Below are 1,137,087 nucleotides of genomic sequence, written 5' to 3'. Positions count from 1 at the left end.
CCCCTGACCTCAGATGATCCGCCCACCTCAACTCCCAAAGTGCTGGGATTACAGGCGTGAGCCACTGCTCCCAGCCTGGACTGTCACATTTTTTAAACTATGGATTACTAAAGAGAGACTTCTTATTTGAAAAGATTATTGCGGCCGGGCGCGGTGACTCAAGCCTGTAATCCCAGCACTTTGGGAGGCCGAGACGGGCGGATCACGAGGTCAGGAGATCGAGACCAGCCTGGCTAACACGGTGAAACCCCGTCTCTACCAAAAAAAATACAAAAAACTAGCCGGGCGAGGTGGCGGGTGCCTGTAGTCCCAGCTACTCGGGAGGCTGAGCCAGGAGAATGGCGTAGACCCAGGAGGCGGAGCTTGCAGTGAGCTGAGATCGCGCCACTGCACTCCAGCCTGGGTGACAGAGCGAGACTCCGACTCAAAAAAAAAAAAAAAAAGGAAAAAAGAAAAGATTATTGCAGGTGGAGGGAAAGGGGCTATCATAACAGGAGGGGAAGCTATTGGAAAAAGAAAAGCACTGTGGCTATGAACTCTGCAGATGTCTCGAGAGTTAGGCAGGAAGAAAGCCAGCATGGTGGCTCACCCGTGGAATCCCAGTACTTTGGAAGACTGAGATAGGGAGATCACTTGAGGTCAGGAGTTCAAGACCAGCCTGGTCAACATAGCGAGATCCCCATCATTACAGAAGATTTTTAAAAATTAGCCGGGCATGGTGGCACGTGTCTATAGTCCCAGCTACTCAGGAGGCTGAGACAGGATTACTTGAGCCCAGGAATTGGAAGCTGCAGTCAGCTATGATCACCCCCACTGCACTTCAGCCTGGGCAATAGAATGAGATGCTATCTCAAAAAAAGATAAATAAATGAGAATTAGGCCAAAAGATATTTTGTTTTATAGAAAGGGATAAGTGAGGCTGGAAAGAACGAGGTGTGGGAAGTGAGATGAGAGGGGGTGTGATCAGACAACAGGTCAGGGTATGTTTTACCCTGAAACCAGCCTGTTCCCAGGAGGGGCTGTCTGCCATCAGGCTGATAGCTGGCCAAAGTTCAGGGGCCTGGGGGAAGGAGGGAAGCCAGACCAATATTCAGTTAATAAGCATTTTATTTCCACTGATCAGTGGAGACAAGCATCTCAGCTAATTACTTCTAATTATTCATTTTCTTTCTTTCTTTCTTTTTTTTTTTGAGACGGATTCTTTCTCTATAGCCCAGGCTGGAATACAATGGCACAATCTCAGCTCGCTGCAACCTCTGCCTCCTAGGTGTGTGCCACCATGCCCAGCTAATTTTTATATTTTTAGTAGAGATGGGGTTTCACCATGTTGGCCAGACTGGTCTCAAACTCCTGGCCTCAAGTGATCTGCCTGCCTCTGCCTCCCAAAGTGCTGGAATTACAGGTATGAGCCACCGTGCCCAGCCTCAGCTAATCACTTGTGAAGCAAAGAATGGGAATTTAGAGGGTCCTTATCTAGCCTTGTCATTGATAAGAATGAAGGCATCTGAGAGTCTTATCTCAGGTATATGGGGAAGGGGGGAATAATATGGTTTGGATGTGTGTCTCCTCCCAATCTCATGTTGAAATGTGACCTCTAATGTTGGAGGTGGAGCTTGGTGGGGCGTGGTGGGGCTTGGTGGGGAGTTTTTAGGTAGATGCTTCATGAATGGCTTGGTACTCTCTCCATGGTAATGAGTTCATGCAAGAGCTGCTTGTTTAAAGAGCCTGGAATGTCAGCTGGGCTTGATGGTTCATGCCTGTAATCCCAACACTTTATGAGGCCAAGGAGGGCAGATCACTTGAGCCCAGGAGTTCAAGGCCAGCCTGGACAACATGACAAAACCCCATCTCTACAAAAAATACATGAATTAGCTGGGCGTGGTGGTGGGTGCCTGTGGTCCCAGGTACTTGGGAGGCTGAGGCAGGAGGATGGCTTGAGCCCGAGAGTCAAAGGTTACAGTAAGTCGAGATTACATCACTGCACTCCAGCCTGGGTGACAGAGTGAGACCCTGTCTCAAAAAAAAGAAAAAGAAAAAAAGGTGGCACACTTTTCTCGTTATGTGACACCTGCTTCCCACTCACCTTCTGCCTTGATTAGAAGCTTCCTGAAGCCTCACCAGAACCAGATGCTGGCACCAAGCTTCTTGCACAGCCTGCAAGACCATAAGCCAAATAAACCTCCTTTTTTAATACATTTCCCAATCTCAAGTATTCTATCATGGCAATGCAAAACAGACTAATACAGGGGGTTTTTGTAGAAAGCCATTATCCAGAACACAAAAGGATGAGGGAGTTTCTTAATGAGGGTTAAACTTCAAGAATGCCAGAATGCACTTGAGCTTTGAGTCTGTCCGTGCTCTTTTCCTGAAGGAGGACAGTTGTGGAACCAGCTGGGCGATGCTGGTGAGGGCCTCAGAAGGGTACCCTATGCCATTAAGGGTCCAGGAAGCACATCAGAGCCTGGTGGCCTAGCAGAGGATGGCATGCTCAGCACACACCCCCAATCCAGCAAGGGATGTTCCACACGTACTTAACAAGGACAGATGAACCCCATGCTGGGGAAGCATCCTTGCACTTTGTTCAGTGCACAAACCACACAACCATCTGTGGCAGATCTTCCCATTTCTTTCTCCAACCAGCACTTCCAGAGTCTGACCTGCCTCCACAGGGCAAATCCAGCCCACGAATAACCCTCCTGTTTGACCTTTCTCAAGTTTCCTCTGCCCCTAAATTGGGCTGTGCTCTATTTAACTGGGCTACCCTCTATATGCTGCGGGGAGCTCTCGGCTCAGCCTTCAGCTTCCACATCCCCATCTCAGTCTGGTCTGCAACCTCCTGCATAGGCCCAGAGGAAGCAGGTCAAACTCCTGAGGTGCTGGTTGGAGGAAGAAATGGGCAGGCCTGTCACGGATGGTTGCGTGGTTTGTGCACTGAACAAAGGCAACAAGTGGAAGTGGGAGGTGGGGCAGAATTCCAGTATGTACTTTGCTGGCCAAGCCACGTGGAATGACACAGATTTCCTTCCCCCTTTTAGGGCTCCTTACAGAACTCTTCACAGCTCCCTCCAAGGCGTGGAAGAGCCACTGGGCCACTTGGTTTGAACATCTTTCATGGAGAGAGACATACTCTTACCATCGAAGCTTTGCCAACACATAGTCACAAGGTGATAAATTCTTGTAACTTGCATACGGCCATGCCTGGCAAGACTTGCAGACCGCACTTGGTGAATCTGTTTGCACAAATTAAATAGCTCAGTCAGTAATCTTCATCTCAAAATATAAATGATTTAAATTTCCATCTATTTGAAGACCATGAAATATTTGTATTTTGCTAACAAAATGACCAGGGTTTCAGTCCTGAAGAAGGGCGTGGTATACCAGAAAGCCAGGGCCCAGGCCAGGTGCAGTGGCTCACGCCTGTAATCCCAGCACTTTGGGAGGCCAAGACAGGCGGATCACGAGGTCAGGAGATCGAGACCATCCTGGCTAACACGGGGAAACCCCGTCTCTACTAAAAAATACAAAAAACTAGCCGGGCGAGGTGGCGGGCGCCTGTAGTCCCAGCTACTCGGGAGGCTGAGGCAGGAGAATGGCATAAACCCGGGAGGCAGAGCTTGCAGTGAGCTGAGATCCGGCCACTGCACTCCAGCCTGGGCGACAGAGCGAGACTTCGTCTCAAAAAAAAAAAAAAAGAAAGAAAGCCAGGGCCCTGAAAATCAGTTAGCCAGTCATGCTTCAAGGTGGTCTTGATGCTGACTCAGAGGAGGACAGTCACTGCCACTCCAGGAGAATAATGCATTGTGCAGACCTCGGGATGTGGACCATCTCCACCCTCAGCTCCCAGAGCTCAAGTGCTTTGGCCCACAAGCCCTGAATCCTGCAAACCTATACAGTAACCTCATGCAAACTAGCAGATACAGCATTATGCATGCATAGTCTGGTGAGAGAAGGCATCTTTGTACAAAGAAAAAGGCATCCTTTCCTCTGGGTAAAAAGAAGAAAGCCTGTGTCATGCCACATGGCTTGGCCAGCAAAACACATACTGGAATTCAGCTCCACCTACACCTTCCATCTGTTGCCTTTGTTCAGTGCACAAACCACACAACCATCCATGGCAGGCCTGCCCATTTCTTCCTCCAACCAGCAGCTCCAGAGTCTGACCTGCTTCCGCAGGGCGTATCCAGCCAACAAATAATCCTCCTATTGGAAATTTCTCAAGTTTCTGCTGCCCCTAAGCTGGCATTTTCTACTGTTAAATCCATTGGTTCAAATTATCTGACCCCCACTAGGAGGTCTATACACCCATTCCCACCATTGCCACCACCGCCATCCAAAATTCTTCCATAGTTTGTAGTGTATGAAACAAACAACTGACAGATCGACATTCAAACCTAATTACAGAGGTTCAAGTACCTTCCACTTTCCTATCCAGACTTCCTTTGTCTTCAGGGCTTTTCCTCCCTGGGGAACCCCTGGGAAGGACACAGCAATCTTGAAGCAGCCTCATTGTCTGGGGTGATACCTGATATTCATTGTCTCACCCCAAGGAAATCAAGGATGCAGGCACACAAGGAGTGAGGTTAACCGTGGAGGTTTTTTTTTTTTGTTTTTTTTTTTGTTTTTTTTTTGTTTTTTTTGAGACGGAGTCTCGCTCTGCCGCCCAGGCTGGAGTGCAGTGGCCAGATCTCGGCTCACTGCAAGCTCTGCCTCCCGGGTTCACGCCATTCTCCTGCCTCAGCCTCCTGAGTAGCTGGGACTACAGGCGCCCGCCACCTCGCCCGGCTAGTTTTTTTTTTTTGTATTTTTTAGTAGAGATGGGGTTTCACCGTGTCAGCCAGGATGGTCTTGATCTCCTGACCTCGTGATCCGCCCGTCTCGGCCTCCCAAAGTGCTGGGATTACAGGCTTGAGCCACCGCGCCCGGCCTAACCGTGGAGGTTTAATAGGCAAAAGAAAGAAAAGCGCTCTCTCCTGCAGAGAGAGGGATCCTGACGGGTTTCCCACTTCTTTGGTGCAACGCATGCAGAAGGTTTTATAGATGAGTTTTAGGAGGCGGTGTCTGATTTACAATAGGGCACAAAAGATTGGTTGGACCACATATGCCATTTGCATAGGGCACAAAAAGCCGGTTAGGGCTACGTGTGTCATTTGCATAGGGAGCTGGCCGCCCCATCGTAATCTTTCATTATGCAGATGGGTTCTCTACCCGGCTGGAGCCATGTTGCCTGGTTCTTTTTTTTTTTTTAGACGGAGTCTTGCTCTGTTGCCCAGGCTGGAGTGCAGTGGCGCAATCTCGGCTCACTGCAAGCTCCGCCTCCCGTGTTCATGCCATTCTCCTGCCTCAGCCCCCTGAGTAACTGGGACTACAGGCACCCACCACCACGCCCAGCTAATTTTTTTTGTATTTTTTTAGTAGAGACGGGGTTTCACCATGTTAGCCAGGATGGTCTCGAGTGTGAGACCAGCCTGGGCAACATAGCAAAACTCTGTCTCTACAAAAAAAAAAAATTAAAATTAGCCAGGTGTGGTGGTGCACACCTGTAATCCCAGCTACTCAGGAGGCTGAGGCAGGAGAATCACTCGAGGCCAGGAGTTGGAGGCTGCAGCGAGCTGTGATGATGCCAATGCACTCCAACCTGAGCAACAGAGCAAGACCCTATCTCAAAAAAAAAAAAAAATGTTTTTTAAGAAATCCTTTCCCATCTGTTTTGAAGAAAGGACATAGAGAAAGAAAATAAATCATATTGCTAACCTGTTAATGACTTCATGGCTTCCAAAAAAAAATAAAAGCTTCTTACAGAATTCTGCTTTTCCTTCCTGGCTTTTCAAGACTGAGCTGAAATTCGCCTGCTATGAGATGCTGCAGCCCTGTCATTGCCCCTGAAAGAGAAGACATCATCATGATCCCAGGCTCCTGTCCCCCTTCTCGCCGGTAGAGGGATCAATGTCACCGCCAAAGTTTACATGTCATCGAGTTGGCAGTTACCACTGAGCGCATGGCGGAGAGGCGGCCGTCCCACTGACAGCATCAGCTGTTGTTTCGCTTGTTCCCAGTTGGGATGTCACGTACGACAGAAGGAGGCGGCAGGGAAGAGTTTCAAACAAGCAAGAAGTGTCACGCAGAGAGTTAACTCAAGCCCATCCCTCTGCCTCTCACCTCCTGTTGACAGCAGAGATGTCCAGACCCCCTTCGCCCGCTCCTTCAACACACACAAATGGAAATCTAATTCTGCCTTTGAGCCACCTCATTTACTATTCACTCACTACTTACAGAGTTCTGTTGTTACGGGGTGATTGGATCCCCTCAAAATCTATATGCTGAAGCCCTAACCCCCAGTACCTCCGAATGAGACTGTCTTTGGAGACAGGGTCTTTTAAGAGGTGGCTAGGGGCTGGGCATGGTTGCAGGTTACAGAAAACTCAGCAAATGTTCCTTTAAGCAAAAGGATACATTGCCACATATGTAGCAAGAAGTCTGGACTTCCAGCTGGGCACAGTGGCTCACTCACGCCTGCAAACCCAGCACTTTGGGAGGCAGAGGCAGGCGGATCACCTGATGTCAGGAGTTTGAGACCAGCCTGGCCAACATGGCAAAACCCCGTTTCTACAAAAAAAATAATGCACTCCAGCCTGGGCGACAGAATGGGACTCTGTCTCAAAAAAAAAAAAAAAAAAAAAAAAAAAAAAAAAAATCTGGACTTCTGTGGCCCCGTGGTTGTTTTGGCAACTTAAAAATGTCTTCAAGGGCCAGCCACCTCCATCCTTCTGCTCTGCCACTCTCAGAATGTTGTCTTTCATCCACCCTCTTGTTGCCTCATGGCTACAACATGGCTGCCAAACCTCACACATCCCCCTGCCAACAATGTGGAGGTGGAGGAGATCAGGAGGAGGCGGTTTGTCACTCAGCTTCTAAGCAAGAGGGTTTATTTGCCCATTTGTCCTCTGTGTGGTCACTTGCCTGGCCTCTAGGATACTGAGAGCAGGTCCCAGGCTACCTGATATAACCATATCAGGCTTTCTGTCCCCACCCAAATCTCATATTGAACTGTAATCCTCAGGTGTTGAGGGAGGGATGTGGTAGGAGGTGATTGGATCGTGGGGGCAGCTTTCCCCATGCTGTTCTCATGATAGTGAGTGACTTCTCATGAGAGCTGATGGTTTTATAAGGGGCTATTCCACCTTCACCCTTTTTCTCTTTCCTGCCGCCTTGTGAAGAAGGTGTCTCCTTTCCCTTTGCCTTCGCCATGATTGTAAGTTTCCTGAGGCCTCCCCAGCCATGCAGAACTGTGAGTCTATTAAACCTCTTTCATTTCTTAATTGCCCAGGCTCACGCCTGTAATCCCAGCACTTTAGGAGGCCGAGGCGGGTGGATCACTTGAGGTCAGGAGCTTGAGACCAGTCTGGCCAACATGGTGAAACCCCGTCTCTCCTAAAAATACAAAAAATTAGGCAGGCATGGTGGTGGATGCCTGTAATCCCAGCTACTTGGGAGGCTGAGGCAGGAGAATTGGTTGAACCCAGGAGGCAGAGGTTGCAGTGAGCTGAGATCGTGCCATTGTACTCCAGCCTGGGCAACAAGAGCGAAACTCGGTCTCAAAAAAATAATAATAAATAATAAAATAAAAATAAAATTACCTAGTCTCAGGGAAGTTATTTACAACAGTGTGAGAACAGACTAATGCACTGCCCGAGACTCCCCATCTATGTGCTAGAGAGGCAAGGATGCCAAGAGAGAGCCATGGATGGTGCTTCTGGCACCCAGGGAGGGGCCGATGTGCTCTCTGTCACACACAGACACTCTCTTTCTCTCTCTTTTTGAAAAGGTCAGGAAGTGGCCAAGTGTGGTGGCTCACGCCTGTACTCCCAGCACTTTGGGAGGTCAACACAGCTGGATCACTTGAGGTCAGGAGTTTGAGACCAGGCTGGCTAACATGGCGAAACCCCATCTCTACTAAAAAAAACATACAAAAATTAGCCACGCGTGGTGGCATGCATGCACCTGTAGTCCCGGCTACACAGGCTGAAGCACAAGAGTCGCCTGAACTCGGGAGGTGGAGGTTGCAGTGAGCCGAGCTCAGGCCACTACATTCCAGCCTGGGTGACTGAGAGAGACTCTGTCTCAAAAAACTAAAAAATAAATAAAATAAAATAAAAAGCCAGGAAGCCTCCCCTTATGAAGACATGTTCCGCGACAGTCTAGATTAACGGTTCGCAGACTGTGGAGCCCAGACCCCAGCACCTGCACACCTGGGCCTGGTTAGAGATGCAGTTCTGGAGCTCCAGTCCCTAGCCCTGATCAGAATCTCCCAGGTGGAGCCCAGCCATCTGTGCTTTAACAAGCCCTCCAGGTGGATGCATTGTTTCATTTCATAGGGTAACACGTGAAAACCTTCCAGCCCTGGAGGTGAGGAGGACAGAAGCTCGCAGGCACAGGAAACAGGAAAACAGAGGTGAGGAAGCCGAGAAGAGCAGGTGGATGCGGGCACAGGACTGTGTGTCTGCTGAGACTGCACCCTGGAGTCAGAGAGAGACATGGAATCAGAAGTGTAGGACCGGCTCTGTCTCCAGAGTCCTGGACTCCAGGCTGAATTTCACAATTCTCAAAGGGGCAGGGTGGGGAGGGAGCAAATGCTATGATTTGCATTCTAGAACACTGGCTCTCAGGAGACTAAGTGGGCTGACAAAGGTGGGAGGAAAAGGGCCCAGAGGAAACACATCAAAGAGGTGGAGATCTGGAGGCCAATTAGCCAGTCCCAGGGGCACAGTTTTCATGCTCAGAGAGTGCAGTTTGGCCAGTGGCATCCATGCCTGGGAATCCTGGTGTCCATTTTTTTTTTTTTTTTTTTTTTTTTTTTTGAGACAGAGTTTCGCTCTTGTTGTCCAGGCTGCAGTACAATGGTGCAATCTGAGCTCACTGCAACCTCTACCTCCCGAGTTCAAGTGATTCTCCTGCCTCAGTCTCCCAAGTAGCTGGGACTACAGGCATGCACCATTATGCCGGCTAATTTTTGTATTTTTAATAGAGATGGGGTTTCACCATGTTGGTCAGGCTGGTCTCAAACTCCTGACCTCAGGTGATCCGCCCGCCTCAGCCTCCCAAAGTGCTGGGATTACAGGCCTCCAGCATCCTTTAAACACACTAGACTCCCAGAAATCCCCCCAGGGCTGAGCTGGCCCCAAGCCAGAGATGGTGGTTGCAGAATCCACCTGCCACATGGACAGGATAATTTCAAAGGCTTCCATGTGGGTCTGGTCATTGGAAGCCCTGGAAGCCAGCAGGCCCCTCTCCCCACAACTGTCCCAAGTTACAGCCCGGTGTCACACCCTCCGATGCCACCAGCACTAGGACTGGAGCGGGAAAGGGAGAAGATGGTGTCTGCAGAGCCAGGAGCTGTGCTGCGGGAAGAGGAGGGTGGTTACTCGGCTTGCCAGATTACCAGAAAAGGACCACCAGGTCTATGCTGGGATCATGGAAAGAAAAGGAGCACCAGCGGAAACTAGGGATAGAAAGGAAATGAGGGGAGGGGCAGAGAGTGATGGACAGTTGAGAAACCGCAATAGACAGGGTGCTCCCGGCATAAAGAGGAAGGTCACTGAGGACCAAGCTGGCATTATGGATGGAACATGACCGCTTCTTTTTTTTTTCTTTTTTTTTTTTTTTGAGATAGAGTCTCCCTCTGTTGCCCAGGCTGGGGTGCAGTGGCGCAATCTCGGTTCACTGCAACCACCGCCTCCCGGGCTCAGTTGATTCTCCTGCCTCAGCTTCTCAAGTAGCTGGGACTACAGGCACGTGCCACCACGCCCAGCTAATTTTTTGTATTTTTAGTAGAGACGCTTGAACCTGGGAGGCAGAGGTTGCAGAGAGCCGAGATCGCGCCACTGCACTCCAGCCTGGGAGACAGAAAAAGAAAAAAAAAAAAAAAAAAAGGCAACTGTGGGGTCAAGGGGAATTTGTTTGCCTGAGGGTTGCCAAGGAAGGATTCGATTTCTGCTTCCTTTGGGCTGCCCCGTGGGAGCCAGCTAGAGCCTTGGCCATGAGGCCGACCCCTAGTCCACATTTTCCATCCCCTCCCCAGCCTCTCCTTTTCTGTATCTCCCTCTCCAGTTCCTCTTTCTCTACCACATCCTTGCTCTGTCTCCCTCCCCTCTCTTGATATATATATATATCTCTCTCTCTGTCCTACTGCTGTTTATTTCGTCTTTCTCCTTTTGCCACGTCTAAGCCATCACACCTCCTTTTATTTATTTATTTATTTTTGAGACAGGGACTTGCTATGTTCCCCAGGCTGAAGTGCAGTGGTGTGATCATAGCTCACTGCAGCCTCCAACTCCTGGGTTCAAACAATCCTCCTGCCTCAGCCTCTCAAGTAGCTGAGACTACAGGTGCACACCACCACATCCAGCTAATTTCTATTATTTGTAGAAACAGGATCTTGCTGTGTTGTCCAGGCTGGTCTTGAACTCCTGTGCTCAAGCAATCCTCCTGCCTCAGCCTCCCAAGTAGCTTGGACTACAGGTGCACACCACCATGCCCAGCTAATTTTTATTATTTGTAGAGACAAGGTCTTGCTGTGCTGCCCAGACTGGTCTTGAGCTCCTGGGCTCAAGCAGTTCTCCCATCTCAGCCTCCCAAGTAGCTGGAACTACAGACATGCACCACCACATCCAGTTGATTTTTAAATTTTTGTAGAGATGGGATCTCACTATGTTGCCAGGCTGGTCTCAAACTCCTGCATCAAGCAATCCTCCCACCTCAGCCTCCCAAAGCACTGATTACAGACGAGCTGCTACACCTGACCTCACCTCCTTTTTCTTTTTCTGTGATTGAATTCTAGCTCTGGCACTTTCTCTGGGACCAAGGGTCTCAGCTATTTAATCTCTCCACTCTCTCTTCTGTAAATGAGGTATGTCACTGTGCCCCAGATGCTGTGGCCTATTCACTTACTCTTCCTCAAGTAGACCAAGCACATTCCCACCCCAGGGCTTTTGCACCTGCTCCTCTCTCATTTCATGCTGCAAGCACCCTGTCTATTGCAGCTCTGTCCATCACTCTCTGGCCCTCCCCTTGTTTCCTTTCTATCCTGAGTACTAACCCCTGCCTGAGGGTATATTTCATATTTATTGTTCAACCTTCTGTTGCCTGTCTCCCAACTAGAAGGTAGACTCCAAAGGGCAGGGACTTTGTTTTGTCCATTGCTGTATTCTAAACATCTCAAACAGTCCCAGACTCATAGTAGGCACTCAACAGGTATGGCTGGGCGCAGGGGTTCACATCTGTAATCCCAGCACTTTGTGAGGCCAAGTCAGGCAGATCACTTGAGGTCAGGAGTTTGAGACCAGCCTGACCAACATGGTGAAACCCTGTCTCTACCAAAAATATAAAAAATTAGCTGGGTGTGGTGGCGTGCACCTGTAATCCCAGCTACTCGGGAGGTTGAGGCAGGAGAGTCGCTTGAACCTGGGAGGTGGAGGTTGCAGTGAGCTGAGATCATGCCACTGCTCTCCAGCCTGGGCAACGGAGAAAACGCCATCTCAAAAAAAAAAAAAAAAAAGAATGACCATTGAGTGATTGAATTATGTCTGCAAACTGCCTAGCACAGTGCTGAGAACAAAGTGTTTAGTAAAGTTAGAGGTGATGATGATAATGATCCACATTCAACAAAAACTAGGCCAAGCACGGTGGCTTATGCCTGTAATTCCAGTGCTGTGGGAGGGGCTGAGGCACGAGGATAGCCTGAGGCCAGGAATTCGAGATCAGCCTGAGAAACATAGTGAGACTACACCTCTACAAAAAACTTAAACAATTAACCAGGCATGGTGTTGCATGACTGTAGTCCCAGCTACTCAGGAAGCTGAAGTGGGAGAGGATCTGCTGAGCCCAAGAGTTCAAGGCTGTAGTGAGCTATGATCACACCACTGTACTCCAGCCTGGGCAACAGAGTGAGACCCTGTCTCTTAAAAAAAGTTAGTCTGGGCACCATGACTCATGCCTGTAATCCCAGCATTTTGGTAGGCCAAGGCGGGAAGATCGCCTGAGGTGAGGAGTTCAAGACCAGCCTGGCCAACATGGTGAAACCCCGTCTCTACTAAAAAATACAAAATTTGCTGGGTGTGGTAGTGGGCGCCTGTAATTCCAGCTACTCAGGAGACTGAGGCAGGAGAATCGCTTGAACCCGGGAGGCAGAGGTTGCAGTGAACCAAGATTGTGCCACAGCACTCCAGCCTGGGAGACAGAGTGAGACTTCGTCTCAAAAAAATAAATAAATAAATAAATAAATAAATAATTAAATTAAAATTTAAATTAAAAAATTCAACAAAAACTAAAGGGCCTGGGAGCCTTTAGTCCCAAATGACAGTGTCCTCCCTGCACATGAGTAAGGAGGAGATCTTAAAATTCCTAGCCTAGAACCTGCCAAACCGAGACCTTGAAAGAACCATTCCGAAGTGTCCGGGTTCAATACTAAAGAGTGACATTAGGGTATACACTGCATCTTGAGAGGCAGAACCAGCAACGAACAAAAGCCGAGTTTGGCTAAAATCTCAGGATGAAAGATCACCATGCTGGAAACATTTGGGGACTCCCCGCCCCAGCCAGCCTCCTTTCTGCCCCTGGGCTTGTCCTCCACTGGCCACCACCTCTGGTCCAATACCTTTTGCCCTGAGAAAATTTCAGCTTGGCCTCAGCTGTTGAAGGCAAGTGGCTGACCAGCTGGGAGTCACTTGGGATCTGTTCGTCATAGGGAATAGTAGGAAGTTCTTAAAACCAAGAGTCTAGCCAGGCTCAGTGGCTCACACTTGTAATCCCAACACTTTGGGAGGCCAACGTGGGCAGATCACTTGAGGTCAGGAGTTCAAGACCAGCCTGGCCAACATGGTGAAACCCCATTTTTACTAAAAATACAAAAATTAGCTGGATGTGGTGGCGCACACCTGTAGTCCCAGCTACTCGGGAGGCTGAGGCAGGACAGTCGCTTGAACCTGGGAGGCGGAGGTTGCAGTGAGCTGAGATCACTACACTCCAGCCTGGGTGACAGAGCCAAACTCCATCTCAATAAACAAAACAAACAAATAAACAAAAAACTAGAGTCTTTCTTTCTCGGGCATTCTTAAAAACCAAGAGACTTGCTTCTGTCCCCTTATGGGACACCTAAATCCTCTCAACTGCCAGCCACACACACCTAACAGTGTTTCCTTCTTGCTTTGATCACAAAGCACCTGGTACACACACACCTCCCATCTTGCTTTGGGATATTAACAGTCAAATTGGCGGCATCTCCACCTTGTAGTAATACTATCAGAATTTCTAGCTTATATCCCTATATATTACCATTTTCATTCTGCCTTCATCTTCCTTTTTTTTTTTTTTTTGGTTGGGGGTTCGGAGTCTCGTGCTCTGTCACCCAGGCTGGAGTGCAGTGGCATAATCTCGGCTCACTGCAACTTCTGCCTCCTGGCTTCAAATGATTCTCCTGCCTCAGCCTCCTGAGTAGCTGGGATTACAGGTACATGTCACCATATCTGGCTAATTTTTTGTATTTTTAGTAGACATGGGTTTCACCATATTGACCAGGCTGGTCTTGAACCCCTGACCTCAATAGATCCACCTGCCTCGGCCTCCCACAGTGCTGGGATTACAGGTGTGAACGACTGGCCTCTGCCTTCATCTTTCTCTTCCACTTTTAACTTTCCTTTATCCTGATCAATTTTTCTCTTTATTCTTTTCTGTTTGTTTGTTTGTTTGTGACAGAATCTCGCTGTGTCGCCCAGGCTGGAGTGCAGTGGAGTGATCTTGGCTCACTGCAAGCTCCACCTCCCGGGTTCATGCCGTTCTCCTGCCTCAGCCTCCCCAGCAGCTGGGACTACAGGCGCCCGCCACCATGCGCAGCTAATTTTTTGTATTTTTATTAGAGATGGGGTTTCACCGTGTTAGCCAGGATGCAGTTGATCTCCTGACCTCATGATCCACCCGCCTCGGCCTCCCAAAGTGCTGGGATTACAGGCGTGAGCCACCGTGCCCAGCCTATTCTTTTTCTTATTTTTATGTGTTGTTTGTTTGTTTGTTGAGACAAAGTCTCACTCTGTTACCCAGGCTGGAGTGCAGTAATGCAATCATAGCTCGCTGCAGCCTCCAACTCTTGGGCTCAAGCAATCCTCCCACCTCGGTCTCCCAAATAGCTGGCATTAGAGGTGTGAGCCACCACACCCAGCCTGTGTTGTTTTATAAGCTGCCTCAGATATTTTTGGAATGAGATAGGGAATTTTAAAAACCTGAAAACAGGCTAGGTGCGGTGGCTCACACTTGTAATCCCAGCACTTTGGGAGACCGAGGCGAGTGGATCATTTGAGGTCAGGAGTTCAAGACCAGCCTGGCCAACATGGTGAAATCCTGTCTCTACTAAAAAAAAAAAAAAAAAAATACTAGCCAGGCGTTGTAATCCCAGCTACTGGAGAAGCTGAGGCAGGAGAATCGCTTGAACCCAGGAGGCAGAGGTTGCAGTAAGCTGAGATCGCACCACTGCACTCCAGCCTGGGCGACAGAGCAAGACTTCACCTAAATAAATAAATAAATAAATAAGCAAATAAATAAATAATAGCGAATAATAATAGCACTCACTGAGTCTTTTACTATGGGGAGACACTAAGCTAAGCCCATCTCATGCAGCACCTCATTTAATATTCCAAAGACTCATACAACAGACATGATATGGAAACTATGATTGAAACAATTTTTTTTTTTTTTTTTGAGATGGAGTCTTAACTGTGTCACCCAGGCTGGAGTGCAGTGGCACAATCTCAGCTCACTGCAAGCTCCGCCTCCCGGATTCAAGTGATTCTCCTGCCTCAGCCTCCCGAGTAGCTGGGATTACAGGCACATGCCACCACGCCCAGCTAATTTTTTGTATTTTTAGTAGAGACGGGGTTTCACCGTGTTAGCCAGGATGGTCTCAATCTCCTGACCTTGTGATCCGCCCGCCTCGGCCTCCCAAAGTGCTGGGATTACAGATGTGAGCCACCGAGCCCAGCCGAAACAATTTTATAGATCAAGAAACTATAGTATAGCGAGGCTATGGAATTTAAGTAACATACATGACAGGTCCTAGCTTCCTTATAGACAGGCAACTCCAAGTAGGGCCCCCAGCACCAAGCTGACTGCCAGTCCCCAACCCTCCAGAAACACGGAAACGTAAACAGCGGTTCTTCAGCTCCTGTCTTTTTCCTCCGCTGCTTATTGAGCTAACGTCGAAGAAACTGTTTCCCAAGTATTCAGAGCAGGTAGTTGGGAGGAGAAGTAGTAACTAATGAAAGTTTGTGCTAGCCAATGTCACAGTAGCCTTAGATGGAATTACATTTGTGAGATTCAGATGCTGCAAAATAAATCACCGCAAGTGAGAATATGAACATTTACCATCACAAGCATATTGCGAATCATGTCTGCAGAAAACTAATTTAGCCGTGTCCTGATTTCCATACAATCATGTTTGCATTATCTGAGAGGCACACTATGGTCCTGCCTCTGACAAGCAAAGCTCTTCTGTCTGGCTTGATGTGAAATGACTCTAGCTGCCTCCAGGAGTCCTTGTCTCAGTAACTTTTGCACTTCTAGCCCCCTACCTTCCATGTGCCATGCCAGCCAGGGCCTCAGAGGTGACAGAGCAGGCACTAGAAAGGGGCAGGAACTACTGGGCTGGCACCCAGGACTTCTGCACTTCTTAACTCCCCGATACCAGGAACAAGATAATCACATGCCACTTGTCCCAGAAACACAAATGCTTCTAAACCCCTAAGAAAATGCAAAGTGTTGGCCGGGCGCGGTGGCTCAAGCCTGTAATCCCAGCACTTTGGGAGGCCGAGACGGGCGGATCACGAGTTCAGGAGATCGAGACCATCCTGGCGAACACGGTGAAACCCTGTCTCTACTAAAAAAAAATTACAAAAAAAACTAGCCGGGCGAGGTGGCGGGCGCCTGTAGTCCCAGCTACTCGGGAGACTGAGGCAGGAGAATGGCGTAAACCCGGGAGGCAGAGCTTGCAGTGAGCCGAGATCGCGCCACTGCACTCCAGCCCGGGTGACAGAGTGAGACTCCGTCTCAAAAAAAAAAAAAAGCCTGAAGTTCTCATATTATCTCAGTTTCTCTGGACAGGGAGAAAAGCTCATAAGGAAAAATTATTCAAGATGAAGTATTTTAGCTCAAAATAGATCAGAAATATACAACGCTGGTTGCAAGAAAGTTGCAGATACGCTCAAATCCCTTTCGGCTGGTGTGCAGATGGGAACAGCTGCCAGACCTACAGAAAAGTGGGGTCCAGAAGAGGCCAACACTGAACCCAACGGTGATAGGAACAGGCTGAGCGCGACCCTGAAACTGGTCATCTGACACCCAGGGCACCTCCTTGACTCTGGATGTACCAGAAAGACCTGTGTCTTGCAAAGGTCATGTTCCCAGCTGAGGCTGGGATACGCCTCTCCAGGCCTCTGCAGCTTTGAGGTCCTGGGACGATCATTGTTCTACCCACGATTCTGTGAATGCAGCCTTGACACTGTGCCGGGACCATGGTCGCCTTTCATCCTCCCTCGAATCCTGGCAGTGGGAACCAAAGCAGAGGGCACGAGGCCAGCTGCTCAGGCGGAAACAGAGACAAGCTGGAGCAAAAGAGACTGACACTCCTCCCCCGCTCGGTGTCTCCGAGTTGAGCCACCTAAGGCGTGTGGCGGCTCCCAGTTAGACCAGGCGCTGGGTCTCCCAGGCCTTTAGCCCCCTGGGGACTGCCAAGCTACAGGCTCAAAAGACCCAGCACGTGAGGCCTGCAAGCGTCTTTCATGAATCAAGAGCGACCCCTGGTGGCTGTCATGAGTACTCCTCCACTGCTCCACCTACAGAATCACAAGTAAGCCTGTGGCCACCCCAGCCCAGCTGCTCCTGTGCGCCCAGCCTCATGCCTGACGGTGCTCCCTTCTCCTCCCTGAGGCCAGCTGCCTTCAAAAAGGAACTGTTCAAGAGTCCTGCAGGCTAGGATCTCAGCCCTGGCACCCTACCCGTGTGCAACCCTGGCATCCCCAGGCTGAAAGGTGGCCCTGCACCAGGAGGGACTCTGGGGCCTCTCAGTAGCCCTGCCTTGCGCCCAGAAGGCCCTCCAAGTCCTCTACCCAAGCCCCCACTACCTTGGGTTCAACCTACAACTCAAGGACCACCTCCCTGGAACCCTTCCCCAGAACTGTTCCCTAGAAATGTGTCACTCTTTGGGATGACACTGTCCCAACCAAACTGTGGGATCCGAGGTCTGATAAGTTACGTGGGGTTTTTTGGTTTCATTTTGTTTTGTTTTTTGAGACGGAGTCCCGCTGTGTCACCCAGGCTGGAGTGCAGTGGTGCCATCTCTGCTCACTGCAGCCTCTGCCTCCTGGGTTCAAGTAATTCTCCTGCCTCAGCCTCCCAAGTAGCTGGGATTACAGGCGTGCACCACCAAGCCCAGTTAATTTTTATATTTTTAGTAGAGACGGGCCACTATGTTGGCCAGGCTGGTCTCAAACTCCTGACCTCAGGTGATCCATCTGCCTTGGCCACCCGAAGTGCTGGGATTACAGATGTGAGCCACTGTGCCTGACCTCTTTTTTTTACTTTTTTTTTTTTTTTTTTTTTTTTTGCCACAGGGTCTTGCCCTGTTGCCCAAGTCAGACAGTACATTGGCACAATTATAGCTCACTGCAGCCTCCAGTTACTGGGTTCAACCAATCCTCCCACCTCAGCCTCCTGAGCTGGGACTGCAGGTGCATACCACCATGCCTAGCTAATTAGTTTTCACTTTTTGTAGAGACAGGAGTCTCCCAGTGCTGCCCAGGCTGGTCTCAAACTCCTGGCCTCCTCCCAAGTTGGCCTCCCAAAGTGCTGGGATTATAGGCATGAACCTCTATGCCTTGTCACATACTTGGTTATTTATTTGTTTGTTTTTGTTTTCTGGGACAGAGTCTTACTCTGTCACCCAGACTAGAGTGCAGTGGTGTGATCTCGGCTCACCGCAATCTCTGCCTCCCAGGTTCAAGTGATTCTCTTGCCTCAGCCTCCCAAGTAGCTGAAATTGCAGGCATGTGCCACTACATCTGGCTAATTTTTGTGTTTTTAGTAGAGACAGGGTTTTGCCATGTTGCCCAGGCTGGTCTTGATCTCCTGACCTCAGGTGATCTGCCCGCCTGAGCCTCTCAAAGTGCTGGGATTACAGGCATGAACCACCGCGCCCGGCTACATACTTAGTTCTTAATCGTTGGCTGGACTGAAACATTTTTAACTTCTCCCAGCATCGTCTGAAACTGAATTAAATTTTTTTTTCAGTGAATGAAGGTCTTTAATGCATTCATGTGAATGGTGAGTTGTTAGAGGCATATTTTTAGATGCAAGAGATTTTTTTCAGTTGTGGCTGAATATATATATAACATAAAGTATGTCATTTTCACCATTTCTAAGGACAGAATTTAGTGGTCTTAAATACGTATTCCCATTGTCAGGCAACCTTCACCACCATCCATTTCCAGAACTTTCTCATCTTCCCAAACTGAAACTCTGTCCCCATGAAACACTCACTCCTGGCCGGGCGTGGTGGCTCAAGCCTGTAATCCCAGCACTTTGGGAGGCCAAGACGGGCGGATCACGAGGTCAGGAGATCAAGACCATCCTGGCTAATACAGTGAAACCCCGTCTCTATTAAAAAATACAAAAAAACTAGCCGGGCAAGGTGGCGGGCGCCTGTAGTCCCAGCTACTCGGGAGGCTGAGGCAGAAGAATGGCGTAAACCCGGGAGGCGGAGCTTGCAGTGAGCTGAGATCTGGCCACTGCACTCCAGCCCAGGCAACAGAGCAAGACTCCGTCTCAAAAAAAAAAAAAAAAGAAAGAAACACTCACTCCCCATTTCTCCCTCCCACCAGCACCTGGTAACCACCATTCTTCTCTCTGTCTCTGTGAATCTGACGACTGCAACAGTGAGTTAATGATGTTAACACCATCTAAATCTTCACCTGTCTGTGTTCATCTTCTCCCCCACAATGTGTGGGAATGAGGATGTGTTTGGGTCTTTCCAGGCCCCTCATAACACACACACCATTCCCAGGACAAGGCTATGCCTGGCTCATAATGAGAATGAACTCAATTAGAAGCTCATTCATTCATGCATTTTATAAACCTTCCTATTTTACAAACATTCACGCAATTTACAAACATTCCACATGCTCATTGTACACACATTCCCTGAGCCTCTGTGGGGTCCAGGCTCATGTTTTGTGCCTGAGACACACCTGTGAAGAAGACAGCCATGTATTGGGAGGCTGGTATTGGGGCCGAGTGTGGTGGTATTGGGGCCAGGCGTGGTGACTCACGCCTGTCATCCTAGCACTTTGGGAGGCCAAGGAGGGACGGTCACTTGAGACCAGGAGTTCAAGACCAGCCTGAACAACATGGCAAAACCCTGTCTCTACCAAAAATACAAAAATTAGCCAGGTGTGGTGGTGCATGCTTGTAATCCCAGCTACTAGGGTGGCTGAGGCAGGGGCAGTCTCCTGAACCCGGGAGGCAGAGGTTGCAGTGAGTCGAGATTGCACCACTGCACTTCAGCCTGGGTGGCAGAGCAAGACTCTATCTTAAAAAAAAAAAAAAAAAAAAAAAAAAAAAAAAACTGGTATTGGAACCAGGGAAATAAGCACCAACCAGGCATGACACAAATGTTGAAATAATTCTACAATTGTGCTGTTGCTCTTTGAAACCATTCTGGGAGTTAAAAGGGCATCATCTCTAGTCAGGCAACAGAAGGGAGGCTTCCCTGAGGAAGCTGCATTTCACCTGAGATCACCAGAAAGGGAGACCATGAGATGAGGGAATGGGGGAAAATGAGGAAATGAGAAGTATTAGGAGGTATTAGCTTCTTATGGCTGCTGTAACAAATAGCCACCAACTCAGTGGCTTAAAACAGCACAAATCTATTCTCTAACTGTTCTAGGGGTCAGAAGTTTTGAAATCAAGATGTTGAGCACTTGGAACATAGAACTCCTGGGCTCAAGCGATCCTCCCACCTCACCCTCCCAAGAAACTGGGATGACAGGTACGCACCACCATGCCCGGTTAATTTTTTTACATTTTTTTGAAGAGACAGAGGTCTCACTAGGTTGCCCAGGCAGGTTTTGAACTCTTGGTCTCAAACAGCTGTGTTCCTTCTGGAGGCTTTGCAGGGAAATGTGTTTCTTTGTCTGTGACATCTGTTAGAGGCTTCCTGCATTCCTTGGCTGGTGGACCCTTCCTCTAAATTCAAAGCCTACAGCATAACATCTTCACAACCTCTCTCTCTCTCTCTCTGTTTCTCTCTGTGTCTCTGTCTCTCTCTCTCTCTCTTTTTATTTCCCTCTCCTCTCTCTATTTCTTTCTGTCTGTCTCTGTCTTTCTCTCTCTCTCTGTCTCTCTTCCTCTACTCTCTCTGTCTCTCTTTTCTTTCCCTCTCCTCTATTTCTCTCTGTCTCTGTCCTTCTCTCTCTCTTTGTCTCTCTTCCTCTACTCTCTCTGTCTCCTTTTTCTTTCCCTCTCCTCTCTCTATTTCTGTCTCTCTCTTTCTTTCTCTCTCTCTCTGTCTCTCTTCCTCTATTCTGTCTCTTTTCTTCTTTCCCTCTCCTCTATTTCTCTCTGTCTGTCTCTGTCTGTCTTTCTCTCTCTCTGTCTCTCTTCCTCTATTCTGTCTCTTTTTTCTTTCCCTCTCCCTCTCTATTTCTGTCTGTCTCTCTCTTTCTCTCTTCCTCTAATCTGTCTGTCTCTCTCTTTTTCTCTCCTTCTCTTCTCTCTGTTTCTCTGTGTGTCTCTCCCTGTCTCTCTCCTTCTCTTTTCTCTCTTTCTTTGTGTCCCCATATGCTTTCATCCATCCTCACATCTCTCTCTCTCTCTCTCTCTCTCTCTCTCTCATTCTCCTGCCTCCTTCTTTCATTTATAAGAACCTTCATGACTACATTGGACTCACATGGATACTCCAAGACAATATCTCCAACCCCAGATCCTTAACATAATCACAACTGCAAAATGCTTTCTGCCATATAAGCTACCCTGTCCACAAGTTCTAGGGATGAGAATGAAGACATCTTTGGAAGCACGTTATTCCACCTACTACACAACAAATATAGTGATTTCCTTTTTCAAGAACAAGAACATTTTTCTGGGAATGTGGATACATTGTTGGTGGGAGTGTAAACTAGCTCAGCCCTTGTGGAAAGCAGTGTGGCGATTCCTCAAAGGTCTAAAAGCAGAACTACCATTCAGCCCAGCAATCCCATTACTGGGGATCTACTGAGAGGACTATAGATCATTCTACCATAAAGATACATGCATGGCCAGGTGCAGTGGCTCACGCCTGTAACCCCAGCACTTTGGGAGGCCGAGGCGGGTGGATCACCTGAGGTCAGGAGTTTGAGACCAGCCTGATCAACAGGGAGAAACCCTGTCACTACTAAAAATACAAAATTAGCCGGCCGTGGTGGTGCATGCCCATAATCCCAGCTACTCAGGAGGCTGAGGCAGGAGAATCACTTGAACCCAGGAGACGGAGGTTGTGGTGAGCCCAGATCTTGCCATTGGACAACAAGAGCAAAACTCCATCTCAAAAGAAAAAAAAAAAAAGAAAGACACATGCATGTGAATGTTAATTGCAGTACTATTCAAAATAGTAAAGACAAATGTGGCACATACACACCATGGACTACTATGCAGCCATAAAAAAAGGATGAGTTCATGTCCTTTGCAGGGACATGGATGAAGCTGGAAACCATCATTCTCAGCAAACTATCACAAGGACAGAAAACCAAACACTGCATGTTCTCACTTATAGGTGGGAACTGAACAATGAGAGCACTTGGGCACAGGGCAGGGAACATCACACACCGGGGCCTATTTGGGGGGTGGGAGCTGGGGGAGGGATAGTGTTAGGAGAAATACCTAATGTAAATGACGAGTCGATGGGTGCAGCAAACCAACATGGCACATGTATACCTATGTAACAAACCTGCATGTTGGGTACGTGTACCCTAGAACTTAAAGTAGAATTAAAAAAAAAAAAAAAAAGATAGTAAAGACATGGAATAAACCCAAATGCCCATCAATGACAGATTGAATAAAGAAAATGTGGTAGATACACCATGGAATACTATGCAGCCATCAAAAAAACGAGATCGTGTCTTTTGCAGGGACATGGATGGAGTTGGAGGCCATCATCCTTAGCACAAGAACCAGCACAAGAACAGGAATACTGAAATACAAAATATTAAAAATACTAAAAATTAGCCAGACATGGTGGCACACACCTGTAATCTCAGCTACGCAGAAGAATTGCTTGAACCACGTGTTCTTACTTATAAGTGGGAGCTAAACGATGACAACTTGTGAACACAAAGAAGGAAACAACAGACATTGGGATCTACTTGAGGTTGGAGGGTTGGGGAGGGAGAGGAGCAGAAAAGATAAGTATTGGGTACTGGGCTTTAATAGCTGGGTGATGAAATAACCTGTACGACAAACCCCCACGATATGAGTTTACCTATGTCACAAACTTTCACGTGTATCCAAAACCTAAAATAAAAGTTAGGGCCTGGTGCAGTGGCTCACAGCTGTAATCCCAGCACTTTGGGAGGCTGAGGCAGGTGGATCAAGAGGTCAGGAGTGCAAGACAAGCCTGGCCAATATGGTGAAATCCCATCTCTACCAAAAATACAAAAATTAGCCAGGTGTGGTGGCACGCACCTGTAGTCCTAGCTACTCGGGAGGCTGAGGTAGGAGAATCATTCGAACCTAGGAGGCAGAGGTTGCAGTGAGCCGAGATTGCACCATTGCACTCCAGCCTGGGCAACAGAGCGAGACTCTGTCTCAAAAAAAAAAAAAAAAAAATGAGATTCTCCTGCCTCAGCCTACCAAGTAGCTGGGATTACAGGTGTGTGCCACCACGTTGGCTAATTTTTGTATTTTTAATAGAGACAGAGTTTCACCATGTTGGTCAGGCTGACCTCAAACTCCTGACCTCAAGTATCCTCCCACCTCAGCCTCCCAAAAGTGCTGGGATTACAGGTGTGAGCCACTGAGCCCAGCCTGCAACCTAATCGCTTTTTTCCCTCAGACAAAGCTAGGAAAAATCCTCCTCGCTCCTGCCTTCCATGTAAAATCTCATCAGAAAGAAAACATCCTGGAATTAGATAGTGGTGATGGGCCGGGTGCGGAGGCTCACGTCTGTAATCCCAGCATTTGGGAGGCCGAGATGGGCAGATCACCTGAGGTCAGGAGTTCGAGACCAACCTGGCCAACATGGCAAAACCCCGTCTCTACTAAAAATACAAAAATTAGCCGGTCTGGTGGTGTACCCCTGTAGTCCCAGCTACTCAGGAGGTTGAGGCAGGAGAATCACTTGAACCCGGGAGGCGGAGGTTGCAGTGAGCCGAGGTCGCTGCCGCTGCACTCCAGCCTGGGTGGCAGAGCTGGACTCCAACTCAAAAAAAAAAAAAAAAAAAAGTGGTGATGGCTTCAGTCTTGTGAATAACCTACAAATCACTGTATGCGTTTAAAGGGTGGATTTTATAGTATGTGGCCTCTACCTCAATTTTTTTAAGTCGGGGGCAAAGGATCTTATCAGAAGAAAGGATTCCAAGGCTAAAAAGAGCATAAACGTGCTGAGCTGGCTGATGTCAAGGCTCCTCTGCACTTAGTGGCCTCTGGGGCTGCCGGGCTGCTCTGGGTTATTTATAGGGAACCAGTGCCATCTAGTGTTCAGAATATGAACAGCACGAACATAAGGAGGTCAGGAAGGAAAGGCAGCCGGGGACTGCTCAGGACAGGGGCGGACACAGCGCCAGAAAACGTTCCCACGTTCCCATCTCCCTGAATTACACACCAGCAGGGTGCAGTGGCTCAAACACAGCCAATGCCCCATTTCTTGTCAAGTGTTAATAAAACATGGTAAGATGTGAACCTAACCGCTTGTAACTGCTCTGACAAAATGAGGACGAGTCTGGCCTCTGAGGGTGACCGCAGCTCACTCCTGGCCCTCTCTAGGTCTTCTAGATCGTTGCCTCAACTGAAAAACGAAGGAAGGCCAGGAGCGGTGGCTCATACTTGTAATCCCAACCTTTGGGAGGCTGAAACGGGAGGACGGTTTGAGGTCCAGAGTTCAAAACCAGCTTGGACAGCATAGTGAGACCCCATCTCTATAAAAAAATATATATTTTTTTAATGAGCCAGGCATGATGGTGCATGCCTGTAGTCCCAGTTACTTAGGAAGCTGAGGCAAAGGATCGTTTGCACCCAGAAGTTTAGAGCTGCAGTGAGCTGTGTTTGCACCACTGCACTCCAGACTGGGCAACAGAGCGAGACCCTACCTCTGAAAAATTAAAAAATAATAACAAATAAATAAATCAATAAATGGGAGATCCAGCAAGAGTTGTACACTCAGGGCCTGCCCGGCCAGGTGGGCTCCCCTAGATGACCGAAGGGTAAGTAAAGGGAGCGGATGACACCCTGTACGACAGGAGTGTCACTCGAACCTAGGAGGCAGAGGTTGTACTCCCACCGCAATCGCAGGCACCCACTGTCCAGCTCCAACTGGCCATTCCCTGCGGGAGCCTAGCCCAGGGGGCCAGACTGTAGCTATCTGTTCATGAGAGGATCCAGAAACCAACACGATATGTAAAATCTCTCAGGTTTTAATATTGGCAACTGGTTCCACTTTTTTTCAAAGACTCAGAGCAGAAGACACAACATCACTTAGGAATTACTCCTGCCAAAAATGCATAGTCCATTTGGAAAACATCAGACACATCCAAATTGAAGGATATTCTGCAAAACAACTGGCTTGTGCTTCTTAAAAATATCAAGGTGAAGAAAGACAAAAGGAAGACTGAGTGACAATTTCAGAAGAAAGGAAAGGAGACAGTCAAGATAGCTAAATGCAGCTCATGATCTTACAGGGGAGTCTAGATCAAGTAGGTGGAAAGGACTATTCAGAAAGGGCAGTACTGGGGACAATTGTCAAAATGTGCATATGTTCTCTTTATTAGATACTAGAATTATATAAACTGAATTTCCTGAATTGGGTAAGTGCACTTTGGTCTTATAAAATAATGTCCTTATTCTTTTTCTTGGGGGGAGGTTTGGGAGATGGAGTCTCACTCTGTCACCAGGCTGGAATGCAGTGGCATGATCTCAGCTCACCGCAACCTCCGCCTCCCACGTTCACGCCATTCTCCTGCCTCAGCCTCCTGAGTAGCTGGGACTACAGGCACGTGCCACCATGCCCAGCTAATTTTTGTATTTTTAGAAGGGATGGGTTTTTACCATGTTGGCCAGGATGGTCTCGATCTCTTGACCTTGTGATCTGCTCACCTCGGCCTCCCAAAGTGCTGGGATTACAGGCATGAGCCATTACACCCAGCCAGTCCTTATTCTTATGATATACACACTCAAGCATGTAGGAGTGATAAGCATGACATCTATAACTCTCAAATGGTTAAGGGGGAAAATATGTACATATAGAAAGCAAAATGGGCCAGGCGCAGTGGCTCACACCTATAATCCCAACACTTTGGAAGGCCAAGGCAGGTGGATCACTTGAGGTGAAGAGTTTGAGACCAGCCTGGTCAACATGATGAAATCCCATCTCTACTAAAAATACAAACATTAACTGGTCATGATGGCAGTCACCTGTAATCCCAGCTACTTGGGAGGCTGAGGCAGGAGAATTGCTTGCACCCAGGAGATGGAGGTTGCAGTGAGCCGAGATTGCAGCACTGCACTCCAGCCTGGGTAACAGAGGGAGACTCTGTCTTGAAAGAAAGAAAGAGAGAGAGAGAGAGAGAGAGAGAGAAAGAAAGAAGAGAAGAAGGAAAGAAAGAAAGAGGGAGAGAAAGAAAGAAAGAAAGAAAGAAAGAAAGAAAGAAAGAAAGAAAGAAAGAAAGAAAGAAAGAAAGAAAGAAAGAAAGAAAAGAAAAGAAAGAAAAAGAAAGGAAGGAAGGAAGGAGAAGGGAAGGGAGGAAGGAAGGAGAAAGGAAGGGAGGAAGGAAGGAAGGAAGGAAGGAAGGAAGGAAGGAAGGAAGGAAGGAAGGAAGGAAGGAAGGGAAGGGAAGGGAAAGAAGGGAAGGGAAGGAAGCGAAGGGAAAGAAAGGAAGGGAGATAAAGAAAGATGTGGCAAAATGTCAATAATGGAGTTTTATACTATTCTTGTAATTCTTGGTCTTTATACTCTTGATGTTGTATTGTTATATACTTTATGCTATTGTTGCACGCAGTGGTTTACACTATTGTTGTAGCAATATGTTTGAAATTATTTCTAATTTTTTTAATAAAGAGACTGAACAGGGTTTGGCCTGGGACCATAGTTCCCACCCTCAGGCTTGGACACCCTCCAAGGGACTTGCAGATCTGACACTGAGTGGCATTGCCCAGGCTGGCAGAGCCAAATGGTGGAGAAGCCTCAGCTGTTTTCACGCTTCCTCTGCTCCTTCCAGCCCTTCCCCTCTCTCAGTGGGAGTGTGGCCTCCTCTTGTCCATGGTCAGCTTTAGTTCTAGGTGCATTCCCAGCCCAGTTGTACCTCCAGCTTCTTGGGTGACCCTATGTGAGTTGCTCAACCTCTCTGATTCCCAGTTTCCTTCCTGGTAAGATGAGACAGTGCTTCTAACGCGGTGTCATCCAGGAATGACAGGCAAGGACAAGGAGTGGAAAGGGGAGGGCATCTGGACAGAGAGGCCCTTGGAGGAACCCAGAGACCCAGACAGAACACCTGGGAGGGCAGGGTAGAAAATGTGAGGGAGGAAGAGAAGGACAGGAGGATACAGGCCAGGAAGATAATGGGACCCTTCCCGAGGCTCCCACCCACCCAGGAAAAGAGAAGAAACCTCAGGGCCCCAGGTTCTGCAGCCAGAGCGCACCCAGGAATTACCAGGTGTTGGTGTTTTCCACGGAGGTTAATTATCATCCCCAGTCCATAGGATGCCCAGAGGGCTTGCCTTGCCACACAGCAAGAACAGTTCTTGAGGCTAATGCCCTGGGGGTTGGAGGGGCTTCACAAAAACTTATCTGGGAAGGGCTACGCAATAGCAGCCACCTCTGCTGGGAGTCTTAAAAAACAGCAGGTTTAATGCCCCTTGTGTCATTTCTGTGTCTCCCATAGTTGGTGCCATAGGGCCCGGCACGTAGAAAAAGCTGTTTTAGTGGTCGATGACTGAGTGATTAATAAACATGTTAATTGCCTCTAAAAATGGGATAGCCAGCACACCCTAGCACTGATGAGCCCTGACCCTGGAGCCCACATGCCCCAATTTAAATCCAGGCTCTGCTACTCTAGCTGGGTGGCCTCACTGGTGAGCCTGATTGCCCCCATGTCTTAATCAGCTCTGGCTGCTACAACACATACCATAGACTGGGTGATTTACCAAGAAACATTTATTTCTCATGGTTCTGGAGGCTGGGAAGTCCAAGATCAAGGTGCCAGCAAATCTTGTGTCTGGTGAGGGCTTACTTCCTGGTTTACAGCTGCAACCTTCCCATTGTGCCTTCTCATGGGAGAGAGTGAAGAGGAATTATCTCCTTCCATCTCCCTTGTGTCTCTGCTTTTTCAGTTTTGTTTTGTTTTGTTTTATTTAAGATTCAGGGTCTGTCTCTGCCCAAGCTGGAGTACAGTGATGCAATCATAGCTCACTGCAGCCTTGAACTCCTGGGTTCAAGTGATCCTCCTGCCTCAGCCTCCTTAGGAGCTGGGGCTATAGGTGCATGCCACCACATCTAGCTAATTTTTTAAATTTTTTATAGAGATGTGGTCTCACTAGTATGCCCAGTCTGGTCCAGAAATCTTGGCCTCAAGTAATCCTCCCACTTTGCCCAACCAAAGCGCTGAGACTACAGGCATGAGCCACCATGCCCAGCTAAAATATCTATTTCTTACAGTTCTGGAGGCTGGGAAGTCCAAGAGCAAGGTGCTGGCAAGCCCTGTGTCTGGTGAGAGCCCATTCCCTGAGTTGTAGATGGCAGCCTTCTCATTGAGAAAGTAGAGAGCAATCCTCTCCTTCCATCTCTCTTGTGTCTTTTCTTATAAGGGCACTAATGGCACTAATCCTATTTGTAGGACTTCATCCTTGTGACCTAATGACCTCCCCAGTGCCCCACCTCCAAATATCATCACTTCAGGGAGTTAGGCTTCAACATATGAATTCTGCAGGGGGACACATTCAGTCCATGGTAACCCTTCTCTCAAAGTTGCAGGGAAGAGTGAATGATTCTTTGTTATGTGTTTGGAATAAATGAAATGCTGAGGGTAGTCCCTGCCTGTCTCCTCTGTCGATGAGAAGAATCTCCAACCTTGAACAAGTGGATAAGTCTCCCATGGCTGTATTAGACCCCAGAGTCCTCAGAAGGTTGACCCCCACATGCCATCACACCTTACCAAGCCTGGCTCATCCCAGCCACATCTAAACAGTCTCAAAGTTAGAGAACACACGCCAGTCACTTTCCCAGGGTGTGACAGCAAACAGAAACATAAAGATGGAGATCCCAATCTGCCCAGAAGGCATTCCTCCTACGTTCTCCCTCTTTGAATACTGCTGTCTCAAACAGTTTTTTCTTTTTTTAATTTATTTCAATATTGGGGGGATACAAGTGTTTGTTTTTTTTTTTGTAACATGGATGAATTCTGAGCTTTTAGTGCACCCCTCACCCAAGAAATACACCTTATACTTAAGAGGCAGTTTTTATCCCTAAGTCCCCTCCCACCCCTCCCCCTTCCAAGTCTCTAAAGTGCATTATACTACTCTGTCTGCCTTTGCGTACCTGTAGCTTTTTTTTTTTTTTTTTTTTTTTTTTTTGAGATGGAGTCTCACTCTGTTCAGGCTGCAGTGCAGTGGCGCAATCTCAGCTCACTGCAACCTCTGCCTCCCAGGTTCAAGTGATTCTCCTGCCTCACCCTCCCAAGTAGCTGGGACTACAGGCATGAGCCACCACACCCAGCTAATTTTTGTATTTTTTTGGTGAAGACAGGGTGTCACCATGTTGGCCAGGGTAGTCTCAAACTCCTAACCTCAAGTGATCCATCTGTCTCAGCCTCCCAAAGTGCTGGGATTACAGGCATGAGTCACCGTGCCTGGCCTTAGCTCCCACTTATAAGGGAGAACATACGGTTTTGGGTTTTTCCCCCCTGAGTTACTTCACTTCAATTGATCCATCATTCACTTTGCCTCATGCCTCCTGACCCCCATTTAACTCCCAGAGGGGCCGGGCGCGGTGGCTCAAGCCTGTAATCCCAGCACTTTGGGAGGCCGAGACGGGCGGATCACAAGGTCAGGAGATCGAGACCATCCTGGCGAACCCGGTGAAACCCCGTCTCTACTAAAAAATACAAAAAAACTAGCCAGGCGAGGTGGCGGGTGCCTGTAGTCCCAGCTACTCGGGAGGCTGAGGCAGGAGAATGGCGTGAACCCGGGAGGTGGAGCTTGCAGTGAGCTGAGATCCGGCCACTGCACTCCAGCCTGGGTGACAGAGCGAGACCCCGTCTCAAAAAAAAAAAAAAAAAAAAAAAACTCCCAGAGGTGATATCTGTGGCCAAAGATCTGTGGCCAGATGTTCCCTTCCTTTGCACCTTCTCATCCTCTGTTACTGCAATAACTATTTGTAAAACTCAAATCAGGACAGTTACTTTAAAATATTTATTTATGTATTTATTTATTTTTAGAGACAGGATCTCGCTCAGTCGCTCAGGCTAGAGTGCTGTGATGCAATCATAGCTCACTGCAGCCTTGAACTACCGGTCTCAAGTGATCCTCCCACCTCAGCCTCCCAAAGAGCTGGGACCACAGGCACGTGTCACCGTACCCGGCAAATTTTTATTTTATTTTTTGTAGAGTCAGGGTCTCACTATGTTGTCTGGGCTAGTCTCAAACTCCTGACCTCAAGAGATCCTCCCGCTTCAGCCTCCCAAAGTGCTGGGATTACGGGCATGAGCCATCATTCCTGGCCGGTCTCATTTTTAACTGCGTATATTTATTTCTATGGAGAAAAACCTCTGAAAAAGTTATAATAATAAAACCCACTGGGCTATGTATTATCATCTATTATTCTTTGTTGAAAGAATAAAGTTATACAAAAAGACAAAGACTGCATAATTCCATTAAGATGAGGTAGTTAGAGGAGTCAAATTCATACAGACAGAAAGCAGAAGGGTGGTTGCCAGGGATTGAGGGAAGGGAGGAATGAGGAGTTAAGTGTATAATGCGGACAGAGTTTCAATTTTACAAGATGGAAAGCATTCTGGAGACAGATGGTGGGGATGTTTGCACAACATTATGAATGCATTTAATACCACTGAAGTGTACATTTAAAATGGTTAAGATAGTAAATTTTATGTTATGTGTATTTTATCACAATAAAAAAATTGGGGGAAAAGAGAATAAAGTTATGTAAAATTAAGTCCCCCTGGCAACTGTCGGCTTTGTCCACCAGTGTCAGTTTTTAGAATAACACAAGTTTCATGAACCCGTCAGCTCCATCTGCTCCTAAAAAACATCAGAAATTAAAACCACCTGCCAGAGCTTTGGCCTGGTTAGGCACAGTTGTGAATGCATTGGGGGTACTTTTTTTTCTTTTTTTTTTTTTTTTTTTTTTTGAGCCAGAGTCTTACTCTGTCGCCCAGGCTGGAGTGCAGTGGCGCGATCTCGGCTCACTGCAGCCTCCACCTCCCAGGTTCAAGCAATTCTTCTGCCTCAGTCTCCTGAGTAGCTGGAATTACAGGCGCCTGCCACCACCCCAGGCTAATTTTTGTATTTTTAGTAGAGACAGGGTTTTGCCATGTTGGCCAGGCTGGTCTCAAACTCCTGACCTCAAGTGATCCACTCACCTTGACCTCCCAAAGTGCTGGAATTACAGGCGTGAGCCACTACACCCAGCCAGAAATATTACAATTCTTCATCTGCATTTTCCCAACCAAAAACATGGCATTTCCCTCCATTCATTCACAGTTTCTAAGGGGTGTGTGTGTGTGTGTGTGTGTGTGTGTGTGTGTGTGTGTGTGTGTTTAGAGACATGGACCCACTCTGTTACCTGGGCTGGAGTGCAGTGGCGCAATCGTAACTCACTGCAGCCTTGAACTCCTAAACTCAAGCAATCCTCCTGCTGCAGCATCCTGAGTAGCTGGGACTACAGGCACATACCACCATGTCCAGCTAATTTTTGTATTTTTTATGGAGATGAGGCCTCACTATGTTGCCCAAGCTGGTCTCCAACTCCTGGCTTTCAGCAATCCTCCTTCCTCGGCCTCCCAAAGTGCTAGGATCACAGGTATGAGCCATCGTGCCCAATCTAATGTGTGGTCTTTTCACAAACACCCTCCCCTCTCACATTCCATGTGTGTGTGACCACCATAAATACTGTCTTTTTTTTTTCCATGTTGATGAAAGAGCTCAATACAAATATATCATATAATAGAAGGAAAAAATAAAATTGGGTAATTATCACGTCTTTGATGGTATTATTACTTTCCAAGCTTTGAAGCAATCACAAATGAGAAGATCTTCATTTGAAAACACATAAAAGTCCTGAAAATAGTACAATTAAAATGAAAAGGAAATTACTGGAGTAAATAATTGCTTTAAATATTTGACCCACAAAGTGTTAATTTCCAAGTCTTCAGAAAGTCTAATATATGTCTGGGGTGGGGAGGGGAGCCAAAGAATGCAGGAGGAGTGTTCCTCAAAAGAAGTAACACAATTCACACAAAAGGGAATGCTTGGTTCAACCTCACAATAATCAAAGAAATGCAAATTTTAAAGTACAATAAGAAATCATTTATCCATTGTAAATGAGCTTGGAAACCTTCTCCTTGTAATGTTCCTTGTTAGTGAGTTGCAGTAGGAAAGAAATAAAGAATCTCACTGAAACAGTGTACATGGGGACTGCTGGAAACAAGCCCTTTGCAAAGCATTTTGCCAATGCGCATCAAGAGACTCAACAATGCTCCGACTCTTTGACCCCACAGTCCCACACCTAGGAACTTGATGGAAGGAAATGATTCTAAAGAGGAAAGAAAGGTATTTTAAAATCTTAGCTCAGGCCGGGCGCATGCCTGTAATCCCAGCCCCTGGGGAGGCTGAGGCAGATGGATCACAAGGTCAGGAGTTCGAGACCAGCCTGGTCAACATGGTGAAATCCCATTTCTACTGAAAATTTAAAAAAAAAAAAAAAAAAGGAGCCAGGCGTGGTAGCACACACCTGTAATCCCAGCTACTCGGGAAACTGAGGCAGAAGAATCACTTGAACCCAGGAGGCAGAGGTTGCAGTGAGCTGAGATCATGCCATTGCACTCCAGCTTGGGTAACAAGAGCGAAACTCCGTCTCAAAAAAAAAAAAAATTAGCTTCAGCTTTTTTGGTTTCCTTTTTTTGTTGAGACAGTCTCACTCTGTCACCCAGACTGGAGTGCAATGACGCGATCTCAGCTCACTGCAACCTCTGCCTCCCAGGTTCAACAGATTCTCCTGCTTCAGCCTCCTGAGTAGCTAGGACTACAGGCATGAGTCAATTTTTGTATTTTTAGTAGAGAAGAGGTTTCACCATGTTGGCCAGGCTGGTCTGGAACTTCTGACCTCAAGCGATCTGCCCGCCTCAGCCTCCCAAAGTGCTGGGATTACAAGTGTAAGCCACCACACCTGGCTTAATTTTTGTGTTTTTAGTAGAGGCAGTGGTTTCACCATGTTGGCCAGACTGGTCTCAAACTCCTGACCTCAGGTGGTCCACCCACCTTGGCCTCCCAAAGTGCTGGGATTACAGGCGTGAGCCACCGTGCCCAGCCCACTGTAGTTTTATTTGTAAAATCTGGAAAGGAATATAGTATAGTGGAAAGAGTGTTACCAGAAAGGGGTCCCCATCCAGAGCCCAGGAGAGGGTTCTCAGACCTCACACAAGAAAGAATTCAGGGTGAATCCATACAGTAATGTGAAAGCAAGTTTATTAAGAAAGTAAAAGAATAAATAATGGCGACTCCATAGGCAGAACAGCAGCTTGGGATGCCTGACTGATAATACTTAGTTACTTCTTGATTGTATGCTAAACAAGAAGTGGACTGTTCATGAGTTTTCCAGGAAAGAGGTGAGCAACTATGGGAACTGAGAGTCCCCTCCCCCTTTCTAGACCATATAGGATGACTTCTGTGAACCGTCATGGCACTGGCGGGAGTAGTATGCTAATGCATTATAATGAAGCAGCGTCATTTGTCTGGGGTAATACCAGAGGTTTGTTGCCCCACATCTGGGGAAATTGAGGACACAGACACACACAAGGAGTGAGGTTAAGAGTGGAGGTTTAGGCCGGGCGCGGTGGCTCACGCCTGTAATCCCAGCACTTTGGGAGGCCGAGGCGGGCAGATCACAAGGTCAGGAGATCGAGGCCATCCTGGTTAACACGGTGAAACCCCGTCTCTACTAAAAATACAAAAAATTAGCCGGGCGTGGTGGCGGGCACCTGTAGTCCCAGCTACTCGGGAGGCTGAGGCAGGAGAATGGTGTGAACCCAGGCAGAGCTTGCAGTGAGCCAAGATCGTGCCACTGCACTCCAGCCTGGGTGACAGAGCGAGACTCTGCCTCAAAATAAAAAAAAAATTAAAAAAATAAAAAAGGAGTGGAGGTTAAATAGGCAACAGAAAGAGTGAAGCTCTTTCTCCTGCAGAGAGGGGCTTTTAAGTGGGTCTTCTGGTATCGTGGTGAAATGCACAGGGTTTTTATAGACAAACTTGAGGAGGTGGTGTCTGATTTACATAGGGTCCAAGAGGTTGATTGGACCAGGTGTGCCATTTGCATAGCGTACAAAGAAGCTGGCTATCCCACCCTAATCTTTTCTTTTCTTCTTTTCTTTTCTTCTTTTCTTTTCTTTTCTTTTTTTTCTCTTCTGTTCTCTTCTCTTCTCTTTTCTTTTCTTTTCGACAGGGTCTCACTCTGTCGCCCAGACTGGAGTACAGTGGCACAATCTCAGTTAACCACAACCTCTGCCTCCCAAGCTCAAGTGATTCTCTTGCCTCAGCCTCCCTAGTAGCTGGAATTGCAGGCGTGGGCCACTACCTCCTCGCTAATTTTTGTATTTTTAGTAGAAACAGGGTTTCACCATGTTGGCCAGGCTGGTCTCGAACTCCTGACCTCAGGTGATCCGCCTGCCTCAGCCTCCCAAAGTGCTGGGATTACAGGCGTGAGCCATGGTGCCCGGCCCCACCCTAATCTTTTATTATGCAAATGGAGTCGCCACCTGGCCGTCACCATGCTGCCTGCTTTTCTACTGCACACGTGGTGACAAAGAAAAGGGAAGAGGGAACTTCCATGTTGAATACACCTGGCTTCCAGGTATCGCTTGTCTATTGGCACAGCTGTCGCATTTATCTGTGCAAGCTTTTAGCTTGCTTTTCTATGTCTGCAGCTTGATTTTTCAGGCTGCTTTCTGTTAGAAAAGAAATGATTTGGGGGCTGGTTTTTATTAAAAGGTAACCTTACTGAAGACTCTCTTACCCTCACTATCTGCCTAAACAATTTCTTTCTAGCTCCTGTATCAGTAATTAGCATATAATGAGCCAACCAGAGGTCACTCTCATCGCCATGGTTTTGGTGGCTTTAGGCTGCCTTCTTTACCGCATCCTGTTTTATCAACAAGGTCTTTGTGACCTGTATCTTGTGCTGACCTCTTATCTCATCCTGCGACTAAGAATGCCTCACCTCCTGGGAATGCAGCCCAGCAGGTCTCAGCCTTATTTCACCCAGCCCCTATTCAAGATGGAGTCACTCTGGTTCGAATGCCTCTGACAAGAGAAAAGAGTTTCATTTCAAAAAAAGAATGGACTCCAATTCTGGTTGTCTCCCGATCCTTCCCTTGTCACCTTATGGCGTCTTCATTTCCACGCTGTAATCCCCTGTAATAGTGAAGTACATTCACCTTGCAAGCTTTAGGAAAGCTTGAACAAAAGGTATGTACACAACTGTGTTGTAACTGACTATAAAAGGCAATTTTATTATTTTGATCATCAAAAGGAAGACACGGGAACAACCCATACTACCAACAATAAGAAAAATTTACGTCCGTTATAATACAACCACCACATGGAGAATCATAGCCATTAGGGGCTATAATTATGAAGATAATGGATCGATCTGGAAAAAAAAAAAGAAACTCCTGATTCTTTCAGGCAGAAAGCAAAATGATATAATAATGTAAAAACTATGCCGTGAATGAGAAGAGGAAAGAAAGATAGAATGAAATGAGGACAGCTTCTGCATTTGGGAGGCAGAATTGCAGGCGGTCTTTATTTCTCTTATTATCCCTATGATTTGTTTGTACAATAAATAAGAGTTAGACTTGGGGACAATCACTACCGAATTTTATCAAATGCCTTGTCCCCGTCTACTGAGATAACAGCATGTTTCATTACTTTTCCCATAGATTGTGGTAATAGCTTTCCTTCCAGGACCCCGGCCTTTGTCTCCTAGGTGAACATCTACCAGATCCTAGTGCATTCCATTTAATTCAAGTCCGAGAACTTTTACTGAGCAACTTCTTTGTACCAAGTCCTGCAGCTAAGAGAGGAAGAGGTCGATGGGGGATAGGGTCCAATCCAGGACCGCAGGACCAGAGAAAGACCCACAGAGGAAAGAGAGGGGCTGGGGCCTTCACAGAAGGCAAGTCGAATGGGCAGAGCGAGGCCATGAGGGGAAGCACTTTGCCATGAGTGTCAGAGCTTAGCATGGGGCTTGGCGCATAGTGGGTGCCCAAAAACCATTTGACGAATTGAACCGAACTGTATTGCATGGGGGAGTCTGGTTCCCATCCCCAACTTCTCCTACTCCAGCCCAGCATCAGGGACAAGCCCTTGCCCTCCCAGCAACTGAAACCACCTTTGCAAAGTTATGATTGAGACAGTGAAAGAGATCCAACTTCACTGGCTCCATCTTGCTTCTAACCTCCAAGCTGTCCTTGTTCATTCCCCGCCGTAGGCTGAACTAACTTAGTTTATAGTTTAAACAAAAGTGACCAGATTGCCTTTGGAGGACTGATATTAGCCACAAGATTAGAAATTATGGTTTAGGAGTCATGCAGCTGGAGGCTACAAGATTCTGACCCTCCCTAAACTGCTCCTAAGACCAGTGCTTGAGATATTTTGCAGACCCTGCATTTGATGGAGCAGCTGGCACCACCCAGACTGATAAACTGGCTCATCTCATCTTGTGGCCGCCCTCCCCGCCCCGCCACCCCCCACCGCCCAGCCCCCACCCAGGAACTGACTCAGCACAAGAAGATAGCTTCTAACCAATGAGCACTCCTGGGTCACTGGCTCCACCCACCCACCAAGTAGTCCTTAAAAACTCTGCTTTCCTTGGTTGGGCGCGGTGACTCACCCCTGTAATCCCATAATCCCGGCACTTTGGGAGGCAGAGGCAGGCGCGGATCACGAGGTCAAGAGATCCAGACCATCCTGGCCAACATGGTGAAACCCCGTCTCTACTAAAAATGCAAAAATTAGCCGGGCGTGGTGTCGTGCACCTGTAATCCCAGCTATTGGGGAGCCTGAGGCAGGAGAATCACTTGAACCTGGGAGGCAGAGGTTCCGGCAAGCAGAGATAGCACCACTGCACTCCAGTCTGGGAGACAGAGCGAGACCCTGTCTCAAAAAAAAAAAAAAAAGGAAGGCCACAGAGGAGACTTGCCCAGACATGCCTGCAATGGAAAATTCCATTCCCTGACGCATGCGCAGTATGGGGAACAAAGCAACATGGAGTAACTCAAGCTGAGGGCCCGCATGCACACTAGGAGGACGAAGACCAGAAATTCACACCTAATGCAAACAAGACACCTACCCCTCATCGGTTTCTTAAAAAAAACCCTCCGTATTCAACTGTGAAACAGCGACCCTTTTTAGGACCCCTGTCTGTGGCCGAGAGCTCTCTCTCTCTTTCACTTATTAAACTCCTGCTCTAACCTCACTCAGAGAGTTCATACCCTTGATTTCCTCAGCTGTGAGACAAAGAACTTCAAGTGGCACCCCAGGCAATGGGGCTATTTCACCAAAGCTCTAGTCCTAGGGGTTTATTTTTGTTTTTTGAGACAGGGTCTTGCTGTGTCACCCAGGCTGGAGTGCAGTGGTGTGATCATGGCTTACTGCAGCCTCAACCTCCTAGACTCAAGCAGTCCTCCCACCTCAGCCTCCCAAGCAGCTGGGACTACAGGTGCGCCCCATTATGCCTAATTTTTTTTTTTTTTTTCTTTAAGACAGAATCTCACTCTTTCGCCCAGGCTGGAGTGCAGTGCAGTGGTGCAATCTCAACTCACTGCAACCTCTGCCTCCTGGATTCAAGCAATTCTCCTGCCTCAGGCTCCCAAGTAGCTGGGATTACAGGCATGCACCACCATGCCCAGCTAATGTTTTGTATTTTTAGTAGAGATGGGGTTTTGCCATGTTGGTCAGGCTGGTCTCGAACTCCTGACCTCAGGTGATCCACCTGCTTCTGCCTCCCCAAGTACTGGGATTACAGGCGTGAGCCACTGCATCTGGCCCTGACAAATTATTTTTAATTTCTTTGTAGAGATGAGGTCTTCCTATGTTGTCCAGGCTGGTCTCAAACTCCCGGCTTCAAGTGGTCTTCCCGCCGAAGTGTTGGGATTACAAGCGTGAGCCACCGCGCCCAGCCCTAGCCTTGGTTCTTTGCTCCTACAAAATGCTAGAAAAAAAAGGCCTGCCTGGTCCCTAAACAGACCTCCAGGGACCATATTTAATCAATGAAAACTCTATACCTGGGTGTGCTGACAAAGAACATTTTCCGATTTGTAAAGTTACTTGTTTTTTGGGTTTGTTTGTTTGTTTGTTTGTTTGTTTGGAAGAAAATGACTTTAATTAACTCACAAAGAATAAAATCATAACAGCTAGTTTAAGGAAACCACACAAACATTTGCCCAGCCCCAAATTCTACAGAGTAGGAACCCCCCGCCCCGCTTCCATTTCAATTCTGAAGCAAGGAAGCTAGGCATGACAGGAGAGGTTTAACTGATGGTTACACTTTTACCTTCACTATCAATTCTATTTTTATACTGAATTAATTTAGTTATGAGAGCTGATTTTCCATCTCTCCAGGTTGAACTTCTCGATTAGGCCAATCCGTGTGCAAGTCGGCACTGTTTCAGCACCTCACTGAAACCCTCACAGAGCTTGATGTCACCCTGGTTCTGGGCACACTCCGGAAACTGTTTGATCTCATAGAAGCAAGGCTGCTGCTCCTGTACCGGCTGGGTTCCCTGAGGCTCCGGGTAAGGGATGTCAGGTCTCCCAGGCTCAGCATTACTTCCTCCACTGAAGCCCCCAGTAATGGCGTGACCCAGTGTGTGCCCCACAGCAGAGCCCACAGCCACGCCAGCTGCAGTGGTTGCCATCTGGGCCATCAGACCTGGCTGCCCGGGCGCAGCAGCAGAATAGCCAACAGCAGATGGGGGTGCCGCTGCTGGTGGCTGAGCGACTGGTGCTGGCCTGGGTGCAGCTCTCATCTGAGGGGTCCGGCTGGCCTTAGGGGCCATGCGGGAGGTGCGGCTTCGGCTTCCACGCGGCATCCTAGGTACGCGACGGCTCGGTCTCAGGACGTGTCAAGTTACTTGTTTAACAAGCAAAACAAAATACATTCTGCAAAGAAACAAGAAACCATCACAGCTAGGTTTAGATTTAATGAATTACTTTTATTGAAAAGAAGAAAACTGCACGAGAAGTGTACAAAACTCCGGAGTGGGGGGAAAAAAAAAAAACAGCAAGCATATCTATCTTTTCTTTTTCTTCTTTCTTTTTTTTTTTTTTTTTTTTTTTTTTTGGGACAGAGTCTTGCTCTGTTGCCAGGCTGGAGTGCAGTTGCATGATCTTGGCTCACGGCAACCTCCGCCTCCCGGGTTCAAGTGATTCCCCTGCTTCAGCCTCTCAAGTAGCTGGGATTACAGGCGTGCACCACCACATCTCTACAAAAATAAAATAATTTTTGTATTTTAGTAAAGACAGGGTTTCACCACGTTGGCCAAGATGGTCTGGATCTCCTGACCTCGTGATCCGCCCCCCTCGGCCTCCCAAAGTGCTGGGATTAGGGGCGTGAGCCACCGCGCCCGGTCTAAGCACATCTATCTTTTCTTCTGTCATTCATCTTCTGTGGAAGCTGAAGATGCATCGTTCTTCTCCTGTTTATCTGAAGGGCCCATCGTGATCCCTAATTCCTTATTTCTCTTAATATTTTCTTTTTTTTTTTTTTTTTTTTTTTTTTTTGAGACGGAGTCTCACGCTGTTGCCCAGGCTGGAGTGCAGTGGTGCGATCTCGGCTCACTGCAAGCTCCGCCTCCCGGGTTCCCGCCATTCTCCTGGCTCAGCCTCCTGAGTAGCTGGGACTACAGGCGCCCGCCACCGCGCCCGGCTAATTTTTTGTATTTTTAGTAGAGACGGGGTTTCACTGTGGTCTCGATCTCCTGACCTTGTGATCCGCCCGCCTCGGCCTCCCAAAGTGCTGGGATTACAGGCTTGAGCCACCGCGCCCGGCCTTCTCTTAGTATTTTCAAATATCTTTTGGGCAAGCTATCAAGCAATCCGCTTGGCCCATAAGTGATTTTCCAGTCCTTTATTTTATTTTATTTTATTTTTATTTTATTTTTGAGACAGGGTGTCACTCTGTCTTCCAGGCTGAAGTGCAGTAGTGCGATCTCAGCTCACTGCAACCTCCACCTTCCAGGTTCAAGCAATTCTCCTGCCTCAGGCTCCCGAGTAGCTGGGATTACAGGTGCCCACCACCACACCTGGCTAATTTTTGTATTTTTAGTAGAGATGACTTTTCACCATGTTGGCCAGGCTGGTCTGGAACTCCTGACCTCAGGTGATCTGCCTGCCTCGGCCTCCCAAAGTGCTGGGATTACAGGCGTGAGCCACTGTGCCCAGCCGATTTTCCAGCAGCATTGTGAGCCGAAGCTGTCCCTGTGCTTGACTGTGTGAAAATGTTTACCTGGGAATTGTCACCTGTAAAAAAAAAAAAAAAAAAAAAATTCCTCTCGCACAGGGAGGTTTGCCATCGGTTTTCTTTTCCAGACCTGGCTATTTTTTTTAATGCTGAAATAAAATGTTATAGCTAAGGGATTTCAAGCACACCTCAAGGAACTTCACATTACAGGGCAGAAGGAGCAAGCTGCCCAGCGGAAAGGGGCCCCCAGGGTCCCCTCAAACCTGGTGGCAGCCGCATGATTGCTGGGGTTTATGTGCTAGAGCCGTGTTCTCACATTTACTACTCAAAAATGCACCCCTGGCTGAGCGCAGTGGTTCACACCTGTAATCCCAGCACTTTGGGAGGCCAAGGCGGGCAGATCACTTGAGGTCAGGTGTTCAAGACCAGCCAGGTCAACATGGTAAAACCCCATCTCTACTAAAAATACAAAAATTAGCCGGGCATGGTGGTGGGCACCTGTAGTCCCAGCTACTCTGGAGGCTGAGGTGGCAGAATCGCTTGAACCCGGGAGGCAGAGGCTGTAGTGAGCTGAGATCGTGCCACTGCACTCCAGCCTGGGTGACAGAGTGAAACTCTGTCTCCAAAAAAAAAAATAAATAAACAAAATGCACCCCTTTGGCCAGGCGCAGTGGCTCACACCTGTAATCCCATCACTTTGGGAGGCCAAAGCAGAAGGATTCGCTGAGCCCAGGAATTGGAGACCAGTCTGGGCAACAAAGCGAGACCCCCGCCCCTACAAAAAAATTAAATTAGCTGGACGTGGTGGTGCATGCCTGTAGGCCTAGCTACTCAGGTTACTGTGGGAAGATCACTTGAGCCCAGGAGTTGGAGGCCACAGTGAGCTATGATCATGCCACTGCACTCCAGTCTGCATGACAGCACGAGACCCTGTCTCAAAACAAGCAAACAAACAGGAGACCCTGGAGATGGCCTGAACTAATATTTGACCTGATTACACCATTTGCCAAATGCTGGTAGCCAGGTTTTTGTTGTTGTTATTGTTGTTTTATTTTGGGTTTTTTTGTTTGTTTTGTTTTGTTTCTTTGAGACAGAGTCTCATTCTATTACTCAGGCTGGAGTGCAGTGGCTACATCTCAGCTCACTGCAACTTCCGCCTCCCAGGTTCAAGCGATTCTCCTGCCTCACCCTCCCGAGTAGCTGGGATTACAGGCACACGCCACCACACCCTGCTAATTTTTGTATTTTTAGTAGAGATGGGGTGTCACCATGTTGGCCAGGCTGGTCTCGAACTCCTGACCTCAGATGATTCCCCCGCCTCGGCCTCCCAAAGTGCTGGGATTACAGGCGTGAGCCACCGCACCTGGCCTGGAAGCCGGTATTATTGGAGGAGGTGCAGGATGGAATTCGAGTTCCTTTAGGGACCTCAGGCAAGTCACTATATCTTCATGGTACTCAGTCTCTCATCTCCTCCAGGGCTGCCCGACAGCCTCTTCCAGCCCTGGCATTTGTGATTCCGGTGTCTGTTGTGAGAGTGTGTGCTGGTAACAGCCCTGTGCCTCAGGAAAGATTCCATTTAGATTCCTTGTTAGAAAACATGTTGGGTTTCTCGTGGAAAGCGATGATTTATGCTGAAAGTCGCCTCTGCAGCAGGAAGCTGAGATTTCCCTCCCTGCCCCATTTTTTTCCCAACTCCTCCAGACTCATTTGGCCTGAGTGCAACAGAATGAAAGAGGAAAGTTGAATATCGGCTTCGCCGGGTTCATTTTGCAAACCTCACTTAGATTTAGCATTAGGTTTAGGGCTAGGGTGGGGTTTGTGTTAGAGTTAGGATTGAGGCTAGGGCTGTTTTTAGGATGGGGATTTGGTTCAGGAATAGGGTTAGGGATAGTACTAGAGTTAGGTGAGGGTTAAGTGATGGCTAAGGCTAGGATTCAGGCCAGGTTTAAGATTTGAGCAGGGTTAGTCTTAGGATTAGGCATAGGGATAGGGCTAAAACCAGGGCTAGGATTAGAGATACTCGTAGGCTTAATTTTGTTTATTTATATATATATTTGTTGAGACAGAGTCTCTCTCTGTTGCCCAGGCTGGAGTGCAGTGGCTCAATCTCAGCTCACTGCAACCTCCACTTCCCAGGTTTAAACAATTCTTGTGCCTCAACCACCTGAGTAGCTGGGACTACAGGCATGCTCCATCATGCCTGGCTAATTTTTGTATTTTTAGTAGAGATGGGGTTTCACCATGTTGGCCAAGCTGGTCTCAAGCTCCTGGCCTCAAGTGATCTGCCTGCCTTGGTCTCCCAATGTGCTGGGATTACAGGCATGAGTCACTGCACCTGGCCAGTAGGCTTAATTTTAGTATTAAAATTGATGGATTTGCTTGGTCAGGGATCCATCATCTCCTTGTGCTGTTTCTTCCTTCTGACTCTTTGGCAGTCTTCTGTACCCTGCAAAGCCACAGGGGCACAGCTGCCCAAGGCCATGGGAACCCACCTCTTGCACCAGCATGACCAGGATGTGAGACATGGAGTCAAAGGAGATCATTTCAGAACTTTAAGATTTGACTGTCAGCCAGGCGCAGCGGCTCATGCCTGTAATCCCAGCACTTTGGGAGGCTGAGGCGGGTAGATCATGAGGTCAGGAGATCGAGACCATCCTGGCCAACATGGTGAAGCCCCATCTCTACTAAAAATAGAAAAAAAAATTTAAAAAACTAAAAAAAATAAAAATTAGCTAGGCATGGTGGCATGCACCTGTAGTCCCAGCTACTCAGGAGGCTGAGGCAGAGGAATTGCTTGAACCCAGGAGGCAGAGGTTGCAGTGAGCTGAGATCATGCCACTGCACTCCAGCCTGGTGACAGAGTGAGACTCCGTCTCAAAAAAAGATGAAAAAAAAAAAAGATTTGACTGCCCTGCTGGATTTCAGACTTGCAAGGGATCTGTAGCCCCTTTGTTTTGACCAATTCCTCCCTTTTGGAATGGGTGTATTTACCCAATGCTTGTCCCCTCCTTGTATCTAGGAAGTAACTAACTTGCTTTTGATTTTACAGGCTCATAGGCAGAAGGAACTTGCTTTGTCTCAGATGAGATTTTGGACTTGGACTTTTGGGTTAATGCTGGAATGAATTAAGACTTTGGGGTACTGTTGGGAAGACACGATTGTTTTTGAAATGTGAAAGAAACATGAGATTTGCAAGGGGCCAAAGGTGGAATGATATGATTAGGCTTTGTGTCCCCACCCGAATCTCATCTTGAATTATAATCCCCCAAATCCCCATAATCCCCACGTGTCAAGGCAGAGACCAGGTGGAGGTAAGTGAATCATGGGGGCAGTTTCCCCCATGCTGTTCTCATGATAGTGAGTGAGTGCTCACGAGACCTGATGGCTTTACAAGGCCTCTTCTCCCTTCGCTCAGCACTTCTTCCTGCTGCCTTGCGAGGCAGGTTCCTTGCTTTGCCCTTCGCCTTCCGCCGTGATTGTAAGTTTCCTGAGACCTCCCCAGGCATGCTGAACTGTGAGTCAATTAAACCTCTTTTCTTTATAAAGAAAAGTGACTCTCTTGGCTGGGCGCGGTGGCTCAAGCCTGTAATCCCAGCACTTTGGGAGGCCGAGACGGGCGGATCACGAGGTCAGGAGATCGAGACCATCCTGGCTAACACGGTGAAACCCCGTCTCTACTAAAAATACAAAAAACTAGCCGGGCGAGGTGGCGGGCGCCTGTAGTCCCAGCTACTCGGGAGACTGAGGCAGGAGAATGGTGTAAACCTGGAAGGCGGAGCTTGCAGTGAGCTGAGATCCGGCCACTGTAGTCCAACCTGGGCGGCAGAGCGAGACTCCGCCTCAAAAAAAAAAAAACAACAAAAAAAAGAAAAGTGACTCTCATTCAAGTGACTTCATTGCCTTTCATCTTCCAGCATATCCTGTTAGTTACTGACTTTTACTTTTCAGAGATAATTTACTCATAGCCAAATGCACAGATCTTACCTGTATTATTCAATCAGTTTTGACAAATCAAATTCCCACGTAACGGGCACCTCTGACAAGATACAGAACATTTTATCACCCCGGAATGTTGTCTGTATAGCTCTTCCCTAGAAGCTACCACTGATCTGATTTCTTTTTTTTTTTTTTTTTTTTTTTTTTTTGGTACGGAGTCTTACTTTGTCACCCAGGCTGGAGTGCAGTGGTGTGATCTCAGCTCACTGCAGCAACCTCCGCCTCCCAGGGTCAAGCAATTCTCCCATCTCAGCCTCCCGAGTAGCTGGGTCTATAGGCGCCTGCCACCACGCCCAGCTAATTTTTTGTATATTTAGTAGAGACTGGGTTTCACCATGTTGGCCAGGATGGTCTCCATCTCCTGACCTCGTGATCCGCCCACCTCGGTCTCCCAAAGTGCTGGGATTACAGGCGTGAGCTACCACGCCCGGCCCTCTGATCTGATTTCTATGGCTATAGGTTGGTTTTACCAGTTCCAGAACTTAAATGAAATCATACATCGTAGACTGTTTGATCTAAGATTTTTTTGTCGTTGTTTTTATAGAGACAAGGTCTGGCTCTCTCGCCCAGGATGGAGTGCAGTGAAGTGATCATAGCTCACTGCAGCCTCAAATTCCTGGGTTTAAGTGATCCCCCTGCCTCAGCCTCATGAGTAGCTGGGACTACAGACGCATGCCACTATATATGGCTGATTTTTTTTAATTTTTGTAAAGATGGGGTGTCATTATGTTGCCTAGGCTGATCCGAAGCTCCTGGGCTCAAGCAATCTGCCTGCCTTGGCTTCCCAGACTGCTAGGATTACAGGCATGAGCCACCATGCCTAGCCTAATATTTTTTTTAAGCAGCACAATATTTTTCAGGTTTATTTATGTTGCTTGTATTCTACTGACTTTTTTAGTACAAGACTTATATTCTGATATTTTTAGTACCAGGTCCTTTTTCACTATCTGCCCAAAGCCTGTCACAATTAATGTATAAACCTACCCTGTCTACAGTGTTAGCTGTGACCTTGGTTCTCATACAAAGTGCTCTGCTGAAACACCTGTTTCAGACAATTTCTACACTTAAATTTGCTTTGATTAAATAAAAGAGGGATCCATAATTTATTCCAAGTGAGATGTCATACCTCACATGTCAGCGCCTTCTTCATTAACCCATCCAATTTGCACCGAGAAGACTTGGAATAGAATGTGTGTGGCAGGTAATGGAGGTTTGACGGGGGGTAGAGGGTGGAGAAAGCACTTCCCCAATAAGTGTGGGGAATGTTATCTTTCTGGAAGCAGAGCATCTGGTCAGAGGTGGCTTGGCATAATGAAGAGACTGCCAAATACAGAGCTGGGAGAAGGCTGGGTGTAGTGGCTCACACTTGTAATCCCCACGTTTTGGGAGGCCAAGGCAGGAGGATTCTTGAGGCCAAGTTTCAGACCAGCCTGGGAAACATAGTGAGACCCTATCTCTTAAAAAAAAATTTTTTTTCGATGGATTCTTGGTCTGTTGCCCAGCCTGGAGTGCAGTGGCACAATCTCAGCTCACTGCAACCTCCACCTCCCGGATTCAAGCAATTCTCCTGCTTCAGCCTCCGGAGTTGCCTGGATTACAGGATTGCCCACTACCACACCTAGCTAATTTTTGTATTTTAGTAGAAACGGGGTTTCACCATGTTGGCCAGGCTAATCTAGAACTCCTGACCTCGGGTGATCTGCCCGCCTCGGCCTTCCAAAGTGCCGGGATTAAAGGCATGAGACACTGCGCCCGGCCATCTTAAAAAACTTTTTTTTGGCCAGGCACAGTGGCTCATGCCTGTAATCCCAGCATTTTGGGAGGCTAAAGCGGGAGGATCACGAGGTCAGGAGATCAAGACCATCCTGACTAACATGGTGAAACCCCATCTCTACTAAAAATACAAAAAAATTAGCTGGGCATGGTGGCGGGCACCTGTAGTACCAGCTGCTGGGGAGGCTGAGGCAGGAGAATGATGCGAATCCGGGAGGCGGAGCTTGCAGTGAGCCGAGATTACACCACTGCACTCCAGCCTGGGGGACAGAGGGAGACTCCCTCTCAAAAAAAAAAAAAAAAAAAAATTTAATTAGCTGAGCATGGTGATGCATGCCTGTAGTCCCAGCTACTTGGAAGGCTAAGGTAGTAGAATGACTTGAGCCCACAATTTCAAGGCAGCAGTGAGCTGTGATCACGCCACTGCACTCCAGCCTAGGCGACAGAGCAAGACCCTGTTTCTAAAAACAGATAAATAAAAAGTTGGATTAAAAATGAGTTTTAGGGGGCCTGACGTGATGGCTCACGGCTGTAATCCCAGCACTTTAGGAGGCCAAGGCGGGCAGATCACAAGGTCAGGAGATGGAGACCATCCTGGCTAACACGGGAAACCCCGTCTCTATTAAAAATACAAAAAAAAAAAAAATAGCCGAAAAATAGCCGGGCATGGTGGCAGGCACCTGTAGTCCCAGCTACTCGGGAGACTGAGGCAGGAGAATGGCATGAATCCATGAGGTGGAGCTTGCAGTGAGCCGAGATTGCGCCACTGCACTCCAGCCTGGACAACAGAGCAAGACTCCATCTAAAAAAACTAAAAAATGAGTTTTAGATCCAGCTTGCTCACCTGGCTTCACAACTTTTGGCCAATCACCTAAGGTCACCTCCTCCATAAAATGGGGATGACATAATTGCCATTGCAATAATAACTAGCATTCGGATATTGCCTTAGAGAGCAAATGAGACCCTGAAAAATAGCAGACGCTCACTAAAAGTTAAATGAATGTAATCAGAAGTGCCTTGTAGTCTGGGTGAGGTGTCTCACACCTATAACCCCAGCACTTTGGAAGGTCGAGGCAGGCAGATCGCTTGAGGTCAGGAGTTCGAGACCAGCCTGGCCAACATGGTGAAACCCCATCTCTCTGAAAAAAAAAAAAATTAAAAAATTAGCTGGGTGTTATGGCTCACACCTGTAGTCCCATCTACTCGAGAGGCTGAGGCAGGAGAATTGCTTAAGCCTGGGAGGTGGAGGTTGCAAAGAGCCCAGATTGCACCACTGCACTCCAGACTGGGTGACAGAGTGAGTCCCTGTCTCGACAAAATTAAAAAATAAAGTGCGTTGTAAACTGTAAAGTGTGCGTTGAAGCCGCTGCCCATGGGCTGCAGGGACAGGGACAGGTCGCACGGTCACTCCTCAGGAATCTTGCAAAGTTGGCTTCGTGGAATAATTCATCCACAGACCTTCCCTTGACTGCGTCATGAACACAGGAGTTTTTCCAAAACCCAGCCTCGACGCAGAGCCGTCCATTCAGAATCTCTAGGCAGGGCCCTGAAGCTGACTGCTTTTAGCTTTCCTGAGAGATTTGGATGTCCCATCGGGGGACAGCACTGAGGGGCGGCTGCTCCTTTTTGAGGAATGGACCTTATACAGGTAGTATGAGAAGAGTAATTCCCCAGAGAGTAGACACCCTTGGGCCTGCTTTTTTTATTAATAGAGAAAGAGTCTCACTCTGTCTCCCGGGCTGGAGTGCAGTGGTGCAATCATAGCTCACTGCAGCCTCGAACTCCTGGCCTCGAGTGATCCTCCCAGCTCAGCCTCCCGAGTAACTGGAACTACAGGCACACACCACCACACCCGGCTTTTTTTTTTTTTTTTTTTTTTTAGACATAGGGTCTCACTATATTGCTCAGGCTGGTCTCAAACTCCTAGCCTCAAGCAATCCTTCCACTTCAGCCTCCAAAAGTGCTAAGATTACAGGCATGAGCCACCCACTGTGTCCAATCTAAGCTTTCTTTTTTTAAGCAGCGTAATGTTTCAGGTTTACTTATGTTGTTTGTGTTCTACTGACTTTTTTTTTTTTTTTTTTTGAGACGGAGTCTCGCTCTGTCGCCCAGGCTGGAGTGCAGTGGCGCGATCTCGGCTCACTGCAAGCTCCGCCTCCCGGGTTCACGCCATTCTCCTGCCTCAGCCTCCCGAGTAGCTGGGACTACAGGCGCCCACAACCGCGCCCGGCTAATTTTTTGTATTTTTAGTAGAGACGGGGTTTCACCGTGGTCTCGATCTCCTGACCTTGTGATCCGCCCGCCTCGGCCTCCCAAAGTGCTGGGATTACAGGCGTGAGCCACCGCGCCCGGCTCTACTGACTTTTTTAGTGTAGGACTTATAGTCTGACTTTTTTACTGCCAGGTACTTTTAGACCGGGTTTCACTCTGTCTCCCAGGCTGGAGTGTGCTGGTGCAATCATGGCTCGCTGCAGCCTCCAATTCCTGGTCCCAAGCCATGCTCCTGAGTAGCTGGGACTGCAGGTATACATCACTACCCCTGGGTAAGTTTTTTAATTTTTTTTCTTTTATTTACTTATTTATCTATCTATTTATTTATTTTTTGAGACAGAGTCTCACTCTGTCGCCCAGGCTGGAGGGCAGTGGCGCAATCTCAGCTCACTGCAACCTCCACCTCCTGGGTTCAAGCAATTCTCCTGCCTCAGCCTCTCAAGTAGCTGGGACTATAGGCATGTGCCACCACGCCCAGCTAATTTTTTGTATTTTTAGTAGACATGGGCTTTCACCGTGTTAGCCAGGATGGTCTCGATCTCCTGACCTCGTGATCCTCCTGCCTCGGCCTCCCAAAGTGCTGGGATTACAGGTGTAAGCCACTGCACCCGGCCTTATTTTTTTATTTTTTTAGTGCAGGATCTTGCTATGCTGCCCAGGCTGATCTTGAACTCCTGGCCTCAAGTAATCCTTCTTCCAGAGCCTCCCAGAGTACTGGCATTAGAGGTGTGAGATACCATGCCTGGCTTGCTTTTCTATCAATGCGTGTCACTACCTTCCACAGGTGGGCTGACTCCTGGAGGCCAGATGGTGGACACCAGCCCACAGCAAGGTACTGATGAAGACGGTGTCCACTGTGGCCACGTGCTGCCACCTCCCAGAACTCCAGGGAAGCCCGGGGGGAACAGCTGTGCAGACAAGTTCATGCTCACCAAGTGTGCTCTCTGTACCCCGATCATCCCTGCCTTCCTTAGAAATTACTTGAAACCGTGTAACCAGTTTAGACCGATGGACTGTGTGAACTTGTGAAATATATATTTAGTCTTCGTCCCCTTTCCTGGCACAGAACTCCTAACATCCTTAGAATCCTTAAAGGGATCATCTTTTGTATGTTAATGAGTTGATTAATGGTGGGCCTCCCTAGGGTGGCTTCAGGATAGGGGCTAGTCACCCAAAGACCAAGAAAGGATTAGAAGGCTGGGACTTTCAGCCCCACCCCTAACCTCCACGGAGGAGAGAGGGGCTCAACGGTGACCTGAATCACCAATAGCCAGTGACTTAATCAGTCATGCCCTATGTAATGATTCTATAAAAACCCTAAAGGACTGGGTTCAGGAGGCTTCCAGAAGGCTGAACATGTGGAATTTCCTGGGGGTGGGGGTTGCACCCAGGGATGGCATGGAATCTCTCCATCCCTTCCTCCGTACCTCGCCCTGTGCACCTGTGAAAGGAAAATATCTTGAGCTCCTTGAAGCTGGGATCTGCTCAGGGCAAATCTGCCTCCCATCCTATCCAAAGTCATCCCTCAGCTCACTGAGATAGATGCATATCTGACTGCCTCCTTTGGAAAGGCTTCTCAGAAACTCAGAAGAATGCAACCATTCCTCTCTCACCTATCTATGACCTGGAACCCCCTTCCTGCTTGCAGTCTTCCAGCCTTTGCTTCAAGTTGTCCTGTCTTTCCAGACCAAACCAATGTACTTCTTACATATATTGATTGATGTCTCATGTCTCCCTAAAATGCATAAAACCAAGCTGTGCCCCGACCACCTCGGGCACATGATGTCAAGACCTCCTGAGGCTGTGTCATGAGTGTGTCCTCAACCTTGGTAAAATAAGCTTTCTAAATTAACTGAGACCTGTCTCAAATGTTCAGGGTTCACACACCTCTTCATCTGTAGCCTTTGGAACATCTTTTATAATAAACCAGTAAATGTAAGTGTTTCCCTGAGTTCTGTGAGCCACTCTAGCAAATTAAGCAAACCCAAAGAGGGAGTTATGGGAACCCTGATTTATAGTCACCAGTCAGAAGCACAGATACAACAACATGGGGCCCTTGATTGGCATCAAAGTAGGGAGTAGTCTTGGGGGCTGATTTCTCAACCTGTGGGATCCAATGCTGTCTCCAGGGAAAGGATGCCCAGCTAGTACCTGCTGCAGAATGAATTATGTGTTTGCTAATTCATTGCTAATACATCCCTAAACATTTGGTCACAGAAGTCTTCTGGGTTGGTTGTTGTCAGGTGAGAGCAGAGAAAAACCAGCTTGTGGCTGAGTGTGGTGGCTCATGCTTGTAATCCCAGTGCTTTGGGAGGCCGAGTTGGGCAGATCACCTGAGGTCAGGAGTTCGAAACCAGCCTGGCCAACATGGTGAAACCCCATCTCTACTAAAAATACAAAAATTAGCTGGGTGTGGTGACACACAGTTGTAATCCCAGCTACTTGGGAGGCTGAGGTAAGAGGATTGCTTGAACCTAGTGAGCCAAGATTGTGCCACTGCACTCCAGCCTGGGCAAGAGAGCAAGCCTCAAAAAAAAAGTGTTTTTGCCACACAGAGATGTTGCAGTCTCCCCAGTGCACCACAATGTAGCTTATCAGCCAGAGTTCTTTGTCTCGTGACCAAGAGAATTAAGGAGCATAGACACAAAGGGTGAGGTTGAAGTAAAAGTTTAATAAGTGGAAGAAAGCTCTATGCAGCAGAGATGGAGCCCAAATGGTTTGCTGTTTTTACAGTTGAATGCAAAGCCTTTTATAAGAAACTGATGAGGGTTGGGCATCTCATTTGCATAAAGGCACAAACTTCTGATAGCTCCCTATCCCTCTCTCCTAATGCACATGCAGCCCCTTAGCTTGAGTTCTCTATATTGCTTTGTTCCCCGTACTGCGCATTTGTTGAGGGATGGAATTTTCCATTGTGGGCATGTCTAGGCAAGTCACTGTGTAGGCTTTTTTATCTGTGGAGCTGTGGGCGTGTCTCAGGCAAGCCCCCCTGTGCAAGTTCCCTTATCTGTGCCTGCAGCCTGATTTTTCAGGCTGTTCTTTGGTTTGAAAGAATTCAACTGAAGCCAGGTGTGGTGGCTCATGCCTGTAATCCCAGCACTTTGGGAGGCCAAGGCAGGTGGATCACAAGGTCAGGACATCTAGACCATAATGGCTAACATAGTGAAACCCTGTCTCTACTAAAAAAAATACAAAAAATTAGCCAGGCGTGGTGGTGGGCACCTGTAGTCCTAGCTACTCAGGAGGCTGAGGCAGGAGAATGGCGTGAACCCGGGAGGCGGAAATTGCAGTGAACCGAGATCGCGCCACTGCACTCCAGCCTTGGTGACAGAGCGAGACTCCATCTCAAAAAAAGAAAAACAAAAAATAGAATTCAACTGAAGACCCACCCTAACTGACTGCCTGACTGATTTCTTTCTCCTGTCTCAGAGACTGTGACAAAAATGACATGTGTTATCTCCAGGTCAAGGCAATTAAGGCCAGAATGCCTTATCCATTCCTCTCCTTCCACAGAGATCTCATAGATAACATGTCCTCTATAATGTCTCCTCTAGCCTGGGGTCCTGAGTGACTGTATGGAGCAGAGAGAGGCTCCTGTTGGCTCTCACTTGAGATATAGCATGAGCAAGGAATAAGCCTGTGTTGTGTAAACCAGTGGTGATTTAAGGCTACTTTGTTGCACCAATTAGTAACAGTCCTGACTAATGCAACTACATATCAGATGGTTTCTACTTTCTCTCTCAGAAACTGAAATGCTCCGAATGTTAGGAGAAGAAACTAAGGACATTAGCAGATTTAATAACCACAAGCAAGAATTCCCAAATGATGGCCGGGTGTGATGGTGGCTCACATCTATAATCCCAGTGCTTTAGGAGGCCGAGATGGAAAGATCACTTGAGCCCGGAAGTTGAAGACCAGCCTGAGCAATATAGTGGAACCCTGTCTCTACAAAAAAAAAGAAAAATTTTAATCAGCCACTGCCGCAGTCCCAGCTAATCTGAAGGCTGAGGTGGGAAGATCATGTCAGACTAGGAGTTTGAGGCTGCAGTGAACTATCATTGCACCACTGCAGTCCAATCTGAGTGACAGAGCAAGATTCTGTCTCCAAAAAAAAACCAAAAAACAAAGAAAGACTTCCCAAGTGAACAAGCCTACCTCCTAAACACTTTGGAACAGTTCTAAAAGAAGTTGATCTGAACGCACAACATCAGAAATTCTTAAGACATCACCCTGGCTAGGGACGCCCCAGGTGTTACCTGTGGCCCAAAGCCAAGCACTGGCCACCCATTCAGCCCCCTTGGTTGCGCCTCATAAACATTTTATGGGCCCTGTTCAATTGCAAAGCGATTCACACTATTAACTCCCATCATGGTTTTATTGTGGAAAGATGTTGCAAGCTCGGTCCACGCAAGCGGAGCCATGCGTCAGTTCAGGAATCACGGCTGCCAAAGCCCAGCTGGAGCAGGTGCAGACGCAGATTGGCCACTCGTGGCTAATGGACTGCTCCCAATCTTACCCCCAGCCGGCTGGCACTGAGCCCTGAGGCTTCATCCTCCCAGCAAAGGTCCTGGAAATGGCTGGACTGAATTAGTCCCCCATATAACATGGGATGATCTTGCATTCACCCCAGTGGGATGTATGGTCATAAAAATCTGTTCTGTCAGCCTTCCTGCCTTCATCCTACACCCAGGACAGACCCACGTCCTATTACTGCCAATGCAATTTCACATCAGACATCTGTAGGGTGATATCCATTCAGGAATGACAAAGAGAGTGAGAGAGAAGGAAAACTTGGGCCCTTGACATGCTGAGCATAAGATGAGTGAGGGGTAAGCAGGCTGGTTGGTTCCTCTCCCCAGCCAGGGATAATTTGCATAAAGCCGCATTTCCCCCAGCAACAGTCTCTGATTGGTCCCTGTCTGTCCACCAGCTGACTCCAGTCCTGACCAGCCTGTTCTCAGTCCGCCTGCCAGGACACATTCTAAAGACTAAAGACAGAGAGAGATCCAGCTCAGCCCCACTCCTCCCCTTTAACCCCCAGATCTAGATTACAACCTTTTGAGGCTCCAAGCATTGACGATGGCGATGCCCCCAGCCACTGTCCCAGCCCCTCACTGTGCAACTCACAACAAAACAGTATTTTGCAGAATGACACAAAACTGACATTGATGCTGGAATTCAAATAGCCTTATTCTGGATTTTCAGATTGCAAAATCCTGAATAAGCTTGTCAAGAATGAGCACCTCTCTGTCTCTTAGGGTGTGTGTTCTTGTGTGAGTGTGTGCCTGGATGTGAGCATGGGTGACTCTGGTGTGAGTCTGGGTGCAGGGGTGTGAGTATGTGTGTTTCCTGGCTTTTTATTTCTGGGGGGACAGAGTCTTGCTCTGTCACCCACGCTGGAGTGCAGGGGCGCGATCTCAGCTCACTGCAAATTCCTCCTCCCAGGTTCAAGCAATTCTTATGCCTCAGCCTCCCGAGTAGCTGGGACTACAGTCGTGCACCACCATGCCCAGCTAATTTTTGTATTTCTAGTAGAGATGGGGTTTCACCATGTTGGCCAGGTTTGTCTCGAACTTCTGACATTAAGCCTTCCACCCACCTTGGCTTCCCAAAGTGCTAGGATTACAGGCGTTAGCCACCACACCCAGCCCTTTTATTTTTGGTTTTTTTTTTTTTTTTTTTTTTTTTGAGATGGAGTCTCACTCTGTCACCCAGGCTGGAGTGCAGTGACGTGATCTCGGCTCACTGCAACCTGCGCCTCCTGGGTTCAAGTGATTCTCCTGTCTCAGCCTCCTGAGTAGCTGGGGTTACAGGCACACACCACCACGCTCAGTTAATTTTTGTATTTTTAGCACAGATGTGATTTTCCCATGTCGGCCAGGCTGGTCTCGAACTCCTGAACTCAGGTCATCTGCGGCTCAGCCTCCCAAAGTGCTGGGATTACAGGCGTGAGCCACCATGCCAGCCTGTTTCCTGACTTTGATTGACCCCTGAGCCTGTCTCCTCACCTTTCTTCAGGGTTTATCTCCTTCACAGCTTCTCTGTCTATGGAGGGCCCCAGACAGGCTTTACTTCCCAAAGGAAACCAGGCAAAGTGGTTCTTCGATGTAACTGGAGGGCCAGGATCATGCCAGGGAGAGAAGGCAGAGGGGCAGGACGTGGAGGCAGGTGCTCAAAGGATCTGGACGCAAGGAGGGAGGGCTTGAGGTCTATCAGGTGAGGGTACTTCCCTTAATGTCCACCCATCCAGATTGTAGGGACAGAGGGACAGGCTGAGCCCAAGGCCCTGCGGCCAGCGCCACCCCCATCACCATAACAAGCTCCTACTATGTGCCTTGTGCCAGGTGGTTTGCATACAGTCCCGCTGAATCCTCACAACAATCCCTATGCACTTTTTTTTTTTTTTTTTTGAGACAGAGTCTTGCTCTGTCGCTCAGGCTGGAGTGCCATGCTGTGATCTCGGCTCACTGCAACCTCTGCCTCCCACATTCAGGCAATTCTCCTGCCTCAGCCCCCCAAGTAGCTGGGATTATAGGCGCCTGCCACCACACCCAGTTAATTTTTGTATTTTTAGTAAAGACGAGGTTTCGTCATGTTGGCCAGGCTGGTCTGAAACTCCTGACCTCAGGTGATCTGCCCACCTCAACCTCCCAAAGTGCTAGGATTACAGGCGTGAGCCACCGCGCCCAGCCCCTATGTACTCTTGTTCCCAATTTTACAGATGAGCACTGGAAGCTCAGAGAGGTTAAGTGACTTTCCCAGGGTCACACAGCTGGTAAACGGGGAGCTAGGTTTCAAACCTAGTGGGCCTCGCTCTACAGGCTGTGCTCTTTCTGCTAAGTCACGATACCTCCAGGGAGGAACACATCAGGTATTAGAAGTGGCAGGACTAAGCAGAGGCCAGAGCCAAGGAGATCCCTGTGGATAGGCAACAAGGATACAAGAAAATGGGGAAGTCGGCCAGGCGCGGTGGCTCACGCCTGTAATCCCAGCACTTTGGGAGGCCGAGGTGGGCGGATCACGAGGTCAGGAGATCGAGACTATCCTGGCCAACATGGTGAAACCCCATCTCTACTAAAAATACAAAAATTAGCTGGGCGTGGTGGCACGTGCCTGTAATCCCAGCTACTCGGGAGGCTGAGGCAGGAGAATTGCTTGAACCAGGGAGGCAGAAGTTGAAGTGAACGGAGATTGCACCACTGCACTCTAGCCTGGCGACAAAGTGAGACTCTGTCTCAAAAAAAAAAAGAAAGAAAGAAAGTGGGGAAGTCTAGGATAAAGACACCCCAGGCCAGGCACGGTGGCTTACGCCTGTGATTCCAGCATTTTGGGAGGCCAAAGCGGGAGGATCACCCGTGATCAGGAGTTCGAGACCAGCCTGGCCAACATAGTGAAATACAAAAATTAGTCAGGTGCATGCCTATAGTCCCTGCTACTCAGGAGGCTGAGGTGTGAGGATCGCTTGAACCCAGGAGGCAGAGGTTGCAGTGAGCCAAGATCCCACTGCACTCCATCCTGGGCGACAGAGTGAGACTCCTCTAAAAAAAAAAAAAGGAAAAAACACATACCCTACATACTCTGGTCAGGCCAAAGGGGTACCTTGAAGAGAACGTGGGGGCCAAGCAAATAAACTCCTGTGATATGAGGTGGGGTGGGCAACTGTACCACCAGTTCTTTTTTTTTTTTTTTTTTAAGATAGTCATTCTCTGTCACCCAGACTGTGGTGCAGGGAAGCAATCATAAGTCACTGCATCTTCCAACTCCTAGGGTCAAGCATCCCTCCCACCTCAGCCCCCCAAAGTGCTGCAATTATAGCCATGCACCACCATGCCTGGCTAATATTTTTATATTTTGTAGAGATGAGAGTCTCGCTATGTTACCCAGGCTGGTCTCGAACTCCTGGCATCAACTGATCCTTCCTACTCAGCCTCCCATACTTGTAACTTGGGATTACAAGTGAGAGCCACTGCGCCCCAGCCTCACAGTCTCTTACGTAATCCCAGCACTTTGGGAGGCTGAGGCGAGTGGATAATGAGGTCAGGAAATCGAAGCCATCCTGGCTAACACGGTGAAACCCCAACTCTACTAAAAATAGGAAAAAATTAGCCGGGAGTGGTGGCGAGTGCCTGTGGTCCCAGGTACTTGGGAGGCTAAAGTAGTAGAATGGTGTGAACCCGGGAGGCGGAGCTTGAAGTGAGCTTAGATGTCGCCACTGCGTTCCAGTCTGGGCGGGGGGGGGTGGGGGGAGAGAGAGAGAGAGAGAGAGGAGAGAGGAGAGAGAGAGAGAGAGAAGAGAGAGAGAGAGAGAGGAAGAAGAAGAAGAAGAAGAGGAGGAGGAGGAGGACAGAAAAGAGAAGAGAAAAGAAAGGAAAGGAAAGGAGAGATGGAGGGAAAGAAAGAAAGAAAGAGAGAAAGAGGAGAAAGAAAGGAGGGAGGGAGGGAGGGAAGGAGGGAAGGAAGGAAGGAAAAGACTATAAATTCCAACAAAATAGAATCCTCCCTCTCACTGCATGTCCAAGGGCAACCAGCTGACCCTTCATAATCTTCCAAATTCCCAGTCCCATAAAATAGTGGCAGTGGTCACCCCAGCCCTGCGACAAGGATCTGCCGCAATACAGTGACCTATTTCCTCAAGTCAGCAAAGACCTTCAAGCCCCCTGGGTGCTCTAAAAATACAGCTGCTTACACGGCCAGAGCAGCAGCAAAGATGCCGCCTGGGCTCCATGTGCTCGTCAAGATGCACACTTTGGAGAAACAACAAAGAGCCGTAGTTTTTCCATGGAGAGGACAGCCGAACAGCAGGGTGGGTGCTCAGTGAGCTCCGCGGGACGGACCCTTCTGCAGTTCATCCTAACCGCACCTTACCTTCTCCTTCATTAGCAGTTTGCAATCATTCTGTTCAATTGCTTGTTGTGCTGACGTTTGGCATTGCCTTTATTTACTTTGCATATGACCCATTCCCAGGCTGAGGCAGACACTTCACTTCTCTCTCCGAAGAGTAAGCGTGAGGGCCCAGCGTGGTGGCTCATACCTGTAATAATCCCAGTGCTCTGGGAGGCCGAGGCAGGAGGATGGCTTGAGGTCAGGAATTCAAGACCAGCTTGGACAACAGAACAAGACCCTGTCTCTACAAAAAATTAAAAGTGCTTCACTGCACCACAGTCTGGGTGACAGAGAATGACTATCTTAAAAAAAAAAAAAAAAAAAAAAAAAACAAGAGCTGGTGGTACAGTTGCCCACCCCGCCTCATATCACAGGAGTTTATTGCTTGGCCTCCGCATTCTCTCCAAGGTACCCCTCAGCCTGACCAGCGAAGAGTCTTTGGGATTTTTTTTTTTTTTTTTTTTTGAGGAGTCTCACTCTGTCACCCAGGATGACCTCGTGATCCGCCCGCGTCGGCCTCCCAAAGTGCTGGGATTATGTAAGAGACCGTGAGGCTGGGGCGCAGTGGCTCACACGTGTAATCCCAAGTTACAAGTATGGGAGGCTGAGTAGGAAGGATCAGTTGATGCCAGGAGTTCGAGACCAGCCTGGGTAACATAGTGAGACCCTCATCTCTACAAAATATAAAAATATTAGCCAGGCATGGTGGTGCATGCCTATAATTTCAGAATGTAGTGGCTCACGCCTGTAGTCCCAGCCACTCAGGAGGCTGAGGCAGGAGGATTGCTTCAGCCCAGAACTTCAAGGCCACAGTGAGCTATGACAGTGACACTGCTCTCCGACTTAGATGACAGAGTGAGACCCCATCTCTTTTTAAAAAAAAATTTTTTTAATTCTCTGGGCATTGTGATGCACACCTGTAGTCCCAGCTACTCAGGAGGCTGAGGCAGGAGGATTGCTTGAGCACAGACGTTCAAGTTTACAGTGAGTGCTCCAGCCTGGGCAACAGAGCACGATCTTGTCTCTAAAAATAAAGATAAAAATTAAAATCCAAGTAAAATAAATCTTTAAAAGAAACAAAGTGCTTCTCAAACATTCATGTACAGGGACATCGGGTAGACTGAAAAAATGAGCCACTAGTGCGTTCCCTGGAAACAACTCATCCCCCACCACCAGAAAAAGGCAGCTTGACCCAGAAAAGTAAGCCTTTTAAATTGTGGAGTCTGGGCTGGGCGCCATGGCTCACGCCTGTCATCCCAGCACTTTGGGAGGCCGAGGCGGGCAGGTGACTTGAGGTCAGGAGTTCGAGATCAAGCTGGCCAACATGGTAAGACCTCGTCGGTACTAAAAATACAAATATTAGCCAGGCGCGGTGGCTCACGCCTATAGTCCCAGCTGCTTGGGAGGCTGAGACAGGAGAATCACTTGAACCCAAGAGGCAGAGGTTGCAGCGAGCCGAGATGGTGCCACTGTACTCAAGCCTGCACGACAGGGTGGGACTCCTTAAAAATAAATAAATAAATAAAAGGTGGAGTCTGGGTTATAGGGCCCAAGGTTCTGAACTTTTAACAAGCTCCCAAGAAGGCCCAAGCTCCTGGTCCATGGACCACACTTGCAGTAGCAGGGTTCCAATAGTATTTCCTGGCGGAAGCCAGTGGCTCACGCCCGTAATCCCAGCACTTTGGAAGGCAGCAGGCAGATCACCTGAGGTCAGGAGATTGAGACCAACCTGGCTAACATGGTGAAACCCCATCTCTACTAAAAATACAAAATGGCATACAGTTTGTGTAAAAAAAAAAAATTCTATACACACAGATGTGAATGCATGTGGATAACTATTTCAGAAAATGCTCACAAGAAATTGGAAACAGCCGTTAGAAGTTCAGCTGGGCGTGGTGTTAGAAGTTCAGCTGGGCGTGGTGGTACACACCTGTAATCCCAGCTACTCGGGAGTCTAAGGCAGGAGAATTGTTTGAACCTGGGAGGGGGAGGTTGGAGTGAGCTATGATGACACCACTGCACTTCAGCCTGGGCGACAGAGCAAGACCCTATCTCAAAAAAAATAAAATACTGGCTGGGCACAGTGACTCACTCCCGTAATCCCAGCACTTTGGGAGGCCGAGGCGGGCGGATCACCTGAGGTCAGGAGTTCAAGACCAGCCCGGTCAACATGGGGAATCCCTGTCTCTACTAAAAATACAAAAATTAGCTGGGCATGGTGGTGGGTACCTATAATCCTAGGTACTCAGGAGATCGAGGCAGAAGAATCGCTTGAACCCAGGAGGCAGAGGTTGCAGTGAGCCAAGGTCACACCACTGCACTCCAGCCTGGGCAACAAAAGCAAAACTCTGTCTCAAAAAAAAAAAAAAAAAAAAGATGATTATTTATTCAAATGAGGAATGCACATATACAAAATTCCCAAGGTACAAAAGAGTAAGCTGTTAGAATTTCATGTTTCTCTCCTGTCTCGAAGCCACGTTGGTTTGTTCTCCCGAGGGAACGGCGGTTTCCAATTTCTTGTGAGCATTTTCTGAAATGGTTATCCATATACATTCACATTTATGTGTATAGAATTTTTTTTTTACACAAACTGTATGCCATTTACATTGTTCAGCGTCTCACTTTTCTCACTAATGATATATCTTGGAGATTGGCCTCTGTGGGTACAAGAAGTCTTCCTCAGTTTTCATGGCTGCAGAGTCTATGGTGCGGAGGTCCACAGTTTATTTTTATTTTTATTTTTGTTATTTTACTTTTTTTTTTTTTTTTTTTTTGAGACAAGGTCTCACTCTGTCACCCAGGCTGGAGTGCAAGGGCACCATCTCAACTCACTGCAACCTCCCAGGTTCAAGCTATCCCCCTGCTTCCGCCTCCCTAGTAGCTGGGATTACAGGCACCCACCACCGTGCCTGGCTAATTTTTGTATTTTTAGTTGAGACAGGGTTTCACCATGTTGGCCAGGCTGGTCTCGAACTCCTGACCTCAGGTGATGTGCCCACTTTGGTCTCCCAAAGTGCTGGGATTACAGGCGTGAGCCACCGCGTCTGGCCACCATAGTTTATTATAGATCTCTTCTTTAGGTAGAGATTTGTGTTTTACTTTCTTTCTTTCTTCTTCTTCTTTCTTTCTTTTTTTTTTTTTTTAACTATTATAAGCAATCCTAGAATAAATACTGTTCTGCATTCTGTGATTTATTACATGACTCTGGACCTCAGTGTTATAAAGCCTTAGACACTGAGATGCTGGGTCAAATAACATGTGCATTTTCAATTTGAAGGGATGCTACCAAATCGCCCGCCCTAGTCACTGTGGCAGTGTATGCTGGCATGAGGAAGCCTGACTCCCACATCCTTAGGGCCAACCCAGTGTGTCATCAAGTTCGCTGGCTTTTGTCTAAAACACCAGATTTTCAGAACATCTCCGGCCTGGCGCGGTGGCTCAAGCCTGTAATCCCAGCACTTTGGGAGGCCGAGATGGGCGGATCACGAGGTCAGGAGATCGAGACCATCCTGGCTAACATGGTGAAACCCCGTCTCTACTGAAAAATACAAAAAAACTAGCCAGGCGAGGTGGCGGGCGCCTGTAGTCCCAGCTACTCGGGAGGCTGAGGCAGGAGAATGGCGTAAACGCGGGAAGCGGAGCTTGCAGTGAGCTGAGATCCAGCCACTGCACTCCAGCCTGGGCGACAGAGCGAAACTCTGTCTCAAAAAAAAAAAAGAAAAAAGAACATCTCCAACACTGAGGAACTACACACCACAGAAGCACCTGGACCCCCATGTTGAACATCCCCAGGGCTCACCAGCTAGAGGCTGACCCCAATGCTAGCCTCCACCACCTACCCTTTCCTAGTAACCCAGTTGGCCCAGACAGACCAGTTCTTGAAGCTTCACAGTCTACCCTGCCCCCACTGTACCAGGCTACAGAAGCTGGGGCCCAGCCAAAGCCTCAAGACAGAACAAGAAGTGACATCAGCAAGATGATGGAATAAGAGGTTCTCTATTCATGTGCTCCCATAGCAACAATAATTTGGCAGCCATCCACAGACAAAGGTGCCTTTAAGATTCAGGTAGGCCAGGGGCGGTGGCTCACGCCTGGAATCCCAGCACTTTGGGAGGCCAAGGCGGGCAGATCATGAAGTCAGGAGATCGAGACCATCCTGGCTAACACAGTGAAACCCTGTCTCTACTAAAAATACAAAAAAAAAATTGGCCAGGCATGGTGGCAGGCGCCTGTAGTCCCAGCTACTCAAGAGGCTGAGGCAGGAGAATGGCATGAACCCAGGAGGTGGTACGATTGCACCACTACACTCCAGCCTGGGCAACAAAGTGAGACCCTATTTCAAAATTACAATAATAATAATAGCAATCATAAAATACTTTGGGAGTTGAGAGGTAGAACAAACGGGAGAACAACTTTCAACCATCTTGTCCATAAGGATTGGTCCACTTGGGAGTTCTCTAGTCACTGGGCACATGGGGAAGGGGTGAGAGTGTGGGGAAACCAAGTATGCTTCTAAAACCCATTCTGACAAAGCCTTGACATTCTTGGGAATCCATTTGATTATTTATGAGGCGTTTACTTTTCATAAATGCTGCCTTCATCAAGGCGTGGAGCAGTCCCCAGGGGGCCAGGAAATATTGTTTGGGAGCTTGATAAAGGCTTTCTGACTGCTTAGAAAGCAGTCATACCGCCGCAAAAGTCTAGAATGATGTACAGATACTCAAATGCCTGCAGACAGCATCTGCACAGGGGATGTGTTCATTTCAGGCTCCTGTTGAATGGCAGGACCTACTTTCCAAGTCAAATCTTAGCTGCCACATGCAAAACAGTGAATGGGGGACACACCAGCAAGAACTGTGGTTCCCAGAGGACCCCAAGGGAACACAGAGCTTTGTCCACTCAGCCTTGCCTCGTCTCCTGAAGCAGCCCTGACGTGCTCCACTGGGGGTCCCAGTTAGAAATGCACTAAACCAGGCTGGGTGTGGTGGCTCACGCCTATAATCCCAGCACTTTGGGAGGCTGAGGTGGGAGGATTGCTTGAGGTCAGGAGTTCGAGACCAGTCTGGCCACCATGGTGAAATCCCGTCTTTACAAAAATTAGCCGTGTGTGGTGGCGTGCGTCTGTAGTCCCAGCTACTCAAGAGGCTGAGGCAGGAGAATCACTTGAACCCTGGAGGCAGAGGTTGTAGTGAGCCGAGATCACACCACTGCACTCCTGCCTGGGAGACAGAGCGAGACTCTGGCTCAAAATAAATAAATAAATAAATGCACTGAATCGATGTCATCGTCTGTGGTAGGCACAATTCTTAGATGGCCTCTGCTACAGGTTGAATTGTGTCTTCCCAAAAAATATGTGGAAGTCCTAAGTCCTAGTGTCCATGAATGTGACTGGTTTGGAAGTAGGGTCTTTGCAGATGTAATCAAGTTAAGAAGAGGTCACACTGCACTAGGGTGGGCCCTAAATCCAATACAACTGGTGTCCTTCTTAGAAAAAGAGGAGAGCTGGGCTTGGGGGCTCACACCTGTAATCCCAGCACTTTGGGAGGCGAAGGCGGGTGGATCACCTGAGGTCAGGAGTTCAAACCAGCCTGGTCAACATGCTGAAACCCTGTCTCTACTAAAAATACAAAAATTAGCCAGGCATGGTGGTGGGCACCTATAATCCCAACTACATGGGAGGCTGAGGCAGGAGAATCGCTTGAACCTGGGAGGTGGAGGTTGCAGTGAACTGAGACTGCGTGACTGCACTCCAGACTGGGTGACACAGTGAGACTCCATCTCAAAAAAAAAGAAAAGGATAAGAGACACAAATTACAGATACACACAAGGTAATATGGCTGATGATGGAGGCGGAGACTGGAATGATGCATCTACAAGCCAAGGAATGCCCAACAGTGCTGGCAGCTGCCAGAAGCTAGAAAGAGGCAAAGAATTCTTCCTTAGAGTCTTCAGAAAGAGCTTGGCCTTGCCAAATTACCAGATTTGGATCTCTAGCCGTCAGAACTTGAGAACACAAATTTCTGTTCATTAAAGCCACCAAGCCTGTGGCAATGTGCTATGGCAGCCCCCAAGAAACTAACACAGCCCCCAAGATATACCTGCCTGAGATATTCTCCCTCTCCTTGAGGTCAAGCTCCATATAATCTCCCTCTCCTTGAGTGTGAAGACACTGGGATAGTCACTTCCGTGATGTTATATGGCACAGCTGACTCAGAAACAGAGAGTATCCTTGGTGGGCCTGCCCTAATCAGGGGTGATATTTAATTTTGTGTGTCAGCTTGACTGGGCTGCAGGATGACCAGACAGCTGGTTAAACATTATTTCTGGGTATGTCTTTGAAAGTGTTTCCAGCAGAGATTAGCAATTGAATCGGTGGACTGAGTAGATGGTCCTCCCCAATGTAGGTGGCGATCATTCAACCTACAGAGGGCACAGAGAACAAAATCATGGAGGAAAGTTGAACTCTTTCTCTCTTCTGGCCTGGTTGAGCTCAGGCACCAATCTTCTCCTGCCTTTGGGCTAGGACTTAACAGCATCATACTCCTGGTTCCCAGGCCTCTTTGCATTCACACTGAAATTTATACCACCAGTTTTCCTGGGTCTCCAGCTTGCAGATGGTGGACTGTAGGACTTCTCAGCCTCTAAAATTGTGTGAGCCAATTCCTTATAATAAATTTCATTTATTATATGAAATTTATGTAATACATTTCATAAATATATATTTATGAAATATACATATTTTTATATAAATAAATATTTATCTATTATCTTTTTCCATTCATGCTGTTCTAGCAAAAATACCATAGACTGGGTAACTTATAAATGACAGAAATTTCTTGCTTATGGTTCTGGAAGCTGGGAAATCCAAGATCAAGGCGCTGGCGGATTTGGAATCTGGTAAGGGCTCACTCTGTGCTTCACAGATGGCACCTTCTTGCTGCAGCCTTACGTGGTGGTGAGAAGAGAGTCCATTTCTCTTACTGTCTCCTGTCTCTGAAGAGAAGGAGGAAGTAAAAGCTGAAAAACAACAGGAATGAAGTCAGTGACAAGACCAAACAGTGCCACTGATGACCAGGCCCAAGGTTATAAGATTAACCCCCCACTCTAACCACATGTGCTCTCAATCTATCACAACCCTTTCACATGGAACCCCTTAGAGTTGTAAGCCCTTAAAAGGGCCAGGAACTCTTTCTTCCGGGAGCTCAGTTCTTGAGACGCGAGTCTGCCGAAGCTCCTGGCTGAATAAACCCACTTCCTTCTTTAACCCGGTGTCCAAGGGGTTTTGTCCACAGCTTGTCCTGCCACAGTGGAAGGGGAGAAGAAACTCCCCCAGGCCTCTTTTATAAGGGCACTAATCCCATTCATGGGGACTCCACCCTTGTGACCTAATTACCTTCTAAACACCTCATCTCTTAATATTATTGCATTGGGGATAGTCCAACCTATGAATTTTAGGAGGATGCAAACATTTGGACACAAACATTGGATCATACTATCTATATCTATCCTACTGGTTCTGTTTCTCTGGAGAACCATGGTTAAGACAGAAGTCATAGCCAGGCGTGGTGACTCATGCCTGTAATCCCAGTAGTTTGAGACACCAAGGTGGGAGGATCACTTGAGGTCAGGGGTTTGAGGCCAGCCTGGCCAATGTGGCGAAACCCTGTCTCTACAAAAACTACAAAAATTATGCTGGGTGTGGTGGCACGCACCTGTAATCCCAGCTACTTGGGAGGTGGAGGCAGGAGAATCATGTGAACCTGGAAGGTGGAGGTTGCAGTGAGCTGAGATCATGCCACTGCACTCCAGCCTGAGCGACAGAGCAAGGCTGTCTCAAAAAAAAAAAAAAAGAAAGACTTCTGAAAGGGATCTAGACCTGGGACTGGGGCTCAGAGAAGAGAACTGGAAACCCTGAGACAACTTCTCCAGCCCAGTGCCTGGGATTGCAAATAATCCAACTTGTAAATCACAACCCACCCCCACCCCACCACCATACCCCTTCCCTTATCTCTGAAATAGCAACCAGCACCACCACTCCCCAGGCACGTCCCAGGAATCACAGGACTGTCAGGAGGTCATGGGGTGCTCGCACCTCAGGCCTCAGCAAATGTGAGCTGTGTGTTTCCATGACAGTTTTCTGGGGGCTTCTCTCCTGTGTTGAGCCATTTTTGTTTGTTTTTTATTATCTTTATTCCTTTTAAAATTGGAGCTCAGAGCAGCTTTTCCAGTATTGTTAGCAAAAGGTCAGATATTCTGTTGCCACAGAAAGATGTGTAAGGAAGTTTACTAAGAGAGTAGATTTTAGGTACTCTTACTAAATAGAAAGAAAAAGAGAAAGAAAGAGGAAGGAAGGAAGGGAGGGAGGGAGGGAAAGAATAGAAAGAGAGAGGAAGAAGAGAGAGGGAGGGAGGGGGAGGGAGGAGGAAGAAAAGATGAAAGGGAAGGAAACTATGTTAGATGACAGATGTGTTGATTTGCCTGACTGTAGGAATCACTTCACTAGGCAAATGTATATCAAAACATCATGTGGTACATCTTAAATATATATTATAAATAATAAATTTTTAGGCTGGGCACAGTGGCTCACGCATGTAATCCCAACTCTTTGGGAGGCCAAGGCGGGTGGATTGCTTGAGGTCGGGAGTTCAATACCAGCCCAACCAACATGGTGAAACCCTGTCGCTACTAAAAATACAAAAATTAACCAGGCATGGTGGTGGGCAGCTGTGATCCCAGCTACTCAGGAGGCTGAGGCAGGAGAATCACTTGAACCCGGGAGTCGGAGGTTGCAGTGAGCTGAGATCACACCATTGCACTCCAGCCTGGGCAACGGAGACAGAGATTTCATCTCAAAAATAAATAAATACATTTTTAAGGCCAGGCGCAGTGACTCATGCTTGTAATCTCAACACTTTGGGAGGCTGAGGCAGGCAGATAACCTGAGGTCAGGAGTTCAAGACCAGCCTGGCCAACATGGTGAAACCCTGTCTCTACTAAAAATCCAAAAATTAGCCAGGTGTGGTGATACACATGTGTAATCCCAGTTACTCAGGAGGCTGAGGCAGAAGAATCACTTGAACCCAGGAGGCAGAGGTTGCAGTGAGCTGAGATCATACCACTGCACATTAGCCTGGGCGACAGAGCAAGACTCCATCTCAAAAAAAAAAAAAAAATTAAATTTAAATTTAAATTTAAAAATTTTTTTTAACAACGAAAGACAGTATTCTCTGTCTTTCTGGTAGTAAAAGGGCTTAGAAAGTCAATCTCTCCTAAACAAAATTACTGGAGGACATACTCTGGCCATTGAAGTATAAAGTAAAACACAGAACTGAAGAAACCCAGCGAAAAGCCCTAAAGCCTGGAATTAAGACTAAACGGTATTGTTGATGGGTTATAAAACCATGCAAGTTTCAAAATCTCTGAATAAGAAAATACATAATGTGAATAATTCAATGATATTTTTAAAGTTTCAAACCTTGTTTGGCCGGGCGTGGTGGCTCATGCCGGTAATCTCAACTCTTTAGGAGGCCGGGGCGGGCAGATCACTTGAGGTCAGGACTTTGAGACCAGTCTACGCAACACAACAAGACACCCATCACTACAAAAAAAAATTGAAAGGCCAGGCACGGTGGCTTACGCCCGTAATCCCAGCACTTTGGGAGCCCGAGGCGGGCAGATCATGAGATCAGGAGATAAGAGACCATCCTAGATAACACGGTAAAACCCTGTCTCTACTAAAAATACAAAACAAAATTAGCCAGGCATGGTGGCGGGCGCCTGTAGTCCCAGCTGCTCAGGAGGCTGAGGCAGGAGAATGTCATGAACCCGGGAGGCCGAGCTTGCAGTGAGCCAAGATCACACCACTGTACTCCAGCCTGGGAGACAGAGCAAGACTCCATGTCAGGGAAAAAAAAAAAAAAAAAAAATTGAAAACTGAAAATTAGCCGTTCGTGGTGGTGCATGCCTGTATCATAGCTACTCGGGAGGCTGAGGTGGGAGGATCACTTGAGCCCAGGAGCTCAAGGCTGCAGTGAGCTTTTATTCCATCACTGTACTCCAGCTGGGCAACAGAGTGAGACTCTGTCTCTAAAATATATATATACACACACACACACACACACACACACACAAGCAAATAAATAAAACCCTGTTTAAATCCACAAAAGCTGGATGATGATGGAGGAGAAAGAAAATAAAAACTTGGCCCAGCGCGGTGGCTCATGCCTGTAATCCCAGCACTTTGGGAGGCCAAGACGGGCGGATCACGAGGTCAGGAGATCGAGACCATCCCAGCTAACATGGTGAAACCCCATCTCTACTAAAAATACAAAAAAATTAGCCGGGCGTGGTGGCAGGCACCTGTAGTCCCAGCTACTCGGGAGGCTGAGGCAGGAGAATGGCGTGAACCCGGGAGGCCGAGCTTGCAGTGAGCCGAGATCGCGCCACTGCACTCCAGCCTGGGTGACACAGCGAGACTCTATCTCAAAAAAAAAAAGAAAGAAAATAAAAACTTGGCCGGGCGCGGTGGCTCACGCCTGTAATCCCAGCACTTTGGGAGGCCGAGGCGGGCGGATCACAAGGTCAGGAGATCGAGATCACGGTGAAACCCCGTCTCTACTAAAAATACAAAAAAAAAAAAAATTAGCCGGGCGCAGTGGCGGGCGCCTGTAGTCCCAGCTACTCAGGAGGCTGAGGCAGGAGAATGGCGTAAACCCAGGAGGCGGAGCTTGCAGTGAGCCGAGATCGCGCCACTGCACTCCAGCCTGGGCGACAGAGCGAGACTCCGTCTCAAAAAAACAAACAAAAAAAAAAAAAAAAAAAGAAAATAAAAACTTGTTACATCTTTCATTGCTACAGAGAGGCATCCATATACCATGTTTTGCTTAGGACTTTGAAGAGTAAAGAAACATAGATTCATACTTGGGTTTTTTGAAGTTAAAGTCAACTACTAGTAAAATTCCAACGAGATGCACATCTTATGATACAAATATAAAAGCAAAGGTAGGCTGGACATGGTGGCTCATGCCTGTAATCCCAACACTTTGGGATGCCGAGGCGGGTGGATCACGAGGTCAGGAGTTCGAGACCAGTCCGGCCAACACAGCAAACCCCGTCTCTACTAAAAATACAAAAATTAGCCAGGCATGGTGGTGCATGCCTGTAATCCCAGCTACTCGGGAGGCTGAGGTAGGAGAATCACTTGAACCCAAGAGACAGAGGTTGCAGTGAGCCGAGATTGCACCACTGTACTCCAACTTCGGATGACGAATAAATAAGAAGGATATGCGAGAGACTGAGGTAGGAGAATCATTGAACCCAAGAGGCAGAGGTTGCAGTGAGCCGAGATCGCGCCACTGCACTCCAGTCTGATCGACACAGCAAGACCCCATCTCAAAAATAAAATAAAATAAATTAACAAATCAGAAGAATATAAAAATCTGCTCTTTACTTATAGTTACATGAGAAAAACAGGTTATAACATGTATGGAGGAATTTGACTCTATTTTTTAACAATGGAGAGAGATTGTGGTGGGGGAAGAGAGAGAAATCTAGAAGTACACACCTCAAATGTGAATGTAAACATCACATTTGGCATATTGTAGGATTACAGGCAATTTTTGTTTGTTTGTTTGTTTAAATATCTGGAGATAAGCATGAAAATTATTTGATCAGGGTTAAAAATATTGTTCTAAAAATTAATGACCACTGGCCAGACACAATCAGCCCATTCCTGTAATCCCAGCACTTTGTGAAGCCAAGGCGGGTGGATCACTTGATGTCAGGAGTTCGAGACCAGCCTGGCCAATGTGGTAAAACCTCATCTCTACTAAAAATACAAACACTTAGCCAGGCGTTGTGGCATGCTCCTGTAGTCCCACCTAACTGGGAGGCTAAGGGAGGAGAATCACCTGAACCCAGGAGGCAGAGGTTGCAGTGAGCCAAGATTACGCCACTGCAGTTCAGCCTGGGCAACAGAGCGAGACTCCATCTCCAAAAAAAAAAAAAATTAATGGCCAAGATGGTGGCTCATGACTGTAATCCCAGCACTTCGGGATGCCGAGGTAGGCGGATCACCTGAGGTCAGGAGTTTGAGATTAGTCTGGCCAACATGATGAAACCCTGTCTCTACTAAAAATACAAAAATTAGCTGAGCATGGTGGTATGCACCTGTAATCCTAGCTACTCAAGAGTCTGAGACATGAGAATCACTTGAACCCAGGAGGTGGAGGTTTCAGTGGGCTGAGATCACACAGCTGCACTCCACCCTGGGTAATAAAGCAAGATTCTGTCTCAAAAAAAAAAAAAAAGGATAAAAATTAATATATGCAGGCCAGGTGCAGTGGCTCACACCTATAATCCCAGCCTTTTAGGAGGCCAAGGTAGAAGGATGGCTTGAGCCCAGCAGTTTGAGATCAACCTGGACAATATAGTGAGACCTCAATCTCCACAAACAATTTAAACATCAGCCAGGCATGGTGGCGCATGCCTGCAGTCCCAGCTACTCAGGTTGCTGAGGCGGGAGGATCGCTTGAGCCCAGGAGCTAGAGGCTGCAGTTGGATCACGCCACTGCACTCCAGCCTGGGTAACCGAGCAAGACCCCGTCTCTAAACAAACACACAAAAAAAAGTAATATTTGCTACTTGGAAAAAAAATTGTCAAACCACCATTATGTGCAGGGGGATAAATGAGACGGGACACACATAATGCCATCCATGAACACTCACTCTCACCGCCATGTGCTGGGCTCTGTCCAGGGATGGAGCTGCGAGGATGGAGGAGACAGAGCCTCTCCTGGGCGACCCTAGGGAGATGAGAAGCAGCCGCGTGAATGTGGCTCCAGAGCAGCTGGAGCACTGAGGGTCCAGGCAGGACATGGAGGGCTTCTTGGAGGAGGAGACATGCGAGATAAACCCTGAGATCTCCCTCCAAGGCCAAGGAGAGGAGGCCATGTTTTCCAGGCACAGGAACTGTGTGTGGGGAGGCCCCTGGACATAAGGGAGCCGGGGGTCATCCGGGGCTGGGCACAGGGCAGAGTCTCTCACCACTGGGATGTGGGACCTGAGAAGGGAGAAGCAGGAGAGGAAGATGAAAACTCAATACAGAGCCAGAGGCTGGACCCAGCGGCTCATGCCGGTGGGCCCAGTGTCTCATGCCGGTAATCCTAGCTCTTTGGGAGGCTGAGGCAGGAGAATCACTTGAGGCCGGAAGTTCAAGGCCAGCCTAGGGAACATAGCAAGATCCCCATTTCTACAAAATAAAAATTAAAAATTAGCCTGTGTGGTAGTGTGCACCTGTAGTCCCAGCTACTTAGGAGACTGAGGCAGGAGGATCACTTGAGCCCAGGAGTTCAAGACTACAGTAAGCCATGATCACACCACTGCACTCCAGCCTACGCAACCCAGCAAGACTCTGTCTCAAAAAAAAAAAGGAGCCAGATGCTGACGGATGGCAAATATCAGCCCAAGGAGTTTGCAGTTTCTTCTTGGGTCCTGGGGAAGCCACTGAAGATTTTTAGCAAAGAGTGTCATGATTGAGATTTTAGAAAGCTCATGTTGCCTGCAGTGTGGATGGTGGATATGAGAGGGGCAACCAGGACCGTGTGGACTGGGAGGGGAAGGAACATAAAGACACAGGCGGCCAGGCGCGGTGGCTCACACCTATAATCCCAGCACTTTGGGGTGCCACGGCAGGTGGATCACGAGGTCAGGAGTTTGAGACCAGCCAGACCAACATAGTGAAACCCCCGTCTCTACTAAAAACACAAAAATTAGCCGGGTATGGCGGCAGGCACCTGTAATCCCAGCTACTCAGGAGGCTGAGGCAGGAGAATTGCTTGAACTTGGAGGCGGAGGTTGCAGTGGGCAGAGATTGCGCCATTGCACTCCAGCCTGGGCGACAGAGCAAGACTCCATCTCGGGAAAAAAAAAAAAGACACTGGCAAGGGCTAGACAGGAAAGACACTGAGGCCCTAGAGTCTAGAAAAACCTTGTCCAACCTGCAGCCCACGGGCCACATGCAGCCCAGGATGGCTTCGGTTTGTTTGTTTGTTTGTTTGTTTGTTTGTTTGTTTGTTTTTGAGACGGAGTCTCATTCTGTCGCGTAGGCTGGAGTCCAGTGGCACAACCTCAGCACACTAAACATCCGCCTCCTGGGTTCAAGTGATTCTCCTGCCTCAGCCTCCTGAGTAGCTGGGACTACAGGTGCACCCCACCACGCCTGGCTAATTTTTACATTTTTAGTAGAGGTGGGGTTTCACTATGTTGGCCAAACTGGTCTTGAAATCCTGACCTCAGGTGATCTGCCCACCTCAGCCTCCCAAAAAAAATATATATATACATATATTTTTAATTAGCCAGGTGTGATGGTGCATGTCCATGTCCCAGCTACTTGGCAGGCTGAAGCAGGATGATTGCTTGAGTCTGGGAGGTATAGGCTGCAGTGAGCTGTGATTGCACCCCTGCGCTCCAGCCTGGGCAACAGAGAGAGACTCTGTCTGAAAATAAAAAAGGTGGTGGGGGCCTGTGACCGCCCCCCTTTAATTTTGGCCCAACCTTAGTAACAGAATAGTCATTGAGTAAGGCAAAAGTGATGTTATGATGTTTTTCAGCCTCCAATTTACAGTCTAAAACATGTATGCGGTGGCCCTGAGCTGTTGTGTAAATGGATTCACAGCCCTGAGGCCGCCATGCTGCAAGGAAGCCCAAGCTAACCCTAGGATGTGCCCTGAAACTATATGAAGATGCATCCCCAGCCAGCCTTCCACTACCCCATCCTTCACTGCCCCATTCTCACCCCCGCCTGCCTCCTTACTCCCTCCACCCCTCCACCTGCCTCCAGCCAGAATTGCACAGCCAAGTACTTCCAGAATTGCTGGTCCAAATAAATCATGACAGGCACTAAGTTTGGGGCAATCCATTTAATGCTACTAAGTTGTGGGGTGGTTTGTTTGTGCTGCCCCAGGTAACGGAACATTCCTTAAGATCACACACTAACCAAGCTGTGATTTGAACACTGCCTCTCAAATTCACAAGCCAAAGAGGGGGGAATTCCTGTTTAAAATGCCAAAAAGAACTCTTTCTTGCTTTTATTATTTTTAATTTATATATAATAATTGTACATTTATGTAATAATTGTGAGAATTTACAGGGTACAGCATGATATATCAATATATGTATACAACATGTAATGATCACATCAGGGTGATTAGCAGATTCATTTCCTCAAAAGGTTATTATTTCTTTGTGTTGGGAACATTCAAAATCTGCTCTTCTACCTATTTGAATACAGAAAATAAATTGTTTTGTTTTGTTGTTGAGAAAATCTCCCTCTATCATCCAGGCTGGAGTGCAGTGGCCCAATCTCAGCTCACTGCAACCTCCACCTCCTGGGTTCAAGCAATTCTCCTGCCTCAGCCTCCCAAGTAGCTGGGATTACAGGCACGTGCCTCCACTCCCAGCTAATTTTTGTATTTTTAGTAGAGACGGGGTTTCACCCTGTTGGCCAGACTGGTCTAGAACTCCTGACCTCAGGTGATCCACCTGCCTTGTCCTCCCAAAGTGCTGAGATTACAGGTGCGAGCCACGGTGCCTGGCCTCATCTGTAATTCTATGAGATTAACTTTTTCAGCTGCCACACATTAACACAAACATGCGGCATTTGTCTTTTTTTCTTTTTCTTTTTTTATTAAGACAGAGTCTCACTCTATCACCCAGGCTGGAGTGCAGTGATGCAATCATAGCTCACTGCAGCCTCGACCTCCTGGGCTCAAGCGATCCTCCTGCCTCAGCCTTCCTGGTAACTAGGACTATAGGTGCACACCATCACGCCTAGCTAATTTCTTATTTTTATTTTGTGTAGGCATGGGGTTTCGCTCTGTTACCGAGGGTGGTGTCAAACTCCTGGGCTCAAGCAATCCCCCCACCTCCACAAAGTGCTGGGATTACAGGCACGAGCCACCACACCCAGTCCATTTGTCTTTCTATGGCTGGTTTATTTCACTTAACATAATGGTCTCCAAGCTTACCCGTGTTCCTGCAAATGACATAATTTCACTCTTCCAAACAGAATTTTTTTTCTTTTCTTTTCTTTTTTTTTTTTTTTTTTTGAGATGGAGTCTTGCTCTGTCGCCCAGGCTGGAGTGCAGTGGCACAATCTCAGCTCACTGCACCCTCCACCTCCCAGGTTCAAGCGATTCTCCTGCTTCAGCCTCCCTCCCAAGTAGCTGGGATTACTGACTTGGGCCACTACCCCCACTAATTTTTGTATTTTGTAGAGACAGGGTTTCAACATGTGGCCAGGCTGGTCTGAACTCCTGATCTCAAGCAATCTGCCCGCCTCGGCCTCCCGAAGTGCCAGGATTACAGATGTGAGCCACCATGTCCAGCCCCAGAGAGAATTTTTAAGTCACATGGGTTGTGGGACCGTGTACCTTGGAGAGACCAAAACTCTGTTAGGAAAAAAGAGTAGGAAGCCAAACAAACAAACAAACAAACAAAAATAGCAGGAAGACAGAGGGCGTGCAGTGTGCTTTGGGTGAGGATTTACACAGGGCAGAAATGGTGGGAATGGCTGTGTGGCTTTGGAATGAAAAGTAGGTTAATAGAGCTGATCAATGCATGGCGAGTCTGGATGCATGATGCCATGAAGGATGGCTCTTTTAATGAGGAGAGAGGCTGGGAGAAGGGCCGATAGGGAAATCCAGCTTTCAGGCCCAGACACTGGAGCAGCCTGCATGCTGCCATGGTCTGGAGAAAGCTATGGTGGGGTCAAGGTCTTTGACCCGTGTGCTCATCATTGGTGCCTCTGTTGGGAAGGCGGCTGCATGCTGCCAGGATAGTAGCAGATGAGGGACAGGCTCTGGGGTCTGCAGACCTAATTAGAAGGAGGACAGGGCAGGCCTGCTGGCTGTGCCACAACAGAAGGCAAATTTATGACTCTCTGACCACAAAGGAGAATCCCACGGGGCTGAAGCCTGCCGAGGGCTGAGGAGTTCATGAGATTCCCATTCAGCCAGCCCCATGGAGGGGAAGGAAGGGACGAGGGAGGCAGGGAGGGTCCTTGGCTTTCTTTCTCTTTTTCTTTGGGTCTGAGACTCAGTCTTCCTGGGAGGGTCTGGGAGCTGGCCAGCTGGAATAACGTTCTCTCCAGGCCCAAATGAGCTTAGTCAACTCAGAATGGGCGAATGTGCTTGGAGTTCAGCCACGCATTCAAGACTGAGTACTGGGCTGGGGGGGTCTCTGGTTGGTTTAGTATCTGTATGAGTTCCCCATGGCTGCTATAAAAAATTACCACAAATTAAGCTGGATGCGGTGGCTCACACCTATAACTCCAGCACTTTGGGAGGCCAAGGTGGGAGGATCACCTGAGGTCAGGAGTTCAAGAAAAGCCTGGCCAACATGGTGAAACCCCATCTCTACTAAAAATACAAAAATTAGCCAGGTGTGGTGGCACATGCCTGTAATCCCAGCTACTCGGGAAGCTGAGGCAGGAGGATTGCTTGAACCCAGGAGGTGGAGGTTGCAGTGAGCTGAGAATGGGCCACTGTACTCCAGCCTGGGTGACAGAGTGAAACTCTGTCTCAAAAAAAAAAAAAAAAAATTACCACAAATATAGTGGCTCATAACAACACAAGTTCGAATTGAAAACTGGCCACACACAGTGGTACATGCCTGTAATCTCAGTGCTTTGTGAGGCCAAGGTGGGAGGATCACTGGAAGCCAGGAGTTTGAGACCAGCCTGGGCAACATAGCAAGACCCTGTCTTTACAAAAAATGAAAAAGTTAGCTAGGCATGGTGGCTCACACCTGTAGTCCCAGCTACTCTGAAGGCTGAAGCGGGAGGATCGCTTAAGCCCAAGAGTTTGAGGCTGCAGTGAGCTGAGATCACACCAGTACACTTGAGCCTGGACAACAGAACAAGACTCCATCTCAAAAAAAAAAAAAAATTAATTAATTAATGAAATAAAATAAAATTACAATTTTAAAATGAGTCAGACATGGTAATGTACACCTGTCAGACATGGTAATGTGCACCTGTAGTCCCAGCTACTCAGGAGCTGAGATGGGAGGACTGGTTGAGCCCAGGAGCTAAAGGCTGCAGTGAGCTATGGTCACACCACGGCATTCCAGCCTGGGCAACAGAGAGAGACCCTGCCTCTAAAAAAAAGAAATGTTGAGCCAAAGGCCCCCAAGCAAGCAATGGAGTTTGAACATAAGGTCAGACCAGCCTCAGGCAATAGAGTAGGCCATGCACAAAGAATGTCTCATCAAAGGGGACCAATGGCATTTACATTCACAGGTCTGGCCTATTTAAAAGGACAGACTTACTGTACTGACCTCAAAATTATAACCCTTGAACTTGCAGGTTCTCCATAGTTTCTTTCTTAGGGTGGGAATGGAGTTGGGTTAGAGGCATCTTTGAGATGCTGTATTAGTTTGCTCAGGCTGCTATAACAAAATACCACAGACCAGGTGGCTGAAACAACAGAAATTTATTTTCTCATAGCTCTGGAGGCTGGAAGTCCAAGATCAAGATGTTGGCAGGGGTGGTTTCTCACGAAGCCTTTCTCCCTGGCTTGCAGATGGCCACCTCCTTGCTGGGTTCTCACATGGTCTTTCCTCTGTGCACACACATCCCTGGTGTCTCTATCTGAATGTCTTAATCTCCCCTTCTTTTTTCTTTTTTTTTTTTTCTGAGACGGAGTCTCACTCTGCCACCCAGGCTGGAGTGCAGGCTGCAATGGCACAATCTCAGCTCACTGCAACCTCTGCCTCCAAAGTTCAAGTGATTCTCCTGCCTCAGCGTCCCGAGTATCTGGGATTACAGACTTGTGCCACCACCCCCTGCTAATTTTTGTATATTTAGTAGAGACGGGGTTTCACCATGTTGGCCAGGCTACTCTGGAACTCCTGAGCTCAAGTGATCCGCCCACCTCAGCCTCCCAAAGTGCTGGGATTACAGGCATGAGCACCGTGCCCACCGATGCCTCCTCTTTTTTTTTTTTTTTTTTTTTTTTTTTTTTTTGAGACGGAGTCTCGCTCTGTCGCCCAGGCTGGAGTGCAGTGGCCGGATCTCAGCTCACTGCAAGCTCCGCCTCCTGGGTTCACGCCATTCTCCTGCCTCAGCCTCCCGAGTAGCTGGGACCACAGGCGCCCGCCAGCTCGCCCGGCTAGTTTTTTGTATTTTTTAGTAGAGACGGGGTTTCACTGTGTTAGCCAGGATGGTCTCGATCTCCTGACCTTGTGATCCACCCGTCTCGGCCTCCCAAAGTGCTGGGATTACAGGCTTGAGCCACCGCGCCCGGCCGCCTCCTCTTTTTTTAAGAGACAGAGTCTCACTCTGTCACCCAGGCTGGAGTGCAGTGGTGCAATCATAGCTCACTGCATCCTTGAACTCCTGGGCTCAAACAATCCTCCTGCCTCAGCCTCCTGAATAGCTGATACTACATGTGAATGCCACCATGCCCAACTAATTTTTTAATTGTTTGTAGAGATGTAGAGATAAGGATCTTGCTATGTTGCCCAGGCTGGTCTTGAACACCTGACTTCCAGCCCTCCTCCTGCCTCAGCCTCCCAAATTACTGGGATTACCAGAGTGAGCCACCTCGCCTAGCCTCCAGACTTTTTTGAATTCCAGAATTGAAAAGCAATCTTAGATCTATAATATGGTTTTTGGAGGACTGCTGAGGGACTTGGTAAGAAACAACAGTGGGGACAGGAGAGCTTGAACTAACACTTCTGGAAGAAGACAAAGAAAGCCTAGGCCAGGCGCAGTGGCTCATGCCTGTAATCCCTACACTTTGGGAGGCTGAGGCAGGCAGATCACTTGAGGTCAAGAGTTCAAGACCAGCCTGGCCAGCATGGTGAAACTCCGTCTCTCTTTAAAATACAAAAATTATCCAGGTACAGCAGCGCGTACCTGTAGTCCTACCTACTTGGGAGGCTGAGGCAGGAGAATTGCTTGAACCCAAGAGGCGGAGGTTGCAGTGAGTCTAGATTGTGCCACTGCACTCCACCCTAGGCAAAAGAGTGGTATTTTGGTATTTTAGATACCAAAAATAAAAACATTAAAAAATTAAATTAAAAATAAAAACATAAAAATCTGCCTACAGGACACATGTGGTGGGTCACTCCGGTAATCCCAGCACTATGGGAGGCTAAGGCAGGAGGATCACTTGAGCCCAGGAGTTGGAGACCAGCCTAGGAAACATGACGAAACCTCATCTCTACAAAAAATACAAAATTTAGCCAGGCATGGTGGCAGGCATCTGTAGTCCCAGCTACTCAGGAGGCTGAAGTGGGAGGTTGGTTTGAGCCCAGGAAGCAGAGGTTGCAGTGAGCCAAGATCTCGCCACTGCACTCCAACCTGGGCAAGAGAGCCAGACTCCATCTCAAAAATAAATGAATACATAACAAAATAAATAAAATATATTTTTAAATGCCTAGAACATTCTGTTGTTGTTTTTGTTTTGTTTTGTTTTTGTTTGTTTGTTTTTTCTTTTTTTGAGACGGAGTCTTGCTCTGTCGCCCAGGCTGGAGTGCAGTGGCACTATCTCTGCTCACTGCAAGCTCCACCTCCCAGGTTCACGCCATTCTCCTGCCTCAGCCTCCCGAGTAGCTGGGACTACAGGCACCCGCCGCCACGGCTGGCTAATTTTTTCTATTTTTAGTAGAGACGGGGTTTCACCGTGTTAGCCAGGATGGTCTCAATCTCCTGACCTCATAATCCGCCTGCCTCGGCCTCCCAAAGTGCTGGGATTACAGGCGTGAGCCACCGCACCCGGCCCATTCTGTTCCTCTTGGCAAGGCCTGCCCTCTATTGAAACTATTTTACCAGAGCCTAATTGGCCTGCAGAAAAAGAAACCTGACGCCCCTCCTTCCACAATTGGATAAGAGAAATACCTATTCCAGCTCCCCCAGCGTTCCTATGTAACCTAAAGGGCAGTGGGGATGGAACTGAGAGAAATCTGTGAAAGTCACAACCCTGGGCCATAGGCTCACTGAAGACTGAGACCTGGTCTGGCTTGGTGGCTTGTGAATTACCGGTACTAGTTTGGACAGTAGATCTCAAGAATTTACTCACCTTATATAACAGAAACTTTGCGGCCGGGCGCGGTGGCTCAAGCCTGTAATCCCAGCACTTTGGGAGGCCGAGACGGGCGGATCACGAGGTCAGGAGTTCGAGACCATCCTGGCTAACACGGTGAAACCCCGTCTCTACTAAAAAATACAAAAAACTAGCCGGGCGAGGTGGTGGGCGCCTGTAGTCCCGGCTACTCGGGAGGCTGAGGCAGGAGAATGGCGTAAAAACCCGGGAGGCGGAGCTTGCAGTGAGCTGAGATCCGGCCACTGCACTCCACCCTGGGCGACATAGCGAGACTCCGTCTCAAAAAAAAAAAAAAAAAAACAAAAACAAAAAAAAAAACAGAAACTTTGCACCCATTGAAGAACAATTCTCCATTTCCCATCCTCCCAGCCCCTGGCAACCACTACGCTATTCTCTGCTTCTGTGAGTTTGACTCTTTTTTTTTTTTTTTTGAAACAGAGTCTCACTCTATCTCCCAGGCTGGAGTGCAATGGCACAATCTCGGCTCACTGCAACCTCCGTCTCCCAGGTTCAAGCAGTTCTCCTGCCTCAGCCTCCCAAGTAGCTGGGACTACAGGTGTACCCCACCACAACTGGCTAATTTTTGTATTTTTAGCAGAGACAGGATTTCACTGTGTTAGCCAGGCTGGTCTCAAACTCCAGGCCTCATGTGATCCGCCCGCTTTGGCCTTTCCAAGTACTGGGATTACAGGCGTGAGCCACCACACCCAGCCAGAGTTTGATTATTTTAAACACCTTATATAGGTGGGATTTTATAGAATTAGCTTCTTTCACTTAGCATAACATCCCCAAGTTCAGTCATGGTGTTGCAAATGACAGGATCTCCTTATTTTTAAGGCTGAATTAAATACTCCATTGTATGTATATATCACATTGTCTTTATTCATTCATGTGCTGATGGACATTCTTTTCTTGCTCTTTTAAAATAATTTCACTATCTATTAGCCTGGGCAACATGGCAAGACCCCATCTCCACAAACAATAAAAAAGATTAGCTGGGTGTGGTAGTGCATGCCTCATAGTCCCAGTTACTCAGGAGGCTGAGGCAGGAGGAGCACTTAAGCCTGGAAAGTGGAGGATGCAGTGAGCCATGATTGCACCACTGTACTCCAGCCTGGGTGGCAGTGGTATCTTCAAAAAATAAATAATAAAATAAAATAATTTCATCATTTATCCCATCTATATATGTATTCTTAAATAATATTGTTTTGCCTGGCTTTTTTTTTTTTTTGAGACAGAGTCTCGCTCTGTTGCCCAGACTGGAGTGCAGTGGCATGACCTCAGCTCACTGCAAGCTCCATTGCCTGAGTTCACACTATACTCCTGCCTCAGCCTCCCGAGTAGCTGGGACTACAGGCACCGGCCACCACGTCCGACTAATTTTTTGTATTTTTAGTAGAAACGGGGTTTCACAGTGTTAGCCAGGATGGTCTCCATCTCCCATCTCCCGACCTCATGATCTGCCCACCTCGGCCTTCCAAAGTGCTGGGATTACAGGCGTGAGCCACCGCGCCCGGCCCTTTTTTTTTTTTTTTTTTTTTTGACACAGGGTCTCACTCTGTCACCTAGGCTGGAGTGCGGTGGCACAGTCATAGCTCACTATAACCTCAACCTCCTGGGTTCAAGTGATTCTCCTTCCTCAGCCTCCCAAGTAGCTGGGATTACAGGTGCACACCACCATGCCCAGCTAATTTTTTGTATTTTTTAATAGAGACAGGGTTTCACCATGTTGCCCAGGCTGGTGTCAAACTCCTGGGCTCAAGGGATCCACCCATCTTGGCCTCCCAAAGTGCTGAGACTACAGGCATGAGTCGCTGCACCTGACCTGTTTTGCCTGTTCTTAAATTTGACATGCATGGGTGCGGGGAGGGGTGCTAGGGATAAAAAACAACACATCAGGTACAATGTACACTACTCGGGTGGCAGGCACACTAAAATCTCAGAAATAAAAATGTTGAACGCTATTGAAATAAGAATTTAAAAATACTAAAAAGTCAGCCTGGCCAACATGGTGAAACCCCATCTCTACTAAAAATACAAAAATTACCTGGTCATGGTGGCACACGCTTTGTTGTCCCAGCTACTCAGGAGGCTGAGGCAGGAGAATGGCGTGAATCCGGGAGGCGGAGCTTGCAGTGAGCCGAGATCGCGCCACTGCACTCCAGCCTGGGCAACAGGCCGAGACTCCGTCTCAAAAAAAAAAAAAAAATATATATATATATATATATATATATAAAGACTTTGCATTGCATGGAATCATATTTTGTACATGCTTTTGTGTGTTACTCCTTGGACTCATCATTATGTTCATACATGGTGAACATGAGATGCATATATGTTGTTGAGTGAAGCAGCAGCTTCTTCTTTCTTGTTCCATTGTAAGAATATGCTACAATGGCCGGGCACAGTGGCTCACACTTGTCATTCCAGCACTTTGGGAGGCCCAGGTGGGCAGATCCACCTGAGGTCAGGAGTTTGAGACCAGCCTGGCCAACATGGCGAAACACCATCTCTACTAAAAATACAAAAAATTAGCCGGGGCTGAGCGCAGTGGCTCACGCCTGTAATCCCAGCACTTTGGGAGGCCGAGGTGGGCGGATCATGAGGTCAGGAGATCGAGACCATCCTGGCTAACACAGTGAAACCCCATCTCTACTAAAATTACAAAAAATTAGCCAGGCGTGGTGGCAGGCACCTCTAATCCCAGCTACTCGGGAGGCTGAGGCAGGAGAATCGCTTGAATTCGGAAGGTGGAGGTTGCAGTGAGCTGAGATCGCGCCACTGCACTCCAGCCTGGGTGACAGAGTGAGACTCTGTCTCAAAAAAAAGAGAAAAAAGAGTATGCCACAATGCATTTGCTCATTTCTCCTGCTGGTGGACACTTGGGTCCTTCCAGCGCCACTGTGAACAGTGTTGTGATGAACATTCCTGCACACACGCATCTCTCTAGAACATTCACCCAGGAGTGGAGCTGCTGGGTTATGGGGTGTGAGTAAGTCCATTGCTGGTGCTGGGGTTTCCTTGGTGTTTCTACAACTTCCATTCCCACCAGCACATATGAGCGAATTCTTTGTTTCAAATCTCTGCCAACACTAAGTATTCATGAGACTCATCTTTTTACAAGTGTAAATCAGATCATGTCACTCTCCCACTGTCCCGATTCAAGCCCTACTTTTTTTTTTTTTTTTTTTTGAGACGGAGTCTCGCTCTGTCACCCAGGCTGGAGTGCAGTGGCCGGATCTCAGCTCACTGCAAGCTCCGCCTCCCGGGTTCCCGCCATTCTCCTGCCTCAGCCTCCCGAGTAGCTGGGACCACAGGCGCCGCCACCTCGCCCGGCTAATTTTTTGTGTTTTTAGTAGAGACGGGGTTTCGCCGTGTTAGCCAGGATGGTCTCGATCTCCTGACCTCGTGATCCGCCCGTCTCGGCCTCCCAAAGTGCTGGGATTACAGGCTTGAGCCACCGCGCCCGGCCTTTTTTTTTTTTTTTTAAACAGAGTCTCACTCTGTCAACCAGGCTAGAGTGCAGTGGCATAATCTCGGCTCACTGCAACCTCCGCCTCCCGGGTTCAAACGGTTCTCCAATCTCAGCCTCCCAAGTATCTGGGACTACAGGCACACGCCACCACGCCTGGCTAAATTTTTGTATTTTTGGTAGAGATGGGGTTTCACCATGTTGTCCAGGATGGTCTTGAACTCCTGAGTTCAAGCAATTTGCCCACCTCAGCCTCCCAAAGTGCTGGGGTTACAGGCTTGAGCCACCCGGCCCAGCCTAGATATTTACCTTGATGAAAGTCCTGATTTGGGAATAGTCAGCTCCAGGGGTCATCATATTTTCTTTCTCTCCCTTCCTTCCTTCCTTCCTTCCTTCCTTCCTTCCTTCCTTCCTTCCTTCCTTCCCTCCCTCCCTCTCTCACTTCCCTCCCTCCCTCTCTTTCTTTCTTTCTATGGAGTGTCGCTCTGTCACCCAGTCTGGAGTGCAGGGGCATGATCTCAGCTCACTGCAACCTCTGCCTCCCAGGTTCAAGCGATTCTCCTGCCTCCTGAGTAGCTCCTGAGTAGCTAGGGCTACAGGCACCCGCCATCATGCCCGGCTAATTTTTGTATTTTTGTAGAGACGGGGTTTCACTATGTTGGCCAGGCTGGTCTCGAACTACTGACCTCATGATCAACCCGCCTTGGCCTCCTAAAGTGCTGGGATTACAGGCGTGAGCCACTGCACCCGGCTGTGTCATCTAATTATTAATAAAAATGGGGAGCCAATCTCAGATTCAACTGAAATAAATGGAAATCTGGGAAGAACGTGGCCAAGCATCCGGTAGGGGCTGAACAAAGCCAGCGTGAAGAAGCAGACAGCCCCTTCTCCCGGTGCCCTGACTCTACTGAAGCAGGTTCAGACAAGTCAGGACAGGCCACCGGAGACAGCAACAGGCCAAACTCACTGCAGAAGCAATTGGGAAGGTGTGACAAATTGTTTTTTGTTTGTTTGTTTGTTTGTTTTTTGAGATGTGGTCTTGCTCTGTCGCCCAGGCTGGAGTGCAGTGGCACAATCTCGGCTCACTGCAACCTCCGCCTCCTGGGCTCAAGTGATTCTCCTGCCTCAGCCTCCCAAGGAGCTGACTCTACAGGCGCCCACGACCACACCCGGATAATTTTTGTATTTTTATTAGAGCCGGGGTTTCACCATCTTGGCCAGGCTGGTCTTGAACTCTTGACCTCAAGTGATCCACCTGCCTCAGCCTCCGAAAGTGCTAGTATTACAGATGTAAGCTGCCACACCCAGCCGACGAATTGTATTTTCTAGAGATAGCCACAGGGATCTCTCCCATTCCCTATGCCCTTTCTCCATATGACCTCTTGCCCATCAAGAGGTGGGGTCTGGCCGGATGTGGTGGCTCATGCCTGTGATCTCAGCACTTTGGGAGGCTGAAGCAGAAGGATCATTTGAGCCCAGGAGTTCAAGACCATTCTGAGGAATATAGTGAGGCCCTGTCTCCACAAAAAAAAAAAATTTTAAATTAGCCAGGCATAGTGATGTATGCCTACGGTCCCAGCTACTTGGGCGACTGTGGCAAGTGGATCCCTTGAGCCCAGATGTTTACAGCTGCAGTGAGCTATGATGGCACCACTGCACTCCAGCCTGGGCAACATAGCTAGACCCTGTCTCAAAAAAAACAAAAAAAAAATTCCTGGGTGCAGTGGTTCATGCCTGTAATCCCAGCACTTTGGAAAGCGGAGGCAGGAGGATGGATTGAGCCCAGAAGTTCAAGACCAGCCTGGGCAACATGGAAAAACCCTGTCTCTACAAAAAATATAAAAGTTAGCCAGGTGTGGTAGCACACACCTGTGGTCCCAGCCTCTCAGGAGGCTAAGGTGAGAGGATTGCTTGAGTCCAGGAGTTCAAGGCTGCAGTGAGCCATGAGTGTGCCACTGCACTCCAGCCTGGGCAACACAGCGAGACCCCATTTCTAAACAAAGAAACAAACAAAAAGATGAGGAGGAGGAGAGAGATGAAGAGATGAAGAGGAATAAAACATTGATGGAGACCAACCTTCCTTTTCCAATTAGCCTTTGTAATTTTGTCTGGACCCTGGGAGCAAGAGCAAGAAGTGGTTTTTTGTTTTGTTTTGCTTTGTTTTGTTTTGAGATGGAGTCTCGCTCTGTTGCCCAGGCTGGAGTGCAGTGGCACAATCTCAGCTCACTGCAAGCTCCACCTCCTGGGTTCACGCCATTCTCCTGCCTCAGCCTCCCAAGTAGCTGGGACTACAGGCGCCCGCCACCTCGCCAGGCTAATTTTTTGTATTTTTAGTAGAGACAGAGTTTCACTGTGTTAGCCAGGATGGTCTCGATCTCCTGACCTTGTGATCCGCCTGCCTCGGCCTCCCAAAGTGCTGGGATTACAGGCGTGAGCCACCGCACCCGGCTGTTTTGTTTTGTTTTTGAGATGCGTCTCACTCTGTTGCCTAGGCTGGAGTGCAGTGATGCAATCTCAACTCACTGCAACCTCCTCCTCCTGGGTTCAAACAGTTCTCCCGCCTCAGCCTCCTGAGTAGCTGGGATTACACCTGGCTAATTTTTTGTATTTTTGGTAGAGATAGGGTTTCACTATGTTGGCCAGGCTGCTCTCGAACTCCTGACCTCAAGTAATGTGACCGTCTCGGCCTCCCAAAGTGCTGGGATTACAGGCGTGAGTCACCGCACCCAGACGGTTCTTTTCTCTTAGGTTTGGTCACCTGGTGCCTCTGAACTCCCTCTTGCATTCTCTCTAAATCCTGATGCACAATTTATTTGAAAAAGAGGAAATACTGGCCGGGCGCGGTGGCTCAAGCCTGTAATCCCAGCACTTTGGGAGGCCGAGACGGGTGGATCACGAGGTCAGGAGATCGAGACCATCCTGGCTAACACGGTGAAACCCCGTCTCTACTAAAAAATAGAAAAAACTAGCCGGGTGAGGTGGCGGGCGCCTGTAGTCCCAGCTACTTGGGAGGCTGAGGCAGGAGAATGGCGTGAACCCAGGAGGCGGAGCTTGCAGTGAGCTGAGATCCAGCCACTGCACTCCAGCCTGGGCCACTGAGGGAGACTCCGTCTCAAAAAAAAAAAAAAAAAAAGGAAATATTTTCGGCCCCAAAAGTCCTTTTTACTCCTTTCTTTCTCAACAAAATCTGTACAAAATTCACACACTACTGTGTTCTATAGAGGAGTGGGGAGGGGGACCAGTTCTCCACTCCCCTGGTCCTGCTGACACCTGGACGGTGCCAGGAATGTTCATGGAAACAGCAGCATTGCAGCCTTCCTTCCTTCCCCGCAGCTGTATCCGTGTGAGTCTGGACAACAAGGACTTGTCAACACGAATCTCTCTCTTCTCCCGGTATAAAACAGAAAACAAACACAAAAGACGTTGGAGTAGAGAAGATCAGGAAAGGGTGGGTTTGAGATGTTTGGGAGGGTTGAGTGGGCATTTTGACAACTTAGCTTCTCCTTGGGTGGTATTTAGTAGACGCTCTTGTGGTTTAAACTGTAGCTTTAAAAATAAAATCCATTCCTGGCCGGGCACGGTGGCTCACGCCTGTAATCCCAGCACTTTGGGAGGCCGAGGCAAGTGGATCATGAGGTCAGGAGATCGAGACCATCCTGGCTAACACAGTGAAACCCCGCCTCTACTAAAAATACAAAAAATTAGATGGGTATGGTGGCGGGCACCTGTAATCCCAGCCACTCGGAAGGCTGAGGCAGGAGAATGGTGTGAACCTGGGAGGCGGAGCTTGCAGTGAGCCGAGATCGCGCCACTGCACTACAGCCTGGGCGACAGAGCGAGACTCCATTTAAAAAAAGAAAAGAAATAAAATCCACTCCTAATGCTACCCAGGGCCCTGCTGCTTGATGGAGAAACTGAAGAACATAAAGGATCTTATTTGAGGGCTTTTTGTTGTTGTTGCTGTATATTTGTTTGTTTTGAGGCAGGGTTTCGCTCTTTCACCCATTCTGCAGTGTGGTGGCACAATCACGGCTCACTGCAGCCTCAACCTCCTGGGCTCAGATGATCCTCCTGCCTCAGCCTCCCAGCTGGGACCGTAGGGACCATGCCTGGCTAAATTTTATATATTTTTTTAGAGACGGGGTTTTGCCATGTTGCCCAGGCTAGTCTCAAACTCCTGGGCTCAATCTAGCCTCCCACCTCCGCCTTCCAAAGTGATGGAATTATAGGTGTGACGCACTACACACTACACCTAGTTCTCTTGTTTGTTTGCTTGTTTTTTAGAGACAGAGTCTCACTCTGTTGTTCAGCCAGGCTGGAGTTCAGTGGTGCCGTGATAGCTCACTGCAGTCTTAAACTCCTGGGCTCAAGTGATCCTCCAGTCTCAGCCTCCCGAGTAACTGGGACCATAGGTGCACATTACCATGCCTGGCTAATTTTTAAAATTTTTTGTAGAGACGGGGTCTCTGATACTGCCCAGGCTGGTTTCAAGCTCCTGGGCTCATATGATCCTCCTGCTTCAGCCTTCCAAGTAGCTGGGACCACAGGCATGTACCACCACGTCTGGCTTTTATATTTTTGTAGAGATGGGGGTTCTTGCTACGTTGCCCAGGCCAGGCTGGTCTCAAGCTCCTGGGCTCAAGCAATCATCCCACTTCAGCCTCCCAAAGTTGTACAGACAATTACAGGCATAAGCCACTGCACCCAGCCTAACAGATCGTTTTTTTTTTGAAACAGAGTCTCGCTGTGTTGCCCAGGTTGGAGTGCAGTGGTGCGATCTTGGCTCACTATAACCTCCACCTCCCAGGTTCAAGTGATTCTTGTGCCTCGGCCTCCCAAGTAGCTGAGAGTACAGGGGCATGCGACCATGCCTGGCTAATTTTTGTATTTTTGTGGAGACGGGGTTTCACCATGTTGGCCAGGCTGGTCTTGAACTCCTGACCTCATGTGATCTGCCCCCATTCAGCCTCCCGAAGTGCTGAGATTACAGGCATGAGCCACCATGCCCGGCCAGATCTTATTTGGAAATAGTATTCTTCATTGTAATTTTTGTTCTGTTTTATTTTTACATTTCCTTTTTACAACATATCTAGGATTTGCTTTAAAACATGCCAGCCAAGAAAAAGAGGGGAAGGGGAGAATAGTTTGAAGCACATTGGCAAAATCCTGATTGCTATTTAAGCTGGGCAGTGGGTCCATGGGGGTTCACTGTACTCTTCCTTCTACTGTTATAAATGTTTAAAAATGTTTGTTGTAAAAAGTTCCTTGGTTTTCCTTATATTTCTCCAGAGAGGAAAAAAGATGTTCAGTTTTATATCTTAAAATATACAAGCTACTTTGTTAGAATAAAACTAAATGTGTATGCAACTGGGCACCGGGGCTCACACCTGTAATCCCAGCACTTTGGGAGGCCGAGGCGGGCGGATCACCTGAGGTCAGAAGTTCAAGACCAGCCTGGCCAACATGGTGAAACCTGGTCTCTACTAAAAATACAAAAATTAGCTGGGAGTGGTGGTGGGTGCCTGTAATCCCAACTACTCAGAAGGCTAAGGCAGGAGAATCACTTGAACCCTGGAGGTGGAGGTTGCAGTGAGCCAAAATAGCACCACTGCACTCCCTCCTGGGTGACAAAGTGAGACTCCATTTCAAAAAAAAAAAAAGAGAGAGCTGTGCATTGGCACCAGTTGGTTTAAGACTGCTATGGGCTACATTTTGTCATCCCAAAATTCACATCTTGAAGTCCTAAGTCCCAGAACCTCAGAATGTGGCTGTGTTTGGAGACAGGGTCTTTAAAGAGGTGACTGAATTAAAATGAGTTGTCAGAGTGGGTTCTAATCCAATATGGCTGGTCCTTATGTCAATAAGAAGAGGAAATGTGTACAGAGAGGAGACCATGTGAACACACCAGGAGAAGACAGCCACCGATAAGGCAAGTGTCAGAAATAACCTCATCTGCCAACCCCTTAATCTGACTTCTAGCCTCCAGAATTGTGAGGGAATAAAATTATATTGTTTAAACCGAGGTGTGATGGCTCATGCCTGTAATCCCAGCACTTTGGGAGGCTGAGGCGGGCAGATCACATGAGGTCAGGAGTTCAAGACCATCCTGGACAACATGGTGAAACCCCGCCTCTACTAACAATACAAAAATTAGCCAGGCATGGTGATGGGCACCTGTCATCCCAGCTACTCAGTAGGCCAAGGCGCAAGAATCTCTTGAACCTGGGAGGCAGAGGCTGCGATGAGCCAAGATTGCATCACTGTACTCCAGCCTGGATGACAGAGCAAGACTCTGCCTAAAAAAAAAAAAAAAAAAACAGGACTAGTTCATCAAGAGGCAAAATAATATGACAAACCCTACTTTAATGATTTCATCTGGTTTCAACCACTGTCCACTGATTTGATCCAGTTTCTGCTGGTTTCAAATGACTTCATCCAGTTTCAGCCCGGTTAATCCAGCTTCAGCTGGTTGTGAACAGCTTGTGGCTCCTTTCAACCAGTTTCAGATGGTTTCAGCCAAGGTCATTCAATGTCGGCTGGCGTCAACTTGTTTAACTCCTGTTTCAACTGGATTCAGCTGGTTTCCACTCTCCTTAAGGCTGTGCTGTCCAACTCAGTAGCTCCTAGCTACATACAGCTCTTTACATTTAAACTGATTAAAATTAAAGAAAGACCAAGTGTGGTGGCTCTTGCCTGTAATCCCAGCACTTTGGGAGGCCTGAGTGGGAGGATCACTTGAGGTCAGGAGTTCGAGATCAGCCTGGCCAACATGGTGAAACCCCATCTCTACTAAAAATACAAAAACCATTAGCCAGGCATGGAGGTGGGTGCCTGTAGTCCCAGCTACTGGGGAGGCTGAGGTAGGAGAATCGTTTGAACCTGGGAGGTGGAAATTGCAGTGAGCCCAGATCACACCACTGCACTCCAGTCTGGGCAACAGAGCAAGACTCTGTCTCACTAAAAAAAAAAAAAAAAAGTCTGTTATTAACACCAGGAATGATCATTGTCACTTTTTTTATTTTTTAATTTTTTTTTTTGAGACAGAGTTTCACTCTTGTTGCCCAGGCTGGAGTGCAATGGCTCACTGCAAACTCCACCTCCTGGGTTCAAGTTGTTCTCCTGCCTCGGTTTCCTGAGTAGCTACAGGTGCCCACAACCACACCCAGCTAATTTTTGTATTTTTAGTAGAGACGGGGTTTCACCATGTTGGCCAGGCTGGTCTCATGTGAGCCTCAGGTGATCCGCCCGCCTCAGCCTCCCAAAGTGCTGGGATTACAGGAGTGAGCCACCATGCCCAGCCCATTGTCACTTTTTACTAAGTACCTGCTATCTACCAGCAAGTGTCAAATGTGTTAAAAAGTCTATCACTATGCCTTGCAACAACTCTATAGAGTAGGCATTATCACCCATATTAACAGAGAAGGAAAATGAGGGTTTTTCCTTTTTTGTTTGTTAGGTTGGTTTTGGTTTTTGTTACTGAGACAAGGTCTTACTCTGTCTCCCAGGCTGGAGTGCAGTGGCACCCCTCATAGCTCACTGCAGCCTCAACCTTCCAGGCTCAAGTAATCCCCCCAAATACAGGCGTGCACCACCATGCCTGGCTTTTTTTTTTTTTTTTTAGAGCTGGGGTCTCACTATGTTGCCCAGGTTGGTCTCAAACTCCTGTTCTCAAGCAATCCTCCTGCCTCAGCCTCCCAAAGTGCTGAGGTTACAGGTTACAGGCATGAGCCACTGCACCTGGCTAGGAAACTGAGTTTTTTCAGTGGTAGAGGCTCCTAGCAAGTGGCCAAGGGAAAGAGAGAGTTCTGGGTTCAGGGACTGGCAGGAAGTTAGCAGGACACCAGGGACTCAGCTACACTGGCTGGATCTCAGGGAAGAGCAGCCGCCACAGTGGGGACCTGGAGCATGAGGGGACTCTGAGGCAGAAGCTGCACCACAGGGTTGGCAGTCCCTGAAAAGGAAGAAGATCCATAAGTAGGCCCACAGGTGCCCATGGCTCCCCATACCCACTGAGTACCAGGTTTAAAACCATGAGACCAGTACCAGCACCAATCTCTCAAGGAGCTGAGACAGCCGACCCACTCTCTGCCGTGGCTAGGACTGGCCCCAGCACCCCCAGTGGGGAGGCCTCAATGATCCCAGCTGCCAAGGGCCCAGGAACACTAGCAACAGAAGAATGGCCAAAGTGACAGGGAACCCTTGAGACCCTAGAGTAGCGATGCCTGGGCCAGACCGGATCCTCCCCACCAGCCCCCAGCCATTCCTGGCCTTCTGCCATGCTTCCTGGTTGGTCTGCAAAGCGCCTGGGGCAAAGACCTCCTGGGAGAAGAGTAGAGAGGGTACCCAGGCTCCAAGACCCTCAGGATTGGGTCCTCCAGTGACAGGCTCCTCTCTGATGAAGGGGCCACCCTGCTCTGGACAGGAAGCCCCTAGCCTCAGGGACATGTTGAATCTTGTCACCCAGAGGAACCAAGTGGCTGTGTGGTGGCCCGGTGCAGTGGCTCATGCCTGTAATCCCAGCACTTTGGGAAGCCAAGGCGGGTGGATCACCTGAGGTCAGGAGTAGAAGACCAGGCTGGCCAACATGGTGAAACCCCGTCTGTACTAAAAATACAAAAAATAGCTGGGTATAGTGGTAGACACCTGTAATCCCAGGTACTCGGGAGGCTGAGGCAGGAGAATCACTTGAACCTGGGAGGCGGAGGTTGCAGTGAGCTGAAATGGCACCACTGCACTCCAGCCTGGGCGACAGAGTGAGACTAAATCTCAAAAAAAAAAAAAAAAAAAAAAAAAAGGGCCGGGCGCGGTGGCTCACACCTGTAATCCCAGCACTTTGGGAGGCCGAGGCAGGTGGATCACGAGGTCAGGAGATAGAGACAATCCTGGCTAACATGGTGAAACCCCCATCTCTACTAAAAAAAATACAAAAAAATTAGCTGGGCGTGGTGGCCAGTGCCTGTAGTCCCAGCTACTTGGGAAACTGAGGCAGGAGAATGGCGTAAACCCAGGAAGCAGAGCTTGCAGTGAGCCGAGATCGCACCACTGCACTCCAGCCTGGGTGACAGAGTGAGACTCCGTCTCAAAAAAAAAAAAAAAAAAAAAAGAGAGAAAATAGAGGCTGGGCAGCAAAGCATGAAATGGTTCCCCAGTTCAGCCTTCGGAGGTACCAACCGTCTGTTAGCAGAGCTCTAAGACCGACTGGGCTCTCACTCCAGGAAAATCCCCCTTCCCACAGGGGCTGGGGAGATGGGGCCCGGGTCTGTGCTGCCCTCTGGAGCAGCCCACTTGGACTGGCCCTCACTGTTCTCCCGCGCCCTGGGAAGCCATGCAGAGAGGCAGAGGTCCTTTATGTGCCAGACGAGGCTGCTGTCAAGGGACTGCAAATCTGCTTGAGGTGTGACATATCTGTTTTTAGAACAGGAACATCATATCAGCAGGAGCCGGTAGCCAGAGCTGGGGGGAAGGGGGGATCCAGGTCCAATTCCCATGTATCTAGGACACATGTACACAGCACCGAGGGCCACTCCAGCCCCTCCCCAGCTTTCAGAGGACCCTGCTCCCACCTGCCCTTTGCTCTGCTATCGGGTAGATGGCATTGTCTCTGCTTTGCAACTGATGAAATAGGAACTCTGACTTCTGGGCTGGGCTGAGAGGGTGCTTGACGCTGCCATTCTGGGACCAGGTGACACATTCAATTGTGAGCATCTGCAGCTCTTTCCTGAGTCTTGAACCTGCCGGAGCAGAGCAAGAACAAATGCATGAAGGCTCCCTCTCCCAGGGGCTGCTCTTAGCCAGTGACTGATGACAATGGGTATATAAACAGCTCAGCCACGTCACCCCACACAGGTGGGACAACCATAGGTTTCCACATTCTGTACTGCCTTCCAGAGGCCCCACCAGGTTTAAGCTCAGTTGCCCACACTGGTAACTGGTAACTTCCTTGATAACACCCATTTCTCTTTTCATTCTTTTGGGGTTTTTTTTTAGAAGGAGTTTCGCTCTTGTCGCCCAGGCTGGAGTGCAGTGGTACGATCTCAGCTCACTGCAACCTCCGCCTCAGAGGTTCAAGCGATTCTCCTGCCTCAGCCTCCTGAGTAGCTGGGATTACAGCCATGCGCCACCATGCCCGGCTAGTTTTATATTTTTAGTAGAGAAGGGGTTTCCCTTGGGCCGGGCGCGGTGGCTCAAGCCTGTAATCCCAGCACTTTGGGAGGCCGAGACGGGCGGATCACAAGGTCAGGAGATCGAGACCATCCTGGCTAACACGGTGAAACCCCGTCTCTACTAAAAAATACAAAAAACTAGCTGGGCGAGGTGGCGGGCACCTATAGTCCCAGCTACTCGGGAGGCTGAGGCAGGAGAATGGTGTAAAACCGGGACACGGAGCTTGCAGTGAGCCGAGATCCGGCCACTGCACTCCAGCCTGGGCGACAGAGCGAGACTCCGTCTCAAAAAAAAAAAAAAGAGAAGGGGTTTCCCCATGTTGGCCAGGCTGGTCTTGAACTCCTGACCTCAGGTGATCCACCCACCTCGGCTTCCCAAAGTGCTGGGATTACAGGCGTGAGCCACCGCGCCTGGCCATTTCCTTTGTTCCTTCCTCCCTCTCTCTCTCTCTCTCTCTCTCTTTCTTTCTCACTTTCTCTCTTTCTTTCTTCTTGCTCTGTCACCCAGGCTGAAGTGCAATGGTGTGATCTGGGCTCACTGCAACCTCTGCCTCAAGTAGCTGGGACTACAGGTGCACACCACCATGTCCAGCTAATTCGTGTGTGTGTGTGGGTGTGTGTGTGGGGGGGGGGGTGTGTAGAGATAGGGTTTCGCCATGTTGCCCAGGCTGGTCTCAAGCAATCCTCCTAGGCTCAAGCAATCTTCTAGCCTCAGCCTCCCAAAGTTCTGGGCTTACAGACCTGAGCCATTGTGCCCGGCTAACACCCCTTTCTTGGCAGCCTTCCTGTCCATATCTGGCCTCTCTACTTCCCTACATGGGTTTCTGGGATGACTTGCACTTAAATCCTTGGAAGGAACTTAAAGCAGAAGGAAAGAGGAGAAAACTTAGAAATGGTGTGGGACCGGCCGGGCGCGGTGGCTCAAGCCTGTAATCCTAGCACTTTGGGAGGCCGAGACGGGCGGATCACGAGGTCAGGAGATCAAGACCATCCTGGCTAACACGGTGAAACCCCGTCTCTACTAAAAATACAAAAAATTAGCCGGGCGAGGTGGCGGGCGCCTGTAGTCCCAGCTACACGGGAGGCTGAGGCAGGAGAATGGCGTAAACCCGGGAGGCGGAGCTTGCAGTGAGCTGAGATCCGGCCACTGCACTCCAGCCCGGGCGACAGAGCGAGACTCCGTCTCAACAACAAAAAAAAAAGAAATGGTGTGGGACCAGCAGCTTCCCGATTTTCGGGTCTAGAGTGGAGGTGGTCCAGGGATCCGGGGATCCTGGCTCAAGCAGGATAGAGGTGACATCCAGGATGGCCATCAGGGCTGCAGTTCAGCAGCAGAGTCTCCAGGCCTGCTCACACTTGGGCTGGTGTAGGATTCTCTTCTGGACAGCCTGTTTACATTACAGTAGGACCTGAAGACATGAAATTGGTGTCCAGCCCTTGGAGAGGGGTCTGGCCTGGCTTGCACAGAGGTAGAAGCATAGTGTTCATCACAGCTGGAGCAAAAGCCCAGAAGAACGAACTTAACACTCCCAGCGGGTCGGAGGAGAGGCTAGCACGGGGTAGAGATAAGATTCTGCAGACAGAGGCCAGAAGATTTTTGTAGGCTACAAGATTCTGTAGACAGAGGCTCGCACCTATAATCCCAGCACTTTGGGAGGCCGAGGCAGGCGGGTCATTTGAGGCCAGGAGTTCAAGACCAGCCTGGCCAACATGGTGAAACCCTGTCTCTACTAAAAATACAAAAAATTAACCAGATGCGGTGGTGCATGCCTGTAAACCCAGCTACTCAGGGGGCTGAATCAGGAGGATGGCTTGAACCCAGGAGGCGGAGGTTGTAGTGAGCCAAGATCGCACCACTGCACTCTGGCCTGGGTAACAGAGCAAGACTCTGTCTAAATCAATCAATCAATCAATCAATAAGATTATGCAGACCTCATCCCCAGGAGGCAGTCTGAAATGGCTCAGGCAAAAAAAAAAAAAAAAAAAAAAAAAAAGCAGATTAAATTTGTGCAGGGGATCTTACCTGGACAAGGCTCACAAAGACAAGGGGTTGTGCACAAACCTCCCCGCCCTCCTAGTGGCAGCTGGACCCTGGACTCCCTCACCACCAGCAGCCTGCCCCATGCCATCCATCACCAGCCAGCTCATCTCCTAAACGTCTCTGCATCCATCCTCTCTTTCCATCCCTACTGCTACCTCACTGGTCCTGGCCACCACGGCTCTCTCAGCTAGGCTGCAATCACTTCCAGGCTGGATACCCCACCTCTGCCCTTGACCTTCTCCTGTCCTCTACTCCACAAGGCAGCCAGAAGAATCTGCCAATGTATCACGTCTTTTCTTGGCCTAGCGCCTTCCAGTGGCTTCCAATCTGCACGCATCCCAGCCCTTTGTGTCAGGCACCATCTCATCTTCATAAATCCTGTTTCTATTGCCCAGAGGACTCCCCCAGCCCTACCTTCCCCTGTTCCTAAATGACATTTTGCCACCCTTCAGATCTCAATGTCACTTTTGAGAGAAACCTTAGCCAGGCATGATAGCACGCACCTGTAGTCCCAGCTACTCTGAAGACTGGGGAGAAAGGATCTCTTGAAGTCAGGAGTTGGCTGCAGTGGCCTAGGACTGCACCACTGCTCTCCAGCCTGGACAACAGAGAGAGACCCTGTCTCTAGGCCAGGTGCAGTGGCTCACACCTGTAATCCCAGCACTTCGGGAGGCTAAAGCAGGTGGATCACCTGAGGTCAGAAATTCGAGGCCAGCCTGGCCAACATGGTGAAACCCCGTCTCTACTGAAAATACAAAAATTAGCCAGGCATGGCGGCATGCACCTGTAATCGCAGCTACTTGGGAGGCTGAGGCAGGAGAATTGCTTGAACCTGGGGGGCAGAGGTTGCAGTGAGCTCAGATCATACCACTGCACTCCAGCATAGATAATGAAGCAAGAAAAAAAAAAAAAAAAAAAAAAGCACCTTGTCTCTAAAAAGAGAGAGAGAGAAAACCTGCATGGACCTCCATTCAGATCAGATGGCCGTTCTGTTACTAGAAGGGTCCAGACCAACACAAGAGCACCAGGAGCCAAAGATGAAATTCACAAAAGAGTAACTATGAGAAATGGGAGAAAGATGGAGGGACTGTAGCATAGGTCTAATGGAAGTTTTAGAAAAACAGAAAGCAGAAAATCACAGAGAAGCAATATATGATGAACAATCAATGAGAATTTTCAAAAATTAGTCTGGGCGTGGTGGCTTATGCCTATAAACCCAGCACTTTGGGAAGCTGAGGCAAGTGGATCACCTGAGGTCAGGAGTTCCAGACCAGCCTGGCCAACATGGTGAAACCCCGTCTCTACCAAAAATACAAAAATTAGCTGGGCGTGGTGGTGCGTGCCTGTAGTCCCACCTACTCGGGAGGCTGAGGCAGAATCCCTGGAACTCGGGAGGCAGAGGTTGCAGTGAGCCAATATCGTGCCACTGCACTCCAGCCTGGGTGACAGAGCCAGACTCTGTCTCAAAAAAAAAAAAAAAAAAAGAGAGAGACAGAAAGAGAGAGAGAAGGAAGGAAGGAAGGAAGGAAGGAAGGAAGGAAGGAAGGAAGGAAGGAAGGAAGGAAGGAAGGAAAGGAAGGAAGGAAGGAAGGAAGGAAGGAAGGAAGGGGAAAGAAAGAAAGAGAGAAAGAAAGAGAGAAGGAAAGAGAAAGAAAGAAAGAAAGAAAGAAAGAAAGAAAGAAAGAAAGAAAGAAAGAACAAGGAAGGAAGGAAGAAAGGAAGAAAGAAAGAAAGAAAACTAAAGAGACATACAAGTCCTCAAATCAAAAACATACTCCAAGAAAAAGCAGCATAAATTAATATGTCTGTATAGGGTTCTACCATTATTAAACCACTTAAAATCAAGGATAAAGAGGAATTTTTTTTCTTTTTCCTTTTTTTAAATTATATTTTGAGTTCTAGGGTACATGTGCACAACGTGCAAGTTTGTTACATATGTATGCATGTGCCACATTGGTGTGCTGCACCCATTAACTCATCATTACAGTAGGTATGTCTCCTACCTCCCCACACCCCGCACCACGACAGGCCCTGGTGTGTGATGTTCCGCTTCCTTTGTCCAAATGTTCTCATTGTTCAATTCCCACCTACGAGTGAGAACATGCGGTGTTTGGTTTTCTGTCCTTGCGATAGTTTGCTGAGAAAGATGGTTTCCAGCTTCAACCATGTCCTTGAAAAGGACATGAACTCATCCTTTTTTATGGCTGCATAGTATTCCATGGTGTATATATGTCACATTTTCTTAATCCAGTCTATCATTGATGGGCATTTGGGTTGATTCCAAGTCTTTGCTATTGTGAATAGTGCCTCAATAAACATACATGTGCATGTGTCTTTATAGCAGCATGATTTATAATCCTTTTGGTATATACCCAGTAATGGGATGGCTGGGTCAAATGGTATTTCTAGTTCTAGATCCTTGAGGAATCACCACACTGTCTTCCACAATGGTTAAACTAGTTTACAGTCCCACCAACAGTGTAAAAGTGTTCCTATTTCTCCACATCCTCTCCAGTACCCGTTGTTTCCTGACTTTTTAATAATCACCATTATAACTGGTGTGAGATGGTATCTCATTGTGGTTTTCATTTGCATTTCTCTGATGGCCAGTGATGGTGAGCATTTTTTCATGTGTCTGTTGGCTGCGTAAATGTCTTCTTTTGAAAAGTGTCTGTTCATATCCTTTGCCCACTTTTTGATGGGATTGTTTGATTTTTTTCTTGTAAATTTGTTTAAGTTCTTTGTAGATTCTGGATATTAGCCCTTTGTCAGATGGGTAGATTGGAAAAATTTTCTCCCATCCTGTAGGTTGCCTGTTCACTCTGATGGTAGTTTCTTTTGCTGTGCAGAAGCTCTGTAGTTTAATTAGATCCCATTTGTCAATTTTGGCTTTTGTTGCCATTGCTTTTGGTGTTTTAGACATGAAGTCCTTGCCCATGTCTATGTCCTGAATGGTATTGCCTAGGTTTTCTTCGAGGGTTTTTATGATTTTAGGTCTAACATTTAAGTCTTTAATCCATCTTGAATTAATTTTTGTATAAGGTGTAAGGAAGGGATCCAGTTTCAGCTTTCTACTTATGGCTAGCCCGTTTTCCCAGTACCATTTATTAAATAGGAAATCCTTTCCCCATTCCATGTTTTTGTCAGGTTTGTCAAAGGTCAGATGGTTGTACATGTGTGGTATTATTTCTGAGGGCTCTGTTCTGTTCCATGGGTCTATATCTCTGTTTTGGTACCAGTACCATGCTGTTTTGGTTACTGTAGCCTCATAGCATAGTTTGAAGTCAGGCAGCATGATGCCTCCAGATTTGTTCTTTTTGCTTAGGATTGTCTTGGCCATGCAGGCTCTTTTTTGGTTCCATATGAACTTTAAAGTAGCTTTTTCCAATTCTGTGAAGAAAGTCATTAGTAGCTTTTTGGGGATGGCATTGAATCTATAAATTACCTTGGGTAGTATGGCCATTTTCATGATATTGATTCTTCCTATCCATGAGCATGGTATGTTTTTCCATTTGTTTGTGTCCTCTTTTATTTCGTCGAGCAGTGGTTTGTAGTTCTCCTTGAATAGGTCCTTCACATCCCTTGTAAGTTGGATTCCTAGGTATTTTATTCTCTTTGAATCAATTGTGAATGGGAGATCACTCATGATTTGGCTCTCTGTTTGTTATTGATGTATAGGAATGCTTGTGATTTTTGCACATTGATTTTGTATCCTGAGACTTTGCTGAAGTTGCTTATCAGCTTAGGGAGATTTTGGGCTGAGACAATTGGGTTTTCTAAACATATAATCATGTCATCCGCAAACAGGGACAATTTGACTTCTTCTTTTCCTAATTGAATACCCTTTATTTCTTTCTCCTGCCTGATTGCCCTGGCCAGAACTTCCAACACTGTTGAATAGGAGTGGTGAGAGAGGGCATCCCTGTCTTGTGCCAGTTTTCAAAGGGAATGCTTCCAGTTTTTGCCCAGTCAGTATGATATTAGCTGTGGGTTTGTCAGAAATAGCTCTTATTATTTTGAGATACATCCCATCAATACTTAATTTATTGAGAGTTTTTAGCATGAAGGGCTGTTGAATTTTGTCAAAGGCCTTTTCTGCATTTATTGAGATAATCATGTGGTTTTTGTCTTTGGTTCCATTTATATGATGGATTACATGTATTGATTTGCATATGTTGAACCAGCCTTGCATCCCAGGGGTGAAGCCTACTTGATCATGGTGGATAAGCTTTTGGATGTGCTGCTGGATTTGGTTTGCCAGTATTTTATAGAAGATTTTTGCATTGATGTTCATCTGGGATATTGGTCTAAAATTCTCTTTTTTTGTTGTTTTCTCTCTGCCAGGCTTTGGTATCAGGATGATGCTGGCCTCATAAAATGAGTTAGGGAGGATTTCCTCTTTTTCTATTGATTGGACTAGTTTCAGAAGGAATGGTCCCAGCTCCTCCTTGTACCTCTGGTAGAATTCAGCTGTGAATCCATATGGTCTTGGACTTTTTTTCGTTGGTAGGCTATTAATTATTGCCTCAATTTCAGAGCCTGCTATTGGTCTATTCAGGGATTCAACTTCTTCCTGGTTTAGTCTTAGGAGGTGTATGTGTCCAGGAATTTATCCATTTCTTCTAGATTTTCTAGTTTATTTGCATAGAGGTGTTTATCGTATTCTCTGATGCTAGTTTGTATTTCTGTGGGATCAGTGGTGATAACCCCTTTATCATTTTTTATTGCATCTATTTGATTCTTCTCTCTTTTCTTCTTTATTAGTTTTGCTAGCGGTCTATCAATTTTGTTGATCTTTTCAAAAAACCAGCTCCTGGATTCATTGATTTTTTGAAGGGTTTTTTGTGTCTCTATCTCCTTTAGTTCTGCTCTGATCTTAGTTATTTCTTGCCTTCTGCTAGCTTTTGAATGTGTTTGCTCTTGCTTCTCTAGTTCTTTTAATTTGATGTTAGGGTGTCAATTTTAGATCTTTCCTGCTTTCTCTTGTGGGCATTTAGTGCTATAAATTTCCCTCTACACATTGCTTTAAATGTGTCCCAGAGATTCTGGTATGTTGTGTCTTTGTTCTCATCGGTTTCAAAGAACATCTTTATTTCTGCCTTCATTTCGTTATGTACCCAGTAATCAGTCAGGAGCAGGTTGTTCAGTTTCCATGTAGTTGAGAAGTTTTGAGTGAGTCTCTTAATCCTGAGTTCTAGTTTGATTGCACTGTGGTCTGAGAGACAGTTTGTTATAATTTCTGTTCTTCTTTTTTTTTTTTTTTTTTTCTTTTGAGATAGCATCTCACTCTGTCACCCAGGCTGAAGTGCAGTGGTGCAATCATAGCTCACTGTAGCCTCAAACTGCTGGGCTCAAGCAATTCTCCCACCTCAGACTCCCAAGTAACTGGGACTACAAGCCTGCAAGCAGGCACCACCATGCCTAGCTAATACTTTTATTTTTTGTAGAGATGGGGTCTTGCTATATTGCCCAGGATGGAAATATTTTTTTGTTGGTGGTGGTTTTTTTTTTTTTTTTTTTTGGAGACGGAGTTTTGCTCTTGTTGCCCAGGCTGGAGTGCAATGATGCGATCTCGGCTCACTACAACCTCCACCTCCCGGGTTCAAGCGATTCTCCTGCCTCAGTCTCCTGAGTAGTTGGGATTACAGGCATGTGCCACCACGCCCAGCTAATTTTTTTTTTTTTTTTTTTTTTGTAATTTTTTAGTAGAGACAGGATTTCTTCACATTGGTCAGGCTGGCCTCGAACTCCCGACCTCAGGTGATCCGCCTGCCTTGGCCTTGGAAAGTGCTGGGACTACAGGCGTGAGCCACTGCACCCGGCCTCAGGATGGAAATCTTAAAAGTTATCAGGCCGGTGTGGTGGCTCATGCCTATAATCCCAGCACTTTGGGAGGCCAATGCGGGCAAATCAGCAGAGGTCAGGAGTTTGAGACCATGCTGGCCAACATGGTGAAACTCTGTCTCTACTAAAAATGGAAAAAAAAAAAAAAATAGCCAGGCATGGTGGCGGGCGCCTGTAATCCCAGCTACTTGGGAGGCTGAGGCAGGAGAATCACTCAAATCTGGGAGGCCAAGGTTGCAGTGAGCCAAGATCATGCCACTGCACTCCAGCCTGGGCAACAATCTGTGAAGAAAAATAAAAGAAAAAGAGATGAGAGAGAAAGAGAAAGAGAGAGGAAGGAAGGAAGGAAGGAAGGAAGGAAGGAAGGAAGGAAGGAAGGAAGGAAGGAAGGAAGGAAGGAAGGAAGGAGTAACACACACACACACACAAAAAAAAAAAAAAAACAGGCAAAGAATACGAACAGGCAATTCACAGAAGGAAAACCCAAATGTCCCCCAAACATATGAAAAGATGTTCAACCACAATGAATGACAATCAGAGAAATTGTAAAAATAAAACAGCAACATGATATCATTTTACATTCATCAGCTAAGCAAAAGCTAAAGTCTGATAATCCCAATTATTGATGGACATGTAGAAAAAGGAAATTCTGACATATGCTGGTAGAGTGTCCGTTGGTATAAGCCCTTGGAGAGCAAAGCAGAGATATTCACCACCCTCTTGTCCCAACTATTCCACTTACTATTCTAGGTAAGTATCTTGCAGAGCGATCCCAGCACTGGTGCTATAGAATACATTTACAGGAATGTTTATTGCAACATTGTTTAAAACAAGAGAAAAAACAACAAACATAAACAAAGTAAATGTTCACCAAGAGGAGACTGGATAAACAAAGTATAATGTATAATGGAATATGTTGCAGCAGTTAAAATAAATAAAGAAAAGCTACATGTATCATTATAGTCTATGCAGTATCAACTTGGATCAACCTCAAAAGTCATTAGTAGTGAGCAAAAAAAGCAGGTTGCAGAAGGATACATACAATATGATACCAGTTATATACAATGTTTATGGTTTAACTTTTTCAGTCTGGTTTATTGAGCTACAATTTGCAGACAGTGAAATTGACTAGCCTTTGTGTACAGTTCTGTGAGTCTGGGTGAATGCATACCCTTAGGTAGACATCATCACAATCAGGATATAAAAGGGTTCCATCCTTCCCCAATATTGCACACTGCCCTATTGTAGTCGAGTCTTTCCCTCACCTCACATCTCCTGTAAACAGGGAGTCTGTGGCATTTTGAGTCTGTCTTCTTCCACTTAGCATAATACCTTTGAGATTCATTCATGTTGTTGAGTATCTCAATCGCCTTTTTTTAACTGCTGAATAGTAGTCTACTGTGTGGATGTACCAATTCGTTTATCCGTTCTCTAGTTGAAGTGCAATTGACTTGTTTGTAGTTTTGGGACAATTATAAATAAACCTACTGTAAATATTTGTGAACCAACTTTTGTTTGAATACAAATTTTCATTCCTCCTGGTTAAACACCTAAAAATGGGATTGTTGGGTCATGTGGTAAGTGTATGTTACATTTATTTATTTATTTATTTATTTATTTATTTATTTATTGAGACCGAGTCTTACTCTGTTGCCCAGGCTGGCGTGCAGTAGCACCGTCTCAGCTCACTATAGCCTCTGCCTCCCAGGTTCAAGTGATTCTCCTGCCTCAGCCTCCCAAGTAGGTGGGATTACAGACACCAGCCACCTTGCCGGGCTAATTTTTGTATTTTTAGTAGAGACGGGATTTCACCATGGTGGCCAGGCTGGTCTCAAACTCCTGACCTCAGGTGATCCACCTGCCTGAGCCACCCAAAGTGCTGGGATTACAGGCATGGGCCACCATACCTGGCTTTATGTTCACCTTAAATTTTCTTCTTTTTCTTTTTAATTTAAAATTATTTTTATTTATTTATTTTTTGCTGAGGCTGGAATGCAGTGGCACAATCCCAGTTTACTGCAGCCTCAACCTCACAGGCTCAACTGATCCTCCTACTTCAGCCTCCTAAGTAGCTGGGACCACAGGAACACACCACCATACCCAGCTGCACATATTTTGTAGAGACAAGGTCTTACTGTGTTGCCCAGGCTGGTCTTGAACTTCTGGGCTCACGTGATCCTTCTGCTTTGGCCTCCTAAAGTGCTGGGATTACAGGCACTGTGTTGGCCTATTTGGCCATTTTTATTTTAGTTATTAAATTTATTACTACTGACTTTTGAGGATTCTTTACATTCTCAATAAAAGTCCTTTATCATATATGTGCTGTGCAAACATTTTTTCCCGGTTTGTGGTTTGTTTTTCCATTTTCATAAGAGTGTCTTTTGAAAATCAGATGTTTTTAATTTTTATGAAATCTAGTTTAGCATATGTTTTTGTTTATGCTTCATGGATATAGAAGCTATATCTAAGAAACATTTTTCCTAATCTCAGCTCGCAAAGTTTTTCTCCTGTGTTTCCTTTGGGAAGTATTTTAATTTTGAGGTTTGGATTTAGGTCTACGATCCATTTTGAAATAATTTTTGTTAAGTTGTGAGGTAGAGGTGGTCAAGGTTCTTTCTTTTTTAAAAAAATATATGCATAACTAGTTGTTCCAATATCATTTGTTGTTTGTTTGTTTGTTGAGACAGAGTCTTCCAACCAGGCTGAATAGAGTGCAGTGGTACAATCACAGGTCACTGCAGTCTCAAACTCAAGCGATCCTCCCACCTCAGGCTCCCAAGTGACTGGGACTACAGGCACATATCACCACACACAGCTGCTTTTTTTTTTTTTTTTTTTTTTAAAAGACAGGGTCTTGCTATGTTGCCCAGCCTGGTCATGAACTGCTGGCCTCCAGCCATCCTCCTGCCTCAGCCTCCCAAAGCATTGGGATTACAGGCGTGAGCAACCACACCTGGCTGCAACACCATTTGTTGACATGACTACTATTTATCCATTTGATTGTCTTTGCCATTTTGTAAAAACCAACTGACCCTGAGGAGGGCAGATCGCTTAAGCCCAAGAGTTCAAGACCAGCCTGGGCAACATGGTGAAACCCTCTCTATTATTTAAAAAAAAAAAAAAAAAATCAACTGACTATGTATGTGTTGGTTTATGGAGTTTCAAAACATGGTTAACAGGATAGAGCTTTTCCTGTTAGGGAGAAGGAAAGGGGAATTTAGAATTTAGATAGATAAAATTATTTAATTTTTTTCAAGATTTTTTATTTAGTTAGTTAGTTTAGTTTAGTTTTTGAGATGGAGTCTCACTCTCGCCCAGGGTGGAATGCAGTGGCACGATCATGGCTCATTGCAACCTCCATCTCCTGAGTTCAGGCAATTCTCCTGCCTCAGCCTCCTGTGTAGCTGGGATTACAGGCATGTGCCACCACACCTGGGTAATTTTTGTATTTTTAGTAGAGACGAGGTTTCACTATGTTGGCCAGACTGGTCTCGAACTCCTGACCTCAAGTGATCTCTCCACCTCAGCCTTCCAAAGTGCTGGGATTACAGGCATAAGCCACCACACCCAGACTGTTTTGTTTCAATTGCAAATAAGAATGCATATATTTATGGGGTACCTAGGGATGTTTTGATACATAGGCACAGGTGTATGTGCAACCTCACAGATGACATTCCCCAGGAAACACTGTGAGATCGATTGAGCAAGCAGGATACTTATTAAGCAGTGCCCTTGAAGGCCAGGCACAGTGGCTCATGCCTGTAATCCCAGCACTTTGGGAAGCTGAGGATCACTTGAGCCCAGGAATTGGAATTCAAGACCAGCCTGGGCAACATAGCAAGACCCCCACCTCTACAAAAAATAAAAAATTATCTGGGCATGATGGTGCATACCTGTAGTCCTAGCTACTCAGGAGGATGAGGCAGGAGGATCACTCAAACCCAGGAGTTAAGAGGCTGCAGTGAGCCATGATTGCACCACCGCACCTACAACCTGGGTGACAGAGCAAGACACTGTCTCTTAAAAAAAAAAAAAAAAAAAAAAAAGGCCGGGCGCGGTGGCTCATGCCTGTAGTCCCAGCACTTTGGGAGTCCAAGGCAGGCGGATCACGAGGTCAGGAGTTTGAGGCCAACCTGGCCAATATGGTGAAACCCCGTCTCTACTAAAAATACAAAAAATTAGCCGGGCGTGGTGACGGGCGCCTGTAGTTCCAGTTGCTGGGGAGGCTGAGGCAGGAGAATGGCATGAACCCGGGAGGCGGAGCTTGCAGTGAGCCGAGATCCCGCCACTGCACTCCAACCTGGGCAACAGAGCGAGACTCCATCTCAAAAAAAAAAAAGAAAAAAGTGTTCTTGAGAGCAAGAGGCCAGAAGGAAGCAGGAGCAAGCAATGGAGAATTGGCGAGAAGGTAAGCTTCCACTGAGCCCAGAAGGAGAACAGGAGCTGAAACAGCCATTCACACTTGTCCAGGCTTGGCCAAGATGGCTGGACCTCCACCCTTCCACAGACATGGGATATTGGGAGAAGGAGCTCTCTGCAGTTTAGACGGTTCCCTATGGACAGCATTCACAGAAGAGTCACAAACCCTTCATGGAAGGTGGTGTGAACCATGTGCCTCTGCAATCTGCCATAGTAGGGTTATACTTTGTGTTTTATTTTTCTTTTTTGAGATGGAATCTCACTCTTGCTGCCCAGGCTGAAGCGCAATGGCACAATCTCGGCTCACTGCAACCTCCCCCTCCCAGGTTCATGCAATTCTCCTGCCTCAGCCTCCCCAGTAGCTGGGACTACAGGTGTGCACCACCACGTCTGGCTAATTTTTGTATTTTTAGTAGAGACAAGGTTTCACCATGTTGGTCAGGCTGGTCTTGAACTCCTAACCTCAAGTGATCCTCCCACCTCAGCCTCCCAAAGTGCTGGGATTACAGGCATGAGCCACCACACCTAGCCTCATGCTTTGTGTTTTCATCCGCATCTGCCACAAATGAGAAAGAAGGCCTTTTCATATTCTTGGAGGGAAGTTCTGGAGAGGGTGACCAAGTAGCTTCGGGCCTTCCTGGGACACAAGGGAACCCTGCTGGAGCAGCCTCTAGAGCAGTGGAAGGCCAGGCAGACCTGGATCTAATTTTAGTCTTTTGTGACCTAACTCTGTGCTCTGAAGGGAGTGACCCAACTTCTCTGAGTCTCAGTTTCCCTCTCAGAAAAATGACTGGGATTATGATTGGGGTGAGGGCTAAAAAGGAAGGGAAGGAGATGTCCTTGCTTTAATCTAAACTCTGATCCTATCCAAAGGATTTAAGGACATTTAGGCAAATTCAGAAGCCCGGCAAAGTTGTTCCCATGGGTCAGTTTGCAAGAGGGAACCAAGAACTAGGAAGAGGCTGGGCACAGTGGCTCACACCTGCAATCCCAGTACTTTGAGAGGCCGAGGTGGGTGGATTGTTTAAGGTTAGCAATTCAAGATTAGCCTGGGCAACATAGCAAGATTCCATCTCTGAAGAAAATGGACCGGGCGTGCGGTGGCTCACGCCTGTAATCCCAGCACTTTGGGAGGCTGAGGCAGGCGGATCACGAGGTCAGGAGATCGAGACCATCCTGGCTAACACGGTGAAACCCCGTCTCTACTAAAAATGCAAAAAATTAGCCGGGCGTGGTGGCGGGCGCCTGTAGTCCCAGCTACTCGGGAGGCTGAGGCAGGAGAATGGCGTGAACCCAGAAGGCGGAGCTTGCAGTGAGCCGAGATCACGCCACTGCACTCCAGCCTGGGAGACTGAGCGAGACTCCGTCTCAAAAAAAAAAAAAGAAAATGAAAAAAAACTAGCCAGGCATGGTGGTATGTGCCTGTAGTCCCAGCTACTCGGGAAGCTGAGGCAGCAGGATCCCTTGAACCCAGGATTTTGAAGCTGCAGTGAACTGTGATCACACCACTGCACTCCAGCCTGGGTGACAGCGCAAGACCCTGTCTCAAAAATAGATAGATAGATAGATAGATAGATAGATAGATAGATAGATAGACAGACAGATAGATAGATAGATAGATCGATCTGAGAAGGACCATTGACAACATGCCGGGTTCAGTGTGGCCTTCTGAGCCTGGTTCCAGCCTTCTATCTCCTTAGGCCTGGGGTGTAGATGACGCCTGACCCACTTACTCTGTTTGGGAGTTGAACAGTAAATTAAAGGGCTTCGTTATCTCATTTGAGAGTGGAGTAAAACACTTTGGAAAGGCTGGGGCACTCATAGCAATCAAGCTCTGAAAGGTTCTCAGTCGCTGGAAGGAATATCCTCTGATAGATTGCTCTTTTCTCTGAAATGTAGTTTACATCTCATGAGCAATTCCAGCAGCATCCACTGCAGATGTTTTTGGCATCTTCACAAAGGAGTTAAAGAGATCAGACTCCTTCCCAAGAGAGAAAATCATCTTTGCAATGTCCAAAAACATTCCCTGGGCACAGCTCCCTCTGCCGTGACCTGCCAAGAAATTCTGGGGCTGCTTAGGACCTGGGGTCATTCTCTAGCTCCAGGATACTCACCTGTGGTCAGCCACCACCTATGCATCGTGAGTCGCTCCACAAACCTTAAGTGAACCTCACGTTGGGGCAGGCCATGCTTCATCTCAGCCCTGCTCTTCCTGGGTTTACCATCCAAACTTGGCCCTGTGTAAATTCTACAGGAGTTACCCCTGATTTTCCTGTCCACTGACTCAAATGGCCAACATCTCAACACCTTCCTGGGGGTCAGACATGCAGAGACCTGCATTTTAGTGATCATAAAATTGAGGCACAATGTATCCAAAATAAACCTTCAGAATCTCAGACTCCAATCCTCTCCAGAATTAGTTTCCAGATTTTTAAAAATTTAATTTTATTTTTAGAGAAGGGTTCTTATTATGTTGCCCAGGCTGCTCCTGAAGGGCTGGGCTCAAGCAGTCCTCCCATCTCAGCCTTCCAAAGTGCTGAGATTACAAGCATAAGCCACCATGCCTGGCCACTTAAAAATAATAATAATAATAATAATAATAATAATAATAATTTCTTGCTCTGTTACCCAGGCTGAAGTGCAGCGGTGCCATCATAGCTCATAGCAGCCTCAAAATTCTAGGCTCAGGTGATCCTCCCACTTCAGCCTCCCAAGCCACTGGGGGACCACAGGTGCTCACCACTGTGCCTGGCTACTTTTAAATTTTTTTGTAGGGAGAAGGTTATGCTATGTTGCCCGGGCTGGTCTCAAACTCCTGGGCTCAAGTGATCCTCCCACCTTGGTCTCCCAAAATGCTGGGGTTACAGGCATCAGTCACTGTGTTGTTCCAGTTTCCAGAATATTAAAGAACTTAAGTTGGGTTAGCCTTAGGAACAGGCAAAATAATAACAGCAACAATTTTCCTCTGTTAGGCACTTCCCATTGGCCAGAACTGTACTCAGAACCAACACACATCACCCAGAATCCTTATAACAATCCCAATTTATAGATGGAAAAATTGAGGCATGGAGGTATGAATAGCAGGGGTGTGGAGGGCCTGCAACCTCTGTCTTTCACCAGGTCAACCTTTTGGTTCTTAGAAACTGTGCAGGCAGGATAAGCATGCTGGCTCATACCTGTAATCCCAGCACTTTGGGAGGCCGAGGTGGGCAGCTCACCTGAGGTCAGGAGTTCGAGACCAGCCTGGCCGACATGGCGAAACCCCGTCTCTACTAAAAATACAGAAATTAGCCAGGCGTAGTGGCATGCACCTGTAGTCCCAGCTAGTTGGGAGGCTGAGGCAAGAGAATTGCTTGAACCCAGGTGGCGGAGGTTGCAGGGAGCCAGGATCATGCCACTGCAGTCCAGCCTGGGCAACAGAAACCACACGCAAGTCCTCAGTCATGGATTAAGACCAAAAAGAAAGAAAAAAAAATGTTGAAAGGGCACAAGCTGAGGAGTGGGGAGGAGAGGAGAAGAGACAGATGGAGGTAAGCCCAGGTGCAGACAGAAATAGGAGGGAAAGACTGAGTGGCCTCTTGTCCTGCTGCAGCCTTGCCTACGGACAACCCGGAGCTGTCACCCTCACCACGGTACCTAGTGTTCCCTCACTGCTCCGACCCATAGCTGTTCTTCATCACCTCTGCCTGCTCAGCCCTGGGGCAGCCCTGGGGAGACCCAAGGAAAGCTAGGTCCACGTGCTCCTTTCCTCCTAACCTCCTCTAGCCTCAGTCTCCCCATCTGTAGAAAGAGCACATGAATCCCCGTCTCTCCAGAGGATCAGATGCAACAATGTACCCACGGGCACCAAGGAGAAGCCCTGGACACACCCGTTTCTTCCTCTCCTCCTTCATAAGTCAGGAAAGAGTACAGAATACAAGCCACTGAGGGAACCTGCCCTTAAGCAGACTGCCAAAGAATTGCTTTGTCCGTGCATGCATTCATTCATTCATTCAACAGATACTTCCTGAGCATCTAGTGTGTGCCAGGAAGATCACTGAGGCTTTTCTTTCCTAAAAGCATTTTCCTTCCTTCCTTCCAGGCTGGAGTGCAGTGGTGCGATCTTGGCTCACTGGGTTCACGCCAGTCTCGTGCCTCAGCCTCCCGAGTAGCTGGGACTGCAGGCGCCCGCCACCACGCCCGGCTAGTGTTTTGTATTTTTAGCAGAGACGGGGTTTCACCGTGTTAGCCAGGATGGTCTCAATCTCCTGACCTCATGATTCGCCCACCTCAGACTCCCAAAGTGCTGAGATTACAGACGTGAGCCACCACGCAGTGGTGTGATCTCGACTCACTGCAACCTCTGCTGCCTGGGTTCAAGAGATTCTTGTGCCCCACGACCCGAGTAGCTAGGGTTCCAGGCATGCATCGCCATGCCTGGCTAATTTTTGTATTTTTAGTAGAGACGGGGTTTTGCCATGTTGGCCAAGCTGCTCTCGAACTCCTGGCCTCAAGTGATCCACCCGCCTCAGCCTCCCAAAGTGCTGGAATTACAGGTATCAGCCATTGCGCCCAGCTCTAAAGTCATTGTTTCATGTAATTCCCATGCACACACACACAGGCACGCACACGGCGAGACAGGCACCATTATGCCCATTTTACAGATAAGTCAACGGAAGCAGAGAAAGCGGAAGTAACCGCAAAGCACAGAAAGCGATGGAGACCAGATTCAGATGGGGCCTGGCTCTCTGGGATGCAAATGTCTGCTCGTTTTCCAAATGCCACACTCTCCACCATGGTAGGGCTGAATGATGCCTGGTATCTGTGTCTAAGTGTGTGAGTTTGCACAGAGAGGCTGGCATCTGGTCCTTGGGGGTTCCTGCAAGGCTGGGCAGGCCTGGGAGCACTGGAGAAGGAAAGCCTTGTTCCCAAGATCAGGATAACGGCTGATGTGGATTAAGCCATGCGTGTTTACAATAACACATCTCCTGCACTTTGAGAACCAGTAATCCTTTCCCGTGGGGGTGCAGGAGAGAGCCAGGAGGGAGGTGGCATCTCTAGCAAAGAATCAGAGAAATCTCCTCTTCCTGAAGCGCTGTGTAAAGTGTGAGAAAGGGAGGTGGCGGAGGCCTGGGCTTTCACAGATCAGGTCAATGGGACATCCATTCCATCTGACTCCTCCCGTGCTCAAGAACCCTCAATGACTCCCCATGGCCCTCAGTGTTGTTTGTGAAACTCAGAGGAGGCGATGCAAAGTCAGCTCACCTAGAGACTAGCAGAAGAGCCAGAAAGAACCTGAACCCCAGAAAAAGATGCCTGACAAAATAGAGCTAGTTCTCTGTTCCTTTTTTCCCCCTTAAACACGAGGAGCCCATAGCCCTCACATCTAGCACTCATCCCTCCCCAGGATTCTGGGTAGGCTGAGGATCTTTGGGCTCTAGGCAGAGTCTGACCCAAGGCTTTAAGCATTCCCCACAACTTGGCTCCAACCCTCAGCTTCTCAAATCAAACCTCCCAGTGGAGGTCCCTGAACAATTCCTGGCCACCACTCACCCTCTGTGGTATCCTCCCAGATACTGGACAGGAAACTCACTACCTCAGAAGATAGCGCAGCACTTACCTGTAGGCCCTCATACCCTCACCATTCCTTCCACTTGCAACTCTTTATTATTATTATTATTTGAGATGGAGTTTTGTTCTTGTTTCCCAGGCTGGAGTGCAATGGCGTGATCTCAGCTCGCTGCAACCTCCGCCTCCTGGGTTCAAGCGATTCTCCTGCCTCAGCCTCCCGAGTAGCTGGGATTACAGGCATGCGCCACCACATCCAGCTCATTTTGTATTTTGAGCAGAGACAGGGTTTCACCATGTTGGTCAGGCTGGTATCCAACTCCTGACTTCAAGTTATCCACCTGCCTTGGCCTCCCAAAGTGCTGGGATTACAGGCGTGAGCCACTACATCCAGCCTGCAACTCTTCTTCCAGATCTTTGCAGGATGGGCTCCTTGCAAATGTCCCCACCTCAGAACATCAATCTGGTGTATTGCCTTTGGAGCATGTATATGTCTTTTTTTTTTTTTTTTTTTTTTTTTTTCAGACAGTTACCCTGTTACCCAGGTCTGGAGTGCAGTGGTACAATCACAGCTCACTGCAGCCTCAACCTCCCAGACTCAAGCAATCCTCCCAGCTCAGCCTCCTGAGTAGTTGGGACCACAGGCATGAGCCACCACACCGACTAATGTAATTAAATTTTTCATATAGACAGGGTTTCACTATATTGCCCAGGCTGGTCTCAAACTCCTAGGCTCAAGCAATCCACGATTTCAGATTCCCAAAGTGTTGGGATTACAGGCATGAGCCACCATGCCTGGCCTCAGAGCATGTATATATCTTTACTTGCTTCTGGACTAGAACCTTTCCCCCAATTAGAATGTCACTCTTTCTCACCTCTGAACACCCAGTAGGACCCCTTTCCCCATCCACTCAGAATTTGCCTTTGATTGCCACCTTCTGACCCAGTGTAACAGATACACATGAAAAGAGCATCATCTCCCACGCATGCCATGTGTGTTTAAATAGGTGGCCACACAGCTTTACACTTACTTGGTGTCACACGGATTACCCGGGGCTCCTACCAGTGCCATTTCCACGAATCCCACAATAGCTCTATGGAGTGGCATTATTATCCTCATTTTATAGATGTGGAAGCTGAGGCCAGGTGCGGAGGCTCCCGTCTGTAATCCCAGCACTTTGAAAGTCCAAGGAGGGTGGATCACGTGAGGTCAGAGGTTTGAGACCAGCCTGGGCAATGTGGCGAAGCTCTGTCTCTACTGAAAATACAAAAATTAGCTGGGAGGCTGGGTGCGGTGGCTCACGCCTGTAATCCCAATACTTTGGGAGGCCGAGGCGGGCGGATCATGAGGTCAGGAGATCGAGACAATCCTGTCGAACACAGTGAAACCCCGTCTCTACTAAAAGTACAAAAAACTAGCTGGGAGTGGTGGCATGCACCTGTAGTCCCAGCCACTTGGGAGGCTGAGGCAGGAGAACTGCTTGAACCCAGGAGGTGGAAGTTGCAGTGAGCCAAGATCGTGCCACTGCACTCCAGCTTGGGCAACAAGAGCAAAACTCCGTCTCAAAAATAAAAAAATTTAAAAAATAAGCTGGGCATGGTGGCAGGCACCTATAGTCCCAGCTACTCACAAGGCTGAGGGACAAGAAGCACTTGAACCTGGAAGGTGGAGATTGCAGTGAGCCAAGATCATGCCACTGCACTCCAGCCTGGGCAGCACAGCAAGACCCTGTCTCGAAAAAAAAAAAAAAAAACACCTCTGAAAGGTCATGTGATTTGCCCAAAGACACTGAAATCCAGACACACCAACAACTCAGTCTAAGGTTCTTTCTCTTTTCTTTTTCTGTTCTTTTTTTTTTAAGACGGAGTCTGGCTCTGTTGTGCCAGCTGGAGTACAGTGGCACAATCTCAGCTCACTGCAACTTCCACCTCCCGAGTTCAAGGAATTCTCCTGCCTCAGCCTCCCGAGTAGCTAGGATTACAGGCTCCCGCCACCATGCTCTGCTAATTTTGTATTTTTAGTACAGATAGGGTTTTACCATGTTGGACAGGCTGGTCTTGAACTCCTGACCTCAGGTGATCCGACCATCTTGGCCTCCCGAAGTGCTGGGATTACAGGAGTGAGCCATCACACCTGGCCTGTTTCTTTTTTGTTGTTTTTAATTTATATTAGTTTGTTTGTTTGACCTGCTCCTTTGACATCTGTTTGTTTTTGTTGTATTGGTTTTTTTTAGAGACAGGGTCTCATTCTGTCACCCAGGGTGGAGTGCAGTGGTGTGATCACAGCTCACTGCAACCTCCAACTCCTGGCCTCAAGTGATCCTCCTGAGTAGCTGGGATGCAGGTACGTGCTGTCACACCCAACTAATTTTTTTAATTTTAATATTTTCTTTTAGAGATAGGGTCTGGCTCTTTCACTCACGCTCCAGTGCAGTGGCAGTAGCATAGCTCACTGCAACCTCAAATTTCTATGCTCAAGCAATCCTCCTGCCTCAGCCTCTTGAGTTGTTGGGGTTACAGGCACTTGTCATCACATTTGGCTGATTTCTTTTTTTATGATTACATTTTGTAGAGATGGGGTCTTGCTTTGTTGCCAGACTGGTCTTGAACTACTGGCTTCAAGTGATCCTCCTACCTCTGCCTCCCAAAGTGCTGAGATTACAGGCTTGAGCCACCACACCCGGCCTTGTCCGTTTTTTATAACCAAGCCATGAGTAACAAAAAGCCAGAAGAAAGTGTTGCCACCTCTGATGGCAAATCCCAATAGGGGAGCTCAGATTTATTCTGAGTGATGGTGGCATGGAACTAGAGACCTAGAAGAAGATTCACGATCACAGGCCACCCCTTCTAGTTTACAGAGAAAGAAACTGAGTCCCAGCCGGGCGCGGTGGCTCACACCTGTAATCCCAGCACTTTGGGAGGCTGAGGTGGGGGGTGGGGGGGCATCACCTGAGGTCAGGAGTTCAAGACCAGCCTGGCCAACATGGTGAAACCCCATCTCTACTAAATATACAAAAATTAGCCGAGCATGGTGGCACACACCTATAATCCCAGCTATTCGGGAGGCTGAGGTAGGAGAATCGCTTGAATCTGGGAGGCAGAGGTTGCAGTGAGCCGAGATTGCACTATTACACTCCAGCCTGGACAACAAGAGTGAGACTCCATTTCAAAAAAAAAAAAGAGAGAGGCAGAAAGAAGAAACTGAGCCCCAGAGAGGAGACTCTGAGATGAGAACCCTGTGCCATCCCCAATCCCACCAGCTGCCACTTCTCCCAGCCTCCATTTAGTTATTTGTTTGTTTGTGTATCCAATAAACTTTTTTTTTTTGAGATGGAGTCTTGCTCTGTCACCCACTCTCTGGAGTGGGATTACAGGCACCTGCCACCATGCCCAGCTAATTTTTGTGTTTTTAGTAGAGACGGAGTTTTGCCACGTTGGCCAGGCTGGTCTCAAACTCCTGACCTCACGTGATTCGCCCATCTCAGCCTCCCAAAGTGCTGGGATTACAGGTGTGAGCCACGGCACCTGGCCTATTCAGTAAACATGTATTCAGTCTGTACCTACTGTTCTAGGGACTGTGGACAGAGCACTGAGCAAGATAGAAAAAAAAAACAGCACCCATTCTCAGTGAGTGTCAGGAGAGCCGGCCTCAGGAATATGGCCCATGCAATTACACACTCGGTTTCATGCTCTACTGTAGCCATTTGGAAATCCTTAATAATTTTTCAACAAAAGCCCTCGAGTTTCATTTTGCGATGGGCCCTGCAAATGATGTAGCCAGTCCTGTGTGCCAGGCCAAACTAGCAGATAAGGAAATGAGGCACAGAGAGGGAAATAACTCCAGTTCACACAGGATGCAAGCCACATAGCTGGTATTGAAACCCAGGTTAGGCTGAGTGCAGTGGCACACGCCTGTATTCCCAGTACTTTGGGAGGCCAAGGCGGACAGATCATCCAAACTCAGGAGTTCAAGACCAGCCTGACCAATATGCTATAACCCCATCTCTACTAAAAATACAAAAATTAGTCGGGTGTGGTGGCGGGCACCTGTAGTCCCAGCTACTCGGCAGGCTGAGGCAGGAGAATCGCTTAAACCTTGGAGGTGGAGGTTGCAGTGAGCTGAGATCACGCCACTGCACTCCAGCCTGGGGGACAGAGTGAGACTCCGTCTCGAAAGAAAGAAAAGAAAGAAAGAAAGAGAGAAAGAGAGAAAGAGAGGAAGGAAGGAAGGAAGGAAGGAAGGAAGGAAGGAAGGAAGGAAGGAAGGAAGGAAGGAAGGAAGGAAGGAAGGAAAAGAAAGAAACCCAGGCTAACAGACTCCAGATAACAGCAGCCGCCATTGAACCATGTTGCCTAACTGTCCCCAAGGAGAAACTTCCCAGGTCTTCAGAAGCAGCAAAAGCTTTCCTGGCACAGAGCTAGAAAAGAAGACTCTCATGGTGTCCCATGTAGCAGGAACTACAGGAGCTGGGGTGGGTAATCCATTTAGGCCACTTGACAAACACCTATTTTTAGGTCAACTCTGAGAATAGAAAGATGAAAAAGGAGTGGTCTCTGCCATCCCAGAGCTAAGTGTAAGGGAAGTGACAGCTCCCATGGAATCGGACCATTTCAACTTCATGCGATGAATGACAGGTCAGGGCTTCTGGGCGTGACTGTAGGAATGACCACAGCTAACACTGACCGTTGGCCTACTTTGTGTGCTGTTTGCTTTTTTGTTTTGTTTGTTTGTTTTTGAGACGGAGTCTCACTCAAGTCACCAGGGCTGGAGTGCAGTGGTGCGATCTCAGCTCACTGCAACCTCCGCCTCCCAGGTTCAAGCAATTCTCCTGCCTCCGCCTCCTGAGTAGCTGGGACTACAGGCGTGCACCACCACGCCCAGCTAATTTTTGTATTTTTAGTAGAGACCGGGTTTCACTATGTTGGCCAGGATGGTCTCGATCTCTTGACCTCATGATCCGCCCACCTCGCCCTACCAAAGTGCTGGGATTTCCCGCGTGAGCCACGGCGCCCAGCCCTGCTGTGTGCTTTTTAGCATTTTCTTCAGTTTTCATTGCAACCTGTGAGTCAGGAACTCTTATTATGCTATTTTACCTAAGAGGAAAAGAGCAATTACAAAGATTAAACAGTGTGTTCAGGCCAGGTGCAGTGGTTCATGGCTGTAATCCCAGCACTTTGGCAGGCCAAAGCAGGAGGATCGCTTGAGTCCAGGAGTTCAAGACCAGCCTGGGCAAATTAGTGAGACCCCCATCTCTTTAGAAAAAAAAAAATACTTTGGAAAGGCCAAGGCAGGCAGATCACTTGAGGTCAGGAGTTCAAGACCAGCCTGGCCAACATGGTGAAACCCCATCTCTACTATAAATACAAAAATTAGCCAGGTGTGGTGGCGGGCGCCTATAGTCCCAGCTACTTAGGAGGCTGAGGCAGGAGAATTGTTTGAACCGGGGAGGCGGAGGTTGCAGTGAGCTGAGATCACACCACTGCACTCCAGCCTGGGCGACAGAGCGAGACTCTATCTCAAAAATAATAAAAATAAAAATAATGATAAAATAAGATAAAAATATAAATAAAAAATAAACAACATGCCTAAAATCACACAGCTGGAAGGAGGCAGAGTCAGAATTCAGCTATGTCTGACATCAGAGACCAAGATTTTTTTTTTGAGACAGAGTCTTGCTCTTGTCGCCCAGGCTAGAGTGCAATGGGATGATCTCAGCTCACTGCAACCTCCGCCTCCCAGGTTCAAGCGATTCTCCTGCCTCAGCCTCCCAAGTACCTGGGATTACAGGTGCCCGGCACCTTGCCTGGCTAATTTTTGTATTTTTAGTAGAGACGGGGTTTTGCCACATTGGCCAGGCTGGTCTCGAACTCCTGACCTCATGATCCGTCCACCTCGGCCTCCCAAAGTGCTGGGATTACTGGCATGAGCCACCGCGCCCCCTGACTTTTTTTTTTTTTTTTTTTTTTTGACAGTCTCTGTCGCCAGGCTGGAGTGCAGTGGTACAATCTCCACTCACTGCAACCTCCGCAACCTGGGTTCAAGTGATCCGGTGATTTTCCTGCCTCAGCCTCCCAAGTAGCTGGGATTACAGGCATGCACCACCACACCCAGATAATTTTTGTATTTTTAGTAGAGGAGTTTTGCCATATTGGCCAGTCTGATCTTGAACTCCTGACCTCAAAGTGATCCGCCCACCTTGGCCGCCCAAAGTGCTGAGATTACAGGCATAAGCCACCATACCTGGCCAGAGACCATGATCTTAACAAGCATATGGACCTGCCCCAAAGAACTGTGGACATACAGATGAGAGGCAGGCACCCCAGACTGCTGGGGAAAATCACAGAAAGCTTCCCAGAGGAGGTGATGACAGAGGTGAAATAAATATGGATCTGTCAGCCTATACAAGGGCCAGAGGCCGTGAGAGAGTATGGAAGAGGGAAACAGACCTCTCTCTGGAGGGTAAAGTAGTAGGCTGGGAATGGTGGCAGATGGGGCCAGAGATATAAGCAAAGACCACACCACAGTGAGCCTTGAATGCCAAGTACATCAGTTATGGGTCTTAGTTGCAAGTAACAGAATCCATTCTGGTCAGTCTACATAGCAAAGGAATTGATTGATTGATTGATTGAGACAAATTCTCACTCTAACGCCCCAGGCTAGAGTGCAGTGGCACCATCTCAGCTCACTGGAACCTCTGCCTCCGGGGTACAAGCCATTCTCCTGCCTCAGCCTCCATGCCACCACATCTGGCTAATTTTTGTATTTTTAGTAGAGATGGGATTTCACCATGTTGGCCAGGCTGGTCTTGAACTCCTGACCTCAAGTGATCCACTCGCGTTGGCCTCCCAAAGTGCTGGGATTACAGGTGTGAGCCACCTCTCCTGGCCAGAAATTTATTTTCAATATGTCAAGTAAACTGACCAGGTGTGGTAGCTCACAGCCATCATCCCACCTCTTTGGGAGGCCAAGGCAGGAGGATCACTTGAGGCCAGGAGTTTGAGACCAGCCCAGGCAACACAGCAAGACTCCATTTCTACCACACACACACACACACACACACAGAGACACAAATTAGCCAGCGTGAGGCTTGAATGCTAACTGCATCAGTTATGGGTCTTAGTTGCAATCAATGGAATCCATTCTGGTCAGTTTACATAGCAAAGGAATTTATTTTTAAAATATCAACTAAACTGGCCAAGTGTGGTGGCTCCTACCAGTAATCCCAGCACTTTGGGAGTCCAAGGCGGGCAGATCACCTGAGGTCAGGAGTTCAAGACCAGCCTAGCCAACATGGTGAAACCTTGTCTCTACTAAAAATATGGGAGGCTGAGGAGGGAGATCACTTGAGCCCAGGAGATAGAGGCTGTAGTGAGCTATGATCACACCGCTACTCTCCAGCCTGAGTGACAGAGTGACACTATCTCAAAGAAAATTTTTTTTAGTAAACTATCACAGCCAAGAGGAACCTAAGAAGACATGACTACTAAATGTCACATGGTGTCACAGATGGGATCTTCGGACAGGAAAAGGAAATTGGGCTGGACGTAGTGGCTCACGCCTGTAATCCCATCAATTTGGGAGGCCAAGGCAGGTGGATCACCTGAGGTGGGGAGTTTGAGACCAGCCTGACCAATATGGAGAAACCCCGTCTCTACTAAAAATACAAAATTAGCCAGGGTGGTGGTGCATGCCTGTAATTCCAGCTACTTGGGAGGCTGAGGCAGGAGAATCGCTTGAACCCATGAGACAGGTTGTGGTGAGCCAAGATCGCACCACTGCACTCCAGCCTGGGCAACAAGAGCAAAACTCTGTCTCAAAAAAAAGAAAAGAAAAGAAAAAGGAAATTGGTAAAAATTAAGGAGGTCTAACTAAAGTATGGACTTCAATGAATTACAATGTATTAATTTCAGTTCATTAACGGTAACAAATATACTATACCACTGCAAGATGTTAATAATAGGGGGAAACGGTACAGGATATGTGAGAATCCTACTGTCTTAACAATTTTTCTGTAAATTTAAAAACATTGTAAGATGAAGAGTCTATTTTTAGAGTACTGAGTACATTGCATGGAACTAAACACACACACACACAATTACATGTAAAACTGATAGAACCGGCCGGGTGCGGTGGCTCACGCCTGTAATCCCAGCACTTTGGGAGGCCGAGGCAGGTGGATCACAAGGTCAGGAAATTGAGCACATCCTGGCTAACACGGTGAAACCCCGCCTCTACTGAAAAATACAAAAAACTAGCCAGGCGTGGTGGCGGGCGCCTGTAGTACCAGCTACTCGGGAGGCTGAGGCAGGAGAATGGCATGAACCTGGGAAGCAGAGCTTGCAGTGAGCGGAGATCGCGCCACTGCAGTCCAGCCTGGGCGACAGAGCAAGACTCCGTCTCAAAAAAAAAAAAAACTGATAGAACCTGAAGAAGTTCGGTGGATGGCATTGAAATCAATTTCCTGGTTGTGAGATTGCACTCTAGTTTTGCAAGCTGTTACCATTCGGGGAAATTGCATGAAGGGCACGAGGGCTGTCTGGGTATTAATTTCTTACATTGCACGTGAATCTACAATTATTTTAAGATAACAAGCCTAATTTTATTTATTTATTTTATAGAGACAGGGTTTCACTCTATTGGCCAAACTTGTCTCAAACTCCTGGCCTCAAGCAATCCTCCCACCTTGGCCTCCCAAAGTGCTGAGATTACAGACATGAGCTATAGTACCTGGCCAAAACGCTTAATATTAAAACATTGAATGGAGAACAGGATCTTTCGGAAAGCTGAAGAAAAAAGATCTAGGCTTGAACTTCTAGGACCCTTAGCCAGCACCATGGGGCAGAACTGGCCTGATAAGAAAATGAAGCTGTGGGCCACGCACAGCAGCTCACGCCTGTGATCTCAGCACTTTGGGAGGCTGAGGTGGGTGGATCACTTAAGGTCAGGAGTTCGAGACCAGCCTAGCCAACATGGTGAACCCCCATCTCTACAATACAAAAATTAGCTGGTGTGGTGGCGGGCACCTGTAGTCCTAGCTACTTGGGAGGCTAAGGCATGAGAATCACTTGAACCCGGGAGGTGGAGATTGCAGTGAACCAAGATCACACCACTGAACTCCAGGCTGGGGAACAGAGCAAGAATCTGTTTCAAAAAAAAATAAAAGAAAGAGAGGGAGGGAGGGAGGGAGGGAGGGAGGGAGGGAGGGAGGAAGGAAGGGAGGGAGGGAGGGAGGGAGGGAGAGAAGGAAATGAAGCTGTGGCAGCTTCCACAGCCACACCTTCTCCAGGACTTCATGTTTCTAAATGGGAACTGTATTTTCCCAAAATGGCTACAATAGTAACTTCATCCAACATGCTCTTCTACAAAGTAACTTTGTCACTCCTCCATCAAGAAGCAGGGTCTATCACCCCATCTTAGTCTGTTTTTGTTGCTATAAAGGAATACCTGAGGCTGGGTGATTTATAAAGGAAAGAGGTGTATTTGGCCCTGCAGGCTGTACAAGAAGCACGGTGCCAACATCTGCTGCTAGTGAGGACCGCAGGAAGCCTCCTATCATAGTGGAAGATGAAGGGGGGGCCGACAAGATCACATGGTGAGCAAGAGACATGCCAGGTTCTTTCAAAGATCCAGCTCTCCTGTGAATAGAGCAAGAATTCACTCATTACCACAGGGAGGGCACCAAGCCATTCATGAGGGATCTGCCCCCATGACCCAAACACCTCCCACTTGACCTCATCTCCAACACTGGGGATCACACTTCAACACGAGATTTAGAGGGGACAAATATTCAGACTGTATCAGCCCCCTCCCCTAACTCAAGCTGGGGTTGCACCTGTTTCAACCAAGAGAATACCATGCAGGTGACGTCCCTATGATTTCTTTTTTTGTGTTTTGTTTTGAGATGGAGTCTTGCTCCATTGCCCAGGCTGGAGTGCAGTGGTGCAATCTCAGCTCACTGCAACCCCTGCCTCCCGGGTTCAAGCAATTCTCATGGTTCAGCTCCCGAGTAGCTGAGACTGTAGACATGCACCACCACGCCTGGCTAATTTTTGTATTTTTAATAGAGACAGAGTTTCACCATGTTGACCAGGCTGGTGTCAAACTCCTGGCCTCAAGTGATCTGCCCGCCTCAGCCTTTCAAAGTGCTGGGATTATAGGCGCGCACCCCCACACCCAGCTAATTTTTGTATTTTTAGTAGAGACAGGGTTTCACCATGTTGGCCAGGCTGGTGTCAAACCCCTGGTCTCAAATGATCTGCCCACCTCAGTCTCTCAAAGTGCTGGGATTACAGGCTCGAGCCACGGCGTCCAGCATGATTTCTGAGGTTAGGTCATAAAAGGCCATGTGGCTTCCAGCTGACTTTCTTGGAACATTTGTTCTCCAGACTCTCCCTGCGATGTCCTCTCTGGAAATCCAGCTGCCAAGCTGTGAGAAGCCCTAGCCCCATGGAGAGAGGCACCCGTCAACAGTCCCAGCTCAGCCCAACCAGGCTCCAGACATAAAGGAGCTTCCAGGCGATCCCAGCCCCCAGGCATCCAAGTCACTGCCAGCATTCAAGTCTTTCCAAGTAAAGGCCAGATACCACAGAGCAAAGACAAACTGTTCTCACACGCCCTGTCTGAATTCACAACCTATAGAATTCGTGAGTTCAGGCCAGGCATGGTGGCCCACACCTTTAATTCTAACACTTTGGGAGGCAGAGGTGGGAGACTCACTCGAGATCAGGAGTTTGAGACCAGTCTGGGCAACATGATGAAACCCCATCTCTACCAAACAATACAAATATTAGCCAGGTGTGGTGGTGTCTGTAGTCCCAGCTACTTGGGAGGCTGAGGTGGAAGGATCACTTGAGTCCAGGAGATCGAGGCTGCAGGGAACTGTGATCACGCCACTGCACTCCAGCCTGGGTAAGAGTGAGACCGTCTCAAAATAAAAAGAAGAAGAAGAATTATCCCAGCACGTGGGGATGCCAAGGCAGGCGGATCACCTGAGATCAGGATTTCGAGACCAGCCTGTCCAACACGGTGAAACCCCGTTTCTACTAAAAATACAAAAAAATTAGCTGGGCATGGTGGTATGCACCTATAATCCCAGTTACTCGGGAGGCTGAGGCATGAGAATCACTTGAGGTGGAGGTTGCAGTGACGGAGATTGTGCCGCGGCACTCCAGCCTGGGCGACGGAGTGAGGCTTCAACTCAATAAAAAAAAAAAAAGAAAAATTCATGAGTTAATATAACGTAATTTCCCATTTTCCTTCCTTCCTGCTTTGCTTGCTTTCTTTCTTTCTTTCTTTCTTTCTTTCTTTCTTTCTTTCTTTCTTTCTTTCTTTCTTTCTTTCTTTCTTTTTCCTTCCTTCTTTCTTTCTTTCCCTTTCTCTCTTTTCTTTCTTTGACCTTTTTTTTTGTGTGTGTGTCTTTCTTTTCTTTCATTCTTTCTTTTTGACAGGGTCTTGCGCGGCTGCCCAGGCAACAGTGCAGAGGCGCAATCATAGCTCACTGCAGCCTTGAACTCCTCAGTTCCAGTGATTCTCCTGCCTCAGCCTCCCAAGTAGTTGGGACAACAGGCGTTAGAGACAGGATCTTGCTAGTCTCAAACTCCTGGTCTCACAATCCTCCAATCTTAGCCTCCTAAGTTGTTGGGATGACAGGCATGAGCCACTGTGTTTACAGGTATAAGCCACCGCACTGGGCTATCTTGTCATTTTTCTCCACTAAGTGTGAGCTCTGTAGTATATAGTAATCGTTACCAGAACAAATCCCTGCTGCCTTCTCTGAAAGCCCATCCACGCACCTTTTGCTCACTTCTGAACCTGAGTCATACACAGGTCTGATTTGCCTGCATCTTAGCCGCAGGGAGGCTGCAGAAGCTCACCTTGTGAAGACAGGGCTCATAACATGGGAAATCATCAAAATCTATGCTGGGTGGCCGCCATGCACAGATGGCCACTAGGTCAGACCAAGTGTGGACTAACAGTAGCCTGTAACAGAAGTGACCTCTCCTCATCGCACCCTGCTCCATCATGATTTGAACCTCTCTAGAACCTGCCATGTTGAATTGGGTGCTGACTTCACTCTGCTTGCTTTTTTTTTTTTTTTTTTTTTTTTTTTTTTTTTTTGAGACAGAGTCTCGCTCTGTCGCCCAGGCTGGAGTGCAGTGGCATGACCTCAGCTCACTGCAACCTCTGCCTACCAGGTTCAAGCAATTCTCCTACCTCAGTCACCTGAGTAGCTGGGATTATAGGCGCCCACCACAACGCCAGGCTAATTTTTTTGTATTTTTAGTAGAGATGGGGTTTGGTTTCACCATGTTGGCCAGGCTGGTCTCAAACTCCTGAACTCAAGTAATCCACCTGCCTCAACCTCCCAAAGTGCTGCCAAAATATTAGCATTTTGGCCAGGGACAGAGGTTCACATCTGTAATCCCAGCACTATGTGAGGCTGAGGTGGGCAGATCACCTGAAGTCAGGAGTTCCAGCCAAGGCTGGTCAACATGGTGAAACCCCGTCTCTACTAAAAATACAAAAATTAGCCGGGCATGGTGACGTGTGCCTGTAGCTCCAGCTACTCAGGAGGCTGAGGTAGGAGAATCGCTTGAACCCAGGAGGCAGAGGTTGCAATGAGCCAAGATCGCACCACTGCACTCCAGCCTGGGCAACAGAGCGAGACTCTGTCTCAAAAAAAAAAAAAAAAAAAAAAAGCCGGTGCAGTGGCCCACGCCTGTAATCCCAGTACTTTGGAGGTCAAGGCGGGCAAATCACCTGAGGTCAGGAGTTCCAGACCAGCCTGACCAACACAGTGAAACCCTGTCCCTGCTATTAAAAAAAAAAAAAAAAAAAATTAGCTGGGCGTGGTGGTGAGTGCCTGTAATCTCAGCTACTCAGGAGGCTAAGACAGGAGAATCACTTGAACACAGGAGGCAGAGGTTGCAGTGAGCCAAGATTGCACCACTGCTCTCCAGCCTGGGTGACAGAGTGGGACTACCATTTCAGAAGAAAAAAAAGTGTTTCAACATATAATCAATATTTTTAAATTATTAATAAAATATTTTAATTTTTTTCATAATAATCTTCGCAATCCAGGGTTCATTTTACACATGATAGCACATCTTAATTTGGATGCTTAATTTTCATTCACAATACTCGATCTGTATTTAGAGTTCGTAGATTTACCTAACTAAATTGTTTCAAAGTCATGTGACCAACTTGTCTTCCTGCAGAGTGCCCTGGTTTCAAAAATGAAAGTCTTACATCTTGAAATTCTCCTTGGTTCCAGGAAAATCAGGGCAGTTGGTCACCCTCTTCCAAACATATTTGGACATTTTTCTTTTTTTTTTGAGACATAGTCTCACTCACTCTGTTGCCCAGGCTGGAATGCAGTGGTGCCATATTGGCTCACTGCAACCGCCATCTCCCAGGTTCAGGTGATTCTCCTGCCTCAGTCTCCCGAGTAGCTGGGATCACAGGCACATGCCACTGTGCCCAGCTAATTTTTTTGTAATTTTAGTAAAGACGGGATCTCACCATGTTGACCAGGTTAGTCTCGAACTCTTGACCTCAAGTGATCTGTCCAATTCAAGCCTCTCAATGTGCTGGGATGACAGGTGTGAGCCACCGCACCCAGCCGGGCTTTGTTTTTTGGTTTCTGTTGTTTTGTTTGGTTTATTTGAGATGGAGTCTCACTTTATCTCCCAGGCTGGAGTGCAGTGGTGCAATCTCAGCTCACTGCAACCTCTGCCTCCCAGGTTCAAGCGATTCTCCTGCCTCAGTCTCCTGAATAACTGGGATTACAGGTGCCTGTCACCATGCCCAGCTAATTTTTGTATTTTTAGTAGAGACGGGGGTTTCACCATGTTGATCAGGCTGGTCTCAAACTCCTGACCTCATGATCCACCCGCCTCGGCCTTCCAAAGTGCTGGGATTAAAGGCATGAACCACCACACCTGGCCGGGTTTTGTTTTTTGGTTTCTGTTGTGTTTGTTTTGTTTTGTTTTTTCGAGATGGAGTCTCACTCTACTGCCCAGGCTGGAGTGCAGTGGTGCAATCTCAGCTCGCTGCAACTTCCGCCTCCCAGGTACAAGCAATTCTCCTGCCTCAGCCTCCCGAGTAGCTGAGATTACAGTCACTCACCACCATGCCCTGCTAATTTTTATTTTTATTTTATTTTATTTTTATTTTTTATTTTTTTTATTTATTTATTTTTTGAGACGGAGTCTCGCTCTGTCGCCCAGGCTGGAGTGCAGTGGCCGGATCTCAGCTCACTGCAAGCTCCGCCTCCCGGGTTCACGCCATTCTCCTGCCTCAGCCTCCCGAGTAGCTGGGACTACAGGCGCCCGGCTAGTTTTTTGTATTTTTTAGTAGAGACGGGGTTTCACCGTGTTAGCCAGGATGGTCTCGATCTCCTGACCTCGTGATCCGCCCGTCTCGGCCTCCCAAAGTGCTGGGATTACAGGCGTGAGCCACCGCGCCCGGCCGACCTGCTAATTTTTGTATTTTTAGTAGAGACAGGGTTTCACCACGTTGACCACGCTGGTCTCAAATTTCTAACGTCAGGCAATCCACCTGCCTCGGCCTCCCGAAGTGCTGGGATTACAGATATGAGCCACCGTACCTGACTTGTTTGTTTTTGTTCTTGTTGTTTGTTTGTTTTTTGAGACAGAGTCTAGTTGCCCAGGCTGGAGTGCAATGGCCTGATCTCGGCTCACCGCAACCTCCGCTTCCCTGGTTCAAGCGATTCTCCTGCCTCAGCCCCTCAAGTAGCTAGGATTACAGGTGCATGCCACCATACCCAGCTAATTTTTTTTTGTAGTTTTAGTAGAGATGGGGTATTCACCGTGTTGGCCAAGCTGGTCTCAAAATCCTGACCTCAAGTGATCTGCCGGGTGTGGTGGCAACCACCTGTAGTCCCAGCTATTTGGGAGGCTGAGGCAGCAGAATTGCTTAAACCCAGGAGGCAGAAGTTGCAGTGAGCTGAGATCGTGCCATTGCACTCCACCCTGGGTGACAGAGCAAGACCCTGTCTCAAAAAAAAAATTTTTTTTTACCAAGACCCACAGTAAAACATACCTTTATATCAAGTTCTAGTGCACATAGGCAGACACACACACGCTTGCACCCCTTACACATGAACAAAAAAAATTTTTTTTTTTTTTGAGACAGAGTCTTGCTCTGTTGCCCAGGCTGGAGGGTAGTGGCGCAATCTCGGCTCACTGCAAGCTCCACCTCCTGGGTTCATGCCATTCTCCTGCCTCAGCCTCCCGAGTAGCTGGGACTACAGGCGCCCACCACCACACCCGGCTAATTTTTTTTTTGTATTTTTAGTAGAGATAGGGTTTCACCGTGTTAGCCAGGATGGTCTCGATCTCCTGACCGCCTCGGCCTCCCAAAGTGCTGGGATTACAGGCTTGAGCCACTGCGCCCGGCCACATGGACAAAATTAAAGTGTCCTGCGGTATAGAAAAGATAATAGTAACCTACCCATTTTATATGCAACACTGTGCCATTTTCTAGTCTATTTAAAAAATGTTTTTGGTTTTTTTGAGGGGGGGGATTTTTCCATTGTGTTGAAGAGATGGTCTCACTCTGTTACCCAGGTTAGGGTCCAGTGGTACAGTAACAGTTTACTGCAGCTCTGAACTCCTGGGCCCAAGGGATCCTCCCACCTCAGCCTTCTGAGTAACTAGGACTACAGGCGCATGCCACTACATCTAGTTAATTTCCTATATTTTTATTTTTGTAGAGATGAGGGGTCTTGCTATGTTGCCCAGGCTGGTCTCAAACTCCAGGCCTCAAGAGATCCTCTTGCCTTGGCTTCCCAAAATGCTGAGATTACAGGCATCAGTCACTGTACCCAGCCTGTTTAATTTGTTTTTTAATACTTGCCATGCCCTGCTAAATTGATTTCACCATCCACTAGATGGGTCATACATAGCCTGCAGATTGAAAAATGCTACCTTAGGCCATCCAGAGCAGAAGTCAGAAAACTAGCCAAATCTTGCCTTTAGCCTTGTTTTGCTTCACCTGCTTTTTGTTTTGTTTTGTTTTGTTTTGTGTGTGTGTGTGTGTGTGTTTTGTTTTTTTTTTGAGACAGAGTTTTATTCTGTCGCCCAGGCTGGAGCGCAGTAGCGTGATCTCAGCTCACTGCAACCTCTGCCTCCCAGGTTCAAGCAACTCTCCTACCTCAGCCTCCCAAGTAGCTGGGATTACAGATGCATGCTGCCATGCCCAGCTAATTTTTGTATTTTCAGTAGAGATGGGGTTTCACCATGCTGGCCAGGCTGATCTCGAACCCCTGACCTTGTGATTTGCCCGCATTGGCTTCCCAAAGTGCTGGAATTATAGGCGTGAGCCACCGTGCCCTGCCAGTTGTTTTTTTTTTTTTTTTTAGAAATTGAATTTTATGCCTTCAGGCAGGCTTCGCTTCATCTGTACCATATCCAACCTTTTTTTTTTTTTTGAGATGGAGGCTCACTCTATCACCCAGGCTGGAGTGCAGTGGCGCGATCTCAGCTTACTGCAACCTCCACCTCCTGGGTTCAAGCGATTCTCCTGCCTCAGGAGAATGCACCACCACGCCTGGCTAATTTTTTTGTGTTTTTAGTAAAGATGAGGTTTCACCATATTGGTCAGGCTGGTCTCGAACTCCTGACCTCAAATGATCTACCCTCCTTGGCCTCCCAAAGTGCTGGGATTACAGGCGTGAACCATCGCACCCAGTCACATTTCCAACTATCTGATAGCCAACTGCTTCACACATCTGTGTAATCTGTCTGGCCCCTGAATACATTTCTGTTTGAGCTTTCTAGATCTGTAGATTCTAAAGCCATAGATAGGTGCATTGATGCATTCCACAAATATTGAATGAGTGTCTCTCATAGGCCGGTCACTACTGCTGACAGTGGGAACACAGCGGAGAGCAGGCAAAAATCACTGCCTTCTTGGAGTTGAGATTGTATAGGGAAGAGACAGATAAGCTTAAAAAAAAAATGCTGAGGCTGAAGGATCACTTGAGGCTGGGAGTTCGAGACTAGCCTGAACAACATAGTGACACACCCCTCTCTACAAAAAGTAAAAAAAAAAAAACCAGGCACAGTGGCTCACGTCTGTAATCCCAGCAGTTTGGGAGGCCAAGGTGGGTGGATCACCTGAGGGCAGGAGTTCAAGACCAGCCTAGGCAACATGGTGAAACCTGGTCTCTAACTAAAAATACAAATATTAGCCGGCTGTGGTGGCCCATGCCTGTAATCCCAGCTAGTTGGGAGGCTGAGGCACAAGAATCGCTGAACCCAGGAGGTGGAGGCTGCAATAAGCCGAGGTCGCGCCATTGCACTCCAGCCTGGGCAACAGAGCAAGACTCCGTCCGGGGGTGGTTGCGGGGGATGGAAGTAAAAAAAAAAAATTAGCCAGGCATGGTGCTGTGCAACTGTAGTCCCAACTACTCGGGAAGCTGGGGCGGGAGGATCGCTTAAGCCCAGGGGTTTGAGACTGTAGTGAGCTATAATTGCACCCCTGCATTCCATCCTGGGCAACAGAGCAAGACTCTGTCTCTAAAAAGTAAATAAAATAAAGTAACAGAAAATAAAGTGGGAGGGGGATATGCATGCTCTAAGATCTATCTACCACAGATTCCAGGTTTTTCACCCTTTTGTGGAAATGACAAAACCTAGTATGTTCCTACCTAACAGAGGAGGGCTGAGGGAAGGTGAGGGAGCACAGCTGCAATTTTCCCCTAAAAGAGAGTTCTCAGCCTGCCCTGGCAGATAGATCTCACCCATCACATCCCCAAATTACTCTGCCAAATGTCGAAGCACCAGTCACTTTAACCCAGAACATTTCAAAACCAGCCAGCCATGAAGGAGGAACCTCTGTGGTCCGGGCGCATGGGCCCTGGGGTTGGAAGTGCCTCAGACGCATTTTACATTTTCTCCGAATTCAGCCTTCGCAGTCCCCATCGCCCCCTCTCCCGCGGGATAAATGGCCACCTCATTAGCTCTGCACACATGACCTTCCCGACCTGACTCCTAGTGACTGTGCCTGCCTTATCTCTTTTCTCTCCTCCCTCACGTTTTCCGCTGCAACAAAACCAAACACAGCACCGTGGGGGCTTTCACGCTTCTGTGCCCTTGGACACGCTGTATTGCAGCCTGGAAGGCCTCTGTCCTCCATCCGCGCGTCCTCACTCCCTCGCTACGAACTCCCATTCATCCTTCAAAACCCAGCCTGAATGTCCCCTCCTCCGGGTCACCCCCTTTGACCTGTCAATCCCCTCCCACCGTGTCCCCAGCAAGCTTTTCGGTTTGGCTTCTCTGCACTCTCATGACCGATTGCCCTACATCTTGGCGCTCCCAGACTCGGGCCTTCTCCAGCACCGGAGTCGTCTGGGTTGCTCGCTTTACACTCCAAGCGCCTAGTACCGAGCCTGAGTGGGTGCCAGAGGGCGCACTTAGGCTCGGGCTGGCTCCACCCGCCCAGTGCCTCCCCTCGACCTTCCCCGTGGCCCTGAGGGTGCCCGCGCTCCTGCATTTCCCGTGCACCGGGCTGCCGGTAGTTCGACCGCCCAGCCCCCGCGGCAGCAACAGCAGCAGCAGCAGCAGCAGCACCAGGGGAGCCCCCCAAGCGGACTACAAGTCCCGGCAGGCCGCGCGCGGGCCGCGCATGCGCAGCGGGGGCCGGCGTTTGAGTGGCAAGTTGTTTGTTACAGCGAACACCAGCTGCTCCCCGCGCCGGGCGCCGCGCGCCGCTGCTCCGCCGCTCGGCCCCTCGGTTGCTGCTCCGCCGGCGCTGCCTCCCTCGCCCCGCGGCTCCCCCTCGCAACTTGGCTGGCTTCCTCCCTTTTGTCCGGCCCGGCCTGGCCGCCGCCGCCCCCCGCGCCCGGCGCCGAGCTCCCGGGTCCCCGGGCCGGCTGTCGGTGCCGGCAGGGCGCGGAGGGGGCGGGGGCCGCGGCTCGTCCCCCCGCGGATGAGCCGCCGCGGACGGGGCGCGGGCGGACGATGGAACTCCACATCCTGGAGCACCGGCTGCAAGTTGCCAGCGTCGCCAAGGAGAGTATCCCGCTGTTCACCTACGGCCTGATCAAACTTGCCTTCCTGTCCTCCAAGACCAGGTGAGCGCGCGGGGACGCGGCGCCGGCCGGGGACAGACAAAGGGGGCGCACCCCGGGCCGCTGTCCTCGCCGCCGCGCCTCGGAAAACAACTTCGGGCCCCGGGAGCGCCCCCGCCCCGCCCCCGCCGCCGCTTCGCCCGCGTCTGACAAAGCCCGAGCCACAGGGTCCTGTCTCCCGGACCCCCCGCAACCCTCCACCCCCCGGTGCGCCACCCCCCACCTCCGTCGTAACCCCCCCCATCTCCCACCCCCTCCCCCATCGCAGCCCCCTCTCCGAAATCCGGGGGGCTGGGGCGGTTGCAGTGACGGATCCGTGAATGTATGAAGGAACGAACGAATGAATGAATGAAAGACAGGTGTGAGGACGCGGCCGTGGAAAAAACAAACTAACGCCCCCATCCCCCTCATCCCTCGGTTGGGCCGGCCCCCGTCGCCACGGCGGGGGGAGGGATTCCGCTGAGCGCGGTTACCCAGAGCAGAAAATCATAAAATCATTAGTGGGTGTTTATCTCAAGGTGCCTACGAGGCTTGTTCGCGGACGGCCTGGAATTGGGGGGGAAGGGGGGCTGGGCGAAGGCCAGGGAGGGGCTGCAGAGGACGTGATTCTTTCTCCTTGGGGTCCTGGAAAAGGGGTGGGGGATGTTTTGCCCAACCGTGGAAGGGGAGGAGCAGGCGTGTTTATGCATCTGCCTTGAGGCTGGGCTTGGATGCTGCAGGGGGAAAAATAGTTGAAGGCCTTGGAAGGTAAAAGAGGGAGACACACACACTCACAGACACACACACACTCTCACTGTCTCCCTCTCACTCGGATTTTCCCTGTGCCAGGTAAAGGTTTGACTTTGTGAGCTCCGGTGGGTGCTTGCATTAGGGTTTTGTTGTTGTTGTTGAAGGAGCCTGAGCCCAGGGGAGTGTGAGTACCAGCTAGCTGCTGGAACTTAAGTCTCGTTTGCCCACCATTGTGACTGTTAAAAGGGAATGATAAAGTTGTTACTGACTGGTTTTTCGCGGTTTGGGGCGGTGGTGGCTCTCCCTCACTGCAAAATGAATGAATACATTACAGGTCAAGGTTAGCGTGAAAATGACAGCCCCCTTAGGCTGCCCCCTTTGGCACTGAGCTCAGGGGACACAGGGAAATAATTCCATCCGAGCCTGTTATCTGCCTGTGAAAGTTCTTGCTTGGAAATCTCACTTTGATGTGTGTGTCTGAGCCGGGTGCTCAGTCCGGCTATTGTTTGCGAGATGGAGCCAGATCTGCCGGTGGTATCTTGTTTACTTTCTTCTCCGGCTGCTCAGTAGGGTATGGAGATTTGAAATCCTCGCCTAGACTCTGCCATGGAGCCTGTGCTCCCCGTTGATTGCAAAGGGTAATGATTAAACAGGTCATTTGAAAACAAAAGCCAACAGCTCGGATTCTGAACCGCGCCCCCACCCCTCACACAAAAGACCCCTCTGGCTGTTGACACTTTCAGATCCTGCTTCTGCCTGCCCTCTGCCCCCCACTCCCTAGCCGGGCTTGACGTTCCAAGGCTTGGAGGTAACAGAACAGCCTTGTTTTTCCAAGCCTTGGCCCTCAGCCCTGGGCAGCCCCCTGGCTGATTTCTCGGCCACCATTCAAATGAGGATGATGACTCAGGCTGCGGCTGTTCACTGGGCCTGGGTGCTGGAAGGAGGGGGCATTTGGGGGCTTCTTAGAAAGGTAGCAAAGGGCAGGATCCCTCAGCCCCTTCCCCTTGGTGGAGGGACTGGACTTCTTCCAACCCCCAACTCAGGGCTCCCTTTGGGGACTCATGGATAGGCATGCCTCTGGGGACAAGCCCCTCTGCTGGCCTCTGTGAACACAAGAAAACCTACCTCTCAGTGGATCCTCCTTCCTCCCTCCCTCAGAAGCAGCCTGTCCTGTCCCAGGCCCAGGTGACCCAGCTGACTAGTCCAGTTTCAAGATGACTCAGAGGCCAAAGGCCATCTCTGCGTTTCCTTGGTCTGGCCTCAAAAGGTGTCGGAACATTTGTCAAATGCCTGAGGACCAGCCACCCCAAGCACTTTGAGCTCAGATAGTGGCTCCGGATCATGACCAGAGCTCCCTGCCTGCATGGCTGAGGTGAAGTGTCTCTCCTCTGGCTCACACTTTGTCCGTCTGTAAAATAGAGATAGCACTACTTGGCCCACTCGTGGACACAGAACTGTGTGGATGGCGTGGGATGATTGTGGGAAATGGCTTTTGAGCAAGTGTTAATGGGTCGTAGAGTGGGGATATAGCATTTAAGCTGTTTTCAGTAATCAGCCATCCAGGTAGAACCCCCTAGAATCTTCCTGCAATACCTGCCCCCGGGTGTTGACCCATAGCTCTGTCACCTCCCTCTCCAAAACCTAAGTTTAGCCCAGACTAGCATAGCATGCCCTGAGGGTCCCTGTGCCACCTGTTTACTTTTTTTTTTTTTTTTTTTTTTTTGAGACAGTTTTGCTCTTCTCCGGGCTGGAGTGTGATGGCGTGATCTTGGCTCACTGCAGCTTCCACCTCCCAAATTCAAGCTATTCTTCTGCCTCAGCCTCCCGAGTAGCTGGGATTACAGGCATGTGCCACCACGCCTGTCCAATTTTGTGTAGAGACGGGGCTTCTCCATGTTGGTCAGGCTGGTGTCGAACTCCCGACCTCAGGTGATCCACTCGCCTCGACCTCCCAAAGTGCTGGGGTTACAGGCGTGAGCCACCGCGCCCAGCCCGTTTACAATTTTGTCAGTCACATTCTATAGCATCACATCATTGACATGGCATTCGAGGCCCTTTGGGATCTAGATCCTGAAACCTCATCTTTATTTTTTTATTTTTTATTTTTCTCTTTTAGAGACAGTCTTGCTCTGTTGTACAGGCTGGAGTACAGTGGCGCCATCATAGCTCAATGCAGCCTCCAACTCCCGGGCTCAAGCGATCCTCCCACCTCAACCTCCCAAAGTCCTGGGATTACTGTGCCTGGCCTTGAATCCTCATCTTTAGCCCTCCCCCAGCAAATACACAATTTGCCTTATTGTTCCCTACACACCTCTGTGCCTTTGTATCTACCTCTCTTCCATCTGCCTGGAATATTCTCCCCACCCACCATTCTGTTCAATCCTCAAGAGCTAATGACAGCACCCTGAAACCTTCCTGAACCTTTCCCTCCGCCCCTTAGCAGACTTAAGTCACTTCTTCCCTCTCGTGGAGTGGAGTTGTGGAAAGGGAATGGCATTAGGAAACATTTACTCTGTGTGGGGGTGTGGCTGGGTCCAAGCCATACAGAGATGCCTTGCCCCTTCCTCTGCCAAGCCCTAGAGCCTGGTGGAAGAGAAAGAAAGAGGCCATCACTCTACAGCAGGGGGGAGTCAGGGAAGGGCTGGTCTAGCAGGGTACCTAGAAGGCTGGGTGCCTACCTGCAGGAGACGGCACTAGATCTTAGAGCTGTTTGTTTGTTTCTAAGAGATGGGGTCTCACTCTGTTGCCCAGGCTGAAGTACAGTGGCACCATCATAGCTCACTGCAGCCTTGAACTCCTAGGCTCAAGCAATTCTCTAACCTCAGCCTCCCAAGCAACTGGGACTGCGGGTACGCACCACCACACTCAGCTAATTTTTAAATTTCTTGTAGTGATGGGGGTCTCACTGTGTTGCCCAGGCTGGCCTCGAACTCCTGGCCTCACATGATCCTCCCACCTCAGCCTCTCAGAGGTTACAGGCATGAACTTGCAGGCATGAGCCACTGGTCCTTAGGGCTTTTGAAGGAGAAAAGCCGTAAGGGCCAGTGGCTCACACTCGGAATTAACTAGTCGGAAGAGGGGATCTAGACCCCAGGACCCGCAGGTGCGTTCTGTGTATTAGGTATTAAACCTGCTTTGCAAACCAGGAACCTGGGGCTCAAAGATTAAGTGACTTGCTCAAGGTCACGTAAGAAGTGATAGACCCGGGATTTAAATGTGCAAACCTGCACCTCTCTGCGTAAGCTCCGCGTTTTTGCTATTGCAGGTTGCAAGAGATGCCCCCATTGAATGGTTATGTCCAGCCCTTCTGTCTGCAGCACACTGTTCTGAAAGGTTTGGGAGCACAGAACTGAAATGCTGGCCTTTCTATATTCCCGCCTACTTGGCCTTGGTGGGCCTTTTCTTTATTTTTTTCTTTTCTTTTCTTTTTTTTTGAGATGGAGTCTCACTCTGTCGCCCAGGCTGGAGTGCAGTGGTGCAATCTCTGGTCACTGCAAGCTCCGCCTTCCGGGTTCATGCCATTCTCCTGCCTCAGCCTCCCTGGTAGCTGGGACTACAGGTGCCCGGCTAATTTTTTGTATTTTTAGTAGAGACAGGTTTCACCGTGTTAGCCAGGATGGTCTCGATCTCCTGACCTCGTGATCTGCCCACCTCAGCCTCCCAAAGTGCTGGGATTACAGGCGAGAGCCACCACGACCTGCTTAGACATTCTACTTCGTTAGAACCTTAGAACCTATCTCAGACACTTCCTTCCAGGCACCTTACGTATTTCTCAACTTTTGCCCATAACAACGTGTTATTGGCTTGTCTTTTTCTCTTACCTAGGTTATAAACCTGCAGGTTTTTTGTGCATGATTTGATCCACCCCTCCCCACCACCACCATCACCACAGTACCTACCAGTGATGATGAGAGCTACCGTTGACTTTGCCACATTTTGCAGAGTGGTGAAGACACTAGCTTTGGAGAAGTACAACAGCAAGGCCGCACGGCTGGAAAGAAACAGAATTGGGATTTGAACCAGGTCCCGTCCCCGCTGCGCTTAGCACCCTGCTTTGTAGGCACTTGGTAAATGTCTGTTTGATGGATTTCTGACCATCAGAGTGACCCAGATTTCAGCCCAAGTATTTGCCAGAGTCTCATAGGAGTGCCCTGGGGGCTGGAAGAGACGTCGTTGTAGAAGGCAGAATCACACCTGGTAGAAGCAGAGCCCAGCGACCCTGGCCCAGGTCTGCTGAACCAAGCTTCCACCCACGACCTTTGGAGAAGCATCTGGGTGTGGCTGGACTAGGCGAGGAATGTGCTTATTTATTCTCAGCATAAAGCCAGAAGGCAAGACCCGGGTAGATGAAGTCAAGTCTGTCCGCGGAGTGTCCCTTGTCCTCTGTGGTAACCCTGAGGCTCTCTGACCTAGCTGAGGGCCCTCTGTGGCCCACCTTACCTGTCTCTCCAGCCTCACCTGGAAGCTTCCAGCCACACCCTAGGGTGCCTCCAGCCTTCAGGCCTTTGTTCTTTCTGCCTAGAGTATTACTTCTTGCCTTACCCTTTTCTTCCCCTTGCATCCTTCTAGATTCCATTTCAGCTTCCCTGAGGGCACATTGGGCTCACTGTTCCTCTAGTAGGATGGGCTTAACTCAAAATGATGAGGCCAGGCCCAGTGGCGCATGCCTATAATCCCAGCACTTTGGGAGGCTGAGGTGGGAGGATCCCTTGAAGTTAGGAGATTGAGACCAGCCTGGGCAACAAAGCAAGACCCCATCTCCATAAAAAAAAATTTTTTTTTAATAAATTTTTAAAAAATAGCCAGGCATGGTGGTGCACACCTGTCGCAGGAGGTTTGGGTGGGAGGATCACTTGAGCCCGGGAATTTGAGGCTGCAGTGAGCTATGATGGCGCCACTGCACTCCAGCCTGAGCGACAGAGACCCTGTCTCTGAAAAACAATAAAAAAAGAAGATTAAATGTAACCAGGGGCTATCAACAAGGATGCTTTGTGGTTTTTGTTTGTTTGTTTGAGATGGAGTCCCACTTTGTTGCCCAGGCTGGAGTATAGTGGTGCAATCTCGACTCACTGCAACCTCCACCTCCCTGGTTCAAGCAATTCTCCTGCCTCAGCCTCTGGAGGAGCTAGGATTACGGGCACCTGCCACCACGCCCCGCTAATTTTGAATTTTTAGTAGAGACAGGGTTTCGCCATGTTGCTCAGGCCGGTCTCGAACTCCTAACCTCAGGTGATCCTCCCGCCTTGGCCTCCCAGAGTGCTGAGATTACAGGCATGAACCACTGCGCCCGGCCAGCAAGGATGCTTTGAGCTACAAACAACAAAAAGCCAGGACATAACCAATAAGAAGTTTGAACTTTGTGTGATCAGAGTTTATGGGTTGGGCAGCTCCAGGCTTGAGTAACTTAAAGGCTTGATGAGGTCATCAATTTCTGCTTGGCTACTAACCATGGCACAGAAGCATAGCCCCACTCTAATGGCTGGAGTGGCTCCGGGCGTCCTGGGCAGTCAGGAGGAAACTCGGTGAAGGAAGGCGCTGTTGCCTCTAGGGTGTCCCTGAGAAAACCTTTCCGGGGTAACCCCCATCCCTGCACAGACTTCCTCATCTCATTGGTCAGAAGTGGGTCACATGAACATGCCTCAGCCTATCACAGGCACAGGGAGGGAGACCATCATGGACCAATCAGGATTCACCACTCAAGGTGGGGCCTGCCACCTGGATGGATGGTCTCCGCCACAGGGAGGTGGAGGACCCAGCAGGGGTGATGGCCTTGTCCACAGTGGGACTGAGGCACTCGGTCCCGTAGCTGATCTACCTAGGACAGGCCTGGAGGCTGACTCAGGTGTGAGGGGCAGAGAGATTACTGTGCACAGACCACTGTGTGACCCTGGATCTAGGTGGAATCCCAGTGTGCCCCATCTGTCTGGCTCACCCTGACCCCTGGAACGGGGTGAACCTACTCCCAGAGTCCCCTCTATTTTTGTATTAATATTATTATGGAGCCACCTCTTTATTATTTGTTTATTTTGGAGACAGGGGCTCTATTACCCAGGCTGGAGCTCACTGCAGCCTCAAACTCCTGAGCTCAAGGGATCCTCCTGCCTCAGCCTCCCGAATAGCTGGGACTACAGGCGTGCACCACCACACCTGGCTAATTTATTTTACTCTATGTTTAGTAGAGACTGTGTTGCCCAGGCTGGTCTTGAACTCCTGGCCTCAAGCAGTCCTCCCACCTCGGCCTCCCAAAGTGCTAGGATCACAGGTATAAGCCACCATGCCTGGCTAATTTTTGTATTTTTAGTAGAGACGGGGTTTCACCATGTTGGCCAGGCTGGTCTCGAACTCCTGATCTGAGGTGATCCACCTGCCTCGGCCTCCCCAAAGTGCTGGGATTACAGGTGTGAGCCACCATGCCCGGCCGAGCAGCACCCTCCTTTTTGCCCGTGAAATGCTGTTATCTTTACATTCCAGTCTAGAAAGCCCATTGGATTGGCAAAAACTACACAGACAAGTATGCAATAAGCATGTGCCCATCAAAACCTTCTGCTGAATGCCCGGATCTGCTGAATGCACGTCTCTGGTTTGTTTTGACCTTCTCTGGATCGTTCGTGTTCCTACCTGCAGAAAATCTTGCAAATGAGCCACGGTGAACACTAAAGTCTTTTATTTATTTTATTTATTATTATTATTTTTTGAGACGGAGTCGCGCTCTGTCGTCCAACCTGGAGTGCAGTGGCGCAATCTCGGCTCACTGCAACCTCCGCCTCCCGGGTTCAAGCAATTTTCCTGCCTCAGCCTCTTGAGGAGCTGGGATTACAGGCGCACGCCACCACACCCGGCTAATCTTTGTATTTTTAGTACAGACGGCGTTTCACCATGTTGGTCAGGCTGGTCTCGAACTCTTGACCTTGTGATCCCCCTGCCTCGGCCTCCCAAAGTGCTGGGAGGTATGAGCCACCGTGCCCGGCTAGTGAACACTAAAGTCTTAAGAGACATTTATGGGAGAAAAGCTTAAAATTGCACAAAGTCCATGCAGAGCCCTCATCATTCCTCAGAGCACATTGGGCTGAGGCCACTGTCTCACTGCAGTTTAGGGAAACGACAGGTAGCCCAAGGGAGTTAGAGCCCTGGGACACCTCGGCTGGAATCCCAGCACTGCTCATCCTGGCTGTGTGACCTTGGACAAGTTGCTTGACCTCTCTGTGCTATGTTTCTTACCTGTAAAACAGGGATGGTGATCATGCCTGCAACCTAAGTGGTTGTGAGGACTTGATGAGATAAACGACGTCAAATACTCTCAAGAGTACCTGGTCCACTAGAAGCTCCAATAAGCATTCTTTTTTGAGATGGAGTATTGCTCTGTTGCACAGGCTGGAGTGCAGTGGCATGATCTCAGCTCACTGCAACCTCTGTCTCCCAGGTTCAAGCAATTCTTCTGCCCCAGTCTCCCAAGTAGCTGGGATTACAGGTCTCCACCACCATGCCTGGCTAATTTTCGTATTTTTAGTAGACAGAGGGTTTCACCATTTTGCCCAGACTGGTTTCGAACTCCCAGCCTCAAGTGATCTGGCTGCCTCGACTTCCCAGAGTGCTGGATTACAAGCGTGAGCCACCATACCCAGCCATTAAGCATGAACTGGGAAGGCCCTGGGGCCACTGGCCAGCACCAGTTTGTGAGGGCAGAGCCAGAAAAGCCCAGGATTAGAAAACTTTTTACACACAAACATAATCGCATCCTGATTCTGGAAAGTGGAGATGCTGTCACTGCTCTCGCAGAACTAAGCCTAGGACCTCACCTGTCACTTAGGTGTCGGCCTCTGGGGAGGGGCATCCAAAATGCTCTAGGACCACAGAGCTGTAAGCCAGTAAGGCTTCCTAGAGGAGGCGGCACCATCTGAGCCAAGAATGGGGTGATGGGTGACATGAGAAAATGTCAGGAGGTGCTGGGGATAAAGCAAGATGAGCAAGCAGGGAACAGGAGTGGGTGGGCACAGATGGATCAGGGGAGGGGTATGGGTGGAGAGGGCACGGGGTGAGCCCCAGAGCCTCGCCCATGCCCACTCGGGACAGCCATAGTCTGCTGCTGCCCAGAGAAAGGGGCTGGCTCAACCCCAGCTCCCAAATCTTTTTCCTATGCCTTTTTCCTTTTTCCTCATCTCTTTCCTGAACTATCCAGATAGCTTCCTGCCTCCTGCCTCTAGGGCAGCCCAAATGCTCATTGCAGCCCCATCCCTCTGGGCTGTAGGAGCAAATGCCTGGAGGCTGGAAAGAGAAAGGTGTCTGCAGGGAATAAGCCGCTGTCCTGTGGCAGGTGCAAATTGGTACGCTGTGTTCACGCAGAAACCCCACAGCGTGTACCTGCTGTAGGCAAGGCCCGATAGAAGGCGCGAAAGAAGTTTCTGTCCCGTGGGAGGAAAAGATGTGAGTCCTGTGTGTTCTCCAGCAAAAGCAGAGGGTGAGAGGACCAGAGGCCCACACAGGGGTCCTGGTTGGGAGTGCAGGGGCAGGGGGGAGTCCACGAGGAAGGAGGGACACAACTGGAGTGGGTGCTGGGTGGACTTCATGCATTCCTTCCGAATCCCCGACCACATCTCTACCTTGCGTGGTTTTGTTTGTTTTTTGAGACAGGGTCTCACTCTGTGACCCACGCGGGAATGCAATGGCGTGATCTCAGCTCACTACAACCCCTGCTTACTGGGTTCAAGCGACTCTTACGCCTCAGCCTCCTGAGTAGTTGGGATTACAGGCACGCACCACCATGCCTGGCTAATTTTTTTGTATTTTAATAGAGACGGAGTTTTGCCATGTTGGCCAGGGTAGTCTCGAACTCCTGACCTCAAGTGATCCACCCACCTTGGCCTCCCAAAGTGCTGGGATTACAGGCATGAGCCACCACGCCCGGCCTGAATCTTCCTTGATCAGATGTCTTCTGTCTATCCAGTCTGGCTCTGTCTACTCCCTTCCCAACACATGCCCTGTTTGAGGTAACCATGGTAGTTTTGTTTTGTTTGTTTTTGTTTGTGGAGATGGAGTTACACTCTGTCTCCCAGGCCGGAGTGCAGTGGCATAATCTTGGCTCACTGCGACCTCTGCCTCCTGGTTTCAAGTGATGCTCCTGCCTCAGCCTCCTGAGGAGCTGGGGTTACAGGTACCGCCACCATGCCCAGCTAATTTTTTGTATTTTTAATTCAGATGGGTTTTACCAGGTTGGCCAGGCTGGTCTTGAACTCCTGACTTCAAGTGATCTGCCCACCTCAGCCTCCTAGAGTGCTGGGATTACAGGCGTGAGCCACCGCACCTGGCCAACCGTGGTAGTTTGTTTTGTTTTGTTTTAGATTTTTTTTTTACAGAGGGGGTCTCACTCTGTTGTCCAGGCCGGTCTCAAACTCCTGACCTTAAGTGATCCTTCCGCCTTGGTTTCCCAAAGTGCTGGGATTACAGGCATGAGCCACTGCTCCCAGCTGCTGGCGGTTTTAAAAGCTAGGATCCCTCCACCCGCCTCTCCTTTAAATGTCTGTCTTAGCTACTTTCTTCCAAGTCACTGGGAGATGGTAAAAGCAATACTGCGAGACTTCCAAGGCTAGGGCACAAAAGGATAGCTTCTGCGTGGCGCTCCCTCCCTCCCAGATCCCTTGCTCTGTGGGAAACCAACCACCAAAGCCTGAGGACACCCAAGCAGCCCCATGGAGAGGCCCATATGGAGAGGAACTGAGGCATCCCGCCCGCAGCCGGCAGAGTGGGACTTTGAAAACAGATCCTTCCGCCCCAGGCAAGCCTTCCAGTGGATTGCAGCCCCAGCCAATGCCTTGAACTGCCAAGTTCAGCCACACCTAAATTCCTAACCCGTAGGAACTGTGAGAGATAATAAAAGTTTGTTGTTGTTTCAAGCCACTGAGATTTGGGGTAATTTGTTATGTAGCAACAGATAAGGAATGAAATGACCCTGCCATTTATCATTGAGATGGGAACAAACAGTTTTTAGAATAGCAGGAAGTACTTAAAATAATTACTAGATTGGCCAAGCAGTGGCTCATGCCTGTAATCCCTGCACGCCTGTAATCCCAGCACTTCAGGCTGATCGCTTGAGCTCAGGAGTTGGAGACCATCCCAGGTAACATGGTAGGACCCCGACTGCAAAAAATGCAAAAATTAGCTAGGCATGATGGCGCGTGCCTGTGATCCCAACTACTCAGGAGGCAAAGATGGGAGGATTGCTTGAGCCTGGGGGGTAGAGGTTACAGTGAGCCAAGATTGCACCACTGTACTCCAGCCTGGACAACATAATGAGACCCTGTCTCTACTAATAACAACAACAACAACAGCCTGCAGACAACAGGGCAAACCTGGCTATGTGATCACCCTACCTTTAGTCTAGCCAGAGAACTCTCGTGGGTCCTTAAACCTAACACAGACACTTCTTGACGTCGGCTTCAGCATCCTCTCCTCCGGGAAGCCACCCTGATGCCTGGTGAGTGGCTTCCTGGGATCACCCATGCCTCGGGGTGCAGGATGAGAAGGTGAGAGGGCTGGTCCCGATCCCCTTCTGTCTTCACCCCCAGGTCCATGTCCAGGGCTCAGGACTCGTTGACCCTTGGTGTTGACTTTCATCTGCCAGGGATTAAAAAAGTCACTTGTAGCTGGGTGCAGTGGCTCACCCCTGTAATCCCAGCACTGTGGGAGGTCAAGGTGAGTGCATCGCCGGAGGTCAGGAGTTCAAGACCAGCCTGGCCAACAAGGTGAAGCCCCATCTCTACCAAAAATACAAAAATTAGCTGGTGTGGTGGCGGACGCCTGTAATCTCTGCTACTTGGGAGGCTGAGGCAGGAGAATCGCTTGAACCAGGGAGTTAGAGGTTCAGTGAGCTGAAATCATGCCACTACGCTCCAGCCTGGGCAACAAGAGTGAAACTCCATTTCAAAAAAAAAAAACGTTGTAAAAGGTTTAATTGGTCTCTTCTGAGCCTGCACACGGCTGGAAAGGTTTTCTCTTACAACAGATCTGCAATATGAGGAACCAGCCCAGTTGCATAAACGCTGGGCCAGTGGGATTCAGGGTGTCCACAGTCCCTTCGGGCCCTCCATGGTGCTAAATTAAAACTTTTTGAAAAAAATTCTTGAGACAGGGTCTCACCCTGTCACCCAAGCTGGAGTGCAGTGATGCAATCTCAGCTCACTCCAGCCTCGATTTCCCAGGCTCCAGCAATCCTCCTGCCTCAGCCCCACTGAGTAGCTGGGACTGCAAGCACCCACCACTACGCCCAGATAATTTTTGTATTTTTTATAGAGACGGGGTCTCGCTCTGTTGCTCAGGCTGGTCTCGAACTCCTGGGCCCAAGTGATCCTCCTGCTTTAGCCTTCCAAAGTGCTGGGATTACAGGCGTGAGCTATATAGCTCCTGGCCTACATGGAAAACTGGTGTCTAGGTGCCATATACTCAGCCTTGCCCTTACCATAACATGTTGAATATACTCCAACCTCTGAGCTAGATCTCTGCCTAAAAACCTGGGATTTTGCTTGTGCACCCACATTTTTTTTTTCTTTTTTTGAGACTGAGCCTTGTTCTATCACCCAGGCTGGTGTGCAGTGGCATGATCTTGGCTCATTGCAACCTCCATCTCCTGGGTTCAAGAGATTCTCATCCTGAGTTCAAGAGATTCTCATCCCCCAGCCCTCCCAGTAGTTGGGATTACAGGTGCACGCCACCACACCTGACTCATTTTTACATTTTTAGTAGAGATGGGGTTTCACCATGTTGCCTAGGCTGTTCTTGAACTCCTGACCTCAAGTGATCCACCAGCCTCGGCCTCCCAGAGTGCTAGGATAACAGGCGTGAGCCACTGCACCCGGCCATGCACCCACATTTACAGCAACCTTATTCACTAGGGCCTAAAGGTGGAAGTGACCCAGGTGTCTACTGATGGATGAACAGATCAACAAAATGGGATGTATTCACGCAAAGGCATATTATGCAGGGGGGAACAAGGAAGGAAATTCTGACACATGCTACAACATGGATGAACCTTGAGGACATCATGCTGTGTGAAATCAACTAGTCACAAAAGGACAAATATTGCATGATCCCACTTGTATGAAATACCTGGTGTAGTAGCCAGAGTCATAGAGACAGAAAGAGTGATGGTGGCTAAGAGTTGGGGAGTTGGTGTTTAGTGGGTGTGGAGTTCCCATTGTGTAAGATGAAGAGTTCTAGAGATGGATGGTGGCAGTTGTGCTCAGTATTGCAGATTTGCTTAATACGATTGACTTGCACACTTAAAGATGGTTAAGATGGTAGATTTTGTTATGTGTATTTTACCACAATTAAAAACAATAAAATTTGAGGCCGGGCATGGTGGCTCATGCCTGTAATCCCAGCACTTTGGGAAGCAGAGGCGAGTGGATTGGTTGAGCTCACAAGTTCGAGACCAGCCTGGGCAACACGGTGAAACCTCATCCCTACAAAATATACAACATGTAGCTGGGTGTAGTGGCGTGTGCCTGTGGTCCTGGCTACTCAGGAGGCTGAGGTGGAAGGATCGCTTGACCCCAGGAGGTGGAGGCTGCAGTGAGCCGAGATTGTGCCACCGTAGTCCAGCCTGGGCAATAGAGCCAGACCTTGTCTCAAAAAAAATAAAAATTAATGTTTAAAATTTTATTTTAGATTCAGGAGGTACACGTGCATGTTTGTTACGTGGATATATTGCATACCGGTGAGGACTGGGCTTCTAGCATGTCCATTATCCAAATGGTGAACATTGTGTCCGACGATAGGTAATTTCTTAACCTTCCTCCCCTTCCCAACCTCCCGTCTATTGGAGTCCCCAGTGTCTGATGTTCCCATCTTTTTTTTTTTTTTTTTTGAGATGAAGTCTTACTCTGTCGCCCAGGCTGGCGTGCAGTGGTGCAATCTCGGCTCAATACAGCCTCTGCCTCCTGGGTTCAAGCGATCCTCCTGCTTCAGCCTCCCAAGTATCTGGGACTACAGGCATGTGCCACCACACCCAGCTAATTTTTGTATTTTTTAGTAGAGATGGGGTTTCACCATGTAGGCCAGGCTGGTCTCGAACTCCTAACCTCAGGTGATTCACCTGCCTCGGCCTCCCAAAGGGCTGAGATCACAGGCATGAGCCACTGCTCCCGGCCACAGCAGATTCTTCTTGAGCACCCACTATCCATGAGGCTTCCACTGGAATTCCCCATCATTCACCCTTATAGCAGCTCTGCAGGAAGGAACTGTCTGTCCCCAAGTCACGCAGTGGGCAAGAGCAGTTTGGGGTTCAGCCTTGCCTGCCCCCCACTCCCAACTCCTCCCCGCCTATGCCCTCCTGCACTCCCTGCACTCCTTTCCACTGTTAACCCAAGATGGAAAAGCTGATGCCAAGGGTCATTTCTGAGGATGTGCACGTAACAGGAAAAGCGTCAGACAGTTCTCCTGCCTTGGCCTCCCAAAGTGGTGGAATTATAGGCATGAGCCATCACACCCTGGCCTGGTTTCATCTTTAAAATAGGGATAAGGTCAGGCATGGTGGCTCACACTGGTAATCCCAACACTTTGGGAGGTCGAAGCGGGAGGATTGCCTGAGCTCAGGAGTTTGAGATCAGCCTGGACAGCGTAGTAAGACCCCATCTCTACCAAAAAAATAACTGGAAATGATACTCTGAATATCCTGGGTTGTTGTGAGAATTAAATGGGGAATGTTATGTCAGGAACTTAGTGAGGTGTTGATTACATAGTTAACCTATTATTCATATAAATTCAATGGATATTTATTGAGGTGCCCTGTACTTGATGCAAGCCTCGGCGAGGTGGCAGTGGTGGCCTCTGCTCCTGTGGCACGGATGGTCTGTTCTGCTTTGGAAGCCCGGGAAGGGCACATCTGACAATTGCAGGATGGAATGTCTAATGCTGATTTTTATTGGAGGAAGGGAAGCTGTTTATTTGTTTCAGATTGGCTGAGCTGTGGGGATGGGGGAGGCTGGCAGGAAGGGAGAGGTCTGTAGTAAGGAGACTAGAGAAACTTGGGGGCCGGGCAGGCAGCCCCCTGGTAAGAGCTGCTTCTTGGAACACAAAGAGCCATTGCATCCTCCGGCCGGCCTTGAGGAAGGTGTGACCTCTCTGCTCTCAGTAACGTCTTGGGGACTCTTTTCTGCCCTGCACACCAGCTCTGCCTGCAGGGTGCCTGGACACTCTGGATGTGTACTGTGTCCCCATACGGTGCTAGCAAGTCTTCCTCCCAGACTGCCCCCCATTTCTATGTCCCTTCCCTGGTGCATAGCACCACATCCAGCCCCGCTCCCACCCAGCCCACCCAGGTCTTGCCCACTTGACCCCTAGTCTTTCTCCAGTCGCCCCTCCTCTGCACACTGATTGCCATATCTTGTCTTCTTTTGCTTTTACTTCTTTTTTTTTTTTTTTTTTTGAGACAGAGTCTTGCTCTGTCACCCAGGCTGCTAGAGTGCAATGGCGCAATCTCAGCTCACTGCAACCTCCGCCTTCTGTGTTCAAGTGATTCTTCTGCCTCAGCCTCCCAAGTAGCTGAGACTACAGGTGTGCACCACCATGCCTGGCTTATTTTTATATTTTCAGTAGAGACAGGGTTTCACCATGTTGGCCAGGCTGGTCTCGAACTCCTGACCTCAGGTGATCCACCCGCCTTGGCCTCCCAAAGTGCTGGGATTACAGGTGTAAGCCCGCATGCCCAGCCTGTCTGCTTCTGTTCTAGCCCTCTCACTCCTGACCCCGTGACCCTGAGGCATCAGGACGAGGGTCTCATCTCCAGGCAGGCCCTCCTTAGCAGGGCAGCTTCAATTCGTGTAGGGATCAAATCCATCCTGTTGGGGCTTTACCATGTTCCCCAGGCTGGTCTCGAACTCCTGGGCTCAGACAATTCTCCTACCTTGGCCTCCTAAAGTGCTGGGATTACAAGTGTGAGCTGCCACGCTAGGCCTATTTTTTTATTTTTTATTATATATTTTTTTAATGTGGGAGAGTTCAAATGTGAAATTAAGGCCTGGTGCGGTGGTTCACGCCTATAATCCCAGCACTTTGGGAGGTGGAGACAAGAGGATCGCTTGAGGCCAGGAATTCAAGACCATTTGGGGCAACATAGCCAGACCCCGTCTCTACAAGAAATTTTAAAAATTAGCCAGACGTGGTAGTGCGCACCTGTAGTCCCAGCTACTCTGGAAGCCGAGAGACAGGAGGATCACTTGAGCCCAGGAGTTGGAGGCTGCAGTGAGCTAATTGCACTCCAGCCTGGGGGACAAAGTGAGACCCAGTCTTAAGGAAAAAAAAAAAGGTGGGAGGAAGTACAACCCACCACCCTTCTTCTTTGGGGTTAGAATTTTGGGCCTGCACTAGAATCTGGAACGCTGATAGGGGATGGGGACAGGTGGAGGTGTCAGGGGTGCCCTCAGACTCAACCCTCCTTCATTGCCTTAGAGGTGAGGCTGGGGAAGGACCCTGGGGTAAGGGGATTGCCCGTGCCCACTCCCCTGCATGCAGGAGCTGGATCTCTGATTCACTCCTCCGATTTCCTGATGGGAACCTGCTCCTGCATTTGGCCCCTGGGCCTCCAGGTAACCTTCCCCAGCCACCCAGGGCTTGACCCCAGGCAAGTGCAGCTCTAAGGGCAGACCCCACGGTGAGCTTTCTGGATGACTCCTTTGCACACACCCAGGCTGGACTCCCTCCACCCCCTCCCAGCTGAGCAATGATTTTGGGCTGTGTGGTCCACTACAGTAGCACAGTCAGGAATGAGGGAGTGTATGGGCTGGGCACGGTGGCTCACGCCTGTAATCCCAGCATTTTCGGAGGCTGAGGCAGGCGGATCACAAGGTCAGGAGTTCAAGACCAGCCTGGCCAATATGGTGAAACCCCATCTCTACTAAAAAATACAAAAATTAGCCAGGTGTGGTGGTACACACTTGTAGTCCCATCTACTCGGGAAGCTGAAGCAGGAGAATCACTTGAACCCAGGAAGCGGAGGTTGCAGTGAGCTGAGATTGTGCCACTGCATTCCAGCCTGGGCAACAGAGTGAGACTCTGTCTCAAAAAAAAAAAAAAAAAAAAAGAATGAGGGGGTGACGCCTTGGAGAACAACCTGCAGGCCTGGTGTCACCTGCAGATGACAAGGCTACCATATCCATTCCTCAAACCAGGCCTCTGAGGGGCCCTGGTGGGTAGGGTGCTGGAGGAAGAACTCAAGCTTGCAGGCAGTAAAACACATTTCTTTCTTTCTTTCTTTTTTTTTTTTTTTTGGTGTGGGGGACAAGAGTCTCACCCTGTTGCCCAGGCTGGAGTACAGTGGCGCAATCTCAGCTCACTGCAAACTCTGACTCCTGGATTCAAGCGATTCTCCTGCCTCAGCCTCCCAAGTAGCTGGGATTACAGGCGGGCGCCACCACACTTGGCTAATTTTTATATTGTTAGTAGAAACAGGGTTTCACCATGTTGGCCAGGCTGGTCTCGAACTCCTGACCTCGGGTGATCCACCCACCTCAGTCTCCCAAAGTGCTAGGATTACAGGTGTGAGCCACTACACCTGGCCACATTTCTTCCTTTCTTTCTTTTTTTTAATCTATGCTTTTCTTCACACTCTTCAGACTTTGTTCTAGTCCACGATTTCCTTCCTGGAGCTTCTCTCTGACCACACACACCCCAGCCCCTCAGTCCAAATTAGCCTGGTGTAACTGGCTTTATTTGTCAGTTTCTGCAGAACAGTGAAGAAGGTGATAGCATCCACATTATAGGGCTGTTCACGGGAGGCTTAAGTGAGATCTTACAGAGAAAGTGCTTAGCAGGTGCCCCAGGTCCAGAGTCTGGGGTTGGCAGTGAGTTGTGTGTGTCTCCTGCCCTGACCCCCTCTGCAAACTTGGTGTCTGAGTGCTTGAGCACAGCCTCAAGTGCTTGAGTGAGGCACACTTGACCAGCTTATGTGATTCCCCATGGCACCGTGGTGTGGGGAATATCCTCCAACAAGGCACCTAATCAAGTACTCTCTCTCCACTCCACTGTTCCTACCACATATCCCTGGGCAGGTCACCCTGCCTTTCTTTTTTTCTTTTGAAGACAGGGTCTCGCTTGCTTACCCAGGCCGGAGTACAGTGGCAAAATCATAGCTCACTGCAGCCTCGACCTCCTGGGCTCAAGGGATCCTCCTGCCTCAGCCTCCTAAATAACGGACTACAGGTATGTGCCACCATGCCTGGCTAATTTTTAAAATTTTGTAGCTGGGCGTGGTGACTCATGCCTGTAATCCCAGCAGTTTGGGAGGCCGAGGCGGGCGGATCACAAGGTCAGGAGTTGGAGACCAGCCTGGCCAACATGGTGAAACTCCATCTGTACTAAAAATACAAAAATTAGCTGGGCATGGTGGCTCACGCCTATAGTCCCAGCTACTCGGGAGGCTGAAGCAGGAGAATTGCTTGAACCCGGGAGACGGAGGTTGCAGTGAGCCGAGATCGTGCCACTGCAGTCCAGTCTGGGCAACAAGAGCAAGACTCTGTCTCAAAAGAAAAAATAATAAAATATTTTGTAAAGACAGGGTTTGGCTTTGTTGCCCAGGCTGGTCTCAAACTCCTGGCCTCAAACGATCCTCCTGCCTTGGCCTCCATAAGTGCTGCATTATGCGATTACAGACGTGAGCCACCTTACCCAGCCTTTGTGAGCCATTAGCTCTTATCTGTGTCTGGGGGCATTCTCAAGATCAAGGAATATAACACCAGGGTCAGACTCAGACTTTGCATACAGTAGGCTGTTAATACTTGGGTTTTCTGCTCGGTTTCTAGGGCATTGAGACTGATAGAAGCAGCTGACCCTGCTAAGGGAGGCAGGCACGTATTGTCACCAAGATACCCTGGAGATCAGGGGAGGTTATTTGGGGCTGGGGATCTCCGAGGAGGGGCAGAGAAGTTAGCACCATCATTGGGCTGGAAATGGGAAGCATTTGGCTTGATGGAAGTGGTGAGGCTGGGGTGTGGGACCCTGGCCATATGACCTCCATGGGGTGATCTCAGTAGAAATTGGGACCTGCCAACCATGGTGGCCTGGGAGAGTTGAAATGCTGGGTGATACAGAACAACAGGCGAGCTGCTGTCTCCCCACCTTTGGGAGAGCACTCTCTGATGGTGGATCCCTGGAGGAAGGGCCCCAGGAGCCCACACCCCCCTTCCTGCTCCTCTCACTGCTGTTGATGAAGATGACAGTGAGGCTCCCCCTGACTCAGGTTCCTATGGGCCAGGCCTACCGCCATACCCTTTGGATGCATTATCAACTCAGGTGGGTATATGACCTCCCTTATGTCACAGATAAGGAAACTGAGGCCCCAGAGGGTGAGGAACCTGCCCAAAGCCATCTGTATAACTTAGTCGAAGAAGCTAGCTTTGGACTCAGAAGTCTGATTTAAGAGCCACTCGGGCACAGTGACTCACACCTGTAATCCCAGCACTTTGGGAGGCCGAGGCAGGTGGATCACCTGAGGTCAGGGGTTCAAGACAAGCCTGGCCAATGGGGTTAGTAGAAAACCCATCTCTACTAAAAGTACAAAAATTAGCTGGGTGTGATGGTGCACAACACACCTGTAATCCCAGCTACTCAGGAGGCTGAGGCATAAGAATCGTTTGAACACAAGTGGAGATTGCAGTGAGCCCAGATTGAACCACAGCACTCCATCTTGGGCGACAGAGTATGGTCTGAAAAAAAAAAGAACCACTCTAGACTGCGCCACTCCTCTCTATGCAGGGTGGGCCGGTGAGGCTCTGAAAGATGGGAGGTCTAGCCCCTTCTCAGGGCAGGTCTGGTTCTGGTCCTTGGGGCTCCCACAGAAGCAAAAGCTGAGCACCTTTCAAGAATTACTGTCAGGGGGTTGGGTGCAGTGGCTCACACCTGTAATCTCAGCACTTTGGGAGGCTGAGGTGATGGAATTGCTTGAGCTTAGAAGCTCCAGACAAGCCTGGGCAACCTGGCGAGACCCCCATCTCTACAAAAAAAAAAAAAATACAAGAAGTAGCTGGGCATGGTGGTTCCTGCCTGTAGTCCCAACTATTCTGGAGGATCGCTTGAGCCTGGGAGGTTGAGGCTGCAGTAAGCCAGGATCATGCCACTGCACTCCAGCGTCGGGGACAGAGATTGAGAAAGAGCTTGTCTCAAAAAAATAAAATAAAATAAAATAAAATAAAAGAATCATTGTCAGGAAATCTCAGTTCCACCCTGATCCTCTCATCCCAGCTCTGCCCTTGCTAACTGTGATGGTAAGCATGTTCAATTACCCCCCAGGCCTCAGTGTCCCGTCTGCAGAGGGGCATGGCAGAGCCTTCCTTAGGGTGGCCTGAGGGTTAGATGGCATCAGGGACAGACCAAGCCCAGCACCACATCTACCACAGGTGGTTGCTCCAGATGGATACCTGGATAGCTCTTTTTTCCTTAAATCATTTTAGCCAAGTTCAGCTTTTCATTGACTCCTTCAGCATATGCTTACCGAGACACCGATGCCACCTTTATTTATTTATGTATTTATTTGTTTATTTATTTATTTATTTGGATTTTTTTTTTGAGACAGAGTCTCCGTCGCCCAGGCTGGAGGGCAGTGGCGCGATCTTGGCTCACTGCAACCTTCATTTCCCCAGTTCGAACAATTCTCCTGCCTCAGCCTCCTGAGTAGCTGCGACTACAGGCATGCACCAGCACACCTGGCTGATCTTTTTGTATTTTTAGTAGAGATGGGGTTTCGCCATGTTGGCCAGGCTGGTCTTGAACTCCTGACCTCAGGTGATCTGCCCGCCTTGGCCTCCCAAAGTGCTGGGATTACAGGCGTGAGCCACTGCATCTGGCCAGCTCTTTTCTTAAATCATTTTAGCCAATTTCAGCTTTCCATTGACTCCTTCAGCGATGCTCACTGAGACACGGATGCCACCTTTATTTATTTGCATTTTTTTGAGACAGAGTCTTACTCTGTCGCCCAGCCTGGAGGGCAGTGACGTGCAACCTCCACCTTCCTGGTTCAAGTGACTATACTGCCTTAGCCTCCCAAGTAACTGCGACTACAGGCGTGCACCACCACACCCAGCTAATTTTTTTGTATTTTTAGTAGAGATGGGTTTTCGCTATGTTGGCCAGGCTGGTCTTGAACTCCTGACCTCAAGTGATCAGCCCTTCTTGGCCTTCCAAAGTGCTGGGATGACAGGCGTAAGCCACCACACCCAGCTGGATACCGTCTTTAAAACACGCTTGCAGAAGGCCAGGCGCGGTGGCTCACGCCTGTAATCCCAGCACTTTGGGAGGCCGAGGCGGGCGGATCACAAGGTCAGGAGATTGAGACCACAGTGAAACCCCGTCTCTACTAAAAATACAAAAAAATTAGCCGGACGCGGTGGCGGGCGCCTGTAGTCCCAGCTACTTAGGAGGCTGAGGCAGGAGAATGGCGTGAACCCGGGAGGCGGAGCTTGCAGTGAGCCGAGATCGCGCCACTGCACTCCAGCCTGGGCGACAGAGCGAGACTCCGACTCAGAAAAAAAAAAAAAAAAAATGCTTGCAGGGGTGGATCACGAGGTCGGGAGTTCAAGACCAGCCTGGCCAAGAAGGTGAAACTCTATCTCTACTAAAAATACAAAAGACGAATTAACCAGGTGTGGTGGCGGGTGCCTGTAATCCCAGCTACTCAGGAAGCTGAGGTGGAGAATTATTTGAACCTGGGAGGTGGAGATTACAGTGAGCCGAGATCGCGCCACTGCACTTCAGCCTGGGCGACAGGGTTAGACTCCGTCTCAAAAAAAACAAAAAACAAAAAAACACAGCTGCAGGTCTCAGTGTTACAGAAGGTTCCCATATCCAGAGCGCCAGGGGCCATGCGCTGAGTTCAGATACTGCCTGTGGTGCTTCTGATCACCTTCCCCTTATGCCCCCTTCCAAAAATGTGGGTCTGGGAGAAGGTGGTGATTTTCGGACAGCACAGCTCCTACCTGTACTGCAGGCCCTGCCTTGCACACCACATGTGTTCCTAGAATAGCCCATGAAAAACAAATGGTTTGGCCGGGTGCAGTGGCTCACGCCTGTCATCCCAGCACTTTGGGAGGCGAAGGAGGGAGGATCACTTGAGGTCGGGAGTTGGAGACCAGCCTAGACAATGTAACAACATCCCCATCTCGATAAAAATTTTTAAATTTTTAAAAATTAGCCAGGTATGGTGGCACACGCCTGTAGTCCCAGCTACTCTGGAGGGCAAGGTGGGAGAATCTCTTGAGCCCAAGAGTTTGAGGCCGGCAGTGCACTCCAGCGTGGGCAACAGAGTGAGACCTTGACTTTAAATCCAAAAAAGTTCAACCATTAGGATCTTCCCCTGTGTTTATGCCACCAAGGAGTGTGTGTTCTGTAAAGCTAGCACTGGCCGGGTGCTGTTACTCACGCCTGTAATCCCAGCACTCTGGGAAGCCGAGGCAAGCAGATCACGTCAGGTCAGGAGTTCAAGACCAACCTGGTCAATGTGGTGAAACCCCCATCTCCACTAAAAATACAGAAATTAGCTGGCCGTGGTGGTGGGCACCTGTAATCCCAGCTACTCGGGAAGCTGAGGCAGGAGAATCACTTGAACCTGGAAGGTGGAGGTTACAGTGAGCCAAGATCACGCCACTGCACTCCAGCCTGGGCAATAGAGTGAGACTGTCTCAAAAAGAAAAAAAAAAAAAAATCCAAGACCCCTAAATCCTCCCATAGAAGAAGGAAGGTTCTCAAGTCCTCAGACACACATATCTGTTGGGAGGGCAGATTCCCCTGCAGTCTGGGCCTTTCTCCCGCAGAGGGCAGGGACAGGTGGCCAGAAGAAGAGCAATTCAGGTAATTTGTGTGATCCAGGAAGGCCATGCCTCTGGTTCTTCACCCCCACGGGGAGTCAGGCCCCTCTCACAGTGGCTGGGGAAGACGGAGATGGAGCAGTGAGAAGATTCTTTCTCTCTGGTTTTCTTTTTTTCTTTTAATTTATTTTTTCGAGACAGAGTCTTGCTCTGTCACCTGGGCTGGAGTGCAGTGGCGTGAGGTCGGCTCCCTGCAACTTCCACCTCCCAGGTTCAAGCACTTTTCCCGCCTCAGCCTCCTGAGTAGCTGGGATTACAGGCACACACCACCACAGCTGGCCAATTTTTGAATTTTTAGTAGAGATGGGGTTTTGCCATGTTGGCCAGGCTGGTCTTGATCTCTTGACCTCAAGTGATCCACCTACTTTGGCCTCCCAAAGTGCTGGGGTTACAGGCGTGAGTCACTGCGCCTGGACTTTTTTTTTTTTTTAAATAATATTTTACAAAAATTGATGTTAAGCTGTTCTCACTGTTGGCCTCTGGCCTTCATTGCTCATTGTTCATCTGCTGTCCAGAGATAGCTGATGGTCACTGGCCAGTTCTTTTTTTTTCTTTTTTGAGATGGAGTTTCATTCTGTCACCCAGGCTGGAGTTCAGTGGTGCCATCTCAGATCACTGCGACCTCTGCCTCCCGGGTTCAAGAGATTGTCCTGCCTCAGCCTCCCAAGTAGCTGGGATTACAGGTGCCCACCACCACTCCCGGCTTATTTTTGTATTTTTAGTAGAGACGGAGTTTTACCATATTGGTCAGGCTGGTCTCGAACTCCTGACCCCACCTTGAAGGCAGCCCTGGAGCCCTAAGTCATCCTACAGGAACTTATCTCCCCACCTCGTTGGTGCTCTGGGCACTGACCTCACCATTGGTCACACACTGCCACTCATTACCATCCAGGAAGTCAGATGCCCTTAAAACCCAAGGCACTGAGCACCTTTGGGGGTCCAGGAAAGGAAAACAGCCTATCTCTAGGCCAGGCTTGTTTTCTTTGGCCCACCCAGTGTGTTTTGAAAAAATTCCACCAGCATTTAAACATTGAGAAAGAGCATACAAATCTGGCCTTCCATCTTTTCTTGAAAAACTGGGAGACCCTTCAACCCAGGGCCCGTATGGCAACAGTTTATCGGAGTGAAGTGGCAGCTGTCCCCCCCGCCCCCACCTTTCAGCAGGGAGGGGGCCCCGGGTGACCTCAGTTCCTTCCACTCCCGGGTGTCCCCTGACACGGAAGCCAGGTCGTGGGTGCGTTTGTCGTGGTCCTCATACCGCCCTGTTCCTTGGGTACAGAAAAGAAGCCTCTACTGTTCCTTCCCAAAAGTGCAAGGAAGAGAAAGAGACTCAGAGGGGCCCCCAGTTTCTTCATGAACGTGGAGAATGTTCCCAGGTGTTTACTAGGCAAATTGTGTCTCAGCCCTGCATCTCTTCACCTGAGTATCTCAGCTGCCTGCCCTTTGCAGGCCTGTGAGCTGCAACCCCTGCTCTAGACGCTTCTTTTGGTTTGTTTGTTTTGAGACGGAGTCTCAGAGCAGAGTCTTGCTCTGTCACCCAGGCTGCAGTGCAGTTGTGCCTCGGCTCACAGCAACCTTCGCCTCCCAGGTTCAAGCAATTATCCTGCCTCCGCCTCCCCAGTGGCTGAGATCATAGGCGCCCCCCACCACTCCCGGCTACTTTTTGGTATTTTCAGTAGAGAGACGGGGTTTTGCCATGTTGGCCAGGCTTGTCTCAAATTCCTGACCTCAAGCGATCCTCCCGCCTCAGCCTCCCAATGTGATGGGATTACAGGCATGAGCCACCGCTCCCAGCCCCTGCTCTAGACGTTTCCAAGTTCTTCCTTGATCGAGGTCCTCTCCCTCCTCCTCCTCCACCACCAGAACCCGCTGCAAAAACACAAGCATATCTATGTCCTGACCCCGATCCCTCGCAGAGCTCTAGCAGGCATTGCTGACTTCAGTGGCAGTGATGGCTGGGACGGCTCCTCTTGACACTCCTGGCCATCCTTCCAGGCTCTTAGCTGGAAGGGCACAGAGGCTGTGGTCTGCTTCGGTGTCAGCCCAGACTCGGCCAGGCCCAGGGGCTTTGGTTTCTGGGTCCTGCATCCCCTGGGGTCTCTTCTCTGGGCCACAGTGGATGGAACCTGCAGTGGTTCATTTTGGGCGGCCGCTTGCCTGGATGGAGGGATGTGCAGATAACGGGTAAGGCGTTATTTCTGGGTATATCCAAGGGGGTTTCCAGAAAGATTGCCATTGGAATCAGCGTGGACAGGTACCATCCAGTCAGCTGAGGGCCTCGGTAGAACAAAAAGACAGAGAAAGCTGAATTTTCTCTCTCTCTCCTGGAGCTGGGACACCCTCCTCCTTCTGCCCTTGGAAATCAGGACTCGGGGCTCCAGGCTTTGAACTCTGCACCAGCAGCACCCCGGGTTCTCAGGCCTCTGGCATGGGATTGAGAGTTACACCATTGACTTCCCTGGTTCTGAGACCTTCAGACTTGGACTGAGCCACAATACCAGCTTCCCTGGGTCTCCAGCTGCAGATGCCCTCCCGGGGGACGTCTCAGCCTCAATAATTGCATGAGCCAATTCCCCTAATAAATTCATTCTTATGGATCTCTATCTATTTCCTAGTGGTTCTGTCTTTCTGGAGAACTCTGACCAGAACAGATCCTGAGCCTGGCTCCCCTGCTTGAGAGAAGACGGAGCCCAGACAGGAAGCACGGGAGGGGTGTTTAGAGATTGAACAGGGCGGTCTTCCCTGAGCTGTAGAAACGATTCTTTTCCAAGCAGCCAAAGTGAGCTGCTTAAAACAGATCACATCTAGGCCAGGAGCAGTGGCTCACACCTGTAATCCTAGCGCTTTGGGAGGCCGCGATGGGTGGATCACTTGAGGCCAGGAGTTCGAGACCAGCCTGGTCAACATGGTGAAACCCTGTTTCTACTAAAAAGACAAAAAATAAGCCAGGCATGGTGGCGCGTGCCTGTAATCCCAGCTACCCGGGAGGCTGAGGCAGGAGAATCACTTGAACCCGGGAAGGGGAGGCTTCAGTGAGCCGAGATCGCGCCACTGCACTCCAGCCTGGGCGACAGAACGAGACCCTGTCTCAAAAAAAAAACCAGGGCCGGGCGCGGTGGCTCAAGCCTGTAATCTCAGCACTTTGGGAGGCCGAGACGGGCGGATCACAAGGTCAGGAGATCGAGACCAGCCTGGCTAATACGGTGAAACCCCGTCTCTACTAAAAAATACAAAAAACTAGCCGGGCGAGGTGGCGGGCGCCTGTAGTCCCAGCTACTCGGGAGGCTGAGGCAGGAGAATGGCGTAGACCCGGGAGGCGGAGCTTGCAGTGAGCTGAGATGGGGCCACTGCACTCCAGCCTGGGCGACAAGCGAGACTCCGTCTCAAAAAACAAAACAAAACAAAACAAAAAAAAAAACCAGGTCACATCTACTGTCACCTACCCTCAAACATTTCAGACCCTTTTATCTTGTTTTTGTTTTTGCTTTTTGTCTTTTTGAGATAGGGTCTTGCTCTACCCAGGCTGGAGTGCAGTGGCACAATCATGGCCCACTGCAGCCCCCAACTCCAGGGTTCACAGCCTCCCAAGTAGATGGAGCCACAGGTGCACACCACCACACCCAGCTATTTTTTTTTTTTTTTTTGTAGAGATGGGGGTCTCACTATGTTTCCCAGGCTGGTGTAGAACTCCTGGACTCAAGCGATCCTCCCGCCTCAGCCTTGCACTGTTGGGATTACAGGCGGGAGCCACCTCACCAGGCTCCTTTTTTTTAATGGACCTCAGGCGTGCAGAATTTGATGACTCATAGTTTTTGGTTCGTGACATACTTATGGATCCTGCTTTTGCTTTATGTTTGTTTATCGTTTGAATAACAATGCCCCCCACAGCAACCATGACATTGATGGTAACTGCTGTCTACCTGCATTTATCTTTCCCTTGATTTTTGCAAAGGCTTTTGTCCCATTTATATGTATGGAAAGGATACCTGGCAGCCTGTGATATTCTGAGGCGTGCTTTTTTTTTTTCTTTCCACATTGCATTTCAAAATGCAGAAGACAGCCTGTGTTTCTATTGCTGTAGGGTATTAGGTCATTCAGCCCTACCGACGGAGGGAATTTCTTTCTTTCTTTCTTTCTTTTTTTTTTTTTTTTTGAGACCGGGTCTTGCTTTGCCCAGGCTGGAGTGCAGTAGTGCAGTCATAGCTCACTGCAGCCTGGACCTCCTGGGCTCAAGCAATCCTCCTGCCTCAGCCTCCCAAATAGCTGGGACTACAGGAGCATGCCATGATGCCTGGCTAATTTTTGTTTTGTTCTTGAGATGGAGTCTCGCTCTGTCACCCAGGCTGGAGTGCAGTGGCACGATCATAGCTCACCACAGCCTCTGCCACCCAGGCTCAAGCAGTCGTCCCAATTCAGCCACCTGAGTAGCTGAGACTAATCACCATGCCCACCTATTTTTTTTTTTTTTTTTTTTTCCTGTAGAGATGGGATCTCACTATGTTGCTCAGGCTGGCCTTGAACTCCCAGCTTCAAGCAGTCGTCCCACCCCAGCCTCCCAAAATGTTGGATATGGGCATGAACCACTGCACCCAGCCTGGATTAATCTCAAAAATAATATACTGAGCAAAATAAACCAGGCAGAAAATAGTACACAATGTGTATGTTTCCATGGCTTTGAAGCACAACACAGACACAATGAATCCATGGCACTAGAGACTAGAGCAGTGGCTGCCTCCAGTCATTGGGAAAGGAGCACGCAACACTTTCTGCAATGATGGGAATGTCCAATATACGTATTGGGGTGCTGGTTAAGTGGGGGATATACACTTGCCAAAAGGCATCTAATTGTCCACCTGAAAATTACCTGAAAATTGTACATTTTATTATAGCAAGTTATGCCACAATTGTAAAAACCGACTTTGGGGTTAAAAAAAATACATATCTATAAGAAATCATGGCCCAGGCTCAGATTTTATCTGATTAAAAACACGTTTTGACTGGGTGCAGTGGCTTCTACCTGTAATCCCAGCAATTTGGAAGGCCAAGGCAGGAAGATCTCTTGAGCCAGGAGTTCAAGACCAGTTTGTGCAACATAGCAAGATCCTGTTTCTATAAAAAATAAAAAATTAGGCTGGGTGTGGTGGCTCCCGCCCGTAATCCTAGCACTTTGGGAGGCCAAGGCGGTGGATCGCTTGAGGTCAGGAGTTTGAGACCAGCCTGGCCAACGTGGCGAAATCCCATCTCTACTGAAAATAAAAACATTAGCCAGGCTTGGTGGCAGGTGCCTGTAATCCCAGCTACTCGGGAGGCTGAGGCAAGAGAATCGCTTGAATGTGGGAGGCAGGAGTTACGGTGGGCTGAGATCTTGCCACTGTACTCCAACCTGGGTGACAGAGTGAAACCCAGTCTCAGAAATAAAAAATAATAAAATAAGAAATTAGTTGGGTGTGGTGGCACGCGCCTGTAGTCCCAGCTACTCAGGCAGGAGGATCACGGAACCCCAGGAGTTAGAGGCTACACTGAGTTATGATTGGTGCCATTGCACTCCAGCCTGGGTGACAGAGCAAGACCCTGTCTAAAAAAGAAGAAAAAGAAAATCCCCACGCACCTAACCACCAACCACACAATAGTTGGGCGAGCTGGAAGGTGTGAGCGTCTGTAGGTCCTCAGCCCATGAAGGTGCCCTGCCTGCCTGGTGATGGGAGACTCAGTGGCCTTTATCACATTCTCCGTAATTGGATATGTGGGAAGCATGGGACCGTGACCCACCCTCGGGGATTGCCCACACCAGTCATCTCACTGTACAACTGGAGAAACTGAAGCCAGGACAAGGAGTGGGCTGAGGTTCCATAGTGAGCAGGGGATGCTCTGTCTGCCTGGTGCACCACCCTCCTGTCCAGCTCCCAGTGCCCCCACCCACATCACCACAGGCCAGGAGCACCCCCTGGCACCCAAGGCAGGTGCAGAGTCAATCAGCAAATACTGCAAGGCTCGCCCAGAACTGGGAGCTGGGGTAGCAGTGACGAAGCCGCCTTGGTCTCTGCCCACTCAGCAGCTGAGACCAGGGTGGAGTTGGTAAACTTCAGCCGTGACCTAATGGCCAAACACCTCCCTACATAGGTACTGATGGTTGGAGGGGAGATGTGGGCAGTGTTGAGGAGGGGACGTAGTGGAGCGTGGTTCGTGAAGGTGTCCGCCCTGAGACCTGAAGGCTGGGGAGTGGAGTGAGGGTCCCACGGGGAGGATATGGCACACTAAGGAACGAGGAGGGGCCCAGCAGTGGCCACACGGGGGCTGGACAGAAACAGCCCAAATCACAGAGCTGGGAGCCATGCCGGGGCCCTTGGTGTTCTCATGGAGGCAGTGGGAGCCACGGGAGGTGCTTGACCCAAGGAGCGAGGTCATCACATTTGTGCTTTGAGAAGTGCCTTTGCCTGTACTGTACAGCGTGGATGGACGGGGTCTCAGGAGACCCAGGAAGAGGCTTGGGAGATGACAGCAGGGATGAAAAAGGCTGGATTTGAGGTCCCCAAGGGGTCGACCGAAGAGGGTTTGGTGAAGGGCAGTCTGGGGGCATGGTGAATCGAGTGGCACACAGCAGGTGGACCCAGGAAGAGTCTGGGTGGGTGTCAGGGGGATGGGCCACTGCTGGAGGTGAAAGATCTTCCCAGTTCTGGTCCTGGCTTGTGCAGGGTGTGACCTCTGGGTATGAGGTGTGACCTCTGGCAGATCCCATCGCGTCTCTGATCCTGGGTTTTTGTCTAAAGATGATCTATTCCATGCTAAAATTCTTGCCCCTTAAAATGCTAATCAAGGGACTCTGAGTCCCTGCATGGTGGCTCAATCCTATAATCCTAACTCTTCCAGAGGTGAAGGTGGGAGGATGGCTTGAGGCCAGGAATTCAAGACCAGCCTGAGCAACATAGTGAGACCCTGTCTCTACATAAAAAGATTTTTTTAAATTGGCCTGGTATGGTGGTGCATGCTTGTAGTCCCAGCTACTTGGGAGGCTGAGGCAGAAGGATTCCTTGAGCCCAGGAGTGCAAGGCTGCAGTGAGCTATGATTGCACCACTGCACTCCAGCGTGGGCGACAGAGTGGGACACTGTTTCTTAAAAACCAAAAGGGGGCCGGGCGCGGTGGCCCACGCCTGTAATCCCAGCACTTTGGGAGGCCGAGGTGGGTGGATCATGAGGTCAAGAGATTCAGACCATCCTGGCCAACATGGTGAAACCCCATCTCTACTAAAAAATACAAAAATTAGCCGGGCGTGGTGGCACGAACCTGTAGTCCCAGCTACTCGGGAGGCTGAGGCAGGAGAATCACTTGAGCCCGGGGAGGTGGATGTTGCAGTGAGCCGAGATCGCACCACTGCACTCCAGCCTGGCGACAGAGCCAGCCTCCGTCTCAAAAAAAGAAAAAGGAAAAAAAACGGAAGCCACATAGAGATTCTAGAAATCATCTACTCCAAGATGGAATTAATTGCTCCAGAAAGAAGTGAGTTCCCCATCCCTAGGTGTATGTAAATGTAGGCTGGGCCACTGTCTGTTCAGGATTGCATTGCTGGAGGAGGCAACACAGAATAACTTTCCAAACTTGATTCCGGGCTTCCTCGTGCCCCACCCCTACATCTGGGTGGCTCCCTGAAGGTCCTCCTTTGTGTGTTTTTTTTTGAGACGGAGTCTCACTGTGTCACCCAGGCTAGAGTGCAGTGGCGTGATCGCTGCTCACTGCAACATCCATCTCCTCGGTTCAAGCGATTCTCCTGCCTCAGCCTCTGGAGTAGCTGAGATTACAGGCATCTGCCTCCACGCCCAGCTAATTTTTGTATTTTTAGTAGAGACAGGGTTTCACCATGTTGCCCAGGCTGGTCTCAAACTCCTGGTCTCAAGTGATCCACCCGCCTCAGCCTCCCAAAGTGCTGGGATTGCAGATGTGAGCCATCGTGCCTGGCACCCCCCTTTCTTATTTGATGGCGAACTGTGCCACAGATTAAACAAAAAATGCTTGTAATTCTCTTCTCTCTGCTACTTTAGCTGGTTAAATCTGATGTCTCAGACAAGGTTTTGCCAGGCAAGTTTACCTGGAAGTGTCTCTCCCCTCCTGCACCCTCCCTCCCCGTCTGCCTTGGGGTTTCAGGTCTGTTGCTGGAACAGGGCTCTAGCTGGGCCAGGGCTCCTCGCCCAGGATGCCCGGGGAGAGGCCCCGTGTGAGGGCCTCACTCTGCGGGCTTAGGAATCCCAGAGTAAACAGATCAAGTTACCCGTGTCAGCCGGGCGTCCACAACAGGCAGCCGCAGCGATTGAAGATGGGAATGTTCTTCTCAGAGATGACTCAGCTACTCAGCTTCTCGGCCCAGATCAGGGGCCGCCCTGGGCCTCAGCTCTGCCCTGGTGCTTGGCTGCAGGCCAAGTCCGGGGTTGGGTGGTGGGGGGAACAATGGATTTTGAGAGTCAGCGACTGGTGTGCAATTCTCTTTCACCCTGTCAGGGTGAGGGTACATGTCAACAACTCTGGTAGGGTTGAGGGGACCCGCTGTGACCTGGGTCATCTGTAGGGTGGTGGCTCAGTCTCTCTAAGCCTCAGTTTCCTCATCTGTCAAATGGGCAGCAACAACTATGTCAGAGAGTTGATGGGAAAAATGAATCAACCGCCCGGGTGTGGTGGTTCATGCCTGTAATCCCAGCACTTTGGGAGGCCGAGGAGGGTAGATCACTTGAGATAAGGGGTTGGAGACCCCATTCCTACTAAAAAATACAGAAATTAGCTGGGCATGGTGACAGGCGCCTATAATCCCAGCTACTCGGGAGGCTGAGGCAGGAGAATTGCTTGAACCCGGTAGGCAGAGGTTGCAGTGAGCCGAGATTGCGCCACTGCACTCCAGCCTGGGCAACAAAGCAAGACTCCGTCTCAAAAAAAAAAAAAAAAAAAAAGAAAGAATCAACCAAGGTTGTTGAAGCCAGGGTGCAGGCAGAGAAGTGCAAGTCTGCGGGGAGAGCCTGGGCCACAGTGGTTGGAAGCCCAGGAGTGAGAATCTGGGGAGAGGGTGTAATAGGAGATGAGAGAGGACCCCTGAGAGCTGCCTACACTGGGGAGGAGAAGAGCAGCCACCACAGGAAGCAAAAGAGGATTGTCAGTGTCCAAGACGTCAGAGGAGACTGTGCGGGAGATTGCAGATTCCAGGGAGGCCTTGACCATCCATGTGGGTCCAGGCAACAGGTCAAGGGCAGGAAGGCGCGAGGGAAGACGTCATCGGGCTGGGCTCAGGGAGGTCACTGATGAACGGAGCGGGATGCCCTGGAGGGCCTGAGGAGCTGGCCCAATGGCAGGGGTTCGGGGTAAGGGGATGAAGGAAGACTTTTTTTAGGAAGGAAGAAACTTGATCCTGTTTGTTGTTAAGACTAAGAAGCCAAGTATGAAACAGACAGTTCAGGGAGGTGCTTGGGAGAGTCACAAAAAGGGGAAGGAGTTTGCCAGGGTGCTGATTCCTGAGGCCAAAGGGAAGGGATAAGATGATGGATGGACAGGTCGGGCACAGTGGCTCACACATGTAACCCCAGCACTTTGGGAGGCTGAGGCAGGAGGATCACTCGAGGCCGGGAGTTCGAGACCAGCCTGAGCAACATAGTGAGACCCTGTCTCTACAAAAAAAAAATGAAAAAAAAAAAAAAAAAAAGCCAGGCATGGTGATGTGTCCCTATAGTTGCAGCAACTTGGGAGGCTGAGTTGGGAGGATCACTTGAGCCCAGGAGTCTGAGGCGGCAGTGAGCTGTGATTGCACCACTGCACTCCAGCCTGGGCAACAGAGCAAGACCTTATCTCAAAAAAAAAAAAAAAAATGGGCGAATGATCAGAGACTTTCTGAGAGGGTGCGCTCCCCAGTTGGTCTGTGTCTTAGGAAATCTGGGGTGCATGTTGGGGTTGCTGAGTGTGGCAGAGGGGCAGGGGTGGAAGAGGTCTGGGGGAAGGAGGGTTAAGCTGACCCAGCAAGGGGTGGATGGGCCCCGGTGGCAGGGAGGGGGATTTCTGAGCTGGAGGTCTTTGCTGAGGCTGGGTTTGGGCAGGGGCCATCTAAGGATGGGGCCAGCTGAGGCGGCTCCCAGGAACACCCAGCCCCACAGGCCAGCAGTACACGGTAGGGTTGGAGTGGTGGTGGCCGCAGGAGATGAGTGTGACCGGGAACCAGGGCCACTCCCGGTGTTACCAGGTGACAGGACAACAACTCCAGCCCATGCCCCAGCATGTCCCCTAAGTCCTTTAATAGCAAGGCCTCCAGAGAATGTTGTGTCCCAATTCATAGTGTCAGGGCAGGACTGCAGGTTGCTTTAGGGTCACATATTTCCATTGTGGTCTTCAGCATGTTGACACAAACTGTCTGCATGCTTGGAAAGGTCAGAGGTTGTGTGTCTCGGTGTGTGTTCTCAGCTGTGGTGTAAGGAACACAGAAGGTTGAATGAGCTTCCGGTTATGTCGGGAGAAGACCAGGGAAGTGTGCCATTATCCAAAAACAGAAATGGTGCTGTTTATGAAAGCAACCACAGCATGCCTGGTGCTTTTATTTTTTATTTATTATTTTTTGGAGACAGAGTCTCGCTCTGTCACCCAGGCCGGAGTGTAGTGGTGCGATCTTGGCGCACTGCAACCTCCGCCTCCCAGATTCAAGCAATTCTTTCCTGCCTCTGCCTCCTGAGTAGCTGGGATTACAGGTGCCCACCACCACACCCGGCTAATTTTTTTTTTTGTATTTTTAGTAGAGACAGGGTTTCACTGGCCAGGCTGGTCTCAAACTCCTGACCTCAGGTGATCCACTCTCCCTCGGCCTCCCAAAGTGCTGGGATTACAGGCATGAGCCACTGTGCCCGGCTGCCTGGTGCTTTTTTTATTTTATTTTTTATTTTTTGGGACAAGGTCTTACACTGTCACCTAGGCTGGAGTGCAGTGGTGCAGTCACAGCTCATCACTGCAGTCTTGACCTCCTGGGCTTGAGCAATCCTCCTTCCTCAGCCTCCTGAGTAGCTGGGACTACAGGTGCATGCTACCAGGCCCTGTTAATTTTTTCTTTTTTAGATTACTTTTTGTAGAAACAGGGTCTCACTATGTTGCCCACGCTGGTCACCTGGTGCTTTTATCTACAAAGTGACACCGATTCCCCACCCTGGTTCCTGAAGGCAGACAGTATATAGCCCTCTTGGAAGTTTGGGGAACAGGCTCAGTAGCTGTGTAAATATGCCCAAGACCACAGGATCAGATCGCCAACTCCAAAGCATTGCTTTTTTTGTTTTTTGTTTTTTGAGACAGAGTCTCGCTGGGCCAGAGTGCAGCAGCACAATCTCGGCTCACTGCGGCCTCGAACTCCCAGGTTCAAGCGATTCTTGTGCCCCCAGTAGCTAGGATTACAGGCATGTGCCACTACACCCGGCTAATTTTTGTGTTTTTAGTAGAAATGGGATTTCACCATGTTGGCCAGGCTGGCCTCGAACTCCTGACCTCACACGATCCACCTGCCTTGGCCTCCCAAAGTGCTGGGATTACAGGCATGAACCACTGTGCCTGGCCAAGTGTTTTGTTTTTTTTGTTTTTTGTTTTTTGTTGTTTTTAAATCATAGGTACTTGTAACTGTGTAAAAAGTGTACCCTGCCTTGAGAATGGCGTGAACCCAGGAGGCGGAGCTTGCAGTGAGCCAGGATCGCGCCACTGCACTCCAGCTTGGGCGACAGAGCAAGACTCCGTCTCAAAAAAAAAAAAAAAAAAAAAAAAAAAGTGTACCCTGCCTTACACAATGTTTGGGGACTTGTTTTTCCACCCTCAGTGCTGTGATATTGCTGACACTTGTTTATCTGTTTGCTTAAAACTGTGGATGGTTCATGTTGCCTGCTGGGTAATATTCTGCCATTCTTCATGTCCTCTCCTGCCGATGGGCGTCTGGGCTGTGGCCAGGTTTTTGTTACCGAGAACAGGCTGTCACGGATCCTCTCGTCCGTGTCTCCCGTTACACATCTGTAAAGAGTGGATGTCTCAGACTGGAAATGCTGAGTCATGGTGCATATGCTGCAAGTCCCACCTGCCTTCAGGAAGCCCCCAACCCGTAGAGGCAGCTCAGCCCCGGCTCGGCAGACCCCAGGCAGCTAACTGCTTTAACCCAACTAAGCTTCGGTTTTCCCGTCTGTGAAATGGGAATCATTCCACAGCACATTCATTCAGGTCACACTGATTACAGACCTCGTACCAAGCCCTGTGCTGGGCATGGGGTCCTGGAGGAGGGAGATGCAGCCTTGTCTCTTGCTCGTCAAAACAGAAATGGGGCCAGGCGCGGTGGCTCACGCCTGTAATCCCAGCACTTTGGGAGGCTGAGGTGGGAGGATCACCTGAGGTCAGGAGTTGGAGACCAGCCTGGCCAACATGGCGAAACCCTGTCTCTACTAAAAATACAAAAATTAGCCGGACGTGGTGGCACACGCCTGTAATCCCAGCTACTTGGGAGGCTGAGGCAGGAGAATTGCTTGAACCTGGGAGGCAGAAGTTGCAGTGAGCCGAGATCGCACCACTGCACTCCAGCCTGGCCGACAGAGTGACTCCATCTCGGAAAAAAAGCAAACAAAAAAAAGGCAGACAGACCTGGAAGTGATTAATCTCAGTACTATGATGGATATTGCCATGGCTGGGGAGGTGATAGGCTGGTGGGGGTGAAAGGAAGTCAGGCTGGGGGCTGTGAGAATTGGGGAGACCTGAAATCAGTGATCATTTTGCACCAAGAGCCGACAAGCAGAAGGTATACTCTCCTGGGAGGAAGCCTGGGTCCCCGGGGCTTTCCCCAGATATTTGTGATTTCTTCTGCCCTATTTGTCCCCTTTGGTAGTCCTGCTGCTCCATAATCACCCTGGAATTTGCCAAGCGCCATCACCCACGCTGTCTGATTGGATTCTCCTGGTCACCTGTGACACAAGCACATTTTATTTTCTTTTTTTTTTTTTTTTGAGACAGTCTTGCTCTGTCGCCCAGGCTGGAGTGCAGTGGCGCGATCTCCGCTCACTGCAAGCTCCGCTTCCTGGGTTCACACCATTCTCCTGCCTCAGCCTCCCGAGCAGCTGGGACTACAGACGCCCACCACCAAGCCCAGCTAATTTTTTGTATTTCTTTTTTTAGTAGAGACGGGGTTTCACCATGTTAGCCAGGATGGCCTCGATCTCCTGACCTCGTGATCCGCCTGCCTCGGCCTTCCCCAGTGCTGGGATTACAAGCGTGAGCCACCACACCCCACCTTATTTTCTGTCTTTGTTTTTTTTTGTTTTTTTTTTTGAGACGGAGTCTCGCTTTGTCGCCCAGGCTGGAGTGCAGTGGCCGGATCTCTGCTCACTGCAAGCTCCGCCTCCCGGGTTTACGCCATTCTCCTGCCTCAGCCTCCCGAGTAGCTGGGACTACAGGCGCCCGCCACCTCGCCCGGCTAGTTTTTTTTTGTATTTTTTAGTAGAGACGGGGTTTCACCTTGTTAGCCAGGATGGTCTCGATCTCCTGACCTCGTGATCCGCCCACCTCGGCCTCCCAAAGTGCTGGGATTACAGGCTTGAGCCACCGCGCCCGGCCTATTTTCTGTCTTAAAGCAAAATAACTCCTGTTCAGGATCGCCCTTCTAATTGCAGATCCAATTAAGGGCTTTTTTCTAAGTAAAACTTGAAAGGGCAGCTTCTAGTTGCTACGAAGACAGGAGAAATGAAACGTAAATAACACGAGAGACCCATTGAAAACCCGGGAGAAACAGATTAAAAAACTGCAGCTGGTTAGAACAAAGCCTGGCACTCACCCTCCCCCTGATTTTCCTCTGGGAAGAAAAACCCCAGGAACAACGGTGGCCCCGAAACACTTCTATCACTCACTGCTTTTTTTTTTTTTTTTTTTTTTTTTTTTTTTTTTTGGAGACGGAATCTCGCTCTGTCGCCAGGCTGGAGTGCAGTGGTGTGATCTTGGCTCACTTCAACCTCTGCCTCCCATGTTCAAGTGATTCTCCTGCCTCAACCTCCCAAGTAGCTGGGACCACAGGCGCACACCACCATACCCAGCTAATTTTTATATATTTAGTAGAGGCGGGGTTTCACCATGTTGGCCAGGATGGTCTCGATCTCTTGACCTCGTGATCCGCCCGCCTTTTCCTCCCAAAGTGCTGGGATTGCAGGCGTAAGCCACCACTCCCGGCTGCTCACTGCATGTTTTAAAATGCCCCTGTCAGCCGGGCGCACTGGTTCACACCTGTAGTCCCAGTACTTTGGGAGGCCGAGGCTTGGGAGGATCACTTGAGGCCAGGAATTTGAGACCAGCCTGGACAATAGAGCAAGACCCTGTCTCCACAAAACTTTAAAAATTAGCCAGCCATGGTGATGTACATCTGTAGTCCCAGCTACTCAGGAGGCTGAGGTGGGAGGATCACTTGAGCCCAGGAGTTGGAGGCTACAGTGAACTATGATCATGCCATTGCACTCCAGCCTGGGTGACAGAGCAAGACCCTGTCTCTAAAGGAATGAATGAATGAATGAATGAATGCTACTATTAGCCATATCAGAAAAACATCAGCAGGGAGACAGCCAGAAGTTGGCTGGCAGGGGCAAGGGTGGGCGGTCTCCGGAAGCAGGTGAGGCCCTCATCCCTTCATTCCCTCACTCGGACAGGCTGCAGGAGATGTGGCCAGACCTCCCTCATTCCAGACAGAACAGGCCACACTTTGCAAGAAACACCCCTGTCCTTCCACGCTTGTGCTGTAATCCCAAGTGGGCTGAGAAAGGACCTGCTTTAAGTAAGTCCCGAGAAGGTTTTGTAAACAGGTGCCCGTAACATCCAAGATGCCTGTCTTGAGGCCTGTTTGCAGAGCCTCTCTGGTTTGAGTGGGTGGGTGACTTGAGCAGTGAAGGCCCTGGCCTTGTTTCAAAACCCCGCTGGCCAGGCTCTTTTTTGTTTGTTTGTTTGTTTTTGAGACGGAGTCTTGCTCTGTCACCCAATCTGGAGTGCAGTGGCACGATCTCGGCTCACTGCAACCTCCACCTCTGGAGTTCAAGCAATTCTCCTGCCTCAGCCTCCCGAGTAGCTGGGACTACAGGTGCCCGCCACCATGCCTGGCTAATTTTTTGTATTTTTAGTAGAGGTAGAGATGGGGTTTCACCATGTTGGCCAGGCTGATCCTGAACTCCCGACCTCAGGTGAGCCACCTCCCTCAGCCTCCTAAAATGCCGGGATTACAGGCATGAGCCACCGCACCCGGCAGGCCAGGCTGTTAATTCCAAAGGTCCTGGCTTGTTCCCAGACAAGCTAGTAGGTGACCTTGGCAGAGTCTGGCTGACACAGGGCATGGAGACCCTGCAGGAATCAAGCTTGCGTCTTTTTTTTTTTTTTTTTTTTTTGAGACGGAGTCTCGCTCTGTCGCCCAGGCTGGAGTGCAGTGGCTGGATCTCAGCTCACTGCAAGCTCCACCTCCCGGGTTTACGCCATTCTCCCGCCTCAGCCTCCCGAGTAGCTGGGACTACAGGCGCCTGCCACCATGCCCAGCTAGTTTTTTGTATTTTTTTAGTAGAGATGGGGTTTCACCGTGTTAGCCAGGATGGTCTCGATCTCCTGACCTAGTGATCCGCCCGTCTCGGTCTCCCAAAGTGCTGGGATTACAGGCTTGAGCCACCGTGCCCAGCCGCGTCTTTTATTTTTTAAGACAGGATCTCACTATGTCACCCAGGCTGGAGTGCAGTGGTGCTATCATGGCTCACTGCAACCTCTGCCTCCCAGGCCCAAGTGATCCTCCCACCTTCACCTCCTGAGTAGCTGAGACTACAGGGGCTCACCACCATGCTCAGGTAATTTTTAAATTTTTTGTAGAGATGGGGTCTTGCCATGTTGCCCACGCTGGTCTCAAACTCCTGGACTCGAGTGATCCCCCTGGCCTGGCCTCCTGCTTGGAGTTTCTTAACAGCACTTAGCACCACACTGGGTACTTTCTGGCATTTGCTCCTCTTTCCAGCTCTTTGTAGACAGAGTACAGAGAGGCCACAAACCCCAGGGGCCCGGAATCTGGGATGTGGACCCGGCCATGACTCATTAGAAAAGGCAGAGAGAGAATTAGAACTGGAGACCTTAGCCTGTCCCAGAGGAGGATTAAGTCAAGGTGATACCACATGAGGGCGGGCAGGGTTTGTTCTCATTGACGCGTCTCTGAATTTGAAGGCAAGTGTGTGGCCACAGTCCATCCCTTTGCTCAGCAATCCTTGAGTGTTGATTCCATGCCCAGCCAGTGTCAGATATGAGGTGTGTGTACGGAGGACCGTCTGTCCTTGCTTCTGAGAGCTGTGTCTACTGAGGGAAGTAGACCCTTAAAGTATAATTTGTAATAGATCGTGCGAAGCACTTGGCACCGTCATGTGCAGTTGCACAGGTTGTGCACTGCACAACTCTAAGGGCATACTTCACATAGACTGTGAGATGAACTGTCTCCTAGGGCTGTGATGCACCAACAGCCCAGCTGTCCATAGTGGCAGGAAAGTCATCTCATAGACATAGCGTGGGACTGTAGGCTATCAAAGGAGGACAACCTCTATGATGGGAGATGAGGGAAAGGAAGTGGCTGGTGTTGATCAGGCAAGGTTTTTTTATGTTGTTTTTTGTATTTTTAGTAGAGACAGGGCTTCACCATGTTGGCCAGACTGGTCTCGAACTCCCAACCTCAAGTGATCCATCCACCTCCGCCTCCCAAAGTTCTGGCATTACAGGTATGAGCCACCATGCCTGGCCAGGAGAGGTTTTACCCCAGAGGAGATGTTTGAACTGGATCTTAAAGGATGAGCATGAAGTCTTCAGCCAACAAAGTTGGGAGGCCATGCTGGGTAGTTGAAAGAACATTCAGGCCGGGCGCAGTGGGTCATGCCTGTAATCCCAGCACTTTGGGAGGTTGAGGCAGGTGGATTTTCTGAGGTCAGGAGTTTGAGAACAGCCTGGCCAACAGGATGAAACCTTCTCTACTAAAAATTCCAAAAAATTGGCCAGGCATGGTGGCGGGCACCTGTAATCCCAGCTACTTGGGAGGCTGAGGCAGGAGAATTGCTTGAACCCCAGAGGCGGAGGTTGCCGTGAGCCAAGATTGCACCACTGCGCTCCAGCCTGGGCAACAAGAGCAAGGGGCGTTGAGGCCAGGAATGGAAGAGGGAGACAAGACAGGAGGGTAGTTCAGCCTTGAGTTTGCTTTGTGGGGAGTGGTGGAGAGGCAAAAACAGATCTCAGAGTGACCTTCAAGTAAAGAAGACATGAGGCTGTGTGGAGTGGCTCACGCCCATAATCCCAGCACTTTGAGAGGTGGAGGTGGGAGGATCGCTTGAGGCCAGGAGTTCAAGACCCACCTGGGCAACATAGCAAGATCCCATCTCTATAAAAATTTTAGAAATTAGCCAGGTTTGGTGGCATGCACCTGTAATCCCGGGTACTTGGGAGGCTAAGGATGGTCTGTAAGGGGGTGCTGTGCTTGGACTGGGGAATGGCCAACTGCCTGGCAGTATGGGGACGACTTCGAGAAGCACGGACAGGAGGGGTAAGCTTGGTAAGACAAGAAACGCAGCAGATGTAATCCAAAGGCAAAGGGGCACCCGTAGCTTGAATTAAGAAGTGGTGTGGGCCAGGTGCAGTGACTCACGCCTGTAATCCCAGCACTTTGGGAGGCCGAGCCAGATGGATTACAAGGTCAGGAGATCGAGACCATCCTGTCTAACACAGTGAAACCCTGTCTCTACTAAAAATACAAAGAATTAGCTGGGCACGGTGGTGGGTGCCTGTAGTCCCAGCTACTCGGGAGGCTGAGGCAGGAGAATGGCGTGAACCCAGGGGGCGGAGCTTGCAGTGAGCCGAGATCGCACCACTGCACTCCAGCCTGGGTCACTGAGTGAGACTCCATCTCAAAAAAAAAACAAAAAACCAAAAACGACATGGAGGTCAAGGAGAGGGAGGAGTCTGGGGGCTGACTCCTGAGGGTAGTGACCAGAGTGACGGCAGCAGGTGCCTCCAGCTTATCTGCCCTCCCCGAAGCCTGCCCGTGCCAAGGTGCACATTCTGAGATGTCCCATAGCTGGCAGAGCCGCAGAATCGCTCAGCCCCTGGGGACAGGTCACTTCAACAACATATTTATACTCCATTTACACACAGGCCGCTGTTGCCTTCTGCTGGTGTGTATGCCCTCCAGAATAATTTGTGTGGTCTATTTCTGGAGCGTCCCTCACAGCCGAGGGCACCGAGAGCAAGGGCCGCGTCCGTTTGCCTCCCCGGGGCTCTCGGGCAGCTGGGCAGCCCCGCCCCACCCAGGGAGTACCAGCTCATGGCAATCTGGTGACTTGGGGCGGGGGGGTCCAGGGCTCTTTCTGAGTGCATGGGGGTCCCTAGGAAGGGTGCAGGCCTGACCAGTGATTGCCACTCCCTGTGGTGATAATTTGCTGTTGTCCTCGAAGCAATTATAGATTTCATGTATCCAGGCAATACTTGCAAATTGGATATGGGACAGGCAGGGACAGAGACGTAATTTGAAAACCAAAGAGCCGGAGGGAAATTGATGAGCGTGGGCTGTTGTTCCAGCAGAACGCCTTACACCCCTCCCAGGGCGGGAGAGGCCACCTCATGGATGACCCTAGGACAGGCAATTTTTTTTTTTTTTTTTTTTTGGGGAGATGGAGTGGCTCTGTTGCCCAGGCTGGAGTGCGGTGGCACGATCCAAGCTCACTGCAACCTCCCAGGTTCAAGCAATTCTCCTGCCTCAGCCTCCCAAGCGGCTGGGATTACAGATGCCCATGACCATGCCAGGCTAACTTTTATATTTTTAGTAGAGATGCGGTTTCGCCATATTGGCCAGGCTGTTCTCAAACTCCGGACCTCAAGTGATCTGCCCACCTCAGCATCCCAAAGTGTTGGGATTACAGACCTGAGCCACCCGGCAGGCCAAGGATTTTCTTTACATTCAAGTTTATCAAAGGATGACTGACATACAGCAAAATTCACCCCTTTTTAGCAGACAGTTCTTCGGGTTTTGACAAATTCATATGATCTTGTGAGGTTTTTTTTTTGTTTTTTTGAGATGGAGTCTAAATCTAATCACCCAGGCTGGAGTGTGGTGGTGTGATCTTGGCTCATTGCAGCCTCCACCTTCCGGGTTCAAGCGAGTCCCCTGCCTCAACCTCCCAAGTAACTGGGATTACAGGCGCCCACAGACATGCCCGGCTAATTTTTGAATTTTTTGTAGTGACAGGGTTTCACCATGTTGGCCAGGCTGGTCTCGAACTCCTGACCTCAGGTGATCCACCCACCTCTGCCTCCCAAAGTGCTGGGATTACAGGCGTGAGCCACCGCACCTGGCCTAAATTTATATGATCTTGTAACCACCGCCACAATCAAGAGGCCCATCCCCCCCAAAATTTCCCGGTGTCCCTCTCTAGTCAGCACCTACCCGTCCCCTGGCAATCGCTAATCATTTGTCCCTATAGTCTGGCCTCTTCCAGAATGTCATATAAATAGAATCATACAGTATGGAATCTTTTGAGCTTGGCTGCTTTAACTTAGCAAAATGCACTTGAGATCCGCCCGTGTTAATGCATGAATCAGTAGTTTATTGCTTTTAATTGCCGACCCGTATTTCCTCATGTGGATATGCCGTAGTTTATCCTCTCTCCAGTTGAAGGAAGGACATTTGGGTCGTTTCCAATTTAGGGTAAATACAAACAAAGGCAATATGTATTTGCATCTAGGTCTTTGTGTGGGCACCTGTTTTCACTTCTCTTGGATGAATACCCAGGAGCAGGATAGCTGAGGCTGTGGATGGTCAGTGTGTGCTGAACTTTATAAGAAACTGCTGGCTGGATGCAGTGGCTCACGCCTGTAATCCCAGCACTTTGGAAAGCCAAAGTGGGAGGATCGCTTGAGGACAAGAGTTCAAGACCAGCCTAGAGAACGTAGCAAAGATCTCATCTCTACAAACAACTTTTAAAACTAGCTGGACAGTCTGGGCACAGTGGCTCACGCCTATAATCCCAGCACTTTGGGAGGCCGAGGCAGGTGGATCACCTGAGGTCAGGAGTTCGAGACCAGCCTGGCCAACATGGAGAAACCTTGTCTCTACTAAAAATACAAAAATTAGCCAGATGTGGTGGTGAGCGCCTGTAAGCCCAGCTACGGGGGAGGCTGAGGCAGGAGAATCACTTGAACCTCGGAGGCAGAGGTTGCATTGAGCCGAGATCGTGCCACTGCACTCTAGCCTGGGTGACAGGGCGAGACTGTCTCAAAAAAAAAAAAAAAAAATTAGCCGGACGTGGTATTGTGTGCCTGTAGTTCCAGCTACTCAGGAGACTGAGGCAGGGGGAATGCTTGAGCCCAGGTGTTCAAGGCTTCCATGAGCTGTGATTGCATCACTGCACTCCAGACTGGGTGACAGAGCAAGCCCCTGTCTCTAAAAAGAAGAAAGAAACTGCCAAATGAATGTTTGAAGCGCCGGGCCATTTTATACTCCCACCAGCAGTATAAGAGAGTTCCAGTGGCTCCATATCCTTGTGAAAATTTTCAGGAGTAAATTTTAAAACGGAGCTGGAGAGGTTCCTATAGATGAGGGGGCTGCAGGGAAGCTGGCAGGAGAGGAGGCCAGGGAGGAGGGTGACCCATGGATACACCAGCCACCCCCATCCCCTGCAATACTGTCCACTCGGAGATCCCGTTTCTGTTTGCATCTTTGAGAGAGTGATCCTTGCCCTTTGCCTGGTGATACTGTTTGGCTGTGTCCCCACCCAAATCTCACCCTGAATTGTAATAATTGCCATGTGTCAAGGGTGGAGCCAGGTGGAGATAATTGAATCATGGGGGTGGTTTTCCTCATACTGTTCTCATGGTAATGAATAAGTCTCATGAGATCTGATGGTTTTATAAAGGGCAGTTCCCCTGCACATGCTCTCTTGCTTATTGCCATGTAAGACATGCCTTGGCTCCTCCTTGGCTTTCCATCATGATTGTGAGGCCTCCCCAGCCATGTGGAACTGTGAGTCCGTTCAACCTCTGTCCTTTATAAATTACCCGGTCTCGGGTATGTGTTTATTAGCAGCATGAGAACAGACGAATACACCTGGGTTACTCATGGACCTCTTTCTGTCCCGGCTCCCCTCAACGGGTGGGGGTTCAGAGCCCATGCCTGGCTTTGTGCTGGAGAGCTGGAACACCAGATGATAAGTGACCAGGGGTCAGTTTCCTGCCAGCCTCTGCCTTTGCACGCTTGGACTTGCCATCTCTGCCTGCAGTACTCTCTAGGGTGCAGTGGGGGTGGTTCTGGCTAAATGGGGAACGGGGACACGGGCGTTGAGGGGGTGATGACCCCCCTCAATTACCCAAGGACCAAAAGCCTCAAAACCCAGCCCAAGGGCCACCTGGACACAGACCTGGGCACCAAAAGCATGCCCAGGACCAAGGCCAGCAGGGTCAGGGTTCCGTCCCCTGTTTTTGGGGAATTGATGGTCTCGTTTTGGGGGTAGATGAGCAACATACCTCCCAGGCTGAGCGGTGATATCAGAGGTGATGTGAGGTGGGGCGGAGATCCATGTCCCAGAAATGTCACGGATGGCCGCACTCCTCCCTCTTCAGGGATGGAAAGTAAACCAAGGGCTGGGCTGTCAGTCAGCTGGTGGGAATTAAGCATTTTTGTGACTGGGAGCTCCAGAGTTGCTGAACTGGAGGCCATGACAGTGGGAGGGGAGATGGGGACAGACACCTAGAGGTTACAATTGCAGGGCCTTGGAAAAGACGGCTGCTCTGCCTGACCCCCACTGGAGCCACCCTTCGGCCACTTCTTCCCTCCGAGGAAATGTGGGATCTCAGGCCTGGACGGAATCACAGGGGCTGACTGGCTCAGAGGTCCCCAAAGATTGGGGGGTGGCAGAGTGGGGACAATCGGCATCTCTGTGCCTGCCCAGAATCAGCACTGAGTAAGGGGACATGAAGGGAGAGACAGACAACTTACCCGAAGTCACCCAGCAGCCTGGGGCCGGAGCGCTGGGTAAACTGAGTCATCATCTGCGGGGCACGGGCGGGCAGCTGCCCCAGGGGACCTGCCTGGACTAATGAGATCTTCTGTGTCTGTCTGTCCGTCCATCCAGGTGCAAGTTCTTCAGTCTGACAGAGACGCCAGAGGATTACACTATCATTGTCGATGAGGAGGGATTCCTAGGTAAGTGCTTCTCTCCCCAGGGACTCGGCTGGACCACGCCCTGAAGTCAGGGCTGGCTGCCCACCTCCTTATTTCTGCTCCCACCTACCTCCTTATTTCTTCCCTCATCTACCGGTCAGCTAGAAAAGCAGCAGAGTATATTTCCTTCTCTGCCTGGGTTCTGGAGGGTCCCTTCCCCTCCTGCTCTTGAGATTGCCCTAAGAAAGACTTCTGAGCTAAAAGAGTTAGTTGGTATGGTGCTACCCAGCTGAGAATTAGATTAACCAAGAAGGAAAAGGAACATGTTTCACTGAAGCCTGCAAAGTGCTTTAAAATATCCTCAGTCGGGCGCAGTGACTTACGCCTTTAATCCCAACTCTTTGGGAGGCTAAGGTGGGAGGATCACTTGAGCCGAGGAGTTCGAGACCAGCCTGGGCATAGTGAGACCCCCATCTCTACTAAAAAATGACTAAATTAACTGGACATGATGGCATGTTCCTGTGGTCCCAGCTACTTGAGAGACTGAGACAGAAGGATTGTTTGAGCCCAGGAGTTGGAGGCTGCAATGAGCTGTTATTAAATCACTGCTTTCCAGTCTGGAAGACAGAGCGAGACTCCATCTCTTAAAAACAAAAAAAGAGAGAGAGAGAGAAGTGTCTAGATGGCAAGGGCACAGTTTAAGAGGACTTCCCAGAGAAGGCAACACTTGCAGGGAACACAGCTACGAGTAAAGAGCCAGGCATGGTGGTGCACGCCTCTACTCCCAGCTACTTGGGAGACTGAGGCAGGAGGATTGCTTAAACCCAGGAGTATGAGACTGTAGTGTGTTATGATCACACCTGTGAATAACCACTGCACTCCAGCCTGGGCAATGTAATGAGAACCTGGTGTTTGTTTGTTTTGTTTTGTTTTTGAGATAGAGTCTCACTCTGTCATCCATACTGGAGTGCAATGGCACGATCTCGGCTCACTGCAACCACCACCTCCCAGGTTCAAGCCATTCTCCTGCCTCAGTCTCCCAAGTAGCTGGGATTACAGGCGCCCGCCACCACACCCGGCTAATTTTTAGTATGTTTTTAGTAGAGATAGGGATTCACCCTGTTGGCCAAGCTGGTCTCGAGCTCTTGACCTCAGGTGATCCACTCCCCCTTGGCCTCCCAAACTGCTGGGATTACAGGCATGAGCCACTGCATCCGGCCTGAGAACCTGTTTCTAAAAAAATAAAAAATAAGTGCCCCCCCACCAGGTAGAAAACATTAATAAAACAGGCAGAGAGAACCCCATGTGTGTACAGCCACAGCTTCCAGTACTGGAGACGCACTTGGCATCCCCAGGGAACCAGAGTGTGAGAAGAGAGATGGGAGGACAGGGCTTACCTGGAGGAGGGGGGATCAGGAAGGATTCCTCCATGGGGCTGTACACATGGGCTTCTCTGCCGGGAAAGCACCCCTCCCTTTGTGGTTTCTACCTGGCATGCGGGCCCTTAATTTTTTTTTTTTCAGAAACAGGTTCTTGCTATGTTGCCCAGACTGGAGTTCAGTGGCTCATCACAGGTGTGATCATAGTGCATGGCAGCCTCAAACTCCTGGGCTCAAGCAGTCCTCCCACCTCAGCCTCCCGAGTAGCTGAGAGCAGAGGCGTGTATCGCCGTGCCTGGCTCTAGACTTTTTCCTGAACTCCCCTCCTGTACTTTATTTGGGTTAGAAGAAGCATGGGGAGACTTCTGCAGCATGGCTGTTTCTGGGGGCTCAAAAGAGGAAGTTCCTGGTGAGCTCACATGGTCATGGAGGACTTCCTGGAGGACGTGATATTTTTGCTGGCCTTGTGGGGAAGGAAGAAAACATGTCAGAGGAGAGCTGAATGAGAAAGTACAGGAGCAGAAGCAAGGGCCAGGTTCAGTCTCTAAAAAAGGAGAAGACGAGGTAGGCAGGGAAAGTTTGGATCTTATTCTTTAGGCACTGGGGAGCCATTGAAGGTTGTTGGGCTGGGTTAGGGCTAAATTGGGGTAGAGTCTGCTGAGGTGTGTGTGCAGGAGGGGGAACAGGGAGTGAAGTAGGAAATTCCCGGGGGTGAGTAAGCTCTGTTCAAATAGAGGTCCTTGGGCCCAGGCTGAGACCCTCGGCTGGCCCAGGGAGGGAATTGCCCTCTATCCCTCAACCCTGCCATTCCCCAGAGGCATCCATAATGGCCTTGTGACTTTTAAAACTGCCTTGCCCTGCCCCTCCCTGAGCCTTTCCCAGCCGCAGGCACAGGCGCAGGCTCAGCACTGAGGAACACGGAGCACTGGGAAAGCAGGTTTCAATTAGCCCAGCAAGGCCTGAGGCTTACCCTGTGACTTCAGGGTAAGGGCTTCCCTTCCAGGGTGCTTTTCTGGTCAGTAAACCAGGCTGCTTGGAAATCCATTATTGCCCAAGAAAAAAAAAAAATTGAGTGCATTTGTTTTTTCTTTCTTTTCTTTTTTTTTTTTCTTTTTCTTTTTTTTGAGACAGAGTCTCACTCTGTCACCCAAGATGGAGCGCAGTGGCGATCTCGACTCACTGCAACCTCCACCTCCCAGGTTCAAGCGATTCTCCTGCCTCAGCCTCCTGAGTAGCTGAGATTATAAGCACCCGCCACAACGCCAGGCTAATTTTTCTTGTATTTTTAGTAGAGATGGGGTTTGGTTTCACCATGTTGGCCAGGCTGGTCTCAAACTCTTGAACTCAAGTGATCCACCTGCCTTGACTTCCCAAAGTGCTGCCAAAATATTAGCATTTTGGCCAGGCATAGTGGTTCACATCTATAATCCCAGCACTTTGTGAGGCCGAGGCGGGCAGATCACCTGAGGTCAGGAGTTCAAGACAAGCCTGGTCAACATGGTGAAACCCTTTCTCTACTAAAAACACAAAAATTAGCCGGGCATGGTGATGCATGCCTGTAGCTCCAGCTACTCAGGAGGCTGAGCAGGAGAATCACTTGAACCCACGAGGCCGAGGCTGCAATGAGCCAAGATCATGCCGCTGCACTCCAGCTTGGGCGAGGGAGCAAGACTCCATCTCAAAAAAAGAAAAAAAAGGAGTTCGAGGCCGGGCACAGTAGCTCATGCCTATAATCCCAGCACTTTGGGAGGCCGAGGCGGGCGGATCACAAGGTTAGGAGATCGAGACCATCCTGGCTAACACGGTGAAATCAAGTCTCTACTAAAAATACAAAAAAAACTAGCCAGGTGTGGTGACAGGCACCAATAGTCCCTGCTACTCGGCAGGCTGAGGCAGGAGAATGGCGTGAACCTGGGAGGCAGAACTTGCAGTGAGCCGAGATCACACCACTGCACTCCAGCCTAGGCGACAGAGCAAGACTCTATCTCAAAAAAAAAAAAAAAAAAAAAAAGGAGTTCAAGACCAGCCTGACCAACATGGAGGAACCCCGTCTCTAAAAATACAAAATTAGCTGGGTGTGGTGGCGCATGCCTGTAATTCCAGCTACTCAGGAAGCTGAGACAGGAGAATCGCTTGAACCCAGGAGGTGGAGGTTGCAGTGAGCCGAGATCGTGCCATTGCACTCCAGCCTGGGTGACAGAGCGAGACTCTGTCTCCAAAAAAAAAAGAAGAGTAAGGACCCATTTTACAAGCGAGAAAGCAGACATTAACTTGCCCAGAGTTAGTGACAACCAAGCCAGGACGGAAGTAGGAAATGTTCTCAGGGCGTCTCTAGCCTAAATAAGGAGAAAGGGCTGCCGGAAAGTAATGTGAGAAGGCAGGGTATACCACCGTGTGTGGCCCAGGACTCGCAGGGGGCTGCGGCAGGATTTGGGCTGGGCCTAGGCACTGCAGCGTGAGGCTAGGAGGACAAGCTCTACCCCTCATCTCCTTGGAGGCTCTGTTTCAGAAGGAGAGTTTAGTGTTTGTTTGCTTGCTTTTCTCAAGACAGTCTTGCTGTGTCCCCCAGGTTGGCAAGGCTGATCTTGAACTCCTGACCTCAGGTGATCCTCTCGCTTTGACCTCCCAAAGTGCTGGGATTACAGGTGTGAACTACTGCACCTGGCCCACTGGGTAGTTTTGGGGTTTTTTTTTCTTGTTTTGTTTTGTTTTGTTTTGAGATGGAGTCTAACTCTGTTGTCCAGGCTGGAGTGTAGTGGTGTGATCGCAGCTCACTGCAACCTCCGCCTCCTGGGTTCAAACAATTCTCCTGCCTCAGCCTCCTGAGTAGCGGGGACTACAGGCATGCAACACTATGCCCAACTAATTTTTGTATTTTTATTAGAGACAGGGTTTCACTGTGTTGGCCAGGCTGGTCTCAAACTCGCGACCTCAAGTGATCCACCCACCTCAACCTTCCAAAGTTCCAAAGTACTGGGATTACAGGCATGAGCATGAACCACTGTGCACAGCCCACTGGCTAGTTTTTGTGTTTTTTTGGTAGAGGAGTCTCACTGTGTTGCCTACGCTGGTCTGGACCTACTGGCCTCAAGCAGTCCTCCCACCTTGGCTTCCCAGAGTGTTGAGATTACAGGCGTGACCCCAGGAAGAAGGATGCTGGCTCTAGCATGGGGAATGAAGGCCGGTGCCCTGTCACCCTGTTCTGCAAACCTCCAGCGCTGCAAACATTGCTTTCCCACCAAAGGGCCACTTCTGCCACTCTTTTTTTTTTTTTTTTGAGTCTAGCTCTGTCGCCCAGGCTGGAGTGCAGTGGCGCGATCTCGGCTCACTGCAAGCTCCGCCTCCCGGGTTCACGCCATTCTCCTGCCTCAGCCTCCCAAGTAGCTGGGACTACAGGCGCCCACAACCGCGCCCGGCTAATTTTTTGTATTTTTAGTAGAGACGGGGTTTCACCGTGGTCTCGATCTCCTGACCTTGTGATCCGCCCGCCTGGGCCTCCCAAAGTGCTGGGATTACAGGCGTGAGCCACCGCGCCCGGCTTCTGCCACTCTTAACATGAGCCAGGGTGCGTGTTCACTGGCAGCTTTGACAGTTAGAAGCTAGCAGCTGGCCATGGTTCAGTGGACCCTGGGTCTTTCCTGGGAGGGCAGAGGATGGCTTGTAAATGACACTAACCGGCAGAGTTCCTTGTTCAGTGTGAACGTTGTTAAGGGATTCTTGGTCTGAGCACAGTGGCTCATGCCTGAAATCCCAGCCCTTTGGGAGGCTGAGGCAGGCAGATCACTTGAGCCCAGGAGTTCAAGATCAGCCTGGGCAACATGGCAAAGCCCCGTCTCTACAAACGATACAAAAATTAATCTGGTGTGGTGGTGCATGGCTGTGGCCCCAGCTACTCAGTGGACTGCGGTGGGAGGATCACTTGAGCCTGGGAGGTTGAGGCTGCCGTGAGCCATGATTGTGCCACTGCACTCCAGCCTGAGTGACAGAGCAAGACCCTGTCTCAAAAAAAGAAGATCTTGGCTCAGATGGATGCAGTATGTCTGTGTGGCAGGCAGAGGGGTTGTACATGTGTATATTCTGATTTTTTACGTGTGTGTGTATCTGTGTGTGTGACTGAGTCTCGCTCTGTCACCCCAGCTGGAGTGCAGTGACACAATCTCTGCTCACTGCAACCTCTGCCTCCTGGTTCAAGCGATTCTCATGCCTCAGCCTCCTAAGTAGCTGAGATTACGGGCGCCCACTACCACGCCCAGCTAATATTTATATTTTTAGGACAGACAAGGTTTCACCTATGTTGGCCAGGCTGGTCTTGAACTCCTGACCTCAGCTGATTCCGCCTGCCTTGACCTCCCAAATTACTGGGATTACAGGCCTGAGTCACCGTACCCGGCCTCTTAAGTATTTAATGAGCACCATTTGCAGCGCTAGGTGTCCTGACAGATTCAGAAAAATGTTAGAAGCCTCTGGGTAGTGGGTAGAAGCTTCGACTTGGAGTTAGAGGGACCCAGTGCTCATCTGGGCTCCACATCACCAGCCCTCACCCTTCACAGTCCCCTTGCCTGTGAACTGGGGACAGCGGTACATGATTGTGGTCCATGCCACGCGTAGCAAGGCATGGTCAGCAGGCAGTGACCAATCAAAAGGTGGAGAGGTGGTCAGGCAAGGTGGCTCACACCTATAATCCCTGGAATTTGGGAGGCCAAGGCAGAAGGATCGCTTGAGGCCAGAAATTTGAGACCAGCCTGGGCAACATCTCAAGACTCCCATCTCCACAAAAAAATTAAAAATCAGCCAGGTGTGGCGGCGTGCACCTGAAGTCCCAGCTACTCGGGAGGCTGAGGTGGGAGGATCGCTCGAGTCTGGGAGTTTGAGCTGCAGTGAGCTGTGATTGCACCACTGCACTCCAGCCTGGGCAACAGAGCAAGACCCTGACGCTAACAAAGAATGAAAAAGGAAAGAAAAAGAAGTAGAAAGAAGTAGAGGGAGGAAGCTCGAAAAAGAACTCCTGGCCTCGCCTCGTGCTAAGACGGGAAGAGCTAGGTTCAGATCGAAACTCTGCAGCCTTCCCTGCGTGTGAATCCGGGCGAGTTGCTCCACAACCTGGAGCCTCCGTGTGTTTGTCTGTGACACGGGGGTCACTGCACCTCCCTCTCAGTTCTGCAACTCCGCAGATGCTCAGTAAGCGCCCGGGAATTGTCAAGTTCATTCTGTGCATCCAATAGCAGTGCACATCAGAGCTCCCGCGTCTTCCTCCGAGCTCTAGCCCAGAATCTGCCGTGTCAGTAAGCCAAGGTGCAAAGTAGCATCCCCGGCGGGGGTCACCTCTACGTGAGGGTCAAGCCAGTAAAGGAGCTTGCATCTTGGTCAGAGTGGATGCCAAGCCTCAGGGCCGGTGGTTCTTACCGTACCCTGAATCCAGTCCTGGCCGTGAGCACAAACCAGGGCTCACTGCACACCTGCATTTGGAAGGTCAGCCCCGTTGTTTAAAATAACAGCTGGGGCTGGGCGCAGTGGCTCACACCTGTGATCCCAGCACTTTGGTAGGCCAAGGCGGGCAGATCACTTGAGGTCAGGAGTTCAAGACCAGCCTGCCCAACATGGTGAAACCCCATTTCTACTGAAAATGCAAAAAAAAAAAAAAAAATGAACCAGACATGGTGGTATGCACCTGTAGTCCCAGCTACTCAGGGGGCTGAGGCACAGGAATCGCTTGAACCCAGGAGGCAGAGCTTGCAGTGAGCCAAGATCGTGCCACTGCACTCCAGCCTGGACGACAGAGCAAGACACTGTCTCAAAAAAAAAAAAAGGCAGCAGTTCTGGGTTCCACGCAGGGCTGAGGCCGTGAGCGGGGCGGGTAGACCAATCCGTCAGACAGGCTGCCTGCTTCTGGCCAGCTGCTGATGGACCTACAATCCTCCAGCCAGCAGCAGCTGCTCTTCCCCCGACACCCACGTTTCCCGCTGGTCTCAGGCCTGGGCTTCTCCCCAAGACCACTCTGGGAATCGTCCAAACCTGCTGAGAGACTCCTAGGGGCAGAATCCTGGTTATGTAAGCACCCCCTCAGGGTGCACATATGCACCCCAGCACTTCACCGCCTCGGAGGCTGTATCAGCAGCCGCTTCAGCTGGGGAGGACAGAGCCAGGATTGGCCCCTTGGAGCCCGAAACCTGTGCCTTTGATAAGCGATAAGCCTCCCACTGCTCAAGACTGGGGCTACCTTTTCCCATTTCTGTGCAGCCGTCTGCCTCTCTAGCCACCCACTGGCTGACCACTGGTCCTTCTCAGCCAGCGGGACCAATGGGCTCCCTGGGCTGCGGTCACCATGGTGACCGGAGCTGGGCAGGTAGGAACAGCCATGGGCCTCACTCAATTTCCCTCCTCTCAGGCCATCTTGCCTGCCAGCAGAGCCCAGCTCGCCTTTCCCCAGGAATCTTCATCATCACAGCTACCTTAGCTTGCCCAACTCTGAGCCCATCTCTCCCTTTTTATTTATTTATTTTTTGAGACAGGATCTGGCTCTGTCACCTAGGCTGGAGTGCAGTGGTGCAGTCATAGCTCACTGCAGCCTTGACATCCTAGATTCAAGCGGTCCTCCCACCTCAGCCTCCCAAGTAGCTGGGACCACAGGCATGTGCCACCATGCCTGGCTCATTTATTTTCTATTTATTTTTTTATGGACTATGTTGCCCAGGCTGGCCTCAAGCAATCCTCCCACCTTGACCTCCCAAAGCAGTGGGATTACAAGCGTGAGCCACTGCCTCCAGCCTCAGCCCCTCTCTTTTTAGCCCCCTGTTTTCTTAGGGACTTGGTACTTTTCATTTGATGCCCAGGACAGGGCCTAGGTTTTTGAGTCAGACCTGCACTGGAATCCTGGCTCTGTTATTTCCTAAGTGAACTTAGGCAAATCCCTGAGCCTTCCAGGGTTTCTGGACTGTTGAGTGTACAGTGAGCAAAATAACCCTGCTTTGGCCAGGCGTGGTGACTCACACCTATCATCCCAGCACTTTGGGAGGCCGAGGCGGGCGGATCACTTGAGACCAGGCATTCGAGACCAGCCGGGCCAACATGGCGAAACCCCCTCTCTACTAAAAATACAAAAATTAGCCGGGCATGGTAGTGGGCGCCTGTAATCCCAGCTATTCGGGAGGCTGAGGCAGGATAATTGCTTGAACCAGGAGGTGGAGGTTGCAGTGAGCCGAGATAATGCCACTGCACTCCAGCCTGGGTGACAGAGCAAGACTCTGTCTCAGAAAACAGTCCCATCCGGCCGGGCGCGGTGGCTCACACCTATAATCCCAGCACTCTGGGAGGCCGAGGTGGGCGAGTCACAAGATTGAGACCATCCTGGCCAATATGGTGAAACCCCGTCTCTACTAAAAATGCAAAAATTAGCTGGGCGTGGTGGCACGTGCCTGTAATCCCAGCTACTCGGGAGGCTGAGGCATGAGACTCGCTTGAACCAGGAAGTCGGAGGTTGCAGTGAGCTGAGATCGCGCCACTTCAGGCACTCCAGCCTGGCGACAGAACAAGACTCTGTCTCAAAAAAAAAAAAAAATCCCATCCTGTTGGAAAGTGAGGCAAGGCACAAGGTGGAGCTGGCGCCAGAGCCTCACTCCTCACCTCTCTGGCCTGCCTTGCCCTGCCCTTGGGACAGCTGGAACCCCAGTAGTCACAGGGCTGCCTTCTGTGTCTCCCTCCAGAGCTGCCCTCCTCAGAGCACCTGAGTGTGGCGGATGCCACCTGGCTGGCCCTGAACGTGGTGTCCGGCGGTGGCAGCTTCTCCAGCTCCCAGCCCATTGGCGTGACCAAGATCGCCAAGTCAGTCATCGCCCCACTGGCCGACCAGAACATCTCCGTGTTCATGCTGTCCACGTATCAGACAGACTTCATCCTGGTGAGCCGACCGTCACAGGCACACCTTACACACACACACCAGCCTCTCACACACGCTCGTTCCCATCTCCCACCCCTTGCAGCTTCGCCCTTCCATGCTACTTCAGGGTGGGGGCAGAGTCTCAGGGTGAAAGGCCGGTGCCCCGGGCCCACATCCCCCAGGGCCACCAGGCACACACAGCCTCAACTTCTTGCCCCTAGGTGCGTGAGCGGGACCTGCCCTTTGTCACCCACACGTTGTCATCAGAGTTCACCATCCTGCGGGTCGTCAACGGCGAGACCGTGGCAGCCGAGAACCTCGGCATCACCAACGGCTTCGTGAAGCCCAAGTTGGGTGAGCTGGGGGCGGGGGTTTGTGCAGGAGAAACCTCACGAAGTTACCAGACTCAGCCACAGACCAGCCTTGCTCTCGGCACGGGCTCCTGCCCACTGAGCATGAATGGAGTGCCAGGCAGAACGGGATGCAAAGGGCCTGGCGCGGTGGCTCATGCCTGTAATCCCAGCACTTTGGGAAGCCGAGGCAGGCAGATCACCTGAGGTCGGGAGTTCGAGACCAGCCTGACCAACATGGAGAGACCCTGTCTCTACTAAAAATACAAAATTAGCCGGGTATGGTGGTACATGCCTGTAATCCCAGCTACTGAGGAGGCCGAGGCAGGAGAATCGCTTGAACCCAGGAGGCCGGAGGTTGCGGTGAGCCGAGATCGTGCCATTGCACTCCAGTCTGGGCAACAAGAGCAAGACTCCATCTCAAAAAGAAAAAAAAAGAATGTGATGCAAAGGTCCTAGGCAGGCCCTGCTGCCGTGTCTAGCAAGGGTGGTGGATGTGCACGCAGACAGCAATGGCCAGAGGCCACTCCTGCGGTGGGTTTCCCTGGGCAGGGACTGTGGTGCTGAAGCCTGGAACACAGGTAGGAACGGAGCCAGGTGGTGCCGGTTGGGAAGAGCATCCCAGACAGCCAGCATAGCATGTGCAAAGGCCCGTGGGCCCGAGGGCAAGATGGAGAATCAGGACAGTGGTAATTGGTGGTAGAGGCTGGAGAAGCAGCAGTGACTAAGTCTCTCGGGGCCTGAGGCTGAGCCCTCCCCAGCCCTCTTCCCAGACCTTGCACCCATCCAAGCTGCTGCTTTCAGTCCCAGCCTCAGTGCCTGATATCTTTGTGCTCTTATAGTCCAGAGGCCGGTCATCCACCCACTGTCCAGCCCAAGCAACAGGTTCTGTGTCACCAGCCTGGACCCCGACACGCTGCCTGCTGTTGCCACACTCCTCATGGATGTCATGTTCTACTCCAATGGGTAGGGCCGCCTTGGGCATGAGGGGCCGCAGGGTGGGCCGGGGGAGACACGGCTCCGCCTAGGAGTCGTAGTCTGAGAGGGGAGGCTTTGCCAGGAGCTCATCTGAGGGAAGAGATACAGACCTGCCCCAGAGCTGGTCTGAGCGGGAAACACGGACGACTCACCCTGGAGCTAGTCTGAGTAGGAAGGCAAGGACCCACCCCAGAGCTAGTCTGATGGGGGGACAAAGACCCGCCCCACAGCTAGTCTGATGGGGGGACAAAGACCCACCCCAGAGCTAGTCTGATGGGGGGACAGAGATCCGCCCCACAGCTAGTCCGCAGCTAGTCTGAGGCGGGGGACAAAGACCCGCCCCAGAGCTAGTCTAACGGGGCAGACAAAGACCCGCCTTGGAACTAGTCTGAGGGAGGAGACATGGACCCACCCTGGAGCTAGTCTGAGGTGGGAGACACGGACCCGCCCCAGAGCTAGTCTGAGGTGGGAGACATGGACCCGCCGTGAAACTAGTCCAGGGGGGAGCCATGGACCTGTCCCAGAGCTAGTCTGAAGGGGGAGACACGGACCTACCCTGGAGCTAGTCTGAGGGGGGAGACAGGGACCTACCCTGGAGCTAGTCTGAGGGGAGAGACACGGACCTGCCTGAGGCTGAGGAGGAGATACAGCTCTACCTAAAAGCCCCAGTCTCAGAGGGGAGACATCCTACCCTGGGAACCCCAAAATTTGGTGAAGCCCCAAAGACACACTGGGAGCTGTAACAAACTCCCCACTCCCCACGGAGCTCCAAGGACAGGCCCAGTCTGTTGAGGAGCCGAGAACTCAGATTGTTTCATTTGGTGAACAACAGACATTGTGTCACTTCCCCAGCGGATGTTGTAAAGTTTAGGCCAACACGAGGTGGGGCGGGCCGGGGTCCAGCATGCTGACAGCCACCACAGCCTGTGCTCTGAGATGCGGGCAGACCCGGGAAGGGGCCCGTGTAGCCTGCGTGGGGGGCCGGCCGGGCCTCCAGCACTGCAAGGTGGAGCACCCGCCTCTGTGAATGCCATGAAATCATCCCCACTGCATAGCAAGCAGGATGAGAAGGACGCTGAACCAGGGTCACCCGGGTGGCATCAAAGCCTGGGCAGGGCCCAACTTCCCTGGGCTGGTGTGAATGTGCAGGGGCCACAGGGGCCCCATCCTTACCAGCTGTCCCCGGTCCCCAGAGTGAAGGACCCCATGGCCACCGGGGATGACTGTGGCCACATCCGCTTCTTCTCCTTCTCCCTCATCGAGGGCTACATCTCCCTGGTGATGGACGTGCAGACACAGCAGAGGTGAGCCAGGCCCTGGGGTGAACATTCAACCCAGGGTGGGCCCCAGGATCTGGGGGGACTCTGTGAGGGCACATCACCCACTTTGTCTTTTTTTCTTTTTGAGACGGGGTCTCGCTCTTACCCAGGCTGGGGTGCAATGGTGCAATCTCGGCTCACCACAACCTCTACCTCTCAGGTTTAAGCAATTCTGCTGCCTCAGCTGGGATTACAGGCACATACCACCATGCCCAGCTAATTTTTGTATTTTTAGTAGAGACAGGGTTTTGCCACGTTGGCCAGGTTGGTCTCGAACTCCGGACCTCAGGCGATCCGCCCGCCTCAGCCTCCCAAAGTGCTGGGATTACAGGCGTGATATTTTTTATTTTTATTTTTGTTGAGACAGAATCTTGCTCTGTCACCCATGCTGGAGTGCAGTGGCGCAATCGTAGCTCACTGCAACCTCTGTCTCCCGGGTTCAAGCAATCTGCATGCTTCAGCCTTCTGAATAGCTGGGGCTACAGGTGCCTGCCACCACACCTGGCTAATTTTTGTATTTTTATTTATTGTTTGAGACGGGGTCTCACTCTGTCGCCCAGGCTGGAGTGCAGTGGCGCAATCTGGGCCCACTACAACCTCTGCCTCCCAGGTTCAAGTGATTCTCCTGCCTCAGCCTCCAAGTAGCTGGGATTACAGGCGCACACCACCATACCCTATTTATTTTTTTTTATTTTTTTCTAGAGATAGGGTTTTACCATGTTGGCCAGGCTGGCCGTGAACTCCTGACCTCAAGTGATTCACCTACTTCAGCCTCCTAAAGTGCTGAGATTACTGGTGTGAGCCACCGCGCCTGGCCAGTTTTTGTATTTTTGGTAGAGATGAGGCTTCACCATGTTGACCAGGCTGGTCTCGAACTTCTGACCGCAAGTGATCTGCCAGCCTCGGCCTCCCAAAGTGCTGAGATTACAGGCGTGAGCCACCGCACCCGGCCACTTTGTCTCTAATAAACCCTCACCATAGCCCTTCATCATAAGTAAACTGGCCCCCCAGCTCAGAGAGGTGCAGTGGTTGTCCGAGGTCCACTGTGGGGTGGTGGCAAAGTGGGGATTTGAACCGCAGCCCCGGTGCTATTTCTCCCTCAGCTTCTGCTCTGGACCTGGGAAGAGGTGTCTAAACCAGCCTTAGCAAGGGTTTGGTCTTGTTCCAAAGCCCAGCCTGACATCACCCTCCCTATCTGTCTCCCCGCAAGACGAGGAGGCTGCGGGCTGAATGGGTCCCGGGTGTCTGGCAGGGATTGTGTTTGGGGGGTCCTGAGCTCTGCCCAACCCGTCCACCTGCCTGGCCAGCCCCATGCCTCGCGCTGGCTGGTGCACCAGCACACCAAGGAGGGAGCGCAATTTACATCAGCCTCGGGGATTCTTCTCTCGATCCTTTCGAAGGTTTCCTAGTAACTTGCTGTTCACAAGCGCATCCGGAGAGCTCTGGAAGATGGTCCGGATTGGAGGACAGCCGCTGGGGTTTGGTGAGTCCGGGGGGGATTGCATGGGGGATTGAGCGGGGCTGGCATTGCTGAGCTCACATGCATTGTCCGCAGTGACTCAGCCCCTGCTGGGGGGTACAGATGGGGAGACTGAGGCTTGGGGAGCCTGAAGTTTCTGTTGCTCCCCAGTGTGTGGCAGGTGTACACAGGCCTCTTGGGGACGGGGGGCAGCAGGCTTCAATCAGAGCGCTTTTATTTTGCCCCCTCTCGAAAATTAATACGTTGCTTATTATTAGAAAATTAAACAGCTGGGCGCGGTGGCTCATGCTTGTAATCCCAGCACTTTGGGAGGCGGAGGTGGAAGGATCCATTGAGCCCAGGAGTTCTATACCAGCCCGGGAAACATAGCGAGGCCCTGTCTCTACGAAAAGTGTTAAAATTAGCTGGACATGGTGGCCGGCGCCTGTAATCCCAGCTACTCAGGAGGCTGAGGCAGGAGAATTACTTGAGCCCAAGAGTTCAAGGCTGCAGTGAGCCATGATCATGCCATTGTACTCCAACCTGGGCGACAGAGCAAATCTTTGTCTCCGAAAATTTAAAAAAGAGGCCGGGCGAGGTGGCTCGTGCCTGTAATCCCAGCTCTTTGGGAGGCCAAGGCAGGTGGATCACCTGAGGTCAGGAGTATGAGACCAGCCTGGCCAACATGATGAAACCCCGTGTCTACTGATAATACAAAAAATTAGCCAGGCATGCTGGCGTGTGCCTATAATCCTAGCTACTCAGGAGGCTGAGACAGGAGTATTGCCTGAACCCAGGAGGTGGAGGTTGCAGTGAGCCAAGATCATGCCGTTGCACTTCAGCCTGATAACAGAGCAAGACTCTGTCTCAAAAAAAAAATAATAAATTAAACTTAAAAAAGAATAAATTGGGGCTGTGATAAAAATTAAAGAGAAAAAAAATCACTACTTAGTTCCACAGCTCAAAGATAATAGCTGCTGGCAACTTTTTAACGTGTTTTCTTCACATAAATACACGTAATTGTCAGACATCTCCCAGAGAGTCTGACACCCACCACTTTACCCCTAAATGCCTCACCTTTTCCATCCTGGGAAGAAGCACTTTCTCCTGTATAACCACAATGACAGGATTCCACAGGAGAAAACTGTCAGTCATTCCCTAAGACTCAGTCTTTCCTCTGTTTCCACAATTGTCCAGACAGTGTCTTTAGTGGATAGCATTTTTTTTTTTTTTTGCTTTTTTTTTCTTTTTGAGACGGGATCTTGCTCTGTCACCCAGGCTGAAGTGCAATAGCACAATCTTGGCTCACTCACTGCAGTCTTCGCCTCCCGGGTTCAAGTGGTCCTCCTGTCTCAGCTTCCCAAGTTGCTGGGACTATAAGCGTGTGCCACCACACCCGGCTAATTTTTTTATTTTTAGTAGAGATGGTATTTCACTATGTTGGCCAGGCTGGTCTCGAACTCCTGACTTCAGGTGATCCGCCCGCTTCAGCCTCCCAGAGTGCTGGGATTACAGGCATGAGCCACTGCGCCCAGCCAAGGTGCTACACTTTTAAACAGCCAGATCTCATGAGAACTTACTGTCACAAGAACAGTACTAAGAGGATGATGCTAAACCATTCATGAGCAATCCACCCCCATAATCCAGTCAGCTTGCACCAGGCCCCACCTCCAGCACTTCAGATTACTATTGGAGGATTTGGGCAGAAACACAAAGCCAAACTATGTCACTGGCCAGCAACCAGAGAAGGCTCTTGGATGGGGTACATCTGGGTTAAGCCTTCAAGAGGGATGGGGATGGCGAGTGGGAGGCCAGGTGTGGTGGCTCATGCTTGTAATTCCAGCACTTTGGGAAGTTGAGGTGGATGGATCACTTAAGGTTGGGAGTTCGAGACCAGCCCGGCCAACATGGTGAAACCCCCATCTCTACTAAAAATACAAAAAAATTAGCTGGGCGTGGTGGTGCACGCCTATAATCCCAGCTATTTGGGAGGCTGAGGCACGAGGACTGCTTGAACTCAGGAAGCGGAGGTTGTAGTGAGGTGAGCTCACACTAGTGCACTCCAGCCTGGGTGATGGAGCAAGACTCTGTCTCAAAAAAAAATAAAAGGGACGGCAGATGGGAATCTCTAGGAGGATGGTGGGTGCAGGGTAGGCATTGCCCACTGAGGGTAGAGGCTGAAGAGCCACATAGGCCAGGGTAGCCAGGTTACACAGAGGCTAAGGACGGTCTCCCCTGTCCCTAGATGAGTGTGGCATCGTGGCCCAGATCTCGGAGCCCTTGGCCGCTGCGGACATCCCAGCCTACTACATCAGTACTTTCAAGTTCGATCATGCACTTGTGAGTGTCCAGACCCAGACCCCTCCAGGGCAGGGCCAGGGCGGGGAAGCGGGTTCCTGGGCTCACGGGCAGGCATCTGCCTCCTCTCCCCCCGCACAGGTCCCAGAAGAGAACATCAATGGTGTCATCAGTGCCCTGAAGGTCAGCCAAGCAGAGAAGCACTAGAAGGACCTCTTCTGCTCCTCCCTGCCGCCGCCCGGGCCCAGCCCTAACCCCGAAGATTGATCTTGCAGTATTTCTCTACAGACTGGAAAATCGGCCTGGGGACCCCGAGAAAGGGGCCTCTCTGGGAGACTCCGTCGATTGCCAATCCCTCCAGGCCAGGGGCCCACGCCAAGGCCTCCCCATGCCCTCCTGCCTTCCCGGAGCCCCCCAGGCCCTCCAGAGGACGACCTTTCTCTTCCCCGCCTCCCCACCCCAGAAAATGCTTTCGGAGGCCCAGGGAGCCTGTGAGGAGCTGATGCGCCTTTTCATCTGGCCTCACCCATGGCCGGGGGAGATGCTGAGGGAAGCCGGTCCCTCCTACGAGACACCGGCGTGCCAGCTGTCATGTCACCTTGCAGGGCTGGAGTTGGCAGGGTGGGGCCGAGTTTGGGGTGCCTGGGAGGGTTTGGGGGTGAGTACTGGCGTCACTGGTCTCTGCTTCCATCAGCTCAGGGCTGGTTCCCTCAGAATGGAGGCCAGCGCGGCCCCCTCAGATCATCGGGGCTGGTGAGGCTCAGACAGGAGCCCAGGTGGGATCCTCGAGCTGGGAAGGACCCAGACTCCCCCTGTACCCTGCCTGCCAACCACAGGGCCTGGGCCCGACTCCCAGCAAGACTGCCAAGAGGGCCCTGTCCAGATCCTCCCCCACAAGCACCCAGTCCTTGGGGGAGGAGGGAGGGTCCCAGGAGACCCACCAGCCTGGAGCACCAGCTCCTGTCCCCTCGGCTCTCCCTGGACCAGACTTGGGCAGGTAGAGCCTCAGCTTCCCCCAGCAGGGACATCCCTGACTTTCCGGGCCTGGGGTCTCTTAGGTGGTGTCCCACCTCCCCAACAGACGACTAGACCAGCATAGGACTCCCCGCCGTCCTCCTCCCTCCCGTGCCCCCAACTCACCTGCCTGCCCGCCCGCCCCTTGGTCGGGGGCTGTGGCATTCATGAGTACTTGACCCAGGAGGCAGCTTAACTGAGCCTTAATAGAGAAAACCATACTTTGTTTTAGTTTTTTATTTAATGTATTTGCACCCAGGCTGCTGTTGGCGGTAGTTCCTGTTTGGCGAGGATAGGACCTATTTGAGTTCTGTCAAGGGGGCCTGGAGGCTCCGTGTCACTAGGCTGGTGCTCTGTGGCTCCAGGGACAGGCCTAGGAGTGGGGAGATGTCACAGGAGCCTTGGCCCTGTCTTCTGAAGGGAAGCTGGGAGCAGAGATTTGTTGCAAGACGCTGGAGCCGCTGGCAGCCCACGTAGGACGCCCCCCAACCAGCTGTGGTTCTGTCTGAGCAGCGGAGGGGGTGAGGGAACCCGAGGGCCATGGGGAGGTGGACAGCGGGTGGCGGGCCAGCTCAGTGTTCCTGTCCAGGAGGCATGGGGTTAGCCAGGGTGTCCCTTCCAGTGGGGTGGTTTTCTGGATGAGCAGGACCGAGGGCCCCTGTGGCTTTAGCTCTGGTGGTTGAATTGTGCTGGTTTTTTTTTTTTTTCTTCTTTTTTTTTGAGATGGGAGTCTTGCTGTGTCGCCCAGGCTGGAGTGCAGTGGCACGATCTTGGCTCACTGCAACCTCCTTCTCCCAGGTTCAAGTGATTCTCCTGCCTCAGCCTCCCGAGTAGCTGGGATTACAGGCACGTGCCACCACACCTGGCTAGTTATTGTGTTTTTAATACAGACAGGATTTCGTCATGTTGCTCAGGCTGGTCTTGAACTCCTGAGCTCAAGTGATCCGCCCGCCTCGGCCTCCCAAAATGCTGGGATTACAGACGTGAGCCACCGCACCCAGCCAAGTTGTGCTGTTTCTGAGGTCAGAGGAGAAGGGATATTTTCTAGTCCTGACAAAGTGCTCCCCGCTGCTCTGAGCTGAGTGGGAAGCCCTGGAAGCCCACCAGATAGAGAAGCTGTTCTTTAAGATCCTTGTGGGTGTTTGGGACCCACCACATGAATTAGAAACCAACTTTTTTTTTTTTTTTTTTTTTAGTTAATTCGTTTTGCACAAAACTCCAAAACAAAACTCGTACATTACTGGTCCCAAAAGGGAGGCGGCCGAGTGGGGCAGGGCTGTGGTGAAAGCCCTGAGTCCCCTTTCTGACCTTGGAAGGCCTTGATTTTCCTTTCTGTCATTTCCCCCTGACGGTGTCATTTCTCTGCCTTTCCTTCCCGCCGTGCAAGTGTGTCGGCCCCGTGACCCCAGAGTCGTGTGTCCCCTAGACTTCCTAGGACGTATCTATTGTACACACCTATAAATACTGTGTTTTATGTTGATAGAGATATATACTGTAAATAGCATATATACTTGAGCAATATATATGTTAATATATACTGTGTGCGCAGTCCGTGGACACAGCTCCCTGCTGTGTGTGCACACGTGTGTGGGCGTGATGGCCTCCGCCCCCGCGCCGTCTGCCATGCACGCGGGCACGTGAGCCACCATATATTTTTAATTCAAGTATATAGGCAATACGATTATTACAGAAGCCGATGGGTTCCCTCAGACCTGACTGGAGAGAACAAAGCCAGCAGCTCAAAGAGCCTGCGACACGGGACGTGGGATGGGTGCTGAGAGCCCGCTGTGGCATGGGTCATGCCTCCCGCAGCCTGCTTTCCCCAGCCAAGGTCCCTGGGTACCCTTGTTTTATTTGGGGGGACGTTGATCCCGAGGGAGGAGTACTTGGAATTTCTTGCTTTTAATCAGAATACCCCCTCTCCCCTGCCCCCCACCAGCGGCCTCACCCTGAAGACCTGGGCCTGCTGAATGGGCCACACGCTGCCTGCATCCTGCCTCCGTGGGTGGCAGTTTTTACACGGGTGGCTTATCTGTTTTTTTGTTGTTGTTGTTTTTTGTAACCTGCAAGCTTAGAAATCTCAGGTTCTGCTCCCGGGGCGCCTCCTCGGGACTGGCCTCGTGTAATAGAGAAAAGCACGCATGTCGGGGCGCGCCGTGGCCAGAGTGTGGCTCTCCGCCCTGGCTGGCTCTGCAGGGGTGGTCCCTGTTCCAGCCCGATCCATGGGAGCTGCCCCCCGGGGACCCCGCTCCTCGGTCACAGGGGGCCCCTTTAGTTTTCCCGTCCCCATCCTGCTCGTGTAAAGCTTGGTTTATCTTCTCGGCGTCCTGTGTGTAGTGTCGTTTTGGTTTGATCTCCACAGCTCTTTGGGGGTGGGGCGTGAATGTGATTTTCCCTAGGCAGGGGCCGTCTGCCCTCGTCCCCCAGCCATCTCCTGGTCTGCTGGGTGGGAGCGTCTCTCCAGGCCCCAGACCCCACTTGGAGGTGCGTGTGTTTCTCGGAGGGGCTCCATCCGCAGTTGCATGGAACTCTGTACCTATCTGCTGTCCATCCCTCGGAGGTAATCAGAGGAGTGGGCCCGTTATCTTGGCGCTGGCGGATGGGGCAGGTGCCTGGCGGGGAGAAAGAGGGCTCTCCATCCATGATGTGGATTTTTTTGTTTTGTTTTTGAGATGGAGTCTTGCTCTGTTGCCCAGGCTGGAGTGCAGGAGCACGATCTCGGCTCACTGCAGCAACCTCCACCTCCTGGGTTCAAGCGAGTCTCCTGCCTCAGCCTCCCGCGTAGCTGGGATTACAGGTGCCCGCCACCACGCCCGGCTCATTTTTGTATTTTTAGTAGAGACGGGGTTTCACCATGTTGGCCAGGCTGGTCTTGAACTCCTGACCTCAAGTGATCCGCGTGCCTCAGCCTCCCATAGTGCTGGGATTACAGGCATGAGACACCGTGCCTGGCCTCATGGAATTTCTAGGGGTGAGCAGGTGACCCTGGGGCTGCCACTTGGGCTCCTGGAGTGTGTGTCTTGGCCCCTGTGTGGTTCTCCAGTAGGAAAAGCTCAGACAGTCTCAACCCCACCCTCTTCCCTTGCTGCACACTGAGTACCAGTGGGAACTGAAGGATGGGGAGGAACAGAGCAGTGACCACCCGCTCCCTGCCACTGATAAGTTCTGCCTCGTCGTGGGGCTCCTCTGGTTTCCAGGACACCCCTTTTTCCCTCATTCCCTCATCCTGACCCAGCGAAGATCTGGGCATTGCTGACTCTGCACCTCTGTCCTCCATGGGCATCTCTAGGACCGCCCCCCTTCAAGGGGCACTGCCCATGCCACCGTCCTCAGCCCAGGGCATGCATCCGAGCTGGAGAGGTTTGCAGGCCTGACCCCGGTAGCCTCCCGTCCCCAAGATTCAGAGGCGGGGGCCCAGAGCCTCACTTCAAACCACCGGCATTCTCACCTCCAGGCTGTTGGTAGGAAAGGAAGGAGCTGGGGGATCAGAGGCTCCCAGTGTGGTCTCCAGAAGCAGCAGCATAGCCACAGTGACATTTGTTTAGCAGGAGGAGGCTTGGTCTGGAGGGGCTTGCCCCTCTGAGGTGACAGAGGATGCCCTGGAGGTCAGGAGAGAAGACTGGGAAGACAGGAAGGGCCAGGCCCCTGTCATAGCCCCTGCAGCCCACTATTTGCCTGGTGATCTTCAAAGGTGAACCCCGGCCCCCTCCCACCAGCCCCCTCCTCCTGGCCACATTTTCCAGGGATACCCTGGGGAGTCCTAAGGCCACCCTGGGCCCCTTTCTGAGCCTTGAGATCTGGATGTGGGGACAACCAGGGCTTTTCCCAGCCCCGGCTAAGAGAGGGGGCTTTAAGGCAAGAGCACCCCAGCCGTACAATGGCGGGGGGGAGGGGTTTGTTTTTTTGTTTTTTTTTTTTTTTGAGACGGAGTCTCACCCTGTCACCCAGGCTGGAATGCAGTGGTGTGATCTCAGCTCGCTGCAACCTCTGCTTTCCAGGTTCAAGCGATTCTCCTGCCTCAGCCTCCCAAGTAGCTGGGATTACAGGCACCTGCCACCACGCTCGGCTAATTTTTGTAGTAGAGACGGGATTTCGCCGTTGGCCAGGCTGGTCTCGAACTCCTGACCTCAGGTGATCCGTCCACCTTGGCCTCCCAAAGTGCTGGGATTACAGGTGTGAGCCACCGCGCCCAGCCAGTGGAATTTTTGACACCACTTCCTGAGTGAAGCACTTTGCATGGGGATGGGAAGAAGCTCCCCCAACCTTCTAACCCGCTCCGAGCAGGCCTGGAGCAATGGAGACAGTGAATGGTGTAATAGGCAGAGCTTGAGTGAGGCCGGTGGGCTTCTCCAACAGAGAAAATACACTGGCTTTGGGTACCATGCTGAGGGAGGGGGTTAGGCCTGGCAGGGGCCCATTCAAAGGAGGCCAGACCTGGTGGCTTTGGACTGTCATCCCAGCACTTTGGGAAGCCAAGGCAGGAGGAGAGCTTGAGGCCAGGAGTTCAAGACCAACCTGGTTAACATAGCAAGACCCTGCCTGTACAAAAAATAACAAGAGGCCCCAGGGAAGGAAGCCAGCTAGGCGCAGCCTGGAGCAGAGGCAGGAGCCTGAGGCCTGAGCCCTGGCATCCGGGGGCAGCCTGGTGGCTGAGAGCTTATGGCTGTCGCTACAAGGGAAGAGGAGCTATGGAAATTGGAAGTGCAGGGCGGCCTGTGTGCTAGGAGTGGGGACACAGGCCTGGGTGGTTTGTGCACACGCGTGTGCATGTACGTGTGAGCGCGGATGTGTTCCTATGCATTAGAGTGTGTGCGCGTGCACGCGTGCCGAGCCCACACCTCAGATAATGGGACTGGCTCTTGGAGCATTTTGAGTTCTCAGTAGCAGTCTTGCTTTCGGGTCTCGAGTGCAGAAATTAGGTGAGTGAGGTTAGGACTCGAATGCAGGCCCTGGCTCCAGGGGAGAGAGGGTGGGGCATCTCTGGTAGGATGGCCTCACCCCACTTGTCAGAGCTACTCTGGAGCGGGGCAAAGGTGTGAGGAACAGTTTGAGCAGTTCTGGCTCAGGGTCATTCATGAGGTTGCTATTGTCCGAAATCTTAGCTAAGGATTGGAGGATGCACTTCTGAGTTAGGCCTGGCTGTAGGCAGGAGGCCTCAGTCCTTCCCCAGGTCGGCCAACCCATGAGGCTGCTTGAGTGTCCCCACAGTATGGCACTCGGCTTCCCCCCAGAGCAAGAGATTCAAAGGCACAGGGTAGAAGCCGAAGTGTTATTTTTATCCCTAGCCTCAGAATTCACACGCTGTTGCCTCCACCATGCTCTGGTGTGATGCAGCCCAGCTCTGACTTGAAGGGACTGGGGCTGCCCCTGCCGACTCTCCAAAGGTCCATCCTAAAGATGGCGTTCACAGGGAGAGTTTTTGGGGGCTGGCGCTCCCTCATCTACTGGGGCTCATTCTGGAAGAAAGTCCAGAAGAATTGGAGACCGCCGCCCCTCACCCAACTTTGGAGGTGGCAGGGTGAACAGCAGACCAAGTTCAGGTCCCAAGACAGGCCAAGGCCAATGTGGTTTCCCTTCCACTGCCTCAGTTTACCTGTATTCAGAAGACGGTCCAGGAGGAGTTGAGCAGAGTTCCCTCTAAAAGAGTAGGGAGCTGATAACAGTCCCAAGCCCTCCTCTTTCTCTATGCCAAAATCATTTCCGTTATCCTGAGATGGGGGTGATTGGATGAATGGTGTACTGAGGGACCTCTGCCCTGCCCAGAGCCCCCCATCATAGTGGGGACAGGGGACTTCCTGCCCACGGCCCCCTCCAGCCCTCACCTGGCTTGCCCGAGTCACCAGCAGCAGCGGCGTTTTGTCGGTCCCAAGATCTGGGTGAAGGGGAGAACCCTCCATCTTATCCCTACCCCCCGGGGCCCTCAAGCTTATTTTCTTGTTGAAGAAACACAAAACCCTCGAGATTCATGTACTGTATGTTGGAGAGAAAAAAAATTACCTAATGTTCCCCCAAAAAAGACAGTATATTTTGTACTTTGTAAAGTGTTAATTAAAATGAAAAGAAAAAAAAAACGATGCTGGCTGGTGGCTGTCTGGTTTTTTGCTGATCTAGCCAGAACCTGGTCTCATCTCTTTCTCCTCCATACTGTGGTCGGGGGAACACAGACCAGGGGCTAGAGGCAGGTAGAAAAACACGCGGAATCTGAGGAAGGGCCCCCAGAGCCAGAGGGGTTGTATTAGTTACCTGAGCTGCATAACAAATTGCTCCCAAACTTAGCAGCTTAATAGGATCATTATTTATGGATCACATATTCTGTGGGTCAGGAATTTAGGAAGTTTGGCTGAGCAATTCTGGCTCAGAGTCACTCGTGAGGTTGCCGTTGTCTGAAATCTTAGCTAAGGACTGAAGGATGCACTTCTAAGTTAGGCCTGGCTGTAGGCAGGAGGCCTCAGTCCTTCCCCACGTGGGCCAACCCACAGGGCTGCTTGAGTGTCCTCACAATATGGCGCCCGGCTTCCCCCAGAGCAAGAGATGCAAGGGTCCAGGTTAGAAACCAAAGTGTTATTTTTATTCCTAGCCACAGAATTAACACACCATTGCCTCCATCATGCTCTGGTGTGATACAACCCAGCTTGATTTGACATGGGAGGGAACTACATAAGTGGGTGAAAACCAGGAGGTAAAGATGACTGGGGGCCATCTTGGAGACCAGCTACTATGCCCAGCATCTCCACCCAGACCTTGGGCAGAGGCAGGCCTGGGAGTTGGGGGCAGTGCGGGGAAGAAGTTGGACAGGGCCTTTCTGATGGTAGGGGAAGGTCAGGGGCTGGTTGCCCAGCCGAAGGGTCTCTGACCCAAACCTAGAGCCCTGCCATGGACATCACAACAACAGGTAAGTTCCAGAAGCCCAGGAGCTGATACCTCCAGATTAGATACCCTGCGGGCAGGAGAGGGGGCACCATGCTTCTGGCTCCTGCCCTCTTGGTAGGCGGGGCACTGGGGCTGTGCCAGCAAGAAAAGATGGGCTTGAGACCAGCAGGTTCTAGACCTGACACCCTTCCCCTTCTCCTCTCTCAGATTTTCCATGGTGGGTATCTGTGAGCAGGGCAGGGCTGAAGACCCACACCTGCCCTAGGCCCCATCAACCCCCGCCCCAACCCTGCCTCACCGCTGGCCCACAGGAACAGAACCTGGAGACCATAAGTGAAAATGGAACCTGAATATTCTTCCCTCACCCCGAGCCCAGGAGAGTTCTAGCTGCTGGGAAAGTTTTATGCCTGGGGTCTGAAGACAAGTCCTGTCGCTCTGGCCTTCAGATAATACCACAGGAGGGCCGGGTGCAGTGGCTCACACCTGTAATCCCAGCACTTCGGGAGGTGGAGGTGGGAGGATCACCTGAGGTCGGGCAAGACCACCCTGGTCAACATAGTGAAACCCCATCTCTACTAAAAATACAAAAATTAGCCGGGTGTGGTGGTGGGTGCCTGTATAATCCCAGCTACTTGGGAGCCTGAGGCAGGAGAATGGCTTGAATCTGGGAGGTGGAGGTTGCAGTGAGCCGAGATTGTGCCCCTGCACTCCAGCCTGGGCATCAGACTTGTCTCAGAAAAAAAAAAAAAAAGATAATTCCACTGGAGCCGGAACATCCATGGGGGATCTTGACTGTCCCAGAACTCTCAAAACCATCCCCTTGTGCTGTTGCTGGGGGCCCACCATATCCCCTGCACCAGGCGTCCCTCCCAGAGCATTACAGGGGGTGCAGTGCTAGGATGGACCACAAGGGGGTGTTGTGCTTGGACCAGGAAATGAAGAGCCACCAGCCAATAGTAGAGGGAAGACTTTGAGAAGCAGTGAGGGACAGAGGAGCTAGGCTTAGTGAGACAAGAAACACAGCAGGTAGAATGCAAGGAAGGACCCGTAGTGGGAATTCAGAAGTGGGGTGGGCCAGGCGCAGTGCTTCATGCCTGTCATCCCAGCACTTTGGGAGGCTAAGGCAGGCAGATCACAAGGTCAGGAGTTCAAGGCCGGCCTGGCCAAAATGGTGAAACCTCGTCTCTACTAAAAATACAAAAATTAGCCAGGCGTGGTAACAGCCACCTGTAATCCCAGCTACTTGGGAGGTTAAGGCAGAAGAATCACTTGAACCCGGGAGGCAGAGGTTGCAGTGAGCAGAGATTACACCACCGCACTCCAGCCTGGCGACAGAGTGAGACACTATCTCAAAAAAAAAAGAAGTGGGGTGGACCAGGTGCAGTGACTCATGCCTGTCACCCCAGTACTTTGGGAGGCCGAGGTGAGCAGATCCCTTGAGCCCAGGAGTTCAAGACCATCCTGGGCAACATAGGGAGACCTTGTCTCTACAAAAAATAAAAAATTAGGCCAGGCACGGTGGCTTACGCCTGTAATCCCAGTACTTTGGGAGGCCGAGGTGGGCGGATCACCTGAGGTCAGGAGTTCGAGACCAGCCTGGCCAACATGACGAAACCCCATCTCTACCAAAAATACAAAAATTAGCCAGGCATGGTGGCATATGCCTGTAATCCCAGCTACTCAGGAGATTGAGGCAGGAGAATCACTTGAACCCGGGAGGCGGAGGTTGCAGTGAGCCAAGACCATGCCATTGCACTCCAGCCTGGGCAACAGAGCGAGAGTCTGTCTCAAAAAAAAAAAAAAAAACCCAAAAAAATTAGCCAGGTGTGGTGGTGCACACCTGTAGTCCCAATCACTCAGAGGCTGAGGCCAGAGGATCACTTGAGCCCAGGAGTTGGAGGCTCCAGTGAGCTATGATGGCACCACTGCATTCCAGCCTGAGCAACAGAACAAGACCCTGTCTCTAAAAAGCAACAAATGCAAAAAAAAAAAAAAAATATATATATATATATATATTAAATTAAATTAAAAAATAAAGCAAAGGCCACAAAAGGAAAGGGCATCATCTTTGGTCACTTTGCCGACCCTGGTTTTGTCATGTGAATTTCAGCTGACTGGGGCAGGGGAGGGAGTGTCGGGTCAGCTCCCATGGTAAAGAAAGCGGAAAAAAAATATGCACCAAAAGGGAATGTGTGCAATGAAATCATGGTGACAGCTGCACAACACAGTTTGCGAAAAAACCACTGAGCTGTGTGCTGTAAATGGTTTTATGTTATGTGAGTTACATCTTGATGTTTTAAAGAAGGAATGTGGTAGAAAAAGCAACAGGTCTGGATGCATGTGTGGAGGACAGCTGAGAAAGAAAGGTGATTGTGACCAGGCGCAGTGACTCACACCTGTGGTCCTAGCACTTTGGGAGTCCGAGGCGGGCAGACCATCTGAGCTCAGTTGTTCAAGACCAGCCTGGGCAACACAGTGAAACCCCGTCTCTACTAAAACACAAAAAATTAGCCGAGCATGGTGATGTGTGCCTGTAATTTCAGCTATTTGGGAGGCTGAGGCAGGAGAATCGCTTGAGCTAGGGAGGTAGAGGTTGCAGCGAGCCAAGATCACACCACTGCACTCCAGCCTGGGCAACAGAGCGAGACTCCATCTCCAAAAACAAAACAAAACAAAAAAGGTGATTGCTCTGACAGTTCTTGGCAGCTGAATGTGGTCTTCGCCTTGTAAAGGTTGGTAGCAGAACATCACACTTGAGATGTTTTTCTACCTGAGCTGAGCAGGAAACTCGAGCAGCAGCAGCCAGACCCAGGGCCTGGTTTATTTGTTTCTTTAAATGTATTTGCTCACTGCAGCCTCGAACTCCTGGTCTCAAGCAATCCTCCCATCTCAGCCTCCAGAGTGGCTGTAACTATAGGCGTGCACCACCACATTTGGCTAATTTTTTTTTTTTTTTTTTGTAGAAATAAGAGTCTTGCTATATTGCCCAGGCTGCCCTTGAACTCCTGAACTCAAGTGATCCTCTCACCCCAGCCTCCCAAAGTGTTGGGATCACAGGCATCAGCTACCATGCCCAGAGCCCATTTCCATGTACATGGTCATTATAAGCTCTGATGACTACTGGGCACCAAGAGGGGTCCCTAATTTATTTATTGACATTTATTTAGAGATGGAGTCTCGCTCTGTCACCCAGGCTGGAGTACAGTGGCATAATCTAAGCTCACTGCAGCCCCCACCTCCCAGTTTAAAGTGATTCTCGTGCCTCAGCCTCCTCAGTAGCTGGGACTATAGGCACACACCACCACACCCGACTAATTTTTGTATTTTTAGTAGAGATGGGGTTTTACCATGTTGGCCAGGCTGGTCTTGAACTCATGACCTCAAGTGATCCACCCGCCTCGGTCTCCCTAAGTGCTAGGATTACAGGCATGAGCCACCGTGCCCCGCCTGGGTCCCTGGATTAGAGGCAGAAACACAAGAAAAGCAGGTAGAAAGCCTGCCAAGAGCCTGCAAGGAACAGCCCAAGTTGTATGCAGGGAAATAAATATTCAGTATCTTGGAACTTACAGAGCGTGTTGTAGATTAAATGATGCAAATGTCAAAACTCAAAAAAATTTAAATGAATGAGCCGGCAACTCCACTCCTAGCTATACATCCATGAAAATTGAAAACTTATGTTCACACAAAAACATTCCAGAAACAAAACACTGGGCCAATGTGAAACTGAATGTTTTGACATTATTTATAATGGTCAAAAAGTGAAACTAACCCAAATGTCCAGCAACCGATGAATAAATATGCAAAACGTCATATATTTAAAACAAAACAAAAAAAGGCTGGGCGAGGTGGCTCACACCTGCAATCCCAACACTTTGGAAGGCTGAGGCAAGAGAATCATTTGAGCCCAGGAGTTCAATACCACCCTAGGCAACATAGTGAGGTCCCCCCATCTCTACAAAAAATTTTAAAAATTAGCCGGGCATGGCCTAGTGTGCCTGTAATCCCAGCCACTTAGGAGGCTGAGACAGGAGGATCGCTTGAGCTCAGGAGTTCAAGGCTGCAGTGAGCTATGATCGTGCCACTGTACTCCAGCCTGGGCAACAGAAGCAAGACCATCTCAAAAAATAAAAGCTTCCAGATGATTCTATGCTATAGTATTATACAAGCAGGGTTGAGAATGAGAACCCCAGGTCTGAGGGGTAGAATCTGCTCCAAGGAATCCCAAAGTTGCTTTTTTTTTTTTTTTTTTTTTTTTTTTTTTTTTTTTTTTTGAGATGGAGTTTTGCTCTTGTTACCTAGGCTGGAGTGCAATGGCGTAATCTCGGCTCACTGCAACCTCCGCCTCCCGGGTTCAAGCGATTCTCCTGCCTCAGCCTCCTGAGTAGCTGGGATTACAGGCATGCACTACCACACCCAGCTAATTTTGTATTTTTAGTAGAGACGGGGTTTCTCCATGTCCATGTTGGTCAGGCTGGTCTCGAACTCCCGACCCCAGGTGACCCGCCCGCCTTGGCCTCCCAAAGTGCTGGGATTTACAGGCGTGAGCCACCGTACCCTGCCCAAAGTCCCTCTTATGAACACCATTGCCTTGGCTGCTCTGCAGGGCAGGTGGCGGACCAGCCCCAAGACACACACCCTTGAATGCAGGCATCCTTCTCACCACCCCATCTGCAGCTCCTGGCATACGGGACGTGCTGGGGAGCACGTGGTTTATCAATCATCTTCTTCATCTTCAGTATTTTCCCCTGGGGCCAGGCGTGGTAGCTCACGCCTGTAATCCCAGCACTTTGGGAGGCCGAGGTGGGCAGATCACATGAGGCCAGGAGTTCGAGACCAGCCTGGCCAACATGGTGAAACCCCCTCTCTACTAAAAATATTAAGCAAAAATGAACTGGGCCTGGTGGTGCACGTCTGTAGTCCCACCTGTTCGGGAGGCTGAGGCAGGAGAATCACTTGAACCACCCGAGAGGCAGAGCTTTCAGTGAGCTGAGATTGCATCACTGCGATCTCACTGATCCAGCATCACTGCGATCTCACTGATCCAGCATCACTGCGATCTCACTGATCCAGCATCACTGCGATCTCACTGATCCAGCATCACTGCGATCTCACTGATCCAGCCTGGGTGACAGAGTGAGGCTCTGTCTCAAAAATATATATATGTAATTTTCCTCCTGGAATGCACACCAACTGCTAGAGTTGTGGAACCAGCTACCACCGTTAGCTTGAGCCTAATCAGACTGAGGCCCCAAGGAGGGAACTCAAACGGAGCATCTTTCCGACTGGCATGATTTCATATGCTCCACTCTGGCTTCCTGGCATTCAGCTGCCACCTGCTACCAGCGCAAGAGCGAGATGTTTCCCCAGCGAAACAGCTGCCTCCTGGTTGGAGGTGATAACAGTGTCTAGGTTTACCCATTTATTTATTTGTTTGTTTATTTATTGAGACAGAGTCTCGCTCTGTCACCCCGGCTGGAGTGCCGTGGTGTCATCTCGACTCACTGCAACCTCTACCTCCCTGGTTCAAGCAAGTCTCCTACCTCAGCCTCCCAAGTAGCTGGGATTACAGGTGCACGCCACCATGCCTGGCTAAGTTTTATATTTTTAAAAAGTAGAGATGGTGTTTCACCATGTTGGCTAAGCTGGTCTCAAACTCCTGACCTCAGGTGATCCATCCACCTCGGTCTCCCAAAGTGCTGGGATTACAGGCGTGAGCCACCAAGCCCAGCCATGGTTTATCCTTTTTTTTTGGAGACGGAGTCTCGGTCTGTCTCCCAAGCTGGAGTGCAGTGACTCAATCTTGGCTCATTGCAACCTCCGCTTCCCAGATTCGAGCGATTCTCCTGCCTCAGCCTCCCAAATAGCTGGGACTACAGGCACTCACCATCGCACCCAGTTAATTTTTGTAGTTTTAGTAGAGACGGGCTTTCACCATGTTGGTCAGACTGGTCTTGAACTCCTGACCTCGTGATCAGCCCGCCTCAGCCTCCCAAAGTGCTGGGATTACAGGTGTGAGCCACCACGCCTAGCCATGGTTTAACTGCTTAAACATGACCACAGAGGATGCACCTCACTGTGGCCCCAGATCCTAGAAAAGCACAGCTATCAGGACTCCCAACACTGTCTCCAGCTCAGGCTTAACCCGGGCTGCTGCTGTCTCCATGTTAAATATCGGGGTTGGTGTTTAATGAATTCGGACCCCTTGGTTGGTGCTGCAGGAGTGTCTCGGGTAGCCGCATAGTGCCCCCTGGGAGAGAGAAAGCAAGTGTGGGGTCCTGGAAGCAGGGACAGGTACCTGGTGCACGATCACAGGCAGGACAGGGCCTGGAGCAGATGCTGCCTGGGGCGGGGCCGGGCCAGTGCCGGGTGCTGGCCTCATGGCCATCTCTGAAAGGGTCTGTCCCATCAGGCAGTTAAGATGGGCCACTAGGTCAGTCCTGGTGCCATGGATTGCACAGAGAAGACCCCAGAACAGTTTATTTGTTTGTTTGCTTGTTTGAGACGGAGTCTCGCTCTGACGCCCAGGCTGGAGTGCAGTGGTGCAATCTCGGCTCACTGCAAGCTCCGCCTCCTGGGTTCACACCATTTTCCTGCCTCAGACACCCGAGTAGCTGGGACCACAGATGGCCACCACCACGCCTGGCTGATTTTTGTATTTTTAGTAGACAGGGTTTCACCACGTTAGCCAGGATGGTCTTAATCTCCTGACCTCGTGATCCACCCGCCTCAGCCTCCCAAAGTGCTGGGATTACAGGAGTGAGCCACCCCGCCCGGACTGTTTGTTTTTGAGACAGAGTCTCGCTCTGTCACCCAGGCTGGAGTGCAGTGGTGCAATCTTGGCTCACTGCAACCTCCGCCTCCCCGGTTGAAGCAATTCTCCCGCCTCTGCCTCCCGAGTAGCTGGGATTACACGCACATGCCACTATGCCTGGCCAATTTTTGTTTGTTTGTTTGTTTGTTTATTTTGAGCCAGCGTCTTGCTCTGTCACCCAGGCTGGAGTGCAGTGATGTGATCTTGGCTCACTGCAACTTCCGCCTCCCGCCCTTTTTTTTTTTTTTTTCCTGTGCACAGACCAGTGTTTATTCCTACTCTATGGGCAGGGACAGGAGTGCCTAGATGGGAAGTCAGACCAGGCAGGGGTGGATGGACGGATGGACGACAGCCCATGAGCTGGGACTAACTGGATCAGGGCCTGAGGGTAGTCTGGTGACTGCATCCTCGGATGCTGCAGTGGTTAGACTGGCACCCACCAGGCGGCCCTTGAAGAGCTCAGAACATGGCTCCATGGCAAGGGAGGGTCCCTGGGAGGCAGCTCACTGAGCCCTGTGAAGTTGCCTGTGCCAGTGGCAGATGACACCCTGCCTCAGAGGGGAAACCCAGTCTCAGGAGAGCAATGCCTCTTCCCAAGGTCAAAGAGCGGAGTAGAGCAGGGAAACGATTCTCCCGCTTAAGCCTCCCAGGTAGCTGGGACAACAGGTGTGTGCCACCACGTCCAGCTAATTTTTGTATTTTTAGTGGAGGCGGGGTTTTGCCATGTTGGCCAGGCTGGTCTCAAACTCCTGACCTCAAGTGCTCTGCCCATCTCGGACCCCCAAAGTGCTGGGATTACAGGCGTGAGCCACTGCACCCGGCCTCCCGCAACAGTTTAAGCAGCTCCTGCTGCCGTCCAGGCAAAGGCCAGGCCTCCTTTAGATGTTGGCACCAGGTGGGAGGCAAGAGAAATGTGGGATTTCATAAGCGCATCCTGAGTTTTGATCCTGGCCCAAGCACGGTACTGAGCACTTGGCCTCGGACTGCAACCTGCTGGACCGTGCCTGAGCATTCTCCTTAGGGCGTATTTGTCAGGATTTGACTTCGTCATGCAGAGCAGAGTCAGCGCCTATTTCCTGAATTAATGAAAATGTGAGCTGACCATATATTCAAGAAACAAGTGACGACAACGTTCTATTGAGGTTGACAACCTGAGCTTTGATGAGCTGTGAAGGGTTTTCATGCCAGTGAGGCCCATCTCTTCCCCGCAGAAATCAGTGTGGAGTGGTGGTCTACATACCTGCAGGGGCGAAGAGGATGGAAAACTGGACCTACGACCCCTGCAAACTGTCCGAGGGAGATGGGGGTGGCCTCCTCAAGCCTGACAACCAGGACACGCTATGTCTTCCACCCGGGTGCCTCTCTGACCTTGGTTACCGACCCCATCAGAGAGAAAGGGACAGAGTCCGCGTATATGGAGAATGGCCTGGGGACACATGGGGTTGGTACAATGCTCACTTCATCGCGGGTGCTGTTCACATGCTCACTAAAGCGAGAGGAGACGGGAGCTTGCAAACACTGATTTTTCACGGGAACACGATGATCGAGCCTAGCAACGGAGCTAATGGCATAGTAGGGTTTCTATGGATGCGTGTGTCAAATGCTGGGGTTTGGGGTCGGGGGGGGCACGAGGGAAAGAGAGGACAGACGCTGAGATGCAGGCACTGGTGACAACTGGGGAGAGGGCTTGGTTCACGGCAGAAAAGCTCCAACCAGGGGCCCTCGTGACCCACAGAGGGCACAGCCAAGCAGCCCTCCTGGGCAGACAGAGCCCAGCTGGAAGAAAGAAAAGACAAACTCAAGGACATCCCTGCTTCTACACTGGTTGCTATGTCCAAAGTCAAGATCATTACTGGGGCCAGACCTGGTGGCTCACGCCTGTCATCCCAACGCTTTGGGAGGCCAAGGAGGGCGGATTCCTAGAGGTCAGGAGTTCGAGACCAGCCTGGTCAACATAACAAAACTCCATCTCTACTAAAAATACAAAAATTAGCCAGGCGTGGTAGTGCATGCCTGTAGTCCCAGCTACTCGGGAGGCTAAGGCAAGAGAATCGCTTGAACCCAGGAGGCGGAGGTTGTAGTGAGCTGAGATCACGCCACTACCCTCCAGCCTGGGCAACAGAGAGAGACTCTGTCTCAAACAAACAAAAAAGATCATTACTAGATCTGTATCTTGGTTGCCATTAGGGTGGGAGGATTAAAAAACCCACCTTCTCCAGAGACCCTCCATCCGCCATCCTCACCTGCCATCCTGAACCCCGCCCAGTGTGACCTGCGTCTGACCTCCAGGGGCACTTACCATCTCTAGATGAATACGTGCTTTGCTTTGCGGCTTGAATTTCACCGAGGTCGGATTACCCTGCTTCAAGGCAGGGGCGACTTTAGACCTGGCCCCAGTAGGAGTTTCAGGAAGGAAAAATGACACACGGTTTTCAATTTCTATTTCAAGTATATGAGAAAACTTGACTGTAATAAACCTAAGAATGGAGTTCACAGTCCCGGTGAAGGGCCCCTGGCCTGGATATCTAAGTAGCTAGTTCTCATGGCCGCGAGAAGGACACCGCTGGCTGGGTGAGCATTCCACTTAATGTACAGCTCTAGGCTGTACACGGGCACAGTGGCTCACGCCTGTAATCCCAGCACTTTTCGAGGCCGAGGTGAGCGGATCTCCTGAGGTCAGGAATTCAAGACCAGCCTGGTCAACACGGAGAAACCCTGTCTCTACTAAAAATACAAAAATTAGCCAGGTGTGGTGGTGGGTGCTGTAAGCCCAGCTACTGGTAGGAGAATTGCTTGAACCGGGAGGCAGAGGTTGCAGTGAGCTGAGATCGTGCCACTGCACTCCAGCCTGGGGGACAGACAGAGACTCCATCTCGTAAATAAATAAATAAATAAATAAATAAAGTGCAGCCCTCCCAAGATCCCATCCCTTCCTCCTGCTTTCTCTCCACAGACCACAGAATCATTTCACACGCTGCTTCTCATTTTTCCTGTTTCCCTCCCTAGAATGTAAGCTTCACGGTGCGCGGATTTTTGTCACCACATTCCCCAGCATGAGGACAGTACCGGGCACCGAAGGGGCACACGACAAGTATCTGTTGTGAACGCATAAAAGGAACGGGATAAAGGCAGACAGGGCATGGGAGTCCAGCCTGTGACAGGAGCACCAAATATTTTCTTCCAACTGAATTATGGGAGTAGAATCTGCTCAGAAAATATTTGTCAAGTATGGCTGCGTGCAGTGGCTCACACCTGTAATCCTAGCACTTTGGGGGACCAAGGCAGGCAGATTGTCTGAGGTCAGGAGTTCGAGACCAGCCTGGCCAACATGGCAAAACCCCATCTCTACTAAAAAAAAAAAAAAAAATTAGCTGGGTGTGGTGGCGCATACTTGTAGTCCTAGCTACTCAGGAGGCTGAGGTAGGAGAATAATTTGAACCCAGGAGACGGAGCTTGCAGTGAGCCGAGATTGAGTCACTGCACTCCAGCCTGGGCAACAGAGCAAGGCTCTGTCTCAAAAAAGAAAAAAAAAAAAAAAAAGAAAAGAAAAAAAAAAGAAAATATTTGTCAAGTAGGACTGTCTTCTAAACTATTTTTCAGTTGAGCATGGTAGCTTGCACCTATAATCCTAGCACTCTGGGAAGCCTAGACAGGAGGATGGCTTGAGGCCAGGGGTTTGCGCCTAAGCAACATAGCAAGACCTTGTCTCTATAAAAAAAAATAAAATCAAAAGACCTCATCTCTATAAAAGTATTTTTCACTGGCTTCTGCCTCTGTATCAAAAGGCTTGTTTATAAAAGCAAAACTCTAAATGATCAAGTAAAATTTTAAGAAGACCTCCTCAGATCTTAAAAACCAAACGACAGAAAATAGACTTTATTCCAAGACAGATTTGTAAAAGATGTTTTTAAAGGGAAAGGCAAGTCACGCTACTAAATCAAACGTTGTTCACAATTTCTGGATCTCCCTCCTCCGCCTGGCACTGCAGCTGAGCCTTGGCGGATGTGCTCGGGGCCCTTGGCCCACAGGAACTTGGCCTCGATTCTCTTCCTGAGGGGCTTCTTAACTTTGCCAAGCCAGGCAGTGAGCGTGGTGGGAGGCTGGGGCTGGCGCCCGCGGATAGCTCCAGATGGAATCCCAGGCCATGGTGCTTCTGGTGTCCCCCCAGTGAGCTTGCGGTGTGGCAGGCGGCCAGGAGGGGCCATAAGCAGACTGGCTTGAATGAAAACCGAGGGCCGAAGTCAGCCTGGCTCCCTCGCCTAAGCTGGGGCTCGGTCCGAAGCACACACATGGCCTTAGCCAGACACAAACCAAGAGACTGCCATGACAGAGGGAGGAGAAACCTCCCGAGCACAGCCTTCAAGCTAAGCTTTCCTAAGACGGGCTTCTCAGGCCAGACGTGACACCAGACACCGTCGCATGTTACTTGGAGAGAGCAGAGACGCGCGGGCCACAGCGGCCCACCAAAGGCTGCTGTCCTGTGCTGAGTTCCGCAGGCCTCACCTGCGATCCTCCTGGGAGGTACCCGCTAAGGGATTCAGGAGACAGCATCACACTGCACACAGGGTCCTCTGCCACCACCATCCAAGAACCCCGGGGGGCTGGCCACGTGCTAGCCTCTGCCACGCAGTGCCAGTGTTTCCCAGGCCAGGGCCGCCCAAGCAGGTGAGGGAAGTTTAGATGAATGACTTGGCCAGGGTCACCATGTGGTCCACGCCACACGCCACATCCATGGGCTCCCCAGGCATCGTCACCTGAAAAATAAGACCCAGCATACCATGAGTGGGGGTGGCGCACCCGGAGGAGGCAGGCACTGGTGTTGGCCAACTGGCCCTACCTCTCAGTAGGAGACGGTTTCTCTGAGCCGTGGCTCCCTCCCCTCTGGGAATGGGGGCGCTTACGCCTCCCCAGCAGGTCCATCAGGACAACTGCATTTGGTCATGTAGACAAGGCCATCCCAACTCCCTCCAGTCAATGGCAGCCATCGCCATTCACATCAGCCTGAGAGGCCACGCTGGGCAGGAACACAGGCCTGTGTGCATCCCTGGAACCTGCGCGCCCCACAGGGGCTGCTCCCCTCTGACCCTAACCCCAGCAGGCTCCCTGCCCCCAGACCAGGTGTTCAGAGATCTCTCCTGGAAGCCACTGCTATGGCTCACTAAGAAGCTCCAGGGGCCGGGCGCTGGAGCTCACACCCGTAATCCCAGCACTTTGGGAGGCTGAGGCAGGCGGATCATGTGAGGTCAGAAGTTGTGAGACCAGCCAGGCGTAGTGGCGTGCGCCTGTAATCCCAGCTACTCGGTAGGCTGGGGTGGGAGAATCGCTTGAACCCAGGAGGTGGAGGCTGCAGTGAGCCAAGATTGCACCACTGCACTCCAGCCTGGGTTACAGAGTGAGACTCCGTGTCAAAAAAAAGCTCCAGAAACCCTTTCTCTTGCTTTGCAGGTCCAGTCTGGGAACCAGACCTCACTGGCTCAGCATCTCCACTCATCTCTTTTCTTCCTTTTTTTTTTTCTTGAGATGGAGTCTCGCTCTGTTGCACAGGCTGGGGTGCAGTGGTGCGATCTTGGCTCACTGCAAGCTCCGCCTCCCGGGTTTACACCATTCTCCTGCCTCAGCCTCTGGAGTAGCTGGGACTACAGGCGCCCGCCACCTTGCCCGGCTAGTTTTTTTTTTTTTGTATTTTTTTTAGTAGAGACGGGGTTTCACCGTGTTAGCCAGGGTGGTCTCGATCTCCTGACCTTGTGATCCACCCGTCTCGGCCTCCCAAAGTGCTGGGATTACAGGCTTGAGCTACCGCGCCCGGCCTTGAAAACTACTTTTAACTGATTTCTTATTAACTTTCCAGAGGTTTGTTTTCGTTTTGAGACAGGGTCTAGGCTGGGCACAGTGGCTCGTACCTGTAATCCCAGCACTTTGGGAGGCCGTGGCGGGCAGGAGTTTGAGACCAGCCTGGCCAACATGGTGAAACCCCGTCTCTACTAAAAATGCAAAAATTAGCTGGGTGTGGTGGTGCACACCTGTAATCCCAGCTACTCGGGAGGCTGAAGTAGGAGAATTGCTTGAACTCAGAAGACAGAGTTTGCAGTGAGCCAAGATCACACCATTGCACTCCAGCCTGGGCAACAGAGCAAGACTCTGGCTCAAAAACAAAAAAGAGGCACGGCTTCACTTTATTGCCCAGGCTGGAGTCTAGTGGTGCAGTCACTGCAGGCTTAACCTCCTGGGCTCAAGCGATTCTCCCGCCTTAGCCTCCCAAGTAGCTGGGACCACAGGCACGTGCCACCATGTCTGGCTAATTTTGTTCGTTTGTTTGTAGAGAAAGGGGTCTCACTATGTTGCCGAGGCTGGAGTACAGAGACACAACCGTAGCTCACACCACAATGTCGAACTCCTGGGCTCAAGATATCCTCCCATCTCACCCTCCCAAGTAGCTAGGACTACTGGCGTGCACCACTACGCTCAGCTTATTTTTGTATTTTTTTTAGAGACAGGGTATTGCCATGTTGCCCAGGCTGGTCTCGAACTCCTGGGCTCAAGTGATTCTCCTGCCTCAGCCTCCCGAAGTCCTGGGATTCCAGGCGTGACCCCCAGGCCTGGCCTTCCAGAGGTTCTTTATGCACAAAAGCAGATATGCGTCTCTTTTTTTTTTTTTGAGATGGAGTCGGAGTTTCACTCTGTTGCCAGGCTGGAGTGCAGAGGCACGATCTCGGTTCACTGCAACCTCCGACTCCCTGGTTCAAGCGATTCTCCTGCTTCAGCCTCCCAAGTAGCTGGGATTACAGGCGCGCAGTACCATGCCCAGCTAATTTTTGTATTTTTCGTAGAGATGGGGTTTCACCATGTTGGCTAGGATGGTCTCGATCTCCTGACCTCGTGGGCCACCTGCCTCGGTCTCCTGAAGCACTGGGATTACAAGCGTGAGCCACCGTGCCCGGCCTTCTCTTCCTTTCTTAAGTGCCCACTGCAAAGGAAGTGCCCCTGCCTGGCTTGGCCCGAAGACCCCTGCCAGGATGCTGGCACCTGATCTACTGACCAGGTCCAAATTCGACCACCCTCCCCTGGTGGCAGCACGCAGCCAGGTGGTGTGACAGCTGGAAAGGGGATCTGCCACAGTCTGTGGAGTTTACCGAGCTTAAGAGGGAAACCGCCTAATCCAGATGGCCTGGCCCTAAAAGCCGAGAGGCAGCAGGCGCCGACCCTGGAGCTTTGCGCCTACGCTGGGAGACAAGACCATTAGGGACTCCTGGCCACAGGCAGATGGATGCTGGAAACCAAGTCATGCTGTCCTCCCCCGGCCTTGTCCCTAAACAAATGAATGTCTCTAGCAGAACCTATTACAGGAATCACTAAACAAACAAGAACGGGGCCCAGTGAATCACAAAGGCACGTAGATGCAGAAAGCCTGTGAGGCTGGCGGGAGAAGACAACAGGCTGCCTCTGCGGTGACTGGGCCCCGACCGCCTCTTAGCAACCTCCGCAGCCATTAGGGAGCGCTCTATTTACCTTTCCCGGGAAAGTGCGCTTCCTCACTCATCAGCTGCACTTAAGCCCCCAGGTCCTTGCTCTGGCCATTCAAGCCCAAAGCAGAGGAAGCCAGGATGGTCTCTGCTGTGGTTGGTGTGGGCAGCGAGGGCTTGGCTCCTGGGAGCCCTCCCTGGGGACCAGTGTGAGGCTCCCCAAGGTTCCAGCTCCCCCTGGCGGACAATCTCACATGGTCTCTGAACTGAGTCCAAGAGGAGACTGCCCTCAGCCATGTTTTATTTTTGTCCTAGGCAAGGTTAAATGGCGTTTTTCTTTTAAGCCAATTTACACTCACAGCTCCACTGCTGAGGGAAACAGCTCCAAAACCCAGAACCATATTTAGCCTCGGTGACTCTCTTAAAAGTCTCAGCAGAATCCATTTAGGAACATTCCTATCCACAATTACAAGTTGCTAAAACAAACGCCCACCAGGTGAAAGACGGGGGTGCGGGAAGAAGGAACCCTGAGCAGTGAGTCCCTCGTGGGGACAAGAGAACCCGGGAAAGGGAGACTGCTCTGGCGCCCAGCTCTGCAGTTCAACGGCACCAGCTTTTGCATATATATATATATATATATATATATATATATATATATATATATATAAAATTTTTTTTTTTTTTCAATGAAAAGGAGTCTCGATGTCACCCAGGCTGGAGTGCAGAGGCGCGATCTCGGCTCACTGCAGCCTCTACCTCCCGAGTTCAAGCAATTTTCCTGCCTCAGCCCCCCAGGTAGCTGGGATTACAGGTGTGCGCCACCATACCTGGCTAATTTTTGTTTTTTGTTGTTTTGTTTTTTCTTTTTTTTTTGAGACGTCGTCTCGCTCTGTCGCCCAGACTGGAGTGCAGTGGCCGGATTTCAGCTCACTGCAAGCTCTGCCTCCCGGGTTCATGCCATTCTCCTGCCTCAGCCTCCCAAGTAGCTGGGACTACAGGCACCCACCACCTCGCCCAGCTAGTTTTTTGTATTTTTAAGTAGAGACGGGGTTTCACCGTTTTAGCCAGGATAGTCTCAATCTCCTGACCTCGTGATCTGCCCATCTCGGCCTCCCAAAGTGCTGGGATTACAGGCTTGAGCCACCGCGCCCGGCCTAATTTTTGTATTTTTAGTAGAGACAGGGTTTTACCACGTTGGCCAGGCTGGTCTCAAACTCCTGACCTCGTGATCCGCCCACCTCAGCCCCGCAAAGTGCTGGGATTACAGGCGTGAGCCCGGCCACTTTTGTATTTTTAAATTTTTGTTTAGAGACCAGGTCGTGCTCTGTTGCCCTGGCTGGAGTGCAGTGGTGTGATCATAGCTCACTGCAGCTTCCAACTCCTGGGCTCAAGTGATCCTCCTGCCTCAGCCTCCCAGGGAGCTGGGATTACAGGCACACGCCACTGCACCTGGGTCATTTGTGTTTTGTAGAGATGGAGTCTCACTATGTTGCCCAGGCTGGTCTTGAACTCCTGGCCTCAAGCAATCCTCTTGCATCTGCCTCTCAAAGCGCTGGGATTATAGGCGTGAGCTACCACGCCTGGCCTGTGCCCAGCTTTTAACCTCACTCCTCTCCTGCTTAGTTAGAACCACCTGGGTGGGTACATACATAGACGAATAAATAAAATAATTTTTTTTTTTGAGACAGTCTCACTCTGTCGCCCAGGCTGGAGTGCAGTGGCACAATCTCGGCTCACTGTAACCTCTGCCTCCAGGTTCAAGGGGAATCAAGTGATTCTCCTGCTCAGACTTCTGAGTAGCTGGGATTATAGGTGTGCACCCCCATGCCTGGCTAATTTTTGTATTTTTAGTAGAGATGAGGTTTCACCATGTTGGTCAGGCTGATCTCAAACTCCTGACCTCGTGATCTGCCCGCCTCGGTCTCCCAAAGTGCTGGGATTACAGGGACGAGCCACCGCACCTGGCCAATAATTTAAAAAAAAAAAAAAAAACCACTGGCCAGGAGCAGAGGCTCACGCCTATAATCCCAGCACTTTGGGAGGCCGAGGCAGGTGAGGAGTTCGAGACAGCCAGGGCAACATGGTGAAACCCTGTCTCTACTAAAAATACAAAAAGTAGCCAGGCATGGTGGCACATGCCTGTAATCCCAGCTACTAGGGGGGTTGAGGCAGGAGAATCGCCTGAACCCAGGAGGCAGAGGCTGCAGTGAGCCAAGATCGTGCCACTGCACTCCAACCTGGGTGACAGAGTAGGACTCCGTCTCAAAAAACAAACAAACAAACAAAAAGAACCACCACCTAAGACCCAGGGCCATGGATGCAGTCATATAAGCGAGGCTGGAAGTCAGCGAGCTCCCCAGCTGTGTCTCCAGACCCCATCGGTCCTGACCTGCCGGGCCCACGGGGAGGGGAAGCACTGTCTATAGGCAGAGTCGCAGGTTCAAATTGTACCCAACCCGCTCAGGGGCCGTGAGACCTGGGGCAAGCCCCTTTGCTCCTGACATCGGTGTCCCCGTGTGCGCGCTGTGGAGGGAGCAACCCCACCCTCAAGGTGTCTGGAGGATGAGAAAGAATGGACGTCAGGTGCCCAGCACACTGTCCATGCCCTGTCCTCCCCAAAGCCAGGCTGGAATGCTTGTCTGTGGAAAGCCAGGGCGCTCCCTGGGGGATGAGGGGTGAAGGCCATTCCACACCCCCTCGTCGCCTGCTGTGGGTCCACAGCATCCCCTCTTAGGTCGGAGGGTCCTGAAAGGCCAGACAACACCTGGTCGAATGTTCCCTGCCACTGCGTGCTGCCTTATCTCCACACCAGCTTCAGGTTTGCCCAGGGAGGTGGGTGACTGTAGAAAGACCATTTCTTTTTTGTTTTTTGAGACGGAGTCTCGCTCTGTCGCCCAGGCTAGAGAGCAGTGGCGCGATCTCGGCTCACTGTAAGCTCCAACTCCCGGGTTCCCGCCATTCTCCTGCCTCAGCCTCCCGAGTAGCTGGGACTACAGGCGCCCGCCACCACGCCCAGCTAATTTTTTTATATTTTTAGTAGAGACGGGGTTTCACCGTGTTAGCCAGGATGGTCTTGATCTCCTGAACTTGTGATCCACCCGCCTCAGCCTCCCAAAGTGCTGGGATTACAGGGTGAGACACCGCGCCCGGCCGGAAAGATCATTATCTTAAAACTCAGAGGTAACTGAGTCCAAATCCTGGCTCTGACTCCGACTTAGATGTGTGATCCTGGGGGAACCACTGAACCTCTCTGAGTGATGAGTCTCAACATGTAGCAAAAAAACAGGTCCTGGAAAGGTTCTGGAAGCAGAGGTTTGAATCAGGTGGCTCAGATGTCGCCTCTTGGGCCTACATACTCAGAAAAGGCCAAATTCTGTGAGTCTAGGAATAACTAGTTGGTACCAGTGCACGAGCTACAAGTGAAGTTTTAATCTTTTTTTTCTCTTCTTTTCTGGACTACTTCTTAAATGATGTAATATATCCCCTACGGACCATTAATTTGAACATAGTTGTTTTAAAGAATAAAGATCACCCAGGCACAGTGACTCATCCCTGTAATTCCAACATTTTGTGAGGCCAAGTTGGGAAGATCGCTTGAGGCCAGAAGTTTGAGACCAGCCTGGGCAACATAGTGAGACCCCATCTCTTAAATAAATAAATAAAATAAAACAAATAAATATAAATAATAAAATAAGCCGGGTGTGGTGGCACATGCCTGTAATCTCAGCTATTCTGGAGGCTGAATGAAGCAAGAGGATCACTTGAGCCCAGGGGGTTGAGATCAACACATAAGACCCCATCTCTTAAAAAAAAAAAAAAATTATTTGGGTGTGGTGGCACGTGCCTGTCATCCCATCCCACATCTCAGTTACTTGGGGGGCTGGGGCAGGAGGATCGCTTGAGCCTCGGAGTTTGAGGCTGCAGTGAGTTGTGATCTCACCGTACTCCAGCCTAGGCAACAAAGCAAGACCCTGTTTCAAAAAAAAAAAAAAAAATCCCGGGCAACACAGCAAGACCCCATCTCTACAAAAAATACAAAAATTAGCCAGGTGTGGTGGTGCAAGCCTGTAATCCCAGCTACTCGGGAGGCTGAGATGGGAGGATCACTTGAACCTGGGAGACAGAGGCTGCAGTGAGCCGAGATCCTGTCACCACACTCCAGCTTGGGTGACAGAGCAAGACCCTGTCTAAAAGAACAAACAAACAAAACAAAGAAAAGAAAAATCACTTGTAATTTTTTTTTTTTTAAGTGAGACATCAGAAGGAACTGGACCATCCCACCCCCAATCCAAAGAGGACAGGGGTCGAGGCCACTCCCTGCACAAACACTTAGGGGCTCCCTGAATGTGCAAGAGGCAGGACAATGGTTTGGCGCCAACTGCCGCCATCATGGGGACAGGCTGGGGTGCTCTTTTCCCGATGGTACAAATGTGTTTAAAAAGCAAATGACAGCCAGGCATGCACCTGTAATCCCAGCTACTAGGGAGGCTGAGGCAGGAGAATCACTTGAACCTGGGAGGTGGAGGTTGCAGTGAGCTGAGATCGTGCCCCTGCATTCAAGCCTGCGCAACAAAGCAAGACTCCATCTCAAAAAAATAATAATAAAATAAAAATAAAAAGCAAATGACCAGAAGGACACTTGGTTCGTGGAGAGTCAGGGCAAGTGACCCAGATGGAATGTCAAGGGGATCGGGCTCCGGCCACTCCCTGCCCGCACAGGGACCAGCGCTTTGCACAAGCCCCTTGTGGCAGGGGCAACATGACCTGAGTCAAATCTCAGGCTGATCACTCTGCTTTGAAGGAAATGAGGGCAGGGGGCAGACCCTCGTCAGCATTCTTTCACCCAAAACCCGACTGCTTTAACTGTTTCCCAAGCCCGCCCTCACAAGGAAGTCCTTTTCGAAAGGAAGGGCTAAGTGAGAGAAGAGAGGAGTCAGTGAGAAAGCAGTGGGCATGTAGATGACTGATGTTCACATTATCTGAGCTGCATCTACTGCCTGACTCTCCGTTCCTCACAGCAGCGGTTTCCAGGCCCAGGAGAAAGCCGGCAAGGCCCAACACCTTGGGAACAACTCTATTATACAAACACTTTTCCAACAAGGCTAAAGTCGGCCGGGTGTGATGGCTCATGCCCGTAATCCCAGCACTTTGGGAAGCTGAGGGAGGCAGACTGCTTGAGGCCAGAAGTTTGAGACCAGCCTGGGCAATATAGCGAGACCCCCATCTCTACTAAAAATACAAAAATTTGCCAGGTGTGGTGGTGTACGCCTGTGGTCCCAGTTATTCAGGAGGCTGAGGTGGGAGGATCACCTGAGCCCAGGAAGGTCAAGGCTGCAGTGAGCTGTGATCACATCACTGTAATCCAGCCTGAGTGATAGAGTGAAACTCTGTCTCATAAAAAGCAAAAATAAAAAACAAAGTTAAAGTCTCCATTTCAACTTGCTTTCTCAGAGCCTCCACCAATGGTCTTGAAAAAAAAAAAAAATATATATATATATATACACACACACACACACAGATACATACATATATATATACACACACACATTTCTTTTGCAAGTCCTTTTTTTTTTGAGACAGAGTCTCCCTCTGTCGCCCAGGCTGGAGTGCAGTGGCGCGATCTCGGCTCACTGCAACCTCCACCTCCCGGGTTCAAGTGATTCTCCTGCCTCAGCCTCCCCAGTAGCTGGGATTACAGGCGCCTGCCACCACCCCTGGCTAATTTGTTTGTACTTTAGTAGAGACGGGGTTTCACCATGTTCGTTAGGCTGGTCTTGAACTCCTGACCTTGTGATCTGCCTGCCTCAGCCTGCCGTTGGGATTACAGGCGTTAGCCACCGCACCCGGTGCAAGTCCTTTTTAAAAATGCTTTTCACGGGGGAGGGGGGAGGGATTGCATTGGGAGTTATACCTGATGTAAATGACGAGTTGATGGGTGTTGACAAGTTGATGGGTGCAGCACAGCAACATGGCACAAGTATACATATGTAACAAACCTGCATGTTATGCACATGTACCCTAGAACTTAAAGTATAATAATAATAAAAAATAAATTAAAAAAATAAAAAAAAATGCTTTTCACAATTTCAAAACAAATTAAAATGCAACCTTCTGATAAAGTGCACCCATATGCATCCTGCACACACATGCATGCACTCACACACACACACACGCACACACGCATACGAGTTTCTATGCAGAGACTATCTCTGGAAAAGAACATAAAGAAACCAGGACCAAAACTGGAACGAAAACTCTGGAACAAAACTGGGTGGTGGGAGACTTATTTTCCATAGTATATTTTTTTGTACCATGAACATATGTTTCATGTTCAAAAAACCCCCAAAACCTCCTTTTTTAGAATGCCTTAAAGAACTGACTTAGTAAACAAAGCAAAGGTAAACTACAATTTTAGAATGAGTCTCTCTTCCCCTGTAATTCTGGAAGGAGCCTTTTTGTCTAATTGCATACTACCGCCCCTAAGGAAGCGACTTCATTTTTTCACTTCATGGCTGCGGTTGGACCATCTAAATATTAAACATCCTGCTTTCTTTTAAATTCATTGTGAAGCATTCCCCTATGTGGGCTTCTGTAAACAGCTCCTAGTGTGCCGACTTCATCGAGTATCTCCCCCTCTCTGGAGCCTCACGGCACCCTGCCAGAGCCTTGCACCATCGTGCCTCTGTTTCCCCGCTCCACCCCAAGGACGGCCTCCAACAGGCCTTCTTACAGGACTGGATGCTTGGGTGAGCCACTGCCTCCAACCTCCCACTCAGCGGGCCGGGATGGGTTGACCCAGCTCCTGCACCCCGAGAGCCTGGTGTCACTCCCCCGCCCATCACACCATGCAGATGTCCCACGGGTATCTCATGGGAGTCACCACAGAGCGTGCTATGGCGTGGCATGCTGCACTGGAGGAGCGAAGCCAGGACCCGGAAGGGGGAGCAGGTCCCGTGGCCCTCGTCCTGGCCCAGCTGCACGCAAGGTGTCTGCGGTGACGTCAGGTGACTCTACTCTCAGCATCCATTCTCGAGACTGCCCCAGTCAGCCTTACCCTCCATGGGAAATACTGGTCCTCCAGGCGACCGATTCCCAGGCAGCCTCGGATGTTCTTGCCCCATACAAACAGCTCTCCTTTGTCTGCAAAGGGAGAAAAACAGGGCTTGGTTGGCACTGTGTGAAGAACAAGTCTCCAAGGAGAGGATGGGTCATGAGAACAGGCTTTCTAGAACCAGATACCTACAGAGCCCACTGTTCAGCTTTCACCAGGTGTTCATGCTTTCTTTGAAGGCAAAAGTAAGGGTCAGAGATGCTGCCTCCATATCGAAAACAGGTCCACGCCCAGGACTTCTGCTGTATCCACCCATGTGGGAGATGAGCACGTAAATGAAGATGGGGGCTGGGGTGGTGCATGGAGCTGGGGTCTGGGGGTGGTGCACAGGGCTGGGGGTGGTGCATGGAGCTGGGGTCTGTGGGTAGTGGACAGGGCTGGAGGTCACTGGTGCACACAGCCCACTCTGCTCACCCCTTGTGCCCCGCCTACAATCATGTGCCACCAAACTCCGCCCTCCACACCCTGGGCTTCCTGATTTGGCAGTGAAAAGTAGGACAATTTGTCATTCCTGGATTGACTGTCCAAATTTTGGGAGCATTTGGCCATAGGGCATCTAATGACCGAGTGCCTGCTTGTGCTGGGTCTAGGTCTGTGTTTCAGGAGCTGGGGACAGGCTGGAGATGGAACAGACAGATGATTTTAATATATGTTTACAAACTGTAAAAACTGTGAGGAAGAAAAAGTACAGGATGCTGTAAGAAGTCAACCCAGGAGATGGCCTCTCTCAGCCCGGCCTTCAGGTGGGACTCTGTCTCTACCAGCTGGGGCACTCCTGGGCCCATGTCACCACCGGCTGTCAGGCAAAAGGCTTGGGTCATGGGGGGCAGAGGAAGTGACAAGGAAAAGCCAAGACTACAATACCCGGGGTTGATGAAGTACGGAATAATTACAAGCTATCTTAGCCCCCCTGATCTGAGCGTGCCCCTTGTCCTCCACACTCAGACCTCAGATAGTTTTTTGTGTGTGTGTTTTTCTTTGCTTTTGAGACAGGGTCTCACTCTGTTGCCCAGGCTGTGATGCAGTGGCACAAACACGGCTCACTGCAGCCTTGAAGTCTCAAACTCAAGCAGCAATCCTTCCATCTCAGCCTCCAGAGTACTGGGACTATAGGCTGGTGTGCACCACCACACCCAGCTAATTTCTGTATTTTTTGTAGAAACGGAATCTTACTATGTTGCCCAGGCTAGTCTCGAACTCCTGGGCTCGAGGGATCCTCCCATCTTGGCCTCCCAAAGTGCTGGGATTACAAGCATGATCCACTGCACCCAGCTAGACCTCGGGTGTTTAACAGAACAATTTGGTCTGGCTCCCCAAAATGCTAGCAGACCACAGGATAAACCAACCAACTCCAATTCCCAGATGGCTATCTGCAAATGCCAGGCACACAGGCAGGAAGACAGCCACGCTCTGTCTACCAACAGGCAGTAACTCACCCTTACAAGGAGGCCTGTTGGGTCTTGGGGAGAAATCCAGAAAGGAATTTCATTTCGCTGTGACCTGAAATGGCTACATGGCATGAGGGCAAATAGAAAAGCCTCTGCTCTAATCAAACACTTCACACAGATTTCTAAACACATGACTCTGCCCATAGTTTAGGCCTTAAGAACTTTCTGGACAGTAGATATTTGTTTCTCCAAAAATTAGTCCATATGACTCTTACTTGCCGAATCAAAATAGCTTTAAGAATTCATGATACCAAATTAGCCAGGCATGTTGGAGGGTGCCTATAATCCCAGCTACTCGGGAGGCTGAGGCAGGAGAATCGCTTGAACCCGGGAGGTGGAGATTGTGGTGAGCCAAGATCATGCCATTGCATTCCAGCCTGGGCAACAAGAGTGAGACTCTGTCTCAAAAAAAAAAAAAACCGGAATTCATGAGACCTACACTCAGCTGCAAATGCAAGTGGCCACTCTGGCTGGGCAGTGGCAAGGAATTCTCTGGCTTAGTCATGACCACTGCGACTTCAGTGCTTCAACCTAGATCCAGATAAAACTCCAGCCGACAGCCGTAACAACCCAGGCCTGCCTGTCTGACGGCCTCTGAAGCCTGGAATTCAGACAATAAGGGAATAGCAGTTAGGACCCCTGTACAGAGGGCGGGCAACTGGGACAGGCCCCACGTGGGAATGAGGCCAGAGAACTCAACTGAAGATGACACAAACTGACTGTTCCGGCCCAGATGTTTGAAAAGAAAACAATTACTTGCCATGAGATGAAAAGATTCTTTTAATTGCAAGGAAATAACTAATTTACTTGAGAATCACAGAATGAAATTAATTCAGGACAGTCTGACTATTCGAGTCAACTAGAGAGCAGCAAATTGAATCCACAGTAACCGTAGTTGAGGAGATTTAACCAAGAAAAGGACACATTCCTTACCCTTACCCTGCAGGGTAAGCGGATATTCTGTGGCTTTGTAATCTGGCAGGCTTTTGGGAAAAACCTCCATTTCGGTCTCCCCTTTCATCACTCTCTGCCCCAGCACTCTGGAGAAACCAGTAGATTTACCTCCGTGAAACCACGGGACAGCCTGACAAATCGGCCTTTTGCCATCCCATATCCTGGGTCAGCTCAGGGTCTGGGCTCGGCCGGGGAATGGGATTAAGCCCCACACAATCACTTCCTAATCACCCACCCGTGGATCCGCCAAGCCTCTGCCGGTTTCCTCCAGCACCCGACGTACTGGCGGTGCCCCTTCCTACCACCGATGGGTGCTCTCTTGAGAAAACGCATGTTCACGTTAGCCTACCCACAAACCAAACGAACCAAACCCAAACCTCCAGGGGGGAAAACAGGAAACATTATACAACCTTGAGGCAAACAACTTCTCGTTTAGCCCTCACTTGAGTTATCAGTACAAAGGCGCCGTTCTGTTGGATGGGTGGAAGTTTGGGGTTGAACTTGAGAGAGAGAGAACCTCTGCCGGGCTTACACCCGGGCCGTCGGGCTTGGTCACTTACTGGTCAGTGCAGCAAAGTGGCTGAGTCCACATCGGATGCGGGAAACCTGGACTTCTGGGTTGAACTCCGTCAAGCCAAAGAGAGTGGGTGGAATCATTTCAGGGACAGCACTTTCCACTAGGTTTGGGCCTTTCCCAAGAATTCCATAGCCCCAGACAAAAACATGTCCTTCTCCTACATTACAGTAAAAACAAGGGTCAGTAAGTCCATCCAAGTAAGAACCCTCCCTCACCAGAAACTCCAACTACACCACCAAGGTTTATGACATCCACACGATTTTTTTTGTTGTTGTTCTTTTTTTTTTTTTCCCCCCTCCTTGCTTGGCAAGAAAGTGCAGACAGAGATTTAGAATAATTCACTCGCCCCTGCTTAAATTCTTGCTGGGGGAGTCTGTCTCGCCAGCTCTCCTGGCTCAGAACACAAACTTCCCACATCTTGAGGGTTAGTAACCTGGAGGGGATCAGTGCATAAATCAGCCAGAAAACCCATACGAATACCAGAGAATGGAGGATGTCTTCTCCGCCTAATGACAGCGCTGTGTTTCGCACTGATAGGAAGAGCAAAGCCAAACACATCAACAATGTCTGGCCAGATTCTTAAAACTCTTAGAAATGATGTTTTGGATACAGAAAGTTTAATATTCATCAGTGGTGCCAGACATTTCATCGCTATCCAAAGCTAAAGGCTGTTCTCCCATCTGCCTTTGATTTTTTGGCTGGAGAAGACAGAGCTGGAGTCTCTCTGGCCCTGGTTAAGGGAGGGGAATGAAGTAGTTCGCTCTCCACTCCAGAGGTTTGCTCTAGGATGACTCAGCTCTGTGGTCATGTGTCTACAGATAAATAGCGGGCTATTTGCTTTTTGTTAAGAACTTTATTCACACCCTGTAATGACTGAGCTCAATCCAACGACATCTTCCCATGGCCACAGTTCCTTCCTTTTTTGAAACAGGGTCTCGCTCTGTTGCCCAGTGCAGTGGCATGATCATAGCTCACTGCAGCTCGAACTCCTGGGTTCAAGAGACCTTTCTGCATCAGCCTCCTGAGTAGCTGGGATTACAGGCGTGCACCACCATGCCGAGCTAATTTTTCATTTTTTCTTTTTCTTTTTTTATTGAGACAGAGTCTCGCTCTATCACCCGGGATGGAGTGCAGTGGCGCGATCTCGGCTCACTGCAACCTCTGCCTCCTGGGTTCAAGCGGTTCTCCCACCTTAGCCTTCCGAGTAGCTAGGATTACAAGCATGCACCACCATGTCTGGCTAATTTTTCTATTTTTAGTAGAAACAGGGTTTCACCATGTTGGCCACAATGGTCTTGAACTCCTGACCTCAGGTGATCCGCCTGCCTTGGCTTCCCAAAGTGCTGAGATAACAGGTGTGAGCCACCACACCCAGCCTTCCAGCTAATTTCTCCACTTTTTGGCAGAGACGGGGTCTCGTTATATTGCCCAGGCTGGTCTGGAACTCCTGGCCTCAAGCAATCCTCCTGCCTCAGTTGTCCAAAGTACTGGGATTACAGATGTGAGCCACCACGCCCAGCCATGTTACCCTCCTGAGGCTGAGGTCTACAGCCTGCAAATCCAATGGACACTGACCACTCCCTATGCAATCCACCTACAGCTTCCCAATGAACCACCGGAAAGAAGGCCTCACCGTTTAACACTGCACAGCCCGTGCCACCGCACGCAGCCTGTCGCACCTTCCCCACTCCTGAGAAGTGTAAGCACCGGGGCACATTCACCTGAACCAAAGAAAGAAGCCACACTGTTAGGAAAGCAAACCAGTAAGGACTGGGAAGTGTTCTGGTCTTAGGTACAGAGTAGCTGAGTCCCAGTTCATTCATTCACTCCAGAGATACTTCCTGAACATCACATGCCAAGCATTAAACTAGGGGCTGGGGTATAATGGTAAGCAAAAGAGACCCAGTTTCCACGCTCAGAGAGTTGTAGTCTAGTGGAGGAGGCAGATGTCAACTAAAGTTAACATGAAATGACATTTGGCCGGGCGCGGTGGCTCAAGCCTGTAATCCCAGCACTTTGGGAGGCCGAGACGGGCGGATCACGAGGTCAGGAGATCGAGACCATCCTGGCTGACACAGTGAAACCCCATCTCTACTAAAAAATACAAAAAAACTAGCCGGGCGAGGTGGCGGGCACCTGTAGTCCCAGCTACTCGGGAGGCTGAGGCAGGAGAATGGCGTGAACCCGGGAGGCGGAGCTTGCAGTGAGCCAAGATCACGCCACTGCACTCCAGCCTGGGCGGCAGAGCGAGACTCTGTCTCAAAAAAAAAAAAAAAAAAAGAAATGACATTTGTGGCCAGGTGTGGTGGCTCATGCCTGTAATCCCAGCACTTTGGGAGGCTGAGGCAGGCAGATCACTTGAGATCAGGAGTTCGAGACCAGCCTGGCCAACATGGTGAAACCCTGTCTCTATTAAAAATACAAAAATTAGCTGGGCGTGGTGGCAAGTGCCTGTAGTCCCAGCTACTCAGAGGGCTGAGCCAGGAGAATCGCTTGAACCCAGGAAGTGGAGGTTACAGTGAGCCGTGATCACACCACTGTACTCCATCCTGGGTGACAGAGCAAGATCCTATCTCTAAATAAATAAATAAAGTGTATTGTTTTAATCCACTAAGTATTGGGGCCTTTTGTTATGTGGCAATATATAACAATGGCATGCCACTGGATCTGTCCCCCACAGGAAGGCCATGGGTGACATTTCTCTCAGGCCTTGGTAGCTGGGAGAGCCATATTTCTCCCCAACACCTTATTTGCTGTTTATCTTACGGAAACAATGAATCATTTAAATGGCCATGTTTCTTCTTTGCTTTCCCTACTAGGAAGCTCATAGCCAAATTTGCAACCACTTCTAGCTACTGTACCTGATCACAGGGGAGGCTTTTAAAAATCTTATTAGCTGACCTTTACTTTCCCTTTGTGCAGATTTCTCTATCTATTAACACAAATTTAAAACCCTGCTGTATGTTGTCAGAAATTTGATCATATCAAGGAATGTAATATGTTTATTTATTAGAGATGGGATCTCACTATGTTGCCCAGGCTGGAGTCCAGCAGCTATTCACAAGCAGCATGATCACAACACACTGCAACCTCAAACCGCAGCACTGCACCAGCCAGGTACAGCAGTGGTCATGCCTGTAATCCCGGCAGTTTGGGAGGTTGAAGTGGGAGAATCGCTTGAGGACAGGAGTTTGAGAGTAGGCTGGGCAAAAAAGCGAGACCCTGTCTCTACAACAAAATTTTTTGTAAATTAGCTGAATGTGACAGTGTGCACCTATAGTCCCAGTTACTAGGGCGGCTGAGCTGGGAAGATTGCTGGAGCCAGGAGTTCGAGGCTGCAGCGAGCTATGATAGCACTCCAGCCTGGACAACAAAGTGAGACCGTATGTCTAAAAAAAAACAAAACCAAAACCAACAAACAAATAAACAAAAAACTAGCCATTAGCAATATGGGGTTGTTTGGAGGAGTCATTAAAATGTTCTGAAATTAGATAGTGGTAACAGTTGCACAGCCTTGTGAATATGTTAATACTAAAATTCACTAAATTGTAAATTTTAAAATGGTGAATTACGGTGTGTGAATCATATCTCTATTTTTTGAATTGGCCATTAGTTGGTAATTGTGGAACATGAGTGATGGGACGAAAGAGATTAGTTACACAATTGATATGGTTTGGATCTGTGTCCCCACCCAAATCTCACATTGAAATGTAAACCCTGGCTGGGCGCGGTGGCTCATGCCTGTAATCCCAGCACTTCGGGAGGCCGAGGCGGGCGGATCACGAGGTCAGGAGATAGAGATCATCCTGGCTAACACAGTGAAACCCTGTCTCTACTAAAAAAAATACAGGCCAGGCGCGATGGCTCAAGCCTGTAATCCCAGCACTTTGGGAGGCTGAGATGGGCGGATCACGAAGTCAAGAGATCGAGACCATCCTGGCCAACATGGTGAAACCCTGTCTCTACTAAAAATACAAAAATTAGCCGGGCATGGTGGTGGGCACCTGTAGTCCCAGCTAGCTGGGGGCCTGAGTCAGGAGAATTGCTTGAATCCGGGAGGTGGAGGTTGCAGTGAGCCAAGATTGCGCCACTGCACTCCAGCCTGCCAAGAGAGTGACACACCATCTCAAAAAAAAAGAAAAAAGTGTGGGGCGGCTGCCCTGCTATGGAGTAGTCATTCTTTATTCCTTTACTTGTCCTTTTTTTTTCTTTTTTTGAGACGAAGTCTCGCTCTTGTCCACCAGGCTGCAGTGCAATGGTGTAATCTCGGCTCACTGCAACCTCCACCACCTGTGTTCAAGCTATTCTCCTGCCTCAGTCTCCCGAGTAGCTGGGATTACAGGTACCTGTCACCACACCCGGCTAATTTTTGTATTTTTTTTTTAGTAGAGACAGGGTTTCACCATGTTTGCCAGGCTGGTCTTGAACTCCTGACCTCAGGTGATCCGCCCGACTTGGCCACCCAAAGTACTGGGATTACAGGCGTGAGTCACCGTGCCCAGCCTATTTGCTTTGTTTTGAGACAGAGTCTTGCTCTGTCACCCAGGCTGGAAGGCGGTGGCGCGATCTCAGCTCACTGCACTCTCTGAGCGATTCAATTCTCATGCCTCAGCCTCCTGAGTACCTGGGATTATAGGCATGCACTACCACACCTGGCGAATTTTTGTATTTTTTTTTTAGAGATGGGGTTTTGCCATGTTGTGCAGGCTGGTCTTGAACTCTTGACCTCAAGCGATCTGCCTGTCTCGGCCTTTCTTTTTTTTTTTTTTTGAGACGGAGTCTCGCTCTGTCGCCCAGGCTGGAGTGCAGTGGCCGGATCTCAGCTCACTGCAAGCTCCGCCTCCCGGGTTCACGCCATTCTCCGGCCTCAGCCTCCCGAGTAGCTGGGACTACAGGCGCCCGCCACCTCGCCCGGCTAGTTTTTTGTATTTCTTAATAGAGACGGGGTTTCACCGTGTTAGCCAGGATGGTTTCGATCTCCTGACCTCGTGATCTGCCCGTCTCGGCCTCCCAAAGTGCTGGGATTACAGGCTTGAGCCACCGCGCCCGGCCTGTCTCGGCCTTTCAAAGTGCTGGGATTACAGGTGTGAGCCACCACACCCGGCCCCTTAACACTTTAATGTTTCCAAACCTCCCAGCACCACGCTGTCGGTGACCGCATACCTGTGTGGAGTCAGTGACAGAGGCCAGCTGCAGGTACTCCGAGTTTCCCCAACCAAAAAGTCCTCCGTCAGCGGACACGGCCAGGCAGCAATCACCGTAGGTGGTAACTTGGACAATGTTCACTCCCGCCAGGTCTCCACCTAGCTTGGTGGGCGCGCTGGTGATATTGTAGTGACCCAGACCTAACACAGTGGAAAAGACAGATTTTTAATTATTTGCTCTTTTAACAAACACATACACAGACTTACTATACGCCAAGTGCAGTTTTAAGCACTTAACAAATATCAGCTCAGAAATCCTAATCTGGGGCTGGGCGCAGTGGCTCAAGTCTGCAATCCCAACACTTTGAGAGGCTGAGGTGGGCAGATCACTTGAGGTCAGGAATTCGAGATCAGCCTGGTCAACATGGCGAAACCCTGTCTCTATTAAAAAAAAAAATTACAAAAATTATCAGGGCATAATGGTACATGCCTGTAATCCCAGCTACTCAGGAGGCTGAGGCACAAGAATTGCTTGAACCTGGGAGGCAGAGGTTCCAGTTAAGCCAAGACTGTGCTGCTGCACTCTAGCCTTGGCAAGAGTGAGACTATCTCAAAAAATAAAAAAAGAAAGAAAAAGAAAGAAAAGAAGAGGGAGGGAGGGAGGGAGGGAGGGAGGGAGGGAGGGAGGAAGGAAGGAAGGAAGGAAGGAAATCCTAATCTGCTTATTTGCATGCTCATACAACTTATTTATTTATTTATTTTTAAGATGGAGTCTCACTGTGTTGCCCTGGCTGCAGTGCAGTGGCGCGATCTCAGCTCACTGCAATCTCCACCTCCTGGGTTCAAGGAATTTTTTAATTCTTGTGCCTTAGCCACCTCCCAAGAAGCTGAGATCACAGGCATGCACCACCACACCCAGCTAACTTTTGTATTTTTCATAGAGATGGGGTTTTGTCATGTTGGCGAGGCTGGTCTCAAACTCCTGACCTCAAGTGATCCACCCATCTCAGCTTCCCAAAATGCTGGGATTATAGGCGTGAGCCACAGAGCCTGGTCTAAAATTTTTGTTTTAATTGAAATAGAGACGGCGTCCCACTATGTTGCCCAGGCTGGTATCTAACTCCTAGGCTCAAGCAATCCTCCTGCCTCAGCCTCCCAAAGTGCTTGATTACAGGTGTGCGTCACCTGCCCGATCACAACAAGCAATTTCTAATGCACTGGTGGTCTTGCTAGAAATAAAGAAAATCTCTAAGAGCCCATGCCATCCCCAACACCACTCCCAAAAAACAGGGAACTTTAAATGGCATGGTTAACAGTCAGCAGAGAGGCCGGGCACGGTGGCTCACGCCTGTAATCCCAGCACTTTGGGAGGCCAAGGTGGGTGGATCATGAGGTCAGGAGTTCAAGACCAGCCTGACCAAGATGGTGAAACTCCGTCTCTACAAAAATTAGCCGGGTGCAGTGGCAGGCACCTGTAATCCCAGCTACTCAGGAGTCTGAGGCCGGAGAATCACTCAAACCCAGGCGGCAACGGTTGAAGTGAGCCAAGATCATGCCACTGCACGATCATGCCTGGGCGACAGAGCGAGCCTCTGTCTCAAAAACAAACAAACAAAAACAGCAGAGAAAAGGACAGGCAGGACCTGCCCAAAAGCAAATGTCATTATCGGCACTTGCTATGGGGGTAACCCCTGGGCAGCAGCCCAAGGCAGAACACTGAACTGTAGACTCCTGCCTTCAACCAGGGTCCTCAAAGGGATGAGCCTGTTCCTCAGCAGGTGAATGGATCAACCATGGTGCATCCAGACAATGTAATGTTTGTTATTTAGCACTAAAAAGCAGTAAGCCGCCAAGCCATGGAAAGGCGTGGAGGAAACTTAAATGCATGATACTGATTAAAAGAAGCTTATCTGAAAAGGTTACATACTATAGCATTCTAGCTATACGGCATTCTGAAAAAGACAGACTATGGAGACAGTAAAAAGACTGGGGCCGGGCATGGTGGCTCATGCCTGTAATCCCAGCGCTTTGAGAGGCCTAGGCGGGTGGATCACGAGGTAAGATCGAGACCATCCTGGCTGACACGATGAAACCCCGTCTCTACTAAAAAATACGAAAAATTAGCCGGGCGAGGTGGCGGGCGCCTGTAGTCCCAGCTACTCGGGAGGCTGAGGCAGGAGAATGGCATGAACCCGGGAGGTGGAGCTTGCAGAGAGCCGAGATCACGCCACTGCACTCCAGCCTGGGCGACAGAGTGAGACACTGTCTTGAAAAAAAAAAATAATAATAATAAATAAAATTTTAAAAACTTTTTTAAAGCCTCAAACAGCTTGTTCTTGTTGCTAAAAGACTCAGAACTCCTCTGTTGAGTGGACAAAGATACCCTAATGCTCTCTCAGTTCATTTTTTTTTGAGATGGAGTCTCGCTCTGTTGCCAGGCTGGAGTGCAGTGGTGTGATCTTGGCTCACTGCAACCTCCGCCTCCCAGGTTCAAGCAATTCTCCTGCCTCAGCCTCCCTAGTAGCTGGTATTACAGCCATGCGCCACCACACCCGGCTAATTTTTATAATTTTAGTAGAGATGGGGTTTCACCATGGTAGCCAAGCTGGTCTCAAACTCCTGACCTCAAGTGATCCACCCACCTCGGCCTCCCAAAGTGCTGGGATTACAGGTGTGAGCCACCACACCCAGCCTTCTCTCAGTTTATTTCTGTGGCAGCCAGTGCTGAGGGGAATGGCAGAGATGCAAAAAAATAGTATTACAGGAGGGCACAGTGGTTCCCACCTGGAATCCCAGCACACCAAGAGGCCACAGCAGGCAGACTGCTTAAGGTCAGGAGTTCAAGACCAGCCTGGGCAACACGGCGAAACCCTGTTGCTACAAAAAATAAGCTGGGCTTGTTGGCTCACACCTGTTGTCCCAGTTATTCTGGAGGCTGTGGTGGGAGGATCACCTGAGCCTGGAAGTTTGAGACTACAGTGAGATGTAATCGCACCACTGCACTCCAGCTTGGGCGATGGAGCCAAGACAGTGTTCCTCAGAAAGTGATAAGAGGTAAGAGCTGAATTAAGGAAGAAGGGTTCTAGCCCATAAATGCCCTGCAGCTCACAGCTCCACATGACATGGACCGAGAACTTTCACGACCCCAGTGCATGAAAAGAACTCTACCTGTTTGCCCATCAGCGCCCCATCCGCAAGAATAGACTTCTCCTTTATCCGTCAGGAACAGACTATGATCCTGACCACAGGCGACCTAGCAGACAAACAGAGGTCAGGGGGATGAGAAGAAATGCTTAGAACCCTGGTGTCCTCATCCAAAGAAGGACCAGCACCATCGCCTGCCACTCCTGGGCACCTGGAGCATGGTCCGGGCAGGCTGCTCTATGCTCATCTTACTCCTTGTCAATCCACCAGTCTCCCACTGCATTGAAACTGCTCTTATTAAAGTAAAATGCAGATCTCCAAAGGGGCAAATCCAAGAGCTCTGCCGTCCATCCCACACCATCTCCAAAGAACCACCCCTCCTCCATAACCCTTCTCCTCCCAGCCCTCTCTTCTACTCTCTCACAGCTTCCAGCCTTGCTCGCGCACTCAGCCTCTACTTCAGACCCTTTGCTGTTGGGATCTCTCTCCAGGGTCTGTCTCCTGCCCTCCTCTCTCCTCACTCCTCATGCTACCCTGGGAGACGGCAGCCACTCCCAATGCTTAACTGTGGCCTCTGCACTGTGATCTCTGGTCTCAACCACTCTCCCCAGTTCCAGACTCATTTTTCTAACTGCCTAATGAAAAGTGTCATCTATTGAATGATTTTTATGCCAGACACTGTGCTAAGTCAATATCCAAAACCACCGAGTAAGAAACTGAATCTCAGCTGGGCACAGCGACTCACTCCTGTAATCCCAGCACTTTGGGAGGCTGAGGCGTGTGGATCACCTGAAGCCAGGAGTTCAAGACCAGCCTGGCCAACATGGTAAAACCCCATCTCTACTAAAAATATAAAAATTAGCCAGGTCTGGTGGCGCATGCCTGTAATCCCAGCTACTAGGAGGTCTGAGGCACTAGAATCACTTGAATCCAGGAAGTGGAGGTTGCTGTGGGCTGAGATCTCTGGTAACTTGCACAAAGTCACTCAGTCTAATAGGTGAAGGAGGCCCGGCATGGTGGCTTACACCCGTAATCCCAACATTTTGGACGGCCAAGGCGGAAGGATGGCTTGAGGCCAAGGGTTTGAGACCAGCCTGGCCAACACAGTGAGAATCTCTCTCTCTTTAAAATAAAATAATTAGCCAAGGATGATGATGCACGCCTGTAGACCCAGTTACTCAGGGGGCTGAGGCAAGAAGATCACTTGGGCCCAAGAGTTCAAGGCTGCAGTGAGCTATGATCGCGCCACTGCATTCCAGCCTAGGCAACAGAGTGAGACCCTGCCTCTAAAAAATTTTCAAATATGGCCAGGCGCGGTGGCTCACACCTGTAATCCCAGCGCTTTGGGAGGCCGAGACGGGCAGATCATGAGGTCAGGAGATCGAGACCACCCTGGCTAACACGATGAAACCCTGTCTCTACTAAAAATACAAAAATTAGCCGGGCGTGGTGGTACGCGCCTGTAGTCCCAGCTACTCGGGAGGCTGAGGCAAGAGAATGGTGTGAACCCGGGAGGCAGAGCTTGCAGTGAGCCGAGATGGCGCCATTGCACTCCAGCCTGGGCAACAGAGCAAGACTCCATCTCAAAAAAAAAAAATTTTTTTTCAAATAAAACCAAAAAGCCGTATCACAGTATAATTAGTGATGTGGTGTTCTAGGCCAGCTGTATTTTGCTTTCCATTTTATTCTCATCCCCAGAATAGTGCCTGGCTCATGGTAGGTACCTACAATAAATATTTAAATGCATATATGCATGAATACAGCAAGTGCTGTGATACCTTTGCTTCGGCCTCCCCAAATGCTGAGGTTACAGGGGTGAGCCACATCTGGCCTCAGTGAGCTTTTTAACTTGTTCACCCACTAGAGTATCATCCCCAAAAATCTTTTTTTTTAAGACAGAGACTTGCTCTGTCGTCCAGGCTGGAGTGCAGTGGTGCAATCTCTTGGCTCATTGCAGCCTCCACCTCCCAGGTTCAAGCAATTCCTGTGCCTCAGCCTGCTGAGTAGCTGGGATTACAGGCATGCGCCACCACACCCAGCTAATTTTTATATTTTTAGTAGAGATGGGGTTTCACCACGTTGGCCAGGCTGGTCTGGAACTCCTGACCTCAGGTGATCCACCTGCCTCGGCCTCCCAAAGTGCTGGGATTACAGGTATGAGCCACCATGCCTGGCCCCAAAATCTTATTAAACTTGGTATCCCTAGAATCTAGTATAAATCCTGGCCTATAGTAGGTAGGCTATAATTTTTACTAAAATAATTTAATTCGGAAAATTCCCCTAACAAACTTGCCATCACCTGACCCAAATCTCAACTTTTCAAAAGCACCCCGGGAACAGAACAAGCAGCTCTCGGCCCATCTCTCTTACCTGGACCACCTGGCCATCGAAGTCCTGCATTCTGTGGACTCTGTGACTTTCACTACAGCCAGGAACAAATTGGGAAGAAGCAAGGGATGCGGTCACGACAAGCCCTGTGAAGCCTTTCCCCTGTCACCCCAACTGATGGTCTGTCCCTTCCGCACACACAGTAACTGTTAGGGTAACTCTCAAGGTCAAATTTGAGGCTGAAACAGGCCTGGGCATAAAAGTAAAACAAAACAAAATCCTAGGTGATTTTGACACATGGCCAAAGTCGAGAGTGGTGTTAAGGCCCTCCAACATCACACAAGGAACTAGAGGGAAATGTTTTTAAACACTAAAATGAAAAGAATTGACTAGGCACGATGGCTCATGCCTGTAATACCAAGGCACTTTTGGAGGCCGAGACGGGCGGATTACTTGAGGTCAGGAGTTTGAAACCAGCCTGGCCAACATGACGAAATCCCATCTCTACTAAAAATACAAAAAATTAGCCAGGTGTGGTGGCGGGCGCCTGTAATACCAGCTACTCGGGAGGCTGAGACATGAGAATCGCTTGAACCTGGGAGGTGGAAGTTGCAGCGAGCCGAGATCTCACCTGCACTCCAGTCTGCGTGACACAGTGAGACTCTGTCTCAAACAAACAAAAAATAAAATGAAAAAACCTGAAATAAAGGGGAATGTTTAAAAATCAATTTGATAAAATAAAAACTCAATTTGTAAAAATTCATCCTAAGAGGGCCAGGAGCGGTGGCTCACGCCTGTAATCCTAGCACTTTGGGAGGCCAAGGTGGGGAGATCATGAGGTCAAGAGATGGAGACCATCCTGGCCAACATGGTGAAACCCCGTCTCTACTAAAACTACAAAAATTAGCTGGGTGTGCTGGTGTGTGCCTGTAGTCCCAACTACTTGGGAGGCTGAGGCAGGAAAATTGCTTGAACCTGGGAGGTGGACGTTGCAGCGAGCCCAGATCGCGCCATTGAACTCTGGCCTGGCGAGAGAGTAAGACTCCATCTCAAAAAAAAAAAGATTTATCCAAAGAAGTTTTACACATCAAAACCAATGCTCACACCCCCTCTTCTCCCACCAAGCTAATGCATGGTGCTCAACCTGAAACAGACAGGACTCCCCCAGCTTTCTGCTGAGTTCTCACGGCCCCCTCTCAGGCATGCCTCTGACCGCCCCATGGGTTTACCACAGTCATCTCCCTAGAAATGTTTGACATTTAACCCAACATGGGGAAGGGGTAGGCCTTCTAGGAACTCACCTGTAAATTTCATTTTCGATCACCTTTCTTCCACATTGTCCATAAGAATTGTTTCCCATGCTGAAGACTAAAAATAACACCACTGATTAAATCAGTTCTGCAGGTTTGTGGGATCCAAGAATGTGAGGACTGGAAGGGGTCTCACTGGTGGTCCCGTCCTGGTTAGCTCACCCCCCTCCTCCAACATTCCCTGGGTTTCCTTCTCCAACTTTCTCAGGCTCTGCAGAAACTCCCAAGAGGCGTGTGGGGGTCTAGATCCACCTTCCCCTCCTGGCCCTGGATCCACCTCTTGGGAATTCCACCTTCTGAGGCTAGAATTGCACTCCCTGTACCTGTCACCAGCCTGCCTTTAACACCAATCCCCTCTAAAAAGAGCTCCTAAACGCCACCTCCGCCTTCTCCTACAGAGCACACTCAGCCGGAAAATGAAATTTGAAGCTAGGCACAGTGGCTCATGACTAATCCCAGCACTTTGGGAGGCCAAGGCAGGCGGATCACCTGAGGTCAGGTGTTCAAGACCAGCCTGGCCAACGTGGTGAAATCCTGTCTCTACAAAAAATACAAAAATTAGTTGGGCGTGGTGGCGGCCACCTGTAATCCCAGCTACTCGGGAGGCTGAGGCTGGAGAATCACTTGAACCCGGGAGGCAGAGGTTGCAGTGAGCCAAGATCATGCCACTGCTCTCCAGCCTGGGCAGCAGAGCGAGACTGTTTCAAAAAAAAAAAAAGAAAAAATAGAAAAAGCCACCTCTACACACCACCCAGTTCAGTGACTTCACAGCAAATGGATCAGGCTGCCTTGTGTGCAGTTATATTTATAAATACATACGATTTTCCAAGAACCAGAGAGCGGACCACATAAGAATCAACAAGCTGTGCCCAGCTGTCTTGAGCAATCCCACCGATCTGCTCAGGAAACGCCACAGTTCACTCATTAGATGTGGTTCAATCGAACAAGCCACTCAGGCTGATCTGAGGCTCCAGTTCATAGTGAAATGGTCCCCACACTCCTCCACCACCCTTCAGCAGGGTAACTCACCTCCTTCCCTGTCAGTCAACACAAGAGAGTGAGCTCGGCCGCAGGAGACCTGCAGCACCCGTGTCTCCTGAGGTCTGTCCAGAGGCAGGGAGACGGGTGAGGGCTCCAACACATACTCATAGCCCCTCGCTGGAAAAGACACAGGACACCGATTGAGAGGCATGCATTTCTAACACTGGGAATCACACTGTCCAACTCCACACTACTACACTGGAAAAAAGAGAGTCGGAGGTAGGAAAGACTCATCAAGGCAGGTAAGTTACGGGCAGAGCGAGGACCAGAAGCCCAACTCCCAGCTCATGCCATGGGAGTTACACAAAGCAGGTTCCAGAAAAGCATACTTGGTCTTCTGGCCAGGCGCAGTGGCTCATGCCTGTAATCTCAGCACTTTGGGAGGCCGAGGGAGGCGGATCACCTGAGGTCAGGAGCTCGAGACCAGCCTGGCCAAAATGGTGAAACCCTGTCTCTACTTAAAATACAAAAATTAGCCGGGCGTGGTGGCGGGTGCCTGTAGTCCCAGCTACTTGGGAGGCTGAGGCAGGAGAATTGCTTGAACCCAGGAGGTGGACGTTGCAGTGAGCCGAGATGGCGCCACTGCACTCCAGCCTGGGGAAAAAGAGCCAAGACTTCATGCCGGTGGTGGGGGGAGTGGGGGGTGGGGAAGCATACTTGGTCTTCTTATTAAAGAAATCTTGGCCGGGTACAGTGGCTCATGCCTGTAATTCCAGCACGGGAGGGAGGTCAAGGCGGGCGGATCACCAGAGGTCAGGAGTTCGAGACCAACCTGGCCAACATGGTGGAACCCCCATCTCTACTAAAAATACAAAATTAGCCAGACATTATGGTGGGCACCTGTAGTCCCAGCTACTCAGGAGGCTCAGGCAGGAGAATCGCTCAAACCCAGGAGGCAGAGGTTGCCAGTGAGCCAAGATTGCACCACTGCACTCCAGCCTGGGAGACAGAGCAAGACACAGTTTAAAACTATACATATATATATATATATACACACAGACACACACACATACACACACACACACACACAAGTACAGAAATCAGCCGAGCATTATGGTGCATGCCTACGGTCCCAGCTACTTGGGAGGCTGAGTTGGGAGGATCACTTTCAGCTACTTGGGAGGCTGAGGTGTGAGGATCACTTGGGCCAGGGAGGTTAAGGCTGCAGTGAGCAGTGATCATGACACTGCACTCTAGCATGGGTGACAGGGCAAAACCCTGGCCCCCACCCCCCAAAAAAAATTAAACTGTTGGAATTTGCTTCAAATTTACTGAGGGGGAAGGTGGGAAAAATGAAGAAAACAAGACTGGCATGAGTTGACGACGCCTGAAGCTGGTGATGCTACATCATACTACTCTGTACACTTTTTTTTTTTCTGAGACTGAGTCTCGCTCTGTCACCCAGGCTGGAGTGCAGTGTCGTGATCTGGGCTCACTGCAACCTCCGCCCCTCCAGGTTTAAGCAGTTCTCTGCCTCAGCCTCCAGAGTAGCTGGGATTACAGGTGCCTGCCACCACGCCTGGCTAATTTTTTTGTATTTTTAGTAGAGACAGGGGTTTCACCATCTTGGCCAGGCTGGTCTTGAACTCCTGACCTCGTGATCCACCCGCCTCGGTCTCCCAAAGTGCTGGGATTACACATGTGAGCCACCGCGCCCGGCCTCTGTACATTTCTGTACGTCTAAAATTGCTCTGGATAAAAGGTATAAAAAATGTAACACAGGCCGGGCACAGTGGCTCACACCTGTAATCCCAGCACTTTGGGAGGCCAAGGTAGGCAGATCACCTGAGGTCGGGAGCTTGAGACCAGCCTGACCAACATGGAGAAACCCTGTCTCTACTAAAAATACAAAATTAGCCGGGTGTGGTAGCACATGCCTGTAATCCCAGCTACTCGGAAGCTGAGGCAAGAGAATTGCTTAAACACAGGAGGAGGAGGCTGCAGTGAGCTGAGATCACGCCACTGCACTCCAGCCTGGGCAACAAGAGTGAAACTCTGACTCAAAAAAAAATGTAATGTAACATCTTACAGCTAATAAAGACTTCAATACTGACTTATAAAAGACATCTGATACATAGATCAGGCATGGTGGCTCACACCTATAATCCCAGCACTTTGGGAGGCCAAGGCAGGCGTATCACTTGAGGTCAGGAGTTCGAGACCAACCTGGCCAAAATGGTGAAACCCCCGTCTCTACTAAAATCCAAAAATTAGCCAGGTGTGATGGCGGGTGCCTGTAGTATCAGCTACTTAGGAGGCTGAGGCAGGAGAATCACCTGAACCAGGGAGGTGGAGGTTACAGTGAGCCAAGATCATGCCACTGCACTCCAGCCTGGGCGAGAGCAAGACTCCATCTCAAACAAAAAAAGAAGACATCTGATATAAAATAAATGAAAAAAGACAGAAAACAAAATATATGCTACGATTAAAATTATGTAAAAATGTATTTGTCTGTGAACAAGGGAACAGTAAAAAATAAAAATGAGAGGTTTGTCCAGTATGTATTTCTGGGTAATTTCCTCCCTATTTTAGGAACTCTTTCTTTTTTCCTTTTTTTTTTTTTTTTTTTTTGAGATGGAGTCTGGCTCTGTGCCCCAGGCTGGAGTGCAGTGGCCGGATCTCAGCTCACTGCAAGCACCACCTCTCTCCTGCCTCAGCCTCCCAAGTAGCTGGGACTACAGGCGCCCGCCACCTCGCCCGGCTAATTTTTTTTGTATTTTTTAGTAGAGATGGGGTTTCACCGTGTTAGCCAGGATGGTCTCGATCTCCTGGCCTCGTGATCCACCCGCCTCGGCCTCCCAAAGTGCTGGGATTATAAGCAGCACTTTGGCCTCTTTTTTCCTTTTTTTTAAGAGACATGCTCTTGCTCTGTTGCGCAGGCTGGAGTGCAGTGGTGCAGTCACCACTCACTGCAGCCTCAAACTCCTGGGCTCAAGCAATCCTCCCACCTCAGCCTCTGGAGTACCAGGATTATAGGTGCATGCCACCATGCTCAGCTAATTCTTCTTCATTTTTTTTTTTTAGAGACAGGGTCTCGCTATGTTACCCAGAGTGGTCTGGAACTCCAGGTCTCAAGCAATCCCTTCCACCTCGGCTTCCCAAAGTGCTGGGATTACAGGCGTGAGCCCCTGTGCCTGGCCTAGGAAATATTTCTTACTGCTCTCATAGTAATTTTTAGTTAATTTCTACTTTTCTGTTTGTCTGTTTGTTTGTTTGTTTCAGACAGTCTCACTCTGTTACCCAGGCTGGAGTGTAGTGGCATGATCTCGACTCACTGCAACCTCCACCTCCCGGGTTCAAGAGATTCTCGTGCCTCAGTCTCCAAAGTAACTGGGACTATATAGGCGCATGCCACCATGCCTGGCTAATTTTTTATATTTTTAGTAGAGATGGGGTTTCACTATGTTGGCCAGGCTGGTCTCAAACTCCTGGCCTCAAGTGATCCACTCTCCTCAGCTTCCCAAAGTGCTGGGATTACAGGCGTGAGCCACCACGCCTAGCCGGGCTAATGTCTACTTTTTAAAATGCCATTATAAGTTATTTCTAACATTTTTACAGTCCAAGGCTCAAACATTTGGACTAAAGCCTCCATGTTAACGATTTCACTGCCTTTTCCCCCCAAAAACACATTCTAGGCACTGCAGAGTACTTCAGCCTGCCTGTCTCCAAGCTAGGAAAAAAAAGGTCATCTCTTTTAGGCCACAAAAGAACATCTTTACTTATCTGCAAAGGCCAGGTGCTTGCCCTTTGCCTGATGGTTCAACATTGATACCAAAGAGGCTAAAAAATAATCTAGCCCAGATGGTTTCAAACAACATCCCTTTAAGTCTTTGTCTATTTTTTTTGCTATGGTTTGGTTTATGAAACCATGTTCTTGAACACCAAAGGAAGGGCTGGGTGCTGTGGCTCACGCCTGTAATCACAGCACTTTAGGAGGCCGAGGAGGGTGGATCACCTGAGGTCAGGAGTTCGAGACCAGCCTGGTCAACATAGTAAAACCCCATCTCTACTAAAAATATAAAAATTAGCCAGCCGTAATGGTGTGAGCCTGTAATCCCAGCTACTCGGGAGGCTGAGGCAGGAGAATCACTTCAACCTGGGAGATGGAGGTTGCACTGAGCCAGGATCTTGCCACTGCACTCTAGCCTGGCAACAGAGCGATACTCTGTCTCAAAAAAAAAAAAAAAAAAAAAAAAGAGCTTTCTCAGACCAATCCCGGCAGAGAGGAGACAAGGTAGGGATGCTCACTTTTATCTTTCCGGCTCCTGTGAAATCCAAGCTGAGAATCTTTGTTGAGTCCCATCCCCCAGACTTTCGTAATATCTGTGGTCTTAGAGGACAGCAGTGTGAATCCATAGCCACAAGCAGCAGACGAAATCTGAAAAGCAGTTCCCACAAAGCATGAACTGATTTGTAATGTCAAGTTTGCTCAGTAATAAGTGACAGGTTATTTATCAAATCCAAGAACACAGACTATTTTGGGGTTTTTTGGGTTTTTTTTTGAGACAGTTTCACTCTGTTGCCCAGGCTGAGTGCAGCGGCGGGATCTTGGCTCACTGGAATCTACATTTCCCAAGTTCAGGCCTCCCATGTAGCTGGGACTGCAGGTGTGTGCACCACATCTAGCTAACTTCTGTATTTTTAGTAGAGACAGAGTTTCACCATGTTGGCCCAGCTGGTCTCGAACTCCTGGCCTCAAGTGATCTGTCCACCTTGGTCTCCCAAGGTGATAGGACTACAGGAAACAGCCACTGTGCCTGGCCTAAGAACACATATTATTAAGACAGCAACTAGCATTTATTGAGCATTTACTATATGTTTGATAAGTATTATCTCATTTAATCTTTATAATCACTCTATGAAGGGTGATTTACATGTAGACAATAAATATAGTGGTAAATATCAGCTCACCACTAGGTATTACCATCCCCATTCACCAAAACCAAGACACTCTCTAGCAGCCGAGTACAGTGGCTCACAACTGTAATCCCAGCACTTTGGGAGGCCAAGGCAGGCAGATCACTTGAGGTCAGGAGTTCGAGACTCGCTTTGGCCAACATAGTGAAACCCCCTCTCTACTAAAAATACAAAAATTGGCCAGGCACGGTGGCTCACGCCTGTAATCCCAGCACTCTGGGAGGCCGAGGCGGGAGGATCACAAGGTCAGGAGATCGAGACTATAGTGAAACCCTGTCTCTACTAAAAATACAGAAAAAAATTAGCTGGGCGCAGTGGCGGGTACCTGTAGTCCCAGCTACTCAGGAGGCTAAGGTCGGAGAATGGCATGAACCTGGGAGACGGAGCTTGCAGTGAGCCGAGATCACGCCACTGCACTCCAGCCTGGGCGACAGAGACAGACTCTGTCTCGGGAAAAAAAAAAAAATACAAAAATTAGCTGGGCATGGCGGTGTGTGCCTGTAATCTCAGGTATTCGGGAGGCTGAGGCCGGAGAATTGCTTGAAGCCAGGAGGCAGAGGTTGCAGTGAGTCAAGATGGTGCCACTGCACTCCAGCCTGGGTGACAGAGTAAGACTCTGTCTCATAAAAAAACAAAAAAACAAAACCACCACCGTCTCTTACCATGGTAGGTAAGTTGAAAGATCTCCTTAGACTGAATCCTGGCTCCATCCTTACCAACTGTGTGACCTGAGGTAGATTACTTTCTCTCTCTGTATCTGTTCTCCTTCTCTAAAAAGTGAAGATAGTACCATCTCTCTCATTGAACTATTGTGAAGACTAAACGAGTTAACACAGCTAAAGCCCTTATAGGGAACAGTACCCAACTCAATGTAAGAGCTATATTTTGAGCCTGGGCAACAAAGTGACAACCTGTCTCTATGCAAAAATCAAAATTTAGGCTGAGCGTGGCGGCATATGCCTATGGTCCCAGCTACACGGGAGGCTGAAGCAGGAGGATCACTTGAACCCAGGAGATCGAGGCTGTGGTGACCCGTGATCATGCTACTGCACTCCAGCCTGGGCAACAGAGCCAGATAAAAAAAAAAAAAAAAAAAAAAAAAAAAGCTATATATACACATACATACATATAGGTGTATATATACACACATACATACATAGGTATATATATACATATATACACATATAGGTGTATATACACATGTATATATGTGCGTATATACACGTGTATATATGTATATCTGCATATACACACATATATATACACATATATACATATATATATAGAGAGAGAGAGAGATAGGGTTCTATGTTACCCAGGCTGGTCTCAAACTCTTGGGCTCAAATGATCCTCCCACCTTGGCCTCCCAAAGTGCTGGAATTACAGGCATGAGCCACCACACCTGGCCTATATTTTAGCCTATATTTTACGTTTCATTTTTGTTGTCGTTTAGGGTTTTTTTTGTAATTGCTTTTTTTGTTTTTCTATGTTCTATTTCTTACTGCTGTTAGCAGCAGTAGTATAAGGCAGATGAGAAAGTGTAGTTCCTAGAGGTTGAGTAACTTGACTACATGCTTTTCACCCTGACACTACACCGTTACATTCTCGGGCTACTACCATGAAAAGGAAAACTCAGTACTACAGCTACTGTGAATTTAACACAGTGACAACCCCAAGGTCTTTGGTGGGTGTTTTAACTACACTCTCATAAATCCTCGCCTTCACTGACCCGATGAGAAAACCGGGGCTTCCAGTGGGGTTGGATACAGACCAAAGATGGTTTGATTTTAAAATCAACCCTCTTTTGGCCGGGCACAGTAGCTCACGCCTGTAATCCCAGCACTTTGGGAAGCCGAGGCGGGCGGATCGCTTGAGTTCAGTTCAAGACTAGCCTAGCTAACAAGGCGAAACCCCATCTCTACTAAGAATACAAAAATTTGCTGGGCGAGGTGGCAGGCACCTGGAATCCCAGCTACACAGGAGGCTGAGGCAGGAGGATCTCTTGAACCCAGGAGGTGGAGGTTGCAGTGAGCAGAGATCATGTCACTGCACTCCAGCCTGGGCGAGAGAGTGAGACTCCATCTTAAATAAAAAAAAATAATAATAAATAAATAAAATAAACCCTCTTTCCATACCACCCAGAGTGACCATATTCCCAGTTGGCCTGGGGCAGTCCTGGTTTACAGCCAATGTCCCAATGTTCACTCTCAAATTGGATGACAAATTATATGGTCACACTAACCATCCCCTACTACCTCTTGGCTGTTTACAGTTGATCAGACGCCTCTGTAGTGTCTCTCAGGGACCATATGTAAATCTAACCTAATCCTAACACGATCAGTGGTAAACCCATACCAAAATGCCTGCTGGAAAACGCCACTTCAGCACTAATCATGAACAAACGCTGGGAACTCTTTTTTTTCATTCCAGCATTTCTTGAAGAAAGCTAGCTAAATATTTCTTTAAATTTGACGTGTTGACACCTTGTTTAATCAAGTCATCCAAGAGTGATATTTTCCTTTGTAATATGCATTTGGAATACAATATATAGGCCTGCATAATTGTGCTAGTCAAAAAAACCTCCAGTTCTCTGGCCTCCTAGAGCCCCCCTACACCACTGGAATGGCTCCAGTACCACCAAAACAATCTATGTGGGAGGCAGGAGACAGCCCCTGGCCATGCATTCAGAAACACAGAAAAGAGCAAAGTCAGCCAGGCAGTGTGGCTCATGCCTGTAATCCCAGCACTTTGGGAGGCTAAAGCACAAGAATCACTTGAGGCCAGGAGTTCAAGACCAGCCTGGGCAACATAATGAGACGCGCCCCCCCTCCCCGCCCCACATCTCTAAAAAAAATTTAAAATTAGCCAGGTGTGGTGGCATGCGCCTGCAATCCCAGTTACTCAGGAAGCTGAGGTGGGAGGATCACTTGAGCCCAGGAGGCAGAGGTTGCAATGAACAGAGATCAAGCCACCGTACTCCAGCCCCAGTGACAGAGTGAGACCCTGTTTCAAAAAAAACTCAAAATTACTAAATGAGCTTTACGGCAGATGTGAGCAGGCAAAAGAAAGAATCACAATCAGTGAACTTGAAAATAGGCCAACTGAGATTGGCCAGTCTAAGAAACAAAGAAAAAAAGGCCAGGTGCAGTGGCTCATACCTATAATCCCAGCACTTTGGGAGGTTGAGGTGGGAGAATCACTTGAGCTCAGGAGTTCAAGACCAGCCTGGGCAAAATAGCAAGACCCATCTCTACCAAAAAAATTAAAAATTAGCCCGGCATGTTGGCGCACACCTGTATTCCCAGCTACATGGGAGGCTGAGGCAGGAGGATCTCTTGAGCCCGGGAGGTCGAGGCTGCAATGAGCTATGACACCACTGCACTCCAGACTGAGTGACAAAGGGAGCCCCTGTCTCTAAAAATTAAATTAAAAAAAAAATCCCCTTTCTGAGTTGTTCATTGAAACACCTCAGCTGGTATACATTTTCAATGGACTTTCGAATTTTGCTTTCCTAACATCAGAACTCCTGCAGTCACGCTGGCCTGAGTGAGAATCCCACCGCATATAAACAGCTAGCAGCGGTGGGGCCTCGGGCCTCAACCTCTCTGGGCCTCTCCTTCCTCCCCTGTAATTGGGGATAACAATTGTCGACTCAGTGCGTCCTAAGCGAATGACACGACCCGGCACAACATTTGGCACTGCCACCCAATAAATGTTGATGGCCACTCCTAACGCCTTCCCCTCCCGGGCTTGCAGCCAGCTCGAGAGTCGTCCTCCCTGAAGTCTGGCCACCCAGAAGAGCCAGCTTCTTGAAGAGAGGCGAATAGGTCGACGGAGGCCGGGAGAGCGCAAGAGAGGAAGGGAGGGAGGAAGCCGCGGCCCGCACCTTTTGGTCCAACTCCAGGCGATAGGGCACGGGCTGGATCCTGCGGCGCTGCCGGGCGCCGGCGCGGGGCCCGGGGCCGGAGCTGGGCACCACAAAGGTGGGCACGCCCAGCGCCCCGGAGAAGCTGAAGCCCCACACGAAGACGCGATCGGCGCGGACAGCGCGCTCGCCCACGTATTGGAACACGGGCACCTCGGCCTCGGCTTCTGCCGCTTCGCGCCGGCTCCGCGAGCGCCTGGCCGCCGTCCAGTGCCCTCGCCCCAGCCCCGGCCCGCTCAGCCGCCGCCCCAGCCGGGCCCCAGCCACCAACGCCACCAGCGCCATCCTCCGCTCCACGCCTCAGCAGCCTCTGGGCACCGCCATCTTGCGTGACCCTTGACACCACGCCTCGGCGGAAGAGGTTGCGGCCACCTTTACTCCTGGTTGAAGGCAAAGGCGCTGACGGCAGCCCAAGGCTCAGGGGTGCGGGGCTGGGCTTGGAGGGGCAGGGCGATAATGAGGGGCGGGGTTAGGGGCGGGATTAGGATTCTTGTGCCTTAGGAAAACTCCGTGTCTTGTTTTGCTCCCTTGCAATTGCCCCTCGACATTTCTCACCTGGCCTTGCTGCAGCCTTCCGCGCTCCGGTCTGCTCCCACGCCGCCCCAGGCCGTCCTCCAGCCACAGCGAGCTGGAGTGGGCGATTCCCTGCTGCCTTCGCTTCCCCTGCCCAGGTCCCCTCAAACCTATTACTCACCTTTAGACAGACAGCTCACTGCAACCTCCCCCTCCCGGGTTCAAGTGAATCTCGTGTCCCAGCCTCCCGAGTAGCTGGGACCACAGGCGTACGCCACCACGCCCGGCTAATTTTTGTATTTTTAGTAGAGACGGGGTTTCACGATGTTGGCCAGGCTGGTCTTGAACTCCTGACCTCCAGTGATCCACCCACCTCGGCCTCCCAAAGTGCTGGGATTACAGGCATGAGCCACCGCCCCCGGCCTGTGCAGGCCTGTTTTATGGAAGGTGACTGGGGAACACCCACTGATAAAATGTGGTGACTGCAAGACTGCTCATGGAAAGCCTCTTACTACAGGGAGTAAAATTCATGAAGGCACTGAAACCACCAGTCTGCCTGGCTATGAAATCTCTTCTCTGCGGCGGACCAAGTCTTCCAGCAATTTGGAAGACAAAGGTGGGAGAATCACTTGAGAGTTCGAGACCAGCCTGAGCAACATAGTGGACCCTTTCTCTACAAAAAAATTTAAAAATTAGCTCGGCGTGATGGTGTGCACCTGTGGTGCCAGCTCCTTGGGAGACTGAGGCAGGAGGATGGCTTAAGCCCAGGAGTTTGAGGCTGCAGTGAGTCATGATTGCACCACTGCACTCCAGCCAGCACAACAGAGTGAGACCCTGTCTCTGAAAAAATAAATAAATAAATAAATTAATTAAATTAAATTAAATGTAAATATAAAAGTAAAAATAAATGTGTCCATGGACCCACCTGGTAGTAAGTTCCCTGGCACCCAAGGACACATTTGGGATAGATACACTTAGCCGCTCACATTGGTCCCCTTACCCTGTCTCGACCCAACCAGTATTCAATCAGAACCCACACTGTTTGCCACATGGAATTGTAGACGCTAGTGCCACCTTCAAAGATATAAAGGATTCAGAGGGGTGGTGATTCCTATCCAATGGGTGGCTCTCCATTGAGTTCACCTGTTTGGCTCCTAAAAAAATGATGGATTGGCCAGGCACAGTGGCTCACGCCTGTAATCCCAGCACTTTGGGAGGCCGAGGTAGGTAGATCACGAGGTCAAGAGATGGAGACCATCCTGTCCAACATGGTGAAACCCTGTCTCTACTAAAAATGCAAAAATTAGCTGGGCATGGTGGCATGCACCTATAGTCCCAGCTATGTGGGAGGCTGAGGCAAGAGAATCGCTTGAACCCGGGAGGCGGAGCTTGCAGTGAGCCGAGATCGTGCCACTGCACTCCAGCCTGGCGACAGAGCCAGGCTCCATCTCAAAAAAAAAAAAAAAAAAAAGATGGATTGTGGTAGGGAACAGGACCACCATACATTTAGGTGAGTGCATTAAGTGCATGGTCCAACTCATAGCTGCTGTGTCAAGTGTGCCATCTGTTTTTTTGTTTGTTTTTGAGACAGAGTCTCTATCACCCAGGCTTGAGTGCAGTGGCGCATTCTCAGCTCACTTCAACCTCTGCTTCGTGGGTTCTAAGTGATTCTCCTACCTCAGCCTCCTGAATAGCTAGGATTACAGGCACCCACCACCCTGCCTGGCTACTTTTTGTATTTTTAGTAGAGACAGGGTTTCACCATATTGGCCAGGCTGGTCTCGAACTCCTGACCTCAGGTGATCCATCTTCTGACCTCAGGTGATCCACCTACCTTGGCCTCCATAAGTGCTGGAATTACAGGTGTGAGCCACTGCGCCTGGCCCAACGTCTGGCCTTTTACAAACGCATAATGATGATAGGATAGTAGGTTTTAATTTTTTTTAATTTGTCAATATTTTAATAACCCTATGTGAGTCTCTCAAATTTCTAAAACATTTTACTATTAAGGGATATCCAAAGGACATAAGCCTTGGTTTAGTATTTTGAAGACAAAGGACAAACTGCAATGTGAACGACAGCCACGGGGTGGCAATACTTACCCACCAATTCTGTCTCTTAAGACCGGATAAAACATCCTAAATGTCTATTTGGCCAATAAAGAGCTGGATTTGTAGCCACAACTGGGCTTTTCTATTTTGCTATCAAAACTTGGTTGGTTTTGAAGACTGGTTGTATGCTAGAAAATACTTGCTTTTCTGGCTGAGCACAGTGGCTCACGCCTCTAATCCCAGCACTTTGGGAAACCGAGGCAGGTAGCTCACCTGAGGTCAGGAATTCAAGACCAGCCTGGCCAGCATGATGAAATGCTATCTCTACTAAAAATACTATCTCTACTAAAAAAAATTAGCTGGGCGTGGTGGCAGGTGCCTTTAATCCTAGGTACACAGAAGGCTGAGGCACGAGAAATGCTTGAACCCAGGAGCAGAGGTTGCGATGAGCCGAGATTGCGCCACTGCTCTCCAGCCTGGGTGACAGAGAGAGACTCCGGCTCAAAAACAAACAAACAAAAATGAAAAAAACTTGACTAGTTTTATAGACTAGTTCTATGCTAGAAAATACTTGCATTTCTGTCCAAATTTTTGCTTGGAAAAGATGGTACTACTGTCAAACTATCAGCTATCTCAGAGTATCCAAATGTCTGCAAATGTTAGCCAAGCTAATTTCTTCACCACTTATGATGATATTTTCCTGTACGCATTCTAATTATTTTGACGTTTGATGTAGCTGAAATTCTCTAGTCTGGGAAAGAGTGAACGTAGCTAACCTTACATTTGTTTGTTTGTCTGTTTTTGAGACAGAGTCTTACTCTGTTGCCCAGGCTGGAGTGCGGTGGCAGGATCTTGGCCCACTGCAACTTCCTCCTCCAGGATTCAAGCGATTCTCCTGCCTCAGCCTCCCAAGTAGCTGCAATTACAGGGGCCTGCCACCACGCCCAGCTAATTTTTGTATTTTCAGCAGAGTCGTGGTTTCACCGTGTTGGCCAGGGTAGTCTTGAACTCTTGACCTCAAGTGATCTACCAGCCTTGCCCTCCCAAAGTGCTGGGATAACAGGCATCAGCCATGGTGCCCAGCCTAACCTTACAGGTTTTAATTTGTATTATTATTAACTTTATACAATTAATGCATCATGCAGTTCCTTGTAAAAAAATAATAATAAATTGGTCGGAAGCAGTGGCTCATGTCTGTAATCCCAATATTTTGGGAGGCTGAGGCGGGCAGATCAGCCTGCGTCAGGAGTTCAAGACCAGCCCGGCCAACATGGTGAAACCCCGTCTCTACTAAAAATGCAATAATTAGCTGGGCGTGGTGGTGGGCGCCTGTAATCTCAGCTACTTGGGAGGCTGAGGCAGGAGAATCACTTGAACCTGGGAGGTGGAGGTTGCAGTGAGCCAAGATTGTGCCACTGCACTCCATCCTGGGCGACAGAGCAAGACTCCATCTCAAATAATAATAATAATAAATTTAAAAACATTATATATGGGTATGGCTAAAGGCTCCTTTAACCACAGTCTCACATATACATCTTGCCATATAAAAAACATTATTTTGGCCAGGTGTCATGGCTCACATCTGTAATCCCAACACTTTGGAAGGCCAAGGCTGGAGGATTGCTTGAGGCCAGGAGTTTGAAACCAGCCTGGGCAATAGTGAAACTCCGTCCCTAAAAAAAAATTTTTTAATCGGCCTGGTGTGATGGTGTGTGCCTGTAGCTACTTGGGAAGCCCAGGCAGGAGGATTGCTTGAGCCCAGGAGTTGAAGACCAACCTGGGCAACATAGCAAAACTCCCATCTCAAAAAATAAAGTAAAATAGGCCAGGTGCGATGTCTCACGCCTGTAATCCCAGCAATTTGGGAGGCTGAGGCGGGCAGATCACAAGGTCAGGAGATCAAGACTATCCTGGCTAACATGGTGAAACCCTGTCTCTACTAAAAAAAATACAGAAAAATTAGCCGGGTGTGGTGGCGGGCGCCTGTAGTCCAAGCTACTTGGGAGGCTGAGGCAGGAGAATGGTGTGAACCTGGGAGGCGGAGCTTGCAGTGAGCCAAGATCGCACCACTGCACTCCAGCCTGGGTGACAGACCAGACTCTGTCTCCAAAAAAAAAAAAAAAAAAGAAAGAAATTAAATAAATAAAGTAAAATAAAAATTTTAAAAATAATGATAAATAAGTACATATTTATTTATACATATTCTAAGAGATGACCAAAAAATAAAAATAATTTTTAAAATGTTAATAGATGTTTTCCATTTGTTTTTCATAAGTTGTGCTTCAATATTATGAGTGGGATTTGTTTTTACATATCCCCCAAAAAACCTGATACACGACTTTTTTTTCTTTTTCCCAGACAGGGTCTCACTCTGTTAACTAGGCTGGAGTACAGTGGTGCCATCGTAGCTCACTGCAGCCTCTGCAGACTCAATCTCGCCAGCTCTCGTGATCCTCCTACCTCAGCCTCCCAAGTAGCTACAAGACTACAGGCACGCCCCACCACACCTGGACATTTAAAAAAGTTTTTGCAGAGACGGGGGTCTCTCTATGTTGCTCAGGCTGGACTCCAACTCCTGGACTCAAGCAAGTCTCCTGACTCAGCTTCCCAAAGTGCTGGAATTATAGGCATAAGCCACTGTGCCCGGCCCACACTTTTTTTTTATTTTTGAGACAGAGTCTTGCTCTTATCGCCCAGGCTGGAGTGCAGTGGCGCCATCTCAGCTCACTGCAAGCTCCACCTCCCGGGTTCATGCCATTCTCCTGCCTCAGCCTCCCGAGTAGCTGGGACTACAGGCGCCCGCCACCATGCCCAGCTAATTTTTTGTATTTTTAGTAGAGATGGGGTTTCACCGTGTTAGCCAGGATGGTCTCGATCTCCTGATCTCATGATCCGCACGCCTCGGCCTCCCAAAGTGCTGAGATTACAGGCGTGAGCCACCACGCCCAGCCCACACTTTTTAAATGTTTGCCAGTCTGCTACCTGAAACATATCTCATTTTTTATTTACTTTATATTTCTGTAATCTCTGGAAAAGTTGAACATCTTATAGTTTCATGTCTCCTCTACTGAGAACTGCAAATCTACTCATATCCTTGGTGACATTTCTATTGGGGTGTCTCTTTTTTTTTTTTTTTTTTTGAGATGGAGTCTCGCTCTGTCGCCCAGAGCCCAGGCTGAAGTGCCGATCTCGGCTCACCACAACCTCCGCCTTATGGGTTCAAGCGATTCTCATGTCTCAGCCTCCCAAGTACCTGGGACTGCAGGTGTGCACCACCACGCCCGGTTAATTTTTGTATTTTTTAGCAGAGACGGGGTTTCACCATGTCAGCCAGGCTGGTCTCCAACTCCTGACCTCAGGTGATCTGCCTGCCTCAGCCTCCCGAAGTGCTGGGATTACAGGCATGAGCTAACATGCCCAGACTGGGTCGTTTGTCCCTTATTACTTTGTAGGAGTACTTGATATATTTGCATAAAACCCTTTGTTACCCATCTAAATATTTTCTTTTTACTTTTTTTTTTTTTTTTTTTTTTTGAGATGGAGTCTCACTCTGTTGCCCAGACTAGAGTGCAGTGGCTCGACCTCGGTTCACTGCAACCTCCACCTTCCAGGTTCAAGCAATTCTCTTGCTTCAGCCTCCCAAGTAGCTGGGTTCACAGGCGCCCGCCACCACGCCCAGCTAATTTTTTTTGTATTTTTAGTAGAGACGGGGTTTCACCATGTTGGCCGGGCTGGTCTCAAACTCCTGACCTCAAGTGATCTGCCCACCTTGGCCTCCCAAAGTGCTGGGATTACAGGTGTGAGCCACTGCACCCAGCACTTTTTACTTAATTCATGTTGTCTCTTGTAGAAAATTTTATCTTGATGATGTAGTCAGCGTTATTAATCCTATTCATTAGCATTTTGGTTTTCTGTATCATGTTAATGAAGAATGTCTATTACCCAATGATTATAAAGATAATTTTTGTATTTTTTTAGAGACAGGGTTTCGTCATGTTGTTCAGGCTGGTCTCAAACTCCTGGGCTCAAGCAATCCTCCCACCTTGGCCACCCGAAGTGTTGGGATTATAGGCCTGAGCCACTGTGGCTGACCTACTTTCACTTTTTACATTCAGGGTTTCGTTTGTTTGTTTTGAGACAGAGTCTTGCTCTGTCACCCAGGCTGGAGTACAATGGCATGATCTTGGCTCACTGCAACCTCTGACGCCCGGCTTCAAGCAATTTTCATGCCTCAGCCTCCTGAGTAGCTGGGACTACAGGCGCCCGCCACCACACCTGGCTAATATTTTGTATTTTTAGTAGAGATGGGGTTTCACCATGTTGGCCAGGCTGGTCTTGAACTCCTGACCTTGTGATTCGCCCACCTTGGCCTCCCAAAGTGCTGGGATTACAGGTATGAGCCACCGCGGCTGGCTACATTCAGGTTTAGAGTTGACTTTTATGAATGGCATGATGCCAGGCAGCACACTTATTAATAGTTTTACCAAAGGCATATCAGATTGTCCAAAATAATTTATTGGCTAGCAAGGACTTTATCTGAAGATTCAAGATGCCATTTATAACATATGGTTAATTTCCAAAAATACATAGATCAATTTTATGGAAACTATCTATTTCTACTGCTTTATTCTTATACTAATGTGATGAGGTTTCAACGGCTGCAACTTTATAATATGTTCTGATTTTTATTCATTCAAATGTCTTCTTTGTTCTTGTCTATTCTTTTACAAAAATGCGTTTGCTATTCATAACATTTACTTTCATATAAATTTTAAAATCATCTTGACAAACTGCATTAAAAATTCCACTGGGATTTTGATTGAAATTACATTAAATTCATAGGCTCACTGCGAGAAATTAACTAGGAGAAATCACATTTTACAATCTTCAGTCTTCCCATTCAGAAATGTGGTACCTACTGGCCCGCCGTGGTGGCTTTGCCTGCAATCCCCGCACTTTGGGAGGCCGAGGTGGGTGGACAACTTGAGATCAGGAGTTCAAGACCAGCCTGTCCAACATGGTGAAACCCCGTCTTTTCTAAAAATACAAATAAAATTAGCCAGGCATGGTGGGGCACACCTGTAATCACAGCTACTTGGCAGGCTGAGGCAGGAGAATCACTTGAACCCGGGAGGAGGAGGTTGCAGTGAGCCAAGATTGTGCTACTGCGCTACAGCCTGGGTGACAGAGAGAGACTCTGACTCAAAAAAAAAAGAAAAAAGAAACGTGGTACTACTCATGTTAAGATTGGCTTTGGTCATCTACTTCAGTGGATTCAACTCTCTGCTTGTAGATAAATTATTTCCATTTTCTGAGAACACAATCTGCCTATTTTTTAGGACAGTGGTCTCCAAATTATTTTGATTACACATTCCTGGCCAGGCATGGTGGCTCACACCCGTAATCCCAGCACTTTGGGAGGCCAAGGCAGGTGGATACCTTGAACTCTGGAGTTTGAGGCCAGCCTGGGCAGCATAGCAAAATCCTGTCTCTACAGAAAAATACAAAAATTAGCCTATAGTCCCAGCTACTCAGGAGGCTGAGGTGGGAGGATTGCTTGAGCCCAGGATGTGGAGGTTGCAGTGAGCCAAGATTGTGCCACTGCATTCCAGCCTGAGCAACAGAATGAGACCCTGTCTCAAAAAAAAAAAAAAAGGGAGCTTAAATTGATTCTTTTTTTTTTTTTTTTTTTTTTTTTTTTTTGAGATCGAGTTTTGCACTGTCGCCCAGGCTGGAGTGCAGTGGTACATTCTCCATTCACTGCAACCTCCACCTCCTGCGTTCAAGCAATTCTCCTGCCTCAACCTCCCAAGTAGCTGGGATTACAGGCACCTGCCACCACACCCCACTAATTTTTTGTATTTGTAGTGGAGACAGGGTTTTACTATGTTGGCTAGGCTGGTCTTGAACTCCTGACCTCGTGATCCAAGTGTTGGGATTACAGATGTGAGCCACTGTGTGTGGCCAAATTGATCCTTCTGAGTAAAATTTGCGAGCATGAAAAAATACATATAAATTATTTACATACACTATTATACTAATACATATTTTATAAAAGATACAAAGGAATATTTAAAATACAGTAAAGTTTAAATAATAGTGTTTTTTTTCCTTTTAAAAGTATTTTTATTTTAAATGTTTGTAGGAAACGATAGTCTTTTTTTTTTTTTTTTTTTTGAGACAGAGTCTCGCTCTGTCACCCAGGCTGGAGTGCAGTGGCCGGATCTCAGCTCACTGCAAGCTCCGCCTCCCGGGTTTATGCCATTCTCCAGCCTCAGCCTCCCGAGTAGCTGGGACTACAGGCGCCCGCCACCTCGCCTGGCTAGTTTTTTGTATTTCTTAATAGAGACGGGGTTTCACCGTGTTAGCCAGGATGGTTTCGATCTCCTGACCTCGTGATCCGCCCGTCTCGGCCTCCCAAAGTGCTGGGATTACAGGCTTGAGCCACCGCGCCCGGCCGGAAACGATAGTCTTAAAGCAAATATTTTATTTTCATTTTTAATCCATTCGCTCTCATTAAGAACAGTAGTGGTGGCTGGGCGCGGTGACTCACGCCTGTAATCCCAGCACCTTGGGAGACCAAGGCAGGTAGATCACCTGAGGTCAGGAGTTTGAGACCAGCCTGGCCAACAGGGTGAAACCCTGTCTCTACTGAAAATACAAAACTATCTGAGTGTGGTGGCACATGCCTGTAGTCCCAGCTACATAGGAGGCTGAGACAAGAGAATGGCTTGAACCCAGGAGGCGAAGGCTGCAGTGAGCCGAGATCACGCCACTGCCCTCCAGCCTGAGCCAGACAGAGCGAGACTCCATCTCAAACAAAAAAAAAAAAGAAAGAAAGAAAAGAAAAAAATAATTTTAAAGCAAATATTTTCTTGTGGTTTTTAATCCATTTGCTCTCATTGAAAACAGTAGTGGTGGCCGGGTGCAGTGGCTCACACCTGTAATCTCAGCACTTTGGGAGGCTGAGGTGGGTGGATCTCCTGAGACCAGGAGTTCGAGACCAGTCAGGGAAAAAAACCAAACTTTTTACTCCTAATAGAAACTCTGTAATCACTGAGCAACAATTTCCTTTCTCCTCTTCTACCCAGTTCCTGGTAACCTCTAATCTACTTTTTGTGTCTATTAATTTGCCTATTCTAAGTACTTCACATAAGTAAAATAACACTTTTTTCTTTCTTTCTTTCTTTTTTTTAAAGAGACAGGGTCTTGCTCTGTTGCTCAGGTAGTACAGTGGCACGATCACAGCTCACTGCAGCCTCAAATTCCTGGGCTCAAGGGATCCGCCCACCTCAGCCTCTCAAGTAGCTAGGACTATGGGCACACACCACTACACTCAGTTAACTTTAAAAATAAATTTTTTTGGTTGGGCACGGTGGCTCACACCTGTAATCCCAGCACTTTGGGAGGCGGAGGCAAGCAGATCACCTGAGGTCAGGAGTTTGAGACCAGCCTGGCCAACATGGTGAAACCCCGTGTCCACTAAAAATACAAGCAATTAGCCAGGCATGGTGGCAGGTGCCTGTAATCCCAGCTACTTGGGAGGCTGAGGCAGGAGAATTGCTTGAACCTGGGAAGCGGAGGCCTCAGTGAGCCGAGATTGTGTTATTGCACTCCAGCCTGGGCAACAAAAGCAAAACTCCATCTCAAAAATATAAATAAATAAATAAATAAATAAATAAATAAATAAATAAATAAATAAAAATGTTTTTGCGGGGGTAAAGATGTTATCTCAATATGTTGCCCACGCTGATCTCAAACTCCTGGCCTCAAGCAATCCTCCCATCTCAGCCTCCCAAAACAACATTTGTCCTTTTGTGTCTGTATTACTTCATGTGGCATAATGCTGTCAGGTGCTGTCAAGGTGTTGTAAGATGTAGCACAATTTCATTCCTTTTTTTGTTTAATCTCAGCTCACTAAAACTTCTGCCTCCCGGTCTCCTGCCACCACTCCTGGCCATCCTCCCACCTCAGCCTCCCGAGTCATTTGGACTACAGGCAAGCACCACCACGCTAGGCTAATTTTGTATTTTTAAACAGAAACAGGGTTTTGCCATGTTGCCCAGGCTGGTCTCGAACTCCTGAGCTCAGGTGATCCACCTGCCTTGAACTCCCAGGCTCAAGTGGTCTGCCCACCTCAGCCTCCCAAAGTGTTGGGATTACAGGCGTGAACCACCACACCTGGCCCTTTGCCTATTTTATTTTATTGGAGACGGAGTCTCACTCTGTCAACCAGGCTGGAATGCAGCGGCGCAATTTCAGTTCGCTGCAACTTCTGCCTCCTGGGTTCAAGCAATTCTCCAGCCTTAGCCTCCTGAGTAGCTGGGATTACAGGTGTGAGTCACCACACCAGGCTAATTTTTTGTATTTTCAGTAGAGATGGGTTTTCACGATGTTGGCCAGGCTGGCCTTGAGCTCCTGACCTCAGGTGACCCTCCTGCCTTGTCCTCCCAAAGTGTTAGGATTACAGGCGCGAGCCACTGTTCCCAGCCCCTTTTCCCATTTTAGAATTGGGTTGTGTGGGGTATTGTTGTTTCTGCTGTTGTTGTGTTATAGTTCTTTATATATACTGGATATTAATCCCTTATCAGATATATAATTGGCAGATATTTTCTCACATCCTGTGGGACTCTGTTGATGGTGTCCTTTGATGCACAAAATTTTTCCATTTTGATGAAGTTCAATATACCTATACCAAATCTAATGTCACAAAAATTTCCCCCATTTGCTTTTAAGAGTTTTATAGTCTGGGCATGGTGGCTCAAGTTTGTAATTCCAGCACTTTGGGAGGCCAAGGTGGGCAGATCACTTGAGCCCAGGAGTTCAAGACCAATGTTGGGAACATGGTGAGACCCCATCTCTACAGAAAACAAAAACAAAAATTAGCTGGGCATGGTGGCACACACCTGTAGTCCCAGCTACTCAGGAGGCTGAGGTGGGAGGATCATTTGAGCCTGGGAAATTGAGGCTGCAGTGAGCCATGATGTATTCCAGCCTGGGTGACAGAACAATACCTTGTCTCAAAAAAAGAAAAAAAAGAAAAAAGAAAGGAAGGAAGGAAGGAAGGAAGGAAGAAAAAGAAAGAGAGAAAGGAAGGAAGAAAGGAAGGAAAAAAAGAGTTTTGTAATTTTGGCTAATACATTTAGCTCTTTCACCCAGTTTGAATTAATTTTTGTATATCATTCAAGGTAAGGTAAAGATGCCACTTCATTTTTTGGCATATGGCTATCCAGTTTTCCCAGCACCATTTATTGAAAAGACTGTCCTTTCTCTATTGAATGGTCTTGGTAACCTTGTCAAAAATCATCTGACCATATGTGTGAGGGTTTATATCCTGGATTTCTATTCTATTCCATATGTCTGCCTTTATAACAGTACCAAAATGTTTTGATTACAGTAGCTTTGTAATAAGTTTTGAAATCAGGAACTGTGAATCATCCAATTTTGTTTTTTCTTTTAGAAATTATTTTGGCTGGCCGGGCGCGGTGGCTCAAGCCTGTAATCCCAGCACTTTGGGAGGCCGAGACGGGTGGATCACGAGGTCAGGAGATCGAGACCATCCTGGCTAACCCGGTGAAACCCCGTCTCTACTAAAAAATACAAAAAACTAGCCGGGCGAGGTGGCGGGCGCCTGTAGTCCCAGCTACTCGGGAGGCTGAGGCAGGAGAATGGCGTGAACCCGGGAGGCGGAGCTTGCAGTGAGCTGAGATCTGGCCACTGCAGTCCAGCCTGGGTGACAGAGTGAGACCCCATCTCAAAAAAAAAAAAAAAAAAAAAAAATTATTTTGGCTATTCATCATCCCTTGGGATTCCACACACATTTTTTTTATGAGACAGAGTCTCACTCTGTTGCCCAGGCTGAAGTGCAGTGGCATGATCTCAGCTAACTGCAACCTCCACCTTTTTTAGGTTCAAGCAATTCTTGTGCCTCAGCCTCCTGAGTAGCTGGGATTACAGGCACCCACCACGATGCCTGGCTAATTTTTGTTTTTGTTTTTTGTAGAGATGGGGTCTCACCATTGGCCAGTTTGGTCTCAAACTCCTGGCCTTAAGTGATCTGCCCAACTCGGCCTCCCGAAAGTGCTGGGATTACAGGCGTGAACCACCGCACCTGACCTGTAGAAAGGTTTTTAACTATAATTTCTTTTTTTTTTTTTTTTTTGAGACAGAGTTTCACTCTTGTTTTCCAGGCTGGAGTGCAATGGCACGATCTCAGCTCACCACAACCTCCGCCTCCCAGGTTCAAGCAATTCTCCTGCCTCAGCCTCCCGAGTAGCTGGGATTACAGGCACCCATCACCATGCCTTGCTAATTGTTTGTATATTTAGTGGACACGGGGTTTCACCATGTCGGCCAGGTTAGTCTTGAACTCCCGACCTCAGGTGATCTGCCCGCCTCCCAAAGTGCTGGGATTACAGGTGTGAGCCACCGCACCCGGCCTAACTATAATTTCAATGTCTTTAATAGTTATAGAGCTATTCAGGTTATCCTTTTCTTCTTGAGTGAGCTTTGGTAATTGGTGTCTTTCAAGAAATATGTCCATTTCATCTAATTGTTGAACTTAATACCATAATCTTGCTTATAGTTTTCCCTTATTATCTTTTTAATATCTGTAGAATCTGTAGTGATTTCATCTCTTTAATTCCTAAAATTGGTAGGTTGTGTCTTCATTTTCTTTTCTGTCCAGTCTAGCTAGAAGTTTGTCAGTTTCATAAACCATCCCACAAAAGCAGCTTTGGGATCACTGATTTTCTCTATTGTTTTTTCTGTGCTCTATTTCATTGAGTTCAGATTTTACCTTTATTAGTCCCTCTCCTCTCTCCTGCTTAATTTGTATTTAATTTTCTCTTAGTTTTCTTGTTTCTTAAGTAGCTGAATTTATTAATTCAAGACATTTCCTTTTTCCTAATATAGGTGTTCTGTGCGGCATCTCACCAATTCTGATGTGTGTGTGTTTTTTTATTTTCATTTAGTTCAAAAGACTTTCTAATATCCCTTTTCATTTCTTCTTTATTCCATAGTTTATTTAGAAGTGTGTTATTTGGTCTCCAAATATTTGGGGATTTGTCAAGCACCTTCTGTTATTAATTTCTTTCCTTTTCTTTATCTTTCTTTCTTTCTTTTTTTTTTTTTTTTTTTTTTCTGAGACAGGGTCTCACTCTGTTCCCCAGGCTGGAATACAGTGGCGTGATCTTGGCTCATTATAACCTCCACCTCCTGGGTTTCAAAGTGATTCTCCCACCTCAGCCTCCCAAGTAGCTGGGACTTACAGGCGCATGCCACCGTGCCTGGCTTATTTTTTGTATTTTTAGTAGAGACGGGGTTTCACCATGTTGGCCAGGCTGGTCTCCAACTCCTGACCTCAAGTGATCTGCCCGCCTCAGCCCCCCAAAGTGCTGGGATTACAGGCGTGAGGCACTGCACCTGGCCTGGTTTATAGTTTTTATTATGTTCAGACAATTGTCTCTCCTCTCTGCTACAGATTTCATTTGTGTATTAGATTACTTGAAGTTGTCCCAAAGCTCATTAATGCTTTTTTTTTTTAATTCTTTTTTCTCTGTGTGTTTTTCTCTTTGTGATAGTTACTATTGCTGTGCCTTCAAGTTCACTAACCTTTTCGTCTGCAATGTCTAATTTGTCATTAATCCCATCCAGTGTACTTTTTAGAAAAAAATCTCGTTGTAGGCTGGGTGCAGTGGCTCACGGCTATAATCCCAACACTTTGGGAGCCTGAGGTGGGAGGATCACTTGAGGTCAGGAGTTTGAAATCAGTCTGGCCAACATGGTGAAATCCCATCTCTACTAAAAACACAAAAATTAGTCGGGCGTGGTGGCATGACCTGTAGTCCCAGCTACTTGGGAGGCTGAGGCAGGAGAATCACGTGAGTCTGAGAGACAGAGGAGGCAGTGAGCTGAGATTGCACCACTGCACACCAGCCTGGGCAACAGAGCTAGACTCTGTTTCAGAAAAAAAAAACCTTGACCAGGCGCGGTGGCTCACGCCTGTAATCCCAGCACTTTGGGAGGCTGAGGCAGGCGGATCACAAGGTCAGGAGTTCAAGACCAGCCTGGCCAATATGGTGAAACCCGTCTCTACTAAAAATACAAAAATTAGCCGGGCGTGGTGGCGGGCGCCTGTAGTCCCAGCTACTTGGGAGGCTGAGGCAGGAGAATGGCGTGAACCCGGGAGGCAGAGGGTTGCAGTGAGCCAAGACCGTACCACTACACTCCAGTCTGGGCGACAGAGCGAGACTGTGTCTCAAAAAACAGAAACAAAAACAAAAAAAAATCTCATGTAGATTTTATCTATAGAAGTTCGATTTGGGTCTTCTTAATATTTCCCACGCCTCTACTTAACTTTTGAGCATTTGAAATAGTTATAATGATTGTTTTAATGTCCTTTTCTGCTAATACTAATATCTGGGTGAGTTCTGGGTTGATTTACATTGTTTATTCTCCTCATTACGGGTCACATGTTCCTGTTTCTTTGTATGTCAGTAATCTGCTTGGACACCAGACGCTGTGAATTTTACCTTTCTTGAAACTGGATATATTTGTATTACCATAACTCTTCTTGGGCTTTGTTCTGGAATACAGTTAAGTTACTTGGAAACGGGCACAGTGGCTCATGCCTGTAATCCCAGCATTTTGGGAGGCAGAGGCAGAAGGATTATTTGAGGTCAGGAGTTTGAGACCAGCCTGGCCAACATGGTGAAACCCCGTCTCTACTAAAAATACAAAAAAATTAGCTGGCTTTGGGAGGCCAAGGCGGGCAGATCACGATATCAGGAGTTCGAGACCAGTCTGGCCAACATAGTGAAACCCTGTCTCTACTGAAAATACAAAAAATTAGCCGGGTGTGGTGGTGTGCGCCTGTAATCCCAGCTACTTGGGAGGCTGAGGCAGGAGAATTGTGTGAACTTGGGAGGCGGAGGTTGCAGTGAGCTGAGATTGAGCCACTGCACTCCAGCCTGGGCAATAGTGCAAGACTCTGTCTCAAAAAAAAAAAAAAAAAAATAGCTGGGTATGGTGGTACACACCTGTAATCCCAGCTACTAGGGAGGCTGAGGCAGAAGAATCGTTTGAACCTGGGAGACAATGGCTGCAGTGAGCTGAGATCACGCCACTGCACTCCCGCCTGGGAGACAGAGATTCCGTCTCAAAAGAAAAAAAAAAAAAATTACTTGGGAACCATTTGATGCATTCAAGTTTTGCTGTTATGCCCTGTTAGGTGGGTATTAGGCAGTGTGCAATCTAAGGCTAATTTTCCCCTCTAATGAGGCAAGACCTTGCTTAGTCCTCTACCCAATGACCTGTGAATTCTGAACAAGCACCATTCTTGGCCCGGAGTGTCAAGCACTATTCCAATGCATTCAGATGGTTCTTTCCCAAGAAGCAAGTAATTATGTCACACGTGTGTGCTGATGTACTCTGCTACATATCCAGGGGTTTATCTGCAGATCTCTAGGGTTCTCTCTCTGTGCAGAACTCTGTGGCACCCTTCCTTACAAGCTGCAGTTACCTTGTTCTTTCTGGACTCAGCTCTGTTACAACCAAGGAAGTCAGCTGGCCTCTTAGTTCTCCAGCTAAGCAATTGCAGGGCTCACCTCACATTTACCATCTCTCCAACACTATCTTTTGTCACCTGATGTCTAATGTCTTGAAAAACACATTGTTTCATGCATTTTTTTGTTTATTGTTGCAGCTGGGAGGGTAAATCTGGTCTTTGTTACTTCGTCTTGGACAGAAGGCGTAAATTAGGACCTTTACTCTGAAATGGACATTTTTGAGAAGAGTGAAATGAGTTACATTTTACAAGATTCTTCTTGTTACTGTGTTGAGAATGAAAGAGGGTTAAGGGCAGAATTAAGGAGAGAAATTAGGAGTCTATAGCAAGAGACAGTGTTGGCTTGGACTCGTGAGGTGGTAGTGGGGGCCATCAGAAAGTGGTAGAGGCCAGGCTCAGTGGCTCATGCCTGTATCCCAACAGTTTGGGAGGCTGAGGAAGGAGACAGGAGGATCCCCTGAGAGCAGCAATTTGAGATCAGCCTGGGCAACACAGGGAGACCCTGTCTCTACAAATATATATATATATTTTTTTTCGTAGAGACAGAGTCTTGCTCTGTCACCCAGGCTGGAGTGCAGTGGTGTGATATCGGCTCACTGTAACCTCCACCTCCTGGGTTCAAGCAATTCTCCTGCCTCAGCCTCCTGAGTAGCTAGGACTACAGGCGCATGCCGCCACTGATTTCTTTTGTATTTTAGTAGAGACGGGGTTTCACCATGTTGCCCAGGCTGGTCTCAAACTCCCGAGCTCAGGCAATCCAACCGCCTTGGGCTCTCAAAGTGCTAGGATTATAGGTGTCAGCCACCACACCCAGCCTCTACAAATAATTTTTTTTTTTTTTTTTTTTTTTGAGATGGAGTATTGCTCTATTGCCCGGGCTGGAGTGCAGTGGCGTAACCTTGGCTCACTGCAACCTTTGCCTCCCAGGTTCCAGAAATTCTCCTGCCTCAGCCTCCCGAGTAGCTGGGATTACAGGCACCCGCCACCACGCCCAGCTAATTTTTGTATTTTTAGTAGAGACAAGGTTTTACCATGTTGGCCAGGCTGGTCTTGAACTCCTGACCTTGTGATCCGCCCACCTCGGCCTCTCAAAGTGCTGGGATTACAAGCGTGAGCCACTGCGCCTGGCCAAATAATTTTAAAAATTTGCCGGGTGAGGTGATGTGCGCCTGGGGTCCCACCTACTCGGGAGGCTGACGTGGGAGGACTGCTTGAGTGCAGGAGGCTGAGGCTGCGGTGAGCTATGATTGTACCACTGCTCTCCAACCTGGGTGATGCAGCAAGTCCCTCTCCCCTCAACACACATAGTAGAAAAAAAAAAAAGAGAGAGACAGAGAAAGTTGTAGAATCTGGGCAAAGTTAGAGCTGCCAGAGGTGTCTGAAGGAATGGTGTGGGGTATGGGAGGAATAAGATGCTTCCAAGCCTTCTGGCTTGAGTAAGTGGAGGAATGGAGTTTCATTCATTGAGCTGGAGAAGACTGCAGGAGGAAGTGTGGGGAGCATGAGACATGTTCTTCTTGGGCTGCCTATTCTCCAAGAGAAAAAAAGTTTTTCTTAAGTCACTGTACAAGTGAAGATTTCAAAGCAGGCAGTGGAGTAGATGTGGAGTTTAGGGGAATGGTCTGGGCTGGAGATAAATATTTGGGAGTCATAACGATATGAAAATGTAACCTTAAAATGTATTTAAGGCTCTAAGACTGGAGGAGATTCATCTAAGGAGTGAGAGCAGACAGCAGAGAGATCCAACACTGAACTCTTACACCTGCACCATGTAAAGGCTGGGAAAAAGAGAAGGACCAGCAGCAGCCACAAAAGTAGGCAGAACACCCAGCAATGTTTCAACAAGGACTAAGTGGGCCGGGCACGGGGCTGCATGCCTGTAATCCCAGCGCTTTGGGAGCAGAGACAGGAGGATCGCTTGAGCCCAAGAGTTTGAGACCAGCCTGGGCAGCACAGTGAGATCCCTCTCTAGAAAAACAATTTTAACTAGCTGGGCATGGTGGCACCTGCCTGCAGTCCCAGCTACTCATGGAGACTGAGGTGGGAGGATTTCTTGAGCTGGGGAGGTTGAGGCTGCAGTGAGCTATGATCTCATCACTGCACTCCAGCTTGGACAACTGATCAAGACTCTGTCTCAAAAGGAAAAAAAAAAAAGAAAATATGAAGCAGGCTGGGTGCAGTGGCTCATGCATGCCTGCAACACCAACACTTTCGGAGGCAAAGCAGGAGGATCCCTTGAGCCCAAGAGCTTGAAGCCAGCTTGGGCAACAAAGCAAGACCCCAGTCTCTACAATTTTTTAAAAAAATTAGTCAGGCCTGGGGGTGAATGCCGGGAGTCCCAGCTACTCAGGAATTCGAGGTGGGAGGATCACTTGAGCCTAGAGTTTAAGACCAGCCTAGGGAACACAGACTCTGTCCCTACAAAACATTTAAAAATTAGCCACTGTAATCCCAGCACTTTGGAAGGCCAAGGCAGGAGGACTGCTTGAGCCCAGGAGTCTGAAGCTGCACTGAGCTAGGATGACACCACTGCATTCCAGCCCGGGCAACAGAGACCTTGTCCCAAAAGAAAGCAAAAAGAAAAAACAGCAAAAAAACGTTAATTCTGAGCCACGGGTAAACAATTTCTCTTATTCTCTTTTTGAGATATTTAAAAATAAATATGTGACCAGGCACGGTGGCTCACACCTGTAATCCCAGCACTTTGGGAGGCAGAGGTGGGAGCATCACCTGAGGTCAGGAGTTGGAGACCAGCCTGGCCAAGAGGGTAAAACCCCGTTTCTACTAAAAATACAAAATTAGCAGAGCGTGGTGGTGCAGACCTGTAATACCAGCTACTTGGGAGGCTGAGGCAGGCGAATCCCTTGAACCCAGGAGGTGGAGGTTGTAATGAGCCAAGATGGTGACACTGCACTCCAGCCTGGGCAACAAGAATGAAACTCCATCTAAGAAAAAAATATATATATAATTCAGTCAGACTACTATAATGTCCGACTATGCCCATGATTGGCTGGTGATGCCACCAACCCTATCAGAAAAGGTCAGGACAGGATGTTGCAGTTTATCAGAAAAAACTCGAGGACTTTAAGGCCCAGATTCACCGGTTACTGGTGGTGATCTGCTCTGCAGGTACAAACTGCAATCACGTTAAAAAAAAAAAAAAAAAAAAAAAAAAGAAGAAGAAGAAGAAGAAGAAAAGGCCAGGCGCGGTGGCTCCTGCCTGTAATCCCAGCTCTCTGGGAGGCTGAGGTGGGCGGAACACCTGAAGTCGAAGTTTGAGACCAGCCTGACCAACATGGAGAAACCCTGTCTTTACTAAAAATAGAAAATCAGCCGGGCTTGGTGGCACATGCCTGTAATCCCAGCTACTTGGGAGGCTGAGGCAGGAGAATCGCTTGAAACCGGGAGGCCGAGGTTGCAGTGAGCCAAGATCGCGTCATTGCACTCCAACCAGGGCAACAAGAGTGAAACTCCGTCTCAAAAAAAAAAAAAGAGAGAAAATTAAATAACAGCAAGCAACTGCATGCACGTTTGAGGGCGGTGTCCGGGGTGAGAAAGGCCCCGCCAGCAATCCATGCCACAATCAGCGATGGCTGAGCGGGTCTGGACCTCGGGGGACCAGGCTGCACGCCTCCAAGCAAATGCACAGCGCGGCTAAATTGGATTCGACAGCACCGGAAACGGCGACTCCCACTTGGGGCGCTGCGGACACACGAGTCGAGGCTGCCTTCCAGGAAGCAAACAAAAAACGGGGGGAAAAGGGGGGGAAAGAAAGAAAGAAAGAGAAAAAGGAGGGCGAGTGGCAAGCAGGGGCCTCGGCCGCCGCCCACACGCCCCGCAGCGTGCTCGTCCCCCGCGCAGGGCTCCCGGCCGCAGCCCTCGGCCATCGGCCGCTCCCAGGTGGCCCAGGCCTCTGACTCCGCGGCCGGCCCGGCGCGGCCCGGCGCCCTCAGGTGCGTACCCCGCCCCCGCCGCCGCCGCCGCCATTAAGGGCGGGTTGCCTTTCGGAGGCACTAACGTCCTACTCCCGAGGGCCTGGGGAAGGGAGGTCACCCGGCCGCAGCGGGAGGTAGCACCCCGGCACACCCCGGCGCCCCGAGGCGACGCCCCCCCCGAACCCCGGTCCCCACGGGCAGGACCAGAGGTGTGAGGGTGGGGGCGGGGAAGCCTTGCCGCGGGGGCAATGGTCCTACGCACGGAGCGCGCATCCCTCTCCTTCCTGATTGGCCGAGCGGGGGGTGTGCGTGACGTCACGCTCCGCCCGGCGTACGTGGGGCGCTCGCGCTGCGTGCGGGCGCGCTTGATTGGTTAGGTGAGGGGGCGGGGCCGCCGCTGTTACCCCGCAACTGCGCCTCGGATCCGCCCCCTGACGTCACGCGCGCCCAGAGGCCCAGGTTGTGGGTTTTGTCCGTCGATAAGGTCCTCGCGACGGTCTCCGGGGATCTGTTTGTTGGCGAAAAACCAATCCAGACTCCCAAGGAAAAAGGCCGAGGCCCGGGAATTTCCCGTTGCAATTCTGGTTTCCAGTTCAAGGGGGAAAAAGTTTCGCAGGGCTGTATTCTCCACCCCTCAAGCCCACGCTTTCTTGTTTCTTAATAACAGCGTCGTTGAGATCCATTGTAAAATTCACCTTTTAAGAGTGAATAATTCAGTGCACAGAGTTGTGCAGCCTTTGCCACTAATTGCAGAACGTTTTCAGCACCCGAGGAGAAGAAATTCCAATCCCATTAGGCCGTCATTCCCCGGTCCCCACCCTGTTCCTACCCCCAGCCCCTGGCAATCACTTTTGTCTCCATGGATTTGCCTATTCTGGACATTTCGTGTGGATAGAATCATCCCAAGTTTTTCGTGTGTCTGGCTTCTTTCCTTCTTTATGGCTGAATAAAAATCCATGATATGAATACACAGCATTTTGATTTTCCATCCATTGATGGCTATTTGGGTCATTTCCACCTTTTGGCTGTTATGAATAATACTGGTATGAACATTGGTGTACACGTTTTTGTGCGGACATTTGTTTTCAATTCTCATAGGTGTATACCAAGGACTGGAATTGCTGGGCCAAGCTTTGTGTTTTAAGGAAAATAAAAAATCGTGTTTTAGTTTCGTGCTGGTAATTTGAAGTAAGCAGATGTCTAGATATAAGCTTGGAAACTGGCCAGTTGGAGATTGCTCACGGCTGCAATTGAAGACTCCAGCAGCCTTTTCTCCTCTTTGCTTCCATTTGGAGAGGAAGGCATCATAGGCTGTGTGACTTCCGTGGACGCGGGGCTTGGCACCAGCCTGCAGTGGGATCAATCTTCAGTGGCGATTTGGAGTGGGTCACGGTTCTTCCTGCCTGTCTGCCTATTTGGTCCCTGACGTCTGCTCCCCAGGGCCCTGGCTCTTCCCCCACGCCTTCAGCCTGCACAGTCCCTTCTCTCATTCTCAGGCTGCGGAACCTGGAAGTACAGTTTTCCCCCCTTACCCGCTGTTTCAGTTACCGGAGGTCAACCGTGGTCTGAAAATATTACATGGAAAATTCCAGAAATAAACAATTTATAAGTTTTAAATTGCACGCTGTGATGAAATCTCGCGCTGTGCAGCCTGGCAGTGAATCGTCCCCTTTGTTCAGCGTCCCCACGCTGTGGGCGCTCCGCACCCATAGTCACTTAGTAGCTGGCTCGGTTATCAGATCGACCGTCACAGTGTCCCAGTGTATGTGTTCAAGTCACCCTTATTTTCCGTCATAATGGCCCCAAAGCACAAGAGTAGTGATGCTGGGAATTTGGACAGGCCAAAGAGAAGCCGTAAAGTGCTTCCTCTAAGTGAAAAGGTGAAAGTTCTCGACTTAATCAGGAAAGAAAAAAAATCCTATGCTGAGGTTGCTAAGATCTACGGGAAGAATGAATCTTCCATCCGTGAAATTGTGAAGAAGGAAAAAGAAATTCGTGCTAGTTTTGCTGTCTCACCTCCAACTGCTAAAGTGACGGCCACGGTGCGTGATAAGTGCTTAGTTAAGATGGAACAGGCACTGCATTTGTGGGTAGAAGAGATGAACAGAAAACGTGTTCCCATTGACAGCAACGTGTTGCGCCAGAAAGCCTTGAGCCTATACCAAGACTTCAGCAAGGGATGCTCTGAAACTGACACCAAGCCATTTACTGCGAGTAAGGGATGGTTACACAGATTCAGGCATAGATTCTCACATCACTACAAGAAGAAGAAGAAGGGTAAGTACGTTACAACAAGTTATATTGAGAGAGAGAGATCGAGAGAGAGATCACATTCACATAACATTACAGTACTTGATATACTTATTCTATTTTATTATTGTTAATTTCTTACTGTGCCTAATTTATAAATTAAAATTCATCATAGGTGTGTATGTACAGGTTGAACATCTCTAATCCAAAAATCCAAAATTTGATCTGTTCCAAAATCCAGAACTTATTGAATGCTGACCTGATGCAAGTTGAAAATTCTATACCTGTCACCTTTGCCTTTTTTTTTTTTTTTTTTTTTTTTTTTTGAGACAGAGTCTTGCCCTGTCACCCAGGCTGGAGTGAAGTATTGCGATATCGGCTAACTGCAAGCTTCACCTCCCGGATTCAAGCTATTCTCCTGCCTCAGCCTCCAGAGTAGCTGGGATGACAGACGTGCACCACCACGCCCAGCTCATTTTTATGCTTTTAGTAGAGATGGGGTTTCACCATGTTGGCTAGACTGATCTCAAAATCTTGACCTCAGGTGATTCACCCACCTCAGCCTCCCAAAGTGCTGGGATTACAGGCATGAGTCACTGTGCCTGGCGGGCCTTCTTTTTTTTCTCTTGAGACAGAGTCTTGCCCTGTTGCCCAGGGTCTCGCCCTGTTGAAATGGTGGGATAACAGCTCACTGCAGCCTCGACCTCCTGGGCTCAAGCAATTCTCCCATCTCAGCCTCCTGAATAGCTGGGACCACAGGCCTGCACCCCCACACCTGACTAATTTTTAATTTTTTTGTAGAGGCAGTCCCATTATGTTGCCGGGCTGGTCCCACTATATTGCCTGGACTCACCAACATGGTGAAACCTTGTCTCTACTAAAAATACAAAAATTAGCCGGACGTGGTGGTGCACACCTGTAATCCCAGCTACTCGGGAGGCTGAGGCAGGAAAATCACTTGAACCTGGGAGGCAGAGGTTGCAGTGAGCCCAGATCACGACACTGCACTCCAGCCTGGGCGACAGAGTGAGACTCCATCTCAAAAAAAAAAAGAACTTGGCCGGGCGCGGTGGCTCAAGCCTGTAATCCCAGCACTTTGGGAGGCCGAGACGGGCGGATCACGAGGTCAGAAGATCGAGACCATCCTGGCTAACACGGTGAAACTCCGTCTCTACTAAAAAATACAAAAAACTAGCCGGGCGAGGTGGCGGGCGCCTGTAGTCCCAGCTACTCGGGAGGCTGAGGCAGGAGAATGGCGTGAACCCGGGAGGCGGAGCTTGCAGTGAGCTGAGGTCCGGCCACTGCACTCCAGCCTGGGCGACAGAGCAAGACTCCGTCTCAAAAAAAAAAAAAAAAGGAACATAATAGATTTAGGGTTTGGCACTATTCGCAGTTCCAAGCATCCACTGAGGGTCTTGGAACGAGTCCCCCAAAGATAAGGGGGAGACTCCTGGCCCTTCATTTCTCTTGTCCTCCCAGTTGATTCATCTGCATTCCTACATGCCCTGGGGCCATTTCACGGGTGTCTGGCTTCTTTTACTGTATTGCTTGTGATTCCCCTACACTCCTTGCCATCAGTATACATTTTTTTGGGGGGTGGGGACGGAGTCTTGCTCTGTCGCCCAGGCTGAAGTAACAGTGGCACGATCACGTCCCACTGCAACCTCTGCCTCCTGAGTTCAAAAGATTTTCCTGCCTCAGCCTCCTGAGTAGCTGGGATTACAGGAGCGTGCCACCATGCCCAGCTAATTTTTTTTTTTGAGATAGAGTTTTGTTCTTGTTGCCCAGGCTGGAGTGCAATGGCATGATCTTGGCTCACTGCAACCTCCGCCTCCTGGGTTCAAGCAATTCTCCCTGCTTCAGACTCCCAAGTAGCTAGGATTACAGGCGCCCACCACCACACCTGTCCTTTTTTTTTTTTTTTTTTGTATTTTTAGTAGAGACAGTGTTTCACCATGTTGGCCAGGCTGGTATGGAGCTCCTGACCTCAGGTGATCTGCCCGCCTCTGGCTCCCAGATTAAAGATGTGAGCCACCTCGCCTGGCCACTAGTATACGTTTTTACATTGCAGATGCTTAATACATTTTTGTTGTATGGTGAATCGTGTACTCTTGAGTTTGTACTTGTAGGCTGAGCTGTGAAGCTGGTAGAATTTATTAATTAAAACTAAGCCCTGTGGCTGGGTGTGATGGCTCATGCCTGTAATCCCAGCATTTTAGGAGGCTGAGGCAGGAGGATTGCTTGAGTCCAGGAGTTCAAGACCAGCCTGGGCAACATGGCAAAACTCCATCTTTACCAAAAAAAGTAATAATAATACAAAAGTTAGGTGGGTACAGTGGTGTGCGCCTGTGGTCCCAGCTACTTGGTAGGTTGAGGTGGGAAGATCACTAGAGCTTGGGAATCCCAGGCTGTAGGGAGCTATGATCATGCCACTACACTCCAGTCTGGGTGATAGAGCAAGACCCTGTCTCAAAAGAAAAAAGCAAAACAAAACAGAAAACAAGCCCTGAGTCTGGGCGCAGTGTCTCATTCCTGTAATTCCAGTATTTTGGGAGGCTGAGGCAGGAGAATGGTTTGAGCCTAGGAGTTTAAGACCAGCCTGGGCAACATAGTGAAACCTTGTCTCTACAAAAAAATAAAAATCAAAAATCAAAAAATTAGCCGTTCATGGTAAGCTGTGATCTTACCACTGCACTTCGATCTGGAGGACAGAGCGAAACTGTCTGAAAACCAGAACAAAACCAGAAATCTAAGCCCTTTAAAACCTGAAAAATTAACCTTTGGAAAGGAAAATCTAGGAACAGTTTTTAAAAATAAATCAGGCCACTATTTCAAGATTTCAGAGTTTTCATAAAGGGAGTGGATGACATTCCAAACGATGAAAGGTTGTAAGGGATAGATACAGATTCTAGATCAGTGATGGGCAAACCTTGTTTGTAAGGATAGTAAATATTTTTGGCTTTGGGGACATGGGGTCTTTGTCACATGCATGCAAACCTTCCTTTGCAGGAAAGCAGCTGTAGACAAGATGTAAACAAGTGAATGTGACTGTGTTCTGACAAAGCTTAATTTACAAAAATAGGCTGCAGTCTGGATTTGACCTGTAGGCTGGAGATTTTTCTAGGTATTTGCTTTTCATTAGTAAAATATTACATTAGAAGGACAGAAGGTCCTCCAGGATTGCTGGGAAAACTAAATGAGATTTGGAAGTTTTTGGAGTTTACATCTACAGTTTTAAAGGAGCAAAAAGGGCTGGGCACGGTGGCTCACGCCTGTAATCCCAGCACTTTGGGAGGCTGAGCCAGGCAGATCACCTTAGGTCAGGAGTTCGAGACCAGCCTGGCTAACATGGTGAAACCCTGTCTCTACTAAAAATACAAAAATTAGCTGGGTGTGGTGGCATGCACCTGTAATTTCAGCTACTCGGTAGGCAGAGGTTGCAGTGAGCTGAGATTGCACCACTGCACTCCAGCCTGAGCCACAGAGCAAGACTCCATCTCAAAATAAAAGAGCAAAAAGTTAAGTACTGTGTAAAAATCTGTCATCTCAATAAATGGTACTGGCACTTCAGATGTGAGTAGGAAAATGGTTAATAACTATATCAGCTTTGGGAGATTTTATTCTGTGGTACAAGTTCTTACGGTCAAGGATTTTGAGCTTTATTAGAGTGCAGTGAAATTTTCTCAGGAAAATGTACTTGGGACGGGAAACACTGTGTTGGCTTATAGTCATATTTCATTATTTTCAGTTTTCTATTAATGCATGCTGTGTTCCAAATCATAAAATATAAAAGACAACATTCCTGCCTCCATTTGTTGTTATGTACAAAATGCAAAGAAAGTACAATAATTATGAAACACTCAGCCCAGCACAGTGGCTCACACCTGTAATCCCAGCACTTTGGGAGGATGAGGCAGGAGATCACTTAAGCCCAGGAGTTCGAGACCAGCCTGGGCAACATGGCGAAACCCCCTCTCTACAAAAAATACAAAAATTAGCTGAACATGGTGGCGCATGCCTGGGATTCCAGCTACTCAGGAGGCTGAGGTGGGAGGATCTCCTAAGCCCAAGGAGGCAGAGGCTGCAGTGAGCTGTGATTGCACCACTGCATTCCAGCCTGGGTGACAGAGTAAGACCCTGCCTCAAAAAATGATAATAATTATTATGAAACACTTGTTTTTTCAATGATTACTGGTAGCATAGTTGACGCCAACTGATAGTATCTTTTTTTGAATTCCACCTGGTATCATCCTGCCTATTATTTTATTCTTTTTTTCAATTTTTTAATTTCTATTTTTGTTTGTGTTTTTATTTTTATTTTCTTTTTTGTTAAATAGCAGACTTTTGACATCAGAGCCTGTTTAGGGATTACTGTGGTATAATATTCTAGGGGTGGGCCGGGTGCAATGGCTCACGCCTGCAATCCCAGCACTTCGGGAGGCTGAGGCAGGCGGATCATGAGGTCAGGAGATCGAGACCACGGTGAAACCCCGTCTACTAAAAATAAAAAAAACTTAGCCAGGCGTGGTGGCGGGGGCCTGTAGTCCCAGCTACTCGGGAGGCTGAGGCAGGAGAATGGCGTGAACCTGGGAGGCAGAGCTTGCAGTGAGCCGAGATTGCACCACTGCACTCCAGCCTGGGCAACAGAGTGAGACTCCGTCTCAAAAAAAAAAAAAAAAAAATTCTGGGAGTGACAGAACTGTTTTATACCTTGATTTTAATAGTAGCTATATGACTTTATATATGTCAAAATTCATAAGGGCCAGGCGGGTGACTGACACTTGTAATCCCAACACTTTGGGAGGCCAAGGCAGCAGATCACCTAAGGTCAGGAGTTTGAGACCAGCCTAGGCAACATGGTGAAACCTCCTCTCTATTAAAAAAAAATGTAAAAAATGACCTGGGCATGACGGCATACACCTGTAGTCCCAGCTACTCAGGAGGCTGAGGCACGAGGATTGCTTGAGCCTGGGATGGGGAGGTTGCAGTGAGCTGAGAGTGCTCCACTGCACTCCAGCCTGGGTGACAGAGTGAGACCCTGTCTCAAAAAAGAAAAAAAAAAAAAATCATAGAACTGTACACTGAAAAGGGTGAACTTTGCTATAAAAAAATTATAGTTAAATATTAAATCATTTTTAGCTGACTCTGAGCACACTACCTGTGTGTCAGCCCTGCTCTACAGGGTACAGAAAAAAAACATTAAGTGACATAAACGAGTATTTCACCTTTATAATTAAAGAAATGAAACATATCTTATCTAGTCTGGTTTACATCAGATAAAAGAATTTTTATTTAAAAACTGTTTCCTTTATGTTAGGCTGGGCGAGGTGGCTCACGCCTGTAATCCCAGCACTTTGGGAGATCAAGGCGGGTGGATAATTTGAGGTCAGGAGTTCAAGACCAGCCTGGCCAACATGGTGAAACCCCATCTCTACTAAAAATACAAAAACTAGGCTGGGTGCAGTGGCTCACGCTTGTAATCCCAGCACTTTGGGAGGCCGAGGCGGGCAGATCACGAGGTCAGGAGATCGAGACCATCCTGGCTAACACGGTGAAACCTCGTCTCTACTAAAATTACAAAAAATTAGCTGGGCACGGTGACACGTGCCTGTAGTCCCAGTTACTCAGGAGGCTGAAGCAAGAGAATCGCTTGAACCCGGGAGGCGGAGGTTGCGATGAGCTGAGATCAAGCCACTGCACTCCAGCCTGGGCAGCAAAAGCAAAACTCCATCTCAAAAAAAAAAAAAAAAAAAGAATTTTTATCTTTTTAAAAATCTCACAGGAAATGGATTGCATGATTGTTTTGACCATTTTTCTTCATGCTAAATAAAGTACGCAGACTTAAGCATTGAGTTAAGAGATCGGTGTTTTGATTGCCTTTTGGTCGGCATCAGGGAGAAACCTCTCTGAGCTTGGAGGTTGTTTTAAGGACGCGGGGTGCCATGATTCTAGTAATTGTGTGTGTGTGTGTGTGTGTGTGTGTGTGTGTGTGTGTGTGTGTGTGTGTCTGCGCGCATGTCACACAACAACCCATAAATAAATATCTTATAATTCATCTTCCAGGCACTTGAGAATGAAGAGACCACTGTTACAATTTCACTGGCAGGGCGGGCATGGGCTGGGACTGCCCCACCTAGGACATGTGGTCACCCGCCTTATTTTCCCCTCCTGGGGCCTTTCTTCTGTTTGCCCTTCTGCTCCTCCACTGCGGTTGCAGCCTCTGCCATTCCTTAAACCATCTGTACACCCCCCAGCAGGATCCCATGCTCTCTCTGTCCTTTCACGGAAAATAATATTTCCCTTGGAGGGTATGTGAGTTTTAAATTGGGTGATTATAAAAGCATCGGCGTGTAGAATGTAGTTCGGTACATGTTCATTTTCTTTTTTTCCATCCAACCTCTCTTTTATTTGATTTTTTAAAATCTCTTTGGCCGGGCGCAGTGGCTCACGCCTGTCATCCCAGCACTTTGGGAGGCCAAGGAGGGAAGATCACTTGAGGTCAGGAGTTTGAGACTGGCCTGGCCAATGTGATGAAACCCTGTGTCTACTAAAAATACAAAAATTAGCCAGGCATGGTGACCCAAGCCTGTAGTCTCAGCTACTTGGGAGGCCAAGGCAGGAGAATTGCTGGAACCCTGGAGGCGGAGGTTGCAGTGAGCTGAGATTGCACCACTGCATTCCAGCCTGGGCACAGAGTGAGATTCCATCTCAAAAACAAATAAATAAATACAATTAAAACTGTTTTATTGAGATAAAATTCACATACTTATACAATTCACCCATTTGAAGTATACAGTTCAGGCTGTACATGGTAAGTCATGCCTGTGATCCCAACACTCTGGGAGGCTGAGGTGGAAGGATCGTTTGAGACCAGGAGTTTGAGACCAGCATGGGCAACATAATGAGACTGCTTTAAAAAATAAAAAATTAGCTGAGTGTGGTGGCACAGGCTTGTCGTCTTAGCTACTCTGGAGGCTGAGACAAGAGCATTGCTTGAGCCCAGGAGGTGAAGGCTACAGTGATTGCACCACTGTGCTCCAACTATGGTCATGGCACTGCACTTCAGCCTGGGTGACAATGAGACCCTGTCAGAAAAATAAATAAAAATTTAAAAAATAGTGGTGGGCACGGTGCCTCACACCTGTAATCCCAGCACTTTGGGAGGCCGAGGAGGGTGGATCACCTGAGCTCAGGAGTTCAAGACCAGCCTGGCCAACATGGCAAAACTCCATCTCTACTAAAAATACACAAAATTATCCGGGCATGGTAGTGCACGCCTGTAATCCCAGCTACTCAGGAGGCTGAGGCACCCAGAAGGCAGAGGTTGCAGTGAACCATGATTGTGCCACTGCACTCCAGCCTGGGAGACAGAGCAAGACCCCGTCTCAAAAAAAAAAAAAAGACAATTAAAAAAAAAGTGTACCGTTCAGTGGTTTCTTAAAATATATTCACAGAGTTGTACAACAATCATCAGTCAATTTTTTTTTTCTTTTTTTTTTTTTTGTGAGATGGAGTCTGGCTCTGTCACCAGGCTGGAGTGCAGTGGCGGGATCTCAGCTAACTGCAAACTCCGCCTCCTGAGTAGGTGGGACTACAGGCGTGCACCATGACGCTCGGCTAATTTTTGTATTTTCAGTAGAGACAAGGTTTCACCATGTTGGCCAGGATGGTCTCGATCTCTTGTCCTTGTGATCTGCCCGCCTCGGCCTCCCAAAGTTCTGGGATTACAAGCGTGAGCCACCGCACCCTGCCATCACAGTCAATTTTGAACATTTTCATCACTCTGAAACCTTCTACCCTTTAGCTATCAACCCCAAATAACCACTAATCTAGTCTCAGTTCCTATAGATTTCCCTATTCTAGAAATTTAATATGAATGGAATTACATAATATGTGATCCCTTTGGATTTTTAAGTTGAGGGGATTCATAAAAGGTCAGAAGTGAAAGAAACAATCATAGGAAGTAGTTGTTTGAGCCAGGTGCAGTGGCTCACAGTTGTAATCCCAGTGACTCAGGAGGCTGAGGGGCAAGGATGGCTTGAGTCTAGGAGTTGGAGGCTGCAGCAACCCATGATTGAGCCACTGCACTCCAGCCTGGGTGACAGTGTGAGACCCTGACTCTTAAAAATAAAAAAGCCAATCAGGAGCATTGGCTCATGCCTGTAATCCCAGGGCTTTGGGAGACCAAGGCAGGTAGATCACTTGAGGTCGGGAGTTCAAGACCACCCTGGCCAACATGATGAAACCCCATCTCTACTAAAAACACAAAAAATTAGCCGGGCATGGTGGCAGGTGTCTGTAATCCCAGCTACTTGGGAAGCTGAGGCAGGAGAATGGCTTGAACTCGGGAGGCGGAGGTTGCAGTGAGCTGAGATCACACCACTGCACTCCAGCCTGGGCAACAGAGCAAGGCTCCATGTCGAAATAAAATAAAATAACGCTGGGCGCGGTGGCTCATGCCTGTAATCCCAGCACTTTGGGATACTGAGGCGTGTGGATCACCTGAGGTTAGGAGTTCAAGACCAACCTGGCCAACATGGTGAAACCCCATCTCTACTAAAACATACAAAACTTAGCTGGGCCCCATGGCAGGTTCCTATAATCCCAGCTACTCGGAAGGCTGAGGCAGGAGAATTGCTTGAACCTGGGAGGCAGAGGTTGCAGTGGGCCGAGATTGTGCCACTGCACTCCAGCCTGGGTGACAGAGTAAGACCTTGTCTCAATAAATAAATAAATAAATAGGCAGTTGATTTAGTATCTTCTTCAATAAACAAGATGCCTGAGTACAGCCCATGGCTCTCCTGGCATGTGGTCCCATGGGGACCAGTGTATCAGGTGTTTCCTAAACTGGCATCACCTGCCTGGCCCGATGCCTCCTCAGGTGTTCATTGTTCATGCCACCTCCTGATGGCAGTTTCTTTCTGGAAAGAGGAGAAAAGAGGGAACCGTCCCCAAGTGAAGGGTGCAGGGAAGGCTCCACGAATAGTCTCAACTAAGGACCGTCCCAGGAAGGAATCTTGGGACGAGCAAAGAACAGTGAACTTCCGGTGTGACCTGGATGCACCCATTTCCAGAGAGCAGGAAGCCCGGAGAAGGCCAGTGGGTCATCGTCCCCATGGTGCTTTCCATCCTGCAGGGCTCGCGGCCTGCCCTGAAATTTCTGATAATGACATAGGACCTTCATCACCAAGGGTGCCCTGTGGGCTGTTGCTGTAGGGTCTCCCTTTTTTTTTTTGAGACGGAATCTCGCGCTGTCGCCCAGGCTGGAGTGCAGTGGTATGATCTCGGCTCACTGCAAGCTCCGCCCCCCAGGTTCATGCCATTCTCCTGCCTCAGCCTCCCAAGTAGCTGGGACTACAGGCGCCCGCCACCACGCCCAGCTAATTTTTTGTATTTTTAGTAGAGACGGGGTTTCATCGTGTTAGCCAGGATGGTCTCGATCTCCTGACCTCGTGATCCGCCTGCCTCGGCCTCCCAAAGTGCTGGGATTTTTTTTTTTTTGGACGGAGTCTTGCCCTGTTGCCTCACCTGGAGGGCAGTGGTATAATCTTGGCTCACTGCAACTTCCGCCTCCTGGGTTCAAGCAATTCTGCTGCCTCAGCCTCCGGAGCTGGGATTACAGGCGCCCACCACCATGCCTGACTAATTTTTAGTAGAGAAGGAAGTCTCACCATGTTGTCCAGGCTGGTCTCGAACTCCGACCTCAAGCGATCCGCTCGCCTCAGCCTCCCAAAGTGTTGGGATTATAGGCGTAAGCCACCATGCTGGCTGCATTTCTTTCTTTTTTTCTTTTTCTTTTTTTTTTTTTTTGAGACGGAGTCTCGCTCTGTCACCCAGGCTGGAGTGCAGTGGCGCCATCTCGGCTCACTGCAAGCTCCGCCTCCCGGGTTCATGCCATTCTCCTGCCTCAGCCTCCCAAGTAGCTGGGACTACAGGCACCCGCCACCACGCCCGGCTAATTTTTTTTATTTGGTAGAGACGGGGTTTCACTGTGTTAGCCAGGATGGTCTTGATCTCCTGACCTTGTGATCCGCCTGCCTCAGCCTCCCAAAGTGCTGGGATTACAGTCCTGAGCCACCGCGCCCAGCCCCGGCCCCATTTCTTAATACACATTGAGTGTGATGACGTCATAGATCAATGGCAACTGAAGGTGTGAAGAAGTGGAAATAGCACTAGGCAAAAATTGTCCTGCTGTAAGTTCTAGCTTTGCTTGGACAACTTGTTAAGTTGTAAAATAAGAATACTTCTACGCCCTTTTCTCTCCCGGGGATGCTAAAGACAAAACAAAGATTATGAATGGAAATTCTCTGAGCTTCCAAAAGAATAAGGATGGAGCTGATCTAAGGGAGTGTTCTAGTGAATGGAAACATAATACACCTTTGCCGTTACATATTCTTTGATGTACATTTGCTTGGTGAGTGGAATCTAGAATGCTCAAGAAAAGACTTTCTAGGACCTACACATCTCCTGGCTGGATGCTGCTTTTTCTACTCTTCAACTTAGCCAAAAAGCAGAGAGGCAATTGAGCTGCTTTTTCTGACTCCAGCTCTGTGGCCAGAACAGTCTTTGCTATGAAAAACAATATTGGCTGGGCGTGGCGGCTCACACCTGTAATCCCAGCACTGTGGGAGGCGGAAGCGAGCAGATCACTTGAGCCCAGGAGTTGGAGACCAGCCTGGGCAACATAGTGAAACCCCATCTCTACTAAAAATGCAAAAATTAGCCAAGTGTGGTGGCATGCACCTGCAGTCCCAGTCACCTGGGGGCTGAAATGGGAGGATCAACTGAGCCCAGAAGGTCGAGGCTATAGTGAACCGTGATCACACTCTAGCCTGGGTGACAGAGCAAGACGCTGTCTTGAAAACAAACAAACAAACAAAAACAGGCCAGGAGTGGTGGCTCAAACCTGTAATCCCAGCACTTTGAGAGGCCGAGGTGGACGGATAACTTGAGGTCAAGAGTTTGAGACCAGCCTGGCCAACATGGTGTAACCCCGTCTCCACCAAAAATACAAAAATTAGCCAGGTGTGGTGGCTCATGCCTGCAATCCCAGCTACTCAGGAGGTTGAGGCAGGAGAATCACTTGAACCCAGGAGGCAGAGGTTGCAATGAGCTGAGATCACGCCACTGCACTCCAGCCTGGGTGCCAGAGTGATACTCCATCTCATAAAAACAACCAAATCTCTCCCTATCCTTCCCTCCCCCTACCATTCTGTTTAATAATAATAGAGATACATAGATTTATAAAAATTTTTAACAATAACAATTTGCATCCTACTGGTTCAGCATAGCTAATGTGCTCAGAAAGATTCTAACTCTAAGGGATCCTCGAGTGTCTTCAAAGAATTTTGATAGAATTTCTTTTCAACCTTCCGTAACTGTCCAGACTGGCTAGGGTGTGCTGTGGTTGCAAACGACACCAGACTTTGGAGGATTAAAGGAGCAAAGACTAACTTCTTGGTCGCACTAAAAGTCTGTTGTGCATTGGCTATGAGTCTGTTTCACATTGTCCGCAATTTGGAACCCAGGCTGCTGTGGCGGTCCCATGTGAAATGTTCCCAGTGGCCACTGAGGAGGAAGAGAGAGTGTGGCAAAGTAAATTTACTTCCCTGACATCCTCAGTCCACGAAAGTTATGTGGCCACACCACATTCAAGTGGGTAAGAAATCAAACCACATGATCTGAAAGAGACGTTTGTGAATATTTCCAAATAACCCCATGTAACCTCCACACTTCGCTCCCTTAAATCTTTAGTTTTGACTGGGCCCAGTGACTCACGCCTATGATCCCAGCACTTTGGGAGGCCAAGGCGGGCAGACCACCTGAGGTCAGGAGTTCGAGACCAGCCTGACCAATATGATGAAACCCCGTCTCTACTAAAAATACAACAATTAGCTGGGTGTGGTAGTGGCTGCCTGTAATCCCAGCTATTCAGGAGGCTGAGTCAGGAGAATCGCTTGAACCTGGGAGGCAGAGGTTGCAGTGAGCTGAGATCGCGCCACTTCACTCCAGCCTGGTTGACAAGAGCAAAACTCAAAGAAAAAAAAAAATCTTCTGTCTTCTACATGTACCCTCATGTGATCTATTTGTGTTTTGCTTACAAATAGAATTCAGTCAAATACTGGAGGGATATGATGGTAGCTGACGGGTACTTTTTTTTTGCATGTTCCATTTCAAAAAGTTGTTTTTAAGATTTCAGATAATTTTTTTCAAAGAAATTTCTTAAAGCTAACTTCATTTAGAGCTTGGCAAAATGTATCAGCCAGGCACAGTGGCTCACGCCTGTCATCCCAGCACTTAAGGAGGCCAACACAGGAGGATGGCTTAAGCCCAGGAATTTGAGATCAGCCTCGGCGATAGAGCAACACGCCATCTTTACAAAAAAAAATGTTTAAAAATATAGCTGGGTCTGGTGATACAAGCCTGCAGTCCCAGCTACTCCAGAGGGTAAGGCAGGAGGATCACTTGAGCCTGGGAGTTGGAGGATGCAGCAAGCCATGATTGTGCCACTGCACTCCAGACTGGGTGACAGAGTGAGATCCTGTCTCTAAAAACAAAACAAACAAACAAAAAGCTAAAAAAAAAAAAAAAAAAAAAAAGCTTGGCAAAATTTAGAGTAAGCTTTTAGGAGACAGAAGTCCAAAGGGAAGAGGGAAAGAAGGAATTTTCTCTTCCTATCTTTAGTACACAAACCCATTATATCCTTTCTATGTGCAAATGAAACAGGATGGTAGCTGTCACAACCATGCTGAAATCTGACTAAACATCATTGGATCTGTAAGATACGAATCCTCCTCTCCTCATCTGAGAAAGAGCATGCTCCTGTCACATAATATCTGAGTTTGTTTTATGGGGAGGCCATGTGTAGGTTTAGTGGAAAATATATGCTGTAAAGTTAGCATAAAAATAAATTTAAAAGGCTGAGTGTGGTGGCTTTACGCCTGTAATCGCAGCACTTTGGGAGCCATAGGCAAGTAGATCACTTGAGGTTAGCAATTCGAGACTGGCCTGGTCCAACATGGTGAAACCCCGTCTCTACTAAAAATACAAAAATTAACCAGGCGTGGTGGTGGGAGCCTGTAACCCCAGCTACTTGGGAGGCTGAGGCAGGAGAATCGCTTGAACCTGGGAGGCAGAGGTTGCAGTGAGCCGAGATTGTGCCACTGCACTCCAGCCTGGGCGGCAGAGTAAGACTCTGTACCGCCCCCCGACCCCCGCCAAAAAAGAAAAAAAAGGCTAATCATGGTGGCTCATGCCTGTAATCCCAGCACTTTGGGAAGCCGAGGCAGGCGGATCGCGGATCACTTGAGACCAGGAATTTAAGACCAGTGTGGGCAACATGGGAAAACCTTGTCTCTACAAAAAAAAAAAAAAAAAAAAAAGAATTCCAGGTGTGATGGTGTGTGCCTGTAGTCCCAGCTGCTTGGGACCCTACAGTGAGCTGAGATTGCGCCACTGCACTCCAGCCTGAGCGACAGAGCAAGACCCTCTGTCTAAATAAATAAATAGTTTTTAAAAAAGAAAGTTGACTGGGCACGGTGGCTCACACCTGTAATCCCAGCACTTTGGGAGGCCAAGGCAGGCGAATCGCCTCAGGTCAGGAGTTCGAGACCAGCCTGGCCAACATGGCAAACCCTGTCTCTACTAAAAATGCAAAAATTAGCTGGGTGTGGTGGCAGGCATCTGTAATCCCAGCTATTCAGGAGGCTGAGGCAGAAAAGAATCACTTGAACTCAGGCGTTGGAGGTTGCAGTGAACTGAGATTGCGCCGTTGCACCAGCCTGGGCAACAGGAGTGAAATTCAGTGTCCAAAAAACAAAATAGAAAGCAGGGTTGGGCACGGTGGCTCACACCTGTAATCCCAGCACTTTGGGAGGCCAAGGAAGCCAGATTGCTTGAGCTCAGGGGTTTGAGACCAGCCTAGGTAATATGGCAAAAACCCATCTTTACAAAAACTACAAAAATTAGCCAGGTGTGGTGGTGCTCACCTGTAGTCCCAGCTACTGGGGAGGCTGAGGTGGGAGGATCGACTGAATCCAGGGGGCAGAGGTTATAGTAAGCTGTGATTGTGCCACTGCACTCTAGCCTGTGTGACAGAGCAAGACCCTGTCTCAAAATAAAATAAGTTAGCATTACTATTCAGGAGCTCATGGGCAAGTCACTAAATGCCTTTACATTTCAGTTTCTTCACCTCGAGAGGAAAGTTTGAACTAGATCTTTTGTGAGCACCCTCACAGCTCTAAATGTGGGTTTCAGACTCTGAATTTTTGCCACTTTCTTACTGCTTCTCTTGCACAGGGATCATGGCCCAGGTAGCAGTGTCCACCCTGCCCGTTGAAGAAGAGTCCTCCTCAGAGAGCAGGATGGTGGTGACATTCCTCGTGTCTGCCCTCGAGTCCATGGTGAGACAGCCTGACACTTGTCTGACATTCCATAGATGGATCATTGTCGAAACGACAGAATCATGAAACACTTTAGTATCCCTTTTTTTTTTTTTTCAGGACAGAGTCTCACTCTGTCGCCCAGGCTGGAGTGCAGTGGCTCGATCTCGGCTCACTGCAACCTCTGCCTCCCAGGTTCAAGCAATTCTTCTGCCTTAGCCTCCTAAGTAGCTGGGATTATAGGCACCCATCACCGCGTCCAGCTAATTTTTGTTTTTTTGGTTTTTTTTGAGACGGAGTCTTGCTCTGCTGCTCAGGCTGGAGTGCAGTGGTGTGATCTCGGCTCACTGCAACCTCTGCCTCCCAGGTTCAAGCAGTTCTCCTGCCTCAGACTCTCAAGTAGCTGGGATTACAGGTGCCCGCCACTACGCCCAGCTAATTTTTTGTATTTTTAAGAGAGACGGTTTCACCATGTTGGCCAGGCTGGCCTCAAACTCCTTACCTCTCAGGTGATCTGCCCACCTCGGCCTCCCAAAGTGCTGGGATTACAGGTGTGAGCCACTGTGCCCGGCTTCTTCAGTATCACTTTTGATGTTTGCCTTCTGCCTGACATCTATATAAGGGTATTCTTTGTAGAGGATAATGGGCTTGTCAGATTATTTATGTGTTTGTATATTACATTATGGATGCAATTATATAAACTTAAGCTTCCCAGAACTGAAATGTAATGAATGGTAACCTTTTTTTACCATGTTTGAGAATATTTTAAAAATCTAAATTCAAAAGTAAATAGGCCAGGTGCAGTGGCTCATGCCTGTAATCCCAGCACTTTGGGAGGCCAAGGCGTGTGGATTACTTGAGGTCAGGAGTTGGAGACGAGCCTGGCCAACATGGTGAAACCCTGTTTCTATTAAAAATACAAACATTAGCTGGGTGTGGTGGCACACGTCTGTATTCCCAGCTACTCAGGAGGCTGAGGCACGAGAGTCACTTGAACCCAGGAGGCAGAGGTTGTATTGAGCTGAGATTGTGCCATTGCACTCCAGCCTGGGCAACAGAGTGAGACTCTGTCTCAAGAAAAAAAAAGTAAATAACCTATTTCTATATATCTATTTACACCCAAAAGGTAAACTTTACCTGGTGGGTGAAAATTTGATGAGAAATTTACATAACTCCAAAGTATCTGATCAGAAGATATTTATTGATTAAAAATGGAAAATCAGTAAATTTACAGTGCAGAAATCTGACAGACACCACATCATTCGAGTGATCAAAATTAGTGTAGTCAGCCTGTAATCCCAGAGGTTTGGGAGGCAAGGTGGGAGGATGACTTGAGGCCAGGAGTTGGAGACCAGCCTGGGCAGCATAGTAAGACCTTGTCTCTACAAGACTATTTTTTAAAAGTTAGCTAGAGGGGATGGTGCCATAGTTCCAGCTAGTTGGGGTGCTGAGGTGGAAAGATTGCTCGGGCCCAGGAGTTCAAGTCTGCAGTGAGCTAGCATGACACACTGCACTCCAGCCGACACAACACAAGACCCTGACTCTAAAAAACAACAACAACAACAACAACAACAACAAACCATGCAAGTTGGAATTAATTTTAAAAGAAAGCATTAGGGGTAGGCAGGGTGACTCACACCTGTAATCTCATGTAATCTCACCACTTTGTGAGGCTGAGGCCAGAGGATCGCTTGAGCTCAGGAGTTTTGAGACCAGCCTGGGTAACATAGCAAGACCTTGTCTCTACTAAAAAAATTTTTAGGCTGGGTGTGGTGGCTCATGCCTGTAATCCCAGCACTTTGGGAGGCCGAGGCAGGCAGATCACGAGCTCGGGAGTTTGAGACCAGCCTGGTCAACATGGTGAAACCCCATCTCTACTAAACATACAAAAATTAGCTGGGCATGGGGGCGCATGCCTGTATTGTTAGCTGCTTGGGAGGCTGAGGTGGGAGGATCATCTGAGCCAAGGAGGTCGAGGCTGCAGTGACCTGTGATCACACCACTGCAATCCAGGTTGGGTAACAGAGTGCAACCTTGTTTTAAAAAAAAAAAAACAATAAATTCTATGTGTGTGTTTCTTATCAGTAAATAAAATATTATAAAGAAAAGGAGGCAGGGTGTGGTGGCTATAATCCCAGCACTTTGGGAGGCCGAGGAGGATGGCTTGATCACCTGAGGTCAGGAATTGAGACCAGCTTGGTCAACTTGGTGAAACCCCGTCTTTACTAAAAATACAAAAATACTAGCTGGGTGTGGTGGCAGGCACCTTTAATCCCAGCTAACGTGGGAGGCTGAGGCAGAGGTTTCAATGAGCTGAAATAGCGCCACTGCACTCCAACCTGGGTGACAGAGCAAGAATCCGTCTCAAAAAAAATAAAAATAAAAATAAATAAATAAATAAATAAATAAATAAATACAAGGCCTGTGTATATGAAGAGGTAACCAGAAAGTCTGCAGCCAAAAATGTAGGGAAAAATCGTATTGGAGACCCACGTCAGGCAGTCAATAAAAATATGTTCTTTGGGTTTTATGATGTTTATGATGTTTGCTTGATTTGTTTTGGTTTCCTTTCTCGGTGATTTTTCTCATTCTAAATAAATATTCTGGTTGGGTGCGGTGGCTCACGCCTGTAATCCCAGCACTTTGGGAGGCAAGGTGGGAGGATCATGAGGTCAGGAGATCGAGACCGTCCTGACTAACACGGTGAAACCCCATTTCTACTAAAAATTAAAAAAAATAGGCCGGGCGCGGTGGCTCAAGCCTGTAATCCCAGCACTTTGGGAGGCCGAGACGGGCGGATCACGAGGTCAGGAGATCGAAACCATCCTGGCTAACACGGTGAAACCCCGTCTCTATTAAGAAATACAAAAAACTAGCCGGGCGAGGTGGCGGGCGCTTGTAGTCCCAGCTACTCGGGAGGCTGAGGCCGGAGAATGGCGTGAACCCGGGAGGCGGAGCTTGCAGTGAGCTGAGATCCGGCCACTGCACTCCAGCCTGGGCGACAGAGCGAGACTCCGTCTCAAAAAAAAAAAAAAAAAAAAAAAATTAGTCAGGCCTGGTGGTGGGTACCTGTTGTCCCAGCTATTTGGGAGGCTGAGGCGGGAGAATAGTGTGACCCCGGGAGATGGAGCTTACAGTGAGCCAAGATCGCCCCACTGTACTCCAGCCTGGGCGACAGAGCAAGACTCCGTCTCTGTCTCAAAAGACAAATAAAAATAAAAATAAAATAAATAAATATTCCTTTTGCTACTTAAATTTTTTTTTTTTTTTTTTGAGATAGAGTCTCGCTCTGTCCCCCAGACTGGGGTGCAGTGGCGCCATCTCGGTTCACTGCAAGCTCCGCCTCCGGGGTTCACGCCATTCTCCCGCCTCAGCCTCCCAAATAGCTGGGACTACAGGCACCCACCACCACGCCCGGCTAATTTTTTTTTGTATTTTTAGTAGAGACGGGGTTTCACCTTGTTAGCCAGGATGGTCTCAATCTCCTGACCCCGTGATCCTCCTGCCTCTGCCTCCCAAAGTGCTGAGATTACAGGCGTGAGCCACCGCGCCCAACCTAATTTTGTGTCCTTTTTTTTTTTTTTTTTTTGAGACGGAGTCTCACTCTGTCCCCCAGACTGGGGTGCAGTGGCACGATCTTGGCTCACTGCAAGCTCTGCCTCCCGGGTTCATGACATTCTCCTGCCTCAGCCTCCTGAGTAGCTGGGACTACAGGCACCCACCAGCACGCCCGGCTAATTTTTGTATTTTTAGTAGAGACAGGGTTTCACCGTCTTAGCCAGGATGGTCTCAATCTCCTGACCTCGTGATCCGCCCGCCTCAGCCTCCCAGAGTGCTGGGATTACAGGCGTGAGCCACCGCGCCCGGCCCTAATTTTGTATTCTTAAAGCAGGCCTCCCAGGCACCGCGAACTTGGATCTGCCCTTGTAGATAATACATCCCCTTTTGTTTCTGTTTCAGTGTAAAGAACTGGCCAAGTCCAAGGCAGAAGTGGCCTGCATCGCAGTGTACGAAACAGACGTGTTTGTCGTCGGAACCGAGAGAGGATGCGCTTTTGTTAATGCCAGGACGGATTTTCAGAAAGATTTTGCAAAATACTGTAGGTGTTGTAATTTTATCCTTTGTATTCCCAATCTCAAAGGATTGCAGGCAAGACTTCCGTAGTCTTCTAAGATATCGTAAGCATTCTCCTAGAAAGGATCCTAACACATCTTCTTGGATTCAGCTTACCAAATAAACACTGCTTAACACTGCAGAGCCCAAGACAAATTGTCATTTTATTTTGTGCTAGGTCCTCAGCAGTACTCTGGTTTCTTTTCTTTTTTTTTTTTTTTTTTGAGACGGAGTCTGGCTCTGTGGTCCAGGCTGGAGTGCAGTGGCCGGATCTCAGCTCACTGCAAGCTCCGCCTCCCGGGTTCACGCCATTCTCCTGCCTCAGCCTCCCGAGTAGCTGGGACTACAGGCGCCCGCCACCTCGCCTGGCTAGTTTTTTGTATTTTTTTAGTAGAGACGGGGTTTCACCGTGTTAGCCAGGATGGTCTCGATCTCCTGACCTCGTGATCCACCCGTCTCGGCCTCCCAAAGTGCTGGGATTACAGGCTTGAGCCACCGTGCCCGGCCAGTACTCTGGTTTCTTAGAATAAATTTCAAGGACATAGAACAAATTATCTTTAATTCCTAAAATAAGCACACATTTTACAAAATACTGTTACTTTAGTCCTTTCCAAAGGAAGGGGAAAAGCTTTTCCAGAGCTTGTTGTGTGTTAATGCCTGTTAATAACCATTATACAATTACTCCTTTTTTCCTTTTTTTATTTTTATTTTTTTATTTTTTTATTTTTTTTTGAGACGGAGTCTCGCTCTGTCGCCCAGGCTGGAGTGCAGTGGCGCGATCTCAGCTCACTGCAAGCTCCCCCTCCTGGGTTCAAGCCATTCTCCTGCCTCAGGAGGAGGTAGATAGATAGATAGATAGATAGATAGATAGATAGATAGATGATAGAATAGATAGATAAAGAGGATAAAGAGAGGGGGGAATTGAGTGATAGACTGATTCAAATTTATTTCCAAGTTCCCAAATTAAGGTCTCCACTATCAAGAAGATAGATTTAAAAATGAAGCCATCTTTAAAGAATACAGTCAGTGTGTAGTTGCTACACAAGAAGGGTATTCCCAATTCATTAACGTCAGATGCCAGTTGAATTTCTAATCATTGAAATTTACTTGTAGATTTTTGTAAGATTTGTAGTTGCATGTTAATTTCGTTGTCGCAAATATTCTCTTTAGTATTCATCTTGTAATGAACCTGTTCTGAAATTGGTGTGATAATCTTTTTATATTTTCTTTTCTTTCAATAACGTCAACTTTTAGTTTAGATTCGGGGGGTACGTGTACAGATTTGTTACATGGGTATATTCCGTGATGCTGTGGTTTGGGGTGCGGTAGTGAGCATGGCACCCCATAGTTCATTTTGCAACCCTTGCCCCCACTTCCCTCTTTCCTCTAGGAGTCTCCAGTGTCTATTGTTCCAATCTTTATGTCCATGTGTACCCAAGGTTAGGCTCCCACTTATAAGTGAGAACATGTGGCATTCAGTTTTCTATTCCTGCGTTAATTTACGTAGGATAATGGCCTCCAGCTGCATCCACATTACTTCAAAGGATATGATTTCTTTCTTTTTTATGGCCGCAGGTTTTTCGTTTTTGTTTTTGTTTTTTTGAGACAGAGTTTTGCCCTTTCGGCCAGGCTGGAGTGCAGTGGCGTGATCCCCGGCTCACTGCACCTTCCACCTCCTGGGTTCAAGCCATTCTCCTGCCTCAGCCTCCCAAATAGCTGAGACTACAGGTGCCTGCCAACACACCCAGCTAATTTTTGTATTTTTTAGTAGAGACAGGGTTTCGTCATGCTGTCCAGGCTGGTCTTAGACTCCTGACCTCAGGTGATCCGCCCACCTCTGGCTCCCAAAGTGCTGGGATTACAGGCGTGAGCCACTGCGCCCGGCTTTTTTTTTTTTTTTTTTTTTTTTTTGAGACAGGGTTTTGCTATATTGCCCAGGCCGGTCATAAATTCCTGGGCTCAAGTGACTCTCCCATCTTGGCCTCCCAAGTAGCTGAGATCTGCACCTGGCATGCATGCTAAGTATTTTAATCAAGGGTTTATTTCTGGGCTCTCTATTCCATAGTTCTATTTGTCTTTGTACCAGTATCACCCTGTTTTGATTACTTTATGTTTTGAAATCAGGAAGTATGAGACCTCCAAATTTGCTCTATTTCAAGATTGTTTCCATTATTCAGAGGCCCTTGGTGTGCCATATGATTTTTTTTTTTTTTTTTTTTTTTGAGATGGAGTCTCACTGTGTCACCCAGGCTGGAGTGCAGTGGCACCATCCCGGCTCACTGCAAGCTCCGCCTCCCAGGTTCACGCCATTCTCCTGTCTCAGCCTCCCAAGTAGCTGGGACTACAGGCCTGCCACCACGACCAGCTAATTTTTTTGTATTTTTAGTAGAGATGGGGTGTCACCATGTTAACCAGGATGGTCTCAATCTCCTGCCCTCGTGATCCTCCTGCCTCAGCCTCCCAAAGTGCTGGGATTACAGGCGTAAGCCACCGCGCCCGGCCCCATATAAATTTTAGAGTGGATTTCTTAATTTGTACAAGAAATGCCCCTGAGATTTTGATGGGGATTGCAATAATTCTGTAGATAGCTTTTGGTAGTACAGATATCTTAGCAATATTAAGCCTGCCAATCCATGAACATGAGATGTCTTTCCATTTGTTTCAGTCTTCTTTAATTTCTTCTCTCTCTCTTTTTTTTTTTTTTTTTTTTTTTTTTTGAGAGACGGAGTCTTGCTCTGTTGCCCAGGCTGCAGTGGCTTGATCTCGGCTCACTGCAATCTCTGCTACCCAGGTTCAAGCGATTCTACTGCCTCAGCTTCCCAAGTAGCTGGGACTACAGACATGCACCACCACACCCAGCTAATTTTTGTATTTTTAGTAGAAACGGGGTTTTGCTATGTTGCCTAGCCTGGGCTTGAACTCCTAAACTCAAGTGATCTGCTTGCCTTAGCCTCCCAAAATGCTGGGATTATAGGACTACAGGCATGAGCCACCGTGCCCTTCTTTTAATTTTTTTCAGCAGTGTTTTTGTCTCACGTGTCCGTGTGAAGAAACCACCAAACAGGCTTTGTGTGAGCAACATGGCTGTTTATTTCACTTGGGTGCAGGTGGGCTGAGTCCAAAAAGAGAGTCAGCAAAGGATGGTGGATTATCATTAGTTCTTACAGGGTTGGGGACAGGCGGTGGAGTTAGGAGCAGTGTTTTGCGGGCAGGGGGTAGATCTCACAAAGTACATTGTCAAGGGTGGGGAGAATTACAAAGAACCTTCTTAAGGGTTGGGGAGATTACAAAGTACATTGATCAGTTAGGGTGGGGCAGAAACAAATCACAATGGTGGAATGTCATCAGTGAAGGCTATTTTCACTTCTTTTGTGGATCTTCAGTTGCTTCAGGTGATCTGGATGTATACGTGCAGGTCACAGGGGATATGATGGCTTAGCTTGGGCTCAGAGGCCTGGCAGTTTTATTGTTTTAGCATACAGATTTTCAGTTCCTTGATTAGGTCTATCCTTAAGGATTTTATTCTTTCTGATGCTCTTGTAAATGGAATTGTTTTCTTTATTTCCTTTGCAGATTGTTCATTGTTACTGTATAGAAATGCAATTGATTTGGTGTGTTGATATAGTATCCTGCAACTCTGCTGAATCTGTTCGAGTTCAAATAGATTTTTGTGTGGAATGTTTAGGGTTTTCTACATACAAAATCATGTATCATCTATGAACAGAGATAATTTTACTTCTTTCTTTCCAATTTGGAGGCCTTTTTTTTTTTTTTTTTTCTTACCTAATTTAATTGCTCTGGCTAGGACTTCTAATACTGTGTTGAACAGAAGTGGGGAGACAGGGAATCTTTGCCATTTCTTTTTTTTTTTTTTTTTCTTTGAGATAGAGTCTCACTCTGTTGCCTAGGCCAGAGTGCAGGGGCGCAATCTCTGCTCACTGCAACCTCTGGATCCCAGGTTCAAGTGATTCTTGTGCCTCAGCCTCCTGAGTAACTGGGATTACAGGTGTGCGCCACCACACCTGGCTAATTTTTGTATTTTTTAAGTAGAGGTGGGGTTTGACCACATTGGCCAGCAAGGTCTGGAACTCCTGACCTCAAGTGATCTGTCTGCCTCAGCCTTCCAAAGTGCTGGGATGACAGGGGTGAGCCACCACACCTGGCCCATCTTTGTCATTTCTCATCTTGGCTATCAGTCTTTCATTGTTGAGTGATATTAGCCATGGACTTTTTATAAATGGCCTTTATTACATTGGTCATTTCCTTCCACGTCTAGTCAGTAGAGTGCTTTTATCATGAAAGAATATTCAGTCTTGTCAAATGCTTTTTCTGCAGCAATTGAAATGATCATGTGGCTTTTGTCCTTTATTCTGTCAATGTGGTACATTACACTGATTGATTTAAATATGTTGAACCATCCTTGTGTCTGAGGAATAAATTCCACTTGAGGCCGGGCTCACGCCTGTAGTCCCAGCATTTTGGGAGGCCAAGGCGGGAAGATCACTTGAAGTAGGGAGTTCGAAACCAGCCTGGCCAACATGGAAAAACCCCGTCTCTACTAAAAATACAAAAATTAGCCGGGTGTGGTGGCGGGAGCCTGTAATCCCAGCTACTTGGGAGGGAGAGGCAGGAGAATCTCTTGAACCCGGGAGGCGGAGGTTGCACTGAGTTCTTACCTGCCTGTGCTGACCAATAGCATTTGGGATACCCAGTGTGGCACTCATTCCAGTGAGTTTTAGTGACACCCCTACCACACACAGCTTCCCAGTCACTTCCACTGATACTCCAGCTGGCTTCCCAGCAAGTCTCATCAAAGTCCCAGAAAATTCCAGAAGGGGCCAGGCGCAGTGGCTCACGTATGTAATCCCAGCATTTTCGGAGGCCGAAGTGGGAGGATCACTGGAGCCCAGGAGTTTGAGACCTGCCTGGCCAACATGGCAAGACCCTGTCTCTATAAAATACATATATATATACATTTTTACATTGGCCTTTTTTCTTTTTTACTATTATTTTTAAATATATATATATCAGCCAGGTATGGTGGCTCACGCCTGTAATTCCAGCACTCTGGTAAGCTGAGGCTGGCAGATCACCTGAGGCCAGGAGTTTGAGACCAGCCTGGCCAACATGGCAAAACTCCATCTGTACTAAAAATACAAAAATTAGCTGGGCGTGGTGGCGGGCACCTGTAATCCCAGCTACTTGGGAGGCTGAGGCAGGAGAATCACTTGAACCCAGAAGGTGGAGGTTGCAGTGAGCCAAGATCGTGGCACCGCACTCTAGCCTGGGTGACAGAGCAAGACAAAAAAAAAAAAAAAGAAAAAGAAAGAAAGGAAAGGAAAAAGGAAGAAAGAAAATTCCAGGAGGTTTTGCAGTGAATTTCAGTGACACCATACCCACAGGCAGTTTCCCAGGGAGTTCCACCAGTTCCCCAGAGCATGATTTCCCAGCAAATTATCTTGGCATCACCATCCAGGTAGCTTCCAGAGAGTTCCACTGGCACACTAGAGGGCATCTTCCTTATAATGCCCAGAAAGTGTTGCAGATACCCACAGGGCAACTCTCTAGTGATTTCCGCCAGCACCCCCAGAAAGCAGGCGCCTGCTTGCCAGCCACCACATGGGTACCCCCATAAGCTTTCCCACTATGCAGTGGACCATGGCCAAATTCTGTTTAATAAGGTCTGAATCTCGGCCCTGGGGGGCCACCCCATTCCTGGATTTGCTCCCTCCTGGGTCCCCTGCCTCAGTCCAGCAGTTACAGATGCTCCTGCAACCTGCTGCTTATAGTTCTCTTTAGAGTCCTCGCTCCCTCTAGCAGCTAATCCCATGTTACCAGTTGACGATTACTAGGAAGCTTCACCTGTTGGTGTAAATTAGTACAACCTCTATGGAAAACAGTATGGAGGTTTCTTAGAGAACTAAACATAAACCCCCATTCAATCCAGCAAGCCCACTACTTGGCATCTACCCAAAGGAAAAGAAATCATTCTATCAAAGAGACACCTGCCTTGAATGTTCATCACAGCACTATTCACAGTAGCAAAGATATCTAATCAAGCTAAGCATCCATCATCACCAGATGATTGGATAAAGAAAATGTGGTACATACGCAATGGGATACTACTGAGCCATAAAAAAGAATGAAATGGCCAGGCGCGGTAGCTCACGCCTATAGTCCAAGCACTTTGGGAGGCCGAGGCCATGGATCACTTGAGATCAGGAGTTCTAGACCAGCCTGGCCAACACGGTGAAACCTCATCTCTACTAAAAATACAAAAATTAGCCGGGCATGGTGGCACATGCCTGTAATCACAGCTACTCGGGTGGCTGAGGCAAGAGAATCACTTGAACCCGGGAGGGAGAGGTTGCAGTGAGCCGAGATCACGCCACTGCACTCCAGCTTAGGTGACAGTAAGAGACTCTCTCTCAAAAAAAAAGAATGATGTCTTTTGCAGCAACATGGATTGGGGGCTATTGTCTTTATCAATTAACTTAAAAAGGCAAATGCTACGTGTCCTTACTTATAAGAGGGGCTAAATAATAGGTACACATCGACATACAGTGTGGGGCTGGGCGTGGTGGCTCACGCCTGTAATCCCAGCACTTTGGGAAACCGAGGTGGGGAGATCACTTGAGGCCGGGAGTTCAAGGACCAGCCTGGCCAACATGATGTAACTCTGTCTCTACTAAAAATGCAAAAATGAGCCTGGTGTAGTGGCGGGCGCCTGTAATCCCAGTTACTAGGGAGGCTGAGGCACGAGAATCTCCCGAACCCAGGAGGCAGAGGTTACTGTGAGCTGAGATTGTGCCACTGCACTCCAGCCTGGGCGACAGAGTGAGACTCTGTCTCAAAACAAACAAACAAACAAAAACATGGTCATAGAGTGTAAAATAAGAGACATTGGAGACTCAGAGGGGTGGGAGGCAGGAGGCGGGTAAGGGATGATAAATTACTTCATGGGTACAATGTACATTATTTGGGTGATGAGTACACTAAAACTCCAGACTTCACCAATGACACAGTATATCCATGTAAGAAAACTATACTTGGCTGGGCGCGGTGGCTCACACCTGTTAATCCCAACAATTTGGGAGGCTGAAGCGGGTGGATCACGACGCCAGGAGATTGAGACCATCCTGGCTGACACAGTGAAACCCCGTCTCTAGTAAAAAATACGAAAAAAATAGCCAGGTGTGGTGGCAGGTGCCTATAGTCCCAGCTACTCGGGAGGCTGAGGCAGGAGAATCGCGTGAACCCGGGAGGCGGAGCTTGCAATGAGCTGAGATTGTGCCACTGCACTCCAGCCTGGGTGACAGAGCGAGACTCTTGTCTCAAAAAAAAAAAAAAGAAAAGAAAAAAAAGAAAAGAAAACTATACTTGTGCCACTTACATTGATACAAAAAACAAAACAAAACAAAAAAACTTTTCTGTCTTCAAATTACTGTGTGGTTTCTCTCTCCTGACTAGACTGATTAAAACAATCAGTTTTAAAACTTTTGGAGGCGCAATTGATTCCAGGGCTGGTCTTGAATGGGTTCAGGGGTATAGTCTTCCTATACAATTATTGTCACTTTTCAACAGTACAGCAAATCAAATTTCTGTTATAAAGATAATTTCTGGCAGAGTGTAGTGCCTGACACCTGTAATCCCAACACTTTGGGAGGCTGAGATGGGAGGATCGCTTGAGGCCAGGAGTTAGAGCCTAGCCTGGGCAACATAGTGAGATCCCATCTTGAAAAAAATTTTAAAAGTTAACCAGGTGTGGGCCGGGCGTGGTGGCTCAAGTCTGTAATCCCAGCACTTTGGGAGGCTGAGACGGGTGGATCACAAGGTCAGGAGATCGAGACCATCCTGGCTAACCCAATGAAACCCCGTCTCTACTAAAAAATACAAAAAACTAGCCGGGCGAGGTGGCAGGTGCCTGTAGTACCAGCTACTCGGGCGGCTGAGGCAGGAGAATGGCGTAAACCCGGGAGGTGGAGCTTACAGTGAGCCGAGATCCGGCCACTGCACTCCAGCCTGGGCGACAGAGCGAGACTCCATCTCAAAAAAAAAAAAAAAAGAAAAAAGTTAACCAGGTGTGATGGTGCACTCCTGTAAGCCTAGCTACTTGGGAGGCAGAGGTGGGAGGATTGCTTGAGCCCAGAAATTTGAGGCTGCAGGGAGCTTTGATCATTCCACTGCACTCCAGCCTGGGCAGCAGAGTGAGACCCTGTCTCTAAAAATAATAATTTCCTTAAACTAGTACTATTTCTTTATATGTTGATTTTTTATAGTTCTTTAACCTGTTTATCATAAATACAATTTTTTATTGTCTTTCTTTAAAAGATCTTGTTTTATATTTATTCACTTTTTTCCCCTTTTTTCTTTCAATACCAGAAACAAAGTACGGAAGTGTATAGCACAAATGCTTAGATACTGACCTAATGCCAATCATCCATTTACAGGCGTTGCAGAGGGGCTACGTGAGGTGAAACCTCCCTGCCCTGTGAACGGGATGCAGGTCCACTCCGGAGAAACGGAAATACTCAGGAAGGCAGTGGAGGACTATTTCTGCTTTTGTTATGGTAACGTTCACTTTAAGCATGAATTCTTTTTTTTTTTTTTTTTAGACGGAGTCTTGCTCTGCCACCCAGGCTGGAGTGTAATGGTGCAATCTTGGCTCACTGCAACTTCTGCCTCCTGGGTTCAAGCAATTCTCCTGCCTCAGCTTCTCAAGTAGCTGGGATTACAGGCGCCCACCACCACACCCAGCTAATTTTTGTATTTTTAGTAGAGATGGGGTTTCACCATGTTGGCCAGGCTGGTCTCGAACTCCTGACCGTGTGATCCGCCCGCCTTGGCCTCCCAAAGTGCTAGGATTGTAGGCATGAGCCACCGCGCCCAGCCAAGCATGAATTCTCTAAGTGGTTCACCCAGGAGTAGAACAGTGTCACAGACAATCTTATTGCCATGACTATTTACAATGTTTTGAACATTTCAAAACCCATATGCTTATCAACCAAGGATAAGCATATGGGTTTTTTTTTTTTTTTTTTTTTCTGAGAAGGAGTTTTGCTATGTCACCCAGGCTAAAGTGCGATGGTGCAATCTCAGCTCACTGCAAACTCTGCCTCCTGGGTTCAAGCAATTCTCCCATCCCAGCCTCCTGAGTAGCTGGGATTACAGGTGCCCACCACCACGCCCAGCTAATTTTTGTATTTTTAGTAGAGACGGGGTTTTGCCCTGTTGGCCAGGTTGGTTTCGAACTCCTGACCCCAGGTGATCCTCCTGCCTTGGCCTCCCAAATTGCTGGGATTACAGGTGTGAGCCACCGCGCCTGGCCACCAGTTCTTGATTACCAGATTAAGTGTTCTTATAGAAGATGATGTGGATCTTGGATCTTCTGCTCTGTGGAAACTTCTGTATTGATCAGTCTTTCTTCCTTGATTCCATTTTAGTGTATTGTTAAACATAGTCAGTGTTGGCTCAGTCACCTCCCTCACCCCTCAGTTGTTGCTCCACCTACCCATGTCTTTCCATAGGCATGAAGATGGGAATTTAAAAAAAAAAACACACACACACATACTGGGCATGGTGGCTTGAGCCTATAATTCCAGCTACTTGGGAGGCTAAGGTGGGAGGATCATTTGAGCCCAGGAGTTTGAGACCAGACTGAGCAGCATAGTAAGACCCTGTCTCTACAAAATAAAATAAAAATAATTTTCAAAAATCCTTTGCAGTGTTTTAAAAAGCTAGATAACAGGCTGGGTGTGGTGACTCACACCAACTACTTGGGAGGCTGAGGTGGGTGGATCACCTGAGATCAAGAGTTCGAGACCAGCCTGGCCAACATAGTGAAACTCCGTCTCTACTAAAAATATAAAAATTAGTCGGGCACGGTGGCAGGCAGCTGTAATCCCCGCTACTCAGGAGTCAGAGGCAGGAGAATTGCTTGAACCCAGGAGTCAGAGGTTGCAGTGAGCCCAGTCGAAACCCTGTCTCTTAATTAAAAAAACAACAACAAGAACAACAAACTAGGCTGGGCTCAGTGGCTTACGCCTGTAATCCTAGCACTTTGGGAGGCTAAGGTGGGTGGACTGCCTGAGCTCAGCAGTTTGAGACCAGTCTGGGGCAACATGGTGAAATCCCCATCTCTACTAAAATACCAAAGAAATTAGCTGGGTGTGGCAGTGTGTGCCTATAGTCCCAGCTACTGGGGAGGCTGAGGCAGGAGAATTGTTTGAATCCGGGAGGTGGAGGTTGTGATGAGCCGAGATCTCACCATTGCACTCCAGCCTGGGTGGCAGAGTGAGACGCCGTCTCTACAAAAAAAAAAAAAACAAACCTAAAAAAACCACTGGTGGAACATTAGGTTCACCCCATCTAAAGACGTTTGCATCTTCTTGTAGGTAAAGCCTTAGGGATGACGGTGATGGTGCCTGTTCCCTATGAGAAGATGCTGCGAGACCAGTCAGCTGTGGCAGTGCAGGGGCTTCCGGAAGGCGTTGCCTTTCAACACCCTGAGAACTACAACCTTGAAACCCTGAAATGGATTTTGGAGAACAAAGCAGGGATTTCATTCATCATAAATAGGTGACACGCTCTGCACCCCCACCCCCTCAGTTCATTTAAAGATGAAACTGATCGCGTAATTTTAATTCACTCGTGCATTCCGCCTGTTGCGATTCAGAGCTGACTGTTCAGATGTGTCATCCTTTTTTCATATGTCCATACTGGGTAACAGCGTTGCTTTTCTTGCAGACCCTTCCTCGGACCAGAGAGTCAGCTGGGTAAGTGACAGCTTCTCAGGTTTGGTGGCTCTTCTGAGCTGCTGAACCACTTCTTCTTCATTAAAACTTGAATTCGGATGAGGGGAGGGAACTTAGAGGACGGGCCAATAGGTGCAGCAAGCCACTGTGGCACACATGAGCTTAGGTAACAAACCTGCACGTTCTGTATGTGTATCTCCCTCCTCCCCCTGCCCTTTTTTTTTTAGAAGAAATAAATTTAAAAAAAAAAAAAAAAGAAAGAAAAATACATTTGTAGCTATTTAAAAAAAAAAAAAAACTGGCTGGGTGCAGTGACTCACACCTGTAATCCCAGCACTTTGGGAGGCAGAGGTGGGCAGATCACTTGAGGTCAGGAGTTCAAGACCAGACTGGTCAACATGGTAAAACCCCGTCTCTACTAAAATTACCAAAGTTAGCCAGGCGTGGTGGCGGGTACCTGTTATCCCAGTTACTCAGGAGGCTGAGGCAGGAGAATCGCTTGAACCCGAGATGTGGAGTTTGCAGTGAGCTGAGATTGTGCCAGTGCACTCTAGCTTGGGTGAGAAAATGAGACTGTGTCTCAAAAATAAATAAATAAATAAGAATAAAAGAGAATGTCTTGCTGAGACTGCCTAGGTGGAGTAAGGAGATGGCAGGGGTCGGGGGTGGCACAGTTCACAAGGCACCTGCTGGGTGTATGACATGCTCCAGTTCTTCTTAGCCGGGGACTAAACACAGTGTGAAGTCTGTTTCGGGAGTGATGGTGAGTTCCTGTCATCCTCTAACTCACATTAAAGGAGAAGTGAGGGGGCAGGGTGGCAGGTGGCCATGGACTGTTGTCCCAACTGACTTGTATCACCATCACAGAAAAACAATAATACAGTGGTCCCCCCTTATCCTTGGGGAATATGCTTCAAGACCCCCAGTGGATGCCCAGACCCATGGGTAGTACAGAACCCTACCTATACTGTTTTTCCCTATCCATACATACCTATGAGAAAGTTTAATTTATAAATCAAACACAGGCTGGGCGTGGTGGCTCATGCCTGTAATCCCAGCACTTTGGGAGGCCAAGGTGGGTGGATTACCTGAGGTCAGGAGTTTGAGACCAGCCTGGCCAACATGGTGAAACCCTGTCTCTACTAAAAATAAAAAAATTAGGTGGTGTGCGCCTGTAGTCCCAGCTACTCGGGAGGCTGAAGCGGGAGAATTGCTTAAACCTGGGAGGTGGAGGTTGCAGTGAGCCGACATCGTGCCACTGCACTCCAGCCCAGGCAACAGAGCAAGATCCATCTCAGTAAATCAATAAATCAAGCACAGTAGGAGATTAACAGCAATAACTAAAGATAAAATAGAACAATTATAACAATATGCCTTCATTACTAATCTTGCACTTTGGGGCCATTATGAAGTCAAATAAAGGTGACTTGAGCACAAGCACCCCAGCCTTCCCAGGACCATCAGTCTGATAACAGAGCCAGCTACTCAGTGACTAATGGGCAAGTAGTGTAGACAGCGTGGATCGCAGGACAAAGGGATGAGTCACGTCCAGGCAGGACGGCACCACACTTCATCACGCTGCTCAGAACAACGTGTAATTTCAAACTTCTGAATTGTTTATTTCTGGAATTTTCCGTTTACTCTTTGGAGACCTTGGTTGACCTTGGGGAACAAACTGAGGAAAGCGAAACCACAGATCAAGGGGAAGCTCGTGTCATAGCAGCTGTAACTTAGTGCTTACAATGTACAGGCACTGTTGTAGTCATTTTGCATATATTCATGAATCCTCCCACAACCACCGTGTTCACAAGGAAGTGGAGGCCGAGGGAGGTTTAGTGAGTTGCTGGAGGCAGCCCAGCTGGTGAGCTGAGGCTCGGCCCCATGCCCATGCTCTGGCCCCAAAACACTCCGGTAATCCCCATCTCGCCCACACAAATGGCCCCGGAACACAGCGGCTGCTTTGAGTCGGTTTCTCTCTCAATGACTTTTCCACGATGGCTTCGATCTGGGAGTTCCGTTTTCTGTGTGTTTGCTGCCAATTTCTGTGCCTTTGGATGTTAGTCATTTTCCAAGGTGCTAAAAGGGGCTGGTGTATGTCTTTTTATTCCTCCACAGGTGGCCCTGGGATGGTAACAGATGCTGAGAGATCCATCGTATCACCAAATGAAAGGTAAAAGATAAATCATAGCAACTAAAATCCACAACTATGCACAGTGTTCGTTTTTGGATGACAGGCCTCCTTACAGCATTTAGGTGCAGTGTATAGGGTTAATGTGCTTCTTCTCTTCCTTATTTTCTATCCTATTCTTTGTCCAGAAAGACCTTTGGAATTAGAAGACTATTTTCAGTAGACACGTTTAATTTTGGAACAACTTATTAAGAACGTTAATATTAGAGTGGAGGCAGTGTTGCATTTGGTTGATGGGAGGAGGGGGATTTGGTGCCACGGAGGTCCAGGGCATTTGAGCTTAGCATGTCCAGGCGGCTCTGCCTGGTCCTCACCCTGCCCATCCTGACCAGGGTTCCCTTCTCCTTGCAGCTGCGGCCCCATCAGTGTGAAAACTGAACCCATGGAAGATTCTGGTGGGTACCATGATGCTTTTAGAATCAAGAATTGGCCAAGCGTGGTAGCTCACACCTGTAATCCCAGCACTTTGGGAGGCCGAGGCAGGCGGATCACTTGAGGTCAGGAGTTCAAGACCAGCCTGGCCAACATGGTGAAACCCTGTCTCTACTAAAAATACAAAAATTAGCTGGGCGTGGCTGTGCGTGCCTGTAATCCCAGCTACCCGGGAGGCTGAGGCAAGAGAATTGCTTGGACCCGGGAGGCTGAGGCTGCAGGGAGCTGAGTTGGCACCACTGCACTCCAGCCTGGGTGACAGAGCAAGACCCTGTCTCAAAAAAACAAACAAGGCTGGGCATGGTGGATCACGCCTGTAATCCCAGCACTTTGGGAGGCTGAGGCGGGCAGATCGCCTGAGCTCAGGAGTTCAAGACCATCCTGGCCAACATGGTAAAACCCTGTCTCTACTAAAATACAAAAAATTAGCTGGGCATGGTCGTGTGCACCTGTAGTCCCAGCTACACGGGTGGCTGAGGCATGAGAATCTTGAGCCTGGGAGGTGGAGGTTGCGGTGAGCTGAGATGGTGCCACAGCACTCCAGCTTGGGCTACAGAGTGAGATTCTGTCTCAAAAACAAAAACAAGTATCTAGCAGGTTATCATTTGACACCTTTCTTTTGTTTTATCAAATAAATAAATAAATAAGGACCAGGGCACAAATTAACCTCAATGGAGCCTCATTTGCAGAAGAACCATTATTTTACTCAAATATCTAGAAAACGGAGTCTTGGCAGGGTGCAGGGGTTCATGACTGTAACTCCAACACTTTGGGAGGCCGAGGCAGGTGAACTGGTTGAATACCAGAGTTCAAGACCAGCCTGAGCAACATGGTGAGACTTCATCTTTGCAAAAAATACAAAAAATGGTGGTGCATGCGTGTGATCCCAGCTACTCAGGAGGCTGAGGTGGGAGGATCGCATAAGCCCAGGAGGTCGAGGCTGCAGTGAGCTGTAATGGTGCCACTGCACTCCAGCCTGGGTGACAGAGAGAGACGTTGTCTCAAAAAAGAAAAAAAGGAAAAAAAAGAAAAGAGAGAGAGAACCTTCTAATTCAGTAAATACTGGGGACTAAGACGTTATTAAATACACATATTTGTGGACAAAATATTATTTTAATTATAGTTGAATTAGAACCTGAATTTGAAATGAGTAAAACATTTTGAATATAAAACTGAAATTATTACTTGACTCACAAATTGAGCAGTGTTTTCATTTTTGGACATACTTTACTGCTTTTTTGGACTTTTCTGTCATTTCTACATGTTTTACAATGTAGGTACATTACTATGACAGTGTATGCTAGAAAAAAAATCCCTCTTCAGTGGATGAGAGTAGTTGACCCCATTCTTGCTTCTCCTCCCTCCTCAATGAAAGAAAACCAGCATTAATTAGAGGAAAAATGTTAACAGGTTAAGATTTAAAAAAAAAAAAAAATTTAGGCTAGGTGCAGTGGCTCACACCTGTAATCCCAGCACTCTGGGAGGCCAAGGTAGGCGGATCACTTGAGGTCAGGAATTCGAGACTAGCCTGGCCAACATGGTGAAACCCTGTCTCTACTAAAAATACAAAAAATTAGCTGGGCATGGTGGCAGGTGACTGTAATCCCAGCTACTCGGGAGGCTGAGGCATGAGAATCGCTTGAACCCAGGAGGTGGAGGTTGCAGTGAGCCGAGATCATGCCACTGCACTCTAGCCTGGGCAACAGAGCAAGACTCTGTCTCAAAAAGAAACAACAACAACAAAAATAATTTAAACCCAAATGTTTAATCAAGGGATGGGAAAATACTGAAAGCATTAAAAGTGGAAAGGTTCACACTTGTAATCTCAGCACTTTGGGAGGCTGAAGCAGGAGGATTGCTTGAGCCCAGGAATTTGAGACCAGCCTGGGCAACAGAGCGAGACCCTATCTCTACAAAAAATACTTATAAATAAAAAATTAGCCAGACATGGTGGCATGCACTTATAATCCCAGCTACTTGGGAGGCTGAGGTTGGAGGATCACCTGGGCCCAGGAGATAAAGGCTGGAGTGAGCCATGACTGCACCACTGCACTCCAGCCTGAGTGACAGAGCGAGACCCTGGCTCCAAGAAATAATAATCATAATCCAAAAGAAAAACAATATTCTGTGTTAAGAAACAAAGATCTGGGCCGGGCGCGGTGGCTCAAGCCTGTAATCCCAGCACTTTGGGAGGCCGAGATGGGCGGATCACGAGGTCAGGAGATCGAGACCATCCTGGCTAACACGGTGAAACCCCGTCTCTACTAAGAAATACAAAAAATAGCCGGGCGAGGTGGCAGCGCCTGTAGTCCCAGCTACTCGGGAGGCTGAGGCCGGAGAATGGCGTGAACCCGGGAGGCGGAGCTTGCAGTGAGCTGAGATCCAGCCACTGCACTCCAGCCTGGGCTACAGAGCGAGACTCCGTTTCAAAAAAAAAAAAAAAAGAAACAAAGATCTGGCTGCGTCCAGTGGCTCAGGCCTGTAATCCCAGTACTTTGGGAAGCAGGCAGATCAGCTGAGGTCAGGAGTTTGAGACCAGCCTAGCCAACATGGTGACACCCCATCTCTACTAAAAATACAAAAATTAGCCAGATGTGGTGGCTCACACCTGTAATCCCAGCTACTTGGGAGGCTGAGACAGGAAAATTGCTTGAACCCAGGAGGCAGAGTTTGCTGTGAGCTGATACTGTGCCATTGCACTCCAGCCTGGGCGACAGTGAAAATCCGTCTGAGAAAGAAAGAACAGGAGAGAGAGAGAGAGAGAAAGATCTAGAAAAAGGAAAAACAGAGCCTTTAGCATGAGTAAAATGAAGTAAGGACAGCAGCGTTTCTAAGACAGTGAAGATGTGGTTTATGCTTCGAGGCTCCTGGGATTCCTTGGGAGGTCCAGGGACACAGTGGGTGGGTCTCCTTGGCCCAGCTCCTCCTTTGTCACACCCAGGGATCTTTTCGCCACAACTGTGGATGCTCATGTCCCTTCCATTCCCATGCAAACAGATGCTTAGCAGAAGCTCCAGCTTCAGATGAGAGTCTGAACAAAAAAATGTCTCAAAAAGAAACAACAACAACAAAAATAATTTAAACCCAAATGTTTAATCAAGGGATGGGAAAATACTGAAAGCATGAAAAGTGGAAAGGTACACGCTTGTAATCTCAGCACTTCAGGAGGCTGAAGCAGGAGAATGCTTCTCCTCTGCAGTGGTTCTAAGTCAATCCAAGACAAGTTGAATGGAGAGAAGCGGGCACAGTATTTCAGGTCAGCACAATTCAGCTGTGAGCACAGGTCTGCTGTGGAATCTTAGTCTCGTTTCTGACCTGACAGGCCTCAAACTCCTGCCCACTCAATTTTAGCCTGGGATGTTTTCAGAGCTCAGATATGTTCTGCCTGTGTCTTACCTGGTCACAGAGAATTTTTAAAAATACCCCAAGCCACAGGCTCCACATACAAACTGGGAAGATGAGGCCAGGCACGGTGGCTCACACCTGTAATCCCAGCAATTTGGGAGGCCAAGGGGGGCAGATCACCTGAAGTCAGGAGTTTGAGACCAGCCTGGCCAACATGGTGAAACCCCGTCTCTACTAAAAATACAAAAATTAGCCGGGCGTAGTGGTGGGCGCCTGTAATCCCAGCTACTCAGGAGGCTGAGGCAGGACAGTTGCTTGAACCTAGGAGGCAGAGGTTGCAGTGAGCCAAGATGGCACCACTGCACTCCAGCCTGGGTGACAGAGCAAGACTCTGTCTCTAAAAGAAAATAAAAAGAAGAAGAAGAAGAAGAAGAACCTGGGAAGATGAAAGGGGTGAGAGTGAGACGTGATCAGTGTCCCCAGGGGCCGAGTTTCCTTCCTCACCAGCTGTTGGGCTAGATGTGTGGTTCCCACGTGCCTTTGTTGGAGATGTGGTTTCATTTGAACAAAAATATGCTTCCTTATTCACAAAACTTCCTACTGTAGACTTCATGAAGCGATATGGATTGGTACCAGCTGCCGGCAGGCTCCTGAGAGCCGGTGCTCAATTGCTCCTTATTTCTTGTGATAGCATTTGCTACATAGAAGAAACATCTCCCTGGTTTTAATTTTTTCTTTCTTTCTTTCTTTCTTTCTTTCTTTCTTTCTTTCTTTCTTTCTTTCTTTCTTTCTTTCTTTCTTTCTTTCTTTCTTTCTTTCTTTTTCTTTCTTTCTTTCTTTCTTTTTCTTTTTCTTTCTTTTTCTCTTTCTTTCTTTCCTTCCTTCCTTCCTTCCATCCCTTTCTTTCACTTTCTTCCTTCCTTCCTTCCATCCCTCTTTCTTTTTCTCTTTCTTTCTGTCTTATCTTTTTTTTTTTTTTTTTTTGAGTCTTGCCAGGCTGGAGTGCAGTGGTACGATCTCAGCTCACTGCAACCTTCGCCTCCTGGGTTCAAGTGATTCTCCTGTATCAGCCTCCTGAGTGGCTGGAATCAGGCGCACACCGTCACGCCCAGCTAATTTTTTGTATTTTAGTAGAGACGGGGTTTCACCCTGTTGCCCAGGCTGGTCTCAAACTCCTGAGCTCAGGCAATCTGCCCGCCTTGGCCTCCCAAAGTGCTAGGATTATAGACATGAGCCACCGCACCAGGCCAATTTTTTTCTTTTCTTGAGACAGAGTCTCGCTGTCGCCCAGACTGGCGTGCAGTGGTACGATCTCAGTTCACTGCAACTTCCACCTCCCGGGTTCAAGCAATTCTCCTGCCTCAGCCTTCTGAGTAGCTGGGATTACAGGCGCCCGCCACCACGCCTGGCTGGTTTTTGTATTTTTAATAGAGACGGGGTTTCACCCTGTTGTTCAGGCTGGTCTTGAACTCCTGAGCTTAAGTGATCTGACCACCTTAGCCTCCCAAAATGCTGGGATTAGAGGTCTGAGCCACTGTCCTCGGCTGACAATCAGATTTTTAAATGTTTAGCTTCACTATCCTTATAACAACAGAGCTGTTAAAGATTTTCAGACGACCCCTCAGAACTTATAAATTATGCTAAACAATGAACCCCAAGCTGTGCCACAGTTTTTTTGTGTTGCTATTATAACACAAAATGGTTGGCCGGGTGCGGTGGCTCATGCCTATAATCCCAGCACTTTGGGAGGCAGAGGCTGGTGGATCACAATGTCAGGAGATGGAGACCATCCTGGCTAACATGGTGAAGCCCAGTCTCCACTAAAAATACAAAAAAAATTAGGCGGGCGTGGTGGCGGGTGCCGGTAGTCCCAGCTACTCGGAAGGCTGAGACAGGAGACTGGTGTGAACCCAGGAGGCGGGGCTTGCAGTGAGCCAAGATCACACCACTGCACTCCAGCCTGGGCAACAGAGCCAGACCCCGTCTCAAAAAAAAAAAAAAAAAAAAAAGGTCGAATAAACATTCATGGTTAAGTCACATGTATATTTTAGTATCAGTCATCTATTGCTGTATTTAAACGTACCCTGAAATGAGGCCGGGTGTGGTAGCTCATGCCTGCAATCCCAGCACTTTGGGAGGCCGAGGTGGGTGGATCACCTGAGGTCAGGGGTTTGAGACCAGCCTGGCCAACATGGTGAAACCCTGTCTGCACTAAACATACAAAAATTATCCAGGCATAGTGGTGCACATCTGTAGTCCCAGCTACTCGGGAGGCTGAGGTAGGAGAATCACTTGAACCTGGGAGGTGGAGGCTGCAGTGACCCGATATCATGCCATTGCACTCCAGCCTGGGCTGGAAGGGGAAGGGGAAGGGGAAGGACTCCAGTGGAATGGAATGGAATGGCTGGGATGGAATGGAATGGAATGGCTGGAATGGAATGGAATATTTAATCTCTCTTACATTTCTGTGTGTTGGCTGGACTGGCTCAGCAAGGGCCGGATGGCTGTGTGTCTGAGGCCTTGTCTGGGACATCAGGGTCTCTCTCCTCGTGGCCTCATACCCTATAGGAAGCACCCCAGGCCGGCTCCCATGGTGATGAGGTTCTAGAAGCAGGAGGCACAGATGATCAAACTCTTCTCAAGCCTCTGTTTGCATCCCATCTGCTGATGTCCCATTGACCAAAGCAAGTCACACAGCCAGGGCCAGATTAAGGGGCAGAGAATGGCCTGGCGCCGTGGTTTACAGCTGTAATCCCAACACTTTGGGAGGCCAAGGCAGGCAAATTGCTTGAGTCCAGGAGTTTGAGATGAGCCTGGACAACATGGTGAAACTCCAACTCTACAAAAAATAAAAAATTAGGCAGGCATGGTGATGCATGCCTGTAGTCCCAGCTACTCGGGAGACTGAGACAGGAGGATCGTTTGAGCCCAGGAGACAGAGGTTGTAGTGAGCCATGATCGCATCACTGCACTCCACTGGGTGACAGAGCGAGACTCTGTCTCAAAAAATAATAACAAAATGGCAGAGAAACAGACTTCTAGAAAAGAAGCATGGGAGAGTCAAATTGCAAAGGGATGTACATCCTGGGATGGGAGAGGTCTTGAGCCTGTTTTTGCAGCCAACCACACCTTTCTCTGATAAAGGCCTTTGGTTTTACTGGTGTAGCTTCTCCAGGTTTTGAAATCCGTTCCATTGTAGTGGGTAGCTTAAGATTATAAGTGCCTGGCCGGGCATGGTGGCTCACGCCTGTAATCCCCACACTTTGGGAGACCAAGGTGGGCGGATCACCTGAGGTCAGGAGTTCGAGACCAGCCTGGCCAACATGGTGAAACCCCGTCTTTACTGAAAATGCAAAAATTAGCCAGGTGTGGTGGTGCACGCCTGTAGTCTCAGCCACTTGGGAGGCCGAGGCAGGAGGGTCCCTTGAACCCGGGAGGTGGATGTTGCAGTGAGTTGAGATCATGCCACTGCACTCCAGCCTGGGCAACAGAGTGAGATTTTGTCTCAAAAAAAAAAAAAAAGAAAAAAAAGATTATACATGTCAGTTCAGGCTCCATGACAGAATAATCTTCACAGCATTTCATGTAAATGCATGTGGATATTCAGCCACCATGAAGGGGAAAATCTCCCAAAACTAGGACTAGAACCAGAACTAAGGTCTCACGCCTTCTTGATGCCTTCCTTCATCCTCCTCGCCTTCCTTCCTTTTTTTTTTTGAGACAGAGTCTCGCTTTGTTAACTAGGCTGGAGTGCAGTGGCTCTATCTCAGCTCACTGCAACCTCCACCTCCTGGGTTTAAGCAGTTCTCCTGCCTCAGCCTCCCATGTAGCTGCGGCTACAGGTGTCTGCCACCACTCCCAGCTAATTTTTGTATTTTTAGTAGAGACAGGGTTTCACCATGGTGGCCAGGCTGGTCTCGAACTCCTGACCTCAAGTGATCTGCCCGCCTCGGCCTCCCAAAGTACTGGTATTGCAGGCATGAGCCACCGTGCCCGGTCCCCTCCTTCCTTCTTTCCTTTTCTATTGATTTTACAATTGATATTTTTTTATATAAATATACATAAATACATAATGTATGTTTTCTATATGTACATTATTTTATATTTATAGTATTTCTGTTTTTGTATCAAGAGGTCAAATTTGTTCATAGTGAGTGAGCTACAAGTTCTTTTGCTGATTGTAACATTGCTGTATTAATCAACTTATATTAGCTAGTCATAGTCTCTGTTGGCAAGCTTAACCTAACATACAATTTTATAATTTCCATTGCATTCTAAGGCATTTCACTGAAAGCAGAAGCTGTCGCAGTCAAGAAAGAATCAGAAGATCCTAATTACTATCACTATAATATGCAAGGTAATACTGTTTGATGATAATTTTCTTCCCCAAAAGTTATTTGGGATGGAAGATTTTAATTACTACCTGTCTGAAAAACAGGCGAACACCCATGTATGTTTACCTAGGATTTAGCATATTGCCATTTAGAGTAAATCCTACAGTTATGAAATAGATTGTATTTAACCTAAATCCATGTACTCTTGTTTCTTTTTTATAGAGATGAGGTCTCACCTTGTTGCCTAGGCTGGTCTCTAACTCCTGGGCTCAAGTAGTCCTCCAGCCTTGGCCTCCAGAAGTGCTGAGATTATAGGCGTGAGCCACCATGCCTGGCCTAAATCCACATTTTTTTTTTTTTTTTTTTTTTTTGAGACAGAATCTTACTCTGTTGCCCAAGCTGGAGTTCAGTGGTGCTGTTTCCACTCACTGAAACCTCTGCCTCCTGGGCTCAGATGATTCTTGTGCCTCAGCCTCCTGAGGAGCTGAGATTACAGGCGTATGCCACTATGCCTGGCTAATTTTTTGTATTATTAGTAGAGACAGGGTTTTGCCGTGTTGGCCAGGTTGGTCTCGAACTCCTGACCTCAGGTGATCCACTTACCTTGGCCTCCCAAAGTGCTGGATTACAGGCATGAGCTGCCACACCCGGCCCATAAGGCTTTTAAAAAGAAGTCATAAATTGTCACGACTGTCATGATTTTGTACCACGTAATGAAGCAATGCATCTTGGCAATAATTGTCAGTCGCCATTACAACCATTTTATAAAAGTCTGATGGAGACTTTATCATGGACAGACTTGACTGACAGTTCCTGAACTGACTGGTCACTGGTCTCCTGATGGGATCCAGCAGAAAGTACACCACACCATTTTGGTCAAGGATTCTTCAAAAACAAACAAAATCAAACCAATACAGGTGTAGTGTCTCATACCTGTGATCACTTTGGGAGGCCAAGGCAGGTGTATCACTTGAGCCCAGGAGTTCAAACCAGCCTGGGCAACACGGTGAGACCCCATCTCTACAAAAAATACAAAAAGTAGCCAGGCGTGGTGGCGCATGCCTGTAGCCCCAGCTACTTGGGAGGCTGAGGTGGGAAGATCGCTTGAGTCTGGGAGGTCAAGGCTGCAGCGAACTATAATGACACCACTGCACTCCAGCCTAGGTGCTGAAGTGAGACTGTGTCTCAAAAAACAAAAACAACAACAACAAAAAAACAATCAGACCTAAGTCTGATCCAGCCTTTAGAGCTAACCAGCAATTTTTAGGAGATACATGGAATACAGGCACATATGAAAACATCACCACAAGGACATAGTCAATAAAATCCAGAATGTGAGAAACTCAGATAAATTCATTGCTTTACTTTTTTTTTTTTTTTTTTTTTTTTGAGACAGAGTCTCGCTCTGTCGCCCAGACCAGAATGCAGTGGCATGACTGTGGCTCACTACAACCTCCACCTCCCAGGTTCAAGTGATTCTCCTGGCTCAGCCTCAAGAATAGCTGAGATTACAGGCGTGTACCACCACGCCCGGTTGATTTTTGTATTTTTGGTAGAGAAGGGGTTTCCCCATGTTGGCCAGGCTGGTCTCAAACTCCTGACCTCAGGTGGTGGCAACCTGCCTGCCTTGGCCTCCCAGAGTGCTGGGATTACAGGCATGAGCCACTGCGCCCAGCCGAGGAGGGGATTTCTATTCGTAAAAAATGTCAATGTTAGGCCGGGCGCGGTGGCTCAAGCCTGTAATCCCAGCACTCTGGGAGGCCAAGACGGGCGGATCACAAGGTCAGGAGATCGAGACCATCCTGGCTAACATGGTGAAACCCTGTCTCTACTAAAAAATACAAAAAACTAGCCGGGCGAGGTGGCGGGCGCCTGTGGTCCCAGCTACTCGGGAGGCTGAGGCAGGAGAATGGCGTGAACCCGGGAGGCGGAGCTTGCACTGAGCTGAGATCCGGCCACTGCACTCCAGTCTGGGCGACAGAGCGAGACTCTGTCTCAAAAAAAAAAAAAAAAGTCAATGTTATAAAACACAAAGACAGACTATGGAACCGTTCCTGATTAAAGGAGATTTAAAAGACATGACAACTGGAAACACTACCTTGCCCTAAACTGGCTCCTGTACTGAAAGGAGAAAAGCTCTAAAGGACATTCGAGTCAGCTGAGAAATGTCCTGGTTTTAAAAGCTTTATTGTGATTGTGTAAAGGAATGTCCCTATTCTTAGGAAACAGTCACTGAATTATTTAGAGATCAAGGCCTATGATGTTTGTAACTTTCCTCAAATGGTTCAGGAAAAATATTAAAAAGTATGTGTATATACACCTGTATAGATGACAGATGGAGGGGAGAGGAGAGGGAGGGAGGGAGGGAGGGAGGGAGGGAGGGAGGGAGGGAGGGAAAGGCATCCTGATGATCAAGGAAACGGGGTAAAATGTTAACATTGTGTGATCCGGGCAAAAGGTACATGGATCTTTGTACTCTTTTATTTTTGCAACTTTTCTGTAAATTTGAAGTTTCCGGTCCAGGCACTGGGAAAAGCGCCTTGGGATCACTTGGGACGCTGAGGCAGGTGGATTGCTTCAGCCCAGGAGTTCAAGACCAGCCTAAGCAACACAGTGGGACCCCATCTCTACAAAAAAAGTATTAAATTAGCCAGGCACAGTGGCTCACGCCTGTAATCCCAGCACTTTGGGAGGCCGAGGCGAGTGGATCACTTGAGGTCAGGAGTTGGAGATCAGCCTGGCCAACATGGTGAAACCCTGTCTCTACTAAAAATACAAAAATTAGCCAGGCGTGGTGACGCACACCTGTAGTCCCAGCTACTCAGGAGGTTGAAGCAGGAGAATTGCTTGAACCTGGAAGGCAGAGGTTACAGTGAGCCAAGACTGCACCACTGCACTCCAGCCTGGGTGACAGAGTGAGACTCTGTCTCAAATAAATAAATAAAAATTAGCCAGGTTCAGTGCTGCATGCCTATAGTCCCAGCTACTCAGGAGGCTGAGGTGGGAGGATTGTTTGAGCACAGGAGGTCCAGGCTGCAGGAAATCCTAATCATATCACCACACTCCGACCCGGGCAACAGAGTAAGACTGTCTACAAATAAAATAAATACAAAAAATAATAAAATAAAACATAAAACACATTTTCCAAATAAAAACTTAAAAAAAAAAAGGACATTTATGTGCTGGGCATGGTGGTTCACACCTCTAATCCCAGTGCTTTGGGAGGCCGAGGTGAGCACATTTTCTGAGCTCAGGAGTTCAAGATCAGCCTTGGCAACACAGGAGACCCTGTCTGTACAAACAAATTTTAAAAATTAGCCGAGTAGGCCAGGCGCGGTGGCTCAAGCCTGTAATCCCAGCAGTTTGGGAGGCCGAGACGGGCGGATCACGAGGTCAGGAGATCGAGACCATCCTGGCTAATACGGTGAAATCCCATCTCTACTAAAAAATACAAAAACTAGCCGGGCGAGGTGGCGGGCTCCTGTAGTCCCGGATACTCGGGAGGCTGAGGCAGGAGAATGGCGTAAACCCGGGAGGCGGAGTTTGCAGTGAGCTGAGATCCGGCCACTGCACTCCAGTCTGGGAGACACAGCGAGACTCCATCTCAAAAAAAAAAAAAAAAAAAAAAAAAAATTAGCCGGATATGGTGGCATGTGCCTGTAGTCCCAGCTACCTGGGAGGCTGAGGTGGGAGACTCTCTTGAGCCCAGGAGGTGGAGGTTGCAGTGAGCCAAGATCACGCCACTGCATCCTAGCCCGGGTGACACAGTGAGACCCTGTCTCTAAATAAATAAATAGACAACTAGGGAAATTTAAACAATGACTAGATATCAGACGGGGATGAAGAACGATTGTTAATTTTGAGGGTAATCGTGATATTGTGGTAATGCAAAAGGAAGACAGGCCCTTATGTCTTACTTATTCGTTCTACGGTATTACCACATGGAATTCTATGACCGCTGGGACTTCCCTTTACCCACCCAGTGGGCACAGGGGTGGGGTGGGTACAGATGAAACAAGGTTACATGGGCTGGTGGTCGTGGATGCTTCACTGTGTGATCTCTGTGCTTTGGTATGTTTCAAATTTTCCAAAATAAAATAATAAAAAAGTAAACAAAGGATCATTTGGTTGAGGTTTATTTATTTATTTATATTTTTTTGGGGGGGTGGAGTCTTGCTCTTGTCGTCCAGGCTGGAGTGCAGTGGTGTGACCTTGGTTCACTACAACCTCTGCCTCCTGGGTTCAAGTGATTCTCCTGCCTCAGCCTCCTGAGTAGCTGGGACTAGAGGTGCCTGCCACCATACCCAGCTAATTTTTGCATTTTTAGTAGAGACAGGGTTTCACCATGGTGGCCAGGCTGGTCTCCAACTCCTGACCTCAGGTGATCCACCTGCCTCCGTCTCCCAAAGTGCTGGGATTACAGGCGTGAGCCCCCGCATGCAGCCAGTTTTATTTCAAGGGGCAGAAGTATTTCAAGTGTATTCCTGTGTGGATATTGAATTGTTTGCATTGTATTCAATGATTTCTTTTTTCATTTTTATATTTCTCCCTTTGTTCTATATTATTTTTCTTTCAGGAAGCCACCCTTCTTCCACAAGCAATGAAGTAATAGAAATGGAATTACCAATGGAAGGTTAGAAAAATGCAGCATCCTCTCTCTCTCTTTTAAAAAAGTTTATAGTATTTTTTTTTTTTTTTTTTTTTTTTGAGACGGAGTCTCACGCTGTCGCCCAGGCTGGAGTGCAGTGGCGCGATCTCGGCTCACTGCAAGCTCCGCCTCCCGGGTTCCCGCCATTCTCCTGCCTCAGCCTCCTGAGTAGCTGGGACTACAGGCGCCCGCCACCGCGCCCGGCTAATTTTTTGTATTTTTAGTAGAGACGGGGTTTCACTGTGGTCTCGATCTCCTGACCTTGTGATCCGCCCGCCTCGGCCTCCCAAAGTGCTGGGATTACAGGCTTGAGCCACCGCGCCCGGCCAAAAAAGTTTATAGTATTTTACAAAGAACATACTCTTTCTTTTTCTTTTTTTGTTTTTTTTTTTGAGACGGAGCCTCACTCTGTCACCCAGGCTGGAGTGCAGTGGCACGATCTCGGCTCACTACAACCTCTGCCTCCTGGGTTCAAGCGATTCATGTGCCTCAGCCTCCTGAGTAGCTGCAATTACAGGCACCCGCTACCACGCCCGGCTAATTTTTGTATTTTTAGTAGAGACGGGGTTTCACCATGTTGGCCAGGCTGGTCTCGAACTCCTGACCTCAAGTGATCCGTCCGCCTCTATCTCCCGAAGTGCTGGGATTACAGGCGTGAGCCACTATGCCCAGCTGAAAGTTTATAGCATTTTACAGAGAACATACTCTTTTATACATGCAAGTTATATATAATAAAGAAGGTGATTTCCTGGCATGCCTGTCTTCTCAGAAAACTATTAATGGTTGAGTTCTTGTCCTAAGATATAGTAATAAGGGCTCTATCTCTTCTTGTACTTCTGATCTGTGATGTTATAAAACACAGAGTAATTCTATTTAAAGCACCTGAGTATGGAAGTTAACTTGCTGTTTGTTGCTTTTTCTTTTGCATGGCATGACAGAATACTTTTGGACACAGTTAGTAATATTTTAGGAAATTCTTGCATTAGAAGTAAAATTTGATAATACTTCCCTCCATTCATATATAAATCTTGAGCATCATATGAATAAAGCCTAAATTCCTAAGGTGGTTTATGTATGTCCAAGATAAAATTAATAATTGAAAAAAGGGCTGGGCATGGTGGCTTACGCCTGTAATCCCAGCACTTTGAGAGGCTGAGGTGGGCAGATCACCTGAAATCAGGAGTTCAAGACCAGCCTGGCCAACATGGTGAGACCTCCGTCTCTACTAAAAATACAAAAATTAGCCAGGTTTGGTGGCGGGCACCTGTAATCCCAGCTACCCTGGAGGCTGAGGCACGAGAATTGATTGAAACTAGGAGACGGAGCCTGCAGTGAGCTGAAATCACACCATTCCACTCCAGCCTAGGTGACAGAGTGAGACTGTCTCAAATAATAATAATAATAATAATAATAATAATAAAGATTTTCTTCCCAAACCTAGAGGCATGGGACATCTTTGTCCATTTACAGGCATTGTGGCCTTACTTTTAGTTGTGTATCTGCCTTAGAGAGATAGTAACACACGGATTACCAAAATGATCCTGTTTTTGTTTTTGTTTTTGTTTTTTTTGGAGACAGTCTTACCCCGTCACCCAGGCTGGAGTGCAGTGTTGCGACCTCAGCTCACTGCAGCCTCCACCTCCCAGGTTGAAGCAATTCTCTTGCCTCAGCCTCCTGAGTAGCTGGGATTACAGGCGTGTGCCACCACACTCGGCTAATTTTTGTATTTTTAGTAGAGATGAGGTTTCACCATGTTGCCCAGGCTGGTCTTCAACTCCTGGCCTCAAGTGATCCGCCCACCTTGGCCTCCCAAAAGTGCTGGGATTACAGGTGTGAGCCACCGTGCCCGGCTCAATTACTGTTTATTATCCTATTATTATTGCTTATAAAATTAAAATTATGTTTATTATATATGAAGTGTATTTAAAATGCCAAGATAAGCTACTTTTTTGGTATAGGAGCAGTAATGTGTTGGAATATGAGGAGAATACTTAATAATGAATGTCATTTTAGAAATTTTTTTTTCAAGATTCCACTCCTCTGGTGCCTTCAGAAGAACCAAATGAGGACCCTGAAGCCGAGGTGAAAATCGAAGGTTAGTTGCCAAACGCGCCATTGCCAAGTATGATTTTCATTCTAACAGGATTAATTGCGAATAGGATGGCTGAGCTCAGTGACTCAAGCCTGTAATCCCAGCACTTTGGGAGGCCAAGGTAGGTGTGTTGCTTGAGCCCAGGAGTTTGAGACCAGCCTGGACAACATGGTGAAACCCTGTCTCTACTAAAAACACAGAATTAGCCAGGCATGGTGGCACACATCTGTAGTCCCATCTACTCGGGAGGCTGAGGCAAGAGGATCACTTGAACCTGGGAGGCGGAGGTTGCAGTGAGTCGAGATCTCACCACTGCACTCCAGCCTGGGTGACAGAGCGAGATTCCATCTAAAAAAAAAAAAAAAAAAAACGAATTGTGAGGAAGAGATTGAAATCTCTAATGTGTGTATATATAATAGAGCAGCCCATATTCCCATTAGGGCCCAGTACTTTGGGGTGTTGTAGACAACATAATTAGCTGTGCAAAAAAATTAGAAAGAAAAGAAAAATAATAACCAGGCATGATGGTGCATGCTTGTAATCCCAGCACTTTGTGACTTTGAGAGGCCAAGGCAAGAGGATCATTTGAACCCTGGAGTTCTAGATAAGCTTGGGCAACATAGTGAGACTCCATCTCTGCAAAAAATAAACAGTAAAAAAAATTAGGCAAGGCATGGTGGCTCATGCCTGTAATCCCAGCATTTTGGGAGGCTGAGGTGGGCAGATCACTTCATCCCAGGAGTTTGAGACCAGCCTGGGCATAGTGAAACCCTGTCTCTACTAAAAATACAAAAAATTAGCAGGGCATGGTGGCACACACCTGTAGTCCCAGCTATTAGGGAGGCTGAGGTGGGCCAATCACCTGAGCCCAGGGAAGTCGAGGCTGCAGTGAGCTGTAATTGTGCTACAATACCCCAGCCCGCATGATGGGAGTGAGATCCTGCCTCAAAACAAACTAACAAAAATATTAGCCAGGCATGGTGGCACACACCTGTAGTCTCAACTACTTAGGAGGCTGAGGTGGGAGGATCGCTTGAGCTCAGGATTTCGAGGCTGAAGTGAGCTGTGTTTATGCCTCTGCACTCCAGTGTGGTCAACAGAGCAAGACTCCATCTCTAAAAATAAAAATTAAAACAAAATTTTTTTAAGTCTTTCACATTAGCACTGACCCACAACTGGGCCTCTTCTGTGCTGTGTTCAAGTAAGGAAAGAATGAAGGGTGGAGGGTACATAAGCGGGGAGAATAGAAAGGAAAGGACGATTCACTCACACATAGCCCCTTTCCTACTGGAGTGGACAGACAGATATCAAAAGTAACCGCTCAGGCCTGCAGCTGGTGAACTCAGTTTAAGTGCAAGTATCTAAAAGAAGTGAAATTGAAAGTGTGATTTAGGGCTGGCGTGGTGGCTCACACCTGTAATTCCAGCACTTTGGGAGACCCAGGTGGGTGGATTCCTTGAGGCCAGGAGTTCAAGACCAGCCTGGCCAACATGGCAAAACGCTGTCTCTACTGAAAATACAAAAATTAGAGCTGGGTGTGGTGGCTCACACCTGGGTAATCCCAGCACTTTGGGAGACCCAGGTAGGTGGATCCCTTGAGGCCAGGAGTTCAAGACCAGCCTGGCCAACACAGCGAAACCCCATCTCTACTAAAAATACAAGAATTAGAGCCAGGTGTGGTGGCTCACACCTGTAATCCCAGCACTTTGGGAGGCCCAGGCAGGTGAATCAGTTGAGGTCAGGAGTTCTCGACCAGCATGACCAACATGGTGAAACTCCATCGCTACTAAAAAAATACAAATAGTAGCTGGGGGTGGTGGTGGGCTCCTGTAATCCCAGCTACTCAGGAGGCTGAGGCATGAGAATCGCTTGAACCTGGGAGGCAGAGATTGCAGTGAGCTGAGATTGCACCACTGCACTCCAGCCTGGGCGATAGACTCAATCTCAAAAAAAAAAAAAAAAAAAAAAATTAGCCAGGCATGGTGGTACATGTCTGTGGTCCCAGCTACTCAGAAGGCTGAGGTGGGAGGATCACTTGACCATGGGAGGTAGAGGCTGCAGTGAGCTAGGATCATACCACTGCACTCCAGCCTGGATGACAGAGTAAGAACCTGTCTCAAAAAAAAAAAAAATAATAATAATAATCAGTCTGGGCTTCTGATCAAAGCAGTACTTAGACATATTTAAAGGTGAATTGGCTTTATTCTTGGTAAATTCTAAATTTCAACCTCTGTTTTAAGGAAACACAAATTCATCCAGTGTTACAAACTCTGCAGCAGGTGTTGAAGATCTTAACATCGTTCAAGTGACTGTTCCAGGTATGGACTAATGTTACATTTTTCCTTTTGTCTGAATTCTTTTTTGACATAGGGTGGTCTCTTGGACCTGTCATTTTTCACTTAGTTCACCCTGACAACTAAGAAATGACAGTTCGGGAATATAAAATATGCGGCAAGTTGCTACACACCAAGCATCTTGCTCGTATCAGACATTGTTAACCAGATATTTTGCTTCTCCTGGCCAAGCCTGGGCATTACCTGGAAAATGCATCTCAGAGCAGGCAGCACCGAGCACCAGCTATGGCTGAACTGGAATTGGCCACAGAGGTGAAATGTTTTGTTGCCCATCATTAATAATCTTCCTGCTGGGCGCAGTGGCTTACGCCTGTAATCCCAGAACTCTGGGAGGCTGAGATGGGTGAATCACGAGGTCAGGAGATCGAGACCATCCTGGCTAACACGGTGAAACCCCGTCTCTACTAAAAAAATACAAAAAATTAGCCAGGCATGGTGGTGGGCGCCTGTATTCCCAACTACTCAGGAGACTGAGGCAGGAGAATGGCATGAACCCGGGAGGCGGAGCTTGCAGTGAGCCGAGATCGCGCCACTGCACTCCAGCCTGGGGGACAGAGCGAGACTCCGTCTCAAAAAAATAAATAATAATAATAATAGTCTTCTTTTCTGAATATGTGTATGTAAAATATATCTGGAAATATACAAGAGAATCTAATAACATAGTTCCTCCAGGGAAGGAAACTGACAGCTGAGATAGGGATGGGAGAGAGACATTTGAGATGTTTCTGTGTATTACTCTTCTTCAGTGTTGAGCCATGTGATTGCTTTAGTTATTCAAAAGTAAATAAAGTTTTAAAGTGTTGAAAAATATCTAAAAAATAAAAACATGGCCGGGCGCGGTGGCTCAAGCCTGTAATCCCAGCACTTTGGGAGGCCGAGACGGGCGGATCACGAGGTCAGGAGATCGAGACCATCCTGGCTGACATGGTGAAACCCCGTCTCTACTTTAAAAATACAAAAAACTAGCCGGGCGGGGTGGCGGGCGCCTATAGTCCCAGCTACTCGGGAGGCTGAGGCAGGAGAATGGCGTGAACCCGGGAGGCGGAGCTTGCAGTGAGCTGAGATCCGGCCACTGCACTCCAGCCTGGGCGGCAGAGCGAGACTCTGTCTCAACAACAACAACAAAAATAATAAAAATAAAAATAAAAATAAAAAAAATAAAAACAAAAAAAGGGCCAGGCATGGTGGCATGTGCCTGTAAACTCAACACTTTGGGAGGCTGAGGCAGGTGGATTACCTGAGGTCAGGAGTTCGAGACCAGCCTGCCCAACATGGTGAAACCCTGTCTCTACTAAAATTACAAAAATTAGCCAGGTGTGGTGGTGGGCGCCTATAATCCCAGCTACTTAGGAGGCTGAGGCAGAAGAATAGCTTGAATCTGGGAGGGGTGCAATTAATTGCTTGAACCCAGAAGTTTGCAGTGAACCAAGATTGCACCATTGTACACCAGCCTGGGCGACAAGAGCAAAACTCAGCCTCAAAAAAAAAAAAAAAAAAAAAAAAAAGAAAAGAAAAGAAAAAAGAAAAATAAAAAAAGAAAGAAAACAAAAATATACCTTTCCTTCTAATCCTAGTACCTCTTATTCCTTTTACTTGTCATATTTCATTGGCTAAGATTTCTATTTTAAGGCTGAAAAGTGGTGGTGAAAGTAAACATCCTTGTCTTGTATGATATTGAAAATATTCCTTAAAAGTAATATGTAGTATGTTTATATAGGGTTATGATTTGGAAAATTCTGTATTATCTATAATGGCTTCCATTTCCAAATTTCCAAAATGCTTAATTATTGCTAAAAGTAAACTGAATAACAATCCAGGTAAAGCACTTTCTCGGGGGCTAACAGGCATTTCTCCCAACAGCTCTCTTGGGAGAAAATACATGAATAACCTTGATTTGTTTATTTGTTTAATTATTTTTAGATAATGAGAAGGAAAGATTATCAAGCATTGAAAAGATTAAACAGCTAAGAGAACAAGTTAATGACCTCTTTAGCCGAAAATTTGGTAAGTTTTTATATCTTTTTATATCCAGAATTCATATACTTAAAATACTTCTTTTTAAAAGAATACTTGGCCGGGCGCGGTGGCTCAAGCCTGTAATCCCAGCACTTTGGGAGGCCGAGGCGGGCGGATCACGAGGTCAGGAGATCGACACCATCCTGGCTAACACGGTGAAACCCCGTCTCTACTAAAAATACAAAAAGAAATTAGCCGGGCGTGGTGGCGGGCGCCTGCAGTCCCAGGTACTCCGGAGGCTGAGGCAGGAGAATGGCGTGAACCCGGGAGGCGGAGCTTGCAGTGAGCCGAGATCGCGCCACTGCACTCCAGTCTGGGCAACAGAGCGAGACTCCGTCTCAAAAAAAAAAAAAAAGAATACTTGGCCAGGTGCATTGGCTCACACCTGTAATCCCAGCACTTCAGGAGGCCAAGGCTAGAGAATCACCTGAGCCCAGGAGTTTGAGACCAGCCTGGGCAACAAAGTGACCCCCAGGTCTGTAAAAAAAAAAAAAAAAAAAAAAAAATACTTTATCTTACAAGAAATTGGTCTTGGCTGGGCGCAGTGGTTCATGCTTTTAATCCCAGCACTTTGAGAGGCCAAGGTGGGTGGATCACTTGAGGCCAGGAGTTCGAGTCCAGCCTGGCCAACATGGTGAAACCCTATCTCTACTAAAAATACAAAAAATTAGCCAGGTGTGGTGGTGCATGCCTGTAATCCCAGCAACTCAGGAGGCTGAGGCACGAGAATCGCTTGAAACTGGGAGGTGGAGGTTGCAGTGAGCTGAGATCGCACTGTTGCACTCCAGCCTGGGCGACAGAGCAAGACCCTGTCTCAGGAAAAAAAGAAAAAAAAAGAAGAAGAAATTGATCTTTTTGTGAAAGAGCTGTGATAAAAATTAGTCAATGTGTCTTTTACAGAAGAGCTTTTGCGTGGTAGCATTGACTAATTACAATAATAATAATAGCTATCTTTATTTTACTGAGTGCTCACCTTGCGTATTATTTTTTGTGCTCAACATGTGTTTGATCATTTAATCCTCACATAAAACCTTTCAGGTAGGCGTCAGGATAACCCTGTGTAATGGATGGAGAAACTGAGTTTGCCTACTACCCATGCCAATTTGAAAATGTTAAAATTATATTCACACATCGTAGTACCACTGGAAAATAATAATGACTGATTATAAGTATTGTCATTTGATGCTTCTAAGTTCTGGTTTAGGAAATGTAAGGAACAAACTCAGCTAGTTTTATTTGTGTTTTTGTTGTTGTTGTTTTGTTTTGTTTTGTTTTGAGGCAGGGTCTCGTTCTGTCTCCCAGGCTGGAGTGCAGTGGGGCGATCTCAGCTAATTGTAGTTTCTGCCTCCTGGGTCCCTCCCGTGTAACTGGGATTACAGGCATGCGCCACCATGCCCAGCTAATTTTTGTATTTTTAGTAGAGACAGGGTTTCGCCATGTTAGCCATAGCTGGTCTCAAACTCCTGGCCTCAAGTGATTCACCCGCCTCAGTCTCCCAAAGGGCTGGTATTACAGGTGTGAGCCACCGCGCCCAGCCAAACTCAGCTGGTTTTATGCTGCTCATCCTGTCACAGGTGAAGCAATTGGCGTGGATTTCCCTGTGAAAGTTCCCTACAGGAAGATCACATTCAACCCTGGCTGTGTGGTGATTGACGGCATGCCCCCGGGGGTGGTATTCAAGGCCCCCGGCTACCTGGAAATCAGTTCCATGAGGAGGATCTTGGAGGCAGCTGAGTTTATCAAATTCACAGTCATCAGGTAAGTGAGTCAAGAGAATGAATCTGGAAACTCTGACTTGCCCAAGGTGGGCACGTGGCAGCCCAGGAATGTCTGCCCCGTGACTTGGGCTGGGGGTTTGTTCCCCCAGTGACTTCATCATCTTCTGCTTCCTTGAGATGTATCCATGTCCTTGTTCCTCGGTGATCACGGGCAGCCCGTCCCAGTTGTAGCTCACACAGCACCTAGCATAGAGTTAACACTCCGCAAAAGTTTGTCCAATCAAACTAAGTGGGGCCGGTCACGGTGGCTCACGCCCGTAATCCCAGCACTTTGGGAGGCTGAGATGGGCAGGTCGTCTGAGGTCAGGAATTTGAGGCAAGACTGGCCAACATGGTGAAACCCCGTCGCTACTAAAAATACAAAAATTAGCCGGGTGTGGTGGCGGGTGCCTCTAATCCCAGCTACTCAGGAGGCTGAGGCATGAGAATCGCTTGACCTGGGAGGTGGAGGTTGCAGTGAGCTGACATGGCGCCAATGCACTCCAGCCTGAGCAGCAGAGTGAGACTCCATCTCCAAAAATAAATAAATAGGCCGGGCATGGTAGCTCAGGCCTGTAATCTCAGCATTCTGGTAGGCCGAGGCAAGTGGATCATTTGAGGTCAGGAGTTCGAGACCAGCCTGGCCAACATGGTGAAACTCCATCTCTACTAAAAATAAACATTAGCCGGGTGTAGTGGTACGTGCCTATAATCCCAGCTACTTCAGGAGAATCACTTGAATCTGGAATGTGGAGGTTGCAGTGAGCCCAGATGACACCACCGCACTCCAGCCTGGGTGATGGAGTGAGACTCCGTCTCAAAACAAAAACAAAAACAAAAAGTTCGGTGCAGTGGCTCACGCCTTTACAGGTAGATATCTTGAGGTCAGGAGTTCAAGACTAGCCTGGCCAACATGGTGAAACTAAAAATACAAAAAATTAGTCGAGTGTGGTGACGGGTGCCTGTAGTCCCAGCTACTCAGGAGGCTGAGGCAGGAGAATGGTTTGAACCCAGGAGGCGGAGCTTGCAGTGAGCTGAGGTCACACCACTGCACTCCAGCCTGGGTGACAGAGGGAGACTCTGTCTCAAAAAAACAAAAACAAAATAAATAAATAAATAAATAAATATTCTTCTGTAAAAAAATAAATAAGTAAAAATTTAAAAAATAATAAAACTAAGTGGCCAAAAGAGGAAACATGAGCTTGTCGCATTTATCAATGTGTCTCTCTCTTCAGGCCGCTTCCAGGGCTTGAGCTCAGTAATGGTGAGTATTCTGCCGGTGAGAAGAACGTTCTGGCAATGTTGGGCCGCGGGAAGTGTCTGGGTGGGTGCTCAGGGTCTTTGCTTCCTTGAGACTGGGACCCAAGTACACGACCTTTGATGCATGCTTTATTTTTCCTGCATGTGATAAAGTTAGATAACTCTGTTACTTGAGTTTGATTAACCAGGCATTTTTTCTCATACAACAGTCTGAAGAAGCATAATGTATATCACACCATGAGTGTGATGTGTGATGTGGCACACTCTTTTTTTTTTTTTTTTTTTTTTTTTCTGGAGACGAGTCTCGCTCTGTCACCCAGGCTGGAGTGCAATGGCACAATCTCAGCTCACCGCAGCCTCCCCCTCCCAGGTTCAAGCGATCTCCTGCCTCAGCCTCCTGAGTAGCTAGGACTATAGGCGCGTGCCACCACGCCTGGCTAATTTTTGTATTTTTAGTAGAGATGTTTTTGCCATGTTGACCAGGCTGGTCTCGAACTTCTGACCTCAAGTGATCTGCCCACCTCTACCTCCCAAAGTGCTGGGATTACAGGCATGAGCCACTGCGCATGGCCGATGTGGCATACTATTCAAATGTGCTATGTGGCGGGGGCTCCCCTGAGGCCACCCGCACAGCTGCGCTCAGGATCACAGTACCGATCTCCTCTGTGTTAGCTGATAAATAGTGCCTGTTTGGCCCCCAGCCCCGCTGTAGTACCTCCCCACCTCTAGACCTTGGCTTGACCTCCCTACAGTGCTGAAGCAAAAGGGATTCCACCTGGTACAGCAGGGGCCCCCCAGAACCCTTCCAGTGCTGAGATTAGCATCTGTTCTTTTTTTTTTTTTTTTTTTTTTTTTGAGACAGAGTCTCGCTCTGTCACCCAGGCTGGAGTGCAGTGGCGCGATCTTGGCTCACTGCAACCTCCGCCTCCCAGGTTCAATCGATTCTCCTGCCTCAGCCTTCCGATTAGCTGGGATGACAGGTGTGTGCCACCACATCCGGCTAATTTTTGTATTTTTTAGTAGAGACAGAGTTTAGCCATGTTGGCCAGGCTGGTCTCAAACTCCGGACCTCAAGTAATCCACCCACCTTGGCCTCCCAAAGTACTGGGATTACAGATGTGAGCCACCGCACCAGGCTCAGCATCTGTTCTGATTGAGCAATGCCCAGGCATTCTGCTACTTAAATGTTCTCTCTTTTTTTTTCCCCCTTCAACACTTATTTTAAGTTCTAGGGTACATGTGTAGGATGTGCAGGTTTGTTAAACATAGGTAAATGTGTGCCATGGTGGTTTGCTGCACAGATCAACCTATCACCTAGATATTAAGCCCAGTATCCATTAGCTATTCTTCCTGATGCTCTCCCTCTCCCTACCCACCCCCACCCTGTTAAATATTCTTAATATCTTCCCTGGAGCCCTTGCAAGTGAATCAGTATCCTGTCAAGTAGAATATGGAGAGGTGTTCTCACGAGCGTGAGTCAACCAGGGAACCTCCTAATGTAACATTTGAAAACCAAAGTAGGCTGGGCATGGTGACTCACGCCTGTAATCCCAGCACTTTGGGAGGCCGAGGTGGACGGATCATGAGGTCAGGAGATGGAGACCCTTCTGTACAACATGATGAAACTCTGTCTCTACTAGATATACAAAAATTAGCCAGGCATGGTGGCGCGTGCCACCACTGGGATTACTACTACTACTAATGAGTAGTAATCCCAGCTACTCAGGAGGCTGAGGCAGGAGAATCACTTGAACCAGGGAGTGGGAGGTTGCAGTGAGCCGAGATCGTGCCACTGCACTCCGGTTTGGCGACAGAGCAAGACTCCATCTCAAAAAAAAAAAAAAGAGAGAAAGAAAAAAAAGAAAACCAAAGTATTCTATTAAAATGCTCCATTCTTCTTCCCAAATGCATCTGATTGCTAAATGACTTTTTGATCTTTTATAATAGCTTTATGTATTTATGTTATTATTATTATTATTGGGGTTTTTTTAGAGACAAGGTCTCTGTCGCCCAGGCTGGAGTGCAGTGGTGTGAACATAGCTTACTGCAGCCTGGAAGTCCTGCCCTCAGGCAATTCTCCCACCTCTGCCTCCGGAGTAGCTGGGACAGCACCACCATGCCCAGCTAATTTTTTTTTTTTTTTTTTTTTGGAGAGACGGGGTCTCGCTATATTTCCCAGGCTGGCCTTGAACTTCTGGCTTCAAGCAATCCTCCTGCCTCAGCCTCCCAAAGTGCTGAAATTATAGGCATGACACTGTACAGGGCCTGAGTTTCTTAAGGTGCACTTTTATGTGTGTGTACTCTGGAGATACCTTGATTACCTGAAGGGTGGCCAGGTTCTTTACATCTAAAACACTAGCCCCTGTACACTTGAACACACTTATATGTATGAGTTTTGTGTGGTTCTGTGGCTATCACCCTTGTCGTCTGAGACTCACAGTAGGTAAAAATCATATGACTTTTCTGTGCTCATTTCCATCTCTGTTATTTCAAAGTTTTCTTGGGAATCAAATGAGAAAATATGTTAAAATGCTCACGCCTATAATCCCAGGACTTTTGGAGGCCAAGGCAAGAGGATTGCTTGAAGCCAGGAGTTCGAGACCAGCCTGGGCAACACAGCAAGAACCCCATCTCTACAAAAAATTTAAAAATTAGCTGGACATAGTGGCTCATACCTGTATCCCCAGCTACTTGGCAGGCTGAAGCAGGAGGATCACTTAAACTCAGGAGTTTGAGACAGCAGAGAGCCATAATTGCAACACTACACTCCAGCCTGGGTGACAGAACAGGACCCTGTCTCTAAAAAGAAAATGCAAACATATTATCAAATAATTCCTGTTTAAACTGGTTGTAACAAGCACAGCTATGTGCTGAACCTCATCAAAGGTGTCTTTTGTTTGGCTCATGTATTTTTAAAAATAAGGACGAGGCCAGGCATGGTGGCTCCTGTAATCTCAGCACTTTGGGAGGCCAAAGCGGGTGGATCGCTTGAGCCCAGGAGTTTCAGACCAGCCTGGGCAACATGGCAAGACTCCAGCTTTACAAAAAAAAAAAAAAAAAAGAAGAAAGAAAAAATAGCTGGGTGTGGTGGTGCATGCCTGTAGCCCCAGCAACTGGGGAGCTGAGGTGGGAGGATCGCCTGAGCCCAGGGAGTTCCAGGTTGCAGTGAGCCATTATCACACCACTGCACTCCAGCCTGGATGACAGAGTGAGACTTTGTCTCGGAAAAAAAAAAAAAAAAAAAAAAGGAATAGTGGCCAACATTGAAAAACCAGGCACTCTTTCATAAAAGTCAATCTTCAGTTTTTCTTTAGAAAACCTGAAGATCTGGCTGGGTGCAGTGGCTCACGCCTGTAATCCCAGCACTTTGGGAGGCTGAGGCAGGTGGATTTCCTGAGGTCAGGAGTTCGAGACCAGCCTGGACAACATGGTGAAACCTCATCTCTACTAAAAATACAAAACTTAGGTGGGTGTGGTGGCGGTCGCCTGTCATCCCAGCTACTCAGGAGGCTGAGGCAGAAGAATCGCTTGAACCCGGGAGGCGGAAGTTGCATTGAGCCGAGATTGCGCCACTGCACTCCAGCCTGGGCGACAGAGCAAAACTCCGTCTCAAAAAAAAAAAAAAAAGTCAGATGCATTTGGGAAGAAGAATGGAGCATTTTAATAGAATACTTTGAGGCCGGGCGCGGTGGCTCAAGCCTGTAATCCCAGCACTTTGGGAGGCCGAGACGGGCGGATCACGAGGTCAGGAGATCGAGACCATCCTGGCTAACACGGTGAAACCCCGTCTCTACTAAAGAATACAAAATACTAGCCGGGCGCGGTGGCGGGCGCCTGTAGTCCCAACTACTCGGGAGGCTGAGGCAGAAAAATGGCGTGAACCCGGGAGGCGGAGCTTGCAGTGAGCTGAGATCCGGCCACTGCACTCCAGCCTGGGCGGCAGAGCGAGACTCCGTCTCAAAAAAAAAAAAAAAAAAGAATACTTTGGTTTCCTTTTTATTCTTTTCCTTTTTCTTTTTTTCTTTTTTTCTTTTTTTTTTTTGAGACGACGTCTGGCCACAGCTGGCGTGGCAGCAGTTTGCTGGAGTTGAGGGTCAGCGGTCCCTCTCTGCAGGGTGGGTCACCCTCCTGTGAACCACACCCCGCCCCACCCGCTTCCTCCCTCACGTGCCTCATCAAGCATTTGCTGTTGTTTTCCTCATAGTCACGTTAAGAGAAAAGTGAAATATTTTTGTCTCCCTGTCTCTGTCAAAAGTGGGAAAACGAAAGATAGACCAAGAGGGCCGTGTGTTTCAAGAAAAGTGGGAGAGAGCGTATTTCTTCGTGGAAGTACAGAATATTCCAACATGTCTCATATGCAAACAAAGCATGTCTGTGTCCAAAGAATATAACCTAAGACGCCACTATCAAACCAACCACAGCAAGCACTACGACCAGTATACGGAAAGAATGCGTGATGAGAAGCTTCACGAGCTGAAAAAAGGGCTCAGAAAGTATCTCTTAGGCTCGTCAGACACCGAGTGTCCCGAGCAAAAACAAGTGTTGGCAAACGCAAGTCCAACCCAGAAATCCCCTGTGCAGCCTGTGGAGGACCTGGCTGGGAACTTATGGGAGAAGTTACGTGAAAAAATCAGGTCTTTTGTGGCATATTCTATCGCAATCGATGAGATCACGGATATAAATAATACCACCCAGTTGGCCATTTTCATCCGCGGCGTCGATGAGAACTTCGATGTGTCCGAAGAACTTCTGGACACAGTGCCCATGACGGGTACAAAATCTGGAAACGAGATCTTTTCGCGTGTTGAGAAGAGTCTGAAAAAGTTCTGTATCGACTGGTCGAAATTAGTAAGCGTGGCCTCCACTGGCACCCCGGCGATGGTGGATGCCAATAACGGGCTTGTCACAAAACTGAAGAGCAGGGTGGCCACGTTCTGCAAGGGTGCGGAACTGAAGTCCCTCTGTTGTATAATTCATCCGGAATCACTCTGTGCTCAGAAGCTGAAGATGGACCACGTCATGGACGTGGTAGTGAACTCCGTGAACTGGATATGCTCCCGGGGACTGAACCACAGCGAGTTCACAACCTTGCTCTATGAGCTGGACAGCCAATATGGTAGCCTCCTGTACTACACGGAGATTAAGTGGCTCAGTCGCGGGCTGGTGCTAAAGAGATTTTTTGAATCGTTGGAAGAAATCGACTCCTTCATGTCGTCCAGAGGCAAACCCCTGCCTCAACTGAGCTCCATAGATTGGATCCGAGACCTGGCCTTCTTGGTTGACATGACGATGCACCTGAACACTTTGAACATCTCTCTCCAAGGGCACTCCCAAATTGTCACGCAGATGTATGACTTGATCCGGGCGTTCCTAGCAAAACTGTGCCTCTGGGAGACTCATTTGGCGAGGAATAATTTGGCCCACTTTCCCACCCTGAAATCAGTTTCCAGAAATGAAAGCGATGGCCTGAACTACATTCCTAAAATCGCGGAACTCAAGGCCGAATTCCAGAAAAGGCTGTCCGATTTCAAACTCTACGAAAGCGAACTGGCTGTGTTCAGCTCCCCGTTCTCCATGAAGATAGACAGTGTGCACGAGGAGCTCCAGATGGAGGTGATCGACCTGCAATGCAACACGGTCCTGAAGACGAAATACGACAAGGTGGGAATACCAGAATTCTACAAGTACCTCTGGGGTAGTTACCCGAAATACAAGCACCACTGCGCAAAGGTTCTCTCCATGTTCGGGAGCACCTACATCTGCGAGCAGCTCTTCTCCATTATGAAACTGAGCAAAACAAAATACTGCTCCCAGTTAAAGGATTCCCAGTGGGACTCTGTACTGCACATCGCAACGTGATAGAGAGAAAACTCCTGGCAGGACCCTATGGTGGGAAGGGCTGGAGTCTTCTAGGCCCAAAGGAGATGACAAAATGAATTATTTTTTTCTTTTTTGAGACGGCGTCTTGCTCTGTCGCCCAGGCTGGAGTGCAGTGGCGCAATCTCGGCTCACTGCAACCTCTAGCTCCTGGGTTCGAACGATTTTCCTGCCTCAGCCTCCCGAGTAACTGGGACTACAGGCGTTCGCCATCAGGCCCGGCTAATTTTTGTATTAGTAGAGACGGGGTTTCACCATGTTGGCCAGGCTGGTCTCGAACTCCTGACCTCAGGTGATCCACCCGCCTCGATCTCACAAAGTGCTGGGATTACAGGCATGAACCACTGTGCCCAGCCGACAAAATGAATTCTTAAACTTTTTTTTTTCAGTTTTTTTTCCACTTTGAATCAGAAATATAATCTGCAGTATCATACTTGTTTATATGACATTGTATGCCTCACTACTCAGTAAAAATCAAGAAAGTTTTATTGTAGTATTGGTACTTGACTTTTCTTATGACTGGCCTGTTTCATTCATTCACATTACCTGCCTGCCACCCTGATAGGCACTGTAGTTGGCATCTCAAAGTTTAAATCAATCAACAGAGAGAGAGGGAGAGAGATGTGTATGTTTGCTTTTTGGTTTTTGGGGTTTCTTTTGAGACGGAGTCTCACTCTGTCACCTAGGTTTCAGTGCAATGGCGCGATCTGGGCTCACTGCAGCCTCCGTCTCCCAGGTTCAAATGATTCCTCTGCCTCAGCCTCCCGAGTAGCAGGGATTACAGGTGCCTACCACCATGCCCTGCTCATTTTTGTATTTTTAGTAGAGATAGGGTTTCACGATGTTGGCCAGTCTGGTCACAAACTCCTGACCTCAAATGATCTGCCTGCCTTGGCCTCCCAAAGTGCTGGAACTACAGGCGTGAGCCACCACGCCCAGCCCGAGACATATATATTTGTGGAGGAGTATATATGAACACACATTTATCTCCTGTTCCCATCTGCGTGGTGTCCCACATGGTCTAATATGTTTCCAAGTTTCAGGAGAAATAGTTGAAAACATACAGACATACTATAATCCTATGTCATCTGTCTTTGCCTTCACCCGGAACCAGAAAGGTCAGTTTTTTTTGTTTGTTTGTTTTTTTTTTTTTTTTTTTTTTTTTTTTTTTTTTTTTGAGACGGAGTCTCGCTCTATCACCCAGGCTGGAGTGCAGTGGCGCGATCTCGGCTCACTGCAAGCTCCGCCTCCCGGGTTCACGCCATTCTCCTGCCTCAGCCTCCCGAGTAGCTGGGACTACAGGCACCCACAACCGCGCCCGGCTAATTTTTTGTATTTTTAGTAGAGACGGGGTTTCACCGTGGTCTCGATCTCCTGACCTTGTGATCCGCCCGCCTCGGCCTCCCAAAGTGCTGGGATTACAGGCGTGAGCCACCGCGCCCAGCGAAAGGTCAGTTTTAAAATGGAAAACCCGGCCGGGTGCGGTGGCTCAAGCCTGTAATCCCAGCACTTTGGGAGGCCGAGATGGGCGGATCACGAGGTCAGGAGATTGAGACCATCCTGGCTAACACGATGAAACCCCGTCTCTACTAAGAAATACAAAAAACTAGCCGGGCGAGGTGGCGGGCGCCTGTAGTCCCAGCTACTCAGGAGGCTGAGGCCGGAGAATGGCGTGAACCCGGGAGGCGGAGCTTGCAGTGAGCTGAGATCCAGCCACTGCACTCCAGCCTGGGCTACAGAGCGAGACTCCGTCTCAAAAAAATAAAAATAAAAAATAAAATAAAATGGAAAACCCCAGAGCCAGAAAGGTCAGGTTTAAAATGGAAAACCCCAGAGCAAATAACATAGGCTCTGTCTATAAAAGTTAGACAAAGTAAGTTGAGGTTTAGAGGTTCTCTTTTTTTTTTTTTTTTTTTTTTTTTTTTTTTACTTCGAATAATTACAGAAAAGTTGTGGCCAAGCACGTGGCTCACACCTGTAATCCCAGCACTTTGGGAGGCCAAGGTGGGTGTATGACTTGAGGTCAGGAGTTCGAGACCAGCCTGGGTAACATGGTGAAACCCCCATCTCTACTGAAAACACAAAAATTAGCTGGGCATGGTGGCGCGCACCTGTAATCCCAGCTACTCAGGAGGCTGAGGCAGGAGAATCACTTGAACCCAGGAGACGGGGTTGCAGTGAGATTGTGCCATTGCACCCCAGCCTGAGCAACAAAGTGAGACTTTGTCTCAAAAATAAAAGTTACAAAATTAAAATTGTATGAAAAATACTCACATGCCCTTTAGCCAGACTCTCAATCGATAACATTTTACCCTTGTTTCATTATTCGATCACTTTGTCTCCCTCCCCCGTTCCCTCCCTCTCCCTCTCACTCATATGTGTGTATGTGTGTCTATAATCAGTGCCTGTGGTAAGTGCATATAAGCAAATGTCTATGAGTATCTATGATATGTGTATAAATGGATGTGCATTATTTTCCTGGATCGTTCAAGAGAAAGTTACATATATCATTTACCACCAAATACTTAAGTGAGTCTTTTCTGAGAACAGGGATATTCTCTTACACAATCACGTTTCCTTTACCAACTTCAGTAAATTGAACATTATTGCAATTATTTTATCCAGTTTACTGTTCACACTCTAGTTTTCTCTGTTGACCCAATAATATCTTTCCCTTTTTCATTTTTGGAAACAAGGAAATGGTCTGTCTGTTGCCCAGGCTGGAGTGCAGTGGTGTGACCTTGGCTCACTGCAACCTCTGCTTCCTGGGTTCAAGTGATCCTCCCACCTCAGCCTTCCAAGTAGCTGGGACTACAGGTGCGTGCTACCACGCCCAGCTAATTTTTGTGGTTTGTTTGGTTTTTTTGTAGAGACGGGGTCTCCCTTTGTTGCCCAGGCTGATCTCAAACTTCCGGGCTCAAGCAATCCACCTGCCTTGGCTTCCCAAAGTGATATCTTTCCCTTAACAGAATTTTTCGGCCAGGCGCAGTGGCTCACGCCTGTAATCCCAGCACTCTGGGAGGCCGAGGCGGGTGGATCATGAGGTCAGGAGATCGGGACCATCCTGGCTAACATGGTGAAACCCCGTCTCTACTAAAAATGCAAAAAATTAGCTGGGCGTGGCGGCGGGCGCCTGTAGTCCCAGCTACTTGGGAGGCTGAGGCAGGAGAATGGTGTGAACCCTGGAGGCGGAGCTTGCAGTGAGCCGAGATCGCGCCACTGCACTCCAGCCTGGGCGACAGAGCGAGATTCCGTCTCAAAAAAAAAAAAAAAATAGCATTTTTCTCCTGGCAGGTTATCATTTGAAGGCCTGTGTATGTGTGTGTGTAATCTCTATTAGTCTCTGGAATTAGTGACACAAAATTGTGAATACTTTCCAGATTGGGGGAATTCATGTGATCAGGATGGAGGAAGGCTGTGGATCTCCACCTAATGACCCACTCAGGAAGCAATGGAGAAAAGGACTTTGATACAAATGACAGGGAGTGCAGGAGGGAGAGAGCAACCCCCAGGCCAGCAGCCCAGTTGGAGCCGAGGTGCCTATCCTCGGACACAGGAAAATGACCCCCCTCCAGGCAGTGCCTGTCGTTGACTTCAGGTACAGCTGGGTCTGGCAAGCTCAGTGCTCTTTTGGAGAAGGAATCCCAGATGGGCTGGTTTCTAATGGGAGTTGGAGGGAAGCCCAGGTCTTGGCAGAACTGAGCACTTGTTGACACCACATATCAGAGGTGTGGCCGGGCAGCAGGACCAGAGCAGCCCCCACTGTTATAGACAGGAAGCTGAAGCTCAGAGTGGCTGAGTGGCTTGCTCAAGGTCACACAGCCATTATAGGAGTTGTGAGGATTCAAACCAGGGTCCATGTGACTCCAAAGTCCATGTGCCTCACTCTTTTTTTTTCTTTTTTTTTTTTTTGGGATGGAGTGTCGCTCTGTCGCCCAGGCTGGAGTGCAGTGGTGCGATCTCGGCCCAATGCAACCTCTGCCTCTCAGGTTCTAGTGATTCTCATGCCCCAGCCTCCCGAGTAGCTGGGATGACAGGCATGTGCCACCACGCCCGATTAATTTTTGTATTTTTTAGTAGAGACGGGGATTCACCATGTTGGCCAGGCTGGTCTCGAACCCCTGACCTCAAGTGATCCACCCGCCTCGGCCCCCCAAAGTGCTGGGATTACAGGCATGAGCCACCACAGCCGGCCCATGTGCTTCATTCCTAAGCAGCCACTGTACCTGACACGGAGACCTAGCAGGTATCTGTCTTGCAGCCTCTGCCCTCATCATCTGTCATGTGTGTGGCTCCCTGGTGGTCTACTCATCAGATGACAGGGAGGGGACAGTAGGGCTCAGCCTAGGCTGCCTTCCGTTGGCCGGGCCATTCATGAAGCTGTTCTGCTTTGAATCAATTCCCAAGGCCCCAGGATTCCTTCTTTTCCCTGGAATGTATGTTGGGACCAGGATGGCTTGAGATATGATGGCCACTGACATGCACTGTCACTCATGGGACTGAGCTAAGACTTGGGGACTGACTGAATGGGTGAGAAAGGTTTTTCATTTGTTTTTTTGAGACAGTCTTGCTCGGTTGCCCAGGTTGGAGCGCAGTGGCAGGATCTCAGCTCACTGCAACCTCTGCCTCCCAAGTTCAAGCAATTCTCCTGCCTCGGCCTCCTGAGTAGCTGGGATGACAGGCGCCCCCCACTACACCCAGCTAATTTTTGTATTTTTAGTAGAGACAGTGTTTCACCATGTTGGCCAGGCTGGTCTGGAACTCCTGACCTCAGGTGATCTACCCAACTCCACCTCCCAAAGTGCTGGGATTACAGGCATGAGCCACCAAGCTTGGCCGGGAGAGGTTTTTAGAAGGGCAATGGGGTGTCTGCAAATGAGAGCCCTTCAGAGTGGTGTGGTCAGGGAGATGGGCAGGGGCCCAGCCTAGGAATAGGGGCTGGATTCGGTGGGTCTCTGTCAGTTTCCAGGAGCAGGGGTTGTACTGCAACTGTCCCAAGGCCCCGACTTCCCATCCCAGGATGGGCAGAGGAAAGAGTCAATCTCTCCTCCAATACAGGCCCTGGGACTAGGGGCCTACGGCGGGCCCCGGAAGCCAGACCCCCCTCACACTTGCCCGGAATGTACCTGTGTGCCATATTCATATGAATATGAATTCCATATTCAGCCCCAGGCCTGAACCACAGATCCTGAGCTCTGCAGGGTCAGGATAAAGTACTGGATCTGGAGGGCCTTTAGAATCAAAAAGAAAAGCCTGGGTCAGCCGGGGTGACTCACGTCTGTAATTCCACCACTTTGGGAGGCCGAGGCAGGTGGATCACCTGAGGTCAGGAGTTGGAGACCAGCCTGGCCAACATGGTGAAACCCCATCTCTACTAAAAATACAAAACATTAGCCGGGCCGGGTGGCGGGCACCTGTAATCCCAGCTGTCCTGGAGGCGGAGGCAGGAGAATCGCTTGAAACCGGGAGTCAGAGGTCGCAGTGAGCTGAGGTTGCTCCATTACACTCCAGCCTGGGTGACAAGAGTGAAACTCCTTCAAAAAAAAAAAAAAAAAGAAAAAAACTGGTTCCACCTCCCAGTACTGTCACTTTCTTGCATTACTGTATAAACAAACCACTTAATTTTATGAGCTTTGGTTTCCTCATCCATAAAATACCTGCCAGACAGTGTTGATCTCAGAACTGGAGATGATGGAATGAGCCTAGCACTATGACTGGCCTCAAGAAAATTGTTGGCTAAACAGAGGTGCAGCCCTTAGAGCAGGCAACTTTAGTTTTTTTCTTCCTTCCTTGTGGGCGTGGCTTCCCAATCACCCACCCATTGAGAGGCCTCCTCCCCAGCACGCTGCAAGCCCACTTTGAGGGAACCAGAAATATACAAAAACCATGGGAAAACATTTGGTCAGGACCTCAGCTTGGAAAAAAATGAAACAATCATGAAAATAAGTATTTTGTTTTTTATATGTACATATATTTTTTATATTTATTTATTTATTTATTTATTTTTGAAACAGAGTCATGCTCTGTCGCCCAGGCTGGAGTGTGGTGGCGCGATCTTGGCTCACTGCAACCTCTGCCTCCCGGGTTCAAGCGATTCTCCTGCCTCAGCCTCTTGAGTACCTGGGATTACAGATGTGTACCACCGCACCCGGCTAATTTTTTTGTTGTCGTTGTATTTTTAGTAGAGACAGGGTTTTGCCATGTTGGCCAAGCTGGTCTCGAACTCTTGGTCTCAAGTCATCCGCCCGCCTTGGCCTCCCAAAGTGCTGGGATTACAGATGTGAACCATTGTGCCCAGACTTTAATTTGTTTTTTTAGAGACAGGGTCTTGCTCTGTCACCCAGGCTGAAGTACAGTGGCACGATCACAGCTTACTGCAGCCTCGAACTCCTGGGCTCAAGCAATCCTTCCACCCAGCCTGGGACTACAGGTGCACGCCACCACCCCTGGCTAATTTTTAAAAATGTTTGTCGGCCGGGCGCGGTGGCTCACGCCTGTAATCCCAGCACTTTGGGAGGCCGAGACGGGTGGATCACGAGGTCAGGAGATCGAGACCATCCTGGCTAACCCGGTGAAACCCCGTCTCTACTAAAAAATACAAAAAACTAGCCAGGCGAGGTGGCGAGTGCCTGTAGTTCCACCTACTTGGGAGGCTGAGGCAGGAGAATGATAGGAACCCAGGAAGCGGAGCTTGCAGTGAGCTGAGATCCGGCCACTGTACTCCAGCCTGGGCGACAGAGCGAGACTCCGTCTCAAAAAAAAAAAAAAAAAAAAAAATGTTTGTCGCGACGGGTCTTACTGAGTGGCCCAGGCTGATCTTGAACTCCTGGCCCCAAGCAACCCTCCCACCTTGGCCTCCCAAAGCACTGGGATTAGAGGCATGGTATTTTATACTGTATTTAATAAAAAGGTTATAACTGCAACTGAACAAGCAGAAGGGGTGAGGGTTGGTGATTCAATTTCCCACAGCTTTGTGTGATAGCTTTTGGTGCTAGGCTTTTCCAGCAAACCAGGGTCTGCAAAAATGCAGAACTAGTTTAGAGCTGCAGTGGTTTTCTTTTTTTTCTTCTTCTTTTTCTTTCTTTTTTTTTTTTTTTTGAGACAGAGTCTCGCTTTGCTGCTCAGGCTGGAGTGCAGTGGCGCGATCTCGGCTCACTGCAAGCTCCGCCTCCCGGGTTCACGCCATTGTCCTGCCTCAGCCTCCCGAAGAGCTGGGACTAAAGGCGCCCACCACCGCGCCCAGCTAATTTTTTGTATTTTTAGTAGAGACGGGGTTTCACCGTGTCAGCTAGGATGGTCTCGACCTCCTGACCTCGTGATCTGCCCACCTCGGCCTCCCAGCGTTTTTTTTCTTTTTTTGAGGAGTCTTGCACTGTCACCCAGGCTGCAGTGCAGTGGAGCAATCTCGACTCACTGCAGCCTCTGACTCCTGGGTTCAAGTGATTCTCCTGCCTCAGCCTCCCGAGTAGCTGGGATTCTAGGCTTGCGCCACCACGCCTGGCTAATTTTTATGTTTTCTGTAGAGATGGGGTTTCACCATGTTGGCCAGGCTGGTCTGGAACTCCTGACCTCAAGTGATTCACCCACATTGGCCTCCCAAAGTGCTGGGATTACAGGCCTGAGCCACTATTCCCAGCCATCCAGTGGTTTTCTGAAAGCTTCTGTCAGTCCTTTGATGGTCAGCCTATTCTCTTGACAAATATCTGTTCCCCTTATGATTTTCTCTTATCTCTAAGGGACCTGCCTCCCCCATCCTCACATAGCCACTTCCGCATATGTGGGACAGCTCTCCCTGCCACTCGTGGCCTTCGTGACAAGTTACATCTTTTGCAAGACTGGCAGCTTCACTTTGCACCTTCGTGTCTGCATTTTGCGGAAAGAACTGCCCTCAGAGCAAAGGCTTTCAGGCTACGAGCTGGCAGCAATGCTAGGGTGAGCGGTGAGGATGTGTTCATAGTGAATATTTGCTTTCTGGTACAACCTCACTACCAGGGCACGGTCTCAGTGAATAACAGAGGACACCCTGTACCTGTTACTTTTTTTTTTTTTTTTTTTTGAGATAGAATCTCGCTCTGTAGTCCAGGCTGGAGTGCAGTGGCGCCATCTCAGTTCACTGCAACCTCTGCCTCCTGGGTTCAAGCGATGCTCATGCCTCAGCCTTCCCAGTAGCTGGGCTTATGGGCGCGTGCCACCACGCCCAGCTAATTTTTGTATTTTTGGTAGAGATGGGGTTTCACCATATTGGCCAGGCTGGTCTCCAACTCCTGAGCTCAAGCGATCCTCCCACCTCGGCCTCCCAAAGTGCTGGGATTACAGGCGTGAGCCACCGCGCCCGGATCTAAGTTATAACTTTTTTTTTTTAAATCTCAGCTATAGGGTCACCCATGTACCCTGGATGGCAGCCTGTCTCCTGTCATGAGACAGGGCTGTCCCGCTGCACTGTGCCCACCCATCTGCAGGACTTTTCCGCCAGAGTCCAAGCCGGTGGTTTCTGACCAAACGGTCAGCAGGAAACCGGGAGTTCCTCTTGCACTTGGCCTTGTGCAAACCTGTTCTTGACCAAGGCCAGGGCAGTATGCAACCAGACCTCGACTCTTTGCAACTTCCCCCCAGCAGAACTCACAACCTCCTGTCCTTAACTTAGAAATAGCCCTGGGGCGGAGCCCGGCCCTCCCGGCATCCCTGCAGAGCCTCGGTCCACTCCAAGCAACATTTATTGAGGGTGGCGGGAGCCGCGCTGGACAGGGGCCGGGGCTGGCCTCGGCGTCCAGACAACAGGTTCTATAGAACACGTATATACAGGGACGGGGCGGGAGGGGCCGAGACGCTAGCTGGGGACTGCGCTGTACCCTCAGACGGCAGACGCCAGCTTCCGCTTGGTGCTCTCGCTGCAGCGGTTCAGGATGAGGTCAGCGCTGGGCCGCGGGGGCACCGCCGGCTGCGGTTTAGAGCGCTGGGTCTGCGGCTCCTCCTCTGCGGGCAGAGCAGGGCCGAGTCAGAAGCCCCGCCCCGAAAGATGGCCCCGCCCACAGTGATCTCTGGCCCCGCCCCGCCGCGTTCTCTAACTCCTGCTCCGCGCTCTGGCCTCGCCTCGCGGTCGTGCCTCTCCCTCTGACTCCGCCTCCGCTCCCTAGCTCCCGCTCCTCCTCTGGCCCCGCCTCCAGTGTCCGCCTCTCCCTCTGATTCCGCCCTCTGGCTCCGCCCCCCCGCTGACTCCGCCCCTAGGGCTTACCCGGCCTGCCCCCTTCTGCTGCACTCACCGAGAGGGCTCCCGGGGCTCTGCGGTCCCGGCCGCGCCTGGCGGCGTCGCTGCTGCAGAAAACGGACGCTGTTGCGGCGATAGGCGTCCTGGCTGAGGCGCTTCCGCGACCGCTGGTGGATGCTGTGCGCGTTGCGGATGGACGACCTGGCCCAGCGGGACAGGGCGTCGTCAAAGCCTGAGCGCTCCCCTGCCCCCAGGGACTCGATGAGCCCTATATCGCGGCCAGGCGCGTCCAGCCCCTTTCCCCGGTGAGGGTTCTGCCTCTCCTGCCGCTGAGAGCCCCCGCCCCGGCACTGCCAAGCTGCCTAGACAGAGCGAAACCGTGATGCGCCCCCCTCGACCCCGCCCAGCCCCGGGGAACCCCGCTCACCTGCGGGGCGGCGCCCCGCGCTTGATCTGGCGTTGGGCCTGGGACACGTCTTGCCCCGACTTTTGCAGGTACATGGACGGGAAGTAGCCTGTGACGTCATCTTTCCTGCAACAGAGGCAGCCCTTGAGGCTGGGGCAGTCACCTGGGGGTCGCTCAGAGGAGGGGTTTCAGGGCTCTCTCTGAACAATTGGGGTTAGGTCAGGCTGAGAGGTTGCAAACAACCGGACACCTGCCTCTGTGGGCCTCAGTTTCCTGGTCTGTGCAACTGAGACCCTTCCAGCAATCCTTCCACAGTCTATGCAGGGGTGGAGGTTAGCAGATCCAGGTCACCGCAGGGAACAGGTATTTGCTATAAGACATTGGCAATAATGGGCAGGGCACGGTCGCTCACGCCTGTAATCCCAGTACTTTGAGGGATCTAGGTGGGAGGATCGCTTGAGGCCAGGAGTTCGAGACCAGCCTGGGCAACATAGCAATAGATACCTATAGATACCTCCCAAAAAAATTAAAGAAAAAAGAAACATTGGCAGATTATATTTGCCAGTTTTTCTTTTATGTTAACTGCCTTCTGTCTCCTATGAACCTTTACCTACCTCCAAGCTACCAAATTCTGTGCTTTCTTCCAAATACTTTCCCCCCGCCCAACCCCAAGACAGAGTTTTGCTCTTGTTGCCTAGGCTGGAGTGCAATGGTGCGATGTTGGCTCATTGCAACCTCTGCTTCCCAAGTTCAAGCAATTCTCCTGCCTCAGCTTCCCAAGTAGCTAGGATTACAGGCATGTGCCACCACGCTTGGTTAATTTTATATTTTTTTAGTAGAGACAGGATTTCACCATGTTGGTCATGACTGGTCTTGAACTCCTGACCTCAAGTGATCCACCCACCTCAGTCTCCCAAAGTGCTGGGATTACAGGTGTGAGCTCCCCATCTGGCCCCAAATGCTTTTTAGTTTCAGGTTTTACTCTGGGATAAACCTGTGATCCATCTGAAGTAAACATCTGTGCACAGTGTGAGGTAGGGGTCTGGGTTTGTTTTTTGCTTTTTTTTTTTTTCAGTATGGAAATCCACCTGTTCCAGCACCATTTGTTGAAAAGACTTTCCTTCTATTTTCAATATTATATTTAGGAGTTAAAAAAACTCCAAAACTTTGCATAATACAAGGTTCACATAAAACCCTAATTCTTGGCTGATGGGAGGATCACAAGAAGATTATCAGGGACACAGGATGGGGGTTAACGGAGTATGTGTCTAAAAGGCTGAGAAATGCTGCCTCAAAGCCCTCTGGCCCAGAGCCCGGCTGCAGGTATGCATGTTGTGGTCCTAGCTTTAAGATAAACTTGCAGCAGGGCGCCAGGCTGGTCCTGTGACCTAGGGCTCTGAAGACGCCAGCAAAGGCCCAGCATGGAGGCTCATTCCTGTAATCTCAGTGCTTTGGGAGGCCAAGGCAGGAGGATCTCTTGAGGCCAGGAGTTTAAGACTAGTCTTGGCAGCATAGTGAGACCACATCCCTACAAAAAAATTTTAAAAACATTAGCCGGATGTGGTGGTGCTCACCTGTAGTCCCAGCTACTTGGGAGGCTGAGGCAGGAGGATCACTTGAATGAGTTATGACTGTGCTCCAGCCTGGAAGTCAGAGCAAGACCCTGTCTCAAAAAATAAATAAATTTGTAAAAAATGAAGACACAGGAAAGGACCTGGGAGGCCCTGTGGCTCCAGGGAAATGGCTCCACCAGCCACTAGAATTCTGTGATCCCCAGAACCAGAAAGAAAAAAAAAAAATTAGTATTTCTGCATTCATTTGGAGGATACACAGATGGGAAGGCAATGGAAGCTTTTTTTTTTTTTTTTTTAAAGAGACAGTCTTACTCCATCACCCAGGCTGGAGTGTAGTGGTACAGTCATAGCTCACTGCAGCTTCCAACTCCTGGGGTCAAGCGATCCTGTCACCTCAGCGTCTTGAGTAGCTGGGGCTACAGGCATGTGCTACTACATCCAGCTAATTTTTAATTTTTTTTGTGGAGACAGGGGTCTCCCTACATTGCCCAGGTTAGTCTTGAACTTGTAGCCTTGAGTGATCCTCCCACTTCAGCTTCCCAAAGTGTTGGGATTACAGGCATGAGACACCACACCGAACCACAAGAAAGCTTTAAAAGAAAAAGGAATGATAAAAGAATGTAATCTTTTTTTTTTTTTTTTTTTTTTTTTTTGAGATGGAGTTTCGCTCTTTGTCGCCCAGGCTGGAGTGCAATGGCGCGATCTCGGCTCACTGCAACCTCCGCCTCCTGGGTTCAAGCAATTCTCCTGCCTCAGCCTCCTGAGTAGCTGGGATAACAGGCTCCCACCACCACACCCAGCTAATTTTTCTATTTTTAGTAGAGACAGGGTTTTGCCATGTTGGCCTGGGTGGTCTCAAACTCCTGACCTCACGTGATCATCCTGCCTCGGGCTCCCAGAGTGCTGGGATTACAGGCCTGAGTCACTGCACCCAGCCAGGAATGTAATTATTCATACAACAGTTCACCGTGTTGCCAGAGAAGGAATAATAATAGATGGTTAGGGAAAGATCCTAAATCACAAAGCAAAGATGCATGCACTTGGACAAGGACATTGGATCCCCACAAGACAGGCCAGGGTGGGCTCACCCCTCCCTGCTACTGAGATGGAAACTGAGCCCAGAGAGAGGCAGTGGCTTACCCAGAGTCCCAGGGACAAGTTACCCCAGATCCCCAAACAGTCCCACCCTGGGTGGGGCTGACTCGGGTGGGTGCCCTGGATGGAGCGGAGCCCTCCTACCTGATGACCCACCAGCCGTCCAGGAGCTTGTGAATGACCTCAACAGCTTCGCCCTCGAGCAGGGACACCTCGTCCTCCTCCACAGCAGTGTAGGCCTTGATGGCAACGTACGGCTCGCCTGGTCCACGGCGGGGGCACAGAGCACGGTGTGAGATCTGGCCAGCCCGGGGCTCGCCACCCATCCCGTCTTCTTCTCTCTGCACCTGGGCTTCCTCCAGGCACTCCAGACCCACCCAGGGCCCACAGTGCCCCTCTTCTGGGTCTCCTCCCCCCATCCTCCTACTCCATCCCGGTTTCCCTCGGCAAGCTCCTGCTGGCACCCTCTCTGGGGGCACACTCTGGACTTCTGCCCTCTGCCCCCTACACCCAGGTGAGCTTGTCCACTCCCATTCATTGCCACCCACTCCGGGGACCAGATTCCACAACAATGAAGGTCTGTCCAGACACCTAAATATGACAAGAAACCAGCCATGAGTAGGTGGGTGGAGCGCCTGTCCACGTGGCACTGGGAACTGCTTGGCTGTGGCTGTCGGCCTGGGGGCTGCAGGCCTTCCCAGTGTTTAAACAATAGCCACAGGCTGGATGAGGTGGTTCCCGCCTGTAATCCCCGCACTTTGGGTGGCCGAGGTGGGTGGATCACCTGAGGTCAGGAGTTCAATACCAGCCTGTCCAACATGGTGAAACCCCATCTCTACTAAAAATACAAAAATTAGCCTGGCATGGTGGTGCACGCCTGTAATCCCAGCTACTCAGGAGGCTGAGGCGGGAGAATTGCTTGAACCCAGGAGGTGAAGGTTGCAGTGAGCCAAGATTGCATTACTACACACCAGCCTGGGTTGACAGAGCCAGACTTTGTAAAAAAAAAAAAAAAAAAAGGCTGTAAATCACATAAAAGGGTGAAATCACGCCATTTTAAAATGTGGGTAACCAGGCCAGGGGCAGTGGCTCATACCTGTAATCCCAGCCCTTTGGGAGACTGAGGCAGGCGGATTACCTGAGGTCAGAAGTTCGAGACCAGCCTGGCCAACATGGTGAAACCCGTCTCTACTAAAAATACAAAAATTAGCTGGGTGTGGTGGCGCATGCCTGTAATCCCAGCTACTCGGGAGGCTGAGGCTGGAGAATCACTTGAACCTGGGACAGCAGAGATTGCAGTGAACCGAGATCACACCACTGCACTCCAGCCTGAGCAAGGGAGTGAGACGCTGTCTCAACAACAACAACAAAGATAAATAAATAAATAAATAAAATAAAATGGTAACCAATTCTATTATAGTTTTTTTCCGAGCTCAATGCAGGCCCCATCCAGCCCCAGCACTGCCAGTTTTCCCTTTCTGGTCAGTGATGACGCCCCCACCTCCAGGCAGCCCTCCTTCCTGAGCCTAAGGTCTGCTCGTCCTTCAGTTTCCCACTGGACCTGACCACATACCCACAGACATAACTGACCTCCCACCCTCCCCCATCGTTTGCTCCTCCTCCTGGTTCCCTGTCCAGACCAAGGATATCGCAACCTGCCAGGGCCCCCCAAGCCAGAGAAGATGAGGTCTCAGCCCTGACTTTTCTGCCAAGCCAGCAACCAGCCCAGACTCCAGAGCAGTCACTCAACATCCCCGGGTCCCGCCTGCCCCTTTCTCCCACACCCCTATGGCCTGGGAGGGCAGGGGGCACCTGCATAGTTGGGCTCAGGGTCTTCCGTCTCGTCGGGACTGTCCAGGGGCTCGAGGAAGGATGCTGGGATCCAGCCTCGCTTTGCTTTCATCTGACAGAACCACCAACCTGTGCCAGAGATGCGGGAATGTGACTGAGGGGCAGGACCCGGAGGCTCCCTGCAGCCATCAGGGACGGTGAGGACACAGGGACACAGACACACCGATGTCCAATGCTCAGATTTGGAAATGTCACCTTCACCTCACTGGACAACGAGGTCACATGCATGCATGCACATATGCTCACAGAATCATAGCTCTGAGCCCACTTCATAATGAGCAGACGGTCCCATACCCACCCAGACAGAACACTCAGACATGCACCGCCCCGGCCTGCCATGCACAGATGCCCACAGCCACTGCAGGGTGCACACTCAGAGACAGGGCGACTCGCAGTGTGGGGAGGACATTCAGGGCCCCTAAAGGAACCAGAGTCCTCCCAGGGGCCAGGCTGTCTGAGCCTTGGCAGGGGGCTTGTGGCTGTGGGTTCCTGAGCACCAGGGGAAGGACCCCCGTAGGGCGGGAGGTCTGACCGCTCTCGCTCTTCTCCACGACCTCCACCACGTCCCCCACGGCCAGAGCCATCTCGGAGCCTGAGGTCTTCTCATAGTCGGCAATGGCGCGGTACGTCTGCAGGATGATGGGACCGGTGATGTCTGGGGCAGAGGGAGGGCAGGGTGAGTGGGCACTGCGGGACCCATCTGGGCCTCCAGAACAGGTGCTGGCGTCCTGAGTCTCTGCTGCCTGCATTTCCTGAGCGCATAGCGTTCTCCAGGCTTTGGCCTCCCAATTCAAGCATGTCCTTGTTCTCATCTGAAGAAGTTAGTGAGCCTTTCTCAACTTTAGTTTCTTTTATGGAGACAGAGTCTTGCTCTGTTGCCCAGGCTAGAGTACAGTGACATGATCACAGCTCACTGCAGCCCTGGACTCCTAGGCTCAAGCAATCTCCCTGTCTCAGCCTCCCGAATAGCTGGGACTGCAGGCATATGCCACTATACCTGGCTAATTTTTTGTAAAGACAAGGTCTTGGGACAATGCCCAGGCTGGTCTTAAACTCCTGGGCTCAAAGGATTCTCCCACCTCAGCCTCTTAAAGTGTTGGGATTACAGGCCACTGCACCTGGCCTTTTCCCAACTTTTTTTTTTTTTTTTTTTTTTTTTTTGAGACGGAGTCTCGCTCTGTCGCTCAGGCTGGAGTGCAGTGGTGCAATCTTGGCTTACTGCAACCTCCACCTGCCAGGTTCAAGCAATTCACCTACCTCAGCCTCCCAAGTAGCTGGGACTACAAGCACCTGCTACCACGCCCGGCTAATTTTTGTATTTTTAGTAGAGATGGAGTTTCACAATATTGGTCAGGCTGGTCTTGAACTCCTGACCTCAGGTGATCCACCCACCTTGGCCTCCCAAAGTGCCAAGATTACAGGCATAAGCCACAGCACCTGGCCTTTTCGTAACTTTAAGGTGCACTCGAATGCCTGGGATTTTGCTAAAATGCCTATCCTGTTCAGTAGGCCCACCGTGGGACCTGAGTGCATTTCTGACCAGCCCCTTCATCCAACCGAGGAGGTGCTGATGCTGTTTGTTATTGGCTGAGGTCAGTCTTCTCAAACTTCATATGTTGAAGTCCTAACCCCCCAGTTAGGGCCACTATGCCTTAGAGTGTGGGTGTATTTGGAGATAGGGTCTTGCAAGAGTTAATTAAGTTAAAATGAGGTCATTAGAGTGGGCCCTAACCCAACAGGCCTGGTGTCCTTATAAGAAGAAGAAAAAGCCGGGCACAGTGGCTCATATCTGTAATCCCAGCACTTTGGGAGGCCTAGGCAGGAGGGCTGCTTGAGGCCAAGAGCTTAAGACCAGCCTGGGCAATGTAGTGAGACCCCATCTCTACCAAAAAATTAAAAATTAGCTGGGCATGGTGGCACACACCTGTAATCCCAGCTACTTGGGAGGCTGAGGTGGGAGGATCGCTTCAGCCCAGGAGGTCGAGGCTGTAGTGAGCTATGATCACACCACTTCACTCCAGCCTGGGCAATAGAGAGAGACCCTGCCACTGAAAACAACAAAAACAAAATAGTGGCTGGCACAGAGTAAGCGCTCCACTAATGTTAGCTATTATTATTATTGTTGTTATTAGCAGTGACTGTGCAATAATATTAGAAACTGCCACAGCCCTGCATCACCTCTGAAGGCCATGTTGGCCTCCAAAACCTGTTCATTCATTCAGCCACAAACACTGCCCTGGCTGCCGGGAGCCAGGGTCTGTGCTGGTCTCTGCACTGCCACCTGCAAAGGGCTCCTTTCAGTCTCCAAGGACCTTCCAAACATCCAATTCTTCTTCGTCTTCTTTTTTTTTTTTTTTTTTTTTTCTGAGATGGAGTCTGGCTCTGTCACCCAGGCTGGAGTGCAATGGCACGATCTGGGCTCACTGCAAACTCCGTCTCCCAGGTTCAAGCGATTCTCCTGCCTCAGCCTTCCCAGTGGCTGGGACTACAGGCGCCTGCCACCACACCTGGCTAATTTGGATTTTTAGTAGAGACGGGGTTTCTCCATGTTGGCCAGGCTGGTCTCGAACCCCTGACCTCAAGTGATCCTCCCACCTCGGCCTCCCAAAGTGCTGAGATTACAGGCATGACCAACCGCACCGGACCCAAAGACCCAATTCTTCAGCAGGGTAGCTGTGAGCCCTCCCGATCTACTCCCAGCCCCCGCTCTTTTCCCTGAACACCCCCCAACTCTGGATCTCCTCGGGGTGACCCTGCCCCTGGCTGCCCCACTGTCCTCTCACCCGCCGCGGTACTCTTGCCGTCTTTGGGCAGCAAGTATGTCTCTGGCTTTTTTGTCCTGAGGAGAGAACAGTCTGGGTGAGACCCTCGGCTTCCCACGGAGGAAGGAGAGGTGCTGGGTAGACTTACAGAGGAGCTCCCCAAGAGAAAAGGGACCTGGGGAAGGGAAGGGGCACTGCGGAGAGAAGAGAGCAACTGGACTGGCTGAGGAAGGGCTTTGGGAAGTGACAGGGGCGGGAGGATCTGCTCGGGCAGCCCAAGGGAGGGACATGAAGGGGACACTGCATAGCCTCTTGCAGACTCTAAGGATGCCCTAAGCCTGGGAAATGCTCTTGGGAGCTCCCAGGCCATCTTCTTTCTTCTTCTTCTTCTTCTTTTTTTTTTTTTTTTTTTTTTTTGAGACAGAGTCTTGCTGTGTCACCCAGGCTGGAGTGCAGTGGCACGATCTCAGCCCACTGCAACCTCTGCCTCCAGGGTTCAAGCGATTCTCCTGCCTCAGCCTCCCAAGTAGCTGGGTTTACAGGAGCACACCACTATGCCTGACTAAATTTTTATATTTTTGGTAGAGATGGGGTTTCACCATGTTGGCCAGGATGGTCTGGAACTCCTGACCTCAGGTGATCCGCCCACCTCGACCTTCCAAAGTGCTGGGATTATAGGCGTGAGCCACTGTGCCCAGCCTCTTCCTCCTTCTGGAGCCCTGAGAGAGCAGGCAATGAGGAGCGGACCCCACTGTGGAGTCCATCCTTCCCCCACCTCCCAGGCTGATGAGAACTGCCCTTCCTTGGACCAGGGGACACCTTCAAGGGTCAATAAGTGCCGGCCGGAGCAATGCTGCCTGTCTGTGTCTTGGCAGCCTGGGTGCCTTGGCGAGGGGGTAACGGCCTGTCCTCACGCCCCCCCACTTTGAGCTTCGGTGACCAGAGAAGGGTGGAGAAGGGGACTTCCGCAGCCTGCCTGGAGCTCCCTCAGCCTCTCAGGTGCCTTCCACACAGGGTCCTGGGTACAGGAGACCCCAGACCTGCTCAGTACTTAGCAGAGGTATCAACCCCACATCCTTCTGGGGAGCTCCGCAAGACACCCATTGCTTCTTCTGATCCTCACTGCCCGTTATAGAAATGGAGAACCTGCGTTCAGAGGGCAGTGGTGGCCGGCTCTGGGTCCCATGGCCAGGTGGCCGCAGGGTCGGGATGAGGACCCAGGACTTTGGACCTCCGGCCCTGAGTGCTTCCCCCAGTGCCCTGAGGTGTGAAGGATGAAGGTGGAGGCTTGGCGGGGTCACAGGGGCTGGAGGCGGAATCTGCCTCCTCTTTCTGGCTGTGTGGCTCTGAGAAGGCGGCTTTCCCTCTCTGAGCCTCGGTTTCCTCATCTGCAAAACACGGAAAGTCCCACCCCGCTTCCCTCTCCCGCCTGGCAGCGTGAAAAGGCCACTCACTGGTTGTCTGTGGGGAGCTTGAGGTCGTTGGGGCGCACCTTGAAGAAGTCGAGGAGGTGGGGACAGCGGGAGATCTTGGTGGGCAGGCTCATAAGCGTGCTGCAGTACTCAGTAAGCGTGCCCTGGCGGTTCTCGGCGGCCCGCTGCCCGTCGAACCACCTGGGAGCTGGCACCAGAGAACATGAGGTCAAGCCCGAGAGGGGCTGGGAGGGCAGGTGAGCCCCCGCCACCGACCCCCCGACAGGCGGCTCAGCCCCGCGCTCACCTGGAAGGTGGGGGATGGTCCTGTTCTCTGGATTGATCGCCCCTGCCTCAATAGGGAACATTTCTTTTAAGGTTTTCTAAACATTAAAAAGACAAGAAGACGTGAAGGAATATTTGTAGTTTACAATACTTGGAAAAGCACGAGATTGGAAGTGACCTAAATACTTCTCAAAACTACCTAAAAGGCTGAGTGTGGTGGCTCATGCCTGTAATCCCAGCACTTTGGGAGGCTGTCGTGGGTGGATCACTTGAGGTCAGGAGTTCAAGACCAGCCTGGCCAACATGGCGAAACTCCATCTCTACTAAAAATACAAAAATTAGCTGGGAGTGTTAGCACACGCCTGTAATCCTAGCTACTCAGGAGGCTGAGGTGGGAGAATCGCTTAAACCTGGAAGGCGGAGGTTATAGTGAGCCGAGATGGCACCACTGCACTCCAACCTGGGTGACAGAGTGAGACACTGCCTTAATATCTCGGGCCTAGAAATTTCAGTGGCAATCTGGATTCCTTGATTAGCAGAGGCACTGACCTCTCTGCCTCCCACGTGCAAGTCACCAGCAAATCCTTTTGCTTCCAATCCCCAAATCTCTTTGGGATCTGACCGCTTCCCACCAACACCACCCTCCTGGCCCTAGCCACTACCAGGCCCCCGTCCACCCTTGTCTGTCCTCAATCCAGTCACCAGAGGGATCCTCTTAAAACTCAGGTTGGCCAGGTTCAGGGGCTCAAACCTGTAATCCTAGCAATTTGGGAGGCTGAGGCAGGAGGATCACTTGAGTCCAGGAGTTAGAGACCAGCCTGGGCAACATAGTGAAACCCCATCTCTGCAAAAAACAAATCAGGAAAAGGAGCCAGGTGTGGTGGTGCACGCCTGTGATCTCAACATGGGAGGCTGAGATGGGAGAATTGCTTCAGCCCTGGAAGTTGAGGCTGCAGTGAGCTGAGATCGCACCACTGCACCCCAGCCTGGGCGACAGAGCAAGACCTCATCTCAAAAGAAAAACAAATATTTTTAAAAAACTGATAACTCATTCTTAAAAAGATACAAATGTAAAATTTAGGAAAATAACTACCATTGGGACAACAACCACAAGGAGAATGTTTACCAGCAGGTGCATTTGTTATTTGGGATCTAGAACTTGGCTTTGTTTTTCTTTTTCTTTCTTTTTTTTTTTTTTTTTTTTTTTTTTTTTTGAGACAGAGTCTCGCTCTGTCGCCCAAACTGGAGTGCAGTGGCCGGATCCCAGCTCACTGCAAGCTCCGCCTCCCGGGTTCCCGCCATTCTCCTGCCTCAGCCTCCCGAGTAGCTGGGACCACAGGCTCCCGCCACCTCGCCCGGCTAATTTTTTGTATTTTTCAGTAGAGACGGGGTTTCACCGGGTTAGCCAGGATGGTCTCGATCTTCTGACCTCGTGATCCGCCCGTCTCAGCCTCCCAAAGTGCTGGGATTACAGGCTTGAGCCACCGCGCCCGGCGGTCTTTGTTTTTCAAAAGTGGTAAGAATGGTTCCATTCTAGGAACGTTCTGGGAGATCCTGTCTGTTTTACTTTAAAATGAGAATTTGGTGTTTTTCATTTTATTCATTGTTTTCAGCAAGACTTCTTAAATGCTTCAGGGGGAAAAATGTTTTTTAAAATGCCCCCTTAGCTTTGGGAGGCCAAGGCAGGAGGATCACTTGAGGTCTGGAGTTCAAGACCAGCTTAGGCAACATAGTGAGATCCCCGTCTTTACAAAAAAACACAAAAAATTAGCCACACACGGTGATGCGCACCTACAGTCCCAGCTATTCAGGAGGCTAAGGCAGCAGGATCACTTGAGCCCCAGTGGTTGAGGCAGCAGTGAGCTATGATTGCACTGCAGCCTGGGTGACAGAGCAAGACGCTGTCACAAAAATATATATAAATAAATAAATCCCCTTTAACTGTGGTCTGGGAGGGGATTCTGGGTTCTGTAGTTTCCGCACCACCTGGGCTAAGGTCCTCCCCAAAGGGTAGAGCTGGAACGGTGGGTCCCTCTCCCTCCTCTGTCCCCACACTCACATGGAACTCATAGATCTCCGTGAAGCGCCGGTACACCACCTTCTCGGACAGGTCCTGCCATTTCACCAGAAACATGTACACCTGGGGGAAGGCCAGAGTCGGGGGGACCCCATTCAGCTTCCAAAGAGGCTTTGCTGTGTGCACCCAGGATCCCACTACCCCCTGGAGGAAGTCCAGAGGATTGGGTGAGGGACATCTTTGGGGTGGCCCAGGATTGCAGAAAGGGCACAAACGTGGACCCCAGTGCTGCCACACCCCAGCCTTGAGACCCAGGGCAAGATGGTCAGCTTCTCTCAAATGGACTCATCCGTAAATTGGAGATAAAAGTAGGACCTAGGCTGGGCACGGTGGCTCACACCTGGAATCCCAGCACTTTTTAGGACTGAGGTGGGAAGATCGCTTGAGTTCAGGAGTTCGAGACCAGCCTGGGCAATATAGCAAGATCCCCATATCTACTAAAAATACAAAAATTGGCCGGGTGTGGTGCCGCACATCTGTGGTCCCAGCTGAGGCAGGAGAATTGCTTGAGCCTTGTAGGTCAAGGCTTTAGTGAGCTATGATTTCACCACTGCACTCCAGCTTGGGTCGGGAGGGGAGGGGAGAGTCAGGCAGGTTGGGCATAGTGGCTCATGTCTGTAATCCCAGAACTTTGGGATGCCAAGGCAGGTGGATCACCTGAGGTCAGGAGTTCGAGACCAGCCTGACCAATATGGTGAAACTCTGTCTCTACTAAAAATACAAAACTTAGCTGGGAGTGGTGGTGGGTGGTTGTAATTCCAGCTACTTGGGAGGCTGAGACAGGAGAATTGCTTGAACCCAGGAGGTGCAGGCTGCAGTGAGCCGAGGTTGTGCCACTGCACCCCAGCCTGGGTGACAGAGTGAGACTCCCTCTCAAAAAAATTAAAAAGAAGACAACATCGCGGCCGGGCGCGGTGGCTCACGCCTGTAATCCCAGCACTTTGGGAGGCCGAGACGGGCGGATCACGAGGTCAGGAGATCGAGACCATCCTGGCTAACACGGTGAAACCCCGTCTCTACTAAAAAAAAAAAATACAAAAAACTAGCTGGGCGAGGTGGCGGGCGCCTGTAGTCCCAGCTACTCGGGAGGCTGAGGCAGGAGAATGGCGTGAACCCGGGAGGCGGAGCTTGCAGTGAGCTGAGATCCGGCCACTGCACTCCACCCTGGGCGACAGAGCGAGACTCCGTCTCAAAAAAAATAAATAAATAAATAAAGAAGACAACATCGCATCTAAGATCCACTGCCCTGGATGCGCAAACTGAATCTAATGAAGAGAAACTCAAACCAAGGGACATTGTACAAAGTAACTGTCCTGCTCTCTGCAAAACATCAAAGTTGCAAAAGACAAAGACTGATTAAGACTGATCCAGAATCAGCTGGACGCGGTGGCTCACGCCTGTAATCCCAGCACTTTGGGATGTTGAGGTGGGCAGATCACCTGAAGTCAGGAGTTCGAGACCAGCCTGGCCAACATGGTGAAACCCTGTCTCTACTAAAAATACAAAAATTAGCTGGGCGTGGTGGCGCATGCCTGTAATCCCAGCTACTCAGGAGGCTGAGGCACAAGAATTGCTTGAACTCGGGAGAAGGAGGTTGCAGTGAGTGGAGATCGTGCCGCTGCACTCCAGCCTGGGTGACAGAGCAAGACTCCATCTCATAAAAACAAAAAACAAACAAACAAAAAAAACTGATCCAGAATCCACATGGCGAAACCCTGTCTCTACCAGAAAATACGAGCTGGGCGTTGTGGCGGGCACCTGTACTCCTACCTACTCAGGAGGCTGAGGCAGGAGAATCTCTTGAACCTGGGAGGCAGAGGATGCAGTGAACCGAGATTGCACCACTGCACTCCACTCTGGCAACAGAGTGAGACACTGTGCCAAAAAAAAAAAAGAAAAAGAAAAAAGATAAAAAGACTGATCCAGATTAAATCCAGATTAAAGAAGGTTAAAGACCATGACATTGATCCTTGACTGGATCCTAGACCTGAAAAAAGTTTTTACTGCAGAGGACAAGTAGGATAATTGGGGGAATCTCAGTAAAGTCTGTGGGTGGATAATGGTGTTTTGTCCATGTTAATTTGCTGATTTTGACACGTGCATTGTGATTATGTAAGAGAATGCCCTTGATTTTAAGAAATGCCTAACAACTAGTATTTAGAGGTAAAGAAACACGTCTTCAACTCACTCTCAAATAATTCAGAAAATATACCCAGAAAGAGGCATGTGGATGAAGGTGAGGGAAAGATTATTGGAGTGATTGGTACTGTTTTGAAGCCCAGTAGCCTTTCTGTAAATTTGAAATTTCAAAACTGAAAGTTACAAAGAAAAGGAGAAAAGTGACTAGGCACGGTAGCTCACGCCTAGCACTGTGGGAGGCTGAGTCCAGAGAGTTGCTTAAGCCGAGGAGTTCAAGATTAGCCTGTACAGGTCCGGCGCAGTGGCTCAAGCCTGTAATCCCAGCACTTTGGGAGGCTGAGACGGGCAGATCACGAGGTCAGGAGATCGAGACCATCCTGGCTAACACAGTTAAACCCCGTCTCTACTAAAAAAATACAAAAAACTAGCCGGGCGAGGTGGCGGGCACCTGTAGTCCCAGCTACTCGGGAGACTGAGGCAGGAGAATGGCGTGAACCTGGGAGGCGGAGCTTGCAGTGAGCTGAGATCCGGCCACTGCACTCCAGCCTGGGCCACAGAGCGAGACTCTGTCTCAAAAAAAAAAAAAAAAAAAAAAGATTGGCCTGTACAACATAGTGAAACCTCATCTCTACAAAAATTTTAAAAATTAGCCAGGAGTGGTGGTGTGTGCCTGTAGTCCCAGCTACTCAAGGGGCTGAGGCAGGAGGATCGCTTGGGCCTGGCAGATCGAGGCTGCAGTGAGCTATGATCGCACCACTGCACTCCAGACCTCATTTCAAAAAAACAGGCCCAGGAACGGTGGCTCCCAGCACTTTGGGAGGCCGAAGCGGGTGGATCACTTTGAGGTCAGGAGTTTGAGATCAGCCTGGCCAACATGGTGAAGCCCCATCTCTACTAAAAATGCAAAAATTAGCCAGCTGTGGTGGCGGGCAGCTGTAATTCCAACTACTCTGGAGGCTGAGGCAGGAGAACAGGTTGAACCCAGAAGACGGAGGTTGCAGTGAGCTGAGATCACACCACTGCACTCTGGCCTGGGCAACAGAGCAAGACTCTGTCTCAAAAAACAAAACGCAACAAAAAAGAGAAAGGTCTTGGCACATAGGACTAAATGTTCCATACAAGCTTCATTCAATTTCCTAAATGTAGCTTCTCCCTGGCCTTCCTATGGGATTAGGGGACCCAGTGGACTGGCCTGTCTGAGCAGGCATTTGTCCAGCCTCCCGGGGGACAGATGGGAGGACTCTTGGCCCCTGTGATGGTGTCACCCTACTGGAGAGGATAAGACTCTAACTGACACTACAGGCAGCTGGAGAGAGAGAGAGAGCTTTAGTTTCCAGGCCTCCCTCCTGGGAGGGCCACTCTCTGATAGCGGGGCTAGTCAGGGAAGGCTTCCTGGAGGAGTGGGCCTTGGACCTGAGAGAGTGCTAGGCTGCCTGGCCATGGCAGGGGAGCAGAGAGAGGACTCCTAGCTAAGGCTGAGGGCCTGGCTGGGAACACAGGCGGGGACAGTAAAGGGCTGGGGCCCAGGGCGGGTCCAAGGGAACTGTCTTCCCCGGGTGGAGTCCAGGATCAGAGGGGTAGATCCAGGCCCAAAGACCAGGGACTGGGTGCTAAGACCCTGCCCCCTTAGTCCTCACTGGAGCTGGTTGGCCTTGGGACTGTAAGGGTGGCCGCGGTGTCCCTCCCATATCCCCACCATGGGATCCCTTCCACCAGCTACTCACATAGTGCTGGTTGGGTACGAAGCGCTTCTCAAAGCCCAGCAGGGCGATGTGACGGATGAAGGTGTCCCCCATGACTGGGTGGCCTCTAGTGCTCCCTGGCACTTCCAGGCTGTGCCTTAAATGCACTGGAAAGAGGAAGTCGCTTTTGTCGCGGTCGGGACAGGGGGCAGGGAGGGTACAGAAAAGGCTTTGCTTCTTCTTTCAGTTTCTGGGGACTCTTCAGGCTTGCAGGTTGCAGGGTGTAAATATGGGCAGAGTCACATTCACACACACCTGCAGGGACAAGGAAAAGGGTTTACACTTGTCCTTCCTGTCGCCTACATGGGCCCCATGGCTTTTGGGGGTGAACCAAGCTGCTCCTGCCTCAGGGCCTTTGCATTTGCTGTGTCCTCTTGACCATCTTTCCCCCCTTGACCATATTCCCGCCTTGACCATGTTCCCCCCATTCATCGTCTTCCCTCCATAACTCTCTCCTCCATTTCTCTGCCCAAATGTCACCTCTTCCGAGAAGCCTTCCTTGATAACTTCACATTGCATAGCAAACTTCATCTCTTCCTCAGCCTCTTCCTGCCCCCTTTTTCTGCAGAGCACTTATTATCATTGATGCATCACCAATTGCATGTTATTTTTCTTTATTATTATTGCTATTATTATTTGAGACAGGATCTTGCTTTGTTATCTAGGCTCAAGCACAGTGGTGCGATCAGTTCACTGCAGCCTCCAACTCTTGGGCTCCAGTGATCCTCTTGCCTCAGCCTGTGGAGTTGCTGGGACTTCAGGTGCGTTCCACCATGCCCGGCTAATTTTTTACATTTTTTTTGTACCGACAGGGTCCTGCTATGTTGCCCAGGATGGTCTCAAACTACTGGCCTCCAAATGATCCTCCTGCCTCTGCCTCCCACTGTTTTTGTTTTGTTTTGTTTTGTTTTGTTTTGAGATGGAGTCTCGCTCTTGTTGCCCAGGCTTGAGTGCAATGGTGTGATCTCGGCTCACTGCAACCTCCACCTCCCAGGTTCAAGCAATTTTCTTGCCTTAGCCTCTTGAGTAGCTGGGATTACAGGCATGTGCCACCACACCTGGCTAATTTTTTTTTTTTTTTTTTTTTTTAGTAGAGACTGGATTTCCCCATGTTGGCCAGGCTGATCTTGAACTCTTGACCTCAGGTGATCCTCCCACCTCAGTCTCCCAATGTGCTGGGATTGCAGGTGTAAGCCACCACACCTGGCCTTGCCTCTGCCTCTCAAAGAGCTGGGATTACAGGCATGAGCCACCGTGCCTGGCCTGACTTTTTTTAGTCTCTCCTTACCACCATGTGTGTCCCAGGAAAGCTAGGGCATGACCGGGTTATCAGGGGCTGTAGCCCCAGCCCTTCCATCTAGTGCCTGGCACACAGAGACCATAAATATTTGGATCGTGACTGCAACATTCACTGAGTGAATGAATGAATGAGCGAGTGAATGAATGAATGAGTGAATGAATGAATGAGTAAATGAAAGAGTGAATGAACGAGTGAGTGAGTGAGTGAATGAATGAGTGAACGAATGAATGAGTGAATGAACAAGTGAGTGAATGAGTGAATGAGTGAATGAAGGAGTGAGTGAGTGAATGAATGAGTGAATGAATGATGAGTGAATGAATGAGTGAATGAATGAATGAGTGAATGAACGTGGGCATGGGAGTGCGCATTGCAAGTGCTAGGTGCTCGTCCTTGGCTATGTGTGGATGAGTGCCAGTGACAGCTGGGATGAAAATGGCACAGACTTTGAGTGAGACTTGAGTTCCGATCCTCAAGTAAGCAAATCTTTCATTGAATTGTTCCTTAGAGCTGACTCAGTTTCTTCCAGAGTGAAATAAGATTGTCAGCTTTGCCAGAAAGGGAATTTGGGACAAAGAGGTGAGGAGGGAGCAGCGTGCCCAGGGACAGGCTGAGGCCTCTCTCTCCCACTCCCCCTAGAGCCTGGGAGGCCCAGAACTTTTGGAACTCATTCAAGGTCATGAGTTCATGAGTGGCCAGCCTCAGCCCCAGGCAGCCTACTGCAGCCTGTGCCTCCCAGCAGGCCAGGGGCTGCACCAACTCATCTTTGCCCGAGCCCAGGGTCAGCTCGTGGTCCGGACCTGATCTCCTCGGGGTGAGGGTTGAAGCCTGGCAGATGAAAGCCGAGACATACTGGGCTTTTATTTATTTGTTTGAGTTGAAGTTTCGCTCTTGTTGCCCAGGCTGGAGTGCAGTGGTGCGATCTCTGCTCACTGCAAAATCTGCCTCCCGGGTTCAAGCGATTCTCCTGCCTCAGCTTCCCGAGTAGCTGGGATTACAGGTGTGCACCACCATGCCCGGCTAATTTTGTATTTTTAGTAGAGAAGGGGTATCACCCTGTTGGCCAGGCTGGTCTCGAACACCTGAGCTCAGGGGATCCGCCCGCCTCAGCCTCCCAAAGTGTTGGGATTAACAGGTGTGAGTCACTGCGCCTGGTCTTTTTTTTTTTTTAAAGACAGGGTCTCTGTCACCCAGGCTGGAGTGCAGCTGCACAATCATAACTCACTGCAGCCTCCAACTCCTGGGCTCAAGTAGTCCTCCTGCCTTGGCCTCCCCGGTAGGTTGGGACTACAGGCACGTGCCACTGCACCTGGCCTGTTCCTGCTTTTATTATCCAAGAAGTGTAAGGTCCATTCCATCAGCTCTGAAAGATTTGCTTGGCAAATGCTTCACTTCTTCTTCTTTTGTTTTTTTTCTTTTCGAGATAGAGTCTCTTTCTGTGCCCCAGGCTGGCATGCAGTGGCACGATCTCGGCTCACTGCAACCTTCGCCTTCTGGGTACAAGCAATTCTCCTGCATCAGCCTCCCGAGTAGCTGGGATTACAGGCATGCACCACCATGTCCAGCTAATTTTCTGTATTTTTATAGTGACGGGGTTTCACCAAATTGCCTAGCTGGTCTCAAACTCCTGACCTCAAGTGATCTGCCCACCTCGGCCTCCCAAAGCGCTGGGATTACAGGAGTGAGCCACCGCACCCGGCCTTTGCTTCTTTATAGAGAAGAAAAGTCACATCACCTGCCGGCACCTGCTCCCTCTGGTCCTTACTGTCCCCCACCTCCACCCCGAGGTCCCCAGCCCTGGGTGTGAGCAGCCCTGCAAGCCCTTCCTATGGTGATTTCCATCTATGTATCTCGGAGCCTTCCATGCAGATAGATAGGCATTTGCAACAGGACCTACTCAGCAATGACAAGGAACTGTCCCACAGGGCGACACCGTGGAATCTTCCAGACACATCACTGACGGAAGGAAGGCAGGCACAGAGCACATGTTCTGAAGGATGTCATAAGAGGCTTGAAAACCGCCCCAGCCAGGCTGTGGTGTTGGAAGCCAGGGTGACCTCTGGGATGATGGCGGGGACAGTAGTGAGAGGAGGGAGCGGGAGGTGGTGGGTGATGTTTGCTTCCTCTCCAGATAGATGCTAGTTCCACAAGTGGGACCAGGTGCGGCGGCTCATGCCTGTAATCCCAGCACTTTGGGAGGCCGAGGTGGGTGGATCACCTGAGGTCAGGAGTTCGAGACCAGCCTGCCCAACATGGTGTAACCCGGTCTCTACTAAAAATACAAAAATTAGATGGGTGTGGTGGCGCATGCCTGTAATCCCAGCTACTCGGGAGGGTGAGACAGGAGAATCACTTGAACCAGGGAGGTGGAGGTTGCAGTGAGCAGAGATTGTGCCACTGCACTCCAGCCTGGGAAACAGAGTGAGACTCTGTCTCAGAAAAAAAAAAAAAAAAAAAAGCTCAGCACAGACGCCAGACCCGCAGTGGTGCTCACCTGGGCATGTCAAGGCGGGGCAGAGGAAGGTTCTAGTGGGGATCGTTGTAAGTAGAGACTTTTGTGGGCTCTCAGCACTTCCTTCCCTTCCTCTAGCAGTCCTTCCACTCTTGCATAACTGCCTGGCCAGCGTGTTTGTCCTGTAGACACCCCGAACCCCTGCCTGTGATCTTTCCACTCTCCTCCTATGGCCTCCTGAGACCCTGTCATGTTCCCACAAAGTGCTCTGCAGACGGGGTATCCAGCAAGTTTGTTGGGTGAGCAGAGGCAGGAAGCGCTCCGAACTTGAGTTTGACCTTGTAATGACCTCTGTAAGCAGGCTCACAGCCTTTATTCAGGAAGACATAGGATTTTTTTTCCCCACTTTTTATATTTATTTATTTATTTATTTTTGGTAGAGACGGGGTCTTGAGATGCTGCTTGGCCTGGTCTCGAACTCCAGTCTCAAATGATCCTCCTGCCTCAGCCTCCCAAAATGCTGGGATTACAGGCATGAGCCACTGTGTCTGGCCAGGATTTAATTTAATGTGTGGATGAAACAAGATCCAAATAATTTTTTTAATTAAAAAAAAGAAAAGGTTGGCACGGTGGCTCATGCCTGTAATTCCAGCACTTTGGGAGGCCAAGATGGGTGGACCACCTGAGGTCAGGAGTTCGAGATCAGCTTGGCCAACATGGTGAAACTCGGTCTCTACTAAAAATTAAAAAATTAGCCAGGCATGGTGGCGCAAGCCTGTAATCCCAGCTACTTGGGAGGCTGAGGTAGGAGAATCGCTTGAACCCGGGAGGCAGAGGTTGCAGTGAGCCGAGATCACGCCACTGCACTCCAGGCTAGGTGACAGAGTGAGACTCCGTTTCAAAAAAATAAATAAAATAAAATAAAATAAAATAAAATAAAGGAAGGAAGTAATAAAGAGATAAGAGAGTTTTTTCAGGGGGAGGAAATAGAATTTCTAAAAATGTTTGTATTGTGAAATATGTCGAAAACCGCATCTCTTACCTAATTATTATAAAGGAGACAGCTGGTGAACCATCACTGGGTGTTAGAACAATACCACGGCCCCAAGAATTCCCCCATGTCCCGAGTGCTAACAGGAAGGGCCCCCCGCACCCCGCCACCCCGCCCTACGTCAAGCACTATTCTAGGTGCTTTCTATTTATGATCACATCTTCTCCTCACAAGGAGGCTGTCGGGGAGTGGGTCCAATTTTTCCCACTTCACAGACGGGAAAACGGAGAGGAAAACAGATTGCCACAGCTGGTAAATGCAGAACTGGGATTTGTTTTGTTTTTGTTTTGAGACGGAGTCTTGCTCTGTCACCCAGGCTGGAGTGCAGTGGCGCAATCCTGCCTCATTGCAACCTCCGCCTCCCCAGTTCAAGAAATTCTGTGTCAGCCTCCCCAGTAGCTTGGATTACAGGCTCACGCCACCATGCTCAGCTAATTTTTGTATTTTTTGTAGAGATGGGGTTTCACCATGTTGCCCAGGCTGGTCTCGAACTCCTGACCTCAAGTGATTTGCCTGCCTTGGCCTCCCAAAGTGTTGAGGTTACAGGCATGAGCCATCGCGCCAGGCTACAACCATGATTGGACTCAGGCAGTCTGGACCCAGGATCATGATTTAACTGTTGCCCTCTCATGCCTTGCCCTTGAACAATGTGAATGAATGAATGAATGAATGAATGGGTGGGGGAAGGGGGCTCATGAGGGAAGCTGTCACCTCAAGCCAGGCTGGCGGGCAGTGGGGGCTTCCAGGTCTGAGCTGCCGGTCCTGGCCTTTTTCCAAATGTCACCTTCTCCACCCTCAGGCCACTTGGCCTTCCCCAGATGGGCTGAGCTCGCCATTTCCTTAACCAGGAAATCCCCAAGGCCAGGCCAGTGGGGACCATATGGGGAGAAAGGGGGCTTGGCTTCAGGGCATGGGACCCACACAGTGCCCTCTGGCACAATTTATCAGGAGAGGAAATCTAGCAGTTACTAGGACTGGAGCAAATCAGCCTTTGTGTGGGACAGTTCTTTCCCAGGTCTAACCTAAGGCTCTCCTGCTGCCTCTTCTTGACAGTGACAGCCAGGATCCATCCCCTTGAACAGCCCTGGGTGGCAGCCTCCCGGGCCGGCCCACAGGACCAGCTCTCCCTGCTGCCTAGGGCAGCAGGATGGGCCCCAAGGTGCCTATGGCGCTGGCTCTATGTGACCGACCCTGTATTGGCAGGCAGGTGTCAATAGGCAGAAACGCTGGCCACTCCAGCCTGGCTGACATGGTGACACCCCGTCTCTACTACAAATACAAAAATTAGCCGGACGTGGTGGCAGGTGCCTATAATCCCAGCTATTCAGGAGGCCGAGGAAGGAGACCCGGGAGGTGGAGGTTGCAGTGAGCCAAGATCGCACCACTGTATTCCAGCCTGGGAGACAGAGCAAGTGGGACTCCATCTCAAAAAAAAAAAAAGGCAAAAAAGAAACGTGGGCCACTCACTGCCTCCCCAGAGACCCGTCCTCCTTTATCCACCAAATCACCTGTGCTGGGCTCTGCTTGGCAGGGGTGGACCCCGAGGCCTCGGCAGAGGGGAATCAGGGACCTGCCCGTGGGAGACTGGCCCAGGACACAGCTGAACCACAGCCCTGGGAACTCCCTTCTCTCCTAGACCTGATCTCCAGCCCTTGGCCTAGGGACATGAGAGAACGGACTTCAGGCCCTAGACATTCAACTCAGGGGAGTCAGATGGAGGCCCAGGCCGCGTGGGGAGATGTGCAGGCCACGGCTGAGCTGTGCACGTGGCTGAAGCTTCCTGAGCCTCCGTCTTTTCATCTGTGAAATGGCACTAACCAATCTACCCACTTCATGGGCTGCCGTGAGGATTAAATAGGGTCAAGTACTAGGGTGGCGAACATTGGCCATCACCAGATACAAACTGCGCAGGGGCTGCCTCCAAGCTGCGGGGCAGGGAAATTGCCAGATAGGAGGCAGGGCAGCTTCTTGCTGTTTAAATTGAGCTTGGAATGAAGAAAATGTCACACGAAGGAGAGCAGGCACCCCAAGTTGCTGGGACCACCGGCCCGGGGCTGTGACAGTGGGGGCAGTCTCATGATGTCCCTTGGAGAGCTGGTCTGGGTGTGGTGCAGCTGTGTGGGTGGCCTGGAAGCTTTCCCTGATATGGCCAGGCTGACAGTAACCAAGCCCATGGACAGGCTGGGCCATGCACTGTGGCTTCTGGCCCAGCTCCAGGCATGACATGGGCCCTCATCAAATATGCACCACAGGAATGGGGACTCTTCAAGCCCCGCCCCCGCGGGAGCCCCACTTCCGTGCTCAGGGGCCCAGATGCCCTCTGCCACCCAGGAAGGCTAAACCCTGCAGTGCACCACCCCGCCTGGGGGCTTCGGTGAATTTTGTTTTTTTTTTTTTGAGACAAAGTCTCGCTCCGTTGCCCAGGCTGGAGTGCAATGGCGCAATCTTGGTTCACTGCAACCCCCGCCTCCCGGGTTCAAGCAATTCTCCCGCCACAGCCTCCTGAGCAGCTGAGATTACATGCTCCTGCCACCACACCTGGCTAATTTTTGTATTTTTAGTAGAGACGGGGTTTCTCCATGTTGGCCAGGCTGGTCTCAAACTCCTGACCTCAGGTGATCCACCCACCTCGGCCTCCCAAAATGCTGGGATTACAGGCATGAGCCACTGCACCTGGCCGATGTTGATTTCTGTACACTTGAAACAAATTTCTGTAATGAGGAAACCATGTCCTAAGAGCCAACCAGTCACCGGGTCTGGAGTGGCCATTTCCACATCTCCCCAGCCCCAAGAAGCGCAGTGAAGTCAGCGGTGGTGCGCTCCCTCTGGGACTTGCCGAGGGCCAGGCCCCTGCCCCACTTCCCTGGGGAGATCTGGGACAGTCGCTAAGTCACACAGGCCTGGAGATGGGGGCGGGCCGCCCGCAGACAGGCGGGACCTGTAGACGCGGCTTTACTCACTGAAGGCACCGCAGATCCCCATCACGCATGAGGACAACCTTGTCACCTCCGTGGGACCGAAGCTCATCTCCCGCAGGCCAGAAAAAGAAACTTGGGGCTGTGGTGTCCACACTTGCCACAGCTTCATGAACACGCACCCCGGGTTCCCTGTTCCGGCCTTGTCTTTCTGGAGACCTGCAGGGACTGCTGTCTATCCAGGGGTTTCCCCTGGAGGGTGTGGGCACCGTACAGGAGGGGACAGTTTGAGAGTCAATCGGGGCAGGAGTTCAACAGGTCCTTTGGATGTAGCTAGACCTTCTCAGCCTGTGGCATTTGGGGCTCTGGGAGGTGGGCCCTCTGCTCTCTTGCTGGCCCTGCCTGTGTCCACCAAATCGCCCTCACACCTCTGGAGGGGTCCTCCTGCGTGGGTCCTTCCTGCTTTATGTAGCCTGAGGCGTGAGCAGCCTTGAGTCCCCGCAGGAAGTGGATGCCACAGCAGGCCCCGCTATTGCTTCTGGGGAGGAAGTCAGGCAGGAAACACCTTCCCTAGCTGGGCTTGCCTCACAAGCTATGTCAGAGCCGGCTTTCCCAACACTTCCTCAAAAGTAAGGCGTGGTGCTGGGCGCAGTGGTTCATGCATGCCTGTAATCCCAGCACTTTGGGAGGTCAAGGCTGTAATCCCAGCACTTTGGGAGGTCAAGGCAGGCAGATGACTTGAGGTCAGGAGTTCAAGACCAGCCTGGCCAACATGGGAAAACCCATCTCTACTAAAAATACAAAAATTAGCTGGGTGTGGTGGTGGACACCTGTAATCCCAGCTACTCGGGACGCTGAGGCAGAATAGCTTGAACCCGGTAGGCGGAGGTTGCAGGGGGCCAGGATTGCACCACTGCACCCCAGCCTGGGCAACAGAGCAAGACTCCGTCTTGGGGGAAAAAAAAAAAGAATTAAGGTGGGGTGGGGGTGTGGGAGGCAGGCAGGGAGGGACCTCGAGGCGGCTGGGGGAACAAAAGCATGGGCCACAGTCTGGGCTTGGTTTTTAGCCCAGTTCCCAGGGTGAGAAAGCCCCTCTGGTGCAGCCATACCAGGTCCACCTGCCCTTTGTCACTGATGGGCCACCAGGCCCCTAGGAACCTGTGATTTCTATAACCGGCTGCAAGCTGCATCTTGTCTGCCCCGTGAGCCAGGAGAGCGGGCAGCCAGCCGTGGGTGAAGTAGAGAGCCAGAGCTCACTTCCCACCATGAATCCAGGGAGGATCTGAACTCCAGGCAGGGGAAGTGATGCTTTTCAGAGTAAAGGACCCACAGCCCTGTCTGTGGTCATCTCCCTAGACTCACAGGTCTAAGGACAGGGACAGCGGCCTCCAGGATTCTTAAAATCCGTCCCCTTCCTCTTCCCCATCATAGGGAAACTGAGGCACTTTGGGAGAACATCAAATCCTCAAAACACACCCAAGTCCAGAAACTGGGGCTTCCATTTAGGAAGACGAGCGGTGACCTTCCAGAAGATGGGTAGTCGCTGTGCAGTGACTTTCCAAAAGATGCCCCTTTGGTGTGTGACAATTCTGCCCCCGAATGGTTAAATCCACCAGGTGCCTTGAATTTACTAAGACCAGCGCTTGGAGTATAATGTGGAAACTAGAAAGGCCTGGTCCCTTGATCTTCCTCGCCAGTGGAACTTTTGATCTTTGGAGAGAAAAAAAAGCAGAAATGGGGGACTGGAGGGGGCTCAGAAAAACCAGCCTGCGGCCGGGCACAGTTGCTCACACCTGTTATCCTAGCACTTTGGGAGGCCAGGGTGGGCGGATCACCTGAGGTCGGGAGTTCAAGACCAGCCTGACCAACATGGAGAAACTCTGTCTCTACTAAAAATACAAAATTAGCCAGGTATGGTCGCACATGCCTATAATCCCAGCTACTCAGGAGGCTAAGGCAGGAGAATCACTTGAACTGGGAGGTGGAGGTTGCAGTGAGCCGAGACTGTGCCATTGCACTCCAGCATGGGCAACAAGGGCGAAACTCTGTCTCGAAAATAAAAGAAATATAGAGACCAACCTACTTCAAAATGCAACTGAAGACACCTACTTGCATTGTATTGCTTTTTCAATCCAGACTACTCGGCTAATGAAGATTTTACTGGGCAAGTTTAACTTCCCCTTCACCCTCTGAAGAATCACACTATCCACCTTTTAGAAATGCACTGCCTGAGGTCGGGTGCTGTGGCTCACGCCTGTTATCCCAGCACTTTGGGAGGCCGAGGCAGGCCGATCACTTGAGGTTAGGACTTTTGAGACCAGCCTGGCCAACATAGCGAAACCCCATCTCTACTAAAAATACAAAAATTAGCCGGGCGTGGTGGTAGGTGGCTGTAATCCCAGTTACTCGGGAGGCTGAGACAGGAGAATCTCGAACTCAGGAGGCGGAGGTTACAGTGAGCCAAGATTGTGCCACTGCACTCCAGCCTGGGCAACAGAGTGAGACTCCGTCTTAAAAAAACAAAACAAAACCACACAGAAATGCACTGCCTGTTCATTAATTAATGCAGGTAGCTAAGGGCTCTTCTTTTTAAGAGACAGGGTCTCACTGTCACCCAGACTGGAGTGCACTGGTGTAATCACTGCAGTGGCTCAAGTGATCCTCCCACCTCAGCCTCCCTAGTAGCTAGGACTAGAGCTGTACACCACAGCACCTGGCTTAAATCAAATCCTTTGTGTATGTGTGTGTGTGTGTGTGTGTGTGTGTGTATATATATATATATAATAAAAATATGTGTATATACCTGAGACCAGGAGTTTGAGACCAGCCTGGCTAACATGGTGAAACCCCATCTCTACTAAAAATACAAAATTTAGCCAGGTGTGTTGGTGGATGCCTGCAACCTCAGCTATTCGGGAGGCCGAGGCAGGAGAATTGCTTGACCCTGTGAGGTGGAGGTTGCAGTGAGCTGAGATTGCACCACTGCGCTCCAGCGTGGGGACAACAGAGTAAGACTGTCTTAAAAAAAAAAAAAAAAGAAAAAGAAAAAAAAAATGTGTTATGTACACACAGAATTGTTTTAACGGATTGAATCATGAATCTCCTTGGCAAGTCTGTGACCTCACAAATGAGTGTGAAACCAGTAACTGAATGGAGATTCACGGAAGAGCTGGGCTTTCGCCAACAGCAGCCTTGCCATGGCCCTGATTCTCCAGGATCGGCGCCGGGAGGTGTGGCTGAGGGTGGCACGGCAGGGCACGTTTTAAGGACACGTTCAAAGAACTGTGAGATGCTATCAGAGAAGCGGTCTCCTCCCAGGTTAGCAGGCAGGCGAATCGTGAGATTAGTTTCCCTTTCTGGCCCACGCGGATGGGGCACGGCAGAGGCAGGGACCACGCTGAGAACAGAGGAGCCTCAGAGCCAGTGTGTGGGCTCAGGCAGGAGGATCTGCCGCATGAGCTCTCGATGGCAGGGGCTTTTGGCTCCCAAAATCGTATGTGAGCTGCTCTTCATCCATGGCTGCCTGGCCCAGATAGAAGGGTGGGTGGGGGCCCTGGCCCAGCTCAGAGGAGATGGACAGCAGTGGTCTGAGAAACACCGCAAGTGGCACTGTCCCCGGGAGGCCCGGTGGGCTCTGCCCAGCGCCAGCCTCTGCCTCGGTCTGTGTCCCACCTACGCCGAGCCACCCCCGAACTTCCCCAGACAGAACCATGAAAACAGCCGAGAGAGCAATGACTTAGTGTGTGAAAGGCATGGATGGATTTTATTGATTACCCTATATCTACAATTTGAGGTAAAATAGAAGCAACACATAAAAGGGCCTATTTCTGCTACCATGTCATATAATTCTCCATTGTGAATATTGTGATAAAGCTACTGAGAACTATGCTGTCACAGAGCCTAGCTTCTTGTAGAGCTGGTATTTTACAACTCGCATTGCTTGTGAAATCTCAACACATGTAAGACTCTCCTAGGAAGGCGCAGAACGTCAGAGGTTGCATCCTCAGCCCCCTGATCCCTCCTCCCTCCCCGTGCTGGCACCTCAGGGTTACAAGAAGAACTAGGAAGTAACGCCGGCCACGGCGAGCCCTGGAGAGGGGGCCGGCTAGAACCGCGTTCCTAAGAATCCACGCCACAGCAGGTCCCGTCCCGCGATGTCGGGGCCTTAGTGTCATCGAGCTAGCCCCAATCCTCAACCCGATCTTCAACTTCTGGTACACCATGCATTTTATTTGGACGAAAAGTAAAAGTGGAAGAGGTTCTCTCTGTATTTACTCTGTAATTCACACGCTGAGATACTGACCTCTGACTGTTAGGTGATCCAGATGGTTTTGCTTTTAATTATGATAAAAAAACATAGGAACCATGAGAGATAGCTTAGGAAAAGGTTTAGTCAAATATACAGATAGGAACTGTTCACTCAGTCATTAAGGAGAGCCGTGAACAAAAGATCATTTAAATGATTTTTTTTTTTTTTCCAAATAGAAAAACTAAGGAACTGAACTATCACAGGAATTTTTCTTCACTGCAGGAGCTGAGATGTTCCAGTAGGAGATATCTTCACTTGATTGGAAAATAAACACCGTAACTCAAGGCTCTGCTGAGTACATAAAAAATCTGGTGAGATTCATTCCTGTCATTTTCCCTGTCGTTTCCCAGCATTGCTGTAAAATCCTGATAATACATTCCCAAGTACACCAGCCATTCCAGACCCACAGTCACTCTGCTCTTTAATTCACAGAACTGCTGAAAAAGTAGACATTTCTATCTAAAAGTAGAAAAAAAGGTTTGTATAGAAGGTATTTCTGTTATACAAGTATATTACACAGCTTGGGGAAGTAACACGTCCGAAAAGCTCTTCTCAACCACTGATACTTTAAGCTAAAATAGGAGAGAAAACAAACAAGCAAGCAAACAGGTTAATCTAATTACAGGAATTTAACAGTCACGAATATCACAACTTAATTTGCAAATTCGGGTGACAGTGACTTGGATTCAGATGCGCTCATAAAGCGGGATGAAACCTTAAGTCCATGAGCTGACAGGGTAAGGCAAACTCCAGTACAACAAGTCTCTGGATTTAAAAAAAAAAAAAAAAATCCATTGTCAAAGTTTCCTGACTTCGGGTCTCAAGCTACTGCTCCTGTTATAACTTGGCCAAATTTAAGAAATCTGGAATAACAGGATCAGACTTGTGAACTCAACTCTGCAAGATGAACAATAGATCTGCAGCTCTGTGAGACTCTGCAAAATACTATTACTACGGAAAAAAAAAAAAAAGTCAGTCTAATGATTCTGACTCATAGTGAATTCCAATGAGAAGGACAACGTTTACTCTATAGATTAGAAACAACATTCTTTTTAAGGCAAAAGTGCTTTTACATCTTTGACTGAGAGACATATATTGATCCAAGGAGAATCTCCCTGTTGAATCTTCTAGCTTAAACATCCAGGAAGGCTCCCACCTGGCTCCCACATTCCCTGAAGGCAGGGCCACCATCTTATGTGAAAATGGGGAGATCACATTAGCTACGCGTATGCAGGGGGTTCAGATGGACACCACACGGCATCCCTGACACAGAAGCTGATTTACCCTAGGAGGGAAGAGGTCTACCACGTGGGGTCTGGTTCTTGCTTGATCTGAGAGCTTCCATCAGTCTCTTTTATTTCTATCAATGGAAACAAAATGGTACCGATTAATTATTTTGCAGACCTGCTCAATGATAAATCCATTCGTACCAAACTGTTTACTAAGATATGGTTTAATAATAAGAAGGACAAGACACCAAACATCAAAAGAGCTTCAGAGAGAGAAGTCTCTCTAGCAACACATTCTAAATTTTGTTACTTAAGTTTTCAAAGTAACAAACATCTCCTGGCTTTTATGCATTTAAAGGACACACATTATGTTATCTAGGTTATGTAGCAGAGTCATTCACGGAGAATTTACCAAGTCATCTGGGGGAAATGGAGCAAAAGCAGCTATGCGTCATCTCTCAACAGCATAACCTGCAAATCCAATTCATCCAGAAGAAAGAGAGCAAAACCACCACTCAGTTCTAGTGAAATAGTTTAAACACACAATCCTTTGTCCTGGTAAAAAGTCTTGGCTGGGCGAGGTGGCTCGTGCCTGTAATCCGAGCACTTTGGGAAGCCAAGGCCGACAGGTCACTTGAGGTCAGGAGTTCCAGACTAGCCTGGCCAACATGGTGAAACCCTGTTTCTACTAAAAATACAGAAATTAGCCAAGCATAGTGGTGCAGGCCTGTAATCCCAGCTACTTGGGAGGCTGAGGCAGGAGAATTGCTTGAGCCTGGCAGGCGGAGGTTGCAGAGATCACACCACCTCACTCCAGCCTGGGTGACAGAGTGAGACCCTGTCTTAAAAAAAAAAAAAAAAAAAGAAAAGAAAAGAAAAGAAAGAAAAAGAAGAAAGAAGAAGTCTTAAGGACTTGCAGGACCACCCCACCCTTTTACCTTCTGTGGCTGGAACTTCCAACTGGCTTGGTTCAGCTGATTCTAAAGAGAAACACAGAGATTGATTTCCACATTGTTCAACAGCTGCTTTATACTATGAAAGAACCCAGGAGGAGGAAGAGGAGAAAAGCCCTCCAGACTCTGTACAAACACAGGCGCATGATGAAACAATGCCCACGGTCTTGAGGTGGAGCACACAATTATCCAAGTGTACTTTCAAATTTCTGTTTCTCAAATGTGGTCCTAAGTTCACATATACAGCTGAAGTCTGAAAGAGCAGTCTTAACATAGCTCTACTGTGAAAACAACAAGTGCCTTAGTTATGCTTTCTTCCTCATTCTTCTGTTTACTCCCTTTAATAAAAGCTTTTCATTACTTTTTTGTTTTTGTTCATATGTTTGTTTTTTTGAGACACGATCTCCCTTTGTTGCCCAGGCTGGAGTGCAGTGATGTGATCTTGGCTCAATGCAACCTCCACCTCCCAGGTTCAAGCGGTTCTCCTGCCTCAGCCTCCCAAGTAGCTGGGATGACAGGCACATGCCACCACGTCCGGCTAATTTTTGTATTTTTAGGAGATATAGGGTTTTACCATGTTGGGCAGGCTGGTCTCGAACTCCTGATCTCAAGTGATCCACCCGCCCCAGCCTCCCAAAGTGCTGGGATGGCAGGCGTGAGCCATCGCACCCAGCCTCATTACTTTCAATGACTCACATAGCACCGGGCCATTCCACTTGTTTTTTAAGGAATTTTTTAAAAGCATAATCTGTACATTTCTACTCAAGAACATTTTGCTCAATCACTTATGGCAGACATTAGAAACGGACAGCACAGAGTCAGGTTAAAATGACGACCCTCTTTCTCTGCCATTTCATCCTATCCATTAATCCTGGGGTTCCTGATGTTAGGCCTGAGCTGGGATAGGGGGTGCAAATGGTTTGCAGCCCCCTGTTCTCAATCAGGACCCACAGCTTGAATTTATGTTTTGATCAGCTGTCAAACCCAGGAGTGAAAACCACAGAGAAGCATGTGTGCGCTGTGTAACTGAGTCCCCTCAGGGCAGGCGACTGAGTGGCAGGAGTAGCTCCGGGCCCTCCCCTGCCTCACTCACCTTGTATCACGGGGCCTTCTGACTCACTCTGATCAACCAGCTCTGAAAATGAAGCAGATTGGTTTAATAATGTAAGGACGTGTTGTTCCCTTTGACAAGCATTTTAACATACATTTGCTCAAGATGAGAAGGATACAAACCTCAGAGTTCTGATACGGTCCTCAGAATCACTAATTCATAGTAATTACCATAAAACTCTATTCCACACTACCGCACAAGAACAGGAACAAAAGAGAACATTTTATTTATGTATGTATTATTTATGTAAATAAATAATTTATTGAGACAGAGTTTTGCTCTTGTTGTCCAGGCTGGAGTGCAATGGCACGATCTCAGCTCACTGCAATCTCCGCCTCCAGGATTCAAGCGACTCTCCTGCCTCACCCTCCCAAGTAGCTGGGATTACAGGTGTCCGCCACCACGCCCAGCTGATTTTTGTATTTTTAGTAGAGACAGGTTTTCACCATGTTGGACGGGCTGGTCTCAAACTCCCAACCTCAAGTGATCCGCCTGCCTCAGCCTCCAAACTGCTGGGATTACAGGCATGAGCCACCGCTCCTGGCCTCACTTTTATACATTTTTAATAATAAAGTTAAGAGAACAAAAACACACTTGGAAAACTAAGTTTGGCTTAAAATACTACTGAAAATGACATCAATGTTAAGGCATTGAAAGGACAGTTGTTCACCCGCTCGACAATATTTGAAAGCCCAATGTGTGCCAGACACTGTGCTGAAATAGTAATAGAAGCAGGCACATTAAGTGACTGACTTTGGCACGAAATCCAAGCACAATCATTATAACAGTCATAAAAGCAGTAATAAATATAGATTGTATTCGCTGAGCACATACCGTAGGCTAAGCACATACTATAGGCTAGATGCTGTTCTAGGTTAGGGGGCTGCAAACTCTTTTCTTACAGAGCCAATCAGTAAGCATTTTAGGTTTTGCAAGCACACACTTGCTGTTGCCACCTCTCAGTTCTGCCATAAACAAATGAACACGATGGTGGTTTCAATAAAACTTTATGCACACACCTCGGCAGGAGCTTGCTGACACTTGTTCTAGATGCTTTCCATCTACTGGAACGACTCCCCCAGAATCAGTGCTATTATTACCATTTTATGATTAAGCGCATCGAGGATAGGAAAAGTTAAGAAGCTTGAAGAATTTTACAACTTGGAAGTGCCTGGTGTTTTTACTGAGGGCTAAAATAAGTATCTGGCATGGCTGCTGACATAGGTGAAGGAACGTGATATACTTTAAACACATATACACACTCACACGCACACATGTCAGACCCCGGGGAAAAAACAGAAACGCTTCACAAAATACTCACGGTTATTAATCACAAGTCCTGGAAATGGTCTAAAGAGAGAAACAAATTGTAAAGTATAATAATTTATTTTCACTCTATAAGGATTTACAGGTATAACTGTCTATTCAACTCATATCTAGCCCATGTCATTTACATACTACAGTGAGAAGTATTATCCACGATCTTATAAACTTATGGAAGAGATAGATACGTATCCATAATAAGAACACTGTTAGAAAATGTTACTCAGTAAATGGAGGAAAAACAAAAAACAGAAACGCCAGAGCAGGAAACAGAGTGATTCTAAGTTCAATGCACGGAAGAACGCAAGGGGCTTTTGGCCTAACTCCTGGGAATGATATGGAGAATGACCATGGGGAAGCGGAACAAAAATATGAGATTTTGAGGGAAAGAAGGTTGGAAGAAGACGAGTGAATGAGAAGAAGCCTCAAGAGGACTTATTATGAGATTTCTGAGCGCCAGTCCTAAGAGATGTGAACTAGAGACAGTGGCAGTTTGATGATGAACTGATTGGGTAGGTTGAGTTGTAGCTAAGTTTCTGGGGCGCTGGAAGAAAAAGAGGAAGATAACCTGGGGTTGGTGCTCAGGTGGGCGTCTCTTTTTTTTTTTTTTTTTTTTTGAGACGGAGTCTCACTTTGTCGCCCAGGCTGGAGTACAGTGGCGCCATCTTGGCTCACTGCAAGTTCCGCCTCCCGGGTTCAAGCCATTCTCCTGCCTTAGCCTCCTGAGTAGCTGGAACTACAGGCACGCACCACCACGCCCGGCTAATTTTTTGTATTTTTAGTAGAGACGGGGTTTCACTGTGTTAGCCAGGATGGTCTCGATCTCCTGACCTCATGATTCGTGCGCCTCGGCCTCCCAAAGTGCTGGGATTACAGGTGTGAGCCTCCGCGCCCGGCCTAGGTGGGCGTCTCTTATGGTAACAAGGACACAGGAAGGAATGTGGCGCTCAAATGGTGTTAGAGGATGAGTACAATCATCATGCCTGCTCTACGGGAGGGAACTGACACTCTCCGTGGTAACAATGGTCACTCTCATTTACAGACAAGGAACAGAGTGACCAGGCTAACAAATGGCTGATGCGAGGTTGAATCCGTCTGAGCCAAAGCCTGTGACACGGCGCCCTAAGACAGAGGTTGGCAAAGTTTTTCTTTCTTTCTTGAGATGGAGTCTCACTCTGTCGCCCAGGCTGGAGTGCAATGGCATAATCTCGGCTCACTACAACCTCCACCTCCTGGGTTCAAGCGATTCTCCTGCCTCAGCCTCCCGAGTAGCTGGGACTACAGGCACGCACCATCATGCCCAGCTAACTGCTGTATTTGTGTACAGACAGGATTTCACCATGTTGGCCAGGCTGGTCTGGAACTCCTGACCTCAGGTGATCTGCCTGCCTTGGCCTCCCTAAAATGCTGGGATTACAGGCGTGAGCCACTGTGCCTGGCCAAGGTTTTTCTATAAAGTGCTAGAGAGTAAATATTTTAGACTTTGGAGGCCATGCCGTCTCAGTCCCAGCTATTTACTCACTGTGACAGGAAAGCAGCCATGGATAATACGGGCGTAGCTGTGTTTCAGGAAGTCTCTAAAAATAGGAGGCAGGCTGAATTTGGTGAACAGACCTAGTTTGCCAACCCTTTGCCAAAGAATTAAAAGAGTCGGCTTAGGCAGAGGCACATCTAACATTCTAACGATGAAACAAGTTATCTTTATTTGTTCATTGCATCGCACAGGAAGCCTGATTCGATGACTACCTGTGGCTGCGTTTTAGATGAGTCAGCCTCATGAGCTCCAGACTCATTCCTGTGACTGAGCAGAAAACTCTCACTTACCTAATGACCGTGAATTTGATAAACTCGGCAGAATCTAAGATCCTTCTCATGGAGCTGATTTCCAGGTAGCTGGGGGCTTTGAAGGACACCCCCGGGGGCATGCCGTCAACCACCACACAGCCAGGGTTAATTGTGATTTTCCTGTAGGGAACTTTCACAGGAAAACCCATACCAATGGCTTCACCTACAGTGACAGTGAGACAAACAGCACAACAGCACAGATGAACCCACTGCCTTAAAAAGTCTGTCAAAAGCACCAGATCAACATTTATTTTAAAGATTGTCTCTGCTGTTAACTAAGGTCTTTGTACACGTCAAACAAATTTAAATATGAACCTTAAAAAAAATTTGTTTTTGAGACAGAGTCTCACTCTGTCACCTAGGTTGGAGTGCGATGGCTTGATCTCAGCTCACTGCAATCTCTGCCTCCCAGGTTCAAGCAGTTCTCACGCCACAGCCTCCCGAGTAGCTGGGATTATAGCCATGCGCCACCATACCTGGCTAACTTTTTGTATTTTTTAGAAGAGACAGCGTTTCACCATATTGGCCAGGTTGGTCTCAAACTCCTGACCTCAACGAATCCACCCGCCTCGGCCTCCCAAAATGCTGGGATTACAGGCGTGAGCCACACTGCCAGACGGTGAACCTTAAATTCATGAACTTTTGTACTGACAATCGATCATATAACACTAATGGTATCTTATTAAATAAATTTAGCATAAACAAAACACTTACTTTTAAATTTTAATTCCTTATCTATAGGAGGATTACAACCACCTAACCATCATCTGCTGAAAAGATCTTATTAAAACAAATCTCTTTGCTTATAGCAACTATACTTTGCAAATGCAAAACTTACCAAATTTCCGACTAAAGAGGTCATTCACTTGTTCTCTTAGCTGTCTAGCTTTTTCAACTTTCGAGAGTCTTTCATTATCATCATCTAAAACAGTTCAGAGAAAATCCAAAACTTAAATACGAATTTTTTCTTTCTTTTTTTTTGGGGGGGGGCGTAAAGAGATGGTATCTCACGATGTTGCCCAGACTGGCCTCGAACTCTTGGGCTCAAGTGATCCTCCTGGCTTAGTCTTCCAAGTAGCTGGGACTATAGGTACAAGCTGCTGCTCAATGATGCACTTTTAATCCCAATTTACAGGAGCTCTGTGTAATGTTTTCAAGCATTTGCCATTTTTAAATGATTTAAGTATTTGAGCACTTTGAACTCAATTAAATTTGAAATTGTTTAAAATAATGCCTAACTTAAAATATTACAAACTTATTCTTGTTATAAAGACCTTTACCTGCTGTTTTATATAGATTTTTTACTTCCCAGACGGAGTATCGCTCTGTCACCCAGGCTGGAGTACAGTGGCGCCATCTTGGCTCACTGCGACCTCTGCCTCCCGAGTTCAAGCATTTCTCCTGCCTCAGCCTCCCAAGTAGCTGGGATGACAGCTACGCACCACCACGCCTGGCTAATTTTTTTTGTATTTTTAGTAGAGACAGGGTTTCACCATGTTGGCCAGGCTGGTTTTGAACCCCTGACCTCAAGTGATCCTCCCGCCTCAGCCTCCCAAAGTGCTGGGATTACAGGCATGAGCCACCGTGCCCGGCCTTATATAGACTCTTTTTAAGGAACAGACTAGACACATTTGGGTGGTTAACAGGATTTAGCTCATGCCAAGTGCCAAAACTTGCGGGAGCTGTTTAGAGAGCAAGTGTGTTTGGAAGGCAACTGCTGCAGGGGTCTGGGAGGAGCGCCAGGCAATGTGTAATGTATCTGAGTACCTGGAGGGGCTGAGCAAACCTCTCTAGCTGGGAGAGTCCAAGAGGCCCTGAAGAGACCCCCACAAACGATGATGGAAGCAGAGAAATCATACCTGGAATTGTCACCTGAATGATGTTAAGGTCTTCTACACCTGAGGCAGTAGTATTAACATTGGGTGATGAATTTATTTTTCCTGAAAATATAAATTTAAAATCAGAATTCGTAGAAAACATGGTCAACATCGCTAATAATCATGCTGTCTGAGACTGTTTGATCTCAGTCCTGTTCAAGGTTCTTTCTTTCCATGGTACATCATTTCAGGAAGACATGACGCCCCCTGAAGGGCTGCTTTTCACTGGTTTTCTCTTCCTGGCGGTGCTTAGGAGAACACCACACACAAACAGAGCCACCCAATTATTAAAGAACTGAAAACTGTGAAATAGCCCAAACTACAACTTTGAATGGGTTTTCCCTTTTTTTCTTTTTTTTCCTGAGATGGAGTCTTGCTCTGTTGCCCAGGCTGGGGTGCAGTGGTGCGATCTCGGCTCACTGCAACTTCCGCCTCCCAAGTTCAAGCGATTCTGCTGTCTCCTCAACCTTCTGAGTAGAGGGGATTACAGGCGCCCGCCACCACGCCTGGCTAATTTTTTATATTTTTAGTAGAGACAGGGTTTTGCCATGTTGGCCAAGCTGGTCTCGAACTCCTGACCTCAGGTGATCCACCCGCCTTGGCCTCCCAAAGTGCTGGGATTACGAGTGTGATCCATCGTGCCCAGCCTCAATGGCTATTCTTTAAACAATGTTTGTAAACCACAGCTGCACGGTGCACGCCTAAGAGCGTGTGTTCTATAGCAATGAAAATACAGAAAATACACTCACTGGGAGGGCTCTTAGAGGAGGTGCTCTCCTTAATCGCCGTCTCAAACATTTCAGGCCTATAGACAAAACAGAAAAAAAAAATGTGCTGATCAAACAGTAAAACTCTGACGTTAAAATGTAAACAACTCAAAGATTTACAAACCAGTAACTCTGTAAAGTCTAAATTCAATTCTTAGTCATGAAGAACAGAAATCATATGGTTATCTAAAGAACCACAGCCAAAAACACAAACCACAATTGTAAATGTAACATCCATCGCTGCCTCTCATTGGCCGCCCTTCCCCTACGCTGGTTTTACTGGCATTTTCTTTCTAAGGCTAGAACATATATGCTGAAAAGAATCAGCGCCAGACTTGAGGGTGGAAAGAGAAAACGCCCCACGTGCGCAGCATGGAAACACAAGATGGGCTGTGAAAACATGAGCACTTGAGGCTCTCGCTCCGGAAGTGGAAGCAGAGGGCTTAGGGGCTGCCAAACCTCTGCAGACCTGGCCAAAAGTATAAAAGGTGGGCCACTGGCCAGGCGTGGTGGCTCATGCCCATAATCCCAGCACTCTGGGAGGCTGAGGTGGGCAGATCACGAAGTCAGGCATTTGAGACCAGCCTGACCAACATGGTGAAATCCCATCTCTACTAAAAATACAAAAATGAACCGGGCATGGTGGCACATGCTTATAATCCCAGCTACTCGGGAGGCTGAGGCAGGAGAATCGTTTGAACCCAGGAGGCGGGATTTGCAGTGAGCCCAGATCATGCACTACTGCACTCTAGTCTGGGGTACACAGCGAGACTCTGTCTCAAAAAAAAAAAGAGGTGGCCATTATGTTTGGCAAGGCCAGCTTTGCTTGAGAGCATCCCTGGGTGACTCAAAATTAAGCCTAACACCAAGTAAATGAAACCTAAAATTCGTTTCAATTGATTTCAAGTAATTCATGTGCATTAGCATGTACTATAAAACTCCAATTATTCTTATTTCTTTTTTGAGACAGAGTCTCACTCTGTCACCCAGGCTGGAGTGCAGTGGCACAATCTCGGCTCACTGCAAGCTCCACCTCCTGGGTTCAAGCGATTCTCCTGCCTCAGTCTCTCGAGTAGCTGGGATTACAGGCGCCTACTACCACACCTGGCTAATTTTTTTTTCTTTTTGTATTTTAAGTAGAGACGGGTTTTCATCACGTTGGCCAGGCTGGTGTCGAACTCCTGACCTCAAGTGATTTGCCCGCCTTGGCCTCCCACAGTGCTAGGATTTATGGCCGCACCTGGCCCATTCCTATCTATTTCAATTATGTTAGCCTAATCCACAGATGTTCGAGCAAACAAGAGAAATTTAAAATATTCTATTAATTTGGAGAAATAAAAGGACTTTAGAAAACTGAACAGCTGCTGAGATTCCTCAGCATCAAGCAGTAACAACATTCAGCAACCAAAAGTCGTTCTCTCTCTAGTATGGAGGAGTCCCCTCCTTCCCTTCTAGTAGCAGCATAAGGAAAATTTCTTTTTTTTTTTTTTTGATCTCTCTGGTACGCTGGAGTCCTCCTTCCCTTCTACTAGCAGCATAGGGAAAATTTTTCTTTTCTTTTTTTTTTGTTTTTGAGATGGAGTTTTGCTCTTGCTGCCGAGGCTGGAATGCAATGGCACGATCTTGGCTCATTGCAACCTCTCTGCCTGCCGGGTTCAAGTGATTCTTCTGCCTTAGTCTCCCAAATAGCTGGGATTACAGGCACGTGCCACCACGCCCAGCTGATTTTTGTATTTTTAGTAGAGACGGGTTTCATCACATTGGCCAGGTTGGTCTTGAACTTCTGACCTCAGGTAATCTACCCGCTTTGGCCTCCCAAAATGCTGGGATTACAGGCATGAGCCATCGCACCTGGCCGGAAAGTTTTAAACATAAACAAGAGTGCAGCATAAAAAGGAGTTTTTCTGACTCCAGAGCTCATTGAGCCCTGCCACAAACATGAACCCACATACCCATCTCCCAGTGTGAAACACGATCAACTCATGCTAATCCCACTTCATCCAATTTCCTTACTTTTTAATGATGAATTTAATTTTGGCTTTGTTTCTGAGTATCTTCTCCAGCCTTGGAATGCCAAAAGTCGATGGTCTTCGGAATGGCACACCCTCAGGTAAGCCTTCCACGTAAAAGTCTTCCGGGAAAGACTCAAATAATGCGAACGGCACCTTCACGGCTTGTTTAAGGCCAAGAGCTTCCCCTGCAAAACAGCCGCGTACACAGAACAGAACATGGGCGAAATGACGCCACTCAAGCCTGAAAAACCCATGCATTGCCAATGACTGGGACACTCCAACGCTCAGTATCCCCTTCTGCTCCCTTCTACTCCCATGAAGGCACCCTGCGCTGCAGTAGGAATGTTTCAAAATAGACTTACCGCACTTCTCATTGAAGAGATTTTCAACTTTCTGTTTTAGGTCCGTGATCTTGGCATTCCAGGCCTCTGTATATAAAACATAAGATAGTTAAATTGCAATGCTTATCACGGTACTCATCAATACACGCTCTGAGACGGGAATGTTTCATCTTATTTGTGCATCTTTTTGTTTGTTTGTTTTGGTTTTTTTTTTTTTGAGACGGAGTTTCGCTCTTGTTACCCAGGCTGGAGTGCAATGGCGCGATCTCTGCTCACCGCAACCTCCATCTCCCAGGTTCAAGCAGTTCTCCTGCCTCAGCCTCCCGAGTAGCTGGGATTACAGGCATGCGCCACCATGCCCGGCTAATTTTGTATTTTTAGTAGACACGGGGTTTCTCCATGTTGGTCAGGCTGGTGTCGAACTCCCAACCTCAGGTGATCCGCCCGCTTCAGCCTCCCAAAGTGCTGGGATTACAGGCGTGAGCCACAGCGCCCAGCCTTATTTGTGCATCTTTAAGAAGAAATGAAAAACGCATAATCTTTTACTACGATATGACCTGACAACTACTCCAGTCCTGATACATAAGCAAACTGTTTTAGTACATTGCTTTTATGTTGACTACAAGTAAGTGAACAAATGCTGAAATAAAGAAAAAACAAATAAAAACCCCCAAAATGCCCTCATAACTTATAGTGTCTACTACATGCGAGGTATGGTTCTAAGTACTTTAAATGACGGTATTTATAATCCTCATAATAACCTCATGAGAAAGAAAGTAATGTTATTACCATTTTGCACAAAGGGAAAATGAGGCAGGGTGCATTTGCCTGCCTAAGTGGCTTCGGATTTGAACTCAGATCTGAACTCAGGCAGCCTGGCTCTATGGGCTATTCCTTTAACCTCGGATATATACTGACTCACCAATAAGAACAATTCACCTGGCAAAAGGAAACATGATTAACTTATTCTATTTAAAACGATGAAAGAAAGAAAAATAAAACGCATATTTACCAAAGGAAAACTCTCTCCCTCGTGGCTTGAAGGGAACGTTAGAACCATTAGTCTGGGTAGGGGTTCGAACAGCTGAGGTTTGAGGATTGTTGTTATTAGGGCCTAAAGGAGAGTAAAAATAACGATAATCAACACACATTCAATGACGTAAGTGTCTCTAGGTTATGATCTTCAAGTCCAGCCTGTGCCAGAAAACAAACCTAGGTTAAAATTGAAATGTGTATTCTTGTCATCCTGCAAGTTCCACAGAAACCATTTCTCTATTTCCATAGAAACCCATTTTTCTTTTCCTTTCTTTTTTTTTTTGAGACAAAGTTTCACTCTTGTTGCCCAGGCTGGAGTGCAATGGCGCAATCTCGGCTCACCACAATCTCTGCCTCCTGTTTTCAAGCAATTCTCTTGCCTCAGACTCCTGAGTAGCTGGGATTACAGGCACGCGCCACCACACCCAGATAATTTTGTATTTTTAGTAGAGATGGGGTTTCTCCGTGTTGGTCAGGCTGGTCTTGATCTCCCAACCTCAGGTGATCCGTCTGCCTCGGCCTCCCAAAGTGCTGGGATTACAGGCGTGAGAGCCACTGCGCTCAGTCCTAATTTTATATTCTTAAAGCCTCCCAGGCCCCATGAACCTGGATCTGCCCTTCAGGAAAGGCTGATCTTGTATGTAAGACAGATCTTCCTCTGATCTTTTCCAGAAGGAGGAAAGTAAAGGGTTCAATATATTTTTAATTCTTGGCATTTTTTAACAGAAATAATTAATCAGGTGTAAGTTGCCCAAGGATGCGTGTTGGCTGTCATAGGAGAAAGCAGGCTCTCTGAAAGGATACCAGATGACTAAATGGGGATTTCTGCGCTACTCAACACCAGCACTGCAAACCCTTATTTAAAAACTTGACACCTGGGATATAGAGAATGATCCTAATGCAGTGATTTCCTTCTGCATTTATGAAGAGATGGAAGAAATATCCACACTTGACTGTTGGTTGGAGATTGTCTTTAGTATTGTATGCAGTATTTTAACACTGTGAGCCTGAAAAGATGAGAACCAGTTGGGCGTGGTGGCTCATTTGAGGTCAGGGGTTCGAGACTAGCCTGGCCAACATGGTGAAATCACATCTCTACTAAAGATATAAAAATTAGCCGGGCGCGGTGGCTCAAGCCTGTAATCCCAGCACTTTGGGAGGCCGAGACGGGCGGATCATGAGGTCAGGAGATCGAGACCATCCTGGATAACCCAGTGAAACCCCGTCTCTACTAAAAAATACAAAAAATTAGCCGGGCGAGGTGGCGGGCGCCTGTAGTCCCAGCTACGCGGGAGGCTGAGGCAGGAGAATGGCGTGAACCCAGGAGGCGGAGCTTGCAGTGAGCTGAGATCCGGCCACTGTACTCCAGCCTGGGCGACAGAGCCAGACTCCGTCTCAAAAAAAAAAAAAAAAAAAAAAAAAAAGATATAAAAATTATCCGGAGTTGGTGGTGAACACCTGTAATCCCAGCTACTTGGGAGGCTGGGGCAGGAGAATCACTTGAACCCGGGAGGCGGAGGCTGCGGTGACCCAAGTTTGTGCCACTGCACTCCACCCTGGGCAAGAAGGCGAGACTCTGTCTCCAAGAAAAATAAAAGAGAAAGAAAAGACTTTCATTCAAAGCACTGCTGTTTAAACCACCCCGAAACTTTCTTTCCTTAAAAGAATAGAAAAAAAATGAAGAGGAAAAAACAAGATAAAACATTCCACGTGACTCTGCACCCTTATTTGTTATGATAAAGGAAAAGCATTTTAGGGCTTTTCTTGGGAGCAGTTTATGATGTGATCCATGTTATCTTTTTTCTATTAATGGTTTAAAATTTTTCAATGAGAAACATTCAGAAATGTAGCTTTATCACAGGCAGCTGTTCACAGGTAAAGCTAGTTTGGCTAACATCATCCGTATAAACACATAGCTAGTGAACTGACACAATCAGTAAACTAGAGAATGAACAGAAACATACCGAGGACTGGCCCTTACCTTCCACAGTGACCTCAATTTCGGGAACCTTTGAATTACTCCCAGGACTTCGTGGTCTTTTGGGGGACTGCAAAGCTGTAAAATAAGCAGATTTCCTTTTGTATATTGTAGGGAAAAAAATACAGAAGGAGATGCTTTATAAGAGCAGAGTATTAAAATTCATACAGTTTGGCTCTTTTCAAAGAAATGTAGAATTAAACTTGTAGTGTAATCCTCCACAGGGGCTCAACAAAGCTGTGAAAACATGAATGAACTAGGATTGCAAATGTGACATTTCCAATGAAATGTTTTTGTTTTTTAAAAAAGAAAAATAAGTCCATTAAATAAAATACCTTAGGCTGGGAGCGGTGGCTCATGCCTGTAATCCCAGCACTTTGGGAGGCCGAGGCGGGTGGATCACGAGGTCAGGAGTTTGAGACCAGTCTGACCAACATGGTGAAACCCCGTCTCTACTAAAAATACAAAAATTAGCAGGGCCTGGTGGCACGTGCCTGTAATCTCAACTACTCAGGAGGCTGAGGCAGGAGAATGGCTTGAATCCGGGAGGCGGAGGTTGCAGTGAGCCGAGATTGCGCCACTGCACTCCAGCCTGAGCAACAGAGTGAGATTCTGTCTCAAAAATAAATAAATAAATAAATAAAAATAAATAAAAATAAAATAAAACAAAATACCTTAAAAAGCAAAGTAAACAACTACAAGCCCCACAAAGATATCGGCCGATTCCATATGATTAAGGAATGCGGATTAAGGGTGTCTTAATGCGCACAAATAGGATACGGAGTACACGTCACCTCTTACCTTTAGTGTTTATTTTACTAGCCATCCCAGGAGGCAAGTAGGAAATAACTAGTTCAGGTCTAGAAAGAAAACCAAGAAATGTTACAGAAGCCAGTACAGTGGTGGTCTCACAGCCAGTAAAACGGTCGTGATGTGACCAGGGTTGTTTTTTTCTAAAGGCGTTCACAGAATCATCCTGTAACACAACAGTAATTCCTAGTGTTGCGGACAAAAAACCCTGACTTTTCCTTCCCGTGCCTAGTAAGCCATTTTATGAAGAGCAAATAAATGACTCTTTTCATGAAAAAAAGAAAAAAGAAAAAAGAAAAAAAAACTAGTGTACTTTCTTCAGCCATTAAAATTCTGCAGAAATGTAGATAAGAAAATCAATCATTAGGCCGGGCATGGTGGCTCATGCCTGTAATGCCAGCATTTTGGGAGGCTGAGGCGGGTGGATTACCTGAGGTCAGGAATTCCAGACCAGTCTAGCCAACACGGTGAAGTTCTGTCTATTCTAAAAACACAAAAATTAGCCAGGCGTGGCAGCCCAAGTCTGTAACCCCAGGTCCTTGGGAGGCTGAGGCACGGAACTGCTTGAACCCAGGAGGTGGAGCTTGAGTGAGCCGAGATTGCCCCACGGCACTCCAGCCTGGGCGATAGAGCAAGACTCCGTCTCAAAAGAAAAAAAAAAAAGAAAGAAAAAAACTCAATCATTGATATTTAGTTGCTCTCAAGACTGACCAGGAATAACAGAGCAGATAAAAGCCAGCAAATTAAACTTCCATTCAGGCAAACTGCGAGTCCCCACGGGGCCACGCAGTGACGCCGCGGAGGCCGTCGTCACCGTTTTCCTTGCACTGATGAAGATGATTGAGTATGGGCTGGGGGACTGCAGAGGCCATGGACAGTACCAGGACTGCAGCTCACAGCCAGGCTTTGCCATCAAGGACTTAACAGCCACGTCTGTCACCTCCAGCTTGAAAAACATTGTAATGGAAGTGTCATTTTACTGTTTTAATTCCAGAAACGACTACAGTGGCAAAAGAACTTACTTTTTAACAACGAATTTGATTTTATTACTCCCGCGGACGATCCTTTCAAGTCGTGGAATTCCAAACCAGGTAGGGCTTCGGAAGGGAATTCCCTCTGGCAAGCCTTCCACATACAAGAACTCGGGGTTTGATTCAAACACGGGATACGGTACTTTCACCGCCTCGGTGAGTCCCAGAGCTTGAGCTGAAAGCGCAAGAGAACATAAGTTGCGGAGGATAACATTTGACACAGACATTCTTTTCTTTGCATCTACATTCTCGAGTACAGTATGGACAAGCTCCCTACGATCAAGCAATATCCACTTCATATTGAAGGCATTTTGCTTAGGATATGGGGCAAATCTGAAGAACGAGCCTAAAAAATAAGTGCTTTTAGGAGGAACATTTTAACACTTTCAATCAAAAGGAGAGTTACGTTATTAGTGAAAATGACCTCTGTGCTCTGGGCAGAAATGACCGAAGGCCATTCCACACAGCAGTGGCCCCTGCTGGTGTTTGCGTTATCATCGAGAAGCAGGGTGTCTGTTCACAAACGGGTGGCGTCTACCATACAGCTAAGCCTCAGTTCGAGTGGTCAGAGGCAAGGTAGTCAGGACTCCTGATCTGGGACAGGAAACGTCAACCCCAGGTATTGAGATAATGGATAGGAGTGCCCCGGGAATATTGCTAGCACTGCCCACTCCTTACTTCCTTCTCCATGACAGACACACCCAATCAACTGAAACACTTTCTTGCTGAGCCTCCTCAGAATCGTTCTCAAGACAGCACTCCAGGAAACCGCTGTCAACAAATCTAAGCTGAAACAAATGATGAGACCTATTTGCCACATGGGTGTTAGCCAGATGAGAAGCACAAACAGTGGAACTGAGACTTATCCCAACGCCTCCCTTCCTCTCCCACTCTGACACGTGAGAAAGCGGAATCCGAGAGAAATGAAGTCATCTGCTTGGTTTCAGTAGCAAGTGCAGTGGTAGAAAGAAACAGAAACCCAGTTTCTGGGACCTTCCTTCTTTAGGTCCGAACTTTTTTTTTTTTTTGAGACAGAGTCTCGCTCTGTCACCCAGGCTGGAGTGCAGTGGCGCGATCTCGGCTCACTGCTCAAGTTCAGCCTCCCCTGTTCACGCCATTCTCCTGCCTCAGCCTCCCGAGTAGCTGGGACTACAGGCGCCTGCCACCACGCCCGGCTAATGTTCTTGTATTTTTAGTAGAGATGGGGTTTCATCGTGTTAGCCAGGATGGTCTCGATCTCCTGACCTCCTGATCTGCCCACCTTGGCCTTCCAAGTGCTGGGATTACAGGCGTGAGCCACCGCACCCGGTTGGTCCTGAACTTCCATACCTCTATTCAGACATGGCCCTTCATTGATATGTTATTAAAGACATAAATATTGGCTTTTACTTACCAAATTTCAAATTAAAAATCTCTTCCACTTGCTTCCGTAGCTTGGTAATTCTGACATTCCAATCTTCTTTGACTGGAAAACAAAAAGAAACCCAATTAACTGTGTTATTTATCAGTGCTGTGGCAAATCAGAATGGATTTTGCTAGAACGTACCCTTGTTTGCAGTGATTCTCTTAATTCGGTTTTGTTAAAAGCCAAAATTTGGGGTCTTAAGGAAAAGAATAATTTCCAGTACTTGCCAAATATCAGAAAAACTGCAGAAAGACAGAATTTATTTATTTATTTAGAGACAGAGTCTCACTATGACACTCAGGCTGGAGTATGGTGGTGTGATCTCGGCTCACCGCAACCTCCGCCTCCTGGGTTCAAGCGATTCTCCTGCCTCAGCCTCCCCAGTAGCTGGGATTACAGGTGCCTGCCACCACACCAGGCTAATTTTTGTATTTTTAGTAGAGATGGGGTTTCATCATGTTGGCTAAGCTGGTCTTGAACGCCTGACCTCAAGTGATCCGCCCACCTCGGCCTCCCAAAGTGCTGGGATTACAGGCATGAGCCACCGTGCCCGGCCTAGAAAGACAGAATTTAAATTTAAGTTGACATTGCAAATAAAGTGAAATTTGTCCACATGAAAGAGTGCTCAAAATCAGTGCTTCTAACACATTCCTCCTTGGAGAAGTCCCTCAGCGAACTTGGTCAGGGCAGGGAGGCCAGCTGCGTAAGGTTCAAGGGCTCCCACACCAGTTTCAACACGAGGGACTTCGCTTTTATTTGCTTTCTCTACAGGCAATCCTTGTTTTATCTAACAGATGTGTGCCTAAAAATCCACATAAAGCAACACTTCACTAATCAAAGTGACTTTTCTCATCAGAAATCAATGATAAAGGGATGGAATTCACGTGGGGCCGGAGTGGACGGAGGCCTGAGTGGGTCCAGCAGACGGAAACACAGTTGCCAAGTCTGGCCTGGCCTTAGCTGCTGCTGCAGGAGGCGTGAGGAACTCTGCCTTCTACGATGTGATGCTGGACAGAGAGCTGTCTGTCATCTTCGACCAATTCCATGGCATTCAGGACACTGTGATGGGGAAGGAACTCACTTTCTCATCCCATGGGAAAAGAAGCCAATTATCTCTGACTGCTGCTCTTGACCACATAAGGTGTCAGTCATCACCGTGAGCAAAGATTGTCATCATCACACTGGGCGTCCTCTTCCCGCCTGTTGCCGGCCAGGTTCTCCCATCTTCCAATTACCGGAGAAGCCAATGAAGAGTGTGCTGCCGTCCATCACCGCAGAGCTCCTCAAGCCGGGGGTGGCTTGGGCTGACGCTGGAGAACTGATCACGCAGGGAGAGCTGGGCTCCAGACAGGTGAGCAATTAACTTTGGAGCAAGCAGCAACCTTCGGGCTCCTCCTGGATGCTATGACCTTGGATCTGACCTTCAGACTTCAGAGCAAGCAGCAACTTTCGGGGTCCTCCTGGATGCTATGACCTTGGATCTGACCTTCAGGAAGGAGTTGGTAGAAGCAGTGGAACCAAAGAGGTGGCTCAGCAGGAAGGAAAGGGCCAGATCCGTTGTGGCAAAGGCTGAGCAGCAGAGGGCAGTGGCCATGATCTCTGCCAAGGGCAACTCCAGGGCAGTGGAGTTCATCACCAGCTCAGTGGCCACCGCAGGTGACGGCCTGATCAAGGCCACAAGCTGGAACCACGAAGGATGCTGCATACCAGCCCTCCAGCTCTCAGAACTCACCCACCTGCCCGCAGGGCCGTCCGTGCTCCTCCAGGTGCCCCAGTGAAGGCCGCCCTGCCCCAAACCTCCTCCAGCTAACTGGGCCACAGCACCACTGACTTTTACCACTGCCTTCTCTCTGTCCCCACCCCAGAAATCACTGTAATTTCACAAATGGCTTAAAGCAACGGACATAAAAGGAAACATCACTTCAAAAAAAAAAAAAAAAAAGAAAGCAATGGTAAAAGACCTAGGAGATGTCACTCAGCATCACCCACAGTGACAGTGGGGCATGTTTTCCCACCCAGAAGACAACCCTTACCTTTTAAACATGAAAAAAATTTTTAAAAAAGTTATTATAAAGACATGTAGAATATCACTGATGTGGACAGAATGTTCAGGTGTGGATGAGGATGGAGGTCAACTTGGAGACACTGCAGTTTGACTGGAGTGTTCCTGGATGAGGAAAGGAGGGAAAGAGAAAGAGGAAAGGGGTCGGGCGGGGTGGAGGGTTCGCCTCAGTGTGGAGGTCATCTCTGATTGCTGACAAACTGCTGGAAAATGTTGGAGAATGTCTGACGTTATCGCTAAAGGTTGGTGGTTTCAGAAAATCTTGTAGCATTTCCTTTACTTTAAAAGAAAACTTAGCATCTCAAGGGTTGAATGTGAGTTTTTTCCCTGTGGATTTCAGAGTAGTCCATTTAGCCACAGAAAATACCTCTGGTATGAACCACATTTGAATACCACCAATAAAGACCACGGACTCTTCCTCTGCAAAGGTTGAGCGCCTCTATTACCTGCTCAGCCTCCTCTTCTGCCCTGCTCCCCACTCCCCACCTTGCTCCTCCCATGCAGGACTTCACGGCCTCCTCACAGAGCCAGGTGCCACCTCCCACTCCGTCACGTGCCTGGCTCCACTGCCTTCTCGTGTGTGACATCTCCCTTTCACCAAGCTGAGGACAATGTGCACCTATGGTGGGTTTAAGCAGACAATTCCGATGGCCACAAAATTCTTTTGTCATGTGGTCTGTGACTTGAATTGTCCTGTCCAAAGACTCATAATGCATGTTCCACACAGGCAGGCCAAGTAAGGTGTTGGAATGAGAAACCACCAAGCACCTCTAATTCCTTCCAAGATTTTTATGAATGGGACAAAGTCAAGTGCTGTTAGTGATGGCGAGAGTGGAGATTCTCCTTCTGGTGACGGCTGCTGCACTCTGGTGACGATGGCGGTCCGGCACTGCTCCAGTACCCAATCCTTGCAGTGACTTCTATGGTGCTTGCACATTCTTTATATAATACAGGCTTCGCATTCTCAGTTTTTGCAGTCACTGTCAAAACCGCCCCTAACAAAAGCAGTGACTGCACTCCTCACAACCTTGAATTTGAGCTTTGTCTTGAGAAATGAGGGTTTCTACAGGTTTCATCACGTTCCGATTAATCCAAACTGAAGATCTACCTCCAGGAAGATTTTTCTTTCTCCATTACTTCCCTGAGCAAAAAATGTGTCACTTCCAATCTTCAATTCTTCACCAATACTTTGATTCCTTGACCAAATCAAAAGCATGCTGAGGTGAACCTATGAGTTAAGCATTGACTTTTATCTTCTCCACTGCAGGACTCCTGGACCAAGATAATTTTGTGACCCTACTACAGAATTTCTCAGCCACTTTCCATGCCATAATCCACACAACATCTATTTGGCACACTGACTGACCTTCACTAATGGCCACGAGGTACTGTAAGAGCTCAAGAAGCTGTATTTTAGGGCACAGCCATGAACCCAACTTGAAACATTTGTTCGCCTTAGTATTCATGAGCATGTTTAACTGCACAAATCTGTAAACACCTGATACACACAAAAATTTCATACTTGATTCCAAACACTTATTTCCTGACAACAGAAACCTTCACACTCCAGGGTATGGCCATTTATGGGTTCTTGACAACAGAAGTTCCTAAGGTGGTTGATGATCTACAAATTGTGGTCACTTACTCTGACATTACACAATAGCAAACAAAAAGACAGAGGTCAGGTGCAGTGGCTCACGCCTGTAATTCCAACACTTTGGGAGGCCAGGGAAGGTGGATCACCTGACGTCAGGAGTTCGAGACCAGCCGGGCCAACACGGTGAAACCCCATCTCTACTAAAGATACAAAAATTAGCCAGGTGTGGTGGCTTGTGACTATAGTCCCAGCTACTTGGGAGGATGAAGCAGAATTGCTTGAACCCAGGAGGTGGAGGCCCCAGTAAGTTGAGATCACACCACTGCACTCCAGCCTGGGCAACAGAGTGAGACTCCATCTCAAAAAAAAAAAAAAAAAAAAAAGATAGGAAAGAAATAAAGGCACACTTAGAGCTCTAATAAAGAAAATAACATCATTCATTGAACAGAGACTTCTTAGATCTTTGCTATTAGGCTGTGATATTTGTGTGCAGGTCAGAGTTACAGTCTTTGCCATTTTAGGAACAGGATACATACGAATAAACATTAAGGTCTAAATGTATATAGCAGGTACTATCCCCGGGCAGTTGAAGTGTCTGAAATGTGGCTACTTGGAACTGAAATATGCTGTGAGTATGAAAGACGTGCCAACTGTTAAATAAAGAACATGATATAAAGACCGTGAAATACTTCCTCGTGTATTTCTTTATAATGATTACAGGCTGAACTAGAACATGGACGATTACACGCGTGGCTTGCATTTGTGGGGCACACTGTCTTTCTCGTGGACAGCAGTGGTCTACCGTCAAAGCTTGAGTTATCCACGCACTGCAGGTGTTCACATTGATAAATCAAGGAGTGCCCAGACTGAGCTACTGCAGACCATTTTTTGGGGAGGCGGGGAAAGGAAGACTTCCATAATTTTAAAAGACGAACTTTTTTTTTTTTTTGAGACGGAGTCTCGCTCTGGGGCCCAGGCTGGAGTGCAGTGGCCGGATCTCAGCTCACTGCAAGCTCCGCCTCCCGGGTTTACGCCATTCTCCTGTCTCAGCCTCCCGAGTAGCTGGAACTACAGGCGCCCGCCACCGCGCCCGGCTATTTTTTTGTATTTTTTTAGTAGAGACGGGGTTTCACCATGTTAGCCAGGATGGTCTCGATCTTCTGACCTCGTGATCCGCCCGTCTCGGCCTCCCAAAATGCTGGGATTACAGGCTTGAGCCACTGCGCCCGGCCAAAAGACGAACTTTTAAAAGCTTAAAAAGTATTGATCTGTGCTTGTTTTTTTTTCTGAAAGAGTCTCGCTCTGTTGCCCAGGCTGCAGTACAGTGGCACGATCTCGGCTCACTGCAAGCTCTGCCTCCCAGGTTCACGCCATTCTCCTGCCTCAGCCTCCTGAGTAGCTGGGACTACAGGCGACCACCACCATGTCCGGCTAATTTTTTTTGTATGTTAAGTAGACACGGGGTTTCACCGTGTTAGCCAGGATGGTCTCGATCTCCTGACCTCGTGATCCGCCCACCTCAGCCTCCTGAAGTGCAGGGATTACAGGCGTGAGCCACCGCGCCCGGCTGATCTGTGTTTTTAAAAAAGGATTTCACAACTAGTTTACCTGGTGTATTCGTTCTCGGCTGAGTAACTTCAGTGGTACTGTGAGTCAGAAGTTCTGGTCTGTAAAAACAGAGTTAATATTAGTAATAAAGCATTTGGAAGAAACTCACGGGCCTTTCTCACACAGCTGTGCATTGCCAGTTCGTTTTAAGTATGGTGCATTCTGCCTTCATTTTATAGTGAGAAAAAATCACTTCTGTGACTTGAGTTTATTTTGAAAATGGCAATTTTCGGATATTCGGGTGAGACCTTCAAAGTCATCTTATATTTAAGATAAACAGGTGACAGTCACTTTTCCCCCAAACCAGCTCAGTTCTGTTTCTGAATCTTAGATGAACTGTCTAGCACAGCCAGAAGCAGCTTGCTATAGCATCTTAAACATTTCCTATCCCTTTTTTTTTTTTTTTTTGAGACGGAGTCTCGCTCTGTCGCCCAGGCTGGGGTGCAGTGGCCAGATCTCAGCTCACTGCAAGCTCCGCCTCCCGGGTTCCCGCCATTCGCCTGCCTCAGCCTCCTGAGTAGCTGGGACTATAGGCGCCCGCCACCTCGCCCGGCTAGTTTTTTGTACTTTTTAGTAGAGACGGGGTTTCACCGTGTTAGCCAGGATGGTCTTGATCTCCTGACCTCGTGATCCGCCCGTCTCGGCCTCCCAAAGTGCTGGGATTACAGGCTTGAGCCACCGCGCCCGGCCTTCCTATCCCTTATAACTCAGTCCCAACAAGCACACAGAGGCACGACCCCAAGCAGTAAGCAAGGTTTAGCCTTCCACATCCTTTCAATGAGTGGAGAGAGGCCTTCTGTTCCTACTCCCGCCCCCAAACTACCCACTGTGTTGCCCTTCAAAATCAAGCCAGAATTACCTTTCTAACGGGCAGATCCAAATTATTTTCAGAGGGATCTGCTTCCAGACCATTTCGTGACTGCCTCTGCTTTCGTAGGATCTGAGGCCTTCCTCTACTTGCCCACCCAAGCTGATCCACGCAATCCCATCACGCCCACGTGGCACTCCTCACTCCACACAATGGGGGAGTTATGTGGCTATGTGGGCATACTGGCCACCTCCTGCCGCTACTCATATGATTTCCTTCACTTGAAACACCTTCCATCCTTCCGGATGCACAAGTGACCGAGCTGGGTGTGCCATCCTCGCCTTCTCCCCTAAAGATGCTCAGTTTAACACTTCATTCCATTTTTCTTTTTTTGAGATGGAGTCTCGCTCTGCTGCCCAGGCTGGAGTACAGTGGCACAATCTCAGCTCGCTGCAACCTCTGCCTCCGAGGTTCAAGCAATTCTCCAACCTCAGCCTCCCGAGTAGCTGGGATTACAGGCTCACACCACTGCGTCCAGCTAATTTCTGTATTTTTTTTTTTTTTTTTTTGAGACGGAGTCTTGCTCTGTCACCCAGGCTGGAGTGCAGTGGCCGGATCTCAGCTCACTGCAAGCTCCGCCTCCCGGGTTTACGCCATTCTCCTGCCTCAGCCTCCCGAGTAGCTGGGACTACAGGCGCCCGCCACCTCGCCCGGCTAGTTTTTTTGTATTTTTTAGTAGAGACGGGGTTTCACCGTGTTAGCCGGGATGGTCTCTCGATCTCCTGACCTCGTGATCCGCCCGTCTCGGCCTCCCAAAGTGCTGGGATTACAGGCTTGAGCCACCGCGCCCGGCCTAATTTCTGTATTTTTACTAGAAATGGGGCTTCATCATGTTGGCCAGGCTAGGCCTTTTTTTTTGTTTGTTTTTGAGATGGAGTCTTGCTCTGTCCCTCAGGCTGGAGTAGTGGCATGATCTCGGCTCACTGCAACCTCCGCCTCCCGGGTTCACGCCATTCTCCTGCCTCAGCTTCCCGAGTAGCTGGGGCTACAGGCACCTGCCACCATGCCTGGCTAATTTTTTTTGTATTTTTAGTAGAGAAGGGGTTTCACTGTGTTACCAGGATGGTCTCGATCTCCTAACCTCAAGTGATCCACCCGCCTCGGCCTCCCAAAGTGCTGGGATCACAGGCGTGAGCCGCTGTGCCCAGCCTTCAGTGCATTTTTCTGTGTATGAAGGCCCCAGTGACAGTGTTCTTGTTAGACCCAGTTTTGCACATCTGATGCTTATATTAATAAATACTGGTTCACTAAGTGAATCTAAATATTAATGCCTTCATTGTCGATATAAAGAAGTCATGATAAGGTAAACAAAAGGCCCTTCTTCATCAAATTAACCTCTTCTCAGTGAAGACACCACAACTATTTCTGCAGATTATCATCTTACCTTTTAATAACAAATTTAATTCGATTGCCCACTTGAATGATTTTTTCCAGCCTCGGGATTCCATACCATGAGGGACTTCTGAAAGGAATGTTTTCTGGCAGTCCTTCCACATACAGATCATTCGGGTGTGCCTCAAATTTTTGGTACGGTACAGCCTTGGCTTCAGTGCTCCCCAAGGCTTCCGCTGGACAAAAATCAAAGCAATTCAGGAGACTACACTTGTATGGAAATCAGATTTTAGTACAATCCAAAGCAAGGCACAGGTCAGTTTTGTTTTAATTGAAAAAAACTCTTTCTAGAAACATGTTTATTAACTATTGAATACACTTAATACAGCAAAGACAAGTAGAGATGACAGATCATCAACAGCCAGATGTTGGCAGAGTTAAGTGTCCTGGTCCTAAGACAATCTTAATAGCTCTGAGATCTTTAAAAGATGAAACTTTGTTTTTCAATATCCTTAGGAAGAAAAGAGAGAAAGAAAATCATCATGGACAATAGAGGACACAACCTAAATACTACCTGGAAGCGGCCTTTGCTACTAACTGTTCAGGACCGTAATTACCCTCCTCCATCGGCTGCGGCAAACTGGCACATTTCAGACTACAGTTTCATCTGCATGGCAGCCAGATCAATGTTCTTTACCCCTTCAACCTCATGAGCATGCCATTTTAAAGGAAATAACTTCCCACAAATAATTCATGGAATGGGGGCCAGGTGCGGTGGCTCACGCCTGTGATCTCAGCACTTTGGGAGGCTGAGGCGGGTGGATCACCTGAGATCAGGAGTTCGAGACCAGCCTGGCCAACATGGTGAAACCCCATCTCTACTAAAAATACAAAAGTTAGCCAGGCGTGGTGGCGGGCACCTGTAATCCTAGCTACTTGGGAAGCTGAGGCAGGAGAATTACTTGAACCCGGGAGGAGGCTGCAGTGAGCTGAGATAGCACCATTACACTCCAGCCTGGGCAACAGAGCGAGACTCCCTCTCAAAAAAAGCAAAAAAAAACCAAAAAAACCAAAAAAAAAAACCAAAACAGAGAATACTAGAGCTGAGTCCTATTCACTGTATTTACTTTCCTAAAATAAAACAACATTTTAAAAAACATTACTCAGTAATACATTTTAGTTGAAGTGGTAATTTAAAAAAACAGACTTACCAAATTTTTTGCAGAAAAGTTGATCCACCATCTTTCTTAATTTAGTGATTCTGGCATACCATTCTTCCTTTACTGTCAAAATAACAGTAATACAAGTTTTCTCAATTTAATGGGTTTACTAACTTTGAATATTAAATATTATTACTATAAAATAAGAGGTATAACTTTTCCTTTTCCTGTGACTAAAATTATTTCTAAGATTTGTGGCCAGGCGCGATGGCTCATGCATGTAATCCCAACACTTTGGGAAGCTGAGGCAGGCAGGTCACTTGAGGTCAGGAGTTCGAGACCAGCCTGGCCAACATGGTGAAACCCCGTCTCTACTAAAAATACAAAAATTAGCCAGGCGTGACGGCAGGCACCTGTAATCCCAGCTACTTGGGAGGCTGAGGCAGGAGAATCACTTGAACCCAGAAGGCAGAGGTTGCAGTGAGCTGAGATCGCACCATTGTACTCCAGCCTGGGCAACAGAGTGAGACTCTATCTTTAAAACAAACAAACAAAAAAGACAGCACAAAAATAAAATTATTCTTAATTATTCTTGAGATTCTAGAATGTATTTATTCCTAAAACAATGCTGACACTGTACAAAAGAGGAAGAACGGAACATCCATTAAAGCTAGGAAAAAGCAAAACTCAGTGTATTCAGGAACAGCTAGCAGGTAACACTTGCTACAGGAAGATTAGAGATATGATCTTGCTGCAATCCTTCTATCTTACTAAATATCAACAGTGATTCCCTTCTGTTTTGTCCCCACTCCACTCAACTCTAGAGCAAAAGCATGCAAGAAAATCAATTCTATTTCTATTTCTTTTAAAACACATCTAACAGGCTGGGCACGGTGGTTCATGCCTGTAATCCTGGGAGGCCGAGGCGAGCAGATCACCTGAGGTCAGGAGTTCGAGATCAGCCTGGCCAACATGGTGAAACCCTGTCTCTACTAAAAATACAAAAATTAGCTGGGCGTGGTGGCGGGCACCTATAATCCCAGCTACTCAGGAAGCTGAGGCAGGAGAATCGCTTGAACCCAGGAGGCGGGAGGTTGCAGTGAGCTGAGATTGCACCACTGCACCCCAGCCTGGGCGACAGAGCAAGACTCTGTCTCAAAAAACAAAACAAAATCAAATACATCTAACAATCAAGAGATGATATAAATGGCTCCATGCTCTAAAAGGAAACCTTCTTATGTTCTGTACATCATGGACATTCAATGAATGCTTGTTCCATTGACTCGTGTAGACTTCAATAATAAACTGTTCAATGCATTATGCCAGATAAATCTTGCATCAAAAGTAGAACATATATTCTTCTTTTACTTCTGTCTACCCATAAATGCAATATTTACATGTATTTACAATGGGTTAATAAAAAGATGCACTACTCTTCTAGAAATTATTAGACAGAATTTTGACAACATGAATTCTCCTGTAATGGCACATAATTAATAGTTAGAGACATATTATTTCATATGGAAGGTAACATAAAGAAGAAATCAATGTCAAGCGTGAAATAATTATTGCACATAATCTTCTGATCTGCCTCGAGATTGAAGACCGACCTCCTGAAGCTGGTTTATCAAGCTGTAAATCTTCACGTGTTGAATTCAGAAGCTCATGTCTGAAAGGTGAGAATAAGTACTCAATATTCACTAGGCAATATTCAGCAAACTAATAACCACTAGTACATATTTAACATTTAGTCAGCAAGGCTGGTTTTGAAAAGAAAAGATAATCTGGATGCTTGAGCACAACTAAATCTTTTTTTGTTTTGTTTTGTTTTGCCTGAGACGGTGTTTTGCTCTTGTTCCCAGGCTGGAGTGCAATGGTGCGGTCTCGACTCACTGCAACCTCCACCTCCCGGGTTCAAACAATCCTCCTGCCTCAGCCTCCCAAGTAGCTGGGACTCCAGGCGCCCGCCACCATGCCTGGCTGATTTTTGTATTTTTAGTGGAGACGAGGTTTTGCCATTGTTGACCTGGCTGGTCTCGAACTCCTGACCTCAGGTGATCCACCCGCCCTGGCCTCCCAAAGTGCTGGGATTACAGTTGTGAGCCACCACACCCAGCCCACAACTGAAGCTTAATTTGCGGTTTCTACAGAGTAAAAAGCAAAATAATAATTGCAAATTGTCTAATAAGATGCTTCATGGAGCAGGTATCCTCACAAGACGTAACTTTGCAACCCACAGCTCTTTGAAGCATATTACAAAAATCTTAAATGGGATCCTTTAATGTCACATTGCATTCAAGACCATCTTCCTCCACACATCTATATAAACAATCATATATTCCCACACATGCTTTAAAAATCTCAGGCCTATGAGGGCAAGGTGGGCAGATTATCTGAGGTCAGGAGTTCAAGACCAGCCTCGCCAACATGGTGAAACACCATCTCTACTAAAAATACAAAAATTAGCCAGGCGTGGTGGCGCACACCTGTAATCTCAGCTACTAGGGAGTCTGAGGCACGAGAATCGCTTGAACCTGGGAGGCAGAGGTTACAGTGAGCCGAGATCACGACACTGCACTCAAGCCTGGGTTCCAGTGTGAGACTCCATCTCAGGAAAAAAAAAAAAAAAAAAAATCTCAGGCCTAAAAAAAAGGCGTGGAGTCTATGTTCTTTAGCAAAAGTAGCAGAAAATTGTGAAAGAAAATGTCAGTTGCATGCCAGTCCAGTGCGGGCACTGTTCATGCTTCAAATGCCAACCCTGGATGACTGATGCAATGTTGGACCCACATCAGCTAAAAAGGAGAAGATAAAAATACACAAAATAACTCAAACTTCATCACATAGAACCCTAGTGGTAAATGAATATTTGTCAACAATAAAAAAGACGTATTACTCAGAAAAGAGACAAGAGTCTTACTTCTTAATCACAAAACGAATCCTTTCCTTTGCAAGTAATATCCTCTCAAGGCGAGGAATTCCATAAGTAGATGGCCTTCTAAAAGGAATTCCTTCAGGAAGTCCTTCTACATAAAGGTCTTCAACATGAGACTGGAAAAGAGGGTATGGGATCGTCACCGGACCTTTGGCTTTTATGGCTTGAGCTATAAGGACAAAAAGAGAAGGAGACACCATTTAAACACGATTTGTAGAAAAGAATAATAAATCATTGAATCTGTATTGCTCTTTAACTTTTATAATTTGATCTTTACTTGTTATTGTGATTGAATCAGAAGAAAAATACTATGAGGGTAATAGAAAGAACACCAAAAATTCTAATATTCTGTTTATCAAAGCCTGCAGTGAAGTAGCCCATTACTTTAAGGCAATGTGAATACAGCCAGACTTTCTACAGAAATCTGAACCACATTACAAAGCCAGAAAAACACAACAGGTAATATCATTTAATACATATAGTACTAAATGGAAGAAGCAGTATTTTAAAAACATAAACATCAGTGTAACCTTATTGGACTTATAAAAATAATTTCTGTTAAATAATAGAGGCAGGCTGGTCACAGTGGCTCATGAGTGCCATCCCAGCACTTTGGGAGGCCGAGGTAGGTCAATCACCTGAGGTCAGGAGTTCAAGACCAGCCTGACCAACATGGTGAAACCCTGTCTGTACAAAAAATACGAAAATTAGTCGGGCATGATGGTGGGCGCCTGTAATCCCAGCTACTCGGGAGGCTGAGGCAGGAGAATCGCTTGAACCTGGGAAGCAGGTGTTGCAGTGAGCTGAGATCGTGCCATTGCACTCCAGCCTGGGTGACAGAGCAAGACTCCGTCTCAAATAATAAATATAAATAAATAAATAAATAAATAACAGAAGCAGAAGATTCTCCTGAACTACAATATCTCTGCTAACATTTATTTACCCAACAGTAAAATAATACAACAGCTATAAACAGTCAAGAGTATGGGGAGTATTAAAATCAAACACAACATGTGCACTCCCAAAAGAAAAGCTCCATTTTTTTTGCCATAATTGTGTGTAAAAGTCTATTTGCTAAACATTAATCTTTGTACTGAAACTTCAAGTGTACCATATTACACATTAGCATTGAGTTAGAGTCAATATCCTCTGTTGTACACTAAACTTGAATATCGTATTTATATGTCACAATGAAAATATCACTCCCTAAGGCAATTACCATTAATATGGCTTTGAAATTATAAAATGTGAAGATGTTTCTATAATTTCACAACAGTTGGTGAACATTATTTATTGTCTTGTATACAAAATAATCTAATAAATCACCATCACAACAAAAGCCCCACAACATAACCTGTTTGATTTCATGAAAAGCACTGACATTTATGAAACTGATATAGTACATTTGCAGTGGTGCGATCTCGGCTTACTGCAAGCTCCGCCTCCCAGGTTCACGCCATTCTCCCGCCTCAGCCTCCCAAGTAGCTGGGACTACAGGCGCCCGCCACCACGCCCGGCTAATTTTTTCTATTTTTAATAGAGAGGAGGTTTCACCGTGTTAGCCAGGATGGTCTCAAGCTCCTGACCTCGTGATCCGCCCACCTCAGCCTCCCAAAGTACTGGGATTACAGGCGTGAACCACTGCGCCCGACCCCCCCTAGAGCCTATGATCTTACCAGTAGGTTACATTGCTTCCAGGTAGCGCATGCTATGAGGTTTTTGCTTCAGAATGAACCAATAAAGAACACGGGGCTGGGCGCAGTGGTTCATGCCTGTAATCCCAGCACTCTGGGAGGCCGAGGTGGGTAGATCACCTGAGGTCAGGAGTTTGAGACCAGCCCGGCCAACATGGTGAAACCCCGTCACTACTAAAAATACAAAAATCAGCTAGGCATGGTGGCGGGCACCTGTAATCTCAACTACTCAGGAGGCTCAGACAGGAGAATTGCTTGAACCTGGGAGGCAGAGGTTGCAGTGAGCCGAGATCCCGCCACTCCAGACTAGGCGACAAGAGGGAAACTCCATCTCAAAAAAAAAAAACAAAAAAAAGGGCAAAAAAGGTGTAAGCTATTAAAAACTGGGAGAAACACTAAGAGAACCTGAAGTAAATCGCTAAAAATACGGAAAATTTGTTGAATTCATTAGCAAATTTACTCTAATTCTAGATTTTCATTGAGGGGTAGGTCATATTACTCATGATGAAGAAAAAATGCTCATTTTAAATTTATTAACACAAATACCATCAATATGGCTTACTGCGTTTAAATTTTCACTTATAGCAATTCAGTTAAAACTGCATATCATACAATTTTACAGCTTGCTAGTTAATGGCAAAGTTGTCATCCAAATAAAAATGATAATAACAGATGATAATAAAATAGATAACAAATATGATAAAAATAAAATGACTTATTTTTAAATCATTTTAAATATTTTATAAAAAAATAAAAATGATAAATTGCGAATTTCTTTCATCATTATATAAAGGTGGCTGTAGGATAGAATAGTAAAAGGACAAAGAAGGAATTGAAATCTAGCATCAACTCAGTTATACATCAAGATAAAAGCAGTGGCCAGGATGGTGGCTCATGCCTGTAATGCCAGCACTTTGGCAGGCCGAGGCGGGAGGATCACTTGAGGTCAGGAGTTTGAGAGTAGCCTGACCAACACGGTGAAACCTTGTCCCTACTAAAAATATAAAAATTAGCAGGGCATGATGGCAGGCACCTGTAGTCCCAGCTACTTGCGTGACTGAGGCAGGAGAATTGCTTGAAACCGGGAGGTGGAGGTTGCAGTGAGCCGAGATCGCACCACTGCACTGCAGAGACTCTGTCTCAAAAAAAAAATAAAATAAAATGATAAAAGTAGAGACAATAGGGGGATCTCAGCGAATACTGGATTTAACAAAGTAGACTAAGAGAAACTATCAATTAAAAAAATAATTTTTAATGAAATCCCCAAGATCCGGAGCTTTGTAATACGTAAATCCATTCCCAAATATCCATGCTGAAAGTTTAAAAGAAATGTTAGCTGATAACTACAGAAATACAACTTTTCCTTATCTTTACTGTAATCTAGAAACAAAGACTGTTTCTAATATTTAGACAGACACCACTAAGGACCTTACAATGAGAGACGTGTAAGTCAGTGTGGCACGGTTCACTGGCAGCCCTGGGCTGGGCTTGTCCATATCACCCCCATGGTGAACAGTAACGCCATTGTGTAAATGCTCATGAACAAAGCATTACAGGAATTTTCCTGTTTAGACATACCATATTTCCTTTCAAACAATTCTTCAACTTGTTTACGTAGATCAGTGATGCGAGCATTCCATTTCTCTGAAAATTGAGCAAAAGTTAATTCCCATTAAGAAGTCCCTACCATCGGGGCGGCACTAGGGTCTTGGGCTGACCGAACATACAATGACATATTTTCTACATTTTTACATCCCAACTGTCCATATCATTTTACTGCTTTCCAAAGACCTTTCCCTTTTCTTCTGGTGGTTCTTAGAATTATGAGGTTGGTGCAAAAGTAACTGCGGCTTTTGCCATTACTTTTAATAGTGTCATGGGAGACTAGAAGAGAAGTTTTAACATTTTTAGCGCCTCTTTTTAGCCTTTCAATTTCTGAAAAGCAGGAGGACAGAAAAGATCAAGCGAATTAAACATGGCAAAAGGGAGCCCACGATAAAGAGGTCTCCAGGGGTCTTTTAACAAACTTCCTAAAACATGTCTTAATTGTGTGGAAATAAGACTTTATGGATATATAGTTGCAACTTAGAATGCTAAAGAACAGGCCAAGCGCAGTGGCTCATGCCTGTAATCCCAGCACTTTGGGAGGTTGAGGCAGGCGGATCACCGGAGGTCAGGAGTTTGATTCCAGCGTGGCCAACACAGTGAAACCCCATCTCTACTAAAAATACAATTAGCTGGGCGTGCTGGTGGGCGCCTGTAGTCCCAGCTACTCGGGAGGCTGAGGCAGAAGAATCACTTAACCCGGGAGGTGGAGGTTGCTGGGAGCCAAGATCGTGCCACTGCACTTCAGTCTAGGTGACAGAGCGAGACTCTGTCTCAAAAAATTAATAATAAAAATTAAAAATAAAGAAGAAAAACATATTTTAAAAGTACAAAAATTCAATTCATATGCAATCATTGTGACTATGACACAGTGGAATATTAAAGTACTATTTTCAAAATGTATACAAGCTCAATGTTCCATTTATTCAAAATATGAATCATCAACATCATTTGCCACTAATATCTCATTCAGTCGCTTGCTAGGATACATCATCCATTGGGAGCTCACAGATTAGCAGCCGCAGGGACACGGTGCAAAAACAGAAAACCAAGAGGTGAAATAGTTCTGAAATAAAGGTTTTAAAGCTAAGAGAAATAAATTACTAAGTCTTTAGCACTAATCTTGAGCCGACTAATTATCATCAGACAAGACAATGTCCTATGCTTTGGTAAATCCAAACTATGTTTAAACAATGTCTGTAATGTAACTTTCAAAATGCTCCTGGCTTTCCAAAGATGAGATTATAATGCAGTAATACAGGCTAAAGCATTTCCCCCCGCAGAGCATGTTGCAACATTTATCAGTCACACTGATAGACAGTGTGATAGAGAGTGAGAGTCCAGAAGATGAAGGAAAAGGTCACGTATTTCGCTGAGAACTTACCAAAGTTGAACTCCCTCACTTTCCGCTTCCCAGCATTGGCGGGTTCCGGGACTGGTGGCTGTGGTAGCTCATTGGTCTTTGGTCTCTTAGAAGGTGGAGAATAATCATCATCTTGAAAAAGAAAATGGTCATCACTGGAAGAACCGTCTTAGAGTTACAGTCACCTCCTGGTCAATTCCCAACATTGAAAAGGTGAGCGGGACTTGAAAGCTATTTTGAGTATCAATAATTATTTCTGTATTGTGAGCTTTAGCAGGCTTTTTCCTATTTGTTTGGAATGTGTTCAAGTGAATACTGCTTTTTCCTCTGTCTTTCTTCATTATTTTTTAGTTTGCTTCATTTGAATTGTCATTATAAATTTCCCCTTCTCAAATAACTTTCAAATTGCCAAGAACTATATTGTTTTAAGACTTTCAAGAAAAAACTTTTAATGAAGACAGCCTCCTAAAGTTATACAAGTAAGTAAAAGGGGATAAAATAAAGCTTAGATGGAAAAGATATTTAAGCTTATACAAAATTTAAGCATGCATAAGCAAGGGAAACTGGGTAACTATGTTCAAATACTTTTTTTTTTTTTTTTTTTTTTTTTTGAGACAGAGAACTGTTCTGTTGCCCAGGCTGGAGTTCAGAGGTGCGATCATGACTCACTGCAACCTCCACCTCCTGGGCTCAAGCGATTCTCATGCCTCGGCCTCCAGAGCAGCTGGGATTACAGGCACCCGCCACCGCGCCCGGCTGGTCTCAAACTCCTGGCCTCAAGTGATCCACCCACCTCGGCCTCCCAGAGTTCTGGGATTACAGGTGTGAGCCACTGCGCCCGGCCTGTTCAAATACTTGTAACAAGTGCAAAATGTATGGGCTTAAAGAAATAGGGCTGCATTATTATGAAATGGATACTGTTGATTCAATCCGCACAGAGGCTGCGTATAAAGGAGCAGTCAGCTATTCAAGCACAGCACACAGCACACACGCTGTCGTGAGAGTTCCGTGTTCATTTCCTTGTGGATACACACCAGGAACTCACTCTGCTGTGACCCTTCAATACACCTCATGTTAGGATTAGAGACATCTGGGTCAAATCAGCTGCCACTGTCATCTCTAGTCCCTCAAAGTGTCAGGTAACATGCTATTAATAATGCTGCTCAAACATCATTTATAAAATACTGAAAACATCATTTTAAGAAATTCTTATTTAAAAACAAATGTGGTATGGTAAAGAAAATAATTATTGTGTTAAAGACAGTATCATAGGAAAAAAAGATCACGTGAGTAAAATAAGCTATCTTTTTAGATGGGTGTAATTGTTACTCTTGTTTTACAGCTAAAGAAATGGGCTCAGAGAATGTTATTTGATTGGACCGTGTTGTATCTCTGGAGAGCACAGCTGAGACCAGACTGTGTGTGTAACTCCACTAGCCTATGAGGGTGCGTCTCATAAAGGTAAGAAATGCAAATTCGGCCTAATATACAACATTGCCCGGGCTCGCACTGGGTCACTACTGTAGACACTTCTGTATTAATCAAGGGAAGGTGAAAATGCTTCTAGAAGGCGACTGGACACCAGCACCCTTGCGTGCTGCCTTTGGGCTCTTCCTCTAAGGCCAACAGTGACCTGAAATTATTGACTGGGCTGACCATGCCAATCAACTGGAGAAAATGGCACCGAGGCCACCAATATCAGACAAATTCATTTTAGGACCTATTTATGTGCTTAGAAAGACAAAAGTGCTTTTGTAAACGATACTATTTCAGAAAAACATAATCATAGTAATAATTAATGATGCTATAAAATGCTGATGTGTTGAACGCTACTTTAGAAAAACATGTTCAAATCTAGGAAAAAATTTCTGATAGAAAACTATCGGCAGGGTCTCATTCTATCTCTCTCTCTCTCTCTCTCTATTGGCAGGGTCTCATTCTGTCTATCTATCTATCTATCGGCAGGGTATCTATCTATCTATCTATCTATCTATCTATCTATCTATCTATCTTTCAGCAGGGTCTCATTCTATCGCCCAGGCTGGAAGGCAGTGGCATGACTGTAGCTCACTGTAGCCTCGAGCTCCTGGCCTCAAATGATTCTCCTGCTTCGGCCTCCCAAACAGCTGGAACTACCACACCTGGCTATTTTTCTTTTAATTTTTTGTAGGGACAGGATCTCATTTTGTTGCCCAGGCTGGTCTGCAACTCCTGGCCTCAAGTGATCCTTCTGCCTCAGCCTCCCAAAGTGCTGAGATTATAGGCATGAGCCATGGGGCTAGGACAGAAAACAATTTTAAAATGACAAACTACCTGTGAAAGAAGATTTGGCTGTCACCTGGGTTTGTATTACTCTAAGGATGAAAAATGGTCGAGACACCCTATAAATAGATTAAGGTTCCAACCTAAGTAAAAACAATCTGGAAAACAGAAGTGTATAAGTTTGGACCTCAATTCTGAAAATATACTTTTTTAAAAACCCTATTTTCCAACTCCCATACATATTTTAGAAACCTTAAGAGTATTTTTATGCTGGCTTCCAAAGGTTAAAACAAAATACACTCATTTCACCTATGAATACTGTCAAAGCATTAGACATGCTTAATATTGTTATTATTATTTTTTTTTACAAACTAAGTAGTAACTTCTAAAATGAAAGTATTTCCCCTATAGGTTAAAGTCTCCTAAGTATCCTCATAGATCATCATTTAAACTGACCATTCATTGAATGACAAACTGAAAGCTGCTAGAGTAGAATGACATGCGAAGGGAAACACAGCTGTAGATGGAATGGAGTGGACACCTGGAGAGCTCCATCCCATGAATCTCAGTCCAAATCCAAACTTCACAGCTGAGGCCCGGGGGAGGGGAAGACGGGTTTTCCTTACTGAATAGACTTCACTTTTTCAGCCACGCAACCATTTTAGAACACAAAAGATTTAATAGCATAAATATATTTTATGAAGGTAATCCAATCAATCATAAACAAAAAAAAAAAGAGAGAAAAAGGCAAATCTACTAGAGTGCTTTTTTAATACAACAAAGACTGTAAAATATTGAAAAGATCAGGGATATCACATTTTCTTCTTCACTGACAAATAATAAAGTTCAATCTGTTAAATGTTAACAAATCCAGAGATGAATGTAGTTACTTTATTTTTTGAGACAGGGTCTCACTCTTTCACCCAGGCTGGAGTGCAGCGGCAATACTCACTACAGCCTCGACTTCCCAGGCTCAGGTGATCCTCCCACCTCAGCCTCCCAAATAGCTGGGACTACAGGCCTGCACCATCATGCCCAGCCAATTTTTTTTTTTTTTTAAATAGAGATGGGGGTCTCCCTATGTTGCCCAGGCTGGTCTTGAACTCCTGGCCTCAAGCAATCCTCCTGCCTTGGCCTCCCAAAGTGCTAGGATTATAGGTGTGAGCCACAGCATCCAGCTGAACGTAGTTATTGATAAAACATCACACCATATATTCTATTTTAAACACCCTGTTTCATAAACTTTTTAACTAATTTTGGGTGTTTTAAGTCATATGGAACATGGCATTCAGGCATCAGAACAGCTATAAACTTCACCACATCCTCAATTTTTTCTGCAATGAACTCTTTGTTGCAATTAATTGGTTTTGAGAAAGTAAGAAAAAATGTGTTTCTCGACCTAAAATCTTTCCACAAAGGATCAAAATTACTTTTTACTCTGAAGCATAAAACATCACCTAAAGCTCTAGGGCCTGCCCTCACATACTGGGCATTACTCTTCCAATTATTCTGCTGTTTCCAAAGTATAAACAACCATTTTTGTGTAACAAGACACACGTTTCAGCATGCTTCAAATTCAAGCCCCAACTCTTAAGTGTTTCCATAATCAAAATGTAAAGATTTTAAGATTCATTTTAAGATAGTTCATTTTATTTTTTGAGATGGAGTCTCGCTCTGTCACCCAGGCTGGGAGTGCAGTGGCACAATCTTGGCTCACTGCAACCTCCACCTCCCACGTTCAAGCAATTCTCCTGCCTCAGCCTCCGGAGTAGCTGGGATTACAGGCGCCCACCACCATGCCTGGCTAATTGTTATATTTTTAGTAGAGATGGAACTTCACCATGTTGGTCAGGCTGGTCTCGAACTCCTGACCTCAGATGATCCACCCACTTCAGTCTCCCAAAGTGCTGGGATTACACCACCACATCTGGCCCATTTTAAGATATTTTAATATGCAAAAGGTGCTATTCATGAATTTACAATAGTTATGCTACCTACAGTAACAAAAGAGCTCCGCCAATACCTTCAAGTTGGCAACACCATCCCTAACTCAAAATTTGCATTTGGAAAACACCAACTTCCTTTTTGCAACATATTAACGAATATGCCTACAGATAATACAGGCTTCAGAGCTAAAGCTGTTTCTCACTGCATTCTGGCCAGTGACTCAATTAGACTATGTTACAATATCTTCTGATACTCTAATCTTCAACATAATCAGACTGGTAATGTGTTATCATACAATCTGACATCTATTCAAAGTTAAAAAAAAACAATCAAAACCAGGTACTGTATCTATTTCAAAACCCCCGGAGCCATTAATTACCCTACACATTTCAAATAAATGGATTCATTCTTTCACCCATGGATACAACTTACAGCTCCTCTAAAACTCTTTACATAAACAATTGGGTATTCATTAAATGACTATTTGGCAGCAATAAAAATTTTTAAACAAAGTGTTCAAGTGCTAAACTAGGCAATTATGTCAATTTTAAAAGTGCTGCAGGGACATTTAAGAAAACACAAGAATTTGGCCGGGCGCGGTGGCTCACGCCTGTAATCCCTGCACTTTGGGAGGCTGAGGCGGGCGGATCACGAGGTCAGGAGATCGAGACCATCCTGGCTAACACGGTGAAACCCCGTCTCTACTAAAATACAAAAAATTAGCCGGGCGCGGTGGCGGGCGCCTGTAGTCCCAGCTACTCGGGAGGCTGAGGCAGGAGAATGGCGCGAACCCGGGAGGCGGAGCTTGCAGTGAGCCGAGATGGTGCCACTGCACTCCAGCCTGGGCGACAAAGTGAAGACTCCGCCTCAAAAAAAAAAAAAAAAAAAAAAAAAAAAGAAAACACAAGAATTAAACAATAAACAGCAAAGCCTGATGGCTTTGTCTTCAAAATCTCCCCAGAATCAACCACTTCTTATCTCCCCTGCCACCAACCTGCTCTAAAGCACCCTTCTCTGTGCCCTAGGTAATTCCAAGAGGTCCCCAAGCTAGTTTTCTGTCAACACTATTGACTGCTATAGGTATTTTCTTTTTTTTCCCCCCTTTTCTCAACATAGTCGCTACGGTTCCTAGAAGTGAAGGACAGAAAGTGTCACTCGTATTTTCAAAACACTCCTGGGGATTTGCTACTAAATTATTCACTACTAAATTCATAGCACCGTGGCCGGGCATGGTGGCTCACGCCTGTAATCCTAGCACTTTGGGAGGCCAAGGCAGGCAGATCACCTGATGTAAGGAGTTCAAGACCAGCCTGGCCAACATGGTGAAACCCCTGTCTATACTAAAAATACAAATATTAGCCGGGCATGGTGGCATGTGCCTGTAGTTCCAGCTACTCGGGAGGCTGAGACAGGGGAATCCCTTGAACCCAGGAGACGGAGGCTGCAGTGAGCTGAGATCATGTCACTGTACTCCAATCTGGGCAAAAGAGCAAGACTCCATCTTTTAAAAAAAAAAAAAAAGAAAAGAGGCCGGGCGTGGTGGCTCATGCCTGTAATCCCAGTTCTTTGGGAGGCCAAGGCAGGTGGATCACGAGGTTAGGAGTTCAAGATCAGCCTGGCCAAGATGGTGAAACCCTGTTTCTACTAAAAATACAAAAAAAAAAAAAAAAAAAAAAAAAAAAATTAGCCAGGCATGGTGGCGGGCGCCTGTAATCCCAGCTACTCGGGAGGCTGAGGCAGAGAATTGCTTAAACCTGGGAGGTAGAGGATGCAGTGAGCCGAGACTGAGCCACTGCACTCCAGCCTGGGCGACACAGCGAAACTCCGTCTCAAAAAAAACAACAACAAAAAATTCTTAGCACCTGGCACATACAATGTGCTCAGTATTTGTGGAGGGATTAAATGAATATATGAATAGTATAGTCCTTAATTAAATGCAGCAGCCAAGTATCTGCCACTATCTTAAACATAAATTCCACAAAAAAGAGATGGTAGGTAATCCAACTGCCCATCAAAAACCCTACTGAAATATTGAAACTCTAAAAAAGTGTTATTCAAATCTTAGTACAGAATTCCTCTGAGACTCCTATTTTCACATATATAATTATGTATTCATTAAGTGTCTGATTCACAGCTATAAAAATAAAAAAACACAAAGTTTTCCAACGCTAACCTCCTCAGTTACAGAGATCCTAAAAAACCTACAGTACCAGCTGCAGTAAGTGTGCCATGTGTGGTCACATGAGTCAATTATATTTGAAATTATTTACATAGACCTTTCAAAATATGAGAAATTTAAAAAGTCAAAGAGTTTGACTTATTAGGAAGATGTAAAATTCATCACAAAATGAATTTACTTAAAATCAATTTAAGGGAAAAAAATCAGGTTAAGTAATGAACAGAGAGTTAGGCCACAGCAGAAGGCACACAGGTAACAGGTAAGTGACTCAGGTTTGGGAAGCTAGGCCCTAAGAAAGAAACCTCTTTTACACCATTCTTAGCGCTCCCTTGACAGCCAGACCTGAAACAAGTCTGATAAGGTTTTCTCTGCACACATCAGAGATAACATACCTGACAGCAATTCACCTTAACCCAGAAATGCAGTCACGGTGTTTACGAAAACTGAGGCATGCGGTTCTATTAGTCCAAGGCTGATTTCCCAAACCTAAGTCACGTATGTTTTCAATGTTTACCACCGACTCCAAGTACAAATAAAACGCCACAAATGGAAGCGCACAGCTCAGAGCGCACCAGCAGGGGGTTAAGTAATGACCCTGTATCCACGAACACGTCCACGTCAGTGTCAAATTAGCCACTCCAGAACTCCACATAATTGCAAATGAAGATATCCAGGTTAAAAACACTGTGAAAAATCGGACAGACTTTTTTTTTTGTTTTTTGAGACGGAGTCTCGCTGTCTCCCAGGCTGGAGTGCAGTGGCGCGATCTCGGCTCACTGCAAGCTCCGCCTCCCGGGTTCACACCATTCTCCTGCCTCAGCCTCCCGAGTAGCTGGGACTACAGGCGCCCGCCACCTCGCCCAGCTAATTTTTTGTATTTTTTAGTAGAGACGGGGTTTCACTGTGTTAGCCAGGATGGTCTCGATCTCCTGACCTCGTGATCCACCCGCCTCGGCCTCCCAGAGTGCTGGGATTACAGGCGTGAGCCACCGCGCCGGGCCTGGACAGACTTATTTGATGACAAAGTTCTGTTTGTTTGTTTTTTTTTCTTTTCTATCAATGATTTGGGAAATGTGAAAAGATTTATATCTAAAATTAAGTCGTCTCCAGGCAAGCAGGAATATCTCAGTTTATTTCTGTCCATCTTCCTATCAAGCACGAGGATTTTCCAAAACAAAACTAAGATTATTCTCTAGATACACTTTTGCTTTTCAAGTTGCCTTGTTCTTAAGGCAGGATTTTTTTTTCCCACTGAACATTTTATATTAGCGATCTTTTTGCAGATTATTGGAAAACACTATCAGCATTTCAATGGCTATAAATTTTTCTGTTATGAAGATATACCAAAATTTTATTTCCCAACTATGGCTATCTAAATAGCTCCCACCATCTGGAAGTAACCTTTTCAGAAAGAATATACGATACACATTATTAACCAGAGGTGTGCATGTAAGTTCTCACTTGACCTTGTATCAAGACAATTTTTTATCTTCCTAAAAAAATTAGGAATACAATGGTTGATATTTCTATATAATATACATGTCTTTTATATGTACATATATAAAATGTGTATGTGTGTAAGCACATATGACATGGAAAATGCTACCTTTTAAAAGAATTACTTTACTCAGACCTGGTATTTCACTGGTCTTCTGAAAAGAAAGAAGTCTACATAGCAAAATTCTGCTACTTAATCACAAATGTGAACGTTAAGTCAGGCGTACAGCACAACGTCTGAGTTTAAAAGAAATGAATGGCCTGGTGCAGTGGCTCACGCCTGTAATCCCAGTACTTTGGGAGGCCGAGGTAGGGGGGGATCACCTGAGGTCGGGAGTTCGAGACCAGCCTGACCAACATGGAGAAATCCCGTCTCTACTAAAAATACAACATTAGCCGGGCGTGGTGGCGCATGCCTGTAATCCCAGCTACTAGGCAGGCTGAGGCAGGAGAATTGCTTGAACCTGCGAGGCGGAGGTTGCGGTGAACCAAGATCACGCCAATGCACTCCAGCCTAGGCAACAAGAGTGAAACTCCGTCTCAAAAATAAATTAATTAAATTAAATTAAATAAATGAGATTTATTACTCCATCCAAAACAGTTAAAGTTCAAAAAGACTGATGTACACTTCAGGTTCATGAGCCATTTATTTCTGGATTTTCTTAAAATACTTGCTATAAAAGCAAGTATTTACATTCTAAACCATTTTAATACAGCCTCTATCTGCTTTAAGATTTGACAAATCAAAATGGTTATTAGTCCCACCTAAAAGCTTTATTTTTATAATTTTAATAACCTCCTATATTAACATCTCCATAGAAAGGGCACAGCTGAGTATTTATAATATTTATATGTTCTTAAATTTTTTTCCTGTTAATAAGGTTTCTAACTAAAAAGGAATTAAATTTCAACTATTTATTGCTAGACTATAAACAATTCAAAATGTTTTAGATTAGAAAAATTATATTAATGAAAAAAGAAATCTGTATATTAACACATGAAATATGAAAAGATTTCTTATATTAGGTGGAAGCTACTAATGGACTTATATTTTAGAAGCAATGAAGACAGACACGTTGAGTAGTTTGGAGTAGTCAAACACTAGAAATAACCAAGTGACATCAGTAGGCGACAGGCTGTTAAGAGAGTAAGAGAGACAGACAGCAAACCAAGAAAGGTTACGCAGCAGCTGGAAAAAAACTAATAAAGTACCAAGATGTACAGTTACGGGAGGGGGAGGCCTATGGAATATGTGATATTTTAAAATTTGCTTTGTAATGTGTGCTGAAAACATCAGTGTATTTTTGCAAAAATCAAGATATATACTGCAATTATTTCTCGAAGTAGACACAATAAGCTGACATACATCCCTCAGTATTGGGACTTGGGAGCAGAGTGAGGGTGAAGAAGACGTTCCACTGTGCAATTTACTGTACCATTTTCACATTTTACCACAAGAAACAAGTACTTTGAGGGGAAGAAACTTACCAAAGTACTGTGAGACATTAATTTTATTATTATTATTATTATTATTTTTTTTTTTTTTTGAGACTGAGTCTGGCTCTGTCGCCCAGGCTGGAGTGCAGTGGCCGGATCTCAGCTCACTGCAAGCTCCGCCTCCCGGGTTCCCGCCATTCTCCTGCCTCAGCCTCCCGAGTAGCTGGGACTACAGGCGCCCGCCACCTCGCCCGGCTAGTTTTTTGTATTTTTTTAGTAGAGACGGGGTTTCACCGTGTTAGCCAGGATGGTCTCGATCTCCTGACCTTGTGATCCGCCCGTCTCAGCCTCCCAAAGTGCTGGGATTACAGGCTTGAGCCACCGTGCCCGGCTTATTATTTTTTTTTAAGATGGAGTTTCACTCTGTCGCCCAGGCTGTAGTGCAATGGTGTGATCTCAGCACACTACAACCTCTGCCTCCAGGGTTCAAGTGATTCTCCTGCCTCTGCCTCCCAAGTAGCTGGGATTACAGGCACACACCACCACACTCAGTTAATTCTGTATTTTTAATAGAGATGGAGTTTCACCATGTTGGTCAGGCCGGTCTTGAACTCCTAACTTCAAGTGATCAGCCTACCTTGGCTTCCCAAAGTGCTGGGATTACAGGTGCAAGCCACCGTGCCCAGCCGTGAGACATTAATTTAAAAGGAAAAACGCAATGCTCATTTAATAATTATTAATATGAAGTGATAGTTAATAATTCTATTAGCTGAATTTTCAAATAATTCAGGATAAACTGTCTCAGCTGATCAGGTTCATGCTTATCTTTGGAGAAAAAAAAAAAACTAGGTTTGAAGCAATCTTGGCTATAGAAGAGTATTGTAGAATAACAGTTCTGAAAGATAAATTGTATGTCAGCCTCTAAGTAGTATTTGCGGGTCAGGGGCGGGGGGAACTTGCTTTAAAAATTACTCACTAAACTATCAACACTTTCTCCTCCACTTTACTTAATTAGAAATTAGGGATTCCAGCTCCAAATAAGTCTTCTTCTATCACAACCCCATAGATTATAGAATCTGTTTCTGTGTGTATCAAGTCTGGTCATAATTTTCTTTTTCTCTTTTCAATTCCCACTGATAGCAAGGATAGCTTGGGCCACCTGTAGGCCAATGCTAATTCTCACGGCTTCATTCTGTCATCTAAAACTCCCAAAGCACTGGGGTGCACTGCTGGGGAGTGGGCTGCTTTGGTCACACAAACACATGTATTCGTCCCACAAGTCTCCTTTCAAAATGAATGAAATGCATATTTAGCAATGTGAATGTGACAGATATTTTTATGACCAGAAGTAAACTTTGGAATCAAGGCTTTTAGATAACTAACCTTCAATAGTCACCTCAACTTCAGGGTCCTCACTTGTTTCTGAAGGGACATGTTGAGTAGAATCTTGAAAAAAATAAAATTCTAAAATGACATTCATTATTAAGCATTTTTCCATATGTTCCAACATTTTACTGATTTGATAACTCCAGAAGCAGCCTACTATAAAAATTCACTGGCATTTTAATTCATTTCATATTAATGAAATTAAAATTTGACCCTTTTCATTATAAATAGGGATAAAAGAAAACAAAAATTAGAAAAACTCTGGAAAAATTTAGATAATAACATGTTACCTGCAGAAATTGACTCAAAAAAATCCCATAGTCTTGGAGGAATGAGGATCTGACAAAGTCACAATGAATTTCCTGCCACAGCTAGAAGATGCTCGGATAGAAACAAATGCTTTCTACTTGGGTTAGAATTTCTCCTCTCCTTTCAGAAATGTGAGGAGTGGTTTCTACTGTTCAATAAAACCACAACCCAGGCTTTGCAATGGAGACTTTCCTATCATGAGACTGAGTGTCACAAGTGCACACAGGACTATATCCTCTGGCTTTGTATGCAACGTATTTCAAAAATTAAAAAGTTCATTCATATTTGTTCCTACACAAGACAAATGTACATCAGAATGTTAGTGCTAGAAGCTTAGAGAGTATTTTCATTAGTTCTCTTTCATTGTGCAAAGGTTGAGAGATTAATTGATTTGCCAAAGATTATGTTTACTTGTTAGTAGAGGAATAAAGGCCAGAACCCAGATTCGATTCCACTTTGTTAACACTGGAAGATGACAGTAAAAATGTCCTAAAAACGCAGTCTTCAAGATGCAGTACCTGCCGACGGGGCTGCAAGGCGGTGAGCCCTGGTACTGCAAAGTTGTGATCTATTACCCAGGTCTTGTTGTTCTAAATCCTGCCTATTCAAAACTGAAAACTCTGTCACAGAGAAAATACCCACCTCTACACGGTAAAGCATACAACATTCACCCACACAATCTTCTATAAAAAGAGCTGACAGGGAAATGTAACCAACGGTTTAAAATGAGCATATCAGTATTTCTGAGAGAAATGTATTCCAGGGAGAAACCCTAATTCTGTAACTGAATTTGGAGAAACCAGCCCCTACTGGGGGACTTTTAAGATTGTCTTTTCCCTCAAAGAAGGTAAAAGATCAAACAAATGATTTATTTTAATTAAAATACAAATGTAAATACAATGGAATATAAGCAGTTACACAGTAGACCCCTCTTTTCATCCTAGAAAAATAAGGTATAACGTGACCGATTTATGAGAGAAATAATCCTAAAACAAGATTCGGTTACCTTACCAGTCATTTTCCTTGGGGGAAATCTACAAAAATTTGTGTGGAACCGTTTAAACCCCTTGGAAGTAAGAAGTCACCCTGCATGATAAGTTTAACTCAGGATTCTAAAGAAAAAGAACTGTACCTCAGTCAGGTGTTCCATCCTAAAGCCAAAGCTGTAGAGCTGGTAAACTGACAGAGTCGTTTATGGAGTAGTTGTGGGTATAAAATAAAGGGAGAAACTCTCTCCTTTATAAATTTTATGTAGACTATATTCTTACCCTACTGAAAGACTAGAAGTATTAAAAAGCACATTTGAAAATAAAATACGAATGGAGCTAGTCATTTTAATTCTGAAACACTGAAGCTATTCTTCCTTAAAAGATCTTTAATATGGCACAAGAAAACCAGGACAAAAAAAAAAGTAGCATTTTGCATCATGTAAGAGCTTTACTTACCACTTAGTTTTCAATCCCATAGGCTTTATTAATCAGTATGGTCAAAGAAGCATATTACATCTTAGAACTTAAAAAAAAAAAAATAACCTGTTGGCTAGGAAGGCATACCAAAGGAATCACCTTTTATTTCCAAATGAGGTGTTTTAAGGATAATAGAATCTATAAAATAGAATAAACATACAACAAATAGTGTAAAATATGCAATCTCTTTTTCTCCTAACCTTCTGCTGGGACTTCCATTTCTGTGCCTTCATTGCCCTCTGAAGAATGATGGCTTCCTAAAAAGAAAATAAACAACATATAATAAACCAATAAAAACTGACACTGAAAGATGAAAGAGAATCTAGGTAACAATGCAAACAATGTAAGACGTAATAAACATATGCAAAATGATTGTCTAACTCTTTAGCCATTAAGTCAAACAATGTTTTCTAATTCAGAAAAGAATACAACGCTTCTATTTGGAAGCTAAAAGAACTGTTTTAAAACACAAATACAGAGCAGACCTAAGTAGGTTTGGGGATTTAATATTAGTTACTATAACTACATGATAAAACTACTAGATATTGGAATCTGAGGAAGTAGAATTATGCTTCAAGTACCATGCTCATCTGTCAGTGACACACATACACACACGGATCAGAGTAAATGCTTGCTGTGCTCAGACACTTAATTAACTCTCTGTAAGGAAGCTCAGGGTTTGCTGTGGAAAACGTTTCATGCTTTCCATTTTCACTAGGGCGAAAGCCATGGAAACTCAATCCCCGTCATTTCATCAAAGTTGTACTTAAAGGAAACTTGTAAGTTAAAATTTAAGATACTACCTTTAGTCTCAAAAGCATTTTAAGTCAGGTAATATAATCTGCCTGCTTCTAAAAACTGGAACATAAAGCATGATCAGTTAGGCAGTCACAAGGTAAACAGGCTCATCCTACTAGAGCAGAAGTTTTACTCACGAAAAGGAAAAAAAGAATCTAAGACATCAGAGAGCCACTTAGGATTAAGAACGCAAGCTGCCCCCTAATTGGTATCCTCTGTCCTTAAAGATCTGAGCTACTAACATGGAAAAGATGGAAAAACATTGCCTTTAAGTACCAATACAAACATATTACCTATCAGTAAGAATACATCGCTTGAGGGGAAAGGAAGCAGATGCTCATCTATTTTGTCTTATCTATTGAGAACTAAGTTCAGAAGCTATACTAAAAGTAAGATCTAAGTTATAAACGTATTTTATCTTGATTTTTAAAGAGCAATGCTTACAGTCTGAAAAACTGTCATTTGGTGGCTAATATCCTTGAATTCAAAGTACCATACTGAGGTCACATCTTTTTGGTTCTCAGTATCTAGCTTTAGCATGTCACAATTATCTGGGGATTCTTTTCCACTTCCTTTACATTGTGAAAAGTCACCTGAACTCAAAACTGTAAGTAAATCTAAAAACCTATACCTACGAGTCAATCTTTAATTCATTTTTAAAATATGCTTTCTCTACACACTTCCCTTCTCTTTCTTTAATCTTTTTTTTTTGAGACAGAGTCTCACTCTGTCGCCCAGGCTGGAGTGCAGTGGCCGGATCTCAGCTCACTGCAAGCTCCGCCTCCCGGGTTTACGCCATTCTCCTGCCTCAGCCTCCCGAGTAGCTGGGACTACAGGCGCCCGCCACCTCGCCTGGCTAGGTTTTTTTTTGTATTTTTTCAGTAGAGACGGGGTTTCACCGTGTTAGCCAGGATGTTCTCGATCTCCTGACCTCGTGATCCGCCCGTCTCGGCCTCCCAAAGTGCTGGGATTACAGGCTTGAGCCACCGCGCCCGGCCTCTTTTTTTAATCTTAATATTTGAATTTATGGAGCATTAAGTTCTTTGACTGTAAAAGTCAAAGAAAAAAGAGATGTGAGGTCAAAGGAATGAGAGCGAAACGACGAGGTCAGTAGGTAAAAAGGAAAATTTCAGCAAAGAATAACAGTTAAGATGATTGTTCGTGTAAGCAATAATTCTATATGTCTTTTAAAATCCGAAATAAACAATTACATTTACATTATATGCTAAGCCTAAACCTAATACATCTTATGCACTCAAAGCCAGAATAGATAGAAGTAAACGCCATTACTAACAGCCTATGAGTATCAAGTTTGGGAACACTAAAAAAGTTGCCAAAAAGGCAATCAACTTGAAACTTACAGATTAACAAGTGCTATTTCAGAATTCTTCTAAATACTAAGTATCAACATGACCTTATCAATATTCGCATCGCTAACCAATACAACAGTAACCTGGCTTCTGACTGTTCTGAGATAAGGTATAAATGTGTACTTTACCTTCAATAGGAAAGTGTGTCATGTACCCATTTCGAGATTCATTACTAGATTCACAAAAGGGAAAATTGATTTTGAAAAATTGTTGCTTGTGAAGTTCATTTATATGTTTAAAAAAAAAAAAGGCCAATACATTTTTTTTCCTTTTCCATTTAGAAAAGTAACACGATACTTATAAATATTAAAACACAGTCTGTGCAATATAAGGAAACATTAAATATGAGCAGTATGTGGGAGAACGGGAGTGAAAAGATTATACCTTGCAAAGGCTTCGATAAGGGCTGTTTTTCATCAACATCATCGGTTTCAGAAGGGCCTGCTTTGGGATACAAAGATAATACTTCAAAAGTAATCCCCCGCCCCCTCAAAAAAATGTGGGATGACTTTAGTCAACAAATTTGGATGAGATACATGGAATGGCCTTTTTATAAATAAAAAAGAAAAAAAAATTTTTTAAAAGACTGACAAAATGAGCAATGTCAATTCATGATCTTGGTGAATGGAAAAATGTAATCAGGTAAATTCATATGTAAACAGTCAAAAGAAATTTTGAAGATGACTGGACATATGGATTGAATGGGAATGGTATGTCTAAAATGGAAGATATGGGTTTTTTAAAACAGTACAATGTTTATAACAGTAAACTGTAACTTTTACTTCATACAGATTACAAATGCAGGTTTATCTCACAGGTGTATATGTTTCTTCTTTGGCAAAAATTTGCTTACGCTTTTGTCATACTGAAGAAAAATGCAGAACCAAATGTTATATACCTTCCTTAGAATCTCTAAAATAACGTAAACCATCTCCTTGCATCTCTACTCAAATAGAAATGTGACAAACTAACAGCTATTAATTCATTCTCCCTTTCTTCCAGCACCACGGGCATTTTTTCTAATAAGGTTCTTTCCAAAACACAGAACGTACTCTGAGTTAAATTTAACTTCACAAACTGCTATATTTTGACAACACATTTACATGTTATCATCAAACTTTTTAATGATTAAAGTAGTAATAGTTTTAAAGTAGAAAACAAAACATTGTGTTTTCAATGGCTATTTAACATAAAACACATTTTGGCATTAATAAGACCACAAATCAGTTAACTGTCTCTGAAGAGAACTGAGAAAACATCCTAAGTCGTTTGAAACGCTTCATTCATTAAGGCCTAAGAAATTTCACAAAGATGCACCACACTACACATTACAGGCAAAGGACACATCAGAGAAAAAAATCAATTGCATGAGAAATAAAGAAATCGTTTCTATTTAGAATCTCAAAGGAGAGAAAGTCTTTGAATGTAGACTCCTAAATTCAAATGCTAAATCCACTGCTTCCTAGTCTTCTGACTCTGAGTAAAACATACAGAACTCGTGAAAAGGAAGATGTGCTATTTACAAGATTTAAAAATGCAATGTTAGTGAAGGCTACTAATTGACCTCTAAGTACTGCTTTAGCTGCTCTTCACAAGTTTATGTGGCATTCTCGATATTCTGGTCTAAATATTTTTAATGAGGCCCTCATTAAGTCAATTATAAGCATGTTTCCTAGGATTCCCACTGTATTATGTTTTCTATTAATAATTTAATTTCAGTATGTTCAGAGAATTTATTAAGACTACCTGTGAACAAGTATACAGTCAATTTTTATAAATGATTCATGCTTTGTAAATAAACTTATTTCCTGGGTACACAGTTTTCTTTAGTTAGCTTAAATATATTAACTATAGTTAAAATATTCTATGTAACATATAAATGTTATAAAAGTATTCATCAGTTAGACATATATCATTGGTTAAAATCTCCCACGACTGTACATATCTATAGAGACTTATAACTTGTAAATCATTTTTACTTTTACTTTGAGGATACATTGTTAGGCACATACAAACTAATGGTTGTTGTATCAACTTAGTGACTGATTCCTTTAAATATTACATAGTCTTATTCTACCCCTGCTACTACTGTTTTTGGCCTCCAATATTGCTAAACTATATATTTTTTAGTTGATATTTACACAGCCTACCTTCATGTATCACTATACTTCCAAATTATTTTAATGTCACGTATTTGAATTTTATTCACCCTAAAAATGGTACTTGATTTTATTCACCCTAAAACATACTTAACCTCCACCTCTCAAATGCTTGAGGTACCTACCACTCATTGAGAAAACCAACACATTCCCAACACTCACATTTGAATGCCACTATTTTACAGGAGCACTGAGGTGCACAGAGAAATATATCCAAGCCTATTTTGGAATACAAAAGGTTTTAGAAGAAAACATCAATGTCCTTATGTAAAAGAACGAAGAAATGAACTGTATTATAATCACACAGTGTAACTACCATGATGACATGATTAAATCTAGTTGTGACAAAATAGATAAATCCCAGCTGAGGCAGAGAATTGCTTGAACCTGGCAAGCAGAGGTTGCAGTGAGCTAAGATTGCGCCACTGCACTCCAGCCTGGGCGACAGAGCAAAAATCCATCCCCCACCCCCAAGAAAAAAAAAGATAAATCTTGAAAACTTAAATTGAGTGACAGACTATACTCAACAACATATACAGTGTACCACTGTGTAAGCTTAACTCAGGAAGTGGCATATATAAAACAACAAGCATGGACATGCCACACACACACACACACACACACACACACACAGTCCTGCAAGAATATTTACATAGTAAACCACAACATCACCATCAGGAAGGACAATTCTCAGTTTTCAAGATCATGGTCAACTTAAGAAGAGTAGAGAGAGAAGTGGGAATTTGGGAGATCCCCAAGAAGGGCTTCAATGAAATAGTTACACGTTACTTCTTGGAGGGAGGAGAGAAGAGACGAATACTATGGTTCCCTAAACCTGGGCAGATTGATACTATACTTTTAGGTTCTAAATATTTCATTTTAAAAAAGCATGTTAGCGCCTGTAATCCCAGTACTTTTGGAGGCCCAGGCGGGTGGATCACCTGAGGTCAGGAGCTCGAGACCAGCCTGGCCAAGATGGTGAAACCCCATCTCTACTAAAAAACACAAAAATTAGCCAGGTGTGTCGGCACACATCTTAATCCCAACTATTTGGGAGGCTGAGGCAACAGAATCACCTCAACCCGGGAGGCAGAGGTTGCAGTGAGCCAAGATCGCGCCACTGCACTCTAGCTTGGGCAACAGAGTGCGACTCTGTCTCAAAAAACAAAAAACAAACAAAAAAAAGAGAAATGAAGGCCTATGTCCACACAAAAGCTTGTACACAAATGTTCACAGTACCTCTATTTGTAATGGCCCCAAACTGGAAGAACCCAAATGGCTATCAACAGACAAAGAGATGAACAAATTTTGACCCAGGCATACAAAAGAACACAAATTAACAATCAAATGGAATCTACTACCGATACATGCAATGCTGTGGATGAATTTGAATTTCAAAACAATCATGTGAAATCAAAGAAGCCACACTGCTCCCCGCCCCATGAAAATAGTCCACATTTTATTATTTCATTCATAAGACTTTACAGAAAATGCAAACTAACCTAAAACAGAAAACAGATCCGTGTTGCCTGAATACTGGGCAGGGCAATGAATGACAAGGGGACAGAGGAAACTTTTGGGGTTATAGATATTTCATTATCTTGGATGCAGTGAAGATGATGTACTAGGTATGTACATGGCAAAGCTAACCAGGTTTTTTTAAGTGTTTAATATACTATAATTACGCAGTGAGAAAAAATTAAGCTGACGATATATCTGCATTTGCCTAATAGGTTTATTTTATTTTGTAACACTACAACCTGGGATTGAATTCTAAATTGTGCCACAACTTTTGCTCATCCTTTTTAAGAACATGAATGGCTATTTTACATATCCCCTATGGATTGTCTGAGTCGATCTTATAGCCCCATTTTTAAAATGTTTTATCCCAGTGACTGAATTATAAATATATATGTTAATCAAGAACTGATCAATAAAATTATATTTAAGAAATTAAAGCAATTGATGAGCAAATTTTAATTTTAACCACGAATAATTTTTAGAATGAAAAACTGCATTAACTCGAGTTACCTTGAATGTTATATTGATAATAATCAGGATCTTCTGATTCTTCCTTTACCGTCACAGCTGCCATTTCCAGGGAAATGCCTAGAAAAGCAAATGCAATGATATGATTGCATGTCAGAACTTTCAGCTAGATTGTGTAGGGATATCCTTGCTGCCCTCCCTATAAATACAGCAATGCGTATTTACTTTAAATAAAGACTTTAGGTCTTTGAAAAGACAAAAGTAGGTAGCAGAAGGTAAAAATCACCTATAATCCCAGTCAGTGCAAAATTTTAACCATTCATTAATATTCTGCAATTATTGGCCGGGCGCGGTGGCTCACGCCTGTAATCCCAGCACTTCGGGAGGCCGAGGCGGGCGGATCACAAGGTCAGGAGATCGAGACCACAGTGAAACCCCGTCTCTACTAAAAATACAAAAAATTAGCCGGGCGCGGTGGCGGGCGCCTGTAGTCCCAGCTACTCAGGAGGCTGAGGCAGGAGAATGGCGTGAACCCGGGAGGCGGAGCTTGCAGTGAGCCGAGATCGCGCCACTGCACTCCAGCCTGGGCGACAGCGTGAGACTCCGTTTCAAAAAAAAAAAAAAAAAAAAAAAAATTATTTGCTGCTCTTTTCTCCAGCAAATTCTTATCTTTAGAATCAAAGAAAATTTTGCCACACTCCCTTTTCACTTAATGTTAAAAATACTTTTATAAACCATTGAAATACACTTATAAACATCAGCTTTAATAACTCAGTATTCCAAAGGAGAGACAGCATCATGGTTAACAATTTCAATAACGAGATACATTGATTTTTTTTCACCTAATAAATCCCTTTTATTACAAGGATTTGTGCCAGGGTACAAAGCACACCTTTCTGCACAAGGCTTTGTCCACAATTAGGACAGATGATTCGAAGCAGACCTTTGTGGTCAGATACAAAAGAGTATGTGTTGTGTAAATTCCACTCGTAGGAAGGTCAAAACAGGCAAAAGCAATCGATGTTATTAAAAAGCTGACTTTGGGAAGGGCCGAGGCCTGGGTGACACGGCGAGACTCTGTCTCAAAAAAAAAAAAAAAAAAAAAGGAAAGAAAAAGAAATGAACAATGCATAGGTGCACATACACGTTTCGGGCTGAAATATTCAACCACAGTCATACCAACCCTAACACGAACGAAATCGTGAGCTCTGACTTGGGCAACTTTGTAAAGAATATTTTCAACTCTAGAGAAAGAGCTCAAAGAGAGTTAAATTGATACACAAAGGGTATGCATCCCTGAAGCAACAAGCAAACAAAGGAGTTACTCCACTGCCTTCCATCACCAAGGGGAAAGTGTTTTGCTGCTACACAGTGGTGGCAGAGAACACTGCATCTGAGACCTCTGCGATTCTCTGGGCTAACTTAGCACTTTCATGTCCATCAGTAAAAGCGAATAGAAAATTACAGCTAACAACCGGGCACGGTGGCTCATGCCTGTAATCACAGCACTTTGGGAGGTCCAGGTGGGCGAATCACCTGAGGTCAGGAGTTCGAGACCACCCTGGACAACATGGTGAAACCTCATCCCTACTAAAAATAAGAAAACTAGCCGGGAGTGGTGGCACGCAACTGTAGTCCCAGCTACTTGAGAGGCTGAGGCATAAAAATCGCCTGAACCCAAGAGGCGGAGGTTGCAGTGAGCAGAGATGGCGCCACTACACTCCAGCCTGGGTGGTACAGCAAGACGAGGGAGGGAGGGAAGGAGGGAGGGAGGGAGGGAGGAAGGGAGGAAGGAAGGAAGAAAGGAAGGAAGGCAGGCAGGCAGGCAGGCAGGCAGGAAGGAAGGCAATAAATTACAGCATTACAGCTAACAAACAAGGCAGATCCACTGGGGATTCAGACCCTTCAGGGATAAAAATTTGGGTCACTCCAATCGGCTACAGAACCCCACACATACTGGCTGGGTGCAGTGGCTCACGCCTGTAATCCCAGCACTTTGGGAGGCTGAGGCGGATGGATTACCTGAGGTCAGGAGTTCAAGACCAGTCTGGCCAACACGGTTAAACCCCGTCTCTACTAAAATAAATAAATAAATAATACAAAAATTGGCTGGATGGCACACGCCTGTAATCCCAGCTACTCGGGAGGCTGAGGTGGGAGGATCACTTGAACCTGAGCCGCGGAGGTTGCGGTGAGCCGAGATCGCTTGACTGCGCTCCAGGCTAGACGACAGAGTGAGACTTTGTCTCAAAAAATATAAATAAATAAAGTAAAAAGGTAAATCCAAAAAAAAGTCTGGTAAGCTGCAGAAGCGTAGACTGTGGCCACTATGCCTACTCTCTTCCTTGTCTGTTACAAATGTGTTTGTGTAAAGATTATGCGTTTACATATACTAACTATACTCTTCTGTGCAGTAGTATTTCACAATAGTTTGGTTGGAGGTTTCCTTTCCATTTGTCCATTAGACTAGAGATTACTCAATTAGGTTTGGGCTGCATTTAAAGAGCAGGTAATATAGCTCGCGACTTTTAAGTCAGTCTCTCAGCGATGGGTGTGACTGCTGGAACACTGTGTCTCCCCATTTTGAGGAGAGGGTAAAAATGGATTTCTTTGTAGGAAGTCAAGTTACATCTCTTTAGATGTAAGAGTTGTCTCGTTGTTGTATAGAAGGTCAAATGTGCAGGGAAGGGTGTGTATATATGCTGAGTAGCCAAAGAGAACAGCCTGGGCCAGCCGCAAAACTGATGTCTCTCAGTTGCAAACCCATCCTCTGGGTTTCTGCTGAAGCTTGAGTTCTGCACAGCAGCTGCCTCTGTGTGAGTCTCTGCCACAAGGATACACTACAGAGAGACAAGCTAGAGGAGGGGAAGGGATCTGGGCCTTCCTTTTGGCTTCTTGTCTTCATTCTCATCCCAAAAAGGTGACTCCTCGGTATCCTCAATCGGCCTGGCCAAAGCAGGCCCTCCCATCACAACAGCTGGGCCTGGTTGGCAATGTCTCTGACACTACCAGAAGCAGCCTCGCCATGCCTGTCAGCCACCAGCACCAGCCAAACACTACCCCACCTCAGAAGTCAGATGGAAAGCTGACGGGGTGGCAGTCACTGCCTAGAATTGTTCCTTAAAGAAAACCTTAGTATTCTCCTTTAGGTTACAAAGTTAAACAACTTTATAACTAGTTAACAATCTTTTTTTTTTTTTTGAGACGGAGTTTCACTCTTGTTGCCCAGGCTGGAGTGCAATGGTACGATCTTGACTTAATGCAACCTCCACCTCCTGGGTTCAAGCAATTCTCCTCCCTCAGCCTCTTGAGTAGCTGGGATTACAGGCGCCCACCACCATGCCTAGCTAATTTTTTTGCATTTTTAGCAGAGACTGGGTTTCCCCATGTTGGCCAGGCCAGTCTCGAACTCCTGACCTCAGGTGATCCACTCACCTCAGCCTCCCAAAGTGCTGGGATTACAGGCGTGAGCCACCGCACCCGGCCAACAATCTTTATGTTAAATTTTCTCTGTTCCAATAACTGATATGGTTTCTGTCTCCTGACTGCACCCTGGCTATAAATGTAAATAAAATCTTATTTGCAGGATAAATTAAGAATATAAAGATGCGGCCGGGCGCGGTGGCTCAAGCCTGTAATCCCAGCACTTTGGGAGGCCGAGGCGGGCGGATCACAAGGTCAGGAGATCGAGACCACAGTGAAACCCCGTCTCTACTAAAAATACAAAAAATTAGCCGGGCGCGGTGGCGGGCGCCTGTAGTCCTAGCTACTCAGGAGGCTGAGGCAGGAGAATGGCGTGAACCCAGGAGGCGGAGCCTGCAGTGAGCCGAGATCGCGCCACTGCACTCCAGCCTGGGCAACAGCGTGAGACTCCGTCTCAAAAAAAAAAAAAAAAAAAAAAAAAAAAAAAAAAAGAATATAAAGATGCAAAGTGTAAAAGAGAAAACAGAAACCTATAATGATGCTGATGCGTACATAAAGACAGTTGAAATAATTCGATTAAATACATGGGGTTTCCCAATTCAGCATGTTTCTTTTTGGAAGCAAACTAAATATTCAGGAGATGAATACATGAATTAAGGGGAAAAATTTGCAAAATGATGATTTTTTTTTGGCACAATCTACTAAAAACTACATAAAAATGTGAGATTTCCTATGGAGTGAAAATAAAGAAAAAAGAAAAACCTTCTGTAAAACCGGCAAACAGTGTAAAAGACTCAAATACCTTTTCCAAAAAAGGATAATTCAACACTTTTCTTGCAGCTCTCCCAAAATACACTTACACACATAAAAGCTCTCATTCACATGCACGCACACATGTTAACACCCCCTTGCCGCCTCCCCAACAACTCATTCGAGATGCCCTTAGACGGGGTCAAGCGGGGTAGGTGGCTGCCCAGAAAGCATGGCAGAATGAGAAGGCTGACGAAGGGCCGGGAAAGGGGCTGGGGAAGCTGCTGAGGGCCTGGGCAGACAGAGGGAGATGAGGGGGCCAGCAGGGTGGTGACAGCCCACTAAGAAGCATCTCGTGTGAATAAGGGGCACAGGGCCGAGCAGCGGGAGGCTTGACAGTGGCACTGGGATACAGAGTAACACTGGGGAAATGATGAAATAAATAAATATGCTGAGAACATCTGGGTGCCATGGTTCTAGGACAGAACCGAATTATAAACAGGGGATCGGGCGCACTGGCTCACGCCTGTAATCCGAGGACTTTGGGAGGCTGAGGCGGGTGGATCACTTGAGGTCAGGAGTTCAAGACCAGTCTGGCCAACCTGGCAAAACCCCGTCGTACTAAAAATATAAAAATTAGCCGGGCGTGATGGTGCATGCCTGTAATCCCAGCTACTCGGGAGGCTGAGGTGGGAGAATTGCTTGAACCCACAGGCAGAGGTTGCAGTGAGCTGAAGTTGCAAGACTGCACTCCAGCATGGGTGACAAAGCAAGACCCCGTCTCAAAAAATAAATAAACAAATAAATAAGGAATTAAATAGCACTTTTATTTGAGAATTGAAAATGGTCTCCTTGGAGAGTGGAAAACGGGAGTGCAGAGGGAAGGAGGAGACGAAGGTGGCATTCTATTGATTTTTGTAAAAAGCACTACAGAACAGCCAACCTCTTACATTATATGTCTGTATAACTGGAAAAGAAGACAACACATTTTATCTACAAACATGTGTAACTGGCAAAGAACTCTGCCTACCACTTACTGAGCAAATTACCTTTCTGGGTCTTAATGTGATAACATTAACAAATAGTGTCACAGTTGGAATACATTAGTAGTGACTGCCTCTTTCTTATCAAAACAAAGCAATAACTGAGTCAAACTATAACCTTCTACACTAATGGAAAGTCTTCCTTAATTTCACCATTGACTCTAAAAGCACTAGTACGTACCAGAATCTTCTGTGGGTTCAGTTTTCACTTTGATGGGACCACAACTGCAAGGAGAAGAAAGCCCTGATCAAGCCATGTGCTGGTGACAGTCACTCCCACAACATTCAAAGTCTCTGGGTCTCAAAGTGTAAGATCCCTCCCTTGACCAAGGCAGGTGCCAACCTGACTCAGCTTAAAACTGGCATATTTATTTCTTGCATAAATAAGAGTTATTGGGCTGGACGCAGTGGCTTACGCCTGCAATCCCAACACATTGGGAGGCCGAGGCAGGTGGATCACAAGGTCAGGAGTTCAAGACCAGCCTGGCCTATATGGTGAAACCCCGTCTCTACTAAAAATACAAAAATTAGCCGGGTATGGTGGCGCTTGCCTATAGTCCCAGCTACTCAGGAGGCTGAGGCAGAAGAATCGCTTGAACCCAGGAGGCGGAGCTTGCAGTGAGCTGAGATCATGCCACTGCACTCCAGCCTGAGTGACAGAGGGAGACTCTGTTTCCAAAAAAAAAGTTATCAACTGAACTTAGGACTTCAATTTCTATCTATCTTTTGGGGAAAAAAGTACTATAAAATACTACAGAGTAGCATATAAAGAGTTATAGGGCCAGGCGCGGTGGCTCACGCCTGTAATCCCAGCACTTTGGGAGGTGGAAGCGGGTGGATCACCTGAGGTTAGGAGTTCAAGACCAGCCTGGCCAACATGGTGAAACCTCGTCTCTACTAAAAATAGAAAAAAATTAGCCGGGTGTGGTGGCACATGCCTGTAGTCCCTGCTATTTGGGAGGCTGAGGCAGGAGAATCACTTGAACCCAGGGGAGGGGGGAGCGGGGGTGGCAGTGAGCTGAGATCACGCCACTTCACTCTAGCCTGGGCAAAAAGAACAAAACTCCATCTCAAAAAAAAAAAAAAAAAAAAAAAAAGCTATCAACTGAACTTAGTACTTTAATTTCTATCTATCTTTTGGGGAAAACAGTACAATACAATACTACAGAATAGCATATTAACTTCCAAATATGACTCTAAGGCCAATTCACAGTGTGACCAATGCCGCTGGCTTTTCCCAGGAACTCTACTATTCAGAAATACCAAGTCAAAGAGGGCATGTTCACAGGATCTCCAAATGATATCCTTACCTATTAAACTTTAAGATGTGTGACATAAGGCCTTTTTAATATTCTAATATTTCAATTATCTAACAACTAAAACTTTTTGAGATGTGGGAGTTAAACAGCAGTAATGAAATTAGGTTTTACCTTCCACCTGGAGATAGTATCGACCTGTCAGCATCTGTTACCATCACACGACCACCTACGTACAAAAAAAAATTCGCGTTAGTTTTGCAACATTTCAAATATAATACTTCTAAAGCCTTTAAATATAGAATGAATGGGGTAGAACTAGGCTTTGCAGCTCTGGATCACACCAGAACAAACATTGCTTTTCATCCCTTCACCCAACCACACCCTCCTTGAATGAAAAAGCTCTATTTTCATCAGTGAGAGAAATGCAGACACATACCATTTGTCTAGTAAGATGGAATATGGAGAACATGACTCTGCTGACGTATAAATGACGATACACATTTTTCTCTTTTTTTTTTTTTCTTTTTTTAGAAACAGGGTTTTACCCTGTTGTCCAGGCTGGTGTGCAGTGGCATGATCATAGCTCACTGCGGCCTCCAACTCCCGAGGATCAAGCAATCCTCCTACCTCAGCCTCCTGAACAGCTGGGACTACAGGAGCATGCATTACCACTCCCAGCTAATTGTTTTCTATTTTTTGTAGAAATTAGATCTTGCTATGTTGCCCAGGCTGGTCTCGAACTCCTGGACGCAAGGGAGACTCCCACTATGGTCTCCCAAAGTGCTGAGATTAGGCTGGGCGCGGTGGCTCACACCTGTAATCCCAGCACTTTGGGAGGCTGAGATGGGTAAATTGCTTCAGGTCAGGAGTTCGAAAGCAGCCTGGCCAACATGGTAAAACCCCATCTCTACTAAAAAATATAAAAATTAGCTGGGTGTAGTGGCAGGTGCCTGTAATCCCAGTTACTCGGAAGGCAGAGGCAGGAGATTTGCCTGAACCCGGGAGGCAGAGGTTGTAGTGAGCCAAGAATGCGCCACTGAACTCCAGCCTGGGCGACAGAGCAAGACTCCATCTCAAAATAAATAAATACATAAATAAAAATAATAAAAAAAACTTTTAAGTCTAAAATTTAACATAAACATGACAAATATTTCTCCTTCTTAAAAGAGATTTACACAAAAATCCTACCACTAACATCATAGCTCATGGGCAAAATCCTTTCCTACTAATATCACAAGATGATGTCTGCTATTACCAATGCTGTTTGACATTTATATTCTAGCCAGAGCAACAAGAATAAGAAATAAGAGGCACTTAGATTGCAAAGGAAGTGGTAAATTGTCTTGATTCTCACACAACTTGATCTCCTACATAGAAAGTCCAGAAATAAACACAGGGTCAAATGACTTTCAACAAAGATGACAAGGATATCCCGAGGGAAAGGACGGTCTTTTCAGCAAATTGTCCTGGAATCAAAGGATATCCACGTGCAAAAAGATGAATTTACACCCTTACCTTGTACAATATACAAAAATGACGTCAAAATGAACCATAGATCTAAATATAAGAGCCAAAGCTATAAGACTTGTGGAAGAAAACATAGAAGTCAAATCTTCATGCCTTTGGGTTATGCAACGGTTTCTTAAACATGAAGTCAAAAGCATAAGTGAGGGCCGGGCGCAGTGGCTCATGCCTGCAATCCCAGCACTTTGGGAGACCGAGGTGGGCAGATCACCTGAGGTCTGGAGTTTGAGAACAGCCTGACCAATATGGTGACACCCCATCTCCACTACAAATACAAAAGCTATCCGGGCATGGTGGTGGGCACCTGTAGTCCCAGCTACTCAGGAGGCTGAGACAGGAGAATTGCTTGAACCCAGGAGATGGAGGGTGCAGTGAGCTGAGATCACGCCACTGCACTCCAGCCTAGGTGACACAGTGAGACTCTGTCTCAAAAACAACAACAACAACAACAACAACAACAAAAAAGCATAAGTGACAAAAGAATAAACTGGTTTTTATCAAAATTTAAAACGTTTCTGCCTCAAAAGATACTACCAAGCAGGTGAAAAAGACAAGTTATACAGTAAGAATAATGTAGATTTATTAGAATTGGAGAAAATATTCCCAAATCCTGTACTCTAGCCTAGATAACAGAGTGACACCATCGCAAAAAGAAAAAAAAAAAAATTTAACAAATCATCAATTAGGGACTTATATCAAGACTATATAAAAAACTCTTAAGACTCAATAATAAAAAGACAAATAAACCCAATTTTTAAATGGTAAAAGGACCTAAAAGGACCTAAATAGATATTTATCCAAAAAATATGTATGGATGACCAATAAGCACAATGAAAGATAACACAAGCCTGTAATCCCAGCACTTTGGGAGGCCGACGCAGGTGGATCACTTGGGCTCAGGAGTTCCAGACCAGCCTGGCCAACACGCAAAAGCTTTTCTCTACCAAAAAAGGTTCAGAAATGAGCTGGGTATGGTGGTGCACGCCTGTAGTCCTAGCTACTGAGAAGCTGAGGCAGCAGGATTGCTTGAGCCTGGGAGGTTGAGGCTGCACTGAGCTGAGATGGCACCACTACACTCTAGCCTGGGCAACAGAGTGAGACTCTGTCTCAAAAAAGAAGGTAAAAGATAACACAACATCAACAATCACTAGAGAAATTTTAAAAAGTCAAACAACAATGAGATACCACATCATACCTATTACAATGGCTAAAATCAAGAAGTAAGTTGGCAGAAATGTGGGGGTAACCCTCCTATCCTGCTGCTAGAGTATAACATGGTATAGCCACCTTGGAAAACAGCTTGTCAGTTTCTTCAAAGTTCAGTGTAGCAGGGTGCGATGGCTCACGCCTGTAATCTCAGCACTCTGGGAGGCCTCCCTTGATCATGAAGTCAAGAGATTGAGACTATCCTGGCCAACATAGTGAAACCCTATCTCTACTAAAAATACAAAAATTAGCCGGGCATGGTGGCGCGTGTCTGTAATCCCAGCTACTTGGGAGGCTGAGGCAGGTGAATCTCTTGAACCCAGGAGGCGGAGGTTGCAGTGAGCCGCCAAGATCGTGCCACTGCACTCCAACCTGGTGACAGAGCGAGACTCCATCTCATTAAAAAAAAAAAAAAAAAAAGTTCAGCGTAAATTTACCCTATTCCTAGTAATTGCACTCCTATGTAAATCCAAGAGATATCAAGGAATATGTCCAGACAAAAACTTGCTCAAGTATGTTCACTGTAACATTATTCCCAATACCCAAAGGTAGAAACAACCAAAATATCTATAAACTGATGATTGGATCAACAGGCGGTATATGTTCCTGTCACAGAATAATTAGTGCTCAGCAATAAAAAGAAACTACGGATACACCCATCAAGCTCAATGAGCCTCGAGTGAATGATGCTCAGTGTAAAAAGCTCATTTCAATAGGATGCATACTACATATTCCATTTCTACAACATTCATGAAATAACAGAGGGATGATGAAAACATCCCCAAATTAGACTGTGATGAAGGATGAAAAACCCTTAAAAACATTTTAAGACTGTAAATCTACTATTAGTGAATTATATACTTAAGACAAGTGAATTTGGCTGGGCGCAGTGGCACATGCCTGTAATCCCAGCACTATGGGAGGCCGGGGCAGGTGGATCATTTGAGGTCAGGAGTTTGAGATTATCCTGGCTAACATGGTGAAACCCCAATCTCTACTAAAAATACAAAAAAAATCAGTCAGGCGTGGTGGCGCACACCTGTAATCCCAGCTACTCTGGAGACTGAGGCAGGAAAATCACTTGAACCTGGGAGGCGGAGGCTGCAGCGAGCTGAGATCACACCACTGCACTCCAGCCTTGGCGACAGAGCAAGACTCCGTCTCAAAAAGATAATAATAAAATAAGACAAGTGAATTTTATGGTGTATCAATTATACCTCAATCAATCTGCTAAAAAATTAATCTTTTCACCACAATGAGAATAAAACAAAGGTTAATAGAAAATACAATGTGTATGTTTATGTATATATAATTTTTTCCTTTCATCCTTACATGGTTAAGAGTATTCCAGTGATACTGGTTACTTACTTCCGAAAGTCTCAAATAAACCTGGCTCTAAAGGATACCACTCTTTATCCTGTTTTCCCTTCAAATGAAATGGCTAGACTTCCCTAAAGGAAGCTGAAATCCTCATCATTCTTCAAGGGCCCATAGAAATGCTCTCTTCCTCATGAACTCTTCCCTGAACTATAAAGGTATCCAACCTCCACTAATATCCACAGCCCTTTCTCAGAACCATTCTTGCAGTAGGGATGTGATGCTCCTGCCATGTTCACTTTACAGACTTTTCTCTCTTCGTGAGACTCTCAGCTCTAAAAAGTTGTAATGCTGATACACAGATGCATATCCCCTCCCCACCCAATGCTGTGCCCAACAATGCCTTGCCTAGTCAATGACATTAGGTCAATTAAATCCTACTCATAATTCTGCTAAGTGAGGGCAGACATATGATCTTCTACAGAAAACAAGCAGCGGAGCTGAAAACAAAAAACAGCCGGGCGCGGTGGCTCACGCCTGTAATCCCAGAAATTTGGAAGGCTGAGGTAGGTGGATCATGAGGTCAGGAGTTCAAAACCAGCCTGGCCAAGATGGTGAAACCCTGTCTCTACTAAAAATACAAAAATTAGCCGGGTGTGGTGGCGAGCACCTATAATCCCAGCTACTCGGGAGGCTGAGGCAGAGAATTGCTTGAACCTGGGAGGCGGAGGTTGCAATGAGCCGAGATCGTGCCACTGCACTCCAGCCTGGGCGATAGAGCGAGACTCCATCTCAAAAAAAAGAAAACAAAAAACAAGTCTCCACTTTTTTAGCTCAATGAACCTTTCGTGGATTATATAAACATCTAAACAGCCCATTCAAAAATGTCTGACATCATATTCTCAAAGAAAATAAAACAGAAACCATTGAAGTGTATTAAAATCTAGCAAAACGGAGGCTAGCCAGCTATCAAGGAAGTGAATCTCTTACTTACCTAGATGCTTCTTTGGCTCTAAGAAAGGTCTGCATTAAAACAAAACAAAACTCCATATGAATACACAAAATTATTGTAGCACATACATTTAAATGACTTCTGTGTTAAATATGAATTTTAAAACTCTATTAACATAAGCTGAATATTCAAATTTATATGAATCAACTGTTGATGGCTACAAAGGGAGAAAGCACTTCACCTCTTAATGATGAATGAAATCCCTGCTTTGTTCTCCAAAATCCATTTCAGAGTTGCAAGATCATAGTTCTCGGGGTGTTTAAAGGCAACGCCTTCCGGAAGCCCCTGTACTACCACAGCCGACTGGTCTCGCAGCATCTTCTCATATGGTACAGGTACCACTGTGGATTTGCCTAAAGCTTTCCCTGGGGGAGGTGAAAAGCAGATGAACATCATTCAATGGTAAGATTAAAAAACGAAATCATCACTAGCTTATTGTGGCTTAATAAGGACATCCATGATTTCTTATAATATGTGATTTCAAAATTAATACTATAGCATTCTAGCTCCCCATATCAGCAGAAGGTCTAAACCTGAAACTGATCCAAAGGGCCAAAATGAAAAGTAGATACAATATTTTACTTTAAAAACTACACAGAAAGAGCAATGGCTGGTTTCTTGCACTATTGCCTTTCTTGAAGATGGTCCCATCCTGGCATATTCTCAGGTACAATTTGGCCTCAGAATATAGAAGCCCAGCACATCCAACCATTACCATAAAATATCAGGAATATTTCAGCTAATATTCTCATTGAAAACTTATCAGGTAGGCCGGGCGCGGTGGCTCAAGCCTGTAATCCCAGCACTTTGGGAGGCCGAGATGGGCGGATCACGAGGTCAGGAGATCGAGACCATCCTGGCTAACCCAGTGAAACCCCATCTCTACTAAAAAATGCAAAAAAAAAAATTAGCCGGGCGAGGTGGCGGGCGCCTGTAGTCCCAGCTACTCGGGAGGCTGAGGCAGGAGAATGGCGTGAACCCGGGAGATGGAGCTTGCAATGAGCTGAGATCAGCCACTGCACTCCAGCCTGGGCGACAGAGCGAGACTCCGTCTCAAAAAAAAAAAAAAAGAAAACTTATCAGGTAAACACAAGCTTCCCATTCACAAATGAGTATATACTGTCAACCTATTGGGCAGCGAGCCTCACACATACTGAAAATCCCATTCCAGAGAATTGATTTACACCTATGACCCCACAGTAAAACCTCAATCTCCTCCTTTGACTGTTTTCGTGTTAAGAGCTTCGTTTTATGATGGGACAAGAGTAACAAAAGGTGGCTTTGCAGGGAATTGGAGAGATGAGCATGCATATTAGAAAGAAACAGCTAGGCTGGGCATGGTGGCTCACGCCTGTAATCCCAGCACTTTGGGAGGCCAAGGTGGGCAGATCACCTGAGGTCAGGAGTTTGAGACCAGACTGGCCAATATGGTGAAACCACATCTCTACTAAAATCTAATACAAAAATTAGCTGGGCATGGTGCCGGACACCTGTAATCCCAGTTACTTGCGGGGGCTAAGGCAGGAGAATCACTTGAACCTGGGAGGCGGAGGTTGCAGTGAGCCGAGATCGTGCCATTGCACTCCAGCCTGGGTGACAGAGCGAGACTCCATCTCAAAAAAAGAAAGAAAGAAAGAAACAGCTCTACTGGTGACATTTCTTCCTGGGTTCCTTCAAAATGGAAGTGGAAGAAAGTAAGGTTATTGCAGGGCTGGGCACGGTGGCTATGGCCGGGCGTGGTGGCTAGGGCCAGGCACAGTGGCTCACACCTGTAATCCCAGCACTTTGGGAGGCCAAGGCAGGCGGATCATGAGGTCAGGAGAAACCCCGTCTCTATTAAACAGTGAAACCCCGTCTCTATTAAAAAAAACAAAACAAAACAAAACAAAAAATTAGCCGGGTGTGGTGGTGGGCATCTATAGTCCCAGCTACTCGGGAGGTTGAGGCAGGAGAATGGTGTGAATCCGGGAGGTGAAGCTTGCAGTGAGCCGAGATCGCGCCACTGCAGTCCAGCCTGGGTGACAGAGTGAGACTCCGTCTCAAAACAAAAACAAAAACAAAAAGAAAGTAAGGTTATTTATTGCTAATCCATTCAATCAGTGAAAATGTGTGTCATATAATTTTCAAATCAATTAATCTCCCCTTTAGAAAACTCAATTATATAATGTATCTTTTAGAAAAATTAAGTATTGTTTTTACCATAGCAAAAGCAGAAATAGTCCTCAACTGTTTTTCTGAGTGTTTCAATTTCTACAGCATCTACACTCATTCGATTTGCCTGGGTTGTAGATTTCATTTTATGCATCTCTGCAGCTTTTTCTTCTTCTTCAACACCTGTAAAAAACAATAATAATAATAATAAAAAGATCCATATCCATTACCTTAATATTTGTTTTTTAGTAAAAATCGTTTTCCTGTATTCTAACAGGGAAAACTATTTTTAACATGTATTCTAACAGGAAAAAATATTTCTTAAGTATTCTTTAACATTTATTAGTCATTTGTGATTTGTTATAAAAGCAAAAAAGAGGCTAAGCCCAAGGGCTCAAGCCTGTAATCCCACCACCTTGGGAGGCTGAAGCAGGAGGATTGCTTGAGCCCAGGAGTTCAAGACCAGCTTTGGCAACATAACAAGGACCCATCTCTGCAAAAAAATGAAACTAGCCAGGTATAGTGGTGCGTGTCTGCAGTCCTAGCTGTTTGAGGGCTGAAGTGATTACTTGAGCCTAGAAGTTTAAGGCTGCAGTGAGCTATGATCAGGCCAAGAACATACCTCTGCACTCCAGCCAAGGTGACAGAGGGAGACTGTCTCGTAAATTTTAAAAAAAGGAAAACAAAAAAAAAGGCCAGGTGCGGCTCACGCCTGTAATCCCAGCACTTTGGGAGGCCGAGGCGGACAGATCACAAGGTCAAGAGATCGAGAGCATCCTGGCCAACATGGTGAAACCCCGTCTCTACTAAAAATACAAAAATTAGCTGGGCGTGGTGGTGCACACCTGTAGTCTCAGCTACTTGGGAGGCTGAGGCAGGAGAATCGCTTGAATCCGGGAGGTGGAGGGTGCAGTGAGCCAAGATTGCGCCACTGCACTCCAGCCTGGTGACAGAGCGAGACTCCGTCTCAAAAAATAAAAAATAAAAGGCAGGGAGACAGAGATTTAAAAGGGAACTCTTCAAATAAAAATCTAAAATACGTAAATGAGATGAATGAAAGTAATATGAAATAGTGACCATCTCTGAAATAAGTGTAGCTATAGCTAAAAATACTACATACTAGTACCCGTGTACTAGTTTTAAAAAGAAAATTTGTATTGGCTACAAATTTAAATGAGAAGATTATCAACACAAAAAAAATTCTAGGCTTACAAAGTCTAGCAGGATAACAAATAGATACAAGTAGCACTTGAAACATGGCTGGTCCAAATTCAGATGTTTCATGAGTGTACAATACACAATGGATTTTGAAGACTTAGTACAAAAAAAGTATGACAAATTAAACCATTAATTTTTTTTTTTTTTTTTTTGGGAAACAGAGTCTTGCTCTGTCATCAGGCTAGAGTGCAGTGGCATGATCTCAGCTCACTGCAATCTCCGCCTCCCAGGTTCAAGCGATTCTCCTGCCTCAGCCTCCCGAGTAGCTGGGATTACAGGTGTGCACCACCACTCCTAGCTAATTTTTGTTATTTTTAGTAGAGACGGGGTTTCACCATGTTGGCCAGATAGTCTCGATCTCCTGACCTCATGATTTGCCCACCTCTGCCTCCCAAAGTGCTGGGATTACAGGCATAAACCACTGCACCCAGCCCATTAATAATTTTTAAATTGATTACATTTGAAATATTTTAGATAAGTTAAAGTATTACCAGTAAAATGAATTTCACTTGTTTTTCTTTATTCTTCTTTAATGTTCTAACTAGAAAGTTTTAAATTATGTGAGTAACTCACATGACACTTCTTTCTGCTGAACAACACTTTTCTAAATCTCAGAAAAGGGCTCAGAATTCTCCTGAAGAATTTCTGTGATTGCCTCCTAAACCTATTGATTATGTTCAGAAGGCCAGTAATTGCTCTTTATCTGCAAAGTACTTTATACAAACAAGTAAGAGGTACTTGAGAATTAGGCTGGATGCAGTGGTTCATGCCTGTAATCCCAGCACTTTGGGAGACCAAGGAGGGCGGATCACCTGAGGTCAGGAGTTTGAGATCAGCCTGGCCAACATGGTGAAATCCCGTCTCTACTTAAAAAAAAAAAAAAAAAAAAAAACACACAAAAATTAGCTAGGTGTAGTGGCACATATCTATAATCCCAGCTACTTGGGAGGCTGAGGCAGGAGACTTGCTTGAACCTGGGAGGCACAAGTTGCAATAAGCCAAGATCGCCCCACTGCACCCCAGCCTGGGCGATAGTGAGACTCTGTCTCAAAAAAAAGAGAAAAAGGAGAATTTAAAAAATAAAAGAGAAAAAGGAGAATTACAGAAACCATTCTCCATGGATCAAATTATTAACTATGAGGCCAGTCATGGTGGCTCATGCCAGTAATCCCAGCACTATGGGAGGACAAGGCGGGTGGATCACTTGAGGTCAGGAGTTCGAGACCAGCCTGACCAACATGGTAAAACCCTACTACTATAAATACAAAAATTAGCTCTGCGTGCCTATAATCCCAGCTACTCGGGAGGCTAAGACGAGAATCGCTTGAACCTGGGAGGCAGAGGTTGCAGTGAGCCAAGATCACGCCACTGCACTCCACCCTGGGTGACAGAGCAAGATTCCTTCTCAAAAAAAAAAAAAATAATAATAATAAAAATTAAAAAATAAATTATTAGCAATGAAAACAAAGTATGAATACTGATGGACAGTGACCACAGCTTGCAACTGAGGACAGCGCCCTTAATGCTTACTTCTAACCAGTGGAGAACCATGTAAGCCAGGCAGGACAGGGAAGGGGAGAATAAGCACAGCTGCGGGCAGGCTTATGGTATCGATGGGGCAGATGGCAGCTGATACACACACAATCAAAACCGCATTATTAGTATAAAGAAACACAGAAACATAATCAATGCCTGAACATTTCTCAACATTATAATATTGACAACATTTTAAAAATAGGTTACTAACATAAAGCTCAGAAGATTATAGCATGGGGGTGGGGGACGAGGGAGGAATACAGTGGCAGGGGATAGTTTTTAAAAGAAATTAAAAATACAATTGGGAATTAAAATTCGTGAATTAACAAAACTTTTTATTCACTAATAATTTGCTGAATGTATCCCAATTTAATCTAAACTGACATCAGAAGTTTAACTTTAGACCTAAGTGGCATACAGGCATCTGCGGGAGATATTGTAGGTTCAATTCCAGACCACCACAATAACGCAAGTATAAAGTAAGGCCACACAAATATTTTGGTTTCCCAATGCATATAAAAGTTACATTGACTCTTGCTTTCATGAAAGATCTCTCTGTAGTATGACACTATTTGATAGCATTTTACCCACAGTAGAACTTGTTTCAAAATTGGAGTCAATCCTCCAAAACCCTGCCATTGCTTTATGAACTAAGTTTATGTCATACTCTAAATCCTTTGTTATCATTTCAACAATGTTCGCGGAGGTTGCAGTGAGCTGAGATCGCGCCACTGCACTCCAGCCTGGGCAACAAGAGCGAAACTCTGTCTCAAAAAATACATAAATAAATAAATAAATAAATAAATAAAAATAAATGGCATGCATCTCCTTATACACCTCCATCAGGACTCTGTGAGTGATTATGAGCAGTCATATTTTGAAAGCAATCTTTTTTTCTGAGCAGTAGGTCTCAAAAGTGGGCTTAAAACATTCGGTGAACAATGCTATCAAGAGATATGCTGTCATCCAGGCTTTATTGTTCTATCAAGAGAGCACACACAGGCAGAGCAGATTTAGTGTAATTCTTCGGGACTCCAGGATTTTCAGCATGGTAAATGAGCATGGCTTCAAAGTAACCAGCAGCATTAGCCCCTCACAAGGGATTCAGTCTGTCCTTTGAAGCTTTGAAGCCAGAAATGGACTTCTCTCTAGCTAGCAAAGTCCTAGACAGTATCTTCTAATATAAGGCTGTTGTGTCTACATTGAAAATCTGTTTTGTCAGTGTAGCCTTCTTCATGAATTATCTCAGCTAGATCTTCTAAAGAACTTGCTGCAGTTTCTACATCAAGCTACTTGCTGCTTCACCTTGCACTTTTATACTTTTATGTTATAGAGACTGTGTCTTTCCTTTTTTATTTCTGAGACACAGTCTCAAGAGTCCAAGCTGGAGTGTGATGGCGCGATCTCAGCTCACCGCAACCTCCGCCTCCTGAGCTCAAGCAATTCTTGTACCTCAGCCTCCAGAGTAGCTGGGACTACAGGTGCACACCACCAGGCCTGGCTAATGTTTTGTATTTTAGAAGAGACGGGGTTTCACCAGGGTGCCTAGCGTGGTCTTGAACCCCTGAGCTCAGGCGATCCACCCGCCTTGGCATCCCAAAGTGCTGGGATTACAGGCACGAGCTACCACTCCCAGCCGACTGTGTCCTTCCTTAAACCTCATAAGTCAACCTCTGCTAGCTTCCAACTTTTCTACTGCAGCTTCCTCACCCATCTCAGCCTTCACAGAATTGAAGAGAGTTAGGGCCTCGCTCTGGATTACGCTGTGGCTTAAGGGAATGTTGTGGATGGTTTGATCTTCTATCCAGACCATTCAAACTTTCTTCCTGTCAGTAATAAGCTGTTTTGCTTTATTATTTGAGCGTTCACTGGAGCAGCACTTTTCATTTCCTTCAAGAACTTTTCCTATACATTCTCCACCTGGCTAACTGTTCAGCCTAGCTTTCAGCCTACCTCACCTGCTGACATGCCTTCCTCACTAAGCTTCATCATTTCTGCTTTTGATATAAAGTGAGCAGCCTGCAACTCTTCCTTTCATTTGAACACTAAGAGGCCACTATAGGGCTATTAATTGGCCTAATTTCTTTTTCTTTTCTTTCTTTTTTTTTGTTGAGACGGAGTCTCGCTCTGTTGCCCAGGCTGGAGTGCAGTGGCACAATCTTGGCTTACTGCAACTTCCGCCTCCCAGGTTTAAGTGATTCTCCTGCCTCCTGAATAGCTGGGACTACATGTGTGCGCCACCACACCCAGCTAATTTTTGTATTTTTAGTAGAGACGAGGTTTCACCATGTTGGCCAGGATGGTCTCGATCTCTTGACCTCGTGGTCCACCCATCTCGGCCTCCCAAAGTGCTGGGATTACAGGTGTGAGCCACTGCGCCTGGCCAGCCTCATTTCAATATTGTGTCTCAGAGACCAGGGAGGCTTGAGGAGAGGGAATGATGGGGGACCAGGCGATTAGTGAAGCAGTCAGAACACATATTTACCAATTAGGTTTGCCATCTTATATGCGTGCATTTGAGGACTCCCAATACAACAGTAACATCGAAGATCACTGATCTCAATACCTTGAACCAAGGAGGCAGACATTGCAGTGAGCCGAGATCACACCACTGCAGCCCGGCCAAGCCTCCGTCTCAAAAAAAAAAAAAAAAAAAAAAGGCTGGGTGCAGTGGCTCACGCCTGTAATCCCAGCACTTTGGGAGGCTGAGGCGGGTGGATCACGAGGTCAGGAGATCGAGACTATCCTGGCTAACACGGTGAAACCTCATCTCTACTAAAAAATACAAAAAATTAGCCGGGCGAGATGGTGGGTGCCTGTAGTCCCAGCTACTCGCTACTCCGGAGGCTGAGGCAGGAGGATGGCGTGAACCCAAGAGGTGGAGGTTGCAGTGAGCTGAGATCAGGCCACTGCACTCCAGCCTGGGTGACAGAGAGAGACTCCGTCTCAAAAAAAAAAAAAAAAATCCACCACAGTGGAAGCAATAGTCATGAAAAAGTCTGAACTAGTGCTATGCCAAGAGTTAACAAAATGTGACATAGAGAACGAAGTGGGTACATGCTGCCAGAAAAACAGCACCAACAGACTTGACAAAAGGTTGCCACAAATATTCAATTTATGCAAACCGCAGTATCTGCCAGGCACAAAAAAAAATGATGTATGCCCAGTCGGGTACCGTGGCTCACCCCTATAATCCCAGCACTTTGGGAGACCAAGGCGGGCAGATCACCTGAGGTCAGGAGTTCGAGACCAGCCTGACCAACATGGAGAAACTCCGTCTCTACCAAAAATACAAAATTAGCCGGGCGTGCTGGAGCATGCCTGTAATCCCAGCTACTCAGAAGGCTGAGGCAGGAAATCACTTGAACCCAAGAGACCGAGGTTGTGGTGAGCCGAGATCGCACCATTGCACTCCAGCATGGGCAACAAGAGCAAAACTCCATCTCAAAACAAAAACAACAGCAAAAAAAATGAGGTATGCTTATATATATTATGTGCCTATAGATACCCTAGCTTTTTTGTTCCCTTTCCATGTTTTTAAGAAAATGCTGTATCAGGCTGGGCGCAGTGGCTCACGCCTGTAATCTCAGCACTTTGGGAGGCCAAGGCAGGCGGATCACAAAGTCAGGAGATCAAGACCATGTGGGCTAACACGGTGGAAACCCCATCTCTAATAAAAATATAAAAAATTAGCCAGGTATGGTGGCAGATGTCTGTAGTCCCAGCTACTTGGGAGGCTGAGGCAGGAAAATGGCTTGAACCTGGGAGGTGGAGCATGCAGTGAGCCGAGATCACACCACTGCACTCCAGCCTGGGCGACAGAGCAAGACTCCATCTCAAAAAAAAAAAAAAAAAAAGAAAATGCTGTATCAATCAGTTAACATAAAACCTACAAACAGTGTTAGGTTAAACCCAGATATGAAAATTGTCATACTGTGAAAGGCTGTGAGTATTAACACCCTATAGTAAATTTCAACACTGTGTTCTAATGTCAGGTAACCTCACCACTGCTCTAAATGAGAATTACAAAACTCACTGAAGGCTGTGATAAGGTGATTCCACTGAGGGAATGGAGGAGAACTGTTTAATTTTGCATATGCTTAAACTCATTTGCACAGTAAATAACTGATTTTCAACACACCAAATTTTTATCTAGAAAAGAACTCCTGGCTGGGCGTGGTGGCTCATGCCTGTAATCCCAGCACTTTGGGAGGCCAAGGTGGGTAGATCACCTGAAGTCAGGAGTTCAAGACCAGCCTGATCAACGTGACAAAACCCTGTCTCTACTAAAAAATACAAAAAATTAGCCAGGTATGGTGGTGCGCACCTGTAATCCCAGCTACTCCAGAGGCTGAGGTAGAAGAATTGCTTGAACATGGGAGGTGGAGGTTGCAGTGAGCTGAGATCACACCACTGCACTCTAGCCTGGTGACAGACCGAGACCCCATCTCTAAAAAAAAAAAAAAAAAAAAGGCCAAGAGTGGTGGCTCATGCCTGAAATCCTAGCACTTTGGGAGGCCAAGGCAAGCAGATCACCTGAGGTCAGGAGTTTGAGACCAACTTGGCCAACATGGCAAAACCCTGTCTCTACTAAAATTACAAAAATTAGCCAGGCATGGTGGTGGGCACCTGTAATCCCGGCTACTCAGGAGGCTGAGATAGAAGAATTGCTTGAACACGGGAGGTAGAGGTTGCAGTAAGCCGAGATCACGCCATTGCACTCCAGCCTGGGTGATAAGAGTGAAACTCCGTCTCACAAAAAAAAAAGAAAGAAAAAAGAAAGTAACTCCTTACCTAAGTAAAACTTGTAATCTATTCAAAATTTCTCTACCTTCATTACCTTCTCTCTAATGTATCTCATTAATCCAGAGTAAAGCCAGGCAAGGAACACTGGACAATAAACATTACAATTTTTCTTAACTCTTCAGTATCTATCTTGACATATTTCAGTGATTCCTTTGGAGCATTTTGAAATGTCTCCATAAACATTTCAGAAAATCTTTTCTGGTTTAAACCTCATCCTGCTTTAGAAGAAAATATAACTTGGCCAGGCACAGTGGCTCATGCCTGTAATCCCTGTACTTTGGGAGGCCGAGGTGGGCGGATCACCTGAGGTTGGGAGTTCGAGACCAGCCTGACCAACGTGGAGAAACCCCGTTTCTACTAAAAATACAAAATTAGCTGGGCATGCTGGTGCATGCCTGTAATCCCAGCTACTAGGCAGGCTGAGGCAGGAGAATCGCTTGAACTCACGAGGCAGGGGTTGTGGTGAGCCGAGATTGCACCACTGCACTCCAGCCTAGGCAACAAGAACGAAACTCCATCTCAAAAAAAAAAAAAAGAAAGAAAAAGAAAGAAAATATAATTGTCTTACCTATAAATATTTAGGCTTAAAATTAATGAAATGCAAAAGATAAAAATACAATGCTTACAATATTTTACAAAATCTTTTTGAAAATCCTTTCTGGTATTGACAAAAGCACGTCCTCTTTCAGTTCCGACGACAAACACGTCTGTTTCATACACTGCAATGCAGGCCACTTCGGCTTTGGACTTGGCCAATTCTTTACACTATAATACAAACAGCAAATATTATGTTACATGCAGACATTTAAGGGCACCGTTTCTGCTCGATGAATTAAAAAAATCTAACAACATTTTTTAAAGGTACTTCGCTTTCAAAATAGTTTTTGGCCTGATTTTAAACAAAAGACAACACAGAATTTATGAGGAAAAAAAGCAGAATTCCCTTGTAATCTCTTATAGATCAGATTCCCCCGAGAAGCAGACTCAGAGTTTACACAGGCTTGCTGGGGGTCACTGTCTTACAGCTCTTGGGAGGTGGGATGCAGGCGGGGTTGGACAGCGGAAGCACTGAACACTGATGTAGCTGCACCCAGAGCTAGGAGCTGGCGTGGCCCTCCCCAAGGAAAGAGTAGAAACTTGTGAAAGGTGGCTCAAACAGTCATGGCACCTGCGGCAATAAGTGCCATCAGTACAAAAGGAGGAGGGATCTGAAACCCACACTACAGCATTCATTACATAATCCCTACCTCCAGAAGTATTCCCCTGTGTACACACAGCCAGAATCACTTTTAGGTGGGCAGAGTATTTACTGACTTTAACTAAGTATATATTTCTATAAGATTAAATATTCTTTGAAAACGTTATAGAGTATATAGTATTCCATTTAATGAATAGACCTTGGATCATTTACTGATAACATTATTTAAAAGGTTGGTGATTCCAGTCTTCCCCCCAAAAAATAACACCACCATAATAACCTGGGAACAAAATATTTATGGGCACTTTTTTTTTTTTTTGAGACGGAGTTCCACTCTGATGCCCAGGCTAGTGTGCAGTGGCACGATCTTGGCTCACTGCAACCTCCACCTCACGGGTTCAAGCAATTCTCCTGTCTCAGCCTCCAAGTTACTGGGACTACAGGTACATGTTGCTACCCCAGCTAATTTTTTTGTATTTTTAGTAGAGACAGGGATTCGCCATGTTGGCCAGGCTGGTCTCGAACTCCTGACCTCAGGTAATCCACCTCCTCGGGCTCCCAAAGCGCTGGGATTAGGCATGAGCCACCGTACCTGGCCTTATGTGCATCTTGAATGGCTTTCTCAAAATAGATACAGAGACATGAGAGTCAAAAAAATAACAAAAACAAAACACATTGACAGTAAATACTCTGAATTCTCAAAATCTACTGAAATTTGCTTCCTAATAAGATTCATGGGTGGGGCGCAGTGGCTCACGCCTGTAATCCCAGCACTTTGGGAGGCCGAGGTGGGCGCATCACCGGAGGTCAGGAGTTCGAGACCAGCATGATCAACACGGTGAAACCCCATCTCTACTAAACATACAAAAAATTACCCGGCAGTGGTGGCAGTCAGCCGCCTGTAATCCAAGCTACTTGGGAGGCTGAGGCAGGAGAATCGCTTGAACCCAGGAAATGGAGGTTGCAGTGAGCTGAGATCACGCCACTGCATTCCAGCCTGGCAACAGAGTGAGGCTCCGTATCAAAAAAAAAAAAAAAACCATTAATAACAACAACAACAAAAAACCTCAAGCACCATATTCTAGTATACAATCTCACTCTGAGTAATTGCTAATATTATACATAAATTCAAAGTTAACACTTGCAAAACAAATGACTGCCTAAGGTGATGGCAGAAAAAAATTTGAGATTAAATAGGAAAATTAAACATTTAGGTAAGTTAAGAAGATTCTGAAGCATGGTAATAAAAATGTGATTTCGGCCGGGTGCGGTGGCTTACGCCTGTAATCCCAGCCCTTTGGGAGGCCAAGGCAGGTAGATCACCTGAGGTCGGGAGTTCGAGACCTGCATGACCAACATAGTGAAACCTCGTCCCTACTAAAAATACAAAAAATTAGCTGGGCATGGTGGCACATGCCTGTAATCCTAGCTACTCGGAAGGCTGAGGCATAAGAATTGCTTGAAGTCAGGGGGCAGAGGTTGCAGGGAGCCGATATCACGCCATTGCACCCCAGCCTGGGCAACAAGAGCAAAATTCTGCCTCAAATAAATAAATAAATAATAAAATGTGACGTGAAAGGCTTAAATCCGTAACTATTATTCAAGAAGAAAAACTATTCATTGGTCGGGGTGGTGGCTCACGCCTATAATCCCAGCACTTTGGGAAGCTGAGGCAGGTGGATCAAGAGGTCAGGAGTTCGAGACTGGCCTGGCCAAGATGGTGAAACTCCATCTTTACTAAAAATACAAAACTTAGCTGGGTGTGGTGGCAGGTGCCTGTAATCCCAGCTACTCGGTAGGCTGAGGCAGGAGAATCGTGTGAACCCAGGAGGCAAAGGTTGCAGGGAGCTGAGATCTTGCAACTGCTCTCTAGCCTGAGCGACAGAGCAAGACTCTGTCTCAAAATAAAAAGAAAAGAAAAACTACTCATTAAAACTAAAAACCATAAAATTCTATCTTCCACAAAAACAAATCAACCTTATCTAGAGCGCAGGCCTACCCAACTATGGAATGATGGAACACAAGACCTCACCATGGACTCGAGAGCTGACATGAGGAATGTCACCACCATCCTGCTCTCCGAGGACTCCTCATCTTCAACGGGCAGGGTGGACATTGCAACTTGGGCCATGATCCCTGTGCAAGAGAAGTAAGAAGAAAGTGAGTGGTAGAAAACCGGTATCCTAAACCCATAGCCAAAGCTGTGAGGGCCCCTCATGGGTGGCCTAATTTGCAGTTTTCTTGCACTAGAGAAAAAAATAAGGTTCAGAAACTAAGTGTTTGACTTGTCCCACACCCTCATAAGATAAAGATCCATCCCCTAACTTTCTATGTATTGTTATTTCCAGAAAATTGGGTCAATATCACACCCCAAACCAATCCAGGTAACACCCAGAATCAGTGAAATTTCTCCCAAGTAACAGGAAGAGGAGGCAAGGCACTTTAAAACCCAATGACAGGCAACCACAACTCAACACAGGAAAGAGGTGCCAAGCTCTCTTCTCCCCTGAACATCCTGATACAGAAAAGAGTGGGTGCAGTGAACTGAGGCTGAGTGGAGAGTTCCTCTTCTTACTAAGAAAACAGATCACAGGCATCAAGTAACATGTAAGATTCTTTATAATACAGCATATTCTGGCCAGGCACATTGGCTCACACCTGTCATCCCAGCACTTTGGGAGGCTGAGGCAGTCAGATCACCTTGAGGTCAGGAGTTTGAGACCAGTCTGACCAACATGGCGAAACCCCGTCTCTACTAAAAATACAAAAATTAGCTGGGTGTGGTGGCGGGCGCCTGTAATCCGAGCTACTCAGAGGCTGAGGCAGGAGAATTGCTTGAACCCAGGAGGCGGAGGCTGCAGTTAGCAGAGATCGCACCATTGCACTCCAGCCTGGGTGACAAGAGCAAAACTCCGTCTCAAAAACAAAAACCAGGCCGGGCGCGGTGGCTCAAGCCTGTAATCCCAGCACTTTGGGAGGCCGAGACGGGCGGATCACAAGGTCAGGAGATCGAGACCATCCTGGCTAACGCGGTGAAACCCCGTCTCTACTAAAAAAATACAAAAAACTAGCCGGGCGAGGTGGCGGACGCCTGTAGTCCCAGCTACTCGGGAGGCTGAGGCAGGAGAATGGCATGAACCCGGGAGGTGGAGCTTGCAGTGAGCTGAGATCCGGCCACTGCACTCCAGCTTGGGTGACAGAGCGAGACTCCGTCTCAAAAAAAAAAAACAAAAAACAAAAAAAAAAACCAAAACACACAAAAAAAATGGTTAGTAGTGTAAACGCTATCTTATGTATATTTTACCAAAATAAAACCAAGACAATACACCATAAAAAAACATACTGGCCAGTTGTGGTGGATCATGTCTGCAATCCCAGCTCTTTGGGAGGCCAAGGCAGGTGGATCACCTGAGGTCGGGAATTCGGGATTAGCCTGGGCGACATGGCAAAACCCCGTCTCTACTAAAAATACAAAAATTAGCCAGGCAGGGTGGTGGGCACCTGTAATCCCAGCTACTCAGGAGTCTGAGACAGGGGAATCACTTGAACCTAGGAGGCGGAGGTTGCAGTGAGCCGAGATCATCCCACCTCATTTGAGCCTCGGTGACAGAGTGAGACCTTGTCACAAAAATAAAAAACAAAAAACAAAAAAAAATTATGTATATTTTACCAAAATAAAACCAAAACAATACACCATATAAAGACATACTAAGATGGCAAAATTTAAAGCAAATTTCTAAAACTGAAATACTAAAAAGGTCTTCTATAAATAGCATGCAAATTAGATGCCTATTAAAAACTGTCCCTTTTAATTTAGTTGAATTAATTCTACTTTTAGGGAGGTATTGAATAATTAAATAAACTTAATATGGAAGGATAACTGAAAAATTTAAAAATTAAACACTGGAAACAAGAATAGTAACTGTAAAAACATTAATTTACTGACAACACCCGAGTATTCCTTAAGGAAAGCCCCAGGATTCTGGAGAACATGGACAAGCTATTGAGGAGCTGTCAACAGAAAACTGTTATGCCTAAAAATGTCAGTAAATCTTTTCCCTATTATTAAAGAGGATGCTCTATTTCCCTATTATTAAAGACTGTGATCTAGCTTTACCATCTGTTACCATGTGAATTAACTGCTAGCCCAGATTACCCATCAACAAGTAATGAAGCATACACACTTAGGAAGTTATGCTTTATAATAAAAACAATAATCAGCTGGGTGTGGTGGCTCACACCTGTAATCCCAGCACTTTGGGATGCCGAGACAGGTGGATCTCTTGAGGTCAGGAGTTTGAGACCAGCATGGCCAACATGGTGAAACCCTGTCTCTACTAAAAATTCAAAATAGCCGGGCATGGTGGCACGCACCTGTAATCCCAGCTACTTGGGAGGCTGAGGCAGGAGCATCGCTTGAGCCCAGGAGGCAGAGGTTGCAGTGGGCCAAGATTGCACCGCTGCACTCCAGCCTAGACGACAGAGTGAGACTCCATCTCAAAAATAAATAAATAAATAAATAAATACAAACAACAGTCAAAAAGTAATTGACACTTGGCCAGGCACAGTGGCTCATGCCTGTAATCCCAGCATTTTGGGAGGTCGTAGCAGGTGGATTACATGAAGCCAGGAGTTCCAGACCATCCTGGGCAATGCGGCGAAACCCTGTCTCTACTAAAAATACAAAAATTAGCCAGGTATGGTGGTATACCGTCTGTAATCCCAGCCACTCAGGAGGCTGAGGCACGAGAATCACCTGAGTCCTGTAGGTGGAGGTCGCAGTGAGCCAAAATCGCACCACAGCACTCCAACCTGAACAACAAAGCAAGACTCTAAAAAAGAAACAAAACAAAAAAACAAAACAATTATCCCCATATATTTGAACAAACGGAAGCAAATCTGATTCCCAAAACAAGATTCCCTGACTAGAGACGGAAGTAACAGCAGTTATCAAGCAAGTGAATAGGTAAATTACAGAAATTATTTGGTCTAACAGCCTAGGTAGGTCCCATTCTTTTTTCTCTTGGATAAGACTAAGTGAATTTGTTTGGTTTTCTTTCCCTCTCCTTCTCCCCCAAGTCTAAGTAAATTTGCATTAAAATGTGGCTCAGGGCAAAATGGACAACAAAGGCATTATATGTTTCTATAATTAGACATTCACTTAGCATACACTTTCATTATTTCTGAAAGTTCATGGTATTTCTTCATCATCTCACTTTTCCTTTAATTCCCTAGTGAAAGGAAACAGAGATGTGTTCTTATTTCACAAATGCAGTGATTTGTCAAGGTCATGTAGCCACTATCACAGTCAGAACATGAAACTAGGGCAATTTTCTGCCTACTGCTGTTACCACTTCTTTTCATCTTTAATCGCCATAAATCTGCTATCAAGTCATCATGAGGCCGGAGAATAAGGTCTGGAGATAGGGAACCTAAGGCCAATTTTCATGCTGACTTTCAGAACTAAATCAACAGGAAAACCCTAACTTTCCACACTTAAGTAACAAACAAAAGGATGGGAGGCTACTCAGTTTGCAAACCACCACTCCCACTTTTGCTGCGTCCCAGACGGAAAATTGAAAGTATCTCTGATTGGTTGCTTCCTGCAACCAATCAGACGTTTGCACAGGAGCGTAACTTTGTAACTTCACTTCAGCCCCTGATGGTTGCTTCCTGCAACCAATCAGACTGACTGCGACCACGTCTTTTCGTTTTCCTTTTCTGAGACGGAGTCTCGCTCTGTCGCCCAGGCTGGAGTGCAGTGGCGCGATCTCCGCTCACTGCAAGCTCCGCCTCCCGGGTTCATGCCGTTCTCCTGCCTCGGCCTCCGGAGTAGCTGGGACTACAGGCGCCCCCCACCACGCCCAGCAAATTTTTTGTATTTTTTAGTAGAGACGGAGTTTCACCGTGTTAGCCAGGATGTTCTTGATCTCCTGACCTCGTGATCTGCTCGCCTCTGCCTACCAAAGTGCTGGGATTACAGGCGTGAGCCACCGTACCCGGCCTTTTTTTCTTTTTTTAAGATGGAGTCTCGCTCTATCGCCCAGGTTGCAGTGCAGCAACATGTTCTGGGCTCACTGCAACCTCGGCCTCCCGGGTTCAAGCGATTCTCCTGCTGTTCAGCCTCATGAGTACGTGGGATTACAGGTGCCCGCCACCACGCCCAACTAATTTTTGTATTTTTAGTAGAGATGGGGTTTCGCCGTGTTGGCCAGGCTGGTTTGGAACTCCTGACCTCAGGTTATCCACCCACCTCGGCCTCCCAAAGTGCTGGGATTACAAACGTGAACCACTACGCCCGGCCTTTTCTTTCTTTTTTTTTTTTTTTGGGACAGTCTGGCTCTGTTGCCCAGGCTGGAGTGCAATGGTGCTATCTCAGATCACTGCAACCTCCGCCTCCCAGATTCAAGCGATTCTCCTGCCTCAGCCTTCCGAGTAGCTGAGATTACAGGCAACTGCCACCACACCGGCTAACTTTTTGTATTTTTAGTAGAGATGGGGTTTCACCATATTGGTCAGGCTTGTCTGGAACTTGTGACCTCAGGTGATCCACGCCTCTCGGCCTCCCAAAGTGCTGGGATTATAGGAGGCTGGCAGGGCAAGTCGTCATTTGCATCAACTGTAACTTTGTAACTTCACTTTAGTCTCCGGTTGGTTGCTTTCCACGACCAGATGCTTGCATAGGGTAAAACCTTTGTAACTTCAAGTCAGCCTCTAATTGGTTGCTTTTCACAACCAATCAGACTGCTTGCAGGCCACTACTGTATTTACATAGGGTGTACAACAGGTAACCAATGGGAAACCTCTAGAGGGTAGTTAAACCCCAGGAAATTCTGTGAAGGGGATCTTCCCTAGGCTCAGCCCCACCCCTTTGTGGAGTATACTTTCTACTTTCAGTAAATCTCGGCTTTAGGTGCTTCTTCCATTCCTTGCTTTGTGCCTTTTGTCCAATTCTTTGTTCAAAATGCCAAGAACCTGGACACGCTCCATTAGTAACAATCACACTCCATGTGTGTAAGAAATGGGGGACAGACGCCACAGCAACAGCCCACGGGGTGCCCCTGGTGATGAAGGTCCTATGTCTTTATCAGAACTTACAGGGCAGGCAGCAAGCCCTGCAGGATGGAAAGCACCCTGGGGGCGACCCACGGGCCTTCTCTGTGCTTCCTGCTCTCTGGAAATGGGTGCATCCGGGTCACACCGGAAGTTCACTGTTCTTTGCTCGTCCCGAAGTTCCTTCGTGGGACAGTCCTTAGTTGAAACTATTCGTGGAGCCTTCGCTGCACACTTCACCTGGACGGCTTCCTCTCTTTTCTCCTCTTCCCAGAAAAAAACTGCCATCAGGAGGTGGCATTAATTAACAATGAACACCTGAGGAGGCATCGGGCCAGGCAGGTGACGCCAGCTTAGGAAGCACCTGATGCACTGGTCCTCACGGGACCACACGCCTAGAGAGCTGAGGTATGGGTTCAGCAGACAACCACCTCGCTGCGTGCCCTCGGGGGCTGTACTCAGTCGCCTCGTCTATAAATGGAAATGCTCAATACCTTTTATGAATGCCCTCAACTTAAGAAGGGTTGGACAAAGAGAAGGAAATGAACATTTATTGAATATGTCATGCTTTATTGGCCATCTTGTATAATAAGCACAGCAACCCTGAGTGGGAGAGCAGGCAACATGGAGTCCACATGGACCCCAGGAAGAGCTCCTTGATGGAGGTGGTGCTTCAGAAGCCACCTGAGCCGGGCCCATGGAGTCTTTTCCTGGTTGACTTTACTTTCTGATGTCACCAGCAATGAACCACAAATCACCAGGATATGACCTATCCTATCTGTCATGACACATCAAAACCCAGAGGTCTCCCAATAAAAGAGGCTGTTAAACAAAAAACAAACAGAATTAAACCAGGTAAAATGAGGACATTTTGTTCTGTGCTCACAAGGAATGCAACTAGGTATGATTTTTACTTTTTTTTTTTTGATGGGGGAAAGGAGTCTCACTCTATTGCCCCGGCTGGAGTGCAGTGGTGCGATCTTGGCTCACTGCAATCTCCAGCTCCCGGGTTCGAGCAATTCTCCTGCCTCAGCCTCCTGAGTAGCTGGGATGACAGGCGCCCGCCACCACACCCAGGTAATTTTTGTATTTTTAGTAGAGATGGGGCTTCACCATGTTGGCCAGGCTGGTCTTGAGCTCCTGACCTCAGGAGATCCGCCCGCCTCAGCCTCCCAAAGTGCTGAGATTATAGGCATGAGCCACCGCACCCGGCCTCCCATTTTTTCAATCTCCTCAGTTCTTCTATTCTGAAGGTTTTTTGACTTCACCTTTCGTTTCCCTGATTTGATTTTAATTCTCCTTCATGAGTTTCAAAGATGAACTCAACTGGCCTGTTGCTGTTTCACTGGTTATCTCTGATTCTGGTCGGCTACTGTATACGTGATGCCTTCTTTATCTCTGAAACCAGACTCTAGCCATTCTTTAAAATCCTCTTGAGTTTCCTGTTGGAGATCCATTTCAGGTATTAGGTTTATCCGTGTCCTTGCTATTCTGATCCATTCTTCCTCAAAATAAGCCAATAACTAATTCCATAAAATTTTCTTTTTGACTCTACTTCTGCTTTAATTAACTGATTCCTTGCTGTTAATACCAAACAGCACACAAAAACATTTGGTTTTGGGTTTTATGAGACAAAGTCTCACTCTGTTGCCTGGACGAGTACAGTGGCGCCACCACCGCTAACTGCAGCCTCCACCTCCTGCGTTCAAGCGATCTTCCCACTTCAGCATCCCTACCAGCTGGGGCTACAGACTCGCAGCACCATGCCCAGCTAATTTTTTGTATTTTTAGTAGCGATCGGGTCTCAATATGTTGTGCAGGCTGGTCTCGAACTCCTGAGATCAAATGATCCTCCCACCTCAGTCTACCAAAGTGCTAGGATTAAAGGCATAAGCCACTGCACCCAGACAAAAAAATACATTTTATAGTGAGTGAAAGGAAGAGCGTGTTGAAGATTTTTACAAACCGTATCATTACTCTAACAAAAACTGAGATTCTTAATATTTTTTAGGATATTCTCTGAAATACTTCTGAACATTTCTGCTTCAAAACAAGGTTCCAGTCAGACTGGTAAGTGGGGAAGTGCTAGAACACTCTTTTATTTAAATTACATTCATGTCCTTTTTTTTTCATGTTTGTTATAAATATATAAAAATTATGCGTGTGTGTGTGTGTGTGTGTATATATATATATATATATTTTTTTTTTTTTTTTTTTTTTTTTTTTTTTTGAGATGGACTCTGGCTCTTGTCACCCAGGCTGGACATTGCAACCTCCGGATCCTGGGTTCAAGCGATTCTCCTGCCTCAGCCTCCCAAGTAGCTGGGATTATAGGTGCCCGCCACCGTCCAGCTAATTTTTCCATTTTTAGTAAAAACGGGGTTACACCATGTTGGCCAGGCTGGTCTCAAACTCCTGACCTCAGGTGATCTGCCTGCCTCGGCCTCCCAAAGGGCTGGGATTACAGGCGAGAGCCACTGTGCACAGCCTGTAGTTAGTTCTTTAACAAAGGACTAGAATCTCTCTCTAAATTCCAAATTGCCTCTTTACAGCCAGGCGTGGTGGCTCACACCTGTAATCTCAGCACTTTGGGAGGCCAAGGTAGGAGGATCACTTGAGGTCTAGAGTTCAAGACCAAACTGCCTTTTTAATGCATAATAACAATCAAAGAATGGCAGGTTTTAAAAACAGAATCAACACAAGGTAAATAATTAGACAGTGATTGCAACTATAATACTATGCAGTCTTTTCAACAGAGAATTAACTGCCACTCACCATAAACGAACTGACTGAAGCAAAAGTATAAACATCCTTTTCATTAGAAAGCAAAGGTGATAGTGGACACTAAACTTTCTGTATCACATTCTAAGAAAATAAGGCATTTGGTTATATATATATATATATGGCAGTGGCTCACGCCTGTAATCCCAGAACTTTGGGAGGTCAAGTCAGATGGATCACTTGAGGTCAGGCGTTTGAGACCAGCCTGGTCAACATGGTGAAACCCCATCTCTACTAAAAATACAAAAATTAGCTGGGCATGGTGGTGGGCACCTGTAACCCCAGGTACTTAGGAGGCTGAGGCAGGAGAATCCCTTGAACCCGGGAGGCAGAGGTTGCAGTGATCCAAGATCATGCTGGGCAAGAGTGAGACTCCAGCTCAAAAAACTAAAAAATTTTTAAAAATATAGCTGGGCACGTTGGCTCATGCCTGTAATCCCAACACTTTGGGAGGCCGAGGCGAGCAGATCACAAGGTCAGGTGTTCGAGACCAGCCTGGCCAACATGATAAAACCCCATCTCTATTAAAAATACAAAAATTAGCCATGTGTGGTGGTGCACGCCTGTAATCCCAGCTACTCATGAGGCTGATGCAGGAGAATTGCTTGAACCCGGGAGGCGGAGGTTGCAGTGAGCTGAGATCGCGCCACTGTACTCCAGCCTGGGTGACAGAGCGAGACTCCATCTCAAAAAAACAAAAACAAAAAACAAAAAATAAAACAAAAAAAAAGAGTAGGTTACAGACCGATTATCTAGGTGAACACATTACTTATGTCACAAAAACTGCTTCCAGGTATTGTCAGACAAACTATCTTTTAACAATGAAAGACAGCCCTCAATTGAGACAATAGTTTAAATTAGTAAAACCTTGACTCACTACCTAAAAGACTGAAGACTCAGTCTCAACGAAGGTGAAATGGATTTAAAACTGATGAGAAACACCAGGCCCATTATTTTATTTTCTTCTGCACAAATTTCTGCAGGCTACTATTTTTACTTGTAATAAGCAATGAAGATCTACACTGTACCTTTACTTAAGGAAGGCGAGATAAACTTCAAGACTGCAGAAATCAGTATCTTTTCTAACTCAATGTTTTGCATTCAAACAATAATCACTAAACCCCCAGATGCTTAGATAATAAAAACTGAGAAAAGCCTTCAAAATTAGCTAAAATAACTACGACAAGGATATTGTCCCTGGAAGACAGTATTTAAGACAGGTAATAATATTCAATTCTGTAATTATTCAACAGCCTTAAGAGTTAGAAGAAAAAAAAAAGCCGGGCTCAGTAGCTCACACCTGTAATCCCAGCGCTTTGGGAGGCCGAGACAGGAGGATGGCTTGAGCCCAGGAGGTGAAGGCTGCAGTGAGCCATGATGGCACCACTGCATTCCAGCCTGAGTGACAGAGCAAGCCCCTGTGTCCATTAAAGAGAGAGACAGACAGACAGACAGACAGAAAGAAAGAATACTTTTACCAGAGAAATTTTCCATCCAAACTTAAGTTTTTGACCCCCTATTCCAAAAAAATAGACTACAGCGGTGAGTCTGTAGTACTGACGGATGCGCTTCTGCGTGGGCCAGTATTTCAGGGAAGTTCTCTTTCTTGGTTTTCTGGTGTCTTCTAGCTTTCCAGCTGTCTTCATTCTTTGAGATCTAGTCTCCGGTTATTTTTTGTGTAAGAGGAAAAACTGTAAAACCCAAATTTACTTTTTTTTTTTTGAGACGGAGTCTCACTCTGTCACCCAGGCTGGAGTGCAGTGGCACAATCTTGGCTCACTGCAATCTCTGCCTCCTGGGTTCAAGCAATTCTCCTGCCTCAGCCTCCCGAGTAGCTGGGATTACAGGTGCCTGCTGCCACGCCCAGCTAATTTTCTTTTTTTCAGTAGAGACAGGGTTTCACCATGTTGGCCAGACTAGTCTTGAACTCCTGACCTCAGGTGATCTGCCCACCTCAGCCTCCCGAAGTGCTGGCATTACAGGCATGAGCCACCACACCTGGCCGACCAATTCACTTTATTAACAGCCACCAAAGCCAAGTTTCAACAAAATTAAATGACTAATGGCATATCATATTCTTGAATGTATACACTAACAGAAACATCTTCAGTCAGAAGAATAAAATGAAATCATGTATCTCCTAATGCTAGGGGAAAAATTAGTGACATCACAAACTTTTAAAAAGCAATTTCTTCAAAACAATGAGTGGTAAGAAAAAGTTAAAATTCATCAAGTAAAATGTTAGATATTTTGTCCTAAAATGGTGCTTAAAATAAATGCAAAAGATCTAATACTAATAGTTGAATCAGCTGACTTTATTCTAAACCAGGATTCAGTTGCATTAAAACTAGTTTAGATTATCATGTAATACTATATTTTGGCAATCTTTTAGGCCACCTAAATTTTTTTATCTCTGAAATTGTTGGGGTTTTTTTGGTTTTTTGTTTTATTTTGGTTTTGTTTTGGAGATGGAGTTTCACTCTGTCACCCAGGCTGGAGTGCAGGGGCATAATCTTGGCTCACTACAACCTCCACCTCTTGGGTTCAAGCAATTCTCCTGGCTGGACCTCCAGAGTAGCTGGGATTACAGGCACCTGCCACCACACCTAGCTAATTTTTTTTGTATTTTTAGTAGAGACAGGGTTTCCCCATGTTGGCCAGGCTGGTCTTGAACTCCTGACCTCAAGTGATTCGCCTGCCTCAGCCTCCTAAAGTGGTGTGATTACAGGCATGAGCCATCACGCCCAGCCAAGTTGTTGGTATTTAATATTTCCATGTTCTCCCTATAATTATTAAGTACTAAAAGCCAAAACTAAAATCTGTTTTTCAGAAGGAAATTTATTCATCCCTAAAATGTCAGTATACATTTAATATAATCAGTTTGGACTGTAAACACAGACTTTGTAAATGTCTTAATGTTTTCTATTTAATTTTTTTCTGGACATGTGGTTCACACTAAGTGTCTTAATTTTTTCAACATATTACCATTTGTTCTAATTATGTCCACTGAGTAGCTTCTATAGAAAATGTGCTTTGTTGGGTTTTTTTTGTTTGTTTTTTTTTATTTTTAGATAAGGGTCTCACTATGTTGCCCAAGATGGCTGCAAACTCCTGGGCTCAAAGGATCCTCCTACCTCAGTCTCCCAATCAGCTGGGACTACAGGCATCTGCCACCACCTCTGGCTATAGGAGACGTGTTTTTAATTTTTTTTTTTTAATGAGAACATGTTTAAGGTAGTTTGCTGACCTTATTAGTTTGTCTTTCGAATGACAGCAAAGAAATTAACTTCATATCTTGATATGTTTATTACAAATGGTCGACATCTGCTTGACACAATTTACAAAACGGATCTTTTTATAACCTAAGAAAAGCTGGTAACTTAAAAGACAATGTAAATTGCCCAAGATCACAGAATTGCTAAGAATAGAATCCAGATCTATCCAACTGACTGGATGACCTCAATTCCCCATTCTCTTTCTTTTTTTTTTGTTTGTTTGTTTGTTTGAGACAGAGCCTTGCTCTGTCACCCAGGCTGCAGTGCAGTGACACGATCTTGGTTCACTGCAACCTCTGCCTCCTGGGTTCAAGCAATTCTCCTGCCTCAGCCTCCTGAGTAGCTGGGATTACAGGCACCTGCCACCACGTCCAGCTAATTTTTGTATTTTTAGTAGAGACAGGGTTTTGCCATGTTGGCCAGGCTGATCTCCAACTCCTGACCTCTAGTGATCTACCTGCCTCGGCCTCCCAAAGTGCTGGGATTACAGACATGAGCCACCGCGCCCAGCCCCCAATTCTCTTTCAAATCACACCATACACTGTAAAATTTAATCAGATTTTAAGTATTTTTCAAATTCCATTATCTACAAATTTAAACTTTAGAAAAACATTTAAGTTTTCAAGGGCTTAGACAACAACTATAATGGTATTTAAGTCCATGAACTCACCTTGTGCCCCGCAAAAAAAACAGCATCTCAAAGAAATAGGATTCCCTCAATACTAAAAAGAGTTATTTTCATTGTCCCAAAGTATTGTACCACAAAATACTAGTTCATAGCTATTTTTCTTCTTTTAAAAAATATTTCTTCTTGGGCCGGGCGCAGTGGCTCACACTCGTAATCCCAGCACTTTGGGAGGCCGAGGCGGGTGGATCATGAGGTCAGGAGTTCGAGACCAGCCTGGCTAACATGGTGAAACTCCGTCTCTACTAAAAATACAACAATTAGCTGGGCGTGGAGGCGCACGCCTGTAATCCCAGATACTCAGGCTGAGGCAGGAGAATCACTTTAACCCAGGAGGCAGAGGTTGCAGTGAGCTGAGATCGTGCCATTGCACTCCAGCCTGGGCGACAGGACAAGACTCCGTCTCAAAAAGAAAAAAAAAAAAATTTATTCTTTTAAAAAAAGGAGAACATGGTACACTTCATCGTAACCAAGTCATCAAAGTTAACGCTAGTCTCCAGACAGACAGACACCAGGTCCCACCCAACAAAATGCAAGGAAAACATGGATATTCCTGCTCAAAATGCTTAACCTCAATATAAGCACGAGGAAGCACTGGACAAACCCGAGTTGAGAGACATTCTATAAAAATGCCTCCAGTCTTCAAAAAGGTTAAGGGTTTGAATGAAACTCAAAACACTGAAGAACTGTTCTAAAATGAAGTATATTAGGCTGGGATTGGTGGCTCACACCTGTAATCCCAGCACTTTGGGAGGCTGAGGCGAGTGGATCACCTGCGGTCAGGAGCTCGAGACCAGCCTGGCCAATGTGGCAAAACCCCGTCTCTACTAAAAATACAAAAATTGGCTGGGCATGGTGGCAGGCGCCTGTAATCCCAGCTACTTGGGAGACTGAGGCAGGAGAATCGCTTGAACCGGGGGGAAGAGGTTGCAGTGAGCCGAGATGGTACCACTGCACTCCAGCAGGTGCGAAAGAGCAAAACTGTCTCAAAAAAAAAAAAAAAAATTTTATATATATATACACACACACATTCGAGGGCTGGGCAAAGTGGCTCACGCCCGTCATCCCAGCACTTTGCGAGGCTGAGGTGGGCGGATACTTGAGGTAGGGAGTTCAGGACCAGCCTGACCAACATGGAGAAACCCCGTCTCCACTAAAAAAAAAAATGCAAAATTAGCTGGGCATGGTGGCACATGACTATAATCCCAGCTACCCGGGAGGCTGAGGCAGGAAAATCGCTTGAACCCAGGAGGCGGAGGTTACAGTGAGCCGAGACTGCATGACTGCACTCCAGCCTGGGCAACAAGAGCGAAACTCCGTCTCAAAAAAAAAAAAAAAAAAAAAAGCATATTAGAGAGGCAAGGAAACTGGGTGGAAAGGTGATCCTGGATTACACTCTTGCAATAAAGGACATCTGTCACCAAAACGATGGGCAGAACTTGAATGCAAGTCTCTGCATGAAAGATACGTAAGCAATTTTTGTTTACTTGCTGTTCTTGCAACTATTTTCTAAGTTTAAAAGTGACAGGCTGGGCACCGTGGCTCACACCTGAAATCCCAACACTTTGGGAGGCTGACGTGGGAGGGCTGCTTAAGACCAAGAGTTCGACACCAGCTTGGGCAACAGAGTGAGATCCCTTCTCTACCAAAAATTTTAAAAGTACCCAGGTGTGGTGGTGCACCCCTGTTATCCGAGCTACTCAGGAGCCTAAGGCAGGAGGATCACTTGAGCCTAGGAGTTCGACGCTGCGGTGAGCTATGACCACACCACCGCACTCCAGCCTGGGAGACAGAGCAAGACCCTGTCAAAAAAACAAAAAAGCCATAGATCACTAGCTGGTTTATATTAGTTGTACATTTTACCTGCTCTTTAAATTTCGTAGCTATTTTTCTTTTTTAAAAAATAGTTTTTAGGCCAGGCGCAGTGGCTCACACCTGTAATCCCAGCACTTTGGGAGGCCAAGGTGGGCAGATCACAAGGTCAAGAGATGGAGACCATCCTGGCCAACATGGTGAAACCCCGTCTCTACTAAAAATACAAAAATTAGCTGAGTGTGGTGGTGGGAGCCTGTAATCCCAGCTACTCAGGAGGCTGAGGCAGGAGAATCACTTGAACCTGGGAGGCAGAGGTTGCAGTGAGCTGAGATCGCACCACTGCACTTTGGACTGGCGACAGAGCAAGACTTTTTTCAAAAAAAAAAAAAAAAAAAAAAAAAAAGGCCAGGCGTGGTGGCTCACGCCTGTAATCCCAACACTTTGGGAGGCCAAGGCGGGTGGATCACCTGAGGTCGGGAGTTCGAGACCAGCCTGACTAACATAGAGAAACCTCGTCTCTACTAAAAATACAAAATTAGCCAGGTGTAGCTGCACATGCCTGTAATCCCAGCTACTCAGGAGGCTGAGGCAGGAGAACTGCTTGAACCTGAGGGGCGGAGGTTGCGGTGAGTCGAGGTCAGATCACGCCACTGCACTCCAGCCTGGGCAACAAGAGCAAAACTCCATCTCAAACAAAACAAAAACAAGCAAACAAACAAACAAATCCAAAAACCACATGGCAGTTAAGAGTAGGAGTTGTCTGGCTGCCTAGTTTTATATTAACACTGTCCCTTACTATATTTTTCAGATTTGTTATCCTCATTCTTCTCAACTTTAAAATGGGATCATAATAGTGCCTACCTCACATCTCAGGATGGCTATGAGGATTAAATATGTTAATGCAGGTAGCACTTAAAACAGTAAACTCGGCCGGGGGCGGTGGCTCAGGCCTGTAATCCCAGCATTTTGGGAGGCCAAGGCCGGAAGATCACGAGGTCAGGAGATCAAGACCATCCTGGCTAACACGGTGATACCCCATCTTTACTAAAATTACAAAAAAATTAGCTGGACGTGCTGGCACACGCCTGTAGTCCCAGCTACTAGGGAGGCTGGGGCAGGAGAATCACTTGATCCCAGGAGGCAGAGGTTGCAGTGAGCTGAGATTGTGCCAGTGCACTCCAGCCTGAGCAAGAGTAAGATTCCATCTCAAAAGAAAAAAAAAACCCAGTAAACTCATAAACTCTCAAAAAATGTCAGTTATTGTTGTTGATATTGTCTTCGGTATTCTAGTCCAATCTCCAGCTCTGACATATTCTCTAACAGAGAGCTTCCTGTTTACTGTACATAATATCTTAGAAAAGGTAAGTTCACCGGAGACTACACTAGACCTGGAATAGGCAGGACTTCTGTATGCCTTGCTTATACTGAACAATACTTTAATTCTAAGAGTTTATCTCCACAGGCTTACTAGGTATTTTCCCAAGGAAAATAAATTACGTCAGCAATTCAGAGGTTCTGTTTTTTGTTTTTTTTTTTGGTTTGTTTTTTGAGATAGAGTGAGACTCTGTCGCCCAGGCCGGAGTACAGTGGTACGATCTTGGCTCACTGGAACCTCTGCCTTCTGGGTCCAAGCGATTCTCCTGCCTCAGCTCCCGAGTAGCTGGGATTACAGGGGTGCACCACCACGCCTGGCTAATTTTTGTAATGTTAGTAGAGACAGGGTTTCACCATGTTGCCCAGGTTGGTCTCAAACTCCTGAGCCCAGGCAATATCTGCCCATCTCGGCCTCCCAAAGTGCTGGTATTACAGGCGTGAGCCACCATTCCTGGCCAGAGGTTCTGTTTTACAAATATTTAATAGCAGGATATAAACTATCACAATTTATATTAATGTATGTTAACATATACACTTCAGCAGACAAGAAATAGAGCCAAAGAACCCATTTTAGTTCATTTGACTTTAATTTTTAACTCATATCTATATCTATATCTATATCTATATAAATATATATATGGCAAGTACTTACAAATAAAATAAGAAATCCCTAAGCCAAATCTTTGATCAGGATTGATTTTTTTTTTTTTTTTGAGACGGTGTCTTGCGCTGACACCAGGCTGAAGGGCAGTGGCGCCATCTCAGCTCACTGCAAGCTCCGCCTCCCAGGTTCACGCCATTCTCCTGCCTCAGCCTCCCGAGTAGCTGGGACTACAGGCGTCCGCCACCACGCCCGGCTAATTTTTTTGGTATTTTTAGTAGAGACAGGGTTTCACTGTGTCAGCCAGGATAGTCTCGATCTCCTGACCTTGTGTTCCACCTGCCTCGGCCTCCCAAAGTGCTGGGATTACAGGCGTGAGCCACCGCGCCTGGCCAGGATTGATTTTTAATTCAAGGGTTTGAATTTTTTTTTTTTTTTTTGAGACAGGGTCTTGCTCTGTCACCCAGGCTGGAATGCAGTGGCAGGGACATGGCTCATTATAGCTCAACCTCCTGGGCTCGAGCAATCCTCCCACCTCAACCTTCATAGTAGCTGAGACTACAGGAATGCACCACCACACCCGGCTAATTCTTTTGATTTTTTGGTAGAGACAGGGTCTCACTATGTTGCCCAGGCTGGTGTCAAACTCCTGTGCTCAAGCAGTCCTCCCACCATGGCCTTTCAAAGTACTGAGATTACAGGTGTGAGACACCCTGGCCAGCCGGCTGTGAAATTTTTCTAGCAGTGTATGCAGACATTTTAAGATACTAAATTGTTCATCTCTATCTGCTGAAATGAAGCTGGCACTTACCTCAGTAAATAACAAATATCTCTCAAGAAAAAATAAATTTGAAGGGTTAAGATTTGAAATGATTTACAACTGTGTTGTATTCATACTTAAAGCTTTATAGTATGGTGACCCCATTAAAAAAAAAAAAAAAAAAAAAAAAACTTCAGACAGCTAATACCTAAATTTAACTCTTTAAAAAAGCCAGGTGAAGGAAAGAAAGACGAAATAATAAAGAAAGGATCTAGCTGGGCACAGCGGCTCATGCCTGTAATCCCAGCACTTTGGGAGGCCAGGGTGGGCTTATCACCTGAGGACAGGAGTTCAAGACCAGCCTGGACATCATGGTGAAACTCCATCTCTACCAAAAATACAAAAATTAGGCAGGTGTGGTGGCACATGCCTGTAATCCCAGCTACTTGGGAGACTGAGGCAGGAGAATCACTTGAACCCAGGAGGCGGAGGTTGCAGTGAGCCGAGATCATGCCACTGCACTCCACCCTGGGCAACAGAACAAGACTCTGTCTCAAATAAAAAAAAAAAAAAAAAAAGGATCTGCCCAATCAGTGGATCACAAGCTCAGCTCTGAGTTCTGAGTTTCACAGTAGCCAAAACAACATCCTTAAAAAACAAACAAGGAAAAATCTTTATCAGCTATTCAGAAAGACATTTTCCTTGTAGCACAGTTTAAGACACCATTTTTGCATGTGTATTAATTATAGTTTTAAATTGATAGCCCAGATTTTTAAACAGCAGCAGCTTGCTCTGCCAGCACACAAGGAATATGTCCCTTTGACATGACTCCAAATTTAAAACTCAGTTGGATTTGGAAAAACCATTTGGAAGAGAAAATGAAAATCAAGTAGCTATTATCTAAAGGTCCATCTTTACTTTGTCCTTGAGGTGTTTTTCTTTTCTTTTTTCTTTTTTTTTTTTTTTTTGAGAAAGACTCTGTCGTCCAGGCTGGAGTGCAGTGGCATGGTCTTGGCTCACTGCAACCTCTACCTCCCAGGTTCAAGCAATTCTCCTGCCTCAGCCTCCCGAGTAGCTGGGACTACAGGTAGCTGTCACCACACTCGGCTAATTTTTTGTATTTTCAGTAGAGACGAGGTTTTACCACGTTGGCCAGGATGGTCTCAAACTCCTGACCTCAGATGATCCACCCACCTTGGTCTCCCAAAGTGCTGGGATTACAGGTGTGAGCCACCCGCGCCCGGCTATCTTTACTTTTTTAAAAGCACTGTTCACAGAAGGCAGGCAACAGAGCAAAGCTATTAGGAAGGGTGAGCTTTGCAATTAGGCAAAAGTTCTGAATTCAAGTTCTGTCTCCAATCTTACAGGTGACCCTGGAATTCTTTAATCCCAAATTTACTAGTCTGGAAAATGACAATAGTCTGCATACTTACCTTACAAAGTTGTTATCAGAATGCATGTCAATACTTAATAAAGTGCATCACAAAAGCATTCACTGAATTGAGCAAGCATTTATAATTTAAACTTCACTAAAATAGTTATTTTTAAAATATATGTGTATATATCTATTAATTTACATAAAAACTCACCAAATCCAAGCCTGGTAAATTGAAAATAGCTTATTTCCCAACAAACTGCTTTAATTATCACTGCTAAATAAAATAACCTATTTTCTGAGAGAGCAGGAAAATTAATGAGACAAGTGTCAAAATAAGTAACTGCTGTGAAATGAAGTATGTGTACCTTTTAAGGCATTTGTGCATGAACACCTGCTTATGTCAAATTTACTCCTCAAAGACCGTTTTAAAATTTAACTTTAGAAAGTCACTTTGGCCGGGCATGGTGACTCACGCTTATAATCCCAGCACTTTGGGAGGCTGAGGTGGGTGGATCACAAAGTCAGGAGTTCAAGACCAGCCTGGCCAATACGGTGAAATCCCGTCTCTACTACTACAAAAATTAGCTGGGCGTGGTAGCATGCGCCTGTAGTCCCAGCTACTTGGGAAGCTGAGGCAGAAGAAGAGCTTGAACCCAGGAGGTGGAGGTTTCAGTGAGCCGAGATCGCGCCACTGCACTCCAGCCCGGGCAACAGAGGGAGACTCTGTCTCAAAAAAAAAAAAAAAAAAAAAAAAAAAAGTCACCTTCCCGGGGAGCGCGTTGGTTCACGCCTGTAAAGTAATCCCAACACTTTGGGAGGCCGAGGCTGGCGGATCACTTGAGGTCAGGGGTTCAAGATCAGACTGGCCAATGTGATGAAACCCCGTTCTCTACCAAAAAACACAAAGATTAGCCAGGCATTGTGGTGCATGCCTGTAATCCCAGCTACTCAGGAGGCTGAGGCACCAGAATGGCTTGAACCCGGGAAGTGGAGGTTGCGTTAAGCTGAGATCGTGACACCACACTCCAGCCTGGGAGACAGAGCGAGACTGTCTCCAAAAAAAAAAGTAAACTAGTCTTGATATGCAAAGTAAACTAAAAGATTCTTTATCCTGAAGCTCTCAACAATGTCATTTGCCCATGCCAGTATTTTCCAAGAAACATGCTGTGTTCTGAGGCCTCATATGATGAGCCCATCAGTATGTTGAATAAATGAATAAATAGTTACTGTTCCCGACGTGATAAAAGATCTCTTCTTTTGGGCTGGGCATGGTGGCTCACATCTGTAATCCCAGCATTTTGGGAGACTGAGGTGGGAGGATCGCTTGAGCCCAGGAGTTTGAGACTAGCCTGGGCAACACAGCGAGATCCCATCTCTATAAAAATAAATTAATGTATTTTTAAAAATTTAAAAGATCCCTTCTTAGCCGGGCACGGTGGCTCACACATGTAATCTCAGCACTTTGGGAGGCCAAGGCAGGTGGATCACGAGGTCCGGAGTTCAAGACCAGCCTGGCCAACACAGTAAAACCCTATCTTCACTAAAAATACAAAAATTATCCAAGCATGGTGGTCGGCGCCTGTAATCCCAGCTATTCAGGGGGCTGAGACAGGAGAATCACTTGAACCCAGGAAGTGGAGGTTGCAGTGAGCCAAGATCATGCCACTGCACTCCAGCCTGGGTGACAGAGTGAGACTCTATCTCAAAAAATAAATAAATCAGCTGGGTTCGGTGGCTCACGCCTGTAATCCCAGCACTTTGGGAAGCCGAGGCAGGCGGATCACAAGGTCAGGAGATCGAGACCACGGTGAAACCCCATCTCTACTAAAAATACAAAAAATTACCCGGGCGCGGTTGTGGGTGCCTGTAGTCCCGGCTATTCGGGAGGCTGAGCCAGGAGAATGGCGGGAACCTGGGAGGCGGAGCTGGCAGTGAGCTGAGATCGCGCCACTGCACTCCAGCCTGGGCGACAGAGCGAGACTCCGTCTCAAAAAAATAAATAAATGAAATAAATAAATAAATAAATAAATAAATAAATAAATAACTATGATCTCTAAGGACTATGTATGGAAATGAGATCAAAATACAAGCAGCAATTCTCAAAAGCATAGAACCTATATAATGAGAAAACTTCCTAGGCTCTGTCTGCTAAACAAGGTTCAGCATAACCAGTTATATGATGGATCACACTCTTCCAAGTACACCATAATATAATTATGTATACTTCTTACACACACACACACACACACACACAATGTGCTGTGCCATGCCACAAAACAAAAACCCCAAAAACCACCAAAAGGATTAAATAAGAAGGAAATTCTAACACACAGATGAACCTGATAATATTCTGCATTCCAGCCTGGGCAACAGAGCAAGATTCTGCCTCAAAAAAAAAAAGAAAGAAAGAAAAAGAAAAAGTTTGGGACCACTGAACTATATACATACACTTAAAAATGGTTAAGGCTGGGTGCGGTGGCTCACGCCTGTCATCCTAGCACTTTGGGAGGTCAAGGCAGGTGGATCACGAGGTCAGGAGATTGAGTCTATCCTGGCCTACACGGTGAAACCCCGTCTCTACTAAAAATACAAATATTAGCTGGGCGTGGTGGTGTGTGCCTGTAGTCCCAGCTACTCGGGAGGCTGAGGCAGAAGAATCGCTTGAACCCAGGAGGCGGAGGTTGCAATGAGCCGAGATTGTGCCACTGCACTCCAGCCTGGTGACAAAGCGAGAATCCATCTCAAAAAAAAAAAAAATTGGTAAAATCAGGCTGGGTAAGGTGGCTCATGTCTCTAATCCCAGCACTTTGGGAAGCAGATGGTATGAGCTCAGGAGTTCGAGACCAGCCTGGGCAACACAGTGAGACCCCCATCTCTACAAAAAATAAAAAATCTAGCCAGACATGGTGGTGTTCACCTGTAGTCGCAGCTACTTGGGAGGCTGAGGTGGGAGGATGTCTTGACCCTAGGACACGGAGGTTACAGTGAGTCAAAACCATACCACTGCACTCCAGCCTGGGCAACAAAGTGACATCCCATCCCTCCTCCCAAAAAAAAAAAAAGGTTAAAATGGTGATTTTTGTGTTAAGTATATATTACCACAATTTAACAAAACACAAAAACACTGTAAGGAACCACTCTAAAGAAAGGCATTCACGGTGTAAATGGCAGCCACAAATTTATTCTTCATAAAGGAACAAATTCATCTTACAAGATTTTCTTTCTTTCTTTCTTTCTTTCTTTTTTTAAGATGGAGTTGTGCTCTGTCACCCAGGCTGGAGAGCAGTGGCAAGATCTCAGTACACTGCAACTTCCGCCTTGCGGGTTCAAGTGATTCTCATGCCTCAGCCTCCCAAGCAGCTAGGATTACACGCACCTGTCACCACTCCCAGCTAATGTTTGTATTTTTTTTTTTTTTTTTTGAGACGGAGTCTCGCTTTGTCGCCCAGGCTGGCGTGCAGTGGCCGGATCTCAGCTCACTGCAAGCTCCGCCTCCCGGGTTTACGCCATTCTCCTGCCTCAGCCTCCCGAGTAGCTGGGACTACAGGCGCCCACCACCTCGCCCGGCTAGTTTTTTTTTTTGTATTTTTAGTAGAGACGGGGTTTCACCATATTAGCCAGGATGGTCTCGATCTCCTGACCTCGTGATCCGCCCGTCTCGGCCTCCCAAAGTGCTGGGATTACAGGCTTGAGCCACCGCGCCCGGCCTAATGTTTGTATTTTTAGTAGAGACATGTTTTTTTGTTTGTTTGTTTTCCTCAAGACATAGTCTTTTTCTATCTATCGCCCAGGCTGGAGTGGAATGGCGTGATCTTGGCTCACTGCAACCTCAACCTCCTCGGTTCAAGTGATTCTCCTGCCTCAGCCTCCCAAGTAGCTGGGATTATAGGCGTGTGCCACCACACCTGGCTAATTCTTTTGTTGTTGTATTTTTAGTAGAGACAGGGTTTCACCATGTTGGCCAGGCTGGTCTCCAACTCCTGATCTCGTGATCCACCTGCCTCAGCCTCCCAAAGTGCTGGAATTACAGGTGCACGCCACCACGCCCGGCTAATTTTTTGTATTTTTAGTAGAGACGGGTTTCACCATGTTGGCTAGGCTGGTCTGGAACTCCCGACCTCAAGTGATTCATGGCCTCCCAAAGTGCTGGGAGTTCAGGAGTGAGCCACCACACCCGGCCAAACAAACATTTTTTTTAATGCTTACCATGGAGAAAAAAGAAGAAAGAAAATGAACAGGAGGAAGGAGTGAAACTATTGAATCTTGCAGGGTCTATTTGTCTGCCCTTTCCTCATATGGATATAATACATGCCATCATCCTCCGTCAAATTATTTCACAGATGAGATCATGTAATTTAAGTGCAATAAAGTCTAATGCCAAAGCCAGTTACTAATTTTAGTTCACTTCCAATACCTTATTTATTTTCTTGAAACCAATTACTGTCTGAAAACTCAATCTCGATAAAATTCTGCTCACGTCATGTATGTGTTATAGTCAACAGTAAGAGCTAAATATCTAGATATAACAAATTATAATGAACCATACATAGAAAGCATACATTCTCAGGTTTCATTAATCAAACTGTCAAGCTCTGGCCAGGCGTGGTGGCTAACGCCTGTAATCCCAGCATTTTGGGAGGCTGAGGCAGGTAGATCACCCGAGGTCAGGAGTTCCAGACCAGCCTGGCCAACATATAGTAAAAACCCCTTCTCTACTAAAAAATACAAAAATTTGCTGGGCATGGTGGTGCACGCCTGTAGTCCCAGCTACTTAGGAACCTAAAACAGGAGAATCGCTTGAACCAGCGAGGTAGAGGTGGAGACTGCAATGAGCACTCTAGCCTGGGTGAGAGAGCGAGACTATCTCAACAAAACAAAACAAAAACAATGTAACAGTCACAGGGGAAAAATCCCACAGAGGAACAAGTCCTTGCCCTTGCAATTCATATTCTCCAGAGTTCTTGGAGATTAACATTGTAATCAATATCACTAGTAAAATTTTCACTTCCTCAATTTCCCAAAAGTCTTTACAATAGTATCTTTATGACTACTATTTCTTGAGTGTCTACTACATGCCAGACAGCAACCTAAGCACTTAAACTCTATCCTCACAACAGCTCTTAGAAGTGAAACATATTCTATTATCATCAACTCCATTTTTAAAAATAGGGGCCAGGCGCGGTAGCTTAGGCCTGTAATCCCAGCATTTGAGAGGCTGAGGTGGGCAGATCACTTCAGGTCAGGAGTTGGGAGACCAGCCTGGCCAACATGGTGAAACCCTGTCTCTACTAAAAACGCAAAATAAGCCGGGCGTGTGGTGGCAGGCGCTTGTAATCCCAGTTACTTAGGAGGCTGAGGCAGGAAAATCGCTTGAACCCGGGAAGCGGAGGTTGCGGTGAGCCAAGATCACGCCACTACACTCTAGCCTGAGCAACAAGAGCAAAACTCTGTCTAAAAACAAAAAAACAGGGAAACACACAAAGATGAAGTGAAATGCCCAAGGTCGCACAGCCAGGAAATGGCAAGGGCCAGGATTGGAATCCAGGCAGTCAGACTTCAAACTTGTGTCGCTAGTCATAGCTATAAACCCTCTCCTCAATTTATAAATTTGTCTTCCCTCTCATGATATACATTTTAAGTATATTAGTTCTTTAAAAATCCTACACAGAGTTTTGGCCAGGCGCAGTGGCTCACGCCTGTAATCCCAGCACTTTGGGAGGCTGAGGTAGGTGGATCACTTGAGGTCAGCAGTTTGAGACCAGCCTGGCCAACGTGGTGAAACCCCATCTACTAAAAACACAAAAATTAGCCGGGTGTGGTGGCACATGTCTGTAATCCCAGCTACTCAGGAGACTGAGGCAGGAGAATCACTTGAACCTGGGAAGTGGGGACTGCAGTGAGCCGAGATCGCGCCACTGCACTTTAGCCTGTGCAACAGAGGGAGACTCCTTCTCAAAAAAAAAAAAAAATCCTATGGAGTTTTTACTCAAGTTACGACCAAAGAAGAATGAGTCAATCCTCCAACAACTCTGACAGTTCCTGGCAATATTGAACTTTCTCTTACATTCTCAGTAGGCCAAAGTGGTAAAAAGCAAATGAGTACTGCCAGAAACAGGCATGGAATACCAAAACAAGAATTTTACAAGGAAAAAAAAAGGAAGAGGAGAAAACAAACAGGAAGACGGCAGGGAAAGTTCCAGAACAAAAGGACAACAGTAAAGGGCGACAGGGGAAGAATGGAGAATGAAGAATTATCAAGACAATAAATACCTTCACCTCTTCCAATGACGTAGCCACACAATTTTTACAGGATACACACATCCTCGGTTGGGCGCCATGGCTCATGCCTGTAATCTCAGCACTTTGGGAGGCGAAGGCGGGCAGATCACCTGAGGTCAGGAGTTTGAGATCAACCTGGCCAACATGGTGAAACCCCGTCTCTACTAAAAATACAAAAATTAGCCGGGTGTGGTGATGGGTGCCTGTAGACCCAGCTACTTAGGAGACTGAGGCAGGAGAATCGCTTGAACCCAGGAGGCGGAGGTTGCAGTGAGCCCAGATCGCACCACTGCACTCCAGCCTGGGTGACAAGAGCAAGACTCTGTCTAAATAATCATAATAATAATAAAATACAATGCAATTAAAAAAAAACACATCCTCTAAGACACTAAGGCGTTTCGCTTCCCCAGGTAGGTAGCCCTGATACACTTTAGTTAAATGAGTATGAGCCTTCATAGAGCTATGCTGCCAGTTTAAGCCTACTGTTTCCCAGGTATCTCAACTTTACAATTAGAATAAGCAACTGATTAGGTGTATTTTCTATTTTCCTTCAATTATAACAATGAATAAGCTTCACTAAGTAAATGAACTGGGTGCAGTGGCTCATGCCTGTAATCTCAGCACTTTGGGAGGCCAAGGCGGGTGGATCACTTGAGGTCAGGAGTTGGAGACCAGCCTGGCCAACATGGTGAAACCCCATCTCTACAAAAAAATACAAAAAAATTAGCTGGGCATGGTGGCACATGCCTGTAATCCCAGCTATGCGCGAGGCTGAGGCACAAGAATCACTTGAGCCCAGGACTCCGAGGTTGCAGAGAGCTGAGATGGCGCCACTGCACTCCAGCCTGGGCCACAGAGTGAGACTCCGTCTCAAATAAATAAATACATACATACATACATACTTTCCCTTAGACTGACATAAAAATGATTTGACATCCATCTATTTAAGCCAGTGGTAAGACAATTTCATGTTAATTATACCACCCCAGTTATGAAGCATACTGCAAAAACTCATGTTTATATAAAACATTCATGTCCTCAATAAAGAATGAAACAATGGTAGAAATGAATTAGGTGAAATGCAATGCAAATAGCTGGTAACCAGTAATAACAGAAAAGGTTAAGTGTTTAGTAATTGTTCAGTGTTCAGCTCCTTTAGATAATAACCTGTCCACCTATGGGTCATCGAACATGCTAGAATATAGCAGGACAGTCAGTGGCCATGGAAGTTGGGGTCCCCTAAGGAGTGTGTAAAACTCGCCTAAGGGTGTAGGCTGGGGAAAGGAGGGGGGTCATTAACTGTAAACTAAAACCATTCCTCCCACCTAATTTGCGGTTATTTTCCCCAGAAAGAAATACGTTATAATTTTAAGAATCTAAAAATCGCCAGGCGCGGTGGCTCAAGCCAGTAACCCCACAGCACTTTGGGAGGCTGAGGCAGGTGGATCACGAGGTCAGGAGTTCGAGACCAGCCTGGCCAGCGTTATGAAACCCTATGTCTACTAAAAATACAAGATTAGCCAGGCGTGGTGGTGCATGCCGGTAATCCCAGCTACTCAGGAGGCTGAGTCAGGAGAATCACTTGAACTCAGGAGGTAGAGGTTGCAGTGAGCCAAGATTGCACCCCTACACTCCATCCTAGGCGATAGAGTGAGATTGTGTCTCAAAAAAAAAAAAAAAAAAAAAAGGCCGGGCGCGGTGGCTCAAGCCTGTAATCCCAGCACTTTGGGAGGCCGAGACGGGTGGATCACGAGGTCAGGAGATCGAGACCATCCTGGCTAACACGGTGAAACCCCGTCTCTACTAAAAAATACAAAAAACTAGCCGGGCGAGGTGGCGGGCGCCTGTAGTCCCAGCTACTCGGGAGGCTGAGGCAGGAGAATGGCGTAAACCCGGGAGGCGGAGCTTGCAGTGAGCTGAGATCCCGCCACTGCACTCCAGCCTGGACCACAAAGCGAGACTCCGTCTCAAAAAAAAAAAAAAAAAAAAAACCCACCAGCCAGGAGCGGTGGCTCACGCCTGTAATCCCAGCACTTTGGGAGGCCAAGGCAGGCGGATCACCTGAGGTCAGGAGTTCGAGACCAGCCTGACCAACACAGAGAAATCCCGTCTCTACTAAAAATACAAAATTAGCCGGGCGTGGTGGCGCATGCCTGTAATCCCAGCTACTCGGGAGCCTGAGGCAGGAGAATCACTCGAACCCGGGCGGGGGTGGGTTAGGTTGCAGCAAGCCGAGATTGTGCCATTGCACTCCAGCCTGGGCGACAGAGGTAAACTCCATCAAAAAAAAAAAAAGAAAGAAAGAAAGAAAAAACCTAAAAATCTTTCTCAGTAAGAATTGCTCTCAACCCCATCCGGTAAAAAGAACCCCCAAAGCCTACATTTAAATGCCAGTCTCTGTAGTCATATTTGAGTAAGCTGAATTGTTGGAGGGGCATGTGGCAGAGGAGCGTCAGCACACAATGCTCCCCAACCCCCATACCTCCAAGGACCAAAACTACAAGCTGTGGTCCTATCACTCAAACCTTCTGTGTGGTGGGTGTGGCAGACTTTGGGCATCTGAAGAAGATAATGTAACAAACGCCCGTGCTGCGACTAAATTAATAAATCAGAGTGGGGAAAAAGTCAAACTTCCATAGATTTCCCATTTTATTCCACACTTAAACCATGACCCCTTTTTAAACCGGAGATTTACGAAACTTTTAACTTCTAATCATGGCTAACAGGAATTCTCAACTCTCAGCCAGTTTTCTGAGCAATCTACGGTCAGTCGTCTGAATTATTTTTGATTCTTTAAGATCTAATTTTATTTTATTTTTATTTTCTATTTTTATTTTTATTTTTTTGAGACAGTCTCGCTCTGTCACCCAGGCTGGAGTGTAGTGGTGAGATCTTATCTCACTGCAACCTCCGCCTCCCGAGTTCAAGAGATTCCCCTGCCTCAGCCTCCCCAAGTAGCTGAAACTACAGACGCACGCCACCACACCCGGCTACTTTTTCTATTTTTAGTAGAGATGGGGTTTCGCCACGTTGGCCAGGCTGGTCTCGAACTCCTAACTTCAGGTGTTCCACCCACCTCGGCCTCCCAAAGTGCTCGGATTACAGGTGTGAGCCACCGCACCCGGCCAAGATCTAATTTTAAAGTAAGGAAAAGCGGCCGGGCGCGGTGGCTCAAGCCTGTAATCCCAGCACTTTGGGAGGCCGAGACAGGGCGGATCACGAGGTCAGGAGATCGAGACCATCCTGGCTAACACCGTGAAACCCCGTCTCTACTAAAAATACAAAAACTTAGCTGGGCGAGGTGGCGGGCGCCTGTAGTCCCAGCTACTCGGGAGGCTGAGGCAGGAGAATGGCGTGAACCCGGGAGGCGGAGCTTGCAGTGAGCTGAGATCCGGCCACTGCACTCCAGCCTGGGTGACAGAGCGAGACTCCGTCTCAAAAAAAAAAAAAAAAAAAGTAAGGAAAAGCAAACATCTCCGATAAATTTCCCTCCCTTCATTTTGCACCATTGTGAATGGTTCTCAAAGGGCTGTCCGGGGAGCAGCCACCATCACCACCACCCGGGGAGCTAATCAAAATGCAAATTCTCGGGCAACTCCCCAGACGTGCAGAATCAGCCTGGGAAGTAGGACCCAGCAAGCAGAGTCTGCACATGCCAGCGCTCCTGGGAACGCCCAGGCGCGGCGGTTTCAGAACCTCGGCTTAAGGGTTGAGTCACACCGGCCAGGTTCGTGTGCTAGGTAAGCAAGAGTACAGAACTCTCCAACTTCTCTAGACTTGTTCCGCTCCATAGAATAGAATTACAGACTTGTCACAAGGATTAAATAAGAAAAATACTGTACATCGAAAGTGCTCAAGAGCCATGGGAGGCAAGGAAGACATTCAAATGTAAGCAGCATTGTTACCACAGGCAAGGCACTAGGACGATGCCAAACTGGAAGGGGAAGTGGAGGGAGAAACACAAAGGAGGAAAAGGCTTGTCCCTGCCCCTATGAGCTCAACACCCAGTGACTAGGCCAGATGCAGAGGAAAATAAAACTGCCCTTAGCCGGGTGTAGTGGAGCGCGCCTGTACCCAGCTACTCAGGAGTCTGAGGCAGGAGAATCGCTTGAACCCAGGAGGCGGAGGTTGCAGTGAGCCGAGATCGCGCCATTGCACTCCAGCCGGGGCAACGAGAGTGAAACTCCGTTTCAAAACAAAAGAAAAGAGAAAATAAAGGTGCCCTGCGAGGAAGGACACACAGGTTGACTGGGAGATTAATAAGAAACAAACTCTGACCATACAATATAAGACCTCAGGACGGGAGCAGTGGCTCACGCCTGTAATCCCAGCACTTTCCGAGGCCAAGGCAGGCGGATCACCTGAGGTCAGGAGTTCAAGACCAGCCTGGCAAACATGGCAAAACCCCGTCTCTATTAAAAATACAAAAATCAGCCAGGTGTGGTGGCAGGCCCCTGTAATCCCAGCTACTCGGGAGGCTGAGGCAGGAAAATCGCTTGAACCCGGGAGGCGGAGGTTGCAGTGAGCCAAGATCGCGCCACTGCACTCCAGACTGGGGGACAGAGCGAAACTCTAACAACAACAAAAAAACAAAAGAGAGAGAGAGAGAAAAGACCTTAAGGAAGCGGCTGCATATGAGCAAGATTGATTTCCATAGCCTGAAAAACGTCATTCCAGCCAAAAGGCCAAGATCCCAAGAAGCAGGAGAAACGAAAGCCAAGGCAGCAGCCCCCGAAAAATCCTGTAGCAGGAAATAAAATCGGTCATCCCACACCATAGGCCTCAGCCTGGGGAGAAGACCCCGCCTCCGCAGGGCACTCTACCTGCACATTCTCATTTGCAAACTAACTTCCCCTTTTGTTCCCTGAAGGACTGGAGACTTCTCCTCTGCACTGTTGGCTGATCAAGCCATTGTCTGCGGCAAAGTTGAATTTAAAAGAGATGAGGCCCAGCGTGGTGGCTCAAGCCTGTACTCCCACCACTTTGGGAGGCTAAGTGGGAGGATCACCAGAAGCCAGGAGTTCCCAACCAGCCTAGGCAACACAAGAAGATCCCATCTCTAAAGAAATATTAAAAATTAGCCAGGCGTGACCCAGGGCGGTGGCTCATGCCTGTAATCCCAGTTCTTTGGTGGCAGGCCGAGGGGGGCCGACTGCTTTGAGCTCAGGAGTTTGAGCCCAGCCTGGCCAACATGGTGAAACTCCATCTCTACTAAAAATACAAAAATTATCCCGGCGTGGCGGCGCACGCCTGTAATCCCAGCTACTTAGGAGGCTGAGGCAGGAGAATGGCTTGAACCGGGGAGGCAGAGGTTGCAATGAGCCAAGATCATGCCACTGCACTTCAGTCTGGGCCACAGAGCAAGACTCCATCTCAAAAAATAAAAATAAAAAAATAGAAAATAAAAATCAGCCGGACATGATGGCATGTGCCTGTAGTCCCAGCCACTGGGGAGGCTGAGGCAGGAGGATCGCTGGAGCTCAGGTGTTGAAGGCTGCAATGAGCTATGATTGTGCCACTGCGCGCTTCAGCCGCGGCAACACAGAGAGACCCTGTTTCTAAAAAAAAAAAAGAAAACTAAGCTGAACGCGATGGCTCACACCTGTAATCCTAGCACTTTGGGAGGCCAAGGTGGGAGGATCGCTTGAGCCTAGGAGTTCAGAAGGACCAGCCTGGGCAACATAGTGAGAACGCGTCTCCACAAATAATTTAATTTTTTTTTTTTTTTAAAAGGAGGAGGTCAGTAGTCGGCAAGAGCTGCGCATCCGCAAGAGTGGACACTACTCCAACAGCACCCCACCTCTGAACATCCCCAGCCGCAAATCAGTGCAAATCCATAACCTAGGGAGGACAAAATTCGCTACACGAAAAGGCAAAAGTTGGATTAAGAAAAAGTGGAGGAGCCAGGGAGCGGCAAGAAGACAGCTTTTTCCATTTCATTTTCCTTCTTCCTCTGCACTCCCGTCGTCTGGGTGCTGGCCGAACCCAGACGGCTTAATTTTCATGGCCTAAGGCTGAGGTTTTCCTTCCGGTCATTGTGTTTATTTCCCCCAAAGAACAGGCCCCGCGGGGCAGGCGCGCCGAGCCGGCCCGGGACAAAGCCCACTGCGGGCTCCACCTGGGAGCGGGGCGGGGCGGGGAACTGCGCTCCCGCTCCCCCGCCCGCCGCAGTTACCAGGCAACGCGCGGCCCCGCCCCCGCGCCGGTCGGCCAATCCCGCGCGTCTGCTGCCCCGGCGCAGGAGCCCCAGATACACCAGGCGAGCGCGACCCCACGGCGGCTCGGGCCTGGCACCGCGCGCGCCCCCGCACCGCCTAGCCGGCCAATCAGCGCGGCGGGGCATGCGCAGCCAGCGGGGCCGCTCGCTGGCTCGTGCGCGGGACCGCACGCGCGAGGCGCCCCCCCACCCCACGCCGGTTGGCGCGCGCGCCCCTCCCCCACGCGCACCGAGGCGCGCGCGTGCCACTGTCGTCCCCCGCGACCGCGTCCGTGCCGCCCCACCCCCATCGCCTGGTTTCGGCCACTGCCAAGGCCGGCGGGGCTGGAGACCCGGCGAGGCGGTGGGGGTGGGGGTAGGGGGAGGCGGCACGGGTGCCCCCCAAGGCCCCACACCGCGCGCGGCGTGCCGCGGCTCCCAGGCCCCTGTCCCTGCAGCCCCTGGCGGGGCAAAGTCTCCAATAAAGGCCCCCGCTCGCAATGGCCCCCCGAGGCGGGGGCAGGGGGCACGGGGATGAGGCGAGAGGGACTCACCCGAGTGCGGCCGCCTCCAGGCAGCGCCGGGGCCGGGGGTGCCGAGGGGAGGCGAGTGTGGGCCGCGCGCGCGCTGCGGCCGCAGCGGAGCAGCCTCGGCTGAGGGGAGCTGGCGAGCGGGAGGGAGGCGAGAGGGGGCGAGGGGCCCGTGCGTGTCGGCCGCGCTCCTGTCACCGCCGCATGGCCGCCCCGCAGGCAGGGCCTCGCTCGGCGCCTTGATCCGATCACTGGGGGACAGAGGCAGAGGCCGGGGTGACCGCGGCAGGCGGGCGGCCGCGGCTGGAGAGCGCGTGCGGGGAAGCGGGGGGGCGACCGGTGGCCCCTTTTCTCTGCTCTCCCAGCTTCTCTCTCACCCTCCTCCTCCTCCTCCTTTTTTTTTTCTTTTTTTCTTTTCTTTTTTTTTGTTCCTCGAAGGCGCGTTGCGCGTGCGCACCCGCAGCGCCGCCCAGCGGGAGTTGTAGTTTGGGATGCGTTCCCCATCAACGCGGCAGCAGGGACAGGGGACTACAACTCCCAGGAAGCACCGCTCCGGCGAGCCCCGAACCCGAGGACGAGGCAAGCGCGGCGCCCGGCCCTCTCCAGCAAGGGCTGTCAATGGAGGCGAGGGTGGTGGGAGCGAGAACATGGCTGCACCTGGGGCCTGCGCGGCCGCCCGGGTGGGGGAGGGGAGCCGGGGTGCAGAAACGGAAATCTGGACGGGTGGTGGCTCCGGCCTCGTCCCCACCGCGCGCCAGCCGCCGTCCAAGTCCCCCACTTGCTCTTGCACCCCACATTCCTTGCAAATTGCCAGACCGGGACGCTGCAAAAGCCGGGGAGCCCCGGGCCGGCCCGTCGCCCTCCGTGCTCTGCCAAGGGGAGTCCTCCCGCCCTGCACCACCCTCCGGGACACAAAGAACTCCTCTCTAGTGTTTTCCAAGCTGTCCTCCAAAGAAACCGTTGCCCCCAAGTTTGGACAGGCGAGAGGGGAGGAGACCTTGTGTTTTAATTCCTCCCCCAGACCCTCCGCCTCTGTTCTCCCTTAGGATTTGGAAGGAAACTTGCAAGGGAGTGGGAGCAGAAATCCAGACTCGTAGCTCCTGTTTTGTTCTGTCAACCGCGATGCGATTTAACTCAAACTCCTCCCCCTACCATTATTTTTTGCTTCTCAACTTGAGTTAGCTGGTGGGTTTTGAAAATGGTGAGACACTACGGTTCACCTAAGTTAAACTCCAAAACTTTACAACCCCGAGGCCGACGATTTTTAGATGTTTATGTAAAGCACGAGATTCAGTGGTTTTTCTGATCCCCCCACCCAGTACCACCCACTGGGGATTCGGGCCACGACAGTCATCCTCCCCCGACCCGCCGCTTCTCGGTAGGTGGCGACCACGACGCTTTTTCCAGCCTCCAAGTCTTTGTCGCTAGCGAGAAAACTTTCCGAGCAGCCAGTCTTTTGATGTGGGTCCAAAAAACCTTTCCTTTGAATCTGGGTTCTCCGATTGGCATTCCCCATCGTCTCTCTTGCACAGACCGCACCCAATAAAGCCTCCTCTAGAATTTTCGTGTTGGAGTTTTTAAAAAAATACATGGAGAGCGTAAAGCTCACCGGAGAAGCAGACAGCCTGAATTTTTGCGATTTCCCCGACAATGTCTAGGATCCCTTCGGTCCTTGCCTAAAAAGATTGTGACTCTCCTTTGTCGATTGTCTCGAAAGCCATTCATTAAGTTTGCCCAAGAGCAACTTTCTTTTTGCACTTGTATTTCATTGACATTTAGGAATATTTAATTAAATTCTCTATTCCCAATACCACGTGCCACTGACACATATATTTAGGAACAAATTTAACTCTTGAGAAGCCTGTAACTCTAGTAAGAACAGCCAGCCTATGAGACGCAGATTTCAGCTGCTGTGGACTTCGGTGAGTATGTTTTGTTGAGAGAGTGGTTTCTCCACCTGGAGGGGTCAGGGAAAGGATTTCCTGGGTATAGTGGAGTCATGGAGTAGAATTCGGGAGGGTGTTACAAAGTGAGGTAGTAAGGCAGAAGTGTATTTAGCCAAGATGATCCTTATCATGTGAAAACGTTTGGAAGATAGTCCCTTTCTTCTGTGAATTTGTTTAGTGGTTCACAGTGGAATTCTTTTTTTGAGACCGAGCCTCGCTCCGTCGCCCACGCTGGAGTGCAGTGGTGCGATCTTCACAGCAACCTCTACCTCACGGGTTCAAGCCATTCTCCTGCCTCAGCCTCCCGAGTAGCTGGGATTACAGGCGTGCACTACCACGCCCAGCTAATTTTTGTATTTTTAGTGGAGACGGGTTTCACCATATTGCCCAGACTGTTCTCGAACTCCTGACCTCAAGTGATCTGCCTGCCTCAGCCTCCCAAAGTGCTGAGATTACAGGCATGAGCACCGCGCGGGGCCCACAGTGGAATTTTGCTGCCTCTTCATAAACAACTCCAACTTCTTTGAGACTGAAGCAATTCCTAAAACGGTTAGGTCAACATTAGCTGGTTTTGAATTACCTCTAGTCAGAAAGCTGTCTCTGTTGAGGCAATGTGTATGCAGACAAAGCGTTTTTCTGAGCATTTTGCCATCAAGGCTTGTAACCCTCAAATTCATGTGTTACAGTCATAAAATATCTTGCATGTTCTCTCTTCATTAAGGTCTGGCTCACCACTTTCGCAGCTCGTTGGAACACTTGTCACTATTCATTGACCAATTTCTCCTTCATCTTAGTGGTATAGATGCTACATTAATTGTGACCATTGTTATAAATCACTTTAGATGCCATCTCTCTGCAAAGGTAGGGTTTTGTTTTACTTTTTTTTTTTTTTCCTAGTTTTGAGACAGGGTCTCACTGTGTCACCCAGGCTGGAGTGCAATGGCCCGATCACAGCTCACTGCAGCTTCCAACTCCAGACTCAAGCCATTCTCCTGCCTTAGCTTCCTGAATGCCTGGGACAACATGTATGTGCCACCACACTCAGCTAATTTCGTTTTTTGTAGACACGGGTCTCACTATGTTGCCTAGGCTGGTCTTGACTTCCTGGGCTCAAATGAGCCTCCTGCCATGGCCTCCAAAGTGCTGAGATTACAGGCGTGAGGCACTGCACCAGGCCCAGGTTGTTTTTCAAATGTAGGATCACATTACTGTTTTGGGGATTGAGCGACAGATGAAAAATAATAGTTGATTTGTGTCTAAAACTGATGTCGTAGGAAATCCTCTTTTATTTCATTTATTGATTTTTTTTGCGAGGGGACGAGATCTCACCCAGGCTGGAGTGCAGTGGTGCGATCTTGGCTCACTGCACCTCCTGGGTTCAAGCAATTCTCCTGCCTCAGCCTCCCAAGTAGCTGGGATTACAGGTGTACACCACCACGCCCGGCTAATTTTTGGATTTTTAGTAGAGACAGGGTTTCACCATGTTGGTCTGGCTGGTCTCAAATTCCTGACCTCAAGTGATTCGCCTCCCTCAGCCCCCAAGGTGCTGAGATTACAGGCGTAAACCATGCACGCGGCCAGAAAATCCTCCTTTAAAGATTAGAATCAGGATGGGCACGGTGGCTCATACCTGTAATTCCAGCACTTTGGGAGGCCAAGGCAGGCAGATCACCTGAGGTTGGGAGTTCGAGACCAGCCTGAGCAACATGGAGAAACCCCATCTCTACTAAAAATATAAAATTAGCCAGGTATGGTGTCACATGCCTGTAATCCCAGCTACTCAGGAGACTGAGGCAGGAGAATCGCTTGAACCCAGGAGGTAAAGGTTGCGGTGAGCCAAGATCATGCCATTGCACTCCAGCCTGGGCAACAAGAGCGAAACCCCGTCTCAAAAAAAAAAAGATTAGAATCACAGGATGCATATACCAAGAGATGCACACTGGACTGGGGCTTCAGCAAGAGCAGATTTGCAGCTTTCAGCTCATGGTCAGTCAAGACATAAGTGCAGAGTCCGACAGCTGGCAGAACCATCCATGTTATTTCCATCATTTCCCCCTCTCTTTTTGTTAATGTTTAGCTTAGCCTTCAGATGAGCGTCCATACGATGTGACTTTTCCATTCTTCTGTATGGTGGGAGACAAAGCCAAGTCAAATGGGCCTTGGCCAAGCTAGAGATGGATCTGGACCATACGTGAGCACTTCTACCAACTCAAATGAATCTTTGCTTAGACTCTGGGCTTAGAGCTTCGTTGACTGCTTTGAAATAGCACGTGATTGGCGCGGTGGCTCATGCCTGTAATCCCAGCACTTTGGGAGGCTGAAGTGGGTGGATCCCGAGGTCAGGAGTTTGAGACCAGCCTGGCCAACATGGTGAAACCCCATCACTACTAAAAATACAAAAAAAATCAGCCAGGCATGGTGGCATGTGCCTGTAATCCCAACTACTCGGGAGGCTGAGGCAGTAGAATCGCTTGAACTCAGGAGGCAGAGGCTGCAGTGAGCTAAGATCACGCCATTGCACTCCAGTCTGGGCAAAAGAGCGAGGCTCCATCTCAAAATGGTAAAACCTGTCTCTACTAAAAATACAAAAAATTAGCTGGGCATGGTGGTGCACGCCTGTAATCCCAGCTACTCAGGAGGCTGAGGTTGCAGTGAGCCGAGATGGCCCCACTGCACTCCGGCCTAGGAGACAGAGTGAGACTCCGTCTCAAAAAAAAAAAAGGGGCCGGGCGCGGTGGCTCAAGCCTGTAATCCCAGCACTTTGGGAGGCCGAGGCGGGCGGATCACGAGGTCAGGAGATCGAGACCATCCTGGCTAACACAGTGAAACCCCGTCTCTACTAAAAATACAAAAAAAAAATTAGCCGGGCGTGGTGGCGGGCACCTGTAGTCCCAGCTACTCGGGAGGCTGAGGCAGGAGAATGGCGGGAACCCGGGGGGCGGAGCTTGCAGTGAGCTGAGATCGCGCCACTGCACTCCAGCCTGGGCGACAGAGCGAGACTCCGTCTCAAAAACAAAAAAAAAAAAAAAAAAGGAAAGAAAAGAAAAAAGAAATAGCATGTTGCCAGGCGTGGTGGCTCACACCTGTAATCCCAGCACTTTGGGAGGCTGAGGCGGGCGGATCACGAGGTCAGGAGATCGAGACCATCCTGGCTAACATGGTGAAACCCCATCTCTACTAAAAATATAAAAAATTAGCCAGGCGTGGTGGCGGGCGCCTGCAGTCCCAGCTACTCAGGAGGCTGAGGCAGGAGAATGGCATGAACCCAGGAGGCGGAGCTTGCAGTGGGCCAAGATCACGCCACTGTACTCCAGCCTGGGTGACAGAGCGAGACTCTGTCTCAAAAACAAAAAAAAAGAAAAAAGAAAAAGAAATAGCATGTGATCATGGGACCCTGGAAAGGAACCCCTGAAAGCCCATGGTGACTGAATGATGGTTATGCCACTTTGTTGAGATCTCTGTTATTGGGATCATACACTCTTTTTAAAGATGCTCTTTTGAATCCAAACTGAATAATCTTTTGGTGACTCTGTTATATCATTGTTTTTTGGTAGAGATGGAGTCTTGCTGTGTTGACCGGGCTGGTTCCAAACTCCTGGCTTCAAGCAATCCTCCTGCCTCAGCCTTCCAAAGTGCTATGATTACAGGCATGAGCACTTGTACCCACCCTCTCTCATACATTCTATTTTATTTATTTATTTATTTATTTATTATTATTATTTTTGACAGAGTCTTACTCTGCCGCACAGGCTGGAGTGAGGTGGCACAAGCTCCGCTCACCACAACCTCCACCTCCCAGGTTCAAGCGGTTCTCCTGCCTCAGGCCCTCGAGTAGCTGGGATTATAGGTGCATACCACCACACCTGGTTAATTTTTGGATTTTTAGTAGAAACGGGGTTTCACCATGTTGGTCATATTGGCCAGGCTGGTCTCAAACTCCTAACCCCAGGTGATCCATCCACCTCGGACTCCCAAAGTGCTGCCACTGCATTTCAGCCACTGTGCCCAGCCCTCAGTCATATATTTCAGATTGCCCAAAACCATAATTCTGGTGAAAGTTCAGATACTCTGTTTTTCTGTTTTCTGCTTTTTGTTTTGAGACAGGATCTCTCACTCCAGTTGTCCAGGCTGGCGTAGAGTGGCGAGATCTCGGTTCACTGCAGCCTCAAACTCCCAGGCTCAAACAGTCCTCCCACTTCAGCCTCCCAAATGGCTGGGACTACAGGTGCACACCACCACACTCAGCTAATTTTTTGTATTTTTAGTAGAGACAGGGTTTCACCGTGTTGCCCAGGCTGGTCTTGGACTCCTGGGCTCAAGAGATCCGCCTACCTCAGCCTCCCAAAGTGCTGGGATTACAGGTGTGAGCCACCAGGCCTGGCCCAGATACTCTTGACAGATCTGTATTCCACAGCAGAGCATGACTTTTGATGAATACCAGAGGTCTTTTTCGTTGAACTCTGATTGATACAGGCCCAATATCTTCTAAGTCCAATTTCTTGGTTTTTCTTTACAATGTACATAGTACACTATACATTCTTTATATTGAGAACAGAATGTAAAATATCATTTGTAAGATAATACTTTGATCCTGTAGACATTGTTCCAATTTATGATTTGCACAATCCTGCCCGGATCACTTCAGTAGGGTCACAAGACCTCTTTGGCTGTCACATGTGTATCTACACTCTAGCAGATAACTCCTTTGTTCTTACAATGATACTTTTTTTTTTGAGACTGAGTCTCACTCTGTTGCCCAGGCTGGAGTGCAATGGCGCAATCTTGGCTCCCGGGTTCAAGTGATTCTCCTGTCTCAGTCTTCCGAGTAGCTAGGATTATAGGCGTGTGCCACCAGACTCAGCTAATTTTTGTATTTTTAGTAGAGACAGGGTTTCACCATGTTGGTCAAGCTGGTCTTGAACTCCTGACCTCATAATCTGCCCGCCTCGGCCTCCCAAAGTGCTGGGATTACAGGCATGAGCCAGCATATCCAACCACAATGATATTTTTTAATACTGATTATAAAACACTGTTTTTGAACGGTTTTTTGTTTGAATAATTTGAATCCTGAATGAATGACTATCTTTTCCAGTATGTATGGTTCTTAGAATTCATCCAAAGGTGGAAAAAAAAAAACCTAAATCCAAGTTATAATTTATTCATAACAATTAATAATGTAGATGTGATCTAAATAGACCTTCCAGCTCTAGCTCTGCCTTTTGTGTGAGCATCTGGCCGACACAGTAAAACGAATATTCATGTTGCACCAGTTGAAATAAACAGTTTTCTTTGTTGGGGTAGCAGGATTTAGATGAATTTTATCTGCTATTTAGGATTATGTTAACATTGTCGTTTTTTAAAGTTTTTAAATTTAAGTTTTTAAATATAAAGCTCTAAATTTAAGTTGTTAAAAATAAAACCTCTATAGTATTTTCTCTGCCTCCTTCAGGGATTTGGGGAAATCAGATGATACGTAGATGAAAATACTTTATGAACTTGGGTACGTGTTATATAAATATTAGATGGTATTATTTAGCATTCAAAACTTTTTAAAAATATGAAAAAAGTCCATGTTCCATGTTTCTTTTCTTTTCTTTTCTTTTCTTTTTTTTTTTGAGACAGAGTTTCGCTCTTGTTGCCCAGGCTGGAGTGCAATGGCGCGATCTCGGCTTACTGCAACCTTTGCCTCCTGGGTTCAAGCAATTCTCCTGCCTCAGCCTCCCGAGTAGCTGGGATTACAGCCATGCGCCACCATGCCTGGCTAATTTTGTATTTTTAGTAGAGACGGGGTTTCTCCATGTTGGTCAGGCTGATCTCGAACTCCCAACCTCAGGTGATCCGCCCGCCTCAGTGGGAGAAGGATGAGGAGCAGAAAAAAAATAACTATTGGATAGGCTTAGTACGCGGGTGGCAAAATAATCTGTACAACAAACCCCGGTGACACGAGTTTACCTGTATAATAAACCTGCATATGTACCCATGAACCTACAATAAAAATTTAAAAAGAGAGAGAGAGAGTGAATACAGTAGTCCCCTGTTTCTGTGGGGGACACATTCCGAGACTGCCAGTGGATGCCTGAAACCTTGGATAATACCAAATCCAACTAGGCACAGGAAGAAGTTAACAGCAATGATAACAAAATGGAACAAGTATAGCAAGTACTGAGGTGAATGTGATCTCTCTCTCTCTCTCTCAAAATAACTTGTACTGTACTCACCCTTCTTCTTCTTCTTGTAATGATGTGAGAATCTATGCCTGAATCTGTGTAACCATCCCTTACTCGCAGTAAATGGCTTGGTGTCAGTTTCAGAGCATCCCTTGCTGAAGTCTTGGTATAGGCTCAAGGCTTTCTGGCACAACACGTTGCTGTCAATGGGAACACGTTTTCTGTTCATCTCTTCCACCCACAAATGCAGTGCCTGTTCCATCTTAACTAAGCACTTATCACGCACCGTGGCCGTCACTTTAGCAGTTGGAGGTGAGACAGCAAAACTAGCACGAATTTCTTTTTCCTTCTTCACAATTTCACGGATGGAAGATTCATTCTTCCCGTAGATCTTAGCAACCTCAGCATAGGATTTTTTTTCTTTCCTGATTAAGTCGAGAACTTTCACCTTTTCACTTAGAGGGAGCACTTTACGGCTTCTCTTTGGCCTGTCCAAATTCCCAGCATCACTACTCTTGTGCTTTGGGGCCATTATGATAGAAAATAAGGGTGACTTGGCCGGGCGTGGTGGCTCACGCCTGTAATCCCAGCACTTTGGGAGGCCGAGACGGGCGGATCACGAGGTCAGGAGATCGAGACCATCCTGGCTAACACGGTGAAACCCCGTCTCTACTGAAAAATACAAAAAACTAGCCGGGCGAGGTGGCGGGCGCCTATAGTCCCAGCTACTCGGGAGGCTGAGGCAGGAGAATGGCGTGAACCCGGGAGGCGGAGCTTGCAGTGAGCTGAGATCCGGCCACCGCACTCCAGCCTGGGTGACAGAGCGAGACTCCGTCTCAAAAAAAAAAAAAAGAAAAGGGTGACTTGAACACAAACACTGCAATACTTGCAGACAGTCGATCTGATAACCCAGACGGCTCCCAAGTGACTAACGGGTGGGAGGCGTCTACCGTAGTTCCCCCTCTTATCTGCAGTTTCGCTTTCTGCAGTTTCAGTTACCCACGGTCAACCGCGGTCCAAAAATAGCTATGTTCAGTACAAGAAGATATTTTTGAGAGAGAGACGGAGACAGACCATAGTCACATAACTTTTATTACAGTATATTGTTATAGATGTTAGAACAATTCCATATGACTATATCTATAGATATATATAATAGAGACAACCTATAGCCTTGCAACATAATCATAAAATCAAGAGATGAAAAATCTAGGTTAAATGCTGACAACAAATACCTGCATCCTTCCTTTTCTCTTTTTGTTTCCACCGTGGACTTAACCACCAGTTTCTTGATTCTTTAGCATTGCGTTTACCAAGCCTTTCCTCTTTTTCTGGTGAATCATAGCAGCCTTTTTTAACCCCTTCAAGACCTGGTGTTTAGTATACTTAAGGTAGATGACCCACTTGGGGAAGTTTTCATCAAAGAATAAAGGGAATTTTTGAACAATGGGTTGGAAGGGGGAGGGAAAGCCAATCAGAACGATGCTGTTCAAAGTGAAATTAACCCACCATCTGGCTGGGCGCGGTGGTTCGCACCTGTAATCCCAGCGCTTTGGGAGGCCAAGGCGGCTGGATCATCTGAGGTCAGGAGTTCAAGACCAGCCTGGCCAACATGGTGAAACCCCGTCTTTACTAGAAATACAATAATTAGCCGGGCATGGTGGCAGGTGCCTGTAATCCCAGTTACTTGGGAGGCTGAGGCAGGAGAATCGCCTAAACCCGGGAGGTGGAGGTTGCAGTGAGCTGAGATCATGCCACTGCACTCCAGCCTGGGCAACAGAGTGAAACTGTCTGAAAAAAAGAAAAGAGAAAAAGAAATTAACCCATTATCAGTGTAACAAGTACTTTTCATTGTTTTCCCAGCAGTGAGAAGGTGTTAATTATCCATTCCCTTCCCCCTAAACCTAGGGAGGGGGCTGACCAAGCTCTGGCTTGTACCTGGGGCTGTAGGCTGACTTCATTCATACCAGCCTGCTGTGTTTTCCAATCCCAGATGAACTCAGTCTGACCCGGATAATGGAAGGAAGTGAGGGGCACCAATGAGTATCAGGAAAGAATCTGAACACCTACTATATTCTGGAAAGCCTGCAAGACCATCTGTGCCCTCCAGAAATGTGTGATCATGGCTCACATGTATTGAGCAGTCCTTCAGAGCCACGCACCAGGCTCGACACTTAATAGATTATCTCATTGCTTGCTGCCTCTGTGGCAAGTGCACCGAATGCCCCTCCACTCCCATGCTAAAGAGGCTCAGAAAGGCTCAGTACTCAGCCTGGGATACACAGATGGCACAATCAGATTTTGGTCTAAACCTGCTCGGATCCAAAGCCTGAATTCTTAACTACTGTTGTCCATTCACCAGTAATAACCATCTGATTCAAGCAGATATGACAAATGAATCAAATACAATATGCACTCAGGTAAATGTGTCAAGATGGCACAAGAAAGCTACACACAAAGCAGACAATTTTTCATGGAGAAAGTAGCATTTGCAGCTGGGCACAGTGGCTCACGCCTGTAATCCCAGCGCTTTGGGAGGACGAGATGGGCGGATCATAAGGTCAGCAGATCAAGACCATCCTGGCTAACATGGTGAAACCCTGTCTCTACTAAAAATACAAAAAATCAGCCAGGTATGGTGGCGGGCACCTGTATTCCCAGCTACTCAGGAGGCTGAGGCAGGAGAACGGCGTGTAACCGTGAGGCGGAGCTTGCAGTGAGCCGAGATAGTGCCACTGCACTCCAACCTGGGCAATAGAGCAAGAGTCCATCTCAAAAAAAAAAGAAAAGAAAAGAAAGAAAGAAAGAAAAAGAAGAAAGAAAGAAGGTAGCATTTACAATGAAAAGTAAAGGATGGGTGAATTGTTTATTTATTTATGTACATGTGTATTTATTTATTTATTTATTTTGAGACGAAGTCTCACTCTGTTGCCCAAGCTGGAGTGCAATGGCATGATCTCGGCTCACTGCAACATCCACCTCCCAGGATGAAGCAATTCTCCTGCCTCAGCCCCCTATCGAGTAGCGGGGACTACAGGTGTGCACCACCACACCTGGCTAATTTTTTTTTTTTTTTTTTTTTTTTTTTTTTTTTTTTTTTGAGACGGAGTCTCGCTCTGTCGCCCAGGCTGGAGTGCAGTGGCCAGATCTCAGCTCACTGCAAGCTCCGCCTCCCGGGTTCCCGCCATTCTCCTGCCTCAGCCTCCCGAGTAGCTGGGACCACAGGCGCCGCCACCTCGCCCGGCTAATTTTTTGTGTTTTTAGTAGAGACGGGGTTTCGCCGTGTTAGCCAGGATGGTCTCGATCTCCTGACCTTGTGATCCGCCCGTCTCGGCCTCCCAAAGTGCTGGGATTACAGGCTTGAGCCACCGCGCCCGGCCTAATTTTTTTTTTTTTAAAGACGGAGTCTCGCTCTTATTGCCCAGGCTGGAGTATAGTGGCGCAGTCTCAGCTCACCACAACCTCCACCTCTTAGGTTCAAGTGGTTCTCCTGCCTCAGCCTCCCGAGTAGCTGGGATTACAGGCATGTGCCAACACGCCTGGCTAATTTTGTATTATTAGTACAGACAGGGTTTCTCCATGTTGGTCAGGCTGGTCTCGAACTCCTGACCTCAGGTGATCCTCCTGCCTCAGCCTCTCAAAGTGCTGGGATTACAGGCATGAGCCACCGTGCCCATCCTAGGATGAATGAATTTTTAAAAAACAAAATAAGATGAATATTATTTTAATTTTTCTATTTTTTGTTTTGTTTTGTTTTGTTTTTTTGGAGACAGTGTCTGGCTCTGTCACCCAGGCTAGAGTGCAGGGGTATAGTCACTGCTCACTGTAGCCTCTACCTCTTGGTCTCAAGTGATCCTCCCACCTCAGCCTCCTAAGTAGCTGGGACTACAGGTGCACACCACCATGCCCAGCTAATTTTTGTATTTTTTTGTAGAGACAGGGTCTTGCCATGTTGCCCAGGCTGGTCTGGAACTCCTAGGCTCAAGTGATCTGCCCACCTCAGCCTCCCAAAGTGCTGGGATTACAGGGATGAGCCACTGTGCTCAGCTATGAATGTGATTTTTTTTTTTTTGAGATTGAGTTTTGCTCTTCTTGCCCAGGCTGGAGTGCAATGGCACGATCTCAGCTCACTGCAACCTCTGCTACCTGGGTTCAAGTGATTCTCTTCCCTCAGCCTCCCGAGTTAGCTGGGATTGTGGGCACGCACCACCCAGCTCAGCTAATTTTTGTATTATTTTTCTTTTTATTTGAGACGGAGTCTCGCTCTGTCGCCCAGGCTGGAGTGCAGTGGCACAGTCTCAGCTCACTGCAAGCTCCGCCTCCCAGGTTCACACCATTCTCCTGCCTCAGCCTCCTGAGTAGCTGGGACTACAGGTGCCTGCCACCATGCCCAGCTAATTTTGTTTTTGTATTTTTAGTAGAGATGGGGTTTCAGGCTGGTCTGGATCTCCTGACCTTGTGATCCACCCACCTCAGCCTCCCAAAGTGCTGGGATTACAGGCATGTGCCACCACACCTGGCTGATTTTGGATTTTTACTAGAGACTGGGTTTCCCCATGTTAGTCAGGCTGCTCTTGAACTCTCGACCTCAGGTGATCCACCTGCCTCGGCCTCCCAAAGTGCTGGGATTACAGGTGTGAACCACTGCGCCCGGCCCAGTCTTTTGCTTTTTTCCCTTATTCTCTTGTATAAGCGTTTTGTAAATGAAAAAAGAAAGGCCCGATGCAGTGGTTCACACCTGTAATCCTAGAACTTTGGGAGGCCGAGGTGGGCGGATCACCTGAGGTCACGAGCTTTAGACCAGCCTGGTGAAACCTCTAAATTCCTACTAAAAATAGGAATATTAGCTGGGTGTGATGGTGCATGTCTGTAATCCCAGCTACTTGGGAGGCTGAGGCAGGAGAATCGCTTGAGCCTGGGAGGCAGAGGCTGCAGTAAGCTGAGGTTGCATCACTGCAGTCAGCCTGGGTGATAGAACAAGACCCTGTCTTTAAAAAAGCATTTTGTTTGTTATGTGTAGCTGTTTGTCTTTTGACTTTTTATGGCTTTTTTTTTTTTTTTTTTGAGACAGAATCTCGTTCTGTTGGCCGGGCGCGGTGGCTCAAGCCTGTAATCCCAGCACTTTGGGAGGCCGAGGCGGGTGGATCACGAGGTCAGGAGATCGAGACCATCCTGGCTAACATGGTGAAAACCCGTCTCTACTAAAAATACAAAAAACTAGCCGGGCGTGGTGGCGGGCGCCTGTAGTCCCAGCTACTCGGAGGCTGAGGCGGGAGAATGGCGTGAACCCGGGAGGTGGAGCTTGCAGTGAGCCGAGATCGTGCCACTGCACTCCAGCCTGGGCGACAGAGCGAGACTCCGTCTCAAAAAAAAAAAAAAAAAAAAAAAGAATCTCGTTCTGTTGTCCAGGCTAGAATGCAGTGGCGTGATCTCGGCTCACTGCAAACTCTGCCTCTCGGGTTCAAGTGATTCTCCTGCCTCAGCCTCCCAAGTAGCTGGGGTTACAGGTGCCTGCCACCACACCCAACTAATTTTTGTATTTTTAAATTAGAAATGGGGTTTCACCATGTTGTCCAGGTTGGTCTCGAACTCCTGACCTCAGGTGATCCTCCCACCTCCGCCTCCCAAAGTGCTGGGATTACAGGCGTGAGCTACCGTGCCCGGCCTTTTTTTGTATTGTTATACTGAAGTTTCATTTTTATATAGTGAAACTTAACCGATTTCTTTTCTTTTTCTGTTTTTTGAGACAGAGTCTCACTCTGTTGCTCAAGCTGGAGTACGATTTTTTTTTTTTTCTTAATGTCTTTGGTGTTAAAAATCAATAGTGAGAAATGCCCTCCCCACCCCAATAATTAGTCTCTCTCTCTCTCCCTCCCTCTCTCTCTCTGCCAACACTGAGATCTTTTTCTCTCTCCCTGCGTCAGCCTGGCTGTCTGGGGCTGTCCTTTTCACGGTGGCTTTAGGGCTGTCCTTCCTGGCCCCAAGCCCTTGTGCCTGCTGTGGCTTTCCGTGGCCTGTGGGCACCTTCCCCCGCCACTGCTCTCCTCCGAACGGCGACCTCCCAGGGCTCCCTGGCAGCACAGACACTGGTCACTTCCCCTGCAGCCCCAGGCCCTAGGTTTCCAGGTGGCGGAAGTCCTCCTCCGCCCTGCACTCAGAGCCCTGCCCTTCCCCACTGGTTCTGAAATCCTACAAGTATGTGGAGCGAGGGAGTGTTCAGGAGGGTACCCCAGTACTGGCTGAGGAGGTAGGGGACAGGACCGATGACATTGCTAAATCCTAATGCAATCCCTTCCCTGGGCAGCTGCCACCCTATGGGGATTTCCATGCATGCAGTTTGCAGACGAACAGAACGTAAACAGCTTAGAACCAAAGCTCTGTTAAGTCCAACTGGCAATTCTGCTTCCCCTTATAAACTGTGCATAGGGAGAGAGGGGCCCTAGTTTTATAGTTCAGTCTGTAGGAGCTTGGTAAGCATGAGTTAACTCCCTAATCCCGATCTCAGTCCTGTTGAGCCAGCCAGAGTAAATGGTGAAAAGGTTTCCCTCTAACTTAATCTCACTCTAACTAGTGAAGAAAAAGTCTCAGTTTGGTGTGGATTTGTTTTCCTTTTTGCAAAATATACATGACATGAAATTTGCCATTTTAACCTTTTTTTTTAGATTGGGTCTCTCACTCTGTCGCCCACACTGGAGTACAATGGTGCGATCTTGGCTCACTGCAACCTGCGCCTCCAGGGTTTAAGCGATTCTCCAGCCTCAGCCTCCTGAGTAGCTGGGATTATAGGTGCACGCCACCATGCCCAGCTAATTTTTGTATTTTTAGTAGCAACGAGATTTCACCGTGTTGGCCAAGCTGGTCTCGAACTCCTGACCTCGGGTAATCCACCCACCTTGGCCTCCCAAAGTGCTGGGATTACAGGCGTGAGCCACTGCGCCTGGCTGTATATAACGCATTTTGTTTATCAATTCGTCTGTTGATGGACACTTCAGTCAAATTTCCACATTTTGGCTATTATGAACAATGCTGCTATGAACATGAGTGTACAAGTAATATCTTTTTGAGTACCCCCTTTCCTTTCTTCTGGATATATACCTAGGCATAGAATTGTCATGTTAATTCTTTTATTTATTTATTTATTTATTTATTTATTTATTTATTTTTTGAGACGGCGTCCCGCTCTGTTGCTCAGGCAGGATCTCAGCTCACTGCAAGCTCCGCCTCCCAGGTTCACGCCATTCTCCTGCCTCAGCCTCCCAAGTAGCTGGGACTACAGGCACCCACCACCGTGCCCAGCTCCTTTTTTTTGTATTTTTAGTAGAGACAGTGTTTCACCATGTTAGCCAGGCTGGTCTTGATCTCCTGACCTCGTGATCTGCCCGCCTTGGCTTCCCAAAGTGCTGGGATTACAGGCGTGACTCACCGCGCCCGGTCCCTAATTCTTTTTTTTTTTAATTAAAAAAATATTTTTCTAGTCTGGCCAACATGGTAAAACCCCATCTCTACTAAAATTACAGAAATTAGCCGGGCATGGTGGTATACACCTGTAATCCCAGCTATTTCGAAGTCTGAGACAGGAGAACTGCTTGAACCCAGAGGGGGAAGTTGCAGTGAACCCAGATCACGCCACTGTACTCCAGAGTGAGACTCTGTCTCAAAAAAAAAAAAAAAGAAAATTGAGATGGAGTCTTACTAGGTTGCCCAGACTGGTCTCGATATCCTGGCCTCAAGCAATCCTCTGACTTCAGCCTCCCAAAGTGCTGGGATTACAGGTGTGAGCCACCGCGCCCAGCCTCACATGACATTTTCTTTTTTTTCTTTTCTTTCTTTTTTTTTTTTGAGACAAAGTCTCTCTCGCTCCGTCACCCAGGCTGCAGTGCAGTGGCTCAGCCTCCCAAGTAGCTGGGACTACAGATATGTGCCACCACGCCTGGCTAATTTTTGTATTTTTAGTAGAGACGGGATTTCACCATGTTGGCCAGGCTGGTCTCAAACTCCTAACCTCAAGCAGTCTTCCCATCTCGGCCTTTCAAAGTGCTGGGATTACAGGCGTGAGTCACTGTGCCCAGCCTCACATGGCAATTTTATATTTAACTTTTTGAGGAACCATTAAAATGCCACGGTGGCTGCACGATTTTTCCACCCCCACCAGCAATGCACTGAGGTTCCAGTGTCTCCACATCCTTGTCAATACTTATTTTCTACTTTTACTTTTTCCTGTCTGATTGCTGATGGGTGAGCCGAGATCGCCCCTGCACTCCAGCCTCAGTGACAGAGCGAGACTCTGTCTCAAAACAAAAACAAAAAAACAAAAAAAACCTATATTATGTTACTGATGTAAGGTAGGAGGGACTGCCTAAGGTCAGGAGTTAGAGGCTGCAGTGAGCTATGATTGCACCAGTATACTCCAGCCTGGCGCTAGAAACCCTGTCTCAAAAAAAAAAAAAAAAAAAAAATCTACTTATGCATAAAAAAATTAAAGAGAGGAAAAAAAGAAACGAAACTAAGTAAAGTAAAATAGTAAAATATAGGCTGGGCATGGTGGCTCATGCTGTAATCCTAGCACTTTGGGAGGCAGAAGTGGGAGGATCGCTTGAGCCCAGGAGTTTGAGACCAGCCTGGGCAACATAGGGAGATCCTGTCTGCACACACACAAAATGTTCAAAATAATTAAAACGTGTATTCATTTCCAAATTGCATTGTTCTGGGTGGTACCATGAAGTGAAACATAAGGCACAATTTTTTCTCTTCTATTAATGAATTGAAATCGAGTAAACAAGCAACATTCCTCCCCAGCTGAAAGCTTATACTTTGTTTCAGGTAAAGTGAAATGAGCAGTGAGCCAGCTCCTGACATCCTGCAGGCAGACACAGGAAATTAAAGATTTTTAAAGAAACCTCACTAGGAAAGTTCATTCCCTGAAAATCAAGTTCTTTTTTTTTTTATTTTTCTTTTCTTTTTTTTTTTTTTTTTTTTTTTTTTTTTTGAGACACAGTCTCACTCTGTCACCCAGGCTGGAGCACAGTGGCGAAATCTAGGCTCACTGCAGCCTCCAACTCCTGGGTTCAAGCAATTCTCGTGCCTCAGCCTCTGGAGTAGCTGGGACTACAGGCGCCTGCCACCACACCAGGCTAATTTTTGTATCTTTAGTAGAGATGGGGTTTCACCATGTTGGCCAGGCTGGTCTGAAACTCCTGACCTCATGATCCGCCCGCCTCAGCATCCCAAAGTGCTGGGATTAGCGGCATGAGCCACCGCCCCCAGTTAGCCATGCTGGTCTTAAACTTCTGGCCTCAAGCGATCCTCTTGCCTCGGCCTCCCAAAGGGATGGAAGTACAGGCATAAGCCACTGCACCTGGCCTGAAAATCAAGTTTTGGCAAACAAAATGAACAAAGCTTATTCACAACAGATATCTGAATACATGAGAAATTGCAGCACTGTTCTAGGCACCAAGGAATCAGGAAAGCCGTTACATTTAGAAGCTGACAGGGGGCCGGGCACAGTGGCTCATACCTGTAATCCGGGCACTTTGGGAGGCCAAGGCAGGTGGATCATCTGAGGTCAGGAGTTTGAGACCAGCCTGGCCAACATGATGAAACCCTTTCTCTACTAAAAATACAAAAATTAGCATGGGTGTGGTGGCAGGTGCCTGTAATCCCAGCCACCTGGGAGGCTGAGGCAGGAGAACTGCTTGAATCCAGGAGGCAGAGGTTACAGTGAGCCGACATCTCATCATTACACTCCAGCCTGGGTAATAAAAGTGAAACTCAATCTCAAAAGAAAAAATCAATAAATAAAAATAGAAGAAGAAGCTGACAGGGAAACTTATGTTTGGTTCTTTACCCACATGTACGGGGGTTATATACTCCCAATGCAAATTTAAATGAAAATCCAGGTTTGGTGTGGTGCGCCTGTAATACCAGCACTTTGGGAAGCCAAGGCAGGAGAATCGCTTCAGGCCAGGAGTTCGAGGCCAGCCTGGGCAAGATAGTGAGACCCCCAACCTCTACAAAAAATTTTACAAATTATCCAGGTGTCGTGGGGCGCACCTGTATTCCCACCTACTCAGGAGGTTATGGTGGGAGGATTATTTGAGCCCAGGAGTTTAGACTGTGGCGAGCTACGATCACAGCACTGGAATCCAGCCTGGGTGACAGAGCGAGACCTTGTATCAAAAAAAAAAAAAAAATGCCAGCGGTGCCAACATAACCCTAGTTTTTTGTTTTTTGTTTTTTTAGAGACGCAGTTTCACTCTGTCGCCCCAGCTGCAGTGCAGTGGCGCATTATCGGCTTGCTGCAACCTCTGTCTCCCAGGTTCAAGTGATTCTGCTGCCTCAGCCTCCCAAATAGCTGAGATTACAGCCGTGTACCAGCATGCTAGGCTAATTTTTGTATTTTTAGTAGAGACGAGGTTTCGCCATGTCGGCCAGGCTGGTCTTGAACTCCTGGCCTCAGGTGATCCGCCTGTCTCAGGCTCCCAAGTGCTGGGATTACAGGCATGAGCCACTGCACCCAGACCTCAACATAAGCCTAGTTAATAAAATCCACTAGATTTTGATAATGAAATACAGAAACAGGCCAGGTGCGGTGGCTCACCCCTGTAATCTTGCCACTTTGGGAGGCCGAGGCAGGTGAATCACTTGATGTCTGGAATTCAAGACCAGCCTGGCCAGCATGGTGAAACCCCGTCTCTACTGAAAATACAAAAATTAGTCAGGTGTCCCGGCTACTCGGGAGGTTGAGGCACGAGAATTGCTTGAACCCAGGAGGCAGAGGTTGCAGTGGGCTGAGATCACACCACTGCTCTCCAGCCTGGGTGACAGAGTGAGACACTGTCTCAAAAAAAATTCAAAATGAAAGATCATAACATAATAAAATAAAATACAGAAATACAGCTGTGACTATAAGCCCACCAAAAAAATATAAATCCATTGGCCCAATGAATCTTAGCTCCATAGCTGGCCATCCATGAGATACGCTAAGGTGTCCTGGATTAGGACCCTCCAGAGTGGATGTGGGATGGGATAGGATAGGCACCTGCTGCACATACTGCATGATCACCCAGACAGCAGGGGGGAGGAGAGGCAGCTTGTATTCACTCATTCATTCATTCATTCGTTCATTCATGTTTCCATCCAAATAACTCACTGTGAGTCTTCCTCTTAGTGAGTCTAAGCTCACTAAGGTCAGGGACCAAGCCTCATTCACTGGCCCGGGGCATGCCTAGTGTGGAGCAAATATTTGGTGTTCGCTGACTGAATGACTGAAGGTAAAGGGGACTTGAGTTGCCCAGGTACAGTGGCTCACACTTGTAATCCCAGCCCTTTAGGAATCCAAGGCAGGAGGATCACTTGAGGCCAGGAATTTGACACCAACCCAGGCAGCACAGGGAGACCCCATCGCTACAAAAAAGAAAAATGTAAAAAATTAGCTGGTCCCAGTGGCTCATGCCTATAATCCCCACATTTTGGGAGGCTGAGATTGGAGGATTGCCTGAGCCCAGGAATTTGAGACCAGCTTGGGCCACATAGGGAGACCCTCTGTCTGCAAAAAAATAAATTTTTAAGTTAGCTGGGTTTGGAGACACACACCCGTGGCCCCAGCTACTCAGGAGGCTGAAGTGAGAGGATTGCTTGAGCACAGGAGCTCGAGGCTGCTGTGAGCTGTGATCACACCACTGTACTCCAGCCTGGGCGACAGGCTGTCTCTAAATAAATTCTGTCAATAAATAAGCAAATAAATAAAGCGTGTAAAGGGCTGACACCATTGCTTGACAAGGATGCAAGGAATGTTTTATTGCTGTGTTTCAGGGAACGTGTTAGGTGCTTTGGGGATGCAGAGACAAAAATGGTACTGTCTGTGACCTCAAGCAGTTTACAGACTTGTGGGAGGACAGCGTTGTGAACAGGTTATAATACAGTCTGACTATGGCATCTGTCATAAGAGCCAGAGGCCGGGCGTGGTGGCTCATGCCTGTAATACCAGCACTTTGAGAAGCTGAAGTGTGCAGATAACCTGAGGTCAGGAGTTTGACACCAGCCTGGCCAACATGGTGAAACTACGTCTCTACTGAAAATACAAAAATTAGCCAGGCGTGGTGGTAGGCACCTGTAGTCTCAGCTACTCCAGAGGCTGAGACAGGAGAATCACTTGAACCTGGGAGACAGAGGTTGCACTGAGCCGAGATCACACCACTGTATGCCAGCCTTGGAGACAGGGTGAGACTCCGTCTCCAAAAAAAAAAAAAAAAAAGAAAAAAAGAAAGTAGGCCAGACGTGGTGGCTCACGCCTGTAATCCCAGCACTTTGGGAGGCCAAGGCAGGTGGATCAGGAAATCAAGACCATCCTAGCTAACACGGTGAAACCCCGTCTCTACTAAAAATACAAAAATAAAAATAATTAGCTGGGTGAGGCAGTGGGCGCCTGTAGTCCCAGCTACTCGGGAGGCTGAGGCAGGAGAATGGCGTGAACCCAGGAGGCAGAGCTTGCAGTGAGCCGAGATCGTGCCACTGCACTCCAGCCTGTATGACAGAGCGAGACTCCGTGCCCCCTGCCCAAAAAAAAAAAAAAAAGTTTACAGACTTGTTGGGGACAGAGTTGTAAACAGGTCATAATACAGTCTGATTAGGGCACCTGTCATAAGAGCCCAAAGGCCGGGCGTGGTGACTCATGCCTGTAATACCAACACTTTAGGAGGCTGAGGCAGGCGGATCCCTTGAGGTCAGGAGTTTGAGACCAGCCTGGCCAACATGGTGAAACCCTGTCTCTACTAAAATTACAAAAATTAGCCGGGCGTGTTGGCACATGCCTATAGTCCCAGCTACTCAAGAGTCTAAGGCAGGAGAATCACTTGAACCCAGGAGGCGGAGGTTGCAGTGAGCCGAGATTGCGCCACTGCACTCCAGCCTGGGCTATGGAGCGAGAGCGAGACTCTGTCTCAAAAAAAAAAAAAAAAAGAGCCCAGAGGAGGTGGGGAGGGGGGACATTTGAGTCAGGCTTTGAACAATGCATAGAATTTTCCCGGCGAAGAAGGTGGGGGCTAGGGGGTACTGGAAGCAAAGAGAAGGGCTTGTGCAGAGATCTGCCGAGTCAAGGTGCACAGGGTGCAGAGGGAATGGCAAACAGCCGGCGCTGGCCGGGGCGTAGGGGAAGGTGCAGCTCTGTCTGGATAGTCTGTGGTCTGATCACAATGGACCCTCTGTGCCAGTTGACTGCTTCGTGCTGAACACGTTGGCCAAGATGCCTGTCATTCCAGCCTCCGCTTCCAGGCGAAATTACACCACCCACTCAGGGAAGCTGGACTAAGCAGCCGCTTTTTTTTTTTTTTTTTTTAACAACTTTATTCAAGTATTTTATTTACACAGAATAAAATGCATTCGTTTTTATGTGTTTACTTAAAGGAGCCTTAGCAAATATTTTCACTCACCCGTGTCACCCCCACCATAATCAAGATACAGGGCTGGGTGCGGTGGCTCATGCCTGTAATCTCAGCACTTTGGGAGGCTGAAGCAGGAGGATCACCTGAGGTCAGGAGTTTGAGCCCAGCCTGGCCAACATGGTGAAACCCCATCTCTACTAAAAATACAAAAATTAGCCAGGCGTGGTGGCGCATGCCTGCAATCCCAGCTACTCAGGAGGCTGAGGCAGGAGAATCGCTTGAACTCAGGAGGTGGAGGTTGCAGTGAGCCAAGATTGCAACACGGCACTCCAGCCTGGGCGACACAGCAAGACTCCATCAAAAAAAAAAAAAAAAAATATATATATATATATATATATGACTTCCATTGTTCTAGAAAGTTTCCTGTGCCCCTCTTCATTAGTTAATTTTCCTCCCCACCCACCACCCCAGACCCTGGTAATCACTGACCTGCTTGCCTGCTTACTTTCTTCTTTTTGTTTCGTTTTTAGACAGGGTCTTGCTCTGCTGCCCAGGCTGGAGTGTAGTGGCAAGATGTCAGCTCACTGCAACCCTGACATCCCAGGCTCAAGTGATCCTCCCACCTCAGCCTACTGAGTAGATGGGACTTTTTTTTTTGAAATGGAGCCTCACTCTGTCGCCCAGGCTGGAGTGCAGTGGCCCGATCTCAGCTCACTGCAAGCTCCGCCTACCAGGTTCACGCCATTCTCCTGCCTCAGCCTCCCGAGTAGTTGGGACTACAGGCGCCCGTCACCACACCCAGCTAATTTTTTGTATTTTCAGTACAGACGGGGTTTCACCGTGTTAGCCAGGATAGTCTCGATCTCCTGACCCATGATCCACCCGCCTTGGCCTCCCAAAGTGCTGGGATTACAGGCATGAGCCACCGTGCCCGGCCAACTGGGACTTTTTTTTGTAGAGACAGGGTTTCATCATGTTGCCCAGCTTCTTTCTTTTTCTTTCTTTCTTTCTATTTTCTTTTTTATTTTTATTTTTTGAGATGGAGTTTCGCTCTTGTTGCTCAGGCTGGAGTGCAATGGCACGACCTTAGCTCACCACAACCTCCGCCTCCCAGGTTCAAGTGATTCTCCTGCCTCAGCCTCCCAAGTAGCTGGGATTACAGGCATGTGCCACCATGCCCAGCTAATTTTGTATTTTTAGTAGAGATGGGGTTTCTCCATGTGGGTCAGGCTGGTCTTGAACTCCCAATCTCAGGTGATCTGCCCGCCCCGGCCTCCCAAAGTGCTGGGATTACAGGCATGAGCCACTGTGCCCGGTGTCTTTTTTTTTTTTTTTTTTTTTTTTTAGTTACAGGGTCTGGCTGTGTCACCCAGGCTGGAGGACAGTGGTGCGATTATAGCTCACTGTAACCTCGACCTTCTGGGCTCAAGCAATCTTCCCACCTCAGCCTCCCAAGTAGCTGGACTGCAGATGCACACCACCATGCACAGCTAATTAAAAAATTTTTTTTGTAGAGGTGGGAGTCTCCCTATGGTGCCCAGGTTTGTCTCAAACTCTTGGGCTCCTCCCACTCCAGCCTCCTGAGTAGCTGGGACTAGAGGCACGAGCCACTGCGCCCTGTCTTGCTGGGATATTATCATCGAGGCTTCTCAGGTTCCACGTAATATTGCAACTGGCCCACGTGTTGGGGACAGAGGCGACCTCAGAATGCCAGTGGGGGCCATGGTGGTTTGGGCTTTGACATAGCTGTGGGGATGTGGATAAGTGATGTGGGGACGCCCCTCATGTGCCTCCTACCCAATTCCAGATAGTCCACTGCTTTCTCCCACCATCATTCCTCCCACTGATCAAGGGAAGCTGAATGTCTGTGACGAGGCTCTCCCCACCCCAAAAGAGTTTGGTAGTTCTCTATTTTGTTTTGTTTGAGATAAGGTCTCTCGGCCGGGGGCAGTGGCTCACGCCTGTAATCCCAACACTTTGGGAGGCCAAGGCCGGCGGATCACCTGAGGCCAGGAGTTCGAGACCAGCCTGGACAACACGGTGAAACCCCATCTCTACTAAAGACGTAAAACGGCCGGGCGCGGTGGCTCAAGCCTGTAATCCCAGCACTTTGGGAGGCCGAGGCGGGCGGATCACAAGGTCAGGAGATCGAGACCACAGTGAAACCCCGTCTCTACTAAAAATACAAAAAATTAGCCGGGCGCGGTGGCGGGCGCCTGTAGTCCTAGCTACTCAGGAGGCTGAGGCAGGAGAATGGCGTGAACCCAGGAGGCGGAGCTTGCAGTGAGCCGAGATCGCACCACTGCACTCCAGCCTGGGCAACAGCGTGAGACTCCGTCTCAAAAAAAAAAAAAAAAAAAAAAAAAAAAAAAAAAAAAAGACGTAAAACTTAGCCAGGAGGGCTGGGCATGGTGGCTTATGCCTGTAATCCCAGCATTTTGGGAGGCCAAGGTGGGTGGATCACCACAGGTCAGGAGTTTGCGACCAGCCTAGCCAATATGGTGAAACCCCATCTCTACTAAAAATACAAAAATTAGCTGGGCGTGGTGGCAGGTGCCTGTAATCCCAGCTACTCGGGAGGCTAAGGCAGGAGAATCACTTGAGCCTGGGAGATGGAGGCTGCAGTGAGCTGAGATCATGCCACTGCACTCCAGCCTGAGTGACTCTGCCAAACACACTAAAAGAAAATAAAAATTTTTAAAAATATAATAATACAACTTTCTTTTTTAAATTAAAAAAAGGACGCTTAGTCCAATGGCCAGTACTGGTCCCCACTCTGGCCCTGACACCAGCCAAGCCTTCCAGCCCAGAGCCACGCCTTCCAGCCCAGAGCAAAAGTTTTCAGAAGATAAGAACTCTTGTGGTTTTCAGCAAGGAGACAATAAGAAGTTGTTCCTAATTGGCTTCCTGTCGCAGTCCTCAGGGCACCTGCTGGTTCCAGCCTGGATCCAGGCTACCTTGACTTTTGCCAGTTGGCACCGATGTTCAGATAACCGGTGAAGCACAGGAACAAATCCTCAAAGCCAAACCTGCAGAACTGGACGAGTCTTGTATGAAATTCCCAGGCGAGAGCTCTGAGCCCCAAGGCCTCCTTTGCACACCTTGGCCCTGGGTTTGATCTGGTTTCACGTCCTGTTTCAGCTCCACGTTGTGCCGTGAGAACCCTCTCTGCAGGTCCATACTTGAAAGGCTTTGACCCTTCTCAGGGGCCACGAGCATATCTCACTCTGCTGTCCAGGCTGGAGTTCAGTGGCACGATCTCAGCTCACTGCAACCTCCGCCTCCCGGGTTTTAGCGATTCTCCCACCTCAGCCTCCCAAGTAGCTGGGATTACAGGTACCTGCCACCATGCCCAGCTAATTTTTTTGTATTTTTAGTTGAGATAGGGTTTCACCACGTTGGCCAGGCTAGTCTTGAACTCCTGTCCTCAGGTGATCCACCCACCTCGGCCGCCCAAAGTGCTGGGATTACAAGCGTGAGCCGCCGCGCCCGGCCTAATTTTTGTATTTTTTATTTAAAATTTTTTTTTTTTGAGGCAGAATCTCATTCTATTGCCCAGGCCAGAGTCCGCTGGCACAATCTCAGCTCACTGCAACCTCTGCCTCCCGGGTTCAAGCGATTCTCCTGCCTCAGCCTCCTGAGTAGCAGGGATTACACGTGCGCGCCACTATGCCTGGCTAATTTTTGTGTTTTTAATAGAGATGGGCTTTCACCATGTTGGTCAGGCTGATCTCAAACTCCTGACCTCATGATCTACCTGCCTAGGACCCCCAAAGTGCTGGGATTACAGGCATGAGCCACCATGCCTGGCCCACAAGCATGTCTTTCTCTTCTGCTCATCCAGATGAAAAAAAACTGGAGCAGACGTTTTGCAAAACAGGCCTTCAGTGGCCCCCACAGTTGGATTTTGTCCTGAGCTCAGTTCTATAGGAAGTGTGTGTGTATATGTGTGAATGTGTGTATGCATGTGTGAATGTGTGTGTGTGTGGTTTACGTACTTATTGCTAAGCTTCGAATTTTCAGATTTCTGCTTTCTCGCTGTGAATTTGATGCAACACAATTATGGTTAGAAATATTTGCTGGCCGAGCATGATGGTTCATTGCTTCAATCCCAGCCCTTTGACAGGTCGAGGTGAGAGGATTGCTTGAGGCCAGGCATTTGAGACCAGTCTGGGCAACATAGTGAGACCCCCATCTCTACACAAAATTTTTAAAAATTAGCTGGGGCTGGTGGCATGTATCTATAGTCCCAGCTACTCTGGAGCCTGAGGCGGGAGGATCACTTGAGACCCGGAGACTGAGGTTGCTGTGAGCTGTGATCGCACCACTGTACTCCAGCCTGGGCAACAGAATGAGACCCTCTTTCTCTCTCAAAACAAAAAAAAGGCCGAATCCCAGCACTTTGGGAGGCCGAGGCAGGTGGATCACGAGGTCAGGAGATCAAGACCATCCTGACTAACATGGTGAAACCCCATCTCTATTAAAAATACAAAAAATTAGCTGGGCAAGTTGGCAGGCACCTGTAGTCCCAGCTACTCGGGAGGCTGAGACAGGAGTATGCCGTGAACCCGGGAGGTGGAGCTTGCAGTGAGCTGAGATCGCACCACTGCACTCCAGCCTGGGCAACGGAGCAAGACTCTGTCTTTAAAAAACAAACAAACAAACAAACAAACAAAAAAACCCTTTGCTTGCACAAAAAGACAAATGATTTCACTAATATAAGAAGCACCTAGAATAGTCACATTCATAGAGACAGAAAGTCTCTGGTGGTTGCCAGGGGGTAATAGGAAGGAGGATGGGGAGTTGTTCAGTGGGTATAGAGTTTCAGTTTTGCAAGATGAAATGAGTTCTGAGGGTTGGTTGCATAACAGTGTGAATGCACTTAAAGCTACTGAACTGTACACTTAGAAATGATTAAGATGGGCTGGGCGCTGTGGCTCATGCCTGTAATCCCAGCACTTTGGGAGGCCAGGGTGGGTGGATCACGAGGTCAGGAGATAACCATCCTGGCTAACATGGTGAAACCCCATCTGTACTAAAAATACAAAAAATTAGCTGGGTGTGGTGGCATGCACCTGTAGTCCCAGCTACTCGGGAGGTTGAGGCAGGAGAATCGCTTGAACCCGGGAGGCAGAGCTTGCAGAGAGCCGAGACTGCGCCACTGCACTCCGGCCTGGGCAACAGAGCAAGACTCTGTCTCAAAAAAAAAAAAGAAATGATTAAGATGTAAATTTTACATGTATTTTACCATAATAAAAAAATTTTTTTAATTGTGTGGTCTACAAGAGTTCATGATTATTTTGTGGCTTTATAAGACCTAATTAATAGTGGATGGCTTTTATTGTTATTATTATTATTTAGATAGAATCTCGCTCTGTTGCCCAGGCTGAAGTGCAGTGGCACAATCTTGGCTCACTGCAACCTCCGTCTCCCAGATTCAAGAGATTCTCCTGCCTCATCCTCCTCAATAGCTGGGATTACAGACATGTGTCACCACGCCCAGCTAATTTTTATATTTTTAGTAGAGACAAGATTTCACCATGTTGGCCGGGCTGACCTCGAACTCCTGACCTCAAGTGATCTGCCTGCCTCAGATTCCCAAAGTGCTGGGTTTACAGGAGTGAGCCACAGCACCCGGCCAATAGTGAATGGCTTTGTAAATAAGAATGGTGGTCAAATACAAGGACTTCGCAGGCACAGAGTATGAATTATAAATTAGGATGGTCGTGGATGTGGTTATGATGATGTAATAATGGTGCTACAGATACACAGTGTGGCCTTGGGACTAGTGGACATGTGATCCCTAATAGGGAAATACCTGGCCCATAGCAGCCTGAGTTTTGCTACCAGTGACTTCCCCTTGGTTTCCAAGGCAGCACAAGAGAGGGCTCCTGTTTTTGGGGTGAAGTTCAGTGTACGTTTATTTTATTTTATTTATTTGTTTGTTTGTTTGTTTGTTTATTGAGACAGAGTCTCACTCTATTACCTAGGCTGGAGTGCAGTGGCATGATCTCGGCTCACTGCAGCCTCTGCCTCCTGGACTCACGAAATCCTTCCACCTTAGCCTCCCAAGCAGCTGGGACCACAGGCACGAGCCACTACACCTGGCTCATTTTTGTATTTCTTGTGAAGATAAGATTTTGCTATGTTGCCCAGGCTGGTCTCGAACTCCTGAGCTCAAGCAATCCTCCCTCCTTGGCCTCCCAAAGTGTTGGGATTACAGGCCACTGTGCCCGATCTACAGAATAGTTTGTTTTACGCTTGATCTTAGCCAAAAGGCCGAGAAGTGATGAGAATAGTTTGTTTTAATGTAAGGCTTATTTTGAAAAATTCTGAGTTCAGTTCAAATGTACACAGATATTTCGCAGAAAAAGGTAATATTAGAGATTTTTTTGTTTGTTTGAGACAGGGTCTTGTTCCGTTGCTCAGGCTACAGGGTAATGGTATAGTCATGGCTCAATGAAGCCTCGATCTCGTGGGCTCAAGCGATCCTCCCACCTTTGTGTCCTGACTAGCTACAAGTGCCTGCCTCCACACCTGGCTAATTTTTCATATTTTTTGTGGAGTGGGTTTTTACCATGTTGCAATCCTGCTGGTCTCAAATGCTTGGCCTCAACAATCCACCTACTTTGGCCTCCCAAAGTGCTGGGATTACAGGCATGAGTCACTGCACCTGGTATCTGGCCTAGAGAAAATTATTCTTTATTTTTTATTTTTTTTTTTTTGAGGCAGAGTCTCACTCTGTTGCCCAGGCTGGAGTGCAGGGGCACGATCTCAGCTCACTACAATCTCCACTGCCTGTGTTCAAGTGATTCTCCTGCCTCAGCCTCTCAAGTAGCTGGGATTACAGGCGCCCACCACCACACCCAACTAATTTTTGTGTTTTTAGTAGAAAGGGGGTTTTACCATGTTGACCAGGCTAGTCTTGAGCTCCTGACCTTAAGTGATCCACTCCCCCCCACCCCCAGCCTCCCAAAGTGTTAGGATTACAGGCATGAGCCCACCACGCCTGGCTAGAGAAAATTATTCTTGATAATTCAGATAGCATGGAGAACATTTCTGGAACATTCACGTTTGAAGATTCCTTATTAATGAATGCCTCTGACTTCAACCAAAAACCAGTAATATTTTCTTTTTTTTTTTTTTTTCTTTTTGAGACGGAGTCTTGCTCTGTCGCCCAGGTTGGAGCGAAGTGGCGTGATCTTGCTCACTACAAGCTCCACCTCCCAGGTTCACGCCATTCTCCTGCCTCAGCCTCCTGAATAGCTGGGATTACAGGCAGGCGCCACCATGCCCGACTAATTTTGTATTTTAAGTAGAGACCGGATTTCTCCGTGTTGGTCAGGCTGGTCTCGAACTCCTGACCTCAGGTGATCCACCCGCCTCAGCCTCCCAAAGTGCTGGGATTACAGGCATGAGCCACCATGCCTGGCCAAAAACCTGTAATATTTTCATTACAGAAGTTTAATAAGCTTAGTTGCAACCGATAAATTGCTTAATTAGTAAAACAAAAACAAAAACAAAAACAAAAAACAACAAAAAAAAGACCCCAAAAGCCCAGACCTCTGAATTTAAGCATCATTTTTGGGAAGAGACACGGAAGAGGAAAGGAGAAAGGTGCTGAAGTAATGTATTTGAGTAGTCATCTAATGCCTTTGGTTATTTGGACGTTTATTTCAGGAGTGTCCCTTTAATTATATTAAATTAAAGATCTCGAAAATTATGGGTCACAGATAACCACTTTCAATGTTGAAAAATTCCATAACGTTGCTAGTTAAAATGCTGCAATCATAACAGAATGAAAGTATGCCCATTTAACTCCATGAGGGCAGACAGTTTCATACCCCAGGGATCTGTTAGGTTGAATTTGAAGCAGCTGTTTAACAGATTCATTTCAGCAAAAGCTTTGGTTTCTTGGCTGGCGGTAGCCTTAGCAAGAAAACCACGTGACCTCCCAGGGTATGGCAGAGTCCTTTCAAGGACGTTCAGAGAGAGGGTTTATGAAGTGGTGGCTTCAAGCCCATGCCCCACCCTGGAGGGATTGTTGCAATGGCCCTGGGGTGGGGCAAAGGCCCCCTGGGGTCTCTGATCTGCAGCCAGGGATGAGAACCAGCCAATGAATGGACTGAGAAGAGGCTGAGGACTTTGGTTTTTACTTCCTTTGTCTCTCCCATATGGGGGAGACAGGCAAAAAGTAGGGGGAGAGAAAAGCTGGTGGGTAAAAATATTTAGGTGACTTGACAAATATCTGATCTAACTGTAGCCGACGTGTGTGGCACGGAAAATTTTTTCGAGTATTTTCATGGATATTTTTTCTCCTCTTTGCATTCCAAAATCCTCTAAGTAGGTATTGTTGTCATTATGTTTGTGCTTGAAAAAACCGGCTTAGAGAGATCAGGTGAGGAGCCCAGCTGCTAAGAGGCTGAGGCTGGACTCAGGCTGTCCTAATCCATCCACACTCCTTTGTTCTCAGCCTGAAAACAAGTCTCTTCTGTAAGGGCCCATCCATTCCACGTTTTGCTCTCTGCTGTAACTTACTTAGCTTGATTCTTTTCTTATTATTATTACGGTGTAAATTGAGATCAGTGTAATCCCTGAGAAAATGGAAATTAACAGGGCAGCCAGCCTCAGAGTGGAAAGTAAAGGACAACAAACTCAATCGGTCTGAGGCACAAAACACTTCCATGTGCCACCATCACTTACTGCTTGCTTCATTTTGTTTGGCAGGACTAAAATTAAATACTGCTTTCCAGTAGCTGGAGTGGAAATTGAATTTTGCATCTTTCCTTAGACTGTTTGGAAATGGACTTGAAAGATAGAAGAACCTCAGTAGGCATTAATTGGTAGAAAATACTGTGAAGAAAAAAGTGACACTTAAAAAGGCTTTAAATATTTTTAAATTGGTCAGGCCCAAGTGGCTCACGCTTGTAATCCCAGCACTTTGGGAGGCTGAGGCACCCACTTGAGGTCAGGAATTTGAGACCAGCCTGGGAAACATGGCAAAATCTCCCATCTCCACACACAAAATATACAAAAATTAACCAGTTATGGTGGTGTGCAGCTGTAGTACCAGCTACCTGGGAGGCTGAGGGGGGAGGGTGGCAGAGCCCCAGAGGTGGAGGTTGCACTGAGTTGAGATTGCACCACTGCACTCCAGCCTGGGTGACAGAGCAAGACTGTCTCAAAAACAAAAAAACAAAAACAAAACAAACAAACAAACAAAAAAACACAGAAAAAACAAAACAAAACTGTCTAAAAAAATTATATATATATATATATGTATGTATTTTTGAGATGGAGTCTCACTCTGTGGCCCAGGCTGGGGTGCAGTGGTGCAGTCTTGGCCCACTGCAACTTCCTCCTACCAGGTGCAAGTGATTCTCCTGCCTCACTCTCCTGAGTAGCTGGGAATAGAGGAGTGTACCACCACACCTGGCCAAATTTTTGCATTTTTAGTAGAGACAGGGTTTCATCATGTTGGCCAGGCTGGCCTTGAACTCCTAACCTCAAGGGATCCACCCCCCTCGGCCTCCCAAAGTGCTGGGATTACAGGCGTGAGCCATTGTGCCTGGCCTTTATATATATTTTTTAAATAATAGGTTTTATTTAAACAGACAAATCCAAGTGTATGAAAAAGACCTTTGTGGTGGAGAAAGAAAAAGAAAGCAAAGCAAAGCAAAGAAAGAGAAAGAGAAAGAAATAAGAAAGAAAAGGAAGGAAGGAAGGGACAGAAGGAGGGAGGGAGGGAAGGAGGGAGGAAGGAAGGAAGGAAGGGAGGAAGGAAGGAAGGGAGGGAGGGAGGGAGGAAGGAAGGAAGGAAGGAAGGAAGGAAGGAAGGAAGGAAGGAAGGAAGGAAGGAGGGAGGGGGGAGGGAGGGAGGAAGGGTAGATCACCTGAGCTCAGGAGTTTGAGACCAATCTGGCCAACATAGTGAAACCCCGTCTACTAAAAATACAAAAATTAGCCGGGTGTGGTGGCACACGCCTGTAATCCCAGCTACTCGGGAGGCTGAGGCAGGAGAATTGCTTGAATGCAGGAGACGGAGGTTGCAGTGAGCTGAGATTGTGCCATCGCACTCCAACCTGGGCAACAAGAGCAAAACTCAGTCTCAAAAAAAAAAAAAAAAGAAAAGGAAGAAGGAAAGAGGAGAAAGGAAGAAGGAAAGAAGGAAGGAAGGAAGGAAGGAAGGAAGGAAGGAAGGGAGGGAGGGAGGGAGGGAAGGAGGGAAAAAGAAATGAAAGAAAGAAAATCCAATTGAGAGGCCAAACTGGGAGGATCTCTTGAGGCCTAGAGTTTGAGGCCAACCTGGGCAACATAGCAAGACTCCATCTTTACAAAAAAATAAAAAGAAACTTAGCTGGACATAATGACTTGCACGTGTAATCCCAGCTACTCGGGGGGCTGAGGCAGGAGGATTGCTAGACCACAGGAGGTGAAGGTTGCAGTGAGCTATGATCGCAGGACTGCACTCCAGCTTGGGTGACAAAGTGAGACCTTGTCTCTAAAAAAAAAAAAAAAGAAAACATAAATTTCAAACAAGATCATTTTTCACAACTAGTTGAAGAACTGCTGCCACCTCATGGAAAATTTTTATAAACTTCCAGTTTAGGCAAGAATCCATATTCGCTGTCTTCCAGAGCGTTCCCCCAGTCAACACCATTGTGTAAAGTTCCCTTAGACCACCATTGTGTAAAGTTCTCTTACTCCCCCTGGGAATCATTGGCCTGAAACTGCAGTTTTTTCGTTGTGGGTTAGTTTGGAAGTGGTTAGAATATTCTAACAATGTGTTTAGAAATCAAAAAATAATATTTCTTTTTTTTTTTTAAATTGAGATAGTGTTGCTCAGGCTGGAGTGCAGTAGTGAGATCTCGGCTCATTGCAATCTTGGCCTCCCAGGTTCAACTGATTCTTGTGCCTCAGCCTCCCAAGTAGCTGGGATTACAGGCGTATACCACCACGCCCAGCTAATTTTTTTTTTTTTTTTTGGAGACAGAGTCTTGCTCTGTTGCCCAGGCTAGAATGCAGTGGCATGATCTTGGCTCACTGCAAACTCTGTCTCCTGGGTTCAAGTGATTCTTTTGCTTCAGCTTCCTGAGTAGCTGAGATTACAGGCTCCTGCCACTGTGTGTGCCTAATTTTTGTATTTTTAGTGGAGACAGGGTTTCACCATGTTGACCAGGCTGGTCTCAGATGATCCACCTGCCTCAGCCTCCCAAAGTGCTGGGATTACAGGCATGAGCCACTGCACCCGGCCCAAGATTGCTTTTTATTTTATTTTTTAAGTATAGAGACCAGGGTCTCACTATGTTGCCTAGGCTGGTCTTGAACTCTTGGCCTCAAGTGATCTTCCCACTTGATTTTCCCACCACACTTAGCCTCTTTTTTCTTTTTCTTTTAATTTAATTATTAGTATTATTTTTTGAGACAGGGTCTCACTCTGTTGCCCAGGCCAGAGTGCAGTGGGGCTGTCATAGTTTATTGCAGCCTCAACCTCCTGGGCTCAAGTGATCCTCCTACCTCAGCCTCCAGTGTAGCTTGGACTTCAGGCATGTGCCACTTCACTCGGATAATTTTTAAATTTTTTGTAGTGGCAAAGTCTCCCTATGTTGCCCAGGCTAATCTCGAATTCCTGGGCTGAAGCAATCCTCCTGCACTGGTCGCCCAAAGTGCTGGGATTAATAAAAAAAGAAATAGTATTTCTGTTGTAATTCAAATTATCAAAGAGGAGCTAAGGATTTCGAAAATTGTTCTCTACAGAAACTTCATCTCTGTTATTTATTTTATTTTATTTTTTGAGACAGAGTCTCACTCTGTCTCCCAGCTGGGGTGCAGTGGCGCAATTTCGGCTCACTGAAACCTCTGCCTCCCAGGTTCAAGCGATTCTCCTGCGTCAGCCTCCCAAGTAGCTGAGATTACAGGTACCCACCACCACACCCACCCAGCTAATTTTTTTTTTTTTTGTATTTTTTTTTGTATTTTTAGTAGAGATGGGGTTTTCCCATGTTGGCCAGGCTGGTCTCAAACTCCTGACCTCTAGTGATCCGCCTGCCTCAGCCTCCCAAAGTGCTGGGATTACAGGCGTGAGCCACTCTGCCTGGCTCATCTCTGTTATTTTAAGAACATTTCAGTAGCAAACATACTGCCACATGCCAGACAGGATATTTCATGCCTGTGTCCTTTCACGCACACCTGAAAAAAACCTTCCTACGGCTGAATTCCAGAAAATTCCTGTTTCATGGTTGTTTTTTTTTTTTTTTTTTTTTTTTGAGACAGATAAAAATAGTCTCTCTGTCACCCAGGCTGGAAGGTAGTGGCACGATCTCGGCTCACTGCAATCTCCGCCTCCTGGGTTCAAACAATTCTCCTGCCTCAGCCTCCCGAGTAGCTGGGACTACAGGTGCCCACCACCACGCCTAGCTAATTTTTGTGTTTTTAGTGGATGGGGTTTCGTCATATTGTGCAGGTTGGTTTCGAACTCCTGACCTCAGGTGATCCACCTGCGTTGGCCTCCCAAAGTCCTGGGATTACAGGTGTGAACCACCGTGCCCATAATACTTTTTTTCAAGGCTTGAAAAAACAAGGCTCAACTAAGTATTGGCTCCTCCTTGGAAATGTCCTTCAACTCATCCTGGCAGGGTGGGCTGTGTTCTCCTCTTTGTTTCTACGGGATTTAGTGCCTGCTGCTAGGGTTGTATTTATTATTACTGTATTCACTGATGTAGCACCATATCAGTTTTTTGGTAATAATTGTGTGTGTGTTTTATTATTATTATTATTATTATTTTTGAGACAGAATCTCATTCTGTCGTCCAGGCTGGAGCACAGTGGCACAATCTCGGCTCACTGCAACCTCTGCCTCCCAGGTTCAAGTGATCCTCCTGCTTCAGCCTCCTGAGTACCTGGGATTACAGGCATGTGCCACCACACCCAACCATCCTTTTTAAAGAAGTTTGTTGGCCGGGTGCAGTGGCTCACGTCTGTAATCCCAGCACTTTGGGAGGCCGAGGCGGGTGGATCATGAGGTCAGGAGATCAAGACCATCCTGGCTAACATGGTGAAACCCAGTCTCTTTGTCTCTAAAAATACAAAAAATTAGCCGGGCGTGGTGGCAGGCACCTGTAGTCCCAGCTACTCGGGAGGCCAAGGCAGGAGAACTGCGTGAACCCGGGAGGCGGGGCTTGCAGTGAGCCGAGATCGCGCCACTACACTCCAGCCTGGGCGACAGAGCGAGACTCCATCTCAAAAAAAAAAAAAAAAAAAAAAAAAAAATTTGCTATTAGCCGGGCGTGGTGGTGCGCGCCTCTGATCCCAGCTACCCGGGAGGCTGTGGCGCCAGAATAGCTTGAACCCGGGAAGCAGAGGTTGCAGTGAGCCGAGATTGCGCCACTGTGCTCCAGCCTGGGCAACAGAGTGACACTTTGTCTCAACAACAACCAAAAGTTTATTGTCTTGCAGGTCTGGAGGCCAGAGCCCGGAAGTGTTTTTTGTTTGTTTGTTTGTTTGTTTGTTTGTTTTTTTGAGACGGAGTCTTGCTCTGTAGCCCGGGCTGGAGTGCAGTGGCCGGATCTCAGCTCACTGCAAGCTCCGCCTCCCGGGTTTATGCCATTCTCCTGCCTCAGCCTCCGGAGTAGCTGGGACTACAGGCGCCCGCCACCTCGCCCGGCTAGTTTTTTTGTATTTTTAGTAGATACGGGGTTTCACGGTGTTAGCCAGGATGGTCTCGATCTCCTGACCTCGTGATCCACCCGTCTCGGCCTCCCAAAGTGCTGGGATTACAGGCTTGAGCCACCGCGCCCGGCCCAGAGCCCAGAAGTTGATTCCCTGTGCAGGCTGTGTTAAGTGGGTGATGATGACAAGGATGATTGTGAGAATCTGTCCCATGCCTCTGTCCTAGGGTCTGGTGGTTTCCTGGCAGCCTTTGGCATTCATCAGCTGGTAGATGCGTTGCCCCAAACATACACGTTCACATGGGGTTCTTGCTGGGTCTCCCTACCTAGTCTTCCTTTTGCCTCTGTGTCCAAATTTTCTCCTGTTTTGTTTTCTTTCTGAGAGAGGATCTTGCTCTGTTGCCCAGGCTGGAGTGCAGTGTCATGATCATAGCTCACTTCAGCCTCCAACTTATGGGCTCAAGAGATCCTCCTGTTTCAGCCTCCTGAGTAGCTGGAACCACAGGGATGTGTCACTGTGGCTGGCTAATTAAAAAAAAAATTATTTATTTATTTTAATAGAGATGGAGTCTTGCTGTGTTGCCCAGGCTAGACTTGAACTCTTGGCCTCAAACAGCCCTCCTTCCTCAGCCTAGAGGCACGTGGCCTGGCTAATTTTTGTATTTCTTTTTTTGTTTTTATTTTTAATTTTTGTATTTATTTGTAGAGATAGGGTTTCACCATGTTGCCCAGGCTGGTCTCGACATTCTTGAACTTGGGTGATCCACCTGCCTTGGCTTCCCAAAGTGCTGGGGTTACAAGTGTGAGCCAACATGTCTGGCTGATAATTTTCATATAAGGTCATTTGCACAGAATAAGCCATGAGGAATATTCGTTGTCGTCATCATCATTGTCATCAACATCCACATAACCATCTCCTACTGTGGAACATTTAGATATTTGCTCTATTTGATTATTATAAATAGCCCAGTGATGAACATCTGTGCTGATCAATGTGTCTTTTTAAAACCAAACAGGGGGCTGGGCGCGGTGGCTCACACCTGTAATCCCAGCTACTAGGGAGAGGCAGGAGAATAGCTTGAACCCAGGAGGCAGAGGTTGTCGTGAGCCAAGATTGCACCATTGCACTCCTGCCTGGGCAACAAGAGCGAAACTTCGTCTCAAAAAAAAAAAAAAAAAAAAAAAAAGCCGGGCGTGGTGGCTCACGCCTGTAATCCCAGCACTTTGGGAGGCCAAGGCAGGTGGATCACGGGGTCAGGGGATCGAGACCATCCTGACAAGCACGGTGAAACCTGGTCTCTACTAAAAATACAAAGAAATTAGCCGGGCGTGGTGGAGGGCACCTGTAGTCCCAGCTACTCGCAAGGCTGAGGCAGGAGAATGGCGTGAACCCGGTGGGCAGAGCTTGCAGTGAGCAGAGATCGTGCCACTGCACTCCAGCCTGGGCGATGGAGCGAGACTCTGTCTCAAAAAAAAAAAAAAAAAAATGCTTTAAAAGACACCATCAAGAAAGTGAGAAGAAAATCTCAGAGCGGGGAACCATTTTTACAAATCATATATCTGATCCAGGACTGTATCTAGAATATGTAAAGAACTATACCTCAATAATAAAAAGACAAGGATTGCTGGGCGCAGTGACTTACGCCTACCATCCCAGCACTTTGGGAGGCGAGGCAGGCAGATCACAAGGTCAGGAGTTTCAGACTAGCCTGACCAATTAGCCGGGTGTGGTGGCAGGAGCCTGTAATCCAGCTACTAGGGAGGGACAGAGAAGGATCCTAATGCTAAAAGAAAAAAAAGAAAGAAAGAAAGAATAAAGAATGAGGGGACGGTTTTTTTTTTTTTTTTTTTTGAGACAGAGTCACGCTCTGTTGCCCAGGCTGGAATGCTGTGGCACAATCTTGGCTCACTGCAACCTCTGCCTCCCTAGTTCAAACGATTCTTGTGCCTCAGCCTCCCAAGTAGCTGGGACTACAGGCAACTGCCACCATGCCTGGTTAATTTTTTTATTTTTACTTTTTTTGAGACTGAGTTTTGCTCTATCGCCCAGGCTATATAGTGCAGTGGCACGACCTTGGCTCACTGCAACCTCCGCCTCCTGGGTTCAAGCAATTCTCATTCCTCAGCCTCCCGAGTAGCTGGGATGGATTACAGGCGTGCACCACCTGACACCTGGCTAATTTTTTGTATTTTTAGTAGAGACGGGGTTTCACCGTAGCTCGATCTCCTGATCCCGTGATCCGCCTGCCTCGGCCTCCCAAAGTGCTGGGATTACAGGGGTGATTTGTTCTTTTGTTCTCTCTCCTCCTCCCTCTCTTTCCTTTCTGAGAACTCTGATTAGAACTTTGAAAGCTGAGCCGTTTTAGGATCAGGTTGCCACATTTAGCAAATAAAAATAGGGGATGCTGTGTTGAATTTGAATTTCAAATAAACAACAAATAATTCTTGAGTGCAATCATGTTCCATGCAATATGTGGACATAAGTTACACTAAAACAATTATTTGTTGTTCATCTGAAATTCACATTTGACTAGGCTTCTTGTATTTTATTTGGCAACCCTACTTGCGGAGCCATGATTCTGTTAACAATTGCTTTTTTTTTTTTTTCCGGAAATGGAGTCTCACTCTGTCACCCAGGCTGGAGTGCAGTGGCATGATCTTGGCTCACTGCAACCTCCACCTCCCGGGTTCAAGTTATTCTCCCGCCTCAGCCTCCCAAGTAGTTGGGACCACAGGTGTGCGCCATCATGCCCAGCTAATTTTTGTATTTTGAGATGAGATTTCACCATGTTAGACAGGCTGGTCTCGAACTCCTGACCTCAGATGATCTGCCCCCCCGCCTCAGCCTCCCAAAGTGCTGGGATTACAGGTGTGAGCCACTGCGCCCTGCCTATGTTAGCAATTTCACTGGGTCCCTGTGCAGAAGCTGCAAAGAGAGGACTTTTACTGGGTCAGAGAGGAGGAGGGGGCACAGGAGTCAGTCCTGGTTTCAGGAATATGGCCCCAAAAGGCAGGAGAATCTCTTGAGGACAGGAGTTTGAAATCAGCCTGGGAAACCTAGTGAGACCCCATTTCTACAAAAATAAAAATTAGCTGGGCATGGTAGCATGCACCTGTGGTCCCAGCTACTCAGGAGGCTGAGGCAGGAGAATCGCAGATCACTTGAGCCTGGGAGGTCAAGGCTGCAGTGAGCTGTGATTACGCCACTGCACCCCTGCCTGGGTGATAGAGCGAGACCCTGTCTCTAAAAACAGAAAAAAAAAAAAAAAAAAACAGAGAGAGAGAAGAAAGAAACCCTTCTCTCTGCTGGTTCCCCCAGAACCTAGCTGGGTCCTGCAAAACTAACCCCACTGCCATTTCCCTCTGCCATCTCTCCTTTGAACAATCCCCGCGCATCTCTGCTTGGTCCCAGCCTGAGTTTCCAAGAACAGAGGCAATGATGGCACCTGCTGCAAGATGTTGAGCGATAAATGAGGAAGCCGCTCAGACAGCCAGAAAGACAGGAAACCCTTGGCTGCCTCGAGAGAGGAAACAGGAGCAGGGAGGCAGGGGTGTGGGAGGGGGTTTGGGCCAGCAGCACTGTGATCCCCACCCCCATCCCCACCACGTGGCTTCACAGGGCAGGCGCCATGAAGGCTCTGAGCAGCAAAGAGCTGCTGACCATGGAGACACGGATCATACGCAAGTTCGGCCGCACGGTTTTGCTTGTTATTGGGCTACACATGCCCGGCTCCCGTGTGCCCCAGCCCAGCTCCTGTGTGCATGTAAGGTGGGATCCAACCACCATCCCAGAGCCCCCGAGCAGGGCAGATAGCTGGGTCTGCTCATGAGAGCTAGGGCACACCTCTGGGGAGCCTGGGGCCAGCGCCACATGCCACAGCTGTCACTCTGCTCCTCTGCCAGGCTGCACCTGCCCCTCTGGGTCTCATGTCCCCAGGCAGGGCCCTGCTGGTCTCCTGGATGCCTGCTGCATTAGGCTAATGGAACTGAAGCCTGACCCTTTGCACCAAGGAATTTGGAGCAACTCTGAAGCTGGTGGCTTGGGCTCAAACTAGAAAACTCCACCGAACCTTCCATGTCCTCAGTCTCCCCAGGCCTGCACCTGCCACACTCTGCCACCACGCCCGGCTAATTTTGTATTTTTAGTAGAGACGGAGATTTGCCGTTGGGAGGCTTGGGCAGGAGAATCACTTGAACCTGGGAGGCAAAGGTTGCAGTGAACGGAGATCACACCATTGCACTCCAGCCTGGGTGACAGAGTGAGACTCTACCTCAAAAAAATTAATTAAGTAATTAAAAAAACAAAACCTCATCATCTCTCCATTGTCTCTAATCTTATCCCTTGATATTGACAATCAATGTTAACGGCAAGATACGTATCCTTCAGCAACTTTATGCTTATGTAACTGATCACACATACACATGTAATTTTTCTACCTTTTCTCCTTTATTTATCTATTTTTATGAAACAGAGTCTTGCTCTGTGGGTCAGGCTGGAGTACAGTGGCGCAATCATAGCTCACAGCACCCTCTACCCGCTGTGCTCAAGCGATCCTCCATCCTTAGCCTCTGGAGTAGCTGAGACCACAAGCATGTACCAAAACGGCTGGCTAATTTTCTACTTTAATGAAAATGGAGCATATGGTGAGCAGCTAGGATTGCATTCAGCTCCTGCAAACCGTGGCTTAAATAAGAAATGAGTTTCACTTTTCTTGGGTGACAGCAGCTCAGGGTTAGATGGTGCAGGCTGCAGCAGCTGCTGAAACACACACTCTCTCTCCTTATGTGTGCTATTTCCAGAGTGTCACTTTGGTCCCCACGGTCATAGATGGCTTCTGCCTTTTAGGCGCTGAGTCCATGTTGGGGCGGGAAGAAGAGAGAAGACAAAGGGTAAGAGACATGTATCAGCCAACTCTGATTCAAAGCACAATACGTGCTATGGGAAAACAATAGTTGGCCAGGCATGGCGGCTCACGCCTGTAATCGCAGTGCTTTGGGAGGCTAAGGCAGGAGGATCGCCTGAGGAGTTCAAGGCTGCAGTGAGCTATGATCATGCCACCAAACTCCAGCCTGGGTGACAGAATAAGACCTTGTCTAAAAACAAACAAACCAAAAAACGCTCATTGATTTTTGCCTTATTAGAAGTGTAAAATGTGTTAATTTTAGAAAAATGTAAAAAAAAAAAAAAGAAAAGAAAAATAAAAAAGAAAAGTATACAAAGAGAAAAGTATAAGGAAAAAATAAAAACATTCATAACCCCATTATGGAAAGATAATTACTACTTATATTTCTACACTCCCTTCCGCTCTTTCTTCTATGCTTGCTTTTCTTTTCTTTTTTTTTTTTTTTCCCCCCTGAGATGAAGTCTTGCTCTCTCTCCCAAGCTGGAGTACAATCTCAGCTCACTGCAACCTCTGCCTTGCAGGGTCAAGCAATTCTCATGCCTCAGCCTCACCAACAGCTGCAATTACAGGCATGTGCCACCAGGCCTGGCTACTTTTTGTATTTTTAATGAATAAATTAATTATTTTTTGAGACAGAGTCTCAAATTTTTGCTTTTTTTTTTTTTTTTTTGTAGAGACGGAGTTTCACCATGTTGGCCAGGCTGGTCTTGAACTTCTCGCCTCAAGTGATCCACCTGCCTCAGCCTCCCAAAGTGTTGGGATTATAGATGTAAACCACCGTGCCTGGCCCCAAGTAGCAACTCTCTACCCATTAAACACTAACTCTCCATATCTCCTTCTCCTGATCCCTGATACCCTTTATTCTATCTTCTGTCTGTGTGAATTTACCTTTTCTAGATATATCACATAAGTGGGATTATACAATTGCTCTTTTTTTTTTTGAGTTTCACTCAGGCTGGAGTGCAGTGGCATGATCTTGGCTCACTGCAGCCTCTGCCTCCTGGGTTCAAGTGATTTTCCTGCCTCCCAGCTTCCCAAGTAACTGGTATTACAGTTGCCTGCCACCACACCCGGCTAATTTTTTTTTTTTTTGTATTTTTAGTACTGACGGTGTTTCACTGTGATGGCCAGGCTAACCTCGAACACCTGACCTCAGGTGATCCACCTGGCTCAGCGTCCCAAAGTGTTGGGATTACAGGTGTGAGCCACCTCGCCCGGCCATTCAGTTGTTCTTTATGGCTTATGTCCCTTAACAATGGGTTTATGGCCTCTTGGGAAGACAATGTGATCACTTTTACCTCCTGGCCCTGACAGCCGACCCAAGTACCTTAGTCCATATGAGTTGTTACAACAAAAATAGCATACACTAGGGGGCGGCTTATAAACAACAAACATTTTCTTCTTCTTCTTTTTTTTTTTTTTTTTTGAGACAGAGCCTCGCTCTGTGCCCAGGCTGGAGTGCAGTGGCCGGATCTCAGCTCACTGCAAGCTCCGCCTCTGGGGTTTATGCCATTCTTCTGCCTCAGCCTCCCGAGTAGCTGGGACTGCAGGCGCTCGCCTCCTCGCCCGGCTAGTTTTTTTTTTTTTTTTTTTTTTAGTAGAGACGGGGTTTCACCGTGTTAGCCAGGATGGTCTTGATCTCCTAATCTCGTGATCCGCCCGTCTCGGCCTCCCAAAGTGCTGGGATTACAGGCTTGAGCACCAAAATGCCTGGCCAAGCATTTTCTTCTTAAAGTTCTTTTTCTTTTCTTTTCTTTTCTTTTTTTTTTTTTTGAGACAGAGACTCGCCTTATTGCCCAGGCTGGAGTGCAGTGGCTCAGTCTCGGCTCACTGCAACCTCTGCCTCCCAGGTGCAAGCGATTCTCCTGCCCTCAGCCTCCCGAGTAGCTGGCACTACAGGCGTGCCTCACCACACCCAGCTAATTTTGTTGTATTTTAGTAGAGACCGGGTTTCACCCTGTTGGCCAGGCTGGTCTCGAACTCCTGACCTCAAGTAATCTGCCTGCCTCGGCCTCCCAAAGTGCTGGGATTACAGACATGAGCCACTGTGCCTGGCCAGTTTCTGACAGTTCCGGAAGCTGGGAAGTCCAAGATCAAAGTGCTGGCAGATTTGGTGTCTGGTAAGGGAACCGTTTCTCATAGATGGTCCCTTCTTACATGTCCTCATATGATGGAACGGGCAAACAAGCTTCCACAGGTCCCTTTTATAAGGGCACTAATCCCATTCATGAAGGCTCCACCCTCATGACCTTATCTCCTCCCAAAGGCCCCACTAGTTTAAAAAAATTTTTATGTTAGAGATGGGGTCAGCCGGATGAGGTGGCTCATGCCTGTAATCCTAGCACTTTGGGAGGCTGAGGTGGGTGGATCACGAAGTCAGCATTTCAAGACTAGCCTGGCCAACATGGTGAAACCCTGTCTCTACTAAAAATACAAAAATTAGACAGGCGAGGTGGCAGGCACTTGTAATCCCAGCTACTCGGGAGGCTGAGGCAGGAGAATCACTTGAACCCGGGAGGCGGAGGTTGCAGTAAGCCGAGATGGCGCCACTGTACTCTAGCTTGGGTGACAGAGCAAGACTCCATCTCCAAAAATAAATAAATAAGATAAAATAAAATAAAATAAAAATACAAACATTAGCCAGGCATGGTGGTATGTGCCTATAGTTCCAGCTACTTGGGCGGCTGAGGCAGGATAATTGCTTGAACCCGGGAGGCAGGGGTTGCAGTGAGCCAAGATCGCACCACTGCACTCCAGCCTGGGTGACAGAGTGAGACTCTGTTCTGAGCTTGAAGCCTGCAGGCTATGAAGAAGAAAAGAGCATTCTGGGCCAGGCATGGTCCTGGAATCCTAGCACTTTGGGAGGCCAAGGTGGGAGGATCCCTTGAGGCCAGGAGTTAGAGACCAGACTGGGCAACATAGTGAGACTCCTGTCTCTATAAAACATTAAAAAAATGCTAGCTGCAGCCAGGCGTGGTGGCTTATGCCTGTAATTCCAGCACTTTGGAAGGCTGAGGCAGGCAGATCACCTGAGGTCAGGAGTTTGAGACCAGCCTGGCCAACATGGTGAAATCCCGTCTCTACTAAAAATGCAAGAATTAGGTGGGCGTGGTGATAGGTGCCTGTAATCTCAGCTACTTGGGAGGCTGAGGCAGGAGAATTGCTTGAACCTGGGAGGTGGAGGTCACAGTAAGCTGAGATTGGGCCACTGCACTCCAGCCTGGGCGACAGAGTGAGAGTGAGACTCTGTCTCAAAAAAAAAAAAAAAAAAAAAAAAAAAGGTTGGGCGGGCTGGGCGCCATGGCTTGCGCCTGTAATCCCAGCACTTTGGGAGGCTGAAGTGGGAGGATCACCTGAGGTCGGGAGTTCAAGACCAACCTGACCAACATGGAGAACCCTGTCTCTACTAAAAATACAGAAAATTAGCCGGCTGTGGTGGTGCATGCCTGTAATCCCAGTTACTCGGGAGGCTGAGGCAGGAGAATCGCTTGAACCAGGGAGGCAGAGGTTTCGGTGAGCTGAGATTGCGCCACTGGACTCCAGAGCAGGCAACAAGAGCAAAACTCCATTAAAAAAAAAAATTATCTGGGCACAGTGGTGCGTGTCTGTAGTCCCAGCTACTCAGAAGGCTGAGGTAGGAGGATGGCTCGAGCCCAGGAGGTTGAGGCTGCAATGAACTATGACGGCCCCACTGCACTCCAGCCTGGGCAACTGAGTGAGATCCTGTCACACACTCACACAAAAAGGAAGAATAAAAACAGAAAAGAAAAGAACATTCTTTTTGCTTGGGAGGTATTTAGACGGTATCATGAGCTTGTGTTTCAAGCTGCGTGTTCAATAAACCATTTCTGCAGGGACAATGACACATTGTGTGATGTGCTCTGAGAGCGCCTGCTGGGCCTGGGCCGCTGGGGGAGGCTGCAGGGGACAGAAGACATTTCAGCTGGATGGTGGCCAAAGGAAAGGCAAGAACCAGCCAGGCAAAAGGCCTGAAGGTGTGAGAGGCTCTAGAATGATCTGAGACTGGTGAGTGGGGGAGGTGGCCTGGTTTGGCTGGAACCCAAGGCTCCCTGGGGGACAGGGAAGGAGTGAGCTATTGGGGCCTGGTCTCCGATGCCAGACTCACGCCTGTGGGTTTCCTCCTGGAGGCAGTGGAGGCTCGCACGGCTGCGCTTAAGCAGGAACGGGCAGGTCAGAGCTGGGGAGCAGAATGTCTTCTCACTGCTTCATTTTATTTTTCAAGTGCCAACTTCTTAATATCTCTGAGTGAAGCACTGTGCTATTATTGGGATTGTGGCAGCATCTCTAATTGACAGTCTTTTTTTTTTTTTTTGGTATGTGTTTTTGAGACAAAGTCTTGCTCTGTCACCCAGACTGGAGTGCAATGATGCAATCATGGCCCACGGTGGCCTCCGCGGCCTTGACCTCCCAGGCTGAAGTGATCCTCCTGCCTCAGCCTCCCGAGTAGCTGGGATTACAGGCACACATGCCTGGCCCATTTATTTTTTGTAGAGATGGGATTTGGCTACATTGCCGAGGCTGCTCTTGAACTGCTGGCCTCAAAGAATCCTCCTTCCCACCTTGGGCTCCTGAAGTGCTGGGATTACAGGTGGGAGCCACGGCACCCAGCCCTAATTAACAGTTCTTTTTTGCCAGGTGCAGTGGCTCCCGCCTGTAATCCCAACACTTTGGGAGGCCCAGGCAGGCAGATCACTTGAGGTCAGGAGTTCGAGACCAGCCTGGCTAACATGATGAAACCCTGTCTCTGCTAAAAATACAAAAATTAGCTGGGTGGGGTGGTGGGGGCCTGTAGTTTCAGCTACTCGGGAGGCTGAGACAGGAGAATCGCTTGAACCCAGGAGGCGGAGGTTACAGTGAGTGGAGTTTGTGCCACTGCACTCCAGCCTAGGCCACGAGGCGAGACCTCCATCTCAAAACAAAGAACAAATGAACAGGCCAGGCGCGGTGGCTCAAGCTTGTAATCCCAGCACTTTGGGAGGCCGAGACAGGCGGATCACGAGGTCAGGAGATCGAGACCATCCTGGCTAACACAGTGAAACCCCGTCTCTACTAAAAAAAAAAAAAATACAAAAAACTAGCCGGGCGAGGTGGCGGGCGTCTGTAGTCCCAGCTACTTGGGAGGCTAAGGCAGGAGAATGGCGTGAACCCGGGAGGCGGAGCTTGCTGTGAGCCGAGATCCGGCCACTACACTCCAGCCTGGGTGACAGAGCGAGACTCCGTCTCAAAAAAAAGAATTAAAAAAAAAAAAAAAGAACAAATGAACAAACCACCACAAAAACAGTTTGTTTTGTTTTTTTTTTGAAGCAGGCTGAGCACAGAGGTTCATGCCTGTAATCTCAGCATTTTGGGAGGCGGAGGTGGGAGATCACTTGAGTTGAGGAGTTTGAGACCAACTTGCAACATAGTGACACCCTCCATCTCTACTAAAAAAAAAAAAATTAAAAAGTGTGTGTGCCTGTGTGTATGTGTGTGTGCGCAATGTGTGTGTGTGAGTATGTGCCTGTGTGCTTATTTCTCTGGTCTTTCCAGCTGGGATCTTTCTTGATGTCCCTCCCTTTCCTGTGCAAAGGAGGTCTGATCTGAGCAAACCTGACTCGTTGGGACCCATTTCTGTTTTTCTTTTCAAATGTACCTCTATTACTCTCTTTCAAACACATTAGGGAAAACCGGAAGAGAAGCTCTGCCCAGCCCCAAGTTGTGGGATTCGCCTGGGGCAGTGCTCCGAGGCCTGAGTCTCTCAGTCTGGCGGTCTCCTCTGAAGCCAAACTTGGTGCTTCATCTTTTCTAGTTGTGTAACCCTGGACTCAGCTCTTCATCTTCCTGAACCTCAGATTCTTCATTTGTGAAATGAATAAATAATATTTACTTTGCAGGGCTATGAGGATTAACAGAGCACACAAAAGTTCTTGCCTAATGGGCCAGGCGTGGTGGTTCATGCCTGTGATCCCAGCACTTTGGGAGGCTGAGGAGGGCGGATCCCTTGAGGTCAGGAGTTTGAGACTAGCCTGCCCCATATGGTGAAACCCCGTCTCTAATAAAAATACAACAATTAGCCGGGCGTGGTGGCGGGTGCCTGTAATACCAGCTACTCGGGAGGCTAAGGCAGGAGAATCGTTTGAACCCGGGAGGCAGAGGTTGCAGTGAGCCGAGATCATGCCACTGCACTCCAGCCTGGGTGATAGAGCAAGACTCCATCTCAAAAAAAAAAAAAAAAAAGAGAAATATAGGACTTTTATGGAGTCCCAATATATGGAGTCCCAACATATGACCAGAAATAGAGAAAGCAAATTCTAATGGTAGAGGCATCAGTCATAGTTCCCCTACAGATGGATTCTGGGGGTGAGGTTGGGTGAAGGAGGTTACCGGAATCACTGGAGCAGGAGGATCTAAAGAGTTAAGGCAGGCGGGGCGTGGTGGCTCATGCCTGTAATCACAGCACAGCACTTTGGGAGGCTGAAGCAGCAGATCACCTGAGGTCAGGAGTTCGAGACCAGCCTGACCAACATGGAGAAACCCCGTCTCTACTGAAAAATACAAAATTAGCCGAGCGTGGTGGCGCATACCTGTAATCCCAGCTACTTGGGAGGCTGAGGCGGGAGAATCACTTGAACCCGGGAGGCGGAGGTTGCAGTGAGCCAAGATTGCACCATTGCACTCCAGCCTGGGCAATAAGAGTGAAACTCCGTCTCGGGGAAAAAAAAAAAAGGGTTAAGGCAGCTGGGCGCAGTGGCATGTGCCTGTAATTCTAGTGCTTTGGGAGGCTGAGGAAGGAGGATCACGGATCACTTGAGTCTGGGAGTTGGAGGCTGCAATGAGCTAGGAGTGCGCCATTACACTCCAGCTAGGTGACAGAGTGAGATCCTGTCTTTAAAAAAAAAAAAAAAAAAAGATTTAAGGGCTCTCTTATTTTCCAGGAGACCAGTGTAGTTTATATTCTTTCATCCAACTGACTCACATTTAGTGAGTACCTTGTATGTCCTGGATGTAGGCGCTAGGATAGAACGGTGGGTGAAATGGACACAGTCCCTGACATCATAAAGCATAAAGCAAGCAGACAAGCAGAAAATGACACAGAAAATAAGGTATTATAGGCTGGGTGCAGTGGCTCACGCCTGTAATCCCAGCACTTTGGATGGCTGAGACGGGCGGATCACTTGAGGTCAGGAGTTCAAGACCAGCCTGACCAACATGGTGAAACCTCGTCTCTACTAAAAATACAAAATTAGCCGGGCGTGGTGGCGCAAGCCCCTTATCCCAGCTGCTTAGGGGGCTGAGGCAGGAGAATCACTTGAACCTGGAAGGCGGAGGTTGCAGTGAGCCAAGATCCCGATACTGCACTCCAGCCTGGGTGACTGAATAGACTCCACCTCAAAAAAAGGAAAAAAGAAAAAGAAAAAAGAACTTGAGATGGTGTATTGCTCTGTCGCCCAGGCTGGAGTACAGTGGCACAATTATAGCTCACTGCAGCTTTGAATCCCTGGGCTTAGATGAGCCTTCCACCTTGACCTCCTTAGTAGCTGGGACTACGGGTGCCCACCATCATGCCCAGCCATGAGTTTTAGGAAGAAGATGAAATTTAAAAATTACAGGGCAGGGGCCAAGCGCAATGGCTCACACCTGTAATCCCAGCATTTTGGGAGTCCGAAGTGGGAGGATCCCTTGAGGCCAGGAGTTTGAGACCAGCCTGGGCAACATAGCGAGATTCTGTCTTTACAATAAATAAGAAAAATTAGCTGGGCATGGTGGCATGCGCCTGTAGTCCCAGCCAGTTGGGAGACTGAGGCGGGTGAATCACTTGAGCCCAGGAGTTCCAGGGTGCAGAGATCTGTGATCGAGCCACTGCTTTCCAGCCTGGGCCACACAAAGAAACCCTGTCTCCTTTTTTTTATTTTTATTTTTTGAGACAGAGTCTCACTCTGTCGCCCAGGCTGGAGTGCAGTGGCGCGATCCTGGCTCACTGCAAGCTTCGCCTCCCGGGTTCATGTCATTCTCCTGCCTCAGTCACCTGAGTAGCTGGGACTACAGGCGCCCGCCACCATGCCCGGCTAACTTTTTGTATTTTTTTTAGTAGAGACAGGGTTTCACCGTGTTAGCCAGGATGGCCTCGATCTCCTGACCTCGTGATCTGCCCGCCTCGGCCTCTCAAAGGGCTGGGATTACAGGTGTGAGCCACCTTCACCAGCTGAGACTCTGTCTCTTAAAAAAAAAAGGTAATAATTAATAATGAAGATAAATAACACTTTGGTTCCTTAAAAAGAGGTACCTCGCAGAGCCGTTGGAAGCCCCAGCCAGGAGAGCTCAGGACCAACCCTTCCCTGAGTGTACCAAGCCAGGCACCTGGGCGGTGCAGGAGGGTGGCCCAAGGGGAGCAGGTGCCCCCTCTCATTTTGTGGCCCGTCCCTGCACCAATTATTGCTTTATTACTGTTTTCAGTCAGATATAATTCCAGCATTTTCTATAATCTTGATCTTTTCATTGATACCAGATTTTTGTACAAAGATTTGTATATAAAATGATTGTGTACCCACCAGAATACATTCCCCGGCAATTAGAACGTTTAAGATGCAGCTCCTAACCGTCCTTCATTTATTACTTTTGAAAGTGTTTTGTGATTTTTTTGGGGATGTGTTTACAAATCCAATAACAATTCTCATTTAGAGTTGCAAAACACGAAGCCATTTCAAACCGAGACAGATGGCAGCTAAATGAAGTTTAATTAAAGAATGAGTGCTTTGAATCAAATCACTTTTTAAAAAGTACAGTACACTGAGATTCTGGAGAGGTTGCATAAACAGCATCTGGGCGCTCTGTGAGGAAGAGTCGGTAAGGCTTTCCCATCGGATAAAGGGCTGGGCGGGCACAGGGTGGGCGAAGGGGAAGCACAGCCCTTTGCACCAGACCTCTGTCCTCTGCCTGGACACACCTCCCAAAGCCCAGGCCTCCAGGGACTGGGGAAAACTCACAGGAGGCAACCTCTTGCTTCAAAAGCTTTGACTTGGAGCAAGGGAAGGGGGTGGGAGGGGGTCCCCACTTCTGCCCTCTCTTTAAGACACAGGGTCTCGCTGTGTTGCCCAGGCTGGAGTGCAGTGGCTCAATCCTCTGCTTTTAGGGAAGCAGGAGGACAAGAGGGTTTGCTGCACCGACCCACTTAATTGCACGCCATCTGCACAGTGAGCCTGAAAGAGAACAGATGGGGAGCTTCGCGGGCCTCTGCGCGGATGAAGGAGGATCGGGTTCCCCGGGCCCGCCCTACCCGCCCCCCACCCCGGACTCGCCCTACCCGCCCCCCACCCCGGGCTCTGTGCCTTTCCATGCATGGGATGGCAGTGCCCGCGGGCACAGTCTCAGTCCCGCCGCTCCCGGCCCAGGCAGGAGCCACTTCCGCCTCTGGCCGCGGATCTGAGCGGTGGAGCGGGGGCGGCGGGTCTAGACGACCAACAGGCGCCAGCGGGCGGTGGCGGGCGGGAGGGGGCGCCAGGTGGGCCGGGCCCGGGGGACGGAACGGTGGGACAGAAGGCTGGGGACCCTTACGCCCTGCGAGGCGCCTGGAACGCCGCGCCTAGATGCTTGCACTTGGTGCAAGGAAAGCAAAACAGATTTTAAATCAAGAGTCACAGAATCGGGGGTGGGGGATGGGTTACAGGACGTGAGGGTTGAAGGCTAGGTGACAGCCGCAAGGACTCTTCAGATCATCTTGACTTCATAGGCAGTTTCTGCTTGGAGGTGGTGGCCAGTTTAGGAGGTCACCCCTGCCCCCATCCTGGAGTGGAAAAAGTGGGCCTGGCCCAGGGCAGGGGCTGAGGGTGGAGTGGAGGCGCCTGGTGGCACTGGGAGCCACTAGGAGGTGGGAGGGAGGAGGGTGAGGCTGGCAGCTGACTGGGTGGGGGGTTTGGACCAGCGGAGAGAGGGGTGGCTGTGCCAGGCACGTGGTGTCTAGTGTCTTTCCAGGAGGAAGCATGGTCTGGAAGGCTGGGATGGGGCCTTCCTCCCAGCTCTGGGCATGGACGGGACTGACCCCGAGGGCTGACAGAAGCCTTGGACTAAAGTTTTGACCATTTCCTCAGCTGACTCAGAACTCAGCCCCTCCAAGCCACAGGCCTCATTCTGGGCCCTGGGTGGATGGTTAGAGCCAGATCCTGGGGTCACCCTGATCCCTGACTCTCCAGAACCCCTCATCCATCTGATTGGCTGACCCTCTAGTTATTTTATCAGCCTGGTCCAAACCACTGCCATCTCTCTCTTTTTTTTTTTGAGACAGAGTCTTGCTTTGTCACCCAGGCTGGAGTGCAGTGGTGCGATCTCAGCTCATTGCCAACCTCTGCCTCTTGGGTTCAAGAGATTCTCCTGCCTCAGCCTCCAGAGTAGTTGGGATTACAGCTGTCCATCACCATGCCTGACTAATTTTTGTATTTTTAGTAAAGACAGGGTTTCGCCATATTGGCCAGGCTGGTCTCGAACTCCTGACCTCAGGTGATCCACTCACCTCAGCCTCCCAAAGTGCTGGGATCACGGGCATGAGCCACTGCGCCTGGCCTCCACTGCTATCTTCTGTTGGAGCCTCCCAGGTGGTCTTCCAATGTATTCCTCCCTTCCTTCTCCAATGTCTCTCAGCGGGCAGGGGCACCCTTCCAAAATGCAGACCTAGGCCTGGCTCTCCCCCAGGTACTTCCTGTTGTGGGTCTCATGTGCCCTCTGGAAATTGCCTTGGCCGGGCTTATGAGGCCTTCCATGTGGGTCGGTGAGAAAAAGGATGCAGCTCTGTCCCAGAGCGCGTGGCTGGGCAGACGTAACCCGAGCTGGATGTCCGCCTCTGCCCACCACTTCAGCCTGGTACCATGTGTGGGAGACACCTGCTGAGCGTCCTCGGGAACCCTGACCGAGTCCGCGCCTGCCCCGACATGTCACCTCCAGCTACCCTGTGTCTACTCTGGCGACACCTTCTTATTCCTGGAATGCACCCAGTCCCTGTCCAGCCCCGTTTTTGCCCACATGGCTCTCCTCTTACACACCCACCTGCCTCAGCCCTCCTCTCTTTGTGCCCCCAAAGCCTCACTTGCTCTTCAAGCCTCAGCTTCAAGGACTCTTCCTACTTTCTGCACTAGGTGAGGTCCCCTGCTTTGTTTTCTCAGAGGCAGGGTCTTGCTCTGTGGCTCATGCTCAAGAGCAGTGGTGCAGTGGTGCAGCACGGATCACTGCAGTGTCAAACTCCTGGTCTCAAACAGTCCTCCTGCCTCAGCCTCCAGAGTAGCTGGGACCACAGGGACACACCACCATACCCAGCTAATTAAAAATTTTTAGAGAAAGGGTTCCACTATGTTGCCTAGGCTGGTCTCGAACTCCTGGCCTCAAGCGATCCTCCCACCTTGGCCTCCCAAAGCACTGGGATTACAAGCCTGAGCCACCACAAGAGCCTTACTCTGTTTTGTGCTACCTGGCAGCCACTTCCCCAATCAGGACACTCTGCTGCTTGGCCTTCCAGCCAGAAGGGCAGGGCTCAGTAAATATGTGTTGAGTCAATGAGCAGGGACTGGGTGCCAAGTCTTGAATGCCTGCCATGCTCTTGTGACTTGTCTTTCTGCCTTTAGTCTTGTCCCTTCCTTCAACTTCCCACCTGCCCCTCAAGTGGTCTTTCTGAGACATAGCTAGGACCCGTCACTTTACCTGTCAGTTTTCCAGAGCTCTATCCAAAATCATCCCAGGCTGGGCATGGTGGCTTATGCCTCTAATCCCAGCACTCTGGGAGGCTGGGGCAGGAGGATGGCTTGAGCCCAGGAGTTTGAAACCAGCATGGGCAACATAGCAAGACCCCATATCTACAAAAAAATAAAAAAATTGGCTGGGCGTGGTGGCTCACACCTGTAGCCCCAGCTACTCTGGAGGCTGAGGCAGGAGGATTGCTTGAGCCCAGGAGTTTGAGGCTGCAGGAAGATGTGATCGTGCCACTGCATTCCAGCCTGGGGACACAGAAAGACCTTGCGCCTGAAAAAAGAAAACTTGTCCTGACCCCACCGCCCCCCACCTTTTTTTTTGAGATGGAGTTTCATTCTTGTTGCTCAGGCTGGAGTGCAATGGTGCAATCTCGGCTCACTGCAACCTCTGCCTCCTGGGTCCAAGCAATTCTCCTGCCTCGGCCTTCCAAGTAGTGGGAATTACAGTCGCACGCCACCATGCCCGGCTAATTTTTTTTGTATTTTTTTTTTTTTTGAGACGGAGTCTCGCTCTGTCGCCCAGGCTGGAGTGCAGTGGCTGGATCTCAGCTCACTGCAAGCTCCGCCTCCCGGGTTTACACCATTCTCCTGCCTCAGCCTCCCGAGTAGCTGGGACCACAGGCGCCACCACCTCGCCCGGCTAATTTTTTGTGTTTTTAGTAGAGACGGGGTTTCGCCGTGTTAGCCAGGATGGTCTCGATCTCCTGACCTTGTGATCCGCCCGTCTCGGCCTCCCAAAGTGCTGGGATTACAGGCTTGAGCCACCGCGCCCGGCCTTTTTTTGTATTTTTAATAGAGATGGGGTTTCATCATGTTGGCTGGGCTGGTCTCGAACTCCTGACTTCAGGCGATCCGCACACCTTGGCCTCCCAATGTGCTGGGATTACAGGCGTGAGCAACTGCGCCCGGTCTCCAAACCCCTTTTTGAAGATGCTTCTCCCTCACTGTGGTGAAGCCACAGTGCTTCACTGGGATGGGCCTCTCCCTCTCTGACATTTACCATATTTAACACTCTTTTTTTTTTTTTTTTTTTTTTTTGAGACGGAGTCTCGCTCTGTCGCCCAGGCTGGAGTGCAGTGGCCAGATCTCAGCTCACTGCAAGCTCCGCCTCCCGGGTTCCCGCCATTCTCCTGCCTCAGCCTCCCGAGTAGCTGGGACTACAGGCACCCGCCACCTCGCCCGGCTAGTTTTTTGTATTTTTTAGTAGAGACGGGGTTTCACCGTGTTAGCCAGGATGGTCTCGATCTCCTGACCTCGTGATCCACCCGTCTCGGCCTCCCAAAGTGCTGGGATTACAGGCTTGAGCCACCGCGCCCGGCTTTTTTTTTTTTTTTTTTTTGAGACAGGGTCTTGCTCTGTCGCCCAGGCTGGAGTACAGTGGTGTAATCACAACTTACTACAACCTCAACCATCTGTACTCAAGCAATCCTTCTCCTGCCTCAGCCTCCTGAGTAGCTGGACTCCAGGTGTGCATACCACAATGCCTGGCTAATTTTTGTGTGTGTGTGTTTTTTGTTGTTGTTTTTTTTTTTTTGAGACGGAGTCTCGCTCTGTCGCTCAGGCTGGAGTGCAGTGGCCGGATCTCAGCTCGCTGCAAGCTCCGCCTCCCGGGTTTACTCCATTCTCCTGCCTCAGCCTCCCGAGTAGCTGGGACTACAGGCGCCCGCCACCGCGCCCGGCTAGTTTTTTGTATTTTTTAGTAGAGACGGGGTTTCATCGTGTTAGCCAGGATGGTCTCGATCTCCTGACCTCGTGATCCGCCCGTCTCGGCCTCCCAAAGTGCTGGGATTACAGGCTTGAGCCACCGCGCCCGGCCGTGTGTGTGTTTTTTTTTGTTTTTTTGGAGACGGAGTTTCGTTCTTGTTGCCCCAGCTGCAGTGCAATGGCGTGGTCTCAGCTCACTGCAACCTCCGCCTCCCGGGTTCAAGCGATTCTCCTGCCTCAGCCTCCTGAGTAGCTGGGATTATAGGCACCTGCCACCACGCCTGGCTAATTTTTGTATTTTTAGTAGAGACAGGGTTTTTTTTTTTGAGACGGAGTCTCGCTCTGTCGCCCAGCCCAGGCTGGAGTGCAGTGGCGCGATCTCGGCTCACTGCAAGCTCCGCCTCCCGGGTTCACGCCATTCTCCTGCCTCAGCCTCCCGAGTAGCTGGGACTACAGGCGCCCACAACCGGGCCCGGCTAATTTTTTGTAATTTTTAGTAGAGACGGGGTTTCACCGTGGTCTCGATCTCCTGACCTTGTGATCCGCCCGCCTCGGCCTCCCAAAGTGCTGGGATTACAGGCGTGAGCCACCGCGCCCGGCCGAGACAGGGTTTAACCATGTTGGCCAGGATGGTCTTGAACTCCCGACCCCAGGTGATCCACCCACCTCGGCCTCACAAAGTGCTGGGATTACAAGCGCGAGCCACTGTGCCCGGCCTCATTTTTGTATTTTTGTACAGACGGGGTCTCCCTATGTTGCACAGGCTAGTCTCAAACTCCTGACCTCAGGTGATCCACCTGCTTCAGCCTCCCAGAGTGCTGGGATTACAGGTGTGAGCCACATTTAAAATTTTGTAGAGAAATGGTTCCACTATGTTGCCTAGCCTGGTCTCAAACTCCTGGTCTCAAGCAATCCTCCCACCTTGGCCTCCCAAAACATCAGTATTACAGCCCAACGAGGTCGAATTCCTGACCTCAAGCAATCCACCCACCTCAGCCTCCCAAAGTGCTGGGATTCCAGGCGTGAGCCACCAACCTCCCAAAGTGCTGGGATTCCAGGAGTGAGCCACCACGCCCGGCTCCATGGCACATTTTCCTTCCGTGGCTTTTCTTCTTGATGTCACACGCTCCCAGGAGGACAAAGAGCTCTGAGGGCTTTCTGGACACTACCTCTGCTGTGATGAGGAAGGAGGGCCTTGGCAGGCCACCTGAGCTGCGTTTCCCGATCCCGTCCCCAGTGACAGCTGCGGCCGCGATCCAAACGAGAACATGAAACAGTGACCGTAAAAGTAAAGGCAACACTTTTTTTTTCTTTTTTTTTTACTTATTTAAAAAGGCCTTGGTGGCAGGAATATAGTGTAAAAATCATTGGAAAAACTAAAAGGCATCGATACATATCCGAATATACACTTTGTACATAAATTACATTTCCTTTAGTCTTTCTGAGTGAGGTCCTGATTCAGTACTGAGGTCTAGTAATTAAGAGGTCCCGGGAGCTGCACGTTCAGGCCGGCATAGTCCACCATGTACATTGGCCATTGCTAGAGAGAGTGACAAAGGCACTTGGTTAGGACTCCAGGTGATGCGGAATGAACCAAAAATGCTTAGCTCTGCTTTTGGAGGGGCTTTCTCAGAGGCTATTTATTTATATATTTTATATATATATATATATATTTTTTTTTTTTTTTTTTTTTTTTGAGACGGAGTCTCGCTCTGCCGCCCAGGCTGGAGTGCAGTGGCCGGATCTCAGCTCACTGCAAGCTCCGCCTCCCGGGTTCACGCCATTCTTCTGCCTCAGCCTCCCAAGTAGCTGGGACTACAGGCGCCGCCACCTCGCCCGGCTAGTTTTTTTTTTTTTTGTATTTTTAAAGTAGAGACAGGGTTTCACCGTGTCAGCCAGGATGGTCTCGATCTCCTGACCTCGTGATCCGCCCGTCTCGGCCTCCCAAAGTGCTGGGATTACAGGCTTGAGCCACCGCGCCCGGCCTATTTTATATTTTTTTTGAGATGGAGTTTCACTCTTCTGCCCAGGCTGGAGTGCAGTAACGCAATCTTGGCTCACTGCAACCTTGGCCCCCTGGGTTCAAGCGAGTCTCCTGCCTCAGCCTCCCAAGTAGCTGGGATTATAGGCGCCCACCACCATGCCTGGCTAATTTTTTTATTTTTTTATTTTTATTTTTTATTTATTTATTTTTTTGAGACAGAGTCTTGCTCTGTCACCCAGGCTGGGGTGCAGTGGCCGGATCTCAGCTCACTGCAAGCTCCGCCTCCCGGGTTCACGCCATTCTCCTGCCTCAGCCTCCCAAGTAGCTGGGATTATAGGCATGCACCACTACGCCTGGCTAATTTTGTATTTTTATTTTTATTTTATTTATTTTATTTTTTTTTTTGAGATGGAGTCTCGCTCTGTCGCCCAGGCTGGAGTGCAGTGGCGCGATCTCGGCTCACTGCAAGCTCCGCCTCCCGGGTTCACGCCATTCTCCTGCCTCAGCCTCCCGAGTAGCTGGGACTACAGGCACCCACAACCGCGCCCGGCTAATTTTTTGTATTTTTAGTAGAGACGGGGTTTCACCGTGGTCTCGATCTCCTGACCTTGTGATCCGCCCGCCTCGGCCTCCCAAAGTGCTGGGATTACAGGCGTGAGCCACCGCGCCCGGCTAATTTTGTATTTTTAGTAGAGAAGGGGTTTCTTGTTTTTTTTTTTTTTTTTTTGAGACAGAGTCTCGCTCTGTCGCCCAGGCTGGAGTGCAGTGGCACGATCTTGGCTCACTGCAAGCTCTGCCTCCCGGGTTCACGCCATTCTTCTGCCTCAGCCTCCCGGGTAGCTGGGACTACAGGCCCCTGCCACCATACCCGGCTAATTTTTTGTATTTTTATTAGAGATGGGGTTTCACTGTGTTATCCAGGATGGTCTCCATCTCCTGACCTCGTGATCTGCCCGCCTCGGCCTCCCAAAGTGCTGGGATTACAGGCGTGAGCCACTGCGCCCGGACAGAGAAGGGGTTTCTCCATGTTGGTTAGGCTGGTCTCATACTCCTGACCTCAGGTGATCCACCCTCAAAGTGCTGGGATTAGAGGTGTGAGCCACTGTGCCCAGCCTTTTTTCTTTTTTAAATTTTTATTTATTTATTTATTTTGAGACGGAGTTTTGCTCTTGTTGCCCAGGCTGGCGTGCCATGGCATGATCTCGGCTCACTGCAACCTCCACTTCCTTGGTTCAAGCGATTCTCCTGCCTCAGCCTCCCTCGTAGCTGGGATTACAGGCGTGCACCACCATGCTGGGATAATTTTTGTATTTTTAGTAGAGACGGGGTTTCACCATGTTGGCCAGGCTGGTCTCGAACTCCTGACCTCAGGCAATCCACCCACCTTGGCCTCCCAAAGTGCTGGGATTACAGGTGTGAGCCACCGCGCCTGGCCAGTGACATTTCTTTTCACATCTCCAGCTCTGGCGCGGCTGAAGGACATGGGCAGGTCCCTTCCTGGACCTGGGCTGGCCCATCTGCCCAGCGGGGATGTGAATTCCGACCTGAGTGCCTGTGAGTACCCCGTGAGAAAGATGGGCTACTTCTCGGGTGAGATGGGTGGATGCATCTATAACCCCCACGGCCGGAAGGTCCCCCCTCAAAGCCCAGTGCCTCCCCATCCCCTGGGCCCACATGCCAGAGTAGACGGCCCTGCCTGACCGAGGGGGGAGGGTCACAGAGACGAGGGCTGGAGTCCAAATCTGTGCAACTTTACCACGAGTGAGATCTGATTGGCCGATGCCACTGAATCCGGGTTAGAGGACGAGGAAGAGGAAGACGAGGAGGAAGAGGAGACGGAATTTCCTTCCGAGACCCGCTTTCTCTTGCGCTTGGGAATGCTGCTGTCTTTGGCTGGAAGGAGGGGAAAATGCTGTTGATGCTGGAAGCTGAGGCTTTTCTGTCTTAGCCTCCTGAGCTCCCTGAAAAAGTGTTCTGTCTTAAGGTTTCGAGTCCCCCTTTCAGGATTTCAAGCTCCTGATCCCCTGGGGGTCAGGGCCCACCGGTCCAGAGCCCACCTGTCCAGCCTCCTTCCCAAAGCAAGCCCGAGGGCCCACTCTCCCCGGCCTCCTGCTCTTGCTGGCCTGCCTGCCTTTGCTAACACTGTATCCTCATCCCCAGGTGTCCCTCCTCCTCCCCAGCAAGCTCATCCCTCAGGCCCTAGGTCCTCTCTCTTTCTGTTTTTTTTTTGTGAGACGGAGTCTCACTGTGTCACCCAGTCTGGAGTGCAGTGGCGCGATCTTGGCTCACTGCAACCTATGCCTCCTGGGTTCAAGCGATTCTAGTGCCTTAGCCTCCCAAGTAGCTGGGATTACAGGCGTCTGCCACCTCGCCTGGCTATTTTTTTTTGTATTTTAGTAGAGATGCGGTTTCACCATGTTGGGCAGGCAGGTCTTGAACTCCTGACCTCAAATGATCCATCCACCTCGGCCTCCCAAAGTGCTGGGATTATAGGCATGAGCCATGGAACCTGGCCTATCTTGTGTTGTAGGGTCTCACTGTTGTCCAGGCTGGAGCGCAGTGGTGCAATCGTAGCTCACTGCAGCCTGCAAGTCCTGGGCTCAAGCAATTCTCCCACCTCAGGCTCCTGAGTAGCTGGGACTATAGGTGTGCACCACCATGCCCGGCTAACTTTTTGTATTCTTATATCATTATGTTGCCCAGGCTGGTCTCAAATTCTCAACCTCAAGCAATCCTCCTGCCTCAGCCTCCCCAAATGCTGAGATCACAGGCATGAGCCACCGTGCCTGGATCATGGCAACAATATTAATCACATTCTCAGTTTCTGAGTATTTTCTGGGTGCTGGGCACGGTGCTAAATGCTTTGCACATTGTCTCTTGGGATCCTCCCAGCAACCCTCCAAGAACCTATTCACATTTCACTCATGAGCACCCAAAGGGGCAGGGCTGTTAAAGGATTTTCTCCAAGGCCAAGTCTGTGTGACTCCAGAGGCCACATTCTTTCCCGGGCTCTTTAAGGCTGGGAGGGGATGTGGGGCCCCGGGAGAGGTGGTCCAGGGAGGGTATAAAGAGGACCTGGGGCCAGGTGCAGTGGCTCACACTGGTAATCCCCTAGCACTTTGGGAGACCAAGGCGGGTGGATTGATTGAGGTCAGGAGTTCGAGACCAGCCTGGGCAACATGGTGAAACTCTGTCTCTACTAAAATATAAAAGAATTATATTGCTGTGGTTATCACTGATGTATGGTGGCCCCGAGCAGAGAGTTCACAGGTCCAAGTAGACAGGCAGTGCCCCAGGGAAAGAAACTCTGGTTTGGAATGAGAAGTCCTAAGTTCAAATTTCCCTGTGGCCACTTACTATTATCACTGTGTGAATTTGGGAAAACCGATGAACCTCTCTGAGTCAAATGGGGAAACCAGTGTGAGGTGAGACTCAGAAAGCACCGCATGCATACAAGAACCCAGCACCTAGCCCAGCGCGGAGCAGGGGTCGGCAGGTGTTCTGCGGTTGCCGAATTCACTTGAGGTGAAGATGTAAGACTTTGAGCAGCATGTCCTCATTGGATGGGTTACTGCATGGAAACCTCGCCCAGCCCAATGAAGAAGGGCTTTTATTGTCTTTTTGAGACAAGGTCTCACTCTGTCGCCCAGGCTGGAGTGCAGTGGTGTGGTCTTGGCTCACTGCAACCTCCACCTCCCAAGCTCAAGCGATCCTCCTGCCTCAGCCTCCTGAGTAGCTGGGACTACAGGTGCACACCACCCTGCCTGGCTAATTTTTTGTAGACACGCGTCTCTCTCTGTTTCCCAGTCTGGTCTTGAATTCCTGGGCTCAAAGAATTCTCCTGCTTCAGCCTCCCAAAGTGCTGGAATTACAGGTGTGAGCCACTGTACTCAGCCCACCAGAAGGATCTTAATGACACAGAGTAAGGGCAGGCTGGGTCCATGGGGCAAATGTCTCTTCAACTGGAGAAAAGTCAGAAACTGGGGGTCTGTGATGTGGCATAGAGACCCTGGGAAAGAGAAGACCTTGGAGGCAGGAGGAGCCCAGGCTCTGAGTCAGAGGGAATTTTGTGGGAGATTCCACATGAAAGAGAAGTCAGAGGCTGCCCCACCCTCTGTCTCAGACTGGTCCATGGGCTGTGGCCATCCTTGAGTCACCATGAGAGATAGCCACATTGGAGGGAGTGGTGGATGTGGGTGACAGTATCCACCCTCTGGGCATCTGTCCCAAATCCTCCTGAGACCTTCATGTGGCCTTCTGTGTCTCTGCCTTACTTTTTTTTTTTTTTTTTTTTTTTTGAGACAGAGCCTGGCTCTCTTCCCCAGGCTGGAGTACAGTAGCGCGATCTTGGCTCACTGCAACTGCCGCTTCCTGGGTTCAAGCAATTCTCCTGCCTCAGCCTCCTGAGTGGCTGGGATTACAGGTGCCCACCACCACCCCTGGCTAATTTTTTTTTTTTTTTTTTAGTAGAGACAGGGTTTCACCATGTTGGTCAGGCTGGTCTCGAACTCCTGACCTCAGGTGATTCACCTGCCTCCCTAAGTGTTGGGATGACAGGCGTGAGCCACCTTTGAGCTTCCCAAAGTGTTGGGATGACAGGCGTGAGCCACCGCGCCCGGCCTCGTCTCTGCCTTTGACCTGAGAGCAAACCAAATCGCCTCCAGATCCATGTGTTCAGCGCCATGCCTCACCCTTGTAACTGGCTCTTTTTTTTGGGGGGAAACAGGGTCTCACTCTGTTGCCCAGGCTGGAGCGCAGTGGCACAATCATAGCTCACTCCAGCTTCCACCTTCCGGCCTCAAGCACTCCTCCTGCCTCATCCTCTTGAGTAGTTGGGACAACAGGTATGCACCACCACTCCTGGCTAATTTTTAATTTTTTTGCAGAGATGGAGGGGGGTTCACTATATGGCCCAGGCTTGTGATCAGCTCTTGATAGGAGGAGGTGGCTTGTAGCTGGGCTGTGCCACCCAGGCTCTGGAGTTCCAGGTGAACCTGGTCCTGACAGGAATCAGGGCCTTGGGTCTCAGGCCAGGTTGTTGCATGGCCTCGCTGAATCCTACTACTGTCCCCGCTGAGCAGTCATACTGGGCCCTGTGGCCCACGGTGGTCTATGGTTCAGATGGGTGGTCCTGACAGCAGGGTCTACACAGCGTCTGACTCACTATGTGGCCTGGACAAGTCCCTGGGCATCGCTGTGCCTCAGCTTCCCAGCTGTACAATGAGGCGGGGTAAGATTAGATCAGGATTTTTTCTTTCTTCTTCTTTTTTATTTCTTAGGAGATGGGGTCTCGGCCAGGCACAGTGGCTCGCGCCTGTAATCTCAGCACTTTGAGATGCTGTGGTGGGAGGATCACTTGAGGTCAGGAGTTTGCGACCAGCCTGGCCAACATGTTGAAACCTCGCCTCTACTAAAAATACACAGGCCGGGCGCAGTGGCTCACACCTGTAATCCCAGCACTTTGGGAGGCCGAGGTGGGCGGATCACAAGGTCAGGAGATCGAGACCTTCCTGGCTAACACGGTGAAATCCCGACTCTACTAAAAATACAAAAAAAATTAGCCGGGCGTCATGGCGGGTGCCTGGAGTCCCAGCTACTCTCAGGAGGCTGAGGCAGGAGAATGGCCTGAACCCAGGAGGCAGAGCTTGCAGTGAGCCAAGATCTCGCCACTGCACTCCAGCCTGGGCAACAGAGCGAGATTCCGTCTCAAAAAAAAAATAAATAAAATAAAAATACACAAAATTAGCTGGGTGTGGTGTTGCATGCTTGAAGTCCCAGCTACTCGGGAGGCTAAGGCATGAGAATCGCTTGAACTCAGGAGGCGGAGGTTGCAGTGAGCCAAGATTGCAAGATTGACTCCAGCCTAAGCGACAGAGCAAGACTCTGTCTTGAAAAAACAAAAACAAAAAAAGGCTGGGCGTAGTGGCTCATGTCTGTAATCCCAGCACTTTGGGGGGCCGAGGCGGGCGGATCATGAGGTCAGGAGTTCGAGACCAGCCTGGCCAACATGGTGAAACCCTGTCTCTACTAAAAATATAAAAAATAGTTGGGCGTGGTGGTGGGCACCTGTAATCCCAGCTACTTGGGAAGCTGAGGCAGGAGAATCGCTTGAACCTGGGAGGCAGAGGTTGCAGTGAGCCAAGATCGTGCCACTGCACTCCAGCCTGAGCGACAGAGCAAGACTCTGTCTCGGAAAAAAAAAAAAAAGAGATGGGGTCTCATTCTGTCATCCAGGCAGAAGTACAGTGGCATAATCATAGCTCACTGCAGCCTTAAACTCTTGGGCTCAAGTGATCCTCTGGCCTCAGCCTCCTGTGTAGCTGGGACTACAAGTGCCTACTACCATGCCTGGCTAATTTTTAGAAAAAATTTTTGGTCTATGGCCATACCACCCTGAATGCACCCAATCTTGCCTGATCTCAGAAGTGAAGCAGGGCGGGCCTGGTTAGTACTTGGATGGGAGAGAAAAACTTTTTGTAGAGATAAGGTCTCATTATGTTGCCCAGGTTGGTCTCAAACTCCTGGACTCAAGCAATCCTCTCACTTAGGCCTCCCAAACTGCTGGGATTAGAGGCGTGAGCCATCACACCTGGCCAATCAGTGTTTCTTTTTCTTTTTGAGACAGAGTCTTGCTCTGTCACCCAGCCTGGAGTACAGTGGTGTGACCTCAACTCACTGCAACCTCTGCCTCCTGGGCTGACGCGATCCTCCCACCTCAGACTCCCAGGCAGCTGGAACTATAGGTGTGCACCACCATGCCAGGCTAATGTTTCTTTTTTTTTTTTTTTTTTTGAGACAGAGTCTTGCTCTGTTGCCCAGGCTGGAGCGTAGAGGCACAATCTTGGCTCACTGCAACCTCCGCCTCCCAGGTTCAAGCGATCCTCCTGCGTCAGCCCCGCTAGTAGCTGGGATTACAGGCACGTGCTACCACACCTGGCTAATTTTTGTATTTTTAGTAGAGACGGGGTTTTGCCATGTTGACCAGGCTGGTCTCGAACTCCTGACCTCAGGTGATCCACCCACCTCGGCCTCCAAAAGTACTGGGATTACACATGTGAGCCACCGTGCCCGGCCCTAATTTTTCTATTTTCAGTTGAGACGGGGTTTCACCATGTTGGCCAGTCTGGACTCGAACTCCTGATCTCAAGTGATCTGCCTGCCTCGGCCTCCCAAAGTGCTGGGATTACAGGCGTAAGCCTCTGCGCCCGGCCCAATCAGTGTTTGTTAATCGGGTGCACATCATAGTCACCTGGGAGTACTTTCTCCCAAGTCCCATCATCCACCTTAATCAGAACCATCATGCCAGGCGGCCCCAGGAGCCTGGTGAAAGGATCTGTATATCCTGCAGATGCCAGCAGAATGGAGGGGGTCCGGCCAGTCTCGGGCAGTGCCCGCCTGCCTCACCCCTGTTGGTCACATGCTACCCCTCTGCTACCCAGGAAGCCTCCATGATCCTCCCTGAGGCCCGGCCTGCCTCTTGTCCTTCTAGCTGACCTCCTGCACTCACTGGTGCTATGTCAGGGCCTCCCCTCTGCAGGGCACCTGCAGGTTTCCGGGCGCCTCTTGGGGATACCTGGCCCTGTTCATGGAGACCTCAGGCTCCCTGGGGAGGCACCGGGGTGGAGAGGGGTTATATTTTTCTCAAGGTGGTCAGCCATCTATTGCATGCCCACCTGGACCACATCTATCTCTGCCTTAAAAAAATTTTTTTATTAAAATTTTTTTTTTTTAGAGACAGGGTCTTGCTCCGTGCTCAGGCTGGAGTGCAGTGGTGCAATCATAGCTCACTGCAGCCTCCAACTCCTCGTGTCTCTGTCTGTTTCTATGTTTTTTTTTTTTTTGAGATGGAGTCTTGCTCTGTCGCCCAGGCTGGAATGCAGGGGCGCAATCTCAGTTCACTGCAACCTCTGCCTCCCGGGTTCACACAATTCTCCTGCCTCAGTCCCCCGAGTAGCTGGGATTACAGGTGCCCATGACCACGCCCAGCTAACTGTTATATTTTTAGTAGAGACAGGGTTTCACCATGTTGCTCAGGCTGGTCTTGAACTCCTGACCTCAAGTGATCTGCCCGCCTGGGCCTCCCAAAGTGCTGGGATGACAGGCGTGAGCCACTGCGCCCGGCTCTACCTTTTTTCAAAAGGAACAGTCTCTAGTCCCCGCGGGGCAGAAGGGCGGCTTCTTCACCTCCGACTCACCTGGCACCTTGGCATCATTGCAGATTTCTGCAAAGGGTCTGAAAAAGAAAGAAATCAGGTGGCAGTTAGAAAATGAGGTTTTCCCCTCCCTTTTTTTTTTTTTGAGATGGAGTCTCGCTCGGTCGCCCAGGCCAAAGTGCAGTGGTGCGATTTCGGCTCACGGCAGCCTCCACCTCCTGGGTTCACGCCATTCTCCTGCCTCAGCCTCTGGCGTAGCTGGGACTAAAGGCGCTCACCATCACGCCCAGCTAAGTTTTATATTTTTAGTAGAGACGGGGTTTCACCATGTTGGCCAGGCTGGTCTTGAACTTCTGATCTCAGGTGATCCACCTGCCTCCGCCTCCCAAAGTGCCGGGATTACAGGCGTGAGCCATTGAGTCTGGCCGTTTCCCCTCCTTCTCACCTGCTCCCTGAGATGTGTTGCTGCTGCTGAGGGAGCCTGGTATGACCCACATAAAAATGGGGAGCACACCGTCCCAACAGAGCATCCCCCATATAGGCCCTGGATGATGGGCCTGTGCTGGCAAATCATTCCTCTGGGTCTGCTGTCCTCATCTATAAAGCGAGGACGTTGTCTGACCAAGTGATCAAAAATGTGTGCCAGATTTATGCAAGTGGATAGTCATCACAGCATTATTATTAATTATTATTTTTGAGACAGTCTCACTCTTTTGCCCAGGCTGGAGTTCAGTGGTGCCATCTTAGCTCACTGCAGTCTCGAACTCCTGGGCTCAATCGATCTTCCTGCCTCAGCCTCCCAGTAGCTGGTAATGCAGGTGCACACCACTATGCCCGGCTAATTTTTTTAAAATTTATTATTGTTATTATTATTTTTTGAGATGGAGTCTTGCTCTGTTGCCCAGGCTGGTGTGCTGTGGCGTGGTCTCAGCTCACTGCAAACTCCACCTCGCGAGTTCAAGCAATTGTCCTGCCTTAGCCTCCCGAATAGCTGGGACTACAGGCATGAGCCACCACACCTGGCCGTTTTCCTGCATTTTCTAGTTGTTACTTCAGGGGGTAACATTACTGCATTTTCTAGTTGTTACTTTCTAGTTGTTACTTTGGGGGGTGAACTATATGTGGGAGAAAGGGAAACCTCCACTTTTTGATTTTGAATAATTTGGTTTTTTTTGACACATGCAAATATTATCTTAATTTAAAAAAACATGTAGGCCAGGCATAGTGGCTCATGTTTGTAATCCCAGCACTTTGGGAGGCCGAGGAAGGTGGATCACTTAAGGTCAGGAGTTCGAGACCACCCTGGCCAACATGGTGAAACCCTGTCTCTATAAAAATACAAAAATTAGCTGGGTGTGGTAGTGGGCACCTGTGTTCCCAGCTATTCGGGAGGCTGAGGCACGATAATCGCTTGAATCCGGGAGGCAGAGGTGCAGTGAGCCAGATGGCGCCACTGCACTCCAGCCTCGGCGATACAGCAAGACATCATCTCAAAAAAACAAAGAAACAAAACATGTAATATAACATTGAAGACGGGCCGGTCGCCATGGCTCAAGCTTGTAATCCCAGCACTTTGGGAAGCTGAGATGGGCAGATCACCTGAGGTCGGGATTTTGAGACTAGCCTGACCAACGTGGAGAAACCCCACCTCTATTAAAAATCCTAAATTGGCTGGGGTGGTGGCACATGCCTGTAATCCCAGCTACTTGGGAGGCTGAGGCAGAGAATTGCTTGAATCTGGGAGGTGGAGGTTGCAGTGAGGTGAGATCACGCCATTGCACTCCAGCCTGGGCAACAAGAGCAAAACTCCATCTCAAAAAAAAAAAAAAAAAAAAAAATACACCACAGGCTAGGTGTGGTGGCTGATCCCCATAACCCCAGTACTTTGAAAGACTGACATGGGAAGATGGCTTGAGCCCAGGAGTTTGAGACTAGCCTGTGCAACACACACACACACACACACACACACACACACAAAAGTGGACACGGTGACTCACGCCTGTAATCCCAGCGAGGTGGGTGGATCACCTGAGGTCAGGAGTTTGAGACCAGCCTGACCAATATGGTGAAACTCCATCTCTATTAAAAATACAAAAAAAAAAAAAAATTAGCCAGGTGTGGTGGTGTGTGCCTGTAGTCCCAGCTACTCGGGAGGCTGAGACAGGAGAATTGCTCGAACCTGGAAGGTGGAGGCTGCGATGAGCTGAGATCACACCATTGCACTCCAGCCTGTGCAGCAGAACGAGACTCCATCTCAAAAAGAAAGTAATGGCCGGGCATGGTGGCTCACGCCTGTAATCCCAGCACTTTGGGAGGCCGAGGCGGGCAGATCACGAGGTCAAGAGATCAAGACCATCCTGGCTAACACGATGAAACCCCGTCTCTACTAAAAAAACACAAAAACATTAGCCGGGTGAGGTGGCGGGCGCCTGTAGTCCCAGCTACTCGGGAGGCTGAGGCAGAAGAATGGCGTGAACCTGGGAGGCGGAGCTTGCAGTAAGCCGAGATCGCACCACTGCACTCCTGCCTGGGAGACAGAGTGAGAATCTGTCTCAAAATAAATAAATAAATAAATAAAGTAATAAAGTAATAATATATTAATAAAATCATAATTAAAAATATAAAGAAATGCATCAGTGTTGACTTTCAGTAGAAGAGTTACAGCTATCTTCTTTTCTTCTATCTTTTTGTATTTTCCAGGTTGCTTTGTGTACTGTTCTGAAAATAATAAAATCATCTATTGTACTAAAAAAAAAAGAAAAGACTGGGCTGCACAGTTTGGGTGTGGTGGCTCACGCCTGTAACCCCAGCACTTTGGGAGGCCGAGGTGGGAGGATCACTTGAGCTTAGGAGTTCAAGACCAGCCTGGGCAACACAGCAAGACCCTGTTGAGGCTGCAGTGGGCCATGATCATACCTCTCTGTACTCCTGCCTTGGCAACAGAGTGAGACCCTGTCTCAAAACAAAAACCAAAACCCATAAGACTGTAAGGATATATGGTATAATAGTAATACTGGAGGCTGGGTGCAGTGCCATACACCTGTAATCCCAGCACTTTGGAAGGCTGAGGTGGGCAGATCACTTCAGGTCAGGAGTTCAAGACCAGCCTGGCCAACATGGTGAAACTCCATCTCTACCAAAAAACAGAAAAATTAGCCGGTGTGGTGGTGCACACCTGTAATCCCAGCTACTTGGGAGGCTGAGGCATGAGAATCAGTTGAACCCAGGAGGTGAAGGTTGCAGTGAGCTGAGATTGTGCCACTGCACTCCAGCCTGGGTGACAGAGCAAGACCCTGTCTTAAAAAAAAAAAAAAAAAAAAAAAAAGTAATCACTGAGACTGTGGAATTATAATTATTTTTAAAAATATAATAAATATTCATATTTATATTTAAACCTTCATATTTAAATATCAACATATTTATAATTAAATATGTTAAAAATCAGAACTGTGTAGTCAGAAAAAGTCAAATTTAATGAAAACATGTTTTGTTTTTGTTTCTTCCCCAGAGAACAAATTTAATATCTTAAAAAAAAAAAAATCTTGGCCGGGCGCGGTGGCTCAAGCCTGTAATCCCAGCACTTTGGGAGGCCGAGACGGGCGGATCACAAGGTCAGGAGATCGAGACCATCCTGGCTAACACGGCGAAACCCCGTCTCTACTAAAAACACAAAAAATTAGCCGGGCGAGGTGGCGGCGCCTGTGGTCCCAGCTACTCGGGAGGCTGAGGCAGGAGAATGGCGGGAACCCGGGAGGCGGAGTTTGCAGTGAGCTGAGATCTGGCCACTGCACTCCAGCCTGGGCGACAGAGCGAGACTCCGTCTCAAAAAAAAAAAAAAAAAAAACTTTAAAAATAAGTAAATGTCCATGAGTGTTGAAGTTGTACGTTTCAGGAGAAAGAGGCAGGAACTATTATAGTACACCTGGGTCTGGATCCCGGCTGGCCCACCGTGACCTTGACTTTCACCCTCCCCATGGCCTCGCCCTCTCTGTTCGCCGTTCCAGAGGCCAGACACTCACTGGAGCTGGTTAATGATCACCATGCGGACGTGCTCTCGGGCCTTCAGGATCTTCTCCAGCCGGTGGATGTCATAGGTGTTGGGGTTCCGGAAGGGGATGTCATCAGGCAGGCCCGTGACCTCCACCGCGTCTGGGCTGTCCCGGATTAGTTTATAAGGGACCAGCACCGGCCGGTTCAGGCCCAGGGCCTCACCTAGAGGGCACATGAAATCACGGTGAGGAAAGATGTTTCCTGTCAACGGCAAAGCCCTCTAGGGAAAGGGCTGGAGTCTGGTCTGCCCCAGCCCAGCAGCCATCACACACAGAGAGTTTAAAAATCAAGACCCTGGCCGGGCGCAGTGGCGCACACCTGTAATCCTAGCACTTTGGGAGGCCGAGGAGGATCACGAGGTCAGGAGATTGAGACCATCCTGGCTAACACGGTAAAACCTCGTCTCCACTAAAAAAACACAAAAAAAATTAGCTGGGCCTGGTGGCAGGTGCCTGTAGTCCCAGCTACTCGGGAGGCTGAGGCAGGAGAATGGTGTACCTGGGAGGCAGAGCTTATAGTGAGCGGAGATCGTGCCACTGCACTCCAGCCTGGGCAACAGAGCGAGACTCAGTCTCAAAAAAAAAAAAAAAAAAATCAAGACCCACAGGCTGGGCATGGTGGCTCACACCTGTAATCCCAGCACTTTGAGAGGCCGAGGCAGGAGGATCACTTGAGCCCAGAAGATCAAGACCAGTGTGGGCAACATGGTGAAACCTGTCTCTACTAAAAATAGAAAAATTAGCCAGGAGTGTTGGCGCATGCTTGTAGTCCCAGCTACTTGAGAGGCTGAGGCAGGAGGATCACCTAAGCCCAGAAGTGGAGGCTGTAGTGAGCGGAGATCGCACCACTGTACTCCAGCCTGGGCAACTGAGTGAGACCCTGTTTAAAAAAAAAGAAAATCAACATACACAAAATGTGGGTCATGGGCAGAGCAGCCATGTCCCCAGGGAGCAGGCAGGCCAGCTGGGGGCTCCAGAAGGCGAGGCTGGCTGCAGAGGGAGGCCCCCCGCCCACCCCCAGGAGGAGGGCTTGGTGTGCTGACCCCGACCACAGCACTGACCGTATTTCTCGTTGAAGAGTTCCTTCACCTGCTCCCGCAGGATCACCTTTTCCCCGAGTCTGTTGGCATCATCTTCATCTACAAGAGGAAGACAAGGGGGCATGAGAGTTGGCACCGGCTTGGCCACTGGACCTGCTGCTTCTCCCACCAGGTGTCCCTGACCTGCCAAAACATTACATTCTCCGCAGGGCCCACCACTCCCACGCAGCTGTTTTTTTTTTTTTTCTTTTGAGACAGTCTCGCTGTGTTGCCCAGGCTGGAGTGCAGAGGCATGATCTCAGCTCACTGCAACCTCTGCCTTCCGGGTTCAAGCGAATTCTCCTGCCTCAGCATCCCAAGTAGCTCGGATCACAGGCACGTGCCACCATGCCCAGCTAATTTTTGTATTTTTAGTAGAGATGGGGTTTCGCCATGTTGCCCAGGCTGGTCTCAAACTCCTGGGCTCAGGTGATCCACCCGCCTTAGCCTCTCGAAGTGCTGGGATTACAGGTGTGAGCCACTGTGCCGGGCTGCAGCTGGTTTCTAGCCTCAGTTGTTGATCTGTCCATCCATTCATTTTTCTTTTTTTGAGACACAGTCTTGCTGTGTCACTCAGGCTGGAAGGCAGCAGTGCAATCATAGATAGCTCATGGCAGCCTCCAACTCCCAGGCTCAAGTGATCCTCCTGCCTCAGCCTCCTGAGTAGCTGGGAATACAGATGTGTGCCACCATGCCTAATTTTTTAAAGTTTTTGTAGAGATGGAGTCTCGCTATGTTGCCCAGGCTGATCTTGAACTCCTGACCTCAAGTGATCCTCTTGCTTTGCTCTCCCAAAGTTCAGGAATTACAGATGTGAGCCACGGTGGCCAGCCCATCCCACATTTTGTTATCAGTGTTCCCAGCACAGGCCCTGTGTTGGGCACAAAATAACCTAAAAAGAAGAGGCAGGGCTGCTCCCCTGAGGGGCTCCCAACCAGAGGGGGTGTCATCTGGTCACCAAAGTACAACAGGACACCCTTAGGAGACAAGGGGCATGAATCAGGGTGCCCACCCTGTCTGGGAAAGTCTGGGGAGACCTCCCCCAGGAGAGAAGGATGCTTGAATGGGCTCTCAAGGCCTGACATGGTGACTCATGCCTATAATCCCAGCACTTTGGGAGGCAGAGGCAGGCAGATCACCTGAAGCCCGGAGTTCGAGACCATTCCGGTCAACGTGGTGAAACCCCATCTGTACTAAAAATACAAAAAGATTAGCTGGGCGTGGTGGCGGGCACCTGTAGTCCCAGTTACTCAGGGGGGTGAGGCAGGAGAATCACTTGAGCCTGGGAGGTGGAGGTTGTAGTGAGCGGAGATCACGTCACTGCACTCCAGCCTGGGAGACAGAGACCTGTCTCAAATAAAAATGAAAACAAACAAACAAGACACCAGGGCAGAAGGACCAGCCATGCATAGGCACTCAAGGGTGAAAGATCCCGTGTTGGCTGGGTGCGGTGGCTCACGCCTGTAATCCCAGCACTGTGGGGGGCCGAGATGGGCAGATCACCAGAGGTCAGGAGTTCAAGACCCTTCTGGCCAACATGGCGAAACCCCATCTCTACTAAAAATACAAAAATTAGCCAAGTATGGTGGTGGGGACCTGTAATCCCAACGACTCAAGAGGTTGAGACAGGAGAACTGCTTGAACCTGGGAGGAGGAGGTTGCAGTGAGCCAAGATCGCGCCATTGCACTCCAGCCTGGGTGACAAGAGTGAAACTCTGTCTCAAAAAAAAAAAAAAAAGAAAAAGGAAAGAAGAAAAAAAGAAAGATCCCGTGTCCCGGAAGTGGCTGAACTTTGGGGTGGTACAGGGGAGATGACCGATGGGCCTAGCAGGGTCTGGGCCAGTGTGACTGTGCTGGGCTGTTGGAAATCCCCTGACTGCTCGCTGGCCAAGGTCTGTGAATGGGAAACAGACCGTGTCTGGGAGTGTGGGGGCTGTGCATTCTCCCTGCTCACTGCCCAGGCAACCGTCACGGCCTATCTGCTGCTTGAGCCCTGGCATGCTCCGCTGTCCCCTCCCTGTAGCCTAGAGGAGCTGCCAGGGTCAGTTAGCCCTGGAGACGGGGCCTGAGCTGGGCTGTAAGGCTGAGGGGTGGTTGGGCTGGAGATGGGGTCTCAGGCAGAGCTCTGCAGCAGCCTGTGGGCTTGTGCCAGGGTTGAGGACGGGGCTGGGATTGGAGGAAGGGTGGTTTGCATGTCCAACAGGAAATCTCCTCTCTGAGAAGCGTGGGGTCACATGGGCTGGGCCTCTGGGGCAGGCGGGTTGGGTAAGGGTGAGATATTGGGGGAGTGGAGCTAGAGGCAGGCAGGGAGCCAGGGCCGGATGATGCAGGGCAGAGCAGACTGATGGGTCTTTAGAGCAAAATGACTCTTGTTTTTTTTCTCTTTGTTTTTCCAAGACAGAGTCTCACTCTGTTGCCCAGGCTGGACTGCAGTGGCGTGGTCTCGGTTCACTGCAACCTCTGCCTCCCAGGTTCAAGCCATTCTCGTGCATCAGCCTCCTGAGAGCTGGGACTACAGGCGCCTGCCACCACGTCTGGTTAATTTTTGTAATTTTAGTAGAGATGGGGTTTTGCCATGTTGGCCAGGCTGGTCTCGAACTCCTGAGTTCAGGTGATCTGCCCGCCTCGGCCTCCCAAAGTGCTGGGATTACAGGCGTGAGCCACCGCGCCTGGCCTGACTCCTGTTTTTTGAGACACGGTCTCACCCTGTTTCCCAGGTTGGAGTACAGTGGTGCCATCATGACTCACTGCAGCCTTGAACTCTTGGGCTAAAGCAATCCTCCCCGCTCAGTCTCTTGAGCAGCTGGGGCTCCAGGCATGGATCACTGTGCCAGACTAATTTTTTAAAAATTTTTTGTAGAGAGAGTCTCTGTTGCACAGGCTGTTCTCCAACTCCTAGGCTCAAGCGATCCTCCTGCCCTCAGCCTCTGAAAGTGCTGGGATTACAGTTGTGAGCCACTGTGTCTGGCTCTTTTAATCTTGAAAACTCTGGGAAGAGCTCACTTGAGTTTAGGAGGTCACCTTAGGAACTGCATCTGCTGGGCTGGTGCTCTATGCTGCTTGGAGTCTGCTGACCTCATCTGGGTGGCCTGGCCTCCTGTGCACAAGCTGCCAGCATGGAGGCCCTGTTCCCAAAGTGGGGGTTGCCCCAAAGAGCAGGGAGCTTCCCACAGGACAGAGGCTGGGCACCTGCTTGGCCTGGTTCCTCCTTTTCCCAGGGCTCCAACACCCACCACCTCAGGTCCTCCCAAACCCTGCAGGTCCCTGACCTGGTCTGTCCACACCCACACTGAGGAATCTCCGCACATCTCTGAGTTGCTGCATCTGTCTTCAGGCACGGCTCGCCAGCTCCCCTGGGTGCCCAGAGACACCACAAACATCAGCCATTCCAGACAACATCCTCCCGCCGTGTCCCTATCTCGTGGAGTAATGCCTCTAATTCAGCCACAGCAAGACCCCACGCTCCACATCCCCTAGAATCCTCGTCTTCTCCTGTGGCCCAACACAGCCCTTCCTTTCAGGACTAGGATGTGGGAAGAATCAAGGCCACCCCTGTCCAAATCCCGTGCAGACCACTGTGATGGAGTCCTGGGCCCAAGGACCAGCTCCTAGAGCCTGCAGGGAAGCGACGGCACATTCCATCTGTCCCCATGCCACTGAGGAATCTTTGGTGGCAGGATTCTCAGCAGGCACGGCCGTGCGTGCACAGTACAGAGAAAGGATGGCCTGGATCACACACATCACTGTGTGCAGATACTTTCCTAGACACTGCAGCCAAGGACACAGAGGCTCAGAGAGGTAAAGAAACTTGCCCAAGGTCACACAGCCCCTAAGCACCAGGAGTACTCTGTGTCGACCCCAAAGCCCTGGTCTTTCCACTCGACCATGAGCCCTGGATTTCCTGATGTCTCAGATTCCCCTACAGTTTCTTTCTTTCTTTTCTTTTTTTTTAAAGAGTCATGCTCCGTCCTCCAGGCTGGAGTGCAGTGGTGCGATCTTGGCTCACTGAAACTTCTGCCTCCTGGGTTCAAGCGATTCTCATGCCTCGGCCTCCCGAGTATCTGGGAGTATCTGGGATGACAGGCGCCTGCCACCACAGCTGGCTGATTTTTGTATTTTTAGTAGAGATAGGGTTTCAACCATGTTACTCAGGCTGGTCTCCAACTCCTGGCCTTAGGTGATTCGCCTGCCTCGGCCTCCCAAATGGCTGGGATTACGGACGTGAACCACCATGCTCGGCCTTCCCTACAGTATCTGGAGAAAGAAGACTTAATCTTTAAGATGGTTTCCTCTAAATCTCTTGCTCTCGGCCCATAATGCCACGCCTCTGTCTTCTTCTGTGCCGGGACAGAGCGAGACTCAAAGAGCTCTACGAAGCCTGCAGGATAGAAAGAAGCTTAGCAGGTTCCTCAAACACAAGGCCCAGGCTGGGCATAGTGTCTGATGCCTGTAATCCCAGCACTTTGAGAGGCCAAGGCGGGTGGATCACTTGAGGTCAGGAGTTCCAGACCAGCCTGGGCAACATGGTGAAACCCCGTCTCTACTAAAAATGCAAAAAACTAGCTGGGCATGGTGGTGAACGCCTGTAATCCCAGTTATTCAGGAGGCTAAGGCAGGAGTATCCCTTGAACTGGGTGGTGGAGGTTGCAGTGATCTGAGATCGCGCCACTGCACTCCAGCCTGGGCGACAGAGCAAGACTCCATCTCAAGAAAACAGACAAACAAACAAACAAACACAAAAAACACAGGACCCCAAACTCACTATGTCAAAGGGAAATGTAAAGCTTGGGAACTGAGTCACGCGATAGCCTTTTGTCCCTAAGCAGATGGCTGCAAGATAGAAGGCCACCTATCTCCCCTGGTGGCCTCCCTCACCCTGGCCATGTAAATTCACAGCTTATCTTCACCGGCAGGGGACAAAGATAAGAAGATAAATCATTGCTCTGTCCACCCAAGACAAATGCCCATTTGACTTCCTCTCTTCTGTTTATCTTACGTAAAATGCAGATTTACTGAGCACAGGATGAATACATCATTAACTATTCCTCTCCTCCCTTTATTTTATTTTTTGAGACAGAGTCTCACTGTTTTCCAGGCTGGAGTGCAGTGGCATGATTCTGGCTCAATGCAACCTCCGCCTACTGGGTTCAAGTGATTCTCGTGCCTCAGCCTCCAGAGGAGCTGGGATTACAGGCACCCGCCACCACTACTGGCTAATTTTTTTTTTGTATTTTTAGTAGAGATGGGGTTTCATTATGCTGCTCAGGCCAGTCTCGAACTCCTGACCTCAGGTGATCCACCTGGCTTGGCCTTCCAAAGTGCTGGGATTACAGGCGTGAGCCACTGTGCCCAGCCCCTCTTTCCCCTTGAAATACCAAAGTCCTCAAAACCCTCTCTGCAAAAAAGCACAGGCCACAGACCCTATTGCAGCTTGAGTCTCTTTTTCCTGGCTGTGTCCTCCACCATGGCAAAATAAATCTCTAAATCGATGGAAACCTGTTTCAGGCACTTTTTGGTTTACATGGCCCATGGGTGCCTATAACAGGAATCCTGACCCAGCTGGGAGTCAGGGAGGGCTTCCTAGAGGAGGTGACCACCAGACGGGGCCCAAAGCTCCAAGGATGTGGGCTCATCTGCATGCCGGGCCTCATCACACCTCCAAGGCAGTTGGGAGCGGCGAGTAAGACACAAGGAAACTTGCAGTATCCTGTAATTTCGGGTGCTCAACACGCATTAGCCAATCAGGAAACTTCACCTGTTCCTTCCAAGTCTTGCCTGGTCTGGGGAGAAGTGCAACCCTAAACCAGTCTGCGGCTAACCGGGAGTGACACTACGGGGCAGTCAATAGGACACTATGGCAGTTCTATATGACGCACACAGGTGCCAGGCAGTGAACCAGAAGCGGTGGGAGTGTGCATGTGAGGAAAGTGGGGCTGGGCTGGCTGAGGGGGCTGGTGGTTTGGGGAGGCGTCCTGATCACCTCTGGAGTGTGGCAGGGGTGGAGTGGGGCTAAATGCCTTTGTCAATAACACCAAAACTGGCCGGATGTAGTGGCTCACGCCTGTAATCCCAGCACTTAGGGAGACTGAGGCCAGGAGTTTGAAACCAGCTCGGGCAACATGGCAAGACCCTGTCTCTACTAAATAAATAAATAAATAAATAAATAGAAAAATTAGCTGGGCATGGTGGTGTGTGCCTGTAATCCCAGCTACTCAGGAGGCTGAGGTGGGAGGATCGCTTGAGCCTGGAAGGTCAAGGTTGCAGTAAGCCATGATCGCACCGCTGCACTCCAGCCTGGGCGACTGAGCTTAGATCCTGTCTCAAACAACCAACGAAAATTAAAAAATAAAAAACAAGCTTGGCACATACTATGTGCAGACACTGTGCAAGGCCCACAATGTGCCTTGTCCGTGGGATTCTCTAGTTCAGTCAACATCAAGCTCAGGAAGAACACTGATTTTTCTCTGTAGCTGCTCTTGCATTTTCCTACCTCTTTCTTTTTATTTAATTTAGAGGAAAGAGAATTACTTTTTTTTTTTTTTTTTGGTAGAGACAGGGTCTTGCTGTCATTCAGGCTGGAGTACAGTGGCTGGGACTACAGGTGTAGGCCACCAATACCAGCTAATTTTTCCATTTTTTGTAGAGATGGGATCTTGCTATGTTGTCCAGGCTACATTTTAAAAAATCATGAGTTTTTGAGGGAAATGGAGTAGGGCAGGCTCTGGTGGGAGCTGGACTGGAGGAACCCCTGCTTGAATGGCTGCATACAGTAGGGAAAAGGGGGATCCCCAGGGCCAGGGATGGGGAAAGTCCCTGGCTCATTAGACAGGAAGGCAATCTTGATTCTACCCCCTAATGCTGTGTGGTGTACGGAAAGTCACTCAACCTCTCTGAGCCTGTTTCCACATTCCTCAACTGGGACTCTGGGCCTGCTGGATCTAATCTCACATATCAAAAAGCACTACAGGCTGGGCACAGTGGCTCATGCCTGTCATCCCAGCATTTTGGAAGGCTGAAGTTGGAGGACTGCTTGAGGCCAGGAGTTCAAGACCAGCCTGGGCAACATAGGGAAACCCTGTTTCTATAGAAAAAAAAAAAAAAATGCTGGGCATGGTGGTGCACACCTGGAGTCTCAGCTCTTCTGGGAACTGTGAATGCACCAGAGGCAGCTCCTTGGGCAAATAAGTGACTTACTGTCTGGGAGGGAACCTGAACCACAGGTGAAGACCGACTCCCCTGTCCCCTGCCGTGTCTGGGGACCTGACACTGGGTTTGTGTCTGTGCTCTGGCCGAGCCCTGCAGGGGGAAAGGGCAACATCTCGATCCGAACAGATATTCCCGTTGGGGCTCTGAGGTGTGCAGGCTGGCGCCAGTCTCGCCCAACAGGAATCATGGCCACCGCTGCAACCGAGACAGCTCACCCACGCACCTGGTTAGCCCCGAGGGAGAATGCTAAGATCCTTGCTAACCCAGATGGCCCAGCCAAGCATGTTTTTTTTTTTTTTTTTTTTAAATTGAGATGGTCTGGCTCTGTTGCCCAGGCTGGAGTGCAGTAGAGCAATCTCAGCTCACTGTAACCTCCACCTCCTGGGCTAAAGCCGTCCTCCGTCCTCAGTCTCCCGAGTAGCTGATGCTACAGGTGTGTGCCACTATGCCTGGCTAATTTTTGTATTATTTGTAGAGACAAGGTCTCACTATGTTGCCCAGGCTGGTCTTCAACTCCTAAGCTCAAGCAATCCATCCCCTTTGGCCTCCCAAAGTGCTGAGATACAGGCGTGAGCCACCATGTGCAGACCAGCTGAGCATCTCAGACAGTTGCAGGTGGGGTCATGAGTCCCCTTTCCCGACACAGCCAGACTCCTGCCACCACCACCTGGTCACCGCCAGGGAGTTCCCCAAGGACTGCTGTGGGCAGTGGTGGCCTCGGCCTTGGGTGGGGCAGGGCAGCTCCAGCACACTCAGTCACCTCTGAGTCTAATCTGCTCACAGGAAAAACACGGATCAGAGAACCGCCTCAGAGAGCTGCTGAGAACACTGTGGGGGCAGGCGCAATACTGGACCTTGCAAGGCCAGGGCCACAAGCCCAATGGTCTACCCAAGACTGATTGCCTGGGTTCAAATCCCAGCTCTGCTATCAGCTTGCGACCCTGGGCAAGTCCCTGAACCACTCGATGTCTTCATCTGTAAAGAAGCAATGGGCTGGGCACGTGGTGGCTCATGCCTTTCATCCCAGCACTTTGAGAGGCCGAAGTGGGCAGATCACCTGAGGTCACAAGTTTAAGACCAGCCTGGCCAACATGGTGAAACTTCATCTCTACTACTAATTAAAAAAAATTAGCCGGGCGTGGTGGCGGGTGCCTGTAATCCCAGCTACTCGGGAGGCTGAGGCAAGAGAATCACTGGAACCCGGGAGGCGGAGGTTGCAGTGAGCCGAGATTGCGCCATTGCGCTCCAGCCTGGGCGACAAGAGTAAAACTCTGTCTCCCCGCCCCCCGCCCCCACCAAAAAAAAGGGAGTTTAGTTTACTGTCCTGAACGCCAAGTCAGCAAACCTATTCTTGGGAGGACCTGCCTGAGCTTCCCTGAACCCAGGCTGGCTGTAAATGACACCCACAGTTGCAAACATTTCAGTGTTCCCTGTTTGGAAATGTCATAGTGGGACTCAGTGTGTGCGGGGTTTCACCTTCATGTTTCTGCCCCCAGTGCTGTGAGAAAGTCTTGCTGAAAGAACCCGTCCCCATAGCAGTGACCTCCTGCCCACCGCCCCAGACAGTGACACCTTTGGTGGACAGGCCGTCCCTTGACATTTTTCCTGCCCCCTCCTGCTCATTCTGTTCTTCGGTCTCTTCTCTCTTTTGAACGCTGCCTGGGCAACTCTCATCATATCTTTTCCAACCTGCTGTCTGTTAGCCCAAGGAGTAACTGAATTTTGCCAAGGGGAAAAACATAGATGACCAAGCTCACTGAATCACAGCCATGCTATGTACGCAATTTTAAACTAACTGGCTTGGGTGATGCCTGGGCTGGCTCTGCGGCTCTCTCCCGGGGCAAAGTGCAAGAGCCCTGGCCAGCCCTGACTCTCCCCACCTAGTTAGAGGTCTTCAGCTCAGACTGACGATCTCATGTCGGTAATTATGACCATTCACAGCAGGAAGACGCAGCCAGCGAAGGGCAAGGGCGGCTTAGAGGGGAGATACTGAGATCTGTAGCAGAAGCGTGGGATAATAGTCCTCCTCTCCCCTCCTGAACCACTTCACAGAGCCCCAGCTCTCTGCCAGGCCCGGGCAGAGTTCAAGGCTGCAGCGATTGCACCACTGCATTCCAGCCTGGGTGACAGAGCGAGACCCAGTCTCGAAAAGATAAATAAGGTACATTCAGGTTCAGCTTTTAACCCTTTCTAGGGTCTGTGCACAGGTTTAGCAGGAATTCCATCAGCTCCATTTCATGGATGAGATAACTGAGGCCTGGAGAGAGGAGGGCCAAGCTGCAGCAGGGCAGAGACCTGTGCCCAGGCCAGTGATCATGAGCCTGTGGTTCTCCTGCCATGCTAGACCTGGCTCGGCCCGGACACTGCGTGCAGTAGGGGCCCTTAAGGCTTGACCCATTTTGATTCCCCTTTTCCCCACTGTATGCAGGCATTCAAGCAGGGGCTCGTCCAATCCATCCCCTACCAGAGCGAGCCCTATCCCATTTCCTTCAAAAACTCATGATTTTTAAAAATGTAGCCTGGAGAACATAGCAAGATCCCATCTCTACAAAAAATGGAAAAATTAGCTGGGCATGGTGGCCCACACCTGTAGTCCCAGCTACTGCACTCCAGCCTGAATGACAGCAAGACCCTGTCTCTACCAAAAATCCACTTTACAAAGGGAACTGTCTTTTTTTTTTTCCCCCTTAAGATGGAATCTCGCTCTGTCATTCAGGGTGGAGTGCAGTGGCGTGATCTGGGTTCACTGCAACCTCCGCCTCCCAGGTTCTAGCAATTCTCCTGCCTTAGCCCCTCCAGTAGCTGAGACTACAGGCACGAGCCAACACGCTCAGCTGATTTTTGTATTTTTAGTAGGACGGGGTTTCACCATGTTGGCCAGGCTGGTCTCGAACTCCTGAACTTAGTTGATCCGCCCGCCTCGGCCTCCCAAAGTGCTGGGATTACAGGCATGAGCCACCGTGCCCGGCCCAAAGGGAACGGTCTTAAAGTGGGATTGAGTTGTTGAAGTACTCTCTGGGTCCCCAAGACCCCTCCTTCTGAACCCCTCTAGGGCCTAGACATGCCAGAGCCATCAAACCCCCAAATCCAGAACTCCAGTGGGGGTGAGAAGGAGGCTGTTGGAACGGGGGAATCTCTACTTCTCTTCCTCTGCTTTTTATTTATTTTTTTTCAGATGGAGTCTCGCTCTGTCACCCAGGTTGGAGTGCAATGGCGCGATCTGAGTTCACTGCAACCTCTGCCTCCTGGGTTCAAGCGATTCTCCTGCCTTAGCCTCCCGAGTAGCTGGGATTACAGGTGTGCACCACCGTGCCTGGCTAATTTTTGTCTTTTTAGTAGAGATGAGGTTTCACCATGTTGTCCAGGCTGGTCTTGAACTCCTGAGTTCAAGCGATCCACCCACCTCGGCCTCCCAAAGTGCTGGGATTACAGGCGTGAGCCACTGTGCCCGGCCTCCTTCCTCTGCTTTTCAAAAATTATTTTTTTAGAGATGTAGTCTCATTTTGTTACCCATGCAGTGGTACGATCCTAGCTCACTGCAGCCTTGACCTCACCCTCCTACCTCAGTCTCCTGAGTACGTGGGCCTACAGGTGCACATCACCATGTCTGGCTAATTTTAAAATTTTTGTAGAGACAGGATCTTGCTGCTTTGCCCAGGTTGATCTCAAACTCCTGGCCTCAAGCAATCCTTCCAACTCAGCCTCCCAAAGTGTTGGGATCACAGGCATGAGCCACCAGGCTGGGCCTTAAACTTTTTAATGGATCTATGCTTTTCTTCCTCTGCTTTTTTTTTTTTTTTTTTGAGACAGGATCTCGCTCTGTCGCCCATGCAGGAGGGCAGTGGCGTGATCTCAGCTCACTGCAACCTCTGCTTCCTGGGCTGAAGCGATCCTCCCATTTCAGCCTCCTGAGTAGCAAGCCTGCTACCATGCCTGGCTAATTTTTTTGTATTTTTAGTAGAGATGGGGTCTTGCCATGTTGCCCAGGCTGGTATCAAACTCCTGAGCTCAAGCGATCCTCCGGTGGCGGCCTCCCACAGTGCTGGGTTTACAGGCATGAGCCATTGCGCCAGGCTATAAGTGTTAATTGCATTCTTAGTAACAGCAAAACAATGGAAGCTGCCAATCCCCAAGGAGAGGAGAGGGAGGAATTGCATCATGGTAAGATTCCACTCAATGGAAGATTATAGAGCCATGAGAACTAACAGGCTACAGCTACACACTTCAACATTATGTCAACGAAAGCTAAGTGGAAAACAGCAAGTCCCAGACTCTGTTCAATAACACGCCTTTGTTATAAAAGTAAAATTACAGACTGGGGGCGGTGGCTCACGCCTGTAATCCCAGAATTTTGGGAGGGCGAGGCAGGTGGATCATGAGATCAGGAGATGGAGACCGTCCTGGCTAACATGGTGAAACCCTGTCTCTACTAAAAATACAAAAAAGTAGCTGGGCGTGGTGGTGGGTGCCTGTAGTCCTAGCTACTCGGGAGGCTGAGGCAGGAGAATCACTTGAACCCAGGAGGTGGAGGTTGCAGCGAGCCGATATCACACTGCTTCACTCCAACCTGGGCGACAGAGCGAGACGTCGTCTCAAAAAAAAAAAAGAACGTAAAATGATAAGCAAAATGAAATAATATTTGTTTAGGTAAACATTATATGCAATAAAATAATTAAAAAAAATTAACCTGTGAGCCTGGCGTGGTGGCTCATGCCTGTAATCTCAGCACTTTGGGAGGCCGAGGCAGAGGGATCACTTGAGAGCAGGAGTTGGAGACCAGCCTTGGGCAACACAGAGATACTCTGTCTACAAAAAATTTAAAAGTAGCTGGTGCAGTGGCACCCGGCTGTAGTCCCAGCTACTCGGGAGGCTGATGCGGGAGGATTGCCTGAGCCCAGGAGTTGGAGGCTACAGTGAGCTATGATAGTGTCACTGCACTCCAGCCTATCTCTACGAAAATAAAAAATAAAATATGAGCTGGGCATGGTCGCACGTGTGCTTGTAGCCCTAGCCACTCGAGGGACTGAGGTGGTAGGATGGCTTGAGCCTAGAAGGAGCAGTAAGCTATGACTGTGCCACTGCACTCCAGCCTGGGCAAGAGGGAACTTGTCTTTAAAAAAAAAAAAATTAAAAAGAAATCAACCAGTGAAAAATGACTACATCATGGAGGAGAACAGGCATAGAAGGCGTTTTTGGCAATTTGAATAAAGACCATATATTAGATGACAGGGAATTATTAAGTTTTATAAGTGCGATGATACTATTGTGAGTATGTAAAATAACAGTGTTTTTCTTAGGAGATGTGCATTGAAACATTTAGGCATGAAGAGTCAAGATGTTTGCAACTTACTTCAAATGGAGAAAAAGAAAAAAAATTATGTGTGTGTACGCGTGTGTGTGTGCATGTGTGTGTGTGTGACAGAGAGAGAGAAAGCAGGGAAAATGGTGATATGCTAAGAATTACTGAACCCAGTTGGGAGTGGTGGCTCACGCCTGTAATCCCAGCACTTTGAGAGGCCGAGGCGGATGGATTGCTTGAGGCCAGGAGTTCGAGACCAGCCTGGTCAACATGGCAAACCTTATCTCTACTAAAAATACAAAAAATTAGCGGGGCGAGGTGGTGCGCACCTGTAGTCACAGCTACTCAGGAGGCTGAGGCAGGAGAATCGCTTGAACTCGGGAGGCGGAGCTTGCAGTGAGCCGAGATCCCACCACTGTACTCCAGCCTGGGTGATAGAGCGAGACTCCATCTCAAAAAAAAAAAAAAAAGAAAAAAATGCCCGACCCATCACGGGCACTTGGTAACTCAGAGAAGCTGAGCTCTTCTGTTGCCAGGCACTGCTCTTTGATCTTTGCATGGATTCATTCATTTAATCCTTAAAACAGGGGGCCATGCTCAGTGGCTCACGCCTGTAATCCCAGCACTTTGGAAGGCCGAGGTGGGCAGATTAGCGGTCAGGAGTTCGGGACCAGGCTGGGCAACATGGTGAAACCCTGTCTCTATTACAAATACAAGAATTACCCAGGCATGGTGGCACGTGCTTGTAATCCCAGCTACTCAGGAAGCTGAGGCAGGAGAATTGCTTAAACCTGGGAGGCAGAGGTTGCAGTGAGCCGAGATCGCGCCACTGCACTCCAGCCTGAAGGACAGAGCAAGACTCTGTCTCAAAAAAAAAAAAGACAAGGAAACGGATTTTCTCCTAGAGCCTAGAGCCTCCAGAAGGACCCAGCCCTGCTGACATTTTTTTTTTTTTTTTTTGAGACAGAGTAACCTCCATCTCCTGGGTCCCAGTGATTCTCCTGCCTTAGCCTTCCGAGTAGCTGGGATTACAGGCATGTGCCCGATCGAACCCCTGATCTCAAGTGATTCGCCTGCCTCAGCCTCCCAAAGTGCTGGGATTACAGGCGTGAGCCACTGCACCTGGCCCCCAACACCTTGACATGAGCCTTGGAAGACTCATTTCAGACTTCTGACCTCCAGAACTGTAAGGCAATACATTTGTGTTGTTGTAAGCCACTACGTTTAGGTAATTTAGTTTTTTGAGACAGGGTCTCGCTCTGTTGCCCACGCTGGAGTTCAGTGGCACAATCATGGCTCACTGTAGCCTGACCTCCTGAGCCCAAGTCATCCTCCCGCCTTAGCCTTCCTAGTAGCTGGGACCACAGGTGTGTACTGCGTGCAGCTAATTTTTTTTTTTTGCTATGTTTCCCAGGCTTGTCTCGAACTCCTGGGCTCAAGTGACCCTCCTGTCTCAGCCTTCCAGAGTGCTGGGATTACAGCGTGAGCCACTGGACCCGGCTTGTTTTAAGGCTTGAAATACCAGTTACAAATTCATGATTCCCCAAATCATATCTCAAGCCTGGACTGCTCCCCTGAGCCCCAACTTGCTTCCAACTTCAACTGGATGAGACCCCAGATTGAACACGCCTGCCCCACCAGCTTCTCCTGTATCTTCCCTGTCTCCACCCACGGCACCTCCGTCCTTCCCCAAGTTCAGCCCGAATCTCTGAAGTCAAAGTCAGCCCCTCATTTTCTCACAGCTTACATCAGCACATTCTGTTGGCTTCAGCCAACTCACCTAAGAGTCGGTGACTCACCACCCCACTGCCGCCACAGGCGTCGCCTGGATTATTACATCCTCCTTATGTCTCTCCACCCTTGCCTGTCCTCAAGCCAGCAACCAGAGGCATCCTGTTAAAACAAGCTGGATCCTGTTCCCCTCTGCAAAAGTCAAAATCCTTATCTGGCCATCCACCATCTTCCCTGTCCATCTCCATCTCATCTCTCACCTACCCTGACCTTCCTCCAACACCCTGGCAGGTGACCTCAGGGGCTTGGCAGCAGCTGTTCTCTCTGCCTGCAATGCTATTCCCTGTTGCCCCTTCAGGCCTTTACCCTAAGGCCTCCTTCTGATCAACACCTAAATAATGTTGCAATCCCCGAAAAATAAACACAATTGCTCCCATGGTTTACGCTTTGCAGATTTTCTGTTTATCCCCCCACCCCTGCATGTAAGCTCCGTGAGGCTGGGTTTTTTGAGACGGAGTTTCGCTCTTGTTGCCCAGGTTGGAGTGCAGTGGCGCAATCTTGGCTCACTGCAACCTCTGCCTCCCGGGTTTAAGCGATTCTCCTGCCTCAGCCTCCCAAGTAGCTGGGATTATAGGTGTGTGTGTCATGAAGGCGGGGTAATTTTTTGTATTTTTAGTGGAAACGGGGTTTCACCATGTTGGCCAGGCTGGTCTCGAACTCCTGGCCTCAGAGATCCGCCCGCCTTAGCCTCCCAAAATGTTAGGATTATAGGCGTGAGCCACTGTGCCCAGCCAGGTTTGTTTTTTTTTTTTTTTTTTTGAGACGGAGTCTCGCTCTGTAGCCCAGGCTAGAGTGCAGTGGCCGGATCTCAGCTCACTGCAAGCTCCGCCTCCCGGGTTCACGCCATTCTCTGGCCTCAGCCTCCCGAGTAGCTGGGACTACAGGCGCCCGCCACCTCGCCCGGCTAGTTTTTTGTATTTCTTAGTAGAGACAGGGTTTCACCGTGTTAGCCAGGATGGTCTCGATCTGCTGACCTCGTGATCCACCCGTCTCGGCCTCCCAAAGTGCTGGGATTACAGGCTTGAGCCACCGCGCCCGGCCATGTTTTTTTTTTTAATCAGTGTTGATTAAAAGTCCAGCACAGGCCGGGCACGGTGGCTCATGTCCGTAATCCTAGTACTTTGGAAGTTCGAGGTGCGTGGATTACTTGAGCCCAGGAGTTCCAGACCAGCCTGGGAAACATGGCAAAACCCCGTCTCTACAAAAAAAAACACAAAAATTAGCCTGGCACGGTGGTGCACGCCTCCAGTCCCAGCTACTTGGGAGGCTGAGGCAGGAGGATCACTTGAGCTTAGGGAGGTCGAGAATGCAGTGAGCCATGATCGTGTCACTGCACTCCAGTCTGAGTGACAAGAGAGAGACCCTACCTTAAAAAAAAAAAAAAAAAGTCCAGTATCTAGGCCGGGTGTAGTGGTTCATGCCTGTAATCCCAGTACTTTGGGACACCAAGGTGGTGAGATCCCTTGAAGCCAGGAGTTCTAGATCAGTCTGGGCAATAAAGCAAGACATTGTCTCTACAAAAATATTAAATAAGAATAATGAGGCTGGGCTCAGTGGCTCATGCCTGTAATCCCTACACTTTGGGAGATCGAAGTGGGTGGATCACCTGAGATCAGGAGTTCGAGACCAGCCTGGCCAACATGGTGAAACCCCATCTCTACAAAAACTACAAAAAAATTTTAGCTGAGCGTGGTGGTGGGTGCCTGTAATTCCAGCTACTCAGGAGGCTGAGGCAGGAGAATCACTTGAACCCGGGAGGTGGAGGTTGCAGTGAGCTGAGATTGTACTGCTGAACTCCAGTCTGGGCAATAGGAGTGAAACTCTGTCTCAGAAGCAAAACAAAACAAAAACAAACAAAAAGAATAATGGAATAATAATAAAAGACCAGCATCTGGCACAGTGCTGGCCCCAGTGAGACACCTGTGCCCGTGCACGGGTGAGTGACTGCACCTGTGCCCCCAAGGCCTCTGTTGGGGCCCCACCAAGTCCTCTGTGGGAGGCGCTGAGCCCTCTCCATGACGGGAAGGTTCTTAGAGGGCTAGGCCTGCGTGTCCCCCCACCTCCACCTCCCTCCTCCTTTGTCACCACACCCCTCCCCACAAGGCTGGAAGGATCCGGTACACCCAGTAAACCACACGTGCTGAGCCATGGTTACCGCCCTGCCCTGCTCTACTTCTGTGGCTCAGACACACTCATCAGCTTCTGTTCCGCATAAGGTTCCTGGCGACCCCTTGGTGCCAATCTCATTCCAGCCTAAATAAAGGTGTGGGTTGCTCTTGTCAGCTCGGGAGGTCTCCGTTGGGGAAAGGGTTTCTGGGAGGCCTTCTGGGATGTTGCAAGAGACTCTAAAGGCACCCCCAACCCTGCTCCCTTTTGGGGCCACAAAGCCCCTATTTTTAATTTTATTTTCATTAATTTTTTTTTTTTTTTTTTTTTGAGAAGGTCTTGCTCTGTTGCCCAAGCTGGTGTGCAATGGCACGATCACGGCTCACCGCAGCCTCGACCTCCTGGGCTCAAGTGAGCCTCTTGCCTTAGCCTCCTGAGTAGCTGAGACTACAGGCGTGTGCCATCATGCCTGGCTAATTTTTTGTCAAGATAGGATTTTGCCATGTTGCCCAGGCTGGTCTCGAACTCCTGAGCTCAAGCAATCCGCCTGCCTCAACTTCCCATAGTGCTGGGATGACAAGTGTAAGCAACCACGCCCAGCCTGGAAGCCCCTGTCTAATAAAGGCTAAGAACCTCCCAAGGTTCCCTTCCCTGACGTGTGGAAGGTTGAGGGGCAGGATGGAGTTGCAATGACCCCAGCTGAGTCCCCACCAGCCTGAAAAGAGCAGGGTCTCCCCAACATGCCATCATTTCATGGCCCACTCTGCCACTTCAGAAGAAAGGAGGCATCAGGCCAACTCTGGGCCCGGCAGCAGGGCGTCTTGTCTGCCCACAAAGGCCTCCAAGCCCCGCCCTGCAGATGCCAGCTCTCCCTGGGAAGGCAGAAGGGAGATCATTACTGAACCCTAATTAACAAAGACAAGCAGAGATAATTCAGTGGAGAAACATGTGGCTGGTGCTGGAATTGTGATATCTTTAGAAACTCGAGAAAGGACGGCTTTATTTTGAGCTTTCAAGAGCAAAAGAGCTCTCAAGAGCTCAAGACAGAGTTGGAAGGGTGGAGAGGGGGTGGGGAAGGCTGAGAGAGGGAGGCAGGGGCCAGAGGGTGTGTGCCTGTGTGTGACTGGGGACAAGGAAATGACTCTCAGGTCTTGGGCAGCAGAAGGGAGGATCATGGAGGAAGTCCTTGTTCCATATCACCTCAAAGAAATGGAGGCCCAAAGACAGTTAACTCATCCAAGATCAGAGACAGCAAGTTAACTTATCTAAAATCAGAGATAAGCAAGTTAACTTATCCAAGATCAGAGATAGTAAGTTGACTTATCTAGATCAGAGATGGTACGTTAACTTATCCAAGATCACAGGTAGCAAGTTAACTTATCCAAGATCAGAGACAGCAAGTTAACTTATCCAAAATCAGAGATAGTAGGTTAACTTATCTAAGATCACACAGCTCAGAAGTGATGGTACTGCTTCCTGAGAAGGCAAAAAGGGACCTGTTCCTGTGCCTGCCACTGTTTGGTCCCTCCCCATGTCCCCCCAGTACCCTCTGCAGAGGTCAATCCTACATTAGCATCCAGACCTGGCTCAGGTCATCCTCTCCAGGAAGGCTGTCCCACCACAGCACCCACTGGGTGACAGGAGACCCCACAGAAGAGAGAGGTTTAGCAGGAGATCAAAGAGGACGATGACAAGTGGTGCTACTGTATTTGAGGCGTCTGGCCTTTCTCTATTTGTACCCCCTGAAAAGGGATCACAGCCCTCTGCCTGGCAGGCGTTTCCCTCACAGCTGAGCTTCTCGAAACGGGCCTCAAACAATTCTGGTGCGGGGAGAGGTGCGTGCAGGTGGAATGATCTTCCTCGGCGACATGTAATTTTTTTTTTTTTTTTTTTTTTTTTTTTTTTTTTGAGACAAGGTCTCACTCTGTTGCCCAGGCTGGAGTACAGTGGCAAAATCACAGCCCTCTACAGCCTCCAACTCCCAGGGCCAAGCGGTCCTCCCACCTCAGCCTCCTGAGTAGCTGGGATGATAGTCACACGCCACCATGCCGGGCTGAATTTTTAATTTTTTGTAGAGACAGGATCTCATTATATTTCCCAGGCTGGTTTTGAACTCCTAGATGCCAGCGACCCTCCTGCCTTGGCCTCCCAAAGTGCTGGGATTACAGGCCTGAGCCACTGCACCCAGCTAGCAGCATGCAATTTGACATAGTTCCTTAAATTGAGATGAAAGTGGAACGTTTACAGAGGAGACGATGTGGGGATGTCCTAGATAAAGCTGGAGGCCGCCAAGAGCTTGGCCCCAACCAGTGGGGCTGTACGGACTCCTCAGCCATGGGGACATCAGCAGAAGAGCTTGCCAGGGCCAGGTCTGAAGGGCCCAGTCCATGTTGCAAAGCCAGGCCTCCCAGGCTGTCCACACTCCAGCATGGCCAGCCCGTCTGCCTCACCACCTCCCACTCGTGACAGCCCATCCCTCCTCTTCACCTGGTCATGCACTCCAGGGTGGCCCCGGGGGAGGCAGACATGGCATGGGCAATTCTTCCCATTTTACAAGTAGGGAAACTGAGGCCCAGGAGTCACACAGGAAGTTGGCAACTCTGCTGCATCCCCGGGGTCTGGAGCCCCTGCTCTGGGGAAGGAGAGGTGGGGCGCTGCCTTCCCAGAGTCCCCTCAAGCTGGCAGGGATGGCTGTACCCCCAGGGTCAGAGGAGAACTAAAAGGAGCAGAAGCTGGCCTGGGTCCCGGGAGAGCCCTTGTGTCTACCCAAAAGGGAGCTGGAGAGGGCCGGCTGGGCCTGTATGCAGGGAGGAGCTGTGGGGAGCTGGTGGTGGAGCAGCAAAGAGAAGTGGATTTGGTGGGTAGAGGGGCCCCTCCTTGGTTCTAGTCCTCCCCGCAGCCCCTCCCAAATGGGCAGGGCTCTCCAGTCCCTTTCTCCTCGCCTGCAGCAAGCCCTATGGGAAGCGGCCTCTCTGGTGAGTGGCAGCTCAACCTCTGCTTAAATGCCTCCAGTGATAGGGAGCTCACTACCTTCCAAAGCTTTAAAAAAATTTTAACCACTACTATTCAAGAACAATTCTAGAATTTTTTCTTTTGAAAGACAAGGTCTCATTCTGTCTCGCAGGCTAGAGTGCAGTGGTGTGATCACAGCTCACTGCAGCTTTGACTTCCTGGGCTCAAGTGATCCTCCCTCCTCAGCCTCCCGTGTACCTGAGACTACAGATGTACAGATGTGCAGCACCACACTGGCTCATTGTTTTCATTTTCTGTAGAGACAGGGTCTCACTATGTTGCCCAGGCTGGTCTCCTGGCTTCAAGCAATCCTGCCTTGGCCTCCCAAAGTGCTGGGGTTACAGGCGTGAGCCACTGTGTCTGGCCCTTTTTTTTTTTTTTGAGACAGAGTCTTGCTCTGTCACCCAGGCTGGAGTGCAGTGGTGTGATCTCAGCTCATTGCAACCTCTGCATCCCAGGTTCAAGCGATTCTCCTGCCTCAAGCTCCCGAGTAGCTGGGATTACAGGTGTCCACCACCATGCCTGGCTAATTTTTGTAGTTTTTGGTGGAGACAGGGTCTCACCATGTTGGCCAGGCTGGTTTCAAACTCCTGACCTCAGGTGATCTACCCACCTCGGCCTCCCAAAGTCCTGGGATTACAGGCTGAGTCACCGTGTCCGGCCCTGCTGTTGCTTCTGAGGTTTGAAAACCACTGCCTCAATGCTCCTGACTCAGCTCTTCCTACCCAAAGTTTCCCCACCTCATCTACTCTGTTCCTGAACAGTTGCCCTTTCCTCCGACGCCCCGGGCAGGTCTCCCTCTGCTAGCTCTGCGCTTCTGAGAGGCCCCCAGCCTGCCTGCCACCCTGCCTGCACTAAATACCACTCAGGTTTCACCTACTGCACATGGGCCCCTGGATGTGTCTCACAAGCCCACAGACCCAGCCTTGGAGACGAGCACCATCATCACCCTTCCAGAACCTTCCGCCCTCTTCACATCCTGCTGCTGCCTCTACCCCATCCATTGTGGGGCCCAGCTGCCCACTGCCTGGGTTCAGACCTTCTCAGCACTCCGTGGCTTCTCTGCCCTAGTTTTGCCTTCTCTAATCCACCCTTGGTGGGTGGAAGTACGGTTACCATGGTAACCCGAAGACAACGCAAATCTGATTGTATCATTACAATGACTGGGAAAACCGCCGGTGCCACAAAATAAGCTCAAGTCAGTAGCTTTGAAGTTCAGGCCCTTTACCATTCCGGCAGCATTTTTGGGGGCTATCCTCCCTCCCTGCCACTGTACCACCCCGCCTGGCCACCCCAGGCTCAGGCTGCAGAACAGCAAAGACGAGGGAGTGCTTTTGGCCTCAAGCTAACTACCTGGTTTTTGTCTCTCAGGCTGTTTGCTCAGTCGCAAAATGGGAAGGACAACAGCACCCAGTGTAATAGCTGCTGGTAGCCAGGAGGGGACAGCAAAGAGCCACCCAGTGTGGATGAGACCAGAGGGGTGGTGGGGAAAGAGGGCGTGGCTGCAACTCACTTCGGGGACCCACACCACGCCCTAGGCTAGTGGTAGAGCCTGCCCTGGGTTCCGAAGTATAATAAAATGGTAAAGACTTAGGTTCAAATCTCTGCCACACTATGCTGTGTGACCTGGAGAAAGCTGCTTAATCTCTCTGAGCCTCAGTCCCCTCCAATAAGGCCGGCTACTCAGGGAGATGACATGGTAACGTGAGTGGGCTTGGTAACGAGCAAATCGTAAGTGTGATGTGGTCAGGCGCGGTGGCTCACGCCTGTAATCTCAGCACTTTGGGAGGCCGAGGCGGGTGGATCGCCTGAGGTCAGGAGTTCGAGACCAGCCTGGCCAATATGGCAACACCCCTTCTCTATTAAAATAGAAAAATTAGCCTGGTATGGTGGCACACACCTGTAATCCCAGCTATTTGGGAGGCTGAGGCAGGAGAATCGCTTGAACTCGGGAGGCGGAGGTTGCAGTGAGTTGAGATCATGCAATTGCACTCCAGCCTGGGCGACAGAGCGAGACTCCGTCTCAGAAAAAAAAAGTGTGATGTGAGTGTTAGGTGTCTGTGGTGTGAGAGGCTGCTCAAATGTCCATAACTGGGGGACAGGGTAGTTACATAACCATGATACAGCCTGAAGAGGGAACAGAGCTTTTTAAAGACATGGGAACATGTTTATGTTTTAAGGTTAAGTGTGTAAATTTATAGAAAGAAGAACAGTGAGATGTAAAATTAATAAGCTTGGGGGGAAATCTGGAAGAAAAAGTATCATCATAAAAATGAACAGCCATCTGGGTTGTTAGATTTCTGTATTTTCCAAATTTCAACCATGGACATATATTTGTATCTCTCTTTAGGTTTGTGTGTGTGTGTGTGTGTGTGTGTGTGTGTGTGTATTTTAGAGACAGGGTCTCACTCTGTCACTCGGGCTGAAGTGAGGTGATGTGATCATTGTGTTCACAGCTCACTGCAGCCTCAAACTCCTGGGCTCTAGTGACCCTCCTGCCTCAGCCTCCCAAGTAGCTGGGACTACAGGCACGCACCACCACCCACCACCATGCCCAGATAATTAAAAAATTGTTTTCTAGAGGTGGGGTCTCGCTATACTGCCCAGGCTGATCTCCAACTCCTGGCTTCAAGCATTCCTCCTGTGTTGGCCTCCCAAAGCGCTGAGATTATAGGCATGAGCTACCATGTCTGGCTCCCTTTAGGTTTTTATGACCTACTAGAATGTTCTTTGGATGGAATATTATAGCAGCTACTTGGGTAGAGGGTCTCTCCTGCCTTAGTCACCACACCACCACTTCTTCCCAGCATATCCTGAACAGCCCCCTTTAGCTGTCCTGGGTTTGGTTTTTTTTTTTCTCTTTTTTTTGAGACCGAGTTGCACTCTGTCACCCAGGCTGGAGTGCAGTGGTGTGTCTCTCAGCTCACTGCAACCTCCACCTCTCAGGTTCAAGCGATTCTCCTGCCTCAGCCTCCCAAGTAGCTGGGATTACAGGTACGCACCACCATGCCTGGCTAATTTTTGTATTTTTAGTAGAGTCAGGGTTTCACCATGTTACCCAGGCTGGTCTCAAACTCCTGACCTTACGTGATCCACCTGCCTCAGCCCCCCAAAATGCTGGGATTACAGGCATGAGCCACCGCGCCTGGCAGAGTCTCCCTAATTTAATTCAGTGCCACTGCAGGCAGGTGGGATGTGGCCTGGCTGGGCAGTATAGAACTACCCAGCTACCAGTGGTGTTTAGCCCCCAGGGTCGAGCGTGGGTTATCTCAACCCCTTCTAGGCAGGGCTGGAGTTCCTTCTGGTACAAGTTGGGGGACCCAGCCCCCCCATCCCTCTGCAACCCCAGGCCCCCCACCAGGTCCCCTCCAGTTCAGCCTGGTGCCTTCCAGCACCTCTGGCCCCCAGAAATCCCTGGCCCACAGCTCTCTTGACCTGAGGCCTGAAATTCACCCACTGCCCCCTGAGGCTTGGTCCAAGTTCAAGTATGCCTTCCTCTCCAGCCAGACGCCTGCTCGCCACTCAGCATGTCAGAGCAGGCAGGGAGTCTAAGATTTTAGTGGGGAAACTGAGGCACTGAGGGCGGATGTGGTGTCCCCAGTTGGGAAAACATTAAAGACATTCTGGGCTTATCTCTCTCTCTTTCTCTTTTTTTTAGAGACAAGATCTCACTCTGTCATGCACGCTGGAATCATGGCTCACAGCAGCCTCCAACTCTTAGCCTCGAGGGATCCTCCCACCTCAGCCTCCCAAGTAGCTGGGAATACAGTCGTTCATCCCTACCATGTCTGGCTAATTTTAAAAAATGTCTTTGCAGGGTGGGATCTTGCTGTGTTGCCCAGGCTGGTCTCAAACTCCTGGGCTCAAGTGATTCTCCCATCTTGGCCTCCCAAAATGCTGGGATTATAGGTGTGAGCCACCACGTCTGGCCTGAGTCATCTCTTTTGACCCAGAACAAAACCAGCCCAGGAGTGGCTGTACTCTCACCTTCAGTGAGGAGGCACACAGCTTCAGGGTGCAGTGGGGCTCTCGCAGTTAAATGACTGATTCATCTTCAAAAAAGCACAATCTCAGCCAGGTGCGGCGGTTCATGCCTGTAATCCCAGCACTCTGGGAGGCTGAGGCGGGCAGATTACCTGACATCAGAAGCTTGAGATCAGCCTGGCCAACATGGCGAAACCCCGTCTCTACTAAAAATACAAAACTCAGCCGAGTGTTGTGGTGCACACCTGTAATTCCAGCTACTCGGGAGACTGAGGCAGGAGAATCGCTTGAACTCGGGAGGCGGAGGCTGCAGTGAGCTGAGATCGTGCCACTGCACTCCAGCCTGGGTGACAAGAAGCGAAACTCCATCTTAAAACAAAAAAACAAAACAGAACAAAAACAAAAAAGCGTAATCTCTTTCAGAATTTTCACCTTCTCGGGGTGGTTCTATTAGGAAAGGCTTCCATAGGAACCTTCAATAAGTGACCTAAAAAAATCACAGAGCCATTTTTTTTTTTTCAGACAGTGTCATGCTGTCACCCAGGCTGGAGTGCAGTTGCACAATCTCAGCTCATTGCAACCTCCACCTCCCGGGCTCAAGGCATCCTCCCGCTTCGGCTTCCTGAGTAGCTGAGACTACAGGTGTGCGCCACTGTGCCTGGCTAATTTTTAAATTTTTTGTAGAGACAGGGTCTTGTTATGTTGCCCAGGCTGGCCTCAAACTCTTGGCCTCAAGTGATCCTCCTACCTTGGCCTCCCAAAGTGCTGGGACTACAGGGTGAACCACTGTTCCTGGTTTAGAGCCATTCTTCTTTGTTGTTGTTTTGAGATGGAGTTTCACTCTTGTTGCCCAGGCTGGAGTGCAATGGCGCGATCTCGGCTCACTGCAACCTCCGCTTTCCGGTTTCAAGCGATTCTCCTGCCTCAGCCTCCTGAGTAGCGGGGATTATAGGTGTGTGCCACAGCATCCAGCTAATTTTTGTATTTTTAGGCACCCTAACATGGTGAAAGGCCAGGCTGATTGGCCAGGCTGGTCTCGAACTCTTGTCCAGCCTCAAGCGATCCACCCATCTTGACCTCCCAAAGTGCTGGGATTACAGGCGTGAGCCACCGCATCCAGTTGCCTTTCTTTTTGTCCTCGTTAGCAAATACAGAATGGACCTTAGTCTGCACACTCAGAAGTGCGAGACATGTATTTTTATTTTTCTAAAATTGGACTGGACTCCAACCAAAAGCCCCCAATGTATAGTGGCAGAAACTTTATCTGAGTCCATTTTGGATCATCGCTTGCCTTGGGCTTGCGCCAGGGTCTGGAACCTTCTGTGAGGCCCACCCAGTAGACATTTCCACACCACAGAGAGACTGAGCATGAGAAGGTCCATGCTTGAAGAAGGCCTAACAGTGGGATGTCGGTGCAACGATAGGAGAGTGGAAACCAAGAGGTGAAGAGATGACTGTGGCACCCAGCAGGGAATTCCCAGGAGGGTGAGGCTTCTGGAAGTTTCCAGGGGGACAAACCCTGTTAAGAATGGCTCTAGGGCCAGGCACGGTGGCTCGCGCCTGTAATTCCAACACTTTGGGAGGCTGAGGCGGGTGGATCACGAGGTCAGGAGTTCGAGACCAGCCTGGTCAACATGGTGAACCCCTGTCTCTACTAAAAATACAAAAAAATTAGCTGGGCATGGTGGTGGGTGCCTGTAATCCCAGCTACTCGGGAGGCTGAGGCAGGAGAATCGTTTGAACTGGGGAGGCGGAGGTTGCAGTGAGCCGAGATCACGCCATTGCACTCTAGCCTGGGCAACAAGAGCTAAACTCCATCTCAAAAAAAAAAAAAAAGGGGCAACTGGGGGAAAACAGTCCTCCCACCTCACCTGGCACTGCCCATCTTTTTCCATCTTCAGATCACATGGCGAGGCAGGTGTGCTTGTCTGTCTTAGCGGTAAGGAAGTGAAGGCTCAGATTCCCACAGCTAGTCAGGCGGGTACAGGGACTTGAACGAACGGCGCTTTCCCACGGCCCATATGCTGCCTGGGACCCTGAAGGCTGACTCCTGGGCACTGCCCCAGCCGCCTGCCTCTCTGCAGACTACCTGCCACCCCTCCACCTGCCCTGGGACACCTGCCTCCAGATGAAGGGGCCTGCTATGGCCTCTGCCTCCCCCAGCAGACCCCAGCTTCCACTCCAATTCACCTTGGAACTGCCGGTGCTGGCCCAGGCCAGGCTTTGGGGACTATGCGAGGGAGCATTTGAGAAAATTCCATTCTGGTGCAGAAGTAGCACTCAGTGACCTCTGGTGAACTCTTGGAGACTCTGAGGAGCCTGTACATGTTCCCAGCCCAGTATGACTAGTGGCATGAGTAAGTGTGGAGCTGGTTCTCCAGGTGGATACCTGGCTTGGGTGCCAATGCCTGGAAAGGGGCTGGCAGGTCCATCCCCGAGGGCTGGGGCCACGGCCACCTGCTAGCCCTGGGACACAGAGTATTAATACATCACTCACACTGAGCCTCAGTTTCCCCCTCTGTAAAGTGGGCTCTAGCGTCTACCTCCTAGGTACGAAGACTAGATGAGATGCCTCCTCTGTCTGCACTCCACTGTAACCCTGGTTCCTAGAACACCGCCTTGCCCCAGCAGGACCTCCCGAAATATGTGTGAAAGGCACCCGCATAAACCATCCAGTGCAGGGCCAGAAACCCAGTGACCTCTCAGCCGGGTGTCTGCCGCACCCACGCTCAGTGCATTGTGCTGCTGCAGCTTCCACTGGCTCCACCTTTCCAACATCATCTGACCATTCTGCCCCTCTGAGAGTTCCGGAAACACACTTCTGGCCTCCAGTGACTCCCCAACCCCTGCCGTTCACCCCGCCAGACACATCCCACCCTCCTCTCTGCCTCTCAAAGTCCCATCTTCCCCTGAGGCCCAAGCAGGGCCTTTGTTACTCCAGGAAGCCCTCTCCAACTACCCCTCACCCTCCTGATCCCCCTTCTGGGGGTTCCCATGGCCTGTCGGCAGCCGCCACATCACCGTACCCTAAGTACTTTTTTTTGTTGTTTTTTTGAGACTGAGTCTCGCCCTGTCACCCAAGCTGGAGTACACTGGTGCGATCTCAGCTCACTGCAAGCTCTGCCTCCCGGGTTCAAGGGCTTCTCCTGCCTCAGCCTCCCGAGTAGCTGGGATTACAGGTGCACACCACCATGCCTGGCTAATTTTTGGATTTAAAGTAGACATGGGGTTTCACCATGTCGGTCAGGCTGGTCTTGAACTACTGACCTCAAGTGATCTTCCTGCCTTGGCTTCCCAAAGTGCTGGGATTACAGGTGTGAGCCACTGTGCCTGGCCCGCCCTGGAGGCTCTAGCCAGCCCTTAGTGCTCACCACGTTGCATGTCGCTCTGCAGGGACAGCCCCTGCAAATCTGGGTTTGGGAGGCCAGGACACAGCCCATGGTGGAGACGGAAGTGGATGGGTGCCTTAAAAAGGGTCAGGAGGCTGGGAGTGGTGGCTTATGCCTGTGATCCCAGCACTTTGGGAGGCTGAGGCAGGTGGATCACTTGAGGCCAGGAGTTTGAGGCCAGCCTGGCCAATATGGTGAACCCGGCTCTACTAAAAATACAAAAATTAGCCGGGCGTTGTGGTGCGTGCCTATAATCCCAGCTACTTGGGAGGCTGAGGCAGAATAGCTTGAACCTGGGAGGTGGAGGTTACAGTGAGCAGAGATAGTGCCATTGCACTCCAGCCTGGGCAACAAAGTGAGACTTGGTTTCAAAAAATATATATATAAAATACATTTTTAAAAAAGGGGTCAGAAGAGGCACTGCACTGTTTAGGGTGGGGTAGGCACTCCCCACATCTTACCAACAAGCTTGCGGTCCCCCATGCAGACACCCCTCTTTCTGTGGTTAGGAACCCACTTGCCTCCAACCTCATCTATTCACTGAGGTCAACCAGACCCCCTTTATCAGGAGGAGCAGGTGCACTGACCCGGCCTGGCCCCTCCTCCCTCCTGAATCCCCACTGGGTAAAACTTAGAAGTCACCGGCACCACCACCCCTTTCTCTGCTCCAGGATCTGGGGCCACATTCAAGCTTAGCCTTCCTCCATCTACCTGGGGCAGGTGGCCAGGTGAGGTGGCTAAACAGAAGGGCAGGGGCCTAGGCTGGGTGTGGTGGCTCATGCCTATAATCCCAACACTTTGGGAGGCCGAGATGGGCGGATCACTTGAGGTCAGGAGTTTGAGACCAGCCTGGCCAACATGGTGAAATCCCGTCTCTATTAAAAATACAAAAAATAGCCAGGCGTGGTGACAGCTGCCTGTCATCCCAGCTACTGAGGAGGCTGAGGCAGGAGGATTGCTTGAACCCAGGAGGTGGAGGTTGCAGTGAGCCATGTTCGCGCCACTGCACTCCAGCATGGGTGACAGAGAAGGACTCTGCCTCAGGAAAAAAAAGAAAAGAAAAAAAAAAGGCAGGGGCCTGGCTGGCTTCTGTTCCCAGCCCCCAGAACCTGTGCCCCAGAGCAGACTTAGCTCCAGCCCCCAGCACTATGACCAGGCCCTATTCCCAGTGCCCCCTCCACAGCCAGTGCCTCTTACCAGGCTTTGGGATGAGTCCTTGGAAAGGCCTAGAAGAGAAACAGAGGCAGGGGTGTCATGGGGAGGGCCTGGGGGATGAGGAAGACACCCCTGGGATGCAGTGGCCTCGGTCTCTCCTGGGAGCACCCCAGACCTACGGCAGCAGAATCTGCATTTTAACAAGCCGCCCTGGGGCTCTGTGTGGGCAGGACACTGAGACGATGTGGCAGAGTGCTGGCATTGGCAGTGTCACTCTGCAGGACGCAGACCTGGGCCTTGTGCCGGCTCTGCCCTGGCTGGCCCTGGGGCCTTGGGCAAATCCCCTGATGCGGGCTGAATGCCTTTCCCGGGGGCTGGGGGTGCAGTGAGCGGGTGTGGCTGAACAGGTTGAAGATGCCCTTGAAGGCTGCCCTTGCCATGGTGGGGTGACCAGTCCCACTTCTGAAGGGTTCCCTGCACTCGAGCTGGCCTGCAGTCCCTTCCCGGCCACCCCCAGGACCCAGGATGGTGCCAGGAGAGCCACCTTGTCCAGTGGGGAGGGCAGGACCTAGGGAAAGGCTAAGGATTCGCAGGTATAAGCCCCCATCTGAGCTAGTCCCGCCTCTTCACCCTCACCCTTCCCCCTGAGTACCTGGTGACTGTGAACTTGATCTTGTCAGCCACGGCAAGAATCCTCTCCAGGTTCTGGGAGCCGAAGGTGCAGGGCTTTCGGAACGGGATTCCCGGGGGCAGCCCCTCAATGATCACAGAGCCGGGGTTACTCTTGATTCGCTTGTAGGGGACCTGGACCGGGTACTTGATACCCAAGGCTTCCCCTGTGGGTGAGAGGCAGGGTCCTGCTCGTCAGGAGTGAGAGGCAGCGTAGGGTGTGTGTACGTGGAATTGCAGGGGTGTGATGGAAAGACGTGCGTGCAGGAGAGTGAATGGCACGAGAAAGCTCTCATGTAGCACCGTGGAAAGGTATAGGCATTACAATCTGAGCTATTTGATCAGATCATTAAAAAAAGGCCGCATGGTGGCTCATGCCCGTAATTCCAGCATTTTGGGAGGCCAAGGAGGAGGATCACTTAAGTCTAAGAGTTCGAGATCAGCCTGGGCAACACAGCAAGACCCTGTCTCTACTAAAAATTTCTAAAAAATAGCTAGGTATGGTAGTGCCTGCCTGTAGTTCCAGCCACTTGGGAGGCTGAGGCAGGAGGATTGCTTGAACCCAGGCGTTTGAGGCTGCAATAAACCATGATCACGCCACTGCACTCCAGCATGGGTGACAGAGTGAGACCCTGGCTCAAAAAAAGAAAAGAAAAGAAAGAAAAAGCCACACCAATATGCTCCCATGTTGTATGCTCCCCCGCTTTTATTTTTTTTTTGAGACAGAGTTTCGCTTTTGTTGCCCAGGCTGGAGTGCAATGTCACGATCTCAGCTCACTACAACCTCCGCCTCCCAGGCTCAAGCGATTCTCCTGCCTCAGCCTCCTGAGTAGCTGGGACCGCAGGTGTGCACCACTGCACCTGGCTAATTTCTTTTTTGTATTTTTGGTAGAGACGGGGTTTCGCCATGTTGCCCAGGCTGGCCTCGAACTCCTGAGCTCAAGTGATCCAACTGCCTCAGCCTCCAAAAGTGCTGAGATTACAGGCATGAGCCACCGAGCCAGGCCCCTGTCTATTAAATTCTGTGTGTAGTAGTTGAAAGTGTGTCTCACCTCACTGGTCTGCAAGGCTCATGAGTACAGGGACTGTGTCTGTTTTATTCACTGCAATATCCCCAGTGCCTGAGACAGTGCCTGGCATGTAGTAAATGCTCAAGAAATACATGTAAAGGGGTGAACTGTTTCCCCAGAAATGCCCTCAGCTGGAACTGGGAAGCCTCCCACTTCTCTGCCCACAGCAGCTGCGTGTCCCTCCCCGGGGGTTCTGCGCTGCTTACCGTATTTCTTATTGAAAAGGTCCTGGACCTGCTCCCTTAGCGTGTTGGCGATGTCGATCCGTGACAGCCTCGCGTCGTAATTTTCTGCAAAGCGCAAAACGATTATGGGTTTGGGCTGTTCAGTGAAAAGGCACTTGGTGACTTTTAAGGAAGATGATTTTCTAATTATGGGGAACTCCTTCTCCGGCAATTAACAGATCTTTGGAGTGGGCCCCTCAGGTCCTTCAGCACCAACGTCTTGATGGAGATGTGTGTTTTCCAGAAGGACATGCACTGTTGCCACAACAGTGATGAGTTGGAAATTAAGTTAATTGTTGACATTTGAAAACCACCAAACCAATAAATAAGCCCCGGAGGGGAGGGGCACCATGGAGTGCGGAGTCCTGTGCCCCGGGCTGGCGAGCAGGGGGCGGGGGCTTCATGAAGTCACTGGGGGGCTGGAGACAAGGGAGGGAACGGAAGCCCAGCTGATCTAGCAGATGGTGGAGGACGGGCAGTGCCCACAGACACAGGGGACGGGCCTGGCAATGCAACCTCCACCTCCCAGGCTCTAGCGATTCTCCTGTCTCAGCCTCCTGAGTAACTGGGACCACAGGCGTGTGTCTCTGCACCTGGCTAATTTCTTTTTTGTGTTTTTGGTAGAGATGGGGTTTCGCCATGTTGCCCAGGCTGGCCTCAAACCCCTGAGCTCAAGTGATCCGCCTGCCTCAGCCTCCAAAAGTGCTGGGATTACAGGCATGAACCACCAAGCCACCCTCACCCAGAGAGTGTTCATTAAAAACCCCCAAGTGTGGCCGGGCACGGCGGCTCATGCTTGTAATGCCAACACTTTGGGAGGCCGAGGCGGGAAGATCACCTGAGTACAGGAGTCGGAGACCAGCCTGGCCAACAAGGTGAAACCCCATCTCTACTAAAACTACAAAAATTAGCCGGGCATGGTTGTGCGTACCTGTAATCCCAGCTACTCAGGAGGCTGAGGCAAGAGAATCCCTTGAACCTGGGAGGTGGAGGTTGTAGTGAGCAGAGATCACACCACTGCACTCCAGCCGGGGTGACAGAGCAATACTCTGTCTCAAAAAAAAAAAAAAAAAAAAAAAAAGCTGAGTGCAGTGGCTCACACCTGTAATCCCAACACTTTGGGAGGCTGAGGTGGGTAGGTCATCTGAGGTCAGGAGTTTGAGACCAGCCTGGCCAACATGGTGAAATCCCGTCTCTACTAAAAAAAATACAAAAATCAGCCTGGTGTGGTGGTGTGCGCCTATAATCCCAGCTACTCAGGAGTCTGAGGCAGAAAAATCGCTTAAACCCAGGAGGCGAAGGTTGCAGTGGCTGAGATCGTACCATTGCACTCCAGCCTGTACAGCAAGAGTAAAACTCCATAACAACAAGTAAACAAACAAACAAGTGCCGGCATGTGCTGGAGGGATCCCAGACCACCATCTCTCTCTCTCTCTCTCTCTTTCTCTTTTTTGAGGCAGGGTCTTGCTCTGTCACCCCGGCTGGAGTGCAGTGGTGCGATCTCTGCTCACTACAACCTCCACCTCCCAGGTTCAAGAGATTCTCTGGCCTCAGCCTCCTGAGTAGCTGGGAATCACAGGTACATGCCGCCTCGCCTAATTCTTGTATTTTTTTGGTAGACACGGGGTTTCGCCATGTTGGCCAGTCTGGGCTCCTAGCCTCAAGTGATCCACCCGCCTCAGCCTCCCAAAGTGCTGGGAATACAGGCATGAGCCACTGCACTCGGTCTCTGATTTCTCTTCTTAGAAATAGACATAGAGATGGGTTCTGTGTTGCCCAGGCTGGTCTCAAACTCCTGGCCTCAAGTGATCCTCCCACCTTGACCTCCCCAAGTGCTGGGATTACAGGCGTGAGGTGCTGCACCTGGCTCCTATTGTGATTTCAAAGACCACAGCTGATTGCTGAATCAGGAGTGGGGGTGTCAGCTACCTCCCGGGGCGGGGCTGGGGGGGCACGCAGGCTCCTGGGCCCTGTACCCTCCCACCCCCCACCGTCCACCTGTAGGCACCCCCTCTCCCCTGGAGTCTCTAACACAGAGCTGGCACGGTACGGCCGGGCCTGGGCTGCCAACCTGGCTTGCCTGGTTCCTTAGGCCCTGAGATTGGGGGCCAGCTCTTCCCCACTTCCAGCCTGGCCCTCCAAACCCAAACCAGATCAAGGTCATGGTGCCGGGACAACAGACCTCCCCGAGCTCAACCTTACCTTGAAAGCCCTGTCTCTTCAGGTTCTCGTCCACCAGAGGGTCCCCGGAATCCCTCTCTGGGGGCAGGGCAGGGGGAGAGAAGCCAAGTGAGGAGGCAGTTCCTGGGACCCAAGATGGCATCGTTAGGGGAAACCCAGTGTGGGGGTGTGGGGAGAATGCCAGGGCCAGGATGGGAGCAGGACAGAGGCAGCAGGAGGAGGGGCTGGTGGCAGAGGCCCCTGGGGCCCTCCCTTGCCCACCCACACCACAGCCCACGACCCCACGCTGGGTACCTTGACTCTCCACGATGGGCTCTTTGACTCCCTCAGTGAGCAGCTCGGGCCTAGAAAACACAAGCGGGGCTATCACAGAGGTCCCTCCAAGCGTCTCTGGGACTGTCCAGCCCTCCCCTCTGGGCCTTGGTCTGCATATCCCTGTAATGGACCCTCCTGGCTCTGCACAGTTCAGGCCTGGAGTCCCTGTCACCCCACGTGTGGAATCTGGGGGGCTGCGCTGGGCTTGAAGGATCCAGCCGGGAGTGAGACCCACCCAGTCCTGAACAGGTCCATCTGATATCTCACTCCTGCTCCCCGGACACTGAACAATTGTCGCTGCCGGGGATTGGAGCAGGCGGCCTCAGGGGGCCTCCCATGGATCTGGTTTAAAGTGTAGAAACAAGGTCTGGTGCAGTAGCTCATGCCTGTAAGCCTAGCACTTTGGGAGGCTGAAGAGGGTAGATCACTTGAGGTCAGGAGTCTGAGACCAGCCTGGCCAACGTGGTGAAACCTGTCTTTACTGAAAATACAAAAATCAGCTGGGTGTGGTGGCAGGCGCCTATAATCCCAGCTACTCGGGAGGCTGAGGGAAGGGAATTGCTTGAACCCGGGAGGTGGAGGTTGCAGTGAGCTGAGACAGCGCCACTGCACTCCAACCTGGGTGACAGAGCAAGACTCTGTCTCTAAATAAACAAATAAAGTGTAGAAACAGTTGCGGCCCACTACATAGCAAGAACTCCGAGCTGGAAAGGTCTGAGATCTACGGCTCACGTCTGAGACCTGCTGTGTCACTGCAGTCGGGAGCGCCAGTGACCAAGCCCAGCTTTGTATTCTACTATTGTCTTTAGCTCCACAGACTCCAGAAAGCCCTGCCCGGACATGAGTCAACCTTCTTTATCATACAGCACCGCTTCTAAAGGCCCCATCTTCAGCACAACTTGTCCTGTTAGAGCAAGCCTGTTGGGGGGCTGGGGTTCGTGGTGGGTAGAGGACACTGAGAAAATCATGCTGGCCAGAGGGGGGTTGTTGGGGGATGGCAGGGTGGGCCACGGAGTGGAGAGGTAATGAGCTCTCTGGAGAGGTAATGGACTTGGAGAGGTAATGAGCTCTCTGTCACAGGGGTAATCAAGCAGCAACACCCAGGAGTCTCTTCCTGGGAGTAAGCCCAAAGGCCAAACTCTCAGGGAAGGCACTCCCTGGGTCCCCAGTAGATGAGGATTTGGTGCCCGCTCTGGCGGTGGGCATCTCTTAGGCTTCTGTACAGTGCCAGGCACAGAGCTCAGGTCACGGGGCCAGGGCTGGGAGCGGGAAGCATAGCCCTGCCTTGAACCACAGTCTCGGGAGCTAGAAAAGGCTTCGGACTGCATTTAGGCCCCTCCTGTTTATGGGAGAACTCAGGTTCCGAAAGGGGAAGCGACTTCCCAACAGTAACCTCAGAGAGGCCGAAGCTGGGCAGAGCCTGAGTCCAGGCCCGAGCAGCGACAGTGCTTCCGCTTAAATAGCACAGCCGGCTGCCAAGGCCACGGGGAGTAACAGGAGGAGCTGGCCTCAAACCCACCAGACGGCCTCTCCCGTCGGCCACTGTGCTAACCTGCCTCCCTTTCCAAATGACAGGTGGAGAAAGCCATCGTGACTTTAAAAACTGCTCATGGCTGGGTGCGGTGGCTCAACCTGTAATCCCAGCACTTTGGCAGGCTGAGGCAGGTGGATTGCTTTGAGCCCAGGAGTTTGAGACCAGCTTGGGCAACATAGCGAGACTCCTTCTCTACAAAAAATGCAAAAATTAGCCAGGTGTGGTGGCGTGCCCCTGACGTCCCAGTTACTCAGGAGGCTGAGGCAGGATTGCTTGAGCCCAGGAGTTTAAGGCTGCAGTGAGTTATGACTGTGCCAGTACACTCCAGCCTGGGCTACAGAAAGACCTATCTCTTAAAACAAATGCTCATGGCCAGGCATGGTGGCTCATGCCTGTAATTCCAGCTACTCAGGAGGCTGAGGCAGGAGAATCACTTAAACCTGGAAGGTGGAGGCTACAGTGAGCCGAGATAGCACCACTGTACTCCAGCCTGGATGACAGAGCAAGACTCTTTCTCAAAAAAACCCACAAAAGGCCAGCAGTGGTGGCTCACGCCTCTAATCCCAGCACTTTGGGAGGCCAAGGTGGACGGATCACTTGAGGTCAGGAGTTTGAGACCAGCCTGGCCAACATGGTGAAATCCCGTCTCGACTAAAAATACAAAATTTAGCCAGGTGTAGTGACATGCGCCTGTTATCCCAGCTACTCAGGAGGCTGAGGCAGGGGAATCGCTTGAAGCCAGGAGGGGGAGGTTGCAGTGAGCCGAGATCACGCCACTGCACTCCAGCCTGGGCAACAGAGTGAGTGAGACTCTGTCTCAAAAAATCGAAAAAAAAAAAAAAAACCCACAAAACCCAAAAAACCAATGATCATGAGTACAAGCTGTCTTCTGCACAAAACCATAAAAAATGTCATTCTTGAGGACTTGCTATTGAATTGGCAGCTAACCTCAAGCTGCTTGGGTGCCACTGGTTTATGGTTTGAGGGAGTGGGCGTAGAAAGCAAAAAGAAACCAGAATGAGACCCTGTCTCTAAGAATTTTTTAAAAATAAAATAAAATTTAAACTCTTTAAGCTGGCCCAAAACCTATGTGATCTGGCCCCTGCTACCTTTTTATTTTTATTCTTTGATATTTTTTTGTTTTGTTGTGTTTTTGTTTTTTTGAGACAGAGTTTTGCTCTTGTCGCCCAGGCTAGAGTGCAGTGGTGCGATCTCAGCTCACTGCAACCTCTGTCTCCCGGGTTCAAGCAATTCTCCTGCCTCAGTCTTCCGAGTAGCTGGGATTATAGGTGCCCACCACCATGCCTGGCTAATTTTTGTATTTTTAGAGACAGGGTTTCACCATGTTGGCCAGGCTGGTCTCGAACTTCTGACCTCAGGTGATCCACCCTCCTTGGCCTCCCAAAGTGCTGGGATTACAGGCATGAGCCACTGCTCCTGGCCTATTTTTCTTTTTTATAGAGATAGGGTCTCACTATGTTGCCTAGGCTGGTCTCAAACTCCTGAGCTCAAGCAATCCTCCCGCCTCAGCCTCCCAAAGAGCTAGGATTATAGGCGTGGGCCACCACGCCTGGTCCCCTGCAACCTCCTGGGCCTCAATCTCATCATCCTTCCCTCACTCACCCTGTACCAACTACAAGGGCACCTTGTGAGCCTTCAAACACACAAGCATGTTCTTGCCTCAGGGACTTTGCATGACTTTTTCTCTGTCCCCATAGTCTTTTTAATTTTTTTGAGACAGAGTCTCCCTCTGTCACTAAGGCTGTAGTGCAATGGCGTGATTTCGGCTCACTGCAACCTCTGCCTTCTGGGTTCAAGCGATTCTCCTGCCTCAGCCTCCTGAGTAGCTGGAACTACAGGTGCACGCCACCACGCCCAGCTAATTTTTGTATTTTTAGTAGAGGCTGGGTTTCACCATGTTGGCCAGGCTGGTCTTGAACTCCTGACCTCGTGATCTGCCTGCCTTGGCCTCCCAAAGTGCTGGGATTACAGCTGTGAGCCACTGCTCCTGGCCTGTCCCCACACTATGCACAGTGGCTGTCACTCTCACTTCATTGGGTCGCCGCTCCAATGTCACCTCCTTATCCAGGTTCCTCCTGTCCCTCTCTCCTCCTCACTCTGAGTTATATGCTGTCACAGCAGTTATCTCTACCTGACATGATATTTTGATTTTTGTCTGGATGACATTGGCAACTCCAGGGCAGGACTTGGTGGCATTTACCACTGGGCTGCAAGCCCAGGACCTGGCAGGTGCCCAGGATGGTTTTTTAGTTTGTTTGTCTCTTGCGTTTTATTTCTTTATATATTTATTTATTTGAGAAGGAGTCTCACTCCGTCACCCAGGCTGGAGTGCAGTGATGCAATCTGAGCTCACTGCAACTTCCACCTCCCAGGTTCAAGAGATTCTCGAGCCTCAGCCTCCTGAGGAGCTGGGACTACAGGTGTGCATCACCAAGCCCAGCTAATTTTTGGTACTTTTAGTAGAGATGGGGTTTCACCATGCTGGCCAGGCTGGTTTCGAACTCTCGACCTCAAGTGATCCATCTGCCTCAGCCTCCCAAAAGTGCTGGGTTTACAGGGGCGAGCCTCCATGCCCGGCCTCTCTTTGTATTTTTAAAGGGACGAGGTCTTGCTCTGTCACCTAGGCTGGAGTGAACTGATGCCATCAGAGCTCACTGCAGTCTGGACCTTCTGTGCTTAAGCGATTCTTCCGCCTTCTGCCTCAGTCTCCCAAGTATCTGGGACTATAGGCACATACCACTGCACCTGTCTAATTTTTTAATTTTAAAAATAAAATAGAGATGGGGTTGCTATGTTGACCAGACTGGTCTCGAACTCCTAGCCTCAAGTGACCCTCCTGTTTTGTTCTCCCAAAGTGCTGGGATTACAGGTGTGAGAATTTTTAAATTTTTTTGTAGAGATGGGGTCTTGATACATTGCCCAGGCTGCTCTCAAATTCCTGGGCTCAAGCGATCCTCCTGTCTGGGCCTCTTAAGGTGCTGGGATTACAGGCGTGAGCCATCACGCCTGGACAAAATGTAGCTTTTAAAACATTTAAAAACTTTTTTTTTGAGACAGGGTCTTACTCTGCCACCCAGACTGGAGTGCAGTGGTGCGATCAAGCCTCACTGCAGCCTCGACCTCCTGGCTCAAGCGATCCTCCCACCTCAGCCTCCCGAGTAGCTGGGACTACAGGTGTGCACCATCAAGCCTGGCTATGTTTTTTTTTTTTTCCTAGAGATGGGGTTTCACCATGTTGCCCAGGCTGGGAATTTGTTGAAGGAAGCTCTCCTTCAACCAGTACAGTACTATACATGTATATAGTAGAGCCAATTACTGTACTATAATTACACATATTCTCTTGTGAATCTTTATTTCCCTATGTTTTCACACATCTGATGGGCTATATGTCTATCACGAGTTTATCCTTAAACCACCTGAAATGCGATCTTCCCTTTTTATTTATTTTATTTTTGAGACAAGAGTGTTACTCTGTCCCCCCGGCTGAAATGCAGGGGTGTGATCTTGGCTTACTGCAACCTCCGCCTCTCAGGTTCGAGTGATTCTCCTTTCTTCGCCTCTCGAATAGCTGGGATTACAGGTGCATGCCACCATGCCTGGCTAATTTTTCTTTTCTTTTCTTTTCTTTTTTTTTTTTTTGAGACGGAGTCTCGCTGTGTCGCCCAGGCTGGGGTGCAGTGGCGTGATCTCGGCTCACTGCAAGCTCCACCTCCCGGGTTCACGCCATTCTCCTGCCTCAGCCTCCGAGTAGCTGGGACTACAGGCGCCCGCCACCACGACCGGCTAGTTCTTTGTATTTTTAGTAGAGACGGGGTTTCACCATGTTAGCCAGGATGGTCTCGATCTCCTGACCTCGTGATCCACCCGCCTCGGCCTCCCAAAGTGCTGGGATTACAGGCTTGAGCCACCGCGCCCGGCCTTCTTTTCTTTTTTTTTGAGACAGAGTTTGCTCTTGTTGCCCAGGCTGGAGTGCAATGGCGCGATCTTGGCTCACTGCAACTTCTACCTCCTGGGTTCAAGCAATTATCCTGCCTCAGCCTCCCAAGTAGCTGGGATTATAGGCACCCGCCACCATGCCCGGCTAATTTTGTATTTTTTAGTAGAGACGGGGTTTCTCCATATTGGTCAGGCTGGTCTCGATCTCCCAACCTTGGATGATCCACCCACCTCAATCTTTCAAAGTGCTGGGATTACAGGTATGAGCCACCGATCCCAGCCTTAATTTTTGTATTTTCAGTAGTCCTGATCTCAAGTGATCTGCCCACCTCAGTCTCCCAAAGTGCTGAGATAACAGGTGTGAGCCACTGGGCGTGGCCTCAATCTTCCTTTTAATATGCCCAGACACACCAGGCATGTGGCTGCATTTCACCCTGGCCTGCTGAAGCCTTTGATTCTACTGCATGAATCACGACTCTTGCTCTCCAGCCCTGTTGCGTAGCTTTTTGCTATCTGGTCTTTGTGTGTCGTGGAGCAGCAGCCTCCCTCCTGGCATAGAGCAGGCCCTGGAGAAGAGCTCCCTGTCCCAGCGGGTCTCCTCGCCACTGTATGCAAAAATGATGCTGTGAGTCTCCCAGTCTGAGAACCATCTATTTCCCAGGAGGAACAAACCCTTAAGAGTCTCTTCTTTCTTGCCGTTTTCAAGCAAACCAATCCTAATTTTTTTTTTTTTTTTTGAGACAGAGTCTCGATCTGTCGCCAAGGCTGGAATGTAGTGGCGTGATCTCAGCTCAGTGCAACCTCCGCCTCCTGGGTTCAAGTGATTCTCATGCCTCTGCTGATGACAGGGAGATTACAGCTGGGATTACAGGCGTGAGCCACCACACCTGGCTGATCTGTGTATTTTTAGCAGAGATGGGATCTCGCCATGTTGGCCAGACTGGTTTCGAACTCCTGACCTCAAGTGATCTGCCTACCTTAGCCTCCCAAAGTGCTGGGATTACAGGCACGAGCCATCATGCCTAGCTGTAAACCAAGCCTAAATGTATGCTATTACAGTAACACAGAAGTAACAAACACATAATAGAAATATGATCCTCCCATTCCCTGTTTTTTTTTTTTTTTTTGAGGAGACGTCTTACTCTGTTACCCAGGCTGGAGTACAGTGGTGCAATCATAGCTCACAGGAGCCTCCAAACCCCTCCTGGGCTTAAGTGATCCTCCTACCTCAGCCTCCTGAGTAGCTGAGATTACAGGTGTGCACCACCATGCCCAGCTAATTTAAATTTTTTTTTGTAGAGATGGGGTTTCGTTATGTTGCCCATGCTAGTCTGGAACTCCTGGCCTCAAGTGATCCTTCTGCTTCGGCCTCCTGAGTAGCTGAGACTACAGGCATGTGCTGCCACACCAGAGTTTAAAAACAAAAAATTTGTAGTGACACAGTCTTGCTATGTTGCCCAGGCTGGTCTTGAACTCCCGGGCTCAAGCAATCCTCACACCTCAGCTTCCCAAAGTGCTGGGATTATAGGCATGAGCCACTGTTCCTGAAATCCCCCGGCCTGAGGAGAGGCCCGTAGAGGGTGAGGCCCTGTCTATCCCCACATTTCACTCCCGCCCCCACCCCATCTCTCCTCCCCTGCCATCCACCTCCCCTTGGCCTCTCGGTCTCTTCCTTCTCTCCATCCCACACAGGGTGTATCCACGGGCACACAGGGTATATCCACGGGTGCTGCCCCAGGCCCTCACTGGCAAAAACACAACACGCTCAAAGAAACAGAAAGAGCCTGGAGAAGCCACTGCTGGACTTTCCCATCCTAGGACGATGGGGCATTGCCTCCAGCTCCTGGCCCAGGACACCAACACGCCAGCCTGGAGAACCCATGAGCTGATGGGACGTTCCCATTCTGCATCTGGACAAACTGAACACTGCTCTCCTGAGACTGCGAAAGGGGTCAGCTCGGTGGCTTTGGGTCTGGCAGGCCTGGGGAGCCTCATGTCTGCCAACTGCAGCCAAACCCTATCTAATACCCTGCTGCCAAAAAAAGAGAGAGAGAGAGAGAGAAAAGAAAGGCCTGGTGCGGTGGCTCATGCCTATAATCACAGCACTTTGGGAGGCTGAGGTGGCTGGGTCATTTGAGGTCAGTAGTTCAAGACCAGCCTGGTCAACATGATGAAACTCTATCTCTGCTAAAAATACAAAAATTAGCTGGGCATGGTGACACGCACCTGTAGTCTCAGTTACTCAGGGGGCTGAGGCAGGAGAATTACTTGAACCAGGAAACGGAGGTTGCAGTGAGCCAAGTTCGCACCACTACGCTCCAGCCTGGGAGACAGAGTGAGAATGAGACTCTGTCAAAAAAAAAAAAAAAAAGAAATAGCAGCGAGGTGCAGTGGCTCACGCCTACAATCACTTTGGGAGGCCGAGGCAGGAGATGGCTTGAGTCCAGAAGTTTGAGAACAGTCTGGGCAATGTGGCCAGACCCTATCTCTAAAAACAAACAAACAGAAAAAAATCAAAAAATTAGCCGTGCGTGGCACACACCTGTGGTCCCAGCTATTCGGGTGGCTGAGGCACGAGAATCGCTCGATGGCAGTTTGGTACTGCTCCTGCCCCCGGGTGCTGAGCAGGCCTGGTGCTGTCTCCCATGGACCTGGTCGGGCCTTACCTCTTGATGACAAACTGGATGCTGTTGCTGGCCTCCAGAATCTTCCGGAGCTTGGCGATCCCGAAGCAGTTGGGCCTGCGGAGGGAGATGCCTTCAGGGAGTCCCACCACGAAGAGCTCCTCCGGGTGCATCAGAAACTTCGAGTACGGCACCTTGACGGGCTCCGAGATGCCAATGGCCTTGGCTGCGGAGACATGGCTGCTGTAGGGCCACCCAGTGCCACGGGGCCAGGAACCTCCACCCGTGTCCCGTGCCTGTGTGGGGGCCAAAGCTGCAAGAGCCCTTTTAAGGGTCTGCCAGCCTTCCTGGCAGGTAGAAAGAATGGCCCCCCAGCCTGCAGGAAAGGAACCTGGAGCTCAGAGACGACGTGACTTGTCTGAGGTCACAGAGTCACCAAATAGCAGAGCCAGGGGACAAGACCTCAACCCAGGGATACCCCAAAGCCCAGACTGGGTCCGCGCCCTCATGCCCAGGCAGCACGGAAGCTAGCACTAATGGCTGCTGAGATTCGGCATCGCTTCCCCCAAGTCCACCGGGCCTCATCCTTCCAGTAAGGCCCTCCAAGTGTCCCTTCTGCCACCATAAGCAACCCCACATGCTGGCGTGGCCCAACACCCATGCCTTGGAACGAGCCCAATCTCTGCCACTGAGTAGTGTGGGGCCTTGGACGAGTCACACCCCTTTACCAGGCCTCAGTTCTCCTCATGTGTAAAGTGGGACTTAGGACATGGGGATTTTGTGAGATGGGATACAAGAACACGGGGGGCTGGGCACGGTGGCTCACGCCTGTAATCCCAGCATTTTGGGAGGCCAAGGCGGGTGGATCACCTGAGGTCAGGAGTTTGAGACCAGCCTGGCCAGCATGGTGACCTTGTCTCTATTAAAAATACAAAAATTGGCCGGGCGCAGTGGCTCAAGCCTGTAATCCCAGCACTTTGTGAGGCCGAGACGGATGGATCACGAGGTCAGGAGATCAAGACCATCCTGGCTAACATGGTGAAACCCCGTCTCTACTAAAAAATACAAAAAAACTAGCTGGGTGAGGTGGCGGGCGCCTGTAGTCCCAGCTACTCGGGAGGCTGAAGCAGGAGAATGGCATGAACCCGGGAGGCGGAGCTTGCAGTGAGCCGAGATCCGGCCACCGCACTCCAGCCTGGGCGACAGAGCGAGACTCCATCTCAAAAAAAAAAAAAAAAAACAACCAAAAAAACCCAAAAATTAGCCAGGCGTGGTGGCAGGCACCTGTAATTCCAGCTACTCGGGAGGGTAAGGCAGGAGAATCGCTTGAACCTGGGAGGTGGAGGTTGCAGTGAGCTGACATTGTGCCTGGGCGACAGAGTGAGACTCCATCTCAAAAAAAAAAAAAAAAAAACAGAACATGGGGAAGCACCTAGCCTCATTCCGGGCACACCACTGATGTTATCTTATCTTATTCTTTTTTTTTTTAAGGTGGGTCCCAGCTCCTCTCTTCCCTCCCTCCCTTGTCCCTGCCCAGAGAGCAGCTGGGATGGGAACGGCCAAGGGGATAGGTCCAAAGCCCTTCTGCAAACAGGGCAGCTGGAGGTGGGCTGGGATGTCCCCAACCCTGTCCCACTTCTTGCTCACCATATCGTGTGTTGAAGAGCAGCTCCACCTGCTTCCGCAGGGGCCGGATCACATCACCGTGGCTGTCTGGAAGGCAAAAGGCAGTCTGTTGAGGCTCTTTGGTGGCAGCTTCTCGGCTGATGTTTCTGCTCTGCTGGTACCAAGATTGGCCCTGTGGTGGGATCTTGGAATGGGGGAAGGCTGGGGCGGTGGCAGTGGGTAACTTATTTCCTCAGAAATGGCACACGCAGACAGGTTCACAATTCCTGGGCTCACATTCTTGTTTGTGAAATCAAATCTAGGGAACTGCCAGGTTGAACGAAGATTTGGAAGGTTCTGTGGACTAGGAGTGACGATGGGTCTTTCTAGGTATGTGACTGAGTATAGTATGTGACTGAGAACTAGTGGGTACACACTAAGCCTGCAAATTGAGCACGCTGCCACCAGGTGGCAGTGGAACTGTGTTAAGACTTCCTGGTTCCTCTTGCCAGGCTGGGTTTGGGGAAGTGACAAACCTCTCCTCTGACACTCACTCATTCCATTCCAGGATACTCCATAGGTGAAACAGACCCACCCTCACATTGGCCTCCCTTTCTCTCTGTCCTACTTCCATTCTCAGCAGGGAGAGAATTCTCACGTTCCTGAGAATGGGCGTGTCTGCTGGACACAAAGCCAATTTTGTGCTTTCAGGCCTCTATTCTACTTGTCCAGATAGAGGAGGCTCAGTTCCCAGCCTTAAAACTTTTGCGGAAAGCAGCAGGGTGTGTAATAAAAACAAAGGCTTGCAATTTCCCTTAGCAGTGGGAACTGCTTGCACCTTTGACCAGGTACCTCCTGGTTCTAGAAGACAGGTCCTTAATTAAATCTCCTCCCACCTCAGGCAGCCCACAGGACTCCCACTCCAAAACCAGGGTGCTGGAGAAAGATGGGGTGGAGAGAAGGAAGAGACCGAGAGGCCAAAGGGAGGTGGACGGCAGGGGAGGAGAGATGGGGTGGGGGCGGGAGTGAAATGTGGGGGTAGACAGGGCCTCACCCTCTACAGGCCTCTCCTCAGGCCGTGGGTCCTCGCTCAGGCCTTTGTCTAAAAGAGAACAGAGGATGCCGGGAAGCCACGTTCATCATCTCCTAAGCCACGCACTGCTGATGTCAGACCAGAAAGCTGGGAATGGCAGGCCAGGGGGCCCCAACTTTGAAGCATGGCACCCACTCCAATGAGATCAGAGACCCCGATTCCATACAGGTGCCCACCCTGGCCTTCACACGAAAGCAGGCTGAGATCATTTTGTGTGCATCTCCCAAGCTAGTCTGTTCTAGACACGGAGGACACGTAGGAACAAGACAAAGTCCTCGGCCGCGTGCAGTGGCTCACGCCTGTAATCCCAGCACTTTGGGAGGCCGAGGTGTGTGGATCACTTGAGGCCAGGAGTTTGAGACCAGCTTGGCCAACATGGGGAAACCCTATTTCTACTAAAAATACAAAAATTGGCTGGGCATGGTGGTGCATGCCTGTAATCCCAGCTACTCAGGAGGCTGAGGCAGGAGAATCATCTGAACCTGGGAGGCAGAGGTCATGACACTGCACTCCAGCCTGGGCAACAGAGTGAGACTCCGTCTCAAAAAAACAAAACAAAACAAAACAAAACAAACCATCCAAGTGAGAACATGGGACAATTTGTTTTAAAATAGTCATCACACGAGTTAGCACATAGATAAAAACATACAAAGGGTAGATACTAGGAATACTAGTGGTTGCCTGAGGAGGGTGCGATTAGAGCTTTTTCCTTTATGTGTTACATGGTTTTTTGTTTTAAGAGATGGGGTCTTGCTCTATTGCCCAGGCTGGAGTGCAGTGGTGCCATCACAGCTCACTACAGCCTCAACCTCTTGGGCTCAAGCAATCCTCCCACCTCAGCCTCCCGAGTAGCTGGGACTACAGGTAGGTACCACCACATCCAGCTAATTGTTTTATTTTTTGTAGAGATGGGGTCTTGCCACGCTGCCCAGGCTGGTTGTAAACTCCTGGGATCAAGCAATCCACCTGCCTCAGTCTCCTCAGTAGCTGCGAGTAGAGGTATGCACCACCACGGCTGGCTACTTTTTAAAATTTTTTGTAGAGACAGGGTTTCGCCATGTTGCCCAAGCTGGTCTCAAACTCCTGGGCTCAAACAATCCTCCCACCTCGGCCTCCCAAAGTGCTAGGATTATAGACATGAGCCACTGCACCTGCTCAATGTGTTACATAGTTCTATATCATTTAACTGTTTCATATCATACATGTGCAAACAGAAAAAGCACACACATGCAAAATCCTTTAATCCATGGTGGTCCTGGACATCTCAGAATGTTCTTTTTTGTTGTTGTTTTGTTCTTCTTGAGACAGAGTGTTGCTCTGTCACCCAGGCTGGAGTGTAGTGGTTCAGTCTCAGCTCACTGCAACCTCCACCTCCCAGATTCAAGCGATTCTCCTGCCTCAGCCTCCCAAGTAGCTGGGATTACAGGCACCCACTATCAGAATTTTCTTTTTCTAGACAGTTTCGCTCTTGTCACCCAGGCTGGAGTGCAAAGGTGCGATCTTGGCTCACTGCAACCTCTGCCTCCTGGGTTCAAGTGAATCTCCTGCCTCAGTCTCCCAAATAGCTGGGATAACAGGTGCACACGACCAAGCCCAATTAATTTTGTATTTTTAGTGGAGACAGAGTTTCGCCATGTTGGCCAGGCTGGTCTCGAACTCCTGATCTCAGGTGATCCACCCGCCTTGGCCTCCCAAAGTGCTGGGATTATAGGCATGAGCTACCATGCCCAGTCAGAATTTTCTTAATTCATCAGGTTTGACTGGGGTGCCTAGGAAGGAGCCCTGCATGGGAAACATGTTTTCCAGCTCAAGGCTGTGTGACCTTGGGAAGGTAGATGAGCCTTGCTGAGCCTGTGTTCTGCTCCGTGAAACAAACAGCAATGATGCTGTGCTCATCCAAGGCCCCCAGCCCCTGCAGTGCCACTCAGCCTCTGGCTGAGAGTGCTGCCTGGAGGCTTCCACGGGGTTTTCTAACGCCACTTCAAACCCAGCTGGGCGCCATGCCAATTCCTTAGCTGCCACGCCATGCTGTCATCTCAGCCTGAGCTTGGCGTCAACCAAACTCTGGCTAGCTACGCCACAGACTGCTGTCAAGTCTAGTCATGCCCAGTTTGTGCTGGACAAATCAGATGTTTTTTTCCTTCATTACCAAAGTATTAAAAGTGCATCGTAACTGACTTAGAAAATAAAAAACACAAATCATTTTGCCTAACACTGCTACTGTTTTGCTGTACCCTTGTTTTTCCCCAGTGATTACGATGGCAACACAGTTGTAAGCTAAGCACAACCAATTTTTCTTCTTTTGCTTAGCGTTACACCCTAAGCATCCTTCCTTGTGGCCCATTTTTGTTTGTTTGTTTTTGAGAGAGAGTTTCACTCTGTTGCCCAGGCTATACTGCAGTGGTGTGATCTCAGCTGCAAACTCCACCTACCAAGGTTCAAGAGGTTTTCCTGCCTCAGCGTCCCAAGTAGCTGGGACTGCAGGTGCCTGCCACCATGCCCAGCTAGTTTTTTTGGTCTTTTTAGCAGAGATGGGGTTTCACTAGGTTGGCCAGGCTGATCTTGAACTCCTGGCCTCAGGCGATCTGCCTGCCTTGGCCTCCCAAAGTGCTGGGATTATGCAGTCCTCAGTCTTCATGCCCGGCCTATTTTTGTTTTTTTGAGATGGTGTCTTGCTGTGGCACCCAGACTGGAGTGCAGTGGTACCATCATAGCCCACTGCAGGCTCTAACTCCTGGGCTCAATGGATCCTCTTGCCTCGGCCTCCTGAGTAGATGGGACTATACACAGGTCCTACTATGCCTGTCTAAATTTGTATCTATCTATGTATCTATCTATTTATTTATTTATTTTGAGGCAGAGTTTCACTCTGTCACCCCAGCTGGAGTGCAATGGCAAAATCTTGGCTCACTGCAACCTCTGCCTCCTGGGTTCAAGTAATTCTCCTGCCTCAGCCTCCTCAGTAGCTGGGACTACAGGCCCGTGCCACCACACCCAACTAATTTTTGTATTTTTAGTAGAGACAGGGTTTCACCATGCTGGCCCGGCTGGTTTTGAACTCCTAACCTCAAGTGATCTGCCCGCCTCAACCTCCCAAAGTCGTGAATTACAGGTGTGAGCCAATGCGCCTGACCTCTTTATTTATTTTAAGACAGGGTCTTGCTCAGTGGCACCATCATGGCTCACCACAGCCTCAACCTCCTGGGCTCAATCAGTCCTCCCACCCCAGCCTCCCAAGTAGCTAGGACTACAGACACGCACTACCAGGCCCAACTAATTTGTGTATTTTTTGTAGCGATAAGGTTTCACCATGTTGCCCAGGCTGGTCTCAAGCTCCTGGGCTGAGGCAATTCTCCTGACTTGGCCTCCCAAAGTATTGAGATTATAGGTGTGAGCCACTGTGTCAGTCAATTAAAAAAAAAACCTTATAGAGATGGGGTCTTGCTATGTTGCGCAGGCTGGTCTCGAACTCCTGGCCTCAAGCAGGCCCCTCACCTTGGCCTCCCAGTGTGCTGGAATTACAGGCGTGAGCCACCTCACCCTGCCTATTTTACTTATTTGCTTACTGTTTATCTCTCCACACGAGGATGTGTACCCCATCAGGTGGGGACACCTGTTTGGTCCACTGCTTTCTCCCCAGCCCCTTACGCAGGACCTACTACACAGCAGGTACTCAATAAATATTTGTTGAGGCAGGGCGTGGTGGCTCACGCCTGTAATCTCAGCACTTTGGGAGGCCGAGGCAGGAGGATCATTTGAGGTCAGGAGTTGGAGACCTGCCTGGCCATCGTGGTGAAACCCCCCTCTACTAAAAATACAAAAAAATTAGCCAGGCGTGGTGGCAGGTGCCTGCAATCCCAACTACTCAGGGTGAGGCAGGAGAACTGCTTGAACCCAGGAGGCGGAGGTTGCAGTGAGCCGAGACTGCACCACTGCACTCCAGCCTGGGTGACAGAGTGAGGCTCCATCTCAAAAAATATAAGAGATGGGTCTCTCTGTGTTGCCCAGGGTGATCGCGAACTCCCGCCTCAAGTAATCCCCTAGCCTTGGCTTCCCAAAGTGCTGGGATTACAGGCACGAGCCACCTTAGCCTGCCTATTTTACTTATTTGTTTACTATCCATCTATCTCTTCACATGACGATGTGCACCCCAGGAGGTGGGGATTTCTGCTTGCTTCACTGCTTTGTCTCTAGCCCCTTACACAGGACCTGGTACACAACAGATGCTCAATAAATAGTTGTTGGAATAAACGGACAAATTAATCCCAACAGGTGGCTCCTGGGAAGGATGCTGGGTCTTGTTACAAATGGAGCCTATGGCTGGGCACGGTGGCTCATGCCTGCAATCCCAGCACTTTGGGAGGCCGAGGCAGGTGGATCACCTGAGATCGGGAGTTCAAGACTAGCCTGACCAACATGGCGAAAGCCCGCCTCTACTAAAAATACAAAATTAGCCGGGCGTGGTGGCGCATGCCCATAATCCCAGCTACTCAGGAGGCTGAGGCAGGAGAATCACTTGAACCCGGGAGGCAGAGGTTGCGGTGAGCCGAGATCGCGCCACTGCACTCCAGCCTGGGCAACAAGAGTGAAACTCCATCTCTAAATAAATAAATACATAGAGCCTACTTGAGGTTTCCAAAAGGAACCCAACCTCGGACTGGGGTCAGGCATATATTGGGTTTCCTCTACTAGAGGCGCTCAACACCAAGAAAAGCCTGGGGACTGCCTGGCCCACCCCTGTCCCTTTGCTCCCTGGAGAGATAAGTCCCAAGCACCACCAGCCCAGGTCCATTTCTTACCTGTCAGCATCTCCATCCCATAACCAGAATCCTCTGATGGCAGGTGCCCAGGCATTGAGTCTGTCATTTCCTCAGAGGTTGGCGAGGGGTCTGAAGACGAAACTCCAAATGACACGGGTGTCTTCTGCCTGTCATACTCCTGTCACAGTCCCTCGGGGACCACCCAGCCCAGTCTCCCCACAGACAAGAGTCCTTTTCTTTCTCTCTCTCTCTTTTTTTTTTTTTTGTTCGAGATGGAGTCTCACTCTGTCGTGCAGGCTGCAGTGCAGTGGTGCCATCTCAGCTCACTGTAACCTCCCCCTACCGGGTTCAAGTGATTCTCCTGCCTCAGCCTCCCGAGTAGCTGGGACTACAGGTGTGAGCCACCACACTTGGCTAATTTTTGTATTTTTAGTAGAGATGGGATTTCACCGTGTTGGCCAGGCTGGTCTCTAACTCCTGACCTCAGGTGATCCGCCCACCTCGGCCTCCCAAAGTGCTGGGATTACAAGTGTGAGTCACCTTGCCTGGCCATTTCTTTTTTTTGAGATAGGGTCTCACTGTGTTGCCCAGGCTGGACTACAGTGGTGTGACCACAGCTCACTGCAGCCTCCAACTCTTGGCCTCAAGTGATCCTCCTGCCTCAGCCTCCTGAGTAGCTACACCTACAGGCACATACCACCACATCTGGCTAATTTTTTGTATTTTTCGTAGAGGTGGGGGTCTCGCCCAGGCTGGTCTTGAACTCCTGGCCTCAAGCAGTCCTCTTGTGTCAGCCACCCAAAATACCGGGATTACAAGCATGAGCCACTGTGCCCGGCACTGTCTTGGCTTCTAACAGTCACCCCATACTGAGGCTCCAGGGCCCAAAACTACCGTCTCCTCTGAAGATGTGGAAAATGAGGCTTGGCAGGGGGTAGGGTCAAACTCGGAGCCTCTCACGCCCACGCCTTTTTCTTCTCTCCAGCCTCACAAATCCCAGGGGAGCCAAGCCAGGGAGGTGAAGTTTGAGGGGACCTTCTGGAAGGTCAGAGCTGAGAACACTGATTCACAACATAGGGGGCAGATGTGGCCAGAAAAAGCATTCACAATACCCTAGTAGCTCTCAGAATCCAAGGAGAGAAACAGCAGCCTGGAGGCCTCTTCTTCACCAGGGCTGACCCTCGGGAGGCTAACGGTCCGGCCCTCATTTCTGCAGGGGGTGGTCAGACACCCGTCCCTTACCTGGGATGGTGACCTGAATGATGTCCAGATCCTCTGGCTCAATTTTGATAGGCCTCAGCCCGCCCAGCTCCCCGGAGGTTCCTGCAAGGAGGAAAGGAAAGATCTGGTGAAGTCTGGCATGAACTTGACTGGGCAGAGTGAGTCTTTCCAGAACATTCTGCTGTCTGTAACTTGTTAGTGAGGCCCTACCTAGGACAAGTCATGTCAGACCCCTGGCTCCTGCCCAGACTGGAACTGGAGGTTGGGGCGCCCTCAGGCCAGGCTTAGGGGCTCCAATTTACAGACCTGGTGATGGAGGCCCCCCCAGAGGGGAGGCTGCTGGTCCAAGAGCCTGGAGCCTGGGTCTGGGCATCAACAGGAGGCAGTGGTGATGCCAGCACCCAGGTCTCCATGCCCCCAACCCCAGTAAGCTCCCAGCATGCCTTGCACCTCGGCGCGGCGAGGCCTGGGGGATGCAGGTGGGCAGAGGAGGCTCGTTAGCACTCCAGGCTCATGGGCTGAGTTGAGCTCCTCCCCAAGGCTGCCGGGTAGGGCTGGTGGTTGCCCTCCCGGCCCATGATACACACAGTGGGCCCTGTTCCTTCTCACCTGGCCCGCAGTCTTCAGACATGCTGCCCTTGTCTGACCTGTGAAGGGAAGCAGGAAATGACACTTGTCAGCCAAGTCCAGGGCCACCCTGCCGTAGCCTTGCCCCTCCAGGCAGTCGGGGCCCACCGCAGTCACCACTGCAGAAGGCATCCCTGCCCCGTCACCCCCTGGACCTCCAGGATGGTGCTCCCCACCTCCACCAGGGAGAGAGGTTCCCCATGCCCTGTCTCCAGGGACCACAATCTCCAGGGGTGGCCGAGCCAGGCACCTGCTCACTCTCCTGGGGTGAACCATGTGGGGATCCCCCTTCCTCACCATCTAGGAGCTCTGGGGCTCCTGGCCTTGACACAGTGTCACTGCTTGTGGGGGACTGAGACCTGCAGGGCCTGGAAAGGGTTAAGAATCTGGGGAGGGGGCTGGGGAATGAAGGTGGCAGGGACCCTGGGATGGATGATTTGGTTAATTCGCTCCCTCCCAGAGAACTGCAGGGAGAGCCCTGATATGACGTGAGGATTCTGGGCTAAACGGCCCACCCCTGCCCCTAAGAGGTCAGAATGTGCTTGCGGGGTGTTGGTGGATGGTAGCCAAGCTGAGTGCTGGGGGCAGGGTCTGGTGGGCACTCAGGACAGGCATTGAACCTGGTGTTGGTATGTGTGTATGCATGTAGGTATGTATGTATATGTATATATGCATCCACGTATTTATTTATTTTTTTGAGATGAAGTCTTGCTCTGTTGCCCAGACTGCAGTGCAGTGGCACAATCTTGGCTCACTGCAACCTCTGTTTCCAGGGTTCAAGCAATTCTCCTGCCTCAACCTCCCGAGTGGCTGGGACTACAGGCATGTGCCACCATACCCGGCTAATTATTTTTGTATTTTTAGTAGAGATAGGGTTTCGCCATGTTGGCCAGCTTGGTTTCGAACTCCTGACCTCAGGTGATCTGCCTGGCTCAGCCTCCCAAAGTGCTGGGATTACAGGCGTGAGCCATCACGCCCAGCTGCATGTTTGTATTTTTGAAACAAGGTCTTACTCTGTTGCCCAGGCTGGAGTGGAGTGCAGTGGTGCGATCATAGTTCACTGAAGCCTTGACCTCCCAGACTCAAGCAGTCCTCCCACCTCAGCCTCCCAAGTAGCTGGGACCACAGGTACCAGCTACCACACCCAGCTTACTTTTTATTTTTTGTAGAGACAAGGGTCTCACTATGTTGCCCAGGCTGGTCTCAAACTCCTGGTATCAAGAGATCCACCCTCCTTGGCCTCCCAGAGCGCTGGCATTATAGGAGTGAGCCACCAAGCCCGGCCTGGCGTGGGTGTGTATTTATTTTGAGACAGAGTCTAGCTCTGTCACCCAGGCTGGAGTACAGTAATGCAATCTCACCCGGCTAATTTTGTGTTTTTAGTAGAGATGGGGTTTCACCATGTTGCCCAGGCTGGTCTTGAACTCCTGCCTCAAGAGATCCGCCTGCCTTGGCCTACCAAAGTGCTGGGATTACAGGTGTGAGCCACCGCGCCTGGCCTAGTGTGGGCATTTAGAGGCTTCTGAGAGAGGTGACATCTGGCCAGATGTTGGGGGCAGAAGAGTTCTCTAGGTGAGCGTTCTCTAGGCAGAGGGAAGTAGGTGGAGTCTGTTTTCCCTTGCCCTCCCTTTGCACCTTCGAGGGGTGGTGGTGTGGTGGGAGCTGCCCTGGGTCCCCCCTTGTAGGTAACACAGCCTCAGCCCAGAGCAGGGCTGGCTGTGGGCCTCCGGGGCTGGGGCGGGGCCTCACCGAGCATTTCCAGCAAGGTCAAGGACGGTGGCCCTAGAGACCTCTGCAGAGGTGTCCTCTGGTGGGCTGGCTGGTTCCAGCTTCGTGGTGTCTTTGGTAAACTTGTTCCCTGTGGGGAGAGACAGGGAGGTCAGGGTGAAGGTCCTCTGGCCTCCTCTTGCTGCAGGGCCCCTGGGCAAAGGTCTCCGTGTGAAGCTGGGGGAATCCCGGGGATAGGACCTGGCCTCTGCCCATCCTTGCGGGTGCCATGTCCAGCCAACAGCCAGGAACGGGTCCTGGGGAGAGACTCTGCCGCCAGAAGGAGGAACAGCAGCCCTAGTGCCAGAGGCGGCCAGAGATTTGGGAGAGCAAGGGGCAGGAGGAAGGGGAGGCAGCAACCAGAGATGGTTCTCCTGCCCTCCAACATACTATGGGGCTGAGCCCTTAGAAAAGGGCCAGGGCTTCCCCATGGCTGCATCACGGGACCAGGTTCTCATTTCATCGTGCCAGGAGCCCAGAGGAAGGCGCTATTATCAACCCCATGTCACAGATGTGGAAACCGAAGACCATAAGATCTTGCCCAAAGTCACAGAGCTGGTGGGAGGCGGGACCGGAACTGGGGTGCCAGGTACATGGCCCCCCAAGATCCATGATGCTTTTGCTGCCCCAGGAAGAGCCCGCATCTTCCTCTTGGGACAGGTGTGCTGGCCCCCGGGCCACTGCATGAGCTCTGGAGTCACACTGCTGGGCATGCAGCAGGGACCCGTGCTCACCAGCTGGGCTTCCGTTCCTCTGTCTGCACGTGAGGATAGGAGTGGAGCCACCTTCATAGGATTGTTGGAATCAGATTAAAATAAAACATGCTGGCAGCTTCAAAGAGAGCCTGGTATAGGTACAGGGTCACTAACCTGAAACAGGTTAGTGTTCAGCTTTAGTACTATCTGTCCAGGGCATTCGAAGCTGGTAGGGGTTTTCCTGACAGTCTGTCAGCACCTAGGAGCCTGGGACCCGTTTCTGTCCCAGGACACAGAAGCCAGAGCCCAGCCTCCCTCCCTGTCTGAGGGGAGGCGCTCAGGAGGACCAAGTCCAGGGCGGTGGCAGCTGGGGTTCTGTTGGGGAATCAACCTGGAAACTTCAGAATGGACTAGATGGTCCCCACATACCTGTGAAAATTCGCTCATCAAACATCCTGGGGAGAGAAGAAAGATAGGCATGAGAACAGTGCAGGCTGGAGGGCTCTCCCGGGGCTTGGGGAGATGCCCCAGGTCCCCTTCGGTGGTGGTCACTGAATGGCACATGCACAGTTACAGCTTCAGACCTGGGCACTGAGCACACATGCAGGCAGGAGAGGGCATGTCGGAGTCTCAAAACATCCCAAACCGTTTATTTATATTCTTATTTTTGGAGACAGAGTCTCACTTTGTCACCCAGGCTGGAGTGCAGTGGTGCGATCTCACGGCAACCTCCGCCTCCAGGGTTCAAGCGATTCTCCTGCCTCAGACTCCTGAGTAGCTGGGACTACAGACGTGCGCCACCGTGCCCTGCTAATTGTTGTACTTTAATTAAATAAATTAATTAATTTCTTTTTTTAGATGGAGTCTTGCTCTGTCGCCCAGGTTGGCGTGCAGTGGCGTGATCTCGGCAGGGGAGTGAGGCGTCTCAGTGTGAAAACAGAAGTCATCGTCAGCCTCGCACCCCTGGCTCTGCCTCCCATGACTGGCGTTTTTGCCTGTGTTCTAATTTCCTGCTAGGTCCCCCTTGAATCTCCACCTCCCGGGTTCAAGGGATTCTCCTCCCTCAGTCTCCTGAGTGGCTGGGATTACAGGCGTGTGCAACCACACCCGGCTAATTTTTGTATTTTTAGTAGAGACGGGGTTCCACCATGTTGGCCAGGCGGGTCTCGAACTCCTGACCTCAGGTGATTCGCCTGCCTCGGCCTCCCAAAGAACTGGGATTACAGTAACTGGGACTGCAGGCACCTGCCACCATGCCTGGTTAATTTTTAAAATATTTTTCAGACAGGGTCTTGCCATGTTGCCTTGGCTGGTATCAGGCCTGTTTTATGTAAATGAGGCACAGAGTGGTTAAGTAACTTGCCCAAGGATGCCCAGGTCGGAAATGTCTTCACGTGCACTGATGCACTTAATGATGTTTTAATTCATGAGGGAAATGAGGTCAATGAAAAAACACCTTATGCTTATTAAACATCTGCTACATGTCAGGTGTGTTTCATCTACTTTTTCATTTTATGTTAGGAAAACTTGGGTGGGGGGGGCCATCATTATCCCTTTTCCCTTTTCTTTTTTAGATTTAAATTTTAATTTTTTTTGAGATGGAATCTTACTCTGCCGCCCAGGCTGGAGTGCAGTGGCGCTATCTTGGCTCACTGCAAGCTCCGCCTTCTGGGTTCACGCCATTCTCCTGCCTCAGCCTCCCGAGTAGCTGGGACTACAGGTGCTCGCCACCACGCTCGGCTACATTTTTGTATTTTTAGTAGAGACGGGGTTTCACTGTGTTAGCCAGGATGGTCTCGATCTCCTGACCTCATGATCTGCCCGCCTCGGCCTTCCAAAGTGCTGGTATTACAGGCATGAGCCACTGCGCCCGGCCCCACCCACACCTCTTAATGATGAAGTGGATGCTATGACGCTCCTCCAGGATCCGCTTCAGCTTGGGGACTCCGTAAGTGCAGGGGCGCTTGAAGGGGATCTTGTCCGGGATGCCCACAATCTCCACAGCCTCCGGGTCGCAGGCAATCTTCCGGTAGGGCACGGGGACCATGTGGTCCAGGCCCAGGGCTTCCGCTGGAAAGACAATCAAATGGCAAGACTGAGTGTGAGACAGGCTGCTGCACGCACAGGACCCGGGGGCCGCGGTCACCATCACCTTCCACCGTCCCCACTCCACTCTGGCCATGTAGCGGCCACAGGGGTCCTGCAGAAATGTCAAAATCATGTCACTTTTCTGTTAGGAAATTGGCTGGGCTGGGTGCGGTGCCTCATGCCTGTAATTCTAGCACTCCGGGAGGCTGAGGTGGGCAGATGGCTTGAGCCCAGGAGTTCAAGACCAGCCTGGGGCCGGGCGCGGTGGCTCATGCCTGTAATCCCAGCACTTTGGGAGGCCGAGGCGGGTGGATCACGAGGTCAGGAGATCGAGACCATCCTGGCTAACACGGTGAAACCCCGTCTCTACTAAAAATACAAAAAAAAAAAAAAAAAAAATCAGCCGGGCGTGGTGGCAGGCGCCTGTAGTCCCAGCTACTCAGGAGGTTGAGGCAGGAGAATGGCGTGAACCTGGGAGGTGGAGCTTGCAGTGAGCCGAGATCACGCCACTGTACTCCAGCCTGGGTGTCAGAGCCAGACTCCGTCTCAAAAAAAAAAAAAAAAAGACCAGCCTAGACAACATAGCAAGACCCCATCTCTGCAGAAAAGTAAAATATAAAAAGCTAGGTGTGGTGGTGCACATCTGTAGTCCCAGCTACTCAGGAGGCTGAGGCAGGAGAATCACTTGAGCCGAGGAGTCTGAAGCTGCAGTGAGCCAAGATCGTGTCACTGCACTCCAGCCTGGGCAACAGAGTGAGACCCTGTCTCTAAAAAAATAAAATAAAAAATGTCCAGTGGCTCCCATCTGATTTGGTGACAGCCAAAGTCCTACCTATGTGACTTCATCACCTCTGACCTCATCTGCCCCCTTCATGCCTCTGTGTGCTCCCCCCACCCCTGCTGCCCCCTTGGTGCTTCCCCTACCTGCCAGGAGCATACACTCAGTTCAATGCCTTTGTACTTGCTCTTCAGTCTGCTCAGATTCCTTTCTCCCAGAAATCCACAAACATCCATCCATCCACCCACCCACCCACCCATCCGCCCATCTTTCCTTCTTTCCTCTCTCCCTCCCTCACTCCCTCCTTTCAGATATTTGCTCAAATAGCACCTTGGCAACCTAACACAGCCTCCTCCATCCCTCATTCCCTCCTCTGCTCTGTCAGTCATCCACTGGTCACCACCTGACACTACATCCACACTCATCTCTACGTGTGCTCACTGTCTAGAAAGGAAGCTGCAGAAGAACAGGGGTTTTGGCCAGGTGCGGTGGCTCATGCCTGTCATCCCAGCACTTTGGAAGGCCACAGCAGTTGGAGAATGCTTGAGCCCAGGAGTTCAAGACCAGCCCGGGCAACACACCAGTAAGAAGCCATCTCTATAAAAATACAAAAAATTAGTTGGGCGTGGTGGAGCACGCCTGTAGTCCCAGCTACTTGGCAGGCTGAGGTGGGAGGATCGCTTGAGCCCAGGAGTTCGAAGATGCAGTGAGCTGTGATTGCACCACTACACTCCAGCCTGGGCGACAGGGCGAGACTGTCTAAAAAAGAGTAGGGGTTTTGTTTTCTGTCTTGCCACTGCGACCTCAATGGAGCTGGGCACACACTAAGTGCTTTCTGCATAGTGAATATACAAATGGCTAAAGGAAGTGCCCAAGCTTGAGGCTGTCTCTTGGCGGGCAAGTGGTTGCACAGGTGAGCACAGGTGTGTCCCTTCTTCCAGGGAGGAGCTCAGCACGCCCTCCATTTACCAGCGCCATAAACAAGACACACCCCAGAAGCTCACGGCTCTGCCAACAGCCAAGCAACAGAATCCAGGCTCATGCCCAGGTTACTTGCTCTATTTTTCCAGACTTGTGCCATTTCAGTCATTCACTTCCACCCCAGCTCCACGTTTTCATTCATTCATTCACCGAATACTTTTTTCCCCCCCAACGGAGTCTTGCTCTGTTGCCCAAACTGGAGTGCAGTGGCACAATCCTGGCTCACTGCAACCTCTGCCGACCAGGTTCAAGCGATTCTCCCTGCCTCAGCCTCCCGAGTAGCTGGGATTACAGGTGTGCACTGCCAAGCCCAGCTCATTTTTTGTATTTTTAGTAGAGACACCATGTTGGCCAGGCTGGTCTCAAACTCCTGACCTCAGGTGATCCACCCGCCTCAGCCTCCCAAAGTGCTGGGATTACAGGCATGAGCTACCGCATCCGGCCCCACACCAAACACTTTTGAAGCACCTACTACGTTCCTAATACAAGCTGGTACTTTCTTTCTTTTTTAGAGACAGGGTCTTGCTAACAGCCCAGGCTGAAGTGCAGTGGTGCAATCATTGCTCACTGCAGCCTCAACTTCTGGCTAAAGTGATCCTCCTGCCTCAGCCTTTTGCGTAGCTAGGACTACAGGCGTGCGTTACTATGCCCAGCTATTTATTTTGTATTTTTTGGAGAGATGGGGTCTTGCTATGTTGCCCAGGCTGATCTCAAACTCCTGGGCTCAAGTGATCCTCCTGCCTCAGCCTCCCAAAGCACTGAGATTACAGGCATGAGCTACCGCTCCTGGCCTTGAGCAAGTCATTTCACGGGTCACCCTTCCCCTGGCCTGAGTATCCACTTCACTCTTGCCTCCTCGTGTGACCATGGATGGGGCCTGGACACACTGTCCTCCCTCCAGGCTCCCATATCTCCTGGTTGTTCCTCAGGCCCCTCCCTGCCCTAGCCCTGCTTCTCTGGCCACACCATGCTTTGTCTGTGTTCCTGTAAGTGCCAGCCCAGAGCTGGACCTCCCTCCAGCCCTGCCTGGGCCCTCCCGCGGGTGCCTCTGACATTGTTTTCCTGTTGACGCAGCGGCCCAGGTCTGCGTTGGTGGCTTTGGCATCCAGAACCCACTGAGAAGTCACACTTAGCTCATTGTCAAATTAAACCCTCGAAATCTCAACAGCTGGCAAGGCATCTCTCCCCACACCCCTCCACCTCCCACATCAGCAGCCACCCCCAGCCCCAGCCCTTGAGCGACTGGTCCTTTGAGTGCCTGTGAATTCGTCTCAGTCCGGTTCATCTGGTTTATCGGGGCCTGTCTTTTCAGCAGCAGGGAGATTCAGTGGACAGAGGGCCGAACCCAAACCCTGCTATTGCCCCTTGGGAAGGGGCTGCCTTCCTGCAGTGCCACCTTACACCGTCCTCGGCCCCTCACCTGGTCCCAGCATCTTCCCAGAGGACATGTCCTCGAGGCTTCCTAAAGCCTAACGTTTCTCCCAATTCTTATGTTTCTGTTTCTTCCCCCTCTGCACCACCCGCACTGGCCCAATTCACCCAGATTTGGTGGCTGGTAGAGCTGGGAGCAGGGGTTGCTCACCCACAGTCTGTGGGATACCTTGGGCTGCCAGACCCTGTTCCCACCATCCGGGGGGTCCCCAGTACTCCTGGGCAGCTGCCTTCTCCCCTGCGCAGCTCCCCAGAGGGAGCTCTGGCTTTATGGGGAACAAGGTCTTGACCACTCCACACCCAACACTCTTTGGATGCGACTCAGGAACTGACGTTTGGAAAAGGCTTGGCATTTTGGAAAGTCCAGGGCGTGGGACAGGCCAGAACACTGGCCTGGGCAGAACCCTCCCAAGGCAGGCAGAGCCGGCTCCTCCCTGGTTCCCCTCCCCCAACCTCCACCTGGCTCACACCTGCCTGGGGCGGGGAGAGACTCAGGGGCAGGTGCAGACAGCCCTTTGCAGCTCTGAGGAGTGAGGAGGCCTGGCTGGGGAGCGTGGCCACATCAAAGGCAGCCGGCTATCCCAGGCTCCTCATTAAGGCCTCCAGAGTCTTGCTCAGCCCCATCCCAATGTGGAAGGCCCAGCCCACATGCAGAGGCTGCCCCAGTCATGGTCACAGGGCACCTCGTCCATGAAGCCACCCTTGACTTCCCAGCCTATTGAGACTGTTTCTTCCTTGGAATTATCCTCCCTTCTTCTTCTTTTTTTTTTTTTTCTTTTTAAATTCTTTTCTTAATGTGTTTTTTTTTTTGTTTTTTTTGTTTTTTTTTTGAGAGAAAGCCTCACTGTCACCCAGGCTAGATGGAGTGCAGTGGCGTGATCTTGGCTCACTGCAACCTCCGCCTCCCGTGTTCAAGTGATTCTCCTGCCTCAGCCTCCCAAAGTAGCTAGGACTACAGGTGCATGCCACCATGCCACACCCGGTTAATTTTTGTGTTTTTGTAGACAGGGGGTTTCACCATGTTGTCCAGGCTGGTCTCGAACTCCTGAGCTCAAGTGATTCACCCGCCTCGGCCTCCCCAAGTGCTGGGATGACAGGCGTGAGCCACCGCGCCTACCACTTGCGTTTTCTTTCCAGAGTGCGGTGGGCTGACATCTGCTATGAGCCTGACTGTCCTGGGTGCTAGGGACAAAGAGAGGGGTTGGGTGCAGTCCTGGCCCTCAGGGAGACAGCGGCAGACAAGGGGTATCAAGTTCCCAAGGTGTCACAGAGAGGGAACCATCAGGGTACCCAGGCCTACCTGGCCCAGGCTGGGGACCCAAAGGCTTCCTGGAGGAGGTGACTCCCAAGACAAAGAACAATTAGGAATTTGTCCCTAAGATGTGAAAAGGCGGTGCCAGGCAGAGGACACAGCACAGGTAAAGGCTGGGAGGCAGAAAATGGTGTGTTACTGTGGGGAACTGGCACATGAGGCCAATACAGATTTTTCTGGGCCTTATGGATACTTCCCCTGATGGGCAATCTGTTATGTTTGTTTCTTTTGTAGAGATAGGGTCTCGCTCTGTCACCCAGGCTGGAGTGCAGGGGTACAATCATAGCTCACTATAGCCTCAACCTCCTGGGCTCAAGCAATCCTCCCACCTCAGCCTGCAAGTAGCTAAGACCCCAGGTGTGTGGTTAATCTTCTAATTTTTATTTTTTATTTATTTATATTTTTTGAGACAGAGTCTCACTCCGTCACCAGGCTGAAGTGCAGTGCCACGATCTTGGCTCACTGCACCAGGTTCCAGTGATTCTCATGCCTCAGGATCCGAGTAACTGGGATTACAAGTGTGTTTTACCACACCCAGTTCATTTCTGTATTTTTAGTAGAGACAGGGTTCCAGCATGTTGGCCAGGCTGGCCTCGAACTCCTGACCTCAGGTGATCCGCCCGCCTCCGCCTCCCAAAGTGCTGGGATTACAGGCATAAGCCACTGCGCCCAGCCTGGTTTAAAATATTTTTTTTGTAGAGACGGGAGGTCTCACTATGTTGGTCAGGCTGGTCTTGAACCCCCGGCCTCTGGTGATCCTCCCACCACGGCCTCCCAAAGCGCTGGGATAACAGGCATGAGCCACTGCGCCCGGCCCCCAGATGGGCAATCTCTGCCCCCAACCTGCCCCGCTCCCCACCGTTGAGCCCAGGTCTGGGGTTTTGCCATCAGTTCCGCCCCCTGAAGAATCTGGAAGGGAAATATTGACACAACCACCCCCTACCCAGACAGGAGGAGCCCGCGACGGATGACATTAGTGTTGCCGGCGCGCGGGAGCCAGCATATGGCTCCCGCTGCCGTGTTGGGGAACACGAGTGATTGCCACGTAATGAGATGCTCAACACGGCTGCTGGGGCCACACGGCGGGCCGCGCCGCCCACTCACCATATCTGCTGTTAAACAGGATCTGCACACACTCCCGGAGCGTGTTGATGTCCTCGGTTTCCTTTATGAAGGCGTCCCACTTCTCTATCAAAACACAGGAGGCACAAGTGAGCAGGGCCCCACGGGACAGTCACATGCCCCCCACCGGCCATGACCACCGGGTTTTCACCCCCAGAGACCCCGAGGCTGGCCCCAGCCCCCAGTCCTTCCACCCTCTCCCACCTCGGACCGTACACGAATTCAGGGTGCTCTGATGGTTCCCCATCTGCCTGTTCCTGCCCTAACATTTGTCTCTGGCCTCTCCCACAGGTGTGGTATCAGAATAGGCTCAGCCTGTCCATCCCGAGCCCATCCTGCCCCAGACATACAGGAGGCTGGAAAAGCAGTCCCTTCAGCAGAAAAAGAGGTCAAGTTTTCTTTTCTTTCTTCCTTTCTTTTTTTTTTTTTTTTTAAGATAGTGTCTTATTCTCTCACCCAGGCTAGAGTGCAGTGGCGTGATCTCGGCTCACTGCAACCTCCACTTCCCGGGTTCAAGTGATTCTCCTGCCTCAGCCTCCTGAGTAGCTGGGACTACAGATGTGTGCCACCACACCCAGCTAATTTTTGTATTTTTAGTAGAGACGGGGTTCCACCATGTTGGCCAGGCTGGTCTCAAACTCCTGACCTCAGGTGATCCGCCTGCTTCGGCCTCCCAAAGTGCTGGGATTACAGGTGTGAGCCACTGTGCCTGGCCTGAGATCGAGTATTTTATTTTTTAATTTAAATGTTTTTTTCAAAAAATAGAGACAGGGTCTCATTCTGTTGCCCAGTCTGGTGTGCAGTGGTGCAGTCATAGCTCACTGTAGCCTTGAACTCCTGGGTTCACATGATCCTCCTGCCTCTGCCTCCCAAGCAGCTGGGATGATGACAGGTATGAGTCACCACTCCTGGCTGTGTTTTTTCTTTTTTTCTTTTTTACAGATGGGGTCTCACTCTGTTGCCCAGGAGTGCAGTGGTGTGATCATAGCTCACAGCAGCCTCCAACTCTTGGACTCCAGCGATCCTCCAACTTCAGCCTCCTGAGTAGCTGAGACTACAGGTGCCCGCCACCATGTCTGGCTAAGGGCTGAGTCTTGATCTTGAGAATCTAACCCTTGTACCTCCTACATCTGAGGTCTCACTCAGCACTGGCCTCGTTGGCTTCCCCCAAACTCTCAGCTCTGCTGGCCTCTCTCTCAAAACCTCTGTCTTGATTGAATAATAACAAGTGATCATTGGTTCATTTGTAATCAGTAGAAGTAACAACTTTAATTTGTTAAGTACTTATCTGTGCTAAGTACTTTATATATATAATAATCTCCTATTTAATTCCTTATGACAAGTTTTAAACAGAGATATCATTCCCATTTTGCAGATAGGAAAACTGAGGCTTAAAGAAGCTGAGTATCTCGCTTGCGACAACCCAGTGAGGTTCTATCCCACCTTGTGCCCCAGCCCACGGGCCTGTCATGATGCTGTTCCATCTGAACATTCACGTCTCCTCCCTGCCAGGGCTGGACCTTGTTTGGGGCAGTGGCAGATTGGGTTGTGGATGGCTTGCGGGGCGGGGGAGCCTCCATTCTGATCCCAGGGGACTGGGTTTTCTTTCTTTCTTAAAATTTTGTAGACGTGGGGTCTCACTAGGTTGCCCGGCCTGGTCTAGAACTTCTGGCCTCAAGCCATCCTCCCCCTTAGCCTCCCAAAGCACTAGGATTACAGGTGTGAGCCACCGCACCCGGCCTAGGACTGGGTTTTCTTACAGAACCTCTTCCTGGAGGTGAGGCTGAGACCCACACAGAGCAAAACTGCTGGCAAGTCCTACTGCACTCCTTCTTGGTATAACTGAATCCCACACTTCGCTACACTCAGGACTTCTGTGTGATCTTTTTTTAAATTTTATTCAATATATTGCTTCCTTTAAAAGGTGGAGTTTAATTCCTCTCCCACGGAGGGTAGGCTGGATCATGTTTCTGGCTTCTAACAGATAGAACATGACAGCAATTTCTAAGGATGGGTCATAAAAGCCATGTGGCTTCCTCGTTCCTCAATTTTGGATTGAGAACTCTGGAGGAAACCGGCGGCCATGTTATGAGGATGCTCAAGCAGCCCCGTCAAGGCTAGCCCACATAGTGGGGAACTGAGGCCTCCTACCAACAGCTGTGTGAATGAGCTCAGAAGCATCTCTTCCTGCCCCGGTTGAGCTCTTGGATGACAGCAACCCCAGCTGTCAAGCAACCCCAGCCAACATCTTGACTGCACCCTCATGAGAGACTGTGACCCAGCACTGCCCAGCTCAGCCAGTCCTGAATTCCCAACCCCCAGAAACTGTGAGGTAATAAACACTTGATGTTTTAAGCTCCATTTTGGGGTTATTTATTTTATTTTTTGTTATAACTTTTTTTAGAGATAGGGTCTAACTGTTGCCCAGGCTGGAGTGCAGTGGTGCGATCATAGCTCACTGCAGCCTCCAACTCCTGGGCTCAAGTGATCCTCCCGCCACAGCCTCCCAAGTAGCTTCAGCCTCCCAAGGACTTCAGAGGATAGGCACCACCACATCCAGCTAATTTTTCTTATTTGTTGCAGAGACAGTGTTTCGCTCTATTGCCCAGCTGGTCTCAAACTCCTGGCCTCAAGCAACCCTCCTGCCTCAGCCTCCCAAAGTGCTGGGATTACAGGTATGAACCACCATGCCTAGTCTGGGGCAGTTTATCATACAGCAGTAGATAACTATTATATCCCAGTTTACTTGCAGTCCCTTGAGCAGAGCTGTTCCTCCTTTCTCTCACAAAGACCCAGGAAACACTTATCAATTTCAATGAGCACCACCTCCAACCCCAGATTCCCACTCAGGCCTGGGTGCTGCATGGGCGCCGTCCTACCTGACTTGTCATGGACGATGGAGAAGAGAATGCGCTTGGAGGCATGGACGTTCTGGATGAGAGGCCCACCAGGCCCGGTGGGCTTCTGTCCTGGACAAGGGAGAGAAGGAAATGGATTCCAGGTGGGCCCCAAGAGGGTTCCCCAGATCTGGCCCCAGTGTATAGGCCCTGGCTCTGGGGTAACAGCCTCATCTGCCAGGGAGACCCCAGAACTGATTCCTGTGATCACAAACTCAAGGCAAGGTCCCTGACCAGAGGCCTAAGACAGTCTGTACCAGAATCTGCTAGCCAAAAGCCAGATTAACAAGAAAGGGATGTCGGAGGTCACCTTTTCCAGGTAAGAACACTTGTTTTATGTGTATAAGCTCGAAGCCCTGGTCAGCCCACATATTTGGGCTTTTTTCCCCCCTAATAATAATAATAATAATAAGTATATATAACTTACAAGCACCTACTACAGGCCAAGCATTAGACCCAGACCCAAGTGCTTTTTTTTTTTTTTTTTTTTAGGTAGAGATAGGATCTTGCTATGTTACCCGGGCTGGTCTTGAACTCCTGGGCTCAAGCAATCCTTCTGCCTCAGCCTCCCAAAGAGCTTGAATTACAGGTACACCTGGCCAGACCCAGTGCTTTAATACAGCAACTCTCAAACTTGAGCACATTGGAACCACTTGGCAGAGTTGTCCAAAAAGACTACTGGGTCCCATCCCCAGAGCTTCAGATTCAGCAGGACTGCAGTGGGACCTGAGAATATGCATTTCTTTTTTTTTTTTTTTTTTTTTTTTTTGAGGCGGAGTCTTGCTCTGTCACCCAGGCTGGAGTGCAGTGGCCGGATCTCAGCTCACTGCAAGCTCCACCTCCCGGGTTTACGCCATTCTCCTGCCTCAGCCTCCCGAGTAGCTGGGACTACAGGCGCCCGCCACCTCGCCTGGCTATTTTTTTTGTATTTTTTAGTAGAGACGGGGTTTCACCGTGTTAGCCGGGATCGTCTCTCGATCTCCTGACCTCGTGATCCGCCCGTCTCGGCCTCCCAAAGTGCTGGGATTACAGGCTTGAGCCACCGCGCCCGGCCTGAGAATATGCATTTCTAACCCTCTCTCAGGAGATGCTACTGCCACCGATCTGTCCTTTAATCATGATAACACTTCTGGGAAGCAGGTAATGCTAGCATTCCCATTTTATAGAGGAAGAAACTGAGGTTCAGAGATAGAGATTTGCCCCAGGATGCATAGCCACTAAGTAGACGAGCAGGACATGAATCTCACCTGCAACTGTTCCTTTTGTCCTGTCCACCCCAGGGCCTACTTCCCCTAGTGCCCTTAATCAGGCTGGGTATGCAGTGGGTGCTCACTGAATTGGAGCGGGTCCTCACTGAATGCATGGGGATGACTAGTATGCTAACTTCCTTTATAGCATGTGATGTGGATCTCCCACTTTTGACACCTGAAATATCGCTGGTTCTTTTTTTTTTTTTTTTTTTTTTGAGAGAGAGTTGTGCTGTCACCCAGGCTGGAGTGCAGAGGTATGCAATCATAGCTCAACACAGCCTCAAATTCCTGGGCTCAGTTGATCCTCCTGCCTCAGACTCCTGACTAGCTGGGACCCAGGGAGTCCTTGCAGGTGTCTCTTAGTCCAAGGCCAAGGACATCATTCACAGATGGCTGAGCAGAGACCCAAGGTCCAAGGGGTCTCCACTAGGACAGCATCTGTCCAGTCCCACCCCCATGCCCAGACACAGCTCCTTCCAACCTGAGAGGGCCCAGGCATCCTGACCTGCCCTGGGAGGATGTCCCATGCATGAGTGACCTCTGTCCCACCCCCTAGACTTGGAGATCCCAGCAGCAATGTTACCACAACAGTCGGAGAAGTCTTGGGCACCAGTGGCCTTGGGCTCTGGCATGGGCCGGCTCAGGCCCAGGTCGCTGGGGGCAAGGGGGCAGGAAGGTGCTTCTTGCTTGAGCTCTCGGATGGCGTGGTTGGGGAGCGCCGTGCTGTACAGGAAGCTGGCCATGGAGGAGGAGGTGGCGGTGGGGGGCAGGTCCTGGGGTGGCACCTTGGGGGCCTGGCCATGCAGGCCACAGTCCCGTGACCCCTTGGGTATCAGGGAGACACCATTCAGCTCCACCAGGGCCTTCGAGTCCCGCCCGCCATCCTCAAGTGGCCTGAGTAAAGGAGAGGACACATGGACAGCTTTGTACATCTGTTTCACATGTTGCAGCTCTTCCCCCACAACCCTGCATCCCCACCCTCAGCAGAACATAACAGCCCCGTAAGAGGGCAGGACAGGAGCTGCCTTTCTACTTTACAAGTGGGGATGCAGGCTCAGAGGTGGGAATGGTGTGCCCAGGGCCACAGAGCTAGGCCACTGGAGGACCTGGGCCCTGCCCCTCTGCTCCAATCCACTGATCAGATCCTGCCAGGTGCAATCGATTGCCTCCCATCTCCTGCTGCTCCCCTCCCCTTCTCTGCCTCTGCATTGCCTGGGGTGCCTAGCAGAGATGGGCTCAACCTTAAGCCCTCAGGCTGCCTTCCTGGCTCTCCTGACAATTGGTACTGCCTCAGACCAGCCTCAACAATATCTCCCCTGGGTCCCTAATTAACCCCAGATTTACAACCTGAACAAGCACAGGACATGGTTCTCCCACTTCTAACACCTAAAATGCCATATTTAAAAAATTTTTTAAGAGACAAGGTCTTGCTTTGTTGCCCAGCTGGAGTGCAGTGATGCAATCACAGCTCACTGCATCCTCAAACTCCTGGGCTCAAGCAATCCTCCTGCCTCAGCCTCCTGACAGCTCAGATGACAGGTGTGTACCACCACGCCTGGGTAATTTTTTTTTTTTCTTGGCAGAGACAGGGTCTTGGTATGTTGCCCAGGCTGGTCTCGAACTCCTGGCCTCAAGTGATCCTCTCATCTCAGCCTCCCAAAGTGCTGAGATTACAGGTGTGAGCTACTGCACCCGATCACGTTGGTGCTATTTTGTCCCAAGTCATGTCTCTTCCAGTCTCTCTGCAATGCAACTTCCCTGGGAAGACTTCAAGGCTTAATGACCTAGCTCAGATCCTGTTCTATGACTTCGCTTTCACTTCACCTCCACCATCCGACTGGGAGCTTTCACCACCAGGGTCCTCCATGGGCATCTCAAGTCCCTTCCCCTCTGGCTAAGTGGCCTCCAGCCCCCGGCCCTGGCCCAGCCCTGGGTCAGCTGCCTCACTCACCTCTTGAGCTTGAAGCGGATGCGGTGGCTATGTTCCAGGATGGCCATGAGGGCCTTGGGGTCATACTCAGCTGGCCTCCGGAAGGCCAGGCCCTCCGGCAGCCCCTGCACAGCCAGCAGCCCTGGCTCCCTGAGCAGCCTCTCGTAGGGCAGCGGCACCACGCTGGCCCTTCCCAGGGCCTCGCCTGTAGGGGGAGTCCAGGAGAGGGGCCTGGTATGAGAGGGCAGCCAGGCTGGAGTCGGGGCCGCTGTGCCCCAGAGTGGGGGCAGTGTTGAGTGGCTCCCTTTGGTGCAGGGTTCCCATGGACCCCTCATAACTGCAGACGTTGTGCAGAATAACTGCCTGCAGGCTGGGGGTGGATGCTGTGGACAAGGCCCCCTTGTCTGCATCTGGGGGGCCGGGGCTCCCCCACCGAAGGGGGGATCCCTGCTGCCCTCCATGGCCAAGCCCCTCTCCACTTGGGCACCTGGCTAGAAGGGAAACCGGGGACTACAAGGGCCCAGAGGACAGAGCAGAGAGAAACAATCTGGTGGGAGAAAAGAGGGCAGAGGAGACGGAGAAGCGGGCACTTGCATGAGCCAGACTGCAAGGAAGAAGCTGTAAGGGCCGGGCACGGTGGCTCATGCCTGTCATCCCAGCATTTTGGGAGGCTGAGGTGGGAGGATCACTTGAGGCCAGGAGTTCGAGACCAGCCTGGCCAACATGAGGAAACCCCGTCTCTACTAAAACTACAAAAATTAGCTGGGCGTGGTGGCGGGTGCCTGTAATCCCAGCTACTCAGGAGGCTGAGGCAGGAGAATCACTTGAACCCAGGAGGCCGGTTGTAGGGAGCTGAGATCATGCCACTGCACTCCAGCCTGGGTGACAGAATGAGAATCCATCTCAAAAAAGAAGAAGAAGAAGAAAAATGTGCAGGGAGGAAGGGAGAGAGACCAAGAGAGGGGAGAGAAAGCAAGAAGAAGAGGAAGTGGAGAGGGAGCAAAAATAGGGGATTCAGAAGAAGACGAGAGAGGCTGGGCACGGTGGCTCATGCCTGTAATCCCATCACTTTGGGAGGCTGAGGCAGGTGGATCACTTGAGGTCAGGAGTTTGAGACCAGCCTGGCCAACATGGTGAAACCCTGTCTCTACTAAAAATACAAAAATTAGCTGGGTGTGGTGGCGGGTGCCTGTAATCCCAGCTACTCAGGAGGCTGAGGCAGGAGAATCGCTTGAACCCAGGAGGCGGAGGTTGCAGTGAGCCGAGATCGTGCCACTACACTCCAGCCCAGGCAACAGAGCGAAACTTCATCTCAAAACAACAACAAAAGAAAAAGATGGGAGAGGAAGAGACAGACTGAGAAGACGCGGGAACAAAGATGGGGGTTGGGGGGCACAGATGAGGGGAGGCAGGCTGAGGACTGAGGACTGAGCACTGGGATGTCTGTTGCCACCTCCAGGCTGCAGCCCTCACCTGGAGCCAGAAGGAGGCCCATCCTCTCATAGCCTCCTTGAATTCTGCCCAAAGTAGAAAGGGGGGCCAGGGCAAGGTGGGCAGGGGTGCGGGGGGCTCTGTGCATGGGCCCTGCAGCTGGCAAAAGTGTCGACAGGGGTAGAGTCAACCATGCGTGGCAAGTCCCCCATCCCAGGGTGGCCAGCGTGACCGCCCAGGGCCTCTGAGTACCCCTCCTCCTGACATAAGAACACCAGAAGTTTCCTCGCAGACCTTTGCTCCATAAAACCAAAGGCTACAGTAGGAGAAGGGATAAAGCCAAATCAGAAATGAATGAGGTGGGACCCTGAGGGCCAAAGGGACCTGCCCAAGGTTTCCCAGGGCGTGTGAAGGCCACCACTGGGGCCCTGAGGCCCTCTGCAACCTGACGCTTCCCAAGGGAGGCCAGTTCTCCTCTCCCTGCAGGAAAGACGTGGCTGAGCAATCAGCCTTCACTTAGTCATTCAACAAACGTTCTCCGAGTACCTGCTGTTGCTGGGCTCTGAACTGCAGGCTGGAGACAGCTAGAAAGGGCAGACATAGCCCCTGACCCTGGAGAGCTCCTGGGCTGGTGAGGGGACAGGGCACTGTGGGTGCCAAGAGAGGGGCCTAAACCCACTGTGAGGGGGCTTCCAGGAGCAGAGCCTCAGTGGCACGCGGGTGTCCGCCAGACAGAGGAGGGGAAAGGCAGTCTCAAAAGATGCAACAGCGCGAAGGCCAGGGCATGTGAAAGGAACCAGCGAGTGCTGGAGAACGGGAAGTGGTTCTGTAGGGAGGTCAGTAGGGCCCTGTCACCTAGCAGGAAAAGAAGGTATAGAGGGGATGAGGATGGGTGTGTGGGCCCCTGTGCCATGCTCAGGGTCGATGGGGAGCCCCCGAAGGCTGTGGAGGCAAGAGCTTCATTCATGGTCAGACTTGTGCTTTGAGAAGATGCCCTTGGTGGCAGGGCAGATGTGGGGAGGCAGGGAGACCGTGGCAAGCCTGGGGCTATTTCTAGGCAAGAGGTGGCATGACTTGAGCCAGGGCAGGGACAGTGGGGATGGAGGTTTGGGAAAACGGCTGGAGTAGAACGTCTGTGTCTGGGAATGCAGAGATGAGGAAGGGCTAGGGTAACCAGTACCTCCATGCCTTGGGGTCCGGCTTTGCCCAGGGCCTGTAGTAGGACAGGAGGGGGCCCCCTCTGCTGGGTGGGGACCCAGGCTCCCACCCTCCCTGGGGCCCCCAAATGGAATGAGGAAGGATCTTACTATAAAGAACATCAAACACCTCCTCTACCATCTTCCGCAGAAGATACACATCTGAGCCGTGTTCCAGGGAGGACCGAGGGAGGCTCCGGCCGCTGCCCTCACCCCGCTGCACCTTCTTGGGGTGCTCTGCCTCCGGATCCTTCCACGGGGGCCCTCCTGTGGGACACACAGCACGGGAGGCCACAGTGAACACCCATCTCACCAGCCGGCCTTCGAGCTGGGATGTTTCTGCCCTGTGCGGAGCCGTGGAGGCTGGCACACAACGTGATACACAGGTGAGTGAATGAATGAAGAATGAATGAGTGACCAAGCCCTATCCCAGCCACCCCACTGAGGGCCAGGGCTGGTCATCTCAGAGTTCCCATTGCCTGGCCCAGGGCTGGGCCTCACCTCTGGTCACCTCTAATTTGCTGTGTGACCTTGGGTAAGTCCCTTCTCTCTCTGAGCCTCCATCTGTGCATGCTCGTGGGAGGCCAGCTATTCCAGCTCAGAACCGAGGTTCGATGAACGTTCCATCTGTCTCTTTCTCTTTCTCTCTCTCTTTCTCTCTTTCCCTCCCTCCCTCCCTCCCTCTCTCTCTCTCTCTTTCTTTTTTTTTGACAGAGTCCACTCTGTCGCCCAGGCTGGAGCGCAGTGGCACAATCTCAGCTCACTACAACCTCCACCTCCAGGGTTTAAGTGATTCCCCTGCCTCAGTCTCCCGAGTAGCTGGGATTACAGGCGCCTGCCACCATGTCCAACTAATTTTTGTATTTTTAGTAGATATGGGATCTCATCATGTTGGCCAGGCTGGTCTTGAACTCCTGACCTCAGGTGATCCGCCTGCCTTGTCCCCCCAAAGTGCTGGGATTACAGGCGTGAGCCACCGTGCCTGGCCCCATCCATGCCTTTCTGTGCCCTGACACCAACACTGTCTCGACCAATCTATGCCCCCGTTTTCTGCTCTGCCGAAGGAAGAAACAACGGGCACCCCCCAACCCCTGCTCCGAGGAGGCCGTGGGTTGCAAACAGCAGGTTCATGCCAGGCTGGGCCAGAGTGGGGACCGGAGAGTGTTGGTAGATCCTTCGGGAATGTTCTAGAAGCTGCATTGGAAAGGAGATGAGAGGAGGGGCCCGCGGCCCCCTCCCAGCTTGGAGCCTGTTCTCCTCTGGGATCTGCAGAGCTTGAAATAAACCAGCCGAGTTCCTGGTGCTATAAATAGCGGCTCTGCCTGGCTCTAGAAGCCAGGTGCACCGCCTCAGGCTCTGGGAGGCTGGGGTGCCACAGGACCTGCTGCTGTCCACTCTACCTGGCCCAGTCCCCCATTCTGGCCCTGGGGAAGGTCTAGGCTCTGAAGGCTGAGTGGGGTGGGGGTCTGGCTGGGGACGCAGCTGTACCCCAGTAATGATAGGCCCAGCGCTGGGGGATGCCCTTCCCTGAAACAGCTGATCTTAGGGGTGTGATGCGAATACTAATAATAGCAACAACAGCTGGTGTCTATTGAGTGTGAACCCAGTGCCAGACACTGTCCTAAGTGCTTGCTGGGTACAAATTCGTTTAACCCTCAGACCCACCCGTTCTCCCCTTTCACGGATGAGTGGGTTGAGGCACAGCAGTTGTGGACCCAGGTGGCCCGTTCTCTTAACCTCATGCTATACCATGGTTCTTTTGAGATGGGGTCTCACTGTCACCCAGGCTGGAGTGCAGTGGTGCCATCGTAGCTCACTGCAGCCTTAAACTCCCAGGCTCAAGTGTTCCTCCTGCCTCAGCCTCCCAAAGTGCTGGGATTACAGGCGTAAGCCACCGTGCCTGGTCCCATCCATGCCTTTCTGTACTGGGACTACAGGTGTGCACCATCAAGCCTGGTTAATTTTTAAATTTTTTGTAGAGACAGGGGTCTTGCTATGTTGCCCAGGCTGGTCTCCAACTTCTGGGCTCAAGTGATCCTCCCATTTCAGCCTCCTGAAGTGCTAGGACTACAGACATGAGCCACTGCACCTGGCCTAAGATGTTAACTGTCACTATAGCAATGACAGTGCCTGCCTCCTCAGGTTGATGTCAGGGTAGGTGAGTTAGCATCAGAAAAGATGCCATGCACAGCAGGCGATCAATAAATCTTATTGTAACATGGCCAGGCGCAGCGGCTCACATCTGTAATCCCAGCACTTTGGGAGACTGAGGTGGGCGGGTCACTTGAGGTCAGGAGTTTGAGACCAGCCCGGCCAACATGGTGAAACCCCATCTCTACTAAAAATATAAAATTAGTCGGGCATGGTGGTGGGTGCCTGTAATCCCAGCTACTTTGGAAGCTGAGACAGGAGAATCACTTGAACCCGGGAAGCAGAGGTTGCAGTGAGCCAAAATTGTGCCACTGCACTCCAGCCTGGGTGACAGAGTGAGACTCTGTCTCATTAAAAAAAAAAAAAAAAAAAAAAAAATTGTGTTGGAATAAGTGCATTTGGTCCTTATGCTCAGAAATGCATACTTAAGAGGAAGAACTGAGCAGCAACCTTGGGCCTTGGTGTCCCCATCTGGAAAAGGCAGATGGAAGTGGCTGGCTCTGGCCTACCCTGGGGTTCACCCAGCCAGTCTCTGTCAACTCAGGGGCTGCAGAATGATTCCCACAAAAACCACGGCTGCCTCAATAACACCACATCGGGAATCTCAGACAACCTCGCTTGTTAGGTTCATCCCCCCGACACCGCCACCCTGGCTGGACAGGGCTGGGGACCCAGAGACGGGCCAGAGCTCCTGCCCTCGAGGCATGGCGGGCCCGGCCCTCTGGAGCCCTGAGGTACTCACGGCAGAACCTGAGGAAATCTGACTGTAGCTCCTTCCGGGCATTCAGGAACATTCTCCCCTTCTCCGTGCCCACCACAAAGGCGCTCTCATCGTGCACGGCGACACAGGCCACCTCGGCGTTCAGTTTGGACAGCGCTGAGCACTGTGGGAAGAGCAGGGTGTGTGAGTGGAAGGGCTCCCCACTCCAAACACCTCTAGTACCCACTTCGGGAGTGGGATATGAGCTCCCAGATGCCTGAGACCTCAGCAGCAGCTGCAGAGACAGACGGTCCCTCTACTGTTCTTGGTCTCAGATTCTGTAGTGCGACTGAATGAATGGCCCTCCAGGGATTGGCGATGGGCGGCTGGAGGAGGACAAGTGTCCTCTGCTCCTCCCTCCAAGGTCCTCCTCCTTGGGGTAAGCCCACCTTAGCCCCAGCCCCAGGGACAATGCCGTGCTGCGTTCTCTTGGCCCCTCTCAAGTCCTGGATGAGGAGGGGGTAGGAAGAACAGCAGGAAAGGTGGGGATTGGACAGACTGGGGCTGTATTCTCACCTCGGCCGTTCCTGCTGTGGGACTTGAGCCAGTCATGTCCCTCCTCTGGGCTCCAGTTTCTACATCTGTTTTGTTTTGTTGAGACACAGTCTCACTCTGTTGCCCAGGCTGGAGTGCAGTGGCACAGTCTTGGTTCACTGCAACCTCTGCCTCCCAGGTTCAAGCGATTCTCCTGCCTCAGCCTGCGGAGTAGCTGGGACTACAGGCGCCCGCCACCATGCCTCACTAATTTTTGTATCATAAGGAGAGATGGGGTTTCACCATGTTGGTCAGGCTGGTCTCAAACTCCTGACCTCAGGTGATGTGCCCATCTCAGCCTCCCAAAGTGCTGGGATTACAGGCGCGAGCCACTGTGCCTGGCCAGTTTCCACGTCTGTAGAATTGGGGAGAAACAGCCCAGTTCCACAGTGCCACTGGGCTTGGGTATGGGGATTCAATGGTTGGGGGAAAAGATCTCTAAACTGGGACATCCTATGTGGGTAAACACGGAGCTGGCTATCCTCATGGCCCCACAGTCGAGGTCTGCAGCCCCGTAGCACAGAGGCCTTAATATGGGGGGGGGTCCCTGCAACCGAGACCACCAGCATCTCAGCTCTCTGACCCACCCCACCAGGAAAACCCTGATTGTGCCGAAAAAATGCTGTTTTTCATCTGAGTCAGGTAGTGCTGGCAGCTATAGAGTCTGGCTTCCAATTGCAGTTCTGTGCTGTGTGACCTGGGACAGGTAACCTCTCTGGGCCATCATCTGGCCTATGGTGCCAGCCCCAGCCTGGAATCGCTCTGGTTAGGAAGGTGCGGGCGGCGTGGGGCCAGGAGGTCTGTCCTCCAGGGTCCCTACTGGAAAATTAAAACACAGGGCATTCATTTTCTTCTAAGATGAAAACAAAAGCTTGCTGTTCCCTTTCTGCGTGGAACACTGTAGAGTATTAACAAAAAATAAAACAAATAAATCCAGCTGTTTCTCATCCATCACAGCTGAAAGAGCTGCTTCATGCCACAGTCACCGCTCAGCTGAAGACGCCGAGACCATGGCAGAAAACTCACCCACCTAAAGGCACCCAGAGCTGGTGGGGAAGAAGATCTGAGATTGGGGGCGGGTGACGAAGGCACACCCCTTCAGCCCACCCTCCCTACAGGCCACCAAAAGACCCTGGCATTTGGAGGAGGCTGGACTTAAGTCACTGCTAAGCAAATGTCATTGTCCCATAAGGGTCCCTCAGGAAGCCCTTAAAAGGCCCCGGGACAGGGGGAGCCTGTCTTGTTCACACTGCTAGGATAACTAGAGGGTCACGTGCTCCTCCAGGGAGGTTCTGATACACTCACTAGACCACTGCTACCTAGTAGAACTTTTTTTTTTTTTTTTGAGACTGAGTTTCACTCTGTCACCCAGGCTGGAGTGCAGTGGCCAGATCTCAGCTCACTGCAAGCTCCGCCTCCCGGGTTCACGCCATTCTCCTGCCTCAGCCTCCCGAGTAGCTGGGACTACAGGCGCCCGCCACCTCACCCGGCTAGTTTTTTGTATTTTTTAGTAGAGACGTGGTTTCACCGTGTTAGCCAGGATGGTCTCGATCTCCTGACCTCGTGATCCGCCCATCTTGGCCTCCCAAAGTGCTGGGATTACAGGCTTGAGTCACCGCGCCCGGCCTTTTTTTTTTTGATAGAAAGTCTTGCTCTGTCACCCAGGCTGGAGTGTAGTGGCACGACCTTGGCTCACTGCAACCTCCGCCTCCCAGACTCAGGCAATTCTCCTGCCTCAGCCTCCCGAATAGCTAGGACCACAGGCGTGCACCACCATGCCCAGCTAATTTTTGTATTTTCAGTAGAGATGGAGTTTCACCATGTTGGCCAGGCTGATCTCAAAGTCCTGGTCTCAAGTGATCTGCCCCACTCAGCCTCTCAGGGTGCTGGGATTATACGCGTGAGCCATTGTGCCTGGCCCACCCAGTGTAACTTTCTATGAGAATGAACATATTCTACCTCTGCACTGTCCAATCCGTAGACACCAGCCACTTCTGACTACTGAGCACGTAAAATGAGGCTGGTGCAACTGAACAACTGAGTTGCTTATTTCATTTTAACTAATTAGAATTTAAATGAATTAGGTGCGGTGGCTCATGCCTGTAATCCCAGCACTTTGGGAGGCTGAGGAAGGTGGATCACCTGAGGTCAGGAGTTTGAGACCGGCCTGGCTAACATGGTGAAACCCTCTCTCTACTAAAAATACAAAAAATTAGCCAGGCGTGGTGGCGCACGCCTATAATCCCAGCTACTCAGGAGGCTGAGGCAAGAGAATCACTTGAGCCCAGGAGGTGGAGGTTGCAGTGAGCCAAGATTGCGCCACTGCACTCCAGTCTGGGCAACAGAGCAAAACTCTCCAAAAAAAAAAAAAAAAAAAATTGCAAATAGCCACAGGTAGCTAGTGGCCATGGGATCGCCCATCACTGCCCACGTCAGCCACACTTCCACCACTGCCAAGCTCACAGTGCTTCAGGACACAGGGCTGAGCTCCTCGGGCCCCATCCTCATGAAGGTCACTCTGCATAGGGGAGGGGTCGTTATGGAGAGAGTGTGGCACCCAGTCACTTTTCCAGGGGTGTCTCCCACCACTGCCCCAAACACCACCTAAGCAGCCCTTGAGCCATCTACAGCAGGAATAGCTTGAAGGAGGTCCTTTGTTTTTCGGGGAGACTGTGTATGCAGAAGCTCACTTTAAAACCTGGTCTTGCTGGGCCGGGTACAGTGGCTCACGCCTGTAATCCCAACACTTTGAGAGGCTGAGGTGGGCGGATCACGAGGTCAAGAGATTGTGACCATCCTGGCCAACATGGTGAAACCCCGTCTCTACTAAAAGTACAAAAATTAGCTGGCCACGTATGGTGGCGGATGCCTGTAGTCCCAGCTACTCGGGAGGCTGAAGCAGGAGAATTGCTTGAACCTGGGAGGCGGAGGGTGCGGTGAGCCGAGTTTGCGCGACTGCACTCCAGCCTGGGTGACAGAGCGAGAGTCCATCTCAAAAAAAAAAACAAACAACTGATCATGCTGTGTGACTTCGGGCAAGGTCCTACCCTCTCTGCGCTTCATCATCCTAAAATGCAGGGGTGCAGCTAACTGATGTCAGACAGGTTTTTAATTTTATTTTTATTAAAAAATTTTTTTTTAATTGAGAGAGTCTCGTTCTGTTGCCCAGGCTGGAGTGCAGTGGCGCGACCTCGGCTCGCTGCAACCTCCGCCTCCCAGGTTCAAGCAATTCTCCTGCCTCAGCCTCTTGAGTAGCTGGGATTACAGGCACCCACCACTACACCCAGTTAATTCTTTGTATCTTTTTTTTTTTTTTTTTTTTGAGACGGAGTCTCGCTCTGTAACCAGGCTGGAGTGCAGTGGCCGGATCTCAGCTCACTGCAAGCTCCGCCTCCCGGGTTTACGCCATTCTCCTGCCTCAGCCTCCCGAGTAGCTGGGACTACAGGCGCCGCCACCTCGCCCGGCTAATTTTTTGTACTTTTTAGTAGAGACGGGGTTTCACCGTGTTAGCCAGGATGGTCTCAATCTCCTGACCTCGTGATCCGCCCGTCTCGGCCTCCCAAAGTGCTGGGATTACAGGCTTGAGCCACCGCGCCCGGCCAATTCTTTGTATCTTTAGTAGAGATGAAGTTTCACCATATTGGCCAGGCTGGTCTCGAACCCCTGACCTCGTGATCCACCCGCCTCAGCCTCCCAAAGTGCTAGGATTACAGGCGTGAGCCACCGCGCCTGGCCCCAGGGCTAGATTTTTATGTACTGGATCTCACTAAAGTCTCCCACCCTTGACGCAGGCATTGTGGCCCTAGCTGCAGTCAGATAAACTGAGGCTCAGGTCAGTGAAAGCTCCTTCCAGTGGCTGAGGTAGGATATGAGCTACAAGGCAGGTGGGGACGCTCACCCTGTCCCCTCCTCCTGGGCGGGTGGGGACACTCACCATGGAGTCTAAGGCAGACACGAGGCTGGTGATGATCTCGTCTTTGCGGGTGAAGGCAGAGTTCCAGCGGTCGGGTCCACAGCCGTTGGCGGGGACGTCACAGCGCTTGCCCAGCAAGGCCATGGTCGCCTGTGGGGAGGGAGGAGGCAGTGGTGGTGGGCACAAGGCAGGGGGCTTGGCTCATGTGGCACCCACCCGCCCCAATCCACCTGACCCCCGGACTCCCACGGCTGCCTCTGTATCCAGGGCCGACCTTCTTTGGGCCCAAGGGCTTTATGTGTGATGGGATTAGAGCCTGCACAGGCCTGGGCACAGGTGGCAGGATAACTCGCACCCTGTGGCACGCCCTCCGAAGTCGGCACACACAAGCTGAGCCCAGCACCAGGACCAGTCTGTTGGGCAGGCCCCAACTGCCACCTCTCCCAACGTGGGCAGTTCTGGCCACAGCCCTCCCTCGCTCACACACCCTCCATGGCTCCCTACTGCCCACATTAGCTCTCAACTCCTCAGTCTGGTATTCTAGTTACCTGGTCTCCTGTCCCCCACTCCAGATCCCCCTCACACTCCATGCTCCAGGTCCTCTAAGCTGTGCCACTCCCAGATGGACCGACATTCATGATCCCCTAGTCTGTGAGGGTTCAGTTCCCCCTGCCTCAAGCACCCTTCCTGGCCCTGCCATCATCTGCTGGTTGTCCTCGAAGCTTTTTTTAATTTTAAATTTAATTTTATTTCGAGACAGCGTCTTGCTCTGTTGCCCAGGCTGGAGTGCAGTGGTACAATATTGGCTCACTGCAACCTCCCCTTCCTGGGTTTGAGTGATTCTCCTGCCTCAGCCTCCCTGGTAGCTGGGATTACAGGTGCCACCATACATCTGGCTAATTTTTGTATTTTTAGTAGAGATGGGGTTTCACCATGTTGGCCAGGCTGGTCTTGAACTCCTGGCCTCAGGTGACCTGCCCTCCTCAGCCTCCCAAAGTGTTGAAAGTACAGGCATGAGCCACCTCACCCAGTCTCATCAAAGCTTTTAATTGTCCAACCTGCTGGCCCACCTCCTGTACCCCCAACCTGAAGCCCAGCAGGGTCAGAAGCCGGTGATGTCCTCCCCTCTGTTCCGCACACCTCTGAGCTCTGCCGTCACATTTCTGCATCAAGCCACGTGCTTCTGAGGCCAATGCCACTCCCACCGAGGCCTTCCTGCCTCAGTTTCCCTCCTAGCCAGGAGCCTTGGCTTCAAGAGTATAGAAAGATACAGCAGGGCCGAGGCTGCTTTGTCTCAGGTCGGGGGCTCCCCAGGACAGGACTGTGTCCCGTTGCAGTGGGATTCCTGGGGGACAGAGCTGCATCCTCCCCCTCAAGTCCAGAACCCCCAATTGTGGGTCCCCGTGGCATGGCACAGGCTTGCTGGGTACGACAGTACCCAGCTGGGCACCCATGAGACACAAAGATGAGCCTCCCTCAGCCCCTGGTTCTACCCTGCCCCTCTCCTTCTTGACCCAGGGGGCACCCACAGCCTGCCCCAGGGCCAGGGCCTGCCCTCAAGGCAGCTGTCCCTGCACCAATCCAAGCAAAGAAGGCAGAGACCAGAGGCAGAGGCCTCTCGGTTCCCCTCTCTGGGCTCAGTCCCAGTGCTTTCTGTGTGGCCCCTGCTGGGTGTTGACGGCAGACAGCAGGGCTGCAGGACCCAAAGGAGCCTGTAAACCTGCTGCCTCCTACCTGCAGACAAGGAGTTTCTAAACCCAGTGGGGTAGGGAAGGCCCAGGCAGGAGGACCGCGGGGCTGGCGCCACAAAGGGCACCAGGCCTGGGGTGTCTTCTGCTGCCATGGGTGCCCCTGCCGACTGTAAGCTCTTTGAGGGCAGAAACCAGGTCTGCCTGCCACTGTCACACCCCAGGGCCTCAATCAGTGCCCGATGTACATGAGGCCCAAGGTGTGTGGTCCCAGCCACAGACAGGCCTTGCAGTAGGTCATGATGTATGATCATTGGCCAATGACAGAGAACAGGAGATGTCAGAGTGCATCACACTTCACTAGGCCAGAGGTGTCCAGCCTCAGGGACAGAAACGTCCCGAGAAATGAGAGACACATCAGAGCTCAGCTCTGGCCTCGGTTCTGGCTCTCCTCTGCTTTTTGAATGCGGATAAATATTGATTTAAACAACTGGCCGGTAGGCGTTTGGCCAAAATGTATGTTGAGTTTGCTGCTAAATGTTTAGAAAAGACATTCTTCTTCTGGGTTCCAATTTTATAGAACTTTGAAATCCGCTGTATTAAGGGATGCAGAGGCGGTGACAGGCCATGGATGAGACGCAGGCCATGGATGAGACCCACTGATGAACCAAGAGGTGGCCAGTGGCCACGACGGGGGATGTTCCATGGCAGGAAGCCTGCAGGAGGGTCTTGCATGTGACCGGACTTCGTAAAAGATCCAGCTGAGAGGTCTGCTGGCTGGGGGCTGGAAGGTGACCCCCTCCCCCCAGCCACCCCCTGCCAGCCGGTCCCTTGAACCATTCCCACAAAGGCCTTAGGGCTGCCAGCCTCCCAGCTGCTGAGGCCCAAATCGAATCAGGGCAAAGCAGGAGGCACCAGACAGCCATCCAGCCCTGGCCTCCCGGCTGCCCCAGACAGCGGCCGGCTCCTTCCAGTAAAGGGTCTAATCCATTTAGGAAGAAACCAGGGACTCCAGGAGGGAGGGACAGAGAGAGGGAAGAAGGGCTGGGCTGTGGGCCATCCCCGGTTCCTTGTCCCAGTCATCCAGGCTTGTAGGACCTTCTGTCCCGAGCCACAGCCTGGTGGGCGGACTTGGGGAGCATGGAGAGAGACGCCTACTCCCTGCAAATGCCCAGGGCCTCAGATGGAGGTAGAGGCAGGTTCCACGTGCCTGGAGCAAGAATGCAGCGGGGGAAGAGGAGACCCAGGCCCAGGTGTGCTAGGACCACCTCGGGTGAGTCCTGAAACCTTGAGATTTTTCATTTGTCAAGTGGGAATGGTTCTAAACAGAAAATGAAGGCAGAGGCCGGGTACAGTGGCTCACGCTTATAGTCCCGGCACTATGGGAGGCCGAGGCGGGAGGACTGCTTGAGACAAGGAGCTCGAGGCTGTACTGAGCTATGACGGCAACACTGCACTCCAGCCTGGGTGACAGAGCAAGACCCTGTCTTTTAAATCAAAAATAAAAATTCTGATAGCATGGCTGGGCACAGTGGCTCACGGCTGTAATCCTAGCACCTTGAGAGGGTGAAGTGGGCAGATCACTTGAGCTCAGGAGTTTGAGACCAGCCTGGACAACATGATGAAACCCCAACACTACTAAAAATACAAAAATTAGCTGGACGTGGTAGCATGCGTGCCTGTAATCCCAGTTACTTGGGAGGCTGAGGCAGGAGAATCGCTGGAACCCAGGAGGCAGAGGTTGCAGTGAGCCGAGATGGCGCCATTGCACTCCAGCCTGGGCAACACAGCAACACTCCATTGAAAAAAAAAAAGTAAAAATTCTGATGGCAGCATTGGCCCGCACGAGCTACTGTCCTTCCTCTAGCATCACTCTGTTTTAGAGACGAGAAAGGCACTTGCCCCAGGCCTCAGCCAGTGCACGGGGGGAAGAAGGTTGTCTGTCTCCAACTTTGCTGGTGTCCTTGCTGTCACCATGTGGCAGGAAGACCACGCTTCCCACATTCACAGGGACTCAGGGAACAGACCAGCTGCTCACATGCAGAGCTGACACACAGCCAACCGGGCCCAATTCGACATTCCTGGGTTTAGCACAGAAAGTTCCATCTCCTGGGAAACCCCTCAGTCCCGGGCCACCTAGGATGGTTGGTCACCCTGCAACGCAGGGAGCAATGGGAACAGGAGCCCAGATGCCTCTCTCAGCAGCCAAAAACACAGACACTCGCGAGGAAGAGAAATGTCCCACATGTCCATCCTTTGAGTTCAAAAAGTCAACTTCCCTTAATAAAGTGAGAGGCTTGTCTGTTCACTGCAGCACTATTCACAATAGCAAAGACATAGATTGAACCCAGGTGCCCATCAACGGTAGAATGGATAAAGAAAATGTGCTACATGCACACCATGGAATATTATGCAGCCATAAAAAAGAACCAAATCATGTCCTTTGCGGCAACATGGAAGTAGCTGGAGGTCATTATCCTATGCAAATTAACATAGAAACAGAAAACCAAATATCAAATGTTCTCACTTAAAAGGGGAGCTAAACATTGGGTACTTATGGACATAAAGATGGGAATGACAGACACCAAGGCCTCCAAAAGCAGGGAGAGAGGGGAAAAGGAGAGGTTGAAAAACTACTTATTGGGTGCTATGCTCACTACCTGGGTGATGAGATCAATTGTACCCCGAATCTCAGCATCATGCAATATCCCTTTGTAACAAACCTGCACATGTACCCCCAGAATCTAAAATAAAGTTAAAATTATTATTGTTTTTGAGACAGAGTCTCACTGTCACCCAGATTGGAGTGCAGTGGTGAGATCTCAGCTCACTGCAGCCTCCGCCTCCCATGTCCAAGCGATTCTCCTGCCTCAGCCTCCTAAGTAGCTGGGATTATAGGTGCCCGCCACCATGCCCAGCTAATGTTTCTATTTTTAGTAGAGATGGGGTTTCCCTATGTTGGCCAGGCTGGTCTCGAACTCCTGACATCAAGTGATCCACCCACCTCGGCCTCCCAAAGTGCTGGGAATACAGCCCGGCCTAAAAGTTGAAATTTTTAAAGTAATAATGATAATGTGACGGCTGGGTGCGGTGGCTCAAGCCTGTAATCCCAGCACTTTGGGAGGCTGAGATGGGTGGATCACAAAGTCAGAAGATCAAGACCATCCTTGCTAACACGGTGAAACCCCGTCTCTACTAAAAAATACAAAAAACTAGCAGGGCGAGGTGGCGGGCGCCTGTAGTCCCAGCTACTCGGGAGGCTGAGGCAGAAGAATGGCGTAAACCCGGGAGGCGGAGCTTGCAGTGAGCTGAGATCCAGCCACTGCACCCCAGCCTGGGTGACAGAGCGAGACTCCGTCTCAAAAAAAAAAAAAAAAAAATGTGAGAGACTTGAAGCCCCCAAAAGGCAGAGCTGGGATGGGTGGAGGGAAGTCCGCTGGGAAGACCCCAGGTTACATATGCATACCCACACTCACATGGATACACACTAGTGCACACAATACACACATGCACTCATACACACGCATGCACACACATGCACGCAAACTCACATGCATGTCCACACACACATACTTGCATGCACACTCACATACTCATGCACACACACATGCTAGTCCAAGTCCTCCTGGGGTCAGTTCTAGCACAGTCTGAATGCAGTGAAAACCTTCATGGAGAAGGTGGCTGGCCCTAGCCCCACTCGTGCTGGGACGCACAGATGGGCAGGGCATGACCTCACCCTCAAGAGGCTCACTGTCCCATCAGGAGTCACACCACTGAGGAAGCTGAGGCCATCTTCCCTCCAGAGCCCCACACTCCAGCCTGCAGGCCCCTGGGTGGGCCTTGCACTCTCACTCAGGCCTTTGCACCTGCTGTGCCCTTTTTAAGAAATGCCGTTCCCCGCTGCTGGCTCCCTCTTAGCTGTAGTGGGCTCGTCAACACCTTCCGCTGTGCCCCTCGGTTGTGCTCCCTCAGCCCCTCCTTCCCTCCCCCTCCAGGGTGTGGAGGCGTCAGAGCCCCCATGCATCAGCTCCTGGAGAACAGGGCTGACTGCTTTCATCTGTGTGTGCCCAGGACCTGCTACACTTAACAAGGCCTGGAAAGGCCTCCGAAGAGAGGAGCCACTGGTGCAGGTTTGGAAGAATCAGGAGACATGGAGAAGGTGGGTGGCGAGGGATGGGGCAGTCCAGACAGAGGGGACAGCTCGGGCAAAGGCACTAAGGCACGAGTGAGCCTAATGGGGTGCGGCGTCTGTGGTGGGGCTGGCAGGCAGTGGAGCAGAACGCCAAAGTACTGTTGGCACAGATTGCGGTCAGATTCTGGGGCTGTCCTGGGGGAAATGCTCTGAGACTGTCCTAGCCTCAGCCAGGAGCCTGGGCCTGGGCTCTGGAGGGCCCTTCCCACTCTTCCCGAAGAGGACATGCCCACCTGGAGCCTACACCCACTCTCCCACCCCAGGCACCTGGGTACTCAGACCCCTGGAATCCAGCTGGCAGATGCACCCTACTTCTGGGGCCCCAGGGCCCTCTTCTCTGGTCCCTCCTCCTGCAGTGGTTTTACATCTGACAATACATTCTTAGGCCAGGTGCGGTGGCTCATGCCTGTAATCCAGCACTTTGGGAGGCTGAGGCAGGTGGACTGCTTGAGGTCAGGAGTTCGAGACCAAACTGGGCAACATGGTGAGACTCCTATCTCTATATAAAAAAATTTTTAAAGTTAGATAGGCATGGTGGTGCATACCTGTAGTCCCAGCTACTGGGGAGGCTGAGGCAAGAGGACCACTTGAGCCCAGGAAGTGGAGGCTACAGTGAGATGTGATCACACCACTGCACTCCAGCCTGAGTGACAGAGCAAGACCCTGTCTCTAAAAAATAAACGTTATTTTTGTTTGTTTGTTTGTTTCTTTAATAGAAATGGGAGTTTCCCTATGTTGCCCAGGCTGGTCTCGAACTCCCGGGCTCAAGGGATCTTCCCACCTCAGCTTCCCAAAGTGAAAAAAAAAAAAAAATCAGTTCTTTAATACTTCTCCCAACAAGTGGTGTCATCTAATTCTCTTCTTTTGAACATGATTTGAATAAGGACCCACTTTGAACGAACAGAATGTGTGGGCAGCTCCAACACGTGACCTCTGCAGTCAGGTACCCAAAGGTGCTAGACTTCCCCCAGCCGCTCACTCACTCTCAGACCCTTGCCCCTGGACTCTGAGCCAACACGTGGGAAGCCTGGGTATCGTGATGCCACTGTGCTGGAGGGGCCAAGGGGCATCAGGGAAGTCCGAGGGGCCCCGGCTGTTCCTCGGCTCAGGCCCCGAGCCAGCAAGTGAAACATCTTCAAAATGACCTCAAGCCCTGCTAACTTTTTATTTAGAGATGGGATCTCACTCTGTTGCCCAGGCTGGAGTACAGTGGTGCGATCATAGCTCACTGCAGCCTCCAAATCTTGCCGGCAACCTTTTGATTGTAATTGTAGGAGAGATTGAGTGAGACCCATCTGGCTGAGCTCAGACAACTCTCAAACTGTGAAGAGTAAAAGAAGAAATGACTGTTGACACTGCTAATGTTGGGCTATTGGTTTATGCAGTCCAAGATCAATAACGGATACACCCTGAGGGCACACCAAGCTGACGCTGCTGTACCCCCCAAGGTGGGGCGGCTGTTTGGGAAAGTGGACACGGCTTGAGCTCAGGAGTTCAAGACCAGCCTGGGTAATATGGCAAGACCCCACCTCTACAAAAAATAAAAAAAAATTAGCTGGGTGTGGTGGCACATGCCTGTAGTCCCAGCTGCTCCAGAGGCTGAGATGGGAGGATCCCCTGAGCCCACGAGGTCAAGGCTGCAGTGAGCCAAGATCACGCCACTGCACTCCAGCCTAGATATATGGCTTAGGGAGTCCACATAAATGAGAATAAGGTCCCTTCATAGGGGACAGAGCCGAGGTGGGTCAGCTGGGATCTTCCATTTGTCTCCTTCACCTGGCCAGCATCTATCACAGGAGAACCTGTCTACTAGAATGGCTGTTGGAGTTTGCCCTTAGAGACCCGAGATAGGGTCAAAAAATGACCCCCAAAAGACAGCCATGTCCTAATCCCGGAACCTGTAAGTGTTACCTTATATGGCAAAATCACTTTGCGGATGTGATTAAGGATCTTGAGATAAGGGATTATTCTGGCTTAGCCGGGTAGGCTCTAAATACCATCACATGCATCCTTATAAGAAGAGGTCATGGCCAGGCGTGGTGGCTCATACTTGTAAGCCCGGCACTTTGGGAGGCCGAAGTGGGAGGATCGCTTGAGCCCAGGAGTTTGAGACTGGCCTGGGAAACATAGTGAGACTCCATCTCTACAAAAAATAAAAAAAAATTAGCTGGGTGTGGTGGCGCATGCCTGTAGTCCCAATTACTCGGGAGGCTGAGATGGGAGGATCACCTGAGCCCAGGAGGTCAAGGATGCTGTGAGCTGAGATCACATCACTGCCCTCCAGCCTGAGCAACAGTGAGATCCCTATCTCAAAAAAACAAAAGAGAAGAAGAGGTCATGCCAGGCACAGTGACTCATTCCTGTAATCCCAGTGCTTTGGGAGGCCAAGGCAGGAGGATCACTTCGGGTCAGGAGGATCACTTGAGGCTAAGAGTTTGAGACTAGCCTGGGCAACACAGCAAGACCCCAGCTCTACAAAAATTTTTTGAAAATAGGGTAGAGGAAGACTGGACATCCATATAGAAGAGAAGTCCAAGTGAAGACAAAGTAGAGAGAGATTGGAAGATGCTGGCCTTAAAGACTGGAGTGATGTGGCCATAAGCCCAGGAGTGCTGGCAGCCTCCAGGAGCGAGAAGAGGCCAGGAACAGATTCCCCCCGAGAGCCTCTGGAGGGAGCATGGCATTGTCGGCACCTTGATTTTGGCCCAGTGGTAATGATTTTGGACCTTTGGCCTCCAGAACTGTGAGAATAGAAATTTTTGTTGTTCTCATAAAAACATGGGCAAAGGACATGAACAGACACTTTTCAAAAGGAGATGTACATGTAGCCAACAATCTCATGAAAAAAGACTCAACATCACTGATCATGAGTGAAATGCAAATCACAACCACAATGAGATACCATCTCACGCCAGTCAGAATGGCTATTATTAAAGTCAAAAAATAATAGATGCTGGGCCAGGCGTGGTGGCTCACACCTATAATCCCAGCACTTTTGGGAGGCCAAGGCGGGCGGATCACAAGGTCAGGAGATCAAGACCATCCTGGCTAACATGGTGAAACCCAGACTCTACTAAAAATACAAAAAATTAGCCGGGCGTGGTGGCAGGCACCTGTAGTCCCAGCTACTCGGGAGGCTGAGGCAGGAGAATGGCGTGAACCCGGGAGGCGGAGCTTGCAGTGAGCCAAGATCGCGCCACTGCACTCCAGCCCGGGCGACAGAGTGAGACTCTGTCCCAAAAAAATAAAATAAAATAAAACAAAAATAAAAAAAATTAGCCGGGCATGGTGGTGCATGCCTGCAATCCCAGCTACTTGGGAGGCTGAGACAGGAGAATTACTTGAACCCAGGAAGTGGAGGTTGCAGTGAGCTGAGATCACACCACTGCACTACAGTCTGGACGACAGAGTAAGACTCCGTCTCAAAACAAAAACAAACAACAACAACAACAAAAACAGATGCTGGTGAGGTTGTGGAGAACAAAGAACACTTATACACTGTTGGGATTGTAAATTAGTTCAGCCATTGTGGAAGACAGTGTGGTGATTCCTCAAAAACCTAAAGATAGAAATACTGTAAGACCCGGCACCCTTACTGAGTATATACCCAAAGGAATAGAAATTATTCTACAATAAAGACACATGCACACGTATGTTTATTGCAGCACTATTCACAATAGCAAAACATGGAACCAATCTAAATGTCCATTGATGATACACTGGATAAAGAAAATGTGGTATATATACACCATGGTATACTACACAGCCACAAAAAAGAATGAGATCATGTTCTTTGCCGGGACACGGATGGAGCTGGAGGCCATTATACTTAGCAAACTAACACAAGAACAGAAAACCAAATACTACTGCATGTTCTCACTTATAAGTGGGAGCTGAACAATGAGAAGACATGGACACAGAGAGAGGGCAACACACACCCGGGCCTTTCAGAAGATGGAGGGTGGGAGGAGGGAGAGGATCAGAAGAAATAACTATTGGGTACTGGGCTTAATACCTGGGTGAAAAAAGAATCTGTCCAACAAACCCTCATGACACAAGTTTACCTATGTCACGAACCTGCCCTTGTACCCAAGAACCTAAAAGTAAAAAAAAAAAAAAAAAAGAAAGAAAGAATTTCTTTTTCCTCCCTGTGTCGCCCAGGCTGGAGTGCAGTGGTGGGATCTCAGCTCACTGCAACCTCCACCTCCAGAGTTCAAACGATTCTCCTGTCTCAGCCTCCTGAGTAGCTGGGATTACAGGTGCCCACCACCACGCCCGTCTAATTTTTGTATTTTTAGTAGAGATAGGGTTTCACCATGTTGGCCAGAATGGTCTTGAACTCCTGACCTCGTGATCTGCCCACCTTAGCCTTTCAAAGTGCTGGAATTACAGGCATGAGCCATTGCGCCTGGCCTGAAATTTCTGTTTTTTCAAGGCACCAAGTCTGTGGCTCGTGTTACAGCAGCTTCAGGAAATTAACACCGGCTCCTTCACTGGCTGTACCCCACCTCACAAAGACAGTCCACACCCTCAGCACCTTGGACACTCAGTCCTCAGCTCAGACCTCTGCAAAGCTCAGGCCTGGGTTTGCTGGAGAGCTCTCCAATCTCTTCCCCCTTGGAAGCGCCACTAGAAAGAGCCGGATTTTTCTGGACACCAGGGAAGCGCCTCTGTGATTCAAGTCTCACTGCCCTGTGGACCAGCTGGGGCGTTGGAACTGATGGAGAAAAAAAAAATACACCCAACCACGTAAAAGGCAAAGGCAGGCACACACCCCACCCAAACACGGCCCCCGCACCATCCGCTGCCATATGCTTGTTTCTTGAAAAAGAAGCTTAAGAGAACAAACAAAAAAGAAATTTCTCCCCTTCTGGAAAGGGGGGGGTATCCTTTCTCCCTAGCAGCCTCAGCCTCCCACTGAATACTCCCTCTCCAGTCCCAAAGGCTCCCCAGTGGGGATAGAGTGGCCTGGGGGTCCTGGATTCCTGCCCCTCCCCACTGTCACTGTAGCTGGGGAGAACATTGCCAGTCACAGCCCTGGCCTTCCATTCGTATCTGCTCAGGCCAGGCTCTGGGCTGGGCAGCGGGAGGGGGTCTTATACCCAGCCGCGGTGCAGTCGAAGGGCAGTCTGGGGTCATGGTTAAGACACCTGGGGTCTCACTGGGCGCGGTGGCTCATGCCTGTAATCCCAGTGCTTTGGGAGGCTGAGGCAGGAGGATCAAGCCCAGGAGTTCAAGATCAGCCTGGGCAACACAGTGAGACCCCCATCTCTACCAAAAACCAAAAAAGTAAGCCAGGTGTGGTGGTGCATGCCTGTTGTCTCAGCTACTCGGGATGCTGAGGCAGGAGGATCGCTTGAGCCCAGGAGGTCAAGGCTGCAATGAGCTATGACTGCAGTCCAACCTAGGGTACACAGCTAGACCCTGTCAAAAAAAAAAAAATCTGAGTTCCAGTCCTGGATCTGACCCCAAAGGCTGTCCTCCAAGTCCTCTGCCCCATTCCCTGCTAACAGAATCCCCCCGTTGTGTCCTGGTATCTAAAGACGGGACAATCTTTGTTGGGTTGCCCCAGCAACCGGTGCTTGGGGCAGCTGGGCCCTCCCAATCCCTGGAGATAATGTGGTGATTCTCCAAGGTTGAGAGCAAGGCGCTCCTTTTCCCCTAGCTGGGACAGGTGTAAGGAAAGGCCAGAACTCAATTCTGGCCACTGAGACATGAGGGACTTCTAGGAGAGCTGTCCTTGCCCTTAGAAAGGAACTGAAACCAGGCTGCGCATGGTTGCTCACACCTGTAATCCCAGCACTTTGGGAGGCCAAGGTGGGCAGATCACCTGAGGTCAGGAGTTTGAGACCAGCCTGGCCAACATGGCGAAACCCCGTCTCTATTAAAAATACAAAAATTAGCCAGGTGTGGTGGTGTGCACCTGTAATCCCAGCTAGTCGGGAGGCTGAGGCAGGAGAATTGCTTGAACACAGGAAGTGGAGGTTGCAGGGAGCCGAGATCACACCACTGCACTCCAGCCTGGGCAACAGAGCGAGACTTCATCTCAAAAAAAAAAGCGGCGGGGGGGGGGGACTGAAACCAGAGATGTCCTCCTTCTCCTGCATGTGATACCCCTGACCACGACAGCCAACTAGACACATGAAAAGAATCAGCCTGGGAGGTGAGGGTATCTGAGGACCACAGCGTGAACTCATGGAAGAACTTGGTCCTGTATGACCCCCAGATCTGCCATCTCTAAGCTTTGGGTGAGACAGTAAAAGTCCTTTTTTTTTTTTTTTGGAGATAGAGTCTTGCTCTGTTGCCCAGGCTGGAGTGCAATGGCACGGTCTTGGCTCACTGCCACCTCCACCTCCTGGGTTCAAGTGATTCTCCTGCCTCAGCCTCCTGAGTAGCTGGGATTACAGGCTCCCACCACCACACCCGGCTAATTTTTGTATTTTGAGTAGAGACGGGGTTTTGTTATGTTGGCCAGGCTGGTCTCGAACGCCTGACCTCAGGTGATCCGCCTCCTCGGCCTCCCAAAGTGCTGGGATTACAGGCATGAGCCACCGCACCCAGGCAAAAGTCCGTATTTCTTAAGGCACTCTTAGTAAAGGTTTCTTTCCTTCTTCTTCTTTCTCCCCGCCCCCCGCCCAAGGACTACAGCTTCTTTTCTTCTCTCTCTCTTTTTTTTTCTGTCACCCAGGCTGGAGTACAGTGATGCAATCATAGCTAACTGCAGCCTCGATCTTGATCGCTCCCGGACTCAAGCAATCCTCCAGCCTCAGCCTCCCAAGTAGCTGAGACTACAGGCGCCTGCCACCATACCTGGCTCACTTAAAAAATCTTGTTAGAGACAGGGTCTCACTATGTTGCCCAGGCTGGTTTTGAACTCCTGGTCTCAAGCAATCCTTTTGCCTTGGCCTCCCAAAGTGCTGGGATTATAGGTGTGAGCCACCGTGCCCAGCCAGAGGTTTCCTTTCATTTGCAGCTAAAAGCATCCTACTTAAGTCAGTCTTTACCAGTTGTAAAGTCACCCGTTTGTTTTTGACTCCAGGTCTATTTTATAATTCCCTTTTCAACTGCAGCTAAAGAGCCTACATCCAATTTTGATACCCAGAGCAAGATTCTAGGATTCTGAGCGTGCTACAATTCCTTATTCTGAGACAGGGTCTTGCTCTGTCTCTAGGCTGTAGTGCAGTGGTATGATCATAGCTCGCTGTGGCTTCCAACTCCTGGGCTCAAGCCATCCTCCTGCCTCAGCCTCCTGAGTAGCTGGGACCAGAGCATGCGTCACCACACCCAGTTAAGTTTTTATTTTTACTTTTTAGAGATAGGGTCTCACATGTTGCCCAGGCTGATCTCGAACTCCTGGCCTCAAGCGATCTTCTCACCTTGGGCTCCCAAAGTGCTGGATTACAGGTGTGAGCCATTGCACCTGGCTAAATTTTATTTTTTATGCTGAGGGCTCCATCTCTAGTCCCACCACTCTCTTACTGTGATGTTTGAGGAGGCACAATATTCCGAAAAAAATGGAAGTGATGGAAACAAAATGGAAAACTTGAAAAGATTAAAATATAAATAATTCTTTAAAAAAGTCCTCGATATTTCTGAAGCATCTTTGTTAGTTTAAAATATAAAAATGCATTATGTATAAGTTGTTTTGTTCAACACTGCCACAGATTTGCTATATCAAATTCAAAACTACAGTTTATTCAGAAGTCACCAATTTTAGATTTAATCACATTTTAAATGTTTAACATCTTTGCTACCAATGGAATTACAGTTTTTTGGGCTTTAAATAAGCTAGGCTTTCTTGTGTATTTTTAAAAATTGTTTAAGTAATGTGGATAATTTATCCTTCTCTGGCCTTAAAAAAAAATTCCTAGAGATTGCAAAAACAGTCTACGGCCTCCCCACCCTGAAAGCGCCTGATCTCATCTGATCTCAGAAGCTAAGCAGAGTCAGGTCTGGTTAATTCTTACATAGGAGACCGCAAAAAAAAAAAAAAAAAAAAAAAAAAAAGAGACTGCATACACTTTGGGTGACTTAGTATTTCTTACAATATCAAGAACTGGAAAGCTTTCATATTCAGAAAGGGAATACAGACAAAGAGAAAAGTCATCTCAGCCAGGTGCAGTGGCTGACACCTGTAATCCCAGCACTTTGGGAGGCCAAGGCGGGCAGATAACCTGAGGTCCGGAGTTCAAGACCAGCCTGGTCAACATGGCAAAACCTCATCTCTACTAAAAATACAAAAATTAGCCCAGCATGGCATTGGGTGCCTGTAATCCTAGCTACTCGGGAGGCTGAGGCAGGGAGAGTCTTGTAAACCCGGGAGGTGGAGGTTGCAGCGAGCCAAGATCGCGCCACTGCATTCCCGCCTGGGTGACAGAGCCAGACTCTATCTCAAAAAAAAAAAGAAAAAAAAGTTATCTTGTAACTCTCTCATCTACATCACTGAGTCTAACTTTCGATAACTTTTGTCTAATGCATCTCATTTCTTTGTTTTTAGAGACAGGGTCTTGCTATGTTGTCCAGGCTGGTTTCGAACTCCTGGGCTCAAGGGATCTTCCCCACACCACCCTCAGTCTCCTGAGTAGCTGGGACTACAGGTGCACACAACCACGCCTGGCTGATTTTTTTCTTTTTCTTTTTCTTTTTTTTTTTTTTTTGGAGAGACATGGTCTCGCTATGTTGCTCAGGCTGGTCCTGAACTCCGAGGCTCGAGTAATCCTCTTGCCTCACCTTCCTGAGTAGCTGGGACTACAGATGTGAGCCACCATGCCCAGCTGAACGTGCTGGGATTGTGAGGCAGACAGATGCTGTGTGGCTGGTACCTCAATCCCCATATAACCAACTTTTCCCCTGCTCTCCTCTTCTGTGGAGGCCACAACACAAAATCCTCCCGTTCCTATACTCTCCCACAGCCAGAGATGACCACAAGACACAATCTGACCAGTGAGGCATTCCCAAACAAAAGAGCAGAGTTTCCCCGGAAGCAGGTAATGGGGGCCCAATCCCTTACACCCTGTGCCCTGCCTGGTGGTTCACATTCCCTGTAGGCCAGGATGCCCAAAGCCCTCAGCCAGAGGAGAGAGATAAATGGTGTGGGCCCCTCTGATGTGCCCGAGCAGCTGCCTGCGGCTAGACCACCCACCCACGCCTCCTGTTACATGAGATACCCCTCCCTCCTCAGCCTCTGTTTCTCAGGTTACTTGCAACAAACACATTCCTAACAGAAATAGAATCCACGGCGGCACAGGCGGATCACTTGAGGTCAGGAGTTCGAGACCAGCCTGGCCAACATGGTGAAACCACATCTCTACTAAAAATACAAAAATTAGCTGGGCGTGGTGTTGGGCACCTATAATCCTAGCTACTCAGGAGGCTGAGGCAGGAGAACTGCTTGACCCTGGGAGGTGGAAGTTGCAGTGAGCCAAGATCATGCCACTGCACTCTAGCCTGGGCGACAGGGCAAGATTCCATCTCCAAAAAAGAAAGAAAGAAACTGATTCCATGGGATGTATTTTCTTTTCTTTCTTCTTCTTTTTCTTTTTTTTTTTTTTTTAAAGACAGGGTCTCACTCTGTCACCCAGGTTGGACTACATGAGTGCGCCACCACATCCGGCTGATTTTTAAAAAAAATTTTTAGTAGAGACGGAGTCTTGCTATGTCGCCCAGGCTGGTCTCAAACTCCTGCTCTCAAGTGATCCACCAGCCTCGGCCTCTCAAAGTGTTGGGATTATAGGTGTGAGCCACTGCTCTCAGCTGCATCTATTTTTAAAGGCCCCAGTCTCCAAGACTCCTCTGATGAATTCCACTGTCCATCAATCCTGGCCATTGTGGAAAGTGTGTCCAAGCTTCCAATCCAGGTTTCTCCCGCAGCAGCCCCACTGCTGCCTCCCTTGGGGGCATCTGTAGTTAGAGGATGCCTTGATGCACATCCCTCTGCCATGGTCCCACTCACAAGCGTCTTTCCTGCACCCTAAGCCACCCAGCTCTGGGCCCTTGGTCAGAGGTGTCCGGAGGCGGCATGCCTCCCACCCACGCATCTGAGGCCAGAAGAACTCTCCGTGGGATTCTGGAAGGACGGACTCAAGCACTGGATAAGGGGTTGAAAGAGGCGATTTATCAGATCCACTCCAGATGTAAGATCCCTCATTACAGCAATGTTGTTAATAAAACGGTAACAGTCTCAAAGACACATCTGTACAGCATGTTCAGAGGATCAGTATTCACTATAGCCAAAAGGCAGAAACTGCCCAAGCGTCCGATGATGAATAGATAAACAAAACACAATCTATCCATATAATGGAATATTACTGAGCCTCAAAAAGGAAAGACAGGCTGGGCGCGGTGGCTCACGACTGTAATCCTAACATTTGGGAGGCTGAGGCAGGCGGATCAACTGAGGTCAGGAGTTTGAGACCAGCCTGGCCAGCATGGTGAAATCTCGTCTCTACTAAAAATACAAAAATGAGCCGGGCGTGGCGGCAAGTGCCTGTAATCACAGCTACTCGGGAGGCTGAGGCAGGAGAGCTGCTTGAACCCGGAGGGGTGCAGGTTGTAGTGAGCCAAGATCGCACCACTCCGCTCCAGCCTGGGTGGGTGAAAGAGTGAAACTCCATCTCTAAATAAATAAATAAATAAATAAATTGAAGGATGGCTGGGTGTGGTGGCTCATGCCTGTAATCTCAGTACTTTGGGAGGCTGAGAGGCAGGAGGATCACTTGAGCCTGGGAGGTGGAGGTTGCAGTGAGCTGAGGTCACACTACTGTACTCCAGCCTGGGTGACAGAGTGAGACCCTGTCTCAACTTAAAAATAAAAAAAAGACCACCATGTGAGGCCTGGTGAGGCATATACCATCTCTCCAAATCCTTGACTCCACGGCTTTGGTTCCCGAAGACCCAAGCCCAGGTTCATTGCCATTACGCTGGTAGAGAGTTTAGGGACACAGGCTTTCAGCCAACACAAGGGAACATTCCTAATTGGAAGAACTGTCCCAGAATGGAAGAACGAGCTGTTGTGTGGGCACTGGGTCTCCATCCCTGGGGGCTGTTCAGTGGAAGGTGCCCACTTATCAAGGCCTCTCAGAGGGTCTTTGCACCCGGGAGACCCTGGCTCTATCTACACAGCTCCTTCTTGACACCAGAAAACCTGGCCTGGGGGTAATTCAGGCAGAGCAAAAGTGAGACAGTGCATTTTTGCTCCACTTAGAAATGAGCCAAGTTGGTAAATAAGTTTTTTTTTTTTTTTTTTTTTTAAGAGACAGAGTCTTGCTCTGCCACCCAGGCTGGAATGCAATGGCGTGATTATGGCTCACTGCACCCTCAGACTCCTGGACTCAAGCCATCTGCCGGCTTCAGCCTCCCGAGTAGCTCCCTGCTAATTTTTTAAAAAATGTTTTGTAGAGATGGAGTCTCGCTCTGTCACCCAGGCTGGAATGCAGTGGCGCGATCACGGCTCACTGCAGCCTCAAATTCCTGGACTCCAGCCATCCGCCTGCCTCAGCCTCCCAAGTAGCCAGGGCTACAGGTGCATGCCGCCACGCCTGGCTTTTAAAAATTTTTTTGTAGAGACAGTCTTGCTCTGCCACTCAGCCTGGAGTGCAGTGGTGCAATCAGCTCATTGCAGCCTCAAATTCCTGGGCTCAAGCGATCCTCTCCCTCAGCCTCGCAAGTAGCTGGGACTGCAGACACATGCCACCATGCCCAGCTAATTAAAAAATATTTATTTTTTTTTGTAGAGATGGGGCCTTGCTATGTTGGCCAGGCTGGGTCAAATTCTTAGGCTCAAGCAATCCTGCCTCAGTATCCCAAAGTGCTGGGATTACAGGAAGGAGCCACTGTGACCAGCCTAAATAAGATCTTAAGAGCAAACTTCAAACACTTTGGAAAACAACCACTTAGCAGTGCGAAGTATATGCTTAACATCACAGCACTGAGCTAGATGGTCCCCTCATCTAACCACCTGCATGTTCATCTAGGGAAACCAAGGCCCAGAGGGGTCACACTGAACCCCAGATCTCTGCACACCCAACTCAAGTTCACACCATAACACAACATGCTCTCCTGTGGGCTTAACAGCTATGCTGACTGCAAATTCTTTCCTATATACCACACAACATCCTTTAGGGAAATAAACTTTATTTCTTTGACTATGGGCAGTAATTCAGAAGTGTCCAAATTTCAGCACAAGACCTGATCTGTTTCCACGGCACATGTTTCCACTGACTCCTCCCGGGTGCCCCATCTATTGGAAAAGGCATCAGACGTACAAGCAAACCACACAGACACGCAACACCACGGCAGAATCTCGCAAGGATGATGAAAGAATCTGAGGTCACACTGCAGAATTCCATTTATGTAAGGTTCAAAAGGAGGCCAAATTCTGAAGCCAGGAGACGGAATGGCGGTTATTGTGGTGGGGTCAGGGAGAGTCGTACTAACTGGAAGGGGGTGAGAGGAGCTTGTCAATGCTGTTTCTTGATCTGGGTGCTGGTTACCTGGGTAGTTTAGTGTGTGAACAGTTCCCTTACAACAAATAACTGTTCTCAACGAAAAGTGTGCATAAGGCCAGAAACAGTGGCTCACATCCGTAATCCCAGCACTTTGGGCAACTGAGGGAGGAGAATCACTTGAGCCCAGGAGTTTGAGACCAACCCGGACAACATAGAGAGACTCTGACTCTACAAAAAATTTAAAATTTAGCCATGTGTGGTGGCGCATGCCTGTCGTCCCAGCTACTCGGGAGGCTAAGACAGGACGATCGCTTGATCTCAGGAGGCTGAGGCTGCAGCAGGCCGAGATTGCATCACTGCACTCCAGCCTGGGACACAGAAGACTCGTGTCAAAAATAAAACTAAAACTAAAAATAAAAAGTTTTAGAAGACATCAGGTATTGGGACACCCAGTTAGATGACAGAAAAACAAACAAACAAACAGCAAAACTGTCCCTTTTTTAATCCTGCCCTGCAAGTACGGACGGTACAGTTCCGCCTAGAGGCAGGGTTCCACCTCCAGCCTCCTCGGGCCCCCTCACCCCATCCTGTCACCAGGGCAGGGGCTGCAAGAGCCAGCTGGGAATGTCACTGGAGACAAGACCCCACACCTGTGGCCAAGCTCTTCCCAGCCCAGCAGCCCAGCAGCCGTGAGTTTCACACTAAATACCAGCCCACCCCACAGAAGGACCCTGGGTGCACACTGTCCTCCCAGCGAAGCGATTTGGTGACACTGTGAAGTGTTTCAGGAAGTTTAATTTTAACTCTGTTCCCACCCTTCGCTCCAGGACTTATAATTCTATAAATTAATCCTGAGTTAATTATCCCAAATGCAAAGATTTACATGCAAAGATGTTTCCCCAAAGCTTTCACTTGGTACATCCACGGATACACACACCCACATATAAACAAGGAGAAGGTCCTGGCAACCTGATGCCCACCAGAGGCTGATTCCAACACCGGACAGGACGACCTCAGGGGCACACACAGTGCAGCCCGGGATGCCAACTCCAGACCATGCATCTCAGGGCGGGATCTGTGCCTGACTCTGCTTCCCTCTACTTTTCTGTATTTTCTAAGTCACTTAAGGTAAGTATTACTTTTACCATTTGGAAAGAAACAACAGAAACCTCATCCTTTAAAAGCAAAACCAGGCTGGGCGTGGTGGCTCACTCCTGTAATCCCAACACTCTGGGAGCCAGAGAGGCGGGAGGATTGCCTGAGGCCAGGAGTTTGAGACCAGCCTGGGTAACATCGCAAGACCCCATCTCTACCAAAAAATTTAAAATATGAGCCGGGCGTGGTGGCACGCGCCTGTCGTCACAGCTACTTGGAAGGCTGAGGTGGGAGGATGGCTTGAGCCCAGGAGTTCAAGAATGCAGTGAGCTGGGATTGCGCCACTGCACTCCGGCCTGGGCAACAGAGCAAGACCTCATTTCTACAATAATTTTTCTTTTAAATAGAAAAAATCGAAAAAAACAAAAAGCAAAACCAAACATCCAACACCGCTGCTCCACCCCAGGACAGGAAAGTCGGCCCCGGGCCCGGGCAAAAGGGCAGTTCCAGGCTTCATGCTGCCTTCCAAGGGGAAGTGAGGGAGCTGCCCGCCTCTTCCCTGGAGGGGTGGGGGAAGTCGATCTGAGGCCTGGCCCTGCGAAGCCCCATCTGCCCTTCATCTAGGCTTCTGGAAGGTAGGGCATCCTTCCTCCAAGTGGAGGACGGGATTTAGGAAAACGGGCTGTCTCCTCTCAGCTCGGGCTGTGCATCAGGTACTAGAAGCACTCAGAGAGCCCCCAAACTCAGGTTTCTCCATTTCTCTCCTGTCCCCCGGGGCCAGCATGGAGGGACCTCCCCCAACCCCGGCCGCCGCCGCTGGCACTATGCAGGGTCCAGGCCGCCCCATGCCTGCTCTACCAGGAGGGGAGGCCAGGATCTGCCGGGCAGACGGCTCCGCGGTTCAGGTTTCCACCCTTGTTATTTAAAGCCTGGGCCTGGCTCCTGGCAGGCGGGCAGGGGCGGCCGCCTGCCTGCGTGACCAGGATGAGAAATCGCAGTCCTGACGCGGGCCTGCGTGCCTATGGCAACTGGCGTCGTGGCCTTGGAGACTAATCTCCGGGCTGTCAGCCGGCAGGGACTCTCCAGCAGGGCCACTGCTCCCTGCAAAGGCCCTTGGCTGGGGGATCGGACAAGGCTCTGTTCCAGTGGAGGAGGGGGCGCCTGCCCCTGCACTGGGGCCCCTGGCCAGGCTCACAGATCCACATGTTCCCACAGCCACAGCCTCTGTCACACACATACACATGGGGACAATCACACGGGTGGGGACACAGGCACCGATACTCTCTCAGACCGTGTCCCACACAGCGCAGGGGCCAACAGCAGGTGCTTCTGCCCTTGAAGGATTCCCAGGCTGGCAGGGAAAATGACTGAAAAACAGAATACTGGGCAGGGGGGATAAAAAAGATTAAAACACAGTGCAAGGATTTGAGCTGAGTGATGGTTACATGAGTACACAAGTGAGGGAAAAATTCATCACGCGGGATGCTTAAGATTCATGTACTTGGGCTGGGCGCAATGGCTCACGCCTGTAATCCCAGCACTTTGGGAGGCCGAGGCAGGCAGATCACTTGAGGTCAGGAGTTTGAGACCAGCCTGGCCAACATGGCAAAACCCTGTCTCTACTAAAAATACAAAAATTAGCCGGGCGTGGTGGCGGGCGCCTCTAAGCCACTCAGGAGGCTGAGACAGGAGAATTGTTTGAACCCAGGAGGGGGGCGTTGCTGTAAGCCAAGATCACACCACTCCAGCCTGGATGACAGAGCAGGACTCTGTCTAAATAAAAAAAAAGATTCATGTACTCATGTACTTTACTGGAAGTAAATTATGCTTCAGTGAAGATAAAAATAAGTGGTATGGAAGAAGCCCAGGATGGCGGGTGAGGCAGTCAGGGTGGGGCTTCCTGGAGGAGGTGACACCTGAGCTGCCGGGAGCCTCCCAGGGGAGTTGCGTTTGCAGGTGAGGAGGGGAGACGGGCACTGTGCCCGGGCCCTGCTCTTCTACAAGGGAGACGCCTTCCCTGCCCCGCCGCAGCACCCACCTCCCCTAGAAATAAATGCTGAATAAATAAAGACCTGTTTGAAGGAGTGCCAAATTACTGGCTGCCCAGGAAACTCAACCGCCAGCCTGGGCCGCCCACGTGTCCTGGTCAGGCCTCAGCGGGGCCAGAGGCTGTGGGACTGGGTGGGTGGGTGGGGAACGAACCCAGCTCCGCATGGCTGGTGTGTGCAGGGCAGGGCAGGAAGTGGTGGGCAGAGACCAGCGTGGCCATTGGGGTGAGGCCAAGGACCTCGGAAGGTCAGCCTCGCTGCAGGGCGTAGGGCGGGGGTTAGACGCGGGCAGTGTGGGGGATCCCAGGAAGATACGGTGGAGGAACTGTCGGGTCATGCTCGGAGCCGGGAAGCCAGGAGTTGCCAAGCCTCTGTGACAGCCCAGGCCAGAGACAGCCAGGCCTGAAGCAGACACAGCAGCAGGGGATGGAGGACAGGCTTTGGGACCAGGAGCCGGTGAGGCGGGGGTCCCAAGGGAGGTACCTGGAATGACCACCAGGTTTCTAATCCCAGGAGTTTGAGACCAGCCTGGGCAACATAGTGAGACCCCATCTCTACAATTTTTTTTTTTTTTTTTAGCCTAGTGTGGTAGCATGTGCCTGTAGTCCCAGCTACTCCAGAGGCTGGGGTGGGAGAGTTGCTTAGGCCCAGGAGGCAGAGGTTGCAATGAGCCATGATCACATCATGGCACTCCAGCCTGGACAATAGAGCAAGATCCTAGCTCAAAAGAAAAAAAAAATGGTGGGGCTGGTGGCTCACGCCTGTAATTCCAGCACTTTGGGAGGCTGAGGCAGGTGGATCACTTGAGCCCAGGAGTTTGAGACCAGCCTGGCCAACATGGTGAAACCCCATCTCTACTAAAAACAAAAGTTAGCTGGGTGTGGTGACACACGCCTGTAATCCCAGCTCCTCAGGAGGACGAGGTGGGAGGATCGCTTGAGCCCCAGAGTTCTAGGCTACAGCGAGCTATGATCGCACCACTGCACTCCAGCCTGGGTAACAGAGCAAGACCCTGTCTCTAAACGCACAAACACACACAACGTTCAAACTTTCCTGGCCCCACTGAGAAAAAGGGTGACGGTATTTCTACTGCTCTCGCCTCTGTGAGAGCCCCACGTGAGAATGCGTGAACAGGGCCTGGCGCCGGGCCTGGGGATACTAAGTGCTGGCTCACTTAACAGCAGTGATGATGGGGATGATTGCTCATGCTGACATCACCCGCTGAGCTGCTGTCCACCCCTGACATCAGGTCCCGTGTTGCTCACAGTACATCTCTGTCCCTCCACGCATTGGGGGGTGAGGGGGTGCTGGGTGGGAAATGCAGGCTTGGCACCCAGCTGGGGGCATTTGGTGCCCCCAGTTCTGGCCGAGCCCCGGCCGCTTATCTGAGCTCATGTGCATGGTGCAGAAGTATTTATTTGTTCTCAGGCAGGCATCTGAAAAGCGTGGGGGCTGGGTGTCAGGAGATGGTGGGAGGAAACCAGCTCTGGGGCGGTGCCAACCCCTGGGGCCAGGCAGCGCAGGGGGGCCCTGGGATCCTGCCTCCCAAGAACCCTTCCCTCGCCAGACATAAACATCAGAACAACACGGATGAGGAACATCAGGCCTTTTCTTGTCGGGGAAAGGCTGGACGGAAAAAAGCCCATTACTCGTGGGTGATCTAATCCTGGGGTGCTGGCTTACGGGGCCCCCAGCCCTGCCCACCTGGGCCAGCTCACTCCCCGACCTCTACCCACCCATGGCCCTGCAACCACTGAGCCAACAGGGGTGAGGAGAGGTGTTCCAGGGCAGGTTACGCCCTGCAGTGCGCTGGGGAACAGCCCACCTGCTATGTAAAACCTGAGCACTGGCACTGTCCCTCCCTGGGCCTCAGTTTCTCCATTTGTCAATGGAGACCCTGGGCTAGAAGTTGTCCGAAGGCCTTGCCATCCTTAGCCCCAGATGGAAGGATCACCATGCCCCCTCCCTCCCCTGGCATCTGGCCTCCCCACCTGCCCAGACCTACTCCAAAGCATTCATTATAGTCACCCCATTCCAGTCACCCGGCTCGGCCCTGCCCTGCCCCGCCCTGCCCCAAATGCCCTCTGGCCCTCCCCACGCCTTTTTTTTTTTTTTTTAGAGACAGAGTCTCACTCTGTCACCCAGGCTGGAGTGCAGTGGTGCAATCTCGGCTCACTGCAACCTCTGTCTCCCAGGTTCAAATGATTCTCCTGGTTCAGCCTCTTGAGTAGTTGGGATTACAGGTGCACACCAGCACGCCTGGCTAATTTTTGTATTTTTAGTAGAGATGGGGTTTCACCATGTTGGCCAGGCTGGTCTCAAATTCCTGGCCTCAAGTGATCCTCCCGCCTCAGCCTCCCAAAGTGCTGGGATTACAGGCATGAGCCACCACGCCCAGCCCCAGTCTTGCTTTAAACACTTGGATGCCACATCTTCCAGAGCCTTTTCATCTTCCAGTCCCCATTCCAGAGGCTTCCCTTTTCCCAGTCTTGGGCCTACCCACACCCCAGCCCTTGTTTCCGTCTTTTAGATGCTGTGGGACGCTGACTAAGTGCTCATTTTCACCACACCTGTTAGGACCCAGACCCTGAACGGGGGTGAATCAGGCCCACTCCTTGCCCCGGAGCTCCTGGATGAGGAAAGAGAAGCTGAAGCTTATAAACAGTGACCAGTGATCATCAGTTCCTCATCTGGGGAGTGACCAGGCGTGGGCACATCCAGGATGGATAGATGGCTGGCTGGCATCGGCCCAGCAGCACTGCCCGAAGGCTGGGTGGCCATTCAGCGGGGGAGACTGGGGCTAGGGTCAGCCCGGGCAAAGGTGGGAGGCAGGAGAGTATGGTGGGGCACCAGTGAAATCTGGGAGGCTCAGAGGCAGGCAGATCACTTAAGGTCAGAGTTTGAGATCAGCCTGGCCAACACAGTGAGACCCCATCTCTACTGAAAAGATAAAAATTAGCTGGGCGTGGTAGCGTGCACCTGTAATCCCAGCTACTTGGGAGGCTGAGGCAGGAGAATTGCTGGAACCCGGAAGGCAGAGGTTGCAGTGAGCTGAGATCGCGCCACTGCACTCCAGCCTGGGCAGCAGAGTGAGGGAGACTCTGTCTCAAAAAAAAAAAAAAGTGGGGGGGAGGTTGAGAAGGCTTCCAAGCGGGCATGGAAGAGGCAGACATCCACCAGGAACTTGGGCTTGTCAGGCCAGGCTGGGCTGAGCCGTGATTTAGTAATAAAAATAACAACTGGCTGTCATCAGCCCCTTTTCTGGGGCCTGGGCGCGATCCACCAAGCACCACCAGCCCACACCTACGCCATCCCATTTTATAGACAGGAGTCCAGAGCATCGGGATTAGGTGACTTGTAAGTATCTACACCATCCAACTGCAAAATAGCCACGCCCCCATCCCTCACCACCACCAGGCATTGGAGAGGAGGCTGTTTCCTACAGGTGTCTATCCGTTATCGGGTATCTGGACCACAGCTGCCACCTCCATGCATCTCGGCAGATGCTCATCAGTGGGCGCCGCTAGCCCATTCATTCATTCCACAAACACCAAAGCAGCCACTGCGGGCCCACTGTGTACTCCAGGCCAGGAGTGTCACCACACAGGCAGGAACGGGCCGCACAGTCCATCAGACGGGTGGCTCATGTTAACGGCCCGGTCCCTGAGGAATGGCGCCCCTCGTTTTGTAGCTGGGTGTGCGCATGCGCACATATCTGGCCCTTTCTCGGAGCACCTTCTTTACTTCCGCCTCTGCCCTACCTGTCAGAAAAGCCTGGCCACCTCCATCCAACCTGGGCTTGCCTGAGCCTCTGACCAAGTGATGCAGTTTCATGAAGCGGCCCCTCTCCTTCCAAAACCCAGGGACAGAGCAACTTGGAGGAGTCCAGCCCGGGCCACACCCTCCCATTCCTAGGGTACAGCAACAGATGGCAGGGCAGTCCCACACCAAAACCCTGTAGTCTCAGGAACGCATACGGGGCCAGGCCCCAGGACATCTGGGTCTAGTGGTGGCTTGGCCTCGAGTAGCCGTGTGATGCTGGAGAACTTGCTTCCCCTCTCTGAGCCCCAGTCCCCTCCAATAAAGACATAATAACAATAAGATAATAATAATAAAGACATAATAACACCCTGTCCCTTCCTCACAAAGTAGAGGTGGGAGGTGCGAGTCAGGCTCGATGGACAGGGGTTGACGATCGATCTTTCTTTCTTTCTTTCTTTCTTTCTTTCTTTCTTCCTTTCTTTCTCTTCTCTTCTTTTCTTTATTTCTTTTTTTCTCTCTCTCTCTCTCTCCCCTCTCTCTCTCTTTCTTCCTTTCTGAGACAGGGTTTCTTGCTCTGTCACCCAGGCTATGATCACAATGGCATGATCATAGCTCACTACAGCCTCCAACTCCTGGGTTCAAGCGATCCTCCTGCCTCAGCCTCCCAAGTAGCTGGGACTAAAGGTGTGTGCCATCACGTCCAGCTACTTATTTTATTTTTTGTAGAGATGGAGTCTTGCTATGTTGCCCTGGTCTCAAACTCTTGGCCTCAAGTTATCTTCCCAACTCCTTCCTGAGTATCTGGGACTACAGTTACACACCACCATACCTGGCTAATTTAATTTTTTTTTTTTTTTTTAAAGATGGAGTCTTGCTATGTTGCCCAGGCTGGTCTCAAACTCGTGGACTCAAGCAGTCTTCCTGCCTCAACCTCCCAAAGTGTTGGGATTACAGGCCCGAGCCACTGCTCCCGGACAGATCCCTTTCCCTCAAAACCGCACCCGGGCCTCAGGGCTAGCTGGGCCTGGGATGACATTTCCGAGAAACCACAGTTGCACTGCAGCCATCAACGGCAGGAGCTGTGCTGCTGAATGGCATCTTACAACCCCCCTCAGCAACCCTACAAACACAACAGTACTCTCCCCATTTTACGGATGAGGACACAGAGGCTCAGAAAGGCTGAGCAACTCGTCCAAGGTCACACAGCACAAAGAGTCCGGGGCCAGCTTCAGTCTGCTGGGATCTGGAGTAAACATGGCCCTGCACCCCTATAATGTCCCCTGCACAGTCCCCTAGGCATGGCTCACTGTCAACCCCACAATCCAGTCCCACTGTCCAGATTAGTGATTCGCACACAAATATTTGCACCATGGTGGAGTGGCTCTCCCACCGGCTCATTATTTACTCCAGACACATCTTTTCTGCCTGCCCTGTTAGAGGCCAAGGGGTTTCCCCACCAGGGGGGCTACAGTGAGACCCGAGGTGGGCTTTCTGCAGGCATTGTGGGTCCTGAAAACCAGAGGGGACCCCATAGGTATGAAAATATCATTTTCTTTTGGGACAGAGTCTCACTTCATTGCCCAGGCTGGAGTGCAGTGGCACGACCTCGGCTCACTGGTTGAACTCACCTCCCAGGTTCAAGCAATTCTCCTGCCTCAGCCTCCCAAGTAGCTGGGATTACAGGCACCCGCCAGCATGCCCAGCTAATTTTTTTTTTTTTTTTTTTTTTTTTGTATTTTTGGTAGAGACAGGGTTTACGCCATGTTGGTCAGCCTGGTCACGAACTCCTGACCTCAGGTGATCCACCTGCCTCAGCCTCCCAAAGTGCCGGGATTACAGGCGTGAGCCACCACGCCTAGCCTTAATTTTTGTATTTTTAGTAGAGACGGGGTTTCATCAAGTTGGTCAGGCTGGTCTCGAACTCCTGACCTCAGGTGATCTGCTGGGCTCGGCCTCCCAAAGTGCTGGGATTACAGGCGTGAGCCACCATGCCCGGCTGAAGATATCATTTTCAGAGCCAAAAATAGGGCCGTGGGCAAGTGTCTGTATTACCAAGGTCACGGGCTGTCCAGGATGTGGGTGGGTTATGGATGGTTCCTGGAAGTGGGCAGGCTCACTACCCAGACCCCAGACTCCAGGAGGCTCAGTCTGCCTCCCCTCAGCTGCAGGAGTGGGCACTAAACCAAGAAAATGGGAGCAACAAGTGGCGGGTTCACAGCCAATAAGAATCCCCAAAGCCGGGCGCAGTGGCTCATGCCTGTAATCCCAACACGTTGGGAGGTCAAAGCAAGAGGATCACTTGAGGCCGGGAGTTTGAGGCTGCAGTGAGCTATGACTGTTCCACTGCACTCCAGCTTGGGTGACAGAGGAAGACCCTGTCTCAAAAAAAAAAAAAAAAAAGCACTGAGTTGCCAACATGCCCACCCCCCACCCTCCACGCCCATCCTCACGGAAGTTTCCAGAGCTCTTGGCAGCCCCAGGCTGGTGGACACAGCAATACCAGCATAAACCGGGGGGGAGCTACATCCCTGAGATTGGGTTTCCCCCCCTGGGGAGGGACACCGGCCAAGATCTCTCCCCTGCCCCCACCAGGTTCTCCTGGGGTCCTTCCCTTAGGAAGCTCTTCTGGTTGCCATCCCAACCAGGCTGACCCCTATTCTGCATTTGCTGGGATCTACCTGAACACATCGTGAGGCTTGGAGGTTACTCCATGTGACGTCAGGAGCTCCAAAGAGCAGACACCACTGCTACGTTCTCCTGTCTGTCCCTGGGGGGCCATCAACCATTCTCACAGCTCCCCACAATCAACCACTCGCCAGCGTTCACCGCACTCTCTCCTCCGCTGCGGTGTTACAGATGCTCTGACCACTCTCCCTTCCCTACTCGCCTCTTCCCTGTCCGCAAACGCTACTACAAAGCCTCCCACTGGCTGTGGGGCCAGCATGGACCTGTCCAGCCTCCCGAACCAGGAGCAGGAGACGAGGGAGGCTCCAGGGGCATCTGCAGGAGGGCAAGGAGGCCCAGACCAAGAGTCACGGATGTAGATTGATTGATTGACTGATTGATTGATTATTTATTTATTTATTTATTGAGACGGAGTTTCGCTCTCGTTGCCCAGGCTGGTGGGCAATGGTGCGATCTCGGCTCACTGCAATCTCCGCCTCCCAGGTTCAAGCAGTTCTTATGTCTCAGCCTCACAAGTAGCTGGGATTACAGGCACCCGCCACCATGCCTGGCTAAATTTTTTTTTGTATTTTTAATAGAGACAGGGTTTCACCATGTTGCTCAGGTTGCTCTTGAACTCCCAACCTCAAGTGATCCTCCTGCCTCAGCCTCCCAAAGTGCTGGGATTACAGGCATGAGCCACGGTGCCCGGCCAGATGTGGTTTTAGATCTTGATCCTCATAACTCTAGAACCTTAGTCAAGTGTCTTCCCAGCCCTGAGCCTCAGTTTCCCCATCTGAAAAAGAAGAGGCCAGTATATTCTGAGGTTCCTTCTAGTTCTAACATTCTATGGCTCCCTCCATCCAAGAGGCTCAGGAAACGAGGAGGGGTTAGGATGCCCAAGGAAGGGGAAAGAGGGGGGCCCCACTGGAGCCCCTGCTCCCGGCCCTAGGCACAAGTCACGTTGGCCAACTTGACAGACTGAAACTCACTGTAGAAGGGATGGTGGCACCAACTAGAACAAATGAGATGGTGAACTCCAAATGGAGTTACTCTAGAAAGGCCAGTTTCAGTCCAGGCCCCTCTTTACCTGGGGTGTAATATACATGCAATAAAAGTCACTCTTTCGGACATACAGTTCTATGAGTTTTCTGTTTCGTTTGTTTTTTGTTGAGACAGAGTCTCACTCTGTCACCCAGGCTGGAGTGCAATGGCACGATCTTGACTCACTGCAGCCTCCGCCTCCCGGGCTCAAGTGATTCTCCTGCCTCAGCCTCCTGAGCAGCTGGGACTATAGGCACCTGTCACCACGCCTGGCTAATTTTTGTAATTTTAGTAGAGATGGGGTTTCACCACATTGGCCAGGATGGTCTCAATCTCCTGACCTCATGATCTGCCTGCCTTGGCCTCCCAAAGTGTTGGGATTACAGATGTCAGCCACCACACCCGGCTTTTTTTTTTTTTATTTCAAAAAGATAGAGACAGGGGTCTTGCTATGTAACCCAGGCAACATAGTCTGGTCTCAAACTCCTGGGCTCAAACCACCCTCCCACCTCAGCCTCCTGAGTAGCTGGGAATGGGAATAGAAGCACAAGCCACCATGCCTGGCTAATTTTTAAATTTTTTTTTGTAGAGATGGGGTCTCGCTCTGTCACCCAGGCTAGAGTGCAGTGGCACAATTATAGCTCACTGCAGACTTGAACTCCCAGCCTCAAGCAGTTCTCCCGGCTCAGCCTCCCGAGTAGCTGGAACTACAGCTGTGTGCCACCACACCTGGCTAACTTTTTTTTTTTTTTTTTTTTTTGCTGTGTAAGCTGGTCTCAGATTCCTGACCTCAAGCAATCCTCCTGCCTCAGTCTTCCAAAGTGCTGGGATTACAGGCATGAGCCACCCCCTCTGGCCATATTTCTATGAGTTTTCACAAATGCACGCAGTCAGGTAACTGGCATGGTAATCAAAAGACGTTTCAGTTCCATCTCCTCAAAAGAGTCTCCCACTCCCAGCAAACCCTGTCCCTAATCTTGCATTTTCCAGAACATCATATGAATAGAACCAGAGGCCAGGTGCAGTGGCTCATGCCTGTAATCCCAGCACTTTGGGAGGCCAAGGAGGGCAGAATCACCTGAGGTCAGGAGTTCGAGACCAGGCTGGCCAGCATGGCGAAAACCCGTCTTTACTAAAAATACAAAAAAAATTAGCCAGGTGTGGTGGCGTGTGCCTGTAGTTCCAGCTACTCGGGAGGCTGAAGCAGGAGAATTGCTTGAACCAGGAAGGCAGAGGTTGCAGTTAGCCGAGATCGTGCCATTGCACTCCAGCCTGGGCAACAGAGCAAAGCTCCATCTCAAAAAACAAACAAACAAACAAACAAAAAACAAAAAACCCCACATATGAACAGAACCAGGTTGGAAATGGCCTTTCCAGTCTGCTTCCTTCCCTTAGCACAATGCTTGTGAGGTTTCCCTGTGGTGGTGTGGTATCCATCGTTCATCCTTTTTCACGGCTGACTAGTATTCCACAGTACAGATGTTCCAGTTTGTTTATTCACTGGGCAGTTGGACATCTGAATTGTTTCCTGTTTGGGGCAATTATGAATAAAGCCACTATACATATTCCTCTTTAGGTTTTTCTGTGAACCCGAGCTTTCATTTCTCATGGGTAAATACCTAGTCATATGGTAAGTGAAGGCTTAACTTTATAAAGGAGCCGTCAAAAACCCATAGAGACAACCATTAGCAATTACCAGGGGCTGGAGTGGGGGGTGCTGGGAACAGAGAGACTGCTAATGAGGTAATAGGCTTCTTTTCAGTGATGAAAATGATCGGAATTAGATGGTGGCAATGGTCGTACAACTTAATGAAGATACTAAAAATACTGCATAGTGTTATTTTAAAATGGTGAATTTGGCCGCATGTGGTGGCTTATGCTTATATATCTCAGCACTTTGAGAGGTTGAGGTGGGTGGATTGCTTGAGCCCAGGAGTTCAAGACCAGCCTGGGCCACGAAGCAAAACGCCATCTCTACAAGAGATACAAAAATTAGCCAGGCATGGTGGCACAAACCTGTAGTCCCAGCTACTCGGGAGGCTGAGGCAGGATAGCTGGAGCCTGGGAAATGGAGGTTGCAGTGAGCCATGACTGCACCACTGCACTCCAGCCTGGCCAACAGAGCAGGACCCTATCTCTAAGAAAACTAAATAAATAGGCCGGGCACAGTGGCTCACGCCTGTAATCCCAGCACTTTTGGAGGCCGAGGCAGGCGGATCACGAGGTCAAGAGATCGAGACCATCCTGGCTAACAGTGAAACCCTGTCTCTACTAAAAATACAAAAAAAAATTAGCCAGGCATGGTGGCACATGCCTGTAGTCCCAGCTACTCAGGAGGCTGAGACAGGAGAATGGCATGAACCTGGGAGGCGGAGCTTGCAGTGAGCCAAGATAACACCACTTCACTCTACACTCCAGCCTGGGCGACAGAGTGACTCCGTCTCAAAAAAAAAAAAAAAAACCTAAATAAATGAAATGGTGAATTTTATGGTGTAATGGTATCATGATAAAGAATAAGAATACAATAATTTTTATATTTTTTTGGTAGAGACAGGGCCTTGCTAATACATATGCCCTGTCTCTACCAAAGAAAAATTTAAAAATAGTCAGGTGTGGTGGCTTGGCGCCTGCAGTCCCAGCTATTTGGGGGGCTGACGCAGGAGGATCCCCTGAACCCAGGAGTTTGAGGCTGCAGGGAGCCACGATCCCACCAAAGCACTCCAGCCTGGGTGACAGAGCAAGACCCTGTCTCAAAAAAAAAAAAAAAAAAAAGTAGAAACACCCCAAATGTCTATAACTGATGAACAGATAAACAAAATATGGTATATCCATTAAATGGAATATTATTTGGCCATATAAAGAAAGGCACATTGACTCACGCTACAACGTGGATGAACCTTGAACACATTATACTCACTGAGAAAAGGCCAGACTCAAAAGACCACATATTACATGATTCCATCTACAAGAAACGCCCAGAATAGGCAAATCTACAGAGATGGAAAGTAAATTAGTGGTTGCCAGGGGATGGGGGAGGAGGGAATGAGGGCTGACTGCTTAATGGGTAGAGATTCTTAGGATGATAAAAAACGCTCTGAAATTAGACTGCACAACTCTGTGAATATATTTTTAAAAAAACACTGAATTATACACTTTAAAGGAATAGTTTCAAAATAAACTTACAAAAAAAATCCAACATGGTAGAGAACAGAATCAAGTCCCTGGAGACATCACTGAGCCCCGAAAAGCATCACCACACACTCCTGCCCCAGCCTCCGAATACCTACTCACAGGTACCCATCCCATCCTCCAAATGCCTTCCATATTTTCTTATGAGGAATAAATACGCTCCTCTTTGTTTAACTGTCAGGTTTAATATCTAAAGTCTGCCAGGCTACATATATATATATATATATACACACACACACATATACACACATATAGTTTTTTGTTTTGGTTTTTTTTTTTTTGGAGACAGAGTCTCGCCGCTCTGTTGCCAGGCTGGAGCACAGTGGCGCAGTCTCGGCTCACTGCAACCTCCGCCTCCTGGGTTCAAGCAATTCTCCTGTCTCAGCCTCCCAGGTAGCTGGGATTACAGGCACACATCACCACACCTGGCTAATTTTTGTATTTTTAGTAGAGATGGGGTTTTACCATGTTGGCCAGGCTGGTCTTGAACTCCTGACCTCGTGATCCACCCGTCTCGGCCTCCCAAAGTGCTGGGATTACAGTCGTGAGCCACCGCGCTTAGCTGTTTATTTTTTTGTTTTTTTTTTTTTTAAATTATTTTTATGTTTTGTAGAGACAGGGTCTCACTATGTTGCCCAGGCTGGTCTCGAACTCCTAAACTCAAGCAATCTGCCCATCTCAGCCTCCTGAAGTGCTAAAATTACATGCCTAGGCCGCTGCACCTGACCTGGCTTATAGATATTTGCTATATTTACAGTTGGGTGTTTTATTACCTGTAGCCAAATTCAGTCCTAAATGACCGGGGATGGTCCCCTCTTTGCCACTAACCAGGACTCGGGGAGCTCTATACAATGGGGAGTAAAGCTCCAGGCTGACAGTCAGGATTAAGCAGAATGTCAAGTAATCAGGCCTCATCACCCGCTGGGTGGCCTCAGGAATGTCACATACACGTGCATATACACACCCCTGTGAGCAGACAATGATGTGTGTCTAAATAGCCCCGAGGCGGATCACCTGAGGCCAAGAGTTCAAGACCAGTCTGGTCCAATGTGGTGAAACCCCGTCTCTACTAAAAATACAAAAATTAGCCGGGAGCCGTGGCGGGCGCCTGTAATCCCAGCTACTCAGGAGGCTGAGGCAGGAGAATGGCTTGAAACCAGGAGTTGGAGGTTGCAGTGAGCCGAGATCACACCACTGCACTCCAGCCTGGGTGACAGAGCGAGACTCTGACTCAAAAAATAAAAATTAAAAATTAAATACAAAATAAAATACAAAAATTAGCCAGGTGTGGTAGTGCATGCCTGTAATCCCAGCTACTCGGGAGGCTGTGGCAGGCAAATCGCTCGAACCTGGGAGGCGAAGGTTGCAGTGAGTTGAGATCACGCCACTGCACTCCAGCCTGGGCGACAGAGCAAGACTCCGTCTCAACAACGAAACAAAATAAATAAATAAATAAATAAATAAATAAATAGTCCAGAGGATTAACTGTCCTGGCACTTCACACTGGCGCTGTCTGTACACATCAGCTGTCTTTCCTGGAGGGAAACGCCCCAAACTGGGCTGCACCCGGCTCAGAGAGACAAGGTGCCCCCCCCGCACTGTCATCGCCACTGCCCCCCAGATGCCTCTGAACGCCACAGCCAGGCCGGCAGAAGCAACTCCTGGTGTGGGTAGAGGAGCGCCAATGAGAGCTGGGATTGAAGGATGGAGGGGGGCCGGGCACAGGGGCTCACCCCTGTAATCCTAACACTTTGGGAGGCTGAGGCGGGTGGATCACTTGAGGTCAGGAGTTTGAGACCAGTCCGGCCAACATGGTGAAACCCCATCTCTACTAAAAATACAAAAACTAGCTGGGTGTGTTGGCAGGTGCCTGTAGTCCCAGCTACTGGGGAGGCTAAGGCAGAATTGCTTTAATCCCGGAGGCAGAGGTTGCAGTGAGCCAAGATCGTGCCACTGCACTCCAGCCTGAGCAATGGAGTGAGACCCTGTCTCCAAAAAAAAAAAAAGGGTGGAGGAGGCCCCCACCCTTCATGGGCTCCCACCCCGAGCTTGCTTCTAATTCACTTGACAAGGTTGCACAGGATGCCCACTCCGCACCAAGCAGGGTGCCAAGAAGGGCAGGGATGTGGAGAACAACACAATGATGGGGCCCTGACCCACTGGAAGTCACACTCTGTCTGTGAAGGTGACAGACAAGCACAAGGGCAATTAGGATCTTGTTTGTGATGCGGGCTGTGGCTGGGGACACAGGCAAGAGGCACCTAACGTGACCTGGAGGGGGAGATGAGGTCAGGGAAGCTCTGCAGAGAGAAGTGACATCCCAGCTGAGACCTGCAACGAGAAATCAGCCCAGGGACACAGCCAGGGAGCATTACACACGCTCTAGGGGAGAGGCAGCAGTGTTCCAGGAAGCGAGACAGAGCACAGTACGTTTTAGAAACGATGAGGCTCATCGTGGCTGGCACAGACAGACATAGGCAGGGCCTGGCCATGCCCAGTCTGCAGCTTTTCCAGGAGCCACGGGAACCCCTGGCTCAGATACAGATACAGATCTTCACCTGGAGTCAATACAGCAGCCCCACCGTCACGTCCTGTCTCTGGCCCTACACTTCTGTCCGAATCTCCGTCCTCCAGGGCTGTGCAGAAAGCCACTTCTCCTGCAGGTTGCCATCAACAACACCTGGGAGTGGCATTGTCTCCCATCCCCTAAGCAGCCACAGGTATCCCCCAGCCCAGAACAGGGCCTGGCCTCTAACAAGTGGGATGGTTGACCGTGACCTTGAGGGGCTAAGGGGTCGGCAGGCCGAGGGTAGAACCAACCAGTGCTACCTTTTGAGGTTTTCCCAGTTTGCAGAAGCAGAAACTGAGGCATGCTGGCCAGGTGCGGTGGCTCACGCCTGTAATCGCAGCACCTTGGGAGGCCAAAGCAGGTGGATCACTTGAGGCCAGGAGTTCAAGACCAGCCTGGGCAACATGGTGAAAACGTGCCTCTACTAAAAACACAAAAACCTAGCCAGGCATGGTGGCAGGCGCCTGTGATCCCAGTTACTCGGGAGGCTGAGGCAGGAGACTCATTTGAACCCAGGAGGTGGAGGTTGCAGTGAGCCGAGATCCTGCCACTGCACTCCAGCCTGGGAGACAGAGCAAGACTCTGTCTTAAAAAATAAATAAATAAATTGAGGCATGCCACACCCCACACCCCAGGGACAGAGGGGTGTGTCCCAGACAGGCAGAAGATAAGAACGGATCTTAGAATGAAGGGGTCCAAGGTTCGCTGTCTGGGGAAGTGGGGCTCCCATGGGGCCAGCTTCTGGGGTCATCATGGGACAAGCTGAAAAAGCGTTCTTCACTGAGATGGCAGCTAGCTCCCCGCAACTGAATACACTGATTTTCCCAAGAACCTGGTAATACTATATAAGAAAACTATCCTTGTTCGTTCAGATGAGGCTCAGAGAGGTATAGTCACTTGCCTGTGGTCACACAGCAGCTCAGCAGTCAGGCTGGGATTTGAACCTAGGTGTGTCTGGCTTCAAAGACCCTGATGGTTCCACTGCACCCTGCTGTGAAGTGAGGGAGCCCTGGCCCTCTCCTTTGGATATGCTGAGAAGAGACTATCTCAGGGAGCTGCTAACCCGGGGCAGGTGGGTGGGTGGACCAGGATCAAAGAGGGAGGATGTGGTTTGCCCACCTGCCCAGAGGGCTGCACCCACAGCTGGGAGCCAGGGTGTGCACTGGGAGCAGGGGTAACCACCTCTTTCCCCAAAGCCCTTCCTCTCCCCACCTGGCCTCACTGCAAGAAGCAGCCATGCCTGAAAAACCAGCTCCTGGATAAACATGAGAGACACATCAGACTGAGAGAATCACAAGACCCCTTGGAGCTGCCAGGACCACCCTGGAGCCAGGTGGGTGGGCGGGGGGTCTTGTCTGCTGCGGGGAGCCACCCAGGAGCACCCAAGGGCCTTCCTTCCTGCATAGGGCTAACCTCTTTCCAGGCTTCCCACCACGTGCTGGCCCCAGGGTCCAGCCTTTGAGGACTTCCGGGGACTCGGTAGGGGTGGGAGGCAAGGGTCGGGTACGGGGGAAGGTGCTTGGGGCAACCTTCATCTGAGAGGGGCTACAATGATTTCACAAATAGCAAATTAAATAACAAAGTAAAAACCAGCTGGGCACAGTGGCTCGTGCTCACGTCTGTAATCCCAGCACTTTGGAAGGCCGAGGCAGGTAAATCACTCGAGGTCAGGAGTTTGAGACCAGCCTGGCCAACAACGGCGAAACCCCGTCTCTACCAAAAACACAAAAATTAGCCAGGCATGGTGGCAGGTGCCTATAATCCCAGCTATTCGGGAGGCTGAGGCAGAAGAATTGCCTGAACCCGGGAGGCAGGGGGCTGCAGTGAACCGTGATCACACCACTGCACTCCAGCCTGGGTGACAGAGGGAGACTCTGTCTCAGAAACAAACAAATAACAACAACAAAAACAACACAGTAAAAAAAAAAAAAACCCAAATCTCTCAAGACACCCACGCAAGACATGTGATCACCCAGGAACCTCCGTCTCCTTAGGAAGCTGAGAGCCCTGGGAAACTCATGGATTTGCCAATGGGAAACTGACAAACTCTTGCTGGGGTCCCCTGCTTCATTCACGCCCACCTGGCAACCCTGGGGAGGTACTTGCTGTGGTTCCATTTTCTAGAGGGTCAAACTGAGGCAGTGACAAGCTGGAGTCCATGAACCACCATAATCTAGGCACTGGCCACACAGGGGTTCACCAGAACAGCCACTGTTCACACAGGGCCAACCTCAGGTAGCAATGGGTTCCAAACATTTAGCGACCAGAACTGTATTTAGAGCTCTAACAGTTAACTCCAGTAAAAGTGGTCCTAGGGCAGGGTGCGGTGGCTCACACCTGTAATCCCAGCACTCTGGGAGGCCAAGGTGGGTGGATCATTTGAGGTCAGGGGTTCGAGACCAGCCTGGACAACATGGTGAAACTCCACCTCTACTAAAAATACAAACATTAGTCAGGTGTGGTGGCACGCACCTGTGATCCCAGCTACTGGAGAAGCTGAGGCAGGAGAATCACTTGAACCCAGGAGGCGGAGGTTGCAGTCAGCCGAGATGGCGCCACTGCACTCCAGCCTGGGCGACAGAGTGAGACTGTCTCAAAAAAAAAAAAAAAAAAAAGTAGTCCTACTCTGGCCCAAAGGGGCATAGGAGGTTTGAGCCTCACATGTCCCCACCTCCTGCTCCTTGGTGGCCCCAGGGGCTCTCCAGGGCTCTGTGGTAATCCACAGGCTCACATTACCCTCAGCTGAGTCTCACAGCCCTGCAAACCTAGTGTTCTGTTCTCCCATTTAAAGATAAACAGGCCAGGCGCAGTGGCTCACCTCTCTAATCCCAGCATTTGGGAAGCTGAGGTGGGGGGATCACTTGAACACAGGAGTTCGAGACCAGCCTGAGCGACATGGCAAGATCCCCATCTCTACAAAATAAAAAAATCAGCTGGGTGCAGTGGCACGTGCCTGCAAACCCAGCTACTTAGGAGGCTGAGGTGGGCGAATCACTTGAGCCTAGGAGTTCAAGACTGCAGCAAGCTATGATTGCGCCACTGCACTCCAGCCTGGGTGACAGAACGAGACCCTGTCTCAAAATAATAATAATAAAAGATGAACAAACCAAAGCCCAGAGATGTGACATCACTCAGCCAGCCGTGTTTCGTTTGATCCTAACTCATGCTCCTGCCTGCAACAGCGGCTTCACCACCCTCCTTCCCTACCCCCAGAAGTCCTGCTCTTATTTCATGCAAACATGGAATTTCTACCCCAAGCAAAACAGCTGCAGGAGTGAAGACCAGAGACTCACCACCAGGAACCCCCAGACTCCCAGAGGGTGGGGGTACATAAGATCATGGGCAAGATGCCCCAGGGCACAGCCAACTCCCCTCCCTGGCACCACCCTCCACCTCCAGCTGTCCTGGCCCCGTAGCCTCAATTACTCCAGAGCCCACCTGGATGGCGGCGGGAGGATCACATGGGGCCAGAGGCCCCGAGGGCAGCGGCAGGCAGGTGTAATTTCATCGCGGGGCTCACGGTATGAGTCACCAGAAACAGAAGATGAAATTCCAGCTCTGAGGACGGAGATGAGCAGCTCCCCCGGCTTGGGGTCAGCTCTCGATGTGTGGGGGGAGGGGGGAATGATGGGGTGCAGGCCACAGGCCCCCTGCCAGCCAGATGGTGCCTTTGTGAAAATGAGACAGAGGAACCACCTTCTTCTGGGGGGTCCCGAGCTGATGCAGGGCCAGCCAAGCCAGTTTGCTAGATTTCCCTAGAGAGGAGAGTGGCTAGAGGTATGTGGCATATCCACACCGTGGAACACTACTCAGGAACCAGAAGGGACCAGCTACCCATGCACCCAGCAATGCACATAAATGCACTGTGCTGCATGAAGCCAGATTCAGAGGTTGTGGACTATAGGATTCCATTTATGTGACATTCTACAAATGGAAAACCATATACAGAAGACAGATCAGTGGCTGCTGGGTTGGGACAAGAGACAAGGACAAACAAACAGGCTTCAAAAACTTTTAGGGGTTACAGGATTGTTCTAACTCCTGGGGTCAAGCAGTCCTCCTGCCTTAGCCTCCCAAGTAGCTGGTACTACAGGCACACATCACCACACCCGGTTAATTTTTTTTTTTAAGAGATGGGGTCTTGCTATGTTGCCCAGGCTGGTCTCAAACTCCTGGCCTCAAGCGATCCTCCCACCTCAGCCTCCTGAGTAGCTGGGGCTACAGGCATGAGCCACCTTGCCTGGTTAATTTTTGTACTTCTTGTAGAGACAGGGGGTTCGCTATGTTGTTTAAGCTAGTCTCAAACTCCTGGCCTCAATCCATCCTCTCGCCTCAGCCTCCCAAAGTGCTGTTCTATGTCTTGATGGGGGTTGGACGACATGAGGGTGTGAGCCAGACAAGTTCCTGGTATAGCATAGCCCTCACTCCTCAACAATATTTATAATAAAATATAAAGTGGGGCTTGGACATGGTGGCTCACGCCTATAATCCCAGCACTTTGGGAGGCTGAGGTGGGTGGATCACTTGAGATCAGGAGTTCAAAACCAGCCTCGTTAAGATGGCAAAACCTCATCTTTACTAAAAATACAAAAATTAGCTGGGTGAGGTGGCATGCACCCATAATCCCAGCTACTCAGGAGACTGAGGCAAGAGAATTGCTTGAACCTGGGAGGCAGAGGTTGCAGCGGGCTGAGATCACACCACTGCATTCTAGCCTGGTGACAGAATGAGACTCCATCTCAAATAAATAAATAAAATAAAATATAAAGTGGGCCCTTCTCATGTGCCAGCCCGGGGCTAGGGACCAGGACCTAATGAGACCCCCTCAGGCCTGACACCCCTACAAGGTTCTCACTGGCTGGTGGAACAACAGACGGATGGACGAAAAGATACAGACTTGCTTTAATGGTGGTTCTGCCAGTAGCCAGAAAATGTACCTTGAGACCTTGCTAGACCCCAGCCAGCAAAGAGGCCTATCCTCGGCCAACCATCTAAGAGGCAGGCAGCCTGGAGGGTCTCCCCTCTGCCACAGGGAACAGGAGGGGAAAGGGCTAAGCTGCTCCCCACTTACCTGCCCTCCCCAACCATGCAGCCTCTTCTGCATCCTCAAGCACCCAGGACCCCAAGCCCTCAAACCAGGCCCTCCTGCCCTGTCTCCACCACAGACCTGCCCCCAGGGGGCCCACCTACCCACACCGTAGCATCCCCACGGGGCCACGCCAAGTCCCTTGGACTACAGCACCACCCTGGGACCCAGGCAGGTTGGGGAGAGCCATCTCCCTTTTACATCCAAGCAAACTGCCCAGGCGGGTGGAAGGTGGACATGGACCCCATGACCCCGGCCCCTTACTTCCCCCCCATGCCCTCCACTCCAGAGGCTGCAGCACAGGTGCTGGGAACCTGCCTCGGGTGGCAGCATGGCAAAGGTGCAGGAATTCCCAGCAGCCTCTATGCTGTGGGGTCAGTCCCTCAAGTCCACAACCGCCCCCGCCGGCGGGGTCTCCCAGCCTTGAAAGGGAAGCATTGCAGATACTTTCCCAGCACTCAGGCCTTGCCAATCCTACATGAAAATCTTACCTGGTGTCTAATAGGGTGTTTCCAGCAATTTCCCACCCCCTCCTCCCAGCATCTCTAAATACACCGTATGGACCACATTGGCCAGAAATCCCTGAAGATAAGGACTTCCCAAACTGGGGCTCCCTGTGCACCCCTCAGGCCACCTAGACTACACCCTCCATACTACCCAGGCCAGGAGGAGATCTAGACCCTCCAGCCGCAGGCTGGAGAAGGCCCGACCAAAGACATTAGTAGGACACTGCCTGTAATCCCAGCACTTTGGGAAGCTGAGACGGGAGGATTGCTTGAGGCCAGGAGCTTAAGACCAGCCTGGGCAACACAGCAAGATCCCATCTCTAAAAAAAAAAAAAAATTTTTTTTTTTTTTTTTTTTTTGAGACGGAGTCTCGCTCTGTCGCCCAGACTGGAGTGCAGTGGCGCGATCTCGGCTCACTGCAAGCTCCGCCTCCCGGGTTCACGCCATTCTCCTGCCTCAGCCTCCGGAGTAGCTGGGACTACAGGCGCCCGCCACCTCACCCGGCTAATTTCTTTTTGTATTTTTAGTAGAGACGGGGTTTCACCGTGTTAGCCAGGATGGTCTCGATCTCCTGACCTCGTGATCCGCCTGCCTCGGCCTCCCAAAGTGCTGGGATTACAGGCTTGAGCCACCGCGCCCGGCCAAAAATTTTTTTTAATTAGCTAGGTATGGTGGTCCAGCACACCTGCAGAGGCTGAGGTGGGAGGATCACACTGAGCCCAGGAGTTGGAGGTTGCAGTAAGGTAGGATCACGCCACTGCACTCCAGCCTGGGAAACAGAGTGAGACACTGTCTTAAAAAATAGAATAAAATAAAAATGAAAAAGGACCATGCTGGCCGGGTACAGCGGCTCACTTCTGTAATTAAAGCACTTTGGGATCACTTGAACTCAGGAACTGGGCAACATGGCGAAATCCTGTCTCCACCAAAAATACGAAACATTAGCCGGGCATGGTGGTGTGTGCCTGTGGTCCCAGCTACTTGGGAGACTGAGCCAGAAGGATCGCTTGAGCCGGGGAGGGAGAAGCTGCAGTGAGCCGAGATTGCGCCACTGCATTCCAGCCTGGGTGACAGAGTGAGACCTCATTTCAATACAAATTAAAAAAAAAAAAAAAGGGCCATGATTCAGTGAATCAGCTCCACTGGATTCAAACTCGCTCCAGATCATCCCCGGGGCCTCCATCGAGCCCTGACCCCAACTCCAGCGTCAGCCACACACACCTCTGGCCCCTCCCCAACCCCCATCCGTCTCACCACCCCAGAGGCGCAGCAGTAGGGTTGACAGATAAAATGCAAGACCCCCAGTTCAGTCTGAACTACAGATCAACAACGGGTAACTTTTAGCTAGAAGTTCATCCCAAATACTGCAGTAGTCCTTGCTTGTCTGAAATCCAATTTTAGCTGGGCATCGTTATTTTTATTTGCTAAATCTGGCAACCCGAAGCAGGTGGTCCTGAAGGAGGGCGACAGGTGGGCACACAAATAGCTCAGGGTCAGCCAGGCCCCAGCTCAGGGGCCAGAGGCAAGGGTGTTTGAAATGAGAGTTCTGTTCACCGCCTGAGACACTCCCTAAGACCGTGTAAGATAAAGTACATCCTCACCCATTTCACCTGTCTTATTCAGGATACCTATCTTATCTTTTTTTTTTTTTGAGACAGAGTTTCGCTCTTGTCGCCCAGGCTGGAGTGCAATGGTACGATCTTGGCTCACTGCAACCTTCATCTCTTAGGTTCAAGCAACTCTCCTGCCTCAGCCTCCTGAGCAGTTGGGATTACAGGTGCCTGCCACTACGCCTGGCTAATTTTTGTATTTTTAGTAGAGATGGGGTTTCACCATGCTGGCCAGGCTAGTCTCAAACTCCTGACCTCAGGTGATCCACCCGCCTCTGCCTCCCAAAGTGCTGGGATTACAGGCATGAGCCACCGCACCCAGCCCTAACTTATCTTAAATGGGCAAATTTCCGGGGCAGGAACCCAGGTTCCTACAGCCCTGGCCCCATTCTGCACAACCCTCCATACTCATGAAGCCACAAACCCAGGTACAGATTGGCCCAGAGAGAAGGCAATGGGACCGAGAATGGATCAGTTCTGCAGGATGAAGGGAGAGAGAGCTACCAAAATAGGGTGGGTGAAGAAGTAATGAATGAGGCCGGGCCTGGGGGCTCACTTGAGGTAAGGAGTTCAAGACCAGCCTGGCCAACATGGTGAAACCCTATCTCTACTAAAAACACAAAAATTAGCCGGGTGTGGTGGTGCATATTTGTAATTCCAGCTACTCGGGAGGCTGAGGCACGAGAATCACTTGAACCCGGGAGATGGAAGTTGCAGTGAGCCGGGATCGTGCCACTGCACTCCAGCCTGGGCAACACAGCAAGACTCCATCTCAAAACAAAACAAAACAAAAAAAAGGTGGTGATGGACCAGGGGGCTCTCCTGAAAAGCTTTCTGCCTCCAACACCCACATTACAAGATGCCCTACAGGCCAAAGCCCCTTTGCCACACCTGGAGATACCTGGCTGAAAACTTCCAAAGTAGGCCAAGAAAGTGACAGGGTCCCGCCTCCCTTCCGGAGTATGGAGCCTGGGCAGAAAGCACGTTTCTATGAGATGAGGCTGAGGGGATTCCGAGAGGCCAGGCCCCTCCTGCCCTAGCTGGAGCTCCTAACACCTACACCTTGGAGACTGTTACCCCCCTCCCAGCAATCACCTGTCACAACACACTGTCTTCTGGCCAGGTTCATGCATCCCCTTCTCCCCCAGAAAACCATCCTTCCCACCACTCCACCTCTGCTATGAGTCCCTTCGGGGAATTCCCTTCCAGTCGCACTAAGCGTCCCTGTCCTAGCGGCCCCACATTCTCCTGGAAGCCCCTCAATCAAAACTGAACTCACGGCCGGGCGCGGTGGCTCATGCCTGCAATTCCAGTACTTTGCGGGGCAGAGGCAGGCAGATCACTTGAGGTCAAGAGTTCTAGACCAGCCTGGCCAACATGATGAAACCCCATCTCTACTAAAACTACAAAAATTAGCCGGGTGTGGTGGAACATGCTTGTAATCCCAGCTACTTGAGGCAGGAGAATCGCCTGAACCCGGGAGGCAGAGGTTGCAGTGAGCCGAGATGGCGCCACTGCACACCAGCCTGGGCGACAGAGCGAGACTCCCTCTCAAAAAAAAAAAAAAAAATTTAACTCAGCATGGATCCCAAGCCCTGGGTCCTGCTCTGCTCCTCTGTTTGTAAATTGGTCCTGCCGGTCTTGTTCCACAGGTGTCTCCTGAAGCCTCTGCAGGCCCCATGGAGCTGGGCGTACACCCCTGGCTTGTCCCAAAGAACCTGACTGTGGCCCTGGCTGCCACGCATCTGAGAGAGAGATACTTACAAACGGCAAGAGTCAGAGAACTGAGAGATACAGAGAGGATGACACTGGGGAGCAAAGCCCGTGAGAGAAGACACAGGCTGGGGTTGTGGGGAGACAGGGGGCCCCAGGAAGTTCAGGGAGAGACCCTGGGACTCCTACCCGAGTGGGGAACTTGCCCCAGACATGAGCATTTAAGAAAAGTAGGACAGTCTGCTCAGCCATTTAGGTCAAGGCTCAAGAGCAGGATTTCATTCATTCATTCAAACATGTAGCCATTTAACAAGTATTTAAGGAGAAGCCTCCATCCCTACCTGTCCCTAGTGCAACTGGGGAGAGAAATGTAAACATCTGAGTAAGATCAATGTTGGGACAAAGGAAGGAAAGGATGTTGGCTGGGTGTGGTGGTTCACTCCTGTCATCCCAGCACTTTGAGAGGCTGAGGTGGGAGGGTTGCTCACGCCCAGGAGTTCGAAACCAGCCTGGGCAACATAGCAAGACCCCACCTCTATAAACAATAAAAAATTAGCCAGGTGTGGTGGCGCTTGTCTGTGGTCCCAGCTATTTGGGAGGCTGGGGCAGGAGGGTGGCTTGAGTCCAGGAGTTCAAGGCTGTAGTGAGCTGTGATCACACTACTGCACCCCAGCCTGGGCACAGAGCAAGACTCTGTCTCAAAAAAAAAAAACAAAAAAGAAAGGATGTCATGGGGATACACAGGTGGTACCATGGCCAGCCCTGAGGATGAGGAAGTCTTCAGCCCAAAGACACCACAGCCAAGCCAAGTCCTGAAGGAGGAGAGGAAAAGAGGCAAATTCGACAATCCTGATCCCCTACCCTAGCCAGGCAGGGCCATTAAAGGAAGCCCCCAGCCTCCTCAGGGGAAAGGGCAAGAAGAACCTTCGAGAGAAGAGGAACAGTGTGTGTGCAGAGGCCAGGGTAGGAGGAAGCCAGGTTATTCAGGAAAACGGCAAGACTACAGGATTTTTTCTTTCTTTCTTTCTTCTTTTTTTTTTTGAGATGGAGTCTTGCTCTGTTGCCCAGGCTGGAGTGCAGTTGCGTGGTCTTGGGGTCCCGAGCAGCTGGGATTACAGGTGCCTGCCACCATGCCCAGCTATTTTTTTGTATTTTTAGTAGAGATGGGGTTTCACCATGTTGGCCAGGCTGGTCTCAAACTCCTGACTTCGTGATCCACCCACCTCGGCCTCCCAAAGTGCTGGGATTACAGGCGTGAGCCACTGTGTCCGGCCAGACTACAGAATTCATGAATGGGCTGAGGAAGCAGTGAGTGGTCAAAGAGAGACTGGACCCCGAATGAGAATCATCTGAGAGCTGCAGTCTGTGGTTCCAAGGTCATGCTTAGGACGTGAATGTCCCAAGCCATCACCCACCATCCACAAGACCCCAGGTCCAACAAGCAAGCTGTCACCAAACTGTGGATGGCCTGGCCTCTGGAGTCAAGCAGGCTGCAGAAACAGCTACCTCCAAGACCCCTAGATTACAGCTGCCACTCAGACTATTGCCAAACACCAAGCGCTGACGACTACCACCTCATCAGAAGGCTAGCCGGGCTCCCGGGAGGCTGCCTTCAACGAACAGATAAAAATTATTTGTGATTAGCATATTGCAAATAAATGACCCTTCTCCCAGCATCGAGAGAACAGTCCTTTTAAGTAGGTTTAGCGTGTCCCCTACAAAGCTGTCTTCAAGACCCAGTTTTACAACCATCGGCCCTAAGTTCTCGAACATTTTAAGAGTGCAGGCTCTGAGTGGCTGCGGAGTTTCAACCCTTCCTTCCTAGTTTCCTCTGTGGGGTCCTGTGGGACCCTCTGAGTCAGAACTGCTGATTTCTAGGTCACCTCAGAGCAGGCTGTGGAAGAATGAGGTGTGGACTTGAGCCTCCCACACCCCAGAGGCAGGATGGGGGTTCCGATACCCTGTCACCTTGGGGCCAAGCCTGTCCCTTGGTCCGCAGGTGCCTGCTCAGAAGAGGTCAGAGTCTATCTCACACCCTCCTGGGCCCCAAATAGGGCGGTTCATGATGGCCACCTAACTACCTTATACCTAACCCCTCCCTGCCAGCAGCCACCAGCCTCCAGCCACCTCCTCCTGCTTAGAATAAATAATCGATGCTGGTGCCTTTCCCCTCTGGAATGACACTGCTGAAATAAATGAGCTGCTTGGGGCACCTTCCAAGCCCCAAGGCCCCAGGCCAGTGCCAAGGAGTCAACAGTCCTGGCCACGGGGCAGCCAGACACACAGAGGCCGACCATAGCAGCGGCAGGCCAGGGGAGCTTCTAGACACCCCTCTCCTCTTCTAAGAGAAACCCTTGCAAATGCCCACTCCTCCAAAAACTGTGGGGGCCTGCCCTCCACTCCCACCCGCCAGGCCCAGGGCCATCCCCGGGGTACCCCTTGGCACATTCCCCATCCAAGAGCCAGTACTCCCCCACGGGCCCTGCAGCGAGACCCCTATGTCCCAGCACCCTCGCTTCAGCTGGGATGGGGACACAGGAGACTCCCACCGCAGGACCTTGGTCCTGGGAGGCAGGGTCACTAGGCCAGACGCCAGAGCTCCATCCCCCTCCAGCACTGCCAGGAGGGTGGAACTCTCTCAGCGGCACAGCGTCCCCCTTCCCTGGGCCCAGGCCAGGCGGGGCAGGGTCTCACTCTCTGGCTGCTGGCCAGGGGTGCAGAGCCCAGGAGACGTGTCAAGCCCACCATGCCCAGGGTACTTAGGTTGGGGCGGGTGGGTGTTCAGCACCCTGTGGCCCCTCCTCTGTCCTCTCCACCCATCTGCAGGAACTCAGAGACCACCCACAGACCGAGTACCCCCAACTTACTCCTCTGAACCCTTTGTGCTCCCCCCCACTGCCACCTTCTGAGTCCCCTCCACCCGGGGTTCAGCGGCCACCACCACACAGGCCAGCTCCCTCCCCGGGGCGGCGAGGGGGGGTCCACAACAGGAACCACCCTGCTGGGGCAATCCTGGCTGGGCTAGACTCCGCCTGGGAGTTGGGGGCGCGGGCCAGGGGCTGGCCCAGCCCGGGAAAAGGTGGAGGGGGGTGAAAGGCGGGGACCGCGGCCTTCCCAGCCCCCTCTGCTCCCACCCCGGCGCCCGCCACCGCGGGCAGCGCGACTGACCTCATTCGCCAACTGCAGCAGCCTGCGGGCGCCGGCCCGGGACGCCCCCCACCTCCAGAAGGGCCGGTGGCAAGGAGGGAGGGGGTGACAGCTCCCAGCTCCTGGCCCCTCCCGGGCAGGTGGGGGGCGGCCGTCCCGCCCCTCCCCCGGGCCCGAATTATAATCCCAGTCACGTGCCTCCCCGGGCACCCAAAAGCCGGCCCCAGCTCCTGTAACACCTTGAGAGGGGGAGGGGCGGGGCCCCCCCCGGAGGAGGCGGAGGGGATCGGGGGCGGGGGTGAGGGGGAAGGGGAGAAAGGCCTCGGCGCCCGCCCCCCGCAAAAGTTTCTCCTACCTTGGAGGATCCCCAAGCGCTCCTGCCAGCGGCGCCCCGGCCCCGGCCCGCGGCCAGGACTCAGCCTCCTGCCGCTGCCTCCTTAATTAATCCGGGAGAATGGGGGAAGGAGAGGCAGAGGGAGGCGAGGACGGCGGCGCGGCGAGGGCGGGGAGGGAGGCGCGGGGAGGGGGCGCGGGGGGGGATCGGCCGGCCGGGGGGCTGGCGCTTGGCGGCCCCCACCCCCGGCGCGGGCTGCGGCGGAGGGCGGGGCGGCGCGGGGAGCGGAGCGGAGAGCGGGAGCGCGGGGAGGCTCTTTGTTCTGTAATCCCAGTAAGATTGCCAGCCATTCGCCCCGGCCCTAATCCCAGCCCCGCGCAACACCACCCTCCATTGGCTGCCATTTACATACGGGATTAGCCCGCCCCGCGCCCCGCGCCCCGCGCCCCTGCGTCTCCCCCTTGCTACCCCGCGCCCCTGCGTCCCGGGGATCTGGGCACCGCGGTGGGAAGAGTGCGCCGCACCCCTCGGCCCCGGACCTGCGGGGAGGGGCGGTGGCGCCCTCGGTCCCCCCCCCAGCCCCAGATTAGAAAAGCCTGGGCGCGCCCCCGCCTACCCCCACCGCCCCCCACCACCACTGGGAGAGCAGCGGGGCGCAGGGGGCTGGGGCTGGAGAGTCAAGGTCACCCAGCTGGAACGTGCGGAGGCCCTGAGTGTCCTGGCCGGTCACTCCCGCCTGGCCCGGGTTCTAGTCCTAAGGCTTGGGCCAGGTACCTCTTACAGCCTTTGTCCCCCTCCCGCCCCTGAGATGTGCAGGAAGGCAGTGACATGCCGAAAGTCGCAGCAGAGCCAACTGGACTCTTGGTCCCATCTTGTCTGATGGGACCTTCCTCTGAGAGGCTCTTACCCCTGTCCACCGCCCCCCCCGCCCCGTCCCCCGCCCGCCCCGCTCTCACCAACGACACACACACCACAGCAGCGCTGCTACTGAATCAGAGCGCACGCCTCCCAACCGGCCCCAAAGCCATAAATCCTAATTCAGCACAAGGAACACAGTCCTTCCCCCCATGTGGTGCCCTGAGCCCTGAACTAGGCCTTGGCTAGGCTGGGCATGGCAGGGAGGGAGGGACTCACCCCAGGCAGGCCCCAACCCCAGGGAGCTTCTGGCTTAGAAGGACAGCCAAACATAGATCGAGAATCTCCCAGGTCCAGGCAAAACCCACAAGGTCTCCCCACAGCCTCCTGGCCAAACTGCCTTTGCAAAGATTATGACAGTGAAAGAAGTTTAGGGTGGCTGACTCCATCTTGCTTCCAGCCTCACGGGCTGGCTGTCCTCACTCATTCCGGAGCATAGGCCAAGCTAACCAGGGGAGGAATTTAGTTTATAGTTCAACTTTGAAGCAAAAATGATAATAGTTACTCCTTAAACCTAACCTGCTCTTTACTCGAGACCAAAGCCCCCTTTGTAAAACTAACTAAAGGCCATGAGATTAGGATTATGGGAGGGGCCTGCGTGCTGCTAAAACCTATGCATCGTTTTTTATAATCTGACGGCTCAGGAGTCATGTGGCCAGAGATCACAAGATTTCTGAGTTCCCCACTTCCTCCTATAGATAGCATCTCTATTGTGGAAACTGAGATTGGTCTTTGGAGTTTTTCAGACTTTCGCATTCTGGCAACCGACTGACTCACCTGGACCTGTGTGACTCATGACTCAGCCCATCCTGTGGCCCCCACTCAGAGACTGACTCAGTGCATAAGGACCATTTGCCACACCCCTGTGATTTCATCCCCAACCAATCAGCAGTACCCATTCTCTGAGCCCTTGCCCACCAAATTATCCATAAAAACCCTAGCCTCTGAGTTCTTGTGGAGAGTAATTTGATTAATAACTCCAGTCCTACTGCTTGGCTAGCTCTGCATTAATAAGATGTTCTTGACTGGGCTCAGTGGCTCATGCCTGTAATCCCAGCACTTTGGGAAGCCAGGGTGGGTGGATCGCTTGAGGTCAGGAGTTCAAGGCCAGCGTGGCCAACACAGCAAAATCCAGTCACTAAAAATACAAAAATTAACCAGGTGTGGTGGCGCATGCCTGTAATCCCAGCTACTCAGAAGGCTGATGCATGAGAATCACTGGAACCCAGGAGGTGAAGGTTGCAGTGAGCCGAGATTGAGCCATTGCACTCCAACCTGGGTGACAGAGTGAGACTCTGTTTCAAAAATTAGGCCAGACGCAGTGGCTCACGCCTCTAATCCCAACACTTTGGGAGGCTGAGGTGGGTGGATCACTTGAGGTCAGGCATTCAAGACCAGCCTGGCCAACATGGTGAAACCCTGTCTCTACTAAGAACACAAAAATCAGCCGGGGGTGGTAGCAGGCACCTGTAATCCCAGCTACTTAGGAGGCTGAGGCATAAGAATCACTTGAACCCAGGAGGCAGAGGTTGCAGTGAGCCAAGATCACATCACTGTACTCCAGCCTGGACAACAGAGTAAGACTCTGTCTCAAAAATTAAAAAAAATTAAAAAACATAAAACTATTTCTCTGCTGCAATACCATGGTCTCAGTGAATTCTTCTTGTGCAGTGGCAGGAACAACCTGTCAGACAATTACACTGGGGTCCCTCCTGGACACACACCAGGAATTTGGTGAGGGTTAACTTTGGCTGACCAGGTCTCCTCTGGGAAACCCACACGCCCATCAGACTGAGAGCTCCTCCCAGGCAGGCCACATCTGCAGTGCCCAGCACAAGGCAGGGCACAGAGGGGCCCTCATGACTATGGACGGTGTTGGGCCGTGTCAGGGTTGGGAGTGAGGTCACCGATGCTCCCTCCATCCCACGCCGCCCTCCTGTTGTGAGGAGGCCTGGGACATCTCAAGGCACCCTCCTTCGTGGCCCCCTGACCTGAGACCCGGGTCGTCTCCCACCCTGCCTCTTTCTCTTTTCCTTTTTTTTTTTTTTTTTTCTGAGATGGAGCCTCACCCTGTCGCCCAAGCTGGAGTGCAATGGTGCGATCTCGGCTCACTGCAACCTCCACCTCACGGTTTCAAACGATTGTCCTGCCTCAGCCTCCCAAGTAGCTGGGATCACAGGCGCGCACCACCACGCCTGGTTAATTTTTTAAAAAATCTTTAGTAGAGATGGGGTTTCACCATGTTGGTCAGGCTGGTCTCAAACTCCTGACCTTGTGATCCGCCCACCTCGGCCTCCCAAAGTGCTGGGATTACAGGTGTAAGCCACCGCGCCTGGCCTCTGCCTCTTTGTCTAATCACCTGTGTGACCTTGAGCAAGTCAGTTTTCCTCTGTGAGACTCCACTTCTCTCCTCCTGCAGCTTCTCATTGGACCACGGTGTGGCCCCCATGGTAGATAACTGCCCCTGTGATTGGCCCCTGCTTGTCAAGCATCTCTTAGGTGCTGGGTTTGTGGCATTTTAGTTCTCTAAGCCTTGTGCTAAGTCTGCAAGGTGGGTACTGTTGGCCTTATGTTACAGTGGGATAAAGTCAGGGGCTTAAAGACATAGAGCCTTGGCCGGTCACAGTGGCTCACGCCTGTAATCCCACAGTTTGGGAGGCCGAGGCAGGTGGATCACCTGAGGTCAGGAGTTCGCGACCAGCCTGGCCAACATAGCGAAACTCCATCTCTACTTAAAATACAAAACAATTAGCTGGGCGTGGTGGTGCGCACCTGTAGTCCCAGCTACTCAGGAGGCTGAGGCAGGAGGACTGCTTGAGCCCAGGAGTTGGAGACTGCAATGAGCTATGATTGTGCCACTGCACTCCAGTCTGGGTGACAGAGCGAGACTCCGTCTCCCAAAACAAACAAACAAACAAAAACATGCGACCCTATGAGTGAGCTGCTGGGTCTGGGCGGAAGGATAGAGCTGCCGCACACTGCCTCGTGGTACCCCCATGATGTCTGCACCGGCCCGTGCGGTGTCAGGGCTAAGGCACGCCCTCCGTGGACCCAGTTGGTTTTGAGGCCAAATGTTTCCCTGACCCCAAGTCCTACATCCCAGGGCTTGGAGGAACTGAGGCTTGGTAGGGAAGCATCAGTGTGTGCTCAATACTGCCCTCTGCAGGTAGAATCCGGAACAGGGGTGATTCAAGGGGCGTGCTCCCTGCAGCCTCTGGGAGACCTCTCTGCTTCCTAAGAGCCAAACAGCCAGCACCACCCCAGCCTCACCCAGGCAGAGACCAGGAGGCAGTGTGGTACAACACTGGCACGTCCAGCCCCCGCTCGGCCACATCTGGGAATGACATCTGGCCCCACATGTGCTGTGCATACTAGGCCAAGTCAACAGGCCACTCTGGGCTTCAGCTTCCTCATGCAGCTAAGATAGAGCTGGCTTGGTAAGATCGCTGTGACGGTCAAATGACACAATGGGGAAAAAATGTCCTGTGCAGTGTCTGGTGCATAGTAAGCAATCAAGGATAGTTCTTGATTGTTTTACTGGTTGGTTTCATCTAGTAACTTAAGTCCGATTCAGAGTTTTAGCTTGAATTGCTTTTCCTAAGGACAAGGTCACAATCATTTACATTGTTGTCGATTTCAGTTCCTTCTCCTGAGAAGGACAACAACGGCTCCCTTCACTGAGAGAGGAGTTTAGTAGAAAAATGTTCTGTCACTGTACCCCACTGTAGCAAACACGGCCGGGCGCAGTGGCTTAAGCACTTTGGGAAGCCAAGGCAGGAGGATCATTTGAGCCCAGGAGTTTGAGACCAGCCTAGGCAACATAGTGACACTCTGTCTCTAAGGGAGAGAGAGAAAAGAGGGAGGGAGGGAAAGAGAAAAAGAGAAGGAGGGAGGGAGGGAGGAAGGAAGGAAGAAAGGAAGGAAGGAGAGAAAGAGAAAGAAAAGAAAAAAAGAAGAGAAAGAAAGAAAAGAAAGAGAAAGAAAGAAAAGAAAGAAAGATAGGAAGAAAGAACGAAAAGAAACAGAAAAAGGAAGAAAGGAAGGAAGAAGAGAGGGTAGGGAAGGGGAGGGGAAGGGACGGAAGGAGAGGGAAGGGAAAGAGAAGTGAAGAGGGGAGGGGAGGGGAGAGGAGAGGAGAGGAGAGGAGAGATGAGATGAGATGAGATGAGATGAGATGAGATGAGATGAGATGAGATTCTGGCCAGACACAGTGGCTCATACCTGTAATCCCAGCACTTTAGGAGACCGAGGCGGGAGGATCATTTGAGCATAGGAGTTTGAGACCAGCCTAGGCAACATAATGAGAGCTTGTCAAAGAAAGAAAGAAGGAAGGAAGGGAGGGAGGGAGGGGAGAAAAAAGAAGGAAAGAAAGAGAGGAAACGAAAGGAGAGGAGAGGGGAGGGGAGGGGAGGAGAGGGGAGGGGAGAGGAGGGGAAAGGGGGAGAGAAGGGGAGGAGAGGGGAGGGGAGGGAGAGGAGGGGAGAGAAGGGGAGGGGACGGGAGGGAGAGGAACAGAGAGGAGGGGAGAGGAGGGGAGGGGAAAGGAGAGGAGAGATGAGATGAGATGAGATTTTGGACAGGCACAGTGGCTCACACCTGTAATCCCAGCACTTTAGGAGGCCGAGGCGGGAGAATCGCTTAACATCAGCCTGGGCAACATAGCGAGTCCTCATCTCTACAAAAATTTTGAAATTAGCCAGGTGTAGTAGTGCATGCCTGTAGTCCCAGCTATTTAGGAGGCTGAAGTGACAAGATGACTTGAGCTTGGGGAAGTCAAGGCTGCAGTGACAGTGAGCTGTGATTGGACTGCTGTGCTTGAGCCTGGGCAACAGAGCAAGACCCTGAAAAAAAAAAGAGAGAGAGAGAGACAGAAAAGAAAAGAGAAGAGAAGAGAAAAAAAAGAAAAGAGAAAAGAAAAATTCTTGCCAGTGGCTCCTCCCATCGATAGAAGTTTTTCCTTTTGTCAAGTCCCCAGACCCCAAAGAATCCCACATCACCAGACTCCAATAACCTCTGCCCCTCACAGGCCGCAGTTCTTCTCCTGTGGACCCTCCCTTATCATCCTCTTCCAGCCCTGGCCAGGTTCCCCCTACTATGCAGATATGGAAACTGAGGCCCCTCTCACACCTTCCTCGTCACTGCCTCGCAGTCACAGGAACCGAGGCCTGGTAAAACTTTTGCCATCCACACCCTTGTTCACTGAAACTTACTGAGGACCTTCCAGCTGGGGGGCGGACTATCCCATTTCACAGACGGGAATGGAGGATGCAGGTCATTTGCAGAAGCGAGTGTGTACCTGGGCATCCTGTCTCTCTATCAGCTAAGGAACTCCTAAGGCATGAGCTGGTCTCTTCCTCCCGGGCCAGTGCAGAACTGGCCACCAGGAAGCAATGCCTGTATGAACCTAGACTTCAGCTCCCCTGGCATTCGGGCTCATGGCTGGGTCACTGACCTCCTCTAAGCATGACTTTATTTCCCCCAATCCTGGACCACTTCTCCCCACCCCTCGCTTGGTTCCTTGAAGGAAACATGCCAAGAGGACTGGGAGCAGGTAGATGGACCGCCCTGTCATCTCCAACAAGGTAACTCTTCTCTGGACCTGGGGGCAACTTCAGAGGGAACCTGCGGCTTTGCCGCCCCAGATATGACCATAAAGGACCAAAGGTGAGGATGGTGAACCCAGTGCCCTCAAGGGGAGCACACTGCAGTACCCCAAAAGCAGGCCAAACCCACAGCAGCCCAGGAGTGTGTGGAGGCAGCATGTGGCCCTCAAGGGTCCTGGCCGGACACCTGCCGTTTCTTTTTCCTGTCTCCCTAGCTTTCCCTGTCTTCTCAGAATGATGAGTTTATCTGATACATTACTATTGATTCTTTAAAAATAAAACTTGAGGCTAGGAGTGGTGGCTCATGCTTGTAATCACAGCACTTTGGGAGGCCAAGGTTAGGGGATCACTTGAAGCCAGGAATTGATGACCAACCTGGGCAGCATAGTGAGACCCCCCACCTCTAATAAACAAATAAATAAGTAAATTCACTAGGCATGGTGGTGCATGCCTATAGTGCCAGCTACTCGAGAGGCTGACGCAGGAGGATTGCTTGAGCCCAGGGTTCAAGGCTGCAGTGAGCTGTGATTACACCACTGCACTCCAGCCTGGGCAACAGAGTAAGACCCTATCTCAAAAAGAAAAGAAAAGACAACAAAAGAAAATAAAATGCCAAAGTAACAACTGACAAATGCTGACTCTAATTTATTGCTGCTAAAAACTCTACGTGAGGCCGGACGCAGTGGCTCCTGCCTATAATCCCAGCACTTTGGGAGGCCGAGGCGGGCAGATCATGAGACAGAGTTTCGCTCTGTCACCCAGGCTGGAGTGCTGTGGCACGATCTCGGCTCACTGCAACCTCCACCTCCCAGGTTCATGCGATTCTCCTGCTTCAGCCTCCAAAGTAGCTGGGACTACAGGTGTACACCACCAAACCCGGTTAATTTTTTGTATTTTTAGTAGAGATGGGGTTTCACCATGTTGGCCAGGCTGGTCTCGAACTCCTGACTCAAGTGATCCTCCCGCTGGGATTACAGGTATGAGCCACCATGCCCAGCCCCAAAATATTTAAAAAGAAAAAAGAAAATTAGCTGGTTATGGTAACACATACCTGTAGTCCCAGCCACTTGGGAAGCTGAGGTGAGAGGATTGCTTGAGCCCAGGCGTTCCAGGCTGCAGTGTGCTACCACTGCACTCCAGCCTAAGCAACAGAGCAAAACCTTGTCTCAATAAAATAATAAATAAAATAAACTGTAAAATAAAATAAGGCACAGTCCCCAGATTTTTCTGATACACATTAAAGTTTGGGATACATGGACCTTCATGTTCTTGGAGGGCCATTTAAACGCCAACATTTGTGCAGCACCAGCCCACAGCCATGTCTACTGGGGCCATGTCTCTTGAGTCATCAAGCTCCCAGCACCAGCTCCTCTGTCACCTGCTGCCCAGGCCCAGACCAGCAGCCAGGCCTGGCATCTGGCTGGGCCACGCTGGCCCTGAGACATGATTCCACCAAAGCACCCTCTCTGTGATGGGCATCACGTAAACCCAGTCCCTGCCCCTGGGAGTTCTGGGTTGGCAGGTGGGGTCCGTGCATTGATGAAGGGGTTCTGGGCATGAGGGCCAGAGAGGGGACCCTATTCAGCTTGGGGAGGGAGTGGGGGATGCCAAGGCCATGTCCCTCCAGCCCTATGGGAATAATGAACCAACTCAATATGCCGCCCTCCCCTCCACGCCAGAGACCCACTGGGCTAGGAGTTTCAGCACATGCTAGAATATTTCTTTTTTTTTTTTTTTTTTTTTAGACAGGGTCTCACTCTGTCGCCCAGGCTGGAGTGTGGTGGTGTGATCTCAGCTCACTGCAACCTCTGCCTCCCTGGTTCAAGCGATTCTCCTGCCTCAATCTCCGGAGTAGCTGGGATTACAGGTGCCTGCCGCCATGCCTGGCTAATTTTTGTATTTTTAGTAGAAACCGGATTCCACCACGTTGGCCAGGCTGGTCTCAAACTTCTGACCTCAAGTGATTCTCCTGCCTCTGTCTCCCAAAGTGCTGAGATTACAGGTGTGAGCCACGGCGCCCGGCCTGCTAGAATACTTATTTCCAAGGGCTGGGCGCGGTGGCTCATGCCTGTGTTCCCAGAACTTTGGATCCAAACCTTTGCTTTCCATTAGCGAATGAAAGTGGCCTTTGCATGATGTTTTTGTGTTCACTCTGCCTCTACCCAGGTGCTCCTCAGCCACCAGATCTCAGCCTTCCTGACCACCTCCCCAGGCCGCCCCACCAAGCCTTAGCTCCTCCGTTGCTCAGGCCGAAATGCAGTGGCGCAATCATGGCTCCCTGCAGCCTTGACCTCTTGAGGTCAAGCGATCCTACTGCCTCAGCCTCTCTAATAGCTGGGACTACAAGTACACACCACCAGTGTGCTTGTGGACCACCTAATTAGTCCAGATAATTATTTTATTTTTTGTAAATATGGGGTCTCACCATGTTGCACAGGCTGGTCTCAAACTTCTGACCTCAAGTGATCCTCCTGCCTCGGCCTCCCAAAGTGCTGGGATTACAGGTGTGAGCCACCATGCCCAACCCCAGTGAAAATTTTATGTTGGCTGGGCGCGGTGGCCACTTTGGGAGGCCGAGGCGGGTGGATCACAAGGTCAAGAGATCGAGATCATCCTGGCCAACATGGTGAAACCCCATCTCTACTAAAAATACAAAAATCAGCTGGGCATGGTGGCACGTGCCTGTAGTCCTAGCTACTTGGGAGGTTGAGGCAGGAGAATCGCTTGAACCCAGGAGGCAGAGGTTGCAGCGAGCCGAGATCATGCCACTGAACTCCAGCTAGGTGACAGAGCCAGACTCTGTCTCAAAAAAAAAAAAAAAAAAAAAAAAAAAAAATTTATGTTGCTTGAGTGCCTATTTGATCCTTGTCTGACTCACCTGTTAAACTCTAAGCTCCGTGTAAGGGCAGGATTGAGGGGTCTGTGAGCACTTTGGTGTCCCCAGTGCCCGGCACCAACTATGGTAGGCTCTGCAAATGTTTGCTGCATGAACAAATGCATGAATGAATAAGTGAAAACAGTCTTCATCAGTCTGTTGTAGGGTGACTCGTTGGTCTGTTTTTCTCTGTTTCTCTCCACCTGTCTGTTGCTGCTTTTATGTAGTCCTCTCATAATGTAAGATATAGTGGGGTAGCTGAGCACAGCAGTTCATGCCTGTAATCCCAGCACTTTGGGAGGCTGAGGCAGGAGAATCGCTTGACCCCAGGAGTTTGGGACCAGCCTGGGCAACATGGTGAAACCCCATCTCTACTAAAAATACAAGAATTAGCTGGGAGTGGTGGTGCGCGCCTGTAATCCCAGCTACTTGGGAGGCTGAGGGAGGATGGCTTGAGCCAGAGAGGTGGAGGCTGCAGTGAGCCAAAATCACAACAGGGCACTCCAGCCTGGACGATAAAGCCGGACCTTGTCTCCAAAGAAAAAAAAAAGTAAAAAGATGTAGGGGACATAGAGGGGGTTCTGTTTCTAGTCCCTTGTTTCTGCCTTGGCCTCTGATCCTTGCTGTCCAGCCCTCTTGCTTCCAATCTTTCTGCCTTTGTCTGTCTACATCAGCTTTCTGTCATTCCCTGGCCTCCCTCTCTGAGCCTGTACCTCTCCCAGCTACCTCAGATCTGTTGTCTCTCTCTGTCTCTGGGTCTGCATCTCCCCCCGGGTATCTCTGAGCTTCTCCATTGTGGTTAGTTCCGCCGTCTCTGTCTCTATCTCTGCGGGTCTCAACATTCCCTGCTCTCTATCTCCCCCCATCCCGCGCCTCTGGCTCAGTCGCCTCTGCCTATCGGCGTTCCTGCGCCCGGTACCACTGCCTCATTCTTCTCCGATTCTCCTCCGCTACAATCTTTAAAGAACAGAGAGAGGCATGTAATTGAGCTGGGGCCGTCTCCATGGTTGCAGCTGTGGAATAACTGAAAGATCAATTTGGAACGACCGTCTCCGCAATAATTGCACCTTAATAGTTTGTGTGAGGCATAGCGGGGCTCCGTGAGAGGTGGTCGCGACAGCCCCGGGACCCTGGCAGGAAAAGGCCCACCTGGAGTCATGGTCAGTATCCCTGGGCCGGACCTCAGGATGGAATACTTGGCCAGAAGCAGGAGGGGCTGAGTGGGAAGGGAGGCCCATCTCACTCCCACACCCTCCCAGAGGTGTCCCCGCCGCCTGCTCCTACCCGCTGCGCCTTGATCCTGTTTATAATTTATGCTTATGATCAGAATTATCAGCAATAATGATAACATGATTATAATTGCCAAGCTGCCTGGCTCAATTGCAGCGCTGTTGGTAAATATTGTGATAGGAAGTAGCGTGAGGTCACTGCCTCCCAGAGCTTGAAGGAGGGGGTGGAGACAGGAGTGCCATGTGCCTGGGGTCCTGTGGCCCCGTGGCTCCTTCTCTGCTCCCAGCCAGACTCTCCACCTGCTCCAAAGGATTCTATTTTTTTTTTTTTTTTTTTGGCCAGGCACGGTGGCTCACGCCTGTAATCCTGCACTTTGGGAGCCCCAGGCAGGCGGATCACTGGAGGTCAGGAGTTCAAGACCAGCCTGGCAAACATGGTGAACCCCTGTCTCTACTAAAAATATAAAAATTAGCCAGGCATGGTGGCACACGCCTATAGTCCCAGCTACTGGGGAAGCTGAGGCAGGAGAATCACTTTAACTCAGGAAGTGGAGATTGTAGTGAGCCGAGATAGCGCCACTGCACTCCAGCCTGGGTGACACAGCAAGACTGTCTCAAAAAATAAAATAAAATAAAATAATTTTATAAATAATTTTTTTTTTTAAAGAGATGAGGTCTTGCTTTATTGCCCAGGCTGGTCTCAAACTCTTGGGCTGAAGCAATCCTCATGATCACAGCTCGCGGCAGCCTCAACCTCCCAGGCTAAAGCCATCCTTCCACCCCAGTCCCCTGAGCAGCTGAGACCACATACATGCCATCACGCCCAGCTAATTTTCGTATTTTTTGTAGTGATGGAATCTTGCTATGTTGCCCAAGCTGGTCTTGACCTCCTGGCCTCAAGCAATCCTCCTGCCTTGTCCTCCCAAAGTGCTGGGATTTCAGGCATGAGCCACGGTGCCCGGCCAGCCCAGGCTGGTCTTGACATCCTAGACTCAAATGATCCTCCCTCCTTGGCCTCCCAAAGTCCTGGGATTGCAGGCATGAGCCAACCATGCCTGGCCAGACACTCCTTTTTTTTTGTTTTTTTGTTTTTTTGTTTTTTGTTTTTTTGTTTTTTGTTTTTTGTTTTTTTGAGACAGAGTGTCACTCTGTCACCCAGGCTGGAGTGCAGTGGTGCAGTCTCGGCTCTCTGCAACCTTTGCCTCCTGGGTTCAAGCGATTCTCCTGCCTCTGCCTCCGGAGTAACTGGGACTACAGGCACGCACCACCACGCCTGGCTACTTTTTGTATTTTTAGTAGAGATGGGGTTTCACCATTTTGGCCAGGCTGGTCTCGAACTCCTGACCTCAAATGATCGACCCACCTAGGCCTCCCAAAGTGCTGGGATTACAGGCGTGAGCCACCGCGCCCGGCTACGCCCCTGTTTTATAGCTGGGAACACTGAGTCTTAGCTCACCTAGACTCACAGAGCAGCGAGTGGCAGGGCAGGAATCTGTCCAGGGCCCGTCTGTGACAACTTCGCAGCTTTCCTGGGACAGGATGGAGCCCGACAGGGCCCCCAGTCCCTGACGTGCTGAATTATTCAGAAACCCGACATTCCCCCAGGGGTAAACATTCAGAAGGAGCGTTTCAAATCCGCTTTCCTGCTCTGAAAATAAATAAATGAGCAGAGAATGCAGGCTCACATGGAGGCGGTGGGGCCGTGACTCCTCAAAGCCCTGGGAAAGCTCACAGATGACCTGTTTCTGATCCCTCAGCCGAGGCCCCCAGCCCAGGGACAGCATACCCCCTACCCTCCCAGGTGAACCTGGACCTGGGGACTTAGCACAACCCGGGGATCCTCCAGGAACTAGGAAGCTGGTCAGGACTACAGGGACCACCTCGCCTCCTCGCAGGGGTGGACAGACACTTAACTGGTGCTTTTGCAGCTTAAAATGTTTTTTAGAGACAGGATCTCACTCCATCACCCCAGCTGGAGTGCAGTGGCGAAATCACAGCTCACTGCAGCCTCAAACTCCTGGGCTCAGGTGATCTTCCCGCCTCAGCCTCCTGAGTCGCTGGGACCACAGGCATGCATCCCCATGCCTGGCCAATTTTAAAATTTTTTTAGAGACAGGGTCTGACTATGTTGCCCAGGCTGGTCTTGAAGTCGTGGCCTCAAGTGATCCTCTTGTCTCAGCCTCCCAAAGTGTTGAGATGACAGGCATGAGCCACTGCTTCCAATCCAAAAATTTTTTTTTTGAGACAGGGTCTCAACTCAGGTACCTAGTGGCGTGTAGTGGCGTGATCATAGCTCACTGCAGCCTCAACCTGTCAGGCTTAAGCCATCCTCCCACCCTAATCTCCTGAGCAGCCGGGACCATATGCACACCACCATGACCAGCTTTTTGTATTTTTTGCAGAGATGGGGTCTCACCATGTTGCCCAGGCTGGTCTTGAACTCCTGGCCTCAAGCAATCCTCCTGCCTTGGCCTCCCAAAATTCTGGGATTGCAGGCATAAGCCACCATGCCTGGGCAAAAAAATCTTTTAAGGAGGCACAACGCTCCTGTCTCTATGATCTGGAAGTTGTCCCCACAACCCCCCTGTCCCTGAGCTGCCTGCACCTCTCCACCATCCCCTTGAGAGGCGCATGTGACAGAGAAGGCCTCTGCAGTGACATAACTAGAATGCAGAAGGGGACTCCTGAGAAAAGGAAAAAGGAAACTTTTGGGGGAGGGTCCCTGGGAATGGGAATGCCCAGGCAGTCATGGGACCAGAGGGTGCAACAAAGATGAAAGTGTTAATTTAGGCCGGGCACGGTGGCTCATGCCTGTAATCCCAGCACTTTGGGAGGCCAAGGTGGGCAGATCGCCTGAGGTCAGGAGCACGACCTGGCCCCAGCCCTGGACCCCTGCATCTTAAGCAGCCCGGGGGGAAGGCATTCCAGGAACCTGAGAGGACAGACATAGCAGATGTCTAGACCTCAGCCTGGGGACCCGCTGAGCCAGGGCTCAGGGGTTAGGCAGACGGTGCTCCAGGGTCGAACTGGAAGCTCAAGTCCAGATACATACAGCTCACCAAGTCTCAGAGGAGCGGACCTGCCCCCACTGCCCCACTGGTCAACTCATCAGGCTTAGCACCCCACTACAGTATCTGCCTAGAGCAGGGCCACTTTCTTCCTTTCTTTTTTTTTTCTTTTTCTTTTTTTTTTTTTTTTTTTAGACGGGGTCTTGCTGTTTCGCCAGGCTGAAGTGTAATGGCACAATCTCAGCTCACTGCAATCTCCGCCTCCCGGGTTCAAGCGATTCTCTTGCCTCAGCCTCCCAAGTAGTTGGGGCTATAGGCGCATGCCACCACATCCAGCTAATTTTTTTGTATTTTTAGTAAAGACGGGGTTTCCCCATATTGACCAGGATGGTCTTGAACTCCTGACCTCGTGATCCACCCTCCATGGCCTTCCAAAGTGCTGGGATCACAGGCGTGAGCCACCAGGGCCAACCGTGCAGGGCCACTTTCTAATTTGTTCAGAAGCTTGCCCTGGGTCGCCAGTCCCCTGACTGCTGGGACCTCCTTAGAGGTGCTCCGCAATTCTTTTGGACCTCTGGGTCTCCTGCTCAAGTTCCCTGAAAGCAATATTCCGCTCTGAGAAACAGTCTATCTAGGTCCTCTGCATCCGAAGCCCTGTGGGACCTGTGGGTTCCTGTCACCTCTGAAGGCTGAAATTCTCTCTCTCCAACTTCTCACACCCTTCCACCCTGCCCCATGAAGGCAGAGCTCTGGTCTGTCTTGTTCTCTGATCTATGTCTTGCATCTAAAACACTGCCTGAAGAAGCTCAATATATTTTCCAATAGATTTTGAGACAACTTCGCTCTGTTGCCCAGGGTGGAGTACAGTGGCATGATCTCGGCTGACTGCAACCTCTGCCTCCTGGGTTCAAGCGATTCTCCTGCCTCAGCCTGCCTAGTAGCTGGGATTATAGGCATGCACCACCACACCTGGCTAATTTTTGTATTTTTAGTAGAGACGGAGTTTCGCCATGTTGGCCAGGCTGGTTTCGAACTCCTAACCTCAAGTAATTCACCTGTCTTATCTTCCCAAAGTGCTGGGATTACAAGCATGAGCCATCACACTCAGCCAAGTTCAAGAGATTTTTATTGATTAAATGAGGGGTGGTGTGTGGGCCTATCTATGGCCTTTCTATGATTTGAATGATGGTATTCCCTCCAGAATTCATGTTGAACATCTCCATTGTAGTGGTGTTGGGAGGTGGGGCCTTCTGCAGTAAGTGATTGAGAGCTTTACCCTTATGAACTCATGAGGGCTCTACCTTTGTGAATGAATTAGTGCCTTACAAAGGGGCTGGAAAGAACTAGCGTAGGCCCTTTATTGCCCATCCAGCCCTTCTGCCATGTGAAGACATGTGTTCAAGGCACCATCTTGGAAGCAAAGACTGGGGCCATTCCCAGACACTAAACCTGCTCGTGCCTTGATCTTTGCATTTCCAGCTTACAGACTATTAGAAATACATTTCTACTATTTATATAGATTATCCAGTCTCAGGCAGTTTATTATAGCAGCACAAACAGAGTGAGACAGAAATTGGTACCAGGAGTGGGGTGTTTGTATAACCAACACCTAAAAATGTGAAAGCAGCTTTGAAACTGGCTAATAGGTAGAAGCTGGTCTGTAAAGGGCTATTATGGTGAAGGCTCAGAAGAAATGGAAAGCTGCAGGGACAGACTTAATGTTCTTAGAGATTACTTAAGTGGTCATAATCATAATGGTGGTTAAAAATGTGGATGGTAAAGGCAATTCTGATGAGGTCTTAAACAGAAATGAGAAATATTTTATTAGAAACCAGAGAAAAGGTCATCCTTGTTACAAAATGGCAAATAACTTGGCTGAATTTTGTCCATGTCCTAGTACTTTGTGGAAAGTAGAATTTAAGAGTGATGAACTAATATATTTGTTGGAAGAAATCTCTGAGCAAAGTGTTCAGGGTGCTACATGGTTGCTCTTAACTGCTGATAGTAAAATGCAAGAAGAGAAGGATTAACTAAAGACAGAATTTATAATCAAAAGGGAGGCAGAATAAAAATTTGAAAAATTATCAGACTGGCTAGGTTATAAAAGTGTGTTTAAGACAAAATACCCGGTGGCTCACGCCTGTAATCCCAGTACTTAGGGAGGCTGAGGTGGGTGGATTACGAGGTTAGGAGTTTGAGACCAGCCTGACGAACATGGTGAAACCCCATGTCTACCAAATATAGAAAAATTAGCCAGGTGTGATGGTATGCACCTGTAATTCCAGCTACTTGGGAGGCCAAGGTAGGAGAATCACTTGAACCCAGGAGGCGGAGGTTGCAATGAGCCAAGATCGCGCCACTGCACTCCAGCCTGGATGACAGAGCGAGACTCAACTTCAGAGAAAGAGAGAGAGAGAGAGAGAGAGAGAGAAACACTGACGGTAATAAGATTAGTATGAGGCCGAGCATGGTGGCTCACACCTGTAATCCCAGCACTTTGGGAGGCCAAGGCAGGTGGATCACTTGAGCACAGGAGTTTGAGATCATCCTGGGCGACATGGCAAAACTCTGCTTCCACTAAAAATAAAAAATTATCAGGGTGTTGTGGCTCATGCCCATAATCCCAGCTACTCTGGAGGCTGAGGCACAAGAATTGCTTCAGGCTGGGAGGTGGAGGTTGCAGTGAGCTGAGATTGCACCAATGCACTCCAGCCTAGGTGACAGAGTAAGACTCTGTCTCAAAAAAAAAAAAAAAAAAAAAAAAATTATCCATGTGTGGTGGCACACACCTATAGTGCCAGCTGCTCTGGAGGCTGAGCTAGGAGGATTGCTTGAGCCCAGGATTTTGTTTTTTTTTTTTTTGAGACGGAGTCTCGCTCTGTCGCCCAGGCTGGAGTGCAGTCGCGCGATCTCGGCTCACTGCAAGCTCCGCCTCCCGGGTTCCCGCCATTCTCCTGCCTCAGCCTCCTGAGTAGCTGGGACTACAGGCGCCCGCCACTGCGCCCGGCTAATTTTTTGTATTTTTAGTAGAGACGGGGTTTCACTGTGGTCTCGATCTCCTGACCTTGTGATCCGCCCGCCTCGGCCTCCCAAAGTGCTGGGATTACAGGCTTGAGCCACCGCGCCCGGCCCGAGCCCAGGATTTTGAGACCAGCTTGGGCAACATGGTGTGACCTCATCTCTACCGAAAAAAAAAAAATGTAGCTGGGCATGGTGGCATGTTCTTGTGGTCTCAGCCACTTGAGGCCGGAGGATTACTTAAGCCCAGGAGGCTGAGGCTGCAGTGAGCTATGATAGCACCACTGGACTCCAGCCTGGGTGACAGAGCAGGAAAATTTTTTTTTTTATTATTATACTTTAAGTTCTAGGGTACATGTGCACAACGTGCAGGTTTGTTACATATGTATACTTGTGCCATGTTGGTGTGCTGCACCCATCAACTTGTCAGCACCCATCAACTCGTCATTTACATCAGGTATAACTCCCAATGCCATCCCTCCCCTCTTCCCCCCTCCCCATAATAGGTCCCGGTGTGTGATGTTCCCCTTCCAGAGTCCAAGTGATCTCATTGTTCAATTCCCACCTATGAGTGAGAACATGCGGTGTTTGGTTTTCTGTTCTTTCGATAGTTTGCTGAGAAAGGAAAATTTAATGTCGTTTGTCCTGTTGGGTTTGGGACTGACTTAGGATCTATTATCCTTTCCTTCTTTCCTTGTTCTTTTTTTTTTTTTCCTCAATCCTTTCTTTCTTTCCTACTTTCCCCTTTTGGGATGGAAACATCTGTCCTGCACCTGGACCACTGTTGTCTTTTGGAAGCACTTTACTTGTTTGATTTCATAGACTCAGCAGGAGAACAATCTGCCTCAGGATGAAACACACACTCGCGTCTTACCCATATCTGAGGTAGGTAATATTTAGATGAGACTTGGACTTGGACTTTAAAGTCAATGCTAGAATCCGTGAAGACTTTTCAGGGCTACTGGGATAAAATGAGTAGTTTGTTTGTTTGTTTGTTTGTTTTGTTTTGAGACAGGGTCTTACTCTGTTGCCCAGGTTAAAGTGCAGTGGCCCGATCATGGCTCACTTCAGCCTCGACTTCCTAGGCTTGGGTGATCCTCCCACCTTGGCCTCCCAAAGTGCTGGGATTACAGGCATGAGCCATTGTGCCCGGCTGGAATGAATGTACGTCACATGTGAATGTGAAAAAGACATGAGTTTTGGGGGCCCAGGAGCAGAATGCTATGATTTGAATGATGACGTCTCTTCCAAAATTCATGTTGAGACTTACTCATTGTGGCGATGGTATTGAGAGGTGGGGCCTTTTTGGGAAGTAATGAGGTCACAGAGCATGAGCCTACAGATTAGTGCCTTATAAAAGGGCTGGAGGGAACTAGCTTAGGCCCCTTTGCCTTTCCACCTTCTGCCATGTGTGGGCAGAGTTCATCACCCATGCAGGGTGCAGCCAAAAGGTGTCATCTTGGAAGCAGAGACTAGGGCCCTCCCCAGGCAGCGACCCTGTTGGCTCCTTGATCTTGGACTTCTCAGCCTCTAGAACCATGAGAAAATAAATTTCTGTTCTTTATAAATTCCCCAGTTTCAGGTATTTTGTCTTTTTAAATATTTTTTATTTTGTATTTTTATTTTATTTATTTATTTATTTATTTTGAGATGGAGTCTCGCTCTGTCACCCAGGCTGGAGTACAATGGCATGATCTCTGCTCACTGCAAGCTCCGCCTCCCGGGTTCACACCATTCTCCTGCCTCAGCCTCCTGAGTAGCTGGGACTACAGGCACCCGCCACCATGCCCGGCTAATTTTTTGTATTTTTAGTAGAGACGGGATTTCACCATGTTAGCCAGGATAGTCTCGATCTCCTGACCTTGTGATCTGCCCGTCTCAGCCTCCTAAAGTGCTGGGATTACAGGCGTGAGCCACCGTGCCCAGCTTATTTTTTTTTTAACATAATTTTTTTTTTTTTTGAGATGGGGGTCTCACTTTGTCACCCAGGCTGGAGTGTAGCGGCGTGATCTCAGCTCACTGCAACCTCCTACTCCCGGGTTCAAGGGATCCTCCCACCTCAGCCTCCCAAGTAGCTGGGACTATAGGCATGCACCATCACGCTGGGCTACTTTCTGTATTTTGGTGGAGACGGGTTTCGCCATGTTGCCCAGACTGGTCTCAAACTCCCGGGTCCAAGGGATTCCCCCATCTTGGCCTCCCAAAGTGATAAGATTACAGGTGTGAGCCACTGTGCCCAGCCTCAGGTATTTTGTTACAGCGGCACAAATAGCCTGAACTCAGAGCGCTAGGGAGGCATGATCTTCCATGGGTCACTGGGGCTGGTCCTGGAGATGCTGTTGGGCAGATACACATGTCAGCACCAGCCAGCACTCACAGAACCTTGAGGGTCTTAGACTGCGGCCACCTGGGTAGGTGTCCTCTCTGCCTTCTTGTCTGCCCGGCAATGCTCTGTTCATCTCTGCGGGCTCAGCTCCCAGGTCACTGCCTCCAGGAAGGAGCCCCTGATCTCAGGCTGGTCAAGTGCCTGTCTGGGCCTTCCAAGCCCACAGCGCTTTCAAACCATCTGCCTTCCCATTGGACCATGAGGTTCTCCAGCAGGGGCCCTGTCTGAGGGCTCTCTGGTCCCTGTACCCAGCATATGGCCTGACCCAGAGTCTGAGGCTGCCTGGGTTTTGCTGGAGCAAGTGGCTGAAGGCAAGAGCTGTGAGAGGCGGGCAAAGGGGCTGGGGGCTCAAGAGGGACACCAGGGCGGGGCTCTGACTTTCAGCTCCTGGTGTCTACTCGGGAGAAACAACCCAGAATGCCTGGAGAGAGATTGCTGTCCAGGAGCTGTCTCCGCTGCTGGCTGGCTCAGCTTCCTCACTGGAATACTTTTGTAAGAGTCGGTGTTCTCCCTGTCCCTATTTAAAAATTAAAATTAGGCTGGGTGTGGTGGCTCACGCCTGTAATCCTAGCACTTTGGGAGGCCGAGGTGGGCGGATCACCTGAGGTCAGGAGTTCGAGACCAGCCTGGGCAACATGGTGAAACCCCAACTCTACTAAAAATACAAAAATTAGCTGGGCGTGGTGGTGGGCCAGCTACTTGGGAGGCTGAGGCAGGAGAATCACCTGAACCGGGAGGCGGAGGTTGCAGTGAGCGGAGATCGAGCCACGGCACTCCTGCCTGGGTGACGAGAGCGAGACTCTGTCTCAAAACAACAACAACAACAAAATTAGGCCCAACCCCTAGGAAGACTTACCAGCCACACTCACCTTCCTGGGCTGGTTGGAAGCCCCGGGGTTCTACAGGCTCAGGTTCCCAGCTGCCCTGTCCCTCACATGCTGGGCTCCCTAACTGGGCCACCATTGGGAAAGGTGCTGGGTTAGATGGAGTCACCCCTGTGTGTGCCCCATTTCTGTGGACCCCACCTGCTCTGTGTACATTTGCATATCTGATGCAGTCACGGGATTTTCTGCCTATCACCTTCCCTGCCCAAACCTCAGTTTCTTTATTAATTCGTTTGTTTAGAGACAGAGTCTTACTCTGTCACCCAGGCTGGAGTGAAGTGGCTCGATCATAGCTCACTGTAGCCTCCACCTCTTAGGCTCAAGAGATCCCCCCACCTCAGCCTCCTGAGTGGCTGGAACTACAAGCATGCGCCCAGCTAATTTTATTTTATTTTATTTTTGTAGAGATGGAGAGTCACTAGTTTGCCCAGGCTGGTCTCGAAATTCTAGGCTCAAGTGATCCTCCCGCAATGGCCTCCCAAAGCGCTGGGATTACAGGCATGAGCCCCTCACCCGGTCCTCAAATCTTAGTTTCCTATACTTAGGATGGGGATGATTGTCTCATATCTGGGGAGTGTCAGGTGGGCCAGCCACAAGGCCAGGAGAACGAGACTCCTCTGTAAAGAGGACAGAGCCCATCCTCCTCAGCCAGCCTCAGCTCTGCCGCTTGCACACCTGGGCTCCCTGGTGCCTGGGATCCCAGCCTGCCTTAAATGTAGCAGAAAATGTGCCACCTCTTTACTACAAGCCCCAGAACAGGGTGGGTCTGGGGGCAGGAGGCCCCTTCTTCTTCTAGTGTGCCAAGAACTGAATAAAGAAGAAAAAGAAAACCACCTAGCCGGGCGTGATGGCTCATGCCTATTGTCCCAGCACTTTGGGAGGTTGAGGCGGAGGTCGAGGCACGTGGATCACTTGAGGTGAGGAGTTCAAGACCAGCCTGGCCAACATGGCAAAACCCTGTCTCTACTAAAAATACAAAAATTAGCCAAGCGTGGTGGCAGGTGCCTGTAATCCCAGCAACTTGGGAGGCAGAGGCAGGAGAATCGCTGGAACCCAGGATCTGAGTAGAGATCGCGTCACTGCACTCCAGCCTGAATGACAGAGCAAGACTCTGTCTCAAAAAAAAGAAGAGGGCCGGGTGCCGTGGCTCACCCCTATAATCGCACACTTTGGGAGGCTGAGGTGGGCGGATCACGAGGTCAGTAGTTTGAGAATAGCCTGACCAACATGGTGAAACTCCATCTCTACTACAAATACAAAAATTAGCCGGGCGTGGTGGCAGGTGCTCTATAATCTCAGTTACTCAGGAGGCTGAGGCAGGAGAATCACTTGAACCCGGGAGGCGGAAGTTGCATTGAGCCGAGATCGCGCCATTGCACTCCAGCCTGTGCGACACAGTGAGACTTCGTCTCAGAAAACAAAACAAAGGCCGGGCGTGGTGGCTCACGCCTGTAATCCCAACACTTTGGGAGGCCGAGGCAGGCAGATCACGAGGTCAGGAGATCGAGACCATCCTGGCTAACATGGTGAAACCCCGTCTCTACTAAAAATACAACAACAACAAAAAATTAGCCGGGCAAGGTGGCAGGCGCCTGTAGTCCAAGCTACTCCGGAGGCTGAGGCAGGAGAATGGCGTGAACCCGGGAGGCAGAGCTTGCAGTGAGCTGAGATGTGCCACTGCACTCCAGCCTGGGCAACAGAGCGAGACTCCGTCTCAAAAAAAGAAAACAAAACAAAAAAAAAAAAAGAAGAAGAAGAAAAAGAAAACCACTGAAGACATGCTTCTCTATTCCTACCCTGAATGGTGCAGATCCAGGGCCAGGGCTGGCTACATCACTGCAAGAGGAAAGTGTGGGGCACATTGTTCAAAAAGCAGGAAAAACGTGTCCTCGAAGGTACTAAAATACAAAACTTTTTCCTTTCATCCTTGGGCTGAATCTCTTGACATCATGATTTTGAAAAATTTGCTATTTGCTATTTAATGTCGTTCTTAGTACAGAAACATTAAAATGCTAAATGATTAGTCTTTTACCATTTCATTCTTTACTAGTTATCTTTATATCGTTCAATGCTGGCTTAGGTGTAGCTATAAGAGCATTTTACTCGTGAGCAGAACCGCTGAATCTGCACAATTCATATTGTGCCCTGTGTGCAAAAATGTGTTTCTTTTTTTTTTTTTTTTTTTTTGAGACAGAGTCTGGCTCTGTCGCCCAGGTTCCCTCCGCCTCCCGGGTTCAAGCAGTTCTCCTGCCTCAGCCTCCTGAGTAGCTGGGATAACAGTCATGCGCCACCATGGCCAGATAATTTTTGGTATTTTTTAGTAGAGACGGGGTTTCACCATGGTGGTCCATCTGTTCTTGAACTCCTGACCTCTGGTGATCCAACCACCTCAGCCTCCCAAAGTGCTGGGATTACAGGCCTGAGCCACCATGCCCGGCCCGGTTTTATTTTTATTATTTTTATTTTTTTTGGAGACGAAGTCTCACTTTGTCACCCAGGCTGGAGTGCAGTGGTGTACTCTCGGTTCACTATAACCTGTGTCTCCCAGGTTCAAGCAATTTTCATGCCTCAGCCTCCCGAGTAGCTGGGATTACAGGTGTGCGCCACCATGCCCAACTAATTTGCTTGTATGTTTAGTAGAGATAGGGTTTTACCATGGTGGCCAGGCTGGTCTCGAACTCCTGACCTCAGGTGATTCATCTGCCTCAGCCTCCCAAAGTGCTTGGATTACAGGCATGAGCCACTACGCCCAGCCAAGTTCTGGTTTGAATACAAAGTTAGGGCCTTCAGGCCAATCGCGGTGGCTCATGCCTGTAATCCCAGCACTTTGGGAGGCTGAGGTGGGAGGGTTGCCTCAGGCCGGGAGTTTGAGACCAGCCTGGGCACCATAGAGAGACCCCGTCTCTACAAAATATACAAAAAAATTAGCTGGGTGTGGTGGCGAGTGCCTGTAGTCCCAGCTACTCAGGAGGCTGCAATTCGAGGATCACTTGAGTCCAGGAGTTTGAGTCTGCAGTGAGCCATGATCGCACCACTGCACTCCAGCCTGAGTGACAGAACAAGACCGTATCTCAAAAAAAATTAAATTAAATTAAAAATAAATAGATAAATATAAAAAGTAAAGCCTTCAAGGCTGTCAGTGGCCTCTGTTTTTTTGTTTTTTGTTTTGTTTTGTTTTGTTTTTTTAAGACAGTCTCACCCTGTAGTGCAGTGGCACGATCTCAGCTCACTGCAACCTCCACCTCCTGGATTCAAGCAATTCTTGTGCCTCAGGCTCCCAAGTAGCTGGGATTATAGGTGCGCACCACCACGCCCGGCTAATTTTTATATTTTTAGTAGAGAAGGAGTTTCGTCATATTGGCCAGGCTGGTTCTGAACTCCTGACCTCAAGTGATCCCCCACCTCGGCCTCCCAAGGTGCTGGGATTACAGGCATGAATGGCCTCTTGACAGGACATGTTTACCTAATACCTGTTTGGAGTCACAGGTCCAAGCTTCTGCATTAGGAGCATGGTTGCTGTCCTTCTCCTCTTCCTGCCTGGAAATCAAGCAGCTGCTCCACTCCTGCTACTTATAAGCTGTGCCACCTCGGGTGGCTACCTCCCCTCTCGGAGCCTCAGTTTCCCCAGAGTGACAGCAGTGGTTGCCGAGAGCTTCCTGACCCCCTTGTGAGCTCGCTGTCTGTCAGGCCACAGAAGCAGAGTCCTCTCTCGTCCGCCACTTTGCCACACTTGGGGACATTTAGGGAACTATTGGCGCTCAGGGTCCTGTAGGTAGCACTGGCCCTGGGCCTGGGGCAGCCTGGCCCCCTTTCTGGGCTCAGGGGATGGCGTGAATCCCAAAGTGTATTTTTTTTCCTACCCAGCTGGAGTTTCCGCTGACACAGCCGTGTTTTCAGCGCTGGCATTGTGCTTGCATTTAGGTCAGGCCTATTTTAATGCCGCTGGGGACTTGTGCCGGGCTGAGACCGCCTTCCAGGGTTGACACAGAGGAGTGCTGGGTTGGTTCCGCCCAGCTGGGTTGCTGAGGGTTCAGAGAGGATGGATGGATGAAGGGAGGAGGGAGGTAGGTGAGGAAGGAGGCAGGAAGTGGCAGGTGGCCTCAACCCCCAAACCCTGGCCCATCTGGGGCCCCTACACCCTCTCCCTTTTTTTCTTTTCTTTTCCTTTTTTTTTGAGACAGTCTCATTCTGTCACCCAGGCTGGAGCAAAGTGGCGCAATCTCAGCTCACTGCAACCTTTGCCTCCTGGGTTCATGCGATTCTCATGCCTCAGCTTCCTGAGTAGCTGGGCTTACAAGCGTCCACCACCACACCAAGCTAATTTTTTTTTTTAATTTTTATTTTTAGTAGAGATGGGGTTTTACCACATCAGCCGGGCTGGTCTCAAACTCCTGACCTCAGGTGATTCACCCGCCTCGGCTTCCCAAAGAGCTAGGATTTCAGGCGTGAGCCACCGCGCCCGGCCACACCCCTCCCTTTCTGGCAAGGATCCCTACCCCCACATACACACACTTAGTCTGGTGGGAGGAGAGTCCCACATTGGGCCTCAGGGGACATGGTCGACATTCCTCCAATGTGGGGTATGATTTTGGCAAGTGATGCCCTCTCCTGCCTCGGTTTCCCCATTTGTCCAAGGAAGAGTTGCTTTGATGACGCAGCCCAGCTCCTCTGGGACTTTGACAGCACCAGCTGCCAGGCTTGGTGGCTCATAACTGTAATCCCAGCACTTTGGGAGGCTGAAGCAGGAGGATCGCTTGAGGCCAGGAGTTTAAGACCAGCCTGCGCCACATAGCGAGACCCCATCTCTACTAAGAAATTAGCTAGGTGTGGCCGGGCACTGTGGCTCATGTGGGTAATCCCAGCACTTTGGGAGGCCGAGGTGGGCAGACCACCTGAGGTCCGGAATTCGAGACCAGCCTGCTCCATATTGCATAACCCCGTCTCTACTAAAAATACAAAAAATTAACTGGGCGTGGTGGTGGGTACCTGTAATCCCAGTTTCTAGGAAGGCTGAGGCAGGAGAATCGCTTGAACCCAGGAGGTGGAGGTTGCAGTGAGCTGAGATCATGCCACTGCACTGCAGTCTGGGTGACAAGAGTGAAATTCCATCTCAAAAAAAAAAAAAAAAAATTAGCTGGGCGTGATGGCATGTCCCTGTATTCCCAGCTACTCAGGAGGTGGAGGCAGGAGAATCGCTTGAGCCCAGGAGTTTGAGGCTGCAGTGAGTTGTGATTGCGCCACTGCACTCCAGCCTGGGTGACAGAGCAAGATCCTGTCCTAAAAAATAAATAAATAAAAATAACAAAAATAAAAAGAACCCAGGCTGGTATCCCAGCACTGCCCCTTGCCAGCTGTGTGACCCCATCAAATTACAAAACCTTTCTGTACCCTAATGCCCTTAGCCTAATGCCCTTAGCTGCAAAATGAGGATAAAAACAGAACCCATTTCACAAGGCTTTTGGGAGTGAGATGACATCAGGTCTGTAGCCGTGGTATGTGGCCCCCTGCTTGGAACTCGGGAAGTGCTGGGTTGAGAAGCATCTGGTGGCGTCGATGTTATTTTCATCACGATTCGTCCTCCCCAAGGTGCCCTGCGCCTGCCCAGCCCGTGCTCAGCCCAGGGCCCCGAGCCGAGGAGCCCGGGTGTTCATTGATATTCCGGCCACCAGCATCCTTACCGGGCCTGAGTAAACCTAACCCGCGTCTATCGCCAGATCTGGTAATTAATACCCTTGACGGTTTTTATTGGAATGAAGCAGGATCTGTGCATGACTTGGTTTTTAATTAATAACCAGCCTCCCTCCATACATCCCTCCCATCCCCCAAGTGCCCTTGAGGACAGGATGAGGTGTGGGGCAGAGGGGGGCAGGGGGCAAGTCTCCAGGGTCTGGTTCAGCTGTCTCTGAAGTAAAGGTCCAGGGCAGGGAATGGGGAGGCAGCCCTGGGGTTATTTGCCATCAGATGCCCCAGACATTGGGCAAGATGGAGGAGCTGGCTCTCAGCTGGGCTGGGCCCAGGTGATGTCCTGGACACAGCTTTTGACCTCAAAGAACACGTAGTCTAAGACATCCAAACCCACAGACACATCAATCCAAGAGCGTGTGCTACAGGAGAAGCCTCTGGAAGGTGCTGGAGAAACAGCAAACCCAGGCCAGGCATGGTGGCTCATGTCTGTAATCCCCACACTTTGGGATGCCGAGGTGGGTGGTTCACTTGAGGTCGGGTGTTCGAGACCAGCCTGGCCAACATGGTGAAAGCCTGTCACTACTAAAAATACAAAAAAATAAAAATTAAAATTAAAAATAATTAACTGGGCATGGTGGTGCATGCCTATGATCCCAGCTACTCGGGAGGCTGAGGCAGGAGAATCTCTTGAACCCAGGAGGTAGAAGTTGCAGTGAGCTGAGATAGCACCCTGCACTGCAGCTGGGTGACAGAGTGAGACTCTGTCTCAAATAATAATAAACAAAGAAAGAAAGAAATACAAATATAAAAATTAGCCAGGTGTGGTGGTGCACACCTGTAATCCCAGCTACTTGGGAGGCTGAGGCAAGATAATCACTTGAACCCAGGAGGCAGAGGTTGCAGTGAGCTGAGATTGCACCACTGCACTCCAGACTGGGCAACAGAGCGAGACTCCATCTCAAAAACAACAGCAAAAAAACAAAACAAACAAAAAAAGCAAAGCCAGAAGCAACCAGCTTGACCTGGAGACACTGGAAAGTTCCTTTGAGCCAGGGCTTGAAAGATGATGTAGCTGTTCTGGTGACAAGAGATGCTGCTGTTCCAGGCGGCAGGAATGGCCTGTGCTAAGGCTCAGAGTCAGGGTGAGCCTGAGGGATCCGAAGGGAAGTGCTGGCAGATGGAGCTCCTGGTAGCAGTGAGATGTGGTGGGAGATAAGGCTAAGAGACCCAGCAGGACAGGCCTTGAGTGTAGAACTAAGAGGCCTGTCTTTATCCTGAGGGCAATGGGGGAGCCTTAGCAGGTTATATACAGAGGATTGACATGGTCATACCTTATTAAAATTTTTTGTATATATTTTTATATGAGACAGGGCCTTGCTCTGTCACCCAGGCTGGATGCAGTGGTGTGATCTCAGCGCACTGAAGCCTCCACCTCCTAGGCTCAAGTGATCCTCTGGCCTCAGACTCCCGAGTAGCTGAGAATACACGTACTTACAACCACACCTGGCTAATCGTTGTATTTTATTTTGTAGAGACAGGGGTCTCTGTTGCCCAGGCTGGTCTTGAATTCTTGGGCTCAATCGATCCTCCCAAAGTGCTGGGATTACAGGGGTCAGCTACCAATCTGATTGTTAGATTTGTTGCTTAGGTGTCCGGAGTGTGAAAGGGCTGTACTGCAGGAACTAGAGCAGGCACGAGTGCAGTGGGGGTCACAGGCTGTTAGAGCCAGCATCCATGCTCAGGCTGCAAGGCCTGATGACCCTTCAGGGGTCCAGGAGCCTGGACCTCTTAGGACAAAGGGCCTGACTGAGCCCCAGAGAACTGCTTGAACCTGGGAGGCAGAGCTTGCAATGAGCTGAGATCTCGCCACTGCACTCTAGCCTGGGCAAAAGAGCGAGACTCTGTCTCAAAAAAAACAGCAAAGCCAGAAGCAACCAGTTTGGCCTGGAGGCACTAGAAAGTGCCTTTGAACCAGGGCTTGAAAGATGATGTAGCTGTCCTGGTGACCTCTGCCTCTCTGAGCCTCCGTTTTCCCATCAGTGAATTAAGGGGGTGGGTGGTGTGATCACTATGGAGCTTTGCTCACCTCTGGCTCAGAAACCACACACGATCTCCTTAGCCTCACAACCAATGTGTAAGGGTAAAGTGCATGATGTGAACATCTAACAGATGAGGACACAGAGACTCAGAGAAGCGGAGAGGTTTGCCCAAGGCCATTCAGGGCTTCAGTGCTGGAATTAGACCTGGTCCCTGTATCTCACACAGCAGGATCACGTAGGCTTTACGAGTTCCTAGAGTATTTGGGGAGAGCAGATCCTCATGGGAGTACAATAAGAGGAAAAGTGGGGCAAGCCAGGGCCATGGTCCCTGAGGGCGGGGGCCACCAGGAAACATTTCCTTTCTGTTCTCCAGATCTCAGCCCCAACCTGCCTCTTCCAGGAAGTCTTCCTAGATTTCTTGCTTCTCTGAGCTACTTCCTCCCCTCCTGTCTGCATTGACCATATGACCTGAACCTCTCAGGTGATTCCCTTCTCGCAGGAAGCTCCCATCTCCCTCCCTGGACTGTGGCTTCATCAAGAGTTGGGATGGAGGCTGGGCGCAGTGGCTCATGCCTGTAATCCCAGCACTTTGGGAAGCCAAGGTGGGAGGATTGCTTGAGCCCAGGAGTTCCAGACCAGTCTGGGCAACATAGCAAGACCCTCGTCTCAATTTTAAAAAAAAGAAGAAGAAGAAGTGGCCAGGCAAGGCAGCTCACTCCTATAATCCCAGCACTTTGGGAGGCCGAGGTGGGTAGATCGCTTGAGATCAGGAGTTCACGACCAGCCTGGCCAACATGGTGAAACCCTGTCTCTACAAAAAAAATTAGCTGGGCATAGTGATGCATGTCTGTAATCTCAGCTACTCAGGAGGCTGAGGCACAAGAATTGCTTGAACTTGAGAGGTGGAGGTTGCGGTGAGCTGAGATGGAGCCACTGCATTCCAGCCTGGGTGACAGAGCAAGACTCCATTTCAAGAAAAAAAACAAAAAAGAGGTAGGATGGACTTCCTTCCTTCCTTCCTTCCTTACTTCTTTCCTTCCTTCCTTCTTTCCCTCCCTCCCTCCCTCCCTTCCTTTTTCCTCCCTCCTTCCCTCTTTCCCTCCCTCCCTCTTTTTTTCTTCTTTCTCTCTCTCTTTTTCTTGACAAAGTCTTGCTCTGTCACCCAGGCTGTAGTGCAGTGGTGCAATCTCAGCTCACTGCAACCTCGATCTCCTGGGCTCAAGTGATCCTCCCACCTCGGCCTCCTGAGTAGCTGGGACTAGTGGTGCACACCACCATGCACGCCTGATTTTTTATTTTTTGTAGATATGGATCTCACTATGTTGCCAAGGCTGGTCTCAAACTCTGGCCTCCCACCTCGGCCTCCCAAAGTGCTGGGATGACAGGTTTAAGCCATCTTACCCAGCCGAGTCCCTTTCTTTCTCAGCCCCTGTGCCTCCTAGTCCCATATGTGGCCTAGCACAGACCTGGGGAAACAGGACGGGCAGTCCCTGAATACCTGCATCTCCTTTTTAAAATAATAGTAATTAATTTTAATTATTATATTTAATTAATAATTATTATTTAGAGAAATTTAGATAAATAATAATAATAATCATTATTATTATTTAGATACAGGGTCTTGCTGTGTTGCCCAGGCTGGTGTCAAACTCCAGAACTCAAGCAATCCTCCCATCTCAGCCTCTCAAAGTGCTGGGATTACAGGTTCATTTCCAACACACAGGAGGACCTTAATAACTCCACATGTACTGGACACAGGCATGGTGCCTGGCCAGTGGGCGCTGACACAGGTCACCTTTCCTCAGCAGGGCTGGGCACTCCCAGAGGGCAGGGACCGTATTGTCTTCCCTTTATGGCCCACAACTCCTTCCCCAGGAGTTCCCTGTGTGGGGTTGAAGTGACTCTTGGTGTTCCATAAGGCACTTGGGGATCTGAAGTCACTTTGCTTTTGAGGTCTACGCCTCCACTAGCATCACATAGAGCACCTGCTTAGGGCAGGGCACAGTGGCAGACCCTGGACACAGAGGAAACAGCTCTGTTCTCTCGGAGGGAGTCTGGCTGAATGCCGGAGGAACCCTCAACCACTGAGGGGTGGAGTTCGCAATCAAACACCCCAGCTACGAGCCTGAGGCATCCTGTCCCCAGCCTCATGGAGAGTTCCCAGCGAGACCCATCCCCAGCTGCCCCCAAAGTTCACCTGCTCATAAACACACTCTTTTTCGTTTGTTTGCTTTTTTTTTTTTTTTTTTTTTTGAGACAGAGTCTCGCTCTGTTGGCCAGGCTGGAGCGCAGTGGCACAATCTAGGCTCACTGCAACCTCTTCTCCCGGGTACAAGCAATTTTCCCGCCCCAGCCTCCCTAGTAGCTGGGGTTACAGGCACCTGCCACCATGCCCAGCTAATTTTTGTATTTTCAGTAGAGATGGGGTTTCACCATGTTGGCCAGGCTGGTCTCAAACTCCTGACCTCAGATGATCCAACAGCCTCGGCCTCCCAAAGTGCTGGGATTACAGGCGTGAGCCACCACACCCGGTCCTTATAATTTTTTAACTTCCTGTAGAGATGGGGTCTCGTTTTGTTGTCCAGGCTGGTCTCAAATGCCTGGCCCCCAGCAATCTTCCCACCTCAGCCTCCCAAGTAGCTGGGATTAGAGGCGTGAGCCACTGCGCCTGGCTGAGGGAGGGTTTTGGAGAAGAAAGGGCAGAAGTAAAGTGAGAGAAGGACTGGGCAGTGTATTGAGTGGCTCAGAGCAGCTGCTCAGCTCCCTCTTCAAGGAGAAATGTGACATTCCGCGGCAAACTGTGACAAATCCACCTCTCCAAAACCCCGTTCAAGTTTGCTGTTCTCACACAAATAGGAAATTCTGCCATCTTTGTTTGGATTCCTCAAAAGCAAGGCCAGAGAATTTGGGTGCAGTGGCTTGGGAGGTGATCCCAGGACACCTGTGAGGGGTGGGACAGGGAAGAAGCCACTAAAGGGGGCATTTACGACTGAGCATGGTGGCTCACACCTATAGTCCCTGCACTTCGGGAGGCCGAGGCGGGAGAATCGCTTGAGCTCAGGAGTTCAAGACCAGTCTGGGCAACATAGTGCAAACCCATCTCTATTAAAAATTTAAAAACTTACCTTGGTGTGGTGGCTCATACCTGTGGTCCCAGCCACTCAGGAGGCTGAGGTAGGAGGATCACCTGAGCCCAGGAGATTGAGGCTACAGTGAGCCGTGATCACGCCACTATACTCCAGCCTGGGTGGCAGAGTGAGACCCTGTCTCAAAAAATAGTGATAGTAAAAAATAAAATTTTAAAAATAAAAATAAAGGCCGGGTGCAGTGAATTATGCCTATAATCCCAGCACTTTGGGAGGCCAAGACGGGCGGATCATGAGGTCAGGAGATCGAGACCATCCTGGCTAACACGGTGAAACCCCGTCTCTACTAAAAATACAAAAAAAAAAATTAGCCGGGCGTGGTGGCGGGCGCCTGTAGTCCCAGCTATACAGGAGGCTGAGGCAGGAGAATGGCGTGAACCCGGGGAGCGGAGCTTGCAGTGAGCCGAAATCACGCCACTGCACTCCAGCCTGGGCGACAGAGCGAGACTCCGTCTCAAAAAAAAAACAAAAACAAAAAGAAAAACAAAAACAAAAACAAAAAAATTAGCCAGGCATTGTGGTGCATGCCTATAATCCCAGCTACTCAGGAGGCTGAGGCAGGAGGATCACTTGAACCCAGGAGGCGGAGGCTGCTGTGAGCCATTGTGCCACTGCACTCCAGAGCAAGACTCTGTCTCAAAAATAGTAAACAAATAAATAAATAAATAAAAATAAAGAGTGCGTTTATGGGCCAGTCATTGTGGCTCATGGCTGTAATACCAGTACTTAATACTGGTGACAGAGCTGGAGTGCAGAATAAAAAATCATATATATAATTTTTTTTTTTTTTTTGAGACAGAGTCTCGCTCTGTCGCCCAGGCTGGAGTGTAGTGGCACGATCTTGGCTCACCATGAGCTCCACCTCCTGGGTTCACGCCATTCTCCTGTCTCAGCCTCTCGAATAGCTGGGACTACAGGTGCCCGCCACCAAGCTAATTTTTTTTTTGTATTTTTAGTAGAGGTGGGGTTTCACCGTGTTAGCCAGGATGGTCTCGATCTCCTGACCTTGTGATCTGCCCGCCTCCATCCGCCTCCCAAAGTGCTGGGATTACAAGTGTGAGCTACTGTGCCCGGCCTTTTTTTTTTTTTTGGTAGAGACTGGGGTCTTGCTATGTCTCCCAGGCTGGCTTTGAACTCTTGGGTTCAAATGATCCTCCCACCTCGGCCTCCTAAAGCACTGGGATTACAGGCATGAGCCACTGCACCTGGCCAAAAAATTTTAAAATTAGCTGTGCATGGTGGTGCATGCCTGTAGTCCCAGCTACTCAAGAGGCTGAGGCAGGAGGATCGCTTAAGTCCAGGAGGTCAACGCTACCTCCAACCTCGGCAACAGAGTGACAGCCCATCTCTAAAAAAATAAAAATAACAACACACAAACAGGGCTGGCCACATAGAGTTTTGTGAGGATTGAATGAATGCCTAGAAGGTTAAGAAGTAATCACTGAGAAAAATAAGGACTTTGGCCGGGCGCGGTGGCTCAAGCCTGTAATCCCAGCACTTTGGGAGGCCGAGACGGGCGGATCACGAGGTCAGGAGATCGAGACCATCCTGGCTAACACGGTGAAACCCCGTCTCTACTAAAAAATACAAAAAAACTAGCCGGGCGAGGTGGCGGGCGCCTGTAGTCCCAGCTACTCGGGAGGCTGAGGCAGGAGAATGGCGTAAACCTGGGAGGTGGAGCTTGCAGTGAGCCGAGATCCGGCCACTGCACTCCAGTATGGGCAAGAGTGCCAGACTCCGCCTCAAAAAAAAAAAAAAAAAGAAAAAGAAAAAGAAAAATTAGCTGGGCATGGTGGCTCATGGTGGCCCATAGTCTCACCTATGTGGGAAGCTGAAGCAGGAGAATTGCTTGAACCCAGGAGGCAGAGGTTGCAGTGAGCCGAGATCACACCACTACACTCCAGCATGGGCATGGAGTGAGACTCTGTCTCAAAAAAAAAAAAAAAAAAAAGGCCAGCAAAGATTTAAAATCAAGAGTTTTCTTTTTAATCATGATAAATAGTTAAGATGAAAGAAATTACAAGACTAGCACCAATAAGATGAATACTTTATAAACAAGAGGGCTAATGTGTATTACAAAGTTAAAATCAGCAAATACAAAATTAAAATGAAAAGCTATGAAGTTGGTCTTAAAAGTAACTCTCCACAAGAGATAAAAGTTTAGAGGTTTAAAATAATGATAAAACAAAGTGACAACGTAAATGTGATTTAAGAAGATAGACAATCAATGCCTCAGGTCTGGGATTAAAAGATTAAAAATACGAACATTAAAGATGTAAGTCTGAGAAGATGGAGATGACCACCCAGGAGATGGAGGGACGGTGCAGAGAAGGGGATCGCAGATGAAGAACTGGCATTGGGGAGAAAGAATATCATGTTTCTTTTCTTTTCTTTTCTTTTCTTTTTTTCTTTAAAAATATATGGGGTCAGTCCAGGCGTGGTGGCTCATGCCTGTAAACTCAGCACTTTGGGAGGCCGAGGTGGGCGGATCATGAAGTCAAGAGATTGAGACCATCCTGGCCAACATGGTGAAACCCCGTCTCTACTAAAATACAAAAAAATTAGCTAGGCGTGGTGGCAGGCACCTGTAGTCCCAGCTACTCGGGAGGCTGAGGCCAGAGAATCTCTTGAACTTGGGAGGTGGAGGTTGTAGTGAGCCAAGATCGCGCCACTACACTCCAGCCTGGCGACAGAGCAAGACTCCATCTCAAAAAAAAAAAAAAAAAAAAAAAAAAAAGATACGGGTCTCTCACTATGTTGCTCCAACTCCTGGGCTTAAGTGATCCTCCTGCCTCAGCCTCCCAAAGTGCTAGGAATACAGGCATGAGCCACTGCACCTGGCCCATATTTATTTTCTGAACAAGATATAAACTTTCAAGTAAAGAGGACAGAAAGAAAGAGCCGGGCGCGGTGGCTCAAGCCTGTAATCTCAGCACTTTGGGAGGCCGAGACAGATGGATCACGAGGTCAGGAGATCAAGACCATCCTGGCTAACACGATGAAACCCCGTCTCTACTAAAAAAAATACAAAAAACTAGCCGGGCGAGGTGGCGGGTGCCTGTAGTCCCAGCTACTCAGGAGGCTGAGGCAGGAGAATGGTGTAAACCCGGGAGGTGGAGCTTGCAGTGAGCTGAGATCCGGCCACTACACTCCAGCCTGGGCGACTGAGTGAGATTCTGTCAGGAGAGGAGAGGAGGGGAGGGAAGGGGAAGGGAGGAAAGAGGAGAGGAGGGGAGAGGAGGGGAGAGGAGGGGAGAGGAGGGGAGGGGAGGGGAGGGGAGGGGAGGGGAGGGGAGGACAGGAAACGGGAGAGGAGGAAAGGAAACAGGAGAGGAGGAAAGGAAAGAAAACAGAAAAGCTGTTTTATTTATTTGTTTGAGACAGGGTCTCGCTCTGTCATCCAGGCTGGAGTGCAGTGGCGTGATCATGGCTCACTGCAGCCTTGGCTTCCTGGACTCAGGTGATGCTCCCACCTCAGCCTCCCCAGTAGCTGGGATTACAGGCATGTGCCACTACGCCCGTGGTTTTGCCATGTTGCCCAGGTTGGTCTCGAACTCCTGAGCTCAAGGAATCCTCCTGCCTCAACCTCCCAAAGTGCCGGGATTACAGGTGTGAGCCACCATGTCCAGTACAGAAAAGTTGTTTTAAAGAAAACAATTCTGGCTGGGTGTGGTGGCTCACGCCTGTAATCCCAGCACTTTGAGAGGCTGAGGCAGGTGGATCACTTGAGGTCAGGAGTTTGAGACCAGCCTGACCAACATGGCAAAACCCTATCTCTACTAAAAATACAAAATTAGCTGGGCATGGTGGCGCATGCCTGTAATCCCAGCTACTTGGGAGGCTGAGGCAGGAGAATTGCTTAAACCCGGGAGGCAGAGGTTGCAGTGAACAGACGTTGTGCCACTGCACTCCAGCCTGCGACACAGCGGGACTTTATTTCAAAATAAAGAAGGAAAAAGGAAGAAACAAAAAAGAGAGAAAGGAAAGGAGGAAAGAAAAGAAAAGAAAAGAGAAAGAGAGACGGAAAGGTGGGGGAGGGAGGGAGAGAAGGCAGGCAGGCAGGAAGGAGGGAGGCAAGGAGGGAGAGAGGAAGGGAGGGAGGAAGGGAGGGAGGGAGGGAATGAAGGAAGGAAGGAAGGGAAGGAAGGAAGGGAGGGAAGAAGGGAAGGAAGGAAGGGAGGGAAGAAGGGAAGGAAGGAAGGAAGGAAATCAATCAGTTAATAGAGTTACTAAAAAAATTTAAATAAGTAAATGAAGAAAACAATAGCCAAAAGCTTGACTATTTCAGATCAAGATGGTCAAATAAACTCAAATTACCAAAAAAAAAAAAAAAAATGAGGATAATTAGGTGACTTGGAAAGGGTATAGAAAGAGGACAGTTTGTCAGGATGCGAGGACAACCTGGCAGTGTCTGGAGCTCTGGGAGAGCAGTTAAGTAGGAGTGCAAGATTGAAGATGGAAGTGTGTGCAGTGGTGGAACTGATCAATCCATCTGACAGCCACTCATGAGCACCGACTGTGTGCCATGCCCTGGGCTAAGACTCAGAGATATGGGGGTGGCAGTGGTGGCTCATGCCTGTCATCCCAGCACTCTGGGAGGCTGAGGCAGGCCAATCATTTGAGCCCAAGAGTTCGAGAGACCAGCCTGGGCAGCATGGTGAAACCCCATCTCTCTAAAAATGCAAACAATTAGCTGGGCATGGTGGTGCGCACCTGTAGTTACCGCTACTTGGAAGGCTGAGGAAGGTGGATGTCTTGAGCCCAGAGATGAAGGCTGCAGTGAGCTGATGGCACCACTGCACTCCAGCCTGGGCAACAGAGTGACACCCTGTCTCACACACACACAAGGAAAAAAACACAAAATTTCACTTAGGAGGAGTAAGTTCAAGAGATCCAAGTACAACCTGGTGGCTATCCTTGGTAACAATGTGTTCTAAACTTGAAAAGTACCCAGAGAGTGGATTTGAAGTGTTCTCGGCACACTCCCCACAAAAAGATAAATGAGGTAATGCATATGCTAATTAGCTTGATGTAGCCAGTCCACATTTTATGCGTATTTCAAAACATCATGTTGCACACCACAACAGATACACCACAAACAGATACAATTTTTGTCAATTTAAAAAAAGAGGTTAGAGATATGTTGGAGTGCACACAGCATGCTCCCCTCTAGGCAGAGGTGTGAACCAAGTTCCCAATGGGCGCGTCTCTGCAGGCCATGGAGAAAAAGTGTGTGTGCACATGTGTGTGCGTGTGCACAGGTGTGGATATATATGCATGTATATGCGTGTGTGTATGTGTATTGCTTGTGTGTATATATGTGTATGTGTTTGTGTGTGTGTGTATATGTCTATCTGTGTGTAAAGTGTGTGTGCATGCGTACGTGTGTGTACATGTATGTGTGTGTTTTTGTGTCTGTGTTTGTATGTATTTGTGTGTCTGTGTACATGTATCTGTAGTGTTTGTATGTGTATGTGTGTATATGTGTACCTGTAACACCTGCATATGTGTGTAGGTATGTGTGTATGTGTATGTATTTGTGTGTGTTCATGTCTGTAGTGTTTGTGTGTTTATGTGTATGTATGTGTCTGTGTATTTGTGTGTCTGTGTATGTGTCTGTAGTGTGTATGCATGTGTATGTGTGTATATATGTGTGTAACACCTGTGTATGTATGTGTATATGTGTACATGTATGTGTATGTATTTGTGTGTCTGTGTACGTGTGTGTTTGTGTATGTGTATGTCTATGCGCATGTGTGTATATGTATGTGTATATGTGTGTGTGTATATGTGTATTATGTGTATGTGTATATGTTTGTGTGTATATGAGTGTCTGTATAACACGTGCATAAGTATGTATGCGTATACATATGTGTATATGTGTACATGCATGTCTGTGTACATCTGTAGTGTTTTTGTGTATGTGTATGTATTTGTGTCTGTGTACATGTGTCTGTAGTGTTTGTGTATGTGTCTATGTGTATGTGTGTGTTTGTATGTATGTGTCTACATGTGTATGTGTATTGTTTCTGTATGTGTATGTGTGTGTATATGTGCATCTTTGTGTAACATGTGCATATGTGTGTATGCATACGCATATGTATGTGTACATGTCTGTGTGTCTGTGTTTCTGTGTGTCTGTGTATTTGTGTGTGTCTGTGTACATGTGTCTGTAGTGTTTATATGTATTTGTATTGTGTTTCTGTATGTATATGTGTAGATGTGTGTCTCTGTGTAACATATATATGTACGTGTGTGTGTGCACATATGTATATGTGTACATGTATGTGTATATATTTCTGTGTACATGTGTCTGTAGTGTTTGTGTATGTGTGTGTATATGTGTATATATGTGTGTATGTGTGTACATGTGTGTCTGTGTGTGTATATATGATGTGCATGTGTACATGTGTCTCTGTGTACGTGTGTGTCTGTTTGTGTGTGCCTGCATGTGTGTTGTCACTTGGAAAGGCCTGAGGGTGTGGTGTTGGAGGCAGGATCTGAGGCCTGAACTGGGAGCCGGGGACAGAGCCCAGAGTGTGATGAACACGACAGACCCCAGGCTGCGGACCTGGTGCATGGCCATGAAGGTGCTCCTGGTGAACTCCAGGCTCGGGGCTGCTGGGAAACTGAGGCACAGCTGTGCGTGGGGCCAGCCGGAAGAGGCAGCTGTGGCAGCAGGAGAGGGCGGCTGGGAGGGGGTCTAGGCGGGGTTGGAGCCGCCCTGGAGGCAGCAGGTCCTTCCCTCTGCTGGTAGCTCCAGAGAAAGGGCCCAAAGCCTTGCCCAAGGTTCCAGAGAAGCTTCTAGAACTTGAGCATCCTGGTTATTCGTCCTATACCATGTTCCTCCTGAATTTACACTGGACCCCAACTTCAGTCTCAAGACACTTCCCAGCCTCTCTTGGGGAGTGGGAATGGGACCAGGGTGAATGCCCAGCTGAGGTCGGCAAGGGGGACGCGATGAGGGGGTTCAGGACAGAGAAGGCAGGCCAGGGTCAGCACTGTGGAAGGAGCCCAGACTGCGGGGAGGGGAGGCAGCGCTGTGTGGGAGGAGGGAGGCCAGGGTAGTCCTGGCCCGGTGCGGTCCCGGGGAGGGGATGAATGTCCACGCCCTGGCCGGCCTCTCTCCCAGAGATGGAAGCATGGACACACATGCATACTCACAGACAGGCCTGAACCAAGTCTGGGAGGCCACGGGAACAGGGAGCTCTGGGGCCAGGAGCCGGGACACCTGTGTCCCCGTTATTGCTCCTGCGTACAAAGCTGACCTGTGTCTCCCTCTGCAGCCCTAAAGCCCAGCCTGGACCAGAGAGTGGAACGGACAAGCCGCGGTGAGAGGGCCGAGGGTGACACCTGGTGGTGAGTGGGAAGCATCACAGGCAAGACTTGGCTGGTAGGCCTCTTGCCGCCCAGCGATGCGTGGTGTCACCCACCCTCCAGCCACCCCTCCTGTTCTTCACCCCAGGGCTCCACAAAAGGAGAAGGCCAATGTCTCCCCACCGGACCTGGAGGGTTTGATCAATGTCTCCCCGGCAGACAGAGCAAAGAGAAGTGGGGCAAGAGAAGTCCCAGGTTTTTTTTTTTTTTTTTTGAGACAGAGTCTTGCTCTGTCACCCAGGCTGGAGTGCAGTGGGGGTCACTGCAACCTGCGCCTCCCAGGCTCAAGCAGTTCTCCTGCCTCAGCCTCCCGAGTAGCTGGGCTTACAAGCATGTGCCACCACGCCCAGCTAATTTTTGTATTTTTAGTAGAGATGGGGTTTCACCCTGGTAGCCCCAGGCTGGTCTTGAACTCCTGACCTCAAATGATCTGCCTGCCTTGGCCTCCCAAAATGCTGGGATTACAGGTGTGAGCCATTGTGCCTGGCTAATTTTTGTATGTTTAGTAGAGACAGGGTTTCACCATGTTGGCCAGGCTGCTCTCGAATTCCTGACCTCAGGTGATCCACCCTCCTTGGCCTCCCAAAGTGCTGGGATTACAGGCGTGAGCCACCGCCTGGCCTAGAAGTCCCCATTTCTGAGCTCCCCTCAACATCAGACAGACACTGTGTTGGAGGGGGAGGGTTGCACAGGTTGTCACCATAACCCCATGCCGTGGAGATGGCTTTCAAAGGCCAGTGCTGTGCACTTTGGGGTGGAAGGGTCATGAGGACACCCCCCACCCCGCTTCAGACCACACTGGTTCATCCCCACCCCCAAAACACTGATGCTCCAAGCTTTATTTAGTCTTCTTCCCGAAGCTGGACCCAGGGCCTCATCCCAGGAGTGACCCAGAGAACGATATCCCCCCACCCCTACCCAAACCATGATTTCCAAGATTACCCGCTGGGACCCCCATGCCTGAGGCTTATGCTCCCACTTTATAGATGGGAAAACTGAGGCTGGGGAGGGAAGGCCTTTGCCCAGGGCTACAGGCTGGTTACTGCCCGAGTCAGAGTCGGGACTTGGGTCTCAGCCGCTGTAAGGTGCTGCCTTTTTTTTTTTTTTTTTTGAGACAGGGTCTTGCTCTGTTGCCCAGGCTGTAGTGTAGTGGCACAATCATAGCTCACTGTAGCCTCGACCTCCCAGGCTCAAGCAATCCTTTTGCCTCAGCCTCCTGAATAGCTGGGACTACAGAGTGTGCCACTGTGCGTGGCCAATTTAAAAAATATATATTTACATATATATATATATGCAGGGTGCGGTGGCTCACGCCTGGAATCCTTGCACTTTGGGAGGCCGAGGCGGGCGGATCACCTGAGGTCAGGAGTTTGAGACCAGCCTGGCCACCATGATGAAACCCCCTCTCTACTAAAAATAAAAAAAAAACTAGCTGGGCGTGGTAGTGGGTGCCTGTAGTCCCAGCTACTCAGGAGGCTGAGGCAGGAGAATCACTTGAACCCAGGAGGCAGAGCTTACAGTGAGCCGAGAATGTGCCACTGCACTGCAGCCTGGACAACAATATATATATTATTTAAAAATATAATATGTATATATATTATTAAACATATATATATATATTTGGTAGACATGGGAATCTCACTATGTTGTCCAGGATGGTCTCAAACCCCTGGCCTCAACTGATCCTCCCACCTCGGCCTCCCAAAGTGCTGGGATTACAGGCGTGAGCCACCACACCTGGCTGATGCTGCCTCTTGATCACAGATCTACAGTCCTGTGAGTTATAAGGCAATACTAGGCAATTCACCTACATCAGAACTTATAAAAGGAGGCCCCAGCTGTCGGTGCTGAGAAACAATGAGAGAGGAGAATTGCTTTAGAGCACTGTCTTAACCTTGCGCTGCTGAGGTTCTAGGAGGGATGATTCTTTGCTCCGGGGCTCTGTCCTATGCATCATAGGGTATTTAGCAGCATCCCTGGCCTCTGTTCCCTACATGCCAGTAACATGCCCCTGTTGTGACCACCAATAACGTCTCTCGATATTGCCAAATGTCCCCTAGAGGGCAGAGTACCCCCGGTTGAGAACTACAGGCTTGGACAGAGCTATGTGGCGAATCCCACCTTCCAGGCAAGGGTGGGGTTACTATCTCCCACCTGAAGCCTCATAGGCGGGGTGGGCTGTGAGAATACTCCTTGGAGAGCTTATTAACCCTCCCTGGCAGTGGATGGGTGCCTAAGATTTTAGGTCCTGAATTGAGGCTATGTTTGCAATTCTTTTTTCTTTTGGAAACAGGATCTTGCTCTGTTGCCCAGGCTGGAGTGCAACGGCGTGGTTATAACTCACTGCAGCCTTGAACTCCTGGGCTCAAGTGATCCTCCTGCCTCAGCCTCCCTAGTAGCTGGGACCACAGACATGTAGCACCATGCCTGGCTAACTGGTTTTTTGTTTTTGTTTTTGTTTTAGATTTTGGGGTCTGGCTATGCTGCCCAGGCTGGTCTTGAACTCCTGACCTCAAGCGATCCTTCCACCTCTGCCTCCCAAACTGCTGGGATTATAGACATGAGCCACTGCATCCAGCCTCGCCCACTTTTTGAGAGGCTGATGAAGTGTAAGGGCCTGTCCAAGCTTTTCTCCAGTAATAGGGGCAGGGCAACCCCTACTTGGAGAGGTTTAAGGACAAATTGAGAGAGAAAAATAAAGTTGCTGTTAAGATTATGCCCTGTGAATCCTGCTCAGATCTTTGTCTTTGGCATTCTGCCAATTGTATTTCATATACTGTATGTAGATGTGTATTTCCGTTTATATTTATTTATTCATTTATTTATTTATTTTTGAGATGGAGTCTCTGTCACCCAGGCTGGAGTGCAGTGGCGCAGTCTTGGCTCACTGCAACCTCTACCTCCCGGGTTCAAGCGATTCTCCTGCCTCAGCCTCCCAAGTAGCTGGGATTACATGTGGTACCACCACATCAGCTAATTTATATATTTTTGGTAAAGATGGGGTTTCACCATATTGGCCAGGCTGGTCTCGAACTCTGACTTCAAGTGATCTGCCTGCCTCTGCCTCCCAAAGTGCTGGGATTACAGGCGTGAGCCACCGCACCTGGCCTGGATTTCTTTTTATTTATAATGTTTGGAGTTCTTTCTTGCTTTCTTTCTTTCTTTTTTTTTTTTTTTTTTTTTTTTGAGATGGAGTCTCACTTTGTCACCCAGGCTGGAGTGCAATGGCGGGATCTTAGCTCACGACAACCTCCGCCTCCTGGGTTTAAGCGATTCTCCTGCCTCAGCCTCCTGAGTTGCTGGGATTACAGGTTCCCACCACGAACCCTGGCTAATTTTTGTATTTTTAGTAGAGACAGGTTTTCACCATGTTGGCCAGGCTGGTCTTGAACTCCGGACCTCAAGTAATCCGCCTGCCTCGCCTCCCAAAGTGCTGGGATTACAGGCGTGAGCCACCGTGCCTGGTCTGGAGTTCTTTGTACTTTGTATTCACCTCTTTCATCAATTCTGGAAGTTTCTCAGCTGTTTCCTCTTTAATGCTCTTCTTCAATTCTATTTTCTTTGCCACCTGATTAGACTTTTAATTTTCTTTGGGTCTTATTTATTCAGCAAATATTTGTTGATCATGATTCCAGACACAAGTCTAGGCATTTAGAATATGTAAGCTCCCCATGCGGTTTACATTCTAGATTCTTTTATTTTTAACAGTTTTATTTAGAGACAGGGCTTCACTCTGTTGCCCAGGCTGGAGTGAGGTGGCATGATCATAGCTCGCTGCAACCTCCAATTCCTGGGCTCAAGTGATCCTCCAACCTCAGCTTCCAGAGTAGCTGGGTCTATAGACATATGCCACCATGCCTGGCTAATTAAAAAACAAACAAACAAAAAAACATTTGTTTCTAGAGATGAGATCTTGCTATGCTGCCCAGGCTGGTCTGTAACTCCTGTGCTCAAGTGATCATCCCATCTCAGCTTCCCAAAGTGCTGGGATTACAGGTGTGAGCCACTGTGCCCAGCCATCATGCCACCTTTTTTGCATAGCCCACACTAGATAAAGATCATCACCATACCCGGGTTTCTTCTATCCACAATACTTACAATTTTCAAATGTCTGAGATGTCATGTCTTCTAGATTTTCCTGGAATAATATTTTCTTTTTCAAAAAAGGTCTTGTTCTGTCACCAAGGCTGGAGTGCAGTGACATGATCATAACTCACTGCAGCCTGCAATTCCTGCCTCAAGTGATCCTCCTGCCTCAGCCTCTCTAATAGTAGGGACTACAAGTGCACACCACCATGCCCAGCTAATTGTTTTATTTTTTGTAGAGATGGGGTCTCACCATGTTGCACAGGCTGGTCTCAAACTCCTGGGCTTAAGTGATCCTCCCACTTTGACCTCTCAAAGCACTGAGATTACAGGCACAAGCCGCTGCACCCACCCCTGGGATAATATTTCATAAAAGGGTGCTTTATCTGGGTATTTTTCACTGTGGGACCTCAAGCAGGGTCTGGGCCATCTTGTCATTTTCTTTTTTCTTTTTTTTTTTTTTTGGAGACACAGTTTCACTCGGTCACCCAGGCTGGAGTGCAGTGGCAAGAACTCAGCTCACTGCAACCTCGCCCCCCGAGTTCAAGTAATTCTTCTGCCTCAGCCTCCAGAGTAGCTGGGACTACAGATGCGCACCACCACTCCCAGCTAATTTTTGTATTATTAGTAGAGACAGGGTTTCACTATGTTGGCCAGGCTGGTCTCAAACTCCTGACCTCAGGTGATCCACCCGCCTTGGCCTCCCAAAGTGCTGGGATTACAGGTGTGAGCCACCGCGCCCGGCCTTTGGTGTTATTATTAACAAATAATAATTTTTCATACTGGTACACATGTGAAATCATGGCAACTATCATAATGTACGTTTTTCTGTTTGTTTGTTTTTGTTTTTTTTGAGACAGGGTCTAACTCTATTGCCCATGCTGGAGTGCAGTGATGAAATCATGGCTCACTGCAGCCTTTAACTCCTGGGCTCAAGCTATCCTCTCCTTTTGGCCTCCCAAAGTGCTGGAATTACAGATGTGTGCCACGATACCTGGCTAGATTTTCCTTTCCTTCTTCCATCTCTCTCTCCTTCCCTCCTCCTTCCTTTCCTCCCTCCCTCATTTTCCTTTTCTCTTTCTTTCTCTCCTTCTCTCCTTCTCTCTTTCTTTTAGTCAAGGTCTCACTCTTTTGCCCATGTTGGAGTGCAGTGGTATGATCACGGCTCACTGCAGCCTCAATCTCCCGCACTCAGGTGATCCTCCCATCTCAGCCTCCAAAGTAGCTGGGCATACACCGCAAGCATACGCTACCACATCTGGCTCATTTTTTTTTGAGATGGAGTCTTGCTCTGTCACCCAGGCTTGAGTGCAGTGGTGTGATCTGAGCTCACTGCAACCTCTGCCTCCTGGGTTCTGTCGTGCCTCAGCCTCCCAAGTAGCTGGGATTACAGGCACCCGCCACCATGCCCTGCTAATTTTAAAAAATATTTTTATATAGAGACGAGGTTTCACCTTGTTGCCCAGGCTGGTCTCAAACCCCTAAGCTCAAGTGATCCATCTGCCTCGCCCTCCCAAAGTGCTGGGATTATAGGCATGAGCCATGGCGCCTGATCCGGCTAATTTTTAATATTTTGTAGAGATGAGGTCTCACCATGTTGCCCAGACTGGTCTTGAACTCCTGGGTTCAAGCAATCCCCCTGCCTCAGCCTCCCAAAGTGCTGGCATTACAGGCATGAGCCACCATGCCCAGCCTTTTCTTCTTCTAAGTTTCCTTGTTAGTAGGCAAGGATAGACTTTGTTTTTTGTTTTTTTTTTTTGAGATGGAATCTCGCTCTGTCGCCAGGCTGGAGTGCAGTGGCACGATCTCGACTTACGGCAACCTCCACCTCCTGGGTTCAAGCAATTCTCCTGCCTCAGCCTCCTGAGTAGCTGGAACTACAGGCGCCTGCCACCATGCCCGGCTAATTTTTGTACTTTTAGTAGAGACGAGGTTTCACCATGTTTGCCAGGATGGTCTTGATCTCTTGACCTCGTGATCCTTCCGCCTCCGCCTCCCATAGTGCTGGGATTACAGGCGTGAACCACTGCACCCGGCTTCTTTTTCAAAAAGTATCTTATGAGGTGAAGTGCACATAACGTTAATCATTTTGTAGAGGCACTAGTACATTCACAATGTCATACAGCTACCACCTCTACCATTTCCTTCCTTTTTGTTGTTTTTTACTGTTTCTTGTTCAGGTGAATTCCAGAACATTTTCATCACCCCATAGTCATTATGCAGTTCCTCCCCATTTTCCTTAGCCCTTGCCTCTGGCAGTCGGCAATCTGCCTGTGTCTCCATGGATTCATCTTTGTGGATATTTCACATAAGTGCAATCATACAGTACGTGACTGTTTGTGTCTCCCTGCTTTCACTTAACAGGATGCTTTGGAGGTATATCCACGTTGTAGCAAATGTCAGTGTTTCACTCCTTTTTTGAGATGGAGTCTCGCTCTGTGGCCCAGGCTGGAGTGCAGTGGCACGATCTCAGCTCCCTGTAACCTCCGCCCCCCAGGTTCAAGCGATTCTCCTGCCTCAGCCTCCTGAGTAGCTGGGATTACAGATGCCTGTCACCATATCTGGTTAATTGTTTTGTATTTTTGGTAGAGATGGGGTTTCACCATGTTGGCCAGTCTCGAACTCTGACCTCAAGAGATCCACCCACCTCAGCCTCCCAAAGTGCTGGGATTACAGGTGTGAGCCACCATGCCTGGCCGTTTCATGCCTTTTCATGGCCAACTAACGTTCCATTATATGGATAGACCACATTTGTTTTATCCATTTGTCTGTTGATTGGACATTTGTCTTATTTCCACTTTTTGCCTATTGCAAATAATGCTGCTATTAACATGTGTGTACATGATTTTCTGTGGAAATGCTTTAATTTATCTTGAGTATATAATTAGGAGTAAAACTTCTGGGTCATATGGTAACTCTGTGTTTTAACATTTTGGGGCTGCGCATGGTGACTCATGCCTGTAATCCCAGCCCTTTGGGAAGGGTGAGGTGGGAGGATTGCTCGAGCCCAGGAATTTACAACCAGCCTGAGCAACATAGTGAGACCCTCGTTTCTAAAAAAAAAAGTAAAAAAAGTAAAAAAAAAAAGTCTCTAAAAAAAAAAAAAGTAAAAAAACCATACTTTGAGGAACTGGTGCGGTGGCTCACGCCTGTAATCCCAGCACTTTGGGAGGCCAAGGCGGGTGGATCACTTGAGGTCAGGAGTTCAAGATCAGCCTGGCCAACATGTTGAAACCCTGTCTCTACTAAAAATACAAAAATTAACTGGGTGTGGTGGTGCACACATGTAATCCCAGCAACTCAGGAGGCCGAGGCAGGAGAATCACTTGAACCTGGGAGGCAGAGGTTGTGGTGAGCCAAGACTGCACCTCCAGCCTGTTGCCCAGGCTGTTTTGTTTTGTTTAAGACGGAGTCTTAAAAAACAAAACAAAACATATTTTGAAGAACTGCCAAACTTTTCTGAAGCAGCTGCCCCATTTCACATTCCCACCAGCAATATATGAGAGTTTCAATTTCTCTACATCCTTGTCAACACTTGCTACTGTCTTTTAAAAAGTTTTAGGCATCCCAGTAGGTGTGAAGTGGTATCTCTTTGTGGTTTTGATTTGCATTTCCCTAATGACTCATGTTGTTAAGCATCTTTTCACGTGTTATTGATCATTTGTACATCTTCTTTGGAGCAAGATGTATTTGGATCCTTTGCCCATTTTGATTTTATTTTTTATTTTTAGAGTTGGAGTCTCACTCTGTGATCTGGGCTGGAGTGCAGCCTCATACTCCTGGGCTCAAGCGATCCTTCTGCCTCAGCTTCCCAACTAATTGGGACTACAGGTGCATACCACTAAACCTGGGTAATTTTTTATTTCTTTATTTATTTTTATTATTTATTTATTTGCTTATTTATTGAGATGTAGTCTTGCTCTCTCGCCTAGGCTGGAGTGCAGTGGCATGAACTTGGCTCATTGCAACCTCCATCTCCCAGGTTCAAGCCATTCTCCTGCCTCAGTCTCCCAAGTAGCTGGGATTACAGGCGCGCGCTACCACGCCTGGCTAATTTTTGTATTTTTAGTAGAAACGGGGGTTTTACCATGTTGACCAGGCTGGTCTGGAAGTCCTGACTTCAGGTGATCCACCAACCTCAGCCTTCCAAAGTGCTGGGATTACAGGCAGGAGCTACTGTGCCCGGCTTTTTTTTTTTTTTTTTTTAAAGAGACAACGTTCTAGGTATGCTGCCTAGGCTGGTCTTGAACTCCTGGGCTGAAGTGATCCTCCCGCCTCGGCCTCCCAAAGTGCTGGGATCATAAGCATAAGCCACCTGGCCCAATGTTCATTTTCTAGTTTGGGTCATTGTACTGCGGTTATGTGGGCTGTTAATGTCAGGGGGAGCTGGGAAAGAATGTATAGGAATGTCACTATTTTTTGCAATTATTCTGTAAGTCTAAAATGATCTCGAAATCAAAGAGTTAAAAAAGAGTTGGACAAGCACAATGGCTCATGCCTGTAATCCTAACACTTTGGGAGGCTGAGGTGAGAGGGTTACTGGAGCCCAGGAGTTGGAGGTTGCAGTGAGCTATGATGGAGACTTTGCCTTCCAGCCTTGGTGACAGAACAAGGCCCTATCTCTAAAAAAACGAAAACAAAAACAAAACAACAACAACAACAAAAATGGCAGGTGCAGTGGCTCATGCCTATAACATCAGCACTTTGGGAGGCTGAGGCTGGTGGATCACCCAGGAGTTTGAGACCAGCCTGGCCAACATGATGAAACCCGGTCTCTACTAAAAATACAAAAATTAGCCGGGTGTGGTGGTGTATGCCTGTAGTCCCAGCTACTCGGGAGGCTGAGGCACGAGAACCTGGGAGGTAGGAGTTGAATTGAGCTGAGATCACGCCACTGCAATCCAGCCTGGGCAACAGAGTAAAACTCTTGTCTCTACAAAATAATAATAATAATTAAACAAAACATATTTTGAGGAACTGACATGGTGGCTCACACCTGTAATCCCAGCACTTTGGGAGGCCGAGGCGGATAGATCATTTGAGGTCAGGAGTTTGAGACCAGCCTGGCCAACATGATGAAATCCCATCTCTACTAAACATATAAAAATTAGCCGGGTGTGGTGGCATGCACCTATAGTCCCAGCTACTTGGGAGGCTGAGGCACAAGAATTGCTGGAACCTGAGAGGCGGAGGTTGAAGTGAGCAGAGATCATGCCGCTGCACTGCCGCCTGGGTGACAGAGCGAAACTCCATCTTGGGGGAAAAAAAAAAAGATCCTTGTTCCATCTTCCAGGGAGGGAATCTCCACCTGAAAGCCTATTTTTTTTTTTTTTTTTTTTTTTGGAGACAGAGTCTCGCTCTATTGGCAAGCTGGAGTGCAGTGGTGCGATCTCGGCTCACGCAACCTCCACCTTCTGGATTCAAGCAGTTCTCCTGCCTCAGCCTCCCAAGTAGCTGGGACTACAGGCACGCGCCACCACGCCCGGCTAATTTTTGTATTTTTATTAGAGACAGGGTTTCATCATGTTAGCCGGGATGGTCTCGATCTCTTGACCTCGTAATCCACCCGCCTGGGCCTCCCAAAGTGCTGGGATTACAGGGGTGAGCCACCGCGCCCGGCCTTGAAAGCCTATTTGACCACAAAGTTTGCAACACGCTGTGCTGTTGATCTGATCTCCAGAAAGCCTGCTGCAGGCACCAGAATTTGCCCACTGAAGCTGGAAACCTTATCAGACTCATCACAAGTGTGCGAGCGGATCCATTACTGTTTCTGTTGATTTTTTTTGCAGGCCTATTTATCCCTCCAGCAGGTTCAAATGTGAACCCAGGACCAGCCCTCTCCAGCGGCCTTTCAGGACCTGTCCTCTGCCTGTCCTTGCTAAGGTGTCTCTCCTGGGACAAGGACAGCCCCAGATGTCTTCAGCTCCAGCCTCTCTGAGGCCGTGCCTACCTGGGAAGCAATGAGCTGGCAGAGGGCAGGATCGGGGGCCATCTCCTGGCACCAGGGTGCCCAAGAACAGGGAGAGATCAGGAAGCCAAGGGTCCCCACAGAGAGGAGCAGACGAGACAACTGCAGGGGTCCTGGACCTGTCACAAGCTTTATTGTCCCGAGCACAGACTCGCCACACTTCAACAATTCCACTCTGGGGAGGGGAGGGGCGCAGGAAGGAGCTGGGGAGGGGACATGGCTGAGCCACGCTTGGGCGGCCACACCGGGCAGGCTGAGAGGCCCACGAAGGCAGAAGCTCCCAGGGAAACCGCTTCTTGGACACCCATCACCAGGAGCCCACCTCCGGCGGCTCAGCTTCTCCCAGCGCTCTGCTAGGTGGACCTCTGGCTGTTAGTAGACTAATCGGTGCCCCTGCAGATGGGGCAGAGCTGCCTGATTTTGCTAGAATGAGCTGTATTTGACCCTTGGTTAGGCCACTAAAGCATCGCTTCTAGACAGCTGTTAATAGAACTGCATGCGAGAGCTACCGAAAGCCAACAGGGACTGGGAGGTGGGCCCGGGGGACCGACTCTGACTCCCCAATGGGCTGCATTTGGGCAGGAACGTGAGCGCCACCTACCTGTAGCAGGTGGTACTCACGAGGGCGACCTGGGCCCTTCCTATGAATTGCACACGTGTCCTGTGCGTTTTGGGAAAGCCGGGACGGGGCATCAGGCTTCTCCTTCTGGTCCCCTGATGGGGGAGGCCTCACAGGAAAACACTCCCTGAGCTGCCGGAGGGTGGGGCAGGGCCCCCTGTGCTGATGCCGGGGTGCAAAGCGGTAAGCAACCTGTCGGTCCTCCAGCGGAGAGGTGGAGGCTGCAGGGCCAAGGCTGGCCTTTTCCACCACGCACAGGCCTGGGATAACTTAACAGGCTTGAGGGGAAGACAGCGGGGGCAGTGAGATTTCTCTTACTCTCAGCCCCTGTTAGGAGATGGGGCTGGAGACGCTCTGTGCAGGTGCCTGGCAAGACCAGGAAGGGATGTTCCATGTGGCACCCACACCCCCAATGCCTGGCTGTGTGTACTCGTGTGTGTATACAGCACCTCTAGGCTGCAGGAACACTTGCAGTATTTGTGGGTACAGTCCTGCCAGGCCTGGGTCTCAGTCCCAGAAACCAAATATGTGTCTCTGTGTGGCCTGAGCGTGGTTCACAGCAAACGCCGCCACCCACTCAAACACCGCCACCCACCCACACAGTCATCTGTGCAGATGTGGTCCCTCTGAGTGCGTGTGTGTGTGTGTGTGTGTGTGAATGTGGTGTGTACATAAGGACCTGCTTAGATGCATCTGCAGGTGGGTGCAGATGTTTGGAACATCTGGTCAACCCCAGGGGAAACCGTATTACTGACCTTTGACCTGCCTAGAACCTCCACTGTGAGCTGCCTCTGCCCTGGGCTCTGAGTCTGGGTTTGCCCAAGGTCACGGTGGGAGGTGAGGAGAGGGGCTTCCAAACCTTCATAACCCTGCGTGTCTGGCCTTGGTGACATCTTCGGCCAGCAGCTTAGAGGTGTGTGTGTGTTGGTGTTGGTGGGCGGCGGGAGAAAGACCCTGTTCCCCTGCCCTCCGCCCCCGCCAACACCTTGAACCTGGGGGCCTCGCTGGGCAGGCAGGCTGGCTGAGGGGAACTGGTACCACTGTTTGAAGAAGGTTCAGAAGGTGGGGACGAGCAGCCCTGGGGACCGCCTTGGCCTGAAAGTGGCTTCGGAAAAGGGGCCCCCACTTGGCTCTTAAAGACTGGACGTTCCCCCTTGGTGCCTGCATGGACAAACTTAGGCCCCACCCTGTCCCCCTCCCCACCGCCGGCCCCTCTGGGGAGACCCGAGGGAGAACGGGCAGAAAAAGAGGACAGGGGCGCTAAGATGGTCCTAAGGGCAGCTCCTTCTGGACAGAAGGTCCCGGCCGGATACCCTCTGCCTCCACTGACAAAATCCAGAAGCTGCCGGGCGTCCAGGCCGAAGGTCCCCGGGTCAGGCCGGGGCTGTACCGTTCACTCTCTCTGTGGAAGGCTGGGCTTGAGGAAGCGTCCTGGTCTGGCCGGGGATCAGGGTGGGGGATTGTCCGCAGCGGTGAGTACGTTATTGTTACAAACACTGTTTTGTCTCCAAAGTGACAGTCCCGGCTCCTGCCTGGAGGAGGTGCTGCCGGGCAGCCGCGCGGGGCTCTGGTGTGGACTGGACCACTCCACACAGTATCCCCTCAGGGTCAGTGCTTGTCCTAGAGAGAGTAAAGAGCATCATCAGAAAGGGTCTCAGAGAGCCTGGAGGGCCAGGCAGTCAAAGCGGGGTCAGGGAGGAAAGGAGGTGGGGCCGGGTTGGGGAGGAGGGAACACCAGCATAGAGGGAACTGCACGTGCCAAGGCCCTGAGGCAGGAAGTGCCTCCCTGCTGTGTGTTTGGGGCTGAGTGAGACAGCAGGTGGGGTGGAAGGTGCTGATGGGAAGCTGAGGGGAAGAAGCAGGTTTTTTGTTTGTGTGTGTGTTTGTTTTGAGACGGAGTCTTGCTCTGTCACCAGGCTGGAGTGCAGTGGTGTGATCTCAGCTCGCTGCAACCTTCTACTTTCTGGTTCAAGCGATTCTCCCAGTTCAAACGATTCTCCTGCTTTGGCCTCCTGAGTAGCTGGGGTAACAGGCACGTGCCACCACACCCAGCTAATTTTTGTATTTTTAGTAGAGACGGGGTTTCACCATGTTGGCCAGGATGGTCTTGATCTCCTGACCTCGTGATCCACCCACCTCGGCCTCCCAAATTGCTGGGGTAGGCGTGAGTCACCGTGCCCAGCCAGAAGCAGGTTTTACAAAGAGCCCTGAGTGCCTGTGCGGGGCTAGATCAGAGGAAATTAAACTGGAGACTCCAAGTCTCAGTTTTCACATCTATCTTTCTTTTATTTTATTTCTTTTTTTTTTTTTTTTTGAGAGACAGAGTCTCGCTCTGTTGCCCAGGCTGGAGTGCAGTGGCACAATCTCGGCTCACTGCAACCTCCACCTCCTGACTCAGCCTCTGAGTAGCTGGGACTACAGGCATGTGCCACCACACCCAGATGATTTTTTTTTTTTTTTTTTGTATTTTTAGTAGAGATGGGGTTTCGCTCTGTTGGCCAGGCTGGTCTCGAACTCTTGACCTCAGGTGATCCGCCTGCCTTGGCCTCCCAAAGTGCTGGGATTATAGGCGTGAGCCACTGTGCCCGGCCAGTTTTCACATCTGTGAACTGGGATGACCCCATGTGCCTTGCAGGATGGCTGAGAAAACAAGGCCAGGAGGACAAAATCGCGCTGACTCCTCTAAGGCTGGCTCTGCCCACACAACCCTGCCTGTGTCTGGAGCTTGGCAGATTCTGTGGCTACGCTGCTCCTGTTTCTAGTGAGCACCTGTGCTCCAGGGGTTCTGCTGTCAGAACTAGGTAGGTTCTCTCTCTCTTTCTGTGTTTTTCTTAGGGACAGGGTCTCACTTTATTACCAAGGTTGGAGTGCAGTGGCGCAATCCTAGCTCACTGCAGCCTCAAACTCTTGGACTTGAGTGATCCTCCTGCCTTAGCCTCCTGAGTAGCTAAGGCTACAGGCGTGCGCCACCACACCCAGTTAATTTTTAAAACTATTATTACTGTTTTTTGAGACAGAGTTTTGTGCTTGTTGCCCAGGCTGGAGTGCAATGGCGCGATCTCGGCTCACTGCAACCTCCACCTCCCACGTTCAAGCGATTCTCCTGCCTCAGCTTCCCGTGTAGCTGGGATTACAGCTGTGTGCCACCCTACCGGGCTAATTTTGTATTTTCAGTAGAGATGGAGTTTCACCATATTGGCCAGGCTGGTCTTAAACTCCTGACCTCAAGTGATCCACTGGCCTCGGCCTCCCAAAGTGTTGGGATTACAGATGAGAGGCACTGTGCCCGGCCTTTATATATATATATATATATATATATATATTTTTTTTTTTTTTTTTTTTTTTTTTTTTGAGACAGAGTCTCGCTATGTCGCCCAGGGTGGAGTGCAATGGCCGGATCTCAGCTCACTGCAAGCTCCGCCTCCCGGGTTTTTACGCCATTCTCCTGCCTCAGCCTCCCGAGTAGCCGGGACTACAGGCGCCCACCAACTCGCCCGGCTAGTTTTTTGTATTTTTTAGTAGAGACGGGGTTTCACCGTGTTAGCCAGGATGGTCTCGAACTCCTGACCTCGTGATCCGCCCGTCTCGGCCTCCCAAAGTGCTGGGATTACAGGCTTGAGCCACCGCGCCCGGCCTATATATTTTTTAGAGAGAGGATCTTGCTATGTTGTCCAGGCTGGTCTCAAACTCCTGGGCTCAAGTGATCCTCCTGGCTTGACCAGACAAAGTGCTGGGGTTACAGGCGTGGGCCACTTCGCCCAACCTGTAACTTTTTTAAGAAGGGAAGAAAACAAAAATCAAAAGAGCAGGGTGAATCCAGAATCAAGTTTGCCTGCAACAGCACCCTCCCTGAGTGACTCTATTGTAAAGCTTCTTGCAGAATGCATCTTTGTCTGTAGTGACGTTTCAAGGATTTTCTCTAGAGAGGTCTGCCTGCATGGCAGGGACCTGGGAGGGCTGAGGCGCCCCTCACCTCTTGTTTCTGGGCTTTGTCCTGCTGGTGGATGCCGTTTGCAGAACCGGAATTGCCAATGATCTGGAAGAGTCAGGGGAGACACTGAGCGAGGCAGCAGTTCCCGATTTGCTCGCTAGATGGCGAGGTCTTCCTATGGGACCATCTCAGGTTCCAAATTCCAACCCCTTCAGTCTGGGGCTCCCAGCACCCCCAAAGACCAAGCCTCTAGGGGCAAGGCTGCTTCTCCCTTCTTACTCTAAGCCCCTCAGGGCAAAGCCATGTGCCCCTTGAACTGCGGGTTCCAGAGGGCAGGGCTCCCTCCCCTTTCAGCCAGGGTTCCCAGGACAGAGCCGCCTCCCGCTTCAGACCAGGGTTCCTGGGCCAGGCTGCCTCCCCCTTCAGACCGGGGTTCCTGAGACAGAGCTGCCTCCCCCTTCAGACCGCGGTTCCTGAGACAGAGCTGCCTCCCCCTTCAGACCGGGGTTCCCGGGACACAGCTGCCTCCCCCTTCAGACTGGGATTCCCGGGACACAGCTGCCTCCCCCTTCAGACTGGCATTCCCAGGACAGGGCTGCCTACCTCCTCGGACTACGGTTTTAAAGACAAGCCTGCCTCCCGCTTCAAACAGGGACTCCGAGGACACAGCCCCGTGGCTTGCCTCCTGGTGGGCCCTGCCGGCCGCGGCTCACCTGGGCCTTGTCAGGGCAGCTCCTCATGGCCTCCATCAGCTTCTCCACCTGCTGAGCCTGGTCCAGTGCGTCCCGCAGGGCGTCCTCCGTGCTCATCAGCTGGTGCTGCAGCCGCAGGAGCTCGGGCGCCGAGGACGGGTCGATGAGGGAGTAGCGCCTCTGATCCGACAGGGATTTCTCTTTGTCCTGGAAGTGGCAGGAGAGTGGAAGAGTGCATGAGTGTGTGTGTGTGTGTGTATGCATGTGCACACACGGGTGTGTGTGTGTTGGTGGGGGTCTCGCCTCTAGGCAGGAAAGTCTTCCAGCCTCACTTTGTCTCTAGGTTCCAAGCCTGGGCATCACCCAGAGGATTCTCAGGCCTCTGTGAGGTGCTCCATTGTCTCCAAGTGGGGAACACAGGATCCCCACCCTCTGGTGTTGTTTTTTTTTTTTTTTTTTTTTTTTTTTGAGACAGAGTCTCACTCTGTCGCCCAGGCTGCAGTGCAGTGGCGCGATCTCGGCTCACTGCAAGCTCCGCCTCCTGGGTTCACGCCATTCTCCTGCCTCAGCCTCCCGAGTAGCTGGGACTACAGGCGCCCGCCACCACACTCGGCTAATTTTTTCATATTTTTAGTAGAGGCGGAGTTTCACCATGTTAGCCAGGATGGTCTCAATCTCCTGACCTCGTGATCCGCCCGCCTCGGCCTCCCAAAGTGCTGGGATTACAGGCATGAGCCACGGCGCCCAGCCTTGCCTTTAAAAAAAAAAAAAAAAAAAAAAGGACAGAGACTGGGCATGGTGGCTCATGCCTGTAATCCCAGCACTTTGGGAGGCTGAGGCGGGCGGATCACCTGAGGTCAGGAGTTCGAGACCAGCCCACCCAACATGGTGAAACCCCGTTTCTACTAAAAGTACAAAAATTAGCCGGGTGTGGTGGCTCACATCTGTAGTCCCAGCTACTCAGGAGGCTGAGGCACGAGAATCACTCGAACCTGGGAGGTGGAGGTTGCAGTGGGCCGAGATCATGCCACTGCACTCCAGCCTGGGCGACAGAGTGAGACTTGGTCCCCACCTCTCCTCCCCCGACCCCAAAAAAAAGACTGAGTCTCACTCTACTGTGCAGGCTGGAGTGCAGTGGTGTAATCATAGCTCATTACAGCCTCTAGTGCCTGGGCTCAAGTGATCCTCCCACCTCAGCCTCCCAAGTAGCTGATACTACAGAGCATGCCACCACACTTGGCTAATTTAAAAATTTTTTTTGTAGAGATGGGGTCTTGTTATGAGGTCCAGGCTGGTCTTGAACTCCTGACCTCAAGCCATCCTCCCAACTTGGCCTCCCAAAGCGGTGGGATTATAGGCATGAGCCACCGCACCTGGCACCCTTCTTCTTACACTACCCCCACCCAACTGTCTTATAAGGGTCCTCCTCTCCATAGTCACCTCCACCATGGCACCCAGAGCTGTACCTGCCCCAAGGCCTGCCAGCCTCTCTCCTGCACAAACTCCATCCTTCAGCACTGCCCAGTCCCGTCTGTCCTGACCCTCCAAACTTCCTCTCAACAGAACCTCCCTCCTGAAATCAAGAGGCTTCTACCCACCCACCAAGGTTTCCCAAGTTCTCCCATGGACACAGTGCAGGGAGGTGACAAGAGGCTGCCCTGGAGGCAGAGGCCGCCGGTTCCCAAGTAAACTTGACCAAACCGTGCCCCGTGGGCACGAGTCTGAGCTCAGCACTGCCCACTCTTACAAGGCTCTGGGGAAGCCCCTGGGGGGATTCAAGACTCCCCAGTCTGTGCCAACCCCAGGGGCTTATCTTCTATTGAGCCACAGGGACCTCAGAGGGTGCAGCCACCAAAGCCCCGCTAGCCAGATAGGCCAGGACTTGAAGGCCGGCAGGACTCAGTGATTCCCCACAGCCACAGTCTGGGTGTGTGACCAGAGTGATGCTCTTTATCCGCGAACGCTGAGGGCCAAGGGCCTGCTCCCGGATATCGGGGGCTGAGGCCCTCCCTCCAGCCTGTGAACCATCCCCTTACCCAGGGCTGGGCCCTGCTCTCCTTCCATCACCTCCGCAGTGGCTGAGCCCAGTGGCTGGGCAGGAGGGTGGTGGGGGGCTTCAGGGCAGCTTTCTCAGACAAGGACCTGTCCTCCTGGACCCCACGCCCTCCATATCGTGACATTGACCAGGCACAGGCCTGTCCTGAGTGCTCATCTCAGGAGGATGGGATGGGGATGGGATGGTTTATTCTTTTTTTTTTTTTTTTTTTTTGAGACGAAGTCTCACTCTGTCACCCAGGCTGGAGTGCAGTGGTGCAATCTCAGCTCACACCAACCTACGCCTCCTGGGTTCAAGTGATTCTCCTGCCTCAACCTCCCAAGTAGCTGGGATTATAGGTGCGCACCACCATACCTGGCTAATTTTTGTATTTTTAGTAGAGATGGGGTTTCATCACGTTGGCCAAGCTGTCTCGTACTCTTGACCTCAAGTGATCCACCTGCCTCAGCCTCCCAAAGTGCTGGGATTACAGGTGTGAGCCACCAGGCCTGGCCAAGGGATGGGGATGGTCCTGTCCCATGCTACCAGCATCACCTGCCTACCCCAACCCCAGTTTCTGCAGACTCAGTGAAGTCAGCTTCCTATTCATAACAGAAAAGAAATCTCAGATGGGGGTGGTGGCTCACGCCTGTAATCCCAGCACTTTGGGAGGCTGAGGCGCGTGAATCACAGGGTCAGGAGTTCAAGACCATCCTGGCTAACATGGTGAAACCCCGTCTCTACTAAAAATACAAAAAAATTAGCCAGGCATGGTGGCGGGCACCTGTAGTCCCAGCTACTCGGGAAGCTGAGGCAGGAGAATGGCATGAACCCGGGAGGCGGAGCTTACAATGAGCTGAGATTGCGCCATTACACTCCAGCCTGGGTGACAGAGTGAGACTCCATCTCAAAAAAATATAAATAAAATGAAATAAAGAAATCTCAGCCTCCCAGAATCCCAGGCCTGCTGTAGACTTTCAAGTTCTCATCTCCTTCCTGAGACTGATGTGTGAAGCCCCACTGCAGGACCCTGAGCAAGGAACCACTGGCTTGTGGTTGATTACTCCTTTGCATGGGGAGCTCATTACCTGTATTGGCTCATCCTGCCTCTGGATAGGTCAGATACGAAGTTTTCCTTTGCACTATATCACACAGACTGCCACATAGGCAGCCATGATGTCTGCAAAAGCGGCTAGCCAGGGTCCCTCCACCTGCCTATGGTCCTAGAAGATTTCCAATCCTCACTGTGACTCAGCTGTCCCTGGGGTCATTCCAGGAGGTCTCCAGTCTCTACGGCCTGACAGCAAGGTTATCCCAGCCCCACCTGGACTAGTGCCCCTGCCCTTAGGCCACCCCTACCCCACATACCAGCCCGGTCAGCTTTTCACGCAGGCCCCGGATGTCATCCTTGAGTTTCTGCTCCTTGATCCGCCACTCAGCCTTGTGCACCTCGCGGCTCAGGTCCCTCTCCGGCCCCGGGGAGTGACGATTGGCCTCCAGCAGCAACACCCGCAGTTCGTTCAGGCTCCTGGGGATGAGACAGGCACAGAACCACTGCACTCAGCCCCGGCTCCTCCAGCTCCCACACTGACCAGCTGGTGGGGGACATAGGCTACTAGATGGCATCTGTGCCACGAGGGGCCACAGTAGACACAATTCAACCAAGCCCAAGAGGGGCCAGGATTTGGGGTTGGGATAGTCTTGAGGACTTGACTTTTCCTAGAATACTGTTTAAAGTTGTTCTGGGGGGAGTGCAAAGCACGGTGGCTCACGCCTGTAATCCCAGAATTTTGGGAGGCTGAGGTGGGCGGATCATTTGAGTTCAGGAGTTTGAGACAGTCTGGCCAACATGGTGAAACCCCATCTCTACTAAAAATACAAAAATTAGCCAGTGGTCGTGGTGGGAGCCTGTAATCTCAGCTACTTGGGCAACTGAGGCAGGAGAATCACTTGAACCTGGGAGGTGGAGGTTGCAGTGAGCCAAGATCGTGCCACTGCACTCCAGCCTGGGCGACAGAGCAAGACTGTCTCAAAAAAAATAAATAAATAATACTTTTTTTAAAGAAAAGACAATATATTTGTTTAATTAAAACACACACACACACATACACACACACCCACACCCACATAGAACCCCAAAACATTTACCCAATAAATCTCATGAGGCAAGACATTTTATCTTTGTTTTAAAAATAGAGACAGGGTCTTGCTATGTTTCCCAGGCTCATCTCAAACTCCTGGCCTCAAGTGATCCTCCCGCCTTAGCTTCCCAAAGTGCTGGGATTACAGGTATGAGCCACCATCCCTGGCCGGCAAGACATTTTAAATACCTGATGTCAAATAGGTTTTATTTCCCATGTCACCTCTTTTTTTTTTTTTTTTTTTTTTTTTTTTTTTTTTTTTGAGACGGAGTCTCGCTCTGTCGCCCAGGCTGGAGTGCAGTGGCCGGATCTCAGCTCACTGCAAGCTCCGCCCCCCGGGTTTACGCCATTCTCCTGCCTCAGCCTCCCGAGTAGCTGGGACTACAGGCGCCCGCCACCTCGCCCGGCTAGTTTTTTGTATTTTTTTAGTAGAGATGGGGTTTCACCATGTTAGCCAGGATAGTCTCGATCTCCTGACCTCGTGATCCGCCCGCCTCGGCCTCCCAAAGTGCTGGGATTACAGGCTTCAGCCACCGCGCCCGGCCCCATGTCACCTCTTAATCAACTGACAGGAGCTACCTGGAGTACTATGATGAGAATGGTTCTGCAGCCACCTTTGGGGTCTGCAGGAAATAGTGCAGTGATTGATTGGTAATGCCTGCCATGGGCACAGGCAGGAGCACACACACCCCTGTGCCCCAGCCTTTTCCCTTGCCTGCAACTACTACAGAGGGGAAAACTCCCTTACTAGGTGGCCACAGGTAGAGAACAGAGGAAATCTGCTGGCATGGCTCCCTTACCTTTCCTCTTCCTTCCTGCTATGATGTATGACGTGATGGCTGGACCTTCAGCAGCCACCTTGCAACCATGAGGCAAGGAGTACTCCTAAAGTGTTGGCACTGAGATCTTAAGCTCCTGAACCAACTGCCAGTCACAGCTACCTCCAGATTTCTTGTTATGTAAGAAAAGGAAATCTCTACTAGTTTAATCTGCTGTTTGATGGATGTGACATCACTGTCAACAAAGCATTCCTAGCTGATCTCCCACCTCCATCCTAAGCACTGCAGGAGTGTAGAGGAGCCCACAGTGGCCTGTATCAATCAAGAAAGGCTTCAAGGAAGAGGTGACAATGTGCTAAGCCTTGAAGAGTGGACTGGACTTAGCAAAATGACCAAAAAGAAGGTGTCTCTGGCCGGGCATTGTGGCTCATGCCTGTAATCCCAGCACTTTGGGAGGCTGAGGACAGATCACCTGAGGTCAGGAGTTTGAGACCAGCCTGGCCAACATAGTAAAACTCCGTCTCTACTAAAAATACAAAAATTAGCTGGGTGTGGTAGTGCATACCTGTAATCCCAGCACTTTGGGAGGCCAAGGCGGGCAGATTACTTGAGGTCAGGAGTCAAGACTAGCCTGTCAACATGGTGAAACCCTGTCTCTACTAAAAATACAAGCCGGGCGTGGTGGCGCATGCCTGTATGCCTGTAATTCCAGCTACTTGGGAGGCTGGGGCAGGAGAATTGCTTGAACCCAGGAGGCAGAGATTGCACTGAGCTAAGATCACGCCACTGCACTCCCGTCTGGGTCACAGAACAAGACTCCGTCTCAAAAGAAGAAGAAGAAGAAAAAAGAAGGAGGAATCTCATAACTGATGAGAGCTGAAGGATGGAAGGAAGCCGTTGACAGCAGGGAGATGGGCAAGAGGCCAGGCTCTGGGAAAGAGGAAATGTGGCTTCAGATGACAGGGAAAATTCATAGACAACGGATGAAGACTCAAAACTCCAAGAAGTTCTATCGGGACTCAGCGGAGGGGCATCCTGTGGCTGAGACAGGGCAGAAAGCTTCCTCGGAGAAGGTGAGACCAGGCTGGGCACCAAGAATAACTTATCCACTTACGATGGGGGACAGAGGAGGGAAGGCAGCCCTGGAACCCTGGCCAGGGGCCTGGTTGGTTTGTTCCTACTGGAAAAGGCACAAGTGGCATCTGCAGAGGGGGGTGTTGTTCTGGAAAATCCGTAGATTGCCTCATCGCATCTGTTTCCCCCCTGGGCAGGGCTACAGTTTCTAGAAAGGTGCTAGATTTGTAGCAAATGTAGCTAGAGCAACTCCTACTCTGTACAGAAGGAAAGGAGATAGCGTTTCTTCTTTTACAAAAGGATGTCTGTGCTTCTAAGAGATTCCTTTAACTTGGGTTGAAGTGCAAATGCTGGGCCCGCGCGGTGGCTCACGCCTGTACTCCCAGCACTTTGGGAGACAGAGGCAGGCAAATCACTAGAGGTTAGGAGTTGGAGACCAGCCTGGCCAACATAGTGAAACCCTATCCTTACTAAAAATTAGCCGGGCGTGGTGGCGGGCGCCTGTAATCCCAGCTACTTGGGAGGCTGAGGCAGGAGAATCGCTTGAACCCAGGAGGTGCAGGTTGTGGTGACCTGAGATCGCGTCACTGCACTCCAGCCTGGGTGACAAAGTAAGACTCCGCCTCAAAAGAAGAAAAAAAAAAAAGCAAATGCTTACAGGGGCTGGGGGACCCTGTCTAGGAATTGGGAGTAAGAAAAATAATGAAGGGAAAGTGGGGCCTCCCCAGGAGACTCAGGGGGCCCACGCCCATCAGAAGGGGGCAGGGGCTCCCAACTATGATGGGGTGACCGCCATGCTGGAAGTCTGCCCTGTGCTGGCAGGTCTTGTCATTATTTTTTAAATTTTATTTATTATTATTATTTTTCTTTTCTTTTTGAGACGGAGTCTCGCTCTGTCGCCCAGGCTGGAGTGCAGTGGCGCCATCTCGGCTCACTGCAAGCTCCGCCTCCTGGGTTCATGCCATTCTCCTGCCTCAGCCTCCTGAGTAGCTGGGACTACAGGCGCCCGCCACCACGCCCGGCTAGTTTTTTGTATTTTTAGTAGAGACGGGGTTTCACCGTGTTAGCCAGGATGGTCTCCATCTCCTGACCTCGTGATCCGCCTGCCTCGGCCTCCCAAAGTGCTGGAATTACAGGTGTGAGCCACCACGCCCGGCCAATTTATTATTATTATTATTATTGAGACAGAGTTTCACTCTTGTTGCCCAGGCTGGAGTGCAATGGCACGACCTTGGCTCACTACAACCTCCACCTCCTAAGTTCAAGCGATTTTCCTGCCTCAAATAGCTGGGATTACAGGCGTGCTTCACCACACCTGGCTAATTTTTGTATTTTTAGTAGATATGGAGTTTCACCATCTTGGCCAGGCTGGTCTCAAACTCCTGACCTCAGGTGATCCACCTGCCTCAGTCTCCCAAAGTGCAGGGATTACAGGCGTGAGCCACCGCACTCGGCCTTTTATTTACTACTTTTTGAGACAGGGTCTCACTCTGTCACCCCGTCTGTGGTGTGATCATGGCTCACTGAGCCTTGACCTCCTGGGCCCAAGTAATCCTACTACTGCAGCCTCCCGAGTAGCTGGGACCACGGGCGTGTGCTCCACGCCCAGCTATTTTTCTTTTCTTTTTTTTTTTTTTAGAGATGGGGTCTTGCTATGTTGCCCAGGCTGGTCTTGAACTCCTGAGCTCCAGTGATCCTCCAGTCTCCGCCTCCCAAAGTGCTGGGATTTCAGGTGTGAGCCACCATGCCTGGCCAGATCTTCCCATTTTTTAAGGGAATGTGGAGAAATCTGGAGTTTTTGTAATATCTGATTTTTATTTTATTTAATTAATTAACTTTTTTTTCTTTTTTTTTTTTTTGAGACAGAGTCTCACTCTGTCGCCCAGGCTGGAGTGCAGTGGCACAATCTCAACTCACTGCAACCTCCGCCTCCCAGGTTCAAGTGACTGTCCTGCGTCAGCCTTCTGAGTAGCTGGGACTACAGGTGTGTACCATTATGCCTGGCTAATTTTTGTATTTTTAGTAAAGATGGGGTTTCACCATGTTGACCAGGCTGGTCTCAAGCTCCTGAGCTCAAGTGATCTGCCCGCCTTGGCATCCCAGAGTGCTGGGATTACAGGAGTGAAGCACCATGCCCAGCCTCATCTTCTGATTTTTAAATGTTAGTCTAATTTCTCTTTTTTTTTTTGAGACGGAGTCTCGCTCTGTCACCCAGGCTGGAGTGCAGTGACCGGATCTCAGCTCACTGCAAGCTCCTCCTCTCGGGTTCACGCCATTCTCCTGCCTCCGCCTCCTGAGTAGCTGGGACTACAGGCACCCGCCACTTCGCCCGGCTAGTTTTTTTTGTATTTTTTAGTAGAGACGGGGTTTCACCGTGTTAGCCAGGATGGTCTCGATCTCCTGACCTCGTGATCCACCCGTCTCGGCCTCCCAAAGTGCTGGGATTACAGGCTTGAGCCACCGCGCCCAGCCTAGTCTAATTTCTTAAAGGCTCATAGGGACCACACAAACCATGTCTATAGACTGAATCTAGCTCATTGGATGCTAAAGTGTGGTCTGGGGAAATCCCAGTGGATCTCTTAAGACCTTTTCAAGGGATCTATGGCTCAAAACTGTTTTCATAATAATAATAAAGCTATTTTCATTACTTCTCTTCAGAGTATGATAGGTTTTCCCTGGGGCTAGTAGACATACTAACCATGATCTGAAAGGGATATTCAAATACTCCTTTCTTTTCTAACTATGTATCTATGTAAGGTCAGATTTTTAGAACATAGTTCAACCAAAAGAGCAAACTGCAAAGATGGAACATGGAAAAAGATGCAAGAATCTAGTTTCTCTTTTTAAGCCCAATATTCAAGGATTTTGCAAAAATTTAAAATAATGCCACTCTTCCCAGTAAATATTTTTTGTTTTGGAAAATAGTTACTTTTTTTTTTTTTTTGAGATGGAGTCTCACTCTGTCGCCCAGGCTGGAGTGCAATGGCGTAATCTCGGCTCACTGCAAGCTCCGCCTCCCGGGTTCAAGCGATTCTCCTGCCTCAGCCTCCCAAGTAGCTGGGATTACAGGCACACGCCACCATGCCCGGCTAATGTTTTGTATTTTCAGTAGAGACGGGGTTTTGCCATGTTGGGCAGGCTGGTCTTGAACTCCTGACCTCAGGTGATCTGCCCACCTCGACCTCCCAAAGTGCTGGGATTACAGGCGTGAGCCACCCCACCCCGGCCAGAAAATAGTTACTTTTTATCAAAAGCATGCTACTTATGTTACATGCAATTGGCTTATTATTTTATTTTTTGAGACACGGTCTTACTGCCACTGCCCAGTCTGGAGTGCAGTAGCCAGACCTTGGCTCACTGCAGCTTCGACTTCCCACCTAAGGTGATCCTCTCACCTCAAGCTCCTGAGTAGCTGGGATTACAGGTGTGTGCTACCATGCCCAGCTAAATTTTGTATTTTGGGTAGAGATGGGGTTTTACCAGGCTGGTCTCCAACTTCTTGGCTCAAGTGATCCTCCTGCCTCAGCCTTCTAAAGTGCTGGGATTACAGGAGTGAGCCACCATGCCCGGCCTCGCTTCTTATTTTAAGATGGATTCGTATCTCACAATTTTTCAGTCTTAATTCTAATGTGGTAAATATAGAATAAACAAAAGCTCTTTGGGGATCCTCAATAATTTTTAGAAGTTTAAAGGGGTCCCTGAGACCAAACATTTTGGGAGGCATTAATCTTTTCTTTCTTTCTTTTGTTTAAGAGATAGGGTTTTTTGCTCTATCGCCCCAGCTGGAGTGCAGTGGTGTGACATAGCTCCCTGCAGCCTGGAACTCCTGGGCTCAAGAGATCATCCTGCCTCAGCCTCCCAAGTAGTTAAGACCACTGGTGCAAAACACCAGGCTTGGCAAAAAACAAACAAACAAACAAACAAAAACTTTATTATAATTATTTTTTTGAGATGGGGTCTTGCTCTGTCACCCAGGCTGGAATGCAGTGGCACGATCGCAGCTCACTGCAGCCTCCTCTCGGATTCAAGGAATTCTCATGCCCTACAGGCACACACCACTACACCCAGCTAATTTATGTATTTTTAGTAGAAACGGGGTTTCACCATTTTGGCCAGGCTGGTCTTAAACCCCTGACCTCAGGTGATCTGGCTGCCATGGCCTCCCAAAGTGCTGGGATTACAGGCATGAGCCACTGCACCCAGCTTAATTTTTTTTTTTTTTTAGAGAGATGGGGTCTCACCATGTTGCCCAGGCTGGTCTTGAACTCCTGGGCTCAATCCTCCTGACTCAGGCTCCCAAAGTGCTGGGATTACAGGCATGAGCCACTGTGCCTGGCCCTACTCTTTTCTGCATGCTCTGCTTGGAGAACCGTGTGGCGGCTTTGGAGACTTTGTCGCAGCTTAGAGGAGAACAGGGTGATTGCTGGTGATCAGCCACCCAGCCCACTAGCTTTGCCCCTCTCTGCCCCGAGATAACATGAGCTAATGTCAAGAAGTGGAGCAAAGGCCAGGCACACAGGGAGGACCCAGCCGGCCCCACGGTCGCCTCACCGCTCCTTCCGCAGCAGCTCCTGGCTGATGAGAACCAGCTGGCCCGAGGCATCATGAGTCTTCCGGGACACAGTCTCCAGCTCCGCCTCCAGGCGCCGCTTCTCCTTCAGGAGGGCGTCTACCTTCTTCTCGCCCGACTTACACTTGCTCTCCAGTGCTGGGGTCAGCCGGCAGGGAAGGGAGGAAGAGGATTGGGAACACGTGAGCTTCTGTCCCATCCAAGGGCAAAGCCCTGGGCAGGATGCTGATTCTCCCAGGGGATGAAGGTGACATACGCCACTGCATAGTTTTGAGGGCTTTTTTTTTTTTTAGAGATAGGGTCTTGCTCTGTCACCCAGACTGGAGTGCAGTGGCACAATCGTAGCTCATTGCAGCCTCCAACTCCTAGGCTCAAGTCATCCTCCTGACTCAGCCTCCTGAGTAGCTGGGACCACAGGAGTGCACCACCATACCTGGCAGAGGTTTTTTTGCAGACAAAGTCTCACTCTGTCACACAGGCTGGAATGCAGTGGTGCAATCTTGGCTCACTACAACTTCCGCCTCCTAGGTTCAAGCAATTTTCCTGCCTCAACCTCCCAAGTAGCTGGGATTACAGCCATGCACCACCACACCTGGCTAATTTTTGTGTATTTATTAGAGATGGGGTTTCGCCATGTTGGCCAGGCTGGTCTTGAACTCCTGCGCTCAAACAATCCACTGGACTCAGCCTCCCAAAGTGCTGGAATTACAGATGTGAGCCACTATGCCCGGTCAAATTTTTTTTTTTTGAGATGGAATCTTGCTGTTGTCGGCCCGGAAGTGCAACGGCACCATCTTGGCTCACTACAACCTCTGCCTCCCGGGTTCCAGCAATTATCCTGCCTCAGCCTCCTGAGTAGCTAAGATTGCAGGCACCCACTACCACGCCTGGCTAATTTTTTTTTTTCCTGACGGAGTCTCATTCTGCCACCAGGCTGGCTGCAGTGGCACAATCTCTACTTACTGCAACACCTACCTCCCAGATTCAAGTGACTCTCCTGCCTCAGCCTCCCGAGTAGCTGGGATTACAGGCATGCGCCACCATGCTCAGCTAATTTTTTTTGTATTTTTAGTAGAGATGGGGTTTCACCATGTTGGCCAGGCTGGTCTCGAACTCCTCACCTCAGGTGATCCACCTGCCTCGGCCTCCCAAAGTGCTGGGATTATAGACGTGAGCCACCATGCCCAGGCCCGGCCAAAATTTGTATGTTTTGTAGAAATGAGGCCTCACCATGTTTCATAGGCTGGTCTCGAACCCCTGGCCTCAAGCAATCCTCCCTCCTCAGTCTCCCAAAGTGCTGGGATTACAGGTATGAGCACTGCGCATGGCCTCCACTGCATAATTTTAAAAGCACCATTGGTCTCAATTGTCCCTACAAGGCAGGTGGCAAGGGGCCTGAGAGAACAGGTACAATAAACAGATCAGTCCTCACCAAGCACAGCAGCCGCTTGGGCTCCTGGTGTGGGAAGCGGGACCACACATGTGTGTTTATGTTGTCGCCTGGATGAGGAAAAGCTTCACTTTCACCGTGACCTTGGAGGAGTCTGAGGTCCACTGACCTTTTTTGGGACCAATTCTGCCTTGTACTGGGGGATGGACAGAAGTGAGGGTGGCAGCCATTTCCGAGAAGGGGGGCTGTCTCATGTCCACCACCACTGGCATTCTGATGAACAAGAAGCAGGGCCATGGGCTGGGCGTGGTGGCTCACGCCTGTAATCTCAGCACTTTGGGAGGCCGAGGTGGGCGGATCACAAGGTCAGGAGATCGAGAACATCCTGGCTAACACGGTGAAATCCCGTCTCTACCAAAAACACAAAAAAATTAGCCGGGCGTGGTGGCGGGCTCCTGTAGTCCCAGCTACTCAGGAGGCTGAGGCAGGAGAATGGCATGAACCCGGGAGGCAGAGCTTGCAGTGAGCCGAGATGGCGCCACTGCACTCCAGCCTGGGCGACAGAGCGAGACTCCGTCTCAAAAAAAAAAAAAAAAAAAAATTAGCCGGGCATGGTGGTGCGTGCCTGTAACCCCAGCTACTCAGGAGGCTGAGGCAGGAGAGTTGCTTGAACCTGGGAAGTGGAGGTTTCAGTGAACTGAGATGCACCACTGCAGTCCAGCCTGGGTGACAGAGCGCGACCCTGTCTCAAAAACAAAAACAGAAAAAGAGAGAGGGAGAAACCAGAAAGTCTTCAGGATCAGAAAGAGGGAACCTGGGATAGAATTTCAGGGTGCAGAGAACACAGAGCGGGCTCTGGGGACAGAATCTGGCAGGGAGGCATTATAGGATGGACTGCGTGTGGGCCACTCACTGCTCCCCAGGTACATGTCTGTCTGGTGCAGGTGACCTGGCCCTAGCCTTTTTCTTTCTTTCTTTCTGCTCCTCTCCTCTCCTTTCTCCTTTCCTCTCCTTTCTCCTTTCCTCTCCTTTCTCCTTTCTTCTCCTTCCTTCCTTCCTCCTTTCCCTCCCTCCCTTCCCTCCCTCCCTCCCTCCCTCCCTCCCTCCCTCCCTCCCTCCCTCCCTCCCTCCCTTCCTTCCTTCCTTCCTTCCTTCCTTCCTTCCTTCCTTCCTTCCTTCCTTCCTTCCTTCCTTCCTTCCTTCCTTCCATCCCATCCATCCATCCAAAGGAGTCTCACTCTGTTGCCCAGGCTGGAGTGCAGTGGCGCCATCTCGGCTCACTGGGAGCTCCGCCTCCCAGGTTCAAGCGAATCTCCTGCCTCAGCCTCCCGAGTAGCTGGGATTACAGGTGAGAGCCACCACACCCAGCTAATTTTTGTATTTTTAGTAGAGATGGGGTTTCACCATGTTGGCCACGCTGGTCTTGAACTCCTGACCTCAGGTGATCTGCTCGCTTCAGCCTCCCAAAGTGCTGGGATTACAGGCATGAGCCACCACGCCCGGCCAGCCCTTTTCTTCTCAAAGCAGAGTCGGGGAGGGGACCCTGAGCCAGGCACTGACCCACTCCACACTCAATTGGTAACTGAAGTGGCACGGCCCCAGTGAAAGCCCCCCGCATCTGCCCTGCGGGAGGGAGACTTACCACTTACTTGGGCCCTGAGCATCTCCGTCTGGGAGGTCAAGGCTGTCACCTCTTTGTCCCTCTTGTTCAGCTTGTCCTGCAGGCCTAGGGGAGAGAGGAGAGACGAGAAGCATCAATGATCCTGGACCAAAGCAGCAGTGGGCAGGGCTGTGGCTCTCCCATAGGAGCTCTGTGACGGGGTCACACTTGGCCTCCAGGGTCCAAGTTCTTCCTCACTGCAGCCGTCTCGCTGGGTAACCCACCCTGGAGAAAAGGACCTGACACTGGCCGGGCATGGTGGCTCATGCCTGTAATACCAGCATTTTGGGAGGCTGAGGTCGGCGGATCACCTGAGGTCAGGGGTTCAAGACCAACATGGTAAAACCGCGTCTCTACTAAAAATACAGAAATTAGCTGGGCGTGGTGGCAGGTGCCAGTAATACCAGCTATTAGGGAGGCTGAGGCAGGAGAATCGTTTGAATCTGGGAGGCAGAGGATGCAGTGAGCCGAGATAGCGCCATTGCATTCCAGCCTGGACAGAGCAAGACTTGGTTTCAAAAAGAAAAAAAAAAAAAAAGAGGCCAGGCATGGTGGCTCACGTCTGTAATCCCAGCACTTTGGGAGGCCGAGGTGGGCAGATCACCTGAGGTTGGGAGTTCAAGACCAGCCTGACCAACATGGAGAAACCTCATCTCTACTAAAAATACAAAATTAGCCGGGCGTGGTGGCACATGCCTGTAATCCCAGCTACTTGGGAGGCTGGGGCAGGAGAATCGCTTGAACTTGGGAGGCAGAGGTTGCGGTGAGCCGAGATCGCACCATTGCACTCCAGCCTGGACAACAAGAGCGAAACTCTGTCTCAAAAAAAAGAAGAGGACTCGACACTATGGTCTTAGATAACCTGTCACAGCCTTAGTCCACTCAAGTGAAAAACAGGGAAAACAATAACAGTGTCCTAGGTCACCAGTCATGTGTATTCAAGCCTGGGTGCTCCTCACAGCCATAAATGACAGAATGGATGCCAAGTACCTGGAAACATCTCCACCTTCTGCAAGTTAATTTATAAAGGGAATGTAATACCACTAAAAATACTAACACGATTTTAACTTTTTTTTTTTTTTTTTTTGAGACAGGTTCTCATTCTGTTGCTCAGGCTGGAGTGGAGTGATGCAATCATAGCTCACTGTAGCCTCAACTCCCTGGGTTCAAGTGATCCTCCTGCCTCAGCCTCCCGAGTAGCTGGGACCACAGACATGTGCCACCACATCTGGCTAATTTTTTATTTTTATTTTTTTATTTTTTTATTTTTTGGAGACAGAGTCTCACTCTCTCACCCAGGCTGGGGTGCAGTGACGCCATCTCGGCTCACTGCAACCTCCACCACTCAGGTTCAAGAAATTTCTCCTGCCTCAGCCTCCTGAGTAGCTGGGATTACAGGCATGCATCGCCACACCCAGCTAACTTTTTTTTTTTTTGTATTTTTAGTAGAGACAGGGTTTCACCGTGTCCTCCAGGCTGGACGTGAACTTTTGACCTCAAGTGATCCGCCCACCTCGGCCTCCCAAAGTGCTGGGATTATAGGCGTGAGTCACCGTGCCCAGCCTAACTGTTTATTTTTTGAAGAGACAAGGTCTCACTATGTTTCCCAGGCTGGTGTTGAAGTCCTAGGCTCAAGTGATCCTCCTGCCTCGGCCTCCTAAAGTCCTGGGATTACAGTGTGAGCCACTGCGCCCAGCCTGATTTTAAATTTTGGTGGAACTAGATGTGCCGATTCTAAGTCACTTGTTAAAATGAGCAAGAACACCCAAAAGAGTTTGGCAGTTTCTCAAAAATTTAAACATGGAATTACCATATGAGGCCAGGTGCGGTGGCTCACGCCTGTTATCCCAACACTTTGGGAGGCCGAGGCAGGTGGATTGCTTGAGGCCAGGAGTTCAAGACCAGTCTGGCCAACATGGCAAAACCCCATCTCTACTAAAAATACAAAAATTAGCCAGGCATGGTGGCACGTACCTGTAATCCCAGCTACTCAGGAGACTGAGGCAGGAGAATTGCTTGAACCTGGGAGGCGGAGGTTGCAGTGAGCTGAGATTGCACCACTGCACTCCAGCCTGGGTGACAGAGTGAGACTCCGTCTCAAGAAAAAAAAAGAAATCTCATATGACCTAGCATTCTACTCTCCTAGGTATATACCCCAAAGCACTGAAAACAAGTACATGCACACCTATGTTCTTAGCAGCATTGTTCACAATAGCTAAAGGGTAGAAACAACCCAAATGCCCATCAACTGAGAAATGGATCAACAAAATATGGTATGTCCATACAGTGGAATATCACTTGGTCATGAAAAAGAATGAAGTTCTTTTTCATTTTGTTTTGTTTTGTCATTGTTGTTGGGTTTTTGTTGTTGTTGTTGTTGTTGTTTTGAGATGAAGTTTGGCTCTTGTTGCCGAGGCTGGAGTACAGTGGCACGATCTCGGCTCACCGCAACCTCCGCCTCCCAGGTTCAAGCGATTCTCCTGCCTCAGCCTCCCTAGTAGCTGGGATTACAGGCATGTGCCACCACGCCTGGCTAATTTTGTATTTTTAGTAGAGATGGGGTTTCTCCATGTTGGTCAGGCTGGTCTCAAACTCCCAACCCCAGGTAATCCACCCGCCTCAGCCTCCCAAAGTGCTGGAATTATAGGTGTGAGTCACCGCACCCGGCATTGTTGTTGTTTTTTGAGATGGAGTCTCACTCTGTCACGCAGGCAGGAGTGCAGTGGTGCAATTTCAGCTCACTGCAACCTCTGCCTCCCAGGTTCAAGTGATTCTCTCTGCCTCAGCCTCCTGCGTAGCTGGGACTACAGGTGCACACCACCATGCCCAGCTAATTTTTGTATTTTTAGTAGAAACGGGGTTTCACGATGTTGACCAGGCTGGTCTCAAACTCCTGATATGAAATGTTCCAAATAGATAAATCCACAGAGATAGAAAGTAAATTAGTGGTTGTGATGGGCTGGGGAGAGAGTAGGATGGAGAAGCACTGCCAATGGGTGTGGGTTCTCCTTTTGGGGTGATGAGAATGTTTGTTTTTTCTTTATTTCTTTTTCTTTTCTTTTGTAGAGATGGGGTTTCTCCATGTTGTCCAGGCTGGTCTTGAACTCCTGACTTCAAGCAATTCTCCTGCCCGGGCCTCCCAAAGTGCTGGGATTACAGGTGTGAGCCACTGCATCCAGGCCATGAGAATGTTTTGGAAACCAGATAGAAGTGCTGGGTGTACTACATTGTTGACTGCACTAAATGCCATTGACGTATTTGCTTTAAAATGGCTGATTGTATGCTATGTTAATTTTTTTCATTTGTTAATTTTATAACAAACCTGCACATGTCATGTCTATTTTATGTTAATTTCAGCTTAATTTTTAAACAATAGCCAAGAGAATTTTGATAAAGCAGAGAAGAACAAGCCATGCCAGAAATTACAACATAGACAAAGCTTGACTAATTAAAACATTATAGAATTGGCACATAAAGAGAATAACAAGTCATTGGAATGGAACAAAAGTCCAGAAATAGAGTCAATTACATAAGTGAATTTAAAGACGATAAGGTTAGTAATTCCAATCAGTGAGGGCTGGGGGGAGAAAATGACCATTTTCAAAAATAGTGTTGGGATAAGTAGGTATTTCTTTGGGAAAAAATAAAAATGCATCCTTAGCTCACACCTTATATAAGGATGAATTATAGATGGATCAGAGATTTCAGCATAGAAAATAGGACAAAAAAGTACCAGAATAAAGCACTGGATACATTTTTAAAACTAAAAAAGAATTTCTTTCTTTTTTTTTTTTTTTGTGACAGGGTCTCACTCTGTCGCTCAAGCTGGAGTGCAGTAGCATGATCATAGCTCACTGCAGCCTCCACTTCCTGGGCTCAAGCGATCCTCCCGCCTCACCTTCCCAAGTACCTGGGACTATAGCTGCATGCCACCATACCTGGCTAATATTTTTGGGGGGTATTTTTTGTAGAGGCAGAGTCTCACTATGTTGCCCAGGCTGGTCTTGAACTCCTGGGTTCAAGCAATTCTCCTACCTCAGCCTCCCAAAGTGCTGGGATTACAAGTGTGAGCCACTGTACCTGGCCTGATTTTTAAAATATCTGCATGGCCAACACCACCATAACAAAAAAGTCAAAAAGCAAGGCCGGGCGCGGTGGCTCAAGCCTGTAATCCCAGCACTTTGGGAGGCCGAGGCGGGTGGATCACAAGGTCAGGAGATCGAGACCACAGTGAAACCCCGTCTCTACTAAAAATACAAAAAATTAGCCGGGCGCGGTGGCGGGCGCCTGTAGTCCCAGCTACTCAGGAGGCTGAGGCAGGAGAATGGCGTGAACCCAGGAGGCGGAGCTTGCAGTGAGCCGAGATCGCGCCACTGCACTCCAGCCTGGGCAACAGCGTGAGACTCCGTCTCAAAAAAAAAAAAAAAAAAAAAAAAAAAAAAAAAAAAAAAGTCAAAAAGCAAATGACAAAGTAGGGGAATGTTTGCAATGTCATACATAAAGAGCTTCTGAAAATCAGCAAAAAGATCAATAACCCAATCAGAAAAAATGGTCAAAAGACACAAATAGAAATGCAAATAGAAGCCAGGTGTGGTGGCTTATGCCTGTAATCCCAGCACTTTGGGAGGCTGAGGCAGGCAGATCATGAGGTCAAGAGTATAAGACCAGCCTGGCCAACATAGTGAAATTCTGTCTCTACAAAAAAAAAAAAAAAAAAATTAGCAGGGCATGGTGGCATGCGCCTGTAGTCCCAGCTACTTGGGAGGCTGAGGCAGGAGAATCACTTGAACCTGGGAGGTGGAGGTTGTGGTGAGTGGAGATTGCATCACTGCACTCCAGCCTGGGCAACAGAGTGAGACTCCATCTTAAAAAAAAAAAAATGCAAATAGAAATACCTCTTAACTTCATCCATGTAAGAGAAAGGTGAGTTGAAGTTACATCAGATAACACCTTTTATGTTTCAGATTGGCAAAGATCACAAAGTCTGATCAAATGTTTTGTTGATGGAGTTTGAGGGGAAACAGGCTTTCAGCCACAGCTGGTGGGAGTTAAAATTGGTTGAGCCCAATGGAAGTCAAAGTAATTTACTACAGTGGTGTTTGTAATTGACCAAGGCTGGAAACAATCTACCATCTTTGTAATTGACCAAGACTGGAAACAATCTGTGATTGTTACCGGAAACCAGCTAAATACACAATGGTACCTCCACACAATGGAATATTCTGTACCCTGTAAAAGAATGTACTACTGATAAGGAACCCTCTCCAAGATACATTGTTAAATGGAATAAATCAAGGAGCTGAAAGAATGGAAGGTATGGTACCATTTGTGTCACTTGGTTGCTGGTACCTGCATAAAATATTTCTGGAAAGGGGATATAAAGAAGCTAACACTGCACCTTCAGGGAGGGAAGAATAGAGAACGGAGAATACTTTGCCATATGCCCTTTGAACCATTTGAAGTTTAGACCTGTTTTTAAAGTTTAAACCGGCTGGGCATGGTGGCTCATGCCTGTAATCCCAGCACTTTGGGAGGCCAAGGCGGGCAGATCATGAGGTCAGGAAATCGAGACCACCCTGGTCAACATGGTGAAACCCTGTCTCTACTAAAAATACAAAAATTAGCTGGGTGTGGTGGCGCACGCCTGTAATCCCAGCTACTCGGGAGGCTGAGGCAGGAGAATCGCTTGAACCAGGTAGTTGGAGGTTGCAGTGAACTGAGATTGCACCACTGCACTCCAGCCTGGCGACAGAGTGAGACTCCATCTAAAATAAATAAATAAATAGATAAAAATAAAGTATAAACTAAATAAATAAAAATAAAGTATAAATCAAACAAATAATAAGATTCGATATTCCATGAAGGTTAATATTCCATTAAAGGTTTAAAAAAAACAAAAACAAAAAAGACAGCAACTTGGGAGGCTGGTGCGATGCCTATCCCTCTGTAAACTGGCCTCCTCCCTTGCAGGAGGACATAGCTCACTGCACACAGGAGTTAACTCTCACCAAACGGCAGATGATGCAAACCAAAATGTGACCCAGCAGAAAGGCAGAGCCCGCCAGCCTCTTCCCAGAGCCCAGAGTCCCGCCCGGCCCGGCGGCCACTCACCCTCCACAGTTTCCTTCGTCCTGATCGTCTCCTCTGAAATGTCATTCGACTCAATCATCTGCAAAAAGAGCCCCTGTAAGGGGGATGCTCGCCTTTGCCCCTTGGCCCCAGCCCCAGCCAGTACAGCAAGCACACCTGCAGTTTGCACGCCCTGCCCCTACAAAGGGGGACCTCAGTGACAGACTCAGGGACTTGCTGCGGTGGCAGGGAGTGCAGACATCCTCAGTCTGACCTCCCTGACAACAGAGGACCCCCACTCTGCACTCAGCTCCGCTGAAGGCTGCTCGTGCAGCTTATACATGAATACCTCCTACCCTTGCTTTGTTGAAAATGTTTATTATATTAAACAGATGGCTCCTTCCCTGCGACGCCTACAGAAATTTGTCCTGGGAATTCGTTTCTCTGTCTCCGAGACAAGACTTCCGGACTCAGTTTCCCATCCATCAAACAAACATTGGCTGCTTTGGGTTAGTGTGTGCACAGTGTGCTTGGGGCCACCTCCTGGAGGGACTTCATTAAATGCTAGCTTCTTTCTCTCCAACATTTCTTTTTAATAATAAACTCAGAGGCCAAAGAAGAAAAGACCGATTAAAAAAAAAAAAATCAACCTGGCACACATCACTATGACAAAAGTCAAAACACAACCAGTAGGCTCCCTGCCACTCTTGGCAGGAGTTTCCAGTCTCCTGCCCAGGCTGGCTGTCCTCTGAGCCAGCCAGAGTCTGCCACTGCAGATCAGGGCAGCACAGAGCTGAGTAGGCAGTCATCTCCATCATCCTGCCCCTCATACTTCTGTTCATACATCCCAAGTCCCATTTGAGTCTCAATTAGTTGTAATGAACTAAGCCCCTTGGATCATAATTTATATACGATGCAGTAATGAGGAACACTCTCAATTTTTTTTTTTTTTTTTGAGATGGAGTCTCACCCTGATGTCCAGGCTAGAGTGCAGTGGCTCAATCTCGGCTCACTGTAACCTTCGCTTCCCGGGTTCAAGCGATTCTCCTGCCTCAGCCTCCTGAGTAGCTGGGATTACAGGCGCCCGCCACCACGCCCAGCTAATTTTTGTGGTTTTTAAAAATTTTATTATTATTTTTTGAGAAGGAGTCTCACTCTGTCGCCCAGGCTGGAGTGCAGTGGTATGATCTCGGCTCACTGCAACTTCTGCCTCCTAGATTGTGAAGCAATTCTCCTGCCTCAGCCTCCTGAGTAGCTGGGACTACAGGCACCCGCCACCACACCTGGCTAACTTTTTGTATTTTTAGTAGAGACGGGGTTTCACTATGTTGGCCAGGTTGGTCTCAAACTCCTGACCTCGTGATCTGCCCGCCTTGGCCTCCCAAAGTGCTGGGATTACAGGCGTGAGCCACCATGCCCGGCCACTAAAATAATTTTTTAAATTCCCATATTTACTACATGGACCAAAAATGCAGTTGTCCTTAGACCTAAACCTCTGAACGTGGGGACATATGCATTTAGACTGAAGCCCCAGTGTGTATAGAAAATCAACAGATGGGCTTTCATTTTTTCCAGACGGAGTCTCCCTCTGTTGCCCAGGCCAGAGTGCAGTGGCACGATCTCGGCTCACTGCAACCTCCACCTCCGGGGTTCAAGCCATCCTGGTGCCTCAGCCTCCTGAGTAGCTGGGATTACAGCTGTGAGCCACCGCACCTGGCCAATAGATGGGCTTTCTGAGGTCACTACTACTCCTTGGCCCAAGGGCACCTGTGAGTGAAGGGCAGTGGCTGGGGGAGGCGTCCTCAGGCCTCTGTCCCCCATGCTCTGTGGAATCACAGCAGCCTCAAACCTCCCTGCTCAGGGAATTCAGTTCCTGAGTTGCAGGCTGTTTCTGCCTGCCCTGAGCAGCTAATCAGGCCATGTGCACATAAGCTAATTTGGGTTTCTTCCTTTCCTTTCAGCCCAGGATCCTGGGAGAGCAATTGCTTAAGAAAAAAAAAAAATTCCCCCCCTGGGAGAAGGGGCAGGAAGGCTGTTGCAATGGACCTCAAGGCATGATGCAGAAAGATTTCCTTTTAGACAAAAAGCACCCTGGAATCAGAAGTCCTGAGAACTTATTGCCCACATGCTACATTCCGGGTTTTTTTGTTTGTTTATTTTCTTTTTTTTTTTTTTTGAGACAGAGTCTCGCTCTGTCACCCAGGCTGGAGTGCAGTGGCCGGATCTCAGCTCACTGCAAGCTCCGCCTCCCGGGTTTACGCCATTCTCCTGCCTCAGCCTCCCGAGCAGCTGGGACTACAGGTGCCCGCCACCACACCAGCTAATTTTTTTATTTTTTAATAGAGACAGGATTTTGCCCTGTTAGCCAGGATGGTCTCGATCTCCTGACCTCGTGATCCGCCCGTCTCGGTCTCCCAAAGTGCTGGGATTACAGGCTTGAGCCACCGCGCCCGGCTGGAGTGCAGTGGTACAATCATAGCTCACTGCAGCCTCAAATCCCTAGGCTCAAGTGATCCTCTTGCCTCAGCCTCCAGTGTAGCTGGGGACTACAGGTACACTACCACTGTACTTGGCTAATTTTTTATTTTTGTAGGGATGGGGTCTAACTGTGTTTTCCAGGCTGGTCTCAAACTCCTGGCCTGAAGCAATCCTCCTGCCTCAGCCTCTTGAAATGCTGGGATTATAGGTGTGAGCCACCACACCCGGCCCTAAATTCTGGTTTGAGTATACATGAGGGTGGCCAGGTGCAGTACCTCCTCCCTGTAATCCCAGCACTTTGGGAGGCAAAGGCAGGCAGATGGCTTGAGCCTAGGAGTTCGAGACCAGCCTGGGCAACATGGTGAAACCCCGTCTCTACAAAAACTATAAAAATTAGCTGGGTATGGTGGGGCACACTTGTGGTCCCAGTGACTTGGGAGGCTGAAGTGGGAGGCTCGCTCAAACCTGGGAGGTTGAGACTGCAGTGAGCCATGATCATGCCACTGCACTGCAACCTGGGAGACAGAGCAAGAACCTGTCTCAAAAACAAAACCAAAAAAAGCCAGGAATGGTGGCTCACGCCTGTAATCCCAGCACTTTGGGAGGCTGAGGAGGGTGGATCACCCGAAGTCAGGAGTTTGAGACCAACGTGGACTACATGGCAAAACCCCGTCTCTACTAAAAATATAAAAATTAGCTGGGCGTGGTGGTGCACACCTGTAATTGCAGCTACTTGGGAGGCTGAGACAGGAGAATTGCTTGAACCTGGGAGGCGGAGGTTGCAGTGAGCCGAGATCACACCACTGCACTCCAGCCCGGGCAACAAGAGTGAAACTCTATCTCAAAATTAAAAATAAAAATAGGCCGGGCGCGGTGGCTCAAGCCTGTAATCCCAGCACTTTGGGAGGCCGAGGCGGGCGGATCACAAGGTCAGGAGATCGAGACCACAGTGAAACCCCGTCTCTACTAAAAATACAAAAAATTAGCCGGGCGCGGTGGCGGGCGCCTGTAGTCCTAGCTACTCAGGAGGCTGAGGCAGGAGAATGGCGTGAACCCAGGAGGCGGAGCTTGCAGTGAGCCGAGATCGCGCCACTGCACTCCAGCCTGGGCAACAGCGTGAGACTCCGTCTCAAAAAAAAAAAATAAAAAATAAATAAATAAATAAAATAAAATAAATAAAAATAAAAATAATGTATGTGGGGGAACTGGAAACTCAACAATCCCTGAGTACAATTTGCATACAGGCAAGAGTCCGCTGCTAGCCATCCCTCCTATGAATTCATTCCTGTCGTCTTGGGTACCCTCTGTCAGCCCCACAGGCAGTGGGGTTGGAGATCTCTGCCACTGAGCGGCTGGGGATCTGGGAAAGTCTTGGTTTGCTCACCTGTGAAATGCAGCCAGTATCAATCTAAGGGTGTTAAGGTGAAATGGAGTCACACAGGGCCTGCACAAGATGTGGTACACAGAGCCACTCAAAAGGCCCTTCCTGGCCCTGGTGGAGTGGGCACAGCCCACCTGGGTGTTGACCTCCTCAGAGGGGCTGGGAGGATGGGTTCAGCTGAAGGAAGAAGGGGCAGATGCTTAAGGAATTTCTAGATTTGGAACAAAATTGACATTGATGACAGCGACCTCTTTAGGGCCACCCCCTCTAGCCTTCCAGACCCCACTCTGGGAACTCCCACATTCTGGGGAAGTACTTGTTGGCACCGTTGCTAAAGTCTCGTTAGGACTGGCAGAAAGGGGGCTGCCGCTGGTTCCCCAGGTGAGCTTCTGAGTTGGAGATGGGGGGGGATGGGCAGAATTTCCCTTCAGGTCTGTGCCAGCCCCAGGGCACAGGGTCTGAGGTCCCGGGTCCCAGGAGCCCTGCACCCTAAGACATGTGTGGGTAAATCAAAGCCCATTTTCTGCACCATCTCTCCATCGCTCTAGGCCTGCTCTGTCGGGGGGACGCAGCCAGGTCAGCTCAGACCAGCTTCGGTTCTCCCTGGTCACCGGGGCGTGCTGCCCCTCTAACAGAGGGCCAAGGAGCTCCTTGGCCAGGTGACCCCTTCCTTGACTGACCCAGGCATGCTCTCAGGGACAAGGGAAATGGCTTCCTGGGCTATATAACAGAAGTCAGCAAACGCCCAAGCCCTCCCCAGCCCGATCCTCCCACCCCAGCAGGACAGGCAGGTGCCTACGTGGGTGTGCTGGGAGGAGCACAGGGCCTCCACAGCCTGGAGTCTGTTCTCAGCCACCAGGAGCTTCTCCCGCAACCTCTCGGCCTCCTGTTTGCTCTGGGCTTCTGCCCGCTGCAGCCGCTCGTAGTCCAGCATCTTCTTCTCCGCCAGCGAGATCTGCTCCTTGAGGAACTCGATAGCCTGCGCCTGGCCCCGGTACTCCACGTCCAGCTTTTCCAGCTCGTGCACGCGCAGCTCGGCATCCCGGCGCTGGTCCTGGGCCTCCTGCAGCTCCAACCGGTGCTGGCTGGCTTGCACCTCCAGCTGGGCCCGCCAGTGCCGCTGCAGCCCGGCCAGCTCCTCCTGGGCCTCCTGCAGCTTCTCCCGCAGGGCCTCCTTCTCCTTCACGTGCACGGCGGTCTCCAGGTCATGCTTGGCCTGCAAGTTACCCAGCTCCAGCTGGTGCTCCATCTTGATACCCTCCATCACCGCCTTCAGCTCGCCGATCTCCTTCTGCTGGGCGCCTGGGCCCGAGTTCAGGGTGGCTTTGAGGTCCTCCAGGGACTTCTGGTGGTCCGAGGCCAGCGAGTCCAGTTTGGATTTCCAGTTGTCCATGAGCCCCATGTTCTCGCTGGTGGCCTGCTGAACCTTGTCCTTCAGGCCTGCCACCTCCTGTGCGTACTTCTCGTTGGCTGCGCGGAGCTTGTCCACCTCCGCCTGGTAGGCCTTCAGGGCCTTCTCGTATTTATCCCGCAGCACCCCGCTCTCCCTCTGGTGCTCCTTGCTGGCCGAGAGCAGGCGCTCCCGCAGCCGCAGGGTCTCGGCCGCATCGGGGTGGTCGGGGGGCGGGGGGCCTGAGTGCAACAGGCACTGCTGGAGCTCCTCGATCTCACCGCGGCGCAGGGTGAGCTCCTCCTCCAGCTGCAGCACCCGAGACTTCTCCGCCACTGTGGTCAGCTGCGGGGAGAGAGGGAGGCAGGGATCAGCGGGCTGGCTGGCTGGCTGGAAGGTGAGGAGGGTACAATGGTGGGGGTCGGGGGGCCTCCACTAGAGGACACCAACCCCAGCAGGTGGTCATGGGAAGGGAAAGGCCCCCACTCCCTCCTGAGTATGGGCTGGACATAGAGGCCCTGCCCATCATAGCATCCAGAAAGATTCCCCTGGCTGTATGCCAAAGATTCAGAGCCAGCTGTCGCCACTCCTCTACCTAGGTGGCTTGGACAAATTGGTGGTTAAAAGAAACCACCTATTTGAGGTTACAGCTTTTTTTTTTTTTTTTTTTTTTGAGTCTCGCTCTGTCACGCAGGCTGGAATGCAGTGGCGTGATCTCAGCTCACTGTAACCTCCACTTCCCAGGTTCAAGCGATTCTCCTGCCTCAGCCTCCCGAGTAGCTGGGACTACAGGCACTCACCACCATGCGCCTGGGGAATTTTGGTATTTTTTGGTATAGATGGTGTGTCACCCTTTTGCCTACGCTGGTCTCAAACTCCAAGCCTCAAGTGATCCACCCGCCTTGGCCTCCCAAAGTGTTGGGATTATAGGTGTGAGCCACAGCGCCCAGCCTTTTTTTTTTTTTTAAAGAGACATGGGTCTAGCTATGTTGCCCAAGCTGGAGTGCAGCCGCACAATAATAGCTCACTGCACCCTCAAATTGCTGGGCTCAAGCAATCTTCCTGCCTCAGCCTCAAGAGCAGCTGGGACTCTGTGGGCATGAGCCACCACGCCCAACCGAGTTAGTGCTTTGTATTTTTATTAAGAAATTTTTTTGTTGTTGTTAACATTCTTTTTGAAGAGCAGAGGCCAAAGTGAATTTTGCATTATCCTGCCCTAGGAAGGTCCCCAGCCAGGCGGCTGGCTGGAGGCAGTGGCCAAGAAGGGTCCAGTTTAATGCTTAAAGCAGAACAGGGTGCTCCCAGACCCATCTTTCAGCAAAAAACTCTTAGAGGCTCCATTCTCCAAAAAACTACCTTGATCACATTGATGGTCATAGATACGAAAATGAGATATTTTCAAGCTTTAAATCTATTACAAGCTTTAAACATTTTATTTCTGAAGGTATCCTTTAGTTCAATAAACCTATTTTTGTTTTGTTTTTTGGTTTCTGTTTTTTTTTTTTGAGATGGAGTCTCACTCTCTTGCCCAGGCTGGAGTGCAGTGATGCAATCTCGGCTCACTGCAACCTCCACCTCCCCGGTTCAAATGATTCTCCTGTTTCAGCCTCTTAAGTAGCTGGGACTACAGGTGTGCACCACCCCGCCCAGTTAATTTTTGTATTTTTAATAGAAATGGGGTTTCACCATGTTGGTCAGGCTGGTCTTGAACTCCTGACCTCAGATGACCTCAGGTGATTCACCCACTTTGGCCTCCCAAAGCGCTGGGATTACAGGTGTGAGCCACCACGCCCAGCCCTGTTTTTGTGTTTTCATCAGATTGAACCCTAATTCAAGATGCATTTGGAGGGCTCCTGCGCATCGACAGTGACTGGGTCAGTTTGTGCGTTCAGTCTTCATGCACATGAGTGTGTACCGTACAAGCACATGGTCACTGAGCAATGGCCAGTGTGTGCAAATGGACCCTGTGTGTCTCCGGACACCTGCACACACGCAAACAACCACTTGTGCACTGAGGCCAACATGCAGAAACTGACCACTGCTCCTTCCACGCTACATAGTGTTTACCGGGTGCTTTTCCAGTAATCACTTGCTGCCTGTTTTAGCTTCCTCTCAGGGGGACTGCTCGGGGGCCGGCTGGCTGTTCGGATGTGAATGCCTGCAGAGTGCTGGGTCCCAGGCGTGCATGGTAAGCCTGGAGGGGACTGCGGGGCCTGGAGCAGGGACTCAGAACCATGCCCTAGGACTCTGGAAGCCTCACCCACATGCAGAGCTGTTCCATGGCTCGGGACCCATCATAGCCCCATTCCCTGGGGACACCTCTGCTCCCCCAAAAGTCCCACCACTTCCTCAGCCCCAGGTCCTTCAGCCCAGCCCCTCCTGCCCCCATGTTTCAGGCTCTCTGGGCGAGAGAATCCGGGAAGAGATTTACAGTTCCTGACTCTTTCCTCTCCCCAGCCTCCTCAGCTGGGGAGGCAGGAGGCGTGGATCAGTGGTTTCTGGGTCTGCCTCCATAGGGGCGGGACATTCCCAAGGGTCCCAACACTTTATCGTGGTAATGCATGGGGGGGGGATTGGGGGGTCTTACAGGACGTTCTCAGCTGCTGGGGCCATGAGCTGGGGAGCCAAGTCCCAAAAAACAAAGACCACCCCCGGCCCCCCAACTCCACCCCAATAAGCAACACTGAGCTGGGGAACATACACACATTTCTTTTTGTTTTGTTTTGTTTTTGAGGCGGAGTCTTGCTCTGTCACCCAGGCTGGAGTGCAGTGGCACGATCTCAGCTCACTGCAACCTCTACCTCCCGGGTTCAAGCGATTCTCCTGCCTCAGCCTCCCAAGTAGCTGGGATCATGGGCATGAGCCACCACACCCAGCTAATTTTTGTATTTTTAGTAGAGATGGGGTTTCACCATGTTGGCCAGGCTGGTCTCGAACTCCTGACCTCAGGTGATCCACCCTCCTTGGCCTCCCAAAATGCTGGGATTACAGGCGTGAACCACCGCGCCCGGCCACATAAGCACATTTCTAAATCTTGACTTCCCTCCTCCAAGGGGATGCAAAAGAAAAAAAAAAAAAAAAGATGATAGCAGCTAAAGAAAGAGAGTCAATAATGAAACAGAGAAGCCGGAGAGGGCATCAAAGGGCAAGGTGGCTGGCGGGCCAGGCGGGTGCGGTGGCGCGGTGGTGCGGTTACCCTGTTGTCCGCTAATTCTCGGAGCAGCCGCTCGGCCTGCGCCTTCTCCAGTAGCAGGCTCTGTTCCAGCTCCCCAATGCGCGCGTGCTCCAGCTGCGTCTGGGTCTGGTCCACCCAGGGTGGACACGGTGGGGGGTGGGGGGCGGGGACGCAGGGAGGGGGGCACAGGGAAAAAGAAGCCGGAGAGAGAGAGAGAGAAAGAGAGAGAGAGAGAGAGGAGGCGTCATCTTCCGTGAACAAGGCGAGGAGAGTAGATTCATGAGCCAGAATTGCTCAGGGAAAGAGAGAGTCTGGGGAGGCGAGGGGCGTGGGGCCTGATGCCCACCCCTTGCTGTGTCCCGGCTGGGTCAGTGCAGGGCGGGGGGTGGGCTGCAGCCATCCTCCCTCGCCGGCCCCTGCTTGGGGTAGCAATGGGCACCTCGCTTCTTTTCTGTCACCCCCCCACCCCCAACTAGCAGCCCTCGACCTTGAAGGTCCTCTTCAAGGACCTGCTCCTGGAGAGGGGCCCATCCTGTTCCTGTTCCCCTGCAGGCTGTCACTGGTTGTAGGCAAAGCATCCTGTACATAGGAGACCCCCAGGATGAGGAATAAATAAAGGACCCTGGGATTCCCGCTTGACGTCCCCCCAGGACTGTGCTAAAAGTGCAAGAACCCATAACACGAAAGATGTTTCCAAAACATACCGGAGCCCTCGCAATTCTCTTGGCCCCAGCCTCCTTGGTGGAGGCTGGGCTGTGCCTCCCACCACCGGGCCCCATTGGTGCCCACCCCCCCCCCCGGACCCCACAGAGGACGCCTGGTCTCCATAAATCACAAGGGCACTTTGTCCCAGCTCGACAATATCCGCTTCATCTGCTGACAAAGGCCAGCATTCTCAGGGTGTCAAGACTGGCTTTTGCATTTCACATAACAGATCTTGGAAGGGAAGCTGGGGAGGGTGAGGACATTTGGAGCGGTTTGGAAACCCAAGTTCATCTTAGGGAGAAGCCAGAGGGTCCTCTTTATACTCCGAGAGAGAAGGGGTTAAAGCAGCTACAGGGCAATTCTGAAGGGGCGGGGCTTAGCGAAACAGCATCTAGGTGTGAAACCTGTAATAAAACCCAGGAAGCTTGTCTATTGGTGAAGGTGTAAACGGACACCACCTGATTAGAAATACTCCTGCAATTCATTAAGAGACATTGAGATGAGTATGTCCTTTGGCCTATTTTATTTCTTGAATTTTCCTTAAGGAACAACAAAAAAAGGTTCTCCCTCTCCTCTCTCCTTCCGTTTCTCTCTCTCCCCTCTCCTTCCCACTTTCTCTTCTTTCTCCCCACCCCACCCCCATCTCTCTTCCTCCTTCTTTCTTTATCCCTCTCTCCTACCCTCTCTCTTTCCATTCCCCTCCCTGTCTCTCTCCTTCCCTCGTTTTCTCCCCCTCCCCTTTTCTTCCCCCCCACCCCCCGCCTTTCTCTCTCCCCTCTCTGTCTCCCTCCCTCTCTCTTTCTCTCCTCTCCCTCCCTCCCCGGCCTCTCCCGCCTCCCTCCTGGCAGTGTGTTCCAGTGCCAACAAGAAGTCAGCCTGTCTCTTCCAGAAAATCACAAGCTCCATCCCAGCCACCCCATCCCCATCAGTGGGGACAACACCCCTGCCTGGAACCTTCATAGATGGTGCATGATCCTACGCACTGAACCAGTAGCCCGCACAGGCAAGAAAAAGCCTCCAGCTTCCCAGTTTCAAGGGCAACTTCATTTGGTCCCACTCCAAAGGACTCCTCCTCTCACTTTCTTTCTTTTTTTTGTTGAGACAGAGTTTCCCTCTTTCACCCAGGCTGGAATGCAGTGGTGCAATCTGGGCTCACTGCAACCTCCACCTACCAGGTTCAAGTGATTCTCCAGCCTCAGCCTCCCAAGTAGCTGGGATTACAGGTGCCTACCATCACGCCCAGCTAATTTTTGTATTTTTGAGTAGAGATGGGGTTTCACCATGTTGGCTGATCTCCAACCCCTGACCTCAGATGATCTGCCCGCCTCACCCTCCCAAAGTGCTGGGATTACAGATATGAGTCACCACGCCTGGCCCCTCAAAGGGTTTATATTCTGGGGGTGGAGGGGGATGCAAACCATAAAAGAACAGTGAAGATCACTCCAGATTGTGATTTGCACTATGAACAGAGCACTGGGGAGAAAGTAACTGGAATGAAGGTGAAATAGAGGAAACATGTAATTTACCAGTGAGTCCTGAAGGACAAGGACTCCTTGTACAAGGCAGGCGCCAGAGGAAGAGGCGCAAGTGTTTCAGGCAGGGGAACTAGCGTGTACAAAAGCTCAGAGGCAAGACACAACTTCTGGTGTTCCAGAAACAGAAAAGCCTGGTGTATGATAACTTAGGGGCAGGGGTGTGAGACAGGGCTGGGACAACATGGTGGGGGGGGCGGGGGGGTTTGGGCCCTGGGGGTCTTCTCTGCTTCTCTGGCCCACTCTACAGAGCCTAGATGATATTAAATGTCACAGTGCTAGATGTGTCAGCAGGAAAGGGGCAGGATCTGATTTACATTTTTATTTTTAAATTATTATTATTTTTTTCGAGGCAGAGTCTCGCTCTGTCACCCAGGCTGGAGTGCAGTGGTGGAAGCCTGGCTCAGCAACCTCAGCCTCCTGGGTTCAAGCGATTCTCCTGCCTCAGCCTCCCAAGTAGCTGGAATTACAGGTGAGTGCCACCACGCCCAGCTAATTTTTGTATTTTTAGTAGAGATGGGGTTTCTCCATGTTAGCCAGGCTGGTTTGGAGTTCCTGACCTCGAATGATCCACCCACCTTGGCTTCCCAAAGTGCTGGGATTACAGGCGTGAGCCACTACACCCAGCCATATTTTTTAACTTTTTATTTATTTATTTTTAGAGATGGGGTCTTGCTCTGTCACCCAGGCTGGAATGCAGTGGCGCCATCATAGTTCACTGTAGCCTCAACCTCCTGGACTCAGAGGATCCTCCTGCCTCAGCCTCCTAAGTAGCTGGGACTACACGCATGTGCTACCATGCCTGGTGAATTTTTTATTTTGTTTATTTTGTTTCTTTGTTTCTACTTGCTTCTGAGACAGAGTCTCACTCTGTTGCCCAGGCTGGAGTGCAGTGGCATGATCTTGGTTCACTGCAACCTCCACCTCCTGGGCTCAAGTGATTCTCCTGCCTCAGCTTCCTGAGTAGCTGGGATTACTGGTGCCCACCACCACGCCCAGCTAATTTTTGTATTTTTAGTAGAGACAGGGTTTCACCATGTTGGCCAGGCTGGTCTGAATCTCCTGACCTCAACTGATCCACCCGCCTTGGCCTCCCAAAGTGCTGGGATGATAGGCGTGAGCCACTGCACCCAGTCAGAATAATTTTTGTGGAGATGGGGTCTCACTATGCTGCCCAGACTGGTCTCTAACTCCTGGCCTCAAGTAACCCTCCCACCTCTACCTCCCAAGTATTGGGATTGCAGGTGTGAGCCACCGCACCCGGTCTGATTTACATTTTAAAAATATTTGGCCATATGACGTCTGGGATGTGGGGGGGGCCCTGGGTCAGGGCATGCCTGAAATAAGACTGGCGGTGAGTTGGTAACTGTTGAAGCTGAGTGATGAGTAAATGAAAGGTCATTATACTGTCTTCTCTATTTTTGTATAGGCTTAAAATTTTCCAACATTAAAAATGAAAAAGATATTTAAAAAAAAGACTAGATTCAGTGTGGAGAGTGGACTTTGGAGGAACAGAAGACTAAGGAGAGGGCTATCTATGGCATGGTGCTGGGGCCTGGCCCAGGGAGGCAGCTGTGGGGATGTGCGTCATTTTGGAGACAAGGTCAAAAGGAATTTTTTGTTTTCTATTTTTTTAATTGTTTAACTTTTATTTTATTTTTATTTATTTATTTATTTTTGAGACGAGTCTCACACTGTCGCCCAGGCTGGAGTGCAATGATGCAATCTCAGCTCACTGCAAGCTCCGCCTCCCAGGTTCAAGCAATTCTCCTATCTCAGCCTCCTGGGTAGCTGGGATTACAGGCGCCCACCACCACGCCCGGCTAATTTTTTGTATTTTTAGTAGAGATGGGGTTTCACTATGTTGGTCAGGCTGGTCTCAAACTCCTGACCTCATGATCTGCCCGCCTTGGCCTCCCAAAGTGCTGCGATTACAGACGTGAGCCACCACGCCCGGCCTTTAGTTTTTGAGACAAGGTCTTGCTCTTGCTTTGTTGCCCGGGCTGGAGTGCAGTGGTGTGATCACAGCTCACTGCAGCCTCAGCTGTCCGGGCTCAAGCGATCCTCTCACTTCAGCCTCCCAAGTAGCTGGGACCATAGGTATGCATTACCATACCTGGATAATTTTTCCATTGTTGGTAGAGACAAGGTTTCCCTATGTTGCCCAGGCTGGTCTCAAACTCCTGGGCTTAATCAATCCTCCTGCCCTGGCTTCCCAAAGCAGTGGGATTACAGGCGTGAGCCACCATGCCCAGCCAACTGTGTGGATTTGGGGGCCAATTCCTGAGATGGGAACTGTAAGGGGGGTGGTGTTAGGGGAGGCCTGGATAGATGTAGTTAGGACATGTTCCATTTGGGCTGCAGTCCTGGGTTGAATAGTGTCCTCTTAAATTTCATGCCCACTCAGAACCTCAGGATGTGACCTTAGCCAGCCATGGTGGTTCACACCTATAATCCCAGAATTTTGAGAGGCTAGGGTGGGAGGATCGCTTGAGCTCAGAAGTTTGAGACCCGCCTGGACAATAAGTGAGATCCCATCTCTATAAAAATCAAACAAAATAAAGAACGAATGTGACCTTGTTTGGAATAGGGTCTTGCACATGTAGTTAGTTAAAATGAGGTCATATTGGATTAGGATTGGATTAGAGTGGGCCCTAAATCCAGTGACTGCTGTCTCCATAAGATGGTCAAGTGGGCCGGGCGCGGTGGCTCAAGCCTGTAATCCCAGCACTTTGGGAGGCCGAGACGGGCGGATCACGAGGTCAGGAGATCGAGACCATCCTGGCTAACACGGTGAAACCCTGTCTCTACTAAAAAATACAAAAAACTAGCCGGGCAAGGTGGTGGGCGCCTGTAGTCCCAGCTACACAGGAGGCTGAGGCAGGAGAATGGCATAAACCCGGGAGGCGGAGCTTGCAGTGAGCTGAGATCGGGCCACTGCACTCCAGCCTGGGCGGCAGAGCGAGACTCCGTCTCAAAAAAAAAAAAAAAAAAAAAAAGATGGTCAAGTGAAGTGCCACAAAGGGAAGGTGGCAAAGTGACAGGAGGCAGGGACTGGCCTGATGCAGTTATACAGGCCAAGGAGCACCAAAAGCTGCTGGCAATCCTACTGGAAGGTAGATTGGAATAGATTCTCCAACACCTTGATTTCAGACTTTTTTTTTTTTTTCTTTTTTTGAGAAGGAGTCTCATCTGCTGTCCAGGCTGAAGTGCAGTGGTGCAATCTCGGCTCACCGTAACCTCCGCCTCCCGAGTTCAAGTGATTCCCCTGCCTCAGCCTCCAGAGTAGCTGGGATTACAGGCGCCCACCACCATGCCCAACTAATTTTGTATTTTTAGTAGAGACAGTATTTCACCACGTTGGCCAGGCTGGTCTAGAACTCCTGACCTCAAGTGATCCACCCGCTTTGGCCTCCCAAAGTGTTGGGATTATAGGCATAAGCCACCATGCCCAGCCTTGATTTTAGACTTCTGGCTTCCAGAACTGCGAGGGCATATGTTTGTGTTGTTTTAAGCCACACATTTGCGGCCGTGCGTTACTGCAGCCCCAGGAAATTGATACAGGTGCTTACTCCTTCCTCAATTGGGTGGAGATGTCAAGTGGGCATGGTAGAGGGAGTTTGGGGAAGACCGTGGGACTCATAGGGGCTCATCCAGGGCACGGAGGCCACAGTCTGGAAGCTCTCAGGGTGAGTGTGGACAAGACGTGAAGGGCCTGGGACTGAGCTCTTGGATGGGCCAGTGTTCAGAGAACAGGAAGGAGGAGCAGCCAGCAGAAGAGGCGGGGGAGTTGGAATGGGGCCTTCTCATTGTGCAGCTGGGGGAGTGTGGACAGGAGGGAAGACCATGAGCCTGATAAACTCCTGGAGAGTTCTGCAATAAAGACAGGCAGAGAGGTGGGGCGATAAAGCTGGAGGGGACCAGGAGGTCAAGGAGGGGCTCTGGTTTTTATTTCTGACTTTTAAGATGGGTGGAGGCCAGATGTGATGGCTCACGCATGTAATCCCAGCCCTTTGGGAGGCCGAGGCAGGAGAATTGCTTGAGCCTAGGAGTTTGAGACCCACTTGGGCAACATAGTGAGACCCCGCCTCTACAAAAAAAAAAAAAAAAAAATTAGCCGGGTGTGGGGACACACGCCTGTAGTCCCAGCTACTTGAGAGGCTGAGGCAAAGCCTCACTTGAGCCCAGGAAGTGGAGGCTTCAGTGAGCCCAGATCATGCCACTGTACTCCAGCCTGGGCAACAGAGTGAGATCCTGTCTCCAAAAAAAAAAAAAGGGGTGGGGATGAAGGGATGAGTGGGACTTTGGTCATTTTGCCTTCTGGTTGCCATGAATATGATCACAATTCAGTTTGGTACAATAAAACGTCAAGTGGGGATTCTGCAACCCTTTGGACTGAATTAGCTGTCTGTCACTGTCTGTCCCGCCCTCTGCCTCTCCCAGCCAGGGCCGATTGGATCCGGGGTGGACCCCTATCCAGAGCCAGCCAGCCCATTGGCTACCACTAGGACCAATCAGAGCCTCTCTGGATGACAGCTGGTAGGTAGTGGGCGGGGCTGGGAGAAGAGCAAGCCGGGAGACACAGTGGGAAACAGACAGGAGCCTGACCCCAGACACAGATGGGAGGGAGGCCCTGAGTAAGGGGCACATGGATAGGCTTAGCTCCTGATGCTGCTTCTGGCTTCAGTCCCCTGAACGGCCTGCCCTGCTGTGACCTTTCCTACAGCCCTTCAGTAAGCCCCCATGTTGACTGCAGCTGGCACAGGGGGTCTCTGTTCCTGGCAAACACAGGTGCTTTTCCCACAACCCCATCCAACCCCTGCAGGAGAGCAGCTGCCAATGAAAAAGTCAGCCAGGAGCAACCACATGGCCTGCCCCTTGGCTAAGAGGGAAACTTAATTAGAACATGCCGAGCTGGGCTGAGGCTCTGACGCCGGGTTGTGCCCCAACATCCTTTTTTTTTTTTTTTTTTTTGAGACAGTCTCACCAAAAAAAAAAAAAAAAAAAAGCAAAACCAAAAACCAAAAAACAAACAAACAAACAAACAAAAAAAACAGGTGCAATCATAGCTCACTGGAGCCTCCATCTCCCAGACTCAAGTGATCCTCTAGCCTCAGCCTCCCCAAGTAGCTGGGACCACAGGTGCACATAACCAAGCTCGGCTAACTTTTTAAATTTTTTGTAGAGATGGGGTCTTGCTATGTTGCCCAGGCTGGTCTTGAACTCCTGGGCTCAAGTAATCCTCTGCCTTGGCCTCCTGAAGTGCTGGGATTATAGGTGTGAGCCACCACGCTCAGCTCCATTGGTCTCTGAGCCTCAGTTTTCCTACCTACAAATTCTGTGACTCAGCAAGCTACTTTCAGCCAAAATTTTACCTGGAATCCAAGATGAACGAAGGGGCACCTTTAGGGCTATTGCCTAAGAAGAAGGGACAGGAGACCTCAGCCACTCTATCCTGGGGCCGAGCCCTCCATCTGCCCTGCCCTGGGTTCATCCTGCCCACCCCATCCAGCTGCTGACATGGGGAGCACAGCTTCCCTGGGGGGCTCCTGGGGCTGAGCCACTCACACCTCAGACACTAGACCTTTGATCCTTCCCCATTTCCCCGCGACCAGCCCCTTCCCCCAGGGTCCTGGAGTTGCTGCTGGACCTCATGACCATCTGCCCTAGCAAGGGCCAGGCACTGGTGCTAAGAGTGCCCAGGGAAGGGGCCTCTGTTACCTCCAGGTCTCCCTTGGTGATGGACTCCTCCTCCACGCGGAACTGCAGATCCTCCACCTTCCTGCAGGGGAGGGAAAGAGGCGGCTGACCCGGCTTTGCCCAGAGCAACAGGATTCACCGAGTGAGCAACAGCAGAGAAGAGGCGAGGCCATCAGAATGGCCCAGAGTCCAGAGGTGAGGCCATCAAAATGGTCCACAGTCCTGGAAAACTCTAGACCTCCCAACCTGCTGTCCTGCACTCTAGGAAAAACCACAAATAACTCCAGAATGGGAGTGTTTAAGGCAACACCCTTCCTCCTCAGGGTGGGGGGAAATAAAATAAAGGACAGGGTGGCCCGGGGATGTGAGTGACAACACTGTTTTCTTTCCTTTCTTCCTTCCTTCCCTTCCCCTTCCCCTTCCCCTTCCCCTTCCTCCCTCCCTCCCTCCCTCCCTCTCTCTCTCCGTCTTTCTTTTTGACAGAGTCTCGCTCTGTTGCCCAGGTTGGAGTGCAGTGGTGTGATCTCGGCTTACTGAAGCCTTTGCCTCCCGGGTTCAAGCGATTCTCCTGCCTCAGCTTCCCAAGTAGTTGGGATTACAGGCATGCGCCACTGGGCATGCAACCTCAATACAAAATTTTTGTATTTTTAGTAGAGACGGGGTTTTGCCATGTTGGCCAGACTGGTCTCAAACTCCTGGCCTCAACTGATCCGCCCACTTCAGCCTCCCAAAGTGCTGGGATTACAGGCGTGAGCCTCCACGCCCAGCCGACAACGCTGTTTTCATCACTGCGGGGAACAGACACCTACCACAAGGAACAACCTGTGGGGAGGAAGGAAAGGAGAGGGGGAAAGTGGGCTCCCTTTGCTGTTGACCCCGTTCTCATCACAGGCCTCAACACTGGGGGCCAGAGGCCCAATCCCCACTCCCAGGACTGCCCCTGGATGTGGAATGTCCAGGCATCCAGGGCTGCCCTCAAGGAGACACACTCAGCCACACACCTGTCAAGACAGCCCAGGGAAGAGACACAGGTCCACTCCACCTTACAGCCACACATAGGAGCTCAAAGCTGGGCCAGGCATGGTGGCTCACGCCCATAATCCCAAAACTTTGGGAGGCCCAGGCAGGCGGATCACCTGAGGTCGGGAGTTTGAGACCAGCCTGACCAACATGGAAAAACTCTGTCTCTACTAAAAATACAAAATTAGCCAGGCATGGTGGTGCATGCCTGTAATCTCAGCTACTCAGGAGGCTGAGGCAGGAAAATCGCTTGAACCCAAGAGACAGAGGTTGCGGTGAGCCGAGATTGCGCCATTGCACTCCAGCCTGGGCAACAAGAGCAAAACTCTGTCTCAGAAAAAAAAAAACAAACAAAAAATCAAAGCTGCTCTTCCTAGGGCTTCCTAACAGCTCTCAGCATAGCAATGAGGAATGAGGCCCAGAGAGGGCAAGCGACCTGCCCAAGGCCACACAGCAAGCACAGGACAATGCAGAGACTTCCACCCAGGCCCCTTCTGAACACAACTCCATGATGCCTTCAAGATCTGTGTTTGTGACTGAGCACAGTGGCTCATGCCTGTAATCCCAGCTACTTAGGAGGCTGAGGCAGGAGAATCACTTGAACCTGGGAGGTGGAGATTGCAGTGAGCCGAGATCGCACCACTGCACTCCAGCCTGGGCAACAAGAGCAAGACTCCATCTAAAAGAAAGAAGGGAGGGAAGGAAGAAAGGGAGGGAGGGAGGGAGGGAGGGAAGGAAGGAGGAAGGAAACAAAAAACAAAAAAACCCAAAAACAAAAACCCCAGGACAGGAGCTGTGAGCTCCACCCACGGTCTCAGCCCTGGGTTGGGGAGGGGCGCACTGTGTGAACAGTGGAGGGGTGGGACATTTAACCTTCTTCCTGGCGCATGGCTCCCCAGGGACACCTGGTGTGATAACCAAACTCCCTTCCACCGCTGCCAGCTATTATCTTCTCAATATTCTGCTGGAGAGTGCAGGAACAGTGAACTCTATGCAATGAACAAATGTGGTGTTCCAAGGCCGGGTGCGACAGTTCATGCCTGCACTTTGGGAGGCCGAGGAGGGTGGATAGCCTGAGGTCAGGAGTTCGAGACCAGCCTGGCCAACGTGCCCAAACCCCATCTCTACAACAAATACAAAAATGAACCAGGTGTGGTGGGGGACGCCTGTGGTCCCAGCTACCCAGGAGGCTGAGGTGGGAGGATCGCTTCAACCCGGGAGGTCGAGCCTGCAGTGAGCTGTGATCGTGGCTCTATACTCCAGCCTGGTGAGACCCTGTTTCAAAAAAAGTTTAAATATGTGGTATCCCTCTGTGCACCGTGCTGGGTGCTTTACTCCAGTTGTCTGAAGAGTTCTCCCAACGGCCTGCAGAAGATAGGACCAGTACCTCACTTTACAGATGGGAAGACTGAGGCCCAAGAGCTCATGTCACCAGTCCAGGGTGACAAGACTGAGGCCCAAGAGCTCATGTCACCAGTCCAGGGTGACACAGCCAGGTGGTGGCAGGGGCAGGACTGGAACCTGGGTCTGCAGTTCCCAAACCTGCCCTCTTCCTCATCCTCCTTAAGGGGGATCAGGGAGAATGTCCTCCCAGGGTGAGGGTGGGCCAGCACGTACCTCCTCTCCTCCTCCAGCTGGTTGGACAGGTCCACCTTCTCCTTCCGCACGCTCTCCACCAGCAACCGGGCTCGCTGCAGCTTCTCCTCGGCTTCTGCAACATACTGAGCCCCCGAGGAAGGCCAAAATGGGGTCAGCATGCTCCGGGGTGTGGGGCCCAGGTTGGGGGTGTAGTGGCAGAGAGGCAAGGAGCCAGGCGTGGAACCCCCAGTCACCCCGACTTCCCTGCTGGCACCTGCCGGGCATGCACAGTGGGCCTAGGTGTGAAGGAAGGGACCCAGCAGGAAAAAGAGAGGCAGAGGCAAGACCCTCAGGCCCACCTGCCCTCAGTACCTGCCACCCACCCTCAACCCACAAGAGCCTAAGACCTGTTATCTTGCAAACCTGTTGTCTTGTCTGTGCCTCATCAAAGCACAGCCATGACCTTGGCCTTATTAATCCTGGCATCCAAGGAGGGGCAAGCCAGACCCCAGATGGGGACAGAGGCCCAGGAGAGAGCTCTCCCACGGGAGACAAACATCAGAGAAAAAACCAGACACAAGACAGCGGCAACCCCAAGGCCTGGGGCAGTGAGTCACTTCCCTGAAATACAACCCTAGAATCTGCTCAAAAGAATAATCTGAAATATAGACAGTCATACATTAAAAAATATATGTACTGCAGTGGTATGTAGAAAGAGTGAAAAACTGGCTGAGTGCGGTGGCTCACGCCTGTAATCCCAGTATTTTGGGAGGCCGAGGCGGGCAGATCACTTGAGGCCAGGAGTTCGAGATCAGCCTGGCCAACATGGTGAAACCCCGTCTCTACTAAAAATACAAAAATTAGATTAGCTGGGCCCGGTGGCACACACCTGTAGTCCCAGTTACTAAGGAGGCTGAGGCAGGAGAATTGCTTGAATCCAGGAGGCGGAGGGTGCAGTGATCCAAGATCACGTTACTGCACTCCAGCCTGGGCGACAGAGTGAGACTTTGTCTCAAAAAAAGTGAAAAATTGGAAATAATCTAAACAGCAGGGACTAGTCACATCAGATGTCATTAAGGACAAAGCCTGTGATAGATGGCAACGCAGACATCAAGATGGGGAAGAGGCAGGACACGTGGCTCATGCCTGTAAAAATTGCACTGCTTTGCAAGACCAAGGTAGGAGAGTCACTTGAGGTCAGGAGTTTCAGACAAGACTGGGCAACATAGCAAGACCCCATCTCCACAGAAAAATACAAAACTTAGCTGGGCATGGTGGCATTTGCCTGTAATCCCAGCTACTCAAGAAGCTGAGGCAGGAGAATCGCTTGAACCGAGGAGGTGGGGGTTGCAGGGAGCTGAGACTGCACCACTACACACCAGCCTGGGCGACACAGCGAGACTCCATCAAAAAAAAAAAGAAAGAGGCCGGGCGCGGTGGCTCAAGCCTGTAATCCTAGCACTTTGGGAGGCCGAGACAGGTGGATCACGAGGTCAGGAGATCGAGACCATCCTGGCTAACACACTGAAACCCCGTCTCTACTAAAAAATACAAAAAACTAGCCGGGCGAGGTGGCGGGCGCCTGTAGTCCCAGCTACTTAGGAGGCTGAGGCAGGAGAATGGCGTAAACCCGGGAGGCGGAGCTTGCAGTGAGCCGAGATCGCGCCACTGCACTCCAGCCTGGGCGACAGAGCGAGACTCCGTCTCAAAAAAAAAAAAAAAAAGAAAGAAAAAAAGAAAATAAATAATAAAAAAGCAAGATATACAAGCTTGTAGCCAGATTCTGAAAGTAGGTGTACGTTTCCTTATACATAGGCAGAAAAGACTGGAAGGAAATTCACCAGGTCACTGAGGCTTATCTGTGGAAAGCAGGGGATGGGAACTGCTTGTGTTATCTTCATATTTCTCTGCACCCACCCCATCCAGGGTCTCCGCTCTGAGTGGGTGAGACTCTATGAGACTGGCTGGAGAAGCTCCACCCCTAGCCCCACCTGCCACTCACCTGCTCATGCTGTGCCTTGAGCAGGGCGATCTCCTTCTCTACCTCGCAGATGTGGCTCGTGGCCTTGGCCACCTCGGCCCGTTCCAGGTCTCGTTCGGCCAGCAGCTGCTCAATGTGCTGCTGCTTCTCCTTCAGTGCCTCCTGCAAGGCTGTGGTGCCCGAGATCTTGCGGGCGTAGCGTGAAGAGGTCTCTGTGAGCTGCAGGAAGGTGTGCGTGCAGGTGGGTCTCAGGGATCTGAAGCACTGTGGGGCAGGCTCGCTCTGTCCAGCCTAACCTACAGCAACGCAGCAGGTGGGGGGCCCAAGTGCCTTGACTCCCAGGGTCCTGCTCTTCCTCTGCCAGTACTCTGACATCCTGGACCCTGCAGACTCACCCAGCGGGAAATCCTGATGTTTGAGATTCAGGAAATTCCCCATCTCAGAAGAGTCAGCTCCTGATAGCCAGAGCCTCTGACTTCCTCACTTTGGCCACTTTTTCCCAGGACAAGAGGAACCTCCAACCCTAGACTGGGTTTGGACAGAATGCCCTCTGCCCATAGCCACCGAGCAGCTTCCTCTTTTCCTTTCATCCAGGGTTTGATGCCAACCTTTCTGAACCCCTTGCCCTGCATCTGTATAACCCTCCTTAACTTCCAGAGAAAAGCTTAGGCTTCCAATAAATCAGTTATATAAAAATGACAATAAACATAAATGGCTCAATTTTCCCTATTAAAAGATATGCACTTTCTACTTTGTTCAAAAATCCCAAACTGGAACTAGAGTAAGTCAGGAGCAGATCAGAACACCTGGATCTCTGTACATCCTCACCCCTCCCAAACACACACCAGAGAATCCCCTTCTGCAGCCCCACCCTCACCAGGCCACTGCGGCTGGGCCGACCCCCCACGGAGGAGGCCACAGAGCTGACGGAGCTGATGGAGGAACTGCTGGGACTGTGGGTCAGTGCTGACACACCCATGGCCATACGCTTGGTCTTCTTGGCCTTGGCTGGGCTGGTAGACGGGAAGCCGATACGGATCACCTTGTGGATGGGCGCGAAGAGACCAAACTTGGGTGGGCACTGGAAGTACCTGTGGACGCAGGAGAGACCCACGCTGCTGTCACGGCCCCAAAGCCTGGAGCCTCCCCTGCCTCTTCTGCCTCTTCAGAGCCCAGCAGAAAAAGAGAAAGACACCTCCTTGGGGTCCATGTGGAAAGACACTCCAAGGTGGAAATCTTCCAGGTGGATAGATAGGACTCTCAGAAAAAGGATAGAGGTGAGTAGGGTCTGAGAGTCTCTGCAGCTGTGAACAGCCAACGAGGATACTCTTGGAAGTAGGAAATAATTACTGGGACCCACTTTGTGCCAGTCTTTTTAAATGAATGCTCATCTCCATCCCCCAAAGTTATCTACATTCACAAATGAGAAAATTTAGGTTCAGAGAGGTTAAATAACTTGCCCACAGTCACACAGCTGGTTACATAGCAAAGCTGAGACTGGTCCTCCAGTCTGCTGGGTTCCAAAGCCCACTAAGGTTGGCTCCCACGACTGTTCAGAGACCCCAGCCACAGCTACAGCCCCACTCTCAGGCTACCCTCAGACCACTCCCAGAATGAAGGAATCCCATCAGCTCTCTGCCCACAAAGTCCCTGTATGGAGAAGCAAAAGCTTGAAAGAGAAACCTTGGGGTGGCGTGGGGACTGCTGTCCAATCCACCCCTGAATTCTGAAAGCAAAAGTGAGTCAAGAGAAACATTCATCTTGCAAACAGGAAGGCAAAGCATTGTTATGGAAACCCCGGATTCCCGTCTTCTCTCAAGACCTCTCTGGTCACGGATTCCACACTGGACCACGAGAATTGGGCCCAACCAGTGTTTTTCTTTCGTTCGAAACAGGGTCTGGCTCTGTCACCCAGGCTGGAGTGCAGCGGTGCAATCATAGCTCACTGCAGCCTCAGCCTCCTGGGTTCATGCAATCCTCCCATCTCAGCCTCCCAGGTAGCTGAAACCACAGGCGTGTGCCACCATGCCCAGTTAATTTTTGTATCTTTTGTAGAGATGGGGTTTTGCTATGTTGTCCAGGCTAGTCTTTAACTGCTGGCTTCAAGTGATCCAGCCTCAGCCTCCCAAAGTGCTGGGATTACAGACGTGAGTCACCATGCCTGGCCCCCATTCACCTTCTGATTCACCTTAAAACTGCCACCTTATCCTGCCTTTTCCCACCTCCAGGTCTTTGTTCATTCTGTGCTCTCAGCCCCTACCTAGCATAATCCCTCTCAAGCCTCTTCCAAAAGGAAACCCTACCTTCTTTCAAGGCCTGGCCCAAGCCTGGCTCTTCCCCTGTGCCATGGTGACCACTCTGCTCAGAGCAGTCACAGCCTCATCTCAACCACAGAATCCAGTCCAGGGACTGCACAGGGACTCAGGTAGCCTCACCTTAGTCCACACCTGTGACAGACATGGTCCACTTACCACATCACTCCTCCACCCACCATGAGCCCAGACACAGCCTCAGATCCTCCTAACCCAGCAACGCCAGCAGTCAACTCCTTTTCATCAGAGATGGTATGAGACCTGGAACCCATCTGTGAGGCCTGCCTTTGGCCATATAGCGCTGGGCACTGTTTGATTATTTCATGTGTCATTCAGGGGACCCCAATGCCAGATGGCAGGGACTGCTGCCTTGCCCTTTTTTTTTTTTTTTGACAGTCTTGCTCTGTTGCCCAGGCTGGAATGCAACGGCGTGATCTCAGCTCACTGCAACCTCCGCCTCCCAGGTTCCAGCAATTCTCATGCCTCAGCCTCCCAAGTAGCTGGGACTACAGGTGCACGCCACCATGCCATGCCTGGCTAATTTTTTTGAGACAGAGTCTCGCTCTGTCACCCAGGCTGGAGTGCAGTGGTGTGATCGTGGCTTACTGCAACCTACTCCTCCCCCATTCAAGCGATTCTCATGCCTCAGCCACCCAAGTAGCTGGGATTACAGGTGTGTGCCACCACACCCAGCTAATTTTTTGTATTTTTAGTAGAGACAGGGTTTCACCATGTTGGCCAGGCTGGTCTCGAACACCTGATCTCAAGTGATCCACCTGCCTCGGCCTCCCAAAGGGCTAGGATTACAGGCATGACCCACCGTGCCTGGCCTCCCTCTCCTTTTTGAGGGCTCCCACCCCACTTAGCCATGAGTGACACGAAGAAGAGAACACGGGGACAGATACTCTTTGCGCTTGCCTGTGACTGTGCGACCTTGAACAATGACCTCTCTGGCCTCCATACTCTCATCTGTAAAATGGGATGATAATCCCACTATCCAGCTTAGTGGGCTGTTGGGAAAGAGGGAAGGGGAAAGGACTTATATTATGGTGTCTGACACTACATGCTGGACACTAGCTTCCTCCAATGTCCCATCTCCATCCCCTGCACCCACTCTGGGGAGAGGAACCCCCTCCCATGCTCCCCAGAAGAAGCCCACCATACCTGGTGCCCGCCACCGCCCCATCATTCTTCCCAAGGGGCTCGTCCAGCTCCACGCCACACCACTCGCCCTTGGCAAAGTCTGTCTCCCCCACGTACCGCACCACGCCAGTCTTCGTCCCGCCGACCTGTCAGCACACAGGGAGACTCAGGTCTAGAGGATGCAGTGGCACAGGCAGAGACGGCAGGGGCAACCAGCCCAGGCTTATCCCATCCATCCCTTCCAGCATGCAGAGGACACAGGAGCCAGGAATGGGGAGGGAGAGACACCCAAGGATGATTGAGAGGGAGACAGGTTAACCAGTGCCTCCCAGGGTTGACCCAGGCAAGAGCATAGGCTTTGAAGACAGACACACACACCTGCATTCAAACTCTATCACTTAGAAGCTATGTGTGCCTAGGCAGGTTACCTAACCTCTCTGAGCCTCAGCATCTTCATCTGTAAAAGGGTTTTCAGGGCTGGCTGTGGTGGCTCACGCCTGTAATCCCAGCACTTTGGGAGGCCAAGGTGGGCAGATCACCTGAGGTCAGGAGTTCAAGACCAGCCTGGCCAACAGGGTGAAACCCTGTCTCTACTAAAAATACAAAAATTAGCCAGGCCTGGTGGTGGGCACCTATAATCCCAGCTACTTGGGAGGCTGAGGCAGGAGAATCGCTTGAACCTGGGTGGCGGAGGTTGTGGTGAGCCGAGACTGCGCCAGTGCACTCCACCTGGGCAACAGAGTGAGACTCTGCCTCAAAAAAAAATAAATAAATAAAATAAATAAAATAAAAAGGTTTTCATGAGAATTAAGCACTGTATATACGGTGTCTAGCATATACTAGAGTTTCAATAAATGGTAACCCTAAAAGTAGTTTCTCTTTTTCTTTCCTTCTTTTTTTTTGAGATAGGATCTTGCTCTGTTGCTCGGGCTGGAGTGCAGTGGTACAATTATAGCTCACTGCAGCCTCAAACTTTTGGGCTTAAGCAATCCTCCCACCTCAGCCTCCTGAGTAGCTGGGACTATAAGTGTGTGCCACCATACCCAGCTAAAATTTTAAAAAATTTTTTGTAGACACAGGATCTTCCTATGTTGCCCAGGCTGGTCTCAAATTTCTGGCCTCAAGTGATCCTCCTGCCTCAGCCTCCAGAGTAGCTGGGACAATAGGTATGTGCCACTATACCCAACTAAGTTTTAAAAATTTTTTTGTAGACACAGGGTCTTGATATGTGGCCCGAACTGGTCTCGAACTTCAGGCTTCAAGCAATCCTCCTGCCTCAGCCTCCCAAATGGCTAAAAGGCTGGGATTTATAGGGGTGAATCACCACACCAGGTCCATATCTAAATTTTTTTTTTTTTTGAGACAGCATTGATTCTCCTGCCTCGGCCTCCTGAGTAGCTGGGACTACAGGTGCGCGCCACCACGCCCAGCTGATTGTTGTATTCCATATCTAAATTTTGATCTGACTCCAGGTTTGCAGTACTATGACGAAGTGGATAGGACTCATAGATGAAGATGATGTATTGCAGTTACTTTTCCTTTCCAGAAAAATTTTTTCCCTGTAAATAACTATCTTTGATGATTGTCTGCCTAGTGGTTTTTGTTTGTTTGTTTTTTAAGACAGAGTCTCACTCTGTCACCCAGGCTGGAGTGCAGTGGCACGATCCTGGCTCATTGCAACCTCCACCTCCCAGGTTCAAGTGATTCTCCTGCCTCAGCCTCCTGATTAGCGGAGACTACAGGCATGCGCCACCATGCCCAGCTAATTTTTTAGTATATTAAGTAAAGATGGGGTTTCACCATGTTGGCCAGGCTGGTCTCAAACTCCTGACCTCAAGTGATTCACCTGCCTTGGCCTCCCAAAGTGCTGGGATTACAGGTGTGAGCCACCGCACGTGGCCTGTCTGCCTAGTTTTAATAGTCTCAATGCTAATTCAACCCCAACTCTTTCAACAGTCTAAATCTCCTGCCAAGATGCTCAGAGGCATTGGGAATTCTATCAAGTTCTTTCTGAAGATGTCTCTCCCAGAGCCATGGGACCCACTCCGGGTTGGGCTGGCTGCTGGCCTCTCTGGAGTGTGGCCACTGGCCTGGAGTCTCCTGTCACTGTGACCCTGACAACCGCCTCACCTCTGTCCTGGGCTTGGTCCTGTTTTCTGGATTTCCTGCCTCTTCTTTCTTAGTTTACTACTTATTTTATTTTGTTTATTTATTTTGAGACGGAGTCTCGCTCTGTTGCCCAGGCTGGAGCGCAATGGCGTGATCTCGGCTCACTGAAACCTCCGCCTCCCGGGTTCAAGCAATTCTCCAGCCTTAGCCTCCAGAGTAGCTGGGATTATAGGCATTTGGCACCATGCCCAGCTAATTTTTGTATTTTTAGTAGAGACGGGGTTTCGCCATGTTGGCCAGGCTGGTCTTGCACTTCTGACCTTAGGTGATCTGCCCTCCTTGGCCTCCCAAAGTGCTGGGATTAAGGTGTGAGCCACCACGTCCGGCCAGTATGCTACTTATTTTAGTAGAGAACATCTTCCCACAGCTTTCTAAGAAAAGGTGCATGAGGAGGTACATTTTTGAGCTTTCTATGTCTGAAAATGTTTTATTCTTTATTCTTTTTTATTTTTTTTGAGACTGGAATGCAGTAGCATGATCTCAGTTCACCACAACCTTGGCCTCCTGGGCAAGCGATCCTCCCACTTCAGCCTCCCATGTAGCTGGGACTACAGATGCAGGCCACCATACCTGGCTTTTTTTTTTTTTTTTTTTGTAGAGATGGGGTTTCTTCACGTTGCCCAGGCTGGTCTCAAACTCCTGGGCTCAAGCAATCCAGTTGCCTCAGCCTCCCAAAGTGCTTGTCTCAGATTACAGGCGTGAGCCACCGTGCCTGGCCAAAATATTTTATTCTATCTCATTCTTTTCTTTTCTCCTTCTCTCCTTCCTTCCTTCCAATCTCTCTCTCTCTCTCTCTCTCTCTCTCTCTCTCTCTCTCTCTCTCTCTTTCTTCCTTTCTTCTCCTTCCTCCCTCTCTCCCTCTTTCTTTTTTTGACAGGCTCTCTCTTTGTCACCCATGCTGGAGTGCAGTGGTGCAATCATGGCTCACTGCAACCTGGAACTCCTGGGTTCAAGTGATCCTCCCGCCTTGGCCTCCCAAGTACTTGGCATCCCCAAGTGCTCAGCACTTGGCATCCCAAGTGCTGAGATTAGAGCACACACCACGAGACCTAGCTAATTTTTAACATTTTCTGGTAGAGATGAGGTCTCACAATGTTGCCCAGCCTGGTCTTGAACTCTTGGCCTCAAACAATCTTCCTTCCTCAGCCTCCCAGAGTGCTGGAATTATAGGCATGACCCACTGTGCCTGGCTCACTCTTTTTTTTTTTTTTTAATGGAGGTGTAAATTCACATAATGTAAAATTTACCTTTTTTTTTTTTGAGACGGAGTCTTGCTCTGTCGCCTAGGCTGGAGTGCAGTGGCCGGATCTCAGCTCACTGCAAGCTCCGCCTCCCAGCTTTACGCCATTCTCCTGCCTCAACCTCCCGAGTAGCTAGGACTACAGGCGCCTGCCACCACGCCCGGCTAGTTTTTTGTATTTTTTTAGTAGAGACGGGGTTTCACTGTGTTAGCCAGGATAGTCTCGATCTCCTGACCTTGTGATCTGCCCGTCTCAGCCTCCCAAAGTGCTGGGATTACAGGCTTGAGCCACCACGCCTGGCCAATATTTACCATTTTAACCATCTTAAAACATACAGGGCCAAACATGGTGGCTCATGCCTGTAATCCTAGTGTTTTGGGAAGCTGGGGCAGGAGGATCACTTGAGGCCAGGACTTTGAGACCGGCCTGAGCAATATAGTGGGACTTCCATCTCTACAAAAAATAAAATAAAATACAACAATAAAAAATAAATATACAGGCCAGGAACAGTGGCTCAAACCTGTAATCCCAGCACTTTGGGAGGCCAAGGTGGATGGATCATCTGAGCTCAGAAATTTGAGACCAGCCTGGACAACATGGTGAAACCCCATCTCTACTCAAAATACAAAAATTAGCTGGGCTTGGTGGCGGGCGCCTATAATCCCAGCTACTCGGGAGGCAGAGACATGAGAATTGCTTGAACCTAGGAGGCGGAGGTTGCAGTGAGCTGAGATCACGCCATTGCACTCTAGCCTGGGTGACAGAGCGAGACTCCATCTCAAGAAATAATAAAAATAAAAACATAATTCAGTAGCTTTGAGTATATTCACTACCATCACCACCGTCTAATACCAGAACCATCATCCCAAAGAGAAGCTCCATACCCAGGAGAAATCACTGTCTATTCCATCTTTCTGGCAGCCCCTGAAAACCCTTAGTCTATTTCTAGCCTGTCTCTACAGATTTGCCTGTTATGGACACTTCATAGAAATGGAATCACACAGCCGGGTGCAGTGGCTCATGCCTGTAATCCCAGCACTTTGGGAGGCCGACGCAGGTGGATCACTTGAGGTCAGAAGCTAGAGACCAGCATGGCTAACGTGGGGAAACACCGTCTCTACTAAAAATACGAAAAATTAGCCAGGCGTGGTGGTGCACGCTTGTAATCCCAGGTACTCGGGAGGCTGAGACAGGAGAACCTGGGAGGCAGAGGTTGTAGTGAGCCGAGATCGTGCCACTGCACTCCAGCCTGGATGACAGAGTGAGACTTCGTCTAAAGAAAAAAAAAGAAAAGAAATAGAATCACACAATATGTGGCCATTTGTGTCTGGCTTTTTTCACTTAGCATCGTGTCTTCAAGGTCCAATCATATTGCAGCAGGCATCAGTACCCCATTCTCTTCATGGCCAAATCATATTCCATGGTATGGGCAGAACACATTGTGCTTGTCCATTCATCTGTTGATGGACAATGAGGGTTGTTTCTACTTTTTGGCTATTATGAATAATGTGGCTACAAATACTCTTGTACAAGTTTTTTTTTATTTTTTTATTTTTTTGTACAGACAGAGTTTCACCATGTTGCTCAGGCTGGTCTCGAACTCCTGAGCTCAAGCGATCTGCCTGCCTTGGCCTCGCAAAGCACTGGGATTACAGGCATGAACCACTGCGCCTGACCTACTTACACAAGTTTTTGTGTGAACATGTGTTTTGAATTCTCTTGCTACCCTCATTCTTTTTTTAAGACACAGGGTCTCAATATGTTGCCTAGGCTGATCTCAAATTCCTGGGCTCAAGGGATCCTCCCATCTCAGCCTCCCAACACACTGGGATTACAGGCATGAGCCACGTCACCCAGCCACAAAGAGGTGCTTTGATGTAAGCCTTTTTCCATCCGCTGTCCGGGCTCCCTTTCAATCAAGAAACACCCTTATCAATCTGGGGAATTTTCTTGAATTAATTATTTGATTTTCTCCCCTCCTTTTTCGACATTCCCCTTTTCTGTAAACAGGTTCTCTAATGTTCTCTGTTGGCTCCTGTTCTTTTTTTTTTTTTTTTTTTGAGATGGAGTCACTCTGTTCCCTGGGCTGGAGTGCAGTGGCATGATCTCGACTCACTGTAATCTCTGCCTCCCAATTCTACTGCCTCAGCCTCCCAAGTAGCTGGGATTATAGGCGGCCGCCACCACACCCGGTTAATTTTTGTATTTTTAGTAGAGATGTGGTTTCACCATGTTGGCCAGGCTGGTCTCGAACTCCTGACCTTGTGATACACCCACCTTGGCCTCCCAAAGTGCTGGGATTACAGGTGTGAGCCTCCGCCCCCGGCCTGTTTCCTTTCTGTTCTAGTTCCTGAAATATTTTCTTAACTTTATCTTTTAACACTTCCGTGCAGTTTCTTATTTCTGTGATATTTTTCATTCCCCAGAGCTTTTTGTTCACTGAATATTTATACATACATGAATATTCATGAGCATGAATATTCATACTCACATATTCAGTGGCAGTTTTGTTCACATTTAATGGCTGTATCACCTTCTCTTATTTCTCAGAGGACCAGCTGTTTTCTCCAGAGAAGTTTCCTGTAATCTTCACTATGGAGGGAGTAGCTGTGGCCGCCAGGGCTCGGGGAGCCACGTAGGGTTAGGGGGCACTTAGAATACACATGTTCGGCCGGGTGCAGTGACTCACGCCTGTAATCCTAACACTTTGGGTGGCTGAGGTGGGCAGATCATGAGGTCAGGAGATCGAGACCATCCTGGCTAACATGGTGAAACCCCATCTCTACTAAACATACAAAAAATTAGCCAGGCGTGGTGGGCGCCTGTAATCCCAGCTACTCGGGAGGCTGAGGCAGGAGAATGGTGTGAACCCGGGAGGTGGAGCTTGCAGTGAGTAGAAAGTGCGCCACTGCACTCCAGCCTGGGCGACAGAGCAAGACTCCGTCCCCCCCCAAAAAAAAAAAATTACACATGTTCACTTCATCCTCCTTTTTCAGTCCCTCCTGCCTGGGATCCTTCTACCCAATAATTCTCTATGATCTTCTCAGGGGGACCAAGTGTCCATACCAGACATCAGCTAGAGGAACAGTCACCAGGCAACGCAGGGACAGGGACGGGGTGGGGGATCTAAGGTGTTTTCGTTTTTGTTTTTAGAGGTAGGGTCTCCTTCTGTCACCCAGGCTGGAGTGCAGTGCTGCATTCATGGCTCACTGCAGCCTCAAACTTCTGGGCTCAAACGGTCCTCCCTCCTCAGCCTCCTGAGTAGTTGGGACTGCAGGCATGCGACGCCACACCTGAATAATTTTATTTTTTATTTTTTTAGAGACAGGGTCTCACTCTGTTGCCCAGGCTGGTCTGGAACTGCTGGGGTCAAGCAATCCTCCCACTTCAGCCTCCCACAGTGCTTGGATTACAAGTGTGAGCCACTGTACATGGCCAGTCTTCTTCTTCTTTTTTTTTTTTTTTTTTTTTGAGACAGTCTCACTCTGTTTCCCAGGCTGGAGTGCAGCAGTGTGATCTCAGTTCACTGCAACCTCTGCCTCCCGGGTTCAAGAGATTGTCCTGACTCAGCTACCCAAGGAGTTTGAATTACAGGCGCCCGCCACCACACCTGGCTAACTTTGGTATTTTTAGTAGAGATGGAGTTTCACCATGTTGGCCAGGCCGGTCTCGAACTCCTGGCCTCAAGTGATTAGCCCACCCTGGCCTCTCAATGTGCTGGGATTATAGGTGTGAGCCACTGTGCCCAGCTGAATCTAAAGACTTTTAAACCAATTCTGTTCCTGGCCCCAATGGCAGCCTCATTTCTAGAGGCCAATATGTGGCCAGTTACTGAACATCCAGGGTTTCTGGATGGACACTGATTGCTTCTCCTCTTTCCCCGCCACTAGCTCTTTTTAAAAAAAGTTTCTCTTCATAGCTGGGTGTGGTGGCTCACACCTGTAATCCCAACACTTTGGGAGACCAAGGCAGGAGAATTACTTGAGTCCAGGAGTTCAAGACCAGCCTGGGCAACACAGCAAGACCCCCCTCTCTAAAAAAATTAAGAAACTAGCTAGGTGTGGTGGCACACACTTGTAGTCCCAACTACTCAGGAGGCTGAGTTGGGAGGAACACTGGAACCCAGGAGTTTGAGGGTGCAGTGAGCTAGGATCATGCCACTGCACTCCAGCCTGAACAACACAGCAAGAAGCCATCTCAAAAAAAGAAAAACCCCAAACATCTCTTCAGTGTTGTTCTAGTGCAAATTCAGGAGGGATTGAAAATAAATGTGTATATTTATTTACCATGTTTATCTGAACCTAAATATTTTTTCTTCCCCCCGCCACCCCCTCTTTCTTTTTTTCTTGAGACAGAGTCTCATTCTTATTGCCCAGGCTGGAGTGCAATGGCAGGATCCCAGTTCACTGCAACTTTCGCCTCCTGGGTTCAAGCGATTCTCCTGCCTCAGCCTCCTGAGTAGCTGGGATTATAGGCGCCCGCCACCACGCCTGGCTAATTTTTGTACTTTTAGCAGAGACGGGGTTTCCCCATGTTGGCCAGGCTGGTCTCGAACCCCTGACCTCAGGTGATTGACCCACTTCAGCCTCTCAAAATGCTGGGATTATAGGTGTGAGTCACCGTGCCTGGCCTATGACTTTCTAAAATGTTAATTTCATTTTACTGCTGGACTCACTGTAATACCAGCACTTTGGGAGGCTGAGGTGGGTGGATCACTTGAGGCCAGGAGTTCAAGACCATCCTGGCAACATGAAGAAACTCTGTCTCACTAAAAAATACAAAAATTAGCCAGGTGGGTGGTGCACGCTTGTAATCCTAACTACTTGCGAGGATGAGGCATGAGAATCGCTTGAACTTGGGAGGTAGAGGTTGCAGTGAGTCAAGATCGTGCCACTGCACTCCACTCTGGGCGACAGAGCCAGACTCTGTCTAAAAAAAAATTTTTTTTTAATAATAATTTACAAAAAATATTAAATAATAATTTATTTAATAATTAACAATAAATAAAATGTTAATTTCTCTTGACACCCCAAGTATGCCTCAAGTGTGCCTAAGTAAATCCAGCTCCCCAGTTAGAACTAGCTCCTGTCCCACCATCTCCTAGGGCCAACTACGTGCGCCTGGCACATGAAAGACAAGAATTCCAAATCTGACATTTCCATGAGACGGGCACTGTTACCACATTCATGGAAGAAGAGACTGAAGTTCAGAGTAGTCAGGGAGTGAAAGCCAGGTGGATCTCTTCTTACTACACTCTGTGGCCTTCTCAATCTCAGCTGGGCTTGATTCCAGACCGGACCCCACCTTCCTTTGTCTCCTTCTTGGGTAGGGCTCTGGTGTCTCTGCCACTGAGGCCTGTCTGTGAGTCTAGGTTGGTTCTCTCTGGTCTCTGGCCTTCAGGTGGGGTTACTTTCTCAGCCCCTCCTCTCTGGCACCAGGTTTCTGCCACTCTGTCTACACAATGAGTCTTGGATCCTGCTTCTCTGTAATTCCAACCTGGAATGTCCTTTCTCTTCCCTAGCCTAAATCCTAAACTAGGCTGGGCTTGGTGGCTCATGCCTGTAATCCCAGCACTCTGGGAGGCTGAGGCAGGAGGATTGCTTGAGGCTGGGAATTTGAGGCCAGCCTGAGGAACATAGCGAGACCCCCATCTCTACAAAAAATTTAAAAAATTAAAAAATTAGGCAGGCATGGTGGTGCACGTCTGTAGTCCCAGATTCTCAGGAGGCTGAGGCAGGAGGATCACTTGAGCCTAAGAGTTTGAGGCTGCAGTGAGCTATGACTGCACCACTGCACTCCATCCTGGGTGACAGAGCGAGACCTTGTCTCAAAAAAAAAAGTGCTAGGCACAGTGTCTAGTGTGAGGTATGTACCTAGAAAGCAATATGTCAACCATAGGATGCAATCTACTTAAAGATTGAGAAGTCAAGGTCAAGGTAGCCCAGCCCCCTTGCTGCTGCCAACCCTGCAGACAGGCCAGGTCTTAGCAGACACTTCTAGAGCAGTGGCAGTGTCCACCTCGTGCCCCTCTCTTGCACACCACACCCTGAGATGGTCAGAAGCTCCCACACCCTGCAGGGAGAGCAGGTACAGGGGGAATGCCAGGCAGGATCAAACTGGCCTCAAACCTGCTGCTCCCCAATCCAGCGAGCAATCTAGGCTGGTCGGTAACCCCCAGAGCCTCCACTTCTCGCCCTAGCAGAGTCACAGGCCCATGCCCAGGGCACTCCCACGATATTAGTCAGACTGTGCACAGCCATAGCTCCTTGCAGACTATGACACATTCTCACATCCACCAGTTCTCTCTCTCCTTTTTTTTTTGAGACAGCATCTCACTCTGTTGCCCTGGCTGGAGTGCAGTGGTCTGATCATGGCTCACTGCAGGCTTGACTCCCTAAGCTCAAGTGATCCTCCCATCTCAGCCTCCCTAGTAGCTGGGAGCATACGCATGCACTGCCATACCTGGCTTTTTTTTTTTTTTTTTGTATTTTTAGTAGAGACAGGGTCTTGCTACATTGCCCAGGCTGGTTTCCAACTCCTGACCTTGACTGATCTGCCTGTCTTGGCCTCCCAAAGTGCTGAGATTACAGGCGTGAGCCACCGTGCCCGGCTGCCATCAGCTCTCTTAATGCTCCCCAAAAAAGCATAGAACAAAACAAGAGTGCTGGGCCATGGCCATTTTGCTGAACGGACACATGGCAAGTGAATCAATGAATGAATGAGGATGAGGCTCTATAAGTGACTTGTCCAATAACACAGACCCAGGCCTGATTTCCCTGCTGTGCCCACCCCCAGCAGGTGCCTTCAGACCCCGGAGAGCCTGAAGGACAGGTCAGGGAGACTAAGCCGTTTGCCCGGGTCCTGTTGGCTGGGTTTGGCGTTCCTGAGAACCACAAGAGGAAGAGCAGAGTGACAGTCCCAAAACAAGTTCTTTGGACAGGATGGTGCAGGGGGCCAGGAGTCCAGCCTCCTTCCTGGGCACTGCTGTTCCTGCTCCAGTCTGGTCTTTTTTTTTTTTTTTTTTGAGATGGAGTCTTGCTGTGTTGTCCAGGCTGGAATGCAGTTGCACCCTCTCGGCTTACTGCAACCTCCACCTCTCAAGTTCAAGTGATTCTCCTGCCTCAACCTCCTGAGTAGCTAGGATTACAGGTGCCCGTCCCCATGTATTTTTTAGTAGAGATGGGGTTTCCCCATGTTGCCCAGGCTGGTCTCAAACTCCTGACCTCAGGTGATCTGCCTACCTTGGCCTCCCAAAGTGCTGGGATTACAGGTGTGAGCCACCACGCCCGGCCCCTGCTCCACTCTTGCCCCCTCCGATCCCATCCCCACCAAGCAGCAGGTGCGATGTCCTTAACCCAGGAATCCGTCACGTGGCTGCAGCTTCCAATGCTACCTCGACTCTTATAGCAAAGACCCAGCTCCATCCCAGACTCCTGGCCCTGTGGGGTCACCCAGGTCAGCCTCTGGGCTGTGATCTTTCCCTGGCTTCCCCCACTGACCACTCAGCCTCCCTGCTCTTTTCAGTTTTTTTTTTTTTTTTCTAGTCTCGCTCTGTCACCCAGGCTGGAGTGCAATGGCACTATCTCGGCTCACTGCAATCTCCACCTCCTAGGTTCAAGCGATTCTCCTGCCTCAGCCTCTCGAGTAGCTCAGGCTACAGGCACCCACCACCACACCCGGCTAATTTTTGTATTTTTAGTAGAGAGGGGGTTTCACCGTACTGGTGAGGATGGTCTCAAACTCCTGGCCTCAGGTGATCTACCTGCCTCGGCCTCCCAAAGTGCTGGGATTACAGGTGTGAACCATATCGCCGGGCCTCTTCTCACAGTTTCTCTAGTCTCTCAGCCCACAGGTCTCTGCCTGGCATGATGTTCTGGCCCCACATCACTAGGCCGATGCCAGGCCATTCCCTAAGTTCTGCCCTCACACCATTCCTCGGGGCAACGTCCCCACCAGGCCAGGCTCTGAGAGCACCACGGCACACTTGGCAGACTCTATAAGGAGACACTAATATCTGTGGTCACTGGCCTCGTGGTCTGTCTCCTGTAAGCTGAAGATGGCTGGAGGGCAGGGACCACATCTGGCCACGCTCACCACCAGGTCACCCAGGGGAAGTTCTGTCCAGGGGAACCAGGCTAGCAAAGGCGTGGTGCCAGGTGTGGTGGCATGGGCCTGTAGTCCCAGCTTCTTGGGAGGCTGAGGCAGGAGGATTGCTTGAGACCAAGTTTGAGGCTGCCGTGAGCTATGACTGCACCACTGCACCCCATCCTGGGCAACAGAACAAGACCCTGTTTAAAAAAAAAAAAAAAAAAAAAAAAGCAGAGCCCTCACCCTGGCCAGGGCAGAGAGGGACACAGCTCAGTGGGCAGGCACTTGTCACTTCAGACAAGTTATTAAACTTTCCTGAGGCTGGGCGCGGTGGCTCACTCCTGTAATCCCACCACTTTGGGAGGCCGAGATGGGCAGGTCAAGAGATCAAGACCATCCTGGCCAACATGGTGAAACTCCACCTCTACTAAAAATATAAACAATTAGCTGGGCATGGTGGCATGTGCCTGTAGTCCTAGCTACTCGCGAGGCTGAGGCAGGAGGATTGCTTGAACCTGGGAGGCAGAGGTTGCAGTGAGCCGAGATCGCGCCACTGTGCTCCAGCCTGGCGACAGAGCAAAACTAGAAAACAAAACAAAACAAAACAAAACAAAAAAATTTCCCTGAGCCTCAGTTTCCCCATCCATAAAGTAAGGATGATAAAACCACATCACAGCACTGGCTTGAGGATTCAACAGGGCCATGGGTGTAAACATCTCCTCTCATACCCCTGCCCACAACCCCAAAGGCTCTTTCCAGAAACCTCCAGGAGAAACCTTTGCCAGGTTCTCAGAGCAGGGAGGGAGGACCCTAGGCAGTAATACTCTTTGGGGGTCCCTGCTCTGGGTCCCCAGACCCCCTGCCCTTCTCCACTCGGCTTTGGAGCTCCAAGCCTGTGCTCCCCACCTTGGGTTGGAATGACTTCCCACCTTCCCCCAGGAAGCTTTGCAGAATGGACACAGGGACCCCTGCCCCACCGACAGCTCCTCATACCCCAGGCCCAGAAGGCCCCATCAGGGACTTCCTTGTACCCTGTGAGTCTCTTCCCAATGCTGTGGTCCCAGGCGTAGGGTTAGCCCAAGGCCACCACAGCCTGGTTGGATAGGAAAACACAGCCCTGTCCCGTCCACCTGACCACCACCAACCCAGGTCACTGCTGTATTCATACTCTAGAAGACTTGGGGGTCACTGACCCCTTTCCAACCTGGCCCTAACAGCTGGGACTAGTGGAGAAGAGGCGCCCCTGGCAGGAAGCTGTCAGCTCCAGCGACCCAATTCTCTCAACTTCAACAACACTGATCACTCGGGTTGTAGCTGATAAGGTGTCTGCACCTCCTGGCCCTGGGCAAAGGGTTATTACCATTATTATTATTATTGCGTTTTTGAGACAGAGTCTCATTCTATCACCCAGGCTGGAGTGCAGTGGTGTGATCTCAGCTCACTGCAATCTCTCCCTCCTGGGTTCCAGTGATTCTCCCACCTCAGCTTCCCAAGTAGCTGGGATTACAGGCATGGGCCACCATGCCCAGCTAATTTTTGCGTGTGCACTATAGGCACACGCCATCACAGCTGGCTAATGTTTGTATTTTTAGTAGAGGTGGTGTTTCGCCATGTTGGCTAGGCTGGTCTCAAAATCCTGACCTCAGGTGATCTGCCCGCCTTGGCCTCCCAAAGTGCTGGGATTACAGGTGTGAGCCACCATGCCTGGCCTTATTATTATTATTATTATTGAAACAGAGTCTGGCTCTGTCACCTAGGCTAGAGTGTAGTGGCACCACCTTGGCTCACTGCAACCTCTAACTCCCAGGATCAAGCCATCCTCCCACCACAGCCTCCTGAGTAGCTGGGAGTACAGGGCCATGCACCATGCCCGGCTAATATTTTTTGTATTTTTTTGTAAAGACAGGGTCTCACTATGTTGCCTAGACTGGTCTTGAACTACTGGGCTCAAGTATTTCTCCCACCTCAGCCTCCCAAAGTGCTAGGATTACAAGCATGAATCACTGTGCCTGGCCAGGACCAGGGGTCTTGAGAACATCCAGTTCCCAGCCTTTTCCAGTACATGCCTGGCACGTGCATGTGGATGAGTTGGATCAGTAGATAATATCAATAATGGCCAAAATGTATGTGGTACGTAGTATTAGGCACTGTCTAAAATGAGTGATACATTTTAATGCATCTCCAACTACGACTGAAGTATGATTAAAATTCCCATTTTGGTGGGGCACGGTGGCTCACACCTGTAATCCCAGCACTTTGGGAGGCCAAGGCGGGTGGATCACCTGAGGTCGGGAGTTCGAGACCAGCGTGGTCAACATGGTGAAACCCCGTCTCTACTAAAATACAAAAATTAGCTGGGCATGGTGGCCCATGCCTGTAATCCCAGCTACTTGAGAGGCTGAGGCAGGAGAATCGCTTGAACCCGGGAGGTGGAGGTTGCAGCCGGCTGAAATCATGCCACTGCACTCCAGCCTGGATGACAAGAGCAAAACTCCATCTCAAAAAAAAAAAAAAAAAAAAAAATCCCATTTTACCGATAGAAAGAGTGAGGCCCAGAAAGTTTAAGACACTTGCCCAGGGTCACACAGCAACAGTCTCCTGTCTTGTCACTCTGTATGGTCCTGATGAGGAATGGGTATCCCAGGCTGGACCCTGTCCGAGACCCCTTTGAGTCCCCACCCTGCCCAGCCCGGGGGGGCCAGCTCGGCCAAGTGAGGCGGAGCAGGGGAGGGAAGGGAGGCTGGGCCCAGAGCCCAGTACTGCCGGCACTCACCAGCACACGGTCTCCCAGGCGCAGGTCCTTGTCGCCCCGCTTCACAGAGCCGCTGTCGGAAAGGTTGGAGCCCGACTCGTTGCCCGTCTTCACGGAGCTGTTGAGGACGCTCTCCCGCAGGGGGATGACGCGGCTGGTCAGCGGGGGTGTGGCCGTGCCCGAATGCAATGACAGGTTCTGGGCAGTCAGTGACTCCACGGAGTGGGCATCACTCCCCGAGCCCTCGGCCGTGGGCTGCCGGGTCAGCTTGGAGGGCCGTGTGAAGATACCCTGGAGGGCCGGGCACTCGAAGTAGCGCACCCCGCCCACCGCGCCATCGTTCTTGCCCACCGGGTCGTCCAGCACCACGCCGGCCCACTGGCCCGGTGCGAACTGCGTCTCGCCCAGGTACTGCACCACGCCTGGCTTCACGCCATTCACCCACACCCGCTCGCCCACCACAAAGTCCCCCAGGAAGTCATCCCCCACTTCCGCCGCCTTGGGGCCCGGCTTCTCGGGGGCAGCAGCTGCGGCCGGGGAGGAGGAGGGTCCGGATGACTGCTTGTGCAGCGGGGAGCCTGCAGAGAAGGAGAGGGAGAGGGAAAGAGGTGGCTGTTAGGGCTGGCGTGGAACTGGCCCCTGGGTGGCCCCAGGTGCACAGAGTCTAGGGTTGGGAGGTGGCTGATTTGTATTTTTGGGTAGAGACGGAGTTTCACCATGTCGGCCAGGCTGGTCTCAAACTCCTGACCTCAAGTAATCCGCCTGCCTTGGCTTCCCAAAGTGCTGGGATTATAGGCATGAGGCACCACACCTAACCCTTATTTATTTGTTTTTTGAGACAGGGTCTTGCTCTGTCACTTAGACTAGAGTGCATTGGCGAGATCATGGCTCACTGCAGCCTTGACTTCCTGGGCTCCAGCGATGCTCCCACCTTAGCCTCCTGAGTAGCTGAAATCACAGACACCTGCCACTACACTGGGCTAATTTTTGTATTTTTTGTAGAGATGAGGTCTTGCCATGGAAACCAAGGCAGGAATGGTTGGCTGTGTGGTCTTGGGCCGGTCCTCCTCAGGTCTCCCCCTACTCCTCCAGCCCTCCAGAGTGTCCCCAGGAAAGTATGCCCTCAGAAGCAATGTTTCCAGGCTGCGCGCGGTGCCTCACGCCTGAAATCCCAGCACTTCGGGAGGCCGAGGCAGGCAGATCACCTGAGATCAGGAGTTCCAGACCAGCCTGACCAATATGGTGAAACCCCGTCTCTACTAAAAATAAAATAATTAGCCGGGTGTGGCCAGGCGCGGTAGCTCAAGCCTGTAATCCCAGCACTTTGGGAGGCTGAGGCGGGCAGATCACGAGGTCAGGAGATCGAGACCATCCTGGCTAACACGGTGAAACCCCGTCTCCACTAAAAAAAATACAAAAAAACTAGCCAAGCGAGGTGGCAGGCGCCTGTAGTCCCAGCTACTCGGGAGGCTGAGGCAGGAGAATGGCATAAACCCGGGAGTCGGAGCTTGCAGTGAGCTGCGATCCGGCCACCGCACTCCAGCCTGGGCGACAGAGCTAGACTCCGTCTCAAAAAAAAAAAAAAAAAAAAAAAAAAAAAATTAGCCGTGTGTGGTGTCGGGCGCCTGTAATCCCAGCTACTCAGGAGGCTGAGGTGGGAGGATCACTTGAACCTGGGAGGTGGAGGTTGCAGTGAGCTGAAATCATACCACTTTACTCCAGCCTGGGGGAAAGAGAAAGACTTCATCTCAAAAACAAAAACAAAAACAAAAACACAAAAGCAAAACAAACACAGAAGCAAGGGCTTTCCACTTCTCAAGGGAACTGTAAGTCCCGGGTCAGGGATGAACCCATTCTCAAAGATTATAAGCCACCTCCCCGGCCGGGCGCGGTGGCTCAAGCCTGTAATCCCAGCACTTTGGGAGGCCGAGACGGGTGGATCACGAGGTTAGGAGATCGAGACCATCCTGGCTAACACAGTGAAACCCCGTCTCTACTAAAAATACAAAAAACTTAGCCGGGCGAGGTGGCAGGCGCCTGTAGTCCCAGCTACTCGGGAGGCTGAGGCAGGAGAATGGCCTGAACCCGGGAGGCGGAGCTTGCAGTGAGCTGAGATCCGGCCACTGCACTCCAGCCAGGGGGACAGAGTGAGACTCCGTCTCAAAAAAAAAAAAAAAATAAAAATAAATAAGCCACCTGCCCACCGGGTGGGCTCAGGCCCTCAGCTGTTGACCTGAGACCCCCTGTGGCCCCATGTGTGACCCAGATGTTGTGCAAGTGGTCCCCGAGACCCCCATCCTCGCCCTCAGACAGTTACAGGGCACACAAAAGGCTCCCAGCCTATTTTCTAATAGAGGGACACAGCCACAGACTTCCTGCATAAAGATGTCCCCTTCTGTCTCTCTTGGGACAGAAAAGAAAACCCTCCTGACTCTCTCCTGGGCGCCCCCCTCTCTCCCCTCCCCAAGCTGCAGCCCAGCCTAAGGCCTCCGGGTCCACAGACCCAGGAAGGTGGAAAGGTGGCTAGGTTTGGTGGCTCATGCCTGTAATCCCAGCATTTTGGGAGGCCGAGGCAGGCGTATCACCCGAAGTCAGGAGCTCAAGACCAGCCTGGCCAACATGGTGAAACTCCATCTCTACTGAAAATACAAAAAAATTAGCAGAACGTAGTGGTGGGTGCCTATAATCCCAGCTACTCAGGAGGCTAAGACAGGAGAATCGCCTGAACCCGGGAGGCAGAGGTTGCAGTGAGCTGAGACAGCACCACTGACTCCAGCCTGGGTGACAAAGTGAGACTCCATCTCAAAAACACAAACAAACAAAACAAAACAAACAAAAAACAACCATAGTAATCACAGGCTTGCATGAGGCTCCGTGCTAAGAGCTTAAGATACGATAGCTCATCTGATCCCCAACTGCCCCCATTTCACAGATGAGAAAACTGAGGCTCAGAGATACAAGGTGCTTCACCTGAGCTCCCAGACAATAGGCAGCAGAGCTGATTTGGTTTGGCTGTGTCCCCACCCAAATCTCATCTTGAATTGAAGCTCCCATAATTCCCACGTTTTGGGAGGTACACAGTGGGAGCTGAATGAATCACGGGGGTGGTTTTCCCATACTGTTGTCGTGGTAGTGAATAAGTCTCACAAGATCTGGTGATTTTATAAGAGGTCTCCCCTTCCACTTGGCTCTCATTCTCTCTCGTCTGCTGCCATGTAAGACGTGCCTTTTGCCTTCTGCCACTATTGTGAGGCCTCCCCAGCCACATGGAACTGTGAGTCCATTAAACTTCTTTTTCTTTATAAATTACCCAGTCTCGTGCCAAGCACAGTGGTTCATGCCTATAATCCCAGCACTTTGGGGGGCAGATCACTTGAGGTCAGGAGTTTGAGACCAGCCTGGCCAACATGGGGAAACCCCGTCTCTACTGAAAATACAAAAATTAGGCTGGGCGCGGTGGCTCAAGCCTGTAATCCCAGCACTTTGGGAGGCCAAGACGGGCGGATCACGAGGTCAGGAGATCAAGACCATCCTGGCTAACACAGTGAAACCCCGTCTCTACTAAAAAATACAAAAAACTAGCCGGGCGAGGTGGCGGGCACCTGTAGTCCCAGCTACTTGGGAGGCTGAGGCAGGAGAATGGCGTAAATCCGGGAGGCGGAGCTTGCAGTGAGCCGAGATCCGGCCACTGCACTCCAGCCTGGGCGACAGAGCGAGACTCCGCCTCAAAAAAAAAAAAAAAAAAAAATTAGCCAAGAGTGGTGGCATATGCCTGTAGTCCCAGCTACTTGGGAGGCTGAGGCACGAGAATAGCTTGAACCCAGGAGGCAGAAGTTACAGTGAGCAGAGATGGCACCACTGCACTCCAGCCTGGGTGATAGAGCAAGACCCTATCTCAAGAAAAGAAATGAAAAGAAAAGAAAAGAAAAGAGAAAGAAAATAAAATAATCCAGGCACAGTGGCTTACAACTGTAATCCCAGCACTTTGGGAGGTCGAGGCAGGCAGATCACTTGAGTCCAGGAGTTCAAGACCAGCCTCGGCAACATAGCAAGATTCCCATCTCTTAAAAATAAATAAATAAATAAAATAAGCTGGGTGCAGTGGTACAGCCTCTAATCCCAGCTACTTGGGAAGCTGAGACGGGAGGATGATTTGACCCCAGGAGGTCAAGACCAGTGTGGGCAACATAGCAAGACCCTGTCTCTATAAAAAACAAATATAATATATAACAAAATAAAATAATTAAAATAGCATCTACATTTATGAAGTGCCAACTGCATGTTCCTCAATGGACAGAGCACTTTTTTTTTTTTTTTGAGTCGGAGTCTCACTCTGTTGCCCAGGCTGGAGTACACTGGTGCAATCTCAGCTCACTCCAACCTCCGCTCCCCGAGTTCAAGTGATTCTCCTGCCTCAGCTTCTTAAGTAGCTGGGATTACAGGCATGCACCACCATGCCGGGCTATTCATTATAAGAACACATCATATTTTTACCTTGCAGATTTGGAAACAGGGTAAGGTCATCCAGGCCGAGGAGGACACCCAGCTGGTCTGGCTTCAGAACCCTCCCTCTTTTGTTTTTTTGAGACAGAGTCTCACTCTGTTGCCCAGGCTGGAGTCCCCAGGTTGGAGTGCAATGGCGCAATCTCTGCTCACCACAACCTTCGCCTCCCAGGTTCAAGAAATTCTCATGCCTCAGCCTCCTGTGTAGCCAGGATTATAGGTGTGCGCCAGCACGCCAGGCTATTTTTTTTTTTTTTGGAGATGGGGTTTTGCCATGTTGGCCAGGCTGGTCTCAAACTCCTGGCCTCAAGCGATCCTCCTACCTTGGCTTCCCACAGTGCTGGGATTATAGGTGTTGTGAGCTACCATGCCGAGCCAGAACCATTCGTCTTGACCACACGCACAGTGGGTGCCTGGCAGGCGCCAGCTCCTACCCCATATCCATTTCTAGGGCACTTTCCTATGCAGACAGAGAGCTCTGTGACCTCTGCTAACTGAACAGAACCGCTGTAGCCCAGCTAAGATCTGTTTCTACCCGCCCTCCGTGCTTAGAGCCCAGAGAAGGGTCCCTAGGTGGAAGGTGACCCAGCATGGCTATTCTTGGTGAGAAGCTGCCTGCTCAGCTGTCCTTGTCCCCAGCTGTCCTGGCCCAGGCGGACCCTCAGGTAATCTCTCCCCGACTCCCTCCCCTCCCAGGGGTCACAGGCCCAGGGTCCAGCTGTTTCAACAGCTGCAAAAATCCAAGCCACGAGCCCATGGCAACTGCACGTGGTACTTCGCTTCATTCTTCCTCTCAGTAGTGGGACCCTCAGCTGCCCCCGCATCACAGGGACAAAACCCTCATCAAATTCCATGCATGCTGAGACATTTTCAGTTTCCTGCAGTTGGGAAACCATGGGAAATTCCCTGTCTCTCCAGGGAGTCATCAGGGACACACTGGCTTGGCCGGGGCAAGCCAAGTCTGTGCCTTCCCAGATGGGTGCCTCAGTTTCCTCATGACATAACAAAGGACCAGGTCAGAAATAGCTAAGGTCCTTCCCAGCACTGACATTCACCATGTCCTAAGACTCCTCCCAGGGGAGCCGACGTATGTACAATGGAGTTTCTGAAACCTGGTTAACAGGTGCTTCCTCAGTCCATATCCTCACAGGCCAGTCAAAGGCAAGCTGTTTGGGAGCTCCCTACGGGCACAGCCTGGGCCTCACTGCCCTCCAAGTTCCCCAGCAAACCCGCATGAAGGCAAAGAGCCGCTACTGACTTCCAGCTGGGCCCAGCAACACAGACTTAAACCTCACATGAGGCTGGGCGCCATGGCTCACACCTGTAATCCCAACACTTTGGGAGTCTGAGACAGGAGGATCGCTTGAGGCCAGGAGTTTGAGACCAGCCTGGGTAACACAGTGAGACCCTGTCTCTACAAAAAATACAAAAATTAGCCAGACATGGTGGCTTGCTCCTGTAGTCCCAGCTACTTGGGAGGCTGAGGCAGGAGGATTGCTTGAGCCCAGGGAATGGAAGCTTCAGTGAGCCATGATCGTACCACTGCACTCCAGCCTGGGAGACAGAGTGAAGCCTCATCTCTAAAATAATTAAAATAGGCCAGGCACGATGGCTCATGCCTGTAATCCTATCACTTTGGTCACTTTGGGAGGCCAAGGTGGGTGGATCACTTGAGGTCGGGAGTTCAAGAGCAGCCTGGCCAACATGGTGAAACCCCGTCTCTACTAAAAATACCATAATTTGTTGGGTGTGGTGGTGGGTGTCTATGATCCAAGCTACTTGGGAGGCTGAGGCAGGAGAATCGCTTGAACCCAGGAGGTGGAGGTTTCAGTGAGCCGAGATCGTGCCACTGCACTCCAGCCTGGGCGACAGAGTGAGACTGTCTCAAAAAAAAAAAAAAAAAATTTAAATTAACCTCCTACATGCAGTTGATTTATTCCCTAGATAGTGATTCCTGCCCAGACAAAAGCCACAAAGGAATTTACTGCAAGTTTCAAGTTCAAAGCATGACAAGGGCCTAAGGACACGGTGCAGGTGGCTGCAGCTGGTGGTGTGGTCCTGCAGCTGGTGGGGATAACCAGGGCGCCCAGATGACGCGTTCTCCCCTCCGCCTGCAAGGACGCGGGTCCTGCCCTGCCTGGGGATGGGGGGCTGGCCTTCTGCATACCTGCTCAATCAGGAAGGGACCCCACTTCCTGAGGACCTACTAGGTGCCAGACCCTGTGTCAGACACTGTGGGCAACAGGCATGGCCAAACAGGGCCTGGCAAGGGGGTGGAGTGGGGGTGCCAGCAGCTACAATTCGGCCTCCCAAGGTGCTGGGATTACAGGTGTGAGCCATGGTGCCCAGCCAGCAATCTAGTATGTTTTAAAAGAAAAACTAAAATAAGGAATGCGCTCTTTAGCCTATTTCGCAAGGAAATAATTTAGAAAGGAAAAAACTGACTCACTATCTTGACCTTCACAAAAATAAAAAACTGAATCTAAGTGCCTCCAAACCGAGGAGCAGTTACATAAATTATGATCACGTCATTCAGATTATTAAGCAACCTTTAAAACATTATTTGTCCAGGTTATGTGGGACAGTGTTTATGATGTGATTCTTGGTGACACAGCAGAGTTCAGGAGCTTCCCCACATCTAGCACAGGGCTCAGTGGCCTGGGGGTGGGGGAAGAGGAATAGGGAACAACAAAATATGAATCAGTTAAGAAATACCGGCTGGGTGTTGTGGCTCACACCTGTAATCCCAGCACTTTGGGAGGCCGAGGCAGGCGGATCACCTGAGGTCAGGACTTCGAGACCAGCCTGGCCAACATGGCGAAACCCCGTCTTTACTAAAAATACAAAAATTAGCAAGGCATGATGGCACATGCCTATAATCCCAGCTACTCGGAAGGCTGAGGAAGGAGAATTGCTTGAACCCGGGAGGTGGAGGTTGCAGTGAGCCAAGATTGTGCCACTGCACTCCAGCCTGGGTGACGGGAGCAAGATGCCATCTCAAAAAAAAAAAAAAAGAAAAGAAGAGAAAAGAAACACCAAGAGGAAGCTAGGCACGGTGGCTCAAGCTGTAGTCCCAGCTACTCAGGAGGCTGAGGCAGGAGGATCGCTTAAGGCCAGGAGTTCAAGACCAGCCTGGGCAACACAGAGAGATCTCATCTCTACAAAAAAGTAAAAATAATAGAAAATAAAAAATAGCCGGATGCAGTGGCTCACATCTGTAATTCCAGCACTTTGGGAGGCCAAGGCAGGCAGATGGCTTGAGGTCAGGAGTTCGAGACCAGTCTGGCCAACATGGCGAAACCCTGTCTCCACTAAAAATACAAAAATTAGTCAGTGCGGTGGCGCACACTTATAATCCCAGTTACTCGGGAGGCAAGGCAGGAGAATTGCTTGAACCCAGGAGGTGGAGGTTGCAGTGAGCTGAGATCGTGCCATTGCACTCCAGCCTGGGTCACAGAGCGAGACTCTGTCTCAAATAATTAATAAATAAATAAGTAAATAAATAAAATAACCGAGAGGGACCTTGCAGGGACCGACAGACAACGTTGACGTGTCATGAAGTGAGATGTGTGATGAACTCAGCCCTCTGCCCCAATGGTTTGGTGGCAGATAAAAAAGTGTCCTCTGCTAGGACCTGGTCCCTCCCTAAAACATAGCTTCACAGTGTGTTCCTAGGTATTATGAAAACAAACAACAATTTAACCTCCAAGTTCAAATAAGCTTGAGAAACAGCAACTTCAACAAAGTGAAGGCTACTTGTCTGCAGGACTTTTCAGAGCCTTTGATGTGCCAATGAGCAGCACTGTGACCGCAAAGGAGGGGCTATAATAAGGTGACCACATGATTTAACATTCAAACCCGGGTGCTTCTGGGAGTGAGAGGTGCTCTTAATATAGCATCACGCTGGTCAGGTGCGGTGGCTCATGTCTGTTATCCCAGCACTCTGGGCGGCCGAGGTGGGAGGATCACTTGAGCTCAGGAGGCAACAAAATAATACAATAATGGCCCGGTGCGGTGGCTCACGCCTGTAATCCCAACACTTTGGGAGGCCGAGGCGGGCAGATCACAAGGTTAGGACATCGAGACCATCGAGACCATCCTGGTTAAAATGGTGAAACCTCGTTTCTACTAAAAAAAAAAATACAAAAAAAAAAAATTAGCCGGGTATGGTGGCGGGTGCCTGTAGTCCCAGCTACTCGGGAGGCTGAGACAGGAGAATGGCGGGAACCCGGGAGGCAGAGCTTGCAATGAGCTGAGATCGCGCCACTGTACTCCAGCCTGGGCAACAGAGTGAGACTCCATCTCAAAAATAGTAATAATAATAATAATAATAAAGACAAAAATTAGCAGGGCATGGTGGTGTGCACATGTAGTCCCAGCTACTTGTGAGGCTGAGAGAGGAGTTGGAGGCTGCAGTGAGCCATGATCGCACCACTGCACTCCAGCCTGGGTGACAGAGTGAGACCCTCTCAAAAGAAATAAAAGAAAAGAAAAAAGGCATTATACCAACACCACAGGCATCAAGCAGGCTGTTTCAGGCAAAGCTCCGTCCTTCTGCCTTGAGTTTGGCTCTTTACTCTTGGGATCACCTAAGGAAGTCCTCCTGCCCGTCCGCAGCAACTCCACACCCCCTCATCTGCAGCCACCTCACGGGGCCCACTGCGTCTCTTTCCCTCCCAACCCCGTGGGGCTCTGCTCCCCCTTGGTTTGCACAACCTGCCTCCCAGGCTAACCAGGGTGCGTGTCTGCACACCCCCAGGACATCAGCCCCAGGAGGTGGACTCACACCAATTCCCCTCTCATTCCCTAGAACCCCTGGGCTGAAATGCAGGTGGGCCACACACCTGACTCCCGCTTCCTGGTGGCTGCAAAGGAACATGCATCATTGCCCCGAAAATCTCAAATGGCTTTCTCTCCTGAGCCCCCTCTTCTCTCCAGAAGGTGTTCAAAGGCAGAGGTTACGAGGGAAGGAATGGGGTCTCCATAGCATTCCTTGAGGGAGCCACTTTCCCTCCAGCAGCCCCCACATTGGGTCCACCCCAACCTAGTTCCACCCCTCAGTCCATGCCTCCTCCCCAGGGAGGACTGAGTCTACATCCCCCAGCCCACCCTGACCAGGGAGCGGTCCATCTGAAGCTCACCTCTCCCCCGTGGCCACCCCAGGCCCAGCCTCTGCAGCATCCAGCCCTAAAGAAGGGATCCTCCCTCCATCAGCCCACACCGTCCTGAATCCCAGGCTCTACTCCGCATTCTTCCTGAACCAAATGGAACTCCAAACCCCGCTTCTGGGCCCCCTCCTCCCAAACCAGGAGAACAGAGTACCTGCCCAGCAGAGGAGGCCGGGAAACCCAGGGCAAGAGCGACGTGGGTGGCTTACCCTGGAAAGAACAGAGCCAGCTCCCCATGGAGAAGCCCGTGGCCAGGCCACCGGGCAGGCAGGCAGGTGCTGGCAGCCGGGCCCCCGCCCCATCAGATCCATCCTGGACCACGTCAGGGGCATTAGAAGGCAGCCCTGCCCCCACCCCCACCAGCCACAGAAGAGCGGGTTTGGCTTCCTCATCCTGATGCCATTTAAAAAAGTTTAGGATGTGGTCGGTGGAGAGCTGAGAAGTTGCCCTTCAAGGGACGAATTTGCCCAACATCTCAGACAAGTCACTTAAAATGGGGACAATCCTATCTGCTCTCTTGGGGCTGGGGAGGCTCCTAGAAATGTACAGAAAAGAAAGAGAAAGGCACCATCCTCTGTGGGGGGTGGGGGCCCCAACTCAGGCACTTCAGGCTGGTGCCAAGGTCTGGAACACACACGGGGTACAGGGACATTGAGCTCAGTGCGCTAGAACCACAAGGCTGACCGGGTAAAGTGGCTCACGCCTGTAATCCCAGCACTTTGGGAGGTCGAGGTGGGTGGATCATTTGAGGTCAGGACTTCGAGACCAGCCTGGCCAAGATGGTGAAACCCCAACTCTACTAAAAATACAAAAATTAGCCGAGTGTGGTGGTGCACGCCTGTAACCCCAGCTACTTGGGAGGCTGAGGCAGAAGAATTGCTTGAACTTGGGAAGTGGAGGTTGCAGTGAGCTGAGATTGTACCACTGCACTCCAGCCTGAGCAACAGAGCGAGACTCTGTCTCAAAAAACAAAACAAACTTTGAAGAACTGCCAGACTTTCCTGAAGCAGCTGTACCATTTTACATTCCCACCAGCAATATACGAGAGTTTCTTGAACCCAGGAGGTGGAGGTTGCAGTGAGCTGAGAAAGCGCTGCTGCACTCCAGCCTGGGTGACAGAGTGAAACTCCGACTCAAAAACAAAAACAGGCCAGGCATGGTGGCTCATGTTTGTAGTCCCAGCACTTTGGGAGGCCGAGGCGGGCGGATCACAAGGTAAGGAGTTCAAGACCAGCCTCACCAATATGGTGAAACCCCATCTCTACTAAAAAATACAAAAATTAGCCAAGCATAGTGGTGCATGCCTGTAATCACAGCTACTTGGGAGGATGAAGCAGGAGAATTGCTGGAACCCAGGAGGCGGAGGTTGCAGTGAGCCGAGATCGCGCCACTGCACTCCAGCCTGGGCGACAGAGCAAGACTCTGTCTCAAAAAAAAAAAAAAAAAAAAATGCTCTGGGCCCAGTCCTGTGTGCGTCCTGGAGGGGCAGCTGAGGATAGCATACAGGAGGTGGGCCTTGCCTCACATAGCCTAGCTCCCTGTCTGAGGGTGGGTGATACTCCCACACACACTTGTCCTCAGTCTCCAGGGTCTCCAGCATGAGGCAAGTCCACAGGAATATTAGGGGACAGTTGTGACCAACCTAATGGGAACAGGTAGCTCCTCTTCCATCCACCTGTCTGGGGCATGAGCCAAGTGTGTGGGGCTGGGACTGGATTCGGTCCCCCAGGCACCCCACCCCTGGTGAGGCAGCAGGGGCCCAGTCTGGCATGAGTCTCAGCTCTGGCCCTGCAACCCTGGGCAATGCAGCTGAGACTCCAAGCCTCATTGGGTATTTTATTTTATTTTATTTTATTTTATTTTAGACAGAGTCTTCCTTTGTTGCTCAGGCTGGAGTGCAATGGCATGATCTCGGCTCACTTCAACCTCCGCCTTCCAGGTTCAAGTCATTCTCCTGCCTCAGCCTCCCAGGTGGCTGGGATTACAGACGTGCGCCACCACACCCGGCTAATTTTTGTTATTTTTAGTAAAGACAAGGTTTCACCATGCTGGCCAGGCTGGTCTCGAACTCCTGACCTCAAGTGATCTGCCCTCCTCAGTCTCCCAAAGTGCTGGGATTACAGGCATGAGACACCAAACCCAGCCAATGGTCTCATCTTTAAAATGAAGACAGTGGCACACGGTTGGCCCCTGTATGCATCAATCCCACCAGTCCTCACCCAGGACCCAGGTCACTGCAGCCCAGCATCCCACTTTTTTTTTTTTTTTTTTTTTTTTGAGACGGAGTCTCGCTCTGTCGCCCAGGCTGGAGTGCAGTGGCGTGATCTCGGCTCACTGCGAGCTCCGCCTCCCGGGTTCATGCCATTCTCTTGCCTCAGCCTCCTAAGTAGCTGGGACTACAGGCACCCACCACCATGCCCAGCTAATTTTTTGTATTTTTAGTAGAGATGGGGTTTCACCGTGTTAGCCAGGATGGTCTTGATCTCCTGACCTTGTGATCCACCCGCCTCAGCCTCCCAAAGTGCTGGGATTAACAGGCGTGAGCCACCGCGTCCAGCATATTTTTATTTTTGAGATTGGAGTCTCACTCTGTTGCCCAGGCTGAAGTGCAATGGCATGATCTCAGCTCACTGCAATTTCCACCCCTGGTTCAAGCGATTCTCTTGCCTCAGCCTCCCTAGTAGCTGGGATTACAGGTGTGTGCCACCGTGCCCAGCTAATTTTTGTATTTTTAGTAGAGACAAGGATTCACCATGTTGGCCAGGCTGGTCTTGAACTCCTGACCTCAGATGATCCACCTGTGTCGGCCTCTGAAAGTGCTGGGATTATAGGCGTGAGCCACCACGCCGGGACTTCAGGGCCTTTGCAGCCTGTTCCCTCTGTTTAGATGCTTTTCCCTGAACGGCAGCCGGGGCGACTCCTGCTATCACTTGAATCCTTGCTGCAGTGTCACCGTAGGAGCCAGGCTGTCCCTGACTGCCCCGTCTGCAGCAGCCTCCAGGTGTGCTCGGTCACACCCGGCCAGGCTGTCCCTCGCCACGCTGCTCCACCCAGGACTTTGCCCCCAGGTGGATCCCAAACCGCCCTCCTGCCCACCTCTCTGACCACCTCTCCCTTGTAGCCCTGCGCCACCTCCTAGTGTGAGAGATCCTCTCAAAGGTCCCCCTCAAATGCTGCTCCCTGTGTGGCACAGCTCTGAGGACACAGGACCTCCCTTCTCCACTGGGTGGGCAGCAAGGGCGCTGGTCCAGGCCCCGTCCCTTGGCCAGATCCTCTGCTGGAGGCTGAGCTCATACTTTGGGAGACAGCCACAGCCCTGTTCCCAGAGCAGACTCCAGTGTGCTCCCCTCCCCACAAACCACCGCTGGGCCCTGGCCTCTGCCACACGCATCTCGAGATGCCCACTGCCCAGGGTCCCAGCCTCTGATGGGTGTGGCCACCTCCAGCCCCTTGGAGAACAGAGAGCCAGTTGCATGGGTGGGTGAGGGAGCCCGATGGACCAACAGGACTGGGGGGACTGTCCTTTCCTGGCTCTTCCACCTGTCACTCTTCCCAGAGGCTTTTTTTTTTTTTTCTCGAGATCCTGGAACAGGAACAAAAGCAGCCCAGGCAGCAGAATTCTCCCTTTCTCTCTACTAGGGTTTGGCTGCCTCAGCCAACTCGGTTTTGCTCCCGGCTGGCCACCTCCTTCCCCAGCCTGGGAGTGTGGTTCTGCCCTGCAAAGGCAGCAGCGCAAAGGCAGCAGCCAGGGTGCAGTGGGGGGAAAGGACACCATCCAGCCCAGCCACAGCCTCTGCTGCCACCATCTCCAAGGTCAGGTACAAGGTGTGGCTCCCCAGTCAACTGGGGATTCTCGGAGGGACACTTTCTCCCTCTGGGACAGCTTTGAGGGTGGAGACCCCAGGTAGTCCTCGCCCCCATCCCCAGACCACCGGGCAATGTGATCAGGAAACAGGTGGCATGCCACACACCACACTACAGTCCGTTCCCTCCAGGGAACCATTCAAATGACAGCAGGTGATATTGCAGTAGCACAGGGAGGTGCTTCCCATAGTATGCAATAAGACGAGAAAAAGTAGAATGCACGATTTAGCTGTTTAAAACAACAACTTGTGGCCGGGCACGCAGGCTCACACCTGTAATCCCAGCACTTGGGAGGCCGAGGCAGGAGGATCACCTGAAGTCAGGAGTTTGAGACCAGCCTGACCAACATGGCGAAACTCTGTCTCCACTAAAAATACAAAATTAGCCGGGCATGGTGGCAGGCGCCTGTAATCCCAGCTACTTGGGAGGCTGAGGCAGGAGAATTGCTTGAAACCAGGGGGCAGAGGTTGCAGAGATCGTGCCACTGCACTCCAGCCTGGGCGAAAGAGCGATTCCATCTCAAAAAATAAAAATAAATAATAAATAAAACAACAACTTGTGTAATAGGAAAAAAGACTGGAAGGAAATACAGTCACGTATCACTTAATGACGGGTATACCATCTGAGAAATGCATCATTAGGCGATTTTGTTGGCCTGTGAACATCACAGAGTGTACTGACACAACCTGTATGGTCTAGCCCACGGATCCCAGGCTACAAACCTGTTGAGCATGTTACAGTACTCAATGCTGAAGGCAATTGTAACACAAGGGGAAGTGTTTGTACATCTGAACATAAGATATCTAGGCCGGGGCCAGGCGCGGTGGCTCACGCCTGTAATCCCAACACTTTGGGAGGCCAAGGCGGGCAGATCACCTGAGGTCAGGAGTTGGAGACCAATCTGACCAACATGGTGAAACCCTGTCTCTACTAAAAATACAAAATTAGCCAGGTGTGTTGGTGGGCGCCTGTAATCCCAGCTACTCGGGAGGCTGAGGCAGGAGAGTGGCTTGAACCAGGGAGTCGAAGGTTACAGTGAGCCAAGATCGCGCCACTGCACTTCAGCCTGGCAACAGAGTGAGACTCCGTCTCAAAAAAACAAACAAAAACAACAACAACAAAGATAAACAATGGGTCAGGTGTAGTGGTTCACACCTGTAATTCCAAAATTTTGGGAGGTCAAGGTGGGAGGATGGATTCCTTGAGGCCAGGAGGTGCATCCTGGGCAATATAACGAGATCCTGTCTCCTGTCTCTTTGTTTTTTGAGAAAGAGTCTCACTCTGTTGCCCAGGCCGGAGTGCAGTGGTGTGGTCTCGGCTCACTGTAACCTCTGCCTCTCAGGTAGCTGGGATTACAGGCATCCACCACCATGCCAGGCTAATTTTTTGTATTTTTAGTAGAGATGGGGTTTCACTATGTTGCCCAGGCTGGTCTTGAACTCCTGACCTCAGGTGATCCACCTGCCTTGGCCTCCCAAAGGGCTGGGATTACAGGCGTCCACCACCATGCCAAGCTAAGTTTTTGTATTTTTAGTAGAGATGGGGTTTTGCTACGTTGCACAGGCTGGTCTCGAACTCCTGACCTCAGGCGATCCGCCTGCCCTGGGCTCCCAAAGGTCTGGGATTACAGGCGTGAGTGCCTGGCCAAGATCCTGTCTCTTAAAAAGAAGATTAAAAAATGGAGGCCGGGCGCAGTAGCTCACACCTGTAATCCCAGCACTTTAGGAGGCCGAGGCCAGTGGATCACTTGAGGTCAGGAGTTTGAAACTAGCCTTGCCAACGTGGTGAAACCCCATCTCTACTAAAAATACAAAAATTGGCTGGTTGTGTGGCACACGCCTGTAGTCCCCGCTACTCAGGAGGCTGAGGCAGGAGAATCACTCCAACCCAGGGGGTGGAGGTTGCAATGAGCCAAGATCGCGCCACTGCACTCCAGCCTGAGTGACAGAGCGAGACCCCATCTCAAATAATAATAAATAAATAAATAAATAAAATAAAGTAATTGCGCTGCAACATGACAATGGCTAAAACTCAGGAACTGCCAATGTTGGCGACAGGAAATGCTCAGCTCTGTTAGAATCCTATAGGACCACAATAAACATGGCCCATTCTTAACGGAATCCTGGTTAGGCTGTGCAGTGATGAGGTTAAGTGGTAAGGGGGAGGGGAGAAGTTTAAAGGATAATGGACATTTTTTTCTTTTATCACTTTCAAATTTTCCTGTAATGAGATGATGGATGGGTGAAAGGAAAAGAAATTAATCTGTAATGAGTTTTCTACCTGTAGGCACTCCATGTTCATTAACTCACTTGATCCCATTAGGGAGATGCTATTATCCCATTTGTGGCTCAGAGAGGTTAGGCCACTCTCCCAGGGTCACACAGCAGGAGCAGGGCTAGGAGGGGCATGAGAGCTGGATCACAGCCAGAATTTATGCCTCTCTAAATCAGGGAGGAACAAAGGGGAAAGTACCCAGAAGGTTCAATAAGACTCTCTCGCTGCATGCCATACCCCAGCCTCAGGGTTGGGCCAGGCGGGTGCCCTTCTCCAGCCATTAGACTACACAGCCCCACTCCTCACTGGACCAAGCTCAGCCCACTGGGTGCCTTCGCCCATGCCCTTTCCCCACTGCCTGCAGCTCCTTCTTCCTCCTCTTCTCATTTTCAAACTCCACCCACTGCCCTGCCCCCATTCTCAAGGCTGAGCTCATTCAAGCTTCTTCCAGGAAGTCTTCCCTGATTGCCCACTCATGGTAGTGAGCCCCCTCCACCCCCAGATAACCACGGCCTCCTCACTGGTATCCCCACCTGGCTCTTAACCCTACAACCCGTTCTCTGCACAGTGGCCCAAGGATCGTTAACAAGGTCCCATCACTCTTCCATTGGTGTCCCCCAGCCGTTCCCACCATCCTTTTTTTGTTTTTTGAGTCAGGGTCTCGCTCGGTCACCCAGGTTGAAGTGCAGTAGTGTGATCAAAACTCACAACAGCCTTGACCTCCTGGGCTCGAGCGGATCTCCTACTTCAGGCTGCCAAGTAACTGGGACCACAGGTATGCGCCACCGTGCCTAATTTTTTTCAGTAAAGACGAGGTCTTGCTGTGTTGCTCAGGTTGGACTCAAACTCTACTGCTCAAGCGATCCTCCTGCCTCAGCCTCCCAAAGTGCTGGGATTATAGGCTTGAGTCACCGTGCCTGGCCCCCACTGCTCTTTTTCCTTTTTTTTTTTTTTTTTGAGATGGAGTCTCACTCTGTCGCCCAGGCTGGAATGCAGTGGCGCAATCTCAGTTCACTGCAACCTCCGCCTCCCAGGTTCAAGCGACTCTGCCTCAGCCTCCCGAGTAGCTGGGATTACAGGTAATTTTTGTATTTTTAGTAGAGACAGGGTTTCATCATGTTGGCCAGGCTGGTCTCCTAACCTCAAGTGATCCTCCCGCCTCAGCCTCCCAAAGAGCTGGGATTACAGGCTTGAGTCACTGTGCCCAGCCTCCACCACTCGTAAAACAAACCCAAACCCTGTGTCCTTCAGGTCTGCCCCTGCTGCCCTCCCTAACCTCTTTTCACACTCTCCATCCAGACTTTTCTTCTTTCTCTCTCTCTCTCTCTCTTTTTTTTTGGGGTCTCGCTCTGTCACTCAGGCTGGAGTGCAGTGGTGTGATCATGGCTCACTATAGCCTCCAACCCCTGGGCTCAAGCGATCCTCCCGCCTCAGCCTCCCGAGTACTTGGGACTACAGGCACACACTACCATGCCTGGCTAATTTAAACTTTTTTTTTTTTTGTAGAGATGGGGTCTCACTATGTTCCCCAGGCTGGTCTGGAACTCCTAGGCTCAAGTGATCCTCCGGCCTCAGCCTCCCAAAGTGCTGGGATTACAGGCACGAGCCACCATGCTGGCTTATTTTATTTTATTTTTTTTATTTTTTTGACAGAGTCTTGTCCTGTTGCCCAAGCTGGAGTACAGTGGCATGATCTCGGCTCACTGTAGCCTCCGCCTCCCGAGTCCAACCGATTCTCATGCCCCGACCTCCTATGTAGCTGGGATTACAGGCATGTGCCACCACATCCCGCTAATTTTTGTATTTTTAGTAGAGACGGGGTTTCACCATGTTGGCCAGGCTGGTCTCGAACTCCTGGCATAGGTGATCCACCAGCCTTGACCTCCCAAAGTGCTGGGATTACAGGAATGAGCCACCGTCCCCGGCCTTTTTCTTTCTTAACAAACCAACTTCATTCCAGCCTCAGGGCCTTTGCATCACCCATTCCCTCCACATGGAACACCTCTTCCCCACCCTACCTCATCCCCCGAATTTTCTCTTGTCTGGCTTCTCATTGCTGGAGAGGATTTGCCATCCTGGAGGCAGAGCCTGGGCCTTCACAAGGCTGCACTGGGCAGGCCCTTCCCATGGGCTTCTGCCCACGGGCCTCACGCTGCAGCTTCCTCGCCCTTTCACGCTGCCCATTTGGCTCTGCCAGGGACCCGGTCCTGCCAACTGCCCATGACTTTGGCTCAAACTTTCCTTGACCCCCTTCCCCAGGACCCAGATTGTCCAGTCTGGCCCCGGCTGTGTTTGTCTCTCCAAACTTTGTGCCAATCAGATGAGATGGGCAGTGACCTATCCTACTGGCTGGAGTGTCATCAAAGCCAGGCTTTGTGCACAAAGATGCTCATCACAGCATCATTTATCAAAGTAATAAGTAAGAAACACTCGTCATTTTTTTTTTTTAAACGGAGTTTCGCTCTTGTAGCCCAGGCTGGAGTGCAGTGGTGTGATCTCGGCTCACTGCAACTTCCTCCTCTTGGGTTCAAGCAATTTTCCTGCCTCAGCCTCCGGAGTAGCTGGGACTACAGGTGCCCGCCACCATGCTCGGCTAATTTTTATATTTTTAGTAGAGATAGGGTTTCACCATGTTGGCCAGGCTGGTCTTGAACTCCTGACCTGAAGTGATCCTCCCACCTCAGCCTCCCTAAGTGCTGAGATTACAGGCATGAGCCTCCATGCCCAGCTCAATCACAATTTTTGAAACTGCAGAGAATGGGTAAGAAATTGCTGCTAGTTCCTTCCATCATACTCATCTTGGTTTAAACCCTCCTGCAGCTCTCATTATTAGGATGAAAATGAAACTCCCTGCACACCTCCAAGTCATCCAGGTCCACCTGCATCGCAGCAGACTGCCCCAGCCACACCCACGCTCTCTCCCTCTTCTGTACTCACGACGCTCCTTTCTGCCTCTGAGCCTTTGCATGTGCTGTTCCCTCTACTTGGAATACCCTTCCCTCTTTTTTTTATTTTTGAGGCAGAATTTCGCTCTGTTGCTCAGGCTGGAGTACAATGGCGTGATCTCAGCTCAATGCAACCTCTGCCTCCCGGAGTCAAGTGATTCTCCTGTCTCAGCCTCCTGAGTAGCTGGGATTACAGGCACCTGCCACCATGCCTGGCTAATTTTTGTATTTTTAGTAGAGATGGGGTTTCACCAAGTTGGCCAGGCTGGTCTCAAACTCCTGACCTCCAGTGATCCGCCCACCTTGGCCTCCCAAAGTGCTGGGATTACATTCATGAGCCACCGTACCCAGCCCTTTTCCTCTTCAGCTAGTGCATCAGCTATTCACCCTCCAGACCTCAGCTCCCCTCCTTGGGGAAGCCTCTGCCAACCTCAGACCCCATTACGGGAGCTCACGACACTCAGTATCTCCCATCAGATTGGTCACAGACTGGCCTGTGCTCCTGGGGCTCTTCCAGAAGAACGCTCATCCCATGTAGCCAGTCCCCTCATCCCCGATCCTTGGCGCCACATACCTTCCTTGGAGCCAGTGGCCGCCGCCGCCGAGGATGAAGCTGACCCAGTAGACGTCCGGCCCATGGGGCTGGAGTGCTTCCCCCCACGGCCGGGGGGCTTCAGGCCGCTGGGCTTCTGCATGGCGGTGCCACTGGGCAGGTGGTCAAGGGTGAGTGCTGGTCACGTCCTCTCTGCCATCTTCACTCACCTGCGGGCAGAGACAGGAGAGATCACATCATCACTTCCCAATGGCCCCCAGACCCTCAAGGGCCAGTGAGCACCACACATCCCCCCTGAGGTGGGCTGGACGAGGCAACACCGATTTAACCTATCAGCTCACTGCAACACCCGATTTAACCTATCAGCTCACTGCAACACCCGATTTAACCTATCAGCTCTCTGCAACACCCGATTTAACCTATCAGCTCACTGCAACACCCGATTTAACCTATCAGCTCTCTGCAACACCCGATTTAACCTATCAGCTCACTGCAACACCCGATTTAACCTATCAGCTCTCTGCAACACCCGATTTAACCTATCAGCTCACTGCAACACCCGATTTAACCTATCAGCTCACTGCTCCCGTTGCCGCACAGGCCATATTCCCGGACTCACCATCCCAGCACACACCCCCTCTACTGCAGGGGCAGGACAAACACACAGAGAGGCTTATGCCTTCCCCAATGTCCTGGTGTGGGGTTACCTGCCTCAACTCTACACCAGGCCGCCATCTAGCCACAACCTCTGCCTGCCTTCCCACCATGAAGGCTTTGTGTCTTTATTTAATTTTGGTTGCAGAAATTTATTACAAGTGAAAGATATTTCATCCTCTATCCCACGAGCATGCATCAAGCTGTTTGCAACAAAGACCATTTTTAGACTGGGTACAGTGGCCTGTCAGTCCAGCACTCTGGGAGGCTGAGGCTGGTGGATCGCTCGAGCCCAGGAGTTCGAGGCTGCGGTGAGCTCCAGTGCACTCCAGCCTGGGCGACAGAGTGAAACCTTTTCAAAGTGTGAGCTGCACGCTGACTATGGTCATTAAAAGCCCTAAAAGGGGCCAAGCACAGTGGCTCACGCCTGTAATCCCAGCACTTTAGGAGGCTGAGGTGAGTGGATCACTTGAGGTCAGGAGTTCAAGACCAGCCAGGCCAACATGGTGAAACCCCGTGTGTACTAAAAATACAAAAATTAGCCAGGCTGGGTAGCATACGCCTATAGTCCCAGGTACTTGGGAGGCTGAAGCACGAGAATCACTTGAACCCGGGAGGCGGTGGCTGCAGTGAGCCAGGGTCGCGCCACTGCACTCCAGCCTGGACAACAGAACGAGACTCTTGTCTCAAAAGAAAACAAAAAAAAAGCCCTAAAAGGGCTGAGAGCAGTGGCTCACACCTGTAATCCTAACACTTTGGGAGGCCAAGGTAGGAGGATTGCTTGAGGCCAGGAGTTTGAAACCAGCCATGGTAGTATAGCAAGACTTTATCTTTAGAGAAAAATAAAAAATAAAAAATTAGCCAGGCGTGGTGGCGCATGTCTGTAGTCTCAGCCATTTGTGAGGTGAGACGGGAAGATTGCATGAGCCTGGGAGGCAGAGGCTACAATGAGCCATGATGGCACCACTGCACTCCAGCCTGGGTGACAGAGCGAGACTCTGTCTCAAAAAAAAAAAAAAAAAAAAAAAGCAGTCATAAAATAGAACAAAATGATGTCCTTTGCAGGGACATGGATGGAGTTGGAAGCCATCATCCTCAGCAAACTAACGCAAGAACAGAAAACCAAACACCGCATGCTCTCACTTATAAGTGGGAGCTGGACAATGAGAACACATGGACACAGAGAAGAGAGCAATACATACTGGGGTCTGTTGAAGGGTAGGGTGAGGGGAGGGAGAGCATCAGGAAAAATAGCTAATGCATGCTGGGCTTAATACCTAGGTGATGGGTTAATAGGTGCAGCAAACCACCATGGTACACATTTACCTATGTACACATCCGGCACATGTACCCCGGAACCTAAATTTTTTTTTTTTTTTGAAACGAAGTCTCACTCTTGTTCCCCAGGCTGGAGTGTGATGGCGCGATCTCAGCTCACTGCAACCTCTGCCTCCTGGGTTCAAACAATTATCCTGCCTCAGCCTCCTGAGTAGCTGGGAATACAGGCGCCTGTCACCACACCCGGCTAATTTTTGTATCTTTAGTAGAGACGGGGTTTTGCCATGTTGGCCAGGCTGGTCTAGAACCCCTGACCCCAGGTGATCCACCTGCCTCAGCCTCCCAAAGTGCTGGGATTACAGGAGTGAGCCACCGTGCCCGGCCGGAAATTAAAATTAAAAAAAAAAAGAAAAAAAAAAGCCCAGGCGCAGTGGCTCATGCCTGTAATCCCAGCACTTTGAGAGGCCAAGGTGGGTGGATCACCTGAGGTCGGGAGTTCGAGACCAGCCTGGCCAACGTGGCGGAAACCCCATCTCTACTAAAAACAGAAAAATTTGCTGGGCGTGTTGGCAGGCACCTGTAATCTCAGCTACTCGGGAGGCTGAGGCAGGAGAATCACTTTAACCCAGGAGGCGGTGGTTGCAGTGAGCCAAGATTACACTACTGCACTCCAGCCTGGGTGACACAGTAAGGCTCCATCTCAAAAAACAGAAAACAGAAAAAAAAAAAGGGCCAGGTGTGGTAGCTCATGTCTGTAATCCCAGCACTTTGGGAGGCCACGGCAAGAGGATCACTTGAGCCCAGGAGTCCAAGACCTGCCTGGGCAACATCGTGAGACCCTGTTCTCTATAAATAATAGAAACAAAATATTTTTTAAAGGCCTAAAAGCAATGATTACATATTAATCATGGCCAAAAAAAAAAAAAAAAAAAAGTGTGTGATGCTTGCTAGCACAGTAACCTCAGGATCAAAAGCTTTGTGTTTTAATTTTTATTTTTTTAAATTTATTTTGAGATAAGACTCTCAATCTCTGGCCCAGGCTGGAGTGCAGAGACACCATCTCGGCTTACTGGGCTCACTGCAACCTCCACCTCCCAGGTTCAAGAGATTCTCCTGCTGCAGCCTCCCAAGTAGCTGGGATTACAGGCACCCGTCATCACGCCTGGTTAATTTTTGTATTTTTAGTAGAGACGGGGTTTTGCCATGTTGGCCAGGCTGGTCTCAAACTCCTGACCTCAAGTGATCCTCCCGCCTCAGCCTCCCAAAGTGCTGGGAGTACAGGTGTGAGCCACCATGCCTGGCCAGCTTTGTGTCATTATGATGAAGCAGAGAAGAGCTTACAGGACAAAAGGGACTCTGGAGAGGAGCAAAGCCTCCAGGTATGACGCTATCTGTTTAGGGGACAGGGGGCAGCAAGATGGGACTGGCTGCAGGGGGCCGGAGAGGTGGACAAGTCCCCCAGCCCCAGGCCTCTTCCCCACTATCCTATACTCACAAACTTTAATGCACTCAATGTTTCCAGAAGGCTCACCATGAGCCAGGCCCCATCCCTGCCCCAGAGCTGTAGGTAGGACTTAGCCTCTGCCCTGGGGAGCACCATCCAATGGGGAGAGGAAATTCAGAGCACCATAGTCAGATGGAGGATTTCAGGCAAAAGCATCCTCACGTCTGGACCTCAGAAACACAGGAAATCTCTGATACAGGAGATGCCCTTGTCTGTCCAGCCATATCTGCAGTCGCAGATTATGAAGAAACCTTTTCTCCATTAATTTTGTTGTTATTATTATTTTTAGAGACAGGGTTTTATTCTGCTGCCCAGGCTGGAGTGCAGCATCACGATCTCAGCTCACTGCAACCTCTGCCTCCTGGGTTCAAGCGATTCTCCGGCCTCAGTCCCCCAAGTAGCTGGGACTACAGGTATCCGCCACCATGCCTGGCTAATTTTTGTATTTTTTGTAGAGATGAGGTTTCACCATGTTGGCCAGGCTGGTCTCGAACTCCTGACCTCTAGCGATCCTCCCACCTCTGCCTCCCACAATGCGGGGATTACAGGCGTGAGCCAGTCTCTTTTCCCCTTTTTTTTTTTTTTTTTTTTGGAGACAGAGTCACTTTGACACCCAGGCTGGAGTGCAGTTCCATGATCTTGGCTCACTGCAACCCTCCATCTCCTGGGTCCAAGCAATTATTTTGCCTCAGCCCCTGAGTAGGTCAGACTACAGGCGCCCGCCACCAGGCCCAGCTAATTTTTGTATTTTAATAGAGAGGGGGTTTCTGCCATCTTGGCCAGACTGGTCTCGAACTGCTGACTTCAGGCGATCCTCCCCTTGGCTTCCCAAAGTGCTGGGATCACAGGCATGAGCCACCGCTCCTGGTCTGTATTTTCCCCATCCTTGACTCATATGACTTATGTGGGTTGACCTCATTCCCACTCCTAGAGGGGATGCATAACACAGGCCTGGCCATCAGGGAAGATCGTGTGAGGCGTCCCAGAGCCTGGGCTGTGGCTGAAACCTTCAGGAAGAATTCTCCCTGCTCTGGGGCTGCCTGGGTGTAGGATACAAGCCAGAAGCTGCAGGAGCCATTCTGGTCACCGCATGGGAGAGCCTGCCAGGGAACAGTGCCAACACAGAGACAGCAGAGCTGAGTCCCCAGGAGGGCCTGGATCCAGCTGAGCCTGAAGCTGGTCACTTGAGCTCTTTTTTTTTTTTTTTTTTTTTTTTTTTTTTAGATGGAGTATTGCTCTGTTGCCCAGGCTGGAGTGCAGTGGCGCGATTTCGGCTCACTGCAAGCTCCGCCTCCCAGGTTCATGCCATTCTCCTGCCTCAGCTTCCCGAGTAGCTGAGATTACAGGCACCCGCCACCACGCCCGGCTAATTTTTTGTATTTTTAGTAGAGACGGGGTTTCACTGCGTTATCCAGGATGGTCTTGATCTCCCGACCTCATGATCTGCGCCCTCCTCAGCCTCCCAAAGTGCTGGGATTACAGGCTTGAGCCACCGTGCCTAGCTGAGCTCTTCGTTTACATCAACCAACAAATCTCACAATTGTTTTTTTTCTCTCTCTCTCTTTTTTTTTTTTAGACAGGGTCTTACTCTGTTGCCCAGGCTGGAGTGCAGTGGTACGATTTCAGCTCACTACAGCCTCAACCTCCCAGGCATCTGAGTAGCTGGGACCACAGGTGCATGCTACCAACCCCCCAGCTATGTTTACAAGCTTTTTGTAGAGACAGGGTCTCACTATGTTGCCCAGGCTGGTCTGAAACTCCGGGGGTCAAGCAATCCTCCTGCCTCGGCCTCCCAAAGTGCTGGGATTACAGGCGTGTGCCACTGAGCCTGGCCTTTTTTTTTTTCCTAAACCTATTTGAGGGACAATGTCATTTGCATTTCCAAAAAAGTTCTGGTGAATACAGATGTCAACCCACAATGCTCACAGCAGGAATGTGTGTGTGTTCTCAGGACATCCAATGAGTCAGCAACACTACTACCTGTCCTGGCACATCCGAGTGAAGGATCGCCTCCTCCCTCGGCCTGGCAGCTGTAAGAGCAGAGGAAAGCGAGCTGCCCCCAGGCACACAGCAGTGGAGCCGACACGCCCTGGTGTGCCCACGAGAGCACTGGGCATGCCTGCCAGCCCTGGCCCTCAGGACCTGCTAAATCTGACATTCCAATGCCCTTGGTGCCCCGGGAATTCTAGGGACTGGGAGTCGATCATGCTGGGGTACAAGGCTGCTCCCTTGGTCCCCAGAACCTGGCCCTCCTGGTGGCTTGTTCAATGAGGGAGCCAACTTTGGGCACAGCTCTCTGAGAGCTTGGTTAGGCTGGGTCAGCATCTCCAACGCCAGCAAAGGTGAGTGGGGGCGGCCTCTGGTGACAGTAAATGTCCCACCTTGTGGGTGACCAAATGAACCTCCTGCTCCCGTGGCTCAGCTGGGGGACCCTCTCACCTAGGAATTCCAGATGCAGAGAAGAGAGAGCATTGCTGGAACTCAAATGAGGTTCAAGGAACTCCTTCCCCCTCCTGACCCCCAGCCCAGGGCCTCTTCTCTGCCCAAAAACCCTCCCACAGAGAAAACAGCTATAAATCGTATCTAATAATAGACTTTCATTCTTTTATTTATTTATTTATTTATTTATTTATTTATTTATTTATTTTTGGAGACAGAGTCTTGCTCTGTTACCCGCATGGTACAATCTCGGCTCACTACAACCTCCACCTCGCAGGTTCAAGCGATTCTCCTATTTCAGTCTCCCAAGTAGCTGGGACTACAGGTGTCTCATTGCCATCCCATTGACTAATTTTTGTATTTTTAGTAAAGATGGAGTTTCACCATGTTGGCCAGGCTGGTCTTGAACTCCTGCCCTCAAATCCACCTGCCTCGGCCTCCCAAAGTGCTGAGATTACAGGTGTGAACCATCACACCCGGCCCATACTTGCATTCTTTTTTTCTTTTTCTTTTTTTTTAAATTTTTTATTTTTGAGATGTGGTCTTGCTCTATCGCCCAGGCTGGAGTGCAGTGACATGATCATAGCTCACTGCAGCCTCCAACTTTTGGGCTCAAGCAATCCTCCTGTCTCAGCCTCCTGGGTAGCTAGGACTACAGGTGCACCCTACCATGCCTGGCTAATTGTTTTTCATTTTTTTATAGAGACTGGGTCTAGCTACGTTGTCAAGGCTGGTCTCAAACTCCTGGGCTCAAGCAATCCTCCTGCCTCCGCCTCTGGAAGTGCTGGGATTACAGGCATGAGCCACCACGCCCAGCCAGGGCTGGTATTCAGGAAACAGAATGAACTCTGCAACTCACTGAGAAGGCAACAACCCAGTTAAAAATGGGTGAAAGGTTTGAATACACATTTCACCAAAGAAGATATACAAAGAGCCCATAAGCACATGCAAAGATGACTAACATTATTACTCATCCAGGCAATGCAGATCAAAACCACAAGAGATACCACTTCCCACCAAAGGGAATGGCTAAAAGTTTTTAAAGCTGACAATACCAAGGACTGATGAGGACGCAGAACAACTGCAATGCTCGTAGTATTGGTGGAAATAAAAAATGGTACAGGCCGGGCGCGGTGGCTCAAGCCTGTAATCCCAGCACTTTGGGAGGTCGAGACGGGCGGATCACGAGGTCAGGAGATTGAGACCATCCTGGCTAACCCGGTGAAACCCCGTCTCTACTAAAAAATACAAAAAAAAACTAGCCGGGCGAGGTGGCGGGCGCCTGTAGTCCCAGCTACTCGGGAGGCTGAGGCAGGAGAATGGCGTAAACCCCGGAGGCAGAGCTTGCAGTGAGCTGAGATCCGGCCACTGTACTCCAGCCCGGGAGACAGAGCGAGACTCCGTCTCAAAAAAAAAAAAAAAGGTACAATCACTCTGGAAAACAGTTGGGCAGTTTCTTAAAAAGCTAAAAATAGTGGCAGAGTGCAGCGGCTCACACCTGTAATCCCAGCACTTTGGGAGGCCGAGGTGGGCAGATCACGAGGTCAGGAGTTCGAGACCATCCTGGCTAACACGATGAAACTCTGTCTCTACTAAAAATACAAAAAATTAGCCAGGCGTGGTGGCAGGCGCCTGTGGTCCCAGCTACTCGGGAGGCCGAGGCAGGAGGATGGCATGAACCCGGGAGGCAGAGCTTGCAGTGAGCCGAGATTGCACCACTGTACTCCAGCACTCCAGCCTGGGCAACAGAGGGAGACTCCATCTCAAAAAAAAAAAAAAAAAGTTAAAAATAGGAGCTTGAGGTAGGCGGATAACTTGAGCCCAGGAGTTGGAGACCAGCCTGGGCAACATGGTGAAAACCCATCTCTACCAAAAATCCAAAAACAATTAGCAGGACATGGTGGCACATGCCTATAATCCCAACTACTTGGGAGGCTGAGACACAATAATCGCTTGAACCCATAAGGCAGAGATTTCAGTGAGCCAAGACTGTGCCACTGCACTCTAGCCTGGATGACAAAGTGAGACCTTGTCTCAAAAAAAAAAAAGAAAGTTAAAAATATACCTCCCATATAACCCAACCACCCAAGAGAAGCAAAAACATGTGTCCATAGAAAGTTTTATAAGCAAGTGTTTATACCAGTTTTACTCATAACAGCACCAAAGTAAAATCTCCATCAACCAGTGCATGTACAAACAAAAGTAGGGCAGCTGTTTTTTATTTTATTTTTACTTTTCAGACAGGGTCTCACTCTGTCACCCAGGCTGAGTGCAGTGGTGCAATCATGGCTCACTGCAGACTGGAAACTCCTGGGTTCAAGTGATCCTCCCACCTCAGCTTCCTGGGTAGCTAGGACCAAAGGCAAGTGCCACCATGCCCAGCTAACTTTTTATTTTTTTGCAGATGGAGCCTCAATATGTTGCCGAAGCTAGTCCTGGACTCAAAGGATCCTCCTGCCTCAGTCTACCAAAGTGCTGGGATTATAGGAGTGAGCTGCCATGACCAGTCTTCATTTTTATTTTAGAACAGAGACAGGTCTCTGTCACCCAGGCTGGAGTGTGGTGGCGTGATCATGGCTCACTGCAGCCTCAACCTCCTGGGCTCAAGCAATCCTCCCACCTCAGCCTCCCCAGTAGCTGGGACTACAGGCATGTGCCATCACGCCCGGCTAAATTTTTTTTTTTTTTTTTTTTTTTGGTAGAGACAGGGTCTCACTACGTTGCCCAAGCTGGTCTTGAATTCCTGGACTCAAGCAATTCCCCCCACCTCAGCCTCCCAAAGTGCTGGGATTAAAGGTGTGAGCCACGATGCCTGGCCCAAAGTGGTATTATCTATATAACAGAATATTTCTCAGCAATAAAGAACTACTGATGTGTGCAACATCAGTAGTTGTTGATGAATGCTTTTGTTTTTTTCTCTTTTGAGACGGAGTCTCGCTCTGTTACCCAGGCTGGAGTGCAATGGCGCGATCTTGGCTCACTGGAACCTCCATCTCCTAGGTTCAAGCGATTCTCCTGCCTCGGTCTCCAGAGTAGCTGGGATTACAGGTGCCCGCCACCACACCCAGCTAATTTTTTGTATTTTTAATAGAGACAGGGTTTCACTATGTTGGCCAGGCTGGCCTCGGACTCCTGATGTCAGGTGATTCACCTGCCTCGGCCTCCCAAAGTGCTAGGATTACAGGTGTAAGCCACCACGCCCGGCCGGACGAATGTTTAAAACATTTTGCTAAGTAGAAGAAACTAGACACGAAGGACTCCATATTGTATGAGTCCGTTCATATGCAATTTCAAAATTGTAGACACAGGATGAAGATCAGTGGTTGCCTAGGCCTGGAAACACAGACTGGCTGCAAATGGGCACAGAGAACTTTCTGGGTGGTAGAAATGTCCTAAAACGGGGGTGTGGTGATAGTTGCACAACTCTGCGTTTATACTAGAAGTCATCAAACCATACACTTAATTTTTAGTAGAGACGGGGTTTCACCATGTTGGCCAGGTTGGTCTCAAACTCCTGACCTCAGGTGACCCATCCACCTCAGCCTCCCAAAGTGCTGGGATTACAGGCGTGAGCCACTATGCCTGGCCCAAACCATACACTTAGGATGGGAGAGGCAGGGCATAGTGGCTTACACCTGTAATCCCAGCACTTTGGGAGGTAGAGGTGGGTCAATTGCTGGAGCTCAGGAGTTTGTGACCAGCCCAGGCAACATGGCGAAAATCTGTCTCTACAAAATAATACAAAATTTAGCCAGGTGTGGTGGTGCGTGCCTGTAGTCCCAGCTACTGGGGAGGCTAAAGTGGGAGGATTGCTTCAGCCTGGGAGGTTGAGGCTGCAGTGAGCTGTGATCACACCACCACACTCCAGCCTGGGAGACAGAGTGAGACCCTGTCTCTAAAAAAGTTTTTAAAAATTTTTAAAAAGGGCTGGGCGTGGTGGCTCACGCCTGTAATCTCAGCACTTTGGGAGGCCAAGGCAGGCAGATCACTGGAGGTCAGGAGTTTGAGACCAGCTTGGCTAACGTGGTGAAACCCCGTCTCTACTAAAAATACAAAAAGTAGCTGGGCGTGATGGCACATGCCTGTAGTTCCAGCTACTTGGGAGGCTGAGGCAGGAGAATCACTTGAACTCGGGAGGCGGAGGTTGCAGTGAGCCGAGATCACACCACTGCGCTCCAGCCTGGGCAACAAGAGCAAGACTCCATCTCAAAAATAAATAAATAAAAATAAAGAAATAAACAAACCAGATCATGAATGAATGAATGATACTTACCCAAGAGGTGAGAAGTCCAAGACACCATTCTCACCTCCTTAGGACATAGCACTCAGGTCTGAGTGGCTCATGGTGATCAGCCCAGCTCATCACACAGCTGGTCTGGCCTCCCCACCAGCCAGCATCCTCTCTGAGGCAGAGACCAGGCATAAGAACCCTGTCCCTGGCACTGGAGGCTCCTGCAGATGACCCTGCAGGTCCTTACCACCCGCCTGACACTGTCCCACCTCCCAGAGGCCGCCTGTGCCTTTTCTCCCACCTGTTTCACTTCATCTATTTGCATTACCTACTGACAACTAGCCTGATGCCACCTCCTCCAGGAAGTCTCCCAGGACCTCAGGATCACATGTGGGGCCCAGGAGGAGAGAGTATACTGTTCTTGTCTATCTTCATCATGCCACCCGGGAGCTCACAGGTAACTTCAGGCAGGGCCATAGTCTCTCCTCTCTGGGAACCCAGCCTGAGCCATGGTGCCTGGCACAGAGCCATGATCTGGAATTCCCACGACAGCAAACCTACAGTGGCCCAGAGGACAAAGGCCTTCCAGGCCACAAATCCCCAGAAACACTCCTCCCAGGGAACGCTCCCGTAATTGCCCTCTGGCCCTCCCGAACCCCCCAGCAGCCTCCAGTACGAAGAACCTACCATTGCCAGGCGCGGTGGCTCATGCCCGTAATCCCAGCACTTTGGGAGGCTGAGGCGGGCGGATCATGAGGTCAGGCATTTGAGACCAGCCTGGCCAACATAGTGAAACCCCATCTCTACTAAAAATACAAAAAAAAAAAAATTAGCTGGACATGGTGGCGGGCACCTTTAGTCCCAGCTACTCAGGAGGCTGAGGCAGGAGAATCGCTTGAACCCAGGAGGCAGAGGTTGTGGTGAGCCGAGATGGTGCCATTGCACTCCAGCCTGGGCGACAGATCGAGACTCTGTCTCAAAAAAAAACCAAAACAACAACAACAACAAAAAACGAATCTACTGTTTACCAGGCATTGCACGAATGTGGTCTCATGTCCTCAGCCCCTGGACAAGGCAGAGGTCCTGTGACAGGTGGAGCTTCCCGAGTGCAGAGAAGTTCAGGGACTCAAAGTCACACACTGCTAAGTGGCTGTCCTGGAATCAGACCCGGGTCTGGCCCTTCCCTACCTCCCATCCTGCCCAGCCCAGCCCTGGAATAACATTTGTGAGCCCCCTGGCCTCTGGGGACAGCGTCCGCCTGCCACGGCTCACAAAGGAAACCAAAGAGCTGGCAGGAGAGGAGAACCAAGGCGGCATTCAGTCAGGCCTGGCCACCCTCGCTGTGGGAGGGGGAGAAGGGTGCAGAGGGGGAGCAGCCCCCCTGTCCCCAAGGAGCACCCGGAAGGGGAGAGGGGAGAATGGTGAACGGGAAGAGGGGGGAGGCCACCTGCCCTCGTGTGACTCAGCTGTGCTGGTGGGACAGAGGAAGAGAGACGGATTCTTGGAAAACGCTGGGACTTGATGATAAATTGGCCTCTGGCCACACTGTGGCCGATGTGGGAGGTGGGGAAGGCTGGCGCAGTCCCAGCTCCAAACCCCAGACTTACCCCGAGTGGCTGTGAGCCCTTGGCCCAGAGAGAGCCTCAGTTTCATTACCTGTAAAATGGAGTACAAGTATCACCACCTCCTGGGAGTGAGGCAGAGAAGACACCCCAGGAGTGTGCCCGGCTGCTCAGGAAGGGGACTGTCACTACTCTGGAGGCCCTGGTGCACAGGATGGACAGGCGAGAGCGGGGTGGCATTCAGACCAACAGGCCCCCTTTTGTGCCACCCTCCTCTGCCGTTTCCCGGACACAAGCCCCGGCTGCATTTCATGGCTTCCATTTCAGCTGCCCGGGGGTGGCGGGCTGCAGCCTCGGAACTCTCTGCCAATCAGGGCCCCGGCGGAGAGGGACGGGTGCCAAGTGGAGCAGTGGAAAGCCCGTCTCGGTTTGGCGGGCCAGCCTTGTCCTGGGGTGAGGGAGGTGGGAGCCAGGAAGTGGGCACGCCTGCAGAGACCCCGGACGTGGCTCACTCCCGGAGGGGCAGGTGCTTGGCAGGGACACTCCTGCTGGCTGGGTTGGGTCATATCCAGTCTTCACCAGACCCCACTCTCTCCAGGGCCCTCGGGGGTCCCGGCAGCTGGGGAGCTCATGCCCACACTTCCTGAGGGGTAACCCACAGTCCCCACAATCAGGCCCCAGAGGTAGGCTCAGCACAGTCCCTACCCACACGCCACGAGCCCTAAGGCACCAGGCACAACAGCACCTCTCGGAGGAGCAAGGGCCCCGTAACCTGAAGCCTGGGCAGGGAGCACCTGCGGGGCAGAGGGTCTGGGATCCGGCAAGGGAAACTGACCACACTCTGCCAGGTCCACCCAACACCCAAGGATCTGGTCAGGCTGGAATGCAGGGGGGCATCTAGAGAGTGTGACAGACAGGCAGGCTCTCCCCGACGTGCCCCAGCAATCAGGCTGAGGGGATGAGGGGCCACAGAAAGACTCCAAGCCAGGGGTCCCCCACAATCAGACAAGCACGCCAGCAAGACCACTCTGGGAGCTGAGGATGATGGTGAACTGCCAGCGGGGGCAGTAAGGTTGGGGTGCAGGGAGAGAGGCCCGCTGGGGGCTGCTGAGATGGAAGCGGACCCCCAAAATGTGGCCGGGCGTGGTGGCTCATGTCAGTAATCCCAGCACTTTGGGAGGCCAAGATGGGAGGATCACCTGAGGTCAGGAGTTCAAGACCAGCCTGGCCAACATGGCGAAACCCCATCTCTACTAAAAATGGAAAGATTAGCTGGGCGTGGTGGCAGGCGCCTGTAATCCCAGCTACTTGGGAGACTGAGGCAGGAGAATCACTTGAACCCAGGAGGTGGAGGTTGCAGTGAGCCAAGATGGTGCCATTGCCTGGGCACCAGCCTGGGCGACAAAGTGAGATTCCATCTCAAAAACAAACAAAATGTGGCCTGATCTGGGACAGAGAGGGAACGCAGGGAGGGAGGCGGGGGAAGGTAGGGGCTGCAGCAGAGAACTTAAAGGAACCACAGGGCACCAACCTGAGGGCACCCAACGATAGGTGGGCAGGAATAGGACCAGCCTTTGTGGGGGAGGCCAGGCTGCACAACCCACCAGCTGAGAGACAGAGAGCCACTGCGCCTCCCCAGGAAAAGGCAAACCCAGGGTGCCCCATCCAATGGGCAAGTCAAAAGGCCTGGCAATGCCAAGTGTTGGAGAGGGGGCAGAGCAGTGGGTGGGTAGGCGCAGATGGCAGAGCCCCTGGTCTGCACAGGGGACGTGAGTGTACACTGGAGGGACAGGTGTTACCCTAGAGGGCCCTCCCTGGCAACTGGCCTGCCTGCCCTGGAGGCACCTACAGGATGAACTCCATTGTAAGAACAGGGAGGGGTGGTTTGGTGGTGGGAAGGGACTGGGGTGGGGTAACTGGGGACTTTATTTGTTTATTTATTCATTTATTTTTGGAGACAGGGTCTCCCTCTGTCGCCCAGGCTGGAGTGCAGTGACGCAATCATAGCTCATTGCAGCCTTGAACTCCTGGACTCAAGTGATCCTCCCTCCTTAACCTCCCAAGTAGTTGGAACCACAGGTGTATGCCACCATATCCGGTTAATTTTTGTAGAGACAGGATCTCACTATGCTGCCCAGGCTGGTCTTGAACTCCTGGCTTCAAGCGATCCTCTTGGCTCAGCCTCCCAGAGTGCTGGGATTACAGGCATTAGCCACCATGCCCAGCCTTTGTTATATTTCTAAGGTTTGTTTCCTAGCCCTATGGGATGCACATGGATGTTCAATGTATACTGTCTATTCCTCTGAATATCTAACAAATTTCTTAATCTTTTTTTTTTTTTTTTTTTTTTTTGAGTCAGAGTCTCCCTCTGTTGTCCAGGTTGGAGTGCAATGGCGTGATCTCAGCTTACTGCAACCTCCACCTCGTGGGTTCAAGCAATTCTCCTGCCTCAGCCTCCCGAGTAGCTGGGATTACAGGCACCTGCCATCATGCCCAGATAATTTTTATATTTTTGTAGAAATGGGGTTTCAGCCGGGCGCGGTGGCTCAAGCCTGTAATCCCAGCACTTTGGGAGGCTGAGATGGGCGGATCACAAGGTCAGGAGATCGAGACCATCCTGGCTAACACGGTGAAACCCCGTCTCTACTAAAAAAAAAAATACAAAAAACTAGCCGGGCGAGGTGGCGGGCGCCTGTGGCCCCAGCTACTCCGGAGGCTGAGGCAGGAGAATGGCGTAAACCCGGGAGGCGGAGCTTGCAGTGAGCTGAGATCCGGCCACTGCACTCTAGCCTGGGCGACAGAGCCAGACTCAGTCTCAAAAAAAAAAAAAAAAAAAAAGAAATGGGGTTTCACCATGTTGGCCAGGCTGGTCTTGAACTCCTGACCTCAGGTGATCCGCCTGCGTTGGCCTCCCAAAGTGCTGGGATTACAGGCGTGAGCCACCGTGCCTGGCTTCTTAATCATTTTTTTAAAGAAAAATAAAGATAGGCTAGGTACGGTGGCTCACGCCTGCAATCCTAGCACTCTGGGATGCCAAGGCAAGAGGATCACTTGAGGCCAGGAGTTCAAGACCAGCCTGGACAACACAGTGAGACCTCACCTCCTAAAAAATTAAAATTAAAAAAAAAAAAAAATTACCAGGCATGGTGACAAACACCTGTAGTCCCAGCTACTTAGGAGGCTAAGGCGGGAGGATTGCTTGAGCCCAGAAGTTTGAGGCTGCAGTGAGCTGTGAGCTATGATTGTCCCACTGAATCCCATCCTGGGCCACAGAGCAAGATCCTTTTTCTTTTCAGACTGAGTCTCATTCTCTCACCCATGCTGGAGTGCAGTGGCATGATCTCGGCTCACTGCAACCTCTGCCTCCCGGGTTCAAGCGATTCTAGTGCCTCAGCCTCCCAAGTAGCTGAGGCTACAGGAGTGCGCCACCACACCTGGCTAATTTTTGTATTTTTAATAGAGACGGGGTTTCACCATGTTGGCCAGGTTGGTCTCGAACTCCTGACCTCAGGTGATCCACCCGCCTTCACCTCCTAAAGTGGTGGAATTACAGGCGTGAGCCACCGCACCTGGCCTAAGACCCTATTTATAAAAAAAAAAAAAAAGATAAGAGACACAAGGGGAGGGAGAAGGAAACATCTCCACTGCACACCCACCAAGAGGCAAGCCCCCAACAGAGAGGACCCCAAATGCTGACTGCTAGGCCAGGCTTTCTGAGCCAATGGTGAGCCCTGCTCTGAGCACGAAGGGGGCTCCCCAAGTCCTGCCCTACCAGGTACCCCAATGCCCACACATGCACTAGAATGCCAGTCCCACCCCAATCCTGCACCATGCAGAATCCAGTGGGGGGTCCTGGGTGTGACACCACTCCAGGCTGGCACCTCACCTGCTCCACGGGCCCCACTGCCCATCTAGCCCACGCGGCTTTGTTTGCATTTGCCCAAGGCTCAGGGAATCTGAGAAGCTTGACTTAGGTCACCCAGTGGTGAAGCTAGAGTCTCCACATCCTCCCTGGCCAGAGCAAGTAGAGGGCAGGGCTGGACGGCCCCTTCCCTGTGAGTCTTGCAGGCTCTCAGGCGGAAGCCAAAGCTCTGAGCCTTATATACACTATCCCTCGGGTCTGGGAGAGCCGATGGGAGGGTGCCCGGCTGTCTGTGCTGCTGTCTCCACCCATACTTGGTCAGCCTTCTCCCACTTGCTCTGCCAGGCCCGCAGGGAGCTGCAGCCCCAGCTGTGCAGGCAACACTCACACAGTTGCTGGCCAGCAGTGGGGGTACGGGGGAGCCCCAAGAAGAACGGGGTGGGGATAAATCCTGAGCTGCCCTGAGAACACCCATTGGCCTGGTGGCCATCCAGATAGTGGGGACAGCCGAGAGCCAGCGTGGGGATGGAGCCTTGCCCCAGCATCACAGCAGATCTGGGGCCGGAACCCAGGCTCCACAAGCCCACGTGGCTTCAAACAGGAGGGAGGGAGATGAAACTGGCAAGACCACAGTATATAGTGAGGACCACGTTTACACAGCGCAAGGCTCGGCGTTCCTGGGCTGAGCAGGGCAGGACAGACCTAGGCCAAGTGCCCCAGTCAAACCCCAACTTCTCTGGCAGCTGCAGCTGGGAGACAAGCAAGGGTTGAGTCTAGAAGCCCGGGTTCTGGTCCCACACACTACCATTCTCACTATGTCCGAGCTCAGGGCTGCGGTTCCTCAGTTGTAGAGAAGGCATCTTCTGGTCAGGGGTGGTGGCTCACGCCTGTAATCCCAGCATTTTGGGAGGCTGAGGTGTGCAGATCACCTGAGGTGAGGAGTTCAAGACCAGCTGACCAACACAGTGAAACCCCATCTCTACAAAAATACAAAAATTAATCGGGCGTGGTGGTGTGCACCTGTAATCCCAGCTACTTGGGAGGCTGAGGCAGGAGAATTGCTTGAACCAGGGAGGGGGAGGTTGCAGTGAGCCGATATCATGCCATTGCACTCCAGCCTGGGTGACAGAGTAAGACTCTGTTTCAAAAAAATTTAAAAAATAAAAAAAAGTTAAAAATAAAGGAGGCATCTTCCTTGCCCTACCAACAGCCTGGGGACCACAGGGCCCTGGGAACGCCCAGCCTATCTGTCTTGTGAGAGCTGGACACACAGAGAGTTGGCATGCTCAGAACCACCAGCCATAAAAAAAGGTCCAACACCGAAAATAACCCACACATCCATCACCATTAGAATGAGTCAATAAGGCCAGGCATGGTGGCTCACGCCTGTTATCCCAGCACTTTGGGAGGTCAAGGCGGGTGGATCACTTGAGGCCAGCAGTTCGAGACCAGCTTGGCCAACATGTTGAAACCCCATCTCTACTAAAAATGGTGGCAGGCACCTGTAATCCTAGCTATTTGGGAGCCTGAGGCAGGAGGATCACTTGAACCCACGAGGTAGAGGCTGCAGTGAGCTGAGATCACGCCAGTGCACTCCAGTCTTAGCAACAGAGCAAGACTCTGTCTCAAAAAAAAAAAAAAAAAAAAAAAAAGCTGGGCACAGTGGCTCATGCCTGTAATCCCAGCACTTCGGGAGGCCGAGGTGGGCAGATCACCTGAGGTCAGGAGTTTCAGACCAGCCTGGCCAACATTGTGAAACCCCGTCTCTACCAAAAATACAAAAAAAAAAAAAAAAAATTACCCGGGCATTGTGGTGGGTGCCTGTAATCCCAGCTACTCGGGAGGCTGAGGCAGGAGAATTGCTTGAACGCTGGAGGTGGAGGTTGCAGTGAGTCGAGATCATGCTATTGCACTTCAGCCTGGAGACAAGAGCGAGACTCTGTCTCAATAATAATAATAATAATAAAAGTAAACAAGTTGTGGTTTGTTCGCATAGTAGAATAACATACAGCAATGAGAATGAACGAATGCCAACTGCATGCAATGATATGTAAGAACCTCGCAATTACAATCTTGAGTGAAAGAAGTCGGACATAAAAACAGTGCATACAAAAGAAGACATACAAGCGGCCAAGAACCATATAAAAAATGCTCAGCATCACGGATCATCAGAACATGCAAATTAAAATCACAATGAGATACCATCTTACGCCAGTCAGACTGGCTATTATTCAAAAGCCTGAAAACAATGCATGTTGGAGAGGATGTGGAGAAAAGGGAACGCTTATACACTGTTGGTAAGAATGCAAATTAGTACCTTTATGGGAAACGGTGCAGAGATTTCTCAAAGAACTGAACATAGAATGGGCCTTCTATCCAGCAATCCTACTAATTGCCATCTACCCAAAGGAAAATGATTCATTCTGTCCAAAGGATACCTGCACTGGTATGTTGATCACAGCACAATTCACGAGAGCAAAGATATGGAATCAACACATGTGTCCGTCAGGGGAGGACTGGATAAAGAAAATGTGGTATATGTCTACCACGGAATACCACTCAGCCATCAAAAAGAATGAAATCATGTCTGTTTCAGCAACATGGATGGAACTGGGAGCCATTATCCCTAGCGAAACAACTCAGAAAATCAAATACCACATGATGGTACTTATAAGTGGGAGCTAAACAATGCGTATACATGAAAATACAGAGGGGAGTAATAGACGCCAGAGACTACGAAAGGTGGGAAGAGGCCGGGCGCGGAAGCTCATGCCTGTAATCACAGCACTTTGGGAGGCCAAGGCGGGCGAATCATTTGAGGTCAGGAGTTCGAGACCAGCCTGGCCAAATTGGCAAAACCCCAGCTCTACTAAAAATTCAAAAATTAGCTGGGCGTGGTGGCGCGCGCCTATAATCCCAGCTACTAGGGAGGCTGAGGCAGGAGAATCGCTTGAACCCAGGAGGCGGAGGTTGCAGTGAGCTGAGATCACAGCACTGTACTCCAACCTGGGCAACAAGAGCAAAACTCTGTTAAAAAACAAAATTAAAAAGCTGGGCAGAGTGGCTCATGCCTGCAATCCCAGCACTTTGGGAGGCTGAGGCGGGTGGATCACCTGAGGTCAGGAGTTTGAGACCAGCCTGACCAACATGGAGAAACACCGTCTCTACTAAAGATACAAATTAGCTGGGCATGGTGGTGCATGCCTATAATCTAGGTACTTGGGAGGCTGAGGCAGGAGAATTGCTTGAACTCGGGAGGTGGAGGATGCGGTGAGCCAAGATTGCGCCATTGCACTTCAGCCTGGGTGACAAGAGCAAAACTCTGCCTCAAAAAAAAAAAAAAAAAAAAAAACGAAGAAGAAGAAGGCCTCAAGTCAGCACCCCAGGGTGCTGCTCTCTCACTCCTATACCTTCTCCTGCAGGCAAGGGTTGGGGAAGAGGCTGAGCCCACTGAGGTTCAGGCCTGGTCCCTGAGTGGCATAAGCCGCCCCAGCCAGAGGGGACGGGGTGCAAATCAGGGTCCACTCCAGGGTGTGGTGTCTTGGAGAAAAGACGAACCCAGCAGGCCATGAGCACACTATGCCCCTGAGGGGCAGCCCAGCACACTACAAGGGGCAGGGAGGGTGGAGGAGGAACAGAACTAATTTGGTGGCCCAGGGGTGAGGACAGTCACTAATTAGCCTTCAAGGCAGGGTCTTTACTATTTATTTATTTATTTACTTATTTATTTATTTTTGCGACAGGGTCTTGCTGTGCTGCCCAGGCTGTAATGCAGTGGCACGATCACAGCTCACTGCAGCCTCAAACTCCTGGGGGTCAAGCAATCCTCCCACCTCAGCCTCCTGAGTAGCTGGGATTACAGACACTGCACCCGGCTAATTTTTGTATTTTTTATAGAGACAGGGTTTTACCAAGATGCCCAGGCTGGTCTCCAACTCTGGGGCTCCACTGATCATCCTGCCTCGGCCTCCCAAAGTGTTGGGATTACAGGTGTGAGCCACCGTGCCTGGCCTCAACATCGGTTCTTTTCTTCTGCTGCTTCCAGAAAGGGAACCGCATGTTAGTCATCAAATTCTGGCTGAAAGCCACAGACACCCACCCACACTCATATCCACTAGGTCACATATCCAGGCCTTCACACGTGCCATGCCGGGTTCCTAGAATGCCCTTCCTCTCACTGGGTACAACTTTTTTATTTAAACATTTTTTAAAAAATAGAGACAGGCTGGGCACAGTGGCCCACGCCTGTAATCCCAGCACTTTGGGAGGCCGAAGCTGGCGGTGGCGGATCACCTGCAGTCAGGAGTTCGAGACCAGCCTGGCCAACATGGTGAAACCCCATTTCTACTAAAAATACAAAAATTAGCCGGGCGTGGTGGCACATGCCTGTAATCCCAGCTACTCGGGAGGCTGAGGCAGGAGAATCGCTTGAACCCAGGAGGCGGAGGCCGCAGTGAGCTGAGATCGCGCCACTGCACTCCAGCCTGGGCAGCAGAGTGAAATTGCGTCTCAAACAAAACAAAACAAAATAAAAAATAAAATAAAATAAAATAAAAATAGCGACGGGGCCAGGTGCGGTGGCTCATGCCTGTAATCCCAGCACTTTCGGAGGCCGAGGCGGGTGGATCACCTGAGATCAGGAGTTCAAGATCAGCATGGCAAAACCCTGTCTCTACTAAAAATACCAAAAAAAAAAAAAAAAAAAAATAGCTGGGTGTGGTGGCAGGCACCTGTAATCCCAGCTACTGGAGAGGCTGAGGCACAAGAATTGCTTGAACCCAGGAGGTGGAGGTCACAGTGAGCTGAAATCACGCTACTGCACTCTAGCCTGGGCGAGAGCGTGAAACTATGTCTCAAAATAAATAAATAAATAAAAATAAGAGACGGGGTCTCACACTACGTTGCCCAGGCTGGTCTCGAACTCCTAGGCTCAAGCGATCATCCTGCCTCGGCCTCCCAAACCGCTGAGATTGCAGGTGTGAACACTGCACCAGACCGTGGGTGCAGCTTTAGGAGGGCAAGATCTTTCCATATCTTGTTCATTGCTGGGCTCTCGGTACCTAGGACAGCAACCAGCCCATGCAGGAGCTCAAAAATATATGTTTAGTGAATATATGAATGCATTAAAATGCCCTCTTCTGGATCGCTTGAGCCCTGGAGGTGGAGGTTGGAGTGAGCCGAGATGGCACAACTGCACTCTAGCCTGGGCGACAGAGAGAGACTCCATCTCAAAAAAAAGAAAAAAATGCCCTCCTCTGCTACTCTCGTCCTCCCCACATCGAGCTGGATTCTTACAGTGTCTTGTTCACACCTCATCGCCACATTCACCAGCCTGCTCAGAGCTATCTCTGGGATGGACAGAAAGAAGCAGATCAACATTCTGACTGACAGGTTGTGCTGGAAAGGCTGGTCCCCCAAGCACACAAGGCATGGAGTGTTCCCAGGGGTAGGTCCCACAAACAAAGGAACAGGCAGTAATCCCCCCATCACTGGAGGGGTTCAAGTAGACAGAGGCTGGGGCTTCCTCTCAAAGTGGGGGCCCTGCTTTTTTTTTCTTTTTTTGAGACGGAGTCTCGCTCTGTCCCCCAGGCTGGAGTGCAGTGGCGCGATCTCGGCTCACTGCAAGCTCCGCCTCCCGGGTTCACGCTATTCTCCTGCCTCAACCTCCTGAGTAGCTGGGACTACAGGCGCCCGCCACCGCACCCGGCTAATTTTTTGTATTTTTAGTAGAGACGGGGTTTTACCGTGGTCTCGATCTCCTGACCTTGTGATCCACCTGCCTCGGCCTCCCAAAGTGCTGGGATGACAAGCATGAGCCACCGCGCCTGGCCTTGTTTTCTTATTCAGTTGGGTTTTTTTCTGAGACAGGGTCTTACTCTGTCGCCCAGGCTGGAGGGTGGTAGCACAATCAGGGCTCACTGCAACCTCAACTTCCCAGGCTCAAGCAATTCTCCTGCCTCAGCTCCTCCCACCCCAGTGGCACTACAGGCAGGCGCCATGATGTCCAGTTATTTTTTGCTTATTTTTTTTGCAGACATGGGCCCTTGCTAGGTTGCCCAGACTGGTCTCAAGCCCCTGAGTTCAAGCAATCCTCCCGCCTTGGCCTCCCAAAGTGCTAGGATTACAGGTGTGAGCCACCACACCCAGCCGGTTCCTGCTCTTGTTGGCACAGCTGCTCTTAGAGGCTCTCCTGAGCTCATACCAGGATTCTGCAGCTGTACAGATGCATCTCTTTCCCCGTACCCCAGACCCAAGCTGACTGAGGACACAGACTCTGAGAAGAAGGAACGGAGCAGCAAGCCAGGAGCCCAGATACTTGCATCAGAGAGGCAACCCGCAGCTGATCAGCCAGTAACGGGGGACGATGGTGTCCGTGAGGGAACAACAGATGCTGGTCTTAGGGACTGTATTAGTCTGCTACGGCTGTCATCACAAAGGACCACAGACTAGGTGGCTTAAACAACAGAGATGTAGGGGTCACAGCTATGGAGGCTGAAAAAGTCCAAGGTCAAGGTGCCAGCAGGGTTGGTTTCTTTCGCTTTTTTTTTTTTTTTTGAGACAAAGTCTCACTCAGGCTTTTTTTTTTCTTTCTGAGACAGGGTTTCACTCCGTCATCCAGGCTGGAGTGCAATGACATGATCTCGGCTCACTGCAAGCTCCGCTTCCCGGGTTCAAGTAATTCTCCTGCCTCAGCCTCCCGGGTAGCTGGGACTACAGGTGTGCGCCACTACACCTGGCTAATTTTTTATCTTTTTAGTAGAAACGGGGTTTTGCCATATTGGCCAAGCTGGTCTGGAACTCCTGACCTCGTGATCTGCCCACCTCGGCCTCCCAAAGTGCTGGGATTACAGGCGTGAGCCACCGTGCCTGGCCCTTTTTTTTTTTTCCATTTTTTTCAGAGTCTTGCTCTGTTGCTCAGGCTGGAGTGCAGTGTGGCAATCTCAGTTTACTGCAGCCTCCGTCTCCCAGATTCAAGTGATTCTCCTGCCTCAGCCTCCCGAGTATCTAGGATTACAGGTGTGCGCCACTACACCTGGCTAATTTTTGTATTTTTAGTAGAGACAGTGTTTCACCATGTTGGCCAGGCTGGTCTTGAACTCCTGACCTCGTGATCCGCCCACCTCAGCCTCCCAAAGTGCTGGGATTACAGGCGTGAACCACAGCACTGGGCACAGCAGGGTTGTTTTTTTTGGAGGCCTCTCTCCTTGGCGTGGAGATGGCTGTCTTTTCCCTGGGTCCTCATGTGGTCTTCCCTCTGAACATGCCTGTGTCCAAATGTCCTTTACTTACAAGGACAGTGCTCATATTGGACGAGGACACCAGTCATATTGGATGAGGGCCCAAATGACCTCATTTGAACTTGATTACCTCTATAAAAACTTTTTTTTCCTCTTCTTTTTTTCTGAGACAGGGTTTCATTCTGTCGTCCAGGCTGGAGTGCAGTGGCACGATCATAGCTCACTGCAGATTCAAACTCCTGGGTTCAAGAGATCCTCCTGCCTCAGTATCCCAAGTAGCTGGGACCACACCCAGCTAAGTTTTTTAATTTTCTGTAGAGATGAGGTCTTGCTCTGTTGCCCAGGCTGGTCTCAAACTCCTAGGCTCAAGCAATTCTCCCTCCTTGGCCTCCCAAAGTGCTGGGATTACAGGCATGAGCCCTGATTCCTGGCCTAATTTTCTCATTTACTTTTAATCAGGTTAGACTGTGTTTATCATTGTAAATCACCTCAAGTCCTTTCTGGAATCAAACCAGGAACACACAAGCCCCTTTCAGACGTCTTCCAACTCCTCCTCTGTGGTCCCTGGCTCCAAAGAAGCTGAATGTGAGCAAAGTAAAGAAACGAATGGGCTGGGCGCGGGGGCTCACACCTGTAATCCCAGCACTTTGGGAGGCCAAGGCGCACGGATCACGAGGTCAGGAGTTCGAGACCAGCCTGGCCAACACGGTGAAACCCCATCTCTACTAAAAATACAAAAAATTAGCTGGGCGTGGTGGCAGGCACCTGTAATCCCAGCTACTCGGGAGGCTGAGGTGGGAGAATCGCTTGAACCCAGGAGGCGGAGGTTGCAGTGAGCCGAGATCACGCCATTGCACTCCAGCCTGGGCGACAGTGCAAGACTCCATCTCAAAAAAGAAAGAAAGAAAGAGGCCGGGCGCGGTGGCTCAAGCCTGTAATCCCAGCACTTTGGGAGGCCGAGACGGGCGGATCACTAGGTCAGGAGATCGAGACCATCCTGGCTAACACGGTGAAACCCCGTCTCTACTAAAAAATACAAAAAACTAGCCGGGCGAGGTGGCGGGTGCCTGTAGTCCCAGCTACTCGGGAGGCTGAGACAGGAGAATGGCGTAAACCCGGGAGGCGGAGCTTGCAGTGAGCTGAGTTCCGGCCACTGCACTCCAGCCTGGGCTACAGAGCGAGACTCCATCTCAAAAAAAAAAAAAAAAAAAGAAAGAAAGAAAGAAGGAAGGAAGGAAGGGAGGGAGAGAGGGAGGGAGGGAAGGAATGGGTTTGTGCAGGGAACAGCCTACATTACAAAAGGGAACAGCCTAGCAGAAGCAGAAAGGTACAAGGTGGCAAAAAACCCAGACGCCCAACATTACTTCTCCCTGCCGCCAGTATAACTCCCCCAACTTCACACTCAACGTGGGAGAATAGTGGGTTCTTCACTGAGCCCCCAGACAGACACTCTACTCCCTGCTGCTCCATTCTTGACTTTTCTTCTTTTGCCCCCATCACGAATGCCCTCCTTAACTGCCTCAAGCCCACCTACCCTTCAAAACTCAGCCGCCACTTGATGCAGTGGCTCACACCTATAATCCTAGCACTTTGGGACGCCAAGGTGGGAGGATCCCTTGATCTCAGGGGTGTGAGACCACCCTGGGCAACACGGTGAAACCCTGTCTACAGAAAAATATAAAAATTAGCTGGGCATGGTGACATGCGCCTGTAGTCACAGCTACTGGAGAGGCTAAGGTGGGAAGATGGCTGGGAGGTCGAAGCTGCAGTGAGCTGAGATCACGCCACTGCACTCCAGCCTGGTTGACAGAGCCAGGCCCTGTCTCAAAACAAAGCAAAACAAAACCTAGCCCCAGTTCTTTTTTTTTTTTTTTTTTTTTTTTTGAGACGGAGTCTCGCCCTGTCGCCCAGGCTGGAATGCAGTGGTGCCACATCGGCTCACTGCAACCTCCGCCTCCCAGGTTCAAGCGATTCTCCTGCCCCAGCCTCCCAAGTAGCTGGGATTACAGGCGCACGCCACTACGCCCAGCTAACTTTTGCATTTTCAGTAGAGACGGGGTTTCACTATGTTGGTTAGGCTGGTCTCGAACTCTTGACTTTGTGATCTGCCAGCCTCGGCCTCCCAAAGTGCTGGGATTACAGGCGTGAGCCACCACGCCCAGCCCCTAGCCCCAGTTCTATTCCTCCAGGAAGCCCTCCAGACTACCCCACCCAACACACCACAGCCCGGCCTCCCAGCATAACCTTCAGATCAATATGCAACCGTTGCCCAGCCAACAGCTCCACTAGGCATCAAAGTGTCTGGCCTTGAAATGCTTCTGGAAAGCGCTAGTATTGTTTACATTGTCAGGAAGCAGGGCGGATGTCTTCCCAATTTAGTAAAAGCTTCTGGAAGCTCAATGCTGCACACTGTGGGGTGGGCAGGGGCTAGAGCACCCCCAAAAGGAGCTGGCCAGAATCAGCCAGGTTTAACTGCAGGTAAGGGCAGACCAGCTTGAGACCTCAGGGTGGTGGGGGCGACGCTGAAAAACCAGGCCCTTCTCCTGGTGAGCCGGAAATTCCACCCTCTCATCCCAAGGGGCGGAAAAGGCAAAGGAGGGAAATGAATCGGGAGCGGGTGTCGCTCAGGGCTCAGGCTAGAGTGGAAGGTATGATCCCAGCCATGGAGCAAGAAACACTCCGTCAAGACAGAAGCCGTTAAGCAGAGAAGGTCCTAAATTCAGGCCTCGTTAATAAAAGCCATCTGGCCTGTTTCGCCTTCTACTCAGAAGGGAAACGTTTCATTAACATTTTGAAGCATTTTCCTCTGCAAACACGAGTTTTGTATTACTGGTTCCGTTGTGACTAGCCTTGCAGCCCAGTGAGAAGAGCCAGGTCAGGAGGCTCAAAAGCTCGGGTCTGGCTGGGCACGGTGGCTCATGCCTGTCATCCCAGCACTTCGGGAGGCCGAGGCGGGCAGATCACTTGAGGTCAGGGGCTCGAGACCAGCCTGGCCAACATGGTGAAACCCCGTCTCTACTAAAAATACAAAAATTAGCCAGGCGTGGTTGCACGTGCCTATAATCCCAGCTACTCAGGAGGCTGAGGCAGGAGAATTACTTGAACCCAGGAGGCAGAGGTTGCGGTGAGCCGAGATCACACCATTGCACTCCAGCCTGGGCAACAAGAGCGAAACTCCGTCTCAAAAAAAAAAAAAAAAAAAAGCTCAAGTCCTACACTGCCGGTCGGACCTACATTTCCAGGTCCTGAAAGGAGAGAGCCTCCTCCTGTCCCAGGGCAGGGCTAGGGGAAGCCAGTCGCAGGCAGCCCTGGCCATCGCACCTGTCCTCTCCTCCCCACACGGGCCTGATCAGTGCACTCTGGTTTCTTTCAACAAATCACGCTGCAACTGATCAGTCCCACATCCGGTGGCACAATGGCTAATTGACCATGGGTCTGCCTCCTCCATCAGCTCATGAGCTCCCTGAATGCCCAGCTTCGCTGGTCCTCACCTAGCACACAACTTTCATCATCAATGCAGCCAACCAATTATCCCAGCTGTGCCAGCCCCGTTTTCAACCCCCAGCCCCAGAGACCACGTGGCCTGCCCCCCACCAGCCCAGCAGAGGCGGGTGGGCTTCCATATCCAGGCTGGACTAATCAGTGTCTCTCTGCACCCCAAGATGAAGGAGACCCCCATTGGGAGGTCCCGTGGACTCAGGCTACAGCCCCGTTCAACACAGCCACGCTCACAACCCAAGGAGACGGAGCCCGTAGGGGAAAGGAGAAGGAGACAGGATGGATGCGCTGAGAGAGGCCGAGAAAATGAAACCGCAGTCCACAGAGAGGAAAGCCAGAGGAGGAGCTGCCTGCCAGCTTCCGGGGTCCCGGGGGGCCAGGTCGCCTGCAATTGTTTGCTGCACAAATTCTCTGTTCTCTACTCTTAAGTCCCTTTTCACTTAACCTAATTGAAGGAGGTTCCTGTTCCCTGCAACAAAATAATTCCAAAGGTATGGGATCGGAGGGCACTCCCACACCACCCTCAAAGCCAGCCCTGCTCCTCAAACCATGCCCACTCCTCGCAGTTTATTAAAGGGGCCACAGCAGCCTTAGGTGAGGCAAGTCTGGGTGTGCCCAGCCTGGGAGCATGGGGAGAGGTACAGTGGAAAGATACAACTGGGGGCGGCCCCTAAAAGGTAGATAGCGTATTTGGACTTTGCACCTGAGCAAAAGGGGTGGGTGTCTGAGAAGGCAGGATCATAATTGTTCGGGGACATGAACCTGAAGAGGGTGGGTAGAACACTGTGGCTGAAGGAGGCATACCTCCCAGGCATACAGTAGGTGCTTAGCAAATGCATCAAGGGCAGACACAGCCACCTCTTTGCACCAGGATATTCTTATCTGTTAAATGTAGGCAGCCTTATCAAAATATCCACAAATGAAGGAATGAATTTAAAGAGCTTAGAACCAGGCCGGGTGTGGTGGCTCAGGCCTGTAATCCCAGCACTTTGGGAGGCCAAGGTGGGCAGATCACTTGAGGTTAGGAGTTCCAGACCAGCTTGGCCAACACGGTGAAACCCCGCCTCTACTAAAACTACAAAAAATTAGCCAGTCTTGGTGGCATGGGCCTGTAGTCCCAGCTACTCGGGAGGCTGAGGCAGGAGAATTGCTTTAATCCGGGAGGTAGAAGTTGGAATGAGCTGAGGTCACACCACTGTACTCCGGCCTGGGCGACAGAGCAAGACTCCATCTCAAAAAAGCTCAGAACCATTCTCCACAAAGTAAGCACTTAATATATACTTTTTTTTTTTTTTAACCTGCACAAAATCTGAAGTTCTCACAAGAACCAATGGGCAGGGAATTAGAGGGTCACAAACGCAGCTTCCCTCCCCTGGATATGGAAGTGGAGGTAGAGCAGGTGGCATCAAGAGGGTAGAACTGGCTGGGCACGGTGGCTCACGCCTGTAATACCAGCACTTTGGGAGCCTGAGGCAGGTGGATCACCTGAGGTCAGGACTTCAAGACCAGCCTGGCCAACATGGTGAAATCCTGTCTCTACTAAAACTACAAAAAAATTAGCCGGATGTGATGGCGCATGCCTGTAATCCCAGCTACTGGGGAGGCTGAGGCAGGAGAATCGCTGGGGGCGGAGGTTGCAGCAAGCCAAGATCGCACCATTGCACTCCAGCCTGGGCAACAAGAGCAAAATTCCATTTCAAAAAAAAAGACGGCAGGACCAACTGTCAGGGTGGCAGGGCCAGGAAGGGAGGCCAAGAGGGAACTGGGGGACCACACGTGGGCAGGCCTGCCAGGTGGGGAGCAGGGACAGCTGGAGCTGTGGGGAGATGGCCTTTCCATCACCAAGGGAGGCAGGACCAGGGAGGAGGCTGCAGTGAGGCAGAGAACAGCGGGTCCCGGGTCAGGGCTAACCAGCAAGGCTGCTTGAACAAGGACAAACAGCCTGGAGTGGGCATGAGCCTCCTCTCCCTGAAACGTGTGTGAGTGGAGGCTGGGAAGCCACTCTACAGCAGCAACAACACTTACAGGACATCTACTCCGTCACAGGGCACAGTTCTCCTAACAACCCTAAAAGCCAGATACCATAAGGATCCCAATTTTACAGATGAGGATGTCCAGGCAGAGAGAGACGCAATGTGCGAGGTTACATAGCTAGGCAGTGGCAGAGCTGGGATTTGAACCCGGGCTGTTAAGCTCCAGCATCTGAACTCTTCGCCGCCAAGGTAGACAGCAGATGCTGGAAAGCGACTAGTGCTCCTTGGAGTAAATTCCCCCTGCTGGGATTTTGGGCTCTGAGTGCAGAATTCCAGGCACCACCTTCCCAGCCTGCACAGTGCCAGTGCCGAGGGCTGGAGTTTGCAGGTGCACACAGGTGAGTGTGGAGCAGGCTCCTCCCAGGCACCTCTACCTGCCTCTTCTGCCTTTGGAGCCCCTCTCCATCTCCACCCCCTCCACCTGTCCTGAAGCCAGAACCCCATCATTCCCCGGCAAGGCACTGCAGACAGGAATGCACCCTGTCCTCAACCGCAGGTCTAAGTCCCCTAAATCCTAAGCTGTTTCTCTAACCCAATAGCCTCCTTTTCTGACTCCAAGCCCTTATCCATGCTATTTCTCCTGCACGAAACCCCCTTCAAGCATCCTGGCAGCAAACTTCTGCATGATGCTCTATGAAGCTTCCTGGTCTGCCCCATCCTCCAGAGGACCCCCTCTATGCCCCCAGCTTCCCCACTAATGCACTCATCAAACCCAGGGGCTGCATTTTTGGGGGGCACTGAGGCTGCTGTCCTGTGTATCAGCCAGCCCCTAGAAGTTCCGGGTCAGGTAACAACAGCTGAATGAATGAAGGGCTTATTGTTTACATTTACAACTGATGGGGAAGAGGCTTCTGGAGCACACACGTGGTGCTCCCTGCACCCTCCTCCTCCTCTTCTGCCCAAAGCCCTAGGCCACCCCACCCACCTCCCTCAGGCATCCTGCAAGAGTGAGGGCAGCCCCCCTCATCTCAGACCCCCACTTCTCATCCAGAAGAGAGAGGAAGGGTCTCAGACACTGGGGGACACACTGCTGGATGGGTGATTTCCCCCCAAGGTGCTCCCTCTGCCCGTCCTTCCCAGGGTGGGGCTGGGGCCTGCGTGGCAGTGCCCAGTAGGCACCAGCTCGGCCCAAGCTCCGCCTGAAAGGTCCAAACGGGCGGGCACTGGAGGCTCAGCCAAGCATCCTCCGCGGCCGCCGCCCCTCCCCGGGAGGAGGGCAGAAAATCTGCTGCCTCACCAGCCACCAGCGCCAGCTTGGGGGGGCACCCCCTGAGGGAAGCCGCCCGCCTCAGTCTCCTCCTACCCCTCCTCAGCCATGCACTCCAACCAAGTTTCGCAAAGGGCATCGGCCAGGCGACCCCATAGGGTGCAGCAGGGAGGAGTGGGGGGCAGTCCCTGTTCTCCCAGGCCCCAGGTTTGGAATGGGGGCTGCATGGCCGCGCCCACCAGGCTGTGCTCCCCAGGCTCTGTGAGCCCAGAGAGCCCTGCGGCGCGTCCAGCCGTCTTGCTCTGCCCTTGGAAGCGGGGACAGGCTTCCGTCCCAAAAGACGGGCCAAACCCTTGTCCGTGGGTGGCGACCCTGATGAGGCTGGTGATGCCTTCAACAGGGGGACCCGCAGCCCAGGAATAGCCCCCAACCCTGGCACCCCAAGCAGCGCCCCCTCCTCTCCTGCAAGCAACAGGGAAGTTGGGGCACACCCCAGCCAGCTCCCGCCCACGCCCACCGGCCGGCCTCGAACCCTCCCGCCCCTGCCCACGCCCCGACAATGCCTCCCGGCCGGCAGCCCCGCTTTCGGCCAGGCCGCCGCCCCCCATATCTCTCCGTCCTTTGTTGCCCGCGCGACCCCCTCCCTCGGCCCCTCTGGCGGCCCCTACCTTCGTCCCTCCAGCATCAGGCTAAGCGGCCAGAGGCCCGGAGAGCCCCGGCCTCCTCTTCTCGGGCCCGGGCGCGCTGGGGGGCGAGGATGCTGCGGCCCCTCCCTGCGCGGCGCTGCCCACCGGCTGCACCCCCTCCTGGCGCCGGGGATCCCAGCGATCGGTGCTCGGAGCCCGGGTCTCGCGCCCCGTCTCCGGGAAGGCGGGAGGCGTGCACCGAGGCCGCCCGGCAGCCGCCTGCGCGCCCCGCGGCCGAGCCGAGCCGAGCGCCGCGCGGAGCCAGCGGAGCCAGCGGAGCCAGCGGCCCGGCTCCGGGAGGAAACAAAAGGGGCCGGCGCTGGGGCGGGCGCGGGAGGGCGGGGCCTGGGGCGGGCGGGAGGGGGGTGGGCGGGTCAGGCGCGCGCGGGCGGCCTCGCGGTTCTCAGGCCTCAGTGCCGCGCGGAAAGCAAGCGGGCGGGCGGAAAACGCGGAGCAACCTCTTCCCCCTCACCCCGCTCCATCTCTTTTCCTTCCCAGGCCGCAGGTGTCATTGGTGGGGCGTCCGGGGTTCTCCCACATCCACCTCCGCGCTGGGCACCTGGTGATGCTTATATCGCGTTTGGTGAAACACATCCTCCAGCCATGTTATGCTTGCAAAGATGTCTCGGGTCATTGGGACGGACCGCAGCTTGGAAAGGTGAGATGCTGTTGGCACTGGACAGAAAGGGATGAGGAGGGGGACAGTGCTGCTGGGGCGAAAACTTCCGGTCTGTATTGGGGCCAGCGTGGGTGGTGAACTTTGGCATAGGATCTCATGGTTATCAAGGATCTCATAGCCTGGGAGGTGGCTCACGCCTGTAATCCCAGCACTTTGGGAAGCCAAGGCGTGCAGATCCTCTGAGGCCAGGAGTCCGAGAACAACCTGGGCAACGTAACATAGTGAGACCTCCGTCTCTCCAAAAATACAAAAATTCGCTGAGCGTGCGCCTGTGGTCCCAGCTACTGGGGAGGCTGAGGTGGGAGGATTGCTGGAGCCCAGGAGATCGAGGCTGCAGTGAGTCATGATTAAGCCACTGCCCTTCAGCCTGGGCGACAGAGCAAGACTCCGTCCCAAAAGGAAAAAAAAAAAGGATCTCATGGTGATCGGCTCCCAAGATACAAATGAACCCTCTCCGGGACAGGATGCCTCTACTGCTATTTTAGAGGAGTTGAGACAGCTGCCAGGTCCCCTCCTGCGTGGAGAGGCAGATGCCAAGTTTCAGCTCAGAAACTAAGCAGGGACCAAACCCTGACGCCTGTCTGTGCCCAGGCTGCGGTTGGCTTCTGTGGCTTGGTTTCCCTCTGTCCCCCCTTGATAAGCTAGCCTGGATGCCTTTGACCTAGCTGGCCTTCTACCAGTCCCGCCCTGCCCCCTTTCTCTGTTTGACAAATCATACTTCCGCTTCAAAGCAGAGCTTAAATGTCCCTGCTTTTCCCTTGAGTGCAGGAATGTGGGTGTTGGGGGAGGTTGTGGTCTGTATGGTGAGACCACTGTTCTGCAGGAGAGAGGTGCCACATATGGTCTTGTTCCTATCCCCTAAGGGACCCAGTGCAGTGCTTGGCAGAGGGTAGACAACCAGTAATATTTGTTGAATGAATGCATGAACTTGCTAAGTTAACATTACCACCCCTCAACTGTCTTGGTATCCATAATCTTTGAGAAATGAGTGAACCCTTTTTTTAGAGAAGGAGTCTCACTCTGTCAGCCAGGCTGGAGTGCAATGGTGCGATCATAGCTCACTGCAGCCTCAAATTCCCAGGCTCAAACGATCCTCCTGCCTCAGCCTCCAGAGTAGCTGGGACTATAGGCATGCACCACCATGCCCGGGTAATTTTTTTTATTTTTTATAGAGATGGGGTCTCATTATGTTGTCCAGGTTGATCTTAAACTCTTGGCTTCAGATGATCTTCCCACCTCGGCCTCCCAAAGTGCTGGGATTACAGCTGTGAGCCACCGTGCCTGGCCTAAACATTTTGACCTCAGTTTCCCCAACTGTAAATTGGTAAGAGTGTTTCTTTTTTTTTTTGAGACAGAGTCTTACTCTGTCGCCCAGGCTGGAGTGCAGTGGCATGATCTTGGCTCACTGCAACCTCCGTCTCCTGGGTTTACGCCATTCTCCTGCCTCAGCCTCCCGAGTAGCTGGGACTACAGGTGCCTGCCACCATGCCTGGCTAATTTTTTTTTAATTTTTTTTGGTATTTTTAGTAGAGATGGGGTTTCACCGTGTTAGCCAGGATGGTCTCGATCTCCTAACCTTGTGATCCACCTGCCTCAGCCCCCCAAAGTGCTGGAATTACAGGCGTGAGCCACCACACCCGGCCAGGAAGAGTGTTTCAATTCAGTTCAGCAAACACGCAATGCTGTAATGATAGAGTGGGCGTGGGGTCAGCCCTGAGGGGGTGCCCAGTTGGTGTGGACAGCCAGACTTGGAGACTAAGAAGGGAGGAGGTTCAGAGTGAGCTCCAGGAAAACTGGGCTTCTGTAGGAGATGTGAACCCATAGAGAGGGAGGGGACTCCGGGTGGAGAGGGCAGTGTTCAGGAAACAGCTAATTGTTCCTCGTGGCTGGGATGCATGACCTGTATATTAACAGTTATAACCCAGCCAGGCACGGTGGCTCACACCTGTAATCCCAGCACTTTGGGAGGCTGAGGCGGGCAGATAACCTGAGGTCAGGAGTTCGAGACCAGCCTGGCCAACATGGTGAAACCCCATCTCTACAGAAGATGCAAAAATTAGCTGGGTGTGGTGGTGCATGCCTGTAATCCCAGCTACTCAGGAGGGTGAGGCTTAAGAATGGCTTGAATCCGAAAGTCGAAGTTTGCAGTGAGCTGAGATCATACCACTGTACTCCAGCCTGGGCAACAGAGTGAATAAAATAAAATAAGATAAGATAAAATAAAATAAAATATAAAATAAAATAAGCAGGGATTTGCCAAGGTGACGTGGGTCCTGCTGGGATGTACCTGAGCTCACCTGAGTTCACCTGACCCTGCCCAGCAGATCTAGCCTCCCATGTGTGCCTCAGGAGGTAGGCAGGGGCCCCCAACCTTCACAGGTACCCCCTCCCTCACTGATGGCCCCCAGTATTATTCAGAGCAACAGCCTGTGGCCAACAGACCTTACCTGGCTGCGGGGGGGTGGAGCTTCAAAGGGCAACTCACCTGAGAGGGACACCTTTTGTCCTTGCTCCAGGTGAGAGAAGACAGGCTTCTGTCTTGTTAAAGTTTGCATTTGGGGGGCTGGGCGCGCTGGCTCACGCACTTTGAGAGGCCAAGGCGGGTGGATCATGAGGTCAGGAGTTCGAGACCAGCCTGGCAAACATGGTGAAACCCCGTCTGTACTAAAAATACAAAAATTAGCCAGGCATGTTGATGGGCACCTGTAATCCCTCCTACTCAGGAGGCTGTGGCAGGAGAATTGCTTGAATCCAGGAGGCGGAGGTTGCAGTGAGCCCAGATTGTGCCACTGCACTCCCGCCTGGGCGACGAACTGAGACTCCGTCTCGAAAAAAAAAAAAAAGTTTGCATTTGGGTTTTTCTACTTCTTCCAGTAGCTGAATCTGATGCTGTCTGATGTGAGGGTTGGGGTCCTGGCCTTGGCCCCTGCCCTAGCCCCAGGACCCAGTGATGGGCGGGGATCCGGAGGGGGTGTTCTCCCAGCTGACCTCTCACCCAGGCCTTTTGTCTCCACTGAAACTGCTGATTTGGTCATTTTCTTGCTGATGCCAGCTGTGACCAGCAGCCTCAGGAGAGGATTTTTCATGGGAAGAGGGAGCTGGGAATAATTTTTGAGCCACAGCTGCATTCTCTGAGGCCTGCAATGGGCCAGCCACGGGAGAGGCCTGGGCTGCTTTCTCTATACAGGCCAGGTGGCTATCTCTCTGGTATACTACTTATTTATTTATTTGTTTGTTTATTATTTTACTTTTCGGGAATAGAGACAGAGGCTTTCTATGTTGCCCAGGCTGGTCTGGAACTCCTGGCCTCAAGTGATCCTCCCACCTCGGCCTCCCAAAGCGCTGGGATTACAGGCTCCAGGCACCACGCCTGGCCTATTTTTATTTTTTTGTTTTTCATTTTAGAATCCACAAGACAGCCACAGGATGGGATATTTTTGCAGTGCCTGAACTGCTGTTTAGAAGGCATTTGTTATAATGTGGGGAAACATTTATGTATTTACATCCACCAGAAAAACACACTTCATAAAACTGTGAGTATGGAGCCGAGCTCAGTGGCTTATGTCTGTGATCCCAGCGAGTGGGGAGGCTGAGGTGGGAGGATCGCTTGAGCCCAGGAGTTGGAAGCTGTAGTGAGCTATGATCGTGCCATTGCACTCCAGCCTGGGCAACAGAGCAAGATCCCATCTTTATTTTACCTTTTTAAAAATTGTAGGCCAGTTGTGCTGGCTCACACCTGTAATCCCAGCACTTTGGGAGGCGAACGCAGGAGGATTGCCTGAGTCCCGGAGTTCGAGACCAGCCTGGGCAACATGATGAAACCCCGTCTCTACTAAAAATACAAAAAGTTAGCCAGGCATGGTGGCACACGTCTGTTATCCCAGCTACTCAGGAGGCTGATGCAGGAGAATCACTTGAACCCAGGAGGCAGAGGTTGTAGTGAGCCGAGAGCACACCACTGCACTCCAGCCTCGGTGAAAAAGTGAAACCTTGTCTCAAAAAAACTGGTAACTGTGGTGGGTTTGGGTGGGGGGAGTCCGTGGGATTTTTTTCTTCCCTTTTCTGCATTTTCCTGCAACAGGCATGTGCTGCTTTGAGGACTAATAAAAGAAACTTAAACCCAAACAGCTTCTGTTGAAATGATTGGATGTCGCTGTGGCCTTTCTGCCTAGCAGAGCAGAGGCAGCCCAGGGCGGCAGGTGGCACAGGCTAGGAATGGCGTCACCATGGAGATACCAGCTAAGGCCATCACACTGGTGGCCACACCCTTACTTTCAACTGCATGGGCTTTGCCTGTATCCAGTTCTCCCTGCCTTGGTGTATATGGGTCTTGGAGGAAGCCCTGGTACCTCCCTCCAGGTTGGCACAGTGCTAGTGGAAACAGCCCAGTGGTAAAGGAAGGCTATAGTAGCTCTCTGTTGCTCCCTGATAGGGGGACTTCCCCTTGTTGGGGGTTTCCAAGATGCATGGGGGCTTTTTCTATGCGGCCTCCCCGGATTTCCCAAGGGAAGATAACAAGGCCTCCCCTGCTAGGCGAAGGAAAGTTGACATGGCGCTGGGTGCGGTGGCTCACGCCTATAATCCCAGCACTTTGGGAGGCCGAGGCAGGCAAATCACCTGAGGTCGGGAGTTCGAGACCAACCTGACCAACATGGAGAAACCCCTTCTCTACCAAAAACATAAACTTAGCCGGGCGTGGTGGCACATGCCTGTAATCCCAGGTACTCGGGAGGCTGAGGCAGGAGAATCGCTTGAACCCAGGAGGCAGAGGTTGCCGTGAGCCGAGATCACACCATTGCACTCCAGCCTAGGCAACAAGAGAAAAACTCTGTCTCAAAACAAAAACAAAAACAAAAAAACTTTGCAGGTATTGTGGTGATAAATGAAGACCACCCCAAAGAGAACAAGCAAAGCCTGCTTATTGAGACCTTGTTATTGTAAGAGAAGTGGGCCAGCAAAGGCCAGCAAAAATTTTAAAAAGCTTTATTTATGTTTTGATATAGGGTCTTGCTATGTTGCCCAGGCTGGTCTTGAACTCCTGGGCTAAAGCAATCCTCCATGCCTCAGCCTCCCAAGTAGCTGGGATTACAGGCACGCACCACTGCTCCTCATTTATGGAAAACTTTTTTTGTTTTTAATAAATTTCTTTTTTTTTTTTTTTTTTTTTTTTGAGACAGAGTCTGCTCTGTCGCCCAGGCTGGAGTGCAGTGGCGCGATCTCGGCTCACTGCAAGCTCCCCCTCCCAGGTTCACGCTATTCTCCTGCCTCAGCCTCCCGAGTAGCTGGGACTACAGGCGCCCGCCACCACACCCAGCTAATTTTTTTGTATTTTTAGTAGAGATGGGGTTTCACTGTGTTAGCCAGGATGGTCTCGATCTCCTGACCCCGTGATCTGCCCGCCTCAGCCTCCCAAACTGCTGGGATTACAGGCGTGAGCCACCGCACCCGGCAATAAATTTCTTTTAATTTATTTGTACTTTTTTTTTTAAGACAGGGTCTATCACCCAGGCTGGAGTACAGTGACGCTATCATAGCTCACTGCAGCCTCCAACTAATAGGGTCAAGCGATTCTCCTGCCTCAGCCTCCCAAGTAGCTGGGACTACAGACACTCACCACCATGCCTGGCTAATTTTTGTATTTTTAGTAGAGACACAGTTTTCCCATGTTAGCTGGGCTAGTCTCGAACTCCTGACCTCAAGTGATCCACCCAGCTCAGCCTCCCAAAGTGCTGGGATTACAGATGTGAGCCCGGCCCAGAGTCAGTTGTTTTTGTTGTTGTTGTTTTAAGAAAGGGTCTGCCGGGCGCGGTGGTTTATGCTTGTAATCCCAGCACTTTGGGAGGCCGAGGCAGGCAGATCATGAGGGCAGGAGTTTGAGACCAGCCTGACCAACACGGTGAAACCCTGTCTCTACTAAATATACAAAAATTAGCCTGGTGTGGTGGCACATGCCTGTAATCCCAGCTATTCAAGAGTTTGAGGCAGGAGAATTGCTAGAACCCAGGAGGTGGAGTTTGCAGTGAGCTGAGATCGCACCACTGCTCTCCAGCCTGGACGACAGAGCGAAGATTCCATCTTAAAAAAAAGAAAGGGTCTCATTCTTTCTCCCAGGCTGGAGTGCAGTGGTGCAATCACAGCTCACAGACTTCTGGCCTCAAGCAGTCCTCCTGCCTCAGCCTCCCGAGTAGCTGGGACCACAGGCGAGCGCTACCACGCCTGGCTAATTTTTTATTTTTTGTAGGGATGGAGACCTATGTTGCCCAGGCTGGTCTCAGCCTCCTGCTGTCAAGCAATCCTCCCACCTCAGCCTCCCAAAGCACTGGGATTATAGGCATAAGCCGCCATGCCCGGCCAACTCAGTGTTTTAACCACTGTTCTCCCTGCCAGTCATGTGAAGCAGTGGCTGTGAGCAAGCGTTGGTGGGACACCTGGGACGCCACCCTGTGACTCATGTATGCAGCAGAAGCCAGGGGGCTGAGGCCTGATCACATGGGTATCTTCCCGCTGGATAACCCCTGAACCAGCTTTTTCAAACAAGGGCCTTGAGAGTGGGAGAATGTGGAAGGAAGAGGCCACCCCTCTGCTGTGTACAGCACCCACACTCACCAAGTGACAGGGGACTTAGTAGAAATGAGGGTATTTTTTTTTTATTTTGGACCGAGTCAAGGCTGCAATGAGCTCTGATCACACTGCTGCACTCCAGACTAAGCAACAGAGGGGGACCCTGTCTCAAAAAAAAAAAAAAAAAAAGAGAGAGAGAGAGAAGAAGGAGGAGGCTGGGTGCAGTGGCTCACACCTGTAATCCCAACACTTTGTTCGTTTGAGAGGGAGTCTCACTCTGTTGCCCAGGCTGGAGTACAATGGCAGGATCTCTGCTCACTACACCCTCTGCCTCCTGGGTTCAAGCAATTCTCCTGCCTCAGCCTAGCAAGGAGCTGGGATTACAGGCACGTGCCACCACGCCTGGCTAATTTGTGTATTTTTAGTAGAGACGGGGTTTCCCCATGTTGGCCAGGCTGGTCTCGAACTCCTGACCTCAGATGATCTGCCTACCTCGGCCTCCCAAAGTACTAGGATGACAGGCATGAGCCACTGCGCCCGGCCAGGGAGACTTTGTCTAAGGACTTTGCATGCTGCTGGTGTGGCTCCCGCTGGGATGGACATCACTGCTCCCCAAAGCCTTAGGTGCTCATGGCCTCTACTCACCCTGGGGTCACTTCCTCCCTGGGTTCCAGGCTGGGCCACACACTGCCAGCTTCCTCCTGCCAGGGGAAGTTTCTAAAAGGTGCTGGCTAAGGGCCCCTCTGGAGTCTGTCAGTTTCCAGCCTCAAGGCCGTCCTCCACAGCTGCTATTCCTCACTTAGCCCCACAGTCCCTGAGTCCTGTGGTTGTACATCTGTGTGTTATGTCACCCGGTCCAAGGCAGTGACACGCCCTGAAGCTTGTTTATTCTGAGTTTCCAGGAGCTGTCTGCTGGGGACACTGCCCTGGGCCAGGCTGGACTCTTTCTCCCCTGATTCCTGTAGGACTGCTCCCGGGACGCCTCTGCAAGACCACACTTTCCCAGGCCAGGTCTAAGGGGGCATCTCTTCTGGGTTCTTTTGCATCCTTCTGATACTTTTTTTTTTTTTTTTTTTTGAGATGGAGTCCCGCTCCGTAACCCAGGCTGGAGTGCAGTGGCACAGTCTGGGCTCGCAGCAACTTCCGCCTCCTGGGTTCAAGTGATTCTCCTGCCTCAGCCTCCTGAGTAGCTGAAATTACAGGTGCCCGCCACCACACCTAGCTAATTTTTGTGTTTTGGGTAGAGACGGGGTTTCACCATGCTGGCCAGGCTGGTCTCAAACTGCTGACCTCAGGTGATCCAACCGCCTTCAGCCTCCCAAAGTGCTGGGATTACAGGTGTGAGCCATTACACCTGGCCTGGGCCACAAACATTTGTGTGTTTGTTCGTTTGTTTGGTTGGTTGGTTGGTTTTTTGAGACGGAGTTTCACTCTTGTCGCTCAGGCTGGAGTGCAATGGCGCAATCTTGGCTCACCGCAACCTCCGCCTCCCAGGTTCAAGCAATTCTCCTGCCTCAGCCTCCCGAGTAGCTGGGATTACAGGCATGCGCCACCACGCCTGACTAATTTTGTATTTTTAGTAAAGACGGGGTTTCTCTATGTTGGTCAGGCTGGTCTCAAACTCCCGATCTCAGGTGATCCGCCTGCCTCGGCCTCTCAAAGGGCTGGGATTACAGGTGTGAGCCACTGCAACTGGCCTGGGCCACAGACATTTAATTCTTTAAGTGTGGAGCTTACGGGCGGCTTCCTGGAGGAGGTGACAGCCTAGGTGTGCCTTGAAGGACGGATGTGGCAGGCAGAGGGTGACGGTGGGAAGAACCTTGAAGAGCTCAAGCGGCCAGGGAATGGGGACCGAGATGAGGGCGGAGGAGTGGCAGGACTCAGTCAGGGAGGGCCTTGTATGGCTGGGCTGTAAAACTGGGCTTTTTCCTAAGGGCAGTGGGGAGCCCTGGAGGGTTCTAGGCAGGGGAGAGACGAATTTTAGTCTGAAGCCTGGTTCGCTAGGCCATGTGTGGACTGCATGGTGACAGATGGGAGGAAACAGTCTGGACCTTAGGTGTGAGCTGAGAAAAACCAAGTCATCGAGAACGGGATCCCCACACTCTGGGTTTCCGTCTCCTCCCAGCAACCCAAGGGCCTCCAGCCCCTGACGCCTCCGACGCTGGGACGAGGGTTTTGCTGCCTGCAGTTGAGGTGCAAGGCGGACCTTAGCTGTCTGCCTCTGAAAGCTCCCAGTGTCCTGGCAGGGGGTAATTAGCCAAGCCTCACAGGGCCAGGGACAAGGACATGCTTGTTTTTCCAAGCCTGCTGTCCCACTGTGAAAATCAACATTCTTTTGTGTCCTTAAAGGGATATTAGGCTGGGTGGGTGGCTCACACCTGTAATCCCAGCACTTTGGGAGGCCGAGGAGGGCAGATCACCTGAGGTCAGGAGTTTGAGCCCAGCCTGGTCAACATGGCGAAGCCCCGTCTTTACTAAAAATATAAAAATTCCCCGGGCGTGGTGGCGGGTGCCCATAGTCCAAGCTACTCGGGAGGCTGAGGCAGGAGAATGACGTGAACCCAGGAGGCAAAGCTTGCAGTGAGCCGAGATCGCACCACTGTTCTCCAGCCTTGGTGACAGAGAGAGACTCTGCCTCAAAATAAATAAATAAACAAATAATAAAAAATAAAAAATAAATTACCTGGGTGTGGTGGCTGGTGCCTGTAATCCCAGCTACTCAGGAGGCTAAGGCAGGAGAATTGCTTGAACCTGGGAGGCAGAGGCTGCGGTGAGCCAAGATCGCATCATTGCACTCCAGCTTGGGCAATAAGAGCGAAACTCCAGTTCAAAAAAAAAAAAAAAAAAAAGAGTGGGGGACACCTGTCAGGTAGTGCAGGGCAGAGGGACTGCTTCTGTACAAAGCATTTCACCCTCGCCTTTTCTTGCTGATTGGCAAGAAGAAGACGCCGCCACGATCTTGGTCCAGAGCGGTGAGCTCTGATAAAAGATTTAGCAAGGGCCAGGCACAATGGCACACACCTGTAATCCCAGCACTTTGGGAGGCTGAGGCAGGAGGATCACTTGAGCCCAGGAGTTCAAGACCAGCCTGGGCAACATAGCAAGACCGCATGTCTACAAAATAATTAGAAAAGTAGCCGGGTCTGGTGGTGCCCACCTGCAGTCCCAGCTACTCGGGAGGCTGAGGCATGAGGATTGCTTGAGCCAGGAGGTTGAGGCTACAGTAAGCCATGATTATGCCACTGTACTTCAGCCTGGGTGACAGAGCAAGACCTCATCTCAAAAAAAAAAAAAAAAAAAAAAAGGTTTAGCAAGGAGGAGGAAGTGGCCAAAATGAAGTTTTTGTGTCTTTGGCAGGAGGATGTCTATGAATGTCATCAGTGAGCTGGTGCCTGTCCCCCTCTACCCTGGAGCTGAAGGCAGCTTCTACATAAACCCTCCTGGGGCCTGCTCCGTGACTCAGTTTCCCCATCATGTGCTGCTGCTTTTTTTTTTTTTTTTTTGAGACGGAGTCTCACTCTGTCACCCAGGCTGGAGTGCAGTGGCACAATCTTGGCTCACTGCAAGCTCCGCCTCCCAGGTTCACGCCATTCTCCTGCTTCAGTCTCCCAAGTAGCTGGAACTACAGTTGCCCGCCACCGGGCCCAGCTAATTTTTTGTATTTTTTTAGTAGTGATGGGGTTTCACTGTATTAGCCAGGATAGTCTTGATCTCCTGACCTCATGATCCACCCACCTTGGCCTCCCAAAGTGCTGGGATTACAGGCGTGAGCCACCGGGCCCAACCGTGCTGCTACTGTTTTTTTTTTTCTCTTTCGTTAAGGCTTCCCCTCCACCCTCCCTGCAGGGTCACTGGACTGGTGCCCCGTGCAGGGAGGTACACCAGAGTGTGGCCTCGGACCTCACAGTCCTTTCTGCTCGCTCATTGACCTGTTTGCAACTCTGGACTCACAGCCGACTTTGCAAACTGAGGTTCCCAGAGTAATTCTAACCCTTTGGGAATCGCCCTACCCCCAGACCGTGAACACGCCAAGGGCATGGTCCATCAGTCCAGGTCACCCTTGTGTGCCACTGGATGCATGAAGGAATGTTGACATCAGCCTAAGGTCCTGCGTCTGCTCCCAGTAGCCTGATGCCAGTACCTCAAATTGCAGGCTGAGAAGAGAACATAGGAGATGAGCCTTTTATAAGGCTAACCAGAGGGTCAGGAGATGGGCTCCAGCCGGGTGCGGTGACTCACGCCTGTAATCCCAGTACTTTGGAAGGTCGAGGTGAGAGGATCACTCAAGGCCAGGAGTTTGAGATCAGCCTAGGCAACACAGTGAAACCCCATCTCTAAAAAATTAAAAAATTAGCCGAGTGTGATGGTTCATGCCTGTACTACCAGCTATGCAGGAGGCTGAGGTGGGAGGATTGCTTGAGCCCAGGAGTTCGAGGCTGCAATGAGCTATGATCACACTCCAGACTAGGCAGCAGAGAGAGACCCTGTCTCAAAAAAAAACAAAAAACAAAAAAAAAAAAACAAAAAAAAAGAGAAGAGGAGGCTGAGTGCAGTGGCTCACACTTGTAATCCCAACACTTTGTTTGTTTATTTGTTTGTTTGTTTGAGAGGGAGTCTCACTCTGTTGCCCAGGCTGGAGTTCAGTGGCAGGATCTCAGCTCACTGCAACCCCTGTCTCTCAGGTTCAAGCGATTCTCCTGCCTCAGCCTCCCAAGTAGCTGGGATTACAAGCGCCCGCCCCAATGCCCAACTAATTTTTGTATTTTTAGTAGAGACTGGGTTTCACCATGTTGGCCAGGCTGGTCTTAAACTGCTGACCTGCCCACCTCGGCCTCTCAAAGTGCTGAGATTACTGAGCTAGTGCACCTGGCCTTGTGATTCCAATACTTTGAGAGGCCAAGGTGGGAGGACTACTTGAGGCCAGAAGCTTGAAACCAGCCTGGGCAACATAGTGAGACCCTGTTTCTACAAAAATAAACAAATTAGTCAGGCATGGTGGTGCACGCCTATAGTCCCAGCCACTCAGCAGACTGAGGCCAGAGGATTGGTTGAGTTCAAGACTGCAGTGAACCATGACTGTGCCACTGCAACAGAGGGAGACCCTGTCTTGAAAGAAAGAAAAGAAAAGAAAAGAAAAGAAAAGAAAAGAAAGAAAGAAAGAAAGAAAGAAAGAAAGAAAGAAAGAAAGAAAGAAGGAAGGAAGGAAGGAAGGAAGGAAGGAAGGAAGGAAAGGAAGGAACGAAAGAAAGAAAAAAGAAAGAGGAAAGGAAAGAAGGAAGGGAAAGAAAGAGGAAGGAAGAGAGAGAGAGAAAGGAAGGAAGAAGGAAGGAAGGAAGGAAAGGAAAGAAGGAAGGAAGGGAAAGAAGGAGAGAGAAAAGAGAGAGAGGAAGGAAGAGAGAGAGAGAAAGGAAGGAAGAAGGAAGGAAGCAAGGAAGGAAAGAAGGAAGGAAGGAAAGAAGGAAGGAAGGAAGGAAAGAAGGAAGGAAGGAAGGAAGGAAGGAAGGAAGGAAGGGGGAGGAAACACCAGGAATTTGCATGCACTGAGGAAGGCCATATGAGGACAGAGCAAGAAGGCAGCCGCCTGCAAGCCAAGGAGAGAGGCCTCAGGAGCAACCAATCCTGCCAACACCTTGACCTTGGACTTCCAGCCTCCAGAACTGTGAGAAAATAACTTTCTGTGGTTTGAGCCTCTCAGCCTGTGGTATTTTACTATGGCAGCCCAAGCTGACTCATGCACCAGGAATTTCCACGGGACTGTGTCATACTTGCAAACGTCATCTGTGACTATGCTGGTGGGAGGACAGCAGATCTGGGGACCGGGCTCTGTAGCCTTCCCAAATGCAGCTTCCTGCGATTCCATTCTTCCACTTTGGCAGTCGATGAGTCAGTGGAAGATTTGCAAACACGGAGCTAAAGGAAGATCTGGAAAGGAGGAGATGCACTGGGGAGCGTGAAGGGCATTTGGAGCCCCGCCCCGTCCTTTCCCAGGTCCCTGGAGCCCATCCAGCTGACCACAGGCACCACTGAAATCCACCAGAGCAATAGAAAAATTAGCCGGGTGCAGTGGCGCTTGCTGTAAACCCAGCTTCTTGGGATGCTGAGGCACAAGAATCACTTGAACTCAGGAGGTGGAGGTTGCAGTGAGCCGAGATCACACCACTGCACTCCAGCCTGGGCGACAAAGTAAGACCCTGTCTTTAAAAAAAAAAAAAAAAAAAAAAGTCTGGGTGCGGTGGCTCAAACCTGTAATCCCAGCAGTTTGAGAGACCGAGGTGGGTGGATTACCTGAAGTCAGGAGTTCGAGACCAGCCTGGCCGATATGGTGAAACCCCATCTCTACCAAAAATACAAGAATTAGCCAGGCATGTTGGCACACGCCTGTAATCCCACCTACTTGGGAGCCTGAGGCAGGAGAATGGCTTTTAGGTTGGGAGGTGGAGGCTGCAGCGAGCCAAGATCGTGCCACTGCACTCCAGCCTTGGTGACAGGGGGTCTGTCTTTAAAAAAGAAAAAAAAAAAAGGTGCCCAACAGTATCTAGCACAGCAACTCCTCCACTGCATCGAGGCTGCCTGCCTGCCCACACTCAGCTGCAAGCTGCTGTCTCTCCAAGTCTCTCGTCGGCCTGAGGCCCAGAGAAGGAAGCCGGTGTGTCGGTGTGTCGTGAGTCCCCTCTCCCCACTGACATTCCTGACAACTCCCCATCAGGAAGGGAGTGCTGGGGCTGGAGACTGGTCATCCCCTTTGCCCTGGGTTTGGGATTCACACCCAGGAGACCCATGGAAACACTGAGACCCCAGTCACAGCGGAGGCTCCAGGTCGGTGAAGGGGGCGGTGAGGTCTCCAAGCCAGGGTATGGGTGGGGTTGGGGGTCTGTAGGTCAGGGTGGGGGTGGGGTGGGGTCTCTAAGCCAGAGTATGGGTGGAGTGGGGGGTCTCTAGGTAAGGGTGGGGTGGGGTGAGGTGTCTAAGCCAGAGTACAGATGGGGGGTTGAGTGGTTTCTTGTTCAGGGTGGGGTGGGGTGGAGGTCTCTAAGTCAGGGTGGAGTGGGGTGGGGTCTAGTCCTGGGTTCTGTTCCCAACTCCGCTGGGTGACTTTTATACAGGTTTCTTCCCCAACCATCCTGGTCCTTGGTTTGGAAGATGAGGCGGGGGAGGTGTACATGCATGGTAAATTGCACTTGGTTTAGATTACAAAATAACGTGCATATGAAGTGGTTCTACAATGCATAGGCATGGCTTCAGGATAAGAAAATACACACCTATGTGAAGAACGCCTGGCTTAAAAAATAGAACTTTCCAAGTACCTTTGAATCCCCTAGTTTCCCCTCTCCATTCCCTCCCCTCCCTAAACATACCTGCTTAACTGAATTTTGGTTTTCTTTCCTTTGCTTTTCTTTCTTTTTTTATTTTATTTTTTTTTATTTATTTTTTTTAGACAGAGTCTTGCTCTGTCGCCCAGGCTGGAATACAGTGGCACGATCTCGGCTCACTGCAACCTCCGTCTCTCGGGTTCAAGCAATTCTCCTGCCTCAGCCTCCCGAGTAGCTGGGACTACAGGCGTGCGCCACCACACCCAGCTAATTTTTGTATTTTTAGTAGAGACGGGGTTTCACCATGTTGGCCAGGCTGGTTTTGAACTACTGACCTCATGATCCACCCGCCTCAGCCTCCCAAATAGCTGGGACTATAGGCAAGAGCTACCACGTCCAGCCGCTGCTTTTTTTTTTTCTGTTAAAATTAAGTTTGTTCACTTTACAAAGTGATCCTTCACTTTGCAAAGTAATTTCAGAAGAGTGGTAAATAAGCTGTCGTTATGCATTTAAAATACAGATTTATTTTTAATCCGAGTTTTCAGGGAAAGTAACTTAGAGTGAGACATACTTGCTTTAAATAACAAATCTATAAATGACACAAATCAGTATGTTAGGATGCTAGAGGACCCTGGAACATTTCGATTCAATTTCTTTATTTTAGGAAACAGGGAATTAAAGGTTATCTCTGGCAATCTGGAGATGCCGGGAACCCGACACAGGTCCCCTGGAGATGGAGGGGGAAACAGAGGCAGTAAAGGAAGCCCCTCTACTTAGGTGGGCTTCTTGGACCAGAACAGCTGCATGTCTGGATGTGGTGGGCTGTGAAATGATCCCTGCCTTGCTGGGTGGCGGGGGTGGAGGTGGCAGCCACCTCAGCTTGGGACCTGTCTCCAAGGACCAGCTGTGCCCCTGGGCCCTGGCCTCCTGCACCTTTGGGTCCCACCAGTGAGCCTGGCTCTGCAGGTCCTCTATTCTGGGCGTGCCCTCCTTGGCCCTGGTCTCCTTCCCTGCATGTGCCCTGCCGGCAGCCAACCACAGTGCCCCCTGCAGGCAGGTTCATGTCCCTGCAAACACAACCCAAGCTTTTCTTCCAAAGTCATATTCCAGCCTTCTTAAAAGTGTGGGTTGGCCGGGCGCGGTGGCTCAAGCCTGTAATCCCAGCACTTTGGGAGGCCGAGATGGGCGGATCATGAGGTCAGGAGATCGAGACCATCCTGGCTAATACGGTGAAACCCCGTCTCTACTAAAAAATACAAAAAAAAACTAGCCGGGCGAAGTGGCGGGTGCCTGTAGTCCCAGCTACTCGGGAGGCTGAGGCAGGAGAATGGCGTGAACCCGAGAGGAGGAGCTTGCAGTGAGCTGAGATCCGGCCACTGCACTCCAGCCTGGGTGACAGAGCGAGACTCCGTCTCAAAAAAAAAAAAAAAAAGTGTGGGTTTGGGCTAGGCGCGGTGGCTCACGCCTGTAATCCCAGCAATTTGGGAGGCCGCCGGTGGATCACAAGGTCAGGAAATCAAGACCATCCTGGCCAACATGGTGAAACCCCGTCTCTACTAAAATACAAAAAAAAAGAAAAATTAGCCTGGCGCGGTGGCACCAGCCTGTAGTCCCAGCTACTAGGGAGGCTGAGGCAGGGGAATCGCTTGAACCTGGGAGGCAGAGTTTGCAGTGAGCCGAGATCGCGCCACTGCACTCCAGCCTGGGCAACAGAGTGAGACTTCATCTCAAAACAACAACAACAACAAAAACAAAACTGTGGGCCTGTCGCCGTGGCTCACGCTTGTAATCCCAGCACTTTGGGAGGCCGAGGCGGGCAGATCACGGGGTCAGGAAATCCAGACCATCCTATCTAACACGGTGAAACCCTGTCTTTACTAAAAAATACAAAAAATTAGCCGGGCGTGGTGGCGGGTGCCTGTAATCCCAGCTACTCGGGAGGCTGAGGCAGGAGAATGACTGGAACCCGGGAGGCGGAGCTTGCAGTGAGCCGAGATTGCGCAACTGCACTCCAGTCTGGGTGACAGAGCGAGATTCCCTCTCAAAAAAAAAAAAAAAAAAAAAAAAATGTGGATTTGGGGTCGGTCGGGTGCCGTGGCTCACGCCTGTAATCCCAGCACTTTGAGAGGCCAAGGGACGCAGATCACTTGAGGTCAGGAGTTTGAGACCAGCCTGGCCAACATGGTGAAACCCTGTCTACTAAAAATACAAAAATTAGCTGGGCAAGGTGGCACACGCCTTGTAATCCCAGCTACTCAGGAGGTTGAGGCAGGAGAATCGCTTGGTTGAGGTTGCAGTGGCCACTGCACTTACTCTGAGCAACAGAGGGAGATTCTGTCTCAAACAAACAAAAAAAGAATCCATGAATCCTGTTTCCCCAGAAAACCCTCTCCCATGGCTGCAATTGGTTCTCCGGAATACTCCTTCCTTCTCCTACCCACCGTCCAACCAGGCTGAGGCCACAGATACTTGGAACTCCTCAGCCCTGTCCCTACTTTTTTTGGCCTCAAATAAGAAATCAGGTGACACATCAGACTCAGGTCCCGGGGAACTCCCTGGGAAATCAGACACAGGCAGCCCAAGGGTGGTTTTTTTTTGTTTCTTTGTTTGTTTTTTGGTGTTTTTGTTTTTTTTTTTTTTTTGAGACGCAGTCTCACTCTGTCGCCCAGGCTGGAGTGCAGTGGCGCGATCTCAGCTCTGCAACCTCCGCCTTCCTGTTCAAGCGATTCTCTTGCCTCAGACTTCCAAGTAGCTGGTACTGCAGGTGCACACCACCATGCCCGGCTAATTTTTTGCATTTTTAATAAAGATGGGGTTTCACCGTGTTAGCCAGGATGGTCTCCACCTCCTGACCTCATGATCCACCCACCTCCGCCCCTCAAAGTCCTGGGATTACAGGTGTGAGCCACTGTGCCTGGCCCCAAGGGTGTTTTTTTTTAAAGACAGAGGATATAGGATGGGGTGGTGCAGCCTCACTTAGAATCCTCATCCTCAAGGTCAAAAAAAATAAGAAAAAAAAAATTGAATTAAGTCGGTGTGGTGGCTCACGCCTGTAATCCCAACACTTTGGGAGGCGGAGGCAGGTGGATCACCTGAGGTCAGGAGTTCGAGACCAGCCTGGCCAACATGGTGAAACCTCGTCTCTACTAAAAATATAAAAATTAGCCAGGTGTGGTAGCGTGTGCCTGTAATCCCAGCTACTCAGGAGACTGAGGCAGGAGAATAGCTTGAACCCAGGAGGCAGAGGTTGCAGTGAGCCAAAATCATGCCATTGCACTCCAATCTGACCTACAGAGTGAGACTCCATCTTAAAAAATGAAATAAAATAAAATAAAATAAAGCAAAATCCAATGCCACTGGAAACCAGAAAAAAGAAGAAAAAAAAAAGATTATTGGAAAAAAATGTAGAATCTTGGTCCTATGTCCAGGCATCATGGCTCATGCCTATCCCAGGGCTTTGTGAGACCAAGGCTGGAGCATCACTTGAAGCCAGGAGACCATCCAGGGCAACATAGCAAGACCCCCATCTCTACAAAAACTGTTTTTTTTTTTTTTAGATGAAATTTTGCTCTTGTTGCCCAGGCTGGAGTGAAATGGCACGGTCTTGGCTCACTGCAACCTCTACCTCCTGGGTTCAAGCAATTATCCTGCCTCAGCCTCCCTGGTAGCTGGGATTACAAGTACCCACCACCACGTCCAGCTAATTTTGTATTTTTAGTAGAGATGAAGTTTCACCATGTTGGCCAGACTGGTGCCAAATTCGCGACCTCGGGTGATCCGCCTGCCTCAGCTTTCCAAAATACTGGGATTACAGGCGTGAGCCACCGTGCCTGGCCGAGATCTCCTTTTTTTATACGGCTCCTCTCACAGTGCCTGGCTCGCTGCAAGTGTTCAGTAGAGTACAGGGATTGTTACTCACACAGAGCGAGGATTGCCACTGTATTTGTTTGTACCAGAGGCTGGAGTGGAGGTTAGGAAACCACAGGGCATTCCTAGTGTCTAACCAGCCAGGGCCAGCAGACTTTCCATCCTTCCTTTGGTGCAAACGCCCTAACTGTTGACTCATTCCCCAAACCTGAGGTCCGCAGCCCCATCCCCCAGCCACACCACTTCCCCATTAGCATGGCGGTCCCTCTGGTCTCTGCCGTTCTAGCTTCCTGTCCATGCCTCCCAGTTCAACCCACATGTGGCTGCGGTCCATCCTTCACTCCCCTGGGAGGACAGATCTGGCTCAGGGCTGTCTGCAGTCTTGAATCCCTCTCGTCTCTCCTCTCTCCTCTGAAGCCAGGGTAAAGCACACACCGCACAGCCTGGCCCACAGCAGGACTGATTCTAGTACATTCCCAGATGGTCTATGTCAGCTGGGAATGCTTGACTTCCTGTTTTGTTTTCCATCAGCAATTCTAAACCAGAACTTTCTTTCCCATAAGAACGATTTCTTTAGGTTGCTGACATGGTGACATCACTTTGAAAAGGAGGGAAGGTTGGAGCACTTTTTATTTAGATTAGAATTTAAAATGATGCCAGGCAGGGTGGCTCACGCCTGTAATCCCAGGACTTAGGGAGGCCAAGATGGGTGGATCATTTGAGGTCAGGAGTTCGAGACAAGCCTGGCCAACATAGTGAAAACCCTTCTCTACCGAAAATACAAAAATCAGCCGGATTTGGTGGTGGGCGCCTGTAATCCCAGCTACTTGGGAGGCTGAGGCAGGAGAATCACTTGAACCCAGGAGGCAGAGGTTGCAGTGACCCAAGATCACACCACTGCACTCCAGCCTGGGTGACAGCCTGAGACTCCGTCTCAATTAAAAGAAAAAGAAAAAAAATTAAAATGAAAGCCAGTCCAGGAAGCAGTGGAGGTTAGAAGTCCTGGCCTGGTGGTTCAAATCCCTCCCGAGGCACTTGCTAGGTTCCTAGTTTGAGGCAAATCTCTTCCAGCTTCACTCCACTTTTCTCATCTATAAAAATAGGACTAAGTCAGTGGAGTGGTGCGAGCCTCTAGTCCCAGGTACTCAGGAGGCTGAGGTGAGAGGATGGCTTGAGTTCAGGAGTTCAAGGCTGCAGTGAGCTATGATCGTGCTACTGCAGTCCAGCCAGGGCAACAGAATGAGACTCTGTCTCAAAAATAAACAAATAGACTGAGTGCAGTAGCTCATGCCTGTAATCCCAGCACTTTGGGAGGCCGAGGCAGGAGGATCACGTGAGCCCAGAAGTTCGGGACCAGCCTGTGCAACATAGCGGGATTACAGGCAGGAGTCACCATGCCCGGTCATTTTTTTTTTTTTTTTTTTTTGTTGTTGAGACAGAGTCTCGCTTTGTCGCCCAGACTGGAGTGCAGTGGCCGGATCTCAGCTCACTGCAAGCTCCGCCTCCCGGGTTCACGCCATTCTCCTGCCTCAGCCTCCCTAGTAGCTGGGACTACAGACGCCCGCCACCTCGCCCGGCTAGGTTTTTTTGTATTTTTTAGTAGAGACGGGGTTTCACCGTGTTAGCCAGGATGGTCTCGATCTCCTGACCTTGTGATCCGCCCGTCTCGGCCTCCCAAAGTGCTGGGATTACAGGCTTGAGCCACCGCGCCCGGCCAATTTTTTTAAATATAGAAATTCACACCCAGTGGCTCATGCCTGTAATCCCAGTACTTAGGGGGGCTGAGGTGGGTGGATATCTTGAGGTCAGGAGTTCAAGACCAGCCTGGCAAACATGGTGAAACCCTGTCTCTACTAAAAATACAAAAATTAGCCGGGCATGGTGTTGCTCACCTGTAATCCCAGCTACTCAGGAGGCTGAGGCAGGAGAATTGTTTGAACCTGGGAGGCAGAGGTTGCAGTGAACCGAGATTGCACCACTGCACTCCAGTCTGGGTGATAAAGTGAGACTCCATCTCAAATAAATGAATGAATAAATAAATAAATGAAATAAATAAATGAAATAATAAAATGAGGACATTGGACAAGGTTACCTCTAAACAGCACACTCTGGCTTAACTTTGACAACATTTCAGGATAAGTGACAACATTTCAGGATAAACAGATATAGGTCTGTTTCTTTTTCAGGAAACAGACCTATAAATAAAGCTCAGTAGTTGCCTTCCAGGACTCCCAGATAGCAGTGTAGGAAAAGGACTCCGTCTTAACACAAAAAATAAAAGTCAAAAAGTTAGCCAGGCGTGATGGTGCATGCATGTAGTCCTAGATACTTGAGAGGCTGAGGCGGGAGGAGGGAGGATCTTTCAAGTCCAGGAGTTTGAGGCTCCAGTGAGCTATGATCGCGACACTGCACTCCAGCCTGAGTGACAAAGCCGGACCCTGTCTCAAAAAATAAAAATAAAATAAAATAAAATAAAAGGGCGTGAGGCGGGGTGCAGGCATGGTGGCTCGCCCCTGTAATCCTGTAATCCCAGCACTTTGGGAGGCCAAGACGGGCATATCACCTGAGGTCAGAAGTTCGAGACCAACCTGGCCAACATGGCGAAACCCTGTCTCTACTAAAAATATTTTTTAAATTAGCTGGGTGTGGTGGTGGGCACCTGTAATCCCAGCTACTCCGGAGGCTGAGGCAGGAGAATCGCTTGATCCCGGGAGCCGAAGGTTGCAGTGAGCCGAGACCGCGTCATTGCACTCTAGCCAGGGCAACAGGAACGAAACTGTGAAGAAGAAAAAAAAAAAAGAGGGCCGGGCGCAGTGGCTCCTGCCTGTAATCCCAGCACTTTGGGAGGCTGAGGCGGGCGGATCACGAGGCCAGGAGATCGAGACCATTCTTGCTAACACGGTGAAACCCCGTCTCTACTAAAGATACAAAAAATTAGCCGGGCGTGGTGGCGGGCGCCTGTAGTCCCAGATACTCGGGAGGCTGAGGCAGTAGAATGGCGTGAAACCAGGAGGCGGAGCTTGCAGGGAGCTGAGATCGCGCCACTGCACTCCAGCCTGGGCGACAGAGCGAGACTTCGTCTCAAAAAAAAAGAGAGAAGGGGAGGGGAGGGGGGGGAGGGGAGGGAAGGGAAGGGAAGGGAAGAGAAGGGAAAGAGAAGAGAAGAGAGGAGAAGAAGGGAAAAGCAAAGTCTCCCTGCCAAGTCACCTTGAAAGGCCAATTAAAATTTCCTCCAAATACCACGCGGGAGGCGACAGCAACCGAAACATTAAACTGCTTCTGGTTCCTAGCAGCTGTCGGGGGTTTCTTTCCTTCTTGGCTCGGCCTAGAATCTCATATTTTATTCATGAAAATTGAGGCCCTGGGAGGCCTGGGCATAAACAGGATGTAAATATTTGCGGGTGGTGACGGTGGAGAGGTGGTATTTGGGCAGGAGCTGGCTAAAGTAGGGACATCCAGGACAATGCTTACCTGGGGACCCGCCTACCTCCGTGCCTGCTATAGGCTGGGGTGGAGACATATGCAGGCTGTGCCGCTGGTGGGCTATGAGTGGGACTCCAGTGCCCTTGAAGTGAGTCAGGGGATATTGATTGCTTAACCTTCCCGGTGCATTCCATTTTCCCAATCATTGGGATCCTTTTTATTTTTATTTTTATTTTTTTTTTGACAGAGTCTCGCTCTGTCGCCCAGGCTGGAGTGCAGTGGCTCACTGCAACCTCTGCCTCCGGGGTTCAAGTGATTCTCCTGCTTCAGCCTCCCAAGTACTGCCCACCATCACACCTGACTGGGTGGCTTGCTTGCTTGCTTGCTTGCTTTCTTTCTTTCTTTCTTTCTTTCTTTCTTTCTTTCTTTCTTTCTTTTTTTTTAAGACAGGGTTTCACTGTCAACCAGGCTGGAGTCCAGAGGCATGATCTCGGCTCACTGCAACCTCCACCTTCCGGGTTTAAGTGATTCTCCTGCCTCAGCCTCCCAAGTAGTTGGGATTACAGGCGCCCACCACCATGCCCGGCTAATTTTTGTATTTTTAGTAGAGGCGAGGTTTCCCCATGTTGGTCAGGCTGGTCTCAAACTCCTGATCTCAGGTGATCCACCTGCCTCAGCCTCTCAAAGTGCTGGGATTACAGGCGTGAGCCGCGGCACCTGGCCTTGTTTCTTGATGGTATCTCTTCCCACCCTGTCACCCCACAGCCTGCGCAGTGCATCCCTGCACCTAGGATAGTCCCTGGAGCATAAGTTGTAGTCTTGGTTGGAGTCTCAAAGATTCAGAATTTTCTTTTTTTTTTTTTGAACCGCTTGAACCTCCCCGTCCCAGGTTCAAGCGATTCTCCTGCCTCATCCTCCTAAGTAGCTGGGATTACAGGTGCCCACCACCATGCCCAGCTAATTTTTGTGTTTTTAGTGAGAGACGGGGGTTTCACCATATTGATCAGGCTGGTCTTGAACTCCTGACCCTGTGATCTGCCCATCTTGGCCTCCCAAAGTGTTTGGATTATTGGATTACAGGCGTGAGCCACCGTGCCTGGCCTTTTGTTTGTTTGTTTGTTTGTTTGAGACAGGGCCTTGCTGGGTCACCCAGGCTGGAGTGCAGTGGTACAATCAGAGCTCATTGCAACCTCGAGCTCCTGGGCTCAAGCAATCCCCTCCACCCTCCCCATCTCAGCCTCCCAAGTAGCTGGGACTGTGGGTGTGTGCTGCCTGCCTGGTTTAGGATTTTCAGAATGACACCCTGCATCCAACAGCCTCAGGTATAAGGAAAACATTTCTACCTGTGAGACACAACCTTCTTGGAATAGACACCCTCCGGGCTTCCCGAAGAATGTGGTGAGCGTGTCTGCACAGAAGGAGGCGTGCTAAAACGGGAGCATGGTTTAAAATGCCCATGGCGCCCTCTTCAAGTAATGAGATCCACACTTGGAGATTTCTGGGGTGAGGAACATAAAATGCACCCCCCAAATTGGAGCACCAGCTGGCCAGATTAGACTGAGGTACACCACTCTATTCCCAATGGATGTGGTGTTGAAATGGTGGATATAATCTTGTTTTGAGAATAATGAGATTGCTGTTGAAAAGGAATGTCAACTACTTAGGTGAGGTGTCATCTTTTCTTACACGCAATTAATCACCCCCTAACTGATCCTGTGTGGACATGTAGATTTTTTTTTTTTCCAGTATAGAACTTCTTAGCTTAAAGTGGGCTCGCTGTCGAAATATCTCATGTCACAGAGAACCCATCAGGAAGAAGAAGAAAAAAACCCCGACCTGCTGAACAGCCTAAAAAGGGCATGCTGGGGCACTCAGGTTGCTGGCAGGAAAGTCCTCAATCTCCACTCACAGCCCCCTGACCCTGCATTTTTTTTTTTTTTTTTTTTTTTTAGATATGCTCTCATTCTGTTGCCCAGGCTCTGGAATGCAGTGGTGCAATTATGGCTTACTGCAGCCTTGACCTCCTGGGGTCAAGCAATCCTGCCACTTCAGCCTCCCAAGTCGCTGGGACCACAGGCCCACGCTACCATGCTCAGCTAATTGTTGTTGTTGTTGTTGTTGTTAGAGATGGGGTCTTGTCATGTTGCCCAGGCTGGTCTTGAACTCCTGGGCTCCAAAAATCCTCCTGCCTCAGCCTCCTAGGTAGCTGGAACTACAGGCACACACCACCACACCTAATTTTTTTTTTTTTTTTTGAGACGGAGTCTTGCTCTGTTGCCCAGGCTGGAGTGCAGTGGCCAGATCTCGGCTCACTGCAAGCTTCGCCTCCTGGGTTTACACCATTCTCCTGCCTCAGCCTCCCGAGTAGTAGCTGGGACTACAGGCGCCCGCCACCTCGCCTGGCTAGTTTTTTGTATTTTTTAGTAGAGACGGGGTTTCACCGTGTTAGCCAGGATGATCTCGATCTCCTGACCTGGTGATCCGCCCGTCTCGGCCTCCCAAAGTGCTGGGATTACAGGCTTGAGCCACCGCGCCCGGCCCTTTTTTATTTTTTTAATACAGAGTCTCACTCTGTCACCAGACTGGAGTGCAGTGGCGTGATCTTGGCTCACTGCAACCTCTGCCTCCCAGGTTCAAGCAATTCTCGTGCCTCAGCCTGGCTAACTTTTATATTTTAGTAGAAACGGGGTTTCGCCATGTTGGCCAGGCTGGTCTCAAACTCCTGACCTCAAGTGATCTGCCTGCCTCAGCCTCCCAAAGTGCTGGGATTACGGGCGTGAGCCACCGCAACTGGCCTAATAATTTTTAAAAATTTTTATTATTACTTTTTTCTTTTTCTGAGATGGAGTCTCGCTCTGTCACTCAGGCTGGAGTGCAGTGGCACGATCTGGGCTCACTGCAACCTCCGCCTCCTGGGTTTAAGCAATTCTCTGCCTCAGCCTCCCGAGTAGCTGGGATTACAAGTGCCCACCACCAAACCCAACTAATTCTGTATTTTTAGGAGAGACAGGGTTTCACCATCTTGGTCAGGCTGGTCTTGAACTCCTGACCTCGTGATCCACCCACCTCTGCCTCCCAAACTGCTGGGATTACAGGCGTAAGCCACTGCGCCTGGCCTAAAAATTATTTTTTATAGAGACAGGGTCTTGCTATGTTGCCCAAGCTACTCTGGAACTCCTGGGCTCAAGTGGTCCTCCCACCTCAGCCTCCCAAAGAGACATAAATAATAATAATAACAATAACGGCCGGGTGTGGTGGTTCATGCCTGTAATCCCAGTACTTTAGGAGGCCTAGGTGGGCAGATCACGAGGTCAGGAGTTCAAGACCAGCCTGGCCAAGATGGTGAAACCCCATCTCTACTAAAAATACAAAAAAATACCCCGGCCTGGTGGTGGTGTTCGCCTGTAATCCCAGCTACTCGGGAGGTTGAGGCAGGAGAATCACATGAACCCAGGAGGTGGATGTTGCAGTGAACCGAGGTCGTGCACCCCTCTCCAGCCCGGACCACAGAGTGAGACTCTGTCTTGAGGAAAACAAACAAACAACACACACACACACACACACACACACACACACACACACAGGATTCTATGTTTCTTTTTCTGGACTTTATTTTTTTTTAGGGGGTCACAGAAACCTCTCCCTGTCAGTACAGGCAGACAGCCTTCATTTTTCAGTGACTGTATAGTATGAATGTACCATAATTTACCTATACATTCTGCCACTGGTGGATATTTATCTCATTTCCTTCCCCTCTTCCCTTACTCTAAGCTCCTGCAATGAACATCCTAGTACATATATCTCTGTGCACCTGTGTAAGGATTTATGTAAGACAAGTTTCTAAAAGTGGGATTCTGGGTCAAAGAGTGTATACTTCTAAAGCATTGCTAGAAACTGACAAATTTTCTGTACGATTTGTACAGAAAAGAAAAATGGGCAGACAAGTCACAGAAGAGGAAATACAAAAGGTCGACACACATAGTAAAATGGTCTACAAGACAATGAAAATTGAAACAGGCTGGGCACGGTGGCTCACGCCTGTAATCCAAGCACTTTGGGAGGCCAAGGCAGGTAGATCGCTTGAGTCCAGGAGTTCAAGACCAGCCTGGGCAACATAGCAAGCCCCTATCTCTACAAAAAATACAAAAAAAAATTAGCCGGGCATGGTGACCTGTGACTGTGGACCTGGCTGCTGGGGAGGCTGAGATGGAAGGATCCCCTGAACCTAGGAGGTTGATGCTGCATTGAGCTGTGATTGCACCACTGCACTGCGGCGGGTGACAGAGTGAGACCCTGTCTCAAAAAAAAAAAAAAAGTATTACAAATTGAAACAGCACTCATGTGTATACACGTGTAATATCTATTGCATGTAATATAATTATATATACATGTAATATCTATTGCATGTAATATAATTATATATACATGTAATATGTATTACTGAGATATATTTACATGTATATATTTGCACAGGAGATTAGTAAACAAAAAAAATGCATTATTGGCTCTCATCCACCATTGGTGGAGGGATAAATGGGATAAAATGAACTGAGCTTGGTCGTCTCTGGTCCACCACACCTCAGCAGATTTAGAAGGAGCCACAGGTGACTGGGCGCAGTGGTTCATGCCTATAATCCCAGCACTGTGGGAGGCCAAGGCAGGCATATCACTTGAGTTCAGGAGTTCAAGACCAGCCTGGCCAATACGGTGAAACCCCATTTCTACTAAAAATACAAAAAGTAGGCCGGGTGCGGTGGCTCACGCCTGTAATCCCAGCACTTTGGGGGGCTGAGGTGGGCAGATCACAAGGTCAGGAGATCGAGACAATCCTGGCCAACATGGGGAAATCTCGTCTCTACTAAAAGTACAAAAATTAGCTGGGCATGGTGCCGCATGCCTGGAATCCCTACTCGGGAGGCTGAGGCAGGAGAATCGCTTGAACCAGGGAGTCGAAGTTTGCAGTGAACTGAGATTGTGCCACTGCACTCTAGTCTGGCAACAGGGCAAGACTCCGTCTCAAAAAAAAAAAAAAAAAAAAAAAAGAAAATTAGCCGGTCATGGTGGCAGGTGCCTGTAACCCCAGCTACTCAGGAGGCTGAGGCAGGAAAATCACTTGAACCCGGGAGGCTGTGGTTGCAGTGAGCTGATATTGGACGACTGCACCCCAGTCTGGGTAAGAGAGCGAAACTCCATCTCAGAAAAAATAAAATAAAAAAAGTGGTTGCAGGAAGGTCAGGGCTGACGTGCTCACTGAGGACAGGAAGGAGGGAATGCTTGGATGAGTAAACAGACTAAAATTAGAAGTAAAGAATCCAAAAAGCCTATGATCTAGGCTGTATAGAGTGGGGGGAACAGCCCGTCTCCCATCCATCGTCTCTGGGGTCAGCCCACATCATGATGCATAAACATTTGACCTCTATACTATCAGGAAAAATCCTGTACCCTTTTTGTTTTAAAAGAAGCCAAGGGGCCAGGCACAGTGGCTCACGCCTGTAATTCCAACAGTTTGGGAGGCCAAAGCAGGAAGATCACTTGAACCCAGGAGTTTGAGATCAGTCTGGGCAATATAGGGAGACCTTATCTTTACAAAAAATAAAAAATAAAATAGCTGGGCCTGGTGGCATGTGCCTGTAGTCCCAGGTATTAGGGAGTCTGAGACGGGAGGATCTGCTTGAGCCCAGGAAGCCAAGGCTGTAGTGAGCCGTGATTGTACCACTGTACTCCGGCTTGGGCAACAGAACTAGACCCTGTCTCCAAAAAAAGATGGCAAGGAGGTGTGTAAAGCAATTTTCGAAGTTTCCAAACTGTTAAAGTTTAACAAAATAGTTAACATGTAAAACTTTGCATACAGTGGGCACTTAACCGGAACATGTATTTATGTAGAATAGTTTCTAGGAGAGTTATTAAAGCACACTCTTCAGGATTTGTTTAAAAAGTAGGGCAGGAGCTTTTGAAATTAGGAGCCTTATCCACTTTAAAACACCACCTTGTGAGGCAGATGTCTTTCAAAGGGTGTATCTCGGCTGGGTGCAGTGGCTCACACCTGTAATCTCAGCACTTTGGGAGGCTGAGGTGGGTAGATCACTTGAGGTCAGGAGTTCGAGACCAGCCTGGCCAACATGGTGAAACCCCCGTCTCTACTAAAAATACAAAAATTAGCCGGGCATGGTGGCGGGTGCCTGTAATCCCAGCTACTTGGGAGGCTGAGGCAAGAGGATCACTTGAACCCGGGAGGTGGAGGTTGCAGCGAGCCGAGACGGTGCCAGTGCACTCCAGCCTGGATGACAGAGCGAGACTCTGTCTCAATAAATAAATTAATTAAATTAAATATAAAACAAAAAATTAAAAAATGTATAAAAGATGCATCTTAGAGTCACGGGTAGACATCTTCTCCTGCCCTTAAAAATGGAGCTGTCTAGGGTGATAAGGGGTTGTGAGGGGTGTAAAAACGTAAAAGACATGTCCTCTTTGGATACGTTTGCTCAGGGACACCAGATTTGAACTTGAGCTTGCTTCCTTTGAAGGCCCAGCTCGAAGGTCATGCCTCGGGGTGCCTGGGCCCTACAGACACAGTGGCTTTTCCTTCCCAGTGCTGTCTAGCGCCTACCCAGCAGTGGAGCGTGGACACCCGTGTGCCTGCCAGGACGCTCAGACCAGGCACTTTTCGTCTAACTCATTTTTGCATCTCCCACTGCGGTGAATCCAGAACTGTCCTCCCATGGGCCAGTCCTTTGCAGACTGGCTGTGCCTGAGTCCCGTCCTGGCTCTATAGCCAGGGCTGTCCTTGTCAAATGGCTGGCTTCTTTTGGATGCTTGTGGAGAGAGCCCAGTCAGAGGTCACCCTGTGACCTAGTTAAGCGTAGCGCAGGAGAAAGTCTGTACACACTCAGCGACACACACCAGATGCAGAGAGAGATTCAGGCAGAGATGGAGACAGGCATGGAGGGAGGGAATTTCGGGTGTTAGACATGCCTTCTTTGTGGATAGAATGGCCTTCACCCGTGCCCACCAAGGCACCCAGCAAGCTCTTGGCGAGGCCAAGATGACCTCAGAGAGATGGACGGGTGAGTGGATGGTTGGACACAGTGAGGAGCACGGGCTCTGGGTTAGACCATCCAGGCTCTGCCTCCTACCCACCAAGTCACTCTGGTTACCACGTGCCTCCATTTCCACACCTGTAACAGGATAATAACAACCTCCGATGGGAATTGCAAGGAGTCAATGTCAACCCCTTCTACCCAGAACAATTGCTAGTTACTAAGCCTCTGCAGGGCCTGAAGACTGTCACCAGCTGCAGACTCATTAAGGGGACACCAGGGACAACTGGCAGAGAGGCAGCTGCCCGAGGTGGGGAGCCGGGAGGCGGAGATCCAGGCTTACTCAGCGCGCACTGGCCACCCGGCCTCACAGCATCTCCGTAGTTAGCTCTCAGTTTTCTCACTGGTAATAACAGTATTGGAGCATTTGAATAGCCCTTGAACAGAATTACCTCCTGTGTGTGGCTGGCAGGGGTGTACCCTATGACAATCCTTCAGAATACAATGTGGCAACACCCTCAGGAATGTGGGGTTTCTGGTGTACTCTAGGATGACTTCTGTGCACTGAAAACTTTATTTAAACACATTTCTTAAAGGCCAGGCGCAGTGGCTCACGCCTGTAATCCCAGCACTCGGGGAGGCCAAGGCGGGTGGATCACCTGAGGTCAGGATTTCAAGACCAGCCTGACCAACATGGTGAAACTCCATCTCTACTAAAAACACAAAATTAGGCGGACGTGTAGCGCATGCCTGTAATCCCAGCTACTTGGGAGGCTGAGGCAGGAGAATCACTTGAACCTGGGGAGGCGGAGGTTGCAGTGAGCTGAGAGCGCACCACTGCACTCCAGCCTGGGCAACAAGAGCGAGACTCCGTCTTGGGAAAAAAAAAAAAAAATTACTTAAGTAAGGGACAAATTTAAAAAACCTTTGCCAGGCGCAGTGGCTCACGCCTGTAATCTCAGCACTTTGAGAGGCCAAGGCGGGCAGATCACAAGGTCAGGAGTTCAAGACCAGCCTGGTCAATATGGTAAAACCCTGTCTCTACTAAAGATACAAAAATTAGCTGGGTGTGGTAGCACATGCCTGTAGTCCCAGCTACTCAGGAGGCTGAGGCAGGAGAATCACTTGAACCCGGGAAGCAGAGTTTGCAGCGAGCCGAGATTGCACCACTGCACTCCAGCTTGGGTGACAAGGCGAGACTCCATCTCAAAAAAAAAAAAAAAAACCTTTTTGGGTAATATAATTTCTTTTTTTTTTTTTTTGGGACAGGGTCTTCTTGCTCTGTCTCTAGGCTGGCGTACAGTGGTGCAATCATAGCTCACAGATGCCTCTAACTCCTGGGCTCAAATGATCCTCCCACTTCAGCCTCCTGAGAAGGCATATATCACCACACCCAGATAATTTTAAAAAATGTTTTTGTAGGCATAGGATCTTACTTCATTGCCCAGGCTGGTCTCAAACTCCTGGCGATTAAGTTCTTTTAAACATTTTCAATTACTTTTACAAATTAAATATATTTGATTGATTTCCTTTTTGAGTATCTCATCTGACAAACCTTCCAAGTACTAAAATGGTTTTTTTTTTTTTTCGAGATAGAGTTTCACTCTCACCCAGGCTGGAGTCCAGTGTCAAAATCCTGGCTCACTGCAACGTCTGCCTCCAGGTTCAAACGGTTCTCCTGCCTCAGCCTCCTGAGTAGCTTGGACTACAAGTGTGTGCCACCACATCCGGCTAATATTTTTATATTTTTATTAGAGATGGGGTTTCGCCCTGTTGGCCAAGCTAGTTTCAACTCTGACCTCAAGTGACCCGCCCACCTCAGTCTCCCAAAGTGCTAGGATTATAGGCATGAATCATTGCACCCAGTTCAAATATATCTAATAAATCTAATAAACTAAACTTGTAATATTTTATTTTTTTAATTTTTCAGGCAGGGTCTTGCTTTGTTGCCTAGGCTGGAGGGCAGTGGTGCAATCACTGCTGACTGTAGCCTTGACCTCCTGAGCTCGATCAGTCTTCCCATCTCAGCTTCCCAAGTAGCTGGGACTATAGGCACACGCCACCACACCTTGCTAAAAACCTTGTAATATGTTGAACCTCAAGTTCTCTTAAATATCCTAATACTATTTATACAGCTAGTGAGATTTCAATCTAAAATCACAAGTTTAACTTAACTGATTCAACTTTACATTTTAAATTAGAATCATAAATTTCCCGTTGGACACTAATATGAGAAGTTGTCATAAGGATTTCAAATCCGTAATATATCAAATCTATAAAGATTTTGTCTGAATGCTACATAAAAAGACTAATATAAAATTTTAATTTATCTCATCATGTCTGTATTTCTGAAACCCCCTAGGATCATTCATTCAACAATTTTTTAAAGTTTTATTTATTTATTTTTTTGAGAGAGTCTCGCTCTGTCACCAGGCTGTATGCAACAGCATGATCTCAGCTCACTGCAACCTCTGCCTCCCAGGTTCAAGCGACTCTCCTGCCTCAGCTTCCCGAGCAGCTGGGACTAGAGGCGCTCACCACCATGTCCAGCTAATTGTTTGTATTTTAAGTAGAGATGGGGGTTTCACCACGTTGGCCAGGATGGTCTCGATCTCTTGACCTCATGATCTGCCTGCCTCGACCTCCCAAAGTGCTGGGATTACAGGCGTTAGCCACTGAGCCCGGCCTGAATTGTTCCATAATTTAAGAATTAAATCCAAAAATTAGCTGGGCATGGTGCCGGGCGCCTGTAATCCCAGCTACTTAGGAGGCCAAGGAAAGAGAATTGTTTGAACCTGGGAGGAGGAGGTTGCAGTCAGCTGAGATTGCACCACTGCACTCCAGCCTGGTTGATAGAGCAAGACTCCGTCTCAAAGAAGAAAAAAGAAAAAAGAATTAGAGATTAAAAGATCAAGGCCGGGCGCGGTGGCTCAAGCCTGTAATCCCAGCACTTTGGGAGGCCGATCACGAGGTCAGGAGATCGAGACCATCCTGGCGAACACGGTGAAACCCCGTCTCTACTAAAAAGTACAAAAAAACTAGCCGGGCGAGGTGGAAGGTGCCTGTAGTCCTGGCTACTCGGGAGGCTAAGGCAGGAGAATGGCGTAAACCCGGGAGGCGGAGCTTGCAGTGAGCTGAGATCCGGCCACTGCACTCCCGCCTGGGCGACAGTGAGACTCTGTCTCAAAAAAAAAAAAAAAAAAGAGATTAAAAGATCAGAAAGCAAAGCCCAATACTTCCACACATATTTCCTCTACACCCAGCCTTTGGCAACCAGAATGATCTAAAACCCAAACTGGGTCATGTCACTTTGCCCCACCTCCTCCGGGGCTTCTCACAACTCCTAATTAGCCTTCACCCTGCATGATCTGGTCCCTGCGGGCTCCATCTCTCTCCCGCCCCCACTCCCACCTCTCCCGGGCGGATAATCTCTCTCCCGCCCCAAATCCCACCCGTCCCGGGCTGATCATCTCTCTCCCACCCCAAATCCCACCCGTCCGGGGCTGACCATCTCTCTCCCACCCCAAATCCCACCTGTCCAGGGCTGATCATCTCTTTCCCGCCCCAAATCCCGCCCGTCCAGGGCTGATCTCTCTGCCGCCCCCACTCCCACCCATCCCGAGCTGATCAGACCACTGTGTGCCCCAGCTCTGCTGTCACTCATCTTTTCGTCCCTTCAGGAAATGTGGGGCCTCTCTCTGGGCCACTACAGGCAATGAGGATACAATGGGAACAGGACAGAGAAAGTTCCTTTTCTCAAAGAATTGTCATTCTAGTGGGGAAACAAACAATAGACAAGGCAACAAATCTAGCTAAATATAGATTGTGGGCAAGAACAATAATAAACAGACAGGGGCTGGGCTCAGTGGCTCAGACCTGTAATCCCAGCACTTTGGGAGGCTGAGGCAGGAGGATCACTGGAGCCCAGGAGTTCAAGACCAGCTTCGGCAACAAGGTGAGATTACGTCTCTACAAAAAAATAAACAGATTGGCCAGGCATGGTTGCATGTGCCTGTAGTCCCAGCTACTCAGAAGGCTGAGGTGGGAGGATCACTTGAGCCCAGCAGTTCAAGATACCTGGGCAACAGAGGAAGACCCTGTCTCTACAAAAGATAAACAGATTAGCTAGGCATGGTGCCATGTGCCGGTAGTTCCAGCTAGTTGGGAGGCTGAGGTGGGAGGATCACTTGAGCCCAGGAGGTCAAGGCTGCAGTGAGCTATGATCACGCCACTGCACTCCAGCCTGGGCAACACAAAAAGACCAACTCAAAAAAAAAAAAAAAGAGAGAGAGAGAGAGAAAGAAATAAACATGGTGTTAGCGTACGTAGCAATGGGAGGCAGGGCAGGGTATTGGGTGGTCCTTCCAGGCAAAGCCAATAGGCATGCAAATCTCAAATTGGGGATTTACATCTCAGGCCAAACGCACCTCCCCATCAAAGCCCTTCCTGACCTCCCAAGCGAGGTGTTAGCCTATTGCTGATATCCTAACCACCCACCAGTCCCTTTTCTGACACTGATCATAATTATGTTTTTATTTATTTTATTTGTGAGACAGAGTTTTGTTCTCATCGCCTAGGCTGGAGTACAGTGGCACAATCTCAGCTCACTGCAACCTCCGCCTCCTGGATTCAACCGATTCTCCTGCCTCAGCCTCCCAAGTAGCTGGGATTACAGGTATGCACCACCATGCCCTGCTAATTTTGTGTTTGTAATTCAGATGGGGTTTCTCCATGTTGGTCGGGCTGGTCTTGAACTCCCGACCTCAGGTGATCCGGCCATCTCGGCCTCCCAAAGTGCTGGGATTACAGGCGTGAGCCACCAGGCCCAGTCCCTAATTACATTGAAATAAACATAACATTGGCCGCTTGCTGTCAGTTTCCCTCCCTACAATGGAAGCTCCTGTGCCCCTTGCAGTGGCTCTAGGCAGTTGGTCAATATTTGTTAAAGGCATAAAACGTGCTGGTTACGTAATTTCTAACCAGCTTCCGAATTCCATAAATCTAATCAGAGCAATGCCCGGGGACAAATTTTACCCAGATGAGACATCCTTATACAGTAGATATATCTAGGAAATGTTTTTTTCGGTACACGCTGTGCCTCTCAATCTTGAAAATGCTACAAAGTGCTCGCTTTGGCAGTGCATAGACTAAAACTGGAACGACACAGAGAAGATGAGCAGGGCACCTAATTTTAAAAATGCTAATGAAAATGTTAGAAAAACCATAAATGGGGCCGGGTGCAGTGGCTCACGCCTGTAATCCCAGCACTTTGGGAGGCCAAGGCGGGCAGATCACGAGGTCAGGAGATTGAGACCATCCTGGCTATCACGGTGAAACTCCATCTCTACTGAAAAAAAAAAACACAACAAAACACTATAAATGGATGGAACACCGCAGTGCCTGAGAGGAAACAATTATTTAAATGATAGCATCACCGTTTAAAAACAAAAAACTGTCGGGTGCGATGGCTCACTCCTGTAATCCCAGCACTATGGGAGGCAGAGGTGGGTGGATCACTTGAGGCCAGGAGTTTGAGACCAGCCTGGCTAACGTGGTGAAACCCTGTCTCTACTAAAAATACAAAAATTAGCCGGGCGTAGTGGCGTGCACCTGTAATCCCAGCTACTCCGGAGGCTGAGGCAGGAAAATCTATTGAACCCAGGAGGCAGAAGTTGCAGTGAGCCAAGATCATGCCACTGTGCTCCAGCCTGGGTGACAGAATGAGACCCCATCTCAAAAAGTAAATAAAGGCTGGGCATGGTGGCTCACATCTGTAATCCCAGCACTTTGGGAGGCTGCGGTGGGCGGATCACCTGAGGTCAGGAGTTTGAGACCAGCCTGACCAACATGGTGAAACACCGTCTCCACTAAAAATACAAAATTAGGGTGTGGTGGTGCATGCCTGTAATCCCAGCTACTCGGGAGGCTGAGCCAGAAGAATTGCTTGAGCCTGGGAGGCGGAAGTTGCAGTGAGCTGAGATCATGCCATTGTACTCCAGCCTGGGAAACAAGATCGAAACTCCATCTCAAAATAAATAAATAAATAAAAATAAAAACGAAAACAAAAATAGCTTAAAATCACAAAGAAATCCACTTGAAAACAAATAATACATTTTCTTTTCTTTTTTTTTTTGATGGAGTTTTGCTATTGTTGCCCAGCTAATTTTTGTATTTTTAGTACAGATGGGGTTTCACCATGTTGGCCAGGCTGGTCTCCAACACCTGACCTTCTGATCCGCCTGCCTCGGCCTACTAAAGTGCTGGGATTACAGGCGTGAGCCACCCCACCCAGCCTAGTTTTTCTTTTTCTTTTTTTTTTTTTGAAACGGAGTCTCGCTCTGTCGCCCAGGCTGGAGTGCAGTGGCCGGATCTCGGCTCACTGCAAGCTCTGCCTCCCAGGTTCTCGCCATTCTCCTGCCTCAGCCTCCCGAGTAGCTGGGACTACAGGCGCCTGCCACCACGCCCGGCTAGTTTTTTGTATTTTTTAGTAGAGACAGGGTTTCACCGTGTTCGCCAGGATGGTCTCGATCTCCTGACCTGGTGATCCGCCCGTCTCGGCCTCCCAAAGTGCTGGGATTACAGGCGTGAGCCACCGCGCCCGGCCTAATTTTTCTTTTTTATAGAGATGGGAATCTTGCTACATTGCCCAGGCTGGGCTCAAATGCCTATTCTCAAGGAATCCTTCCGCCTGGGCCTCCCAAAGTGCTGAGATTACTGGCATGAGCCACCAGGCCCAGCCTAAGATAATGAACTTTTAAAATTCACTGTAAACAAGGCAAACAGCATCCAGTGTGTATGACATTCTGGGCCAATGGAGGCTGGAATGGGCAGGGAGAAAACCGGGCTATCTTGTAGTCCTGATCTTGGCACGCCAGCAGATTTTCAGCCTCACATCCTGCAACACAAGTCAGGAAGTGAGCTAACGGTGAAAGTCAAGGCATCATTCAAACCAAGATGTGTTGCCTGACCTCTCTGACAATTCAATTGGAAACCTCTGGATTTGGGGAAAGAGGATTTTGGTTTCAATTTTATTTTCTTTCTACATGCTTCCTCTTGGTGTATAACTGCCTTCCCCTCTTGTGATGACAGTCTGGGAGCTTAGCCTCAGTGTGTATTTAATTTCCTGAGATTTCATGGATTTGCTGGGAGGAATTCTCTGTGGCTACTCTTTGCCCTTTCACAAGAGCCTGTGGTTTCCCCAGCACTCCCTGGTTCCCCAACATGCTGTTTTTCAGTCCCAGGGACGCAGTTGGAGTTTTTAAGCTCTGAGCTCGGTTTGGGCCCAAGTCCAATGGGTCACAAAAGGCTCAGTCTAAAAAAAAGAAAAATGTCCTGACAGTGCAGCTTTGCCCTAAGAATCACCTCCGTCTCTGGTTCTCCTGGCATTCCAAGCACATCAGTTAAGAGGATAGCCCTGGCAGCACCAAAAGGCCTCTTGTAGAGTGGGGGTTTTTGGAGAACCATGAAAGGAATCGTGTTCTGCATTTATTAAAAATTAGGTTCTAAACTGTGTTATGTGATGGGAAGGATGTGTGTGATAGTGATTACAAGGAAAACATGAAGATTACCACACAGCAACAATTCTATGGAAAAACCGCAGACATTTCAAGAAAAGTTTATATTTCAAGAGGAGTGTGTATTTTCTCCTCCGGAAAAATGAAAGACCTGTGAATAATGATTGAAAAAACAGACAAGACGGCTCCATCAATTTAAAGGGGGAATAGGGGAAAGATGACCAATTCAAGCATTTTTTCCAAATTACATGGAAAGAAAAACACTGTGTAAGTTCTGAATCTGTATACTTTAATATTATCATTAAAACAAACTGCTTGGCCAGGGGCGGTGGCTTACACCTGTAATCGCAGCACTTTGGGAGGCTGAGGCAAGCGGATCACTTGAAGTCAGGAGTTTGAGACTAGCCTGGTTAACGTGGCGAAACCCCATCTCTACTGAAAATACAAATATTAGCCAGGTGTGGTGGCACACGCCTGTCGTCCCAGCTACTCGGGAGGTTGGGGCAGGAGAATCACTCAAACCCGGGAGCTGGACATTGCAGTGAGCTGAGATCACACCACTGTACTCCAGTCTGGGTGACAGAGTGAGACTCCATCTCCAAAACAAAACAAAAACAAAACAGAATGATCAAAGCACTTGTGAATCTGAAGTACCTATTTTCTTTTCTTCTTCTTTTTTTAGAAACAGGATTTCTCTGTGTCCCCTGGGGCTGGAGTGCACTGACTTGATCATGGTTCACTGTAGCTTCTAGCTTCGACCTCATGGGCTCAACCCATTCTCCTGCCTCAGCCTCTCAAGTAGCTGGGACTACTGTCACATATCACAAGTGGATCATTTAAAAAATTTTTTTTGTAGAGATGGGGTCTCACTTACGTTGCCCAGGCTGGTCTCAAACTCCTGGGCTCCAAGGATCCTCCCACCTCAGCCTCCCAATGTTCTGGGATCATCATTATTGATTATTATGACATTTTGGGCTATGGGAGGAAAGACTAGGTAGAAAAACAGCCCACAAAAATGCTCAAAGCCCTTACAAGGTTGAAGTATTTATTTTTCTTTTCTTTTTTTGAGACAGGGTCTTGCTGCAGACCAGGTTGGAGTGCAGTGGTGTGATCAGAGCTCACTGCAGCCCGCACTTCCTGGGTTCAAGCACTCCTCCGCCTCAGCCTCCGGAGTAGCTGGAACTGCAGGTGCGCGCCACCACGCCCAGTTATTTTTTTTATTTTTATTTTTGTGGAGACGGGGGTCTCACTATGTTGCCTAGGCTGGTCTCGAACTCCTGGGCTTAATCTCTCTTCTGGTCTCTGTCCCCCAAACTGCGGGGATTAGAGGGGTGAGCCACCGCACCCGGCCTTGAGTCCCCATTTTCCTGGAACGAACACTGCATTTCATCTGACAAAAGGACAGTTTCAGTTTCCTCCTCTGCAAAATGGGCTGGGGGTGGAATTCCCATCTTGCAACCGAGAATTCCCTGATAATAAACGTCAAGTGCCGAACGCGGTTGAGGCGCAGGAGCCCACCCAACGGGAGCAGCTCACTGGAACATTCAGAACAATCTGGAAAAGTGGGCACGGGCAGCCCCAGACGTCATCCCTGGACCCCGCTGCCCAGCAGCGTCCGGACGCGAGCGCTGTCCGTGTCCCAGCACCGAAGTCGGCGTTTGGCCGCAACGCCCCCGGCCCTGCTCCTCCCACGCCGCCGCGGAGCGGATCTTCCACAGAAACTACACACAAACGTCCGTTCCGAGAGCGACCTGCTTTCTCTGAAGGCGTCACGGCCAGAGCTCGCCTTCCTGTAGCTCCCAGGCCGGACGCCAGCTCTCCCCTAGCAACCGCGGCCTCTAGCGACAGCCGCCCGGGAACCACCGGAACCCTCTTCGCCGGCGCGGAGAGGCGCGGGTACGTGACTTCCGCTCGCGCCCGGCGGAAGTAAGGGGGCGGGGCTTGTGTGGCGGCGTCACGGGGCGGGGCCTCGGGTGGCGGGAAGAGGAGGCGCGAGAATGGAGGTGGAGGCCGTCTGTGGTGGTGCGGGCGAGCTGGAGGCCCAGGACCCTGCCCCTTCCTCCAGCAAGGCCCCCGGCAGCGCCGGCCACTACGAGCTGCCGTGGTGAGGTCCCAGGCCGTAAAGAATGGGCGCATTTGGATGTGAGGGTGGGCGAGTGGCTGCCCGTGCTCTGGAGAACCTCGGGGGGCAGGGGCTCGTTTTGGGGGATCCCGAAGGAAGAGGAGACCCCGGGTGGCATCGAGATGATTTCAAGGAGGCGAGGGACATGGATCGAGAGTGGCCGGCCTAAACTCTGCGAGCGGAGTCTCGGTCACAACAGTGCTTATGACAGTTAGGGCTACCCCAGGTGGCCACCTACTCTGACCTAGTTGGTTTTTTCAAAAGTTTTTGTGGATAGTAGTGTATGACCTCGTGTTTTTAAAAACCTCGGTCTTTTTAAAAAAAATTGATTACCTGTTCAAAATAATATTTTGACTGTTAGGTTCAATAACATTTACATTTGAAATTTTTTTTTTTAATAGAGACGGGGGTTTTTGCTGTGTTGCCTAGGCTGGTGTCCAACTCCTTGGCTCAAGTGATCCTCCTGCCTCAGCCTCCCAAGTAGATGGGACTACAGGCATGCAACACCATGTCCAGCTAATTTTTTTGTTTTTTGAGATGGAGTAACACTTTGTCACATAGGCTGGAGTGCAATGGTGTGATCTTGGCTCACTGCAACCTGCGTCTCCCGGGTTCAATCAATTCTCCTGCCTCGGCCTTTCTAGTAGCTGAGATTACAGGTGTGTACTACCACACCCTGCTAATTTTGTATTTTTAGTAGAGACTGGGTTTCACCATGTTGGCCAGGCTGGTCTCAAAGTCCTGATCTCAAGTGATCCATCCGCCTTGCCCTCCCAAAGTACTGGGATTACAGGCATGAGCCACTGTGCCCAGCCTAGATCTACGGTTTTTGTCTAGCCAGCCATGCTGTATATTTGGCACATGTCTGCAGAAACTGGCAGGTAATCCTTGCCTGGCACGGTGGCTCACGCCTATAAATCCCAGCACTTTGGGAGGCTGAGGTGGGCGGACCACCCGAGGTCGGTAGTTCGAGACCAGCCTGACCAACATGGAGAAACCCCATCTCTACTAAAAATACAAAATTCTCTGGGCCTGGTTGCGCATGCCTGTAATCCCAGCTACTGGGGAGGCTGAGGCATTAGAATCACTTGAACCCGAGAGGTGGAGGTTGCAGTGAGCCAAGATCGTGCCATTGCACAACAAGAGCGAAACTCTGTCTCAAAAAAAAAAGAAACTGGCAGATAAGGCATGAGAAAGGAGCTTGGCTGCACCCATGTTGTCACACCAAATGATGTCAGCGTTGTGTGTGCTGGGACCCTTGTGACGGGCAGACAGGGTTGCAGCAGTGTCACGTTTCTCCAGATGGCCTGTGCTGGCCCTGCTCCAGCAACAACAGGTGTTTCTCTGCCGTAGCAGGTTTGAAGCCTTTGCTGTACAATTCTCATGCCCTTAACTTTTCAAGTGGCACTTGGGCATCTTATTACATTTTATTTATTTATTTATTTATTTATTTATGAAACAGAGTCTCACTCTGTAGCCCGGGCTGGAGTGTAGTGGCGCAATCTCAGCTCACTGCAACTTCTGCCTCCCGGGTTCGAGCTATTTTCATGCCTCAGCCTCCCAAATAACTGGGATTACAGACGCACACTACCACATCCGACTAATTTTTGTATTTTTAGTAGAGATGGGGTTTCACTATGTTGGCCAGGCTGGTATCAAACTCCTGACCTCAAGTGATCCACCCACCTCAGCCTCCCAAAGTGCTAGGATTACAGGCGTGAGCTACTGTGCCTGGCTAGCATCTTATTATATTTAAAACCTGCAACCGTTTGGCATGGTTGTACTGAATGTATGTAATTTTCCAACAAAGCTCTCAGGATGACCCTTAAGTGCTTTTTGTGGGGTAGTGTGAAGATAACCATGTCAGCATTTTTATGCATTTTCTTAACAGGGTTGAAAAATATAGGCCAGTAAAGCTGAATGAAATTGTCGGGAATGAAGACACTGTGAGCAGGCTAGAGGTGAGTGGCTGTTTTTTGTTTTTTGTTTTTTTTTTGAGATGGAGTCTTGCTCTGTTGCCCAGGCTGGAGTACAATGGCGTGATCTCGGCTCACTGCAAGCTCTGCCTCCTGGGTTCAAGCTATTCTCCTGCCTCAGCCTCCCCAGTAGCTGGGATTACAGGCATGCGCCACCACGCCCGGCTAATTTTTGTATTTTTAGTAGAGACGGGGTTTCACCATGTTGGCCAGGCTGGTCTCGAACTCCTGACCTCATGATCTGCCCACCTTGGCCTCCCAAAGTGCTAGGATTACAGGCGTGAGCCACCATGAGCGGCCTTGAGTAGCTTTTTAAAAGATGACCTAAGGCCAGGCGCTCACACCTGTAATCCTAGCACTTTGGGAGGCTAAGGCGGGCGGATCACTTGAGGCCAGGTGTTTGAGATCAGCCTGGGCAACATGGTGAAGCCGGTCTCTATGAAAAAATGTAAAAATGAGCTGAGTGTGGTGGCGCGTGCCTGTAGTCTGAGGTTCAAACTGGGTGTGGTGGCAAGTGCCTATAATCCCAGTTACTCAAGAGGCCAAGGCAGGAGGATCTCTTTTTTTTTTTTTTTTTTTTTTGAGACGGAGTCTCACGCTGTTGCCCAGGCTGGAGTGCAGTGGCGCGATCTCGGCTCACTGCAAGCTCCGCCTCCCGGGTTCCCGCCATTCTCCTGCCTCAGCCTCCTGAGTAGCTGGGACTACAGGCGCCCGCCACCGCGCCCGGCTAATTTTTTGTATTTTTAGTAGAGACGGGGTTTCACTGTGGTCTCGATCTCCTGACCTTGTGATCCGCCCGCCTCAGCCTCCCAAAGTGCTGGGATTACAGGCTTGAGCCACCGCGCCCGGCCAGGAGGATCTCTTGAGCCCAGGAGTTTGACGCTGCAGTGAGCTGTGATCACACCACTGCACTCTAGCCTAGGTGACAGAGTGAGACCCTTACTTTGAGAAACAAAAAGAGTTTGGGCTTCATAGTGAGGGCAGGGAGGAGTTAAGGATTTCAGTTAGGTCAAAATATTTTAATAGGGCCGGGTGCAGTGGCTCACACGTGTAATCCCAGCACTTTTGGGAGGCCAAGGTGATTGGATCACCTGAGGTCAGGAGTTCACGACCAGCCTGGCCAACATGGCGAAACCCTGTCTCTACTAAGAATACAAAAAGTTAGGCAGGCCTGGTGGTGGGTGCCTGTAATCCCAGCTACTCTGGAGGCTGAGGCAGGAGAATCACTTGAACCCGGGAGGCAGAGCTTGCAGTGAGCCGAAATCGCGCCATTGCACTCCAGCCTGGGCAATGAGCAAAACTCTATCTAAAAAAAAAAAAAAAAAAAAAAAAAGACCGGCTTATGCCTGTAATCCCAGCAGTTTGGGAGGCCAAGGCGGGCAGATCATGAGGTCAGGAGATTGAGACCATCCTGGCTAACATGGTGAAACCCCATCTCTACTAAAAATACAAAAAATTAGACAGCCAGGTGGCGGGCGCCTGTGGTCCCAGATACTTGGAAGGCTGAGGCAGGAGAATAGCGTGAACCTGGGAGGCGGAGCTTGCAGTGAGCCAAGATCGCGCCACTGCACTCCTGCCTTGGTGACAAAGTGAGACTCCGTCTCAAAAAAAAAAAAATAGAAAGAAAAAAGCAGTTTTAATAAGTGTGTACTTTAGGAAAGTGGTTGTGGTTACAGGATGGGAAATGGATTTGAATGGGAGCATGGAGATCACTTAATGGCCCATTGATAGCGATCAGACAAGATAATGGGAAAGTGGTAGCAGGGATGGAGAGAAGTAAAGGACACTGGAGACGAAGAGGAGGATGGTGAAGCCCTGGTAATTGAAGTACCCAGGGTGAGGATGAGGCCAAACCAAGATGATTGCGACCTCAGCTTCGTGGCATGGACAGTCCCTGGTGGGAAACATGGGTGGGGCCTCAGGTTTGTACAGGAGAATGAAGTGTTCAGTTTTGAAGATGCCCAGGTGAGTTCCTGTAGTCCCAGCTACTCGGGAGGCCAAAGCAGGAGGATCGCTTGAGCCTGGGGATTCAAGACTGCAGTGAACCTTGATCACACCACTGCACTCCAGGCTGGGTGACAGAGCCAGACTGCATCTCTAAAAGAATAAAAAGAACTTGAGGTGGATGGGGCATCCACGTGAATAAATTTGTAGCCACGTTTACTACACGGGCTGTGTGGCTGGGGAGATTCAGCTCCTCAAGCCTACAAATTAACCAGGTTTTGTGGTTTTTTTTTCTTTTTGAGACAGGGTCCCACTGTTGTCCAGGCTGGAGTGCAGTGGCACAATCACAGCTCACTGCAGCCTCCACTTCTCAGGCTCAACTGATCCTCCCACTTCAGCCTCCCGAGTAGCTGGGAGTACAGGCGCACGCCACCACACCTGGCTCATTTTGTTTATTTTTTGAGGAGACAGAGCCTGACTATGTTGCCCAGCCTGGCCTCTAACGCCAGGCCTCAAGTGATTGTCCTGCCTTGGCTTCCCAAAGTGCTAGGATTACAGGCATGAGCCACTGTGCTCAGCCGAGTTTTAACCTGCTTGTTTGTTCTTTTTTCTATCTTTTTAATCTAGTCATCCAGAATTAAGTTTTAACCAGTTTTAATGATCATTTTCGCTGTAGGTCTTTGCAAGGGAAGGGAATGTGCCCAACATCATCATTGCGGTGAGTACCCAGCCCTGGGCCTGTTGAGTGTCTCCGTGTCTCATCCCACTGCGCGTTGAAGTACTTTTTTGTGCATAGCACTCCCTGCCTGGAGAGCCCCTTACCATTCCCACGGCAAAGGGAAGCATTTCGTTCAAGTTAGTTGGGAGGCCTGGGGTTGGTTGCTGTATTTTTTTTATTTTTATTTTTTCTCTGAGACAGAGTCTTACTCTGTCACCCAGGCTGGAGTGCAGTGGTGCAATCTCTGCTCATGGCAACCTCTTCCTCCCGGGTTCAAGCGATTCTCCCACCTCAGCCTCCTGAGTTGCTGGGATTACAGGTACCTGCCACCACGCCTGGCAAATTTTTTTGTATTTTTAGTTAGAGACGAGGTTTCGCTATGTTGGCCAGGCTCGTCTCGAACTCCTGACCTCAGGTGATCTGCCCTCCTCGGCCTCCCAAAGTGCTGGGATTACAGGTGTGAGCCACTGCGTCCGGTCAGCTGTGTTGATCTGTGTGTGCTGTGTGTGGGATGCGGGATCAGAGGGGACGGAGGTGCATACAGCGGTGAGCAGAACTCAGGAGTTATCTGCAGTCCTTCTGGTGGTTTGTAGTCTTTACTGGAGATCTCGTTCCCAGGGCCCTCCAGGAACTGGCAAGACCACAAGCATTCTGTGCTTGGCCCGGGCCCTGCTGGGCCCAGCACTCAAAGATGCCGTGTTGGAACTCAATGCTTCAAACGACAGGTAGGTCTTAGAGTCAGACCTGCAGGGGGGTGGGTGCTCTGCACTGAGAATTGTTATAGAAACAGCCTTTCTCAGCATTGGGTTGTATTCGAAGTTGGCCTTGCCAGCTATGTGATTTCCTCCACCCCTTCCCAGTGAAAGAGCATTACTCACTTGTCAACTTGCTGGTTTATTATTTTTTTTTTTCATGGAAATTTTCAAAAACTTTATCAGCTGGGCATGGTGGCTCACACCTGTAATCCTAGCACTTTGGGAGACCGAGGCGGGTGGATCACCTGAGGTCAGGAATTTGAGACCATCCTAGCCAACATGGTGAAACCCCATCTCTACTAAAAATACAAAAATTAGCTGGGTGTGGTGTCAGGCGCTTGTAATCCCAGCTACTCAGGAGGTTGAGGCAGGAGAATCGCTTGAACCTGGGAGAAGGAAGTTGCAGGGAGCGGAGATTGCGCCATTGGTCACTCCAGCCTGGGTGATGAGCAAAATTCCATCTCAAAAACAAAAAACACAAAAAACCAGTTTTTCTCTTTTTTTCAAGTTTAAAATTTTTGTAGAGATGGAATGTTACTATGTTGCCGAGGCTGATCTCAAACCCTTAGCCTCGAGCAATCCTCCTGCCTCAGCCTGCTAAGATGCTAGGACTGTAGACACATGCCACCGCACCAGCTTTTTTTTGTGGAGATGGGGTCTCACTATGTTGTCCAGGCTGGTCTCGAAGTCCGGGACTCAAGCAATCCTCCTTGCTTCAGCCTCCTGAAGTGCTTGGATTACAGACCTGAGCCACTACACTGGGATGTTCAACCAGTAAATATAATGCAAAATTCCAAAATGTGAAAAAAAACCCAGATCTGAAACATTTCTGGTCCCAAGCATTAGGGATAAGGGATACTCAGCCTGTATATTTAAAGTATATGTAAGGCTGGCCAGGCATGGTGGTTCACGCCTATAATCCCAGCACTTTGGGAGGTTGAGGCAGGTGGATTGCTTGAGTCCAGGAGTTTAAGACCAGCCTAGGTGACATAATGAAACCTCATCTCTCTGTATAAAAGTAAAAATCTCTGTATATCTCTCTGTATAAAAGTAAAAATAAAGCGTACTGGAGGATGTGTATAAGTTAATATGCAAATTACCATTTCATATAAGGGGCATGGGCATAAGTGAATTTCGGTGTCTGAGGAGGAGCCTAGCACCAGTCCTCAGGAACACTGAGTTCAGTCTTTGATTCTTCAGTTTGGGAAAATGTGTGGAGGATATTGGCATCTGAAGATTCATAGTCTGAGATTTTGCTTGTATGATCAGTTTCACCATCAGCAGAGTCTAGAATGTCGCTATTGGTGTCTCTGCAGTTCTTTTCTTTTCAGTTCTTTCTTTCTTTCCTTTTTTTTTTTTTTTTTTTTTTTGAGGCAGAGGCTCGCTCTGTCACCCAGGCTGGAGTGCAGTGGCACGATCTCGACTCACCATAACCTCCTGGGTTCAAGTGATTCTTGTGCCTCAGCCTCCCGAGTAGCCAGGAGTACAGGAGTGTGCAGCCACGCCCAGGTAATTTTTGTATTTTTAGTAGAGATGAGGTTTCGCCATGTTGGCCAGGCTGATCTTAAACTCCTAGCCTAGAGTGGTCCGCCTACCTCGGTCTCCCAAAGTGCTGGGATTACAGGTGTGAGCCACCATGCTTGGCCTACATTGCAGTTATTTTCTGATTCATCTAATAATTAGGAAGAGTCCTGTCAATTTTTTTCTCTTGCCTGTTGTGGGTGGAAAATGAAAAATTTTGAATTCTTGGCTGTGGTCAGTGAAAGCTTACAAGATAACAAAGGTGATGTATTTGTATTTCTGTTATATCTTTTGAAAGATAATACGGTATCTCAAGCAATGCAGTTAAAAAAACTGAAGGATGAGGATTTTTTTTTTTTTTGAGGCAGAGTCTCGAATTATTGCCAGGCTGGGGTGCGGTGGTGCGATCCTGGCTCACCGAACCTGAGAGGCAGAGGTTGCAGTGAGCCAAGAGGGTCACTACACTCAAGCCTGGATGACACAGTGAGACTCTGTCTAAAAAAAAAAAAAAAAGTATATATTTTCTTTGTTCTTTGAAAGAACTCCAAGAAGGAACAAATGCATAAAATCTCAATCCTTATAAATAGTTATAATTGCCCCCCAAAAAAACTTAAAAATGGAAATCGGGTCTTTTTTTTTTTTTTTGAGACGGAGTCTTACTCTGTCGCCCAGGCTGGAGTGCAGTGGCCGGATCTCAGCTCACTGCAAGCTCCGCCTCCCGGGTTTACGCCATTCTCCTGCCTCAGCCTCCCGAGTAGCTGGGACTACAGGCGCCCACCACCTCGCCCGGCTAGTTTTTTGTATTTTTTAGTAGAGACGGGGTTTCACTGTGTTAGCCAGGATGGTCTCCATCTCCTGACCTCGTGATCCGCCCGTCTCGGCCTCCCAAAGTGCTGGGATTACAGGCTTGAGCCACCGCGCCCGGCAAGGAAATCGGGTCTTGCAGTCCCTGATATACCGATTGTTTAAAAGTCGTCATGGGCCGGGCGCGGTGGCTCAAGCCTGTAATCCCAGCACTTTGGGAGGCCGAGGTAGGCGGATCACGAGGTCAGGAGATCGAGACCATCCTGGCTAACACGGTGAAACCCCGTCTCTACTAAAAAATACAGAAAAACTAGCCGGGCGTGGTGGCGGGTGCCTGTAGTCCCAGCTACTCAGGAGGCTGAGGCAGGAGAATGGCATGAACCCGGGAGGCGGAGCTTGCAGTGAGCCGAGATTGCGCCACTGCACTCCAGCCTGGGCAACTGAGCGAGACTCTGTCTCAAAAAAAAAAAGTCCTCGTGAAGGCAACTGAATTTGTCTCAGAAAGTGCCAGTAAAATCTTGCTATTCTTTCAGGGGCATTGATGTTGTGAGGAATAAAATTAAAATGTTCGCTCAACAAAAAGTCACTCTTCCTAAAGGCCGACATAAGATCATCATTCTGGATGAAGCAGACAGGTAGAGTGCTTTGCCAAATATATTTTGACCTTGATCTCTAAATCTCTTTTTGGACTTTATTCAATCGGGATGAAAAGCACTTTTATGGTAGATTTGCTTATATCTTCAACAAGCAATTTAATAGGGGCCTGCACCTTAAATCTTTTCTTTATTAAGTAACTTACAAATATTTGTCTAGGATAGTCATTCATGTAATGTGCTGGTTTCAGCATCTCTTACGTTAATAATTTAAATGAAGTGTTTTTTGTTTTTGTTTGTTTGTTTGTTTTGAGATGGAGTTTCTCCCTGTCACCCAGGCTGGAGTACAGTGGCGCAATCTCTGCTCACTGCAACCTCTGCCTCCCGGGTTCAGGCAGTTCCCCGGCCTCAGCCTCCCGAGTAGCTGGGACTACAGGCACCTGCCACCATGCCCAGCTAATTTTTGTGTTTGTATTTGTATTTATTTATTTATTTATTTTTTGAGACAGAGTCTCGCTCTGTCACCCAGGCTGGAGTGCAGTAGCGTGATTTCAACTCACTGCAACCTCCGCCTCCCGGGTTCAAGTGATTCTCCTGCCTTAGCCTCCCAAGTAGCTGAGACTACAGGCGTGCACCACCACGCCCAGCTGATTTTTTGTGTTTTTAGTAGAGATGGGGTTTCACTGTGTTAGCCAGGATGGTCTCAATCTCCTGACCTCGTGATCCGCCCGCCTCAGCCTCCCAGAGTGCTGGGATTACAGGTGTGAGCCACTGAGCCTGGCCTAATTTTTGTATTTTTAGTAGAGACAGGGTTTTGCCACATTGGCCAGACTGGTCTCAAACTGCTGACCTCGGGTGATCTACTCGCCTCAGCCTCCCAAAATGCTGGGATTACAGGTGTGAGCCACCATGCCCGGCCTGTAAAATTTTTTATTGTGGTTAAATGGACATAATTAACCATAACATAAAATTTACCATTTTAACTATTTTGAAATGTACAGTTAATTCAGTGGCATTTAGTACATTTGCAATGTTGTGCAACCATCACAACACTGTGGTTGGTATAAATGAAGAATCTGAGTCCAGGCTTGGTGGCTGAGTCCAGCACTTTGAGTGGCCAAGGCAGGTGAATCACCTGAGGTCAGGAGTTTGAGACCAGCCTGACCAATATGGAGAAACTTCGTCTCTACTAAAAATACAAAATTAGCCGGTATGGTGGCGTATGCCTGTAATCCCAGCTACTTGGGAGGCTGAGGCAGGAGAATTGCTTGAACCCGGGAGGCAGAGGTTGCTGTGAGCTGAGATTACGCCATTTGCACTGCAACCTGGCCAACAAGAGCGAGACTTCATCTCAAAAAAAAAAAAAAAATTGAAATGACATTAAAAAAAATATAGAACCCTAACCCTATAATGTTGTTTTTTTGTTGTTGTTTCTGAGACAGGGTCTCACTCTGTCGCTAAGGCTAGAGTACAATGGCACAATCATAGCTCACTGCAGCCTTGAACTCCTCGGCTCTAATGATCCTCCACCTCAGCCTCCCAAGTAGCGGAGACTACAGGCTTGTGCAACTGCAACCAGCTTTTTTTTTTTTTTTTTTGCCCTAGAGGTAGGGTCTCACTATGTTACCCAGGCTGGTCTCAAACTCCTGGCCTCAAGTGATCTGTCTGTCTCGGCCTCCCAAAGTGCTAGGATTGCAGGCATGAGGTGCTGTGCCCGGCGAAATAAATTTTTTTTAGGGCCAGGCGCGGTGGCTCATGCCTGTAATCCCAGCATTTTGGGAGGCTAAGGTGGGCGGATTGCTTGAGGTCAGGAGTTCGAAACCAACCTGGCCAACATGGAAACCCTGTCTCTACTAAAAATATAAAAATTAGCCAGATGTGGTGGCGCCCAGGCTGGAGTGCAATGGTGCCTGTAATCCCAGGTACTAGGGAGTCTGAGGCAGGAGAATCGCTTGTACCCAGGAGACAGAGGTTGCAGTGAGCCGAGATGGTGCCAGTGTACACCAGCCTGGGCAACAGAGCAAGACTCTGTCTCAAAAAAAAAAAAAGCCGGGCGCGGTGGCTCACGCCTGTAATCCCAGCACTTTGGGAGGCCGAGACGGGCGGATCACGAGGTCAGGAGATCGAGACCATCCTGGCTAACACAGTGAAACCCCGTCTCTACTAAAAAATACAAAAAACTAGCTGGGTGAGGTGGCGGGCGCCTATAGTCCCAGCTACTCGGGAGGCTGAGGCAGGAGAATGGCGTGAACCCGGGAGGCGGAGCTTGCAGTGAGCTGAGATCCGGCCACTGCACTCCAGCCTGGGTGACAGAGCGAGACTCCGTCTCAAAAAAAAAAAAAAAAATTTTTTTTAATATAGCAGTAATTCATGTTCTTTGAAGAAAACTTAGAATATATTAATAGTTCGCTATGTTTTTGTTTATTTTAGTTGGAGTCTCACTCTGTTACTCAGGCTGGAATGCAGTGGCATGATCTCGGCTCACTGCAACCTCTGCCTCCTGGGTTCAAGTGATTCTCCTGTCTCAGCCTTGCGAGTAGCTGGGACTACAGATGCGCACCACCACGCCCAGACAATTTTTTTTTTTTTTTTTTGTATTTTTAGTAGAGTTGAAGTTTTGACATGTTGGCCAGGCTGGTCTTGAACTCCTGATTTCAAGAGATCTGCCCACCTTGGCCTCCCAATGTGCTGGGATTACAGGCATGAGCCACTATGCCTGGCCATTAATAGCTTGCTTTATTTCTTCTGTTTTTATACACTATCAATGTTTACATAGTTGAGATCATAATATATATAATTTTTATATCCTGGTTTTTCCTTTTAATGTTATAGGCAGTGCTCTGCATTATGATAATCTGGTAAACAGGCTTTTTTGTATATTTTTAAAATTTTTTGTAGAAATAGAGGTCTCACTGTGTTGCCCAGGCTGGTCTCAAGTGGTCCTCCTGCATCAGCCTCTTGAGACGGGAGGATGGCTTGAGCCCAGGAGTTCAAGGCTGCAGTGAGCTATGATCGCACCATTGCACTGCAGCCGGGGTGACAGCAAGAACCTGTCTCTTTGGGCGGATCACGAGGTCAGGAGATCGAGACCATCCTGGCTAACACAGTGAAACCCCGTCTCTTCTAAAAATACAAAAAAATTAGCTGGGCGTGGTGGTGGCTGCCGGTAGTCCCAGCTGTTCGGGAGGCTGAGGCAGGAGAATGGTGTGAACCCAGGAGGCGGAGCTTGCAGTGAGCCAAGATGGCACCACTGCACTCCAGCCTGGGCGACAGAGCGAGACTCCGTCTAAATAAATAAATAAATAAATCGACTGAGCGAGACTCCATCTAAATTAATTAATTAATTAATTAATTAAAATAAAAAAAGAACCTATCTCTTTGAAGAAAAAAAGGAAGAAAGAAAAGTAGGCAGCTGGTGTCATGACTCTTCTCTTGAATTTGATGTCGTGAAGGGCTGGAGAGCGTGATGGCAAGCCACTCTAGATGGTGGTTTTCGTGAATTTCACTTGAGGGCTGTTCTGATGCTGCGGGTACTAAATGCTGTTTGCACAGTCTTTGAGAGAGCAGCCTGCGGGTTTTAACATTAGAGCAGTGTTGGCCGGGCGCGGTGGCTCACGCCTGTAATCCCAGCACTTTGGGAGGCCGAGGCGGGCGGATCACAAGGTCAGGAGATCGAGACCACGGTGAAACCCCGTCTCTACTAAAAATACAAAAAATTAGCCGGGCGCGGTTGTGGGCGCCTGTAGTCCCAAGTACTCGGGAGGCTGAGGCAGGAGAATGGCGTGAACCCGGGAGGCGGAGCTTGCAGTGAGCCGAGATCGCGCCACTGCACTCCAGCCTGGGCGACAGAGCGAGACTCCTTCTCAAAAAAAAAAAAAAAAAAAACATTAGAGCAGTGGCCTGCGTACTTCCGATGAGACCCTCATTTGGAACGTTGGGTGTATCTCTGTCCTGGGTTTTTGTGTACGGAGCGGTTTGTGTCGCACGGGCCCTGGGTCCCACTTACAAACCTGTTTTTCTTCTCAGCATGACCGACGGAGCCCAGCAAGCCTTGAGGAGAACCATGGAAATCTACTCTAAAACCACTCGCTTCGCCCTTGCTTGTAACGCTTCAGATAAGATCATCGGTGAGTGGGAGCTTTGGGTGGCTTGGGGTCCACGTAGTGCTCACCTGGGCTTTTTTCTTTTTTATAGACGTGGTCTCCCTCTTCGCTCAGGCTGGAGTGCAGTGGTGCCATCACAGCTCACTGCAGCCTCAAACTCCTGTGCTCAAGTGATCTTCCTGCCTCAGCCTCCCAGTAGCTGAGACCACAGGCCTGTGCCACCACACCTGGATTTTTTTCTTTTTTTTTTTTTTTTGAGACAAAATCTCACTCTGTCGCCTATGCTGGAGTGCAATGGCGCGATCTCGGATCACTGCAACCTCCACCTCCGAGATTCCAGCAATTCTTGTGCTTCCGCCTCCTGAATAGCTGGGATTACAGGCCCACACCACCACACCCAGCTAATTTTTTTTTTTTTTTTTTAAGAGATGGGGTTTCATTCACCATGTTGGCCAGGCTGGTCTCAAAACACCTGACCTCGTGATCACCTGCCTAGGCCTCCCAAAGTGCTGGAATTACAGGTGTGAGCCACTGTACCTGGCCTCGCCTTGGCTCGTTAGCACTGGAAGAGTAGGGATTTTTTGATTGCATAGCATGGGCCAAGCACTGTATAATCAAATTTTTAAATTTATTTATTTATTTATTTTTTTTTTTTGAGACGGAGTCTTGCTCTGTCACCCAGGCTGGAGTGCAGTGGCCGGATCTCAGCTCACTGCAAGCTCCTCCTCTCGGGTTCACGCCATTCTCCTGCCTCAGCCTCCCGAGTAGCTGGGACTACAGGCACCCGCCACTTCGCCCGGCTAGTTTTTTGTATTTTTTAGTAGAGACGGGGTTTCACCGTATTAGCCAGGATGGTCTCGATCTCCTGACCTCATGATCCGCCCGTCTCGGCCTCCCAAAGTGCTGGGATTACAGGCTTGAGCCACCGCGCCCGGCCTTAAATTTATATTTTTTTAATTGACAAGGAAAAATTGTATATATTATGCACAACATGTTTCCCATTGTAATCAACTTTTAAATTTAACCTTATGTAATCCTATGAGGAGGTATTATTAGCTTTACTTTAGAGATGAGTAACCTGGAGCTCATCCTGATGTTTAGGATCTAAGGAAAAAAGGGAAAGAAAACTAACTTGGGGAGGTTGAGTAGTTTGCCCAAAGTCACAGAGCAAGTGCAAGAGCAGCTGGGATTGGAGCCCCAGGTCTGTCTCCCTCTTTGCCTCCGGGAAGCCTCTCTCTGAAATCCTGCAGTCCATCTTCTCTCTGACCTTACTGTTTGCCCTTCCACCTCCCTCCTTGCAGCCCGTCTGCTTCTGCACGGGTTTGTCCCGCCCCAGGTCCCAAGAGTGCTCTAGTCTGTCAACTTCCTGCTGGTTTCCCATCCTTCTCTTTCTTTTTTTTAGAGTCTCCCTCTGTCACCCAGGCTGGAGTGCAGTGGTGCGATTTCAGCTCACTGCTGTCTCTGCCGCCCAGATTCAAGTGATTCTCCTACCTCCGCCTCCTCAGTAGCTGGGATTACAGGCTTGTGCCACCATGCCTGGCTAATTTTTGTATTTTTGGTAGAGACGAGGTTTCATCATGTTGCCCAGGCTGGTCTAGAACTCCTGGCCTCAAGTGACCCACCTGCCTCGGCCTCCCAAAGTGCTGGGATTATAGGTGTGAGCCACTGCGGCTGGCCCATCCTTCTCTTTCTGACACAGGCTGCCTGCACAGCCCAGCTGTCCTCTTTCCTCATTTCTCACCGCTCTCTCAGCTGCTTTCTTTGCCTCACTTCCGCCCTGCTGAACCCCAACCATATGAGCTTATCCATCTGACAACCCCCTTGCCACCCAGGCCGCTGTTGCAGACAGGCACATTACCAAATGTGGCGCCCACAAAGTCATGGCTGCCAGCCCTGGCGGGGCTCTCAGCAGTGTCGGGAATCCTTTACAATTTTCCCTTCCCCAAATCGCACTGATTTGTGCATTGATTCATTCAGCCGTTCATCAGACAGTTAACTCTGGTTCTTAGTAGCCGCCAGGCACCATGCTAGTGGAGAACTTGCGGAGTTTAATGAGAAGTATTCTCTGCTTTCCAGATGCCAGTGATGAAATGGAGAAAAATGCATTCCTAGTTCTTGTTTTGGCAGGGCACAGTGGCTCATGCCTGTAATCCCAGCACTTTGGGAGGCCGAGGCAGGTGGCTTGATCACCTGAGGTCAGGAGTTCAAGACCAACCTGGCCAACATGGTGAAACCCTATTTCTACTAAAAATACAAAAATTAGCCAGGCGTGATAGCGTGTGCCCGTAATCCCAGCTACTCAGGAGGCTGAGACGGGAGAATCACTCGAACCTGGGAAGTGGAGGTTGCGGTGAGCCTAGATCACACCACTGCACTCTAGCCTGGGAAACAGAGTAAGACTTGGTCTCAGAAAAAAAAAAAAAGAAGAAGAAAAAGAAAGAAACTGGCCAGGCATAGTGGCTCACACCTGTGATGCCTGCACTTTGGGAGGCTGAGGCAGGAGGACTACTTGAAGCCAGGAGTTCAAGAGCAGCCTGGGCAACATAGCAAAACCCTGTCTATGAAAAAAAAGAAATAAACTGGGGTGGCCCATTCAGATTGAATTGTCATGTGCCCAGAAGGGCCAACGTCCAGCACACACCAATTCCAGAGTCCCTCTGGGCCGGGGCTGACTTATCTAAGGGTTTGTGGCACGTGCCTGTGTCTCTACTGTAGGATCATTTCCCCGTCTGGAAGCCGTGGCTAACGGAGGCCATGCCAGGCAGTGCCAGCTGAGGCCTATCATTGCTTATTAGTTGACACCTTGACATATCACCCTGGTTTTTTTTTTTTTTTTTTTTTTTTTTTGAGACGGAATCTCGCTCTGTCGCCCAGGCTGGAGTGCAGTGGCGCGATCTCGGCTCACTGCAAGCTCCGCCTCCCGGGTTCACGCCATTCTCCTGCCTCAGCCTCCCGAGTAGCTGGGACTACAGGCGCCCACAACCGTGCCCGGCTAATTTTTTTGTATTTTTAGTAGAGACGGGGTTTCACCGTGGTCTCGATCTCCTGACCTTGTGATCCGCCCGCCTCGGCCTCCCAAAGTGCTGGGATTACAGGCGTGAGCCACCGCGCCCGGCCCTATCACCCTGTTTTTACCAAGTCTCTCTCTCTCTGTCTTATTTATTTATTTATTTATTTATTCATTTATTTATTTGTTGAGACACAGCCTTGCTCTGTTGTCCAGGCTGGAGTGCCGTAGTGTGATCTTGGCACACTTCAGCCTCCGCCTCCCGGGCTCAAGTGAGTCTCCTGCCTCAGCCTCCCGAGTAGCTGGGAGTACAGATGTACAACACCACACCCAGCGAATTTTTGTGTTTTTAGTAGAGATGGGGTTTCACCATGTTGTCCAGGCTGGTCTCGAACTCCTGACATCAAGTGATCCTTCCGCCTCAGCCTTCCAAGTCTCTACTGAGTACCTGGGGCTGTGTGGATTATGCAGCTGCAGCCTTGTAACCAAAGAGCTAGCAGGGTGATGCCGGCCTCTGCAGGGAAGCCTCACTGCCGTCCCATCTCTGTTCAGAGCCCATTCAGTCCCGCTGCGCAGTCCTCCGCTACACAAAGCTGACCGACGCCCAGATCCTCGCCAGGCTGATGAATGTTATCGAGAAGGAGAGGGTACCCTACACTGATGACGGCCTGGAAGCCATCATCTTCACGGCCCAGGGAGACATGAGGCAGGTATGTGGGCCACTATCATTCAGGTGTGGGCGTCCCGTGCCTGCCATGCCCCTTCCATGGGGAAGGGGAGGGAAGTGACAGCTGCACAAGGTACAACAAGAGAAAGAGACGGAGACCCGGCACCCTCCTGGGACAGTGGGCTGTCTAGCTCGGACTCCAAGAAGAGAGGCAGGGAAGGGCAGAGCTTTAAAAGTCACCCTGGAGGCTGAGGCAGGTGGATCACCTGAGATCAGGAGTTCGAGACCAGCCTGGCCAACATGGTGAAATCCTGTCTCTACTAAAAAATATGTAAAAATTAGCCGGGCGTGGCCAGGCGCGGTGGCTCACGCCTGTAATCCCAGCACTTTGGAAGGCTGAGGTGGATCATAAGGTCAAGAGATCGAGACCATCCCAGCTAACACCGTGAAACCCCGTCTCTACTAAAAATACAAAAAATGAGCTAGGCATGGTGGTGGGTGCCTGTAGTCCCAGCTATTCGGGAGACTGAGACAGGAGAATGGCGTGAACCCGGGAGGCGGAGCTTGTAGTGAGCCGAGATAGCGCCACTGCAATCCAGCCTGGGCAACAGCGAGACTCCATCTCAAAAGAAAAAAAAAAAAAAAAAAAAACAGCCGGGCATGGTGGTGGGTGCCTGTAATCCCAGCTACTCAGGAGGCCGAGGCAGGAGAATTGCTTGAACCTCGGAGGCGGAGGTTGCAGTGACTTGAGCTTGTGCCACTACATTCCATGCTTGGTGACAGAGTGAGACCCTGTCTCAAAAAAGAAAAAAAGAGTCACTCTTGGCCTGGTGCCGTGGCTCACACCTGTCATCCCAGCACTTTGGGAGGCAGAGGCGGGAGGATCACTTGCTCTTCCTCATCACTCTCTCAGCTGCTTTCTTTGCCTCACTTCCGCCCTGCTGAACCCCAACCATATGAGCTTATCCATCTGACAACCCCCTTGCCACCCAGGCCGCTGTTGCAGACAGGCACATTACCAAATGTGGCGCCCACAAAGTCATGGCTGCCAGCCCTGGCGGGGCTCTCAGCAGTGTCGGGAATCCTTTACAATTTTCCCTTCCCCAAATCGCACTGACTTGTTCATTGATTCATTCAGCCATTCACTGAACACTTAACTCTGGTTCTTAGTAGCTGCCAGGCACCATGCTAGTGGAGAACTCGCGGAGTTTAGTAAGAAGTATTCTCCGCTTTCTGGACCAGCCTGGGCAACATAGCAAGACTCCCATCTCTACCCAAAAAGAAATAAATATAAAAATCATCCTGACATGTGTTTGCTCCTGAACAGGCGCTGAACAACCTGCAGTCCACCTTCTCAGGATTTGGCTTCATTAACAGTGAGAACGTGTTCAAGGTACAAGCGCTGGTGTGGGTGGTACCGTCAGCAGAAGCCATGCTTCCCTACCGGGGCCAGCGGGGCTGAGGGGCTGGGCTGGCAGCAGGGACAGACACCTGGCTGCTCTCGTGAGTGCCAGGGAGCCCACCCTGCTTCTGTCTGTCCTCTCCCTGTTGCTGCTTTTGCTGCACAAGTTGAGTTTCGGGGGACCTGGAATGTCACTTGTGTGTGGTAGGTGAGGGGGGACCACTGATGCGTCCGACTCAGGGCCAAGCAATTTCTGACACGTCTTATTTGATCCCAGCGACTTCCCTGCACAGCGGTTCTTACCATCACATTGTGAGTGATGACGTGGGACCCCCTGGTCCCTAAAGGGCAGGCAAGAGCGCTGTGCTATTCCCCAGCAGCCTTCAGACCCCACACCCTGCGTTTTTTTCTGCAATGCCATACCCTTCTCCCCACTTCTGCCCCTGGAGGGTGGGTAGCAACCCTCAAAGCCAGGCCGAGGAAAAGGGCTGCTCTCACTTACTTTCCCATGTCGGCAAAACATTTTTCTCTTGGGAATTCTTTTGAAAACTGCTTCCACATCCTGATAACTCAGCATCTAAATGCCATTTGGGAGACTCATTTCCTCCTTATTTGGGTAGAAACTGGGAAGGGCTGTCCAGGCTTTCAGTCTATAGCTCTTTCTTACCAGGTTTGTGGACAACAGACAAGCTATTTTTGAAGCATCTGGGTAGACCTGGGCAGTGAACGCATTTTTGAGGCCACTTAGGAAGGGGAGGCCCGCTCAGAAACAGCGGTGATGGTTTGGGCCCTGTTTTGTCTTAGAGGGTCACTGAGGGCTCAGGAAACCATGGCTTCTACTGGGAAAAGGCAAGGGCAGGTGTGGGTGGCCTCTGGAGCCATCAGGAGACTTTCATTCGGAAGATTTAGGGGTCGACATTGCACCGGAGGCAGAGCCTCGTGCCAGTGCGGGGAATGCTGCAGGGAGGAACGAGTCCCCAGCACCATCCACCCGCCTGCTGGAGCAGCGGGACCCCTCCTTTAGGGTGTCAGGCTGAGGCTGGGGGACCCTTTTCAGGGAAGGCCAGTTCCTACTCCGGGCTGGAGGTGGGAATTGGCCCAAAGGACCTCCCAGTTCTAAAGTGAATTCCAAGTGGTTCTGGGCAAATGGCTCCCCAAGTGATATAAGACAGGTGGCTGGTGGCTTTAAAGCTGTCCCCGAGTGGGCATCCTTCACAGGCCTTGGTTGCTCTCTTGTTCATCTGTCTTGTGTTTGGAACATTTATCTTCCTGGTGCTAGAAGCACTTCTCTTTGGTGGTGAGAGGGGCATTCCCCAAACTCATTCTGGTTGCTGGAGAATTTGATGATAACAACAGATTGAGTAGTTTTACCCACAGATTGCCCGGAAATTGGTCTGTTGGGGCCTCCCCGGTCACACTGTCCCTTCCAGCCCCTGACCACCTTTCCTTTCCCTTTGGCCAGGTCTGTGATGAGCCCCACCCACTGCTGGTGAAAGAGATGATCCAGCACTGTGTGAATGCCAACATCGACGAAGCGTACAAGGTTGGCCTCCTTCCGCCCGTCCTGGCAGAGGAACCACTCACTTCTTGGGCAGAGGAGAGAGGGAGCCCTTCTAGTGCCATTATACACATCACTCCATTAATTCTTGAAATCTTACTTGGGAGGCTGAGGCAAGAGGATTTCTTGAGCCCTGCAGGTCAAGGCTGCAGTGAGCTTTGCTTGTGCCACTGCACCCCAGCCTGGATGACAGAGTAAGACCCTGTGTCAGGAAAAAAAAATTATTAATATCATGCTATGTGTTAATCTGTCTAGGAGCTGGGAAAAAAAAATCGTACCAGGAGTTGGGTACACTTTACTGATGAGAAAACTGATTCAGAGAGGCTGAATTCCTTGTCCTAAATCTCTGTGTTTATTTATTTCTTATTTCTTATTTTTTTAGAAACAGGGTCTTACTCTGTTGCCCAGGTTAGAATGCAGTGGCGCAGTCACAGCTCACTATAGCCTCAACCTCTCAGGCTCAGGCGATCCTCCCACCTCAGCCTCCCAAGTTGCTGGGACTAGAGGCACACGTCACTATACCCAGCCCTAAGTCATACGGTTTAAAAGCAGTAGAACTAGAATTCAAAATGGTGTTTTTCTCCTGTAATTATATCCTCTGCAGGAGAAATTTGTCAGCCGAAGTCAGGAGGAAAGACCAGCCTAGCTCCTTCTCCAGGGAAGCCATCTTCTCTCCGGTTAAGGGAGGTGTCCCCATCCATTCTCATAGGCACAGGCATTCTGGGACCCAGCAGCCCCCAGCCAACCAGGGGAGGAGGGAGCAGGAAGATTCTACCCTGACAATGGGACTGGGTGCTGTGAGCAGATTCCAGCAGGTGTGGCTGGGGCTCAGGTGACCTCAAGCCACGTGGGTGTGGTGTGGTTGGTGTGGTCCAAGGTCATTGATCCAATCATAGTTTCCCTCTGCCTACCCCCTAACAAACTAGGCTGGAAGTTGGCTGGGTTTAGGGCAGAGTTGCACCTAATGTGAAACCGGAGTGCAAGGCGGGGAGACTGAGCAGAGACTCAGGCCCAGGTCCCTGAATGGACCTGAAGAAAGCCTTCAGATTTGTGGGCACAGAGCTTCTCTGCCCCCCTGAATTCACCCCAAGATGCCAAAGCAAAGGCAAAAAAGTCCCTGCAGCCTGGACGGGGCAGGTGGGTGGGAAGCAGAGTCTGGGATTACCCGTCAGGGTGTGCTCCGGGCTCATCCTGCAGAGGTTGCATTGGGACTGCAGCTGGGCGAAGCTAGCAGATGAATGGTCTGCTTTTTCCACTCTGCTGTACCTTGTCATCAGATTAATAAAGCGTTTTAAGAGCTCTGGATCAAGAGATTACATGGGTGTGGTAGTATACCGTTTTGCAACACAGCTTAAAACATTTGCAATAGGCTGGGCTCAGTGGCTCCTGCCTGTAATCCCAGCACTTTGGGAAGTCAAGACAGGAGGATTGCTTGAGGCTGGGAACTTGGGACCAGCCTGGGCAACATAGCAAGACTCCATGTTTATATTACTGAAAAAAAAATATTTAAGCAAAACAAAAATACATTTGCAATGTCATCTCTCTATCTGCCATGAAAATCAGTTAAGGTAACCCCATGTGACCTGAAGGGTAGGCCCCACCAGCTGGGATGAGTCTCAAAATCACATGGCTTCTTACAGTTTAAAGTGTTAAGCAGCCTTTCTGTCTCCTTTTCTAGATTCTTGCTCATCTGTGGCATCTGGGTTACTCACCAGAAGATATCATTGGCAACATCTTTCGAGTGTGTAAAACTTTCCAAATGGCAGAATATCTGAAACTGGAGTTTATCAAGGTCAGTGAGAGTGTAGAAGTGCCTCTGTCCTCAAGAGTGTGGGTGGGTGCCGTGGCCCACACCTGTAATCCCAGCACTTTGGGAGGCCAAGGCGGGCAGATCACCTGAGGTCAGCAGTTCGAGACCAGCCCGGCCAATGTGGTGAAACCCCCTCTCTACTAAAAATACAAAAATTAGCTGGATGCAGTGGCAGGCGCCTGTAATCCCAGTTACTTGGGAGGCTGAGGGAGGAGGATCGCTTGAACTTGGAAGGTTGCAGTGAGCCAAGATCGCACCACTGCAGTCCAGCCTGGGCAGCAGAGCAAGACTGTCTCATAACAAAATAAAAGACTGTGGGCCCTGGCTTCGCTTTCTCTTTTTGCTCACAGGCCTGGCACCTAGAAGGCGCTCAGTGTTTCCCAGCTGCAGCGGGAGGGAGGGAGGGTGTGTCTTAGTCCCTTTGAGTTACTATAAAGGAATACCAGAGACTGGGTCATGTAGAAAGAAAAGAGGTTGATTTGGCTCACAGTTCTACAGGCTGTACATGTAGCGTGATGCCAGCGTCTGCCTCTAGGGAGGGGTTCAGGCTGCTTCCGCTCATGTTGGAAGGGGAAGGGAGAGCCTGTGCGTGCAGAGATCAGCTGTCGAGAGAGCGGAGGAAGGTGCCAGGCCCATTTGAACAGCCAGCTCTCCAGGGGCCTAATTGATCCAGAACTCACTACCTTGGGGCGGGCATCAAGCCATTCATGTGGGATCTTCCTCGTGACCCGAACATCCCCACACTGGGGACCAAATTCCAAATGAGATTGGGAGGGGCAGATGTCCAAACTAGATGAACGTGGCTGATTGTCCTGAGGACCAAGTTTGTTTCACACAGTCCTGATTTTCTTCATTCAAGGCTCTCTTGTCTATTGATTGATTGATTGATTTTCAAGGTCAGATTAATTGAGGTTTAATTTACATAGAATAAAATTCAGCCTATTAGGTACAGGACACACGCAGTCAGTCACGCAAACACCATCACCATCAGGATGCAGAATCTGTCATCCCAGAACAACTCACATGTCCCTTTGAAGCCAGCCCCCTCCCTGACTACCACTTGGAGACTACTGATATAGTTTCTGTTTGGGGGATACAGTTTTCCAGAATATCATAAATGGAATCATGTAGAACTTAGCCTTGTGAGTCTGGCTTCTTTCTTTCACTGTAGCAGAAATGCCTTTCAGATGTGTCCACGTTGGTACTTCCATCCATGCATCAGTCCGTTGTATCACTGAGAAGTAATCCATCGTGTGCACGTACCACAGTTTGCTCATCTGTTCATCAGCTGGAGGACATTTGGGTTTACAGATTGTGGTGACTGTGAATAAAGCCAGTGTAAACATTTGCATATATGGATTAGTGTGAATGCAAATGTTAAGTTTTTCTTTTTCCCAAGTAAGTTCCCAGGATTGCCTGGGAAAATGATAATTGTATGTTTCACTCCATAAGGAACTGCTGAACGGTTTTCCAAAGTGACTGCAGTACGTGCATTCCCAGGAGCATTCCAGAGGATGCTCAACCTAGTCGCCACGCGGAGTGCTCAGTTTGGTTTTTAAGCTGTTCTGATAGGTGTGTAATGACCGGATGCAGTGGCTCATGCCTGTAATCCCAGCTACTCATGAGGCTGAGGGAGGAGGATCGCTGGAACCTGGGAGGTGGAGGTTGCAATGAGCTGAGATCACACCACTGCACTCCAGCTTGGGCAACAAGAGTGAGACTCCTTCTCAAAAAAAATAAAATAAAATAATTAACAACCACCACCAAATAACCTAATAGGCATGTGATGAGGTCTCATTGTGGCTTTAATTTGCATTTCCCTAATTAATATGCTGAGCATTTAATCATGTGCTTATTTGCCTTCCAGAATCTTCTTTGATGAAGCATCTATTCATATGTACCCATTTTTTAAAGTTTTTACGTTTTTTATATTTTTGGTAGAGACGGGGTGTCCCGTGTTGCCGAGGCTGGTCTTGAACTCCCAGGCTCAAGTGATCCTCCCTCCTCGGCCTCCCAAAGTGCTGGAATTACGGGTGTGAGCCACTGCACCTGGCCTGCATTTTTTATGTTTTTGAGAGACAGGGTCTTGCTCTGTCACCCAGGCTGGAGTGCAGTGGTGCAATCATAGTTCACTGCAGCCTCAACCTTCCAGGCTCAAGCAATCCTCCCACTTCAGGCTCCCAAGTAGCTGGGACTACAGGTGTGTGCCACTACGCTTAGATCGTTTTTATTTTCTTTTTTTTTGTAGAGTTTGGGTGTTGCTCTGTTGTCCAGGCTGATCTCCAACCCTGGGCTAGTGATCCTCCTGCCTTAGCCTCCCAGAGTGCTGGGATTACAGGTGTGAGCTACTGCTCCAGGTCTAAATCTACCCATTTTTTAATTGGGTTGTTTGTTTTTTATTACTGAATTTATTTATTTACTTATTTATTTTTGAGATGGAGTCTTGCTCTGTCGCCCAGGCTGGAGTTCAGTGGTGCTATCTCAGCTCACTGCAACCTCCGCCTCTCAGGTTCAAGTGATTCTCCTGCCTCAGCCTCCTGAGTAGCTGGAATTACAGGCATGCGCCACCATGCCTGGCTGATTTTAGTAGAGATGGGGTTTCACCATGTTGATCAGGCTGATCTCAACTCCTGGCCTCGTGATGCACCCACCGTGGCCTCCCAGAGTGCTGGGATTACAGTCACGAGCCACCGCACCCGGCCTTTATTACTGAATTTTTGAGAATTCTTTATAGTCTGGATGCAAGTTCTTTATCAGATATATTAATATTTTCCTCTAGCCTGGCTTTCCGTGCTGCCCCCCCGCCCCGCCCACCCATTTTCTTAACAGTATCTTTGAAAGAACTGTCAGCATCCTTTTAAGAAATAAATTGAACTTTAGGTAAACATAATCTATCGCATCTTAGCATTCATTTTCCGGCTGGAGTTGGAATTCCTCATGCTGATTTTGAACAAACCATTAGTTCAGTTTGTTTCTGTTTTTATTTTTATTTTTTCAGTTCAGATTTTAAAAAAGAACTCCCCCACTTACTAACCAGATTTGAATTTGGTTTGTTTTTCAGGAAATTGGATACACTCACATGAAAATAGCAGAAGGAGTGAACTCCCTTTTGCAGATGGCAGGCCTCCTGGCCAGGCTGTGTCAGAAGACAATGGCCCCGGTGGCCAGTTAGAGCAGAGACTTCGCTGACTGACTTACAGGAGCCCTATCCTGAGGTACAGGAGCTGTGGCTTTCTGATGGGGGAAAATGCCGCCTTAGGCTGGAGCCAGCATGACTGCCGTTTAAACTCCAGTGGCTGGCCAGGCGCGGTGGCTCACACCTGTAGTTCCAGCACTTTGGGAGACCGAGGCAGGTGGATCACCTGAGGTCAGGAGTTCGATACCAGCCTGGCCAACATGGGGAAACACTGTCTCTACTAAAAATATAAAACTTAGCTGGGTGTGGTGGCAGGCACCAGCTACTTGGGAGGCTGTGGCAGGAGAATCGCTTGAACCCAGGAGGTGGAGGTTGCAGTGAGCCAAGATCATACCATTGCACTCCAGCCTGGGTGACAGAGAGAGACTCTGTCTGGGGGGTAAAAAAAATTAAATAAATAAACTCCTGTGGCTTTCATGATTGCTTCTGGGACATCTGTGCCTCACGAGTGTTTGCGTTCAGCCTCCGCCCCACTGATGTGGTACGGGGCGGAAAGGCACAGAGGAGCTGAGGGTGGTCTCTGATCTGTGTGTGGGTTGACATTTTAGCTAATAAAGCCTTGCAGTGTTTGTTGGCAATAAGGTGACCACGTGAAGCCTCGAGGAAAACCAGCTTCCTGTCTCTACTGGCCTTGGCAGCCTACAAGTAGAAAAGGCGATTAGATAGTAGGCCCACAAGCTCATCTCGGTTCTTCTAGAAGCCTGAAGGGGCCACTTCCCCAGGGCGAGGGCAGGGTTTGCTGTCATTTCCTATTTAGACTGACTTCTCAGAATGGCCAGGTGGCGAGCCTCTCAGAGAGGGCCGCAGAGTGGAGAGACGCAGCCCAGCCCTCAGGAAAACACCGTGACGCCCTTCCTGTGTTCTAGACCATACTCTTTGTGCTTGCCTTTGTGCTTGCTTTAGAATTCCCCGGGGAATTTCCTACTAATTTGTAGAATTACCTTTTTTTTTTTTTTTTTTTTGGTAAGATGCTATTTTGTTTCCGTTTTTTTTTATTTATTTTATTTTTAAGATAGGGTCTTGCTCTGTTGCCCAGGCTAGAGTGTAGTGGGCCAATCCTGGCTCACTGCAGCCTCAACCTCCTGGGCTTAAGTGATCCTCCTACCTCAGCCTCCCAAGTAGCTGGGACTACAAGCATGCACCATGATGCCCAGCTAATTTTTAAATTTTTTGTGGAAATGGGGTCTCGCTCTATTGCTGGGACTGATCTCAAACTCCTGTCCTCAAGTGATCCTCCCACCTCAGCCTTCCGAGTAGCTGGGACTACAGGCATGCATCACGATGCTCAGCTAATTTTTAATTTTTTGTAGAAATAGGGTCTTGCTATATTGCTGGGACTGGTCACAAACTCCTGGTCTCAAGTAATCCTCCCACCTCAGCCTCCCAAAGTGCTGGCATTACAGGTGTTAGCCACCATACCCGGCCCGTTTGGGCACAGTGGCTCACGCCTGTAATCCCAGCACTTTGGGAGGCCAAGGCCGGCGGATCACATGAGATCGGGGTTCAAGGCCAGCCTGGCCAACACAGAGAAATCCCGTCTCTACTAAAACATGAAATTACCTGGGCATGGTGGTACATGCCTGTAATCCCAGCTACTCAGGAGGCTGAGGCAGGAGAATTGTTTGAACCCAGGAGGCAGAGATTGTAGTGAGGCAAGATAGTGCCACTGCACTCCAGCCTGGGCGACAGAGCGAGACTCTTATAAAAACAAGGAAGAGAAGCTTGTCCCTGAGGTTGTGCAGGCAGGACTTCAGGGTGTGAAGTAACACGCGGGCAACAGTTGGGTTCTAGACGTTTCTTCGGATTTCCTAACTTGTTGCATTAATTTCTTCTCATGGGAAGAGTCCCTGGGCCATCCCAGAAAGACGGCTGGACTTGGGAACTAAGATCCCATCCGCATGCCTGACGCCCTCAGGGTCCCTTTTTATTAAACAGGAGCTGTGGCCGTCATTCCCTTAAGGTTTTTTGTATTTGGTTATGTTTTTGGAGACAAGGTCTCCCTCTTTCGCCCAGGCTGGAGTGCAGTGGTGCAATCACCGTTCACTGCAACCTTCTGGGTTCAAGTTATTTTCCTTCCTCAGCCTCCCAGGTAGTTGAGACTACAGGCATGCACCACCATGCCCAGCTAATTTTTGTTTGTTTGTTTGTTTGTTTGTTTTTGAGACGGAGTCTCTGTCGCCCAGGCTGGAGTGCAGTGGCGCGATCTCAGCTCACTGCAAGCTCCGCCTACCGGGTTCATGCCATTCTCCTGCCTCAGCCTCCCGAGTAGCTGGGACTACAGGCGCCCACCACCTCGCCCAGCTAGTTTTTTGTATTTTTTAGTAGAAACGGTGTTTCACCGTATTAGCCAGGATGGTCTCGATCTCCTGACCTCGTGATCCACCCATCTCGGCCTCCCAGAAGTGCTGGGATTACAGGCTTGAGCCACCGCGCCCGGCTCCATTTTTGTATTTTTATAAAAGGTTTTTTACCTGAAGCAGGGGAAAGGAGACACAGGATAATCACTGCTTTTCAACTAAAATGGTTTTATTGAGATGTTTTGGTTGGAGGAGATACTTTTTCTGGCAGCATTTCTGACTCAGAAGGTCCCTCTGGGCCCCTGCTCTTCCCATGAGACAGTCATATTACTGTCTAATCAGCTCTGCAGAGGCCAGCCCTGGAGCAGAGGAGGATTCTGGGCCATGGAGGAGACCTACTCTGCCCCGTTCTGGTCACTGCTTCTCTAAACTCTCACGCACTATTGTCCATAGCAAATGACATTTCCACTGAAAGCGCATAAAGATGGCGACAGCCTTATTTCTTCCTTAGTGAACTGAAGCCCAAAGAAAGGGGAGGTCCCACTAAAGGGGAAGAGAGCCAGGGCCCCGCCCAACCAGGATGCTGAAATTAACTACATGTAATGCTTTCTAGGAGACAACACAGAAATCTCTACTCTGAAATCCAGAATATTAAATATGGCTCCCCCTCTATAAGTTAACTGGAGAAGCTTATCAATCCTTTAAGACCCCGGCAACCAACAATAGCAATTAGGAATCCAAATTCATAGCACAAAAGGACACAGATACCAGTGTTGGACAATGGTTTTGGTATGGGGACAGGGCGACAGCTTATCCTAAATCCTACGCATCCATCCATACCAGGAGCCGGGTTACCCTCGGTACCAGGTGCCTGCCCCACAAAGCCTGGGTTGGGAGAGGGCTTGGTGGCAGGGCTGCAGCTCCTGTGGGTAACTGTCCTTTCCCGGGCTGTGCGCGCCTGGCCATGTGGTCCTCAGGGTGGCTGGTTCTCCTTCCAGGAGCAACCATGGCAGGGGCTTAAAAGTTGAGTAGCTCTGGGAAATGGTCCTTGGAAAGCAGCGACAGGTCCATGAGCACAATAGTCCCTCTTCGCCTTGACTCCTTAAATGAAGAGGAAAGTTTGTAGAAGGAGGTTTGCCTTGATCCGTATTTTGTTCCTGAGAACCAGAACCACTGGTTTGGGGCAGCTCACAGCAGCTCAACCTCCTAGACTCAAGCTATCCTCCCACCTCAGCCTCCGAGTAGCTGGGACTACACGTGTGCACCACTACACCTGGCAAATTTTTGTATATTATGTGGAGACAGCGTTTCGCCATGTTGCCCACCCCTGTCTCCACTGCTGCCACCCCTGGCCCAGATGGCACCAGTGCCTGGGTCCTTCCTGGGCTTCCTGTACCCACTCTCCCAGTACCCATTTGTCTGCCCAACAGCCAGAGAAATTGAATTAGAAACATCCAGCCAGTCTTTTGTCCAAAACCTTCCCATTGGCCGGGCGCGGTGGCTTACGCCTGTAATCCCAGCACTTTGGGAGGCTGAGGTGGGCCAATGACCCTGAGGTCAGGAGTTCGAGACCAGCCTGACCAACATGGCGAAACCCCATCTCTACTAAAAAAAAAAAATTAGCCAGGTGTGGTGGCACGTGCCTGTAGTCCAGCTACTCGGGAGGCTGAGGCAGGAGAAACCTGAACCCAGGAAGCAGAGGTTGCAGTGAGCCGAGATCGCACCACTGCACTCCAGCCTGGGTGACAGAGCGAGACTCCTTCTCAAAAAACAAAATAAATACAAAAAAATTAGCCAGGCGTGGTGGCAGATCTCTGTAATCCTAGCTACTCGGGAGGCTGAGGCAGGAGAATCGCTTGAACCCAGGAGGTGGAGGTTGCAGTGAGCTGAGATTGTGCCGTTGCACTCCAGCCTGGGCCACAGGAATGAAAAAAAAAGAAAAAAACAACCTTTCTGTCTCCCTCCCTCCTTCCCATCTCATGCAGTAAAACCCCAAGTGCTGGCCCTGCCTGGTCAGCCTCCCCACCTCCGGCCTCGACCTCCACTAGCTTCCCCTCACCTGCTCCTCCCCACCCCGGCTTTGCTCAGACCTGTGGGGCTCATTCCACCCTGGGGCCTCCGTTGTCCCCTCTGCCTGGATGCCCTTCCCCCAGATGGGGTGAGGAAGGGAGCTCTGAAAGGCTTCTCTAGCCTCCTTCCTTAAATTGCAACACCCCATCGTGCCCACAGCCCCACACTACTTCCTGCCCCGCTTCCCTGTTTTGTTTATCTCTGCCGGACTTACCACCAGTGAACATGCCATGTCTTCTTACCTGTTTTCTTTCTATTTTTTTTTTTTTTTTTTGACAGGGTCTCATTCTGTCATCCTGGCTGGAGTACAGTGGTACCATCATAGCTCACTGTAGCCTTGAACTCCTGGGCTCAAGTGATCCTCCTGCCTCAGCCTCCCAAGTAGCTGGGACTACAGGCACATACCACTATGCCCAGCTAATTTTTAAATTGTTTTGTTTTTTGAGATGGGGTCTTGCTCTGTTGCCCAGGCTTGAGTGCAGTGGCGCGACCACAGCTCACTGCAGCAACCGTGGCTCATTGCAACCTTGACCTCCCAGGCTCAAGTGATCTTCCCACCTCAGCCTCACAAGTCAGTGGGACTCTGGGGCATCCACCACCATGCCTGGCTAATTTTAAAAGTTTTTGTAGAGGCTGGACATAGTGGCGCGTGCCTGTAATCCCAGCTACTTGGAAGGCTGAGGCACGAGAATCACTTGAACCCAGGAGGCAGAGGTTGCAGTGAGCCGAGATCATGCCACTGCACTCCAGCCTGAGTGACAGTGATACTCTGTCTCATTAAAAAAAAAAAAAAAGTTTTTGTAGAAACAGAGGTCTTGCTATGTTGCCCAGGCCGGCCTCAAACTCAGAGGCTCAAAGGATCCTCCCACCTCAGCCTCCCGAAGTGCTAGGATTCATAGGCATGACCACTGTGTCCGGCCCTATCTGTTTTCTCTCTTCCACCAGAACGTAAGATCTAAGGGGTCAGGGGTTTCCTGTTCTTTATGTTGGTGTCCCCAGCACCTAGAGCGGGACTTGCCCATAGCAGGGGCCCAGTGGATACTGGTTGAATGAATGACGTGGGGCTCTGCACACGCGGCTCAAACTCCTGCACCTGCTTCTGGGGCTGAGTCTTGACCGCCCGGGTTCAATGTGGTTTCTACCCTCCAGCCTGTTCACTGAGATGACGGCCTGGGTCTCCCAGGTGGGGGCTCTGGGCGGCCTTCAAGGCCCTCTGGGGATCCATCCTGCTTCCCAAGCGGTAGACCCAGCCTGGGCTTTGATGTCTGATGTCTGACCACTGGGACTTCCATCTCCTCCTCCCCTTACTCCAAGATGTGACCTTGGGCAGGTGGCTTCACTGCTCTGTGGCTTTGGGTGCCAAGAGATGGTACACGTGTGAACACTTAGCATCATTCCATCTCACTGGCTTGCGGTGGCTCCTCAGTGCGTCTCAACCACCGTTACATTTTCCAGTGTCCCCGCCTCCTGTCTGTTTCCAGCAGTGACCAAGTGCCTGCTGGGCTGAGGCTTTGTGTGCGATGTCTGGTCTGTTTTTTTATTTGTTTATTGAGACGGAGTCTCGCTCTGTCGCCCAGGGTGGAGTACAGTGGTGCGATCTCTGCTCACTGCAACCTCCGCCTCCAGGGTTCAAATGATTCTCCTGCCTCAGCCTCCCAAGTAACTGGGACTACAGGCGCCCACCACCATGCCCGGCTCATCTTTTGTGTTTTTAGTAGAGATGAAGTTTCACCATGTTGGCCAGGCTGGTCTCAAACTCCTGACCTTAGGTGATCCGCCTGCCTCGGCCTCCCAAAGTGCTGGGATTACAGGCGTGAGCCACCACGCCCGGCTGTGTGTGGGATGTCTTGTCTGAGAGGGAGGCATCATGTGAGGAACTAATTTCTGGGAGGTTGTCACTTGGTCCAAGGTGGCAGCCAGGAGGATGCAGTGGAGTTGGGAGACCCACCCGGTGCCTAATCCTTTGCCCCCGAAGTCACCAGAATTCCCTGCCTGATGCCCCTGGCCAGAACACAGGAACAGAGTCGCCAAGCTGCCCTCTTGGAGCACCCATGGGTGCATCCTGCAGCCCCCACCATGGCCCCTCCACCCACACTCTCGGCTGTTCCCTTGGATTGGGGGTCCTGCAGCCTGGCAAGACCTCCAGTCCTTGGCCTACAGCAGCTGGAGAGCAGGGGCTGTACCTTTCTTCTTGGTCTGCCCTAGGCTTCTGTGGCCGCCACCTCCCCGTTCACGTAATCCGGTTCCCCGTCCTCCTCCTCGTCTGGGCTTCCCACCGGGCCAGGGGAGGCTTGTCTCTGGAGTTGCCCTGCGGACCAGCGGGCAGACAGGTCATCGAGTGGGTCATGTGGAGACACCCGTAACTATTCCCCCAGACTCAGACCCCAGACTCCACAAAACAGCCTGCGGGAAACGCCATGCCGGACAGGTCCTAGCAGTGTGTGTCTGTCCCGTCTCTGGGATTTGCCGAAGATCGTCCTGCTCTGAGAGCAGGTGAACGTGTTACTCTATGCATGCAGCTGGACGGGGCGGCCTGCCCGGGAGGACCTGACCCCACCCCAGAGGCTGGGTGGCTGCCGAGGGCCGTCCTGTGTGGTTCAAGGTCTCTGCAGCTGCCCCTGCACCCAGGCATCACTGCGGGGTTAGCTGGACTGGCTGGAGGGAAGCCCACTTTCAGCCCGCGCTTCCAGGCCAGTCCCTCAAGCCTGCCCTAAGTGGGCCACCCTGCATCCTCCTCTGGCCACCTACCCATGACCCTCCTGGACTCGCGCCACTGATGGATGGATGCTGAGTTCTGATAATCCTCGGATTCCTCATCTTCTTCCGGGGAGGCAGAGGGACAGAGACCAGAAGTGGGGCCAGTCTTCAGGGCCGGCGACGGGATGTGGTCCCCTCTGCAGAGGCCACCTGTGCCGTCCTGCTGGGCAACTGCAGAGAGGGAGAATAGGCCCCCCTTGGCTCATCCCACAGAGGCACCAGGAGCCAACAGAGCCTCCTCCGAGGATACTAGGGGCAAGGCTCTACCCAAAGGTACCCAGGGATCTGAGAGCCTTCGGTTTCAAAGTGGGGGCGGCCTTTGAGCAGTGGGGAGTGCAGGGGCCAAGGAGGCCTGCTGCTCCCGGCCCCAGCCTGCCCCTGGCTGGGCAACCTCACCTGGCTCTGTGGTTTTCTGCTTGCAAATGAGCACATTCTCATAGGAATTGGCATCATCTGTAGGAGAGAGAGGAGCAGGCACGGGGGTGTGGGCAGGCCCTGCAAGGCCTGGCTCATCCTCCACCTCTGTCCTGCCTTCCCTTTGCAGGGGACCTTTCCTGCCAAGCCCTAGCCCTCTGGGTCCTCTGGGACCTCAAGCCTTCTCCTGGATGAGCTTCCTAATGGGCGCTGGCCTGGTGCCTCTGTAGGCTTTTCCCTGAGCCCTGAGCTCCTTCTCTGTCTTCTTTGTTTCTTGTTGAGATGGTGTCTGCTCTGTCACCCAGGCTGGAGGACATTGGCAAAGTTATAGCTCACTGCAGCCTCCAACTCCTGGCTCAAACGATCCTCCTACCCCTCAGCCTCCTGAGTAGCTGGAACTACAGGCACGTACCACCGTGCCCAGCTAACTTTTAAATTTTTTTGTAGAGAGAGGATCTCGCTGTGTTGCCCAGGCTGATCCCGAGCCCCTAAACTTAGGCCATCTTCCCAAAATGCTGGGATTACAGACGTGAGTCACTGTGTCCAGCCTCCTTCTCTGTCTTCTGAGATCCCCTCCAAATGCACTTGGGAGGAGGTACTCTGGGGGAAGGTTGCAATTCAGGCCCATGATGGGTGGCTGGAGGGAGGGAGGGAGGCAGGGGCAGCCTCAGGGCTCATCTCTAATCAGGAGCTTTCCCTAGAGCCACTGCCGGGAGGGGCTGGACTCTTCCAGACAGGGCGGGGCAGGCTGGGGACGCTTTGCTTGGGGACCCAGGCTGAGTGTGGCACCTCAGCGCCTGGCACCCCATCTTGGTCTTGTAATGGGGAAGCTGGGCTCTGACCGATGCCCCACCCAAAATCCATCAGTGATGTTGGGGTCCTAAGAAATTGAGCAGTGCTGGCCTGGTGGGGTGGCTCACGCCTGTAATCCCAGCACTTTGGGAGGCTGAGGCGAGCGGATCACCTGAGATCAGGAGTTGAAGACCGGCCTGGTCAATACGGTGAAACCCCGTCACTACCAGAAATACAAAAAATGAGCCAGGCGTGGTGGTGGGCGCCTGTAATCCCAGCTACTTGGGAGGCTGATGCAGGAGAATCGCTTGAACCTGGGAGGTGGAGGTTGCAGTGTACCAAGATCGTGCCATTGCACTCAGCCTGGGTGACAGAGCAAGGCTCTGTCTCAAAAAAAAAAAAAAAAAAATGGAGGTGGCAGTGGTGGGGGCAGAAGAGGACCCCCAACACCTACCCAGCATGGTCCAGGCAGGAGCCAGGTCAGGCAGCTGGATTCAAGCCCCGGGCCCATGCACCTCTCAGCAGGCTCCTCCCACCCTGAGTCCTCAGTTGCCCTTTTTTTTTTTTTTTTGGTTTTTTTTTTTTTTTTTGAGATGGAGTCTTGCTGTGTTGCCCAGGCTGGAGTACAACAGCATGATTTTAGCTCACTGCAGCTTCTGCCTCCCAGGTTCAAGCGATTCTCTTGTCTCAGCCTCCTGACTAGCTGAGATTACAGGCATGCACCACCATGCCCGGCTAATTTTTTTTTTTTTTTTTGTATTTTTGTAGAGACTGGGTTTCAGCATGTTGGCCACACTGGTCTTGAACTCCTGACCTCAGGTGATCCACCCACCTTGGCCTCCCAAAGTGCTGGGATTACAGGCGTGAGCTACTGTGCCCAGCCTCTCAGTTGCCCTTTCTATAAAGCAAAGGCATTCAGGGACCAAGGTTCTGGTGGCCTCAGAGCCTGCAGGGATCACTGTCCCGGGTACCTTCTGGGCTCAGGAGGAGATGCTCAGTCCTCGTTGACAAGGACCTGGCCTCCCCCGACCTCCCCGAGCCAGCCCTCTAGTTCCCTGCCCCTGTGACCCACTCCTCTCTCCCACGCCTGTGTCCACAGCTCCCACGCTGACCCACCTGCCCCCTAGCCCTCCTTGGCCCCTGCCTGCAGCACCAGCCTCCTTCAATCCACCCAGCCGGCTTTGCCAGTTCAACTGAACCCAGGCCCAGCGTCCTCTCCTGCTGGAGGTGTGGCTTCTGCCCCGAGCTCCCACTCTACTTCCTCCCCCACCACCGGCTTTGTCCTTCACCTCACCTTCCGGGGGCTTCCGGAACCGCCCCCAGTTGTAATACTCCATGGCAATGGGGTCTCTGGCCAAGAGAACATACACAGCACAGGTTTCAGGGCAGGCTGGAGGTCAAGTTGGGGGGCTCTGTAGGGGGACGGTGAGGCCAGGGCTGCTCCCAGCATTGCTCGTCATGGGGGTCTGCCAGGATCTCCTCTCTGATTCCTCCACCCCCACTTCCTGGGACCCCTGAGCCACCGGGGGGCTGGAGGGCGTGGCCAGCCGCCTGGTTGGAGCCACCTTTTTTCTGTGTGTGTGTTTTGTTTTTTTTTTTGAGGCAGAGTCTCTGTCATCCAGGCTGGAGTGCAATGGCATGATCTCGGCTCACTGCAACCTCAGCCTCCCAGGTTCAAGCGATTCTCCTGCCTCAGCCTCCCAAGTAGCTGGGATTACAGGCACGCACCACCATGCCTGGCTAATTATTTTTAGTAGAGACGGGGTTTCACCATGTTGGCCAGGCTGGTCTTGAACCCCTGGCCTCAGGTGGTCTGCCTGCCTCAGCCTCCCAAAGTCCCGGGATTGCAGGCATGAACCACCGCACCTGTTGAGCCACCTTGCTTTGTGACCTTAGGCCAGTCCCCGTAGTTTGCCCATCTGTGAGACGATGCAACACCCTGGAGGGGTTCTGGGTGTCCTGTAGCTTGTCTTTGACTGGGTGATGCTGAATGAGTCTCCATCCCCCACCCCGACACCCTGTGTCCCAGAGCAGGGCCAAGTCCGGTCCCACAAAGCCAGGGTCACCTGAGAGACAACAGTGTCACCCAATGCCTGCCTGTCAGGAGAAGGAGGGGAACCTGGATGCCTTGTTCTAGTGCAAGAGGGTGGTTCCTGGACCAGGAAGCCCAGGGCTGTGGCAGGCAGGTGGGGCAGGGGGAGAGGTGAGGCAGGGGGACAAGACCAAGGTCACTCACATGTAGCCTTCCTCTGACCCGTGTCTGCTTCCTGCGGGAGGAGGCGAGAATCAGGCCTGAGCCCATGGGCTGTGGCCCCCACTGTGGCCTCCCCCTTTCCCCAGCAGCCCACCTACCTTTGCTGAAGTTCTGGTACCTGCAAGATGCTGGATCTGGAAGAAAGGCCCAGCTCATTGCTCTCTCCCCTGGCCCCTGCTTTCCACCCAGCTCGGCGCTACAGCCCAAGGCAGGGCGAGCTATTTCCCGTGTCTGAGCCTTTGCAGTGCTCCCTGTCCCCTCAGTGGGGCATGTGCAAGTGTGCACCCTCCCCCTGCCAGGCCGATTCCAGGAGCCCGCCCTGCCCCAGCCTGTGTGTCTCTCCTGGGGAGGTCTCGCCTGGCCCCACAGCCCCCACTGCACGACGCCTGGCCCACGGGGTGTTCGCCTGTCTTAGTCCCAGCTTGGCTAGGCCTGTCCCTGTCCCTGCCTGTGCCACTCACCCTCCAGGCCTGGGGAGAATTGCAACAGCTTGTCCTTCCTGCAGGGAGGGGGAAGGAGCGGGTTGAAGGAGGGGCCGTAGCGGAGATGCCCCCCAGGATACATCCCCTATACCCCTGGTGGGGCCTTCATAGCTGAGCCCTGGAGCTCTGGGGCCCAGGGAGGGAGGGAGGTCTTGACCTGGGCTCACCAGGTAGGGACCTACAGGACTTTCCTTCTTATCACTTCCTGGGGGGCTGTGACCTACCTTGTGGGTGCCGTGTCCTCCAGGGGTCCTGGCCATGCCTGCCCGACCACTGCAAAGGGCAAGAAGTGGGGTGTTGGCTGGGCCTCCAGGCTAGCCCAGCCCCCTCACCCCATCATCCCCCCACATCAGGCCTGGCCATGGTCTTACGGCAATGGGGACCGAGAGAACCTGCTAGGGACACCCCCAACCCAGAGCCCAGCCCGGGGGCCCTTGGAGACTCACAGGAGTAGGTCCAGGACCCTGTGAAGCTCTGTTGGTCCTCACGCCTGGAAATGCATGGGCTGTGCTGAGCCTGGGCCTGGCCTCCCACAGTCCAAGGACACAGGGACAGGAGAGAGGGACAGGCAGGGACGAGGAGGGAGAGCAGAGGGACAGACCAGGGTGACAGCGGGGAGGAACCGCTGTCCTTTCAGGCCTCACAGCTCCCCCTGCTACCCCCATTCTCTGGCCCCTCTGTGCACTGGGTGCCCACCCCTCACACAGGGTCCTGGGCTAGAGCCCGGCTCTCAGCCAGACCCATCCCTGACGTGGCCTCAACAGGGCCACATCCTGCCGGGGGGTCCGAGGCCCCTGGAGACGGGTCAGGAGGGATCTGTGGACAGGGCTGAGGCGGCAGCCCTGAGATTCTGGGGCATGAGGGTGAATGAAGGCAGGTGATGAGGAATCCAGCAGTGACTTGGGGTAAAACATTTCAGCCAGGAGTGACAAAGAGGCTGCCTCCCACCTGCTGGTCCCAGGAGTGTTTGCAATTCCTTAAAAAAGCACACGCTCGAGGCCCGGTGCGGTGGCTCACGCCTGTAATCCCAGGGCTTTGGGAGGCCAAGGCAGGTGGATCACCTGAGGTCGGGAGTTCAAGACCAGCCTGACCAACATGGGGAAACCCCGTCTCTACTAAAAATACATAAATTAGCTGGTTATGGTGGCGCATGCCTGCATTCCCAGCTACTCGGGAGGCTGAGACAGGAGAATCACTTGAAGCCAGGAGGTAGAGGTTGCAGTGAGCCAAGATCATTCTACTGCACTCCAGCCAGAACAACAGAGTAAATGTGACTCCATCTCTAAATAAATAAAGAAAGAAATAAGACTATTCCTAGCCTTCCTTGCACCAAAGTGTGGCCATGGATTAAGCTCTGGTCTATGAGATTCAAGCCAAGGTTGTTGATATTTCCAATAAATCTTTTTAAAGGGGGGCACTGGCAACTGGGAGACACCCTTTGTATCCTTGTTCATTCTTTCTTCCTGCTGCTGGGAATGCAGAGATGAGGGCCGGCGCCCCAGCTGCCATCTCGGACCATGAGCTGCTCTTGAAAATGGAAGCCACCATTACAGGTGATGGAGTGGATTGGCTCATTATTAAAGCAGGTTTGGTGGCTCCTCCTCTGAACCAGAATGGGTACCTGGCCCAGCCTTCCAAACTCCTGGAAGACTGGGGCTCAGGGTGACCTGATTTAGGAGAGATACCCTAAATCCACAGGAGAGAGTCAGATGTGGCTTCCTGGGAGAAGCAACAGAGGAACGGAGCCTGTGCTCACAGCAGTCACTTCATGCAGACTGGTGGGACTGAGCCCAACCGAGGTGACAGATGGAGAGGCAGGCAAAGGCATTCCAGGGAGGGGACCGAACAGCTCCCCTTCCACCTCCCACATGGAGACCCTGAGTCTGGCCCTGACCCTCTGTGGCTCTAAGATCAATCGGGGGGCCGGGGGTGGGCAGGTCCTGAGAGAAGAGGGGAGGGGGAAGTGTCCGAGGAGTCAAGGGCGTGGGGGGCATCGGGGGAGGTTGCAGGCAGGCCAGAGAGCCACGTGGCCAGAAAGACCCAGAAAGGTCTAGCCCTGGCCCACATTGAGCAAGGATGGGAAGATTCTATTTTCAAATCTCACTGTGGTTTTTCAGTTGCAAAAGGAAATGAGGAAGGATGTGTGGCGTGCGTGTGTGGGTCATGAGTGGCTGCTCGGGGGTGCACGTGGACCTCCAAGGTCTCCTGGGCCCACAGCAAGTCATTCTCTTAAAGGACACCTGTGGCTACTGCCCATGTACCCAGGCTGTTTTGGGTTTTAGCCCTAGCCTGCAGTGTCGGACCCACTGCCCTTCCCTGGGTCTTTCTCACAGTCCTTCCCTGGTTCCCCAAGGGACTTGCCCACATCCTCCCCAGAGCTCCAGCAGCTTCTCCCAGGGGAGACTCCAACAACGTTCACATTTCACCCTGTGCTGGGGTCTCTGTCTCTTGCATTGCAGGGGGAGAGCGGACTAGCCCTGGGGGATTGGGGTCAAAGGGAGGCTGAAGACACAGGTGCCTGGACTTCTTTTTTTTTTCTTTTCTTTTTTTCTTTTTCTTTTTTTTTTTTTTTTTCTGAGATGGAATCTCGCTTTTTCGCCCAGGCTAGAGTGCAGTGGCACAATCTCAGTTCTCTGCAACCTCCGTCTCCTGGGTTCAAGTGATACTCCTGCCTCAGCCTCCAGAGTAGCTGGGAGTACAGGCACCCACCACCATGCCCGGCTAATTTTTGTATTTTAGTAGAGACAGGGTTTCACCACGTTGGCCAGGCTGGTCTCGAACTCCTGACCTCAGGTGATCCACCTGCCTCGGTCTCCCAAAGTGCTGGGATTACAGGCGTGAACCATCGCGCCTGGCCAGATGCCTGGACTTCTAGAGGGGTTCACAGGAAAACTGAAGAGTGGCTAGCCCCACAGCCCAGGCATCCCCGCCTCTCAAAGCCCTCCACAACCCAAGATGCAGCAGGGCCTGAACAGCCTCCGGGCACTTCCTCTCCCTTCTCTGATGGCTAGGAACCCGCTAGAGCCTGGCACGGAGGAGGTGTGAGTGAAGGGGTGAAGGACGGGGGTGCCAGGAATTCCCTTGGGGACGCCCATGCCCAGGGCACGTGAATACACCAGGCTAGGGACATCGAGGCAACTCACAAACTTCTCTGCTGGTAGATTTTCTCTGACCGCTTTGCACCTGCAAGAACAGGCCAGGATTAGCAAAGGGTCTGGGAGCAGCTGCGAAATGAGGTCAGACACCCCCCGCCATGTCTTGTCTCCCAGCAGGACTCAGACAGGACTTGGGGGCCAAACTGTCAATCATCACCGGCCACCTGACATTAAAGAGTATTTGGGACGGGGTGTGGTAGCTCACTCCTATAATCCCAGCACTTTGGGAGGCCGAGGCAGGAGGATCACCTGAGGTCAGCAGTTCGAGACCAGCCTGGCCAACATGGGAGAAACCCCGTCTCTACTAAAAACACAAAAATTAGCCGGGTGTGGTGGCGGGCACCTGTGGTCCCAGCTACTCAGGGGGCTGAGGCAAGAGAATCGCTTGAACCCGAGAGGCAGAGGTTGCAGTGAGCCGAGATTACGCCACTGCCCTCCAGCCTGGGAGAGCAAGGCTCTGTCTCAAAAAACAAAAACAACAACAACAAAAAAACCTGTATTTGCTCACCCTCTTTTAGAAGAGGAGAGGCGCCGGGCGCGGTGGCTCACGCCTGTAATCCCAGCACTTTGGGAGGCCGAGGCGGGCGGATCACAAGGTCAGGAGATCGAGACCACGGTGAAACCCCGTCTCTACTAAAAATACAAAAAATTAGCCGGGCGCGGTTGTGGGCGCCTGTAGTCCCAGCTACTCGGGAGGCTGAGGCAGGAGAATGGCGTGAACCCGGGAGGCGGAGCTTGCAGTGAGCCGAGATCGCGCCACTGCACTCCAGCCTGGGCGACAGAGCGAGACTCCGTCTCAAAAAAAAAAAAAAAAAAGAAGAGGAGAGGCTGGAAAAGTGGATGCCACAGGCAACCTCGCCTCCCCTCCCTTGTCGGGGGCAATTTCTCTGGCCCGATATCGCAGTTGACCTGGCAAAACCAAAGCCCACAGGTGCACCTCACCATTGTCTTCAGGGGGCAGTTTAGGGGTTCAGGGCTTAATCATGAGGTTCATCTGACCACCCCTTCTGACCACAGCCACGTCTGGGCCTGAGACGGTCTCTGAGATCCACCATCCACGCCTTCTCCCCATCATGCTCCCAGGACCCCCGCCTACCTGGGCGTGAGCAGCGCACACACAAGCTGGCTGCCACGCCCAACAGCACCAGCAGCGCTGCTCCGGGCCACAGCAGTTCAGTCCCTGAGCTCATGTCGGTTCCTGGTGTTGCCTCCTGTGATGCTGAAATGGGAGGTGCCCGTGAGCAAGGGGACCCTTTTTCAGGAATCCCACCCTACACCCGCATGTGCTCGGACAACCTCATACCGGAGCCCAGGCTGCAGAAACACCACCTCGCTCCCCGCTCCTGCACTGGGCAGGGACAGAACCAGTCCCGTTCACTCCATGTGACCCCAAACCAACACCTCTGCCCCAGGGGCTGTCTTCACCCTTGATAAGTGCTGGAAGGTTCTGGTGGCCCACAAGACGGCCCCATGTGCACACACACAGCCCTACACACAGCCTCGCTTAATCCAGACAACTGCCCTTTGAAGACGAGGTTCACTGCATTTCACAAATTGAGAAACTGAGGCCAGAGAACTCACGTCTGCTAAGTGGAAAGACGAGATTCAGGCCCCAGTGTCCTGTCCCCAACCCTGGCTCTGCCCATCAACCCACAGTGGGTTGCCTCCAGTAAACCCCCTCTGGCTCCTGGAGGTGACAGTCTGTGGCCACCACTCACACAGAAGCACCCGGAGGCCCTTGCCCACCCCGGAGCAACTCAGGGCTCCTCTATGCTTCCCAGGACCCCTCTCTGCCTACCTCCTGCCTTGGGGTCCCCCCAGGACCTGGGAATGGGGCTTCCATTCCTGAAACAACTGCAAACCCAGATTCTGCCTGTGGTGGGAGCTGGGAGGAGGGAGGTTGGGAAGGCTTCTTGGAGGAGGTGGCCCAACAGCATGAGGTGGAGAAAGGTGATCCGCAGAGGGATGGGGCCCTAGCGCACTGCTGCAGGGGGCTGGGATGAAATTGGCTGGGATGCCAAGGCTGGGCTGAAGACAGGATATTCAGAGGGAGCCCTGAATCCCCGGCTGGCACCTGGCCGGCTTCTTGGTCTGTGGCTGGTCCCAGCCTCGGAGCCACGGCGTGATGACCAGGCCTCAGCAAAACACACGCACACCACCCACCGTGGCCTGGTGAATTGAAGTGTGGCCCTCTCCAATGGGCTTCCAATAGCTGTTGCAACTAGAAACAGACCCGGGCCAGGCGCGGTGGCTCACGCCTTTCATCCCAGCACTTTGGGAAGCTGAGGCAGGGAGGATTGATTGAGGTCAAGAGCTTGAGACTAGCCTGGGCAACATGGTGAAATTCTGTCTCTACAAAAAAAAAAAAATACAAAAAAGGCCAGGCGCGGTGGCTCACGCCTGTAATCCCAACACTTTGGGAGGCCGACGCGGGCGGATCCCGAGGTCAGGAGATCGAGACCATCCTGGGTAACACGGTGAGACCCCCGTCTCTACTAAAAATACAAAAAAATTAGCTGGGCATGATGGTGGGCACCTGTAGTCCCAGCTACTCAGGAGGCTGAGGCAGGAGAATGGCATGAAACCAGGAGGCGGAGCTTTCAGTGAGCGGAGATCGCGCCACTGTGCTCCAGCCTGGGCAACAGAGCGAGACTCCGTCTCAAAAAAAAAAAAAAAAAAAGGCCGGGCACGGTGGCTTAAGCCTGCAATCCCAGCACTTTGGGAGGCCGAGACGGGCGGATCACGAGGTCAGGAGACCGAGACCATCCTGGCTAACACGGTGAAACCCTGTCTCTACTAAAAAATACAAAAAAACTAGCCAGGCGAGGTGGCGGGTGCCTGTAGTCCCAGCTACTTGGGAGGCTGAGGCAGGAGAATGGCGTAAACCCGGGAGGCAGAGCTTGCAGTGAGCTGAGATCCGGCCACTGCACTCCAGCCTGGGCGACAGAGCGAGACTCCGTCTAAAAAAAAAAAAATATATATATATATATATATATATATATATATATATATATATCTCCAGGCATGGTGGTGCATGCCTGTGGTCCCAGCTACTTGGGAGACTGAGGCAGGAGGATTGCTTGAACCCAGGGAGATCGAGGCTGCAGTGAGCTGTGATCATGCCACTGCACTCCAATCTGGGCAACAGAGCGAGACTGTTTCAAAAAATAATAATAAGGAGACCTGGCCCCCTGGAGATGGCCAAGGACAGAGTTGAGGGTGGTGGGGTCTCTGAAGGGGTTGAGCATGGTGGGCATTTGTGGAGCCAACACTTCCGAGTGTCCACTGTCCCCCACCCCAGTGTTCTTCCCGCCCTGGCCACCAGTGAGGAGGGTTTCTCCCCATCCCACAGCCGGGGAAGGTGAGGCTTGGAGCAGTAAACAGGACTTAAAAGGAGGCCCTCCAGCTGGGTGCAGTGGCTCACGCCTATAATCCCAGCACTTTGGGAGGCCAAGGTGGGCAGATCACGAGGTCAGGAGTTCGAGACTAGCCTGACCAATATGGTGAAACCCTGTCTCTACTAAAAATACAAAAATTAGCCAGGTGTGGTGCCTTACGCCTGTAATCCCAGCTACTCAGGAGTCTGAGGCAAGAGAATCGCGTGAACCCGGGAGGCGGAGGTTGCAGTGGGCCGAGATCACACCACTGTACCCCAGCCTGGGCAACAGAGCAAGACTCCATCTCAAAAAAGAAAAAAAAAAAAAAGCCCAGGCACGGTGGCTCATGCCTATAATCCCAACACTTTGGGAGGCTGAGGCGGGTGGATCATGAGGTCAGGAGTTCAAGACCAGCCTGGCCAAGATGGTGAAACTCTGTCTCTACTAAAAAAATGCAAAAAATTAGCCAGGCATGGTGGTGGTGGGTGCCTGTAATCCCAGCTACTCAGGAGGCTGAGGCAGAGAATTGCTTGAACCCGGGAGGTGGAAGTTGCAGTGAGCCGAGATCCCACCATTGCACTCCAGGCTGGGCAACAAAAGCGAAACTCCATCTCAAAAAAAGAAAAAAAGAGGAGCTCCAGGCTGCCTACCTCCTGCCTTGGGATCCCCGAGGCCCACCAGGACCTGGGCTGTCCCCCTTGAAAGCTGGGTGGCTTTGGACAAGTCTCAGGACCTCTCTGGACTTCCCAAATCCCCATGGTAAGATGATGCGGAATTTCCATGTGGCCCTGAGCCACGGTCAGGGGCCCATCACAGAGAAGCCACTGGGCCTCTCCCCAAAAGCCAAGTGAGTCAGTGGGAACAAGTGAATTTCCAAGCCGTGTGACTGGCACGACCCACGTCACCCCGGGAGGTTGTCCAAGGAAAGCTCTGCTCTCTCCTCCCCATGGCCCGCCTGGGCACTGCCCTTCTCCCTCCCTGAATCTCACCTTGCTTCAGTGTCCCCAACCCAGGGTGCACCCCCAACCCCTCCAGCATGGCCCAAGTTCATCTCAGGCTTGTGAGGTTGGAGCACCTTGTCTTGGGGGAGGGCTCATGGGACCAAATCTAGCCTGCGCCTGAGAGCCCCCAGCCTCAGTTTTCTCATCTATAAAACGGGGTCGGGCTGGGTACAGGGACTCACACCTGTAATTCCAAGACTTTGGGAGGCCGAGATGGGAGGATCACTTGGGTTTGAGACTAGCCTGGCCAATGTGGTGAAACCCTGTTTCTACTAGAAATACAAAAACTAGCCAGGCGTGGTGGCACAAGCCTGTAATTCCAGCTACTTGGGAGGCCGAGGCATGAGAATTGCTTGAACCCGGGAGGCGGTGAGTTGCAGTGAGCTGAGATCACGCCAGTGCGCTCCGGCATGGGAGACAGAGTGAGACTCCATCTCAAAAATAATAAATAAATAAATAAATAAATAAATAAATAAATAAATAAATAAAATGGGATCAGGCTGGGTGTGGTGGTTCACGCCTGTAATCTCAACACTGGGAGGCCGAGACTGGAGGATCACTTGAGGCCAGGAGTTCGAGACCAGCCTAGACAATGTAACAAGGCCCTGTCTCTACAAAAAAATGAAAAAAATTAGGCAGGCACAATGGTACATGCCTGTGGTTCCAGCTACTCAGTACACTGAGGCAAGACAATCACTTGAGCCCGGGAGTTGGAGTCTGCAGTGAGCCAAGATCGCACCACTGCACTCCAGCCTGGGTGACAGAGCCAGACCCCGTCTCTAAAAACAAAAAGTAAAATTTAACAAACAGTCGTGTGTCTGCCCCCAGACTGAATACATCCTGTGCTGTTGGCCAGGTGCGGTGGTTCACGCCTGTAATCCCAACACTTTGGGAGGCTGAGGTGGGCAAATCACCTGAGGTCAGGAGTTCAAGACCAGCCTGGCCAACATGGTGAAACCCTGTCTCTACTAAAAATAAAAAAATTAGGCTGAGCGCAGTGGCTCACGCCTGTAATCCCAGCACTTTGGGAGGCCGAGGCGGGCAGATCACGAGGTCAGGAGATCGAAACCATCCTGGCTAACATGGTGAAACCCCGTCTCTACTAAAAATACAAAAAATTAGCCAGGTGTAGCGGCGGGCGCCTGTAGTCCCAGCTACTCGGGAGACTGAGGCAGGAGAGTGGTGTGAACCCAGGAGGCGGAGCTTGCAGTGAGCCGAGATCGCGCCATTGCACTCCAGCCTGGGCGACAGAGCAAGACTCCATCTTCAAAAAATAAAAAAGAAATAAAAAATAAAAAATTAGCCAAGTGTGGTGGCACGTGCCTGTACTCCCAGCTACGTGGAAGGGTAAGGCAGGAGAACTGCTTGAACCCAGGAGGTGGAGGTTGTAGTGAGCCGAGATCACACCACTGCACTCCAGCCTGGATGACAGAGTGAGACTCCGTTTAAAAAAATTAAAAAAATAAAACTTCTCTGCTGTCTCCGTGTCTCTGTGTCTCTGTCTCTGTCTCCCTCTCTGCGTGTGTCTCTGTCTCGCTCTCTGCGTGTGTCTCTGTCTCGCTCTCTGCGTGTGTCTCTGTCTCCCTCTCTGCGTGTGTCTCTGTCTCCCTCTCTGCGTGTGTCTCTGTCTCGCTCTTTCACTCTTCCATGTAGGTTCTGAAAGCAGGTGGGGGAAGGTGGTGGGAGCGGAGGGTGGGCCCTCTAAGGCCCCCAGGGGCCAGCAGGGCTGGGCGGGGTGGGGAGTGGGGGCTGCCACAGACCACAGTTCTGCAGAGGCCAAAATAGCACTAAAGGGAAGTGGGCAGTTTTCATATGAACAAAGATTGCCAAGAGCCGGCTTCGGGGAAGCTCTCGGGGCTGGGCTGGAGGACACTCGAGACCACCCTGCCTGTTCCCCCAGCCGAGCTGCGGCTGCGGACACTGGGGTGGGGGAGGGGGCGGCCTGGCTTGAAGCCCCGGACAGCTTTATCCACTGAACTCTGCTCTGGTGTCTGTTGGTTTTTTTCATTTAGTTTTTAATTTTATTGGTTTTTTTTTTTTAAGTGATGGGAGTCTTACTATGTTGCCCAGGCTGGTCTCCAGCTCCTGACTTCAAATGATCCTCCCGCCTTGGCCTCCCCAAATGCTGGGATAACAGGTGTGAGTCACCGTGCCAGGCTGGTCCTGTTGCTTTTTCCAAATAACTTTGGGCTTCAAATGAGGTTGGCTGGGATGGGGGGAGGCGGGCGGGTGCAGCAGGGGCCTGAGCAGCCCTAGTCCCAGGGACAGAGCTGAGGGCCAGGCAGGGGGCTGGGCAGGGAGGCAGTGGGGGTTCTCCACCTGACCTGGGGCAGGACCTGGGCCCTGGTCTGTATCTCACCGTTTTTCCCTGACCTGTATAGGGGGTTACAGTCCCATTTCATGGATGAGGAAACCGAGGCTCCCAGGCCAGGGCAGCCACTGTTTTGGCTCTCGGCTGCCCTTCACCAGTCTCTGGCAATGATGGGACCACCCTGGGATGTCCCAAGGCTGTGCAGCCTAGACAGGGGAAGGTGAGGGCAGGAGAGTGGCCAGAAGCCCAGAAACAAACTGATTCCTGAAGTGCCACAGGATCTGGTGCCAGGGCAGGAGTGGCACTGCGGGAGGGGGTGCCAGGCATCCAGGCTTCTTCCCACCCCACCCAGTGGGGCCAGGAGCTCCTGGGGGATGGGGGACAGCCTAAGGACTGAGGCACCTCTGGGAAAGGCTTACCTGAGAGTCCAGGGCTTCTCACCGCGGCCGTCCCATCCTGAGCCCGCACACCTGCCCGAGCTGATGCCAACACCACTGACACTGGCGGGCGGGCAGGGCGGGCTTCCTGCCAGCCACTGAATCATCTGTACATCCGCTGCTCTGCCGGACAGGCTCAGCTATGAACCGGGTGGGGGGGGCGGGGGAGGGAGGGGAGATAGGGGAAGGGGGTGGGAGAGAGAGAGAGGGAAAAAGAGAGAGGAGAGAGAGAGACAGAGGGGGTGGGAGAGAGAAGAGAGGGGGAGAAAGAGGTGGGGGAAGAGACAGACAGAGGGGGAGGGAGAGAGAGAGAGGACAGAGAGAGAGAAGAGAAACAAAATGAGAGCGAGAAAGAGGAGAAAGAGAGATAGGGCCGGGTGAGGTGGCTCACGCCTGTAATCCCAGCACTTTGAGAGGTCGAGGCGGGTGGATCACCTAAGGTCAGGAGTTCGAGACCAGCCTGGCCAACATGGTGAAACCCCGTCTCTACTAAAAATACAAAATTAGCTGGGTGTGGTGGTGTGCATCTGTAATTCTAGCTACTCAGGAGGCTGAGGCAGGAAAATCGTTTGAATCTCAGAAGCGGAGGTTGCAGTGGGCCGAGATGACACCACTGCACTCTAGCCTGGGCGACAGAGGGAGACTCTGTCTCAGAAAACAGAAGGAAAAAGAGAGAGAGACACAGAGAGCAGAGAGACACAAAGAGAACAGGAAAATACGGACACACACTAAACACACACATAAACACCAAAAGTCACACAGAGAGGAAGAGAGATACTCTCCAACAGAGAGGGAACAAGATAATGAAACTGAGGTACTCCTGCAGACGGCAGATATGGAGACACACACAGGCAGACATTCACACCCATGGGCCGGGCACGGGGCTCACACCTGTAATCCCAGCACTTTGGGAGGCCGAGGCAGGCAGATCATGAAGTCAGGGTTCGAAACCAGCCTGACCAACGCGGTGAAACCCCAACTGTACTAAAAATACAAAAATTAGCCGGGCATGGTGGTAGGTGCTTGTAATCCCAGCTACTCAGGAGGCTGAGGCAGGAGAATTGCTTGAACCTGGGAGGCGGAGGTTGCAGTGAGCCGAGATCGGGCCACTGCACTCGAGCCTGGGTGACAGAGTGAGACTTCATCTAAAAAAAACCAAAAAACAAACAAACCAAAAAACACACACAGGCAGAAATTCACACCCATGGGCCAGGCGTGGTGGCTCACGTCTGTAATCTCTACACTTTGGGAGGCTGAAGCGGGAGAATCACCTGAGGTCTGGAGTTCAAGACCAGCCTGGCCAACATGGTGAAACCCCATCTCTACAAAAAATTTAAAAATTAGCTGGGCATGAGATGGACCAAGAGACACAGAGAGAGACACACAGAAATACACAGAGAGAAAGAGAGCCACAGACTGTCAGAGACACACAGAGAGGGGGAGACAGCAAGAAACAGGGAGATAGAGGCCAGGTGTGGTGGCTTGCACCTGTAATCCTAACACTTTTGGAGGCCAAGGCAGGAGGATTGCTTAAGAACAGGAGTTTGAGACCAGCGTGGACAACAGAGCGAGACCCCATCTCTAATACAATTTTTTTAATTAGCTGGGTGTGGTGGCACGCACCTGTAGTCCCAGTGTTTTGGGAGGCCAAAATGGGAGGATTGCTTGAGCCCAAGAGTTGGAGGCTGCAGTTAGCCATGATCGTGCCACTGCACTCCAGCCTGGGGGACAGAGCAAGACCCTGTCTGTAAAAACAATAAATAGGCTGGGCGTGGTGGCTCAAGCCTGTAATCCCAACACTTCGGGAGGCTGAGGCAGGTGGATCAGCTTAGGACAGGAGTTCAAGACCAGCCTGGTCAACATGGTGAAACCCCATCTCTACTAAAAATACAAAAATTAACCGGGTGTGGTGGTGTCCCAGCTACTCGGGAGGCTGAGGCAAAAGAATCACTTGAGCCCAGGAGGTGGAGGTTGCAGTGAGCCGAGATTGCGCCATTGCACTCCAGCCTGGGCGACACAGTGAGACTCCATCAAAAAAAAAAAAAATCAAAATAATAATATTTAATGAATAGCTCGATGGCCTTGGGCAGCTGTTTAATGGTCAACAGCACAAGGCACTCCACCCACTTGCGGGATGTGGCTTTATTGACCTCAGGTGCCAGAGCGTCCTGGGCTCCACAGGGAACTGTCTCACTCAGTCCTCACATCTGTGTGGATGGCAGCCACGGTATCCACCCCAGGGCTGGGCACAGGAGCGGCACTGGGCAGGAGTGGGCTGTGGTCCCTCTGCCTGTGCTGTGAGCCATTCTCTGCACCCCCTGACGCCAGGAGCCTCATCTGTGCAGTGGAGTGATGAGACCTGCAGGGCTGGGGTGGAGCAGGGCTGGCTGTCCTTCCTTCTCCCACCCTTCAGCGCCCTCTCCATCCGCAGCCTCTGACACGTGTGCCATCCACTCCTCCACCTGTCTTCGGTCACTTATTCCACCTGCCCTGCCCTCGTGGCCTCTGCAGGGGTCTCTCTGTCCCTGCCCTGCCCACCGGTGTCCCTCGTCCTTTGCCTCTGTGTCTGTCTCATCCTCTGAGACTCTTGCTGTCTGACCCTCTGTCTCTATTCCTTGCTCTCTTCTTTATTTCTTGAGACAGGGTCTCACTCGGTCCGGAGGTGAAGTTGGATTTGAACCCAGATCCCAAAGCCTGGCTTCCTTGCTGGGACCCCCTGTCTGGCTCCTCCTCACACAATGGGAACAAGCTTGCATCAGTTTCCCTCCAGCCCCAGACTATGCACCTGGACAGGGGTTACCTACTGTTCTTTCCCCTTTATATTTATTTATTTATTTATTTATTTTAAGATGGGGTCACACCTGGTCACCCAGGCTGGAGTGCAGTGGTGCAATCTCAGCTCCCTGCAACCTCTGCCTCCCAGACTCAGATGATCCTCCCACCTCAGCCTCCAGAGTTAGCTAGAACCCCAGGTGCGTGCGACCACGCCCAGCTAATTTTTTTTTTTTTTTTTTTTTTTTTTTTTTTTTGCAGAGACGGTCTCGCTATGTTGCCCAGGCTGGTCTTGAACTCCTGGCCTTAAGCGATCCTCCATCCTCAGTCTCCCAAAGTGCTGGGATTACAGGCGTGAGGCCACTGAGCCTGGTCCCATTGAATCTGGTGTCTATCCCACCTGCTGGAGACACCAGGCTAGAGCATGACAGTCCTCCAGCTCCTAAATGGCATTTCAGAACCTGAGCCCCCAGTTCTGGACGACTCTAGGCCCAGGACCCTGGCTCTGGGGTTCCACTCTCAGCTTGGGGTTAGGTTTCTCTTTCAGCCTTGGCGGCGGTGTCCCGGCCAGGCCAGGAGAGGTGGCCGCTGAGACAAGAGGCTGGGCCCGCTGCTGCCACCTCGTGGAGCAGGAGGGTAGCACATGCTCCAGGGGCTGGTTCTGAGAGTTCCTGCAGGCTTCCGTGAGAGGAGCTCACCCTGCCTCCCTCTGTGGCCGGACTAGGACTGAAGCTAGGGCCATCAGATGCCCAAATCTGTGCCTGTGCAAGCAACCGCCACCCTCCCTTATTCCATCCAGCAATGGCAAGTGCACTGGATTCAGGACCACGTTTCCTTCCCACGGTAACCGGTAAGAAGACAGAGGCTTACGGAGCTGAAGCTGGATTTGAACCCAGACCCCAAAGCCTGGCTTCCTCGCTGGGACTCCCTGCCTGGCTCCTCCTCACACAATGGGAACAAGCGTGCATCAGCTTCCCTCCAGCCCCAGACTATGCACCTGGACAGGGGTTACCTACTGTTCTTTTTCTTTCTTTTTTTTCTTTTTTTTTTTTAGATGGGGTCTTGCTTGGTCACCCTGGCTGGAGTGCAGTGGGGCGATCTCAGCTCACTGCAAACTCTGCCTCTCGGGTTCAAGCGATTCTTCTGCCTCAGCCTCCTGAGTAGTTGGAATTACCGGCACCTGCCACTCCGCCTGGTTAATTTTTTATACTTTTAGTAGAGACGGGGTTTCACCATGTTGGACAGGCTGGTCTTAAACTCCTGGATTCAAGTGATCTGCCTGCTCAGTCTCCCAAAGTGCTGGGATTACACTGCACCTAGTCTGTTCTGGTTTTTTGTTTTGTTTTGTATTGTTTTTGACAGGGTGTTGCTCTGTCACCCAGGCTGGAGTGCAGTGGCAAGATCATAGCTCACTGCAGCCTCCAACTCCCAGGCTCAAATGATCCTTCCACCTCTGCCTCGCCTGAAGGTGGAACTACAGGCACACGCCACCATGCCTGGCTCATTTTAAAACTTTGTAGTGATGGGGTCTCACTGTATTGCCCAGGCTGGTCTTGAACTCCTGGGCTAAAGCGATCCTCTCACCTTAGCCTCCCAAAGTGCTGGGATTACAGGTGTGAGCCATTGCACCCAGCACACTTGCTCTGTTCTAGCTCCCTGCTTCCTTCACGAGCTTGGGCACTGGTAGGTGCTGGAGGGGAATGGTCTGTAAAAGGGCCTCATATGCAAAATGATCTTACAGACGGAAGTGTGGTCTTTTTTTTTTTTGGAGATGGAGTCTCACTCTGTCACCCAGGCTGGAGTGCAGTAGCATGATCTCCGCTCACCGCTCCCTCTGCCTCCCGGGTTCCAGCGACTCTCCTGTCTGAGCCTCCCTAGTAGCTGGGATCACAGGCACCTGCCACCACATCCAGCTAATATTTGTAGTTTTAGTAGAGACTGGGTTTCACCATGTTGGCCAGGCTGGTTTTGAACTCCTAACCTCAGGTGATCCCACCTTAGCCTCTCAAAGTGTTGGGATTACAGGCGTGAGCAACGGCACCCAGCCAAGAAGTCTGGTCTTGCACAGCTTGGAGAGGGGTAGATCTCTGCACTGTTGTTGTCCAGACCCAGGGCTTGCCTGTCATAGGGAAAGAGGATGTGTGTTCCAGCAAGACAATGAGAGGCAGCCCTCCGGAACAGGCAAGAATGCTATATGCCTCTCAGTCTATAATTTGTGTGATAGCATCAAGGTTGACACGCTGTTACCCTAGGGGCAGTAAATAAAGTAGGGGTCTGGCAGGGTGGCTCACACCTGTAATCCCAGCACTTTGGGAGGCTGAGGCAGGAGGATCGAGCCCAGGAGTTCAAGACCAGCCTGGCCAACATGGCAAGACCCGGTCTCTACAAAATATTATAAAAATTATCCGGGTATGGCGGCGCACCAGGAGCTATGATCGCACCACTTCTCTCCAGCCTGGGGTGACAGAGCGAGTCCATACTCAACATGTTTTCTGGAATAGATCAGAAAAAGGCAGTGGAGCAATTAAGGGGACTCGCCCCATAACCAAAAAGGAGAGGAGTTTCACTTCCCCTGGGAAGGGATCTAAACTGGTGACTGGGGGTCAGGTCTTTCAAAGGCCACCGATAGTGCATTGGGTTGCTGGTCTGTTTTCTCCTTGTCCGCCCCAGCTGGGATCAGATCATTGCACATTTGTCTCCAGGTAACAATAACTAGGTGTTGTGGGCCTCCCTTCTTGAGCCGTACAGACTTGCTTCGCCCCTTTCCCTTTGGTTAACAGTGGGTCCTGGTGTTATCTCTTCCCTTTCCTCCCTCCCTGCCTCCTTCCCTCCCTCCTTCCCTCCCTCCCTGCCTCCCCTCCCACTTTCCCTTTCTCCCTCCCTCCCTCCTTCCCTCTCTCCCTCCTTCCCTCCCTCTTTCCCTTCCTCCCCGCTTCCTTCCCTCCCTCCCTCCCTGCCTCCCTCCTTCCCTCCCTCCCTGCCTCCCCTCCCACTTTCCCTTTCTCCCTCCCTCCCTCCTTCCCTCCCTCCCTGCCTCCCCTCCCACTTTCCCTTTCTCCCTCCCTCCCTCCTTCCCTCCCTCCCTGCCTCCCCTCCCACTTTCCCTTTCTCCCTCCCTCCCTCCTTCCCTCTCTCCCTCCTTCCCTCTTTCCCTTCCTCCCCCCTTCCTTCCCTCCCTCCCTCCCTGCCTCCCTCCTTCCTTCCCTCCCTACCTCATTCCCTCCTCTCCTTCCCTCATTCCTTGCCTCCCTCCCTTTCTTTTTTTGTCTTTTTTTTTTTTTTTTCCTTTTTGTGGAGAACGGGGTCTCGCTATATTACCCAGGCAGGTCTCGAACTCCTGGGCTCAAGCTATCCTCCCGCCTCTGCCTCCCTGAGAGCTGGGATTACAGGCGTGAGCCACCGCGCCCGGCGCCTCCCTCCCTTTCTTTCCTTCCTTCCTTCCCTCCCTGTCTTTCCCTTCCTCCCTTCTTCCTTCCTTCTCTCCCTCCCTCTCTGCCTCCCTCCTTCTTTCCCGCCCTCCCTGATTCCCTCCTTCCCTCCCTTCCTTCCCTCCCTCCCTTCTTTCCTTTCTTCCCTCCCTCCTTCCTTCCCTCCCTCCCTCCTTCCTTCCCTCTTCTCCTTCACTCCCTTCCTTTTCCTTCCTTCCCTCCCTTCCTCCTTCCTTCCTTCTTTCCTTTTCTTTTTTCACTTTTTTTTCTTTCCCTCCCTCCCTCCCTTCCTTCCTGCCTTCCTTTTTTCTTCCTTTTTTTTTCTTTCTCTCTCTCTTTTCCCTCCCCACCCTCCTTTACTTTTTTTTTTTTTTTTTTTTTTTAGAGACTGTCTCACTCTGTCACCCAGGCTGCAGTGCACTGCTGTGGTCTCAGCTCACTGCAGCCTCAGCCTTCTGGGCTCAAGCAACTCTCCTACTTCAGCCTCCTGAGTAGCTGGGGCTACGGGTACGCATCACTGTGCCCAGCTAATTTTCTTTATTTTTTTGCAGAGATAGGTCTCATTCCATTGCCCAGGCTGGTCTTGAACTCTCGGACCCAAGCGATCCTCATGCCTCAGCCTCCCAAAGTGCTGGGATTACAGAACTAACCCACCTAAGCCTTCCCTTTGTAATTTTTTTTTTTTTTAAACCCATATCCCTAAAGTTGCCTGGGACATCCTTCCCTTTTGAGAGCAGAACCGCTCCTGCCACAGAAAACAAAAGCCCAGTGCTTGCAGCCCTCAGCAGAATTATTGGATAGAGGAAAAACGTTTAAACAGCTGCCGAGAGAAAGCTTAGCCACAAGTGGGGTGCGGCTGTGGGACGCTGGTGGGATGGTATTAGGTTGGTGCAAAAGTAATTGTGGTTTTTACCATCACTTTCAATGCACGGCTGCGCCTGTAAATCCTAGCTACTCGGGAGGCAGAGGCTTGAACCTGGGAGGTGGAGGTTGCAGTGAGCCGAGATCATGCCACTGAACTGCAGCCTGGGTGACAGAGTGACACCCTGTCTCAAAAAAAAAAAAACAAAAACAAAAACCAAAAACAAAACCAAAAAACACAAACTAGACAGTTCATGTTCAGCTGCATAAATTCTGGTACACTTAGGTTGTTTTTTTTTTTTTTTCCGACAACTCAACCGTTTTTGGTATATTACATTATTTTTTTAAACTGTGATATACATAACAAATGCTAGGCCGGGCGCGGTGGCTCACGCTTGTAATCCCAGCACTTTGGGAGGCCGAGGCAGGTGACTGAGGTCGGGAGTTCAAGACCAGCCTGACCAACATGGAGAAACCCCGTCTCTACTAAAAATACAAAATTAGCCGGGGTGGTGGCACATGCCTGTAATCCCAGCTACTCAGGAGGCTGAGGCAGGAGAATCTCTTGAACCTGGGAGGCGGAGGTCGCAGTGAGCCGAGATCGCGCCATTGCACTCCAGCCTGGGCAAACAGAGCGAAACTCTGTCTCAAACAAACAAACACACACAAAACACAAATGCTGGCAAGGATGTGAAGGGAACTCTTGTACGCTATTGGTGGGAACATAAATTACTACACCCACTATGGAAAACAGTTTGGAGGTTCCTCACGAAACTAAAAATGGAGCTACCATATGATCCAGCAATCCCACTGCTGGACATATACCCCAAAGAAAGGAAATTCGTACATTGAAGAGATACCTGCACTGACATGTTTACTGCACCACTGTTCACAACAGCCAAGATTTGGAAGAAATCTGAGTGTCCATCAACAGAAGAATGGAAAAAGAAAATGTGGTATTTATATACAAAGGAGTACTATGCAGCCATCAAAAAAGAATGAGATCCTGCCATTTGCAATGACATGGATGGAACTGGAATCATGATGTTAAGTGAAATAAACCAGGCACAAAACCACAAACATCGCATGTTCTCACTTATTTGTGGGATGTAAAAGTCAAAATAAGTGAACTCATGGACTTAGAGACTAGAAGGATGGTTACAAGAGGCTGGTAGTAGAGGCTTGTGGCGGAAGGTGGGGATGGTTAGTGGGTACAAAAAAAAAAAGTAGAGCTGGCCCGCTGTGGTGGCTCACGCCTGTAATCCCAGCACTTTGGGAGGCTGAGGTGGGTGGATCACGAGGTCAGGAGTTTGAGACCAGCCTGGCCAACATAGTGAAACCCTGTCTCTACTGAAAATACAAAAATTAGCTGGGTGTGGTGGTGTGCGCCTGTAGTCCCAGCTACTTGGAAGGCTGAGGCAGGAGAATTGCTTGTACCCGGGAGGCGGAGGTTGTGGTGAGGTTTGTATTTTCAGTTGAGACGGAGTTTCGCCATGTTGGCCAGCCTGGTCTCAAACTCCTGACCTCAGATGATCTGCCCGCCTCGGCCTCCCAATGTACTGGGATTACAGGCGTGAGCCACCACGCATGCCCAGGCCTGTTATATTGTATATATTTTATCACCTTTTTTTTTTTGTTGTTGTTGTTGTTTTTGAGATGGAGTCTCGCTCTGTCGCCCAGGCTGGAGTGCAGTGGCCGGATCTCGGCTCACTGCAAGCTCCACCTCCCGGGTTCACGCCATTCTCCTGCCTCAGCCTCCCGAGTAGCTGGGACTACAGGCGCCCGCCACCTCGCCCGGCTAGTTTTTTGTATTTTTTAGTAGAGACTGGGTTTCACCGTTTATCACCGTTTTTTAAAAAAAATTTAGGCTAGGCCCAAGCTGGTCTTAAACTCCTGACCTCAAGCCATCTTCCCACCTTGGCCTCCCAACTTAGTGAAACCTTGAGTCTACTAAAAACACAAAAATTAGCCGGGCGTGGTGGCGGGCGCCTGTAATCCTAGTTACTCAGGAGGCTGAGGCAGGGGAATCACTTGAACCTGGGAGGTGGAGGTTGCAGTGAGCCGAGATTGCACCATAACACTCCAGAGCAGACTGTGTCTCAAAAACAAGAAATTTGTGTGTGTGTGTGTGCATAGTAGATGTATACATTTATGGACTACATGTAATGTTTTGATACAGGCATGTAATATGAAATAGGCTCATTATGGAGAATGGGCATCCATTCCCAGTTACAAACAATCCAATTACATTATTTTTTAAATATACAATTAAGATATGATTGCCTATAGTCACCCTGTTGTGCTATGAAATAGTAGGTGTTTTTTTTTTTTTTTTTTTTTGAGATGGAGTCTCGCTCTGTCACCCAGGCTGGAGTGCAGTGGCCGGATCTCAGCTCACTGCAAGCTCCGCCTCCCAGGTCTACGCCATTCTCCTGCCTCAGCCTCCCGAGTAGTTGGGACTACAGGCGCCCGCCACCTCGCCCGGCTAGTTTTTTGTATTTTTTTAGTAGAGACGGGGTTTCACAGTGTTAGCCAGGCTGGTCTCGATCTCCTGACCTCGTGATCCGCCCGTCTCGGCCTCACAAAGTGCTGGGATTACAGGCTTGAGCCACCGCGCCCAGCCGAAATAGTAGGTCTTAATCACTTATTCATTTTTTTTTTTTTTTGAGACAGAGTTTCGATCTTGTTGCCCAGGCTGGAGTGCAGTGGCACTATCTCAGCTCACTGCAGTCTCTGCCTCCCGGGTTCAAGTGATTCTCCTGCCTCAGCCTCCTGAGTAGCTGGGACTATAGGCGCCCGCCACCACACCTGGCTAACATTTTGTATTCTTAGAATCCCGGCTCACCACAGCCTCTGCCTCCTGAGTTCAAGTGATTCATTCTCCTGCCTCAGACTCCCTAGTAGCTGGAACTGCAAGCCACCACGCCCGGCTCATTTTTATATTTTTAGTAAAGATGGGGTTTTGTCATGTTGGCCAGGCTGGTCTCGAACCGCTGACCTCAAGTGATCCATCCGCCTCAGCCTCCCAAAGTGCTGGGATTACAGGCATGAGTCACCTCGCCAAGCCTCTGGTGAGCATATTCTTAACTTCAAACAGAGTATCATGCATTAGAAAGACTTCTACCAATTCCAAGGAATCTAGGTGCAATTTAAAGAATTTCGGGACTACCTGAAATGCTCCTCTGACCTCCCCTGTTCCAATCCTGATTAGAAGGACAAGCTCAGCCATTTACCTCGTCTCCCACAGTGAAGGAAAGAACAGCGTACAGGTTATCTGCAGTGTCCAAACCGAGTACTGAAGAGCCTGCCAGAGTGAAATAATGTGCTTTGGTTTGTATATTTGGTATTTTATGGAGTTACAGTGTGTTTACAGATGGGGAAGAGGTGAGTAGGTTATAATTTTAAGTACATAGTATTCATTATTTGTGTTCTGTCATGACCAAAACATGAAAAGGGAAGATTTTTTTTTTTGAGACAGTCTTACTCTGTTGCCCAGGCTGGAGTGCAGTGACACAGTCTTGGCTCACTGCAAGCTCTGCCTTCTGGGTTCACGCCATTCTCCTGCCTCAGCCTCCCGAGTAGCTGGGACTACAGGCACCCGCCACCACGCCCGGCTAATTTTTTTTGTATTTTTAGTAGAGACAGGGTTTCACTGTGTTAGCCAGGATGGTCTCGATCTCCTGACCTCGTGATCCACCCGCCTCGGCCTCCCAAAGTGCTGGGATTACAGGCGTGAGCCACCGCGCCCAGCCAACTTTTTTGAAGACTGTCCAGTGGCCAGGCATGGTGGCTCACGCCTGTAATCCTAGCACTTTTCGAGGCCGAGGCAGGCCGATCACCTGAGGTCAGGAGTTCAAGACCAGCCTGGGCAACATGGTGAAACCCCGCCTCTACTAAAAAACAAAAAATGAGCTGGGTGTGGCATCATGCACCTGTAGTCTCAGCTACTCGGAAGGCTGAGGCAGAATAGCTTGAACCCGGGAGGCGGAAGTTGCAGTGAGCTGATATTGCATCACTGCACTCCAGCCTGGGTGAGTGACAGAGTGAGACTGTCCCCCCGCCCCCCCCCCCCCAAAAAAAGAAAAAGACCGTCTTGCTCTGTTGCCCAGGCTGGAGTGCAATGGCACGATCTCGGCTCACTGCAACCTCTGCCTCCTGGGTTCACGCGATTCTCCTGCCTCAGCCTCCCCAGTAGCTGCGACTACATATGTGCGCCATCACACCAGGTTAATTTTTGTATTATTAGTAGAGACAGGGTTTCACCATATTGGCCAGGATGGTCTTGATCTTCTCACCTCATGATTGGCCCACCTCGGCCTCCCAAAGTGTTGGGATTACAGGTGTGAGCCACCGCACCCAGCCCAGGAAAACTCAAGACTGGAAGTGTTTGAGTCCTTCAACCTCACAAATGAGAAAATGACTTAAAACATCTCAACATTGGCCTGGCGTGGTAGCTCATGCCTGTAATCCTAGCACTTTGGGAGGCCAAGGTAGGAAGATCGCTTGAGCTTAGGAGTTTGAGACCAGTCTGGGCAACATGGTGAAACCTCCACAAAAATTGAAATAGGCCAGGTATGGTGGCTCACGCCTGTAATCCCAGCACTTTGGGAGGCTGAGGCAGGTGGATCACCTGAGGTCAGGAATTCGAGACCAGCCTGGCCAACATGGTGAAACCCCATCTCTACTAAAAACACAAAAATTAGCTGGGCGTGGTGGCATGCGCCTGTAGTCCCCACTACTAGGGAGGCTGAGGTGGGAGGATCACTTGAACCCAAGAGGTGGAGGTTGCAGTGAGCTGAGATCACACCACTGCACTCCAGCCTGGGTGGCAGAGCATGACTCTGTCTCAAAGAAAAATAAATACAAAATAAAATAACATCTTAAAACATCCAGATGTGGCCAGGGTCCGACTTGAGAGAAGCCCAGTGAGCCTGGCCCCAGGAACCTGCTCCCTGGGCAGTCTTCCTTCAGGTTTTAGGACGTTTCACCACCCTACAGGCGAGGTCAACCCATGTTCCAGGTTAATCAGCTCTTCTTGTTCTAGACTTAATCTCCGTTAAGTAATGTCCTTCATTGAGAAAACCAGGCTATTCCCTAGAAATCACCAACTGAAAATAGATGTCAGGGCCAGGAATGGTGGCTTGCGCTTGTAATACTAGCATTTTGGGAGACTGAGGTGAGTGCATCACTTAAGGTTAGGACTTTGAGAACAGCCTGGTCAACACAGTGAAACCCCATCTCTACTATACAAAAATTAGCTGGGCATGGTGGTGGGTGCCTATAGTCCCTGACACTTGGGAGGCTGAGACAGGAGGATCACTTGAACCCGTCCGTGAGGCAGAGGCTGCAGTGAGCCAAGGTCGCGCCACTGCACTCCAGCTTGGATGACAGAGAGACTCTGTCTCAAAAAAAATTAAAAGTGGGCCGGGCGCGGTGGCTCACGCCTGTAATCCCAGCACTTTGGGAGGCCGAGGCGGGCGGATCACAAGGTCAGGAGATCGAGACCATCCTGGCTAACACTGTGAAACCCCGTCTCTACTAAAAATGCAAAAAATTAGCCGGGCGAGGCGGCGGGCGCCTGTAGTCCCAGCTACTCGGGAGGCTGAGGCAGGAGAATGGCGTGAACCCGGGAGGCGGAGCTTGCAGTGAGCCGAGATCGCGCCACTGCACTCCAGCCTGGGCGACTAAGCGGGACTCTGTCTGGAAAAAAAAAAAAAAAAATTCAAAGTGGATGCCAGATAACAATCCTGCCCTTCTACTCAAGTGCACACCTCCCACTCTGGCGCCTGCTAAGACATCCACGAAGAGGCAAGACATCATGAATCACGATAGGAGACCCAGACTTCTTTCTTCCACCAGCAGTGGTGGTTCACACCTGTAATCCCAGCACTTTGGGAGGCCATGGCAGGAGGAGGCTTAGGCCAATAGTTCAAGACCCCCCTCCATCTCTACAAAGAACTGAAAAAAATTGGTGCGGCTGCCGGGCGCGGTGGCTCATGCCCATAATCCCAGCACTTTGGGAGGCCAAGACGGGCGGATCACAAGGTCAGGAGATTGAGACTATCCTGGCTAACATGGTGAAACCCCGTCTCTACTAGTAAATACAAAAAAATAGCCAGGTGTGGTGGTGGGTGCCTGTAGTCCCAGCTACTTGGGAGGCTGAGGCAGGAGAATGGCGTGAACCAGGGAGGCGGAGCTTGCAGTGAGCTGAGATCACACCACTGTACTCCAACCTGGGCGACAGAGCAAGAATCCACCTCAAAAAAAAAAAAAAAAAAAAAATTGGTGGGGTATTAGTACCAGCTACTCAGGAGGCTGGGGAGGTTGAGGCTGCAGTGAGCTATGACTGTGCCACTGCACTCCTGTCTGGGTGACAGAGGGAGACCCTGTCTCTGAAATACCGGTCCTCTCTACCACCTACTCTTGGGTAGGAAGCAGTTGAGGCAGGAGAGTTACTCTAGGCCCCCACCTGAACAGCACCTGCTCACCTTACTAAAATTGAGTCGTGGTCCAGGGCCCTCCATTACTGGACAATGCTCCTACCTCAAGGTAGGCAAGGTCTGCCTTGGCCAGGCCCTTCCCAAGCCAGCAAGGGCTTTGCCAAACATGCACCCATGCCCGCCCCGCACCTTGCCCACTCAGCTCTTGTCTACTAAGTCAATTTTTTTTTTTTTTTTTTTTTTTGAGACTGAGTCTGGCTCTGTCGCCCAGGCTGGAGTGCAGTGGCCGGATCTCAGCTCACTGCAAGCTCCGCCTCCCGGGTTCACGCCATTCTCCTGCCTCAGCCTCCCCAGTAGCTGGGACCACAGGTGCCCGCCACTTCGCCCGGCTAGTTTTTTGTATTTTTTAGTAGAGATGGGGTTTCACCATGTTAGCCAGGATGGTCTCGATCTCCTGACCTCGTGATCCGCCCGTCTCGTCCTCCCAAAGTGCTGGGATTACAGGCTTGAGCCACCGCGCCCGGCCTACTAAGTCAATTTTAACACTACCCAACGGCAAAAGTACAGGAGCACCTCCCCAGAATCAGGATCTGCTTGTCAGGAAGCAGCAGCCCTCCTAGCCATGAGGGGCACCTAACATCTCGTTTACAAGCAGTTGTTAAAAGAAAGCCACATGTTGTGTAAATGCTTGATTTCTTCCATCTTGGGAAAAAAAAATGATGCTCCTTTACCTAACCAATAACAGCCAGACTTTCAAGGTTTCTGCCTGGTTGGAAAAAGGACATTTTTAGCAAGTGAGGGGAAAAAACTGGCATCCTATTTCTAATCATCACCAGCTTTTAAAATAACTTCACTCATCCCAGAATTAAAATTACAGTAGACTCTTCCATTTCAGTGGGGCTTCCCAAATTTAAAATTGTTACATTCCATGAGCAGCTAAAAAGAACTCAAAAATAAAGGCAAGCATTAAATATTACGTAAGGTTTTCTTTTATTTAAAAGATCATTCACAAAATACCATATCCATAGATTTACTTTCTGTCATATAGCTGAATGTGTTAAGTGTTTGGAATTCCATTCTTACATTTAAAAGTCAACTGGATTGCCCAGAGGTTTAGATGCATTTGTTTTGTTCTTTATCTTATCCACACTGAAGATGTAAGTAGGTCATCTGAAAGCATCGGGGTTGATTGCAACCACATAATGCATGTCTTTCTGAAGTTGAGTATTGGTGTTACACAAATGGTTCTTATCTTGGAAGCAGAGAAGCTGACAGGTGGAAGGAAGGAGAGAGTGAGTTCTGTGGATTGCTGAGGCCTTTTAACAAAGACACAGTAGGAAAAGCCAAGGGTGACAGCTGGTGACCAACTACTAAGCACACTCCTCTGGGCGCCCCAGGCCACCCTGGCCCGGCCATCACCTGGCGAGGGCCTCTTTCCCAGGCTCCTGCTGCCCGCCGCCCCCAAACTGCTCCCCATAGGACAGATTGGGACTTGGGTACTGAAGGATTTTTCATCTGTTCACACACAGACGTTCAAGCTCAAAAGCCTAACCCCTAGCACTCCCAGGTAAGTGCTGAACTCTGCACATGGGAACAATCCAGTGTGTCCCCAAGATGTGGCCACAGACCTAGACAGCTGCAGTCCTCTACGGCTATCAGAAGGTTCCTGACAGCTCTGCATAGTACAATTTAATTTAATCAAAGGAAATGAGTAAAGTGCCAGATTCTAGACCCATTTTGGCTCTGAACTGAAGGGGAGGTGGGAAGCACAGTATCTCATTATGTTGCCTATACTAGGAACAGATCAACACAAACACACAGGCAACAGGGATGGGGGGAAACGCCGCGTCAGCGCTGCAGTCAGCCCAGCGCAGCGCCAGCACCACCCCCTCCACCCCCAAAGCGCCTTGGCCCAGCAGAAAAGAACCCAGCTGGCCGTTCGCTGCACCCTGCCAGAGAGGGGAGCCTTGACCGCGCCCGGTGAAAGGAGTGAACTAGCTGGACCACCGCCTCAAAAGAGCAGTAACAAACACGTGTGAATGCATGCAAGCATTCACTGTATCTTCTCCGTGGACTCCATACCGCTCTACTATGGCCCCCACTTTCAGTCTGTTTCTCGTGTGAGCCTATCTGCTTGGACAGTTCACTGGGGAGGGGGCCATGGAGCCAGGACTCCCTCCAAATAGGAATGGAAAGGACCTTGCAGATACTTTTATCCTAGTTGTGAAAACAAGGTGCCTCCGATTCTCTTTATCCATCACAGCCAGATACCAACAAGGTCCCTGCCGTTCCCTGTCAGTGACTCCGGTTTTTGTTGGAAGCCCCAGCAATACAGAACTCAACATGCAGGTGAGAAGAGAAGCACTGAGGAAATGAAAGGAAACGCCTGGAGTTGGGCCACTGTCTAAAGTAAAATGAGAAAGCAAAGGAGAAAAATGACGCAGCACCGCAGCCCAAACGCCCCCCGCTGACGGCGGCCACCTCCGCTCCTCCAAGGAACCCCATGTGCTGCTGGGAAAACAAGGAGCAGGAGGAAAAGGACAGAAGGAAAATGGGGAAGCAGCGGAAGAAAGAAAAAAACGCACAAACAGGCACTAGATAGATACAGCAAAGCCCAGAATGTACTAAAAACCACTTGTTAACAGCTGACATGCACTCACAAGCTGTGTTTCCGCTGTGAGGAGGCCAATGGCAGGTGCGGGAGTGGCGGCTGCAGGACGGCTGCCCGGGGACTCACCAGGCTGTGGTCCTGCTCTAACCGCCCACGCCCCATTCCCTCCCAGCCGCAGGCTCATTCTTGCTCCTTTTGAACGACTTCCTCTCTAGGTCTGGCACCCCCGAAGATAGCAGAGTTGGGATTGGCTACTTGATTGAGGGGAGTCGCGACTGTTCGAGGTTTAAGCTGGAGTCGTGGTCTCTGTGCTCTTTCCTCTGGAGGAGAAAAAGCAGAGTTCGTCAGAGTGTGGATCCCATTCCACATCCAGCAAAACGACCACGCTGATGTTGCTGCCAGCAACCCAGCCCACTTTCTAAAATTCACCTGGCCTGCTACCCCATCAGCAGACACTCTAATGACCAAAGTGAACTTGCTATTCTAGAGAACGCGGGGATCTATTATGCCGACAACTCTGTGAACGTGGAGTGTGTGCCACAGGAATGCCAAGTCCCCATGGGGTGTGAACCTGATGATCCCATCAGGACAAGATGCCCTCCACTGACACACGAGCCCGTACCTTCTGTGGGTTCTCGGAAATCCATGTTGGATCCGCGGAGGGGAGGGCCATCTCTGAAGCGGCTGCCCATGGGGGGGCCTGTTCGCCGGTCACCTGGGCGACTACCTCCCCTGCCCCCTAAGAAGTCATCCCTGAAGCCTGAGGAAGAAACAGGACATTGAAATACTTTTCAAACTATCGTCTCCAAGCTGCTTATAGAATAATGTTCTGGGAATTGTTTGAGTTTAATTTTAAATTCTTTAGTTTGTCCAGTATCTGAAGTATCTCCAAAATAAAGTGTGTTAAAAATGGGTCCAAATACCAATGTGGAGTACTGGCAGTGCTAACAGACTTCCCAAAGCAAAAGGAATCAGGATCTTAGGAGAGCAAACAAATGAGCTGTTTACATGCTCAGCCTGCAGGAAAACTAGAAAAATATTAATACCACAAAACTGTATTTTAATATGGCTTAAAGCAAAACAAGAAAGCCTCAAAGCAGGTTGAATCCTATTTTCTAATATAAATCCATACAGTTATTTTAAAAGACAAACCTGAAATTTAGAAGTATTTACAACTTAGAACACAAAAATCACAAGAAAAAGCTATATGAAGACAAAATAAAAATACAAAGTCTCCATTTTCCTGTTTTGGCTGCATTTCAGGTGTGGGCCATTCTACAAGCAAAGCACCCGTGTGGTAAACAAAGCAGTTATCCCCATAATTGGCCATGTCCTACAGAGGGGCATGAGCAGAGAGCACAGGGCCTCACCCCCACCAGCGCCTCCTCGGGGGCAAAGCGTTCTTTCCCCATTCATTTGTGTGCCTGCTAAGTGGGCCCTTGGCAGAAGTAAACTGCATCTCATTTAGAAATGCTGGAATTCTCACTGGTGTGTAGGAGCAAAGGGGCCTTTAGGCTTGTACTTAAGTGAAATCTAAACTTTTAACTGTATAACTACTGAGGTTAAAATTTAGTAAAAAGAGTGGTTCACGACTGTAATCTCAGCACTGTGGGAGGCCGAGTGGGAGGATCACTTGAGTACAGGAGTTCAGGACCAGACTCAGCAACACAGGGAGACTCAGTCCTTACAAAAACACAAAAATTAGCTAGACATTGTGGTGCATGCCTGGGGTTCCAGCTACTCAGGAGGCTGAGGCAGGAGAATCACTCGAACCCAGAAGGTGGAGGGCACAGTGAGTCGAGATCGCGCCATTACACTCCAGCCTGGGTGATGAAGTGAGACTCTGTTTCAAGGGGAAAAAAAAAAAAAAAAAACTGGCAAAAAGAAGTTAAACCGTAATTAAACAAATGAGCTTGCTGCTGTTGGTTGCACACTCAGGGGTGGCTGCTGCTACTCTGCAAGTGTGGTGCCAAGGCTCCAAGCTTTCAGGGAGCTCCTCTTTGAGAAGAACGCTCAGAGCCCATGGTATGCACTATACAGTCATCCTCATTATCCACAGATTCCATATTTGCAAACCCACCCAGTTGCTAAAATTCATGTTTAATCCCAAGCTGGATACCAGCGGCATTTCTGCAATCAGTCCTGGACCTGCACAGATGCGACGATCCCAGCTGAGGCAGAAAAAGACAACGCTCTGCTTGTTTCAGTTCTTAACCGTCAAGTCTTTTCATGAGTGTTGGGTTTTTTCCGGTGACATCGCTGTCTAAAGTGGCCCCAGGTGCAGTGTGAAGTGCCGTCTGCTGTTCCTAAGTGCAGGCTGGCTGTGAGGTGCCTTACAGACAAAACCGGCGTGGGACAAGCTTTCTAACAGGCTGAAATGATGGCATCACAGACTATTTACTATAGCTGGCCCTGAGTTCAATGTTAACACTACTAAATAAATCAACACTAACATTAAATGAGGCGTCTTTAAAATGAAGGTCACATAGGCCGGGCGCGGTGGCTCATGTCTGTAATCCCAGCACTTTGGGAGGCCAAGGTGGGCAGATCACCTGAGGTCGGGAGTTTGAGACCAGCCTGACCAACATGGAGAGACCCCGTTTCTATTTAAAATATAAAAATTAGCTGGGCTTGGTGGTGGGTGCCTGTAGTCCCAACTACTTGGGAGGCTGAGGCAGGAGAATAGCTTGAACCCGGGAGGCGGAGCTTGCAGTGAACCGAAATCACGCCACTGCACTCCAGCCTGGGCAACAGAGTGAGCCTCGGTCTCAAAAAAAAAAAAAAGTCATATAAAGCAATGTTAGATATGATCAGCTGACGAAAATGTGATCCGAGGCGCACAGGAGCAGTGCCACAGTGCCTCATTCAGTGTTCTAGCAACTCCACAGAACCACCTCCAAGGACGAGCACCGACTGCATCACCCCCCCGGTGGGGCCGATTTCTATTCTTTAAAGGTGGCAAGGGTTTTGGAAACCAATCGGGGATCTCACACCCAGTTCAGAGACTGAGTTAAATAACATCAATTTTGACAAACCAAGTAATGAAAACAAGTCTAAACAGATGTGGACCAATAGCTGCACTGCTTTAGGGGAAATACACTGGGAGGCATACAGTCGAGTATAAGGTCCTTTACAGTCTTTTACCCACCACATGACATAGTTCAGTGAATAAGCCTAGTCAGTATTCCAACATTTAACTTCACGCTTCCCCCAAACTAAACTGTGAAGTGTACCCTTCCACGTGAGTACAAAGTTTACACCCTTTACTATGAGATTAAATGATTTCCATCATCAATGTCCAGCATGAAAACAAATCAGCTCACACCACTCTGGTGAAGCAGATGAACACAACTGCTACTTGTGTGTCCAGGTGCGTGATGGTGCACAAGAGCCCAGCAGAGACAAATATCGGTGTGCATTAACAGCAAGTGAAAGTAAGTGAAAGTCTCATTTCAAAATCGCCTAGGAACTAAGCAGTGGGAAATTAAGCAGGAAAGCAGAGGTCTGCCATGAACAAGGATCTCTCATCACATCTGTTGGTGGGTTTCTAGGAAGCAAAATATTCCTGAGAATCTTCGGAGTTTTCTTTACAAAGCTTAGTTTAACACTGGCTATTTCTGATGGTGAAATGTTTTTGCTTTCTTTGTACTTTTCTGTTGCTCTGTTTTGTTTTTCACAATGAGCACGTTTCACTAAAAAAAACAGCACCATCCTATTAAAAAGTAAAAAATATCTACTCTCACAAATAACGTATAAAGTATCAAATTAGCCATTACTCCATCGAGTGAGCCCACATCAGGTTTGAGATGTCACCAAAACACTGCAGTTCCCACTGGAACTGGTGGCAGCAAGGCCATGGCCGTGTTTGCTGTGTCTCTGCTTGAGCGCCAGTGGCCAGGCTAAGCCAAGGGTAGAAAGACGTTAGTATGTGGGCAACGTCTATAGTACCTGGAATACCAAACTGGCAGGGAAAGGCCGTGCCCGGAGCTGCTGGTTGGCTCTGAGAAGACAGCTGCTGCACGTTTCAGTTAGAGACCAGCTTATACATAAAATTACAGACTGACTCCACCATACTGCACTTTTATGAATAAGCTCATTTCTGACTGGCTACAGACTTTTAAGAACTGTATTATTCAACAGATAGTCACCTGTTTAGCCAAAGCTGAGTTTTTAAAAATCTCAGACTCACAAGACAGCGTGCACCAGTCCCTCCCATACTTACCCATTACTTTACACCAGTTTTGTTTTGACTGGGGGACGGTGCTGACATTCTATACAGCACAGTATGAGAGCACATCCCAAGTTTGTGGTAAAGAAAACAAATTTATTTCTCTTTTCCTACCTTTCTGTGTTATGACTGAAGTTTTTATCATATATATATATTTAAAAAATTTATCCTTTTGTAATTAAAAAACAGAAAGTAGGGATGAAGAAAATGCTGAAAATCACCCTGCAGAGCAGACGCCTGGCGCGCGGACTGACGCTTTATGCTACAACACCAGCTGGTCTGCCCGGGTTGCCTGAGAGAGAGAACGGCGACGTGGATCATGTCCACCATGAAGGGACTGGACCTCCCCACAATCCTCCAAGAAAAAAATAGGCCATCAGGACGACCTTTTACCATGTAAGAGCCCAAACCTCTATCCTATGTTTTCTAGAAGGAACAGTACTTCTCTTGGTGCCATACACAAAACCACAGAGGAGTTTCCCTGGGCTAGAGTCTGAGAAAGACTGCTGAGTGAGATCGAGGACCCAGGAGCTGCAGGCTAACAAAGGTGACCACACAACGTGCGTGGGGCTCACCTGCCCACAGTGTGGAGCCTTCAAGTCCTGCCCCCACAGGCTCTCACAGAGGCTTACTTGCATGCCTGGGCACCTTGCAGGAGAGTTGTTTGTTAAAGCAACTAAATAAGTAGTCCGGCCAGGCGAACTACTCACAAGAAACAGAGAGCAGCAGCAAGGCCCCTAGGAAAAATTAAGTGGTGATGCTTTAAATACTGATACCAGAATTGAAGTCATCCCGGGAATCCCATCCACCTCTAGATTCTCGAGAGCTACCCATTCCTGAGGATACACAAAAAAGATAAAGTTGAGGTCGTGTCATTACCTTGCTGCGCAAACATGGAAAAATTCATTTGGAAGACATACAACTCATGTAGTGGAAGGTTCAGTGAAATCATTTTAAGAGTTTTTGCTTCCAACAGAAAAAAACCAAACCAAAACAAAACAAAAACCAGGCTTGCAGAAGCATCAGCCGTTCTTTCTAGGATTTTACGCAAACTTTTAAAAGCTCACAAGAACCTATCATATCGATTATAGGATTATAATGAGATAATCGAGTTCTACTAGCAACGAGCTGGAACTGGTAGGCATACTGTAAGTCTTTATGTTCAGCTTAGAAGAACTAATCACCTCTGTCATCTGGTCCTCCTTTTCTGAATCCAAAGCCACCTTTGTCTTGTTTTCTGCCTTCTGCAATGTCCACACGAAGTGACCGATCGCCCAACAGCTAATGATAAGGGGAAAATAGTGTAAGTATTGGCAAAGAAGAGAATCTCAACTGTTCTGACAGAGAAAACCTGAGGATACTTACTGCACCATCGTATGTCAAGGCTTCCTTAAGGGAATCCACTTCATCGAATTCTACATAGCAGAATCCTGGAAAAGAAAAAACCCCGATTTCCTCAAGTAATTCTGGGTTATAGATGTGGGAAGATCTATTCATACTATTTCTCCACATCACAACTACCAATCTGTTGTCTAGATGCTGGCAGACTAGGAGAGCCTGAAGAAGCACACTTTACTATCAGCAGATAGAACCTGACTGGCATTCCTCCCTCTCAATTCTATTCTATCAGTCAGAAAATGCTAACTGAACATGCACTGAAATAGCAGCTGCATTTCTAGAAAGCTTTCTTCTTGCATATTTTAACCATAATATTCAAACCTTTCTCAGGCCATTTGCAGAGCTCTTCTGACTCCTGAATGACTATTTAATCTAAGTGAGGATGAGGTTTCATAGATTTCAAATTTGGTACCCAAAATGCTTTGAAGAAAGAGGCTTAAAGTGCCGATTTAACTTACTACTCAGGTAGTTGATATCAAATTTGCTTCACAAGGCTGAAAACACATCCTTGGCAACCAGGGCATTCTTCTCTGAATGTTAATTAAAAGACAGATGGCCTAGGTCCAAGTACATGTTACTGACAACCTGTGTCCCTGATGCCAGGGGTCTGACATTGCCCCTTCCTTGCTGTCTGCAGTCTCAATCCAGTTCATTACTCCCCAGATGCTGGCACTGCACGCTGCATGCCCTCTCCCCCAGCATCCTCGCCCTGTATAATAACTTATTAATCACACTTCACTTTTTTTTTTTTTTTTTTTACGTAAGAAAGTGGCAGTCTTTTTATTGCAAATATGCACACACTCTCGGGCGAGGTTCTCTGGTCCTCAGGTGTGGGGGGCCAGGGAACTCGCGCCCGCGCTCTCAGGTGATGTTCTCCGGTCCACGAATGCAGGGGCCGAAGAAGTCACGCTGCCGCCAGCGGGCTTTTATGCCTGGGAGCTGGAAGGGGAGGAGTTTGGGGCGAGTGTGTAGGAGTGGCTTCTTGAATTTCGGTGTCCCCGGCTTGACGGCACTCTGTGCATGCTCAGTTGATTTGGTTCTTTCCCGGGCGTGGGAAAATCTGTGATGAAGAACCCGGAAACAACAGGGACTGCTCCATCTTGTTCACCTTCCTCCATCTTGTCCCTTCCCCCTCACCCAAACAGTCCAACCTCTTATTGATTATAAGAATTTAGGGCACCGTGGTCTGTCTGGCTGCTTCCCGCTGTTAGGGGGTGTAGTCAGGGTCTGAGGTTGGCAGTTGGGTGTAGGGATGCAGGAGCATTTGGTTGAAGGTGACTCGGGTGATCTCTTGGACCCTACGATTGATGTGCCTCTATGGAGAGTTTGGTTAGTTGTTGCTTGACGAGTCCAGGTAACATTGAGAGAATCTGCAACCGCTACCTGTAAAGTTACCCTAGGCTCAGCGAGGGTGACAGGGGTCTCGGAGTGTGGGCACCGTCAGTCGTTGTCCAGGTCACACTTCACCTTTGAAGCCCACTAGACTGCAAGTGCTTTGAAGGCCTGAGTCCAGACTTTCCCTGTTTACCAACTGTGTGTGAACCACATACTGCCTTGGAGGCCAGGCACAGTGGCTCATGCCTGTAATTCCAGCACTTCGGGAGGCTGAGGCGGGCAGATCACCTGAGGTCGGGAGTTCGAGACCCGCCTGACGAACATGGAGAAACCCCGTCTGTATTAAAAATAAAAAATTAGCCGGGCGTGGTGGCACATGCCTATAATCCCAGCTACTAGGGAGGCAGAGGCAGGAGAATCTCTTGAACCTGGGAGGCGGAGGTTGCGGTGAGCCGAGATCGTGCCATTGCACTCCAGCCTGGGCAACAACAGCGAAACTCCGTCTCAAAAAAAAAAAAATACTGCCTTGGCTGGAGGGATGTCCCCCAGCTTTCCTCCCTAAGTGGATTCAGTATTGAGAATAATGGAGAAAACTATCCCCAACTTCACAGAGGCAACAGACGCCCTATCATGGACCTCATCTTCTAGAGCTGCTCAAGTGAAGATGGTCCTCTATGAGCCAAACTCCAAAGACTGCAGCGACTGAACCAGCCCAAAGGCTAGGCTCACCCACACACTCCTACCCAAAGTTTAATTCCTAATGCTTGCTAGCAAGCAAACTGGTGGAGCTCACTTTCACAAATGTAACTAACATGTTTGCTTTCACTGTTTGATTACACACTATATGTGGCTTCAGATTCTCAAGTCAAAAAGATTAAGAATGCCACCGACACACAAAACCACCCAGGTCAGCAAGGCCTTCTCGACTGCTGGCACAGCTCCCGGCCATAAGTTACCTCATACTTGTCACAGATGTGCTTTTGGGTGGATTATGCGGGCCAAACATCCTGGGATCTAGCATTGTGCACTTACAAAGCAGGCACACTTCCTTCAGGAAGCCCTGCAGGCAGGAGACTGCTGCTCAGATCCCTTCTTCCTGCTCTTTGCTCCCACACCCTACAGACACACAACCTATAGACATCACATCTGAAATCTCAGCCAGTCCTCCCAAGCACACTCTCCAAATTTACAAATGCACACTGACAGCACTGGCTCCTTTTCTTCTGGGTTTTATGACAACTGGATGACAGGATAACTACCAAGAAAAATCTACGAGTCATTCCAGGAGAAATGTGCCTAAGAGTCCTCAGCGCTATTCCTCTCTCTCCTGGGGAACTCCTTTACTGGCAGACAGGACTGCTGTAGAGGTCAGGCTCACAAACCTGGGCATACGCCATGTATTTCTACGAACTACACTGTGTACAAAACATTTTCCCCTAAGTGAACTGAAGAGCTATGAGTTGAAGAGTTATGTTTCTTTCAACTACGTAGACCAGGCAAATGCTTAAAATACTTTCCTGATTGGAGCCTCTGGCTCACAAATCTATTTTTATTTAGAACCCCTTCCCATCCTCCCCTACCCCTTACAGTAATATGCAATAAGAACCCTCCAAACTCACCTTTAAATTTATCTGTGTCTTTGTCTCTGACTAGCCGTATACTCCTTATGCTGAGATCCTTAAAGATAGCATCTATGTCGCCCTGAACCGTATTAAAAGGTAGATTTCCTACGTAGGCTGTGTAGGGGGGCTCTGTGGGCAACTCCTTCTGGCTACGGGAACCATGGCCACCAGCACTGCCGCGGGACCTATGAGGGGAGACAAACAGGATTCAAGTGTGCCCAGAGTGGAACAAGCAAAACAAGTAAAGTGGTCTTCTGCTGAGCTATGCCATCAACGCAACACCCCAAGTGAGGCACTCTGCTCGAATGCACCTTAAGACTGTTATAGCCGGGTGTGAGGGCTACGCCTGTAATCCCAGCAGTTTGGGAGGCTGAGGCAGGCAGATCCCAAGGTCAGGAGATCAAGACCATCCAAGCTAACATGGTGAAACCCCATCTCTACTAAAATACAAAAATTAGCTGGGCATGGTGGTGCACGCCTGTAGTCCCAGCTACTTGGGAGGTGGAAGCAAGAGAATCGCTTGAACCGGGGGTAGAGCAGTTGCAGTGAGCTGAGATCATGCCACTGCACTCCAGCCTGGCAACACAGTGAGACTCTGCCTCAAATAAAAAAAAAAAGAAAAAAGACTATGTTATAGAGAATGGCCAGAGAAAGAAAAAAAAAGGAAAAGAAAATTTTTTTGAGATAGACTGTCACTCTGTTGCCCAGGCTGCAGTTATCTCGGCTCACTGCAACCTCTGCTCCCCGGGTTCAAGAGATTCTCCTGTCTCAGCCTCCTGAATAGCTGAGATTACAGGCATGCGCCACCACACCTGGCTAATTTGTGTATTTTTAGTAGAGACGGGGTTTCACCATGTTGGCCAGGCTGGTCTCAAACTCCTGACCTCAGGTGATCTGCCTGCCTCAGCCTCCCAAAGTGCTGGGATTACAGATGTGAGCCACCATGCCCTACCCAAACATAACATACCTTCCTAAGACAACTGCTTCTCTCCTAGTCACTCAGAATCTGTATCTGCAGTATTTATGTCCTAAAACCTAAGCAAATACCCTCCTTCACACACCGTGGTGCTAAGAAATACAAAAATGGACAGTCTAGAGGTAACGCTGTACTGAGATGAAGGATTACTGAAGTTGCTTAAGTTTAACACATTCACACATAATAGAATTATTTCTCCTATAGCTTGAACCTGGGACGCGGGGCTTGCAGTGAGCCAAGATCATGTCACTGCACTTCAGCTCGGGCGACAGAGTGAGACTCCGTCTCAAATAAATAAATAAATAATTTATTTATTTATTTTGCCTGATTATGGGCTTAAGAATGTCCTAATAAAAATTTTAGATGTTACAAAGCAAGTACTCATGTACATAACACTCTCATGCAATACTTCACAGGGTTCTCAAATACATGGCGTGCATTACCAATCCATTTCAACCTCAATGTCATCTCCTCAGCTGTATCAAGCGTTGTTTACTCTGCATAGGTATTGGTTTAAATCCAGCCTCTGTCACGTACTAGCATATGACCCTGAGAAGTTATTCAACTTCTCTAAGCTTTATTTTATTTGTAAAATTGAGTTAATCCTAACACAGCACTTTGGGAGGCTGAGGTGGATCACTTGAGGTCAGGAGTTCAAGATCAGCCTAACATGGTAAAACCCCAACTCTACTGAAAATACAAAATTAGCTGCGTGTGGTGGCGCATGCCTGTAATCCCAGTTACTTGGGAGACTGAGGCAGGAGAATCGCTTGAACTTGAGAGGCGGAGGTTGCCGTGAGCCAAAATTGCGCCATTGCACTCCAGCCTGGGCAACAACAGCGAAACTCCATCTCAAAAAGAAGGAAAGAAAATAAAAAAAGAAAAGGAAAGGAAAGGAAGAAAGGAAAGAAAGAAAGAAAGGAAAGAAAGGAAAGAAAGGAAAGAAAGGAAAGGAAGAAAGGAAGAAAGGAAGAAAGAAAGAAAAGAAAGAAAAGAAAGAAAGAAAGAAATCAGAATATAGTATAACTAGATGATTGTATCAAAATGATATTGCCATGGGAATGCCCTAGGAGAGACTTAAAGTCGTTAGGAGTGAAAAGCCAAGACAGCCAATATTTGTTTTCAAGCAGGTCAGCATAAAGGGCATGTGTGCAGGTATACAGCAATGATTTCGCAAACAGGGCAGAATAGTCACTTCTGCATTCGCCAGCATCATCTAATTGTACCATTATTTCAACCTTACTGTAGACTTGAAAATTTTCAAAATAAAACGTTTGGAAAACTCAGGAGGAAAAAAAAATTAAGGGGGTGATTTTTTTTTGAAACAGACATTTAATCCATTTCCTGTCTGCTCCAAGGATATTTGCTGGCAGCCAGCTGCAGGTTTTTTTTCTAAACGGGAAATGCGTTCGAATAAATGAGATCCTTCACGACAACCAAAGACCTGCTCAAAGTCATCCTCTTTGCAGGGGAAATATTAACACACATCTCAGAGAGCAACTGGGTCTTTCATCTACATACTGCTAGAAACACAACGGAAATTCCACTTCTTCCTGAAGAACTTCCAGGTGTCTTGCAGACAAACACTATTTAGTAAAGCATGTTTCTAAAGTAGAAGGGTCAACCAAGCTGTGATGATTCTTAGATGGTAAAAAAAAAAAATTTTAAGTTTCCGAATTCACAATTCTGGTACTTTCCAATAGGAAGTTCCACGTTCTGTTCTAAGACCACCAGAAAACAGGTTTACAAGTGAATTGCATCCTACTTGCCCACTTCTCCCATTTTTCTGGGTCTAGTAAATGTGACTTATTTTGCATTTCAATAACCTTCCCCAATAGTACTTTATCGCTGGTATCTCCAAAACTATATATCCTAAAATATTTTCAATAAGACACTATTTAGGACTGGATAATAAATACATGAGTTACAGTATAAGGTCGGGCCCAGTGGCTCATGCCTGTAATCCCAACAGTTTGGGAGGCTGAGGCGGGAGGATCACTTAAGGTAAGCAGTTCAAGACCAGCCAGGGCAACACAGTAAGACCCCATCCCTATAAAAAATACAAAAAATTAGCTGGGAGTGATGGTCCACACTTGTAAGTCCCAAGCTACCTGGGAGGCTGAGATGGGAGGATCACCTAAGCCCAGGAGGCCGTTGCTGCAGTGACCTGTGATGGCGCCACTGCACTCCAGCCTGGGTGACAGAGAGAGACTGTCTCCTATAGAAAAAAAAAGAAAAAAAAAAAAAAAGCCAGGCGCGATGGTTCATGCCTGTAATCTCAGCACTTTGGGAGGTCAAGGTGGACGGAACACCTGATGCCAGAAGTTCAAGACCAGCCTGGCCAACATGGTGAAACTCTGTCTCTACAAAAAATACAAAAATTAGCTGGGTGTGGTGGCACACACTTGTAATCCCAAGCTACTTCAGAGGCTGAGGTGGAGCTTGCAGTGAGCTGAGACTGTGTCACTGCACTCCAGCCTGGGCTACAGAGCCAGACTCCATCTCAACAACAACAACAACAACAACAAAACACAAACAAATGAAAAACAAGACACAGTATAAACGTGTTGAAAACCATGAAAACAGAGGGTGAATGTTAAAAAAAAAAACTTTAAATTCGTTACTCAACTTTAAACATCTAGCAACGTGTAATGATGTTAAAGACTGCTTGGTATGTAAGCAGCTCACAGCTGTGTGGGGCATATAAAACACGCGTATATATGCAGGTATGTTTCTGTGTATAAATGTGTAACATATACATAAAAACTAAAAAGGAGGGTGAGGATGAAGAGAGATGAAAAACTCTCAGTGTTTGATATAGTTGCTGAGTAAGGAAAATGGAGGTGCGAAGGCTTGCTAATTGTGCTTGAACTTACAGAGTAGAGGAACGGTGGAACTGAGATCAGGCCAGACTTGACCCCTGACTGAGCATCGGAAGCCCACGTGAATGCCATTAAGATGATGGGGCACTGCTACAAATGCACTAGGATAGGAAGGTGGCTCTGGCTTTGGAAAAGATAGAGAAATCTAGTTTGGGGCAATCCATTTTTGAAAAATTAGCATATTACCAAATGGCAGCACCTAACAGCTAACTGGTGATATAATTCTGGAGCAAAGATACACCAAAGCCCACCAAATTGCTCAACTCACTCGTGCCTCACAAAACCACCAGTGGCTTAATACCCTAGACTTTCCAATAATTACCAAAACAGTCCTAAATATTCCCATACCCTACCTGATGTAGTCCCTTCTCCAGGTCTTCGGCACTTTTTACCTTTTCATCCCATTCAATCAAATCACTAGGGGGCAGCGGGGCTGGGCCATGGAGGCAGACTTCACTCAAGCTAGCACGGATGAAGTGTCCACTGTGTGACAGTCACTTGAGACACAAACCCCAGGGTGTCCATCACATAGGATGACACAGATCTGTTACCCACCAATTCATTTACAAAAATCAAATGTCAGAAAATGCTGAGCTAAAATGTCTGACGCATTTCACGAGATTCAAGTTTGGGGGACAGGCCAGGCGCGGTGGCTCAAGCCTGTAATCCCAGCACTTTGGGAGGCCGAGACGGGCGGATCACGAGGTCAGGAGATCGAAACCATCCTGGCTAACACGGTGAAACCCCGTCTCTATTAAGAAATACAAAAAACTAGCCAGGCGAGGTGGCGGGCGCCTGTAGTCCCAGCTACTCGGGAGGCTGAGGCCGGAGAATGGCGTGAACCCGGGAGGCGGAGCTTGCAGTGAGCTGAGATCTGGCCACTGCACTCCAGCCTGGGCGACAGAGCGAGACTCCGTCTCAAAAAAAAAAAAAAAAAAGTTTGGGGGATTACTATCTAAACAAACAAGCTGTGCTTCGTGAAATTCAGCACCTTCCTACACATCAGTAACAACACGGGAGAACAGATGCGCCTGACACCTTAGCTAGCTTGATGGAGGGCCTCTGCCAAATTACCTCTGTACCTACGTTTTCTTGTCTATTATTTTTCAAATATTGATTTTATAAAGTTTAAAACTGACCATAAAAACATTTCATAAGTACCAATTGCTATATAAAGGTTTAACAATTCTACCATGCTCCTGGGTAGACCGACAGGCTTGAGGCTACACTGGGCTGGCAGGAGTGTGTGTAGAAAAGGAACAGATCAGCAGAGCGTGCCAATTCAGGACACCTGAAGTCAAGGTCTGTGCTGCAAACTCCCTGCCACTACTGAGCAGTGTCCTTTCTACTGCCCATTAGGGACAGTCTATTGATCATGAAAGATTAATGTAATCAATTACAGCCTCAGTAATTTAGGAAATCCCACTCTCAGCTCCAAGTGTGACTAAAATCCTTGACAGGCGAATCACTTTTCCTTACTCAAATCAACCACATATCTGCGTGTCTACGAAGGGTGGAGAGGGTGTAGAGAAGGCACAAACTTAAGACCCAGTTTCTGCCCTCAAGGAGCTGATAACTTGGAAAGGAGAAACTACATCACAAGCAAAGGACTGCAAAAAATCCAGGAGACAGCAATGAGAACAGTCTCTCCGGGGTGGAGCAATTGGGAGCCAGGATATACAGCACAGCAGAGAGCAACAGAAGCGGGACTCCACTTCCAGATGGCAGATGGGGCCAATACTGAACCCTTAGGATGAGACAGAAAAGATCTGTAGGTGTCAAAGGAGACTGAGAGGGTAACTATAAAAAGAAGCCAATGTAAAGAGTAGATGTTATGAGGGTAGGGATGTGATCCAGTAAGTAGATGCAACAGAAAGTCGAGTGCTCAAGGCTGGGCACAGGCATGTGGCTCTGGCCTGTAGTTCCAGCACTTTGGGAGGCTGAGGCGGGAGAATCGCTTGTCAAGTGGGCAACAGGGCAAGACCATTCCTCCAACTTATGAGACACGTCTCATTTAATCCTCCCAACAGAGGAGTTTCTAGCTCTCATTTGGGGAAAGTAAGGCTCAGGAGGGTAAAGTAGCGTAAACCAAAGAAAATGACTGGGCAGACGCCACAGCTCACACCTGCACTCCTGGCACTTTGGGAGGCCAAGGTAGGGAGATCACTTGAGCTCAGGAGTTTGAGACCAGCGTGGGGAACATGGCAAAACCCCGTATCTACAAACAGGTAACGTTTGGGATTTTGACAATCATCAAAAATGGTTAAGCTCTCAAAGGTCAAGCCTTTATTTGATAAATACCATTTATACTACCTATTATAAACCGTAACAGTATAGAGAAGAGCGGTCACTTAAAAACAAAGAGTAGTAGCTAATGGGTATACAGAACAGGTCACTATATTATGCTTTGGTTCATGTTTTAAATTTTCTACATTTTTCTGTAAAGTTTTGCATATTCAAACAATCCAACTATACAAAGTCATCTTTGCAAAAACTGGGAAAAACTGAACACTGGGTACTGGAAAAACTGTTGGTTAAAGAAAAAACAAACAAAAAAAAAACTTAAGCCCTTATCTGTTAGAAACATACTCAAGTATGAAAAGCATGTAAGAGGCTGGGTGTGGTGGCTCACGCGCCTGTAATCCCAGCACTTTGAGAGGCTGAGGCAGGTGGATCACGAGGGCAGGAGTTCAAGACCAACCTGGCCGGCCAACATGGTGAAACTCCATCTCTACTAATAATACAAAAATTAGCTGGGCACGGTGGCAGGCACCTGTAATCCCAGCTACTCGGGAGGCTGAGGGGGGAGAATTGCTTGAACCCAGTTTGGAGGGGCGGGGGATGGGGGAGGCGGAGGCTGCAGTGAGCTGAGATTGCGCCACTGCACTCCAGCCTGGGAGGCAGAGTGAGACTCCATCTCAAAAAAAAAAAAAAAAAAAAAAACAAAACAAAACAAAAAAAAAAACGCTGGGCTCGGTGGCTCACGCCTATAATCCCAGCACTTTGGGACGCTGAGGTAGGCAGATCACCTGAGGTCAGGAGTTCGAGACCAGCCTGACCAACATGGAGAAACCCTGTCTCTGCTAAAAATACAAAATTTGCCGGGCGTGATGGCGCATGCATGTAATCCCAGTTACTCGGGAGGCTGAGGCAGGAGAATCCCTTGAACCCAGGAGGCGGAGGTTGTTGAGCCGAGATCGCGCCATTGCACTCCAGCCTGGGCACCAAGAGCAAAACTGTCTCAGAAAAAAAAAAAAAGAAACAAAGAAAACTATATAAGATATATCTACTACGGTAGTCATAAAATTTGAAAAAAAAAATTGCTCTGAGGTATGTAATATATTTACCAACACAAAGATGAGGATTAAAATTAAAAAAATAAATAAAAACTATTTTAGAATGATAGGTGGCTAGGATTAGCCTTAAATTATCCTAGCCCACACCTCCACCCAAAAGTAGGGAAGACAGATGTAACAGAAATAGCCAAAATGTTTATGAGGTTAAAACTGGGAAAGGAATTGAGTTGTTGAATGGGTATCGAGTTTCTGTTTGGATTATGAAAAGGTTCTGGAACTAGATAGTGGCAATGGTTACACAACACTATGAAGGTATTCCATGCCACTAAACGGTATACTTAAAAATGGTTGAGGCTGGGTGTGGTGGCTCATGTTTGCAATCCCAGCACTTTACGAGGTCAACACGGGAGTATCCCTTGAGGCTACTTCAAGACCAGCTTAGGCAACAAAGGAAGACCCCAGTCTACAAAACAAAACAAAACAAAAAAACTAGCTGGGGCGGGGCAGGGTGGCTCAAGCCTATAATCCTAGCACTTTGTGAGGCCAAAGCAGGTGGATCACTTGAGGTCACGAGTTCGAAACCAGCCTAGCCAACATGATGGAACCCCGCCTCTACTAAAAATACAAAAAAATTAGCCAAGTGTGATAGCAGGTGCCTGTAATCCCAGCTACTCAGGAGGCTGAGGAAGGAGAATCGCATGCACCCGGAAGGCAGAGGTTGCAGTGAGCCAAAATAACGCCACTGCACTCCAGCCTGTGCGACAGAGCAAGCCTCCGTCTCAAAAAAAAAAAAAAAGGCCGGGCGCGGTGGCTTAAGCCTGTAATCCCAGCACTTTGGGAGGCCCAGACGGGCGGATCACGAGGTCAGGAGATCAAGACCATCCTGGCTAACACGGTGAAACCCCATCTCTACTAAAAAAAATACAAAAAACTAGCCGGGCGAGGTGGCGGGCGCCTGTAGTCCCAGCTACTTGGGAGGCTGAGGCAGGAGAATGGCGTAAACCTGGGAGGCCGAGCTTGCAGTGAGCTGAGATCCGGCCACCACACTCCAGCCTGGGCGACACAGCGAGACTCCATCTCAAAAAAAAAAAAAAAGCACTAGCCGGGCTAGTTTGAAGTTATACTGAGCCATGATTGTGTCGCTGCACTCCAGCCAGGATTGGGGGGGGTGGTGGGGAGGTTGAAATGGTAAACTGCTATGTATATTTATTACAGGAAAAAGAAAACTATGGCCGCGGTGGCTCACGCCTGTAATCCCAGCACTTTGGGAGGCCGAGGCGGGCAGATCACGAGGTCAGGAGATAGAGACCATCCTGGCTAACACTGTGAAACCCCGTCTCTACTAAAAATATAAAAAATTAGCCGGGCGTGGTGGCGGACGCCTGTAGTCCTGGCTACTTGGGAGGCTGAGGCAGAAGAATGGCATGAACCTGGGAGGCAGAGCTTGCAGCGAGCCAAGATTGCGCCACTGCACTCCAGCCTGGGTGACAGAGTGAGACTGTCTCAAAAAAAAAAAAAAAAAAAAGAGAGAAAAAAAAACTAAATAATGGCTACATTAGAGTTCCAAATACTAGTCTCTACCTTTGTTTACATATTAAAACGTTAACTTTTTTTTTTTTTTTTTTTTGAGACGGAGTCATGCTCTGTCGCCCAGGCTGGAGTGCAGTGGCCGGATCTCAGCTCACTGCAAGCTCCGCCTCCCGGGTACACGCCATTCTCCTGCCTCAGCCTCCCAAGTAGCTGGGACTACAGGCGCCCGCCACCTCGCCCGGCTAGTTTTTTTTTGTATTTTTTAGTAGAGACGGGGTTTCACTGTGTTAGCCAGCATGGTCTCGATCTCCTGACCTCGTGATCCGCCCGTCTCGGCCTCCCGAAGTGCTGGGATTAAGGCTTGAGCCACCGCGCCCGGCCAACGTTAACTTTTAAATGTTAGAAAAGTGAAGGACTAGAAAATTCCAGCCCAGTCTAGACCCACTGATATTCTTCCATTAACAAAAAAGTATTTAGGGATGGGCACAGTGGCTCACATCTGTAATCTCAGTACTTTGGGAGGCCGAGGCAGGATTGCTTGAGCCCAGGAGCTTGAGACCAGCCTGGACAACACAGCGAGACCCTGTCTCTATTAAAAAACAATTATTTAGCTCAAGCAACAGTTCTTTACATGTGTGCAGTCTCTGAAGAAGGCCAAGATGTAATCCTTTGGTCCTATTCTGGCCTCGAGGGCCACACCTTTCTTCCATTCAGCAGTCCGAGAGACTTAAGAGCTGCTGTATCACTGCTGCTAAGGCTTCTTTCAAAGGTCCTCAACACTGAAGCTGCGCAGCCCTTCCTGCTAAGATGAAGTTTCAGAGCCTGGCCATCCTGACTATTACCTGCTTCTTCATAGGCTCCAGTGTGCTGATGCCTTAAAATATGGTTCCTAGAATGGTTCACAATATTCCACATTTATAAAGCAAACACCTATACTGATCTCACAACAGGTCTTTGCATTAATACAAACCAAGGCAGGGGCACCAAACTGCATTACTCATGCTTTTGCACCATGCACTTGAAGTATTTAAAACAGGAAGAAAAATCACAGCTTCAATTAGGAATATCCTTGGTAAAGCAGTAAAAATGAATCATGACCCACTTTTTAATACCCTATGTTATGAAACACGCAAAGCACTTCTGCTGCATACACAAGCACGATGGCTGCTCCAGGAACAGCGCTTGAGCTACAAGCTGAACTAGCTGTTCTTTCTATAGAACAGCATTTTTCACCTGAAGGGAGCGACAACAAACTATGGTTATTCAGACATGGGTATTAGTTTTTTAAAAACGAAGTTACTCTGTTCCCTGAAGTAAAACAACAGTATTTGGGTTTGTTCGTTTGTTTTGCGACAGGGTCTTGCTTTGTTGCCCAGACTTGAGTGCAGTGGTGCAATCACTGCTCACTGCAGCCTCAACCTCCAGGACTCAAGTGATCCTCCAGCCTCAGCCTCCCAAGTAGGTGGGACTATAGGCATACTCCACCACACCCAGCTAATTTTATTTTTGAAAAGACCTTGTCCAGACTGGGCTAGAGTGTCCTCCTGCCATGACCTTCCAAAGTACTGGGATTACAGACATGTGCCTGGCCAAAGTAACAGTATTTGTTGCCAATGGTAGAAGTTAAGCTTTCAAGCAAGAGTTTCAGAAAACCTGTATCCATCAACATAAGCCTGACAGCCTTTCAATACTCACAGACTTTTCTAACATCTATGGTGAATGTGACTTTGATACTGTATAACAAAATGCTATCAACATTTGGAAGATCTGCATGGTTCTGCCTGGCTCAGTAAACAGGACTTTTCCAAATCACCAACACATTACAAATGTATGCACTGGTAAAGGATCCAGTTAGACACAGTACAAAATAAAGTGACTTTTTTTTTTTTTTTTTTTTTTTTTTGATACAGGGTCTCATCCTGTTGCCCAGGCTGGAATGCAGTGGTGCAATCTGGGCTCACTGCAAACTCCACCTCCCAGGTTCAAGCGATTCTGATTCTATCACTTCAGCCTCCCAAATAGCTGCGACTACAGGGGCCCACCACCACGCCCAGCTAATTTTTGTGTTTTTAGTAGAGATGGGATTTTGTCATGTTGGCCAGGCTGGTCTCAGACTCCTGACCTCAGGTGCTCAGCCCACCTCAGCCTCCCAAAGCCCTGGGGTTATAGGAGTGAGCCACCATGCCTGGTCAAATGATGAATTTTAATGTAAAAGTATTAAGAGTTTACTGGTAAGGTTTCAGGTTCCACATTGCAACTAACCTTCACAGAAACTACTGCTTACTGAGTTATGGTATAGAATCAAATATGAATATCCAGAATTATCTGATTATTCCTCCCATTTCCAACTACTTAATCTGTGCAAAGATTGGGCTGCTCCAAAAAAGTCAACCAAAGTAACACATTCCAAGAGTGGAGACAGATGCAGGTACAACAAACCAGTTGTACCCTATTAAGCCAGACATTTAGAAGGCTCCAAAAATGTGAGTACACATGAAAGACAGGGGAAGAGTGTGGAGAACAAAGGGAGGTGACGGCCCCCCTAGCCCTGTCCTGGAGGGCCATACTTAACCAGAGGCTTGTCAACCATGGAGCAGTCACACACTTGAGCACCTTCAGAAGGTCCTGATCAAGACGGAAAATCACATAAAACATGACACGGGGAAACTTCGAAGAACATTCAACTTACACAACTTACACAAAAGAAATCTTAGACGCACACACAGCTGTCACTAGGTTCTATCAAAATCACGCAATCACACTCATTTTGTGCCCGAGTGTGCAGGTCTAATCAGCTACACATGATGCGAAAGCAACCAGGCGGCAAATACTCTCCTGAACCTTCTAGGGGAAGCTGGAAACCAGAGTGTGATCCTGGACAGACATTCAGAGTCTGCTTTGTATGTTCTAAGCTTCCAGGGAGACTCCTTAAAATTGTGAAGTCTTTCCAGAACACTAAGCTTAATTTCTTTTCTTTCTTTTTGTTTTTTTTTTTTTTGGAGACGGTCTCACTCTGTCGCTCAGGTTGGAGGAGTGCAGTGACATGATCTCAGCTCACTGCAACCTCCACCTTCCTGGTTCAAGCCATTCTCCTGCCTCCGCCTCCCAAGTAGCTAAGATTACAGGTATGCGCCGCCACACCCGTTACCTTTTGTATTTTTAGTAGAGATGGGGTTTTGCCACGTTGGCCAGGGTGGTCTTGAACTCCTAGCCACAAGTGGTCCACCTGCTTTGGTCTTCCAAAGTGCTGGGATAACAGGCGTGAACCACTGCACCCAGCCACTAAGCTTAATTTCTAATAGAAATATAAATTGTGGCCGGGCGCGGTGGCTCACGCCAGTAATCCCAGCACTTTGGGAGGCCGAGACGGTCGGATCACGAGGTCAGGAGATCGAGACCATCCTGGCTAACACGGTGAAACCTCGTCTCTACTAAAACACACAAAAAAATTGGCTGGGTGTGGTAGCGGGCGCCTGTAGTCCCAGCTACTCGGGAGGCTGAGGCAGGAGAATGGCGTGAACCCGGGAGGCGGAGCTTGCAGTGAGCTGAGATCGTGCCACTGCACTCCAGCCAGGGCGACGAGCGAGACACCGTCTCCAAAAAAAAAAAAAAAAAAAAAGAAGAAGAAGAAGAAGAAATATAAATTGTAGGCTGGGTACTGGGGCTCACCTGTAATCCCAGCACATTGGGAGGCTGAGGCAGGAGGATCCCTTGAGCCTAGGGGCTTGAGACTACCCTGGGCAACATAAGGACAGTTTCTACAAAAAAAAACACAAAAATCAGCCGGGTGTGGTGGTGCACCCTGCAGTCCCAGCTAGTTGGGAGGCTGAGGTGGGAGGATGGCTTGAGCCTAGAAGGTCAAGGCTGCACTGAGCTATGCTTGCCACTGCACTCCAGCCTGGGTGACAGAGGGAGAGGATAGATAGATAGATTAGATAGATAGATAGATAGATAGATAGATAGATAGATAGATAGATAGGTAGGTAGGTAGGTAGATAGATAAATGTTTCTAACTCATACGTGGGGAAAATGAGGCTCAGAGAGGTGAAGGAACTTACTTCGGATCACACAACTAACACATGGCTGAACTGATAAAACTCTGGTCTGCCTTATTCCAAAGCCAGGACTTTTGCATCAACCTCTTAGCAGAGACCTCTTAGCAAATCCAAGTATTTCTAGTAACACTTTTCATAGAGGATAGTGGTTTGGAATTAAGCAGTGGAACACGTGGAGTGAAGAAAGAAGGATAACAAACCCAAACGACTTGACATTTGACAGGTAAACAGCATTTTAAAATAAGCTTTTCAACAGCTTTACAGGCCCTAGCATCAGTGAAAGCTAGCTGTAGTTTTTATACACTGTTTTCCTTCCTTTATATGTAAGTCTTAAAATATGCTTAGAGACAGGAAGTAGAATGGTGGTTGCCAGGGACCTCAGGGAAGGGGGGCAATAGGGAATTACTATTCAAAGGGGACAGGGTTTTAGTTTTACAAGCTGAAGAGTTAAGGAGCTGGACAGTGGTGATGATTTGTACATTACGAATACACTCAATACCCCTGAAATGTATACTGAAAAATGGGTAAAGTGACACATTTTATGTGTAGTTTGCCACCATAAAAAATTTGGATAAAAATATGCTCAGAAATTTAGACAGAGATGCTAAGCTTAAAGATTCAAAGGTTAGAATTCTAAACTCCTAGGCTGGGCGTGGTAGCTCATGCCTGTAATCCCAACACTTTAGGAGACGGAGGCGGGAGGATCGCTTGAGTCCAGGAGTTCAAAACCAGCCTGGGCAACATCGTGAAACCCATCTCTATTTAAAAAAGAATTTTTAACTCCCTAACTGAATCTTGATAAAGAATAAATTTGGAGTTTTGTCAGTTTTTAGATGGCACTATTTCAGCCACCTCAATTCTTGCCACCTCCAAGTTCCACCCTAATTCTCAGGATTGGTGGTTTTCCACTAAGTACCCATAGCTTTGTTGCAATTAGAAATGTAAAATCAGTATTACTCTGCACTTTACTGCCAATGGCAAATGAGAAACTGGAACCTCACAAAGATAATCTAGCAAACTGCAAAACAAAGTCCATTCAAGATCTGGTACAATCAACTCTTGATCATTTGGAATTCTGTTTTGATTTGCTTGCTGAACAATGCAATCCCTGATTCTCTCCCTGGCTGCTGGGGACATGCCTTTATAGGCTCGGTGGAAAAAAGCAGTGGTTCAATACTGTTTCCTGACAACTGCACTGGTTATTAAACACAACTACAAAATAAACTCACAAGGATGTATAATTACCAAACTATGTTTTAAGATTGTAACTGTTTTTAGATTTCAGGCCTACCATTTCTTTCACCTGTGACCCAAGTGATTTAGGGGTGAGATATATTAGCCTGTCTGAGGCATTTTAGACAAGGGAGAAGGTGCCTACACAAGTACCAAACAAAGCAGTATTAAAATTGCTTTCCATAGGTGGCAATCTTCTATGATGCTTAAGCACTGTAAAGCAGTGACATCTGTTCATGTGGACAAAATTATAATAGCTGAGGCCGGGCGAGGTGGCTCACGCCGGTAATCCCAGCACTTTGGGAGGCTGAGGCAGGAGAATCGCTTGAACTCAGGAGGCAGAGGTTGCAGTGATCCAAGATCGCACCATTGCACTCCAGTTTGGGCAACAAGAGCGAAACTCCATCTTCAAAAAGAAAACAACAACAACAACAAAAAACCACAAAAAACATATGTATAAATGAATACATAAATTCACCAACAGGTTTTTAAAACTACTTTTAAAAGTAGCAAAATTTTACGTACTTTTACATGAATATGAAGCCAAATAGAAAATTCCAAGTAGTCAGACATAGAAGATGCTTAACAGTAAAGAGACTTTCTATTAGGAAGTTTAAATGATGCTACCTAGAAGACTCTCCTATCAGTTTTTGGAGTATACCTGGGACAAATGGCTAATATTTTCATTTGCCTGTGGATATTTGAAATTAATAGCATCTTAACAGAAATTTACTTTTGATTGTTCCAGGTACTCCCCAAATGTTAAAATTTGACACCAGAAGAACTGGCAAATGTGTCTGAAGGAATAATTTTTTTTTAAATCCCCACACTCAGTTTAACAAGGCCACCTTATTGTAGTTCCAATGCAACTAAAATTTAAATTGATCGCACTGTTTAAGAATGTTTCTGGGTACTGTTGTGAACGTTTTTTGGAACTAGAAAAAAAAAAAACCCTAGTTATTAAATTTCGAAGTGACTTGAGAACAAATTTGATGTCTAGAAACCTACCCCAAAGGCGATAATTTCATGTCATCCAACATTTATTTCTTTTTTTATTAGCAAATAAAATGTTCTTTGGAATGACAATAGCTCCACCTACCCCAACACACTTCCACATTACAGTATCATGAATATTAGCTACACTCCTGCACTGAAACAAGCTTTTGTTTGAGCCGTTCCCAAACCAAGGTATTAAAAGCGACCATTCTTCAACAAACAAAGATACTTCTGGACTGCACCCCAAGAGACCGAACACCTCAGTGTGTACTATTGTGGTGTTATCCTGGGAAAGTAATCCTTTCTGCAAGAAAACACAAAGCCCAAGTGTGTCCTTGACAAATAGCAAGATGTTCATAGCCTATATTCTAACGAGGCAACTTGTATTTTTTTCTTGAAGTGCAGATTCCTGGAATTAAACACCAAGAGCTGTCTATTCAAAGATGTTTCTTTTAAGCAAGGTGTTTCAAATATACATAGTTGTCCGCATTTGACAACGATCAGGACGAGACTAAATGCGGTTTCTTCTCCAGGTCAGAGCGAGAAACCAGGGAGAAATAAAATTGTGCCAAAAAGCACGTAGCACCTGTCAAGGCACTGTGACCCAAGACAGATTAACACAAAGAAGCTACGATGGATTTGTTTCCATGGTCTCCCCCCGCCCGCAGGGAGTCGTACTATCCCCGGGCCAGAGCCGCCAAATCCCTGCCTCACACGTAAGGGGAAGGGAATTGCTCCTCTTGGCTTCCGACCTTCCCCAGTCGGCGGGCCTCATGGCGAAGGGGCCAGGGGCCTGCAGAGCGGGCAGACAACGGAGGGCCGCGAAAGGGGCCAGGACCGGAGCGGGACAGGCCGTGTGGCCCGCACCCCGGCGCCGCAGCTCAGCCCCGCGCCGGTCCTGCCGTAGGGGGGATGGGGCTTGAAGCGGCGCTAGTCTCCGGGCACTGGGAGCCGCCGCGGCCGAGGCAGGGCAAAAACCGACACGTTGTCGTTGGCGGGAAGCAGTGGAAGGGATCCGCCCCGCGCGCAAGACCCCGAGCACCCAGCCGCCGCCGCCCCGTCTCCGAGCGCGCCATTTCCAGGCCCCGGCCCTCCAGGCACCGCTCCTAGGCCTCCGCGGGCCCCCGGGCAGGCCCCCGCCTCCCGCCGCCCCGGCTGAGCGCAGGACTACCGCCACCTTGACGGCCCCGACTCCGCCGGTCCCGCAGCCCCCGCCGGGGCCCGCGCACGTTCGCCTCACCCTCTGCCGCCGCCGAAGCTGCTGTAGGCCCGATCGTCGTAGGTATCGAAGTCCGCCATTTGCCGTCTCCGCTCCGAGAGGAACCAGGGTGAGCGAGGAAGGACCCCGCAATATAACTCCCCCCGCCCCGCCGCCGGGGCTGTCCGCCGCGCCGCCTGATCGCAAATCCCTAGGACGCATGCACGCGCGCGCGCGCGCGCACGCACGGACGCTTGCCGCGCCGCGCCAGGCCCTGGGCCCACGGGCAGCTGCTTGCGCCGTGCGCTCTGCGGCCCACGTGGTGCGGCGGCGCCCCAGCTGGACGCCTGCCCCGCCGCCGCTGCCCATTATGTGCTGGCCCTGAGGCTGCACCCGCGGCTGCCTCCTATCCCCGCCGCGCCCCGCCCGTGCGCGCTGGCCTTCCGGGAGAGCCGGCGGGGAACTCCCTCTCCGGTTCGCCTGGAACCCTGCCTCTCGGCCTCCAGACCTGGCAGGGACCGCGGAGGCCTGTCACGCTTGGACCCGCAAGTGGTCCCCGGATGACACCCAAGTAAAGGCCGCCTCCTTCTCCAGGCAGGAGCTGGCCACACGATGAGGATGCCTCGGAAGGGGGTGCGAGGCGGTGGGATGCAGACTCGAATCCTGCCTTTCAGGGCTTACTAGCTGACTGGGTATTAGGGGGTTTTGAGAGGAGAGAGTATAGGTGGTCGGTGGCTTAGCAAGAGAGACTGCACATCTCGGTTTTTTGCGGAAGTCGTTGCCTTGGAAAAAGAATCGGATACTGATGTGGATTCCATCATCTGGCAATAACAAAACATGGTTGTGCAGTGGGAATTAATTACACGGGTAAATTTCCAGGTTTGTGAGTGAGATGGTGGTAATTGTGGGTGCCACAATGTTGACAAACCTTAATTATCTAGGCACACTTTAAAAGAACCTCATAGAATTGTCTTGTAATGTGTACCTAGGTATCTTACGCTTAACCATTACTTTTTATTATTTATTTATTTGTTCGTTGTTGAGACAGGGTCTAGCTCTGTCGCCCAGGTTGGACTGCTGTGGAACAATGGCAGCTCACCGCAGCCTTGACCTCTTGGGCTCATGCCATCCTCCCGCCTTGGCCTCTGGAGTAGCTAGAACTATAGGCGGGCAGTACCCCGCCTAATTTCCTTTTTTTTTGAGATGAAGTCTCAGGTTGGAGTGCAGTGATGCAATCTCGGCTCACTGCAACCTCCACCTCCTGCGTTCGAGCGATTCTCCCGCCTCTGCCTCCCGAGTAACTGGGATTGCACACGTGCACCACCACACCTGGCTAATTTTTTTTGTTTGTTTTGTTTTTTTTGAGACGGAGTCTTGCTCTGTCGCCCAGGCTGGAGTGCAGTGGCCGGATCTCGGCTCACTTCAAGCTCTGCCTCCCGGGTTCACGCCATTCTCCTGCCTCAGCCTCCCGAGTAGCTGGGACTACAGGCGCCCGCCACCTCGCCCGGCTAGTTTTTTTTTGTATTTTTTAGTAGAGACGGGGTTTCACCGTGTTAGCCAGGATGGTCTCTATCCCCTGACCTCGTGATCCGCCCGTCTCGGCCTCCCAAAGTGCTGGGATTACCGGCTTGAGCCACCGCGCCTGGCCTAATTTTTGTATTTTTAGTAGAGTCAGGGTTTCATCATGTTGCCCAGGCTGATCTTGAACTCTTGACCTCAAGTGATCCACCCGCCTTGACCTCCCAAAGTGCTGGGATTGCAGGCATGAGCCACTGTTCCCGGCTCTAACTTGCTTTGTAAAACATTTATTTGTAGAGACAGAGTCTCACTATGTTGCCCAGGTTTGTCTCGATCTGCTGGCTTTGAAGTAGTCCTCCTGCCTCTGCCTCCTAAAGCGCTGGGATTACAAGCATGAGCCACTGTGCCCTGCCAACTTTTATATTTGAGTATCTTCCCCTTCATAGCAATATTAAGATTGACAGAGCACTATCAATTCATGAATTAATGGTGTTGAACTCACTTATTCATTTTTCTGTGCCTTTTGCTTCCCAAGTAATAAAACACTTTGCTGCCTGATAGACCTAGATTGAACCTAGGCTCAGTGAACCTCTTACTGGCTGAGTGACCTCAAGGATGTTGCTTAACTGCTTTAACATGTCCGTTTTCTCATCTATATAAAGGGATAATGTCAACCACCTCTTCAGTGTTGTAAAGATTTAAATTAGTAAATATTTGTAAAATTCCTGGCACACAATATATATTGGGGACCTGCCAAGGTGTCTGGCACCATTATGCGTGCTTTACCTGTAGATAATTATTTCCAAACCTGTTTAACAGCTGTGGAATCGCCCAGAGAGAGACTTGCCCAAAGTCACGTAGCTTTGACCTAAGCACATGGCTCCAATGATTTCTTCTCCTTGCACAGTTTAAACTTGGACCCCTGCTCCATACTCCTGTCCCCATTACTCTATTACTCTTATTTGACTTACTTTTTCTTTTTGTTGGTAGAGATGGGTCTTGCCATGTTGCCCAGGCTGGTCTTGAACTCCTGACTTCAAGTTATTCTCCCTCCTTGGCCTCCCAAAGTAGTGGGATTACAGGATTACAGATGGGAACCATGCACCCAGCCACTCCATTACTCATTTTTATTTTATTTTATTTTTTTGAGACAAGGTCTCGTTCTGTCGCCTAGGCTAGACTGCGTGATCTCAGCTCACTGCAGCCTCTGCCTCCAGCATTCAAGCCATTTTCCTGCCTCAGCCACTGCGTAGGTGGGATTACAAGTGTGCGTTACCATGCCTGGCTAATTTTTGTATTTTTGGTAAAGATGGGGTTTCGATGTGTTTCCCAGTCTGGTCTTGAACTTCTGGCCTCAGGTGATTTGCCCACCTTGGCCTCCCAAAGTGCTGGGATTACAGGCGTGAGCCACCGTGCCTGGCCACTCCATCACTCTTTTTTTACTTTTTTTTTTCTTTTGAGATGGAGTCTCACTCCAGCCCAGGCTGGAGTGCAGTGGTGCCATCTTGGCTCATTGCAACCTCCGCCTCCCAGGTTCAAGCAGTTCTTCTGCCTCAGCCTCCCGTGTAGCTGGGACTACAGGCACTGATCACCATGCATGGCTAATTTTGTTTTTTTAGGAGAGACGGGGTTTCACCATGTTGGTCAGGCTAGACTCAAACTCCCGACCTCAGGTGATCCACCCACCTCAGCCTCCCAAAGTGCTGGGATTACAAGTGTGAGCCACTGCACCCGGCTACTCCACTATTCTTAAAATGCATCAAATTGCATTTGACTAAAGGGAAACATTAAGGGCTGGGCACAGTGGCTCACTCCTATAATCCCAGCACTTTGGGAGGCTGAGGTGGGTGGAAAAATTAGCTGGGTGTGGTGGTGCATGCCTGTAATCCCAGTTACCTGGGAGGCTGAGGCAGGAGAATCACGTGAAACTGCGAGGTAGAGGTTGCTGTGAGCTGAGATTGCACCATTGCATTCCAGCCTGGGCAACAAGAGCGAAACTCCGTCTCAAAAAAAAAGGCCGGGCGCGGTGGCTCATGCCTGTAATCCCAGGACTTTGGGAGGCCGAGGCGGGTGGATCACGAGGTCAGGAGATGAGGACCATCCTGGCTAACACAGTGAAACCCCATCTCTACTAAAAATACAAAAAATTAGCTGGGCGTGGTGGCGGGCGCCTGTAACCCCAGCTACTCAGGAGGCTGAGGCAGGAGAATCACTTGAACCCGGGAGGCGAAGCTTGCAGTGAGCCGAGATTGCGCCACTGTACTCCAGCCTGGGTGATAGAGCGAGACTCTGTCTCAGGGGGGGAAAAAAAAAGGGAAACGTTAATATTTATTCCTGAATGGCCTTACGTTTTTTTTACTTCCAAAGTGTCCCAGTCCAAAGTCACTTCAGGGTGAGATCTTGAAGGACAGGAGCCGTGTTAAGGGGTTTACGTCGCACAGGACCTTACACGTGGGAGAAGGGGTGCAGTTTGTCATTAATAAAGTAAAAATCGGGGCATGGTGGCTCACACTTGTAATTCCAGCATTTTGGGAAGCCAAGGCGGGAATGTTGCTTGACCCCAGGAGATGGCAACATAGTAAGACTCCACCTCTACAAAAAATAAAAATTAGTCAGGTATGGTTGCACATGGCTGTGGACCCAGCTACTAGGGAGAGACTGAGGTGGGAGAATCACTTGAGCCAGGGTGTTGAGGCTATAGTGAGCCATGATCACACCACTGCACTCCAGCTTGGGCCACAGAATGAGATCCCATTAAAAAACATCATAATAGGCCAGGCGCAGTGGCTCATGCCTGCAATCCCAGCACTTTGGGAGGCGGAGGCGAGCAGATCACGAGGTCAGGAGATGGAGACCATCCTGGCTGACACAGTGAAACACCGTCTCTACTAAAAATAAAAAAAAAAGTAGCCAGGCGTAGTGGCGTTCGCCTGTTGTCCCAGCTGCTGGGGAGGCTGAGGCAGGAGAATGGCATGAACCCTGGAGGCGGAGCTTGCAGTGAGCTGAGATTGCACCACTGCACTCCAGCCTGAGTGACAGAGCAAGACTCCATCTCAAAAAAAATACAACATCATAATAAAGTTCTGTTTTTTTTTTTTTTGAAAAAAGGAGGGCTGTGCGTGGTGGCTCATGCCTGTAATCCCAGCACTTTGGGAGGATGAGGCTGGTAGAACACTTGAGGCCAGGAGTTTAAGACCAGCCTGGGTGACATGGCAAAACCCCATCTCTGATAAAAATACAAAAATTAGCTAGGCTCGGTGGTGTACAACTGTAGTCCCAGCTACTCAGAAGGCTGAGGCAGGAGAATCGCTTGATTCTGGGAGATGGAGGTGGCAGTGAGCCGAGATCGCATCACTGCACTCCAGCCTGGGTGACAGAGCAAGAATCCATCTAAAAAACTAAAAAGTAGACTTTCTAGGGAGGCTGGGGCTTTCTCAGCGCTGGGATCAATCACAGGTCATCCCCTCCTTCCTGGCTTAATCCTCCTTTCTCCCCAGCCAGCAGCTGGGGCCAGTCTTTTGGGCCACACTCCTAGACCCTCTATAGGGACTTCCCCCTTCTTTTGGTCTCCAGCATATAGCCCACCTCCACCTGGGATGCAGAGGATTGAGGCCAATCCCAGAAAGTTCTGTATACATTGTGACTGCTTCCATGGCACAGTTAAATGTCAGCCTCTCCTGAGATTATCCTCATGAGCTTTGGTCCTATTAATAATTTGTTCCCTGGCCAGGTGCCATGGCTCATGCCTGTAATCCCAACATTTTGGGAGGCCGAGGCAGGCAGATCACATGAGGTCAGGAGTTCAAGACCAGCCTGGCCAACATGGTGAAACCTCATCTCCACTAAAAATACAAAAACTAGCCGGGTGTGGTGGCAGGCGCCTGTAATCCCAGCTACTTGGGAGGCTGAGGCAGGAGAATCACTTGAACCCAGGAGGTGGAGGTTGCAGTGAGTCAAGATCACGCCATTGCACTCCAGCCTGGGCAACAGAGCGAGACTGTCTCAAAAATAAATAAATAAATAATAATAATTTGTTCCCTAAGCCCCTCCCCAGAGTGGATATTCCAGGCTTCGCCAGTTCCCTTGAGCCCTGGGGTGGCTCTCAAAGTCCCAACTCAGATAACACTTTCTCCGAGAAGCCTTTGTTGCAGTGGTGAAGCCTGTGGGCTTGCATTTCAAACTACCTGTCTTCAAATCCCAGCCAAGCCACTTACTGCTACTGTGTGACCTCCAGCAAGTTGCTTAATCTCTGTTCTTTGTCTATAAAATGGGAATAATAATTGTGATACCAATTTTCACTATTCATGCTGTTTTAATGTGCTGAAATGTTGGTGTTTTATTGGTATGATATGGCTGTTATCTAAAAAAATCTGAAATTAGCCCGGCATGGTGGTGGCTCATGCCTGTAATCCCAGCACTTTGGGAAGTGGAGGCAGGCAAATCACGAGGTCAGGAGTTCGAGACCAGCCTGGCCAACATGGTGAAATCTCGTCTCTACTAAAAATAAAAAAATTAGCCGGGCGTCGTGACACATGCCTGTAATCCCAGCTACTCGGGAGGCTGAGGCAAGAGAATCACTTGAACCTGGGAGGCAGAGGTTACAGTGAGCCAAGATCACACCACTGCACTCCAGCCTGGGCAACAGAACAAGATTCCATCCAGATATATATATCTATTCTCAGATAGATATATCAGATGTGTGTATATATATCTCTGTCTCTGAAATTGGGCATGGTGGCTCACTGCTGTAATCCCAATACTTTGGGAGGCCAAGGTGGGAGGATCACTTGAATCCAAGAGTTTGAGACTAGCATGGGCAACATAATGAGACCTTGTCTCTACAGAAAAAAAATTAGCCAGGCATGGTGGCACATACCTATAGTCCCAGCTACTCGGAGGCTGAGGTGGAAGGATAGCTGGAACTCTGGAGGTAGAGGTTGCAGTGAGATGAGATGGCACCACTGCACTCCAGCCTGGGTGACAGAGTGAGATCCTGTCTCAAATAAATACATAAAAATAAAAATAAAGAGGTTTATTCTGAGCCAAATATGAGTGACCAAGGCCCATGACACAATCCCAGGAGGTTCTGAGAACATGTACCCAAAGTGGGTTGGTTACAGCTTGATTTTACACATTTTATACGTTTTACAGGGACATAAGTTATAGGGAAACATCAATCAATACATGTAATGTGTACATTAGTTCTGTCTGGAAAGGTGGGACAACTTGAAGGAAGGATTTTGAGGGAAGCTTCCAGGTCATACATGGATTCATAGATTTTCTTTTTTCTTTTTTGAGACAGGGTCTCACTCTGTTGCCCAGTCTGGAGTGCAGTGGTGCGATCTCAGCTCACTGCAACCTCCACCTCCCAGGTTCAAGCAATTCTCCCGCCTCAGCCTCTTGAGTCATTGGGATTACAGCTGCACACCACCACACCCAGCTAATGTTTTCATTTTGTGGAGGCAGGATCCTGCTATTTTGCCTGGGCTGGTCTCGAACTCCTGGCCTTAAGCAATTCTCCTGCCTCAGCTTCCCAAAGCTCTGAAATTACAGGTGTGAGCCACCACACCTGGCTTCATGTGCTTAATTTTTTTAAGATCACCCCTTCTAAAAAAAATACATCTCATTTTTACTTATTCATAATTAATTAAAATTGTTGCTAAATTTTTTTTTTGTTTTTTTAGGAAGGGTCTTGCTTTGTCAGGCTGAGTGCAGTGGCGTGATCATGGCTCACTGCAGCCTTGATTTACCAGGCTCAAGCAATCCTCCCACCTCAGCCTCCCAAGTAGCTGGGACTACAGGCGCGCAACATGCCAGGCTAATTTTCTGATTTTTCGTAGAGGTGAAGTTTCACCCTGTTGCCTAGGCTGGTCTCAAACTCCTGACCTGGAGTGATCTTCCTGCCTCAGCCTCACAACATGCTGGGATTACAGTCATGAGCCACTGTGCCCAGCCTGTCTATATTTAGAACCATCATGATGAAAATACAGAACAACCCCGCCTCTACTGAAAATACAAAAATTAGCCAGGTGTGGTGGCACACACCTACAGTCCTAGCTTCTTGATAGGCTGAAGTACAAGAATCGCTTGAACCTGGGAGGTGAAGGTTGCAGTGAGCTGGGATTGTGCCGCTGCACTCCAGCCTGTGTGACAGAGTGAGACCGTGTCTTGGAAAAAAAAAAAAAAGCAGAACAAAGACAAAAAGAAAAATGTTTAGTGCTACCAGAGTGAAAACAAATGCTGTTTACCTGCCCATAAGACTGATGATGACAGAAACAGTAACAACAGAAGACAATAGAATAACATACAAATTCCATGGGGAAATAATGCTGGACCACAGACTCTATACCCAACTTAATCATCCTTCAATAACGAAAATAAATGTATTCATAGAAACCTGAGATTATTTATCTGTCACAAATCCTTTCTAGAAGAATTGTAGGTCGGGCTCAGTGGCTCACATCTGTAATCTCAGCACTTTGGGAGGCTGAGGTGGAAGGATCACTTGAGGCCAGGAGTTGGAGGCTGCAGTGAGTCCAGTTCTTTCTTTCTCCTGATAGAATCCTATTAAACCTGTATCACTTTTTTTTTTTTTTTTTTTGAGATGGAATCTTGCTCTGTCACCCAGGCCGGAGTGCAGTGGCGTGATCTCGGCTCACCACAACCTCTACCTCCTGGGTTCAAGTGATTCTCCTGCCTCAGTCTCCTGAGTAGCTGGGATTAGAGGCACATGCCACCACGCCCGGCTAATTTTTGTATTTTTGGTAGAGAGGGGGTTTCCCTATGTTGGTCAGGCTGGCCTCAAACTCCTGCCCTGGGGTGATCTGCCCACTTTGGCCTCCCAAAGTGCTTGGATTACAGGTGTGAGCCACCATGCCTGGCCTGAAATACAATTTTTAAAAATTATTTTACTTTTAAAAAATAATTTTGATATGGTTTGGCTGTGTCCCCACCCAAATCTCAAATCTCATCTTGAATTGTACCTCCCATGATCCCCACGTATCATGGGAGGGACCCGATGGGAGGTAATTGAATCATGGGGGCAGGTTTTTCCCATGCTGTTCAGTGAATAAGTCTCACAAGATCTGATGGTTTTATAAAGGGCAGTTACCCTGCACACACTCTCCTGTCTGCTGCCATGTAAGACATGCCTTTGCTCCTCCTTTGCCTTCCACCATGATTGTGAGGCCTCCCAGCCATGCAGAACTGTGAGTCCCATTAAATGTCTTTTTCTTGATAAATTGCCCAGTCTCAGGTATTTCTTCATAGCAGTATGGAAGTGGACTAATACAAATTTCAACTTTTATTTTAGATTCAGGAGATGCATGTGCAGTTTGTTACATGAGTGTAATGCATGATGCTGAGGCATGTACAAATGATGTGGTTACATGGTTACCCAGGTAGTGAGCATACCTGCCTACAATTATTTTTTTTTTTAGAAGTAGTCTGACTCTGTTGCCTAGGCTGGAGCATAGTGGCGCAATCTTGGCTCACTGCAACCTCCCCCTCCCGAGTTCAAGTGATTGTCCTGCCTCAGCCTCTCAAGTAGCTGGGATTACAGGCTCCTGCCACCATGCCCAGTTAATTTTTGTGTCTTTAGTAGACACGGGGTTTCAGCATGTTGGCCAAACTGGTTTCGAACTTCTGACCTCAGGTGATCTGCCCGCCTCAGTCTCAGACCCAAAGACCTGGGATTACAGGTGAGAGCCATCACACCTGGCCCTGCCTACAATTCTTAGGCAGGAATAAACCCATTAACCAGCATCTCAATCAGGACACAGAACATTACCTGGACCCCTGGAAACCTCCCTTATGTTCCTTCCCACCTACGGTACTGAGCATACTTGCCTACAGTTCTTTTGTTTTGTTTTGTTTTTTGTTTTTTGAGATGGAGTCTTGCTCTCTTGCCCAGGCTGGAGTGCGGTGGCGCAATTTCGACTCACTGCAACCTCCGCCTCCTGGGTTCAAGGGATTCTCCTGCTTCAGCCTCCCTGTTGTGGTAAACTGAGGAACGGAGGGACCAATACGGAGTACAGGAGGATTGTTGTTTATTTTAGGTATGCACCAGCTCTGTGGACTCACATCCAAAAAATTGAGCGTTAAACAAAGAGCGGGGTTTTTATAAGTGGCCTTACAGAAGCAAAACAAAAGCAGTTAATCATACATTGACAGGTCACGTAATCTGTAGCATCACGTAACTTGTGACCTTGCATAGCTAGTGACCTTGTAGCTGCGTTGAAAGAAAAACAAGAACTCGCTAAATACAGACATTTGTAAAACATAATCATGCTTAAGAAGCCTGGGAAAGGAGTAACAGTAAAATAATCTGTCTTCCTCTTTTCTTCCTTCAACCTTGGTCTGGAAGGGGGTGCTGTCTGGAGCCTGTTCCTTTGGCCTTGGCTATTCCGACAGCCTTATAACTGTCCTTGAAGTGAGCTTGCTAGGCAGAGGAAAACGTGGTTTTTTTTTTGTTTTTTTTTTTTCCCTTTTAACCCTTGCCTTGCCACTTAGTTTTTACTTTTCTTGGAGTGAATAAATGCAGTACTTACTATTTTTAAATTTCTGCCTCATCCCAAGTAGCTGGGATTACAGGTGTGCACCACCACGCCTGGCTAATTTTTGTATTTTTAGTAGAGACGGGGTTTCATCATGTTGGTCAAGCTGGTCTCAAATGCCTGACCTCATGATCCGCCCACCTCAGCCTCCCAAAGTGCTGGGATGAAAGGCGTGAGCCACTGCATCCGGCCTACAGTTCTTTTAGGAAGAATGTGTGAGAGATAAGTAAGCAATAGTTTTTCAACTCCTTCTCCGCTCCCTCATGTTTTTTTATGCTTTTATTTGTTATTTATTCTTTTTTTTTTTTTTTTTTTTTTTGAGACGGAGTCTCGCTCTGTCGCCCAGGCTGGAGTGCAGTGGCCGGATCTCAGCTCACTGCAAGCTCCGCCTCCCGGGTTCACGCCATTCTCCTGCCTCAGCCTCCCGAGTAGCTGGGACTACAGGCGCCCGCCACCTCGCCTGGCTAGTTTTTTGTACTTTTTAGTAGAGACAAGGTTTCACCGTGTTAGCCAGGATGGTCTCGATCTCCTGACCTCGTGATCCGCCCGTCTCGGCCTCCCAAAGTGCTGGGATTACAGGCTTGAGCCACCGTGCCCGGCCTTATTTGTTATTTATTATTTATGTTTTTATTTTTTGAGATTGAGTCTCATTCTGTCACCCAGGCTAGAGTGCCGTGACATGATCTTGACTCACTGCAACCTCTGTCTCCGGGGCTCAAGCGATCCTCCCACCTCAGCCTCCTAAGTAGCTGGGACCACAGGCACACACCACCATGCCCGGTTAATTTTCTGTATTTTTGGTAGAGACAGGGTTTCACCATGTTGCCCAGACTGGTCTCAAACTCCTGAGTTCAAGCGACCTACCAGCCTCGATCTCCCAAGGTGCTGGGATTGCAGACGTGAGCCAGTGTGCCAGTCCTTCATCACCATTTTCATTATTTTTATTTCATTTATTTATTTATTTATTTATTTTGAGATGGAGTTTTGCTCGTGTTGCCCAGGCCACAGTGCAATGGTGCAATCTTGGCTCACTGCAACCTCTGCCTCCCAGGTTCAAGCGATTCTCCTGCCTCAGCCTCCCAGGTAGCCGGGATTACAGGCATGTACCACCACACCCCACTTATTTTCTGTGTTTAGTAGAGACAGCGTTTCCCATGTTGGTCAGGCTGGCCTCAAACTCCTGACCGCAGGTGGTCCACCCACCTTGGCCTCCCAAAGTGGTGGGATTACAGGCATGAGCCACTGTGCCTGGCCCATTTTTATTTTTAAAAGTTCTATTTAGTTTTTCTACAAAACTACCTTCCCCTGCTACCCACAATGTTGTGTTCTTTTAGCATTCTGATTCCTACTATTTTTATTTTAATTGGTTGTTAAGTTACTTCCTTGGGTTACAACATCCAGAAAAATGTACACATCACACAAACTCCCTAAGTTTTAAAAAACAGAATAAATCCATGTAACCAGCATCTCCACCAGAACACAGAACATTATCGGGACTCCCAGAAGGCTCTCTTATGCTCCCTCCCGCCAAGGTACACACTGTTATAAATTATTATTATTATTTTTTTTTGAGAAAGAGGGTCTTGCTCTGTTGCCCAGGCTTGAGTGCAGTGGCACAATCATAGCTCACTGTTGCCTTAAACTCCTTGGCTCAAGTGATCTCCTGCCTCCTGAGTAGCTGGAACCACAGGTGTACACCACCACACCCAGCTAATTTTTAAATTTTTTGTAGAAACAAAATCTGCGTACATTGCTCAGGCTGGTCTTGAACTCCTGGGCTCAAGCAGTATTCCTGGCTTGGCCTGCCAAAGCGCTTGTGATACAGGAGTTAAAAAGAAATTATTTAGGCAGATAGGGAGGGTAAGAAAGTCCTTGGTAAGGTTTCCCTTTTAATAAAAAGCAGTGCCAAAATCATTTCTTGTCCTTTTTAATTTTTTTTTTTTTTTTTTTTTGAGATAGAGTTTTGTCCAGATTGGAGTGCAGTGGTGCAATCTCGGCTCACACCAACCTCCACCTCCCAGGTTCAAGCAATTCTCCTGCCTCAGCCTCCCGAGTAGCTGGGATTACAGGCATGAGCCACCACGCCCGGCTAATTTTTGTATTTTTAGTAGAGATGGAGTTTCACCATGTTGGCCAGGCTGGTGTCGAACTCCTGACCTCAGGTGATCCCCCTGCCTTGGCCTCCCAAAGTGCTGGGATTACAGGTGTGAGCCACCGTGCCCGGCCACCAATGCATTCTAATTAGTGCATAATGAGCAGTGAGGACGACCAGAGGTCACTTTTGTCACCATTTTGGTTTTGGTGGGTTTTGGCTGGTTTCTTTACTGCAACCTGTCTTATCAGCAAGGTCTTTGTGACCTGTATCTTGTGATGCCCTCCATTCTCCTCCTGTGACTTAGAATGCCTAACCTCCTGGGAATGCAGCCCAGTAGGTCTCAGCCTCGTTTTACCCAGCCCCTATTCAAGATGGAGCTGCTCTTGTTCGAACACCTCTGACAACTGGGCTCAATATTTCTGTCAGTGGTTGACTAGGGAGTTCCTGGACCACTCCTGTCCAGTCAACAGATATTTGAAACCATGTGATGCAAGGGAGGGAGTGTCAACCTAAAAGGAAGAAATGAGGACAAAGTTACACAAGGAGAGAGTTTATTTGGGCCAAGCTTGAGGGTTACAACTTGGGAGCATAGATTCCAGTTGTCCTGACTATACACTCTGATAAGTAGCAGTTACCAATAGGTTGTTTTTTGTTTTCTTTTCTTTTCTTTCTTTTTTTTTTTTGAGAAAGAGTCTTGCTCTTGTTGCTCAGGCTGAAGTGCAATGGCACAATCGGCTCACTGCAACCTCCGCCTCCCAGGTTCAAGCGATTCTCCTGCCTCAGCCTCCCAAGTAGCTAGGATTGCGTGTGCCACCACACCCAGCTAATTTTTGTATTTTTAGTAGAGACAAGGTTTCACCACATTGGCCAGGCTGGTCTTGAACTCCTGACCTCAGGTGATCTGCCTGCCTTGGCCTCCCAAAGTGTTGGAATTACAGGCATGAGCCATGGCGCCAGGCCGTTTTCTTTTTTTGAGATTGAATCTCGATCTGTCACCCCGGCTGGAGTGCAGTGGTGCCATCTTGGCTCACTGCAACCTCTGCCCCCTGAGTTCAAGTGATTCTCATGCCTCAGTCTCCTGAGTAGCTGGGATTACAGGTGCCTGCCACCACAGCCGGCTAATTTTTGTATTTTTAGTAGAGATGGGATTTCACCATGTTGGCCAGCCTGGTTTTGAACTCCTGGCCTCAGGTGATCCACCTGCCTCAGGCTCCCAAAGTGCTGGGATTACAGGCATGAGCCACCTCGCCTGGCCACAGATAGGTTTTTTTGAGTCAAGGTCTTGCTCTGTTGCCCAGGCTGGAGTGCAGTGGCCTCATCATAGCTCACTGCAGCCTCCAACTGCTGGGTTCAAGTGATCCTCCTGCCTCAGCCTCCTGAGTAGCTCAAACTATAAGCATGTGCTACCACACTCAGCTAATTTTTTAATTTGTTTTAGAGATAGGGTCTCGCTATGTTGCCCAGGCTGGTCTCAAACTCCTGGCATCAAGCAATCCCCCTCCTGCCTCAGCTTCCCAAAGTGCTGGGATTACGGGCCTGAACCATGGAATCCAACACAAGAAGGTTTTGATGGAAAAGAAGAGGCAGTTTCCTAAATTAGTTACCAGGAATTTATATGACAATAACATGAGCTATTGATTGGCTACACATTGTTGTTTATATCACTGATTCCAAGAATTTAAAGATAATGGAGCCGGGCAAGGTGACTCATGCCTGTAATCCCAGCACTTTGGGAGGCTGAGACAGATGGATCACCTGAGGTCAGGAGTTTGAGACCAGCCTGGCCAACATAGTGAAGCCCCTTCTCTACCAAAAATACAAAAAATTAGCTGGGCGTGGTGTTGGGTGCCTGTAATCTCAGCTACTAGGAGGGAGGCTGAAGCAGGAGAATCACTTGAACCTGGGAGGCGGCGGTTGCTGTGAGCCAAGATTGGGCCAAGATTGCACTCCAGCCTGGGCAACAAGAGCGAAACTCTGTCACAAACAAACAAACAAAGATAATGGATGAGACAGCAACTTGGGAACAAAATGACTTCAAACAATTGCCCCAGGCCCAGCACGGTGGCTCACTCCTGTAATCCCAGCACTTTGGGAGGCCGAGGTGGGCAGATCAATTGAGCCTAGGAATTTGAGACCAGCCTGAGCAACATGGGGAAACCCGCCTCTACAAAACATACAAAAATAAGCCAGGCGTGGTGGCGCATAGTTGTAGTTCGAGCTACTTGGGAGGCTGAGATGGGAGGATACCTTGAGCCCAGGAGGCAGGGATTGCAGTGAGCTGAGACTGTGCCACTGTACTCCAGCCTAGGCGACAGAGTGAGACCCTGTCTCAAAAAAATAATAGCCGGGCATGGTGGCTTACCCATCTAATCCCAGCACTTTGGGAGGCTGAGGCGGGCAGATCACCTGAGGTAGGGAGTTTGAGACCAGCCTGACCAACATGGTGAAACCCCGTCTCTACTAAACATACAAAAAAAATTAGCCAGGCATGGTGGTGCCATGCCTGTAATTCCAGCTACTTGGGAGGCTGAGGCAGAAGAATCGGTGGAACCCTAGAGGCGAAGGTTGCGGTGAGCTGAGATCGCGCCATTGCACTCCAGCCTGGGTGACAGATCAAGACTCTGTCTCAAAAATCAATAAACAAACAAATAAATAAATAGAAAATTTCCCCCCAGGCATGGGTTAGGGAGGGAGGGTGGGGGTGAGGGTTGGTGCGGGTATGGGGCTCATACCTGGATTCCCATTCACATGTCTCTCTGGGCCTCCTCACATCACAGGCCTTAGATTGCTCCAAGTTATTCTCCTTTGCTTGGGAGTTTTGAATTCTCGGGCTGAAACAGACAAGCTTGCTTGTCACTTCTCCATGTAGACGGGTACATGTTCTCAAGCTGCTCCTGTAGCTGTAATAGATCTGTTGTCTGATGCTTACAGCAAGTCAATAAGCCCAGATGCCAGGTTGCAAGAGGAGTTTCAGGCCGGGTGCAGTGTCTTACGCCTGTAATCCCAGCACTTTGGGAGGCCGAGGCAGGTGGATCACCTGAGGTCAGGAGTTCAAGACCAGCCTGGGCAACGTGGTAAAACCCTGTCTCTACTAAAAATACAAAAATTAGCAGAGGGTGATGGCAGAGGCCTATAGTCCAAGCTACTCAAGAGGCTGAGGCATGAGAATCACTCGAATCCGGGAGGTGGAGGCTGCAGTGAGCCAAGATCGTGCCTTTACTCTCCAGCCTGGGTGACAGAGCGAGACTGAGTCTCCAAAAAAAAAAAAAAAAAAAAAAGAAAGAAAGAGAAAGAAGTGTTTCATCATAAAATCGCCAAACAAGGAGATGGGAAGAAACTTCAAATCTGCCTCCCCAGGAGTTTGGGACTGGGGCCATTCCAGGTCTTGGAGTGGGCTGAAGTGTAGAGGTCATTGATTGGTTGAAGAGTGCAGAGTGAAGTCATTGGGACAGGGAGAGGAGCAGCTGTGTTTTGCTGTTGTTGTTATTGTTGTTTTGAGACGGAGTCTTGGTCTGTTGCCCAGGCTGGAGTGCAGTGGCGCGATCTCGGCTCACTGCAACCTCCACCTCCCTGATTCAAGCGATTCTCCTGCCTCAACCTCCCAAGTAGCTGGGACTACAGGCTAATTTGTGTATTTTTAGTAGAGACGGGGTTTCACCATGTTGCTCAGGCTGGGCTCGATCTCTTGACTTCATGATCTGCCTGCCTTAGCCTCTCAAAGTGCTGGGATTACAGGCATGAGCCACCACGCCCGGCTTCTGTTGGTTTTTTTGAGACAGGGTCTCAGTCAGTTACCCAGGCTGAAGTGCAGGGCTCGATCTTAGCAACCTCCTGGGCTCAGGTAATCTTCCTACCTCAGCCTTCCAAATAGCTGGAACTACAGGCATGTGTCACCCCGCTAATTTTTTTTTTTTTTAGACTGAATCTCACTCTGTCACCCAGGCTGGAGTACAGTGGTGTGATCATGGCTCACAGCAACCTCTGCCTCCTGGGTTCGAGCGATCCTCCCACGTCAGCCTCCCACATAGCTGAGGCTACAGGTTTGCATCACCACACCCAGCTAATATTTTTGTTTGTTTGTTTGGTAGAGACAGGGTCTTGGCTGTGTTGCAGAGACTGGTCTCGAACTTCTGGGCTCACGGAATTCTCCCACCTCTGCCTCCCAAGTGCTGTGATTACAGGCCTGAGTCACTGTCCCCAGCCCAGGAAGAAGCTGTGTTCTGTGCTGATACCGTTTCTCTGCGGCAATCTTCAAACTGGTTGTTGTGAGCTATTTCACAGGAATTTGGGGCCTGAAAAACATCCTAAGCGATCTTTACAGTAAGCCTTATGATCCTAGCATCAGAGATCCTGTCTGTAGGAACAATGGGATGCAATGGTCAGGAACTAGTGCTACGTGACATTTAGCAACAAGGAAGTAGGCCAAAGTGCAACCTGAAGGATGCTAATTATAACAATATTTCTGTCCAGAACCAGGCCTGCAGTTCTTGTCAACCCTGTGGGGACAGTTTCAGTCCTTTCAGTGAGGGTGTGGCTCCTGAAGGATGAAGTGATCTCAGTTCTAACTCTGTACCTTAGGTGGGCCTGGGCTTGTCTCCCGTACCCCATATGGCATTTAAAACAAGTCCTGGCCAGGTACAGTGGCTCCCACCTGTCATCCAAACACTTTCACAGGCTGAGGCAGGTGGATCACCTGAGATCAGGAGTTCAAGACCAGCCTGGCCAATGTGATGAAACCCCGTCTCTACTAAAAATACAAAAATTAGCTGGGCGTGGCAGCATGTCCCTCTAATCCCAGTTACTCAGGAGGCCAAGGCACGAGAATCACTTGAACCCGGGAGGCGGAGGTTGCAGTGAACTGAGATCACGCCATTGCACTCCAGCCTGGGGGACTGAGCAAGACTCCGTCTCAAAAAATAAATAAATTAATAAATAAAAATAAAACATGGCCGGGCTTAGTGGCTCACACCTGTAATCCCAGCACTTTGGGAGATCACGAGGTCAGGAGATGGAGACCATCCTGGCTAACACAGTGAAACCCTGTCTCTACTAAAAATACAAAAAAAAAAATTAGCCGGTTGTGGTGGCAGGCGCCTGTATTCCCAGCTACTCGGGAGGCTGAGGCAGGAGAATGGGGTGAACCCGGGAGGCGGAGCTTGCAGTGAGCCGAGATTGCGCCACCAGCACTCCAGCCTGGGTGACAGAGTGAGACTCCATCTCAAAATAAATAAATAAATAAATAAATAAATAAATAAAACACAAGCCCTGGCCAGGTGCAGTGGCTCACACCTGTAATCCAAACACTTTGGGAGGCAGAGGCAGGAGGATTGCTTGAGACTATGAGTTTAAAACCAGCCCCAGGCAACACGGTAAGACCCCCATCTCCGCAAAAACTTAAAAAAATTATCCAGTTGTGCTAGTGCACACCTGTTGTCCCAGCTACTCAGGAGGCTGAGGCAAGAGGATCGCTTGAGCCCAGGAGCTTGAGGCTGCAGTGAGCTATGGTCGTGCCACTGCATTCCAGTCTGGGTGATGGAGCAAGACCCTGTCTTACAAGAATAATAAAGAAATACACAAAACATAAGTCCTGATTGCTCACCCCATCCTCACTCCAGGGCAGAAGCAATGAGAGCTCACCAGTTGTTCTTTGCATGGATCAGTTTTTTCTCATTTCTGCCTTTGGAGATTTCCTTTTCTTTTTTGGAAATGCAACTGCGAATTTGAAGTAAATTTTTCTTACATTTTCATTGACAATTTTAAGGATTTTGTGATGGAAAAAATGTTCAGATTATTTATTTGTTTGTTTGTTTATTTTCTGAGACAGAGTCTTGCTCTGTTGCCCAGGCTGGAATGCAGTGGCACAATCTCAGCTCACTGCAACCTCCACGTCCCAGGTTCAAGCTATTCTCCTGCCTTAGCCTCCTGAGCAGCTGAGATTACAGGTGTGTGCCACCACACCCATCTAATTTTTGTAGTTTTAGTAGAAACGGGGTTTCACCATGTTGGCCAGGCTGGTCTCGAACTCCTGACTTCAGGTGATCCGCCCTCCTTGACCTCCCAAAGTGTTGGGATTACAGGCATGAGCCACCGTGCCTGGCTCAGATTATTTTGCAGGCAAAATCAGAAATACACAAGGAGGTATTCGCTGAGCTATCAAGCACTGAGAAATGTAGCCAGTGTGACTGAGGAACTGACTTTTCAATTATATTTCATTTGAATTACTTTTCATTTAAGGTTAAGTAGCCACATGTAGCTAGAGGCTTTCATATTGGACAGGGCAGCTTTAGAAAAGAAGGAGGGATTCATCACTGTCCTAATAGCTGGGAAGGCTCAGGTCATAACCTAATACCGGGGCCTGGAACCTGCATTCTAGCCCTGCCCTTGTCCGGGTCTCCCAGGTCCTTGATGGAGGTCAAGATAGAAGGAAGTGGTTGGCCTGGATTCCATACCTTGAATTTGGACCTAGGAAGTGGCTGATGAATGGGTTATCCAGCCTGTAGGTCAGCCAGGCTGGAGAGGAGGCCTCAGGGTTTTGTAATAGGCCCTGCCCATTTCCGGTTTGGGGATGGGGCACAAAGTTGAGTAGGATCAGGAGAACTTTTTTTTTTTTGAGACAGAGTTTCACTCTTGTCACCCAGGCTGGAGTGCAGTAGCGTGATCTCAGCTCACCACAACCTCTGCCTCCCGGATTCAAGCGATTATTCCGCCTTAGCCTCCCGAGTAGCTGGGATTACAGGCATGTGCCACCATGCCCGGCTAATTTTGTACTTTTAGTAGCGAGAGAGTTTCTCCATGTTGGCCAGGCTGGTCTTAAACTCCTGACCTCAGGTGATCTGCCCGCCTTGGCCTCTCAAAGTGCTGGGATTACAGGCGTGAGTCACCACGCTCGGCCTATTGTTTTTACTTATTTATTTTTTTGAGACGGAGTCTGGCTCTGTTGCCCAGGCTGGAGTGCAGTGGCGTGATCTTGCCTCACTGCAACCTCTGCCTCCCCAGTTCAAGCAATTCTTCTGCCTCAGTCTCTCCAAGTACCTGGGATTACAGGCGTGTGCCACCACATCCGGCTAATTTCTGTATTTTTAGTAGAGACGGGGTTTCACCATGTTGGCCAGGCTGGTCTCGAACTCCTGGCCTAAGGTGACCCACCTGCCTCAGCCTCCCAAAGTACTGGAATTACAGGCATGAACCACAGCACCCGGTCGGATCAGGACAACTTTGAGTGACAGAACCCCAAAGGGCCGTTTTTGTCCTTTTTTTGTTTGTTTGGTGTTTTTGGTCTCACTGTGTCGCCCAGTCTGGAGTGCAGTGATGCAATCATAGCTCACTGCAGCTTCCAACTCTTGGGCTCAAGCCATTCTCCCACTGCAGCCTCCCAAAGTGCTGGGATTCCAGGTATGAGCCACCATGCCCAGCCTTATAGTTTAATTTTACTTGTTCCTTCTTTTTTAACCTCCCCTATAATGTCAAGATATAATTTTTATACATATATATATATATATATTTTAAAGGTGCAGTTTCGCTCTTTGTTGCCTAGGCTGGTGTACAGTGGGGTGATTTTGGCTCATTGCCCCCTCTGCTTCCCGAGTTCAAGCGATTCTCCTGTCTCAGCCTCCCGAGTAGTTGGGATTAAAGGCGCCTGCCACCACGCCCAGCAAATTTTTGTATTTTTAGTAGACATGGGGTTTCACCATGTTGGCCAGGCTGGTCTTGAATTCCTGACCTCAGGTGATCCGCCCTCCTTGGCCTCCCAAAGTGCTGGGATTATAGGCGTGAGCCACTGCACCTGGCCTTTATTTTTAAAAGTAAATTTACGTCTGGGTGCGGTGGCTCACACCTGTAATCCCAGCACTTTAGGAGGCTGAGGCGGGCAGATCACGAGGTCAGGAGTTCGAGACCAGCCTGGTCAACTTGGTGAAACCCCGTCTCTACTAAAAATACAAAAATTAGCTGGGTGTAGTGGCACACAGCTGTAGTCCCAGCTGTTCAGGAGGCTGAGGCAGGAGAATCGCTTGAACCCAGGAGGCGGAGGTTGCAGTGAGCCGAGATTGCGCTATTGCACTCCAGCCTGGGCAACAGAGGAAGACTCTGTCTCAAAAAAGAAAAAAACAAGTAAGTTTACTTGCACAATATGCAAGATTCAAAAACTATCCGTGAGGCCAGGCACAGTGGCTCATGGCTGTTATCCCAGCACTTTGGGAGGCCGAAGCGGGGGGATCACTTGAGGTCAGGAGTTCGAGACCAGCCTGGCCAGCATGGTGAAACCCCATCTCCACTAAAAATACAAAAATTAGATGGGTGTGGTGGCAGGCACCTGTAATCCCAGCTACTCAGGAGGCTGAGGCAGGAGAATCGCTTGCACCCAGGAGGCGGAGGTTGCAGTGAGCCGAGATTGCGCCACCGCACTCTAGCCTGGGCAACAGAGTGAGACTCTGTCTCTTAAAAAAAACAAAACACAAAAACCTTCCAGAGATATATGGTAAAAAGTTTGTCTCCCTCATTCCCTGGGTGACAGGCCATCCAATTCCCCTTCCCAGTGGCAACTATTGTCCCTCAACAAGTTCTCAAGGGCCATATGGATTTCCTTTTGACCTGCCAAACAGATCGGGAGTGCCTGTGGGGCAGGGATGACCTTGTCTGTTCCCCGCAGGCTCTCTGTGGACACTAAGGAAGGATGTGAGCTTGGGCAGATCCCAGCCATGTGAGGACAGGGGCTGGTAAGAGGGAATATGAGAGCTGTAAGGAGGGCTCCAGCCTTACACTCGACTTTGTGAACCCCTCCCTGGTTGAAGAAAGGACAGCAGCACTACCGACAGACTATCAACCACCAGCTTCTTGGAGGGTTCAAGGGTGAGAATGGGGATTTGTTCCTGGCCAGTGCCTTCTCCATAAACATCAGTCATCGCTGTTTTTTAATCAAATTTTGTTGACCAGGCTGGTCTTGAACTGCTGACCTCAGGTGATCTGTGTAACTCAGCCTCTCAAAGTGCTGGGATTACAGGCGTGAGCCACCGTGCCCAGCCTTATTTAAATCAAGCCCCTGCCTTCTCCATTAGAGAATGTCGTGACTGTGATCAAGTATCAAGTACCTGAGCCCCTTCTCCTTTTTTCTCTAGACCTCGCTGATGACCCCAGCTCTCTGCTGGAGAAAATCTTCTAGCATTAAACACAAACAAAGAAGCTAGGAACAACAACAACATCAAAAAGCAGAAGGCTGCAGTGAGCCCTGATCGCACCACTGCACTCCAGCCTGGGCGACAGAGCGAGACTCCATCTCAAAAAAAAAAAAAAATTCTTTTTTTTCTGAGACAGAGTCTCGCTCTGTCGCCCAGGCTGGAGTGCAGTGCTGCGCACCTGGCTCAGCCCATGGGATGGTGGTGAGCTCCTCCATTTATTTATTTATGTGGAGTCTCACTCCGTCGCCAAGGCCGGTGTGCAGCAGTGCGATCATACCTCACTGCAGCATCAAACTCCTGGGCTCGAGTGATCCTCCCACCTCAGCCTCCCAAGTAACTGGGACTACAGGCACACCCCACCATGCCCAGCTAATTTGTAAAAACTTTTTTGTAGAGATGGGGTCTCATAATGTTGCCCAGGCTGGTCTTGAACTCCTGGCCTCAAATGATTCTCCTGCCTCAGCCTCCCAAAGTGCTGGAATTACAGGCATGAGCCACTGTGCTCTGCTGGATAATGACCTTTCTCGAGCAGTTACTATGTGTTCTGCTGTATCAGGACCATCTAGTTTGATCGTATATTAGATGTGCACGATAAGCTTTATCCCCCTCTCCCCCCGCTTTTTTTTTTTTTTTTTTTGAGACGAAGTTTCACTCTTGTTGCTCAGGCTGGAATGCAATGGTATGATCTCAGCTCACTGCAACTTCCGCCTCCTGGGTTCAAGAGATTCTCCTGCCTCAGCCTCCTGAATAGCTGGGATTACAGGCGCCTGCCACCACTCCCGACTAATTTTTTTTTTTTTTTTTTTTTTTTTTTTTTTTTTTTTTTTTTTTTTGAGACGGAGTCTCACTGTGTCTCCCAGGCTGGAGTGCAGTGGCGTGATCTCGGCTCACTGCAAGCTCCGCCTCCCGGGTTCATGCCATTCTCCCGCCTCAGCCTCCCAAGTAGCTGAGACTACAGGCGCCCGCCACCACGCCCGGCTAGTTTTTTGTATTTTTAGTAGAGACGGGGTTTCACCATGTTAGCCAGGATAGAAAGCTTTTTTTTTTTTTTTTTTTTTTTTTTTTTTTTTTTTTGAGACGGAGTCTTGCTCTGTCGCCCAGGCTGGAGTGCAGTGGCGCAATCTCGGCTCACTGCAAGCTCCGCCTCCCGGGTTCACGCCATTCTCCTGCCTCAGCCTCCCGAGTAGCTGGGACTACAGGCGCCCACAACCGCGCCCGGCTAATTTTTTTTTTTGTATTTTTAGTAGAGACGGGGTTTCACCGTGGTCTCGATCTCCTGACCTTGTGATCCGCCCGCCTCGGCCTCCCAAAGTGCTGGGATTACAGGCGTGAGCCACCGCGCCTGGCGTTTTTTTTTTTTTTTGAGACGGAGTCTCGCTCTGTCACCCAGGCTGGAGTGCAGTGGCCTGATCTCAGCTCACTGCAAGCTCCGCCTCCCGGGTTTATGCCATTCTCCTGCCTCAGCCTCCCGAGTAGCTGGGACTACAGGCACCCGCCACCTCGCCCGGCTAGTTTTTTTTGTATTTTTTTAGTAGAGACAGGGTTTCACCGTGTTAGCCAGGATGGTCTCGATCTCCTGACCTCGTGATCCGCCCGTCTCGGCCTCCCAAAGTGCTGGGATTACAGGCTTGAGCCACCGCACCCGGCCCCGACTAATTTTTTAGTACAGACAGTTTTTTTAGTAGAGACAGTATTTTAGTAGAGACAGTATTTTTTGTAGAGACAGTTTTCACCATGTTAGCCAGGCCAGTCTTGAACTCCTCACCTAGGGTGATCCACTGTCCTCAGCCTCCCAGAGTGCTGGCATTACATGTGTGAGCCACTGCACCCAGTCAGCTTTCTCCCTCTTTTATGCTGACCATGAAGTGTCTGCCAAGAGTCATTCATGCATTCCTCATTCATTCACTCAGTATCTTCTATGGGCCATGGAAGTGTGTTAGACATTGGGGAAACAAAAGTCTCAGACTTAACTGAGCATGGTGGTGCGCATCTATAGTCCCAGCCAATCAGGAGGCTGAGGTGGGAGGCTGGCTTGAGCCCGGGGGTGTCAAGACTACAGTGAGCTAAGATTGTGCCACTGTACTCCAGCCTGGGCGACACAGCAAGACCCTGTCTCAAACAAAAGAAAATGAGAAAAAAGTCTAAGACACAAAGAATTGAATCAACACTGGGAAAGTGGGTTGTGTGTTATTTTCCAAGCACATAGGAGCCAATCTGTACCCCCACCCCAATTCTGGCCCAAACTCCATCCAGATTTTGTTGTTCTCTAGGGGGCTATATCAGAATTTTGGCAGAGAAAGCAGGGCTATGAAACATGTACTGAAAAACGTCTCCATATGTTTCTGATTTGGCAGGCAGGGAGAACCAGAAAACTTTCCTATTAAAACTCTTTGAAATGTTTAATACAATTTAAAAAAAATTATTTTCAATGCCCAGCTGAGCTCCCATGAAAGAAAGGGAAATCCTAGGAATCCAGAAACAAAGAGGAAACTAAACGCCACAGATAATAGGCAATGAATTGATCATGTCTCTGCTCTGAACGGTCGCTGAGGGTCAGTGACCAGGAGCTTGCTTTAATGCCCGTGTCAGGAAAGGAGATGAGGCCCTAGGCTAGAGTTACCAGATAAAATAGGACATTATAGGACGTATGCCCTTTTTTTTTTTTTTTTTTTTGGCAAAATATGGCTAATTAAAAAAAAAAACAAAGCAATATGGAGTAAATTAAGCTAAGGGCCTCCATGCGCATTAGGAGGATGGGGTGGTGCTAGCAGAAATTCACACCTTATGCAACTGAAATGCCCAGCCCTCATCGGTTTCTCATAAAAGCTTTTGCATTCCACTGTAAAAATGGCCTCTTTCGGCTGGGCGCAGTGGATCATGCCTGTAATCCCAGCACTTTGGGAGGCCAAGACAGGCAGATCACGAGGTCAGGAGATCAAGACCATCTTCACTAACACGGTGAAACCCCGTCTCTACTAAAAATACAAAAAATTAGCCAAGCGTGGTGGCAGGCACCTGTAGTCCCAGCTACTCTGGAGGCTGAGGCAGGAGAATGGTGTGAACCCGGGAGGCGGAGCTTTCAGTGAGCCGAGATTGTGCCACTGCACTCCAGCCTGGGGAACAGAGCGAGACTCCATCTCAAAAAAAAAAAAAAAAAAAAAAAAAGGCCTCTTTTGGTTGGGCGCAGTGGCTGACGCCTGTAATTCCAACACTTTGGGAGGCCGGGGTGGGCGGATCACCTGAGGTCAGGAGTTCGAGACCAGCCTGACCAGCATGGAGAAACCCCGTCTCTACCGAAAATACAAAATTAGCTGGGTATCGTGGCGCATGCCTGTAATCCCAGCTACTCAGGAGGCTGAGGCAGGAGAATCACTTGAACCCAGGAGGCGGAGGTTGCAGTGAGCTGAGATTGTGCCATTGCACTTCAGCCTGGGCAACAAGAGTGAAACTCCGTCTCAAAAAAAAAAAAAAAGGCCTCTTTCAGCCCCCTCTCCATGGCAGGGAGCTTTCTTCTTTTGCTTATTAAACTTTCACTCCAGCCTCATCCTTGGTGCTCAAGCTTCTTAATTTTCGTGGTTGTGAGACAAAGAACTCTGGGTGATACCTCAAACAATGAGACACTGCTACTTGGAGGTGCAGTTCAAATGGAAATTGTATCTGGACCCAGTTCAAATGGAAATTGTTCCTGAGATCCCTTTGAAATGTGATCCTCGAAAAGCTACACTGTCTGTGAAAGGGTAGACTGGAGATCATGAGTTCATCTACCTCGAGGAGTGACAAACTGGCCTGCCTCAGCCTGATAATTCGAACAATTCAAAGCCCTGACCTGGCTTCACATATGTGTGGGTTTCCAGATCATTCCACAGAAATAGTTCAGCCACCTGCAAGCCCCCAAGTCAGAAATAAGGATATTCTTTTTTTTTTTTTTTTCTTAATTGTTGTTGTTTTGCGACAGGGTCTCACTCTGTCACCCAGGCTGGAGTGTGGCAGAACAAGATTGTCTCACTGCAGCCTCAACCTCGTGGGCTCAAGTGATCCTCCCACGCCTTCCAAAGTTCTGGGATTACAGGAGTGATCCACCAAGACTGGCCATTATTCTTATTTTTTAAATAGAGACAGGATCTTACTTTTTTCCCCAGGCGGGTCTCGAACTCCTGACCTCAAGCAGTCCTCCTGCCTCAGCTTCCCAAAGTGCTGGGATTTCAGGCGTAAGCCACTGCACCTGGCCAAGATATTCCTAAGGAAGAGAAGAAAGTGAGGAATGGGAGAACTCCCTGAATCTATGCCCCCAGGCTGCAAGGGATTCTCAGACAATAAATGAAAAACAGACATGAAGAGTTTACAGTTAAGCAATGCCATACAAATATATAGTTGGAATGAATAAGAGCTAGTATAACGGCACAACAGGGTGGCTACAGTCAACAATAATTTATTTATTTATTTTTTATTTTTTGAGATGGAGTTTCGCTCTTGTCACCCAGGCTGGAGTGCAATGGCGCGATCTCGGTTCACTGCAACCTCCGCCTCCCAGCTTCAAGCAATTCTCCTACCTCAGCCTCCTGAGTAGCTGGGATTACAGGCATGTGCCACCACGCCTGGCTAATTTTATATTTTTTGTCTCCATGTTGGTCAGGCTGGTCTTGAACTCCAGACCTCAGGTTATCTGCCTGCCTTGGCCTCCCAAAGTGTTGGGATTACAGGCGTGAGCCACCGTGTCTGGCCAGTCAACAATAATTTATTATGCAATTAAAAATAACTAGAAGAGCATAATTGGAATATTTGTAACAAAGAAATGATAAATGTTTGAAGTGATGGATACCCCATTTACCCTGATGTGATTATGATACATTGTATGCCTGTATCAAAATATCTCATGTACCTCATAAGTACATATACCTACTATGTAGCCATAAAAATAAAAAAATAAAAAAAAAGAGGCCAGATGTGGTGGCTCATGCCTGTAACCCCAGCACTTTGGGAGCCGAGGCGGGTGGATATCTTGAGGTCAGGGGTTTGAGACCAGGCTGGGCAACATGGCAAAACCCCGACTCAACTAAAAATAATAATAGTAATAAAAAGAGCTGGGTGTGGTGGCACACACCTGTAATCCCAGCTACTCGAGAGGCTGAGACATGAGAATCGCTTGAACCTGGGAGGCAGAGGTTGCAGTGAGCCGAGATTGTGCCACTGGACTCCAGCCTGGGTGACAGAGCGAGACTCTGTCTCAAAAAATAAAATAAAATAATAAAATAAAATAAAGCTGAGCATGGTGGTTTATACCTGTGGGAGGCTGAGGTGGGCAGATCTCCTGAGGTCAGGAGTTTGAGACCAGCCTGGTCAACATGGTGAAACCCCATCTCTACTAAAAATACAAAAAATTAGCCAGGTGTGTGGCGCATGTCTGTAGTCCCAGTACTTGGGAGGCTGAGGCAGGAGAATTGCTTTAACCCAGAAGCCAGAGGTTGCAGTGAGCCGAGATCGTGCCATTGCACTCCAGCCTGGACAACAAGAGTGAAACTCCATCTTAAAAGAAAAAAAAAGCCGGGCGCGGTGGCTCACGCCTGTAATCCCAGCACTTTGGGAGGCCGAGGCGGGCGGATCACAAGGTCAGGAGATCGAGACCACGGTGAAACCCCGTCTCTACTAAAAATACAAAAAATTAGCCGGGCGCGGTTGTGGGCGCCTGTAGTCCCAGCTACTCGGGAGGCTGAGGCAGGAGAATGGCGTGAACCCGGGAGGCGGAGCTTGCAGTGAGCCGAGATCGCGCCACTGCACTCCAGCCTGGGCGACAGAGTGAGACTCCGTCTCAAAAAAAAAAAAAAAAAAAAAAAAAAGCTAAGAAAAAAAGAGGCTGGGTGCGGTGGCTCACAATTGTAATCCCAGACTCTGGGAGGCCGAGGCGGGTGGATCACTTGAGGTCAAGGGTTCCAGACCAGCCTGGCCAACATAGTGAAACCTCATCTCTACTAAAATACACACATTAGCTGGGCATGGTGGCAGGCGCCTGTAGTCCCAGCTACTCGGGAGGCTGAGGCAGGAGAATCGCTTGAACCCAGAAGGCGGAGGTTGCAGTGAGCTGAAATGGCACCACTGCACTCCAGCCTGGGTGACAGAGTGAGACTCCATCTCAATAAAAATAAAAATAAAGTATTTTATTTTCCGTAAAGTGTTTACAGAAACCTTCTGACCAACAATGGCTGGGTACTAAGCAATGCTGATTCAGAAATGGGCCCCTAGGAAGCCAGGCTTGATAATAAAAGCAAGAATTACAAAACAAAACAGAGACTTCCTTTAGTGGCTTCAAGTTTTTAACCAACCAGACCACCAGCAAACAACAACAATGTCAAAATCTGCAACAGCTACCACCAGGACATCAGAATTTAGAATTACAATACATGATCTAAACTGTCCAGTTTTTGCTGGGTGCCATGGCTCACACCTGTAATCCCAGCACTTTGCGGGCGTGAGTCAGGAGGACCACTTGAGCCCAGGAGTTCCAGACCATCCTAGGCAGCATAGTGAGACTCTGTCTCTACAAAAAATAAATATAAAAATAAATTAGCCAAGTGTGGTGGCTGGAGCCTGTAGTCCCTGCTGCTCAGGAGGCTGAGACAGGAGGATCACTTGAGCCCAGGAGGTTAAGGTTCCAGTGAGCCAAGACTGCACCACTGCACTCCAGCCTGGGTGACAGAGCGAGCGAGACCTTGTCTCAAAAATAAGTAAAATAGGCCGGGCGCGGTGGTTCAAGCCTGTAATCCCAGCACTTTGGGAGGCCGAGACGGGCGGATCACGAGGTTAGGAGATCGAGACCATCCTGGCTAACACGGTGAAACCCCGTCTCTACTAAAAAAATACAAAAAAAAAACTAGCCGGGCAAGGTGGCGGGCGCCTGTAGTCCCAGCTACTCGGGAGGCTGAGGCAGGAGAATGGTCTAAACCCGGGAGGCGGAGCTTGCAGTGAGCTGAGATCCGGCCACTGCACCCCAGCCTGGGCGACAGAGCAAGACTCTGTCTCAAAAAAAATAAATAAATAAATAAATAAATAAATAAATAAGTAAAATAAGATAAAATAAAATGTCCAGTTTTCAACAAAAATATGATACATATCTCATCTAATCCTCCCAACAGAGCAGTTTCTACCTCTCATTTGGGGAAAATAAGCCTCAGGGAGGTAAAGTAGTGTAAACCAAAGAAAATGACTGACTGGACTGCCTGCAATCCTAGTGCTTTGGGAGGCTGAGGCAGGAGGATCACTTGAGCCTGGGAGGCGGGAGTTTGCAATGAGCTGTGATTGTGAAGCAAGATATTGCCTGACCCCTTGGCAGGCAGGAATTGGAGTGCATGGGTGCTGGAACTAGCCGGCTGGTTTGGTGCCAGTGGGGGTGAACTCCACTCACTCACTACTCCACCCTTCACAGGAGAGGGAGCACAGATGAGCAGGTGCAGGAGATGGGGTGAGCACTTTTAGGTGCCAGCAAGAGCCATCTCCATACCAGCCCCATGATAGCATCTAGTGGAGGGTGCCTGAGACTACTGAAGCCCCAGAGGCAGTGTTACAGTACTTTTAGCTCTGCTGTCTGTGAATGGCTTAAGTGTGAACAGCTCAGTGGAGGATCAGTGTGACAGCCTTTTGCATCCACACTCATGGCACCCAAGTTCTTTTCCAGTGTCCAGGAGGAATGAGGTCACACAAACGAACTGAAGATGGTAAATGCAGGAGACTTTATTGCTGATGAAAGTGGCTCTAAGCGGGAAGGGGAACTGAAAAGGGGATAGAGCAGGAAGGTAATCTTTCTCTGAAGTCCAGCTGTCCCTGGCCATACTCCTCCAAAGCTACTCCAGCAAACTGTCCCTCTGAAGTTAAGCCACTTCTCTCTGACATTCAACTGTGGTCTTTGATGTCCAGCTGCTTCTCCTCTCTCTGCTGGCTAGGCCTGGGGTTTTTATGGGCACAGGATTGGGGGCAGGGCAGGTCAAGGGTGGTTTTGGAAAAGGCAGCGTTCAAGCAGGAAAACAGCAATGTTGGCTGGGCGTGGTGGCGCATGCCTGTAATCACAGCACTTTGGGAGGCCAAGGAGGATGGATCATGAAGTCAGGAGTTCAATACCAGCCTGGTCAAGATGAACTCTTGACCAGGTGAAGGGGTCAAGAAGGGGTTTCAGAAGGTGAAACCCCTTCTCTAATAACAATACAAAAATTAGCCAGGTGTGGTGGTGGTTGCCTGTAATCCCAGCTACTAGGGAGGCTGAGGCAGGAGAATTGCTTGAACCCAGGGGGCAGAGGTTGCAGTGAGCCAAGATCGCACCATGGCACTCCAGCCTGGGTGACAGAGGGAGACTCCATCTCAAAAAAAAAAAAAAAAAAAAAAAGAAAAGAAAAGAAAGGAAGAAAAAGAAAACAGGAATGTCAGTTCTCACTTTGGGCTGCAGTTCTGGGTTTTTTAGCTTGAGGGTGGGACCCCAGAGAGGGCCCCACCCTCTTCTGCCCAGGATTTCCCTGCCTCCTGTCCCTATCATTTGCACCACTGTACCCTGGCCTGGATGACAGAGCGAGACCCTGTCTCAAAGAAAGGGGAAGGGAAGGGAAGAGGAGAGGAGGGAAGGGGACTCAATGAATTTAGAGGTTTATTTTGCCAAGGTTGAGGACATGCCTAGGAAAAAGAGACCCAAGCCACAGAAAAATCTGTGACCTGTGCCTTTTCCAGAGAGTTTTGAGGACTTCAATATTTAAAGGAGAAAGAGCAGGCAGGAGGGGAAGGAGGAGAGAAACGAAAAAGAAGGGAAGGTAGTGAGGCTTTCACTCAGGATCACTGAATCCACATGTTACATATATATATATATATATATTTTTTTTTTTTTTTTTTTTTTTGAGACGGAGTCTTGCTCTGTCGCCCAGGCTGGAGTGCAGTGGCCGGATCTCGGCTCACTGAAAGCTCCGCCTCCCGGGTTTATGCCATTCTCCTGCCTCAGCCTCCCGAGTAGCTGGGACTACAGGCGCCTGCCACCTCGCCGGGCTAGTTTTTTATATTTTTTAGTAGAGACGGGGTTTCAGCATGTTAGCCAGGATGGTCTCGATCTCCTGACCTCGTGATCTGCCCAACTCGGCCTCCCAAAGTGCTGGGATTACAGGTTTAAGCCACCGCGCCCGGCCCAGGTTATATATATTAATCAAGTTTAGCCTAAAGCTGCCTATTGTGAACTCTAACAAGTGGAGGTGTAACCCGGCCATAGCCCACACCTGTGCCAAGCACTGAGTGTTGGCCGATCTGATGTAGCCAACTGTTTGAGCCATATTTAAACAAGGCAAATGCCGACCTGTAGCCCATCCAGTTTCTGTACCTCACTGATTTCTGTATGTTGTTTCCCTTTGTCTATAAATCTTCTTCCATCCCGTGACTGCACTGGAGTCTCTCTGAATTCGCTGTGATTCTGGGGGCTGCCCGATTCACAAATTGTTCATTGCTCAATTAAACTCCTTTAAATTTAATTTGGCTGAAGCTTTTCTTTTAACATATGTGAAAGCAGGGAAAAAAGAACAGTCAATTATGAATTCATCTTGTGCTGAGTACATCTGTATTTTACACAAGATAAAGTAAACACAGAATAGGAATAAGTCAATTATGTTTTTGTCTTAGGGTAAGTGGAAGTGTGACTTTTTAGTTTAGTTTAGTTTTGTTTTTCTGAGACAGAGACTCGCTTTGTTCCCCAGGCAGGAGTGCAGTAGCGTGATCTCAGCCCACTGCAACCTCCGCCTCCCGGGTTCAAGCAATTCTGCCTCAGCCTCCTGAGTAGCTAGCATTACAGGCGTGCGCCACCATACCTGGCTGATTTTTGTAGTTTTCAGTAGAGACAGGGTTTCACCATGTTGGCCAGGCTGGTCTCGAACTCCTGACCTTGTGATCTGCCTACCTCGGCCTCCTAAAGTGCTGGGATTACAGGTGTGAGCCACCGCACCCAGCCAGGAACTATGATTTAAAAAAAAAAAAAAATTGTCATTTTTTTGAGACAGAGTTTCACTCTTGTTGCCCAGGCTGGAGTGCAATGGTTCAATCTCGGCTCACTGCAACCTCTGCCTCCTCGGCTCAAGCGATTCTCTTGCCTCAGCCTCCCAAGTATCTGGAATTACAGGCATGTGCCACCATGCCTAATTTTTTGTATATAGTAGAGGCGGGGGTTTCACCATGTTGGTTAGGCTGGTCTCGAACTCGTGACCTCAGGTGATCCGTTGGCCTCTCAAAGTGCTGGGATTACAGCCGTGAGCCACCGTGCCCAGCCATTATTTTTTTCTTTTTTCTTTTTTTTTTTTTTGAGACAGGATCTTATTCTGTTGCTCAGGTTGGAGTACACTGGACCCTCGACCTCCTGAGCTTAAGCAATACTCCCAGTTCAGCCTCCCGAGTAGCTGGGACTACAGCTGTGCACACCACACCAGGCTAATTTTACATCTTTTTCATAGAGACAGGTTCTCACTGTGTTGCCCAGGGTGATCTCCAACCCCTGAGCTCCAGCAATTCTCTCACCCCAGCCTCCCAAAGTGTTGGGATTACAGGTGTCAGCCCCCACGCTTGACCAGATTTCCATTCTTTTATTTGTCCTGTACCTGTGAAGATAAACTGAATTTACATGGTCAGGATGAGGGAGGCCACCTGGGGAGATACGTGGCCTTCAATCTTGCAGCCATCTGGTTAGGAACAAAAGAAAATGCAGTTTTCCTGCACGATTCTGTTCCTAAGCTTAGCTTTTCCCTTTGGCATAGTGAGTTTGGGTCTAGTGATTTGATTTTTCTTTCACACTGTTACTGGAAAGGGGTTGCAATCCAGACCCCAAGAGAGGGTTCTGTTTTTCTTTTCTTTTTTTTTTTTTGAGACAGAGTCTCACTCTGTTGCCCAGGCTGGAGTGCAATGGCACTATCTCGGCTCACTGCAACCTCTGTCTCCCGGATTGAAGCGATTCTCCTGCCTCAGCCTCCTGAGTAGCTGGGATTACAGGTGTGCACCACCATGCCTGGCTAATTTTCTTGTATTTTTAGTAGAGACAGGGTTTCACTATGTTAGGCTGGTTTCAAACTCCTGACCTCATGATCCACCCGCCTCGGCCTCCCAAAGTGCTGGGATTACAGGTCTGAGCCACCACACCAAGCCAAGAGAGGGTTCTTGAATTTCACACAAGAATTCCAGGTGAGTCCATGGAGTAAAGTGGAAGCAAGTATATTACGAAAGTAAAGGAATAGGCTGGGCACAGTGGTTCACACCTGTAATCCCAGCACTCTGAGAGGCTGAGGTGGGCGGATCATTTGAGGTCAGGAGTTCAAGACCAGACTAGCCAGCATGGTGAAACCCTGTCTCCACTAAAAAATACAAAAGCTAGCTGGGCATGTGACACACACCTGTAATCCCAGCTACTTGGGAGGCTGAGGCAGGGAATCACTTGAGCTGGGGAGGTGAAGGTTGCAGTGAGCTGAGATTTTGCCACTGCACTCCAGTCTGGATGAAAAAGTGAGACTCCATTTCAAAAAACAAACAAACAAAAACAAGTAAAGGAATAAAGAATGTCTACTCCATAGGCAGAGAAGCCCCTAGGGTTGCTGGCTGGCTATTTTTTATAGTTATCTCTTGATTACATGCCCAACAAGGGTGGATTATTCATGAGTTTTCTGGGAAAGGCATGGGCCATTCCTGGAACTGAGGGTTCCTCCCCACGTTTTTTTGAGACAGAGTCTTGCTCTGTCTCCCAGGCTGGAGTGCAATGGCGCAATCTCAGCTCACTGCTACCTCTGCCTCCCGGGTTCAAGCGATTCTCCTGCCTCAGCCTCTTGAGTAGCTGGGATTATAGGCGCCCACGACCATGCCCAGCTAATTTTTGTATTTTTCGTAGAGATGGAGTTTCACCATCTTGGCCAGGCTGGTCTTAAACTCTTGACCTCACTTTCCACCCACCTTGGCCTCCCAAAGTGCTAGGATTACAGGCATGAGCACTGCACCTGGCCAGTTCCTCTACTTTTTAGACCATATAGGGTAACTTCCTGATGTTGCCACAGCATTTCTAAACTGTCATGGCACTGGTGGGAGTGTCTTTAGCATGCTAATGTATTATAATTAGTATATAATGAGCAGTGAGGACGACCAGAGGTCACTTTCTTTTTTTTTTTTTGAGATAGAGTTTCACTCTTGTCGCCCAGGCTAGAATGCAATGGCACGATCTTGGCTCACCACAACCTCGGCCTCCCGGGTTCAAGTGATTCTCCTGCCTCAGTCTCTCAAGTAGCTGGGATTACAGGCATGTGCCACCACGCCTGGCTAATTTTTTGTATTTTTAGTAGAGACAGGGTTTCACCATGTTGACCAGGCTGGTCTCAAACTCCTGACCTCAGGTGATCCGCCCATCTCAGCCTCCCAAAGTGCTGGGATTACAGGCATTGAGCCACTGCGCCTGGCCTACCAGAGGTCACTTTCATCGCCACCTTGGTTTTGGTGGGTTTTGGCCAGCTTCTTTGCTGCAACCTGTTTTATCAGCAAGGTTTTTTGTCACCTGTGTCTTGTGCCACCCTCCTGTGTCATCCTGTGACTGCGAATGCCTCACCTCCTGGGACTGTAGCTCAGTGGCGATGCAGGGTTTTTCCAGGCCTCCTTCACTAAACTCATGGAAGGGATGCTCCATCTACTCAGCCCGCTGTGCTCAACCCCTTGCAGGAGGGAGCACACGAGTGAGCACGTGTGGGATCTGGCCGGCTGGCCTCTCCAGGCGCCAACACAGGAGAAAGCTCTGTGCAGGGCCCATAGCCAGACCCGGCACGTCACCTTGAGGGAAATGCAGCCGCGCCTAGGTGAGGGTGCCCGTGTCCCTGAAGCCCCAGAGGGGGTGTTATTACAGTGCACCTTTAGTTCTGCCATCCACAGATGGTGACATGTCAGCAGCTCAGCTGGCCCCTTTCGTCATCACATGGGGACAGCTGCCCTCCACCCGTGAGGGCAAAGGCCCAGCGTGACAGCCTTTCTGGGTACCCTCATTCGTGGGGTCCCAAGCTCTTGTCCGGCATCCAGGAAGAACGAAGTTACCTGGACAATTGAAGGATGGTGAAGGTGGAGAGTTTTATTGAGCAATGACAGCGACACTCAGTGGAGAGGGGATGGGAAGTGCAGGTTGCCTTGCCCGAAGTCAGGCTGTCTCCTCCCCTACTGACTGAGTCTGGGGCCTTTATAGGCACAGGGTGGGGAGTGTGTGCTGATTGGCTAGTGAGTATGCAAAAAGGAGTAGTCCCAGCTATTCAGGAGGCTGAGGCTTGCTTGAGGAATCCCTTGAGTCCAGGAGTTGGAGGAATGTCTTTTGTTATTTATAATGAGTCCTTTCAATCACACTGGAGTTTATGCTAATGAGGTGAGTTAAAGCAAAGACACTATTCAAAGGTGGGCATGAAAAAGTAGAAAACCGCCAGGCACGGTGGCTCATGCCTGTAATCCCAGGACTTTGGGGCGCCAGGGCGGGTGGATCACGAGGTCAGGAGATTGAGGTCATCCTGGCTAACACGGTGAAACCGTATCTCTACTAAAAAATACAAAAAATTAGCTGGGCGTGGTGGCGGGCGCCTGTAGTCCCAGCTACTCGGGAGGCTGAGGCAGAACGGCATGAACTGCATGAGGAGGCTGAGGCAGAACGGCATGAACGGCATGAGGCAGAGGTTGCAATGAGTCGAGATCATACCACTGCACTCCAGCTTGGGCGACACAGCAAGACTCTGTCTGAAAAAAGAAAAAAAGAAAGAGTAGAAAACCAATTAGGAAAGGGTGGGTATATGTAAAATAGGTGAAGGGTGGGGATCAGAGCAAAGCCCAACAAACAGGAAGTTAAACTCTCAATCCGATCTGAGGTTTTAACTCGTAGCTTCAGTTTCAGGCTTTAAACTATCTTCGGGGTTGGAGGTGAGGTTTCACCGGGGGCCCGCCCCTATTGGCCTAGGCACTTGGCTGCCTCCTGTCACTATCAGCAGGTCTCAGTCTCATTTTACCCAACCCCTATTCAAGATGGAGTCACTCTGGTTCAAACTCCTCTGACAACAGTAGCTTGCTCCAGATCACACAGCTAACGCAAATTGACTCACAAACTCTGGTCCACCCACCGTTCAAAGAAGCAGGAAGGTATAGCCCAAACACAGGAAAAGCAGCAGTAACGATAAACTGTGTCTGAAAGACCACCTTTTCTCCCACAGCACAGAATGAAGCTGAAGTTACTTTCTCTGCCTAAGATCCAAACCCACCCCCCCAATGAAAACAATTGTTTTTTTTTTCTTCCCTTTTCTATAAAATCAAGAATGGAAACACACCTGAACAGACTCTTCCGCAAGGTAATGTCTCCTGCAGGCTCATTGAAATTCCAAAGAGAATTATGTGCAAGTTAGTCTCTGCTCCTAAATCCATTCATTCTCCCCAGTAATACTTTATTTTTATTTTTATTGAGATGGAGTCTCACTCTGTCACCCAGGCTGGAGTGCAGTGGCGCCATCTCAGCTCACTGCAACCTCCTCCTTCTGGGTTCAAGTGATTCTCCTGCCTCAGCCTCCTGAGTAGCTGGGATTTAATCTACGTGCCACCATGCCTGGCTAATTTTTGTGTTTCGAGTAGAGATGGGGTTTCGCCATGTTGGCCAGGCTGGTCTCGAACTCCTGACCTCAAGTGATCTGCCCACCTTGGCCTCCCAAAGTGCTGGGTTTACAGGTGTGAGCCACTCTGCCTAGTCCCCAGTAATCCTTTATGTCCCCTCAATAGAATTCCTCTTTCTTCCCCCTCCCATAACCTGTTTTACCAGGATCCGAACCCCTATTCTTCCTGTAACTGCAAGATGGTGTGTGTGTATACATATATACATATACACACACATATATAGTGCCAGGCACAGTGGCTCATGGCGGTAATCCTAGCTCTTTGGGAGACCAAGGGGGAGGATCACTTGAGTGCAGGAGTTCGAGACCAGCCTGGCAACATGGCGAAAACCCAGTCTCTACTTAAAAAAAAAAAAGGCCGGGCGCGGTGGCTCAAGCCTGTAATCCCAGCACTTTGGGAGGCCGAGACGGGCGGATCACGAGGTCAGGAGTTCGAGACCATCCTGGCTAACACGGTGAAACCCCGTCTCTACTAAAAAATACGAAAAACTAGCCGGGCGAGGTGGCGGGCGCCTGTAGTCCCGGCTACTCGGGAGGCTGAGGCAGGAGAATGGCGTAAAAACCCGGGAGGCGGAGCTTGCAGTGAGCTGAGATCCGGCCACTGCACTCCAGCCTGGGCGACAGAGCGAGACTCCGTCTCAAAAAAAAAAAAAAAAAAAAAAAAGATAGTATATAAGCTTCTGAATGCCTTTGGGGTGGTGGGTAATCATGCTGTGGTTCTCCCCATATACGCCTAATAGAATTTGTATGCCTTTTTTTCCAATTAATCTGCCTTTTGTGAGCTGATTTATCAGCAAACCTTCAGATGGTGAAACAGAAGCTTTTCCCTCGGGTCCTAAAATCGCACTTCTATGCACGTAACGAAATTTCACATGTATCCTATAAATATGAACAGCCATGATGTATTAATAATATTAGGCTGGGCATGTTTGCTCACACCTGTAATCCCAGCACGTTGGGCGGCTGAGGCAGGAGGATGGATCGCTTGAGCCCAGGAGTTCAAGACCAGCCTGGGCAACATAATGAGAACCCCATTTCTACAAAAAAAAAAAAAAAAAAAAAAAAAAAAAAAAAAAAAATTAGCTGGGCATGGTGGTGCACTCCTGTAGTCCTAGCTACTCAGGAGGCTGAGGTGGGAGGATTTCTTGAGGCCAGGAATTTGAGACCAGCTCAGGCAATATTATGAGACCCCTCTCTATAGAAAATAAAATTAAAGGCCAGGAACAGTGGCTCACATCTGTAATCCCAGTAGTTTGGGAGGCCAAGGCAGGTGGATCACCTGAGGTCAGGAGTTCGAGACCAACCTGAACAAGATGGTGAAACCCCATCTCTACTAAAATACAAAATTAACCAGGCATGGTGGTGGGCGTACACGATCTTGGCTCACTGCAACCTCCACCTCCCAAGTTCAAGCAATTCTCCTGCCTCAGCCTCCTGGGTAGCTGGGATTACAGGCATCTGTAACAAGACTCCATCTCGAGAAAAAAGAAAGAAAAAAAGAAAAAGGTGGCTCACGTCTGTAATCCCAGTACTTTGGGAGGCTGAGGCAAGAGGATTGTTTGAGTCCAGGAGTTCAAGGCTGCAGCAAGCTATGACCGCACCACTACACTGTAGCCTGGGTTGACAGAGCCAGACCCTGTCTCATGAAAACAAAGAAAGAAAAGAAAAAAAGAAAAGAAAGAAAGAAAGTGCCAAATTGTTTCTCAATGCAGTTCTAGTGATTTATGGTGTCATTTGCATTATATCAGATTGTTCGTTGTCCAGATCTTTTTAATTTTTTACAGACTAACAGGTACAATACAGTATCTTACTGTGGTACTATCTTACTGTGTTTCCCTGATTTCCTCTAAAGGTGAGCATCTTTACTTGTTTATTGCCGTGAGCTGAGATTGCGCCACTGCTCTCCAACCTGGGCAACAGAGTGAGACTCTATCTCAAAAAAAAAAACAAAAACGAAAGGATACAGTAAAACAGCCAGCCCCTAAACCCACCAACAGTGATGGAAGTGAACTCTGGTCGTCCTCACTGCTCATTATACACTAATTAAAATATATTAGCTCACTGCAACCTCTGACTCCTGGGTCCAAGTGATCCTCCTGCCTCAGCCTCCTGAGTAGCTGGAATTACAGTGATCTGTCCCAAAGTGCTGGGATTACAGTCATGAACCTCCACATCTGGCTTTTTTTTTTTTTAATTTATAGAGGAAAAGGCTGGGCCAGGTGCTGTGGTGGCTCTCATGTGTAATCCTAGCACTTTGGGAGGCCGAGACAGGCAGATAACTTGAGGCCAGGAGTTTGAGACCAGCCTGACCAACATGGTAAAACCCCATCTCCACAAAAAATACACAGATTAGCCAGATGTGGTGGCTGGCGCTTGCAATTCTAGCTACTTGGGAAGCTGAGGCAGGAGAATCACTTGAACTCAGGAGGTGGAGGTTGCAGTGAGCTGAGATTGCACCACTGCACTCCAGACTGGGTGACAGAGTGAAACTCTGTCTCAAAAAAATAAAAAATAGTATCATTTAAATCCCCAAATAGAATAATTGACTTTTTTCTTTTTCCTGTGCCACCACACCTGGCTAATTTTTGTATTTTTAGTAGATATGGGGGTTTACATTATGTTGGCCAGGCTGGTCTCGAACTTCTGATCTCAGGTGATCCACCTGCCTCTGCCTCTCAAAGTGCTGGGATTACAGGCGTGAACCACCAAACCCAGCTGAGTTTGGAGCTTTAAATAAAAGAGATCCAGGTCAGGCGCGGTGGCTCAAGCCTGTAATCCCAGCACTTTGGGAGGCCAAGGTGGGTGGATCACAAGGTCAGGAGATCGAGACCATCCCGGCTAACACGGTGAAACCCCGTCTCTACTAAAAATACAAAAAATTAGCTGGGCGTGGTGGCGGGCGCCTGTAGTCCCAGCTACTCGGGAGGCTGAGGCAGAACGGCATGAACTGCATGAGGAGGCTGAGGCAGAACGGCATGAACGGCATGAGGCAGAGGTTGCAATGAGTCGAGATCATACCACTGCACTCCAGCTTGGGCGACACAGCAAGACTCTGTCTGAAAAAAGAAAAAAAGAAAGAGTAGAAAACCAATTAGGAAAGGGTGGGTATATGTAAAATAGGTGAAGGGTGGGGATCAGAGCAAAGCCCAACAAACAGGAAGTTAAACTCTCAATCCGATCTGAGGTTTTAACTCGTAGCTTCAGTTTCAGGCTTTAAACTATCTTCGGGGTTGGAGGTGAGGTTTCACCGGGGGCCCGCCCCTATTGGCCTAGGCACTTGGCTGCCTCCTGTCACTATCAGCAGGTCTCAGTCTCATTTTACCCAACCCCTATTCAAGATGGAGTCACTCTGGTTCAAACTCCTCTGACAACAGTAGCTTGCTCCAGATCACACAGCTAACGCAAATTGACTCACAAACTCTGGTCCACCCACCGTTCAAAGAAGCAGGAAGGTATAGCCCAAACACAGGAAAAGCAGCAGTAACGATAAACTGTGTCTGAAAGACCACCTTTTCTCCCACAGCACAGAATGAAGCTGAAGTTACTTTCTCTGCCTAAGATCCAAACCCACCCCCCCAATGAAAACAATTGTTTTTTTTTTCTTCCCTTTTCTATAAAATCAAGAATGGAAACACACCTGAACAGACTCTTCCGCAAGGTAATGTCTCCTGCAGGCTCATTGAAATTCCAAAGAGAATTATGTGCAAGTTAGTCTCTGCTCCTAAATCCATTCATTCTCCCCAGTAATACTTTATTTTTATTTTTATTGAGATGGAGTCTCACTCTGTCACCCAGGCTGGAGTGCAGTGGCGCCATCTCAGCTCACTGCAACCTCCTCCTTCTGGGTTCAAGTGATTCTCCTGCCTCAGCCTCCTGAGTAGCTGGGATTTAATCTACGTGCCACCATGCCTGGCTAATTTTTGTGTTTCGAGTAGAGATGGGGTTTCGCCATGTTGGCCAGGCTGGTCTCGAACTCCTGACCTCAAGTGATCTGCCCACCTTGGCCTCCCAAAGTGCTGGGTTTACAGGTGTGAGCCACTCTGCCTAGTCCCCAGTAATCCTTTATGTCCCCTCAATAGAATTCCTCTTTCTTCCCCCTCCCATAACCTGTTTTACCAGGATCCGAACCCCTATTCTTCCTGTAACTGCAAGATGGTGTGTGTGTATACATATATACATATACACACACATATATAGTGCCAGGCACAGTGGCTCATGGCGGTAATCCTAGCTCTTTGGGAGACCAAGGGGGAGGATCACTTGAGTGCAGGAGTTCGAGACCAGCCTGGCAACATGGCGAAAACCCAGTCTCTACTTAAAAAAAAAAAAGGCCGGGCGCGGTGGCTCAAGCCTGTAATCCCAGCACTTTGGGAGGCCGAGACGGGCGGATCACGAGGTCAGGAGTTCGAGACCATCCTGGCTAACACGGTGAAACCCCGTCTCTACTAAAAAATACGAAAAACTAGCCGGGCGAGGTGGCGGGCGCCTGTAGTCCCGGCTACTCGGGAGGCTGAGGCAGGAGAATGGCGTAAAAACCCGGGAGGCGGAGCTTGCAGTGAGCTGAGATCCGGCCACTGCACTCCAGCCTGGGCGACAGAGCGAGACTCCGTCTCAAAAAAAAAAAAAAAAAAAAAAAAGATAGTATATAAGCTTCTGAATGCCTTTGGGGTGGTGGGTAATCATGCTGTGGTTCTCCCCATATACGCCTAATAGAATTTGTATGCCTTTTTTTCCAATTAATCTGCCTTTTGTGAGCTGATTTATCAGCAAACCTTCAGATGGTGAAACAGAAGCTTTTCCCTCGGGTCCTAAAATCGCACTTCTATGCACGTAACGAAATTTCACATGTATCCTATAAATATGAACAGCCATGATGTATTAATAATATTAGGCTGGGCATGTTTGCTCACACCTGTAATCCCAGCACGTTGGGCGGCTGAGGCAGGAGGATGGATCGCTTGAGCCCAGGAGTTCAAGACCAGCCTGGGCAACATAATGAGAACCCCATTTCTACAAAAAAAAAAAAAAAAAAAAAAAAAAAAAAAAAAAAAATTAGCTGGGCATGGTGGTGCACTCCTGTAGTCCTAGCTACTCAGGAGGCTGAGGTGGGAGGATTTCTTGAGGCCAGGAATTTGAGACCAGCTCAGGCAATATTATGAGACCCCTCTCTATAGAAAATAAAATTAAAGGCCAGGAACAGTGGCTCACATCTGTAATCCCAGTAGTTTGGGAGGCCAAGGCAGGTGGATCACCTGAGGTCAGGAGTTCGAGACCAACCTGAACAAGATGGTGAAACCCCATCTCTACTAAAATACAAAATTAACCAGGCATGGTGGTGGGCGTACACGATCTTGGCTCACTGCAACCTCCACCTCCCAAGTTCAAGCAATTCTCCTGCCTCAGCCTCCTGGGTAGCTGGGATTACAGGCATCTGTAACAAGACTCCATCTCGAGAAAAAAGAAAGAAAAAAAGAAAAAGGTGGCTCACGTCTGTAATCCCAGTACTTTGGGAGGCTGAGGCAAGAGGATTGTTTGAGTCCAGGAGTTCAAGGCTGCAGCAAGCTATGACCGCACCACTACACTGTAGCCTGGGTTGACAGAGCCAGACCCTGTCTCATGAAAACAAAGAAAGAAAAGAAAAAAAGAAAAGAAAGAAAGAAAGTGCCAAATTGTTTCTCAATGCAGTTCTAGTGATTTATGGTGTCATTTGCATTATATCAGATTGTTCGTTGTCCAGATCTTTTTAATTTTTTACAGACTAACAGGTACAATACAGTATCTTACTGTGGTACTATCTTACTGTGTTTCCCTGATTTCCTCTAAAGGTGAGCATCTTTACTTGTTTATTGCCGTGAGCTGAGATTGCGCCACTGCTCTCCAACCTGGGCAACAGAGTGAGACTCTATCTCAAAAAAAAAAACAAAAACGAAAGGATACAGTAAAACAGCCAGCCCCTAAACCCACCAACAGTGATGGAAGTGAACTCTGGTCGTCCTCACTGCTCATTATACACTAATTAAAATATATTAGCTCACTGCAACCTCTGACTCCTGGGTCCAAGTGATCCTCCTGCCTCAGCCTCCTGAGTAGCTGGAATTACAGTGATCTGTCCCAAAGTGCTGGGATTACAGTCATGAACCTCCACATCTGGCTTTTTTTTTTTTTAATTTATAGAGGAAAAGGCTGGGCCAGGTGCTGTGGTGGCTCTCATGTGTAATCCTAGCACTTTGGGAGGCCGAGACAGGCAGATAACTTGAGGCCAGGAGTTTGAGACCAGCCTGACCAACATGGTAAAACCCCATCTCCACAAAAAATACACAGATTAGCCAGATGTGGTGGCTGGCGCTTGCAATTCTAGCTACTTGGGAAGCTGAGGCAGGAGAATCACTTGAACTCAGGAGGTGGAGGTTGCAGTGAGCTGAGATTGCACCACTGCACTCCAGACTGGGTGACAGAGTGAAACTCTGTCTCAAAAAAATAAAAAATAGTATCATTTAAATCCCCAAATAGAATAATTGACTTTTTTCTTTTTCCTGTGCCACCACACCTGGCTAATTTTTGTATTTTTAGTAGATATGGGGGTTTACATTATGTTGGCCAGGCTGGTCTCGAACTTCTGATCTCAGGTGATCCACCTGCCTCTGCCTCTCAAAGTGCTGGGATTACAGGCGTGAACCACCAAACCCAGCTGAGTTTGGAGCTTTAAATAAAAGAGATCCAGGTCAGGCGCGGTGGCTCAAGCCTGTAATCCCAGCACTTTGGGAGGCCAAGGTGGGTGGATCACAAGGTCAGGAGATCGAGACCATCCCGGCTAACACGGTGAAACCCCGTCTCTACTAAAAATACAAAAAATTAGCCAGGCGCGATGGTGGGCTCCTGTAGTCCCAGCTACTCGGGAGGTTGAGGCAGGAAAATGGCGTGAACCTGGGACCGCAGCCGAGACCACACCACTGCACTCCAGCCTGGGCAACAGAGCGAGACTCCGTCTAAAAAAAATAAAATAAAAGAGATCCACCAGCATAAGTCCCAGCTGAATGACCTATTGATCGTTAAAGGTTGCCCTGTTTATGGAAGACTTACCAATACTTGAAAAATGGCTTTAATTTGGTATTGGCATGTTGGACCTTCTTAAAGTAGAGTTTTAAAGTTTTTTGTGAGCAGTTTGGGACCAATCCCAGAAGGAAATGTAGCACATTTTATATGCACATGATTTCTCTACTGTGTTAACTCTACAGCTTTTAAAACATTTTTATTTTTAGAGACAGGATCTTGCCATGTTGTCCATGCTGGTCTCAAACCCCTGAGCTCAGCAATTTGCCAGTCTCAGCCCCACAAAGTGCTGGGATTACAGGCAGGAGCCAGTATGCCCGGCCAAGAAATTATATAATGTTTTAAAAGCCATATTAATTTGTGTAAAACAACCAGCTCTGTTATAAAGTCTCATGAAAAGCCTTCATAATTTGCTTTAGTATTTAAGTGGTGCTTTTGCAGTGGAAATTATTATTAAAGTCATATATAACTCCAACAAAAACATAGTTTGATTGTATTACAAAGTACTGTATTGATTTGCCAAAATTTTGTAATTTGGAAAAGGTATTACCTTCTTTAGATCCGTATTTCTAAAACACTCTGTGATTTACAATGCTATATTCTAGGCTGATTATATTAACTGAAAAATATTACCGAAATACTGCTGCACTCTACATTTAAAGAGAGGAACCATTGTTCACCTCTTTTTATAGCATTTTTTATTTGCTAACCTCATAAAATTTCTATGTGTCAAAATCACACTTCTGTAATTGCCAAAGCATGAGCTATTAGATTATTTGAATGTAATTGGGTTTTGAAGTAATTGTGACCACAAAACATTCTTATAAAAGGAGATTTATATATTATGTAACTTATAAATCAACTACAGCATGAATTCCAGGTGCTTAATGCTTTTAATAATATGATGTCACAGCCAGGGGAAAAACTCTACTTACGCTAATCACTAAAATCACTGCAGTGGTTTTTTATTTATAGGAAATCATTATTTCCGATGACTGAAGGCCAGGTGCTATCTTAAAAACAATGTAGTAAATGAATTTTGTTTCACATTTCAGGGCAAGTAATTGTCAGCCATTAAACGGTATTTTTGAGGCCAGGCGCAGTGTCTCCCACGACTGTAATTGCAGCACTTGGGAGGTTGAGGTGGGTGGATCACCTGAGGTCAGGGGTTCGAGACCAGCCTGGCCAATATGGTGAAACCCTGTCTCTACTAAAAATACAAAAATTAGCTGGGCGTGGTGTGCACATCTGAATCCCAACTACTCCAGAGGCTGAGGCATGAGAATTGCTTGAACCCAGGAGGTGGTGGTTGCAGTGAGCCAAGATTGTGCCACTGCACTCCAGCCTGGGCAACAGAGCAAGATCCTTTCTCAAAAAAAAAAAAGTACCCAGTTTCAGGTCTTCCTTCCTTCCTTCCTTCCTTCCTTCCTTCCTTCCTTCCTTCCTTCCTTCCTTCCTTCCTTCCTTCCTCCCTCCCTCCCTCCCTCCCTCCTTCCTTTCCTTCCCTCCCTCCCTGCCTCCTTCTTCTTTTCCTCCTTCTTCTCCTCCTCTTCCTCCTCCTTCTCTTCCTTTTATTTTTTTGAGACAGAGGCTTGCTCTTTCACCCAGGCTGGAGTGCAGTGGTGTAATTTAGGCTGACTGCCACCTCTGCCTACCAGGTTCAAGTGGTCCTCTTGCCTCGGCCTCCCAAGTAGCTGGGATTACAGGCACGCACCCAGCTAATTTAATTACACCACCAAGCCCAGCAAATTTTTGTATTTTTAGCAGAGACAGGGTTTTGCCATGGTGGCCAGGCTGGTCTTAAACTCCTGACCTCAAGTGATCCACCTGCCTTGATCTCGCAAAGTGCTCGGATTACAGATGTGAGCCACTGCGCGTGGCCTGAAAGACTTAATATTATTGCGATGTCAATATTCCAATACTCCCCAGTTCGCATATAGATATAAACCAATCCCTATCAAAATCCTCAGCTGGACCAGAAGCAGCAGCTCATGCCTGTAATTCCATTGCTGTGGGAGGCTGAGGCGGGAGGATCACTTGAGGCCAGGAGTTCGAGACCAGCCTGGCTAACATGGTGAAACCCCATCTCTACTAAAAATATGAAAACTTTGCTGGGTGTGGTGGCAGGCGCCCATGCTTACCAGCTACTTAGGAGGTTGAGGCAGAATCGCTTGAACCCGGGAGGCAGAGGTTGCAGTGAGGCGAGGTTGCACCATTGCACTCCAGCCTGGGAGACAGAGCAAGAGTCCGTCTCAAAAAAAAAAAAAAAAAAAAAAAAAAAATCAGCCTGGGAGATCAGGAGTTCGAGACCATGTCTCTACAAAAATTAAAAAATCAGCAAGGCATGGTGGCATGTCTCTGTATTCCCTGCTACTCAGGACACTGAGATGAGAGGATCACTTGAACCGAGGAGTTCCAGGCTGCAGTGAGCTGGGGCTGTGCCACTGCACTCCAGTCTGGGTGATAGAGTGACATCTCATGTCTAAAGAAACAAACAAATCCCCAGTTGGCTTGTTTTCAGAAATTGACAAGCTCATCCTAAAAATTCATGCAGAGGCCGGGCATGGTGGTTCACATCTGTAATCCCAGCATTTTGGAGCCTGAGATGGGTGGATCACTTGAGGTGAGGAGTTGGAGACCAGCCTGGACAACATGGTGAAACCCCATCTGTACTAAAAATACAAAAATTAGCTGGGCGTGGTGGTGCATGCCTCTAGTCCCAGCTACTTGGGAGGCTAAGTTGGGAGAATTGCTTGAACCCAGGAGGCAGAGGTTGCAGTGAGCTGAGATCTCGGCACTGCACTTCAGCCTGAGTGACAGAGCGGGACCTTGTCTGAAAAAAAAAAAAATTCATGTGAAATTCAAGGGACTTCAAATAGCCAAAACAATCTAGAAAAAGAAAAAGCTAGAAGATTCACATTTCTCAATTTCAAAAGTTACGACAAAGCTACCATAATGAAGACAATTAGTATTGATACAGGCCTACAGGTAAGCCCCCAAATTGTGATTAGCCTGAGAGCGTTTGTGGTTTCACTCAAAGAATTCAAGGGTAAGCTGGTGGTGTTAAACAGCAATCTTTTATTGAACCAGAGCTGCTCCTTGCAAAGCAGGACTTAACTCATAAGCAATGCACCCAGGGCTGCGCTTGTGGGCAGTTGGCTAGGTGTAAGTTTTTTTCTTTTTTTTTGAGATGGAGTCTTGCTCTGTCGCCCAGGCTGGAGTGCAATAGCATGATCTTGGCTCACTGTAACCTCTGCCTCCCAGGTTAAAGTGATTCTCCTGTCTCAGCCTCCCAAGTAGCTGGGATTACAGGTGTGGGCCAACACACCCAGCTAATTTTTGTATTTTTTTGGTAGAGACAGGGCTTCGCCAAGTTGGCCAGGCTGGTCTCAAACTCCTGGCCTCAAGGGATCCTGTCTTGGCCTCCCAAAATGTTGGGATTACAGGCGTGATCCACCGCGCCCAGACTCTTCTTTTTTTGAGATAGCATCTTGCTCTGTTGCCCAGGCTGGAGTGCAATGGTACAATCTGGCTCATCGTAGCCTCGACATCATGGGTTCAACCAATCCTCCTGCCTCAGCCTCCCAAACAGCTGGGACCACAGGTATGTGCCACCACACCCAGCTAATTTCTTTCTCTTTTTTTTTTTTTTTTGAGACAGTGTCTTGCTCTGTCACCCAGGCTAGCACGATCTCAGCTCACTGCAACCTCCGCCTCCCAAGTTCAAGCAATTCTCCTGCCTCAGCCTCCCAAGTAGCTGGGATTACATGCACCCGCCACCACACCCATCTAATTTTTGTATTTTTAGTAGAGACAGGGTTTCACGATCTTGGCCAGGCTGGTCTCAAACTCCTGACCTCGTGATCCACCTGCCTCGGCCTCCCAAAGTGCTGGGATTAAAGGCATAAGCCACCACGCCCAGCCTAATTTCTATTTATTTATTTATTTATTTATTTATTTATTTATTTATTTGAGATGGAGTCTCGCTCTATCGCCCAGGTTGGAGTGCAGTGGCGTGATCTCAGCTCACTGCAAGCTCTGCTTCCTGGGTTCACGCCATTCTCCTGCCTTAGCCTCCCAAGTAGCTGGGACTACAGGCGCCTGCCACCACACCAGCTAATTTTTTGTATTTTTAGTAAAGACGGGGTTTCACCGTGTTAGCCAGGATGGTCTCAATCTCCTGACCTCGTGATCCACCCGCCTTGGCCTCCCAAAGTGCTGGGATTACAGGTGTGAGCCACCGTGCCTGACTCTTTTTTTCAAAAGTAGAGATGGGGGTCTCCCTAAATTGTCCAGGCTGGCTTAAACTCCTGGGCTCAAGGGATCCTCCTGCCTCAGCCTTCCAAAGTGTTCGGATTACAGGCGTGAGCCACTGCACCCAGCCCCTAGTGGCTCTTTTCTTTTCTTTCTTGTGATATTCCTTCTGGAGGCTGCTGTGGGGACTCTGAAGTAGCCCTACGAAGAGGCCCATGAGATAAACTGAGACCTCCTACCAGTGAAACTGTGCCCCAAAGAGTTAAAGAAACCAATGACTAGCAGAAATTTTCCAGTTTGCAGGATGGCAGATAAAAAAAGAAACGACTTGCAGAAATGCTGAAATTCATCTGCTGGTGGGATTAACACGCTGGCTGAAATAGATTGGAACCAATATGGCCAACTGCAGTTTGCACAGAACAAGCTTGCTGATGTCACAGCGTGAATTTCCACTGCATGTTACATACCACCCCCAGAATTTGCACATGCCCCCCATGAGGTAGCATGAATAGGGACTTGCGCATGCCTGAGCACTTTCCAGGCCTCCTCTTTCCTTCCACCAATCACCTAATCTCAGAATCCACTCCCTAAACCTTTCCTAATAAAATGACTGCCCTAAAGCCGGCACAGGGAGACAGATTTGAGCTAGCCTTAGACTTCTGTCTCCTTATTGGTTGACTTGCAATAAAGCTATTCTTTTCTCAAAAGCCTGGTGTCAGCTGGGTGTGGTGGCTCATGAGTGTAAGCCTAGCACTTGGGGAGGTCGAGGCAGGATGATCATTTGAGCCTTGGAGTTCAAGACCAGCCGGGACAACATAGCGAGACCTCAAGTTTAAAAACAAAAAACTGGCCAGGCGTGGTTGCCCACGCCTGTAATCCCAGCACTTTGAGAGGCTGAGGCAGGTGGATCACTTGAGGTCAGGAGTTTGAGACCAGCCTGGCCAACAGAGTGAAACCCTGTCTCTACTAAAGATACAAAAATTAGCCTGGCGTGGTGGTGCACACCTGTAGTCCCAGCTACTAGGGAGGCTGAGGCACGAGAATCGCTTGAACCTGGGAGGCGGAGGTTGCAGTGAGCCGAGATTGCGCCACTGCACTCCAGTCTGGGTGACAGAATGAGATTCTGTCTCAATAAATAAATAAATAAATAATAAAAATGAACAAACAAAAGCCTGGTGTCATAGTATTGGCTTGTAGCACATTGGCTCAAGCCTGTTTTGCTCTGTAGAATCAACTGCTAGCACCAAATTGCCCGCCATGTGAGTGTGAGCCACAGGAGGGTTCTTGGAAGGGACTTTCAGCCCCAGTTACACCCTCAAAGGACTGCAGCCCCAGGAGAGACCCCCACATCCAAATCCTCCACCCAAATGACTACCACATTTTTGACAAACAGAAATCATGAGCAATGAGTGACCACTGTTAATTTAAGCAACCAAGTTGAGAGGTGATTTCCTGTGCAACATTAGGTAACTGTGGTTACCTCTCCCCTTCAATCCCCCCGCCAAGGGTGGTAGCTCTCTCCTGCAATCATCTCTGGGTTACCTAAGTATCCACTTTTGGCCTTTCCTCTATCTTTCAACAGCCATGTAAAAAATTCCTTGAATTAAATGCGGCTGAGCATGGAGGCTCATGCCTGTAATCCCAGCAGTTTGGGAGGCCCAGGAGACTGCTTTGAGCCCAGGAGTTTGAGGCCAGCCTAGGCAAGACAGTGAGACCTTGCCTTTAAATTTTTATTTTGAGATGGAGTTTCACTTTTGTCACCCAGGCTGGAGTGCAATGGCGTGATCTCGGCTAACTGCAACCTCCGCCTGCCAGGTTCAAGCGATTCTCCTGCCTCAGCCTCCCGAGTACCTGGGATTACAGGTGCCTGCTGCCACATGCGGCTCATTTTTGTATTTTTAGTAGAGATGGGGTTTCACCATGTTGGCCAGGCTGGTCTTGAACTCCCGACCTCAGGTGATCCGCCCGCCTTGGCCTCCCAAAGTGCTGGAATTACAGGCGTGAGTCACGGCGCCTGGCTTCTCAAACATTTTTTTTTTTTTTTTAATTAACTTGGTGTGGTGGTGTGCATCTATAGTCTCAGGTACCTGAGAAGCTGAGGCAGGAGGATTGCTCGACCCTGGGATGTTGAGGCGGCAGTGAGCCATGATTGTGCCACTGCAGTCCAGCCTGGGTGACAGAGTGAGACCTGTCTCAAAACAACAAAACAGAAACAAAAAAAAAAAACCACAAATTAAATGCCCTATATTTGCAATACGTAGTGTGTTTTTAAATTTTTTTATTTTTGAGACAAGGTCTTGCTGTGTCATTCAGGCTGGAGTGCAGTGGTATGATCACAGCTCACTGCAGCCTTGACCTCCCAGGCTCAAGCGATCCTCCTCCCTCAGCCTCTCAGTAGCTGGTACTACAGGCACACACCACAGCATCTCGATAATTTTTTTATTTTTGGGGTAAAAACAGGGTCTTGCTATGTTGCCCAGGCTGATCTTGAACTCCTGGCCTCAAGTGATCCTTCCACCTTGGCCTCCTAAAGCGCTGGGATTATAGGTGTGAGCCATCATGTGCAGCCCATCTTCTCGATAGGACCCTTTAGTTTTGTTTTGTTTAAGATGGAGTTTCGCTCTTGTTGCCCAGGCTGAAGTGCAATGGTGCGATCTCAGCTCACTGCAACTTCCTCCTTCCAGGTTCAAGCGATTCTCCTACCTCAGCCTCCCGAGTAGCTGGGATTACAGGCATGCACCACAGCACCTGGCTAATTTTTAAAAAATTTTTAGTAGAGACAGGGTTTCTCTATGTTGGTCAAGCTGGTCTTGAACCCCTGACCTCAGATGATCCGCCCACCTCGGCCTCCCAAAGTGTTGGGATTACAGGCGTGAACCACCGTGCCTGGCCAGGGCTCTTTAGTTTTACAAGAAAACATTAAGTACGAAAGCAGTACCTCCTGAATATGCGCGGCCCTCCAAAACCCAGCTTTTGAAGAATCTTCACTTGGCCCGCCTGTGAAGCTCCACCTAAAACTGAGCTGTGCTCTCTTCCCCCCTCCATACCTGCTTTTTTTTTTTTTTTTTTTTGAGACAGGATCTTGTTTTGTTGCCCAGGCTGGAGTGCAGTGGTGTAAACATGGCTCACTGCAGCCTTGATCTCTTGGACTCAAATGATCCTCCCACCTCAGCCTCCTGAATAGCTGAGACTATAGGTGCATGCTACCATGCCCAACTAATTATTATTATTTTTTGAGATGGAGTTTCACTTTTGTTGCCCAGGCTGGGGTGCAATGATGCGATCTTGGCGCACTGCAACCTCTGCCTCCTGGGTTCAAGCAATTCTCCTGCCTCAGCTTCCCAAGTAGCTGGGATTTCAGGCATGTGCCACCGCACCTGGCTAATTTTGTATTGTTAGCAGAGATGGGGTTTCATTATGTTGGCCAGGCTGGTCTCAAACTCCTGACCTCAGGTGATCCTCCTGCCTCGGCCTCCCAGAGTGCTGGGATTACAGGCGTGAGCCACTGTGTCTGGCTTGCCCAATTATTATTATTACTATTTTTTTGAAGACAAAGTCTCACTCTGTTGCCCAGGCTGGAGTGCAATGGCACCATCTTTGCTCACTGCAACCTCTGCCTTTTGTGTTCAAGCGATTCTCCTGTCTGTCTCCCAAGTAGCTAGGACTACAGCCATGTGCTACCACGCCCAGCTAATTTTTGTACATATATATGTGTGTGTGTGTATATATATATATATATACACACACTTTTTTTTTTTTTTGAGACAGAGTCTCACTCTGCCGCCCAGGCTGGAGTACAGTGGCGCGATCTCCGCTCACTGTAAGCTCTGCCTCCCAGGTTCACGCCATTCTCCTGCCTCAGCCTCCAGAGTAGCTGGGACTACAGGTATCTGCCATCATGCCCGGCTAATTTTTTTGTACTTTGTTTAGTAGAGACAGGGTTTCACCATGTTAGCCAGGCTGGTCTCGAACTCCTGACCTCGTGATCCACCCGCCTCGGCCTCCCAAAGTGCTGGGATTACAGGCGTGAGCCACCGAGCCCGGCCTAATTGTATTTTTAGTAGAGACGAGTTTTCACCACGTTGACCAAGCTGGTCTCAAACTCCTGACTTCAGCTGATCCACCTGCCTCGGCCTCCCAAAGTGCTGGGATTACAGGCGTGAGCCACCACACCTGGCCCCTGCCCAACTAATTTAAAAAAATTTTTTGTAGAGACAGGATCTCACTATGTTGTCCAGACTGGTCTTGAACTCCTGGGCGTAAGGGATCGTCCTGTCTCAGCCTCCTGGAGTGCTGGGATTACAGGCATGAGCCACCAAACACATCCTTGTCTTCTCATCAGGGAAGACTAACTCCTCTTATCTTGACTGTTTCCCCAGGGCCCCAGACACACATCGCCACGCAGGACCTGGGTGGGGAGTACGGAATTTATTTTATTGTTCTGCGTCTGGGTTTGGTTCCTTGGACGTCACGGTTCCTGGATGGGGGTGGGTGGGTCCCACCTCCCTAAGTCATGGTCCCACGGGCCTGTCGGGATTGTTTTCCAGGTTCAAAGTGCACTGAGAAAGCTTCACAGTTTTAATACTTCTAGATGCTCAACTGAGGCAAAGTGACAAAATGGCCCTCCCACCCCCGCCCGCCACAAAAATAAAACCCCAAGCCCCTGGCAGCTGCTGCTGCAGCCGTATGAAAAAATAATACAAACTCTTCTTAAAAAATAGATTACACAGAGAAAACGCAGAGGACAGAGGGGCATGAGGAGGGGCAGGGAGCCTCGGGGTAGAGGCCCGGGAAGGGGCTCTGAGATGACTGCAGGGGTTGAGCTGCTGGTGGACACCTGCCCCGTCCACTGTGCCTATCCTCTCGCTGCCCGAGCCGGCTCCTGCCCATCAGCTCTGGCCCAGGCACTGCAGCTCCCTCAATGGACCCCCTTCACCCTGAGGCTTGGTACCTGCTTCTCACTAAAGTGGCTTTGAGAAAGAAACAAAAAAGACCCAAAAAAGACCCAAAGCGGGAGAAGGGGCTGTTTGCTCAGCCATCGGGGACCTCCACCCCATGGGATCAGCCCTCTCTCTGCTTTGGGGGTTTGGAGAGTCCTCGATACCTGTTGCTACCTAGACACCCCCTGGGGGGAAAACGGGCCCCAGACTCCCCGTTTGGTTCCTGGGAACACAGACACCTGGGAACTTGGCCTCTGCCCTGACGTGCGCCCGCCCATGCACCCAAGCATTACATGGGGCATGGTTCAGAGGCTGCCTCCTGGCCCAGCCTCCAGGGAGCTACGGACCAGACAGGTGGAGCGTGCACAGGGTGGCTGGGGCAGCAGCCTGTGGAAAGGGGCACAGCTCACACACGCCCTCCAGCTCATGCAAGGAGAAGCGAGAGGGGACAGCCCTGCCAAGACAGAGGTTACAGCAGGGCGAGGGCATGGTGTGTGTGTGCAGCTTGGCCGGTTCCGGGCCACGGCAGAGAGAAGGCAGGGGAAGCGGTCCACGGGGTGGGAGAAGGCAAGTCAGGACCTGGCTCTGAGGAGAAGCCTGGGCCCCCACTGTCCCAGTTGAGGGCCACCTCCCGTGGAGGAATCTGGTGGGGGTGGATTCCCTGGAGGTGGGGACAGGGGCGGCTGAGTGGCCCTGGCTCAGTCGGGGACCTCAGGGTGGGCAGGCAGTCCGCTCTCGCCGCGCCGGTAGGTCTCCCAGAAACCCCTGTCCAGCTGCTCCAGCTGCGGGCCCAGTGGCAGGTGGCCGGCCAGGTGCATGCGGAGGGTCTCCAGCCAGTGTTCCAGCTTCACGAAGGACGGCCTGGGTGACAGGCGGGTGGGGAAAGGTGGGTCTGGCTCTCCCAGGAATTGGCCCCGCCGTCCCCCAGGCCAGGGCCCCACCCCACTCACCTCTTCTCGGGGTCCAGATCGCAACAGCGCACGGTGATGGGGAAGAAGCTCGGGGGGCAGTTTGCAGGGCAGTAGCGGTCCAGGAAGCCTCGTACGTTGAGGCCAAAGTCCATGGTGCGGGGCAGGTAGTCGGGGTCTGCGTTCACCCGCCCGATGATCTGTCCAGCACAAGGCCCAGCAGTTACTCCAGGGGGGCCCTCAGCCTGGGCGTCTGGGTGCCATCCAGGTGGCTTGAGGGCAGGTGGCACCAGGCCTGGCTGCAGCCTGACTGCGGTACCTCATGGGGGCCAGCCCATGCCTTGCTGTGGGCAGCCTTCCTGGCCTGAAGCCCCTGCAGATGCTGAGCCTGCAGCCTGGGTGAGTGGGGAGGAGCCCAGGCTTCAACACCCCTGGACCTACCTCGCACAGGACGATCCCAAAGGAGAACACATCCACCTTCTCATCATAGCTGCGGCCTGGACAAAGAGACCGACTGTCAACAGATGAACACATGGGGGTGCCAGGGATGCCAAAAGGCAGGGGACCGGGCCAGCTGGGAGGATGCCCCGGTCGGGAGGTCCAGGCCCAGGAGGCAGATGCCGGCAACCTCCTTGGGAACCCAGGCTTAGGCTCTTTCCCCCAACCCCACCAGGTCTGAGCAAGCCTTTGGGAGCTCTGAGGAGCAAGGGGCAGAGGCCTGGACAAGGAGTTCTAGGCACCGATCAGCTGCGTGACTTTGGGCAGGTCATGAACTCTGTGCTGGTCCTAAAAGGCAACCATGTCAGGTCTCTGGAATCCGTGAATGTTACTGGATCAGAAAAAGGGTCTTTTGCAGATGGGATTAAGTTAAGGATCTGGAGATGAGATGATGCTGGATGATCTGGATGGGCCCCAAATGCCACTGCAAATGCCCTCTTGAGAGAGATACAGAGAAGACACAGCAGAAGAGGAAGAGGTGGCCCTGTGAAGACGGGGGTAGAGACTGGAATGATGCGGCCACAAGCCCAGGAATACAAAACCACCAGAAAGTGGAAGAAGCAAGGAATGCATTCTCCCCTAGATCCCCCTGGAGGGAGTGCAGCCCTGTTGGATTTCAACCTTCTGGCTTCCAAAACTATGAGGGAATACATTTCTGCTGTTTATTTATTTATTTTTTTTGAGATGGAGTCTGGCTCTGTCGCCCAGGCTGGAGTGCAGTGGCCAGATCTCAGCTCACTGCAAGCTCCGCCTCCTGGGTTTACGCCATTCTCCTGTCTCAGCCTCCCGAGTAGCTGGGACTACAGGCGCCCGCCACCTCGCCCGGCTAGTTTTTTGTATTTTTAGTAGAGACGGGGTTTCACCGTATTAGCCAGGATGGTCTCGATCTCCTGACCTTGTGATCCGCCCGTCTCGGCCTCCCAAAGTGCTGGGATTACAGGCTGGAGCCACCGCGCCTGGCCTCTGCTGTTTATTTTATTTTGAGATGTAGTCTTGCTTTGTCGCCCAAGCTAGAGTGCAGTGGCATGATTGTGGCTCACTGCAACCTCGGCCTCCTGGGTTCAAGCGATTCTCCTGCCTCAATTTCCCGAGTAGCTGGGATTACAGGTGTCTGCCACCACGCCCGGCTAATTTCTGTATTTTTAGTAGAGGTGGCATTTCACCATGTTGGCCAGGCTGGTCTCGAACTCCTGACCTCAAGTGATCCACCTGCCTCGGCCTCCCAAAGTGCTGGGATCACAGGTGTGAGTCACCATGCCTGACCATTTTCTGCTGTTTTAAATAATCAAGTTTCTAACAATTTATTACAGCAGCCTCAGGGAACTGACATGGACTCTCTGAGCCTGTTTCCTTATCTGTAAAATGGGAATGATACCAGTTGCTTAATGATGTTAAAAACAATTGGTACATGGCCGGGTGCAGTGGCTCACACCTGTAATCCCAGCACTTTGGGAGGCTGCGGCGGGCGGATCACCTGAGGTCAGGAGTTTGAGACCAGCCTGGCCAACATGGTGAAACCCCATCTCTACTAAAAACACAACAATTAGCCAGGCATGGTGGCAGGTGCCTGTAATGTCAGGTACTTAGGAAACTGAGGCAGGAGAATCACTTGAACCCGGGAGGTGGAGGTTGCAGTGAGCTGAGATCACATCGCTGTACTCCAGCCTGGGCAACATAGCAAGGCTCCATCTCAAAAACAAAAAACGAAATACCCAAAACAATTAGTACTGAATACCAACTCTCATTTACTGAATGCCAACTAGGTGGAAATGAGTTTACAACCTTTAATCCTCACACCAATCCCTACAGATAGGAAACACTAAGACTGTTTTGTTTTTTTGAGAGAGTCTTACTTTGTTGCCCAGGCTGGAGTGCAATGGCACGATCTCGGCTCACTGCAATCTCTGCCTCCTGGGTTCAAGCAATTCTCCTGCCTCAGCCTCCAGAGTAGCTGGGATTACAGGCGCCCGCCACTATGCCCAGCTAATTTTTGTATTTTTAGTAGAGATGGGGTTTCACCGTGTTGGCCAGGCTGGTCTCAAACTCCTGACCTCGTGATCTGCCTGCTGCGGCCTCCCAGAGTGCTGGGATTACAAGCGTGAGCCACTGTGCCTGGGAACTAAGACTGTTTTATAGTCTTCTTTGGGGGCTATGTTAACTATGTTTGTGTGTGTGTGTGTGTGTGTGTGTGTGTGTTTTTGAGACAGAGTCCCACTCTGCCATCAGGCTGGAGTACGGTGGCGCGATCTTGAATCACTGCAACCTCCACCTGCCGGGTTCAAGCAATTCTCCTTCCTCAGCCTCCCGGGTAGCTGGGACTATAGATGTGTGCCACCATGCCCAGCTAATGTTTTTTGTATTTTTAGTAGAGATGAGGTTTCACCATGTTGGCCAGGATGGTATCGATCTCTTGACCTCGTGATCCGCCCACCTTGGCCTCCTAAAGTGCTGGGATTACAGGTGGGGTTGTTTTTTTTTTTTTGAGACAGTCTTGCTCTGTCACCCAGGTTAGAGTGCAGTGGTGCAATCTTGGCCCAATGTAACCTCTGCTCCTGGGTTCAAGTGATTCTCCTGCCTCAGCTTCCCAAGTAGCTGGGATTACAGGCATGAGCCACCACACCTGGCTAATTTTTGTATTTTTAGTAGAGATGAGGTTTTTTTTTTTTTTTTTTTTTTTGAGACGGAGTCTTGCTCTGTCGCCCAGGCTGGGGTGCAGTGGCCGGATCTCAGCTCACTGCAAGCTCCACCTCCCGGGTTTACGCCATTCTCCTGCCTCAGCCTCCTGAGTAGCTGGGACTACAGGCGCCCGCCACCTCGCCCGGCTAGTTTTTTGTATTTTTTAGTAGAGATGGGGTTTCACTGTGTTAGCCAGGATGGTCTCGATCTCCTGACCTCATGATCCACCCGTCTCGGCCTCCCAAAGTGCTGGGATTACAGGCTTGAGCCACCGCGCCCGGCCCAGAGATGAGGTTTTACCATGTTGGCCAGGCTGGTCTCGAACTCCTGGCCTCAAGCAATCTGCCTGCTTCAGCCTCCCAAAGTGCTGGGATTACAGGTATGAGCCACTGCGCCTGGCCTATTTTTTGTTTTCTTGAGACAGGGTCTCGCTCTGTTGCCCAGGCTAGAATGCAGTGGTATGATCATAGCTCACTGCAGCCTTGACCTCCTTGGCTCAAGTAAATCTCCCACCTTGGCTTCCTGAGTAGCTGGGACCACAGGCGTTAGGCACCACACCACATGCCAGGCTAATTTAACTAGGTTAACTATGATGAGGTGATGGCTGGGGTCTGCCTGCCCTGAACCTGTGTTCATGTGCCACCTGCTTGTAGAAGGACTTTATAACCTATACTCTGGGCATATATAGGACCACTGACAGTAAAAAAATGGACTCAGGGAGGTAGACCCTGTGGGAGGCAGAATTACCGTCCCCAAAGATGACTGCGTCCTGATCCCTGGGACTTGTAAACGTCCTACCTTCCATCGGACTCTGCAGATGGGATTAAGTTGAGGGTCTTGAGATGGAGGGCTGATCTTGGATTTTCCAGGTGGGCCCAATGTCATCATAAGGGTCCCTATCAGAAGGATGGAGGGCCGGGCATGGTGGCTCATGCCTGGAATCCCAGCACTTTGGAAGGCCAAGGCAGGAGGATCACCTGAAGCCAGGAGTTTGAGACCAGCCTGGGCAACACAGTGAGACCTCTGTCTCTATTAAAAATTAAAAAGAATTAGCTGGGTGTGGTGTTTCATGCCTGTGGTCCCAGCTATTCAGGAGGCTAGGGTGGGATGACAGTTTGAGCCCAGAAGGTCGGGGCTGCAGTGAGCTATGGTGGCACCACTGCACTCCAGCCTGGGCAACAGAGCAAGACCCTGTCTCTTTAAAAAAAAAAAAAAAGGGAGGAGGAAGATTAGAGCCAGGGAAGGAGATGCGGGGATGGATGCAGAGATCAGAGAAGAGAAGATGCTTTGTGGCCAGCCCTGAAAATAGAGGAGGGGGCAGCAACATGAGGAATGAGGAAGCCTGCAAGAGCCAGAAAAGGTAAGGAAACAGGTGCCCTGGAGCCTACAGAAGGAGCTCACCCGGCTGGCGCCTTGATTTCAGCCCGGTGACGCTGACGCTGGACTTCAGACTCCAGAACTGTATGATCATTTATTTAAGCCACTAAATGTCTTTTACTTATTTTGTTGTTGTTGTTGAGATGGAGTTTCGCTCTTCTCACCCAGGCTAGAGTGCAATGGCATGATCTCGGCTCACTGCAACCTCTGCCTCCCAGGTTCAAGCGATTCTCCTGCCTCAGCTTCCCTAGTAGCTGGGATTACAGGCACCTGCCACCATGCCCGGCTAATTTTTTTATTTTTAGTAAAGATGGGGGTGTTTCACCATGTTGGCCAGGCTGGTCTCGAACTCCTGACCTCAGGCGATCCACTTGCCTCAGCCTCCCAAAGTGCTGGGAATACAGGCGTGAGCCACCTTGCCCAGTTGCCGCTAAGTGTCTTATAGGAGAAAGAGGGAGCCAATGTAGGACCCACAGGGTAACTGAAGAGGCAAGGAGGCTGGGAGGGGCCAGGGGCTCTGGAGGTTGCTGCTCTGCTGGGCCCCCCGTGGCTCCCTGTGAGGGCCATGACCGGCAGGGCTGAACCACTCACCATTGATCATCTCGGGCGCCATCCAGTAGGGGTTACCCACCACGGTGTAGCGCTTCTTGCGGTCTGGCTTCTTGAGGCTCCGCAGGTCCTCGGGCTGAGTCTTTTCATCTACCATGAGCCGTGCCAGCCCAAAGTCAGCCACCACCACGTTCTTGTTCTGGGAAGGTGAAGCCGGGTCACACTGGGACCCGATCCTGGTACTGCCCGCCTGGCCTGCCCCTCACCAGGACCCCAAGCCAACCCGTAGACAGACCACAGAACACACCTCTGACACCCTGTATTGGCACAGGGTGGGGACCCCTTCCTTCCCCAAAGCCATCAGCTCTTTGCAAATGGAGCTGCTGGAAGCACCTGAGGATGGCAGTGTGGCTTCCTCCCTCCCACCACATGCTGCACCCTCTGCCCCTTCTCCACGTGCTCCCCAAACCATCCCGGTGCCCCCACTGCTCCCTGCTGCAAGTGCTCCCTCCCACCTCCGAGGGGACCGACGCTGCTTTGTTTTGGAAAGATAGGCATTTTTTTTTTTTTAGATGGAGTCTCACTCTCTTGCCCAGGCTGGAGTACAGTATTGCGATCTTGGCTCACTGTAACCTCTGCCTCCCAAGTTTAAGCCATTTTCCTGCCTCAGCCTCCTGAGTAGCTGGGATTATAGGTACCCACCACCATGCCTGGCTAATTTTTATATTTTTATTAAAGACAGGGGTTTCACCATGTTGGCCAGGATGGTCTCGAACTCCTGACCTCAGGTGATCCACCCACTGTGGCCTCCCAAAGTGCTGGGATTACAGGTGTAAGCCACTGCCCCAGCAAGACAGGAATTTTGATTAGAGACCCAGGTCCTGTGCATGGCATGCCACCAGGTTTATTCTTTATTTATGTTGATTGACTGACTGAGATAGGGTCTTGCTATGCTGCCCAGACTGCTCTTGAATTCCTGGCCTCAAGTGATCCACCTGCCTCAGCCTCCCAAAGTGCTGGGATTACAGGAGTGAGCCACCATACCTCGCCCAATTTTATCTTTAATATTCCCAATAACCAGGTGAGGTCTATGTTCTTTACTTTTCGAGTTTCTTTGTTTTTAGGCAGAGTCTCCCTCCCGTGGCCCAGGCTGGAGTGCAGTGGCATGATCACAGCTCATTGCAGCCTCAACTTCCCAGGCTCAAGCAATCCTTCCACCTACGCCTCCTGAGTAGCTGGTACTATACGTACTTGGCACCATGCCAGCTATTTTTTTCTTTTTTTTGTAGAGACAGGGTTTTGCCATGTTGTCGGGGCTGGTCTCGAACTCCTGGGCTCAAGTAATCTGCCCACCTTGGACTCCCAAAGTGCTGGGATTACAGGTGTGAGCCGACACAGGTCTGTGTTATTTTTTATTTTTTTATTTTTATTTTTTGAGATGGAGTCCCACTCTGTTGCTGGAATGCAGTGGTGTGATCTTGGCTCACTGCAACCTCCGCCTCCCGGGTTCAAGTGATTCTCTTGCCTCAGCCTCCCGAGTAGCTGGGATTACAGGCATGTACCACCATGTCCACTAATTTTTGAATTTTTTAGTAGAGACAGGGTTTTGCCATGTTGGCTAGGCTGGTCTGGAACTCCTGGCTTCAAGTGATCCACCTGCCTCGGCGTGAGCCACAGTGCCCGGCCTTGTTTCGTTTTGTTTTTTGAGACAGGGTCTGGCTCTGTCTCCCAGGCTGGAGTAAAGTAGCACAATCTTGGCTCACTGCAACCTCCACCTCCCAGGCTCAAGCGATCCTCCCATCTCAGCCTCTCAGGTAGCTGGGATCACAGGCTTATGCCACCATGCCCGGCTATTTTATTTGGTATTTTTGGCAGAGATGGGCTTTCACCATGTTGCCCTGGCTGGTCTCGAACTCCTGGGCTCAAGCAATCACCTGCCTTGGCCTCCCAAAATGCTGGGATTATAGGTGTAAGCCACTGTGCCCATTTCTGTTGTTTTGAGCCATCTGGTTCACAGTACTTTGTGATGGCAGCCCCAGGACGTGAATACACCACCTCTCCAGACAGGCATGGTTACTCCCTCCTCTGCTTTCGGTGGAGAACCAGGCTCCCCTCCCTTGCCAATCCTTAGATACTGGGCTCTTTGCCTGCCCATCCTCTGCTTAAATATCCACCTAAAGCCTCCTCTTTCAGACAGCCTGCCCTGACCACTCCAGCCCACAAGCCTATGCCCCCGCTCTGTGGCCCCCAGATGCTGCTGCTGTCCGGTGTAGCCCGTGGCCACTGTGCCGGGGGCTGCCCTCTATGAAGACCAGGGTCCTGGTCCTTTGCAGCTTACCTGTCACTTTCTCCTTCACTGATTTATAAGACCCTCCTACAAACCTGGGATGCTGACGGTCCACCATGAGTCAGTGGCAGAGACAGGACTCAAACCCAGGTCTGTCTGCCTCCTGATGCTGGGCTCTTCCCCACAGGCTGCTGCCCCCCACCCCCACCTCCAGTTGAAGTCATGGAGGCAACCTGGGGGCCTCCAGTTCTGGGAAGGCCCCGAGGCTGGGAGTGGTTGGGCTCCTGCTGTCTCCCCAACACCCAGCCACGTGGGGCCCTGGTGCTCACCTCACGGACCAGGCAGTTGTGGGAGTTGAGGTCTCGGTGGATAATGTTCATGGAGTGGAGGTAGGCCTGGGGGCGGGGACACGGGAGTCAGGGGGCAGCTGTGCAGAGGGACCCCAGCCCATTCTGGCCCCCCAGGAACTCCCTCTGCTCCCACCCCCATCAGGCCAGTCAGGACGATTCTTCCCACTCTCCCATTGACCCCCTCTGCCCTCTTTCAAAGCTTCTTTGTGGGTTCTGTTTGCAAATTCCTGGTGGGATTGTGAATGGAGTTGGAGCACCCGGTTCACTCACCATCCCCGACGCGATGTCCTTGGCAAAGCTCACTCTCTGGCTCCATGGGTACTGGCTGTCCTGGGATAGAGAAAGAAAGGCCAGGGTGGGGCCGGCGGGGGCCCCGGTGGCAGGGATGGTTGCATGAGAGAGAGGCAGGAAGGGGCAAGTGTCCTAGAGGATCCTATGAGCTCCTCAACACCCTGATTTCTTCAGGCACCCACAACTGTCTGCTTCTAAAAAGTATGAGTCAACACAGCTCACAGACGTTATTTTCTTTTTTTTTTTTTCTTTAGATGGAGTCTTACTCTGTCACCCAGGGTGGAGTGCAGTGGTACCATCTCAGCTCCTTGCAACCTTCGACTCCTGGGCTCAAGTGATTCTTGTGTCTCAGCCTCCTGAGTAGCTGGGACTAAGGGCATGCGCCACCATGCCCAGCTAATTTTTTGTATTTTTAGTAGAGACGGGGTTTCACCATGTTGGCCAGGCTGGTCTTGAACTCCTGACGTTAGGTGATCTGCCCACCTTGGCCTCCCAGTGTTGGGATTGCAGGCATGAGCCACTGCACCTGGCCTCAAGCAATTCTCTTGCCTCAGCCTCCCAAGTAGCTGGGATTACAGGTGTCTGCCACCAAACCCAGCTAATTTTTGTAGTTTTAGTAGAGATGGGGTTTTATCACATTGGCCAGGCTGGTCTCAAACGCCTGACCTCAAGTGATCCACCTGCCTCAGCCTCCCAAAGTGCTGGGATTACAGGCATGAGCCACCGCACCCAGCCCCTACAAACATTATTTCCTAACAGAACTGATTTCAAACTCTAAGCAGGGATAGCTCCCAATCTGCCTCCTCTGAGAAAACAAGCTAGATTTATTTTCTATAGAATCTCATCTTTCTGTCAGGTGCGGTGGCTCATGCTTGTAATCCCAACACTTTGGGAGGCCAGAGCGGGTGGATCACGTGAGGTCAGGAGTTTGAGACCAACCTGACTAACACGGTGAAACCCCGTCTCTACTAACAATGCAAAAATTAGCCGGATGTGGTGGTGGGCGCCTGTAATCCCAGCTACTCGGGAGGCTGAGGCAGAAGAATCACTTGAACCAGGGAGTTGGAGGTTGCAGTGAGCTCAGATCGTGCCATTGCGCTCCAGGCTGGACAACAAGAAAAAAACTCCATCTCAGAAAAAAAAAAAAAGAAAACCAACAAAACAAAAAACTCATCTTTCTAGGTTTTTAAAAAATTGGAACCTACTTTCACAGACAGGTAAGAGATAGAAGGGCCTGGCAAGGTCACCTGCAGAGTGGCAGCACTGAGCCATGCCAGGAGAACGGGGCAGCACTGAGCTACGCCAGGAGAACGGGGCTTTGGGCTCAAATCATTTGGGGGAGACGCCTCATTCCCAAACCCCATCCCCTTGGAGATCTTTATTTTTTATCGAGACAGGGTCTCACTCTATCACCCAGGCTGGAGTGCAGCCTCGACCTCCTGGGCTCAGGAGATCCTTCTGCCTCAGCCTCCCGTGTTGCTGGAATCGCAGGCATGCGCCACCACATTTGGCTAATTTTTTGATTTTTTTGTAGAGATGGGATCTCATTATGCTGTCCAGGCTGGTCTTGACCTCCTGGCCTCTAAAGATCCTCCTGCCTCAGCCTTCCAAAGTTTGGGAATTCAGGTGTCAGCCACTGCACTTGGCCTAGCCCAGAGTTTCTAAATTGCACTTGACAATGGAACCTGAGTGGAACCTCCTAGCAGGAGCCCAAAGGGTCCACAATTTGGATACAAAGTAATCCAACCTGAGGAAGATCCCATGGTCTCAGGGTGGTACAGAAATGGGGCTGGAGGCCAGGACTGGATCCCCAGGGCATAGTCCAGCACAGGGCTCTGCAAGGCTTCCTCCAAACACTTTTTTTTTTTTTTTTTTGAGATGGAGTCCCACTCTTGTCGCCCAGGCTAGAGTGCAATGGTGCAATCTCGGCTCACTGCAACCTCCACCTCCCAGGTTCAAGCGATCCTCCTGCCTCAGCCTCCCAAGTAGCTGGGGTTACAGGTGCCCAACACCATACCTGGCTAATTTTTAAAGTTTTAGTAGAGACGAGGTTTCACCATGTTGGCCAGGCTGGTCTTGAACTCCTGACCTCAAGTGATCTGCTGGCCTTGGCCTCCCAAAGTGCTGGGACTATAGGCATGAGCCACTGCGCCAGGCCTGAGCACTTTATTTCTAAAGATGGATTTGTAATTTTATTCAAATCCTTAAGGAAAGCTCTGAATTTTATTTTCGTTTTTGAGATAGGGTCTTGCTCTGTGGTCCAGGCTGGAGTGCAGTGGTGAGATCACAGCTCACTGCAGCCTTGAATTCCTGGCCTCAAGTGATCCTCTTGCCTTGGCCTCCCAAAGTGCTGGAATAACAGGTGTGTACCATTGTTCCTGGCCTTTCCCAGCTTTCGATGGAGTCAGTCATTCCCCTATTTGATTAGGAATCAGGGTTCAGAGGGCCTTTGAGACCCCCGTGGCTGCCCCCCATTGAAGAGAAGAGACTGAGGCCCACAGGGGGAGCTGCCTTGCCCGGGGCCACACATCGGGGGTGGCTGGCTCTGCCCAGGACTCACCATGCTCTTGATGATGCCCCGGAGGGTGCCGCCCTTGATGTACTCAGTGATGAAGTTGAGCCTCTTGTCCTTGTAGAGCACCCCGATGAACTTGAGCACGTTGGGGTGTTCCAGGCATCGCATGACCTTCACCTGGCGGGGCACAAACAGGCTGGGCCTGGGCTCTGTGTGGTCCGAGCTGTGCCTGGGTTTGCTTCTCCTTTCTCCATCCCACCAGGTGCTATAGACGGTCTCCCCAGCTCCCCTCTCCTGTCTCTGCCACACTCACCAGCTGCTGTGCCCTCTGCCTGAGCTGCCCCCACCCCCAGCGATGCTCTTTTTCCCAGTCCCCTGCCTGCAGTTACTTTCTTTTTGTTTTTTTTTTGAGAAGGAGTCTCGCTCTGTCGCCCAGGCTGGAGTGCAGTGGCCGGCTCTCAGCTCACTGCAAGCTCCACCTCCCGGGTTTATGCCATTCTCCTGCCTCAGCCTCCTGAGTAGCTGGGACTACAGGCGCCCGCCACCTCGCCCGGCTAGTTTTTTTGTATTTTTTTTAGTAGAGATGGGGTTTCACCGTGTTACCCAGGATGGTCTCGATCTCCTGCCCTCGTGATCTGCCCGTCTCAGTCTCCCAAAGTGCTGGGATTACAGGCTTGAGCCACCGTGCCCGGCCAGTTCTTTCTTTCTTTTTTTTTTTTTTGAGAAGGAGTCTCACTCTGTCACCCAGGCTGGACTGCAGTGGCACGATCTTGGCTCACTGCAACCTCCGCCTCCTGAGTTCAAGAAATTCTCCTGCCTCAGCCTCCCGAGTAGCTGGGATGACAGGCACCCACCACCATGCCTGGCTAATTTTTGTATTTTTAGTAAAGACAGGGGTTTCACCATGTTGGCCAGGGTGGTCTTGATCTCCCAACCTCAAGTGATCCGCCTGGCTCAGCCTCCCAAAGTACTGGGATTACAGGCGTGAGTCACGGCGTGCGACCAATGCAATTAACTTTTTTTTTTTTTTTTTTGAGACAGGGCCTTGCCTCGTTCCCCAGGCTGGAGTGCAGTGGTGCGATCATGGCTCATTGCAGCGATCCACCTCAGCCTCCCGAGTAGCTGGGATGACAGGTGCACATCGCCAAGCTCGGTAAATTTAAAATTGTTTTGTAGAGATGGCGTCTTGCTATGTTGCCCAGGTTGGTCTCAAAGTATCCTCTCTCCTTAACCTCCCGAAGTGTTGGGATTACAGGTGTGAGCCCTGTGCCTGGCCTGCTCTCTTTCGATAGGTCCCTGAGCCCTTTCCTGACCTGTGTTGAGGGGCAGGGGTGAGCACCTGGAAGGCCCTCCAGAGGGAAGAGGGCCTTCCGATCACTGACCTCCTTGAGGAACGTCCTCTGGGTCTCCTCGTCGAACCGGATCAGCTCCTTCATCACCATCACCTCGCCCGTCTCACGGTGTGTCACCTGCGTGTGGGACACAGAGGTGCGAAGACAGAGTCTCTGCTGTAAGCCTGCCTTCTAGGAAGCCCCATCTCCACCCCTGGACTGCCAGGGAGACGTGCAGATGGCTTCACACTCTAGGCTGCGCATGGGATGTTCCCAAACACCCAAGTGGATGGGATGTATTCATTTTCTTTTTTGAGATGGGGTCTTGCTCTATTGCCCAGGCTGGAATGCAGTGGCATGATCATAGCTCACTGCAGCCTCGAACTCGTGGCTCACAATCCTCCTACCTAAGTCTCCCAAGTAGCTTGGACCACAGGCATGCACCACTATACCCAATTAATTTTTAAATTTCTTGTAGATATGAGGTCAAGGCTGGTATTGAATTCCTAGTTCAAGTGATCCCACAGCCTTAGCCTCTCACAGTGCTGGGATTACAGGGATAAAACCACTGCGCCCGGCTAGGAGCCACCTTTCAATGACCTCCTGCACATAAGGTCTTAGTCTACCTGTAGGAGGTCCCCTGCTCCTAGTTAGCTCCAGGAGGCCAAGGTGGAGGAGAGGGCACTGGCCAGGGAGTCTAGAAGCCAGATACCCCTTCCACTGCGTATCCATAGACTGGGGAGGAAGGAAAATGGAGGGGTCCCACCCAGACTGTCCCCCGAGACCCTAGCATGCTCTGTACCTTGATGGCCTGGCCAAAGCAGCCCTTGCCCAGCACCTCCCCGTGGATGAGGTCCGATGGCCGGAAGATGCGGTGTGGCCGGCAGACTACGCGGAGGGACTCAGAGCGACCCAGGTCCTTGCGCTGGGAGGCCGGGGAGCCCAGTGAGCTGGCACCTGGAGACCTGTCGATGCTGCAGCTTCTCCTGGGGGGCACACATGGTGCCCAGTGCCACCGGGGGACAGGTGGCACCTGGCCAAGGCCCTGCCCCTTCCTCCTCCAGCCTGCATGCCCCTGTCCATGCCAGTCTATGCAATCACCCCCTGCTTTGGGAGGGCCTGCCTGGGACAGTCCAAAGGCTGCCCATCCCAGTGTCTCAGCCTATCCTGGCTCTAGTGGCAGCCCCTAGCTCGCCCCAACCCCTCGGATCCCACTCTGTCATCCTTTTTTTTTTTGAGACAGAGTCTCGCTCTGTCACCCAGGCTGGAGTGTAGTGGCATGACCTTGGCTCACTGCAACCTCCGCCTCCTGGGTTCAGGTGATTCATCTGCCTCAGCGTCCCGAGTAGCTGGGACTATAGGCACCCGCCACCAAGCCTGGCTAATTTTTGTATTTTCAGTAAAGATGGGGTTTCACCATGTTGGCCAGGCTGGTCTTGAACTCCTGACCTCAGGTGATCCGCCTGCCTCGGCCTCCCAAACTGCTGGGATTACAGGCATGAACCACCACGCCTGGCCCCACCCCTGGCTTTTTAGAAAATGTGTTTCCTCTCTTTTTTTTTTTTGAGACTGGGTCTTGTTTTGTCACCCAGGCTGGACAGCAGTGGTGTGATGACAGCTCACTGCAGCCTCCACCTCCCTGGCTCAAGCCTGGGCTGCATTTGTGCAGGGCTGGCTCCCTGACCTAGGTCCCACAGCCCTTGAGTCCCAGCAGGGGTGAAAGCACCCAGCTGAACCGAGGAGCAGGCTGACTTACAAGACAGGCTTCTGCCGGGCAGAGCCGCCCGCCTCCCCGCTGGGAGTGTGAACCGGAGAACTCAGGGGGCTGGTCTCAGGCCCCAGCCCATGGCCCAGTGTATCGTGAGGGTCGTGCTCGAGGGTGAGCTGGAGCAGGCGGCTGGTTTCCTGAATCAGCAGGTCAATCTGGGGACAGCAGGCATGTGAACGGGGGTGGGGTGGGGAGGGGGCTAGGCACGAAGGTACTACCTCCCATCCTGCCCCCCAGACTCAGGACCGTACCTCATCCAGGGGCACATTTCGGATGGGCGTGCCATTGATTTCCAAGATCCGGTCTCCGACGTGGATGGAATTCTTCACATCTGGGCTCATGCAGCCTGGATCCACTCTGTGGGTGGGGCAGGGGTCAGGCCAGTGCCCGCCTGTCCCTCACCCCAACAGGAAACCAAGGCGAAGGGGACCAGATCCGGGGTGAGCAGGCGGAGGATTCTACCTCGTGTGACTGGGAAGTAGTAGATGGCCAGAACACTGAGTTCTGGTTTCAGAGGAGGAATTCTGTAATCAATTACTGATGTCTGCCACAGGCGTGAGCTGGAGAAAGGTGGCGCGCTTGTAGGCACTGGCCACCCACACGAGATGCTCAGCTGCTCCCATTCAATGGACCATTGTCTCCATCCTGGGGGAAGAGGTCTATCCTTCCAACTCCCAGGTATGCTTGGTCTCGATTTCTGGTTTTATTTTTTTTTTGAGACAGAATCTCACTCTGTTGACCAGGCTGGAGTGCAGTGGCACAATCACGGCTCACTGCAGCCTCCACTTCCCGAGTTCAAGCGATTCTCGCACCTCAGCCTCCTGAGTAGCTGGGATTACAGGTGTACACCACCATACCCGCCTAATTTTTTGTATTTTTGGTAGAGACGGGGTTTCACCATATTTCCCAGGCTTGTCTTGAACTCCTGAGCTCAGGCAATCCACCCGCCTTGGCCTCCCAAACTGCTAGGACTGGCCGGGCACGGTGGCTCATGCCTATAATCCCAACACTTTGGGAGGCCGAGACGGGCGGATCACTTGAAGTCAGGAGTTTGAGACCAGCCTGGCCAACTTGGTGAAACCCCATCTCTACTGAAAACACAAAAATTAGCCGAGCGTGGCAGTGGGTGCCTGTAGTCCCAGCTACTTGGGAGGCTGAGGCAGGAGAATTGCTTGAACCTGGGAGGCGGAGGTTGCAGTAAGTCAAGATTCTGCCACTGCACTCCAGCCTGGGTGACAGAGCAAGACTCTGTCTCAAAACAAAAGCTAAAACAAAGTGCTAGGATTACAGACATGAGTCACTGCGCCTGGCCTGTCTGGTATGCTTGGGGCAGGTGAGTGCCTTGGGTCCCAAAAAGGTCTCGGTTTAGTGGCTTCCTATCTGACTCCCAAACTCGCCCTGCAAGAGGAGGCCAAGCTCTATTGCTCCTGCATTGGCAGAAGGGATCTGGCAGCTTGCTCTGAGCCACACTGCAGGGTGAAGACGGGAAAGAGACCCTCAATCAGTTGCCCATAAGCTAACTCACAAAAATATCAATTTGCCAAATGTACTTGTTTCTTTTAACTCTTTGGTGTTAGGGACCTGGTTTCCCTTCCCTTTCCCTTTCTCTTTCCCTTCCCTTTCCCTTCCCTTTCCTTTCCTTTTTTTTTTTTTTTTGAGACAGAGTTTCGCTCTTGTTGCTCAGGCTGGAGTGCAATGGCACGATCTCGGCTCACAGCAACCTCCGCCTCCCAGGTTCAAGCGATTCTCCTGCCTCAGCCTCCCGAGTAGCTGGGATTAAAGGCATGTGCCACCACAACTGGCTAATTTTGTATTTTTAGTAGAGATGGGGTTTCTCCATGTTGGTCAGGCTGGTCTCAAACTCCTGACCTCAGGTGATCTGCCTGCCTCGGCTTCCCAAAGTGTTGGGATTATAGGCGTGAGCCACCGTGCCCGGCCTGGGACCTGGTTTTCATTCTGCCTCATACAAGCTTTTCAGGGAATGGTCGCTTTGTCTCTGCCCTAGGTCCTGGAGATGGAAAAGGGGATGGGGGTAAGGCAGAGAGGAGACTGAGAACTTTAAGAAAAACAGGGCCAGGCGTGGTGGCTCAAGCCTGGAATCCCAGCACAGAGGCCAAGGTGGGAGGATTGCTTGAGACTAGGGGTTTGAGACCAGCCTGGGCAGCATAGCAAGACCCCATCTCTATGAAATTTTTAAAGAAAATTAGCTGGGCATGGTGGCACACTCCTGTAATCCCAGCTATTTGGGAGGTTGAGGCCAGGAGTTCGAGACAAGCCTGAGCAAAATAGTGAGACCTCATCGTTACAAAAAATAAAAAATTAGCCAGGCACGGTGGTGCTGCCTGTAGTCCTAGCTACTTGAGAAGCTGAGGAGGGAGGATCGCTTGAGCCCATGAAGTCGAGGCTGCAGTGAGCTATGATCGTGTCACTGCACTCCAGCCTGGGCAACAGAGCGAGACTCTATCTCAAACAAACAAGCAAGCAAACAGAAAGACTATTCTCATATTGGGGAGAAGCTCTTCCTTACAGTCATAAACGCAGAAGGAAGAACAGAGTTAGAAATTCAGCATTTGGTAGCCACCCTAGTAATAATTGCTACAGGCAAGAATCATCAATAGATGCTAAAATCATTTGGGGAAGGGTTTTTGGGAACAGGGTATTTACAGACTCAAATCTCACAAATGGTTTATTGACGACAAAGGGAAAAAAATCCTTACAGTAGGGAAAAAACAAGTAATCAAAGCGAACATCCTCAGCAAAGGGCACGCTGACATCATATGTCTCCTGGCAAGATCCACTCGGAAGGACAGAGGATCACTTATTCAGTGTCAGGCCAAACCCGCAGAGCCTGTCTCCCTAATAGGAAACATCAGTCAAACCCAGATACGAGGGCGGGTGCGGTGGCTCACGCCTGTAATCCCAGCACTTTAGGAGGCCGAGGCGGGAGGATCACTTGAGCCCAGGAGTCTGAGACCAGCCTGGGCAACACAGTGAGACCCTGTCTCTCTTTCTAAAAAAAAAAAAAAAAAAGGAAAAACATTTTACTTTAATGACTGGCCTGCATACTTCAAAAATGTCAAGGTCATTAAGGGCAATGAAAGGCTGAGGAAATGGCCAGGCGCAGTGGCTCATGCCTGTAAACCCAGCACTTTGGGAGGCTGAGGTGGGTGGATCATTTGAGGTCAGGAGTTCAAGACCAGCCTGGGCAACATGGTGAAACCCCGTCTCTATTAAAAATACAAAAATTAGGCATGCATGACGGTGCACACCTGTAATCTCAGCAACTTAGGAGGCTGAGGAAGGAGAATCACTTAAGCCCGGAAGGCGGAGGTTGCGATGAGCTGAGATTGCGCCATTGCGCTCCAGCCTGGGCAACGAGAGCAAAACTCCATCTCAAAAAAAAAAAAAAAAAAAAAAAAAAAGATACTGATGAGACATGACGATTAAATGCAATGTTGATCACGGACTGGATTGTGGATCAGGGGAGACTGCTATAAAGGACGGTTCAGTAGTTCAGTATAGAGATGATTGGCAAAATTTGAATACGGTCTGTGTATTAGATAATGGTATCAATGTTAAATTTCCAAAATGTGATCACTGTACTGTAAGACACAATTGATAATTATATAAGAGAATGCCTAGTCAGGCGTGGTGGCCTGTGCCTGCAGTCCCAGCTACTGGGGAGGCAGAGGTGGGAGGATCACTTGAGCCCGGGAGGTTGAGGCTGCAGTGAGCTGTGATCGCATCACTGCACTCCAGCCTGGTTGATAGTGATACCCTGTCTCCAAAAATAAAAAATAAAAAGGAAGGCCCTTCTTTTGAGAATCTCTAGCATATTTGTGGGGGAGTCAATCATCCCTGCAACTTATTCCCAAACGATCAATAAATAACAACATATACATATACGAACAAATATAAACAAGTCACTAAACATGTATATGTATCTGTATCCATATATGTATATATAGAGAGACACATATAACTCCCAAATATGGCAGTTACGAATTGGTGAACCTTGGTGAAGGGTGTGTATGTATTCAACGGACTTATTATTTTAGCAGATTTTCTATAAATCTACAAAATGTGAAGATGAAAAGTTGAAAAAAACCAAAGAAAATATTTTCACTGATACAGGCTTTGCACGCATATAGCCTTAAAAATAAGCCAGGCATGGTGGCTCACGCCTGTAATCCCAGCACTTTGGGAGGCCAATGTGGGAGGATTGCTTGAGCCCAGGAGTTCGAGACCAGCCTGGGCGACACAGCAAGACTCAGTTTCTACAAAAATTTAAAAAATTAGCTGGGTGTGGTGGTGTGTGCCTATAGTCTCAGCTACTCAGAAGGCTGAGATGAGTGGATTGCTTGAGCACAGGAGTTTGAGGCTGCAGTGAACTACGATTTTCCCACTGCACTCCAGCCTGTATGACAGAGCAAGACCCTGTCTCAAAAAAAATTATGTGTGTGTGTGTATATGTGTGTGTGTGTGTGTATATATATATATAAAATAAAACATACATATATAAATTACTTATAATCTCACATCCTCTCCCTTGTTTTGCTAAAGCAGCAGGTGGCCTGGATAAATTAACCTTCCTTAAAATGCTGCTGTACACAAAATGAAAAGCAGTCAACTAAAACCAGTTTAAAACAAACAAGTAAATCTTTGGCAAGTTGGACTCTTTCCGGGAAGGGTGTGGCTCTCTGCAGAAATTACTGGGATGTTCCAGATGTTGGCTGGGCAGAATGCTTACCCAGTGAGACAGACAGGGAGGAGATGTCATTAACTCTCTTCTTTATTTTTATTTTAGAGACAGGGTCTCACTCTGTCCAGCCCAAGCTGAAATGCAGTGGCATCACCATAGCTCACTGAAGCCTCCACCTCCTGGGCTCAAGCAATCCTCTCACCTCAGCCCTCTGAAGTGGCTGAGATAACAGGCATTAGCTGCTGCACCCAGCTGACTGTCTTCATTTCTAAAATTCTGCCTGGATTTCAGGGACCAGCTGCAGCCTCTGATTCTGTGGGGACCTCCCTTGGCCCTCTGGAAAGAGCCGTTGGTCTGGGAGTTTCCTTGTCTCTTTCAGCAGCTGTCTGCTCACTCATGTATGTAAAGCAGCTGCTGGCTTGGCTGATGTCAAGGCAGGGATGGAGACACACAGTCAAGCCCAGTATCATTTTCTGTCCCCAGGGCCACCTTCGCATCTCACCAATGCCTATGCAGTCCTGGGCACCTGACAGGTGTACAAGAAACATTCACTGCATCAAATGAAAGCTAGCACGTGGGTCGGGCATGGTGACTCACACCTGTAATCCCAGCACTTTGGGAGGCTGAGGAGGGAGGATCACTTGAGCTTAGGAGTTTGAAACCAGTCTGGCCAATATGGTGAAACCCTGTCTTTACTAAAAATACAAAAATTAGCCAGGCATGCTTCACCTGTAGTCCCAGCTACTTGGGAGGCTGAGATGCAAGAATTGCTTGAACCTGGGAGGTGGAGGTTGCAGTGAGATGATATCATACCACTGCACCCCAGCCTGGGCGACAGAGTGAGACTCTGTCTCAAAAAAAAAAAAAAAAGAAAGCGAGCAATGGTCCAAAAGTGGAAACACTGCATGTTACTTCTCAAGGTGTCAATAAAGGCTCCACAGAAATCTTAGAAGGCTCCAAGGTATCCACCTCCCTCATTGTTCAAACAGACCCCCAAAGCCCAGAGAGAAAGGAGCTGCTCAAAGTCACACAGTAATCTCATCTTTATCGGCCCTGCCCCAGTTTTTTGAGACAGGGTTTTGTTCCACTGCCCAGGCTGGAGTGCAGTGGCGCAATTATAGCTCACTGTAGCCCCGACTTCCTGGGCTCAAGAGATCCTCTCGCCTCAGCCTCCCAAGTAGCTGTGACTACAATGTTGCAAAGGCTGGTTTCGAACTCCTGGCCTCAAGTGATCCTCCCATCTCAGCTTCTCAGAGTGCTCCGATTATAGGTGTGAGCAACCATGCCCAGCCTCTATGTGTTCAGTGATTTCAACATGCCCGGTCAATTTTAAATTTTTTTTTTTTTTTTGTAGAGACGGAGGTCTCGCTATGTTGCCCAAGCTGGTCTCAAACTTCTGGCCTCAAGTGATCCTCCCACTTTGGCCTCCCAAAGTGCTGGGATGACAGGCGTGAGTTACTGCACCCGGCCTCTTCACTCATTCCTGATTTGGTTCCTCCTCTTTCTTGTTGGATCAGACATGGACTAAAGAAAATGTCTTTTTGGCCGGGCGCGGTGGCTCAAGCCTGTAATCCCAGCACTTTGGGAGGCCGAGACGGGCGGATCACGAGGTCAGGAGTTCGAGACCATCCTGGCTAACACGGTGAAACCCCGTCTCTACTAAAAAATACAAAAAACTAGCCGGGCGAGGTGGCGGGCGCCTGTAGTCCCAGCTACTCGGGAGGCTGAGGCCGGAGAATGGCGTAAAAACCCGGGAGGCAGAGCTTGCAGTGAGCTGAGATCCGGCCACTGCACTCCAGACTGGGCGACACAGCGAGACTCCGTCTCAAAAAAAAAAAAAAAAAAAAAAAAAGAAAATGTCTTTTTATTTTTTGGGTGTGTTTTTTTTTATTTTTTATTTTTTGATACAGAGTTTCACTCTTGCTGCCCAGCCTGGAGTAAAATGGCAGTCTGGGCTCACTGCAACCTCCACCTCCCAGGTTCGAGTGATTCTCCTGCCTCAGCCTCTCAAGTAGCTGGGACTACAGGCACCCACCAACACACCTGGCTATGTTTATATTTTTAGTAGAGACGGGGTTTCACCACGTTGCCTAGGCTAGTCTGGAACTCCTGACCTCAGGTGATCCACCCACCTCAACCTCCCAAAATGCTGAGATTACAGGTGTGAGCCACCATGCCCGGCTGAAATGTCTTTTTATTGTATCTGGCATTTGTAATGGTATTCAGAGGAATGAACGACTGGGCCAGAAATCTGGTAAACCAGGTTGTCAGAGCTGGGCCCCGACTGCACCCAAACACTCACCCATTCATTGTCAGGGCCCCCCGTGCCAGACTCTGCCACCCACATCAACGGCCACAGCCACACTGACGGCAGCCTCACTAGACCGGCCACTCACCCCTGGACGCGGACGGTGTGTGCATGCTCGGTGCCGCAGCCCGGCGGGCCGTGTGGGGGGTCGATGGAGACTGAAAGTCCACGCTTGCCATGAGATGAGGCTGGGATGGACACTAGGGTGACGGTGTGGGGCAGGTGGGAGCCAGGGGAGTCGGGCAGGATTTGCTCGATGACGGGGGTCACCACAGTCTGGTAGTAGCAGTGCCCGCTGCAAGAGCCGCCAGGGGTGGGAAGGAAAGAGTGTCAAGAGCATCATCAGTTTCAGCATCCCTGCAGCCCCCAGCCCCATGCTCTTCCCCTACCCACTTCCTTTTTTTTTTTTTTAGAGATGGAATCTCGTTCTGTTGATTACAACACTGCACCCCAGCCTGGGCGAAAAAGCGAGACTCCGTCTCAAAAGAAAAGGAAAGCTAGCAATTGCCCAAAAGTGCAGTGGTGCGATCTTGGCTCACTGTAACCTCCGCCTCCTGGGTTCAAGCGATTCTCCTGCCTCAGCCTCCTGAGTAGCTGGGATTACAGGCACGCACCACCATGCCTGGCTAATTTTGTGTTTTTAGTAGAGACAGTTTCACCAGGTTGGCCAGGCTGGTCTCGAACTCCCGATCTCAGGTGATCTGCCCACCTCGGCCTCCCAAAGTGCTGGGATTACAGGCGTGAGTCACTGCACCTGGCCAGCTTTTTCTTTCACTTCTCCTATGGAACTGGGAGCAGGAACTGTGCGTGCCCAGCCAGCCCTCGTCCCTCTGAGTCATTCGGGTCTGTCTACTCGCTGTGATCCTGTAAGGCGGCCAGGACAAGGCCTGAGGATAAATCCAGTTCAGGAGGAAGTCATTAAAAGCCCATCTGGGATCAAGCCACGTTGTCCTCTAATCCAGCCTGATCAGTGTTGTATAAGAAAGAATCTGTCTGGGTTTTGTCCTGATTCCTGGGAGGGAGACTCTAAGTCCTTGGAATGGGGTATCTTTGTTATTCATGAGCCCCTCAGACTATTCCTGAATTGATACTAATGAGATGACTCAGCCCCGCAAAGAGACATCATGTGATTTGAAGAGAGTTGCAGCTTTCAACCAGCCTGACCTCCAAGAACGGGGGCTGGAGACTAAGTTTGATCATACGGCCAATGACTCAATCAGTCATGACAATGTAATGAAATCCCAATAAAAACTCTGGCTGCTGAAGCTCAGGGAAGCTTCCTGGTTGGTGACCACATTGATGTGCTAGGGGAGGGAGGGGAGATGCTTCTTCATTTGGCCAGACCTGAGCTGTGTCCTTTATAATGAAACTGGAATCCTAAATGGAGGCTTTCCTGAGTTCTGTGAGTCTGTTAGCAAACGATCAAACTTGGCAGGGTCTTGGGAGTCCCTGAATTTGCAGCCAGTCGGTCAGAAGTGTGAGTGGGTTGGGGACCCCTTGTGGCTGGTGTCTAAAGAGGGAGCAGTTGTGCTGGGGATGGTGTCCTTAACTTGTGGCATCTGCCCCAACTCTGGTGATTCGTGCCAGCACCATGCTGCAGTCATGGCCAGTAAGAAAGCTGATGTCTGAGGCTTTTTTTTTTTTGAGACAGAGTTTTGCTCTGTTGCCCAGGCTGGAGAGCAGTGGCGCAGTCTCGGCTCACTGCAACCTCCGCCTCCCAAGTTCAAGTGAGTCTCCTGCCTCAGCCTCTTGAGTAGCTGGGATTATAGGCCCATGCCACCACACCTGGTTAATTTTTGAATTTTTAATAAAGATGGGGTTCCATCATGTTGGCCAGGCTGGTCTTGAACTCCTGGCCTCAAGGGATCCACCTGCCTTGGATTCCTGAAGTGCTGGGATTACAGGCGTGAGCCACCATGCCTGGCCATCTGAGGCTTTTTCACACTGACTTCTGTGTGTTACTTTTCCCTTGTTTCCACGTCTGGACAAGAAAGGAGATATGAACATTTGCCCCGCAAAACCAACGTGGAAGGGGCAGGAGGCCCGGGTGTGGGACAGTCAGTGTCCTTGCAGACCTGTGACACAGGTGGGCCACTTAGGCTCGGGGAGGGGCCAAGGCACTCACCAGTATAGCTTGGAGTGCTCCACCAGTGTGTACGTGTCCCCGTCGCCGATAAAGGTCCCACACGTGAGGCAGATGAAACACTCGGGGTGGTACTTCAGCTCCCCAGCCACCTGGTGCGGGGGTGAGGAGGGAACAGCCCCGCTCAGCAGCCCCAACAGCCCCCACAGATCCTCCCCAGGCCTCTTCTCCGAAGAGCGTCACCAAAAAAACAACTGCGGGGACCTGGCTGGCCAGCTGCTGAGCTCCTGGACAGAGCTGGCTCCATAGATGGGGGTGCTGAGGGATACAGACAGACAGTCAGGCTCAGAAAGCGGGGGACACTCCAAAGACCAGCAAGGAGAGACAATGATGGGAGAGAGACCTGGAGCATGGGGTCTGCTTGGACACCCCCACCCCAGGTGAGTGTGCAAGGCAGGGGGCGCTCACCATAACCAGTCCCTTGGTGATTTGCTCCGAGCACCCATGGCAGGACTCGCCATAGCGGGCCCAGTAGTCCTTCTTGCAGAAGAGCTGCCCATCCTTCTCATAGTACTGGTGCGACAGGGAGGCACTGCAGTCACAACACCTGCGGGAGAGGGGCCGGGCTGAGACATCCACTCCCGCCCTCCTCTGTTGCACCCAGGACCCTGCCTTGGCTACAGGCACCTTTGTAAAAATTAGAAAAAGTTTTTTTGTTTGTTTGTTTTTTGAGACGGAGTCTTGCTCTGTCGCCAGGCTGGAGTGCAGTGGCACGATCTTGGCTCACTGCAACCTCTGCCTCCCGGGTTCAAGTGATCCTCCTGCCTCAGCCTCCTGAGTAGCTGGGACTACATGCAGGCACCATCACGCCCAGCTAATTTTTTGTCTTTTTAGTAGAGACAGGGTTTCACCACGTTGGCCAGGATGATCTTGATCTCTTGACCTCGTGATCCGCCTGCCTTGGCCTCCCAAAGCAGTGGCTCACGCCTGTAATCCCAGCACTTTGGGAGGCCGAGGTGGGCAGATCACTTGGGGTCAGGAGTCTGACTACTCCTAGGTAGTAGTTACTCCCTAGCTACTAGGGAGGCTGGGGAGGGAGGACCGCTTGAGCCCAGGTGTTGAAGGCTGCAGTGTGCTATGATTGCACCACTGCACTCCAGCCTGGGTGACACAGCAAGACCCTCTCTCTAAAAAATAAAATAAAGAAAATGTGGGTGCCCCAGTGAACCCGCAGGCACACATGTGCCCCACTGGGTCCTGGTGTGGGTGCGCATGTCTGGGTCAGGGTACAGACCCACACAGAGAAGAGGCTAGGGGGTCCATCCAGCTCTGCCGCTGTTTGGGTGCTATGGGTTGGTCACACAGAGACAGAAGAACCCAGGCTCTATAGGGCCACAATCTAGGAGAGAAGCAGGTAGGAAAGACTGGGACCTGGATGAGATGAGGGAACTTGAAGGGCTGTTTCCTACCCAGGAAACCCTCCACCGCCTGGGGCCTGCATGAGTATCAGTCACGGGCTGTCTGCCATTGCTAATTCCCTATAACTAGGGAACTGGGGTTGAGGAGGGGAGTTCATCAGTAAGCTGACGGGACACTGTCCCTTTAAGAGGATCCAGCCAGTTCCCCTTTGTCTGGGAGCCTGGGGGAGGGGCTGGGAGTAAAGGGGGAGCAGAAAATGCCAGGGTTGGAAGCATGTGGGTGGGGGCGCATCCAGGAAAGGGGGCCTGGTGCATTCCTCCATGGGGGTGGGGAATGCGGAGGCTGGGCCACTGGAGGTGGTGGCGGGGGCAGGGGCAGTGGGAGACATGATGTCAGGGTCACTGCCCCCGCTCGGTGCACACCTGGGGGTGGGCAGTTCACCAGATCACCGCGGGGATGGGGTGGAGGAGGGAAGGCAGTGAGGGGGGTGGTCCCCAGGGCACCTCCCATTCTGGGGCTCTAACCTAATATGAAAGAAGTGCTGCAGCCACGAGGCCAGGCCCTTTGGGTCCTGCCCTCGTGGAAGCCCCCACACCCGGTGCAGACCAATGACTCGCTTCCTGTCCTTACACAGATCACACATGACCTCGGTCACAGGGGTGCCACATCACAGGAATGCCCCTCACTCCCGCCTGCAGGAAGCAGGGCCCCTGCATGCCTCTGCAGTGGGCGGTGGGTGGGTGGGGGATTAGGAACTGCCGTAACCAAGTGTCCCCATCCTGGGGAGGGAAAGCTCTTCCGCAGCCTGGAAACTGCTACTGGTCCATTCACTCACTCACGCAGAAACTCACAAACCTTCATCACTGCTGCTCACTTTCAGCAGCTGTGAAAGACCCGGCGGTGATGACTCACCCGAGGGTTTGAGTACACTTGGCTTCTCTCCGGTCACCACTTCCTTGAAGCCTGTTCTACCAGACACTAGGTCTGCCCACCAGTGTCTGCCACTGACCTGCCAGTTCCCCATGGCCCCAGGCCAGGCATCCACAACACTTGTCCCAGGAAAGAGTATAAGCGATTCCTTCGGGCGAGGCCCCCGCTGTGCACCCAGCATCCTCAGAACTGCCTCGAGACCCTGTCTCTGCCTCCACTGCAGACAGGGTGCCCAGGCCTGGCCCGGGTTGACTTGGTGGCTCAGTGGCTGGGGCTCGGGGCCTCAGTGAACCTTTGCGGACGGAGAGCATGCAGGAGGTCCTGTCCCCGCCCCGGCCCTCACCCCTCAGGCCTGCATTCTGGCAGGAGCTACAGGCGGATGGGCCTAACTCTCTTGGGTGCCCCACACGGAGGGCCTGACTGTCCCTAAGAAGGATGTCAAGGGAGGCACACCAGGTACTGAGGCTGTGCAGAGCTGCCCTGGGGCCAGCCAGAGAGGAACTCCCTGGGGGGAGAGCCGTGCCCTGGCCCCACTCCAGGGTACCCCTCCCTGAGAGCAGGGTAGGACAAAGCCAGGCTGGGGCAGGAGAAGGGGGAGGCACCCGGAGGGCATGAAAGGGGTGCTCTGCGGCCCAGGTGGCTGGCTGGGCTGGGAGACAGTGGTGGCTTCCCTAATGACAGGAATAGAATCATCGCTCTACCCAGGACCACATCCCTGGCCATGAGGTGTGAAGAAACAGCAGGTGGAGGACCGGCCTCATGGGGAGACTGTCCTGGAAGGGCCCGCAGCTTTGGCAGTGGCCTGCTCCCCCGACAGCAGCCACCGTGCTACGGTGACCAAGGAGTTTCAGTTCTGCCCCAGAGCTTGGACCTAGGTGGGTTGGCTTCCAGCCCCAGGCCTTACACCAGGGGCCCTGCCTGGGGCCAGGGACAGGTAGGGAGGGGGATTCCCACTTACTTAGCCCTCTGGAGGAAGCGGCGTCTTCTTGGGGCTGAAGCCAACAGCATCCTCTGTGGCTGCGCTGGGGGCTCTGGAGGTCTAAGGGAGGGCAGGGGTGGCCAGACCAGCCGCTTCCCCATCCTCCCTCAGGGGCTCAGGATTGGAGGCTGCAGAGGGTGGAGCCAGTGTGGCTGCAGCACACAGGAGGAGGATGCAGCCGCGTGGGTGCCAGGGGACTTGGTCTGAGCCTGCAACAGGAAGTGGCTGAAGCACCATGTGCCTGGGCTTTGGTGTCGGTGAGGAGTGAGCAGTCTAGGCTTGGACCCCAGGCAGGGAGCCTGTGGCCGGTCCCTGAACACACACTATAGGCTCCTCAGCCTCGGCCCTGACAACGGCACTGAAGGCCTCAGGTTTCTCTGGGGACAGGGACAAGCTTAAAAGCAGCTGCCTCTTCCACTGCTGTCCCCAAGGGAACAGAGGTCGAATTCCTATGGACGGTTTGTCCTCGCCAAAAAGGTCCCTGAAGAAAGGGAGGTTGCGTTCCGCCCCAGCTCCAACCCCACAGGCCAGCAGCATGCTCAGCCCCCCTTGCCCAGGGCCAGCCCACCCAGCTGCCAAGGAGATGCTACCAGGGCTGCGGCAGCCCTGGGGGTTGTGCACTGGAGGCTTCCCAGAGGGGATCACAGAGGCAGTATCTGAGCCAAAGGGAAGCCTGGACCAGTCTGAGCCTGGTCATCACCTGCCGGGAGGCGGGGCCTGCAAGGGGGCGGGGCCTGCAAGGGGTTGGGAGGTCAGAACAGAAAAAGGGGCAGGCCCTGTAGTGACAACCCTGCAGCAATTGTCCCACTCTACAAAGAGGGACAGCATCTGGTCCCGGCCGAGCCTCCAGCAACCCACAGGCCCCCATCACAGCACTCATGACCCTGTCTGTCCTATCAGCCTGGGACTTTCTCAAGAGCAGGGGCCAGGAGACAGGAGCAGCTCTCAGATGCTCAGGTTATGACATTCAAAGATGCACAGCTGGCTGTGCGCAGTGGCTCACGCCTGTAACCCCAGCACTTTGGGAGGCCGAGGTGGGCAGATCGCTTGAGGTCAGGAGTTCGAGGCCAGCCTAGCTAACATGGTGAAACCCTGTCTCTACTAAAAAAACAAAAACTAGCCGGGTGTGGTGGCAGGCACCTGTAGTCCCAGCTACTGGGAGGCTGAGGCAGGAGATTTGCTTGAACCCGGGAGGTGGAGGTTGCAGTGAGCTGAGATCACGCCACTGTACTCCAGCCTGGGCAACAAGAGCGAGACTCTCTCTCTCAAAAAAAAAAAAAAAAATGCTGCACAGCTAACGGCACCTTCCATGCAGCCAAGGCTCTATGCACTCCCGGCCACTGACTGCACTCCCACACACTGGCCTCCTCGTGGTCCTCAGTTGTGCCAAGCACATTCCCACCCCAGGGTCTTTGCACACGTGCCCCCCCCCACCCCTGACATCCTCTAAACACTGCTCCCCTTAAACATCATCTCCTGAGAGTGCTGTCCCCCAGCAACTGACACTACATTTGTTCACCGAGTGGCCTACTAGGAGGCAGGGACCCTGAAGGTCTGGGAGGTGTGGGTCTAAGCTGTGGTTACACTAGAGGCTCTGAAGCCAGGCTGCCTCAGTTCGAGTCCTGATGCTACTCCTCACTCACTGTCAGACTTTTGGCAAGTGACTGAACTCTGCACCTCATTTGTAAAATCGCTTTTTCAAAATTTGAGGCAGTGTCTCGCTCTGTTGCCCAGGCCAGAGTGCAGTGGCGTGATCACAGCTCACTGCAGCTTCGACATCCTGGGTTCAAGTGATCCTCCCATCTCAGCCTCCTGAGTAGCGGGGACTACAGGTACGCACCACCACGCTAGACTAATTTTTTGTAGAGATGGAGTCTCACTACGTTGCCTAGGCTGATCTCAAACTCCTGGCCTCAAGCAATTCTCCCACCTCAGCCTCCCAAAGTGCTGGGATTACAGGCGTGAGTTACCAGGCTTGGTCTTAAAATTGCTTTAATAAATAGCACCCCCTTCCTGGGTTGTCATGAGAGGGCCCTAACGCAGAGTGGGCGCGCCATAATTATTTGCAAGTGACTGACTCAGGGACCCTAGGAAGTTCCACTGGGAAGGGCATGCAGAGGCGCCAGGAAGGCGGCCATCTGGCCACCTCCCCAGTGGGGCTGGACGCTGCAGACAGACCCCTCATGGCCTTATCACACTGCTCCTGCCCGAACACCTTCAGAGGGGTGAGGGGCCCTGGAACAAAGGTCTCAGTGCATGCAGTGAGGTCCGGGCTGGGCCTCAAAGCCCAGGGCCTGAGGAAAACTAAGCAGAGTCTAGCACCTTGGGCATCCCACCGAGAGCCAGCCTCGCTGTGGTCAGCCATGCACCCAGGTGAGCGGTGACCCCCTCTGAGCTGCTTTGCTCACTGTCATGCGGTGAGGACACTGTTAGCTCCGCCAGCTTTGGAGGCTGTTGCGAGTATCACACCCACAAGCCACAAGGTGGAAGCCCTGGCTCTTTGGCTCTTACTTCTGATGGATCTTCTCCCATAGCGAGACTTTTTTTTTTTTTTTTTTTGAGATGGAGTCTTGCTCTGTCACCCAGGCTAGACTGCAGTAGTGTGATCTTGACTCACTGCAACCACAGCCTCCCGGGTTCAAGCGATTCTTCTGCCTCAGCCTCCTGAGTAGCTGGGATTACAGGCGCCCACCACCATGCCTGGCTAATTTTTGTATTTTTAGTAGAGATGGGGTTTCACCATGTTGGCCAGGCTGGTCTCAAACTCCTGACTTCAGGTATCTGCCCACCTTGGCCTTCCAAAGTGCTGGGATTACAGGCATGAGCCACCGCACCCGGCCTCTTTCTTGTGTTTCACTACACCAGGGACAGCCCAAACACGCCTCTTCCTTACTGCCCCAACCTGGGGCGTCACCCCTCTCTTGGTGAGTGGCTCGGGGTAGGCCACTCTAAAGCCAGGTATATCCATCCTGTATCACAGCTTCCCTCCTGTGCTTTCTGTGCTCTCTACTCCTGACCCTCTCTCCATCACCCAAGACTCCATCTCCCCACTCACCGCAGACACAGGGGTCCCCAAGTTCTTCCCTTCATTCATCTTGGCCCCATCACAAATCCCGTCACCATCTCACGACCAGCTCCGAGGGGGCCATTTTTTCTGGCTTTCCTACCTCCAACTGGACTCAGGCTCCCATGGCTAGCTCTGGGCAGGGCACAGCCTCCCTGGATAGCCCATGTCCCCTCCAGCTCAACACAGATGAGCATGTCTCCTCCCCAACCCGACCCCCAACTCCACCACAGTCAACAAACCACCACCTTCCCAGCACCCAGGTTGGAAAACCAGACGGCTTCAGGTTCCACCCTGCCATTCGCCAGTGCTCATGCCCTCCCTGAAGCCCTGGCCTTTTCTTTCCTTTCCTCCCTCCCTTCCTTCCTTCCCTTCTTTCCTTCCTTCCCTTCTTTCTTTCTTTCCTTCCTTCCCTTCTTTCCTTCCTTCCTTCCTTCCCTTCTTTCTTTCCTTCCTTCCTTCCCTTCCTTCTTTCCTTCTTCCTTTGGTTTTTTGAGACAGGATCTCACTCTGTCACCCAGGCTGGAGTGCAGTGGTGTGATCATAGTTCACTGCAACCTCCACCTCCCAGGCTCAAGCAACCTTCCCACGTCAGCCCTGCTGAGTAGCTGGGACTATAGGCACCACCACCACGCTCAGCTAATTCTTTTGTAGAGAGGAGGTTTCGCTATGTTGCCCAGGCTGGTCTCGAACTCCTGAGCTCAAGTGATCCACCCGCCTCCGCCTCCCAAAGGGCTGGGATTACAGGCATGCGCCACCGTCAGCCCCTGCCTTTCCTACTTTGCGGCGATGTGGAGTGAGGTTTGAGTCCCAGCTCTAGATGTTATAACCTTCAGCGAGGCACTTGACTTCACGGAATCTCTGTTTCTCCCATGCAAACTGGGCACATACGGTAGAGTTATGAAGATTTAACAAATTACCACGAAGAATGCTCAATGCATGGTAGCCAATATGACAAATACTCACCAAAAACTGTCCCTTCTGCCTGAAATTCTCTCCATCCTCAGTCACTGTCCCAGGTCAGGTCTGATGAGCTCGGACCCTTGAGTTACTGGGACAGTCCCTTCCCTGCCTAGATACTACCACCAGCCCACTGGGATGGCATTCTTCAACAGCATGTCACCCCAGTCCCTCCCTGGCTGTCTGCCAGCTCCCTTCTTTTTTTTTTTTTTTTTTTTTGAGATGGAGTCTCGCTCTGTCGCCGAGGCTGGAGTGCAGTGACGTGATCTCAGTTCACTGCAGCCTCCACCTCCCAGGTTCAAGTGATTCTCCTTCCTTAGCCTCCCGAGTAGCTGGGATTGCAGTCATGTGCCACCACGCCCAGCTAATTTTTGTATTTTTAGTAGAGATGGGGTTTCACCATGTTGGCCAGGCTGGTCTCGAACTCCTGGCCTCCAGTGATCTGCTGGCCTTGGCCTCCCAAAATGCTGGGATTACGGGGGTGAGCCACCATGCCCGTCCTGACTTCTGAAGCTCCTTATCTTGGCATTCAAGGCCCTTCACAAATCGGTCTCAAGTTTGTTTCTTGTTGAATCCCTTGACTTATTCTGTTCCTTCCAAGTGAACTGTTCCTGTTCCCTCAGCAGTCCACACCATCCCACCTCTGTGCTGATGGTTTTCTCTGCCTGTTGAGAGCCCTCTTGCCCCCCAAAGGCCTCCTTCTGAGCACCTGATGCAGAACCCCAGGGTATGCTGTCTGTCTCCTTTCAGCCACACCACTAAGTGTGTTCATTTCACTCACTGGCTGTGTGACTTTCATCAAGAGAATTAACCTCTCTGTGTCCCAATTTTCTCTCTGGCAAAACAAAGACAGCACTAACATCTAACTATGCAAAGTGCTTAGAACAGGGATTGTCCCTTACTGAATGTTAGAAAATGTTAGACATTACTCCTAAAAAAGGAAAAACAGGCTGGGCACGGGGGCTCATGCTTGTAATCTCAGCACTTTGGGAGGCTGAATCGGGAGGATCGCTTGAATCTAGGAGTTGGAGTTGGAGGCTGCAGTGGGCTATGATCTCGCCACTGCACTCCAGCCTGGGTACACGCAAGACCCTGTCTCTAAAAAAAAAAAGAAGAGAAAAAACAAAGAAACAAACCGAGGCCGGGTGCAGTGGCTCATGCCTGTAATCCCAGAATTTTGGGAGGCTGAGGTGGGCAGATCACTTGAGGTCAGGAGTTCGAGACCAGCCTGGCCAACATGGCGAAACTCCATCTGTACTGAAAATACAAAAATTAGCCAGGCATAGTGGTGCATGCCTGTAATCAGAGCTACTTGGGAGGCTGAGGCAGGAGAATCACTTGAACCTGGGAAGCGGAGGTTGCAATGAGCCGAGATCGCGCCATTGCTCTCCAGCCTGGGTGACACAGCAAGACTGTCTTAAAACAACCAAAAACCAAAAAATAAACCAAGGCAGAAGCCTAATATAAAGTCCTGGTGCTGGATGTCTTGACCCCTGGTGGGCATCCCAGCTTCACCCTCTACCCTTTTATGGAGTTTTCTCCCCTGAACCTTGCTGTTTGGTGACTGTGCCTGTAATTCTTTCCCACTCCATTTGTTTTTCTTTTTTTAAAATTGAGATGGAGTCTCACTCTGTTGCCTAGGCTAGAGTGCAGTGGCGTGATCATAGCTCACTGCAGCCTCCATCTCCTGGGCTCAAGTAATCCTGCCATCTCAGCCTCTCAAGTAGCTGGGACTACAGGCGTGCACTACCATGCCCGGCTAATTTTTTGTATTTTTGGTGGAGACAGGGTGTTGCCATATTGCCCAGGCTGGTCTCAAACTCCTGAACTCAAGTGATCTGCCCACCTCAGCCTCCCAAAATGATGGGATTACAGGTGTGACCCATCACGCCTCTTCTCCACTTTACTTTTCTACCCAGGAAATCTCACATCCTTTGAGATCCCTGCTCTGGCCCTACAGCCAACTCCAAGGCAGGTAGACCCCTGCCCCTGGCTTCTCAGGATGGTCCTACTGGTGACCTTCAGGTCCTCATGTACTCTTTGTCTTCCGCCACAACCCTGACCCTACTTTCTTCTTACATGTGGGTGTGTGTCTGGAGGCTGGAGCTGGTGTGACCGGGTTATGCATCTTCGCAAGCAGCCTGGAAAACACTGAAGGTGGCTCGGTTTCCCTCAAGGCCTGGTTTGTCTTCCCTCCCTGCAAGAGCATGAGCAACCAGAAGGCAGGGGGCACACTCCTTCCAACTCTTCCCCCTGTCTGGGTGTCAGCAGGGGGCTGAATTGCAGGCGTTGGCTCAACTGGAGGCCTCTCCCATCCTCTCGAAGATTTAGATCTCAGAGATCTAAGATGACATCAGATGCCAGGGCGGTAGCTCACACCTGTAATTCCAGCACTTAGGGAGGCCGAGGCAGGAGGATTGCTTGAGGGCAGGAGTTCAAGACCAGCCTGGGTCTCAATAGTGAGACACTGTCTTTATAAAAAATTTTAAAAATTTGCTGAGCATCGTGGTGTGTATGTATAATCCCAGCTACTCGGGAGGCTGAAGTGGGAGGATCACTTGAGCCCGGGAGATGGAGGCTGCATTGAGCCGAGATGGCACCACTGCACTCCAGCCTGGGCAACAGAGCAAGACCGTTTCGAAAAAAGAAAAATACATAAAATAAAATAAGGCCAGGAGCAGTGGTTTATGAGGCCAGGAGCGGTGGTTTATGCCTGTAATCCCAGCATTTTGGGAGGCCGAGGTGGGAAGATCACTTGAGGTCAGAAGTTTGAGACCAGCCTGGCTAACATGGCAAAACCCCGTCTCTACTAAAAATACAAAAATTAGCTGGGCATGGTGGTGTACACCTGTAATCCCAGCTATTCCAGAGGCTGACAGGAGAACTGCTTGAGCCCAGGAGGCAGAGGTTGCAGTGAGCCAAGATTGTGCCACTGCACTCCAGCCTGGGTGACAGAGCGAGACTCCGCTTCAAAAAGAAAAAAAAAAATAGATAAATAAAATGACAACAGGAAGGCCTACAGGGATCTTCTGGTCAAAACACCTCATGTCATAAATGGTAAACTGAGGCCACGAAGTCACAACGGGGGATAGCACCAGGAGGCATATCCCAGCCTCCTCCATTCCTTGACCAGCCTGTCCTCTCTGGCAGGCCTTGCTTAGGGCAACACAGGCCCTGGGCACCCCACCCTACCTGAAGCAGTCTGCGTGCCAGTCCGCGTTCAGGGCCTGGAGGTACTGGCCATCATAGATCCTCTGGCCGCAGCTTGCACACACGGGCAACTCGCTTCCTGCAGGGGTGGGAGGGGAGTTGGGAAGCGTTCTCAGGAGGTGTGCTCTGGTGCAGGCCCAGGCTGCCCTGCCCACCCCACATGTACCTACACCTGCACCAATCCTCACACCTCACACACTGCCGTGCAGCGCCCAGGCAGGGCAGTCACTGTGCCAAACAGGAGAAGAAAGGGTGCTGGCCTAAGTCTTGCTGAGATACTGACTAGGTTGCCAAACCTCTCTGGCCCTGTTTCCCTACGTATCAGCCTAGGAGGAGGATCAGGTCCACCCTCCCGCTATAGCACTGGGTCTGGCAAGGTAAATGGGGAGAAAGGAAGCAGTGGCTTTAGGGATAAGGCAGTGGGGGGCATTCCTATCACAGCCTCCTTTCCTCCCTCGCCTGCCCAGGAAGAAGTACTAAGAGGGCCCTTCAAAGGCAGGCACTGGACAGGGCTGGATTAGTGCATCCTGGGCTAAAGCCACCTGGGAGGTCAAGGGCAGGAAGCCTGGCGGTGCCAGCCCTAACAGACCCTTGGCAATGAATTCCCTGGCTTGGCGAAGGAAAGGGGCTGCAGAGCTGGGTACTTCCAGACACCTGTCCCAGGGAGGCCTGGCACCTCCTCTAGCCAGCCACAGGCATGCTTAGTCATCCCTGGGGCCTGGCACCCTTGGAGCTGGTGGGCCCTGGAAAATGCCCCGGGTCTGCTCCTCCCCACTGTACAGAAGAGGAGACTGAGCCCCAGAGATGGCATGGCTTGCCCAGTCACATAGCTAGATCCCAAGGCCACAATGGCCTGCCCCTCCGTGAAGATGCAGGGACCTTAGGTAGGTAGGGGCTACAGGAAGGTGGGCCCCTACCCCAATCAGGTTTTCATGGGCCTGGGAAGGGTTGGTGGCAGGGGGAGGTGCCGAGTCAGGCCCTGCCTTGGGGCCAGGTGGATCTATGTGACAGGTCAGCGAAGGAGAACCAAGGAGGGTCCCCCAGACCCTGTCCTAGGCTGGGGAAGTCTTGGGGGAGTCCTTGAACCCTAACTGCAGTACAGTACTGCGCCTTGGGCCCCAGTGAGGGAGAAGGGGCTAAAGAGGTTAGGATGAGTCATGCTCCCAGCCAAGACTGACGGCAGGCACCGGGTTTGGGGCACGGGGAGGGAGAGTGGATGAGGTACACGGCCTTCAGGTTCCTGGACGCCTTAATCCGCTCTACCCATCTGGCCTCCAACCACCGACACTGGGGGGGCAATTACCCGGTTTCCAAATGTACAGAAGGGGAAACTGAGGCCCAGGGAGTCGGCGCCTGGCTCAAGGTCACAGAGCCGGGCAGGCGCCGGGCGGCCACTGGGACCCAGGGCTGCGGCTTCCCCGGCCCTCTTTCTTCCGAGACTGGATAAAGGGTGGCCCCAGGGCGAGGCCCGGGTGGTGGACAGAGCACGCGGATGGAGGCCGGCGCGGGGCTGGCAGTGCCTGGGAGTCCTTCGCGAGGGGGAGCAGGGGGAGGAAAAGGGTCCAGGAGTCCCCAGACCCGCGGGAGGGCAGCTCGCCGGGGGCCGGGGAGGGGGATCCCGGGCGGGAGGGGGACAGGGAGGGGCCTGCGGGCTTCGGAAGGACGAGCTCATCCCGGAGGAGGCAGGGGCGCGGCCTTCTGGCAGCCCCGGCCCCCTCCCATGCCCCGGGCTGCCCCGGGCAACCCCCCAGGCCCTCGCCCCACACCCCGCGGCCCGCGCACCTTCCTCTCCCATACGTTCTTCCCTCCAGGTGCAACAAAGTAGCGTCAACCTCATGCACTCGACGGGGGGCGGGGCCCGGCGGGGCTGGGGCTGGGGGCGGCCGGGCCCGCAAGCTCGCCCACCGCCGCCGGCCCGGGGAGGCGGGGGCGGAGGGCGCGGGCCGGGCCGGGCCGGGCCGGGGGCGCCTCTCGGACACCGGCGGGGGAACCGGCTTGGTGCCGCGGCGGCTAGGGGAGCGAGCAAAGGGGCGGACCGAGGCGGGGCCTACGAGCTGCGGCACGGGGGCGGGGCGCGGGCGGCCGGCGGCGGGAACAGCCCTGCGCGGCCCCGCCCCTAACGGAAAACCCGCCCCCACACCCAAGGCCACGCCTCTAGAGGCCACGCCCCGCTGCGGCCCCGCCAGGGGGCGCAGCGAGCCTGCGCGCCCCGCCCCTCCCCGCCCCTGTCCGCTCTCATTCATTTATCTTTCTCCGAGCGACAGCTCTCGACTGGGAGCTGCGAGGCCCAGCTGCCTCGGAGGGCCGCGCGCTCTGCTGGGGCAGCCAAGGAGGATGTGGGAGCCTAGAGAAGGGGCCTCCGTTTCCCCGCGGGAGGCCCCCACGGACCCAAACCAGCTGCAGCCAGGAACCCGGACCCGAGCTGGAGGAGGCCCTGTGCCCCGCCAGGACACTGGTGGTCGCCTTGGGGAGGGGAGGGAGACGGGCCGGGTTTTGTCCCTCTCTCTGAGGCCTGCACTGAGGCCAGGCTGGGCCCGGGGAAGGTGATGGTCCGCGTCTCAGGCCTCGCGAATGAGCAGCCCCGGAGAAAGGAGCGAGCCCCTGCCAGGCAGTGACAGGTGTACTCTTCTCAGTGCTGGTTACTTGGAGCTGGGGCTGCACTGCCCAGGGTCCTGGAGGGGGCACGGGTTTGGGCTGAATCAAGCGACCAAAGGAATTGGGTGGTCCAGTCCAGCACTGATGGTGGAACACCCTGCCTAGAAGTGGACAATTCTAGAATGCTGGACATGGGCAGGAGCAACCCTGTCCCCACTAGGTCCACCTCCCACGTCATCCCACTGCCCAGGAAGCAGTGACTGGAGCGGAGCCACGTGCCCACGTGAACCCAGTGAACAAGAGGCAGCGCTAGCCCAACTCCAACTCTAGCCATCATGTTTGTGGGGACAAGTCTAGGCAGGTCTGCAAAGTGGGGGCACTCACCCCTGGGTGCAAAACAATTACGTGGGGAGGGAAGAAAATAATAGATTTTTTTTTTTTTTTTGACACAGTCTTACTCCGTTGCCTAGACTGGAGTGCAGTGGCGCGATCTGGGCTGACCGCAGCCTCCACCCCCCAGGTTCAAGCAATTCTCCCACCTCAGCCTCCCGAGTAGCTGAGATTACAGGCGTGCACCACCATGCCCGGCTAATTTTTGTATTTTTGGTAGAGATGGGGTTTCACCATGTTGGCCAGGCTGGTCCCAAACTCCTGACCTCAGGTGATCCACCCTCCTTGGCTTCCCAAAGTGCTGGGATTACAGGTGTGAGCCACCATGCCTGGCCGGAATTTTAAATTTCTCATTAGAAAGAAGGCTGGGCACAGTGGCTCACACCTACAATCCCAGCACTTTGGGAGGCCAAGGTGGGAGGATCACTTGAGGCCAGGAATTGGAGATCAGCTTAGGCAACAAAGTGAAACCCTGTCTCTTCTAACTTTTTTTTAAAAATTAGCCAAGCATGGTGGCTCATGCCTGTAGTTCCAGCTACTTGGGAGGCTGAGGTGGGAGGATGCTTGACCTCAGGAGGTTGAGGCTGCAGTGAGCTATGATTGCACCGCTGCACTCTAGCCTGGGTGACAAGAGTGAGACCCTGTCAAAAAAGATGGGGAGGGAAAAGGAAGCGAAAGAAAGAGAGGCAAATGAGAGGCTTGTAACTTGGCTGTAGGGCGTATACCAGGCAAGACCCTGGCTGGAAACAGAAAGTGCCACTTACTGGGGCTAACTGGAGAGAGTTTGATAAAGGGGATGTTTACCATGCACGGCACGGGGGAGGGGGGATGAAAGGAGATCAGTAAGGACTGGCACAGTTGGAGGAGTGGCAGCAGTTACCAGCCCAGGGTGAGGGGGCGTAGAGGGGGTCCCTGGAGGAGAGGCCTGCCTGAGAGGAGCTGTGTTAAGAGGGGTCCCCAGTTTTGGGGCACTCATGGGGAAGAGGACCCAGAAGGGCTATTCTGATCTGACTCCCGTGTCCTTCTTATTCTTCCATTGCCTCCTGTTAACCAATCCTGTCTGGATGCAGCAGGCAGGGCCGAGTTGCTGCTGTGCCCACAGTGCAGGGTGGAGAAGTGCACAGTAGCCTGGAGGGGCTGTGAGCCTGAGCCAGCTTGGGTGAGTGATGTTATCCGGTTTTGACTAAATTAACTCTCACAGAATGGACTCATAGCTGAAAACAATTCTTGCAAGGAAAGCACAGATTGGGCCTGGCGCGGCAGCTCATGCCTGTAATCCCAGCACTTTGAGAGGCCGAGGCTGGTGGATCACAAGGTCGGGAGATTGAGACTATCCTGGCCAACACGGTGAAACCCCGTCTCTACTAAAAATACAAAAATTAGCTGGGCATGGTGGTGCGTGCCTATAATCCCAGCTACTCGGGAAGCTGAGGCAGGAAAATCGCTTGAACCAGGGAGTCGGAGGTTGCAGTGAGCCAAGATCACACCACTACACTCCAGCCTGGTGACAGAGCAAGACTCCATCTCAAAAAAAAAAAAAAAAAAAGCACAGATTGAAGATGATGCAAACTGGGTGCAGTGGCTGACACCTGTAATCCCAGCGCTTTGGGAGGCTGAACTGGGAGGATCGCTTGAGGTCAGGAGTTCAAGACCAGCCTGGGCAACATAGTGAGACCCCCCCACATCTCTACGGAAAAATTTTTTTTTCTGGGTGTGGTGGTGTGCACCTGTAGTCACAGCTACTCAGGAGGCTGAGGCGGGAGGATCACTTGAGTCCAGGATTTGGAGGCTCTAGTGAGCTCTGATCGTGCCACTGTACAGCCTGTCTCAAACAAACAAACAACCAACAACAAAAAAAGAAGATGCTAACGCATCCAGATGAGCGAAAAGATGGAGCTGTCACTTCCACACCCTGTAGGAGCTCCTTGTCAGCCACAGTTCCAGGTGAAACATCAGATCTGACATATTCAGTCATATTGCTCATGCAAGATATTTTTTTGCTGAAAGCAAAAAGGATTTTGCTTTTTATTTATTTATTTATTTATTTATTTTGAGACGGAGTTTTGCTCTTCTTGCCCAGGCTGGAATGCAGTGGCACGATCCCAGCTCACTACAACCTCCGCCTCCTGGGTTCAAGCAATTCTCCTGCCTCAGCCTCCCAAGTAGCTGGGATTACAGGCATGCACCACCATGCCTGGCTAATTTTTTGTATTTTTAGTAGAGATGGGGTTTCGCCAGGTTGGCCAGACTGGTCTCGAACTTCTGATCTCAGGTGATCCACCCGCCTTGGCCTCCCAAAGTACTGGGATTATAGATATGAGCCACCTCGCCTGGCTGCAGAAAGGATTTTTGTACTTTTTTTTTGTTTCAAAAGAGAGAGGGTCTCACTCTGTCATGCAGGGTGGCATGCAGTGGCACTATCGTAGCTCACTGCAGCCTCGAACTCCTGAGCTCAAGTGATCCTCCCACCTCAGCCTTCTGGGTAGGTGTGACCACAGGCACATAGTACCACGTCTGGCTAATTTTTATCTTTTGTAGAGATGGGGAGTCTTACCATGTTGCCCAGGCTAGTCTCGAACTCCTGTGCTCAATTTGTGTTCCCAAAGTGCTGGGATTATAGGCGTGAGCCACAGAGCCCAGCCTGATAAAAGTTTTTTGTTTTGTTTTTGTTTTTTTGAGATGGAGTCTCGCTCTGTTGCACAGACTGGAGTGCAATGGCGCTATCTTGGCCCACTGCAACCTTCGCCTCCCGGGTTCAAGTGATTCTCCTGCCTCAGCCTCCCGAGTAGGTGGGATTACAGGCACGCACCACCACGCCTGGCTAATTTTTGTATTTTTAGTAGAGACAGGGTTTCACCATGTTGGCCGGGCTGGTCTTAAACTCTTGACCTCAAGTGATTGTGCCACCTCAGCCTCTTAAAGTGCTGGGATTACAGGCATGAGCCACCGTGCCCGGCCAATAAAAGTTTTTTTATATGAGGAATTGAGCACCCCATGGGGAATGGCTCACTCACTCCAGAAGTTGGAATTGTCCAGTTTCAAATTTGTGCCTGACTGGATATAAGCCAGTGACAAGCAGGAGGCTCCTTGGGGACACTGCCATAACGTGAGCCCAAGGCTGTTGCTGAAGGCAGGGCCAGAGCCAAAGCTGTCCTCGCATGCAAAGCGGGCTGGCATCATGGGGTCCCTGCTATCAGACTCTGCCTGCTGACTTCTCACCCACTCTGGGTGACCTCACTCAGACGCATGGCTTGGTGACTCCTCCGACCTCTCCTCGAACTGCAGACACAAGAACCCGAATGTGTATTTGGGATCTCCATTTGGATGGCAAACGGGACCTCATACTTAGCATGTCCAGGTCAGAGCTCATCATTTGTGCCCGGATGGTTCCTCCCCAGGTGTTTCTTATGTCAGTAAATGACAGCATTGTCATCCAGTAATTTAGGCTAAACTCATGGGCTTTTTTTTTTTTTTTTTTGAGACAAGATCTCCCTCTATCCCTCAGGCTGGTGGGCAGTGGCACGATCAAAGCTCACTGCAGCCTTGACCTTCCAGGCTCAAGCGATCCTCCCATCTCAGCTTCCCTAGCTACTGGAACTACAGGTGTACAGTATGGCATGACTGTTCCCATTTCCTGACTCCCTGCCTCTGATCCACTGGCAAATCCTATAGGCTCTATATGTAAAATACATCCAGAATTCCAGCACTTCTCCCTCCTTCTTGGCCTAGTTGGGTATTTAGAGCAACAGCCTCCCAAGTCATGTCCCTACGCCCTGTCATCCTGCAGAGCCTCTGAACATGTGTGACATTCCTTTGCTTTCTAACCTTAAGGTCCTTGCTTCTGTGCTTATGGAACCTAGCCTCTGGCTACTACTTTGCCCTTATTTTTATTCTCCTTGGTCATTTTTGTTAAAATCATGATGGTCAGTCATGGTAGCTCACACCTGTAATCACAGCCATTTGAGAGGCCAAGGCAGGAGGATTGCTTAAGGCCAGAAATTCAAAACCAGCCTGGGCAACATAGTGAGACCTCATCTCTAAAAAAAAAAAAAAAAATTAGCCAGGTATGGTGGCATGTGACCATAGTCCTAGCAACTCGGGAGGCTGAGGCGGGAGGATTGCTTGAGCCCAGGATTTCCAGGGCAGTGAGCTAGGATTACACTATTATACTCCAGCTTGGGCAACAGAAGGAGACCCTTTCTCTAATTATTTTTTTATTAAAAAAAATTTTTTTTGAGTCTCACTCTGTCGCCCAGGCTGGAGTGCAATGGTGCCATCTCAGTTCACTGCAACTTCTGCCTCCCGGGTTCAAGCAATCCTCCTGCCTCAGTCTCCTGAGTAGCTGGGATTACAGGCACCTGCCATCATCCCTGGCTAATTTTTTTTTTTTTTTTGGTATTTTTGCAGAGACGGGATTTCACCATGTTGGCCAGGCTGGTCTGGTCTTGAACTCCTGATCTCAGGTGACCCACCTACCTCGGCCTCCCAAAGTTCTGGATTACAGGCGTGAGTCACCGCGCCCGGCCCCTTTCTCTAATTAAAAAAAAAGAAAAATCGTGGTGCACCTCTCTGCTGTTCTAACTTCCCAAGGATGTGGTTGTTACAGGGCTTTTGACTTGAGGCCAGGTCGCCTAACCATCCTGTTAGGATGGTGACATTCCTTGTCACTATCTCCTCCCTGACTTTTTATCTTCATAGCACTGATTTACCTGGTATTAGAGTTATTACTTATTCACTATACTATATCAGTTTTCCCTGGCTGCTACGACAAATTACCAAAAACTTGGTGGCTAAAAACAACAGACATTTGTTTTCTCACTGTTCTGGAGGCCAGAAGTCTGAAATCAGATTGTTGGAAATTAGTCCAGAAATCAATCTGCTCTGTCTTCTTTCAGGCATTTTGTATTTTGGGTCTTACATTTAGTTCTTTAACCTGAGTTAATTTTTGTATATGGTGTAAGATAAGGATCGAACCTTTTTTTTTTTTTTTTTTTTTTTTTGAGACAGGGTCTTGCTCTATTGCCCAGGCTGGAGTGTAGTGGCGTGATCTCGGCTCACCATAACCTCCGCCTCCCAGGTTCAAGCAATTCTCCTGCCTCAGCCTCCCAAGTAGCTGGGCTTATAGGCACATGCCACCAGGCCCGGCTAATTTTTGTATTTTTAGTAGAGACGGGATTTCACCATGTTGGCCAGGCTGGTCTCAAACTCGTGACCTCAGGTGATCCACCTGCCTCAGCCTCCTAAAGTGCTGGGATTATAGGTGTGATCCACTGCATCTGGCCCCTGAATTTTATTCTGAGACAGGGGTCTCACTCTGTCACCTAGGCTGGAGTGCAGTGGCATGATCTTGGTTCACTGCAACCTCCACCTCCCTGGTTCAAGCAATTCTCCTGCCTCAGCCTCCCAAGTAGCTGGGACTACAGGCACCCACCACCAAGCCCAGCTAATTTTTGTATTTTTAGTAGAGACGGGGTTTCACTATATTGGCCAGGCTGATTTCGAATTTCTGATCTTGTGATTCGTCTGCCTCAGTCTCCCAAAGTGCTGGGATTACAGGCATGAGCCACCGTGCCCAGCCACTTTATTATTTTGTATTCAGTTTTCCCAACACAATTTGGCTTTTTTGTTTTTCTTTTTGTTTTTTTAAAGAGAGATGGGATCTCACTATGTTGCTCAGGATAGTCTCAAACTCCTGGGCTCAAGCAATCCTCTTGCCTTGGCCTCCCAGAAGTGTGAGGATTACAGGCATGCGCCACCGTGTCCGGCCACCAACATCGCTTGTTGAAGAGACTGTTCTTTCCCCATTGAATGGTCTTAGCATCTTGTCAAATATCATTTAATCATATACACCAGGGTTTATTAATATTTATGGGCCATTATGAATGTTCTGTTCTGTTGGCCTGTTTGTCTGTAATGCCAGTATCACACTGTTTGGGTTACTGTAACTCTGTAATACGTTTTGGAATCACAAAATGTGAGTCCTCCAGTTTTGTTCTTCTTTCTCAAAATTGTTTTGGCTATTTGGGGTCCCTTGAGATTTCACATGAATTTTAAGATGAAATTTTCTATTTCTGCAAAAAATGCCTTTGGGACTTTGATAGCAATTTTGTTGAAACTATGGTTTCATCACCTGTGTTGCCCAGGCTTGAGCACTACAGACATTTGAACAATTAAGTCTAACTATCCATGAACATGGATGTCTTTATATTTTCCTGTGTCTTCTTTAATTTCTTTCAGCAATATTTTGCAGTTTTCAACGTACAAATCTTTCACTTCCTTGGTTAGGTTTATTTCTTGTATTTTATTCTTTTTGATGCTATTATAAATGGAATTGTTTTCTTAATTTCCTTTTTAGATTGTTCATTGTGAGGATGTGGAAACACAACTAATTTTGTGTGCATGTTCGATCTTTAGGGGTTTTCACATATACGAGCATGTAATTTGTAAACAGAGATAATTTTACTTCTTTCTTTTCAATTTGGATGTCTTTAATTTCTTTTTCTTTTTCTCCTGGTTGTTCTGACTAGGACTTCCAATACTATGCTGAATAGAAGTGATAGGAGTAGGCATCCTTGTCTTATTCCTAATCTTAGAGGAAAGGCTTTAAGTCCTTTTTATTTTTTATTTATTTATTTTTTTGAGACAGGGTGTCACTCTGTTATCTGGGCTGGAGTACAGTGGCATGATCACGGCTCACTGCAGCCTTAACCTCCCAGGCTCAAGCAATCCTCTCGCCTCAGCCTCCTGAACGGCTGGGACTACAGGCATGTGCCACCATGCCCGGCTAATTTTTGTATTTTTTGTAGAGACAGGGCTTTGCCATGTTGCCCAGGGTGGTCTTGAACTTCTGGGCTCAAGGCATCTGCCCGCCTCAGTCTCCCAAAGTGCTGGAATTACAGGTGTGAGCCACCACTCCAAGCCCAGTCTTTCACCATTAAGTATGATGTTAGCTGTGGGCTTTCACCTATAGCCTTTATTAGGTTTAAGTGGTTTGCTTCTATTCCTAGTTTGTTGAATGTTTTTATCATGAAACGGTGTTGGATCTTGCTGCCTTTTCTGCAGCAATTGAGAAGATCATGTGATTTTCTTTCGTTCTGTTTACGTGATATATTTCACTGAGTGATATTCACATGTTGAAACATCCTTACATTTCAGGAAAAATTCCACTTGGTTATGGTGTATAATCCTTTTAATCTGCTATTGAATTTGGTTTGCTTGTATTTTATTGAGGATTTTTGCATCAATGTTCATAAAGGATGTTGGCCTGTAGTTTGCTTTTCTTGTGTCTTTGGTATTAGAATAATGCTGGCCTCTTAGAATGAGATTGGAAGTGCTCCCTCTTCTTCAATTTTCTGGAAGAGTTTCAGGAGGATTGGTGTTAATTTTTTAAATGTTTGTTAGAATTCTCCAGTGAAGCCATCTGGTCCTGCGCTTTTCTCTGTTGGGAGACTTTTTATTACTGATTTAATCTCCTTACTCATTATTGGTCTATGCTGATTTTCTATTTCTTTGTGATTCAGTCTTGGCAAGCTGTGGCTTTCTAGGAATTTATCCATTTTATCTAGATTTTTCAATTTTTTTTTTTTTTTTCTAGAGATGGAGTCTTGCTCTGTCACCCAGATTGGAGTGCAGTGGCACAATCATAGCTCCCTGCAGCCTTGACTTCCTGGGCTTAAGTGATCCTCCTGCTTTGGCCTCCCAAAGTTTTTGAGATTATAGGCGTGAGCCACTGCGCCCAGCCCCAGCTTCTCATAAAAACACGTATGTAGCATTTAGGGCCCAGCAGGGTAATCTCCCTATATCTCAAGATCCTGAACTTAATCACAACTACAAAGATCCTTTTTCCATGAGGTAACTCTTAGGGGCTGAAGTGTGTCTCCTCAAAATTTATATGTTGAAGCACTTACTCCAATACCACAGAGTATGACTGTATTTGGAGATAGGGTCTTTAAAAATTTTTTTTTTTTTTTGAGACAGAGTCTTGCTCTGTTGCCCAGGCTGGAGTGCAGGGGTGCAATCTCGGCTCACTGCAGCCTCTGCCTCCTGGGTTCAAGCAATTCACCTGCCTCAGGCCCTGGAGTAGCTGGGATTACAAGCATGCACTACCACACCCAGCTATTTTTTTTTTTTTTTTTTGTATATTTAGTAGAGATGGGGTTTTGCCATGTTAGCCAGGCTGGTCTTGAACTCCTGACCTCAAGTGATCTGCCTGCCTTGGCCTCCCAAAGTGCTGGGATTACAAGTAAGAGCCACCGTGTCCGGCCTATGTTATTCTTAAAGCAGTTCCCCTCTTAGAGTTTACAGTCTGGTGTAGAGAGGCAGAAAAAGAAGTATAATATATTTTGTACATGGTGACAGGTGCTCTGGAGTCAAAGAAGGCAGACACAGACTGAGTGTGATGGCTCATGCCTGTAATCCCAGCACTTTGGGGGGCCAAGGCGGGCGGATCACCTGAGGTCAGGAGTTCAAGACCAGCCTGGCCAACATGGTCAAACCCTGTCTCTATAAAAATACAAAAAATATTTGCCAGGCATGATGGCAGGTGCCTGTAGTCCCAGCTACTCAGGAGGCTGAGGCGGCAGACTTGCTTGAACTCGGGAGGTAGAGGTAGCAGTGAGGTGAGATTGCACCATTGCGCTCCAGCCTGGGTGACAGAGTGAGACTCCGTCTCAAAAAACAAAACAAAACACGGACGTAGAGCCAGGTGAGGGAGTGCTGAGCAGGGGAGGAGGGTGCAGCTCGCAATTTTATTTATTTTCTAAATAGAGATGGGATCTCACTGTGTTGCCCAGGCTTGTCTTGAACTCCTGGCCTCAAGTGATCCTCCCACCTCAGCCTCCCAAAGTGCTGGGATTACAGGCATGAGCCACCACATCCAGCCCAATTTACAATTTGAGAAAGGGGTCAGTGTAGGACCCTCTGAGAAGGTGACACTTGAGTCAAGACCTGTAGCAGGTGAGGGAGCCAGAAACACAGATAGCTGAGGGAAGGGCGTTTTGGGCAGAAGAGATAGCAGATGCCAAGGCTGGCAGTGGGGTGACCTGCTGCACTCAAGGAAAACTAAGATGGCCAGGGCGACTGCATGGCTCAAATAGCAGAATGTGGGGTCAGAAGAGCTGGTGCCATGCAAGAAGGGGCATCCTGGCCATAGAAAGACCTCTGGCTTTGTGTCTGAATGAGACAGGAACCACTGCAGGATTCTGAGTAGATACATGACCCGAGTTGACTTATGCTTTGAAAGAATTGCTTTGGGCCAGATGTGGTGGCTCATACCTATAATCCCAGCACTTTGGGAGGCAGACACAGGCGGATCGCTTGAGGCCAGGAGTTTGAGACCGGCCTGGGCAACACGGTGAGACCCCATCTCTACTAAAATTAAAAAAAAAAATGGCCTCTGCTTGGTAGTGGGTGCCTGTAGTCTCAGATACTCAGGCTCAGGAGTCTGAAGTGGGAGGATCACTTGAGCCCAGGAGTTTGAGGCTGCAGTGAGCTATGATTGTACCACTGCACTGCAGCCCAGGTGACAGAGCAAGACTCTGTCTCTAAAAAATAAACCCCCTTTTTTTTTTAGATGGAGTCTCACGCTGTTGCCAGGCTGGAGTGCAGTGGCCTGACCTCAACTCACTGCAACCTCCGCCTCCCAGGTTCAAGCGATTCTCCTGCCTCAGCCTCCTGAGTAGCTGGGACTACAGGTGCGCACCACCACGCCCAGCTAGTTTTTGTATTGTTAGTAGAGATGGGGGTTTCACCACGTTGACCAGGATGGTCTCTATCTCTTGACCTTGTGATCTGCCGCCTCAGCCTCCCAAAGTGCTGGGATTACAGGCACGAGCCACTGTGCCCGGCCAAAAATAAAAAATTTTAATTAAAAAAGAAAGGATTGCAGCAGGGAATGATGACTCTTGACTGTAATCCCAGCACTTTGGGAGGCCGAAGCAGGCAGATCACTTGAGGTCAGGAGTTCGAAACCAGCCTGGCCAACATGGTGAAACCCTATCTCTACTAAAAACACAAAAATTAGCCAGGCATGGTGGCACATGCCTGTAGTCCCAGATAGGAGGCTGAGGCAGGAGAATCACTTGAACCCGGGAGGCAGAGATTAACTGAGCTGAGATCACACCACTGCACTCTAGCCTGGGCAACAGAGTGAAACTCCATCTCAGAAAAAAAAAAAAAAAGATTGCTCTGGTTGCTGAGTGGAGAGAAGGCCATAAGGGAGCCAGGGGAGAACCACGGGGCTCGGGAAGCTATTTCAGTAATTCAGGCAAGAGATACTGGGGACTGTGGTTTAGCCCTGAGACGTGGTGGGACTCTGGATATATTCTTTTTTTTTCCTTTCTCTCTTTTTTTTTTTTTTTAGACAGAGTTTTGCTCTTGTTGCTCAGGCTATAGCACAATGGTGCGACCTCGGCTCACCGCGACTTCCTCCTCCTAAGTCCAAGTGATTCTCCCGCCTCAGCCTCCTGAGCAGCTGGGATTACAGGCATGCACCACCATGCCCAGCTACTTTTTTTGTATTTTTAGTAGAGATGGGGTTTCTCCATGTTGGTCAGGCTGGTCTCGAACTCCTGACCTCAGGTGATCTGCCCACTTTAGCCTCCCAATGTGCTGGGATTACAGGTGTGAGCCACCGCGCCTGGCCAACTCTGGATGTATTCTGAAGGTGGTGCTGTATTATTTGCTGGTGAATCCGCTGTGGGGAGTGAGGGAAGAGCAGAGTCAAAGATGGTTCCAGAGTTGCAGGCCGGAACCTCTGGAAGATTACGGCTGCCTTTACTGAGATGGGAAAGGCAGGGAGGGAAAACCATGCTCCCTATGCCACGCCTATGAGATTTCCAGGTAGAGATGTTAGAATTGGCCTTGGATGTGCAAGTCCTGGGCTCAGGGGAGTGGTCCATGCTGGAGATGTCAATTTGAGAGTCACCCATGAATAGGTGGTATTAAATATTTAAAGCCAAGAGCACACCAGGTGAGGTGGCTCACACCTGTAACCCCAACACTTTGGGAGGCCAAGGCCAGGAGTTTGAGAGCAGCCTGGGCAACATAGCAATATATTTTTTTTTTTGGGGGGACAGAGTCTTGCTCTGTTGCCAGGCTGGAGTGCAGTGGTGCGGTCTCAGCTCACTGTAGCCTCCACCTCCCGAGTTCAAGTGATTCTCCTGCCTCAGCCTCCCAAGTAGATGGGATTACAGGCATGCGCCACCACGCCTGGCTAATTTTTGTATTTTTAGTAGATATGGGATTTCACCATATTGGCCAGACTGGTCTTGAACTCCTGACCTCATGATCTGCCCACCTCTGCCTCCCAAAGTGCTGGGATTACAGGCATGTACCACTGCTGCCCAGCCGCAACATAGCAAGATTCTGTCTCTATAAAAAATTTAAAAATTAGCCGGGCATGGTAGCATGCGCCTGTAGTTGGGAGGATTGCTCCAGCCCGGGAGTTTAAGGGTGCAGTGAGCTGTGAACCACTGCACTCCAGCCTGGGCGAAAGACTGAGGCCCTGTCTCTAAAACATAAATAAATAAAACCATGAGCTATGAGAAACCAAGACGGGGAGTCCACAGACTGGAATGCTGGGGCTTACTGACTTTTAGAGGCCAGAGACCTGAGGAAAAACCAGCAGTGGATATTTTTGTTGAGTGAAGTAATGATGGATGGATGAATGGATGGATGGACTGGTGGGTGGATGGATGTGTGGATAGATGGATAGATGGATGGGTGGGTGGATAGGTGGGTGGATAGATGGGTGGATGGATGGGTGGGTGGGTGGATGGGTGGAAGGAGACATGGATGGATGGATGAATGGCTGGGTGGGTGGGTGGATGTGTGGGTGGATGGATGGATGGATGGATGGATAGGTGGAGGGATGGATGGATGGGTTGGTGGAGGGATGGATGGATGGGTTGGTGGAGGGACGGATGGATGAGTTTGTGGACAGATGTGTGTACATATGTATGTATGTATGTATGGATGTATGTATGGATGAATAGATGGGTGGGTGGTTGGGTGGATGGATAGGTGGAGGGATGGATAGGTGGAGGGATGAGTGAGTGGATAGAGGGATGGGTGGATGGGTGGAAGGGCAGATGGGTAGATGGATGGGTGGATGAGTGTATGGGTGGACGGGTGTATGGATGGATGGATAGATGGATAGATGAGTGGGTGGGTGGATGAGTGGGTGGATAGCTGGGTGGATGGGTGGATGGATGGATGGAAGGAAGGATAGATGGGTGGATTAGTCCATGGATGGATAGATGGGTGGATGAATGGATGGATGAATAGATAGATGGATGGATGAGTGAATGGGTAGATGGGTAGATGGATGGGTGGATAAGTGTATGGATAGATGGGTGGGTGGGTGGGTAAATGGATGGGTGGATGGATGGACAGGTGGGTGGATAGGTGTGTGGATGGGTGGGTGGATGGATGGGTGGATGGGTGGATAGATGGATGGGTGGTTGGATGAACAGGTGGGTGGATGGGTGGGCAGATGGATGGGTGGGTGGATGGATGGATGGATAGATGGATGAATGGATAGACGGATGGATGGGGGGATGGGTAGATAGGTATATTGATGGGTGGATGAGTGTATGGATGGATGGGTGGATGGATGGACAGGTGGGTGGATAGGTGGGCAGATGGGTGGGTGGATGGATGGGTGGATAGATGGATGGATGGTTAGATGGACAGATGGGTGGGTGGATGGGTGGGTGGATGGGTGGATAGATGGATGGATGGTTAGATGGACAGGTGGGTGGGTGGGTGGATAGATGGGTGGATGGGTGGATAGATGGATGGGTGGATAGATGGATGGGCAGATGGGTGGATAGATGGATGGGCGGATGGGTGGATGGGTGGGTGGGTGGATGGATGAATGGATAGATGGACAGATGGATGGATGGGTGGATGAGTAGATTGATGGGTGGATGAGTGTATGGATGGATGGGTGGGTGGGTAGATGCATAGGCGGTTGGATGGACAGGTGGGTGGATGGGTGGGCGGATGGATGGATGGATGGATGGATGGATGGATGGATAGATGGATGGATGGGTGGATGGGTAGATAGGTAGATTGATGGGTGGAAGAGCGTATGGATGGGTGGGTGGGTGGGTGAGCAGATGGATAGGTGGATGGATGGACAGGTGGGTGGATAGATGGTTGGATAGGTGGATAGATGGATGGGTGGATGGGTAGATGGGTGGAGGGATGGATGGATATCCTTTGCCACCACTGTAGGGCAGGCTGTGTCACCCCACCCTGGACTATTACAGCAACCCTCTTGTGCATCTCCTTGAATTGCACCGCTCACTCTCTCCTAATCCATCCTCCATAAGTCCTCAGTGCTGCCCTCTCCTACCAGACATTCTGGTTGTCCTGTCCTCTGCATGAAAGGCCTCACCCTCCTCTCTGTTCTATTCTTTGCCTGGTAAAATGTTTTTTGCCCTTTGTTGTTCTCTGGGAAGCTCTCCCTGAGCGTACCTCCACCAGCTTTCTCTTTCCCTCCCAGCTCCTTCTGGGATCACAAGGATCCTTGTGTGCAAACCCACATATGCTCCAGTCTGCACAGTGAGCTCCATTCACACTCTCCACGAACAGCTGTTGCCACGTTTCTGGCTTAGAGGTGTGCACACTCAGCATGGGGCCCACTCTCAGGAGGACGGCACAGGCCTGAGGCCGAGTGAGCCCTGGTACCCAGAGCGTGGTCCAGAGGTAGAGATGTGGGCTGCAGGTGAGCACATTCCCGGGCCCCATGGATTTCTGGCCTCAAGGGGAGGAGGAAGGGCCAGAATGGGAATGGGTGCATCTGAGTAAGGGTGGTGCTGAACCTGCTGCTGGGTGTCACCTGCATTTCTCAAGCCAAATGATGCCTTACATGGGCCACCCATGAGAGCTGGTCTTCCTCAGAGGGGACAGTTTCAGAGGAAAATGGTTACCCTTGACTGTCTTCTGACTTCTCTTAGGTAAGCCACCTTTCCTATCTCTCTCTCTCTTTCTCTCTCTCTCTCTCTCTCTCTCGACAGGGTCTTGCTCACTTACCCAGGCTGGAGTGCAGTGGCGCAATCATAGCTCACTGCCACCTTGAACTCCCAGGCTCAAGCGATCCTCCCACCTCAGCCTCCTGAGTAGCTGGGACCACAGGCATGCACCACCACTCTTGAGTAATTTTTTTTTTGTCGTTGTTGCTATGGGGGTCTCACAGTGTTGTCCAGGTGGGTCTCCAATTCCTGGCCTCATTGTTAAAGAATAAGCCAAACTTGGAGAAAGATCGATGCCCCAGAAGCCGGCTGCAGGGGCTTTTGGTTGGCAACCTCTCAAATACACTGTGGGTGGTGGAGGTTCCCTGAAGCAGAGCCTGGATCCTCGTCCAGGCCAGGGAGTTGAAGGCAGATTAAATCAATACGAAGGAAGCTAAGACACAGTTTCCTTTAAAGGTTTTCATTTATTAGTCATTTCTGAAGCAGTTAATTCTCTTTTCTTATTAAAAAAAAAAAGGTGTGTTTCATCCAGAGTTATATCAGAGTGATTAAAATGATTTTTCTACTGGGGATACAGCTCCCCCAATCAGAAAAAAAAATTTCTCTTTTTTTCAATGAACCACAAAAATAAAACCAAAAGAGAACATCAACAATCAAAAATAATCCCCAAATATCCAGGACAAAAAATAAAATATTTATTGATCTATCACAGCGAGACACAAAAAGATGGGGCAGGAGTGGGAACTGCTCTGAAGTTCAGTGGACCGAGGGAGGGATGGGGGGGATACAGTACTGCATGTGGGGACACCCCAGGTGGGGAGGAGATGCCTAGCACCCCAGTCTGCACAGCCCTGCACACCCTGGGGGAGTGTAGGATGGGGGTGGAGGCAGGGCACAGGCTGCCATGACAGGTCAACCAGGTTGATGGTGGGTGCACCCAGCCAGCTAGTGGTGCCGGGCGGTCAATGGGGACATGGATGGATGGACGGATGGGTGAATGGACGGATGGATTCCACAAGAGCAAGGTGGCTATTCCCAGTGTGGGGTGGTTTTCCAACCCAAAGGTGCCCCAGATGTGGGGAACAGCGATCGGTGGGGAGGAGACGGCCAAGTGGACGCAGGAGAGGAGGGATGCTATGGGCGAATCCAGCTTTGAGGCTTCAGGTGCTTGGGTACCAACTGGACGGCAGCCAAGGGTGGGTCCTGGTGGGCAGGGGGAGCTGGGACTGCCCAGGAAGTGTCTGCACCATCTTTAGAAGAGTCCCAGGGAGGGGGTTCCCCGAGGGGCCATCCTTCCCTCCTCCCTCCCCCCAGGAAGATAAGAGCACCGGCGTGTAGCACCAAGTTTCCCTGGAGATGGAGGCTGTGTGGAGGGGGAGCTCCTAGGTGGGAAGGGATGGGGTCGGGGGCCAGGACCACACAGCCCTTGCCTCTGAAGTAGGGGGCCTCCTGGTCGGGGCACTTGGCCGCTCCCCTCTTATTTCCTTGCCCTGTGGATCTGCAAGGCCGCCCGGCCTGCCCGTTCCCTCCTGGGGTGGGGAGTCGGAGGGGCATGGGATGGGGTTACAAAGGGTTTACATTCTCCACCAAGCAGTAGCACCAACGTTGATGAGGTCGTGAGTCAGGGGTCCTGGGAAGCTCATTTTCTCTTCCGGCCACAAGATTTCCCCAGGCAGGCCGCACCTGGATGGGAGGAGGTGCACATCACCATGAGTCCGGCCCCTCTCAGTTTAGGCTCTAATCCCCGCCTGCTCTGACCCACTCGGATGGAGGCTCCAAGAAGTCACCAGAAGCCAAGCCGCGGCCCCAGGCCAAACTCACACCTGATCCATGCCATCAACTTCCACTGGACAGATGGGGCCGGAGAAGCCCACAAGATATTACTTGGATGAAACCCACACTTGCAGAAAAGGGGGCAGGTCATGGGGCCTGGCTGGGGAAGGACTGGGCCTGGCACTGGCTCCTGGCTCCACTGCTCCAAGAAGCCTTTCAGGGAAAGGCTAAGGGCAGCTCCATCAAGGAACATGGGATGAAGGGAGAGTCAGTGTCTGCAGGAGATGGCTCTCTTAGGGAGTGGGGTGGACCCATACATCTGAGAGGGCATCAGATAAGTAAATAAAGGCCCAGTAGAGGGAGAGAGGGTCTTATCCACATAGTGTCTGAGCTGGGACCGAAACCCAGATTCCTACACTTCCTGGGAATGGTCTGATGGGTGAACCCTGTTTCAAGGCATCAGTCGATGTTAGGTAAGGCATCATTGTCTAGTAGCGGCCCGGAGTAGTTCCTACCCCTGCTTGAGCCAGATATGGCTCCTTACCGCCACCTGGTGGCAGTGACCAGAGAGTAGGGCAGGAACAGACATCTGCCTCTGAAGTTTTTGTTTTTTGTTTTGAGACGCAATCGTCTTGCTCTGTCGTCACCCAGGCTGGAGGGCAGTGGTGTGGTCTCAGCTCACTGCAACCTCCACCTCCTGGGTTCAAGCACTTCTCCTGTCTCAGCCTCCAGAGTAGCTGGGATTACAGGCGCACACCACCACACCTGGCTAATATTTGTATTTTTAGTAGAGACGGGGTTTTGCCATGTTGACCAGGCTGGGGTGTCGAACTCCTGATCTCAGGTGACCCACCTGTCTCAGCCTCCCAAAGTGTTGGGATTACAGGCATGAGCCACTACACCCAGCCCTCTCTCTGAAGTTTGTCACCTGGTTTGGGAAATGCCATGATAGGGCCACAAGCAAGACTGTCGCCCTGTTGAAAGCTGGGCACCCTGGAAACGGTCAGTTTGGTTTTGCCTCTGCCCCTCCCACCCTGGCCTCAGCTGTCTCATCTGTGCAATGGGGAACAGGACTGTGTGGAAGGGAATTCACAGTCCTGAGTAACCACAGGGGCACAGCTGTGACTTCTCTGGGACTCCTTTTGGTATCATATGGAGGACCTTGCGGGGAGGTAAAAGAACCGCCCACACCCTCCCCAGAGGTGGATCGGCATATTTTACTTTTGAGGCAGGATCTTGCTCTATTGTCCAGGCTGCAGTGCGGTGGCACAATCACAGCTCACTGCATCCTTGAACTCCTGGGCTCAAGCAATCCTCTCACCTCAGCCTCCAGAGTACCTGAGACTACAGATGTGCACCACCACACCCAGCTAATTTTTAAAATTTCTGTAGAGACAGGGTCTCACTCTGTTGCCTAGTCTGGTCTCAAATTCCTGGGCTCACGAGATTTTCACGCCCCGGCCTCCCGAAGTGCTAGGATTACAGGCATGAGCCATCGCGCCTGGCTAGGTCTGCATCTTTTTTTTCTTTTTTGAGATGGATTTTCGCCCTTGTTGATCAGGGTGGAGTGCAATGGCATGATCTCGGCTCACTGCAACCTCTGCCTCCCCAGTTCAAGAGATTCTCCTGCCTCAGCCTCCAAAGTAACTGGAATTACAGGTGTCCACCACCATGCCTGGCTAAGTTTTTGTATTTTCAGTAGAGACGGGGTTTCACCATGTTGGCCAGGCTGGTCTTGAACTCCTGACCTCAGGTGATCCACCCGCCTTGGCCTCCCAAAGTGCTGGGATTACAGGCATGAGCCACCACGCCTGGCCAGGTCTGCATCTTTGTGAAGGAATATGGCTTAGCCCTAGGTGGCAGCCCTTGCTGCCCAGCCCAGGGCACCTTGCACGCCCCATGCCCACACCCTCTGGTTTCCCTGACTCTGCGGCTCCAGTGGTCCCAGCCCTTCTCCTTCCCTTCTCCTCCAATGTTTTCCTTCTCTTTTCCAGTTGACTTCCTGTAGCAGGCTAAGGGACTTTGGGAGGGACAGCCAGGCCTGGCCCGGGGTGAGCTTGGAGGGCCCTGAGTCCACACGCAGCTCTGAATATCTGTGTGGGAGGTAGGAGGGATGGGCAGGAGGTATCCATCCCCCTTCCCTAACCTCCCTGCTCCAGAACCCAGGCTGGTGGACCATCCCTCCACCTCTGTCTCTGCCCCTCCTGCCCTGCCTCTTTAGGGGGCTGAATCTCTACTCACCTTGGTATCCCAGGGCTCCTAGGGCCCCTCCAAAGGGCTTGGGGGGTTTTCCTGCGGATGGGGAGGACAGGATGGAGGAGGGAGCTGGGCTTTCCTGCCTCTCCCAGCCCCTTCACCTTGGACCTGGCCTCCATTCTGTCTCAGCAGGTTCGAGTCCTTCCTGCCTCCAGCTTGCCCCTCAGCCCCACGCAGCCTGTCCCCCTCTGTCCAGCTATGCTCCTATGCTCCTTGCAAATCACAGATGCATCCTGTCTGTGGAGACCTCAGCGACTCAGCAGGTGCCCCACCCCACCCCACCCCAGTCAGCCCTGACACATTTCCCAGTTTTGGCCTTGCCCATGTGACCACTCAGCTTCCCCTCCCAGCCCACCCTGCTTGCCCTGACCTTATTCTTCCCTTACACAGCTTATTTTTCTTTCTTTTTGAAATATTTTAGGCTGGGCATGGTGGCTCATGCCTGTAATCCCAGCACTTTGGGAGGCTGAGGCGGGCGGATCACTTGAGGTCAGGAGTTCGACACCAGCCTGGCCAACATGGTGAAATCCTATCTCTACTAAAAATACAAAAATTAGCCAGGTGTGGTGGTGGGCGCCTGTAATCCCAGCTACTCAGGAGGCTGAGACAGGAGAATCGCTTGAACCCAGGAGGCAGAGGCTGCAGTGAGCTGAGATCATGCCATTGTACTACAGCCTGGGCAATGGAGCAAGACTCCATCTCAAAAAAAAAAAAAAAAAAAAAGAAAGAAATATTTTGTAGACATGGGGTCTTGCTATGTTGCCCAGGCTGGTCTCGAATTCCTGGCCTCAAGCGATCCTCCTGCCTCAGCCTCCCAAAGTGCTGGGATTACAAGCATGAACCACCATACCAGTCTTTATTTCCCTTTCTATGGGACCTTGTCAATCTCTTCAGTTAGACAGTAAACTCCAGGGTGACTCAGGTCCCTGTCTGCCTCTGGGGGCCTCATCAAGGGCCAGGCCAGGAGCCCCAGGAATCAGGATCCTTGGCTCCTTTCCCCACAGCCTAGTGCTGGAGTTCCAGCTTCCATGATTCCCCTGTGGGCTCCCTGAACCCCCCACGCCAGGGGGCTAGCCCAGGTCCATGGTCACTCCAGTCACCCCATGAAGGGAACTCAGGGGCTCCCTGCTTGAAATGGGCCCCACCAGGCATCAGGTGACTTCTTGTTGCAAACTCACCACCAACTCCCAAGCCTCCAGCGCCGCCACCTGCAAGGCGAAGAGAGGGGCTGTGAGTGTACCCACTTCTGGGGCGCCCGTCAAGCCCTCTCAGACAGCATGGGTTCAGCCTGAGGCTGGGGAGGGGGCAGTGTGGGCTGCAAAGGGCCAAGTTCTGGGCTTGCGTGCCAGGTGCCCTGGGCTCTGCCTCTGCTCACTGTGTGATCACGGAGCAGTCCCTGGCACTCTCTGAGCCTCGGTTTCCCCCCTTTACAACATGGTGGAAAAGCTATCTGTCCTCCATGGACCTTGAGGAGCACGAAATGTGAGTTTTTTTTTTTTTTTTTAAACAGAGTCTTGCTTTGTTGCCCAGGTTGGAGCGCAGTGGCGCCATCTCAGCTCACTGCAACCTCTGCCTCCTGGGTTCAGCCGATTCTCCTGCCTCAGCCTCCCGAGTATCTGGGATTACAGGTGTGCACCACCACACGTGGCCAATTTTTGTATTTTTAATAGAGACGGGGTTTCGTCATGTTGGCCGGGCTGGTCTCAAACTCCTGACATCACGTGATCTGCCTGCCTTGGCCTCCCAAAGTGCTGGGATTACAGGCGTGAGCCACCACACCTGGCCATGAACTGTTTTTAAAAACCGAATGTTCCTTGTTTTTGTAAGAGGTCAGCAAGAAGGAGGGGAGGCTCTATGTTCAGCTCGGGGTTCAGCCTCATGTGACCTGAGGCTGTGGGGTCCACCCGTGGGTGCTGGCTCAGCCCTTCTGAGCAGGAGATGACACAGGAGAGGAGGGAGGAGGTGGCTGGAGCTCTAGGGCAGGGCCCAGGGGCAGGGAGCCTGGCGTACCTGGGAAAATGGGAGACAATCCGAAGCCGGGTCTCGCTGCCACTCCTGCAGGAGAGATTTTGGGTTGGTAGGTTAGTAGGGGTGGGAACTGGCTCTAGCCTTATCACTCTCTGCCTGCACCGGCTCACCCAAGACCCGCTGTCTGGGATCATCTCCTCTCCATCCCCCTACTATATAATTTTTTTATATTTTATTTTATTATTATTTTTTTGAGACAGGGTCTTGCTCTGTCGCCCAGGCTGGAGTGCAGTGGTACGATCTTGGCTCACTGTAAGCTCTGCTTCCCAGGCTCCAGTGATTCTCCTGCCTCAGCCTCCCAAGTAGCTGGGATTACAGGTGCCCACCACGTCTGGCTAATTTTTGCTTTTTTTTTTTTTTTAGTAGAGACTGGGTTTCACCATGTTGACCAGACTGGTCTTGAACTCCTGACCTCAAGTGATCCGCCCACCTAGGCTTCGCAAAGTGCTGGGATTACAGGCGTGAGCCACTGCGCCCAGCCAATCTCCCCTATTATAGCCAGAGCAGCTTTCTCAACACAACATGCCCCCACCTAGCAACCAGGTGTGGCACCCCGTGGCCTCAACCCTGAGCTCAGCCTGGCACTGTCCCCAACCTTACAGCTTGCCCCTTTGCCCAGTACATCTGTGGTCCTAGAGTACCCTCTCCAGTCCCAGTCTCCTGTCCTCGTGTGGACATGGGCTCCGGGAGTCCCCACTGCTAGACAGACAGCCCTCTCTAGATCTGGACAGAGCTGAGGACTACATAGCAGAGCTGGCCACCCCTACCTCCAAGTGGGAACTGCCCGGCACCCCCTAGGACACCTCCAAGGCCAGCAGCACCTGAGAAGAGGCAGGTGGGGTCAGGACAAGCACCCCCATCTGGAAGAGGCCCTGATATCCCTGCTGGGTTCTGGGGTAAGGGATGTCCCAGACAAGATCTTCAGGGGTAGGGGGAGCCAGAGGGAGGCCTGAGCTGGGCTGGGGGAGGGTGGTGATGGGCATAGCAGGGGGTGCAGGCCACTGGCAGGAAGGCCTCAGAGGGGAACTCACCGTATTTAGCTGCTTTGGCGGCTGCAGCTGGAGACACACCTGGGGAGATGAGGCACATGATGGCTCAGGAATGCCACCTGTCAGGCCCTGTCTCCTTTTTTTTTTTTTTTTTTGAGGCAGTCTCGCTCTGTCGCCCAGGCTGGAGTGCAGTGGCGTGATCTCGGCTCACTGCAACCTCAGCCTCCCAGGTTCAAGCGATTCTCCTGCCTCCGCTTCCTAAGTAGCTGGAATTACAGGCACCCACCACCGTGCCTGGCTAATTTTTGTATTTTTAGTAGAGACAGGTTTCACCATGTTGGCCAGGCTGGTCTTGAACTCCTGACCTCAGGTGATCCACCTGCCTTGGCCTCCCAAAATGCTGAGATTACAGGTGTGAGCCACCGCACCTGGCTGGGCCCTGTCTTCTGACCTACTCACCCTTTACCGTCTGCCCACGGACTCATCCTCCCAGTAGCTATCCCCCCATCTTTCCTTCATCTGTCTAGGGTCTTGCTCTGTTGCCCAGGCTGGAATGTAGTGGCTCGATCACAGCTCACTGCAGCCCTGAACTCCCAGGTTCAAGTGAGCTTCCTGCCTCAGCCTCCCAAGTAGCTGAAACTACAGGCACACACCACGCCCGGCTAAGTTTTAAATATTTCGTAGACTTGGGGGTGGGGTGGGGAGGGTCTTGCTACGTTGTCTAGGCTGGTCTCAAACTCCTGGCCTCAAGCAATCCACCTACCTAAGCCTCCCAAAGTGTTGGGATTACAGGCATGAGCCACCATGCCTGGCCCCAAAAGTCCTTAATTGTTAAGCTCCTCTTGTGTGTGTGGGCTTGTGGAACTCACAGGAAGAGCTGTGCAGGCCGGTTTAGAGGGGGAGACACAATGACAGCCCAAGAAAGGGGGAAACGGCCACGCAAAGTCGGCCACGATGGCGGAGACTTAGGGAAAGCAATTTCTTTCTCTTTTTTGTTTTTTGAGACGGAGTCTCGCTCTGTCGCCCAGGCTGGAGTGCAGTGGCCGGATCTCAGCTCACCACAAGCTCCACCTCCCAGGTTTACACCATTCTCCTGCCTCAGCCTCCAGAGTAGCTGGGACTACAGGTGCCCGCCACCGTGCCCGGCTAATTTTTTTGTATTTTTAGTAGAGACGGGGTTTCACTGAGTTACCCAGGATGGTCTCGATCTCCTGACCTTGTGATCCACCTGCCTTGGCCTCCCAAAGTGCTGGGATTATAGGCGTGAGCCACCGCTCTTGGCCAGGGAAAGCAATTTCTCTCCAAGCTTTGATTTCTTTCTTGGAGAATGGGCAACTCCCACCGCAGTGGTCATGTGGGTTGAAAGAGAGAGGAGAGGGAGAGGATTGGGACCCTGGCAGCCAGGGATAGCCCCAGCTCCCATTTGCCACATTTTTTGTTTTTATTTTGTTTTGAGATGAGGTCTTGCTCTGTTGCCCAGGCTGGAGTGCAGCAGCGTGATCTCGGCTCACTGCAACCTCCACCTCCTGGGTTCAAGTGATTCTCCTGTCTCAGGCTCCTGAGTAGCTGGGATTACAGGCATGCATCACCATGCCCGGCTCATTTTTATATTTTTAGTAGAGACATTGGTGGAGTTGCTGGAGCCCATGTTGGCCAGGCTGGTCTCGAACTCCTGACCTCAGGTGATCCACCCACCTCTGCCTCCCAAAGTGCTGGGATTATAGGCATGAGCCACCATACCTGGCCTCTTTTCTTTTTTCTTTTTTTTTTTTTTTATAACAGGGTCTCACTTTTGCTGTACAGGCTGGAATGCAGTGGTACCATCTCAGCTCACTGCAGCCTCCGCCTCCTGGGCTCAAGAGATCCTCTGGCCTCAGCCTCCCAAGTAGCTGGGAATACAGGCGCCCACCACCACGCCCGGCTAACTTTTGTATTTTTGGTAAAGATGAGGTTTCACCATGTCACACAGGCTGGTCTCAAACTCCTGACCTCAGGTGATCCGCCCGCCTTGGCCTACTAGAGTGCTGGGACTGTAGGTGTGAGCCACCGCACCTGGCCGAGAGGACGTCTTGAGCAAAGATATGGCAGGGCTGGGAAAGAAAGTCTCTGTCTCTGTCTCCATCTCTGTCTCTCACACACACACTCCACGCACTCACTGATTCAGAACAACTCTTACCTCCAAGGCCCCCAACACCTGGGACGGCTCCAAGCCCTCCGACTCCGAGTCCTCCGACTCCGAGTCCAGCAGGTCCCCCTAGGCCTGTGGAGAGAGCTCAGCATTGGACTCTGCCGGTCAGAAAGGTGGGACTGAAGCCTCAGCCTGCGGAGGGTGGAGGTGTCCTCTGGGGACCCAGGTGGAGCCTGAGCTCTCCCGGCCTTCGATGGCACAGTGGAGCCAGGAGGTGTCTGGGGCTGGAAGTCTGAGTCTACAGTGCCTGGTCAGAGGCTCCTCCCATACCCTGGGGGCCTGGGGGTCTGGCAGCAGCTCCCACCTCCACCCAGTGCTCACCAAACTGGGCGGCTTTGGCAGCAGCTTTGGCTGCAGCAGCTGCGGCGGCGGGTCCGGCTCCTGGGAATACAGACCGAGTTCAGGGAGGGACTCAGTACTGATTAGCCTCTCTCCCCAGCCAGCCCCTCCTGGGGTTTCAACTCACCCACCACACCGCCTGGGATGCCTACTCCACCGAGAGCCCCGACTCCTCCAAGGGCCCCAGGCACTCCTGCTCCTGCGTGGAGAGGAAAGAAGATGAGTGGCCCATTTCTGAACAATGGGTCTCCCTGCCCCAGGAACAACAACACAAGCAGACAGGTGGCAGGGGCCATGTGACACAGGGGAGGAGCAGCGGACAGGAAGTCCAGTCCTTGTTTTGTTTTGTTTTGAGATGGGGTTTTGCTCTGTCACCCTGGTTGGGGTGCGGTAGTACAATCAGTTCATTGCAGCCTCCGACTCCTGGGCTCAAGCAATCCTCCTGCCTTAGCCTCCCGAAGGTGTGAGCCGCTGTGCCTAGCCTTAAAAGTTCCATTGTAGGCCGGGTGCGGTGGCTCACGCCTGTAATCCCAGCACTTTGGGAGGCTGAGACTAGGGGATCACCTGAGGTCAGGAGTTTGAGACCAGCCTGGCCAACATGGTGAAACCCGGTCTCTACTAAAAATACAAAAATTAGCCAGGCGTGGTGGTGTGTGCCTGTAATCCCAGCTATTTGGAAGACTGAAGCAGGAGGATCGCTTGAACCTGGGAGGTGGAGGCTGCAGTGAGCTGAGATCGTACCACTGCACTCCAGCCTGGGCGACAGAGCAAGACTGTCAAAACAAACAAACAAACAATGGCAATAGTATCTACAGCAGGCACTTAACATTCTGAGTGCTTCACACTTAGCAGCCCATTTTTTATGCATTGCAGCAGGAAAGGTAGGCACTATTGTCATTCCCATTTTGCAGATGAGAATGCTGAGGTAGAGCAGAGGTTAAGCAGTGTGCTCAGGGCTTCAGGGGCAGGAAGTGGCTGGGGAGCCTGTGCCCTTCGTGGCTCCGCCACGTGACGTCACTCTGTTTCCCTGGCAATGTCTGTTGACTCAGGCCTGCCAAGCAGTCAGCAGTGAGCAGGGGAGGAGGCAGGGCCGCTGGGGGTCAGGGCTGAAGAAGCCAGGATTTTCCGAGGTAGAAACTGGCCCCAAGTGGACCTGCCCGGTCGGTTGGTGGATCCCTGGGGGAGTCTTCTACCTCCCCCTAACTCTGCTCACAGGAGGCCAGGAATGCAGGGGCTACAGACAGCATGGGTCTGGCCAGGTGGGGCTGCCAGAGCGCCAAGCGCAGAGGCTGTGGGACTGCCACGTCCTCTGGGCTGGCTCGTGGCGGGAGCAGTCCTGCTGGCAGGACAGGAAGGCAGGCGGGGGGCCGGGGGTGCCCAGATGAGGAATACCAGTTCCTCTGCTCAGGCCAGAGAGCTAGGGTGGAGGCAGAGACTGTCCAGACTCCTCATACCCACAGCAGGCCCAGCCCCTTCCTGGACGTAGGGACTATGAAACTGTCAGGGTCAGAGCGGGCTTAGGGACGGTGGAATTACCTCCTGGGGGGCAACTGGGATTTCAAGGGTGTTTTTGGTGGTCACAGGGGTTGAAGGCACCACAAGCATTTAGTGGGCAGGGGCCAGGTTTTTAAACTGTCATAAATGTGTCCTAGAAACTGCCTTTTTTTTTTTTTTTGGAGACAGAGTCTTGCTCTGTCGTTCAGGTTGGAGTGCAGCGGTGTGATCTTGGCTCACTGCAGCCTCCATCTCCTGGGTTCAAGTGATTCTCCTGCCTCAGCTTCCCGAGTAGCTGGGATTATAGGTGCGCACCACCACGCCTGGCTAATTTTTGTATTTTTAGTGGAAATAGGGTTTAACCATATTGGTGAGGCTGGTCTGGAACTCCTGACCTCAGGTGATCTGCCTGCCTCGGCCTCCCAAAGTACTGGGATTATAGACGTGAGCCAACATGCCCGGCCGAAACTGCCTTTTTCTATCGTGACCACCCGAGTCCTGTGCTGTCAGGGATGGTGTGGTGGCAAGGGAGCCACAAGTGGTTGTGGGGTGCACTCACCATATTTGGCTGCTTTAGCGGCAGCCAGGGCTCCAGGTACTGGGGAGAAAGAAAAGTCGGGGGGTGGTCAGCAGCCGAGCTCTGTGCCTGGGAGTTCTACCGCCTCCTCTAGGGAGCCCTCCCTGACCTCCTTGGCCTTTTGCTTCCTCAAAGCCCTGAAGCTGTACAGGCACAGAGCTTTAGGGCTGAACAGTGCCTCTGCCTTCCATCTGGCCCCTCCTTCTCTCCTCAGGCCTAGCATGGCCTGCCTGAGGCTGGGGACAGAGTGGGGCTCAGTAACCAGCTGGTGAAGATCTGGAGTTCCTAGTGGCCCCCTGGCCACAGAGCACTGCTGAAGGGGAGCCACGCTGATCTACCTGCTCCTTCCCTGGGTGGAGGGCGAGCTTTTTCTCAGTCTGCAGCCCTGCCACCCCTCTACTGAGGAGGCAGATACTCTGCAATTGGGCAGCCTGGGGTCTCTTGGCCTGGTCTGCCCTCCTCCCGCTGTCCGTTACCCCCAGATACTTAGGAGAACCTAACGAGGATTTTACTATGCACCCCTGGGTGGTGAGGGGGTGCTGGGGAGGTGCTGGGAGTAGGAGGGATCTCGTTCCCTGAGCTCAGGGGACAGGCTCCGCCTAACCCCTAGAAGCCCCCTCACCCGCACCTGCCCCGAAGCCAGGAACACCAGCACCAACTCCAAGTCCAGGAACGCCGACACCAACTCCAAGTCCAGGAACGCCGACACCAACTCCAAGTCCAGGAACAGCACCAAGCCCAGCTGCAGCTCCTGCAGACAGAGGGCAGTGGTGGTGACAGCAGGCAGGGAGCATGCTCCTGAGGAGGTGTCCTGCCCAGGGAGCTGAAACTAGTCCCAAAGGAAGGGGCCCAGATCCAAGCAGCAGCCTCTGCCCTGGCCATTGCTCCTAACCAGCTCTGGGCTCGCTGGGGAGAGGAGAGAAAGGTGGGCGAGGCACTCACGGAGCTGGGCTTTGGCGGCTGCCTTGGCAGCAGATTTCGCTGCCGCTGGGGTTCCCACTCCTGGAGGAGGAGAGAGGGGATTAGAGATGGAGGTGGGGCTGATGGAGGCTTCGGGGGCCCCTCAGGCTCACTGACTCATGAAACTCACCTGCAACTCCACCAGGGCCGATGCCAACGCCAGGAGCCACGCCAACGCCAGGAGCCACACCAACACCAGGAGCCACGCCAACGCCAGGAGCCACGCCAACGCCAGGAGCCACGCCAACTCCAGGAGCCACGCCAACGCCAGGAGCTACGCCGACACCAGGAACTAACCCTGTAAGATTGAGAAGAGCTGATCATTAACCAAGGCCCAATCAAAGAGGACAGAAGCTTATGGAAAGAGGGCTGGAGCCTCGGCCCTGGCATAGATTTGCTGTGTGACCATGGATCAGTTACTTTCCCTTGCTGGGCCTCAGCTTCCTCATCCCTAAAATGAAGTGTGTGCAGGCTCAGGAGTTCATAACCTTGTTTTTTTGGAGACAGAGTCTCACTCTGTCATCCAGGCTGGAGTGCAATGGTGCGATCTCAGTTCACTGCAACCACCAACTCCCGAGTTCAAGCAAGTCTCCTGCCTCAGCCTCCTGAGTAGCTGGGACTACAGGTGCACACCACCATGCCTGGCTAATTTTTTTGTATTTTTAGTAGAGACAAGGTTTCACCGTGTTGGCCAGGCTGGTCTTGAACTCCTGACCTCGGGTGATCCACCTGCCTCGACCTCCCAAAGCGCTGGGATTATAGCTGTGAGCTGCTGCATCTGGCCAGGAGTTCTTAACCTTTTCAGGGACAAGGACCCCTTGGAGATTTGAGGCTGATGGAGGCAGATTTACATTATATAAGGGGCTTTGTAAGACAGAAAGGCTTTGGGTTCAAACCTCAGCTCAGCCACCGTTTAGCTGTGCAACTGTAGGCAAGTTACTTAAGCTCTGGGAACCTCAGTTTCCACATCTGTAAAAGGGAAAAATAAACTCAACTCTATAAGATTGTTTGTAGGCCAGGCACGTTGGCTCATGCCTGTCATCCCAGCACTTTGAGAGGCCAACGTGAGAGGATTGCCTACAAATTTTTTTTCTTTTTTTTTTTTTTTTTTGAGACGGAGTCGTGCTCTGTCGCCCAGGCTGGAGTGCAGTGGCTAGATCTTGGCTCACTGCAAGCTCCACCTCCCGGGTTCACGCCATTCTCCTGCCTCAGCCTCCCGAGTAGCTGGGACTACAGGCGCCTGCCACCTCGCCTGGCTAGTTTTTTGTATTTTTTAGTAGAGATGGGGTTTCACCGGGTTAGCCAGGATGGTCTCGATCTCCTGACCTCGTGATCCGCCTGTCTCGGCCTCCCAAAGTGCTGGGATTACAGGCTTGAGCCACTGTGCCCGGCATCTTTTTTTTTTTTAAACTGGGCATGGTGGCACGTGCCTGTAGCCCCAGCTACTAGGGATACTAAGGGGGAAGAATCGCTTAAGTCAGGAGTTTGAGGCCTGTAGTGAGCTATGACAGCATCACTGCACTCCAGCCTGGGCGACAATGTGAGACCCTGTCTCAAATAAACATGTAATAAAGATTGCTGTGTGTGAGAATTTGGGGCTCAGCAGGCCTGCAGTTGAAATGCTGTCTGGCCTATTCAGCCTTAGAGATTCTGATCTGAACCTTTTAGCCCACAGGTCCCTAATGCCAAGGCCTACAGACCCCATGCCCAGGGCCTGATATACAGTTGAGCTCTACAGTTGGTGCTGCTACAATTTGCCATGTTCAGAAAAGTGTGGGCACCTGGGGCTACCAGGGTGGCCCTCAAATATAGCAAAAGATGGGAAACAAGAAGTACTGCAGGCTGGGCGTGGTGGCTCAAGCCTGTAATCCCAGCACTTTGGGAGGCAGAGGTGTGAGGATCGCTTGAGCCCAGGAGTTTGATACCAGCCTGATCACCATAGTGAGACTACTGTTGCTACAAAAAAATTAAAAAATGAGCCAGGCATGGTGGTGGGCACCTGTGGTCGCTGCTTGGGAGTTGGACGCAGGCAGATTGCTTGAGCCTGGCAGGTTGAGGCTGCAGTGAGCTATGATTGTGGCACTGTACCCCAGCCTGGGTGACAGAGCTAGACCTTATCTCAAGAAGAAGGAAGAAGAAGGAGAAGGAGAAGAAAGAAGAAGGAGAAGAAAGAAGAATGAGGAAAAGGAGGAGAAGAAAGGAGGAGGAAAAGAAAGAAGGAGGAGAAAGAAGAAGGAGAGAAGGAGAAGGAGGAGGAGGAGGAGAAGAAGAAGAAGAAGAAGGAGAAGAAGGAGGAGGAGGAGGAAGAAGAAGGAAGAAGAAGGAGGAAGAAGAAAGAAGAAGGAGAAGAAGAGAAAGAAGAAGGAGGAGGAGGAGGAGAAGAAGAAGAAGAAAGAAGAAGGAGAAGAAGAAGAAGGAGAAGAAAGGAGAAGCAGGAGGAGGAGAAGGAGAAGGAAAATAAGCAGGAGGAGAAGAGGAAGAAAGAAAAAGAAGAGGAAGGAGAAGAAGAACGAGAAGAAGGAGGAGGAGGGAGAAGGGGAAGGAGGAGGAGAAGAAAAGAAGAAGAAGGAAGAGGAGGAGGAGGAGCACAAGAAGGAGGAGAAAGAGAAGGAGAAGGGGGAGAACTGGAGTCCGTCACAGGGGAGCTGGAGCTCAGCATGAGGTCAGGTCCCTAATAGCCTGGGAGGCACCAGGGACTTTAGGAACAGGGAGGCTCACACTGCTCACCCTGCTTCCCTAATCAGAAACGTCACCCACACTCCTAGAGGTCATCAGTGGACCAAAAGCTCTAAGGAGGGCCCACCCCAGAACGTGGCAGCCTAAGGGGGGTGGAAAGGAACAGGGAGCTGGGCGGTCAGATCCCAGAGCAGGGCACATGAGAAGGCAGCGCTCCGTGAGCCGATGGCGGGTGTGAGGAGGACTTACCAAACTGGGCGGCTTTGGCGGCTGCTTTAGCAGCTGCAGCTGCTGGGGTCCCCACTCCTAGAGGTGTGAAGAGAAGGGGTGAGGGAGTGGTCTCTCGCACCCCTCCCTGCTTCCCATCTCTAGGCTCAGTCTTCCCGTTTGTAAAATGGTGCAGTCAACCTTGGTCAACTCCAGGGCCCCTTCCGTGAGACAAACTAAACCGGTCTCTGGGCTGGAGAACACAGCTCACCTGGCACTCCTCCCACGCCCGGCACACCTGGGACTACGCCTCCGGCACCTGGCACCAACCCACCCAGCACTCCTGCTCCTGCAGCACCTGGGGGAGTGGAGAACTTTCAGCCTCGCCCCTCCCAGTGCTCACTTCTTGGGGGAGCATGGGTGGGTGGGAGAATCGGGAGAAGAAGAGAACGGTTTCCTGGCACCTTCATTTCTTTTTATTTATTTATTTTTATTTTTGGAGTCGGAGTCTCCCTCTGTCACCCAGGCTGGAGTGCAATGGTGTAATCTCTGCTCACTGCAGCCTCTACCTCCCAGGTTCAAGTCATTCTCCTGCCTCAGCATCCCAAGTAGCTGGGACTATAGGTGCCTGCCACCATGCCCAGCTAATTTTTGTATTTTTCAGTAGATACACGGTTTCACCATGTTGGCCAGGCTGGTCTCGAACCCCTGGCCTCAAGGGATCCACCTGCCTCGGCCTCCCAAAGTGCTGGGATTACAGGCGTGAGCCACCCAGCCTGGCCAGGCACCTTCGGTTCTGGGGGTGGGGGGTGGGGTGATGAGCAGGTCACCAACAGTCCTAACAGGAAGCATCTGAAAAGGACAGTAAGAGTGGAGTGTGGCTTTGGAAGATGGGGCAGGGGCCTCGTGACCTTGGTCCGGGCCATTTCAGTCCCGGAGGCCTGGGAGTCAGTTTGCCCTGAGGTTGGTCCTTGAGCCCCACAGGAAAGCAGGGCTTGGGGTCAGGCAGGGCAGGGGCACTTACCGTACTTGGCAGCCTTGGCGGCAGCTGCTGCCTGAGCTTCAGCTACAAGGAAACGAGAAAGAAAGAGACCCTCAGAAGCCTTGCCTGGGTCTCCTCCGAGCCGTGTTTAAAGCTCTTCTGCCCTGTAAGGCATGGACGACCTCGCTTCTCCCCCAACTCTTCCCTGAGCACATTCAAGCCCGATCTGCAGTCCCCACTGCCCCTGCAGAGCTGAGCAGACAAGAAGCCCCCATCTCTTCTCAACCCATGTCCCCAGATGTGACGAAGGCTCACGGGAAATGGCAGCTCCCGGGACACCTCCGACTCCGGGAACACCTCCGACTCCGGGGATGCCTCCGACTCCGACACCATAGCCGGGAAAGCCCCCAGCTCCAACCCCAAAAGTAGGAATGCCTCCAACTCCGACTCCGGCCCTGGCCCCTGCAGAGGGAAGGGAGCCAAATGGAAAGGAAGCTCAGTGAGAGAGGCTGGGCAGGCTCTGAGGGATGTTGATGGACTGGGAAAGAGGATGCAAGTTTCCCCCAGGCCTTGTCCATAAAAGACAGAAAACTGGGATGCCTGGGTTCCCCGCAGCCTCCACCATGAAGCCTTTAAAAAAAAAATTTGGGCCAGGCACAGTGGCTTATGCCTGTAATCCTAACATTTTGGGAGGCTGAGGCGGGTGGATCACCTGAGGTCAGGAGTTCGAGACCAGCCTGGCCAATATGGTGAAACTCCATCTCTACTCAAAACACAAAATCAGCCAGGTGTGGTAGTGTGCACCTGTAATCCCGTTTACATGGGAGGCTGAGGCAGGAGAATCACTTGAGCTGGGATCACGCCACTGCACTCCAGCCTGGGTGACAGAGTGAGACTTCGTCTCAAAAAAAAAAAAATTTTTTTTTTGGCTGGGTGCGGTGGCTCATGCCCATAATCCCAGCACTTTGGGAGGCCGAGGCAAGTGGGTCAATTGAGGCCAGGAGTTTGAGACCAGCCTGGCCAACATGGCAAAGCCGTCTCTACTGAAAATACAAAAATTAGCCAGGCATGGTGACGTGTGTCTGTAATCCCAGCTTCTTGGGAGGCTGATGCATGAGAATTGCTTGAACCTGGGAGGCAGAGGTTGCAGTGAGCCAAAATCATGCTACCGCACTCCAGCCTGGGCAACAGAGTGAATCTCTATCTCAGAAAAAAAGAAAAAAAAGAAAAAAAAGAAAAAAAATTTTAATTCATTTTTTATTTTTTGTAGAGATGGGGTCTTGCTATGTTGCCCAAGTTGGTCTCAAACTCCTGGCCTCAAGTGATCCTTCTGCCTTGACCTCCCAAGTAGCTGGACAAAACAGGCACATGCCACTATGCCCAGCTAATTTTTACATTTTATGTAGAGACAGGGTCTTGCTATTTTGCCCATGCTGGTCTCTAATTCCCAGCCTCAAGCGATTCTCCTACCTTGGTCTCTCAAAATACTGGGATTACAGATGTGAGCCACTGCACCCAGCCCCGCCATGAAGCTTTTACGGACACTCTTCAGTCCTCCTCCGGCCCCTCTCCTCTCTGAGCACTTGGGGAAGCCCCCCTTTGTTGGATGCAGAGAGACTATTGGCAGAATCCCCAGACAGTTTTGGGCTCCTCTGAGAGGGCCTTGGCCAGAGCAGGGAGGGTCAGGGTCACTGTCCCCACTGGGAATGCCATCCTGGGACTTTCCCACCACTCAGCCCCGTGGCCCTGTGGTAGAAGACAAACGGGGGAGACATCGTCCTGAGGCCTGCCGGTGACTTGCTTGGTGACCCTGGGCAAGTCACTTCCCTTCTCTGGGCAAGTAGAGGAGAGTCCTTTAGTTCTGGTAAGTAGAGGTCAGGACAGTGAGGGGCAGAGCTGTCAGCATAGCACTCACCGTATTTGGCTGCCTTCGCAGCTGCCTTAGCAGCTGCAGCTGGTGACACAGCCCCTGGAGAGACCAAGAGGGACACAAATGCTCAGGAGAGATTGAAGGAGAGCTGCACAGTATGTATCCGTCTGTCTACCCATCTGTGTGTTGGGCCTTCTTCTTTTCACGCCAACACAGAGTTGGCTATATCTGCATTTATGCACTGATGATGTCCCCCACCTGCCCGTCTGTATACCCAGCCACCTCCATCATCCATCTACCCAATGACCCACCTCTATACCTGTCCATTTGTCTTTTTTTTTTTTTTTTTTTTTTGAGACGGAGTCTCAGTCTTGTGGCCCAGGCTGGAGTGCAATAGTGTGATCTCAGCTCACTGCAATCTCTGCCTCCCCCGTTCAAGTAATTCTCCTGATCAGCCTCCCAAGTAACTGGGATTACAGGAGCCCACCACCACGCCTGGCTAATTTCTTTCTATTTTTAGTGGAGGCAGGGTTTCACCATATTGGCCAGGCTGGTCTCGAACTCCTGACCTCAGGTAATCTGCCCATCTTGGCCTCCCAAAGTGCTGAGATTACAGGTGTGAGCCACCCGCGCCCGGCTGTCCATTTGGCTGTCTATCCTTGGATCTCAATCCACCCACCCAACCACCTAACTCTCTGTTCACTCATCTATCTACCAGCTTATCCCATCTGCCTATCTATCCATTCGTCTAACCTTCTATCCAACCATCCATTTTGCATTTGCCTGCCTACCCTTCCACCCACCCATCTATTCATCTGCCCCTCCAACCATGTGCTCATTCATCCATCCATCTACCCATCCATCCATCTACCCATCCATCCACCCATTCTTTCATCCAGCCTCCCATCCATCCATCCCCCATCCATCTACCCATTCATCATCATTCTTCCATCCATCCTCCCATCCGTCCATGCCCCCATCCATCCACTCATCTATCCATCCGCCACCCATCCACCCACACATCCACTCACCTACTCATCTCTCCACCCATTCATCCATCCACTTATCCATCCATCCATCCATCCATCCATCCATCCATCCATCCACCCACGCATTCATACACCCATCTATCCATCCATTCATTCATCCACCCACCCATTCATCCATCTACCCACCCATTTATCCACTTATCCATCTATCAACCCACTTACCCTTCTATCCACCATAAACTGAACACCTACTCAGCTAAGGGCTAGGAATATGGAGTTGAAAAAGACACGATTCCTGCCCCCCCAGAGAACACTGATAACCGGAAGGTCAATTGGAAAATATGATACTGGTTAGAAGCTAATTAGCAGATTGGTATAACCCAAGGAAGAGAAGATGAGGGGATGAGATGTGGTCAAGGGTATGGGCAGATGGTTAAGGTGTTAGGGAGAATGCACAAATTTTGGCAATAGTCTCAATAGTTCTCTCTTACACACACACACACACACACACACACACACACACACAGCCCAGCTCACCTGGAACCCCAGCACCTGGGACAACTGGAATGCCAGCTCCTGGGACACCAACACCTGGAATGCCAGCTCCTGGGACACCAACACCTGGAATGCCAGCTCCTGGGACACCAACTACTCCTGGGCCAAAGCCTGGCCCACCAGGCACTAAGCCTGCAGCAGCTCCTGTGGAAGAAAAAGCATTGTTTTCCTAACTTATGGGAACCTCAGAGGGCTCCAAGGGTGGTTAGTAGAGTATGGAAGTGACAGTTGGTCCTGAGTGCACGACTGCAGGTGGGTTGACATTTCCTCTGCATGGATCCAACTCATCAGAGAGATGCAGAGAGACTAAGAGGGTCCCTAAAGAGCTCTAGGGATTTGAATCTGTGGGCTGGAGGAGTGTGATCTCTTTCTTTTTCTTTTCTTTTCTTTTCTTTTTCCTTCCTTCCTTCCTTCCTTCCCCTTCCTTCCTTCCTTCCTTTCTTTCTTTTCTTTCTCTTTCTTTTTCTTTCTTTCTCTTTCTTTCCCTCCCTCCCTCTCTTTCTCTCTCTTTCTTTTTTCTTTCTTTCTTTCTCTTTCTTCCTTTCTTTCTTTCCTTCCTGCCTCTCTCTCTCCCTCCCTTCCTCCTTCCTTTCCCTTCCTCCTTCCCTTCCCTTTTCTTCCCTTCCCTTTTCTTCCCTTCCCTTCCCTTTTCTTCCCTTCCCTTCCCTTCCCTTCCCTTCCCTTCCCTTCCCTTCCCTTCCCTTCCCTTCCCTTTCCTTTCCCCTGTCTTTCTGTCTCTCTTTCCTTTTTTATTTGAACCAAATTCTCACTTACCCAGGCTGGAGTGCAGTGGCATGATCAGAGCTCACTGCAGCCTTGAACTACTGGGCTCAAGCCATCCTCCCACCTCAGCCTCGCAGGTAGCTGGGACCACAGGCATGTGCCACCATGCCTAGATAATTTTAAAATAGTTTTTGGAAAGATGGGGTCTCAGTATGTTGCTCAGGCTGGTCTCAAACTCCTGGTTTCAGCCTCCCAAATTGTTGGGATTACAGGCGTGAGCCACTGCGCATAGCTAGAATGTGATCTATTTCTAAAGCACAGTCAGAATTCCCTCCACTGGGCACCCACTTAGTTGATGCAGCAGACACCTGTGGGCCAGCCCTGGAGGGGATGGAGTCCGGGGAGCGAGGTCCCCTCTGCAGGGTCCCCTCCCTCTGCTGAGTTAATCAGGGCAAAACAATAGAGATGGCATCTCAGAGTGATCAGAAGGAGCAAAGGTAAGGAGGCATGAACAATGCGTGTTTCAGAAGGGACAAAGACCAAGTCCATTTGGCTTTAGGGCTAGGGTCTCCGAGGTCCATGCAGGAGCCCGAGCTGTGGGCTTGCCACCCCGGGAGGCACTCACCGTACTTGGCTGCCTTAGCGGCTGCTGCTGCAGCTGCAGCTGCAGCTGGAGTCCCAGCACCTGAAAACACAGCCACAGAGGGTGAGGTCCTTGCCTTGTGGCCATCTCAAGGACACACCCACCCCCTGCTGGGACAGATGTTACCTGCGATGCCTCCAATTCCAGGAATTGCCCCAGGCACGCCAGGAACACCACCCCCTCCAACACCAGGGAGGACTCCAGCACCTGTTGAGATGGGGACAGTGCAATGTACTTTCCCATGGACCCTCCTGAGGACAGGTAGGATGGCCACTTAGACACCGGCATTTTCACCAGTGCGATCTCATCCAGGAATGGGGCCCAGGTGTCTCCAGATGGGCCTGTTTGGGGACTCTACTGTTCCTTGACTCTCCCCCAAAGTGTCCATTTCAACACGCTCATTAAGGGACTTGCATGTTTTCAGACAAATCCCATTCTAATCACTGCCACATACTGAGAAACCACAAGTGGCCGCTCCCTGGGCCAGAGGGGCCCCTGCAGGAATGTTCAAGACTTCCTCTCCCTGTGTTCCGAAGATGCAGCCAAGTTTGTAATCCAAGCGCCTGGCTGCTTGGCTCTGGCAGCCCCTCACAGCCCCAATCTCCCGCTCCCACATTCCAGCCGTCCCACCAGCCGCTGGGGCCAAGGAGCCTCCGGTGCTGGGAGGGGGGCCTGCAGGGCTTCCGCTGGGAGGCCCAGCTCCAGGCTTCTCCCCACATTCCTGCCTCTCGGACTGGTGGGGAGATAAGGAAAGGGCTTCCCTGGGGCTGAGGATGAAGGAGGACTTCAGCCCTAGTGGTCTGACCCTGAGGTGGGCACTACCTGGGGCGGGGGACAGATGCCCACTCCACTCACTGCACGGGCACAGGAATACCACATTCCATCTGCAGCCATGCTAGCCAAGAGCTCACTGGCCTGAGCAGTGAGTTAAAATTTTTATAGTACACATTAAATTGATACATAACTATTAAATGTTTTAAATGCTTATATATGCATCACCTAAAATTATCTTTCTAACCACCATGGTACCCATTCCCTCTGCTTGGCCTCCTCTTTCCTGTTTTAACCACATAGTAAGCTCCATCTTTATTTTTTAAGGCCTGAATCACACATCACTTTCTCTGGGAAGCCCTTCCCCAGGTAGAAAAAAATGCCTCCCATTTCTTGACTCCCACAACAGTGGCTATATTCTCTACAAGAACTCTTGCTTGTTCCTGATCTCTGAGATGGATGTGTGGGAGGAGGCAGTGAGGGAGGGAAGGAAGCAGACATGGATGAACGCATGGAGGAATGAATGGATGAATGAATGAATGAATGAATAAATGAAGGAATGGATGGATGGGTGCATGGATGCATGGAGGAATTAATGGATGCATGCATGCATGGAGAAATGGATGGGTGGGTGCATAGAGGAATGGATGGAGGTATGCGCGGAAGAATTGGCAGATGGATGGATGGATGGAAGAATTGATGGAGGGAGTGATGGATGGATGGATTGATGGATGAATAGATTGATGGATGGATGGATGGATATATGGATGAATGGATGGATGGGTAAATGGATGGATGGATGAGTGGATGGATGGGTGGATGCATGGAGAAACGGATAGACGGGTGGATGGATGCATGGGTGAGTAGATGGATGGATGGATGAATGGATGGAAGGATGGATACATGCATGGAGAAATGGATGGATGGGTACATGGAGGAATGGACAGAGGGATGCATGGAAGAATGGGCAGATGGATGGATGGAGGTAGTGATGGATGGATGGATGAGTGGATGGATGGGTAAATGGATGGATGGATGAGTGGATGTATGAATGGATAGATGGATGCATGGAGGAATGGATGGATGAGTGGATGGATAGATGGAAGAATGGATGGAGGGATGAATTGATGGGTGGGTGGATGGATGGATGTATGGAGGAATGGATGAATGGATGCACGGAGGAACAGATGGTGGGTGGATGGATGGATGGATGGAAGGATGGATGCATGCATGGAGAGATGGAAGGATGGATGCATGCATGGAGAAATGGATGGATGGGTGCCTGGAGGAATGGATGGAGGGATAGATGGATGCATGGAGGAATGGTTGGATGGACAAATGGGTGCACGGAGGAATAGATGGATAGATGATGGATGGATGAATGGAGCGAGGGAGTGATGGATGGATAAATGGATGGATGGATGAGGGGATGGATGGATGGATGAGGGGATGGATGGATGGATGGATGGAGGGAGAGATGGATGGATGAATGAACAGGTGGATGAGTGGATGGATGGATGCATGGGTGGGTAGATGAGTAGATGAATGGATGGATGGATAGATGGATGCATGGAGGAATGGGAATGGATGGAGGGAGGGATAGATGGATGGATGAAAGGATGGCTGGATGAGTGGATGGATGGATAGATGGATGCATAGAGAAATGGATGGAAGGAGGGAGGGATGGAGAAAGTAATAGATGGATAGAAGGATAAATGGATGCATGGACGCATGGAAGAATGGTTGGAGGGAGGGATAGATAGATGGGTGGTGTTGAAAATTTTGAGTAAATGGGGATAAGTAGGGGCCACTTTGGTCATTCATCTATGAGGCAGGCTCTCAATAGTAATGGGAATGGAGAGGCTAGGGGGCTGGAGGCCACCAGGTGGGGACTCCAGGGGCACTCACCCAACTTTGCTGCCGCTTTAGCTGCCGCTGCTGCTGCTGCCTGGGGGCCAACCCCTGGGGGAGGGGAGCAGAGGGGAGAGACCTTGAAACAGTGCTCCTGTATCTCCAGAACCCACTTGTTTCCAGTCCCGAGAGAGCCAATCCACTGACATGCGGGTATATGTGGGGGCTTCAGACCTGGAAGAGGCTGATGGAGCTGCCCCACCCCTCCCCCAGGATCCTGCTGCAGGTTTGCACCAGGGTCTGGATGCAGGGTGGGCTGCTCTGCTTTCAGGAGAGAACCTCACCCACCCCAGGGCTCTGGAGCCCCGAAGATCAGTGATCCCTTGGCTGGAAGTAAGGTGAGGCTTTCCTTACCTGTCCCGGTTGGGTAACCAGCCTTGCCCGCTGCACCAGCCACTCCTCCGGGCCCATAGCCTGCAAAACAGAGAGGCTTGGTGGTTATTTGTGCAGACGTCACCACTGCTGCCCTCCCCCTCCCCCTGCCTTGCCCTCGGGGCCCAAGCTGTCCTGAGTCTGCACCTGTCACCCCTAGCTAGAGTGAAAACAAATACAAATACGTGTATGGAATTGTTCTGTCCATTTTACAGATGAGGACACAGAGGCTCAAAGAAGGAACACAGCTCACCTAAGGTCTCATTATTGATAGGTGGGAGGGCAGGGATGGAGACCCATGCTGAGTGCAAAGTCTATGCCCTTTCCTCCTGAGATTCCCACTCCAAGACCCCAACCCTGCCCCAGCGAGGTGCTCTCCTGGCCCAGGGCTGGAAGCACAGCACCCTTGCTAGGACCCTGGAGTGGGAAAGAGCTGGAAGCCCACAGTCTAGAAGGGTCTCACTCACCGTAAGGTAGTTTCCCTGTGCTGTAGGGCAGTCCATAGCCACCTGGAGAGAGGACAGAGCAAGCTCAGGGGCTTCCCCACGCCTTGCTAGGCTCCCACCAACCTGGGTGGACAGATCTGCCCCTACAGGTGCTGAGGCCTGAGACCTCCCACACCAGGGTCCTGAGCTGCTCCCAGGAGAGCAGAGGTGCTGGGTGGAGGAGGCAGAGGACACTTCTGCCCCTGGGGCCCGATGGAACACACATCCCCCTACAAATTCAAGCCCCATCATGTCCCTGGAGTCTTAGTATTTTCCTTACACCCCCTCCCCAGTGGAAAGCATCTCATTGTCTAAGCTGATTGCAGAGGTAGGGGCAGGAGCATGAGGGGGTGGATGTTAGAGGGATCTTTCCAATTAACCGTGTTCCTTTCTAACAGCATAATAGCTTCAGATCGGGGCTATGGGTCTCTGTACATGAGCGTGCGTGTGTGAGTCCAATATCTGCAGACGACTTTCCCAAGCTCTCCTTGGCTGGTGACCATAAAGAGGCTTCAATACCCCTTCCCTGCCACCAGAGACACCTGTACCCAGGCTGACTTCTGTGCAGGGAGGCGCAGTGAGTGGTGCATTTTTTCTTCTTCTTCTTGTTTTATTTTTTTGGAGACAGAGTCTCACTCTGTCACCCAGGCTGGAGTGCAGTGACGCGATCTCAGCTCACCGCAACCTCCACATTTCGGGTTCAAGAGATTCTCCTGCCTCAGCCTCCCCAGTACCTGGGATTACAGGTCTGCACTATCACACCTGGCTAATTTTTGTATTTTTAGTAGGGACGGGGTTTCGCCATGTTGGCCAGGCTGGTCTTGAACTCCTGACCTCAAGTGATCTGCCCGCCTTGGCCTCCCAAAGCGCTGGGATTACAGGCATGAACCACCGCACCTGGCCGAGTGGTGCATCTTGAATCATCCCTCTGACTTACCGGGCAGCTTGGGGGCCTTGATGGGGTACCCCAGTGGGACTCCAGGTTGCTGTACCCCAAAGGGTCCAACTCCTGTGGGATTAAAGAGAGCAAGTTCTGGTCCCAGCAGCCCCTTTCAAACCCTCCTCCACCCACTCCACTTTCTGCTCAGACAGAAGGAGCTTGCTACAGCATCCAGAAACCATCCTGCTTCGCAGGACTCCCTGAATCTCCATCATGGGTCAGTTGAGAAACTCCCAGCAACAGGCCACTTCCTCCAGGAAGCTACAGGATTCTCTCCCTCCTGGGGCCTGGGCCCCAGTTCGGGCCTGCAGCCCTTGGCACAGGCTGGCGGGTTTTCTGGACTCCTTTGGACTTTGGGCTGCTATGCCAGCAGAGGCAGCAGGCCTGGGATGGGTGCCACTTGGTGCTACAGCCACTGCAAGGCCTGGCGCAGCAGGCATGGGGGAAATTGGGCAGGTTTGGATAGGATCTTGGGTGCCCCAGCCCCTCCCGAGGTAAGAGCGTCTGCCTGGCTGGCCACCCTGCTTCTCCCACCAGCCTTGCCTCACCTGGGATTCCAGCAAAAGCTCCACCTACACCTGTAATGATAAAAAGCTGTCACTGCAGCCCTGGCACTGTGGACACTGGGCCAGACAGTACCAAGGGGCCAGGAGGCCCAAGGAATGGCCAGTTCTTCCCAGACCAGTCCTCGCATGCTGCCCTCACATGAACTCTGGGGTTTCTTTTTTCGGAGACAGAGATTCGCTCTTGTCGCCCAGGTTGGGGTGCAACAAGATCGCAATCTCAACTCTCCGCTTCCCAGGTTCCAGTGATTCTCCTGCCTCAGCCTCCCAAGTAGCTGGGATTACAGGTGCAGGCCACCACACCCAGCTAATTTTTGTATTATTAGTAGAGACGGGACTTCACTATGTTGGTCAGGCTGACCTCAGGTGATCCACCCACCTCGGCCTCCCAAAGTGCTGGGATTACAGGTATAAGCCACCACGCCGTCTTTTTTTTTTTTTTTTGAGATGGAGTCTTGTTCTGTTGCCCAGGCTGGAGTGCAGTGGCATGATCTCGGCTCACTGCAGTCTCCGCCTCCCAGGTTCAAGCAATTCTCCTGCCTCAGCTACCTGACTAGCTGAGATTACAGACATGCACCACGACACCTGGCTAATTTTTGTATTTTTAGTAGAGACGAGGTTTTACCATGTTGGCCAGACTGCTCTTGAACTTCTGACCTCATGTGATCTGCCTGACTTGGCCTCCCAAAATGCTGGGATTACAGGCATGAGCCACCGCACCTGGTTTTCTTTTCTTTTTCTTATTTGTTTTGTTTTGTTTTGTTTTGTTTGGGAACAGGGTCTCTCTATTGCCCAGGCTGGAGTGCAGGGGCATGATCTCGGCTCATTGCAACCTCTGCCTCCCGGGTTCGAGCAATTCTCCTGCCTCAGCTCCCAAGTAGCTGGGACTACAGGTGCCCGCCACCACACCCGGCTAATTTTTGTATTTTTAGTAGTGATGAGGTTTCACCATATTGGCCAGGCTGCTCTCGAACTTCTCACCTCAAGTGATCCGCCCACCTCGGCTTCCCAAAGTGCTGGGATTACAGGCATGAGCCACTGCATCTGGCCCTCTTTTCTTTCTTTTTTTTTTTTTTGAGTGGGGAACAGGGTCTCTTTCTGTTGCCCAGGCTGGAGTGTAGTGGTGTGATCATAGTTCACGACAAACTTGATCTCCTGGGCTCAAGAGATCCTCCTGTCTCAGCCTCCTGAGTAGTTGGGACCGCAGGTGTGTGTGACCACGTCTGGCTAATTTTTTAATCATGTTTTTGTAGAGATAAGGTCTTGCTATGTTGCCCAGGCTGGTCTTGAACTCCTGGGCCCAAGCGATCCTCCCAGCTCACCCTCCCAAAACACTGGGATTACAGGTGTGAGCTATTGCGCCCAGCCACAGTCTGGTGTTTCTCAGCACTAGGCTGCCCAGGGCTGGAACCTAAAAGGTGTCACCCAGAGGGCCCTGAGCCAGTCCAGGATCCCACCCCATTTCACACCCAGGGCCAGAAGGTGGTGGGAGAGTCCCCACCATCAGCTCTCTGTCCAGACAGCTGCATACCTGGAGCCTTGGGCTTAACTCCTGCTCCGGTGGGAACTCCAGGGAGCACCCCCACACCGGGGAACCGAGCTCCTGCCGGGGGACAAAGCAGTGAGCAGAGGAAGGCAGGCCTTGCAGGCCCTGCTGGGAACCCCTCCCCTCCTCAGGTCCCCCAGCTGACCTCCCTTGGGACCGACTGTCAGTGACAGGCACGGCTCACGGGGTGGGTGGAGAAAGGACCTGTTTAGTGCTGACTTTCCTTCCCTGTCTGGCTCAAGGTCAGAAGATCTGAGTTTTAATCCTATTTCCCAGCCATGTGAGCTTGTGCCTCAGTCAGCCTCATCTCTATGCTGGAGTTAATCACAAAAGCCGTCCCGACTACCCTCCGCAAAAAGGGTAAAGAGAGGGACAGCGGCTGGGTGGTGCCACTTGCCCGTAGACCAGGGAGGCCCATGCTCTCTGGGGCTCTCGTTCACAACCCAGGCCCCCAAAGCAGCCATCCAGCTACAGCTGGGACCATGCCAGCGTCTTCCACCTCTCCCGTCTCCCCTGGGGCTGGGCAGCCTTGGCTCTCGGCGTAGCAGAGGAGAGAGGGAGGAAGGGCCACTCTGTCAGCAAATCCCACAGAACAGCCTAAATCTGGGCTTTTGGGGGAATTCAGGAGGTCACATGTTGGGTGAGGTGGTCAGGCCCTGGCAGGGGAAAGGAGGGTGAGGGGCAGCTCTTTAGGATCTCCTGCAGGGCAGACTCATTGGGTGGCCCCCTGGTGACTCACAGCTTTTGGGAAACAGCTGGTCACTCTGGGGTCTGTCCTTGGGGGCCCGCCTCTGGCTGTGATGATGATCTGTGCCTGGGATCAGGACTTGGGTGGGGTGCAGGAAGGATGATTGACCTTTAGGGGATGGACAGACTGCCAGGGACCTTATGTCTGTTAGCCTGAGCTTTGGTGTTTGGGGAAATGGCTCAGGTCAGGACCCAGGGCTTCTGGTGGCCTCTGCTTTTCGGGGAGGCGAGGGGAGTACTAGGGAGGTTGAGGGGGCTGCTTTTCTGTTTCTTTTTCTTTTTCTTTGTTCTGAGACAGGGTCTTGCTCTGTCACCCGGGCTGCAGTGCAGTGGTGCCATCATAGCTCAATGCAGCCTGGACCTCCTGGGCTCAAGCAATCCTCCCACCTCAGCCTCCCGAGTAGCTGGGACTACAGGTGCACACCACCATGCCTGGCTAAATTTTTTTGTAGAGACGAGGGTCTTACTATGTTGCCCAGACTGGTCTCAAACTCCTGGCCTCAAGCCATCCTCCCGCCTCAGTCTCCCAAAACAACGGGATTACAGGCGTGAGCCACTGCGTCCTGGCTGCTTTCTTCCTATACAGTCCCTGTTTCCCTCCTTGCCCTCACCTGTGCCTGGGAGCACTCCACCTGGGTATACACCTGGCAGCCCCACACCTGTGGCCAAAAGAAAGCAAAGTTATGAGCAGTAGCTCAGCCTCCAGGGATTCCCTCCCCGGCCCTCCCCACCCAGGCAGCTCCAAGGCCCTCAAACCCACAGCCCCTTGCCCGACAGGGGCAGCCAGGGACAGACGTGGGGTGGCCACAACCCTCCTCCCACGAGTTTCGGAAGTCATCTGCAAACTCTTCGGTGTGTGGATTTATCTCTGTCTCCTGGAGCCTGTTTACATGGCTGGGCCAGCCCACCTCTGGCTAACAGCTTCCAGATGTCCCTCCCTGCTGTGTAGACTCAGGCAGTCTTTTGTTTAACCTGAAGTCACTTCCTAAAGGGCTTGGTTCGGCAGAACGAGTACCAGATGGGGAGTCAGAGGACACGGGGCTCCCCTAGCTCTGTCAGGACTTGCTGCAAGCCCTTCCACACTGACTCGCCTCTTTGAGCCTCAGTTTCCCCATCTGTCGCCCGACAGCCTGCCACAGAGCCCGTCTCTTTCTACCCCAGGATCCTGGGAGAAGGGCCCAGGGAGTAGGCCAGGCCCCTCCTCCCCAGTTCACAGATGCAGGCACCACACTTTGGGCCTGGCTAGTTCCTCTGCCCGACTGAAGCCAGGCCCTGCCCGCCCCTCCCTGCCCTTTGCCCCTCCCTGCCCTCTGTCCTCCAGCCCCAGGGACTCCGCACTGACCCGGCACTTTCCCAGGCTTCACTCCGGCTCCAGGCTGAGGAACCACCGCACCTGGTACAGAAGGGGCCACATCAGAGTTGGCTCCACCCAGGCCTGCAAGCTTGACCCAGGGAGTTCGGGGACAGCCATCGTACCTGTAGACACTCCTAAGCCACCAACACCGCCAACACCACCAATGCCACCAACTCCTGGGACACCACCGAGCCCAGCGCCTGCAGAGCCAGGATAGCTGAGGCATTGCACAAGGAACAGTGGGGAGGCAGAAGGGCCCGGGGCTGCATGCTGAGGGCCTGGCATTGAGGTCTGGCCCCGTTACTAACTCACCTGCAGACTGGGCACAGCTAGCTGCCTCCCTGAGCCCCAGTAGATTGCAGCTAACAATCCCACCCACCCAGTTCCCAGGTCTGAGTTGAGGGGGTTCTTTGCAAAGCGGAGGGGCCCCATGGCAGCCAGAGGGCTTGTGGCATGCCCCAAAGAGCACCACTCACCAGCCTTGGCAGCTTTGTAAGCTGCAGCAGCATCAGCCACTCCGCCAGGCACCAGAGCCCCCGGAAAGGCACCTGCAGGGAAGGCGCCGAGCCCTGCGGAGGGGAGGATGGGGTGAGGTCCTGAGCTACCACACCCATGAAGACTCCTACACTGGCCCTGCCTGGCCGTGCCCCACTCAGGAAGCAGATTGGAGGCTCTTCTGCTGTCTGCCAGACATCAATGCCTGCAGGACATCTATGTGAGCACTGCTCACCAGTACTGGATTTTTTTTTTTTTTTTTAAAGACAAGGTCTCACTCTGTCACCCAGGCTGGAGTGCAGTGGTGCGATCTCGGCTCACTGCAGCCTCAACCTCCCAGGCTCAAGCAATCCTCCCACCTCAGCCTTCTGAGTAGGTGGGACTACAGGTGCATGCCACTGTGCCTGGCAATTTTTTTTTTTTTTTTGGTATTTTTTGTAGTGACAGGATTTCACCATCTTGTCCAGGCTGGTCTCGAACTCCCGGGCTCAAGCCATCTGCCCGTCTCAGCCTCCCAAAGTGCTAGGATTACAGGTGTGAGCCACTGTGCCTAAGCACCATAACTAGATTCTGTGCTGGGGTTAGTGTGTCGGACAGCTCTGACAAAACTGTATGGCTCTTTTTTTTTTTTCCTTTAGCGATGGGGTCTTGTGGCCGGGCACGGTGGCTTGAGACTGTAATCCCAGCACTTTGGGAGGCCAAGGTGAGTGGATCACTTGAGGCCAGAAGTTCGAGACCAGCCTGGCTAACACGGGGAAACCCTGTCTCTACTAAGAATACAAAAATTAGCCGAGCGTGGTGGTGCACGCCTGTAATCCCAGCTATTTGGGAGGCTGAGACACAAGAATCACTTGAACCTGAGGCGGAGGTTGTGGTGAGCTGAGATCGAGACAGTGCACTCCAGCCTGGGTGACAGAGTGGGACTCTGTCTCAACAACAATAACAACAACAACAAAAGAGATGAAGTCTTTCTCTGTCACCCAGGCTGGAGTGCAGTGACATGATCATAGTTCTCTGAAGCCTTAGCCTCCTGGGCTCCATTGATCCTCTCACCTCAGCCTTCCTGAAAACTGCATGGATCTTTTGGGGTCAAATTTCCCCACCCACCTCCTCTAGAATGCCTTCCTGAACCCCTGCTGAGTTAAGTGACTCCCCTGGGCTTCCTTGGTCCGTGGGGCTTCCTCCATGCAGCCTTCACTACTATGTTATAAAGGAACCCAGGTACTCAGCTGCCATTTCCTCATGTCCTGGGCAGCTGCTTGGGGCAGGTGGTATCAGCATCAGTCCCCATCAGTGCCCAGGACGGAACCTGGCCTGTACCCTTGTTCCATGACTGTGCTCCATACCAGCCCTGGGTTGAGCTCAGGGTCTGGTCCCCACAAAGGGCATCTTGTTTGGGTGTCAGTACTCACCTGCCCCAAGGCCAGTGCCCGCAAGCCCTCCAGGACCTGTGGATAGGAAAACAGAGACAGGTGTATAGGCAGCATTCCGAGGCCCAGAGTGGGAAGGGTCTCATGGAGTTAGGGCAGTGCTGTGATCAGCCACTCAGGTCCCTGGGCTGGTCCCTAAGCCTGTGATGCTCAGGGTCGATCCTGATAAAATAGCATTCACCAGTAGTTTAGTGAGCGACTACTATGCGCAATGCAGGTGTCATTGCACCGATCCCTAACAAGCCTGGGCCAGCCCTGTGCTTCTCCTAGAAGTCCTGCTGGCTAACAGGATTCAGCAGGGCTTTCGGCAAGGGCTGGGACAGAGCAGAGTCCGTGAGCGAGACCTCACCCAGGCCAGTGAGATCTGTCTTCTGCTTCCTTGCAGATATCTCTTGACTCAGTCCCCTCCCCTTCACCTACATTGGGGAACTCCTGTGTCCCCACTACCCATCTGTCCTTCCATCCAGCCTGCCCTGCAGCCCAGGAGCCTCCTTGCTAAGATGTTTATGAGACATCAAATGGGTCCCTCTGGCTGTCTCCTCCCCACATCTGGGCCCAATCGCTTCGTCTCCCGCGCCGGGAGACATTCCTTTGCCTTGGCCAGGACCAATGGGCCATCAGGTCGGAGTTCACAACCGTGCCAGGTTTGTTTCTAATTATGTGACGATCTCTCCTACAAGTGCCAGTCCTGAGCCCCAGGGGCGAGTCCTCTCCGGGGATGGATCCCAAACATGGAACCCGCTGTACCCTGGATAGGTCCCCCTTGGCTTTCCCTGGGTGTGGTCTCTGTTACTAACCACTCCTCGTCCCTCATTTCCTACTAGTGGGACCTGGACCCCTCTGAAACTCAGCCAGCCTCATGTAAGAAGCGTCTCTGCCTCTGGGCAGGAGCGCCTGGTAATCAGGCAGAAGTCACTTCCCAGCACTCGGGCCCTGCCCCACCAGCTCTGGCAGTCGCTTCTCTCAAGCCAGGCCTGTTTCCTGAGCTCTGAGAGGGCAAGGGACACGCTCAGACCTGTCCACAGAGGGACTGACAGCGGAAGCTGAGGACTGCACAGGAAGTGAGAAGGGGCTGGGACTGCAGTGGGGGACAGGTGGCTTCTCTGGAGCCATCTTCCTTTTTCCCATGATCCCAGCCTGAACGTCCTGTCCTGTGGCCTGACCACTTCTGCCTCTGCCTGCTCTCCTTCCTTTGCACTCACCTGCCCCAAATGCCCCAAGGATTCCAGCACCCGGAAAGGAGGAGAAAGTGGGGAGGGGCTGACCACAGCTGGGAGTTCAGGGACCTGGCCAGCCCCATCCTCCTTTCTTTCTGGAATCAGAGAGTTCTAGATTCAGACCCTGCTGCTGCTACCCAGCCTCCATGAGCACAAGCAGGTTAATTTGCCTCTCCGATCAGGCTCAGTTTTCACTATCTACAAAATGGCCATTATATCTACAAAATGGCCATTCTGGGACCAGTGAGTGTGTGCGCAGAAAGCACCTAGTGTGTGCAACCTACCCAGGGCGCACAGTGGGTGCTCCCAGGTCCTTCTTGTCCTTGCCCGTGACCCTCTCAGTGGGCGACTGGCCTCTGGCTAGTGTTCAGGGCGTGGGGCGTGCAGACTCCTAGCTGCCCGGTCCCCCGCTGAGAGCTGAGGCAGGGCGGGGCCAGCTTGGACCCGTGGTGGCGCCCACGTGGAAAAGCAGCTGCCAGGCCACCCACCCTCTGTCACCAAGGGATTAATTGTTCCCAGGCATGACACGCGCTGCCTGTGCCCCATTCCATTCTGCCTGGGCAGGCCCGGACGTCCAGGCAGCCCGGATGTGGGGGCTTCCCTGGGGGTGCCATGGGGGCTCTGCCAACCCTTTTGTAGCCCTGAGTCTTCGGGGAGGTCATGGAATCCAGCCCCTTGCCTGGAAACAGCGCCCTTTTTATCAGAAGGAGATGCTCTGACTTTCCTTTGGACTGACTCCTTCACCCTGAGCTGGAAGTTCTTTCAGAAGTCTAACCTAAATCTTTCATTAACAAAAGCCTCACTTTCGCAACTACACATCCTGGAACTCCACAGGGAGTTGTCTGTCTTTCCTCCGGTGTTTAACCACAACCTGCTCTGTGTCTTTTGCTGCTAGTGGGATCAATGAATGTACCTTCCAGCTTTGCAGGCACAACCTCCTCAATGTGGGTCTTCCAGGCCAAGCACAGACCTACCTCCGCACCTCTGTGCCACTATCAGCTCCCCTGTCCTCTCTCCACCATCAAAGACCCTGCTAAGAACTCTCACCCACTCCAGGAGGACAGATTATAGGTGCTGGCAGGGATAAGTGGCAAGCCCCCAGGGTCTCCTGGCCTTGCAGAGCCCTGTAGACCCCAGGCACCCCACTCTCCCGCCTCTCCTGGCCCCAGCCCCGGTGTTTCACAACCCAGATGGACTTTCAGCGCAGGGGAATCTGGGTCTTGAAGATTCATTTGCACTTGGATTATCAACGATCAGGATTTCATAAGAGCTCTTGGACATCTAAACTGTGTCCTGGAGACTTGGGCTTCTGAGCCAGGGCAACACAGCTCAGGGTGTGGGGCGGCCAAAGTCACATGTGGAGCGTCTCATGCCGAGGGGCCATCAATCTGGAGAGAGACGCTGTTTCCTCCACCTGCTCCTTATCCGCCAGTATTTCCCGGAGGGACCTGCCCCGCCCTCCTTCCTGGGGGTGCATTCCCCAGAGCTGAGAGTGGACCCTCGTGGCAGATCCCAATCCCTTGGGTGAGGCCAGGATAGATCCGGCCACACCTTCTTACTGGAAAACTCCATGGTCTGGACACAGCTGGAAGGGGCCTGAGATTAGGAGGGGAGCTTATCCGGGACCAGGGTTGTGCTCAGCTTGGGCTTGGGGTCAGGGCTTGGCCTGAGGCCAGGATTGGGGGTCCTGTGGGACCAGGGTCAGCAGGGCCAGCAGGGTCAGGGTTCAGCCTGGGGTTAGGCTCAGGGCTTGGACTGGGGTTAAGCTTCAGCTTGAGACCGGTGCTCTGTCTGGAGTCAGGAGAAGGGCTCAGAATGGCATCAAGGTCAGGGCGATCTGGGGTCAAGGGCTAGGGGATCACTCAGCGGAAGTCTGGGGCTGAGGATCTGGGGCTGAGCTCCCAAGGGTCATGTAAGGCTTGGAGGCCACTGGAACTGGAGCAATCCCTGACGTTGCCTCTAGTGCAGAGGCTCTGAGACAGCCTCTCCTTTGCAGAGAGGAGTTTCTGGACAGCTGGGTACACACACAAGCACGTGTAGGGTAGATGCTAGACGCCCTCACACAGGGAAGACGTGGAGCTGCTTGCAGCCTCCTGTTCCTGGAAGCCCCGGGACCTGGCCCAGGCCTACGCATCCTTGGGAGGCTAATCGGTGTCCACACCTCCCTCCTTCCTCCTGCCCGTTGGCTTCCTTGTCCTGTTCTCGGCTTCCTTGTCTCTTTCCCAGTTGGGTAGGTTCCTCCCTCCCCAGCCCCCTCGCTCTCTCTCAGTGCTCGGAGGCCTTGGGTCTTACCTGGCTTGAGAGGTTTGCCTCCAGGCCCCAGCGCTGCAGACGGAAGAGAAGATAGTGAACGGGGGTGCCCAGCTCATCCATCTACTACTTATCCAACCCCCGTCCCAGGGAAAGTGTGGGCAGTGTGGAATCTCACGCCCCAGGTCCTCCCCTTCAGACACGGAGCCCCTGGGAATCTAGCTCTACTTCTAACTCATGGTTTATACTCTTTGAGCCCCAGAGTCTCAGCCTCAAAATGGGATGATGGGCCGGGCGCGGTGGCTCATGCCTGTAATCCCAGCACTTTGGGAGGCTGAGGCAGGCGGATCATCTGAGGTCAGGAGTTTGAGACCAGCCTGGCCAACATGGTGAAACCCTGCTCTACTAAAAATATAAAAATTAGCCGGGCGTGGTGGCATGTGCCTGTAATCCCAGCTACTCGGGAGGCTGAGGCAGGAGAATCACCTGAACCTGGGAGGTGGAGGTTGCAGTGAGCCAAGATCGCTCCACTGCACTCCAGCCTGGGTGACAAGAGCAAGACTTTGTCTCAAAACAAAAAAAAGGATGATGGTGCCTGTTCAGCTGGCTTGGCAGGGAGGGTTTTGAGGATCAAAAGAAATAGGAAGGGGCTGGGCAAGGTGGTTCATGCCTATAAACCCAGCACTTTGAGAGGCCGAGGCAGGCAGATTGCTTGAGGTTGGGAGTTTGAGACCAGCCTGGCCAACATGATGAAACCCTGTATCGGCAGGGCGCGGTGGCTCACGCCTGTAATCCCAGAACTTTGGGAGGCCGAGGAGGGTGGATCACGAGGTCAGGAGATCGATACCATCCTGGCTAACACGGTGAAACCCCATCTCTACTAAAAAAGACAAAAAGTTAGCCAGGCGTGGTGGCGGGCACCTGTAGTCCCTGCTACTTGGGAGGCTGGGGCAGGAGAATGGTATGAACCCGGGAGGCGGAGCTTGCAGTGAGCCGAGATCGCGCCCCTACACTCCAGCCTGGGCGACAGAGTGAGACTCCGTCTCAAAAGAAAAAAAAAAAAAAGAAACCCTGTCTCTAGAAAAAATACAAAAATAAGCTGGGCATGGTGGCACACGCCTGTAGTCCTGGCTAATTGGGAGGCTGAGGGAAAAGAATCACTTGAACCTGGGAGGCAGAGGCTGCAGTGAGCTTAGATCATGCCACTGCACTCCAGCCTGGGCGACAGAATGAGACTCTGTCCCTCCCCCGGCCCTACCCTCCTCCAGAAAAAAAAAAAAAAAAAAATAGAAAGGAAGGTAGAGAGCACCAGGGATAAAGTCTAGGGCAGGCACTGGGAAGGCCAATGGGTTCTGGTTCTCAAGGAAGCCTCTTCCCCCCGCCTGGACGCTGTCTGTGAAATGAGGGAGTCCTTGATGCTTGGGTCTCCTACGGTTATCAGGTCTGAGGATGCGTGTGGCTCGGGTGAAACCCAGGCCCCTTCAGTGAGGAACAAGTGTGGTTTCTGAGCTCACCTCCTCCTCCAAGGCCTCCGAGACCAGCCCCTGTGGGGGGAGAGAGAGAGAGAGAGAGAGCATCAGTATTCCTGCCAGGCAAGCCGGCTGCCACCCCCAGCTATGGGTGAATCCACCCCTGCCTAACACGGGACCTTGGGCAAGCCCTGTCCTCAGTTTTCTCTTCTGCCTGGCCAGCAGTCCAGTACCAGTTTGTATCTGGGGGAGTGCTGGTGTCTCTCCCCACTTCCATGTCACTTCTGCACACTCAAATACTTTTTAAGTATTGAAAGTATTACTTTCGATTTTTCTTTTCTTTTTTTTCTTTTCCGTTTTAGAGACAGGGTTTTACTCTGTCACCCAGACTTCAGTGCAGTGGTGCAATCATAGCTTACCACAGCCTTGAACTCCTAGGCTCAAGTGATCCTCCTGCCTCAGCCTCCCCAGTAGCTAGGACTACAGGCATGCACCACCATGCCCAGCTAATTCTTTTTTTAAATTTCTATACTGCATTTTCATTTTTCTCAACATAGAACATGGCTAAAATTTTTAATTTTCGTGTGTGTGTGTGTGTGTGTAGAGAGGGGGATCTCCCTATGTTGTTCAGGCTTGTCTCAAACTCCTGGCCTCAAGCAGTCTCCTTTCTCTGCCTCCCAGAGTGTTGAGATTACAGGCGTGAGCCACCATGTCCAGCCTGTATGCTCTTAATAGCTGTAAATAAGTGTCTTGTTAATTGCATTTTAATTGGGCATGACTTCCGGTAGGTGTGTCAATGTTCCTACCTTCTGTAGTGTCAAAGTGTGCATCTATTACGGACATCATCATCATCTGCATGACTTGGGTGTGTGGAAGTTTCATGTACATTACCTGGATAATAGACTCCTCCAGGAACTCCACCAGGAATGGCCCCAGGGACTCCTGGAAGGAAACAGGTAGAGTCAGTCCTCCAGGAGCCAGAACTATTAGGTTGGTGCAAAAGTAACTGTGGTTTTTGCCATTACTTTCAATGGCAAAACCCAGAATTACATGGAAACAAGAATGATGCTGATGGCAATAATGACATTGCTTGTCTCCAGAGCAATTTACAAAGTGTATACTTTGTGTTTACAAAGTGTGTTCTCATTCTTGCTCTTTGAAATCGGCCTGTGAAGTTGGAAGGGCAGGGCTTACTGTCATCATTTTGTTTTGTTTGAGACAGACAGTCTCGGCCTGTTACCCAGGCTGGAGAGCGTGGCGGGATCTCAGCGCACTGCAACCTCCGCCTCCCCGGTTCAAGTGATTCTCCTGCCTCAGCCTCCTGAGTAGCTGGGATTACAGATGCATGCCACCACGCACAGCTAATTTCTGTATTTTTAGTAGAGATAGGGTTTCACTATGTTGGGCAGGCTGGTTTTGAACCCCTGACCTCAAGTGATCTGCCTGCCTCGGCCTCCCAAAGTGCTGGGATTACAGGTGTGAGCCACAACTCCCAGAGACTATCATTTTAACAGACGTGAAATCAGGTTCAGAGAGGTTAAGGGACATGCCTGGGGCCACACAGCTGGAAAGAGACGGAGCCTGGATTCGAGCTCAGGCCAGTCCTTTATTTTCGAGACAGAGTCTTGCTGTGTCGCCCAGGCTGGAGTGCAGTGGCACGATCTCGGCTCACTGCAACTTCCTCCTTCCAGGTTCAAGCGATTCTCCTGCCTCAGCCTCCCAAGTAGCTGGGACTATAGGCATGCACCCCCATGCCTGGCTAATTCATTTTTTTGTAAAGACAAGGTGTCAGTATGTTGCCCAGGCTGGTCTGGAACTCCTGGGCTCAAGTGATCCTCCTGCCTTGGCCTCCCAAATTGCTGGGATGACAGGCCCCTGTGCCCTGCTGCCAGTCCTTGGAGTATGATGGTTCTTGCTGTGTTACCTGGTTCTCCCTGGAGTCAGGGAGAGGGCCTGGGGTGGAAAACACTGGGTCTGAGCACCTCTCACCAGGCAGCCCACTCTCTTCCTGAGCTGAGCTGCCGGGTAGAGGTTAGAGCTTTGGGAAGGGCAGGCCGGGCTGCTACAGCAAGCATTAAGGAGGTGCAGCTGCCAGCACAAATGCAGCCATTCCCACACTGATAGGACGGCGTGAGGTCAGCGTCCTCAGCCACTGGGCAGCCGAGCTTGGGTGGGGCTCTGGCCGTCTGACACGGGCTGTCTTAGGAGGCGCCGGGGCCGCAGGGGGACGCCATGAATGAGCACAGTGAATAGTTTCCTAAGGAAAAGCGAATTCACCGGCCAGGCAGGATCACGAGTTCAGTCCCCATGGACCAGTGAAGCTCTCACTGGGGAACGCTGTGATGCTGGATCCAGACCCTGCCTGAGCCATCACCATGGCAACAGACGGGGTCCCAAACCGGGGCCTTGGCTCCACCTCAGAAGGCCCCCCTCTGAGCTTGACAAGCCACCTTGCCAAAGCCCCAGCCCAGCCCTCCCTCACTGCTTTTTCTGAAAGGAGCTGAGAGCCCCGTGGGGCATGGGCGTGGCTGGGGGATGGTGTCTCTGCAATGTGTTCACGGAGGCCTTGCGGCCAGACGTCTGGCCTCCAAGGCCTGGCGACGCTGCACAGCTGGGCTTGCTGGCCCCAGGGCCCTGTCAGCCTCAGCTGCAGCCCAGCAGGGTCAGGGCTGTGGAGCTGTCACAGCCGCCTGTGCCAAGACCCCGGCGCCACCCCCTCTCAGGGCTTGTGGCTCCTCAGGCACTGCAATCCAGGCCTGAAGTGTGCGAGTAATCTGGTCAGAACCTCAAGGCTTGGAGTGGTGGCCCCAGGGGGGCTGGGCCTGCTGGGAAGGAGCACTTGGGTCCTGTCATCCGTTGCCAGCACACACATGGCCCGCCTCGGGCCTCTGATGCCTTCCCTGGCTCCGGCCTCCAGCTCTTAACAGTCTCTTATGTGTCTTTCTCTGCCTTGGCCTCTCTCCTTCCTCCTCTTTCTCCCCCTCTCCCTCCTTCTTCATGTCCCTCTCTCCCTTCCTCTCTACTCTCCGGCTCCAGAGCAGACTGCAGGGAACAGTGTGGTGGAGGTGGGGGGAAGAGCAAAGCGCTCAGAACAGACCCCTCTGGCTTCTAATTCTGGCTTCGCTGCTTCTTACCATCTGTGTGACCTTGGGCAAGTCACTCAACCTCTCTGAACATCGGTTTCCTTTTCTCCGACACGGGGCAGATAATCACTTGGTTGCTGCAAGGTTGCAAGGTTGCTGCAAATTGTAAAAGGGTTCAAGTAACAGGCTATATCCTCTTCTGGAGCTGGCACACAGGAATTGCTCAAAAATAAAAAGACAGTGGCCCTTACGTTTCATTTTCTTCCCATTTCACTGCACAGTCCGTTGTCCAGGGCCAGGTATACAGTAGTTACTTAATACATGATGGGTGAATTAAGGAGAGGGGAGGCAGGGAGGTTGTCTGTGAATCCGGCTCTAACCTGTTTCATCCCCGTCTGCCCTGGGAGTCCTCCTGCCTTGGGCTTGTTGAGCCCCCGCACCTGGCTGAACCCTGACTTCCTTTCTCCTGGGGTTCTGCCCTCCTGCACCCCAGGCACTTTCTGGGGGGAAAGACTTAGCTTCCCCTCCCCCAGATCTCCTCTGTCCCCACTGTCCACCCCCACCATTCAGATCCTGACGATGGTGGCGTTTGCCAAACTTCACGCCTGAACCGCGATAGCCTGGGGAGCCCGAGGTTTTAATCCCCATTTTGCAATGAAGGAATGGAGAAAGTTTAGGGGCTGCGAAGGATCCCTGCCTCTCTGCAAGTGAGAGGGGTGAGAATAAAATTAGACAGCAGCTGGAACTTGGACAGGGCTTTGAAAAGGTAACAGCCGCTTCCCCAGGCCCCACAGGGCATCCTCACTTCTCCCTCCACTCCTTGGCACAAGCCGTTTCTCCTGCCAGGAATGTCCTTGCCTCCGTCCAAGCCCTACCCCTGCACCAGGGCTGAGCTCAGACTCTCCTGCCTGCCTTTCCCGAGCCCACGGCTCTCCCTGACTGTGTTGCTCAGCTGGCCCTAAGCAGTTGGCCTGGAGAACACTTGTCTTGTTTTATGTGGTTTTGGCATGTTTCACTGACTAGCCCAGGGTGGAACTTGTCTCTTGCATCTTAGAATCACGATCCTAGACTCTCAGGGATCATAACAGTCTTCTGGCCTGGGCTGGACCTCCTTCCGCAAACATCCTTCGTGTTCTGCTTGCATACCTCCCATGACAGGAAAATCACCACCTCCAGATACTGTCAGCACTGACTGCAGACAGGACTTCCTCCGACTGAGAGTCTGCTCTTCTGTCTCTTCGGTTCTGCCTGCCAGAGCCTGTAGTCTGGGACTTACCCCTCATCCACGGACAGCTCCTCCAACATTTACCTCTCTTTCTTATTTATTTATTTTTAAATGTTCATTTATTTATTTTTTTTTTAATAGAGATAGAGGCCTCCCTATGTTGCCCAGCTGGTCTCAAACTCCTGGGCTCAAGTAATCTGCCCACGTGGGCCTCCCAAAGTGCTGGGATCACAGACATGAGTCACTGCACCTGGTCCCATTTACCTTTCTCCTTAGGTCTAACTCAAATGTCACTTCTGCCGGGAAGCCTTCCTGGATTTCCCAAGGCTCCTTCTGGCCACCCCCAACCCAGTCCTGTCTGCTTCTTTCATCATTGCACCTCTATTTACACATTAGCTGCCTCTCCACTAGACAAAACATGGTGTAAGTAGCGAGAGGGAGTATTAAACCTTAGCAATGTGCACTAATTACAAGGATCCATGAGCCCAAATTAGCAGACTCTGAATAAGATAATAGATTATTTTAAAAATGTCCATTCCCACGGTCCTTTTATTTGATGCATTTTTTTCCCCAGATATTACATTGCTGGAACCTCTCATTGGCTCTAGGAGATACTTCAGGCAGGGCTGTTTCTCTCCATTTTGCAGCCAGGGAAATGGAGAACCAGCGAGCTGAAGTGCCTAGTCTGGGACCCCTAGCTGACCCCAAGTCACACGTAGGGCCATTTGCCCGGGCCCTGGGCTCCAGGTTCAAAGAGTTGGAAGCAGCCTGTTTGGGAGCGAGCCTGGGGCCAGCCGGCCTTGGCAGGGGGCTTTGCCAAACCAAAGTCCAGGGGACTGACTTGGGGAGCAGATAAGACCACACCAAGCTGTTTGTTGTTTGCATGCAGAAGGCTGCCAAGGGTTTTCAAAAACAAGCTGTCCTCCACTGGGTGACTGTGTCCCCTCCCACACAGGGCACATTTGCCCTCATGCCAGGGCCTCAGCAGACACACAGAGCGGAATCAACCTCTAAACCAGTGCTTCTTGGCTCTGGCGACCCATCGTCACCTGGGGAGCTTGAAAAGTCTGTGTCCAGGTCCCTCCCCAACCAAAGCAAGCAGGGATTTTTGGGTGGGAAGTCTAATAGATAGCCAGGTTGAAAACCCCTGTTCCTGCTTAAGGACGGGAAAAAAATAATTTAAAAAATATTTAAAAAGAGGCAGTGGTTCATGCCTGTAATCCAAGCACTTTGGGAGGCCGAGGTGGGAGGATCACTTGAGCCCAGGAATTCAGACCAGCTTGGACAACACAGCGAGACCCTGTCTCAGTTTAAAAAAATAAAAAAAGTAAAAAAGAAAAATAAAAAAGAAAAATAAAAGAAAAGGAAACCTCTGTTCCAAACCATCTTCAATTTGGAAATCAGGAAAAACAAAAACAAAAACAAAAACCAAATCCCTGATACTATTTCTGGGGGATGGGAAAGAATTATCCCTGGGTTAATTTCTCATGGTCACTTTTGAAACAGCCTGGGGGCTGGGCAGCTTGTCCCCTCCTCCTGCTCCCCCACTCCCGCAACAGGGTTCCTTCCTTGGAGCCGCTGAACTTGCATAAGTGACACCCTCCTCCTTGAGGGAGAAGCCAGGCTCCCCCAGGACAGCCAGGTGAGTGGCAGTGAGCGTGTGACCGAGCGCCTCACTCCTCGTGTTGGCTCACCGACCTCTGCAGACTTCAGTAGCACTTCTGTGCAAAACCCCACAAGAGCTCATCAGTTCACACACCCCTTATTTGGACCTAGCAAGTCCAGCCACCTGGGACAGAGCTGAGATTGATCTCTGCAAAGTGCGAGGCCAGCTGGGCGTTTAGCAGTGTCACTGAGGACACAAGGAGAGAGCTGATTCTGCCTAGGTCACGGCCGCTTTAAAGGACTCAGCCCCAAGCCTTCCCCTCCCCAAATGTTGCCTGCTAGCTCACTCCTAACCCTCTTGCCCTTTGACCTGGGGCAGAGAGTTGGCTGATACTGACCCCCAGGGATTACCTTAGCCTGCCGGAGCCTCAGTTTCCTTGTTTGTCAAGTGATGATAATAATTTCTAATTCTCAAGCTTCCTTGATGATGAACTGCCATCCTATAGGGGGTGGCCCCATCTGGGAAGGAGGGTGGCTGGGTGTTTGGGGGCTACACCTGGGGAGAAGGCTGAGATGGACCCGGGGTTGCCACTTTCAGGCCCTGGCTCATTGCCCCTGCCGGGCCCCGCCTGTGGGTACCCACGTCCCTTGGCCCTGTCCAGGTCCAGCAGCGGACACTGCACGGGAAGCTGTTCAATCTCACGGAAACAGCTGCAGCTCCTGCCCCGGCCCCTGACTCCGCCCTGTGGCCCTCCTGCCCCCCACTCGATGCCTGGTTCTCATGGCAAGGAGGACTCCCAAGGAAACCAGACCCCACCCAGGCACCCCTACCAAATGCCCTCCTTTTTCCCATGCCAGGGGAGCATCTTCAGTGCTCCCCTGTTGGCCGCGGCACAGCAGCCCCACCGGGGGCACCCTCAAACCCCATAACCAACTGTGCCTGGGTTGGGGCACATAGCAGATGGCCCAGCAGTGCCCCAGGATCCACTCCAGCCTGTGTCACAGCCACCCTGCCTCTGCCAGGAGACAGACACCTTCTCCAGCCCGCCTTTCCACGCTTGCATGCCACATCGCTCACACATTCACACACACGGATGCACACACTCCGTAACACACACAGTGACAGTCCACACCAGTACCACACCTGGATGCCAGATCACCCGTGTCTACATGTGTACATGTCTGTCAGGTGGCAGACTTTTGCACATACTAAGGAGCGGCTCCATATACCTCCTCCAAATATACGCATACCCCTGTCTAAGGATGAACCTGTGAGCAGACATATGTACCTTTCCAGAAATCCCTTCCCCTGTTCAGTGACACAGCCGGGCATCTGCACACGTGCACACCTGTGCATGCACATATACATATATGAGCACACAGCACGCTCGTTCCTGCACACACATACACAACACACCCATACACACACACACAAATGCATACCAGGAGTCCCCGCCCGCCTCAGCAGGGAGAACACAGCGGCAGCTTCCCAACCTGCAAACCCATCCTAAGCGGAGCCCTGGCCTTCCTCACGGGGGGATCCCGACTTCCCAGGGATCAAGGAACCTGCTGAGGTCACACAGCTCACTGCGGTTGAGCTGGCATCAGCCCAGGTTCCCTGTCCCCAGGGCTGGTGTGCACCCCAGCTGTGTTCACAGGTGTGCAGACTGCGATGTCTCCAGACCCAGGGGTTCCTGCTGGGCCCTCCCCCAGGATGCTCTGATCCCCCTACGGGGCGGGCACCCGGGCATCTGAGTAGGGGCCCCCTCAGCCTCGCAGGGCAGCAAAGCTGGATGCCGGGTTGGGACTATTCTGAGGGTGTCTGTTTGACAGGTTCCTCCTGGGCACACGGCTGGCTCCTGGGAGGGGCAGTTCCAAGGACCCAGTGGCTGAGGGGCTCCCACCTGGGACCCCTTGGAGTTCCCAGGGATGAAGGTCTCCCCCTTGTGCGTCCAGTCACCTGGCCCAAAGGGCCCGCTGCGGACAGGGGCGAGGGGCCCTTACCTCCAGGCCGAGAGGGGTGGAGGATGGACAGCAGGAGCAGGAGGACTCCGGGCCGTGGGGCCGCCGCCGTCAGACCCGCCATCTCGGGGAGAAATGCCCCAGCCCGCTCTCCGCACCTCGTTTTATCCCCCAAGCCTAATTGCTGCCTCGTCGGCTGCGAGGGAAGGAGGGAGGGAGAGAGGGCGGGCGGGAGGGCGGGAGAGGGGGGAGGCCTGGGGGAGGGGGCCGCGGGGAGGGGACAATTACGAAAGGCCCAGCTCACAAGCCTCCCAGGCCCGGGCTGCTGGACTGCGAGCTTTTTTCCTTGACACACACACGCACACACATGCACACAAGCGCACACTCACACACACACACTTTCCCCCATCTCTTTCCCGCTTTCCCTCTGCGACTGTTCTTTCGCTGCTGGCCCTGTTCCCGCCAGAAAGAGCGAGGGGGGCCTCTGCCAGGACAGCCCTCGGGAGAGGAAGCAGGAGGGAGGGCCTGGCGGCCAGGCCAAAAATCCCAGCCCCAGCCAAGGCCCGAGTGGCCAGGCCCCCGCCCCTCCGGCTGGGCCCCGGGCCCAGTGTGGGGACACGGGCCAGCTGTCCCGCGCCTCAGCCCCCACCCCGGCCCTCCAGACTCCCCAACACCCCCAGGCCTGGCTAGAGACAGGTTCTGCCCACAGCTGGGGAGGGGAGCTATTGGGCAGCTCTGGGGACTCAGGGGGTGCTATGTCTGTAGAGGTCGGGGGGCTGCAGGTTGAATGGTCTGGAAGGTAGGATCGGGTTGGTATGGCTCTGGGAGGGATCTGGGGGGAGGTAGGGGACCCTGGACAGGGCTGCATTCTGCAGGGGCCAAGATCTCAGCCTCCCACCTGAAGCTGGGGAGGAGGTGTTGGGCGGGTCTGGGGTGGATGCCTGCAGAGGCCAGGGGGCTAGAGGCAGGGGAATGGCCTGGGAATTAATGCCATGTTGGTGCTGTCTCCAGGGGCATCTGGGGCACATGGAGGATCCCGACACGCAGGGTTCTCTTCTGCATGGGTCAAGCTCACAGCCCTATACCCAGCCCCAAGCAGGTCTCAGGGTCTGGCAAAAATCAGCCTGGATCCCCAGGTGCTCTGTGGGGGAACAGGGAGGTGGGAGCCCCGGCAGACTGAGAGGCAGCCCAGCTTCCCATTATCACTGGGCCACCTCCCATCCCCACGCTGCGCGCAGCTAGCGCCCAGACCAGCCTGGGAGCTTCTGGACTGCTGTTCTCCCGGTCCCCTCTGGGAAGGCTGGCGTTCCTCTGCTGGCCAGGAGGGGGCAGCCTGCACTGAAACAGCTGGGACCACATTCCTGGAGAACTCTGCATTTCTGCCCCCAGGACTGAGCTGGATGGGGACCCTGGGGAATTTTTGGGTTTGGAGTGTGGGATGGAACAGGGGAGGGTCATGTCCCCCAGCCCTCACTTCCCACTACTGCTAGTGGAGAAGAAATGTGAGACCTAGAGAATAGGAGAGGGAAACTTGTCCCTTGTCCTAGGTCACAGCCGGTCAGGGGAACAGCATGGAAGCCACATGCCCTGTGGGCTTTTCTCTCCACCACGATGGCTCCAAGGGATGAGTTAAAGGCCCCTTGTGCAGGCAGGAGCACTGTAGCAGTCTGGGGTGCCAGCAGGGGTGGCCCGGCGTGGAAAGGTCAAATGCAGGCCTTGGTCAAAGGCAGGCATTGGTGGACCTAAAAGTAAATTTCTGGCTCTAGCTTTTCTGGTGGGATAATCTCTCCGCAGAGTGTCAGTTTCCTCATCTGTCTACAGGTGATCAGTATTCCTAGCTAAGAGATTATCGCAAAGACAAATACAACACGGTCCTGCTTTTCTGCTAGATCAAAAATGCTCTGTGTTCAGCTGGTACCAGGACTGGTGTCAATACCACGATTGCCATCACTTGCTCGGCAAGCGTTCTGCTTCTAGGACAGCTATTAGGCTTCGGTCTATACGGGGCCACCCCGGGACCCTGGACAAACCCTTCCCTTTCCCTGGGTCTTTGGAGGGAGCAGCTCTGGAATTTTGGAAGGTAGGGGCGTGCCCGGAGAATTGTGAATGATCTTGAAGATGTGCACACACAGCCAGTGTACAGCTCTTACTTATGGTATGTGTTTATTTGGGGGTACTTTGAGGGTAAGCTGATGGAGATTATGCTGGGGTGAAAGTCCCCCCCAAGCCACTCTTTGTGGGTAGGGGTAGGGGCTGCTCAGGGACAGGGTCTGAAGCCCGATGCCTGGGATGTGCCTACTGCAGGGGAGGGGAAGTCAGTGCTGTATCTGCGTGCCTTCCGCTTCCTGGGAAGGAGGAAGGCAGGGGGTACTGTGGGGAGCTGGACCCCTCTCCTCTCGAGGCAGTGACGTGGGCAGGAACCAGCTTTCAGACTTGCAAACCGCAGTCTGCACAGAGTCTTTATTAATTCCAGGACGGGGAGAGAGTCCGGAGCCAGGGGGAGAGAGCTTGCAGTGGGGGGGGGATCCAGGAGGGGTGAGGAGGGGCACTCGCAGGAATAGACTTGAGGTGGCTGGAACAGACCTCTCCCCCGAGGCCTGGGGCCCTGTGTCCTGCCCCCAGCCTGTGTGCTGCTCCTGCTTAGCAGCCTCTGCTCGCTGCAGGAGCTCCACGAACATACACGCAACGCCGTGTAGTCTGATGCATGCAATACATAAAGTAAGGACTGGAGATGACAGTCATCGGCCACCATTCATTCATTCATTCGTTCATTCATTCATTTACTTGTCCATTCAAGACCCATCAGTGCTCAACTGCTTAATATCACCTCCTTGCCTACCTGTATGACTAAATAAGGTCATACATGCGGAATTGCCCACAGAGGGCTACCGGGTGCACCTGGCTGCCTGGTGATCGCTGATCTTGCAGTTATCGTTGACAAGCCTTGCCCACTTGTTGCCTGGCTCAGCGCTAGCAAGGGGCAACCAGATGAGTCACCCACAGGCCATCTCTGTCTTCCAGCTCCTGTGGGTGCACCCATTTTGGAAGGACAGAGTTCCCAGTCTCTGGATGGCTCTGTGAACGTCATTGCTTTGCTCAGACACCCTCAGTCGCTATCCAGACAAAGTTCAGATTTCTTTTTTCTTTTGTTTTTTGAGACGGAGTCTTGCTCTGTCGCCCAGGCTAGAGTGCAGTGGCGCGATCTCAGCTTACTGCAATCTCCGCCTTCCGGGCTCAAGGGATTCTCCTGCCTCAGCCTCTCAAGTAGCTGGGATTACAGGCATCCACCACCACGCCCAGCTAATTTTTGTATTTTTAGTAGAGATGGGATTTCACCATGTTGGCCAGGCTGGTCTCAAACTCCTGACCTCAGGTGGTCCACCTGCCTTGGCCTCCCAACATGCTGGGATTACAGGTGTGAGTCACCGCGTCCATCCCCTCCTATGATCTTAAATTTACTAGTAGCCATATGAAATAAAAGAAAACATAAGTAAAACTATTCTTAGTAATATATTTAACACAACATATCTAAAGTATAATCCTTTTCAACATGTAATCAAAATAAAAAATATTGAGATATTTTGCATTATTTTTTGCACCAGGTCTTAAAACTGGTGTGTATTTTGCATTGAGGGTGCGTCTCAGTTTGGACTTGTCACATTTCAAGTGCTCCATTAGCCACACGTGGCCAGCAGCTGCCACGGGGACAGCGCTGGTTTAGACCATAAGAGGACTGGTGAGATGAGCCCGCCTTAGTTCTTTTTTGGTTGTTTGTTTTGTTTTTTGAGAGAGAGTCCTTCTCTGTTGCCCAGGCTGGAGTGCAGTGGCGTGATCTTGGCTCACTGCAACCTCTGGCCCCCCAGGTTCAAGCAATTCTCCTGCCTCAGCCTCCTGAGTAGCTGGGATGACAGGCATGTGCCACCACGCCTGGCTAATTTTTGTATTTTTAGTAGAGACGGGGTTTCTCCGTTTTAGCCAGGCTGATCTTGAACTCCTGACCTCAGGTAATCCTCCCGCCTCGACTTCCCAAAAATGCTGGGATTACAGGCGTGAGCCACCGTGCCCAGCCAGAGCTAGCCTTAGTTCTGATGCACTTGGAGGGGAATCTGGATCCTGCTATGCAGAGGTTCAAAGTGAGACGAGGCTTGAGGACAGGACAGAGGGACAGAGGGACAGAGAAGGAGGGATGTCCTTGGAGGCTGGCAAGGGGCACCCGTGACAAGCAGCCCCAAAGGAGAGGCCCTGCCTTCGTGCTGGTGACCGAGCCAGAGAGGGCGGCTACCTATTGTGGGGTGCCCGGCAGCATCGGCCCAGAGCCAGCACCTCAGCTGGAAAATGAAAGCGACTTCTGAAGCTCCTCTCTTTCCAGAGGCCACCAGGGACCCCTCAGACGGACGGCCAGGAAAGAAAGGGGTCTGGCGCGGGCACAGGTGTCACAGGTAAAGGGGCTACAGCTGAAAATAGATTGAATGCCCGTGGGTCTGGGCCATTTGCTGGGTGTGCCTTCATCACACAGAGTCAGCCCAAAAGAAGGACAGGCTGTGCTTCGAGGGGTGCGTTGGACGTTGTGGGACGGAGGCTGAAATTCTGGAATGCGGTGCTTCTGCAACCCCCCAGGCTGGGACTGGGTTCGGAAGGGTCGGCAGTCATTGTTGTGGTTGTGATGGGGACTGATATTGATTAGGGTATGAGTTTGGCCAGATTATCTAATAATAACGACGTATAGTGGCATCGACAGTAATTAACCCCTAGAATCCCTGGTTTCGTCCTATGAAGACAGCGATCTTCATAACCATTTAAGAGTACAAACGTATCTGTAAGAATTTGGTATACAGCAAGTGCTTAAATATGGGAGGGGGGTCCATGACACCATTTCAGGCCACTGATCATGGCTGGGTGGAGAGGCAGGCATAAGAGGAAACCCCATCCTTGTGAGTTCTGCCCCCCGCAACCTCCAGGCCATGCCTTGTTTCCTCTTAGCCCGGGTGTTTGCGTGTCTGAGTCATTTGTCAGTCTGGATCTTTGGCCAGTGTGAGCCGGGGGTGGGGAGGTGGGTGTCCCGGACGGGCTGTTCTGCCCTGTGCTGTTCCTACAGTGCCTGACGGGCTGTCTGTTGCCATCTGGAGGGAAACATTGTGAGTCGGCCCAGCTCTGTGCACCCTCTTCCCATGGGACCCGGGATGGAGGAGTCCAGAGCACGCCTCTCGTTTGCTTGACACTTGACCGTTTACAAAGCACACTTCCATTTTCCACTGGGGATATTATTATCCTGGTTAACAAGCAGAAGGGTTAGGAGCCCTGTCTATGAACTCAGCACTACCCGAAAGAGCATCTTGGTGTCTGCCTTAGATCTGTTTAATTTAAGCCAATGTCACACATGTGGGTGGCAGTGAATTCCATCCCAGTTGCTGGATCTGTCTTCCCCCACTTCCACCCCCCACCAAAATCCAGCTATCTTAGAGCCTGGAGATAGTAGGGGCCCTGACTCCCTGACCCCCTTGTTGGAACCTGTGTGCTCCTGTGCACCCCAAGACTGTGCTGGAGTCTGAGGCTGGGAAGCTCGGGGCTGGACCACCTCTAGAGGTGCTTCCAAGGTAGTGGCCTGCAGGACATTCTGTCATCTCCGGGCTGGCAGGAGATGCTCCCAATCTAAGATACTCACTCTCATCTCAAAGATGACTTCCGGCGGCTTTTTCTTGCAACTTGGGGCTTTGCTTGGGAAGTGGCAAGAGGGGAGGGTTACAGGGTGGATAAGCACAGATATTCATGACTCAATCAACTATCCTGCCACACAGGTGAGGAAACAGATCCTTGAGGAAACGCGTGACCGGCGCAAGGTCACCCGAAAGCGCTGTGACCCGGCGCTCAAGCCTCTAGAGTATGTCCCTCCCCCAGCCACACTGCTCTAGGGTAGAGCGATGATCTCCGCCGCAAGTTCGGCTCAGCACCTGGAAAGCAAAGCCTTCTCTTCCCTGGGCTGGGCACGTCGTGGGACCCAGGGCTGAGCTGCCTGCTCCCCTGAGCTGGCTCTAGGAACCGGTGGGCAGAGCTGCTGCAGCTCTCACCCCACCCCGAGCGCCCTCCCTGGAGCCCTTATCTCCCTGGCCTCCCATAGCCCTCCGTGCTCAGGAGCCTTTCCAAGCGCCTGAGCCAGGGGAGCTCTCTTCCTCCTGGTTTTGCCCGTCTCCATCCCCACACCACGTTCGGCTGCTCCCCGCCCTGGGCAGAGCCCTCCACCCATGTCCGGAACCCTCAGCTGGCCTGATCCCTGTGGCGCCAGGCGGGTCCCGCAGGGCGGGCAGGGCAGCTGCCAGGATGCTGGGTGGGAGGCAGGCGAGGCTGGGCCAGGGGCTCCCGCTGGGCCTGGGGTGATCTGCTCCCTTGTTCATTCTGTTCTCCACATTCCTGAGTGGCCTGCTCAGGTTTGGGGAGGGGCGACAGGCATAGAGGACACCAGCACCTGCAGTCCTGGGAACGGAGGGTCAGAGCCTCCAGGAGGGGAGGCAATCAGGAAGGCTTCCTGGAGGAGTCGGTGCTGGAGCTAAATCCCGTTCCTGTCTCTCAAAGGGAGTTGCTGGTTGCTTTCTGGTGGTGTACGCAAAAGCAGGAAGGCCGAAGGCAGCCCTGACCAGGCACCCAGCCTTTGTCCTCCTGCCCACCCACACGGCTGCCTGCAGGGAGCTTCTGAGAGCACAGACCCCACGTGTCCCCGCCCTGCTTAAAGCCCGCCAGTAACAGACTCTCAGAGGACGCTGGTCCTTCCTACTCGGCCCAGGCCACCTCAGAACTCCTATGAAGGACTTTCACTCAATCAGCACCTTTCAAATTTCAGGTCGTGACCCATTAGTGGGGCTTGAAATCACTTTAGTGGGCCAGGAATGACATTTTCATTTATTTATTTATCCATTTATTTATTTAGAGACAGGGTTTCACCCTGTCACCCAGACTCAGCTCACTGCAACCTCTGCCTCCCGGGTTCAAGCGGCTCTCCCACCTCAGCCTTCCGAGTGACTGGGATTATAGGCAGGAACCACTGTGCCCAGCTTAGTTTTGTATTTTTTGGTAGAGATGGGGTTTTACCATGTTGCTCAAGCTGGTCTCGAACTCCTGGCCTCAAGCGATCCTCCCATCTCGGCCACCCAAAGTGCTGGGATTACAGGCATGAGCCACAGCGCCCTGCCAGGAACAGGATTTTCAGATGGGGTGGAATGTCATGAACAGAATGGAGTTAAATAGAATAGAAAAGAACAGAATAGACTAAATGCAAGTGATCAAATTCAACACTATCTCTCGCGCTTTTTCTTTTTCCTTCTTTCTTTTATCTTTTGAGACAGGGTCTTGCTCTGTTATCCAGGCTGGAGTGCAGTGGCATGATCATAGCTCACTGCAGCCTCAAATCCTGGACTCCAGTGATCCTCCTGAGTAGCTGGGACCGCAGGTGCATTTCACCACACCTGGCTAATTTTTTAAAGTAATTAATTAAAAAAAGATAGGAACAGGGTCTCACTATGTTACTCAGGCTGGTCTCAAACTCCCGGCCTCAAGTGATCCTCCCGCCTCAGCATGATTACAGTCATGAGCCACGGCGCCTGGCCTGCACCTTTGTTTAAGTTTATGTGTTTGCATGTGTGTACTGGATCGTGATGAATTGTTTTTTCTGCTCAGCACTGTCAAAAAGTCTAAAAGGCATGGTTGCCATGACTATTTACACATCATTCTCTCCGTCTACCCTGAGGGCTATTGTCATTCCTATAGCAAGCATCTGCAATGCAGCTGAGTGAATGAATGTGTGAGTGAAAAAAATGAGTAGGGATGGGGGGAGACGCCTATTGCTATACGCCTCCCCAGCCCCCTTGGTGGTCACAGATCAGGCCCCTGCCAAGCAGATAAGAGCTGGGTGCCGGGGTCTTGGGCCCCCAGCTTGGATCACAGGTGGCGTCATGGTTCTCAGGTGGGGCCATGTCTGCTCCTGACCCCATAAGCCCGCCAGACTCCCAGGGGGACAATCAACTGGTTCAGGTCCTCAGAATCCCGAGGATGGGACCAGGCATAGTGGCTCACGCCTGTAACCCCAGCACTTTGGGAATCCACGGCAGGTGCATTGCTTTAGGTCAGGAGTTTGAGACCAGCCTGGCCAACATGGCAAAACCTTGTCTCTATCCAAAATACAAAGATTAGCCGGGCAAGGTGGTGCACAACTGTAATCTCAGCTACTTGGGAGGCTGAGATTGAGATCGCGCTGCTGCACTCCAGCCTGGGCAACAGAATGAGACTGTCTCAAAAAAAAAAAAGAAAAGACCCTGTCTCCAAATATAGTCACACTATGAGGTCCTGGGGGACTCAGAGGACTTCAACATGTGAAGTTTGGGGTGACACAATTCAGTCCATAACAGAAGGCTTGTGGAAACCTGGGAGAGGGAGGGGCCTCCTCCTTCCTCCCAGCCCCAAGTGCAGTAAGGGAATATTCTGGAGCTAAGACCTGCAGATGCCCTGATTCCTTTCTCAACCATCAGCACGCTCACTGCAAACCTTCCCTTGCCCTCTCCTGAAAGCAAACCTCTCTGGTTTAGGTTTGTGCCTGGGCTGGAAGGGTGGGTTTCCGGAGTTGGGAGCCCCTCCCAGAACCATAATCAAAATATCCTGGTTAGGAGAAAAGCCCCCACCTGCACTGACTTCTCAAGAGGTCCTTCCTGTTCACACTGTGTTACTAGGTGGTCTGGGTATGATGCCCGGCAAGGGGCATGTGATTGTCCCTGGCCCTTTGTTTGGTTCAGGCTGGGCTACCTACTCTTCTTCCATCAGCCCAGATTGGTGGGAGCTCTGGTTCCCCTACCCTGAACTGTGTATGGGAATTCATGGGTATAAACACACACACACACACACACACACACACACACACACACACACACACCTGAAAGTGATAATGTGCATTAGGGCGGGGAGTCATGCAGAAGCAGTGCCAGATGGTGCAGTCCAGGAGGGCTTCCTGGAGGAGGCGAGAAATGGCTTTAGCTTTCAGCCTGAACTGCCCTCTTTCCCATTGTCAGGCACCATGCTAGGGGCCTCTATCACAATAACTGGTTTAATATCCAGACAAACAGGGTGGTGCTATTAACCCCCTCAATCTTTTTTCTTTTTCTGTGTTGTTTTTTTTTTTTTTTAGTTTTTTTTTTTTTTTTTTTTTAGATGGAGCCTCGCTCTCTTGCCCAGGTTGTCGCCCAGGCTGGAGTGCAGTGGCACAATCTCCACTCACTGCAACCTCCACCTCCCAGATTCAAGCAATTCTCCTGCCTCAGCCTCCTGAGTAGCTGGGATTACAGGTGTCTACCACCTTGCCCGGCTAATTTTTGTATTTTTAGTAGAGACAGGATTTCACCACACTGGCCAGGCTGGTCTTGAACTCCTGACCTCAAGTGATCCGCCCGCCTCGGCCTCCCAGAGTGCTGGGATTAGAGGCATGAGCCACCGCACCGGCCTCCACCCCTCTCTGCATCTCTGTCTCCCTCTCTGCCCATCTCCACATGTTCCTGTCTGGATCTTTCTCTGCACCCCGGGGTCTACTCCTGCAGGGTCTGAGGCTCTCGTTACCTGGGTTTGCATTACATTGTTTATCCAGAGGAGATTCAGCTGCCTGAGCTCTCCTTCCAGCTCCCAGAGGAGGAGCTGCTCAGTGGGGTGGTCCCCGTGGCCCCTCATGCAGGTTTTGGCTTTCGGCTCTGGGCAGACAGTGCTTTTCTCTCTGCCTTGTGCTACCATCCTTGAAATCACCAGGGCAGCCTGGATAGTCTTCCTGCTGTCCCCTGCCCCTCCCAGAGGAGGAGACTGAAGCCTGCTGGGGACATAGCAGTGAGGGTGAGTGTGTCTGTGTGTGTCTCTGTGTCAGCGTATCTGTGGATGTGTGGCACTGTGTGTGCGTGTTGTCGTGTTGACTTGCCAGACAACATCTGCTCACGCAACTGCTAATGCAACTCATAAGAGTATTTTATTTATTTTTGAGACAGGTTCTTGCTCTGTTATCCAGGCTGCAGTGCAGTGGTGCTATCATAGCTCACTGTAGCCTCAGCCTCCCGGGCTCAGGTGATTCTCCCACCTCAGTCTCCCGAGTAGCTGGGACTACAGGCATGCACCACCACGCCCGGCTACTTTTTAAATTTTTTGGAGTTGGGGGGGTCTCACTATGTTGCCCAGGCTGGTCTCGAACTTCTGGCCTCAAGTGATCCTCCCACCTTGGCCTCCCAAAGTGCTGGGATTACAGGTGGGAGCCTCCGCGTTGGGCTCCCAGTGTGATTTTAACTTTAATTTCCCTGATGAGTAATGATGATACACACTTTCTTTTTTTTTTTTTTTTTTTTTTTTTTTTTTTTGAGACGGAGTCTCTCTCTGTCGCCCAGGCTGGAGTGCAGTGGCGTGATCTTGGCTCTTGGCTCACTGCAAGCTCCGCCTCTCGGGTTTACATCATTCTCCTGCCTCAGCCTCCCGAGTAGCTGGAACTACAGGCGCCCGCCACCACGCCCGGCTAATTTTTTTGTATTTTTAGTAGAGACGGGGTTTCACTGTGGCACACACTTTCTCACACGCTACTTGGGCATTTGATTATCCTTGTTTGTGAAGTGACTTTTTACGTCTTATGCACATTTTTGAAAATGGGATTGATATTTCCTTACTGATTCGTGGAGTTCTTTATGTTGATACAATTCTGCAGTTAGCTGTATGTATTAGAAAGATCTTATCTCAATCTTTGTCTTGCCTTTATGTTTATTTTGATTGTTTGTAGAGATGGGGGTCTTGCTATGTTGCCCAGGTTGGCCTTGAACTCCTGGCTTCAAACGATCCTCCCACCTTGGCCTCTCAGGACACTGGGATTATGAGTGTGAGCTACCGTGCCCGGCTTGGCTTGCCTTACTTTTAATGATGTGTTTTGATGACTACAATTCCTTGATTTTAACAAAGTCAAATGTATCTGTCTTTTCTCTGGGGGTTAGTGCTTTGTCTGTCCTGTTTAAGAAATCTGTACCCATCCGAGGTACAGATCCGAAGGTCATGAAGATAATCTCTTATGCTTTTTTTTGGAAGCATTATAGTTTTACCTTTCACAATTAGGTCTATGATCTACGTTGACACAGAGCATTTTAAATCTCCCCGGAGCCAGGAGTTGGCCTGTCCGCCCTCACCCTTCCCAAAGCGTGGTGGCCCCAGTGTTTGGAAAAAAGCTCTTCTCTCCTGGGTCGCCAGCTGCTCGGCCTCTTTCGAGGGCCCCAGCCCTTCCTCCAGGCCCTGGAATTCATAAAAGCTCTGAGCTGCCTGTGGTTTTCAGGCTGAGAGCTGGTTCCAACGCCCGTTAGGATTCAGGCAGCAAGTTGGGGGCCACCATCCTTTCTTCATGTGGGTTTTTGTGCTCCCCCTCCTGGTGGTGGAGAAGCTCACGCATTCAAGGAACTCTGAGGGTCCCCAGACTGGAATAAGGAATCTCTCTCTTTCTCTCTCTGTTTTTTTTTTTTTTTTGACAGACTCTCACTCTGTTGCTCAGGCTGGAGTGCAGTGGTGCGATCTCAGTTCACTGCAACCTCCACCTTCTGGGTTCAAACGATTCTCCTGTCTCAGCCTCTCAAGTAGCTGGGATGACAGGCGCCTGCCTCTGTGCCCCGCTAATTTTTGTATTTTTAGTAGAGATGGGGTTTCGCCATGTTGGCCAGGCTGGTCTCGAACTCCTGACCTCAAGTGATCCGCCCTCCTCAGCCTCCCAAAGTGCTAGGATTACAGGTGTGAGCCACTGTGCCCAGCCTGGAATTAGGAATCTCTAAAGAGCCTTGGCTGGGCGAGGTGGCTCACGCCTGTAATCCTAGCACTTTGGGAGGCGGAGGCAGGCGGATCACTTGAGGTCAGGAGTTCGAGACCAGCCTGGCCAACAAGATGAAATCTCGTCTCTACTAAAAGTACAACAGTCAGCCAGGCATGGTGGCACATGTCTATAGTCCCAGCTGCTTGGGAGGCTGAGGCAGGAGAATCACTTGAACGTGGGAGGTGGAGGTTGCAGTGAGCCGAGATTGTGCCAGTGCACTCCAGCCTGGGTGATAGATTGAGGCTCCGTCTCAGAAAAAGGAAAAAGAAAAAGAAAAAGAAAAAAGAGCATCTTATTTAGTCTCTCCTTACTCCTCCCTAAACCCACCCTACAGCCTATATTTCTCCTGCTGCCTCTCTCTTATGGGCTGGAGGAGCTCATCGCAACCAGGATGGCAGATAGATTCCATCACCAACTGTGTTTGATGGGCAATGGCCATCAGAAGTGGTGTTAAGAAGGATTCTGAGGATATCCAGGCTCAGCAGATGCAAATCACACAGTCAATGGGTCATGTCTGCTGGGAGCAAGAGGTGGGAGTTACGGCCTATACTCTGTGTCTTGAATGACCCTGATCTAGTCTAAATCCCTTATTAGGATTAATCCAAAGTAGAGTTTAAATGATTCATTCAATAGTACTCAGGCAGTAATTAACAGAGATAGTTTGTCTGGGTGCAGTGGCTCACGCCTGTAATCCCAGCACTTTGGGAGGCCGATGTGGGAGGATCCTTCGAAGCCAGGAGTTAGAGATCAGCCTGGGCAACATAGCGAAACCCCCATCTCTGCAAAAAACAAACAAAACAATTAGCTGGCTATGGTGGTATACGCCTGTACTCCAGCTATTCAGGAGGCTAAGGTAGGAGGATCACTTGAATCCAGGAGTTTGAGGCTGCAGTGAGTCATGACTACGCCACTGCACTCCAGTCTGGGCAACAGAGTAAGTCCCTGTTTCTAAAATAATAATAATAATAATAATAATAATAATAATAAGATAGTTTAGAAGCTTGGCTATTACCCATTTAACAGAAAGGCACTTACTTGCTTATTCAGCTAATACTGATTTAGCAACTACTAATTTCTGTCCCTGTGCTGGGCATTGAGGATATGACGGTGAATCCAATCTAGTCTGATGTCTGCCTAGTTCTGCATTTCTCCCTTGACTCTAATATTCAATGTATGGACTTAATAAGTCAGCCATCTCACGGGACAGTCATTTACCATCTGGTGAGCCAGCTGTTCCTGGGGTGGGATTATAGTAAAATTTTTTAAAAATGGGGGCCAGGTGTGGTGACTATGCCTATAATCCCAGCAGTTTGGGAGACTGAGACAGGCAGATCACTTGAATCCGGGAGTTTGGAACCAGCCTGGGCAACATGGCAAAAGCCCATTTCTACAAAATACACACACACACACACACACACACACACACACACACACACACACACACTTAGCCAGGCTTAGTGGCGTGTGCCTATAGTCTCAGCTACTTGGGGGCGCTGAGGCTGGAGGACCGCTTGAGCCTGGAAGGTGGAGGTGACAGTGAGCCGAGATCATGCCACTGCACTCCAGCCCCGGTGACAGACTGAAACCCTGTCTCAAAAAAAAAAAAAAAAAAAAAAGGAAGTTCGTAGGTAACTAGGGTTCTGAGGTTGTAATGTTTCTCTCCAAGTACCTTTGCAGAAAGAGGTCCCCAAATGAGGCCTGTAAATGAAAGGATGTGAAAACACAAATTACTAATGAAATGGACCAGGGTTTCTATGATAGTCCTTGGAGACTGTTCAGGCACCATTCAGTGGCCATTCCTCCCCTGGTTCTGCCAGCCTGCAATGCCTATCTCCTTCTAAGCCGGCCTCAGGACCTTCCACCCTTCCCTAGACACACCCTTCCCACTGCACCCCTGTGGTTAAAAGCAGAGGTTCTGAATCCACACGGTACAAGTTCAAGTCCCTCTTACTCCACTTTAGCACTTTGGCGTTGAGCAAGGTACCCTCCCTGAGCCTCAGTTTCCTCATCTCTTAGAGAGGCTGTGGCAAGGAGTCAGGGAGCTCAAGCATTGCATGTGCCTGGCACAAAGTAGCTGCTCAGCAAAATCTTAGCTACAGCCCCGCTCAGATCCCTGGCTCAGGGCCGTTTGGAGAAACTGGGGCAGTAAGAAGAGGTGTGGCCGCGTCCTGGGGTTCCATAGAAAATTCATTTCTGCATCCTTTACGTGGAGCTTTGCACTGAGTCTGGGACATGGTAGAGACTCGATCAAGGCCTGTAATGGGTGGGAGAAACAGGGTTTTGTTCTCAACCTTCTGCTTCTTTCCCCATGGAAAAAGCCTGCTTTGTTTCAGGGAGTGAAGGAGCGGGGTCTGTAGGTTTTCCGAACCAGGTGGGCTCGGAGAAGGCCCTGCAGTCTCTGTCGGATGAGAGGGGCCCCAGGAGGTGAGCCCCGACCCTGCAGCAGAGCCACTCCCTGGGGTCCAACTGAATCTCCACCGCCCACCAGACCCCATGTTCTAGGCTTCAGTGATGTCCACCGCCCTGGCTGGGCCCCAGCCAAGCCCTCACTCGCTGGTGAGAGCCAAGCCGAGGCCGTGCCAGGCTCAGCGGAGGCCCTTGGCCAAGAACAGCAGAGCCATTCTCAGGAAAGCTGAGGGATTAAGCTGGGAGGCCAGCAGGGACTCAGGTATCCGCCCTCTGCCCCAGCTTGGCCATGGGAGGCAGGGCGACCTCACAGTTGTAAAGCAAAGGGACTGACCAGAGCCACCCACCCGGGGACCTGAGGACACAGTGTGGCCTGGGCCAGCTCGCTCCTGCGGTCGCCTCTGGGGAGGAGTTGAGACCACATGGACTGATGCTGAAGGACCCTGGCCTAGGACCTGTCCCTGATCTCAGGCCCACCCTGCCCTGGTGTTGGAATCTTAGCTCCTCTGGGTCTCCTGGGGGCTGTGCTCACCTGGAGGGATGGGCAGGATGATGTGGATGGCTCACTGCAGAGAGTCCCTTCTGCTGGGGCCACCTTTGTGTCTGGCTGGGCTAGTGTGGGGCGGACAAGCCTGGCCGTGGCTGCTGGGTTATAGCGGCAGAGGCGATTGGGGTCAGAGGGCTATGTGTGTCTGCCCAGTCCCTGGGCAGAGGGTCTCCAGCTCGGCTCTGGTAGGGGTCCCTGAATTCCTAGGGATCTCTCTCCTCCACCTCCCGCTGTGGAGGGGCGTCTGCTGCTCCCTCACTCCCCCTGGGTAGAATGTGGTTCCCGCATCCCTGTCCTGTCCAAATCCAACCCACGCTCAGGACTTTCTTGCCTCTAGGAACCCCAGACTGGGCCATGTGCTCCCACCTGCTCCCAGCCGTCTATTCTCCCTCCAGGGTGACATTGGCTATAATGAACTGCTATCATCTGCAGACAGCCCTGTCTCCCTCACACTGGAGCCCCTACTGGGCAGGGCCGCCCCCTTCCCTTTCTTCTCCCCAATCTCCCTCTCCCCACCTGGCTAATCCCAATGTCCCTGGGCCATGCTGGCCGCTGGCTGGGCCCCACCAGAGCAGGTGGCCGCCTGACCTGGCCTGGTCCCCATCTGGGCCGCCTCTAGGCCCCTCCCTATGGGCCCAGGCGGATGGGGTGTCTGTAGGGATGCTGACTCAGATGTTATTTTGGGCTCCCCTTGGGCCCGGCGGGCTCTGGGGCCTCAGGCCTGTTTAGACGGCTGGGCCGGATGTGACCGATTCCAGGTCCCTGGGCCTCCACCGACCGGGTGAGAGCCAGGCCAAGGTGGACGCCCTGAGCAGGGGGCAAGCAGGTTGGGCAGGCCTGGAGGGTCCAGAGATCCCAGGGCCAGCCTAGCCCACCTCCTGGACTGCAGCTGCCTGGAGGCCCTGCCTTCCTCATACCTCATTCTCAGCTCCAGGGGTCCCAGCTGAGGGCCTGAACCTGGGGACTGCCATTCTAGGGGCATGACTGAGAGGTCATTTTCTTTTTCCTTTTGTTTTTTTTTTTTTTTGAGACAGAGTCTCACTCTGTCGTCCAGGCTGGAGTGCAGTGGCATGATCTCGGCTCACTCCAACCTCCTCCTCCTGGGTTCAAGCGATTCTCCTGCCTCAGCCTCCCAAGAAGCTGGGATTGCAGGTGCCCACCACCATGTCCGGTTAATTTCTGTATTTTTGGTAGAGACAGGGTTTCACCATGTTGGCCAGGCTGGTCTCAAACTCCTGACCTCAAGTGATCTGCCTGCCTTGGCCTCCCAAAGTTCTGGGATTACAGGCGTGAGTCACCGCGCCTGGCCCTGGAGGATTTTCATTCCCAGAATCCCTGAATTAGATTGCCAGCTGGAGAGGGCCAGTCTCCAAGGGCATAGCCTTAGTATCCCCTCGGCCCCAGATACACACCTGTGCCCCCAAGTTAGCGGACTCAAGGCCCAGAGACGCAGAGATGGGCACATTCCAACCTGGGTCTCTAACTCCCAGAAGACGCCCCATGTTCAAAGCTGCCACCAAAGCTGCTCAGTGGAAGACCAAGAGACAAGTCCCCTGGGCTCCCCATGCCCCACATGGGCTCTGCACTGGCTGTCCCGGGCATTCAGAAAGCTCCCTCTGCTCAGTGGGTCTCGGCTTCCTCATCTGTCAAAGCCACTGTTTGGGCTCCATTGGGAGCCCACGGGCCAGGACAACCCCCAGATTTGCTGTTGTAAAGTGGTTGTCCAGGCAGGGGCAGCTGGTACTGCTGGTCTTGTGGGCAGAGCCTCACCATCCAACCCCCTGGAGTAATATATAATTCTATTATTTGTGTTCTGAGAAGCTGGCTGTTATATGTAGAGGCTTGATTAAGGTAATATTCTGGCTGGGCGCAGTGGCTCACGCCTGTAATCCCAGCACTTTTGGAAGCCTATGTGGATGGATCACCTCAGGTCAGGAGTTCGAGACCAGCCTGGACAACATGGTGAAAACCCATCTCTACTAAAAATACAAAAAATTAGCCAGGAGTGGTGGTGCACTCCTGTAATCCCAGCTACTTGGCTGAGGCAGGAGAATCATTTGAACCCAGGAGGCGGGGGTTGCAGTGAGCCAAGATGGTGCCATTGCACTGCGACCTGGGCAACAAGAATAAAACTCCACCTCAAAAATAAATAAATAAATAAATAAAAATAAATAAAATAAAGTAATATTATTTCTTGGTCACCCTGCCTGGATTGCAGTGGTACGATCACAGCTCACTGCAGCCTCAACCTCCCGGGTCCAAGCAATCCTCCCACCTCAGCCTCCCGGGTAGCTGGGACCGAAGGTGTGTGCCACCATGCCTGACTAGTTTTGTATTTTTTTTTTTGTAGAGGGGGAGTTTCACCATGTTAGCCAGGCTGGTCTCGAATTCCTGACCTCAAGCAATCTGTCTGACTCGGGCCCCAGGCGGGAAATGTTCAAGGAAACATGCAAATCCTTAAGCTTGGCCCACCGGAGTGGGCTGGAGTGTGCAGTTAATCCCTGAAGAGCAGGTCGTTGGCCAGGGCTGGGGGATAGGAGGCGGGTCGTTGGTCAGGGCTGGGGGATAGGGGGCGGGTCGTTGGCCACGGCTGGGGGATAGGGGGCGGGTTGTTGGCCAGGGCTGGGGGATAGGGGGCGGGTCGTTGGTCAGGGCTGGGGGATAGGGGGCAGGTACCACCTGCCACTCCCTCTGCAGGCTCTGTTGCTGGCAAATCTAGGACTGGCTGGTTGGTGGGTGCATGATGTCAGCCACCTCATGCATTGGGCTCAGTGATACCCAGACTTGCTGCCTAGGTGGGAGGCATTTCTGAGGGACAGTGGGGCAGTGGGGGGAAAGGCTGGCAGCTGCTCGGTCCTTAACACTCTCTCCGTTGCCACCACTGGGTCCACAAGGAAGCCCACCACTGCTGAGACTCAGAGCCTTGAGAGAGCCCATTGTATGGAGAGGAAGCCTGAGGCTCAGAGGACTGTGCTTGTGGCACCTCATCTGTCTCCCAGGGTGTCTCCCTGTCAAAGACAGTGCTTGGTCAACAGGGCTGGGGGCTGGGTGGCGGGTGACCTCTCTTCCTTGCAAATTCTTTCCCTCTAGATCCCAGCCCCAGCGATGTTCCCCTAGGTTTCCCAGGCAGGTGGCACAGGGAGTGGCTTTGCAGAGGCCAGGCCCCACTGGAATGAGGACATGACTGGCATGGGTGGCCCTCGGCCCGGCAGCCGCCCAAGTATGCAAACGGCTGTGTGGACGGCTGTTCTCGCCGCGTTCCCAGAGCACGCACCAAGGAAAACATAGAATGTTTCTTGGATGACACAGTCTCCATCCAAAGTCGTGCATTCCAGTGGGAAGGCAGCGAGGAGGGGGTCACAGCTGTCTGCGGCGGTGGGGGCTTGCCGCGGCACGCACAGTCCTGCCTTGTGGCTGCTGGGCCTTGGTGGCAGAGGCGATTGACGTCAGAAGGCTGTGTGCGTCTGCCCAGCCCCTGGGCAGAGGGTCTCCAGCTCGGCTCTGGTGGGGGTCCCTGAACTCCTCGGGCTCTCTCTCCTCCCCTCCCCCTGTAGAGGGGCGTCTGCTCCCTGACTCCCCCTGGGTAGAATGTGGTTCCCACATCCCTGTCCAGTCAAAATCCAACCCGTGCTCAGGACTTGCTTGCTTCTAGGGACCCCAGACTGGGTCACGTGCTCCCACCTGCTCCCAGTCCCCTATTCTCCCTCCAGGGTGACACTGGCCACATTCTGCCACCATCTGCAGTGGAGTCTGGGTCACGCACACAATCACAGGGGTCTGCATTGGGTACAGCGCCGCGTGGCTGTGCTATGGGCCTGCAGCTGTGTTCCCGTCCACACAGGCAGTCTGCGGCCACCCGGCTTATGACACAGCCCATGCCCTGGTTCTGTCTCCTGCCGGGGTGCTCAGCTTGTACGTCTATCTCCCTGCTGCCCGGGGACAACTGGTATGACCCTGCCCATGTGTGTCCTTAGTCCTGGGCAGGCAGCGGTGCATTCTGGCTCCTTGCACGCAACTGCCAGTCCACTGACTGAGAGCGTGCCTTGCCAGTTGTCCTGCCTGGGCACCAGCTGGTATGACCCCGGAGTGGGTATGTCCTCAACCTACTCTGGACAAAAGGCCGCTTTAGGAAGTCAAACAGCTTGCTCTCCCACTGTTTGCTGTAGGGCGTGGGTAGATATGTCTCCCCACCTCCAGCCTCAGTTTCCTCCTCTGTCAGTGGGCCCAGTCACTCCCCTCACACGGCCGCTGTGACCAGGAGGAAGCGTCATTGCCGGCTGGCCCAGGGCTGAGTTAGCGGGGACGGCAGACAGTGTGTGTGTGGAGGGGAGGATTAGGTTGGATGTTGGATCTTTTTCCTCTTGGCGTAGGGCCTCTTCACAAAAGGTGGGAGACTCTAGCTTTGAACTTGGAGATTCTTTTTTTTTTTCAGACAGGGTCCTGCTCTGTCGCCCAGGCTGGAGTGCAGTGGTGCAATCATAGCTCATTGTAGCCTTGACTTCTGGGGCTCAACTGATCCTCCCACCTCAGCCTCTCATGTAGCTGGGACCACAGACACACACCACCACACCTGGCTAATGTTTTAAACTTTTTTTTGTAGACATGGGGTCTTACTTTGTTGCCCAGGATGGTCTTGAACTCCTGGACTCAAGTGATCCTCCTGTCTCTGCCTTCTGAAGTGCTGGGATTACAGGCATGAGCCACCACGCCCAGCCATGAACTTGGAGATTCTGAGTCCTCAACAGACCAAGGTGGAGGTCAGGGACCTGCAGAGGGCATTCCTGAGGCCTTCACCCTGGAGACCCCCCATCAAGAGAGTAGTAGGCTTGCAAGAATGCTGAGTACTGACTGAGAGGACTGGATTGGGGTGGGGGTGCTGCAGGAGCTGAGGGCAGTTCCTACCTTAGTTTAGAGAGGCAGGAATGACTGGAGGAGGGCACCTGTGAGATGGGTTTTGAAGGTTGCATAGGAGTTCACCAGCAGACCAGAGCAGAGAAGGATATTAGAGCCAAGGCATCATGTCTGCAAAGGCCCAGATGTGGCAAGAAGTGTGGGCACACTCAGGAAAGTACAGGAGGTCAGGATGGCTGAGCCTAAGGAGGGCCATGATGAACTGCAAAGAAGGAGAGGCTGGCAGGGTCTGATCATGAGGGGCTCACATCCAGGCTAAGGGACTTGGGTGTCATCCTGAAGGCAGCAGGGACCCAGCAGCAAAGTGACACAATCAGGTCTGGAAGATGGAAGCGGTGGTCTAGGTGAGAGGTGGGGTGGCGTGGTCTGGTGTAGTGACGATGGCCCCTGAAGGACCCAGGGAAAATTCTGAGACTAGGTTTGCCTTGAGTGAGGATGCAGAGTTGGGCACGGTTGAAATGATTACGTGAAACAACGGGTCCAGGCTGGCTGGAGGGGGAGCGAGGCCTGGTCTTGGGAGGCCATGGGGCTTCCTTCCATCTGATATGTGTGCTTCGCCCTTCCCCGGTCTGGGTGTCTCTGGCTGGTACGGGAGAGCTGGGGTGCCCGCTCCCAGCTGTTTACATCGCTTGCATACCTCTGGGCTCTTATCTCTGAGGGTCTGTCGTGCATGCCCACCTTGCCAAGTGGTCCCATCCCTGCTTGCCTCATAAATCAGGCTGGCCTCTCCCCAGCGCCTCTGGCTCCTACCCCACCCTCCTGGCACTGCCCACCTTTGCCCCGCCTGGAGGCATAGAGGGGCCCTGAGGTTAGCCTGGGGCCTGCCCAGAAGCTCCTGGCTCTGCAGAACAGGTGCCCTGGGTGATCCAGGCCCTAGAAGTGTTCTCAAAGGTCCCCAAAGATGGCTCCAGGGGTCACCTTCCACCTGGTCCTAGAGGGGTGGTTGAGTCCGCTGTTCCCTACTGGAGCCTGACCCGGAGTGAGGTGGGAGTGGGCAGATCATGGTCCCACATCTCAGGGGGCCCAGAAACCAGTTCACATCCATTCTATGAGAGGATCTCTCATAGAAGCCCTGTGCCTGCACTCCACTGTGGCCCAGAGCCACTGTCGCTGCTCTATTGGGACTCATGTGAGTCTGTAAAATAGGTGCGTTCACTTATTCATTCAACAAACATTTACTGTGTGCCAGGCCCAGGCATGGAGATGAGCCAAGTAGACCCTTGGCCCTGAGTCCACAGTCTGGAGTGGGTGATAGACAAATGAAAAGCAGTGGCCCTAAGTGTCTCATGGCCCAGGACAGGTGGCAAAAGGTACTGCAGGGGGACTGGGGTGGGGCAGTCAGAGAGAACAGGAAGGGTTTATAGAGTGCTGGTGGCTAGTGGCTGGGTAGGATGAGTTCTCCAGGTGGAGGCAGTGTGGGGGACAAGGGCTCAAGGGGGTGACAGTTTGGGGACCTGCCCCTATTTTCTCTGATAGAGTGAGGGCTGGGGATGGGACAGCAGACCCTGGGAACCAGACCAAGACTTCGTCCTGAGGCACTGGGGAGCCATGGAGGGTTGGAGGCAGGGAGCATCGCAGATCTGCATGTGAGCAGGTGCTCTCTGCTTGCCGAATGGAGAATGAGCTGAGGCAGGTGGGGAGTTCTATTAGGGGGCTGTGGGATCCTGGTAGGGGGGCAACAGAGGGCTCAGAGGAAGCTCAAATCAGAGGAGATATCCAAGGTTGGCTTTGGCCCTAAAGCCTCACCACTGCCTTGACACCTGCTGGCCCAGTGTGGAGGAGAGGCTGGCACGTCCCTGGGAGACATTCGTCATTTGGGCCATCTGGCCACGGCTCCCTGACATCTCCCCACGGAAGGACACATCCAGGGCCCTGTGCCAGCCCAGACCCTGTGGGCCCATGTGTGGGGGTATGAGAGGTCAAATGAGGCACCAGCCCTGCCTGGGCAATCAAGGAAGGTTTCCTGGAGGAAAAGCATTTTCAGCCGAGTCTTTGAAGACAAAGAGAACTGTGCTAGTTTAAAGGGGGGCAGGGAGCACTGCAGTCAGCTGGCCCCAATCCCAAAAGTGCAAAGACGAGAAACAGCAGGCGAGGCTTGGGGTGGGAGCTCGGGAGGGGAGAGTGGAAAGAACCGAGGCCAGGGGGGCCCAGACCCTGCTGAATGGAGGAGTAGGAGTGTCTTTGTGGAGGTCTTTGGGAGCCATGGGAGGTTTAAAGCAGAGAGTGACATGGACAGATTTGCATCCTGGAATGACCCTGGGGGCATCACCTCTTACATAAGAAACAGAACCTGGCACAGGCACCAGCAGTCCTAGAGAAGGAGCTGCCGGGGTCTAGGAGGGATGGTGACAGAGGGCGGGTGTCACTCAATCTGGGCCTTAGAGAAGAAGAAGGTTGTCTGGACAGTGGAATGTGGCCCACATCTGTGTCCCTGGGCCTGGTACAGACCCAGGGCTTGTGAAGGGAACACGTGGGTTGATTGTCCCACGGACGCCATCCTGTCTTAGAGAGAGGTGCCAACGGTTTCGGGGTCTGAAGCTGCATGTCCATCCACAGGAGCTCTCCCGCATCAAGCCTTTCCAATAGGGCTGCAGACTGAAGAGGCTCCTTGTCCTGCCTGCAAGGCAGCTGTTTGCTCCCAGCACCTGCTCTTAGCTTGCTTTTCCATGGCACGTTCCTGGAAGGACGAGGGAGGGTCCAGGGAAACTTGGACCCGTCCCTGTGGTCTCTCATTCCCCATTGCCCAAGGCATAGATCTGGGAGCTCAACAGAAGTCCCAGAGGCCATCTCCACCATCTCCTTGGTGGATCACAGCTGCACAGAGCTAGAGATGCTTGTTTCCTTGCAAAGCCTTCCCCTAGAATTTTCCCCTTCCTTTCTTCCTTCCTGTTTCCTGCCTGCCTGCCTGCCTTCTTCCTCCTTCCTTCCTTCCTGCCTGCCTGCCTGCCTTCTTCCTTCCTTCCTTTCTTCCTTCCTCCTTCCTTCCTTCCTTCCTGCCTGCCTTCTTCCTTCCTTCCTTCCTTTCTTCCTTCCTTCTTCCTTCCTCCTTCCTTCCTTCCTGCCTGCCTGCCTGCCTTCTTCCTTCCTTCCTTCCTTCTTCCTTCCTTCCTTCCTTCTTCCTTCCTTCCTTCTTCCTTCCTTCCTTCCTGCCTGCCTTCCTGCCTTCCTTCCTCCCTCCCTCCCTTCCTTCTTTCCTTCCTTCCTCCTTTCCTTCCTCCCTTCCTTCCTTCCTTCTTCTCTTTCTCTCTATCTCTCTCTGTCTCCTCTCCTCTCCCCTTCCCTTCTCTCTCTCTCTCTTTTTTTTTTTTTTTTTTTTGACGGGGTCTCACTCTGTTGCCAGGCTGGAGTGCAGTGGTGCGATCACAGCTCACTGCAGCCTCAACCTCCTGGACTCAAGCAATCCTCCCACCTCAGCCTCCCAAGTAGCTGGGAATACAGGCACGTGACATCAAGCTTGGTTATTTTTTTCTGTGGTTTTTGGAGAGACAGGGTCTTGCTATGTTGCCCAGGGTGGTGTCGATCTCCTGGCCTCAAGCAATCCTCCTACCTCAGCCTCCCAAAGTGCTAGGATTACAGGCATGAGCCACCATGCCTGGCCTCCCCTAGGATTTTCTTCCCGGTGGTGGACTCCTGAGAACTCGGCGGGAGAGGGGCAGAGTTGTTGGAATGCACAGGCTGTAGCCTGCATAAAATAAAATAATATAAAATAAAATAAATCATGCAACAGCTTTGATGGATCTGAAACATAAGGGTAGATAATCTAGGATTCTATTTACATCAAATCAAAAAATGGCAAAAAGGAATCTATGGTGAAGTCAGAGCTGTGGTTGTTCTCAGGGGGAGATTGGGGACTGGGAGGGGAATAAGGGAAATGGGGGTCAGAGGCGCTGGTATGTTGATCTGAGTGCTGTCAACAGCAATGTGTGCAGTTTGTGAAGATTTCCATTCGATTTGATGCAAATTCACATATGGTGTGTGCATGTCTCTACATAAATAATATCTTAGGTCAGGTGTGGTGGCTCACGCCTGTAACCTCCAATACTTTGGGAGGCTTAGGCAGGCAAATCACTTGAGGTCAGGAGTTCGAGACCATCCTGGCCAACATGGTGAAACCCCGTCTCTACTAAAAGTACAAAAATTAGCTGGGCATGGTGGCGGGCTTCTGTAATCCCAGCTACTTGGGAGACTGAGGCAGGAGAATCACTTGAACCCAGGAGGTGGAAGTTGCAGAGAGCTGAGATTGTGCCATTGCACTCTAGCCTGGGCAACAGAGTGAGACTCCACCTCAACAATCAAATAAAATAATAAAATAATTGTAAATAAATAAAATCTTGATTTAAAAGTTCAGGCCAGGCACTGTGGGTCACACGTGTAATCCTAGCACTTTGGGAGGCCGAGGCAGGTAGATTGCTTGAGCCCAGGAGTTTGAGAAAATGAGACCCTGTCTCTACAAAAAATACAAAAATTAGCCACACATGCTGGAACGCACTTGTAGTCCCAGCTACTTGGGAGGCTGAGGTGGGAGGATGGCTTGAACCTGGGAAGCAGAGGCTGCAGTGAGCTGAGATCGCACCACTGCACTCCAGCCCGGGAGACAGAGCAAGGGCCTGTCTCAAAAAATAATAATACTAATACTAAAAAAAAAATTAAAGTTAATTAAAAGTTCAGACGTCAGTTGGAGTATTTTATTCTATGTGATATCATATCTGTGTATGTACATGTATGGATGTGTGTGTATGTATGTAGATGGATGGATGTGTGTGTATACACACATATACACATGTATGTATGAATCTATTAATCATCTGTCTCTATACTTTGGCAACAGTTGGGCCAGTACTCTTTCTCCATGAACATTTGGGTTTTCTGTTGGGAAGTGAGGTGGAGGGAGATATTGACCATGGAGTAGGTCCCCCTGTCCCCTGCTAACCCAGGACAGAAACCCCACAGACCAGGCACCCAGGGAAGGGGAAGGGCTCCAGGGTATACCTTTAACTACAGAGACACACAGCAACACTGGCCAGAGGGGTCAACTATGTCCTCATTCCCAGTCCCTGCAGACTGGTGGATGGAGGCGGACCAGACAGCAAGCCCCCAGGACTGCCTATATACACCCCCAAACAAACATTTGTTGACCGACTGACTGCCCACGCACAAGCTGCTGCCTAGCACTGCCCAGGGACCCCCGACGACAGGCTGGAGGACACACAGACTTGTCCCAGTTGCCAGGAACCTTCTGGAAAAAGTGCCATCAGCACAGTCAGCCCAGACTCAGAGACTAAGTACAGGGGATAGACGGCTGGACACTTACACGCACATGTCACATGCAGAGACATCTGCAGGCACACATGTGGGCCCACGCACAGGCTTGCACCCAGGTGGCAGACATCGGCAGAACCAGCAAGCCCTAGGACCCAGACCCAAAGGACTCAGCCCTCCTGGGATGAAGGCGTGGGACTGGCGCTGGTGTTGAGTCACCCTCTGTCGGATGACCAAAGGGGTAAGACACAGATGCCCAAAGAGCTCTGGGGACACCCCAGTGGGCACAGACACCCCCTTGCTTGTTCTCTCAGTGGCTTTCCTGTCTGGCCGTGTGTTTTGGCCTGAAGGGGATTGGCCTCAAAGGGCCATTGGAGAAATAAAAGAAGATTCTAGAAGGGGTAGAGGGTGCGTACCGTCTCAGATCAGAGATCCTAATCTGGGCCCTCTCTCCCCTAGAAATAAGATTCTGGAAGGGGTTGGGAGTGAGGACAGGCTCAGATCGGAGATTCTAATCTGGGGCCCTCTCTCCCCTGGAAAGAAGATTCTGGAAGGGGTTGGGGATTGGGGGCCCTCTCTCCCCTGGCCTGGTGCTCCTGTCCCTGTTCCCCCGAACTGGTCACACCGTGATGACACGAACCCCTCACCACCCCCAGCCCTGGGGCCTGGCCCGGATCCCTTAAGGGTCTGCTTTGCCACCCACCCTCACCTCCAAAGTGCAGTGACAGCTTTGCCAGCGACCTCTGACCTCTCCCTGACCCTCCGCTGCCTCCTACCTCCCACCCTCATCCCATCCCTGGCCCTGACCTCATGTCTGCGGGGCCATGGGCGAGGGTGAGATAAGGCAGCCATTGCAGGCTGTGCTCCCTCCTGGGTACCGACGGGAAGGGCGGGCCAGGCCGCCAGCCTCGGAAGAGAGTGGCCCATGACTCACCAGGTGGGCAGCGCCCAGGCCGGCGTCCGGGAGGAAACGCCACTTCCTCTGGGTGAGGCAGGAGGCTGGCGGGGGAAGCTTTCTGGTTTGTGCATTTTCTGAGGTTTTGTTTCAGGAGTCCTTAACTTCTATGTCAAAAAGATCTACCACAATTTATTCTAGCAACTTCAGATTCTTACTTTTTTGTTTGTTTTTGTTTTTAGAGACAGGTTCTCCATCTGTGGCCCAGACTGGAGTGCAGTGGTGTGACCTAGCTCACTGCAGCCTTGAACTCCTGGGCTCAAGCAATCCTCCCACCTCAGCCTCCCGAGTAGCTAGGACTATAGGCACGAGCCACCACAGCCGGCTAATTGTTTATTTTTGTAGAGACGAGGTCTTGCTATGTATTTCCAGTACCTTGGGAGGTTGAGGTGGGAAGATCGCTTGAGACCAGGAATTCAGGACCAGCTCCTGGCAGCTCCTGGGCAACATATTGAGACCCTATCTCTACAAAAACATTTTTAAATAGATGAGCCGGGTGTGGTGGCAGGCACCTGTAGTCCCAGCTACTCAGGAGGCTGACGCAGGAGGATTGCTTGAGCCCGGGAGTTCAAGGATGCAGTGAGCTAGGATCACACCACTGCACTCCAACCTGGGAGACAGAGCAAGACCTTGTCTCAAAAGAACAAAACAAGTAAGAAAACCAGACTCAGAGAGGAAAGAGTAAGAAAGAAATACAATCCATGGCCCATTTCCACTTGGGTAAATCAACACCTCTCCAAAACAGTGATACACATATTATGAAATGGAGGTAAAATTTGCCTAACAGAAAATTAACCATGAACCACTTGTAAAGGGTACAATTCAGTGGCATTTAGCACACTCACCTCTATCTAGTTCTGAGGCATGTGTGTCACCCCAAAAGGAAGCCCTGTCCCCATTACTAGTTATGAGTGATCCTCGTTTTACAAGAACACACATGAATGAATGGACATACCTTGAATGCATTGGAAAGGTTGCCTGTGGGTGTGGGTGGTGGGTTAGGACTGATGGGAATAAAAGGGACTGGATAAATAAAACCTCTGTACTCCAGGGCCAAAAAGAGATTTAAAAACTAAAAGAGGCTGGGTGCAGTGGCTCACGCCTATAATCCCAGCACTTTGGGAGGCCAGGCGAGTTTGAGACCAGCCTGGCCAACATGGTGAAACCCCATCTCTTCTAAAAATACAAAAATTAGCCAGATGTAGTGGCGGGCGACTGTCATCCCGGCTTCTAGGGAGGTGGAGGCAGGAGAATCGCTTGAACCAGGGAAGCGGAGGTTGCAGTGAGCCATTGCACTCCAGCCTGGACAACAGAGTAAGACCCTGTCTCGGGGAAAACAAGCAAAACAAAATAAACAAAACAACAACAACAAAACAGAAGCTGGAGGTTCTGATTCCCTTGACCCCATGCATTCAGGAAGTAGAGACCCTGGAAGGACCCTGGAGCCCAGGAGGCTGCCCCTCGTCTACTACCCAGCCTCCTGGTACAGGGCAGAGAACAGACTGGAGTTGGTGCTTGGACTTGGGCCTGGGGAGGCGCCCAGCAGAGGGAGCGAGGCGATGATCGGGAGGCTGTTGGTGTGAGGCAGTGAGGAGGGGGCAGACAGAACAGGGCTTGAGGACTCTCTTGGGGGGTGTATGGCGTGGTGCTGTCTGGGTGGCTGCCAGGGAAGGGGGCAAGGACCTGAGAGGTGTCAGGCCCCACTTTCTCGTGGTCCCCAGGCTTGGGGCAGGGCAGGGCTTCCTTTTCCAAGCAAGAAACCCAGACATGTGGCTTGCCAGAGGCCGTTTTGTTTTTTGGATTTGAGAATTTATTTATATGAAAAGTCTTACCAAGGTATAAACATTCTGGGCCTTTGCACATGCTTTGGCCTCAGCTGGAATGTTCCTTCCAAGCAAGCCCCCTCTCCCACTGAGTGTCCGCCTGATGAACTCCGGCCCCTCTCAGGGTGCAACTCCCTTCAGAAAGCTTTCTCAAACCAGCGTCCTCCCCTGCAGCCCCAGGGCGGCCGCTCTCTCCTCGGGGACCCACAGCCCTTCCAGCCCCCTGGTCTCACGTGACAGTCACCTCCATTTTGCCATCAGTCTTTCCTCCGTGCCCCACTTAGCAGTGAAGCCTCCTCTGCCTTGATTTCCCCTTTCTGCAGGTGCCCGGGACACAGCGGAACTCAGCATGGGTCGGACAGATCGGTGACACGTGAATGTTCAGTTACACCTGCGGGGCTGGGGGCTGCGGCCAAGGCTATCTTCCCAGCATCGGGTCATCTGGTTTGAGTCTGGGTGGTCGTCTCCAGGCCCCCTCCTCACCTTCCCTCTGCTACCGCAGGCAGCATCCCCAGTCTCTCTGCTGCCAGAGACCTAGGTGCCCAGGTCTGCGAGGGGCTTGCTCTCTGGACAGCCAAGACCCCAGAACCAAGACGGCAGAGGGGAGATGAGACGAAGCAGGCTCAGGGGGCTTGGTGACAGGGCCCAGGCTGATATGTGTTGTGTTCATGTCAACTGCCCTGGGTTGGCCAGAGAGGCGGAGTCACCATGGAGATCCTGCCCCCCACCCCCTGAGGCCAAGCTGCTGAGCTTGGGTCTGAGAGAAGGAGCAACTTCCAAACCCTCCAGGGACCCCAGGGACGCCCCCCTGATAGCATCGCAGGCCCTGTCTCCAAGGGGAACTCTGTTCCCAGACCAGAGGCCTGCCCGGGCCACGCTGCGAGACCTTGTTTAAGCCCCAGTTTGGGAACTTGAGGGAGAGAAGGGATTTCTTTTTCTTTCTTTCTTTTTTTTTTCTTTTTTAATGCATGTACTTTGGTTTTCCGTGCAACCAACTCCTAAAGCCACGACTCCACTCCCCCCTTGGCAGGGATGCCCGCCTCGTGCTGTTGACCTTGGCAGTGGGTCTGCGGGGACTGGAGCTCTCACACCATAAATTCCTGTCTTCTAGGAATTCAGCCTGGGAAAGAAAAGAAACACGGAGGAGAATATTTGATTAACATTTTTCCAACGTGACCACATCACAGGGGCGTGTGGCCGGAATTCTCACCCTGGACTGGGTGGGGCGGGACTCGGCTCGTGGCCCGGCTGCTGGGGAGGGTGGGCCTGGGTTTTGGGGGGCCCTGCTGGCCTGAAGGAAGAGTGGGGTCTGAGCTGGCATTTCCCGTTGGGATCAGGGTTGGGGAGGTTCCTGGGCAGAAGCCGGGCCGAGTCGGCCACCCAAAGGGTGAGCAGCTCAAGGAGCTTATCTTCAACCTCAGGGCCGCCAGGGATTGGACCCTGAGCTCAGGATGAACCTCAGAGGTGGGGGGCTCTGGCCTTGCCTTCTGGCTCCTGACTCTGGGCAGAACCCTTTCTGATCCCAGACTGAGTCTTTTATTTATTTAGTTTTTTGCGATGGAGTCTTGCTCTGTCACCCAGGCTGGAGTGCAGTGGCGCCATCTCAGCTCACTGCAACCTCCACCTCCCAGTTTCAAGCAATTCTCCTGCCTCAGCCTCTCGAGCAGCTGGGATTACAGGTGCCAGCCACCTTGCCTGGCTAATTTTTGTATTTTTAGTAGAGACAGAGTTTCACCATGTTTGTCAGGCTGGTCTCAAACTCCTGACCTCAAGTGATCCTCCCGCCTCAGCTTCCCAAAGTGCTTGGGAAAACCCTGTAAAGGCGTGAGCCACCATGCCTGGCCTACGTCTTAGCTCCAACTCCAGACTGAGACCTGGCTCCAGGTCTACCGTGTCCTCTGAGCCCGGCCCACGATGACTTGTGGCCCAGACCCCAGCTGGTTTTGGGCTTCCCTTTGTTTGAGCTCTTGCACAGCAATCCTGCATTCCCCCTTCACTGTCTGAGAACTTTTTTTTTTTGAGACAGAGTCTCGTGCTATCACCCAGGCTGGAGTGCAATGGTGTGAACTCGGCTTACTGCAACCTCCGCCTCCCGAGTTCAAGAGACGATTCTCCCACCTCAGCCTCCCGAGTAGCAGGGATTACAAGCGTGCACCACCACACCCGCCTAATTTTTGTTGCATTTTTAGTAGAGATAGGGTTTCACCATGTTGGCCAGGCTGGTCTCGAGCTTCTGACCTCAAGTGATCCGCCCTCCTGAGGCTCCCAAAGTGCTGGGATTACAGGCGTGAGCCACCGTACCCGGCGCTGTCCCAGAACTTCTGACCCTTCGTCCTCAGCCTCAGGCTAGCTCTAGGGGACTGTCCTTGCCCTTGTGTCTCCAAATGTCCAAGCCTGTGGCCATCTCCCTGTGGACCAAAGGGTGATCCCACCCACATCGATTCCCCTTCCCTCCCCTCCACCTGCTCAGACGTCTCAGCCCACGCACCGCCTTTAGGGTTCCAGTCACACCTCCGTTTATTGGCCCCTTCTCGTTGGCATTTAAGCATTCCTTGAACAAAATAAAAGAAACCCCACCTTGAACCCCACTCCCACCTCTGGCTGCCCCCATCTCTCACCTCTCTGTCACAGCCAAACTCTTCAAAGAGCTGTCTGCACATATGTTTCTACTTCTCACCTGCTGCTCACTCCTTGGCTGGCTCCTGCCTGGCTCTGTCCCCCACCCGCCACCCAAACACTCTCACCCAGGTCAGCACTGACTTCCCTGCAGCCCAACCTGATAGCACTGTTGTGTTTGGTATTTATTTATTTCGAGACAGGGTCTTGCTCTGTTGCCCAGACTGGAGTGCAGTGGTGTGATCCTAGCTCACTGCAGCCTCCAACTCCTGGGCTCAAGTGATCCTCCTGCCTCAGCCTCCTGAGTAGCTGGGGCCGCAGGTGTATGCCACTATGACTGGCTAATTTTTTTTTTTTTTTTTTTTTTACTTTTTGTAGGGATGGGGGTCTTGCTGTGTTGCCCAGGCTGGTCTTGAACTCCTGGGGTCAAGCAATCCTTTTGCCTTCGCCTCCCAAAATGCTTGAATGACAGGCATGAGCCACCACGTCTAGCCCAGCTTGATGTATAGAAATGCAAATCTTTGCTGGGAGCAGTGGCTCATGTCTGTAATCCCAACAGTTTGGGAGGCTGAGGCAGGAGGATTGCTTGAGCCCAGGAGTTCAAACCTGGGCAAGATAGTGAGACCCCGTCCCTAAGAAAAGTTAAAAAAAAAAATTAGCCAGACATGGTGATGCACACCTGTAGTCCCACCTACTTGGGAAGCTGAGGTGGGAGGATCACTTGAGCCTGGGAGGCGGAGGTTGCAGAGCCCAGAAGTTTGAGGCTGCAGTGAGCTGTGATGGCACCACTGCACTCCAGCCTGGGTGACAGAGTGAGACCCTGTCTCAAAAAAAGAAAAAAGAAACCAAATCTTATCATGCCACTTGCCTAAAACCAGTAACTTCCCGCCAGCTGTAGGATAACAGAAAACCCCTTTCATGCCCCAAGGGCCCTGTGATATCTGGCTCCAGACTACTGCGCCCATCTCACCCCAACTCTCTTTCTCCAGCTCTGCTCCAGCTATCTTCACCCCCCACCCCTGGCCTGAAGCCACTTTGTTCCCCTCTGAGCCAAGACTTGGCGTCCCTCTCCCTGAAGCCCTCTCTTCCTCATCTCTCTTCTCTTGCGACTGGCTGGCTGATGTCCGCATAGCTACTGTCTTCACTCAGACATCACTCCCACCAGGAAGCCTTCTGTTATCTCCAAGTCTGGCCTGGGCTCTCCCACATCTCATACGTCGTGATTTCCTGGCTCTCTGACTTCTAGTTTGGAAGCCCCCCAGGGGCAGAGGCTGGGTTCGTGTGCCCACCGGTGGTTTTCCTGTTCCAGGGATAGGGTGGCCACTCAAAAAACATTTCTGGAATGAATAAAGAATGGGCTTGTCTATGAAAGGTCCTCCAGTGGACCATGAGCTCCAGGTGGCTGGGTCCCCGGCTTATGTTTCTTTGTTTTCCTAAGGACTGGGGAAGCCCAGGTACACAGAAGGACACTGGGGATTGGCTAAACCAATGAATGAATGAAAACAGGGGCTGGGGGGCGGTGAAGAGGGGAGGAGAGGGGCTGCGGGTGTTCCCCTCTCCTAGAAGTTCTTGGACCATGGAGCTGTGAGCAGGGAGGCATGGGAACCAAGGAGACCCAAGTGTTTCTCCTTTTCTGAGATGGGGGAGTTACTGAGGTCAGGAGTTAGAGACCAGCCTGGCCAACATGACAAAACCCCATCTCTACTAAAAATACAAAAATTAGCCAGGTGTGGTAGTGCACATCTGAAATCCCAGATACTCGGGAGGCTGAGGCAGGAGAATCCCTTGAACCTGGGAGGCGGAGGCTGCAGTGAGCCAAGATCGTGCCACTGCACTCCAGCCTGGGCAACAGAGCGAGACTCCATCTCAAAAAAAGAAAAAAGAAAAAAAGATGGTGAGGATATTGGGTCACTGATGGGAAAACAGGGCAGACAAACTAGCCTGGGGCTGTCTGGGAAGAGGAAGAGTGGGTTGCGGGTGTGGGGATACCCTATGGGCAGGGAAAAGGTTCACAGCAATCATGGCACAGAGAGGTGCCTCTCCTTTGACAAAGAGAATCTGAGGCCCAGAGAGGGTTGGCAGCTTGCCCAGGCACACACAGTGGCCGGGGTTAGAGCTGGGCACTGGAACCAGGACCCCGACTTTGAGATATGGGCTCAGCATACCCAGGAGACTGTACCACTCTTGGCTTTAACCTTCATTTCCTGTGCCCACATTGTGGTACCTGGTGAGACCACCTGGCTGTCTACACCTCCTGACTTTTTCAGAGCCTCTTTTCTCTTCCGCAACCTGCTTATAATACCCACCCATCAGCCCTCCTGAGCCAGCTTAGTCATGGGCCTCAAATTCCCTGGAACCCACTGACTTCTCCCCGCTCACCTCAACCAGGCCCTGCCACTCTCATTATGCACTTGACCCTTGACCCCTCTGTAGTGCAAGCTTTGTACTAAAGTGCAAGCTTCCCTTTCTCTGAGTTTTGCAGGCTATCCTTCTAGTTCCTCCTGTTTGGGATTCATTCCCACCCTATCTGCCAAAATCATTTACACGCTGATGCAGGGTGGGGAATAGGGGGCAGCCAAGGGTTGGAGGAAAGTTGAGACAGGGTCTCACTCTGTTGCCCAGGCTGGAGTGCAGTGGGGCGATCATGGCTCACTGCAGCTTCAACTTTCTGGGCTCAAGTGATCCTCCTCCCTCAGCTTCCTGAGTAGCTGAGACTACAGGTGCATGCAACCAAGCCCAGATTATTTTAATTTTTTTTTGTAGAGACGGGGTCTTGCTATGTTTCCCAGGCTAATCTTGAACTCCTGGCCTCCAGCCATCCTCCTGCCTCAGCCTCAAAGCCCTGGGATTATAGGCATGAGTCACTGTGCCCAGCTGGAAATATTTTTTCTTAGGACATCACCAAATGATCCTACATTTCATTTAAAAGAAAACACCAATGACAACTGTTTTAGAATTCCAGGACAAGAGGAGAAATGAAATGAAGTAAGACCTTGCAAATATTGATATTAAGAACAGTGTTTATTGTACACCTACAAGTGTGGCAGGCACCAAGCCAAGTGCTTCACAGAGATTATCAACCTGTGCTCACTATAGCCCTAGATGAGGTTGTTGCTGGGGGAGTCTCCACCACTACCTCTACCTCATATGTCAAAGGACTTTTGCTAAAGGAACATTCCTGTCCTTGCTTTCCATCCTTGTTTCTCCTCTCTCAGTATTTTCTGCTGTGCTCCATAGTAATTTTCTGGGCATGGGGTTTATCTGAGAAAGTGTGTGTGTAGTGAAGACCTAGGGCATCTGGTACTACCTATGACTAGGGTGCTTGAGTCTATCTAAAGCAGGGGTGAATGTCAGAATGCCCACTGAGGCTTTGTCTTTTATCTTGTTTTTTCCATCATTATCTCTTTCATTTCCTTTTCCTGTCTTATTGCATTGGCTAGGAACTCTAGTGCAATGCTAAATACAAGTTGTGACAGTCGATAGCAATCACCTCTACTCAATAATAAGGCTGATGTTTTATCAGCCATCTGATGTCTATATCTAATTCTCAGTTTGCTCTGAATGTGTGAGGGAGATAATACAGGCCTGTGTATTAGTTTGTTCTTGCACTGCTATAAAGAAATGCCTGAAACTGGGTGATTATAAAGAAAAGAGGTTTAACTGGCTCACAGTTCCACAGGCTGTACAGGAAGCATGGCTGGGGAGGCCTCAGGAAACTTACAATCATGGCAGAAGGGTGAAGGGAAAGCAGGCATGTCTTCACATGGCTATAGCAAGGGGAAGAGAGAGAGAGGGAGGTGCTACACATTTTAAACCACCAGACATCACAATAACTCACTATCACGAGAACAGCACCAAAGGGGAAATTCCCCCATAATGATCCAATCACCTCCCACCCGGCCTCACCTCCAACTTTAGGGATTATAATTTGACATGAGATTTGGGTGGGGAAAGAGAACTAAACCATTTCAATCTCCCAGAAGTCCATTTTACAGATAAGGAACTGTGAAGTAACTCGCCCAAGGTCACACATTTATTAAGTGGCAAAGCTCTTATGTGGATCTCTGCCAGTTTGACTTCAAAGCCCATAATCTTAACTACTGTGCTATAAAGTCTTCCATAAAACGTAGTCTAAGGGAACAATCATTTAATAGCATGATGCTGGAGTAAGATCAGGGATACGCACCGTTCGAATAGGTTACAAAGCAGCAATTATGTGTAAGAACCAATGCTACATAAAAATGCAATCCATGATAACACAAGCATTACACAATGATGGGAAATGGAGCAGGCATTTGACTGGGAGCAAATAAGCTAACACTTTATATCTAACACTAAAATGACCTCCAGACAGATTATAAAGTTAAAACTTATATAAATAAGTAATAAAATTCTAGACTAGCTAGTAGGAAATAAATCGAATTCTTTTTTAGCCTCTGGAAAAGCGTTCATAACTTTTCCTTAACTTCCTTAACGTTCCTTAAATTTTCTAAGGAGTTTCATAAATGTTCTAGCAAAAGAAGAAATCATACGGAAAAAGATGAACCTGTTTGACCATGTGTTGAGTGGTGTTGTGGGATGGCGAGGGGGTCCCCAGGAGTGCCCCTACTGAGGATGTGGCAGGAGTGACCGACCGTGTAGGAGGAAGCCACGGCAACCAGCAGTGTCCATCATTTTTGAAGGCCGAGAAATGACACCAACATACTTTCGTGATTGCCACGTTGCACTCTCTGGAATTCCCCCACCCCGGCAGCCTTTGGATGCTCACACAAGTCACACCCTTAGGAACACTTACACCCTTGATCGTGCACAAGACCATACACCCTTGGAGTTCCACAAATGCACTTTCCCTCGGCTTCATGCACCCATCGGTCTCCCACAGAAGTGCTCCTTTGGGGCCAGGCATGGTGACTCACGCCTGTAATCCCAGCACTTTGGGAGGCCAAGGTGGGCAAATCACTTGAGGTCAGAAGTTCGAGACCAGCCTGGCCAACATAGTGAAACCCCATTTTTACTAAAAAATATACAAAAATTATCTGGGCATGGTGGCTCACGCCTGTAATCTCAGCACTTTGGGAGGCCAAGGTGGGCAGATTATTTGAGGTCAGGCGTTCAAGACCAGCCTGGCCAACATGGTGAAACCCCGTCTCTACTAAAAGATACAAAAATCAGCCAGGCATAGTGCCTGTAATCCCAGCTACTCAGGAGACGGAGGCAGGAGAATAGCTTGAACCCAGGAGGCGGAGGTTGCAGTGAGCTGGGATCGTGTCACTGCACTCCAGTCTGGGCAACAGAGCAAGACTCCATCTCAAAGAAAAAAAAAAAAAGTCATCACTTATAAGGTGCATCAGTTGTAAGGTTTCCTATGCCCTCTGCAGAGGAGGTACCACTCCCGCAGGGGTGAGTGCACCCACACGGCAGCCACGCCAAGTGCCTGCCCTTCTCCCTCGGCCCTCGCTTCTCTCTTCCTGTCCGGTAACCTACACACAACGCCCTGTCCAGCTGCACACCCACAACAGGGCAGAGACTTCTGAAGGGCGGCCAGTGTTGGGAGACGATTCTACCCGCCGCTGGTGCCCCTGATACCCGGCGGGCTGCATGTCCCCAAACCAGATGACTGGGCTGCTCCCTCACCCAGGGTCCCCTGTGACCAGGGACAAAGCTTCAAGCCAGGTTCAGGCCCTCTCTGGGCTTCAAATGCACTGGCCCTTCCAGGGACTTCCCCTGCAAGACTGTGATCTCATGGGCCCTTTCCCCAGCTGGGACTGGACAAGGAGCCAGCCCTCGGGCACCGGCCTCGTTGCCGCCCACCTCGAAGTCTTCGTGGAGGGCAGAACATGTTTTTAAAACACAAAAAACTCATCCTGTCTGAACCGAACATTTTTCTCTGCTTGTTGAACAACACCATTTACATTCCTGGGCCAGTCGGCGGCCAAGATATTTATAGCCCTGCCCTGGCACTCCATCTTGCCTAATTGGCGTGGCCTGACGGGGGCCCTATCCGTCCTGGTAAGTGGGCCTCTCACCAGCCTCCAGCGGGCCCTCTGCCAGCCCAGACGTTCCCAGGCCTGGGTTGGGGAGGTGGCCCTCACCCTGTCTGCTGCCCAGGCCCCTCTCCAGGGGGCTTGGTCATGCCAGGGAAGCCCCCAAGAGCAAACAACTGGCCCAGGCCACCTGGACCGTCCAGCCCAAGGGTGGCTGGGGATCACTGACAGCATTTGCCCAGACATTCCCAGGCATCCACGCTGCCCTCAGCCTCCCTGTCACCCACACTCCATCCCCCGAGCTTACAGAGGAAGCCCTGTCACTCCGCTGCCTGATGACCTCATGGTCCCCTGTCCCACAGGATGGAGCCTCAGCTCCTTTGTGGGCTCTGGAAGGACCATCACTGTTTGTGCAGTGACAGCCCTGCCACTTCTCGCTCTCTGTCCCAGTCATGAGGAGGGACATGATGCTTCCTAACAAGGGAAGCCGGGCTCCAGGCCTTTTTTTTTTTTTTTTTTTTTTTTGAGTCTGAGTCTCTCTCTGTGGCCCAGACTGGAGCGCAGTGGTGTGATCTCGACTCACTGCAATCTCTGCCTCCTGGGTTTAAGTGATTCTCCTGTCTTAGTCTCCCAAGTAGCTGGGACTACAGGCATGCACCACTAACGCCCAGCTAATTTTTGTACTTTTAGTGGAGATGGGGTTTCACCATGTTGGCCATGCTGGTCTTGAACTCCTGACCTCAAGCGATCCCCCCCGCCTTAACCTCCCAAAGTGCTGGGATTACAGGTGTGAGCCACCATGTCCGGCCAGCCAACCCATCTTCTGAGGCTCAGTTTCCACATCTGAAAAATGGGAAGCTATAATACTCCCTGCCTCATAGGGTGGTCGAGTTAGATCCAGTAGGAGAAGCACTACATAAGTGCTAGCTGCTTGAAAAATTTTTTTCATTTAGAGACAGGGTTTAATGCTGTTATTATTATATTACGTCATTACGCTCTCAAGCTGTCATATCAGTTGCAAATTCATTCAACAGATGTGAGTGGCTTTCAGGGGCGCAGCAGTGAGTGAGACTCATAAGGCTCCTGCCCTCATGGGTCTTACAGTTTTTGGTGGCAGAGACAAAAGGTGAACATGCCTTTATAAATTAAGGTAAATTCCCATGAAGGAGACACACAAGGGGCTCTGAGGGAAAAGACTTGGGGAAACCTAGTTTGGGTTGCTGAAGAAAGTAAGCTCTGGCTAGGTGTGGTGGCTCACACCTGTAATCCCAGCACTTTGGGAGGCCAAGGCGAGTGGACCACTTGAGCTCAGGAATTCGAGGCCAGCCTGGCCAACCTGGTGAAACCCCGTCTCTACCAAAAATACAAAAATTACCTGGGTGTGGTGGTGGGCGCCTGTAATCCCAGCTACTCGGGAGGCTGAGGCAGGAGAATCGCTGGAACCCGGGAGGCAGAGGTTGAAGCGAGCCAAGGTCATGCCACCGCACTCTATCTAGCCTGGGCGACAGAGCGAGACTCTGTCTCAAAAAAAAAAAGAAAAAAGAAAGTAAGTAAGCTCCAAGCTGAGACCTAAAGTATGAGAAGGGACCAGTGGGGAAAGAATCACAGAAAAGAGCATCCAGGCAGAGGGAACAGCGTATGCAAACACACAGATTCCAGGGGAAAAGAATTGGGGGAGAGTGAAACTGGGGGAGGTGAGGCCACACCAGGTCATGGTGAACCTCCGAGCCATTTGGATATTGTTGATTTTGGTGCAAATGCAATAGGAAGCCCTTGGAGAAAGGGGTGGTTTAAGCAAGAGAATGTCTATGGGGCCTGATTTACACTGTCTGCAGATTATTCTGGCTGGAGGGGGTGGAGAGGAGGCAGGGAGGCAGGGAGGAGGCTGTGCTGGCCTCCAGGGCCGAGTTCGTGGTGGCTTGACACAGGGGTGGCAGCGAGAACAGAGGGAAGTAGATTTGGGATTTATTTTGGAGGTAGAATTGATGAGTCTTGGCGGTGGCCAGGGTGTGGGTGGTGAGGGCGGGACCATCCGAAGATGCCTCCCAGTTTTCTGGCTGGAGCCATCAGGCAGACGATGGTGCCACTTCCCGAGATGGGGAAGTCACAGGGAGGGGCAGGCTGGGGAAGAAACCAAGAGTTGACTTTTGGACGCATTATGTTTGAGCTGCTATTTGTCCTGCCTGGCTAGTGACTGACAGAGCTCCGTGGGCCTCAGAGTTACAGAAGTCGCCCCTGTTCCCCTGTGGTCCCTGCTCACATGTGGCCCCATGAGGTGTTTCAAAGCAATGAAATTGTTCGAGCATCCTCTAGCCCCCTTTCTTGGGGCCAGCACCATCTTCCCAGGGGTAGAACTGACTCACTCCAACCACTTCATTCTTTTTTCTTTTTTTTTTGTTTTGAGACAGAATTTGGCTCTTGTTGCCCAGGCTGGAGTGCAGTGGCGCAATCTCGGCTCACCACAACCTCTGCCTCCTGGGTTTAAGCGATTTTCCTGCCTCAGCCTCCCGAGTAGCTGGGATTACAGGCATACACCACCACCACGCCCGGCTAATTTTGTATTTTTAGTAGAGACGGGGTTTCTCCATGTTGGTCAGGCTGGTCTCGAACGCCCAACCTCAGGTGATCCGCCCGCCTTGGCCTCCCAAAGTGCTGGGATTACAGGCGTGAGCCTGGCCCCAACCACTTCATCGTGAAACAATGAAGGACCTCAGCCTTGTTCACAGGCTCAGTGGGAAGGTGTCTCTGTTGGGATCCCCTGACTGCTGTGAACTCCAGGCCTTGGGCCTGTCCCCCTTTCCTGTCCCCCTACTTCAGCTCCCACCTCCTGGATCTGCTCTGCAGAACTCTATCAGTTTTTTAGAGACAGGGTCTCTGTTACCCGGGCTGGAGTGCAATGGTGGGATCACAGCTCCCTGCATCCTCGAACTTCTGGGCTCAAGCCATCCTCCAACCTCAGCCTCCTAAGTAGCTGGGATCACAGGCATATGCCACCATGCCTGGCTTTTAAATTTTTATAGACACGGGGTCTTGCTATGTTGCCCAGGCTGGTCTTGAACTGGCCTCAAGCAATCCTCCCACCTCAGCCTCCCAACGTGCTGGGATTACAGGCACATGCCATCATGCCCAGCTAATTTTTAAATTTTTATAGAGAGGGAGTCTTGCTATGTTGCCCAGGCTGGTCTCCAACTCCTGGCCTCCAGCAATCCTCCAGCCCCAGCCTCCCAAAGTGCTGGGATTACAGGTGTGAGCCACCACACTTAGCCCTGCAGGACTCTTTAGAACCACATAGACTCCAGTTTGAACCCCGCCTCTGCCATCCATATCTACCAGTTATGTGAGTGTTCTCCGTCAGTGGAATGGGGTAAAGAACAGTGTTCCCTCAGGGGTGTGGTAAGCATTCATTGAGATAATGCTTATAAAGGTTTCATGCCAAAGCTACTGAAAGGCAAGTGTGAAATTTGTTGTTTTTATTATTTAGTATTGCCTGATCTCCCACCCAAGCCCACCGTAAAGGTGTGATTATGATATCCACAAGCCAGAGGCCCCCACCACCTTCTTGTCTTTTTCTGCCTCACCCCGACCCATCCCACAGCAACCTTACAAGGCTCTGATGGTGGGATTCCAGGCATCATCAACCAATGAGAAGGGAGGGGGCACTGAGTCACCCCATATTGGCACGTGGCAGCCTCTGGGGGCTGTGGGCAGGGCTGGCCTCATCTGGTGACTGGGGAGGGAACTGGCAGAAGGCCGGGGAAGGGGGACAATGGGCCTTTGTCTTTGCCGAGGTTTCTCCGTCCAAGATGCTCCAGCCCCTAGACAAACATGACCTCATTCCTCCTCCAGGCTCCAGGACCCAGGGCAGAGGCAGGCTTGGAGTTGGACGCACCCACCCCATTTCACAGACTGGAAAACTAAGTCGCACAAGGAAAGAAGACAAGAGGACACCGAGGCTCCAGCCCTAGAACCCAGCCAGAAGTCATGCCCTCCTGGGTTGCTGAGCCCAGGGAGGGGACTCACAAGAGGACCTTCTAGGCAGCAAAGGTCTAGCTATTCCGCAAGCTCCTGGGACAGACAGGTTGCACTTGGATCTGCTACTCACAGCTGTGTGGCTCTAAGCAGCTTACTCACCTTCTCTGGGCCCTGGTTTCTGGATCAGAAAGAGATGCAGGCCTGGCAGCCTCTTTCTTGCAAGGTTATGGTGCCCTTGGAGATCGCTGCTAAGAATTCAGACAGGCCTGCTTCAAGCCATAGCACCTGCGCTCACTGCTCTGCCTTTAATGGGGTGATCTTCTGGGGAAGACAGTGGGGATTAAGGCCCATCCCACACAAGCCTCCAGGGTCCACACACATCCCTCTCTTGCCAGCGGCTCTGCAGTGACAAGGCCTGGTAGGAGTCTGGCATATCTTTCTGGTAGCTTCCTAAGTGACATTCTCCCACACTGGCCCTGCTGGGCTTTCACCCCCTGCCCACAGCAGCCCTCACTTCCTATGCCGATACCCCCTCCCCAGAGGGTCTTCTCCAACCTGGTCTCCATCACCCCAACCATCTGGGGACACCCCTGCACCCGAAACCTCAGCAATTCAAGTTGCAAGATGCCAGCGGGAGGGACTCCCAGCCATTCTCTCAGTCTCATCTCTAAGATGGGATAGTGGGGCTGGGCATAGTGGCTCACAGCTGTAATCCCAACACTTTGGGAGGCCAAGGCAGAAGGATGACTGGAGGCCAGGAGTTCGAGATCAGCCTGGGCAATATAGCCAGACCCTATCTCTACAAAAAAAGTTTAAAAATTAGCCGGGCATGGTGGTGTATGGTCCCGGCTACTTGGTAGCCTGAGGCAGGAAGATTACTTGAGTCCAGGAGTTCAAGGCTGCAGTGAGCTATGTTTGCACCACTGTACTCCAGCCTGGGTGACAGAGCAAGACCCTGTCTCTAATAATAAATAGAAAAAATGGGGCCGAGTGCAGTGGCTCATGCCTGTAATCCCAGCATTTTGGGAGGCTGAGGGGGGTGGATCACCTGAGGTCAGAAGTTCGAGACCAGCCTGCCCAACATGGCAAAACCGCGTCTCTACTAAAAATACAAAAAATTAGCCAAATGTGGTGGCGGGCACCTGTAATCCCAGCTACTCGGGAGGCTGAGGCAGGAGAATCGCTTGAACCCAGGAGGTGGAGGTTGCAGTGAGCCGAGATTGCGCCATTGCACTCCAGCCTAGGCGACAGAGCAAAACTCCATCTCAAAAAAAAAAAATAAATCAACAAAGAAATAAATAATAAATAAGTAAAATGGGATAATGG

At 50.1% G+C, this 1,137,087-nt stretch overlaps 12 protein-coding genes, 22 long non-coding RNA genes, 1 other non-coding gene and 1 pseudogene across 206 annotated transcripts in view; 15 read left to right on the top strand and 21 right to left on the bottom strand.

Annotated features, from left to right (window-relative positions):
* Window positions 1-38,138: 38,138 nt before the first annotated feature.
* LOC698730 (coiled-coil-helix-coiled-coil-helix domain containing 2-like) lies at window positions 38,139-38,600 on the bottom strand (annotated as a pseudogene).
* An 89,574-nt stretch (window positions 38,601-128,174) lies between these two features.
* On the top strand, window positions 128,175-196,044 carry CASTOR2 (cytosolic arginine sensor for mTORC1 subunit 2). 2 transcript variants are annotated; one of them, XR_013414642.1, is made up of 11 exons: window positions 128,175-128,580; window positions 173,275-173,345; window positions 182,383-182,576; window positions 182,777-182,909; window positions 183,748-183,871; window positions 185,077-185,187; window positions 186,603-186,685; window positions 188,907-189,001; window positions 189,101-190,956; window positions 192,771-192,808; window positions 194,474-196,044. XR_013414642.1 is itself a non-coding variant. In NM_001266104.1 (9 exon segments), coding segments are annotated over 9 exon segments (990 nt in total). In that variant the 5' UTR covers window positions 128,416-128,467; the 3' UTR covers window positions 189,167-189,169.
* On the top strand, window positions 154,774-162,922 carry LOC144339814 (uncharacterized). Its single transcript, XR_013415220.1, has 4 exons — window positions 154,774-155,094; window positions 159,512-159,807; window positions 162,161-162,550; window positions 162,682-162,922. It is a non-coding gene; the product is annotated as an uncharacterized LOC144339814 (long non-coding RNA).
* Window positions 172,583-175,615, bottom strand: LOC144339813 (uncharacterized). The gene is made up of 2 exons (XR_013415219.1): window positions 174,488-175,615; window positions 172,583-173,702 (listed from the first exon to the last, which is right to left on the bottom strand). It is a non-coding gene; the product is annotated as an uncharacterized LOC144339813 (long non-coding RNA).
* RCC1L (RCC1 like) lies at window positions 190,933-243,351 on the bottom strand. 8 transcript variants are annotated; one of them, XM_077996637.1, is made up of 11 exons: window positions 242,975-243,351; window positions 238,420-238,549; window positions 234,160-234,288; window positions 233,122-233,188; window positions 231,863-231,914; window positions 229,517-229,601; window positions 226,368-226,549; window positions 222,838-222,925; window positions 221,188-221,361; window positions 218,169-218,254; window positions 190,933-192,585 (listed from the first exon to the last, which is right to left on the bottom strand). In XM_077996637.1, exons 1-11 carry the CDS (start codon window positions 243,296-243,298, stop codon window positions 192,538-192,540), a joined length of 1,365 nt encoding a protein of 454 aa, XP_077852763.1. In that variant the 5' UTR covers window positions 243,299-243,351; the 3' UTR covers window positions 190,933-192,537. The 8 variants fall into 8 exon arrangements, 4 of the variants coding, with proteins under 4 accessions (XP_077852763.1, XP_014988821.2, XP_077852765.1 ...); XR_013415211.1 differs by lacking the exon at window positions 190,933-192,585 and adding an exon at window positions 207,503-208,408 and having other exon boundaries at window positions 218,169-218,353; window positions 221,162-221,361; XR_013415212.1 differs by lacking the exon at window positions 190,933-192,585 and adding an exon at window positions 207,503-208,408 and having other exon boundaries at window positions 218,169-218,287; window positions 221,162-221,361.
* Window positions 243,352-262,836: 19,485 nt separating this feature from the next.
* LOC698860 (general transcription factor II-I repeat domain-containing protein 2B) lies at window positions 262,837-338,565 on the top strand. 44 transcript variants are annotated; one of them, XR_013415184.1, is made up of 17 exons: window positions 262,837-263,097; window positions 264,178-265,356; window positions 279,628-279,731; window positions 283,671-283,809; window positions 292,274-292,393; window positions 294,218-294,401; window positions 294,570-294,598; window positions 296,693-296,747; window positions 297,117-297,160; window positions 304,822-304,899; window positions 309,453-309,509; window positions 311,538-311,619; window positions 313,857-313,934; window positions 315,891-315,974; window positions 317,561-317,744; window positions 318,979-319,007; window positions 323,259-325,368. XR_013415184.1 is itself a non-coding variant. In XM_028845699.2 (17 exons), the coding sequence occupies exons 2-17, from the start codon at window positions 264,876-264,878 to the stop codon at window positions 324,860-324,862; spliced, it is 3,336 nt and encodes a 1,111-aa protein (XP_028701532.2). In that variant the 5' UTR covers window positions 262,837-263,097; window positions 264,178-264,875; the 3' UTR covers window positions 324,863-325,368. The 44 variants fall into 44 exon arrangements, 25 of the variants coding, with proteins under 25 accessions (XP_028701532.2, XP_077852740.1, XP_077852739.1 ...); XM_028845699.2 differs by having other exon boundaries at window positions 311,554-311,619; XM_077996614.1 differs by lacking the exon at window positions 323,259-325,368 and adding an exon at window positions 322,307-322,464 and having other exon boundaries at window positions 311,554-311,619.
* On the bottom strand, window positions 262,912-277,929 carry LOC144339815 (uncharacterized). The gene is made up of 2 exons (XR_013415221.1): window positions 277,196-277,929; window positions 262,912-265,671 (listed from the first exon to the last, which is right to left on the bottom strand). It is a non-coding gene; the product is annotated as an uncharacterized LOC144339815 (long non-coding RNA).
* On the top strand, window positions 265,892-267,970 carry LOC144339819 (uncharacterized). Its single transcript, XR_013415225.1, has 2 exons — window positions 265,892-266,355; window positions 266,654-267,970. It is a non-coding gene; the product is annotated as an uncharacterized LOC144339819 (long non-coding RNA).
* Window positions 301,265-303,398, bottom strand: LOC144339810 (uncharacterized). Its single transcript, XR_013415216.1, has 2 exons — window positions 302,497-303,398; window positions 301,265-301,530 (listed from the first exon to the last, which is right to left on the bottom strand). It is a non-coding gene; the product is annotated as an uncharacterized LOC144339810 (long non-coding RNA).
* NCF1 (neutrophil cytosolic factor 1) lies at window positions 333,577-349,503 on the bottom strand. Of its 2 annotated transcripts, none has more exons than XM_077996641.1 (11): window positions 349,407-349,503; window positions 345,530-345,610; window positions 343,493-343,568; window positions 343,228-343,393; window positions 341,795-341,850; window positions 339,544-339,666; window positions 338,973-339,080; window positions 337,305-337,422; window positions 334,513-334,617; window positions 334,141-334,286; window positions 333,577-333,853 (listed from the first exon to the last, which is right to left on the bottom strand). In XM_077996641.1, the coding sequence occupies exons 2-11, from the start codon at window positions 345,602-345,604 to the stop codon at window positions 333,732-333,734; spliced, it is 1,095 nt and encodes a 364-aa protein (XP_077852767.1). In that variant the 5' UTR covers window positions 345,605-345,610; window positions 349,407-349,503; the 3' UTR covers window positions 333,577-333,731. The 2 variants fall into 2 exon arrangements, with proteins under 2 accessions (XP_077852767.1, XP_001084055.3); XM_001084055.4 differs by having other exon boundaries at window positions 349,411-349,503.
* Window positions 349,504-360,879: 11,376 nt separating this feature from the next.
* Window positions 360,880-478,434, bottom strand: GTF2I (general transcription factor IIi). 50 transcript variants are annotated; one of them, XM_077994380.1, is made up of 36 exons: window positions 469,384-469,734; window positions 441,389-441,464; window positions 438,665-438,768; window positions 436,061-436,199; window positions 427,923-428,057; window positions 425,905-426,088; window positions 425,706-425,734; window positions 420,836-420,890; window positions 419,587-419,630; window positions 414,232-414,309; window positions 410,426-410,485; window positions 408,074-408,130; window positions 406,096-406,158; window positions 395,412-395,522; window positions 394,001-394,066; window positions 390,714-390,897; window positions 389,407-389,465; window positions 387,848-387,919; window positions 386,689-386,872; window positions 384,437-384,495; window positions 379,158-379,229; window positions 377,756-377,939; window positions 376,725-376,783; window positions 375,927-376,001; window positions 373,923-374,024; window positions 372,932-372,997; window positions 372,571-372,754; window positions 370,540-370,595; window positions 369,773-369,853; window positions 368,752-368,835; window positions 367,893-368,076; window positions 366,067-366,095; window positions 364,728-364,769; window positions 363,620-363,661; window positions 362,737-362,812; window positions 360,880-362,024 (listed from the first exon to the last, which is right to left on the bottom strand). In XM_077994380.1, exons 3-35 carry the CDS (start codon window positions 438,761-438,763, stop codon window positions 362,754-362,756), a joined length of 2,997 nt encoding a protein of 998 aa, XP_077850506.1. In that variant the 5' UTR covers window positions 438,764-438,768; window positions 441,389-441,464; window positions 469,384-469,734; the 3' UTR covers window positions 360,880-362,024; window positions 362,737-362,753.
* On the top strand, window positions 368,873-377,374 carry LOC144339818 (uncharacterized). The gene is made up of 2 exons (XR_013415224.1): window positions 368,873-369,260; window positions 376,824-377,374. It is a non-coding gene; the product is annotated as an uncharacterized LOC144339818 (long non-coding RNA).
* LOC144339809 (uncharacterized) lies at window positions 402,803-416,534 on the top strand. Its single transcript, XR_013415215.1, has 2 exons — window positions 402,803-403,604; window positions 415,971-416,534. It is a non-coding gene; the product is annotated as an uncharacterized LOC144339809 (long non-coding RNA).
* LOC144339812 (uncharacterized) lies at window positions 421,165-425,272 on the bottom strand. The gene is made up of 3 exons (XR_013415218.1): window positions 424,432-425,272; window positions 422,509-423,665; window positions 421,165-421,314 (listed from the first exon to the last, which is right to left on the bottom strand). It is a non-coding gene; the product is annotated as an uncharacterized LOC144339812 (long non-coding RNA).
* Window positions 451,461-457,119, bottom strand: LOC144339808 (uncharacterized). The gene is made up of 2 exons (XR_013415214.1): window positions 456,828-457,119; window positions 451,461-452,361 (listed from the first exon to the last, which is right to left on the bottom strand). It is a non-coding gene; the product is annotated as an uncharacterized LOC144339808 (long non-coding RNA).
* On the bottom strand, window positions 475,377-661,570 carry GTF2IRD1 (GTF2I repeat domain containing 1). 33 transcript variants are annotated; one of them, XM_077994566.1, is made up of 27 exons: window positions 661,294-661,570; window positions 614,201-614,329; window positions 609,714-609,855; window positions 606,932-607,183; window positions 604,215-604,398; window positions 602,847-603,157; window positions 600,996-601,085; window positions 598,099-598,182; window positions 592,291-592,474; window positions 590,834-590,859; window positions 589,692-589,800; window positions 587,925-587,962; window positions 587,337-587,417; window positions 586,134-586,223; window positions 581,296-581,343; window positions 580,284-580,349; window positions 578,679-578,862; window positions 570,501-570,550; window positions 570,228-570,284; window positions 568,008-568,091; window positions 566,715-566,898; window positions 566,105-566,133; window positions 538,103-538,180; window positions 537,012-537,204; window positions 533,035-533,072; window positions 526,596-526,732; window positions 524,133-524,395 (listed from the first exon to the last, which is right to left on the bottom strand). In XM_077994566.1, the coding sequence occupies exons 2-27, from the start codon at window positions 614,321-614,323 to the stop codon at window positions 524,327-524,329; spliced, it is 2,931 nt and encodes a 976-aa protein (XP_077850692.1). In that variant the 5' UTR covers window positions 614,324-614,329; window positions 661,294-661,570; the 3' UTR covers window positions 524,133-524,326.
* Window positions 594,908-822,906, bottom strand: CLIP2 (CAP-Gly domain containing linker protein 2). Of its 17 annotated transcripts, none has more exons than XR_013415204.1 (19): window positions 822,578-822,906; window positions 804,117-804,165; window positions 792,425-792,612; window positions 773,118-773,674; window positions 758,868-758,992; window positions 756,269-756,482; window positions 755,413-755,610; window positions 753,450-753,553; window positions 750,834-750,894; window positions 742,897-743,001; window positions 739,110-740,045; window positions 734,494-734,551; window positions 728,365-728,448; window positions 725,314-725,470; window positions 718,137-718,296; window positions 714,755-714,940; window positions 714,084-714,146; window positions 711,237-711,730; window positions 709,603-711,188 (listed from the first exon to the last, which is right to left on the bottom strand). XR_013415204.1 is itself a non-coding variant. In XM_077996630.1 (19 exons), exons 4-19 carry the CDS (start codon window positions 792,543-792,545, stop codon window positions 711,719-711,721), a joined length of 3,141 nt encoding a protein of 1,046 aa, XP_077852756.1. In that variant the 5' UTR covers window positions 792,546-792,612; window positions 803,197-803,315; window positions 804,117-804,165; window positions 822,578-822,906; the 3' UTR covers window positions 709,603-711,718. The 17 variants fall into 17 exon arrangements, 9 of the variants coding, with proteins under 9 accessions (XP_077852756.1, XP_028701529.1, XP_077852757.1 ...); XM_077996630.1 differs by adding an exon at window positions 803,197-803,315 and having other exon boundaries at window positions 709,603-711,730; XR_013415203.1 differs by lacking the exon at window positions 804,117-804,165.
* LOC144339820 (uncharacterized) lies at window positions 596,436-608,609 on the top strand. The gene is made up of 2 exons (XR_013415226.1): window positions 596,436-597,260; window positions 605,492-608,609. It is a non-coding gene; the product is annotated as an uncharacterized LOC144339820 (long non-coding RNA).
* LOC144339811 (uncharacterized) lies at window positions 641,115-653,968 on the top strand. The gene is made up of 2 exons (XR_013415217.1): window positions 641,115-642,610; window positions 653,514-653,968. It is a non-coding gene; the product is annotated as an uncharacterized LOC144339811 (long non-coding RNA).
* On the top strand, window positions 656,844-661,074 carry LOC144339817 (uncharacterized). Its single transcript, XR_013415223.1, has 2 exons — window positions 656,844-658,262; window positions 659,068-661,074. It is a non-coding gene; the product is annotated as an uncharacterized LOC144339817 (long non-coding RNA).
* Window positions 731,407-733,471, top strand: LOC144339816 (uncharacterized). The gene is made up of 3 exons (XR_013415222.1): window positions 731,407-731,526; window positions 731,591-732,431; window positions 733,065-733,471. It is a non-coding gene; the product is annotated as an uncharacterized LOC144339816 (long non-coding RNA).
* RFC2 (replication factor C subunit 2) lies at window positions 772,367-885,579 on the top strand. Of its 6 annotated transcripts, XM_077994523.1 has the most exons (12): window positions 772,367-772,370; window positions 860,965-861,090; window positions 863,000-863,069; window positions 865,705-865,746; window positions 866,365-866,471; window positions 869,360-869,461; window positions 873,446-873,546; window positions 877,082-877,239; window positions 878,524-878,589; window positions 880,061-880,141; window positions 881,835-881,948; window positions 885,028-885,579. In XM_077994523.1, the coding sequence occupies exons 2-12, from the start codon at window positions 860,984-860,986 to the stop codon at window positions 885,136-885,138; spliced, it is 1,059 nt and encodes a 352-aa protein (XP_077850649.1). In that variant the 5' UTR covers window positions 772,367-772,370; window positions 860,965-860,983; the 3' UTR covers window positions 885,139-885,579.
* On the bottom strand, window positions 779,345-780,633 carry LOC144339821 (uncharacterized). Its single transcript, XR_013415227.1, has 2 exons — window positions 780,353-780,633; window positions 779,345-779,916 (listed from the first exon to the last, which is right to left on the bottom strand). It is a non-coding gene; the product is annotated as an uncharacterized LOC144339821 (long non-coding RNA).
* LOC144339823 (uncharacterized) lies at window positions 823,033-834,364 on the bottom strand. Its single transcript, XR_013415229.1, has 2 exons — window positions 833,571-834,364; window positions 823,033-823,411 (listed from the first exon to the last, which is right to left on the bottom strand). It is a non-coding gene; the product is annotated as an uncharacterized LOC144339823 (long non-coding RNA).
* A 705-nt stretch (window positions 885,580-886,284) lies between the features above and the next one.
* LOC144339822 (uncharacterized) lies at window positions 886,285-888,134 on the top strand. Its single transcript, XR_013415228.1, has 2 exons — window positions 886,285-886,540; window positions 887,420-888,134. It is a non-coding gene; the product is annotated as an uncharacterized LOC144339822 (long non-coding RNA).
* On the bottom strand, window positions 887,671-907,389 carry LAT2 (linker for activation of T cells family member 2). 14 transcript variants are annotated; one of them, XM_015133339.3, is made up of 13 exons: window positions 906,492-906,626; window positions 900,480-900,602; window positions 899,372-899,411; window positions 896,675-896,718; window positions 896,453-896,501; window positions 896,208-896,245; window positions 895,845-895,880; window positions 895,729-895,759; window positions 894,787-894,842; window positions 892,683-892,739; window positions 892,278-892,457; window positions 891,713-891,837; window positions 887,671-888,560 (listed from the first exon to the last, which is right to left on the bottom strand). In XM_015133339.3, the coding sequence occupies exons 2-12, from the start codon at window positions 900,571-900,573 to the stop codon at window positions 891,731-891,733; spliced, it is 732 nt and encodes a 243-aa protein (XP_014988825.2). In that variant the 5' UTR covers window positions 900,574-900,602; window positions 906,492-906,626; the 3' UTR covers window positions 887,671-888,560; window positions 891,713-891,730.
* A 13,592-nt stretch (window positions 907,390-920,981) lies between these two features.
* Window positions 920,982-947,499, bottom strand: EIF4H (eukaryotic translation initiation factor 4H). 2 transcript variants are annotated; one of them, XM_015133336.3, is made up of 7 exons: window positions 947,413-947,499; window positions 931,202-931,389; window positions 928,215-928,279; window positions 928,034-928,130; window positions 927,626-927,685; window positions 923,244-923,381; window positions 920,982-922,941 (listed from the first exon to the last, which is right to left on the bottom strand). In XM_015133336.3, exons 1-7 carry the CDS (start codon window positions 947,469-947,471, stop codon window positions 922,802-922,804), a joined length of 747 nt encoding a protein of 248 aa, XP_014988822.1. In that variant the 5' UTR covers window positions 947,472-947,499; the 3' UTR covers window positions 920,982-922,801.
* MIR590 (microRNA mir-590) lies at window positions 926,635-926,731 on the bottom strand. Its single transcript, NR_032633.1, has one exon. It is a non-coding gene; the product is annotated as a microRNA mir-590 (primary transcript).
* Window positions 937,963-943,713, bottom strand: LOC144339755 (uncharacterized). Its single transcript, XR_013415130.1, has 2 exons — window positions 943,624-943,713; window positions 937,963-938,116 (listed from the first exon to the last, which is right to left on the bottom strand). It is a non-coding gene; the product is annotated as an uncharacterized LOC144339755 (long non-coding RNA).
* LOC144339772 (uncharacterized) lies at window positions 942,090-943,541 on the bottom strand. Its single transcript, XR_013415147.1, has 2 exons — window positions 943,410-943,541; window positions 942,090-943,157 (listed from the first exon to the last, which is right to left on the bottom strand). It is a non-coding gene; the product is annotated as an uncharacterized LOC144339772 (long non-coding RNA).
* Window positions 942,851-946,778, top strand: LOC144339771 (uncharacterized). Its single transcript, XR_013415146.1, has 2 exons — window positions 942,851-942,965; window positions 943,743-946,778. It is a non-coding gene; the product is annotated as an uncharacterized LOC144339771 (long non-coding RNA).
* Window positions 947,413-971,877, top strand: LOC144339802 (uncharacterized). The gene is made up of 4 exons (XR_013415178.1): window positions 947,413-948,635; window positions 964,662-964,743; window positions 967,959-968,503; window positions 971,583-971,877. It is a non-coding gene; the product is annotated as an uncharacterized LOC144339802 (long non-coding RNA).
* Window positions 971,878-999,075: 27,198 nt separating this feature from the next.
* LIMK1 (LIM domain kinase 1) lies at window positions 999,076-1,035,835 on the bottom strand. 4 transcript variants are annotated; one of them, XM_077996517.1, is made up of 17 exons: window positions 1,035,743-1,035,835; window positions 1,035,594-1,035,684; window positions 1,033,794-1,033,890; window positions 1,023,718-1,023,856; window positions 1,023,292-1,023,401; window positions 1,021,255-1,021,461; window positions 1,014,408-1,014,513; window positions 1,014,145-1,014,311; window positions 1,013,191-1,013,374; window positions 1,012,440-1,012,526; window positions 1,011,103-1,011,234; window positions 1,008,522-1,008,581; window positions 1,008,231-1,008,296; window positions 1,005,657-1,005,813; window positions 1,000,956-1,001,011; window positions 1,000,557-1,000,714; window positions 999,076-1,000,467 (listed from the first exon to the last, which is right to left on the bottom strand). In XM_077996517.1, the coding sequence occupies exons 2-17, from the start codon at window positions 1,035,646-1,035,648 to the stop codon at window positions 1,000,305-1,000,307; spliced, it is 1,944 nt and encodes a 647-aa protein (XP_077852643.1). In that variant the 5' UTR covers window positions 1,035,649-1,035,684; window positions 1,035,743-1,035,835; the 3' UTR covers window positions 999,076-1,000,304. The 4 variants fall into 4 exon arrangements, with proteins under 4 accessions (XP_077852643.1, XP_077852642.1, XP_014988830.1 ...); XM_077996516.1 differs by having other exon boundaries at window positions 1,035,756-1,035,835; XM_015133344.3 differs by having other exon boundaries at window positions 1,035,594-1,035,835.
* A 19,363-nt stretch (window positions 1,035,836-1,055,198) lies between these two features.
* Window positions 1,055,199-1,095,694, bottom strand: ELN (elastin). The gene is given in 37 exon segments (XM_077996486.1): window positions 1,055,199-1,055,260; window positions 1,055,637-1,056,012; window positions 1,056,815-1,056,859; window positions 1,057,600-1,057,653; window positions 1,057,864-1,057,902; window positions 1,059,998-1,060,081; window positions 1,060,331-1,060,390; window positions 1,060,476-1,060,547; window positions 1,062,402-1,062,440; window positions 1,062,939-1,063,035; window positions 1,063,037-1,063,170; window positions 1,063,362-1,063,406; window positions 1,063,510-1,063,677; window positions 1,066,305-1,066,361; window positions 1,066,534-1,066,620; window positions 1,067,287-1,067,328; window positions 1,067,560-1,067,706; window positions 1,069,160-1,069,213; window positions 1,070,641-1,070,802; window positions 1,072,007-1,072,066; window positions 1,072,151-1,072,231; window positions 1,072,539-1,072,547; window positions 1,074,704-1,074,757; window positions 1,075,061-1,075,120; window positions 1,075,546-1,075,587; window positions 1,076,501-1,076,572; window positions 1,077,052-1,077,081; window positions 1,078,598-1,078,669; window positions 1,079,977-1,080,018; window positions 1,080,702-1,080,752; window positions 1,080,863-1,080,913; window positions 1,081,190-1,081,282; window positions 1,082,621-1,082,656; window positions 1,086,148-1,086,180; window positions 1,087,620-1,087,649; window positions 1,088,466-1,088,516; window positions 1,095,492-1,095,694. Coding segments are annotated over 36 exon segments (2,538 nt in total). The 5' UTR covers window positions 1,095,574-1,095,694; the 3' UTR covers window positions 1,055,199-1,055,260; window positions 1,055,637-1,055,809.
* LOC144339793 (uncharacterized) lies at window positions 1,081,597-1,083,362 on the top strand. The gene is made up of 2 exons (XR_013415169.1): window positions 1,081,597-1,082,117; window positions 1,082,205-1,083,362. It is a non-coding gene; the product is annotated as an uncharacterized LOC144339793 (long non-coding RNA).
* Window positions 1,095,695-1,135,237: 39,543 nt separating the features above from the next.
* LOC106997361 (uncharacterized) overlaps window positions 1,135,238-1,137,087 on the bottom strand; it is a 2,222-nt gene continuing 372 nt past the window's right edge. Inside the window, exons 2-3 of the long non-coding RNA XR_001443516.3 lie at window positions 1,135,921-1,136,079; window positions 1,135,238-1,135,604 (exon numbers count right to left, since the gene is read on the bottom strand). This is a non-coding gene — a long non-coding RNA (uncharacterized LOC106997361). The remainder of the gene's footprint in view (window positions 1,135,605-1,135,920; window positions 1,136,080-1,137,087) is intronic.

This window comes from Macaca mulatta, chromosome 3, assembly GCF_049350105.2.
Source record: "Macaca mulatta isolate MMU2019108-1 chromosome 3, T2T-MMU8v2.0, whole genome shotgun sequence".
NCBI lineage: Eukaryota > Metazoa > Chordata > Mammalia > Primates > Cercopithecidae > Macaca > Macaca mulatta.
Note: the sequence above shows the minus strand (reverse complement) of the source record. Positions and strands in the feature narration are given on the sequence as shown.

Bases quoted from the DNA above. Each gene is read 5' to 3' on its own strand.
- EIF4H (XM_015133336.3), bottom strand. From the start codon at position 947,471: ATGGCGGACTTCGATACCTACGACGATCGGGCCTACAGCAGCTTCGGC. The intron at 928,280-931,201 runs GTGAGTTTGGAG...TTTCTTTTCCAG, and splicing joins AGACACAGATAAATTTAAAG to GATTCTGCTATGTAGAATTC. The intron at 927,686-928,033 runs GTGATTAGTTCT...GTGTATCCTCAG, and splicing joins AGGAGGACCAGATGACAGAG to GAATGGGTAGCTCTCGAGAA.
- LOC698860 (XM_028845699.2), top strand. From the start codon at position 264,876: ATGGCCCCAAAGCACAAGAGTAGTGATGCTGGGAATTTGGACAGGCCA. The intron at 265,357-279,627 runs GTAAGTACGTTA...TCTCTTGCACAG, and splicing joins CTACAAGAAGAAGAAGAAGG to GGATCATGGCCCAGGTAGCA. The intron at 294,599-296,692 runs GTAAGTGACAGC...ATTCCTCCACAG, and splicing joins CGGACCAGAGAGTCAGCTGG to GTGGCCCTGGGATGGTAACA.
- LAT2 (XM_077994535.1), bottom strand. From the start codon at position 900,573: ATGAGCTCAGGGACTGAACTGCTGTGGCCCGGAGCAGCGCTGCTGGTG. The intron at 896,246-896,452 runs GTAGGTCACAGC...CCCTCCCTGCAG, and splicing joins GAGGACACGGCACCCACAAG to GAAGGACAAGCTGTTGCAAT. The intron at 892,458-892,682 runs GTGAGGTTGCCC...CCCTCTCTGCAG, and splicing joins GCAGAAAACCACAGAGCCAG to TTGCCCAGCAGGACGGCACA.
- RCC1L (XM_015133335.3), bottom strand. From the start codon at position 243,298: ATGGCGCTGGTGGCGTTGGTGGCTGGGGCCCGGCTGGGGCGGCGGCTG. The intron at 229,602-231,862 runs GTAAGAGAGATG...TTTGTCTGCTAG, and splicing joins TCGATGGCCAGGTGGTCCAG to GTCGCCTGTGGTCAGGATCA. The intron at 222,926-226,367 runs GTATGCGGTCAC...TCTTTGGTTCAG, and splicing joins CTGTCACTGACTCCACACAG to GTGAATGTGCCCCGGTGCTT.
- GTF2IRD1 (XM_077994557.1), bottom strand. From the start codon at position 614,323: ATGGCCTTGCTGGGCAAGCGCTGTGACGTCCCCGCCAACGGCTGTGGA. The intron at 598,183-600,995 runs GTAGGACGGCGC...GTGTTTTGATAG, and splicing joins CATCGTCCATGACAAGTCAG to AGAAGTGGGACGCCTTCATA. The intron at 580,350-581,295 runs GTGAGGCCCTGT...TTTGCCTTCCAG, and splicing joins TGAGGAGAGGCCTGTAGAGG to ACAGCCACGGTGATGTGATC.
- NCF1 (XM_001084055.4), bottom strand. From the start codon at position 349,482: ATGGGGGACACCTTCATCCGTCACATCGCCCTGCTGGGCTTTGAGAAG. The intron at 343,569-345,529 runs GTGAGTGTGGGG...TTTAATGTTTAG, and splicing joins CGGAGATCTATGAGTTCCAT to AAAACCTTAAAAGAAATGTT. The intron at 343,394-343,492 runs GTGAGCGCGGGG...CTCTGGTGCCAG, and splicing joins GACCATCCCCCACCTTCCAG to CTCCCAGGTGGTTCGACGGG.
- CLIP2 (XM_077996630.1), bottom strand. From the start codon at position 792,545: ATGCAGAAGCCCAGCGGCCTGAAGCCCCCCGGCCGTGGGGGGAAGCAC. The intron at 750,895-753,449 runs GTACGTGCTGGC...CCTCCCCTGCAG, and splicing joins CAGCTGGAGGAGGAGAGGAG to GAAGGTGGAGGATCTGCAGT. The intron at 725,471-728,364 runs GTAAGTCTCCCT...GGCTGACCCCAG, and splicing joins GCTCAGGGCCCAAGTAAGTG to CACTGGAGAGCAAGTGTAAG.
- GTF2I (XM_077994389.1), bottom strand. From the start codon at position 478,004: ATGGCCCCAAAGCACAAGAGTAGTGATGCTGGGAATTTGGACAGGCCA. The intron at 368,836-369,772 runs GTATGATTTCTC...GAACTGTTTTAG, and splicing joins CATTCAGGTGACAATTCCAG to ATGATGATAATGAAAGACTC. The intron at 362,813-363,619 runs GTAAAAGGGTGG...TTCCATTGATAG, and splicing joins GGAAGTTCCAGCCACAGAAG to AAATAAAAGAGACTGATGGA.
- RFC2 (XM_077994523.1), top strand. From the start codon at position 860,984: ATGGAGGTGGAGGCCGTCTGTGGTGGTGCGGGCGAGCTGGAGGCCCAG. The intron at 869,462-873,445 runs GTAGAGTGCTTT...TTTTCTTCTCAG, and splicing joins ATTCTGGATGAAGCAGACAG to CATGACCGACGGAGCCCAGC. The intron at 881,949-885,027 runs GTCAGTGAGAGT...TTTGTTTTTCAG, and splicing joins TGAAACTGGAGTTTATCAAG to GAAATTGGATACACTCACAT.
- LIMK1 (XM_015133344.3), bottom strand. From the start codon at position 1,035,648: ATGAGGTTGACGCTACTTTGTTGCACCTGGAGGGAAGAACGTATGGGA. The intron at 1,011,235-1,012,439 runs GTCAGTGATCGG...GTGCCCCGCCAG, and splicing joins AGAGGACGTTCCTCAAGGAG to GTGAAGGTCATGCGATGCCT. The intron at 1,001,012-1,005,656 runs GTGAGTGGTTCA...CTCTTTGTCCAG, and splicing joins GGCGCCCGAGATGATCAATG to GCCGCAGCTATGATGAGAAG.